The sequence below is a fragment of the Diabrotica virgifera genome, chromosome 1 (genome assembly GCF_917563875.1).
Source record: "Diabrotica virgifera virgifera chromosome 1, PGI_DIABVI_V3a".
Taxonomy (NCBI): domain Eukaryota; kingdom Metazoa; phylum Arthropoda; class Insecta; order Coleoptera; family Chrysomelidae; genus Diabrotica; species Diabrotica virgifera.
In genome coordinates, this window is record NC_065443.1 from 105,462,776 (window position 1) to 106,616,208 (window position 1,153,433).

Below are 1,153,433 nucleotides of genomic sequence, written 5' to 3' on the forward strand. Positions count from 1 at the left end.
GCCTTTGGTCGCTATTCGAGAACTCCCTCTGTCCAACGGTTGTCTTCCATTGTATACTACTTTAACCTTTGTTATATTTGGCCCTAAATTATATTAGTTTCACATTATAACTGTAGTTTCTTTCGTCTATTGTATTTTGTTTTTCATATTCGAACAGTTCCTGAATATATACTCTTCATCTCTTCGATTTTCCTTTAATGTCGGGAATTAGTTTGTTGTTACAATCAACTAAACTAAAACTAAGGTATTACTGTTGTTTGATCAACTTATGCCAGCTATCTGTTAAATTTTTTAATACCAAATAAATTTTATTTTTCTATTTCTGAATATTTATTTCTGTACCGCTTTTTTTTACTGTTTGTATTTTTGATCTGACAGTGTTCTAGATTTATTTGTATCTGCTCACATTATTGTTTTTATACAATCTTCGCTTATCCTTTAATCGTAATACATATTTCATCTGTCATCCATGGTGTTTTGACTTGCTGATCTTATGTTTTTTGAAATACTCTCTAATTGGGATTATTATTGAGTTTTTAAGAATTTCCCCTTTTTTGTGTCTTGCAAGTAAGAAACTCCAAGAAATAAAGAAAGTTACCTCTTATTGGTAATTTTTGTTTATTACTTTCACAAGTTTGAACAGTATTTTTAACACTGCTAGATACTATAATACATGTAGTTAGTATATTATGATCCACTCCTGCAATTTTTAGAATGTTTTCTTCCTTCAACATAATATATATTTTCCAATTATCTAGCATTATAACTGTTTGTTAACAAATGTAACAATAATTTGTTTTCATTTTGGAATAAGTCATAGCTAGAGCAGTTTGCGGTTTTTGACATTTTTGTTCGAAACATTTAGGCATTTCTTTTTCTTCAGGCTTTCATATTTTTTAATATCTCTATACCTACTAAAATCACAATAAAGATACACTAGAAGTTAACAAACCCAGACACGTTGAATGTTACGAGGAGTACTCCCGAATCATGATTTAAAATGTATAAACTTTCATGATTTGGGAGTGCTCCTTGTAACATTCAACGTGTCTTGGTTTGTCTATTTCTCGTGCATCTTTATTGTGATTTTAGTATAGTATATACCTAACTATATCTTCTGACATATTTTTTCTTCTGATCTTTTCAAACAACAGTATAACTGATGTAATGCGTTTGTATTTACATAACAATTAATTATTGTCTGTCAAATGTAATATATTATAAACTTGTTTATGACAAAATTGATACGTTCCCTTCGCCCAGACTATTTTTTGAAATAAGTACATAGAGTAAAAATTCAAGTTTCCTTCTACTACAACTACTTCTTACGATCATTACCCGACCATATAATGGACACCAAAGAAGCCTCTTAAGAAATAATCATAGATAATTTTAAACATGCTTTACTTATTTTTTCGTTGAAACAAACAGTTTAAATCTAAATTGATGAAGAGACCTCTAAAGAATGTCATTGAGTGACGTTTATTGTCTTCATTTATTTTTAATTTTATCAAATTTTTCTTAAAGAAACCTAAGAATTAAGATTAACGGGATATTCTAAAAATATGTGTTACTCGACGTCTACACGACCAAGTGAATTCAGCAAGGATAATATGTGCTCAAAATAAACAGTAATAAAGACATTTATCGTAGTTAATAAGGTAAACAATGTTATTATAGAGCAAGTAATTGCTGAGCAGAACCACAGAAAACAGTAAAAAATATAGCATACATGTTTTCTTACCTGAATTTCAAAAATTCGTTGGCTTGTTTATAAGTAGGTAATTGTCGTGCTGTACACAAGTGTGTAAGTTAAATTCTCTCATAATAAAATTTGGTAATTCCCATATAATAGAGTCAAATACTACTTTTGGGGACTAGGCTTCTGTCTTTTTAACCTTGTCTATGACATGTTTTATAACATTGTTATCACATTTCTCTCTCGTCTAGTATACATATTTCTTTTCTCTCAACACTTTTTCTACCTCGCCTTAGTCCCTTTTCTAGTCTTTTTGTATATATTTTAAAAAATGCTGATGATGAACAAAAGGATCTGTAGTTTTACCTGTTTTGTATTTTTGTATATTAGCACTATTTCTTTATTTCGTCAGTCTTTAGTGATTTGTTGTTTTCTATTGACTCTTTAGATATTTTCCATAGCCAGTGTACCCCTTCTTTTCCCAATATATAAATACTATTGATTTGCTTGTTTTAATGTTTGATAATCCTTACTTCTTTTTTACTGATTTTTTTTAGTTATTTGTGTCTTCGTCTTGATATGGTTCATTCTCGTCATCTATTTTATTACTATATAAATATCCTGTGAGAATGAAAATAGGCGATAGCGTTTTCAAAAATGAACCATTTTCAATTTCGTTTCAACAGGAAACTACAGCCGCATCATATTCTAGTTCCATCAGAGAGTGCAGCAAGCACCTCTGCCGGTTTCGAATATTATTAATTTCTCATCAGGAGGCACATATGCTGCTCTCTCTGACCCAACCAGGACAAACCTCTGCGTGCAGTTACGGATTGCAATGAACGAAATGGCAGGGATGCCCTAGCGGCAACTGCTAGCAAAAGGCTAAATTTTCAATCTAATACCATATAAAGTAACACTAAAAATATTACACTACATCCCACCAGACTGAAAACAATGGTAATCTTCTCTGGTTACATCTCCGAGGCTTCTAAAATTTGCAAGCCATAACGGAGTCTGGTGGGATGTAGAGTCATATTTTTAGTGTTATTTTATGTGCTGTTAGATTGAAAACTTAGTCTTTTGATAGCGTTTTCCTTTCAATACAAACTCCACCATTGTTCTACACTTGTTTCGAGATATTCAACTCTCATCAGGAACACTTGTGGTAGTTCAAATTGAATTGAAATACAATCTATTGTGGCCTTTACAGTAACAAAACAGGTCTGAGCATGCTAGCAGCGACCTCATCCAAAGGATTCTACTGTGAATTAGGTAGTTTAAACTTCCAACAAGGAACATTTCTATAAAGACGGAAATGTTGACGAACCATTAGTTCTCCTCTAATTTAAAAAAGAACAATTTGATTCTATTACAATGCCATCAAGGCTTAATCAATGCAAAGAAAACAAAATGGATGGTGGTCGGAAAAGTTAATATCGAAAATTAAGTACTAAAATTAGATAACAAAATCCTGGAAAGGGTGGAACACTTTAGATATCTGGGTAGCTGGAGTGACTGCAGGGTTGAGGAAATTTCGACCAGAATAGAACTTGCACGAAAAAGCTTTATAAGCTGGCGTTCTGTATTGTGCAGTAGGTTTCATTGACCACACGTATAAGAGTATTGAACTGCTACGTCTGGTCCGTTTTGCTCCATGGATGTGAAACTTGGACAACAAAAATGAAGAATCTCAACAAATTAGAAGCGTTTCGAATTGCGGCGTTACCGTTGCATGCTCAGAATTGAGGAAAGCTAGAGTGGTAGCCCTCTTAAAACCAGGGAAGGATCCGGCGGATACAAAGAATTTTAGATCTGTCTCTCTTTTGTGCCACCGTTTTTAGGAATTTGAAAGAATGATACTAAACCGGATCGCTGAATATGTGGAGACCAAAATTATTCCAGAACAAGCAGGATTCAGACCCGGAAAGTGCTTCTGCAGTCAAATTCTTAATCTCAACCAACATATTGAAGATGGTTTTGAACGGAAAGAAATAACAGGAGTAGCGTTCATAGACCTAACTGCCGTCTATGACACAGTTAACCATCAACGGCTACTCACAAAACTCTACGAAACTACAAAGGATTTTCGACTAACAAGGTTAGTGAAATGTCTCCTCCAGAATAGACACTTTTACGTAACGCTCCAGTCCAAGAACAGGCGGTGGAGGAACCAAAAAAATGGGCTACCACAGGAAAGTGTCCTTCCGACGATTCTATACAATATATATACCAACGACCAACCCATACACCAACAAACAAGGCAATTTATTTACGCTGATGATTCAGCTGTGGCAGCTCAGGAAAAACCTTCAATGAAGTCGAAGTGAAACTGACAGATGTCCTGAGAGACTTAGCTCTATACTACGATAAATACCATCTGAAACCCAATCCCACAAAAACCCAGGTATGTGCTTTCCACCTTAGAAACAAGCATGCCCGAAGACCGCTGGAGGTGTAATGGCGTGGTCAGATGCTGGAACACAACGAGACCTTGGCGTTCGTCTGGATAGAACTTTGTCTTACCGATACCACTGTCAAGATGTCAAGAAGAAAGTAAGTGCCAGAAATAATATTATCCACAAGCTAACTAATACAAAATGGGGAGCACAACCAGACACTCTCCCCACTTCTGCCTTAGCATTATGTTTTCGGGCGCGGAATTTGGAGCACCAGTATGGGCAAACTCTGCTCACGCAAAGAACGTCGACTTGGCTCTAAATGAAACGGTTCGTATAATATCGGGTTGCCTGAAACCGACACCTATCGAAGAGGTATACCCCATAGCTGGGATTGCTCCACCACCTATCAGGAGGAAGGTCACGTCAGAGGTAGAACGAAAAAAGCAGGAGACGGACCTAAGACACACCTTATACGAACACCAAACTCAGCCAAGCAGCAGAGAAGGGCTGAATACACCTATGGCAAGAGTCAGCAACCGCGACACATTTTCCTTCCTCATAGGAAATGGCTGCTGGACACAATTTACCGTATCCGACTTGGAAAGCGCTAAACAGATTAAGAACCGGTGTTTCAGGTTGTGATAGTAACCTGAAAAAATGGGGATGCCAGGAGGACGATACCTGCGACTGTAGCACGGTTCAGACCAGCCGGCATCTACTATAATGCACAGAGATGAGAGAGACCTGCAAAGAAGAAGACTTAATTATAGCAAATGACAGGGCCATCTATGTGGCCAACCATTGGAAATACAGAATTTAAAGTTATGCTCAGAATCTCCTGGACAGCACACATATCCAACGAACGTGTGCTGGAGACCATGCACAAAGAGCGAGGATTAATCCACGTCATAAAAATGAGAAAGGTTTAATACTTCGATCATATAATGAAAGAACCTAAATATCGCTTACTCCGGTTGATCATTCAGGACAAAATCGAAGGAGAACGCTGGGTTGGAAGAAAACAACTGTCCTGGCTGCGTAACATCCCAGGCAACCAAATGACGTCAATAACGTCGACGGAACGTCAGTTTTTGGTTGAATATATACACGTGTTTGAACATTACGTCATATAAACGTCTTTTGTAGGTGATTTTAAATACGTAAGATTAATGACGTTAAAATATGTTTAAAAAACATTTTCTTCAGACAGCCTAAGTCTGACGTCACAAAATTGGGAGGAGCTTATTGACTTTGACTCCAAACGATTTCGTTTATAACGTTAAATGGTTATAAGAAATTTTTCATTTATTGGTAAACGTGCTTTGTTTGGTAAAATAAGACTTTTCATTTAGATATTTAGTTGAAGAAACGTGTTAATTAAGATATTTTTATTCGTTTTGCTCAGGTGAGTGAGTTTGATGCAGTAATTCTTCTTGCAAACTTTTGAGGTTATGTTTTTGGTGTTTATTTTCTGTTAATGAACTAATAATTATGTGTGACCGAGTCTGACTAACTTAATTTTTAGCCTTCTAAGATTTCTTTAGCAGTCTACAAAATTTAAGATGGTGAACAAAAATGATGCTCATGTTTTACTGTATACAGATATTCCCAACAATGAGTTGTTCATGATTCTTTTTTATTTAATGTACAGCGTTAAATTAAGATGTTACTATGCTGGATAATTTGTTAATAAATTATTTATTAGTTTACATCTTGTTTCAGTTTTGATACAGCAAGTATAAATATGTTGCATTGAGGGTATTGTAATTCTATGTATTTTAGAATCTTCCATTTGGTTTTACTTTTAGCCTATGTGCTAAATTTAAAATAGTTAAATGGAAAAATTGCAATACCTACAATGCCCATACGAATAATTATTCTGTATTTTTAAAAATATAAAATGAAAAATAAATCTAAAAAACGACCTAAAAACTACGTTTTTGATATCACGTATTTAAAACGTAATAAAAATGACGTCAATTATGGTGGGCAAATTCACGTGACTTTCGACGTCTAAATAACGTATAAACTGACGTGGTTTGGTGATAATTATGACGTCTTTTCAACGTTTTGTAAACGTTATTTGGTTGCCTGGGATTAGACAATGGACACGGACAGGTCAAACGGTCGAGGAATTGTTTCACATAGCTGCCGACCGAGAAACATTTCATCAGCTTGTTAATACGACGATAGCCAACGCTTGAAAACAAGCACGGCATACAAAGAAGAAGACAATGCCATATTATTATTAATATCTATTGGCTTTTATAGTTCTGCAAAGCTGGTCTATTTTGCTTTAGTACTAAACATATAATAACTAATATTTTGAGAAATCTGCTTTGAACATATTTGCAGAAATGTGTTTATGTTCACATACTATTATTATACATTTCTATAAGTAAGCTTTTTAGAATTTTCTATGATTATTCCTTAATTGTGGAGCAAAAGGCTGATTTAACTCAACAACGCTCAAGTACTCTTATGATAATGGCACGAGATGGCAGTGTTGCTCGGCCTATGATATGAATAATGAATAAATAAATTGATATACAAGGCATTTGGAAATCGTCCAATTGTAAACATCTTTGATGTGGAGGGCGTATCATCGATTATGAAATATTCTACAACGTTACGTTCTTAAGACAAATAAAAAGTTTTATTGTAAATTAAATGTTTGTAAGATATTGCTAATAATTTACGTATGTTAGTATTTTGTTTTCAAATGAACGTCAAATCTCGTGATTATCGGTTACATTTTGTAGTATATGTACATACCGTATATTTTGATCATATTATCTGTTAATATTATTTAAATTATGGATTGCTAATTTTTTCGAAATTAAACGCAAAAAGAACACATTTTCGATTTTTTACAGTAACTACTACCAATTTACCTCTTAAAATAAGTAGATAATGGTCAATTTCTTCAGTCATTCTGCTGTTTACATTAGCTTTACTTAACTAAGCTAAGTTGTAATTAGCGAATGCTATGTATATTCCGATTTTTAACTCTTCCTCTAGGAATCAATCTTCTTTTTTTTAAGTGCCGTCTTCCAATAGGAGGTTGGATATCATCATCACTGTCTTCAATCTATCTACCGCTGCTCTATTGAACTGCATTAGAGCCAATCCCTGACATTTTTCAACCATGAAACTCTCCTTCTCCTATACTCTTTCCCAATCTTATCTCTCCCTGTATTAGTAATCTTATTATTTCATATCGCTGCCCCTCATTACGTGTCTCAGATATTGTAACGTTCTTATTTTTATTGGGTTTATTATTTCGTATTCGTCTGTGTTAATGCTATTGTAAGCATCCTTCTGTAACACCATTTCAAATTACTCAGAGCTCTTACTCTCAGATCCACTAATCTAAGGTCTTCATGGCAGAAAATTTTCTCATTTTTACAAAAACATTTCTGGTCATTTCTATCCGACCCCTTTTTCTATTGTTTGATCATTTTTTTCTAAAATCCTAGTTCCCAGGTATTCATATTTTTAAACCCGACTATCCGTACATTTCCAAAATATATGTATGTTTGTATATTTATTTCCTTTGTTATTATCAAATATTTCGTATTTTTTATATACATTTTTAGTCTCTATTTTTAGCAGAAACTGTTTGTCTTGACTGGTAGTAGTTGGAGTTGTTCAGCAGAACTTGCCCAGATTCCTTCACTTTCAGATAATAATACTACTTCAACAATTGATTCAATCTATACATTTTTAAGTCAATTTTGTCATATTTTTTGTCTTTAGAATTTGGAATAATTTTTCATGTCTGACTTTATTAAATTAAACAGCAAGGTAAAAGCATTTAAATGACAAAGCTCAAAAGGAAACATTTAATTTTTTTTGCAAAAGTATCCATAAAATAAATCGAGATCTGCTTACTGATGCAGTGTAATGAGTAGGTCAGTTTTATATATAGACTAACACATGCATAAAGTTATCGTCCAGTTAAGCCCCTAATATTTAGCAGTTTACGTTATTTATTCATTTACGTACTATTATGGGTATTGGTATTGCAGTTTGTATATAATTTCTTCTCCTAAAAACTTGTCGTTACAAAACGTTACATTACCGATGACACACCCTGTATTTTATATGAATAGAAACATTTTATTAAATTTAAGTTAATCTTAATTACGGGCTTTTTACAAAATAGGCATTAAATTTATTCCAGGTGCAACTTCTACGACTGATATGAATTACTTTGTGGAATGTTTGAATTTTTTGCTGTGCATGAGTTCATAGTATTATTTAAGACACGTCAAAAGTTGCGCCTGGCCTATAAGATGAAGAAAAACGTTAAGTGTGATGTAGAATTGGTCATAAAGTTGACAAAGATATATAATAGAATTGGCGAATAGTAAAAGGCAAATAGACATGCAACAACACAACGAAGTGAAGGATGTCTTAAACAACCATGAACTATTTGAATGCGATTTATGACAGAATGCGCACAATCACCATCAACTTCTTGTTTCGTCTTGAAGTTACATGATTGTGGCTTAAAGTTACATTTGTATCTTCACCTGTGTCTTTGCAATATTGTTTGCTTCACTGTTTTGTTGCACATCTCTTTCAAATAAGAAAATGGTTAGGTTTGTTAATTTAATGTGTTTGTTTATGTTTTGTTGGACGGTCAATGGTTTTGAAAGTTATTTTTAACAATTTTTAAGAAATAAAAGAGTACAACAACCAAAATGAGTACTTATCAATGAGCAGAATTGGTAAACCTTACTGTACACAAACTATAGTAGAATAAGTAAAAACCTTTACTTGAAATATTAAAGAAGAAAGATATCGATGACATGGAATAATATGGATCCCATATATAACTATCAATAAAGGCAAATGACGATGAGATGTGTGGATGTACGACTAAATCACCATGATAGTATACTATAGTTGATTTTTTAACCAAGAGGAGTAAACTAAAAAGACAGATTCACACCCAAGAAAGTTTCTGGAAAAGTCACCAAATTTATCTTCTTTTTTCGTTGATCATATCAGCTTTCGATAATAATCCATACATATTATATTATTAAACTAACACATCGCTAAAGAGTTCTAAAAATAACTGTTTTTATATAAAAGTAGACTAAAAATCTAAAAATTAAAGGAATAATGCAGAAAACACAAAAAATCGCCGATATACTTAATTAACCTATAAAATGACAGAAGTGCCAAAATTGCATAAACGTCATTAGTGTCAAAATTTAATAACAGTGGAGTAAACTTGCCTGCGGTTGGACCAATTAGAAACAAGCATTACGGCGCGGTAAATTTGAATCACTCCTCTTGGTTAAAAAACAAACAATAGACTTATCTTATAATATTAGAAATGCTATATATCATATAATATATTATGAAGAGATAGCTGTAGGCAAGAAAAAGTAGACTGTACCAAAAAATAGGTACGTTAAAAACAAAAAAAATATATATAGTATTTTTACTACAAAAACGTTATTACGTAGGTCAAAATTTTTGACGTAAGAGAACTGTCAAAACATTAGAATGTGACTTTTCATTATTGCTATGTTTATTATAAACACGGCAATAATGAAAAGTCACATTCTAATGTTTTGACAGTTCTCTTACGTCAAAAATTTTGACCTACGTAACAACGTTTTTGTAGTAAAAATACTATATATTCATATGTACATCGCATAGTAGTATTGCACCGTAATGAAACTCAAGGCTATACCAAGGCTCTATATAGACTCAAAACGTGTTAAGAGGAAGAAAAGAGTCAGACTCCCTGAAAATGAGACATGATCTGTGGTGCAGTATAATATTGCGATATATTTTTATATTTCTTTGTCATATTCAGTAAGACGAGACATTTGACATTTGACATTTGACATAAGAGGGTAGACGTTTGGTTTGACAATCATTAATTAATTATTGTCGAATATAGAACCACTTCTTAGAGATATTTTTTGTCAATTTACAGGAAGACGTGGATTATTCTAATCAAAGAAGTTTTAATACACAAAACAAATAGTTTCAACAATAAAGGGGCCGGTCATATTTTGGAACCGTTAAGAACACCAACGCTTTGATTATAACCAAATAAATGGCGCAAGAGTACAATTCTTTAAACATCTGTATATAAATGGGTATAAAGAGTATCTTACATGTTTCGGTATGTGATCCCCATCAGTGATCCGGAGATGATACGAATTCATAAGTAGAAAAGTATAGGTAATGGCTTTTGGGAAGAGCTATGACCTTGAACATTTCACATAAACTTGCGTACTAATTTGGCATGATTGATAGTTCTTGTCAAAATCCAATACCTTAATAATATAACCATATACCTACAACTAAATAAAATATTTTCGATTTTAAAATATTGTAAAAGACTTTAAAGAGTCTGAGTAAGAAAAGAGATATTTAGTTATATTTTTTGTAACATTTTCAAGGTCATAGCTTTTCCCAAAATCCATTACCTATATAAACTAATGTGATTTGTAACCTTACACTTCAAGTGAATAGCTACAAAAGTACCATCTACTCTGATGGCCATGGACAAAAACACAACTCGAATGGCACTTTTGTAGCTTTTGACTTAAAGGTGAAGTTCCAAGACATATTCGTTTACTTTTCTGCTTTTGAAGTCATATTCTACCTGGATCTCTGATGAGGTAGGGCATACCGACACATATAAGATCCTATTTATACCGATTCATATACAAAATTGTCCTCTACATGGATGGTAAAATCATACTCGTTAGACAAAAAACAGTGTCAGACTAAAAAAAATAAGTTATATAAATATATTGAAGTATTTATGAATATCACTATTCTATATCTTTTTCACTTTTGTCAATTCTAAAACGCACTTTATGCTTTTCCCACCCTCTTATAATATATTATTCACACAACATACCTACGCAATAATAAATTACAATTTTGCGGCCCTTAACGATAATTTATGTTACAATTGCTAAACATAGTAAGTTACAAAAATGGTAGCCGCTTATTTTAAATGTGATATATAATGATTGTGAAAAAAACAATGTATTAAAAAAGAGAAAAATTCACAGCGTCCCCCTTGGTGTGCAGATTCGGTTTTCCAATAATTTGTACTGTATAAAGATATGACGAAGAGTGAGTGATTATGATATTTACACAATTGCTTGGCTACGAAAGTAACAAAATCTAGTTTTTTGTGAACGTTTGCAATTAAATGCTACTTAAAATGTGCTTTATTTCTTTTTATAGTTTATACATGGTACATATTGATAGAAAAGCTGCTTTAGGGGATTGGGGGACATGGTTTGTGAAAGATTAGAAATATCCCATGTTTAAACATATAAAAAAAGAAAAGATGATAATCTCTCATATAGAGAGGTTTACCCCTTTCTAGACGTATATAAAGATAAATGGCGATTTATATAATAAAATACAGTCTGTATACGCATACAAATTCTGTGGTGTACAAAACATACGATATTTCAATGGCGATAAATATTGATCATTTAATTTTGATAGTACATAGTACATCCACTATTTTGTAATAATAGACGTAGAAATGTAAAAAGTATAAAATTTTCATGTACATATACGCTGATGTTGATTAGATTGCACTGTGCCTCTTCCATTTAAAGTAAATTGTTCAATCCTATTTGTTCTCAAGTCATCCACTTGGTCCAACCATCTAGTTCTATGTATTTCTTTATTTCGTTTGCCTGCTGGTTTTCATAGTCCTATTTTTCTGGTTACTTTTATGTTTTCTGATCTCTAGAGACGTCTCAGGCATATCAGCCCCTTAGTTTTTTTTCTTCTTGACCATCTGTCGTCCAATTTTGGACATAGGCCTATCCCAAGTGTTTCAACGATCTCTATCCTAAGTAACATACTTTCAGTTTATTCCGGCTATTCTTTTTATATCATCTACTTATCTCATCTGTGGTCTTCCTATTGATCATCTACCTTTATATGGTCTCTAATATTGTATTGCGGCGTTCCAACATTGGTCTTTTTGTCTGTCACAACAGTGTGATCTGTGAAGCTACATTTTAGTCTGGCAATTTTTTGTTTCTTGATTCATATTTGCTCTGGTTAGGGCTCAGGTTTGACATCCATATATCATAATAGGAAGGATGCACTGGTTTAATACTTTGCTTCTCAAGGATTGTGGTATTTTGCGGTTCTTAAGTATCCAACTCAGTTTTCCAAATCCTGCCCATGCCAATCTTGCTCTTCAGTGATTTCCGCACTTTGGTTCTCTTTGTTAAGTTTCAGAATTTGGCTTAGGTAGATTTATTCATAGACTTGTTCTATCTCACTGCAATTTATACGTAGTTAGACGTCTGTGCTCGTCGGTGTTTACCATTGTTTTTGTTAATATTCATTTTTGCGCCGACGTATGGAATCTATCTGCAAGTTCCTCTATAATAATTTGTAGTTCTTCAGAATGGAAATCGCTATAATCACGATGTCTGCAGCGAATCTGAGGTGGTTTAATTTGCAGCTTAACAAACATGGTGATATTGCTCTCAATAATACCATAAGAACTGTAACTCATATTTGACGCCTACTATGGTCCAGTCTTGATACAGAGCAGATGAAACAGCATCACTACATATAAGAGGAAAAGTATTTAGCAACTGAAATAGAGAGAAAAACCTTACAGCACAGTTGTCTCAAATTATTAAGACTACACCAATGTGTACATGGAACGCCTCAGGACAGCCGCAGTGTAATGTGGATGGAGAGTGTACCAGACGTTTATTTTCAATCTAATGCGAAATTCGCATTAGAGTAATTCGAGAAATATTAATGGATTGAGGTAGGTGATTCAAACTGCAGGCATAACTGCTCAAGCAAGATGGCGGTTGTGACTGTGCAAAGATGTAGACTCCAGATCATCTGTCTGTACAACTATAAACTCTGTGCATAATTATGTACATCTTTTAGCATGCAATGACCGTTGATTTGGAAAGTAAGACAGTTGTGTAAATTGCCACTTTTCCCAAATATTTTTTCCTCCCAGTTAGATAATCCAGGGATCTTACAACTGTACTTTACCTAGAATTTACTTAGTTCCCTGATTGCAAATTGTTTTGTTTCTTATCATCATCATGAATGGTACTACAGCCCTATGAAAGAGCCTCGATCTTCCCAAGTCTATTACGCCAGTCAGTCCTATCCATTGCCAACCGTTGCCAGTTTGCTCCGCCTATTTTTCTCCCATCCTCATCTACACTATCCTTCCATCTAAGTTTTGGCCTACCCCTATTTCTACTTCGCACAGGTTGTGACATAAGGATTCTTCTAGGAGGGTTGTTATGCTGTGATCTTGCTAGATGTCCTGCCCATCTTAGTCTTCCTATTCTTATAAGAGATACTACGTCTTTCCCATCAAATATATGTTTATATCTGTGGTATACCTCGTAGTTATACCTCCTCTTCCAAATACCATTTTCACAGATGCCACCGAATATTCTCTCAGGATCCTTCGTTCAAATATAAGCAGAAGGTTTTCATCTCCGTTGGAGATGGTCCATGTCTCCGATCCATATGTCAACACTGGTTGTACAACTGTGTTTTGTATATGGTTATTTTTGTTTTTTTGGCTTAAGTTTCTGCATCTCATATGTCTACTCAGTCCAAAAGAGAATTTGTTCACGGGGATTACCCTTCGCTTAATTTCTTCCGTCATGACGTTCTCCTTGGTGATCAGGGAGCCTAAGTATGTGAATTTGTCCACCACTTCAAAGGTAGAGTTATCAACAGTGAATTGGTGACTGATGTTTCTGGCTCTATTGTTGATGCCAACATCTTAATTTTCTCCTCGTTTACTTTCAGGCCCATATTTTTTGAGGCATTTGAGAAGGTGGTATACATTTCTTCTAGTTTGCGTGTTGTGCGGGCCACTAGGTCCACGTCATCTGCATATGCCAAAATTTGGAATGATTTATTAAAAATATTTCCTCTGTTGTCTATTCTTTTTGTTTCTTATAGCAGGCAGAATATTATATCTGAACTAAATGGATCAAAACGAAATGCAAAACAGCTGCATGAAACGAAAATTCTGAATATCTGTATATTAGCGTAAAAGTTGGCAGAAAATTGTATCTCTATATGAGTAATTTATTGCTTAAAGTAGAATCACAAGATGATGTCTGTTTGAACCAAAAGCAAGTGATCAATAGCCTTCCGCCACATAATTTTGTCCATGAACACCAATATCCTTAATACTCAGTTTATTGAATTGTGTTGTATTTGGTATTTTTTTTATTGTCCTTACTTTTGCAACTTAGTGCACGAGATCAAGAGAGTTTATAATTAAAAATATTCTGCATGTTTCGTACATCATAGATTTAAGACAGACCTTTTCCGCCTACTCTCCTACCTACATAACTTTGATTTGTTTGTTTTTGGATAATACCAATTACCAAAAAGTCTTTCCACGTTTTACCTATTTGACTGATACACCTATGATTATACACAAATCTTAGCTATACATTCAAGTACAAGTCTTTCTTATGATTGTACTGTTTAATAAACACAATATTTTATTTGTTAACAGAACTTTTTACAAAAACATAAAAAATCGAACTGAGTATTTGCATTTTATTTTCATCGCAAGCTTTATTGTTAAGAAATGTTAGTAATGATTTCCAGTTAGACCTTTATATAGTAATATATTTAACATTCTTGTCTATATACTCATCTACGTGTCATTACCTATACTATATTCCACACAAGACAACACCTATTACATTCTTTATTAGGAAATATAAATACATTGATATTGATTTATGATAAATGCACCATTAGGTTATTTTTTAAGTTATGAATTATTTCTATAGCTGAGTTTAAAATATATCTTTATTAATAATCTACTTAATATACTTATATTCCTTGGTTCTTATTTTATCTTCAGTTAAGTCGCTTATTAAATATTAAAGAGCGTATCCATTTAGTTTTAATAAAAATCCAGTATTTTTCATTGAATATAGTGAATTCTTTGCAGTCTCTTAAAAATTATTTAGATAATTCTGGGACCATCAATACCTATTTGTATACAATTATTCTTTTTTATTCTGGTGCCGCACCCTATGTCGTAGCGTATATGCTTTCGTTCTGACTGGATGATCCTCAGGGATCCTTCTTCATCTTTTAATATTATGAAGAATATCTGGGATGTGTCAGAAGTCTCTAAACCATGACCGAATAGACCTAAGAATAGATTCTCTGTTTAACGAAGTTTAGTAGATGTGTTTGGATATCCGTTCTTCTTAGAACCTGTTCATTTTTTAATATAATTTAATATTTACTTGAGTGCTTTTATACGATTAAGTAGAAAGGTCTTGCTGTGCTGCCATACATAAAGTTTGGCCATTGTAGCATTTTAGGACGCGCATGTGAAGATTTAACTGAGTTTTGTGTGGAAGATGGTAGTTATTACATTTAATGAAAATTTTTTAAATACTGCTACCCATATCTTCAACAGACTCCCGTTTTTATAGTAAACCAATTTACTGTTGTCCAAAATAGCCCCAATACTTTTATATTTCTCAGTATATATGCAAAAAGTCTATCATACATTTTCTATGCTTAAATATGGCACTACTTATTGGTATCATCAATTTTTTGCAATGTTAATGTTGAGAGTGTACCTACTCTCCAACCCCATTGTTTGCATTCACTGTAGTATTGCTTGTAGCTACTTCATGTTGTGTGTTACGATATTTAAAACTTTTTGCACATTTTTATACAATTTTTCCACATATATGTAAACAACAGTAAGTAAAAAATGTTGTCCTATCAAAAGTCTTATCTCCACCTGTTCTTAATACACACCACTGGTAATCCTTAATTTTGATTTTCTGTTGCAGTATAATTGCATTGTATATTTTTGTTATTGAGAGCAAAGTAATTTAACTCTAACAGTGCATGGTCAAAGGCCTTTTTCTTATCGATAAAGCAAACAAAGCATTATTTTTCTGGTCATAGCATTTCTGCACTAGTAAAGGCACGTAAACAACATTATTTATTATAAATCTGCCTGTGAATTTAAAAACGTCTTAAGTATGTGGCTCATTAAACTGACTGATTAGACACTGGAATTGTGCTTCTTTGAAATTTCGACGTAGATTTATTTCAGCTGATCTAATGTTTTATTCTGGGACATTTAGATAGACTGGAAGAGGCAAATGAAGGTACCTAAGTAACTTCCCACCTGATCAGAGTGTTGGCCTTTCTCTCTGCGTCTGTCTTCAAAACCTATGCTTGACTATTTTCGTCTATTTGTCAAAATTGTCTATTAAGTTGATGTTTCCGTAGTACTTATATAACGTACTGATTAAAAAATGTAAAAATCACGAAATCGAGGATGATTAAGACCGAAAATAGTACTCACGATAAAGAACCAGTCAAAAATTTCATATTTATTTTTTTTTGTCTTGTTTAAAGTTCTCAAAAGTTGCATACATTTGTTTTAAGTTGTTTTAAAGACATTTTAATCTTTAATTTTAAAGTAATCCTCACGTAATTATCGTAGGTAGTTTTCCATTAGAAGTACTCTTAATGTCACAAGATTTTTTATAGATTTGAAAAAACATATTTTAAACTCGGCTTTATTAAAAATGTAAAAAATTAATTGCTATTTTCTTCTCACATCCAACGTTTGTGCTACTATTATACCCTACTCCTTCAAGACTACTGCCACTTCTATTGCAGGATATTCTATAATCGATCAATGCTTTATACACTTAGCGTTTGTAATGAAAGTTTGGACTGGAAATGAAACAATTTGGGCCCACAAACAACGCAAATCTACACACCATGATGGACGTTGGACATTTTCTGGAATTTATACAAGAATCCTAATAACACATGTATACGTGATTATTTAAATGCTAACAGGCTCACTTTAACGAATTTTATGAAAAACGGGGAGTCAGCGAATGAAGGACTGGTTGCGAGCCAGTTCAATAACGTCTTTGCCAAAAATATCTTCGGATGCACTATCCATTAATGAACCGATACGAAATCAGAATAAAATAAAAATAGACGGTCGCGTTTCGATTCAAGTCGAGTCTCTTACCATCCTCTGGCACGTGTTTCTAGGTCTACCCGTCATCAGAGAGGCTTGTAAGAGGACGGAACTGAATAAAAACGTACCGGCTGGTTGGAAATTATACTAAAATAATATACCAATACATGCTTTTATTGACTTCTAACGAGGAAAGAGAGAAATAAAAAGAAATAACAATACTTCGTAGAGTTACATATTTTACTCTTCATTCTCCCATTACTTTGTATGTTAATTTTATTATTTTGTTATACCTTTGTTGATCTGGTTCATCTGTTGATCCGATCACCCCACTAAAAGATATTTTATTTGCTGGTACAGTGATACAAAAGGACAATTGAGGCCTTTAGAATCAAAACCTGCTAGATCCATGTTTTGAAATTTTGTCAGGAGGCTAAAAAAACATTAAAAAAGTAAATTTTCCAAAAAGTATCCGGCATTTCTCAATCAAAGGGGCATCAATTAAAATGGCACAATCATTTGTCATTTTTCTGTATGCCCCTTACATCTTCAGAAATTTGTACTTTTAGTTTGGATTTAGCAGAAAGAAAAATTTGGATTTAGCAGGTTTTGATTCTGATGGGCTCAATTGTGATGAAGTTAAGCGTATAGATTTTGATAGAGCCTATTATTAACTAAACCTTGGCGATAGTCTCTAACAGTAACTCCTCTTCTTAAAATTCTCTTTTGTTTGGCAAGTTTCACTTTATTTATGGCAGCTCTAAAACGTCGGATGGAGCTCAAGTTAAATCATTCTCGTATCCAAGAGGTTTGCTAGCTTCCGCTATATCGTTGAATCCGTCAATTCCTGTATCCTCCAGTTTTGCCTTCTATAATTCATTACATGTTCAAAATATTTAAGATTCGCCTTTTAATAGTTTGAAAGACTTCCTTTTTTTATTAACTCTGCGTAGGACTTCACAATATACGTATAATTCTACGATAGCACTAGCTTTCAAATGCCTCTAATTGGTACCTCTAACAGTAACACAACATTAATTAAACCTCTTACAAGAGCTATTGAAGGAATTCCAAACTTTTAATCGTTTGGCTGATCCCAGAGTCTCCAACAACTTGGGCTAAAATACTTCACACCAAATTTTGCACACCATTATTATTAACATGTTGATAATCCAACATGTTCTTTTGTTCTTTATTTTCTTTCATCGATTAGTTTCTAATATATTATATTTTATTTATTGAAGTGAATTATTACCATCTTTAGTTACTTTCTTTTTTAATCTTTCATTCTATCTATAAGGCCCTATTTATCTGTAGCTCGTTCAAGAACAATTTGTAATTTTCTTTTGCCTCAATATATCATAGGAAGAAAATTTCTGTTTTATAATTCTTGCGAATTGTCAATTATCTATTTTATTACTTGGTGTTCGGTCGTATTGTGAATTTCTAGAAACATATTGTCAGTAAAAACTTAATTCTAAAGGTCTCTGGTCGTCTCAATCTATTTGCTAATAAGAAAAAGTTTATACAAACCAATCTTTAACCTCAATCGAAAGAGTGTAGAATGTAATTTATTGTCACTTCTACCATTTTGTTTAAAACGAGACACATAAAAGTATTACACCTACTAAGTTGAACAAGTTTTAATAATCAATTGAGTTTTTGGTAAAGTTGTTATTGAATCGGCTCACTGGAGCTAAAATTCTTATAGAAAGTGATTTGCGATATAACACAACCTATCTAGATTTTTAAGTTAACAATTATGCCCCATTCCATAATTATTGTCATATCTAAATTTGACAAAAGAATCAGTTAAATAACAACGTTAGAACTAGCACATACACATATTTTAAGTTCGTTTTATAACTTCAAACTCAGTAATATTAGATTTACTTGCAGTAAAAGTTAAAATTGGGTAAGCTTTTGCATACACATATAAAATGTGTCACAAATATATCTGATAAAAAAAATAAAAAGAAAAATAAAAGGCAGATATCGAGTACCTACTGAGTTTTATTAAATCTTACCCAAGTATAATTTCGCTCCTAGAGCATCTTCAGGGACATATGAAATAATCCAGGAAAAAACGCCATTGTAAAACGTAAAAAGGTTGGAAAAACTTCGACAAAAAACTCGAAGATGATGACATGTGTAATAAAAAATTAAATAAAGTTGTAGACTTCATCAAAACAGGAAGGTATCTTTGAATGTCATAAACATTTTAATTTGGGGTAGCAAAATTAATATTTATAACATAAACTGGCCAAAGGATAAGGACAAACAGACAAAAATTAATTGCCGGTACTGCTTCTACGTCAGGAACATATTGAAGATGGAGGTACAATGAAAAATTCATTAGAAAGGAAAAACGGAAGTGTTCATTTATCACTTGAACACTTCCGTTAAATAAGGAATTTTTTATTGTACCTCCATCTTCAATATGTAGAAGCAGTACCGGCAATTAATTTTTGTCTGTTTGTCCTTTGTCCAGTGTAGGTTATATGTTATAATATATTAATTTTTCCACCCCAAATTATACAAATGTTTATGACTTTCAAAGACACCTTCCTGTTTTGACGAAGTAAGTGTACACCTTTATTGAATTCTTTATTACACACCATCTTCGAGTTTTTTGTCCAAGATTATCCAACTTTGCTCGTTTTACAATGGTTTTTTTTTTGGCTTATTTCAGATGCCCCTAATGATGCTCTAGGATGCTAAAGTTAAAAATGGTTTCATATTATTTTTTCTGATTAATTATTTATATGGGAAATAAGCCACAATTAAAATGAAAAAATAATTTTATTAACGTTTCGACGCCCAAATCGGGTGCCGTTGTCAAAATACAAATAAATATTTGTATTTTGACAACGGCACCCGATTTGGGCGTCGAAACGTTAATAAAATTATTTTTTCATTTTAATTGTGGCTTATTTCCCATATAAATAATTAATCATAAAAATGCCACAAGGAAATAGCTTCAGAACAACATTATTTTTTCTGCGTGCATATACAAAGTGGCCGGACGAAAATGAAACAGTCATTATCAGGAAATACAATAACATTGCCGTTATTGGTCTGATCAATACCGCAGGATTTTCCTTTTCAAGAATCCTGCCTTGACTGATATTATTAAAAGTTATCAACAATAAGATGAAGATAACTTGAGTTTTTAAGAGGAAATTGCTCATCCACATTATGCTTTACTTGTTCGTCAATATTTAGATCAAAATTTTCCACGACACTGGATTGGGAGGAGAAGCAGAATCAAATGGCCTCTTTGGTCACCAGATTTGACTCCCCTGGATTTTTTGTGGGAGCATCTTAAAAGTAAATCTATAAAACGCCACCTGTATCTTTAGTAGACTTTCGTCAAGTAGTTGTCAACAAATAATGTCTGTGAGTCACTCCGCAAAAGCATCGGAATGTGACAGAACGATTCGAACAAACATTTAGTATTATATCGAAGCAAGGGATCATCAGATTCCTCCTTTGGTCAACAAAGATATAAGTAACCAGCTAAACATTTTGAATTTAAAGTGTACCCTTTATAGTTTTTATAGATCTGACAAAGGCATACGATAGTGTACCACTTTCAATGCTCTGGGTAGCAATGGAAAAACAAGGAATAATCAAAAAGAATATACAAGCAGTACAAAAATTTTTACAAAAATATGACGGGAAACATTAAAAGTGGAAACAAATTAACGAGAGAAATTCCTATTAGTAAGGATCTAAAGGAAGGCTGCTGCGTAGCACCTACACTCTTTAAAATATATGCGCTCTCACTTTGGAGAAGAAAGTGCGGCAATATGGGCATCCCAATCGAGGACGATAGATTGTACCTACACAATACACTTCGCTTACGACCAAGCCATTCTAGGTGAAGACGAGAGTGATATAGACTATGCTCAGAAACCTGGAAGAGGAATACACTAAGTGGGGCCTTACAATTAATATACAAAAAGCCGAGTACTTAGTTGTAGGAGAAACACCAGAAAGCCTACAAATTGAAATGGGAACTATAAACCCAATAGAAACCTTCAAATACTTAGGAGTCCAAATAACTTCAAAAGCAGGGAGTAAGGACGAAATACATTTCAGGATTGGCCAGGCAAGATCAGCCACTAGACAACTACACGGACTATTTTGGAATAATAAAATAACAAAAGAAAATAAAAGAAGAATATATAAAACAATAATAGAAAGTATTGGGTTGTACGGCGCCGAACTCTGGGAAATAAACCAAAGAAACAAATCAAAAATGAAGGCCATGGAAATGGACTATTGGAGACGGTGTTGCCGGCTCACTAGACTTGATAGGGTGAACAACAAAGATATTAGGAGGGAAATGGAAATTGATCTAGATATAATAGACACAATCGAAGCCAAAAGACTTAACTGGTATGGACACCTTCAGAGAATGCATGAAAATAGATGGCCGAAAAAATATAAAAATGGACTCCACCCACTAGAAGAAAACGAGGTAGACCAAAACAATCCTGGAGAGGAGATGTTGAAGATGCAATGACCGCCAGAGATCTAAAAACTGAAGACTCCTTCGACAGAAAACGCTGGAAATTAGAATGCGAGAAGCGGCGACAGCTGTAGAACACTCGCTTATTATAATATAAGTATATTCTCCTAAATAAATCAAATAAAGTATTGGACCTAATTTAAAAATTTAATTTAAAAATTTAAAGACTTAGAATATGTTATCTGATCATCCCCATTGTCATTAAAAATGTTGAGATGCTTCTTACCCTTAAGGTGGGACAAAGTAAAATAATCTAATATAACAAAAAAATGTATCCCTTTAAATAAAAATTGACCTGTCGCTAGGTTTTTCAAAAACGTTGTGATAGTTTCTAATAATTCCTCTGTTTCGTTTTCGTTCGCCCATCCTGTATATTAACAGGCGACTGTTTCTGTATACAAAAAATTACCCAACCTCTTGCTTTTAAGATTGGTCACTGTTCCGCCTAAAATTACTGGGTCAGTTTGGTAAGATTGAAAAGGCAGTGCTTTCTTGAAAATCGACGTCCGATTTTTGTGTCAACAGTTGCCTTTTGTGGCAAAATTTTCCTACTTTTTCGTTTTATTGCTGAGATCACTGGAAGTTTCTTGTCAGGTGGTTTAGGTTTGATCGAATTCTTCGTTTGAAATTAGGGATAAGGAAAGCTCATCGTCCTCTAGGTCTTCATCCATGGAAATACTCAACTCCGCCTAAAAAAATAATATTAATAAAAACAAAAATCAAAATGTTTTTAGCAATGTGTTTTAAACATTTCACACCTTTTCAAATAGGACAATAAATAGGAAAACCAAAAACAAAATAAGAGCAACAGAGATAGAATTCCTAAGTAGAAGCTGTGGAATAACAAGAGTAGATAGAATAAAAATTTAAAAAAGAATGGGAATGAACTCAGATAATTCACTACATCGAACAAAAGAGATTGACCTGGTACGGATATGTCAGAAGAGTAGACCAAAATCGTTGGATAAATAGAATAAGAGAGCGTAGCCCGATAGGAATAAGAAAGAGGGGCAGACCCCGAAGATCTTTCAGAAATCACTTGGACGAAGTAATGGAAAGAAGAAATCGGGGTCCGGACAAATAATCCCCGGACAAATAATAATCCCGGACAAAAAATCCCCACAAATTATCCCTGCACAAAAAATCTCCGGAATAAAAATCCCCATAAAACTTCCCGGGCAAATAATCCCCACAAATTTTTTTGGACAAAATATCCCCACAAAGATTCCCGGACAAAAAATCCCCAAGAAATATTTGCTGCTGAATAGTTCTCTAAAATTTTTCCCGAAATTTTACCAAATCTCGAATTCCAGTTCGTTGCTGAAAACTTCAAATTTTACATGACAAAAGAGTGTGAGTTTTTTCAAAAATCATGGAAGGTATGGGGAATGAGCTAAGGCCCCGTTCTCATGACAGCCGCTTTAGGCGCGGTTTGATAACGCGCGATTACAACTACATACATTTTACTGAAGACCGTTTACATGACAAAATTTTCAGCATGGAATTGGAATTCGAAATTTCGTAAAATTTTGGGAAAACTTTCAGCAGCAAATATTTCTTGGGGATTCTTTGTGGGGATATTTTGTCCAAAAAATTTGTGCGGATTTTTTGTCCGGGAATTATTTGTCCGGAGATTTTTTGTCCGGGGAATTTTTTGTCCAGGGATAATTTGTGGAATTTTTTGTCCGGAATTATTTGTCCGGGGATTATTTGTCCTAGCTTCAAGAAATCTGCAAGAAGTGGACTGGCAAAACAGAAGGAACTGGAGAGAACGGTTGAGTGAAGGAATGCAGTGAAAACTGCGGCAATCCTTAGTATACAGGGTGGTGAATCGGAAAACGGGCCATAGGAAACTCAATGTAAAATTTTAAACTGTTGAATTCCTGCTTCCCTAATTATGTTACATCAAATGTCATGAGAAGTTATTTGTAGAGGACTGAAATCTGCATTAAAAACCGAAGTTACAATTGTTCTACAATTTAAACACATTCCAAAATTTTGAAAAATATAATGTATTTACCGCAGTAGGTATGTGTGGGAATGTTAGGCCACACGTTACTATTTAGCTGACAGTGAGAACACTATTGACTGAAGAAAATATCTTTATTATTAATACTTTCTCGTTAACTGAGGGTATCTGATCAACTTTATTGTGTTTTAAACAATAAATGATAAAATAAATAAAGAAATTGATAGTTCAAATTGTTAATATAATAAATTAATTGTCACCGAATGCAATTTTATACACATTATTGCACTGTGTGTGGCGTAACTTTGGCGTATTTCTCTGAAATATGTATTATATTTTTACAAAATTTTGAATAATTATTGTTCGTAGAACAATATTAACAGTTGTTTTCAATACAGATTTCAATTCTCTACAAATAGTTTCTTATGACTTTTGATGTAAAATAATTAGGGAAGCATTAATTCAAAAGTTTAGAATTTTGCATTGAGTTTCCTATGGCCCATGTTCCAATTTACCACCCGGTATATAGATAAGGGGAAAGGAGTAAAATGCAAAATTTTGACGCCCGTCAAAATTTTCAATTTATTATAAATGTAATCATTGTTTTCGAATCCTGAGAAAACTAATACGTATTTTTGAAAAATTTAAATGCAGAATGAAAGATTAGTTTATTACCGAGGGCCGAAAGTCCCTTAGAATGAATAAAAAGTTTCTTTTGAGTGAGATATTTAAAATTAAAAATCACATTAAATTTTCTCTTAGTTTTCACCCCTGTAACTTATTAAAATATACATTATAGAAGTTTTCAGGGACTTTAGGTCCTCGGTAATAATATAATGTTTCATTCTGCGTTTAAATTTTTCAAAAATACTTATTAGTTTTCATAGGATTCGAAAAAAAATGAATCCCATTTAAATAGCATTGAAGCCGAAAATTTGTACCGATCCCCTTAAGCTGAAAATTCTACTAAAATATCAATCTTATCTAATCTAAGTCAACTTCCCCTTCCTTCTTATACCAAGGAGTGGATAAAGAAAATCCTACTTACGAATATAGAAAGAATTGCTGTTACTTTAACTAAAATACTTACTTCTTCTTTGAATTTGTCAAGCAATCTTCTTTTATCCATTTGTAAACGTTCGACCTCACTTGCTTGTTGGGCGCTTCTTATACCAGTTATTTCCAGCAGAGCAAGGTGAGCGTCCTTCTCACTTATAGCGGCTTCTAGAGCTTCTCGTCTAGAATAAAATGCAGTATGAAACGTACTGTTCTAAAGCCATCGACATAGTACAAGTGATATATTACTCGATGCGCCTGAGCAAAACGAAAACAAAAGTGTATACTTCCGGTTTCAGCCTTTCCGGCTGTCTGTCCGTCCGTCTGTCTATCCGCCAATATAACTTATACTTTATTAGAACTGATAGAATGACAAATGAGACGTCGAGTGAGAGCTTATAAGTTAAGGATGATATTAAAGGTGACAAATTTAACCTCGGATTTCTGGTTCCAGAGTTGCAACAGGAAGTACTATTTTAAAGGAGCCGAAACAATAAAAGCGATATATTATTTGACGCTCCCTGACAAGACGAGAATAAATATATACTTCCGGTTAAAAAGGTGTAATCGAAAGTGCCACATTATAGTGGTAGAAATAGTACATGTGATATATCATCGCGTGTTGAAAAGTCGACCTCGAATATTTAATTCAGGTTTTGATGTCATTTCCGGTTAAAATGTCATGACCGGAAGTTTGGCAAAAATGACTCAAAATTAGTGAAATCCTGTATAAATCCACACAAAGTTACACGAAGAGTTCAAACGTCGAGTCACGGTTGAATCATTTATTTCAGAAACAACCTAAGTCACATTTTGACGATTTTGAGTTTATTACACCAACATGTATTTTTGTGGGACTAAGGTGGTTTTAGAAATATATGAATATTTTAAATCGTTATAAAATTAACTATACTTACGGGACTTAAGTGTATTCTGCATTAAATTGTGTGTAACCCACAGAAATACATGTTGATGTAATAAATTCAAAATCGCCAAAATTTGACTTAGGTTGTTTCTGAAATAAGCGATTCGGTTATACTTCCGGTCCCGTTGAGTGAAAACCTAGGACCGACGAAGTCCAATTACTCGTTTCTTAATACATATATTAACTATACTTACTTCATATGAGCTAACTCTTGCAAATTCTTCTTTCTTTCTCCCATTAGTTGAGCAAGTTTTGACTCTAATGTCGTCATTCTTGATACATAAGAGTTACATGAATGACACCGTAGTGCTTGTGCTGACTGGAGTGAGAGTAATCTTTGCTCCAGTTTGAAAACCTAAAATTAAAATAAATATACAAACGCTTAAAAGACGATAATATAATTAGAAAGAGCTTGTTTATTAGATATATTGATGTGGATTTGAAATCTGAATCAGAGCCCAACGTTAGAGTTTCTTGCGGAAAAAAAACGTGGAAAAATAGAAAACGAGATTGAATAGTTTTAAAGGACCTTCTGAAGTAAGAATTAAAATAAAGAAGAATTTTACAAAATTTTGTCCATGTTTGATATGAGCAGGAATGTAAAATAGAATATGTAAACAATATTGTTCAAAAAAATAAAAAGAAATAATTTTTTAGCCTGAAACTCAAAATGTTAGACCGATATACATATGTATATGTATGTTAAAATCAAAGGAACTATCTCTTACATTAGTAATTAGTATATGAAGAGATTGATTAGATCCGGCAGGGTATTCAAACATACGTGAGACAGTAAAATATAGAGTACAATGGAAAGATATATTAATATTCTTCACAAAAATTATAAATTAAAACAGTTAAAAAAAACAAACATAAGTGAATCTACTCGCAGTTTTTACTAATGGAAGAAAATTGAAAGTAAAATGTAGATGGACCTTGATACCTACCCATATTAAAAGGACTTACCAAAAAAATGGCAACATTGTTAGGTTAATAAACGAAAAAATTATACAATATAGAACATCAGAGCAAAATATTTTTCTATCATTCAAAACTAGTACAGTCGAACCCGCTTAATAGAATACCTCTAATAGGAATATCCCGCTTTAAGGAATATAAATTTGAGGCTCCGAAACGTTTCTACTAGCCACCAATGATCTTTTATTAGAATATCCCGGTTATAAAAATACTTTTGCTTGGCACGAATGCTATTCCAATAAGCGGGTTCGACTGTAATTGAAATAGGCCCTCGGATTTCAATACGAAGTTAAGCCATGATATTATCCCTTATGCCTTTGGTGTACTAAAAATTTTATGTGAGGTAAATAAAAAGAAAAGGAAATTTAGGATTGAAGCGGGTTTTTGTCTGAAACTCGAATTTTCATTATTTTCCAAGGTAAAATTTTTTTTCATCACGACCTGTCATTATGACTTTTTGTGCAGTTTCCTTACTGTGAAAACTAACAAATTTTCAAGTGGCATGAAATAGAAAATAACGGACACTGGCCATTATCATTACGTTTATGTTATAATTAATATCGTTTGGCAAAAATTTTCAAAAATATAATCAATACTCCCCTATAGATTCATAAAATGGCATAAGAGAGAAAATCGTCGTAGTACATGAGACAGTTTTGACATACTTTACTCTTGCCGGTTTCATCTTTAAGTGCTATCAACTAATAAATGGTAAGGGTTAATACCTAAGGGTCGTATAAAGGATAAAACCATGGCTGAAATTTTTCTATCAATATCTATATTTTCAATTCACCTGCTGATGGGAAGAAAATTAAATATATAATCACAATTCAATATACAACCTATAAAATATATAAAAGAGAAAGACTGGTTTTTCTTTCAGATATTGAAGAGAGTCTCCAAAAGATGTTTTACCGTAAATTTTAAAACTAAATGTTGAGTGCCGCTTCTAGAAAGCGTTTTTGTTTTTGAGTGATTATTTCAATTTTCTAGTACATTCTGTGACTTAAATAATGTGCAACCGTGTCAAAACTGAAACTGAAAACTAGTAGTGCTGCTAAACATCACAAAGAACTAAGCATTTTAGGTGATATGTTATTGTTTCATTATCAGCAATTATTTTAATTAACATCAAAATATATTCACCTGCTTGTGCTAAAACACTATTAATTTAAAGTAACTACAATATAGGGTGACCGAAAATTTAAATATAGCGTTAAAAACGATAGTAATACATCAAAAAATACATCATCAATCCTACTCAACCTAGTCTTGAAATGGGTACAACATAATCTACTTACTCTAGAGCGGATTATTATTAAACGGAATTTTAAAATGACAACATATACCATACGTAAAGAGCTTATCAGAAAATTTAAAAATGGATAAGAAATAAATACAGTATTGCAGCAATATTCGAAATAACCAAAACACTGAGTTGAGATCTACTCTAATCAAAACTAAATAAAACACCACACAGGAAAGATAAAATATTACATTAATCTATAAAATGCATTGTGAATATAACAATTTTTATGTAGGAGAAACCTCAAGAATTCTAAATATTAGGATAAACACGCATAAAGCATACATCAAAAACAGAAACTTCGTGCGTGACTTACACGCACAAAAACACTAATTTCAACATATGACAACAGCTGACAAAAAAATAGGTAGTAAATTTAAATTTTAAAAATATAAATTAACTTTCAAAAGAAGAGTAAAATTTATTTTGTAATTTTATTAAAACTCAATATTTGGAACTGGATGGTTTTTGCTCTCAACGCCTCAAATATGAGTTTCTCCACATAATCACACGTCTTGAAAGAGACTTAAAAGTTCAAAAAATCTGATATTATCACAAATATAAATAAGTAAAACTTACTTTTTGCATTATTTGTTGCCTCTTCTTCTCTTCTTGAATCAGGACCATTTCCCTCTCAGTGGAAATCTTGATGCTTTCTCGAAGAGCCGATTCAAGCTCTTGTATCCGTCTTTCCTTTTCCAATGACAAGTCTCTATCCTTTTCGTTCTCGTGGTCTTTAATGTTTTTGATCTGTTTCTCGAATGCCGACAACATCGATTCCTTGTTCTCTATCTCTATATGCATTTGATCATTAGTATTTTTAAGGTTATGTTTCAAATCCGTTATAATATTGTCTTTTTCTTTTAGAACTGTTTCTAATTTAAGTTTTTCACTTTTTATTTCTTTTAGAGAATTTTCGTTAGTTCTTAAGGATTCTTCTAGATGTTTGATATATTTAGAATCTATTGCTTTAGAGACCGCGTCCCTTTCTGGTGAAGGTTCTGGTAAGTCCTCTTTCTCTGTTTCTTGTTTCTGCAGTTCGGCTTCGTAGAGCTTGATGGTGGACTCTAGATGCTTGACGTAACTGTCGTCCTCTAACTGTTTATTTTCTGTACTCGACTCAGGATTCATCGTCATCGTGAAGTCGTGTTTACTTGTAATACTGTTCTCGTTTTCCTAATGTTAAGCAACAAAACGGTACAAAACATAGCGTTGACAATATACATTATGCATTTATACAAACACGATTAAATAAAAAATTGGAGCGGATAAGTGGGGGAATGGGGCAGGATTGAGGAGATGGCATGACAAGACTAGAAAAAGCTTTTTAAGAAGCCAGCAGGTCCAGCCTGTAGATACGTACGATTCCAAGTTAGCAAGAAAAAAATTAAAAAGTTGTTTGTTAATAGGAATTTTTTTAAATGATGACAAGTGAACATTTTATTTTTTATTCTAATGTATATAAAAAACTATTGTAAAGCAAAAGTACCAAGGTATAGTCTAAGTCAGATATTTAGTACAAAACTGTAAGACTCTTTTATGTTTAGGCATATTAGGTTTTAGTTGGGAAACAGATCTTTATTAGAGTGTAGGTTTTACTTTTAAAAATTTTTAACTGTCATATTCACTTGTCTGGCTTGTCTGTTTTAAACTGAAAATATTCACTTGTCATTTATTGTCCAGATTTTATTTTTAAATATTATATCAAAATCAGCCATTACCTCTTGTTGTTGTGCTTGTTGTTGCTGTTGTTTTAATTTTGCCTGTGCATTTTTAAGGGCCCTGAAATACAAATCACTGTTAATAAATTTCTTGAAATTTAGTATGTTTAAATAAAAAGCATTTGCGGTATTTTTAAATTTTTTTATAAGTATAGAATAAAGCACTGAATTTCTATTTCTATGGTTTTCGAACTGCCTTAATTCAAAAGTTGCGTATCATCATTATATGTAATTAGTTTCCAATTATCGTCTGTTGCTTTCAATATTTCACTGAAGGTACAGATAGACTAGTCTGTTAAATTACTCAACCATAATATTATTTTTGATTTTGTGGTACGTTGACACATATTTTCTGAATGCAACATATCCCTTGAACTTGATAAGTCTTTGGTTAACTAAATTAAGCAACTGGACCCCGATTTTTGACCCTTCGCTTCGTTATCGATCATTCGCTATCTGTATCTGTAGAGTGTACAGATAGCGAATGATCGATAACGAAGCGAAGGGTCAAAAATCGGGGTTCTGGACACCTGTGTATAATTTTTATGACGTCTAAATGACGTAATTATTAACGAAAAGATGCGCTGTTTTGTAAAATGATTTTGAGTTAAACAACTCTTAAACAAATCCCTCAGTTTCATGTTCTTTTAAACAAAACGTATCCTTTATAAATATAAAAGCACTGCAGGCCTCAGAGTCCCTTGGCTTCGTTAGTGTTGACTAGATCCTTCCACTTTTTTAGGTCCTTTAATTGTTCTCTCAAGTCCTTGTCCCCCATTTATTCTACGTCAGTTCGGATGGCATCAAACAATTTCCTTCGTGGTCACCATTTTCTCTTGTTCCTTTGTTCTCCTGCTTGCAAAACTCTGGGAATTTCTTTCTTTTGACATTCATAAAACATCTCCCAACCGTATATCTGCACAGAATAACCGGCCACGTGCACAGACTTCATAACGAGAGACTTGTAAAACTGGTATGGGAGGAGATTCCTACAGGCAAAAGACAACTCGGATGCCTCAGAATGCGATGAAGAGATAAGATCCAAGCAGATCTCCGGAAAATAAACATTCCATTTGACCATAGATTGATGGAAGACCCAAAAAATTGGAAAAAGTCCTCCTGCTTGCAAAACTCTGGGAATTCCTTTCTTTTGACATTCACAAAACATCTCCCAACCGTATATCTGCACAGAATAACCGGCCACGTGCACAGACTTCATAACGAGAGACTTGTAAAACTGGTATGGGAGGAGATTCCTACAGGCAACCCAGCTAGCAAGATAACGTTACATTAACGTTAAATTTAGGTTTTTTTGTATTGTTACGTAACATCTATCAAAAAGTGACGTTACTGATACGAAATTTTAATACGTATATTATACGTATGAATTTATTTGTTTCTGAAACGTGGCTCTTTGATAGGTTTTAATGCGTATGAATTTATTCGTCTCTAACACGTGGATTTTTGGTAGGTATAGACACGTATAAGATCTCGTTTGAGATTGCAGCGCCATCGCGTATTTATTTTGAACCTTTCATTAATACCTAACCTTACATTTCCGTGATTAAAATCGTGTTTGTTTTTATGGAGTATGGAGTTATGTAAAAAAAATCGAATTATTATTGTTGTGTGCCTAAATGTGATTCTTGGATAAAGCGTACCTAATAGTAATTTATCGTTTCATTCTTTCCCTAAATAGGATAAACAAAATAGAATTCTATTCAATGACAGTTTAGTTGAAAAAACGAAATGTATGGAAATATCTTCTAAAAATATGGAAGCAGCCTAGTCCTTATATGAAAGTGTGCAGTTTACGAATGAAGATTATTTCAAGGGTATGTTTATGTATTGTAATATAAAGTAGCTATTAATAATTTTGTCTCTTTCTCTCACATAAACGTCAAATATATAATAAATGTTTATTTCAAATATTTAATAAATGTGTCAGCATCATGTATGTGGTTTTATTTACACAATAATTTTAAGTCCTATTTATAAATATCATTTATACCGAAAATTCTCCTAAAAAGTGACGTTTTTGTGACGTTAAAAAGGTTACGTAGAAATAACGTAAAATTGTTACGTAACATCGCTGTGACTTTTTCAGTCAGCCAGGATCCACCCAGGATTGTAGTGCTACGTGATGATGATGATAAACCGTATAACTCTCTGTGCCGTGATTTTGTGTGTTATTTTGAGTCTTTTGTATATCTCCATTAGCTCATGGTTTGTTCTTCTGAACAATTACCCGTTAGGTTCCTTTTAACGTTTCTCAAGATTTTCCTTTTCCAAATAGGGAAATTTCTTTTCTTCTTTCCGATACATTGTCCAAGTTTCACATGCATACAACACCGTTGTCTCACTATTGTTTCATAATTTTGAATCTTGGCTGCCTAGACACGTTTTTTAATTCAACTGTGCATTTAATCCTACTGCTTTGGTCCTTTCACAAATCGGTTATCCATTTCTCTCCTTTCGCCTCTATTTGTAACTATTACTTCAAGGCACTCAAATTTTGTTACCTTCTTAAATTTGTACTTTCTCCCATTCGTCTTTAGAGCCATTCATTGATTTTCTTCTGCATTTTCCTCTCTTATTTCCATATACTTGGTTTTTTCTGGATTTATAGACAGGCCATATTTTCTAGTTTCTTCTTCAAGTTTTGTGAACATGTTTCGAAGTTCTATTCTTGAACGTGTTAGAAACACCAAATCATCTTCGAAACCTCTTCACTGTTGTCGTTTGTTCAGAACCGTGCCGCTCGTCTAGATCTTGCTACTCTAATTATCTTCTCTAGCAGTAGGTTAAATAAGTCTGTTGCAGGAGGTATTATCTAATTAAACTGATTGAACATTAAACTACATAATTTGAAAAACTTCCTTCCATTTTTATTGACTTTATTGACTGGATTAATTAGCGTTATTTCAAGTGGGTTATTATTTGTTTGATTTTCACACATAGGGTGGTATAACTGTTTTGCAGGTGTCTACTGTCTGACCTACATTGCTGGTGTCAATAACCTAAGTCACAAACAGTTTTTGTACAGTGATGCCAGATTAGTTAATTTTATGAAAATAAAAGTTCGCTTATGTGGAGAACAATGTAATTTTTTTTGGAAACGGTTAACTTTAGAAAAAAATGTTATACGACTTTTTTGTTTTACATTGTGTATTAAATCCATACCTTAAAGCAACGCACTATTTTCGGGGACACCCTGTATAATAACTAATCTTAATTTTTTTATCTCTTAGAATGACTTACTGTTGCAGATCCGAAATCTGCTTCTCCTTAACGTTCTGTTCTTCCTGGCTCATTTGAACTAATTGAAGCAGTCTTTCCATTTCAGTGGCCGACCGTTTCGCTTCTTCCTGTGCTTGTTCCATCTTCTTCTCGGCATCAGCCAACTTCTTATTCAACTCACCCACAGCTGCAGCGTTTCCGCCGGCCTAAAAAATAAAATATTTAGTTTGAAAGCGATTTTGAAATTTTCGATTTTTTTTATTATTTTAAATAAAAGTGCATAACTCCAAGAATACTCTTTGAAAATTTCGGATTGATCGGAGTAAACTTATCGGAAATACAGCCTGTTGAATATCCCTACCTTTGGCTCACTCTACAGGAGTTTCGCGCCAGCGCGCTTGAGCGTAATGAGAAACGTTCAACAGCTCTCCACCTTCACGTTTCTAAATTACTCCGCGATTCAAAAATATATTCCGGTGTGCATCACTTCACGATTTGAGAGACAAAAAAAAATAGAAATGTTTTTTCAAAGGCGGTGGACATTGTAACTCAAAAACTTGACCGATCTTCCTGAAATTTTGCACATATTTTCTTTAGACATTTCGTGAGGTAATGCTGTCAAGATTTTTTTGTGTTATGCTATTTTATTGTTTAATAATATTAAATATGTTGATTTTCACCAATTTTTACAAAAAATGTTGTTATTTTGAGCTCTGAGTGATACAAAAAATCAAAGATCATTCAAAATAAAAAACTCGACAGCTGTAACTTGATAAATTTATAAGCTAATAAGATCTTTTTAAAGTTTTTGTTTCAGATAATCGAATGACGAGTTCTGATGTCCCCTGCAAAATCTATTTTTTTTTGGAGGTGTCTGTAAAAATTTGCTACCGTTGGCGTATTTTTCAATATTTTGCCTTTTTTTAATATTCTTTGAATTGTACTGAGTATGTTTATTTAATTTAAAAATAAAATAATTTTACCACAAGTAAATTCTACCGTAAAAAATTCAGAAAAATGTGCTTGAAATGTTGATTTTAAACCACACCCCTTAAAGTGAAATAGCCCAGTTATAAAATTACTGGTCTCAAGTAGTGAACAGTACATATTAACGACAGGATGTCCTAAGAGGAAGATAAAAAATTAACAAATGGGGGACAAACGATACAGTTGAGTCCAGAGTTCTTTACCAGTGCGTCATTAATACCTGGCGAGATAAAACACATACTTTTTAGCTAGGATCATTGTCTTCCACGTTAGAAACTAAAGACAAACCAGATACCGCCTGTGATTAAGTAAAGACACATGTTATTTTTATAAACACTCTAGAGTCAGCACATCTAAAAGAGATAGGTACAAAAAACACACTTGGAGACGTTTTCAGACTTTAAGTAGAATTTTTGGCGTTTCTGGTTTGTTTACTTGTCACTGTCAGTTTTTTAAATTTGTTGCTCTTTTTTTGTCCTGTTTTTGCATTTAGAAGTTATTTATATTAAACCATCAGTTGTTTTCACATTTAATTTTATACTGGAGTTTGAAATTTTATGGTAAGTGTATTTTATTTTGATAATAACTTACATACAAAGTTAACCTCATTCACAGTTGTTAAAAAATGGTTTTGTTTAAATTTCCGTAAAAGTGAAATAAATAACAAAAAGAAAAGATTTTATTTTCAAATATTTATATTATAACAAATATTTAACATCACTAATGATATTAAAAGAATTTATTAAGCTACTTCAAATGAAGCTGTAATTTTGCACCAAAATTTTAAATTCTATTTATTTTATAACGTCAAATTTTATAATATAATGCACGATCGGAGTAATAGCCACTTTCTGTCAGTTGCTGTTGGGTGGAATAGATTTCCGACTTCGTATGTGGAATAGATTTCGTATGCTTTAAATGATGACGCACGGGTGAAGAATCATGGACGCAAGTTGTATATGGAGAATACAACATAACTGGATGTAACTTGCCCAAAATAGAATTTGCAGGAGGGGTATCGAGGAGACTTAGGTCCTGCAGCGGCAGTGTGAAGCTGGTTGATGATAATAATAATTTAAAAACTTGGAAAATTACTAATCTTCCAAATTCCAAAACCATATATATACCATTACAAATTTCTTTAATTTGTTGTTTTGCGAATCTCGTTTACTGACGTCTTAATAAAATAAGTCCCGACAATGTATTTAAAATAAAAAACTATAAAATTTTATTTTTCATTATAACAGAATTATCTACGATTACTTACTCTCTGTAAGGAATTTTGTAATTGGTCCAGTTGCTGCTTTTGTTTTTGTAATTGCTTATCTAAGTCTGCTAAGGCTCGCTCTTTGTCTTCTACTTGTCTACTCTTATTTTCTACGATTCTTCTTTGTTCCTCAAATTGTTTCTTAGCTTCTTCGATCATCTTCCTCTCTTCGGCCAATTGCCTCCTCTCGGCGGTATGGTCCTCGGCTGGTTTTTGGGCACTGACAGCAGCTGCACGCTTGTGAGCCTCTTGGAGTTCCATCTAGAAATGTTGCAAAAGATAAATAAACTTGAAATGAAAAAAAGAGACATCTAAAAATGTTGCAAAAGATAAATAAACTTGAAATGAAAAAAAGAGACATCTTATATTTCAAGTCGTTCAGAGAGGATCATCATCCTCTTACGTATGTTCACCCTCATTAGGGCTGCTCTGAACGAAAAGACAAATGATTGGTCTCCCAATGCTAAATTAAAACAAATAATTCGATACGGACGCTGTAGCGACATCTACTTAAAAAGTTCGAAGCTTTATTTCCGAAGAAATAAAAACTTCTACTGGGACCAGATTCTGGCATGATACAAAGAATACGTTCTCACTGTATCATGAGATTCTGGTAACTGCTGTATTCGTGATTTCTAATACTTCCAAAGCGGATGAACGATCAAATAAATAAACTTTTTAGTATTATTGAATAAAAGCTTTGGTTTAGTAAATTAAAAGAATGTTAAAATAAAAAGATAAATACCGTGTAAATATTTATTAACAAGGATAAAAGGAAGAAAAAAAAATATAATATCAATAAACCTGTAACATAAAAAAAATTAATGAAATTTTATCAAATTCAAGAAGTAAATATAAACCATAAATAAAACTAAAATATTAAGCATTTATCACAGTTAAAAAAAAGTTAAATAACTAAAACAATTAAAAACACCCAGAAACCCAAAAGAAAAAAAATCATACTATTCAAGTGAGGAAACTGTCTGTGTTTCTCTAAACATAAAACTATAATTAAAATTAAAATATAATATTTATTTAATAGTGTTAAATGACTCTGGGGTCAAGTGTTGTATTCATAAGCATAGATAATACGGCGCACATTATAGGCTTGGATCCCGCGTACCAAAAAAAGTTTATTAATAGCAAGCTGAAATTTTATTAATAGCTTAACGGTGTCTAGTCGGACAAACTTTGATGTATGGGAACACTGGAGCAGGGGAAGTTTTAATTGTGGAAAGTGTCATCCTGACAAGTTTATGATTGTGAAAACTAGCAGGTTGTTTTTAAGCTTATTCTTCTTTCTCGAAACTCCTAAGCTTATTCAATAGCAAAATTTATATAATATATGAAAAAAATGTTTGTTCGACAAATATGTTGGGCATTTTCCGCAAGTCCGAAATTATGTTGGTGATAAATAGCAGTCTAATTTTTGCATGAGAGTTTAATGAAAGGGTAACACATCAATTATGAAATTTCAATAATGAAAGGGTAGTCTGACGTTCAAAACCTGTAACCTATTCCACAGTTAAAACTTCCTCTGTTCCAGTGTTCCCTTACATCAAAGTTTGTCCGACTAGATACCGTTAAGCTATTAACACATTTTCAGCTTGCTATTAATAATCTTTTTTTGGTACGCGTAATCCAGATCCATTATGGATGAGAAAATTAGACTCACTAGTTTGTACCAAAATTTTATGCAGAATTATGACAATAAAGCTATAAATAAATTTAGATCTCTCCCATCATGAGTCCATTTCTAGGTCCTTAGTACTAATTTTTGTAGATTTCCGGAGAGTATTTTACATTCTGAAATTTAGATAAACAATTTAACATTTATTTAGAAAAGATATTTCAGATTGCACAACAGAACGAAAGAGGCATCAAAATGAATGGTCTTTCTATTACATAGTAACATAAGACATGCTGACAATACGACAATAATAGCCCATAATAAAATATATTATAGGACTTGCCAGATTTACTGCGGGTGAGAGTATCATATTATTATAGTATCATAATATAGGAAACAATATCTTAAATGGGGTGGGAGAGGAGTACGGCCTTAACATCAACATAGCAAACAAACAAATATACAGGGTGTCCCGAAAAGATTGGTCATAAATTATACCACAGATTATGGGGTCAAAAATAGGTTGATTGAACCTCACTTACTTATATACAATAGTGCACACAAAAAAAGTTACAGCCCTTTGAAGTTACAAAATGAAAATCAATAGAGATTTTTCACTGAAAATGGACATGTGGCATTTTTATGGAAGCAGAATCTTAAATAAAAATTAAAGTGAAATTTATGTACCCCATAAAACAATTATGGGGGTTTTGTTCCCTTCCCCCCCCCTCCCCCAAACTTTTGTGTGCGTTCCAATTTAATTATTAGTATGGCACCATTAGTTTAACACACTCTTTTTAAAACATTTTTGCCTCTTAGGACTTTTTCGATAAGCCAGTGTTTATCGAGATATTTTTAATATTTATCGAATTCATCACATATTTGTATATGGTTAAGTACGATTATAGAGACCTGTTAATAATCTGAAAATGTATTTATAATTTACATTTTTAGGTATATTTTGAAAAAGAAGCCACATGTCGATAAAAGGTGACATCAAAAAAAGACTAATAGGTAAAAATTTTTAAAAACACTGTGTTTCACCAATGGTACCACAATAATAGTTTAATAATTGGAACGTACACAAACATTTGGGAGGTTTAAAGGAACAAAACTCCCATAAAATTTGTATGTAAGTATATTAAAAAAGAAGCCGCATCTCGATAAAAACTCGCTTATCTAAAAAATATTAAGAGACAAAAAGTTTTAAAAACGTTGTGTTTAACTAATGGTACTACAACAATGAATTAATTGGAACGCACACAAAAGTCTGGGGGGTTTAAGGGATCAAAATCTCACTATAATTTTGTTTTAAGATGATGCTGCCATTAGAATGATACATGTCCATTTTCAATAAAAAAATTTTAAAAGTTTTCGATATATTGAAAAAAATTGATTTTCATTTTGTAATTTCAAAGGGCTGTAACTTTTTTATGAGCACATTTGTACTAAGGTAAGTTAGGTTCAATCGAACTATTTTTGACTCCAGAATGTGTGGTATAATTTATGACCAATATTTTCGGGACACCCTGTATAATATTCAATTAATAACCCCATATGGAAACTCAGTTCAATATAAATAATATGACTATTGAACGAGATCAAAGATTTAAACACCTTGGAGCTAAATTAAACAGCAAGTGGGACTATGACGTGGAAGGGAAGGTAAGAGTAGTAATGGCTAAAAACGTCTCCGTTAAATTTAATAATTCTTGATAGTTTTTCGAAGTGATTCTTCGTCGTGAAGTTCTTTTAATCTTTTTTCCTTTTATTCTTTTAATCTTGTGAATATGGGTTTTCAAATGCTACATAAAAATGGCCGACCCTGATGTATGTACGGAAGCAAGACCTGCTCACTTAAATTTGAGATCTATGAATCGTGGGGAGGTTTTCGACATGTTGTGTCTCGGGAGGTTGCTTCGAATTCCATACGTGAACCATGTAACAAATGATGAGATCCTAAGAAGAGCACTTAGTGTCCAAAGAGGATCGATAGACCTCTTAAGCATCGAAAGGCTCCATCTTGGGCCATATTGTACGGTATAACAAATATAATCTCCTAAATGTCATCTTAGTGGGTAAAGTTGAAGGTCCGAAGAGGATCTGGAGGCAAGCAACATTCATGGTTCAGAGACATAAGAAACTACTGTGGCATGTACAATAATAGAAAGAGCAAGGATCCCTGTACATTCAACAACCAGGAATAATACCTACGCGCTGTATAGCGTAGGCCACCCAAAGAAGATACATATTTTATTATGACTTTATTTTTGCAAAACTATTCATTTTCAAAATTGAAAAAATTGTGACCAATAATTATTTTTCGTCGATTTTGTTGAATTATAGTTCTTATAATTTACTTTATACACAATATCTGATTGAGTGCCTTTATTAATAGTGAGTTTAAACGTTGAAAAACCTTTAAGGAAGCTTGAAAAACGATATTCAGATTTTTATAAAAAGTGTACCCTGAGATGTGTATTTGATCAGGGGAATACTGCAAAACAACTAACTGTATGAAACATCCAAAAATGTTTATATAGGAATCAAAATTCTGATTAATAAGTTACCAGACCACTTACTATCGCTCTACTGGAAAAATTTGAAAAATTAAAAGGACACCAATCATAAAATATACCATTAAATATAGATATTTAAGAAATGATATTTACCAGATATTACAAGGAATACAAAGTTCAGACCGTCTTAAGGAAGTAAACTATAGTCCCAACCAATATCAACAATGCAGTTTAAAATTGGTAAATAAGTACCTATACAATAAATATATTTTCCAATATTAAAACAATTACTTCTACATAGTACATAAAAAGTTACCTGATTTCTTTCAAGCTCTTGAACCAACATCTCAAGTTGTGACTGCAGCCTTTCTTTTTCCGTGGTAGAATTCTTAACATCCGTATGTGCTTTCTCTAGTTCTTTTCTTAACCGCGCCGTCTCCTTGTCGTCTTGCGGAGGAGGTTGTATTCCCCTTTCTTTCTGATATTGTGCCATCTGTTGTAGTTGCTGCTGTAGCTGTTTCTCCATAACTTGAATCCGTTTTTGAAGATCCTGTGCCGTTTTTTCGGCTTGATCCGCTCGGTCTGTTTCTTGTTGTACGACTTTTCTCCATTGTTCCAGTTCAGAGTCTCCCCTGGCTCCAGATTCATGAAGAAGTTTTTCTGCTTTATCTGCTCTCTGCCGGTGTGTGTCTCTTTCCTTTTGTATTGCTTGTAGTTGTTGTTGTAGTTTAGCGATTTCTTTGTCTCTATTTTCAATAACATCTTTGGTTCCTCTTTCTACATCTTGCGTCATCTTCTTCTGTTCTGTTTTAAGTCTCATTACTTCAGCTTTTTGTTTTTCTAGTTCTGCCTCGCTCTGGTTTAACTCTTGTTGGAAGTTCATAAGCATGTCTTGAGATTTTTCTAGCTGCATTACTAGTTGATCTCGTTCCATTGTTAGCTGTTTTATATCTGCCTCATACTTAATTATTTGCTTTTCTATCGATTCACCTTGTCGACCTTGCTTGTCAAGCATTGTTGCCATCTTTTCTCTTTCCCTAGAAACCTAAACAAAAGGGAACACATTATTAAAACTTTGTTCCCATTATTATCAAACAACTTTTTTTTTTAATGGCATGGACTTTATGCCATTCAGCCAGTCACAACATGAGGTACTTAGTGTCATGTGTAGTGGTTGTGTTGAGTAAGTGTCTTGTTATTTTGCAAAGTCGGCGTCATTGTCTTTGCAAAGAGCCGCTAATTGTATCCGAACGTCTGCGGTCCCTCCGGTGAGTACCGATCATCAAACAACTTAATCAAGAGATTAATTAGTGTACGATTTGGCTGTCGGTGTTTTGTAATGAAATACTATTTGGTTTATAATATGTGATTTAACACTGTTTGTTATTATAGTAGAACAAAAAATCTTGAATATTTTGAGTTCCCGCCTTAAACAAAATAAAGAAGTAACATTTTAAAGGACCCTTATATTCTAATATTAAAATTTTTAACTTTTGGAAAAATAACTAAAACATCTTAAAATCTTTTTGACAACCAGTTAGACAGAGGTCTCAGTATAGTGAAATCAGAAGTCCAAAAATAATATAAAGCACCTGCACCAGACCAAATCCGTGCTGAGCCACTTAATCCTTTGGAAGAGGAAAATATCTACTTAATCACTTTATTTAACAAAATTTACAACGAAGGAAAAATGCCAGATAATTGAAGTCACTGTTTTTCACATTGCCAAAGGAAAGCAGGCCCACCACATGCAGCGATTTTAGACTAATCAGTTTGATGAGCCACACACTTAAGGTACTTTTACGAATAATTCAAAATCGAGTTTTCCTTCTGTGCAAAAGTAGAATGGATAATAAGCAAATTGGAATTGGAACTGGTCTAGGAACTATACGGAGCCAATATTTTGTATGCGCGTTCGCTTACAAAAAAAGTTGTGAGTATGTACCGAAAGGACATGTATCTTTGTTTCATCGACTTCAAGAAGGCATTAGACCAAGAAGAGCACGATACACTTAATAAATAATCGCAAATAATCGTACTCAAAACTAACCATCGAAAGTGGAGTACGACGGGGTTGTATTTTATCACCCAGTCTTTTTAATCTATAGTCTGAAGATACCTTTTGAGAGACACTGGACGACAGGCAAGAGAAACTAGGCGGAGAAAATCAACAATGTAATCAACAAAATTTAGAAGATCTCCAGACATAAGTAAATGTAGTCAGTGAAGCGAGTTATCGGAGAGGACTTCAAATTAACATTTCAAGGACAAAGTGGATGGCAGTTGTAAAGACTAATATAGATCAAGTTGTGTCTTCTCTTAATGGAGAGGAGATACGTGTAAACATAAAAGATGGAGAGAGGAGAACATGTAAACCATTTTAAATACCTTGGCAGCTGGTTAAATGTAAATTGTGACTCTGATGAACAGTTTGAACCAGGATCGAAATATCACGTATGGCTTTTATGACCCGGAAAATAGTTTTATGTAACAGAAACCTGTCGATGCATATTTGCTGGAAAATCTTGAAATATTATGTGTAGTCTACCCTATTATATCGTTTTGAGATATGGACATTAAAACCACACTGCTTACCAAATTACCCACATAACAATTTCATATTCTTAGTAGATTCATAGAACATACTTTTCAGAAAAAGTATATGCTGAAAATATGAGTAAATATCATTGCAAATGTGCAGAGCATATACTGAGTATATACTATATTACAGTACTTAAACGTTCTATGTATATACTTAGAATGTACTACCGCACTTCTTTTCAGTATATACCAAGAATATACTTTTTAGAATATTACGAGGAGGTGCTATAAACCTTCTATTTATATACTTATAACCTACTACTGCACATCTTTTTAGTATCTGGGAAGAATATACTTTTAAGAAAATTCCAAGGAAGTGCTATATTGCTCAGAAGTATGTCTTCAGCATCACCTAATCTCATCTTAGGTTCTACTGGTTCTACCAAGTACCTAGTTGTTACATATTCCCATTGCATTTGAGAATGAAGTTAGTAAATTCTACAATATTACTTAAAAAGTAAGTATATTTAAATTTTAGTTATTTATATCCATATTATATAATATTTATCTTAACTAACCTATACGTAACTAAAATTTATATACTTAAATATATGTACTTACCTACTATTTAAGTAATATTGAGTTACCAAAATGAATCATATTTTGAAGCACCGCAAACAAAATAAAGAGATTATGTATGTTCCTAGTCCTAGTCCTTTTAGTACTTTATCGTTCGCCTTCATCCCTAACACTGCAATTAGACACAAATAATGGTTGCGTTCAGATGACCACAGCGGCTGACAGTCAGCAGAAATCGGCTGAGTGGTTGTATCCAGCGCTGATAGGGAAACTTAGTAAATCTCTCAGCGGCTGACTTCCAGCGGTGTCGTCTAAACGCTACCGCTGGCTCAGCTGTCCAGCCGCTGTGGTCGTCCGAACGCACCCAATGTCTGTTTTCGTTTTCATATTTTACCGTTGTTTCCTCAATCCCAATCCAGGTAGGAAATTGTCAGAATGAGACTGGCCGTTTGCAGTTTGGTTGGTTGTGGGTTTTGGCACGTTTTGATGTTGGAATGGCCCATATCACGTCGATATAATTCCGATCCGATATTTTATAAATACTTGCTTTTACGATCTGGTAATAAAAATGGTGTATTCTTTAAATTCTTTGTAACTGAATGTACCTAATCCAACGATGTAAAAATTACTCATGATAAACTTGAAATGGTAAATTCATGTCAATTATGAAAACGGACATTTTTGTTTCGTTAATACAATTAATGTTTAAACTTTTTTACCATACAATTAAAACAATTTTAAGAAATTAATTTGTCCAATACTAACTACATACATAAATTTTATTAATTATTCTGAAAATTACGAAGTTAATAATCTATAAGGCTAACATTATTAGGTATATAATATTTTTAAGATATTTTAAAAGTACTTATAAGTATGTGTTAAGAATAAACTCAAATATACTTTTAAAGAATATTCGATAAAGGTAAATTCTAAGAACAAACTTTTACGAATATTCCGAGATAGTATACGTACACGAATGTGCTCAGTATATTCGGTACGAGAATATTCTTTGAAGTATATGCAAAGAACATGAGATTTAGAATGTTTTTTAAGGTACATGCTTTGCATGTACTACGCATATTATACTAAAAAGATTATACTCCGACAAATGTTGGCAGTATATGCTTTGAATATGATGCGAAGATCATTGTTATGTGGGTAGAAGCATTCGAATTGTGGTGCTATCGACGGATTCTAAAAATATCGTGGACTTCGAACAGTTTCAATGAAGATGTTCTTAAAATGATGAATTCAGAACATCTGCTCATAAAGAGGACAAAAACAGAATACTTCGGCCATATAATTAAAGGACCTAAATACCATCTAATTCGTCTTATTATACGAGGAAAAATGGGGGAAACGAGACGAATTGGTCGAAAGAAACTTCCATGGCTGCGTAATATTAGCCAGTGGTGTGGTTTCACAGTAGAAGAACTATTTTGCTCAGCAGCCAATAGAGAAAGGTTTCAGCACATTGTAAACACGCTGACGGCCAACGTCTGAATACGAACACGGCATGTAACGAAGTAGATAATGCTTTGGGCAGAATCATTATATTTCAAGAAAGATCAAGAGACCTTTAGTCTCAAAAAAGTCATCCGCAGTATAAAAAATGACGACAACCAAAACATAAAGCTTTCTAGTAAGATATAACATTTTAGTAAATCATGACGTTCATATAAAAAAAAAACTAAAATGATCACTACATTCCTTGTAGTTCTATATCGCAAAATATAATACCATATAACACATAAAATAACCACTGAGAATTTTGTTGAAATACAAGTGAAAAAACACAACATATTCATGATCATCTTTCCAGACCATGCTTCCATATATCTACAATATATTCTTACCTGCGCTAATTCTTGCTGTAACTTAACAATAGTTTCTTGTGATCTGTGATCTATCGTCCTCCTTTGTGAATCCAATCCAGTCCTTATTTGTTGTACCTCCGCCCGAAGTACATCTCTCTCCTGTTCCATGGTCTTCCAATCAAGATTGTCTCTTTCTATCCTCTCATGCATTCTAGCAAGTTCATTCGCCATTCTTTCAAATTCGATTTTAGTAGCCTCGTTGGTCTGTAAGGCATTGGCCAAATGTTGCTGAGATTTCTCCAGTTCTTGCGCAAGACGACCAGCCTCAAGTTCAGTAGCATCTCGAGCTTGAATTGCCTTTTCTAGTTTTTCCTTGAGTCGTTCAATTTCCAGCCTTTCGTCATTTCTTACCTTATCGGCAGCTAAAGTTTGCCTTCTATCCGCTTGTGCGATCTCTAATTTTAATTTTTCGTTGTCTTTGTCCAATTTTTCTGATTGAAGCTTTAATTTCTCGTACCTATCTCTTAGTTTCTCACATTCTATTACAGCACGTTCAAGATCGTTACGCTGCTTATCTTGTCCACCAGATACTTTAGACACTTCTTGTCTCGCGAGGTCTAATTGTATAGACACCTCGTGCAACTTTGTCTCTAGTTGTTGATTGGTATTGAGAGTTCGTGTTAAATCGTCTTTGAGTCGTTCCATCTCCATGCCTCTTTCTTTTTCTTGCTCGTATGTAAATTTGCCTCTTGTGGTTTCCATGTGGGCAATTTCTTTTCTGGATCTATCTAGATCTCCTAGTGTCTTGTCAAGTCTTTCCCTCAACCTGCAAATAAAAGTAATATTGAGTTTACTTAAAAGTTAATATAATGTATTTAATAAAAGATTATACTTAATAAAAAATTCCGAAAAAATGGCTAATATCTGAGTTCATCTCAATACCCATAAAACCTAACGCAATGAAATGTGGAGCATTATAGGACGATCAGTTTAATGAACCATGTTTTAAAAGTATTCTTGCTAGTGATCCATGAACGTGTCTAAAAAACTAGACGATAGCATAACAGAAAAGCAACTGGGATTTAGAAAAGGCTTTGGCACTAGAGAGGCTTTATTTACTATACAATCACTCATAGAAGGGTGTCGAGGTATCAACTGTGACGTATGACTTTGAGAAAGCCCTCGACTAAATACAACACAGAGGCTTGCAAACATATTAGCCCGATCAAATAACGATCTGACAAAAAAAAAATAAAGGAAGGACGAAAACTGGGGAATAGGTAGTTGAAATTGTCTATTATTATGTAAGAAAAAGTTTACAATTCTGCATCCCCTCCATTTTACAAAAACCCCTGTCGGGGATGAAAAATATACATTCAAAATAAGTCCGAAATTGAATAAAACTACTAATTCTAAGCAACTTTTGTTCTATAGAGTTTTTTCACTAAGTCAATACTTTACAAGTTATTTGCGAGTGAATATGTTCATTAAAAAAAAAACATGTTTTAGAACGGTTTCTCGCAAATAACTCAAAAAGAAAGTATTTTATCGAAAAAAATAATCTTAGTAAAGCGATAGCTTATAAAAAAGTAAAAAAATGGTGTATACATGAAGTCTGTATATCCAGTAGAAGCGGAGTTGTAGCTAATAAAAAGTAGGTTCTTATTCGTCCAATTCCAAATCGAATATTTCAACGTAAAATAACCAAAAAACGGAGCATTTTCCGGGGAAAATTCATTATAACTTTTTTTGAAGTGTTTAAAAAGGTTTATTTTTGTTTTTTAAAAAAACTTTTTACATTAAAAGTAAATGAGTTATGCTCAAAATATTGTTGGTCGCCCCCAACGAAAATCACCCCCTAATTAGCATCCCAAATAAAATTAATCGTTACCGCTTCACAAGTTACTTTGCTTATGTATTCTTTATATGATCTGATCTGTAAGTTTCATTGGTTCAAAATGTTCGTTTTTCAACAACAACACAATCTGAAGAAACAAATAGCTCACAATGGAAACGGATATCAAGATATATAAATCACCAATAAGACCGATAATGACGTACACAGCGGAAACAAGAGCAGATACGGCGAAAACACAAAGATTGCTGGAAACAGCAGAAATGAAAGTCTTACGAAAAATAACAAACCAAACTCTAAGATACAGAGTAAGAAGTGAGGAAATACGAGCGAGATGTGGTATAGAAGAGTTAAACATGTGGACCAAAAGAAGAAAGATAGAATGGAAACAACACATAGAAAGAATGACAGAAAATAGAATAGTACTACTAGCAAGAGACAAATCGCCAAATGGAAGAAGATCACTGGGACGACCAAGGAAAAGATGGTCAGACAATGTCAATTGAGGCTAAAAACCGAAGTAAAACAGGCATTGAGCCTGTTTATAAACTAGCAAGAAGAAGAAAAATACTAACCTGTCAATTTCTGCACGTAAGCGATCGCTGTCATCTCTTGATCTCTCATCTCGGTCAAATTTGGTATACCTGTCTCTTCCTTGTACGTTAGATTCTCGTAGAGCATCGTATTCGGCAATTATTTTCCTAAATTCAACTTGAAGTTTATCATGTTTGTCACGAGCCTTTTCTACTTCTACTTGTAATCTGGCTGATTCCTCCTGAGATTTCTCGTAGCTAGCCTAAAACAGAATGATAAAATATATTTTTGGTTAAAATACTTAAATATGTTAAAACTGTATCGGAGAAGAGAATAGAAGAAAAAGTACAAAAATGAATATCTAACATAATCTCTGCATAACTGAGCTAAAAAGTAAACCAAAAATGAGTTATATGAATATTCTGAGGGATATGGAGAACCTCATGAAGGGCAGAACTTTTCTAGAGTCTTTAGTCGAGCCCCAAAATATGTTTAGGCACGAAATGGTCTTCACCCTAGTCCTTGAGAAAGATATAGGATAAGCAGTAATCAGGACCCGCATAGGGAAGCATAAGCTAGATCTGGGAATAAAAAACTGATGATTAAAATCAAAAGATGGATGAATCTGGTCAAACCATAGCCTTCTAAATTGACGTACAAAATATTGAAGACCTCTACTTTGAATAATTATTTATATGGGAAATAAGCCACAATTAAAATGAAAAAAATAATTTTATTAACGTTTCGACGCCCAAATCGGGTGCCGTTGTCAAAATACAAAATATTACTAAAATAAACTAAAGTGTTGTTGCTAAGCAAAAAAATTCTTCTAATAATTTATTTAATCTCACTCATTTATATTGGCAATTCAGACATATATTATACATTTTAAAGTAGAAGACTTTAAAATGATATTGCCAATATTTATGAGTTGCGTTCCTGGGACGACTTACTGAAAGATAGTTCATTCGATTACATGAAATTAACCCCAACTCAAGAATATCCGTCATAAAAAATTATAGCATGTGATATGTCTTTAAAAAGACAACCAAATTCAACGACAGTAAAATTCTCGCGTTAGAGACTTCATAGTAAATCACAAGGGAAAACCAGGAAAAACCTGTGATACTATCCCGACATCGTAAGTATTTGGTCTTACATTAATTTACTCTCAAAAAATAATACCAAATTCTGACTTGTAACATGTTTAAATTATAAATAATATTAATAATACTAGATATATAAGTAATACTAAAATATAAAATATGTACTAGCTCGATATTATTGACTTACTAATCTTGGTATTTTCTTTCTAGTATCACAGGTTTTTCCTGGTTTTCCCTTGTGATTTACTATGAAGTCTCTAACGCGAGAATTTTACTGTCGTTGAATTTGGTTGTCTTTTTAAAGACATATCACATGCTATAATTTTTTATGACGGATATTCTTGAGTTGGGGTTAATTTCATGTAATCGAATGAACTATCTTTCAGTAAGTCGTCCCAGGAACGCAACTCATAAATATTGGCAATATCATTTTAAAGTCTTCTACTTTAAAATGTATAATATATGTCTGAATTGCCAATATAAATGAGTGAGATTAAATAAATTATTAGAAGAATTTTTTTGCTTAGCAACAACACTTTAGTTTATTTTAGTAATATTTTGTATTTTGACAACGGCACCCGATTTGGGCGTCGAAACGTTAATAAAATTATTTTTTTCATTTTAATTGTGGCTTATTTCCCATATAAATAATTAATCATAAAAATGCCACAAGGAAATAGCTTCAGAACAACTCTACTTTGAAGGCGTAAAAAGGTATCCCTCGAGACCATTTAAGTTCTATATGATTTTAATTAGCGTCCTATAGGCAAACCTTCAGCACATTAAGGCAGCTTCAGCATAACATAAGGCAGCATGCTGTTGCTATGAGAAAGTTTAATGTAGCTTTAATACAGGAGCCTTGCTGTTACCAGGCCAAATCAGAGGCCTACGTTCTGAAACTGTTTTTTTTTTATGACATGTCTAATTTTAGTATAATGTTATATGGGATGGGGGCCACAATTATTGGTGTAATGAAAATTACATTTTTAATGTTTGACGTTTCGATTTGCACTCCTGAAATCGTTCTCGAAAAAATAAAAGAAATTATTCTGAAAAATTGTTGGATTATTTTATAATCTTCCGCTAATAGCAGCATATATGGAGTCGAAGAACAAAAAATAATAATATATAATATGCATCACACAATACACGGATGAAAAATTTAATTTTCAACAATCCACGATATAGTCCAGTCACCCGGGGGGTCCAACGGCCTCCTTTATTCAGATGGACTTACCCAAGTTTTTTTATGTACACTCACCGGCACAAAAAACGGGCACCCCAAAAAATGGGTAATTTTTAATATCTTGTATTTCCTAAACCTGATGTCCGATTTAAGTAATTTTTTTAATATGTTTAATATGTTTTAATATGTTTTTTTTAATATGCCTTATTCTTTAACAATATCGCTATAATAATATTGTTGCTAGACAGGTACATTGTCATTGTATACAGGGTGTACGAATCAAACTGTGTTTTTTTCTCAAACTTTGGAACACCCTGTGGAGTGTTATAGCTTTTATAAAATACTGAAATTAAAACCCAACTATAGCCTCAGGTTTTCATTCTGTTTCTTTATTCATTCGCGTATGTTATATAATAATGCCCGCAAATGCTTCGTTTCCGAGATAGGGGGTGTTGAAATTTTTCTTACAAACTGACGATTTATTTATTGCTCTAAAACGGTTTGTGATGTGTAAATGAAATTTGGTAGATTTTAAGAAGTAGTTATTGCGCATTTTTTGGCATACAATTAAGAATTTTATAAAAAACGAATAACCATTTTCAATTTTGTTGCAAAACGAAAATACACCCGCTTCGTATTCTAGTTTAATCAGAGAGTGCAGCAAGCACCTCTACCGGTTTCGAAACTTATTAGTCTCTCATCAGGAGGCACATATGCTGCTCTCTCTGATCCAACCAAAACAAACCCCGGCGTGCAGTCACGGATTGCAACGAACGAAATGGCATAGATTCCCTAGCGGCAACTGCTAGCAAAAGAATAAGTTTTCAATCTAATGGGATGTAAAATAACATAATGTTACTCTACATCCCACCAGACTGAAAACAATGGGCACCTTCTCTGGTTACACCTCCGAGGCTTCTACAATTTGCAAGCCATAACGGATGCTGAGACTAAGGAAGATGAAGGAATTTTACAATTTATAATTCACGTCCCATCTGCTGAGCGCGGTAAAGTTCCAACGAGAATGGTTCCCTTCGTACTCCAATCGGAGTAAACATGTAAATAAAAAATGAATAACCATTGGCGTGCATACGGGTATAAACATTTTAGATATATCCCGTATGCACGCCAATGGTGAATATAAAATGCTTAATTGTATGCCAAAAAATGCGCAATAACTACCTCTTAAATCTACCAAATTTCATTTGCATATCACAAACCGTTTTAGAGAAATAAATAAATCGTCAGTTTGTAAGAACAATTTCAACACCCCCTATCTCGGAAACGAAGCATTTGCGGGCATACGTTTATAAAGCAAACTGTCATTACTTTATCATGCAGAATTACCCCTTAAAGTTTGCAGTACTTATTTAAAAACACCCTGTATTGACGAAAAACAGGGGTAGTTGTTAAAGTGCCTAACTTTTTCATTATCCAACAGAAGCGAATGAATAAAAAAACAGAATGTTAAGAAAACCTGAGGATATAGTTGAGTTTTAATTTCAGTATTTTATAAAAACTAGAACATTCCACAGGGTGTTCCAAAATTTGAGAAAAAAACACAGTTTGATTCGTACACCCTGTATACAATGACAATGTACCTGTCTAGCTAGCAACAATATTATTACAGCGATATTGTTAAAGAATAAGGCTATAACATATTAAAAATATTACTTAAATCGGGCATCAGGTTTAGGAAATACAAAACATTAAAAATTACCATTTTTTGGGGGTGCCCGTTTTTTGTGCCGGTGAGTGTACTTTGACCCGTAGAACACGAATTCTTTGGGTAACAGTTGATCCGTATATCGGTAAGATATCTTTAAACAAAGAACTTGAGGAATTACATAACAGTGATTTTTCGAAAAACAAAACTTTTTTGTATTTTTTTGGGTCATTCTACGCAAAAAATGTTCTTACAAGTTTTTTCGTAGGAAGCACAGTTTTCGATATAAACGCGATTGAACTTTAAAAAAATCGAAAAATTGCAATTTTTGAACCCGAATAACTTTTGATTAAAAAACAAAATAGCAATTCTGCTTACCTCATTTAATTATCGGTTTTGATTATTTGCATTGCTAAAAATTAAATTTTTTATTGTTAAACCAATCTATAAACACATAGAGCTTAAGTGGTATTTTCAATGCATCTCTCATTTAAAATCGAACGAGTAGGCGCGCCTACAAACAGGCAATTTCTACGTAGCATGTATTAAAACGCATGCATTGGGCACGGGAAACACTATTTGTTTATAGCTTTGTTTGACAATAAAAAAATTAATTTTTAGCAATGCAAATAATCAAAACCGGTATAATTTGGCTTTAAATTTCAAATTCGATACGCAGAATTGCTATTTTATATTTAATCAAAAGTTATTCGGGTTTAAAAATTGCAATTTTTCGACTTTTTGAAAGTTCAACCGCGTTTATCTCGAAAACTATGCATCCTACGAAAAACTTGTAAAAACATTTTTTGCTTAGAATGACCCAAAAAAATACAAAAAAAGTCTTGTTTTGCGAAAAAGCGCTGTTATGTAATTCCTCAAGTTCTTTGTTTATAACAGTCTTATCAACATCCGGATTAACTGTTACCCAAAAAAATTCGTATTCTACGGGTCAAAATACATTAAAAAAAATTGAGTGAGCTTATCTGAATAAAGGAGGCCGTTGTACCTCCTGGCGACAGGACTAATAAAAAACGTAACATACCTTTTATTTTTACCTGAAGTACTAATAAGCTTTACCAAGGTGAACGAGTTATTACAAAAATTGGAGCTCACTTAATACAAACAAAGTTATATTATGTACCTACCTGTACTTTGGCAATTTGACCATGTGTTCTTTCTATTTCGTACTGCATTCTCTCGTTATCGGCATGAAGCTTTTCCTTTTCAGTTTGAATTCTTCTTATTTCAATTTGAGCCTTTTCGTATCTGTCCCTTACCATTTCGATGTCAATATTCATTCGTTCTAGTTCTTCCTTAGATTTTTCCTCAATTTCTTTGGATCTACAAAACAACTTTGTTTAAAAAATCTCTCTATAGAGTTAATAAATCGGTTACAGTTTAGTTCCTTAGAAGAAAATAGAAAATAGTGAACTGCATAAGAATATAGAAGGCAAGGGAAAACCATTGCATTAAAGGTTTATCAGAACGTCCTTAGACATCCTTCATGGCAGTCAGAAGCCACAGAGAAGCCGTTACTGATCATGGAGTTACAAAGTCAAGATTCGGCAGGGAAGGTACAACTTACTTAGAGCACGAGGTCTCCCAGGCGAAATCCTGCTGTAGAAAATCGTCTAAAATCAAACAAGTAAAGTCAAATGGAGAATAAATGGAGGCCCAGAAACTAAAAAAGAAGCCGAGGACGACCACCGGCAACCTAAAACGTTAAGAGTCAAGGCCTCAATAACTCAATGGAATCAGTCAATGAATAAACCAGAAAAGCAAGCCAGGAAGATGAAGAACAATAAAAGGAATTGTCAAGGTATCGTTAATAAAATAGGTAGGTACATAACTATAAAAACAATTTCAACTGCAAAAGGTACTTAGATGAATAAGTTAAATAATAAAAAGAATGGATGCTGCATGTCATCACAAACAACACATTCATGATTAATACAAGAAGATATTTCGTTAGGGTACGATAAAAAGCAACAATATTTTCAAAACACGACGAAAGACGGCAGTACAATTTGTAAGAAGGATTAGGCCGTCCGCACATGGAGCGACGCTCGAAGCACTCGACTCGATTCAAATCGCGTAGATCTCTCCCTGCCACTCAAGTTCCTTCGTTGTGGCATTGGGTTCCGTACACGAGGCGTTTACGATTGCAAAATCTCCTCGTCTTGTACGACTCTCGTTCCGTGCGATCTGAAGCGAACGAGAAATTTCGAGTGAGACGCACGTTTAGTCATTATTTTATTTGTTTACTTCGTTTTTGTTGATTTTTGCCCTAAATTAAATTTTAGTCTTTTTAAAGATCGGTGAATGTTATGTTCGTTGATTGTAGTACTTTTAACTTTGTGGAAATATATTGTTTGTAATGTAAAATTCTGAACACATTGAACTTCTGTTTCCAGATGTTTATTATAAAATTCATTGAGGAAGTAGAAAAATATCCTCAACTGTATAATGCAACTGTATAAAAATGTAATAATACCGTACTCTTCACAGATCGAAATAGTCGTTTTGGTTACTATATAAAACATGCGTTAATTTATAAAAACAGAATCGACTAGTGTGAGGAGGGCAATCGCTTGTGACGCAGGGTTCGTACAAGACGAGCAAGATGCACGAACTTCGAGACGTGTCTTCGATCGACCCATGTGCCGACGGTCTTAGTCTAGGAGTCCAACCTTAGATTGTAAGGTCGTCCGCACATAGGTCGATCGAAGACACATCTCGAAGTTCGCTCGTCTTGCTCGTTTTGTACGAACCCTGCGGCACAAGCGATTGCTCTCCGCATACTAGTCGATTCAGTTTGCTCACATCTTTTAACCAGGAAGAACGCATTTTTTATACATCAAGCTAAACGACTATTTCGAGTTGTAAAAAGTACGATATTGTTACATTTTTAGTACAATTTGTATACAATGAGCATTATACAATTGAGGGTATATTTATACTTCCCCAACTAATTTTATAATAAACACCTAGAAACAGAAGTTCAATGTTTTCAAAATTTTATATTATAAACAATATATTCCTACAAAGCTACTAGCACTACAACCAACGAACATAACATTCGCCGATTTAAAAAAAAACTAAAATTTAATTTAGCGCAAAAAATCAACAAAAACGAAGGAAACAAATGAAATAAATTAATAAATGATGGTTTTGCTTGTTTTCGATTCAGAGGGTTGCACACCCGCTAGACAGGCTATTTCTACCATTTCAGGCATCCTCAGTAGCTTTTGTTAGCGTGCACACCTCTGAATCGAAAAATAGCTCCACCATCATTTTAAAGGGAATCTGAAAAATAATTCAAATTTCCCATTAGACGCGATACAGCGCCATCTCATAACCAATTGAAGAGTCTCAGATGCAGAATCCACCAATTTAATAAAAATTAAAATGGTAAATAGTGATTTAAACATGAGACTTTTCGCGTTGAAAGTTCTTACTAGTACATCCTTAATCTGCTACTTTTTTAATTAATAAAACAGCAGACGACGAATATAGAAAACGAAAGGGAAACGATCACATTCCGCCTTCATTCGTCTAGGAAAAGGACAGCAGAGGAACTTTCTGTACTCAAACCGAGTAAAGCAAATAAAATAATAAATTATGGTTTTGCTTGTTTTCGATTCAGAGGGTTGCACACCCTCTAGACAGGCTGTTTCTACCATTTCAGGCGTCCTCAGTAGCTTTTGTTAGCGTGCACACCTCTGAATCGAAAAATAGCTCCACCATCATTTTAAAGGGAATCTGAAAAATAATTCAAATTTCCCATTAGACGCGATACAGCGCCATCTCATAACCAATTGAAGAGTCTCAGATGCAGAATCCACCAATTTAATAAAAATTAAAATGGTAAATAGTGATTTAAACATGAGACTTTTCGCGTTGAAAGTTCTTACTAGTACATCCTTAATCTGCTACTTTTTTAATTAATAAAACAGCAGACGACGAATATAGAAAACGAAAGGGAAACGATCACATTCCGCCTTCATTCGTCTAGGAAAAGGACAGCAGAGGAACTTTCTGTACTCAAACCGAGTAAAGCAAATAAAATAATAAATTATGGTTTTGCTTGTTTTCGATTCAGAGGGTTGCACACCCGCTAGACAGGCTGTTTCTACCATTTCAGGCGTCCTCAGTAGCTTTTGTTAGCGTGCACACCTCTGAATCGAAAAATAGCTCCACCATCATTTTAAAGGGAATCTGAAAAATAATTCAAATTTCCCATTAGACGCGATACAGCGACATCTCATAACAAATTGAAGAGTCTCAGATGCAGAATCCACCAATTTAATAAAAATTAAAATGGTAAATAGTGATTTAAACCTGAGACTTTTCGCGTTGAAAGTTCTTACTGGTACATACATCTTAAAATTTTAATTTTTATTAAATTGGTGGATTCTGCATTTGAGACTCTTCAATTTGTTATGAGATGTCGCTGTATCGCGTCTAATGGGAAATTTGAATTATTTTTCAGATTCCCTTTAAAATGATGGTGGAGCTATTTTTCGATTCAGAGGTGTGCACGCTAACAAAAGCTACTGAGGACGCCTGAAATGGTAGAAACAGCCTGTCTAGAGGGTGTGCAACCCTCTGAATCGAAAACAAGCAAAACCATCATTTATTATTTTATTTGCTTTACTCGGTTTGAGTACTGAAAGTTCCTCTGCTGTCCTTTTCCTAGACGAATGAAGGCGGAATGTGATCGTTTCCCTTTCGTTTTCTATATTCGTCGTCTGCTGTCTTATTAATTAAAAAAGTCGCAGACTAAGGATGTACCAGTAAGAACTTTCAACGCGAAAAGTCTCAGGTTTAAATCACTATTTACCATTTTAATTTTTATTAAATTGGTGGATTCTGCATCTGAGACTCTTCAATTTGTTAAATAAAATAAATTTTAAAATGAAAAAGTTTATTCATTTAAAAAAAATTAACTTCTCTCCATGACTGGAAACGTGCGTCTCACTCGAACTTTCTCGTGCGCTACCGATCGCAAGGGACCAGAGTCGCAAAAGACGAGGAGATTTTCACTAGTAATACCACTAGAGGTCAAATTATTTCCGGAAATTTTTTTGAGATCATGAATATTTTGAAAATTTCCCGAGTCGCAGACGAGGGAAATTTTCTAAAAATATTCATGATCAAAAAAAAATTTCCGGATATTAATTTGACTTCGTGTGGTATTCGGTAAGAAAATTCCACACCAAATTTGCATTTGAAAATCCAAAGCTGCATGAACAGATTAATAGCGCGCCATAGCTTTGTCAGCAATTATTTAGGCTTTCAAATTCGTAATTTCTACTCATTTTAGTTGCATGGGAATACCATTTCAAGATAGAAAATAGTATATTCTTCAATTTTACATAAGTTTTGAGTAACTACAACTGATAGAAAATGAATCAAAACTAAATTATGTAAACAAATAAAAACCAGTCTGTCAAAAATGTTCTGTTATTGTAAACGTCAAAAAATTTCCACTATAATTCACTGTTGGGTACCCCACGAGCAAAAAATTTCCGATAAAATACCTCCGTTGCCATGGTGATCTGTCAAAATAACGTATTTTGATTGGTTCAAAATTACAGGTGTGGAATTTTCAATCCTAAACTCCCCGTCTACGGAGCTCAATGCCACAACGAAGGAACTTGAGTGACGAGGAGAGATCTACGCGACTGGAATCGAGTCGACTACTTCGAGCGTCGACCCATGTTCGGACGGCCTAACTCATAATGCATGGAAAGCTAATACCAGCAACTATAATAAAGATGCACTAGAAATAAACAAACCAAGACACGTTGAACGTTAGAAGGAGCACTCCTGAATCATGATTTACAATGTATACCTATACATTGTAAATCCCAAATCATGATTTACAAAGTTTATACATTGTAAATCATGATTCAGGAGTGCTCCTCCTAACATTCAACGTGTCTTAGTTTGTTCTAGTGCATCTTTATTGTGATTTTAGTATATGTATATAACACATGTGTCACATGACTAAAACAAACTATAGGGTGTAACCAAAAAACCAGGTCATAAATTAAATAACATAATCAGGGGCCTAAAATAGTTCAATTGAACCTAACTTACATTAGTACAAATGTGCACATAAAGAAGTTACAGCCCTTTGAATTTACAAAATAAAATTTGATTTTTATAAGTATCGACATTATATATGTAAAATATATCGGAAACTATTAAGAGATTTTTTATTGAAAATGAACATGTGGCATTCTTATGACAGCAAAATCTTAAAAAAGTTATAGTGAGATTTGTGCACCCCATAAAAATTTTGTGGGGATTTTGTTCTCTTAAACTCCCCCAAACTTTTGTGTACTTTCCAATTAAATTATTATTGTGGTTTCATATAAGTTAAACACAATGTTTCTAAAACTTTTTTGCCGCTTATTACTTTTTCGATAAACGAGTATTACTGTTTAACTAATAGATATTTTGAATATTTGTCGAATCCACCATATATTTGTATAATGGAAGTACAATTATAGGCCTGGATCCAGCATGCCTGGGTCCTGGAATAGCAAGGTGAAAATTTGTTAATACCTTAAGGGTGTCTAGTCGGACAAACTTTGATGTATGGGACACTTGAAGAGGGGAAGTTTTAATTGTGGAACGTGTCATCTTGTCAAGTTTATGATTGTGAAAACTAGTAGGTTGTTTTTAAGTTTATTCAATAGCAAACTTTATATAATATATGAAAAAATGTTTGTCCGAAAAATATGTTGGGGATTTTAATAAGTCCGACACGTAGGACATGTCAAATGACAGGAATTATATTGGTGATAAATAGCAGTCTGATTTTTGCATGAGAGCTTTGAAAGGGCAACAAATCAATTGGAAATTCTGTCCTATAAAATACATGGGACATCTTCGTAGTCTGACGTTCGAAACCTGTAACCTGTTCCACAATAATTGTATAATAAGTTTTAATTATTAAAACTTCCCCTTTTCCAGTCTTCCTGTACATCAAATTTTGTCTGACTAGACACCCTTAAGGTATTAACAAATTTTCAGCTTGCTATTAATAAACTTTTTTTTGTACGCCAAATCCAGGCCTATCATAGAGACCTGTTAATAATCTGATTTATTAATAATTTACATTTTTAGGTATATTTTGAAACATATTAAAAAAGAAGCCACATCTCGATAAAATGTGGCTTATCGAAAAAATACAAGAAGGCAAAAAAGTTTTAAATACACTGTTTTTAACTAATGGTACCACAATAATAGTTTAATTGGAACGTACACAAACATTTGGGTGGTTTAAAGGAACAAAACCCCCAAAAAATTTTTATGTAAACATATTAAAAAAGAAGACGCATCTCGATAAAAACAAGCTTATCGAAAAAATACTAAGAGGCAAAAAAGTTTTAAAAACATTGTATTTAACTAATGGTACCACAATAATAATTTAATTGGAACGTAGACAAAAGTTTGGGGGGAGGGAGTTTAATGGAACAAATCCCCATAGAATTTTTATGGGGTTCACAATGTTATTTTTTTTAAGATGTTCGTGTCACAAGAAAGCGATATGTCCATTTCCAATAAAAAAAATCATTAATAGTTTTCGATATATTGAAAAAAATCCTATTGTGCACATTATTTGTACTAAGGTAAGTTAGGTTTAATCGAACTACTTTTGGTCCCAGAATAGGTGATTTAATTTATGACCTGCATTTTTGTTACACCCTGTATAATATTTCAATATACATTTCAGAGGAAGTGAAAAAAATAATATTTAATAATTATTTATGTATTTACATTATTGCTTGAGAGTAAGAGTTAGAGCTCGACGCGTAGCGGCGAGCGGTAATTACTCGAAAGCAATAATGTCACTTTGCGCTTTTAATACATACAACATTTTTCCTTCAATCACTTAATAAAATGGAATTATTTTTAAATCATTCTTTATTGTAACTAATTTATATCTGTCATTATAATGTCATAACATTAATTTTTATAACGAGCGATCCACAATTATTGGGATCAAAGCTAGCCGTGTAAAAAATTACGTATGTCTTATTTTAACCTGAATTTATATCATCCGTTATTATGAATTAATTTTGATTAACATTATAAAACATAAAAAATCAGTCAAAACCTTTAACAAAGAACTTTAATCAAAAATAAAAGGAATTAAAAAAATTATAAGTAACAATAATAAATAAAATCAAACAAGATGCTGTATAATATTTCCACCACCAACATCTCTACATAACCTAACTTTTCTTGTTAAGTTAACGTACACTGGAAAGTATATCTGAATTAAGAATAGATATGCACTGTATAGCTATCTCTGTCGTTCAGAGCCACCTATGGTGACAATAATTTTGGATCACACGTTATCTTTCAGTTTGAATGTTCAATGTGTTTGTATTGTATGATTGTAGGGTTGCTACGGACAACGCGCGTAAAATCAAACTTTACGCGCTAGAGCGATAAAGTAACGGACTTCAGTAAACGTCAACTTTTCGTTGCTATGGACAAGCTAAAAAATCTTCTTTATCAAGTGATTGTAGAAAATAGTTATTTATGTATTAAGATCGAAAAGTGATACAGACTGATTGCTTGAGGGTAAGAGTTGCTCCGCTGCGCGTCGAGCGGTAAGTACTCGAAAGCAATAATGTCACTTTGCGCTTGTAATACATACAACATTTTTTCTACAATCACTTAATAAAATGAAACTATTTTTATATCATTAACTTTATTGTAACTATTTTATATCTGTCATAACATTAACTTTTATATCTTTCAGTTTGAATGTTCAATGTGTTTGTATTGTATGGTTGTATGGTTGCTACGGACGACGAGCGTAATATCAAACTTTACGCGCTAGAGCGATAAAGTGAGGGTACTCAGTAAACGTCAACTTTTCGTTGCCATTGACAAGCGAAAAAGTTTTCTTTATCAAGTGATTGTAGAAAAATAATATTAATAATTTAAGAGTATATTATATAAATTTTACCTTCCAAGTTGCATTGCTACTCTGTCATACATTTCTTGCGTTCTTGCCATTTCATCTTGGACTTTACGTTGATCTTCTCGCAGTTTAGTTGCGTGAATTTGTTGTTTTTCTAATTCTATTTCGAGTCGTTCCTTATCGGCAGAAACGGTGTCTAATTTGTTTTGTATTCTATAGAGGTCACTTTGTGATCTACAAAATAAATTATTTTAAGAACATGTTAAAAAATGGAATTTTAAAAAACTACATAAATATAGTACATTTTTTCACAGTTTTTGCTGTAAATTTTAAAGAACCGCTTAGATTGACATGAAATTTGACATACGCATAGCTAACTTGTCAAAGAAAAAAAGATGATATGGTCCCGATGTGTGCTTTTGCCCTGGGGGTGTCTCACCCCCTCTTGGGGGTAAAACAATATATGTCCAAAATTAGTCCGGAAATCGATAAAATGATTAATTTTAAGAAACTTTTTTTTCGATAAAATACTTACTCTATAAAAACTCTATAAAACAAAAGTTGCTTAGAATTAGTCAGTTTATCCATTTCCAGACTTATTTTGGACATATATTTTTCATCCCCGAGAGAGGGTGAAACTCACCCCAGGGCAAAAGCACACATCGGCACAATATCACTTTTTCTTTGATTTATTAGCTATGTGTATGACAAATTTCATGTTAATCCCAGAGGTTCTTTAAAATTTAGTTACGGCTTTCTCTTTTAAATCATTTCTAAGTTCTCGGTCGGTTTTGTAGGGCTTAATTCTATGAAATTTGAAATAAAACGTTTTTAAATCTAATTTATCTCACTATTGTCGAGTGCACACATTCTAAGAACTATGCTGCGACCACCCGAAAGCGACCATCTAGGTACAGTGGTTCGCTCAAAGGTTCTAAAAAAACCGCGAGTAGTAAAGAAGAGCTCGATATAAACAGGTGCGGGAGCACGCCAAATAGAATTTTATTTTAGTGACGTCACGTTGCCTAGCAACCGTCGATTCTCCCATTATGAAATTCTATTTTGTGACGTCAGCAAAATAGAATTCTATTTGGCGTGCTCTGGGCCCAGATCTCCAATCTAGCACACCTGATACTACTTCTGCTGGGCTGCTGAAGTCTGCTCCTTCTGCGTTGCGACGTCAACTATAATAATAAAGTAATGCCAAAAATTTAGTTTTTTTGCCGATATTATCATATTGTATTTCTTGGCTGTTGTATTGAATATGTGTGTTAATCTTTGGAGATCGTCTTCTGTCTCGGCGATTAATGCGGCGTCGTCTGCCTAACATAATATTTAGATTTCTTTGTTCCCCATTCTGTAACCATGACCTTTACGTACTGCTTCTATTATTTCGTCCATTATTATATTACAGAGCAGTGGGCTTACCCTTGTCTGACTCCGCTTTGTACTGGTATAAACTGCGTTAGTTTTCCATTTATCTTTTCCTGTATTCGATTACGAAAGTAGATTTTTTCGATGGTTTGTGTAATGTTGATTGGTATGTTTCTTCTATACAATAAATGTAAGACGTCTTCGACTTGGATGCGATCGACAGCCTTTGTCAGGTCTATAAAACGTAGATATGCTCAGATAAGCACAGATAGCACGCTAGACTATAAAATAGGTATAAATAGAAATTCGAAAATTAGAACTAAAACTTACCTATCGTATTTTTCCAATAATTTATCGAACTCTTTGTGCATGTTTTCTCGATCATCCAATGCTTTTTGTGAAGCGTATATTGCTTTATCCAGTTTTTCTTTTAAGAGATCGACCTCGGAGAGAGCATCGTCTCTTTCGATTTGTAGTTTTTGTTGTGAAGAATGTGTTTTCTCCCACCTATCTTTAATGACGTCAAGTTCGGTTTCTATCTCTGCTCGTTCTCTTTGTACCTTCGCTATTTGTGTCAGCTGCATTTCAACTCTTTCCTTCAGTTTTTCGCATTCGTCCTGGAAACTATCGCGTTCTTTCTGGATTCTAGTAATGGTAGTCTGAAACAAAATCATTTTTACACCACTATGCTTAATTCAAAAGTAGAAAATATACATAAGAAATTAAATAAAGAACAGCGAAAAGCCCCAGATACAAAATTCACTATTAAAAAAATTTAAATAACAAATAATTATTTAAATCTGAAAACTTTTATTGATGAAACTTCTTTCTGGTACATCCTTAATCTCTAACTTTTACAATTTATAAGACAAGAGACGACGAATAAAGAATGCGAAAAGGACTCTACAATATGCAGTCACATTCCTCTTTCATTCGTCTAGGAAAAACGGTTTGAAAGAAAGTTCCTAGTACTCAAATATGAGTATAGGTAGAAGTGAAAAAATAGTTTATGTTTTCTTTCGATTCAGAGGCGATGCACAATCTTCAGATAGCTGTTTCTGTCTTACGACGTCCTCGGTGGAGCTGCTTGCACACCTCTGAAACAAAACTAAACCAAACCGTCTATTTATGTGGAATTTGAAAGATAGTTTAAATCCACTTTTGGGACGCTGCAGCGACATCTCCTAAAGAAAAGCTTAAGAAAATTAAATAAAATATAGTGATAATAATTACAAAGAATGTTTATTTCCAGAAAAGGGATACTTTGTAATAATACGCCGCGAACACGTACCAACACTAGAACCGTACGAGCAGGGCCACTTTATCCATTAGGCAATATAGGCAGTTGCCTAGGGCGGCACATTATGAGAGGGCGCAAAAATACTGTACAAAAATATTTGTATATAAAAATTATGGATCTGGCTTCTGTCATTAAAGAGTATGAAGCTCTTTCAAATTACTTTACCGCAAGGAAGCCAAAAAATTGTGCCCAAATAAAACATATAAAGAAATAAGAAAGAGAAAAAGAAAAATTCAATTTGCCGAGGGGGACGATGATAAACTAAACTTTTCAGCTAGTGATGAGATGAAAATCCACACATTCTATATTATAATCGACACTCTGATAAGAGACCTGAACAGACGTCTGGAATCTTATCGACTTATTTATCAACGTTTTCGTGTTATTAACAGATTTGCCAAAATTAAGCAATGACCAAATTATTAAAGAAGCTGAAAATCTGATACATAATAAAGACGACCAAGATACATCATTCATACATGAATGCATTCACGTAAAGGGTCATTTGGATACCCCAATAAAATCACCAATTGATATATCTTAATATTTATAGATGAGTTAGTGCAGTCACTGAAAGTGGATATGAGCTATTACCTCCGATTTCGTTGAACCTCCATCGATTTGCATGAAAATTGGTGAGTGGTTAGAGGATATCTCAAGGAACAAAGGTGAGATGGTGTCAACTTGCGCTTTTACCTGGGGGTACTGGATGCTACCCCTTCTCAGGGGTGAAAATTATTTTATTATAAATATCCCCGGAATTCGATAGAGGGACAAAATCTTAGCAAAATTTGTTACCTAAGTAAAGTTATTAAAATAAATCAAATTTTTTTGAGTCATGAAAGATCAAAGATTTTAATTTTTCGTGAGAAAAATGCAGTTTTTAAACGCTTTTTCATAAATAACTCAAAAACTATAAGATTTTACAAAAAAAGTTATTATTACCAAAATTAAAGCTAATAAAAAATGAAATAAACTCCTTACTGGGAAAACCTTTTAATGTTAACCAAAAGTGAATTATAGGTAATTGAATATATGTATATTTTTTCGGCGAGTGCCCAAATCTAAGTATTCAAGCTTAAATAACGGGAAAATGATGCATTTTATAACATAACCTTATTAAACATTTGTCAAAGTACTTAGAAATATCTATCAAATGAGCCGCCGAACAAGTTGATAGTATTAAAATTTATGCACCAAATTTTTTTCAAAATACCTATATATCTTTTAAAAAAATTCCAAAAAAGTTATTGTTTTTTTTTAATAACTCCATTAATTTTTACGATATCAGGTTTATCTAAAAACCATTTAAAAGTTAATTTAAATGGCTATTAAACCACGTTGAATTTAATCTTTTAAACAACTTTCTTTTTTAAAAATATGGCCCCGGTTACATGGTTCTCGCAGCAAAATTTAAGCTTTAAACGTTTCTATCTCGGTTATTTTTTACTTCGACAAAGTACTTCGAAGTACTTTGACAAGTGCTTAGCAGGTATATTTTATAAAATGCATCGTTTTCCCGTTATTTAAGCTTGAATACTTAGATTTGAGTACTCGTCGAAAAAAATATACATTCAATTACCCATAACTCACTTTGAATTAACATTAGTTTAGTTCTTTAAGTGAGAAGTGTATTCATCTTTTTATTATCTTCAATTTTGGTAATAATAATTTTTTTGTAAAAGCTTATAGTTTTTGAGTTATACGAGGAAAAGGGCTTTAAAACATGCATTTTTACGAAAAAATAAAATCTTTGACCTTTAATAACTCAAAAAATATTGATTTATATTATTAACTTTATACATATAAGAAATTTTGCTTAGAATTTGTCTCTCTATCGATTTATGGTATTATTTAAAAAAAAATAATTTTCACGTAATTTTGCGTAAAAGCGCAAGTTGGCATCATGTCACCTTTGTTCCTTGAGGTATCCTCTAACTACTCACCAATTTTCATGAAAATTCGATGGAGGTTCAAGGATATCGGAGGTGAAAACCTTCAGTGACTGCACTAAGTGGATTGAAAGATATTTTCCCTAATTTTGACATTGCTTTGTGCACCCCAGTTTTCAACGTGTCTGCTGGAAGGTCATTTTCGAAAATGTCAAGAATTAAAAATAAAATCCACACAGAAAAATTTCCTGTAGCTGGCTGTATACCATTAATTACAAAAATTGAAGAAAATCTTCTGCGTAAAAGATATATTTATTATTTTTATAAATATACCTTTTACGCAGATTTTTCTTCAATTTTTGTAATTAAAAATAATTTCCCATCAAGTATGACGCAAGAACGTGTTAACAATTTGCCGATTTTGTCAGGAAAAAAAATTTTTTTTGAAAAGTCTTTTTTTGAAATAAGTCTCTGATGTGATCGAACTGGAATGACAATTTTTTGGGTTATAGATATATAAACATCGTAGTTTAAATCCATTTTTCGCAAAAATGGTACATGTTTGAAGGGCGGCTACTAGAGAATTGCCTAGGGCGTCAATTGACCTAAACGCGGCCCTGCGTACGAGTTCCACAGTCCGCGCAGATGCCCCACTCATTTCCACTTCTTAGAAACAGCACAGGCAGAGGCATACTTAAGGAGGCCAGCGAAGCGAACCAAGATTCTCCAGTCTTGAAGCGACAGCTCTGTGCTCCACTACCAGCCAAGCGAGGTGAGCGATGCAGGCAGACCTGGGTAGTGAGTCACCGTAGTGACGTGATCTCGCAAGCTAAGGTATGCCTACTTTAGCAGCAAGGTGTACCGTGTTGAAGTAATTTGCGGCTCCTAATTAATTTATATATTTTAATCGCGTGACTGTTTTGCAACTTACACTGTACTAAGGTGTAGGAATATTTCGGATTGTTATTAATTTTGCTGTTCTTTTACAGACGTCTATCCGGGGGAGGACTTCGCTACAACGCGGCGACAAATAGAATTGTATTTTTTTTTATTTCTTTTTGACCTGTACATAATTACATTGAATATACTCTGGGCTAATTAGAAAAATACAAGGAAAAATTATTTACCAGCAATTTTATTGCTGGAATCGAATCTTATTATTGTATGTATTAATAATATAGGTATGCAAAGTCCGCAGACAGTGTGCTACTTTTTTTATAAACAAAATGGCGCCCGAAAATCGTGTTTTTTTCAATTTTTGCTCTATAACTGCAAAGATTTTAACTTTACGTCAAAAACACTCAAATAAAAATTGACCGCAATTAAATTCTGCACAGAGATGTGTTTTTCCCGATTCAGTTCGACGAAAACTTTCCCCGGAAAAAGCGGGTTTTTCCAACAAAATCTTTAATTTTCAACTAAAATATTAGATAAGTAATTGTTAATAAATATTTAAATAACTTGGCGATGTAAAAGCCCTTTTCGTATAGATTATAATTTCAGAAGACCATGGAAATTGAATAAAGAGTTTAGCAATAATTGAATTGTTAATTAAAAATTTACGGTCGCTATAATAACCAACAATAATTATGATGTATAAGAATAACTATGCTTTTTTCATAAAAAGACACTATACCCATCTAATGTACTTTACATAATTGAAATTGGACTATTTAAGCGGCCTCAGGAATATTTTAAAATTATAAACAATTTTTTGGCTTATAAATAAATAGAATATCTCGGGAAATATTAAACTAAATTAAATTGTGAAAACGGTATTCGAAAGACAGCGGCAGGACGCTTCTTTTAAAAGAAAAAACGTTTAATTATGACGAGTGGTTCCTGAGATACAATCGGAATTTACGGCAAAGATATAAACAATAGGATCATAATTTTCAAACCATCATCTTTTCATTTTTGTCCTCTTTCTCCACACCACTTTTTATATCTTTAAAATACTCATAACATATATTATTATAATAAAATCTATCGATAATACGTGTGAAAATTGCCAAAAATAGCAAAATTCCAATCAAAAATTAGGTTGGAAAAAATGTAACCTTCAAAGTTCAAAATCGGTATACGTTAAAAAAATGCATTTTCTCGGCTTCCCATGGAGCAATTTTCTTCATTATTTTTTTGTTCCTTAATAACTCGAGTAGGGCCATCGAACTAACGCATTATTAAATGTCAACCTTGCTTTTGTTTTGTTATAATAGATTAATTTATTTATAAGAACAGAAAACTACATGTTTTTTCCAGTTGTAGGTTTTTTTTTTGATAAACTTACTACAAGTGTACCTTTTAAAGTTAAAAACATAAATATTCTCATTTGAAAGCTGTATAATGATTTAAACAATTTTTATTTAAACAAATTAAAATTTTGTGTTATAATAAATAAATTAATTTATTATAACAAAACAAAAGCAAGTTTGACATTTAATAATGCGTTAGTTCGATGGCTCTACTCGAATTATTTGGGAACAAAAAAAGAATGAAGGAAATTGCTGCATGAGAAGCCGAGAAAATGCATTTTTTAACGTATACTGATTTTGAACTTTGAGGGTTACATTTTCTCCAACCTAATTTTTGATTGGAATTTTGCTATTTTTGGCAATTTTCACACGTATTATCGAAAGTTTTTATTATAATAATACATGTTATGAGTATTTTAAGGATATGAAAATTGGTGTGGAGAAAGTCGACAAAAATAAAAAGGTGATGGTTTGAAAATTATGATTCTATTGTTTATATCTTTGCCGTAAATTCCGGTCAACTTTGACCGGTTGTATCTCAGGAACTACTCATCATAATTAAACGGGTGTTCTTTTAGAAGAAGCATCCTGTCGCTGTTTTTCGAATACCGCTTTTAAGATTTAATTTAGTTTATTATTTCCCGAGATATTCTATTTGTTCATAAGCCAAAAAATTCTTTATAATTTTAAAATATTCCTGAGGCCGCTTAAATAGTCCAATTTCAATTCCGTAAAGTACAATAAATAGGTATAATGTCTTTTTATGAAAAAATCATAGTTATTCTTATGCATCATAATTATTGTCGTTATTATGGCGACCGTAAATTTTTAATTAACAATTCAATTGTTGCTAAACTGTTCATTCAATTTTCATCGGCTTCTGGAATTATAATCTATTTGCAAAGGGATTTTACATTACCAAATTATTTAATTATTGATTAACAATTACTTATCTAAAAGTTTAGTTGAAAATTAAAGATTTTACTGGAAAAACCCGCTTTTTCCGGGGAAAGTTTTCATCGAAGTAAATCGGAAAAAACACGTCTCTATACAGAATTTAATTGCGGTGAATTTTGGTTGTAAAGTGTAAAGTGAGTGTTTTTGGTGTAAAGTTACAATCTTTGGAGGTATAGAGCAAAAATTGAAAAAAAAACACGATCTTCGGGCGCCATTTTGTTTATAAAAGAAGTAGCACACTATCTGCGGAGTTTGCATACCTATATTATTAATATATAATCATAAAATTCGATTCCAGCAATAAAATTGCTGGTAAATAACTTTTCCCAAAAATGGCCTATTCTCCGATAATCAGCCCAGACTAATATACGTATTTTGTTTTAACCTGTGTTTTACTGAGTCTGTCGTCTTAAAATAACTACCAGTCACAACCTTATTATCAAAGGCGATGTTACAGTGGTCTAATCACTCTTACTGACTGGGACTAATCAATAGATGCAATGTCGTTTTCATTTTAAGTATATTGGATGTTGATGGGTATCTATGTGCCCTGCTTAGAAAAACTGTTTTGCCTCTTAAGCACGTGTTTCTGATGAGTGTAGGCACTGGCTCTGGAAATTTTTTACCACTGTAGGCGGTTCGTCCGAGATCCTGCGGAGGAGGATGAAGACCAGAGAATTCGGTTTGTATCGATTATTTTCAGATTTTTTTTTATACTAACTCGTGGTGAATGCAATGAGGGCAACTATCGCCGTTACTTCCTTAAGGATGGATATAATTGTGCAATGGGTTCGATGCACCAAAGAAAATTGATCCATCCCTGGCCGTGTGCAATAGATTTAAGTGAGCTATTAATTTAACACAGTTTAAAAGAGGAGTTATCTCCAAGGTGTTCATGTAATTGTTAGGGAATTCGTTGCTCTCAAATTCAGTAATTTGGTTGGGAGGAGGTAAGTTTTTTTAGGATTTCTGACGAATATATTGCTAAAGAATGAGCATGGAATTTTAAAGATATTTTGGCTTTACATGATTTTATGGGGGTAGTAATAGCTCAGAGGAGAAAGCCTCACAAGTACCTGTGTTGACGGTATTTGATAGTTTATGTATTAGGACAGACGGGAAGTCTTGCTGTTTGTAATTTACTTTACTCAGACTACTTCTTTCTCTTTCACTGCGCAGAAAATTCCCTTCTCATCCTATTAAGGGTTGCTCTAAGATTGTGATCCCAATGTAGTGTTCTGTTGAACATCACTCGTAGGTACTGGATCTGATTGCTGAAGTGAAGTCGGTCCCCCGAAGCCTGAGGTACAGCCACTAACCATTAGGTTTCTATAGAGTATAAATTGGCATTTGTTAGGGGGTTGATAGTAGTCTTCATTTCCTGCACGACCTATTGACATGGTTCAGGTAAGTTAGAGCACATCTTTTGATGACATGTGCCTCGTCATGTTGTGATGAGAGTAATGTTATCTGTAAAGTATGGCAATGGTTTTGTTTCGTCTGAGATTAGTGGAGTCACTACTGTATATATGGTGTAAAGTGTGGGTGCAAAAATGGAACCTTGGGTGACTCCTGATATATGAGTAAAGGGTGTAGAAAACTGATTTTTAATCTTAAGATTTATGTTCGTATCTGAGATTTATATGCATCGAGAAGTTTGACAAAGGGAATGTGGAGATCAATTATTTTCAGTAGTTTATGCAAAATCCCGGTATGCCAAACTTGATTCAAAGTTTTCTAAACATCGAGAAGAATGCAAAAGGTAAATTTTTAGGTGATGTATATAAGAGTGCTTTATACAACTACTTACCTGCGTCTTTTCCACTTTATCTCTCAGCCGATCTGATTCTACTTGAGCTGACTCTTTTTCTTTCTGCAGACGAGCAGACTGGCCTAGAACCTTGTCCAATTGCGATTGGATGTTCTCTAAGTCGTATGCCACCTTTTCTTTCTCCAATTGTATCTAAAAGTTAATGTATTAATAATTATTTTAATCAATAGTATCTAATATACAGGGTGTCCCGAAAAATAGTGCGTTCCTTAAAGGTATAGGTAGAAGGCACCATGTAGAACAAAAAACTCTTATAACATTTTTTTCTAAATGCAACCGTTTGACCAAAAAATTAAAATGTATTTTGGTATGTAAATTTAAATCTGACAACTATGTGCGGTACGCAAATTTAAGCATAGACAGTCCCATGTAAATAGATAGAAGATACATAGCTAGTAAACAGATAGTTTTAAAGAATCCTGTTTAGTGTCAATGCCGAAAATGTTTTCGAATAGTGAGTGTATTACCTATTATGTTATAACCTATGAATGGTGTTTGTGAAAGGTTACTTGAAACATCTATTCGGTATAATAATTATTTTCAAGTAAGTACAACTTAGTTATTTCAGTTCACAAGTAAACAAATTACTGAGACATTATCTTGTGTATTTATGTTCCACTGTAAACTATTAAAACTATGTAATTCAGTTAAAGCCCTCAGCAATACTCAGCATTCAACCCATTTAAACCTTACTAAATACATAATACTAGTTCAGTTGAAAGATGTGTAATTCGTTTAAAATTATGCAATAGGTATTTCAGTACATTTCAAAAGAAAATAATTTTAGTAAACAAATCGTAAATACATAAGTATTACCTACTATTAGGTTGGATTATTTTAAATACTGTTAATCACAATCACAAACGAGTTTTTATTATCTGTTATTATTCCGTAGTGCGTACGATGTTGCCAGTTTATTAAAATTTCCAAACATTAAAATACAGGTATATGGAAAACAATGTTAACTTTTTTTTGGAAACGGTTAACTTTAGAAAAAAATGGTATAGGACTTTTTTGTTCTAAATTGTGTATTATATCCACACCTTCAAGGAACGCACTATTTTCCGGGACACCCTGTATACAGAGTGTCTACGTGACTTGGAACTAACCATATGGGAACTTTTTTATTAATATAACGAAAAAAAAAATGATTCTTTATGAAAAGCTCTCCATGGTCTAAAACGTAAGATGCAACCATCAGATATCAAATTTTATTATTCTGGTACGAAGTATGTCAAAAATATGAATTTATGATTATGAAAAGTTGTTTGGAATCAAAAATATGTTTTAATATACAATTACATCCTTCTAATTGAAAAAAAGTGCAAACCTTTCTCAAATTAAGGGTTTAGATTAGAATAGAATAGTAAAAAGGCGAAAAGCATCGTGGTGGAAAGAAGGTCATCAGAATTATATTTGGCCTTCAAAGAGATGAATTGATAGGAAAGTGAAGAAGGAGATGTAATGCTGAATTGGTGACTCTGCATGGTACTGTTAACATCGTCAGACATATAAAAGCTAACGGAATAATATAGACAGGCCATGTGGTAAGATCAGAGGAAGACATAGTGTTAAAAACATCACAAGGAAAAATTCCTGCACTGGCTGTATACCATAAATCACAAAAATAAAAACCTTATCTTGTAAAAGGTATATTTAAAATCCCTAAAAGGTGCTGTATCAGAACAAAACCTTTTCGGAATCAATATTCCATCATCAGTGTTATCACAGGTTTACATGCTTTAAGCCACCAAAATGTACGGGTAAAAACCCTTAAATTCATATTAAACAGTTGGGGTTACATTATATTATCCGATTTTAAAGGATGTTAAAAATATTTCCAGATTAACCCCTGGCATCACATAACATCAACCATATTGGTTGGGAAAATGTAGGTAGAACCTTACATGACAGAGTTTAGGTGACAACTCTGCCATGTAAGGTTCTACCTACAATTTCCCAACCAATATGATTGATGTCATGTGATATGTGATGCCAGGAGTTAATCTGGAAATATTTTTAACATCCTTTAAAATCGGATAATATAATGTAACCCCAACTGTTTAATATTAATTTAAGGGTTTTACCCGTACATTTTGGTGGATTAAAGTATGTAAACCTGTGATAACACACACTGATGATGGAATATTGATTCCGAAAACGTTTTGTTGTGATACAGCGCTTTTTAGGGATTTTAAATATACCTTTTACAAGATAAGGTTTTTATTTTAGTGTTAAAAACAGTATTTTTGAGAGACCAGACAGTAGAAGATGACTAAGCCGGCCCAGAAAAAGATCCAAGGATAACGTTGAAGCCGATGTATCTACGATTGGCGTAAAACAATGGGAAATAAAAAATGGAAGCACAAGATCCTACAATATGGAGGGATATAGTAAATGTGGCGAAGGTTCACCCCAAGCCAGTCAAGAAGAAGAAGAAGAAAAGCACCTTATCTTGGATACGTCCTTAGGAAAAATATATGTAACTTCACAGAGCTGACAATGAGAGACGCCATATGAGGGGGATAAGAAACATAAAGAATGGACTGGCTTAAACGTCCAGTTACGAATGAGACAGGCACAAGACAGGTAAAAGTCATCGTCGACCTTCGCTAGAAGAAGAATGAGTCATTCTTTAACGTCACAACTAATTAGTATTAAAATCATGAATTTTATTTATTATTGTTATAAAAAAATAGTTCAAATTATAAATATGACTAAAATGTGAACATACCCTTCTGGTCTCCCCAAGTGACTTGTCTAACTTTTCTTGTAACTTGTCGACTTCGGTCTGTGCTTTGTCTAGAGCGTTCTGTAATTTGTCTTGTTGTGATTGAGCCTTTCCCAAGGTCGCCGACGTACGCTCCAGTTCTTCTCGTGCCTTCTCCAACTCCCCGTACGCTCGATCTTTGTCCGAGTGCAATTTCGCCGTAGTCGATTGCGCTCTCTCCAATTCTTCCCGAAGACTCTCTTGTTCTTGGTGAGAATTTTCTAGTCGGGCCTGAAATATACAATTCATTATTCTATAGGTTAGAATGCAAAGAATGAACGTGACAGAATGATAATTTTTTAGTATATCCTGAAATGTTAAGCCGTTGCGTTGATTGAAATATTATAAGGGGTTATAATTAAAATCCACGAGGAAAATAAACTTCCTGTAGCTGGCTGTATACCATAAATCACAAAAATACCAAGTTTTTTGTAAAAGATATATATTAAAATACCCTAAATAAGAGTCACAATACAAGACGTTTTCGGATTAATGAATCCATCATCAGTGTTTAAAAGCCAAAAATTGCATGCCTGAGCCACCAAAATGTATTGGGTAAAAACCCTTTAAATGTAAATGATATGGTTGTTTTACATATTTATATAAAGATCATCTGATGTTAAAGATATGCCTGGATGTTACCCAGGGCAACACAGGACTCTTCCTACGTGGTTGAAATTTTTTTTTGGAGGAAATTCTCCAAAAAAAATTATAGATGTGAAAACTTAATTTTTTGCTAGCAGTTGCCGCTAAGGCTTCCCTGCCATTTCGTTCGTTGCAATCCGTGACTGCACTCCGGGGTTTGTCCTAGTTGGGTCAGAGAAAGCAGCATATGTGCCTCCTGATGAGAGACTAATAAGTTTCGAAACCGGTAGAGGTGCTTGCTGCACTCTCTGATTGAACTGGAATAATGATGCGGCTGTAGTTTCGTGTTGCAACCAAATTGAAAATGGTTATCCATATTTCAATGTTCATTTGAGTACAGTTTATTTTGCCCCATACTGCAGTTCCAATGGAAACTATTGATATGAATAACAATAGTTTCCATACAGCCTATATTTTATACGTGACAATATTTTGTGTCTAATAAAATATTAGGGAGGCTTTTAGTAAAAGAGAGAAGACGGTGTCAGCTGCTAAATACACAGTAATTAATCACGAAAATAATGTGATCGCTCGCCAAAATTGCCAGTATATCTCCATCAATCAATCTATAAACTAATCAGACAGGGGATATGGATGAACAAAGTATAAATTTTCCCCAATTTCTATTTTGTTTACCTTTAACATAAACAAGCTCCCGTAATGGAAATGTTTGTGTAACTTTCCATATTTACAAAATGGATTTTGCTGTTTAAAATACGTGTTTCCCCTTAAGTCTGTAAATTTATGTTTCCCATTATTAGATATCATATTTATTTATGATTTACAAAAGCATTACTTTACAAATATACATGAGATATAAATAACTCAAATATGAAACTATAATACAGGGTGTAACAAAAATAGAGGTCATAAATTAAATCACATATTCTGGGACTAAAAATAGTTCGAATTAACCTGACTTACTTTAGTACAAATATGCACATAAAAAAAGTTATAGCCCTTTGAAGTTACAAAATGAAAATCGATTTTTTTCGAATATATCGAAAACCATTTGAGATTTTTTATTGAAAATGTATATGTGGCATTCTTATGGCAGGAGCATCTTAAAGAAAAATTATAGTAAAATTTGTGCAACCCATAAAAATTTTATGGGGGTTTTGTTCCCTTAAACCCCCCCAAACTTTGTGTACGTCTCAATTAAATTATTATTGTGGTAGCATTAGTTAAATTTAATGTTCTTAAAACTTTTTTGCCTCTTAGTATTTTTTCGATAAGACAGTTTTTATCGAGTTGAGGCTTATTTTTTAATATGTTTACATAAAGTTTTTATGGGGATTTTGTTCCTTTAAACCCCCCAAATGGTTGTGTACGTTCCAATTAAAATATTGCTGCTGTACCATTAGTTAAACACAGTGTTTTTAAAACTTTTTTGCCTCTTTATATTTTTTCGAGAAGGCACCTTTTATCGAGATATGGCTTCTTTTTTAATACGTTTCAAAATATACCTAAAAATGCAAATCATACATAAATTTTTATATTATTAACAAATCTCCATAATCGTACTTAACCATATACAAATATGTCGTGGATTTAAAAAATATTCAAAATATCTCGATAAAAACTGACTTTTCGAAAAAGTACTAAGAGCCAAAAAAGTTTTAAAAATAATGTGTGTAAGTAATGGTACTACAATAATAATTTAATTGGAACGTACACAAAAGTTTGGGGGGGTTTAAAGGAACTAAACCCCCATAAAATTTTTATAGGGTGTCCAAATTTCACTCTAAATTTTTATTAAGATGCTACTATCATAAGAATGCCATATGTCTATTTTCAATAAAAAATCTTTAATAGTTTTCGATATATTGGAAAAAATCGATTTTCATTTTGTAAATTCAAAGGGTTGTAACTTTTTTTGTATGCACATTTGTACAAGGTAAGTTAGGTTCAATCAAACTATTTTTGGTCCCAGAATATGTGATTAAATTTATGACCTGTATTTTCGTTACACCCTGTATATAAGTAGTTATTATAAAATTATATAAAATAATAATCTCAATTTAATTTTCTGTTATGGTTTATTTTTTCTTTTACCGATTTTCTCTGGTATATTTAACAGCACTACAGGCCTTAGAGACAATTGGCTTCGATAGTTTTGACTAGATTCTTCCACTTTATCTGGTCCTTCACTTGTTCTTTCCAGTCCCTTATACCCATTTCATCTATGTCAGTCCGGTCGGCATCAAACCACTTCCTTCGTGGTATCTCTCTTCTCTCCTTGTTCCTGCTTGCAAAACTCTTAGAACGTTTCTATCTTGTGGCATTCGTGAAACATGTCCTAACCATCTAACTCTCTGTGCCTTGATTGTATGTGTTATTTTTGTCTCATACATCTCCATTAGCTCACGGTTTGTTCTTCTGCGCCATTCCCAGCTGGCCTCCTTTATAACACCAACAACTTTTCTCAAGCTTTTCCTTTCCCAAATCTCTAGATTTACTTCTTTTTCTGATTCATTGTCTAAGTTTTACATGCATACAACACCGTTGTTTTAACTATTATTTCATAACTTGGAATCTTGGCTGCCCTGGACACGTTTTTTGCCTTCAACAGTGCGTTTAATGATCATACTGCTTTACTACCTATCAACAAACGTTTATCTATTTATCTGTCTTCGTCTCCTCTATTTGTAACTGTTACTCCAAGGTACTCAAATTCTGTAACCTTCTCAAATTTATACTCTCTATCATTCGTCCTTAGAGTGATTCATTTATATTCTTTTGCATTTTCCCTTGTCATATTCATATACTGGGTTTTTTGTTGTTTTATAGTCAGAACATATATCTAGCTTCTTCTTCAAATTTTGTTCGAAGTTCTATTCGTGAACGTGTCAGAAATACCAAGTCATCTGCAAAACCTATGTACTGTTGTCTTTTGTCCAGAATCGTGTTGCTAGTCTGAATATTGGCTCCTCTAATTATCTTTTCTTGTACTAGGTTGAATAAGTCTGTTGACAGAGGGCTCCTTGTTTTAGTCCTCTATTGCCGTTAAACTGGCTTAAAAAAAACTAAGTTTTCAATCTAATAGCACATAAAACAACATCCAAAAATGCTATTCTACATCTTACCAAACTAAAAACAATGGGAACCTTCTCTGGTAACACCTCCGAGGCTTCTACAATTTGCAAGCCATAACGGTAGAGGTGCTTGCTGCACTTTCTGATTGAACTGGAATAATGATACGGCTGTAGTTTCGTGTTGCAACGAAATTGAAAATGGTTATTCATTTTTGAGTTACATTTACTCCGATTGGAGTACGAAGGGAACCATTCTCGTTGGAACTTTACCGCGCTGAGCAGATGGGACATGAATTATAAATTGTAAAATTCCCTCATCTTCCTTAGTCTCAGCATCCGTTATGGCTTGCAAATTGTAGAAGCCTCGTAGGTGTTACCAGAGGAGGTTCCCATTGTTTTCAGTCTGGTAGGATGTAGAATAGCATTTTTGGATGTTGTTTTATGTGCTGTTAGATTAAAAACTTATTTTTTTGATAGCAGTTGCCGCTAGGGCATCTTTGCCATTTCGTTCGTTGCAATCCGTGACTGCACGCCGGGGTTTGTCCTAGTTGGGTCAGAGAGAGCAGCATATGTGTCTCCTGATGAGAGACTAATAAGTTTCGAAACCGGTGGAGGTGCTTGCTGCACTCTCTGATTGAACTGGAATAATGATGCGGCTGTAGTTTCGTGTTGCAAAGAAATTGAAAATGGTTATTCCTTTTTGACTTAAAAAACTTCCTTACATCATCACTTTATTGACTGTTTAGGTTAGCGTCATTTTAACTTATTGTATCAGTTTCGCTGATATTCCTAGTGGTAATATTGCTTTGTATATTGCGTTTCGTGAGATAAAGTCGTAGGTCTGTTTAGAATCAATGAACAGCATATGCAAGCCTAGATTTTGTTGAAAACTATTATTTTGTAACAATTTCAGCATACAAATTTGATCGGTTACATCACGTAATATATTTTATATATTAGAGAGTTTTTGTTGCTACGTAACGTAACGCATCTCCGTATACGTAAAGCAACTAACGTGTCGTAGAGGATGAACGTTAAAATAGGTAGTTTTTGTGACTGCCTTAACGTAACGTAAAGCAAAGCGTAAAGTCATTTTTAAATTCCGTTGACATTAAAAAAATAAAACAATGTTCACACAATATACCTACAAATTAAAAAAAGATAAATGAATGATGAAATTGTATGGTTTTAATTGCTTCTATTTAAATATAAAAATATTATTTTTCCTTAGGTTAAAATTTTTTTATTTTTGTTTATACCTACTTTTTAGTTGTAAATTATTGTACCTACATCAGAATTCCAGTATAATAACTGTAAGTAATATAACTGTAAATAGTTTGTTCATATTTATTTGAAAACTTTATTGAAATTAGGTCATTTGTTTATCAAGTTATTAATTGTGGTGAACACTGTATTTCTTAAATTAATACAAGATTTGTTTGTTTTGCTTTATTAATAGACAACTTGAAAACAATAAAATTTTAAATCTATTATGAAGTTCCAATTTTCAATTACAAACACAGAATAATTTTATTCAAATAGACTAAACCAATAACCAATATAACCTTAAATGTTTATAAACGGGTAGTACGCTGATGAAATGTTCATTTGGTAGGTAATCAGGCAAGATCCTCGTGTGCATTCGGTGACTTTCGTCTCGATAGGGATGCGTTTCACGTACATACCAGAACGTTACTTTAGGTAATACGCATCGAGATACGGGAGTTGAACCATTAATGCGCAAGCGTATATGTCAAAAAGATGCGTTACGTTTACGTATTTGTGTGCACAAAAACTCCCTATTATGTGATGTTTGACTTTATAACATGGCAACTCAGTACTGCCAACTATGTGGATTACTGGCCCTGAGGAAAACCTCTCTAAAAATAAGTCTGCTCTTCTTTTACTCCCACAGGCTACGCTGTTTTTTTCTTTTGCGAATCTTTTTTATTATGTTCAATTTCGAGACCCGTAATTGAACATTTTCTGCCACTGAAGATGATTTGGCTTGATTATTAAAGTGGTAATATCATTTCCACCAAACTTCTGCTTGTAGATATTGTGCAATTTAAACCTTCCTCCATATTCTGTTTTCACAGACAGTTCCGAATATTTTGCATACTACCTTCCTTTCAAAAAATCCATAGAGAGAATTCGTTTATTTTGATATTCTGTTTCTGTTTGCATAGGCGCAACCAGGATGATCCTAAGGGGGGGTTACAACTACCTGAAAGGGGGGGTTACAACTACTGGAAGGTCTCTGAAGGGTATGGTGTTAAGCGTATAGAGCTCAAAGTACATCCCAATGGGGGGGGGGGGTTATAACCCCCAAAACCCCCCCCTGGTTTGTTGTTGGTTTTGACTATGTCTGTTTGTTGTTGGTTTTGATTTTCAAAGCAGACCAAAACCAACCAAAACGCGTGAGAAGGTAGAGTAGTCGATAACACATCAAAATCAGCTGATATGGTACTCGCATGGTACACCTACCGGAAGATAGAAGAGATAAAGACTAAATGGAACAACCGACATGAATTAATAGAAATTAGGCATCTGACGTCCTAAACCGATTTTATATGTAAGTATATATCGAGAAAAAACGTTAACGTTAAAATTTTCAAATTTTATAATAATAAAGTATGCTCAAAATAGAAACAGGTGGATAAGTGTAAATAGAAAAGCCGATCTTGCTCGAATAGAGATAAATGCAAACAGAATTAGACTGATAATGTTAACAATGATAATAAAAACTAGATTTGGCTACAAGAAAGAATATTAGAATATTATTTATTTGCTGTTTTTGTCTTTCCCTACAAAAGATATTAATCCTAGTAAAAAACAAATATCGTTTTTGATTTAAGGGGGTAGGCGCAAAATCTTGGTCCAATGCTATTTTTGCTGAGAAATCTAATAAATATTTTTAAAAATTTAAACGCTGAATGACAGATTACGTTATTACCGGATACCCAAAGTCCCTTAGAATAAACAAAAAATTTCTTTTGAATAAAATATTTGAAATTAAAAATCACACTCAATTTTCTCTTTTCTTCACTCCTGTAACTTATTAAAATAAACATTATAGTTTCAGTTACTTATTTCGGCCCTAGGTAATAATGTATTCTTTCATTCTGCGTTTAAATTTTTCAAAAATACTTATTAGTTTTCTCAAGACTCGAAGAATACATTGAATGCATTTATTTAAGCAAGATTTTGCGCCTACTCCCTTAAATTTGTAATTCAATATAATTTAATATCAGGACCTTGAAATATTAGTAAAAACCTAAGATATGGCTATTAGATGTCAAGTTCTAAATGTGTAAAAGACATCCGTATTTCGAAATTTGTGAAGTTAACATTTTAAGCTGGTACATTACCTTGAGGCGGTATACTTCCCCCTGAGACTTCTCAAGTTTTTCTTGTAAAGCTGTTGCCTCTTGTCGTGCTCTTTCGCTGTCTGCCTGGGTCACTCTTAGCTCAGCTTGACATCTTCTGAGGTCAGAGGAAGTCTTGTCAGCTCTCTCTTGCATTCTATAAATAACATATTTATGTATTAGTTAATCGGGGTTTATTTCAATTTATGACCATTTTTTTATTGTTAATTATGCGCGTCTACTCGAATTTTAAGCCACCGGGCACTATATATGATTTACGGCGTATTTAGTTAGCACATTGACAATAATCAATTGAATAAACAGATGGATTATTAAAAAAAAACTCTTTCTAGGCATGCTTTAAAACTACATACCGAATCTTCTAAAATAGGACTGAAAATGAATTTAAACAAAACAATAGTCATGCACTCCGAAGAAACCGTAACAATAATAAACGACAAAGTTATAGAAAAAGTTGAAGAATATATAGGTATGCTTAGGGCAAAAAAAATACTAAATAGGGAAATTCAAACGGAAGGAATAAAAAGAAGAAGAAAGCTAGCATGGGCAGCATTCGGCAAACTGAACTATATACTCAGAAATCAACAAATTCAACTACATCTTAGATCTAAAGATTTTGATGCATGTCTTATTCCGATATATTAAAACATGGGGCACAAACATGGACAATCACAAAAAAGAATATGAATATACTCAGAGTCACTCAACACGCGATGCATATTTATTTATAAATACGTAAGGACAGGAAAACAAACACATGGATAAAACAGAAAACCAGAGTCACCGATGTGGTACAAAAATCATTATAATTGAAATGGGAATACGCTGGACATGTAACTAGGAGCCATCTAAAAATATGGCACAGAACAATTCTAACCTGGAGACCATACCAACACAAAAGTCCAGAGGCAGACCTCCTATGAGATGGACTGATGATCTGAAATGGACTGCCTGGAAAAATTGGCTACAAGTTGGCTACAATAAATATCAATGGAAAGAAAGACTTGAAGAGGCTTATGTTCAGATGGGGACGTGAATGGCTAGACCAAGAAGAAGAAGAAGAAGATGTTTCGCTCCGTATAGTGCGGCGGTTCCATACGCTCCATATAGTGCGAGTGCGTAAGTCGTGTGGACGCGCATAACTAACAATTAAAAAACAGCAGTCTAAATTGAAATAAATCCAGCCTACTCATTCGAACCTTGAAACTGAATGTTTAAACTTCAATTTAGGCACTTGGCAACCTCAAAAATAAAAATTTGCATATTATGAGTTTTCAAGTTTCGAAAATGCTTATTTTCGCATTTTTTTGATTTTAAATCGCTTATAACTGGAAAACTATCAACTTTTGAGAAAAATGAAAACAGACCCAGAGAACATTGTTTAAACAGAGAAGAGAAGAGAAACAGAGAAGAAGTTATGTTTTGAAGTCTTTTATAAAATTTTTGCCCAAAAATTTCGCCCGGCGCCTTTCAGATTTGTTTAAATGCGACATTTTAACAGGAATAAGAAAATTTCTCATAGGGGAGCGGCCTCACAACATGAACTAGTTATAGGCGAGCGGCAGCAACCCCTAAAATTACGTTATACCTACCACGCAAATCAACTTTAAGGTAAATGGCCAATTTTGGTGATTCTTTATGTTTTCAAGGTCGCTGAATCTGAATATATGAAGTTTATTTTTATCTAGAATTGGTGGAACATGTTTAAAAATCAAATTTTATGAAAACATGCGAAAAATCAATTTTGATGATTTTTTCAACTTTACCTCACTGTTTCTTTCATCATCATCATCATTGGCTCGACAGCCCTTTCTGGGTCTTGGCCTGTTCCAGGATTCTTCTCCACTCTGATCTGTTTCGTGCTTTTTTTCTCCAGTTTTTTATTTTTAAGGTTTTTATATCATTTTCTATTTGTTCTAAATATCTCAGCTTCGGTCTTCCTCTTGTTCTTTTCCCTACTGGCATCTGTTTGAATATTTTGTTTGGTATTTCGCCTTCTTCCATTCTTTCTACATGTCCCATCCAACGCAGCCGTCCTATTTTAATGAATGTTATGATATCTGGATCCTGGTATATTTCGTATAGTTCAAAGTTGTACCTTCTTCGCCAAATTCCATTTTCTTTTGTGCCCTTATATATGTGTCGCAAGATTTTTCTTTCAAAGGTGGCTAGCAATGTTTCCTCTGCACTGTTTCTTTGCTCGCTGTAAATATTTCCTCTTGAAAATTTTACCGTGCCATCTTTGTAGTATTTAGATAACAACGAGCTTTGTATAAAAATGTTTGTGTAAACTAAAGGAGAAGTCGTTAATTTTTAAGAGGATCGGTACGTATTTTCGGCTGCAATGCTACTCAAATGGGGATTCATTTTTTTCGAATCCTGAGAAAACTAATAAGTATTTTTGAAAAATTTAAACGCAGAATGAAAGATCACGTTATTAGCGAGGGGCGAAAGTCCCTGAGAACTTCTATAATGTTTATTTTAATAAGTTACAGGGGTGAAAAACTAAGAGAAAATTTAGTGTGATTTTTAATTTCAAATATATCATTCAAAATAAACTTTTTATTTATTCTAAGGGACTTTCGGCCCTCGGTAATAATTTAGTCTTTCATTCTGCGTTTAAATTTTTCAAAAATATTTATTGGTTTTTTCAGGATTCGAAAAAAAAAACACAATGCCGTGGTAATACTTTCCAAATCTATCTTTTTCTTACAACGCACTCAGCCGAATATAATATTGTCCGCATATATATTGTCAGTCAGACACTGACAATCAGTGACAATTTTAAATATTTGACATTGCATCGGGAGTATGTTGAGTTATTGATTAAATATTATTGAAATATAGTGTATTTGATAAATAATTGATTTAAGACGTGAACTTAATAAAAAGTTATTTATTGTGTATTATTTGTGGAAGATCCAAGCAGAGAATACATCAGAATAATATATTCTGTGATCCAAGTATTTTGTTGTTAAAGATGTTCAAAATTGTAAGCGTTCCATAACAATATATTTTTAAAAAATCACTTTAACACTTTTCCTCTTTTCTCGATTGAGTATTAGTCTTTGTTGTACAAATAAATTTTTACAATCACTGAATACATAGTTAGTGAAAAATTATCACATTTATTAACTGAATTAATAATTTCCAATTATAAAAATAACAGTTATCCAAGAACATTCAAAACCCATCTCTTTAAATTAATGATGACATTTTCAAGTAGAATGACATTCTAGTAATGTTTACATATTCACACCAGTGTGAATTTTACTACGCGTAATTTGCCGTGTAAAGACAGAAAAAGTAGGGATACACGTAAAATATTTGCGAATTATGTACACATAGCCTTAAACATTTTGTCGTCAGATTTCGTTAGCTTCATATTTACTTAAAAAGTTAAGTGACAAAGTTGTTAGCTTATAATTTTAACCAAGACAGCAATAAAACATGAAAAAGTTTTCTGTAAAAATTTTAAGTCAAAATATGCAATAGAAAAAAAATTATGTTATTTATAGACGAGCGGCACACCACAAAAACGCATATTTCTCGAGATACTGAGTGGTGTGATGACCACGTGAATGGTGAACGGTGTGGTGAATGGCTAATTTTGGTCATACTTTATATTTTTGATGGTGGTGAAAACGAAAGTTAAGTATAGTATTTTGAATTTTAGGTAGGGAAACAGTGGCAAAATCGCAATTTTATCCTAAAAATAAAAAAAAAGAAATCACGTTTTTTGCGTTAAATAAATCTGTTTCATTTTAATATTTTTTTTTTTTTTAATTTCTATAGTAAGTATATACCTCTTATTTTTCTGAAGACAAAGGTACCTGTTTCAATCTTTCTGTCTCATCAAAATAAAACTTATCAATTGTTTAAAGTGATAGGTGCGGATTCCTGAATTTCAAAGTTTAATCGCAAAAGTTGAGTGACAAAATTTGAAATTTAGCTTTTTAATCAAGTTTATGTTAAAATATAGGGTACAGAGAATAAAGTGTTTTATAGAAAAAAAAATAACGCAACTGTTAATTTTGAGAAAAACGTGATTTCATTTGTTTTTATTTTTGGGGCAAAATTGCGATTTTAACAATGTTCCTCCACCTAAAATTCAAAATAAACCTTATTTTCGTTTTCAGCACCATCAAAAACATAAAGTAAGACCAACATTAGCCATTCACCACACTGTGGTCAGTATCTCGAGAAATAAGCGTTTTTTTTGGAAGAGTGCCAATCGTCTATAGAGTCACATAACTTTTTGCTTACTACATATTTTTACTTGAAATTTTCCAGAAAACTTCTTCATGAATGATATTTTATTGCTGTGTTAGTTAAAATTATAAACTAAAAAGTTTATTACTTAACTTTTTTAAGTAAACGTGAAACTAACGAAATCTGACGACAAAATGTTTAAAAATTAACAACCCCTCTTTTAATTTGTGTAATCATTCTGGAGAAATCTCGTTGTCATCTAAATACTCAAAGCATGATACAAAAAAATTTTCAAAAGGAAATATTTACAGCGACCAAAGATACAGTGAGATAAATATGAAAAATCATCAAAATTTATTTTTTGCATTTTTGCATAAAATTTGATTTTTGAACATGTTTCACCAATTCTAGATAAAATATAAACTTCATATTCGAATTCACCGACCTCGAAACTATAAAGAATGACAAAAATTTGGCATTCACGTATCATGGTCGCTTTTTCGATTTTTAAGTCTCATATTAGGGGTGTGCCGATCGCCTATTAGTTTTATTGTATTTGGCTTTAAAAAGTATATTTATGTATATTTAAACAGTATAAATTACCGATCTAATTCGTGAGAGCTGCTGAAAGTGACCCTTCCAAACGAACTAGTGGTAGTGGTTGTCTGTGCTCTTTCGATTTCGCCCCTGAGACGTTCGTTTTCCAGTTCCAATCGGGTCAAACGCTGTCTTGCCGCCTCCCAGTCTGCTCCGCTTCTTCCCACTTCGACGGCGGCCTTATCCAACTCGGCCTTGGATTTACCCAACTCCGACTGAGAACTTTCCAACTTCGCTTCCAAGCGATCTCTATCATTTTGTGCTCTGTAATTAAATAAAATATTTGGTCATTTTATCGCAATAATTATCATATTAATAAACATTACCTCAGTAGTATAAAATATATTTTAAAAAGATAGTAAGAGATAGTAGGTTCAAATAATAAATGTGTACCAGATATACTAATAAAAATACTAAATTTACCAAACACATACAGCATTTTTCTTTATTACTTATACTTAGTACGTTCTTTAACGCTAAAATGTTGCAAAACCTCTAAATTTTAAAGAACCGCTTGGATTGACATGAAATTTGGCATACACATAGCTAATAAGTCAAAGAAAAAAAGTGATAGTGTGCCGATGTGTGCTTTTGCCCTGGGGTGGGTTAACCCCTTCTGGAGGGTGAAAAAATATACGTCCAAAATAAGTCCGGAAATGGATAAATTTACTAATTTTAAGTAACTTTTGTCTTATAGTGTTTTTTCATTAAGTCAATACTTTTCGAGTTATTTGCGAGTGAATATGTTCATTTTTCAACAAAATAACCGCGCTTTTAGACGGTTTTTCGCAGATAGCTCAAAAAGTAAGTAATTTGTCGAAAAAAACATTCTTAGCAAAAATATAGCCCGTAAAAATTTTAAAAAAGTTGTGTATATTTTAGGCCTCTACACCTGGTAAAAGCAGAGGTATAGCTAATGAAAAATAGGTACATATTCGTTTAATTCCAAATGGAATACTTTAACGTGAAATAACCAAAAAATGAAGCACTTTTTGGGGAAAACTCATTACCAACTATTTAAAGTGTTTAAAAATGTTTCATTTCTGTTTTATAAAAAAAATTCTAGCATGAAGAGTAAACAAGTTACGCTCAAAATAAAGTTAGTCCCTTTTGTGGTAAAAAATCGGGAAAGTCACCTCCTAATTAGTATCTCACATGAACTTAATCGTTACCACTTCACAAGTTTTTTTACTCGTATATGTATTGTTTATATGATCTGTAAGTTTCATCGGTTCAAAGTCCTTATTTTTGCAAGAGCTGTAGTTAAAAGGGCTTTAACGAGTCACTGATCACGAGTGTATGCAAATTTAGAAACGCCAAATCTTAATCAATTTTTATCTTATAGAAAAACAAAAAATATAAGATATTCAGAAAAGCAATACTGACGTTTTTGTTTTTTGAGATGTTTGGTATCTCTAACAATTTATTTTTAAGTTATTTTGAAAAATACATATTTCTCAAAAATAAAAATTTTAAAATTTTTATTTTAAAACCAATTTTTTTCAAAAATAAGCAATTTGAGTCAATGAAACTTACATAATATCATATAAACACAACATAAGTAAAATAAGTTGTGGAGCGGTAACGATTAATTTCATTTAGGTTGCCAATTAGATCACCCCTTCCCGATTTTTTTTGCCAAAACAAAAGGGAGCAACTTTATTTTGAGCGTAACTTGCTTAAATTTGATGCTAGAAACTTTGTTAAATACAGAAATAAAGCTTTTTTAAACAATTTAAAAAGTTGTAATAGGTTTTTTCCTAAAAAGTGCTTAATTTTTTGGATATTTCACGCTGAAATAGCCTATTTGAAATTTGGCGAATATGAACCTTTATTTCATTGACTATAACTCTGGTTCTGCGAGGTCCGGAGACCTCAAGTGTACACATATTTTTTTATTTTTTCACAGGGTATATTTTTGCTAAGAACGTTTTTTTTTTGACAAAATACTTACTTTTTGAGTTATTTGCGAAAAACCGTCTAAAAACGTGGTTATTTTGTTGAAAAATGAACATATTCACTCGAAAATATCTCGAAAAGTGTTGACTTGGCGAAAAAACTCTATAGGACAAGAGTTACTGAAAATTAGTCAATTTATCTATTTTCGGATTTATTTTTGACATTTATTATTTTACCCCCCAAGAGGGGGTGAAAACCACCCCAAGGACAAAAGCACACATCGGCACAATATCACTTTTTTCTTTGAAATGTTAGCTATGCGTACGCCAAATTTCATCTCAATCCAAGAGGTTCTTTAAAATTTACCGCAAAAACCGTGACAGAATGTACTATTATTTTTTAAATCCCTTCAGATTCATTAGTAATTTTTTTGGTACTTGCAAATACACAGGTTCAAAATAAGCATAACCTAAAATTTCTACTTCTGTTGCTTCACACTCCCGTTTTTATCATTACTGATCCCATTTGGGAACTTAGTGTCTGAAGGGCGACGTTTGTGTTTCGAATGAGTAATGAAGTTGCTTACTTTGATGAATTAGAAGAGCTCTCATGATTACGCCCCTCTGCTACGCGTCAGGACGTAACTTTCCTGTATCGCGCTAAAATCTCCAATATTTGCCCCTTATATAATAAATAGCTATTACTATTTTATTACATAATACTAAATGTGATCGTAATGTAAATTTGTAAAAGTGTTGTAAAAAGTTTATTGCGTAAAAGTAATAAAACTAAAGCGATAAACGATCAAACGAGTGGGAATTATATATTTTTTCCACATCGTAGAACGAATCCAGACCTTCCGATTATGAGCCAGCTCGCTACTGTTTTAACTTTTAGTTCGATAACCATTATAGATCGTTGGATATTATGTTGGCTACCATACCTTATTGACAATAGCTCTGCAAAACAATGTAGTCGATATTCCGTACTACTATCTTAAAGTTTTCAGCCATTATGTTCTCCTTCTAGCAGGACCACGTTTACTTTAAACGGTAGATTCCAGCTTGCATTTCTTTTGTTAAATTGACCAGCTGTGTTGTTTGTTTCAGCCGTCTAAGGACCTGTATACCCATATCTCAAAGGCTTTCAAGCGTTTCCTTCATGATTATTTATTATCATAAAATAGTCATGACATATATGGCTGAGGAGTGTCTAATGGCTCCACATTATATTAATGGCTGTTATTACATTTTCTTTTTCACTGCGAAAGCTCTTGTATAAAGGCGACAGCGAACCTTCTCATAACAACAGTTTGAAGTTGTTATGAGAATTTTGTCGGAAGTGCCTTTGTTTTGAAGCTGTAGGCGCAGAAGACTCTGATTGGGGTCATTTAGACCTATCTGAAACACAGACTGAGTCGGTGACTGCGAAAGCATCTCTGCTAGTTCTCTTTATATTCTTATTTATGAACTGAGAGCAATATTAGGATTGCCACATTAGTACCCAACGTTTATAGCATACAGGGTCCCTCAAGAAGAATAACCTAGAGTCAATAATATTTGAATCTTCCTTTCAGCCATTTCTTGTTGAGTATATATCTTTGAGCGTGGGTGTATGGGTGAGTATACCATATTAATAAACACATATATAGATAATAACGTGACTATGTCATTGTATCAGTTGATCCAGATCACTCAGGTCTATTTGGTGATACTCTATTTACACATGTTCCATAATCAGAAGAGTCCACTCTGATATTTGGTAATATTCATTAGATTTTGTAAAGATGCTGAAATAAATAATTAATTTTTGTTTCAAATGGATAAGGTTTTTATGGCTTTTATCAGGATAGACACGGGAAGCCCTTTTTCCTGTAAATGTGCTATTTCAGAGATGCAGGGATGTAAATTGTGATATATACGTATGCTTTATAGATTACCAGAAAGCATTTGACAGAGTAAAACATGACAAATTAATAACTCTAATGCAAGAAATTGGAATTGACAATAAAGATCCAAGAATTATCAGAAACATTTATTACAATCAAACGGCCAAAATCAAAATAGAAGACCAGTTAACTGATAAAATTGCAATAGAACGAGGAGTACGACAGGGCTGTATTTTGTCTCCACTACTATTCAATATTTACTCTGAATGGGTATTTAAGCAAGCTTTAGACGGTTGTGCGAAAGGAGTATTAATAAATGATGAATGGTTGAATAACATTAGATACGCAGATGACACCATAGTTTTTGCCGATAATCTGAATGATTTACAGATATTAACAAATCGTATAACAGAAGTCAGCAACAGATACGGACTAGCTCTTAACATAAAGAAGACCAAATTTATGACAATTAGTAAAAAACCAATACTAAACGCTCAACTTACAATCAACCAACAGAATGTCGAAAGAGTTGAGCAATATACATATCTGGGTACGAATCTAAATAGCCAATGGGACCACTCAACAGAAATTAAACAGCGAATAATAAAAGCGAAAGCAGCATACGTGAGAATGAGACCCATTTTCAACAGTCGAGACATATCATTAAAGACAAAATACCGTCTGTTGAAATGCTACATATTCACAGTTCTGCTCTACGGAATGGAAGCGTGGACACTAACTGTTGCATCTAAGAATCGGCTTGAAGCTTTCGAAATGTGGTATTATAGGCGCATCCTACGTATATCCTGGGTTGACCGAATTACTAATGTGGAAGTCCTGCGTAGAATGGGGAAAGAGTGTGAAATTCTCATAACCATCAAAACAAAAAAATTAGAATATCTAGGACATGTAATGAGAAATCAAGAACGTTACGGCCTTCTCCAACTGATTCTCCAAGGGAAGGCAAATGGTAAAAGAGGACCGGGAAGAAGACGCATTTCCTGGCTTCAAAATTTACGAAAGTGGTATAATACGACTACCACTGAATTGTTCCGCGCTGCGGTAAATAAAGTCAAGATAGCCATGATGATCGCCAACATCCGGAACGGATAGGCACTTTAAGAAGAAGAACAGGATATAGATCTATGGAAGGAGTTGGGAGAGGTATATGTCCATAAATGGACGATAGAATGCTAAGAAGAAGAAGAAGAACAAATAAAGACCAAAAGTTTAAATAATATGAGAAACCATTTTTAAACACAACAAATGCGCCAATGTCACTGAAAATGATAAACGTCAAAATTATTAGTAAATAATGTACCAAAGACATACCTTATCGCTTATCCTTATTATAAAACTTATTATTGTTTCTATGGACAAACAGCTTAATTTTTCGATGCTAGTTTCAGTGAGTAAAAAGAGATCTCGTATAAAAAAAAGAATGTGTGTATTTTGTACGCACGTAAGAAGTTATACTTCTATTATATGATTTCAACGAAATCAATATACTTTAAACAGTTTATTTATATTTAATTTAACTATTAAACTAATTTTAATACTTACTACTTTTTAAAATTTTTTATTAAAACAATACCAAAAATTAAAAAAATAAAAGAATAAAATACACACAAACACATTGAAAAATGCCATAAAGAAATGATTTTTGAAAAATGATTGTTGCCAAAAATTTTAACTAAATACGTATTTTCCGAAAAAATTATATAATAATATACTTACAATCATAAAATGTATAAAAAAAAATAAAAAAATAGTAACTTGCATTGGGGATCGAACCCGCTTCCCGTCGATCCCGCCGATCGAAATTCGAAGTGCTTTCCGATTGCGCCAGCTTCACGTATCTGTCATGTGGGAATAGGGCTTTTCATCGACTGTCATTTGTTTCGAGCTTCTGTCATAATGTTGTATAGTCTGTGTATAATATTAATCATCATCATCATCATCCAACCAATTTACGTCCACTGCTGGACATAGGTCTCCCCCAATTGTTTCCACACTTCACGGTTTTGTGCTGATTTTTGCCAGTTTTTACTAATCCGCCTGATATCATCTGTCCATCGTGTAGGCGGCCTTCATCTACTTCGTTTATCTTCTCTTGGTCTCCACTCCATCAGCCTTCGTGCCCATCTTGAATCTTTCAGCCTGGCGACGTGTCCTGCCCAGTTCCATTTGAGCCTGGTGATACGTTCTACAACATCTGCGATACCGGTTGTTTGTCTGAGATCTTCATTTCTTATTTTATCCCGTAGAGTTACGCCCAGCATGGATCTTTCCATGCGCCTTTGAGCAACCCGCATTTTCGACGCTGTTGCCTTGGTAAGAGTCAGTGTCTCTGCTCCATATGTCATTACCGGTAGCACACATTGGTCAAACACTTGTCTTTTTAAACCGATCGGTATACTGCTCCTAAATATGTCTCTCAGAGCTCCGTAGGCTGCCCAAGCAAGAGTTAATCTTCTTTTTATTTCGCATGTTTGGTTATCTCTGCTAATTCTAATTTCATGACCCAAGTAAATGTACTTTTCCACTAGTTCTACTTCTTGTTCGCGTATAATCAGCTGTCCGCTAGGAATCAGATTAGTCATAAATTTAGTTTTAGAAAAATCCGTGCATATTAATATTATTTTTTTTTTATTAAAAAATAATATTAATATGCACGGATTATACGACATTTGACAGAAGCTCGAAACAAATGACTGTGAATGAAAAGCCCTATATAAACCAACTGAACGTTTACACCATAAACTTTTTGACAGTTGTTTATTACTTATATGAATTTAATCAAATTAGTTTCATTTTTGTGGAATTAAAGGAATATGTTGTGGAATAACCATATATTAGTTGAATATCGGTAGAAATTTTGATGGTAATCAAATTATGTAAATCAAAGCATTACGTACTATTTTGGTAGATTCATTATACATTTTCCGAATAGGTAGGTACCGGTGTAATTTTTTATTAGGATACTGAAACATTTACAATTATCGTACCAGTCGCTTTTAAAAACTATTTAAAAAGTCAATACAATTATAAACTTGCTTTTTTCTCTGCCATCACAACAATAAAAACTAATATACACAACATTTTTTTATCCATATTCTCCATATTGAACAATTATTGACACATGATTTTAACACCCAATCAGATCCCGTATAACGTTTGAGCTACTAATACCATACTGTCGGTGTGCGCATGCGCCAGGGAATGTAAAAATTTAGCCTCATGCCTAAATAAGTATAACTTCAAAAATATTTCGTGAATAATTTGATGCAAATGGAAAGATCCACTGCTACAACGCTTTGTTTGCTACAACTGTATTTTTCTATATGGGATAAAATTTGACATTTCGGCAACTAACAAGAGGTGACAAATTATAACATTTCATGTTGGTTATAGAAAAAAGATAATTTTTTGATATGTTAGATTATCTACTCTCTTTTCATGTTTTTGTTCGTCCCTTATTTATTCTGCTAGCTATAATAATAAATCGCCTATCGATTAAATTGCTGCAAATTCCGAGTTAACCGGCACACACTAGTTGCCATAGCTACAATGTTTGATGTAAAAGCAGTAAAGTTTTCTTTACACCCACTGAAACATCGCTGTTATCCTACTGCACAGTAAACAGTAATCATGTGAACAGAAAGCAGAACGAGGAGCATCATCTGGGTCAAAATTAGTTTTCTTTCCACTGCTCCTCGTTCGGCCTTGGGATTTTTTCCTATCTGAGACGCAACTTTCCAAGTGTTCCACAATAAAACAGAATTTCAAATGTCTATTCTCGACCACAATAATCGTTTCTACTCTACGTGGTTTCGAAGCTTTCGACATTTTAAAAGTTTTCATCTTGAAATAAAAGTTTTATTCTCCAGTGAAACAATGAAGTCTTGAAGAACGTGGGAATGGACGGCGAGTTTAAAAAAAATAATAAAGCACTGTATATTCGGTCTTGAATAATGAGTATTGAATTTAATTACAGTTCTTAAAATATTCGCAATATAAAATAATAGGATGATAGAAGAACAAAGAGATAAAGCTATGGCTGAGCTGTGTTTAAAATAGGAAGAAGTAAATTAACGTATATTTGCATGTTATTATAATGTTAAATATAAGAATTTATTTCCGAGCCATCCTTTAAAGGTAGAAGACGTCGAAATTAAAGTTGTTGACAGCTACATATACCTTGGACATACGGTAAAAATTAGCAGAGACAATCAAACTTCTGAGCTGCTAAGAAGAATAACTCTGGGATGGGCAGTGTATGGAAGATTACGTAATATTTTTAAAAGTGATATACCTATCAGCATCTTTTTTATTAAATCAGCTTAAAAATAAGAGCCTTTAATGAATGGCTGTTCTTACATATGGCGCAGAGACACTTACTCTAACAAGGACATCTGCACAAAAACTACAAGTGACGCAAGTAGAATGGAAAGATCATTGTTGGACATAACGTTAAGAGATGGTAAGAAACGAAGAAATCCGTAGAAGAAGTGGTGTAGAAGATATTATAAAACTCTAGATGCTTTTTAGAAAACACAACGGCTACCTGAAGAACATGCCAACATCCAAGTCAAGCTACATCTAAATCATCATCTGAAGCCAACAACTAAAATTTTACAAACAAAAGGTAGATATCGAGCAGTTATTTATTAAATCTTGCCCACGTACTTTCACTCTCAGAGCAGCAGAGTAATGCCCCTGAAGATGCTCTCGAGAGCGAAACTACTTGGGCAATATTTAAAAAGGACTGTGCTCGATATCTGCTTTTCATTTGTAAAACTCGTATAATTTAACTTTAATCACTTTCTCACATAATCTGAATTCTGTCTCACTATTACCTTCAGGTACTTTCTTAGTCTGACAGACAATGGTTTGTAAATGTACCTCTTAAAAACGTAGTATTTTTAAAATGAAATCTTTCAATTTAGTCTAGAAAGCCACTGCGCATCCGCTAGGAAAAATATTCTAATTCGGATTTTTTGCACAATCTTACTCAAAAGGGACTCCTTTTATCAAATTCGCATGTTGCCAGGACCAAAAGGTGGTCAAAATTTTTTAAACGTTTTTTTTTTCCTAAAATTATTTTTTTTGCATGGAAAAAAGTTTTTTTAGGTTTTTTGGATCATTCCAAACAGAAAAGGTTTTTAGTGACTTTTCTCTAAAAATGATAGTTTTTGACATATAAGCGATTAAAAAATTGAAAAATTGCGAAATCGGCCATTTTTAACCCTCAAAAACTATGTGAAAAACTGAAAATTTCAATGTTGCCAAGGTAGGTGGATATTCTTTAAACATCGATTGATGAAATCCTGAAGAGTTTTTTGCAATACAATATTCAAAACTCCTTTGTTTTTTAATTGCTAATCAAGCATGCGCGACACTATTTTCCACCGACAATATGGTGCAAATGAAAGGAATAAATTCGTTATTTCATAAACCGGCGACTTTAAGGAAAAATCCCGAAACAGGTCGATTTTTATTTTTAAGTTATGATATTGTGGCATATATGGTATACTAGTGACGTCATCCGTATGGGCGTGATGACGTAATCGATTATTTTTTTAAATGAGAATAGGGGTCGTGTGGTAGCTCATTTGAAATGTTCTTCAATTCTCTATTCAGTAATGTAAACATTGACATAATTATTTATACAGGGTGTCCAAAAATTTTTTATTAAATTAAATTATTTGACAAAAAAAGAAGTAGAAGGACACCCTGTAAAAATAATTATGTAAATGTTTACATTACTGAATAAAGAATTGAAGAACCTTTCAAATGAGCTATCACACGACCCCTATTCTCATTTAAAAAAATCATCGATTACGTCATCACGCCCAGACGGATGACGTCACTAGTATACCATATATGCCACAATATCATAACTTAAAAATAAAAATCGACCTGTTTCGGGATTTTTCCTTAAAGTCGCCCGTTTACGAAATAACGAATTTATTCCTTTCATTTGCACCATACTGTCGGTGGAAAATAGTGTCGCGCACGCTTGATTAGCAATTAAAAAACAAAGAAGTTTTGAATATTGTATTGCAAAAAACTCTTCGGGATTTCATCAATCGATGTTTAAAGAATATCTACCCACCTTGGCAACATTAAAATTTTAAGTTTTTCACATAGTTTTTGAGGGTTAAAAATGGCCGATTTCGCAATTTTTCAATTTTTAATCGCTGATATGTCAAAAACTATCAACTTTAGAGAAATGTCACTAAAGACCTTTTCTGTTTGGAATGATCCAAAAAAACCTAAAAAAACTTTTTTCATGCAAAAAAAATAATTTTAGGAAAAAAACAAAAAAAAACGTTTAAAAATTTTTTGACCACCTTTTGGTCCTGGCAACATGCAAATTTGTTAAAAGGAGTCCTTTTTGAGTAAGATTGTGCAAAAAATCCGAATTAGAATATTTTTCCTAGCGGGTGCGCAGTGGCTTTCTGGACTAATTTGGTATCAATTACTGTAATGATTCCCTAAAACTGTTTTGGATTGTCTGTTTCATTTTTTGCAATTTTCGCGAATGTTAGAAACTTTTCTCATATTATGACTTATTCTTCAATTTCCTTTAGCATAAAGTTTCCTCTAATTCTGAAAAAGGATTTCGGACTCTTAAAAAGTGTCGTACTTTTTTGGCTAATTCTTCAGCAATTTAATGTCCTTTCATACCGATATGTCTCAAATTCCTGAAAGGAGGTTGATTAAATGTTCTTTGGATCATTTAATTAACACATTCACGGACACGCTGTCATTGTATATAAGTATTGTTATGGAGTAAATGACTTGATATGCAGTCATGTATATATTATAATGTACTATTTCCCCGATATTATGTTTTTCCTAATGTAACGGGCGCATCCGCCAGTTATGTGAGTATCCGTTTTAACTACTTTTAGTCAATATAAATGCAACAGTTTTGTGTTAATTATTTATTTTAAGACAACTGGTTCTTTAATATATTATTCCCTATACTTCCTCGAACACCGTACGGCCATTTGGCTGCTGATACAGGTTGCGTTCATTACTGCGCAGCATATTTTTGTACATATCGAATTTAAAATTATTGTAAGACGAAAAATTATTTTGTCATTACTTTTTAAACATTATTAGAAATATGAACTATAATTACAGGTGAACAGGGAAAGTGTACTTTTGAAGTGTGTAAAACAAATAAATCCTAGCTGAGCGCTTTCGGCTTATAAAGCCATCTTCGGATCTATGGTCAAAAGGTTCAAAATACCACTATGAAGAGAGATGGATCCCATGTACGATATACAAAAAATACCTCTATTACTTGTGCAGTTTTTTTAATGATGGAAAAAAATTTAGAAAAAAACCTTGTCTGTCTGTTGAAAAAAGGTGGTCAATTCTTGCTGTTCTTAGTCGGAAAAGTTGAAAAAACATATATATTACAAGCACAAAGGACTTTCACCAAAAACTACATTACATATAACAAAAATTTGATCATGGTATGAAGGTCAGTATGAAGAATTCTTCATAGACGAGAGTTTGGTCTTGCGGTGATAAATAAATTAAAGTAATAATAGACTGGTGGAGTTCGGCTAGAATAAGAACTTTTATTCAAGACATGTTTTATGCTTTTAACATTTCGCACCTCTGTTAAAAAAGAGTCACAACTCAAAAATCGCCATTATTGAGATGAACATGCTACAAGTATTAAAATAAGTAGTACTTTCTTCCATAAAAGCGTCACTCATATATTCGAACTATTTACCGCGAGATGGCGATGTGACACTTTTGTTTTTTACAGGTTAGCTCAGCATGCATTCCTGTAGATTGTCACCTTTGACTTTATCACAGTTGACACGTAGTGCTTAATCCTGAAAAGAGTCACATTTAGAATTGTGACAGTTTTTTTGTGAATTATTAGTTATATCTTATTATTGCAATAAGTAAAATACTATTCTTTTTTGTGTTGTGACAGTTTTTTCGAAGTTGTAAACTAGGAAAGTATTTTCGGGTGGTGCGGAGTAGTGTTACATTTTGAGTTGAGCCAGTTTTTTGAATAATGTAAGTATATTTATTTAAACTATTTTTGGAATATAATTTGGATTTTTAAGATGATAATATCTTGTTCTAAAAAAGTGTCACAATATCGGCATGTTTCTATTTTTCCACTAAGAACTGCAAAAATTTAGTTTTCTGAAAAAAATAATGCACCAATAACACTGAGCTAATATATTCCCATTTACAATAAAATAACATATCAGCTTGAATTTAGTCATGGAACTGACAAATAGATGTTCAACTGAACTAAAATCTTTAACATCTATTTTCTCAAAACAACGATTTTTGAATTGTAACTCTTTTTCACCGGAGGTGCGATTTGTCGAGCGGCATAATTTTACACCGTTAACAGACGGCATAGGTACAATTGTACCTGTTATATATTTTCTTAAAAATTCGTTAATCTAAAGGAAAATATATGTTAATTTTAACATAATATTATTTATTACTAGCATAACTGGTAAAAAATTGTTGAATATTGCAATAAATAAATAAAAATGTTCCTTAATTTGTTCTTGTAAGGATTTACAAACAAAGAGTAGAAGCCGCTATAACCTTACCGCTCTTATCTATCGTAAATTGTTGAAATTACTACAACAATAAACTTGAAAATATTGGTCGTAAACAAATTCTAGGAAGAGTAGAGATGTATTGTATTTCAATTGGAAACATAAACCTCGTCCCCATTTAGTTGTTTGGTGTTTATCAATACGTGTATAGTGTATACCTAAAAATTATCATGAATAGTGATTATAGGTACATCTGGTATACAGAAATGGCTACAAATTAGGTGTAAATACAAATAACAAAGAAAACTTGTGCCAGGTGAGGATGATAGAGTATCTGCCAATGATACGTGCAACAATGTCATGTAATTCTTTCAATACCATGCTAAGATTTATTTGATTTGACAATGAAAATATCCGCGAAGAATGCAAAAAACCCGATAAAGCTGCACTCATACGAGATATCTAGACAATGCTGAATAAAAATTTGCAACAAGGTTCCAAACCATCCAAATGCATAACTACCGACTAACAATTGCTTTCATTTAGAGTCCTTATAAATTTTCTCACACACAATCATCTTTAAGTATTCGATTGATTGTCGGAAGAGAAGCACGTGAATGTGACTCTGTTCTGTAGTGAAACGAAATCAGTATAAAAGCGGTAAGCCGTTCTTTTATTTGAATATAATTTATTAGTATCTGTAATTAGTATACAATAGAAAAACAATAACAACAAAAGTTGAGAGCAGGTCTTGTCTCCGCAGAGTGGGACTGGACAGGCCTGCTATCGCTATGTATGTTTTTATCGTTATTATCGCATGTGTTATAAATAAAAATAAAATAGGCCAGTCCTTCAAACAATAATTATTAAATTAGTCAAATTGTTTATTTATATGAATTATTGTAAATATGGCTTACAACCAGCAGCCTGTGCTTGACACACAGGAACCAATGGCAGAAGCAAACCAAAATATGATTATGCAAGTGAACCAGGCGCTTTTTGAAGAAAATTATAAAAGGTCGCAAAACGAACAGACTCTATTTAATGCTTGGAAAGCTGCCGAGAGCCACAAAACCAAATTGTGTGATACAGTAAGCATACTTGAAAGAGAACTAGCACAATTAAAATCTCAATATACAGAGTTGGCAACAAAAGTTAATTTAACTGAAAAAGAAAATGAAATAGAATATTTAACAGATGAAGAAGAGCTCGCTAAGGAGACAGAGTGGATTAGGGTTCAATCAAGAGCCAGTAAGAAACGTAAGATGGATACTTCACCATACATCTCACCACAAAAACATAGCTCCAAAGAAACTGCAGTTAGGAAAGCCAAAATGCCTCCACCTGTGGTAGTGGAAGGCTTCAAAGAATATGAAGTCCTATATAACTTCCTTAAATCGAAGATAACAAACTTTACTGCTAAACTGGTGAATAGTGAAGTGATAAAAGTTAATGTACAAGACGGTGAAGAGTACAGAAAATTAATAAAAGCTTTAAGAGAGGAAAATATCCAATATCACTCATACGAAAACAAACAAGAAAGACCGATAAAAGTTATAGTAAAGAGATTACATCACACTTGCTCGTCCCAAAAAATTGTTGAAGATCTGCAAAAAAGAGGCTATAAAGCCATAGACGCAGTTAAAAAGCTAAAGTGGCAAACCAAACAGCCATTAGACATGTTTATGTTAACCTTCAGACCAGACGAAAATATCAACAAAATATATGGGATAACGGACATCCTAGGAACAAAAGTTGAAATTCAGCCTTTTAAAAATTCCAAACTAATACCGCAATGCAAACGATGTCAAGCATATGGTCACACATGGAAGTTCTGTGCTAGAGGGCCAAGGTGTGTTAAATGCACAAAAAAAACATCTTACTAAAGATTTCGACAAACCTGAAAATGTTAAACCAAAATGTGTCCATTGTGGCGAAAACCATCCTGCCAACTACCGAGGATGTATCGTCGCAAAGGAAATGCAGAAAATAAAAAACAGAGGTCTGAAAAAGACGAATTTGCCACACCCTCCAGACAGAAGGTCAACTGAAACCAAGTCAAATGCTGGTGAAAGAAAACAAGCACAGAAAGTTACTAGTAATAAGACATATAGTGCGGTAACAAAAGGTCACAATGAAAATTATCAGAATGATAAATACCAAAAAACAACAGAGATTGAAAAAGAAACAGAACAAACCCTACAAATGATATTACAGGAGTTGAAAAAATTAAATGAAAGGGTCACTTCCCTGGAATATAGAGCTCAAGGTGCTATTCCAAAGGTAAGAAATGGCTAATGATCTTAGAATTGTCGCATGGAATGCCAACGGGTTGCTTAATTATCAACAAGAACTACAAGAAATCCTTGACATCGAAAAAATTGATTTGTTTCTTGTCTCTGAAACGCATTTCACAAATCAATCCTACATCAAATTTAAAGGATATAAGGTATATCATACAATACACCCTGACAATGCGGCCAAAGGAGGCAGTGCAATCATCATAAAGGATAATATATGTCATAATGAAGAGTTGGAATATAAAACTGAACATATTCAAGCCACTACAGTACACATAAAAACTAAAACTTTTAAAATAAATATAAGTTCAATATACTGCCCACCTAAACATTCCATTAAAAAAGAGCAGTATAACGAATTCTTGAAAAGCTTAGGGGAAAGGTTCATTATTGGAGGTGACTTCAATGCAAAGAACACACACTGGGGCTCTAGAATCACTACTACTAAGGGAAAGGAGCTTTTGTTAGCCATTAAAGAACAGAGGTGTGAAGCACTATCAACTGGTAGACCAACCTACTGGCCTACGGATAGAAACAAGACCCCTGATTTAATAGACTTCTTTATTATTAAGAATATTTCAACTAATTTCATAGACATTGATGACTGTTGGGACTTAAATTCTGATCATTCCCCTATATTACTAACCATGAGTGACAGGATTATTAAAAACAAGGTAACCCCACATTAACAAATAAATGGACGGATTGGGATAATTTTAAGCTAAGCCTTGAAGAGAGAATAAATCTAAGTGTACCAATACAAAACGCAGAGCAATTAGATAAAGAAGCAGAATTGTTGGTGAACAATATCCATCAAGCAGCATGGGAAAACACTCCTACGCTGAAACCTAGGCTAAAAGGAAATAATTATCCAAAGGAAATAAGGAACATGATAATTGAAAAAAGAAAACTGAGAAGAATCTGGCAACAAACAAGATCTCCTCAAGATAAGACTAAACTAAATCGTGCAAGTCAACAACTCAAAAGAACTATCCTACAATTAAAGAATGACTCGATTAATTCTTACTTACAGGAGCTAACAGATGACGGTAGTACAGATTATTCCTTATGGAAAGCTACTAAAAGACTGAAAAGACCTATTATGCACTCTCCTCCTATTAAACTAGAAAATGGTAACTGGGCCAGAAATAGTGCACAAAAAGCAGAGCTATTTGCCATACATCTTGAAAATACATTCAAACCAAATGAACCTCAAGGGGATGAAGAAAGATGGGAGGAACCTCTTCAATTAGAGGAAGAAATTCGGTTAACTACACCAAAAGAAGTACTTGAAGAAATAAGGGAAAATATTAATCCGAAGAAAGCTCCGGGCTACGATCTAATTACGGGTGAGCTATTGAAAAATCTTCCCCGAAGAGCTATCGTAAAATTAACAAACCTCTTTAACGGTGCATTCAGATTAAAATATGTACCAATGATATGGAAGATGGCGGAAGTCATTATGATTCCTAAACCAGGAAAACCAGCACATGAGGTTTCGTCATACAGACCGATATCTCTGCTTCCTGTAATATCGAAGCTGTTTGAGAAACTGCTCCTTAAGCGAATAAAACCAATTATTGAAGCAAGGAATTTGATACCGACACATCAATTCGGATTTAGAAATAAGCATTCAACAATTGACCAGGTGCACAGAATCACAAATATTATCGAAAGATCCCTAGAAGAAAAGAAAGTCTGTTCAACTGTATTCCTTGATGCTGCACAGGCTTTTGATAAAGTCTGGCATGAAGGTTTAACATACAAACTAAAATGTTTTTTACCTATACAGTACTCAAAACTTTTACAGTCATACATAAAAGAACGACATTTTAGAATTAAGCAAGAAGACTGTTTTTCAGACTTAAAAGACATTAGAGCAGGTGTTCCACAAGGCAGTGTGTTGGGTCCGGTCCTATACCTACTATACACGTGTGATATACCTGTACTGGAAAACAACACAGTTGTCACCTTTGCTGATGATACAGCTATTCAAGCAGTAGGGACGACAAGTGAAGAGGCGACCAACAAGGTCCAAATAGCAGTTAACCAAATCTATAAGTGGACACAAAAATGGAGAATCAGGCTAAATGAAGCTAAATCTGTCCATATTAATTTCACCAACAAAAAAATACAATATATACCAGTTATAATCAACAATATCCAAGTACCATATGCAGATACTGCTAAGTATTTGGGTATAACATTAGATGCAAAACTACGCTGGAAGGTGCACGTTAAGAAAAAAAGGGAAGAACTAAATATAAGATATAAAAAAATGTATTGGCTAATTGGAAGAAACTCCACATTGTCGATGCATAATAAGTTACTAATTTACAAACAAATATTGAGACCTGTATGGACTTATGGATGCCCACTATGGGGGTGTACTAGACCAAGTAATATAACAGTAATACAAAGATTCCAGAACAAAATACTAAGAAATATTGTAGATGCTCCTTGGTATGTTACAAACAGTGATCTCCATAAGGACCTAGGAGTGGAAACTGTGGATATAATCATCAAGAAGATGGCAGGAAGTCACGAGCAACGACTTCACATGCACGAGAATATTGAGGCAATCCAGCTCCTCGATACTACTGGGCAAGTTAGAAGACTGAAGAGGACAAAACCTTATGAACTAGTTTAAGTGATAGGTGATAGTGAAAAGCAGAGCATAGTGCTTGTGCGCGTTAGTGTGTATGCTAGAATAGTGCACTATCTTGTTAGGTTAGATAAGAGACGCTATGGGGCAAGCTCTTAATTTTAAGGAACAGTAATAATTTAGGTTAGATTAAAATTGCTCATTGGTCAAGTATGACCAGATTGTAATTGTAATAATCATCATCGTAGTGATGATTATGGGAGAAAAAAAAAAACAATCATCTTTATATTGGAAAAACAGCATATGGTTCCCGACAAGTTAATGTTGGCGAACAAACAGTTTTAGATCTGATCACGTCTTATCAAGGTTACGGACAGAATGTTACCACAAATAACTCTTTTACCAGTATTTAATTTACTAAATTCTTGAATTTATGGCACATGCCTTTAGTAGGGCTAGTAGGCAGAGTTAGAAGAAATAAGATATTTCTACTCATCAATATGTGCAAGCAAACAAGGAAAGAATTTCCACAAATTTTGCATACAATCAAGTTGCTAATGTATGCTCTTAGGTATATGTGCCACAGAAAAACAAAGCAGTAGTGTTACTCTCGCCCATGCATATGGCAGGAAAAGTAAAAGACAGTGAAGTAGCGAAGCCGGAAATAATCCAGTATTACAATAAAACCAAAGCGGGATTGGTAACATGGATAATATAATGGGTAAGTATTTGACCAAATACTCACATAGCATTTTATGTCGAACATTGCGTTGACCCTCGGTCTTTTTTTATAATATGATTAACGTCACTGGATTAGCATGCTACATAATACATCGAGAGCATAATCCATTACAAAAAACAAAGGACTAACGCAGAAAATGTTTGAAGGATCCTTCTAAGTATATTTCGTTACCTCCATTTCAATCTCAAAGTAAAAACCGGATGATGATGAGGAGTCATTTTTTTCGTAGTGCTGTAGAGATGGTCCTTGGTCGAAACAGAGTATGTATTTGGTGCAGATACTTCTCCTTAAGTATCTTACAGCATTCGTGGATCTACTCCAGTAACCGGAAGTTGTCATATTTGTCGAAACGAACAGAAAAACAGCGTAAAACGAGAAATACTTGTGTAGTATGTTTTCTATCTGTGTGTGACAAACAATCTTTGTCTAAAACGATATGTATGTGTTGCGAAAATCCACACTAACATTCATTTTTGTATTTTGATTCAAATAAGCTATCATTTAATTACAAAATATTATTTTTTTTTAAATCATTTATTAAAAAAATGTACAATGTACAAATATACCTATGCCGTCGTTTAATGTATTTATAAAATATTGGGAGTTTTTCATACATGGGATTGGCAGTATTAGGAAACGATTTAGGTTCTCAAAAGCGCTTTAGTGAAAAGAAATTGGTTTTAAACGGATCAGCCCTTTGAAGCGGAAAAAGATTTTTGTGAAATAAAAAGTAAAATTACTTTGAGCGTTTTACAGTGGCCCGAAGGGATAACATAATAGCATTATGCATGTAACTTTTATGTATATTTATATATTATACAGCATAAAAGTAAAAATATAATATAATAAGACAATATAATATAAAATATAATAAGACAGATCGGTTTTTATAGTTTTTTACAAAGATATTAGAAAAACCTTTTTTACAAAAAGCAAAGATAATTATAAAGTTCTAAATTACCCTAGAAGGACTACTTTCAAATATTGTTATACGTGTTACGTGAAATAACGGGATAATAAATGACGGGTCAGTGATAATTGGCAATTTCGTAAGCTTCACCATGTTATCTGCTAAGTATATTAGAGATGACACGGACTTGGACCAGTCGTTCATCTACTTAGAAGCAGGAGCAAATATACTGGAGCTACACGATAATCTTTTTCTTTAGGTGCCGTTCCCGTATTCAAACGTTGGCCGTCATCATATTTACAATTTCCTGAAACCTTTCTCTATTTACTGCTGCATGAAATAATTATTCGACTATGGAGCTACACCAAAATCTAATATTACCCATAATTACCCATAAGATACCCATGAATTGCGACGTAGCTAATGACCGGTAACCCATGAAGTGCGACGTAGTTAGTGATCGGTATGGTGGACGTTCTGTCCTTTTTTTTTGAAGTTTTATCGAAGGGTATTTTTATATTTGGAGTCCCCGATGAGATGTCTGGTTTTGTCTTAACTTTTGTCCTGTTTCCCATTGTCTAGAGATCTTTGTCGTCCTCATTAATCGAAGAAGCACGCCCACGTGTTAAATTAAAAATTTTGGTTTAGTGTGATGTGACAAGAAAATTTTTTGAAATAAGGTACTGTACAATTTTGTTTATAAAAGTGATTTACTTTTAAGTAAATATTAAAATTTTCAGTTGGTAAAAGTTTTTTTATTTTTTATAGAGATTAATGCTTTTACAGTGATAATAAACCTTTTGTAAAGAGAATGATTGCAAAATGTTAAATACAGTCGAACCCGCTTATTGGAATAGCCTTTGTACCAGGCAAAAATATTCTTATAACCGGGATATTCTAATAACCGATCATTGGTGGCTAGTCGAAATAAGTGTACCGAATATACGTAATAATATTATTTACATACTATGCCAATGTGTAGTTTTACATACTATGCCAATATGTATATCATATATGTACACCTACATAATCAGTATATGTAAATGGTTTTAGGTCTTTTTACGTCAATAATACAGTAGTAGTGTAACTACTACTTATCTATGTATGTGTTAAATACCAAATTACATTATATTATATATGTGAATGAATACAGTAGCAGTAGGTAATTAATATAAAATGTATGCAATATGTAGATATGTAAATATTTTCTTATTAAAATGCATATAACAAAATTACTTATTTTTTCTTGAGAAATTATCGGTAATTATAGCTATTTGTTGTTAATCCGTGCGGTCATCCTTAATCCATTGGTTGAATGGAACTTTTATTGGTGGCAAGAAATGGATGAATTGAATTTAACAAAGCCATAAGCCTCTCTGGGTGAATTCTAAATAAACTGCTTCTAACAATTTTATAGCAGGCAACAGTGCCTTTGTGTAGACAAATAAAAATTACTTTATGACCCATGCATTTGTCGGCTAAAAATCGAATTGGTACTCGTAACAAAGTAATAAATATTTATTACCCTAATAATATCTAATCCATAATCCTTGACGACTGACCATAATAACCAAACATAATTTAAATTTTTAGTAAAATTGTAAAAAAAAATAGTCGTTGACCTGCAAAATATGCTAATAACCGGTATTATCTAATTAGAACCTATTCCAATAAAAGGATAAATTTATTAAGGAGTAAATGGAAACGTTTCGGGAACTCGAATTTATATTCCATAAACCGGGATATTCCTATAACAGGGATTCTAATAAGCGGGTTCGACTGTATCTAAATATCTTTTGTTCTATTCTGCTAGCTGTTGGAATAATTTGATTAAAAATAAAGTTCTTATAGTATGTTAATTAAATAATATGCAGTAACACCTGACAGCTACATGATTTTGAAATATGTAGGCCAATCTTGTTTTGGAAACATATACACTGCTCAATAAAGTTTAAATATTTTTTATATTGTAAAAGTCATAAAAGGTTATAGTTTTGTTGTTGTTGTTTCTAAATAATAAAAAATAAAATTTTGAAGTTTTAATAAATATTTTGACAAAGTACTTATTTTTATTTCTGTAACCCTTTGGAAAATTATTAACCAGATTTCTAATACAAGTGTAATTGAGTTTTAGTAAAAAGAAAAGAGAAAGTGGCATAGAAGCCAAAAATGATGTTGAAAGTTGCCCAATTAGACCCAAAAGAGGAATTTCATGTAAGTGTCACCCCTTTTGTTACCCGTAAGTACAGAAATATGTCCAGTAAGTGCCTAGTAGTGAAACGGAGAATGTTTTTTTCAAACGGCGTTTTTTTTTAAATAGTAGGAAGGTCCTATAGTCTCTGTACGTATCCTTTGGTTATATGGTAATAGTACTTAGTTCTTCTTAAAACCCTCCCATTTCTTAAAACGAATCCACGCCTGCCACCCAACTAAAAACTGAGCTGCCGTTCGCAAAATAACGTTTAAGTGTCTGCTTCTTCTTCTTTAGCCCCATTTCGACCCCCAGTATGCATGTAGTTAATTTTATCCCTGACCCCATCTGAGCAGGCATTTGAAAAGCTTCAACTGTCGCCGCACGTGTGGAGCTTGATTCCTTTTTTTTTGACGTCTTTTTGGCCCATGTAAAACGCTTCAAAATACTATTTTGTGGTATTTTGACAACAACACTCAATTTGGGCGTCGAAACGTCAATAAAATTATTTTTCTCAAAATAATTGTGGCTTATTTCCCATCTAAATAGTTCATTATAAAAATGCCACAAGGGAATAGCACTATATCGGTCACCATAGTCTATAAAAATAATTTAAATTTGCCCGATAGTCACCTTGTAACTTCAGCAAATTACACTAAATGTCACGACTAGACATTGAATGAAATATATTTAATCTAACTATGAGAAAATAGTAAAAAGATAAAATTATAGTTTTTATTCGCAGATAGAGGCTGTCTTAATGGCTGATTGATTTATCCTTCTGTAGATATGTAGTGATTAATAAATAATGTAAGTCGTACTCTATATTTATTCATGAAAACCTGATACTATACCCAGATCCACATAGTTATAAGTTACCAAGTTATATGCTATATACCAATATGATTGTTTTAATGCGTGCCTAATCACTATTATAAATAGTTTTGGCGACAAAGTATCTCCCTGTCGCACCCTCTGCCAATTTTCTTAAACCAGAACCTAGGTTACATTCCCAAAATTTGAACTTAACGATACAAGACATCTTGTGTATCCGTAATACATACAAAACATTTAAAGTGTGAAGTTTTCCTCAAGTGATATGAAATGTTTTTCAGAAGAAAAATTTTAAGATAACATAAAATAACGTAGTATTTAAATGTAATAAAATAAATAAACGTTAATAAAATCATTTTTAGGTAAAATTGTGGCTTATTTCCCATTTGAATATACTTGATTATTTAAATGTAAATTTTCAATGTCGTACGTCGTCAAAAACCTCGGTAATGGTTAATAACACACATTTTTTACTTTTACGACAGAAATAGCTCTTTATTTTCTTGCACTTTCTTCATTATATTGTAAGTTAGTGGTGAGAATATACCGTGTAATTATTATGGTCATAATGACATTGTAAATGAAGGTATTGCGTGCAAGAGCCAACGCTGCATTATTGATATTCCTACAGGACGATGTAGTATGCGTATAAAACTACTTACTCTTATACTTATATTATACTGCGTAAAAAGATTATTGAGTACATTACAGGATTTCTTGTATAAGTTTTGAAAGTTTCGTTGCTGTTGTTTTAGTCTCACGTTACCGTGGTAGACTAACCGTATTGACTACTAAATAATGTTTGTATTTAAAATGTCTTTCTCAAATAACCTACAGAAATTTAACAAAGTTGAATCGGATCTGTAAGTAGAGTTTTGCAGCTATTTTGTTTATTTTTAATTATTTGTTTTTAGGGAGTCTTCCTGTCTTATCTCATTGCCAGCTGCAATTGGGCCAGTTAGTTCCTCATCTAATTTTACTTTTATTGTGTTGTTCTGGTAGATATTTTCGATCGCTTTAATTGTTCCTAGACGTACCCCTCTTGCATAAAATATATGGATAACGTCCTTTGATTTGACCCTGTTAAATGCCTTCTTAAGGTCCACAAAACGTAAGTATGCCGTTTGTTGTATTCTAATGAATTCTCTTGAACCTGCCTCATTATAAATATCGGTGCATGATCTTCCCTACCTAAAACGTTGTTGTTCTTCTGCTCTTACAATTTTATTCAGTTTGTTTGATTGGCAAGGTTGGCAACATACCAATCGTAAAAACAAATACTGCTCAAAGAAACAATTCAAATAATTTGATGATAAATTGTCAAAAGATTTATGATCTGTGCAATAAGTTCTTTTATGGACTATGGTACAATATACCACGTTTACAAGCCGTTCTAAAATAATTTATTTTTGAATGGTAAATTACCTTTCAAATATTGTTATTTCACCTGTGCATAAAAGTTCAAGTGCAACACAAGTGCCCACGAATATAGACAAACGTGAGTACTTGAAATTACATTATTATAAATAATAGTATCAGAAATATAACCTACAAAATACTGATAAAACAAGATTGTGTCCAGAACGAAGACCAGTTTTCGAACTGGCGACAGGGCCGGACTTACGGCACCTTAAATTAAAATGACTTCAACCGATATCACTTTAAATAACACAACTTCATTCAACATGACTCAAACAAAAAAATCATCACCAATGTCATATTCCACTGCAGTAAATTCTTTTAAACACCCAACAAAAGACCAAGCTGTTGTCCTATCTAGTATGGAAGATACTAAAATACACGACTACATCATAGCAGTAGGATCGCTAGTAGGACCCCGTAACGTAATTTTCGCATCAAGAATTTCTAACAATCGAATTTGTATTTATCTTTCGTCAAAAAGCATGGTCGATTCACTTCTCCACTCCTACAAATTTGTAAATATAAAAGAAACAGAGATAGAAATAAGAAGATTGATTACTCCAGCCGATAGACTCGTAGTATCTAATGTAGACCCTACAATTCCTAGCAACATTATAGAAGCAGAACTACAAAAGATGGGTATCATTGCCGTGTCTAAGATGACTATTTTAAGAGTAGGTATGCCGGAAACAGAGTACAGCCATGTCCTCAGCTTTAGACGGCAAATATTTATCAATCATCTAGAAAATGTGTCTATCCCTGATTCTTTTCTTATAACACATGACAACACCCTATATCGTCTGTTCCTTTCCATAGATGGATATAACTGCTCAAATTGTAAAACTATAGGCCACAAAGAAACTGAATGTCCTCATAGAACTGATCTGACCCCATTAAACCCTTCACTAGAAACTATCCAACCTAGAACAAAAGCTCAGGAATCAAATGAGCAAACAAATTTAACAATAGAAACTGACTCACCAGTAACACCTATAAACAACACAAACCAAAACCCTCCTCCCAGTACATCATCAGTCTCAGATAATTCTACCAAAATTCTAACAGTAGAAACGTCTCCATCATCTATTCAAGTTAAAAGACAAATATCTTCCTCTCCAGACATTATTGACAATAATACACAAACTAATACGCAACCTTTTATGCCACCTCCTTTAAACAAACCAAAGAAAAAATACAAAAAATCAGATAAAACCTCACGCGAAGAACTTACTCTTTCTCTGGAATCAATAAAAGATAAAATAGAAAATAGATCACCTGCATTTATTCTAAATTATAATGAAATCTGCGATTTTCTAGATAATACATTATACTCTCAACACCCTGAATTAATCTCCAAAAATTATTCCAATGAACCTTCTGAACTAATCGATATTCTTAACTTCATCCACTGTTACATCCATAACTCAAAACTAAAAAATAACATCACCCGTTTAAAGAAGAAACTAAACCCCAATCAAGCATCTTCAATTGAAGAGTCCGACGAACCGCAATCCCAATCGGAAATCTAATGTCAGATTCTTTTATTCTGCAATGGAACCTTAATGGGTTTTACACCCATATTGAACAATTAAAACTGTTAATAAATGAACTATCTCCTAAAATACTTTGTCTTCAAGAGACCCATTTTAAAAATACCAATATAAACCTTCGAAACTATCAATGTTTTCTAAAAAACAGAAACGCTCACCATGCCAGTGGCGGAGTAGCTATCTTTACTAGAACTGATGTACAAGCTAAACCCATCTCAATAAATACTAGTCTTGAAGCTGTAGCTGTAGCAGTAACTTATCAAAAACACATTAATATTTGCAATATATATCTGCCCCATCCCAGCAACCTCGATTTACAAGAATTTAATAATCTTATAGATCAAATCCCAAATCCAAAAATAATTTTAGGTGATATGAATTGCCATCATCCGGCATGGGGAAGTCATAAAACTGACAAATTCGGCAACCTAATGAATCACTTCATTGAATCCTCAGATTTAATACTACTCAATACTGGTAAATCGACCCGATTTAATTCTTATGACGGCTTATTTTCCGCTATAGATTTAACATTATGTAGCCAATCATTATCAACTTATCTCGTATGGAATACTTTAGAATCACTACATGACAGTGATCATTTCCCCATTCATGTAACATTTAATAAATCTCAATCTCCTAAATTCCCAATATATCACTCTTGGAAATTAAAGAATGCAAACTGGAATTCCTATCAAATCGACATCCAAAAGAGAATTGAAAATTTCCAATTAAGCAGTGACATAAACTCTGACATTAGGTCCCTAAATAATATCATAACAGAAGCAGCCTTAACTAATATCGGTAAAACTAAACTTTGTAATAGACAACCAGTACCTTGGTGGACCAGCGAAATCGCACTGGCTCTATCTATAACAAAACGCGCGTTTAATAAACTTAAAAAGCAGCACACGGAAGAAAATTTACTCAATTTTAAAAAACTTAGAGCAACAACGAGATATCTCATAAAAAAAAGCAAAAGAAATACATGGGAAAATTATGTCTCATCTATAAATTCATCAACCCCTTCAGCTGTCATTTGGTCTAAAATTCGTAAACTCAAAGGCTCCAACTCTTTTAGACAAATAAACACTTTAACTCTTGGTCAAACACTAATCACGTGTAACAAAACTATTGCAGAAACATTAGCTTATGTTTACCAACAAAATTCTAGCAATAATAATATACCTCAGGAAATGTTAACGCACAAGAAATCTCTAGAATCCTCTATTATCACCATAAACGATATCGATGATCCGTTAAATATCGCCATAACTCTTCAAGAATTGGAATTTGCTATTTCTGATTTAAAAAACACCTCGGCCGGACCAGATGACATACCACCAATATTTATAAAAAACTTACCATTTACAGCTAAACTAGTTTTACTAGATTTATTTAATATTTGTTTTCTAAAACATAAATTTCCTGAGCTTTGGTCCCAGGCAATAATAATTCCCATCATCAAGCCTAATAAATCTACAGATAATCCCTCTTCTTACCGCCCCATTTCTCTTACCTGTAGTATGTGTAAAATCTTGGAAAAAATTTTAAACTCACGTTTAGTATGGCACTTGGAAAACAATAATCTCCTTTCCCCCTATCAAAGCGGCTTTCGAAGAGGCAGGTCGACGTCAGATAACCATGTTACTTTACAAAACTCAATTAATGAAGCCTTTGCTAATAAACAAAAACTGATTGCAATATTTTTTGATATTACTCAAGCTTTTGAAAGAACTTGGAGACACTGTATTTTGAAAAATCTAAGCGAAAACGGAGTTCAAGGGAACATACTAGCATTTGTAAACAATTTTTTAAGTAATCGATCAATAGAAATTAGAATAAATGGCCTTAAAAGCTCAACAAGAACATTAGAAAATGGAATCCCTCAAGGTTCCATAATAAGCCCAACATTATTCTTAGTGGCTATCAATAGTGTTATTCATGAAATTAGAGCACCTATTAAAGCCAGTATCTATGCAGACGACATCGTCGTTTACACTAAATCCAACAATATAGAATCTGCAAGTAAAATCTTACAAAATTTTATAACTCGTCTTGAAAATTGGATGCTAAAAACTGGGTTTAACTTCTCTACAGAAAAAACACAATATATAATTTTTAATAAAAATAGATCTCGGTTTTCTACTGACTTAACTTTAAATAAGTTATCAATAAAACAATCAGAAGAAGTTAATTTTCTAGGTCTAACTTTTACCAGAACCTTAAATTGGAACTCACATATAAACAAACTACAACATTCCTGTCAATCTAGGTTAAATATACTCAAAATTCTGTCTAATAAAGTTTGGGGCGCAGATACTAAAATATTAATAAACTTATATAAATCACTCATAAGAAGTAAACTAGATTACGGCTGCATATGTTATAACGCCGCAAGCAAAACTACTCTAAAAAAACTCAATAGCATTCAATCTACAGCTTTGAGACTGGCACTAGGTGCATTTAGAACTAGTCCCACTAATAGCCTACAAGTTCTAGCTAAGGAGCCTCCTCTGACCATAAGACGACAACAATTATCACTAAACTACATTGCCAAAATTTCAATCCAAAAACAACATCCTCTTTTCTCTCAAATTTTCCAACCTGGCATCCTCTCTTTTAAAAAATCAACAAACTGTATACCTCTAATAGAAAGAATAAAAGCCACAAATTTCAACATGGATCAACTTAATTTATTATTATATACAAATGCAGTCTCTCCTCCATGGACAACCCACCCTTTGACCATTGACCTAACACTAAGAAAGTACCCCAAATCAAATACAAACTTCTCAATAATTAAAAATGTTTTTGCAGAAATCATATCCTATTACCCCAATCACTTACACATATTTACAGACGCCTCTAAAACCTCTGTTGGATATGCTGCTGCGTACTATTCTGATGAAAACTCCAACAGCACTCAGTTACCTACAACGTGTAGTATACTCACAGGCGAGACCACAGCTATATTGAATGCCTTAACTTTTCTCAAATCGAGTAACACGATGAAGTGCGTCATCATTACAGATTCACTTAATGCAGCGGTTCTCAACCTTTTTGGGTGATGTACCACCTACAGTTATTTTTATTATTTTTGGTACCACCTATATTTTTAAATTGTATTATCAATACTTACTAAGTACTACTATTTTAATTTTTTTCTGTGTTTTGTGTACCACCGCCAATAATGATATGTACCACCAGTGGTACATGTACCATAGATTGAGAACCTCTGACTTAATGCATTATTGAAATTGAAGCAAATTTATACAACAAATCCCATTACACAAGCAGTAAAAAATGAATTAGAAATATTACATTCGATGGGAAAAGACATAGCCTTCATTTGGGTGCCATCGCACACTGGAATCTCGGGAAATGAAAAAGCAGATCAACTAGCAACTACAAGCCGAATCAACTTAGAAGATACTACAAAAATTACAACGTATCCTTACAGTGATATGAAATATCTAATTAAAATTCACTGCAACAACACTTGGCAAAATTACTGGGAAAATTCTGAAAACAAATTAATCCCAATATGCCCACAGGTGAACAGCTGTATGAATAACCCCACCAGCAGACGAGAACAAGTGATCATCAACCGTTTAAGAATTGGTCATACAGCTGTAACACACAAATTTCTTATCAGTAAAGATCCACCGCCTATTTGCAACAACTGCTCCACTTCATTAACAGTGAAACACTTCCTACTTGACTGCCCTTATTTCCAAAATGAAAGAAGAATACATGGAATTCCAGACAACCTCAAATCCATCCTGACGGACAAAAATTTAAATGTATTGAATTATTTAAAGGACATAAAATTGTATTATAGTATTTAATGTAATTCATATGAAAAATATTGTGTTTGTAATCCCACTAATAACCCTGCGTGGTTGATGTGGTATAAGTGTTTTAAATAATAAAAAAAAAAGTTCTTTTATTATTTAATTTAGTTCGGATATATCCCTTGCGGTTTCGTATGGATTATGATTTATATATTGCTGACCATTTCCATTAACTGGTTTCTGTTGCTATTTAAACTTGGAAATGAATGCTTTTAGGTTCAGTAATTTGTGAACATGAGTCTACTTGTGGTTAGCTTTTATCTGAGAATATCCGGAAATAATTTGAAATAATCCTGAAATACAAATTGTGAAAAATTGGTTTCACCTATAAATATTTTTTTGTCGGTTAAATCAATTTCTCACAATTTTCATGTCAAGATTTTTATGAAAATGATTTTCGGATTGGAATTTTCTTTTCTTACGATGTCGTATTCTTTCGTAGTTTGGCGAATATCATGACTATTTGTGTTATGTTTACATCTGTTCTAAAATGCTGGTGAGAGATTACGAAGCTATGACGTTTATCGCCTTCTAGCGCTTAATTTTTATCTGAGTTTTAACATGACGAAAGTTTTTTCTCTTAGATGTGATACAGGTCGGAAAAATATTGAAAACAAGGAGTCAGAAAATAAACGAAGACTAAATGAAGACCAAATTTAAGAAAAAACTTCCAGGAATATATGTCAAGAAATTAAAAAATTTTGATTTTTTTTAAATAATGAATTAACACGTTGACGGACAGAACGTCTATAGACGTCTAATTTCCATTAATATAATGTAACACAACGTCTAAAGACGTTGCATTTTTCCCTATTCTACTTTGCAAAATACATATAGTGTCATAACACTTGCTTATACATTTGATGCACTGTCCGTCAACGTGTTAATAAGAGCGGCGGGTGTAATTTCCTCACCAAAATAATCTTATACCTGAGTTTGGAAGGGTATGTCATAATCCGACAGGTATTTTCCTCACCAAAACTGAAATGGTTGTTTCAGGTAGATTTGGGTCTCGGTGAATTCGTAACTATTTTAATCCCCCATCCTAATTACAGGCCAACTCGTAACTCTGGCGCGCAGGTAATTCTTCGATAACCCACTAACTACCGGTGAATTAGTAACTTTCATTTTTAAGTAATGTTGATAATTGAATACCGGTATTCCAGGTATGTACCTGTAAAAATTACTCTCTTTGAAGGTGGTGTAAAAGGTATTCATCATTTATGTATTGTCTCTTGGAACAGTTACTAGAGAAAATCCAAATACATTTTGTGAAAATGACTGAAATTCTTGTAACAGATAACAGATTTCGTAATGAGTGCACGTGGGTGTCAGTTATTGGTGGTAAATAATTTTAAATTTCAATTAAAGAAAGTGCTAAAAAGTGGAAAACATTTATGGTACTGTTCTGCATCTGGTTGCAAGGCAACCTGTTATACTGACGGAATCGTACGGCCTGCTATCATACGGCCCCTATTTTCATTTTAAAAAATCATCGATTGAGTCATCACGCCCAGATGGATGACGTCACTGGTATGATATGTATACCAAAAAATTAGAATTTAAAAATAAAAATCGACTTATTTCGGGATTTATCTCCAGAGACGCCCATTCTCGAGAAAATGAATTTATTCCAACTCAAACGTCCTCACTGTATTTGTTTATAAGCCAAAAAATTGTTTATAACTTTAAAACAGTCCTGAGGCCTCTTAGATAATCCGATTTTAATTCTGTAAAGTGTATTAGATAGGCAGAGAGCCTCTTTATATGTGAAAAAATTAGCAAACCTCTAAGTGGTCTACTTTCTGTTCAGAAAGTTTTTAAAAAATTTGAACTTTTTTAAAAAAATTTAGATTGCAAAATTATTATGCAAAATTTATCAGGTCGATTTTAATGAAATTTGGTGGACGATTTAAGTATGTTATAAGAATTTTCTATGCGAATTACGAAGGTTCTAAGTGCAACCAAAGTTGACGAAAAACACTGAATAATAAAAAGAGGCTTATTTTGCCCCCTTATTTTGTATTTATTGCAATTTTGCAGAAAGGGTAATAATTTAAGACATTTTTAACTAGTCGTATATCATAAAAAATTCAATTATCTTTATCTACGACTGATACATAATATATGTATTATACTTGTGGTGTTTGCAATATAATGCCATATAATAATCCCTTAGGGATTAATAATGCGGGATTAATAGCTATTAATCCCTCTGGCACAACAATCACAAAATTCACCACGGAAACAAAATAAGCAACCTCAAAAAGTGTCACTGTCAAACGAATAGTATATTTGACAGTTTGTGTTGAGATGGACGAAAATGAAGAATCTTTTAATTGTACACCACCAGAAATTGTAGAACTAGCTACAGCAACAGCATCTACCTTAATACCTGAAACATCGAAATCCATTTATAATAAAACGTACGCAACCTTCAACGAATAGCGTGTTCGAAACAACGCGAAATCATTTTCCGAAAATGATCTGCTGGCCTATTTCGCTGAATTAAGTGCAAAATATAAACCGTCTTCATTATGGTCATTCTATTCAATGATTAAATCTATGTTGAGAATAAACCATGACGTTGATCTGGACTACAGCAGATACTATCGCTAAAGAGATAAACAGTAATGTACCAACTTCTTGTTCTACAGCAATCGAGATCCCAAATATTTGTATTAAAAACTCTACTAAAGTTAATGATGATTATCAACCAATTCAGTTTATTAATTGTACTATTACTAATTTTAATGTTTTTAACAAATAAAGTTGTTCATTAAAAATCTTAAATTAATTAATTTGTCGTAGATAAAGTAGAGTATACTACTCGCAATAATGGCTCTCATTCCCTCGGAATGTTACTCCGTCGCCGCTAACGCGGCTCGGTTCGTAAATATTCCTCGGGAATAATAGCCATCATTATTGACTCGTGGTATAATCTACTATTATTTTAATTTGCTACGACTTTGCTCCAAAATAAATCGTTTTAAAGTTATAAGAAAAGAATGTAGAAAAAAAAATGTTTTTCGAAATTTTTAAATATTTTAATTTTTTTATTAATGTTCCGGGCATATTTGAGAAGGAGCATAAGTCAATTATTATTATTTTTTTATAGGTAGGTACATATAATACACAACATGTGTTTAAGCAAACCAATAACCATTCGCTTACATAATAATATGCTATATGCCCCGTGTTGGCTTAATCCGTTACTGTTCAAATTTATTTCTTACCTTTTAACCTAACAACTATTAAACAATGGTTTCGAATTCACCTGTATAAAGTTGCGAGTTGGTCAGGTAGAAAAGTTACGAATTGGCCGGTGTACATTTTGATTTAAAAAAGTTTGTCATTAAGAGTTACGAGTTGGCGCGTGTCCGTAGATTTTACTAAAAGGCATTCAAGGAAATTATTTATCTACCTACTATCAAATTACAGTAGGTACCTATAATAATTAATTTATTAATTTTATAGTATTTTATTTTTAGTCATAATTGGAATTTTGACAAAAATGGCATGTTTAATAGAAAGTAATCTCGGTATTTGAAAATTTTATTTTTTATAAGGTGAAAGTTTTAGAAAGTAAAGAAGTGTTCTGGAGGCAATAAAATAACTTTTAGTGCGAAATTGAATACTATTGGGGCAAATTTTACAATAACTAGAAGTAGCCTACAACATAATCATGAACCAGATCTGCAGAAGATAGACCGAAAAATTGTTTCTAACTCTTGTAAACGTAAAGCCGAAGAGAATATACTGAAAAACCGCCAAAAATCATTCGCCAAGGGCTTGCAGCTAATTTGCTTGAAACAATTACTACGATTGATTTCTGTTATATAAGAAAAAATATATATAATTATCGACGAAAATGATGCCTGGTCAACTTTCTTCCAATATGAGGTTCAAGAATTTGTGAAGAGCTGTGCTCAAAAAACAACCAAGGAGGAAAATTTTCTCTTTATAAACTGTGTCAAAAGTAAGATAACTGTATTTAGTTGTGAATGTGAAACAAATATAAGATTTTTAGCAACATTGAATTTTATACAGAGAGGGGCAAAATTATGGAATATATTCATTTTCTCTAAAATGGACGATTTTGGACAAAAAAAACCCGAACCACGTCGATTTTTATTTTTAAATCACAATTTTTTGGCATATATATTATCTATTTCATATTAGTGACTTCATCAATCAATCAATCAATAATTACATTAATGTTTATATTACTGAATAGAGAATATTACACCCTTTCAAATAAGCTACCACACGACCCCTATTCCCATTTAAAAAAATCATTGATTACGTGATCACGCACAATTAGATGACGTTACTACTATGAAAATATAGGCCAAAAAATTGTAATTTAAAAATGAAAATCGAACTGTTTCGGGGTTTTTCTCCAAAATCGTCCGTTTTAGAGAAAATTAAATTATTCCATAATTTTGCTCCTCTCGTATATTATATGTATGGCACAATTATTACCGTACCACATATTATTTGCAATTATTCACTATTCATGGGCCAATTAATGGGCATTCTATTTCTTTATTATACTGTTTACTGTCAAACAAAAAAAAAACAGAAACTTAAAACAATCTTTTCTATTTGTTAAAATCAAAAATTTTTAAAGCTCTCGAAATTTAGTTTTATCCTAGTAAAGTTTTTGTAGATTTTGAAAAGGCTATATTTATACATAATGCTATCATTCAAATGTGTCCAAACACTGAAATACATGATTGAAGATTTCACCTAAGTACACCAAACTTGGTATAGAAAATTCAATCTTTTGATTTAACATGATTCTGAAGTAGGCTCAAACATACTTTTGGCCTTACATTATATAAAACCGGAAGACGTATCAGATTGTTTTGTGTTTGATTTAATGCCATGCAAACTATAAAATGAATTTTTTTTATTACTGCAATCTGCAAGTAAGCTGAGAAAAATGTAGAAAATTTACGTACGACTGGTCTATTATTTGACAAATAATGACATTATTTCGAAGTCAATTAAGTACGATATAACGCCCAAGGGGGTGTTATAGAAAAATAACGCCCTAGCGCCTATTAAATTTAAATAACGAGTTAAATACTGTCACGTTGACAAATAAAACTCTAAGTAAAACTATGGTTACCACAATTACGTTACGACTATTTCTGGTAAAAGTACGTATTCGAAAACTAATTAATTCAAAATGTATTCAAATTTTTTGCATATAGAGAATAATTTAGTCGGACATTAAACGTTGAAGGCATCACGGGTATTATAATAATAAAATAATAAGGCTTTCGGTCAACGTATATACCTCGGGCCGAAGGCCCTCGGTCTATTATACACTATTGACCTCAAGCGTTATTATCCTTATAATACCCTTGGTACCTTAATAACTATAATAAGTTATCAGTCTAATCAAATGACTATAATGGATTTTATAAAGTGTGTTTCTTATTATAGTAAATAAAAAATAATAAGTTATACGTTTTGCACATTATCTATATTATAAACTATTATTACAACGTAAGGAAATGAATGTCTTTTTTTCGGATTTCGGATGCTTTCATAATAATCATTCTTAAATTACATCTATATTTTTTATTTTATTACCTGAGTGAGTTGGTGAGGAAAATACCTACCGGATTAATACGAACCCTTAAACTTGGTAAGGAAAATACCTGTCGGATTATATGGTTCTACTGGTTGGTGAGGAATTTACCTCCGCCCAATAAGAGAATGAGATTTTACATGGAGGGAAAATGTTATTTATGTTACGCCAAATCTAAAATAACATGAAAACATATGCATGAAATAGAAAAAGCAACTGAACTGGAAAGTCCAATGTTCTTTTTTTCCCAGTACTTTACTGCGAATTTGTTTCGTTCAATGGCAAATTTTACTAATTTATATTCAAATAAAAATCAAACTCGATTTTAGACTGCAAATATTAATGAAATAAATACATTTGTTTGTATAAAAATTATGGTGAGTAATACCCAATATCCAAGAGTAACAAATTATTAGAAGGAAATATTGCAAATACCGTTAATCGCAAAACATATGCAAGTAAATATATTTTTCAAATTACAAACTAATTTAGAATTTATCGATATCAGTCAAAAAACAAACAGTAATGACATACTTTATAATACTCAAAATTTTATAGGTATATTCCTATTTACAGGAATAGGTCATGGGCCCACACTTAAAAAATCATGATCACCTCCGTCATGAGTCCGTACTGAACTGGAGTAGGTACCCATAAAAATTTTTCGGACAATATTACCATATTAGTAAATATTCGTAGCAAACGATCCTGCAAAAATCAGCGATAATGTTTAAATTTTATGGCTCTATATAATGCGTGAGCCCCCCTTTCCCCAAAAAGCAGTAAAGTTATGGAGTCATTAATGATGATTTTTTTTGCAGAATTGTTTGATAAAATACTTACAATCTACTAGTAATATTGTCCGACAAATTTTTAAAGGGTACTCCAGTTGTCGGACGCACCAAAGTTTAGGAAACGCCCCCCGAACATTTTCCGTGTTAGAAAAATTGTTCGACTCAACATGAATAACTGAATAACGAAGTCTCATGGGGAGGTAATCATGAATTTTTTTAGGAGTGGGCCCAAGGTCTATGGTGCGCGTTCGGAATTTAAGGATTTTCTAATAAGGGGCTACGTTACTAAAAGTCTAAAAGAACTAAATTGGGGTTGGTTTGAAAGGGCACATCCAATAAGATAGGCAAAATGCCCTAATTCCTAAAATTAAATTTTTGTCATTTTTTTACGACCTATGCGATTAAAAAATCAGATTCAACGGAATTTTAACCCTCCACCCCCTTACCACACCACTAATAATGTAATTTTTCGTTTTTATTTTCTTTTGTGGTGGAATGCAATTGATTAAAAGATTTCAAAAAATTCAAAGGTATAGTTGAGGCTTTTACTAAACTTGTCTACTTTTATGAGTGTACGTAACGTTATCAAAAAGGTAAAGATTATATTTCTAATTTTTTTCAGACTTTTCCTTAAGGTGCGCCATTTTAAAAAATACGTAAAACTGTTTTTTTTTGTGGTTTTCGAGGATTTTCTGCATTTTATAGAATTTAAAATAGATGAAATTCATTTATTTACGTTTTATGTGATCAAAAATAAGACTCCCCTCCCCCACCGCCAAAAACGTAATTCTTTCGTTTTTATTTTTTAGGTGGGATGAAATTACCTTAAAAACTTCAAACAATTTGCACGCATTGTTTAAGCTTTTAGAAAACATGTCCATTTTTTACATAACCTCAAAATGTATTCTTATTATTTTTGGCTACAGGTCTAATTTTTTTTATTTTATGTATTTTATTAAAAACTATATTCCTTATGTTTTTCAGATTTTTCCGTAAGGTGTGCCATCTTTAAAAATCCGCAAAACTGTTTTTTTAGGGGGATTTCGAGGATTTTCCCCAATTTACAGACTTTTCAAAATAGATCGAATCATGCTTTTTTTATAGGTTACATATAATTTATGATAACTGAGTTTTTTGGGACATTGAAAAATGGGAGAAATGCATTCAAACCCCAAAAAGAGAGCCCCCACATCTTTGGAGGTTCATGATTAGGTCTATTTTGAAGTCTATAAAAGGGGAAAATCACAAAAACAGTTTTTTTAGATTATTCAAGATGGCGCACCTTACGGAAAAATCTGAAAAAAATTAAAGATATAGTTTTTCATAAAATACACAAAATACAAAAAATTAGATTTGCAGCTATCTCCAAAAAAAGTTATACGCATAAAAATAATTAAAAATGCATTTTAAGGTTATGTACACTCAACCTAGGGCTCCATAAAATAATGTTTTGTAAAATCCTCACCTATGTCTGTGAATTTTTGGTTATTTATCAATTAATTACATCCCACCTAAAAAAAAATAAAAACGAAAAAATGCAGTTTAAGGCAGGGATGGGGAGGGGTAAGGGGTGGAGAGTTAAAATTCCGCAGATCCAGATACCTTAAAAATAAAATTTGATTACCTTTCTAATCTAGCTGTAAGTTTCTCAACTTCACTATTAAGTGCGTGTATTTTCATCTTGTACTCTGCTATTTCTCGTTCGTGCAGTTCCCGTTCCTCTTGCTTGTCTTGTTCAGCGCGATCCCTCTGCTCTCGTAGTTGATTCATCTGCTTCTCCTTGTCGCCGATGGCTTCCTCGAGGGAGGAAAGCGCACCTTCAGATGAACAGTGATGAGCTTGCATCGCAGACAATCTGGCTCTCGCCATGTCTACTTGGTTGTCTTTCTCCTTTAGAAGATCTTCCAGATTTTCAACCTTAAAAATATGGAAGTTTTTTAAAACAGTTTACGAGTTATATGTAATACATAAGTTACGTAATAAAATTAGTAGGTAATTAGTAGATTAAACACAGAGTTGAAGGTACGATGAAAAATAAGTTAAGCTCTTATACTATTATTTTCTTAAAATATTTTTTTTCTAATCGTATTTATAAATAATGTCGATTTAGACGCATATGGATTGTACATCATTTTATTTATATTATCCTCCTAGTGTTTTTAGTAACCCCCTACTGTATTTCTCGGTTGTTTTATGTCTTTCTAAACTTGTTACAACATCTATATTGGAATCAAGAAGCTTCTAATTTGGTAGACGGCAAAGAAACTAAGTTTCCATTTAAAGAGGTGTCCGACAAGGTTGTGTGTTATCCCCAACTTTGTTTAACCTGTAATCGGAAATAAGGTTTAACGAAGCCTTGAAAGGGCAATGTGGAGTTTCTGAAATATTATGTGTAGCCTTATGTGTTTCTAATATTGTCATGGAGGTTACTCACACCTAAAATTTGGGCTCGGTACTCAAAGAAGAAGAAGAAACCTGTTCCCGATATGTATGGCTTTGACTATAAAATAGTAATAATATTGTATGACATTTTTGACAAAGAGATAATTTAGAACAGGTTTCAACGCCACATTCAACTTTCTCTCTGTTTGGGGTAACTAGTCTAGCTCAGGAAGACCGACGTCTTTGCGTGTCATCCAAAACACGATGATGGCTTGTATACTGGAGTTGATTAACAAGATGAGGTAATATCCACAGCAGCCTTACTTATGGACATCTATAATAAGCAATTTAGCATGAAAAAACATTGCTATTAATTTCGACAAAAATATTGTAGGAGAATTTTCAAGACCTGTATTAAGGCGTAGGCGCAAAATTTCGCGCCATTGTGTTTTAAATGTATTCATTTTTTCGAATGTTGTGGAAAAACTAATAAATATTTAAAAAAAATTTAAATGCAGAATGCAAGATTACATTATTGCTGAGGCTCGAAAGTCCCATAGAATAAACAAAAAGTGTCTTTTGAATGGGATATTTGAAATTAAAAATCACACTCAATTTTCTTTTTTTACCCCTGTAACTTATTAAAATAAACATTATAGAAGTTTTCAAGGACTTTCGGCCGTCGGTAATAATGAAATTTTTCATTTTGCATTTAAATTTTTCAAAAAGAATTATTAGGAAAACAAATGAATGCATTTAAAACACATTGTCGCGAAATTTTGCGACCACGCCCTTAACCTCTATTCATACACCTTCATGCATTTTTGATTTCTCAGTATAATACGTAAGACACCTCTTGTTATTCGAGCAATTTCATTTGTTCGAGTAAAAATTTATCTTTTGTAACCCTAATATTTGCATTTGCCTAAAGAAACTTTCTCAAGCGATTTTCTGATATATTGCTATGTCATGGAAGACATATTTCTGTCACTTTGTTTACTTTATTACTGTCTTTTGTTGGCTTGTTTTATTCTATCCCAGCATATGTAATTATAGCTTTAACAACGTTATAATACCTTATACACCATTTTAGGTTTCAGATTCAATGTTTTCCAATAGCCTACGGCAAGTCTTTTAGCTCTTGTGATTTTAGAGGTGATATATTTGCAATGTGAATATGTTATGTAAGTTTAATATCAAGGATAACTCAGTTGTATTAAAACTTCTTAAGATAATGATGTAAGTCTTCGAACATTAGGTAGTTAATATATTTAATACACCCCAAGTGTGATAAACAATTACAATGCCATATTTCTGTAATACACTACCGTGTGCATCAATCTATCTCCATTCCTTATTGTTACACATTCGGATTTTACTGTCTGTGAATATCTAAAAAATGTATTTTGTAGGTTATATCTTCATATTAAAGGATTTAGGCTCGACATTAGTGTGTATGTAATGGAACTTTTTGCTATTTATTGATTGTTTTCTCTTCGTGAGCTGCTTACAAAACTTTAATTTAAAGAATTATCTTTCCTCAAAAGTCCACTGCTGAACATAGGCCTCTTACTCGTTTTTCTAACCCATCTATCTTGTCAAAAGAATAACTTTATCTAATCTACGGAAAATCAATTCCTCATTAAATGAGGAACTTAAATTTTAAGTGTTTAATGTTTCAAAAGTATCGTTTATAAAATGCAAAACACTTAGAATTCTATTATTTTGAATAAAATTTTCAAAAATGAAACCTAGCATTATCATAACTAAGCAAATAGGAATAGATAAATACATTTTAGAAATTATACAGAGGTATTACTGTTCTTGTACCATCAACATTGCAAGGATATTTAGATTTTGTTAGTATATATTATAGTGGTAGAGAAGCTGTATTCATATATTGTTAATGTTAGGTTAGTTAACGGAAGTTCAAGCTGCAGGCTTAAACATTTTAACAATGCCAGTTAGTTTAATAATTTATTTTCTTACCTGTCATTGATATTCAAATCACCAAAACTATTGAGTATACTATACAGCTCAAATAGAAGACTGGACTAGAAGACTACATACTTTTTTTTTAATATTGGATCTGTAGCAAAGAGCACACCTAGTCTTCTCTTTAATATGTATACCCAATAATTTTGGTGATTTGATATATAGGTATAATACGTATTTCGGCCTTTTGACATCATTAGATATAGCCTGTCAAAGACAATATGAGAAACATATGCACTCATAATATCGGTGGCTAATACTCAACCTTTCAATCTGTAAGTGACTAGCGCAATATGAACTTGTATTAAAAAGTAATCGCATATTGTGCTAGGGTACAAAAATGTTTAAATAAATTGATATCACCACGGTGGGAGGTTACTCTACCTCTACATGTGTGCGCAATCTGTTCTATATAACATGAGTTACAAAAGAGATGTGGTAAACAACGTTAACCTGTTCCGACAGAAGACAAAGATTTATCGTTTTTTATTGCTACTTTTCCTGGTATATTTCTAAACAATTTATTAAGTTTGAGGGTCTGCAACTTGAGGGAAATATGGCAAAGAAGAGTAATGGAGTAAAAGAGTCCCAGGTGTTGTAGTTTACAGAACTGTACTATTAACCCTATTAGGTCTGGATCCCGCGTATAAAAAAAAAGTTGATTAATAGCAAGCTGAAACTTTGTTAATAGCTTAAGGGTGTCTAGTCGAATAAACTTTGATATATGGGAACACTGAAACAGGGGTAGTTTTAATTGTGGAACAGGTTAAAAATTTGGAACGGTCATAGCACGAAAACGGCACATTTATTTTGTCCGACAAAACAGACTTAAACTCTCCGAACAGAGATTAAACTCTCATGAAAAAATCAGACTGCTATTTATTACCTGTCATAATTCCTGTCATTTGACATATTCTACATGTTCCACTCATTAAAACGCCCATTTGGTGATAAATAGCAGTCTGATTTTTGCATGAGAGTTTAATCTCTGTTCGAAGAGTTTAAGTCTGTTCTGTCGGACAAAATAAATGTGCCGTTTTCGTGCTGTGACCGTTCTAAATTTTTAACCTGTTCCACAATTAAAACTACCCCTGTTCCAGTGTTCACACATATCAAAGTTTATTCGACTAGAGACCCTTAAGCTATTAACAAATTTTCAGCTTGCTATTAATCAACTTTTTTTTCATACGCGGGATCCAGACATATATTATTAGATATAGATCTTAGTTGGTCACCATTGGGTAAATCATTTATTGTTAAACAATGACCATGGAAGAAGAGATTCTTCTTCTTTTGGTGCCTATAACTGAAATATTGGCGATTTTTATTGCTACAATTATTTTATTAACTGATGCTTTAAATAGATAAGTTACAGTCGGAAAAATGAAAGAATACCCATGAACGATCACATCAATCACATATTTTGTATTTGCTGTTTTTTTCCATAAATGTCGAACGAAAGAGATAGATTATTAATAATCTGAATAATATGTGATTGATGTGATCGTTCATGGGTATTCTTTCATTTTTCCGACTATACGCTGTGAGCTCGTACGTAGAGGGGATATTTACAAATTCGCGAACGCCAGTAGTGGCAAGTCTGTAAACGATTACTGGAAATTTGACATAAATGTCAAAGTGATTAATTTAAAATTAAAATTAAAAACATTAATTATAAAAAGTATTAGTTTGTCAAAGCTGTGTTATATATTTTTACCTTAAATATACAATACGTTTTAAATACTGAATTTAAGTTTATTTAATGTTCCGTAATATCTAATTATAAATTAATATATTAATCTTACCGCCATCTACACGATAATTGTGAAAGTATCCGAAGTACGAAATTCATATTTTATCAATAGAACGTCAAAATGATTAGCAAAATCTTAAAAAAATCGATTATAATTTAATTACTTTTTTGCGTTGTAAATATTAAGCGATAATAATTAAATAATAAATTTAAAAATTACCAGTGAAAGTTGATTAGTAATCCGCCAGGAGCGACACCAGCGAAGCTCACAGCGTATAAACTCTGAGCTTCGCTGGTGTCGCTCCTAGCGGATTAGCAATGGAACTTTCACTGGTAATTTTTAAATTTATTATTTAATTGTTATCGCTTAATATTTACAACGCAAAAAGTAATTAAATTGTAATCGATTTTTTTTAAGATTTTGCTAATCATTTTGACGTTCTATTGATGAAATATTAATTTCTTACTTCGGATACTTTCACAATTATCGTGTAGATTACGCTAATATTAATAGATTAATGTATAATTACATATTACGGAACATTAAAAAAACTTAAATTCAGTATTTAAGGTATATTTAAGGTAAAAATTTATACCACAGCTTTGACCAACTAATATTTTTTGTAATTAATGTTTTTATTTTTAATTTTAAATTAATCACTTTGACATTTATGTCAAATTTCCAGTAAACGTTTACAGACTTGTCACTACTGGCGCTCGCGAATTTTTAAATATTCTCTCTACGTATATTGTTGTTGAGAAACATTTCCTTAGTATTTTTAACCATGATATTCTTCCTCTCCCAATTCCTCACCTTCCGAATACTTTGCCTTGAAGGATTATTTTCAGTAATCTGTATTTAGTGCCGTTTCACATTATGTGTCCGAGATATTATAACTGTCTCCTTTTAATGGTCCACATCAATTCTCCTTCTTTCCCCATACTTCATAGTAAGGTCTAATTGGTTATCTTCTCCGTCCATGATATCCTTAGGATTCGCCTGTATAGCCTCATCTCGAAGGCTTTAAATTTTTTCTCCATCGCTTTAGTGTGTGTCAACCCGTAATGTAATATTGAGAAACTATAACATCGTAGGAGCCTTACTTTTATGTCTCTTAGGAGATTAAGGTTGTGTCTTTTAAAGAGTTTGGCTATCTGGTTGAATACACTCCTAGCATTCTCTATTCTACATTTTACTTCTTGTGAGTGATCCCATTGTTCGTTTACTATTATTCCAAGATAAGTAAACTGTTTTACTCTGTCTACTGGTGTTTTCTTTTAATAAGCAGTTGGTCGTCTCTAATTTTATTTTTGCTGGTGACCATAAATTTAGTTTTTGATATGTTTACTTGCAGTCCAAATCTTTGACTTACTTCATTTACTTTAATTATTAGTTGCTGTAAACTGTTTAGACTGTCTGCAAAAATAAAGGTGTCATTTGCATAGCGGATGTTGTTTAGGCGTTCTCCATTTAGGAGCATTCCATGTTCGCAATTTTCTAAGGCTGCACTAAATATTTCGTCTGAATATAGTTGAAGTAATGTAGGTGAAAGTATACATCCTTGTCTTACGCCTCGCAGAATTTGGATCGCTTCCGACGATTCATCTCCAAGAATGTTCTTATTGTAGCTGATTGGTTCCAGTATAAATTTTGTATTTTACGTCGACCTTTAAAATCCACTTGGACTTTTATTAGAACATCCATGACTTTCGGTGTTGAATTATATAAAATGCTTTTTGGTAGTCCACAAAGCAAGTGTAGATATCGCAAGTCATTATCTGCATCTTTGGATGTACATCTCTCGTACTTTCCTGAATCCAAACTGCGTTTCTTGTATTCTCTCTTCACATTGCTTGTATATTCTGCGATGTATAGAGAAGAAAAAGTTTTAATGCATGATTCTTAGACTTATTAGCCTATATTCTTCGCACTTTTTAGCTTTATCGTAGAAAAGATATTTATGAATTGAAGAGCTTATTGCAACATAATGGTAAGCCACAAAATAATAAAACCGAGATATCAATGTTTAAAGTTTTAAAAAAATCTAAAAAATATTGGTTTAAATGTAAAAACCTGAACGCTTGTTAGTTAGTTATATTAGTTATTAAAATACATGTACATTTATTATTTCACAAAAAAAAACACATATTTATATTAAAAAAATAAGTTTATTAAAAAAAAATGTGGCTTAATATATTCTTAAATTTAAAAAATCGCAATACAAAAAAATCAACTAAGTTATGTTTCTACAATTTCCACTTCTTCATTAACTTCAGAAGCTGCGTTTAACTGATTATAAAAAGTGTGGTACACTGGCGGGATATAAACAAACTTTTTATATTGTCCAGTTTATTTTTCGCAATTTTCAGAGGTTCGTTATATTTCTTGGGAATGTTTGACAATTCTATTATTGCAGGTCTGCCTTTCCGTAAAACGGAATTTTCTTCGCCAATTTCACGTGAACTAATAATCGTCTTGGTATTCTTAGAAGTATACTGCTGTCCTGAATTACGGCTTCTTTTTCTTTCATTTCGATCATAGTGTTCCTCATTTCGTTGTCTCCATCTTGTTGGTTTTTTCTTCTCTGAATTAACCTCCTTATCTTTAAAAAGCCTGGGTATTGGTTCCTGCAATTCATCCTAGAACAACAAAAAGAGACTGTATTACACTCTAGAATTTGCGAATATTTCAAAAATTTTATATCAATAACTCGATAAGCCACATGGCATACCATATTGTTCCATGTAATATATATGAATATTTTTGTGCAAAAACATGGTAAGCCAAAAAATCAGAAAATAAAGCTTACCTCACTAGATTAAGACGGAAAATCATCGCCACTGGGCTTATGGTCTTTGTCTGCTACACTGTCATCCCTATCATCAATAAAATTGACATTTAAACTGCTATTTTCGCTTAAAACCGCTCTTAATTCAGCACGTGCACCTGATGTCGGCGCCATTTTAATGTGGCTTACCACGTTTTACGCGAAAAAGTGAACAGAAATGGGCGATTGTATAAACACGATACAGCAATAACTCCGCCATCTATTGCAGTAATCACCAAATAATTTTTATATGGCTTAACATAGGTTTCTTCAAATACATAATGCAATAAAGGAGAATTCTGTAGAATTGTGGCTTACCATTATGTTGCAATAAGCTCTTCAATTGTTTATTAAGTTTTATTACCTTTCTCTCGTATTATTAAAGTTGTTTAAAAAACAACCCTTTTTTGTTAAACAAGCATTGAAATCTTTAGGAAAATTAGGACAATCGATATGCTGATTTGCATCATAAAAAGCTAAAAATACTCTCCAAACCCCACTTTCAAACAATCGATTCCAATTTTGAAGATCTCATCAACGGATGAACAAATTATGGCAGATCTTTTCAGTTTCTATTTAAGCTGACATTGTGAGTTAAATGGATTTTAAATATATAATAGAAATTTTCCCTTTTGCGTTTATCGAAAATTCAAATCGCTTTCCGATATTCCACCGAGAATTAATAAGGATTAGAAAAGTTCGTCAAAGTTTTCGAGTATTCCTAATAAAACATCATTGATAGAAGATTATATTCATAATATTATTTCAAAAATAATGTCAGTTTCCCATTTTTAATTATGGAATCTTACTTTTATATATTTTTTATTAATGTATGAAAGTATTATACAGTTAAATGTTAAATCTACTCCACGAAAAAAGTATTGCATACAATGTATTATATCATGTATTATCATACAATGTATTATTGCATACAATGTTTTGATTAGTAACTTATAAATTTTTTTGGAAATGCCGGGAATGAAACGTAGGAATATCTAATAGTGGTTTATTCCAATAAAATGAAAAATCAAAGGCTAACAGACCAAAAAAATTAAACTAACAATTATTCAACAAAAATGAAAAATAGGTACAAATCTATAAAATAAGAAATTTCAAGGACAAATGGAAAATTTTAGTATCTGGTATTAGCACCTCTGGGTCTAATGACATCCCACATTCTCTTAGGAAGACTTCTTACCAGAGACCGTATTATGTACTCCACATCCAAATTTTCCCATTCTTCAGTTTAAACATTTTCCAGTTCATCAAGATTATCTAGGTGGTCAAAATCATGCTCAATTGGGTTTAGGTCAGGGCTGACTGCTTACCAATCAAGAACTTATATACCCACCTCTTGAAGATATTGCATTGTTATTCCAGGAACGCACTGTGGTTCCAAATGCCGAAAACGTGGTCATGAATCTTTAAAAGCGGATATTGTTCATACACTTCGGAATTACTTTCGTTCTTAAGGGTTTTTGGCATCGCTGATTACGAATCTAACATTACTTTTTTTTTACAAAATGGCGGATCCAATATGACCAAAAGAAATTCGAAAATTTTATTTTAAACGCATATTTGTTTAAATGGTAACCTGAGGTATTTCTGAGGTAGCCATATATATGCCCCTCTAAAGATCTCTAATGAGAGTGAAACGTACGTAAGTGCGTTTATGGTGCTCTCTGAATGAACTGAAATATAAGACGTGTCTTTATTTCGTGTACATCGAATTATTTTATATTAGTTTTACTCCTAACTGTATCGGAACCAAGCTTTCATTGGAATTTGGCCACGATGAATAGACAGGTAATGAGGTGCAACTTTTAGATTTCCCCGCGTCTTCTTTCATTCATCATTCGTTTGATTTGCAAGTACATAATAGAAACCATGAATAGGCGTTATCAGAAACTTGGTCCCATTAGAGGTTTTATTTCACCGGAGATAAAACTTCGAAATGTTACAATACTCTGGGCAGATTATCGGAGAATACTCCATTTTTGGGAAAAGTTATTTACCAGCAATTTTATTGCTGGATTCAAATCTTATGATTGAATATAATAATAATATAGGTAAGAAAAGTCCGCAGATAGTGTGCTACTTTTTGAAAAAACAAAATGGCGCCCGAAAATCGTGTTTTTTTAAATTTTTGCTCTATAATTCCAAAGATTTTAACTTTACACCAAAAACACCCAAATAAAAATTCACCGTAATTAAATTCTGTATAGAGACGTGTTTTTTCCGATTTACTTCGACGAAAATTGTATCAGGAAAATGCGGGTTTTTCGAGCAAAATCTATAATTTTCAACTAAAATTTTAGATAAGTAATTATTTTATTTGTTTGTAAGCCAAAAAATTGTTTATAATTTTAAAATATTCCTGAGGCCGCTTAAAATTCCACTTTCAATTCTGTAAATTACATTAGATAGGTACAGAGTCGTTTTATACAAAAATCATAGTTATTCTTATGTATCATAATTATTGTGGATATTATAGCGACCGTAAATTTTTAATTAACAATTCAATTGTTACTAAACTGTTCATTCAGTTTCCATTGGCTTCTGGAATTATAATATATACAAAAAGCGTTTATATTACCAAGTTATTTAATTATCGATAAACAATTACTTATCTAAAATTTCAGTTAAAAATTAAAGATTTTGTTGGAAAAAACCGCATTTTCTGAGGAAAATTTTCGTAAAGTAAATCGGGAAAATTACGTCTCTATGCAGAATTTAATTACAGTGAATTTTTATTTGAGTGTTTTTGGTGTAAAGTTAAAATCTTTGGAGCCATAGAGCAAAAATTGAAAAAACACGATTTTCGGGCGCCATTTTGTTTATAAAAAAGTAACACACTATCTGCGGACTTTGCATTACCTATATTATTAATATATACAATCATAAGATTCGATTCCCGCAATAAAATTGCTGGTAAATAACTTTTCCTTGTATTTTGCTAGTTAGCCCAGAGTACAACTAAATGAATGTATTTGAGATGCAATAACCGATACAGCAGTGTCGGCTCGTCAGAGGAGGCAACGGAGGCTTAGCCTCCTCATAAATTCTTTACACATTTTATGTCATTTCTGGGACATAATATTTCTCTAATAAAATTATTGATGAAATGTCACTGTATTGTTAATTTTGAATCGCGAGAAACAACAAGCGCTCGTACTAATACAAAGTATAAATCATTGCACACTTGTCTTGTAACTAACGCATCTGGAACGCATCACCTACGCTCTCATATCACTACCACCAAACACCAAGGGAGGCAGGAACCAGACTCTACTCCGTTGTGTTATAAGTTAGGACAAACTTCTCGAAGCCAGCAATATAGTTTCCTATGCGTACAATCATACTCGATAGAGAAACGTAATATTTTATCGCTTATCACATCATACTGCCCAGAAATATCAGGCAAGGGAGGCAAAATCCGAATTGGGCTCACTTGTGTTTTTACTTATATTCCATAAGTTAACAGTCGTGGTATTTCTTGGTGTGATTTTATCACTTTATTTTTTTTTAATTAGTGTTTGATGAATTTTTGTATTTCATATATTTTTATTTGTGTTGTTATTGTCTTGGTAAGGTTATTTTTACAATTTATCAACCGTTGTTTGTTTATATAAAATGGATAAGTTAAACGAAATTAAAATATCTGAAGTTATAATTGACTGACTGCTCAGGAGTAATTTTAATACTTTAAGTATATTTAATAAAGCTTATACTATTAAAACATTAGGAAGACCACAGCCAAATTTAACTATTGTTAAATCCTAAGGTACCTAATCGTCAAAATCGTGCATTCAATATTAATTGGTATAATAAATGGGACTGGTTAACCGGGTCTATTAAGAGGGAAAGAGTTTTTTGCTATCCTTGTATCTTATTTTCAACACAAACCGAACATACAATGTGGTCTAAAATAGGATATTCAGATCTAAAAAATTTACCTCGTTCAACTGAAAGACATTCCAAATCTAAAGATCACATATTTTCGTCGTGTAAATTAAAACTTTTTGCTAAACAAAATATAATAACTGCTTTAGATACAGCTCAAAAAGAGGCCATAATTACTTACAATAATCAGGTTTTGGAGAATAGGATGAATTTAAAAAGGCTTATCGATATCACAATATATTTGGCTTCGCAAGAATTAGCTTTTCGCGGACACGATGAAAGTGATGATTCCATTAATCGCGGCAATTACAAGGAACTTCTATCGTTGTGGGGTAAATATGACTCAAAATTCGAAAAATTTTTGAACGGTACTATTTTTTCAGGGACTTCAAAAACAATCCAAAACGAGCTTATAGAAAGTGTGACAAATATAATTCAAGCTAGCATAAATAATGAGATTCACAGTTTCTTTTTTGCATGGGAAATTGATGAAACGACAGATATTTCTTGTAATTCCCAACTTTTAATCGTTTTTAGATACGTTAAAGACGGTAGAGTTGTAGAGCGATTTATGGGTTTTTATGATGTTTCATCTGGGCGAACTGCAGACGATTTATTTAATTTTTTAATCAATAAATGTGACAAATATAATTTTAGACAAAAGCTAATTGCACAAACCTATGACGGCGCTGCCGTCATGGCTGGTCATTTAAATGGTTTACAAACTAAAATAAAATCCATAGCACTTCATTGCACTGTTTACACATTGTCATGCTCATGCATTAAATTTAGTACTAAGTAAAGCGTGTAACAGCATAAAAGATTGTCGCATATTTTTCTCAAATATATCTGGATTTACAGCTTTCTTTTCTAAATCTACTAAAGGAAGTCATATTTTGAAAGAAATTTGCGGCAGCAGAATGCCAACTTTTGCTGCTACGCGTTGGAATTGTACATCTAGAATAGTATTTTCAGTGCACACCTACAAAGCTAAATTAATTGATGTCTTTAATTTTATTTTAAATAGTAATGATTTTAAAAACGACGATCAAAGTATCAGGGAGGCAAAAGGGTTCAAATGTCTTTTAAATGATCACAAATTTTGTTTTTTGCTGGAAACATTTAAATTCATTTTTGAGCAAACAGATGCGGATGAAAAAACTGTCGTTTTAAAATATTATTATATTTGTGGAGTTTGTATTTTTGAAATAAATAAAAAAAGAGCGGGGACATGCTTGCATTTTTTGCTGAATTTTAAAAAATTGTGAACTGTGTCGGTACTTACGTTAATTGTAGATTTAATCCTGCTTTTATAAAGTTCTTTTAGTATCAATAATTCTAACAATATAATTATTATTAATTACAAAAGCTATTGTACACCTGGTTCCAAAAAAAACTGATACGACTCTTGACGCGTATTTTGTAGAAAATTGAGCAGTGTATTTTGAAGGATAAATACTTAATATTTACATACTGTCAATGTCACTGCCAAATCACGGTTATTAGACTTTATTATTAATCTTTATTATTAATACTTTCTCCGCAACTGAGGGTATCTTATCAACTGTATTGTTTTTAAACAATAGATGATAAAATAAAAATATTGACAGTTCAAAAATGTGAACATTATCGCATTGTGTGTGGCCTAAGTTTGGGCTGAAAACTGAAATGTATTACATTTTTACAAAATTTTGGAATATGTTTAATTACGTAGAACAATTTTAACAGTTGTTTTCAATACAGATTTCAATCATCTACAAATAGTTTCTAATGTCTTTTGATGTCAAATAATTAGGGAAGCTGGAATTCAACAGTTTAAAACTTTACATTGAGTTAATGCAAAATTGTGACGCATGTCAAAATTCTCAATGTATTTTAATTTTATTCATTTTTTTTCGAATCCTGAGAAAACTAATAAATATTTTTGAAAAATTTAAACTCAGAATGAAAGACTACATTATTACCGAGGGCTGAAAGTCCCTGAAAACTTCTATAATATTTATTTTAATAAGTTACAGGGCTGAAAATAAAAAAAAGTGTGATATTTAATTTCAAATATTTCACTCAATAGAAACTGCTTGTTTATTCTAAGGGGCTTTCCGCCCTCGGTAATAATGTAATCTTTCATCCTGGGTTTAAATTTTTCTAAAATACTTATTAGTTTTTTCATGAATCAGTTGTTTGTTGTTTGTTTATTTTATTATTTGTCTGTCATAATCAATATAATGTCAGATCAATCAAATACACTGCTCAACATGATCAAATCTTACTAAGAGTCGTATCAGTTTTTTTAGGAACCGGCTGTACATCTCAGTTATCAATGCAAGCATGCGGTAAGAGGGAGGGTCCCCGTGAGGTGAACTGTAAATAAAAATGGTCAAAAACGAATGGAGCCTTAAATTACATATTTTGGTGCATATTTTTGCTAGTGCAAATTTGTCTAGATTTTTTATAGTTATAGCCTCCCCTATTGTAAAACTCACGAGCCGCCACTGCGATACAGATATAGAATGGGACATTTGAGGGCGTCGGAGAATTTAACTCTTGGAACAATCTTGGAGACAATAAAGGATCAAAGTAAAGAGACAGTAGGATACAAGCTGGGAACACTCTTCAAAACCTTATAAAAAAATCAAAAGATCAGTACTGGTGCACAGTAGCGAGACATGGAAAATAACAATGGCAGACGAATATCGACTACAGGTTTTGGGAAAGAGAAATCTTTCTTGGAAAAGGAGGAAGGTCTTTGGGACGACGCTTGATGGGGCAACAAGACAATATAGGATAAGAACTAACAAGGAGCTGGAAAAACTATATGCGCATACGCCAACATAATAAAAGAAAAAGTCCAGAAGACTCTAGTGGGCAGAACATTTCAGAAGACATTCTGATGAACTAATACTAATACTGGTATTGGAATAAGTCACAAATGAAAAAGAACACGTAAGCGACGTGGAAACCTGGATGGATATTGTACAGGACAGAAAGGAATGGGGGCATCTTGTCAATGAAGCTTAAAATAGGACAAAACCTCGCAATTTTTACAGAATGGATCGATTTGTTTGAAAATTTGAGAATAAGTAGTAGAAGTCCAAGGATCAAAATCTATACGATGCCGAAAGGCGCTTTTACCATGGGGGTGGTTGTCACCCCACTTTGGGGGTTGAAATTTTTTATTAAATTATTGACAACAAAAGTTGGTAAAAACATTCATTCTAAGCAAAAAAACGTTCTATACATTTTTTTGATAAAATTAATAATTTCCGACTTATTCGCTATCGAAAGGGTTCGTTTTCAATCGAAAAAATCAATGTTTTGATCAGTTTTCTGCTAATAATTCAAAAAGTTTTCGTTTTATCAAAACAACTTTGCTTAACAAAAATGTACCTTTTCAAAAAATAAACAAAACCGTTTTTTTATTTTCTTTAAGACCAATAGTAATCGAGCTATACTTTATTTTATGTTAGCACTTCTTCGTCAAAATTGTAGTTTCAAAGTCAAAGGACGGGAAAACTATGCATATCTCGAGAATAACTTGTACAAACTAATTTAAAGTATTTACAAATATGTATCTCCAAAAATAAAAAAAAGTCTCTAGCTCAAAAATTAAGTCACTTATAATGAAAAGAATGTCAGTCTATTTTTTTCAGTGAAAAAGTGATCGGCAGCAACCCCCTAATCACCACCCTAATTAATATTAGTCATTGACCTTATTTGATCTTATTTATTTATGTATTATTAATAGGTTCTAGAAGTTTGACCGGCTTATATTGATTAGTTTAAAAAAAAATAGAGTTAAAAGCGAATAACGAATTTTTGGAGTTTGGTAAAAAATGGCTGTTTTCTTCAGAATAAAACGATTATCATCAGAGATACGAAAAAATGTTTAAATATGAAATTTAGCATATTTAATTCCTAAGAACGTGGTTTGCAAACATTTTTTCTACTGCAAAAATTGAGTGAGTTCTTAACAATTAAAACTTATAATAACATGCAAAAACCACCTTTACCAACCCTTTCAAAGTCACCAATTTTTGCCACTGAGGATTTTGAAAAGGATTTAATATCAATAGCCTTATAGACCTTGTAAACACCTACAAAATTCTTTTTTATTAAACTTTCTAAGATAAAAAATAAAAAAGTTACGGTTAAAACATCAATATATTTTTTTTTAAAAAGAAAGGAGAAATCAAATTTGAAGCATAATAATGTAAGTTAGCGGTGTTTTTAGACATTGGCCTTATTCAGTCTTTTTTAATTATGAATTAGTAATAGATTTTAGAAGTTTAACTGGCTTAGAATGATTAGTTTTAAAGAAACTGGAGTTAAAAGCGAATAACGAATTTTTGTAGTTTGGTAAAAGATATTATTTCCTTCAGAATAGAAAGATTAGAATCAGATATACTAAAAAATGTTTTATTAAGAAATTGTAGGTTATTTAATTCCCAAGAACTTGGTGTCAAAATATTTTTTCTGTGGTAAAAATTGAATGAATAGTAAATGAGTATATATCGAAAAACATTGATTTTCTCGGTATAAAACTAACACTTTCGATAGCGAATAAATCGAAAACTATTAATTTTATCAAAAAAATGTATAGAAGATTTTTTGCTTAGAATTAATGTTTTTATCAACTTTTGTTGTCAAAATATAATAAAAAATTTCAACCTCCGAAGTGGGGTGGCAGCCACCCCCATGGTAAAAGCGCCTTTCCGCATCATATGGATTTTGATCCTTGGACTATCTACTAATTATTCTCAAATTTTCAAGCAAATCGATCCGTTCTGTGAAAATTGCGAGGAGAAAAGCTTCGGTTCCTGGACTAAAAATCCAAGCACGGTTCTAACGTCACGGATTAAAAAATTAGTAAAGTCAAGACTACTACTACCACTAACGAAATTCTCGACGTATGTATTCTTTCTCACCCTGTCTATCGTTCTGGTCTTCTTCTCTGGGTGGAGGAAATTGGTGAAGACCACAATGCATACACAGCTCAACAAAACTACCCTTTGATCGAAATAGAAATAGAACTGATTTGCAGCAAAATTCTTTATCTTTATTTTCCCTGTATAAAATATACTCTACTTAACTACCATGCCTGTTATACGTTTTCCTAATCTAGGTTATTACATCCCAGATTATTAGCAGTTTAATCCCTTTTATCCTTTCTCACCGTAAAAACTAAAAGTTCATAAAAGTCTTTAGCTATAAAGAAAACTCCGTTTTATTACCTTTTTAAAGTAACCTTTCCCGGTTGCGTTAAAGCACTTAGAATTATTTTAAATAATTTACAAAAGAAAGATGCTTTTAAAATTTTCCTTTTGTTTTATAAATATAAAACTATAATAAAAGTTACACTTTTGATTCAGTGAATTCGTACTCTACGGGCTCCCTAGTGGGAAAGTTTTGGGTAGTTCTGATTTCTTTCATTATATATGGATTTTGGGCTGCTGAATCCGAATATGAGGTTTGCGGACAAAATTTCTTGCCGGAACATTGAAAAAATCGTGAAAAAATCGAAAAATTTCAGCTTTTTTCTACCCTTTTGCCCAAATCTCGAAAACTATTAACTTTTAATAAATAGTCTGTTAACAGAAATTAAAGTACTTAAAATTATCTACAAATATCACTATTTACTTTTTTTTCAGACGAACCGTTCGGTCTAAAGTGCAAGTTGAAAATTGCTAATTTTTAACGGTTTCGGCAAAACCCACTTTTTACATTCCAAAACTTTAGTTTTTATTAGAATGCTGTCATTTGATAAATTTCTCCTAGTTTTCTGTACAAATAATAAATGTTAGTTTATAATATGAATATGGTATGTCTCTTTTCACAGCTTCCATGAATCCATTCCATCCTAAAATACCGAGAATGTCTCTGCTTTTCCCTTAGAGCCACAGAAGATCAGGCACAGATGGAGTCACAGTTTCAGTTGGTGTGAACATTCCCTTCGGATCTTGATTTCTGATAAACCTTGAGGTTTTGTCCTTTCAAAATGTATTAGTTAAACAGATCTCTAACTTCCATAAACCTCAGGTGCGGGTTTAGTTTTTAGCCGAGGAGTGGATTGGTTAGGAGCTATTGCATATTTTGGTGCAATACAAGAAATGCCACCCATGACGTAAAAAGTGTGGTATCCGTCGACTGTATGTACGTTAACCCTTTCTGTCCGAACGCTGCATATATATGTTATTAAAAAAATGGGTCTGTATTCTCAGCCGCCTTATATACACGTTCAAGGTGTTATGGTCTCAATTTACCAAAGCCGAAAATATGCGTTGCTTATAAAATTTTAGACTCATTGATGTCCCAATGCCGTAGAAATATAACCGAAAATGTTAGATTATTGTTCCCAAAGCCTCAAAATGTTGGCACCTAAGACAGGTCATGCGGACCCATTGCCGTATATATTTGTTCACATATTTTAGATATTTGTTCTATTGCAGCACTGGTGGCAACGCTTATAGGTAGCTGCTAGAAGGTGAAGCGTTTGTAGCCACAGAAACACCAGAAAAAAAGAAGCGAATCGAGATACATGTGTACAAGATGCGGAGTCGGCCTTTGCGTAGTGTCATGTTTTGAGGAGTACCACACAAAAGAAAACTTTAAGTTGGTTAAAGAACTCATTAAAAAACATGTTTTGGTCATTTATTTGTTTATTTATATGCGACGTATATATAAGGCAATGGGAGTATAAGCATGAAAAAACCTTTGGGATTGAGGGACCAACATGGAAATTAAGGCCTGGCATAGAAAGAGTTAAAATCAGCGTTTTCGTACACCTGTAAGCACGGCTGGTTAATTTTCTGCGGATCGCCTGCGATTGCTGACACTTCCAGATAAGCAATGCGCTTGCTCAAAGTCTTGTAGCGGCAGTAACGCCCAGATAGTTGGTCTCACCATTCCTTGCAGGGTTGGCCGTTTTCTCTACAAAAAGTACGGCTCAAGAAAATAGGTTGATATATTTTCCTCTTTGGGGTTTTGTCCATCCTATACAGAAGTTGTTCGCCTGGAAATGTCAGCATTCGCAGGCGATCCGCAGAAAATTGACCTGCCGTGCTTTACACAGCAAGTGTACGATAACGCTGATTTTAACGTACATACAATCGACGAATACCACACTTTTCACTTCATATGTGGCATTTCTTGTATTGCACCAAAACATGCAGTAGCTCCTAAGCAATCCATTCCGCGGATAGAAAAGAAACCCGCGCCTGAGGTTTATGGAAGTCAGGGAGCTGTTCAACTAATTCATTTTAAAAGGACCAAATCTCAAGATTAATCAGAAATCAAGATAACGGCTCCGAAGGAATTATTCACACCAACTGAAACTGTGACTCCATCTGTGCCTGATCTTCTGCGGCTCTAAGGGAAAAGCAGACATTCCCGGCCTCTTAGGACGGAATGGACTTAAGGAAGCTGTCACAAGAGACATACCATACCTATGAACTAACATTTATTATTTGTACAGCAAACTAGAAGAAATTTATCAAGTGACAGCAATCTAATAAAAAATATAGTTTTGGAATGTAAAAAGTGGGTTTTGCCGAGACCGTTAAAAATTGTCAATTTTCAACTTGTAATTTAGACCGAACGGTTCGCCTGAAAAAAAAAAGTAAATAGTGATGTTTGTAGATAATTTTAAGTACTTTAATTTCTGTAACAGACCATTTACTAAAAGTTAATAGTTTTCGAGATTTGAGAAAAAAGCGGAAACAAGCTGAAATTTTTCGCCTCTTTCGCGATTTTTTCAATGTTCCGGTAAGAAATTTTGTCCGCAAACCTCATATTCTAATTCAGCAGCCCAAAATCCATATATAATGAAAGAAATCAGAACTACCCCAAAACTTTCCTAGTAAATACCGTAAACTCGGGCTACTTTGGCCCATTTATTAAAACATTTTAAATCAACTCTCAATAAATCTTAGCATTTTTCTACTACTAAGCTGTGTTTATCTGTTTTACATAATTAAACTATCTTAAATAACATGTATAAAGCATTTTAGTGTTTTTTTAAAAAATATATAATCTTCTTTAAATTTTTTACCTGGGCCAATATTAGCCTTAGGTTAGGGTTACTTTGGCCCAATATGATATTACCTACTTTAAAGCATTATATAAATAGTTAGGGTCACAGAAAGACATGGGTTTATTTATTCAGTATATTTATATGACAGAAAAATATATTTCGAATTATGTTTTTTTAGAAAAGGTACAAAAATGAAGCTTTAGCAAAAGATTCATGTTTTTTACAAATTACTGACGGAAAATAGTCCTCTTTTTGACAGTTTTGGAGGTTGGATCTTTTTCTTAATAGCGCTCTATTTGTAAAACAAAGAGTCCTTTTCTTTTGGCCACTTCCAACATTTGTTGGTACGTTCCATGCATTCAACAACAGCACCTTCTTCTGACACATTCACAGCTATCCCAGGGAACAGTAGCTTATTCCATTCAACAACAACGAAGTTTCCTTTTTGCAGATTTGACTTTAATTCTTCTTCTTCGTTTTGTTCCTGGGGTTTTTTTGGCGCTGAAAGAAGTAGATGCAACTGGATCGACATTTGTGTGATTTACCTGGAGACCACTGATTGTTTTAATTTCCTCTTCTTCGTCCGTTGAAAGAACCATGTCACTATGACCGGATGAAACGACGCTGTAATTGTCACTATCTTCTTCCAAAGTCAAAAGTTCCATGTCTTTTTTATTCATTTTTCTCTTTTGCCTCTTAACTTCTTGTTTCTTTTCTAAAACCGTCTGTCGCTTTTTTTCAAGTTTTTCCCTTTCTTTTTCTCTTTTTTTCTTCTCGTTTTCCATCTTTTTTTCTTTCTTCTTTTGACCTTTTTGATTCATTTGGTGTTCTTGATACTGAATAATATCGTTAGCTGTTATGCTTTTACCAGCAGGAACGTCTATTTTTTTTTTCGTTTTATTAATCGGGGTTTAACAACTTGTTAACAACTTTGTCCTACCAATTCCAAATTAACTGTCACATTGTTGGAAGGTAAGCGCTTCAATACTTCTTCTTTGGCTACGGGATGTATGCCGGCCTTTTTAAAACCAGACTTGACCACGTTTAAGCTTACATGTGAGCTAAGATTATCACCGATAACTACTTTTTTACCTTCTTGTTTCTTTAAGATTGGAAGAAGATGTGAAGCAAACCAATCTTAAAATGTTGCTGCGTCGATCCAACCTTGTTTTGTCCTGTTGTAATGCGCTCCTTCGGGGCCACCTTCCAACCATGTGGTCCACAAATGTTCAGCCTTATAAATAATATAAGGTGGCACAGAGGTACCATTGGCATTACCACAAAACATAACGCTAATGTTGGACTTAGTCGAATTCATGATACGCTCTGGGTACTTTGAACCCCTACGACAGATTATTTTCTTCCTGCCTGGATCGTCAGACATGCATGTTTCGTCGTAGTTATAGATGTTTTGAGGCGGTACATTCTCAACTACTTCTTTTAAGTGATCGAAGTAGTCTGAGATTATTTTTCTATCAATCTGAGCACGATTTCTTTTTATATTTGATGCAAACCTGACTGTAAGCTCAGGATGCCTTTTTAAGAAAGACTTGGTCCAGTCACGGCCAGGCAAATTATTGCAAAAACACTGTATTGTCTTTCCTTGTCTTATGACATAACTTTTTACAATATATCTCAAATCCAGTTCATCAATTGGGAATCCGAATTCACACATTTTGTCGATGTGACTAGCAAATGCTAACTCTTCTTCCTGGGTAAAAACTTTGGGATGACCCGGTGAGCTCGAAAACAGATTTTTTAGTTTGTTTTTAATAGTGCTTCGTTGTATTTTAAAAATATCTGCGGCTTGCCTTTGTGTCATTTCACCAGATCTGATTGCTTCTAAACAGTTTTGGAGATGATCTTGACTGTAGTCGGCATAACTCCGGCTTCCTAGTTGGCGCTTGTAGTTATAGGGCATCTTCCGCAATCTAAAAATAAATTTATTCAATAAAAGAACACCCAGAGTGTTGATTTAAAGCAGTAGGTAGGTAATAATGAAAAAATAAAACAAATGAAACAAACATCAGACCTACTTTGGCCCAAATATAAGTTGGGTCAAAGAAGGTCATATTTTTGAGGTTATCTGAACTGGTTTTATTATTGAATTTTAAAATAAAAAAGATGAGAATAATGCAAATTGCAAATTATAACCATTCCACTGCATTAAGTATTAAATTCTGATGTTAAAAAAGTACTCACCAATATTGTAACAGACGTAAAACGGTTTTTGCAGCTAAAAGTTTTAGACATTAAAAAATCACTTGTTGCACATACAACATCAAAAGTACTCATGCTGGTTCTAGGAGGCGATATTTAAAACATTTGAAGGTCGATACGAGTTGCGCAAGTCTGCACTCCATCGGAAACTACCCACATCGGCTTAAAATCTACTCTCTCGAGATATTTTGAAAACGTTTTATTTTATTTTTAATTTGGGCCAAAGAAGGACCCCAGGGCCAAAGTAACCCTTATTTACGGTACACAATTTGATTGAATCATTTAAACAGTGTAAAATGTGGTTATTCCGTAACTTCTTCAATTTAAAACCCTCTAAATTCAAGCAATAAGTAAACATTGAATTGAAGACGAAACGACACCGCACACATTTTATGAAAAAAATATTGTCACTCAAATGCAACAAAATTTACGTGAAGAGTTTCGTCTGGAAATTACCTATAAGTATTTCATATCACTGCGCCAACCCTGAATTTTAATTAACCTTTCAGAGATAACGTGGCATGATGGTAGATAAAAGGTAACGTCGGACTCACAGTCCGCAAATCCAGAAAAGGTCCAAAAAACAAATATTTTCAGAAAAACGGTCTGTAAACGGTCACATATTTAAAATAAACAAAAAAAACCATTAGCACAAAAATTTAGTATCATTTGTATAAAAACTCGTGCTTTGAAAATAAGAGTTAACAGAAACATTTTTTTTTTCACATTTTGGGTATAAAACACAAAAACCCAAAATATACAGTGAGCACGTAAAGGTTGGAATAAATTCATTTTCTCGAGAATGGACGATTTTGGAAAAAATCCTAAAACAGGTCCATTTTTATTTTAAAATTACGACTTATTGGCATATATATCATACTAGTGACGTCACCCATAGGGCGTGATGACGTCATCGATGATTTTTTTAAATAAGAATAGTGATCGTATGATAGCTCATTTGAAAGGTAATTCAATTCTCTATTCAGTAATATAAACATTAACATAATTATTTATACAGGGTGTCCAAAAAAAATTTTTTTTAATTAAATTTATTGATCTAAAAAGAAGAATGTGTGTAATTTATTTAATTCAAAATACATTTTACTGCTATCAGAAAACAGGAAAAAATGTTTATTTGGCAAATAAATATTGTTTTTTGCTTAAATTCAATATTAAAACCGCGACCCACCAGCCTCGTGACAGTTTGAACATTTAATTTAAGCAAAACGCAATGATTATTTTTCAAATAATCATTTTTTTTCAGTTTTCTGAGAGCAGTAAAATGTATTTTAAACTAAATAAATTACATACATTCTTCTTTTCATGTCAATAAATTTAATAAAAAAAATTTTTTTGGACACCTTGTATAAATAATTATGTTAATGTTTATATTAGTGAATAGAGAATTTAATTACCTTTCTATCACTCCCAAAGTGGGAGTTATGGGAGTTATCACTCCCAAATGGGTGACGTCACTAGTATGATATACAGTATGTCCCTGTAAGTTGTATCCATATGGAAAACTTTTTTATTATTAATTTTACGAAAAAAAGTTATTCTTTATAAAAAGCTCTGCATGGTCCAAAACCTAAGATTTAACCATCAAATATCAAATGTCAAAAAGTTTGAATTTCACTCAAGAGTAAAGTAGCTTTATTTTTCACAATATTGAAAATTGCTATTACAGAAAGTTGTTTGGAATTATAAACTGTATTCTAGTATGCAATTACATCCTTCTAATTAAAAAAATTCTTTTTGAAAAATTATGGATAACGTAACATTATTTTCAGTTATTTTAATTCAGATAACTCTTTTATTATTAATTTTACGAAAAAAAGTGATTCCTAATAAAAAGTTCTGCATGGTCTAAAATCTAAAATACAACCATGTTTTGTCAAATAAAAGAGTTATCAGAATTGAAATAACTGAAAAAATAATAATAATAGTTATCCATAATTTCTCAAAAAAATTTTTTTTCAATTAGAAGGATGTAATTGCATATTAGAATATAGTTTTTAATTCCAAACAACTTTTCATAATAGCAATTTCCAATATTACGAAAAATAAAGCTACTTTACTCTTGAGTGAAATTCAAACTTTTTGACATACCTCGTATAATATTCAAAAAATTTGATATTTGATGATTAAATCTTAGGTTTTGGACCATGCAGAGCTTTTTATAAAGAATAATTTTTTTTCGTAAAATTAATAATAAAAAAGTTTTTCATATGGATACAACGTACAGAGACATACTGTATATACCAAAAAGTGGTAACTTAAAAATAAAAATTGACCTGTTTCGTTATTTTTCTCCAAAATCATCCGTTCTCTAGAAAATGAATTTATTCCAACCTTTACGTGCTCACTGGATAAATACAAAACACCTATTTGTTTTAAGAAATTAAACATATACTTAATAAAAAACATATGTTTAATTTGCATATTAGATACCTATACATGTAATGAAACATCCAAGATTCTTTGTGGAACATCCAAGACTTCTGAGATTGGCTCCTTAATTTTTTTTGGGCTTCTGAGGCCTGTTGAGCTGAGCTATGTATATAAAAGAAAGGTTATAAGTTATCATCATTGTTTTCATCAAATTTTCCTGGTTTCCAAAGTTTCCTGGCTTAGTCTTACTGTCGAATATCCCCCAGACTTTTATTCATGTAATAGAAGTTTTCCACTCAAATACGATACCGTCGATATCACAAAGATTGTATTTAATTACCAGTCTATCTCTGTAAGGAAAACCAACTGAATAATTTCCATTTCCACTTTCTTTCTATTTACTTTTTGCTGTACTCTTTATAAATTTAATTAAACCATAAAAAAGTTCCGTGGCCTCTAACTTAGCAGTTAATTCGGTAGCCTACATTAAAAGATGATTAAACAAAGTATAAATATAATTCCGTGGCGTAAAATTAAATTGTAAACCAGAGAAATGGTATTTCACTCCAACTAACGATGCAGAAAGGCTGCCGTTTCTAAGTTAGAAAGTTTCAAGTAGGATTAAAGAGAATGCTTCAAAGTTATTTTAATTTTACCTGTAATTTTGTCGGAGCTAGAAAACGTAAGGTTGTCTGAAAAAGCGAGTAAATCAGCTAATAGGTTTATCTGCTTGCGCAGTAAATGCCGTAGACTCCGTTATCGCTCCTCTAAAGTTTTCAGTGCTAATACAAATTTTAGACAGTTTTAGGGATGATTTATTTCAAAACCCAACTGATATAAATTTCTCCACAAGGTTACGTATGCAAGGACGGGTTTCGGATAACCAATAGAGACCTGCGACAAAGTGACCCGTTATCAAGAGATTTCTTCAATTAAATTTTAGAAAACATTTTACGAGAATGCAACATCTATACTACAGGTACAATATATCATCACAGAATAACAAGGAGACCTGCAGAATTAAGAGAAAGCTTTAATAGACTGGAGAGAAGAGCCAAGGAATATGATTTAGAAGTAAACGAAGAAAAAACGAGATATATGGTGATGAAGGGAAATGAAAATCATCTGAAAGAGTCCTGTAAGGTATAAAACCCAGGTAAAGAATATAACTTCGAAATTGTCGGCCAATTCGATTACTTGGGGTAGCACTAACAAACAGGAACGAAGAAAACCAAAAAATCGCAATACGAATGGCAAAAGGTACTAATAGTGCTGGGAGTCTAACTAAGATACTGAGGTCGAAGATAATAATATCCAAACAATATAGATAATAACCAGATAATAACAGCAAAAAAATGAATCTTATACAACAGTTATCCGACTTACAGTACTCTATGCAAGTGAAACCTGGACACTAAATAAATACATGGAAGTAAAATCAGATAGATGGAACGAAAGATTCTCAGAATCATATACGAAGGTCCAAAAGAGGGGAATATCTAGCGAAGAAGAACGAATTAAGGAATAATGCAAATATATGGTGAACCAAAAATAACAAGACTCGCCAAAATTTCAAGATTAAGATGGCTCGAGCATATAGCAAGAATGATAAAAGGAAGAGTTTGCAATCAATTAATAAACACGGAGGCTGGTACAAAAAGAAAAAGAGGACGCCCCAGAAGAAGACGGTTGGAGTCGTCAAAAGAAGATCTGAAGTCGCTGAGGGTACAAGATTGGAAAAACCTAGCAAAAGACAGAAATAAATGGAAGAAAACCATTGAAGCCTTGGACCTCTGAGGCCTGTTGAGCTGAGCTATATATACAAAAGAAAGGTTATCAGTTATCATCATTGTTTTCATCAAATTTTCCTGGTTTCCAAAGTTTCCTGGCTTAGTCTTACTGTCGAGTATCCCCAGTCCTTTTCTTCATGTAATAGAAGTTTTCCACTCAAATACGATACCGTCGATATCACAAAGATTGTATTTAATTATCAGTTTATCTCTGTAAGGAAAACCAACTGAATAATTTCCATTTCCACTTTCTTTCTATTTACTTTTTGCTGTCCTCTTTAGAAATTTATTTAAACCATAAAAAAGTTCCGTGGCCTCTAACTTAGCAATTAATTCGGTAGCCTACATTAAAAGATGATTAAACAAAGTATAAATATAATTCCGTGGCGTAAAATTAAATTGTAAACCAGAGAAATGGTATTTCACTTCAACTAACGATGCAGAGAGGCTGCCGTTTCTAAGTTAGAAAGTTTCAAGTAGGATTAAAGAGAATGCTTCAAAGTTATTTTAATTTTACCTGTAATTTTGTCGGAGCTAGAAAACGTAAGGTTGTCTGAAAAAGCGAGTAAATCAGCTAATAGGTTTATCTGCTTGCGCAGTAAATGACGTAGACTCCGTTATCGCTCGTCTAAAGTTTTCAGTGCTATACCCTATTCCACGAACATACGCCTGTTTTGGATTACTTCGACAACGAATATTTTACTGTGCAAAATAAGAAGAACGAAAGTAAATTTCAAATTACATTGTTGTTTATTGGAATAATTATTAGCGCCATTTACTTTCGTACTTCTTATGTTGCACAGTAAAATATTCGTTGTCGAAGTAATCCAAAACAGGCGTATGTTCGTGGAATGGCCCATAATACAAATTTTAGACAGTTTTAGGGATGATTTATTTCAAAACCCAACTGATATAAATTTCTTCACAAGGTTATGTATTATCAAATACACACTGAACTTCTTTGTACACTTCACTTTATTTCTCCTCCTTTATCAACGATGTCTGACTACTCGAAGGCATACCAATAAATGCTACGTACTGTGTGCGCTGTTGTCCGGAGTTGAGGAATGGACGGTAAAGGCAAGAACGGGAACTAAAGTGTCACGTTTGGATTCTTTTGAGATGTGGTTTTACGTTTTACTGGTGGTTGAAAATATAATGGATCGACATACTTGGAAAGCATGAGTAAAGATAAGGAACTATTGACAACAGTCAAGCAAAGGAAAGAAGCTTCTTTTGTCCATATATTTAAAAAGGATAAGTATGGTTTTCTGCAGTTGAATGTTGAAGGAAAGGTCGAAGGAAGATAAGGCTTGGGACGAAAGAAGTTCTGTTCTGCAAAATTTACGCCAATAGTTCGACATCAGGGAGGCCAGCATAATTATACGATTAGCATAGATATAAGATAGAGAAGAACTCCAGTTGACGGCCACCAACATCCGATGATGAAAGGGCATAGAAAAAAGAAGATCAACTATGTAGAAATGCTGGACTTCATCATCAGCATAATCATCACTGGCGTTACAGCTCTTTATGAGCCAAAGCCTTCTTCAGCAGAACAATCCTCCATTGGCCCCTGTCTCTGGCAACTCTTCTCCGCGCTCTAATTCCAATAGATTTCAAATAATTTTCTAGGTTGTCTTGGTACCTAAGTCTCGGTCTTCCTCTTGTTCGTTGTCCTATCGGCCCTCTTCGGTCAAAAACTTTTCTGACTATGGCATCTTCCTCTCGTCTGATTACATGACCTATCCATCTAAGGCGTGATACCTTAATGAATTTTACAACGTCAGGCTCTCCAAAACTTCTATACAACTCAAAGTTGTAACGCCTTAGTATTCGTCTTAGAATTTTTCGCTCAAAACGTTTGAGCAGTTCTTGGCCATTCTGTGTAAGTGACCAAGTTTCTGAACCATATGTTAGCACTGGTCTTATTAGTGTTTTATATACAGTCAGTTTAATTTTTCTAGGTACTTTTGAGGTCATCTGTCTTCTTAAGCCATAGTAACATTTATTATTGGCGAGCACTATTCTTCTTTTAATTTCTTTACTGACATTGTTACCTTTAGTTAGCAGCGAGCCTAAATAAATGAAGGTGTCGACACTTTCCAGTTCTAGGTCATCAATTATTATTCTTGTAGGTGTCGGGTTGCTTGACCTAGTGAAACACATATATTTGGTCTTTTGAACATTTATATTTAATCCCATTCTCTGTGCAGATGCCCTTAACGACCAAAATGCTTCAGTCAGAGATTTTGTGGACCTACCTATGATGTCTATGTCATCTGCGTATCCGACAGTTTGTACTGATTTGTTAAAGATAGTACCATTCGTAGTAATCTGGGACTCCCGAATTATTTTTTCTAATGCCAGGTTAAATAAGAGACACGATAGTCCATCACCCTGTCTTAGTCCATTTTTGCAATGGAAGAGTCTTGAGAGATCGTTTTGGATTTTTACCATGCTCTCTGCACCTGTGAGTGTAAGTTCAGTTAATTGGACAAGATGAAACGGTATTCGAAATTCTACCATAGCAAGTAGAAGTTTATTTCTATTAACGGAGTCGTATGCGGCTTTGAAGTAAACGAATATGTAGTGGGTGTCGACGCCGAACTCTAGGATTTCTTCAAGGATCTGCTTCACTATAAATATCTGGTCCGTTGATGATTTATTAGGACGGAAACCTCACTGATATCCTCCCACTATTTGTTCGGCGTAGGGGAGGGGTCTTTTGTACAATACGTTGGACAACACTTTATATGCCATATTGAGTAGAGTGATGCCTCTATAATTATCGCACACCAGCATGTCTTCTTTTTTGTGTAGAGGGCACAGTACACCCAACTTCCAGTCTGTGGGTGTTTCTTTCCGTTGCCAGATTGCAGTTGTCAGTTTATGCATGTGTTTCAGGAGGGTGTCGCCGCCGTTTTTAAAAAGTTCGGAAGGGAGATTGTCCGAACCGGGGGATTTATAATTTTTCAGTGTTACGATGGCTTCTCTAATTTCTTTTTCGGTGGAGAGTGGTTGCCGATCATCTTCATTCATTTGAAACATGGGATACTCAATCTCCCCATCTTCATGATTGCTACTAAGCAGTTATTCAAAATGGTTCGCCCCTCTGTTTAGTATCTGTTCTTTGTTACTAATTATAGAGCCGTCCCTATCTTTACAGGCTATTATTCTGGGTTTGAATTCCTTTGCAGCTGTTTATCTGTTGGTAGAATTTTCGTGAGTCTTTTCCATTGTGGTAGTTAACAATTTCGTTTAGAGCGTGTTCGTATTGTTCTTTCTTTTTTCTTCTAAATATTCTGTTTTCTTCTCTTCTAAGATTTTCATAATCCATAATCCATAATCATAATTCGTAATCCATTCGTGGACTTCATCACCCTTTTCTATTCCTAGCGTTTGTTTTGGTTAATCTACAGATAATTTCTCAGCTTCAGAGTTGCTATATTAGCCATTCTAGAACTAATTTCTTTCTGCTTCTGCTTATAAAATTCTGGTTGTTGATTGATGGATTGATACCTCTATGGAAGGTTGTCGCACCAACTATTGTGCAGTCTTTCAAGAATTTCTTCTGTCGATTGGTGATTTGTCTCTTACTATTTTGACCAAACGGGTCTCCCATATTCTGGTTATGTGGTTGTTCCATTCTCTTTTTCTATTTAGTGTCCATTCGTTTATACACTGTACGTTACATTGTCTTCTGATGTCTTCATTCCTTTTTCGATCTCTCAGTGTATTTCCTGTAATTCTTCTCAGTACTCTCATCTCTGCCGTTTCCAGTAGTCTTTGTGTTGTGGCTGTATCGCGTCTTATTTCTAATGCATGTGTCTTACACTGGCTTTATAAATTCTTGATCTCTCATTTCTTTGCCAATGTCTCCATAGCTGGACAGTGGGATTCCAAGCTATTTTATTTCCATTACTTCTTCAATACTGATGCCATCTATTTCAAATACATTAAAAGAATCTTCTAATAAACCAATGTTAAACGAGTGCACAATTATGCATATCTTGGAACAATGATTAACTGCACACATGATTAGGAATAAACCAGGAAATCATATTCATAATAAAAAAAGCTAAAGTAAATTTCAACCAAATGAGGAGATAAGAAGGTTGTATTACGAGTGAGTTGCTAGGTTTTATCGAATTTGTTTTATAAAACGGAAACTTGGACTTTAAATGCGACATCAATGGAGAAATTGGAATCATTCGAGTTGTGGATGAGAAAAATTAAGAAAATATCGTGAACAGGTCACAAAAAAAGCGACTTTGAGAAAGATGAACAAAAAAATGGAAAGAAATACAATCAAAACAAGAAAATTTGGATACATCGGATATATTACACGTGGGGAGAGATACAAGAAATACAACTTGCTGCGGCTAATTATGCAGGGAAAGATCTAAGGAAAGAGAAGCATAGGGAAACGTAGAATATCATGGTGGTGCAGAGTAGCTATGATGATTGTCGTTGTCCGTCGCGGAGTGCGGTGATAGGTGGGAAGCGCTTATTTATGACCAATATTTTTTATTTTCAAATTCTATCCTAAGATCCGAATAGGAGGACGAAATGTACCCATCTGCTTGCCGGATGAAATATTTTTGTTATTAAATTTTATACATAGACAAAAACGACCAGCATGGACATCCTTAAGAGGGGCCGTAAGGGTTGAAATCAACATTTCAAGCATATTTTTGTGAATTTTTTTGAAAGTATGATAAAGTTATTTTATTTTTAAATTAAGTAAGCGTATTCAGTATAATTCAAAGAATACTCAAAAATAAATTCAAGGAAAAATATTGAAAAATAAGCCAACGGTGGCAAATTTTTAAAGACATAAAAAAAAATGGATTTTGCAGTGGACATCCGAACTTATCATTGGATAATGGTAAACAAAAAATTCAAAAAGATTTTATTAGCTTATATGTTTATCGAGATAACTCTGTCGAGTTTTTTTAGTTATAACTTTTTTGACATTTTGGTATCACTCAGAAATCAAATCAACGAAATTTTTTGCACAAAAAATGGCGAATATCAACATATTTATTATTTTTAACCCTCGGATGAACAAGGGGGGTAAATTTGGACCCCAATGCATGTTTTTATAAAAAACTCAGAAATATTTTCAATTTTAAACTCATTATTTTTTTATTTGACTTTAATATCATTCTAGATACCCTCATATTTTTTAATAAAAAAAAATCCCTATATTTTACGAAAAAAAAATTTTTTTCTGAATTTGGGGTCAAAGACGAACTCCCTTGGCCTTCCATATTCCAATTTTATTGAAAAAAATTATTTGCTAAACCTGTGGCGACGTAATTAGTGTATATTTGGAAATTCCTTTAGTTCTAAGTTCAGAATGATGATTCCTGTTTTGTTCAGTTGTAATTAAAAATATGTTTTACTAATGTTTATTTATAATTTATTGATACAATAGTAACATTAAAATTACGAATACATTATTACATTTCTTAAAACAACTTTATTTTTTTGTCAATTGTCATTTTTGACTTGGGGTCATTTTTTACCCCCGTTGGTCATCCGTGTAACAAAAAAAGGTTGGTCATCGGAAGGTTAAATGACAAATAAGCATAAAACAAAAAATATATCGACAGCGTTACGTCAAGGAATGTCTAAAGAAAATATATACAAAATTCCAGGTGGGTCGGTCCAGTTTTTGAGTTACAATGTCTACAGCCTTTGAAAAAAGCAGTTTTGAGGAAAAAGCGTTTAAAGCATTGTCAGCTATTTTCAATTTCTGTTTTATTTTCAGTTTGTGTATCAAATCGTAAAATTATGCACACCGGAATATCTTTTTGAATAGCGGAGTAATTTACAAAAGAAAAGGAGAACATCTTTTGCCCGTTGTTCATTACGTTCAAGCGTGCTGACGCGAACCTGCTGTAAAGCGAGTCGAAGATAGGGATATTCAACACTATCTCCCTACCTTTGACTCGCTTTGCAGCATCTTCGCGCCAGCGCGCTTGAGCGTAATGAGAAACGGTCAACAGCTGTTTTCATTTTCTTTTGTAAATTACACCAGGATTCAAAAACATATTCCTGTGTGCATCACTTTACGATTTGACAGACAAAAAAATGAAAATAAAATATGACAATACTTTAAAAGCGTTTTTCTAAAAACTGCTATTTACAAAGCCTGTAGATATTGTAGCTCAAAAACTACTTGACCAACTCACCTGGAATTTTGTACATAATTTCTATACACATTCCTTGAGGTAACACTGTCGAGATATTTTTTGTTTTTTGCTTATATTTTGTTTAATAATAATAAATATGTTGATTTTCACAATTTTTCTGTAAAAAATTTCGCTGTTTTGACTTCTGAGTGATACGAAAAAGGCAAAGATCATTAAAACTAAAAGAAACTTGACAGTTGACGGCGCTACCTCGAGAAACTCATAAGCTAATAAAATATATTTGAATTTTCCATTTACCATGATCCAATGATAAATTGTGATGTCCACCGCAAAATTCATTGTTTTTACTTTATCGTACTACATACGTAGTATAGTATAATAGATAAAGTTATAGGATCGTGCAAAAAATTTTTTTTCAGATTTCACTTTTTTTCGACGTTTTGAGTTCCCCTGAGTCTAAAAAGCAAATAAAAAAACATGTAGGAAGTATGTACGTACGTATGTCGCCACCGCCCAGCAAAAACTACCGGACCGATTTCGATGAAATGCGGTATGAGTAAGTTTAAGAGAATTTTGTCGAGAAACTAAGCTTTTAAAAAAACCTCTCAAAGGGGGGCCAAAATAGGGGGGTTATTTAGGGCCCATTTTTGCAAATTTTGACCAAAGGAATGAAATTCAACTCAAAGTTAGCTCATCGATAAGTAAATAGAAATACGGAATTTGACATTTCCAAATTCAAAATGGCGGCCAACATGGACGATCGCCCACCCGACACATTTCCCTACCTATATAAAAACTTGTTTAAAATAAGTCTAATTTGAAAAAGTCGTTATATAGCCTAAATATGGTGCTATAAGAAGAATATTATCGTTTTTCAGAAAAAGTTATGGGTTGCCTATATTTAAGGGGTCAAAATTTGACATAATTTTGAACTAGATTTTCTCAAAAATAGCTCCAAGGCATTTATTTATTTTTTGATATATTTTTGAAACTCTATCGGTAAATTGAATGACATTAGTCAGGTTTCTTAGGAGGAGAGTTATGAATTTTCTATAAAAAATATTCGAGTGCTTTTTATATTTGTTTTCTAAAAATGAATAGTACATACATTTAACCCCTCATCCACCAGAATTTAAATGCATTGCTTTTCTTTTGCAATACCATTTAATATAGTGTTATTTCTACTTTCAAAAAGTTGAACGGGTTTAAAATAAATGGTTTTTGTAAAAAATGTGATCAAATTATAGAATGCATTTTTAAATTTTTTTAAAAATCTTTCTTTTTCTCCATGTAATTCGAAAATAAAAATGTTCCATTCCCGAGAAGTGGTGGGAACCGCCCCCATGATAAAAGCGCCATAGTATATAGGATAGACTTTGAATCAAGAGATTGGGCTACTCCCAAAATTTCATTAAAATCCATGCAGTAGGATAGAATTCGGAGGTAATACCTTGTTCTTAATCTCGCGCATTGACTGGCGTAATAGAAATAGAATGATATGCAAATATTGTAAACTATTAATTTCTCAGAAAAATGAACTAATTTGAAATGAAAGTATGACTATAATATTCTATTGATTTATGCAATAATCTATACATCTATAGTGTGTCCCCGAAATATGGCATCGAACATTTTCTCAAATGCAGGAATTAATGATGCGTAGAACTATAAAATATTTTCAAGTATACAAGGTGTTTCTAAAATATCAAAATAACGAGTAACTTTGCTATTTTTATAGAATGCCAGTGTCTAGTACGATAACGATAATAGATCGGTACGATAAAGTCCTCGGGCGGCCCTTCCGTCCAGCGTTTTTGAGGTGTCTTTAAAAATCTGCCACCGTTGGCTTATTTTTCAATTTTTTTTTAATTTATTTTAATATTCTTTAAATTATACTTATTATGCTTATTTAATTTAAAAATTAAATTATTCTCTCATACTTTCGAAAAAAATCACAAAAATATGCTTAAAATGTTGATTTCAACCCGTACAGGCCCCCTTAAGGATAGCTTTGACACGATTTTGATAGGCAACCCATGCTGGTCGTGTTTGTCTATGTATGAAATTTAAAGACTGTTTTAGACTATACCTTTTTTGTTAACAGAAAATGGTATATTAAAAATTTACATGAAATGATTGTATACAATATTAATACAAGAAGTTTTGTGTATTACTCAACGGTATTACATTGTCACATTTTCATATTAGAATATGTTATGTAATTCAGATTCTGCGCATTACATGCTAAAAAAGTACTTTTTTATATTTTTATGGTGGTTCATCTACTGTTAACCTTAATGTTCTTCTTCTTCCTTTTCTTTTAATAATGTGTTAACCTCATCTTTCTCAACATTTAACTTAGTTAGTTTTTCTTTGATATTTTATATTACACAGATATATTAAATGATGGATAAGAAAACTCTATTATTATCTGCTGCTTACATTGCAACATTTCTTAAAAGAAAAGGTAACCTTAAAAAAAACCAATGTGACAGTATAACGAAAATAACCTAACTGCGCATGCGTGTGTACTAATAATTGGTATCAAATAGGACATGTTCTAATTTGTATAACATTTTCTGTTAACAGATTTTGTTTTCTGTCTTACATTGTGACACAATTTAGTATACCATTTTCTTATATCATTTTATGTTATAGTCTAAAACAGACTTAATAAAAAAATGTGTCATCCGGCAACGAGATGGATATGTTACCGTTAAAACCCGATTTCAGTTATAACCCGAATTTACTAGGAAAAACTAGTTTTAACTATGCGCTTTAGACAATTCTAGTTTTAACTAGTCAAAACTAGATTTGACTGCTACATTCCGTTAAAACTAGAAATCTCAAACGGATTTCATTTAGAGCAATCGTTTATATTAGTTCAAAGTAGCTTTTTTTGGAATTACTGGCGAATTCCAGTTAAAATTTTTGCAAGAGACAAGTATGTATTACGGCATGTTCGGGGTAGTGTTAATGGCGAAGGCGGCCGGTCGGTAGCAAAGTAGTGTGTGAAACTCTTGATTGTTTTGCATCGTTTTTATTGGTTATATTACACCACTGTGTGATTATTGTGTGATCATTAGTGATAATATCCAAGATCAGATTGAGAGCAGAGAAATAACGTGTAAAGAACGTATTTTGGAAATGATTTTACAAATGGAAGAGACAGGGAAGAAAGAAAGTCACTACGATGTTGTGACCCAAAGTATATATAATAAATTAATGGTTGAAGTACAAGATGCGGACTGTCTGCCAAGAAAACACCATTACAAAATCGAAGAATAAATTATTTAGAATTGTTGAAGTTGGCAAAATAAAAAAGTTAGCTTCTAGAATTGATCGCATCAAATATTATGTAGGTACCTGTCGAAAATATTTTTGGCATAATTGAAGCAGCCTATGTTGCTATTTTTCATGGTAATCGGGATTGTTGAAGACTGAAACCTCCAGGAAATAGGCAAAAATACCTTTTAATTGATATGATCAATACTTTTATACCAATGTGTGAAACCTGCCAACGGAAGAAGAGTAAAAATTTAAAAACGAAGAGAGGTCTTGTGTCCTAACCTATATTCCATTCAGAAATGAATAGTCGCTGTCATGTAGATTTGATCGATATGCAATCACAAAAGAATCGTATATAAACTACTCTAAATAAAATCCGTTCGCGATTTTTAGTTTTAACTGAATTTAGCAGTCAAATCTAGTTTTGACTAGTTAAAACTAGAATTGTCTAAAGCGCTTAGTTAAAACTAGTTTTTCCTAGTAAATTCGGGTTTTAACTGAAATCGGGTTTTAACGGTAACAGATACATTTCGACCTCCTATTCGGATCCCGTACTATAATCGTTGTAGTTATAATGAAATTTATAGCTTTTTTTTGTTCTATTTATTATGCATAAATGAATTTTATACTAGACGTACTATAAATTGTCTTTTCTGCATTTTATCTGCCTGTTTCCAGTTATTACAACTAAAACAGAATTGATTTGATCCCAAGATTTGTTTTATCTAAAACGAGACTCTGCTATATCAGATTTCACACCAGTATTCAAGCTATAAACTACAATAAACATACATTTTACAATCACGGCCTCACGCCCTTTTATTATGAATAAAACTTCGTTGGAATGTCAGCGTCAATGAAATTTTAAACGGATTTTCGCTCAAAGGACGCTCATACTGATATCCCTTTGATACCCTTTTGTAGAAAAACAAACGAATTACAGTCTATGCCAATATTTTTGTGATGGTCATTAAAAATTGGACAGAGCGGTAGCAGAAGAAAAAGCGACCAAAAGACACTTTGAAATAGAACATAAAATATTCAAAATAATTTGGTATCAGTATTTTGAATTAAATTTAATATTACAAAAGACCCTACAGGAAAACAACACGGTTTCCCAAAAGACACTTCTAAAAGTTGATGTTTATATTACAAATTTAATTATCTTCAAACGAAAAGGATTTAAACGAAAAAAAAACTAAAATTGCTATGCAGACGACGAAATACTCGCCAGAAGTTAAGATAATTTACAACAACGTACTAATTAAATACAACCGCCAGAAAATTGAACGTGTTAATTTCCAATAAAAAGAAAAGTGCATGATTATAACAACTTCTTCTTCTTCTTTCTCATAATCCTTAGTGCCCTTCAGGGCGTCGGATGTCGGGTTCCGCCTTTTATCCACTTCTTCCAATTGCTTCTATTGGTGGCCAGGTTCTTCATATCCCTCATACTGATGTGTCTCCTTTCACCTATATCCTGGATCTGGTCCATCCATGTCTTCCTCGGCCTTCCCTTTTTTCTTTTGTTTCCCATTTTGGCTTCATGTACCTTCTTTGTAAGTCTATTTTGCACCATTCGTTGTATGTGTCCAAACCAGCTTAATAGTTTGTTTTTGATCTTCCTCATTATCGGTTCTTGTTCCAGTTCTCTTCTTATATCTTCATTTCTGAATCTATCAAACTTCGTAACTGCGGCTATTCTTCTCATGTATTTCATCTCGGTCGCGCTTACCATTGCTTCATGTTTCTTTTGGACAATCCATGTTTCCGCCCCATACGTCATTATCGGATTTACTATGCTGTTATATACTCTGAGTTTAGTTTTGGTGCCAATTTCTGACTTTCCAAAAATTGTATTATTTAAAGAGTAATACACGCTAGTTGCCTTCTTCAGTTTATTACTTATTGCCGAGTCCGTTTTCCCATCATCTGTTATTATGTTTCCCAAATATTTAAAAGTAGATACGTGTTCTATTACTTTTTCCCTTACTATTATATTAGTATTCCTTTCTCTTTTCTCATCTTCCTGTATTATCATAAGTTTTGTTTTGTTAAGATTCTTGTGATTTCGTGATTCACAGATTCGTGTCTGTGATTAAAGTATATCATCAGCGTATAGAAGGGAGTTGATCTTTATTGCATTTAAGTTTATATATCCCACTATGTATTGAAGGTTTCTTGTTTGATCTTTGGTATTTTTGATTAAAGTATTCATGACTATTATAAACAATAGCGGGCTTAGTCCAACTCCTTGTTTAATTACCTTATCCCATTTAAAATTGCCTGATCTTTCTCCATTCACCATATCTCCAAAACTATTTACTGCCGCACTTGAAGACATCTTTAAATCATTAAATTGGGAAACAAAGGGACTCTCGATAAATGGAAAGTATTTAAATCACCTAAGATATGCAGATGACGTGGTACTAGTAGCCGACAGCTGGAAAGAACTGAAGGTGATGATCGATGAGCTTCATAGAGAATCCTTAAAAAAAGGACTACAAATGAACTTGAGCAAAACTAAGCTAATGTCGAACAAAGATGATCAACCAACGATAACCATCCAAGGAACAAAAGTGGAACATGTAAATGAATATATATATCTAGGTCAGAATATCAAGGTAAACAAAGAAAACCAAACTACCGAAATAAGCAGAAGAGTAAGAATGGGATGGGCTGCATTCGGAAAACTCTCATATATAATAAAAGACAAAAAGATACCACAATACCTTCGAACCAAAGTGTTCGATTCTTGTATCCTTCCCGTTCTCACTTACGGAGCTCAAACCTGGACATTCACAAAAATGAATATGGACAAGATTAGAAAAACTCAAAGAGCCATGTTGCTTGGTATCTCACTCATAGATCGGCATACAAACGAAGCAACCCGAAACAAAACAAAAGTAAGGGATGCCGTGGAACAAGCGGCTAAATTAAAATGGAAATGGGCTGGACACAACGAACGTCTCGAAAATGGTAGATGGAGCAAGGAAGTTGGAAACTGGCGACCGTACGAAGCGAAGAGACCAAGAGGAAGACCTCAAATGCGCTGGAGCGATGACATCAGAAGAGTCTCAGGACCAATGTGGAAACGCCTCACACACAACAGAGATGAATGGCGAGAAATGGGAGAGGCCTTTATTCGACATTTCGAATAGAAAAAAAGGCTATAAAAAAATAGCTTCTTCCAGTTCTTCCTTCCTTATACCCTCTGGTTCCTCTTCCTCCTCCAGTTCTGGTCTATTTCTTCCTGCTTCATTTCTTTCTACTTCTTCGTGTTTGAATTTATCTTCGTAGTATTGTTTCCATACTTCTACTATTTCTGTAGTCTCTATTTTCAATTGGTTATTTTTATCTTTGATTCCATACTGTTCCCTGCCTTTTTTCCCTCTTAAACCCTTTATACGGTTCCAGAATTTTCTGTTATCTGTTTTGTAATTTGCTTACAATTTTTTTCCGAATTTTCCCAGCTCAGATTTTTCGCTTCCCTTACTGCTATCTTTGCTCTATTACGTTTCTCTATGTATTCTGCTTTGTTATTTTCATCTCTACATTGTTGATATTTTTTCCAGGCTTGCTTCTTTTCCTTTATTATTTTCTTTATTTCTTGACTCCACCATTCTGTTCTCTTATGATATTTATTTATTGACTTTTTTTCCACAAATTTTCTCTGCTGTTTTATATAGTGTGTCTTTTAGTATTTTCCATCTTTCTTCCATATCCAATTGCTCTCTTTCCAGCTCCATTCTTTGCAATTCCTCATATATTCCTTGTTTATAGTCGTTTTTATCTTTCTCTGTTTTCAGCTTCTTAATATTTATCTTAGTGTATGACTTATCGACTATATATTGCTTTTTCTTTGTAGTCATTTCGGCTACGAGTAGCTTGTGTTGAGTGTTTAGTTCTGCAAAATTTTCTGTTTTTATATTTTTGATAATATCCATTTCTGCAGGAATCACGATGTAATCTATTAGACTTTTAGCATTTCTTTCCTGTGCTTCAAAAGTGTATCTGTCCTCCATATTTTGATACCAGAATGTATTTCCAATTTTTAAGTCGTTATTTACACAAAATTGTATCATCTTCTTCTCATTTTTGTTTTCAGCTTTTTCTCCATACAGCCCAAGGCTTTCAAGTTCCTTGTTGATGTCATTTCCAACTCTAGCATTCCAGTCTCCCATAATAATTATGTTCTCAGTCTCATCTCTCACTTCGTCTAAAGCTGTTTGGAGTTCGCTATAGAATTGAGACATTTTCTGTTCTTCTGTGCCCTCCACTGGTGCATATATTTGTATTATGCTAACAAACTCGTCTAGTTTTATACTTACAGTAATTATTCTAGAGTTTATTGCTTGGTACTTTACAACTCTCCCACTCAGATCATCCTTGATTATAAAACCGACTCCCTCTTTTGCTCTTTCCATTTCTTGTACACCTGAGTAGAAGAGCTTGTAACCATCGCCACATCTCATATTTCCTCTTCCCTTCTTCTTCGTTTCGCTCACGCCTAGGATGTCAATGCCGTATGTTTTCAGTTCCTATGTCAATTCGAATTCTTTACCATAAAGACTTGTGATATTCCAAGTACCTATTATTATTGTTTCCTTTCCAGTAATTTCGTTGTCCTTTTCTATTTGCGTTGTCTTTTTTACAAGTATCTTTGCCGTTTTTGGTGCCTGTGTTATAAGTTTTTTATTGTAACAGCAAATTTTTTTTCTCTGATTCTGGCCTTGGTGTAGAACTAGAACCTTTAGCCACGTAATTGTATAACTTATCACTAACTCAGGTATAATGTGTAGTGTGTGTGTTGAGTAAGTGTCTTGTTACTTTGCAAAATCGACGTCATTGTCTTCGAAAAGAGACGCTAATTGTATCCGAACGCCTGCGGTCCCTCCGGTGAGTACCGATCCCACAACAGCAAATCTACTAATATCTATTTAAATTGAAGGTGGGAGTCATATAATAGAACAAATGATGGAGTTTAAATATCTAGCTAGATAAAGCTCGAAACATAAGAGGAAGATCAAGGGAATTTGACAAACAAAGCCGCAGTGTGCCTGAATAAATCAATATAGAGAAACAAAAATATCGGGAAAGACCGAACTTACAAAATAGTCATCAGATTAATAATGGCATACACGGCAGAAACTCGACCCGACACAGAGACAACAAAAAGAATGCTTGAAATAGCAGAGTTGAAAGCTCTTAGAAAAATCGATGGTAACACATTTTGGGACAGAGCTACAAGTACATACCTACAATGAAGATTCAAAGTAGAGAACATCAAGAACTGAGTAAGAAAGAGAAGAGTAGAATGGTAGAACGATTATATAAGCCGAATGACAACAAATAGGGTAATAAAGACGGCTAGGGACGGGTCCCCATTAGGAAGACCGCGAAAACCATGGAATGACAACTTACTGAAGGCACATTGAAAAGCAGACAGAGTCATGTTTAAACAAAAAGAAGAAGAAATTTGGGTGACTCATTTGGAGGTACTTTTTTGGTGAGGATTTGTTGGGAGATCGTGCATGAATGGTATCACCTAAAGTTGCTTTCTTATTCAGTAATTTTTGACATTTCATTCTAGAAAGACCTAACTCGGCACAACGTCCAGAAATTATTTAGCTGTATTACGAAAATAGGCGTTCAATGATGAATGTGTTTCGGGCGCTTAGAGCAAAAAAAAATGTTTTCCGATGAGGCCCGTTTTTAGCTTAATGAAGACGTGAATAAACAAAATGCCCGTATTTGAGTTGATGAGCAACCCAAAGAGGTTCAAGAGTTGCCAATATATTCAGAAAAAACCACTTTTTGGTGTGGTTTATGGGGCGGTGTCATCGTCGGTCCATGTCTTGAATCGGCCAGAATGTTACTGTGAATGGAGACCATTATCGCGCCATGATAACTGACTATTTGGTACCAGAAATTGAAGTTAGTAGTTTAAGTGACATTTGGTTCCAAAAATATGGCGCCAACTTCCATACATCCCTTGACAGCATGGCTTTACTGAGAAAACGGTTCGGTGAGCCATTTATTTCACGCTTCGGACCAGTGACTTGGCCGCCTATATTATTATTATTATTATTATTAACATTCAATAAGAAAAGAGGATTAGAATCCTATTATACTCTAAAAGCTAAACAAATTTTGGTACTTAGCTGTTTTACACTTATGCTGATTTACATATAATTAAATTAAAAATACAATCAATTATTATCGAGTCTATTCTTAAAACTATTTGTACTAGGAGCCATAGCGACATAAGCCGGTAATGAATTCCAAGCATAAACAACCCTATTTGATAAAAAGTTTAACCTGATGTTGGTTCTGCAGAGTTCTCTTCTTAGCTTTCTGGGATGGCCTTTTAACCGCTCATCTGTATTTATTGTAAAGAAATTTCTGAGTGAAGAAGTTTCGTAATGAAATGAATTGAATGTTGTAATTAAGTCGCCTCTAAGTCTGCGGGCGGATAATGGAACTAAATCCATGATCCTTAAACGATCTTCATATGAGGGACGCACCAATGAATACGGGATTCGTGTTACTCGTCGCTGTACATTTTCCAGCATATTTACATCACGCTGAAGAACCGGACACCACACTGAATTAGCAAATTCTAATATAGGTCTCACATAAGTTTTATACAATTTTGCTAAGGTTCGACTGTCACAGGACGAAAAAACTTTACTAATAAGATATACCATGCGATTGGCTTTATTACACTGTTGCAACGTTTGAGGAGTCCAGGACAATTGTGAGTCTATTAACACGCCGAGATGAGAGTGACAATTTGTCTTTTTTAAAACGGTGCCGTTAATAAAATAATTTAACCGAGGGTTATTCTTGCCGAGATGAAGAACGACACATTTTTCTATATTAAGCGGTAGCAACCAGTCAGTACACCATCGAGAAATGCTGACCAAGTCTTTTTGCAAACACTGAGAGTTTATTTTAGGATTGTTGTACAGCTTTGTGTCATCCGCATAAACCGAAAACTTTGATGAAATGATGTATTTTAGCTCCGATGTAAATATATTAAACAGTAGTGGCCCTAAAACAGATCCTTGGGGGACTCCACTTATCACGTCATATAGGGGGCTACTTGAAGACTGTATTCTTACTGAAAATTTTCTTTCACTTAAGAAGGCTGAAATCCAGTTTAACAGTTGCCCGCGAATTCCAATCCTGTTTAATTTTTTCAAAAGCCTTTCCCTTGGAACTTTATCGAAAGCCTTGCTAAAATCTAGGTAGATAATATCAATATCCTGTCCCATATCTACTTCGGCAGTCCAGTCATTTAGGCAACATAACAAGTTGGTAACAACCGATCTTCCACTGGTAAAGCCATGTTGTTCGTTCGGGATTATTTGATGCTGGTTCAAAAATATGTGTAAATTATCCACAATAATTGATTCCATAACTTTGGATATAACTGGAGTGAGACTAACAGGCCTATAATTTTTGGGGTCGAGTTTATCTCCTTTCTTAAAGATTGGTTTCACCCGTGCTTCTTTCCAAATAAGTGGCAGAGTAGCAGAGTAGAATGATTGTTCCATAAGCAAATGGAGTGGATATTTAAGAGCATTTGCACATGATTTCAAGAAAGTAGGAGAAAGATTATCTGGTCCTGGAGATTTGTTGGTGTCAAGTTCTTTAAGTTTTTTAAATTTTTTTGTTATCCTGTGACATCACACGTCTAGTCGTTTTCTTCCGGAGCTACCTCAAGTTCAAAGTTTACATGAATAAACCGGCTAGGATTGAGGCGTTGGAGGCCAGTATTACTCGAGTAACTGGTCAAATACCAATCGAAAAGCTCGAACGCGTCATCGAGAATTGGACCTTCAGAATGGACCATCTTAACCGCAGTCATGGTCAACATTTAAAAGAAATTATCGTTAAGAAGTAATTGTAAATAATGAGTCTTGTTTACGACAATAAAGATTTTCAAATAAAAGTCATTTTTTTCATTGTTTTTTCTTTTTTAAAGAAGGACCTCTAAATGAATCACCCTTTATAAGTCTCACTCCGCTCTAGAATAAATCGGAGGTCAAAACGACCCCAAACATATTCGGGAATTAATGCAAAGAAAAAAGCACTAAAAACAAGGAAAAATAAAGATTGTATTAAAAAACCTCACTCAACAGTTAATAAGAGAACTAGACTAAATTAAAAGTAAATTATAAACGATCTGTCAGATGACCCAACCACTGACTAATTATTATCTAAGGACATGTACAAAAAGAATAAACACACCAACTCAACCAAACAGAAACGAATATGGAACAATTTACACGTAATGAAAAAAAAAAAAAGAAAATTTGTTCGCTTCATGCTTGGAGCATATAATAAATCCGTAATATTTTATATCACAATATGAAAAATAATAGTCAATCTGAATAATTGAAAATATTTCAAACATTTTCAAATTAAGCATAATAATGTCACATAACATTCACAAATCCCTCTCTGTGGGTCAGTGGTAAGAGCGCCTACCTTTGAGTCGAAAGGTCCGAATGGTCGTGAGTTCGAATCTTACCAGGGTCAGGGATTTTTCGTTTATTATAAATGAATGAATGAAAATTGTTTCTGTATTTGTGGAATCGGTACTCACCGGAGGGACCGCCGACGTTCGGATACAATTAGCGTCTCTTTGCAAAGACAATGACGTCGACTTTGCAAAGTAACAAGACACTTACTCAACACACACACTACATATGGCACTAGGTACCTAACTGCAAAATTCACCGTACCTACCATGCCAATGGCCATTAGTTGACGAGGCATTAGTTAAATTAAAAAAAAATCACAAAGCACCAACTAGGCTAAACTTTGAAATAGACATAATAATAGTTTACTACATGGCTAAATTGTCACTGAAAGCAAGCCACGTAAGGTTGAACTGTTAAAATGGTAGGGGAGACCAAGCGGGGATTTTTGCAGTTACTCGAGCGCGTCAGATTAGCATATAGGGAGAAACCTGGTACCCTGCAGATGTACCTTTACCATATATTGGCTCTTAACACACGGGAGTTCGTTAAGGGGGGCCCGAAAAAAAAATCTATTCTTAAAAAAACTCGAAATTGTCAGATTAAGATAAGGTAAGTTAAGTACATGCAAAAGAGTGTATATTCCAAAAATCTGACGATTTGAGCCGGGCGTAAGGAAATGGGTGAGTCCCAAATTTTAACGAGAAAAAAGCGAATATTTCGCGAAATGAATGACAGATCAAAAAACTAAAAAATGTGTGCTCAATATTTTTTAAAAATCTATCCAATGATACCAAACACGACTTTCCACGGAGAGGGGTGGGGTGTAAACTTAATATTTTAAATACGAATCCCGCGATATTTCGCGAAATGAACATCAGATCGAAAAACTGTAAAATACACTTATTCAATATTTTTGAAAAATATATCGAATGGCACTAAACACGACCCCCCATGGATGTGGGTTGGGGGGTTACTTTAAAATCTTAAATAGGAGCCCCCATTTTTTATTGCACATTTGGATTACTTACGTAAAAATAAGTAGCTTTTATTCCAAACATTTTTTCAAATTATGGATAGATGGCGTTATTATCGGGAAAAACGATTGTTGGATATGGAAAATTAAATTAAAAAATGGCAAGCGCCCACTAAAATGGAAAACTTTACTTAACTTTTTTTGGTTTTAGGACCTACTCTTCACAACCCAATAGGTCCCCAAAGCGCTTAAGTGACTGCACATTTAGCATACTTTGCTCCCCTACCAAAAGGTTAGATTGTCAAAAACAATTTGTAGGGGATTCCTAGACTTTGACGTTTAAGAAAACGCTGGGAGGCAAACTGTTAAACTCTGTGTTTGTTTATATTATTTGTACCACCATTTTACCGTTAACAGTTTTTTAGTTAACAAAGTACTAAACTCTAAGAACTATGGCTACTTCTCCTCATAGTTTTTTAGTTTATTTTGCGAACATTTTGTCGTAGACTTAGGGCCAATTTCTCATATCGAGTTCAACTGCAGTTTAACCTGAACTTCTAGTAAACGTCAGTTTAAAGTCAAAATCGTCTTTCTCAATTCCCGTTCAACCGATGGCAGTTTAAACTTGAACGGTGGAATTCGGCCGTTCAAAGATTTCAGAACTCAGTTCAGATGATTTCATGGACTACGCATGCGTTGTATTAACAGGAAACGCTGTCATAGTATAAATATATCCTATTTTATTATATTAAGCCTAACGATAAACGATAACATTATTTGTGTTTTTATAATATTTATTTATAATTATTAAAATGACTATTTGACTATAAATACTTAAATTTAACTTTATTCAAAAACAGCATAAAAAAGGTAGTTCAAAATGGCGACAGTTTTTTACCTTTTGCCATCTATTGGCATTTCTCGAAAGCTGTAGAACGAGCACTGACATGAACGCGCAATGAGAAATGCATTCCAAACAGAACCGGAGATCACCCGTGAACCCGGTTCAACTGAACCATAGATTAACGCAGGTATGAGAAATCGACCCTAAGGGTCGATTTCTCATACCTGCGTTAATCTATGGTTCAGTTGAACCAGGTTCACCCGTGATCTCTGGTTTTGTTTGAAATGCATTTCTCATTGCGCGTTCATGTCAGCGCTCGTTCTACAGCTTTCGAGAAATGCCAATAGATGGCAAAAGGTAAAAAACTGTCGCCATTTTGAACTACCATTTTTATGCTGTTTTTGAATAAAGTTAAATTTAAGTATTTATAGTCAAATAGTCATTTTAATAATTATAAATAAATATTATAAAAACAAAAATAATGTTATCGTTTATCGTTAGGCTTAATATAATAAAATAGGATATATTTATATTATGACAGCGTTTCGTGTTAATACAACGCATGCGTAGTCCATGAAATCATCTGAACTGAGTTCTGAAATCTTTGAACGGCCGAATTCCACCGTTCAAGCATCGTTCAAGTTTAAACTGCCATCGGTTGAACGTGAATTGAGAAAGACGATTTTGACTTAAAACTGACGTTTACTAGAAGTTCAGGTTAAACTGGAGTTGAACTCGATATGAGAAATTGGCCCTTAGTGTAGTTTTTAGTTGTAGAGGTACCTACTTGACCGACTTTTTTAGTTTTAAGCAGTAAATAAATAAACATGAGTGCATATAAAGTTGTTGGTAGACAATACAAATGTTGTTAGTAGGTACGCAAAATATTGTCAAAATAAATAATATAGGTGCACATTCCCTCGAGGGCTCTCGGATAGATTAAATTAATAGTAAGTAGCGTAAGATGCGTTTCAGTAGGTAATCAAAATGTTAATGAGGTTAGTAGATGTTAGTTATTTCTGTAAATTTGGAAAACTTACCTCTTCTTTATAATATATCACAATGTTCACAAAAAACTGTTTGTATTATTTAAACTTTGTTCAATGTTCAACAAGAAGCAATAATAACTGCAGCAGAAGTACGAAAAAGAGTCATGCAGCTACAGAATGGAAAGCCCCTGATACAAAAAAATTACGAAATAGCAACTTCTTAATAACGCAGCTCCAGGTAAATTAATGGACATCCTTTAATAAGTGCCTCAATGAAGATGAGCTGCCCCCCAAAGAATGGGATAGAGTCATCATATGGGGATTAAAAATAAATATACAGCCACACCAAATATTTGATATTTATAAAAAGAAGAACTCTTGACAGAAAAATTTATATTAGCTTTAAACAAGACATTAAAAACAAAATTGAAAAAGGAATGCACTTAAATACGTGATACTAGTCAATCAAGTGCAATCCTCTGGAGCCATAAAGTAACAAAATACAAAAGTATATTTACAAAACCATTGTTGAAAGTGTTATAGAGAATATGAGGAGGTCTAAAGAAAGATATACACGCAGATTCCCAACAAATGGAGTAATGAAGACGATGCAAAAAGAGAAGGCTGGTGTGTTATGGTCATTAAGAACGAATGAATGACAGCTAAATGGCAAAAAAATGAAGATGAACAAAATGAAAATTGATTTTTCCGAAAATATCGCAAACTGTTAGAAATTATATAGTGAAAATGAAGATGTGGCTTTTTTATGTCAGGAACATCTTAAAAAAATAACAGCGAAATTTTTTCATGTGCATGTGCATTTTTCATGTTTTAAACCTTTTTTCATGTGCACGTTTGCACTTTGGTAAGTTAGCTTCAATCGAACCATTTTTGGTCCCAGAATATGTGACTTAATTTATGACCCAGCTTTTTGTTACACCCTATAGATCTTATTAAGATGATTTATCTCTTCTGTAGCAGAATTTCTCTACACCGCATCGTAATTGCAAGCAATGCAATTTGTCGGATATTGTCTCTCTTACGTCAGAAATTGTCCACCCAGGTGGCATAAACTTGATAAATTTGCCAAGCAATATTAAAAACTTTGCTTACAAATCTCTAGGTTTCTAAAATAACAAACCATTTATCACTGTAGATCGTATAATGGCCGCAGATTTTGTTCAAGTGGCACAAAAAAGATAATATAGTGGACTTGATTAAATGCAGCCGTTTATAGAGCTATTTGTTTATTTTATTGAAGTAATAAAATAGCCCGACAATGACTATATGTTACCTGTTGTGAAATAGTGCACGTAGTGTTAATAGTTAATGAACAATTTGCTAAATAACGTGAAAATATTTGTTCAGATTTGAGAATTTACGATTCTCGTTATGTCTCTGTTTATAATTTAAACCGCGGTTTACGCGAGGAACAGAAATATAATATATAAAAAGAAGACGAGTGGTAATCTAAAATTGCCGACCAGTACCTGTATATTTATTTAGATAATTCCTAAGGAGGTTAAAACGTACGTAAGAGGATGCTGGTCAACTCTGAAACTAATTGAAATACAAGCTGTCTTTCATTTTCATTTTCTGTTAGTTTTAGTCCTATCTGAGTACAGGAAACCAAGATTCGTTGGAATTTTTACCTAGATAACTAGACAGGTAGTGGAATGCAATTTTAGAGTCCTCCTGGCCTTCTAGTTCATTATTCGTTTGCTTTGCAAGTTTTAGAAAGCACGGATTCAGGTTGTTTACCAGAACTTGGTTCCAGTAGAAGTCTCTAGTTCTTTGGATCTAATACTTTGAACTATTTTAATCAGTATATTATATTATTGGGAATTATAGCTACAAGGTGGGAAAAACTGAGAAAGAACCACATTTGAGAGATATTGTTAAGTTATTTGGTTAGGGCATTAGAAGCAACAGAGAATCTACAGTTTTCCAGCGAAATGACATGGTACTGGTCATCGTGATACAAAGTAATAACAAAAAATATACTTCATAAACACCCCCAGGAAAGCTATAAACGTGGTCTACTTCAAATAAAGAACTTGAAAACCATATTGAGTACATACCTCGTGCAAAAAATATAGAAAACCTCAGTAATAAAGTAGAATATGTGCAAAAAGATCAGCAATAAAGTAGAATTTATATCTGGAGCATATTGTTCTTTTGAAACTATTTTCTTGTGGCATTTTTGCAATTAACTAGTTTTGATGAGAAATGAGCCACAATTTTACAAAAAAAATGATTTTATAAACGTCGAAACGTTAATAAAATCATTTTTTTTTCTGTAACATTGTGGCTTATTTCCCATCAACACTAGTTAATTGGAGTATACTGTAAATCAGATCATAAGCTTCTAAAAAACTGCAGGCTCTAACTGCATACAACTAGAAAATACCCATGAACGTCTTGAAAGTCATATTTAAAAAATAATGAAATTTCAAAACACTCAAGGCCAAAAAAATAATGAAATTTCAAAACACTCAAGGCCAAATGGAGATGTAAAATGACGTAGGGAGCCTTGCAGAAACCTGCAAAAATTACTCTTCAGATTTATAAAAAGACACTGCAAAAGATGTTTCAGACTTAGACCACAAAAAGCGTACCATAAAAGATGCATAACCAATCATTCTACGAGCAGAACTAGAGAAGGCTCTCCTTATAACATTTTAGACCTTTTTCAATATCAACAATTATGTTAAAATAATATGATTGCATGAAGTAATAGTAATTAGTCTTCAAAAAGAAGAATACCAATTGCTTGAAACCAATGGGTGAAATGAAAATGACGAAGTGCTAAAAAACTAAGTAAATGGCGCGGCGGGTATGTAAGGAACAGTAACAGTCAAGAACAGTTTTAGCAAAAACTAAATCAGAAGCGTATAAACATATAAACCGTCAACCTTATATTATACGAGAGTGGATTAGAGCAATATACAGTGAGGCCGTTTGAGTTCGAATAAGTTCATTTTCTCGAAAATGGGCGACTCTGGAGATAAATTCCGAAACAGGTCGATTTTTATTTTTAAATTATAATTTTTGGCATACAGGGTGTTTCATTGGAAAACGGAAATACTTTAACGGTGAATAGAGCTCACCGAGCTTGTTCTGGATATACTACATTTTTTGCCCTGCCCAAAAAGAGCACAAAAAAATAAGGTTAATGGTTCGCTTCAGTTTTTCGGCCAGACAATTTTATGACTTTAATTTTGAAATTATATTGAATTTTTTAAGAACTGTTACATTAAAAAGCAGTTATTATTAACTTTTAGTTATAAATTATTAAAGTTAATGAATAAATACTCATTTTAAAAATAATCAATACTTATTTACCACATTGGAACGACTCAATTACTAAAGACAAGATAAATCCAGGTCCGGATTAACAAAAAATATAAAGTAATTGTGACCTTGAACTAACACCCTGTATATTAAAATTTTGAAAATTTGTCTGCGTTGATTTAATTTAATTACATCAATTTTGAAATTATATTGACATTTTAAAGAACTCTGAGATTAAAAACCAGGTATGTATTAACTTTTAAATCAATGTTAATGAATCATACTTAATACTTATTTACTACCCTGGCTTCTCTGGATTTGTAGCTGTATGCACATCATTAAAAATACGAATTGCGGGAATTGGGATATTTTAATGATTTAGTAAAGAATTAAAAAACAGCTATATCTAATAAAAAAAAATTGTTTAAACATTTCAACAATTTAACATAAATTCAAAATATTTGAACTATAACAGTTGCTCAAAATGTCAGCCATTTTGTTCGATGCATTTCCTTGCTCGTTTTAAAAGATTTCGATTCGATTTTCTAATTACATTGGGATTGTTCTTTATTTTTCTAGCAGCTTCTTATGACTTGACAGAATTAATCAATATGATTTCAAAAATTGCCGTAATTAAAAAATTATCTGCGCAAAAATTTGACTTGCACCTTTTAACGCAGTTTTTGATGCTCTTTTAAAATACGCAAACAAATTTTTAAAATTTCAATATACAGGGAGTTGTTTCAAGGTCACAATAACTTTATATTTTTTTGTTAATTCAGACCTGGATTTTTCTTGTCATTAGTAATTGGGTCGTTCCATTGTGGTAAATAAGTATTGATTATTTTTAAAATGAGTATTTTTATTCATTAACTTTAATAATTTATAACTAAAAGTTAATAATATCTGCTTTTTAATGTCAAAGTTCTTAAAAAATTCAATATAATTTCAAAATTAAAGTCATAAAATTGTCAGGCTGAAAAATTGAAGCAAACCATTAAGCTTACTTTTTTGTGCTCTTTTTAAATATGTAAACAGGTTTTCAAAATTTGAATACAAAAGTGTGTTGTTTTAAGGTCACAATTACTTTATAATTTTTTGTTAATCCGGACCTATATTTTTCTTATGGTTAGTATGTCGGTCGTTTGGGTTTTGAATGAGACATATGTGTACCAAATATCAAAAAAATATACAGGGTGGTTCTAAAGTTATGGCTTAGGAAAAAATTTGGCAAAATCGATAAAACACCCTGTAACTCAGAACCGGCTCGGTGACCTATATTCACCATTAAAGTATTTCCGTTTCCCAATGAAATACCCTGTATATGTATATCATACTAATGACGTTATCCACCTGGGCGTGATGACGTAATCGATAATTTTTTTAAATGAGAATAGGGTCCGAATATGATAGCTCATTCGAAAAATTATTTAATTCTCTATTCACTGATATAAACATTAACATAATTATTTATACACGAGACCCAAAAATTTTTTTTTATTTAATTAATTGAAACAAAAAGAAGAATGTTTGTAATTTATTTAATGCAAAATACATTTTGCTGCTGTCAGAAAATAGAAAAAAATGTTAATTTGAAAAATAAACATTATTTTTGTTTAAATTGAGTGTTCAAACTGCTATATAAGAGACAGGTTGGTGGCAGCTTTAATATTGAATTTAAGCGAAAAACAATATTTATTTATCAAATAAACATTTTTCCTGTTTTTGGACAACAGTAAAATGTATTTCGAATTAAATAAATTATACACTTGTTCTTTTTGTCTCAATTAATTTAATTCAAATTTTTTGGGCACTACGTATAAATAATTATGCTAATGTTTATGTTACTGAATAGAAAACTGAATAACCTTTCAAATGAGATGGCAGACGACCCCTATTCTCATTTAAAAAAATCATCGATTACGTCATCACGCCCAGATGGATGATGTCACCAGTATGATATATATGCCAAAAATAATAATTTAAAAATGAAAATCGACCTGTTTCGGCATTTTTCCTTACAGTCGCTGGCTTATGAAGTAACGGATTTATTCCTTTCATTTGCACCATACTGTATAAAATAACCAAACAAAACAAAGAAAGCAAAGTTTTTTATTCATATAAATTTATGACACAAACAAAATGCATGTTAAAACCTGTAAAGAACTCCAACGTTAATTGGAAGTTCACGAGAAACAAACAATGTGTTGTTTTAAGTTTTAATTTATCTATCGCTAGAGATATCAAGCTCGAGCAACACCCAAAATGAGGTAAGACTCGAAACGCTGTAAAAACTAGTACAGTAGCAGGGTCTAATTGTCATTATGTGGAGAAATAAATATCTGTATATTGATATGAGAACTAGAATGTACAAGTACACTGCATAACTAGACGAAATGAATAATAGAAACAACAGAGACGGAATACTGAGAAGGGTAATCGGCAAAACTTTATGCGGTAGGCAAAGAAGTGAAGTTATTCAAAGATAGTGCAAAATAGTTCCAGTTAACACATGGGCACCCAAAAAGAAAAACAGAATGAAATAAACATGTCGATACAGTGGCGCAAAATTGAATAGTAGGAATATCTCGAAACAAATCGCCAATACGCCGAAGAAGCAGTTGGATCAAATAATATACAGAGAGAAATGTTGACAGATTTAATAAAGCCAAGAACAAGTTAGTTATAGGTTTTTAATACAATTGTGGATATGTCACAAATCTTAGATACAGAAAAAAGCAGTATCTTATATTAGTATCTGTTTACAAAAACAAAGGATATTTTATCAGTTACATTTTATTTATCAGTATACAAATTACACAAATATAAAGCTAGTTATACAGGGTGTCTAGAAACTCTACCGACAAATGAAGACAGGAGATTCCTCAGATAATTTTAAGATAATTTAACCCAATTCACCTAGTCCAAAAATGCTTCCTAAGGGAGCTAGAGCTCTTTGAAGATGGCGTCATGTAATTAGTTTTTCTTAAATACCTCCAGAACTCTTCTATTTAGAAAAACAAAAATTGGTATGCATATTTACTTTCCAGAAAAGAATCGATTCTATCCATTGCGAATTTCTAGTGAAGGTCATAGGCGTCCGTTTTGGGTAGGGCAACGGTTATTTTATCACCTAACTTTTTTGTCTTTAATTTTTAAGCTTTTTTGACTCTGAATTATTAAATTGTGAGGTATTCTAGTACTAAAAGGTACTCTTACTTTAAGTCGATAGGATACACCGTTTTCTAGAAAAATCGATTTGAAAACTTTTCGTTCTTTGAATGTCAAAAAAAAGATTCAAAAAAACACTATTTAGAAAGATGAAAACTGGTACATTTATTTATTTTCCAGAGATTAATCGATTTCATTAATGGCGAATTTCTAGTACCGGTCATAGGCGTCCGTTTCGGGTAGGTCAACAGTTATTTTATAGCGTAATTTTATTGTCTTTAAGTTTTAAGTATTTTTGACACTAGATTATTCAATTATGAGATATTCGAGTAATAAAAGTTACTCTTGTTTTAAGTTTGTAAAATACATCGTTTTTTTTAATTTTTTTTCAGTTTCTTTTTCAAGTTCCCAAAACTTAAAACTTTCAAATCGATTTTTCTAGAAAACAATGTGTCCTACCGACTTAAAGTAAGGGTACCTTTTAGTACTAAAATACCTCACAATTTAATAATCCAGTATCAAAAATGCTTAAAAGTTGAAGACAAAAAAGTTATGCGATAAAATAACCGTTGCCTTACCCAAAACGGACGCCTATGACCGGTACTAGAAATTCGCAATGAATGGAATCGATTCATTACTGGAAAGTAAACATGTATACAAATTTTCGTTTTTCTAAATAGAAGCGTTCTGGAGGTATTTAAGAAAAATTAATGGCGCCATCTTCAAAGAGTTCTAGCTCCCTTAGGAAGCATTTTCGGACTAGGTGAATTGGGTTAAATTGTCTTAAAATTATCTGAGGAATCTCCTGTCTTCGTTTGTCGGTAGAGTTTCTGGACACCCTGTATAAGTACGATGGAAGAATGGAGTAAAAAAGTGTCAAAGTATATGAAGAATTGCTTATAGTCTAGTCGCAACATAAGGGGTCCCGTGGACATTTTTAGTTCGCCGCGATTTGATGGTGGTATTATAGGTTTTTTGGGTCGCTGAATCCAATGGTGGTCTGGAAGCCCAAATGTGGTGCGTTTAATTGTTATTAACGAATTATTGTAAAATTGGGTGTTTTTCAGGAATAATTAGAAGCCCTGTAAACAAATCGATAGTGTTCAGGTCTTCTCTGGTGTATTTTTGGTCGCTGAATCGAATGCGACTAGTCGCGATTACTCAAAATATGTTCTTATTTTGTTAATAACCAAATAATAGATTATTCGCAGAAAAGCCCGAAATGCGCTATCTACAGCAAGTTTGTAGTTTTTTTCATAGTATTTTTATACGCTAAATCGATTGCTGCTAGTCGTGATAGCTTAAACCACGTTCCGACTTTGTTATTAATAAATTATTGCAAAAATAACGGTTTATATTACGTTTACTCACGGTTCTTGCTTTGAATTTTAAAAAACCACTTGGATTGACATGAAATTTGGCATACACTTAGCTAACATATCAAACAAAACAAATGATATTGTGCTGATGTCTGCTTTTACCCTGGGGGTGAGTTTCACCCCATTTCGTGGGTGAAAAAAAACCTTTAAAATAAGTGCGGAAGTGGATAAACTGATTAATTCTAAGCAACTTTTGTTCTCTACGGTTTTTTCAATAAGTCAATACTTTTCGAGTTATTTGGTTTTTTGTTGAAAAATGAACATATTCACTCGCAAATAACTCGAAAAGAATTGACTTAGTGAAAAAACTGTATAGAACAAACGTTGCTTAGAATTAATCAGCTTATCCAATTCCAGACTTATTTTAAAGATTTCTTCTTTCACCCCCGAAACGGGGTGAAACTCACCCCCAGGGTAAAAGCACACACCGGCACAATATCACTTGTTTTGTTTGACATGTTAGCTACGTGCTTGCCAAATTCCATGTCACTCCAAGTGGTTTTTTAACATTTAGAGCAAAAACCGTGAGTAAACGTAATATAAACCGTTATTTTTGCAATAATTTATTAATAACAAAGTCGGAACGTGGTTTAAGCTATCACGACTAGTGACAATCGATTTAGCGTATTAAAATACTATGAAAAAGACTACAAGCTGTAGATAACGCATTTCGAGCGTTTCGGCGAATAAACAATTATTTTGTTATTAACATAATAAGAACACATTTTGAGTAATCGCGACAAGTCGCATTCAATTCAGCGACCAAAAATATACCAGCGAAGACCTTAACACCATCAATTTATTTACAGGGCTTCTAATAATTCCTGAAAAACACCTAATTTTACCATAATCTGTTAATAACAATTAAACGCAGCACATTTGGGCTTCCAGATCACTTCCATTGGATTCAGCGACCCAAAAAATCTATAATACCACCATCAAATCGCGGCGAACTAAAAGTGTCCACGGGACCCCCTATGTTGCGACTAGACTATTAGTGTTATATGAACAATTTCAGATTCCTGTGAGGAGTAAGAGAAAAATACCTAAGAGGACCTGGGAGACTTAACCAGGACATGTTTGTGAAGGGGATTGTTACTGGTTAGACTCAGCATATAAACCAAGATATCGTAAAAGCTTATTTAGTCCAGAAAGCCACTGCGCATCCGCTAGGAAAAATATTCTAATTCGGATTTTTTGCACAATCTTACTCAAAAAGGACTCCTTTTAACAAATTTCCATGTTGCCAGGACCAAAAGGTGGTCAAAAATTTTTTAAACGTTTTTTTTTGTTTTTTTCCTAAAATTATTTTTATTGCATGGAAAAAAGTTTTTTTAGGTTTTTTGGATCATTCCAAACAGAAAAAGTCTTTAGTGACTTTTTTCTAAAAATGATAGTTTTTGACATATAAGCGATTAAAAATTGAAAAATTTCGAAATCGGCCATTTTTAACCCTCAAAGACTATGTGAAAAACTGAAAATTTGAATGTTGCCAAGGTAGGTAGATATTCTTTAAAGATCGATTGATGAAATCCCGAAGAGTTTTTTGCAATACAATATTCAAAACTCCTTTGTTTTTTAATTGCGAATCAAGCGTGCGCGACACTATTTTCCACCGACAGTATGGTGCAGATGAAAGGAATAAATTCGTTATTTCGAAAATCGGCGACTTTAAGGAAAAATCCCGAAATAGGTCGATTTTTATTTTTAAGTTATGATATTGTGGCATATATGGTATACTAGTGACGTCATCGGTCTGGGCGTGATGACGTAATCGATGATTTTTTTAAATGAGAATAGGGGTCGTGTGGTAGCTCGTTTGAAAGGCTCTTCAATTCTCTATCAAGTAATGTAAACATTTACATAATTTTTTATACAGGGTGTCCTTCTACTTCTTTTTGTGTCAAATAATTTAATTTAATAAAAGTTTTTTGGACACCCTGTATAAATAATTATGGAAATGTTTATATTACTGAATATAGAATTGAAGAACCTTTCAAATGAGCTAGCACACGACCCCTATTCTCATTTAAAAAATCATCGATTACGTCATCACGTCCAGATGGATGACGCCACTAGTATACCATATATGCCACAATATCATAACTTAAAAATAAAAATCGACCTGTTTCGGGATTTTTCCTTAAAGTCGCCGGTTTACGAAATAGCGAATTTATTCCTTTCATTTGCACCATACTGTCGGTGGAAAATAGTGTCGTGCACGCTTGATTAGCAATTAAAAAACAAAGGAGTTTTGAATATTGTATTGCAAAAAACTTTTCGGGATTTCATCAATCGATGTTTAAAGAATATCTACCTACCTTGGCAACATTCAAATTTTCAGCTTTTCACATAGTTTTTGAGGGTTAAAAATGGCCGATTTCGCAATTTTTCAATTTTTAATCGCTTATATGTCAAAAACTATCATTTTTAGAGAAAAGTCACTAAAGACCTTTTCTCTTTGGAATGATCCAAAAAACCTACAAAAACCTTTTTCCGTGCAAAAAAAATAATTTTAGGAAAAAAACAAAAAAAGAACGTTTAAAAAATTTTTGACCACCTTTTGGTCCTGGCAACATGCAAATTTGTTAAAAGAAGTCCTTTTTGAGTAAGATTGTGCAAAGAATCCGAATTAGAATATTTTTCCTAGCGGATGCGCAGTGGCTTTCTGGACTAATTGTTAATCAAGGTTCAATAAAATATTCGTAAGCGTTTTTGCTCAATAGCGACAAAATCGAAGAAAAAAATGATGCATTGTTTACCCATGTTGATAAAAGTAGGTTTAAAAATTTTGTTACCAACAAGGGCACCTGATAAGACAAAAACATTTAACACATTTTTTAAATTTTTATCTTTAAGAGCGTAGGCGCAAAATTTCGGGCGAATGATTTTTAAATGCAGTAATTTTTTTCGAATCCTGAGGAAACTAATAAGTATTTTTAAAAAATTTAAACGCAGAATGAAAGACCCTGAAAACTTCTATAATGCTTATTTTAATAAGATACAGGGGTGAAAAAAAAATAGAGAAAATTTAGTGTCATTTTTAAGTACTTACAAATAGTTCATTCAAAAGAAAAACAAATGAATGCATTTAAAAAGCATTGGATTGAAATTTTGCGCCTATGCTCTTAAAATACTCAGGGTTTCGTAAATACGTAACATTCTGAGTGGGATACCCAAAATACTGTTTTACGCATATTTGCAATATCTATACAGGGTGATTGATTAGTGGACTGAAGCTCAACAGATCCGCTATAGTAATAGATAGCAATAAAAGTTAATAACAAAAATTGTAGCCAACTTTGAGCTTCATATTACAAAATTAGTTAGAATATTACAGGGTGTTCGATAACGTAGTGGCAGACCAAACTTTTGCTTTTTTAAATAGAACACACTATATTTTATTTTAAATTCGAAATTATGTTAACTTCTCCATTACAAAAATATAAAGGTTTGTTATGTTATACAGGGTATTTACAAAGTTATAACCAATTTTATATGAAAATCGTAACAAGTTCAACTCACTGTACAAAGATAAATAAGCAAAACAGCAATGATTTGTTAATGTCGTATTTTTTTGCGTATTGCCAAAATTTTCAAGAATGATTGATATTGCTAATTTTATTTATCTCAAATACAGGGTGAGTCAAAACGCAAGTACATACATTATTTTCTCAGTAATTTTAAATGGAACACCCTGTATTTTATATCACTATTGAAAAGTTACTTAGAAACATTACCGTACTTTAATTTTTGGATAACATTCCCTATGTCTAAATTTATTAGTTTTCGAGATATTTTCATTTTTCAATGGACCAGTAGCGTGGCCACCCAAATCACCAGAATTTAATAAACTGGACTGATTTTTTTGGGGTTACGTTAATACCTCCGTTTATAAAATACCTCCAACAACAAGGGATGAGGTGAAAAATAGAATACAAAGTGTATTTCGATGTGTTAATTTACAAATGCTTCGTAGAGTAATGATCGTTTTTAGGCGTGCATAAATGTGTTAGGAGGTAATTTTGAACACCTTATGTAATTAAATATTAAAAGTATGTTATTAAAATTATCTTCTAATTTTTTCAGACATGTGTTTTTGCAAAATGTATTACTGAAAAATTATGTTTTGTTCTTTATTTGTTACATTGTTACATTTACATAAAAAAGTAGTGTTTAATTGTCTTCACAAAATGTTGTATTTTGTATTTGTGTGTTTTTTTGTAAAATTTATTACTAATTTTCTTTGTTTATTTGTTGCATTTACATAAAAAAACTAGTTTTAAATTGTTTCAAAAATGTTGCACGTTGTGGTTGTGTTTTTTTTTTGTAAAATGTATTAATAATAAATTATTTTTATTTCTTTACTTGCTACATTGATTACCGGATTGATAATCAGTAATCGTCAAATGTCAATTCAGTCATGGCTTACTTAAAATTTAAATCAATTTAAACACCTAAAATAATTTGCTCTGAAAAATGAAAATATCTCGAAAACTAATAAATTTGGACATAGGGAATATTATATAAAAATTAAAGTACGGTAATGTAATCACCCTGTATTTGATATAAAGAAAATTAGCAATGACAATAATTCTTGAAAATTTTGACAGTAAATATAAAAATATGGCATGAATAAACCAGTGCTGTTGTGCTTATTTTTATTTATACAGGGAGTTGAACTTGTTACGGTTTTCATACAAAATTGGTTATAACTTTTTAAATACCCTGTATAACATAACAAACCTTAATATTTTTGTGATGGAGAAGTTAACATGATTTCGAATATAAAATAAAATATAGGGTGTTTTATTTAAAAAAAAAAAACATAAGTTTGGTCTGCCACTGTGTTATCGAACCCCCTGTAACATTCTAACCAATTTTGTAATGTGAAGCTCAAAGGTGGCTAAAATTTTTGTTTTTAACTTTTATTGCTATCTATCACTATAGCGGAGCTATTGAGCTTTACCCCACTAATCAATCACCCTGTATAGATAAAATTGGAATATTTTTTGTAAATTTAATACTTTGGTAATAATAAAGAAAAATAGGAAGCACAATTTTTTAAAATACTTATCTGCTAATTAATAAATTTAAAAAAAAACTTACTTTTCTTTGTAGAACGTTGATCTTCCTATCCTTGATCTCCATGTGCTCCCTCATCTCTGCGATCTCGGCGCCAGCTCGGCCTCTCTCTTGTTGAAACTGCTGAGCTTTCTTCTCTGCGTATCGGTTCTTCTCCTCCAACCGTTGCCTGAGTTCCTCGACGTCAGTCTGAAGCATGTTGTAGTGTTCTTCCTTGGCACAGAGGGATTCTTTGAGGACTGCGATGTGTCGTTGGTAGTCTTGGTGCTGTTCCTCCAAGGTCTTCATCTTGGCGCCCATCGCTAGGATCTCCTGGTCTCTGCGTTGAATCTCCACGCGGAACTCGTCCAGCTGCACAGACGAGCAGTAGCATGCACTATCCATGCGGGGTATAAGCGACAGTGAGGTGGTAAAACTGAACTTAAGCGGCCATAGAGTCTTATTACCTAGTTACATTCTGATAACTGAGCCATCTTTCCCGATTTGCACGTCGTTCAACAGAAAACTTACTTGGCGCTTGATCGGCGGCGGGGCGGCGAGGGCGGAAGGCAGTGGCTGTGTCAAACGCTCGACCTCGCTCTCTAATAGCCTGACCTCGCGCTCAAGGGTAGCAATGCGCGCGTCCTTAGTGTCGAGCAGAACTTTCACCGTGCTACTAGAGGGCGAGGGCACCAGCTCCAGTTGCGTTTGAAGCGTGCGCAAAGTTTCGTTTGCTGCTTGTAACTCCTGCAGAGGGAATGAAGAGGAGCTGTCAGATTCTGTCTCGGCTGCCGGCCGTTCAACGCTTTACCACCACCATCGGATTTTTTTAATTTTTTTTGACACATTACCAAGAATACCCACCAAATCGAAACATCATCTTTCGACAAATGCTTTTATAATATACTTAATGGATCAATAATTAAACGATTAAAAGAGAATGTTAATCAGAAAACCACAGCAAAAGGTAATAAACCATGATAGTCGTTAACAAACTTGATTAAATATTGTATATTGTACATGCCTACACATACCACAGCAGCTTTGTACTATTTGGCCCCTTAATAAAAATGCGAAAAGATATATTTACCCTAGTTCTTTAGTATTTCCTGGACAATTTGCAAGAGGCAACGATAGTGGTTAATGTAGGCTACAGTAATAGTTTTCTAAAATAGCTAAAGACTTTTTGGTTTAGATATATCATTGTTTACGAGCAAATTAAACTAAAAATTATGTCCTTTAAGTTTTACGAAAAGCCCAAACATAATTTAAGGCAACAAATTAAACTTCTACAGTGCACAAAAGAGGGTAGGAGAAGCGTAGGAAGGAGACTCGTTTCCTGGTTAAAGAACCTGAGAGAATGGTTTGGTTGCAGTTCAAGGCAACTGTTCAAAGCAGCTGCCTCGAAGGTCAAAATAGCCATGATGCTTGCCAACCTTCCTCGCGGAGATGGCACTCCGAGAAGAAGAAGTGCACGAATAATGTAAAGTAGGGGAAGAACTAAAACTGAAGGTAATACCTTGACAAACTAACATTTTTCAGGATGGCTGGCATTTAAACACCTGGATTTTTTTTCAAGACTTTGGTTGTCTCAAGCTTTTAAGGATATATTTTCTTGGACCTCAAAAATAATTTGAAGGTTTTATATAAAGAACAAGGAGAATACAAGACCAAGCTTTCAACTTAATAAAATATTTAAAAATATTCACTAGTAATACCACTAGAGGTCAAATTATTTCCGGAAATTTTTTTGAGATCATGAATATTTTGAAAATTTCCCGAGTCGCAGACGAGGGAAATTTTCTAAAAATATTCATGATCAAAAAAAAATTTCCGGATATTAATTTGACTTCGCGTGGTATTCGGTAAGAAAATTCCACACCAAATTTGCATTTGAAAATCCAAAGCAGCATGAACAGATTAATAGCGCGCCATAGCTTTGTCAGCAATTATTTAGGCTTTCAAATTCGTAATTTCTACTCATTGTAGTTGCATGGGAATACCATTTCAAGATAGAAAATAGTATATTCTTCAATTTTACATAAGTTTTGAGTAACTACAAGTGATAGAAAATGAATCAAAACTAAATTATGTAAACAAATAAAAAACCAGTCTGTCAAAAATGTTCTGTTATTGTAAACGTCAAAAAATTTCCACTATAATTCGCTGTTGGGTACCCCACGAGCAAAAAATTTCCGATAAAATACCTCCGTTGCCATGGTGATCTGTCAAAATAACGTATTTTGATTGGCTCAAAATTACAGGTGTGGAATTTTCAAAATAATATCAAATTGAAAATTTATTGGACCGTTTTCCTGGTAACACCTCCACGGTTTCTAAAAATTGCAAGCCAGATAGATGCTGAAGCAAAGAAGACACGAGGGAATTCTACATTTTGCAATTCATAGCCCAGTCTGATTAGCGTGGTGAATTTCAACGGAAAAAGGACGTATGTTACTCCATAGGAGTAATACTAATAGAAAATAGTTATTTTCCTAACAAGTGCAGAAAGTCATTCTTTTCCGCACGCGACTGCAGTTTGCCGAACGACGCGAAGCGGGAGTTCGGCAAGCAGTCGAGTGCGGAAAAGAGACTTTCTGCAAGAGTTAGGAACAATATTTTTTCTGTATATACACCGTTCTTAGGCGTCAACGCCCTTCGGTAGGGATCTATGGGGGAGTATCACCGAGCCGCAAGCCCTTATCCCTTGCCGTACTGCTCCCTCATAGGTCGATCAGATGCCCGCATATTCCAGTCTAAGCGCCAGATTCATATTTAGAATTTTATACTGACGCGTTAGCCTTTTTGTTTTTCCGATGGCCTGGCTTGGGCTTGAACTCTCGTACCTCACAGCGAAGTGAAGTGCGGGTCAGCCGCTAGTCGCACTGAGCTATCCGATCGACACAATATTTTTTCTAAGAGTCTTTAAAAAATTACCAAATCTTAATCAATTAATTTAATTAATATGAAAATACATACACAAGGTAATTCTTTGACAAGGTTGTCAAAACCAAACTTTCAATATAATTAGTTAGCATGACGACGATCTTGGTTTCCATGACGATGATTCAAAACGGCTGTTATTGTCTACCGATTTGACTTTCGAATAGTATGTCAAAATAATTTTATTTCATCGAATTGTCGCGTTAATTTCATTAAAACAGAACCACAATAAGATATATTTGAAATAAATTAGTAAATAATATCTAAATATTAGTTTATTGCATGTATTATAATTACTTTAAGGCCATATTAACATATCTAAATTAACACTCGTGCGGAAAAGTAAAAACCGCGTGCGGAAAAGTAACACGCGTGCGGAAAAGTAACACGCGTGCGGAAAAGTGAAACTTTCTAAACTAAAATGCGTGCGCGAAAGTAGACATTTTTGCACGCTCGTAGAAAAATCAAAATGTATACCGTTTTTATTCAGTTGGAATAATTTTCATCTAGTTCAGAGAGTGCTTAATTTTCACTTAGTACTTGCGCTCTCTGAACTAAGTGAAAATTAAGACAGTTTTGACTTCGCATTCCAGCTGAATAAAAATGGTATACATTCTTATTTTTCTATTAGTATTACTCCTATTGAGTAACATAGGTCCATTTTCTGTTGGAATGTACCACGCTGAATAGACTGGGCTGTGAATTGCAAATTGTAGAATTCCTTCGTGTCTTCTTTGATTCAGCGTCCATCTGGCTTGCAATTTTTAGAAGCCGTGGAACGTGGAAGTGTTACCAGGAAAATGGTACAATAAATTTTCAATTTGATATTAATTTGAATATTTTTAAATATTTTATTGAGTTGAGAGCTTTGTCCTGTATCTAGCAGATGCCGCTAGGCACCTACTACCATCACGTTAGTTGCAAGGCGGGGCTAATAGACTGGATGATCTAATCTTGGTTCAAAGATAGCAACCTATGCATTCCCTGATGAGCTACTAAAAAGGGGCGAATTCGTTGATATGAATGCTGGTTGCACTCTCTGAACTAAGTGAAAATTAAGACCGCTTTGGCTTCGCATTGCAACTGAATAAAAAGGGTATAAGGGAATATAAGGGAATAAACACCCCAACACAAGTCACTAATCGGAAGAAGAAGTACAGGTCGGTCTAGAAAAAGATAAGATGATAATATTGTAACAGAATAGGAGACAGGCAATGTTAATGGAAAACAGGAAATAGACCCAAATAAAAAAGAAGAAGATACTCATTCTTCAGTAAGTAATAATTATAATAGAATTTTCCTTAATTCAACTCGGATTCCATTCTATGTAATCACTTTCATAGGATGCCTTATTCGTTTCATTCGTAATATTATGGAGTTAATGTCAATTTTTAAGTAATAATTGTACTTTGTTTATGGTATCAAGAATGCTTAAACTTAGTTATGGTATATATTTTAATCGCAATTCTAAATTATGCAAAATGTAGTACAGAGTTTACAACTCGTATAAAACTTGACAAAAGTTGTAAAGTTGTATTATTCCCTAAAGGTCGAAGAAGTTTGAGACTTGTGTGTACTTTAAGAATAAAGTCCTTTGGTTCTAAACAAATTCCATTTAACTTAGGTAAGTGTTTTATTTTATTAGTAGTTTTATTTATATCGTGTTCTTGCTACTATTACAATAATTTTTTAATTTGCCGGTTTCAAATTGTAATGCTGTCAAGGTAAAATGTATTTTTTATTGGTACCTTATTTTGCTCATTAAAAATACGCCTCAACGAGTTTAATATTCAAAAATGCGCGTGTTCTGAAGAAACCACGGCAACATCAACAATTAAATATTGATCTGGCCTGACAGGAGTAATGAAACGTCAAATGAATAAAATATGAATAAAATATTACTAACAAATATTTCAAAATCTTTATTCAAATATTTTTTTTCTCTGATTCTGGCCTTGGTTTAGAACTAGAACCTTTAGGCATAACTTATCACTAACTCAGGTGTAATGTGTAGTGTGTGTGTTGAGTAGGTGTCTTGTTACTTTGCAAAGTCGACGTCATTGTCTTTGCAAAGAGACGCTAATTGTATCCGAACGTCTGCGGGCCCTCCGGTGAGTATATTCAAATATTTGAAAATCTTAAAATTTTAAATTAAATGAATGTGAAAAGTAGAGTTGGTATTGCTTAAAATATTTATACTTCCCAGTTTTTGCGGTATTACCGCAATTCTGCTTTACTATTTAATCAATGTTTGAACTCATTTTTAAACAATATACAACCAGTAATAACAATTAATCTTATGTGGCAGATTAGTGAAAATATATCGAAAGGTATACTGATGTACATCGCAAATTCAACCATTTTACATTATTACTCTTATTTAAAATTTTTGTAGTAATAATACATGATTTCAAAGTGTACCAATAAAAACAAATAGCGTAAAGTCTTTGTGGATAACTGCTCTTTAACCTTTAACTACACGCGCTGGCGTATTTTGTACGCCAGATATAAGAATTCTATTGCAAATATATTTAAAAATTTAATTTTTGACCTTGTTTATCTATCTAACCTATCGCTGGAATGTACTTTACAATTGGTTTAGTGTCGTTATAGTCGGCGTTCTGGGAAGATCGTAATTTACAGTTTATTATTTGATGTTTCCGGTTGTGGACAATATACGCCGCGATTATAGTAATATAAGTATGTAGTAATATAAGTACATCTTTCAATTGTTTTTAGTCATTATGGCACAAAATATATTTTTCTTTATAAAAACAATACTTTTTCTCATTTAAAAAATCACAATTCAAAAGTTTTTTTATTAGTAATTTTATTTATCATGGAATCAGATTCAAGTTATAAATCCCAATTGGCTTACTGAGAAGGAACTCCAAGTATTCGCTGATGCCGAATAAGGTTACTAATAAGCAACTAAATGTGTTTTTTCAAAAAAAAAAAAAAATAAACAAATCCGCTGTTTTTAAGTGTATTTTCTTGTGGCGTATAAAGTACGCCACGCGTGTAGTTATGTTATAACTTGATGCCCGGGTAGTTAAAGGTTAAAACAATTGCTCTATTTCGAGCACTGAGGCTGCGCCGTCGTCGTGCAGCCTTACAATGTGGACTTGAAAGCAGGACACTCTGAGGCAAGAACAATTAAATAAGCAGTCGTTCTAATTATTTTGGTGTTATAGAATAGCATGGACACAGACGAAAGACTAGCCAGTCTCTTTCTTGTAGATTTCTTTCTGACATGGCTTTTGTAATTCCTTGTTTCCAGGAGGTCGTTGGACTTCCTCTTTTCCGTTTTTCTGGCGGTATCCATCTCATTGTAATTTTTGGTGGTCTTTCATCTCCCATTCGTTAAACGTGTCCATACCAACTGAGTTGGTTCCGTTGTACCTCTTCCACTATTGTTTCGTGCTTACCTACTTTTTCTCTGATCTTTTCATTTCGACCATGGTCACATTTCAATATTCTGGCAGCCCAAAAAAATCCATTTCGGTACTAAATAGCTTATTTTAGGATTTGTTTGTCATTTGCCACACTTCGGAGCCATACGTTTAAACTGATTTCACAATAGCGTCGTACATCCTCATTTTTATATTCAAAATCATGTTATGATACCATAAAACAGGGTTTAGGGCTCTAGTAACCTCTCTAGCCTTCGTCACTTTATCATCTATACTGGGTTCTGGAAATGAGCAAAGAATACGAAATAATCAACACAATAAAGATAAGAAAGTTAAATATCTGGGGCACGTAATGAGGGGACAGCGATATGAAATCGTAAGACTGATAATACGGAAAAAATAAGAGGAGGAATGAGTATAGAAAGAACGATAGTGTAGTGGTTGAAAAATTTAAGGGGCTGGTTTAAATGCAGTTCCATAGAATTTTTCAGAGCAGCAGTAGATAGAGTAAAGATAGTGATGATGATATCCAACCTCCGATTGGGAAACGGCACTTAACGAAGAAAATCATGATCTTGCAAGCTAATTTGAATATTGGCAATACTCAAATTAGCCACCTTAAGAATTAATCTATAAGTTTACCTGTTATGTAAGATTGGAGTTTTAGTTATCATTTCAGAAAATGGTAAAAGCTTTTTTGGCTTTAAAATTTCAGTTAACTCATGATTTTTGATTCCTGTTTTTGAAAACTTTTTTGTAGATAGCGTAATTTGTTGCCTAAAATTAAATTAAAGCATATTTTTCAGTTAAGAACTCTATTTAGTGTATAGTGTAGGAAACAGAGGTTGAACCTTGCAAAATGAACACAAGTCCGGTTTTATTTTTTTTCTGGTAGATCAAGGGGTGCTTATTATAAGACTAACTTTTTCTGAAAAAATTTCGCCCCGGAACCCCCTTTTTCACCCCTTTAAAGGGGGTAATTTGTAGTTTTTGCGGAACGTAGCCTTTCCTGTACCTTTTACAAAAAATTTTTCTTATAGAAATATGAAGGGGACTATATTTTTTATGATTTATTTCCCGACAGGATATGTCTATCGTCCACCGTTTAGCGGGGGTGGCGCCCCAAAGTTGACAAGTTTTTAAAAAAGATGTTTTTAAAAAAAATATATTTTTCCCTAACTGTAACGGAAATTAGGAAGAAATCCTGCGACAATTATTCACAACTAAGAGACTGATTTTTTGGTATAGGTTTCACTTAAGGGTAATTGGCCTATTTTTAATTACAGGGTGTTACATTTTAAAAAAACCCCTTTTTATACCATCTGAACCGTTTATGCTAGAGTAAAAAGACTTTCAGCGATTACCCACGTACTGGTGCTATTTACAAATTTGTATAATTTACCCCCATTTTTTCCTCGGAACCACCCAAAAAAAAAGAAGAATTAATAAATAAAGTGATTTTCTTGAAATCCTTCACACACAATGCCCTTTATTAATATGCTTCATATATCATTTTGTGCATGTTATTATTACCCATGCACGGACACCAAAAGCGATTTCCTAGTGCAACCCCTGTAGCCAAAAATAAATAAATAAAATGGGGGTTGAAACTTATTTTTTGTTTTTTGCTTTTTGATCCATACGGGCATATGCTTCATCAATAGTGATTTTCAAAAATATATATGGTTATTGCAACATTCCTGCGGAAACCACCCCTATCCTTGAAAATATACTGCAGAAACTACCCCTATCCCTTGGCGAGCATATTTTTACGATTTCCTCATTACTTATGCATTATTTTTAAACAAAACTTATACAAGGTTAAAGACCACTATTTACTCTAAAAATTAGGTTCTATTAATTTTTTTCGTATAAGCAACCGTTACGGCACAGTGGCGCCGTAAACTTCGTGATATGCTTGGCGGACTCCAGTTTCTGTTTTTTATTTCGTCACTTGTTTGTTTTATTGATAAAGTACTTATGTAAAATAAAACAACACAGTGTAAGCTACAAATTATAACCTATACACATTTTACATTCTTTGCCCCCCAAAGCCACAGTGGTGGCCCAAAATCAATTTTTGCATATTTTCGCCACATACACGCATTTTATTTCCTTAATTCTACCTTAATAGCACAATATTCACCCTTAAGTGGTCGCTAAGCAGTGGCGAATCCAGGGAGGGGTGATGGGGGCGATCACACCCCCTCAAACCAAAAGTGATATTATATTTAAAGATTATAAAAATATTCATTTATTTTTATAGAAATACTTATATTATTATTTTTATAATGATGGCGTCCTTTCTATGTTTTAGCGACAGTGGCAGATCCAGCATCGTTAAGGGGCGTGCCAATTGGCTAAATTTCTATAAAAATAAATAAATATTTTTATAATCCTTAAATATAATATCACTTTTGGTGTGAGGGGGGGGGTGGGTGATCGCCCCCATCACCCCTCCCTGGATCCGCCACTGCTTAGCGACCACTTAAGGGTGAATATTGTGCTATTAAGTTAGCATTAATGAAATAAAATGCGTGTAGGTGGCGAAAATATGCAAAAATTGATTTTGGGCCACCACTGTGGCTTTGGGGGGCAAAGAATATAAAATGTGTATAGGTCATAATTTGTAGCTTACACTGTGTTGTTTTATTTTACATAAGTACTTTATCAATAAAACAAACAAGTGACGAAATAAAAAACAAAAACTGGAGCCCGCCAAAGCATATCACGAAGTTTACGGCGCCACTGTGCCGTAACGGTTGCTTATACAAAAAAAAAAATGAATAGGACCTAATTTTTAGAGTTAATAGTGGTCTTTAACCTTGTATAAGTTCTGTTTAAAAATAATGCATAGGTAATGAGAAAATCGTAAAAACATGCTCGCCAAGGGATAGGGGTAGTTTCTGCAGTATATTTTCAAGGATAGGGGTGGTTTCCGCAGGAATGTTGCAATAACCATATATATTTTTGAAAAGCAGAATTGATGAAGTATATGCCCATATGGATCAAAAAGCAAAAAACAAAAAAAAAATTTCAACCCCCATTTTATTTATTTATTTTTGGCTGCAGGGGTTGCACTTGGAAATCGCTTTTGGTGTCCATGCATGGGTAATAATAACATGCACAAAACGATAGATGAAGCATATTAGTAAAGGGCATTGTGTGTGAAGGCTTCCAAGAGAATCACTTTATTTATTAATTCTTCTTTTTTTTGGGTGGTTCCGGGGAAAAAATGGGGGTGTATTATATAAATTTGTAAATAGCACCAGTACATGGGTAATCGCTGAAAGTCTTTTTACTCTAGCATAAACGGTTCAGACGGTATAAAAAGGGGTTTTTTAAAATGTAACACCCTGTAATTAAAAATAGGGCAATTACCCTTAAGTGAAACCTATACCAAAAAATCAGTCACTTAGTTGTAAATAATTGTCGCAGGATTTCTTCCTAATTTCCGTTACAGTTAGGGAAAAATATATATTTTTTTAAAACATCTTTTTTAAAAACTTGTCAACTTTGGGGCGCCACCCCCGCTAAACGGTGGATGATAGACATATGCTGTCGGAAATAAATCATAGAAAATATAATCCTCTTCATATTTCTATAAAAAAATTTTTTTGTAAAAGGTACAGGAAGGGCTACGTTTCGAGAAAACCACAAATTACCCCATTTAAAGGGGTGAAAAAGGGGGTTCCGGGGCGAAATTTTTTCAGAAAAAGTTAGTCTTATAATAAGCACCCCTTGATCTACCAGAAAAAAAATAAAATCCGACTTGTGTCCATTTTGCAAGGTTCAACCTCTGTTTCCTACACTAGTATAAATATAATTTAAGAGCCTAAGCGCAAAATTTCGAGCCAGTGCTTTCTAAATGCATTCATTTTTTTCGAACGCTGAGAAAACTAATAAATATTTTTGAAAAATTTAAACGCAGAATGACAGACTACATTTTTACCGAGGGCCCGAAGTCCCTGAAATCTTCTATAATGTTTATTTGAATAAGTTACAGGGGTGAAAATAAAAGAGAAAATTTAGTGCGATTTTCAATTGCAAATATTTCATTCAAAATAAACTTTTTATTTATTCTAAGGTACTTTCAGCCCTCGGTAATAACGTAGTCTTTCATTCTGCGTTTAAATTTTCAAAAATATTTATTAGTTTTTTCAGCAGTCGAGAAAATGAATGCATTTAAAAAGCATCCGAAATTTTGCGCCTGCGCTCTTAATGAATTATCTTTTACTTAGATTTTTACACACTCGATCCTTTTTTGTCTATTGCCGAAAGAACTTTTCTTTTGTTCCTTTTGAGTATTACTCTAATCTGTAATTTATGTTAGGATCTTATATTCAAGTTACAGTATGTGTATTTCATATGTACATTCTCGCAAAACTTTTTATTTTTAATTAACACACACGACAACAATAACTCTAAAAACAAGACAAGATAATTACTAACAACTAAATTTGTAGTGGGTGCTTGTCTTATTATAAGATTTCCCGCATTTCACACGGTAACTTAACATTTCAGTTAGAGGGTTATAACAGTTGCCACATGCAAATCCCAGGAAAGCCTACTTTACTTGAAGTATTTCATTATATATCCTACTCGTGAGTAGGATGCCAAATTAGTAACTTTGGTAATCTTGATGTAATTCGCAATGAATAATCTCTAAGCCTACATGAAGTATTCAAATATTAATTTATATGAAAAAGGCTTATGATTTTTTTTTATTTTCAAAAAATAAAATTGTGCTACATCGCAAAATGTTAAATAAAATAAATTTTCTTTGGAAATATGTCACGTTGCCACTATCTATTGTAAAATATTTTTATATACAGGGTGCGACATTAGTGCGAGGCAATTACTCGATTGTCGTAAGACATACGAAAAAAAGTTAACGTTGTTATATAGACAGGAGCATAATTTAAAAATATTTTCAAATATACAGGGTCACCTGTATTGGCAGGGTGAAAGAAACTTATCTTTTCTTAGAGGACACGCTGTATATTTTTACATTTTTTTATTCTCCGCGTTTTCTTTCTTGAAATATATTGTTTTGCAGTGTTAGGTATACAAAGTAGTTTAAAAGATAACTATGTTTTTTATTAATTTCGTAGCAACATTCACAATAGTGTCAATAGTCATTTATTGACATCACACAAAGATCTGTTTACGTTCAAATAATTTTTAATATGGTCGACTATTGTTAAAAATGATTACTGTAGCGAAATATTTAATTTTTGTGTAGGCGGTTGGTCGAAACTAGGAAGAAGTATTTTCTGAGTTTTCTTAAATAGAACACCCTGTATTTTAGTATTGTAATGAAATGCTATTTTATGGCACTTTACTATTTCTTAAGCATTTCATATACCTAATTATTTTAATTTGTGAGTTATTCGTGATTCGTTAAGGGGATAGGCGCAAAATCTTGGCCCAATGCTATTTAAATGCATTTATTTTTTTCGATTTCTGATAAAATTAATAAGTGTTTTTGAAAAAGTTAAACGCAGAATGAAAGATTACTGAGGGTCGAAAGTCCCTGAAAACTTCTATAATGTTTATATTAAAAAGTCACAGATGAAAAAAAAAGAGAAAATTTAGTGTAATTTTTAGTTTCAAATATTTCATTCAAAAGAAACTTTTTGTTTATTCTAAGGGACTTTGGGCCCTCGGTAATAATGTTGTCTTTCATTCTGCGTTTAAATTTTTTAAAAATATTGATTAAATAATTTTCTCGGGATTCGAACAAAAATAAATGCATTTAAATAGCATTGGACCAAGATATTGCGCCTACCCCTTTAAGCCAAACATTAATTGCAACAACAATTACGTAAATTTTTAATAGGTTGGTTAAATTATCAGTCAAAAATAGTTTTTCGAAAAAATTTTTATATTAATCTAGAGACTGATCCTTAATTTATTAATATTGGATAATATATCAAAATATCTACATAAGTAGTTAAGCTTGTTATGTGCAAAATGTTAATCACAATACACAATATTCTATCTAATAGACTATTTTTATAGTTCCAGATGCTTTATTACTGTTTTTCGTACATTACATACATTTGTCTAAGGAGGAACTGATTAATATGGTTTATGAGCGGGGATATTGTAACAAAAATATGCTACTAGCAATAAGAATTTATTAGTAGCAATCCTTGATAGACAACTAAAAAAATAAATTTTCAAAGTTTACTAGAACGGTCTCAACGGACTAGATACATAGATTACGAGAACCGTCGTACTAATATGCGAATTCTGAGTGACACTAAGGATTACATGTAATTCATTTTCTTCGTTTAAAATAGTTTTGTTGTATCCTCTTTCTCGTAATCTAGGCATCCAATATGTTGAAACCGTTCTAGTAAACTTTGAAAAGTTTCTCTTCTTTGTTGTGGTCTATCAGGCAATTGATGATGATGAATTTTTATGGGTAGTAGCATATTTTTGTTACACTTTGCTAGTACAAAAACCATATTAACAAGTTCTTTCTTAAAAGAATTCATGTTATATAGTAATTTAGTAACAAAGCAACTGGAACTTAAGCAAGTTTATTGTCAAAGTCATAGCCAAGGTAGAATATTTTGTTTTTATTAATATTTTACCCACTTATAATCTTAACTACTTAGATATTCTGATATCTTCTCCAATATTATCATTTCGAAAAATTATTTTTGATTGAATACTTTCACGGCCAACTTACTTAAAATTTCAGGACAACGAATAGCTCACAAATTAAAGCAATTAGATAACATAGGGAATGCTTAAAAAAGAAAAGTACCAATAAATATGATTTCATTACAATACTAAAATGCAGAGTGTTCCATTTAAAAAAACTCAGAAAATATTCATTCCGAGTTTCGACCAACCCTCTATACTCTATACCAAAATAAACATTTCGCCATATTAATAATTTTTAGCAATAATATTTGTGGACTATATTAAAAATTATTTGAACATAAATATATTTTTTATGTCCAATTTCTACAATTCTACAGAATGTGAATGTTGCTACAAAATTATTAAAAACGTAGTTATCTTTTAAACTACCTCGTATAACATTATAAAACCATATATTTTAAAAAATAAAACATCGAGAAGAATATAAAAATATACTGGGTGTTCCACTAAAAAAATATAAGTTTGTTTCACCCTGTAAATACAGGTGGCCCTGTATATTTGAAGATATTTTTATATTGAAGATGTTTTTATCTATGCCCCAACTTTTACCTAAATAAATTTTTTCGTGTCTCTTATGACAAACGAGTAACTGGGCTTCTTTGACTATTGCCACACCATGAGTATGGGTAAATCTGGCTTTAAATTAAAAATAAAAATAATCGGGGAACATACAATTGTGATCAAAACGGTTATTTAATGAAAACACCAAATAACTAAAAATCATCCAAAGTTGGTTCTATTTTTAAATAAAAAGTGTTGTTGGAAGCTTAGAGTAAATTAATTGAATCAGTAGATAGAAATACTCCACAGGTGGTTCGACGTTGAACTATGAGTGGGGTTAGTGGTGCGTATTTCAAGTTCTACAAAAATGGGAAAAGACAGTTATTGTAAAAAAACTGTAAAAATATTCCAGGGTAAAGGAAAGAAGCAAAAAGTTAATTTTTAACCCTTCTGCTTAGTGAAATTATGGGCCTTTTAGTGCAATTGTTACATTCCAGGGCAATTGGGATCTTCGAAGTCGTATCATGGAAGGGTCTACGGGACTAAACGATTACTTTGTAAAGTACAATCCAATCTACAAATGAGTAGAACTCTAAACGAAGTTGTTATGAACAAAATGGAGAGGGTCTATGACTTATCACCTCCAAATAATATTAATGGGTTTTCAAACTAAAATGTACACTACTTGATTAATGAATGTACTCATAAGTCATAGAAAACTTGACTGGTGTTTTAACATCTGTGTCTTGAAACTACCTCACTAACTGAAAATGGAGAAAACTCTTTCCTTATACAACTTTATTTTTATTATAAAAATGTTTGTAATACAACTATAATAATGAACTAAAATATAAAATTTCTACAATTCTATGTAGTGCACATTAATCTATAAGGGTTAAAAAGGTTTGAGATTACAGTTAAATTTTATTGATATTATAATATAGAGCAGGGCATTTAGCACAAAATAAATCATTTTTGCATTATGTTCAGGATGATATCAGGAAAAGAGTATAGAAAAATGGGTGAAAATGCTTAGTTGCATTTTAAAGTGAATAAAATGCACCCGAAAGTGCATGAACATGTCAAAATAAGTGTATTAAGGGCCAGACGAATACCCCATCGATCCGACCACCGGAGTACCTGGTGCCCAGGTTCACTGCTAAGTCACGTCATCTGAAGTTTCGAGGGCGTTCAACACTAAATGATACAAGCAGATTACACGGAGGTTTTTGTGGTCACTGAACAAGAATACGCCCTCAGAACCGACCACGGGTGCACCTGGTGTCCAAAAACCCTTTAAACTCCAGGGAAAACATACCTCAATAGTGATCTTGGGTACCAGGAGGTCCGAGAGACGGTTCTGATGAATATTCGTATTCAGCGACCCGAAAACCCCCTAGTAATCTATTTGCATGCATTCAAGGGCGAAAACCTTCGAAATTCCAGAAGGTCACTTGCCTTAACAGTGAGCGTGGGCACCAGGTGCTGCTTCTGATGGCGTGTTCGTATTCAGTATCCCCAAAAACCCCTCGTGTAATCTGTTTGCGTTAATTTGGTGGCGAAATCCCTCGAAACTCCAGAAGATGACGTGACCGTAGAAACCAGGTGGCTCCGGGTATCGGTTCCGATGGCGTATTCGTTTGCAGCAACTCCAAAAATCGCCCGAGTATTTGCATCAATTTAATGACAAAAACCCTCGAAACTCACGATGATGTACCTTAGCAGTGACACTGGGCACCAGAATCTCCGCAGGTTGGTTCGGATGGCGTACCCCTGATCAGCGACTCCAAAAACCTCCAAGTAGTCCATTGAAATGTTACATTTAGGGTTGCATTTTTTAGAGGAGTCAATTTTATTTTTTTAATGTTTAGGGGGGTTCAGTAGAAGCTTAAGTTCAAGTTTTTGGGGTCGCCACCCGTGTCCCCCGGCCAACATATTGAAAAAAGGGGTGCAAAGGGCTTTCGCGCTGTATATCCTAAACTAGCAATCCTACGGAAAATTTAATTACACATAAAATGTAGCAAATTAAATTTTCTACAGTTTTATGTCTGTTACTTTTTATCGTCAAGTGACCAACAAAAAAGTCATAAACAAAAATAAGAGAAAATTTTGTAAGAAGTTTTATTTTAGAGGTTATAACTTTTTTTCCGTTCATTTCACAATAAAGTAACATCATAGCAATTTTGTAGAAGATTTTTCAATGAACAAGTTTCACTATAAAGTTGTTTAATTTTATTTAGGTTTTACAGCGCTCCAAACTTACCAAATTCTCGAATTCTCATAGGAATACAATAAAAATAAATATTTTTCTATCCATATATTAGGCGAGCGACATCAACTGTTATGCCGACCACGAAAATCAAATTTAAGGTAAATGACCAATTTTGGTCTATTTTTATGTGTTCAAGGTCGCTGAATCCGAATATGAAGTTTATTTTTATCTAGAGGTGGTGGAACATGTTCAAAAGTCAAATTTTATACAAAAAATCCAAAAATCAATTTTGATGATTTTTCAAATTTACCTCCCTGTATCTTTGGTCGCTGTAAATATTTCCTTTTCAAAATTTTACTATGTCATGTCTGAAGTATGTAGATAACAATGAAATTTGTTCAAAATGTTTAAACAAATTAAAAAAGGAGTTGTTAATTTTTAAACATTGTGTCATCATATTTCGTTAGTTTCATGATTACTTAAAAAAGTTGAGTGACAAACTTTTTATATTATAATTTTAACCAACACAACAATAAAACATAATTCATGAGGAAGTTTTTTGGAAAATTTGATGTCAAAATATATAATAGAAAAAAAGTTATGTTACTTCATAGACAAGCGGCACAACCCAAAAACGCTTAAATTTCGAGATCCTGACCACGGTGTGGTGAATGGCTAATTTTGATCATACTTTATGATTTTAATATCAAAAATCGTTTTTTTGCTCTTCTTAAGAATTTTGCATTTTGCGGTTGCGTCATTCTTCTTCTGAACCGGCGAATTTGTCCTCAAACAACTTCTTGGGCCTTTTCTATATATGCTTAGGGTTATAAGTTTTATAGTGGGGAGAAAGGTCAAAAACAGAATAATAATAGCATAGGAATGTTAAAATCATAATAAATTGTATGAATAAAAAATATATATAGATAGAAAAGTAAGCCTAACTTTTGTTTGTATTGTATCCCTATGAGCATTCGAGAATCTGCTCAAGTTTGGAGCGCTGTAAAACCTATATACATAAATAGAATTAAACAACTTTATAGTGGAAATTGTTCGCTAAAAAACCCTCTACAAAATTGCTATAGTGTTATTTTATTTTAAAATGAACTGAAAAAAAGTTATAACCTCCAAAAAGAAACTTCAGAAAATTAGAGAAATTTTACATAGTTAAAGAAAATTTACATATTTTTGTTTATATCTTTTTTGTTGGTCACTTGACGATAAAAAGTAATAAAAACAAAATTGTAGAAAATTTAATTTGCAATATTTTATGTTTAATTAGATTTTCTATAGGGTTAGTAGTTTACGAGATATAGCGCGAAACCACTTTGCACCCTATTTCCAAGATGGCGGCCGGGGGACAAGGATGGCGACCCCAAAAACTTGAACTTAAGCTTCTACTGATCCCCCCTACATATTAAAGAAATAAAATTGACTCCTCTAACAAATGCAAGGTATGGCTTAAAAATGTAACATTTTAATGGAGTAAAGTAATCTGTTTGCATCAGTTTAGTGCCGACAACCCGCGAACTTCCAGATGACGTGTCTTAGCAGTGACCCTGGGCACATGGTGCTTCGGAGATCAGTTTTGATGGGGTAATCGTATTCAGTGACCCCAAAAACTTCCCAGTAAAAAAGTCTGGCCCTTAATATGCTTATTTTGACATGTTTATGCATTTCATGCACTTTAAAATGCAATTATGTATTTCCACCCATTTGCTATAGTAAACTATAGTAGACTTTTTCCTGACATCATCCTGTACACAAATCGATTTTTTGCGGTATTTTACTGCTAAATGTCCTGATCTAATATTTAGTCGAGGCATTGAAGCACAAAAATAGGCCTTACTGTCGATTTTTGGCGCAGTAAGACGGATTTTAATGCAGTTTGGTGCGTTGGATTCGTGAGAATGTCAGGAAACTTTGTGAACTAATGTAATGAATAAGCAAATAATCTCAAATTGCATTTGTGCATAAGAAAAATGCATTTCAAAAATGCATTTCGGTAAATAGTGGGAAAAATTGACTCAATTTTCTTACTCGGGGGTTTTTGGCGTCGCTGAAAACGAATATGAGGTCGGCGAGAGTGTGCAAACTACCTGGTGCCTGCAGCGGGTGTAAAACGTCTTCCTCTGGAGTATTGTGGTAATTTATCATATAATTGGCTTAAACTCATTACTCGGGGGTTTTTGGGGTCGCTGAAAACGAATATGAGGCCGGAGAGTGTGTAAACTACCTGGTGCCTACAGCGGGTGTAATAAACGTCTTCCTCTGGAGTATTGTGGTAATTTATCATATAATTGGCTTAAATTCATTACTCGGGGGTTCTTGGTACTCGGGGGTTCTTGGGGTCGCTGAAAATGAATATGAGGTCGGCGAGAGTGTGCAAACTACCTGGTGCCTGAAGCAGGTGTAATAAAAGTCTTCCTCTGAACTATTATGGTAATTTGTTAAATAATTGGCCCAAATTTGTTACTCGAGGGCCTTTGGGGTCGCTAAAAATAAATATCGCAACGACTAAATTCTAATTTCATGGTGGTTTTGCCTTGAGAGGAAATTACTGGATACAGAATGTACTTAATGGCTATTGCCAAAAATAAAAAGATTGTCATTGAAAAAATTCTTTCATCTGTTGATGCATTATTTACCCAGCATTTAAAAAGAGTATATTTACAAACACAAATTTGGCTGCATGGAGAGGACAGTAACATGAACCCAACCGATTGGGGATGGGAATTACAAAATAATGTACTAATTCCAGTTAGAATGACTCAGCCACCTGGTCCTCCATACATTTTAAATTTAATATTTTGTAGTTGTAAGTCAGACTTCGGCAATATATGCGGTTGCAGGAAGCATGGGTTAGTTTGTAATTTAGCCTGCAAAAATTATGCAGGCTCTGATTGCACAAATATTGCATTGGACTCGAGAGAGGAAGGCAATAATGAAGAAGATGATAATGATGAAGAAAATGAATTTTAAAGGTAAATTACGATAAATTTTGTATAATGAACTATTTTAACCATAAATATATTATAATAATAAAAATTTATGTTTATTTATAATAAAAATACCACACTTTTCGATCACTATAGTTACATCGAAGAAAATAGATTACCCCAAAAAACCCCGAGTAACGAGTTTAAGCTAATTATATGATAAATTACCATAATACTCCAGAGGAAGACGTTTATTACACCCGCTGCAGGCGCCAGGTAGTTTGCACATTCTCGCCGACCTCATATTCGTTTTCAGCGACCCCAAAAACCCCCCGAGTAATGAGTTTAAGCCAATTATATGATAAATTACCATAATACTCCAGAGGAAGACGTTTATTACACCCGCTGCAGGCACCAGGTACTTTGCACACTCTCGTCGACCTCATATTCATTTTCAGCGACCCCAAAACCCCCGAGTAATGAGTTTAATCCAATTATATGATAAATTACCACAATACTCCTGCGGAAGACGTTTATTACACCCGCTGCAGGCACCAGGTAGTTTGCACACTCTCGCCGACCTCATATTCGTTTTCAGCGACCCCAAAAACCCCCGAGTAAGAAAATTGAGTCAATTTTTCCCACTATTTACCGAAATGCATTTTTCAAATGCATTTTTCTTGTGCACAAATGCAATTTGAGATTTCTTATTCATTACATTAGTTCACAAAGTTTCCTGACATTCTCACGAATCCAACGCACTAAACTGCATTAAAATTCGTCTTACTGCAAAAAAATCGACACTTCAATCCTTCAGTGCCTCGACTAATTGTAGCAACTGCTAGCGAGTATTCAACTGTATTCCATTTGAATCTGTTGATTATTGTCTCTTCATTGTGTATTCGTATTGGTGGATTGATAAAATCGGTAATTACGGATGAGTGTTTTTTTTTAATCCTTAGTTGCATGTTTTCTCTTATTATGTTTTTTGAATTATTAAGTCTTCGTGTCGTGTTTGATGTAAAATATGTTGTGGGTTTTTAATATCTTTGAAACACCAGTACCATTTGGTAATGGAATTTTATCAGATATACATGGTTGTCACTATTTTGTTTTCTATCGGAAGTTTTGTGGTTTTAGCTAAAAATTAATATACAGGAAAACCTCCGTTAACCGAAATAATTGGGGAGAGGCCGTTTCGGATAACAAGAATTTCGGATAAAAATATCATTATTTTTTGTATTCTTCCTGTATCAAATTACATATTATTATTGGTCAAAGTTGGTACCAAAAAAATACTATGAGGTGATTTCGTAATATGTTGTGTATTTAAGAGGAAACAGTAGCGATCAACAGGTAGCGAAAACGCGTTCCATTATTGCGGCTGTAATTGAATATGTTTTCGAGATATTTGGACACGTATTCGTAATATAATAAAGAATGGCGGTACAGAGCCCAATTTGAAAAATATATTAATATGTGGAAATTACTCTGTAATTAAATACAATATTAAAAAAACGAGCCTGTACCGCCATTAAGAAGAATAAAAAAATACTGATGCCTAGATTTTGTGTCATTTTGGAACTACTAATGAAATAACAAAATTTAGTAGTTTCAAAATGACACAAAATCTGGAACGCGTTTTTGCTACCTGTTGATCGCTACTGTATCACCTTAATTGCGTTATTTAGTTGCATAAAAGCAATTTTGATGTTGACAAAAAATTAACGAATTGTTTCCGTTTTACGATAAAAATTTACTATTTATTGACGAAATTATTGCAACTGTCAACCGTTTCGGTTAAACGATGTTTCGGTTAAAAAGGTTTCGGTTAACGGAGGTTTTACTGTATTTGATTTATATTTACAGGTATAAACAGTGTTTGATATCCAGTGGGTAGCCCCATTGTTTTTAAATCTGACCATATTATTACCTCTCCATTGCCTTCGTGGACGTCCTAAGGACCTTCTTCCTGTGGGGACTTCCAGATTAATTTCGCAAGGCGATTACTAGTGAGTCTATAGACATGCGAGTCCATTTTAATCGTTGGAATTTAATCTGTTGGACCACGCACCTAGTCCTATATATCTGTGTGGTCCAAAGATTCTTCTGAGAATTTTTCTCTCAAAACATCTCAGTTTTCTTTCCATTGCTTTTGTCAGAGTCCACGTCTCACACCCATACACAAGCACTGGTCTAATAAAACTTTTATACATCTTGACTTTTAATAGGTAATTGGAAATAAATCGCATCACAAATACAGGGTGTCTGCGTAACTTGGAACCATATGGGAAACTTTTTTAATATCAATTTTACGAAAAAAAGTTATTCTTTATAAAGTGCTCTGCAAAGTCTAAAACCTAAGATGCAATGATCAGATATCAAATTTTGTCAACAGTATACGAGGTATGTCAAAAAATATGAATTTCGCTCAAGAGCAAACAACCTTTATATTTCAAAATATCAAAAAATTTTATTAAGAAAAGTTATTTGTAATTAAAAACCATATTCAAATATGCAATAACAGCCTTCGACTTGAAAAAAAGAATTTCTGAAATTTTTCTAAATTACCGATTCCGAACATCATTTTTATTTATTAGACATGTAATAACTCTTTTATTAATAATTTTAAGAAAAAAAGTTATTATTCATAAAAACCTGTGCATGGTCTAAACCTCAAGATGCAACCATCAGTTATCCAAGTTTGTTAATTTTATACGAGGTGTGTCAAATAATATAAATTTACAAAGAATTATTTCTAAATTCATATTATTTGACACACCTTGTATAAAATTAACAAACTTGGATAACTGATGGAGGTTTAGATTGTATCTGGAGGTCTAGACCATGTACAGATTTTTATGAAGAATAACTTTTTTCCTAAAATTATTAATAAAAGAGTTATTACATGTCTAATAAATAAAAATGATGTTCGGAATCGGTAATTTAGGAAAATTTCAGAAATTTTTTTTTTTTCAAGTAGAAGGCTGTTATTGCATATTTGAAAATGTTTTATAATTACAAATAATTTTTCATAATAAAATTTTTTGATGTTTTGAAATATAAAGGTAGTTTGCTCTTGAGCGAAATTCATATTTTTTGACATACCTCGTATACTGTTGACAAAATTTGATATCTGATGATTGCATCTTAGGGCTTATACTATGAAGAGTACTTTATATAGAATGACTTTTTTTCGCAAAATTGATATTGAAAAAGTTTCCCATATGGTTCCAAGTTACGCAGACACCCTGTATGACACTAACTGTGCTCTAGATTTAAATAATATCCAGAGGGTTGCAGAAAGATGAACATTATCAGCTTGAAATGGCCAAGAATACGAGAGAACAAGAGAACCAAAATATACCAGATATGTAGGTGTGAAAGTAAATATACCAGTTGGTAGTATGAAATCTCAGAAAAAAAGTCAAATTTTCGTGAACAATATCGTCAAAATTTTTGTCAGAACATTTTGACAAATTCTCTGTATTTATTCAAAGAGACTGATAATAAAACTGAAATGGTAAATTCTGTAGTTTCTTTGAATTTTGATTATATTAATTTGATTTTACTATATTTCGAGGTTACAAATACTCTTAACAAAAAAGTCTATGACTACAGTATCCAACTAAATCATAAATTTTACAGTCTACCTTGATTACTCTTTTTCTTGAAAGCGTTGTTGTAAAATGAAGGCATTGAATATTATAAATGTCTTAGAACATAGACGGCATGACAACCTCATATTATAGAGGCTATACGTTAAAATATTATAAAGGATATCGTGGATGATAAATTCAACCAGCATTTTATTTAAGCTATACACGAAAGTAATCTATTACCAACTTTTACAGTCGATATTATTAATGAGTTTAGAATTAATGATAGTTTTGGCATTGATTCAAAATAGTTCTTGACTAGTTTTTAATCAGGTCCTACATTGCATAGTTGAAATACACGAACAGTATCTAATGATTACTAATTTAGGATGTAGGTAATCATTATTTCTGTTTATTAGTATATTCTTTTATCCTTTTTATATCATTATATTCTATGTGCCTTAAGTTAGTAATAGAATCAAAGTCAATACTTCAAACCATTCTTTAAGGCTAAGTTCATTTTTCTTCGCGTTTGTCATTCAAAAAAAGCTTTGATTTCATTGATTTTCTTGAGTCAATGAACCCTTCTTATGTAGTCAATTAACTATTATGTATTCAAAATCACAGTGTAAAGAGATAGAGTTGTTGAAACAAAAACACGATTGGCTTAATATGCTTAACAAGGTTGAACAAGCACCTGATCTTCAGATATCCAACAAGACTAGAAAACTATGAGATCAACAGGGGAACATCATAACAGATAAAAATCAAGAAAGCTTATGGAGCAAATACACATAATCATTCTTTAATGCATTCTTTAATACGGACTTTCACTAAACACTAAGAAAACAAAATGTATGATTATCTCTAAGAACAAACAGCAATTTGGACAAATCAGTGTGAATGGTCAACAAATAGAAAGAGTAAAAACATATACCTACCTTGGTACCAAAGTCAATGAAAATTGGGACCATTCTATAGAAATCAAATATGTAGGATAGAGAAAGCAAGAACTGCATTTCAAAAAATGTCAAAATTGTTCAAATGTAGCACTGTTGACAATTGTTCACCTAGCACATTACTAATGAGGCTATTTTGCTGAGAATGCAAAAAGGAAAAGAGCTGTTAATCAAAATAAAAACAGCCAAAATCGAATACCTCGGTCACATCATGAGGAACAGTGAAAGATATGGACTGCTGCAACTGGTCTTATAAGGAAAGGTAGAGGGAAAGCGACGAACAGGAAGGCGAAGGATTTCGTGGCTGAAAAATCTACGTACGTGATTCAACACAACCACTACAAATCTTTTCAGAGCAGCAGTGTGCAAAGTACAGATTGCCATGATAGTCGCCAACATCCGAACCTGATAGGCACTACAAGAAGAAGAAGATTCTTTAATGACAATAGTTCCCAATAACCTCCACCCTACGTATGTACTGATCACTTACCAATCACATCAGATGAAGTGGAAACAGCAATATCACAAGTAAAAGATGGCAAAGCTCCTGGATCTGAACTGACCCAAATGCATAATATGCATATTATGCTGAACTTATAAAACTATTTACCACCGACGGTACTCAACACCAACACCTAACAAAAACAGTTGTTTAATAAATTGAGGAAGCCTTTCAAGAAGCAGTAGAGGACGTTGAAGCCTAAATTTGAATGAACTGAGAATGAATTAATGAATGGGATCACAGAATCAAGTTAAATATATGGACTTTCACTGCATCACTGCATCACTGGAATCAGTATGAAGCCCTGTGTAAATATCTGGTGGAGGAATGCCCTGTACAGGATTTATATTAGCATCCAAAAATAAGAGTAATCCATATCGATTTAATTTTTAAAAACTCTTAAACAAATATTATTTACATGTATTGTTTACATTATGTAAATGGGTGACATTGGTGTTGCAATGTAGGCCACTCGTTTTGAAAACACCGAAGTCAGCAATATGTTGCTATTAGGAATTCATGGTTATATTCAGGTGTAGTCAATCATAACAAAACAATTACGATTTATTTATAGATACGGAGAAAGTACAGAAGATATTATTCATTATTCAGACATCGACGTGGTTAGATCAGAGACGTTGTCCACCAACTAGTTACTGTGTATTTAGTGTTCTAAATAAATATATTCTGGTAAATAGTGTGTTAACAAATCAACCCCATCATCGGGTAACCACCCCCGTACCACCATAGCTCTATCAGATTCTACAGTGACAATCGGTCCGATTTCTTAGTAGCAGCAAGAGTCAAGTGAATATATTTGTCAACTCAATGTTTCTTTATAAAAATTAAATATTGTTATTTACTTCCTATAATGTACTGATCTCTTTGTTTATACACAAAACTTAACTGTGAGGTAGCCATATAGTTGAAGTAAAATGTGTTTGGAAAAAACAGAAGAATTATTGCTGATTTTATGTATTATTTGATATACCCATAGAGATTTTTATTTTTGTAGCAATACCTAAATCGTTTAACCAGTTTACAGTTAGTGAGGTAGGTAAATTCAATTATATTTCTTCGAATGAAAGAAATGCAACAATGGTTCGAAATAGCCCTAGGTAACCGACTAACGAATTATTATACAAGATTTTGTAGGTATTTCATTGTAATCAATATTAGAAATGGTACAATTAACCTATGTTTTAAACACTGATAAAAATTTAAATAATCTGATAATATAGACTTATTTTTTACGAAAATGAGTTGATAAAGGCGCATGCATGCATGATAATGCAAGCTACTCATGAGAGGAAGGTACTTACGAAAAATTTCATAGTACTCCTTGTTAACTTCCTTGTTAACTTGAAAATATTTTATTAAAAATATTTTGGCATAATCCATACTTTATAAATCGGCAGTTTTCATTTAGAAGTACTAGTTTGGCTTTCTAATGTGGTAGTAAATTTTATGTTGGTTTAGTTTTATACTCCCTATCAATTTTTATGGTTTACAACTGTTCCTGTCTTCTATACTATTTCTGACCTGTATTGAGAAATACTGTTTAAAAAAGCACAAGAAATGTGAGTGCGACAATAGCGGATAATGGCAACAAATATCAAGAATATCACGATTTGCTGAGGAAGATCTAATACAGGAAAATTTACCAAAATGGTTGCCGACCTTTGACAGCAGAAGAAACTGGAAGCGTGTGAATGATAACTGAAAAATGCTAGAAAACGTATTATTACAAGTTAGAACAGCTTTACAAGTACTTGAGTTGTATTAACCTGTATGAACAAGTTGGATTAATAGCAGGTTTTACCTACAATAGGAAAGTAATGAATTGCCAGAATTTCTCAAGAAACAGATAGTTTTATTAGACCGAAAGGGCCCTTTTCAAGATATTTTAAATGTCATTTTATGGAGTCAAGACATGGACATTAAAGATTTACCTATGCTTAAACTTAAAAGTTTTGCAGAGCATGTAATATCTAACCTCCATTAATGAAGATAGTTTTCGAAAACGAAGAGATGTAACCAATATTGTGGAGAAATTTTTTTAGAAAAGCACAAAGACGATATCAAATAAATAGAGGCAACATGAATTAATGAAGAACAGAAAAAAACTCTAGGAAGGCTTTAGCTGAAAAAGTAGGCAAATGTTGTAGACCGTTGTATATTAGAATAAATTAAGAAACAATAGAAGAAATAACAGGGCAAGCATAATTTAAACACAACCAAGAACCAATATAAAAAATATGACATTAATTTTTCTGAGATTAAGTAAGTTTTCTTGAGAAATACATTAAAAACCTCAGAACAACATGTTTGATATCGACGATATAGCAGAAACGTTTTTAGCAAAAGGATATTAAATCTCTAGACAGCGTAAATAAATTTCTAGCCAACACCAAGAAATGGCTGTAGAGGGAAAAATGCGGAGATTTAAAAAACTAGAACTATGTTCACCCTAGAGTGGTTTAAAAACCGGTAGATAAACGACTACATACATTTCAACAGGTTAAAAAGTTTGTGATATATTATGCGTTTTATAATATAGATGAAGATAAAATTATACTAGGTAAAAAGATAAATTTAGTTTAAAAATATTGAGTTTATCCATAATCTCTTTAAAACCAATAATATATAGAAATAGACTAGGAGTCGGATAACAAAATAGGATTTTACGCACCGAAGGGTTCATAACTTAAATAGTAGAACCTAAAAGAAAAAGTATAAACACCATGCCGTCAATTTTCAGTAACACATGGGTCGACGGAAAATCAAAATTTCCACTTAAGGAGATAATATAGGCAAAGTGCCCTCAAATAAGACTCAGCTAAATTTTAATCCATCACATCCCTTCCCCCTCACTCCACCATCAAAAACGTAATTTTTCGTTTTTATTTTTTTTAGGTAGGATGCAATTAATTTTAAAATTTCAAAAAATTCACACGCATTCATTGTCGAGGCTTCCAAAAAATATGTCTATTTTTTATAGACCCGCGTAGGTTTAGTTTACATTATCTCAAAAAAAAAATTATTTTTTTTTTGGAAAAAAGCGTATAACTATTTTTGGAGATGGTTGTAGGTTTATTGTTTTATATTGTGTATTGTATGAACACTATGTTTCTTACTTTTGTCAGATTTTTCCGTAAGGTTCGCCACTTTGAAAAATCCAAAAAAAAATTATTTTTGCGGGGTTTTTGTGGATTTTCCCTATTTTATAGACTTCAAAATAGATATAATCAAGGTTTTTTTAAAAGTTATAAATTGAAGGAGGTAACTGAGTCCTTTGAATATTCAAAAATGGAAGAAACACGTTCAAACCCCCAAAAAAAACGCTAAAAAACAGTTTTTTGGGATTTGTGAAGGTGAACCTTACGGAAAATCGGAAAAAAATAAAAATATAGCAATTGATAAAATACATACAATAAAAACAGACCTGCAGCCATTTCCAAAAAAAGAATGTGTGTGTACTTTGTACGCACATGTGTGTAAGAAGTTATACTTCTATTATATGATTTCAACGCAATAAATATACTTTCGAACAGTTTATTTATATTTTATTTAAAGATTAAACAAATTTTTATTTACTAATTTCCAAAAATTTTTATTAAAACAATACCAAAAATTAAAAAAAAAAGATATAAAAGACCCGGATTCGAACGGCGGACCTCTTGAGCTCCAGTCAAACGCTTTACCACTGAGCTATAGGTACTCCTTTTGTTTGTGCGGGTGCGGACTACAAGATTTCCCAGACATAGTGTCAAATAGACTAAGTGAAGTATAAAAATACTTTAAATATTAGGTATTTATTATCTTATTCCCGAGGTAGACAAATCTAAAGATACAAAAATTTTAATAAATATATTTACTAAAAACATTAATATATATCCTTTCCACACCTTTTTTGGACTAATACATACATAACTTAAAACATTTAGCAACTAACGCCATACTGTCTGTGTGCGCATGCGCGCAGAATAATAAAAATTCACTCCCAATCGCGCCTAAAGAAGTATAATTTGAAAAAGGGTTTTTTCCAAAAAAATTCCTAAAATTTTTATCTGATGTTATCTACACTCAACCTATACAGGTCTATAAAAAATATACATGTTATGTAAAAGCCTACACAATGCGTAAGAAATTTTTAAAATTGTAGAATTACTTTCATGCGACCTACAAAAAATAAAAACGACAAATGATATTAAAGGGGGGTGGTTGGTTAAAATTAGGTTTTCTTATTTAATTAGTAAGAATTTAAAAAAAAATTGAATTCTGAGAGTGAAGACATTTCGTCTATATTAACGGGACTACCCTTTAATTTATTTGTCCGGTCCATAAGTGAAAAGTTTGATTTTCCATCGTTGACCCATGGGCCTATGAAAATTGACGGTATATTGCTCATAAGTTTTCTTCTAAGTTCTACTATTTAAGTTATATACTCTTATGGTGCCTAAAATGATCAGAAATTTTTTTTTATACGGCTACTAGTCTAGCAGTATGAAATTCATAAAACTAAACCTTCAGTTTTGATGGATGATCAAATTTGAATCACTAAATACCAGTGTTCTAACTACATAATGTCGAATGATGGTGATTCGATTTGGCCATAGCAAAAAAGTTAGTGGGTTCGTTACGACAACTATATACAAAATGACGACAACAAACATGCTTGATGGTTGATTTCGGAGGGCAGTGAATTTAGCTTCCTTAAGAGTACCTTACTTATTGCCGCCTATTTATGAAAAGCGTTGCTGCGTGGTCTAAAAGAAAACTCTTCTTCGAAAGCGCGGCTGATTATAATTAATGGAGTTTGCTCGTTGTTGCTTACATGTAATAGAGGGTATCTTTTTTATTTCTTACATAGTTTTATTTCTTACAAAAATTTTAGTGAGACAGCATTATTTTAAAATTATTTTAGAATAATTGTATGTTATAGTTATTAAGGTACCAAGGGTATTATAAGGATAATAACGCTTGAGGTCAATGGTGTATAGACCGAGGGCCTTCGGCCCGAGATATATACGTTGACCGAAAGCGTTATTATTATAATACCCGTGGTGCCTTCAACGTTTAATGTACGACTAAATTATTCTTTATATGCAAAAAATTTGAATGAATTTTGAATTAATTAGTTTTCAAATAATTACATTTAACAGAAATAGTCGTAACGTAATTGTAGAGTTTTATTTGTCAACTTGACAATATTTAACCCGTTCTTTAAATTTAATAGGCCCTAGGGCGTTATTTTTTAATAACACGCCCTTGGTCGTTATATTTGTCAAATAATAGACCAGTCGGATATTAAGTATAATAATGTATTATAAATTTAATAATGCATTTATATAAAATAGTGATTAATAAATTTTTAAAAAATATATACTTACGAATCCTTCAAGAAATTTAAAAACACGTGAAAAGTAAAAAGAAAACCAAAGATACTAGTAAACATTGACTATTTCGTTAATTAAAATACGATGAAGTTAAAATCATTCTTCTTTACAAGAAATTCTGCTTGTTTATCGGTGGACTGATAAGTCTATGGAAGGTTGTCACTCCATCTTTTGCGCGGTCGACCGATACTTATTCTACCGATTGGTGATTTATCTCTTGCATTTGGACCACACATGGGTCTCCCCCATTCTGGTTATATGGTTATTCAATTCTTATTTTTCATTTAGTGTTAACTCGTTTATACGCTGTACGTTACATTTTCTTCTCCAGTCTTCACTGGTCTTTCGATCTTTCAGGTTATTTTCTGTAATTCTTCTCAGTAATCTCATCTCTACTATTTCCAGTAGTATTTTTGTTGTAGCCTTATCAGCTCTTGTTTCTAATGCATATGTCGTTATTGGTCTTACACGGGCTTTATAAATTATTGACTTCATCTCAGTGTTAATTATTGGTTTCGCCATATTTTAGTGTTATTAAGGCAAACTGCTTTCTCTGCTTTATTTCCCAATTTTTTGTCCAGATCTACATAGCTGGACAGTGTAGTTCCAAGTTACTTTATTTCCATACTACTACTATCGGCTTTCAGCCTTCTCCGACGCCTTCCGACTCCTAACCGCCATTCTTCTCTGTTTAACCATAGACCTGGAGGGATTTCTCTTTCCTCTAGTTCTTTTTCAATTCCCTCCCTCCAGTTTCTTCTCGGCCTTCCTCTTTTTCTTCTCCCTGGTGGTGTCCATGCCAAAATCTGCTTAGAGATCCTGTCATCTGGCATTCTCTGTACATGGCCGTACCATAATATTAGTTGTTTTGTTTTTATGTCATCAATTATTGTATGTGTGACTCCCATTATTTCTCGTATTCTCTCATTTGTTATCCGATCTCTTCTTGATTTGCCTGCTGCTCTTCTCCAGAAGTCCATTTCTGTTACTAGTCATACACATGGCTTCAGTTTTATTAATGTTGACTTCGAGACCCCATTTGTTATATTCTTCTATTACATTCCGCGTCACGTAACTCACGTCGTCATGACTTTGAGCAATCAGAATTTGGTCATCAGCGAAACATAAGGTGTATAGTGTTGTGTCGTCATTAAGAGGGATTCCCATGCCATTACATTTTCTTTTCCACAGCTTGAGTGCTTGTTCCAGATAAATTTTAAAGAGGGTAGGCGAAATACAACAACCCTGCTTCAATACTTTCGTGACCTTAAATCCCTCAGACATCCTTTATCCAGTTTTAATTTTTGCAGCCGCTCCATTATACAGACTTTGGACTGCTTTGATTAGACCATGTTTAATGTTGGTTTCATGTAGGGTTAACCATAGTTTGCTGAGGGGCACACTGTCATATGCTTTTTGTAAGTTTTCGTATACCAGGTGAACTTCTTTATTGACGGCTGTTTTTTCCTCAATAACTTGCGTAATAGAGTACAGGTGGTCTACTGTGGACCGCCCAGCTCTAAAGCCAGCTTGCTCCTCTGCTTCGTAATCTCTATAGTCATTTTCTATTTTGTTTTTAATAAGTTTCCCATACATCCTACTTATTGTGCTGTTTACCGCAATTCCTCTGTAATTTTCACATTGATCCTTGCTGCCCTTTTTGTGGATGGTTGACATGATAGATAATTTTCATTCTTTTTTTTTTAATTCGGCACCATTTAAGCAGTCTTGGAAGAGTTTTCTTAGCCATTCTTGAAGTTTGTCTGTACCGGATTTCACTAATTCTGCAGGAATGTCACCAGGACCAGGGGATTTTCCATTTTTCAGGAATTTGGTTATTTCTTCCATCTATTATTTACTTATTTGTAATGGTGATGAATTTATATGTATACCTTCCTTGTTGCCTTCTATGTTAACAAATTCTGGTCTTTGTTGTTAGTAATTTTTTGAAATATTCTTCCCATTTTTCCGTTGTTATTGGTGATATAACGTCTTTTTTCTTATTAGTTCTCATATTTTTAACTAAAATTTTATTTCCATTAATTGCTCAATACTGTCATAAATTTCTATTTTATTTCTGATTTGTTCTTTGTCCATTTTAGTTTTCTGAGATGAAATGGTCATATTGAATTCTTTCGAATAATAAATTGAATCGTTGTCTGTGTAACAGATTTTTTACTTCTTTGGTTGCTATTCAGTATCTTCTTCCTTTGTTAAAGCTTATGATGATTTCACTATTTTTAAATTGAAGAGCCTAGGAATCCATAAGTTCCTCCGTTTTTATCCGCTGCCTATGTCTATATGTTCTATAAGTTGTCCATCTATTCTGACTTCGATTTTGTTGTTTTGGTATACCTATAATTTCAATATTTTTTTTGATATCTAGGGAAACTTCTCTATTGTACAGAAGATGGATTACATATTTGAGTCTTACTCTGTTTATTCTTTTTCAAGTTAATAAGGCACAGAAATGCTGGTCTATTATACTAAGGTGATTTCTCAGTAATTTGCTTTATGAGGAATGTTGCATCTGTATACGATTTTCCAGTACAAAAACGGTCGTGTTCATTTGCTAAACTTATGCTCTGATTTATTAGTTCTTTGTAAAATTTTAATTTCAAGTTTTGGGGTAGTTTTTAACAGGTTGATATCTCTGTGGTTTTCTGGCTTTTTATCTCCTTTTTTGAATAGTAGAATTAGTTCGCTCGTTCTCCATTATTCCGGCATGTGATTGTGTTTTATAATTTTGTTAATTAATGTTTTTAATTATTGTTCTGTCATTGCTGCCCCGCGATAGTTCAGTTTCATGTATCCTTTTCTATGTGTTTTTGTTATATTCTAAATTAAAATTGATTATAATCTCTTTATTCTATCGCTCCTCCAAGAGTACATGGCGCATTCGCCATTCTATCTCCTTCATGGAAGCGTAAGCTATTTATAGATCTGGTAATGCTGATATTTGGTTTTTTCTTTGTAAGCCTTTTGTACACCCCATTTTGTTTGTCTTATACTACGGATGTTCAGTTTTTTGAAGGTGTGTGGGGTCTCTCGATCCAAGTCATTGCTTCTTCTTGGTCAGGGGAAATTTTATATAATATCATTTAGTGGACTTTATTAATTTTTATAAATGCTTAAACTTTTTTAATGTGGATTTTTTTAACGGCTTTAACACTGCTTTAATTAAATATATTATTTTTAGCTTAGTAATCCTTTATTTTTAAATCATTAAAGTCTTATTTTAAAGTATATTTTTCTTAGTATATTGATATTTTTTACAACTGTAGCCAACTTGTTGCTGTCTGATTTAATTTGGTTTCTACTACGACAACAAGAGCTGTTTACTCTTAATTATTCAGTTGCAACTACTGTTGACTCTGTGCTCCTCAAAATTCTACGGAAATCTGAAAGAATTACAGATAAATCCATTATGCCGTCCTTAGTTCTTTCATTAAAAAGTCAAACACAAATTAAAAAACATAAGAGATCATAATACACAGCCCTGTTTTACTCCTGATTCTACAGATATCAATTGGTTCAGACTGTTGTAATTATCGTGCTTTACTGTGCTTTATATTTGCCATGAATTTGTGGTATAAAGTTTGTCTCAGATCTAAATATTTGATTGGTAATCTGTATTTAGACAAAATACATAAAATCCTGTATAAAAGTATATGTTTGTGTATCATATATGTTGTGTCCCATTTCTGCTGCTTGTTCTAGTACTAATGTTACTGTAATATTGGCTATAACTAGCCTTTCTGCGCTATGCGTGATTGGCTTTCTCTTAAGTTTTAATCAACTTACTTATTTATTGTGTTTAATATAGTCAAAAGTCATGATTATCTTTACAGAATGCATTATTGGCACCCTTATTCTTCACGTGTTATATCAGAATTATCCGACGTTGGCGATCATGATTGCGAAGGGTTTTTTATCTTCTGCAATGTGGAATAATTGTCCTGCATTTGATATCTAAGTCCATTCACGAGTATTTTTTAACCAATAAACTTGTTTTTTTCCTACACTTCTATGGCACTCTATTTTGCCTCACCGTCCTCCCTCCGGGAGCTTCAACAATCCTAAAAATCGCCGGCGATACAAGAACCAGGGACATGTCATCCATGCTGCAACCACATCACCAAGACTGCAACTGCAACAACCAACATCTGTAGGCCTGGTGGAATACAGTCTTTAGAACCCCAGAGCCCATTGCAGAACCAGCAGCAGTACCATTCAACATCAATAAGTTACGATCAGATACCAAAAGCCATAAGTATAATCCAGAATTGTTAGTTTTTGGCAAGAATTTGAATATATTTGTTAATGCAATTTACTAAGTCACATTTTTATTATATTTTTATGAACAAGAAACATGATTAGTTAAAAATATTGTTTTGTTTGCTTCCATTCCGAATTTTCATAGTTCATTTCTAAGATTACACGCCTTGAGAGACTGAGCTAAGCTTAGGGTGTAGCAATGGCTATCTTGGATGATTGAGGTAATATTTTCGAATATTATTTCAATTAGCTTGGGTAGTCCATCGCGTCGCCTATTTCGTTTCACTGGATCAGACAGTATCAGAGTTGCAGTATTCTATATCGATATCTTCTCACTGTATATTCCAGATGAGGAGGCATTTTCCGGCGTTTAACAGTCTTTAGCAGTACTCTATCTTTGTTGACCCTTCTTAGTAATTCCTCATTAGTGTTTCTTGCTGTCCAAGGTATCGTCAGCTTCCGTCTAGGAATTTATATTTCTAATGCTTTAATTATGTTTATGGTCGATACTTTTAGTGTCCACACTTCTGCACCTTACAAAAGGACGTACCAAACATAGCACTTAACCATTATTTGTCTTAGTTCTAACGATTTAAGATTTAATTTATGGAGAAATAGTGATAAGCTCAGTAAATGTCCAGCAATTAGCGGACTTTTAAAACAATAAGGAAAAATGCAAATCATTTTTTTTTATCAGGTTCTATTGTAGAAGGTTGTGTTATGTTGGATAGGGTTAAATTAGGATCAGAAAGGTGAGCTTATTTTTTTGGTGTACCTGGAAGCTTAAATAACAAATTAGTTAAAAATCAAATATTGAAATATGAGAGCCTAAAATTAAACTAGCAAAAATACCGATTTTTAAAAACGAACGTATTTATAACATTAGATACCAAATGGGGGAAGTTTTGAGTTCTGTAACAAAAGAATACAAAACACAGAAACCACCAGAAAAAATATTTGTATATATTGTTTGTTGATAAGATTGACACAACTATTTTTCAGAAAGTGGTGCCAAATAGAGAACAAGCAATTTATGCCACCCTTTAGATCAATTGATTTATAATTTTTTTGTTAGAAATAACTGACTTATTTACTTCCGATATTGTGAGAATAAAAATGATACCTCCTCTATCATCTCTATCTAAGCAAGATCGAGATAAGTGCACTCTTAATGGAAAACAAATGGTACACCGTCTCTCGTGGTATCTTGATTATGTGCCAGATGATATGAACATTAACCACGGCCACACATACTCTCATATATACTTCTACTATCGTCACGTCCTCGAATATTTCACGACAAAAAGCATCTTAACAAAATAAGAAAGTAATAGTCAGGGATCTCAGGCCTATTTTCACCATTTACTACTAACAAGCTAATTTTTCGTGAGTAGAGTCATTTTGACGAGATGCCTAAATTTTTTCCTTACAACAATTTCCCTATGGGAGATAACAAAGATAGCAGGGATAGTCCAATTGGGTTAGACGAATAACAGGCCTAACCTTGCATGCGAAGCTGCCCCAAATTTTATTTTTCTAATCTTTAGGGAGGATCAGTAGTAGTGTAAATTTAAAATCTGGACTGAATTCCACCGTTGCGTTAGCCGCCATTTTGATTTTAAACGGCAACAGTTTTTGCTCAATATCTCCGCCATTTTAAACTTCTCGACAAAAAGTGTGAGAACTAAAATTGTTGAAAATGTGATTTTCTATAATTTTTTTTACCACAATTTTTTTTGTGCGGTCCATATTATCACAGTTATGGGGGAAAATAATAACTGTCATTACTTTCCCCCATAACTCTGAAAATATCGACCGCACGAAAAAAATTGTAATAAAAGAAATTATAGAAAATCACATTTTCAACAATTTTAATTTGGATACTTTTTGTCGAGAAGTTGAAAATGGCGGAGATATCGAGCAAAAATGGTTCCCGTTTAAAATTAAAATGACGGCTAACGCAACGGCTGAATTTAGTCCAGATTTTAAATTTACACTACTATTGACCCTCCCTAAAGATCAGAAAAATAAAATTTGGGGCAGCTCGGCATGCAAGGTTAGGTTTGTTATTCGTCTAACTCGACTGGACTATCCCTGCTATCTCTGTATCTACCACATACGGAAATTGTTGTAAGAAAAAAAGTTAGGCGTCTCATCAAAATGAAGCTACTCACGAAAAATTAGCTTGTTAGTAGTAAATGGTGAAAATAGGCCTGGCATCCCTGACTATAAGTTAAGTAGAGAATAAAACAAAACTAAAACTACTATTTGTTTGTCTAAAGACTGTTGGCAAGACCATAAAATATAAAATATTTAATAAAATGTTTATTTGTTTTAAACTGTTTTTCTGTTTACTATAAATTTATGTTGTTTAGAATTATTAGATTTAATAAGAGTTTATTTATGAATAGAGTGGGGTCATACTATAAGTAAAAACCATGTACCATGACCGGTTTGGCAGTCAAGTCTGGAAATTTTAGTACTAGTAATCTAGGTATATTTTACACATACATTTTAGCACAGATATATTTTACATCTTCATATACAAGGTGTTTCAAAAAGAGGCAACACCGTCTCTAGGATAATTTAAAAACTGAAAAGTAATTATTGAGGTTTGCTTAGTAAAAAAATTTCTAATGCCGTCCGTTTTCAAGATAGAGGGCGTTGAAAAATGTGAAACTACATATTTTTTAAACTACATACAAAAAATTGCTTCTGAATAGTTTCGGCAAAATCGTAAAAAAAATGTAAAATTTCTTTTTATTCGACGCCCTGTATCTGGGAAATAGATGGCGTTACAAAGTTTTGTAACTAAGGAAACCCCAATTATTTTTAAATTTTTTACATATCCTAGAGACGGTGTTACCTTTTTTAACCACCCTGTATGACATGCTAATGGTCTGTTGTGTGAATCAGAACTGCTCAACAAGTTTTTGTTTTAATATTTTATTGCAGTAGTATGGAAGATATCGAATATATTTTTATACTGTGTATTTGTTATTAATGATTTTTATTTAATTTTTTGTTGAAACTTACAACGTATGTAGATTTACCAAATCATCAAAGTTATTTCCTTATCTCTTTTTGTAGGATATTTTCAAAGAACGTTTTATTAGTAAAAAAGGCTCTTTAGACGGAATACAGTGTCTCTTCAAAAGCAAAAATGATTTGAAGAAATTTTGTCACTAAAATTTGAGAGACTATCCATAATATTCCTGTGGACAATGCATCCTATCACTCAAAAGCAGAAGATATTATTTGTTCTTCAAGCAGCTGGGCAAAGAAGCATTAAAGGGTTGTTTATGGGATAAAATTGATCTCATTTACATACTTTTAAAAGTCGATTTACTGCAAAGCCTTCAAAATTCTAAAAAAATTGTTTTTTGTCAAAGAGATTTTCAATATGGCCATGAAGTTTTTCAACTTCCGCCCTACCATTGTCACTCCATTCCAATTAAGTTGGCTTGTTGTATAGCAAAAAAAAAATACTATGGAAAGTATGCATCCACAACAACAGATGACGCTAGGATTCTTAGTTTATGGAAAGAATCGCTGACACAAATAAAGGCACAACAATACAAAAAATTGTACTGTTAAACTTATTCAAAAATTTTTACTGGCGTAATTTTGTGCCGGTGATTATATATTTTCCTATATATTTTCCTATTCATTCCTATTCATATCGTGAAAATAGGTTTAAGACTTTTTTTGTTTATTACTTTTTATTTTCAAAAGTATGTATATAAACACAACAATGTATTGTATGTGAAACGTCATAACTTAAGTTTCCTAGCTTACAGTGTACCCACGATCTGAAGTGTCAATATATTAAAAGCACACAGTTGTATACAACTTCTCGTGGATATATGTACAACATCGTATTGTTTGTACGAGGAACATCAAGATTTATTTGGAAAGCAAAAATAAGTTTTACGACGTTTCACTACATAAATAAGTCGTACTGCGTAATGTCGCAATAATAAAATCCTGCATTGGCTCATGGATTTTTATGTCACGTGCATTCGCTACAACAAATATTTCAGTTTAAGTGCTAGTTAACAATAAAACACCGGAAAACTTCTTAGTCCAGAGTAATAAGGATTTTCTCGTGACACTCAAAGATCCTGGTAGCTGACTACTTTTTTACTTATTGTAGACCTATAGGAAGAAAACCTACCTGTTGCCTGCCTAGAGTTCGCGTCCGTTTTTAATTATTAACAATTTAGTGCAAAAATCGCGATTTTTCGATTTTTTGCACTCCATTCAAAAGCAAAATAAGTGGTTGACATAAAATTACAAAATTCAGTTTTTTAGAACATTGAAAAACCTTTAAAATGCCGATTTTTTAGAAAGTTAAAAAGTTAATTTGTTGCTACGCAAACTGTAAAATAAGTGAAAATCGTTATTTGTTGGTAACTTTTACTAAAACTAACTACTGAATTAAGATAAGACAGAAAATAATGAAGATAGGGCAACTCTGATTATGACAAATAAAAGTAGAAAACTGATGCTATCAAAGTATACTAAAAAAAGATAAAAAATTATATAATATAGTCAAAAATCCTAATGACAAATTTTTGAAATTTTGTAGTTTATAAACATTTAGAAATATTTTAAAAATGTTGTCCGTAGAAACAATCTTTTTATATATTCGGAAAGATAGTATTTTAACAGGAATTTTCAAATAAAAAATTTAGCCTGTGTTCATTTGGGACAAAGTTAGCCATATGTTTTTTTTTAATTCACAGCTAATTTGTTTATAATAATTAAGGAATCTCATTAATGTCATTTTAAACAATGGGATTTGTATTTTTCTTAAAAAAATTTCACAAACATTGTACCTTCACATCTCTGGGATAAACAATTAGAATAACTCTTAAACTAATTAATGGATTGGTGTCAAATTTTGAGGGTTTGTTAAGTACCCCAATACCCAACTTTGGGTGAAACATCAAAGTTCTAAGGTAGTTTTGGTAAAACTTATTAACAAATAACGCGTTTCACTTATTTTGCAGTTTGCGTAGCAACAGATTAACTCTTTAACTTTCAAAAATCGGCATTTTGGAGGTTTTTTAATGTTCCAAAAAAATAAATTTTGTAATTTGATGTCAACTATTTAGCTTTGGAATGGGGTGCAAAAAAATCGAAAAAATCGAGATTTTTGCACTGAATTGTTGATAGTTAAAATACGGACGCGAACTCTAGGCAGGAAACAGGTAGGTTTTCTTCCTGTAGGTCTACAATAACTAAAAAAGTAGTCAACTGCTTGAATCTTTGAGTATCCCGAACATGGTCTATTTCTAGCTTATTACTATTACCCTAGAGTATCTTGTCTTTCAATACTTTCACAAGATTTGTTATACGTTCATGCCACTACAGCTGATTCGGCAGAGAGCCTTTCTTAAGTGATTTGATCTTACTACGCGTCTACACTTTAAAGTCTCTAACTGAATAGGTTGAGGAGTGAGAAGCTGTTTGTCTCAAACAATTGCTCTTTCAGAATTATATCACAGTGCTTAAAACCTTAATTTTAATATTTTTAATATAAATAATTTGAAACTGCTCATTAAAAGAATAATTATAATCTAAAAGGTGAAGTGAGAACGTAGAATCTGTTTTTCTATTATTCAAAGCCTTGTGTGTTCTGCTATGCTATATGCTTGTCAAAGGTTCTGCCAGTTTGACCGACCTAAGTTTTTGGACAGTCACCATAATAAATATGTCAGTTTGTATACACCACTCTGTAACTGCTTTTTCTTTTGGCTATCCTTCTTCTTATTGACTGACTTTACAACTCGGGGTGAGTCTTTGACCACATCCACTACAGCCCTCCATATTTTACGATATTGCGCTTACATTTCCCATCGTTGTACTTCAATGCTAGATAAATTGGCATCAACATCATCCGTACATATTTTTCTGGGACTACTGATCTACCATCTGGCCTCTCAAAAAATACTGTCTTTAACACTGTGTCTTCCTCTGATCTTACCACACCGCCTGCCCATCTTATACGGTTAGCTTTTATATGTTGCTTTTAGATGTTTTCAGTACCACACAGAGTGACCAATTCAGTATTACGGCGCCTTATTCACTCTCCTATCAATTAACCCCTTTGAACACCATACATCTTTCTGAGAACTATTGTTCTTAATGTATTTGCTTAAGTTGGTGTTTGTTTGTACGGTACAACCTGCCATATCCGGACCTCCCCATATCTGGACGGTTCTGCGCCGTCCAGATCTACCGAAATCTACCGAGAAAGGCAGTCCTGCTGTTGAACAACGCACTAAAAGGAGAACTAAAAGATGGCGAAATAATGTATTATATAACCTATAAAACGTGTCTATCGACATCGACGAAAGTTATTGACGGCGTTGATTACTGGAATGTATGAAGGAGAAAACGTTTCAGAGACTGTAAAATAAGTAGTGGTCTTGATATCCGGATTTTTTTATATCCGGATCGGTCTGTCGCCACATTGATCTAGTGCAGTCACTGAAGGCGGATATGAGCTATTACCTCCGAATTCGTTGAACCTCCATCGATTTGCATTAAAATTGGTGAGTGGTTAGAGAATATCTCAAGGAACAAAGGTGACATGGTGCCAACTTGCGCTTTTACCCTGGGGATGGATGCCACCCCTTCTCGGGGGTGAAAATTATTTTATTAAAAATAACCCCATAATTCGATAGAGGGACAAATTGCAAGCAAAATTTGTTATATAAAGTTATTAAAATAAATCAAAACTTTTTGAGTTATTAAAGATCAAAGATTTTAATTTTTCTTGAGAAAGATGCATGTTTTTAACCAATTTTTCATCAATAACTCAAAAAGTGTAAGTTTTTACAAGAAAGTTATTATTATCAAAATTGAAACTAATAAAAAATGAAATAAAGTCCTTACTACAAAAACGTTTTAGTGTTAACTAAAAGTGAGTTATAGGTAATTGAATGTATATTTTTTCGGCGAGTAAAAAACTCTAATTAGTAAAGTTGAAATAACGGGAAACTGATGCATTTTATAACATAAACTTATTAAACATTTGTCAAAGTACATAAAAGTATCTATTAAATGAGCCCCCGAACATGTTGATAGCTTTAAAATTTATGCTCCAAAATGTTTTCAAAATTTATCTTTTAAAAATTTTTCCAAAAAATGTTATTGTTCTTTTTAATAACTCCGGTCGTGTTTACGATATCAAGTTCACCTAAAAACTGTTTGAAAGTTAATTCCAAGTGCTATTTAAGCACGTTAAACCTAATCTTTTAAACCCCTTACTTATTTAAAAATAAAAGGTTAAATGACCCCGGTTGTATGGTTCCCACAGCAAAATTTAAGATTTAAACGTTTCTATCTCGGTTATTTTTTACCCTATAGAAATAATAAAACAGGTAAAATATTTGGCACAGAAAAAACTAAAATTGGGTTATATATAATTTTTACGTGTATTGAGTATTTTTGGAGTTATTAACAAAAGAATATGAGAATTATAATAATTTTAAAAATTATGTTTTTTTTAATTATATCTTTTTTTCAAAAATATGCATTCTAAACCGGTCAAAATTATCGAAAACATTACTTATGCTAATATAAAGAAGTTTTTCTAAGCATTACTATAAATTTTAATTTTTGTGGAAATCGCGTATGTTTTATTTTTCACTTTTTCTTAAAAAATTCGAAACGGTTTTATTATTTTCATTATAACTTGCTTAATTTTGACGCTATTACCTTGTTTTCAAGTTCATTTGATAGGTATTCCGAAGTTCTTTGGCAAATGTTTAGCAGGAATATTTTATACATTGCATCGTTTTCCCGATATTTAGGCTTGAATACTAAGATTTGAGTACTCGTCGAAAAAAATGCACATTCAAGTGCCAATAACTCGCTTTGAACTAACATTAGTTTAGTTCTTTATGTGAGAAATGTATTCAATTTTTTATTATCCTCAATTTCAGTAATAATAACTTTTTTGTAAAAGCTTATAGTTTTTTATTTGTACGTGAAAAACCGATTTAAAACATGCATTTTTTTACGAAAAAATTAAATCTTTGGTCTTAAATAACTCAAAAAGTGTTGATTTATTTTAATAACTATATATATATATATATATATATATATAACAAATTTTGCTTATACTATCGACTTATGGTATTATTTTTAATAAAATAATTTTCACCCCCGAGAATTGGTGGCATCCACCCCCAGGGTAAAAGCGCAAGTTGGCATCATGTCACCTTTGTTCTTTGAGATATCCTCTAATTACTCACCAATTTTCATGAAAATCGATGGAGATTCAACAAAATCGGAGGTGAAAACCTTCAGTGACTGCACTAATCCGGATATGGCAGGTTTTACTATTGTATTTCACCGTGTATGTCATTCGTCTTATTGCGTCTTTCAGTATTGTGGCATGAGAATGTATTGTAACGCCTTGAATTTTCGGTATCGTGAATTCATGTGTTTGTTTTTTACCCATCCTAAAGAACACTTGATTCAAGCTTAATTTATTTTCTAACGATTTAGAAGAAACGAATAGATCTGTTTATTTGAAGTTATTTAGCCACATAAGTCTGTTTATAATATTGAGAAGCACTTACGATGTGTTTGTTTTTCTTTGGTTAAGTCGGTCGCATTTGGAATAAATAATTAGCTATCTTTTGTTAAGCCGAAATGGAAATGAATCATCAAATTGCGACGTATAAACACCCAAAAACCTTCCAGGTCTCATCGTTTATTTTTCTAACTAATGATTGTAATGTATTGGCATCTTAGCACAGAGTAGTGTAATTGTGTATTGGTTGTTGATTTGTCAAATATTTTGTCACGAAAAGGAAGTAGCGTTATATGACTTTTCTTTGATTGATTGAAGGATCATGAGATGAGAACTGGGGGAGGAAAGTGGTTTTTTCTTGGGTCGGAAGCGATCGAGAGGAGCTTAAGAAAGATTACTATCGATCAGACGATATTATGAGATCAGAGGATTTATGGAACGAGTCTGTTATTATGAGCAGGACGAGCATACCGAGCGACGAGAATAACAGACGATTTCGATAAAGAGTCTTTACTGACGTGGTGCATACAAAATTTTATCGCCAACAATTTGATATTGGTTTTAATACTTACTTACAATTTACAATTTAAGAATTTTTTAAATTTTTGACGTCATATTAATTTCATGACAGTGATGACAGATAACTTTTGCAAGATGGCGCTTTCGATTTTTAATCGATAGTTATCAATATTGAATAATTATTAATCGGTAAAGTTTTAATTTATTTTATATGAATATAATTACAAAATACTACCGAATTTTCCTTTTTGACATAAAAATTGATTATATCGTCAATTGTGTACAATATTTTTAATAATTAAAGTAAATAAATTTTAAGTTCACTCAAATACTCGCCATTCGATTACTGCCATCGATCACTTACATTAAATCTCGGTTATTTTGATTAATCGCGGCAGGTAAAGTAAAATTCTTCTTTCAATACAATAAAGTGTTACTTTACTGCCGCAAATGAGTACAATAATGAATGATTTTAGTGACGGTTGGCGATAAAATACATTACTTGAGAAAGGCACTCTGCCAAAACAGCTGTACTGATATTAACTTATAATAAGTTTTGTGAAAGTATTTAAAATAAAAGTTCTTTAGTGTTTTACTGTTGGATAAAATGAATATCCATCAAGTGTACGAATGTTTTATTTAGTTTTCGCATTAATTTGATTTAGGTATTGCATAACTTCCTATTAATAATTCAGAAAAATAAGGAAGAAAAATATCCAGTTGGTGACACAACCCCCTCCAAGCCGAAACCAAATTTTTTGAGTAGTATGGACATCTATATGGACATCTATAATAAAAACCTATATGTTTCTTGCAGCCGATTTTGATGATATACATAGTTATAAACCAATAAGGATCAAAAAACATTTTAAGCATTTTAAACAAATTTGAGAGTAAGAAACTCATAAATCGTATAAAAAACTTCAATATGCCGTTCGCTGAATATATCTATCATAATTGGTTGCTTAGAAAATTGTAAAATAAATCATAAATTTTGAGTTTTTATAAATATTCATAACTTATGTAAAAATGACTAAAATGCCCGGTTGCACCAGATCTTAGGCTTAAGTCGAGAATATCATGAGAATTAATAGAATATAATTTAATATGTTATAATAAGAATATCATAATATAATAATAGATATAATTGATAATAAGGCAAGAATCGAAAATTACGGAGCAAAGTAAGTGGCACTCAAGGAGGACCTATCTATAAGTAGAGCTTAGCTAAGCTGGAGCCTAAGATCTGTTGGTGCAACCAGGCATTAGAACCTTCTGATTACACGGAATGCTGAGACTTCTGGTATTTAAACCATAACCTAAGTTTCAAAGCAATTGGTCGAATAGTTTAAACGTTATTTAATTTGTTGATCCCAAATTAATTTTTTTGCAACACTACAAGTCAAAAAATGATGAAGTTACAGTAATGCTTTGGATAGTTTATGAAAAAAAAGATTTACACTAGTAATTTAATTAAAAAAAATGACAAAAAATAATTCTAAATACCTATTGCAAAATTATTTTGCAAGAATATGTGAATTAAAATAAGGGAGGGCTAACTTCGTCCCTAATTGTACCAAGACAATTATTTTTCTTTCTAAATGTGTATAAAAATTCAGTCTTTCTAAATATGAAAACATAATTTTTCACAAGAAGTCTGAGCATTCCGTGTAAAAGAAGGTTCTAACTTAATTTTGACATAAGTTATGAACATTTATAAAATCTAAAAATGTATGACTTATTTTGCAATTTTCGAAGCAACCAATAAGGATAGACATATTCAGCGAACGATATATTGAAGTTTTTTATATGATTTATGAGTTTCCTACTCTCAAATTTGTTTAGAATGCTTCACTTTTTAGTAACAAACGAAAAAAGAGAAAATTTACCGTTTTTTGATCTTCATTTGTTTATAACTATGTATATTATCAAAATCGGCTGCAGTAAACATATAGGTTATTAATATAGATGTCCATGTGACTCAAAAATTTGGTTTCGGCCTGGAGAGGGATGTGTCATGAGAAGAATCTTATTTTGGACTATAAACCCTATTTATTTGTATCCCAATAAATTATGTATGCAAGTACAAAATCGAGTCTTTTGTACCAAAATTAAGCATAAAGAATCTTTTTTTATTGTACTAGGTATTAACCTACTTGAAAATAGAAACTACATAGTAGCTATAGAAACTTTATACAAAACATACATAAAAAAATGAAGGAAATACAAGGCAGAAATTACAGAGAGTTTGCAAAAATAGTGGAATGTTGAAAAATATAATCAGATGCTTGTAGAAACCGAAGAAAACCTGAAGTGCTGAAAAGAATACGGTATTTCGAATCATGATCAGTTATAATTAGATTAAGGCAAATATGCAAATTTCATATTTTGCATATTATGCATAAAATATGCAAAAATGTCAAATTTTGCATATTTCTATAAAAGTGTGCATAAAGTACATATAACTTGAAATTTTAGGTTTATAGATATTTGTTTTAATATCTCTAAATATTTATTGTAGTTTTGTCCTTGAATAAGGGTTCCAAAATCTGCTAGTTTATACCTCTAGGTAAAAACTTTTATTGGGATGATCAGTTTTAGAAATCAATTATGTTGTAAAATTGGAACCAGTAACACCTGTCTTTGTGATAATATTTTAAATTGCAATTTGAAACTACCAAAAATAAACACTGCTTCAAACTTGGATAAAACCTACATCTAAGGATAAGGATAAAGTTAACTGCTCAATTTGTGGTAAAACTGGAAGTACCACATAATTGTGTGTTATATTATTTTATACGAGAATATTTTCTAATATGTGCTGTCACAAGGAGAGTTCGCAATAAATCGATATATTTTTTATTTTCTCAGGCATATTTTTAATTTCATGTGTTGAAAAAATAGGATCTAAAAAATTCCAATCATTCAATAAAGTACTGAAAAGTCACTTAACATTGTTTTCTCGTACAATAACCTTTAGTTGTGTGCTTAGATTTAGGCTCATAGTATTTTTTCTTAGATAAACAAACAACAACCAAGAATCTCCTGTACATATTTGGGGGAACTTCCTGCTGCTTTCACAGTCATATTATCTTGATATTTTCAAGATTACTGATTTTAATTGTTATGAAAATAGTTACTAGGTCCTTTCTGAAGTACTTAGTTCAAGTAGGTACTAGGTGGGAAACTCTTAGGAACCATTTAATGTGAAAGCAAAGATTACCGTAAATTTGAAAAATGCCCCAGTAGGTTGATGTGGAAAGAAGTTTTTTCATTTAAAATATATATTGTACTATGTACCTACTCAGAAGCCATAAGTTTTTGTTAAAAAAATTTAAACAGCATTTAATCATTTAGTGTTAGCACAATTCGAAGTAATATCATTTAATTGTTAAAAAACTTAAATCAGCGGTTCTCAATCTGTGGTACATGTACCACTGGTGGTACATCTCATCATTTGCGGTGGTACACAAAACACAAAAAAAATCAAAATAGTAGTACATAGTGAGTCTTGTTAATACAATATAAAAATATAGGTGGTACCAAATTTTTTAAAAAGAACTGTAGGTGGTACATGACTCAAAAAGTTTGAGAACCGCTGACTTAAATAGTTAAATACCTAAGCTTAGTTTGCAAAATAAATAAAAAATATTAATTACTATAAATTATGAAGATATTTTAAATATGTTTGTAAATACAATGGATAATACTTTCTGAGTTATAATAAATTATGGTTTTGCTTGTTTTCGATTCAGAGGGATACACACCCGCTGGAGAGGCTGTTTCTACCATTGCAGGCGTCATCAGCAGCGTTCGTTAGCGTGCACTGCTCTGAGTCGAAAAATAGCTGGACCATCAATTTAAAGGGAATCTGAAAGATAATTCAAAATCTCCATTAGGACGCGATACAGCGACATCTCTTAACAAATTGAAGAGACTCTTCAATTAAATTGACAGAGCATCTGAGACTCTTCAATTTGTTAAGTTATGTCGCTGTATCGCGTCCTACTAGGGATTTTGAATTATCTTTCAGAATCCCTTTAAATTGATGGTCCAGCTATTATTCGATTCAAAGGAGTGCACGCTAACGAACGCTTCTAATGACGCCTGCAATGGTAGAAACAGCCTGTCCAGCGGGTGTGCATCCCTCTGAATCGAAAACAAGCAAAACCATCATTTATTATTTTTCTATCTTTACTCGGATTTGAGTACTGAAAGTTCCTCTTCTGTCCTTTTTTCCTAGAAGAATGAAAGCGGAATGTGATCGTTTCCTTTTCGTTTTCTATATTCGTCGTCTGCGGTCTTATTAGTTGAAAAAGTCGCAGATTAAAAGGATGTACGAGAAAGAACTTTCAAAACGAATAGTTCTCAGATTTAAATAACTATTTACCATTTTTGGTGGATTCTGCATCTGAGACTCTTCAATTTGTTAAGAGATGTCGCTGCATCGCGTCCTAATGGGGATTTTGAATTATCTTTCAGGTTCTCTTTAAATTGATGGTCCAGCTATTTTTCGATTCAGAGGAGTGCACGCTAACGAACGCTGCTGATGACGCCTGCAATGGTAGAAACAGCCTGTCCATCGGGTGTGCATCCCTCTGAATCGAAAACAAGCAAAACCATCATTTATTATTTTTCTATCTTTACTCGGATTTGAGTACTGAAAGTTCCTCTTCTGTCCTTTTTTCCTAGAAGAATGAAAGCGGAATGTGATCGTTTCCTTTTCGTTTTCTATATTCGTCGTCTGCGGTCTTATTAGTTGAAAAAGTCGCAGATTAAAAGGATGTACGAGAAAGAACTTTCAAAACGAATAGTTCTCAGATTTAAATAACTATTTACCATTTTTGGTGGATTCTGCATCTGAGACTCTTCAATTTGTTAAGAGATGTCGCTGCATCGCGTCCTAATGGGGATTTTGAATTATCTTTCAGATTCTCTTTAAATTGATGGTCCAGCTATTTTTCGATTCAGAGGAGTGCACGCTAACGAACGCTGCTGATGACGCCTGCAACGGTAGAAACAGCCTGTCCAGCGGGTGTGCATCCCTCTGAATCAAAAACAAGCAAAACCATCATTTATTATTTTTCTATCTTTACTCGGATTTGAGTACTGAAAATTCCTCTTCTGTCCTTTTTTCCTAGACGAATGAAAGCGGAATGTGATCGGTTCCTTTTCGTTTTCTATATTCGTCGTCTGCGGTCTTATTAATTGAAAAATTCGCAGATTAAGGATGTATCAGAAAGAACTTTCAAAACGAATAGTCTCAGATTTAAATAACTATTTACCATTTTTGGTGGATTCTGCATCTGAGACTCTTCAACTTTCTGAGTTGTTTAAAAATATGTACTTATAGTTTTTTTTATTTTTATATGCATATTTTCTAGATAAACATGCATATTTTTGTATAAAATACTGCATATTAATTTATGCGCATATTTCATATGTTTTTATTTGCATATTTGCCCAAATCTAGTTATAATGAGTTCACAGTTCACTTCAAGGATAATTTGCCGCTTCAGAGTCTAAAAATTTAAATTTTATGTATCAGACACCCAGAATCAATTAAAAAGGACAAAATTCGATTAGAAAGTTAACCAAATCAAATATTAATACTTAGTCTTCCCTTCATTCCTGTTCTCAACTCGTTTATAACATCCATTTTTAAAAAGAAAAAGGGCCAAAGGCATATTAAATTCAACAGATCCTTGGGAACCGAACATTTAAATACAGGAAATCCCAAGCACAACAAAAAATACATTAAATAAATGGATTAAAGATATAAGCCAAAACTGAAAATAAAAAATATTATTTTTGGCAATAAGACCAAAAGAGTATGTTTGGCATTTAATGCTTCTCGTAACGAAATGTGTTGCTTAAGCTCAATCTAATTAATAGATTTTTAAAATGAGTAATCGGTTTATCAATAGATGAATATTGTAGTCCTGGATCCAGTGTAATAAAGAAAAGTTTATTAATAGCAAGCTGAAAATTTGAAAATAGCTTAAAGGTGTCTAGTCGGACAAACTTTGATGCACGGGAACACTGGAACAGGGTAAGTTTTAATTGTGGAGCGTGATAAACGTGTCTTCCTGACAAGTTTATGATTGTGAAAAATAGCAAGTTGTCTTTAAGTTTATTCAATAGCTAACGTTATATAATATATGACAAAATGGTTGTCCGATAAGACTAATGGGCATTTTAACGAGTCCGACACGTAGAACATGTCACATCACAGGAATTATATTGGTGATAAATAGCAGTCTAATTTTTGCATGAGAGTTTAATGAAAGGTCAAAAAATCAATTGAAAGTTCTGTCCGACAAAATTAATGGGAAGTTTTCGTAGTCCGAAGTTCTAAACATGTAAGATATAGACAAAAATGCTGGTGATAAATAACTTTCCGACAAAAACGAAATTTAATTAAGTAAATTATTCCTTATACAGAATCACTGTCGTCGGAAAAAATAAGGGGTAGATTTCGTAGTCGGAAAATTAAAAAAAAAATAGTTTTTGAAATTTCAATAACTGGTGATTATTCTATGTCAAAAGTACCTACAATCAATTACAATCGATATGTTTCGATTTATCTCAACATCATTTAGGTATCTCACTGTAATACATTTTAACTATAGTCCGTCCCATCTTGACTTTACAGTATAAGAAACATAGGCAATGCAGTCCTTATTAGATTTTTTAGAGAGGTGATGCCGACTTTATAAATAACATTTGTAATCGAACATTAGAGAGACTAAATTAAAACTGTTTTAGATAGTCAGTCTACAATTTTATTAAGATGGTGGAATACTACTTTGTATGGAGCACAAAGTGTCACACAGACAAATGTAGCCTTCTACATATACATACTTCTAAACAACATGTGTCATATTTACGTCTATGCTTATAAGCACCGAATTTTTAAACTCTTCACATTTTTCAACGTCGTTTACAGGGTTAAGATTTGATTATGGAAAAAAATGTATATAACTTTTTTGTAGAAAATTTTCCATACTTTCTGATGCACTTAATTAGAAAACCCTAAGAGATTGCTTTTACATGTTCTATGACATTTTTTACTATCATTTTGAGATTAACAAATTCCACCCAAAAAAATAATTTTTTATTTATTTCCTTCGATTTTTCCAAACTTGTCCGACATATAATTTTTGCGTTACGAAATATTATAATTTGTACATAAAAAAATCAAAATTATCTTTCTATTTATCACCAACAATGTTGTCTATATCTTACATGTTTAGAACGTCGGACTACGAAAACTTCCCATTAATTTTGTCGGACAGAACTTCTAATTGATTTTTTAACCTTTCATTAAACTCCCATGCAAAAATCAGACTGCTATTTATCACCAATATAATTCCTGTGATGTGAATGTTCTACGTGTCGGACTCGTTAAAATGCCCAACATTTTTGTCGGACAAACATTTTTTCATATATTATATAACGTTGGCTATTGAATAAATTTAAAAACAACTTGCTATTTTTCACAATCATAAACTTGTCAGGACGACACGTTTATCATGCTCCACAATTAAAACTTACCCTGTTCCAGTGTTCCCGTGCATCAAAGTTTGTCCGACTAGACACCGTTAAGCTATTAACAAATTTTCAGCTTGCTATTAATCAACTTTTCTTTGTTACGCGGGATCCAGGACTATTAGTACAGGAAAAAAAGTTTTTCTTATGACATCGCAACAGGCAAGTATTTTAGAAGTTTTTCCGTTAACACCTATAGTAAGCAAACCTAAACGTTTCTGCAACCTTTTTTCGGCGTAGTTTTTTAAATATTAAAAATTTTGTACGAAAAATGCGATTTTGTCTAATTTTCACTTGCCATTAAAAAGTATCTATGGGCCATTCCACGAACATACGCCTGTTTTGGATTACTTCGACAACGAATATTTTACTGTGCAACATAAGAAGTACGAAAGTAAATGGCGCTAATAATTATTCCAATAAACAACAATGTACTTTGCAATTTACTTTCGTTTTTCTTATTTTGCACAGTAAAATATTCGTTATCAAAGTAATCCAAAACAGGCGTATGTTCGTGGAATAGGGTATACTTACAATTAAATAGAAAAACATTTATGCGTTAAGACATAGAAAAACCTTCGAAATGGTGTATTATAATAATTTTTAAATAAATTTTTTGTTCAAAAACAAAAAAGGCAAAATCGTTAATTGTTTTTTAATCAACTTAGTTTTCTGATCGCTTGTTCTCAAGGGTGAAAATTGTAATGCTTAAACTCTAAAATTTGAACATTACGAGACTTGAAGAGAGAGATTTGAACGAGACAAACACGTGACTCATGAAGTCATTTTGCATAAACACTTTCATGAGAAAAGGGGTCCCAATTTATTTAAACAATTTTTTTAAACAAATTGTCAATTTTTTCGAGCCGAACAGACCTTTGTATGTTTTTTTAAAATTAATTCTGAACAAAAAAGGTCTTTTGTAACTTTTCTGTTAAGACAATGCTTTTCCACGTATATACTAATTAAAACTAAAAAAAAGAAAAATGGCGATTTTCAAAGCTAAGTAAAAATATTAATAAAATACAAGTAAAAATATTAGTTTTGATTTCACGAGGTGCCTATCAGTTCTCGATAAATATTTTGGGCTTATTTCATGTTCAGACATTGTTTTTTTTTTTTTTTGTTAAAGAAGCGATTATGAGAAGGCGGGCGCTCATTTTTAGAATGGCAAGTCAAACTAGGAAACATTTGTGCCAAAAATTTTTTTCTCCCTCTCTCTCTTACATGGCAGCCTGAACTACTGTCATAAGCGCTTTATTAACAATTATTAAAAAATATGTTTTGATTCATCGTCGCTTGATAATTTCAGAAATATTATTTTTTTACTTGTGATTTTGAGCCTTAAAATCATCATGTTTCGTTTCTTTGCAGTTTTAAATTGTTTAAAGTTCCAAAATGATCAACTTAAAAGAAAAATTACACGAAACCTTTTCTAGATGCCTTTATGATCACAAGCAAAATTTAAAAAATCGCATTTTTCGCATTAAATTGTTAATGATTAAAAAATACCTCCAAAATTATTACAGAAAACTTATAGGTTTGCTAACTACAAGAAGTATACTTATATTAACAAAAAATCCGGTCAAATACCTGGTTACTGCGGTTTTGGACACGGTTAATTTTTTTGGAGTACCTATATTAAAAGTTTAATACCAATTAAAAAAATATACTGTGCTCGTCTAAAGTCTGCACATATACATTGCGCGGCAGAGAAAACGGGCACCCCAAAAAATGAATCATATTTTATGTCTCGTATCTCCTAAGCCTGTTGTCCGATTTAAGTAATTTTTTTAATATGTTATGGCCGTGTTCTTTAGCAATATCACTGTAATAATATTGTTGCTATACAGGTAAATTTTCATTGTATACAGGGTGGACGAATCAAACTGTGTTTTTTTCTCAAAGTTCGCAACACCTTTTGGAATATTCTAGCATTTATAAAATACTGACATTAAAACCCAACTATAGCCTCAGGTTTTCTTAACATTCTGTTTTTTGATTCATTCGCTTATGTTGGACAATACGAAAGTTAGGTTCTTTAACAACTAGCCATGTTCTTCATCAGTATAGGGTGTTTCTAAATAGGGCTTTTCATCGATTGTCATTTGTTTCGAGCTTCTGTCATATGTTGTATAATCTGTGTATAATATTAATATACACGGATTATACGACATCTGACAGAAGCTCGAAACAAACGACTGTGAATGAAAAGCCCTATATCTACTTGCGACAAAATTTAAGGGATAATTATGCATTAAAAAATAATGACCGTTTGCTATATAATCGTATGTCCGCAAATGCTTCGTTTCCGAGATACGGGATGTTGAATTTCCTCATACAAAATGACGATTTATTTATTGCTTTAAAACCGGTTGAGATATGCAAATGAGATTTGGTGGGTTTTAAGACGTAATTATTGCGCATTTTTTGACATGCGATTAACAATTTTATGTTCACCCTTGGCGCGCATACGGGTAATATGACCGATCATATTAACCGTATGCACGCCAATGGTGAATCTAAAATTCTTAATTGTATTTCAAAAAATGTGCAACTACGTCTTATAGCCCACCAATAAATAAATCGTCAGTTTGTAAGAAAAAATTCAACATCCCGTATCTCGGAAACGAAGCATTTGCGGACATACTATTATAAAGTAAACTGTCATTATTTTTTAATGCAGAATTACTACTTTAATTTTGTCGCAATTATTTAGAAACACTCTGTACTGATTAAGAACATGGCTAGTTGTTAAAGTACCTAACTTTTGTATTATCCGACATAAGCAAATGAATCAAAACAGAATATTAAGAAAACCTCAGGCTATAGTTGGTTTTTAATTTTAGTATTTTATAAATGCTAGAATATTCTACAGGGTGTTGCGAAGTTTGAGAAAAAAACACAGTTTGATTCGTACCTCCGTTCTAAAGAATAAGGCTATAACATTTAAAAAAATTACTTAAATCTAACAACAGGTTTACGAGATACGAGACATCAAAAATGACATATTTTTTGGGGTGCTCGTTTTCTCTGGCGCGCAGTGAATTTTCTGAAACATGAAACTATATATCTGAAAATAATAACATTTAAGGGTAATTGAACTAAACATATCCATCGTATATCCAAACGTGTACTAAACATATCCATCATGTTTCAGTGATATAATTATTATTCAAAACAGCACACTGAAGATGTTAAAGCCCAAAACAGGTTTAATTTTGCTCTACAAACTGAACTGTAAGCATAGAGGACAGGTTGGGAGCGCACTGTATCACACAATTTAAAAATGCTTTTTAAATATTGGTTTTTTGTTTATAGGTCTGGATCCCGCGTACCAAAAAAAAGTTGATTAATAGCAAGCTCAAAATTTGTTAATAGCTTAACGGTGTCTAGTCGGACAAACTTTGATGTATGGGAACATTGGAACAGGGGAAGTTTTAATTGTGGAACAGGTTAAAAATTTGGAACGTGAGACTGTTTGTTGTTCTGAAGCTATTTCCTTGTGGCATTTTTATGATTAATAATTATATGGGAAATAAGCCACAATTAAATTATTTTTTATATTTTAATTGTGAGACTGTTTGGAACGAAAACGTCAGATGTGTTTTGTCGCACAGAACTTCCAATTGATTTGTTACCCTTTCATTAAACTCTCATGCAAAAATCAGACTGCTATTTATCACCAACGTAATTCCTGTGATTTGACTAGACACCCTTAAGCTATTAAGAAATTTTCAGCTTGCTATTAATCAATTTATTTTTGGTACGCGGGATCCAGACCTATTATTGAATACTTATCTACGCGATATTAAAAACGTTTGTGTTTGTTTTCATAAATAACCACAAATTTTAATAATAACATACCTAGAAATTTCGTTTAAAGGTAAATAAAAACTACATTGCAAGAGCAATATTTTTCAATTTTAATGGTGCAGCAAAACTATAGAAAAGTAGTAGACCAGGAGATATTGATAGAAGTTCAGCCACGATTTTCTTTTTGTCATACTTCCTTTTATCATACTGGAAGGTTAGAGGAGGTACTTACAATTTGTGAAAAAATCCATGGGTTTTCTGTAAAAATCAAATTTTCCACGAAAAAAAAAATATGAGGTGTTGTAATGAATTTCTTAGTCCTGCCATATCCATTGAATGGCAGGATACTATCGATTTTATGAAGAATATTTTTTTCAGGACTCAGAAAATCAGAAAATAGTAAATTTTCTTTATTTTTATTACGTGTTTTATATATTTTATATACCTCCGACGCCCCTGAGGGGCATAAGGAGTTTCGAGAAAGAATAAGAAAATATATTTTATATATATTCTCTTAGCCCTTTTGCAGCTCTCCTGCCCAAAAAATTTTGTTCATAAAATCGATAGCACCCTGTCATTCTATGAATATAGCAGGACTAAGAAATTCATTGTACTCCATTTTTTTCAAGGAAAATCTAATTTTTACACGAAAATGTCACAGGTAACCCGTGAATTTTTCCACAAATTGTAAGAACCTCATCTAACCTTCCCGTATTGCAAAGGGCACAGGGCTGAACTTCAATCTTATATCACTTGGTCTGTAAAAGTCGAAAGAAAAACAGAAAAACAATTTTTGTTCCAATATTTCTCAGAACAAATGAAAATGGGTCTGTCCCGGTTAATTCCAAATACTAACCGCCTTTAGAGTAATAACAAATTGCCAATTGTAAAATCAATAGTAAAATTTAAATTTTGTTCCTATTAAAAAGTAATTTGTTCGAGGACGCAACGAAATGTGGTGATAATAACTGAATAATAAGCACCTGCTTTTGAGCCATAGCTTGCATTTGTTGGAACATCTGTCTCTCTTCCTCTTTACCTGGAACAGACCCAACACCCAAAGCATTAGTCCTAGCTGGAGCCCCGAACGAATTTGTAAAATCTATCTTCAAGACATAGTTCACTTGTATGTATCCTTATTATGGTTTATTTTAATTTAGGTATGTATGGGTCAGTTCACTATTTTGTTTTTAGAAAAATATTTTTTGATAGTCTGTATAAAATATTAGAATCTTATGTTTGTTTCAGTAAAAATCGTTTTGTTTTAATTTTTAAAATTTTTTAGTCAATCAAAAAATTAAATATTAAGTTTATTGATTGTCCAATCACACAGCAGTCAGACGCTGTAGCCAATAACGTGCAATCATCGAAAAGTTGATAAAATATTTTATTCTGTAATTTTTATACGTTATATTTCATATACTATAATAATTATAAAAGAAAATGTCAAAGTAATTTCTGATATATCTTCGATTTAACAATCACTTCTGGAAATAACTACCATTACATAATAAGTACAATAAAAATTTAATTCACCTTTATTGCTTTTAGGTAAAAGTGGTTTTTAAAAATATATAAACAAAACAAAAACCACAACCATATGTAATACTCAATCTACAATATGTGTATATATAGGGTGGAACTCACTTACATAGGCGTAACCAAGGGGTGGTTTTGGGGGTTATAACCCCCCCCCATTGGGATCTACTTTGCGCTTTATACGCTTAACACCAATGTGTGTTGTTGACAAATCAAGCCATTTTGAAGTTGTAACCCCACCCCCCTTAGGATCATCCTAGTTAAGCCGTTGCTCACTTATGGAATAATATTATTTCTGTCCTTGTTTTAAAAAACTTAAAAAATCGCCGAAACCTGTCGATTTTTATATATGAATGTACATGGAAGCTTTAAAAAAAATTAAATACATAAATATCCATAAACTTTATTTTACTTTTGGATCTTGTTTTTTTAAGCCACTTAACAATCTGATCTCAACGAACTATATTATGTCAGGTCTATTAGGCCTGGATCCCGCGTACCAAAAAAAAGTTGATTAATAGCAAGCTGAAAATGTGTTAATAGCTTAACGGTGTCTAGTCGGACAAACTTTGATGTATGGGAACATTGGAACAGGGGAAGTTTTAATTGTGGAACAGGTTAAAAATTTGGAACGTCAGATTACGAAAACGTCCCATGTATTTTGTATGACAGACCTTCCAATTGATTTGTTACCCTTTCGTTAAACTCTCATGCCAAAATCAGACTGCTATTTGTCACCTGTCATAATTCCTGTCATTTAACATGTTCTACGTGTCGGACTTATTAAAATGCCCAGTTGGTTATAATACCAGTCTGATTTTTGCATGAGATTTTAATGAAAGCATAACAAATCAATTGGAAGTTCTGTCCGACAAAATACATGGGACGTTTTCGTAGTCTGATGTTCCAAATTTTCAACCTGTTCCACAATTAAAACTTCCCCTGTTCCAGTGTTTCCATACATCAAAGTTTGTCCGATGAGACACCGTTAAGCTATTACCAAATTTTCAGCTTGTTATTATTCAACTTTTTTTTGGTACGCGGGATCCAGGCCTAGATATATTATATATAAAAATGCAGGAAAAAATTTAGAACTATAAAATGTGGGACCCACTTATGGAATAAACTTGCTGGTGTCCTTATTTTAGAAAATTATAAAGAACTGTGGGATACGTCAACTTTTAAATTAGAATATGAGTTTTTTAAACATAAATTTAAATGTACAGGGTGATTGATTATACAAAAACCCTGTAGATTTTTATGTATTTAGAAGTTACTTAACAAACTCATTTCAAAAAAGATATTATGTTGGGTCTATAATGAATAATAGGCGAAATTTTTAAACTATGTGTAATTTTCGTCAAGACAGTAAATACATAATATTTTGAAATTATTGGTTTATTACGCTTTAAATAGTGGCATTTTTTCTTAAGAGGATCGGAACGTATTTTCGGCTGCAATGCTATTCAAATGGGGATTCATTTTTTTCAAATCCTGAGAAAACTAATAAGTATTTTGGAAAAATTTAAACGCAGAATGAAAGATTACGTTATTAGCGAGGGCCGAAAGTCCCTGAGAACTTCTACAATGTTTATTTTAATAAGTTACAGGGGTGAAAAAACTAAGAGAAAATTTAGTGTGATTTTTAAATTCAAATATCTCATTCAAAATAAACTTTTTATTTATTCTAAGGGACTTTCGGCCCTCGGTAATAATTTATTCTTTCATTCTGCGTTTAAATTTTTCAAAAATATTTATTGGTTTTTTCAGGATTTGAAAAAAATGAACACAATGCCGTGGTAATATTTTCCAAATCTGTCTTTGTCTTACAACGCACTCAACTGAATATAATATTGTCAGCATATATTGTCAGTCAGACACTGACAATCAGTGAAAATTTTAAATATTTGACATTGCATCGGGAATATTTTGAGAAATTGATTAAATATTATTGATATATAGTGTATTTGATAAATAATTGATTTAAGACGTGAACTTAATAAAAACTTATTTATTGTGTATTATTTGTGAAAGATCCAAGCAGAGAATACATCAGATATATCCTGTGATCCAAGTATTTTGTTGTTAGAGATGTTCAAAATTGTAAGCGTTCCAAAATAACAACATATTATTAAAAAATCACTTAAACACTTTTCCTCTTTTCTCGATTGATTATTAGTTTTTGTTGTACAAATAAATTATTACAATCACTGAAAACATAGTTAGTGAAAAAATTATCACATTTATTAACTGAATTAATAATTTGCAATTATAAAAATAACAGTTATCCAAGAACATTCAAAAGCCATCTCTTTAAATTAATTATGACATTTTCAAGTAGAATGACATTCTAGTAATGTTTACATATCCACACCAGTGTGAATTTTACTACACGTAATTTGCCGTGTAAAGACAGAAAAAGTAGGGATACACGTAAAATATTTGCGAATTATGTACCCATAGCCTTAAATTATCTAACTACAGACATCAATTCTCTAAACTAAGTATCAATATGTTACGTTTTGTAGTTAATTTCTTGACAAAGATTATACAGAATTTGAAAATTTCACGTTGTATGATTCATACTACACCCTACATAATATAGTTTATTAAGATCAGGTTTTAAGAAGCTTTTTAAACATAAAAATACATAGGTTGTTCCATTAAAAATAAATATTGTGGACTATGCTAGAATTGTTTAAATCACCCTGTATACTTAAATGTATGTTAAATAAGCTCAGATTAAGTTTAACAGTTGATACGTACCAGCTTTTTTATAATTTTCTAAAAGAAAGACACGCACAATTTTATTCCACAAGTGGTTTTCACATTGTATAATTTTAAAATTTCAATCTGTAATATTCATAAGAGACCCTACTTGATATAGTTCAAGGAGATCAGGTTGTTAAATAAAAGAGCTTTTAAAAATATAAAAATATACAGAGGGTTCCATTAAAAATCAAGTTTATGAACCATCCTAGAGTTGCATGAAATCACTATCAATCTGCGTTTTTTACAATTAAAAAAAAAGAACAGAAATTATTCTACTCCATAAGAGGTTTCCACCCTGTATAATAGACAATATGGTTCACACCAAAAGCGGGAGTCTCTCAAGGTTTCCCACATAGACATCCTGAATAAAACTTCTTTTATTCTGATGACACAGCGCTTTTCGGTTTAGGCAAGACATTGTCAAGCATGAGCCCAACGGAATTTAATCTAGCACAAGACAGATTTAACCTAACAAAAACCAGGCCATTCTCTTCAACAGCCTATGCTATATGATTTCAAACAATCCACTGCATTACTCTATATATGAAAAAACTATATTTCTAATCGATGTTTCTGGAAGTTCTGTTATTAAGAATCAATTAAGTTGCCCTTTATACCGCTAAAGGGGGTTTGGGATTATAGTAGGGTAGTCTGCTAGCTCTTAGACCTACGATATACAAAGAAGGCAAAAGGACAAGTGCTACGATTCAACAGCCAATAATTATTACTCCTGGCTTTACCGAAGGTACCCATAGGCTGAGTCGACCTGGGTGAGACTTGTAGATATTAAAAAGATCTAGATGTACTCTCTGGCGGTGGGATTCGATCTGAGGCTTTCTGCATGGAAGCCAGACATTCTACCGCCTAAATTATCGGCCCTTCGATATTTGGTTATATATAGATAAAACAGAGAAATAATATAACGTCTCCATTTACTCTCTGAATCTTAAACTACAAGAAAGTCGTCGATTAAGTTACAACGGCATAATATACTATTATGGCCATTTCTTATTACTATCAAAGTTCCAATTGGCCTACTTGGACTACCGGTTAAACTACTACAAATTTTGTATAAAAATAAAGAAACAATCATGATATTGGTACACATGTGAGGTAGAAGGGTATCAGACTAGGCGGTCTATTCTTTTCAAGGTTAACCTACCTAGTGAACATATAATGAAACTTTTTCTAGATGAATGGAAACGAGTCATTTCAATAAATGTCCAATCTTCGGTTTACCAATGACACATTTTTTATAGACCAAAATAAGGCAGAGATTGGTACTCGACAAACTAAAAGGATTAAGGAGGAACATGAACAACGGATTAATAAAAAGAAGGAAGACAAAAGTAATGATTATGGACATAATTCACAACAATGACATAGAAACATCCGAAAAATTACAGAGGTATAAATTTGCTAAATACTAGCCTAGAACTTACAACTAAAAATGAACTAATGAATAAAAGGATAAGTTTAGCAGATTACCAACAGGAATTTCGTACTAGAAAATCTTATACAGCTGCAATAAACATTCATCAAAAAGCAGATTACTGAGACATTACTAGAGCATAGATCAGCTGTTCTGTGTCTCATTGACCCGAAGAAAGCATTTGAAAGAGTAAGACTCAAAGATATAAATCCATGTTCTGCATAAAAATATGTAATATAAATAAATAATATAATAACTATTGAAAACATCTACTACAACAATAAATTAAAAAGCAAAATAGATGGACAACTTACAGAATCTACCAGTATAGACTCATTAAGGCATATGCCCTTCATTTTAATTGTGGATGTAATCATCAACCGTGTCAACAGAGGAAGAAGATTCATCAAAGAAGGGAAAATACTCTGTTACTCAGGCGACTTTGTGTATTGATATGATCTTTTGTGTTATTTAAAACTATATTTTTACAAAATAGTGAACTATTTCTGGAGACCAATCCTCTAAATTCGTTCCAGAACCCTAACACCGTTTCAACTAACAAGAGTGCAGTCTATCACCATTGTGCTAAAAACATTAAAGGGTGTTGTTATCAGATTGTGCCTCGGCACAATGTAACTATGCTTTAGCCAATAATATCTTAATAACTCTTCTCTATGATGCCGCCATCACCGTCAGATATACTGAGTGTTTCAATTTTTTTAATTAATATTACAATACTTTTTTGTTTCCTAGAATTAAATATTAATGAAACGATATAAAGGAAATAATTTCAGAGGCTAGTAAATTCAAAGGTTTATTTTGTTGGCAAAAAAATAAAGAAGTCAGCTACTTCATTAATATATTAAAAACGTTTCGCTTTAAAAGTTCGAAAGCTTCATCACTTCACTACAAAAAAGATGGAGTCTATAAATATAACATCAACAAAGGTATGGTAATACTTACAAATAAGCTGTTAAAAATCTGCACAGATATTACGCGACATACAGAGCTAATAACGAAAAACAATAGAATGTTTTTTCCATTGTTTTTCTTTAAAGTCGCTCTGTATGTCGAGTAGTATCTGTACAGTTTTTTTACATCCCAAACAAACTATTCTACCACACCTTTGTTGATGGTAAATACTCTAATTTTGACTTTGTGTACTTGATGGGAAAGTCTGACCTAACATTTTGTTCTTTCGTATTTTAATTGTTAATAGAATCTAATATTTCGTATCAAAGAGTACTTTCAAAATACTTTTTATGGTAGTTGCTTTTGTTTAAGGTTAACCTTTTAATGATATTTAAAATTTTACCAATTATCAACAGCTTTTTTGTTATGTGTCATTATCTACATATAGTAATCAATATTGATCACTCCATTGAAATAAATAAAAGCTATACCGGGTAGTAAATCGTCAAAGGGGCCATAGAAATGTCAATGCAAATTCTAAACTGTAGAATTCCTGCTTGCCTAATTATTTTACATCAAAAGCTATGAGAAACTCTTTGTAGAGGACTGAAATCTGTATTGAAAACAAATTAAAACATTTCAAAATTTTGCAAAGATATAATACATTGACCAGAGTATTGTGGTAAAAGCTGCTATGTAATAGTACGGGATTCGAATATAGGTCGACCTGCACCCATCTGCTTTCCGGGTGAAATATTTTTTTTATTAAATTTTATACATAGACAATAAATAGTATAAAAAAGACATATTTCTCACGATCGCAGAAGTTTGTTGACACGAGCCGAGGCACGAGGCGAGGCAAAATTGAGATTCTATCTCACCGCGCGACTACTCGCGGGTTAACAATAATAAATATGTTGATTTTCACCCTTTTTGGCCCAAAAAATTAATTGTTTTGACTTTCGAGTGATATCAAAAAGTCAAAAGTCGATAAAACTAAAAAACTCGACAGCATTACCTCGAAAAACTCATAAGGTAATAAAATCTTTTTGAATTTTTTATTTATCATGATTCATTGATGAGTTCTGATATCCACCGTAAAATTTATTATATTTTGAGGTGTTTTTAAAAATTTGCAACCGTTGTCTTATTTTTTAATATTTTTCCTTGAATTTTTTCCTAAATTATCTATAAATTGTGCTGAATATGCCTATTTAAAAATAAAATATTTCTACCATTTCAACTCCAACGGCCCCCCTTAAGGATAGCTATGACACGATTTTGATAGGCAACCATGCTATAAATATTTGTCTATATATGAAATTTAATAAAAAAATGTTTCGTCCGGGAAGCAGATGTTTACAAGTCGAGCTATATTCGGATCATAGACTATAAGGTAACAACATAAGCTGCTTGTTCTGGACATCGAAGTAAAAAGCGAAACTAAACAAAAATATCGGAGAGGACCACAAAAAATCAAGTGGTGGATGCTAAAAGATGAGAAGGAAGGTCTATTCAGGGAAAGAATAGTAGAAAAAATATGTTGGAACATGAAAGGAAGCCCTAACACAATTTGGAGAAAAATGGCCAATATTATTAGAGAGACGGCTATTGAAATACTTGGGAAAACGTCAGGAAAGAAGTTTGAAGATAAAGAGACTTGGTGGTGGTCAAATGAAGTACAAGGAAACATAAAAGAGAAGAGAAAATTATATAAAAAGTGGCAAGAAACCAGATCGGACATAGATCTTCAAAACTATATGGTCGCCAAAAAGGAAGCGAAAGTAGCAGTAGCAAAAGCTAAAGCAGAAGCGTATTCAAACCTATACAATCAACTTGATACCAGGGAAGGCGAAACGAAGATATATAAAATAGCCAAACAGAGAGCAAAGAAAGCAAAAGATTTTAATCAGATTAGATGTATCCGAGATGAAAATAATAAAATACTAGTTCACGAAAGGGAAGTCAAAAAGAGATGGAGAAAGTACTTTGACAGCTTATTAAATGAAGAATTTGACAGACAGCCTGTAGAGTCAACGGAGACAGTAGCAGCAATGGTCACCAAAATAACCAACGAGGAAGTGGCTCAAGCGCTTCAAAAAATAAAGAAAGGAAAAGCGGTAGGACCAGATGATATTCCTGGGGAAGTATGGAGAGCATTGGGAGAGACAGGAACAAGGTGGCTAGCAGGTCTATTTAATAGAATTATGGAAGTTGGACAAATGCCAGACGAATGAAGAAGCAGTATACTGGTACCTGTTTACAAAAACAAGGGAGATATACAACAATGTACAAACTACAGGGCTATAAAACTGCTTAGCCACACCATGAAAATATGGGAAAGAGTAATTGATAGACGGATACGTGAAGAAACCGAAATATCCGAGAATCAATTTGGCTTTATGCAGGGTAGATCAACAACAGATGCAATTTTCATTATAAGGCAGTTGATGGAAAAATACAGGAGTAAAGAAACAAACGCTCATATGGTATTCATTGATCTTGAGAAAGCATATGATAGAGTTCCTCGAGAGATTCTGTGGTGGGCACTCAATAAGAAAGGAGTCCCTGGTGAATATGTAAAGATTGTGAGGGATATGTATGAGGGAGTAACGACTAGTGTTAGGACAGGTGTGGGAGAGACTGATAAATTTCATGTGAAAGTAGGATTGCATCAAGGTTCTGTGCTTAGTCCGTATTTATTCTCATTAGTTTTGGACCAGATAACAGCGAAAATACAGGGGAACATTCCATGGTGCTTAATGTATGCTGATGATGTCGTGTTAGTAGGAAATAGTGAAAGAGACTTAGAACAAAAACTGGAACAGTGGAGACAAGCTCTGGAGGAAAAAGGTTTAAAACTTAGTAGGACAAAAACAGAGTATTTGGAATGTTCATTTAAAGATGGAGCTACTACAAATAAAATGGTATCTTTGGATGGTGAAATGATTGTAAAAAGCAATAGTTTTAAGTACCTAGGATCGGTATTACAGAGTAATGGAGAAATAGATGGAGATGCATGCAGTAGAATTAGGGCTGGATGGATGAAGTGGAAAGAAGCGAGTGGTGTGTTGTGTGACAGAAAAATTCCAATGAAGCTGAAGGGAAAATTCTATAAAACAGCCATAAGACCAGCTATGATGTACGGAACTGAATGTTGGGCAGTGAAAAAGAAAGAGGAACAGCGAATGCATGTGGCGGAAATGAGAATGCTTAGATGGATGAGTGGAGTGACAAAGAAGGATAAAATTAGAAATGAGTGTATTAGGGGAAGTCTAGGTGTGGCACCAATTGATGCCAAAATGAGAGAGCATAGGTTAAGATGGTTTGGTCATGTTCAACGTCGAGACGTTCACCACCCAATACGAAGAATAGCTGAAGTGCAGATTCCTGGAAGGAGTAGGAGAGGAAGACCAAAGAAGAGCTGGGGGGAGACGATAAGGCAGGACATGTTGGTAAAGGGGATTAACATTGATATGGCCCAAGATAGAATTGTGTGGAGAAATGCAATTAGGGAAGCCGACCCCGCATAGGGATAAGGCAAAGAGAATGATGATGAGACTATAAGGTATAGTATTGTTTATTGGTAAGATAGTTTAAAAGATAATTGCGTTTGTCATCAAAAATTCCAAAATTTTCCAAATGTCCAAATTTTCAGCTGTTAATGGCAGAAACAAAATATTGATCTTGTCGAAATTTTTTAAAAATTCCAGTACAAAAAGTTTAGTTGGGAACTTGCTAAATGTTAAAAAATGCTACCTATGTTACGTAAATGAAAAAAACCCTCACATAACTTCTTGTTTAAAGATGTTTTGGTAATTTAAAATATCTTTTTCAAAATTACCTTTTTAATAAAAAATGTTATTAAAAATCAGCTTTATTGAGATCAAAATTCAAAATACGTTTTAGAGTTGTTACGGAATAAGGGCAAAATATTTTCATCTATGATACTATTAATATATTTTAGGAAAACGCCTGTTTTAAATAAATAAATTTTAATATTTATTAATAATACGTAGCATAATCAGGAAAAAAATATTTTTTAATTTTTAATTAGTTTTAATTAATAAAATAATTTTAATTAATAAAAATTATTTCAATCCAAAGGCGGAAACGTTCAGTAGTTTTATTTTTAATAAATATGTGGCTATACAGCTTTTACAAAAGGGTACCCTCAATTATTAAGATAGGCAAAATATCCTTACTCCCAGAATTTTATCTTTTTTCATTTTTTATGTTTTATGTAATTATAAATACGACTCGGCGCAATTTTGTGTCGAGCTGCCCACTCTCCCTCCCCCTGCCGCCGACAACGTATTTTTTTCGTTTCTATTTTTTCCGATTGGGTTGAAATCAATTTCAAATTTTTGAAAAAAATCATACGTGTAATTGAGGCTTTTACAAGTTTTGTCGATTTTTTTATAGACGCGTAGGTTTATTTATATAACCTAAGAATTCATTTTTTTTCATTTTACTTTTTTATTTTGTGTATTTTATCAAACAATATATATCGGATTTTTTACGATTTTTCCGTAAGGCGCGTTATCTTTATAAACACAAAAATTTGTTATTAGGGGTTTTTGGGGATTTTCCTCAGTTATCCAGAAAATAGACCAAATCAAGGTTTTTTTTATATATGTATAAGTTGACGTAACTGAGTATATAAGAACATTCAAAAATTGGGCGAAACTCTTTTAAAACCCCAAAAAAAAATGTTTCATCGCCTCAAAGCAACAGTAGGATATGTAAAAAAAATTACTTTTGTGATATCCATGTCAAATGATTCGAAATAAACCTTTCTGTTGAGTGTAACACTAAGATAAATGAAAAGTGAAATACCTTTTTCATAATATTACATATCCTTGTGTAGCTTAATTCCTTTTAGCCCAAATTCTATAATGCAACACTAAGACAACATACATATCATACCCACGTATCATACCATTATATTTTGTCGTAATACCCATTTTGGTCGTCAATATTAATGCAACACTAAATTATCTTACGCACATATCCTACTGTTGCCATGTAGTTATTGCTGAGTTGCGATTATGTCTTTGTTTATATTATGCAGCTTGCGGTCACAATTTTATCTTCAGTAATCTTACAATAGTTCTATTACATTGATGTTAAAAGGTGTATGTTAAGAGTAAAAATGAATAATTCAGCCAATTTAAATTGTAAAAATTATGGGTATTTAGAAGAAGTCAGTATTTAGTGTATTTAGCGAACAAAAATAATACTGATTCTGAGTTGCTATCTGGAATTTATCAAGCACAAGAAAAAGGTAAGTTAAATTCATGATAAATTCCCCTTTAGAAATTTCGGGTTGATTTAAGAAAATGCTATTGTGCATAAACTGATTCTGATGATTTTTTAATTTTGTTTTGTTAATTATTATCTTGTCGCATTTTTAAATTTTTGGAAAACAAGTATGTTCGTGTTATAATTTTTGTAATAACATGTTTGAAAAACAAAATTGTTTTGTTTTTTGTATTGAAATGTGTAAAATTTTAAACAAAACTTTAGTGCAATATAAGTTTATAATAACAGAAATTTACGGATATCGTTAAAAAACAGATTATCTTTGAGGGCAACAGTAGGACAACTAACTTTTTTTCCAATTATGTTTCAGTTTTTTATGAATTAATATAAATTGTTATGTGACGCATGTAAAGGTAGACACTCAAACAAAATTCCATGTAAATGCATTCAAATATTGAAAAGTTATTAATTATTGAAGTTTCGTAAAATTTTCCATTGCGTTTTTCTCGAAACTACATTATTTTACATATCCTACTGTTGCTTTGAGGCGACTGTTTGAATGTGTTTCGTTTAATTTTAAAATGTCCCAAACGACTCAATTACTATAAATGATGCATACTATAAAAAAAACCTAATTTGATTTATTTTGAAATCTCTGAAATAGATAAAATATCTAAAATCCCATAAAAACCAGTTTTTCAGATTTTTAAGGTGGCAAATCGTACAAAAAAGTCTGGAAAAATTCGAAATTTATTTTTTGGTAAAATTCACAAAATAAAAAATTAGAGCAGCGGCCATCCCAAAAAAAGTTATACGTCTTTTTCGAAATCGAACGCATTTTTAGGTTATGTACAAATGTACACTCCATTTACGGGTCTATAGACATGATTTGAAAAAGCCTCGACAATGTTTGTGAATTTCTTGAAATTTTTAAATTGACTGCAACCCACCAAAAAAAATAATAATAATGAGAAAATTACGTTTTTGGGAGCAGGAGGAGGGGTAGGGGTGGTGGGCTAAAATTGCACCGAGTCTTAGTTTTTAATCACATAAAAGGTAAAAAAATTAAAAAAATATTTCTGAGAGTGAAGGTATTTTCCTATTTTATCGGCGGGTAGTTTTTCAATGTGACTATTATTATTACTCTTCAAAAGCCTGTAAAATAACTATTAAAGAGTTTCTTTTAATTTTTTTATTAACTGGAAATTATTTCATTCTAAATTGAATAAATTATCTAAAAAATTTTCAAAAAGTAATTTTGCTGATTAAATATTAAAATTATAGTGCTAAAATATTTATTGTATAAACGAAAAAGTATATTCAAGTTTGACCCTAACATAAAAAAAGGTTGTACAATCAAGAACCTTAGTCTTTAAATTGTAAAAATTGAAACACCCTGTACACAACCACATAAAAAATATATAAATAAGAGAACATCAAAAAAGTGAACAGATGTGCAGGGACAGAAGCAAACAGGGGGGCTAAATAGGAATGACCCACTTACCCATGCCTTTGTTCTGAAGCATCTCCAACAATTTTTTTATGCTCTCGTCCCGAGCCTGCAGCGTTTGTTTTTGTGTCTCTATCCGTAGCTCTAGCTCCTGCGAAAATGAATAGGTCTAAGTGTTTGCGTAAGAAAAAGGATAAGGACGGCTGGCAGGTACCTCATTAAAAAATAATTTTTTTCGCATGCCGTAGAAGTCTGCGTTAATGCTATTATCTGACATTTAAATTTGTATCCTCTTTATAATTAAGAAACCTTCATAAAAACTGGAGATTGAAAATCCTTTTTAATAAATATTATGTTATATTTTATATAGTTACAATTGGATAAAATATCCTATCTAATATCATTGTTAATATCACAATAAAGATGCACTAGAAATAAACAAATCAAGACACGTTGAATGTTACGAGGAGTACTTCCCAATGATGATTTACAATGTATAAACATTGTAAATCATGATTTGGGATTTACAATGTATATACATTGTAAATCATGATTTGGGAGTGCTCCTCGTAACATTCAACGTGTCTTGATTTGTTTATTTCTAGTGCACCTTTATTGTGATTTTAGTTCTTAGCCCTGCTGTATAATATCTTGGTTTTAAGTGTTAGGAGAAATCTAGCGAGGTCCCGAATATTCGTCTACTATTCGGTATTCGGCATAATATAATAAACTGCTCGTCAAAAGTTAGGGATATAGGAAATTCTACTGATTTTCATAGTTGATTTTTTCGCGAACAGACGGATTCCGCTATATTTTTTTTATTTTAGCCTTTTCTTTAGTATTTACACAGTTGTGCAAAGGTTTACTCAAACTTATTTTTTGTACTTATACCGGGTGGAAGAAAAAAATATGTTTTTCTTGTGTTAAGTTTGAGAAGTAGGGAGAACGAGGTACAAATGTTAGTATACATCAGAATAATATTGTAGTCTTATGTTTTGTGAACGTGCTGTTGTTTGAATGTCCCTGGTATCTTTAGAAACAAAAAAATAGACGGTTTTGTAATTTAACATGTGTTTTAACCGAAACAAAATTTGAGACGCTTTGTACGGAGAAAAAGGCACAAAGATGAGTATACCCCGATATTATGTTGTATTCTCATATTTTTTGAATATTCTATTTTTTTAATTTCGCTGATATCTTTATTAACAAAGAAACTAGAGGGTATTACTCTTTAATATGTTTTTCTATGTTTCACATGTGTGATGTGACGCATGTCGTCAGTTAAAACACATATTAAAGAGTAATATCGTCTAGTTTCTTTGTTGTTAAAGATATCAAAAAAATTAAAAAAATTAAATATTCACAAAATATGAGACTACAACAAAATATCGAGATATACTCACCTTTGTGCCTTTTTCTCCCTACAAGGTGTCTCAAACCTTTGTTTCGGTTAAAACACATGTTAATTTACAAAACCGTCTATTTTTTTATTTCTAAAGATATCAGGGACATTCAAAAAACATAATTTTCACAACACATAAGACTATAATACGATTTCGATATATACTCCCATTTTTACCTCGTCCTCCCTACAGGGCGTCTCAAACTTAACATAAGAAATATATTTCTTCCACCCGGTATAAGTACAAAAAAAAAGTTTGAGTAAACCTTTGCACAACTGTGTAAATACTAATGAAAGGTATAAAATAATAAAAAAAAATTAGCGGAATCCGTTAATCTGTTCACGAAAAAATCTACTATAAAAATTCAGCAGAATTTTCTATATCCATAACTTTTGACGAGGAGTTTATTTAGTATTTTACCGAATACTGCATGCCATTCTGCCAAATAGATAATACCATGAGAAAAGAAATGATTCAATAAAATTGTGTTTTGACTAGGAAAGTTTTGGGGTAGTTGTGATTCCTTTCATTATATATGGATTTTGGGCTGCTGAATCCGAATATGAGGTTTGCGGACAAAATTTCTTGCCGGAACATTGAAAAAATCGCGAAAAAACTAACAATTTCTATTAACTTTTAGTAAATGGTCCGTTAACAGAAATTAAAGTACTTAAAATTATCTACAAATATCACTATTTATTTCAGACGAACCGTTCGGTCTAAAGTCCAAGTTGAAAATTGACAATTTTTAACGGTCTCGACAAAACCCGCTTTTTATATTCCAAAACTTTATTTTTTATTAGAATGCTGTCATTTCATAAATTTCTCCTAGTTTTCTGTACAAATAATAAGTGTCAGTTAAAAAGTATGGTATGTCTCTTATGACAGCTTCCATGAGTCCATTCCGTCCAAATAGGCCGGGAATGTCTCTGCTTTTCCCTTAAAGCCACAGAAGATCAGGCACAGATGGAGTCACAAATTCAGTTTTGGTGTGAACATTTCCTTCGGATCTTGTTATCTTGATTTCTGATAGAGCTTGAGGTTTTGTCCCTTTAAAATGAATTAGTTGAACAGCTCCCTGACTTCCATAAACCTCAGGCGCGGGTTTCTTTTTTATCCGAGAAATGGATTGCTTAGGAGCTACTGCATGTTTTGGTGCAATACAAAAAATGCCACATATGACGTGAAAATTGTGGTATTCGTCGATTGTATGTACGTTAAAATCAGCGTTATCGTATACCTACTGTGTAAAGCACGGCAGGTCAATTTTCTGTGGATCGCCTGCGAATGCTGACACTTCCAGGCAAACAGCTTCTGTATAGGACGAACAAAACCCCAAAGGGGAAACTACATCAACCTATTTTCTTGAGCCATACTTTTTGTAGAGAAAACGGCCAACCCTGCAAGAAATGGTGAGACCAACTATCTGGGCCTTACTGCCGCTACAAGACTTTGAGCAAGCGCGTTGCTTATCTGAAAGTGTCAGCAATCGCAGGCGATCCGCAGAAAATTGACCAGCCGTGCTTTACACAACAGGTGTACGAAAACGCTGATTTTAACCCTTTCTATGCCAGGCCTTAATTTTCATGTTGGTCCCTCAATCCCAAACGTTTTTCATGCTTAGAGTCCCATTGCCTTATATATACGTCGCATATAAATAAACAAATAAATGACCAAAACATGTTTTTAATGAGTTTTTTTTAACCAACTTAAACGTTTTCTTTTCAAAAGTACTCATCAGAGAGCAAAACCAACTTGAAAAAATGTAACTAACTTAAAAAAATAATGTAATGTAAATTAACATTAAAAGTTTTCTTTTGTGTGGTACTCCTCAAAACATGACACTACGCAAAGGCCGACTCCGCATCTTGCACACATGTATCTCGATTCGCTTCTTTTTTTTGCCCTTTCTGTGGCTACAAACGCTTCACCTTCTAGCAGCTACCTATAAGCGTTGACACCAGTGCTACAATATAGCATATATCTAAAATATGTGAACAAATATATACCGCAATGGGTCCGCATGACCTGTCTTAGGTGCCAACATTTTGAGGCTTTGGGAACAATAATCTAACATTTTCGGACATATTTCTAGGGCATTGGGACACCAATGAGTCTAAAATTTTATAAGCAACGCATATTTTTGGCTTTGATAAATTGAGACCATAACACCTTGAAGGTATATATGCGGCGGCTGGGAATACAGACCCACTTTTTCAAAAACATATTTTAAGCAGCGTTGGGACAGAAAGGTTTAACGTACATAAAATCGACGGATACCACACTTTTTACGTCATGCGTGGCATTTCGTGTATTGCACCAAAACATACAATAGCTCCTAACCAATCTATTCCTCGGCTAAAAACTAAACCCTTACCTGAGGTTTATGGAAGTCAGAGAGCTGTTCATCTAATACATTTTGAAAGGACAAAACATCAAGATTTATCAGAAATCAAGATCCAAAGGGAATGTTCACACCAACTGAAACTGTGACTCCATCTGTGCCTGATGTTCTGTGGCTCTAGGAGAAACGCAGAGATATTCTCGGTATTTTAGGATGGAATGGATTCATGGAAGCTGTGAGAAGAGACATACCATATTCATATTATGAACTAAAATTTATTATTTGTACAGAAAACTAGGAGAAATTTATCAAATGACAGCATTCTAATAAAAACTAAAGTTTTGGAATGTAAAAAGTGGGTTTTGGCGAGACCCTTAAAAACTGGCAATTTTTAACTTGCACTTTAGACCGAACGGTTCGTCTGAAAAAAAAGTAAATAGTGATATTTGTAGATAATTTTAAGTACGTTAATTTCTCTTATAATGTACGAATTGAAAAATATATTAATATGTGAAATTACTCTGTAATTAAATACAATATTAAAAAATCGAGCCTGTACCGCCATTAAGAAGAACAAAAAGATACACTTCATTCAAATAAACTTTTTAATCCGATGCCTAGATTTTGTGTAGTTTTGGAACTACTGATGAAATAAAAAAATTTAGTAGTTCCAAAATGACACAAAATTTAGGCATCGGATAAAATAGTTTATTTGAAGAAAGTGTATTTTTTTGTTCTTCTTAATGGCGGTACAGGCTCGTTTTTTTAATATTGTATTTAATTACAGAGTAATTTCCACATATTAATATATTTTTCAAATTGGGCTCTGTACCGCCATTTTTACTATATTACGAATACGTGTGCCAAATATCTCGAAAAAAATATTCAAAATTACAGCCGCAATCTTTGAACGCATTTATGCTACCTGTTGATCGCTACTGTTTCCGCTTAATAATTATGAAGATTTTAGTTACTTGCTTTCTTTTCTTCTTCAAACTATATCTTGTTACTTAGTAAATTTACAGCTAGTTTATTATGATTATTACAAAACTCATAATACATATTTCCAAATAGGTGATTTTTATTTAAAAATGCGATTTTTTAAAACTTCTGGCAAACAGATCATTTCAGCGTAGTACCTTGAAAAGGGCATTTCCTTATCATTGCCGATATCCTTTCCAAGCGACCCTGTTAGGTACGACAATGTCAGTAATACTGTAAAAGATTTAAAGAAAAAGAGAACATAATCGAAGAAATAGGTCTTCAGGTAAACAGAGTGATACAGAAAGAAGATAATAATTAGACTTCCATGGAAAACCTTAAGAAGCGTCAACAGAAAGATAATGACTAAAAGAAATGGATTTTTAAAGAAAAGTCATACGAGAATGGTTTAAATGTGGATATATAGACTTACTGAGAAGAATGAGAAGTAAGTATGAAGTAAGACACTACATTTAAAGCGTGTTGCAAGGACTTTATAGCAGCCTTTTTGTAGGACATTTTGGGGTCAAAAGAACACTATCAATAGTTCGAGACAGATTTTACTTGATCGATTATCGCCAAAATGTAGCATATTGGTGCAAGAAATGCGATTACGGTAGAAAAGAATCTAGAACAATAAGTCTGGGTAAAATGGCACAATATCTTTTCGGAGAGTATATTGAACGACTCGACTTGTGTCGGTCCAGTGAATAGTCTCGGTCCACTTCCTATGACAGATAAAAGACGCAAGTACTTAATGGACGCAATGGACTATTTTTCAAAATGACTTAAAATTGCAACCCTTCCTAAGAAGCGACTACAGTAGCAGAAGCATTTATAACATACGGCGTATAAAAAATGGAGTTTATTTAGAGTTAAATTATGATCAAAGACGAAATTTTGAATCCGAATTATAGCAAAAATGAATGAAAATTCTTGAAAAGTCTTGAAAATTAAGAAAACTCTCACTACAGCTACGCCTCTCCAACCGTAATCAGAGGGAATGGTCTAAAGATATAATAAAACTGTTTGTCGATAAAAAAAAGATTCATTATCATCATCACCATCAGTGGCGTTACAGCCCTTTATGACCCAAAGCCTTCTTCAGAACAATCCTCCATTCGCCCCTGTCTCTGGCAACTCTTCTCCATGCTCTAATTCCAATAGATTTTAATAGACTTTAATAGATTTTAATAGATTTTGAAAAAAAAAATTGGGGTACTTTAATTTCTTTTGTCCCGTTAGCCTATAAGTTGCGAGCATGAAGCAACCGATTATTCTCCATCAAATAATGATCAGCGGAAGAGAAATGAAGCTTCCTCAAGATCTTATTTTCGGAAAATTGCTTCCCTATGAAGAAAAACGTTTATTTCTAAGCTACATCGAAAATTTGAAAGAAAAATTGGAAAAGTTTACGGATCGTATAGAAATTATACATAATTAATGTACTATTTGAGGCAAAGGTTACAAGACCAGAGGGTACAAGAAGTAGAGTATGACCACGAAAAAGATGGATTGATGATGCGGAAGAAGACCTAAAGGGTCTAAAGGGTCTAAAGACCTAAAAGGTCAGAAGATGGAGGGAAGTTACCAGGAATCGACAAGAGTGGCGACTTCTTTGCAAGCAGGCCAAGATCCATAACATATTGTGAAGCTACTTATGATGATGATGAATGTACTATTCCTATGGTATACAATAATTGAAAAAGATCTTCTTACCAACCTAATTAATAAATTCGTTTCAAATATTTACCTTAATTGTATCTCGTAAAATTGCTATTTCCCTAGTTAAATGTTCGTTTTCTTGAAATAGAGCCTCCATTTGCTGCTGAATTTCGATGCTCGGCCCCCTCATCCTCATTCGTAGTTCTTCTTCTAATTGACGTACTAACATAGCTTGTTTCTGTAACAAAATTCTACATTAAATACCACATAATTCAATAATAATATCAAAATGAATAACCATTTTCATTGCAAAACGAAAATACAGCCGCATCATATTCTAGTCCGATCAGAGAGTGCAGCAAGCACCTCTACCGGTTTCGAAACTTATTAGTCTCTCATTAGGAGGCACATATGCTGCTCTCTCTGATCCAACCAAAACAAACCCCGGCGTGGAGTCACGAATTGCAACGAACGAAATGGCATAGATGCCCTAGGGGCAACTTAATGTTACTCTACATCCCACCAGACTGAAAACAATGGGAACCTTCTCTGGTTACACCTCCGAGGCTTCTACAATTTGCAAGCCATACGGATGCTGAGACTAAGGAAGATGAGGGAATTTTACAATTTATAATTCACGTCCCATCTTATAAATTGTAAAATTCCCTCATTTTCCTTAGTCTCAGCATCCGGATGGCTTGCAAATTGTAGAAGCCTCGGAGGTGTAACCAGAGAAGGTTCCCATTGTTTTCAGTCTGGTGGGATGTAGAGTAACATTATGTTGTTTTATATGCCATTAGAGTGAAAACTTAGTCTTTTGCTAACAGTTGCCGCTAGGGCATCTATGCCATTTCGTTCGTTGCAATCCGTGACTGCACGCCGGGGTTTGTTTTGGTTGGATCAGAGAGAGCAGCATATGTGCCTCCTGATGAAAGACTAATAAGTTTCGAAACCGGTAGAGGTGCTTAATGCACTCTCTGATCGGATTAGAATATGATGCGGCTGTATTTTCGTTTTGCAACGATATTGAAAATGGTTATTCATTTTGATTTACATGTTTACTCTGATTGGAGTACGAAGGGAACCATTCTCTTTGGAACTTTACCGCGCTGAGCAGATGGGACGTAAATTATAAATTGAAAAATTCCTCATCTTCCTTAGTCTCAGCATCCGTATGGCTTGCAAATTGTAGAAGCCTCGGAGGTGTAACCAGAGAAGGTTCCCATTGTTTTTAGTCTGGTGGGATGTAGAGTAATATTATGTTGTTTTATATGCCATTAGAGTGAAAACTTAGTCTTTTTTCAATAACAATATATAGTTTACTTAAGAAAAACCTAAATGCTTGGTTATTGAAATAAAAATCTCAGCAACGTCTTTAAAAATGCACTATAATAAGTTTAACTTTATATTTAATAACACTAATGCTGGGGCTACACTAGCGTCTAATGACGTTAATTATCGCATTATTTGCATTACAGATATGGCAAATATCTGTAATACAAATCTGTAATATAGTTTCAAGAGAATTAAATTCATTTAATTTAAATCGAAAGAGACGGTCCTGTAATAACAAGAGCCTTGAATTATAGTACAGGAACAGCATCTTCAGAGGATATCACAGGTCTCCCTCAGCTAGTCCCTCACATCTGTCAGACGGTCCCTCTAGGACCTAGACTGTCATAAGTGTCACACGACCCCGAATGCAGTGAATATATGACATTAAAACTTTTGCTTGACCAACATGGAACCGATGACAGAGAAGCATGGAAGGAAATGCGAGAGGCTTATATTCAAATTATCGAATAGAAAAATGTGTTTAAAGAAAGAAGCAATTTGGAATAATATAGATTATTTAAAATGTTTCTCATGATTTGTTGTTTTCTGTTGTGAAATGAGACTATGGATATACTCCACATTAAAAGATAGAACAAATAAATTGACGAAAAAACTGTTTTTTCAATTTTTTAAAATTATTTGACTGTTACTAAATATTATTAAAATACGGAATATTTTATTCCACTTTAAAATGATGAGAAATCTTTAGGGGTATCTCGAGGAAAAAACTTTGTGTCCAAAAGTAAACTTAAACTTTATTACTTCACAAAAGAAGTTTTGTGAAAGCTCGGTATTATATTCGTTTTACAAAGAAGTAGTTGAACGAACAATCTTATACCAAAAAGCAAAACTTTAGTGTAAGGCGATGTTATAAGTTCCTATAAAAGTCAGACCACTGCAGTAGACACTAACGACTGAATATTCAATTTTCATTTTCCTGAACATAAATAGTGCAGGGGCTGTGGCAATTTTATTGTATTTTATTAGTTTGGTATACATTTTTCATTATCTAATCTTATAAAAGCCTAATGCGACAAGTCACGCAGTCTGTCTGGAACATTTGCCGATATGTAAACATTAAATTACTTTAATTAGCGTCATTTTATTTTTTTATGTCTTTTTTGTAACAGCTTCAGAATAACTGAACCGATTTAGCTAATTTCTCTTTTAAAACATTTGTAGAAATTCAATGAAGGTTTAAAAGGTGAGAAGATGTGATGAAATTGTAAAGAAAATACTGAAAACAACAATGATATTTATACTAAATTCCTTTAGATTGACGTCACTAAAAACTGCAGCTATCTTCGCATCTAACATTTTTTAAATTAATCGCGAATGAGTTCGAATCCCTACCAGTGAATACTTTTTTATGTTTTAAATTATTTTATTTTTTTTTATTTGAAATTTTCTTATTCTTCAGGTGCCATCTCCGCTACGGAGGTTGGTAATCATCATAGTTGTTTTATTTTTTGAGGCAGTAGCTCTAAATAGTTGTTTTGAGCTGCATCCAAACCATTCTCTCAGGTTCTTCAGCCATGAAATTCGTCTTCTTCCGATGCTTCTTCTGCCATCTATCTTTCTTTGCATTATGAGTCGCAGGATGCCATACTTCTCGCCCCGCGTCACATGTCCGAGATACTGTAGTTTTCTTTCTTTAATTGTAAGTGCAACTTCCTTCTCTTTACTTATTCTTCTCAGTACTTCGTTGTTCGTAACTCTATCTACCCAGGAAACCCTAATTCTTCTATAGGGCGACATTTCAAAGACGTTAAGTCGTCTCATTGTCTCTACATTTAACGTCCATGATTCCACTCCATAGTATAGTACACCGTATACCTACGTAACATTTTGTTAGGCGTACTTTAAGAGATAATGTTAAGTATGTGCTACATAGAAACTTTTTCATTTTCATAAAATGAACTTTTTCGATTCTGTCTTTGATTTCTGCAGTGTAGTCATTATTTTCTGTTATAAGTGTTCCTAAGTAAGTGTACTTTTTTACTCTTTCGATCTGCTGGCCCTCATCAAGATTTCGTTAGTATTATGGTTGTTTTTACTAATTTTCATAAACTTCGTCTTTTTGATATTGAGAGAGAGTCCGTACTCCCTACTACACTTTACTATTTTACTCATGAGTCTTTGCAGGTCTTGTAAACTATCGGCTATTACAGTCGAACCCGCTTATTGTAATAGCCTTCATGCCAAGCAAAAGTATTCCTATAACCGGGATATTCTAATAACCGATTATTGGTGGCTAGTAAAAACGTTTCGGGACCTCAAATTTCTATTCCTTAAACCGGGAAATTCCTATATCAGGTATCCTAATTAGTGGGTTTGACTGTATTACTGTATCATCTGCATATCTGATGTTGTTAACTAAGACTTAAAATCTTATAAACAAAATCTTATAAAATCTGAAATCTAATAGACGATTAAAAAAATCAATCAACTTAAAATTAAGTAACCGGTGTATATCTTCCACATTTCTTTCATATTTAACGTAGCCTGTAATTTTTAAAGCGAATACTTTTTATAGCTACTCAAGATAATAATGATAATGGATAAACATAAAACGATGATGAATAAAATAGAAATAGACTAAAATAAAATTAATGTTCTTCCTTTTTTATTTTTCAATATAATAAAAATCACAATTAAATAATTACACATAAATATATGTGCCTACTATAACATTGGACAGTATAATATCCCTATATACTAATGATTTACTACGAATGTGATTAATTTAATGCTTGAGAAATGTCACATATCCAGTCCCACAAAAGAGAGTCCTCAAACATATATCTGCAGACAAAATCAGCCAAACTGATTTGCAATATATTACGAAAGATCGTACAAAGTTGGTTTTGTTGAATGTAGTATAATAGCACGACGATACTTTAGTGATAAGCAGACATAAAATTTCAATAGCATATAACGCGCTATAAGAAGTAGCCACTTCTGTCGCAAGTGCAACGTGTCGTTATTTATTGTCTTTCGATTTTGAAGTCTATATACATATGTATTATAATAACATATTTTGAGTAATCGCGACTAGTAGCATTCGATTCAATTAACACTATCAATATATTTACAGGGCTTCTAATAAATCATGAAAAACAACTAATTTTACCATAATTTGTTAATAACAATTAAACGCACCACATTTGGGCTTCCAGACCACTTCCATTGGATTCAGCGACCCAAAAAACCTATAATACCACCATCAAATCGCGGCGACCTAAAAGTGTCCACGGGACCCCCTATGTTGCGACTAGACTATAAGCGAGAAAGTAAAGGATAACAAATAATAATATATAAAATTAAATGAAATAATATCATTTGTGTCTAACCGTTAAAAAAATTAATTTCAGGTTTTTTCTTATTTACATTTTGTTAGTATACATATTCAGAGACAGAATAGCTCTCTGACTAAAATATATTATATCTTTTTATTGGCTTCAGTTTTCCTTTTAAGATTTTCTTTTCTGAAAAATGCTCGTAGAGCTTCCTATAGAATCGATGATTTGGCATGATATTTTAATATTAGGAAACATCTCGAACAAAAAATAGATCGACTTTAAGTATTCATTTTTGTATCATGCACATTAGATATGCCAGCCTGAAAGGTCTTTTGAGACTTTAAAAGGAAATATATAGCTTCGAGGTGAACACTGCCTTTTTTTTTACTTTATGAAAGTGATGTCAACAAAAAATTTATAGACACATTTTAATTTATAAAAGTTTATTGATATTAAAGTAATGAAAGAGTCAGAAAGAAATTTTTTTGAAAAGATTTTTTATAAAAACTTATAACATGTTGATAATGTTTATTTTATGATGGTCAAGAAATAAAGTGGTTATAGTCCAGAGAAATAGATATTTCCGTGACTTTGAATGGCCAAGTATCCAAGTAGCCAAGTGTTTTATCGAATTATTACCTCCAAAGTAGTTCAACATGCTTTACTGTTTAAGTACTGGTAGACGAAAGTTTGAAAAAGTGTGCATTATTGGTCTTGAATTGTAAATAACTTAAAAAATAGAGTTTTATATCGAGGTTTAATCGAGGTCTATAAAACTAAAAAACTTTTAAGACACGTGTCGGGCCGGGTCGAAGTCCAAAACATGGTAAATACATGGCCTTATTTCTCTGGCACTAGCAAAAATTTCGGTACTTGCAAAAAATTGTGTTTCCGACAACTATACTATTAAAACCTCCATGAAATATAGAAATGTTGTAAAGTATCTTCTTAATCTCTTTCTGATTTTAAATAGTATTATGAAGTTATTTTCTAAAATAAAATCAATGGGAAAAACCCAACAGTTGGCTGTATACCATAGTTTAAAAAACTCATACAGTAAAAGTAGTAGAAGTAAAAACTTTAACTTGTATTCTGGTATAAAACAGTTTGTTAAAAAACTATCTAAAAAGTCATCCAAATGGATTGCAAAACGTTTTCGTTCTAATTCAGAACATCTTCAGTGCATTCTACTGTGTAGTTTGAAACTAGCACACTATTCAAAGTGGTAACTAACCCCATAATATATGGTTTAAATATGTTATTTTAACAAAACATGGTGACTACAAGTCAATGTTATTAGATATAATAGAACACATGCTCAAAGGGCAACATGGTTCCCTGCTCAAAAATGCTAGGTATTTGCCAGTTCAATGGGCACAGACCAACCCATTGGTCAAACTACTCAGCAGAATGCACTGAAGATGTTCTGAATTAGAACGAAAACGTTTTGCAATCCATTTGGATGACTTTTTAGATAGTTTTTTAATAAACAATTTTATACCAGAATAAAAGTTGAAGTTTTTACTTCTGTATGAGTTATTTTCTAAAGTTTTAAGTTACTTCTCTTCAGAAAGTTTTTAAAAACAACTAAGGTTTCTAATTTATTTTGATTTAGGCTTACATATTTAAAAATCTATTTTAATTTTTCTTTTTTAATTTCTGAATTAAAATTACTCATTGATTTCTTTCAAAGGTGCGTACTTTGACATCAGGAAGATTATAAAATAAAAATAAATGAGGATGCATAGATGCTGAAATAGCTATATGGAGATGGTGGTCCAACTCTGAATCAAATAAAAACAAAACTACCTTTACCTTTTTCATCTTTACTCAGATTTGAGTACATGAAACTGTCTTACGGTCCTTTTCCGAGACGAGAAGAAGGTAAACACGTGGCCAAAGTATCCTTTATTTGCTTTCTTCTATATTCGTCGTCTCTTGTGCTTATATATTGTAAATATAAAAATATATTGTAAAATATTGTAAAAAGCCGGAGATACAGGATGCAGCCAGAAAGTAGTTTCTCAACTAAAAGTCTTGGAATAATGAATGGGTTGCATGTGTGAGTCCATACTATTGTAGTAAAGAAAAGAGAGACGTTCTCACAAACAATTTATTTTACCACTGACGACCGGTTTCGCTGTTTACAATTTATACAGCATCATCAGGTCCGGTTAAAGTAAAATCAAATGCTACAAACAACAAAAAACCAGAGTTAGTTAGGTGGTCTCGTTTAAATAAAATTTAATGATACAGCCAATATCAAAGTACATGTGTTCATGCATGTACATGAATACCCACATGTATGTGTGCGTGGTGTACAATCCTCATACTCACAAACATGCACGCATTCATGTGCAGTGGCAGGCAAAAGCATGTCAAGTATATGATAATATCACATACTTACTTTCCGGTATAAGGGAAGAATGTAGTAGTATTCAATATCATACTTTTCTGTGCACTTTGCTAGAGGGATGGTTGGCGAAGGGAAATATTTCAATGTAATATATTAACTAAACATCGGTGGGATCTTGAGGGGTTTAGTAGGGAAATACGACATTAAACCAATAGTCTAATTTGTTAGTTATACAATATATAGTGATGTTATTTTAATTTAATTATATATGGTGATGTTATTTTAATTATTAATGTAGCTTTTAATTATATATATGATAGTTAGATGTTGTGCTGGGTGTGCGACTTTTAGAACAGATTGGTCGTTTATATAATAGATGTGATCTGTTTGTGAATATTTATTTGCTATGTTTAAAATTTGAAAATGAAGAAGAAATTGAACAATAGTAATTTGTTAAAACTTTTTCATATAAAAATATTAAAAATTTTCAAAAAATTTAGTCAAAATGTAAAATTATTCATAACTGACTCAGAGTTAAAGCTAAGTGTTAAGGCAATGTAGTAAGTAAATTAAAATTATTGTAATGTGAAGTTATAATTAGTACAATGAAAAACTATGGAATATCACTAAGAAGTTTAAAAAAGTTAAAGTGTAGAAAAAATTTTAATGAAATATGAAAAATGAAAAAATCTTTGTAAAAACTTTTTATTTCTATTGCATAGTAATATTTGTTGAATTTAATAAATAGTTGTGTAGATCAAAGTTAACTTTAATTTAAAAATTTTGGTGAAACATTACCTGTATTGTTGCATTGATGGTTTCTTTTAATGATAAAAAACTCTTTTGTTTTTTAAGTTGATAAATAACACATAACAAAATTCTTGAACAAACACATAGGAGATAGACAAAACAGGGGTGTGGAATTTTGAATAGGAAAGCAATTTTTAAGCACTATATCTTATTTTATTTAATTTTTTTTTCTTTATTTTATTTTATTTTATTTTATTTTATTTTATTTTATTTTATTTTATTTTATTTTATTTTATTTTATTTTATTTTATTTTATTTTATTTTATTTTATTTTATTTTATTTTATTTTATTTCATTTCATTTTATTTTATTTTATTTAATTTTATTTTATTTTATTTTATTTTATTTTATTTTATTTTATTTTATTTTATTTTAAAATAATACGTAGTGCTTAAAAATTGCTTTCCTATTCAAAATTCCACACCCCTGTTTTGTCTATCTCCTATGTGTTTGTTCAAGAATTTTGTTATGTGTTATTTATCAACTTAAAAAACAAAAGAGTTTTTTATCATTAAAAGAAACCATCAATGCAACAATACAGGTAATGTTTCACCAAAAATTTTTAAATTAAAGTTAACTTTGATCTACACAACTATTTATTAAACTCAACAAATATTACTATGCAATAGAAATAAAAAGTTTTTACAAAGCTTTTTTCATTTTTCATATATCATTATAAATTTTTTCTACACTTTAACTTTTTTAAACTTCTTAGTGATATTCCATAGTTTTTCATTGTACTATAGATAATTATAACTTCAAATTACAATAAGTTTAATTTACTTACTACATTGCCTTAACACTTAGCTTTAAGTCAGTTATGAATGGTTTTACATTTTGACTAAATTTTTTGACAATTTTTAATATTTTTATATGAAAAAGTTTTAACAAATTACTATTGTTCAATTTCTTCTTCATTTTCAATTTTTAAACATAACAAATAAATATTCACAAACAGATCACATCTATTACATAAACGACCAATCTGTTCTAAAAGTCGCACACCCAGCACAACATCTAACTATCATATATAATTAAAAGCTACATTAATAATTAAAATACCATCACCATATACAATTAAATTAAAATAACATCACTGTATACAGGGTGTAACAAAAACACAGGTCATAAATTTAATCACATATTCTGGGACCAAAAATAGTTCGATTGAACCTGACTTACCTTAGTACAAATGTGCACGTAAAAAAAGTTACAGCCTTTTGAAGTTACAACATGAAAATTGTTTTTTTCCAATATATCGAAAACTATTAGAGATTTTTTATTGAAAATGAGCATGTGGTATTCTTATGGTAGTAGTATTTTTAGAAAAAATTATAATGAAATTTGGACACCCCTTAAAAATTTTATGGGGGTTTGGTTCTTTTAAACCCCCCAAACTTTTGTGTACGTTCCGATTTATTTATTATTGTAGTGCCATTAGTTAAACACAGTGTTTTAAAAACTTTTTTATCTTTTAGTACTTTTTCGAAAAGTCAGTGTTTATCGAGATATTTTGAATATTTGTCAAATTCACCACATATTTGTATATGGTTAAGTACGATTATGGAGACTTTGTAATAATATGAAAATTTATTTATAATTTACATTTTTAGGTATATTTTGAACTAAATTAAAAAAGAAGCCATATCTCAATAAAATGTGCCTTATCGAAAAAATACAAATAGGCAAAAAGTTTTAAAAACACTGTGTTTAACTAATGGTATCGCAGTAATAGTTTAATTGGAACGTACACAAGCATTTGGGGGGTTTAAAGAACAAAACCCTCATAAAATTTTTATGGAAACATATTAAAAAAGAAGCTGCAGCTCGATAAAAACTGCCTTATCGAAAAAATAATAAGAGGCAAAAAAGTTTTAAAAATATTGAATTTAACTAATGGTACCACAATAATAATTTATTTGGAACGTACACAAAATTTGGGGGGGTTTAAGGGAACAAAACCCCCATAAAATTTTTATGGGGGGCACAAATTCCACTATATTTTTTCTTTAAGATGTCCCTACCATAAGAATGACACATGTCCATTTTCAATAAAATATCTTTAATAGTTTTCGATATATTCGAAAAAATCGATTTTCATTTTGTAACTTCAAAGGGCTGTAATTTTTTTTATGAGCACATTTGTACTAAGGCAAGTTAGGTTCATTCGAACTATTTTTGGTCCCAGAATATGTGGTTTAATTTATGACCTGTATTTTTGTTACACCCTGTATAACTAACAAATTAGACTATCGGTTTAATGTCGTATTTCCCTACTAAACCCCTCAAGACCCCACCGATGTTTAGTTAATATATTACATTGAAATCTTTCCCTTCACCAACCATCCCTCTAGCAAAGTGCACAGAAAAGTATGATATTGAATACTACTACATTCTTCCCTTATACCGGAAAGTAAATTGACATGCTTTTGCCTGCCACTGCCCAATGCGTGCATGTTTGTGAGTATGAGGATTGTACACCATGCGCACATACATGTGGGTATTCATGTACATGCATATGTACTTGGATATTGACTGCATCATTAAATTTTATTTAAACCAGACCACCTAAATAACTCTGGTTTTTTGTTGTTTGTAGCATTTGATTTTACTTTAACCGGACCTGATGATGCTGTATAAATTGTAAACAGCGAAACCGGTCGTCAGTGGTAAAATAAATTGTTTGTGAGAACGTCTCTCTTTTCTTTACTACAATAAAAGTCTTGGATTTAAAATATTGTTTATTATTGTTATTTCAATTAATCTAATTGTATAAAAGTAGTAAACTTTGTATCTACGGCTTTTCGTCTTGCTCGTATTATGAGAGATGTCACTGTTTTTGCGTCTCAAAAGGTGAAAACATTACATTGCGATGTTTTCCCTTAATTAGGCAGGATTGTTTATATTTGTTTGAGTTGTTACTGCATAGCTTCACTGAGGATGCATATATGCTGAAATAGCTATATAGAGATGGTGGTCCAACTCTGAATCAAATAAAAACAAAACTGCCTTTATCCCTTTAAAAATCAATAGTTATGGTAATCTAGGTGCATGGTATAATAATATATCGACTAATGTGAATTCTGATAACGACAGTTTTATGAAGTCATGTGGTGACATGATAGAACTTTAAATACTAGACAGTAATTATTATACAACATGCGTTTCGTTTTGTTGGGAGAGCATTTGCATAACGTAGCATAAAGTTTTTAACGAAAATCTGTAAGCTTCACTTATACAGGGTGTCTGCGTAACTTGGAACCATATGGGAAACTTTTTTAATATCAATTTTACGAAAAAAAGTTATTCTTCATAAAATGCTCTGCATAGTCTAAAACCTAAGATGCAGTCATCAGATATCAAACTTTATCAATAATATACGAGGTGTGTCCAAAAATATAAATTTCGCTCAAGAGTAATGTGCCTTTATATTTCACAATATCAAAAATTGTTATTAAGAAAAGTTGTTTGTAATTAAAAATTATGTTATAATATGCATTTACACTCTTTTAATTGAAAAAAAAAATTGAAAATTTTCATCAAATTATGGATACCCAACATCATTTTTATTTTATGATAACTCCGTAGGTAATTGATAATTTTGCGAAAAAAAGTTATTCTTTATAAAAATTTCTGAATAGTCAAAAAACTAAGATGCAATCGTAAGATATCAATTTTTTTAAATTGTATACGAGGTATGTCAAAAAATATGAATTTCGGTCAACAGTAAAATACCTTTATAGTTCACAATAGTTCACAATATTTCAACTAGAAGAATGCAATTGCATTTTGAAACATAATTTTTAATTCTGAACAACTTTTTATAATAACAAATTTTAATATTGTGAAAAGTAAAGGTACTTTACTCTTCAGCGAAATTCATATTTTTTACATACTTCGTATAAAATTGACAAAATTTAATATCCTATAATTTTATCTTAGTTGTTAGACTATGCAGAACGTTTTATGAAGAATACATTTTTTTCGTAAAATCAATAATAAGGGATCATAAATAAAGTGTTGTTGAGGATCCGTGATTTGAGGAAAATTTAAAAAAAAAAAAAAAATTTCACTTAGAGGAGTGTAAATGCAGATTATAACATAATTTTTAATTACAAACAACTTTTCTCAATGACAATTTTCGATATTTTGAAATATAAAGGCACTTTACTCTTGAGCGAAATTCATATTTTTTGACATACCTCGTATACTGTTAATAAAATTTAATATCTGATTATTGCGTCTTAGGTTTTAGGCTATGCAGAGCATTTTATAAAGAATAACTTTTTTCGTATAATTGATATTAAAAAAGTTTCCCATATGGTTCCAAGTTACGCAGACACCCGTACTCTACCATGACAGGCCGCTTACAGACGAACCACTGTTTGAAATCGAAGTCAGCAGCAAAAAAGCGCTGGCTTGTCGCCGAAAACCACGGCGTTTGCTGTGGTTTTGATTGACTTCTTTTTGTAGTTACCAGCGGGAACAAAATGTGGTCTGTACAACCAGATTAATTATGAATTCAAACGAAGAAACATTGCTTTTGTTGCTCCTTTGAAAGCTCGGACAAAGAAGGAAACGACGTAAATTTTGGGTATATCCAATTGTCAAACACCGTTAAAGTTTGGAGAGTGAAGGCTTTGTCTTTGCATTTCTGTTGCTATAAGAATAACTTTTGTAATCCCAAATCACATGTTCAATCTTAACTGCAGCAATGAAAGTGTTTATGTTGAACGGCTCCAGTTTTGCCAACATTTTTTTCATAATCAACAAACCTTGTACTTTTGTCACCGCTACCGGCGTTTCAAAGTGCTTTCGTGTGAAAAGAGAATCGCTACAATTATTGAGAAGTTAGCCAACGGGAGGGACCACAACCGACGACAGAAGTAGTGCCCGAAATAGAAGGAAATTCGTTTTGCATTGTTATTAAATTACGACTTCTAGTGGCGACAGAAAGCCACAAACGCTCGACTTGTTGCCGCCGACTTCGACTTCAAAAAGTTCGTCCGTAAGCAGCCTAATATATTTAATAAAAGGGATAACTTAAAAAATACCAAGCAAAAGATCATAAAATACGGTAGCGGTATTAAACTATAGCTTTACAAATTTTGTATAATTCGATGGTCATGCCATGAGTTATGGCAATATTTAATACATACATCATTTACAATAATTGTGAGATCATTTGTTAGTTCAATTTCGTATCTATAATTATTCCAGACACCTATCTTCCATTATAAATTACGACCAAAATTACAAATAATGGTGCAAACAATTACCATCAGATATAATATGCGCGTATTACTTTGAATTAATTTTGTAAACTAATATGACACTCTACATACATTGAATTTAGTACTGAAATTATGTATTCAGAGTTTATATGCATAAACAACTTCATAAAGCAGAAATATATTGTTACAAAACTTGACTTTTCTATGATCTTTTAGGCAGTAATATTTAATTTTAGTTGATTTTATTTATTTTCAATAACTTACAACTAAACAAATGAAGAACATTGAATTTATATCCTTTATTTTACAAACTACGATATCTAATTTATTTATTACACTAAATCTAATAATTTATATAATTACAAATTCAAAAATATACCGCGTCCGTTATATATCAAAGTACACCGATATTTTCAAATTCACAACTAAACTACTAATTCCAAAAACCCCTATATCCCTTTTATATATTATTACAATGGTCTAGAAATAAACAACAACATCTTGAAAAAGGTTAAAAATAATATTTACGACTTTAAAAGAATGTACTTCAGAAGTCTAGAACAATCGAACATCATAAATTATAATAAAAGAAGGGTCATGTTTACATTAAAATTACAATAAATATGCCAGGTCGTGCGCAGCCTGCAGCGTCACAATATGTTCTTTTTCTTTGGTAACTACCACCATAATATGTTAATTTCTGTCTGTTTTCAGTATGTGAAGTTGCATGTATTTATTACAAAAACTTTAGTTCATCATGATCAATCAGCCCTGATTTGTCCATCCCTTTGTTCATCCAACATAGGCCACCTCCAGGATATTTCCATCTTTTTGTGTTTTACGCCTCTGCTATTCAATTGGTTACAATTCTTGCTCCTCCAGATAGTTCATTATCATATCAGGCAACCATCATTACACTATCCCTTCTAAAAAATATGGAAATAATTTTGTTTTTAATTTGCTTCTGCAGGACCTTTCTTTCCGTTTAAAAAACTTTTACAGTAGGTAATATATTATATTTCACCCATTTCAGTCTGTTTACTTCATTACCATCTACAGATTTCAAATTCTTAGTTCACTAATTCAAATAATCAATTAAATTAAATTTTTCTCTTCATTTTGTTACCAACCATTACAACCACACTATTAGGCAACCAGCATTACTCTTTTTTATCTTTTACAACATTACTATGTATCTTATCTTTTTCCGTTTATAAGTTGTTTACGTTTAAGTATGTTTCCTTTTTCTTTCTATTTCATACTAAATTAAACTTTCGTCTTTTTTAAACTGCCATCAATGACGTCATTGATTTTACTGTGAATAATATTTTTATCAACATAACATCAATAACAATTATTTCTGTAACAGAGAGTTGCCTTTTAGACTTTTACAATAGAATCTAATTTATTATAATTTAAATTCCACTTTATTACAGTTATTAACAACCATTCAGCTCAACTAATAATCTAAATTCAAAATTACACTCTTTTTAAGTTCATAACCAAAAATTGACTACCTGTCTTGTCATGTAACTTCTGTCTGACAAATAGGTTTTCATCTCCTACACTTGTGTTGGTCTGTGTCCATTGAACTGGCAAGAACCACACGTTCTTATGGAGCAGGGAACCATATTGCCCTTTGAGCACTTTTAACAAATATAATCTTTTAACATCGACTTGCAGTCGCTACAATTATCATAATAATAACATGTAAATCATATATTTCGATGTTAACAATTTTATAAGTGTCCTAGTTTCATCTACTAAGCAGAACGTAAGTATTTGCCGCATTTTTTCTTCAATTATTCACAATTTTAACCTTTTGCATTTATTCTAACGTGAAAATACTTCGCTTTAGGTACTGAAGATGATCTGATCTAGATCGAAAACGTTTTGCAATCCATTTGGATGACTTTTTAATAGTTTTTTAATAAAAATTTTATACCATTGTACAAACGAAGTTTTTACTTTTGTGTGATTAGATTGTTCCATGTTTTTCTGTTCTGCGCCTCTACAAACCAATTGGTAACAATTATTTTGAGGTCGTCGGCCCATCGCGTTGAAGGTTTTCCTCGGCTTCGCTTGTCTGCCCATGATCCCCACTCAAGCACATTTTGTCCACCAGGTTTTGCAATATTATTCAAGTTATTATAACCCGGTGCTTTTTGCGGGATATAATATCTGATTCAAATATTGTTCATTTGGAAGGATGACCCCAAATAATTTTTATTAAGTCTATAATATATTTGATTCCGTTTATTTTCTTATTCTATTTATTCTGTTTATTCTGTTTATGTTTATTTAGCATAGGTTATGAATAGGGAAACTGCAACATTAAAATTTATTTTATCAGTTATGGTTCATTGCCGTGTCGGCGATTTGTAGACGAGATTTATATTGTTGAGCTTTATTTAATAATAATTGTTTCTTGTTGTCCTATACGAAAATTCAATTTTGCCTCTGTGAGCTTCAATTCGATTGGCGTGGAAAGTTAAGATGGATACTAAAAGGCACAAAGATACAACAGTACCTAATAGTCCGTTCTTTAACGGTAAAATATTGCAAAACATCTAAATTTTAAAGAACCGCTTGGATTGACATGAAATTTGGCATACACATAGCTAACAAGTCAAAGAAAAAAAGTGATATTGTGCCGATATGTGCTTTTGCCCTGGGGGTGGTTTTCACCCCCTCTTGGGGGTGAAAAAATATTCGTCCAAAGAAAGTCAGAAAATGGATAAACTGGCTAATTTTAAGTAACTTTTCTTCTATAGAGTTTTTTCACTAAGTCAATACTTTTTGAGTTATTTGACAGTGAATATGTTCATTTTTTCAACAAAATAACCACGCTTTTAGACGGTTTTTCGTAAATAACTCACATAGTAAGTATTTTGTCGAAAAAACATTCTTACCAAAAATATAACACCTGTAAAAAATTTAAAAACATGGTGTATATATTACGTCTCTACACCTAGTGAAAGCAAAGTTATAGCTAATGAAAAATAGGTTCATATTCGTCAAATTCCAAATGGAATACTTTAACGTGAAATAACCAAAAATTAAGCAGATTTCGGGGAAAATTCATTACAACTTATTTAAAGTGTTTAAAAAAAGCTTCATTTTTGTTTTATAAAAAAAATTTCTAACATCAAAATTAAACAAGTTACTCTCAAAATAAAGTTAGTCCCTTTTGGTTTTGGTAAAAAAATCGAGAAAATCACCCCCTAATTAGTATCTTAAATGAACTTAATCGTTACGACTTCGCAAGTTTTTTGACTCGTATATATATATATATATATATATATATATATATATATATATATATATATATATATATATATTGATACATGTATCCATGTGACTTCCAAAGTAGATTCTCGTAATACGTTGTTACTTCATATATACCGTTATGACTTCCGATTTCGGAAGTCACAACGTTTTGCCTATATTTTTACGAATTTGGCTACTAGATGGTATCAGAAGGCTTATATTAAAAATTTCGCTGGAAGTCATATCGTACCTAACATACTCATAAGATCAGATTTTAGTTCGACGGTATATCACCAGCGCTAGTGTCGCTCCCGTGCTACTATACAGGTTATGTACACAACGCGTAGCGTCTTCCGTATACCACACCGCTCGGTGTGACTTCCGTTTTTTGGCAACCCTGTGTAACGGTTTCCAGACATGCATTTGTTGTAGATTCGCGGTTCTAATCGTACTTAGTATTTTGTGTATGAAACACGAATAATTTCATACTTTTGTGTTAACATTAATAATAGCTTTCTTTTAAATCTGCTTTACTTTTAAAGTTAGCCTTAAATGAAGCCAATTATATCTCTATAAATATATATTATCTGTACTTATTTTAGTCTATAATATTTACTTACCTCTTTATTTATAGAAATTCATTTTTCTCGTGTTTTTGTTTACTTTCTTTTTTACAATAAACTTCTAATTCAATCTACACTAACCGGCACGAAGAACGGGCAACCAAAAAATTGGTAATTTTTGATGTCTCGTATCTCCTAAACCTGTTGTCCGATTTAAGTAATTTTTTAATATGTTAGAGCCTTATTCTTTAACAATATCGCTATAATAATATTGTTGATAGGCATGTAAATTTTATTGTATACCAAGTGTACCCATCAAACTGGGTTTTTTTCTCAATTTTCACAACACCCTGTGGAATATTCTAGCCTTTGTAAAATATTGAAATTAAAACCCAACTATAGCCCCAGTTTTTCTTAACATTCTGTTTTTTTTTATTTATTCGCTTACGTTGGATAATAAAAAAGTTATGGACTTTAACAACTGGCCATGTTCTTTATCAATACAGGGTGTTTCTAAATAAGTGCGACTGACTTTAAGGGGTAATTCTGCATGAAAAAATAATGATTGTTTGGCAAAAGAATTTTATTTTTCCTATCATTATTTTTTCATGCAGAATTACCCCTTAAAGTTTGTCGCATTTATTTAGAAACACCATGTATCGATAAAGAACATGGCTAGTTGTTAAAGTAACTAACTTTTATATTATCCAACATAAGCGAATGAATAAAAAAACAGGATGTTAAGAAAACCTGGGGCTATAGCTGGGTTTTAATTTCAATATTGTATAAAGGCTAGAATATTCCACAGGCTGTTGTGGAAATTGAGAAAAAAACCCAGTTTGATTGGTACGCCTGGTATTCGGTATATAATGATAACTTACATGTCTAGAAATAATATTATTACAGCGATATTGTTAAAGAATAAGGCTATAATATATTAAAAAAATACTTAAATCGGACAATAGGTTTAGAAGATACGAGCCATCAAAATGACCCATTTTTTGGGGAGCCCGTTTTTCGTGCCGGTGAGTATATATATATTCAATAATCTAAATTAATTTTAAAAATCTTATTAAAAGCTTAAGGTGATACAGTAGCGATCAACAGGTAGCCAAAACGCCTTCCAAGATTGCGGCTGTAATTTTGAATATTTATTCGACGTATTTGGCACACGTATTCGTAATATAATAAAGAATGGCGGTACAGAGCCCAATTTGGGAAATATGTTAGTATCTGGAAATTACTCTATAATTAAATGCAATATTAAAAAAACGAGCCCGTACCGCCATTAAGAAAAAAAAAATACACTTTCTTTAAATAAACTTTTTTATCCGATGCCTAGATCTTGTGTCATTTTGGAACTACTAATGGAATAAAAAGTTTTAGTAGTTCCAAAATGACACAAAATCTAGGCATCGGATAAAAAAGTTTATTTTCTTGTTCTTCTTAATTGCGGTATAGGCTCGTTTTTTAATATTGTACTTAATAACAGAGTAATTTCCACATATTAATATATTTTTCAAATTGGGGTCTGTACCGCCATTCTTTATTATATTACGAATACGTGTGCCAAATATCTCGAAAAATATTCAAGATTACAGCCGCAATCTTGGAACGCGTTTTCGCTACCTGTTAATCGCTACTGTTTCCTCATAAATAGAAGAAATGTAGGTAAATGTTCTCATTTAACGAAATTTCCGAAAATTGTGTATTTTTTTGGACCCAAGTAGGCTGAAAGATTTTATAGTTATTGTTATTTCGAAAGTAATAAAACGTGTAAAAATATACAAAAAAATTGAATGTACAATTACAATTGAATGTAATTAAATACACGATAAAATGAATCAAGAGCGATAAAAAGTTTAAAGTAATAAATTCTAGTAATAATATAAAATACAGTAAACTCTCTCTTAAGGGGGTGGGCGCAAAATCTCTGTCCAATGCTATTTAAATACATTTATTTTTTTCGAATCCTGAGAAAACTAATAAATATTTTTTAAAACATACACCCAGAATGAAAGATAACATTATTACGGAGGACCGAAAGTCCCTTAGAATAAACAAAAAGTTTCTTTTGAATGAAATATTCGAAATTAAAAATCACACTAACTTTTCTCTTGTTTTTTCATCCCATCATCTTTATTAAAATAAACATATATTAGGTATATAAGTTATTAAAATGAACATTATATAAGTTTTCAGGAACTTTCTGCCCTCGGTAATAATGTAAGCTTCCATTCTGCGTTTAAATTTTTCAAAAATACTTATTAGTTTTCTCAGAATTCGAAAAAAATTAATGCATTTAATTAGCACTGGACCAAGATTTTGCGCCTATCCCCAACTAACACCTCCTCTATACGGACGGTATTTAAAACAAAATTCATTTGCCGATATATTGAGCCTGTACTCTTCCGGACAATCCCTTAAAATGATGTGTACCTAAATGAAAAAAAAAAATACATAGGTATTTTTTCCAAATATTTTAAAACAAAATTACAATATTTATATTTTATTATTTCAAATTAAAACAGAGATGACAACGACTGATATTTGATAACTCTTTACCTTATCAGCAGTAGGTAATAAAAATCTGGTTTTTAGTGTGGGATCCGTCATTAAAATATTTTGTGTGTCGGTCATTAAAAGAAATGTGACACCATACCGCGTTGCTCTAATAATACTTTAACATTGATATCTTGTGATTAAAAATGTTAACTGAATGTCTGCTTGATTGAACATATCCAATAAAAATTGTATTTTCTTTAAAAATGTTTGGGATTGAAGGGAGACTTTGACTGTATGATAAAACAATAATATATTATATTATTATATTGTATAATTATTACACAAACAAAACAGTTATAATTATCAAGATTTTTGCTGTAAACTCATGTAGAATAATTACATTAATGGAGATCGGTATATATGCACTTAACGCACTTATAAAAAACGCAATAATAATTATTATTGGTGTATTGAAAGTAGGTATTCCAGGTTGTATCTTAGTCGATAGGAAAAATATTCTGATTCGTTTTTTACGATCTTACGGAGATAGTATAGTTCATTAACGGTTTTTGCTCCAAATTTTAAAGAACGGATTGACGTGAAATTTAGCTTACACATAGGTAACATGTAAAAGAAAAAAAGTGAAAAGAAAACTTTGCCCTGGGGGTTGAGTTTCTCCTCTTCTCGGAGGGGAAAAATATACGTTCAAAATAAGTTCGGAAATGGATAAACACACTAATTCTAAGCAACTTCTGTTATATAGAATTTTTCACTAAGTTAATACTATTTGAGTTATTTGCTAGTCAATATGTCAATTTTTCAACAAAAAACACTTTTATACGGTTTTTTGCCAATAACTCAAAAAGTAAGTAGGTATGTTATCGGGAAAAACATTAAAAATATAGCTTATAAAGTAACAAAATTGATGTACTTATAACTTTTTAGAATCAGTAGAAGCAAAGTTGTAGCTAATGTAAAACAGGAAACAGGTTCATATTCGCCAAATTTAAAAATGAATAATTTCACGTGAAATAACCAAAAAATGATAGCAACTAAAAAATGATGCACTGTTGTGAGAAAACTTATTACAACTTTTTTAAAGTTTTAAAAAAATCTTTTTTATGTTTTCTAAAAAAGTTTCTAGCGTTAAAATTAAGAAAGATACTCTCAAAATAAAGTAGGTCCTATTTTTCTTAATAAACTCCGAAAATCACCCCTTAATTCGGGCTAAGTAAAGGGCTAATTTTTGAAAAATTGGGTTTTAAAGTAAAATTGTTTAAATTTTGAAAGAGATGTTTTTTTTTTCAAAATGACATAAAATTTATTAGTGCTACCAAAAATTACGAACAGTAAAAAATGTAGGTTTTGCTTTTCTGAATATTTAGGATTATGTTTTTTTCTTTGAGACAAATATTGGTTAAGATATGGCTGTTCAAAATTGGCATACACAGTTGGTTAGTGACTAGTTCAATCCCTTTCAATTACATCCCCTTCAAAAATAAGCACTTTGAACCAATGAAGCTTACATACACGAGTAAATCAACTTGTGAAGTGGTGACGATAAATTTTATTTGCTAACTTCCTTAATTTAATGCTAAAAACTTTTTAACCTTTTTTTAAACACTACAAAAAAGTTGTAATGAGTGTTCCCCAAAAAGTGCTTTAGTTTTTGACACTTCACGTTGAAATATTCAATTTGAAATTTGACGTGTATGAACCTATTTGCCATTAGTTACAACTCTTCTTTTACTGGGTCTAGGGATCTCATACATAAGTACACCATTTTTTCACTTTTTTATGGGCTATATTTTTCTTAAGAATGTTTTTTTCGATAAAATACTTACTTTTTGAGTTAATTGCAAAAAAAAAACCGTTAAAATGTGTTTTTTTTTTTGTTGAATAATGAACAAAAAAGAACAATAGTTCCTTAGAATTAGTCAGTTAATCCATTTCCGGACTTATTTTGAACGTATATTTTTTCATCCCTAGACGAGGTGAAAGTCACCCCCATGGCAAAAGAAAACATCGGCACAATATCAATTTTCTTCTTTGATATGTTACCTATGTGTATGCCAAATTTCATGTCAATCTTAAGTGGTTTTTTAAAATTTATGGGTTTTGCAATATTTTACCGTCAGCGAACGGACTAATAGAAGATGATCCGATATAAGGCCGATCTGCATCGATCTATTTAATAGATAACAATAATTATTGGATATGTAATTTAGTATGTTAACAATTATAAAAAACAAGGGGTGCATGATCTAATTTTCTTCTGACTATAATCAATTAATAACTAATAAATTACTTTTATCTACTCTATGTCGTATTATGTATAAATTTTTAGTTTGTGAAAACTGTCATTATAGATAGCAGTGCTTTAAAGTAAGCATGAAGTAACAATGTATTTTAAATGGGATTTACTTTTTCTCACTGTTTTTGACACACTTTCATATAATCAAATATTCTTTCTTAACTTTCGCGTTGTCATGGTGATGACATAATGAGCAATAAATTACAAAAAAAAATTTGACAGTTTTGTGGTTTGAAAGAAATTAGAATTTTTATAGGTCAAAGTTCTAAAAATTGTAGAATAGAAATGAATTCCAGTGACGAAGAGTTACAGTATTTTTATTTGTTTATCGTAGATAAAATATTGTATGAAATTGTGCGTGAAGTACTTTTTGCGAACTTACGCGATGTATAGCACTCGCTCCGTTTCATAAATAACTATTTTCATATATTAAAAAAAAATGTTTCGACCCGGGTAGATATTATTGCAGATTTTCAGATTTGGGCACAGGGTTGGATTGTTGGGGCATATATGGAGAGCAGGTAGCGCAACAACTATAAACTCAATTTTACAATGGAAACCCGGAGTTAGAAGGAGACGCGGAGGAACTAGAATAAATGGTTACAGGAATTAAAGGAAGATTTATATAGGGCAGGAATTAGAGACTAGCAGAAAAAGAAAGAGGATAGAAAGAAATGGAGAAGCATAGTCAATAGTATCGAGTAGCAGACTGGGAAAAATCTGCTCGAAAAAGATGGATCTAGATAGCTTTTTAGTTGCTAATCCCCACCTGGAGTGTTTAGCCATTTAATTTCTTTATTACATATTATTATTGGTACATCAAAAATTAAAAGGACGGTGCCTGTAATAAAATCTAAAATATTAAAATTTTCTATAAGTTCAAATTTATTTTATTTATTTATTTTATTTATTCGGCTGTATTTTCGTTTTGCAACGAAATTGAAAATGGTTATTCATTTTTGATTTACATTTACTCTGTGTGGAGTATGAAGGGAACCAGTCTCGTTGGAACTTTACCGCGCTGAGCAGATGTGACGTGAATTGTAAATTGTAGAATTCCCTCATCTTCCTTAGTCTCAGCATCCGTATGGCTTGCAAATTGTAGAAGCCTCGGAGGTGTAACCAGAGAAGGTTCCCATTGTTTTCATTCTGGTGGGATATGTTATATGCCATTAGAGTGAAAACTTAGTCTTTTGCTAGCAGTTGCCGCTAGGGCATCTATGCCATTTCGTTCGTTGCGATTCGGGACTGCACGCTGGGGTTTGTTTTGGTTGGATCAGGGAGAGCAGCATATGTGCCTCCTGATGAGAGACTAATAAGTTTCGAAACCGGTAGGGGTGCTTGCGGCACTCTCTGATTGGACTGGAATATGGTTCGGCTGTATTTTCGTTTTGCAACGAAATTGAAAATGGTTATTCATTTTTGATTTACATTTACTCTGTGTGGAGTATGAAGGGAACCAGTCTCGTTGGAACTTTACCGCGCTGAGCAGATGTGACGTGAATTGTAAATTGTAGAATTCCCTCATCTTCCTTAGTCTCAGCATCCGTATGGCTTGCAAATTGTAGAAGCCTCGGAGGTGTAACCAGAGAAGGTTCCCATTGTTTTCATTCTGGTGGGATATGTTATATGCCATTAGAGTGAAAACTTAGTCTCTTTCAAATTTATTTATTAACATTTTTGATATAATTTTCATAAATAAATGACTTACTATTAACACTTTTTTAATTAGTTCCAATAAATCCAGTTTACAGCAATATGAGCGGCCGTGGGTAAAGGCATATAACGCTGGCCTCATATGCCAGTAGACGTGGGTTCGAGCCCTGCCAAAGACAAACCATTTTCATTTCCAATAATGACACGAGCCGTCTCACTGTGCCTCGGAGAGCACGTTAAGCCGTCGGTCCCCCTGGGCTAGTGTTAACATCGACACTAGTTACTTGAAACAAGGTTAAAGATGTAAATGGCGCCGGAACCTGTCCGAAAGGATCTCCCCGGCAAAAATGCCATTCGATATTATTATTATTACAGCAATAATATATTAGTATTTTTGTAAAATAAATATCAATCATATTATCATAAATAACACAGGTTTACAAAAAAAACTAAATTTCGGACAATTTGACGAAACCATATGACAAGGGGGTTTTTAAAGTGGCAGATCACATATCCGGGGTCTGCTCACCTCTGTCGCGTCAGGTAAAGGTCATTTCAAGGTCAAATCAAGATAAATCGACAGTCGCTCTGAAAAAGTATATTAGGGGGTTCTTGGGGTCGCTGAAGACGAATCCGGAGTTCGCTGACCTCTATCACGTCTAGTTCAACGTCACTTTAAGGTCAAATCAACATAAATCGACATAATCGCTCTGAAAGTATAGGGAGTTTTGGGGTCGCTGATCATGAAAACTGCGGTCCGTTGAGCTCTACCACGTCATGTAAAGGTCATTTCAAGTTCAAATCAGAAGTTAACAAAATTGATTTGACCTTGAAATGGCCTTTACCTGACGTGGTTGAGCTCAACGGGCCCCAGTTTTGTGATCAGGGACCCCAAAAACACCCTAATATATTTTTCACAGCGGTTGTGTTGATTTATCTTGATTTGACCTCAAAATGACCTTCAACTAGACGTGATAGAGGTCAACGGATCCTGGATTCGTTATAAGCGACCCCAAAAACCTCATAATATACTTTTTCAGAGCGACTGTCGATTTATCTTGATTTGTCCTTGAAATGACCTTTACCTGACGTGATAGAGGTTAGCGGACCCCGGATTCGTAACCAGCGACCCCAAAAACCCCCCTAGTCATATGGTTTCGTCAAATAGTCCGAAATGTATTTTTTTGTAAACCTGTATAATCAAACGAATATCAATCTTTTAATTTAAATAGACAAATTTAAAACACAGACAAATGTATTCACAGTAAAAGTTTCAAAAGATCACACATTACGCTGAAAATAGGAGGTAAATCTAGCAGACGAGTCGTTGTGACTTCCAAAATATGACAACACCGCTGGAAGTGACAACGCGCCTTGAACTACCCTATATATGGAAGCCATAACGTATGCTGTACGCTTAGGTATATACGTATATATATACAAAATTTATTTTGGTAAATCCTTTCCCCTCAATAGGTAGACCCATTTTATAAGCCCCCCTTTTACCAAATACACAATTTTTAAAAAATAATTCCTAGTAGAAAAGGTGGAAGTCGGACAGCCTTTTCTGTATACCGGAAGTCACAACTTAACGTGCATCAATATATATATATATATATATAAAATAGATGAAATAGAGAATGTGGAAAAATCCCCTTACGAACAATTCACACATCCACCATTTCGGGCTGGGAAAAATTTTTCGAATAGAATCAAAGATCCAAACACCAGTTCTTAGAAATGTGTTTCGCCCTCTTCAACCTCTCTGGGCTCGTCGGTAAAGACAAGAGGTTGAATATCTTTAGACACATTCTAATCAAAAAACAACATTCCAGACCTAGACATAGAAGGTGCGTAAGTCTACGGCAAATCCGACAATGACAGTCTCAAGTTTTAATTCCCTAATTACTTAAAGTAAGTAAAATATATGTTTAAAAACATAAGATGTAGATCTTTGAAACACACTCAGTGAACCAAAGATCCAAGGTTATTGGTTTAACGACCACTCGTACGAAATCAAATAGATGAAATAGAGAATGTGGAAAAATCCCCTTACGAACAATTCACACATCCACCATTTCGGGCTGGGAAAAATTTTTCGAATAGAATCAAAGATCCAAATTTTCGTAAGGGGATTTTTCCACATTCTCTATTTCATCTATTTGATTTCGTACGAGTGGTCGTTAAACCAATAACCTTGGATCTTTGGTTCACTGAGTGTGTTTCAAAGATCTACATCTTATGTTTTTAAACATATATTTTACTTACTTTAAGTAATTAGGGAATTAAAACTTGAGACTGTCATTGTCGGATTTGCCGTAGACTTACGCACCTTCTATGTCTAGGTCTCGAATGTTGTTTTTTGATTAGAATGTGTCTAAAGATATTCAACCTCTTGTCTTTACCGACGAGCCCAGAGAGGTTGAAGAGGGCGAAACACATTTCTAAGAACTGGTGTTTGGATCTTTGATTCTATTCGAAAAATTTTTCCCAGCCCGAAATGGTGGATGTGTGAATTGTTCGTAAGGGGATTTTTCCACATTCTCTATTTCATCTATTTGATTTCGTACGAGTGGTCGTTAAACCAATAACCTTGGATCTTTGGTTCACTGAGTGTGTTTCAAAGATCTACATCTTATATATATATATATATATATATATATATATATATATATTGTTTATATGATCTGTAAGTTTCATCGGTTCAAAGTCCTTATTATTGAAAGGGCTGTAGTTAAAAGGGGTTGAACGAGTCACTGATCACGAATGTATGTATATTTAGAAACACCAAATCTTAATCAATTTTTGTCTAACAGAAAAACAAAAAAATAGATAATATGCAGAAAAGCAAATCTGACTTTTTTTGTTTTTCGAGATTTTTGGTATCTCTAACAATTTTTAAGTTATTTCGAAAAAAAGCATATTTTTCAAAATTTTAATTTTTAAAAATTTTACTTTGAAACCAAATTTTTTCAAAAATAAGCACTTTGACTCGATCAAACTTACAGATCATATAAACACAACATAAGTAAAATAATTTGTGGAGCGGTAACGAGTAATTTCATTTAAGTTGCTAATTAGGGGGTGGTCTTCCCGATTTTTTTTGGAAAAACAAAAGGAACCAACTTTATTTTAAGCGTAACTTGCTTAAATTTAATGCTAGAAACTTTTTGGAACAACAGAAATAAAGCTTTTTTTAAACACTTTAAAAAAGTTATCATGGGTTTTCCCCAAAAAGTGCTTAATTTTTTGGATATTTCACGTCGAAATATTCTATTTGAAATTTGGTGAATATGAATCTATTTTTCATTGGCTATAACTCTGGTTCTACGAGATCCAGAGACCTAATGCGTACACCATTTTTTTTTACTTTTTATGGGCTATATTTTTGCTAAGAACGTTTTTGTCGACAAAATACTTACTTTTTGAGTTATGTGCGAAAAACTGTCCAAAAATGTGGTTATTTTGTTGAAAAATGAACATATTCACTCGCAAATAACTCGAAAAGTGTTGACTTGGCGAAAAAGCTCTATAGAACAAAAGTTACTTAAAATTAGTCAGTTTACCCATTTCCGGACTTATTTTGGACATATATTTTTTCACCCCCAATAGGGGGTGAAAGTCACCCCCAGGGCAAAAGCACACATCGGCACAATATCACTTTTTTTCTTTGACATGTAAGCTATACATATGCCAAATTTCATGTCAAACCAGGCGGTTCTTTAAAATTTAGAGCCAAAACCGTCAAAGAATGGACTATAAAAACCCGTGTATTTGACCAGAGCATCTTTCCTGTTCTGACGTATGGCTCAGAAACATGGACATTAACAAAGGCCAACATAAACAAAATAGAAATAACTCAGTCTCTTTTGTAAATTACTCTGCGATTCAAAAACATGTTCCGGTGTGCATCACTTTACGATTTGACAGACAAAAAACAATTTGAAATAAAAGTTGTCAAACCAATCGCGTTTTTCTCAAAACTGCTTCTACTTTTTTCAACGGCGGTGGACATTGCAACTCAAAAACTACCTAACTTGACAGATCCACCTGAAATTTTTCATAGCTTTTATTTAGACATTTCGTGGGGTAACTCTGTCGAGATATGTTTTGGTTAACAATAATAAATACATATGTTGATTTTCACCCTTTTTTACAAAAAATTCGTTATTTTGAGTTGTATTTTGAGTGATATCAAAAACTCAAAAATCGTTAAAACTAAAAAAACTCAACAGCGTTACCTCGAGAAACTCATAAACTAATGAAATATTTTTGAATTTTGTGTTTCAGAGTTCTACTGCAAAATCCATTTTTTTGAGCTGCCTGTAAAAATTTGCCACCGTTGGCTTATTTTTCAATATTTAATCTTGAATTTTTTTGAATAATCTTTGAATTGTACTGAATATATTTATTTAATTTAAAAATTAAATAATTCTACCATAATTTCAAACAAAATTAAAAAAAGGTGCTTGAAATGTTGATTTCAAACCATGCTACCCCCCCCCCCCTTAAACAAAATTAGTAAAAAGTTAAAAATTCGAACATGTTAAGAAAACAAATATTGCGGCCCTTGGTAATAGACCAAAAATATTTTGTGGCCCTTACTAAAAGAAGTTTGCCCACCCCTGCTCTATAACCAGCATCTATAATGTAGCGGTTCTTCTTCTTGCAATTTTTTTATTTTTATATGTTTTTCATCTATTTAGTGCCATTAAAATATCTTAAGCAATGTATATTCTTTAAATTCATCTCGTTGTGGTGTGTAATTGTGTGCAGACAGAAAATTCGCGGATCATTTAGCAAACTGAATGATAGCAGGATTTACAGTCTGCGCGCATATCAACTTAATACTGTGTGCCATTATTTAAGACGTCGTTAACCATATTATGAAATGTACAAATAAAGAATTGTATTGTGACAGATGCATTGTTGAAATTTAAAAAAGTACCATATATCAATAATAAGCGCATCAATTTTTATTAAACTAAAATAAACATATTAATAAAACTGACGCTATACTGAAATAAAAAAAATTGTACTTAATGTGAGTTATATAATATTTGAAAACGATGTCAAGAGTCCTTGTTAATTGTTTATCTTCTTCTTAACACGTTGACGGACAGAACGTCTATAGATGTCTAATTTCCATTGATGTAATGTGACACAACGTATATGCTCTAATATAGTCCTAAGGACTTTTATATTTTCAATATTAATATCACAAGAGAGCGAGAATAAATTGACAATTATGCGACAATTTTTCTAAAACTGAGGGCTCGAGTGGCTATTGCCGAAAGGAATCAAGTTTGAGAACGAAATTGGAGCATTATTTTCCTATTTATTCTTATCATCGTGTGATATTCGACAGATTGTTTTTTTACATACACAATCCAAGATATTTATCCCAATTAATGTGACATACACTTTTTAACTTGTCAAAGTGAATAGCACAGTTTAGCAAATATTCAGACGAAGATATCAATAAATATTACTTAAAATTATTTATAGATACTGTTTTATTCATGAAATACTCTTACCGAAGTACAGTCGAGCGGTTAAAATTACCGATTTTTATTTTTTTTATTTAAAAAAGACAAAGTCGCATCCACCCGAAGGTTATTAGCGATATTTCTGTAACATTTGTAACAATGTTAAATCAAAAATTGGTAAAAATGAATTACAATTTGTAGACAATTAAACTTTTGGAGTAATAATTGGATTCCACGCACTAACACTTTATTTTTGAAATGAACTTTTAGATTGTTAGCGACACTCCGACACTCTCTTTCTGATGCATCATTAGTGATAGCGTTACGCGCACTAGTATCTGCTTGTTCATATTTCCTTCTATGCCTATGTGGGATGGTATCCACAGGAAGTGGATTCTTCTGAAACTTTCTTGAGCTTCCATTAGTTCGACCTTGGCTCTTTTCTCAATGGGGTGTTTATGGTATATATTTTGCGACTGTGCTAAGAGAGTCGGAAAGGACTGGACAACAACGGAGGTTTTTAATATATACATGTTTGATGGCGTTAAACAAACCAAAGAGCTCTGCAGTATAGATGCTGGAATTCAGAGAAAGATGTAAGAGCATAGCAAGGCGATGAAAAAATCCATAAATATTCTTTTGGAGTAGAAACTTGAATCTTAATGTTGTCTTAATTGAGATGTATTACTTTCCCAGTCCGATGCCTCACTGCCAAGATAACTATTGATTTTTTTCTTTATGGACGTTTATATTGGTTTTATAGATCTTTCCTTTAAATGGGGGTAAACTTGACTGACCATATGGGACAAAGCTGATAGGTCTGTGGTATATTCTTGAATTGTGGTTATAGGATCTGTTGATCCCGTGATATTCGTCAGGAGCATGTTAAGTTGATCAAAGTTTAGAGGGAAAGGTAGAGGGTGATTTTCTATGAAGTTTTTAGCAGGGTCAAGTAAGAGAGAAAATGAGCATTCAGAAGTGCTTGCTGAACTAATTTTAGCTTTTTTAGATTTTGATTGGACTTTAGGTGGTGGAAAAATGTTACATTCTTTTGAAGATTAAGATGGATCTGCTTCAGGTGAAATATTTTCATCAAAGTTACGTTAATTATGTGACTGTCCTTATCTGATGCATCTACTTTGTTTGGTATCTCCGGGATATTAGAAATAGACATTTTGTTCATACTGAGAAGGGTTTGTATCATTGGGTGCTTGCAAAGATATATTTGTTGCGCTGGATACCGATGCTTCATTGTTTTGGTTGGGGTTTAGTTGAGCTAGTGTTCGGAGCACTGTGATGCAATGTGACCTGGCTTTTTGCATCTAAAGCAAACTAAACTGTCTTGAGAAATAAATATTCTATATATCGTGTTGTCAAAAACAAGAATAAATGACTCTGGTAGTGTTAGACTGTGAGGACTGATATAGATTTGTCTTCGAAAACTAAGGATGTGACTGTACTTAAGCGTAGAAGCAATAATTTTGAGGAATATCGTGGGGGAGACAGGAACTATGCCGATTTTTCGTAACTCATTGATTAGTAAGTCGTGCGGTATTGAAGGACATACGCCGGAGAGCACAAGTCGTTCCGCTGGTGTAACTAACCTTCTTGCTCTGACAATTTCACCTTGTATTTCTATTTGGCCATGATTATTCATAAAATCATCCACTATTTGTTTATTGGATAAATACATACATATGCGATTATTAGATAATCTAGAAGAGAAGATTATATTTTTCGGTTGAATTATATTTCCAAGTGGGAGAAGGTAGTCTTGAAGTTTGGTGTTTTTTAAGGCACTAAAGATAATTGCTTGGGACTTTAAAGGAAATTGCACTCTCGACGCTGCCAAAGAGTATGACTGTGATGCGTTTATATGACTTTGATGGTCTTGCATTGTAGAACTGTTGTGTGATTCTATGTTTGAATTTATTTCGATAAACGTTAAGTGAAAAGTAAGTCCGACCCTATACACCTGCCAAAACAGGTATATCGGTCTTTACTAAAAGCGGTTATTTTGCTGGTAAAACTGGATTTGTTTATTGACAACAATAACAAATAATTGCAATTTGCTGACTTTAATGCTAATTTAACTGGATATTATGTAAAGAGTTTGTACACTTACAGTTTATTTCAATATATCACTGAGACTCACAATTTATAACTTAATTTTGTTAATATTAAAAATATTCGGAGCCCATATTGAATACAACATTATAGTTATCGACGCAGGACCGGTCTCCCACCGATTTTTATTATCCTCGTGATAATTTTACATTAGATGCAGAACTAAAAGTATATTATGGTACATTTTCTTAAATGCGACTGTTGTCAAAACTAGGAAACTCGTTGTAAAACAGAAACAATTTACCTAAAAATATTCCCAGTATAATAATCTAGGTAGAAAATTTCCGGTATAATAATAATCTGATTGGACAGATTAAACACGTGATGAAAAGTTTTATTACACTATTGGAAATTAAAATCATTAAAAAAAAATTGGGATAATAAATTTTCCCTGTAAGATGATTCGTAAGCGTTTGTCACGATTTGATAAATTCAATCAATGTTCTTTTATATATATACGGGGTGTCATATCGGCTGACGCCGCAACCCCACACCTAACCGCCATCTATTTCTATCCTGGGCATCTTCCTCTTCCAAATCTCGGTGTTCCATGGCCTTCCTTATCGTGTCATTCCAGGATAGTCTTGGTCTTCCCATTTTCTTCCTACCTGGGGGTTTCCATTTCAGGAGTTTCTTTGGCCATCGTTGGTCGTCCATTCTAAGTAAGTGACCGAACCATTTTAGGCTTCTTCTCTCGAGCCTGTCTACCGCTGTATCGTGTACCTGCATCCTTCTTCTTATTTCTTCGTTACGTATTCTGTCCAATCGGGAGATTCCAGCACTTCTACGTATGTAGTCCATTTCCACAGCATTGATCCTACAGCATTGATCCTTCATCTGGACTCTGCTGTTAATGTCCAGACTTCGCTTCCATACATGAGTACCGATTCCACAAATGTCTTCCCTATTCTTAATTTTGTAGTTCTGGATGTTTATCCCACCACACGGAATTCCAGCAACCTACTACCTCCTACTTTGTTCAACTCGCCTTTGAATTTCTTTGTTGCCTAGGCCTTCTCTGTTTATTACAGCTCCCAGATATTTGAATTCTTCAACCTGTTTAATTCATGTGTTTTCTGTTATTAGGATTTCAAAGTGGGCGTCAGAATTCACGACTAGATATTCTGTTTTTTCTATATTTATATTTAATCCCCATTTTTTCTAGGTTGAATACAGGCGGGTTAACATACATTCCATGTCATACGAATCTTGTGCCAGTACTGCTTGATCGTCAGCAAAGTGGATGTTAAACAGGCAGTCATCTCTGATCATGATTCCCATTAGTCCACAACTTCTTTTCCATTCTTTTAAAGCGACTTCCAAGTATATGTTAAATACAAACGGTGATAAGCTACACCCTTGCTTCAGTCCTTTTTCTATTTTTATTCCTTCAGATAGTTGTGTGCCAATCTTGACATATCCCACATTATCGCTGTACAATAATTTGATAATATGTATAATAGCCGGACTAACTTTCATTTCAACAAGGGCATGCCACAACTTGTTTCTATGGACGGAGTCATATGCCTTTTCCAAGTCTATGAAGGCAATGTGAGTTTCTTCATTTACGCTCGTCCTTTTCTCTATAAGTTGTTGGATGACGAAAAGGTTGTCCACACATGAGCGTCCCGCAGTAAAACCACTTTGATCTTCACTTATTCTCCCTCTTGTCTCTACGTCTAATCTGTTCTTTATTATTCTGCTAAATAGTCTACTAATAGTACTGTTAACACTAAGGCCTCTGTAATTAGACGGATTACTATGTTTCCCCTTTTTGTAGATGCTCGAAATGTAGGATATTTTCCATTCTCGAGGAAAATAATTAGTTGCAACACATCTATTCATTAACTTAGTTAAGCGTTCTATAAGCATCAATGTTCTTTTCAATTCAATTAAATCTTTATAAATTAATAATTTTTTGTACCCGTTCTAAAAGTGTCGTGCACGTCTATAGTGTCATGGTTCATATAAATAAATACGGAAATGAAAATTATTTACCAGAATGAACTATTTTCGTCCATTGTGAAGGAAAATCGTTAATACACCGTTTTGTATATTAAATCAATTCTTGGAAACTCAGTCGTGAACTGTGATCCTTTTGAAAAATCGTCAATAGAATAAACGAAAGGTTGTGATTAAAGCCTCTCATAACGTTCACGCCCTATTTAACTGCTTTTCTAATAAAGGCTTTTCATTTATTTTTAAATTAAAGGAAAATAATTTAGAAAGACAACGCTTGGAAAATGATTGAGCGAATATCACCTTGGTGTCACTTAGTGGCACAGGTGCCGGATTTTTAAAGAGTTCGGGGTTTAAAATTAATTTTAAAACAGTTTATCTTGTCAGAATAAATTAAAGATATAATCATTTTTATTTTGAATTGCTGTGTTTATTTTGATTTGTTTTTATTAATATAAATATTCTGAAACTGATTTCTTTTAATATGTTTACATTACCTTTCCAAAGCATGTCTAATTTTAAAAATCGGTTATACCATTCAAAAGTTACCAAGCTCAGAAATATGACTCAATTTCTATTTAAAAAAGGGAAAATGTTTGTGGAGATATATGTATGTGGAAAAGTTAAACCGATCTGAATTTTTTTTCTGTGTTTGAAGAGGGGTCAGGGCCGATTTAGAACCGGTGTAGTTTTTAAATTTTGGCCAACAATAAGCCAGCTATAGGACTTGGTAAGTACAAAATGGCATATTTTTTGGGGGCATATATCTTCGGTTCAAGAAGAGGCAGGAGAACCGCAAATATACCAAATCAATAGTGTTGAGTTATGCTTTCAAATGGTGTTCAAGCCGTCAGGATCAGACATACAAACTGCTCAGTATAACCGAAAAACTGAAAAACAAACTTTGAAAATTTTGGTTTTTCGACAATTACTCAAAATTTCAACCTACGAATTGCGCCAATAACTGAGCGTTTGTGAAAGGAAAATTCGATTTTTTAAGTTATAGGCTTCATAAGTATGATCAAATCTATTTCCTATGGGAAAAAAACGGTTTTTCAAGCTCAATAATTCCTGTAATAGTTTTAGTTATTATACTTGACATTAAATGCATCAGAAACTACTCTCAGTACGTTTCAAACTCATGTTTAGTGATCAAAATCGGTTAAGACGTTTAGAAGTTATTAAGCTACAAAAGTATAATCCAATTAACGATTATTCCCGAAGTGGTTTATGTAGTTGTAAGGGTTACGAAGCTTAATACTTACCAACCATCCCAATTTTTTTTTCAGTCTATTTCGAATAGAAAAAAATCTAGTGTACATTCGATGGAGACTAGATCATTTGGGAGATAATGCGACAAAGGCGACCATTTATAAAGCTAAACGTGTAATCGAGAAACATTGCATTCAACTTCATACATTTAATTTATAAATAACTTTGAAAAACTCCTGAGACAAGAATAAAAAACCGCTAAACGCCGTAAACATGAGTGGCTCATACAATATTCCAGCTACAAAAGATTTGATATGAATATTACGTGGCGCGGAAATGTATTTTCATGTTGATGCAAAACAAAATTCTAGTTTTATTTTAAAAGATTTTTTCATAATATTTGCTAAATTTAAAGTAAACGCCCCACAAAATAGTTTCAAAATTCAAACTGTATCAAAGTTACTCTTTTGTGGCGCGTTTTACTTCAAATTGAGCAAATATTATGAAAAAATCTTTTAAAATAAAACTAGAATTTTGTTTTGCATCAAAATGAAAATACATTTTCGCGTCACGTAATATTCATATCATATTTTTGTAGCTAGAATAATAATATTGTATGCGCAACTCATTTTTACGGCGTTTAGCGGTTTTTTGTTCTTGTTCTAAAAAATTCTGGGAAGTATTTTATAATCTGGTTTTGATAAGTTTTTATTTTCTTCGAGAAAGGAAATACTTGGCCAAGATGTTATTAGCCACAAAAATGTGTGGTTGACAAAATTGTTTGAAGATTCCAATATCTTCCAGATATGTAGCATTTAGGTGTAGTGGACCCAATCCCTCTAAATTCCTCCTTCTGGAAATGTGATACAGACGGATTCTGGGAATTCCATGGGTACAAAATGTTACCAATGATGAGGTACTTCCGCACATGAATAAATAGAAATAATTAGGTACTAAGCATGAGCAAAGAGAGGAAAATACAATACTTGGATCATGTATGGAGATATGAAAAATATGAATTATTCGGAATTCATCTCCGGGCAAAAGATCAGTAAGAAAAGGCCAGAACTCCTGGCTGAAAGACCAAGAAGCAGATTATTTGACCGCCCATCCGCAGATATCTTTCGTGCAGCAAAGCTATAATTGCCATTTTGATCGCCAACCTTCAAAAGGAGGAGACGCAATAAAAACAAAGACTACATTTTTATTTTGGCATATCCAGAAGGATGTAATTAGTATTATATACCGATCATTAATTAATTACTCCCAAAATGTAATATACAGGGTGTCCAGAAACTCTCCTGACAAACGAAGATAGGAGATTCCTCAGATAATTTTAAGACAATTTAACCAAATTTACCTAGTTCGAAAATGCTTCCTAAGGGAGCTAGAACTCTTTGAAGATGGTGTCTTGTAATTAGTTTTTCTTAAATACCTCCAGAACGCTTCTAGTTAGAAAAACGAAAATTGGCACACATAATACTCTTTCAGAGATAAATCGATTCGATCTATTATGAATTTTTAGTACCAGTCATAGGCGTACGTGTTGGGTGGGGCAACTGTTATTTTATCGCATAACTTTTTTGTCTTTAACTTTTAAGCATTCTTGATACTGGAATATTAAATTGTGAGGTATTATAGTACTAAAAGGTACTCTTGCTTTAAGTCGGTAGAACACACCTTTTTCTAGAAAAATCGATTAGAAAATTTTCCGTTTAGTGAATTTGAAAAAAAAAACGTGTTAAAAAAACGGTGTATTTTACCAACTTAAAGCAAGAGTAACTTTTAGTACTAGAATACCTCATAATTTAATAATTTAGTGTCAAAAATTCTTAAAAATTAAAGACAAAAAGTTTATGCGATAAAATAACCTTCCAGCTCCTCAAAACGGACGCATATGATCGGTACTAGAAATTCAAAATTAATGAAATCAATTCATCTCTGGAATATAAATAAACGTACCAGTTTTCGTTTTTATAAATTGTTTTTTTTTTTTAATTTTTTTTAATATTCAAAAAACGAAAAATTTCTAAATTGATTTTTATAGAAAACGGTGTATTCTATCGACTTAAAGTAAGAGTACCTTTTAGTACTATAATACCTTACATTTTAATAATCCAGACTCAAGAATGCTTAAAAATAAAAAAACAAAATGTTATGCGATAATATAACTGTTGCCCTACCCAAAACGGACGCCTATGACCGGTACTAGAAATTTGCAATAGATGGAATCGATTTATCTCTAGAAGATAAATATTCGTACCCATTTTCGTTTTTCTAAATAGAAGCGTTCTGGAGATATTTAAGAAAAACTAATTGCCGGACACCATCTTCAAAGAGCTCTAGCTTCCTTAGGAAGCATTTTCGGACTAGATGAATTTGGCTAAATTGTCATAAAATTATCTGAGGAATCTCCTGTCTTTCTTTGTCGGTAGAGTTTCTGGACGCCCTGTATTGGCTTGTTCCCAAACACTTAAATTTGACTCTGTCCCCAAATTATAGAGGCAACACGAATGCCCAATATTTTTGCCACGATTAAAGTTAAGTTAAATTAATCATCATCGGAATCTTAGTGTATGCGTAAAAGAACCGCAATAACTCACGACTTGTGACAGCAATTTTAATTGGAATTGGTTTTGTTTTATTTCTGATACGAGCGCAATTTATTTCTGTTGCTAAAACTTATTTAATTGTATTGTAGTGTTTAAAACTTACATGATAAATGTTTTTATCTGTTTTTATATGTTATATATGTTCGAGATTTTGATTTGAAAAATAATTATTTTTTGATAATACCACGTTTTTATTATTTATACGACATAATATAAAACACTTGACTCAATTAAAAAATAGTGGTTGGTAATAGAAAAGTAAAAATTTAGGGCTGTATCTTTCGGTTCTACATCATATAAAATTAAGAAAAAACAGTTTGTCCAAAAAAATAAATTAGAATATCGGGGAGAAGAGGCAACACCCCTTTTCACTTAAATTGGTCGTACAAACTCAGGAACCTTCAGGGGTTCATGTACAACAATTTGCTTATTAAGTTCGATCATAATCATGATCAAATGCATAGTTCACGATTCTATAAAAGACATACAGACGTCTCGTATAAATAATAAAAATGTGGCATTATAAAAATTATTATTTTACAAGTCAAAATGTAAATTTTAAAAACAAAAAAAAGAATGTGTGTGTACTTTGTACGCACGTAAGAAGTTATACTTCTATTATATGATTTAAATGAAATTAATATACTTTTTATTTATATTTTGTTTAAATATTAAACTAATTTATACTTACTACTTCTCAAACATTTTTATTAGAACAATGCCAAAAATTAAAATAATAAAAGAATAAAACACACACAAACACATTAAACAAGCCCCAAATGATGTCTGAACATTAATTGTCGAAAATTTTTTTAACTAAATACGTATTTTCTGAAAATACAATTATATAATAAATATACTTACAATCATAAAATGTATTAAAATAAAAACAAAAAAGAAAGTTTCTATTGGGACTCGAACCAGCGCTGATAAGCGCGGTTGGTATTGGAATTCATTCGCCTTCAACGCTTAGCCACGGACACTATGTGTCATTAGTTACGAAGATCGACTAACTAAACTGATTAAACTTGTGATATTTTGATATTTTGAAAATTGATCAAATTATTTTAATTTTGAATTGAAATGATTTAGAATTGAAAAAATACAACAAAACATAGAGTAAGAAAACAATATATTAGGTGAATATTGATAGAAATTTTGATGGTAATCAAATTATATAAATAAAAGTATTACATACTATGTATTTTGGCAGATCAAATAGGTAGGTTTATACCCATGATACATTAACAATTATTACGTACCTGTTGCTTTTAAAAACTATTTAAAAGTCACTACAATATTATAAACTTTTTTGTTTCTGTCCTCACAACAATAAAACTAATATATTATACATTTGTTTACCTTTACCTTTACCTCCAAACCACAGCTGTCCTACAGCTGCCATATCGGATAATTTTTGACATGTCATTTGAACATCCAATCAGAACAAAGTTATAATGCGCATGCGCCGGGCTGACAGGTTTTAACATATAAAAATTCACCCTCTATCGCCGGTAAAGAAGTATAACTTCAAAAAAACTTTCAACACCAGGAATCGAACCAGGTTGGCCTGGGTGAAAGCCAGGAGTCAAGTATTCTAGGCCATTAATAGATGCAAGTCACGGAGATAAATATTCGACATATACGTGTAGCCTTTTTTCATCAAGTTTCATATTTTACTTTTTCTTGACTAAATTGCCCGGTTTTGGGCCAGCTGACACATCATTATTTGTTAATAAGCTTTGGAACATCTAACTAAATAAAAAGAAAACAGCCATGCTAAAATGCTCCGGTCAAATTTGACACTACCTCCCGGGCTATTCCTGCCTTAGAATGCCGCATGTGCATATTCATTAAAAAATCTACAACAGTTTTCGATATATTGGAGAAAAAAACTATTTTCATTTTGTAATTTCAAAGGCCTGTAACTTTTTTATCTGCACATTTTTACTAAGGTAAGTTAGGTTCAATCGAACTATTTTTGGTCCCAGAATATGTGATGTAATTTATGAACTGTATTTTTGTTACACCCTGTATATTTCACGTGCCTATGATTATGTTTCGGATATCTTTTCTCAATTTCTCAACTCAACGTGCTGACTAAAATTGATAAATGGGTTTTCGGTATATTGAGCACCGTTACTTCCTGCTTTTACATCGGGGATAGTGTGGAAGAGGGTCCTTACAGGCAGCTATCAGTGGGGTCAGCTGTACCCCGGTAATTTTCTTCTTCTTCTCGTTTCATGAGGGTTATAGATCGTTGGATATCACGATGACTACCATATTCGCTATCGTGACTTTATTGACAACAGCTCTTAATAATGATGTAGTCGATTTTACGTACCATTGTCCTAGATAATTTGCCGGTAATTTTGCTATGATGTTATTGCTCCCTCCTTCTATATTATACGCCTTTCTGATCGGCAATATAACCACTAAGTTACTCTCCTTTCTTTATGATATGTTACAGCAAGTTTGAGTAATCTAGAACATATCATTTGTTTATTTCTAGAACTGAAATCTAATCTAATCTGATCTAAGTCAATCTAATATCCCGGGAGGTAGTGTCAAATTTAACCGGAGAATTTTAGCATGGCTGTTTTCTTTTTATTTAGTTAGGAGTTTCAAAGCTTATTAACAAATGTTGTGTCAGCTGCCCCAAAACCGGAGATTTTAGGCAAGAAAAGGTAAAATGTGAAACTTGATGGAGAAACGCTACAACTTATATGTCAAACATGTATCTCCGTGACTTACGTGTATAATAGCCAAGAATGCCTAGCTACTGGCTTTCACCCAGACGACTCGAGTTCAAATCCTGGCCCTGAAATTTTTTTTTTATTTTTAAAATTGACATTTTGATTTGAAAAATAATTATTTTTTGATAATACCACGTTTGTATTATTATTTATACGACACAATATAAGAAAGTCTGTATGTCTTTTATTTATAGAATCGTAAACTATGCATTTGATCATATTATGATAATATCATAATATTATTATGATTGACCTCATTTATAAACAAAGTTGTTGTACATAATCCCCTGAAGCTTCCTGAGTTAGTACGACCAATATAAGTGAAAAAGGGGATTGCCCCCTCCCTTTCGACGTTCTTTTTTATTTTTTCGGAACCTAATTTTTCACTTTTCTATTCTAATATTTCCTTGTTCTCTATAATATATAAAAATGAATGTTTGTCTGTATGCTTTTTCTTCTTCTTCTTCTTAAGGTGCCTATCCGTTCCGAATGTTGGCGATCCGCATGGCTATCTTAACTTTGCTTGCTCTTATTCTGAATATTCCGGTTGTCGATATATTAAACCACTTTCTCAGGTTTTGAATCCAAGATATTCTTCCTCTCCCTTGTCCTCTCTTTCCAAATACCTTGCCTTGAAGAAGTTGCAACAAGCCATATATCTCTGTTCATTCCTCATAACGTGGCCAAGATATTTTAGTTTCCGCTCTTTGATTGTGTTAATAATCTCGCATTCCTTGCCTATTCTATGTATAACCTCAACATTAGTCACACGATCCACCCACGAGATTCTCAAAATGCGCCTGTAACACCACATCTTGAATGCCTCGAGGTTTCTCAAAGAAGCCTCGGAAAGTGTCCAGGCCGGAAAGTGTATTATACTCCGTATAATAACGTAGAAAATACATAGCATCTGATGATAGAGATTTTGGTAGCAAGAGGTAAATCGTGGTTTCTGAAAAGAGACTTCATCATTATGAACGCTGATCTCGCTTTTCCTATGCGTTGTTTTATTTCACTTGAGTGGTCCCACTGGCTGTTTATGTTGGCACCAAGGTATGTGTAACTGTCGACCCTGTCAATTAGTTGTTGGTTAACCAAAAGCTGTGTATTTATAGCCTAATAAAATAAAAAAAAGTCCAAATGTAAATTCGTACAGGTTAAAACAAATTTTATATCAAAGTTTAGGTTGGTACAAAAGATATTTTCAAGAAAGTATCCAAATCATACAAGGGGATCATTGTTTAAATAATTAAAAAGGGGTCATTTTTGCAAAAAAAATACATTTTTAACTTCTGAGGTAAGTCTCTTAATAATGAAGGTCTTTGAGATTTTTTTCTGCAAAGGTGAAGGGTAAATCTTTCACATAAGACTTACTACATTAAATTTGACCACCTATTTATTTAAATAATTGTATATAAAACTTTAAAAACAAATTTGCAAAAAATTATTTTTAGCGTTTTAAATAAGCACTATAAAATATCTTACTTTACAGACTAAGTTGCGCTATGGTACCAGTATTAAGTAAAAAAAAATTGGTCGAAAAATATTTAATATTTTGTGAGATATTGAATTTGTTTTTTTAAATATTACTATATTTTCAATTGCAAAAACGCGGTTGTTGCCAAAGAAATATTCACCTGTTTAAGATCTCATTATTTTTATTTTTATGTATGTTTTTGATAAATGTATTGCTAAATTCAAATTTCAATTAAACTCCCCCTAAAATGGCATTTGAAAATTATTCAAATTTGTTTATAATTTGTTTTTTTAATAATGTTGCGGGGGTTAAGTATTTTGAAATGCCGTTTCGATAATTGGGTTTCTGGGAATTTTTTAATAATTAACAAATTTTTTTTGGTTTTTTCTTCTTCTTTTTTTTTCTTGGAATTATATTACTACGAGCCCTTTTAGGGTTAAATTTTATTAAGAATGTCGAATCTCTGAGTTGTAGATTCTAGACCTAAAGGTATTAAGATCTAACTAAAATCTTTTAAATAAAATGTGGCTACTTACTGAGTTACAGGGTGTTTTATTTAAAAATTTAAAAATTCTTGTTACCAAGTACTATAGAACTGTTTGACATATCCTTATCAAACTTGGCAGAAAGTGTGGCTATTATATACCCTACTAAATTGTGATTAATAAACGTTTCTAGCTGCTGCCAAAGGCGTACGACAGGGGATAGTGAATGACTGACCGTTCCCAAATTCTACGCCACTGAGTAAATTACTATTTTAGCGAAATTTTTCGATTCTCCTATACTTTGTATGTAAATAACTTTATTGGTATCGATAAAGTCATCAGTTTGAGAGATATTGGAAGTTTAAAATGAATGAATGAATGAATCAAAATAACTATGCCGTTTCATTTTTAACGTCCAATATCTCGAAAACTAATGACTTAATCGTTAGCAGTAAAGAGTATATTATTTAGATAGAAAGTATTGGAGAATCGAAAAATTTCGCTAAAATACTAATTCCCTCAATGGCGTAGAATTTGGGAAGGGCCAACCATTAACTATCCCCTGTCGTACGCCTCTGGTAGTAGCTAGAAAAATTTATTTATCACAATTTAGTAGACTGTATAGTACCCACACTTTCTGCCAAGTATGATAAGGATACGTCAAATAGTTTGAAAGAACTTGGTAAAAATAATTTTTAAATTTTTAAATAAAACACCTTGTAACTCAGTAAGTAGCCACATTTTATTTAAGTGATTTTAGACCAATCTTAATATTTTTAGGTCTAGAGTCTACAACTTAGAGATCCGACATTCTTAATGAAACTTAACCCTAAACGGGCCCGTAGTAATATAACTCCAAGAAAAAAAAAAGAAAAGGAAAAAAAGACAAAAAAATTTGTTAATTAGTGAAAAATTCCCAGGAACCCAATTATCAAAACGGAATTTCAAAATATTTAATCCCCGCGACGTTATTAAGAAAATTTATCGAACATTTATCGAAAATATATATAAAAATAAAAATAATAAGATTTAATACAGGTGAATATTATTTTGGTAACAACCGCGTTTTTGCAATTGAAAATAGAGTAACATTTAATAAACAGATTCAATATCTCATAAAATATTAAATATTTTTACACCAATTTTTTTTTGGTTTATACCGATAACATAGCGCAACTTCTCCTGTAAAATAAGATATGTTGTAGTGCTTATTTAAAACGCTAAAAATATTTTTTTGCTAATTTGTTTTTAAAGTTTTATGTATAATTATTTAAATAAATAGGGGGTCAAATTTAATTTAGTAAGTCTTATTTGAAAGATTTACCCTTCAACTTTGCAGAAAACAATCCTATATACTTTAATTGGTAATTGAATGACCTTCGCAGTTAAAAAAGTAATTTTTTTTGCAAAAGTGACCCCTTTTTAATTATTAAAACAATGATCCCCTTGTATGATTTGGATACTTTCTTGAAAATATCTTGCGTACCCACCTAAACTTTGATATAAAATTTGTTTCAACCTGTACGAATTTACATTTTGATTTACATGTAGTGTAATTTTATTTTACTAGACTATTAATATTTCGCGCTTACTTACTAACATGTACTTTGTTTTTTATCGAATCATAAACTATGCATTTGATCATATGATCACCTCAAGCAAAGTTGTTGTACATGAACCCGGGAAGGTTTCTGAGTTAATACGACCAATCTATGTAATCACTATTTACGCAGACACCACAAAAATATTGTTTATTAGAAAAAAGTATACGAAATATTTTTGAGTATTTTTTGGCCTACTAGTAATTTTTAGATATTTAACTTTTAAACATTATTTTTTAGTTCTAAGGCGGTACGAAATTTGCCGGGTCAGCTAGTTAATAATAAAAAAATATTTTTGAACTATGTATAGTTTGGCAAAGATTAAAAAGTATAAATCATTAATTTATGAATTTTAGATTGTTATACAAAAGCGTCAGATGAATATATATGATCAAATGCAAAGTTTACGATTCTATAAAAGACATACAGACTTTTTTATAATATTGTGTCGTATAAATAATAAAAACGTGGTATTATCAAAAAATAATTATTTTCCAAATCAAAATGTCAATTTTAAAAACAAAAAGATTTTTAGGGTCAGGAATTGAACCCGAGTTGTCTGGGTGAAAGCCAGTAGCTGGGCATTCTTGGTTATTATACACGTAAGTCACGGAAATTAATATTTGACATATAAGTTGTAGCGTGTTTCCATTAAGTTTCACATTTTACCTTTTCTTGCTTAACCCTAGGATGCATACGTAAATTTTTCTACGTTATGGCATAACATGAGTCTCGCAGACTCGCTTTGTAAATAAAGTACTAAAATAGATATTTTCTTTAATTGTTGTCAAATATTTATTTAATATTTCTTTATTTATAACAATATAAGCATAAACAAATAATAAATACCTGGTAAGGAACTACTCAATACAATTCTTGCATATTAAAACACTGTGTTCTTTGCAAATTGGACAATTACACTTCTACAAATTTGTGTGCTCATTCTTGCAATGTGTGAAGGGCACTCGGAACATCTCCTTTTCTTTATATGAGCCAAATCTATCCCTAAATTTTCTTGAGGAAACTCGATAAAATTACCCATATGTCTTCGGATTGTGTTTGTAAGTTTAGGGTTTCTAGCCCTTCTTTTCATAAATGGTAAAACTAACTCATTTACTAAATCTTTGAGAAAGTATCGTCTTTTATTTGTTATTCCTGCAGCAAAATTTTTATTTTGATTTGTATAAAGGAGAAACGTGTTAAGAGCTGCTACATCCATATTATTGTACCAAACGACAAGAGGCCAACGTCTAGTTTGACGCTTTACCGTGTAGTTACCGATCATCTGGTCCATTTTATCAATCCCACCTTTTGTTTGGTTGTAAAATTTGATAATTTCGGGCTTCTTTGCTTGACTCTCAATATCTACAGATTGATCATGGTGCGTTGAACTAAGAAGAGTGACAGCTTTATTTTTTTTTTTGGCACGTAACTTACCAAAGTCAAATTATCATTGAATCCAAAAATAGAGGAAAAAACGCATCTTTCTTTTGAAGCTTGAATTTCGTAGGGGATCTCTTTCTTACTTTTTCGTAATGTCCCAACACAAGTTATTCCTATAGACAGTAAATGCTGTGCTAAAGGGATGCTAGTAAAAAAGTTGTCAATTGTCAAGTTGCGACCAGAATTTTTTATGGAAGCGGTCAAGGACCTTACAACATTTTCCCCTACATTTTGTTGAATATTTTCACCAGGTTGACGACCTAAGTATATCTGTCCATCAACTGCATATCCTGTTTCACTTTCACAAAGCCAAAAAAATGTAATGCCGTATTTTGCAGGTTTCGATGGCATGTATTGAATAAAATTACAACGACCTCTAAATGCAAGTAACTGTTCGTCAATGGTTACATCCAATTCTGGTACCATAACTGTTCGGCACTGTTTCACAAACAACTCCCATACATACCGGACATAAGTAAATTTGTCAGTTTTCAACCTAGTTGAACATGTTCGTCGGTCGTCAAATCGTATGAATCGTCTTATATTTTCAAAACGATTTACTGCCATTGTAGCTTTATACAGTGGATTTGCCGATTTATCTAAGAACAACTCTCGTATCCCAGTTCTTCTCGACACCAGCCAGTAACAGCAGGCCAAAAAATGCGTTCATTTCGTCTTTTTCAATTTTTGGCCATACCTTTCCCTTGGCCTCCAATATTCGGTTGGCTTCTCTATTGGTACATATTATTATTTCTTCAACCATTACAGCAGTCACAAATTTATCCGAAGCATTTTTCGGAGACAACATTTCGTTTCTTACTGTCGGTCCCGCCGTGAAAGGATATAGATTGTGAAGTTTTGTTCCTCCTTGCAAAGGAGGCGTGGATCTCCATTCAAAATTGTTTATGCTAATAAATGATGTACCTGCTGTTTCAATTGTTGAATTATTTTGATTCAAGTTCATATCATCACTACTCGAAGAATTTTCGGAATACTCGTCTGAACTATCTATGTATACTGCAGGCTGCTCGTATTCTTGATCAGCTTCCGATACTTCACTTTCACTAGTTATGGAATCGTTGTCATCCTCCTCATACCACGTACGTAAGATTTCCTCATAACTATTATCGTTGAGGTGAACGGATCTTTTTCTACTCGAGGATGCCATAATGCTGGCCTGAAAATATAGAGCATTTTACTTGAAAGCCAACTTTTTGCATTTGAAAATACAATTTTTGTATACTACTTCTGTTTTGATAATCTGTAAAAACAAAAACACAGAAGTCTGTCGCAAAAGAGCACTAGTTATATAAAATAATTTTTCTAAGAAGTGAGCCCAAAAAATATTTATCAATATTTATTATCAATTTTCTACTACCTCGCTTATAAAAATAAATTTTACTTTTTTATAAAAATAAAATTGTGGATGAAACTATTGACTAAGTAATAAACTGATCCAAAATTAGTGCACTTACTTGAATAATGATGCGAATAACACAAATATAAACTATGAAAGCAGACAACGTACTAACGAATACCTTGTCACTTCAAAACGTGACTAAATTCCTTTTTCTTAGCTTTACAGTTTAGGCAATAGATAAATATGCGTAATGGAATAATACCGAAGGATCGCGGTGATTCACGACAAACCTTTGACCACTAATTCGATAAGAGTCTCCCGGACTCATGGTATGCATTATGGGGGTATGAATGGAAATTATTATTTTTTTAGTTTTTTTTTGTGCATACTATTTAAATTTTTATACACTAACAAACAGTCATACATGCCAAAAACGAATTCCTAAATCGGCAATGATTGGTATGGATTTAATCACATTTTACGAAGATGTAAATGTACGCTCGAGTCTCTTAGACTCATGTTATGCATCCTAGGGTTAAAATCCCCGGTTTTGGGCCAGCTGACAATGACACATAATTTTTTGTTAATAAGCTTTGGAACACCTAACTAAATAAAAAGAAAACAGCCATGCTAAAATGCTCCGGTTAAATTTGACACTGCCTCCCGGGCTATAATCAAGATATGAAAAATATTTGATATCAGAAATCGGAGCTTTCGACACTAATCGTAGGACATTAATACAACGACTGATCCCGCGTGAATGAAAACAGCTTCTCGTCTTCCTACGTGTCCTTCCTACGTTATCCAAATTGTGTTTTTTTATATTTATTGTGTAAAAGTTTTGGTATATACAAATACATTATAAAGTCCTAGCATATAAAGTTTAGAGGAACAAATAAAAATGCTAACAAAAGCTTCAAGTTTTTCAACGAAAACTTGTTTTCTTCTGTTTAATTCATCTTCGAGATGAAACGACCTCAATTCTTAAAAGAGAATTTTCGACTTAAGGGCGTTGGCGCAAAATTTCGCGCCAATATGTTTTATATTATGCATTCATTTTTTTCGAATCCTGAATAAACTAATAAGTATTCTTGACAAATTTAAACGCGGAATGAAAGATAACATTATTATCGAGGGCCGAAAGTCCCTAAAAATTTCTATAATGTTTATTTTAATAAGTTAAAGGGGTGAAAAAAATGAGAAAATTTAGTGCGATTTTTAACTTCAAATATCTCATTCAAAAGAAACTTTTGGTTACTCTAAGGGACTTTAGACCCCATGCAATACTGTAATCTTTCATTCTGTGTTTAAATTTTTCAAAAATACTTATTAGTTTTTTCAGGATTCGAAAAAAAATGATTGCTTTAAAACACATTGGCGCGAAATTTTGCGCCTACACCCTTAAGGCATATGATGTCAATTCAACGTGTTTTTCACGTAGATTACGAATAGCATATTGCCTTGCCAGTGCGATATCTCGAATCAAATTCGATATACCGATCTCAAAGACGAAAAATTGAATTTTCTACCTAATGGCGAGTCCGCATTGGTAAATTTTTCGTGCGTACCAGCTGTTCGTTGCAAATATTTGCGTGCTCGAATGTGCTAGTGTGGACGTGTTCGTCGCATAAAACGAACGCAAGAATTTTCGACGCACACAACGCACACGCTCCATTGGTTATCGTTTTCGAGCGAAGATCAAATGATTTGAGCACCGCGTCCTCACTGGTAAAAATTTGCGACGCAACTACTTGCGACGAGCCATTAGTTCAATATGTACGCACGAAAATTTACCAATGCGGACGCGCCATAAGGCATATGCTATATCATGTAAATTCAGATTTTATATTATTGTATATAAATTAATTATTTCAGACACTGACGTATATTCCAGAAAGTCACTGCGCATCCGCTAGGAAAAATATTCTAATTCGGATTTTTTGCACAATCTTACTCAAAAAGGACTCCTTTTAACAAATTTGCATGTTGGCAGGACCAAAAGGTGGTCAAACATTTTTTAAACGTTTTTTTTTTGTTTTTTTCCTAAAATTATTTTGTTTGCATGGAAAAAAGTTTTTTTAGGTTTTTTGGATCATTCCAAACAGAAAATGTCTTTAGTGACTTTTCTCTAAAAATGATAGTTTTTGACATATAAGCGATTAAATATTGAAAAATTGCGAAATCGGCCATTATTAACCCTCAAAAACTATGTGGAGAACTGAAAATTTGAATATTGCCAAGGTAAGTAGATATTCTTTAAACATCGATTGATGAAATCTTGAAGAGTTTTTTGCAATACAATATTCAAAACTCATTTGTTTTTAATTTCTAATCAAGCGTGCGCGACACTATTTTCCACCGACAATATGGTGCAAATGAAAGAAATAAATTCGTTATTTCGTAAAGCGGTGACTTTAAGGAAAAATCCCGAAACAGGTCGATTTTTATTTTTAAGTTATGATATTGTGGCATATATGGTATACTAGTGAAGTCGTCCGTCTGGGCGTGATGACGTAATGAATGATTTTTTAAATGAGAATAGGGGTCGTGTGGTAGGTCATTTGAAAGGTTCTTCAATTCTCTATTCAGTAATGTAAACATTTACATAATTATTTATATAGGGTGTCCTTCTACTTCTTTTTTTGTCAAATAATTTAATTTAATAAAAATTTTTTGGACACCCTGTATAAATAATTATGTAAATGTTTATATTACTAAATAGAGAATTGAAGAACCTTTCAAATGACCTAGCACACGACCCCTATTCTCATTTAAAAAATCATCGATTACGTCATCACGTCAGATGGATGACGTCACTAATATACCATATATGCCACAATATCATAACTTAAAAATAAAAATCGACCTGTTTCGGCATTTCCTTAAAATCTGATAACTCCATCCATCCATCCAATGGCACTACAGCCCAAATCGAGCCTTGGCCTCCTTCAACAAGCTTCTCCAATAATTTCGATTTACCGCTGTTCTTTTCCATGAACGCGTTCCCAGGAAGTTCCTGGCATCCTCATCGACTTCGTCTTCCTATCTCTTTTTAGGTCTTCCAACAGGTCTTTTTCCCTGCATTCTTGCATTTAGCAATTTTCTGGGGATTCTATTCTCATGCATGCGGGCCACGTGCCCTGTCCACCGTAATCTCTGCAGTTTAGTGTATTGTGATAGAGTTGGTTCGCTATATTGCTCGTATATTTCTCTATTATACCTAATTCGCCAGTTGTTATTTTCACTTATTGGGCTCAGTATCCTACGTAATATTTTACTTTCAAACACATCTAATATATTGGCAGATTTCTGTGTCACCACCCATGTTTCACAGCCATAACTTACTATGGGCCTGATTATTGTTTTATAGACCCGAAGTTTTGTTTTCCGGTGTACGTCTCGCGATTTGAATATGTGGCCCATCGCGAAATAGTTTATTTGCCAGCACAAGCCTTCTATTTATTTCCGGTTCTTCTTCATTGCTTGCGACCAGATCCATTCCTAGGTACGTGAATCTATTCACATGTTCTATATCGTCAATAAAGTGTTGTTGCGCCGGTCTATTTGATCTGGTTTGTATGAGTAGTTTTGTTTTATTTGTATTTACTGCTAGCCCTACTGCTTCTGCACTCTGTTTCAACTCAGTTGGATAAAATCTGATAACTACTGCCAAAAATCGAGGTGGACTGTTTTCTTTGGCCCACCCTATATAATAAAGTAATATTATAGAGATGATGTTTGCTAATCATGAACAAAGTTTTCGTTATGATAATTCCCGCATTTTGTTTATTTTTAAAATAGTACGAACTAATCCATAACTAATTTGAATCTAATATAGATATACGTAACTGTATTTTTATTGTGTTTTGAAATTGTCTCAACGTATCTCTTTCAGTAGGTTTTTGCATTAAATATAGCATAGCTCTTATGCTTGTGTGGTAAACTCAGCGTTAAGTGCTGACGTCGAACTCCCCCGTCATCATCGTCAATCAACTGCTAAAATTCGGCAAAGAAGACGATGAAAATACGCTGACTATCCTTAAAAAGGGACGCAGAAAACTTCCCAAATTATCAAAAGAATTATATAGAAGGGTGGCTTGTGTTTTATTTTTTTGAGTGGAATTTTAATGTGTTTTAATAAACTTATGGTTCTTTATTAGTTCCTGTAGAGTGTAGGCACATCTCTATAGCATAAATGTTTACTTGGAAGAGTAGAGTGACTACCTAAGCTTTCACTAAGGCTTAGCCTTGGTTTCTCTATGTATACCACAGCTCCAACTCCTTCATCGGTTTTCTTCTTCTCTTTAAAGTGCCGTCTCCTCAATGGACGCTGGCTACTACAATTACAAACTCTTCTCTGTCTTCAACTGGTTTTATTAGCTGTTCAAAATTTAGTCCTGTCCATTGTATTAAGATATTTCTAAGCAACGATAGTCTTTTCCGTCCTTTTCCATTGTTTCCCTCGATCTTTCCTTTCACTGTAAGTTGAGCATATTGGTACTTTCTAACTTTCACTGTGTTGAATAATTCTCTTCTATTCTATTCTATTCTATTCCATGCAGCACTTTTTCGTTTGAGATATGCGATGTCCATGAAATTTTGGGGATTCTCCGGTAGATCCACATTTCAAAGGTCTCCAATTTATTTAGGGTTGATATTTTAAGGTTCCATGTCTCAACGGCATAGAGAACAGTCGACCAGACGTAGCATTTTAATAAACGTAGTCGAATTTGGAAAAATTTTCTGGCCTGTTATATTTTCTACCTTATTTCTAGATCAGGATTTAGGCTGCTGATTTAAGATGTAACATCCCAGGTACTTAAATCGATTGACCTGTTATAAAATGTGTCCATTTATTGTGCAAGGTTGAGGTATGTTTTGGTTTTGGTCTCATCGGTTTTATATCCGTTTATATACCAGCATTGATCTCTCATTGTGAGATTCATTTTATCGACTCTCATTCGACTTTTCCTGGAAAGATAAATGGTAAACGGCTTTTCAAAACTATATTCAGGTTGCATTGTATCTGGTAACATTTCCAACTCTGGGTGATTTTGAATTATCTCTCCAGATTTGATCCCGGAATCCTGTTGTCCTGCTTCCTGGCATCTTAGCCTCCTTCGGTATGCTCCCATCTTTGCTTCGTTTTACATCCAGGAGGTATATGGTTTAGAGTTCACTCGTATGGTATACGGACGGATCTACGATAGATGAAACGGCAGGAGTAGGAGTTACTGGGCCCAATTTCGGGCTATCCAAATCTCTTGGAAATGCCCAAACTATCTTTCGGGCAGAAATACATGCTATAGACATTAGTGTCCAAGAATGTCTCAACCGAGACACTAGAAGCAACCGAGACCATCGTAGGGCAAAAACCTTTATAACAAAGTTGGTTTGGGACTGTACTGTAAACAATCCCTCAAGAAGCTGACGGAACGCAACAAAATATAACTTTGATTTTGGTGCCAGATCACAAGGAAACTGCAGAAAATGAGGAAGCTTATAGCCTCGCAAAAAAAGAGCTAATACCCGATTCCAAGGTATAGAAACCTTATATGGACTATTAAAAAGCCACATCAGAGAGAAACTCCGGACGTCGGAACTTATTCAACTACAACTATATTGGTTTACTATACCTGAACAAAAGCAAACAAAAATGCGCATAAAAGTGTGGCCTACTCCAACAAACCGCCTTCTTGAAATGAACAAAAAATCTAAAAATGTTGTTCCGAGGCAAGCTTTCCTTGTGGCACTTATATAATCAACTATTTTCAATGGGAAGTAAGCCACAATTTTACCAAAAAAATGATTTTATTAACGTTTCGACGCCCAAGTCGGGTGTCGTTGTCAAATTACAAAATAATACTAAATTAAACAAAAATGTTGTTGCTTAGTAAAAATTTTTTCTAATAATTTATTTAATCTGACTCATTTATATCGGCGATTCCGACATGTATTATTCATTTTAAAGTATAAGACTTTAAAATGATATTGCCAATATTGATGAGTTGGTATTAGATTTGAGAGTAAACTAAATGTAACTCGAAATACTTACGATGTCGGGATAGTATCACGAGGTTTTTCCTGGTTATCCCTCGTGATTTACGTGATTTTACTGCCACCGTTGCATTTGGTTGTCTTTTTAAAGACAGATCACATGCTATGATTTTTTGTGGCGGATATTCTTGAGTTAAGTTGATTTCATGTAATCAAATGAACTATCTTTTAAAAGTCGTCCCAGGAACGCAACTCATCAATATTGGCAATATCATTTTAAAGCCTTCTACTTTAAAATGTATAATATACGTCTAAATTGCCAATATAAATGAGAGATTAAATAAATTATTAGAAGAATTTTTTACTAAGCAACAACATTTTTGTTTAATTTAGTATTATTTTGTATTTTGACAACGACACCCGACTTGGGCGTCGAAACATTAATAAAATCATTTTTTTGGTAAAATTGTGGCTTATTTCCCATTGAAAATAGTTGATCTAAGAATGGTCACTGGCCTTTTCACTGGTCACTGTCCTCTGGGATAGCATTACAAAAAAATGGGCAAATCAGATAGTGAGAACTGTCGTTTCTGTGGCAACGAAAAAGAAACGGCAGAACATATACTGTGGAACTGTGTGGCACTGTTCTGCAAACGAGTAAAATTCCTAGAAAAGGTCAGTCTAGCATAGGGATGGCAGTTGTTGACAAAAGACCGGTTTTCGGTGATACCGGTTTTTTTCACCTACGGTTTAACCTGGCGGTTATAACCGGTCAAAAAACCGGTTATTCCAAAAACCAGTTTTCGGTTTTTTAGTCAATAGCCAATACCCAATAGGTTACATTTATATTGAGCTTTAGTTTGCGATACTCCATTCTAATCGATGTCAATCCATATCAGTATAGAAATCGGTCATCAATGTTGTCAAATCAGTTTCGGTCAGCTTAAAATTTCTCATTCGTGCGTGTGAAAGTAAAAATTTTCCCATTTTTTTTTCTAAATTCATAATTTTTTCCACTTATCCGGTTTTTCACCGGTTATTACTTTAAAATGAAAAATTCGGTTATAACCGGGACAAAAAACAACCGGTAAAACCGATTATTGCGTAGTAAAAGAACGGGATTTAGGTTATAACAGGTAGGTTTTTCCCATCCCTAGTCTAGCATAGGAAACAAGTCACCTAGGACACTAATCATTTTCATCAGAAGTATTAGCATCCAAGAGCTTAACTAGATTAAGGTATGCACAAAAGATTTCTATAGGTCGCAGTGCCGAGAGGCTGCATTCCTCTCCGCACTTAACGACCTCACATAATCTAATCCCATCTAATCTACGACATTAGCCGAAGAGATTTACCTATTAAAATCAGTGTAAGCGTGCATTCCAGAAATTTTTTCTAATTAATATGCAAATTCTCGCTCTAAAACATTTCACTTGAGCAAAACACTCCGCCTTACTAATAACGCTCAACAGGGTTAGGTGAAAATAACACGTAATCGATAGCGACAATGAAAGCTCACTTGCTACGATATCACACGATAACATCTGGGTCACTTACTCCTGACGAAAAGTGTTCGGTGTCTTCCGCAGGAAGGATGGTTCTGCTTCATTACAGTTATGGCAGAAATGAAGTTTTTAATTAAAAACGAAGCAATACAACTACACGAACAAGCCAATTCGTTGCACCTCAGTCAGCTACGATTTAAAAATTGTTTCCATCGAAATTGCATGATGTATAACGGAAGGTTCTTAACGGGTCAGAAATTGCTCTATTATTTCTATTACAGAGTCAAATAATAAATAAAATAAAATACGTACAAACCACAGAATTTCTTATTTCTTACGCTAAGTTTCTTAGCATACAAAAGGCAAGGTTTCCAGTTACTGACTGTATGCCATGGTTTACAAAATTTACAACGAAGTTTAGAGTTAGTGGTATATTTATCTTTTTCTTCTTACGGTGCCTATCTGTTCCGGATATTGGCGATGAACATAGCTATCCTAACTTTGCTTTCGCGACTAACTATCCTATTTCGCGAAATAAACGTCTCAGATCGAAAAACTAAAAAATACGTCTTCAATATTTTTCAAGACTCTATCGAATGGTACTAAACATGACCCCCACGGAGAGGGGTGGGGGGTAAATTTAAAATTTTAAATACAAACCCCGCGATATTTCAGCAAAATGAACATCAGATCAAAAAACTGCAAAATACACTTTCAAAATGTTTTTGACAAATGTATCGAAATGTATCAAACACGACACCCCACGGAGGTGGGGTGGAGGGTTACTTTAAAATCTTAAATGGGACCCCAAATGTTTATTGCAGATTTGGATTCCTTACGTAAAAATAAGCAACTTTTATTCGAGACATTTTTTCGAATTATGGATAGATGGCGCTATAATCGGAAAAAACGATTGTTGGAAATGGAAAATTTAATTAAAAAGTGGAAAGTCCCCACTAAAATTGAAAATTTTACTTAACTTTTTTAGGTTTTAGGACCTAATAATCACAACCCAATAGGTGCCCATAACGCTCGAGTGACTGCAAATTTAGCATATTTTGCTCCCCTGCCATTAATAGTGGGTCCATTATTCCAGCGCATACGACCACCTTAATAAATTAGGGATAATAAACTCCCCATTATATGACTGTGACAAAATGTTCATAGGTGAAATTAAGTTGTTGACCTCATATAAACGAACTAAGAGCTATGAAATCAAGTAGTGCATTAATTTTGATATTATTTTTCGTAAGAGCTAGAGATTACTATAGCTAGATATAGGTCTGGATCCCGCGTATGAAAAAAAAGTTGATTAATAGCAAGCTGAAAATTTGTTAATAGCTTAAGGGTGTCTAGTCGGATAAACTTTGATATATGGGAACACTGGAACAGGGGCAGTTTTCATTGTGGAACAGGTTAAAAATTTGGAACGGTCAGACCACGAAAACGGCACATTTATTTTGTCCGACAGAATAGACTTAAACTCTCCGAACAGAGATTAAACTCTCCGAACAGAGATTAAACTTTCATGCAAAAATCAGACTGCTATTTATCACCTGTCATAATTCCTGTCATTTGAAATATTCTACATGTTCCACTCATTAAAACGCCCATTTGGTGATAAATAGCAGTCTTATTTTTGCATGAGAGTTGAATCTCTGTTCGGAGAGTTTAAGTCTATTCTGTCGGACAAAATAAATGTGCCGTTTTCGTGGTCTGACCGTTCCAAATTTTTAACCTGTTCCACAAATAAAACTGCCCCTGTTCCAGTGTTCCCATATATCAATGTTTATCCGACTAGACACCCTTAAGCTATTAACAAATTTTCAGCTTGCTATTAATCAACTTTTTTTTTCATACGCGGGATCCAGACCTAATAGTATATTAATTCAAAAGTAAAATGACGCTAATTAGACCATTCTTTTACGGTAAGTTTAACCTTCCTTACCTTCCTCTTCAAATGTTATATAATTAAAAGTGTGGTTTTTGTTGTTAAGGTATGAACACTACCCCCTTTTACCAAAAATTAAAAACTGCAGATTTATGCTTATTTAAAAAATAGAGATTTGTGAAGCACGTGGGAATGCATTTTATAATATATAATTATTTTCAGCATTTAAAAACTACCCATTAAGAAAAAAATTGGCAAAAAAATTATCTAATAATGCGTTTTACAGTGAATTGAAAGCCATTTAATATTCATAGTTTTATTACGCAACTATTTAATATTTTCAACCCTTGTAAACCAACCCGACATTTATAAAAACAAATTTGATGTTATCGTAATTTTGGAAAATGGAATTTTAAAAATAAATTTAATACTAAATTGAAGTTTTTTGAAATCTAGGCATTTTAAAGTAATACAAATTTTAGGACACGTTGTTGATACATAATTGAAGCTAAATTCTACGTGGAATAACATTATTTTTTATTTTTGCGGAAAATTCATTAATTTAATTTCTTCTTTTTTTTTCTTAATGACATAATCATTTTATTTTTTTTTTAATATCTCGGGTGTTTTCAATCCGAATCACTTTTGTCTTAGCTCATTTTAAGAGCTCATTAAATAATTTTAAAAATATCCTAAGCATATTTTTAAACCTCTTGTTTCATTATTTGACGATAAAAGTTTCGATTGCCGATCAATTCAAATAAACTCGGGTTGTATAACTATCATAAATATAAAAAAACATTTTAGTCGATATTTTGAAAGGTTTTTTTTATTATCATATTATGACTTTTCCGTCAAAATGTACTATTTTCGAGATATTTTTAAAACCACCCAAAAACTGGGAAATAAAAAATTTCAAGCGTAAATAACTTGGAAAATATTAAATTACCAAGAAAACTCTATATTATATTTTTTGCTTTAAATTTCTTTATCGGTTTTATTAGATATTTAAGGGTTAAATATTTTCACCCACGAGAAGCGAACGCACTCACCACTGGGGTAAAAGCACATATAGGCACTATATAACTTTTTTACTTTTACAGGTTTCTCATACATATTTCAAATTTCATGTCAATTGAAGCGGTTTTTTAGAATCTTGAGCAAAAACGACGAAAGAATGGACTAACTAGGATTATTAGTTTTGTTTATAGAAAATGGTCTTTTACTTGGCTAAAGCTGCAGATAAAAGTGATGCATTAGATTTTCCAAGTTACCTACAATCACATGATTCAGACGATTAGTCGTGAGAAAATCCTATTTTTAATGGGTAAAGGGTTTTAGTGACGTCACAGGTTTTGTATGTTAGTCTAGACAGTAGACAGTTTTTGTTAAGAAAGGAATGTCATATACGGAATCTTCAGAATCATTTTTATTTATTTTGTTATTATGTAAATTATTCTCTTTAAATTTTATGAATTTTATGATTACATGGTCTCCAATGTATTAATCGTTTGTTTACAAGTATTTGTTATAGCATTATGTGGTCTTATTTTTAATTTGGTTTTATTAGGAATGTTTATTTGTTTTTATTTTAATCCATCAATTTGATATTTAACCTTTTTTTCTATGTACAACGAACTTGATATTGGATAGCTATGTTATATGACAAAATAAGTGAATTAATTTAAAATAATAAACTAAAAACAATACACTAATGCCACTTTAATCGTATTTTCTAATTTTTTCAGTCGAATTTTATTACAAAAATATGTTATTGGAGATATAGGTTTGTACGAGATGCTTTTTTTATTTTAGAGTAAATCCTTTGTTTTTATTATGGGTAGTTACGACCCAAGACCGCAAAGTTAGTAAATAAAGGATGAAATGAAACGGATATAATAAAGAAAATAAAGAAAAGGAAGCCAATAATACGACAACTGTAGTCGATTATGTGGAGAGACAATATTACAAGCAAAACTAAACACCAAGTCTTTAAAACACTAATGAAAAGGAAAAAAAAATTAATAACCATTTTCAAAAATGAATAACCATTTTCAATTTCGTTGCAAAACGAAAACACAGCCGAACCATATTCTAGTCCAATCAGAGAATGCCGCAAGCACCCCTACCGGTTTCGAAACTTATTAGTCTCTCATCAGGAGGCACATATGCTGCTCTCCCTGATCCAACCAAAACAAAACCCAGCGTGCAGTCCCGGATTGCAACGAACGAAATGGTATAGATGCCCTAGCGGCAACTGCTAGCAAAATGACTAAGTTTTCACTCTGATGGCATATAAAACAACATAATGCTATTTTACATCCCACCAGAATGAAAACAATGGGAACCTTCTCTGGTTACACCTCCGAGGCTTCTACAATTTGCAAGCCATACGGATGCTGAGACTAAGAAAGATGAGGGAATTCTACAATTTGCAATTCACGTCCCATCTGCTCAGCGCGGTAAAGGATCCCATTGTTTTCATTCTGGTGGGATGTAAAATAGCATTATGTTGTTTTATATGCCATCAGAGTGAAAACTTACTCTTTTTGCTAGCAGTTGCCGCTAGGGCATCTATGCCATTTCGTTCGTTGCAATCCGGGACTGCACGCTGGGTTTTGTTTTGGTTGGATCAGGGAGAGCAGCATATGTGCCTCCTGATGAGAGACTAATAAGTTTCGAAACCGGTAGGGGTGCTTGCGGCACTCTCTGATTGGACTAGAATATGGTTCGGCTGTGTTTTCGTTTTGCAACGAAATTGAAAATGGTTATTTATTTTTGATTTACATTTACTCTGTGTGGAGTATGAAGGGAACCATTCTCGTTGGAACTTTACCGCGCTGAGCAGATGGGACGTGAATTGCAAATTGTAGAATTCCCTCATCTTCCTTAGTCTCAGCATCCGTATGGCTTGCAAATTGTAGAAGCCTCGGAGGTGTAACCAGAGAAGGTTCCCATTGTTTTCATTCTGGTGGGATGTAGAATAGCATTATGTTGTTTTATATGCCATTAGAGTGAAAACTTAGTCTTTTTACTCATGAAAAGCTTTTTACTGTACTGGTCAAAGACATGGGTGGCAAATAAAATAATGGGAAACAGAATGACAGTAATGAAAGTGATGTATTGCAGAAGTAGTTTGTAGATTAACAATAATGGACAAAGTAAAACATGAACGAATTAGAGAACTATTGAGTGTGATAGAGACACTAAATGACGAAACAGAAAAAGAAAAATTACTCTGGTGTGGACATAGGCGAAGGAGAACCGAGACATGAATACCGCTAAGAACCATCCTAGATTACAGTCTGTCGACAAAATAAAGACAACAATGGAAAGAAGAGACATCAACATTGATGGGATGCATGGAGAGCTAGAGATTTTGACAAATAATGTTTTACCTTTTATAAATTAAAATTGACGAGAAAACACTAAAATATTAACATGGACAAATGTGAGGAGTATGATATTAAAAGATTTCTGAAATTCTCAAAATTAACTCATGTAGGCAGAATAAGCCTAAGTCCCTAACCTAAAGTCCTAAGCCCTAAGTCCCTAAATAAGCAGAATATATCGTCCCAGCCATTTCCAACTATCGAATGTGAAAAGTAGTACTTTTCAGGAGAGCAAAATAACGCTTTTTTAGAGACTCCTAAATCAGCGCATTGACAAATGGGAAAATTTTTATATTTTTTGTATGTATTGTTTAATCCTTGTTAGATTGATAACAAATTTGAACTGCTTATCATTTTTTTCTTTCCAAAAAATCACATTCGTTTCTTTGATTTTTGTATTAATCAAAGATTTGTTTCGGTCCGATATTTCAAAGTAGCGAATGTATAATAGCGAATAACTGTATAATCAAATAATGAAAATCCGTTAAAATGAAATCATAAACTGCCTCAGAGGAATTTCTTGGAAGCGATACTGAAACCAAATTCGCACAAATTGTAAACACGTGCATTTTGTTCTTCTCAACAGTTTAGCATTTTCGACAGATTACAGATTACAATGGAATAACTGTTGAATAAATTACAACACAAACCAACGAATGTGACACATTCGACATTTAGCTTTGTAGGAAATATACCTTTAGTTATATTTATACATATACAAAACAAAAGTATCGAATATACCATTTTCGTCAGTTTGTAGTCAACCAAATGGAAAAATGTTCATATTCGATAGTTCAAACAGCATATTTCCCGCGCTTCTAATCAAGCTACAATAACGAGAATTTGCCACAAGATGTATCACGTATAATGCGAGGACAAGGCATCGAATCTGAAAAACCCGATTTTTCACATTCGATAGTTGAAAATGGTAGGGACGATAATATATAAAATTAAGACACCAATAAAAACATCTTTTTACTGGGAATCAGAAAACAAATAAACTAAGCTTGAATATTAGAAGATCAAAAGTAAATTTGGATATAATTCTGATGAAAAACAGTAAAATGGTGTATTTAGATAAATTATGTAGTACCCTACGGTTACATTTATTTAAATGAACAACCCTAAGTGCTATAAAAAAAGTATTAAAAACACCAAAGCCTCTTTTACTGTAAAAGTAACCTTGGGGTGATTTTATTTTCTTTCTGCAATAATGCTAAAACTCGCATAAACTGTAAAATGGACATCAAAATAAAAACGATATCCAAGACGTTTTATTCGTGAATAACGATAAATATTTGCCTGTGAAAGGGTAAAGGTGTAAAGTATTCTAAGGGTGTTCTGACATAAATTATATGTTGTGAATTTTATATTTCTGAGGCATTTCTGAGGCATGGTTAGTAAATCTCAAGAATTGTAATATGTATGTGAATTAATGAAGAAAATAATATCGTCGGTCTAATGAGCAAATTGCCTAAGTCACAAATTGAAAATTTTACAGGAGGGACAAAAATCTTTTGAAGAAAAGTAAAAGAAGAGAAAATTGCCTAACTCCATGCAATACATCTTCTTCTTCTTCTACGGCACTACAGCCCAAATTGAGCCTTGGCCTCCTTTATTTTTTGCCTCCACCCTTGCCTGTCTGTGGCTGCTCTTCTCCATACACGGACTCCTAAAAGGGCTTGTGCGTCGCTGTTTACTGTGTCTTCCCAGCGCTTTCGTGGCTTCCCAACCGGTCTCTTTCCTTGCATTCTAGCATTCAGTGCTCGTTTTGGTAGCCTATCCTCTCCCATTCTTATCACATGTCCGGCCCATTGCAATCTTTGTAATCTAATGAAGTCTGACAGGGGCGTTTCCTTATAAAGTTGATAAAGCTCGTTGTTGTATCGACTTCTGAAGATTCCGTTTTCCCTCACAGGTCCTAGTATTCTCCTAAGTACTTTCCTTTCGAATGTGTCGAGTTTGTTTTTGGATGTTTCTTTCAGCACCCAGACTTCACTGCCATAGCATGTTATTGGTCGAATTAAGGTTTTATAGATTCTCATCTTTGTATTTCGGTGGACACTTTTTGACCGAAATATATGGGAGAGGGCAAAATAAGCTCTGTTTGCCTGCGTTATTCTCTTCCTTATTTCTCCATCTTCTGATCCGTCGGCATATATTTCTACTCCCAGGTATGTAAACTTTTCAACCGTTTCAATGTCATCTTCATGTATAATGTTTTCTGGGACTATATTTCTTCTCGTCTGAGTCATTATTTTTGTTTTTTCTGTGTTAATTTCCAGACCTAGCATTTTTGTTTGTGTTTTTAACTCTGCATATGTTTCCTGTGCTCCTGTTGATGTTCTACTCATAATATTAATATCATCAGCATAAGCGGCCAGTTGAACCGTTCGGTTGATCAGTAGATTTCCTCGTCCATGCAATACATAATTGACCAAAATTAGTTAAACAAACTTTCTACTTATATACTATATCCATATTAATAATAATAGTCAAAATATATTTACTTACTTACATTTTCTAACGTTTTCAATCAAAACAACTTCAGAAACACTGACATAGACAATATTCGTCTGAATAGGCAAGAATGTTTGGACTTCAGCAAAATTCGTTTAGCTTTGGCGCGAAATAAAAAAAAAATGGCGCTTGTGTGAATTGTCAGGCGGTAGCTTTTACCGTCTACTACTAGATGACACCAAAAAACAATTTTCGGAAAAAATGGACTTTTGGCAATTTGCTCATTAGACCGACGATATCGCATCTCCGCTCAAAGAGTGTCAGAAGTCAAAAAAGCAAAGTTTCGAGAAAACGACGTTTAAAGTTTGTCCTACAACACTTTCGGGATTACTTCAAAAACTATTAAAATTAGAATAATAACTATTTTTAGTCAGTTACAATTGTTTTTGAAGCTCTATAAAATAGCGTATTAAGTATGTTAAAAATATTTAAAAAAAAAATATTTTTTTGAGTTTTGACACTATACAGATTAAATAACGAAAAATGTACGGAATATTATTTATCAAAAGTGGCACTTGCAGGACAGAATATAATATCATTATTATTATCTGGTTAACAGACTTATTTATACTTTTTATTGATGTAACCTTAAATACAAGTAACAACATTAAATACAAAATACTGCAAATAGTCCAGTCGGGTTAGACGAATAACAGGCCTAACCTTGCATTAGGAGCTGCCCCAAATTTTATTTTTCTAATCTTTAGGGAGTGTCAATATTAGTATAAATTTAAAATCTCGACTGAATTCCTCTGTTGCGTTAGCCGCCATCTTGATTTTAAACGAGAACTGTTTTTGCTCAATATCTCCGCCGTTTTCTATTTTTTGACAAAAAGTGTAGAAACTAAAATTATTGAAAATGCGATTTTCTATAATTTCATTAATTATAATTTTTTTCGTGCGGTCGATATTTTCCGAGTTATGAGGGGAAAATAGTGAGAGTTGGAGCATAATTATTGAATTATTGAATTATCTCGTTTATTATTAGTTTTACAACAAGTATGCACCTATACAAAACTGAAGGGAATTAAATTCTACACAATTTTGATCTCTTTAATTTTTTTGCTAAAATTAATATTTAAGGTAGTACGTATGCGGTAATAGCGCGAGCGTAAGACCGGATTGATTTTATAGCAATTGTTTTTGTTAAATATCTACGCCATTTTCAACTAAAATTGTTCAAAATAAAATTTCCTACAATTTCTTTTTAACAATTTTGTTCATGCGGTTGATATTTTCCAAGTTACGTGGGAAAATAGTAAAAAGTGGTGGGGGAAGCATAATTATTGAATTGAATTTGGTTTCCGAGCTGCCCCAAATTTTATAATTATATCCTTTATCAGAGATCAATAGTAGTGTAAATTTAAAATCTCGACTGAATTCCGCGGTTTCATTAGCCGCCATATTGATTTTAAATGAGAACTGTTGTTGCTTAATATCTCCGCCATTTTCAACTTTTCAACCTAAATGGTGGAAAATAAAATTGTTGGAAATGCAATTTCCTACAATTTCTTTGGCACAATTTTTTTATACGATCAATATTCTCCGAGTTAAGGGGGAAATAATGGAAGCGGAGGGGAAGCATAATTATTGAATTAACTCATTTATCATTAACTTTACGACATAATTGTACATAAACAAAAATAAAGAGAATTATATTTTATACAATTTTTGAAACTTCCAATGAAACATCAACCAAACTAAGTATATAAAAGACATAAAAAGACATTATATGCATTAAGTTCACTTAATTTTATTAACTAGCGGGTTTGGTTGGTTGAGTTTGTCTGTCGATATTTTAAGTTTTATGTCAGCTAATATATCGTGATGTGTCAACAATTTTTTTTTAATATTAGGACCCTGTTGGGGGGAATTTTCCCATTTCCCCCCTTGTAGACCCGCCACTGGTTCTCTCGAAAAATTGTAGTAAATCGTAATTGCAACAATTTCAGTTCTTACACTTTTTGTCGAAAAGTTGAAAATGGCGGAGATATTGAACAAAAACAATTGCCACAAAATCAATCAGGTCTTACGCTCGCACCTTTACCACATACGTACTACCTTAAATATTGATTTTATCAAAAAATGTACGGCATCAAAATTGTACAAAATTAAATTCTCTTCATTTTTGTATAGGTATATATTTGTTGTAAAACTAAAAATATACGAGATAATTCAATAATTCAATAATTATGCTAAAACTGTCACTATTTTCCCCTCATAACTCGGAAAATATCGACCGCACGAAAAAAATTATAATAAATGAAACTATATAAAATCGCATTTTCAACAATTTCAGTTTCCACACTTTTTGTCAAAAAATTGAAAATGGCGGACATATTGAGCAAAAACGGTTCTCGTTTAAAATCAAGATGGCGGCTAACGCAACGGCGGAATTCAGTCGAGATTTTAAATTTGTACTAATATTGACCCTCCCTAAAGATTAGAAAAATAAAATTTGGGGCAGCTCCTAATGCAAGGTCAAATGCTATTCCGACTGGGCTAAAAAAGAAAGATAAATAAGTGATAAATGTGTGTCACTTTTCTTGAGCCCATACGCAGATTGTTTTGAATAAAGTAATCACAAGTCTTAACTTGACAAAAGACGCTTTATACACATCTTAGATGGACAAATGCTTTGCACAAGTCGATATGTGACACTGTTTTTGTTCGGTGCGTCATTGATTTTGGATAATCGTATAATGACACTAGTGTCATCTAACGATAAATACTTGACCCATAGACGTGACACTTTGTGAGATAACAGTTCACAGTTTTATTAAAGTGTTGGTGCAATAAAACCGATTTTAAAATTTATGCCGATTTAAAAGTTATGGCACTCTTTGACCGGAGGTGCGATATGTGTACCCAATTACCAATTGACAAATATCTCTTTCTTCGGTTTTTCTTAGTCTGTCGTCAGTAAAAGGCAGTATGGTTAAAATTGTTAAAGACAAATTAAAATTTTTATATATTAAATGTATCATCTTCTTATTAAATTCTAATATATCTATTAATAAAGGATATGTACTTCTGTATTTGTATTCTCCCTTATATTTCATGTTTTATATTATACTATATACGCACACTCTATACTCGCCTATTCAGGGCTATACCACGCTATACTCTATTAGCCCGATCAAAGAAAAATCTGACCCCAAAAAAAATAAAGGAAGGATGAAAATTTGGGAATAGGTAGTTGAAATTGTCTATTATTATATAAAAAAGTTTACAATTCTACATCCCCTCCATTTTTCAAAAATAGAGGGGAATACCCCCCTCTGGAAGGTGAAAATATACATTCAAAATAAATCTGGAATTGGATAAAATGACTAATTCTAAGCAACTTTTGTTCTATAGAGTTTTTTCCCTAAGTCAATACTTTTCGAGTTATTTGCAAGTGAATATGTTCATTTTTAACAGAAAAAAAACATGTTTTTGGATGGTTTTTCGGAGATAACTAAAAAAGTAGGTATTTTAGTGAAAAAAATATTCTTAGCAAAAATATAGCTTGTATAAAATTGAAAAAAATGTGTATACATGAGGTCTGTAGACCCAGTAGAAGCAGAGTTGCAGCTAATGAAAAGTAGGCTCTTTTCGGAGAAATTCATTTCAACTTTTTAAAGTGTTTAAAAAAAGGATTATTTTTGTTTTTTTTTTAAATTTTAACATTAAAAGTAAATGAGTTACGCTCAAAATATTGTTGGTCAGTTTTATTTTTTGGTAAAAAAATCGCGAAAATCACGCCCTAATCATCACAAATAAATTCTATCATTACCACTTCACAAGTTAATTTGCTTATAATATTATTTATATGATCTGTAAGTTTCATCGGTCAAAAGTGCTTATTTTTGAACGATTAATTTTATTTGGGAAGCTAATTAGGGGGTGATTTTCGCGATTTTTGTACCAAAAAATAAAAGGAACCAACAATATTTTGAGCGTAACTCACTTATTTTTAATGTTAAAAAATTGTTTAACAAACAAAAATAAACCTTTTTTAAACACTTTAAAAAATTTGTAATGAATTTTCCCCGAAAAGTGCTCTATTTTTTGGTTATATCACATTGAAATATTCGATTTGGAATTTGACGAAGAAGAACCTACTTTTCATTAGCTACAACTCTGCTTATACTGGGTCTGCAGACCTCACACGTACCTACACCATTTTTTTAAATTTTTTATAAGCTATATGTACTTCTACTAAGAATATTTTTTTCGCTAGGGTACTTACTTTTTGAGTTATCTGCGAAAAACCGTCCGTAAACATGTTTTTTTTTTGTTAAAAATGAACATATTCACTCGCAAATAACTCGAAAAGTATTGACTTAGTAAAAAAACGCTATGGAACAAAAGTTGCTTAGAATTAGTCATTTTATCCAATTACGGGCCTATTTTGAACGTATATTTTTTCACTCACCAGAAAATATTTTTCACCCCGTATTTCCCAATTTTTGTGAAATGGAGGGAATTTAGAATTGTAAACTTTTTCTTATATAATAATAGACAATTTCAACTACCTATTTCCAAATTTTCATCCTTCCTTTATTTTTTTGGAAGTTTTCGTAAAATTTTGTGTTCCCTGATCGGGCTACTACTTATATCTATGAATTGAAAAGCCAAATACTAGGCTGTTCAATAACTTTTGCGGTTCGATAAGAGAGGTCGTTGCTAATAGCCTAATTTTATTTTGTTACCTTGGTACACTCTTCATATGAACGTACATAAATAGACCTGCCTGTATCGTCGCTCCCGTTAGGTAAATTATTCCGATTCGTTTATAACAAATCCACAGGGTGCCAGGAGGTGCCGTGGTCGGAAAATTGTTTAAACAATTCTTTTTAAACAAATTCAAAAAATTAATATTTTCAACACAATTTCCTACAATTTTTTTTAGATTATTTGGGTCATTCTGAGCAAAAAAAAGTCTCTTGGGATTTATCTCTAAAATTGATAGTTGTCGAGTTATATGCGATTTAAAATTTGAAACGCGAAAATGGCTGTTTTCAAGACTAAATAACTCGGTTAAAGATTATTATTATGAAAGTCAGAAAGTGACTAAATCAAAGTTTAAACCCCCCTACAGATCCTACAAGAAAAGAAGTTTTAGTCAGTATTTTATTACTAAGCTGTTATTTTTAATAATTAACAGTCAGCGCTATGCACGTATTAGGCGGCCGTCAATGGTGAGTGCGAAAGAGATGAATCATTCCGGCAGTCCAATGATTCATCTTACTCGCACTCACATTGACGGCCGCCTCAATACGCTCTTAGCGCTCATTGATAATATTTAAAAATAACAGCTTAGTAATAAATTTATGACACAAATTTCTTCAGGATCATGTAGGGGGCTTTAAACTTTAATTTGGTCAGTTTCTGACTTTCGTAATAATTATTTTTAACCGAGTTATTAAGCCTTGAAAATAGTTATTGTCGCGTTATAGTCCTGTCGCCAGGGGGGTACAACGGCCTCCTTAATTCAGATGGACTTACCCAAGTTTTTTTTTGTATTTTGACCCGTAGAACACGAATTTTTTGGGTAACAGTTGATCCGGATGTCGATAAGTTTGTTATAAAAAAAGAACTTGAGGAATTACATAACAGCGATTTTTCGCAAAACAAAACATTTTTTTGTATTTTTTGGGCGATTCTAAGCAAAAAATGGTTTTACAAGTTTTTTCGTAGGATGCATAGTTTTAGAGATAAACGCGGTTGAACTTTCAAAAAATCGAAAAAGTACAATTTTTGAACCCGAATAACTTTTGATTAAAACATAAAATAGCAATTCTGCTTAGTGCATTTGAAAGTTCAAGTTAAATTCTATCGGTTTTGATTATTTGTATTGCTAAAAATTAAGTTTTTATTTGTTAAACAAAGCCATAAACACATAGTGTTTCCCGTGCCAATGCATGCGTTTTAATGTACGTAATCTACGTAGAAATTGTCTGTATGCGCCTACTTGTTCGATTTCAAATGGGAAATGCATTAAAAACATCATTCAATCACTATGTGTTTATATCTTTGTTTAACAATAAAAATTTAATTTTTAGCAATGAAAGTAATCAAAACCGATAGAATTTGACTTGAACTTTCAAATGCGGTAAGCAGAATTGCTGTTTTATTTTCAATCAAAAGTTATTCGGGTTCAAAAATTGTTATTTTTCGATTTTTTGAAAGTTCAACCGCGTTTATGTCGAAAACTATGCATCCTACGAAAAAACTTGTAAAAACATTTTTTGCTTAGAATGACCCAAAAAGTAGAAAACAATGTTTTGTTTTACGAAGAATCGCTGTTATGTGATTCCTCAAGTTCTTTGTTTATAACAATCTTATCGACATCCGGATCGACTGTTACCCAAAAAATTCGTGTTCTACGGGCCAAAATACATAAAAACAACTTGGGTAAGTCCATCTGAATTAAGCAGGCCGTTGTACTCCCACTGGCGACAGGACTATTATTCAAATTTTAAATAGCATCTCACTCGACAACTATCAATTTTAGAGAAAAATTACAAGAGACCTTTTTTGCTCAGAATGACACATATAATCTAAAAAAATGTGCGAAATAAAAAAATAATATTTTGAATTTGTTTAAAAAAATTGTTTAAACAAATATTTTCCGACCGCGGCACCTCCCGGCACCCTGTGGATTTGTTATAAGGACCTCTTTTTGAGTAAGTTTGTGCATAAAAATCGAATCGGAATAATTTACCTAACGGGGGCGACGATAAAGTCAGGTTTAAAAGTTTCATCTGTAAATTCATTTTTTGTTTACAAAGTTTACATTTAGTATCGATGTGTCACAGTATTTTTTTACAATGGAAACAATAAAGTGCAGTCATTAAATTGTTATTTTTGGAAAGTGTAAAACCAAAGGAAATTTTTGAACAAATGTTAAAAGAGTCTAAGAACTCTTCGCCTGCAAATAATACAGTTGAAGGATGGGTTGCTGAATTTACGTGGTCGTACAAACCTTGAAGACGATCCACGTCAAGGACGTAGAAAACAGCAACAACACTAAGAATAATAGAAAAATGCAGAATATGATATTGGAAAATCCTCGAGTGACTGAAAGAGATTTAGAAGAAGCCCTAGCCATTTCATTCCGCAGTGTAAAAAATGTTTTAACTGAAATATTGGGTTTCAGAAAGCTGTGTTCACAATGGAATTCTTTGTGCATTCGTGAACACGGGAATAAAAACAAATTCGAATTCGACATTCTTAGCAAGATATAGAGCATTTTCGAAAGGATAAAGTAGATTTTGTTACTTGATTCATCACTAAGGATGAGACTTGGGTATATCACCATAATTCTGAATCAAAACAAGAGACTAGTGAGTGGTGTGAACCTTATTTCTAGGCTACGAAATGAGTTCCTGTCCAAAAATTGACCCCAAGAAGATGATCATCAAGTTTTTGGGATGCGCGAAGAATTTTGTTTGTGGATTACTTGCAAACTGGTAAAACAATAAATTCTGGATTATTGTAACCTTTTAGACCAGCTGAAGGGAAAAATTGGCGAAAAAGAATTGGTTCAGAAGAAATTTTTTTTATCAGGACAGTGCACCGTGTCATATGAGCATTTTAACCCGGGAGCAGTCGCGCTAACTTCTGTCACGTAAGCAGTCGCGCGTAGAGAAAAAATCTCACAATACGAATTTAAATAACAATTTAAAACAAATTTCTATTTTATATTATTTTTACTTACTTGTTATTTTAAAAATATCTATTTCTAACAATTTTAAAGCTAATTGGTTCTCGCCTAAGCCTACAAATTCTACAAAAAAAAAATATTTTAAAAAAAAAAAAAAAAAAATCCCACGCATTACTACAATTTTTCTCGAGGCACTTACGAGTGGAAAGTTATGTTGCAAAATTTTTCATCAAGTTATCACGAAAAAGGATAAAATGTTAGATTTTTTCTAACGGCGCGACTGCTCCAGGGTTAACAATGGTTAAAATCCATGAATTAAAGTTCGAATTGTTGGAGCATCCACCGGATTCTTCAGATTTGGCCCCTTGTGACTTCCATCTGTTTCAATACCTAAAAAAATTAATGCGCGGAAAGCGTCTTTTATCAAATGATGGGGTCATAACAGTTGTGAAAGCGTATTCTGCAGCCCTTCAGATTCTCACTTTAGGAAGGAATTTATAAATTTGGAATCCCGTTGGAACAAGTGTATTGATGTTCAGGAAGACTATACTGAATAACAAAGTCTCTTTCTAACCATGAAGTATGTTTTTCTAATCGAACTGCAAAACTTATTGATGCCATGTTTGAATAGGTATCAATAGAGTGTTATTTCGGCATCCCTGTTTTGTTAGACACTCAGGCTGATACAAATGCACATACGGCCAACGAATGTCTCCTGCTTATTATCCACTCCAAGTGGTTAGCAAACAAGGGTTTTGTCTACTTTGATCTCCATAAACGAAAACGGATTGACAATATCGTTGTCTATCGTTGGACCATGTCCACGTCCTCCACATGAGGATGAAATGTTGATGAAATGTCCACTCCTTCTTAACAAATCACGACTATATGTAAAATTGGATAATCTTCGTATTGGTTGTCCATTTATTTATATGGTGGATTTTAATAAATAAGCCACTAAGTATCATGTTTTGTGTTAAAGGACTATACGTACCTAAAAGAATTCGCAGTGTCATCTGCGATATGATGGTAGGTACTTATCTCTCAGTTTTCCATTAATTTTTACATCACATTCTAAGTTGTGTAAAGCAAGTTTCTATATGCATATAAATAAAAAAAACTGTGGGGATAGCACACAACCCTGCCTGAGTCCATTAAGAATTTTACACTCTTATGTCGACCTCTCATTAATACGATTGGTCGATATTTGACGTCAATATAATTTTTCAATGATCCTTATGTCAGGGATATCAACTCCGTTATCTCTTAATATTTTAAATGAGGTCTTCTGATAAACTCTATCAAATATATTTTCATAAATCTTAACTGCGCTCGTCTAGTAGTATATAAAATAAATGGTAACATCAAATACATGAATTCACGCTGCATGAACTACATGAAGTGAACAAGATATTCACAGAAGTATTTGCTTGCCACTGTTTGTGAATCAACCGATTTAATTAAGGGGCAAAAATATTTAGACCCTGAAGGAACGTATTACGAATTAAGTACGACGGAAATTGGCAAAGAGAGCTACGTACATTCTAAGGGACTGCTCACGAAGCTTGAACACGGGGAGTAATTTTGGGTTGTTTATTGCTATTAATCAGTGGGACTGGCTTAATCGCAAACATATTATGGCTTGTACTAGTGATGAGTTCTATATTATGTGTTTTCAAAATGTAATAAATATTTCTTTAAAACCAAATGGGAATTTTACTTTTGTTTTTTCTGGTACACAAATTTGTTTTATTTTACGCTAGGTTTCACTTATTTTTAAGGAAGAAAAATACATTAACCCTACATTAATTTTTGAGTTGCCCCCTCTTCTGTATGTTATTTTCGTAAAGAATCACCTGTAGAATTATTAGTTTTCGAATGTCCGTTAAATGAACCATTTTTAGGTTAATGACAAGGTTACAGTTAATGAAATTGTAACATGCATAAATGAATAAAATTATACCATTAGCAGAAGAACAAGGTTTTAGGTCGGGAGGATCATGCATCGACAATATTTATAATGAGGAAGGTTCAAAAGAACTCATTACAATACAACAAACTGGCTTATTTTTGTCTCGTGGACCTTAAGAAGGCATTTGAGAGGGTCAAATTAAAGGACGTTATCCATTTATTAGGACGTTATCCTATATTCAGAGGAAATATTTAGTGAAGCCTTGGAAAATTGCGAACATGGAATACTTCAAAATGGAGAACTGTAACGAGGAGTTATTACCATCGTTACTGAGTTACATCGTTATTACTATTTCAAAATGTTTATTCAGAAAAGCAACTTCCACTAAGTATGCAACCAACTATGCGTCAACGTGTAGTAGGTAATGCCTAGATTTTTACTAAGTATTTGGAGGAGGTTGGTAACTTTGTTGGTGAAATTAGGCTCTAGCAGTTGGTTGTTGTGGCAATACCGCTTCTGGCTGACGTGATTGTCACAACAGCGGAATCGGCCGTTCGTCACTTGATTTTCGGCTTTTGTTGAATCAACAAGTCAATTCCCCAGTGGCCATTGCTTTAAGAATACAAATTTTGGTTGAAATATTAATTTATTAGAAGATTAGTTTACGTTGGAAGGAGTTATTCTGTTTTTGGGTTTGTGGAATGTTTTGAAAAAAAGAGTTTTGTTTCCAATATTTTTTGAAAGGCAATGGGTATGTATAAGAAATGTCACGTAGCTATGTTTTTTTTTTCATTTCTTTTCCCTTTAAAAAAATAACCATTTTATTCATTCTCAATATCTTACATATATTATCTTTAAAAGAATTGTTATTCTTCAATTATCAGATTTGCAATACTTCAATACCATCGCACTTATGTTTCTATAGATAAAAAAATTCTTTTTAATTATATTGCCAGTTTAAAATAAGTTCTGAAATCAGCGAGAGTTTCATTTGCTTTTAGTAACTACATCTATAAAGTAATCCTTTATTGCAATATCCATATATTATTGGTCAAATATTTCCTTACATTTCTTTACATTCCCGTTTTCGACTCAATGTCAATGACACTTCTCGTATAAACGTCAATAATCCATATTTTAGTTTAAGTTCTTCTATAAATTTTTTATACCTTTCTTATATGCCCTGTTTCTTGTGTACTCAAGGAAAACCAGCTGATCAAGGGTTTTTGTATTCTTTTAGCCACTGGAGGAACAAGATAGAAGATTAAGTCAATAATTGATACTTTAGTTACTTTTATGGAATAAATAATTATTTTGGCATTTCTTTTGTTTGGAGTTGGATGGAATTTGGATGTTTTTTTGGTTTTCTTTGGAATAGAAGTTTGGTAGACGAGGAAGTACCTCCTCGTCGTACCTCCGTGTGGGTATTAAGTACCTCCCTAGGGTTGGGAAAACCGGAGGATACCTTACTTGGCTCTCCCATCATCAACTTCACAGCGACAGGTTTTTATAATAAAATTTACAGTTTCAATTGTTTTTAAATAATATCGTTTAAATTTAAATAATATTGTTTCAATACCTTATAACGATCAGATGGACAAGAGGTCATGAAGGCTGAACCAGAAGGATCAGGACGATATTATCCTTGGATGGAATAAGGAATGACCGAAGATGGAAAGGTCCAATCGTTTACATTGACGAAACAAAGACCACGTTGCTCAGTCGGAAGAGATGTGGGCGCGGTTCTTTGGGTTGGGCTTCTGTTACAATGAAAGGTGTTAAATGAATAAACAATGGTATGCGAATAGAGCTAATGGAACGACGATAGACAAAAGATAAATAGATAACATTAACTGATGGTTTGACTCATGGACTCTAAGGAAACGAAATACTTAATACTCAAACGAAAATATAGGGCGCCAGGTATTTTGACCAAAAAATACTCAAAGGAACAATAATTAACAAAACATAACACAACAATAACAAATTAGCAAGAATGCTACGACAAGACATCAATGTACTAATCTTGAGCTGTAAAAAAATTAAATAAAATACGACATCGTAAGTTTCAATGTAACATTTATTAAAATACTCTACGAAATCTCAATATTTACACAATACGTACAGTGTATACGCAGTATAAGATCGCCAACAACAAAATTAAGAAACCAAAAAATACCTAAACCGTTAATCTATAAGACAAAAGTTGGCGACATAATAACAATCACTGCATATAAATTGGTGTATTCACCAACACAGTAATACCAAAAAAAATGGAATGTAAGTGAACGAATATAACTATTAATTATTAACTAAAAAAAAATGAACTGTAGTTACTCAAAAAAATAAAAAATCCATACTCTAAATAAAAACTAGAAATTTTACCGTTCACTTACAACAAAAAAAGAAAGAGCTCTTTGTTTATATTTATACCTATCTAACAATACTTAATAACACTCTAATAATACTCAGAAAAATATCTACATAATGTAAATGTTTATAGTTTAAATGATCACCCATTTAAAAATAAAAAGATAATCATCAACTTCATACTAAAAGTATGACCTACTTTTCAGAATGTCACTATCACAAACTGGGCGAAAACTTTTGGTCATTGAACTTATTTCACGAAAGAACACAAAATTGTCCTTGCCCTGGACATAACAAAGGCGTCTCTACTAATTTCTTCAATAAGTAAAAGATGAGTGACTTACTTAAAACATCTGTTAGAGGGTAGGATGGCCCTTTGTAAGCCGGCAGGCTCTCAAGGTGTGGAAGATGGCCATGAAGAAATTCAACTTTACGACACAGTCGAGAGAATAATAGTATTTAACAGTGTTCATAAAATAGCAGCTGGACAACATAATGCATAGGTGGAAGGTGGAAGGTGAAAGGTGGACCCTTTAAAAAAATAGAAAACGCAATTGTACAATTATTGTACATACCAATAAACAATCATTAATACTCTTACCTGCCTAATCGGCGGGGCCCACAATAAACGAACAAACTTGATCTCACATAATGACTATATTAACTCAACTCACAAATGATGCAGAATTTTGAGAATTTGTGGTTTTTATGAACCTTTGGCGTCCTTTGTTTGTGGTGGGGTTTTAACCAATGAAAATTATGGGAAACTGTGAGAGATATTCAAGAACAGATTTCCTTACCACTCGTAAAAGGGCTTAGCAAATCTAATACTTAAGATGACTTATGGGATGCAAGGCCCATATCATTCACCAGAAAGCTATTAAAGTCTAACGGTCGACTCTATCGATAGCACATATGTGTTTCTAAGAAAAACAACGCCGATAGGGACTCTAAGATCTAATCAGTTAAGATAAAAGCGTGAAATGAGAGGGACTAGACCAAAATCTACACTGGGAAAACGTAACGTTACACAGCTTCCCCCCACGATTTAAACTGTGGTGCAATACCACTGTTTACAATCGGAGTCTGCAGTAAGCACCATATTCTGACCATCAAGCAGTAGCCTGACATAGTCGGTAGTCACCTAGACATACTAAAATAGGTTGTGGTCCTCGAATTGCTTGAACACAAGTGACCAAATCAAAAAAAGCTAATAAGCAACTAAACTCAAACACCAAACTAAAAGGGTTATCTCTAAGATAAACTAAACGCAAATAAAACACAAAAACTAGGAACTATATATACAAGGACTACTCTAATTCTAAACGACTAAGGCAGCAAACACCTACAGTGTTGCTCTAATCCTTATCATAAAACTAAACATTCAACTCGAAAGTCGACTCAAAGTATGGTTCGTTGACTCGCAAGTACAACGACCAATGGCAAATATCTACACAAATGGCTCTAGCCAAACTAAAAAGGTGGAACATACCAATGTTGAAGTTTTGGACGCGAAAATAAGGGTTGCTCCAGCTCAACAAAGGCGAGTGGCCAACTAGGTAGGTAGGCAAACTTCGTTATGGTTGTCCCCTCAACCGGTAACTAGGTAAGCGTCAAGCAATGCTAAGATTTTGACTGCAAGATCAAAGCAAAAAAGTGTCGAAATTCCAACCGCTCGTCAAAATTTTATGACAGGGAAAAAAACAGGTTGGCCAAAAGTTCTGTAAAAATCTTCTGGGGTTAACCACGGCGGAAAATTTTCAATCGAGAAACTCCCAGAAAAACAAGGAATGCAATCAGGACAAGATATGTCTGAATGTCTGAATACATTGAAAGATATTATTATAAATAACTTTAATAATACCTACTCAACTAAAATAAAGTCAACTCCATTGGAATTAACTCAAAACCAAACGCAAAATTAGCACAAGCAAACTCAACACAAAAATATTTGTTATAGTGCGTCCACTAACAACAAATAAACTCGAGCTCTAATAAACTCGACTAAACGCATAGGTGCCTTGGAGTCTCTCATCCAGGACTTTATGAGCTACACTCAAAAATTGCCACGAAATCTTTCATTCGGGACTTCAATAATAACAGACGCACTAATTATTGCTAGTGGTTTGCTTATTTGATTTCACTTTGTCGGTCTAGGACAAAGCATTTCGCAATCAAACAATCGCAATACAAGTATAATGTTCACAGAACACTAACTCAAAAAAAAATTTACTGCTATCCCGATAACATGAACCGGAAGAGCCTAAACAAATTCAAACAGCAAGCAGAATACAAAAGCAAATAAACACGAGTAACATATAAAATTACCAAAGCACAATTACTATCTCACGTAACGAATAAATTCGAACTCAAACAAAAGGAATAGAGAAGTTAGTAAAACATGCCAAGGAGTTCTCAACAAAGAAATATAGAAAGAAATGAACAAAGGAAAGTTCAGATAATTGTCGAAATCTACCTTTAATTAGGACCGGAAGTAATTACGCATACTAGACGCCTTTCTATTAAAATATATATGATAATATATTATTATAAAGGTAATTTAGATCGTTAGGTTAAATCACAGGTAGCTCACAGGTAGGGAAGTGTCACAATTTAGTAGGGACTGATGTCCTAAATAGATACGACATTTTATCGAAATAGTATTTTATGTAAGCCGCAAGAATAAAATTCATTCTGCAAACACATCTGGACCTAGTACGTGCCTGTATTTAACAAAAAAATTAAATTCTTAATAGCCGACACAAAATTGCCAAAACATTATCCTAATTCATTCAAACTAGCGACAGAACTAACAATAATTACTCGAATTCTTGTACTCTAAACAAAAATATTTGCATTATCTGCTACCTAAACATAGAAAATTTATATTCACTAGTCAAACTACTTGTGAAATATAAACAAGCAATAAGATGCTACTTTTTACATCTCATTAATACCTAAAATAGGGTCATAGCCCTTTAAAAATATCTACTATCAAAATAAGTGTATCTACAAGCTTTTGCGGTTGCAACATATGCTAAATAAAAGCTAATAAAAACATTACGCCTCTTTATCTGAAATTAGGGTCAAAAGACACACTTAAATACCTCTAGCCCTGACAGATGTTATTGGGGGTGGGACAAGAATTTTGAAATGTCAACAACCTTATCGTAGGCTAGTCGAAAAATATTAAGATTACGTAACGGTAAACGAAGACTCTACACTGAAAAAAGGAATATTTTCTGGACTGGAAGTAGTTTTGTACCGAATAGATTTTAGAATGCTGATATTGGAATGGTAAAACATAATTTCTCAAACATATTTCACAACAGCATGCGCCGAGGTCTTTCACTCGCGACTAATAGCTAATTGTAAAAAAACAATTCCTGGAATGGACAGCTTAACTTCTTTCATTTAAGACTTAAATCACAAACCTAAAACAATATCATGACGGGAAGCTGCAGGACTCTTTCATTCTCCAGACTAACACCACGCCATGACTAAAAACTCTCTAAAACCACTCAAAACATTCTGGTACTGAAAAACATACGATATCAACCAAATAGGATATCATCAAAAATACATAACCACATAAAAATCCAAAAATATACTGCACAGAAATCATTACAACAATACTATTCTACGAGGTCAGAAAAGATTGGTCTTAAAACCGGACAGAACAATATCGTTGAACGACGAAGAAGCATGTACCCGAAAATTTAGAAGACAACGCAATAATAATAGTGATAGTTGCTACCTCTAAAAACAGTTACAAAGCATTTCATAACTCAAAAACGGTACCTAAATGCAATAAAATAAACGCAATACAGTACAAAAAATATACCGCAACACAATACATATACAAAAAATATAAAAAGTAAAATGCACTATACATACACTGATATAATGCAAACTGAAATAAATCACAAAAGTTGCAAAGTACTACACAAAACAAAAGTAAAAATCAAAAAGTTAAACAATTACAACTTCTTTGTGATTTGCTACAAAAAATACACAGCTCAAGATCTAGATACCTTTACCTTAATTAGATACATGACAAAAGACGTATCCATTTGGCATAAGGGAAAGTAATAAAAATGCTCAAATTTACTCAACTAAAAATATATCTAAAGAAAAAAGATCGATACTCTACTTCAAAGAATGATACTCTAGAATGCGAAAAGGCAGGAATGAAAGTGTAAGGTACTACACTGACATTTAAATACTAAAAATGGAAATAAACAAACTAAAATGTGTCAAACTATTATTATCTATTAGCGAAAAATAACTCAAAAAATATTTTATCAATAAAAATAGCTACAAATTAGCCAAACTTGAACAAAAAAAGAAAATCAGGTCTAATAGGAACATGATAAAAAAGAAAATCATGCTTCACGCATAGACAAGAAAATATATATAGCCCGTGAAAAGGCAATTGACAAAGCTCTACGAAATTATGTATAAGGCAACCATAGGTAACAGAAGAAGTCCCACGTAATTTGTATAAGGCTCCACGAGAGGGGCGCCAATTTGTATAACGATCAGATGGACAAGAGGTCATGAAGGCTGAACCAGAAGGATCAGGACGATATTATCCTTGGATGGAATAAGGAATGACCGAAGATGGAAAGGTCCAATCGTTTACATTGACGAAACAAAGACCACGTTGCTCAGTCGGAAGAGATGTGGGCGCGGTTCTTTGGGTTGGGCTTCTGTTACAATGAAAGGTGTTAAATGAATAAACAATGGTATGCGAATAGAGCTAATGGAACGACGATAGACAAAAGATAAATAGATAACATTAACTGATGGTTTGACTCATGGACTCTAAGGAAACGAAATACTTAATACTCAAACGAAAATATAGGGCGCCAGGTATTTTGACCAAAAAATACTCAAAGGAACAATAATTAACAAAACATAACACAACAATAACAAATTAGCAAGAATGCTACGACAAGACATCAATGTACTAATCTTGAGCTGTAAAAAAATTAAATAAAATACGACATCGTAAGTTTCAATGTAACATTTATTAAAATACTCTACGAAATCTCAATATTTACACAATACGTACAGTGTATACGCAGTATAAGATCGCCAACAACAAAATTAAGAAACCAAAAAATACCTAAACCGTTAATCTATAAGACAAAAGTTGGCGACATAATAACAATCACTGCATATAAATTGGTGTATTCACCAACACAGTAATACCAAAAAAAATGGAATGTAAGTGAACGAATATAACTATTAATTATTAACTAAAAAAAAATGAACTGTAGTTACTCAAAAAAATAAAAAATCCATACTCTAAATAAAAACTAGAAATTTTACCGTTCACTTACAACAAAAAAAGAAAGAGCTCTTTGTTTATATTTATACCTATCTAACAATACTTAATAACACTCTAATAATACTCAGAAAAATATCTACATAATGTAAATGTTTATAGTTTAAATGATCACCCATTTAAAAATAAAAAGATAATCATCAACTTCATACTAAAAGTATGACCTACTTTTCAGAATGTCACTATCACAAACTGGGCGAAAACTTTTGGTCATTGAACTTATTTCACGAAAGAACACAAAATTGTCCTTGCCCTGGACATAACAAAGGCGTCTCTACTAATTTCTTCAATAAGTAAAAGATGAGTGACTTACTTAAAACATCTGTTAGAGGGTAGGATGGCCCTTTGTAAGCCGGCAGGCTCTCAAGGTGTGGAAGATGGCCATGAAGAAATTCAACTTTACGACACAGTCGAGAGAATAATAGTATTTAACAGTGTTCATAAAATAGCAGCTGGACAACATAATGCATAGGTGGAAGGTGGAAGGTGAAAGGTGGACCCTTTAAAAAAATAGAAAACGCAATTGTACAATTATTGTACATACCAATAAACAATCATTAATACTCTTACCTGCCTAATCGGCGGGGCCCACAATAAACGAACAAACTTGATCTCACATAATGACTATATTAACTCAACTCACAAATGATGCAGAATTTTGAGAATTTGTGGTTTTTATGAACCTTTGGCGTCCTTTGTTTGTGGTGGGGTTTTAACCAATGAAAATTATGGGAAACTGTGAGAGATATTCAAGAACAGATTTCCTTACCACTCGTAAAAGGGCTTAGCAAATCTAATACTTAAGATGACTTATGGGATGCAAGGCCCATATCATTCACCAGAAAGCTATTAAAGTCTAACGGTCGACTCTATCGATAGCACATATGTGTTTCTAAGAAAAACAACGCCGATAGGGACTCTAAGATCTAATCAGTTAAGATAAAAGCGTGAAATGAGAGGGACTAGACCAAAATCTACACTGGGAAAACGTAACGTTACAACCTTTTAAATAAATAACCTTAATAATAATAATATAAATTCACTTTTCTAAAACCTATTAACTTTATAATAATATTTTTCAACAAATTTTGTCTTTCACTTTGTATCACATTTATGTAAAATAGTCTAAGGGTTTTAAAACCAACTTGTAAAGTTGTTGTGCACAATAGACTCTGGTTTATTTCCTTATTTCATAACATTTATTTCACTTCTCAGGTATTATACTCAGTTTTATCACTTCCGATCGGATACGAAATTGTCAGCCAATATTGTAATCGACATTAATAATAAATTTTGTCACTATTTAAACCAATGAATTGTCTTGGTATAATAAATTCAATCAATATTTTTGTTTTCACTGTAAACCGCATTGTCGACAGGAGTCTACTATACTAGTACGTCAGGTTCGTTTAGTTAGTTTGTATAAATTTGTATATGAGGGTTATAGGTAGATTTCATTAAATTAGGTTGTACATACATATATGTTTTATTATCCTACCCTTTCTAGTAGCTATATTAAGGTCTTAGTTAAGTGCAGCAGTATAAGTCACTCAGCGAAGCATTCATTTAATACTTCCCTGGCGCCCTCAACCGTTCTTCTTAATATCTTCTTGGTCAGTAGTTCCCTTTCTTTTCATTCCTTCTTATTTTAATTTATTTTCTTTAACATTTAAGTACTTCATTAGGTACCGTCTTATTAGGGCATGCAAATTGGCCTAACCCTCTCCTGAGTCCCACTGATAAAGTCTCTTAAATATCCAGCTAGCCTAGCTTCATAAAACTTCAATACCTAATTAAAACTATCCATTACACACATAATTTAAACATTTGTTACAGAACGCCTAAACAACATCCGCTATGCAGACGACACAGTTATTTTTGCAGACAGTTTGAACAGTTTACAGCAACTAATAAACAAAGTAAATGAAGTAAGTGAAAGATTTGGACTTCAAGTAAATATATCAAAAACTAAATTTATGATCATCAGCAAAAATAAAATTAGAGACGCCCAACTACTTATCAATAATACACCAGTGGACCGAGTAAAACAGTGTAACTATCTTGGAACAATAGTAAACGAACAATGGGATCACTCACAAGAAATAAAATGTAGAATAGAGAAGGCTAGGAGTGCATTCAATAACATGGCCAAACTCTGTAAAAGCCTCAACCTTAATCTGGAGATAAAAACAAGGCCCCTACGATGTTATATCTTCTCAATATTGTATTACGAAGTTGAATCCTGGACACTCACTGAAGCAATGGAGAAAAAACTTGAACCCTTCGAGATGTGGCTATACAGGCGAATCCTTAGGATATCATGGACGGACAAGATAACCAACGAGACCGTATTACGAAGAGTGGGCAAAGAAAGAGACGTGATGTATACCATTAAAAGGAGAAACTTAGAATATCTCGGACGCGTCATGAGAAACGGCACTAAATACATATTACTGAAGGTAATCCTTAACGGTAAAGTATTCGGAAAGCGAGGAATTGGGAGAGGAAGAATATCATGGTTAAAGAACCTGAGGAAATGGTTCTCCACAACAACAGCTAATCTATTTAAAGCGTCAGTTAATAAAATAATTATAGCCAGAATGATCGCCAATATTCGAAACGAATAGGCTCTAAAAGAAGAAGAATCCATTTATTGTATGCAAGAGAGGAACCTCTAGGAATAATAATTAAAACGATTGAAAATATCTAGAGCTGCATGATGTTCGATAAAAATATCGATATTGTATTGATATAGTATCGAAATTTAATACGATACCGATACAATACATACCTTAGCAATATTATTGTCGATTATGTCGATACGATACTCATTATCTAAAATCAATACTATACTCTTATAATATTGTCGATACGCTTGCCTCGATATTATTGAGAATATCGATATCGATAAAAAGATAAAACGCCACGTGAGTGCTGCATAAGGCCTATATTATACAGTTAAAAAATTATAAGAGTTATAAAACGCACAACCGCGTACGCTCTCCATTACTGCGAGAGGGAAGGACGATGAACCCAATAAGTAAATCAATTTTGATATTTTGTTTTATTAAAATCATCAGATAATTTCCAAGTCCTGGACCAGACACAAATATTTTAAGATGGTAGAAATCATACCGGTAAGTGTTTTTCCCGTGTTATCTCGGTTGGCTAGGGATATTTTGTGTGTCCAAGCGGCGTTCGTACCAGTCGAGAAGTTTTTTCTGAAACAGCGCTGGTACTAACAAATAAAAGATGCTCTTTAAAAGATAAAAGAATCAAAGAACTCATTTGTGTGAACAGATAGATGAAGAGCTCTTTAAATGATAATATTTGTGAGGTTACAATGTAATTTATCCTATTTCTTGTATATTTTAAGATATTTTTTGTAACAAAGCTAGTAATAAATGAATAAAGACTCGTTTTTTAAATTAAATTAATCCTTTTATGTCGATATTTGATCGAGTATTGTATCGATTTCGTATCGAAATCAATATTAATACGATAGTTTTATAAGGTAAAGTGAAGCTCTAAAAATATCTACCAGAACAACACAAAAAAGAAGTAAAAGTAGAAGAAGAACTAATTGACCCAATTAAAGCTGACAAGGGGATAACACAGGGAGACTCCCTGAGTCCTCTATTGTTTAACCTGATTATGGATTGAGGGTCAGATAGTAGAATTCCATGGTGTTTAAATACATAGGCATACACTATCTAACTAGAGAAAGCTCGCAACAGAAGTGAAACGTCCAGTGAATAAAGCAAACAGAGCGGCAGGTTGCCTGAATGAAACAATATGGAAAAATAAAAATATCGAAAAAGAAGTGAAAGGCAGAATTTACAAAACAGTCATCAGACCAATAATGACATACGCAGCAGAAACATGACATGGCACACACAGGACAAAAATAATGCTAGAAACAGCAGCTTTAAAAACCCTTCGTAAAATCGATGGTAAGACACTACGGGATAGAGCTAGAAGTACAAATATACGACGGAGATGCAAGGTGGATAACATTAATAACTGCAAATTAATTATCATAGTTGACCCTGGAGGATTTTTCTTTTGAAGGTAAACCGAAGGTTTTAGCTTTCGGTTTCAAAAACACTCTTCACAATATAAAATATTTACCCTCCATCAAAAACTTTCACCTCTTGTCCGATTAGTCAAAGACAACCTCCCAAATGAACAACACACAGTTCGTTGTGCAGACTGTCCCCGATCTTACATAGGTGACGACCCCAAAATGTCAACTCTCATCAACACACCTAACTTCACGCGCGACTTTAATACATCCAAAATGCATAGGAACCAAGTTGGATACGACTCTATCATATACACATCAACTCGCATACATAATATTAAGAACATTATAGAATATATTTATAAATTGAATTAATGATGCCATGCTATTATATTTATTATAAGCGACGTTTGACAGTTCAAAGTTTTTGATATTTTTCGTCGCACCTTTTACATAGGCCAAACCAATCGTAGCATCCAAAATAGGATTTATGAACCTTCCACTTATGAATCTTCTGTTCGCAATTTCTATTTAATATCAGCTCTAAGCCAACACCGTCTTCATACAGGTCACAAAAAATTGACTTTCAACACTCCAGAACCATAGCCCCTAACCGCTTCTTAACTTTGTTGGCTGCAGCTCTGTATTGAACTGCACCCGTACCACTCCCTTAAATTTCGCAACCAGGAAATCCTCCTATGCCCCACATTTCTCTTTTCCGAGATTTTTCCTTGGGTTATGAGCCTTAGCTGGGAGTACTCTTTCCATCTCATTATGTGGCCTAGATGTTCCAGTTTTCTCGTTTGTAGGGTTTTTATGACTTGGTGTCGTATGGTACTCTGTCCATGGTATTTTTCACATTTTTCTGTAGCATCATCTCAAATGCCTCATTGTTTTTGACGTTTATCTTTTTAGTGTCCAAGCTTTCATACCGTGTATCAGAACGGTGAAAACATAGCACCTTAACATTCTCCTTCTCAATTTCAGATTTATGTCTCAGCAGCATAGGAACTTTTTCATTTTGATAAATGATTGTCTCGCTATTTCTATTCGCCTCTTAATTTCTCTTGTCTGGTCATTAGTATCAGTGAACCAAACCCCTAAATATGTTTAGGACGTAACTCTTTTAACTTGCTTATTATCTACGGTTAAATGCACATTGGTGTATAGCTTCTTTGTTACAATCATAAATTTAGTCTTTTTGATGTTCAGTTTTAGACCATACTTGTTGTTATGAGTATTTATGTTTTCCAGCAAATACTGTAAATCTGCTAGGTTATCTGTCAATATTAGCATGTCATCAGCTTATTGTCTATTGTTAATTAATTCTCCGTTTATGTGCATACCAATGTTTTACTCTAGGAGCGCTTCGTGGCATATTCGCTTCTATAAACTAAGAATTATCTGAGAAGCCCTAGAGATCGAAAAGAGATGCCAAATTGTCTAAGCAAAAGAGATGACGGCACCCGGTTGCTTCAGACATGGAAACCTCTATTGAATAAAACATCATGCGCTCCACCTACCAATCCAAATCCCGCTGTTAAAAAGTTGCGCCAACCCCACCCAAGCGCCACTCCAGCGCACCACGGTATAAATGAACGGTCCCCCATCGGAAACAACAGTATTGCGTTATCCAGCGAACAGTGTAGTGGGGGCTCAGGAGGATTCAGGAGAATCCCTGAAGATGACGTCGAAAGGTCGGCCTAGAAACCAACCCGGAAGCCTGGTAAGTTTTATTTTAATATTGATTCTTGTAATAATACTATTTAAGCTTTAAGTTTCAAAGAAACAACATTTACGATAAAAAATTGAGGTATTAAAAGTATATCTTCACTAAAAGATAGTAGGGCTTAATTATTAGAGTTATGGAAGTCATCTGTGTATGGTAGACACAAAGTTTTAATTAAAGGCGATGTAATTAACAAAAAGCACAAGTCATTGTCATAATTTTTCGTGTGACGCTCTTAACTAATTAAACCCATAACTGATGCTTTGGGCTGAGGAAAATTGTTCAAATAGAAATTAATTGTGTGCATTTTCGTGCAGTCATTTATAAAATGTTTACTAAAGGAAATGTTTATGTGAAGTCTACAAAACGTTTTATAATGACGTATTTTAACATCGACCTTAAAGGTTCAATATTTTGTAGGCTACTTATGTCTGCTCGATGTTTTAATATCCTTAACTCTTATGTAGAGCACCAAGCGGGGTCCCAAATAATGTTTTCATATTTGTCATTTCAACTTTTTAAAAAAAGGGTTTTCAAGGGGTAGTGAAGCGCAATATAAGATGCTGTTTCGAGTTAGCATTCTCTAGCCTCTCCTACTCAATCCCTATCCTCACCTCCACGAAACACAGCTTGGGCTGCATGGGTGAACCTTGGAAAACCTGAGCAACCTTGCTGGAGATTGGGTAACCAACCCCAATGGAAGGCAAGGTCAGGGCCGACGAGGAAGGGAGAAATGGTCCTCCGAAAAGGGGGTTGGTGAGCAAGGTTAGCAGCCTACCTACTGTAAAAAGAATTAACGCTCAGAGAGTTCGGTCCTGGCAGGTATACTAGTTGGTGCGTATTTGTCAGCTCCAAACAAAATAGTTATTTCGATAGTAGCTAATGAGTAAAAAATTTTTATTTTCGCATATATAAGTGTATTATAGTGCGTTCAATTATTGTACGTAAGTACTCTTTAAAATTATATAAAGCCAAGTTATTTCACTGGAATTTATTATTTATCAGAAGTCGGTTTGATACAAAAAACCCTAAACACGTTTATTCGTTATCTATAACGACATGATAAAATCACCTGTTGTAAGACAGGTCCGTATTTCAGGATTTACTTAGTTTTGAATAATAAATAAAATATGTCAAATCCGACTGCCGGGACTTCTGACTACAGGAGCGCCCAAATGGAAAACACTACTAAAACTTATTCTACTGCTTTGATTGAACAACAATTTCCAACAAAAGAACAAGCCATTGTATTCCCATCCATTGAAAACCTTAAACTTCAAGATTATCTGATTTCACTAGGAAAGTTGATCGAGCCCAAAAATATCCTATTTTCCTCAAGGCTTTCTAACAACAGAGTGTGTATGTACCTTGCAAACAAAAATGTCGTTGAAAATTTCATGAATAACTATGGAGGATCCATAGAAATTAATAACCAAAAAGTCCAAGCACGCAAACTAATCACTCCATCACAAAGGCTAATTCTGTCAAACGCTTGTCCCTCCATACCGCATGCTGTATTAATTCAAGAAATTGAAAAATTGGGCCTTCAACCCATGTCTCCCATGTCATTTCTCAAGATAAGCGCCGGTTTGCCGGAATTCAACCACATTTATAGTTTTAGACGACAAATCTTTATCACACCACCGCTTGCCCCAATACCTGAATCCATATTAATGAATTATGATAACACCAACTATAGAATTTATTTTGCACAAGATTCCTTGATCTGTTTTTCATGTAAAAGGCCAGGCCACACTGCAGCAAATTGCAAAACAATCCAAGAATCAGTTTCTGAAAATTATAACCAAAACCCCCACTCCCAATCATCTTCGCAACCCATACCTTCCGAAATACTTTCAACCAACCCCTCAAAAACTCCAACCTCACAACCAATTATCAATATAGATACAACCCAGTCCACACAAAATAGCTCAAAACGCAGTTTGGATGACATTGTTACACCTCCTCTAGCGCAAGATGCTAATTCAGAAAACCAAAGTCTTGAACCATTTGTTAAACCTAATGTTGCTCCAGCTAAAAAACCAAAGAAAAGTAAGGGAAAGACTCCAACTCACGTACTCATGGAACCGACCAAGGCATTCATCTCAGAGCAAAACCCTTCATTTGTTCTTGATTTTGATCAAATATCCGATCTATTTGAAAATGTTTATGGTGCACAGGACCCAGTCAGCATCATAAAAAACTACACTAGCGAATTTGAAGCTTTAGTGAAAATGCTAACAGCAATATACCCGTATTTCAAACAAAGATCGATTAAAGCTAGATGTACAAAAATTAGAAAGAAACTATTGAAGCATTTACAGATGGCTTACTCGGATACTGAGGCATCAGAGACTGAAAGTGAGTTTTCTCAAGAATAGAGTCATGAACTTCTGTGACAATCCCAAATTTCAGTTTTATTTATTATAAATGGGCTTCTCATCAATTTTGCAGTGGAACATTAACGGTTTCTATAATAACCTTCCAATGCTCCAAATAATTCTGTCCAGACACAATCCAGATATAATTTGTCTTCAGGAGACTAATTTCAAAAATGAAAACATACAAGCTTTAAAAAAATTTAAAAATTACTGCAAAAACAGAACTAACCAAGATAAAGCCAGTGGTGGAGTAGCTATCTTTGTAAAAAAGTCAATTGAAACTACAGTAGTTCCTCTCCAAACTAATCTAGAAGCAATTTGCATTAAAGTTAACTCGAGTCCAAATATCTACGTTTGTAACTTATACTTACCTTCATCAACGCAAGTAGACTCAGAAGCATTAACTGAACTCTTACAACAAATTCCCCAACCCAGGCTTATTTTGGGCGATTTTAATGCTCACAACTTTTCATGGGGCTCTTCTACTATAAATACCAGAGGAAGATTGCTGGAAGAGATATTTGAACAGTCCAACCTTTCAGTCTTAAACGACGGCAGACCCACTAGATTTAATATACAGAACGGTGAATCTTCATGTATAGACCTTACGATATGCGAACCAGGTCTGACCCCACAGCTCACCTGGGATAGGCTGGATTTCTTGTATAACAGTGATCACTACCCAATTTTTATTCATAACAACAAAAACCAACGTGGACGGACATTTACCCCAAAATGGAATTTAAAAAAACCTAACTGGAATCTTTTTTCAAATTTAGTCGAAAGCAGTATGACCACATTTAAAAGCACCTCAAACATAGACGAGACCCTTAAGAACATTGTTACCATTATCACAGAAGCAGCAGAAAGAGCAATAGGAAAAACTTCATACATAAAACAACGCAACCCCGTCCCATGGTGGAACCATGAATGCAAAACAGCAGTTGAATCTAGCAAAAGAGCTTTTAACAAATACAAGCGCTACAAGACTCTCGAGAATAAAATTGAATATACAAAACAACGTGCAATAGCCAAGAAGACAACTAGAAATGCCAAACGCCAGTCATGGACTCAATATGTATCAACGTTAAATGCAAACACTCCCATGACTGAAGTATGGAACAAAGTCAGAAGAATATCTGGATTAAACAGCAATCAGAATATCAAAAGCCTCGAGAGAAATGGAAAGGCAGTTACTAGTAATACTGAGATTGCTAAAATCCTTGCTAACACATACAAAAACCGATCCAGTAATATTAATTATAAAAAATCTTTCATTAATTACAAACAACATGAAGAAAATAAGAAAATTAGCATTACTCCTAACACAGATGAACCGTTAAATTTACCCATTTCTCAATTAGAGTATACGGAAGCATTATCAAATATTAAAGAAACTAGCGCTGGCCCGGACGATATTCCTAGTATTTTTATTAAACACCTTCCAGCGAGCGCTCACAAACAACTTCTAGATCTGTTTAACATTATTTGGCTTCAACACAAATTTCCTGAAAAATGGCATGAATCCATAGTAATACCTATACAAAAACCTAATAGTATTAAGACAAGTCCCGAGTCATACAGACCGATATCTTTAACATGCGCCATGTGTAAGTTACTAGAAAAGATTATTAACAATAGACTAAGATGGCACTTGGAGAGACAAGATTTGATTATTCCAGAACAAAGTGGTTTTAGAGACCAAAGGTCAACTATAGATAATATCATAGATTTGGAGAGTGACATTTCTGAAGCATTCGCACTAGGGGGTAAATGTCTAGCGGTTTTCTTTGACATATCAAGAGCTTTCGATACAGCCTGGCACGACTATATAATAAAAAAATTACATAGTTGGAACATTCAAGGTCACAGCCTATTCTTTATTAAAAATTTCCTTCAAAATAGAACTTTCAGAGTTAGGACAAATAACATAACATCAGATATAATGTATCCAGAAAATGGTATCCCTCAAGGCTCGGTTATAAGTCCTACTCTCTTCATAGTGGCAATCAATGATATCCTCAAAAACCTAAAATCGCCTGTAAAGGCACGAGTCTACGCAGATGATCTTGTAGTTTTCTGCAAAGGTAAAAATATACAAAATATATTTCGTCATACACAGAACTTTATACAAGACTTAGAAATCTGGTCACAAAAAACAGGTTTCTGTTTTTCCGCTGAAAAAACTCGCTTCATCTTGTTTTCAAAGAGAAACGTCACAAATATCCCCAACCTAAGACTATGTGATGAAAACCTAAAGCGTGCAACGTCAATTAAGTTCTTGGGCATGACATTCGAAGAAACCCTAAGCTGGAAACTTCATATAACAAATCTGATGTTATCTTGTCACAAGCGACTAAATCTTCTAAAAACTCTGGCCAATAAAGAATGGGGTGCGGATCGCCAAACACTTTTAATGTTATACAGAACATTAATCAGATCAAAATTAGATTATGGGTCTACTGTGTATTCTACAGCGGCTAAGACGCTGCTGAAAAAACTTGACAGTCTTCACAATCTCGCTTTACGTATAATATCTGGAGCTTTTCGCACAACACCAATCGAAAGTCTGTATTGTGAAGTTGGAGAACCCTCCTTAGAAGACAGAAGAGTTTATTTAAGTGTAGCATACGCCGCAAAAATCAGGTGTAACTCAAAAAACCCTACTATACAAAATTGTTTTACAGAAAAGTTCCCAAATCTCTTCATAAATAAACCAAGAACGGCCAAACCCTTCTACGCAAGAATTAGAAGCTACTTAAATCAAATAAACTATGCGTTCCCAGAATGCTTTCCTTCCAAACTGTCCTCAATTCCTCCGTGGCAAATAAAGAACCCTCAGTGCCTAACACACCTCATTTCTTTCGATAAACATTCAACAAACCCACAGTTAATCAAATCCGCCTTCAATGATATACTCCGCAATTACAAGGAGTATACACAAGTATACACCGATGCATCTAAATCAAATGAAGGCACTGGTGCTGCAGTCATAACCCCAACATCAACAAATAAATACAAACTCCCTTCAGAGTACTCTATTTACTCTGCTGAATTATACGCTCTATACCAGGCCACCCTTGCTGTCAATGCGTCCAGTAATACCAAATATATCATACTCACAGACTCTCTAAGTTCGGTACAGTCAATCCAATATGTCTACCCATCTAATCCTTTGGTCATCAAAATAAAACAAGAAGTTCATACCGCTCAACTGAATGGAAAAATTATCATATTCCTCTGGATACCATCCCATATTGGAATTCAAGGAAATGAAGAGGCAGACAACGCTGCAAAAGAAGCTGCAACTAGTGATAGTGCGGAGTGTACGGAAACATTTACGAGTGCGGATGTGAAAGCGGCGGTCAAACGTAAAGTGCGGTATATGTGGGAAGAAAAGTGGAAAGTGTCATCGGCCAAGCTACGCGAAATTAAAAAATCGATAAAACCCTGGCCAACATTACCAACAAGCCGGAGAGACCAGGTAATATTAACGCGACTCCGATTGGGTCATACGCGATTAACTAATAGTCATGTTTTTTCCTACAAACAAGAACCAAGATGTGACAACTGTGAAGAAAAGTTAACAATCAAACATTTATTGGAGAATTGCGCAGCATTAACGCCAAAGCGCATATTGTACAATATACCAAACAAACTGAGTGACATTTTAGGCCTACAGTGCAATATGTCAAATTTAAAGAGGTTCCTAAGTGCAATTAACATTTTATACAATATATAAAAACACAAATGTATTAAAAATTATTGTTCACCACTATTGTTTCGCTAATAGCCAATTTGGCTGATGCGATTTTTGTTAATAAAAAAAAAAAAAAAATTAACGCTCATAGAACCGAACAGAAGCCTCGGAATTGGACGGATACACAGATGACGACCCACGCAAAGAAAAGGACAAAGAGACCAAATAAACTATGAATTGGCACTTAGAACATCGCATCGTGGAACAAAAGGGAACAGGAAGTTGTGCAGGAATTGGAGCTCCATAACATTGATATATGTGCCCTGAATGAAACAAAAAAGAAAGGGAAAGGAAATGTCAATAAGAACAAGTTTATGCTCCTGTACAGCGGAGTAGATAAAAACAAACGAGCACAGGCAGGAGTAGGCCTCTTAATGCACAATAAATATAGCAGCAGCATTCAAGAAATAAGATACATCAACGAACACATGATGCTGGTTTGCCTTAAACTTTACCACACGACACTTAATATTATCCCCGTATATGCCCCAGATAACAACAAAAACAAGGAAGAAAAAGATGCTTTTTATGGACAGCTCCAAGATCTACTGGACACCACAATAGCCGGTAGTAAAACAATAATTCTCGGCGACTTAAACGCCAGAGTCGGCAACATACCTGTGGCTGGAGCTACACAAAGATTTAATGAAGAAACGCTCAACGACAACGGAGAAAGACTCCTAGAACTTTGTTTATTGAATAACCTCCGAATTAACAACACATACTTTGACCATCCAATACAGCATAAGATCACCTGGTCAGATACAAGAGGACGTAACTCTATGATTGACTACATTATAACAAACAGGCAAATACACCCCAAGGATATAATAGATGTGCGCACTCTATCGTCCGCCAATGTAGGATCCGACCATGGCCTGGTAGTAGGGAAAATAAATATAGAAGTCAACACACAACGCAAACGAAATACAAAAGTCGAAGAAAAGTTAAACATAGAAAGCTTAGAAGACCAAGGGACACAAAACTTGTATAGAAACAGACTAACAGAAACGCTAAACAGCCATAACCTAGAGACTAAAAAGGATATAGAAGAAACCTGGAAAATTATTAGAAAAAGTATCCTACAAGCAGCAGAAGAAGCTTTAGGTAAAAGAAAAGTCAACAGAAATAAAAGTTGAAATCAAAACTCCATGGTACGACGAAAGGGTGAAAGCACTAGCAAATCAAAAGAAACCAGCTTTCCTAACATACAAAAGAGTGAAGACACCGGAGGCACGAGACGACTACGTGACAATCAGGAATAGAATAAACCAAGAAATAGATAACATCAAAAAGAAACACTGGGAGAAATTTACCAAAGATATGGAATACGACCTCTATGGATCCCAGAAAAAGGTGTGGAAGATGATAAGGAGACAAAAAACAGAAATAAATGAATTTATATGGATAGATAACATTACGGAGACACAATGGACTGAGCATTTCGCGAAATTATATGGAGAAGGAGAAGAAGAGAACAGAGAAATAAACATTAATGAAACCCACGATAGAGTACTAATATCAGAAGAAGAGCTACAAGAACGAATAAAAAAATTAAAAAATAGAAAACACCTGGTCCTGATAAGATAAATAATGAACTGCTAAAATATGGAGGAAGAACACTACTCAAATGGCTCCTAAAATTATTTGTCGATATAATAAATATCGGAGTAGTACCAGCGGAATGAAAGGAAAGTCTCCTGCTACCGATACTCCAAAAAGGGAGACTCGAAAAATCCTGAAAATTATAGAGGCAGTAGTCTGATGAACAGCACATTAAAATTGTTGACGGCAGTCATAAAAGATAAAATCGAGGAAAAAGCGAATATGGCAGATGAACAGCAAGGCTTCCGGAAGAACCGCAGCATAATAGATGCAATTTTTATTATCAGGCAAATAGTAGAAAAGTCTATTGAATATGGAAAACCAGCATGCATGTGCTTTGTAGATTTAAAAAGTGCTTTTGACAGGGTGAGGCGAAATGATATCTTAAATTTATTACAAGCTGAACAAATAGACCACCAGACAATAAGGCTAATTAAGGAAATTAACAAGAACAACAAGACCAGAGTTATAATGTCAACAGGAGAAACAGAACGCATAGAACTAAAAGGAGGAATCCGCCAAGGAGACTCGCTAAGCCCATTGTTATTCAATATGATGATGAATCAAATAATTCACGAAGTTAGAAAACGACATGGATACCACATGGGAGCGCACAAAATCACGATACTATGCTATGCCGATGATGCAGTACTAATTGCTGATAACGAGGATGACCTACAAAGGCAGCTCCACACTTTCAATATCACAGCAAATAAATTTAATATGAGAATATCGGTAGAAAAAACTAAATGTATAGTGATAAGTAAAGAGCCGCGTAGATGCAAGTTAGAAATAGTCGGCAAAATTGTAGAACAAGTAATGAAATTCAATTACCTAGGAGTAGAGATCACTAGTGACCGGAATATAAGAACAGAGACCACAACACAAGCGACAAAAGCGGCAAGAGTAAGTGGTTGCCTCCGAGAGACCATATGGAGAAACAAATATCTGACCACGGAAAGCAAAATAAAAGTATACAAGACAACAGTAAGACCTATCCTAACATATGCAGCGGAGACAAGGACCGATACAAAAAAGACGAAACAACAAATCAACAATATCGAAATGAAAGTATTAAGATCAATAGCGGGCATATCATTAAGAGACAGACAAAGCAACAGAAGTATACGAGAACGTTGCAAAATTCAAAATATTAACAGGTGGATAAAAACAAGAAAGAAAAACTAGAACGAACATGTAAATCGAATGGAACCAGATAGATTAGCGAAAATCTGTAAAAACAACAAGCCGAATAGCAGAAGACCCGTTGGAAGGCCGCCGAAAAGGTGGAAAGACAATGTACAGTCAACAACAACTGAAACAGAATAAGAGGCAGACAAACAGGAGTAATCCTAGTCGCGCGAAGAAGAAGAAGAAGAACTTTTTTAAATACTAATTATTATACATATACAGTCAACCCCTTGTTAATTCAAAACTCGAGGGACTCTTAAAATATTACGAATTATTGAGTGTTTGAAATATCACATGGTTCGAAATTTGCGAGAGAAAATAAATAAATCTTCGAATTATTGTGTTGATCAATTATTATTTATTAACTGCTATTCTCTAACCATGACAAAAGTTTAGAGGTACATTCGTGTACATACATGTATGTACTGAAATGCCTTTTCATCACTTTCGTTTTGTAGACAGAAGGTGTGTAAGGTATCGAATGAGGATCTTTTTCTAAATTCGCAATGTATCATAGGTCCAAATTTATACAAATCGGCTATTTTGTCATAACATTTATCTAGCTGGGTGCTAGGGGGTAGAAATGTTCGTCGGGACACCGTGAATATTTAAAAACCATAAATATAATGTATTTAGTCAATATAGAAGCATCACTACGTAAAAGGTCCTAAACCAATATTGTACATGACTCAAACCAAACCGATCAATTTTTTGATACGAGTGTAAGATAATTACCTTAAAATTGGGGTGCAGGTCTGTTGGGAGAATTTTGCAGGATCATCGCACACGTTTACTGCGTTAGAATAAGGCACGAAGGGCAAAGAGAAGAAAAATCGACTATATGTGCAAACATAAAAAACGGAAATGAAAAATGTAATTTATGGCATGTTCGCTTAAAAAAGTTTTGTAGCGCTTTGATTTAGTTTGCTTTTTTAGACGATGTAAGGCTAAAGACGTTAAAAAAATAAATTAAAGTTAAGTGCAAAACATACTAAACAAGATTGTTGACTTGAGAATATTTTGAATCGTGACCATATTTTTTTTCATCAAAACAAATTTTTTTTTCAATTACAAGTTTTAAATTACAAGTTAGAAACATCAAGATAGTGTCTTTAAATTTTGAAAGTCGTATAGCCACTTTACAAGATGCAATTAATTGCGAAATTAATTGCACAATTTCTTACAGCAATAGAAATTGAATCGTGTCATACGAAAATTGCACAGAAAACTTGCTACAACTTGCTGCATCAAGAAGTTGCAGCCAAATAGAACCTGCGCTATTTTTCATGCAATGTGGTTATATTTTTAGTAACTTTTAGGCTATTGATTATGTACTTTATAAAAGAACTACAATGTTAATGGGGTTGTATTGTTTCATATGGTCAATGATCCTCTAAGTATGAAAAAACCGCGGAATGTTACCATTTAAAGGGGTGCGTTTTTGAGAAAGGACTGAATTCGTCCCTAGACACAGGGTGCATTAGGGTCAGTTCTATGCACTTTTTATACAAACACGTCTACAAAAAAATTAAATTTACTAGCTTCCAGATTAAATTTACTATCAAAATATCACCTTTTAAAGTATAAAATATTTTTTTTACAAAAATATATTAAAAAAAACCAAAAAAAACACTAAAGAAATAAATGTTGTTTTTTGCCCCATAACTTTTTTCCACAGGGATGTAGGTATAACCATCGCTTCACAGAAAAAAAAAAACTTTCATCCTTCCTCTTTAAAATGACGCTTGGTAGATGTCTCTAGAGTTTATAGTTTCCGAAATATTATTTTTCAAAGTTCGCCACTCACAGCATTTTTGGGCCATTTCCCCCCTCGCATTTCTAGCTTTATGCCGTAACAACACAAAACATTCCAGGAATGTACTATCAAAGATATATTAATGTTTGAATGTCTTGTGGACATTCAAGGAACATTAGGTGAACATATGATTAAATTATTGGTGGAATGTTACCACAAGACATTCTATGAACATACTACCAATGTCCTATATTTTAAGTGAGGCCATTTACTAATCAATTTGCGTTCATTTTCAAATTCAAATTTCGTTTTCAAAAATGGAAATTAGAATTAGAATTAGTGGCTTTTTTTACTGTTCTATATGTTAGTTTTGCTCTGGATGGCTCTCTTTTGTTTAAACAATTATGTAAGTATTATAAAATCCGTTTTTAATTTTCTTTATTCTTTATGAAACGAATTATTTTAGTCTAAGAGCTAGTGAACCCTTCGACTGTAAGGCTAGAAATTTTTCTAGTGATAATTCATAGCACACCAAGGCTAAAAACCGTGACCTGGCAGGCCTCAGCGGTGCAGGTGTATCTACCAGGTGAATCGAAAAGTGCAAATTTAGGAGGTAAAATAAACTTTCTCCTGTAAGGTTTAAATTTAAGTATGTGTTTGAGTAAGTCATTTAAAAGAAATGTGCACAATGACAGGCGATTCTGAATAGCATAAGACCTTGCCAGGCGAGGGGAAAGATTAGGGGTTTTTCCTAAATTTATTTTTTTTGCATCGGACAAATTTTTTTAAGTTTTTTGAATCATTCCAAACAGAAAAGGTCTTTAGTGATTTTTCTCTTAAGTTAATAGTTTTTGTTATATAAGCGATTTAAAATTTTGAAAAATGCGAAATCGACCATTTTTAACCATAAATCGGACATTTATCTAAAAATTTCAAAGTTGATAAGGTAGGAAGATATTCTTTAAACATTGATTGATGAAATCCCAAAGAGTTTTTGCAATAGAATATCGGAAACCCCTTTGTTTTTTAATTGCTAATAAAGCGGACGCGAGTATAAGTGAGGACGTTTGAGTTGGCATAAATTCATTATCTCGAGAATGGGCAAATTTCAAGAGCAAACCTCAGGCAGGTCGATTTTTATTTTTGAAATTAGGACTTTTTGGCATATATATAATACTAGTGACGTCATCCATCTGAGCGTGATGACGTAATCGATGATTTTTTTAAATGAGAGTAGGGGTTGTGTGATAGCTCATTTGAAAGGTGATTTAATTCTCTATTCACTAATATAAACATTAAGATAATTATTTATACAGGGTGTACAAAAAAATGTTTTTTATTAAATTAACTTTGATTAAATTTGACAAATAGAAGAAAAATTTTTTTTTGTACACCCTGTAAAAATAATTATGTTAGTGTTTATATTACTGAATAGAGAATTAGATAACCTTTCAAATGAGCTATCACACCCAGATGGATGTCGTCACTAGTATTATATATATACCAAAAAGTCCTAATTCAAAAATAAAAATCGACCTGTTTGAGGATTTCTCTTGAAATTTTGCCCATTCTCCAGATAATGAATTTATGCAAACTCAAACGTCCTCACTTATACTACAGTGTAGCGCCCGCTTGATTAGCAATTAAAAAAATAAAGGGGTTTTCGATATCTTATTGCAAAAAGCTCTTCGGGATTTCATCAATCAATGTTTAAGGAATACCTACGTACCTTGCCAATATTGAAATTTTTAGATAAATGTCCGATTTAGGGTTAAAAATGGCCGATTTCGCAATTTTCAAAATTTTCAATCGCTTATATAACAAAAACTATTAACTTAAGAGAAAAATCACTAAGGACCTTTTCTGTTTGGAATGATTCAGAAAACCTAAAAAAAATTGTTCGATGCAAAAAGAATAATTTTAGGAAAAACCCCTAATCTTTCCCCTCGCCTGGCAAGGTCTTATGCTCTTCAGAATCGCCTGTAATTGTACACATTTCTTCTAAATGACTTACTCAAACACATACTTAAATTTAAACCTTACAGGAGAAAGTTTATTTTACCCCCTAAATTTGAACTTTTCGATTCACCTGGTAGATACACGTGTACCGTTGAGGCCTGCCAGGTCATGGTTTTTAGCCTTGGTGTGCTATTAATTATCACTAGAAAAATTTCTAGCCTTACAGGACGACCGTTAGTCGGAGGGTTCACTAGCCCTTAGACTATTTATGCATATTATAACCTGTAAATAGTACCTATCTCTTTTGAATTTTAATTGTAAAGAATAAAAAAATTACCATTAATTTTAATTTTTTTAAAATCACCCGAAAGTGTTCTACAAAAAAGCCAGGAAGGAAACGTAGCCTTGTGACTATGAAAGACAAAAGAAAGATATATGTAAAAAGTGTATTAGCTAGTTGGAAGAAATTCTACATTGTCGATGCATAATAAGTTATTACTTTATATACAAATATTAAGACCTGTATGTACCGGGTGTCCCAATAAGAATGGCTCTCGGCCATATCTCAGGAACCGTTTATAGTAGAGCTTTGAAATAAAAAATTTTATAACAAAAGTTGCCTCAGGAAAAGCCTGGAAATTATTTTCATAGTTGTGGGACCACCGCTAGAGGGCGTAATTGAATATCAAAAATTAAAAAATCTAAATTTTACAAAATTTTACTAATGAAGGGGCACTGGAAATCCGATCGTCGTATTCTTCATAAAATTCTACGCATATTTGATTTGACAAGTTTAGGTCTACCTTTGGAAATAAGAGGTGGGGGTGAGTGGGAACCTTGTTATGAAAAACTGGCTGTAAGTCCGGTTCTGCTTAATCAAATTTTGCAAACTTGGTCTTGTTGAAGACAGATCTTTTTCGTCAATGTAAAAGTTATGATTTCGAACCAACCTACTGAGTAATATGCCAGCTAGAAGGCGTTATTTAATTTTTTTCAGAAATCTAGTGTTCCTTGGAAAATATTAAATACAAACATGCATTTTTAATACCATATTACAAAATTAGATAAAATTAGCAACAGAATAGCGAAAACTGCATGTTAATACCTTTTTTCTATCTGGAGATATCTTACAAAACGTGTAAATTTAAAAACATAACTGTTACTGTCACCGGTAAACGAAATTCATTAAAAGTAGTGTGCTATGGAAACAACAAAGAAACATTTTCCAGCTGTCAACGGATATTAGGTCTTTTCAACGCTTCTCATTTGTTTCGAGCCTCGTTCATATCTCGTATATTAATATTATACACAGATTATACGGCATATGACAGAGGCTCGAAACAAATGAGAGGCGTTGAAAAGCCCTATTACAAAGAAATAAAAACAACTATTTAGTGATGACATAAACGTTCAAATTTTTGCCCATCATTTTCGTTGCAAACATTTACTCTTTCAAGAGTAGATTGAACAGCAGTCTCAATTTCTGCTCTCGATATGCTTTGAATGGCGTTTAGTATTCTCTGGATAATGTATTCTAGAGTAGTGTATGATGGGCAACAATTTGAATATTTAGGTCGTCACTAAGTAGTTCTTTTTGTTCTGTGTTATATTTAATTTTAATAGTATTGACTCTCTTTATATTGTTGTTTTAATTAATTATATTTTTATACGTTGACATCTGGAAAATGTTATTTTGTTTTTTTCCACAGCACACTACCTTTCATTAACTTAGTTTACCGGTGATAGTAACAGTTATGTATAAAATTTACATGTTTCTCGAGATATCTTGAGATAGAAAAAAGGTATCGACATGCGGTTTTCGCTATTCTATTGCTAATTTAATCTAATTTTATAAAGTATGATTAAAAATGCATACGTGTATTTAATATTTTCCAAAGAAAACTAGATTTCTGAAAAAAATTAAATAACGCCTCCCAGCTGGCTTATTACTTATTATTATGGTTCAAAATTATCACGCTTACATTGAAGAAAAAGATCTGTCTTCAACAAGACCCAATTTTCAAAATTTGATTTAGCAGAACCGGACTTACAGCCATTTTTTCATAACAAGGTTCCCACTCACCCCCACCTCTTATTTGCAAAGGTAGAGTTAAACTTGTTAAATCAAATATGCGCAGAATTTGATGAAGAATACAATAATCGGATTTCCAGTGCCCCTTCATTAGGAAAATTTTGTAAAATTTAGATTTTTTTATTTTTGATATTCAATTACGCCCTCTAGCGGTGGACCCACAATTATGAAAATAATTTCCAGACTTTTCCTGAGGCAACTTTTGTTATAAAATTTTTTATTTCAAAGCTCTACTATAAACGGTTCCTGAGATATGGCCGAGAGCCATTCTTATTGGGACACCCGGTACATATGGATGCCCACTATGGGGGTGTACTTATTAGACCAAGTAATATAAAAATTATACAAAGATTCCAGAACAAAATACTGAGAAATATTGTAGATGCTCCTTGGTATGTGACAAAAAGTGATCTCCATTAGGACCTAGAAATGGAATCTGGATATAATCACCAAGAAGATGGCAGGAAGTCACGAGCAACAACTTCATAAGTACGAGAATATTGAGAAAATCCAGCTCCTCGATACTACTGGGCAAACTGGAAGATTGAAGAGGACAAATCCTTTTGAACTAGTTTGAGTGATAGATGATAGTGAAAAGCAGAGCATAGTGCTTGTGTGGCTGGGTATGTTAAAAATAGTGCACGACCTTGTTAACTTAGATAAGAGACGCTATGGGATAAGCTCTTCATTTTAAGGAACAGTAGTAATTTAGGTTAAATTAAAATTGCTCATTGGTCAGTTATGACCAGATTGCAATTGTAATGCACAATTCAATAAAATGAATCATCATCGTAGTGATGATTATGGAAAAAAATATATGACAAGATTTTGTGCAATAAGAATGTTGATAATAAAAAATAAAAAAATTAAAAAAAATAAAAATGTATACCATTTTTATTCAGTTGCAATGCGAAGACAAAACAATCTTATTTTTCACTTAGAATACGGAGCGCAGTCAAACACTCTGAATCGACGATTTTCGACTCTTATTGGAGTCTCATCGGAGAAACGTAGGCCTGCTGCTCCATACTCGAAGTGACCAACCATGAAAGCTTACCCCCACATTGCAACTGACGTGTATGGAATAGGTGACTAGCGTCATCTGGCAATTGAAAGGTAAAGTTTTCAATCCTAATAGCAACATTTATAATATTAAAAAATATTAAAAATATTACTAAAAGATTTTTAAATTGAAAACTTATTGGTCCATTTCCCTGGTGACACCTCCAAGGTGACACCTTTACCTTAAAAATGTTTATATTTATCAAGGATGTATTATTTGGTATGGCCACATACTTCTGGTATATCGTCGGTGATGTGACAATACCTCCTATCTGCTTTTTCATGAATTTTGTAGGAGACGAAAAACCATTTTTAGGGTCATCTCCTGTTTTCACATGTAAACTTTGACATGTTTTGTAGTAAATAGATAGTTGAATTTACTACAAAACATGTCAAAAAATAACATATGAAAACAGGAGTGACTGTAAAAACAGGTTTTAGTCTCTAAGGCCCATCAAAGAAATATGAAACGTAAATTACGTTTCATGGAAATAAAACACTGCTAAACAAATAGAGGTCCGGCCATTTATGAAATTTTCCGAAAATAAAAATGTGTTATGAGCATGATAGTTCAAGTAATGAAGCTTAATATAGGATAAAACCTCGCAATTTTTACAGAATGGATCGATTTGCTTGAAAATTTGATAATAAGTAGTGGATAGTCCAAGGATCAAAATATATATGATGCCGAAAGGCGCTTTTACCATGGGGGTGGTTGCCACCCCATCTCGGGGGTGGAAATTTTATATTATATTTTGACTGCAAAAGTTAATAAAAACATTCATTCTAAGCAAAAACTCGTCTATACATTTTTTTGATAAAATTAATATTTTTCGATTTATTCGCTATCAAAAGTGTTAGTTTTATATCGAAAAAATCAGTGTTTTTCGATAAAGGCTCATTTACGATTCACTAAATTTTTGCCGTAGAAAAAAATTTTTTAAACCAGTTTCTTGGAAATTAAATTACCTACAATTTCATGTTTAAACATGTTTTTGTATCTCTGATGCTAATCTTTCTATTCTGAAGAAAATGGCATTTTTTACCAAAGTACAAAAATTCGTTATTCGCTTTTAACTCCAGTTTTATAAAAACTAATCATTGTAAGCCAGTCAAACTTCTAGAATCTATTAATAATACATGAACAAAGAAGAATAAATAAGGTCAATGACCAAAAACATCGCTAACTGACATTAATATGCTTCCAACTGGATTTCTCCTTTTCTTTTCAAAAAAATATATTGATTTTTTAACCGTAACTTTTTTATTTTTTATCTTAGAAAATTTTGTAAAAAATAATTTTGTAGCTTTTTGCATGATCTTTAAGCCTATTGATATTAAATATTTTTAAAATGCTCAGTCGCAAAAAGAGGTGGCTTTGAAAGGATTGGTAAAGGTTGTTTTTTGCATGTTGTTACAAGTTTTAATTGTCAATAGCTCACTCCATTTTTGCCGTAGGAAAAGTTTTTTAAATCATTTTCTTGTTAATTAATTAAGCTACAATTTTGTATTTAATCATTTTTTTGTATCTTTGACTCTAATCTTTCTATTCTGAAGAAAAAGCCATTTTTTCCAAACTACAAAAATTCGTTATTCGCTTTTAACTCCATTTTTTTTAAACTAATCATTGTAAGCCGGTCAAACTTCTAGAGCCTATTAACAATATATAAATAAAGAAGACCAAATAAGGTCAATGAAGTATTTTAATTAGGGTGGTGATTAGGGAGTTGCTTCCTATCACTTTTTCGCTGAAAAAAATAGGGACTGACATTCTTTTCATTATAAGTCACTTAATTTTTTAAGCTAGAGACCGTTGTTTTATTTCTAGAGATAGAAATTTTTAAATACTTTAAATTAGTTTTAACAAGTTATCCTCGAAAACTGCATAGTTTTCCTGTCTTTTGACTTTGAAACTACAATATTTAGCATTTGACGAAGAAGAGCTAACATGTAATAAACTATAGTTCTATTACTATTGGTCTTAAACAAAATTAAGAAAAACGGTTTTGTTTATTTTTTCAAAAGGTACATTTTTGTTAAGTAAAGTTGTTTTGATAAAACGAAAACTTTTGGAGTTATTAGCAGAAAAATAATTAAAAACATTGATTTTTTCGATATAAAACTAACACTTTCGATAGCGAATAAATCGAAAACTATTAATTTTATCAAAAAAATGTATAGAACGTTTTTTGTTTAGAATGAATGTTTTACCAACTTTTGTGATCAAAACATAATAAAAAATTTCCACTCCCGAAATCGGGTGGCAATTACCCCCATGGTAACAGCGCCTTTCGGCATCATATAGATTTTGATCCTTGGACTATCTACTACTTATTCTTAAATTTTCAAACAAATCGACTCATTCTGTAAAAATTTCGAGGTGACAAGCTTCGGTTCCTGGACTATGAATCACACTCGTTTCATTGGTAGGCTGACTTCAAGATTTGTTTAGCCGTGTTTAATTTTCATGAAACGTGTTTTACGTTTCATGTTTTTCGTTTCATGTTTCGTTGGTGTGAGGCTTGCCTTACAAAACTCATGAAAAAACAAATCAGAGTTATTATGTCACATCAGCGACCATATCCAGAAAATGTCTAAAAAATATACTGTGAATGTCCAAAGAACATTCGTAGACATTCATGGAATGTTCCAAAAAGACATTCGAGGAATGTTTAAAATGCTGACACAGGACTCTCCTGGGACATTTAGGGGACGTTCTTGTGCTTTTGAGGACATTCCAGGAATTTTTTCAATATCCTGTGTGTACAATGTACACTGTACATTCTAGGGGCATACATGGAATGTTTGGTGTTATTAGGGTGCAATGGTACATTTAGTAGGAAGAGAATTCAAGTACCATTAAAGTGGTCTATTTTAAAAGATTGTACGACTAGTTTTAAGCAAATTATGGTTTTTCAAAATTGTATACTTTTAACGATTTTTAATGTTTTTTAAGATTTTTTTTTTAATTTCTCATTATAACTTTTTTTCTTGTACATTTAGGTATATACATTTTGGAATAAAAAAGAAAGCCTATTTTCTTTACTTTAAAATAGTGTACCTACTTACATATTGTAAAAAATTCTAGGACTATTTTCAAACAAGATATCTGTAGTATATCTAAGGGTATCCGTAATTTGAGAAAAATTTTAATTTTTTTTTTAACAAGCGAATGAAAGTTTTACTATTAATATTAACAATATCAAAAATAGAACTTTATCAAAACTAATCTTCAGGTTACACCATTCGTGGCTTCTAAAAATTTGCAAGCCAACGAATCGCTTTAGCAAAGAAGTCCAGGGGAGATCTATTAAGTTGCATCTCACTCCACCTGTCCAGCACGGTAAAATTTCAACAAATATTAGTTCCCAATACTCAGATTAGGAGTAGAACTAATAAAATAAGAAGGGTTGAAACTAGTTAGGGTGCTTTTGGCGCTCTCTGAACTAACTGAAATAAGACGGCTCTTGTTTCGCTTCACAACGAAATGATTATTTATTACATTTGTATCATTTGTGATTCCGCCTATGAATGATTCCGCCTATGACTTCGTTTTTTCTTATTTAATTAGTGTCCAACGTTTAGTCCAATGTCCAACGTAATCTTAACTCAATCTTAAGTAAATCCAAATGTAATCTCAAGTCAGTCCCAGTTAACTCCAAAGTTAAGTTCCAATATCCGGTGATTCCGTTGGAAATTCCGAGTCAATCATGTTTCACCTTAGCTAAATATGGAGACCCCGTGAATTCAGGAGCGGACTACTCAGGAGACCAACATCCATTGACCTGACCTACAGCTCAAAGTTTTATTGTGAGTACTTTTGCATTTTGTCAGCCGATTGAAGTGGTGGCACTTCCATGTTACACAAAGTACGGGAGACTGGATAGATGTGGATAATTATATCACTGTAAGCAGGTGTCCTTGACACAATGTCCAGTAAGGAAGCCTGTTATGATTTTGAGCTATTTTTTCCTATTTTCCGCTATACTTCAATCTTATGGAGTACATCTCTTTCAAGTTAACCTTTTGCCATTCTTTCCCTGTATATACTAAGAATTTCCTTATTTTTCACTCTATTCCTTCGCTTAACCGTTATCTCCAGTTCTTTCTATTTCGTCAGTCTCCTTCCTGCAGATTTCTTCTTTCCATTGCTTCATCTCTGAAAGATCTTCGAGTCTGCCTCTCCTCCTTCTTACTATCGGGCTACACTCTATTATTCTATTTATCCAATAATTTTGGTTTGCTCTTTTGGCATGCCCGTACCAGGTTAATCTCTTCTGTTCGATGTAGTCTATTATATCTGAGTTCATTCCCATTCTTTTCTTAATCTATATGTTATTTATTCTATCTCTTCCTGTTACTCTGTAGCTTCTCCTCAGGAATTCTACCTCGGTTGCTCTTATTTTGTTTTTAGGTTTCTTATTTATTGTCCAATTTTCACACCCATAAGTGAGGATACTCCTTGTATGGTATTATATTCCTTCCCTGTGATCATTATATCAAATCCAGATCCCCATCCTGTCATACGCAATTTCTGGCACTCATATATAAAAAGATCTAGACCTCCTTCATTGTTATGTACATTTTCTGGTTTTATAATATACAGGGTGTCCAGAAACTCTACCGACAAACGAAGACAGGAGATTCCTCAGATAATTTTAAGACAATTTAACCCAATTCACCTAGTCCGAAGATGCTTCTTAAGGGAGCTAGAGCTCTTTAAAGATGACGTCATGAAATTAGTTTTTCTTAAATACCTCCAGAACGCTTGTATTTAGAGAAACGAAAATTGGTATACGTATTTACTTTTCAGATTTGAATCGATTCCATCCATTGCAAATTTCTAGTACCGGTCATAGGCGTCCGTTTTGGGTAGAGCAACGGGTGTTTTATCGCATAACTTTTTTGTCCTTAACTTTTATGCATTTTTGACACCGGATTATTAAATTGTGAGGTATTCTAGTACTAAAAGGTACTCTTGCTTTAAGACGGTAGGACACCCCGTTTTCTAGAAAAATCGATTTGAAAGTTTTTCGTTTTTGGAATTTGAAAAAAAAAATTGAAAGAACTTTTCAACAAAAAACGAAGTATTTTACCAACATAAAGTAAGAGTAACTTTTAGTACTCGAATACCTCATAATTTAATAATCTAGTGTCAAAAATGCTCAAAAATTCAAGACAAAAAATTTATGCTTTAAAATAACTGTTGACCTACCCAAAACGGACGCCTATGACCAGTACTAGAAATTCGCAATTAATGAAATCGATTTATCTCTGGAATATAAATAATTGTACCAGTTTTCGTCTTTCAAAGTTTTTTTTTTAAATTTTTTTTTAATTCAAAAAGCGAAAAATTTTAAAATCGATTTTTTTAGAAAACGGTGTGTCCTACCAATTAAAAACAAGAGTACCTTTTAGCACTAGAATACTTCACAATTTAATAATCCAGTGTCAGAAATGCATAAAAGTTAAAGATAAAAAAGTTATGCGACAAAATAACCGTGCTCTACCCAAAACGGACGCCTATGATCGGTACTAGAAATTTGCAATGTATGGATTAGATTTATATCTTGAAAATAAATACGCGTACCAATATTTTTGTTTTTCTAAATAGAAGCGTTCTGGAGGTATTTAAAAAAAACTAATTACAAGACGCCATCTTCAACGAGATCTAGCTCCCTTAGGAAGCATTTTCGGACTAAGTGAATTGGGTTAAATTATCTTAAAATTATCTGAAGAATCTCCTGTCTTCGTTTGTCGGTAGAGTTTCTGGACACCCTGTATATAAGCAGTGGGGTTAATACGGTCTCTTCCGCATCCGACATTTCGCTCGCCATCGTTTTCTATCCATCCACTCGTTCTCTTCCATAGCTCTATCTTCCATCGACTGTTCTATGTCTTTCTTCCATGTTTTTGTAGGCTATGTCTTCCCTCTGGTATTCTTATAACATGACCATGTCATGGCAATTTCTTTGTTTCTATTCGGTCAACCGTGGAATATACACTTTTTGTCCGTCGTCTTATTTCCTCATTCGGTACGTGTTCTAATCTAGATACCATGTATGCTCATGTAAGTAATCCATTTCCGCTACTTCTATATTTTTTCTTTCCTTTCCTGTGAGTTGCCAACACTCTACCCCATAAGTTAGAATAGGTTCCACAATTGTTCTGTAGATTGTTAATTTTGTATTCAGCTTCACCTTGTTACACCATAGTAGACCATTTAAAATGAGCTGCTTTCCTTCCTTGATGTATCCCATGCTGTATGTCTCTTTTGTAGTTCCTTCTTCTGATATTATGCTTCCTAAATATCTATATTTCTTACATTTTCTTATACTTCTTAACTCTAATTCCGGATCTTCGGTTTCCTCTCCTATTTTCAAATATTCCGTTTTCTCCATGTTCAAACATAGGTCCCATTTTTCATATTCGACCTATAACTTTCTTAGCATATAATCCATATCATGTTCATCGTTGGCAAGAATTTTCTGGTTTTACACATACCAATATGACACTGTTATGCTACGGCAGTCTGTTAAGTTCTTCCCGATATTTCCATCCTGGTATATAGAGATTATGCTTCTCTAGGTGGTGCCTCCTTCACAGAACTAAAGACCACGATGCAGAATGTAGTACTTATCCATGAAAGAGCCTTTTCATGTCCTATGTCTATGGTAATGTTAAAGAGCATTTTTTAAATAAAGTTTCATTTAATGCCACGTTAATACGTGATAAACTATACAAAATTTCAAAATGAAATTTACTTTTATATTCTATTCTATTTTCCCTGTACATCATTCGGTCATATTTTTCCTCAAGAGAGTGCTCTTTTTCATTCCATTGCCTGCTGCTATAATTAGCCGCGTCAAAACACTCTCGGTTTGTTTTGTTAATCGAAACATGCCTTTTACGTTACTCCTCCAATATTTTCAACGACTAAGTACTTATTCGAATTAGAAATATTTTTACAAAGCTAAAATACCCTGTAGCGGAACGTCACGATCAATATTCGGCAGGGTTCGTTGACCCTTTGCCCTAATTTCAATCCTACGAAGTGTTTTATGCCTCTATTTCTCGGGACATACAACGAGGGTTTTGTTTTTCTTTTTACATGTACAAGTTGAAACACAGTCGGTCTGTTTATTTCAGGATGGTGTTTGGATATGGTTAAAGGTTGAATGAAAAATTAGATTACCGACTAGGGGTTTAAATCTTAACGGGAGCAGGTTTACCGAGGGACATTAGCGGGGAGGAAAGTTGAGAAAGGTTTACTTATAAAATAGAAATTTTACAGAATATATTTTTTTAGTTTGTAGTTTTTAGGAACTAATTATAATATGATAGGAAATTTATTATAGGAATATAAATGTGAGTCAAATATTGATAGATCCCAGTTTGGTTTTCGGAACGCACTTATAACTGAATCGCTTATTGTATAAAGGGAGTAAGTCCACTTCCGTACGAAATTAAAGTAATATATACATTTTGTTAAACCGTTGGTTAAACCAACGTAAACGGATCGATAAATCTATAAAGGAAATTTGTATCTCTCACCGTACGTGAAATATCGCACGATAAAATTTTTGTTGAGAAGGGACTGATTAACTAGTCCGGGACTGATTACCTTTATACAATAATTCTTGTGGTGCCACGTGCCACCATCGTTTGTGACACTTTGTCGTTTATTTTATTACTTCGGTTAGCTTACGTTAGTTAGTCTTACAATGTATTTTAGGTCTTGTTTGTAAAAATAAACCTTTTTGTATAAATAAATTAATAATTTAACTGTAGAGAAGCAGCACTATTTGGTCATTTATTCATTGTTTGTATAAACGAATCAAGTCCCAGCCTTTAAAAATGACCTTTTGACCTTAAAACAAATTTTGATAGATCATCAAGTTTCCAAACTAAATAGTTTTTTCGTTTTTCTCAAAACTAAGTATTATGGACTTATACCCTTTATACAATAAGCGCTTCAACTAGAGAGGCAGTTTTCGCTTTTCAGGTGCTTATGCCTCGGTGTAGAGACGTTGATAAACATGTGTATTTGTGCTTTGTGGATTTTAGAAAAGCATTTGTTAATGTATATCATCAACAATTATAGATATTCTGAGAAAGACAGGTATTGACGACAAGGATATTCGGATTGTAGCAAACCTATACTGGGGTCAAAGAGCAAGAGCAAAAATTGGCAATGAACTTACTAAAAGTGTGGAGATCAAAAGAGGTATCCGACAGGGTGCATCTTATCCTCACTCCTATTCAATATTTATTTCGAGGAAATATTTCAAAAATGCATGGAAAATACAAATGAGGGCATAAAAATAAACGGTGAGTTAACAAATCAATTGGAAGTTCTGTCCGACAAAATACATGGAGCGTTTTCGTATTCTGACGTTCCAAATTTTTAACCTGTTCCAAAATTAAAACTTCCCCTGTTCCAGTGCTCCTATACAGTAAAGTTTGTCCGACTAGACACCGTTAAGCTATTAACAAATTTTCAGCTTGCTCTTAATCAACTTTTTTTGGTACGCGGGGTCCAGGTCTATAATTAATACTTGGTTTTATTGCTGATGTTGTGGCCCAAATATTTTAATTTTCTACACTTTAATATGTACATTAGGATTTTTCGTTTTTTATTTTTCGGAGCACTCTGATTCATGTTTTGTTAATTTATAATATTTTAAGATTTATTTTAAAGGAGGACTTAATAAATGAAATTCAGGATAAGAAAGAAGAAAAAAGGGTGAAATTAAACGAAAGCAAAAGCCCGACCGCAATAAAATCTCATAAATGCGAAATTTGGGAGAATGTTTTTCAGAAAAAAGTTGTTTAAATCAGCGATTAATAAAGTCAAGCTAACTTTGAAAGCGATTGTTTAAATGAAATAGGAGCGGCACAATAGGAATAAAGATGTCTGCAACATAAAACACAAAGAGAAGTGGTACGAAAATACACAAAAAATTTAAATATTTAAGGTCATCTGCGCAATAAATAGACTAGACACTCTCAGTATGATGCTATTCTTGGCAGTGTTAACATTCATTCAAAAAGAATTTGATACTACGTTAGTCGCTTTTTTTCTTCTTCTTCGTGCGACTAGGATAATTCCTCTTTGTCTGCCTCTTATTCTGTTTCAGTTGTTGTTCACTGTACATTGTCTTTCCGCCTTTTCGGTAGCCTTCCAACGGATCTTCGGCTATACGGCTTGTTGTTTTTACACATGTTCGCTAATCTATCCCATTCGGTTTACATGTTCGTTCCAGTTTTTTTTCTTGTGTTTATCCACCTGTTAATGTTTTGAATTTTGCATTGTTCACGCATACTTCTGTTGCCTTTTCTGTCTCTTAATGATATGCCATCTATGGATCTTAATACTTTCATTCCGATATTGTTGATTTGCTGTTTCGTCTTTCTTTTATCGGTCATTGTCTCCACTGCATATGTTAATATTGGTCTTACTGTTGTTTTGTTTACTTTTATTTTGCTTTCCGTGGTCAGATATTTGTTTCTCCATATGGTTTCTGGGAGGCAACCACTTACTCTTGCTGCTTGCCTTGTAGTCTCTGTTCTTATATTCCTGTCACTAGTGATCTCTGCTGCTAGGTAATCGAATTTCATTACTTGTACTACACTTTTGCCGTCTATTTCTAATTTGCATCTACGCGACTCTTTACTGATCACTATACATTTAGTTTTTTCTACTGACATTCTCATATGGTTTGTTTGCTGTGATACTGACGGTATGGCGCTGCGTTTGAAGGTCATCCTCGTTATCAGCAATTCGTACAGCATCATCGACATAGCATAATAACGTGATTTTATGTGCTCCCGTGTGGTATCCATGTCGTTTTTTAACTTCGTGAATTATGTGATTAATCACCATATCGAATAACCATGGGTTGAACGAGTCTCCTTGGCGGATTCCTCCTTTTAGTTCTATGTATTCTCTTTCTCCTGTTGACATCATAACTCTGGTCTTGTTGTTATTGTTAATTTCTTTAATTATACTTACTATCTGATGGTCTATTTGTTCAGCTTGTAATAAATTTAAAATGTCCTTTCGCCTCACCCTGTCAGAAGAACTTTTTAAATCTACAAACCACATGTATGCTGGTTTTCCACATTCAATAGACTTTTCTCTTATTTTGTCTGATACTGATAATAATAATACGTCTATTGTGCAATAAATAGTCGCTTTTCGACATCTCTCCTTATTGTTTAATTTGACTGAGTATTTTGATCAAAAGCTTTTTTATAGTTTTATTATGTACAAAAAATATAAATATTATAGTATTTATTTTTTTCTTAATTTTGTTATAAGTTTTGGAAAATGTTTCTAAGGCCACATTAGGAGCAAATTTTTTGTTAAAGTATCTAAGTACTTCTATATGGACTGGCATGAGTACATTGAGTGATAAGGGGACTTATTTATTTCTCAAAATAAATCAGTAAAATATAAACGAACAAAATGCTTTGTAAATAAAAAAAATCATTAATAAATGATAGGGGATTCTTCTAAATTATAGACAACCTATTATATATTACACGAGTATCAGTTTTTTTTGTTTGATAAATCAATAATACAATATTGTGATTATTGTATATTTATAATATAATGTCCTTAATATTAAATTAATGACTTTATTATAGAAAATGTATCCTTTTATTAGCATACCCTAATTTATTATGTACAAATATAAATATTATAGTATTACATTTATTCTTAATTTTGTTACAAGTTATGGAAAATATTTCTAATGCCACATTATGAGCAAATTTTTTGGTAATGTATCTATTTCTATATGAAAACCGTTGAAATAATAAATCTGTCTACAGTTTTTTTATCTGTTTTACGTATTTATCTACAGTCGCCGTGTAGTGACGACAGCGACAGTGGGAACACCACGAAAACGATGGAACAATTTGGATGGGGGCGCATTGAAAAACGGGGTTTTGTGTAATAAAAAAGAAGAAGAAAAACTTTTATTTTAAGTCAGTAATTATGTTAATAGTGATTCAATGGTTCGAATATTTGTTGCTGACCTCCAAAAGGTGCCTCTTATAATATAGTGTTATTAACAATTACATGACAAACATGTCGTCTATTCGGGTACATAAGAAATAATTTGTTGCTTTGTGTCTCCATTGCTAAGCGCTTATGAGGACGGTTTGCCAGCGGTTGACGCCGCGGTTAACCTACGTTTGTACCGTACACATGACAGCGTTTGACTGGCGGTCCCATTCCTCCCCTGGTAACTTACAACCGGCGCGGTTTGACGACGTTGAGCGGTTGCATGTGTACGATACGCTGCGGTTTCATTTGTTCCTTGGTAACTTGAACCGCGGCGTTTGAGGATTTCAGGTCAAACACTACGCAACCGCTGGCAAACCACCCTCATATGTACGAGCGCTAACGCTGCGTGGCTAAGGCCTTGTCCATATGTGAGCGGTTTGCCAACGTCGACTGCGCGGTTTACCTGTTTTACTTGATCTCACCCTACTGCCGCCTTTGAAGTTCCACACTAATAACAAGAAAAACTGGGAGAAAACAGGTAAACCGCGCAGTCGACGTTGGCAAGCCGCCCGCATATGGACAAACCCTAACGCAGCAGAGTGTGAGTCTTCTCCGGATTATAAAGAGCATAAGGTTCGTCGATTACTGCATATTGGAATACAACGGTTCTTTTAATCCATGTTTTCTGTTGCAAAGTTCTCGCAATTAATTCTACTCTTGTCTATTATCAACATTTATTAATGGCAATGCTTGCAGAAAATGAAAGTACCAAAATTATACTGATAAAATTAATTGAAAGTATTTACAGAGCTATAAAAGGACGCGTACAATTAGCAGGAGAAATATCTGAAGAATTCAATTGGGAAAGAGGTATCAAACAAGGAGAGACCGCTACTATTTATAATAGTTATGAACGAATTAATTGGAAATACTGGAGAAAGCACCAACCAAATACGGACAATAATAGGATACCACAGACTACAGCCAGTAAAAATAGAAGCCTTATTGTATGCGGATGACATAGTCCTAATAGCAGATTCCGTGACAAAAATGCAAAAACTTATAAACATATGGACAGAGGAAATAGAGAAATTAAAAATAGAAATTAACGGTTATCGGCGAAAAGGAAGAAAATTAAATAAATATAAAATGCAAAGATACTCAACTGGAAGTAGATACAGCATATGATTATCTTGGAAGTATAATTACCAATGATGGAAAAATAGACCTCTAAGTAATAAACAGAACAAAAAAAAATCGAACAAACTGTTCTGAAAAGCGCCAGTTCTGAAAAAAAAAGAATTGTTGAAAGAAACAAAAATGAAAATATACAGGGTGATTCATCTTATTCGCCTCGGTGTCTGTATGGAAAACCACTTAATATTTAAAAAAATTCTTCACAGAAATATACAGGGCCATTAATACTACAAACTAAAAATAATGTGAATTATACAGGGTGCTCCAAAAAAGAGTGGTATATCAAAGATATATTTTTTCTTATGGAATGCCCTATATCTGATGACATTATTGAATTGACCTTAAAAAATTAGCTACACCTTTATGAGAGTTCCCTATACCTAAATACAGGGTGTTTTGATTTATTCGATTTTTATAAAAATGTAAGGTTTTAGAAAAAAATAAATATCTACGAATCTAAGAATCAGTAACAAATCTTTCTTGGATCTTAATAATAGACTATTTAGCATACTTAAACAGATAATTATTGCAACAAAGTTTCTTACAGGGTGGTCAAAATATGAGATTGTTCTATTAACAAATTCAAGCTGTAATAACTTACTTATTTTAAATAGAATACCCTCTATCTTACTAGTCTAGCGCGTAGAAAATTTACATAGCTTTCAATTTGTATTAGGGTTTTCTATAACTATCTTTCTATAGGGTGGTCAAAATATTAGATTGTTCTAATAACAAATTCAAGCTATAATAACTTACTTATTTTAAATAGAACACCCTGTATCTTACTAGTCTATCGCATAGAAAATTTATTTAGCTTTCAATTCTTATTAGGGTTTCCTATACCTATCTCCCTTCATTTTTAAAATATTTAAAAATTTCCTAATTTGTAACCTTTAAAAATTAGAATTAAGTATCTATGTCGTGGTTATGTACAACACATCACCAACACCGGCAATATACTTAGACAAGATACTGTTATTAATAAAATTTTCATTGTTATCATGTAATCACACAGAGTGTTGTATTAGTTTAGTTGATTTTGGCCTACATGTGACATTCAATAATATGTTTATATTAAACTGCATACCCTATATTAGATGCCGTATTCTGGAAGATATTTAAATTATATTTCATTCCGTATAAGTATTTTCCATATCTTAAACCTACGGTTATTAAGTAAATTTAAGAACACCACTTTTTGTTTGAATTTTTGAATCGCAATTACAAAGAATTAAATGCAATGGCTACTATGACGAAAACGAGCCTATTGTAAAAAAATATGTAAAAATGGGTATCTACAGAATAACATGGGAATTTATATTTACAGAATAACATGTGTATTGAGAATGTTTACATGGAATTGAAGAGATTTTAAATATCTTCCATTATAAAGAATAGAGTATCGAGTATGTCATTTAAAATAAAAACACTCTGTGTGATTAAATGATAACAAATGTGAATTTTATTAACGAAAGTATCTGGACTAAGATATTTAAGTATATTGCCGGTGTTGGTGATGTGTTGTACCGGGTGTCCCAATAAGAATGGCTCTCGGCCATATCTCAGGAGCCGTTTATAATAGAGCTTTGAAATAAAAAATTTTATAACAAAAGTTGCCTCAGGAAAAGCCTGGAAATTATTTTCATAATTGTGGGACCACCGCTAGAGGGCGTAATTGAATATCAAAAATTAAAAAATCTAAATTTTACAAAATTTTCCTAATGAAGGGGCACTGGAAATCCGATCGTCGTATTCTTCATAAAATTCTACGCATATTTGATTTGACAAGTTTAGGTCTACCTTTGGAAATAAGAGGTGGGGGTGAGTGGGAACCTTGTTATGAAAAAATGGCTGTAAGTCCGGTTCTGCTTAATCATATTTTGCAAACTTGGTCTTGTTGAAGACAGATCTTTTTCGTCAATGTAAAAGTTATGATTTCGAACCAACTTACTGAGTAATATGCCAGCTAGAAGGCGTTATTTAATTTTTTTCAGAAATCTAGTGTTCCTTGGAAAATATTAAATACAAACATGCATTTTTAATACCATATTACAAAATTAGATAAAATTAGCAACAGAATAGCGAAAACCGCATGTTAATACCTTTTTTCTATCTCGAGATATCTTACAAAACGTGTGAATTTAAAAACATAACTGTTACTGTCACCGGTAAACGAAATTCATTAAAAGTAGTGTGCTATGGAATCAACAAAGGAACATTTTCTAGCTGTCAACGTATATTAGGTCTTTTCAACGCTTCTCATTTGTTTCGAGCCTCGTTCATATCTCGTATATTAATATTATACACGGATTATACGGCATATGACAGAGGCTCGAAACAAATGAGAAGCGTTGAAAAGCCCTATTACAAAGAAATAAAAACAACTATTTAGTGATGACATAAACGTTCAAATTTTTGCCCATCATTTTCGTTGCAAATATTTACTCTTTCAAGAGTAGATTGAACAGCAGTCTCAATTTCTGCTCTCGATATGCTTTGAATGGCGTTTAGTATTTTCTGGATAATGTATTCTAGAGTAGTGTATGACGGGTAACAATTTGAATATTTAGGTCGTCACTAAGTAGTTCTTTTTGTTCTGTGTTATATTTAATTTTAATAGTATTGTTTCTCTTTATATTGTTGTTTTAATTAATTATATTTTTATACGTTCACATCTGGAAAATGTTATTTTGTTTTTTTCCACAGCACACTACTTTTCATTAACTTAGTTTACCGGTGATAGTAACAGTTATGTATAAAATTTACTCGTTTCTCGAGATATCTTGAGATAGAAAAAAGTTATCGACATGCGGTTTTCGCTATTCTATTGCTAATTTAATCTAATTTCATAAAGTATGATTAAAAATGCATACTTGTATTTAGTATTTTCCAAAGAAAACTAGATTTCTGAAAAAAATTAAATAACGCCTCCCAGCTGGCTTATTACTTATTAGGATGGTTCAAAATTATCACGCTTACATTGAAGAAAAAGATCTGTCTTCAACAAGACCCAGTTTTCAAAATTTGATTTAGCAGAAACGGACTTACAGCCATTTTTTCATAACAAGGTTCCCACTCACCCCCACCTCTTATTTGCAAAGGTAGAGTTAACCTTGTTAAATCAAATATGCGCAGAATTTGATGAAGAATACAATAATCGGATTTCCAGTGCCCCTTCATTAGGAAAATTTTGTAAAATTTAGATTTTTTTATTTTTGATATTCAATTACGCCCTCTAGCGGTGGTCCCACAATTATGAAAATAATTTCCAGGCTTTTCCTGAGGCAACTTTTGTTATAAAATTTTTTATTTCAAAGCTCTATTATAAACGGTTCCTGAGATATGGCCGAGAGCCATTCTTATTGGGACACCCGGTACATAACCACGACATAGGTACTTAATTCTAATTTTTAAAGCTTACAAATTAGGAAATCTTTAAATCTTTGAAAAATGAAGGGAGATAGGTATAGGAAAAACTAATAAGAATTGAAAAATAAGTAAATTTTCTACGCGATAGACTAGTAAGATACAGGGTGTTCTATTTAAAATAAGTAAGTTATTACAGCTTGAATTTGTTAATAGAACAATCTCACAAATTTACCACCCCGTAAGAAATTTTGTTGCAGTAAGCATCTGTTTAAGTCCTAAATAGTCTATTATTATTATCCAAGAAAGAATTTGTTACTGCTTCTTAGATTCGTAGATATTAATTTTTTCTAAAACCTTACATCTTCATAAAAATCGAAATAAATCAAAACACCCTGTATTTAGGTATAGGGAACCGTTATGAAAGTATAATAGCTTATTTTTTAAGGTCAATTTAGTAATGTCCTCAGATATAGGGCATTCCATAAGAAAAAATATAATTTGACATACCACTCTTTTTTGGAGCACCCTGTATAATTTACATTATTTTTAGATTATAGTATTGAAGGCCCTGTATATATCTGTGAAGAAATTTTTTTAAATATCAAGTGGTTTTCCGTAGAGAGACCGAGGCGCATAAGATGAACCACCCTGTATGATACGATTGTGATACCTACCATACTATATACGAGTTAAAAGTGGACTTTGTAGAAAAGAGGATAGTAGGATAAACGCAATAGAGGTGAAACATCTACGAGCTAATAGTCGGAAAGACCAAATGGGATAGAATAATAAATTAGACAATTAGAGGGATATCCAAACAGGAACCAATAATGAACAAAATTATAAAGAGACAAAAATTCACCAAATTAGAAATATCATAAAAAAGAAAAAGGCAGCCCGAGGAAAAAATGGATAAACAAAGCCAAATTCGAAACCTAAAAGGGTATAAGGAACGGGAAAAAGAAAGAAAGAAAGAAAGAAAGAAAGAAAGAAAGAAAGAAAGAAAGAAAGAAAGAAAGAAAGAAAGAAAGAAAGAAAGAAAGAAAGAAAGAAAGAAAGACAGAAAGAAAGAAAGAAAGAAGAGAAATAGCGCAAAAGAAGGAAAACCTAGCGATAACTTTACCTCCAAAGAAATATGTTTATTGTTCCACTTTGTTAATCTCTACTTGTGATGTGATCTCTTGCCGTGGACTCGTATATTTCTAAACAACCTTATTATCTATTTATACGTACATATACACCCGAAATTAAAATTAATCTAGCGGTTCTATGATAACACACTAATATGGTGCATTACGTAATGTCTCTTTGTACACAACATCAGCGGATACTTCCTTTCTGAAATGTTACAATTAAATTAACAAAACTGCTCAATTCTGTCCCAACAAATTGGACGTTGCCGGTTTGTTACGTTGGCAATAATGGAACTCAATCGTTCATTACGAGAACGAGAGATTAAAATGGCGCAAAGGATCGTTAATGGAAGTAGAAACTGGATTTTGATCAAATCCCTTCATATTTTCGAAAAGCAATCGAATAACAACTCTTGATATAATAAGGTAGATTTTATTATTATGTATTAATTTTTTCATTCATTTCATTTTATTTGAAAAAGTATCTTTTTAGACAAGCTAATATTTGAATTGGTGAGAAGGTAAGAGTGACCAAGATGAAAAACTTTGCAAATTTGTGAAGTTTGTATAAAACTCAGCCACATTTATAATTGTTTAGTGATCTACCCTGATAAAGCGGTCTAGACTAATTCCTCTAGACTAGACCTATACAGCTAAAATTTTATTTTTGATTGCCTGCTATCCTTGATTAAATAACCAAATTTGGATATTCAATCAACGCGTGAAGCATTTTACTGCAGCTTGCTAAATATTGCAATTTTGTTATATATTTGAAATCTTGTTGTCTTTCACTTTATAAAATATTGTTTTAACTATTTAGAATGGGAAATAAGCCACAATATTATTAAAAAATGATTTTTATTAACGTTTCGACGCCCAAATCGGGTGCCGTTGTCAAAATATAAAATACTATTGTATTTTATATTATATATCAATAGTATTTTATATTTTGACAACGGCACCCGATTTGGGCGTCGAAACGTTAATAAAAATCATTTTTTAATAATATTGTGGCTTATTTCCCATTCTAAATAGTTAAAATTGTAAAAATGCCACAAGAAAATAGCTTCAGAACAACATAAAATATTGTATCTTATATTTTTTTCTTGAATACTATCCTCTTAGTTTTTTGTGCTAACCATACCAGTGTTTATTAAAAATATAAATAGGAAAACAGTTATTTTTGTAAAGTTCCTTGCTTAAAAGGAAATCCGGGCTAAAGAAACAGTAAGCAGGATTAGTATTGATTAAACCTAATCAATACTAATCTCTCAAACTTTATTCTTTATACCGGACTTCCTTTTAGGCAAACAACTGTTACCATACCAATAGAAATTTTTATGTTCTTGATACAAATCTTGCGACAGAGGATATTTTCTTTCTTGGTAACGTATTTCCAGCTTTATGGCCGAATATACACAAGTGTTATTTACTGACAGGAATTCGAGCGTAAATCCAGACGCTGTACTACCGTTTTATATGTATATAAACACCTCTTAAAAGACCATCTATTTATAGAAAGATTAAAGAATGTAAAGTGAAAAACAAAAAGTCTTATATCATTCTGTACATAAAGATCTGTTAAAATTTAGAAAATTTTAAAAAATTATTGCAATATGGGTGTACGCGGAACCAAAAATAATGAAAAAGAAGCAGAAATGATTATATTGGGTAAGTGTAGAAATATAATAGTGAAGCACCGCACCCCGCCATGCACATTGCTAAGACCATCGCTACGACCATCGCATACTGGCAACAAATAACGAAATGTCTGGCGAGGTGCAAGGCTCCAAGGTGCAAGGTATCCTCTCCTTCTTCTTCTTCTTCTTCTTCTTCTGCTTCTTCTTCTTCTTCTTCTTTTTTTTATGAAGACATGACTGTCTGTTTTTCAATGTGCCTCCGTAAGTTGCCATTCCATCTTTTCCGTGGTCTTCCCACTGATCATCTTCCTATTGGGAAACCGTCTCTCGCCGTCCTTACTACTCTATTTTTGTCATTCGGCTTATGTATTCGTTCCATTCTACTCTTTTGTTTTTCACCCAGTCATTAATGTTGTCCACCTTGCATCTTCGTCGTATATCTGCACTTCTAGCTCTATCCCACAGTGTCTTACCATCGATTTTTCGCAGTGTTTTCATCTCTGCTGTTTCTACCATTCTTTTTGTCCTTTCTGTATCAGGTCGTGTTCCTGCCGAGTATTTCATTATTGGTCTGATGACTGTTTTGTAAATTCTGCCTCTCACTTCTTTTCCGACGTTTTTTTTCTCCATATTGTTTCATTCAGGCAACCTGCGGCTCTGTGTGCTATATTCACCTGATCTTCCACTTCTGTTTCGAGCTTTTCGTAGCTAGATAGTTTGATGCCTAGATATTTAAACTCCATGACTTGTTCTATTCTTTTACCCTCCAGCTCTAATATACACCTTATTAGATTTGCTGTTGTAACCATGCATTTAGTCTTTTTTGGGGAAATTAACATGTTAAAATATCTTCCCTTTGAGAGATTAGTATTGCGTCGTCTGCAAAGCAGTTTATGTTAATTTTTTTCTCCCATTTGGTATCCTTTTTTTGTTCTTACTTTTTTTATTATTTCGTCCATGATCAGGTCGAACAATAGAGGACTCAGGGAATCTTCCTCTCCTACCCATTGCCAGCTTCAATTGGGTCAGTTAGTTCTTCATCTACTATCTTCACTGCGATTTAAATGCATTCATTTGCTTCTTTGGCGTTGGTCGTAGCAATGTGCCTGGCAAGGTGCGATGCTTCACTATATTTCTACACACTAACACGTGTTTATTAAAGATTTCTAATATTGTATCAATGGCAAATTCTAAATAAACGAAAATTTTAACAAAATGAGAAAGTGCTCAGCACAAGAGATCTAAAGTTAGAGCTAAGAGTAAGGTTTGCTAATAGGTACTACGTTTTCTCGACTTTGTTTTACGGAATCGAAGCTTGGACTTTGAATGCGGCATCAATGAAAAAACTGGCATCATTCGAGTTGTGGGTGTATAGAAGAATTCTGAAAATATCATGGACAAAACACGTCAAAAACAAAGAGGTTCTGAGAAAGATGAATAAAGAAATGGAAGTCTTAAATATAATCAAAACCAGAAAATTGAAATATTTCGGACATATTACACGTGGAGAGAGATACAACCTGCTTCAACTCATTATGCCGGGAAAGATTCAAGGAAAAGAAGCATAGAGAAACTCAGAATATCGTGGTTGCACAACCTGAGAGAATGGTACGGATGTACATCAAATGAACTTTTCAGAACAGCCGTCTTCAAAGTCTGAATAGTTATGATAATTACCGCCCTCGTCGCGGAGAAGGCACTGGAAGAAGAAGAAGACTATTTGACATTCACAGGTTGTTTTTACATTACATTCACAGGTTAAATGTTTCTATGTAAGTGTAGAAATATAGTGAAGCATCGCAGCTTGGTAGGCACATCACCACGCACCTAGCCATGCAGGTAGAACATCATGGAGAGTATGCAATTTGTGACGATGTGCGCGACGAGTTACTTGGCGAGATGCGTGGCGATATGCACTACATACAGAAATTTCTACACTAATACTTAGGTTCACGATGTTGTGAGAAAAAATTGGCCTTGAAATTTCTACACCCTTTTGATATCTCATTTATCTATATATCTATATAAAAGGAAGTCGAGTTATGTTAGTTACACCATTTTATAACTCGAGAACGAATAAACAGATTTTTATAAAATTTTACACGTATATTCGAGCGGACTGGGAATAGGATAATATGGAGTTTCATACCCGTACGTCATAAGGGGGGTTGCCCTCCGCGATATATTTGTTTAATTTTTGGAAAAAGCGCTTTTTACTAATTTTATGAGATGTAGAACCAAAAGATACATACAATCCTAAATTTTCAATTTTCTGTCTCAGACCGTTATTTTTTAATAGCCATTTAAATATTTTACATCTATACATATAAATTCTCCGGTCGCAGTGTGTGTCCCATACTCCTCCGAAACGACTTTACCGATTTTTATGAAATTTGGCAGGTATATTAGACCGGACTGGGAGTAGTTTGTTATCTATATTTCATACCCGTACGTCATAAAGGGGTTGCCCATGACGCCGTAACTATCACAATAATGACGCGAAAAATGCGAAATTAAGTAGGTAGACTCCTTTCTAAATTCCGAGCAGAACCGTACTAATTTTTTTTCTCTAGCGTAGTCGGTGTTTGAAATACAATATCTCAAGCCGTAGAAATATTCTGAGGACAGAAGAAGAACGAGCGACAAATTTCATAGAAGAGAAGTGGAACAGTTTAACTTTGGGACTCAAATTGGGCAAAATATGAATTTTTTAATTTTGCGAAAATATCTTTAAACTGAACTTTTCTGACAAACCGTAAGCAGGAGAAAAATTCTGAGCACACGAAAAGAACAAGCAGCAAATTATAAAATTGTATTTAATTTTAATTAATTTTGTTTATTTTTATTTAATTTAATTTAATTTAAGTATTTTATTTATTTTCGTCTATTTTATTTTATTTCATTTTTAATTCCATTATTTTTTTTATTCTATTTCGTTTTATTAAATTTTATTATTTTTTTTTAATTTATTGATTATTATTTTTAATTGTTTTTAGCTTTAATTAATTGTATTTAAATTAATATGATTTTATTTATTTGTATTTAATTTTATTAGTTTATCTAATTTCATTAATTTTATTTAATTTTATTCAGTTTTATTTATTTTTATTTTTTTTTTCTATTTCATTTCATTTTAATTTAATTTAATTTTATTTAATCAACACCTATAGAGTTGGAACCACCCCGAACCAATCATAAATACAGGGTTGTTTTGAATGTAGATAAAATAAAGCTGTTATATTAATTATAAGATAAACTTTGAGATTGTAACTGTTGCACTACAAATTTATTTTGTTACTTCTAAATAAACTTTATTACTTCAAACATCATGGTTAAATAAATAAAAATAATAATAAAATATCATTCACATCGAGCATTTTTTGTTTATTAATTACGAATTCCTTTTGTTTATTTTAAGTTTATTGTATATGTTACAGTTCAAGTTGATTCTCAGTTAGAGTTGACTCCAACTAGTTGGAGTCAACTCCAACTGAAACGAGCAGTAAAAGTTGATTTTAAAAATTTAAATCAACTTTTACTAGTTGGAGTTGACTCTTCCTGGATCGATTCAGTAAATGTTGATTATAGAAGTGCATTTTTGATGAGTGTGCGTTTCTTTGTTTTGACCGTTTCAACTACTTATTAGTATAGTCTGTAACGTCGCCCCCGTTAGGTAAATTATTCTGATTCGATTTTTTGCACAAACTTACTCAAACAAATACATCCGTATAACAATCCTTATAACAAATACACAGGGTGTCACGCGGTACCGCGGTCGAAATAGTATGTTAAGTGTGGAGAACGGTAAGGGTTTTATACCGATCGAAGACAATTGTTTGGAGGAGGAGCGGCGCGACGACTCCAATTATTGTCTGAGATCGGTTACCCTTAACGTTCGACATGCGTATAACGTTTTTTGCACGATTGATACCATTATAAATTGTAAAATTAAACATTTTCGTCATATTGACTAGTTTCATTCATTTTATCAAGATAGATACTTTGGTTGTTAGGTAGTAACTAGGGTGCATAACAACAATGGAGAATTGAGTTTTTATTTAGTTGTCAATAATTTTAAGTACAATTTTGATTATTATAAATTAAAATATGAGCGAAAGTGAATTTGAAAAAATTGGACGGGCTTGGGAAGAAGGGTGTTCCGCAATTATTCCCGAAAAATCCAAAATCCGTTATCAAAATACCTACCAAAGTTTTAAAAAATGGTGCGAAGGCAAGAATTTAAGAATCGAAGAAAAGACTATATTGGCATATTTCGTTCAAAGACATATGCAGTTGAAAGCTCCTGGAAGCCTCTGGGCAGAATATTCAATGATTAAATCCACCGTTTTTCTTTATGATGGCATTGATATTTCCAAGTTTTCAACTTTGATCGCGTATTTGAAGAGAAAAAATGTTGGCTATAGGCCTAAGAAGTTTCAATATTAATAAATAATTCGTTAGTTTTCTTTACTCTTTCAAAAAATAAATTAAAATTAAGAGATTTTTTAACTTGACGGTAAGTGAATTACTTACCGTCGAGTTGGAGTACTTACCGTCGAGTTGGATTACTTACCGTCGAGTTGCTAGTAAATGTCATCTACTGACGTAAAATCTGTCACGGTAAACAGTCAAAAATGATCAATCGTGCAAAAAATTGTTTAACCAATTTTTGGTAACCAAATTCACAAAAAAATTTTTATCTACTCTATCTCATATTATGTAGTAAAAGTTTTATTGTGTGAAAATTGTAAATATAGATAGCAGTACATGGAGAGTTTAAAGTGTGTCTGAAGTAACAATGTATTTTAAATGGGTTTTACTTTTTCGCACTGTTTTTTAGCACATTTTCATATAATTAAACATCCTTAACTTTCGCCTTCGGGAGGAAATCAGACACGCCCTTGCAACGGCAAATGAAATGCTCACAAAACAGCGACCACGGAAGCAAAGATGGATGACAGAGGAAATATTGGATTTAATGGATGAAAGAAGAAAATGCACACAGCACAAAGCAATGTACAAAGCATTAAATAGAACCATTAAACAAAAAATAAAAATTGCAAAAGAAAAATGGATAACAGAACAATGTGAAGAAATCGAAAACTTATATAAAAAACATGATGACTTCCATCTGTATAAGAAACTCAAGGAATTCATAGGCACGACATACTCACAAGGACCAAATAATCTAATTAACGCAGAAGGCAAACTGATTTCAAGCCCTGAAGAACAAATAAACATGTGGGAAGACTATATAAAGGAACTCTTCTATGAGATCAGAGAACCTCCTACATTAAATACCGAAAACGACGAAGGTCTTCCAATACTAAAGTCCGAACTGGAATATGCTCTACGTCAACTAAAAAACAACAAATCTGTAGGAAAAGATGAAATACCAGCTGATCTATTGAAGTTAATCAACGAGGAAAACTTAGACCTTCTTCTTGGACTATTTAATAATGCTTACAATACAGGGACTATCCCTAAAATATGGCTTGAATCAGTCTTCATACCACTGCCTAAAAAGAAGAACGCCAAATTATGCCAGGACTTCCACCTTATAAGGCTATTAAATAACATTCTGAAGCTTTTCTTGCGGATCATACAGAACAGAATATATTATAAAAAATGTGATGAGGTCACCGGTCAAGAACAATTTGGCTTCAGGAAAGGTATGGGGACACGAGAAGCAATATTCTGTCTTCAAACTCTGGCACAAAGATACAAAGATCAGCAAGCAGACCTTTTTATCTGTTTCGTAGATTTTGAGAAAGCGTTCGATAGGGTGAAGCACAAGACCTTGATAGAAAGATTGAACGACATCGGAGTCGACAAAAGGATTCTAAAATTATAGAGGTTATTTATTGGAATCAGACAGCAATCATAAAGACCAATGGTAATACGTCAAGGCCAATTGAAATACAACGAGGTGTTAGACAGGGTTGTGTGCTATCACCCATACTCTTAACGTCTACTCTGAGGTAATATTTGCGAACTCTTTATCGCACCCTTCAGAAGGAATCAGGATAAACGGTCAGAGAGTAAATAACATCCGCTATGCAGATGACACAGTATTAATGACTGATTCGGACCATAGTCTACAGATACTGTTGGATAGGGTAACTGAGAGTTGTGAAAAAATGGGGATGAAGATCAATACTGCGAAAACCAAAGTTATAATAATATCAAGGAACAAAAATTTACCTCTTCCAATAAATATGTGAAACACCAACAGCTTGAATACGTAAGCCAGTACAAATATCTTGGTTGCTGGTTCAACAATCAACTTGATTAAAAACAAGAAGTCAAGAGCCAGAATAGAGGTAGCCCGACAGGGGTTTATCAAAATGAAAAGCTTTTTTTGTAACAGTAACATTAATATCAGCCTTAGATGTCATTTTCTGCATTGCTATGAGTGGTCAATATTTTTGTATGGAACGGAGGCCTGGACACAACACAACACTGATGAACAAGTTGGACGCCTTTCAACTCTGGCTTTATAGAAGAGACTTGAAAATACCTTGGACAACAGACACCACCAACGAATATGTTCTGAGGAGAATAGGTACAGATAGGGAACTGCTAAAAATCATTAAAGTCAGAAAAGTTAGCTACCTGGGACACATAATGAGAAACGAAAAGTACCGCGTCACGCAACTGATCATCCAGGGTAAGATTGAAGGAAAACGGGGTCCCGGTAGGCGCCAGATTTCATGGCTTAGAAATATCAGAGACTGGACCGGCCTTGATTCAACATCTTTGTTTAGAGCCGCATTGGACAGAGACAGATTTGCCAGTGTAGTCGCTAACCTCCACTAAAGGAGAAAGCACCACAAGAAGAAGAACTTTCGCCTTGTCATGGTGATGATATGTGAGCAATAAATTACAAAAAAAGTTTTGACAGTTTTGTGGTTTGACAGTAGTTTGAATTTTTAAATGTCAAAATGGTGCAATGGTGCATCTCACTCGCACTCACATTGATAGCTACGTCAATAAGCTCCTAGCGCTCATTGTTAATAATTAAAAATAACCGCTTAGTATTAAAATAATAACAAAAATTTCTTCAGTATCTTGTAGGGGGGTCGTTAAAATTTTATTTGGTGACTTTCGGACTTTCATAATAATAATTTTTAACTGAGTTATTAAGCCTTGAAAATGGTAATTTTCGTATTTTGCAAATTTTAAATCGCGTATAACTCGAGAACAATAAATTTTACAGAAAAATTACAAAAGACCTCTTCTGCTCCGAATGACCCAAATGATGTAAAGAAAATTGTCCTAAATGAATTTTTTTGTGAGTTTGTTTAAAAAAATTCTTTAAACAATTTTTCGACCACAGTACCATCTGACACCCTGTGGATTCGTTATAAGGACCTCTTTTTGAATAAGTTTGCGCAAAAAAATCGAACTGGAATAATTTACCTAACGGGGGCGACGATACAGCCTAGACTAATTTGAACATATTCAGTAACATTTAATTTCTAGAATCGGCTGTTTGTGTGAATCAGAATCAACTTTTACTAAATGGCATTGGGAAGAGTATACTTTTCCTAGTTGGAGTCTACTTTTACTAGTAAATGTTGAATATAAATCTTCATTTTATATTTATAATCAACTTTTACTGAAACCAGCCGTTAGAGTTGACTCCAACTAGTTGGAGTCAACTCCAACTGGATAATCAACTTGAACTGTAACATATACAAAAGTTTGTTTTTATCTATTGAGGCAATACGAAGTCTGCCGGGTCAGCTAGTTTACAATAAAGCACATTCACAATTGTTTATTGATTTTCATCATAAATGTCACAATATTCAAATAATTGATTCAGGTGTTTTTTTAGGAGCGACTGATTCTGGAGGTCAAAGAGGACAGAAGAGCGACAATATCACCGAATAAAACTTGTGGCTTTAGAGGCAGATTCGGTGATATTCAAGCCATCGCAAATTAGTAGGTTGAAGAGCATTGAAGGATAATTATTGATATGCAAAAGTATATCGCCGAATACCAAAGTTTGACTCTTTTTCTCATTGCCTGCAGAGGAGCATCAGCGAAACCGTTTGCTGTAGTGTAGCGAAAGAATTCTACGCGACGAAAATGGAATTAAGTGGTCTTTAGTAAAGAATCTCATTCTATTTGGGAATGAATTACAGCTGGGCGAGAATGAGAAGTCAAGGTGGTAAAAGACGTGACGAGAATTTGACAGATATGTGAGAGTTATGGTATGGGGCGCTACTGCTTATGGTAGCAGATCACGACTACATATTTTTCATAACAGACAACATGACAGCAGATGACAGACCGATGCGATATTCACGCAGTAGTGGAGCCTCATATTTTTCTATCCTTTCGTAGGCTTTTACAAATACAATACTTGAGTCATGTGTTGAGAAGTGAAAGATATAAATTACTCAGAATCGTATTGCAAGGTAAAGTTTTGGCAAAAGCTCGGTCGGAAAACGTCAGAATTCGTGGTTAAAAGTCCTGAGGAGATGGTTTGACCGCTCATCCGCAGAAATTTTTCGCACAGAAGTGTCCAAACCTACAGTTGCCATTTGGATCGCCAAACTTCGAAAGGGCGCAGTAAGAAGAAGTACTTTGTCATTTTATTTCTCAATATTTTCTGCTTCTTCTTCTTCTTTAAGTACCGTGCCCAAATTTTTAGGCGTGGGTAGCTTCCATAACAATTTGCCGATATCGTTCTCGATCTTGTGCGGCATGTAACAATTGATCTGCTAATAAGCCAGTCCATTGACGAAGGTTTCGGAGCCATGAATATTTCTTTCGACCAATTCCTCTTTTTCCGTCGATCTTTCCATTGAGTATTAACTGCAGCATCCTGTATCTGCTACCTCTCATTATATGCCCCAGATATTCAAGTTTTCTCTTTTTTATCATCTTCATTAAGTCACCTTCGCCTTGACCTACTCTGTTTAAGACTCAGTGGCGTAGCTAGCCCCACAGGGGCCCCATATCAAAGTTTGTCGCGGGGCCCTTTTCCCCGAGACAAAAGAAGCAAAAACGCTTGTATAGAATCGAATAGAAATATGCTTTATTGTCACTGAAAATTTTACAATTTTATAATTTTATGGACAAAGATTACAAAAAGTCGGAAAAAAAAAACAAAAACAAATACAGTTTACCGAAATTACATAAATCGTCAATATTAGTACAAAATAAAAGATAATGAAATAAAACAAAACACCCAAATATAGATAATAATAATAAACCTAATAAATTTTTATTAACCAAAGTCGAAAAATAGATTTGAATTGTCGAGACTCATTGTTTGAAAACTGATTCAGCTTTTTCAATCCAAGGATGAATGGGCTTTGCAAATGAGCTTAAACAAAGAAGCTCTGTTGTTATGGTATAACGGCGAGCAACAGGCAAATACACTTCTCTAAGAAATTAACATATGCATGTACCACCTAAAAGTTGGTCATTTTTGATGTCTCGAATTTCCTGAACCTGTTGTATGATTTAAGTGATTTTTAATGTGTTATAGCCTTATTCTTTAACAATGTCATTGTAATAATAATATTGCTAGACAGATAAATTGTCATTATATACAGGGTGTGCCAATCAAACTGTGATTTTTTTCTCTCAAAGTTCGGGTTACCCTGTAGAATATTTTAGCATTTGTAAAATGTTGAAATTAAAACCCGACTACATAATTATAGTCTAGTAGTAAAATAAAATTACACTACATGTAAATCAAAATGTAAATTCGTAGCGAGTGGAAGAAATTTTTTATCAAAGTTTAGGTGAGTACAAAAGATATTTTCAAGAAAGTATTCAAATCATATAAGGGGATCATTGTTTAAATGTGAGCGGCCGTGGGTAACGGCATAAACGCTGGCCTCATACGCCAGTAGACGTGGGTTCGATCCCTGCCAAAGACAAACCATTTTCATTTCCAATAATGACACGAGCCGTCTCACCGTGCCTCGGAGAGTACGTTAAGCCGTCGGTCCCCCTGGGCTAGTGTACATCGACACTAGTTACTTGAAACAGGGTTAAAGATGTAATTGGCGCTGGAACTATCCGAAAGGATCTCCCCGGCAAAAATGCCATACGATATTATTATATATTGTTTAAATAATTAAAAAGGGGTCATTTTTGCATCATATTATTTACTTTTTTAACTGCTGAGGTAATTCACGTTTTAATGAAGATGTTTAGAATATTTTTCTGCAAAGCTGAAGGGTAAGTCTTTCACCTAAGACTTACTAAATTCAATTTGACTCCCTATTTATTTAAAGAATTGTATATTAAACTTTAAAAACAAATTTGCAAAAAATAGTATTTGCGATTTAAATAAGCACCAAATTTCATTTGCATATATTAACCGGTTTTAGAGTAATAAATAAATCGTCAATTTGTAAAAAAAATGTCAACACCACCTATCTCGGACATACGTTTATAAAGCAAACTGTCATTATTTTTTCATGCAGAATTAGCCCTTAAAGTTTGCCATACTTATTTAAAAACACCCTGTATCGATGAAAAATAAGGCGAGTTGTTAAAGTATTACCTAACTTTTTTACTATCCAACATAAGCGAATGAATCGAAAAACAGAATGTTAAGAACACATGAGGCTATAGTTGGGTTTTAATTTCAGTATTTTATAAATGCAAGAATATTCCACAGGGTGTGGTGACTTTAAGAAAAAATTACTTTTTGATTGGTACACCCGGTATACAATAACAATGGACAGCCGGAGTGATGATGTAGAAGTGTCAATTTTTATTGACATATGTCATGTCAGAGTTTTCCAAACAAACGTTGTTAGTGTGGCAAATTTGTATTTTTTATTGTTTTTCCAGTTTTTACAGAGAATATTTCCGTTTTTTGCAATATTTAAGTACATATTATTATAGTTACTACAACAATTTTAGAAGGTTGTGTAAATAATAAAGCATGACGTTTGATATAAATAACAATAAAATGTATGTCTCGGTGAAATAAGGTTAGAATTTATTTGTTTTTTAGAAATTTTAGATTTTATATTTTTTTTTTTTTTTAGATTGAATACTAATTAAAAAGTCTTGAGATTCGGTAAAACCTTACTATTCAACGTGTTTACAATCTTTGTTTGCAAGTGATCATCATAACAGCCGCGGTTGGCTGTGACGTCACACTCCGGTCGTCTATTTACCTGTCTAGCAACAATATTATTAAGCGATAATGTTCAAAAATATGACTATAACATTTAAAAAAATCACTTAAATCGGAAAACAGGTTTAGGAAATATGAGACATAAAAAATGACCAATTTTTAAGGTGATACGTTAATTTCTTGGAGAAATGTAGATATACATAAATACAATTATAGATAAAGAACAGATTATACGAACATACATAATATACCCGAACAATACTGTTTCAAATATTCAAAGATAAAGCGATTACAAAAATTGCAATTCGGCATTCTTCATGTACATTATACAATAACTCACACACAGCCAACGGAATTGACAATGAGAGATACCTTGAAAACAATAAAGCTCTGTTGTTATGGGGCAGAGAATAGATAATAGGCAGGGCCGGCCCGTCCATATAGGCGAACTAGGCGGCCGCCTAGGGCGCAAAATCCGCCTAGGGCGCAAAATTAGGGACGTAGTACTTTCTCATGTAGTAGTTGTGTAACTCGCAGAGACAGAAAAATCACTGGGTAATGAAAGGTGAAGGATATTTTATTTTAGTTGTCTTATAAAATAAGAAAACGCAAAACTATAACTTAACGTTAACATTAATTACTCGTTTTGGCAACCTCGCTGAGCGTAAGCCTACTTAGTGGCGCAGTGGTCGCGGCAACCCCACACTCTTCACTTCAGTCAAGCCAGCAGTCATAGCGTGAACGTGAACAGAATAAGAGTACTAGTCTGTCATTAGGGCGCTGCGTGTTATGCATTTTCACTTTTCAGTTTAGTGTAGTAGTGCAGTGTTGTTGACTTTGTTTGTGCATTGATTGACAGTAGTAGTAGTTGTTAATTTACGATAACAAAACTGCAAAAGGAAGTTTGAATTAACAAGTAAGTAGCTTATACTCTTCATATTTATAATTTTTTTCAGTCATCATATCATATAGGCCATTGTCATATTGTTGTTGTATATAGGCCTAAATCAAATCAAAATTGAGATTGTTTAATTATCATAACTTAAAGAAAACCCCTTGTGAACACTTGCCTCTGTTTCGCCTACGATGCCGATGTGATTGATTAGGAACTGGCTGCTGAGTGCTGGTCATGCTGGCTGCTGTTCTGGGATTTGGGCGAACTGAGTGGTTGTTTAATTTATTTAATATTACACAATATGAATGTTGAATGAATTATTAGTTTTGAAATCCACCTGGACATTTCTAATTTTGCTTCCAAATATTTATCAAAACAAATTATTTTTTGTTGAAAACAGTATAACTTGACTTTTTAAGCAAGAATGACCATTGGATTTTTTTGTAAAATTTTTTAACTTCTAATTTCTATCAAATTGATTTCAAAATTAGGCCTACTTTAAATGTATTTATAAATAATATTAAAATAATAGGCTATTAATGTAATTTTATTTAAGAGAAGTCCTTGCTTCTTGGGGGTGTAATCCTAATTTCATATCTTGAGTAAAGACATTCAAAATTTTTTCATTTTTTCAAAATGAAGTTAGCTTAATCCAATCATTGTTTTCTTTCCAGATATGATGTCAGGAAAACACTCGGGCTCTTGGTTTAAGAAAAGAAGACAGGAAAGAGAGGAGTCAGCAAAAAAAGCTAAAGGGTCTTTTGAAAAATATTTAATTAAACCAAATGACACAACTCTTAGGGAGGAAAGTTATAATGAATCACCTTCCACCTCTGGAAAAACCAACCAGCTCCTACCTCAAGAATATGCTACAGAGAAAACAGATACTGAATCACCTTCTACTTCTGGGGGAATCATCCAGATCCAACCTCAAGAATGTCCTAGGAGGATAACAGCTATTGAACCGCCATCTACTTCTGCAGAAAACAACGAACGTCAACTGCAAGAATTTCAAAATAATTTCGTTGAAATGGACGTTGACGTTACAGATAATGCAGTGGAATTACTGCCGGAAAATTCAATCTCACCCAAAGTTACGCTTGATTATGCTGATCCAGCGTCTTGGGACACTCTAAATATTAATCGCCAAACTTTACGAACCATTTTAGTAGAGCATGGACCTGACCAAGTAAAAGGAAAATTTCCGAAGGGTGTGAATAACAGAAAATTTTCTGACTTTCATTATAGAAGGAGGCTTCCAAATGGTGAATATGTGTACCGAGACTATCTTCAATACTCAAAATCTACCGACAAAGTTTTCTGTTTTTGTTGTAAGGTGTTTGGCGGCATAAATGTCTCTTCTTCATTAGGCAAAAGTGGTTGTAATGACTGGCACAATATGTCGGCCCTCCTTGAAACGCACGAAACATCAAATGATCACCTTCAAAACTTTGAAAAATGGAAAACACTGAAAAAAGCACTTAAAAAAAATTTAACTGTTGACAATGTTTATGAACAAAAAATAAAACAAGAGGAAATTTACTGGCAGAAAATTCTAGAACGGCTGTTTGCTCTCGTCAAAACTCTTGGGTCCCAAAACTTGTCATTTCGCGGCACGACAGAAAAATTAGATGTTAATGACAACGGAAATTTTTTAAAATTTATTGAATATTTGGCCATGTTTGACCCAATAATGAATGAGCATCTAAGAAAAATCAAAAGTGATGTCAACAGGCACACTCATTACTTAGGGAAAAATATACAAAATGAGATGATTCAAACTTTAGCTAATGCAATAAATGCAGATATATTGTCCTCAGTACATACGGCTAAATATTTTTCTATTATTTTAGACTGCACACCAGATGTTAGTCACGTAGAGCAAATGACAATTATTATTCGATTTGTTGAACTACCAAAGTCATCTCTGGCATCCTCAACAGAAGTATCTAGTTATCATCAAGTACTTGTAAAAGAACACTTTTTGGGATTTGTGCCTCTCACTGAAAGTACCAGTGGTGAGTATATGACGGAAGTAGTTTTAGAAAAGTTAAAAGAGATTTCTTTGCCTGTAGAGAATATTCGTGGGCAAGGTTATGACAACGGAAGCAACATGAGAGGAAAAGAAAGTGGAGTTCAAAAGAGAATTTTAGATGTCAACCCACGTGCATTTTATGTTCCATGCTGCTCACACACTTTGAACCTTGTTGTGAACGATGCAGCTTCGTGCTGTGTAGAGGTTACTACTTTTTTCGATGTGGTTCAACGAACATATGTGTTTTTTTCGGCATCAACTCGACGATGGGATGTTTTGCGCCGTCATGTTCCAGCTTTGACATTAAAACCCTTAAGTGATACAAGATGGTCCAGTCGAATTGATGCACTAACGCCTCTGCGGTACCACTTGTCTCATGTGTGTGATGCTTTGGAGGAGATTTCTGAGGACACTTCTCTAAAAGGATCAAGTGGCAGTATTGCGAAGGTAGAAGCACTTGGATTACTTAAACACCTCTCAGACTTCAAGTTTATTGTTGCCCTTGTTACATGGCACAATATTTTATTTCAGGTAAACCTAACCAGTAAGATACTACAAGAAAAGGATTTGAGTCTCCAGAAAGCAGTTAGTCACCTGAAAAAAACCGAAGAGTTTTTGGTTACAGCCAGAAGTGATGTACAGTTTCAGAGAGTTCTGGTTGATGCTAAGGAAGTAGCAGAAGAAGTTGGAATAGAACCAATTTTTGAGAGGGAGAAGGTCCGAATAAGAAAAAAGAAGAAAATGTTTGATTATGAATCAACAGATGAATCAGCAAATGTTGCCAGTGACCCGTCAGAAAGTTTCAAGATTCAATTTTATTTTGCTCTTTTAGACACGGCTGCTAATGCGGTAAAAGAAAGATTTTCCCAGTTAAATACAGTATCTGGTGTCTTTGGATTTTTATACAACATTACTGATCTTAAAAACAAGACTACATCTGAGGTTAAGTCGATGTGCAACAACTTAGAAAAATCATTAGGAATTCAAAAAGATGGACGTTTAATTGAATCTGATATTGATGCTGTAGGACTGTGTTCTGAATTGAAAGCAATTTCTCATCATCTCATCGACTCTATATCAAGCCCTGAAGAAGTCCTAAACTACATTTACCAACACAACCTTGAGAATGGATTTCCTAACATATGTGTAGCACTTCGTATTTTGCTTACGATGCCACTTTCTGTAGCTAGTGCAGAACGGAGTTTTTCCAAACTTAAATTAATTAAAACCTATCTCCGCAGTACAATGTGCCAGGAGAGACTTGTAGGTCTGGCGACAATATCTATTGAAAGTGAGAGAGCAAGACAAGTAGACTTAAAAGTTCTCATTCAAGAATTTGCTAAGCAGAAAGCAAGAAAAGTGCCCTTAGGACTTTAGTTTTTAGCCAAGAAATACTGTTAATTTCTAATCTGTATTTAAAAGTGACTTTCAGTCCGAAGTTAATAGAACAGTAATCCAATAGCAAACAATATTGCAATATGTTAGTCAGTGTACTGTTTAAGACAGTGTTATAAAAGATTTGTAGACTAACTTTGAGTCTCCGTTTTTTATGATGAAAATTATATGTACAGAATTCAACTTTGACCCATTAAACCCATATGCCTTTGGTTAAAGTACGTCTTATGTAATTACATTTGCTTTTTATGAAATTAAAGTTTGTGTTATGTAAAATAGCAGTTATTTTATTTATATATCCCAGTCATTAATCAAAGGTTTATTAAATTAAATTAAATTATTAACATAACACAGAGTTGAAATACCGTGTCCCGGTAAAGTGCTAGTTGAACTTTTTCAACTGTAATGAGGGCGCAAAATTTGTTTTCGCCTAGGGCGCCGCAAACCCTAGGGCCGGCCCTGATAATAGGTAAATATGATTTATATAGGTATGTATATCTAAAGAATCCACTACACCAAAATGTTGATATCCAAACAACATACACTGTTTCAAAGCGTTTTAATAGTGAAATACCTGTAGAATATTTAGTTCAATCTTTGCAAATGGAATTTTGTTTCGACATGCCGCGATGGAGCCCTTTAATGTCGGGGGCCCCGTATAATTGATACGGCTGATACGGCGGTAGCTACGCCCCTGTAAGACTTCTCTGTTTGAAATGCGTTGAACCCAAGATATTCTGAGCATTCTACGATACGACCACATCTCAAAGGCTTCTAATTTGTTCATCATGTTAACCTTCATGATCCAGGTTTCACATCCATATAGTAATACAGGATACACAAAACATTTTAGGAACTTGATTCTTAGTTGTAAATTCAGCTGAGAGTTGCTCAGAATAGATCTAAGTTTCATAAATGCTCCTCTTGCAATTTCTATACGAGTTTTAATTTCTTCATCCGGATTTAGTGTCTCGTTTATCCAACATCCTAGGTATTTAAAATGGTTAACTTTTGTTATTGATTCATCACTGACAATTAGTTGCATAGGGCCGACGTCTTGTTTACTAACCACAAGTAACTTTGTCTTTGTTGCATTTATGTTAAGTCCGTTATTGGAGCATTCTTTAGTGACTCGATCAATAAGGAATTGAAGATCTTCGATATTTTCAGCCATGATCGCGGTGTCGTCTGCATATCTGATGTTGTTAATAGTTTCTCCCCCGATTCGAACTCCACATTGTCCTTCTGCTTTCTGTTTCTAGTTAATTAACTGCTTAATATCCAAGCAAGGGAATTAGTTGCCGACGTTTCTGGAAGACGCACTTATAGAAAAGAGGGACATTTTAAAATTGGTTATAAAAGCAATATTACTAAACCATTACAGTATTTATTTAGTCTATTTTTCCATTTTATTTTTTCTGTCTAAAGACTCTAAAAGGTAAAAATGGGACGGACGTTAATTGTATATAATATAACTTCATGCATAAATACATACATAGCCCACCAGAAAATACATGCAATATTCAAAACAGATTTTTTATAGTAAACCTAGATTGGTACATGTTGATCATTTAGAAGCTAATGCTTAATAATCAATAACCTCTGAAACTGTCGTAAAATACAATCTCATACAATACAGTGCGTCAACAAAGAAAAATAGATCACATCTTGTTGCTCAAACAAAAAAAGTCTTTATCTGTTACCAAAATCATTAAAGTTTTATGTGTGATACTAGGTTTTGTATTCGTGGTTATATAGTTTAGAGTTTAGAGGCAACTTATTAATTGTGGCAGAATTTATATAACCGACCTTTACATAACAGCAAATATTACGGTAATAGCAGTTGTGGATTTTACCAGACATTGTCGTCCGAGTTAGAGTTAACTATCTCGTAATGAATTAAGTGTTGCATTAATTAATTTGTTTAGAGATTAACTCTACGCCGTTAGTTTCGTGGTGTAGAATGTTTAAAGCTATGTCTAATAAAAATAATTAAATTGCATTATGTTTTTGACAGTAAAATGCAGCTATCGGATTTGGTATCGTTTATTTTTTTCACCACTTTAAAACGTTGTTCAGATTATTAGCCCAGTGAATGACCGTTTTGGAGTGTAATTTTCAGGGACAACTCCGAATTGCATGAAAAATTTGGATTTAGGTTCTGCTTAACCTCCACTTCAAAGTTGAATTTGTGCAGTTGGTTGCTATTATTTGGGGGTGACAGTCACCCTTTCTTGTTGGCGAAAAAACGCGTGTTCAAAATAATCTCGGAAATCGACAAATTGACTGATAAGCTACTTTTGTTCTATAGAGTTTTTTATGTAAGCCAATACTTTTCGAGTTAGTTGCGATTGAATATGTTTATTTTTCGACAAAAAACCTACATTTTCAGACGGTTTTTCGCAAATACCTCAAAAAGTAAATGCTTCATCGAAAAAAATATTCTTACCAAAAGTGTAGCTTATAAAAAGACGAAAAAAATTATTTCCGAGTAAAGTCTATAAACCAAGTAAAAGCAAAGTTGTAGCTCATGAAAAATACATTATTAATATTCTAATTCCAAATCGAATATTTTAACGTGAAATCATAGAAAAATTAAACAATTTTCGGGAAAAACTTATAAACATTTTTTAAAGTGTTTAAAAAAAGTTTATTTTCGTTCTTAACAAAAGTTTCTAGCAACAAAAATTAACGAGTTAAGCTGAAAAAAAAAGTTGTCGCTTTTTTTGGTAAAAAAAATCGTGAAAATCTCCGTGTACTCCCTTAAATAAAATCAATCGTTACCGCTTTATCATTTACTTCAAATATATGTGTATTTTTTATATTTTATGATCTTTTAGTTTGAACGGTTACAAGTGCTTATTTTAAAAAAAGTTGGTTTTATACAAAAAAAAAATCTAAAAATTTTGGAAAAATTTCCTTTTTTCAGAATAATTAAAAAAGTATTAGTGAAACGAAAAATCTCAAAGAATAACAAAATGCAGCTGTTGCTGTTATACATATAAAAGGTTCATTTTGTTTTTCTGTAAGACAAAAGTTGGTTAAGACATGGCTGTTCAAATCTTGCATACACTCGTGATCAGTGACTCGTTGAAGCCGTTTTAACTACAACCTTTTCAAAAATAAGCACTTTAAACTGGTGAAACTGTCAGATCGTAATATTATATCGTGATATTATATAAAAAATAGATAACTAAAGTGTATTGTTTGTAAAGCGGTAACGAATAATTTCATTTGGGGAGCTAAACAAGGGGAGACTTTCACGATTTTTTTACCAACAAAAAGGGGGCCTACATTATTTTGAGCGTAAGTTGCTTATTTTTAGTGCGAGAGACTTTTGTAAACAATTAAAATAAAGCTTTTTTTTAAACACTTTAAAAAAAAGTTATTTCACGTTAAAATATTCGATTTGGAATTTGACGAATAAAAACGTACTTTTCATGAGCTATAACTCTGTTTTCGCTGGAACTATAGACTTCACGAATAAATGTTTTGGTTATTTCACGTTAAAATATTCGATTTGGAATTGGACGAATAAAAACGTACTTTTCATGAGCTATAACTCTGTTTTCGCTGGAACTATAGACTTCACGAATAAACAACTCTTTTCATTTTTTTAAGCTGAATTTTTGCTACAACCATGTTTTCCATAAAATATTTACTTTTTGAGTTATTTGCGAAAAACCGGCTGAAACGTAGTTTTTTTTGTTGAAAAATATTCATTTTCAATCTCAAATAACTCGAAAAGTAATAACTTACATAAAAACTCTATAGCACAAAAGTTACTTATAATCAGTCAATTTATCCATTTCCGGGCTTATTTGAACGTATTTTTTTCACCCTCGAGAAGGGGTGGCTGTCACCCCCCAAGTAAAAGCAACCAACGGCATAAATTCAACTTTGAAGTGGAGGGTAAGTAGAACCTCAATCCAAATTTTCATGCAATTCGGAGTTCTTCTTCTTCTTCTTCTTTTATATAGGCAGTACTGCCTGTTTTTCTTCAACGGTGCCTTTCATTCTGCCCCTAAGTTGTCATTCCATCTTTTCCTTGGGCGTCCTATACTTCTCCTGCCTAACGGTGACTTGTCCCTGGCTATTCCTACTATCCTTGATTCAGACATCCTGCTTATGTGCTCATTCCACTCTCCTTTTCTGTTCTTTACCCAGGTATTTATATTGTCTACTCCACATATGCGTCTGATTTCCTCACTTCTTACCCTATCCTGTAGTCCTTTTCCAGCAATCCTTCTTAAGATCTTCATTTCGTTGGTTTCCGGATGTCTTCGTGTTTTGCTTGTATCTGGTCTTGTTTCGGCCGTGTAAGTCATAACTGGCCTAATAACTGACTTATATATTCGGGCATTTGTTTCCAATCTTAGGTGTTTGTTTTTCCAAATTGTGTCGTTTAGGCATCCGGCCGTTCTACTGGCTTTAATTATTTGGTCTTTTACCTCTTCTTCGATATTGTTGTCGGCTGATAGATTAATTCCCAGATATTTGAAAGTCATTAGTTGTTGTATAATTTGATTGTCTAACTCCAATTTGCATCTTATTGGTTCTTTGGCAATTACTAAGCTTTTTGTTTTTTGGACTGATATTTTCATATTCATTTCTTTTGCGTTAATGTTGAACTCGTGCAATAATCTTTGTAGGTCGTCTTCGCACTCTGCTACTAACACGGTGTCATCAGCGTAACAGAGTATTTTTATCTCTCTATTGCCCATTTTGTACCCTCTTTTTTTCTTCACTTGTTTTATTATTGCATCCAATATTATGTTAAACAGTAGAGGGCTTAGTGAATCTCCTTGCCGGATTCCTGTGTTTGTTTCTATGGGTTCTGTTATTATTCCATTGACTTTCATCTCTATTTTATTTCTTACATATATGTTTTCTATCAGTTTTATGATATCCAGTGGTAAATTTTTCTCATATAGAAGGTGTATCACATCTTTTAATTGGATTCTATCAAACTCTTTCTCTAGGTCTATGAAACAGAAAAAGGCTGGTTTGTTATATTCTAATGATTTCTCCGCTATTTGCCTTATCACAAAAACTGCATCGTTACATGATCTTCCACTTCTAAATCCTTGTTGTTCATCCGATATATTTATGCACGCCATTATTTTCTCCATAAGTATTTTTGTTGTGAGTTTCAGTATAGTGCTCAGTAAATTTATCCCTCTATAGTTACTGGGGTCTGCCCTATCACCTTTCTTAAATAACGCTATCATTTGAGTGGTTCTCCATTCTTCTGGAATTCTTCCTGTATTTATTATTTTACTTATAAGGATATTCAGTTCTTTGTGAAGTCCATCTCCTCCGTACTTTAAAAGTTCATTAGCTATTCCATCTTTCCCAGGAGCTTTTCGATTTTTCATCTTTTTGGAGTTGACCCTGAAAATTACACGGTATCGCCGTATTTCCCGTTCATTTACTGGGCTATATGGGAAAAAATATTTTTTTTCGAATGAAAAGCACTGCTGGACGTTAGTGCTTGGATGATTTGTAAGCATTGAAGCCAATAACATATTTTATTATAAAATGAGAAGAACATAAATGTGAAAGCCAATGGTAAAGCCACGTATATACAGAATAAATACAGAAGGGTATCAAAGAGAAATATAAGAATACAACAATTAAATTACAACAACAAACAAATGAATTTCACATAACTAAGAGTCTCGAAGTATCGACGATCGCAATAAATTAATAACAGACTCGGTTAGAAACGCACAACTAAAATTTGGCCAGAAAAATGACACCAGAAGTGAAAAGATTAGCAAATATACAAAATCCCTCATGGAAGTACGACGGAACATAAGCGAGAAAGAAAAAGGGAAACAAAGTAGAATATAGAAAACTAAAAAGAATTTCAGCAGAAATTAGAAAAAAATTAAGAAGATATAATACTAATGTAATTACTCAAACAGTATAAGAGAACAACGGTTTAAAGGTAATGAAAAGAGAACTCATACAAAGTGAAAAAGAAATATATAAGCTGAGAAACAAAGACGGAAAGACAACAACAGATAAACAAAACTTTTTGAAAATAACTAGAAAGTTTTATAAAGACCTCTATACCAGCCAAAGACCACAAGACAATTTCCCGACAAGAGTAAGGACTCTCATAAATCAGGTATCCGAATAGAAGTACTTTGACCCATTACAGTGTCAGAAGTAAGGTCAGCTTTAAAGGAAATGAAGAATCATCGATCGCCTGGTGATGATGGACTCGTTATTGAGGCAATACAAGCAGGAGGAGAAATTCTATTAAAATCAGTAAGCGAACTGAAATCAGGCAAAGATCAGGAGTTCAAGACGTTATCAAAAGAGCTAGGATGCAACTTAGAAGGGCATTTAGTTAGAACACAAGATGGAGAGTGGACAAGACGAATAATGGAATGTAAGCCCAGAAACTATAAAATAAGCCGAGGACGACCACCGACTAGATGGAGCGACGATATAAAAAGATTAGCGGGAAACTGGCTACAAGCGGGCCAGTGTAGAGAACACTGGAAAGATCTGAGGGAGGTCTACGTCAGCACTGGATGCGATTGGCTGGTTGAGTAAGAGTTTGAAACTATTTTTTTAAACATATATTAAATACGGATTAATGCGATTGTATAAGATTAATTATTATGTTTTGAGTCAATGTTTGTACATTACCAGAGAACGGCAGTTCTCGTCAGTGGCGCACAACCCCGACAACAATACACTTACAAGCGACACTATATACACACACACACACGAAATTTTCGATTTTCTAAATCTGACTGAATTGAAAATTGGACCAAATCCCATCTTAAAGTTTAGGAAAAATCTCACCCATCCATATGTCAACTCTCCATTTTGGTCCAAGGGTGTGGATTTTACGGCCCTTCCCATTTAGGGTCTGTTTTTCGTTCTCGTCCCCAAAACTTCCAAAAATTTCAAAAATTTAAGTCCGACCTTTACGGCTTCTGATAGTACTGATCATTACCTTTCCAACGGATGTCTAATTTTGAAAACCGGTTGTACCATTCAAAAGTTACCGAGCTCAGAAGTATGACTCAATTTTTATTTAAAAAGGGGAAAATGTTTGTGAATATGTTTGTATGTATGTATGTTTGTATGTGTGTGGAAAAGTTACACCGATCTGAATGTCTTTTTCTGTGTTTCAAGAAAGTGTGAGGGCCGATTCAGAACCGGTGTAATTTTTGACTTCTGACTACCCGTAAGCCAGCTAGAGGGCTAGGTAGATACAAAATAGCATATTTTTTGGGCGTGTATATCTTAGGTTCAAGGAGAGACAGGAAAACTGCAAATACACCAAATAAATAGGGTTTAGTTAGACTTTCAAACAGTGCCTAAGCTATCGAGCTGAGACATATACACTGCTCACCATAGCCGAAAAACTAAAAAATTAAACTAAAAATTAAAATTTTTGTTTTTCGACAATTACTCAAAATTTCAACCTACAAATTGCGCCAATAACTGAGCGTTTGTATAACGTCTCTAGACGCATCTAACGGTGTATACCCCATATCTGGTAAAATTCGAATTTTTAAGTTATAGGCTTCATAAATATGATTTAATCTATTTCTTATGTTTATTTCTCAATAATTCCTGCAATACGTTCAGTTATCATACTTAATCTTGGATGCAGATACTACTTGTCAATACGTTTCAAACTCATGTTTATTGATCAAAATCGGTTAAGCCGTTCAAAAAGTTATAGAGCTCCAAATGTATAATTAGTCCAGGAACTGAAACTTTTCACTTCGCAATTTTTACAGAATGGATCGATTTGCTTGAAAATTTGACAATAAGTAGTGGAAAGTCCAAGGATCAAAATCTATATGATGCCGAAAGAGGCTTTTACGATGGGGTGGTTGCCACCCCATCTTGGGGGTGGAAATGTTTTTTTATATTTTGACCGCAAATGTTGGTAAAAACATTAATTGTAAGCAAAAAATATTTTATTAATTTTTTTGATAAAATTAATAGTTTTCGATTTATTGGTTATCGAAAGTGTTAGTTTCATATCGAAAAAATCAATGTTATTAATCAGTTTTCTGCTAATAATTCAAAAAGTTTTTGCTTTATCAAAACAACTTTACTTAAAATATATACCTTTTAAAAAAGAAACAAAGTGTTGTTTTTTTAATTTTCTTTAAGACCAATAGTAATCCAGCTGTACTTTATTATAAAATATGTTAGCTTTTCTTCGTCAAATACTAAATATTATATGTAGTTTCAAAGTCAACAGACGGAAAAACTATGCATTTTTCGAGGATAACTTATAGAAACTAATTTTAAATGTTTAAAAAGGTCTATCTTCAAAAATAAAAAATGAAGTACCTATGTAGCTTAAAAATTAAGTGACTTATAATGAAAAGAATGCAGTCCCTATTTTTTCAGTCAAAAAGTTATCGGAAACAACCCCCTAATTACTACCCTAATATTCGATACACGAAATTTTTGATTTTCTAAATCGGACTGAATTGAAAATTGGGCCAACTCCCATCTTAAAGTTCAGGAAAAGACTCACCCATTCATATGTCAACCATCCATTTTGGTCCGAGGGTGTGTTGTTCGTTCTCGTCCCCAAAACTTCCAAAAATTTCAAAAATTTAAGACCGACTTTTACGGCTTCTGATAATACTGATCATTACCTTTCCAACGGATGTCTAACTTTGAAAATCGGTTATACCATTCAAAAGTTACCGAGCTCAGAAGTATGACTCAATTTTTATTTAAAAAGGGGAAAATGTTTGTAGATATGTTTGTATGTATGTATGTTTGTATGTGTGGGGAAAAGTTACACCGATCTGAATTTTTTTCTCTGTTTGAAGAGAGGGTCAGGTTTGATTCAGAACCGGTGTAGTTTGTGACTTTTGACCACCCATAAGCCAGCTTGGTAAGTACAAAACGGCATATTTTTGGGGGTATATATCTTCGGTTCAAGAAGAGACAGGAGAACCTCAAAAACACCAAATCCATAGTGTTGAGTTAAGCTTTCAAATGGTGTGTAAGCCGTCAGGGTCAGACATATACTCGGCTCAGTGTAGCCGAAAAACTGAAAAACTAAAATTTGAAAATTTTGGTTTCTCGACAACTACTCAAAATTTCAACTTAGGAATTGGGCCAATAACTGGGCATTTGTAGAAGGACTCCAGACAAATCTAACGGTCTAATCTATACCTCATATTCGGGAAAATTTGAATTTTTAATTTATAGGCTTCATAAGTATGATCAAATCTATCATCTATGGGAAAAACGGTTTTTCAAGCTCAATAATTCCTGTAATAGCTTCAGTTATCTTACTTGACCTTCGATGCATCAGATATTACTTGTCAATATGTTTCAAACTCATGTTTAGGGATCAAAATCGGTTAAGCCGTTTAGAAGTTATTAAGCTACAAAAGTATAATCCAATTAACGATTATTCCGTTTATGTAGTTGCAGTGGTTACGACGCTAAATTTGATCTGGCAACGGGCAATCCGAGTTTATTTACCGGCCATCCCAATATCTTTTTCAATCTATTTCGAATAGAAAAAAATCTGGTGTACATTCGATGTATACTAGATCATTTGGGAGGTAATGCGACAAAGGCGACCATTTATAAAACTTAACGTGTAATCGAGAAACATTGCATTCAACTTCATACATTTAATTTATAAATAACTTTGAAAAACTAATGATACAAGAATAAAAACCGCTAAACGCCGTAAAAATGAGTGGCGCATACAATATTCCAGCTACAAAAGATCTGATATGAATATTACGTGGCGCGAAAATGTATTTTCATTTTGATGCAAAACAAAATTCTAGTTTTAATTTAAAAGATTTTTCCATAATATTTGCTAAATTTGAAGTAAACGCGCCACAAAAGAGTTTCAAAATTCAAACTATATCAAAGTTATTCTTTTGTGGCGCGTTTACTTCAAATTTAGCAAATATTATGGAAAAATCTTTTAAAATAAAACTAGAATTTTGTTCTGCATGAAAATGAAAATACATTTTCGCGCCACGTAATATTCCTATCAGATCTTTTGTAGCTGGAATATTGTATGCGCCACTCATTTTTACGGCGTTTAGCGATTTTTATTCTTGTTTTACATACACTAAATAATATAGTCTAGCCGCAACATAAGGGTCCCGTGGGCACTTTTAGGTCGCCGCGATTTGATGGTGGTATTATAGGTTTTTTGGGTCGCTGAATCCAATGGAAGTGGACTGGAAGCCCAAATGAGGTGCGTTTAATTGTTATTAACAAATTATGGTAAAATAAGGGTGTTTTTCAGAAATTATTAGAAGCCCTGTAAATAAATTGATAGTGTTAAGGTCTTCTCTGGTGTATTTTTAGTCGCTGAATCGAATGCGACTAGTCGCGATTACTCAAAATGTGTTCTTATTTTGTTAATAACAAAATAATTGTTTATTCGCTGAAAAGCTCGAAATGCGTTATCTAAAGCAAGTTTGTAGTTTTTCATAGTATTTTTATACGCTAAATCGACTGTCAGTAGTCGTGATAGCTAAAACCACGTTCGCACTTTGTTATTAATAAATGATTGCGAAAGTAACGGTTTATACTACGTTTACTCACGGTTTTTCCTTTGAATTTTAACAAACCACTTGGAATGACATGAAATTTAGCATGCACGTAGCTAACATGTCAAACAAGGCAAGTGATATTGTGCCGATGTGTGATTTTACCCTGGGGGTGAGTTTCACCCCGTTTCGAGGGTGAAAAAAAGACCTTTAAAATAAGTCCAGAATTGGATAAACTGATTAATTCTAAGCAACTTTTGTTCTATACAGGTTTTTCACTAAGTCAATATTTTTCGAGTTATTTGCGAGTGAATGTGTTCATTTTTCAACAAAAAACCAAATAACTCGAAAAGTATTGACTTAGAGAAAACTGTATAGAACAAAAGTTGCTTAGAATTAATCAGTTTATCCACTTCCGGACTTATTTTAAAGGTTTCTTTTTTCAACTCCCAAAAAGGGGTGAAACTCACCCCCAGGGTAAAAGCAGACATCGGCACAATATCACTTGTTTTGTTACAATATCACTTGACATGTTAGCTACGTGTATGCCAAATTTCATGTCAAACCAAGTGGTTTTTTAAAATTCAGAACAAAAACCTTGAGTGAACGTACTATAAACCATTTTTGTAGTAATTTATTAATAACAAAGTCGGAACGTGGTTTAAGCTATCACGACTAGTGGCAATTGATTTAGCGTATAAAAATACTATGAAAAAGACTACAAACTTGCTGTAAATAGCGCTTTTAGAGCTTTTCGGCGAATAAACAATTATTATGTTATTAACAAAATAAGAACATATTTTAAGTAATCGTGACTAGTCGCATTCGATTCAGTGACCAAAAATACACCAGAGAAGTACTTAACACTATCAATTTATTTACAGGGCTTCTAATAATTCCTGAAAAACTCCTAATTTTACCATAATTTATTAATAACAATTAAACGCACCACATTTGGGCTTCCAGACTAATTCCATTGGATTCAACGACTCAAAAAACCTATAATACCACCATCAAATCGCGGCGACCTAAAAGTGCCTACAGGACCCCTATGTTGCGACTAGACTAATATGTATTATGTTTACATGGGATTAATCCATAGTTGATTTTACTAAAAGTCATAATGATGATTGCTGTTTGACGATTCGATTTCCACCCCGGAAATCGTTACCAAAAAGATTATTTTAAATTAGGGAGTTGTTTTCATAACCAAATATATACACGTTTCTCTATTTCTACCAAAATACCTAAACCCATAATTCCCTTAATAGATGTTGGTCAAAACTTTTACTCCACATATAAATTTCCTGAAACTATCGCAATCTCACATGCTATACTTTTTCGGCGAAATTTTTGTATAAATGCTCGAGTTTTCTTTTATTTATGAACAAGCTAACGTAATCTCTGAATAAATTATATGTTTATTTACACGCAACATTATATTTAACGCGAAAAATGCATTCATTAGCTTTATTATGGAAACAGGAATAAATAAATATGCGTAGAATAGCCAGTGAAAAGTTATGCTTTATTCAGAGTGCCCCTTGTTCAGTATATTTTATGTTAACACAAAATTCCGATAGTACATTGTAAATATGCGCAAAAATATAAATAATGTACTAACGAGTTTTTGCTATTGTTATAAATATGTCACCTTTTTAATATTTAGATCTATGATGTCCCACATAGGCTGAAAAATGAGATCCTATATCTGTATAAATAGGCTATTGATTATGTACTTTAGAAAGGAACTACAACGTTAACGGGGTGTTATTGTTTCATATGGTCAATGGACCTCTACGCATGAAAAAACTGCGGAGTGCTACCATTTACAGGGGTGCGTTTTTGAGAAAGGGGTGAATTAGTCCCTAGGCACAGGGTGAATTAGAGTGAGTTTTATGTACTTTTAATACAAAGACGTCTACAAAAAAATTGTTCCAGGTTAAATTTACTATCAAAATATATCACCTTTCAAAGTCAAAAATATTTTTTTTAAACACGAAAGAAATCAATTTTTTTTGGCCCATAACTTTTTTCCACGGGGATATAGGAAGATGTATTACTTCGCAGAAACTTCCATCCTTCCTATTTAAAATGACGTTTGGTAGGAGTCCCTAGGTTTTATAGTTTCCGAAATATGATTTTTCAAATTTCGCCGCCCACCATATTTTTGGGCCATTTTCCCCATTATTTCGCAAACATTGTTCTGTAACTTTTTTCTACGCAGCTTTAGGTATATGCAATGAAGTAGCATATGAAGAAAAGTCAATTACCTTTAAAAGACTGGATGATTATTATTAAGCAATATATATTTTTTTAAAATTTTATACTTTTAATGATTTTTGATATATTTTATGATCATTTTTAAATTTCTTATTATGTATAACTTTTTTTCTCGTACATTTAAGTATACACATTTTCTACTAAAAAAAAAGCTTATTTCTTTACTTTAAAATGGTATATTGCAAATTCTAGAACTATTTTTAAACAAGATATGCTTTTTCAAAGTGTGACACCTACACATGCAATATGTCACACTAAGTTGGAACCATATTACGGAAAACTTTTTTATTTAACTTGATAAAAAAAAATTCTTTATAAAATGCTATGCATAGTCCAAAACCTAAGATGCAATCATCAGATATAAAATTTTATCAATAGTATACGAGGTATGTTAAAAAATATGAATTTCGCTTAACAGTAAAGTACCTTTAATAATATTTATAATAAATATACTAATACTAATAAAGTACCTATACTAATATTTCACAATATCGAAAAATGTCATTAAGAAAAGTTATTTCGAATTTACGCATACCCTTGGACATCCCACAGATATCTTGTTTAAAAATAGTCCTAGAATTTTTTTCAATACACCATCTTAAAGTAAAAAATAGGTTTTCTTTTTTACTCCACAATGTATATACCTACCTAAATGTACAAAAACAGTTATAATGAGAAATTAAAAAAATAATCATAAAAAAATCAAAAATAATTAAAAGTATGAAACTTTGAAAAATCATAACTTGCTTAGAAGTAGTCGAACAACCTTATACAATAAACTATTTTAAAGGTAATTGACTTCTCTTCCTACTAAATGAGCCATTGCGTATACCTAGAAATGCATAGAAAACAGTTACAGAACAATATTTGCGAAATAATGGTGAAAATGGCCCAAAAATTCGTGAGTGGCGAAGTTTGAAAAATAATATTACGAAAACTATGAAGCCTAGAGACTTCTACCAAACTATATTTTGAAGAGGTAGGATGAAAGTTTTTTCTGTGAAGCAATGCCTATACCTACATTCCCGTGGGAAAAAGTTATGGGACAAAAAACCAAATTGCTTTCTTTCGTGTTTTATTTTGCTTGTTTCTTTTTGAATATATTTTTGCAAAAAAAATGATTTTTTACTCTGAAAGGTGATATTTTGATAGTAAATTTAACCTAAAAAATTTTTTCTGTAGACGTGTTTGTACCAAATGTGCATAGAACTCACACCAATTCACGATGTGCCTAGGGACTAATTCACCTCTTTCTCAAAAACGTACCCCTTTATATGGTAGCACTCCACGTTTTTTTCAAACTTAGAGGTCCATTGACCATATAAAACAATAAAATCCTGTTTACGTTGGAGTTCCCTTTAGCTATCTTATTTTGAACATAATCAATAGCAAAAGACTAAGTTTTCACTCTAATGGCATATAGCATATCCCACCAGAATGAAAACAATGGGAACCTTCTCTGGTTATGGTCATTTTTGATAATCAATAGCCTAAAAAATTTATAATATGAGAAATTACATTTGATTATTACCTGACCAATAGAAATTTATGACCAATATTATGTAGAATATTATATATGACCAATAGAAACCTAGAGAAATAGATATTACAGCGGTTATTCTTTAATGATTTTAACTTTCAATCGTGTACTAAGATTTTACAACACGTGTTTAATTCTGTCCAATCAGATTATTATTATACCGGGAATATTTTATTTATAGATAATTATACTGGGAATATTTATAGGTAGATTGTTTCTGTTTAATTACAACAAGTTTTCTAGTTTTGACAACTATCACATTTAAGAAAATGAAGCATAATAAACTCTTAGTTCTGCATCTAATGTCAAATTGTCATGAGGACAAATCGGCAATTTTAAACGCTAGAGTTTACTTCGGTAAGATTATTTCATGAATAAAACTGTTTTTATAAATAATTTTAACCAATATTTTATTGACACCTTCATCTGAATATTTGCTAAACTGTGCTGTTCATTTTGACAAGTTGAAAAATGTGTGTCATATTAATTGGGATAAATGTCAGTGAACGTTTTTATACAAATACTGAATCTTTTATGTAAGTCTTAAAAAATAGCCTGTCGAATATCATAAGATAGTAAAAAGTAAGAATAAATAAGAAAATAATGCTTCAATTTTTGTTCTCAAACTTGTTTCCATTCGGCAATAGTCACTCGAATAGTCTTGCCAGGCAACAAGTGTTCGAAAATTTGTGGCATTATTGTTAATTTATTCTCACTCCCTTGTAATATTAATGTTGGTATTTCATTCATTTCATTCATTGAGATTCTGACTAACAGAAATCTACAAGAAACATTCAGTAACATTAATGACAATTAATGTTTTACAACTTGTCAAATAGAACACTACGAACAGGTTTAGAAAATATTCAGAACGAAGGGATCAAAAAAATATTAGTTAAAATGATTTAAAAGAAGTATTATTTATTCATGAAATAATGTTTGCCCATGAATTGTTTTGCTTTCGTGACACTTTGACATAATTGTCAAAATGTCACTCGGGATACAAATCGATAATTGTAGAGCTCTCGTGTATTTACTACCTATTGTTAATTTCCCCTCGTCAAGTATTATGTCAGATGCCCTTCGTTGCTACGCAAATATGAACATTCAGTGATATTAATGACAATGATTGTTTTACAACCTGTCAAAGAGAACACAATGAACACTCGAAAAGATTTAGCAAATTATTAGCTAAACTGTTTTAAAAACACAGTTTTGCTCTTGAAATAATCTTACCGAAATACACTCGAGCTCTTAAAAATTACCGATTTGTTATGCCCTCATGACACTTTGACATAATTTCACTCCCCTTCGAGTCTTGATATTAAAAATATCACAGTGTCACTCCGGATACAAATCGATAATTTTAGAGCTCTCGTGTAATTAATACTAAAAATATTGATTATTTTTTTTGGTTTGATGTGTATACATGAATCTTTCTGTTTTTCAATGTGCCTCCAGTAAGTTGTCGTTCCATCGTTCTCGTGGTCTTCCCACTAATCGTCTTCTTATTGGAAAACCGCCTCTCAACGTCTTTACTACTCTATTTGTAGTAATTTGGCTTACATGATCGTCGGATTCTACTACTATATAGGGATGGCCGTTGTTGACAAAACACCGGTTTTCGGTTATACCGGTTTTTTACCTACGGTTTAACCTCGTGGTTATAACCGGTCAAAAAACCGGTTATTCCAAAAACCGGTTTTAGGTTTTTTTAGTCAATAGCCAATACCAAGTAGGTTACAATACAATTGCTCTTTACTTTGCGATACTCCATTCGAATCGATATCAGCAAGTCGGTTTCAGTCAGCTTAAACTTGTTCGTTCGTATGCGAGCGGCGAAAAATTTTCTCATTTTTCTCTGAATTTATTATTTTTTCCACTTATCCGGTTTTTCACCGGTTATTACTTTAAAATAAAAAAATCGGTGATAACCGGGACAAAAAAACAACCGGAAAAACCGGTTATTGCGGAGTAAAAAAACCGGTTTTAGGATATAACCGGTAGGTTTTTCCCATCCCTACTCTATATTTCTTACCCAGTGCTCGGTCCCATAGTGTCTTACCAATATAATAAATACCATTTAATATTATTATATTAATCTGTTTATATAGCCTTATATTAACAACTGTTTGCTCGTGATCGACAATACACCTGACCTTTAACAACAATTGACATTATTGTAACAAAAAATTCAAATATACCGAAATCAAAAGAATAAATTTTTTATTATGTAATACCTAACAAAAAGAAAAAAATCAATGCACCGTGGGCAATAGAACGAAAATAATTTAAATCCTCGTAAGATATAAAAAGCAAATAGGTCAGTATGAAAAATAGCGTGCAAGATCCACTTACATTTCTTCTTTAAAATTGAATTTGGACATTAAAAACTGATTGTACGTGCCTGGATCTTGTCAGGCGTGCACTTTTCAAAGCAAACTCAATAGATTGCAATATATAAAATTATTGTGAAATCTATCTATACAATATACAGTGGAACTCCGATAAGTCGGCCCCCGATAACCCGGAAGTCCAGCTAACCCGGATCGATTTTTATCAGACAAACATTTCAACAATAAAAATGTATGTAATATAATATTTGCGATATAATGGGTATTTCTGTAATTTGAACTACATGTACGATAGTAAAAATGATTCATGGCACACGACGTTCATTGTCGTGTTACGGAATGGGACGTTTCGATGCCGCCGGTTCATCGCCGGCCGTTTCGATGCCGCCGGTTCATCGCCAGTCCATTTCATCGCCGTCATATCTCGCATTTCCTGGAATTCCTAATTAATACTAAAAATAACTAATAATTGTAACTGTCGAAAATTCGGAAATATATCCGATAGCGATTAATTGACTGGCGATGAATCGGCCGGCATCGGCATCGAACTGGCGGCATCGAAACGGCGGCGATGAAACGTCCTAGACCCGTCGTGTTATCGGAAACAACAGACACCTGTAGTATCCTTTATTTATTTCAAACTGTCTAAAATGGCCGGTTTCACCAACGACAAATAGTAGCTTATTTTATGAATAAAGTTATTCGACCAATAAACTGACATTTCTCCATTTTACTAACGTCAAATAAGACTTATTTTATCTATTTATCAAATAAATACTTACTCTTCGAATAAATTGGCAAGTTAATCTCGCTGTAAATATTTAAGTATAAGAAAGTAAATTCGCCAGTTTAACTTACTAGTCTACTAAATTTTATTCGACGTCATTAATTTATTTGTTGATGGTGAAACCGGACCTTAGCATTGTTTAAAAAAGACTAAAAAAAATTCTTTTTTAAACAATGGTCTTAGTTTTCACTGTTATTAAATAAAATATCATCGTTGCGATTGAGACCGTATTGTGTGTAGTACAGTCATATTGTTGGGTCTAGGACATTTCGGCGTCGCCGTTTCGGCGTGGCCATTTCGGCGTGGCCGTTTGGGCGTAGAGCCGTTTCGGCGTAGGCCGTTTCGGCGTCGGCCATTTCGGCGTCAGAGATTTTATTTTAGTTGACTAAATACCTACATTGGAGTCTATTAGTAAGACATTAGATTATACCTACGTTACTTTTTTAGAAATTTAAGAGGCTCTTGATTTATATCTATACCACACTAAAAAAATATATTAAATGTTATTTTTTCCAACTTTTGTAAATGTAAGCTATTTAATTGCACATAATTAATTAAAAAATTAATATATTATATATATTATATATTATACAGTACAATTTTCAAAGGAGGAAGACCTAACCCTTCGGTCCAAACCTAACTTTCGGGTATTATTTTACATCTTCTAAAATTAAAATGTCGAAAATTGTTCTCCTGACTCTACATTTTTTGTTAAAGAAAATTTCAGACTATCATACATTAACAACTATTTTTTTTCTCTCTCACTTTGCCAAAGTATCTGTCGCCGAATCAGCCGGCGCCGAATCGGCGGGCGCCGAATCGGCGGGCGCCGAACCGGCAGGCGCCGAAATGGCCGACGCCGAAACGGCCTACGCCGAAACGGCCTACGCCGAAACGGCTCTACGCCCAAACGGCCACGCCGAAATGGCCACGCCGAAACGGCGACGCCGAAACGTCCCATTCCGCATATTGTTCGCTTCCGTTCTGTAATCGTTCGTAAATCTATTCAGATTTTGTGTTTGCGTGTTTTTTTGTCTACGTAATGGCAACAAAACGTAAACATCTTGTAGTGACAATGGAAAAGAAACTAGAAACATTAGGTAGAATTGATAAAGGCGTAATTTATACGTAATTCAGATGTGTACTGTGCATATATATTTCATGTTATTTCAATTATAACGGAGTTTATCTGTAAGTATACCGTATTTTCAAGAAGAAAAACAATTCAATATACCAACGGTTCAACTTTTTACAAATTTTGTTTTCACCCAATTAAAAAAAATGTAAAAACGTTAAATTATATCCACGCCCGTCTGTCCATAAATTCAACTCCTCCGTCATTATACCAGGTAGAATGACAAGTGAGATGTCAAATAAAAGCTTATAATCCAAAGATGGTACTAAAGGTGAGAAATTTGACCTAGGTTGTCTGTCCGTCTGTCCGTCCGTCCGCGAATGTAACTCCTCTATCATTATACCAGGTAGAATGACAAATGAGGTGTAAAATGAAAGCTTATAATCCAAGGACGGCACTAAAGGTGAGAAATTTGATCTAGGCTGTCTGTCCGTCTGTCCGTCCGACCGCGAATATAACTCCTATTTCATTATACAAGGTAGAATGACAAATGAGGTGTCAAATGAAATCTTATAATCCAAGGATGGCAGTAAAGGTGAGAAATTTGACCTAGGCTGTCTGACCGTCTGTCAGAAAATATAAGTTCTCCGTCACTATACAAGGTATAATGACAATTGAGGTTTCGAATGAAAGCTTTTAATCCAAGGATGCTACTAAATGTGAGAAATTTGAGATGGAACTTCCGGTTTTAGAAATGCGGCCAGAAGTACTGTTTTAAAGTCACCGGAATAGTACACGTGATATATTATTCGACGCGCCTTCGCAAGTCGAGAACAAAAATAAAATACTTCCGGTTTCATGAGTGTCTGCCGTCTATCCATCCGTCTGCGAATAAAACTCCTCCGTCACTATACCAGATAGAATAATAAATAAGATGTGGAATGAAACTTTATAACCGAAGAATGGTATTAAAGATGTGAAATTTTATAGCGGACTTCCCGCTGCAGAATTGCAACTAGAGGTACTGTTTTAAAGTCACCGAAATATTATAAGCGATATATTATTCGACGTGCCTCAGCAAGATAAGAACAAATGTATAGGTTCTTTTGGTTTTTATGTAATTTTGGGTTAAAAAGTTCTAACCGGAAGTGCCATATTAATACTACATGTGACATATCAATCGAAGAGTATTGAAAAGTTGACTCTTTTAGTCCCGGTTTTGAAATTATTTCCGTTTAAACAATTATGACGGAAAGTTTAGTAAAAATGACTCAAAAGTCAAAATTAGTAAAATCATACATAAATCGACGCAAAGTTACACGAAGAATTTAAATATCGACTTCCGGTTCTACTTTCGATCACTTTGGGTAAAAGCCTAGGATTTAAAAAGTCTTTGATACTTATTTAATCATTTTTATTTTCTCGAAAAGCGAATACTAAGACATCTTGTTAACATAAGTAGAGTAGATCTGGATTTAAATCGATTTCAAACCTCAACTGATTGCTTCCTCTTTTATTTATTTATCTGTGTATCTACCTCTAAAATATGTGCACGTACCGACACTAAATATATCGGGACGTACATAATACGTCCCTGGATGCCGTTTGTTCAAATACATGAATGCTCCCTTGTTTTGAAATTAAAGTGGCATGTGGATGGATTGTATGCAGCCGGTTACGAATAATTGTAAACACTCTCATTGTTCAAGGACTGAAATGAGCTTTTAAAACAAGTCTTAGCCGAGAGTTGAAAAATAGTTACTATAAACTCTGGTAGAACGCAGTTTTCTGTAAATCCATATGCCCCGAAGTAACTAATTCGGGCTGTATAAAATCTTTGGGTACAGATGGTTTTGCGAATGCTATACAAGAAATAAATTCAGTTTTGTCCTTTAACACAGCAATTTTTTTTGGAAACTCGTCTGATATAAAGTATACGAAAATCACAATAAAGATGCACTAGAAATAAACAAACAAACGTTGAATATTATGAGGAGCACTCCTGAATCATGATCTACAATGTGTAAACTTTGTAAATCATGATTTGGGATTTACAATGTATTATATGTTACGGTAAGAGTAGATAATTTGGTAATTGTACACAATTACCGGTAATGGTATACAATTGCCAGAGTCGATGGTAAATGTAGGAAATATTCTTTAAAAACCCCTTTATTTCCTACTTTTACCGGTAATTGTATACATTTTCCAGAGGATCTTGGTAAAAGTAAGAAAATCAAATTCTGTGTGAAACTGTAGAAAAAATATAAAGTTCCCAAAACAGGTTTAGTAGCGAAACCTATACTGTCAAAAAGAAATAATGATAGTAGTCGTCAAATAGATTTGATAGATATGCAAGCCCAATCAGATAGTGAATTCCAGTTCATTGTTGTCTACCAAGATCACTTAACAAAATTTGTACAAATACAGCCGTTGAAAACTAAACGTGCAAAAGAAGTTGCGTTAGTTCTTCTTGAGATATTTTGTGCCTTTAGACCTCCTAGCATTCTTAAAAATGAAAATGGACGAGAATTCTCCAACATAATTATAGAAGCTGTAATCCATGTGGAAAGGTTTAAAGATAGTGCACGGTAAGCCAAGACATAGTCAGTCACAAATATCTGTTCGAATCGAGACACTGAAAATACTAGTTGGAAAGCAAACAAACAAGTTGTTAGAGGGTCTTCGATCTGTACAATTCGCCAAGTACCGAGCTTATCCTTACGGCATCAAGTGCAGTCCGTATGAAGCAACGTTTGGAGTTCCTGCCAAAATTGGTTTCAAAACTTCATCACTGCCAGAAGATAGATCCTTTAGAAAATATTTCGACTGAAGAAGATTTGGAAATAAAAGAACAAGTAGAAGAAACCCAGTCAGGTCCTGATTCTAAAGAACGTGAAGAAGCAGACGTGGATGAACCAAACGAGCTTCTAATAGAACAAGAACCATAAAAACCTGAGCAACCATCAGTGAATGAATCTAATGCGATTCAAGAAGAACGATTTTCTAAAAGTTTCAGAGGGGCGAGATTATGTTGCAGTTAAACGGGCACGTGCAAAGAAAGGCCTTGAAAAGCAAGCGAAGAAAATGCTTAAAACATCAAATACGTTTGGCTGTTTTTATGAGTGTTTAAAATGAATTATGCGTATTGGGTCCTAAAGAAGGGCGACTGCTACAGTTGTATAATAGAAATAAATTTACCATCTGCAAAGAATCATTCATTTCTTTAGACATAGTTTCAAAACTAAACATTTTTCATTGCGCGAGTAGGTATGTTAGAAAAACGTCTTTGTCGGGTGGGCAAGGCTATCAGCGATGTGCTTGCAAAAGTAAATGTAAAACAGATAAATGTAAATGTAAAAAAATGGAAAGTTTTGTAATTCCAAGCTCCATGAGGGTTTGACATGTCACAACAAATAGTAAGTAAGTAAAGTAGCAGTATCAAGTAAAAATCAACCTAGTAAAAATTAGGTACACTTCTGGAGTAGCTGTTGAAATTTATTCTTTTTATTCATCATTTTACTTACTTTTACCACTGGTCCTTGGTAGTTGTATACAATTACCGGTAAAAGTAGATAATTGAAAATAATTTTCTACATTACCATCGGTTCTGGTAATTGCATATAATTACCGGTAATTGTGATATTGTAATTACCGGGGACATCATAGGGAAACCTGGCGAATTTGAACGTCCCCGTAAGATTTGGGCAGCTCTTAATCGAATTCGAACAAACTGTGGAAGATGCGCCGACTCCCTCCACAGATGGGGTAAACTCCCCTCGCCTTCTTGTGACTGCGGCGCTGCAAGACAGACGATCAGTCACATTGTTCAGGACTGCCCACGCAGAGCATACACAGGCGACTCTATAGACTTTGTAATGGCAACCGAAGGGTCAATCGAATATATAAAAAAATTGGACATCTGTTTGTGATGCATTGTATAATGCATAAATCTAAATATATTCTGTGATATACTTAAGCCATACGCTAAATAAATAAACCGATAATTGTATACAATTACCAATTAGCTACTTTTACCGTAACATATACATTGTAAATCATGATTTGGGAGTGCTCCTTGTAACATTCAACGTATCTTGGTTTGTTTATTTCTAGTGCATCTATTTAGTCGTACATCAGCCAACTATATAGATACAAATAACTCGAGTATAATAAGAGGATAAATAGAAGTAAAAATAATGGAAGCTTTGGGAGATAAAATATGGTTAGTCGAATACGAAAAGTTGAAAATAATAAAAAACGAAAATAAACTCAAGGAACTACCAAACCACATAATATGCATAAATGATTACCTAACAAAACTGAGAAATACAGTCCAAAATTAGAACAACTGCTAAATAGGAAAAGAATAAAGAGAAATAAAGGTAGGATATCAAAATTTAATTGTATATAATCGTCTTCTCTTCTTATACTTGTTGTAGATTTGTCGATCTGTTCATTCCGACGTTGGAGTATTTCTTGAGAGGTAGACTGCCAGCTATCTCTCCATCTTTTTGGTGGTCTCCCCGGTGGACGCTTGCCTGCTGGTTTTCCTTCTAGCGCAATTCTTGGTAGTCTGTGCTCCTCCATTCTTTTTACATGACTGAACCATTCTCTTCGTCTTTGCCTACCCGATCTTACGACATGTTGCACACCACATTGTTCTCTGAGAATATATCTAGCTCTATATTCCTAGACCACTTTTTAGTGTGGTAATTAACATGAAATTAATTTCTTCTTAATTTCCTTAATGAAGATCGATAATAAAGTAAGGATAGGAGGAAGCTTAACAGGAAAATTTGAAGCTAAAAGGGGATGAAAGTAGGGGATCCGATATCCATAGTAATGCGCCAAAACAAAGGACACTAAAATCAGGAAGCCTGTGAATTATAATCGCGTCATATGAAACAAGTGACAATAGTTGTCATAGTATTTTTAAACATTGTTTATTCTAACAAACTGTCAAAAAGATTCGAAATGGTGCTTACAACGCAAGAAAAAATATTTATTATTGAGTATTATTTCCTCTCATACGGGAAGGGACGATCAAATGGACCTAGTTTGATGCTAAATTTTTATCAAATTTGATACAAATGTAACAACTCTTGATGCTTACGTATGGGGTATGCTGAAACAATCCGTTTTTACAGAAAACCCACCGGCAGCTATTAATGAACTCCGTGAAAAAATGTTGACCTTTTTCAGAAGAATGCAGCAGCCTATTTTTAATAACATGCTAAGCAATCTTGTACTTGTAAGTACTGCTTGGAACGCAATGGCGAGCACTTTGAACACATTTTGTATGGAAGCAAAACTTAAAACTCGCATTATTTGAAATGTTGATATTTAATTTTTCATGTTTAATTCAGCTTTAGTTTTTCAGTGTCGTTTGTTTTGGCGCATACTGTACTTCTCAATTTCTTGTTGGAGACAATATTAAGAGAGAGTGGAATAGAAAAAAAGGTATAATCTATGAAAACAGGAAGCCAGGTTCTGGGCTTTGCGTATGATGTAGTGCTAATGGCAAGAACTGAAAAGGAATTGCTGAGGATTTTTAAAATCTTTGGAAGAAAGGCTAAGCAGTATAGACTAAGGATTAATGAGCAAAAAACAAAGTATATGGAAATGGGACAAACCGCATATGGAGAAACACCACTGAAGACTATCACAAAACAACGACAATAAAGAGTATTGCTGCAAAAAGGTGACGAAGGTTGAGTATCTAGAGGTAAATCTAACAAGTAAAGGGGAACAAAGCTAAGAAATTGAGAAGACAATTTCGAGAGGAAGGAAAATTACCGGAGCCCTACACAAACTACTAAGAGCAAAAAATATTTTCAGAGGAGCAAAATTGAGACTATACCGAACAATGATCTAGCCCACAGTCGTATACGGAAGCGAAACATGGATCATGAACAAAAATCAAGAAAATATGCTGAATATCTGGGAGCGGAGTATCCTAAGGAAGATATTCGGAGGAGTAAAAGACGAATAAGACGTTTGGAAGAGACGAACAAATGTCGAGAGCGGAGAACTGTACAGGAAACCAGAAATAAGTCAGATCTTTATAACAAAGAGACTTTGTTGATTAGGTCATCTTGCGAGAATGACTGACGGAGGGTGGGCAAAGGACTCGCTAATGAGAGGGGAAGGAAAGAAGAGAAGAGGACGACCAAGAAAAAAGTGACTAGAAGCCTGTACGGAAGATCCTTAAACAATCGGGGTAACAATTGGAGAACTGCGGCCATGGACACGAGAAAATGGAGGAAAAACGTAGAGAAATTCCAAGCCATGGGCCTTTAAGGCCTGTTGAGCTACAAATATATATATAGAGAATACTTAGGTATAAATTGTATAAGTGGTACATAGTGTTGCATAACTTTTTTGAAACTATGTTTACATTATTGAATATTTCAGCATTGCCTGGTCTATAAGCAATACATCTCTATTTCGAGAAATCTTATTAATTGCTGAACACATGTGCGATTGGAATTTTCTGCTATTTCGCTGGTTGATTCCTGATTTTCGAGGTTGTTTCATTTGTTTACAGAATGGTAAACGTCGAAAGCATGTGCGCCGTTCTATATCCGTAATAGTGATTTAAAAATAAATCTCTCGTTTTATTCAGAATTGAAATCCTCAGTGTATGTGGGGAAAAAGGTAATGTAAGGGTAATGCATATTTTATATGGTTTCAAATCAAAATTATACGGTTAATGCAAATGCAAAACCATTAAACCATGCGATGATTACAGAACAATTAATGAGCCACTTGTACTAATTTTTTTTAAAAGTGACATAAAAAGGGAAATCCCTCTAATTGGCTGTATACCATAGCAAAAATACTGTAGAAGTAAAAAATACTTCCTTTTGTAACTGGTATAATATAAATTTTATTAAAAAAATTTTCTTAAAAGATCCAAGTTAAACAAAAACTTTACATCACAGATTAATAAACGTTTTCGGTCTTAGTAGACCATCATCAGGTAAAACTCTGGATAGTCTAGATTAGCGGTTCTCAACCTTTTTGAGTGATGTACCACCTACAGTTATTTTTATTATTTTTGGTACCACCTATATTTTTAAATTGTATTATCAATACTTACTAAGTACTACTTTTTTTCATTTTTTCTGTGTTTTGTGTACCACCGCTAATAATGATATGTACTGCGACAAGTAGTTGTTAGATGATGAAAATATTATCAAATGTGCGTCTTCATCTTTGCTTCACCAACTTAGTTAGTGTTGGTCCGATTTCCTCATAATACCAGCACGTGCACGGTGCCAATTTTGAAGCAAAGATGAAAGACAAGTATCATGGACACAGTTGGGATTCCGAGATGCTTTAGGCACCAGAAAGGCTCAACTGTGCCGTACATATTTATTTTATAGACTACGAAAAGGCATTTGATAGAGTAAAACATGAAAAGCTTATAACTATCTTGAAGAAAGCTTAGATGATAGAGACTAGAAGATCATTAAATTGGATGACCAGTTGACAGAGGAATGAGATAGATATCCATAGATACAGGAATGAGAAAAGGATGCATTCTGTCCCCGGTGTTATTTAATATGTACTCTAAATGTATCTTCGATCACGCACTGGGAGACCTACAGAAAGGCGTATTGGTCAACGGACTGCGTCTAATCAACATTAGATATGGCGACGAAGCAGTAGTTTTTGAAGATAGCTTAGATGGTTTGCAAAGAATAATATCGCGCATGTTAGATATGTTCCGTTGGTGGTTAACGGAAACAATTAAGTTAAATTAAAATAAGTGTAAAACAACGAACAGTAATATATTTATTTATTTTTGGTTAAAAAAGGCTTGCTTATATCTCGTAAGAGGGTTTGTTATTGTTTGGGCCCAGCGAGGGTTGTGTATCGACTTATGAGGCTGAACTAAAAACACATTTCTGTGGTTTTACGTTGAAGACTAATTTATCGACATAAAGAGGCTGGCCCTTTATCTGGTGTTTTAAAAGCTGAAAACACTTCTGTAGTTTTAATAAGAGTCTTCAAATGCATTTAAAAAGTGATTTATTGACATAAGTTCTGATAAGGTAACTATTTAATGGGGAATGTGTTTCCCACATTAATTTTATACAATCTGGTTTGGTATTTTAGGAGCGAAACACATGTGAATTTTAAATGACCCATATTATTTTCGTTTAGAAAAGAAAGTTAATATTTAAAATTAGCAATTAAAAAAAATAATAAATGAAGTGTGTCGCTATAGATTAATCCGTCCGCTATAACTTTTCTCATGCGGTACGATTCATTTTCAATCAAATTAAGTCAAAACAGAAAGTGAAACGTACGCCGATGTGTGTAGTACATATATAGTATACAGTATACAAAATGTATATTTATACACATCGACGTTGGTTTCAATTTCTGTTTTGACTTAATTTGATTGAAAATGAATCGTACCGCATGGGAAAAGTTATAGCGGATGGACTATAAGTAGAGAACATGTTACTGAGAGACATGTTGAGAACATTGAGATCAAGTTGTCTTGATACAAATGACAAATACAAATAAAACAAACTAGATAGTAGCCAGTAAGTGTGAAATATTCAATACACGGCTTTTCGGTAACCAACAACCAATTTGATGGGGTGGACAGTTACACATACCTTGGTACCAACATAAAAAGCCAATGGTGCCACTCTATTGAAAACAACGCCTAGGAAAAGCAAGATCAGAGTTCGTAACGAACGAAGTCTCTTTTCAGATATCACGATTTACCACTTGGTACCAGAATCTCTATCATCAGGTACTATGTTTTTTCTACGTTATTATACTGAGTAAAAGCCTATACACTTTCCGAAGCTTAAGAAAACTCAAGGTCTTTCAGATGTGGTGTTACAGATGCATTTTAAGAATGTTATGGGTGGATCGTGTAACTACATAATGTTGAGGTCCTGCATAGAACGAGCAAGGAATTCGCGATTCTTAAGATAATCAAAGAACACAAATTAGAATATATTGGCAATGTTATGAGAAATAAACACATATTTATATAATTATATGGCTTGTTGCAACTCATTTCATTTATTTAGAGAATGGTAACGTCTAAAAACATGTGTGCCGTTCTATATCCGTAATAGTGATTTAAAAATAAATTTCTCGTTTTATTGAGAATTGAAATCCTCGGTGTATTTGGGGAAAAGGGTAATGCATACTTTATATGGTTTTGAATCGAAATTATAGGGTTAGTGTAGGTCTATTTATAGGCGTATCTCAGATTCGGTATTTTAATATTATATGTATTATAATAGTTTTATTCGTATTTTATTTAGTAACTTAATTCAGCCGGATTTGTTAAAATAGGCGTATCTTACTTAATTATTTACTCTAGAGCCTTTGTATTAACATATTTACAACCTAAGCCGACAAAATGGAATATCCAAGGACCCGAAATCCGAATATTTCCAGCCTGTGAAGGAAGCGCAACTCAAGATGTCTTAACATACAGAATACTAGCAATAATAATACACCTCTGTTAGGGTAGTCAATGAGGATATTTAGCGAGTAGATAATAATTATATTTTTTTACTAATTAAAATAACAAAAGTCGTAGAAAAAGAATAGTATTCTACTCGCGTGTAATGGATATTGCTCACTCTGATAAATTACGCAAACTTCATCATCGTGAGTAATAGCCATCATTACATGGTCGTTGAATAATATACTATTTTACTTTTACAATATTTGTACAGTAATAATTATTCCAGTACGCTTATCAAAACTAAATAATTCTCGTTTAGCTCTATTGTAAGTAACACCATTGATTTTGCCACGTTTTATGCACTTCGCTCTATTTCCAGCGACTATTGATGCTGTTATCTTCAATATGACTTCAAAAGACATGAAACTCTCCTGAGTAATTCCGTTCTTTTAAATTACGTCTAAAGGAAGTAGAGCATAGACGTTTTGTAAATGTATGTATAAAATTCTCATTGCTCTGATGTTCTAAGCACTACTAAATATGTCGAGCAATATTCTCGAGAGAACTGCGGGTTGTGAAACTCACATTTTGCAAAGTTTAATAAAATCTGGTAATGTAAAACTTACGATTAGACTAACTTTGTAATAAGGATAAAGGAAATGGTTATTGTTATTCCTTTAGTGATCACGTAGAAGCTATAGGTACTAAAAAATTGATATTTCTTGTTTAAGGATCTTATAAATTTTATTAACGATAATCTTTTGACTTCGTAAAATTTAATTGTACTTATTTTAATTGATATAAACCTTTCTTTTATACCTATTTAAATATTTACAACTAAAGAAGTTGCCATTAAGTCATTGAAATATAATAAACTCAATTTGGATCCCACGTGTTGGGAAATCTGTATACATTACCTTAGGGCATTATCCTGGTTGCCATGTGACCATCACAGGGCTTTTTATTGAAGTATGCACTTTTAAGGCATCTTTATGATATATAAAGGGTTTTTACCCAGATATTTTTCTTTTGTGGCTCAGCTAGCATCCAGTTTATCGAACACTGATGATGATTTTTTATAAAAATCGAAAACGTTTTGTTGTAATGTAGCCCTTCTAAGGGATTTTAATAAAATTTTATACCTTTTACAAAGGGTTTTTTCCAATTTTGTGATTGATGGTATACAGCCAACTACAGGAAAACATTTTCTTTTCTTTGTGGATTTTTTTTAAAGAAATGTGTTTATTTTATAGTCAAACCTCGAAACTCTGATTAGGTTTGACAAGTAAATCCTCAGATCTGACTATTTAGTCAATCTGACTTCAAGTCTTAGTCCAAATATGGGGGAAGAAGTTGATCCAAAACTGGAAGACAGTTCACTCGTATGGTATACGGATGGATCTAAGATAGATGAAAGGGTAGGAGTGGGAGTTACAGGGCCTAATTTCAGGATATCCAAATGTCTTAGCAACGCCCCAACTAACTTTCAGGTAGAAAAACATGCTATAGATATTAGTGCCCAAAAATGTCTCAACTGAGACACTCGTAGAACAAAAGTCTTTATTTTATCAAACAGCCAAGCTGCCTAAAAGGCTCTAAAGTCAGTTACTTTTGAGTTACAAGTTGGTTTGGGACTGTAAACAATCCCCCAAAAAACTGGAGGAACCAACAAAGTAATTTTCATGTGGGTCACAAGGAAATTGCAGGAAATAAGGAACCTGACAGCCTCACAAAGGAAGGGGCTAATATCCCATTCCAAGGTGCAGAATATTTCTGTGGACTATGTAAAGCCACATCAAAGAGGAACTCCAGACTTGGGAACTCAATCAACTATAACTCTATAGGTCTAACACACCAAGACAAAGGCAAGAAAAAAGTGTCGCCTTCTGCAACAAACCACCTCCTCAAAATGAGTAAAGAAAGATATCAAAATGGTCACTGGCCTTCTCACTGGTCACTGCCCTTATACCCTCATATCTTAAATAAATGAGCAAATCACATAGTGAGAACTGTCGTTTCTGTGACAACTAAAAGAAATGGCAGAACATATAGTCCAGTGTAATAAGGTTTTTCCATGACACTCGAGCGGCCAGGGTACTGAAGCGTTTTTTCGACAGGTGATACCTATTAGAGCAAATTGTAACTATTTCCTGCGTAGGATCTGGCGGCCATTTTTATTTATAAACAATAAAGTGTCAAAAAATGGCATTTTTCACTTTTTTTTTCAAATCAATGGAAAACAGTGAAACTTATGATTTTTTTAGTACAAACATCTTTGATATTATAGAAAAAGCTTTAAAATGACGTATTACAAAGTTTGATATACTCATTTTTGTTAATATAATTGCGAAAAAAGGTCGGAATTGCAAAGAAAATTAATTTCGCAATATCTATTGTAAAAATTACTGTACAGCTTTGAAATTTTTGTCATATAATAAGGGTTCTTTGGTGCGTAATATGTGATAAAAATTTCAAAGCGATTCATTCAATTGTTTATCCCAGAGATCATTTTTTTTTGTAATAAGTTAGAAAAAAACGACGTTAGAACCATTCCACAGGTGTCAAATGAAAGAGCATGAGCTATATTTTCAACTTGGTTTAAAAAAAAGCGAATAAAAAATGCATTTATTAGTAATAAATAATTATGCAAAAGTATCGTAAATCTGTCCTTATAAACATTTTATTTTGTTATATAAGAAATTAAATATATTTATTACAATTTTTCGTTTCCGATATATCAATTATGATATAAATAACATTAATTGGTAGTTGTGCACTTAAAACAGGGTAAAAAAGTTAATTTTTTTGGAAAAAGTTATTCAAAAAGTTTATAAGGAAAGATTTACGATACTTTTGCATAATTATTTATTACTAATAAATGCATTTTTTATTCGCTTTTTTTAAACCAGGTTGAAAATATAACTCATGCTCTTCCATTTGACACCTGTGGAATGGTTCTAACGTAATTTTTTTCTGACTTACGTTATTGCAAAAAAATGCTCTGTGAGATAAACAATTCGAATAAAATTTAAACAATTGAATAAATCGCTTTGACATTTTTATCACATATTAAGCACCAAAGAACCCTCATTTGCCAAAAATTTCAAACCTGTACACTAATTTTTACAAAAGTTATTGCGAAAATACTTTTTTTTGCAATTCCAACTTTTTTCGCAATTATATTATCAATAAATGAGTATTAGACAAAGCGAAAACGGCGGGTTCGTTGGGAAAAATATTTCCATGAGATTTTTTGCATAATTACATTCGTGAGACATCCCAGAATGAGGTTCAAGAAGTCGCCCACGTGAAAAAAGGGCCGAATTTAAAAAAAAAAAAATTTAATCAAATTGCAAAAATCAATGTTTTTTGGCCCGTACAATTTTTTTATAGGTTTTTTGGACTATTCTGGATAAAAAAGTTCTCTTATAATTTTTCTTAAAGTTGATCGTTTTCGAATTATAAGCAATTTAAAATTGAAAAAAACGAAAATGGCGATTTTCAAGGCTTAATAACTCGGTTAAAAGTTATTATTATGAAAGTCAGAAAGTGACTAAATCAAAGTTAATGCCCCTCCCTACAAGATCCTGAAGAAATTTTTGTCATTATTTTATTACTAAGCTGTTATTTTTAAGTAACAATATTGAGCGCCATGCATGTGGTAGCCGGCCGTAAATGCTGAGTGCGAGAGAGATACCACTCCGGCAGTCCAATTGTGCATGTTACTTGCACTCACATTTACGGCTACCTACCTCGTGCATGGCGCTCATTATTATTACTTAAAAATAACAGCTTAGTAATAAAATAATGACAAAAATTTCTTCAGGATCCTGTAGGGGGGGCATTAAACTTTGATTTAGTCACTTTCTGACTTTCATAATAATAACTTTTAACCGAGTTATTAAGCCATGAAAATCGCCATTTTTCGTCTTTTTCAATTTTAAATTGCTGATAACTCGAAATCGATCAACTTTAGAGAAAAATTATAAGAGACCTTTTTTATCCAGAATGGTCCAATAAACATTGTCCGGGCCAAAAATATTGATTTTTACAATTTGATTAAAAAAATTGTTAAAAAAAATTTGGCCCACTTTTCACGTGGGCGACTTCGTGAACCTTATTCTGGGATGTCTCACGAATGTGATTATGCAAAAAAATCTCATGTGAATATTTTCCCAACGGACCCGCCGTTTTCGCCTTGTCTATATATCAAACTTTGTAATATGTCATTTTAAAGCTTTTTCCATAATCTCAAAGATATTTGTACTAAAAAAATCATGTTTCGCTGTTTTCCATTGATTTGAAAAAAAAAAGGGAAAAATGCCATTTTTTGACAGTTAATTGTTTATAAATAAAAATGGCCGCCAGATCCTACGCAGGAAATAGTTACAATTTGTTCCTATAGGTATTACTTGTCGAAAAAACGCTTCACTACTCTGGCTGTTGAGGTGTCACGAACAGGGTATATTTTTGTCTTATTACCCTGGCTTAATATGCTATGAAACTGTAGCACTATTCTGCACACGACTAAAATTCTTAGAAGTCAGTTTAGCGCCGTCCGACATAGGAAACAAGTTTAATCAACTCCATCAAAAGTATTGGCAGCCTAGAGTTTAAATATATTAAGGGATCCAATTCAAAGATGCAGAGATGTAAATCATGACGTTTTCATGTGCGCGATTGATTTTGAAAAGGCCTTTGATAAAGTTCGCCATGAAAAAATGCTACATATTCTCAAAACTACCAGTCTGGACGGTAGGGACATTAGAATAATCGCAAATTTGTATTGGGGCCAGGCTGCATGTATTAGGGTTGCGAATCAGTGCTCTGAAGAAGTAAAAATCAAGCGCGGAGTTCGACAAGGCTGTATATTGTCACCAATGTTGTTTAATCTTTACGCTGAAACAATCTTAAATGAAGTCTTGGAAAACGCAAAAGAGGGAATACTCATTAATGGTATGCTTATGAACAATATCAGATACGCAGATGACACCTTGTTGCTGACTGGATCAATTGAACATCTTCAAGCGTTATTGAATCGAATGGTGGCATTCTGCGCGATATATGGACTCAAACTCAACGCAAGAAAAACAAAATTTATGGTTATTAGTAAACAGGCAGCCGTAAATAATAATAACTATAACGTAACAATCGGTAATGACTCAATTGAACGAGTAAGTAAACTTGTATATCTGGGTACTCATATTAATGAAAGCTGGAACCCTAGTACAGAAATAAAAAGTAGAATTGCCAAAGCAAGAACAAGTTTTATGAAATTTAAGAAAATCCTGTGCAGTCATGATCTAAATTTGGAACTTCGCATAAGAATGGTCCGATGTTATATATTCCCAGTACTACTTTACGGGGTTGAAGCATGGATACTGACAGAATCGCTTTTAAAAAACCTAGAAGCATTTGAAATGTGGGTCTACCGCCGTATTCTGAAGATCAGTTGCTTGAACGATTTTTATAAATTTTGGTGGGCAAGGATGTTCTAATTTTCTAATGTGGCCGATAATATTGTGGTAATTACATTGTTGTCAGATCTTCAGTTTTTCTGTAAATCTAATGAACTTTCTAATTTTAAATGGAACACCCTGTATATTTTTTGCGTTTTGAAGTCCTTAAGAAACACTCATTATTTTTATTGTTATATTCCCTATACCTAAATGTCATAATTTCGAAATTATTGCTACATTTGTTAAAAAAATTTAAACAAATTATAAAAAATCAAATTTTTCAGCCCGAGTAGATATTATTTTAGGTTCTTTATATCATTATGAACCAAAAAGGTCTTTTGTAATTTTCCTCTAAAGTTAATTATTTCCAGATTAGAAACAATTTAAAACTGAAAAAAATCTAAAAATGACGATTTTCGAGGTTGAAAACGCACAAGTAAAAAAATCATTTTTAAAATTAGGAAGTACCTAAATTCAAACTTTAACTTTCTTCTATCAGATCCCTGTATAGACAAGGCGGAAACGGCGGGTTCGTTGGGAAAAATATTCCCATGAGATATTTTTGCATAATCACATTCGTGAGACATCCCAGAATAAGGTTCAAGAAGTCGCTCACGAGAAAAGTGGGCCAATTTTTAAAAAAAAAATTTTTTTATTCAAATTGCAAAAATCAATATTTTTGGCCTAGACTAATTTTTTTTAGGATTTTTGGACCATTGTGGACAAAAAAGGTCTCTTATAATTTTTCTCTAAAGTTGATCTTTTTCGAGTTATAAGCAAGTTAAAATTTGAAAAACGCGAAAATGGCCATTTTTAAGACTTAATAACTGGGTGAAAAATTATTATTTTGAAAATCAGAAAGTGACTAAATCAAAGTTTAAAGTCGCCGCTACATGATCCTGAAGAAATCTGTGTCATTAATTTACTACTAAGCTGTTATTTTTAATTAATAACAATGAGTGGTTAGATCGTATTGACGCTGCTGTAAATGTGAGTGCGAGTAAGATGCACAATTGGACTGCTGGAATGGCTTCTCTCTCGCACTCAGCATTTACAGCCCCGCACACGTGCATGGCGCTTATTATTATTACTTAAAAATAACAGCTTAGTAATAAAATAATGACAAAAATTTTTTCAGGATCTCGAGTTTTAAAAATTTCGAGTTATTAAGCCTTGAAAATCGCCATTTTTTCGTTTTTTTCAATTTTAAATTGGTTATAAGTCGAAAACGATCAACTTTAGACAAAAATTTTAAGAGACCTTTTTTGTCCAGAATGGTCCAAAACATTAAAGAAAAAATTGATCAGGCCAAAAATATCGATTCTTGCAATTTGATTAAAAAAAAATGTTAAAAAAAAATTGGCCCACTTTTCACATGGGCGACTTCTTGAACCTTATTCTGGGATGTTTCACGAATGTGATTATGCAAAAAAATATCATGGGAATATTTTTCCCTTCGAACCCGCCGTTTTCGCCTTGTCTAGTAAGAACTGTTGGCATGTTTTATTCTAAAATATTGTTTTGTTTTTTAATTTTTAATGAAGCTCATACGAGGGGACGGGCGATCGGGCATTAACAACTAGAAAATAATATTTTAAAATGGAATAAGACCAAATAACTTATCGGAATATGATACAATAAGGTTTGAGCTTAAATTTAGGTCCTTTGTAATTTCAAAAATATTATTATTTTACATGTGTTTTTGAACCTAGAAAATCGACATTTTTCGATTTTTTTCAGTTTTAAATTGTTTATAACTCGGAAACGATTAACTTTTGAGGAAAATTACAAAAGACCTTTTTTGTTCCTAATGATCCAACGAACCTAAAATAATGTAAACACGGGCCGATAAAATTTATTTTTATAATTTGTTAAAATTTTTTTTTTAATAAATACAGTGGAACCCCGATAAGTCGGCCCCCGATAACCCGGAAGTCTGGCTAACCCGGACCGATTTTCATCAGACAAACATTTCAACAATATTTGAGAGATAATGGGTATTTGTGTAATTTTCACTATACGATAGTAAAAATGACTCATGACAGGCACCTGTTATTCCTTTATTTATTTCAAACTGTCTTAGCATTGTTTAAAAAAACTAAAAGACTATTTTTAAAAAATTATTTTTTAAACAATGGTCTTAGTTTTCACTGTTCTTAAATAACATAACATCGTTCCGATTGTGACCGTATTGTGTGTAGTACAGTCGTATTTCAATTATAACGGAGTTTATCTGTAAATATACCGTATTATATTAATTTTTACCATATTCTCCGGCTAACTCGGATTTTCGACAACCCAGATCGGCCGTGGTCCCGATTAATCCGAGTTATCGAGGTTCCACTGTATAGCAATAACTCAGAAATTGTGCCATTGAGGTATAGGGAAAATAATATGAAAAATAATCAGAATTTTTCAAGGACCTTAAAACGCAAAAATTATACAGGGTGTTCCATTTAAAATAAGAAAGTTTATTAGATTTCCAGGAAAACGGAGAATTTGACAACAATGTAATTACCGCTGTAATATCGGCCGCATTAGAAAACGCTTATCCACCAAAATTTATAAAAATCGGTCAAGCGGTTCTTTGAGAAATGACCGTGTTTCCATACTTTCTCGCTACCCTGTATATAACCAGTTACGGAGATGTTGAAGGGGAAGTACGACAACAACGCTTAAAAGCAAATAAAGCGGCGGGATCTCTTAATGACACAATTTAGAAGAACAAACACCTAAGACAACAAGACAAGACACAAAAGCAAGAGTCTATAAAGCAGCAATTGGCATATACCGGGTGGTAAATCGTCAAACGTGCTATAGGAAACTCAATGGGAAATTCCTGCTTCCCTAATTATTTCACATCAAAAGTCATGAGAAACTATTTGTAGAGAACTGAAATATTTATTAGAAAGAAATGTTAGATTTGTTTTACGAATTCCAACGCATTTTGCAAAAATATAATACATTTGTCAGAGTACTATTGGTATTATTAGTCCAATCGTGAGAGATTTGACCTCCAAAAATCATACGAATAAGCTGACATTTGCTCAGAATATCAATTTTGGCCCAAAAAGATGCAAAAAAGTTTGCCACTTCTACCCCGGGCTTCCCCCTAAAATCCCCCATACGAATCGTAAAAAATGGCAAAAATCGCGCAATTTTTATTTATTTCACAGCTGTACAGAAACTGACCTTATTTTCGACAAAATTCAAAAATTGGATACGAAACCTGCCCTTTTTACTTTTAAAACGCATTTTGATTTTTGTCGATAGGACGCTCTAATCAAAAGATATCGAATTTTAACCATCGAGTTGATACACATTTTATTTAAAAAATTTATTTCGAGTGCGTAAATGACGTTCCATGTCGCCAGTCGCTTCCGGCGTTGTTTTAAAGGGAATGGTATTTTCTACGGTTCCATGACATCTAATAACGCGACAGTTCGTAACGGGACAAATGGTAACGGACAGTTCGTAACAGCGACAGTTCGTAACAGCGACACTTCGTACAGGCGACAGTTCGTAACTACACATATTTTTAACGGACAATTCGTAACGTTCAAATTGAATTATTCAATTTATTTTTGTTAACGTGGACGCTAACTGGTGTTACGTGAAATTATGTTTATCAATTTAACGAATCAGTATCAAGATAAACTTTTTAAGGCATTTCATATTTCGTGTTTCAAAATATATAGTCATCGCCAGTTAACTTGGCGAGACGCACAAACCCAAAATTGCAGAGTGGCTTAGGGGATGGCCATCAGTCTCTGTGACGTTGTGTGTATTCTGTCACCAAGTTAACTGGCGATTGCATAAAAGTATTTAAACCAATTATTAAAGTATTAAAAGTCATTCGTCTTATCGACTGTAACCGTTAATTGAATTCCCTAACCATCCCAACGCTATAACCAATCACAAGGTTTATTGTAATTTATAATAACAGGCAATTATAATCTTTCCTCTACAAAATGTATACTTTGGAAGTTGGGAATGTCTAAAGACGATTGTCGGCTTTTCAATCATTACTTCAATATTCCTTCGTCTAGGTATATACTAATTTAAGGAACAATAAAAGCGATAAACTTTTAAAAATATTGTAAAAAGTTTGTATGTATTTAAATATTTGTTTGTGTTTAAAGATATTTAATGTACAGTTTTCCTTTAGCCCACCTTAATTTGAAAGAAGAAGATATGGAAGAAGAATTGAAATTGTTGCCATAGCTACTTATTGTTTTTTTATGTAGATCAATTTTGTTTTTTATACTGTTTTTTTTTTAATTGCATTTCCCTAATACATGTTCAATTAATACATTTAAATCAGTAATAAAATTATTTCAACTACTGGAAACACAAAAAAGAGAACCACAACTATATTATACAGTCCAGCTCCAGCCCAAGTTTATTCATTGGTCCTTCGAGCCGGATATATGAAATAAAAACCAGAAGCCGACTTTTAGCCGTTGAAGTTAAAAGGTTAGAACTTATATTCCTTTTCTTATATTCTACTTTCTTGTTGAAGAAGAATTGACTCGAAATTCTGAAACACGAAATATAAAATGTGTTAAACATGTTTATCCCGGTACTGATTCGTTAAATTGATAAACAAAATTTTAATTATAACTGTAATAACAGTTAGTTTCCACGTTAACCAGAAAAAACAGAATAATTCTATTTTGACGTTACGAATTGTCCGTTACGAATTTGTATAGTTACGAATTGTCGCCGTTACGAAGTGTCGCTGTTACGAACTGTGGCCGTTACTGGTTGTCCGTTACCAATTGTCCGGTTACCAATTTTCGCGTTACGAGATGTGTGGGCACGATTTTCTACACAAAAAGTGCTAATAAACATTTTTCCTCAAAATTATCTCAGCTATATTTCTTGTTTGAAACATTTTTTTCTACGGCATACATTTTCTATGCATTATTGTCAAATAAATGTTTTTCGCCCCATCACCTTTCGAGGTACTTTTAGAGGGAAGCCAGGGAATAGTTGTGGTAAATTTTTTTGCACCTTTTTTGGGGTCCCAAAATTAACATTCTAAGCAAAATTCAGCTTGTACTTTGGAATGTGTTTAATTCGTTGACTAATTTTAACATTTTAGTTTTTAATACAAATTTCAGTCCTCTACAAATAGTTTCTCATGACTTTTAATGTAAAATAATTAGGTAAGCAGGAATTCAACAATTTAGAATTTCCCATTGAGATTCCCATGGCTCGTTTGACGATTCACCACCCGGTATATCTTACTAGTGACGTTATCCACCTGAGAATGATGACGTAATCGATGAACTATCCATTAGAAGAGAAGCATTTGCTATAAAATAAAAAGATACTACACTTCCAGGGCTTTGATGGTATTGAGCAATCTTAGTAATTACACTCAATACATTAAAACATACTTGGGCTACCTACAAAAAGAATAAGTTTGTTAGTTTCGAAAAGCTTTGCAATCCAATTAAAATCGTATAAAGAAAAACGGAAATAAGTTTTTTTGTTTTGTAAATTCACTTGAAAGAAAGAATGGTTTTCCAAAGTAATCCGCTACAGTTGGGAGCAAAGACACCAGAACACTTAAAAGTTAAGTATATTAATTAACGTTAACAGTAATATGATTTTCGTAGCTCAGTAAATTTCAGCTGGTCGTTGATTAGGTTATATTTCGCCGACTCCTTTAATATAATTCAATTTTAGCATGATAAGTTTGTTTTAAAGTATGTTTAATAAAATATTGTGTTTACACGCGCCAAAACGCAGAAATTTACAAGAAATTATAAATGAAATAGTACTATATATTATAATAAACAAAAAAAATGATGAATTTAAAATACACTTAACCAAAAGCGCAATAAAAAATTTATTGTGGTCCGTTTTTCGCAATTTCTTCGATATTTACCTAATAATCCAAGATTTGCTTATTAGAATTTGAAAATAAGGTCTCGAATTAACTAGCATAAGAAGATAGTAATTATTATCTATGAAGTGTTATATGGTAAAATAGTGGCTAAAATGTCTATTATGGTTTGGTCGTGCTGTCATACTATCTTCAACAAAAACCAGCTTCGTACGACCTTTCATCGATATTTTGGCCTCTCGGAAGTATGTACATTCCAAAAATATTTCACTCATTCGCCTCCAGGCGCGCTTAAGATGTTCACGAGCAAATGCTAATATTGGGTGGAATGCATAAAACGTAGTAGATGCTATTGCTTCAGCAAATAGTATCTAATTTGTAGCATTTTCTTTTACATAAAAGTAGGTGCTTTGCTGAGAAGACCCTACTACACAACCGAAGTACCTGCTACTGACCTGAAGGATCTACTACTAAACGTAGCGCCAGCCGTAGTGCCCTTGTGCGCATCACACCAATGGTATTAGAACTATTTATATAGTTTTTCATGTGCTTTTGTGTTTTGTGAATTCACATTTTTACATACTTAATTATTATTAGAATAAGTGAGTAGTGAGTAAACATGAGTGGTTCAGATCCCGAAGCAACAAAAGGGTTAGGCGAGGATAAAAATGAACAAGTATTGTTTGTTAATCTTCTTGAAAACTTTCAAATTTTATTTGATAAAAGAATGATCACAAAAATTAAAAATGAAAAGGAGGCTGCATTGAATAAACTAACTGCTGCCTTTAATGAAATAATTGAAAAAAACCTAGATTTAAAACAGATTTTGAAGAAATTCAACAACATGAAAACAAAGGTTAAAAAAATTGTTGAAGTAAAAAAAACTGGTAATAAAAAAATCGTACTGACTGGCAAAGAAAATTCTATGAGTTATGGAACGTTGGAGAAAATCAAGTCTTCCACAGGATACCAGGTGCTTGTCAGGCCGATGTAACAGAGGAGATTGGGGTTTCATTATAAAAAAATAATGATGAAAACGTTCTTTTTAGCTCCAATTCTGGTTGCCAAAAGCTAACAGGCAGAGCTCCCAAATATCATAGTGCGAAAGAGGAGTCGCTGATTGAACTACAGAAACAGAAGACCTGCTTCCGAAAACAAATTGAAGCAGCCGAAGCTCAAACTGAAGGGTCAACCATTCACTTTTCCCCGTCGTACCCCTCTGGTAACAGCCAAAAACGTTTGTTTAACATAATTTAGTAGTTTGTACAGTACTTATACTTCCTGCCAAGTATGAAAAGGATACGTCGAATAGTTTTAAAATGCTGAGCAAAAATAGTTTTTAAATGTTTTAGGTTAAATCTTCGTATTTTGTGCTAAGTTTTCTTCAGTTACTATATGGACAATTATTAATGAAATATCCTGTATATACCTACATATACAGTGCGCTGAAATAAGCATTACCCCCAGGTTAACTTATTTATTTTTAGCACATAATCAAAACACTCGGACATGTCGATTTTTAAAATAATTATAGTATATTATAGCATCAATGTTTCGAACTTTACGCGATCCCTCTTTACGGAAAGTAAGTACATCATGTGACAGATCATTTAAAAGCTTTTGAAATACTGATTACAAAAATTTATAATGTGCAAAATTTCGGTCCAATGATTTTTAAATGCATTAATTTTTTTAATCCTGAAAAACTAATATGGAATTTTTGAAAATTTTAGACGCAAAATGAAAGATTACATTATTACCGAGGATCGAAAGTCCCTAAATACTTCTATATTGTTTATTTAAATAAGTTATAGGGGTGCAAACGAAGAGAAAATTTAGTATGACTTTTAATTTCAAATATATCATTCAAAAGAAACATTTTGTTTATTCTAAGGGACTTTGGGCCCTCGGTAATAATGTAATATTTCATTCTGCGTTTAAATTTTTCAAAAATACTCATTAGTTTTCTCAAGATTCGAAAAAAATGAATACATTTAAAAAGCATTTGACCGATATTTTGCCCAAGTATTATACATTTTTGTAATCAGTATTTCAGAAGCTTTTAAATGGGGTGTCACATGATGTACTTTCCCATTTAAAAAATCAAAGTTACGACTGTCATCTGAAGAGGGATTGCGTAAAGTTCGAAACATTGATGATGTAATATATTATAATTATTTTAAAAATTGACCTCTCTGAGCGTTTTGCTTATATACTAAAAATAAATGAGTTAATATGGGGGGTAACACTTATTCCAGCGCACTGTATGAATAAAACTGCACGACTCATGATAATTACCTAAATATTTTACGATGAATATCGTTATTGTATCTTCTTCCTGGTTTGTAGATTTTTCTACGACGAACATTCATAAATGCTGCCATTTTTTAACAAAAAACACCTACGCCGAAGTCGTTCATCCACCAACTTTACCTAAACTGAAGCAAATTCTACTAAACTAGCAAATACTTCAAAAGCGTAGTACCTCCTTCTATGTATCTGGTAAATAGTAGCAGATGCTACGGAGGAAAGCAAATGCTTTGTAAGTTTAGCAAATTCTTCAAAAATGTAGTACGTACTTGAAGCATTAGCAGGTACTACGTTTTATGCATTCCACCCATTACCATCCGTTACCGTCTACTCATTTTTATACCTGAGCTGGTCTACAAGCCTTTCATCCAAAGCGTACCTTTAATCCATTTATTTGGATGGACAACTTATTTAAACGTTGAGAATATATAAAAAATGTGAATATTTCTGGGATATTTTTTTTCTTTTTATCAGAATAATTATCAAAATTTCTCCATAAAGAATTGTTTAAGATCACAATTTGTTAAGGTTTTGAAGCAGTTAAAAATCACTATGGTTTGTTTTTTAACCAAGAGGAGTGATTCAAATTTACCGCGCTGTATTGCTTGTTTGTAATTGGTCCAACCGCAGGCAAGTTTACTCCACTGTTATAAAATTTTGACACTAATGACATTTATCAAATTTTGACACTAGTGACATTTCATAGGTTAATTAAGTTATGTCGTCGATTTTTGTATTTGCTGTGTTATTCCTTTAATTTTTAGATTGTTAGTCTGCTTTTATAAAAAAAAGCAGTTATTTTTGGAACTCTTTAGCGACGTATTAATTTAATATAATATTTATGGATTGCCGTTGAGGGCCGACTAGATCAACCAAAAAAGAAGATGTATTTGGTTATTATTCTAGTGACTTTCTTGGGTGTGAATCTGTCTTTTTAGTTTACTCCTCCTGGTTAAAAAATAAACTATAGTTATAAACTAGTGATTTTACCGGTCGCCACTCGACGGGGAATAAATCAATTGCTCCCTATAACCACTGCACTCATTTTTTGCTTACTCCTATTTTATCATATCGATACATTTTTAGCAAAGTAACGTAAGTGACATTTTATGTTTTTCCATTAAACTAAAGCTATTATTGTTTAGAAGGTACTGCCAAAATGTAGTAAGTCTAGAATTACTTCAAACATAATATATCTAGGCTTACAACACTTTGGCAGTACCTTCTAAACAATAATAGAGTTTGTTTAATGGAAAAGGATGATTCGCCCTCCCATATTTTCTGACTTTGTCTATTTTTATTATACCTACATACCAAGATATTTATTTTGATTATACATACATATCAGTGTGTCAATTTAAAAACTTACAATGGCTATATCTCACGAACAAAAGCTGATATCAAAAAATGCTTGAAACCGTTTCTAGGATAGTAAGGGGGAACTAAAATGACATGAAAGAGAACTCACCCCCATCAACCCCCTAGGCCCCACCCATCACACCCAAAAAAGTTTAAATTGCAAACCCCTACTTGTGATACATCATTGAAAAGGCTATAAAAAATGCTATCCAATGGTATAAATAATAATTATACAGGGTGAAGCAATAATTGTGAAACTTTGGCTTAAATGAAAAATTTACTAAGGTTTTGTTGAATTACAAATTGATTAAAAATGTTAATTAAGTAAATATTTAGTGTGAATTCCGTTGTTTGGTAAACAATAATACAGCCTATTTTCAAATTCTGCACGAAATTTGGCAAATGTTCTAGTAATAGGGCGATATGCTTGAGTAATTCTTTCTCGCAATTCCCCAAGTGATGCAAGTTGAGTTTTATAAACAACTGATTTAAGGTAACCCCATAGAAAAAAGTAATATACTATTCTACTATAAAAAGTACCATCCAATGGTATAAAAATTAATTATACAGGGTGTTAATATCAGCTGGCTTACTATGACTTTTGTATTTGTAATGCTATCTCCCGGACTATTATTTTAAATGGTAAATGTCCGCTCGAACTTTTTTTTGTTGAATTAAAACTTAATTTGCTATTTTTACCTCAAATCAGTTGTTTATAAAACTTAACTTGCGTCACTTGGGAAATTGCGAGAAATAATTACTCAAGCATGTCGCCCTATTACTAGAAAAACATTTGCCAAATTTCGTGCAGAATTTGAAAATAGACTGTATTATTGTTTACAAAACAACGGAACCCACTTTGCAAATTTATTTAATTGACATTTGTATCAAATTTGCAATTCAACAAAACCTCATTAAATTTTTCATTTAAGCCAAAGTTTCACAATTATTGCTTCACCCTGTATAATTATTGTTTATACCATTGGATAGCATTTTTTATAGCCTCTTCAATGATGTATCACAAGTAGGGGTTTGCAATTTAAACTTTTTGGGTTGTGGTGGGTGGGGCCTAGGGGGTTGATGGGGGTGAGTTCTCTTTCATGCCATTTTAGTTCCCTCTTACTATCCTAGAAACGGTTTCAAGCATTTTTCGTTTTCAGCTTTTGTTCGTGAGATATAGCCATTGTAAGTTTTAAAATTGACACACTGTAGATATGAATTTCAGAACGAAAGACAATAAATGACGGCAAGTGACACTTGCGATAGAAGTGACTACTTCTTATAGCACGTTATGTACTATTGAAATATGTCTGCTTATTACTAAAGTATCCTCGTGATATCATGCTATATTCAACAAAACCAGTTTCGTACGACTTTTCATTAGATATCGCAAATCAGTTTGGATGATTTTGTCTGCAAATATATGTAGGGGAGTGCAATTAGAACGAAAAGATACAATGTTTCGGAAAAAATCAAACAAGGTTATATTTTTCTAAAACTTTTTTTGTTAGTTTATAAATATGTTAAAGTAAAAAGTTCTACTCACAAATTTCGCCGCTAATTGTTTATTAATTGTTTAAACAATAACAATTATTTTGTATAAATAATGTTAAGAATTTGGGTGAATTCAACATTTTATTTTGATAAAAAATATTTTTATTTTAGTTTTGATTATGCTGAACCCGAATCTGACACTACAATTTGCAAATTCAAAATGGCGGATTCAAAATGGCGAATTTTTTCCTAAAAATCCTTAAAAAGTAGTTGTAAAATCCGAATTTTTTTATAAAACGTGTTTGTTTGCATATATGTGGATATTTTTGAGAGGTTGCTGAACCTGAATCAAATTTTGATAATTTAAATTATAAACTGGCAGATCCAAAATGGCGAATAACTTAAAAAATAGTTGTAAAATCATAATTTCTTTACAAAATATATTTATTTCTACATATATTTATTTTTGAGTACTTTGATAAACCTAACTTAAATGTTAACATTATAAACTATAAAATGGCGGATCCAAAATGCGGATTTTCTAAAAAGAACATAAAAAAGAACATTTTTCTAAAACATTTATTGTCTTTATTTTTAACAGGTTGTTGAAACTGAATTAAAGATTAAAAATTTAAATTTCAAAATGCCGGATCGAAAATGGCGGATATTTAAATGAAAAACAAGTAGAATCCAATCAAGCAAATATGGAATTTCATTCTTAAAAAAAAAAGATAAACAAAAATTTTCACAATAATAATAAAAATTAAAATGTATTAGAAAGAATATTAAAAAAACAAATTTTCGATTAGAAGGATATAATTACATATTGGAACATAGTTTTTAATTCCAAACAACTTTTCTTTATAAAAATTTTTGATATTGTGAAATATAAAGGTACTTTACTCTTGAGTGAAATTCATATTTTTGACATACCTCGTACAAAATTCACAAAATTTGATATTTGATGGTTGCATCTTATGTTATATACGATGCAGATTATTTTATAAAGAATAACTTTTTTTCGTAAAACTGATATTAAAAAAGTTATCAATAGGTTCCAAGTTACGCAGACATACTGTATAAGAGCTAAAAAAAATTTTTTTGTTGAACATTTATTATTGCTAAAGCTTATTGTTAAATGTATTTTGGGTAAATTTTACAGAAAAAAGTTTTGATCACTCTGTATATACATTTTTTCAGCGGGTAATTTTCGGTTTTTGTATTACATTTTTGTTATCTTTCTTAGTTTTCTCAAAAATAAATTGTTTCATAAAGTCAGTGTTTTTTAAAGATTACATCCCAAGCTTTAAAAAAATAGCAAAAAAATTGTATTAGATTTATTCAAACTTGAGTAATACCGTCTTAAAATGGTGGGAATTCTGTAAAACTACGAAGTTTTCAAAAATTACATTTTTTGAGACATCGTATTATTTTAATTAAATTTTTGAGATTTTTTTTGAATAAAACATCGTTTAGTAAGATGATTGAGAGTTAAGTTGTGCAAATTTGAGAGTTTTATAAGTAAAATTGTATTAGTTGCACATTTTTAAATCATTTTTAAACAAAATTCATGTAAGGCTCACTTTCCGCTCACACCGTACTTATGTCCATAAATTTTATTTCTTTTTATTACAACCATAAGATAGCTTATTTCATCTTATTTCATGTCCAATTTGTAAAATTTCTTTTGATCCATTAGTTAAAGAATTACATTAAAAAAACTCAACCGTGCACTTCTTCCAACGCTAGTTTACAGTGCGCCAATGTGTGTGAGAAGGGTGACTTTAGCGTTATAAATAAAAAATTACAGAAGCTAGAGATTTAATTTTAGAAAAATCTTTATATAAGGTTCTTTTTGTAAAATTTTCTGAATTTTTCAATGACCAAGTCAGTTTTTTTCTAAAAATTATATTTTCGGAGTTATTTAAAAAAACATCCAACTTCGCTGTTCATTTGTTTAATAAAAAATGAAGCACCCACTTCTCGAGTAGAACTTTTTGTTATGTTGTTTATTAAACATTTCTTAATGAAATTACAAAAAGTTTTATCTTGTTTGATTTTTTCCGAAGTGAAAATCTAAATGCACTCCCCTAATGTTGGAAGAGTTCCTTTTGTGGGACTGGATATATGACATTTCATCACATTCATGGTAAATCGTTGGTATATAGGGATATAGACTAGTGGCCAAAATTCTGAAAACTTTACAAAAATTTTAGTTTTGTTAGCAGCATTCATCTCAATGAAACTTGTTGCATTCGATTCGTAAAAGCCTTAGGAAACTTTGTGAACTGAAGTGATGATAGCGAAATGAAAATGACATTATTGAACAAGGAAAATGCATTTTCCGAAATGCATTTCGAAGTGTTGAAAAATAATAAAGTTGTAATTCGGAAAAATTGACATAAATGAGTTATTAAGGTGTCTCCGAGGCACCGATGCCACTAGTGGTCACCAGGTGCCTCGGAGACCATCGTCGTCATGATATTCTATTTCGGCGAACCAAAAACTTCCGAGTAGTAATATTGAACTCATTTATATCAATTATTCCGAATTACAAATTTATCATTTTTCAACACTTCGAAATGCATTTCGGAAAATGAATTTTCCTTGTTCACTAATCCAATTTTCATTTCGTCATCATCACTTTAGTTCACAAAGTTTACATAACATAAGGCTTTTACGAATCGAATGAAACAAATTTCATCGAGATGAAGCTGCTAACAAAACTACAATTTTTCTAAAGTTTGCCGAATTTTGGCCACTAGTGTACTATATAGGGCTGAACTGTCCAATGTTATGGTAGGTAGGTAGATACAGCTGTGGCCGTTGAATAGTTTACACCCGTTAATGTTAACTGTTTAACACCAAATTCTCACTGGTAGGGAGTCGAACTCATTCGCGGTCAACGTAAAAAATAAATAGACGAGAAGATAGCTGCAGTTTTTAGTGACGTCAATCTAAAGGAGTATATTATAACCATATATGAAAATAAGATTGTTGTTTTAAGCATTTTCTTTACAATTTCATCAAATTTTCTCACCTTTTAAACATTCCTTCGATTTCAACAAATGTTTCAAAATCTAAATTAGCTAAATCGATTCAGTTATTCTGAAGCTGTTATAAAAAAAGATATAAAAAAAATAAAATGACGTTTATTAAACGTTTATTTTACGTTAGTGTTTACGTCCAGGACAGACTGCCTGACTTGTTGCATTAGACTTTTATAGGATTAGATAATTATTAATTAAAGATGTACATAGTATTAAAGTACCATATCTTAAAATTATATTCACCACATACTAAACGACTTACCTGATTTTCGCTACTTAGTAATTTGAGCTGATCGTTGATTAGGCTGTACTTGGCTGACTCTTCTTTCCTTAACGCCCTTTCTTTCTTCAGTTCTGGGCTCCAGAAAGTCTTGATGGAATGCATAGACGATCCCAATTTTTGATTGGTCAGTTCTAGTTCTTTCTTTAGGTTTGCTAGGTCGCGCTGAAGGTCTGAATTTTGGTGCTGAAGTTCTCCGATGAAGGGCTGGTGAGAGGTGGGAGATTGACGGGCGGATCTGGAAATAAAACTACTTCAATGTTAAGATTATAGTAACAAATACATAGTTACTAGACAGACTTATTACTAATTAAAAATATTCATAGAAATTATGCAGCAAACACATCAACATCTCAGAATATCGTAGGTAATGTAAAGAGATGTCTAATAAAAAAGGAAATAGCGAGGAAGAAATACAAAGTAGAATTAAGAAGTCATAGCGACTATCCGGACACTAAATCTTTTTGTTTATGATAGACCCTTACAGTTGTGAAACTACTTTTAAAATTGATTTTTAATCGACTGCCTTGCTCGAAAATTAAGCGAGATATATTATCCAGGCAACTAAGGTTTTCCCCGTAACACTGGCCCCATCAGACAAACGACAGTTGTTGCGTAGCGTGGAGCTTTAGAACTGTTATCTTTCTCTCTTTCGTCTACCATGCATTCAAGCTGGATTTCTGCTTCTTGCAACTACATTTATACCTGGTTGTACCAACAGATCTTAAGCTCCAGCTTAGCTAAGCTCTACTTATAGATAAGGCCTCCTTGAGTATCACTTACCTTATTATCAATTATATTAATTATTATATTATGGTATTCTTATTGTAATATATTATAATTATATTATATTAATTCTTATGATATTCTCGACTTAAGCTTAAGATCTGTTGGTGCAACCGGGAATTAGTCTCTTATTAAAATTTTCTTCTCATATTTTAACATCTGGTCCAGATCACCAATTTCTCTCCTGTTCTATCTGTTGATAATCTAGGTTTGAATTTCTTGCTATTCTGATTAAACTTCTAGTAAAATTTTCGCGTTTCCATTTGTGTGTTATACTTCTGGTTATGCACCAAGGTTCGGTGCTTAGTCCTTACTTATTCCCATTAGTTTTGGACCAGATAACAGCGAAACTACAGGGTAGCATTCCATGGTGCCTAATGTATGCCGATGATGTAGTGTTAATAGGAAATAGTGAAAGAGACTTAAAAAAACTGGAACAGTGGAGACAAGCTCTGGAGGAAAAAGGTTTAAAACTTAGTAGGACAAAAACAGAGTATTTGGAATGTTCATTTAAGGATGGAGTTACTACAAATAAAACGGTATCTTTGGATGATGAAATGATTGTGAAAAGCAATAGTTTTAAGTACCTAGGATCGATATTACAGAGTAATGGAGAAATAGATGGAGATGCATGCAGTAGAATTAGGGCTGGATGGATGAAGTGGAAGGAAGCGAGTGGTGTGCTGTGTGACAGGAAAATTCCATTGAAGTTGAAGGGAAAATTCTATAAAACAGCCATAAGGCCGGCTATGATGTATGGAACTGAATGTTGGGCAGTGAAATAGAAAGAGGAACAACGAATGCATGTGGCGGAAATGAGAATGCTTAGATGGATGAGTGGAGTGACAAAGAAGGATAAAATTAGAAATGAGTATATTAGGGGAAGTTTAGGTGTGGCACCAATTAATACCTTAATTAATAGACCTTAGAAAAGCGTATGATAGTGTCCCGCTGGTTAAATTATGGGAGGCACTGGAGAAAACAAATGTAAATATAGAATTGGTTGAAGCCGTAAAAACGTTGTACTACCAACAAACAACAAGAATTAAAACGGGAAATCTCATAACACCTGGATTCACAGTAACTAAAGGACTAAGGCAAGGATGCTGTATCTCACCAACACTATTCAAAATATACCTCGAAGCAGCACTCAACAAATGGAAGAAAAAATGTACGAATATGGGCATACCACTAACGGACTCAACTTTGTACACGCTGTGCTTTGCGGATGACCAGGTGATCATCGCACAGGATTCTGAAGATCTTAGTTACATGATGCGAAAACTATTAGAAGAGTTTACAGAGTGTGGCCTAGAAGTGAATATGGAAAAAACTGAATACATGAGTATCGGAGGAGACCAACATAGCCTCCGAGTAGAGGAAAATCAAGAAATAAAATTATGTGAAGACTACAAATACCTGGGAGTAAAGATCACTTAAGACGGAAAATTAGATGCAGCTATTAAGGAACGAAATATACAGGGTAGGAAAGGCATATCCTTACTAAACAGCGTACTGTGGGATAAAAATATTTCTAAGGAGAATAAAAAAAGAATATATAACACTATAATAAAAAGCATCACAACATATGGATGCGAAGTGTGGCCCATAAAAGACAGAACAGAGAAAATGCTTAGAGCAACAGAAATGGACTTCTGGCGCCGTTCAGCGGGAATATCTAGACGCGACAGAATAACAAACGAGAGAGTCCGAGAAATCATGGGGGTTACACATACTATTGTTGACGACATCAGGACGAAACAACTCAGCTGGTACGGACACGTAAGGAGAATGCCGGAGAATAGAATACCAAGACAAATCCTCGAATGGCAACCAAGAGGAAGGCGCAGACCAGGAAGACCTAGAAGAAGTTGGAGAAAAGGAGTTGATAGAGAAATCAGGGACAGAGAACTCGAGGACGATCTATGGAATGACAGAACGAGATGGAGATTGGAAATCGGAAGACGTCGAAGAACGTTGTAAACCGATATTATATATATACCAATTAATACCAAAATGAGAGAGCATAGGTTAAGATGGTTTGGTCATGTTCAACATCGAGACGTTAATCACCCAATACGAAGAATAGCTGAAGTGCAGATTCCTGGGGGGAGTAGGAGAGGAAGACCAAAGAAGACCTGGGGGGAGACGATAAGGCAGGACATGTTGGTAAAGGGGATTAACATTGATATGACCCAAGATAGAATTGTGTGAAGAAATACAATTATTGAAGCCGACCCCGCATACGGATAAGGCAAAGAGAATGATGACTTCCCTAGTTCTTTCAGTAGATATTACATTGTAATATATCGATAATATATTTCTACTTATACGATCCTAATATAATTTATCGCACCTTCTACTATTTTATACGCGTGTTCAGACATCTCTCCTTTTAATTGGACACCTTTAGCTCTGAAAACAAATTCATAATCTCGATACTGAGTTATTGTTTCTTTCTCACACGTTTTCAGCATTCATAAAAACAATTTATAGCCAAAATTCACCATAATATGTGGATTAACATAGCTGGGATTAGAAGCTCAAGTTCAGTTCGCTATTGCATTATGTTTCCCAAACTACTAAAAGCTCATTGTGGTAACAGACCGTCCTAAAAGGTTTGTTTACTCTAAAATTTAAATTCGATACGCACAAAAGTTAATAATTGATTTCCTCCTCGTTGAAAAAGTCTAAAGAAGCCAATTTCTTATGCTGCTCAATTAGTCAGGTTAGTTACCAACCAATGACAGAGTTAGTCGGACGCCTTTAGCACAACTTAGAATGCTGTCTCCCGAGTGTCAAGCAGCCTCAATTCACATTTTTGTCGTTACTCTCTTATGTCCATAGTTTGGACAATCTCACGTTTATTACGCGAATTTTTCATTTTTGTTTTTAAGTGTATTAAAATTAGTAATCGCTATTATTGTACGGGGGCATCCATAAACTACGTCGTAAAAAATTTGGACTTTTTAATACCCTCCCCCCCCTCCGTCGTAATTCGTCGTTTAGAGACGACCCCCCCCCCATGTCGACGTCGTTATAGCAACTCACGACGCCCCTTCATTGATTTAAAAAAAAATCAATATTATTTCTGGTTTTTTTTAAATCAAATATGAGGGGGTACGCGTACAATCTTGGTCCAATGCTATTTAAATGCATTAATTATTTTCGAATCCTGAGATAACTAATAAATATATTTGAAAAATTTAAACGTAGAATAAAATATTACATTTTTACCGAGAGCTAAAAGTCCCTTAGAATAAACAAAAGGTTTCTTTTGAATGAAATATTGGAAATGAAAAATCAGACTAAATTTTCTTTTAAACCCCTGTAACTTATTAAAATAAACATTATAGATGTTTTCAGGAACTTTTGGCCCTCGGCAATAATGTAGTCTTTCAATCTGCGTTTAAATTTTTCAAAAATCTTTATTAGTTTTCTTAGTATTCGAAAAAAATAAATACATTTAAATAGCATTGGACCAAGATTTTGCGCCTACCCCCTTAAGTAATTAAAATTAATAATTCACTTAAAAATAATGTAATTTAATAAAAAATATATGAATACAGGATTTAGTTAAGCACATATACTTTATAACATACGTTACTACTTATAAATAAATAATTTTAAAAGTCTTTTTCTTTTCCCAACCATTCACTGATATTATTAATCATATTATTTTTACATTAAGTTTACAAATTTTAATAATAGGTATAACAAACAATATTAAGGCGTATCAGTCAATAAATTATCAATTAAATATTAAATGAGAAAACAATATACCAGGTTATATTATTAGCATTTTAACAAAATTAATGATATTTTAGAATTATAGATTATATTTTCTGAACGTTTGTTAAGTGAAAAATAAACAGATGAACATTTGATAAATATTTTAATAGATTTAAAACTTGACTACTTGTAGTTAAATTTTCATTTTAAAGAATCATACTAATTAGTTAGATAATAATTGTGTATAAAAGACTCGGCGAAAAAACGAATTATTTTTATTTATCCAGAGTAACTAATATTTCTAAAATATTTTTTTACTGTGATTTGTTATTCTTAACATTAATCATAAATTTAAAAGGTACTTACTGTAACAAAAAAGTTTGTAAACGCAGCCTTCCTTTTTGTCGCTGATTCCAATAATTTTTTTATTTCCAAATCGGTATTATTATGTAGGTCATTAATATCTGCGTACTTTTTTTTCAATTCACTCCACAACTCATTAGCCTTATTTTGACAAAAAACACCACTTTTATCGGGGTATGCTTTCTTAACTGCATCATATAAATCTTGATATTTATTTTGTTTTGATTTCGATGCCATTTTATTTCTATTTCTTCAGAACTGTTGTTTCACACACATATGCAGCACATAAATGAACTAACATTGACAAATATTAAATTGAATTTAATATTTTTTGCTTCCAGCCGTTGTTCTGTATATAGAAGCGATTGTTTAAACCCAAAGAACAATGTCTTATTGTTTTGCTGTCCTGTACAAAAGTGCTACCTAATATTATTTTAACGCTGTGACTGATAATAAAAACGAAATGAAAAGTATGCGATAAAAGTATCTATAATAGAATTATTGTTTTTAATTTTAACAAAGGTATATTTATTCGTAAACGTTTTGTTCTATTTTCAATTTCATATCAAAAACTATACGTTTTTATATGAATATCTGATACTTTAATGCTGGTAGAAACTAGTAAAAAATTATTTTTATAGACACAATAGCGACAAATTTAAATATAGCTACCAATATATTAAACGACGTCGAATGGTCACTCATACCCCCCTCCCCCCTGTCGTATTCCGTCGTAATAAGCAAGCGCCCCCCCCCCTCCCTCTTCTCAACGACGTAGTTTATGGATGCCCCCTACAGTGTTTGTGTTATAAAATAAAACGTTTATCTCCATTTATTATTCAATTCAGCACCGATTTACCCCTTGCTTCGACTCGACAAATATAATCAGAATCTTCTTATACCCTATTCCACGAACATACGCTTGTTTTGGATTACTTCGACAACGAATATTTTACTGTGTAAAATAAGAAGAACGAAAGTAAATTGCAAATTACATTGTTGTTTATTTGAATAATTATTAGCGCCATTTACTTTCGTACTTCTTATGTTGCACAGTAAAATATTCGTTGTCGAAATAATCCAAAACAGGCGTATATTCGTGGAATGGCCCATAATCAACCACTAGAGAAGCTGATTCCCGTCTTATGTGAAGAACAAGAGACATTGACCAAGTCAATTGATCAACTGTTTAGAACACTTCACCAGTATGCACCAGTATGCACTTCACCTTTTCTATATGCTCCTTTAATTTTTTGTTCATTATTCGTTTTTCGTCTCGTCTCAGGTGCCTATACCCTTCCTTTACTTATATCGTTCTTCTTCCTAGAGCCTTGTAGATTAGGGTGGGCCGAAAAAACTAAAATATTTTTTTTCAAGTCGTAATACCGCGGAAAAGTTGCGAATGTATGAGACTAAAAAGGGGTAAAAATTTAAAAAATATGGGTTTATATCTTCCGTTCGCGCATGAGCCATAAAGTTTGCCGAAATTGGTAAAAAACTGATTTTTTGCGATAATTGTTAACAGATTAAATTTAGCGTGGATACGTTTGTAATAGCTCATTTTCTCATTCTTAATAACCATACTAACTAAATTTAACCGTGTTATTAAAATCTCTTAATATTGTCCGTTTGCGCAAAGGCATAAAAATAGCCAAAATGTGACAAAATTGCATATTTCATACACGTTTAATTTTTCGTAATTAAGAGTTTAGTTGAATGAAAATAATACTCACATATACATTTTGTTGAACTTGTATTGAGGACACTTAAAATAAACACACTTTAAACACATCATTTTCAGAACTTTAGTAGGCTATTATTTAAAAATATTGTTTGTGAATATAGAAAAAACCAAATTTTTTACGAGATGCAAGTTTTCAATACGACAATATGGTCCAATGTCCACCAGTCCATTGTCCGTCCAGTCCATCTTGTATTATTTTAACACCTTTTTGCTATTACATAGTAGAATGCACTTTGAACTATGATTTCTGTGTAAAGTCCGGCATTGCAGACATTGATAACAATGTTGTTCTTATAAAGCCGTCGCGATTCTCAGCTCCGCAAACTTTTCCAGCGGCTTCTGTTACGAGTTTTACACATCGTTCTACTGCCTGAGTATGAACGGGAAATGACTTTAATATTACATCCCAGTTAGGGGCTGAATCATTCTGAATAATTGATGTTATTTCTGGTTGTTGTTAATGTTATTTGGTCAACAGGGTTGTTGACCCTGTTATTGAGCGCAATGCTTTTTTCGCCCATCCAGAACATTTGATGTTGGCCATGACACAAGATAACAGAAAACATATAAGAGAGCTTGGACTTCGCAGAATTCTGAAAGCTAGACAGCTAGATAAAACAAGATCTAACATTAGAATATTCAAACTGCCAAAACTAAATTTTGAATGTCGAGACTAGTCAGAAATAATTCATTGGTTAGACTATGAGTTATTTTCTCCTCCATTATTAAAAGATATAAATGATGATGAAATAACATTAATTATTCAGAGTGATTCAGCACCTAACTGGGATGTAATATTAAAGTCATTTCCTGTTCATACACAGGCAGTAGAACGATGTGTAAAACTTGTAACAGAAGCTGCTGGAAAAGTTTGCGGAGCTGAGAATCGCGACGGCTTCATAAGAACAACATTGTTAGTCTGCAATGCCGGACTTTACACAGAAATCACAGTTCAAAGTGCCTTCTACTATGTAATAGCAAAAAGGTGTTAAAATAATACAAGATGGACTGGACGGACAATGGACTGGTGGACATTGGACCATATTGTCGAATTGAAAACTTGCATCTCGTAAAAAATTTGGTTTTTTCTATATTCACAAACAATATTTTTAAATAATAGCCTACTAAAGTTCTGAAAATGATGTGTTTAAAGTGTGTTTATTTTAAGTGTTCTCAATACAGGTTCAACAAAATATATATGTGAGTATTATTTTCATTCAACTAAACTATTAATTACGAAAAATTAAACGTGTATGAAATATGCAATTTTGTCACATTTTGGCTATTTTTATGCCTTATGCGCGAACGGAAAATGTTAAGAGATTTTAATAACACGGTTAAATTTAGTTAGTATGGTTATTAAGAATGGGAAAATGAGCTATTACAAACGTATCCACGCTAAATTTAATATGTTAAAAATTATCGCAAAAAATCAGTTTTTTACCAATTTCGGCAAATTTTATGGCTCATGCGCGAACGGAAGATATTAACCGATATATTTTAAATTCTTACCCCTTTTTAGTCTCATACATTCGCAACTTTTCCGCAGTATTACGACTTAAAAAAAATAATTTTAGTTTTTTCGGCCCACCCTATTGTAGATGCTTAATTTTTTTCGTTGGATTACTTATGCACACTCCTCATCGTAAGAGTCTGTTATATTTTCACGCTTTTGCCTTCGAATCACTTCAGTTGCTAACATATATAATAGGGTTCTATACTGACTCCAATAGTTATTTTATTAACATCTTCCTCTATTTCACCTGTACAATCTACAGTTCTCTAGGTTACCTTCCAGACTTTTCTCAAACTTTTTAGCTATCGCAGTTTTTTAAAGCGTCTACATTAAACATTTCTACAAATCTTCTTTCTTTCTTTTCATAGTGTTAATTTTGTTTTGAGATGAAAAATAAAATTTGAAAATATTTATTTAAATTAAAATTTTTAATTCAAATTAAAGTTAACTTTCAGTTAATATTGTACATTATTTTAATTCATTGTATATTATTATGTATAAGTTTAAATTATGTACAGTGTGTCAATTTTAAAATTTACAATGGGCTATATCTGACGAACAAAAGCTGATATCGAAAAATGCTTAAAACCGTTTCTAGGATAATAAGGGGGAACTTAAATGAGATGAAAGATAACTCACCCCCATCAACCCCCTAGGCTCCATCCACCAAAACCAAAAAATTTTAAATTGAAAACCCCTACTTGTGATACATCATTGAAAAGACTGTAAAAAATGCTATCCAATGGTATAAATAATAATTATACAGGGTGTTAATATCATCCGTCTTACTATTACTTTTGTATTTGTAATGCTCTCTTCCGGACTATTATTTTGAATGGTAAGTGTCCGTCGGTACTTTTTTTTTTGTTAAATAAAAACAATTTGCGGTTCTTGCAAAACAAGTTGAAAACATCTGTTTTTGGGTTCTGTCAGATTCAATAATTTTTGTTTATTTGAGACTTTTGAATGTCATTAGTTTTCATCATTTGTACGATCGATAGGTACTACTGTCATTGAGCTATAGTTGTCACGATGGTTTACAGTATACCTTTTTTTTCTTTTTCCGTAGAGCCTACTGCATCAACACGTCAAGTGTCTGCAATGACAGGACTTTCACATGTGTCGGTTAGAAAGGTGTTGAAATTACATAAGTCTCACCCGTACAAAACACAAATTCTTCAAGAACTAGGCGATGATGATCCAGACTGACGAATTGAGTTTTGTGAACGCATGAGTGAAAGAATTCGCGTTGAACCGAGAATGTTAAAAAATATTTGTTTCACTGATGAATGTACTTTTATGCTGAATGGTAATTTAAATAAACAAAACTGTCGGTACTAGAGTGATGCAAACCCGCATCTATTCAGAGGTCACACTCAATTACCTTAAAAACTGAATGTTTGGGCAGGAATATTAGGCGATGCTATAATTGGCCCCTTGTTCATACCAGGTAATTTAAGTGGCCGACATTTATCACGATATGCTGGAAAACACCATCGAACCTTTAATTGTGCATGAATTTGAGAACCAAAGGAACGACCAAGGCAACCTAGCTATATACGAAGATTGGCTGCACTTCCAACAAGATGGACACCTTCTCACTATATAGCTTCCGTTAGGCACTGGTTGGATACTAAGTATCCGAACAAATGGATTGGAAGGAGAGGTCCCATTGAGTAGCCACCGAGGTTACCAGACTTACAGCCACCTGACTTATTTCTATGGGGTTAGCTTAAGTCAGTTGTATATAAAAATCAACCTGCGCCACTTGGGAAATTCCGAGAAAGAATTACGCAAGCATGTCGCGCTATTACTAGAAAAACATTTGCCAAAATTCGTGCATAATTTGAAAATATTCTGTATTCGTCGGCTTAAGATGCAAATGGCCTAACTCCAAAAATTTAAATTATTCAGGAGATGCAAAAACGTGTCAGAATTAGAAAATAATAATAAAACAAGGTAAGTTTCCAAAATATTTTATTTTGTTTAATGCTACAACATAGAAAATACTTGCTCTTGTCAAAAAGAGGCTTTATTCTTGAAAAATTAAGAGTTAGGTAATATGCGTTCCCTGAGCATGGGTTGGCATCAGGAGATAGGCAATAATCTAATTAATTGTGCAACTTAAGTATAAAAAAAATTTAAAGACGGCAACACAAGACAAAAGACAAAAAGAAAGAGGCATTTTACAAATGTGGTAAGTTATCATAAAAAAAATGAAAGTCCTTAGGAATTGACGATTTAAGGTCCATTAAGTGTTGAAATTTTTCCGATTTAATTGGTATTGGAGTCGGATACATTAACGGCAACTCTTCTAAATTCCAGATTTTTTTATCTTTTTTCGTGATTCTGTAAGGCAAAGGCATCCATTCTTCTGTATGCCTGATTTTAAAGAGAATTCCGTGTTCATTATACTGAAGTGCTCTAATGTTTGTTACAGTAGGATCACCTGACGATCTACCAGGACGGATGGAACTAATGTATTGAACTTCTTGAAAGTTTTTGAAATATGTATGATCCAAGTACTCCACCACGTAGGGTTTCGGATTTATACGAGCAGTTTGACAAATATTGACATAGTCTGCTGGGACATTTATGACTCGGTTTTTTAGTTTTCGCTCGATTGTGGAGTGCATTGAATCGCACTCCATTTGCGTATGCCCTTTTTCTAAAAATTTTTGCTCAATTGTAATCCCATGCTTTTGTGCAAAGTTGAAAAGTGCATTGGCAAGAATTGCATTTCTGTTTTGTCCAGTGCAACCATCACTGTACAAAATGACTTTACTAGTAGAGTTTTTTTGGGGTATAATATTAGTCTCTAAAAACTTGTAAATGATGGTAGCAAATGTGTTGGCAGTTAGTCCAGCATGACCCTCATGCCAGAGGAAACAATATCCATCCAAGGATTTAATGTCCATAATTGTAAAATTATGGACTATTAATTTTGTTTTATAATATAGAGCGCTGACATTAGATTTTGGACTCAGTAGAACTGATTGCAAATCCATTGAAAAAACTTCTACATCTTCTTTTGTTTTGTCAACCTCTTTTTCCTTTCGTGCCTCCTCCTTTTTCTTCTGATGTTCTTGATAGGTAGCTTCGTCAATATTACCAGTCTTGTAACCCACACACGTATCACATTCGTCCTTTTTAGGTGAAAAAAGTGCTAAATTAAAATCGTCGAAACTGTTATTAAATGCTGCAATAGATAGCGGTTGTGAATCGTTTTTTGTACACCAGTCATTCTTATAAAACCGGTATAGGTAATTCCATTTTTGTTTGCCAAGATCTTTCAAGGTATAATTTCTTTGTGCTCTTTCGACAATAATGTGACTCTAGTTTTGGAAGAACTGTAAAGAAATTGCACAAATTTTCTTTTTGTTTGTCGATTTTCGCTTTTCTAGGAATAACTATTTGGGAGGAATTATTATCACGCGTATCATTAAGGTCATCATCCACCAAATCATTTGCAGTGTGTTGTGATTTATTTTTTTCAATCAACCAATGTGCAACAGTTCTTGGTGCAACTGAAAGAGTATTGCAAAACATTGTTTTGCACACTCTTATCTTGGATGTTGTTTGAAGAAAATATATATAGGAAAATTCCCTTCTTGACTCGTTCTCTTTTTTTCGATCCCTAGCTCTTGAAGTACTTTTCTTTTCAACCAGCGTCCTTAGAAACAATTGTTTTTCGTTCCACAAAAAATTCCAAAATCTTGTAAAAATTTCTGTTCTTTGATCTTCTGTTATCTCATTGCACTTCATTACTGATTTCCCATTATTCATTACTGATTTACCACTGCATTTGCATCTCGGTCCTATAGATTTTGCTTTTTTTTTAATATCATAATTCCATTTTTCTTCTTGCTTTTGTTTTCCAAAATATTCCTTTCCTTCTTGTCTCAAAATCTTATTTTTATTTTTTTTCCATTCCTTTTGATCTACATGACGTCTCTTTCTGCGTGTCCGTGAAGGGGTTTGCATTGGAGTGTTATTTTGTAGCTCTTCTACTACTTCATTTTCATTTTCACTTGAACTTGTTTCATTTTCACTGGGTTCATAAGATTTATCTGAACGACTAGAAGAAGCTTCAATAACTTCTTCTTCCAAAATGGAGGTTGGCACTTCTTCACCATGAATTGATTCTGGAACGAAATTCTGACGATCTTCTGGTTCAATGTTCAGCTAGGGTGAGTAAATCATCATCAGTAATTAAATTGTCGTCAGCTAATAAGTGGTGATTAGATGCTGAGGAGCTTGCTAGATTAGTACTATCAGCTAAGAGTGTAGATAAATCCTTATCTTGATCAAAAGTATCACAAAATGTTAACAAATCTCTTGTTACATCGCTTTCGGCATCGCTTTGTCTGTTGGGCTTTTCCTGGATGTTTTGCTTAGCCAATAAAAGCATTTTCATCGCACGGGATTGCGGTTTCATTCTGAAATATACAGCGTTAATTAGAAGGTATACTTTTATGTACCTAGCTAAGCAAAAATTCAGAATGTTATTATAGGGAAAAAAATATTAAAGGTAGGTACCTATGTGGTTTATCATCGAAACTATAATGGCCTATCTCCTATCCAAACTAAGTAAATATAAAATGAAAATTGCCTAACTCCAACACGATATTTTAACATCAGATTTACCCAAGAACGCACAAAAATTAAATACTAAATTTATATTCTCTAGATAATTTGAACGTCAAAGGTAATTAAAGCATTAAAAAATTATTGATACTTACCTCAGATATTGTTTTATGCACATAAAATTAAGAACAACAACGTTTCACCTGTTATTACCATTACACACTGGGAGTTAGGCCAACTGCGTATTGTTGAAAATCAAGCCGGAGATAGGCGAGTTTCGACTGGTATTTTGTCGCGGCATTTTTGACATTTCGGTTGTTAGGCGTATTTAAGTCGACGCGGTTAATTTTTATGAACCCAACCAACCTAAAATGGTAATTTGAGCTAAAAGTGGAGTTAGGCCATTTGCATCTTAAGCCGACGTATTATTGTTTACAAAACAACGAAACCCACTTTGAACATTTACTTAATTGACATTCTTAACAAATTTGTAGTTCAACAAAAACCTCATTAAATTTATCCATTTCAGCCAAAGTTTCACAATAATTGTTTCACCCTGTATAATTATTATTTATACCATTGGATCACATTTTTTATAGTCTTTTCAATGATGTATCGTAAGTAGGGGTTTGCAATTTAAAATTTTTTGGTTGTGGTGGGTGGGGCCTAGAGGGTTGATAGGGGTGAGTTCTCTTTAATGTCATTTTAGTTCCCCTTACTGTCCTAGAAACGGTTTCCAGCATTTTTCGATATCAGCTTTTGTTCGTGAGATATAGCCCATTGTAAGTTTTAAAATTGACACACTGAATAAGCTTAAACCTAATAACACTAAGCAAATAAAAGAAAATAAGGAGGTTTGTACGAAACTATTAATTCGTCTTTTTGGTATAAAATGACCCAAAGACCCAAACCTCATTCCTTAAAAGTCAAAAACGAAGAACATAAACCCAATTATGTCGGCAACCGAGCATACACAAGAGAACATGAAGAGAAATAATTAGGAAGTTAAAAAATAACAAACGCCCTCCGGAAAATGGAAACATTTCTCCCGAAATGTTTAAGATATAAAAATCCTTAAGCGAGCTTAATGCGCGAGGTGTAAAGATGAAAGGATATCAAGAGAACGGAGAGTAACACGATCTGTGTAATTTATACCAAAAGAAATGAAACGCCACGCTCAAGTAGCAGAAGGGTATCGTTTCGGAATATCTAAAAGAGTCTAATTTCCTAAATAATTTACCAGAATTTTTCCGCGACATTTCTTTTATATACAGTGAGCACGTAAAAGTTGGAATAAATTCATTTTCTTGAGATTGGATGATTTTGAAAAAAAATCCCGAAAGAGGTCAATTCTTATTTTTAAATTACGAATTTTTGGCATATTTTATATCAAACTAGTGACGTCACCATCTGGGCGTGATGAGGTCATCGATGATTTTTTAAATAAGAATAGGGGTCGTGTGATAGCTCATTTGAAAAGTAATTCAATAATATAAACATTAACATAATTATTTATACAGGGTGCCAAAAAAAAAATTTTTTATTAAATTTATTGACATAAAAAGAAGAATGTATGTAATTTATTTAATTCAAAAAACATTTTACTGCTCTCAGAAAACAGAAAAAATGTATATTTCTAAAATAATCATTGCTTTTTGCTTAAATTAATTGTTCAAATTTTCACGAGGCTGGTGGGTGGCTGCTTTAATATTGAATTTAAGCAAAAAACAATATTTATTTGCCAAATAAACATTTTTTTCCTATTTTCTGATAGCAGTAAAATGTATTTTGAATTAAATAAATTACACACATTCTTCTTTTTATGTCAATAAATTTAATTTAAAAAAATGATTTTGGGTACCCTGTATAATTGAATAAAGAATATTACTGAATAAAGAATTGAATAACCTTTCAAATGAGCTATCACACGACCCCTATTCTTATTTAAAAAATCATCGATGACCTCATCACGCCCAGATAGGTGACGTCACTAGTTTGATATATAATATGCCAAAAATTCGTAATTTAAAAATAAAAATTAACCTGTTTCGGGATTTTTTCCAAAATCGTCCGTTCTTGAGAAAATGAATTTCTTCCAACCTTTACGTGCTCACTGTATATACGAGGCGTTTACAGTCCGTCTAATTTACTTACCGTTGCACGTCATTATCTACGCCAAAGATTTAAGTTGACATAGTTGCCAAAGTATAAAAAAATCCTGAATCCATTTTAAATCAAATAGATCACATTAATTATTTTAAACGTGGATTATACAACAAAACAAATTAATATTCAATGTAAATAAATAAAAACTTAAGAACTAGAGAACAAGAATTAAGTTATAATCTTACATTAAAGTAAATAATAAAAACAGTAAATATAATAAAACTTATAGTAAAGAATATAAACCAGTTCGAATCTATATATAAACCAGTTCGAATCCTACCAGGGGCAGAAATTTTTCATTTATTATAAATTAATAAATGAAAAATAGTTTCTGTCCTTGTGGGATCGGTACTCACCGGAGGGACCGCAGACGTTCGGAAACAATTAGCGTCTCTTTGCAAAGACAATGACGTCGACTTTGCAAAGTAACGAGACACTTACTCAACACACACACTACACATTACTCCCCTGACTTAGTAATAAGTTATACAATTACGTGGCTAAAGGTTCTAGTTCTAAACCAAAGCCAGAATCAGAGAGAAAAAAAAAAGAAAAAAGAATATAAACAAATATGAAGTGTCATCACCGCAACTGTCAAATAAATGTTACCAATTTATTCTAAATTGTCAGCTTCGTTCGATTGAAGTTTCAGTGTGTTCCAAACAAATGTGCTTCATAAAAACGCTTTATAATCCATTTATACAAATTAAATGAAACATATTATTATGTATTTCTTTAGGTTAACATTACTAGAAATATTCAAATATTATTTCTACGCGTATATAATAAAATATGTCTAGTGGCTGTAATTCCAATGTACTTGGAAAAATTATTCTAAAAAAGAACACAGCTACCGCCTAAATATTTCGTGTTGGTATCATGTGACGTCACAGGCTATGACGCGGATGACGTGCAACGGTAAGTAAATTAGACGAAGTATATATATTTGTGGTAACTAATAAGAACTATTAAAATACAGTGTGGGCCAAAGAAAACAGTCCACCTCGATATTTGGCAGTAGTTATTATATTTTAAGGAAATGCCGAAACAGGTCGATTTTTGATCTAAGGGGGACGCATTTTTACGGTACATACATCTGTCATTTGTGAACCTCCTCCCTTCCACTTCCCCTAGTCCTTATTTTTAAACAGGGAATTGGGGTCGTGTGCTTGCTCATTTTAAAGGTTATTTAATTCTCTATTCAGTAATATAAACATTAATATATTTATTTATACAGGGTGCTTGTAAGTTGTGCTATAATAATAAAAGTTTTTAATTTAATTAATTGACACAAAAAGGAGAATGTATGTAATTTATTTAATTCAAAATACATTCTACTGCAGTCATAAAACAGAAAAAAAAATGTTTTTTGATAAATAAACATTGCTTTTTGCTTGATTTCAGTGTTCAAGCTGTCACCCATCTGTCTCTTGGTACGTTGAATATTGAATTTAAGCAACAAACAATGTTTATTTATCAAATAAACATTTTTTTCTGTTTTCTGTCAGCAGTAGAATGTAATTTGAGTTAAATAAATTACATACTTTCTTCATTTTGTGTCAATTAATTTAATTCAATACAATTTTTCTTGGACACCCTGTATAAATAATTATGTCAATGTTAATATTACTGAATAGAGAATTGAATAACCTTTCAAATGAGTTAGCACACTACCCCTATTCCCTATTTAAAAATAAGGAGTGGGGGATGTGGAAGGGAGGGGGTTGACTAATGACAGATATATGTACCGTAAAAATGTGTCCCTCTTAGATAAAATCAAATCGACCTGTTTCGTCATTTCTTTAAAATCTAATAACAACTGTCAAATATCGTGGTGGACTGTTTTCTTTGGCCCACACTGTACATATATTTAACGTTAAAAACGTCACATCTTTATTAATTCATGTTTAAATAATTATTTTATTATAATTTACATTTATTCAATTTACTAATCTCTTAATTTTTTTTCTTGGTTTTAATATCTTTTTTGTAAAAACAGTTGGCACCCCCTCTCTCTTTAGGAAAAAACCAAAAGAGGGGATTAACCTTACTTTGGTCTGGGCTTCTATAGGGTAATTTAGGGTGATATTATGGTGAATCGAGTGAAATGGTGAAATGCATAATTTCTTTTCTCGGTACACATATTATTATGTCTCTGTAAATCTAAATGCCGACAGTTTAGCCCCGGCGCAAATTGATCGTAAGCCAGACACAACCTGCGTCGGCGGACTGCGTAGACCGTTCTGCGCATCCTACTATCAGTTCATGCGTTCGCAGGTCGAGCTTGGGAAGGTTTGTCATCGACATACAGTTTTCTTGGGTTTGGGACGGGTGACTCACCCAGATGTTAATTTTTACGTGTTTTTGTTTGCGAGATGGAAGTATCTGAAATGAATACGGATGGTAATTACAAGTATTTTCTCCAGCTAAGAGACCGCTTTGAAATTAAATGCTGATAACTTTAATACCAGCAGACCAGATAAGCGGCTATATATTTTACACTATCTTCATGAATAACATTTTATTGCTTTGTTGTAGCACCAGTCAACAAGTTTTCGTTTATTCGTTTTAATATTTTATTGAAATAGTTGGGAATATAATATATCTGATTAAAACAGTGAATTTCTCTCTCTCGTTCCATCCCTCCTTGTGGAGTATTGGGCGCTTATGCGTTTCTTGGCCAAAAGTGTAAGATTGCTGTCTGGCCGGGACAGCGCATCTTCTTTTGTTTTTATTCTCTGGATAAATTGTGAACTAATTCCCTCCACTCTCTTCTATCTTTTGCTCTCTTTTTGACTTCGCCCCATCTTAGTCCAATTTTTTCGAGTTCTCTCGTTGTTGTTCTTTTCCAGCTGTTGTCTGGTCTGCCCTCTTTCTTTTCCCCTCTGGTTGGTATTCAAGTGCTTGTCTTACTATGCTGCTTTGGTCTTTCCTCAAAGTGTGGCCGATCCATTTCCATTTTTTTTCCTTGGCTGTAGTAGATATGTTAGTTTGCTTTGTCCTTTCCCATAGTTCTGTATTAGTTATTTTGTTTGGCCAGTTTAATGCAACTATTAAAGATTTTTATCTTTGTTGTTTCCGATATTTCGTTTGTTTGCCAAATTCTATTATATCTGTAATAAGCACAAAATTTGATAAAAATTAAGAGCACTCATAAACACGTCTTACTAATTCAATTAGAGATGGGCGAAAAAAAACAGTGAATTTATTACTTTATTACATGTTAATTATTTTTAATTTCTTGTGACGTATCTAATGTAGGTTTAGCCAATAAATCAAAGTTATGCGTTTAAAAGAGCATATTATTTGAAAAATAAGGAATACCATAATGTGTCATAATTATAATCTCTTTTATACAGGTAACAACATTGTTTAGTATGTATTTCTTAAATCCACACAATCATTGGAAAATGATTCATGGTATTTAAAAATATCTGTTAATGACACTGTTATCGACAAATTCGATCAATTTCTAACTTGTCATCATATTAGACTTTCGTTTATCGTTAAAAATTAAATGATGGTTGTGAATTGTATTTTTTTGTGTTATTTAATATTTTAGCAAAATACATAATCAGCAAAAATCTTATTTAAAACTTGCGAACCGTTTTTGCAATCACAATCAATGCAGTGTTTAACGTATGCTTGTTATTATAAAGGTATGTAGAAATAAAATACTCAGTGTAAGATATCTTTTTATGAACTTGCTTATGATCAAATTCGATGTTTTCGAAAGTTATACCGCTACGACTACTAGGGACGTGTAAGATATTTTTAAAACATTACTAGTTACAAGTACGGAACTACCGATTTTAATTTGCCTACTCAATTCAGTAAATACAAGGATCAGATACATCAGTATTTTGTAATCAATACCACTTAGAACCGGTATCAAAAGTAACCGTTACATGTCCGCATTGATTTTGCGAACATGCGAACCGTTTTTGCAATCACAATCAATGCAGTGTTTAACTTATGCTTGTTATTATAAAAGTATGTAGAAATAAAAAACTCAGTGTAAGATATCTTTTTATGCACCCGCTTATGATCAAATTAGATGTTTTCGAAGGTCATACCGCTACGACTACTAGGGACGTGTAAGATATTTTTAAAACGTTACTAGTTACAAGTACGGAACTACCGTTTTTTAGTTGCCTACTCAATTCAGTACAAGGATCAGATACATCAGTATTTTGCCCGTCTCTATTCGTTACGGCGACAGCCGACCGACGGTCGGGTTGGCTTGGGTTCAATATGCGGTACACTAGAAAAATAACTACACAGGTCACCCGTCCCGCCGGCGCAGGTTGTGACTCGCTTAGGTTCAATTTGCGCCGGGGCTTCTTATCATTTATGCAGCGAGCACGTCGTAAAAACCAATCCCGTTTTAAATACCCGTAAGTAATTTGTTTAAAATTGTTTCCGATGCTCAATAATTTGTATACATTGCATGCATTTGTAGACGTTACTTCGGGTAGCTTATTCTTTATTCCGCGAGGTATTTTTCTCTATAGTCTGTCTTCTTAGACTGTTTGTATTCAACATAACCTAGAAATCGTTGCCTCTAACATTATGAAGTTCTTGCCGTAGTATTCACCATTTCACCAATAGTAAATGGGACAAATGGTGAACACGGGAAAGGACAATATGGGGAAGGCCTTTTCCAACACGTATACCTATTTCTAGAGCCACTGTTTTAAATTCGGCCAAGTCCAATTTTTTCTAATTGGTTTGTTCCGATTTGCTTTGGTTTGTCAATGATTTAAAAACCAAACTGTTGTTGTGTAGGGTGTGGTTAACTGTACAGTTACACTAAAAAAGACGTGGATTGGATCAAATGGGTTAGCTGCCAACTTTGACTGCATGAAGACTATTCAAAATATGCAGGAGTAATAAGTTCACTATTTCACCCCAAGTGCCTTCGCCATTTCACCCATTGCCTTCGCCATTTCACCCTTATGCATGGGTGAAATGGTGAATTTAATAAAAATAAATATTGTTTTTTTTTATTTGTGATGTCTTAAAGAAACTATGAGACTGTTAAGTTGTTGCCAATATGTTTTGTGAAAGAAGTGTATATTTATTTCGTTTAAATAAACAATTTCTTGTCTTCTACACGGCTTAACTTTTTTATTCACCATATCACCCTGATTTACCCTACAGTCTGGTCGAAAGTTAGACAGCTGAGCACACATATAGTAAATATTAAAGACAACAATACACTATAACAGCGAAAAGAGCTTTAACCACTGCAAGGAAGGGGACACTTTATTTCCTCATAGTAATCTCTAAAGTTAAAATGACGCCAGTAGCCAGGACACACGCTAAAGTAATAGTGTGGAGCAGGAAGATGGTGGAGTGCTTGGAGGTTAATGAGAACTGCTCTGCATCACGAGATCTTGGTAGCATGCCCTTATGTTCCGGTCTGTTACTTAGGCCATAACCACTCCTAGACTTATAGGTTCGCAACAATCTTCAAATCGTTGTGAGTCTATATATCACAACCAAACCGGTAATATGTGCGTATGTGGTCACGTAGAATTGCAGAGTATAGGATAGTACGGATAGCACGAGATAAGTCACCAAATGGACGAAGAAGTATTGGCAGACCAAGAAAAAGATGGTGCGATGATTCAAACTATCTAGAAAGCTGATATTAACGAAGAAGAAAGCTTTAAAGCCTACATACAAGAAAGAAGAAGAAGTGTGTGTGTGTGTGTGTGTGTGTGTGTGTGTGTGTGTGTGTGTTCTGTATGAACAAAAATTTCAACGTGGGTAGCCTTTTTGAGGTATTGCTGCTGTAAGTTAGCTCAAAACAAAGGTCACTATCGCTTATCATACCTTGCTTGGTCTTTAGGCTAACCTCAAACTAATAAAGCTGTTACTGGTCTACAATCAATATTTTTTTATTTACATTGAAAATTTTGGCATTATATTGGTATTAACAATATCGTATATAATACGTAGTATAACAAGCAACGCTGATTAATTTGCTATTACTCTACTTTAATTAACACATTATAAATTAATGTTTAATGATCAACCCCAAGTTTATGGTTTTATCAATATGTAATATAAATTGTTTACTATTGATGTATAACAGGTACTAAAATTATTTATAGATTTCAAACACAATCATTACATTACTCTAATTTACATGATTAATGGAACTTTTTATTTTACAAATAACCAGATTATGAACCAACAAAATGAAATTTTGCAAAAAGTTTCCTTTCCTAGACTATGTTCTAAACAAACTCATTGGATACACTTTCCGGAAATCATAAAAACCCACATAAATCTCAACGTCAGACTACAAACACAAAAGAAGAAATTGAGACAGCAGTTCACCATTTCACAAAACTGATGCAAAACGCGGCTTGTAAAGCATCACCTGTACCTACAGCAGAACAGAAACATAGATGATGTTCCTAGACATATTAAGGAGTTGGTAACCGAGAAGCACAGAGCACGCAGAATCTGGCAGCACACAAAAAATCCAGCTGACAAAACCAATTTTAATACACTCATAGACTACATTCAAGAATCCAGAAATACATCTTTTGAATATTTTATAAAAAACCTGACTCTCTCTTGCTTCATTAGTCGAGGCATTGAAGCACAAAACAAGGCTTACTGTCAATTTTTGCCGCAGTAAGACGGATTTTAATGCAGTTTGGTGCGTTGGATTCGTGAGAATGTCAGGAAACTTTGTGAACTAATTTAATTAATAAGAAATATCAAATTGCATTTGTACATGAGAAAAATGGATTTCAAAAGTGCATTTCGAAATAGGCAATTATTATAAATTTGTAACTCGGTAAATAGTAGGAAAAATTGACCCAATTTTCTTACTCGGGGGTTTTTGGGGTCGCTGAAAACGTATATGAGGTCGTCGAGAGTGTGCAAACTACCTGGTGCCTGTAGCGGGTGTAATAAACGTCTTCCTCTGAAGTGTTGTGGTAATTTATCATATAATTGGCTTAAACTCATTACTCGGGGGTTTTTGGGGTCTCTGAAAATAAATATGAGGTCGGCGAGAGTGTGGAAAGTACCTGGTGCCTGCAGCGGGTGTAATAAACGTCTTCTTCTGGAGTATTATAGCAATTTATCATATAATTACTTTAAACTCGTTACTCGGGGGGTTTTTGGGGTCGCTGAAAATGAATATGAGGTCGGCGAGAGTGTGCAAACTACCTGGTGTCTGCAGCGGGTGTAATAAACGTCTTCCTCTGGAGTATTGTGGTAATTTATCATATAATTGGCTTAATCTCGTTACTCGGGGGGTTTTTGGGGCCGCTGAAAATGAATATGAGGTCGGTAAGAGTGTGCAAACTACCTGGTGCCTGCAGCGGGTGTAATAAACGTCTTCCTCTGGACTATTATGGTAATTTGTTAAATAATTGGCCCACACTTGTTACTCGGGGGGTCTTTGGGGTCACTGAAAATAAATATCGCGACGACTAAGTTCTAATTTCATAGGATATTATAAAAAACATGATTATTTTGTTCAGGATATCCATTTTCTTTAATTTGGCGCTTAAAATTATGTTGCCAGTATTGATACATTCTTGACTAATTTCATTTAGGATTTATTGCCTTTCTCTCTCACACTTTTGTATACACTAATATAACGGCTACACGTAAATCAAGTTTAAAAACTATAAACACGGTAATTTTCGAGAACAGCAAAAACGGTGTTACTCGCTCAGGTACTCGTGTCGAATTTTTTCGTAAAAAATATTGATTAATATATTTTTGAACAAATCATTTTAGTAATATATTTCTATGATAGTGTTTATAAATTCAAGTGTGTCTTTCATCAATAATTCAGGTAAATAATGGTGCTTATATATAGATGATCTAACGATCTTACGATTTTTTTTCAGTTATCTCATTACTGCTCGTATCAAGTTAAAGTGATTGATATATAGGATGAGGCAGATAAAAGGCCTATTAGAAATATCTCGAGAACTAAAGGTGAGAGAATCATGAAAATTTGAATACAGGGGTTTTGAGGTATGAACTATTTAATGAAAATATTTTGGTCTCTTTGCTACTTCCAGTTATACCGGAAGTTGATTGTAACTTCGTTTTTTTAAATGGGACACCCTGTATAATTTTACATTTTTGGATTCTGCTCGATGTCTTCTTTCTTTTGTTGTAAGTCAGACTGCGGCAACTCATGCGGGTACAGGAAGCATGGGTTAGTTTGTAATTTAGCCTGCAAAAATTGTGAAGGCTCCGATTGCACAAATATTGCATTGGACTCGAGAGTGGAAGGCAATAATGACGAAGAAGATGATAATGATGAAGAAAATGAATTTTAAAGATAAATTACGATAAATTTTGTATAATGAACTTTTTAGCCATAAATATATTATAATAATAAAAATTTATGTTTATTTATAATAAAAATACCACCCTATTCGATTACTATAGTTACATCGAAGAAAATGGAATAAACCAAAAACTCCGAGTAATGGGTTAAAACTAATCATATGATAAATTGCCATAATACTCCAGAGGAAGAAGTTTATTACAACCGCTGCAGGCACCAGGTAGTTTACACACTCTCACCGACCTCATATTCATTTTCAGCGACCCCAAAAACCCCCGAGTAACGATTTTAAGCCAATTATATGATAAATTACCACAATACTCCAGAGGAAGACGTTTATTACACCCACTGCAGGCACCAGGTAGTTTACACACTCTCGCCGGCCTCATATTCATTTTCAGCGACCCCAAAAACCCTTGAGTAATGAGTTTAAGCCAATTATATAATAAATTACCACAATACTCCAGAGGAAGACGTTTATTACACCCGCTGCAGGCACCAGATAGTTTACACACTCTCGCCGACCACATATTCATTTTCAGCGACCCCAAAAACCCACCGAGTAACGAGTTTAAGCCAATTATATGATAAATTACCACAATACTCCAGAGGAAAACGTTTATTACACCCGCTGCAGGCACCAGGTAGTTTGCACACTCTCGCCGACCTCATATTCATTTTTAGCGACCCCAAAATCCCCCCGAGTAATGAGTTTTAACTAATTATATGATAAATTGCCATAATACTCCAGAGGAAGACGTTTATTACACCCACTGCAGGCACCAGGTAGTTTACACACTCTCGCCGGCCTCATATTCATTTTCAGCGACCCCAAAAACCCTTGAGTAATGAGTTTAAGCCAATTATATAATAAATTACCACAATACTCCAGAGGAAGACGTTTATTACACCCGCTGCAGGCACCAGGTAGTTTACACACTCTCGCCGACCACATATTCATTTTCAGCGACCCCAAAAACCCACCGAGTAACGAGTTTAAGCCAATTATATGATAAATTACCACAATACTCCAGAGGAAAACGTTTATTACACCCGCTGCAGGCACCAGGTAGTTTGCACACTCTCGCCGACCTCATATTCATTTTTAGCGACCCCAAAATCCCCCCGAGTAATGAGTTTAAACTAATTATATGATAAATTGCCATAATACTCCAGAGGAAGACGTTTATTACACCCGCTGCAGGCACCAGGTAGTTTACACACTCTCGCCGACCTCATATTCATTTTCAGCGACCCCAAAAACCCACCGAGTAACGAGTTTAAGCCAATTATATGATAAATTACCATAATACTCCAGAGGAAGACGTTTATTACACCGGCTGCAGGCACCAGGTAGTTTGCACACTCTCGCCGACCCCATATTCGTTTTTAGCGACCCCAAAATCCCCCCGAGTAATGAGTTTAAACTAATTATATGATAAATTGCCATAATACTCCAGAGGAAGACGTTTATTACACCCGCTGCAGGCACCAGGTACTTTGCACACTCTCGCCGACCTCATATTCATTTTCAGCGACCCCAAAAGCCCACCTAGTAACGAGTTTAAGCCAATTATATGATAAATTACCACAATACTCCAGAGGAAGACGTTTATTACACCCGCTGCAGGCACCAGGTAGTTTACACACTCTCGCCGACCTCATATTCATTTTCAGCGACCCCAAAAACCCCCGAGTAACGAGTTTAAGCCAATTATATGATAAATTACCACAATACTCCAGAGGAAGACGTTTATTACACCCGCTGCAGGCACCAGGTAGTTTGCACACTCTCGCCGACCTCATATTCATTTTTAGCGACCCCAAAATCCCCCCGAGTAATGAGTTTAAACTAATTATATGATAAATTGCCATAATACTCCAGAGTAAGACGTTTATTACACCCGCTGCAGGCACCAGGTAGTTTACACACTCTCGCCGACCTCATATTCATTTTCAGCGACCCCAAAAACCCACCGAGTAACGAGTTTAAGCCAATTATATGATAAATTACCATAATACTCCAGAGGAAGACGTTTATTACACCGGCTGCAGGCACCATGTAGTTTGCACACTCTCGCCGACCCCATATTCGTTTTCAGCGACCCCAAAAACCCCCGAGTAAGAAAATTGAGTCAATTTTTCCTACTATTTACCGAGTTACAAATCTATAATAATTGCCTATTTCAAGATGCACTTCTGAAATGCATTTTTCTCGTACAAATGCAATTTGGGATTTCTTATTCATTAAATTAGTTCACAAAGTTTCCTGACATTCTCACGAATCCAACGCACCAATCCGCATTAAAATCCGTCTTACTGCAAAAAAATCGACACCTCATTCCTTCAATGCCTCGACTACATGTGCCATCTTCTCTAAGAATGTCGGCAACCATCATGGCAATTCTTACATTTGATACCCCTGCTCTAAAGAGATCAGCAGAAGAGCAGTTAAACTAAGTTTTCAAATTGTTTAACCAGGAGATGCGTCTTCTTCCACGACTCCTTCTATCCTGTATTCTTCCTTGTATTATTAATATTTGCAACACGTTATAACGCTCGAACCTCATGACATGTCCCAGCTATTGCAGTTTTCTAACTCAAATTGTATTAAAACCTCTTTTTCTATTCTCCAACACCCAACCTTTCTTTTTTAATGTCCAAGCCTCCAAACCATAAAATAATACGGAGAACACGTAGCACCTGACTCCTAGTGATCCCCAAATGTCAAAAGACCCATCGTAACAGCTTCTCCATTAAAAAAGAACGATAATGCAGGGGCTAGATCAAATGATGAAAAAGCAAGAGATTTGTGAAATACCTTCAAAAATTGTGTTTGCACCTAGGGCCGTGCCGTGCTATGAAGTGGCGAGGCAGTCGTATCAGGCGGCATCACAAGGGGGGCGGCATAATCAGTCAAATAAAAAAAATTGTCAGATTGTGTAAAAATGTTGTCAGAAACTATAGAAAAAATGAAAAGTTACAGACAATTTGGCTAATGACCAAATGAAAATTAAGTGGAATTGCAGAAAATCTTGATATAAATTCCGAATTTCCAGCTAAAAATGAAATTTGAGCCAGAAGAAAAAAGCGTTTTTTTGATTACGAAAAATCTGTGGACGAGGTCTTAACAGATGAAGCTAAATTTAAAATAAATTTGTTTAACTATATTTTAGACATTGCCGCTAATTCTTTGATTGATCGATTTTCGCTTGTAGAAACTTGAAAAAATTTTAAATCAAATTTCTGTATATTTTTAAATTGGGGGAAATACGAGATAGATGATAAAACACTAGAAAAATATTGTATGAATCTTCATTCCATACTTTCAATAAAAAAGAATCTGATATAGAGGCAAATGATCTAGAAGTGTGTGATATAACCCAAATAATACCATACTCCAAGAAACCTTTAGGGGTTATGAACTATTTGTGCCAAAATGACCTAATTTCTTTATACCCAAATATAGTTGTATCACTAAGAATTTTATTAACGCTCCCTGACTCGGTAGCTAGTGGGGAAAGAAGTTTTTCAAAATTAAAAATTATTAAAAACTATTTACGAAGCTCCATAAGACAAACAAAAAATTTAGCACTTAGCACTATAATAGAGTTCTCACTAGCTGCTACACCTATCTATTCCTACTAGACTACACCAAACTGATAGACGAGGTTGCCAAAACTAAAGTTAGTAAAGTTATTAAAAAATTATTAAATTAAAAAAATTTTTCTAAATGTTACTTAAGAGGATGGGTACGTATTGTCGGCTGCAATGCTATTCAAATGGTGATTAATTTTTTTTCGAATCGTAAGAAAACTAATAAGTATTTTTGAAAAATTTAAACGCAAAATGAAAGATTAAGTTATTGCCGAAGGCCAAAAGTCCCTGAAAACTTCTATAATGTTTATTTTAATAAGTTTCAGGGGTGAAAAACTGAGAGAAAATGTAGTGTGATTTTCAATTTTAAATATCTTATTCAAAAGAAACTTTTTATTTATTCTAAGGGAATTTCGGCCCTTCATGTAAATTCAGTCTTTTATTCTGCGTTTAAAATTTATAAAAACATTTATTAGTTTTTTCAGGATTCGAAAAAAATGAACACTATGTCCGTGGTGATATTTTCCAAATCGAAAATTCGCTATCTTTGTCATACAACACAATGAGTCAAATAGAATATGATGGCAAGACAGTGACAGTTTTAAATATTTTAAATATTTGACATGGCATCGGGAATATTTTGAGTTGTTGATAAAATAATATTAATAATGTATTTGATTATTAATTGATTTAAGACGTGAACTTAATAAGAAGATATTTATTGTTTATTAGGTATTTATGGAAGATCCAAGCAGAGAATACATCAGGATTATATTCTGTGATCCAAGTATTTTGTTGTTGAAGATGTTCAAAATAATTGTAAGCGATTGATATAGTAACAACGTATTATTAAAAAATCACTTTTCCTCTTTTCGCGATTGAGTATTAGTTTTTAACTATTTATAATGGAAAATAAGCCACAATATTATTAAAAAATGATTTTTATTAACGTTTCGACGCCCAAATCGGGTGCCGTTGTCAAAATACAAAATACTACTAACATAAACAAAAATGTTGTTGCTTAGTAAAAAAAAATCTTCTAATAATTTATTTACCTAATTTGACTCATTTATATCGGCAATTCAGATACATATGATACATTTTAAAGTAGAAGACTTTAAAATGATATTGCCAATATTTATGAGTTGCGTTCCTGGGACGACTTTACTGAAAGATAGTTCATTCGATTACATGAAATCAACCCCAACTCTAAAAAAAATACCCGTCACAAAAAAATCATAGCATGTGATCTGTCTTTAAAAAGACAACCACATGCAACGGTGACATTAAAATTCTCGCGTTAGAGATCTCATAGTAAATCACGAGGGAAAACCAGGAAAAACCTCGTGATACTATCCCGACATCATATATAAATAAATATTGGCAATATCATTTTAAAATCTTCTACTTTAAAATGTATCATATGTATCTGAATTGCCGATATAAATCAGTCAAATTAAATAAATTATTAGAAGAATTTTTTTACTAAGCAACAACATTTTTGTTTATGTTAGTAGTATTTTGTATTTTGACAATGGCACCCGATTTGGGCGTCGAAACGTTAATAAAAATCATTTTTTTTTTAATAATATTGTGGCTTATTTCCCATTATAAATAGTTAAAATTGTAAAAATGCCACAAGAAAATAGCTTCAGAACAACAGTATTAGTTTTTGTTGTACATATAAATTATTATTACAATCACTGAATACATAGTGAAAAAATTATCACATTTATTAACTGAATTAATAATTTGCAATTATACAAATAACAATTATCCAAGCACATTCAAAAGCTATCTCTTAAAGTTAATGATGACATTGTCAAGTAGAATGACATTCTAGTAATGTTTACATATACATACCAGTGACAATTATTTTACTCCACGTTATTTGCCGTGTAAAGACAAAACATTGCCGTATAAAGACACGACCGTACTTTCTCGATATAAATTAAAATTATTTATATTGCAGTATGGTTAAAACGCCCTCTAACGGGGAATAAGTGAAATAAATTTCGACTCGATTCAAGTTTTCGGTTTAACCCAGATATGACAATACCAAAAGGCACCGCTAGGAAATTATTTCAATTTGCGGTTCAGAGAACCTGTATGAAACGAGTCTGTGAACTCTAATGCAGAATATGGCATTAATAAATTAAGAAAATCTACGGTTTCATTTTGATTTAAATCTGTCTCCCTCCATCCTCCGATAGTACTATTTCTAGGTCTACCTGTTGTCAAGGAGGCACTGAGGAAGACAAATTTACACCAACACGACCGTAGTTTCCCGATATAAATTAAAACTATATCGCAGTATGGTTAGAACGCCCTCTAACGGGGAATAAGTGAAATAAATTTCGACTCAATTCAAGATCTCTGTTTAACCCAGGTATGACAATACCAAAAGGCACCGCTAGGAAATTATTCCAATTTGCGGTTCAGAGCACCTGTGGGGCTGTTCATTAATCACGTGATGCTCGAAAGGGGGGGAGGGGTCCATAAAAAATCATGAAACATCACAAGGGGGTAGGGGAGGTGCAGTAATATATCACGTGTTTTTTTTTTCGGAAAATGCCCGATACTCAACCCTTAGGTGTATTTACTTTTTTGTCAAATGCGTACAAAAATCGAAAGCGGCATTGCTGTGACTAATATTTAAAAAAAACCATTTCTCTTTCATAATATACACAACCCAGCAAATTGGTTCCACCCAAATTATCTTGAATGTTATGATAAGAAGCGACCCATTTTAAATCGTTTTGTTGTGAATGTAGCTTCCACTAAATAGGAATACTGACCGGGACTCTGTCGCCGTTTTCGACTTTTTATTTATGAGCCTTTAGTCTTACATGTGTTTTACCTACTATCTGATGAATTGGAAATTCTCAAAATCCTGTCAGTTTTATATCGTTGTTTTGTCACTGAATACATGCGTTTAAACTGTTTTTAACTTCGTACTTTTTTCGTCACAATGTCTAGGTGATCTGTATAAAGAACTATTTACAGAGTATAAGAAAGGAAAAAATATTGGTGTCGCTCAAAAAGAATTTAATGAATTGTGGGTTAACGGGAACAAAAATATACAAAGTAAGAATTTATGAAGTGGGCCAATGATCTTTTACTAGATTACCGCCGAAAGAACCAAGCAAAGAGGTCTTCCAATATTCTCTTTTATTATTCTTCTACTAAAAAGATAAGTTTAAAAATTTGTATGTGACTATATATTTTTATGGACATTGTTCTAATACTAAGAATTCACCTATGTAGTTTTATTTGCAGTATTATGTTATTGTTAAATCTTACATTTTTTATAACATTGATAAAATAAATGTAATTACTTTACAAATAAAATATGCATAGCGTACATACCTACAGTTGAGTCCACGAGTCTTTACCCGTGTTTCATCATTTAAAGCATACGAAATAAGTCGATGAAAAAGTCGGAAATTGAAATTTACTAAACGCAATAGCAAGTGACAGTAAGTAGCTACCTATCCTATCACGGGTTAGAATTTGAGTTATCAAAAATATGTGTTTTATCTCGCCAGGTATTAATAACGCACGGGTAAAGACTCGTGGACTGAAGTGTACCTTGAATATTACTTAAATTCAAAACATATCTTTTAATTCGTGCCATTTTGAATTCTTTATTTTGATATTATATGAAATAAAATTGCTGGGGATGATAATATCATTAACTTATTTGCATGATAATTACATATTATGTATAATACCTACATTTAGTAATATAATACTAATTTAGTACAAAAAGTTTCTCGCATTTCTTTCATTATTTTATGTCAGTCAAAAAAAACTTGTAACCTTTCTGTCTACCTCTAAACATTATTATTGTGGTCTTTAATTTTTTATAATAAAATTAGATGATGTGTATTTTACAATTACATATTTAAAAAATATATTTTTTGTAGATACTAAAAAATACACGTGATATAGGAGTAGGGGGGGTTAGTTTTAAACCTCACCATTTATCACCAAGGGGGAGGGGGGGTTAAAAAAAGCCAAAAAAAACATCACGTGATTAATGGACGGCCCCTGTATGAAACGAGTCTGTGTACTCTAATACAGAGAATGGCATTAGTAAAATAAGAAAATCTACGGTTTCGTTTTGATTTAAATCTGTCTCCCTCCATCCTCCGATGGTACTATTTCTAGATCTACCTGTTGTCAAGGAGGCTCTGAGGAAGAGTCTGAGGTTCTGAGGAAGACAAATTTACACCAACACGACCGTAGTTTCTCGATATAAATTATTCTGTATTAGAGTACACCGAGCCGTTTCATACAGGTTCTCTGAACCGCAAATTGGAATAATTTCCTAGCGGTGCCTTTTGGTATTGTCATACCTGGGTTAAACAGAGAACTTGTCAGAGAACACATAACAATAAACCATCAATACAAGTTATCTCAATGAAGACTGAAGTTAAATATCTACTAAGGTATTCATCTTGATCTGAAACTAATATGAAAAGCGCACATAAAACAACAACTTCATTTAAAAACCAGACAAATGAATTGGCTTCTTGTTAAAAGATCACAATTATGCATAGAAAACAAACTGGCAATATACAATGTATAAAATGATACCAAAGCCTACATGGACCTACGAGATCGAATTATGGGGATGTACGAAAACATAAAACACCAAAATTCTGCAGACATACCAATTAAAAACTCTAAGAATCATAGAAAATGTACCATGGTATATTTCAAACCAAACATTACATGAGGCCTTAACAGTACCATTCATAAAAGACGTAATAGGACAACATGCGACCATATATAGAAGAAGAAACGTCAATCATAACAACGAGCAGGTTTCTGAGCTTACCAATCGTCCATTACCAGTTCGAAGACTCAAAGAGACAGTGACCAGAAGACTTAGGTGAATGAGGTGAACTGGCACTGACCGACAACACCTACAAGGACATTACATAATTCATCATTTTTACATAACACTCCTTTGTTCTCAACTATTCTCAATGGGAAATAAGCCGCAATTTTACCAAAAAAATTATTTTATTAACGTTGCGACGCCCAAGTCGGGTGTTGTTGTCAAAATACAAAATAATACTAAATTAAACAAAAATGTTGTTGCTTAGTAAAAAATTCTTCTAATAATTTATTTAATCTGACTCATTTATATCGGCAATTCAGACATGTATTTTACATATTGCAAATATTGATGAGTTGCGTTCCTGAGACGACTTTACTAAAAGATAGTTTACATGAAATCAACCCAACTCAAGAATATCCGCCACAAAAAATCATAATATAATCAGAAACGCAACTCATCAATATTGACAAGTTATAATACTTATCTGAATTGCCGATATAAATGAGTCAGATTAAACAAATTATTAGAAGAAATTTTTACTAAGCAACAACATTTTTGTTTAATTTAGTATTATTTTATATTGTGACAACGACACCCGACTTGGGCGTCAAAACGTTAATAAAATAATTTTTTTGGTAAAATTGTGGCTTATTTCCCATTGAAAATAGTTGATTATAAAAGTGCCCCAAGGAAATAGCTTCAGAACAACACTCCCTTGTCCAGAGTAGATTGTAAATATAAAAGTTTCAAATAAAAAAAGAGAACTAACAACGAAATTCCGATTTTTCGTTTACTTCTTATCTGCAATTATCTATACTATGTACTTTCTTATTGTATGCAGATGCGCTACTTCATTGTTGCAATTGGATCAAATGCGATTTAGAATAGTCTTGAGTCTTGAGGCATGCGGCAACTGTAAATCCTCATTAACAAACTTCTATGAGATGTTTACCCTACTTCGTTCTTTCGTCAAAGTAACTCGGCGGAACAAGAAAATCCTTTGTATATATACAAGATACGAATAAAATAAAGATTATTCTTTATTTATTTGTACTGTGTATTTATTTATAGGAATTTTTATAGAGTATTTATAGAGAATAATTAGACATAATGTAATGTAATGTAAACCTTTTCAAACTTATTGCGAACAATATATTATTATATTGGTATATAATCTGACCCGGCGAACTTCGTACCGCCATAGAAATAATAAATGTTCTGGTAAATTGTGAACTGAGTTCAATTAATTCCTTTTATTAAGATTAAATTAATTAAGTTATCCCTGCAGAAACCCACTGATAAAAACTAACAAGAATGGGCGCGTTGAGTCTGAGATAGCCAGACAAAAATTATGTATCATTTTTCGTAATCAGTGTTATTTTCAACATATAGATAATAGCATTCGCTTGAAATTAACAAAATAAAGTAAACTTTACCCAAAAAATATCCTGAAGTATTTTAGGTAAAAAATTAATCAACTACAAAAAAAAGGGCCCAGGCAACAGGCGGTATATGCCTGACTTCCACGCAGGTCGGACGGGGATCGAATCTCTGCACCGGCGAGATCATCTAGGCATTTAAAAAAATGTCTATAGGCCCCAGGTCGACTCAGCCTGAATAAAATGAGTACCTTGGGTAAAACCAGGGATAATGATATGCGGTTGAAGCGTAGCCCTGTTACCTTCCTTGTATACCGTAGTCCCTAGAGATAGCAAACTACGCTGCTATAATCCCAAAAGCCGCGTCAGCGAGCAGCGGTTTAAAACAGGAGACTATTATCTGTTTTCTGAAAACAAACTGTTTTCTGAACACATTTTGTGTTCAGTATTGTGGTTTGTATACCCCTGCAAAGGGTAAGATATTTCTTTGATACCTTTCGTAATTCTTTTATCTTCTGTTATTTCGCCTATTTGACTTTGTATTTTTCTCATTTAATTAAGGTCTAAATGTTGTAGCAACATTAGACCGTCGTAATCTTAAGCTTATTCTAATGTGGGTCCGAAATTGATTTCAGTATCGATATTGGTTCACGGTCAATCCACCTTTAGTCACAGTTATGAATGGTAGCAAAGCTATGACTGATTGGGGCAATCAAGTCTCCCCCTACTGAACATGTAATTTCTCGTTTATCCAAGAATTAGCTACACAGGAAGCCAACGTCCAGCTAATCTGCTCTCTACCCCACAGCTCAAGCTTCAAGCTAAAATATTGTAATAACTTTTTCCCTTATACATGGTAATGAGAAAATATGGAAACATGGTAATTTCTGGGAAACCGCTTAAATGGAACACCCTGTATATTTTTTGCGTTTTGAAGTCCTTAATAAATACTGATTATTTTTCATGTTATATTCTATTCTACTTCATTTTATATTTATACCATGTAAATGCCATAATTTCGGAGTTATTGCTACATTTATTAAAAAAAATGTTTTGTGTGTATGTGTTTATGTTTTATTGGCACTGGTTTAAGCAACCAACTGGCCAGTCAATGTGTTTTAAATTCTCTCTTTTACAAAATATAGGCTTAGTATCTAAATTTAAAACTATTACTACTACTAAGTTTTTTTACACTGTTTTTTTTTATTTTTTTTAATATATTTTTTAACAATTTTTTTAATTAAGTATTTTCTATAGGAAATAAGCCACAATTTTACTAAAACATGAATTTATTTTTTTTTACTAAAAAATTAATTTATTAACGTTTCGAAGCCCAAATCGGCTTTCGTTGTCAAAATACAAAATACTATTATAATAAACAAAAATGTTGTTGCTAAGTAACAAAAATTCTTCTAATAATTTATTTAATCTGACTCATTTATATTGGCAATTCAGACGTATATTATACATTTTAAAGTAGAAGACTTTAAAATGATATCGCCAATATTTATGAGTTGCGTTCCTGGGACGACTTTACTAAAAGATAGTTCATTCGATTACATGAAATCAATAATTTTTTTTATTTTTTTAATATATTTTTTAACAATTTTTTTTATATTTTTTATTATATTTTTCATTTTTTTTATTTAGTTTTTTTTCTTTTGATTTTTATGTATTTTTTGTATATTTTTTTTACTACGCTAAGACCTAAACCCGATTCAACCTCTCGGAGGTTTAGATCTTCTTAGTAACGTTTTATTTTATTTTATTATTATTTTTTTATAATTTTTTTTATTCTTTTTTTTAGAGTTTTAATTTTAAACAATGAACATGGTTGTATAAAATTTTATAAACACCTAGATTGTTTGATTGTAAAAAGTATATAAGTTTAAAAGGAAATTTACATTAACTTGAACTAGATTGGTATAGAAATTTGATATTTCAATAAAATGTAAAGGACATTCTAACAGCATATGTTGTAGATCAGCTAGCTCTCCACATAAACATTCATCATTATCTACTATCACTATCTAGTCATATTTCTCTTTTGTAGACTGGAGTTAGACAGTGATTACTTCTTTTTCGACAAATAGTTTTGATAAAGCCTCTGTTGGAAACTTGATTAAACCATGTCTTGATGGGAAGTGTAGGTTGGATTTTTTTGTAATAATTTCCTTTGTCTGAATTATTGTATTGTTCCTGCCATTTCGTCCGTTTGATAGATCTGATTATAGAAATTATGTCTCCCATAGGAAGTTGATAGGTTTGCAGAGCGGATTCCTCCGTTGTTGCTTTTTTAGCCAGATCATCTACTATTTCGTTGTTTTTTATACCAATGTGTGCTTTTATCCAGCACAATATTATATTTTTGCCCGATTTCAAAGCTTCACTGTTCATTGCTATGATGTCACTGATGATATAATTTTCTGCAAAATTGTGTACATTATGTACAATATTACAAAAACAAAAAAATGTTTTAACACATTATAAAAATAAATTTTTTCGGCACGGGTAAACATTATTTTAGGTCCTTTGGATTATTGGGAACAAAAAGGTCTTTTGTAATTTTCCTCAAAAGTTAATCGTCTCCGTGTTATAAACAATTAAAAACTGAAAAAAATCGAAATATGATTTTCAAGGTTCAAAAACACAAGTAAAAAAAATCACCTTTAAAATGAGGAAAACCTGAATTCAAGCTTAAATCTTTTAAACCTTTTTCTATCAGATCCGTATAAGAATTTTTGGCATGTTTTATTCTAAAACATCGTTTTTTTTTAATTGTTAACGAAGCTCATATGTGAGGACGGGCGATTGAGCTGTGCATTAAAAACTAAAAAATAATGTTTTAGAATAAAATAAGACCCAAACACTTATCGGTATCTGATAAGGTTTGAACTTGCATTTAGGCGCTTCGTAGTTTCAAAGATAATATTTTTCACTTGTTTTTTCAACCTAGAAAATTTTCATTTTTCGATTTTTTTCAGTTTTAAATTGTTTATAACTCGGAAACGATTAACACTTAAGGAAAGTTACGGCCCAAAAAAATTGATTTTTATAATTTGTTAAAATTTTTCTGTAATAAATGTAGCAATAACTCCGAAATTACGGCAGTTACGTAGAGGGAATATAACATAAAAAATAATCAGAATTTCTTAAGGACTTCAAAACGCAAAAATATATAGGGTGTTCCATTTAAAATAAAAAAGTTTATTAGATTTCCAGAAAAACGGAATATTTGACAACAATGTAATTATCACTATAATATCAGCCACATTAGAATACCCTTATAGTCCAGAAAGCCACTGCGCATCCGCTAGGAAAAATATTCTAATTCGGGTTTTTTGCACAATCTTACTCAAAAAGGACTCCTTTTAACAAATTTGCATGTTGCCAGGACCAAAAGGTGGTAAAAAATTTTTTAAACGTTTTTTTTTTGTTTTTTTCCTAAAATTATTTTTTTGCATGGAAAAAAGTTTTTTAGTTTTTTTGGATCATTCCAAACAGAAAAGGTCTTTAGTGACTTTTCTCTTAAAATAATAGTTTTTGACAAATAGGCGATTAAAAATTGAAAAATTGCGAAATCGGCCATTTTTAACCTTCAAGAACTATGTGAAAAACTGAAAATTTGAATGTTTCCAAGGTAGGTAGATATTCTTTAAACATCGATTGATGAAATCCCGAAGAGTTTTTTGCAATACAATGTTCAAAACTCCTTTGTTTTTTAATTGCTAATCAAGCGTGCGCGACACTATTTTCCACCGACAGTATGGTGCAAATGAAAGGAATAAATTCGTTATTTCGTAAACCGGCGACTTTAAGGAAAAATCCCGAAACAGATCGGTATTTATTTTTAAGTTATGATATTGTGGCATATATGTTATACTAGTGACGTCATCCGTCGGGGCGTGATGACGTAATCGATGATTTTTTTAAATCAGAATAGGGGTCGTGTGGTAGCTGATTTGAAAGGTCCTTCAATTCTCTATTCAGTAATGTAAACATTTACATAATTATTTATACAGGGTGTCCTTCTACTTCTTTTTTTTGTCAAATAATTTAATTTAATAAAAATTTTTTGGACACCCTGTATAAATAATTATGTAAATGTTTATATTACTGAATAGATAATTGAAGAACCTTTCAAATAAGCTAGCACACGACCCCTATTCTTATTTAAAAAAAGCATCGATTACGTCATTACGTCCAGATGGATGACGTCACTAGTATACCATATATGCCACAATATCATAACTTAAAAATAAAAATCGACCTGTTTCGGGATTTTTCCTTAAAGTCGCTGGTTTACGAAATAACGAATTTATTCCTTTCATTTGCACCATACTGTCGGTGGAAAATAGTGTCGCGCACGCTTGATTACCAATTAAAAAACAAAGGAGCTTTGAATATTGTATTGCAAAAAACTCTTCGGGATTTCATAAATCGATGTTTAAAGAATATCTACCTACCTTGGCTACATTCAAATTTTCAGTTTTTCACATAGTTTTTGAGGGTTAAAAATGGCCGATTTCGCAATTTTTCAATTTTAAATCGCTTATTTGTCAAAAACTATTATTTTTAGAGAAAAGTCACTAAAGACCTTTTCTGTTTGAAATGATCCAAAAAACCTAAAAAAACTTTTTTCCATGCAAAAAAATAAATATTAGGAAAAAAACAAAAAAAAAACGTTTAAAAATTTTTTGACCAACTTTTGGTCCTGGCAACTCGCAAATTTGTTAAAAGGAGCCCTTTTTGAGTAAGATTGTGTAAAAAATCCGAATTAGAATATTTTTCCTAGCGGATGCGCAGTGGCTTTCTGGACTATTACAAACCAAAATCTATAAAAATCGTTCAAGCGCTTTCCGAGAAATTACCGTGTTCCCATACTTTTTCGCTACCCTGTATGTATTGTCAGCCAATTTAAGTGGTGGCACTTTCAAGTTACGAATTCAAAGAATTTGTTATATTCCATACGTTGTGTAAATATAAAAAGCAATGCTAGTGACTATGGTAAATTGGCTTAAATTCCTTGCAATTTTTTTATTCCTTTTTTAAGTTTGAATCATTTTATTAAAATTAATTATCCTTAGCGTCCCATATAACCAGTATATTCCACTCCCCAAGGTGAAAACGTAAAAGTTCTTGAGACTTAAAAAGTAACGTAAATGTAGAGCAAAATTAAATTAAGTACACCCCTATTCAACCGACGAGCTTCCTTTTTTGCTTATTGGAAAATGGAGCATTTATTTCCACTAAAATCTGTCAAATAAATCATGACTTTGGAGAGGGCATTTATGCAAAAATTACAAACAAATTTAAATATCAAATGAAAAATATTTAGTTGGTTGATTGGTTTAGTGTCAAAATGTCGAAAGCAATTTTAACATTTATTAATAAATAACAGTAGTAGTTATATTCTATTTAAAATTCACAAAAGTAAATTGATTTTAAAATGCAATTTTGGAAATTACTGGAGAAATTACATTTTTAGCTGTTAGCTGTTACCTATGTACATACTAAAAAATGAAATAGAGATGGGACAACGTGATTATCTATACAACGTGATCCTATACAACGTGATTATATTTTTTTGTATAGTCATCAATTATATATCGTAATCAAAATTTTTATATCTTATGATGAACCTCCACAACGGGTCTACCCCAAAATGCCGACAGCCAAAATCCCGACAGCCAAAATCCCGACGGCCAAAATTCCGACACGCCAGAATCCCGACAGGCCAAAATCCTGACACGCCAGAATCCCGACTGGTTTGATAAGTTCCTTTTTAACATATAATTACATTTATTTCTGGTTTTTTGTTTATGGCCATCTGTTTTTTATTGTTTGTTACTAAACAAAAGTATTTGCCATTTAATATAAACTAATTTGCTAAATAAAATTTCTAACATGGGTATATGAATTAAATTATTTTTTCGTCAATATATGGTCCAATTATACATGTATAATCAAATCCTGAATTCAAGTTTACTTTCATATAATATATATTATCATGTCACTTACAACCTTCCATTTCAGTCAGTATAGCTTTTATATTATATAATGAAGTGTTTAATGATTTTTTCTTTTAAAATACATAATAATTAGTACCCGTACTTATTAGTAAGTAATTAATTTTTCCATTTCAAAACTTTATAATATGATTTGGTATTGCATTTGAAAAGGAAACAATAAATATTCAAAATGTAGTGGTCGGAATTTTTGCTTATGCGAGGATTGTTGCATGTCGGGATTTTGGCCTGGCGGGACACTGGCGTGTCGGGATTCTGGCGTGTCGGTGTTTTGGCCGTCGGGATTTTGGCTGTCGGGATCTTAGGTGCCACCGCTCCACAACATATGCCGACCAATGAATAATGTAAGATTGTTAACGGTAACAGATGCTAGATGCCTTGATCTCCATCTTGACCAACGTCTCACTTAAAATTCCAGCAAATGCATTGGCTCCTTGGACGCAAATCAAAACTCAACATCCAAAACAAAACTCTTCTATACAAGGTCATACTCAAGCCTAAATGGTACTACGGACTACACCTTTCGGGCTGTGCAAAAGTTCTCACATCGATGGTGGATGCACCATATTACGTAACTAGTCCAACACTTTACTACGATTTAAGGATTCCTTACGTCAGATAAAAAATCAATCGACACACGAAGCCACAAAATAAATGTACCATTCACCACGAAAATGAGTTAGTAAGGGAATTAATCAACAACGGTCTTGCCACAAGGAGAGTAGATATAACCTGGCCCCAAGACCTAATGAGACATCACTGGATGTTGGTTTTTTAGGCATTTATATTTAGTCTCATTCTCTGTGCTGATGCATTTACGCATCGGTCGATAAATCGAGTAGATAAATAGAGTAGAATACCTAGCAGATAAGTAGAAAAGTATGGAATGCCATGGCGGAGTTCCCAATACCAAAGAAACTCATTCTGATGACCAAAGTCTGTCTGGCAACTTTGAACTCAACAGTGGACTCAAACAGGGTGATGCGTTATCTTCACTACTTTTTAACCTTGTATTAGAGAAATCCATGAGGTCGGCCGAAATAAAAACAGAATTGAAATCGGTTCAAGGTCCCAAGCTATTATTGTTCGTTCGCTATAACTTTTCCCATGCGTCACGATTCATTTTCAAACAAATTAAGTCAAAACAGAAAGTGAAACATACGCCGATGTGTGTAGTATATAGTATAGGGGAAAGGCGGGCAAAATGGGGTACTTAAGGTTGAAAGATCAGTACAAAAAAAAAAAATGTGTATATTTACAATAACATCATATGATTTTATTAATAAAAGCATATTTGGACATAAAAAAAAACATAAATTATTCCTAGCAAAAAACAAATACAACATGAAAACAATAAAAAATTAAGAAAAGTCCTTTTACCCCGTTTTACCCGTCAGGTAGGGTAAAATGGGGTAGGATCAAAATAAGGCATAATAACCCAATAAACACGTAAACTACCTATTTGCAGAGTTCACAAACAAAAATCTCTTCGTCATCTTCTTCAATCCCAGCGCATGACATATGCGCCCAACGAATGCACCTGGAACATGAAGCCCATCCTTCAGAGGATGTAGAATAAAGATCTCCACAATAAAGGCACTCTGCGTCACTAGCACATGATTCACTATCACTTGAAGAATCACACTTTTTAGAAACTTTTACTTTTTTCGTGATAGTTTTCCCTTTAATACCATCGGTTTGTTTGATGGTTCCTATTTTTCTTTTTACTACCCCAAGCATTGGCATTCTTTTCGGCTTATTTTTTTCTAAAGCGTCTTCCAGCTCTTTCTTGTAAGGAGTAGAAGTCAAAATAGCAGTTTTTCCCTTTCTGTGTGAACTCCGTTTAGTTGCAGCACTGGCTTGCGGAATAGGCATAAAAACGGTTGGTGATACTATCGGAAAAGCTGAATCATTGGAACTAGAGGTACCTGGCTTCGCATTGCTGATTGGTGTTGTATTCTTTTCAGGGGTTCTTTCGCCGAATGGAACAGTAGCTCTTGATGTGTCTGGTTGTGGGCTAACGGTGGGTATCGTTTTCTTTCTTGGTGTTATTTCTTCGAATTGAGTAATAGCTTTTGAAGTTGATGGCACTGCATCAGAAAACGTCGGATTATTATTTGTTTGCTGGTTTGGCTTACTGCTAGTTCGATAGACCTCACAATTTTGTTCAGGAGTTCTCTCTCTTTTTTCAATCTCAGTTGTTGCAGATGGCAAAAAATCTGCGTCAGAAAAAACACCTAAGTCTACAGGCCACACCCCAGTTTTTTTTAAACCCATTTATAGCAGTTGTCATTGTAGCCGCCCTTATAAAAGCAGCACTAAATAATGATGAGAGTTGGTGAAATATCACTACCCTACCTGGATTGGTTCTCAGCCATTTTCTCACTTCGTCATCGTAATAAGTGCTTAGCGGCTTCATGAATGAGACGTCAAGAGCTTGCAGCCGATGAGTTGTGTGAGGAGGGTAACATAAGAGAATTACACCGTTATCTCTTGCATAATTTATTAATTCCAAATTCTTTGTATGGGAAGAGTGGCCGTCCAATAAAAGAAGCACCGGTGCTTCTTTTGACGCTTTAGAAAATTTTACGAATTTCTTAAACCATTTAAAAAAGAGTTCCATGTCTATCCACCCTTTTTGATTCAACTCCACCCTACCACCAGGCACCAGTCCATCCATGAACCCTTGCTGCATTCTTTTGCGAGGAAAAATCAACATAGGAGGCATGTAAGCACCTGCTGCTGAAAAACATATCTCCGCAGTTACTAACTCTCCGCGTTCTCCGGATGTTAAGTTCCCCACCTGCCGTTTACCCTTCGTAGCTGTAACTTTGGAACTTCCCTTTGGATTCACTGTAATTCCGGTTTCGTCGACGTTATATATTTTTTCTGCTGAAAAATTATACTTTTCAACTACTTCTACCAGTAGTGTAAAAAACTGTGAAACAGCAACTTTATTGAACCCTCTAGCTCTCATTCCAGAGGTAGCCTCAGGTTTTCTTATCGACAGCTCCGCATGTCTCTTTAAGAAGCTTTGCATCCAAGCTTTTCCAGCCATTCGAGTTCTTTTGTTGAATGGATGATCAACACCATTTAATTCAGCTAACTGAAAGGCGAGACCTCTGCATTCTTCCATCGTAAACCCAAATAATCGTTCTTCCATATTTTTTAGGTAACCAGCGATTTCCTGTTCCTGCGTCTGTGTAAAACCTGGCTTGTAATTTCCCATAGTTTTTGAAATAGGCACATCTGGATAATTTTTTCGTTTTTTCACATAACGTTCGAGTGTGGTTTGTGGGACATTAAACTGAACCGATGCACGGTAATGTCCCATTTCGCCGTTGATTACAGCTCTGACCGCCCCTTCCATAGACTGTGTAGACCAGCTCTGCCTCTGGGTGACACGTTTGTATTTAAACACCATCTGAAACAAAGTACCTAATTTAAGGAAGGGCAAAATGGGGTACCCCATTTTACCCTACCCTACTCTACCCCGTTTAGCCCGCTTTGCACTACTTTTAGGTTAAGTGGTAAAAAATTCTTAAAACATTGTTTATTTGAACAACCGCTACGACATATTACGCTCAAAATAGTACATGTTTAGCTGAAATGAAAAAAAATAATGTGCAAATAACCTAACAGTACTTACCTTAGTTTAAATCGGTCTTAACAATTACAACTACTACTCGTCCGTTAGTCACACAATACACTTCAGTCGCCTACAACGGTATTGTTTGCACTACCGGTTTAAAACTCGATCAAATTACAGAGGCTCGTCTCCTGCAAGTACCTGTGACGGTACAAAGTAGATAGAGTTGGGGGTTTCGTTCTCAATCGCGGTACCCCGTCTTGCCCGTCCACCTCGTTGTGCCCGCCCTTCCCCTACAGTATACAAAATGTATGTACACATCGACGTTCGTTTCACTTTATGTTTTGACTTAATTTGTTTGAAAATGGGTCGTGACGCATGGGAAAAGTTATAGTGGACGAACAATACTAGCATATGCAGATGACAGTGATCTCGTTGGAGATTCCATGCTATCCATAAAAGATATTTTCAACAAGATGAAGTAGGGCTAAAGATTAATGAAGAGAAGACAAAATATATGTGTATAAATAGAACGACACGAAGAGACAGGGTAGGTCAACACCTTTAACTTCGAAAGAGTAGAACGTTTTAAGTATCTGGGGGCCTTAATCACAGCTGGCAACGATGTCACTGAAGAAATAAAAGACAGAATCCAATCGAAAAATCGCTGTCTATTGGCAATTAATAAGCTTATAAAATCAAAAAATCTTACAAGAGGTTCAAAGATCAAAATCTATAAATTCATCGTCAGACCTGTACTAGCATATGGATGCGAAATGTGGACCATGACCAAAGCAAACGAAGAAAAGCTCAGACGTTTTGAACTAAAAATACCTAGAAACATTTTTGGACCTCACCACGACATCACCACCGACGAGTATAGGATCAGAACTAATATCGAATTAAAATCACTTTACAATGAAGCCGATATTGCTCAAGAAATTAAATCACAGTGACTAAGATGGGTAGGCCACCTGCACAGACTTCATAATGAAAGACTTGCAAGACTGGTATGGGAGGATATTCCTACAGGCAAAAGACCACGCGGACGTCCCAGAATGCGATGGAGAGATAACATTCAAGCAAATCTCTGGAAAATGAACATTCCATTTGGCCCTAGATTGATGGGAGACCGAATAAATTGGAAAAAAGTTGTACAGTAAGCCAACCCAGGGTTGTAGCACTGCGTGATGATGACATGGTAGATAAATAAAATATTTGATTTAAACGTATGCAACATAGCAGACTACCATATTATTGGGGTATTACAACCTTTTGTATGGTAGAATATTGTTTATTTTACCAATAATTCATAAAATGCTTATTTGTAAAAAGGCCATTAAGTAGGTAGTTGATTATGCCATAAATGCACATATTGGACTAAATAATGTTAAATACAAGGTCATACTTAAGGGTTACAAATTCTTATTACGTTATTTTTATTATCATCGATAATTAATAAGTTATAACAATGTTTGAGATTGAGAGTGCGGGCATAAAGAGAATTTTATGCATGCACTGGAATTATATGTACACTATTATGTATCTAAGCAATAAAAAACACCACAATGAACTATAATATGCGAATTTATTTTCCAGCTTTTGTTACTTAATTTTAGATATACCGCCATGTGGGAAACATAAAGTTTTCTCGTAAAGTTCTTTATGTAAAGTTTTACTTCATATAATGCACACGCGGTCTAGAACGGGTATTAAAATAAGATATTACTCTTCTAAAATATAAAAAATAATTGATAAAATTAATTGAAAGGCTATGGCGCATCCCGCTCAAAGTAAATTTTCGCTTCATTCACAGTAAAATTTTAAACTCCTGTAGGTATATACACACTACACACATAAAAATATTCTAGGGGACAAAAACAAAAAGCGAGATTACAGAAGGATTCCAAATAATTAATTTCAAATATTTAGACAAAAAAGTTATAAACAAGTGTCCAAAATATAAAATAAATATTTTTTCTTAGAATTATCGCAATAGCTCTTAAAAAAATTAAAAGAGAACTCCATAAGTCAAAGAATGGTAACAAAACAAAAATAAAAAAATAAATTTGTGGCCCTCAGGTACCCACAAAGTAGTTTTTAGGTTAAGTTAGCATAGTGTATAACCTCCACGGTTGCTGGTTGCTGCTCTAAATTTGTTAGGCAAACTCATGATCAGACGGTCAGTGTCTTGCTGCGGTGTTCTGCTCCACTCCATTGAAAGGCCCTCAAACAGTTACTGTCTTGTATTGAACGCAATATTTTGTTGTAAGATGCATATGCCCAATATGTCCCATACATGCTCAATTTGGTCTAAATCTGGCCATTGTGCAGGCCATAATTAAACCCCAAGTTCATTATCTTTGAGGAATGTTTGCAAGACGCTGGCCGTATTTGGACGCGTATTGTCGTGCATTAATTAAAATTGGGAACCAGCTTGTTATGCAAATGGTAAAATAATAGGTTCGAAAATAATATCGCGATAGTCTGTTACATTTAGAAACCGTTTCAGACAAACGAGTTCGGTTTTTCCACCAAGAATGATGCCACCCCATACCAATATACTGCCGCCTTGCTGTCTATAAACCTCTTGCACGGTGACCAATCGTTCAGCATGGACAGATCGTCTCCAAATTTTTGGTGCAAATCCAAATCGGGACTCATCTCTGAACAAAGTAGAGGCCCACTCACCTCTAACCCAATTTGCGTGTTCTTGTGCCCACTGAAGTCAATGAGCGCGATTTCTTCTGGATAACACAGGTGCAGTCACAGGTGTGCGAGAACATGCGTTTACTTCTAGAATTTTGGCAACTTCTGATTGATTATTTAAATCTGTTAATATAGGTGTCCCCTAGTATATTTTGATGTGGTATATACCTTGTGGGTTACAATTTTGAGGATTCATAAACAGTGAGTAATAAAACCACATTCTCCATGGCTGCAAATTGTAGGGATCCGAATACATTGATTAGTAAAACCACATTCACTATGGTTGCAAAGTTTTAAGGTCTAAAATCAGTGATTTTTAAACCCACATAACCTATGGCAGCATATATCTGGAGCCCAAAAAAGCAAACCCCTAAAACTGCAAATTTTTGGTTCAAAAAATAGTGATTAGTAAATTAAAATCAGCTACTCCGTGGCTCAACATTTAAATAGTCCAAAAACAGGCAAAAAGTTCATTTACACCCTATGATGTGTAATCCTATAGAAGGATATTTAGAGGTAATTAGTGTATCAAACCAATTTTTTCACCTTATCATTCTTTGCCTTTATACCTATGCTGGGTCAGCTTCCCTAATTATATTTCTTCAAAAGAATATATCTTGGCTCAAAACTATAAATATATCAACCTCTTTTACCGACATGTTCTGTTTAAGCAGAATCCAATCTTCATCCCTAGAACTGGCAGATCAGCAGTTCTTATTTCAATTGGTAATTATCGCCTCGACGTTGAACATTACCAGCCCATCTGAACCTATGCTCTTTCATTTTGCATAAATTAGTATTACCCTAGTCCTAGTCTTCCCCTAGCTACTCAGTTTTAATTTTTTTTCATTCCACTCATCTATCTAAGAATCTTCATTTCAGCCACATGCATCCTTGTTTCTCTTCCTTTTTAACTGCCCAAATTTCAGTCCTTGCATCATAGGTGATCCTGTGGCTGTTTTTTAAAATTTCCCTTTAAGCTTCATTGCAGTTTTTCTGTCACACAATACACCACTTGATTCCTTCCACTTCGTCCATTTAACCCTAATCTACTGCATGCACGACTATCTATTTTCTAATAATTCTGTGATACACATCCAAGATACTTAAAACTGTTATATTACTTTTCACAACATTTTCCCATGCAAAAATATCATTGTATTTGTAGTAACTCCATCTTTAAATGAACATTCCGAATTCTCTGTTTTTGTCTTACTAAGTTTTAAACTGTTTTCCTTAATAGCTTGTCTTCACTGATCCAGTTTTTGTCTAAATCGCTTTCACATTTTCCTAATAACACTACTTCATTAGCCTACATTAAGCACCAGGGAGTATTACCCTTGATTTTCGCTGTTAATTGATACAATCATCATCATCAATGGTGCTACAGCCCTATGAAAGAGCCCCGACCTTCCCAAGTCTATTACGCCAGTCAGTGCTATCCATTGCCAACCGTTGCCAGTTTGCTGCGCCTATTTTTCTCCCATCCTCATCTACACCATCTTTCCATCTAAGTTTTGGCCTACCCCTATTTCTACTTTCCACAGGTTGTGACATAAGGATTCTTCTAGGAGGGTTGTTATGCTGTGATCTTGCTAGATGTCCTGTATATCTTAGTCGTCCTATTCTTATAAGAGATACTACGTCTTTTCCACCAAATATATGTTTATATCTGTGGTATACCTCGTAGTTGTACCTCCTCCTCCAAATACCATTTTCACAGATGCCACCGAATATGCCTCTCAGGATCCTTCGTTCAAATATAAGCAGAAGGTTTTCATCTGCCTTGGAGATGGTCCATGTCTCCGATCCATATGTCAACACTGGTTGTATAAGGGTTTTGTATATGGTTATTTTTGTTTTTTGGCTTAAGTTTCTGCTTCTCATATGTCTACTCAGTCCAAAATAGCATTTAGGATTATCCTTCGCTTGATTTCTTCTGTCATGACGTTTTCCTTGGTGATCAGGGAGCCTAAGTATGTGAATTTGTCCACCACTTCAAAGGTAGAGTTATCAACAGAGAATTGGTGACCGATGTTTCTGGCTCTATTGTTGGGTGTTGATGCCACCATCTTAGTTTTCTCCTCGTTTACTGTCAAGCCCATATTTTTTAAGGTATTTGAGAAGGTGGTATACATTTCTTCTAGTTTGCGTGTTGTGCGGGCAACTAGGTCCACGTCATCGGCATATGCCAAAATTTGGGATGATTTATTAAAAATATTTCCTCTGTTGTCTATTCGGGCATCTCTGACCGCCTTTTCCAGAGCTATGTTGAAGAGGAGACACGCCAGCGTATCTCCCTGTCGCAGCCCAATATTCGTTTCAAACGCCTGTGATTGTTCGCCCTGTATTTCGACTTTGCAAACGACTTTACGCATTGTAGCCTTAACCAATCTTACCAGTTTGTCAGGGATGTGGAATTCATCCATGGCTTCATACAATTTATTTCTTAGGACACTATCATAGGCCGATTTAAAATCTACGAAAAGATGGTATGTGTCGATATTGAATTCATTGGTTTTTTCCAGTATTTGTCTTAGCACAAAGATCTGGTCTGTTGTTGATCGACCAGGCCTAAAACCACTTTGATATTCTCCAAGAAGCTCCTCTGAATATGCACTTAGGCGACCATATAAGATGCTCGAAAATATTTTGTAAGCTGTATTAAGGAGGGTTATTCCCCTATAGTTTCTACATTCCAATTGATCACCCTTTTTGTGTAGCGGGCAAACGATTCCAAGACACCACTCTTCCGGGATTTGTTCCTCATTCCAGGCTCTTAGTATTATTTTATATATTTGATTAGTCAGGGTAGCACCTCCATATTTAATAAGTTCCGCGGATATACCATCACTTCCTGGAGATTTATTATTTCTTAGGTGTTTTATTACATCCCGTACTTCTTGAATTGATGGAGGCTCTAATGGTGTATTGTTGGTTGCTCTTGGGTTCGGTTGATTTGGATCTTCTACTTCGATGGTAAGTAGTTCTTTATAGTATTCCACCCACCTTTTCAATATTTCTTCTTTTGTATTGAGTATGTGCCCCTCCTTATCCTTACATAGTCTTAGCCTTGGTTTGAATTCCTTTCTTGCATTATTCAGAGTTTTATAGAATTTTCTTGTTTGATTTTCCTGTTTTAATGCCTCAAGTTCTTCTAGTATTCTATTTTCATAAGTTCTCTTTTTTCTTCTATGAATGCACTTCTCTTCTAAGGTCTTTATATTTTTGTTGTTTTTCTCGGTGATATTCTAATTGATACAATACTCATGATAATAAACAAGAATGAAACACCGAAACTTGATGTAATCCTACTTTCAAATAAAATTTATGCCTACCACAGAATCTCTAGAGGAACTTTATCATATGCTTTCTCAACATCAATGAATACCATATAAGCGTATATTTCTGTATTCCCGTATTTTTCCATCAACTGTCTTAAAATGAAAATTGCATCTGTTGTCGATCTGGCTTGCATAATAGGCCAGGGTAATAAGACAAAAATATACCCTGTTCGTGACACTCGAGCAGCCAGGGTACTGAAGCGTTTTTTGACACGTAATACCTATACGCTGTGAGCTCGTACGTAGAGGGGATATTTACAAATTCGCGAGCGCCAGTAGTGACAAGTCTGTAAACCTTTACCGGAAATTTGACATAAATGTCAAAGTGATTAATTTAAAATTAAAATTAAAAACATTAATTATAAAAAATATTAGTTGGTCAAAGCTGTGGTATATATTTTTACCTTAAATATACTAACGTTTTAAATACTTAATTAAGTTTTTTTAATGTTCTATTAATCTATTAATCTATTAATCTTAGCGCCATCTACACGATAATTGTGAAAGTATCCCAAGTAAGAAATTCATAGTTTGTCAATAGAACGTCAAAATGATTAGCAAAATTTAAAAAAAAATCGATTAACAATTTAATTACTTTTTTGCGTTGTAAATATTAAGCGATAACAATTAAATAATAAATTTAAAAATTACCGGTGAAAGTTGAATTAGTAGTCTGCTAGGAGCGACACCAGCGAAGCTCACAGTGTATAGGAACAAATTGTAACTATTTCCTGTGTAGGATCTGGCGGCCAGTTTTATTTATAAACAATTAACTGTCAAAAAATGGCATTTTTTCCTTTTTTTTTCAAATCAATGGAAAACAGTGAAACTTATGATTTTTTTAGTACAAATATCTTCGAGATTATGGAAAAAGCTTTAAAATGACATATTACAAAGTTTGATATACTGATTTATTGTTAATATAATTGCGAAAAAAGGTCGGAATTGCAAAAAAAAATATTTTCGCAATAACTGCTGTAAAAATTAGTGTACAGGTTTGAAATTTTTGTCAAATGAGGGTTCATTGGTGCTTAATATGTGATAAAAATTTCAAAGCGATTAATTTAATTGTTTAAATTTTATTCGAATTGTTTATCTCAGTGAGTATTTTTTTGCACTAACATAAGTCAGAAAAAAATGACGTTAGATCCATTCCACAGGTGTCAAATGGAAGAGCATGAACTATATTTTCAACTTGGTTTAAAAAAGCGAATAAAAAATGCATTTATTAGTAATAAATAATTGTGCAAAAGTATCGTAAATCTTTCCTTATAAACTTTTTGAATAACTTTTTCCAAAAAAATAACTTTTTTACCCTGTTTTAAGTGCACAACTACCAAGTAATGTTATTTATATCATAATTGATAAAACATTGTAATAAATATATATATAATTTCTTATATAACAAAATAAAAAGTTTATAAGGAAAGATTTACGATACTTTTGCATAATTATTTATTACTAATACATAAATGCATTTTTTATTCGCTTTTTAAAACCAAGTTGAAAATATAGCTCATTCTCTTTCATTTGACACCTGTGGAATGGTTCTAACGTCATTTTTTTTTCTGACTTATGTTATTGTAAAAAAAATGCTCTCTGGGATAAACAATTTGAATAAAATTTAAACAATTGAATGAATCGCTTTGAAATTTTTATCACAGATTAAGTACCAAAGAACCCTTATATGACACAAATTTCAAAGCTGTACACTAATTTTTACAATAGATATTGCGAAATTATTTTCTTTTTTTGCAATTCCGACCTTTTTTCGCAATTATCTTAACAATAAATGAGTATATCAAACTTTGTAATACGTCATTTTAAAGCTTTTCCATAATCTCAAAGATATTTGTACTAAAAAAACCATAACTTTCACTGTTTTCCATTGATTTGAAAAAAAAAGGGAAAAATGCCATTTTTTGACACTTAATTGTTTATAAATAAAAATGGCCGCCAGATCCTACGCAGGAAATAGTTACAATTTGCTCTTATAGGTACCTGTCGAAAAAACGCTTCAGCACCCTGGCTGCTCGAGTGTCATGGAAAAAACCTTATTACCCTGGACTATAAAGCCATATTCAATCTATCAATTACTCTCTCCCATATTTTCTTGGTATGACTTAGAAGTTTTATGGCGCTATAAATTGTGTATTTTTCTATATCTTCCTATGTTGTTAATTTTCATCGTTTTTGTAAACAGGGGCTAATTATTGTTGGTTTCCCATTTTCGCGGCATTTGTCCCACTTCCATAATTCTGTTAAATAATCCTGTTGGTCAACTTTTCCTTGAGGAAATAATGTTACAGATAAACAGTGAGAAGTGTACTTTTGAAGTGTGTAAAATAAATAATTCCTAGCTGAGCGCTTTCGGCTTATGAAGCCATCTTCAGAGCTATGTTACAATAAAAGGTCTCTACTGAATAATTGATCTTAGAATTCAAAGGTTTAACTTACGTCAAAAAGTTCAAAATACCACTATGAAGAGAGATGGATCCCACGTACGATATAAAAATCCTTCTATTTCTTATGCAGTTTTTTTAATGATGGAAAAAACCTTGTCTGTCTGTTGAAAAAATTGCTCAGTTTTGCTGTTGGTTTTGGTAGCCGGAAAAGTTAAAAACATCAAATACGAACACAAAGGACTTTCACACAAAAAATTACATTACATATAACGAATATGTGATCACGGTAAGGTCAAGAAACCCTACCGTCTGAAGTGTACGGTGTCAGCATGCAGAATGGTGGCATGGAGGATTTTAATGACAGCCGACACAGACAGGGTGTGCTCGTTAAGGTGCTTTCACCTTTTCTCATATCAAGTGACAGTTGACATATGACATTTTAGCAATCGAATTGAACAATTTTTTTAACAAAGTCTGTAGTTACATAAATCTGGTTTTTAAAAAATAATGAAATACATATTGAGAAAAGACTTAAGGTCCAAGATAAATCAGTTGACAAGTTATCCTTCAAAAACTGAACCCGAACTTTTTTAAATTAATACAGGATGTAAAGAATCTTGATGATTTTTTTTATATTATTGGATAACTCACAAATTTTAAAGTGCACTATGGGTGTTTCGAAGATGGAAAATAAATTAAGAATGAATTTTTTGAGAAATATGATTTTTAAAGAATAAGCTGCCAAATGATTAATTACAAATATTGTTTTTTAATGATAATTTAGTAAAGAATTAAAGAAAAAAATTTTAAATTAATTTTTGATTGCATGAGGTCAAACTTCTTCCTCCAGAGTCTCCCACAAAAGTCTGAATAAAGGTTTATAGTTGTAATTAAGATTGATTTGTGTATTTAAGCAAAAATCAGGATTAAGTTTCATTTCTTTGGTTGTCTCTAGATCTTCTAAAAGGTTCATTTGTCTATAGTTTTTGGTTGGTATGGTATGTAAAACCTACACTCTATATAACCTATGTTATGATATCTACGCCCGAGAGGGTAGAAGGTTTAAAAATTATAATATATATGTTATGTAAAATTGTACTGTTTTTAAGGTTGGATTTTAACCAAAATTGGATTTCTCTGGATTGCTGAGATGTTCCTTGATCCTCTGAGAAAGGATCCTCATAGTTCTGCCCACATAAGTCATGTTACAATCCCCACAAGACAGCTTGTAAATACCACTTTTATTTAGATTGTCGATTTTACCTTTGGTGTGGCTGAAGATGGATTTGATGTTATTTTTGGTTTTTAAAGAGATGTTTAGGTTACTGACTTTATTACAAAGTAATCTTGATACTTTTTCTGAAATTGGCCCTAAGTAGGATAAGGATCTATAAATAGATGTAGTGTTGGGTTCGTTTTCTATGTTAAAAGCTTGGTTTAGTCTCTTTTGAGTATTGACCTTCTAATGACCTTATCTACAGTAGAAGAGGGGAAGCCATTGTTGTTTGCTATTTGTTTAATAATTGAAATTTCGTTGTTGTAATTGTCTTGGGACATGGGGATGTTTAGAAGTCTGTGAACATAACATTGCTAATGTTGTCTAAAATTCCACAATAATATCATCTGGTCCTACTGACGACTATGTTTACTGACGGGTAAATCTATCAAATAATGTATCCAAAAGTGCGAAGTTATAGATGGTTTTTGATAAAATATAATTTTATGATAAAATTTGGTACTTACTTATGCTTGTTAGGTTTTTAAAAGACGGTTTGAATGGTGATAGTACTAATTAATAAAAAATATAAGTTTTAGCTTACCTGGAACTATAAGGTTCATCGTCAAAATATAACCCCCTGTCAAGGGATCTATCTCGTCTATCTCGAATAGGTAAAAATTCTCGTTCGTGGTCCATTGTGGGTCCTCTATCTAAAGACTGATATCGAACAGACATTGGATTGGATGGTCTGAAATAAATAAAAACAAATAAACATATTACCAATACACATACAGTGTGGTTAAAAATAATGGAATAATTTTTTTTTGAGAATAAGCCACTTTGGAGCAAAATTCCGAGACAGGTCGATTTTTATTAGTAGATTATGATTTTTTGACATATATGTCATACTAGTCGTGATCACATAATCGATGATTTTTTTTAATAAGAATAGCAGCCGTGTGCTATCTAATTTGAAAGTTTATTCAATTATCTATTCAGCAACGTAAACATTAACATAAATATTTATACAGGGTGTCCAACAAATATTTTTGAAATTAAAATAATTGACACAAAAAAAAATAATGTGTTTAATTTATTTAATTCAAAATACATTGTACTGTTTTCAAAAAGCATAAAAAAAGTTTATTAGACAAATAAACATTACTTTTTGCTTAAATTTAATGTTCAAACTGCCAAGAGGCGGATGGCATGTCTGTATTTGTTATACTACTATTGGAAAATAGATTGTACCATATTTAACTTCAAATAAGTTTCGATTTAATCAAGACCTCAAAGCTCCCGTCGTTAAACTTAAACTAAGTTCTGGTTATACACTTTAACTAACAAGTTATATTTGGTCAAACACAACTTTGTTATAATGTTAACAATATAATGTACATGTGACGTCGGTCCTATCTACACGACGCACGACGTGACATTAATTCTTATTTTGTTACAGTTCAAGTTTAGTTAAAATGAGTTTATTGAAATTTTCGTGTTATTAAAATTGTTATTGTTTAGATTATTCTTCTTCTTGTAGTGCCTATCCGCTTCGGATATTGGCGACCATCATGGCAATCTGTACTTTGCACACTCTGCTCTTAAAAGATTTGTAGTGGTTGTGTTGAACCACGTACGTAGATTTTTCAGCCACGAAATCCTTCCTGGTCCTCGCTATCCCTCTACTTTTCCCTGTAAGACCAGTTGCAGCGATCTATATCTTTCACTGTTTCTCATGATGTGACCGAGGTATTCGATGTTGGCTGTTTTTATTTTGATTAACAGCTCTTTTTCTTTTTGCATTCTCAGCAAAACACACTCATTAGTAATGTGGTCGGTATAAGATATCTTCAGGATTCGACGATAAAGCCACATCTCAAAAGCCTCAATTTTCTTGCAGGTGGCGTCTGTGAGAGTCCACGACTCAACACGTACAACAGTATAGGAAAGATATAACATCGTAGTAATCTGACTTTTATTTGATTTCTATAAAATGGTCCTAATTTCCATTGACGTTCGTACCAAGGTAGGTATATGTTTTTACTCTTTCTATTTGTTGACCATTCACACTGATTCGTCCAAATTTCTCTTTGTTCTTAGAGATAATCATACCTTTTGTTTTCTTAGTGTTTAGTGAAAGTCCGTATCTCTGACTGACTTCCGCGTCTCTGTTCATTAACTCCTGCAGGGCTTCAGAACTGTCAGCGAATACCACAGTGTCGTCTGCGTATCTTATGTTATTGATACATTCTCCGTTAATTCGAATTCCGGCCTCAACATCATCCACTGCTTCTTGAAAAATTTCCTCAGAAGATGTTAAACAGCAGTGGGGATAGTATACATCCCTGACGGACCCCACGTTTGATTTTGATATCGTCGGATTCTCCTGTTCATCTGTTCGGATAGATGATGTTTAATTCCAGTAGATATTGCTGATAATCCTTAAATCACAGGTGTTAATTCCAATATTGGTTAATATCTCCACCAGCTTTTCGTGCTTTACTAGCGTTACCAGGTGTCCCGATTTGCGCGGGACGTCCCGATTTTCAGGGGTCTGGGGACGCGTACCGATTTGTACCTGATCGGGACACTAAATGTTCCGATTTTCACCCACGAAAACCAATTTCAGGAGGACTTGGAGTGAATTTTACAACTATGTTATAAAATCCAGGCACTCCTAAATGCGGCAACATCGAATGAAAAATATAATTTTAATAAAAAATAAATAATTTACTTAATCTACGATTTTTTTGTATTTTCGTCTGATTATTTTTATTATGTAGGATTAAATACAGATTATAGAAACACCTTGTAGTCCAGTAAATGAACGGGAAATACGGCGATACCGTATAATTTTCAGGATCCACTCCGAATTGCACGAAAACTTGGACGGCTTGTGCCGTTGGTTGCTTTTAGTCGGGGGGGGGGGGTGACAAATTGTAGAAGCCTCGGAGGTGTAACCAGAGAAGGTTCCCATTGTTTTCATTCTGGTGGGATATGTTATATGCCATTAGAGTGAAAACTTAGTCTTTTGCTAGCAGTTGCCGCTAGGGCATCTATGCCATTTCGTTCGTTGCAATTCGGGACTGCACGCTGGGGTTTGTTTTGGTTGGATCAGGGAGAGCAGCATATGTGCCTCCTGATGAGAGACTAATACCTCGGACTAAATTGTAGAAGCCTCGGAGGTGTAACCAGAGAAGGTTCCCATTGTTTTCATTCTGGTGGGATATGTTATATGCCATTAGAGTGAAAACTTAGTCCTTTATTTTTATGTTTTAAAAAATTTCTAGCATCAAAACTAAGCGAGTTATGCTCAAAATCAAGTTGACTCCTTTTTTTTTGGTAAAAAAATCGTGAAAATCTCCCCCTACTTAGCGCCCCAAATAAAATTAATCGTTACCGCTTTACAAACAATTTACTTTATTTATGTATTTTTTACATGATTGAAAGGGTCTAAACGAGTCACTAATCACGAGTGTATGCAAAATATGAACAGCCATATTTTAGCCAATTTTTGTCTTACAGAAAAACAAAATGAATCTATCATATTTATTATAAAAGCAAAACCTACCTACTTTAGTATCCCTAATACTTTTTAAGTTATTTTGAAAAAAAGGGCATTTTCCAATATTCTAGGAAAATTTTTTTTACCACAAAACCAATTTTTTTCAAAATTAAGCACTCCCAAACGGTAAACCTTACAGATCATATTAACAATACACATATAAAGTAAATGGTAAAGCGGTAACGATTAATTTTATTTACGGTGCTAAATAGGGGGAGATTTTCACGATTTTTTTACCAAAAAAAATGGGCCAACTTTATTTTGAGCGTAACTCGCTTAGTTTTAATGCTAGAGACTTTTATATAAAACAAAATCAAAGATTTTTGAAACACGTGAAAAAAATTTAATAGGTTTTGCCCGAAAATTGCTTAATTTTTTGGTTAATTCAAATTGAAAAATTCGATTTGGAATTTAACGAATAAGAACGTATTTGTGATGAGCTACAACTTTGCTTTTACTGGTTTCATAGACTTTCTGAACATACATTTTTTTTGCTTTTTTAAAAGCTACATTTGCTAAGAATATTTTTTTCGATAAAATTACTCGAAAAGTATTGACTTAGTTTAAAAATTATATAGAACAAAAGTTTTTTAGAGTTAGTCAGTTGATCCATTTCGGGACTTACTTTAAAAGCGCGTTTTTTACCCCCGAGAAGGGGTCTGTAAGTGTCACCCCCCAAGTAAAAGCAACCAGCGGTACAAGTTCAACTTTTAAGTAGACAGTAAGTAGAACCTAAAATCAGATTTTCATGCAATTCGGAGTCGACTCTGAAAATTACACTCCAAAACGTTCATTTACTGGGGTTGTTTACTTGTCCCGATCTACAACCCTAACTCCCGATTTGTTTTTGCTTATGTACCGATTAAAAACAAATCGGACCTGGCAACACTATGCTTTACTGTATCGAACGCTTTATGGTAATCAATGAAACATGCATAAACATCGCAATTTACGTCTCTACATCGTTGAAATAGCACTTGTATACTAAATAGAGCCTCTCTTGTACCCACTGCATTTCGAAAAACAAACTGTGTTCGGCTGATTTTTTCTTCGCACAGTCTATATATCCTTTGAGCATCATTAAGCTGATGGTTCGGAAATCTCTGGTTTTTGGTATTACTCCGGTTAAATATATGTCGTTAAATATTTTGGTTAGGCGTTGAGTACCGTCGGTTTAAATTATAACATAGACTATTAATATGTTTTAAAGGTTGAGTGCACCTATAGCATGGTATAGTTAGACCCAAACCCAGACATCCAAAGTGAAAGTTATCCTCCAACACCAAATTGTTCTATATGGTCCACTTAATGTTCAGAAAAAAGTCACACCATTTTGAGCGTCGGGTTTGGGGGGGAGAGGGGGGAGAAATCTGCAAATTCGTAGTTTTTTATGTTTTTCGTCAATATTTCTAAAACTAAGCGGTTTAGCATGAACAACCTTCTATACAAAATTATTCTACATTAAATTTGAAATAAAAAAAGCCCCTATGCATAACATTTCTAAAATGAACGGTTCCAAAGTTACGGAGGTAGTATAGTATAATTGGTCCAAAAAAAGGCCTAACCCAGACATCCAAAGTAAAAGTTTTCCTTCAACACCAAATTGTTCTATATGGTCCACATATTGTTCACTAAAAAGTTACACCATTTTGAGCGTCCGGTTTTGGGAGGGAGATGGGAGAGAAGCCGGTAAATTAGTAGTTTTTTTTACGTTTTTCGTCAATATTTCTAAAACTATGCTTTATCGTAAACAATGTTATATACAAAAATGTTCTACATGAAATTTAAAACAAAAAAGGCTTTATACATAATTGTTATAAAATCAACGGTTCCAGAGTTATGGAGGGTGAGAAGTGGAGATTTTCGATACTTATTATATTTACCGATTTCTGCCCCCACTCCCTCCCAAACCCGACGCTCAAAATTGTGTGACTTTTTTCTGAACATTTTGTGGACCATATAGAACAATTTGGTGTTGGAGGATAACTTTCACTTTGGATGTCTGGGTTTTTGGTATAGTTATATCATAAATATTGCCCAAAAAATATAAAAAGTATCGAAAACCTCGACTTTTCACTCTCCGTAACTCTGGAACCGTTGATTTTATAACAATTATGTATAGAAGATTTTTCGTTTTAAATTTTATGTAGAATATTTTTGTATATAACATTGTTTACGATAAAGAACAGTTTTAGAAATATTGACGAAAAACTTAAAAAAACTACTAAATTACCGGCTTCTCTCCCATCTCCCTCCCAAAACTGGACGCTCAAAATTGTGAAACTTTTTACTGAACAATATGTGGACCATATAGAACATGTTGGTGTTGGAGGAAAACTTTTACTTTTGATGTTTGGGTTAGGCCTTTTTTTGGACCAGTTATACTATACTACCTCCGTAACTTTGGAACCATTCATTTTAGAAAGATTATGCATAGGACCTTTTTTATTTCAAATTTAATGTAGAACAATTTTGTATAGAAGGTTGTTCATGCTAAACCGCATAGTTTTAGAAATATTGGCGAAAAACTTAAAAAACTACGAATTTACCGATTTCTCCCCCCTCTCCCCCCAAACCCGACGCTCAAAATGGTGTGACTTTTTTCTGGACATTGTGTGGACCATATAGAACAATTTGGTGTTGAAGAATAACTTTCACTTTGGATGTCTGGGTTACGCCTTCTTTTGTATCAACTATACTATACTACTATTCGTTTCAAGAAGATTCAATAAATAACATTATGTTTTTTGTTAACAGCTATTAAAATTTAATTTGCGCAATACACCGTGCGTCAGAGAAAACGGTCACCCCACAAACTGGATTATTTTTGATGTCTTAAATTTCCTAAACCTGTTGTCCGATTAAAAGTAATTTTTTAAATTTGTTATAGCCTTATTATTTTAAAATATCGCTATGTATAATCATATTGTTGCTAAACAGGTAAATTGTCATTGTATACCGGGTGTACCAACCAAACTGTGTTTTTTTATAAAAATTCGGAACACCCTGTGGAATATTCTAGCATTTATAAAATACTGCAATTAAAACCCAACTATAGCCTCAGGTCTTCTTAACATTCTTTTTTTTACTCATTCATTTATGTTGGATATTAGATAAGTTATGTAGTTTACCATCTAGCTATGTTCTTCATCGGTACAGGATGTTTCTAAATAAGTGCGATAAACTTTAAGGGGTAATTCTCCATAAAAAATTATGACTCTTTGCTTTATAAACATATATGTATGCAAATGCTTCATTTCTGAGATATGGGATGTTGAATATTTTCTTACAAATTGACGATTTATTTATTGCTCTAAAACCGGTTGAGATATGCAAATGAAATTTGGTAGATTTTAAGAGCAACTTATTGCACATTTTTTGACGTACAATTAAGAGTTTCATATTCGCCATTGACATGCGGGTAATATGAACCGTATACACGCCAATAGTGAATATAAATCTCTTAATTGTACGTCAAAAAATGTGTAATAACTACTTCTTAAAATCTATCAAATTTCATTTGCATATATCTCAACTGGTTTTGGAGCAATAAATAAATCGTCAATTTGTAAGAAAAAATTCAACATCCCGTATCTCGTAAACGCATTTGCTGACATATGCTTACAAAGCAAACGGTCATTATTTTTTCATGCAGAATTACCCCTTAAAGTTCGTCGCACTTATTTAGAAACACTCTGTATTAATGAAGAACATGGCTAGTTGTTAAAGTACCTAACTTTGTTATTATCCCACATAAGTGAATAAATCAAAACACATAATGTTAAGAAAAACTGAGGCTATAGTTCGGTTTTAATTTAATAATTTTATATATGTTAGAATATTCCACAGGGTGCTGCGAACTTTGAGAAAAAAACACAGTTTTATTGGTCCACTTGGTATATAATGAAAATTTACCTGTTTATCAAAAATATTATTACACGGATATTGTTAAAGATTAAGACTATGCCATAATAAAAGAATCACTTAAATTGGACAACAGGTTTAGGAATTTCGAGACATCAAAAATGACCCATTTTGTGGGCTGCTCGTTTTCTCTGACGTACAGTGTAAGTAGATTTCATTCTATGACCCAAAAATACTGATATAATTTATACATTAATCAAAATAAAAATTGTGCCGCTTCATTTTTAACTTCAAATGTCTTGAAAAATAATGACTTTATCGTTACGAAAGAAGAGTATATTATTTACATAGAAAGTATTAAAAAAACGAAAAATTCCACTAAAATAGCAATTTCGCCAGTATCGTAGATTTTGCGAAAAGTAAGCCATTCACTTTCCGCTATCTTACACTTGTGGTAGTAGCCAAAAACATTCATTTAACATAATTTATTAGGTACATACACTTTCTGCCAATTATCACAAGGATATGACTAAGAGTTTTTAAATTTTTAAATAAAACACCCTGGAACTCAGTAAGGAGCCAATAGGCATGGATCCCGCTTACTAAAAAAAAATGATTAATAGCAAGCTAAAAATTTGTCAATAACTTTACGGTGGCTAATCGGACAAACTTTGATGTACGGGAACAGTGGAACAAAGGAAGTTTTCATTTTGGAACAGGTTATAAGTTTCGAACGTCAGACTACGAAAACGTCCCATGTATTTTTTCGGACAGATCTTCCAATTGATTTGTTACCCTTTCATTAAATTCTCATGCAAAAATGAGACTGCGATTTACCACCAACATCATTCTTGTCATTTTACATGTTGTACGTGTCGTACTTATTAAAATTTCCAATATATTTGTTGAACAAACATTTTTCATATATTATATAAAGTTTGCTATTGAATAAACTTAAAAACCACCAGCTAGTTTTCACAGTCATAAACTTGTCAGGAAAACACGTTCCACAATTAAAACTTCCCCTATTCCAGGGTTCCCATGCATCAAAGTTTGTCCGACTAGATATTGTTAAGCTATTATCAAATTTTTAGCTTGCAATTAATCAACTTTTTTTGGTACGCGGGATCCAGGCCTATAAGGAATTTGGGTTAAATCCTAATATTTTGAGCCCCGGAATATATGGTTAAAATATCTCCAATTATAAATGAAACACCCTGTATACATACATATTGTCAAAAAAGCAAAATAGAAATACTGAACACTTTGCAAGTTTTTGTAATCCCAAACTTTTATTCCGAGATATCTCCATGCTTGGAATACTACTTTAGGAACATTTGAATTGGTAAAAAGTATTTTATTCAAATCTTCTAGATACTTGTTGCGACTTTATACTTGTCTCCAGAGAGAGAAATTCAAAATTTATTTCATTTTACGTTTACATAATCTAACTAGCGCTGTTGTGAGGGGTCCTAAGAAATATTAAAAATGTTTTAAGGCGATTAATGTAGAGATAAATCACCTTGCGTTAATGTAGGTCCTAATTCATTTTTTAGTCCCAATATTTTGCTTGGGAATACAGGAATGTCTTAACGATTTATGATGGCGAAGCTTAGAAAGTTCAAAAAGGTTATTAAAATGGTTTAAGTGGGGAGTAAACGCAATTAATTATTGCATTAGAAAGATAATTTTGTTACAAAAATTATTATGGTACATACTCTAATGATTTTGTCCTTACAACCTGGTACTATACGGAATTATAGTACACTATACGGAAAAAATATTAAAATGTTTATGATGATTTATATATTTAGTATACATGATATAGCCTTGCAAACATTATTCACGACGACGCAACGTCCCCGATAAAACAGATGTTCTGGCACGAAAAATATCTTTAATTTTAGTCCTCAATTCCGGAATGTCAGACGGTAGATCGGTCTGCTTCCTTTCGCGTTCCCCATATGTACGCATCAGGAGGAGTTAGATCTGGTCAGTCGCGATCTCCCAAAATGACCGCACAATATTCGAAGAGATTCTCTGGCCGTGTGACAGGTTGCCCCGTCCTGCTGAAACCATGATTGATTTTAAGCTTGGACCGTTTTCGCGATCTTTTTCGTATGGCCGAAAATAGTACAGCACGATAATTTTCTTCTGCAAAATTGAGAACCATCCTAAAGCACCTCACATTAACACGGCATTCACGTAAGATTACTCAGTACGCATCGGCGCATGCCACATACGGATATCGGCAAAATTTGAGGCATACGGATTTCAGTACTGTTTATTTTACCGCATACCGTATACGCAGAAATATAAGAGTGTATAATTCAAAAGAAAACAAACTCGAAACTAACATGTTTTACAGATTATATCAGTATTTTTTTAAGTAAGTTTTTGATATACACCATCAAATGCCGACCACTCATTATCTTCGAAAAAGCGTTCGACAGGGTCCGACATGAAAAACTAATAGAATTATTGAAAAACAGAGATATAGACAGACGAGATTTACGAATTATCATCAATCTGTATTGGAATCAAAAGGCCAATATAAAGATAGAAGAACAAGAATCAGAGAATATTGATATAAAGAGAGGAGTAAGACAGGGTTGTGTTCTGAAGCCATATTTCAGGAAGCGATAGCGGATATAAGTGATGGAATCTCTATAAACGGAAGAATAGTAAATAACATAAGATTCGCTGATGACACCGTTATAATGGTGAGCCGTTATAATAAGACCCAGGAGTCGCTACAAGAATTGCTAAATAGAATTAAAGATTATTGCATTCGATACGGACTAAAAATAAACAAGGAAAAACTAAATTTATGATTGTCTCAAAAACACAACATGGAAATGAAAGGTAAAGACATACAAATATCTGGGAACCTGGGTTGATGACAAAAATAACCAAAGCAAAGAAATTAAAGTCCGAATTGAAACTGCAAGGCAAGAATTTATAAAAATGAAGACACTGCTTACAAATAAAGACCTTCAATTGCCTCTCAGATTGGGGGCTCTAAGATGCTACATATTTTCTATCTTACTATAGGGAATGGAAGATTGGACATTGAAGAGACAACACATAAGAAAAATAGAAGCGTTCGAAATGTGGTGTTACATAAGAATATTTAAAATTCAGTGGGTTCAAAGGATTACCAATGTTGAAGTGCTACGACGTTTAAATAAGGAGTTAGAAATTATAAACAGTATAAAAACTGGAAAACTGGAATGTTTCGGTCACATTACCAGAGGAGAAAAATATGAGTTGCTGAGAATTATCATGCAAGGATCCAGGGAAGAAGAAGCATAGGAAGAAGACGCATCTCCTGGCTGAGGAACCTTAAAGAATGGTATAACTGGAGTTTATTACAACTGTTCAGAGCAGCAGCCAACAAAGTGACCATAGCCATTATAATATCCAACCTCCAATAGGAGAGGGAACTTTAAGAAGAAGAATGCTTTGCTGCAATTGAACACCGGTGGCGGACATCGGTGTTGAGACACCAGTGTCATTCTGAAAGGGTACTTAGCTGTACCTAATAGTGTGTAGCGGGAATATTTTTGTCTCTCAGGCAACCTGAAAGCGACTTGACTCCATACGAATATTCGAGCAGTTCTTCTTCACGAGCGAGTAGACTTGATGTATATGTGACGATTTCATCAGGTGTATCTGAGCACTGAGCAGGTCTCCGTTTTAACAATCCTTTGTTCTGGACAGTGTACATTTTTAGTTTAAAGTTTTGTAATTTTATTTTTTTTAATGTTGAGTCCGATCAATTTCTTTTACCAAATAAAACAAGTCAGTTTATGTACCTATTGGAAAATGACACAACGAAATAATGAAGTTTTTGGTGATTTCATTTATGGTAGGGGAGCAAAGTACGCTAAATGTGCAGTCACTCGAGCGCTTTGGGGACCTATTGGGTTGTGAACAGTAGGTCCTAAAACCAAAAAAAGTTAAGTTAAGTTTTCCATTTTAGTGGGGACTTTCCATTTTTAATTTAGTTTTCCATTTCCAACAATCGTTTTTTAGATTATAGCGCCATCTATCTCGAATAAAAGTTACTTATTTTTACGTTAGGAGTCCAAATCTGCAATAAAAAATGGGGGCTTCCATGGGGTCGTGTTTGGTGCCATTCGATTGATTTTTCTAAAATATTGAATGAGTGTATTTTTCAGTTTTTCGATCTGATGTTCATTTCGCGAAATATCGCGGGATTTGTATTTAAAATAATAAATTTACCCCCTACTCCTCTCCGTGGAAAGTCGTGTTTGGTATCATCCGACAGATTTTTGAAAAATATTGAGTACGTATTTTTTAGGTTTTCGATCTGTCATTCATTTCGCGAAATATTCTCTTTTTTCTTGTGAAACTTTGGGACTCACCCATTTCCTTACGCTCCGCTCAAATCGTCAGATTTTTTAAATATGCACTGTGTTGCATTGCATGTACTTAACTTACCTTATCTTAGTCTGACGATTTCGAGTTTTTCTAAGGATAGATTTTTTTTCCGCCCCCCCCTTAACAAACTCCCCTGCATTAGGAGCCAATATAGGGTAGAGGTACATTTTCAGGGTACAAGATTTCTCCCCATGTAATAATCTGACGCGCTCGAGTAACTGCAAAAATCCCCGCTTGGGCTCCCCTACCATAAAATTTCATATTTTAATAAAAGTGAACACTGCTTGTGGAAAGTAAAAGATAATAACTATCACAATAGAGACAAGAAAGATGATGCGTGTAGAAACTTCTGAATAATTTGAGGGAAATAGAGCCTGATGCGAACGAAACCACGTCAGTCTTTTGTTTGGAGATGTAGCTGCTTTCGTTTGTGTATCTTTTTTGTTAATCAAGGGAGAAATAAGTGATAGCAACTCATAAACTGATTCGTTCATGCACAGGAAATTTTTATAAAGAGATGCCTGGTTCATGTTTTAATTGATTAAGGAGATTATAGGTCAATTTATTTCCTCCCTGCAACTATTTCTTAGATCACTATTTGGCGTTTCTTCCGTCTATTTTTACGTTTCGAAAAAAATACAAAAAATATGGCGAGAAAGAGCAGATCATCTTTTGGAAAATCCATCGTAAACTTATAACTTTTTCAGAAGGACACCTCAGAAGAGATACTGACGGAAGAACAATAAGGCTGATATGGGAAGAAGGCCCAACTGGAAGAAGATCACATGGACGCTTTCGATTCCGGTGGCAAGATAATATAGCAGGAGATCTTAAAGCTATGGGCATGAAAAATTGGATGAAGATTGCTCAAGACAGAGAAGAATGGAAGCATGTTGTCGAGTCGGCTAAAGCCCATAAAGAAGGGTTGTAACGTCACGTAATAGGTAAGGACTATAATATGCAATGATACGATAAAAATTGTAAAATTTGGTTTTCGATTCATTAGCAATAATCGGCATCGTAGCTAAGTGATCCTGAAAAATAGGTAATAAGCTCTTCGAAACGGAGAACGTTTTCGAAGTAGCAGGTGTACCTTATCCTTACTCTTCGACTTATTTCCGTTTTCTGGTTTTCTTTATTTAGTTTTACATTTTGACCCAGATAGACCTATTCATCTATAATACATTCCACGACGGTTTCCTGCATCGTTATTAACGGTTTGTCATTTTTGTTTGACATTATTTTCTTTCTTTCTGATATTCCTACATATTGCTCTATTCTATGCATACATCTCTTGGGGATTAGAAAGCCAATGTCGTCTAGAATTTCTTCCTCGATTGAATTTATTGCCAGATTGTAATAATACGCAGTTTTGACTTTTTCTTATTTTCGAGAGCTCTTTTATGCCCCGTTTTAATTACGCTTTGGGGTAACTGGGCGAATTAGAAGAATATTTCTTCTTGTAATCTTTATTACCCTATTAACTGTAGTTTAGGAATATTTATTTTATTAAATACAGTACAAATTTAAATCGCAAAATAAGTAATGGTATAGGTAATATTTTTCCCTCCATAATCAAGAGGATTTTAAACAATAATTTAAAAATACATTAACTACCATCAGAACTTATCCAGTTTGAACAGACAAACTTAATCCATTTCAAAGATCTACTTCATTGTTTTCCATTCTAATTTCGCAGTGATTGAGTCAACTGAAGTTTTTACCGAGCTTAGGACAATAACAACCCTTGCAAATAAACAGATCTACTTCATTGTTTTCCATTCTAATTTCGCAGTGATTGAGTCAACTGAAGTTTTTACCGAGCTTAGGACAATAACAACCCTTGCAAATAAACGAATTAGTGTGCTACTGGTTTGGGCGAAGGCAAACACACTGAATTTACTAAAGTTGAATCATAAATCCCAATACGTCGACCTAAGAGTGCATAAGAAAAAAAAACAAAAACAGTGACAAACATACAGGACCCCAGATGATAGTGTGATAGAACAAGTCCATGAATATAATTATCTACCTAGACCAAATTCTGAAACTCGCCAAAGAGAAACAAAGTGCAGACATCGTTAGAAGAGCAAATCCATGGACAGGATTTGGAAAACTTATTTGGATACTAAAGTACCGCATAATACCTCAATATTTAAGAAGCAAATAAGTGTTGAACCAGTATCTGGGTCAAACTGAACTTTAACCAAGACTATCATGAATACAATAGCCAAACAAAAGACAGGTTATCACAGCAAACATTGACTAACTCAAATGGAGCTTCGCAGGCTACACAAAGACCAACACTGGAACGCTAAAATACCACATAGGAAACCTTACAAAGGTAAACGATAAAGAGGAATGCCACATATGAGAAATGTAGATGACATAAAAACAATACATCTGAACGAAACATCTGAAAATAGATACGAAAAGGACGTGGCAGCCAGGATCATTATGTGGCATCACATAAATCAAAAATACTCTCAAGACCAGCAAAAATAAGAGTATATAAGAAAATAATTCGTCCCACAATAACGTATGGAAGCGAAACATGGACTCTGAACCAGCGGGAAACGACAAAATGACTGGTACTTGAAAGAAAGATAGTGCGGACTATCTATGGGCCTTGCAGAGAAGAGACAAAAAGAGAATGGAGAAGACACAATGATGAACTCCAGACAATAAATGGAGATGAAAACATAGTACGCTACATTAAAGCAAACCGAATACGATGGGCGGGTCACGTGCTAAGATCGAGTGACGAAAGACTTCTGAACGCCACATTCTGGGAAAGGCTCGATAGCAAAAGGTCAGTTGCTCGCCCAAGAAAGAGATGGAAGGACGCAGTAGCCAGTGATCTACGCAAAATGGGAGTACAACAATGGGAAATAGCTGCTCAGGATCGATAACAATGGAGGGAAATAGTAAACGCGGCCAAGACTCACATAGAGTTGTAGAGCCAAATGATGATGATGATGATAAAAACAATATCGGCAACAAATTGGAAGTATGTTGCTAGGGATAGATATCGATGGAAGTTGGGACAGACTTATGTCCAAAAAGGATGATAGAAGACCACGAAGAAGAAGAAGGCTAAGGTACACTGAAAAGTAATAAGCTCTTCGAAACTGAGTACGTTTTCGAAGTGACAGATGTACCGTATACACATAATATTCCTGCATATTGCTCTATTCCTATTATATGCACCCATCTCCTAGAGATTAGAAAGCCATGCCGTCTAGGCTTTCTTCCTCCTTTCAAGATATTGCCAGATTGAAATGTTACGCAGTTTTCACCTTTACTTATTTCCGTGAACCATTTTATATCCCGTTTTAATTCTTCTTCTTCTTTAGGTACCGTGTCTGTATTCAGACGTTGGCCGTCATCATGTTTACAATTTCCTGACATCTCTATCGGCTGCTGCGCGAAATAATTTTTCTACTGTGCAGCCACACCATTGTCTAATATTACACAGCCATGAAAGTTTCTTTCGACCAATCTATCTCTTTCCCTCCACTTTTCCTTGTAGTATAAGGCGAAGCAGATGGTATGTAGGTCCTCTATTATATGGCCGAAGTATTCTGTTTTTCTCCTCTTTATGATGCTTATGAGCAGACGGTCTGAATTCAGCATTTGAAGAACATCTTCATTGAAAGTGAGCGAAACCCACGATATCTTTAGAATTAGTCGATAGCACCACAATTCGAATGCTTCTATTTTGTTTAGCATTGTGGTTTTTAACGTCCATGTCTCACAACCATACAATAGGATAGACCACACATAACATTTCACCACCTTCTTTCGAATATTCATCGACAGGTTTCTGTTACATAAAACTGGTTTCCAGGTCTTAAAAGCCTTCCGTGATATTTCAATCCTAGTTATTATCTATTCATCAGAGTCTCAATTTACATTTAACCAGCTGCCAAGGTACTTGAAATGATTTACCCGTTCTAACTCCTCTCCATCAAGAGAAAGCTGACCTTGATCTATATTAATCTTTCCAACTCCCATCCACTTTGTTTTTGAAATGTTGATTTTAAGGCCTCTCCGATAACTTGCTTCACTGACTAGATTTAGTAGTGTCTGAAGATCTTGTAAATTTTCAGCAAGAATGGCTGTATGGCAAAGCCTCCCTCAAGATTTCTTCAGAGTATAGATTAAAAAGGGTGGGTGATAAAACACAACCTTGTCGTACTCCACGTTTTATCGGCAGTTTTTCAGTACGGCTGTTTCCAATTTGAATAGAGGCTACTTGATTGTAATATAAGTATTTCAGCAGTCTTATACTGTCATCTGTTGAAACTGTTGAAACTGTCATCGTAGTGGTCAAGTCCTGATGCCTGCAGGCAATCGAAAAGTGTATCATGTTGTACTCGGTCGAATGCCTTCTCGAAGTCGATGAAACAAACATAAACGTTCTTTCGGAATTCACAACTTTTTTGTAATAGAACGCGCATACAAAATAGTGCTTCTCTAGTTCCTAGACCATTTCTAAATCCAAATTGCTTATTACTCATTCTAGTTTCGCACAGAAGGAATACTCGGTTTTGTATAATACGTAAAAGTATCTTAAGTGTGTCACTCTTCAAACTGATTTGTCTAAAATCGCTGCATATGGTGGGCCTGCTTTTCTTTGGTAATGTTCCAACATTACAGGTAATGCCTGTAAACAGTGACTCCAACCAATCATCTGGTATTTTTTCTTCGTTGTAAATTTTGTTAAAGAAAGTAGTCAAGTAGGTAATGTTTTCCTCATCTAAAAGTTTAAGTAGCTCAACAGGGATTTGATCTGGTCCAGGTGCTTTATTGTTTCTAGCTTGTATTGCTTTTATGACTTCTGACTTCAGTATACTGGGATCTCTGTCTAATTGGTTGTCACAGGTAGTATTTTCAGCATTTTCTCGAGAAGCATCGTCAAAAAGATCACTGATGTGTCTCTCCCAATCGTTGCACTGTTGTTCGTGATCACAAATTTTTCCGTCTGCGGTTTTAAGTACCTACGTGAGCATTTCTCTGTTTTCTAATTCCGGAGGTATATTTAAGTTTCTTGTGGAGGTTGAATCTGTCATGCTTTTTTTGGAGGTCTTCTATTTCTTTACATAAATTCTCGAGCCGGGATACTTTGGCCTGTTTAATTTTTCTATTTACCGTTTTAATTACCCGATGTCTTCTTCTGATTCACTGCGGTTTTCATCTTTCTTTCCCTATTGGCTATAGTGTAGGTACTTATTGTATTAAATAAAGTAAAAATTAAAATAGCAAAATAAGTAATATATAGTAGTCCCTTTTCCAGAAAACTTTTCCCCTTCATAATCAAGAGGTTTTTAAAGAATAATTTAAAAATACATTAGCTACCATCAGAACTAATCCAGTTTGAACAAACAGACTTAATCCGTTTCAAAGATCTACTTCATTGTTTTCCATTCTAATTTCGCCGTGATTGAGTCAGCTGAAGTTTTTACCGAGCTTCGGACAATAACAACCCTTGCAAATAAACGAATTAGTGTGCTACTGGTTTGGGCGAAGGCCAGTAAATTAACAGCAAACAGACTGAATTTAATAAAGTGGAATCATCGATTCCTTTCCCGTATCGTTCAACTGTGTGATCGGTCTCTTTGATTTAGAAGTTCTCTCAGGAGATTCGGCTTTTTGGGATAAGAAAGATAAATTATCTGAGGCATAGTAACATTATTTATCTGTTATTAAAAAAGTTATTTTTGTACACATAATGATTAAATTGTTTTTTCAGTTCTTAATAACAATATGCCACCGATTAGGTTTAAGATTTTATCGAGAAAAATATGAGACAAATTAGTCGAAGTAATAAAACACTGAACCTCCGAAAAAAAGGACAAGACGGATCTTAATAATTATTTTTGCATTCGATTTGTGAATGCGCCAGGAAACTTTGTGAACCGGAACCATGATATAATATTGAAAAACTGCATACAAAAAATGCATTCTTAAAGTGCATCTCAAACAGGCAATAAAAAAAATAGAACTCATCAATTATCGGCGGAAATGAGTTAAATTTTGTTACTCGGCGGTTTTTGGGGTCGCTGAAAACGAATATGACGTCAAGTGACCTCCTGAGTACCTGGTGACCAAGGTACCCACTGTTTACCTCGTCTTGTGGAGTTTTCGGCAAAAAAATTTTTAAAAAATTAGTCAAAAATAATTGCTTGCGTGTTTCTTACTTTGCAATACCTGGTGCCCAGGCAGGTATTGCTACTTCTTATGGAGTTTTCGGCAAATTCAATAAAAAATTAGCCAAAAATTATGACTCAAGGTTTTTGGGTCGCTGACGACGAATATGACATCGGAAGTGCTTTACGGAGTACTTGGTACCCCGGGTACCTAGGGGTACCTCGGGTACCTATTGTTTACCTGGTTTTCTGGAGTTTTTGGCAAATTCATTAAAAAATTAGTTAAAATTCATTACTTTTATTCACAAAAATCAAGGAATGAATGAATGAAAAGTAATGAATTTTATTACTAAAATTCATTACTCCGGTGTACCTGGTGCCCAGGGTACCTACTGCTTATCTCGTAACTAATGATGTTTTACTAATTTTTTAATGAATTTGCCGAAAACTCCAGAAAACGAGGTGAACAATAGGTACTAGGTAATCCGTAGATCACTTCCGATGTCGTATTCGTCGTCAGCGACCCAAAAACCCCCCGAGTAATGATTTTTGGCTTATTTTTTAATGAATTTTCCGAAAACTCTATAAGAAGTAGGTACCCTGGGCACGGGCACCAGGTATTCCGGAGATCGCTTCCAATGTCATATTCGTCATTAGCGGCCCCAAAAAAACCCCGAGTAATGATTTTTGACTAATTTTTTAATGAATTTTAATGAGGAGGTAAACAGTAGGTACCTTTGGTAACAGGTAGTCCAGAGATCGCTTTTGACGTCATATTCGTTTTCAGCGACCCCAAAAACCTCCAAGTAACAAAATTGAACTCATTTCCGACGATAATTGACGATTTCTGAATTTTTCTTATTGTCTGTTTGAGATGCGCTTTAAGAATGCATTTTCTGTATGCAGTTTTTCAATATTATGTCATGGCTCCGGTTCAAAAAGTTTTCTGGCGCATTCACGCATCGAATGCAAAAGTAATTATTAAGATCCGTCTTCTCCTTTTTTTTCGGAGGTAACGCCGATTTTAGTGCTTTGTTGCTTCGTCTAAATTTGATTTTGGGAAATAAGCGAGACAATGAAGCTGTAAAAAGCCTAAAAATTACCAAATTTTTTAAGTTAGATCAGTCCCAATGAAACTTATTGCATTCGATTCATAAGAGCATTAGGAAACTTTGTGAACAAAAATGATGATGTTAAAATGAAAATTGAATTATTGAACACGGCCAATATGCATTAATTTGGAAGTGATAAAAAATGATAAACGTGTGATTTGAAAATAATTAACGTAAATGAGTTAAATTTTGCTACTCGAGGGATTTTGGTCTCACTGAACGCGAATATCATGACAGCGATTGTCTCCGAGGCATACAACATCGATGCGCGCTTTTTACTGGTGGTTTTTAGGGTCGCTGAACACTAATATCATGTTGGCAATACTTGGTGCCTATAGTCTCATCTGGAGTTTTATGGAAATTCTATACAAAATCAGATTCGATATGCAAACTCATTAGTCGGGGACTTTTGGAGACGCTCATTACGAATATCATGACGACGATAGTCTACGACGCACCTGGTAACTAAGACGGACCTCGTATCCTGAAGTTTTGTAGAAAATCGATATAAAATCACTGCAAACTTATTATTCGAAGGTTTTTGGAATTCACAAAATTAGCTGGTCCTGCTATTAAGCAGGACCAGCTGATTTTGTGTCGAATTTTCATAAAACTACTGTAGACGGGTTCCGTCCTGGAAACGAGGTGTCTCAGAGATAAATTAAGATAAAGTTAAAATAAATAAAATAAAATATAAATTCAAAAATAGATATTTACAATTATAATAATAATAATTCAATATAAAATAAATAAATAAAAATAATAATTCAATACATAATTCATGAAATTAAAAAAAAAACTACCAACTCTCTTCTGAAAATAGAGGGACTGTCTTTATAACTTAGAAGGGAGTTGATAGTACCAAAAATATTTTAAATTGTTTATTTAAATTTGTTTGTTAAACGTAATTAATAGATTATGGCAAATTGTTAATTGTAAAAATAGATTTAATAGTTGAGTAAAAAATGTAAAAATATAAAAAAAATATCTGTAATCCCATCAGGAAAAAACGACCTGGATTAGTCACTAGAGGCCAGGTCATATGTATAAATAATAAATAAATAAAAAATAAAAATGTCTCAGAGACAATTGACGATATATAACATTCGTATTCGGAGATACCAAAAACCTCCGTGTAACGAGTTTGAACTGATTTTTTATCGAATTTCTACAAAACTCTAAAAGGCGAGGTCTTCTGTGGCCACCAAGTGCGTCAGAGACCATCGCCGTCATGATATTCATGATCGAAAACCCTAAAAAACCCGAGTGTAATGAGTTTGAATTGATTTTGTATCGAATTTCCATAAAACTCCATTATGGGTACCAGGTGTCTCGGATATTATGGCTGACATGATATTAGCATTTAGCGACCCCAATAACGCCTCTAGTAACGAGTATACATTGATTTTGTATCAAATTTCAATACAACACAAGGGGGGACGCCCATGTTGGTGTAACCAGCGCCCTCATGATAATCTACATGAACTTCCATAAAACTCCTGGAGACGAGGTCCATCCTGGACACCAGGTACCTCGAAAACCATCGATTTTCATCGCTTCGAAATACATTTTTGAAAACGCATCTTACTCGCCCTCCTATATTTCTGCTATCAAAATAATTATTACAGATTTGAAATTTTGCACAGTCATACAGGTTGATGGTTTACATTGTTTTAAGATAGTCAACTTAAATTTAAATTTTAAACGCAGCCTACTGCAAATCAACAAACGGGGTGAATTCGGGACAGCCGAGATGAATTTTAGGGTCCTTACTACAAATACTGAAAAAACTAAAAGTGCGAATTTTGCCATGAAATTTAGTAAGTGCGGAGTTAAAATAATATTTGGAACAACTTTTTCAAATAACTTTTTCCGACATCTTTATCGTGAAGCAAAATATCGAAAATTTACCCTGTATGTGGATTCGCAGAAGACTGCGTTTAAAATTTAAATTTCAGTTAAGTATATTAGGGCCATCGGTATATAATTCGCAAATATTTTACGGCTATCCCTACTTTTTCTGTCTTTACACGGCAAATTACGTGTAGTAAAATTCACACTGGTATGGATATGTAAACATTATTAGAATGTCATTCTACTTGACAATGTCATCATTACCTTTAAAGAGATGGCTTTTGAATGTTCTTGGATAACTGGTGTTTGTATAATTGCATATAATTAATACAGTTAATAAATGTGATAATTTTTCACTAACTATGTATTCAGTGATTGTAATCATTTATATGTATAAAAGAGGAAAGATGTTAAAGTGATTTTTTAATAATATATTGTTACTATGGAACGCTTACAATTTTAAACATCTTTAATAAAAAAATACTTGGATCACAGAATATATTCTGATGTATTCTCTGCTTGGATCTTCCATAAATAATAAACAATAAATAACTTTTTATTAAGTTTACATCTTAAATCAATTATTTATGAAATACACTCTCAATATTATTTAATCAACAACTCCAAATATTCCCGATGCCATGTAAAATATTTAAAACTGTCACTGTGTCTTGCCATCATATTCTATTTGACTCAGTGCGTTGTATGACAAGGATAGCGAATGTTCGATTTGGAAAATATCACCACGGACATGGTGTCCATTTTTTTCGAATCCTGAAAAAGCTAATAAATAATTTAAAAAAATTTAAGCTCAGAATGAAAGACTAAATTATTATCGAGGGCCGAAAGTCCCTTAGAATAAACAAAAAGTTTCTTTTGAATGAGATATTTGAAATTAAATATCACACTACATTTAATTTATTAAAATAAACATTATAGAAGTTTTCAGGGACTCTCGACCCTCGGTAAGAACGTAATCTTTCATTCTGCGTTTAAATTTTTCAAAAATACCTATTAGTTTTCTCAGGATTCGAAAAAATGATTCCCCATCCCCTTAAAAAATGTGAACCATCAACCTGTACCTATGTATGACTGTGCAAAACTTCCAGTCTGTATTTAATTTGATAGCCGAAATATAGGGATGTCTTTATCTTAAATGTGACACATTGTATATGTCATGCGTATCCAAAATCATGTCCCAGTCTGTAAAAAGTGAAGTTAAAAGTGATGACTAGCTGTGATCTGTCCATAATTTTACGCAAAATCTAAAGACATCAAAAAAGGGTGGCGATTTAACTTTGTGAAACACTTTGTATCTTTGGCGTTCAGAAATTTTTACATGTAGTATCCTATCTTTGTGAGTAGGTGTATAAAAGTAGATGATAATTACTCTATTATGTCATCTTTTGTCTTAAGAGTGTAGGCGCAAAAATATTTTACGGAGCTATCTCTACTTTTTCTTTCATTACAAGGCAAATTAAAATTATTAGTGTAGTAAAACTATCACTGGTATCGAAACTGCAGATGTAAACATTAATAGTTGACAATGACATTGTCATGAGCATTATAGAGATTTTCATTTAGTTTTTGAATGTTCTTAGATAACCGTTACTTGTGTAATCGCTTAAATTATAGGATATTTTTTTCACTAACTATGTATTCAGTGATTAGAATAATTTATACTAAAATACTTACAATAAAAACTTATAAAAAAAAACTTAATCGAGAAAAGAGGAAAAGTTATAAAGTTATTTTTTTAATAATATATTGTTACTATGGAACTCTTCTCTAAATTTTGAACATCTGTGACAATAAAATACTTAGATTACAGAATATCCTGGTGTATTCTCTGCTTGGATCTTCCATAAATAATAAACAATAAATAACTTTTTATTAATTTCACGTCTTAAATAAATTATTTATCAAATTCACTATCAATATTATTTATTAAACAAATCAAAATATTCCTGAACTTGTTTCAAATATTTAAAATTGTCACTCTCTTGTCAGCACATTATGTTCGACTGAGTGCATTGTATAACAAAGATAGCGAATGTTCGATTTGGAAAATGTCACCAAGGACATGGTGTTCATCCTTTTAGTATCCTGGAAAAACTAATACCTACAATTTTTCAAATATTTAAACGTATAATGAAAGATTACATTATTACCGAGGCCGAAAGTCACAGAATAAACAAAAAGTTTCTTTTGAATGAGATATCTGATATCTTTTTCACCCCTGTAACTTATTAAAATAAACATTATAGAAGTTCTCAGTGACTTTCGGCCTTCGGTAATAACGTCATCTTTCATTATGCGTTTAAATTTTTCAAAAATACTTATGAAACTACTTATTTTTCTCTCTCAGGATTCGAAAAAAAAATAAATGCATTTGAATATCATTAGTGAAAAATTTTGCACCCATACCCTTAACTGTCTTTCTTCACTTCTTGATTTATTAAAAATATTTTTTTGTATTTATTATTTTTTTTTGCATTTGACTATTGTTGTCTGCAATTTCTCGCCTCGCTTATTAAGACCAATGTAAGGATTCTTTTATTCTATAACTTCTAAGTATATTTGTGTTTGCGTGTTAAATTGTATTGTACTGCACTTCAAAGATTTAAATATCATATTGTTTGTGTTATTTCCAATATTTTTAACTTATCCTGGAGGTTTAAATTTAATATCAAAACTATATATTACACTTATTATGCAATATCTTTTTATAAAGTCTTTTACAATTGATTTTTTATTCATAAAGCTTTATACTTTTTCATAAACGGATCTAAAAACAGCTAATTCATGCTTTTTTATTAGAAAAAAAGTTCACCGCTGTTCATGTCTTCCAGAGAAAACTCGTTGGTGACACGCAAAGTGCCAGTTTATTGTTTCTGAATGTGATTTTCCAGTTTAGTGCGTCACAGATTATTTTTCCTTCGTTCACGAAGGCTGTTTTGTATATTGTTCACTTTTGCATTTCCACCATTTGCTCTCGTTGCAAATAAAATTTTAAAATATTTCTGTAGGTATATTCATTAATATGAATGACATTACTCTTGGATTATTATAACAGGCATGGCAGAATATAATATATTAACCCTGGAAGATCACACCTATTTTTTACTTTATCGTACTATATACGTAGTATAGTATAATAGATAAAGTTATAGGATCGTGCAAAAAAAATTTTCAGATTTCACTTTTTTTCGACGTTTTGAGTCCCCCTGAGTCTAAAAAGCAAATAAAAAAAACATGTCGGAAGTACGTACGTACGTACGTACGTATGTATGTACGTACGTACGTACGTATGTCGCCACCGCCCAGCAAAAACTACTGGACCGATTTTGATGAAATTCGGTATGAGTAAGTTTAAGAGAATTTTGTCGAGAAACTAAGCTTTAAAAAAAACCTCTCAAAGGGGGGCCGAAATAGGGGGGTATTTAGGGCCCATTTTTTCAAATTTTGACCGAAATGAATGAAATTCAACTCAAAGTAAGCTCATCGATAGGTAAATAAAAATACGGAATTTGACATTTCCAAATTCAAAATGGCGGCCAACATGGCCGACCGCCCACTCGACACATTTCCCTACCAATCTAAAAACGTGTTTAAGATAAGTTTAATTTGAAAAAGCCGTTTTATAGCCTAAAGATGGGGCTATAATAAGGATGTTATCGTTTTTCAGAAAAAGTTACGGGTTGCCTATATTTAAGGGGTCAAAATTTGACATAAATTTGAACTAGATTTTCTCAAAAATGGCTCCAAGGAATTTTTTTATTTTTTGATATATTTTTGATATCCTGCCAGCAAATTGAATGACATTATTCAGATTTCTTAACTCCCCATAGGAGGGGAGTTCTGAATTTTTTATTAAAAAATATTCGAGTGCCCGTAACTTCCTTTTTAATAAAAACTAAAATTTGAAATTTTGTAGACATATATGGTACTTTATTATCTATTATCACAATAAATTTCATCAAAAATATGGCTTCCGGTTGAACCGGAAATAAATAAAAAATCTTATTTTTTTTAGATACGTCCTATATATTTTTACACATTTTGAAATAATGTAAAATTACCTTTCGAATGACATAAAACTCATTGCTGTAGCTCAAAAACTCGAAAAGTTACGGTAAATAGAAATTTTGCTATAATCTTATGTGTGTCCTCTCTCACGCGATCATAGCAGAGCATTATTGTAGGGCAGTCAATGACGGTATTTGGCCCCGAATTTCATCCTACTACATTGATGTACTTGATATTTTCACAGTAAGTAGGGAATAGCTCAAGAAACAAAATCTACCCTATATACTATGGCGCTTTTATCTTGGGGCGGTTCCCACTTCTTCAAGGGGGTGGAAAATTTGTTGGTCAAAATAAGCACGGAAGTGGCTAAAGAACCTATTTCTAAGCAAAAACTGGTCTATACTTTTTTTTTGAGAACTCAATACTTTCTGAGTTATGCGTAGTTGAAAATTGGCCATTTTCATTGAAAAATGACACTTGTTCGGACGGATTTTTTTGTGAATACCTTAAAAACTATGCATCGAACTAAAAACACTATATAAAACATTTTTTAGATTATAAATAATAAAGAGATTCGTTCCTTCGTAAATATTCTATTTATTATACAAAAAGAGATATGGTAAGTGAAAATAGTTTGTTTTTTTGGTGCATGCTCAAATTGATGTATTCAACTTGAAATAACAGAGGAACGGCAGGTTTTGGGTGTATAATGCTATCAACACCTTTTGTAGTGTTTGAAAAGGCCTTTAAAACGAACACCGTTCGGTTAAATGTCGGTTACATACAAACTAAGCGAGATATGGTGCAAAAAAAATATATGACTAATGTACTTTAAGGAAAAATGAAAAGTATATACATTTAACTCCCCATCCACCATAATTTAAATGCATTGTTTTTCTTTTGCAATACCTTTTAATATAGTGTTATTTCTACTTTCAAAAAGTTGAACGGGTTTAAAATGAATGGTTTTTGTAAAAAATGTGATCAAATTATAGAATGAATTTTTAAATTTTAAACCTCCCCCATGATAAAAGCGCCATAGTATATAGGATAGACCTTGAATTAGGATATTGGGCTATACAACAGAGATGAAAACCCTAAGATCCATAAGAGGTATCACACTCAGAGATAGAATACGAAACGAAGACACATTGAGAGTGCTAGGCGTTCAAGACGTAGTGAGATGGACAAGAGCGCGACGACGCATGTGGAGAGACCACGTAGATCGGATGGACCCTGAACGTATGGCGCATTGGGCGAAAACACAGAAGCCCAACACCAAGCGACCCATAGGAAGACTTAAAAAACGATGGTACGAGAGTTGGAGCTCTGGATCGCAGCAAAGACTGTAACAGAAGAGACAGGACATAGTCCTATTACAAGAAGAAGAAGAAGAAGAAGAAGGGCTACTCCCAAAATTTCATTAAAATCCATGCAGTAGGATAGAATTCGGAGATAATATCTTGTTCTTAATCTCGTGCATTGACTGGCGTAATCGAAATAGAATGAAATGCAAATATTGTAAACTATTAATTTCTCAGAAAAATTAACTAATTTGAAATGAAACTATGACTATAATATTCTATTGATTTTTGCAAAAATCTTTACATCTATAGTGTGTCCCCGAAATATGGCATCGAACATTTTCTCAAATGCAGGAATTAATGATGCGTAGAACCATAAAATACTTTCAAGTACAGAAGGTGTTTCTAAAATATCAAAATAACGAGTAACTTTGTTATTTTTATAGAATGCCAGTATCTAGTACCATAACGATAATAGATCGGTACGATAAAGTTCTCGGGCGGCCCTTCCGTCCAGCGTTTTTTTTACATAAACCTCACACATGGGTGTCAGATACCCAATGATTTTTTGTGAAGAAATAAAAAAAAAAGTAAATATTTTATGATTTCCAGAGACTCTCTAATCACTATTGAATACATACGAATAATTAAATCAATAATTTTATTTTCTCCCTCTTAATTGTAGTAACACAAAAGAACAAAATATTAAAAATACCTAAAAATAATTAGAAAACATTTTCTAAAAAACCAATTAAAAAACATTTTCTAAAAAACCGGAAACATAATTCAAAATATTTTAATTTAATTTAACAACAAAATGGTCTTTATAACTAAAATATAACACATTTTGATTATAGAACTCATATTCAATCTTAGCCAGGTATTTCAGTTTCACTCATTTTAGTAACTACACTCATAAGACAGTGTGGCTCTATGCTCCATGCATTATGCTTTATAGCAAGCCGAGCATGCACGCTTAGCTTTTCCATCTTTGCCTTTGCAGAAATAACACCTAGTTTTCTTTACTAAATTTGTGGGATGTTGTGTTGTTAGGTCATTAACTTGAACGCACACTTGATCGCAAACCTCACACATGGGTGCTACATACCCTAGCCTGTATTCAATAAATTCTCGTGATTGGAAATATTGCTCAAATGAGACCGCAACTACACACCCGTCCTTGGCAGACTAGAGACTGAATTTACATAAAGCAGCATTACCATTGAAATGCAGCTGCGCAAGCTACATGCAGTTAAGTGTCGCGATGGGTATCTCACACCCAAGTGTGAGCTTCCAGGGTCAAATTGGAAAATGAATATAATATATCGGATAGATCAGTATCAAGACTCCAATGCAGAATTTAGGAGCACCAAGAAACAAGCTTTTGTCTTTTTTTTTGAATTTTTAAAGCTTGTATCGTGTCAAAACCACGGTTGTTACAGTTTGCCAATTTGGTTTATTTTAATAAAGTTTATAAAAACACTCAGTATATAACTCTCTATGAGAAGATATCGAAGATACCCAATTTGGTTCTAGAAATGCTACGGGAATCACGGAGGCACTTTTGGTGCTAAACATTTTATTACAGAAATGCCGTGATTAAAGAAAATATGTATTTGCATGCTTCGTCAACCTTTTCGAAGTCATTGTCGACATGTGAGGAGTCAGACAAGGTTGTATTTTGTTGCAAATATTGTTCAATGTTTACTCGGACCAGTTGTTTAAAAAGGCACTTGAGAGTTTGAGAGACAACCCTATTGAATAAAAATCAACGAGGAACTACTTAAAATAATTAGATAGGCAGGAGATACACTAATTCTGTCCAGATAATATTGAAGCTCTCCAAATTCTTCTTGATCGTATTCGTGAAGTAGGAGAGGAAATGGGCATTAAAATAAACTCAAAAAAACCAAATTTTTAGTTTTTAATCGTAACCCACATCCAGATGCAAAGCTTCAAGTTAAATAGAGTCCAAATTGAAAAAGTTCACAAAATAAATGACATACTTGGAGTGCGTGTGGACACTAAACTCGACCATGAACAGAATTGAAGCAGTGGAAATGTGGAGTCATGAAGTGTTACTGAAGGTATCTTGGACAGTAAGAGTTCCGGACAATTTATTATTCCTTGTTGCAAAAGATCGAGAAGCGTTCGCAATGGTGATCGCCAACGTCGGATAATCCTGATATGGCTCATGAAGAAAATATTGTAACTTTTGTGAAACTATTATTATAAGTTTTGTGAAAAGTTCCCAAGAAATAATTTTAGACGTGCTAATAAAATTCCCGTTACTTTAAACCAGTGTTTCCCAAACTTATCTAAAGCGCGACCCCTTTTTGTTAAAAAATTTTTTCACGACCCCCTACTCATCACCCAAACCAAAATAGCGACAAAAATAGCGTGCCTAATTTACAACTGATGGTTTCTCAAATTTTATTTTACTTTACTGTTTAAATTCAAACTAAATACATTTAAAAAATTCAACAATTATTTTAATAATTGCGATCTGTCCCACTAGTACACTAGTAGTACTTCTGCCAGACTAGTATTTACAATAAAAATTAATAATAAAAAGTCGACTGCACATTGTACACCGCGACATCTTTGTGTCTACATCGCAATATTTTTCCATGATACTCGCGAAGGCTCTACTCCTTACTTCGCTACTAGATGGCACTCTGGAACGTTCTCGTAGCCTCGTTTTGGCTTTATATAAGCGGCGATGTGCAATGAGACGTCAGTTCGAAACAGCACGTTGTGGCGAATGCAGCGGTATTAAGTAATGAGTAAATATTTTGCGACTTACGTATTCCCGTTTACGTATTTACGTCTACGATAAATTACAAATTATGAATAAGTTTTTAAAAAGAAGTGCAGAACCATCTACGTCTGAAAGTGGCAGTAATAAAAAGAAAAACAGACTTTACAGTGATGAATATCTTAAATATGGTTTTACCATTATTTCCAATAAACCACAATGTGTTATTTGTGGAGAAGTATTGTCAAACGAAAGCATGAAGCCATCAAAGTTACTTCGACATTTAAATAGCAAACATCCAGATAAAAAAGACAAACCCGTAGAATTCTTTGAAAGAAAGCTGAACGTCCTTCACAAACAGCAAGATACTTTTCAATTGGCAACCACTACTAACGAAAAAGCATTATTAGCAAGTTATAAAGTTGCTTATCGCGTTGCCAAAACTAGTAATCCGCACACAATTGCTGAAAATCTGATTTTGCCAGCAGCTGTTGAAATGGTACATATAATGATTGGTGAAAAAGAGTCTGCAAAGTTAAAAACAATACCTCTGTCAAATAATACTATCCAAAGAAGAATTAGTGATATGGCAGAAGATATTCAAGCGCAAGTTGTGGAAAATCTTAATAAATGCACGTACTTCTCTCTTCAAATGGACGAATCCACGGATATATCTAACTGTCCCCAATTTATTACGTTTGTAAGATATGATACAAATAATGGCATACAAGAAGATATTTTATTTTGTTCCCCATTGGAGACCAATACCACTGGAAAATGTTTATTCGACAGTTTTGTGAAACGCACAAGTAAATATGTTATTGACTGGGGAAAATGTATTGCTATATGCACAGATGGCGCTAAAGCTATGACAGGACATCAATCTGGTCTTGTCGTCAGATTACAAGAAATAATGCCTAATGCCACATGGAGACATTGTTTTTTACATCGAGAAGCTCTGGCGTCAAAAGCTTTACCTCCTGAAATGGACTGTGTTATGAAATCCATCATTAAAGTTGTAAATTCCATTAAAGGAAAAGCTTTACAGACCCGTATTTTTCAAAAAATCTGCGAAGACATGGGTGCTATATTTCAAAATCTTCTTTATCACACCGAAGTAAGGTGGCTTTCAAGGGTCAACGTTTTAAAAAGAGTATTTGACTTAAGAGCAGAGCTTTTAATGTATTTGAAAGATGAGAAGTCCCCATATGAAAATCAATTTTCCGATCCTATTTGGCTTTTGAAACTAGGTTTCCTTGCTGATATATTCGAACAATTAAATATTTTGAACAGTAATTTGCAAGGTCGCGACATTAATATAATTACAGCCACAGATAAAATTAAGGGGTTTATAAGAAAAATCGATTTATGGTCAACTTCACTTGGTAAAAAGCAGCTCGATTCATTCCAGTGCGTTCAGGAAATTATAGAAAATGTATGTTACAGTGCTACAAATTTTGAACAAGTTTATGCAAGCATGCAAGTTACTTTGCTTAATTTAAAACAACAGCTCTGTGATTATTTCCCCGAAGAAATTCAAAACAGTTACGACAGTTGCAGATGGATACTGAATCCGTTTTTAGCCGGTTCCTTTCAACATGCTGAAATACCAATAAACATGAAAGACGAACTTATTGAAATATCAAGTGATGGAATGTTGAAGCTCCAATTTTTTTCCCAGAACCCGGACGAATTTTGGACCAAAAAGATGCAGGAATACTCTCAGTTGGCGAACGAAGCTGTAAAATGTTTGGTTCCATTTGTAACATCATATTTATGTGAGTTAAGTTTCTCGTCTATGACTGCCATTAAAACAAAAGTGAGAAATCGTCTCGTACTTGAAAACGATATAATTGTGTGTGTCTCAAATACACAGCCTAGATTTAAAAGACTAGTTTCAAAAAAAAAACAGGCGCATGGGTCTCATTGACATTGTAATATTTGACTTTATTTTTTTCTTTTACTTTTAAGGACTTTTAATATTTAGTTTTATGTTTCGTTTGATAATTAGTTGTTAATTTTTATTTACGACTTTATTAAAATAAAAATACATGATTTAAAAAAGTAGTGTTTTTGTCTTATTCTGGAAATTTCCGGCGACCCCCCTAGTACCTTATTGCGCCCCCCAGGGGGTCGCGACCCACACTTTGGGAAACACTGCTTTAAACTATGCACTACAATCCCTTAAATGGTTGTACCGAAATGCCGCTGAATATACCGATTCTCTCCCGTCATTTTTGGTTTTCAAATCTTCTAAATAATATAGGTAGTATGATGTTAAGATATTCCAAGAGTTCTAACATTTTCAGCCAATTCGGTAATAATATTTTGCCCGGGCAGTTGTTCCGTTACTTTATTTATTTAAATATTTTTTTTTAAATGCACATCTTCCAAATTATATTTTATATTTTCGTTTTATATCAAGATATAAAAGACGTCAGACATGAATTTGTTTGTTCAGGGTAGGATTAATTTTGTATTTTATACTTTTCTGCTTATTTTTTTTTTGTATTTTCTTATTTAGTTGGGGTCAAAATTTATTTCATGGAGAATTCAGGCTCCAACCCCCAATGTAGAGGCTATTTTTATCCCGTTGTGAGTCCCAGTTTATCCCATTGGGAGTTCCATTATATTCCGTTTTTAAGGCGACCTTTATCCCCGGGAGAATCCAAGTTTGTTCCATTGGGAATCTCAATGAACTCCGACGCCATTTTTGACCCAATTTTCCAGAGACAATCTTTGACTTAAGATTGGCTGGTGCTGCGGCCATGCAGTTATTTTGATCTATCGATTATTTGAATTATTGTGAGAACATTCTCCTTTTATTCAAGACAATTCGGGTGAAGTTAGTTTCAAAAAATAAAAAAATATAAAAAATTTTTAAGAAAACCTTTTCTTTAGTTACGAGTGACTAAAAATAAAAATATTATAAAAAACATCAACTTAAAAGCTAAAAATAAAAAATTCAAACTCGGAGGGTTATTCGAAAAAAACTGTTTACAGACAGATTAAACATACAAAAATCTCACACATTCGTTAAAAAATTGAAAAAATCTAACACATTCGTTAAAGAAAAGCGTGGGGCGCGTCTTCATCGAATAAACGGTTTTCGCCCCACGCTTTTCTTTAACGAATGTGTTAGATTTTTTCAATTTTTTAACGAATGTGTGAGATTTTTGTACTTTTAATCTATCTAAGTTTTTTTCGAATAATCCTTCGAGTTTGAATTTTTTATTTTTAGCTTCTTAGCTGATTTTTTATAATATTTTTTTTTAGTCACTCGTAACTACAGAAAAGCGTTTTTAAAAATTGTTTTTTCAAATTTTTCTATTTTTTACTTTTTAGTCTTACACTTTTCAAACATTAAAATATATCGTCATGTTTATTAAAATATATGTATAAAACTTACATGATGTACAAACATGAAAAGTAGTCGAAATCGGCAAAAAAAATTGAAATTTTATTGTTTATTTATGAAGCATAATGTAAACAATTAACGTAAAAAGTGAAATTATGTATAGTTCATATAATTAGCTACAATCTGTAAAAGTTTCAAGTTTCTTCATTGTAAAAAACAATAGAATTTAAGCATTTTCCATTAAAATCGCTGTTTTTTACTTAAACAATTATTAATAAACACAAAAAATGTTTTTATTGACTATTCGTGTATTGTTCCCGCGAATGCATATGTCTGCAAATTTTCATTCATTTTCATTGAAGAAAAGGCAGTCAAATTAATGTCTAAAAATTTGACCCAAACGATTGAACTAAAGAAAAGCGTTTAATTAAAAAAATTTGTATCAAAATCCAATAGACTAAATTGAGTTACGATATAGAGTTAAATATTTAAAAGAATATTGTATTAGGGCACTGCATATTTCATTACCATTATGAGACGTCATGTAAATGTTTAATAATATATTAGTAAAATAACCCTGCTACTACCTGGGAAATTAATACACTTATACTACATTAGCATCATTAAGCATCGAATAAGCCAAGATATTATCTGTTTCAACGACAAGGACATGACCAGAAGGAGGTATTGCAATTTCACTCATGTGCTAGCTATTTCATTGTAAAGCCAAACAGCAGAATAATCAGATAAACATTCGGGTAGGTATATCGCCAAGGATACACTAGCGCTAATGGGGAGTTCGATAATATATCTATGACATAGCTAGAGGACATCTTAATCACTCGAACAGAGATAACAATCAATTAAAGTTATTATCTACAACAACAAAATCATTTTATTGACCGAAGAGAACTCTGGGGATTCTCAGCAGAAATTGGAGCATACTTAAGCGAAGCTTAAACATATGATTTTTGGAAAGAAAAAGGACCAATGGAAAGATGCAAAGACATTGAGGCTAGACAGTTAAAGTACTATAGGCACAACGTGCACAGGAAAATTAAAGAACTCACCTGTGTTTAAGTGTTATGTTTATATTGGATTTGAGTAGAGTTTCACGATATTCGATAAAATATCGATATTGTATTGACAATAATGACAAACACAGATGACCCCAGACGCATAACTATAAATGGCAGTGAGATAGAAAAAGTCCAGGAATATATCTACCTAGGCCAAATCCTGAAACTTGACAAAGAAAACCAAAGTGCGGAAATTAATAGGAGAGCAAGACTAGCATGGGCAGGATTTGGAAAACTTGGTTGGATACTTAAGAACCGCAAAATACCTCAATATTTGAGGACCAAAGTGTTCAACCAGTGCATCCTTCCTATCATGACATATGGGTGTCAAACCTGGACCCTAACCAAGGCAAATATGAATAAACTAGCTACAACAGAAAGAGCTATGGAAAGAGCAATGTTAGGTATACGACTGTCAGATAAAAAGAGGAGCGACTGGGTAAGATCAAAAACAAAAGTCGAGGACATAACAACAAAAGTTGCCAAACTTAAATGGAGCTTTGCAGGCCACACTGTTAGACAAAAAGACCAACGTTGGAATGCCACGATACAACATTGGAGACCTTACCAAAGTAAACGACCGACAGGAAGACCACAGATGAGATGGGTTGATGATATTAAAAGAGTAGCCGGAACGAATTGGAAATATGTTGCTCAGGATAGAGACCGATGGAAGGAGTTGGGAGAGGCCTATGTCCAAACGTGGACGATAGAAGGCTAAGAAGAAGATTGATATCGTATCGAAAACCAGTACGATACCGATTCAATACAAACCTTAGCAATATTATTGTCGATACGATACTCATTATCTGAAATCCATACAATACTCTTGTATTGTCGATACGCTTGCCTCGATATTATTGAAAATATCGATATCGAGAAAAAAAAACACCACAGTTTTTTGATTATATTTTGTGCAATAGGTATTTAGATCATAATTATTTACATCAAAGTATAAGTGATCTGCAACCCAAGCATCAGCTGTTAATTTTACACTTAAGTACCTGAACTTGAAACTCTTGAGAGTGAGTAAATCTGTTATGCTTAGACTGTTTATATCATGTGGCATTTGTGGCAATAATATGTAAGTGAGTGATGATGATGCAAAAATAATTTTCAACAAATACTGAATTGCGATTTATTGCGAATATTCGGGGATTTCCCTATCTTTTCAAAAGTAGTTTTTAAACAATACAGAATTAGTAAGTATTGGTCGACTGCGACTTTCAAACATTTCAAAGAAGCATTTAGCCATATTCAATTTTTATAAGAATCTATAAGCTATAAGAAATAGTCGTAATATTTTTAAAATAATGTCCATTTGCCAGGCATGCAAAAGTGGGCATAAAGAGTTAACACAGCTCAGATGTATAATCCTTTTTATGTCGATATTTTATCGAGCATTGTATCGATATCGTATCGAAATCAATATCAATACAACATTTTTATAAGAAAGTATTGCCGATATCGATACTCGATACGATACTTCATTGGCATAACCAATATAACACTCAATACTTAAAAAGTATCGATATTGTATCGTATCGTGAAGCTCTAGATTTAAGCCACAATTATTGATGTAATGAAAATTGCATTGTAATGTTTGACGTTTCGTTTTTCACTCCGGAAATCGTTCTCAAAATAGATTATTCTAAAAATTATAGGAAGAATGTATAACCTAGATTTGTTGGCATGAAATAATCTAATTTTTTGATGCCATCTTTTAGATCAAAAATAGGTATTCCGGTAATATTGACTCGAGTCACTCAGTTTTAAGTGCTTTGAGCCCTATAGTTTTCCTTCTGCCTCTTTGAACTTTACTTCCATGGAGATGAGATGCTATGAAAGTGTTAAGTTGCCCTGTTCTCTTGTACGGAATAGAAGCATGGATGTTAAAGGTCAACTCTATTAACAAAATTACAAGTTTTTGAAATGTGGTGCCTGTGCTTGATGTGCATTAGGAATGATAAAAACCTACCGGTTATAACCTAAAACCGGTTTTTTTACTCCGGAATAATCGGTTTTTTCGGTATTTTTCTTGTCCCGGTTATAACCAGTTTTTCATTTTTAACGTAATAACCGGTGAAAAACCGAATAAGTTACCTCTGGGAAAAATAATCAGTTCAGAGAGAAAATGAGGAAGTTTTTTTTATATATTATGGGGTCCGTATATATTAATCCACCCTCATAATATTTACACACAAACCTCTATAAGCTGATATATTGTTATGATCTGCTTTCTATTACTTTGATATTAATTATTATTAATTTGATTACTACAATTAATTATTTAATCAATTATCCAATTGTCGCAAATCTTACAAAAAATTAAGAAAAAAATCTCGGGTGCCTTTTGTCAAAAAAAAAATTAATTAAATTCTCTTAGGTTATACTTATCCTTTCTCGTGGCTTCAGTATCTCTTAGTTGATCCTTATCGGGATAAAATAGGAAAAGGAAATAAATAGAAAAATCATAAATAAACACATACAAATACCTTTATTATCAAAAGCAATGCTCTATAAATTTATCAATTAAATCCTGTGGGCATAACTGTCCAAAAGAAATTTTTACCATATAAATTAATATAAATTAATCTAATTCAAACAAATATTTATCGCTTTGTTCTTGATACCCTTAATAAAAAAACAAGCTAAACAAACAAATTTGGTATTCGCAAATTACTTATACTTCCTATTAAATTTTTGAAATATTGGAATCTTAAATGCATATGCTTTTACGTAAAAAAATTTAACTTCTGATTATAAAGAAAATCTATCACATAGGTTATTGACTGACCTTTTTGATTCACACACAATGATGTCTCCTCTTGACCCAAACAGCTCCTCCTTGTTGATTATGTTAGGCTACCAATCAAAGCCCTCTCCGTTCTCAGCAAACAATCCAGCAGGATACCAGCAACTATTTCTCCAAAACACAAGCCAGGCCTCTTTTTGCCAGTACTCGTTCAATAAACTCCAAAACTCTCTCCTCTCTTTCTCTCAACAATAACCTCCTGAGACCCAAGTATCTTTTTTACTTGGTGTCACAAATAATCTTAATAACGATAATTCTTGTAACTTACTCTCTTGGACTTTACAGAATCAAAGAGGTATTTCTTCTCGATTTGATTTGTCTCTCGTTCCACTTTTCAGCTACTCTCACTATCAGAACAACCACTAGTACTTGCTTCTGAACTACTCACGAAAAATTTGACTGCTCTTCTCGAATGCCGGTAACACAATAATCCCTCTTTTTAGAACTATCTGAAAATTCAACCTTCTCTCCTTCCCATTCCAAATTGCCAAACCAATCACAGACATCTCTTCTTCCCCACTCTTTTTTTTTCATTCGAAAAACCCACTCATACTTTCAAAAATATTCCTACCATCATAATAATTACTTTCGGGAAATTCTACAAAATTTACTCGGCGTTAAACAAAAAGAAATTAAAATTCCAAACTTTCTTTACCTTAATTTTCTAAGAACTAATTACCTATGGCTTCTACCTTTCCCGTAATAAACAATCGGTTTAAAATAATAATCCTAAATAACTTTCACTTCACTTTTATTTACAAATGTCTTTAAGTCTTCATGGCAAAATTCATTAAGGAGAAACCACCTTGCGTGAAAGCTAACTTCTAATAAATATTTACAAATCAATATACAGGGTGTATCAAATTTATGTGCCCGCGTTATATTAAAAAAATAAAAATTTTTATTCTATCTTTGATTGATAAATTGAAACACAATAATATATAAAGGCATCTATAAGCTAGACAGCTAGTACTTGTTATGTTATTCTTCAAACCTAGTATTGGCTGGAAGATAAACACGGATTAGATCGATAGTATAGATCGACTCTCTTTTTATCATTGTGCCAAAATTGTGGAATATTGTAAATATAGAGCAAAAATCTCATGAAAATTAGAAAGAAAAAGATAACAGAAGGTCAAATCTACATCAACCAAACCCCAGTAGTAAGCGTGAAAAACTACAACTATGACGGTACCATAACGAATGAAGAATGGACAAAATACCAGGACACAGCATAGAAAACGCAACAGCAGTGACACACTAAAAGGCGGGAAAAGTTCGCGCACTATTACTGCGCAGATCGTCGTCCATTATTCGCGTAGTACCAGACAGTGTATAAAATCGACAGTGTTGCCGATTTGTACATAATTATCAGATTTACTTAACTTTTAGGACATTCTGATAATAAATATTTTCTAACATAATTTTACACGTATGCCTGTGGGAATTATGTCAATAATTGGGACATAACACAAAAAATTAACAATGAATGGCGATTTTATTGTTAATCTTTTGCAGAAATTCCAGAAAATATTTAAAAATAATCTATTACGGGTAATAAAGTTAGTGCAATAACTGATACTGCAACAATGCAGAAATAAAAAAAATCACGTTTTCTTAGATATCGTTTTCTGTCGACGTTTAAATGCGATCTGTGAGCAAATATTAAATTAGTGTTAGCAAAAGTGAAGGAGTAAAATAATGTTACTCCTTTCAAACAGACAAAAAATGTTAAATTATTTTAATCACATAAAGTCTTCACTTTCACAAGATGAGGAAGAGGAAATTTTATTTGAAAGCGTTTCAGATGTGGTTTTATTATAGCATAATATATGATATTACATATAATTTTGTTACAAGTATTTTTGAATTAACAAGTTAAGTTGAATAAAATAACTTTTTTCTTAATGTATTTTTATTACCCTAAGAAACTACAAAGATCAAAAATTTTAACATAATTTTTGACAAAATCTGATCATTTTAGCAGTGTCTTAATATAATTTCATATACATAGTGACATCGGCAACACTGATGAACCAACACATCACATCACCACTGAGATGGTACTACTCGATCAATGTCGGCTCCGTACTTTTTAACGTCAAAGGCGGCATCGTAGTGTGTCCTTGCTGCTTTGTTTATTAAGCTGTGACCAGGACATAAGAGCTCTCATCGGAAAAGGTAGATCCACCTTCAAACGGATGAGGGCCTTCTTCAAGATCCACAACCTCGCTCTCGATATAAAAGAATGAGACGATATTACGTCTTTTCTGTCCTTTTTACGGTGTCGAATCGTTTATCTTGAACGAAGATATGTGCAAAACATTGCAAGCATTTGGGATGTTGCTTGATCGCAAAATACTTAAGATCTCGTGGACTGAGAAGTCGTAAATGAGGAGGTCCTAAGAAAAAAGAAGAATAACCGAGACCACAATCAAATCTCGAAAGCTACAATAGTTCAGACACATTATGAGAAATGAATCCAAATATGCCCTGCTAAAAGTTAGACTGAACGTTTTATATATCGCACACCTAGATCTAAAGAGAGTTAAGTCAAAAAAGCACTTTTTTCAAAAAACACGAAAAACTGTTTTTGGTGTCCATGTGCACTGCGGGAGTGTTTTGTTTTTATGGTTTGATTTATTTATACACCAGAATATTATGTTGAAGTACTTTAATGTTTAATACACGTTTTAAGGCTAAAAATCGATATTTTTGAATTATTTCCCTTTTGCTTATTACTATATTTATATTTGTTATACTAACTTGAGTTGAGCCTGTGTTGATGAATTAAGTTTGTAGTTGCCCCTCTTTTGAAGAGGCATTGTTCATTTATTTAGAACGAAGTGACTTTTTGGTTGGATGATGATTATTGTTTTCTTCTTAAATCGGCTTGAATAATACCTAATTCTGTTTTCTTCGAATATGCTGTTTTTACCTCTTTATTGCTCAAATCAAGAGTTTATTTGAAAAATACCTTGCATATTTGTATTTTTGATCAATTAATCTCAAAGTAAAAAGGATTGTTGAGAGCTCTAAAATTGTGTGTACTTAAGGACCGATATTTAGACTTTATTTGTTGCGAGTGGCGTACTAAGAATTCTTTTTGCTTTCCAAGTTCTGTTGTCTCGACACCTTGTCCACTTTATCTTTGCATTTTAGGCGACATTTGTCTCCACAGGGTGGTCCAACCATTCTTGCTAGAATTAGTGTTTTAGATTTTGACAGGGTAGTTTATCTATCTCAATCTCAGTAGCAGTTCCAGGAACCATAACACCTTTTGGGACAACTTTGTCACTATCATCTTCGGTATCCGATGCACTGGAGCTGCTGCTGCTGGATCAAGTTACCGATGATGATGAAGGTACGACCTTAGGTGGGTGCGCATTTTTGTTTAACAATTGCAAATTAGGATCTTTACCTTAGTTGTCAATATCACTTTCATCGCTCCAAATTCCAAATAAGTGAAATATAATAGTCCGGGGCTAATAGATGTGCTAGGGATAGATGTATTAACCGGTGTCAAAACAGCATGAGTTTTTTTGGATGGAACTTTATCACTTAATGACATCTTTAAGTTATCTTCCACGGTTGCATGTTGACTAGAAGCTATAGGAGTGATATTTTATTTATACTGTTCTTCTACAATACTTACTAACAATCGCCGGCGATTCATTGTTTCCTGAAATATACAATGTTTATTTTACTAACTTCCAGAGTCATGTGCCACAAATCAATTTAGAAAGCCCACAAAAAACATGTTTTTAATCTTTTTGGCTATGTTGTAAAGATAAATTTGTCAGAAACCATCTAAAGGGATCCAACTTGAAAAATTGGCAGTAAAAGAGGAACCAATATTGTTAATGGTAAGATAAACATTAAACTGTACTACGACCTACAAACTCGAATCGTCAATAACGAAATAAGTTTAATTTTGATAAGATTTTACAGAAAAAAGGAATTATCAAATATGACTTAGCAAAACAGACACAACTACAATATCGAAAATGTTTCAAGAAAAGGGTAACAACTAAAAATAGAAATAAAATCTTTACTTACCTTGCCAGCGATACAGGTTTAACTCAAATTGTTGTATCCTTGCAATTAGCACTAACCATCTAAAAGGTGACAACTCAAAATAATACTGCTTCAAATTTCAACTAAACAGGTACAACTCAAAATAACTCCATATTTTTTACGGAGGACACTTGCACTCGACTTGTAATTCTGATTGCATCTAGCATTGTTCCCATTTATGCGCGGTGGGATCTTTCTCGCTCGTTCAACAAAAGAGACTCTAGGTTCCATCTAGCGTTGAATTTTGCACATATTTTTAAATCTCTTTTATTGATCGATAGGTATCCGTACAGGGAATTAAATGGTGAGCTTAACTCAATTTCACATATTTTTGACTTAACTCTCTTTAGATCTAGGTGTGCGATATGATATTTATATTCTTTTAATAGTTTTGATATAGATTACAGATAATATTGACACCGATTCGAAAGAAGCATCTTAAACTAAAGTGCAATGTAAACGTAACTTTGTAACCTAATGGTTATTGACTATTGATTAAAAAAACCGAACACTGGTTTTTGGAATAACCGGTTTTTTTGATCGGTTACAACCGTCAGGTTAAACCGTAAGTAAAAAAACGGTATAACCAAAAACCGGTGTTTTGTAAAAAACCGCCATTCCTAATGTGCATCGAGTTTTAAGGCTTGATGCACACTTGCGTGTTTATCGAGCCTTAAGGCTTGATGAACACTTGCGTGTTTTCAAGCTGCTTGCACGTTGCGGGCAAACTACGGGCGATCGCTGGCGGACCAGCAGTACATGAGTTGAATCTATTCACTGCACACTCGAGCTGACCCGCGGAGTGCACGCGAGTGTGCAGTGAATAACATCAATTCATTTAACTGCTGAACCGCCAGCGATCGCCCGTAGTTTGCCCGCAACGTGCAAGCAGCTTGAAAACACGCAAATGTGCATCGATACTTAGAATATCATGGACGGACAGAGGCAGAAATAAGGAAGTATTAAAAAGAGCGGACTTCCAGGATATGGATTTTTTTATTATGTAAAAAGTACGAAGAGTGCATAATTAGGGCACATATTATGCACGAGGAGAACTACAAACTTTTCAGCAACTGGTACTCGTAGGAACGATAGAGGGTAAGGGAGGTCTAGGACGTAAAAAGATGTAAGAATAATAATTTAATCCTGACCATCTAAGATCTCATCTGACAAACAATGTTCGGTAGACGCCTACGCAGAAATGCACGGCACAAAGAAGAAGAAGAAAGATGGTATCTTTCTTAAGACCTCTTCACTCATTATTCTAAGTATTTTCCTCATTCTAGTAGGATATATTTAAAATAGGAAAAAATAAAAAAAATCTTCTGAAAGGTTTTTAGTGGCGCCGCCTATGATGAGAGGCTAATACATTATTGATGTTAAAACGAGAATGACACTTATCCGCAGTAGAGGGACAGTAGAAAATTTAGACCAAATCGATACTTTTCTAATACATTATGAAACGTATTAATCAGCTGGTATTTTTGCTCTACGATAAAAATAAAACCAAAGAGAGTGATGCCTTCTTTTGATTGTAAAATCGAATGACGATCATTGGCGTATCTGTGCCTATATATTAATGTAAAGCTGATATTTATATAAGTTAATATAAATCTACTATATTTTTAAATACATACAAGAACGCAACTATACAAACAACGTTACAATACATACAAGAACGCAACTATGTCGGTGAAACTACATAAAAACACGGACCATATCATCTCAATCGGCAGAGGAGACCGACAGGGCGATACCTTATCGCCTAAACTATTTACCGCAGTACTAGAATATGCTTGTAAAAAACTTAACTGGGAAGAGCGAGGCCTGGATATTGACGGTAGAAAATTAACAAATTTGAAATTCGCAGACAACATAGCTTTATTCTCTGACAACCTCAAGGAGATATGTACAATGCTACATGAACTTCAGTTAGTGTGTGCCAGTGTAGGTCTTAAAATAACCATCTCAAAAACAAAATTCATGACAAACCTAGTACCTAGCGGAAATATCAATATTGGAGACAACGAAGTAGAACTAGTGGAAAAATACATCTACCTTGGACACGAAATAAAGATCACAAGAGACAACCAAACATGTGAACTACGAAGAAGAATAAACTTGCTGCATGGTCAGCCTATGGAAAACTCAAAGACATCTTTAAAAGCGATATGCCAATTTCTTTAAAACGTAAAACATTTGACAAATGTGTGTTGCCTGTGATGACTTATGGTGCCGAAACTTTGACATTGACAGCTACAACTTCTAAAATGCTGCAAGTAGCCCAGAGGAAAATGGAAAGGTCAATGCTGAGTAAATCGCTTCGTGACCGAGTTAGAAATGAAGACTTAAGACGAAGAACAGGAGTTACTGATGTAATTTCTTGAACTGGGTTTTGAACTCACTATCTAACTAACTAACTAAACTATCCCTGCCTATATTCTTACTAACATTTGCATTTCTTAATAAACATGTGCATTTCATAACCTTACATGTGCTAAAAGATGGTTAAAACAAATAAACCAAATAAATGACATACTAAAGAACATTTCTGTTCTCTGCCTACGAAGGAACTTTGATTGACCAATTGATATAATAATTGCACACTCTTCAGAAAGTTTATAAGAACGTTGTTTAGTCTTTACGATGTGGTATGTACTCGTATTTAGAATCCTACTAACGGATCTCTCTCTCCTCAGCCGTTTCCTCATTGCTGAATGTCGTGATTCCCTATAATACGAGCAACTATCTCTTTCCATCGGCTTCTGTCCTGAGCTTCCCTCATGGATTCAGAGAATGTTTTTCCACTGGCTTTCTGTACTTGATCCGTCCATCGAGTAGGTGAGCGACCTCTACTTTTAAGGCCGAAACATTTTAAGACGGTGGAGAGGCAAATAGAGGAAAGTCGAGTCTGAATATTAAGCTCTTGGAGGATTGAGTGATTTGTTCTGTGTTCCGTCCATGAGATCCGAAGCATTCTTATCCAGCATCACATTTCAAAGGCGTCAATCCTTTTTCTGTCGTCCGATTTCATTGTCCATGTTTCGGATCCGTAATTAAATATGGGAAAAATTGAGGCACGTACTAATCTTATTTTGGTGTTCCTCGACAAGGAGCGATCTTTCCAGATTTTCGATAATTGACTCATAGCGTTTTTGGCCATGCCTATTCTCCTACGTATTTCTGTTTCACAAGATCCTGTATTACTGATGTAGGATCCTAGATAATTGAACTCGTTAACCACTTCATACTGGTCTTCAAGGCTCCTGTTGTCTGAAGTGAATTTGAATAATCTACTACCATCATTTTTGTTTTTTGTTTATTGATCTTGAGACCACATCTATTGCTTTCGGCTTCCACTAGCAGCAGCAAGCTGGACATTTCTTCTTCGGATGCAGTTATTAATGTTGTATCATCTGCATATCTGAGATTTGAGATCTTCTTTTCTGCGATAGAAATACCGCCATTCCATTTGACGAGTGCTTTTCTCATTATATATTCCCCATAGAAATTAAAAAGACTTGGAGATAGAATACATCCTTGTCGGACTCCTCTACCTATTTTAAAAGGATACCTATTTTACTAACTGATAAGGAAAACCAATTGAGTGGGTGTCGTATTATATTTTTATCAATTTTAGGTGACATATTAACTTTAAAAAGTTTCCATAGGATATTACTGTCGGCGTCACAACACAAGATTATTTTATGAAAGGACAGCTACATATTCTCAAAATCTAGACAATTACAATTAATTTCAGAGTGAAGGCGTCGTCTGCTAGGAAAGATTGTATTTCAAAAAAATTTATTTTTACATTGTAATAATTTATTATGACCTCTGAGTACATGTCAAATAAATATGTCAATGTATGTTTATTGTATTGTTCATTTTCTTCTTCTTCTTCCTACTTTATAAATAGGCTCAGTGCCTGTTTTACTTCGGTTGTTAGCCTCAATTGACATTGTCTGACCATCTTTTCCTCGGTCTTCCCAATGATCTTATTCCATTTGGAGATTTGTCTGTTGCTATTCCTACTATTATATTTTCTGTCATTCTTTGCATGTGTCGGTTCCATTTTATTTTGCTTCGTTTGGATCACATGTTTATTTTTTCTATACCATATCTCGCTCGTATTTCCTCACTTCTTACTCTGTCTCTTAGAGTTTGGTTTGTTATTTCTCGTAAGACTTTCAATTTCTTCTGTTTCCAGCAGTCTTTGTGTTTTCGCCGTATCTGATCTTGTTTCCGCTGTGTACGTCATTATCGGTCTAATTGTTGATTTATATATCCCGGTTTTCGTTTCCATTGTGAGGTACTTGTTTCTACAGACTTTGTTGTTGAGACATCCTGCTGCTCTGTTCGCCATGTTCACTTGTTTTGTACTTCTTCTTCCACTTTTCAGTAGCTTGACAGTTTTATTCTCAAGTATTCCGTTTCCATCACTTGTTCTATTATTTTGTTATTTACGACCAATTTACATCGTCTCGGTTCCGCTGATATTGCTTGTATTGTTCATAATGCGCATAAGAAAAATTTTACAAATTTTTGTTACATATTTGTTGCGTCACATAGTCTCTAAGCATATACCCGAACTACTATATTCCCTAAACCGACATTCAATCCTAACTGCAAGACGCGAGAGTCTCGCAGACTTAGTCTTGTTCTTTCTCAAGTCTTGCAAGATCAGTTTTGGTCTTGGTCTTGCTAAAATAAAGCGGTCTTGGTCTTGGTCTTGGTCTTGCGAAAACCCAAGAGCAAGACCAAGACTGCAAGGCCAAGACCGATTTTGGGCAACACTAGGTACAGGCAAACATCCTTGTTTTAATCTTTTTGATGATACAAATCCTGTTGTCATTTGTATACCTGTTTTTATTTTTTTAAGGGTTGATTGTATAGTACTTTGACTTGACGGCTTTTATTAATTCTATATTAATATTCGTACTTTCCATTGATTGTCACAGCTTCTTCAGTGGAACGCTATCGTATACTTTCTGTAGGTTAATTAAAACAAACTAAATACTATAAAATATATTGCACAATATAAAAACACAAAACGAACAAAATTAATTCTCTTAATTAACAGGAAAAGTAAGTGAAATACAGTGTTTCTATAAAAGGATCATAGAATTTTACTAACTATTACAAATACAATACTAAAGTATATATAGTATGTATGGAAATAAAGGGAAAAAGGCCGAATTTATATTCATATCATCACAAATGCTCATTGTGACTGCCACTAAAGAGTTAGAAATTAATGAGCAAAACAACTTAAATATTCTCTTGCGTGTGTTTTCTAGAACAAAGTTTTCAAATTATAAACATTGTCAATTAACAAAATGGCTTGAATACTGAAAACAAACACATACTTTTGACACAAATAATGCACGTAGTCGTAACAAAATATGAATCAAATAATAAGCTACTGCTACAATTACAATCCGAAACATCCAAAAACAAACTCGACACATTCGAAAGAAAAGTACTTAGGAGAATACTAGGACCTGTGAGGGAAAACGGAATCTTCAGAAGTCGATACAACAACGAGCTTTATCAACTTTATAAGTAAACGCCCCTGTCAGACTCCATTAGAATACAAAGATTGTAATGGGCCGGACATGTGATAAGAATGGGAGAGGAAAGGCTACCAAAACGAGCACTGAATGCTAGAATGCAAGGAAAGAGACCGGTTCGGAAGCCACGAAAGCGCTGGGAAGACACAGTCAACAGCGATGCACAAGCTCTTTTAGGAGTCCGTGTATCAAGAAGAGCAGCCACAGACAGGCAAGGGAGGAGGCAAAAAATAAAGGAGGCCAAGGCTCAATTTGGGCTGTAGTGCCGTAGAAGAAGAAGAAAACTACAATCCAATGTCCCAATCTAAATAACAACAAAATAGCAATTTTACTTTTTATACTTTTACATTGTCAGTATATATTAAACAACTTAACAAATAATATGTAAAATAGTTTCTCTGTGGTCCGCATAAAACTAATATAAACTAAGCGGTGGCGCCTGGTTTCTGAAGGTCTGAGCATTGTCGCTCTACGTGAGGTTCAAAATTGCTTTTGGAACTTATCCCGATACTTTTAAAAAGTATTATGAGCAGTTTTATAGCTCCTAAAAAGTAACACAGTAAATTAATTAGATATTTTATTACTGGCTTGGATTTTTACACTAAAAGTTATCTACAAATTGAACGCGATACTTTTTGTAACGTGTAAAGGTGGGTTGTTTGTCAGGGGAATAGTGTTGGAGTGTCAGGGGAATAATGCAGTACTGTACGGGAGAAGATTCAGGTTCATTGTAGAAAGTAGTTAAGGGAGAATTAAGACACACTTTAACACAGTGTTAAAGTGTGGGTGTTATTTTCGATGAGAAGCTTACTTTCTGTGACCACATAAACACTATTTCAATAAAGGCATCTAAACTTCTTGGTTTTGTTACTAGGAATTGCAAGTATTTCTCCATTAATTCAACAAGGTCAGTGTATTGTTGTCTAGTTAGATCTATTTTAGAATACTGCTCAGTTGTTTGGTCAGAATAATATTGATACATTGGAAAGAGTCCAGCATAAATTTTTGAGATATTGTGCTTACCATGTTCACACTATCATTAGAAATCATGATTATTCTATTCTTATTATATATTGAACAACAATTATCTTTACCCCCACTTAAGAACCGTCGTGATATATCAGGTGCTATATTTATATATAAGATCATACATATATGTCTGGATCCCGCGTATGAAAAAAAAGTTGATTAATAGCAAGCTGAAAATTTGTTAATAGCTTAAGGGTGTCTAGTCGAATAAACTTTGATATGTGTGAACACTGGAACAGGGGTAGTTTTAATTGTGGAACAGGTTAAAAATTTGGAACGGTCACAGCACGAAAACGGCACATTTATTTTGTCCGACAGAACAGACTTAAACTCTTCGAACAGAGATTAAACTCTCATGCAAAAATCAGACTGCTATTTATCACCAAATGGGCGTTTTAATGAGTGGAACATGTAGAATATGTCAAATGACAGGAATTATGACAGGTAATAAATAGCAGTCTGATTTTTTCATGAGAGTTTAATCTCTGTTCGGAGAGTTTAAGTCTGTTCTGTCGGACAAAATAAATGTGCCGTTTTCGTGCTGTGACCGTTCCAAATTTTTAACCTGTTCCACAATTAAAACTACCCCTGTTTCAGTGTTCCCATATATCAAAGTTTATTCGACTAGACACCCTTAAGCTATTAACAAATTTTCAGCTTGCTATTAATCAACTTTTTTTTCATACGCGGGATCCACACCTAATAGATTTATTGATTGTCCAAACCTGTTAAATCACATTAATTTTATTGTTCCAAACCAAGCTCTACGTTACCACAATGTTTTCAACATTCCGTTCCACAGAACAACATATGGCATTCATAACCCATTGGATAGATACATGGGGCTATTAAATGAATTTGACTATGATATTTTCAATTTAACTTTATCTCGGTTCAATAAATCTCTTGCTTTGTGATATGCTTTGTGATATAATATATGTATGGTATTGTTGAATTTTGTTCTTATTATATTTTGTATGTTTTTAGTATGTAGTGAACTTTTTAAATGTAACTTTTGTTATTGATTTTACACTATAGGTAATTCATGTTTTGAAACCTAACTGATATTGTATTGTAATTTAACTGTTAATGGGGTTATCCCGTGTTTTAAATAAATAAATAAATAAACACAGTAAACTCTAAGGCTCTTTTCAGAACTGCCTGCACGCTGCGAGCAAGCTGCTTGTTTTCAAGCCAAATTTCCCGTCAATACACATTTAAGCGGTTTCTCGGAGTCAATACAGGCCAGAAATAAACAGCTCTGTATCTACGTTGAAATCAATCGCGCGGTTAACGTGTACTAAATGATTGTCCATCATAGACTGCCAAACCACCTGACTTTTCAAGCGGCGTGCACGTGGCGGTGTAGCAGAAACTGGCGTGCTTTCGGTCCACGCCACTTGCGAGTCACTTGCAAGCAGCTTGCACACCGCTGCTCAGCTTGAGTGTGCAGTGAATAAATTCATTTCATGCACTGCTGAACCGCTAGCGATCGCACGTAGCTTGCTCGCAGCCTGCATGTAACTTGAAAACACGCAAATGTGCATCGAGCCTAAGTCGTCTATTACAGTGGTTCCCAACATTTTGCCCATGATCGCCCCCTTAAACAGGTTTCACCAGTTGTGAATACTACAATCGCCCCCCACAAAAGATCCATATATCCAAAATCATACATATTTATTTATTTATTTATTTTTACATTTTGTAAAATCATAAATGTTTATATGTAAGAGAATAAGGAAGCCATTAACAATTATTGTTAATGGCTTCCTTGGGCCTGGTGCCCCTTACATAATTTCTTTATGTTCGGCTCAAGGTTGGTTAGTAGAATCCTCAAATCCCCTCTTTCTATTATGTCCAGCCTATTTCGTTGTTTGTTTTTTAATATACATACAGAACTAAAACCTTTCTCCACTATATATGTTGTGGGGAATGCTAATAATAATAATTTGATTACATTCCACAAGATTGGATACACCTCTTTTATCCCGGCCAAAATTTTTCATATCCATACTCCCGAAACAGACTTTCAATTTTAACATCATATTTCAAATCAATCAAGCTTTCTTGAAGAAAAGGACATGTCGTTGAAACTTTCACGCTGAAAGGATTTATAAACCAAGTTGTTACTTTCAGACTAGTCAAATCTTGGAATCAGGACTGCAGATCTTCTTTCAATGTTTGAAGGTGAATGCAATACGTTTGAAGATCCTCAGAATCACCACAAGAAGATTTTAAGTTAGGAAATTTGGTTAGATCTTTTCTGTGCATATTTTCTCCAAAAATAAATAGTTTCTCAATGAATGCTCCGGCTACTCCCTTCGCTTTGGCCATATTTATGTTCTTCCCTTGCAGGTTCATTTCATTTAATTTTTCAAAAATATCTGTTAAGTAAGCGATGTAAGTTCGCTTCTTAGTCTGGGGTCAGTAGTATTAAGAAATTCAATAACAGTATCCATGAGACTGAAAAACCGCCGTAAGCAATTGCCTTTAGAAATCCAGCGAACTTCCATATGTAGTAGAAATGTATTATACCTATCTCATCATATTCTTCACAGAGTGCATGAAATATTTACCCTTTGGTTTTGCTTTAATATTATTCACCGCACCTATGACAAGACGAAGACAATCGTGGAACCTCCCACTCAAATTCTCTCTGTAAATGACGTAGCGAGCGCACACAATTCCAGGTACTACTTGTTTCAGACGTGCAATAAATTCGCGATGGCGTCCTGCCATTGCTGCTGCACCGTGAGTAGCGCAGGCAATCTCAATTCTCAATTACCCATTTCTCGTTTCCCTGATGCTAAACGCCCCCTTTTCGCCACCTTTTCTCTATAGCCCCTTCGCTCTATCGCCCCCCGGTTGAGAATCACTGGTCTATTAGACATAGATTTTGTACAGTTTTTTTAATCTTAAATTAGGTTCTCGTAAGAACTAGGAACAAAAAATTTATCGTACTTCGGAGCTCCTTTCCTTTTGCAACCATATCTGGAAATTTGTGTATATCTTCTGGTGAGTTAGACAAGATAAGGACAAAACTGAAGATATGTGGTAATAAAATGCAGAGATAGGTAATATCACTTTCAAGTAGGCAACTGCGTGTGCTTCTTGAACTTTGAAACAATGACGACGTCATTGCTTTATCTATCAAGTCTTGTAGTGCATTTCATTCTTCTGTAAAATATCATTTGTTCCCTTCGATTTAAGGGTTGTCTACGCGTCATTATCCAGATTTTATGTCCATATAATAGAGTAGGTGTGGTGTGTGGTCATTTTCTCATAAAGTTTTATCATTGTAGCGTTCCTTGTTTTGTCCTTCATTGTCCTGTGAATTGTTGCTCATACAAAATGAAACCAGTCAACTTTGTGATCCATATCCCTATCTTTCTTTAAACTTTTGTAATCTGTAGGTAATTGGAGTCACACTTGTTTTAGTGGATGTCTAGTTTGTGATACATGTTCATATCTTTCTTGAAACTTGTGTAATTGAAGTCACACTTGCTCTAGGGGATGGTCGTCAAATAGTTAAAGTCAAGATTACTTACTAGTACCAAAAATACTACAAATAAAATTAGAAAATTGTTGGTAGAGTACCTTTTTTTTTATAAAATATACTTCGAGTTAGAAAAAAAATATAAAGCCGGAGAAACACAAGCGTATGATTTATGTGTATAAATCAAAGACTACACAGCCCAATAAAAACAGAAAAAGGAGAATACAGAAGACTGAAGAACCGTGAAATAATAAATATAACAGAAGGAAAAGATAACAAACTTGAAAATAATAATAGACAGACCAAGAGCAAAACCAAAAATAAGATGCCAAAACCAAGAGCTAGAGAATATATCAAAGACGGAAATTACAAACTGAAGAGAAATTATTCAAGACCGGAGTGGAAGAAACAGATTTATGAGATAAAGCAAAAAACAATATTCTTTGAGAAATACCCTTAGATAGACAAGGAGAAAACGGCGACTCCGTTGGGAAAAATATTACCATGAGATTTTTTTGCATAATCACATTCGTGAGACATCCCAGAATAAGGTTCAAGAAGTCGCCCACGTGAAAAGTGGTTCAATTTTTTTTAACAATTTTTTTTAGTCAAATTGCAAAAATTAATATTTTTGGCTCGGACAAATTTTTTTGGACAAAAAAGGTCTTTTATAATTTTTCTCTATAGTTGATCTTTTTCGAGTTAGTTTTGGAGGAAACAGTGTCTTTATACACTTATAAGCAATTTAAAATTTGAAAAACGCGAAAATGGCCCTTTTTAAGACTTAATAACTCGATTAAAAATTACTATTATGAAAGTTAGAAAGTGACTAAATTAAAATTTAAAGCCTCTTCTACATGATCTTGAAGAAATCTGTGTTATAAATGTATTACTAAGCTGTTATTTTTAATTAATAACAATGGGCGGTTAGATCGTATTGACGCGGCTGTAAATGTGAGTGCAAGTAAGATGCACAATTGGACTGCCGGAATGGCATCTCTCTCGCACTCAGCATTTACGATCGTATAAGACGTGCATGGCGCTCATTATTATTACTTAAAAATAACAGCTTAGTAATAAAATATTGACAAAAATTTTTTCAGGATCTTGTAGAGGGAGGAGGGGCATTAAACTTTGATTAAGTCACTTTTTGACTTTCATAATACTAACTTTTAACCAAGTTATTAAGCCTTGAAAATCGCCATTTTTCATTTTATTTTTTCAATTTTAAATTGATTATAACTCAAAAACGATCAACTTTAGAGAAAAATTATAAGAGACGTTTTTTATCCAGAATGGTCCAAAAAACCTACAAAAAATTATCCGGGCCAAAAATAATGATTCTTACAATTTGTATAAAAAAAAATTGTTAAAAAAAATTTGGACCACTTTTCACGTGGGCGGCTTCTTGAACCTTATTCTGGGATGTCTCACGAATGTGATTATGCAAAAAAATCTCATGGGAATAGTTGTCCCAACGAACCCGCCGTTTTCGCCTTGTCTAAGAGCTAGATCCACCGCGTTAAATGGATTAAAAGAGCTCATGGGATATAGAGCGACCTATACTCTTTCGTCATCGGTCCATGTATATCTACTGATGGCCAAAAAAATGCACTTTGTATACTTGTACTTTGTACACGGTAATTTATTTATATAAAAAATAGCACTTTGTAAGTCTTATCTACAAATATATATGTGATAAAGCTTTTACCTTGCTATTTTTTTTAACTGAAGTTTTTTTCTTCTTTTTTTTTTTCGAAAAAACAAAAAGACAAGAAAGTTTATTTCTGTGTACCACGATTGCTCTCCAGCAAACTTAGAAGACCTGTATCATGTCACAAGAAGAATCTAGGATGATTATTCCACAATATGATATAGACCACAGACCACTTAATTCGATAAATGCCCCATAGAATAACTGAGTGGATAGAAAATCAAGGAGGATCCACACAATATTTATTTTTTGACGAAAATGAAGTTTTATTTAAAAATTACCAATATTTGTTTTTAATATTCTCAGATAATAAGAACATTATAACGTATACTTCCATAAATAAACATTTAAAAACATATTTGTCCTAAGTGTTGCATGTTTGTTGGCCACCGGTATATAAATATCAATTCTTCAAATAAATGTTCAAATTAAAAATCAGATCTTGGAAGATCGTGGCTCATTTAGTATAAAATAGCACAAAATAATTAAAAACAACACCTGTCATTATTTTGGTTCTCAAATCACGTATTCATCTTGACAAAATTGATCTCAACTGATATTACCACCGTGTGAGAGGCCTATTAAAAAATGTAGTAAAATACACAAACCGAATACCGCTTGTGCCCTCATGGCTATTAATATTCTAAAGAGGGTGAACACCCTCATGCCTTAATCTAGTTCTAGGGTTACTGCGTGCACAAAAGAGAAATTGTATTTACTGCTATATTTTGTGAGAAAAACTCACGTTGTAACGTAATACGGTTGTTTGAAAATAATTCATAAAACTTTATGTTTCTGAAATGGCAACCAATAAGATATAATTTTATATTGTACACTGAGTATTATTTACTTTGACTTTTAGACCATGTTGTGTGTGTGAGAGATCCTGGCATCAGACAAAATCTATTTGCCACAAAACATGTAAATTCTTAATAATTATATTAAATGTTTTCATGTTTGAAAACATGTTATATGTATGCTTAATGCATTAAAAACCTAGAATAGATTTGATTTTTTATTAAAATATATTATAAAATCTGACGGAAAAATCGAATATCACACACGAGAGAAGTGATGAAGGGAAATTGATATACAGTGGAGCCCCGATAAGTCGGCCTTAGTACATTAAATGACAAGAGTCATAAAATGTACGTTTTGTTTTTCTGGATATTTTGGACTTTGTTTTTCTGTTAGACAAAAATTGGTTATGCTTGTTCAAAGTTTACATACACTCGGGATTAATGACTCGTTGAAGCCATTTTAACTACAGCCTTTTCAAAAATAAGCACTTTGAACCGATGAAACTTACAGGTAGTATAAAGAATAAATAAGCAAAGTAACTTGTGAAGCGGTAACGATTAATTTTATTTGGGATGCTAATTAGGGGGTGCTTTTCGCGATTCTTTTTACCAAAAAATAAAAGGGATTAACAATATTTTGAGCGTAACTCACTTCCTTTAAACGTTAAAAGTTTTTTTTTTAAAGAAAAATAAACCCTTTTTTAAATACTTTAAAAAAGTTGTAATGAGTATTCCTCGAGTAATTGTTCCGTTTTTTGGTTATTTCTCAATGAAATATTCGATATGGAATTTGACGAATAAAAACCTACTTTTCATTAGCTACAACTTTGCTTCTTCTGCGTCTACAGACTTCATATATGCACCATTTTTTTCACTTTTTTATAAGTTATATTTTTATTGAGAACATTTTTTTCGGCTAAGTACTTACTTTTTGAATTACTTGCGAAGAACCGTTTAAAAACGTGGTTATTTTGTTGAAAAATGAATATATTATTCACTCGCAAATAGCTCGAAAATATTGACTTGGTGAAGAAACTCTATGGAAAAAAAGTTGCTTACAATTAGTCAGTTTATCGAATTCCCGACTTATTTTGTACATATATTTAATCACCACCGAGAGGGGGTAAAACTCACCCCCAGGGCAAAAGCACACATCGCATAATATCACTTTTTTCTTTGACTTATTAGCTATATGTATGCCAAATTTCATGTCAATCCAATCGGTTCTTTAAAATTTAGAGGTTTTGCAATATTTTACCGTTAAAGAACGTACTACCTCCGATAACACGGAATGAGAGATGAAACTAGTAGAGGTGGAAATGATCGTTATAAACGTATAAATTAACATTACATAGTTTCCCACCTTTAGACGTCTGCGACACGAGTATTTTAGAAAGTTTTACTGTCACAGTGACAGTTGTCATATTCCTTTGATACGTCTAACGGTGGGAAATTATGTAATGTAATATTAATTTATACGTTTATAACGAACATTTCCACCTCCACTAGTTTCATCTTTTTTTGTTTCGCAATGTATTATGTTTTCCATCTTTTGCGTTATTTTGTCGGTTATTAGCGCTCTCATCACTATAATATGACAAAAACTGCAAAAATATATTTCATAAAAGCTTTTTCCGCGTCCTCTTTTTTTCTACAAATTCCAAGAGCATGTATTTCGAAACCAAATACGAAGTACAAAATCTTCTCATTACATTATCTCAAATCCTTTTTATCCTGAATTTAGCTGAAAAAGATAAGAGATCTCTCACGTTTTTCTCACAAAGAGACTTTATCTAGTACTTTCATTTACAATATACTAGAGGTTAGATAATTCTTGAGAAAGGCAAGTAAAAATAAATTTCATAATCAACAATGAATTTATTGTCTTTTTGTAGAAGCACTTCTTTCATTTATAGCCTTTCACAATAAAATAGCTCCAAAACGTGCGTTCTACACGAAACAGACTCGTCTGCAGAGTTTAAGAAAATCAATTTAGTGTCAACAGATCTAAATGAAAATGTATGTGGTATAAATGCTTGAACAATGTATCATCATCAATTCGATGATTTTAATTATCACTTTTTAAATTTACTTGTGATATTGCTTTGGCCTGTTTGGAGAATGATACAATTTCTGCTGTTAGTTAACTTAGGTATCTAAAATGATCTGAAAAAGAAGTGGTGCTCTGAATCATTCAAAATTGTTGCCTTTCTTCTTCTAAAGGTGCCTATCTTCTGGAGATGTTGGCAACCACATTGACCCATCTTATTCTATTTACAGCAGCTCAAAATAGATCAGTTGACGTTAGACCAGTCCACTTCCTAAGATTGGCCAGCCAGAATATACGTCTACGTCCAGGGCCTCTATTGCCCTCAATCTTGCCTTGTAGAATCAACTGTAGCAGGCGGTATTTATCATTACGCATAATGTGGCCGAAGTAAGCCAATTTTCTGTTTTTTACGGTGTTAATTATTTCTTTGTCTTTTCTTGGCCTCTGGAGAATAGTTATATTAGTTTTGTGGTTTATATATGAGACCCTCAACATACGTCGGTAGCACCACATTTCAAACGCCTCTAACCGTTTTATGGCATCTTCTGTCAGACTCCAGCTTTCAACTCCGTAGAGGAGGACACTAAAGACGTAACATCTAAGAATTCTTATGCTTAAACTTAAAGACAAGTTGCACATAAGCTTTTGTTTTAGGCCGTATTTATTAGATGCTTCCACAACATTATCCATGAGCCCATGCGCACTATCTGCCAGCAATACTTTATCGTCTGCATATCTAATATTATTAATTTATAAGTTGTCCATTTACTGCAATGCCATCTTCTGATTCGTCCAAGGCAGGGGTGGGCAAAAGCCGGCCCGCGAGCCGGATCCGCCCCTTTTCCTTACTTTATCCGGCCCGTTGAGAAATCCCGCAAGCAATTTTTTAAGAGCGTACGCGCAAAATTTCGGGCAAATTCTTTCTAAATGCATTAATTTTTTTCGAATCCTGAGAAAACTAATAAGTATTTATTATGAAAAATTTAAACGCAGAATGAAATATTACATTATTACAGAAGGCCGAAAAGTCCCTGAAAACTTTTATAATGTTTATTTTAATGAGTCACAAGGGTGACAAAAGAGAAAATTTAGTGCGATTTTTAATTTGACATATCTCATTCAAAAGAAATTTTTTGTTTATTCTAAGGGACTTTCCGCACTCGGTAATAATGTAATCTTTTATTCTGCCTTTAAATTTCTGCATTGGTCCGAAATTTTGCGCCTACGCTCGTAAACTCTTTTATGCGATTTTGTTGAAATCAACAGTAGGTATTAGTGTTCGTAGTGTTCATATAAATAATGAATCCGTATCTTCTGCTTTTCTTAAGATTGTCTGTGTTTAACCCGGTCCAGGCGCGAATATTTTTCGATCACGGTATTTGTCGTCTACCAGGACCCCTTTTCCTTCGATTTTACCCTTCATAATCAGCTGCTGCAACAACAACGACTTATCATTTCTAAGTATGTTCTCCTTCTTCTTGCTGTCTTTCTCCTTTTATTGAAGGTCAAAAGTTCTCTAGTCCTTCCCCATTCTGTGCAAACCATTTCGTTCGCAATATGATCGGTCCCTGGTATTTTCAAAATTCTCCTAAAAAGTCACATCTCAAAAGGTTCCAGATTTTTTATTAAGTCAGAATTAACAATCCAATGTTTTGCTGAAGATGGGGAAGGAATGCGAAGTCATAAAAACCATACAAACGAGAAAAGTGGAATATCTAGGCCAGATAATGAGAGGGGAAAAGTACTCCCCGCTAAAGCTCATAATCGAAAGAAAAATCTTGGGAAAGAGAAACCTGGGACGTAGGAGGAATTTCTGGTTGCGAAATTTAAGGGAGTGCTACGGGTGCAGTTCATTACAATTGTTAAGAGCTGTTGGCGACAAAGGTAAGATTGCTGTGATGGTAGCCAACCTCCGATAGAAGATGGTACTGCAAGAAAAAGAAGAACAATCCAATAAAGAAGAATAGAGTAGACATAACATTTTATCCCACTTTTTCATGGCGTTCTCGGCCTTCTGGTTTCCAGCTTCGTCGGTCGTTCCGTTCGTCAGAGTGAAGGTTCTTTTCCGACATTGCCTCCTGAATGCCGCCTAGTCAGGATTGTCTCGGCCTTCCTCTCTTCCTTCTTTCCCTTGGCGTCCATTTTAGAATTTGTTTTGGCAGCCTATCATCGTCCATTTTTTCTACATGACCATACAAGATCAGTTGTCTCCTTTAAATTTCGCCTATGATGGTTGACTTGACATAACATTTTACCATCCGATATCAGATTTGCAGATTGAATCTTTGGTTACTCAGAAATTTCTTCATCTTTAAAAAGGCTGATCTTGAGTACTGTATTCTTGATTGAATTTCTAAAAATCATTTTTTATCTGGATCCTGGTTATGGCTTAATATAATGGATCATATTAACAATTTTTTAATTTTACTGGGCATAAATTGTTCGCATGTACACCCAAGTAAGACAATTTATTATTACTCTTATTTATTATTAACAGTCAAATGTACCTACTTGTCCATTTGTTTTAAAATGGTACCTATAGTATTTTTGTCAAAAAAATTTCTTGGGCAGAAAAAATCTACCAAAAACATTAGCTTGTGCGTGGCGTGCATACTGGGTATAATCCTCCGGCCCGGGAGATATTTTGAAAATTTCATTTTGGCCCGCGCTTAAAAGTATTTGCCCACCCCTGGTCCAAGGCCTCTCTAAAGATGTTTTCAGAGTATATGTTAAATAATGCTGTTGACAGTATGCAATTCTGTCTAACTCCTTTTTCGACTGTGAAGATTTCGGATAGTTCATTTTCGAATCGAACTGTTGCTTTTTGTTGGAGATATAAGTTTGAGACGAGTCTTATATCCTTACCATCGAGTCCCGATGTTTTTATGATATCGATTAGTTTTCCATGTGGGACTTTATCAAATGCCTTCTCGAAATCTATGAAACATGCATACACATCGCAGTTGACATCACTGGCTTTACGTTGTTACTTTCACGTTGTGTTAATATGTGTGTATTTTGTTTTAAGATACCTACCCAATTATTCCGAAAAAAAAAGCAGGAAATTATCTACGACAAAAGTCGTTTCTTCTTCTTTAAGTGTCGCCTCCCAATCGGAGGCTGGATATCATCAGCACTATCTTTACTTTATCTACCGCAGCTCTGAAGGGTTCTATGGAACTGCATTTACACCAGTCCCTTGTAACTTGCCCCAAAAGAGGGTGACATTTGTAAAACATGAAAAGGGAATAGAATTTTGACAAGCTGTTGTTATGTCATATTGGGGGATGTTACACAATGAAGGACATGACCTAGTAGCTCAGAATCGGAAGAGATGAGGGGTGGATTTTTAAGGGATGTTGTTAGTATACCCTTATTAGCTTAGAAATGAAAAAAAAATTGAAAAATCAAAATAAGGATGTTAAATTAAAAAAAATAAAATATTGGGCGCCACTGGTTACCTTATGGGAACCAAAAATATACAAAAAATAGAAACATTAAAAGAAAGATAGCTAAATCAAAATAAAACAGAAAAACATAGTCACACAGAATATTCACAATATACAAAATACTTATAACGCAACTTACCTTATCTTACTATATATAAGGTGAGGCAGATAACTGGCCTATTAGAAATATCTCGAGAACTAAAGGCAACAGAATCATGAAAATTGGAATAAAGGGGTTTTGAAGGATGATCTATTAAATGAAAATATTTTCATCTCTTTGCAACTTCCGGTTATACCGGAAGTTGCTTATAACTTCGTTTTTTTTTAATGGGATACCCTGTATATTTTTACATTGTAGAATTCTTTTCGATGTCTTCTTTCTTAAAATATAAGGTTTTGTAATATTATACAGGGTATTTTAAAAGGTAATTACGTTTTTTTATTAATTTCGTAGCAATATTCACACCCTGTAGAATTGTAGTAGTTTGACATCTAAAACTCTACTTACGTTCAAATGATTTTTAATATACTCTACTATTGTTAAGAATCATTAGTATAGCTAAATTTTTAATTTTAGTATACAGGGTTAGTCGAAACTCGGAATGAGTATTTTCTGAGTTTTCTTAAATGGAACACTCTGTATTTTTGTTTTGTAGTGAAATGATATTTTATAGTACTTTTTTATTTCTTAAGCATTCCCTATACCTAACTGCTTTAATTTGTGAGTTATTGGTGATTCAAGCTAAACATTATTTGCAACAAAAAATACGTAAAATTTTATTAGGTTGGCCGTGAAAATACTCAATCCCAGATAATTTTTCAGAAATAAATACATAATAATCCAGACTGGTCCTTAAAATTACCAATAATGGTTTAGCTATCGAAATACCTACTTAGTTAAGATTGTTGGTGCGATTAACAACTAAGCACAAATTAAAGCAGTTAGGTATAGGGAATGCTTAAGAAATAAAAAGTACCGTAAAATATCATTTCATTACAATACTAAAATACAGGGTGTTCCATTTAAGAAAACTCAGAAAATACTCATTCTGAGTTTCGACCAACCCTGTATACTAAAATTAAGAATTTAGCTATACTAATGATTCTTAACAATAGTAGAGTATATTAAAAATCATTTAAACGTAAGTAGAGTTTTAGATGTCAAACTACTACAATTCTACAGGGTATTAATTTTGCTACGAAATTAATAAAAAAACGTAATTATCTTTTAAAATACCCTGTATAATATTACAAAACCTCATATTTTAAGAAATAAGACATCGAGGAGAATCTAAAAATGTAAAAATATACAGGGTGTCCCATTAAAAAAAACGAAGTTAAAAGCAACTTTGGGTATAATCGGAAGTTGCAAAGAGATGAAAATATTTTCATTTAATAGATCATCCTTCAAAACCCCTTCATTCCAATTTTCATGATTCTGTTGCCTTTAGTTCTCGACATATTTCTAATAGGCCCTTTATTTGCCTCACCCATATACTCAGCCAATTCTTTATTGTTCTTACGATACAAGAGAGAAGGAAAAGAGAAATAATAAGATTGTATTTAGCAAATTAAACAATATTTATTAAAACAAAGATGAATCTAAATTTGTGATCTCTAAAAAAATAAAATAGAAAGTTTACAAAATATACCTTGTTTATCAGTCCTGATTTTTCTTGGTGATTGATAAGTCCAAAGCGCGATTTCACTTCACTAAAGTCACTAAATTGATACAACAAAAGTACATCATGTTATCCATAGTTCATTAAAAAAACTCCATAGTTCATCAAAAATCTTTTATAGAAAAATTCAGCATTGTCAAAATAAATTAGCACTTACTCGAACAAAAATATTAAAAAAAAGAATTTGTTATCTAGTTCATTAACGGAATCAAAAAATATTAGCAAACTTTAGGCTTTAACTGGAGTGTTGAACTAGTAACATCAAAGAAAACTTCTTAACTTCTGCTTGCATGTAAAGAAATATGGTACCAATAGTGGTACAAAAATATCACGTTCGCTTAAAAACAGCTGAACGCCGTGGGCTGCAGATTGCTTAAGCCAAACTGACACAAAACGCTGACTAAACACAAAAACTTCTGCAATAAAATTGCAAAAACTTAACTGGAACTGCACTACTAATTTTGCCGGTAACCGCATATTGGCGGCCCGAGGCACCGGCAAGATCTTCTTGGCGATAGCTCTCACTCCTGAACTCGATGACAGCCCAACTGGAACTTCACTTCATGACGACTATCACATAACTCCTCTACTCTCCTCCGACTCTAACCTCTACCAGATTCCTCAACCAGAACGCCCTTTCCAAAACATCACACGATCTTTCCCATCGACAATCCAACGACCAATTACAGATTTAAAACATTCAATTAATCAAATCTCAACCAATAAGAAATTGCAAATCACGCTCTGGGTTAAGCCCTCTAACGCATACCAAAACATCTCGACCAATCACAAAAAAAAAACAAGCAAGCAGATCTCAATATTTCGTACCGCCTATTCTTCCCATGAAAAATGCCTAAGTCAGCTATAAGAACACTTGTTGTTTATCAAGCTTTGGAGCTCTTATCGCTGAACCACTTATGCTCTAACATAAACACTTTCCAGACTCTCAGTTATGCAAGGCAAAATCCGAGGAAAGCGAAATGTGGGAAGACGAAGAACATCCTGGCTTAAGAACTTACGGGAATGGTTCGAATGCAGTAGTGCAGAGCTATTTAGAGCGGCAGTCAACAGGGTCCGCAGTGCTATGATGATTTCCAACCTTCGATAGAAGATGGAACTTAAAGAAGAAGAAGACTCTCAGTCACAAAAAGTCGTTAAATCCTTTTGATACTTAGCCGAAAACACACAACGTACTCTTTATCTGTATTTGGACGGCAATGAAAAATATCATGTGGGAATCAAGAATGAATTACGTAATACGAAAGATTTGTGAGAACTTACGATTCTTCGATAAACAAATATAAATTTAACGAATCTAACATACAGTGCGTAGCGAAATTCAGTGATTAGAAAATACTAATGACCTTTGTACCCGTTACACCCTTAAATTTTTCAACTCTGACACTCTCCTTCTTCCTATATTCCCTCCTCTTATCTTTCTTTCAGAGATATTATCAGATATTGTAACTTTCTTATTTTTATTGTGTTTATTATTTGGTATTCTTTGCCTATTTTTCGCAATACTTACTTGTTCGTTTTCTTCTGTGTCCATGCTATTATAAGCATCCTTCTGTAATACCACATTTCAAATGATTATAGCTTATTTAATTTTTCTTGCATCAATTCTAGCTTTTAAGGCCATATGTAGTCTGGGAGGTAGTGTCAAATTTTTACGGTGATTTTAGCACGGATTCAATGAATTTATTTTGGTAGATAGTTCTTAATTGATAACGAAAATATTTGTTAGCTGGCGCGACTCAGGGGTTTATAGGCAAGAAAGAATAATTACGAAAGTAGATGGAAAAAACTCTAGAACTTATATATCAAATATTTATCTCCTTTACTGTGTGACAGTTCTGAATTTATCAAATTAGTTCGATTTTTGTGGAATTAAAATATTAAAATACAACAAAACATAGAGTAAGAAAACAATATATTAGATGAAGATTGATTGGTAGAAATTTTGTTGGTAGTCAGATTATGTAAATCAAAGCATTACCTACTAGATAGGTACAAACATTGTCCAAATAGGTAAATGCCTATGTAATTTTTTATTACAATACTGAAACATTTACAATAATTACGTACCTATTGCTTTTAAAAACTATTTAAAAAGTCACTACAATTGTAAACTTGCCTTTTCCTCTGTCCTCACAACAATAAAAACAAAAACTAATATACACATTTGTTTCCCCATAACCGACATATTGAACAATTGTTGACAGGTCATTGTAATTACCCAATCAGAGCCCGTATAACGTTTGAGCTGTGCCCACGACCAAGACTTTTGATGAATTCGCGCACATATAAATTTATTCCCAACGCGCCTAAAGAAGTATAACTTTAAAAACGCAGTAGAGATATAGCAGAGATAGGGTAACGGGTACAGTTGTTGGCCGGTCACTAGTGATTGACCACTTTCACAAAAATCCGAAATATTAAGATTTTCAGAAAGTATAAGGAAATAAATGTATTTGCATTGCAATTCGGCAACATTGCTATATATTTGGTGTAGCCATTATCTCTCTCATATTGTCTAGTTGTGACGGCGTGTGTTGTTCGAAGCTTAACAGGTGCATGCAGTTTTAAGAGTTTTTTAAAGAATTTGTTAAGGAAGGCAATTCATGAGGTGAGTTATCTTGGCTAATAATATTGTGTATCTGCTTATATTAATGTTTTGTGGCGATTTAGTGGGGTATATCTTACATTATCGGTGGTTTTAATAGTAAGGTTATAATTTTTTGGCGGTAAATTTTAGTGGCCAAGCACTGTATCTTAAATATTTCCGCGTTATAATGATTGGCCTACCGGCCAATTACTGTACCTACTTTAAATTAAAATATTTAATATAATTTAGGCTCTTTTAGCTTAGTTTGGTCCAACACAATATATTTCAAGCATTTTTTCTTATTTTTTATAGCAATAACCAGTGGTTGGCCGACTGCCAATCACTAAACCACAGGGTGGCCAATAACTGTAATGTGCAATAATAATTTATTATTTGTCCGGATTTGTTTTTCTAAAATTACAATTATTTTAGTTTTTATAAAATTAGTGCCAATGCGGGCAATCTGAATCAAATTTGAAACGTCCGTATTGTAGCTAACATTATTAGATACTATTAAATGATTTTTATTTTTAGAATAAAAAATGCCAAATATCCGGAAAGATAAAACGTATCACAAAAAATATACAGAACAAGATCTTCAGTCTGCTTTTCAGGCCATAAAAAATGGCATGAGCCAACGGAAAGCCGCTGAACAATTTAATGTGCCAAGAGCAACACTGCAGTTTAGAGCAAGCGAAAAATTTAATGAAAAAACTACCCTTGGTCCCAATCCTATTCTTTCTTTGGAGGAAGAGAATCGTTTTAAGAATTGGATCGTAACATGCCAAGACAAAGGTTTTCCAGTAAGAGTGGAAGATATACAAGACTCGGTTAAAGGTTTTCTTGACGAAAATCCACGAGCTAATCCTTTTACTGACAATCGGCCCGGAAGAGGTTGGTATAGATCCTTTTTAAAGCGACATCCAGATTTAAGCGAGCGAACTCCAGAAGCGGTAACAGCAGCAAGTTCAGTTGTGTCTGAAAAAGATATAAGAAAATGGTTCACCGGTGTTCAAGAACATTTGCATCGTAAAGGTTACATTGATATTCTTCAAGACCCTTCACGTGTTTTAAATGGGGATGAAACCTGCTTCCTCCTGTGTCCCAAAAATAAACGAGTGTTGGCTGTAAAGGGAAGCAAAAATGTATATCAAATAGATCATCACTCCAAAGTTAATTTGACGGTTATGTTTACGTTTGCAGCGTCTGGAGAAATAACAGCACCGATGATTATTTACCCATACAAACGACTTCCTAGCAATGTTATAAATTCAGTTCCTCGAGAATGGGGCATAGGCTGTAGCGATACGGGATGGATGAAGAATGAAAACTTCTATGAATACATAGGAAACGTCTTATATAAGTACCTAGTTGCAAAAAACACTAAATTTCCAGTCATTTTGTTCGTTGATGGACATAAAACTCACTTAACCATTCAAACCAGTGAATTATGTTCAAAGTTACAAATTATTTTAGTGGCATTATATCCCAATGCGACCACAATTATACAGCCTGCAGATGTTGCTGCATTTAAACCATTAAAGGCAAATTGGAACCGGGCAGTATTAAAGTTCAGACGAGAAAACCCAAACTCAGTAGTCACCAAAGAAAATCTTGCATTAGTATTAAGCACAGCCATTAGTCAATTAAAATCAGATTCCATAATTAATGGCTTTCAAGCATCTGGATTGTATCCATGGAACCCTGAGGCAATAGACTATTCCAAATGTTTAGGAAAGAACAAAGACCCAAATAAAGGTATTAATCACACTAGTTCAATGACAAAATCAATAACATATGAAGATTTTGTACACACAGTTGGAGCCGAGAAAATACTAGAATTTCAAAGTTTGGATAATTCAGAAGAACTAAATGGAGATTCAAAATTGCTGTTTAATATATTTAATTTATTTAAAAATACCGTAGATATACACACAATTCAGACTACAGAGACAGGTGTTACCACAGATGATATACAAGATATCATCACAGAAACTCATATATCTTCAGATTTTACACTTAAACCTGCAGGTGGCAATGAAATTATATGCAACATACAAGATATTCCTGTTATTACAGAAGACAATCTACTTTCTGATTTTCTAGTTCAACTTCCCGAAAACGGTGATATTACATATAATTTAAAAGATACTATTGTCACAAAAGATACAATGATTTTAGATATTCAATCGACATCCGATAATCTGCCTTCAGTAAATCAAGACAACTCATTATGTAAAGAAATTGACACCTCAATTGACAAGTCCTTTTTTTGGCCAAAAACCCCAGAAAGAAAGGGTAAAAAGCAAACAGAAAGGTTGCCTTTCGTGCTCACTTCGTCAGATCGTCAAAATGCAGAGAGGCGTAAAATTGAAGAGAAAGAAGAACAAGAAAAAATAAAATTAGAACGAAAACAAAAGCGAATTGACGCAAAAGTCAACAATAAAGGTAAACAAAATAAAGCAACCAAGAAGAAAGTAATAAAAAAAATTGCCACAAGAGCCAATTCCGAGAACAAAAAATGTCAAAATGTTGTGAAGAATAAAGAAAATGTTACACTAAGTACAGGAGATATTGTAGATACAAATACTTTTAAAGCAGACACAATTCTTGATCATACAATTAAAAGCACTACTTTGGGAAGTGGAGTTAGAGTACATATACCAGAAGTGATTAACCTCAAAGAAAACCACGAACTGTCACGGAAACAATTTCCTGATTCCGTAGAGGAAAACGCTATTCCGCCCTCAATTGATAACGTATCTTTTGATGTCTCCAACAATAAGAATTCATCAAATTTGAGGAATACTTCCCAAAGCAAATGTACAATTTTGGAAACCAGCAAAGAAAAACGTGCTGGGGAGTCGGCTAAAAGAAAGTTGTTTTTCGAAACAGAGGGATATCCGGAACATAAAAAAATACAAATTCTCTCAGATATATTGGTGAAACAATCAGACAACACCAACATACCTGTAAATAATAGTCTTTTGTTTACAGGATTGTGCTATTCTTGTTCCTATAACATTTCTAAATCAAAAGTTGGAATAAAATGTGTATTTTGTGTCAGAGGCTACCATATTGGTAGTTGTGTTAATAAACAACAAGAAATTGAAAATCTAAATAGTTTTGTGTGCCCTAACTGCACAAACAAAAAAAGAAAATTAGGAATTTTATGAGTGGCCAATAACTGTAATTCTATATGCCAATAACTATGTTTGCATGGCCAATAACTGTGTAATTTTGTATGTTTTAAAATTTGGTTTATTTTTTATATACATTATTATTTTTTATTAAAATAACCTGAGTTTTTATAAAATTTGATGTTTTATTATTATTAAAAAACCCTTACAAAATATTTCACTTTAAAATATAAAAATTTACAATTTTAATTCAATTTGAAATCCCTTAAGTGGCCAATCACTGTACCCGTTACCCTATTACAAAGTGTTTTATTTTTAGAGGAACACATATACAAAATATGTCACTACAGAAATAAAAATTGACGGGTTTTGACGTTTTTTTGTTTTTGCCCCAATGGATAGCCATCCGGAGAAGATGAAATATAAATAGAAGAACATTTTGGTTTACAAACCTGGTTCCTAAAGAAACTATAAAAAACTATCAATATTTTTATTTCTCTTGACGTTTTTATTATACCCTGTATACGTTAGTCTTTTTCAGTTGTCTGAAATAAAATATATGCAAAAGTATCTCGACCGAGGAAGGGGAAGGAAGAATTTCCATCGATTTTAGATTTGACCTAGTTTCTCTTGAATGGGTTTCCCCAAATTGTATGCGTATAACAATCCGAAGCATTATCTTGTACCCGATATAATGTCTGAATTCAAAAAGTTACATTGTAGAAACCACATATACGATCCTAACAATAACAGCGAATAACTATGATATGATTTTCTGGAATTCTATTGACATCAATATAAAAATTTTACAGGTATTAAAGCCAAATGTCATTTGTTGGATATTGCATACCGTTAATTACTAGAGAACAATAATTATAATTATTTAAACAAGCAAAATGTAATTATTGGATATTTACTTTGAAAATACAGTTGCGTAATTTTTTGACATCAATGTGCGCCAATATTTTGAGTTCTGAAATATTCTGAAATTTATTTAGATATAGTTTTTTTTTATTAAACACAAGCTATGTTTAGACTACTGAAATCTGGTCATCAATTGACCAATTATCAATTCTTCTTTAACTTAAATTGCTAAATGATACATAATCTAAGATCTTAACCCTACGGTGTCCTCTTATTTTTTTAACAAGTATGCATTTTAATACTAAAACTAACACACAATACAACACTATGCTTTGATTTTACACTAACACTTTACACTAACTCAAATGGTTTTCTTCGTTTGAGTCTTCTTTCTAACCCAGTATTATCGAGGAGCTGGATAACCTCGATGTTTACATGACTATTGAGCCGTTGTTCGTGACTATCTGCCATCTTCTTCATAATTTTGTCTACATCTTCCATCTCAAGATCCTTCTGGAGGTCGACATTTCGACTATACCAAGGAGCATCAACGATGTTCCTTAATACTTTATTCTGGAATATCTGGATAATTCTGAGTTGGTAACCATACATCCATACTGGTCTAAGTATTTGTTTGTATAGAAGTATTTTGTTATATGTGGACAATGCAGAGTTTCTTCCCATCAGCCAATACACTTTTTTGTAACGGATACCTAATTCTTCCCTTTTCTTTTTAATATGGACTTTCCAGCGAAGCCTTGCATCAAGTGTGATTCCTAAATATTTTGCAGAAGAGGCACATTTATGGTACTTGGGCATCATTTTATTCTAATTGGAATGTTTTCGATTTTTTTATTTGTAAAACTGACATATATAGATTTAGATTCATCTAATTATTTAGGTATAGTGAAATTAATTTTGTTGTAATTTCGTGTTGTTATTACAATACGATGGTTCCCGTTATTATCACCATCCAACTCAAACTTTCACTGACGGACATAGGCCCGCAACCCTTGTCTCCAACCTCACAAATCCTGCGCAGCTCTCATCCAGTTTTTATTCATTTTCTTCAAATCATGCAGGTGGTCGCCCAATGCTTCATCTGTTCTCACGTGGTCTCCAATCTAATTCGCGATGAAAAGCAAAGTATCTGACCTCTGGTGGAATAAATTTGAACCACTATAAGTGGTATAAACAAACCAGAAATTTGTTGATTTGAATAGAATTTTAAAAAAATTTAGTAAATTTCAGCACTATGAATACATTAAAATATTTTAAATCAAATCAGTATTGTGTATTCCTCAATTGAATGTTTGTTTATACCATTTATATCGGCCAGTTTCATGCATTCGACCTGCCCTCTATATTCCGGTTTAATCGTTAATAGTCTCTTTGCTCATCGACCATCTGACATTACGCTATTTTAGTCAGGTTATTCGTTTAAGGATAACAGTAACCTTAATTATTTTTCTTATATCTTAATTTTTAATTCTGTTTCGTTAAGATATGTCCAGCGTGGATTCGATTTGCTATCTGTTTCTTTCATGGCTATTGATGCATCTTTTTATTGTACTCTGTGCTTATTTTTCCATTCATGTTTGCATACCTGGAATCTGTCAAAATCTCAAAGTTTTTGTAAGATTCATGCTCATTTATCCTAACACATGGTGGTCTGGAGGTTTCCGCCATATATCAATTGTTTTATTGACAAGGTGTTTTAAAAATGTAGTTTTTTATTCTCTCCTGTGTATTGGTGTGTTTCATTGTAAAAAGAATAGGTCTTAGTGTTTGAATTGCTTTAAATGTTGTTGTAATGTATTTATTTCCTATCCTTTTTAATGACGTTTAATCTTCAAATGTTGTCTCTTGAGCATTTCTGAATCGTTTTTTGGTGTTTTGTTGTTTCTTTACTTCAATCTCGTGAAATGCCTGGTTTATAAATGATACTGAATTATACTTTTTTGGTTAAATCTCTGTTATCAGGTTTTTCCTCTTGAAGTGAATTTTCAACAAGAAAAAACATCGGGATATAAAATCTTGCAGATTTTTTTCAGAATAATTTAATTTTTTTTTGAGAATAATTTCCGTAATGGCCCAATAATCGTGGCTCCATCCCATGTATAGGGTGAGGCAGATAACTGGCCTATTAGAAATAACGCGAGAACTAAAGGCAACAGAATCATAAAAATTGGAATAAAGGGGTTTTGAAGGATGATCTATTAAATGAAAATATTTTCATCTCTTTGCAACTTCCGGTTATACCGGAAGTTGCTTATAACTTCGTTTTTTTAAATGGGACACCCTGTATATTTTTACATTTTTGGATTTTCTTCGATGTCTTCTTTCTTAAAATATGAGGTTTTGTAATATTATACAGGGTATTTTAAAAGATAATTACGTTTTTTTTTATTAATTTCGTAGCAATATTCACACCCTGTAGAATTGTAGTAGTTTGACATCTAAAACTCTATTTACGTTCAAATGATTTTTAATATACTCTACTATTGTTAAGAATCATTAGTATAGCTAAATTTTTAATTTTAGTATACAGGGTTCGTCGAAACTCGGAATGAGTATTTTATGAGTTTTTTTAAATGGAACACCCTGTATTTTTGTATTGTAATGAAATGATATGTTATAGTACTTTTTTATTTCTTAAGCATTCCCTATACCTAACTGCTTTACTTTGTGAGTTATTGGTGATTCAAGCTAAACATTAATTGCAAAAAAATACGTAAAATTTTATTAGGTTGGCCGTGAAAATACTCAATCCCAATTAATTTTTCAGAAATAAATACATAATAATCCAGACTGGTCCTTAAAATTACCAATAATGGTTTAGCTATCAAAATACCTACGTAGTTAAGATTGTTGGTGCGATTAACAATTAAGCACAAATTAAAGCAGTTAGCTATAGGGAAGGCTTAAGAAATAAAAAAGTACCATAAAATATCATTTCATTACAATACTAAAATACAGGGTGTTCCATTTAAGAAAACTCAGAGAATACTCATTCCGAGTTTAGAGTTTCTACACCTGGTAGATACACGTGCACCGCTGATGCCTGCCAGGTCATGGTTTTTAGCCTTGGTGTGCTATGAATTATCACTAGAAAATTCTAGCCTTAGAGGACGACCGTTAGTCGGAGGGTTCACTAGCTCTTAGACTAAATGTTGCATTCCCACCCATCTTTCTATAGTAGAGGTTTTCCTGACATCATCAGGAACACAATGCAAAAAGTTGCAAGTTTCTAAGTGATGTATTTAAAAATCGATTTATTCCGGTGTTTTTAATGCTAAATGTCCTTGTCTATAGGGATTACTTCTATAAAAAATATTGTAATTTATTCAAAATTTGTCACCTGGTCTCAAGAGAAAAATTGTTAGATTCCATACGTAAAATGATAAATGATGAACCTTGAGAGACATGAAATTCTCAACTGGCAAAACGTTCCACATTATTTGCGCACAACATTATTCGATGTAAGATTTGTTATTGTAATTTTTATATACCAACCTATAAAAGCGGTGAGTAGAAGTTTCAGAGAAAAATAGGATCGTTGATATTTAGGTTAACTGTTTTGATGTTATTCTGAAATGGTTTCCTTGTGGCATCTCAACTCGTAAATATGTCTTTAGAAATAATCGGCAAAATATAAAAATCATTGTTTATTAATTAATAACAACCTACCAATTCACCATAACCTGTTTTTTAGTTTGATTAAAATATAGTTTGTTAATGGTTTACATTATATGAAATGATTTCGCTAATTACGGGCTAATAAACAGGTCAATTTTTATTTTTAAATTCCGACTTTTTGGCATATATATCATACTAGTGACGTCACCCATCTGGGCGTGATGACATCATCTACGATTTTTTTAAATGGGAATAGGGGTCGTTTGATAGCTCATTTGAAAGGTAATTCAATTCTCTATTAAGGAATATAAACATTAACATAATTATTTATACAGGGTGTCCATCAACGGAAAGAAAATTATTTGGAAAGTGAGGTCCAGGAAGAAGACAAATATCCTGGTTACAGAACCCCAGAACCTGGCTCAAGACACCATATGTGCAGCTTTTTCAGGCTGCTACAGATAAGATAAATATTGTCATGACGATCGCCAACAGTTGTTATGGATAAGCACATCAAGATGAAGAATTTCGCTAATGAAGCTTTAGAATTCCCATTTTTTAACTATTTTCGGTTGTAACATAGTTTTTGTCCTTCAAAGTTCATTAAAATTAACGAAAATGAACAATTTTCCCACGGCGCGCCGTGACGATGTACAGCGTCTATTGGAGACCATCACCATCATCATCATCCAGCCTTCTGCATCCAACGTTGAACATAGGCCTCCCCTAATTTCTTCCAGTTTTGTCGGTCTTGGGCTTTCTGCAACCAATTCCCAGCAATCCTTTTGACGTCGTCTGTCCATCATGTAGGTGGTCTACCTCTACTTCTCCTGTCTTCTCTTGGTCTCCACACTGTAATTTTTTGGGTCCACCTCCCGTCCTTCATTCTGGCTACATGGCCCGCCCAATTCCACTTTAGCCATACTACTCGCTCTATGACATCTGTGACGCCTGTCCTTCTTCTGATTTCTTCGTTTCTGACCCTGTCTCTGAGAGTCAATCCAAGTAGTGACCATTCCATTCTTCTTTGGGCCACTCTAAGTTGTGTTGCTGTGGCCTGGGTTAACGATAATGTTTTGGCGCCGTAACTCATGACTGGAAGCACACATTAGTTGAACGTCTTCCTTTTCAAATAATTTGGCAAGATGCTTTTGAAGACGTCTGATAGAGCATCATATGCGGCCCATGCTAAGGTGATCCTTCTCTGTAATTCAGCAGTTTGATTGTCCCTGGCAATTTGGATTTCATGCCCTAAGTATTTATACTTATGGACCAATGCTATTTCGTTGACGTCGACTTTGGGATTTTCGCTTGGTACCAGGTTTGTCATGTATTGTGTCTTTCCAAAATTTATGTTTAAACCAACTTTTTTACAGGCGGCATCTAACTCAGTAAGCATAGTTCTAATCTCTTTTAAGTTGTCTGTTATAAGAACTATGTCGTCTGCGAATCGTATCGTAGGTGGGAGAGCCTTTCACCGTCGACATTTATTTCTTTGACGTCCCACTCCAATTGTTTGAAAGCATGTTCAAGTACTGCCGTAATGAGATTGGGATATAACGTGTCTCCCTGTCTAATTCCTCTTTCGATTTTTATAGATTTGGTATCTTTGTGAAGTCGGACGGTCATGGTTGCATTATTGTGTATGTTCGCTATCAGTTTGGAGTACCGATAATCTACACGACTTTCCTCCAATGCTCTCATTATGCTGTTAATTTCTATCGTATCAAATGCTTTGCGAAAGTCTACGAAAGCCAGGACCAATGGTCGGTTGTATTCGATAGATTTTTCTATAATTCCTTTTATGCAGTGTAGGTGGTCGTTATAGTCTAAGAGCTAGAGCCGAAATATCATCGTCATAAGTAATATGGAGTTTGGCATGTGAAATGTGTCTATTGTATATTGAAAATTATGACTCCTTTCAGGCTGACACCTCAGTGTATACAGGAAGTAGCAATAAGGGATGAAAGGGGAAAGTTAGTGCAGTCATTAAAGGTTTTCACCTCCTATTTTGTTAAACCTCCATCGATTTGCATGAAAATTGGTGACTAGTTAGAACATACCTCGATTGGAACATAACCCCACAAATCGATAGAGGGACAAATTATAAGTAAAATTTGTTATATCATGTTATTAAAATAAATCAATACTTTTTGAGTTATTAAAGATCACAGATTTGTCTGTTTAAGAGCACATGCGTGAAGTTACGAATGATAAAAAGATAGTAGATTATACCACGAGTCAATAATGATGGCTATTATTCCCGAGGAATATTTACGAACCGAGCCGCGTTAGCGGCGAGGGAGTAACATTCCGAGGGAATGAGAGCCATTATTGCGAGTAGTATACTCTACTTTATCTACGACAAATTAATTAATTTAAGATTTTTAATGAACAACTTTATTTGTTAAAAACATTAAAATTAGTAATAGTACAATTAATAAACTGAATTGGTTGAGAATCATCATTAACTTTAGTAGAGTTTTTAATACAAATATTTGGGATCTCGATTGCTGTAGAACAAGAAGATGGTACATTACTGTTTATCTCTTTAGCGATAGTATTTTCTGTAGTTGCCTTGTTTCTCATAGACTGATCAATGTATCCTTCAGCTACCTGTGTTGACTTCCAGCCCCCATGACGCTCTCAACACAAACTGTCAAATATACTATTCGTTTGACAGTGACACTTTTTGAGGTTGATTATTTTGTTTCCGTGGTGAATTTTGTGATTGTTGTGCCAGAGGGATTAATAGCTATTAATCCCGCATTATTAATCCGGGATTAATAGCTACTAATCCCGCATTATTAATCCCTAAGGGATTATTATATGGCATTATATTGCAAACACCACAAGTATAATACATGTATTATGTATCAGTCGTAGATAAAAATATTAATTAATTGTATGTTACTAAAATATTATTTTTACATTATTTCGGTATTATAAATTTAGCAAAAGTGTATTCGAATATGTCAAATGTACCCATTATTAGTCACTCCCAGTTTCTGTACATATTCAGTTTACAATGAAAAAAAATCAATTAAATATCGAACTAATATAAAAATAATATTTTACTAACAAACAATTAATTAACATGTTCTTTTTATCATCCGTAACTTCACGCATATGCTCTTAAATAGACAAATCTTCGATCTTTAATAACTCAAAAAGTATTGATTTATTTTAATAACATGATATAACAAATTTTACTTAAAATTTGTCCCTCTATCGATTTGTGGGGTTATCTTTAATAAAATAGTTTTTACCCGCGGGAAGGGGTGGTATTCACCACCAGGGTAAAAGTGCAAGTGGCACTAAATCAGATTTGTTTCTTGAGGTATACTCTAACTAGTCACCAATTTTCATGCAAATCGATGGAGGTTCAACAAAATAGGAGGTAAAAACCTTTAAAGACTACACTAACTTTCCCCTTTCATCCCTTATTGCTACTTCCTATTGCACCTGTATCCACTGAGGTGTCAGACTGAAAGGGGTCTTAATTGTCAATATACAATGGACAAATTTCACAGGAAAAACTCCATATTACTTATGACGATGATTTTTCGGCTCTAGCTCTCCCTCTATTAGTGCCAAAGTTTTTCCTAAAACCCGCCTTTTCTCTAGGTTGGTAAACATTCAATTTTGTTTCCAGTCTATTTGTTATTATTCTTGTGAATAACTTATAGAGGTGGTCTAATAGGCTTATGGGCCGGTAATTCTCGAGGTCTGTTGGATCGCCCTTTTTGTGTAATAAGATGGTAAGTGGACTGTGCCATCTTGTAGGTGTTTCACTTTGGTACAGAAATAAGTTGAACAATTCCTTTATGTTGTTTAAAAGTATGTCTCCTCCAATCTTTACGGCTTCTATAACGATATTGTCTTCTCCCGGAGCTTTATTTCTTTTCATTTTTCTCAATGCGTTCCTGATTTCGTCTGTTGATATATCAGGCATCAATTCCGATCCTTGGTTGACTAACCTTTTTACTGAATCTTTTAGTGGCTCATCATGGTTTTGTTGGCTGTTGTACAGTTCTGTATAGAAGTCTTCTACTACCCTTAATAATTCATCTCTGCTGATGATGATATTTCCATCTCTATCCTATACTTTCCTTAGAACTTTGAGGCTCTTGTTATCTTCAATTGTTTGTTGAATTTGTTCGTTTTTATATTTTCGGTTGTCCGTCCTAATAGATTTTTGTATTCTTTTACCTATCTCTCTAAGTTCATGGCGTTCTTTACTTCTATTACTTTGTATTTTTCTCCGCTCTTCCATTAATGCTTGTGTTTTTATTCTTTTGTTATGTGATGTCTTTTGGCAGTGTATCTTCTGGCTCTCTTCTATAGCTTGTATTATAATGTCATTAAGGGTGTTAACATTTAGGTCTGTATTCCTGTCGCTTTCGAGAATGCTGTTGATATGTTCTTCAAATGCATTTATATTTTTAGGCTCGGTCCAGGTAGTTGTGGACTTCTTTTTGATCATGCAGTATCTCTCTTTTCTAAGGTCTATTTCTATCGAGGCTTTTACCATTCTGTGGTCGCTACCTGTTGAAAACTGGTTTAAAACTGTAACGTCTTTAAAGATTTTCTTCTTGTCGGTGATTATAAAATCGATCTCGTTCCTAGTTTTTCCATTTGGGCTCTGCCACGTCCATCTACGATGTTCTTTTTTGTAGAAGAAGCTATTCCTTTAAAATATATTTTTCTCCAGCAGGAAACTAAGTAAAGTTTCACCGCGTTCGTTTGTATCTCCCAAACCAAATTTTCCAGTGATGTTTCTGTATCGTCTGCCGTTCTCCCCGTTTTAGCGTTAAAGTCACCGCATATTATTATGGTATAGTGTGTTGTTGTATCTTTTAAGGCTAGAACAATGTCATCGTAGAATTAATCTACTTCGTAGTCCGCATGGCCACTTGTTGGGGCATATACCTGTACGATTTTTAAGACATACCGTTTATTTAGTTTTAAGGGTAAAGAAGCTACTCTAGTAAAGAAATTTTTTACTGATATGATGTTGCTTTCATGATTTCTATGTTCAAAGAAGCCAACGCCTCCCGTTGTTTCAGTTTCGCTACCGACCTCATAGAATAAATGACCTGATTTCAGCTTTTTCAGGCTTTCTCCTCTCTGTTTTACCTCGCTAACGTCTATCATATCCCATTTAATTTTGGACATTTCTGCTTCCATCTCTATGATTCGTTCTTCAGTAGCCAGGTATCTAGCATTATATGTAGCGACGTTGAGTTTTAAGGGTTTTCTAGGTTTGGTATGTTTACTTGTCATAATCTTGTCCCCCCCAGAATCCGAATTCGTGGGACAGACTATCAGTTTAGTGCGAGATTCTGGAAGTTTTTTCCAGGAGACCATAGCCTAACAGAATACATAAAGAGCTTCTCAGAGAAAACCTAGAAAGGTATGAAAATAAACAATATTGTAATAACCAGAATATTCTTTTTCTTCTTGCTCCGTAGGTATAAGCAATTTGGCTTAGGATGGAGATTGTTTCTCCAAATTTTTGCAGTCGGCTGATACTTCCATCGTTTGATGATTTATCTTCCGCATTTGATCACTCTGTACCTTTGTACATTTAAATACTCTGTATATTTAAATGTGTATTTAAAAAGCGCACATTTGAATTTAACAGTAAGTCCCAAGCCAGTTAATTCCATAAATGGTCTCCAGACTGTATATTATATTCATAACAAATAAATAAATTCTGTGACAAAAAATGAATCACAAAAAATGGAGTTGGCGAAAAGGCTTAAAAAATTTAAAACGAGGGTTACGATAAATAAAACGTTGATAAAAAATAAACCAGATTATTCACAAAGCACATAAAAAGTACAGAATAAAGGGTTTTCAGGGTTTGCTTTGCGAACCTTTTTGCATAAAAATTTAAACGTGAAGCTGTTGTAGGAAACTTCGTTTCTAAGTTGAAATGAATTATGTAATTTGAAATTAATGGTTACGAATTTCCATTATATAGTATATAAGTTCTTTGTTTTGGAAACTATTCTGGATTTTCTCAAACAAGTTAGTTAATTCAATGTTATTTACTGTTTTATTACATCTGTTAGTCAAATATTTGGGGATATTGTTATACCTAATAGCCCAAGAGCCCGTGGCTGCTAGCACGGGCGCCCATATATATAAATATTTAGGGGCGGGGGGGGAGCAGACGTGAAGATGTTGCACATTATAATTTGGATACTTTGAATAACCATATATAATTTACAGCACCCGAAAATTGAATGGTTGTTTGCAACGAGCACTTCGGATTAGCATAACGCAGGGAGTCAGTAGATAAATAGGTCACCCAGTGCCGGTTTAACCTAACTTCGGTCCATGGGCGCTAGAGGTTTAGGGGCCCCCTTCATTGCTATTGGTTGTCAATTTTTTTTAACAAAAAGCACATGCATTAACCTGGATTAACTATAAACGTTTATTGTAAAACCCATATATTTTTAAAAATTTAAAAAAGATTTTTAAAACAAACGAGAAAAATAGCAGCCGTAAAAAATATTCCAAAAAATACATTTAAAAATATAAAAAAACAGAAAGTTCTATAGAAAAACACATGACAAACAAACAAACATATTCTAAAAAATATATGACACAAAAATTAGCTCACTTTTTTCTTGACTAGGCATTAGCAAACTGCCATATTAATACTATCAAAATTCAGTTGCTCCACTTCTTCATTTTTTACAATACGATAGTGATAATGCGTCTACGTTTTCTTGATCCTTTGACCTTCAATATATGTACCTTTATTCTTTTTAAAGCCAAAAAAGACCGCTCGCCTGACGCATTAGAAATTGGTATCGTCAACTAAACTTGCAGTAAAGTGAAAAATTGGCAAAAGTTGCCTTTACATCCTGGATGACACCAAATTTTCTAATGTTTATTGAAATTTTGCCATAACGTTATATTATAATGAATAATTTCACTATGCAAGTTCTCTTTGGTTTCATCAACAACATCTTTTTTATATTCCTCGCATAAAATATTAATTCACTTTTTGACTTCTTCTTTATTTAGCGTAAAAAAACATCTAACAGCTGATGTAACATCTTTGTAGCATTATATTCTCTTTAAAACATCTTGAGAAATATTGTGGCATATATATAATTCTCAATATCTCTCGCCCCTTTAAAATTGTTTCACTTTCAACTGCTTCATCGAAAATATTTTTTTCTTTGTGTTTTGAAGGCTAATGAATATGTTTGAGATTATTGCCTTCACAAAAAAATATTTTTGGCTTCTAGTTCAAATTCGCTTAATGTATTTCTTACGTCTCCAACAAAGCTCAAATGTCATTAACTCTACTCCAATTAACACGTCCAAGTCCACAGTTTCTAACGTTTTGCTTGTTGCATTCACTCGTTTTAAAATCCTTGTCCAAATCAGTGTCAATAGAATATCCAAGTTAACCTGTCTCAAAGGTATCCATTTTATTATGCAGTGCCTTGGTTTCACTTCTAACTGCTGATTTTTTGTCTCTATTATTGCTTAACTGGAAAAATATGTTTGATGGATCCGTAGTTTTTAAGTAAAACATTTACAGCGTCAAAAGTTTCTACATGTTTTGTTTTCATCGCTTCTAGGAATTCATTGCAAGTTTGGTCAGACAGATGAACTGTCTGACTTTTTTCTTTATTCGCATTCCGCTGTAAATGCTGAGCTAAGAAGTTGTCAAAAGCAAAGTATACAAGACAACTTAAGTAATTTCCCTTATGACGACTAGTTAAATTCTCATGTGATCAACGAAAAGCTAGTCCTTGAGAAGCAAGTATTTAATGGTGACAACAACTCTTCTTAGGTCTTAGGACCTTTACTCAATAGTCAGCTTCGCGTTCTACTTGCTCTTTCAAACCAGCGTCTATAACTCCAATTTAACTGATGATCCATCTAACTCCAACCGATGATCTTGTTATTAATGTACCCATAGAGTTCACATGAAATTTACTTTCTTCGTGAGATATGAGTAAGCTATTTAAATATTTCTAGTGGGTAAAATATATTCAAAATCAGTTAAACTATTTTTTTCAATTGAAAACAATTTGCACGGGTAACAATAAACAGCTTTAACACTCCCCTTCGCCTCCATTGGGTTTTACTCTATAAGAGTTGCTTTCATCTAATCTTCTATAATAAGCTTTGTCTCCAGCTTCATACATTTTTTTACAATTATCTAAGGAATCGCTCTTTGGTTTAAAAGTTGTCACAGTTCTTATTTATCAGTCTTAAAATCAGACCATATCGAAATCTCAGGTATTTCGTAGTATTTTTCTCTATTTAAAAAAATATGATCCTCGATTATTTAGCGGAATTTAATTTGTTATTAATAAAAGGAAACGTCTCTACGGGCCCCTGGGCGCCGCCCCAAGCGCCCAATGGATAAAACGGCACTGAGGTCACCCTTTTAAACCTTTCGTAATATTTCTTTCTATCAAAGAGTGGCAGCTGTCACCCTCATTTTGAGTATGGCCGACAACTAAATAGCGATGAGTTATAGAAGAAATTTTGAAATGAGTTACAGCGTAATGATACATTGAAATTAGGTACTTGTTTTTCCTTGGCCACCACAATTGTCTGAGTAAAATATGAATTTCAAATCGTCAAAATCAATTTTTAGAAATGTCTGTTCCAAATACATCAGCAGGCACGAACCAATTTCTATGGCACCTTTACTGCCTTCTTCTTCGTGCCAAACATATATGTGCACATTTCCCCGCCCCTTTTTCTGAAGTTTACGTAATATAGAGACAAATGTTGACATATAGAGACATATAGAGACAAATGTTGACAGCTTAGATTTATAATTGAACGTGGAAACGTCTCCTTTTGGTGTCGGTAGAGCAGCTTGTAGGTCAAAACAAACAACTTTTTGTAAGTTGGTTACATTATCTTTGTCAAGTGTTTTTAGGTCCCGGCTTAAGTTTTTCTCCTTATGATGGTTATTATAAGCATCTTCCAGGGCTATTTTTTCTTCACTACCCGAATTAATCCTTTTATTTAATGTGACACAACTTTAAATTTCTCAGTGATACAGTTTGAAAATATCTAAAATTGTCTGCTATAGTGGCACAACTCGAAAGTGCCGGTATTGCACAGAAACTTGATATCGACACGGTTCGACTTCCACTGCACAACTAAAACGGGGCCAGTACTGCAAGAAACAATCTATCTCAACCGACAACATGTCATAGTGGCACTATAGTGACTCTAGCGGACATTTTTGCTCTTATTATTGTGCCAGTTTTTCAGGTCATAAATAAGGCTTTTTCTAGCCCTCTGGTGATGTTAACTCAATTTTGTCAATTTTTGAGTTAAGCCACTATTGCATAGCTGACGATATATTATGTACTCGCCCTAACAACACACAACATTCCAGGAATGTACTACCAAAGTTCTATCAATATTTGAATGTCCTGGACATTTAGGGAACATTCGGTGAACATCTGTTTAAATTATTCCTGGAATGTTACCATAAGACATTCTGTGAACATACTACCAATGTTCCTATATTTTAAGTTGCGAAATAATACATACGTGTAAGAGATACAACATTACATACCAGACAAACTAAGTGACATTTTAGGCCTACAGTGCAATAATATGTCAAATTTAAAGAGTTTCCCAAGATTATAAACATACAAATGTAATAAAAATTATTGTTCGCGAATATTCAATTTGGAATGCGATTTTGTTAATAAAAAAAATACTTATAACTTATGCAAAACCCAATAGAGGCATTTATATTTATTTCTTTTGCGTTCATTTTCAAATTCGCCGTGCATATATTTTTGTGCATGGCGCTTGAGAGGGCATCACGTGACTAAAAACGACCAACCAACGACCTCGCTTCGGCCATCTTGGCATCTTCATCTTGGCGACCTTGCCTTGCCGTGGATTGTTTTTAGTTGTTTGTATTATTTGTGCTTTTTAAGAATATTTTTTTAATTCGGATACTTTTATAATAGCTTTAATAGTATTATTAACATAGTGCATAAAATGGTGTCCTGTTTTTAACGCAGTTGGAGTAGCAGAAACAAATGTAGATAAAAAAATCTGCAGGAATAACGTTTCAATTATGACAGAAGCTCAAAACAAATGACTGTGAATGAAAAGCCCTATTAAAAGGTTAGTATGCAAATATGTAAACGAAAGCATGCCCTGTATTTCAGAAAATAAATTAATACTATTAATACCCTAATAATACTATTCATAAAAAATCTTTTAAGTAACCTAGATATAACAAAGTGAATAAAAGGCATAAATCAGAAGAATTATTATTTTATTTTATAAGTTAATAATTGGTCATATCCATTTATTATTTTAATAATAATTGTGAATAAGCCACAAACTTCGCTTATTCCTAACTAAAATAGTAAATAGAGATAGGTAATAACAAAAGGATTTGTAAAACTAAAATAATTCTTTTTGCGTTTTTGCTAGTGTATGCGTTTATAAATAGGATGGTAGACCACACACTATAATATGCAGTACCAACTAATGAATACACAGAATATTATAGTCGATTTGCTAAACTCAGTCTCAGTACTAATTACTGTAATTTTGGCAAAATTGGCCAAAAACAAAAAAAAATACCTACTAAAATCACTAGCCAGTTGTGTCTGAGTTTGGGGAACCGACTATACTAATAAACAATTTCTAAGCTGTTTTATAATAATTTTGTGAGTTCATTAATCATATTTTTTATTTAAAACTAAAATTTGTTAATAATGCTTAGTAATGCATATATTTTGTATTTTTAGCTTTCCAGAAGATCCTGCGAAGAAGACATGAAGTATAGATCAGATTTGTTAATAGAGGAGTATGTTCAAAACACTTTTTAGAAAAAGATATTGACAGAACTTCACTTTCATCTGTTCGTTTGAGAGACTGTGCTGTTCCAATAGCTTATGTCACACAGGTATATGCATAACCTAATTAATAATACAGTCCGTACAATATAGATACTGTTGTAATTCATTATCTACATCGGAGATCTAAGTTGACATTGTTGCCCAACTACAAAAAATTTTTGAATTCATTTTAAGTCAAATATATCACATAATTATTGCGAAGTAGATTATACAACAAAACAGATTAATATTCAATGTAAATAAATAAAAACATCAGAAATCGAAAACAAGAATTAAGGTATAATCTTATGTTACAGTTATTAAGGTACCAAGGGTATTATAGGGATATACGTTGACCGAAAGCGTTATTATTATAATACCTGTGGTGCCTTCAACGTTTAATGCCCGACTAAATTATTCTTTATATGCGAAAAATTTGAATGAATTTTGAATTGATTAGTTTTTAAATAAGTACATTTACCAGTAACAGTAGTAACATAATTGTGGTAACCATAGTTTTACTTAGGTTGATATTTGTCAACTTGACAGTATCTAAGTCGTTATTTAAATTTAATGCCCAAGGGCGTTATATCGTACTTAACAGACTTCGAAATGTCATTATTTGTCAAATAATGTACCAGTAGGACATTAAAGTAAATAATAAAAACAATAAATATAATGAATACTAAATACTTATTTGTTTGTGAAAAATCTATTTCTTTGTGGCTTTTTTGTAATTAATTATTCTAATGGGGAAATAAGCCACAATTTACTTGAAAAAATAATTTTATTAAGGTTTCTACTTCCACATCGGATGTCGTTGTCAAAATACAAAATGTTCATTATTATTATTTTATTTATTAAATATTATTTATTATTTATTTAAATATTATTTAATATTTATTTTTTTATTATTATTATTTATGCATATTATTACCTGTAAATAATATTTCTTCTGATTGTTAATTGTAAAGGATAGAAAAATTACCTTTTATTTTATTTTCTTTTAGAATCAGCTGAGAGAAGTGGTCTACAAAAAACCAGAAAGGAAACGGAATATGTGGCTACGAAAAGCAAAAGAAAGGTTTACAAAGCAAATGTGACACATTTTTTTATAATATTTAGGAATGTCAGCAAATTACATTAAAAAATGTATGTAAAGATTTTTTGCAATAAAAATGTTTATATTTATCAAGGATGTATTATTTGGTATGGCCATATATCGTCAGTGATGTGACAGTACCTCCTATCTGTTTTTTTCAAGAGATTTGTAAGATAGACTAAAAACTTGTTTCGGCCACCTCCTGTTTTCATATATTTTTTGACTTGTTTTGCAGTAAATTCAACTATCTATTTACTACAAAAAAAGTCAGAATACGTACGAAACCAGAAAGTGACCTTAAAAAATGTTTTTCGTCTCCTGCAAACCTCATGAAAAAACATATAGGAGGTATTGTCACATTACTGACGATATATTTCAGTGAATGTCTAAAAAATATACTGTGAATGTTCAAAGAACGTTCGTAGACATTCATGGAATGTTCTAACAAGACATTCAGTCTAAAAATATACTGTGAATGTCCAAAGAACATTCATGGAATGTTCCAACAAGACATTCAGTCTAAAAAATAGACTGTGAATGTCCAAAGAACATTCGTAGACATTCATGGAATGTTCCAACAGAACATTCTAAGAATATTTAAAATGCTGACACAGCACTTTCCTGGTACTTTCCAGGGACATTCGTGTGCATTTGGGGACATTCCAGGAATGTTTTCAATGTCCTGTGTGTACATTCTAGGAACATTCATGGAATGTTTTGTGTTATTAGGGCGAGTGTATACGAAAGAGTGAGATAGTTAGTTCCGTCTACTGAGATCTTTTACTGTACATCATCAGTCGTATTATTTATATTTATAATATTATATATTATTATACAGGTCAAATAATCAAAGCTAATAAAGAGAACCAGACAGTTGAAGTACTAAGAAGAATCAGATTGACGTGGGCAGCGTTTGGAAAGTTAAGATGGATACTAAAATTCACAAAGATACAACAGTACCTAAAAACCCGTGTATTTGACCAGTTCATCCTTCCTGTTCTGACGTACATATAGTTCAGAAACATGGACATTAACAAAGGCCAACATAAAAAAATAGAAATAACTCATAGAAAGATGGAAAGATCCATGTTGGGAAAACTGCAAGACAGAAAATCAAACAAATGGATAAGACAGAAAACAAAAGTAAAAAATGTAACTGAACATATAACAGGGTTAAAGTGGAGATTTGCGGGCCACAATGCAAGATAGGAAGATAAAAGATGGAATGCTGAAATACAAAACTGAAGACCGCGGACAGGATGAAGAGGAAGAGGAAGACCTCAGATGCGATGGAAGGGCGATATTGTAAAAACTGCAGGAATTCGCTGGAAAAGCGGAGCCAAGGACAAACTGTGATGTAGGGGAGAGTTGGCTAAAACAGGATAGTCTGGTAAAACGGGATACCGACAATAATTTAAAAATAAGCGGCGCCATCTAATGATCTGGAATGTTAATCACTACAGATACCGTCTATTTGAATGAATCAGGAGGTCAATATGATTAATTGTTGATCTGTGGCAGTGCGGCAAATGTTTGTTTGAAAAAGTAAGGTTATGCTAATTAGTTTCATTCGTAGTTAGTTAAGAATTATTAAGTTTAAATCAATAAAATAAATACAGGTGAGTACTTTTTATATTTCTCTATGTAATATGAGTGTGTTTTGCGATATTTGTAAAAACTGCAGGAATTCGCTGGAAAAGCGGAGCCAAGGACAAACTATGATGTAGGGGAGAGTTGGCTAAAACAGGATAGTCTGGTAAAACGGGATACCGACAATAATTTAAAACTAAGCGGCGCCATCTAATGATCTGGGATGTTAATCACTACAGATACCGTCTATTTGAATGAAGCAGGAGGTCACTATGATTAATTGTTGATCTGTGGCAGTGCGGCAAATGTTTGTTTGAAAAAGTAAGGTTATGCTAATTAGTTTCATCCGTAGTTAGTTAAGAATTATTAAGTTTAAATCAATAAAATAAATACAGGTGAGTACTTTTTATATTTATCTATGTAATATGAGTGTGTTTTGCGATATTTGTGATTATGATAACTGTTTTTTTTTGTTGAAAAATTTCAAAACATTATTCAGTGTTTAGTTGGGTAAAATGGGATATCGAATGGTTGGGTAAAACTGGATACTATCCCGTTTTGTCCAACCAAAACGTAGATACTTTTTAACAAGCATATTAAATTTAATTTTTTTAGGGTTATTAAAAGCTGGAAAATATAAAAGAAAAAGTGATCGGCAGTCTTGGAATGAGGAAAGTATGCGCCAAGCAGTGGAAGAGGTTGTTGACGGAAGAATGGGCTATTTTAAGGCGTCTAAAGAATTTGGGATACCTCGAACAACTATTGAAGCCAGAGTAAAAAACATTACAAATGGAACTCTCGAACGAGAAAATTCAGCAAAGAAAGGACTAGGACATCACAGACCGGTTTTCACAGCGGATCAAAAGGAGGAGTTGGTGGAACACATTTTGTTAATGGAATCACGACTATTTGGTTTTCCTTTGAATGACTTTCGAAGTTTGGCTTTTCAGTTAGCTCAAAGCAATGAGTTAGCTAATCCATTTAATAGAGACAAAGAAAATGGCCGGTAAAGCTTGGTTATACAGCTTTCTAAAAAGACATCCAACCGTTAAACTTCGTATTCCTGAGCCAACATCTCTAGCTAGAGCCATGGGTTTTAATAGGCCTGCCGTAAAATTTATTTTTCTTTGCTTACTGCTGTTCTTGAAAAATATAAAATACCACCCGAACGGATTTACAACGTGGACGAAACGGGTATAATGACTGTGCCAAAGAAAAGATCGAAATGTTTGTCATTGCGTGGGAAAAGTCAATTTGGGTGTATATCTTCAGCTGAACGCGGTGTTCTTGTTACTGTGGAAATTTTCATGAGTGCTTCTGGTGTATTTATGCCGCCTACCTTCATTTTTCCCAGGTCCAGAGCAAAACCTGCGCTGCTAGATGCTGCATGCTCCACCTGGCAGTAGAGCTTTCTATCATTCGTCAGGATGGATGCAAAAAGAAATTGTTTCTAATTGGTTTAGTTATTTTGTTGAGTTTTCAAAACCCTCCAAAGAACATCCTGTTCTTTTACTTTTGGAAGGACATACGACCCACCCAAAAAATATTGACGTCATTGACGTCATCTGTGCAAAACTCAACACCTTATAAAGAAGAACTGGAGAGGTCTATAGGTAAAAAGTTCATCAAGACACCAAAACTAAATTTGGAAGAAAAACAAAATTGGAAAGGCAAAGGAAAACATACGAAATATGTTCCAAAACCAAGAAAAGAAAAAAGAGAAAGAACCAAAAGACGAAGACGAACCAAAAGATAAAGACGAAGACGAAGTTTGCATTTATTGCTCGGAACTGTACTCCAAATGAAAATCAGAAGATGGTTGGGTAATGTGTGAGCAATGTCGACTTTGGGCTCACGAAGCTTGCGCCGGGGTAGATAATGATGGTGAGCCATGCTCATGCGATTTTTGTCGGTTTTAAACTATAAATTTATTTAATATTAATGTTATATGAATATTGTTTTATTTTTTAAGTCAATACATTTAACTTCGATATCGTCTTTATTCACATTCAAAAACCATCCCGTTTTACCCGACCAGGTGGACAAAACGGGATACTTTGCCATTTTTTTTAAATATTGACTTTTTCAATGTTATCATCGTCAAACTATTTAGGCGTAATTATACTTAAACATAGGAAGTGATCAATGGAGAAGTTACAGTTAAGAAGAAGTAGATATCAATAGCATAGTCAAAGAGTTATGAGTAAAATAACGTTAGGTATCCCGTTTTGTCCAACTCTCCACTACAGGAACACTGGAACAGGGGAAGTTTTAATTGTGGAACAGGTTACAGGTTTCGAACGTTAGACTACGAAAACGTCCCATGTATTTTGTCGGACAGAACTTCCAATTGATTTGTTACCATTTCATTAAAGTCTCATGCAAAACGCAGAGTGCAATTTACCACCAACATAATTCCTGTCATTTGAAATGTTTTACGTGTCGGACTTATTAAAATGTCTAATATGTTTTTGGGACAAAATTTTTTTCATATATTATGTTAAGTTTGCTATTGAATAAACTAAAAAACAACCTGCTAGTTTTCACAATTATAAACTTGTCAGGATGACACGTTCCACAATTAAAATCACGTTCCACAATTAAAACTTCCCGTGTTCCAATGTTCCCATACATCAAAGTTTGTCGGACTAGACACCGTTAAGCTACTAACAAATTGTCAACTTGCTATTAATCAACTTTTTTTGGTATACGAGATCCAGGCCTATAAGTATGTATTTTGAAAGTGCAAAAAAAAGTTTTAAAATTCAACACAGAATGTTGATGGTACTTGATTTTAAATAGAACGTCTCGCATGAAAAGCGCACTTAACGTTAGGTTCAGACAGAATGACATTTTTCTAGTTAAATAAAAACAAAGCGAATCTTGGTTTCAGTTGACCTTGTAAGCATTTGTATTCTTCTTTAACGAATCATAGATGACGACACTAGTATATAACCATATTATAATAGGATTTTGATTTTACACACTTACCCCGAATATACAGGGTGTAACAAAAATACAGGTCATAAATTTAATCGCATATTCTGGGACCAAAAATAGTTCGATTCAACCTAACTTACCTTAGTACAAATATGCACGGAAAAAAAGTTACAGTCCTTTGAAGTTACAAAATGAAAATCGATTTTTTCCAATATATCGAAAACTATTAGAGATTTTTTATTGAAAATGGACATGTGGTATTCTTATGGTAGTAGTATTTTAAGAAAAAATGATAATGAAATTTGGACACCCCATAAAAATTTTATGGGGGTTTGGTTCTTTAAACCCCCCAAACTTTTGTGTACGTTCCAATTTAATTACTGTTGTAGCACCATTAGTTAAACACAAGTTTTTAAAAACTTTTTTGTCTCTTAGTACTTTTTCCAAAAGTCAGTTTTTATCGAGATATTTGAATATTTGTCAAATCCACCACATATTTTTATATGGTAAAGTACGATTATGGAGACTTGGTAACAGTGGCGGCTGGTCCTAAGGGGCCACCGAGCCATGGCACTGGCTCTGAAAAATATACTTACAGGAAAACAGATTGAACAATAAAAATAATATTATTTTTACTATGCTTTTTTTAATATCAATGCATTATCTACATACATTATTTATCATTATGTAATTTAATATCAACGAAAAAACAAATAATTCCTGTGAGTTACTCTGCCCGAGCACCATTCCGTATGGCTCAAGATTTGACTTCAAAAGCATAGGAAAAGGTAGACGCGGTCAGCTTACAACGGACGCCGGGGCTTATGAGATTCCGAGCCAGACAAACTTTGGCTCGAGTGTGTTTTAGAATGTGACTTTTCTAGTGTTAGAATGTGTGTTAGAATGGTTTTTGCTTATCTATAACTTTTTAGCGTTGATTTGAAATTTCATCTAGCTCTTCAAATTTTGAAGGCTGTGCAAAGATTATAAATAAATATATATTCAAAAAATTGCCGGATTTGTGGATGGGATAAAAAAAATGCATTTTTCTGTTTCGTGTGTGTTTTGTTTGGGAGCGATTCTACATGGACAAGACATGGTATCATTGATTTAGTGCATATTTACGATAAAATAAATATTACGCCTTGCATTATTTTCATAATTCTTTATCCATGCGATCATCTAATTACATATACATAAATATCAATTTTCAAGATACTGTGTCAAAAAACGAAAAAAAAATCCTTTTTCATCCAGTACCCGGTAAATTTACGTATTAAGTTGTGTTAAGGGTAAATTTACCTATGGTAAATTTATCTATTTGTGCACCGCCTCTTTTAGTAATCACGAGCCGCCACTGCTTGGTAATAATATGAAAATTTATTTATGATTTACATTTTTAAGTATATTTTGAACCATATTAAAAAAGAAGCCACATCTCGATAAAAGATGCTTTATCAAAAAAATACAAAGAGGCAAAAAAGTTTTAAAAACACTGTGTTTAACTAATGGTTCTGCAGTAATAGTTTAACTGGAACGTACACAAACATTTGGGGGGTTTAAAGGAACAAAACCCTCATAAAATTTTTATGTAAACATATTAAAAAAGAAGCCGCAACTCGATAAAAACTGCCTTATCGAAAAAATACTAAGAGGCAAAAAGGTTTTAAAAATATTGAATTTAACTAATGGCACCACAATAATAATTTATTTGGAACGGACACAAAAGTTTGGGGAGGTTTAAGGGAACGAAACCCCCATAAAATTTTTATGGGGTGCACAAATTTCACTATAATTTTTCTTTAATATGTTCTTTCCATAAGAATGCCACATGTCCATTTTCAACAAAAAATCTCTAATGGTTTTCGATATATTCAAAAAAATCGATTTTCATTTTGTAATTTCAAAGGGCTGTAACTTCTTTTATGTGCATATTTGTACTAACGTAAGTTAGGTTCATTCGAACTATTTGTGGTCCCAGAATATGTGGTTTAATTTATGACCTGTATTTTTGTTACACCCTGTATACTTACCCCACCTGACCTTACAATAACGAGCGATCCACAATTATTGGGATCAAAGCTATCCGTGAAAAAAATTACGTATGTCTTGTTTTAATCTGAAAGACCGCCGGAGTGTGACGTCACGGCCAACTGCGGCTATATTCAGTGTTGTTATGATCACTTTTCCAAATAAAGAATAACGATTGAAAATACGTTGAAAAGATACCCAATCTCAAGACCTTTTAATTCGTATAAAGTTAAAATTTTGCTTCCTCTGCTACTTTCTATGTTTAATTATAGTGTTTTTAAGTTGACGTACGTACACTGACAAGTATCTGGCAAAGTTGACGTAAACTGGAATGTATGTCTGAATTCTTAATTAATAATAGACATGCACTGTATAGCTATCTCTGTCGTTCAGAGCCACCTATGGTGACAATAATTTTGGATCACACGTTACATAGTTGTGTGTTCATTATAGAACATAATTCCAGAATAATTCACGTAACAAAAGTTACAACGAAAAGGAATAAAAACTCTTACTACAAATTCAGTTCTACTCGTTAAATTGAATCCCAGAGCAACAAATGCATATAAGAAGAAATACATTTCCTAACGTTTGTAATTAAAATTATACGTACAAACGAATAACGCTTCCACTTCCGGTGTAAATTCCCTATAATTGTTCATTCGACTGCATTGTTGAAATTGCCGTGCTCCAGAAATTTGATCCCTTTGTGCGGCAACTCTGAGATCCTCTTACCTGGTGATGAATAAGCGCGACGACAGAGACGACGCTTGGAAAAGGAGAAAAGGAAATTTTCTGAAATTCACGGAAAGAATCTTTTTTTTTTATATAGAAAACTGCAGCTTTAGTAGAACTTCACAATCGGAAAAGAAGTTAGACAGAGTTGCATACTGTCACCAGCATTATTTAACATATACTCTGAAAACATCTTTAAAGAGGCCTTGGACAAATCAGAAGGTGGTATTGAGTAAATGGACAACTTATAAATAATACTAAATATGCGTACAATCCAGTACTGCTGGTAGATAGTGCGCAGGGGCCACAAAGCAGGATAGATAATGTTGTAGAAGCATGTAACAAATACCGCCTAAAACTAAATTGTAAGAAGACAAAAATAATGATCGTTAGTAAGAACACCACATAAACGCCCAAATTACCAGTGGCGGCTTGTTCTATGAGGCAGGTACGGCAGTGCCTCCTCAGGTCTCATCATATCAATCGAATATTTACGTTATTTCGTTGTTTTATAATCAGTTCTTTAAATATAATTTAGCTTTTTGAAATTTCCTAAATACCTTTATTTTTATGAAAATAATTAAAATCGGTACGGCATTGACTCTTTATCTTTTTATCGGTCTTCCACGTGCCAGTATTATATGCATCTATGTATCATGCATCTCATTCCAACTTAGCTAGCCTCACACCATCTGCAACAGTATGGAACAACGCCAACACTAAAACCGGCAAAATTTGAAAAATGTGCCACCGATTCTAGGAACAAAATTCATCCATCCTTGAGGCTTCGCGGAACGGAATAGGAATAGCCGAACTGAACCGACTACAAGCACCAAGTCGATTGCAGATCATAGCTTTCTATGCATGCGCGGTATATACGAATGGTATATTTTAGAAGTTTATGGATATGTATTTAAAACATTGTTCATTTTAAATCATTGTTCATTATCGCCTAATATATTGTTCTAAAGCTATTTCTTTGTGGTATTTATGTAATCTATTATTATAAATAGGAAATAAGCCACAATTAAACTAAAAAATGATTTTATTAACGTTTCCACTTCCACATCGGACGTTTACATAAAAAAGTAGTTTTTAAGTGTTTCAAAAATGTTGTATTTTGTGTTTGTGTGTTTTTTTAATATAACCAATAAATGATTATTTTTATTTATTTGTTACATTTACATACAAAAGTACAGGGCCCCTTAAGGGTTGATGGCGCCTGTGTGCAAAAAAGGATTTTGGCGCCCCTTAGGCATTTTAGTTCATGTTTATTTATTTATTTTTTAGAAGATAGGTTGATAGGTGCTTGAAATAAGCAAAAAACTGAAGTTTAGAAGTCATAATGAGTTTTCCCCGAAAGTGCTTCATCTTTTTGGTTATTTCACGTTAAAATATTTGATTTGGAATTTGACGAACGGTAAGAACGTTTTCCTCATCAGCTCCAATTTTGCTTTCACTAGGTCTATAGACTTCATGAATACACCATTTTTTTCGTTTTTTTATAAGCTACATTTTTGCTAACAATAGTTTTCGATAAAATACTCAGTTTTTGAGTTATTTACGCAAAAACCGTCTAAAAACATGTTTTTTTTTTTTGGTGAGAAATGAACATTTTTACTCGCAAATAACTCACCAAATAACTTTTAAACCTATATTTTTTCACCACCGAGAAGGGGTTTTATTCACCTCCCAAGCAAAAGCAACCAACGACAAAGTCCAGAAGTGGAGAATAAGGGTAGAACCTACATCCAAATTTTCGTGCAATTTGTTGGTCACCCTGAAAATTACACGATATCGCCGTATTTCACGTCCATTTGGTGGGCTATAGGTACAATAGAAAAATAAAAAATAGCTAGTAGTAGCGATATTTTCTGAGACATTGCTGTTGCAAATTCATCAATTACATCTCTTAACATTTATACCATCAAAAATTTCTTGTTCAATTGCTAATGTTGCTAACCCAGGCAATCGTTCTTGAAGCATTGTCAGAATGATTTTTAACTTTGAAAAGTATCTCTCGTCAGCAGCTAAAGATACAGGTAATGTCAAAAAATTATTAGTGAAATGCTAAGTTTGGAAGGTTGAAGATTAAATTGTTTTCAAATATGTATATATTGTAAAATACTTAAGGGATCAGTATCATCAGGTAATGAAAATAACTTTTTAATTGCATTAAACAAATCATTGGAGTCTATACCTATCTTTATTATCCTAATCTGTCAGGCATTCTTCAAGAACAAAACAACGTTGTAAAAGATCGCTGTCACTTAATTTAAATATGTTTCGTGTGTATTTATACCTAATCCTATTTAATTTCTCAACTTTTGTTTTAAAATTAATTTTTATTTTTTTCTTGCAAATTATTTTTCAATTTTTGACCCTAAGTTTTGGCGCCCCTAACGATGGCGCCCGTGTGCATTGCACACTTTGCACATATTGTAGCGGGGGCCCTACAAAAGTAGTTTCTAAGTGTTTCAAGAATATTGTATGTTGTGGTTGTGTTTTTTTTTGAACATAGTTATTCAAATCAGAGTGAGCAAAGGATTTAAGCAATAATATTGCAACATGATTCCAACAGCCTTAGTTCATTCCCCTTATCTTCCACGATTTTCTTAAGCTTTCTTAGGCCTATAGCCAACATTTTTTCTCTTCAAATACGCGATCAAAGTTGAAAACTTGGAAATATCAATGCCATCATAAAGAAAAACGGTGGATTTAATCATTGAATATTCTGCCCAGAGGCTTCCAGGAGCTTTCAACTGCATATGTCCTTGAACGAAATATGCCAATAGAGTCTTTTCTTCGATTCTTAAATTCTTGCCTTCGCACCATTTTTTAAAACTTTGGTAGGTATTTTGATAACGGATTTTGGATTTTTCGGGAATAATTGCGGAACACCCTTCTTCCCAAGCCCATTCAATTTCTTCAAATTCACTTTCGCTAATATTTTAATTTATAATAATCAAAATTGTACTTAAAATTATTGACAACTAAATAAAAACTCAATTCTCCATTGTTGTTATGCACCCTAGTTACTACCTAACAACCAAAGTATCTATCTTGTAGTCCTGTCGCCAGGGGAGGTACAACGGCCTCCTTAATTCAGATGGACTTACCCAAGTTTTTTTTATATATTTTGACCCGTAGAATACGAATTTTTTGGGTAACAGTTGATCCGGATGTCGATAAGGTTGTTATAGACAAAGAACTTGAGGAATTACATAACAGCGATTTCTCACAAAACATCTTTTTGTATTTTTTGGGTCATTTTAAGCAAGAAATATTCCTACAAGTTTTTTCGTAGAATGCATAGTTTTCGAGATAACCGCGGTTGATCTATAAACACATAGTGTTTCCCGTGCCTAATACATGCGTTTTAACGCATGCTACGTAGAAATTGCCTCGCTTGCACTCGTAGCTACTCTGCCTACTCGTTCGATTTTAAATGAGAAATCATTGAAAACATCACTAACATACTAGGTGTTTATAGCTTTGTTTAACAATAAAATAATAAATTTTTAGCAATGCAAATAATCAAAACCGATATAATTTGACTTAAACTTTCAAATGCGGTAAGCAGAATTGCTACTTTATTTTTTAATCAAAAGTTATTCGGGTTCAAAAATTACAATTTTTCGATTTTTTGAAAGTTCAACCGCTGTTATCTCGAAAACTATGCATTCTACGAAAAAACTTGTAGGAATATTTTTTGCTTAAAATGACCCAAAAAATACAAAAAGATGTTTTGTTTTGCGAGAAATCACTGTTATGTAATTCCTCAAGTTCTTTGTCTGTAACAATCTTATCGACATCCGGATCAACTGTTACCCAAAAAATTCGTATTCTGCGGGTCAAAATATATAAAAAAAACTGGGGTAAGTCCATCTGAATTAAGGAGGACGTTGTACCCCCCCTGGCGACAGGACTATTGATAAAATGAATGAAACTAGTCAATATGACGAAAATGTTTAATTTTATAATTTATAATGGTATCAATCTAATCGTGCAAAAAACGTTATAAGCATGTCGAACGTTAAGGGTAACCGATCTCAGACAATAATTGTCAAACAAACAATTGTCTTCGATCGGTATAAAACCCTTACCGTTCTCCATACTTAATATACTATTACGGCTCTAGACTATATTTTCTTGTGTTTTTAACTACATATTATGGAATACTCGTAAAAGCAAATTCGTTTTAAAGAATATTCTTTAGGTAGTTTTACTGTATTTACAACAAAAGCAAAATACTCATAATCACGTGATTCGTAGATCAGTTATCTATCACGTAACTCGTTACAAATTTATTGATGTTTCCACCGTAATAAACTTCTCTCCAAACGCATGTTTTAAATAATGTAGTAGTCAAGACACAAAATTTCTGATATATTGCGAGCAGACGTCTCTAGTGACCCAATTTAATGAGTTTTTATTAATAGACCTTGAAGATCGTACGTCTGGATATATAATTAGTTTGTTATAAACTTGACGGGAAGAATTTTTATTCACTATCTTTGTTGTAAACAAAATGAATACATTTTTTGACGAAAAAGATTGTCTGTTATTGGCAACAAGTACAAAAGGTACAAGTACAAAAATGGTGATAAATGAGAAGTTTTACAGGCTGTTAATAGGTACCTTGACGCAAATAATTTTTGTTTCGTCTTAGTTATAATGTGTTGTTTACTATATTTGTTGTAAATAAAATGAAGTTTTTTGGCGAAAATTATTTCCTATTAAAGGCACCCAAAGTCCCATTTAACGACAATGTTAAAATTATGTCACATATCTTTGTAACCAAAGCACTTAAAGACCTAGTTCTTTTTTATTTTGAAACTATATGTATTTTTTAGTGCCGCATAGATTTTTGTAAAGTTGGAGTGAAAGAAACATTTATTCTAAATTTTTTTAAAATACTACAAAAAAGACCCTAAAAAGTTTAGATTTTATTTTTCATTTTACTTGTTTTTGTACATTTTTCAATAAAACTTTACGCGGCACTTGATATTGTCTACATACAACTACTGTAAAAATTTGGACCTTCTGTCATCTAATTTTCCAGAGATATTTGACATCAAAAGTTAAAAACCTAGTATTCGTACAATCGCAAAAACATAAAACACTCTAATTATAAAGCTACCGGTACACGGTAAGTTGAGTGCAGACGTTCAGAGAACAAATTATTTTGTAACCATGGATATTTTATACTATAATGTGTTATATATCGTTGGAAGGAGAAGATTTCAGAGAATAATTTTCAATCATAACCCAAAAAAGTTAAAAAATTCAATTTTTGGACTTTGGGTGCCCTTAAGATAGAGTTTTTTTATGCCGTCCGAATAAAACGATTATGGAAGCTATGCAAAAAAGTCATTTATTACATGGTCTGATAAATAACCTCCTTTGAAATTGAAATCATATTTTTCCTGAAAATTCTTTTATTTTATTCGATATAGTCTTCTTCTAGCTCAATACACCGATTCCAACGATTTTCCGTCTTTTTCATGCCGTGCGAATATTACGATTCTGGAAGCTTTGCAAAATAGCTGTTTATTTCTTCAATTTATTATCTCTTCGTTAGAGCTGAATCATTTATTCACGAGTTATCTCTTCAGATTTGGGCACGCATAATAATCGAAGGGGACCAAATCAGGAGAATAAGCCGCATGAGAAAGTAAGTCGAACCCTAACTCATAAATTTTTTCTATTGTCATAAAAGCGCATTCTCACAGTTCGATTTTAGTTGATCAACTTTAGTGGATCAACTAAAATCGGTCAAGTTTTTGTTCACATATTTCTAACAAAACTGACGCAATTAGTTTTAATAAAATGGCGCGAAGTGTACTTATAAGTAAAAGTATAAATATTATTAGTAGTAAGTTCACTGATTCAGCAACTCACGAAAATTATGTTAAGACGGAATACAGAACATAAAAAACGTCGTTTCTGGATACGAAATTAGATTAAAAGAAGAAATGAATGTGGTGTTTCAGAAAGTCTCCTAAAAGAACTTGCTTTGGAAGATAAACAAGGATATAAAAATCTGAACATAACACTCTCTGACCACTTTAAACTCATTTTGTTGATTTTGAGGATAACTTTTTAAGCAGGCTGATGAGTTAATAGTGATTCAAGTCGACCAACAAATGTTCATACGCTTCAAATGTGATTCAACTTGTCTGAAAAATGTCAAGTTGAACAAAAAAGTTTGACTCGATCAATCTTTTATTGAATCGACAAAAGTTGACCGATTAAAATTGAAACATAATATGTTCTCACAGCTATTATCATTCGATTTTAGTTGATCCACTAAAGTTAATCAACTAAAATCGAACCATGAGAATGCGCCTCAACGCTCTTGTGAGTCGGTGTATTGTCTTGGAGAAACAACAGTTTTTTTCTGCATGGGGTCGTTTCTCACTGTTCCTGCGTTCCTGCTTCAGTTTATCCAGTAATGCACAATAATATTGGCTATTGACAGTTTTACCTTTATCAAGATAGTCAACCAAAAATTATGGCTGTGTAATCCCAAAATACAGCCGCCTTGAGGGCTTTAAAGAACCCAAGGATAACCTCAAGGCTTGTATGGGAATACCGCGAAGAACTTGACACCCTGGCGGAACATAATGAGGTAAAACTCATTTGGGTACCTGGACATTAAGGGATCGCTGATAATGAAAAAGCTGACGAACTTGCTAGAGGAGGATCAGCAACAAGATACTTCGGTCCAGAACCGGCACTGGAAGTGCCCAAAAGCACAATCAGAGACCGATTAAGGGGCTAGATACGAAGTCAGCACAAAGAATACTAGGAATAAATTCCCACGCAAAAGCATGCGAGGAGATTTATACCTCAGACATGCGCAAAAAGAACTGTTCAAAATGAACAGGAATCAGCTTAAAATCACTACATTTTTCTTAACTGGACACTTTCCAGTAAAAGGACACCTACACACGATATAACTATGTAACGGAGATCTCAGCTGCAGACTATGCAATAGAGAGACCGAGACAGTCAGACATTTATTGTGCGATTGCGAGCCGCTGGATTGTAAGAGACAAGCAATATATAGAGACTGCAAACCAAGTCCGACAGTGTATGGCACTAACCCAATGGACCTTTACAGGCTAGTGAAGGGCACTGCTATATTGGATTGGGTGTCATGAGAACAAATGGAAGAAAGCACAATAAGCTGAAAAGCTGCAGTGCAACCGGGGTGCATGCACGGAAGGTTCCAGGAAAAAAAATCCCAAAATACAGTGGCCATAACCTTTCCGACCAATTTATCGGCTTTCATCGGTTTTGGAGCATAATTTCGATCCAGGTCGATCATAGACAGGATATTTTTTATATATTCAAAAATTCGTTCAAAATATGACTTATGCGCTCTTTACTAATTCTTGTATACTCAGTGCGGCCAATTCACGCACCTTCATTTTACGGTCAGTTAGAACCATTTCGTGGATTTTCTTCACATTTTTCGGTGTAATTGCATCGATAGGCCATCCAGTACGTGGTTCATCCAATGTAGATATATGGCGGTCATTACGAAGTTCACGGAACCAAAATTTGACGGTGTATTCTGAAGGAGCATTGGCCCATATGCGTCATTTTTCCAAACAAGTCAATTATATGCAGCTGTCAAATATATACCAATGGCCGCATCGCGCTAAAATTTAAGATATGTGCCTAAATAGAGAATCTCTAGAAGTAATAGATCACAGCGCCCCGATCGGCAAAGGTGGTTACTTATCACACCACCAGATATTTCATCAATTATCTCTTTGTTCTAGCTGATTTTTTCTTTACGAGTCATTTCCTCAGATTTGAGAACACGCAATAATTATAAGGGACATACCAGAAGAATAAAGTAGATGAGAAAGCAATTCGAAGCCAAACCCAAGCTTTATTGCCATTGTCATAACGTTCTTGTAATCTTCTGCATATGGGGCCGTTTCTTACTGAGTTCCTGTTTTAATTTGTCCAATAATGCATAATAAAATTGGCTATTGATAGTTTTACCTTTTTTTAACATAGGTATTTAAAAGCATTCGATTGAAATCCTAAAAGGCATTGGACCTTTCCGGTCCAATAAGCTACTTTTGGACACTTTTGGAGCACGTTCGTCTGCGTTTATTAGGTTCTTTGGATTTATATGTAGTTAGTAGTGGATTCATGATTTTTCAACGCTTACCAATCGGCGCCCAAAGTCCGCCAGATTGTTCATAAGGTCCAAACACACCAAAGGTGTGCTCTTTAGCAATTATTGTGGTCTCTGAAATTCCCTTACCTTAATTTTACCATCAGCTAAAACCATTTAATGGACTCTTTTTTGTAACTCTCTTCACCTTTTCCGATGTAACTGCTTCGGAGGGTCGTCCAGTACATGGTCTTTCCAATGTAGATATAAGGCTACTACGAAATTTGCGGAACTAAAATTTGACAGTGCTGTCTCAAGAGGCAGTAGTTCCATACCTAATATATATCAGGCTTTTTTTTATTTCCTTCGTCGTTTTATTTCTCAAATAATAATGTTTAATGGGAGATGGAAATTTTTTTTCTCCATTATGTGCGTTATTTTTATCACACTAAAGTTTGACTGTATGTCTAAAAAGGTTGGACTTTCTAGACCTAATTTTTTTTAAGATCGCACTGCCCTAATCGATGAAGGTGGTTATTTATCAGGCCACCAGATATTTATTTACAGTAACGCAATCAAAAACTAAACACTAACATTTTTTTTTCGACATTAACAATTTGTTTGTATGTATTAGTCCACGAACCGAAGCTTTTCACCTCGCAATTTTTACAGAATGGATCAATTTGCTTGAAAATTTGAGAATAAATAGTAGATAGTCCAAGGATCAAAATCTATATGATGCCGAAAGGCGCTTTCACCATGGGGGTGGTTGTCACCCCATCTCGGGGGTGTAAATTTTTTATTATTATAGTTTGACTGCAAAAGTTGATAAAAACGTTCATTCTAAGCAAAAAATGTACTATACATTTTTTTGACAAAATTAACAGTTTTCGATTTATTCGCTATCGAAAATATTAGTTTTATATCGAATAAATCAATGTTTTTCGATATACTTATTTATGATTCAGTCAATTTTTGCCGTAGGAAAAACTTTTTGAAACAAAATTCTTGCGAATTAAATAACCTACAATTTCATATTTAAACATTTTTTTGTATCTCTGACGCTAATCTTTCTATTCTGAAGAAAATGGCTTTTTACCAAACTACAAAAATTCCTCATTCGCTTTTAATTCTAGTTTTTTAAAAACTAATCATTCGAAGCCAGTCAAACTTCTAGAAACTATTATTAATACATAAATAAAGAAGAATGAATAAGGCCAATGACTCAAAAAAACACCGCTAACTTACATTATTATGCTTCCAATTGGATTTCTCCTTTTTTTTAAATATATTGATTTTTTAACTGTAACTTTTTATTTTTTATCTTACAAAGTTTGTTAAAAAACAATTTTGTAGATTTTTACAAGATATATATGCCTATTAATATTAAATATTTTTAAAATCCTCAGTCTCAAAAAGAGGTGACTGAAAGGGTTGGTAAAGGTGGTTTTTGCATGTTATTACAAGTTTTAATTGTCGATAGCTCACTCAATTTTTGCTGTAAAAAAATTTTTGCAAACCAGGTTCTTGAAAATTAAACAAGTTACAATTTCATATTTTAACATTTTCTTCGTATCGCTGACGCTAATCTTTGTATTCTGAAAATTCGTTATTCCCTTTTAACTCCATTTTCTTAAAAATTAGTCACGCTAAGCCGGTCAAACTTCTAGAACCTATTAATAATACATAAATAAAGAAGACCAAATAAGGTCAATGATTAATTATTTTAATTAGGATGGTGATTTAGTGGGTTGCTTCCGATCACTTAAAAAAAATAGGGACTGAAATTATTTTCATTATAATATGTCACTTAATTTTTGAGCTAGATACTTTTTTTTATTTCTGGAGATAGATATTTTTATAGTTATTTATGATATAAGTGTTAAAACTACACGTTTAAGGCACGCATGTGAAAGTTTGCAGAATGAGCGATAGCGAATTCTGCAATTCACATGAGTGCCTTAAAAATGTACTTTTTAACGCGCATACCATACAATATTTTTTTCTACAAACGTAATTACAGGACAATATCTACAAAAACTTTTACTTGAACTTGACTGACATTCCATTTTTATATTTTTTTGACATTACATCAAAATTGCCTACACAGTCAATACGAACTGCAGTGCCTTAAAAAAAATTTAAAGCACTAGTGCCTTAACCCGGCACCTGCCACTTGACTTTGCAAGGCGCCAACTGCCACGTGCGGTGCTCACAGCACCCCTTAAAATTTTTCTGTGATCTACTTGTTTAAAAAACAAAATAATGTGTTGAGTAACACAAGAACATAAATAAACATGTTTTAATAACTTATTAGCCACTAATATGTTATAAAAGTTAAAAAATAAAATGAAAAAGGTGTTATAAGCAAATTAGCAAGTACCAAGCCATAATAAATGAAGTCAAGTAAAATATCTAAAAAAAATTAAATTTAGTGAGTATAGAGTCTGTATTAATAATTTAAATCAGTTATTTCCATAAAAAAATGTAAATTTGACCTGTTTATCACAAATACAAAAAAAATTAAAACTTAAAGTGCCAGATGATGACACCCCAATTCGACTTTAGAGCTATAAGTTCAGAATGACACTAATAACCACTTCAAACACTAACACATATATATGCTATATAATATTATAGAAAGCTACTATGACGCACAGCTCGGTTACCAAACTTGAAACACCAAATATTTGATAAAAATGTGTTATGGGGTGCTGGTAGCACCCCACGTGGCAGGGGCCGGGTTAAAGTAGCATTTTTAACGCACGTATGGAGTGCTAAAAATTGCATTTTTAACACGGTTGTAGAAAAAATACTTTAAATTAGTTTGAACAAGTTATCCTCGAAAAATGCATAGTTATCCCGTTCTTTTGACTTTTAAACTACAATATTTAGCATTTGACGAAGAAGAGCTAACATATGATAAAATATAGCTCGATTACTATTGGCCTCAAAAAAAATTTAAAAAAACGGTTTCTATAGCGTTTAGTTTCTATATAAAAAAACTAACACTTTCGATAGCGAATAAATCGAAAACTATTAATTTTATCAAAAAAATGTATAGAACGTTTTTTGCTTAGACTGAATGTTTTTACCAACTTTTGCGGTCAAAATATAATAAAAATGAAGTCAAATTACACCGAGATGGGGTGGCAACCACCCCATGGTAAAGGCGCCTTTCGACATCATATAGATTTTAATCCTTGGACTATCCACTACTTATTCTCAAATTTTCAAGCAAATCGATGTAAATCGATGCAAATCGAAACTTACGCGCATAGAAATCGGCCCACTTAAAAATTTGGTCATTTTTGAAGTCTCGTATTTCCTAAACCTGTTGACCGATTTAAGTGTTTTTTTTTTTAATATATTATAGCTTGACTCTTTAACAATATCGGTGAAATAATATTATTGCTAAACAAGTACCTAAGTGTTATTGTATACCGGGTGTAAAAATGATAGTGTGTTTTTTCCTCAAAGTTCAGAAAACCGTGTGGAATATTCTAGCGTATATAAGATATTGAAATTAAAACCAAACTGTAGCCTTAGGCTTTCTTAACATTATGCTTTTTGATTCATTCGCTTATGTTGGACAATAAAAAGTTATGTAGTTTAACAACTAGCAACATTCTTCATCAATACAGGGTTTTTCTAATTAAGTGCTACAAACTTTAAGACGAAATTTTGCATGAAAAATAATGACCGTTTCATTTATAAACGTATGTCCGAAAATGCTTCGTTTTCGAGATACGGGATGTTGAAATTTTTTCTTACCAACTTATTTATTGCAAACAATTATTTATTGCTCCAAAACCGGTCGAGATATGCAAATGAAATTTGGTAGGTTTTAAGAGGTAGTTATTGCGCATTTTTTGGCATACAACTAAGAATTTTATATTCACCATTGGCGTGCCTACGGTTAATATTACCGGGTAATAAGACCTGTATGCACGCCAATGGTAAATATAAAATTCTTAGTTGTATACCAAAAAATGCACAAAAGTTACTTCTTAAAACCTACCAAATTTCATTTGCATATCTCAACCGGTTATAGAGCAGTAAATAAATAGTCAGTTTGTAAAAAAAATTCAACATTCCGTATCTCGAAAACGAAGAATTTGCGGACATTATGTTTATAAATGAAACGGTCATTATTTTACATGCAGAATTTCCCCTTAAAGTTTGTCGCACTTATTTAGAAACACCCTGTATTGATAAAGAACATTGCTAGTTGTTAAAATACCTAACTTTTTTATTATACAACATAAGCGAATCAATCAAAATGCAAAATATTAAGAAAGCCTAAGGCTACAGTTGAGTTTTAATTTCAATATTTTATATATGCTAGAATTTTCCACAGGATGTTTCAAACTTTGAGGAAAAAGCACACTATCATTGTTACACCCGGTATACAATAGCACTTACCTGTTTAGCAATAATATTATTACAGCGATATTGTTAAAGAACAAGGCTATAACATATTAAAAAAGTCACTTAAATCGGCCAACAGGTTTAGGAAATACGAGACTTCAAAAATGACCAAATTTTTAAGTGGGCCGATTTCTATGCACGTAAGTTTATTTTAAGCTTCATTACTTGGACTATACCTATGTATCTAACCGTTTATTTTGGCTTTTTTTAAGTACGTTTTGTAATGAATGTTAAATTCATTAGTCTGTGGGAATATCCACAAAAATGACTCGCTTAAAATTCCAGTTCCCATTACTTTACATGGCAATAACAATAATTACTAGGAACGCTAGAAAATTAAACGTATCATAATGGTGGAAACTACATAATTAAGCTTCCAGTTTGTCACCGCAATGACTGATCCTATGTTCATAATCAATCTAAATAATGCTCTCCCATTATGATATCAATTACAATACGACAAGCCAACGTCCTCATATTATAGTCCGAGGGCTCGACATAAAGTTAAAGATCAAAAGAACAATAATTTAGTGATTAATAGTTATTTATGATATAAGTGTTAAAAGTACACGTTTAACGCACGTATGTGAAAGTTTGCAGAATGAGCGATAGCGAGTTCTGCAATTCACATGAGTGCCTTAAAAATGTACTTTTTAACACGCATAGCATACAATATTTTTTCTACAAACTTAATTACAGGACAATATTTACAAAAACTTTTACTTGAACTTGACTGACATTCCATTTATATATTTTTTTGACATTACATCAAAATTGCCTTTACGGTCAATACGAATTGCAGTGCCATAACAATTTTAAAGCACTAGTAGCATTTTTAACGCTCGTATGGAGTGCTAAAAATTGCATTTTTAACACGGTTGTAGAAAAGATACATTAATTAATTATACGTTATATTAAAAATTGATATCATAAAAACTATCAAAAACATCTACCAAAATTACAAAATTTAAGTCAGAATAAATGGACAACGTACAGAGTCTATATGGACATTGGCAGCGGAATGAGACAGGAGGACTTTTAAGCCCTATACCCTTAAATTTAATCATGGATGAAATTATCAAAAGTATCAATAAAGGAATAAGATATAGAATGGGAAAGAAAGACGTAAAAAATAATACTATGTTACGTAGATGACCCATGTTTGTAGATGACGCAATATTGATAGCGCAAGATGAAATTAGTATGCAAAGATTAGTACACAGATTTATCAAGACATAGCAGCAAAAGAATTCAATATAACAATTTCATCTCAGAAAACTAAAACAATACTAATATAAGAGTAAAGAACCAATTAGATGTAAAATATAAATTGATGGCAACAGTATTGGGCAACTACTGGAAATAAAATATCTTGTAATTTCACTGTCCCGCTACGGAGACGTGGACATAGAAGTAAAAAAGCAAGTACAAAAAGCAAATAGACTGACTGGATACCTTTAACAATATATGGCGAAACCGACATATTAACACTGAGATGAAGTCAACAATTTATAAAGCCAGTGTAAGACCAATTATGACATCAGAAACAGGACCCGATACAGCCACAACACAAAGACTACTGGAAATAGCAGAGATGAGAAAACTGACATGAATTACGGGAAATACGCTGCGAGATCGAAATAGATGTACACATTAGAATATGTAACGTAGAGTGTACACAGGAATGGACACCAAATAAGAAAAGAATGGAACAACCACAGTAGCAGAATGGGATACCCGTGTGCAAGCGCGGATACAGGGAGGGTCAACGGGTCCATGGACCCCGCTATTGTATTTAGTCTATAAGTATTTTTTTATTATTTATTATTTTTTTCTGTTAACTCTAAACTTTAAATTGGAAATTGGAAATTGGAAAAGACTGTAAATTGGAAAAGACTGTAAGACTTGTACACACTTCTAAATAGGTCAAAACGGCAAACAGGTGTATGTTTTCAAAAAACTTTTGATAGTGTGTAAAAAATATATTTTATATCAGCTAAGTACTTTCAACACATAACGTGCCATCATCAGAGCTTCGTCCTCTTAAAATACCTTCATAGAAGAGCAATTGCTTAACAACACAACAAAAAACATGAATACTGGGCAAAAGCCACATATATAGGGTATAACCCTTTACAGTGAATAGAATCACATCTAAATTCTTTTATTAATTTATAAAGACAACATGGCTGAGTCAGACCATTTTGAGCCCACGTGAACACCGTGGGCTCTAAACTTTAAGCCATCAGTACAACCCTAAATTACACGAAAACCGCTTCCAAAGAACTGAAAGAAGCCATAAAATCTAATAAAACACCCTTCTCTGAAAAATAATCTGCAGGCGCATTTGTTTGGGGACCGGTGAAACCATAAACAACGGAAATGTTTTTCTCAATTCAAATAATAACAAAAATTATATTTTAAAATGCAAATACATTACACTGGGTATAAACCTTATCTCATGAAAAGTCACGTTTCAAATTTGCGATACCATAAAGATATAAAAATTTGTATTTTACTAGATAATCCATGCGTACCTACCCATTGATAGTAGAAATGTTAATCTTTATGGTAAACAACGACTAGTGAAATTAATAGTCGTGAATTGTCTATCAATCTTTTTGATACCGTAAGTATCTGGGATTATACAGTATATTTTATCCTTAGAGGAAGTGTGAGTCGTATGGGTAAATCTGGAAAATATAATATTTGACTATTTGAGGTAAATCTGGCTCCCTCTTATGAATTTCTAGATCCGCGCCTGCCGCTGTGGTTAAAATAGCAAGAGATAAATCGGTAAAACCAATCGGTAAAACCAATCGGTAGAAGTATCGGTCGACGGCGCAAAAGATGGAGTGGCAATCTTCCATAGAGGTATGAATTCGCAAACTAACAATAACAATTAGGTACTTATAAAGAACTAATTTTTTGAAAATATCATGCTACATCCTTAATATCCAGAAGAAAACAATCCAACGATGCCACAAGTACCAGCTATAGGCAGGATTTGCCTTTATTTATTGTCCCATTCTAAAACTCATTGTTAATTTTTTCCACTAAGATAAGGAGAACGTATACCTAAGTGGCTGAGTTAGGAGAAGCCTGAACAATCGGCTCCCATTAGTCCAGAGTAATAAGGATTTTCTTGTGACACTCAAAGATTCAGGTAGCTGACTACTATTTTAGTTATTGTAGACCTATAGGAAGAAAACCTACCAGTTTCCTGCCTAGAGTTCGCGTCCGTTTTTTAATTATTAACGATTTAGTGAAAAAATCACGATTTTTTCGATTGTTTGCACTTCATTCAAAAGCTAAATTGTTGACATAAAATTACAAAATTCAGTGTTTTAAAACATTTAAAAACCTTCAAAACGCCGACTTTGGAGATTTAAAAAGTTAATTGGTTGCTACGCAAACTGCAAAATAAGTGAAAATCCTTATTTGTTAAGAGTCAACAGTAGCGATCAACAGGTAGCAACAAAATATAACTTCGGGAGATAGTATTATAAACTTTGGCAACAGTGGTAATCTTTGACATTATCTTAGATTAATATTTTGACAATATCATATTCGCGCTAAATGGAAGTAATAGAAAAGGATTTTATTATTAATAAATAGATATTTATAAAAATAAACCAAAATGGGTGAAAATGTTATGTTAAGATAGGTATTTAGAAAAGTATTTGCATGAAATATCTAATAATAAAACAATAATAAATAATCATTTTTTGTTGTGAAGCGAATCAAATTTCGATTTTCGCATAATTTTGGCACGGTTTTTAATGGACTTTTTCTTGGAAGGTTTCACTTTAGTTTTCGTTTGATTTACTTTTTCCATTTTGGTAAACTACTAATAATATTTTTAGAATAAAAAATCCTCCTAAAACTTTATCTACTCGCATTAGAATTCGAAATATTTTTACGTAAAATATACTTACCTACCTACATATAACTAAAACTCACAATAATTAACAACAATCTATTCTATCAAAGAGGGTAACAACTTATACAACAACAACAAATATATAATAAATTAACTATCAATAAACAATACATTCCTATGAAACAACAAAAACGAATTCCTTAATTAACACACTACTGCACTGAACAGATATCGATAAAGATGAGAGAACAGATTAGAGAAAATCTGACGCAGGTTTGTCAAAATGACAGTGATAATTTCTCTATGTTGCCTAATTAGTTATTTAGTTATAATATGTTCGATTTCTTGTTAGAAATAAAAAAATTTTAGTAGTTCCAAGATTATACAAAATCTAGGCATGGGATAAAAAAGTTTATTTGAAGAAAGTTTATTTTTTTTCTTCTTAATGGCGGTACAGGCTCCTTTTTTCAATTTTTTTTAGTTATAGAGTAATTTCCACGTACTGACATATTTCTGAAATTGGGCTCTGTACCGCCATTCTTTATTATATTACGAATATGTGTGCCAAATATCTCGACAAGATATTCAAAATTAGAGCCGCAATCTTGGAACGCGTTTGTTGCTACCTGTTGGTCGCTACTGTAGCCTCTTAATAACTTTTACTAAAACTACCTTAGAACTTTAGTGTTTCACCCAAAGTTGGGTATTGGCGTACTTAACAAACTTTCAAAATTTGAGACCGATCCATTAACTAGTTTAAAAGTTATTCTATTTGTTTTTCCTAGAAACCTTTATTTTGCAATAACATAAGACAGAAAAGAATGAAGATAGGGCAGTTCTGCGTATGCCAAATGAAAGTAAAAGAGTGGTAGTATCAAAATATATTAAAAAAAGATAAAAAAATTAATATAGTCAAAAATCCTAATACCAAATTTTTGAAATTTTGTAGTTTATAAACATTTAGAATAACTTTAAAAATATTGTCCGTATAAACAATCTTTCTATATATTCGAAAAGATAGTATTTTAAAAAATTTAACCTGGGTTCATTTGGGACAAAGTTAGCCATATGTTATTTTTTAATTCAAGGCTAATTTGTTTATAATAATTAAAGAATCTCATTAATGCCATGTTAAAGAATGGGATTTGTATTTTCTCTTAAAAAATTTGCACAAACATTGTACCTTCACAGCACCCTCTACGATTTTTCAAAAATTTAAACGATGACTAGGGGGAACCTACAAATTTACCGAGTTAAAATATGTACCGAAAAAACAATTTCAAAAGAATATAATTTTCTGTATCTCCGGATCAACTCAGTGGATTTTGATTTTAATTTCTATGTAATTTCTACGTACATTACAAATATGCAATTTGTTTACAAATTTATTAATTAATAAACAGTCTAATTTGTTTAAACAGTTCTTGAAAAATATTTTTTTACAAAAATCTATTTTTTTAATCATAGTATCATTAATGATCATAGAAAAAGTTAAAGTATACTTTAATAAATAAATGATTTTTATTAGATAATTATTTATTGAAGATCATTTATTTACTAAAGTATAACTTAACTTTTTCTATGATTAATAATGATAGTCTGATTAAAAACATGGATTTTTGGGGAAAAATTATTTATTCAAAAATTGTTTAAACAAATTAGACTGTACTAATTAATAAATGTCTAAAAAAATTGCATATTTGTAATGCACAGAAAAATTACATAAGAATTAAAAAAAGAACGATCAAAATATATTCCGTAAATCCCGAGATATAGAAAATGATAGTAGTTTTAAGTTGCCCTTTTTAGTTTTTGAACTCGTGCATTTGTCGGCTCCCTGCTCCTCCTTCACTTACCACGACTAGTCACCAATTTAACTACATTTTTAAAAATTCGTTTAAAATAACAGCTTTTCTAATATGTAATAGTTATTTATGATATAAGTGTTAAAAGTACACGTTTAATGCACGCATGTGAAAGTTTGCAGAATGAGCGATATCGAGTTTTGCAAATCACATGAGTGCCTTAAAAATGTACTTTTAACACGCATATCATACAATATTTTTTCTACGAACGTAATTATATATATAGTTTAGCTCTCCAGGCCTAGAAGGCCCATGGCTTGGTTTACTATTCCTTTCCAATCTCTCCTATTTGCTGCTTTATTTTTCCAATTTGTGATTTTCAGTTCTTCTATGTCTTTTTCAACATCTTTCTTCCATCTGGTTTTCGGTCTACCTTTCTTCTTCTTTCCTCCTATTCCTCCCGTTAGTATTTTTTTGGGAAGTCTCGTGTTTGGCATCCTTTGGATATGTCCCAACCATCTCAGTCTTTGTGATTTTACGATCCCTACTATGTTTGGTTCACCATACATCCTCTCCAATTCCACATTTGGTCTTCTTATCCACATTCCATTCCATATCTTTCCGCCAAATATTTTTCTTAGGACTTTTCTTTCCCATACTTTAAGCATGACTTGCTCGGATTTGTTCATCGTCCATGTTTCACTGGCATACAAGACTATAGGTCTTATCACTGTCTCGGATTTGTTCATCGTCCATGTTTCACTGGCATACAAGACTATAGGTCTTATCACTGTCTTGTATATTCTTATCTTAGCCCCTCTAGATATGTTCTTATTTCTCAATAAGTTGTTTAGAGCAAAGATACAACGATTACCAGCCATAATTCTCGCTTGGATTTCTTCTTTTATATTTGGTCTCCTAGTGAATGTCGCTCCTAGATATTGGAATCTCTCTACTTCCTCGAATTTATATATTTTTGCCTCTGTGTTTATTGTCAGGTATTGTCCTTGTGTGTATTCTCGTTTTGTCCATTCCATATATTTAGTCTTTTCTTCGTTTATGTATATCCCTTTCTTTCTTCCTATCGCCTCTAGTCTTTTTAGTATTTCTTGTAATTCTTGTTTGCTTCTGGCTATCATTACTATGTCATCAGCGAATGCCAAGCATTGGTGTTTTCGTTGGTATACAAGTCCTGTCCTGTTAATTTCGGCTTCTCTGATGACTATTTCAAGAAGGATACTAAACAACAGTGATGACAGTGGGTCTCCTTGTCGTACCCCTTCACCGACCCTAAACTTATCTGTTTCCTTTCCATTTATTTTAACCCTGTTCTCTGTTTCTCTGAGTGTAACTTTTACCATCTTTATTAATTTTTTACTAATTCCAATTTCACATAGTGCTTTGTATATTTCTTTTCGCTTAACTCTGTCAAAAGCTTGTTTAAAGTCAATGAATAGGGCCATTGTAGATTTTCCGTATTCGTAGCTTTCCGCTTGTATCTCACGCAGCAGGAAAATTTGATCCACCGTGCTGCGTCCTCTTCTGAATCCACATTGATATTCTCCTATGTCATTATCTATCTTTTGTGTTATCTTGTCTTTTATATGTACTGCAAGTATTTTATATGCAACGTTTAGTAGGGCTACTCCCCTGTAATTATGGCATAAACTTTTGTCGCCTTTTTTGTGAATTGGACACAGTGTGGCTTCAGTCCATTCTTTTGGTATGTGTTCTTGTTCCCAAATTTCTTTTATCAGCTTTTCCAAATGCTTAATTAGTACTGGTCCTCCATATTTAAACATTTCAGCTGTTATTTCATCCTTACCTGGGCTCTTGTTTTTCTTTAGTTTTTCTATTATTTCTTTTATTTCTTTTTCATTAGGCGGTCTTTCCTGCATTTCTTCTTGATCAATATTTTCATTCGGTCCTTCTTCTTCTTCTTCTGCATATTCTGTTGTGGGAATTTCATTTAGAAGCTCTTCGAAGTATTCTCTCCATCTGCTCAGTATTTCTTCGTCGCTTACTAAATTCCTTCCATTTTTGCTTTTGTAGTGTACAGGTTTTCTTTGGAACCCCTTTTTCTCATTTTTTACTCCTTGATATAAGTTCCTGACTTCTCCATTTTTATAGTTTTCTTCTATGCATTTCAATTTATCTTCGTTGTACTTTCTTTTCTTTACTCTTATGATTCTTTTAGTTCGTTTTCTTTGTTCGTTGTATTGTATCTCCATCTCTGGTGTTTTCACTTGCATCATTTTGAGTCTTAACTTATTTCTTTCATCCAGTTCTATTTTACATTCTTCATCAAACCATTCTTTGAATCCATCTTTTATATTTCTATTACTGACTTGCGCTGCTTTGGTCATACATACTTTTATTTGCGTCCATTTTTGTTCGATGTTTTCATTTTCTGCAATATTTTCCAGTTCTCTAGTGACTAGTCTTTCATATTTACTTTGTTCTTCTTCTGACAGTAGTCTAATAGGTTTAGTTACTTTGTACCTTTTTTTCTGTTGATTTCTAAGAACTGGTATAACCTGTTTAAGTTGTATTCCGACTATAAAGTGATCTGTGTCTGCATCCGGTCCTCTATATGTTCTTATGTTCTTTATACATTTTTCCATGTCTTTTTCGATGAGCACATGATCTATTTGATTTATGGTTTTTCCATCTGGTGATCTCCATGTTCCTTGATATATTCTTTTGTGTTGAAAGTACGTGCTCATAACGATCATGTTTTTTTCTTTTGCAAAATCTATTAAGAGGTGACCATTTTCATTCGTTGTTTCATGCAGACTATATTTTCCTATGGTGGGTGTGTATATTTCTTCTTTTCCTATTTTGGCATTAGCATCACCTAGTACTATTTTTATATCGTATTTGGGAATATTTTCGAATACTGTATCTATTTGACTGTAGAAGTCTTCCTTTATCTCTATGTTTTTCTCTTCAGTCGGTGCATGTATGTTTATAAATGTTATTTTTTGGTATTTTCCTCTTATTCTTAGTATGCATATTCTCTCTGAAATTGGTTTAAAGTCAACGATTAGATCTTTCAGCTTTTTGTTTACTACAAATCCTGTGCCTAACATTCTATTTTCGCCTCCGCTATTGAAAAATAAATAGTCATTTATTTCCATTGAGTTTTGGCCTAGTTGTTTCGTTTCTTGTAGTGCTACTATTTCGAATTTATATTTTTTACATTCATCTACTAGGTGTTTCAGTTTTCCTTCTTCGTATGTTCCTCTTACATTCCATGTTCCTACTAATATATGTTCTTTTATGGGCTGCTTTTCATTAATAATCTGTACATTTTGTCTATTTCGTGTACCTGTACTTTGCCATGTCATCTCCGTTATTTCAGTCTGCTTTCGTTGTATTGCTAGTTTTTTGGTTGTATATTTTTCTCTTTTATGAGTTGTTGTTGGTTGTTATTCCATGTCCATATTTCACCATTAATGATTAGCTTCTGGTATCCTATTTTTACATTTTTTCCATTATGCCTCTCTACCATAGCCTTGCTTCTAATTTCTTTCTGAATAATTCTTTCTTCTTTTGACATATCATCATTAATATAGATTCTTTCGTCCTTTTTGGTTTTTAATTTACTTTTATTTTTCATTACTTCTATTTTGTTTTTCACGCTGTTGAGTTCCACTATGACAGTATTTTATCCTATTTTCCTTGCTCCATTTACATCTACTGAAACTTGTAGCTCTTTTTCCATAAAATTCTCCATAGCCCCTCGTAAAACTTTCTGATCATTTGTATCAATTTTTATTCCTTGTATTATTACATTTCTTCTCTTTCTTTCTCTTTCCAATTTCTCTATTTTTTCATTTGCTATACTAATTTCTTTTTCTAATTGACCTATTTGTTTTATAGCTTTTTCGTTTGTTTCTCGCAGCTTTTTTATTTCATCTTTGTAGCCGCTTTGTTGATCTTTCAGTTCTTTAATTTCATTCTTTAGTTGTGTGATTTCGTCTCCAGATCTATATTGTTCTTTTTTTATGTCTTTTATATCCATTGCTAATTCCCTCATCATTTTCATCATTTGTTCCATTCCACTTATGTTATCTTCATCTGTTTTTTGTGATGTTCTAGCTGTTATTTTTGATTTTTTGCTGGGATGTTCCTCCTCTTCCCTTCTCCTTTTCATTTCATCATCTAATTCGCTATCTGAACTCATTGTTCTTAATTCCTAGTTATTTTTCGTGCTAGAGTTATTAGTCAATGCGTCACGGGTGAAGTTTCGTGGAGAACTCTACTCACAGTTCAAATTCCCACCCGCACCCGCGCTAGCCGTTACTAATTTTCCAGCACTTTTATTCCTAGGTAAAAATCAAAATCAAAATCCGGCCCTGGTTATCTGTTTATAATAAAATTAATTATATTATAATAAAGTTTTCTACTTACAGCTGATTCTGTTTATTAATATGCTTTATTTTCCTGTAGAAATACACCATTCACAATATTGTTTTGTTTCCACCTACTGCAAAAACCTGCTTTGTTTATATTCGATATCACACAAGTTTTTATCACTTTACACAAGAATTTAATTCCTTATCGTTGGAATTACTTTTTTCCGATTTTTTCACTGTATAATTAGTTAACTAATTAGGTTGTTTATTTATGTACCTACATATATTGGTTTATAGTTACACTGCACTTTTGTATAACACAATTGTTTTATTGCTATATCTGCCCGAGAATCGAGTTAAGATACGAGCTAAACACGTGTGTTCTATTCGCTGGTCAGCGACCGAATGACGAACGTAATTACAGGACAATATATACAAAAACTTTAACTTAAACTTGACTGACATTCCATTTTTATATTTTTTTGACATTACATCAACATTGCCTATACGGTCAATACGAACTGCAGTGCCTTAAAAATTTTAAAGCACTAGTGCCTTAAAAAAGCATTTTTTACGCTCGTATGGAGTGCTAAAAATTGCATTTTTAACATGGTTATAGAAAAAATTATTTTTTCTACGAACAATATTTTTAAAGTTATTCTAAATGTTCATAAACTACAATATTGCACAAATTTGACATTAGGGATTTTTGACTAGATTAGATAATTTTTTTATCTTTTTTTAGTACATTTTGTTAGCATAAGTTTTCTACTTTCATTTGGCATACGCAGAATTGCCTTATCTTCATTATTTTCTGTCTTATGTGATGGCAAAATAAAGTTCTCTGGGAAAAACAAATAGAATAACTCTTAAACTAATTAATGGATCGGTCTCAAATTTTGAGAGTTTGTTAAGTACCCCAATACCCAACTTTGGGTGAAACATTAAAGTTTTAAGGTAGTTTTAGTAAAAGTTATTAACAAATAACGATTTTCACTTATTTTGCAGTTTACGTAGCAAAAAATTAACTTTTTATCTTTTAAAAATCGGCATTTGAAGGTTTTTTAATGTTCTAAAAAATTTAACTTTGTAATTTTATGTCAACTATTTAGCTTTTAAATGGGGTGCAAGAAGTCGAAAAAATCGCGATTTTTGCACTAAATTGTTAAGAATTAAAAAACGGACGCGACCTCTAGACAGGAAACAGGTAGGTTTTCATCCTACAGGTATACAATAACTAAAAAAGTAGTCAGCTACCTGGATGTGTGAGTGTCCCGAACATGGTCTATTTCTAGATTATTACCATGAAGTACATAGCTAGTTAAAGTTTTATTCTGGAACATGAACTCCCCATATAACATCCTGCACACGATTTAAAATTCGATTTACTTTTGTAAATTAATAATTTGTAATTAAACATATTAACCTTCACCTTGTTTCGTTGCAAGCTGTCTCAAAGAACAACTGAATATCCCGAAAAGCACTAACTGAAAGAGTAATAGTCGACTGTGGAAATTTCCGTTGAAGTTAGTGCCCGTTTGAGTAAAGTAGTTTGTATAAAACCCTACATAAAACAGAGATGGAGATATAAAGTAGATCTAACTGAGACACCCATCGTTTTAATTGCAAATTAGTCTAGAATTAGGGTTAGCCTTAAACCCTAACATAACTTTTATTTCAAAGTTTGGATTAACGTCCATCTCAGCATATTCAGTGCGTCAATGTTAAAAAACAGTGGGTCTGTGGGATTTGAAGGTATTTAATTAAAAATAGGTTTATTTTGGAACAAAAAAAGGCGTCGGTAAAGAAATGGATATTTATCCTAAATAAATGGTTTCTCCTTTTTACCAATTTTTGTGTTCAATTTTTCACATGTAGAGTATATATATTTTTTACTCTTACCTATTACCCATGATTACAATCCTCAGTTTTAAATGATTCTTAAGCCAACCCTGACTAATAGTAATGAGTGATTCCTACGTAACCTCCCTACCCAATGCTGAGATGAAGCCGCGCGCAAATCTTTCTCGTTCTCTGTTCACCCGAAGGGTGAACTTCTCTCTCTATTGATTGTCACTAGCCATTGAGGACACATCAATATAAGTACTTGATCCTTTCTTTTGGGTTCAAACTCTTGTACTGTTGGTCGCAAAGGCATCAGAAATGTGTATAAACTCTACTGATTGTCACTAGTCGCTGAGGACACATCAATTAAAGTACGTGAACCTGTCTTTTGAGTTCAAGCTCTTTTCTGTTGACCCGCAAAGGCAGCAAAAAGTGAAAATAACTATCTCGTGTGTTACCTCTATTTGGCAACACATCTCCGCAAAATAAGTCGATAATCCGTTTATCCGTTAAAAACAATTAAAACTAGTGAACCAGTTAATCTGCGTGTGGAACGGTATGTTTTCACCAGACCTAGATGAAAACAGAGATAAACAGGACTTGGTAAAATTTTTATTAAACTTATAATATTGTCGGTTTATCATAACCTTCTCTTAACGCTTAAACGCCCAACCTTTTTTAGGTTCCATGTACGCCCAAGGGTAGGTAAAAAATGTGCACCTCGAAAATAGCTAATATTTTTATTGAGAGTTGTTGGAAATGGATTCAACTTAAGAATACTATGCTTAATAAACACAGCATCGTCTAAAATATTAATATAAACAATTTACAAACCTTACAACAAAATTACAATGTACATCAAAATTAACATACCAGTAAAAGCCATTAATTCAGATTTGTCGATTTTCTCCACATTCTTCCTTTCAGCCTCCTCATTGGCGGATAATTATGTCGATAATATAATTATACGTCGATAATTATATGGATTATATTCCTACCAACGAGAAATTATAGAGAAACCTTTAGTAACAAGTTTTACCAAGGGTGTACTTTTTATGCCCACCCATATTGACCTCAAGATATTACTTTTATTTTCAAAAATATCAGTAAAACCAAATTAACATTCGATAAAGGGCTGTATTTTTAACAATAAATAATTTTTGAAAAATTTTTAAACACCTAATAAATATGTTACAAGGGAATACGCATTAGGTGGACATTTTTTACCCACCCTTGGGCGTTTAAGGGTTAATTCCAGGGTTGGCAGATTTAAACCAACATACTGGAAACCTTGGTTTAAACCTTGGTTTTATTAAGAAAACTGTTTTATTTTAAGAAGAAAAGCAAACTGGTGTCTTTATTTAAAGTTTTTAACACATCTGCCGCAAATGAAGAAACTGAAGATAAATAAATTATATTTTTGTATTGTCGAACTTAGTTCTTTGAATATTATTACGTTTGAAGATGTTTTTTTGTTATATTAATTTTGTGTGTGTGTGTGTGTGTGTGTGTGTGTGTGTGTGTGTGTGTGTGTGTGTGTGTGTGTGTGTGTGTGTGTGTGTGTGTGTGTGTGTGTGTGTGTGTGTGTGTGTGTGTGTGTGTGTGTGTGTGTGTGTGTGTGTGTGTGTGTGTGTGTGTGTGTGTGTGTGTGTGTGTGTGTGTGTGTGTGTGTGTGTGTGTGTGTGTGTGTGTGTGTGTGTGTGTGTGTGTGTGTGTGTGTGTGTGTGTGTGTGTGTGTGTGTGTGTGTGTGTGTGTGTGTGTGTGTGTGTGTGTGTGTGTGTGTGTGTGTGTGTGTGTGTGTGTGTGTGTGTGTGTGTGTGTGTGTGTGTGTGTGTGTGTGTGTGTGTGTGTGTGTGTGTGTGTGTGTGTGTGTGTGTGTGTGTGTGTGTGTGTGTGTGTGTGTGTGTGTGTGTGTGTGTGTGTGTGTGTGTGTGTGTGTGTGTGTGTGTGTGTGTGTGTGTGTGTGTGTGTGTGTGTGTGTGTGTGTGTGTGTGTGTGTGTGTGTGTGTGTGTGTGTGTGTGTGTGTGTGTGTGTGTGTGTGTGTGTGTGTGTGTGTGTGTGTGTGTGTGTGTGTGTGTGTGTGTGTGTGTGTGTGTGTGTGTGTGTGTGTGTGTGTGTGTGTGTGTGTGTGTGTGTGTGTGTGTGTGTGTGTGTGTGTGTGTGTGTGTGTGTGTGTGTGTGTGTGTGTGTGTGTGTGTGTGTGTGTGTGTGTGTGTGTGTGTGTGTGTGTGTGTGTGTGTGTGTGTGTGTGTGTGTGTGTGTGTGTGTGTGTGTGTGTGTGTGTGTGTGTGTGTGTGTGTGTGTGTGTGTGTGTGTGTGTGTGTGTGTGTGTGTGTGTGTGTGTGTGTGTGTGTGTGTGTGTGTGTGTGTGTGTGTGTGTGTGTGTGTGTGTGTGTGTGTGTGTGTGTGTGTGTGTGTGTGTGTGTGTGTGTGTGTGTGTGTGTGTGTGTGTGTGTGTGTGTGTGTGTGTGTGTGTGTGTGTGTGTGTGTGTGTGTGTGTGTGTGTGTGTGTGTGTGTGTGTGTGTGTGTGTGTGTGTGTGTGTGTGTGTGTGTGTGTGTGTGTGTGTGTGTGTGTGTGTGTGTGTGTGTGTGTGTGTGTGTGTGTGTGTGTGTGTGTGTGTGTGTGTGTGTGTGTGTGTGTGTGTGTGTGTGTGTGTGTGTGTGTGTGTGTGTGTGTGTGTGTGTGTGTGTGTGTGTGTGTGTGTGTGTGTGTGTGTGTGTGTGTGTGTGTGTGTGTGTGTGTGTGTGTGTGTGTGTGTGTGTGTGTGTGTGTGTGTGTGTGTGTGTGTGTGTGTGTGTGTGTGTGTGTGTGTGTGTGTGTGTGTGTGTGTGTGTGTGTGTGTGTGTGTGTGTGTGTGTGTGTGTGTGTGTGTGTGTGTGTGTGTGTGTGTGTGTGTGTGTGTGTGTGTGTGTGTGTGTGTGTGTGTGTGTGTGTGTGTGTGTGTGTGTGTGTGTGTGTGTGTGTGTGTGTGTGTGTGTGTGTGTGTGTGTGTGTGTGTGTGTGTGTGTGTGTGTGTGTGTGTGTGTGTGTGTGTGTGTGTGTGTGTGTGTGTGTGTGTGTGTGTGTGTGTGTGTGTGTGTGTGTGTGTGTGTGTGTGTGTGTGTGTGTGTGTGTGTGTGTGTGTGTGTGTGTGTGTGTGTGTGTGTGTGTGTGTGTGTGTGTGTGTGTGTGTGTGTGTGTGTGTGTGTGTGTGTGTGTGTGTGTGTGTGTGTGTGTGTGTGTGTGTGTGTGTGTGTGTGTGTGTGTGTGTGTGTGTGTGTGTGTGTGTGTGTGTGTGTGTGTGTGTGTAAATAAAAATAAAAGTTGTCTTAATAATTTTTTCATGGTTTACTACTATTATTTTATAAAATAATTTATTCATTTTTAAAGTATTTAGACATAATAATACGTTGTATCAAATAAACCTGGTTTAAACTAAATAAACCTAATTTAAAGCAAAAACCTGTTTTTTGCAAAAAAAACCTTGGTTTTTGCTTACCCTGCATAATTCCACTTGAACCAGCAACGTAAATCATACAGTCCACAACAACTCTATAGGTATGGCCTCGATATTGACATGCTGAAGTAGACGTTCTTCATGTCTGCAAACACATTTGGCAATTATTTGTTCCCCTATTTCCATCCATCTTCAGATTTCGATGGATGCAGCTATTCTTTACGTATCACTGATCATCAACACTTCTCCTTAGTACTCTATCGTTTTTAAAGGCGCGTCCACAGAGCTGTGCTCCGTATGTCCATACTGGTCTTGATATTAGTATTTGTTTGTAATTGATTATTAATCGGTAATTTAAGTCAAAAGAGTCAATTAATAGTCATGCTATCCTTGTCACTTTAGATCTTCACCTCCTGATTTATTTCATTCGGTCTGTGTCACTCGCCTTGACAAGTACCCCTTCAGTTTTTCGAGCAGGAAAGCCATACTGCTTTTAAGTATTACATAATATTAAAATCCGTTAATATCGACATTGTGTCTTATTACAAAATTATATTGTAATCATATCGATAACTATGTAATTTTGAAGACTATAATATATCAACTAAAGGGATAGTTTCAGTTAATACACATAATGTACCTAAGTATTTAACTATTTTGGTACCACATTTGTTTTTTCAGTCACAATTTTGGAATTTGCATCCATTTTATTGTGGAAATACTTCATTCTAGGTCACTGAAGATGATCTGACTAGATCGAAAACGTTTTGATGTTTTTCGATAATCCACTTGGATGACTTTTTTAAAGTTTTTAATAAATTTTATACCATTATACAAACCGAGGTTTTTTACTTATATGCAAGTCAATTAATAGTGTTTACAGAAAATATGTACTTACACTCTTTATACACATCACTTACAGTGGTTTGACTTATACTTACACCATCAAGGTGAGTTTTATAAAAAAAATATGGTAGACACTGACTGGTACCCATAAGAACTAATATTTAGATTAATAGAAAATTAATAGATTAATAGAAAGATTTTTAATATTTAGATGTTTATATTAATACTTGGCGTGGTACAGTTGATTTCACAATCAGATTATAGTGTAATATGTAGTGAACTTATAAGTTGAGTAAACGTCTTGTTACTTAGTAAAGTCGACTTCATTGTCTTTATAAAGAAATGCTAATTATATCCGAACGTCTGCAGCCCCTCCGGCGAGATTAATACTTTTAAATGCAGTAAATCGTTCAATAAAACAAACAACAAAACATTACTCATTTTTTAATCTCTAAACCTTTGTCATGGAACTTAGTAATTTAGTTCAAGTTCTGTTGTTATTACCATTTCATTATCATTGTTAGTGTGTCAATGATAGATGTATTTAGTTTACAGAAATGTTTTGGTTGAAAGAGAGAGACCGAAGTGTTATCACACGATAAGCTATCTCGACATTGTTTTGATTCAATATCCATTATTGTACACTGAAGGATGGATCTGATAGAATCCTCCCACATTTTGAACAAATGAACATCGTCTAATTTACTTAATGTTGAACTAAAAATATTAATAAATAATGGATATTTGCAAACATACAAAATTCTTTATAAATACGTAACTAAAATATAATTTTGGTTTATATGTAACAAGAATAAAAAACCGCTAAACGCTGTAAAATTGAGTGGCGCATACAATATTCCAGCTACAAAAGATCTGATATAAATATTACGTGGTGCGCAAATGTATTTTCATTTTGATGCAAAATAAAATTTTAGTTTAATTTTAAAATATTTTTCCATAATATTTGCTAAATTTGAAGTAAAGCGGGCAACAAAAGAGTAACTTTGATACAGTTTGAATTTTGAAACTCTTTTGTGGCGCGTTTACTTAAAATTTAGCAAATATTATAGAATAGAATAGAAATATGCTTTATTGTCACTGAAAATTATACAAATTTTATGGACAAAGCTTAATATAAAATCAGAAAAAATAAATAAATAATATCTAACAATAACAATAACAAATACAATTTTCTGAAATTTGATAAATCGTCAATATAAAAAAAAAATACAAAAATACAAAATATAAATTAATAACGTAAAGAAAAAAAAGAATGTGTGTGCACTTTGTACGCACGTAAGAAGTTATACTTCTATTATAATATAATCTAACTTCATATTATGATTTCAAGGAAATCAATATACCTATCTACTTTAAACAGTTTTTTTGTATTGTATTTAAGTATTAAACTAATTTTAGAAAGAACAAAAATAATATAAAAAATTAAAAAAAAGGGATATGACTTTGTCCGGATTTGAACAGTCGATCCCTAGGCGAATGCTCAACCGATCAACTACCACCGTTTTGTATTCAGTCGATCATTTCTCGGACATAATTACAATCACGGTGACAGATCCACTAATGGAAAATATACATTTTCAATATTACTTATTAGGAGGAAGACAAATCCACAGACATAAAAATTATAATAAATATATTTACTAACATCACTAATAATAATATTCTTTTCACGCACACCTTATTTGAGCTACATAACTTAAAAGATGTAGCGACTAATACCATACTGTCAGTGTGCGTGTGCGCCCAGGAATGTAAAAATTCACCCTCGTGCCTAAATAAGTATAACTTCAAAAACAAAATCGATATATTGCAACAATTTATAGAAATTGCAAAGTGAACATACAACAAAGTAAACTATAGACACAGGAACTAATAAGTTTAAGCTGCTGCATGTGACACCCAAATATAGATAAGTTTGGTTACTTGTACATTACTGTAATTTCCTAGTTAGTCATTAAGAAACTCTTCTACTGAATAATATGGTCTTTTAGATAGATGAGCTTTTGTCATTTTACGGAACTTGGGGAAAGATGTTGCAGATTTGAGTTGTAAAAGAAGATGGTTGTATAGTTTTTTTGCGGAATATAATATAGCTTTCTTTATTAACTCGAGGACGGGATCGGTAAATAGACATCAAAATTTGAATTTCTGGTGAAGTAGTCATGATGAGGCCTTGTTGGAAAGACATGCATGTGTTTACGAATTAAGCAAACAGTTTCTAAAATATATAAATATGTAAGGGTTAAAATTCCGTGAACTTTGAAGTAACTTCTGCAATGTGTTGTTCTTCTGAGGCCAAACAAATACCTTATTGCTCTTTTTTGTAATTTAAAAATGACATCTAATTAGGCAGCTCTACTAGAACCCCAAAAAGGAAGACCATATCGAAGATGAGACTCGAACAAGGAAAAATATGTTAGTTTATAAGATGCTAAATTGAGTTCTTTCGAAACAGATCTTATAGCATAGTAGCTTATGGAAAAATCTTTTAAAATAAAACTAAAATTTTATTTTGCATCAAAATGAAAATACAATTTCGCGCCACGTAATATTTATATCAGATCTTTTGTAGCTGGAATATTGTATGCGCCACTCAATTTTACGGCGTTTAGCGGTTTTTTATTCTTGTATCAGGAGTTTTTCAAAGTTTTTTTTTATAAACTAAATGTATGAAGTTGAATGCAATTTTTCTCGATTACACGTTAAGCTTTATAAAGGGTCGCTTTGTCGCCTTATCTCCCAAATGATCTAGTGTCCATCGAATGTACACTTGATTTTTTTCTATTCGTAATAGATTGAAAAAAATTATTGGGATGGCCGGTTAATTAACTTGGATTGCCCGTTGCCAGATAAAATTTAGCGCCGTAACCACTACAACTACATAAACCATTTCGGGAATAATCGTTAATTTTATTATACTTTTGTAGCTTAATAACTTCTAAACGGCTTAACCAATTTTGATCACTAAACATAAGTTTAACGATTGACAAGTAGTATCTGATGCATCTAAGGTCAAGTACGATAACTAAAGCTATTACAGGAATTATTGAGCTTGAAAAACCGTTTTTCCCATAGGAAATAGATTTGATCACACTTATAAAGCCTATAACTTAAAAATTCGAATTTTCCCGGATATGAGGTATACACCGTCAGATTTGTCTAGAGTCTTTCTACAAACGCTCTGTTATTGGCGCAGGCGCAATTCGTAGGTTGAAATTTTGAGTAATTGTCGAAAAACCAAAATTTTTAAAGTTTAGTTTTTCAGTTTTTCGGCGATACTGAGCCGTGTGTATGTCTGATCTTGACGGCTTAGACATCATTTGAAAGCTTAACTCAACACTATTTATTTGGTGTATTTGCGATTCTCCTGTCTCTTCTTGAACCGAAGATATTATATACCCCCAAAAAATATGCCGTTTTGTACCTACCGAGTTGGTTTATGGGTGGTCAAAAGTCACAAACTACACCGGTTCTGAATCGGTCCTGACCTCCTATTTAAACACAGAAAAAAAATTCATATCGGTTTAACTTTTCCAGCCACATAAATACATATTCACAAACATTTTCCCTTTTTTAAATAGAAATTGGGTCATATTTCTGAGCTCGGTAACTTTTGAATGGTATAACCGATGTGGTATTATAATATCACCCTGTACAAAAGATGTTTTATTGAAAGTAAATTGTCCGCCCTTGACCAAGGCCGACTCGTGAGGTTGCAAAGTTCATTCTAATATATAAGTAAACGCCCGATGATATGATACCATTATTATTATTATTATTGTTATGATTATTGTAATAGTTAGCAGTAACCACGTTTAAGATAGGTCGTGATTATAAACAAGTTATTATGATTTAGTCATCGATATGGTAAACCAAAAATATATGTATTTGAATAGAAATAAGAGTTTTAATTAATTGGGACCAGAAGGCAGTAACAACACGCTTATTTATTACATGGCGCTCCTGTAAATAAATTGGGAGAATCTTCTGATAATGGACACTGCAAGTTGGAAATGGAGACGGCGAAAATGGACCGGGAACCAGGGATCCAATACTGCCCGTATTGTGAGACGGTCAACCCAGTGAGCGACAGTGCAAAGACAAAGTGGAAATAAAATGTAAGTAAGAAATTTAGTGTATCTTTATTGAAAATGCTTCCTTCGTTTTTATATATACATATTATTATTGAATATTGAATATTTATCTTTCATGATTTTTGAATAATTTATGAAGTATCGATTTTTTTTAAGAATATCTATGAATTTTGAAACATAAGTGATTTTTGAATTGAATATTTTTATCAAAGTTTATTATATATGCTATTCTTGAATTTTTATTGAATTTTGAATTGTTATTGAATTTATTTGAAAAATCTCTATCCGATTTCGATTTTTTAGTACGGTTATTTTTGAATATTTTATGGAATATCGAATTTTGGCCAAAAATTTCTATCGAAGTTTGAGATATAAACTTATTTTGAATATTTTTATCTAACTTTTGTATATGCTATTTTTTTATTGAATTTTTGTCGAATATGTATACTATTATTGAATTTTTATTAGCCAGTTGTTTTATTATTGATATTTATTGAGTACATTTAGTACATTTGCATCGATTTTGTGTTAAATTTTTTATGATATGAACCTGAATTAATAATTTTTGTGCGATAAATGATATATAAATTATTTTTTTAATGAATAATGATTAGTGATGACATCACATAAGAGCTTAAGATAAACATTGCTGTAAGCAAGAAATATACTTTTAACGAACCGACCTGATGAGTTGAGATAAGGAATTTGAAGAAGAACTATATAGATTAGAAGAAGAACTAACAATATTATAAGCTAAATATTATGAGGCAACTAGAGACAATAAGAAACCCACTGCTCTTGTCAAATTAGGAAGGTACTAAGTGATTTATAGAAGCTTGAAAGCTTATTAGAGACCCACTCTGTGTTTTGAAGGGTACCTATTTTATTCATGATTATTCGTGAATAAACAACGGCCTCAAAGCAAGGGATTGAGGTTGTGAAATTTGTAAAAGAATTTGATCTAGCCAACGATGTTATACCCGCTTCTATCAAGGTAGATTGTAGAGGTTTCGTGGTTAGTATTAGTATTGAGTATTATGATTGAGGTTATGAAATATGTAGAAGAATTGGAACTTTTCTCTCGAGTAAAGCCACTTTGATTAGTCGAACGTAGGCATTGAGGGATAAGTAAAGGAAGTGATTATTATGATGTTATATTATGAAATGATATATTGATTATTAAACGAAAAATGATTGTTATATTAAGATGAACTATGTACACTGTAGAAGTGCTATTATATGAAGAAAAATGAAGAAATATATAGTTGTAGTACCAGACAAGAAGAAGAAGAGAAAAAAAGAGAATTTTTAGTAAAATATGTGGGAAAAATGAAAGAAGACACAAAAAAAAATTGCAAGAAAACAAGCAAAATTAAGAAGATACTAGTCAAATAAGTAGCTAATCATTGAATTATATTTAATAATTAAGCTTGAATTGTTTTTTTGAAATCTCTAAAGTAACGTAAGTTATAAATGACTTAAATTTTACATGTAGATAATGAATTCAAAAAATTTCCGAAATTTTCGCGGAAAATAATGGAAGTGTTTGAATTAAGGATAGACAATATCTTACAGTGTTAGTTACCTTAGTGTTAGTATTAGAAAAAAGAACCCTAAAAGAAATTTTCTTTAAACTTAATATGATGAGAGACATTTATTAATATTTATTCTAGCAAGAGACATTAATTTTTTTATTATTAAGAAGGGACGAATAGTAATTAATTAAAAGACTGAAATAGGAATTAATAAAGTAACTTTAAATTTTTACTAAGAAGGTTTAGATTTAAAATATTATATAATTATTCATTGATTATATGACGTAAATTAGTGTAGTACGCTAAAAAGACTAAAGACTAGGTTAAAAATTAGGATAAGTTTTATTCATTGTTTTACGAAAGTGAATTAGTAAACAAAAAAAAATACTAAAAGACACGAAGGAATAGTACGTGATTTAGTGACAATTACTTATAAACAATTATTTGTAGTTTTCATAAAATACCAGTTTAGTATAGGGACAATATGAACTTCTGTTTATAATAGGATTTTTGTTAAGTGTCTTATAGCGGCCGATATAGGACCTTAACTATTAAGTAATATAAGGTCTATCTCCTAAAAGGCGATGATGGACAATCAATCTCATTTTAGAAATATGTAATTTTAACAAAACGGGGAGGTGTAGTATTATAATATCACCCTGTACAAAAGATGTTTTATTGAAAGTAAATTGTCCGACCTTGACCAAGGCCGACGCGTGAGGTTGTAAAGTTCATTCTAATATATAAATAAACGCCCGATGATATGATACCATTATTATTATTATTGTTATGATTATTGTAATAGTTAGCAGTAACCACGTTTAAGATCGGTCGTGATTATAAACAAGTTATTATGATTTAGTCATCGATATGGTAAACCAAAAATATATGTATTTGAATAGAAATAAGAGTTTTAATTAATTGGGACCAGAAGGCAGTAACAACACGCTTATTTATTACACCGACTTCAAAATTAGACATGCGTTGGAAAGGTAATGATGAGTACTATTAGAAGCCGTAAAGGTCGGACTTGAATTTTCGAAGTTGTTGTGAGTTTTGGGGACGAGAACAAAAAACAGGCCCTAAATAGGAAGGGTCGTAAAATCCACACCCTTGGACCAAAATGGATGCTTGATATATGAATGGGTGAGTCTTTTTCTGAACTTTAAGATGGGAGTCGGTACAATTTTCAATTCCGTCAGATTTAGAAAATCGAAAATTTCGTGAATATAAATAGTGTCGCGTGTAAGGGGGTGTGGGTGTGCGCCACTGGCGAGAACTGCCGTTCTCTGGTAATATGTCTTAAATAAAAATTGTACTGCAGTTCACTTCTTATCTATGTTAATTCATATTCCAGTATATCTTAAGTTTAATACATGTAGACCCAGCCTTTTCTTGTACAGTGACAAAATTTTGAGTTCGTCCTCGCCCCTTGAGGACCCAGAAGAAGAACTGACTTCCTTGTTTGTTGCTTCCAGATTAAGACTCTTTCTTTCATATTTTTTATAGAATTCTCTTTTGAAAATAAGACTTTTGTCTTTGTTTCTTGTTTCGCATGACGGCCCCATTCAGTTAAATCTAAAGCTTTTATGAAAGACAGATTAGGTTTTATTTCGGTTCAGAGGTGATCCACCATCCCCATACGTACGTTTCTGTCTCTCCAGACGTCTTCAATGGGGCCACATGAACTCCTCTGAATCGAAACGAAACCAAACTCTTTATTTAAGCTGAATTATAAAAATAATTTCCGTATCGGCCGCTGTAGCGACATCTATTAAAGAAATCGGAAGTCCCAGATGTGAACAATAAATCTGAAACTTCTATTGGAACCAACTTCTGGGCACATCCCTAATATCTCCCTTTTACAATTTATAAGGAAAGGAGACCATTGAACGTGACTGCATACTGTAGAGACCCTTTAGTCTCCTTTAATCTTCGTCTCCTTGTCTTATAAATTGTTAAAAGCAGAAATTAACGATGTACCCAGAAATTGGTTTCATGAGATGTTTCAGATTTATTGTTTACATCTGAGACTTCTCATTTCCTTAGATGTCGCTACAGCATGCGATACGCGAATTATTTTTATAATTCAGCTTAAATAGACAATTTCGTTTCGTTTTGATTTAGAGGTGTTAATATATACTATAGATTATAAACCCACTGAGTAGGTCTGGAGAGACCAAAACGTATGTATGGGGATGATGGATCATATCTGATCCAAAATGAAACATAAGCTATCTTTTATCTCTAATTTTACTCATATTTTGAGTACACGGAACCAACTGTCATTTGAATTTTTCTTAGACGAATAGACGGAATGTTAGAATAGACTGCAGATTATAGAGTCCCTTTCGTCTTCTTTGTTCGTCGTCTCCTTGCCTATAAATTGTAAAAGGCAGAGATTAAGGATGTACCCAGAATTTGGTTTTACGAGAGGTTTAAGATTTATTTACATCTGGGACTTCTCATTTCCATTATGATAAAAGTGCAGTTTTTGCGGGACATATGGTAAAAAGCGCCATTTTCGTCCCACAAAAAATTGGCTATCCCGTCAAGTGGGATAAAATGTGGGACAAAGTGCAGGACGAGACGTATTTTTTACACAGTTTCACACAGCAAAGCTTCTACCGTTCGTTGCATACTTTTTTTCCCGTTTACGCTGTTATTATGACAAAAGCAAACACACATTATAAAAAAAACCCAAACTGATCTAAAGCACTGATGATATGAGTATATTGATCCAGTTTTAGGGGGAAGGTTTATTTACGTAAATATTTCCAGCATTCCGCATTCCAGATACAACCGCCTCGATATATATGTCAATCATTTATTATGACACAATCACAGTTGCCATTTAGGTCGAGTCGCAGATATCTACTCTCCCGTATGTAAAACAATGAATATTACATCCTTCATTATTAATTTTCTTTATAGATTGTTTTAAGCTTTTAATATTGTTATTTTTGATAATCAGCAACAGTACATAAAGAATGCAAGAAAAAGAAAAAATTACTCATCAAAATATAGTCATAAAAACTCCTATATTAACAGAAGTGCAGACCCTATGGTCCAAGAGCTGTGAGACATTTTTGAGTAGGTATTTTAGGCAACCTGAAAATTTTTCAGGTGACTCTTCCATGATAGCCTAATACAAAAATGCCGGTCTTGATGGAGGGTAGCGGTTATTTAACCCAAAAATCCCCCCCAAAATTAAACAAAAAGGTAAAAACTGTTATTACAAAAAATATCATTTAGGTGACTTTAAAGTAAATTTAAATATTCAAATATAAAGAAAATAAACAGGTCAGGCGATTTGAGGGCGATTTTACCTCTGCAAGATACTTGCATGGGCGCCCCAGGATTATTTTTAGGGAATGCATCTGAACTTCAGAAGATTTCATCTGCATCTGTACATGCTATTAACGAGTATAAAATATACAACTATACATGCATAGATATGTACATTCCTTCCGGACAGGGAGGTGCAATTTTTATTTTGACAGGGTATTTTTTAATTTTAAAAATAAATATTCTAAAAAAGACAGGCTTTTCTTTGGTGAAATTTTTCAATTGCCATTTAATCAAACAAATTACGCGTGCATATAAATGAAAACCGCTATAGGTAAGCAGCAGTGTGAGAAAGAGCGGACCGATAGCTGTTTGCGTCCTCTGCTGTAGCTGAGCGGGTCCGTTCGCTCGAGAAAATCACGTGACCTGGCGATATCCATATTGTTGTGGCTCGAAACGTTAGAGTAATTATTCTATATATGATAGTTTTATAAGTAACTTTTTCTTAATTAAAGAAAAGTAATACGTACTATACAATAGATGTTGCAAATATGATAGAAAAAAAAAACAAATTTATTATTATAAATATATAGGTAGAAAAGTATAAAACTGTAAACTAAATTAATTCTGTGTCCGAATCTTGTACTTCTTCTTCAAACTCCTCATCTGAGCTTAAATATTCATTCTCTTCTTCTTCGTCAGACTCCCCTCGAGACTCAGATTCCTCTTGTACATGATCTGTAAATAGTTGTAATATGTATTTAGAATTAATTAAAAATTAATTAGTGATTAATTAGTTGAGTTGCTACGTATTCTCCCTTCTTTTATACGGACTCGAAGCCTGGACAATCACGGGCGCATCTGAGGAAAGACTTGCCGTTGTTGAGATGTTGAGTTATCGAATAATGTTAGTTAAATATATCATGGACACACGTAACAAACACGGAAACATTAAGAAAGATGAAAAAGGCAAAAGAAATACTCAACACTATGAAGGAAAGAAACATGAGCTGCTCATGTTTCTTTGGTCATATACTAAGAAGTAAAAAACGTGATGTGCTTGGTTATATAAGGAAAAGTATTAAGCATTGGTTATATAAGTAAGAATACGTAGCAACTCAATGAATTAATCAGTAATTAATTTTTCATTAATTCTAAATAAATATTATAACTATTTACAGATCAGTTGAGAGAATGTATATTTATTTTAACTCATTTTTCTTTCCTTCATAGTGTTGAGTATTTCTTTTGTCTTTTTCATCTTTCTTAATGTTTCAGTGTTTGTTAAGTGTTGAGCCCATGATATTTTTTACATTATTCGATAACACCACATCTCAACAATGGTAAGTTTTTCTTCAGATTGTCCAGGCTTCGACTCCGTATAAAAGGACAGAGAATACGTTGCAACTCAATTAATTAATCACTGATTAGTTTTTAACTAATTCTAAATACATATTATAACTATTTACAGATCATGTAGAAGAGGAATCTCGAGGGGAGTATGACGAAGAAGAAGAGAATAAATATTTAAGCTCAGATGAGGAGTTTGAAGAAGAAGTACAAGATTCGGACACAGAATTAATTTAGTATATAGTATACTTTTCTACCTATATATTTATAATAATAAATTTGTCTTTTTCCATCATATTTGCAAAATCTGTTGTATAGTACTTATTATTTTCCTTTAAAATTACTTAAAAAACTATGATATATATAATAAATACTCTAACGTTTCGAGGCACAAAAACATAGATATCGCCAGGTCACGTGATTTTCTCGAGCGAACGGACTCGCTCAGCTACAACAGGGGACGCAAACAGCTATCGGTATACGCTCTTTCTCACACTGCTGCTTACCTATAGTGGTTTTCATTTATATGCACGCATAATTTGTTTGATCAAATGGCAATTGAAAAATTTCACCAAAAAAAAGCCTGTCTTTTTTAGAATATTTATTTTTAAAATTAAAAAATACCCTGTCAAAATCACATGTGCACCTCTCTGTCCGGAAGGATTGTACATATCTATGCATGTATAGTTGTGTATTTTATACTCGTTAATAGTATGTACAGATTCAAATGAAATCTTCTGAAGTTCAGAAGCACTCCCTGAAAATAATCCTGGGGCGCCCATGCAAGTACCTTGCATTGTTAAAATCGCCCTCAAATCGTCTGGCCTGTTTATTTTCTTTATATTTGAATATTTAAATTTACTTTAAAGTCACGTCATTGATATTTTTTGTAATAAGAATTTTTACCCTTTTTAATTTTGGGGGGGATTTTTGGGGAAAATAACCGCTACCCTCCAGCCAGAGCGGCATTTTGTATTAGGCTATCATAGAAGAGTCACCTGAAAAATTTTCAGGTTGCCTAAAATACCTACTCAAAAATGTCTCACAGCTCTTATACTACTAGTATAGTTATGAAAAAGATTCTGAGATATATAAAATAAGTTTTCAATAAATTGTTATCTGAAAGTACGATAGTTTTTATACTGATACAATACAAAAATATGCTGGCAAATTGAGAAGTTAATTTTGGCATATCATTTCCAACTGAAGTATGAACAATAAAATAGATGAATTACAATGAAATAAATGAAGGAAATGTGGGAATAAAATACAAAGATGTTAAAACGCACTTCTAAAAATAGTGTTTAAAATACACTACAATAAAAAATACAGTATTTAAAAATTCACGTGTTGGCAGGAAACGAAACTGAAGATAAAACAAAGTATGCAGCATTGGAAAGAGGATACATTACACTCATGTTTAAAAAAGAAATCGAAAGGACTCTAATGGACTTCAGTCAACATATCTATATTCTTGTCTCATTTTCCAGTGTTACTGCTATTTATATAAAATTAACTCCCCAAATTCCCTGCTGTACAAAGATACTAGCAGTAATAAAAAAATAAGTAAAAGTTAATTTACAAAAAAAATCTTGTCAAAAAAATACTAAAGCTTTGCTACGATTAGAGAAACGACGGGAAAAAAATAGGACAATAACATCAATAATATGAGGAGTCGACCTCGACATTCTTGGCAAATAAATCCCTATAAAGAATGGAGTTTTTGAAATGTCCAGATAAAATTTGTCCTCGTGCGGATCTTGGCCGATCTCGCTCAACATAAAAATATAAAATATTTCTGGTTCAATTTCAGTTTCTCGCCCCATTGTTGTAAATTGTAGGAAAGAAATATTTTTGAGCTTTAATTTATTATCATACAAGGTGTCCAGAAAGGCTCCATGGTATGGAGTAAATCTACCGATATGAAATACCTTGGGTTAATTTCTAGCCGAAAAATGAATGCAATAGATTAAATCGTTTATTTAATTTACAAATCACCAATTTTGAAAAAATGTAAAAACTTTGAATATTCCACGTCCGTCTGTCTGTCCGTCCGCCTGTCTGTTTGTCTCTCTGTCTGTCCGTGAACTTAACTCCTCCGTCATTATACCAGGTAGAATGACAAATCAGGTGTCAAATGAAAGCTTATAGTCCAAGGATGATACTCATCATCATCATCATGGCATCTACCTACACTCCTAGCGGAGTGATTGCCGCCCTCTTTGGGCTCTTCCGATTCGTTTGTCGCGGTGAATCACTCCGCATTAACCTGTTGTTTTTACAATTGGTTGTGTGACTTGGCATCTTCTACAATTTTCCTCCATTCGCTCCTGTTTTTGCTTCTGGTTACCCATTCTCTGACTCCCATCTTCTTAAGGTCCTCCACTATCTGATTATCCCATCTAGTTTTGGGTCTTCCTCGTGGTCTACCTGATACAGGTCTCCATTTGTAAATTCTCTTGATAACGGCTTCTGGATTCCTCCTTTCTATATGTCCCATCCATCTGAGTCTCTGTGCCTTGATAAATCTGACGATGTCTTCTCCTTTCAGAAGGTCTCTTACTTCGTGGTTCGTGAGTTTTCTAAATTCATTATTACCTAAGTTTAGTGGTCCTGCTATCCTCCGAATTATTTCCCTTTCTAGGATCCTTAATCTTTCTTCCTCTTTTTGTGTCAGACACATTACTTCAGCACCATATGTGATTACTGGTCTAATTGCTGCTTTGTAAATTTTCAGTTTTGTATTCTGAGTCAGCTTCTTATCTTTGAGGAAGTTACTGTATTTCCAGTAGGTTCTGTTTCCTGCCTGGATTCTTTCATTAATTTCGATAGTTCTATCATTAGTTCCATTAACTGAGACTCCAAAATATTTAAAATGTTCTACCTTTTCAAATTCATATTCACCAATATTTAAGCTTATCATATTAACTGGGTTTTTTTCTTGAGAATATTAGGTATTTTGTTTTGTTTTGATTTATTTCTAAACCCTTTTTGGATGCTGCTTTGCATAACCTCATAAATTCTTCCTTTAAACTGTTTAGGTTTCTGCTAATTAATGCTATGTCGTCAGCATACGCCACGAGTTGCGACGTCGATGTTATAATCGTACAAGGATGATACTAAAGGTTAGAAATTTTACTTAGGCTGTCTGTCCGTCTCTCCGTCCAACTGCGAATGTAAGTCCTCCGTCACTATACCAGGTAAAATGACAAATGAGGTGTCAAATGAAAGCTTATAATCCAAGGATGGTACTAAAGGTAAGAAATTTGACCTAGGCTGTCTGTCCGTCCGACCGCGAATGTAACTCCTCCGTCACTATACCAGGTAAAATGACAAATGTAGTGTCAACTGAAAGCTTATAATCCAAGGATGGTACTAAAGGTACATTTGACCTAGGCTGTCTGTCCGTCCGTCCGCGAATGTAACTCCTTTGTCACTATACCAGGTAGAATGACAAATGAGGTGTCAAATGAAAGTTTATAATCCAAGGATGGTACTAAAGATGAGAAATTTGACTTAGGCAGTCTGTCCGTCTGTCCGTCCGACCGCGAATGTAACTCCTCCGTATTACACCAGGTACAATGACAAATAAGGTGTCAAATTAAAGCTTATAATCCAAGGATGATACTAAAGGTGAGAAATTTTACCTAGGCTGTCTGTCCGTCCGCCCGCGAATGTAACTCCTCCGTCACTATACCAGGTAAAATGACAAATGGGGTGTCAAATGAAAGCTTATAATTGAAGGATGGTACTAAAGGTGAGAAATTTTACCTACGCTGTCCGTCCGTGTGTCCGTCCGACCGCGAGTATAACTTCTCTGTCACTCTACAAGGTATAATGACAAACGAGATGTCGAATGTTAGCTTATAATCCAAGAATGGTACCAAAGGTGAGAAATTTCACCTAGGACTTCCGGTTCTAGAAATGCGACCGGAAGTACTGTTTTAGTCACCGGAATAGTACAAGTGATATATTATTCGACGCGCCTTCGCAAGACGGGAGAAAGTAACTTCCGGTGTCATGACTCAATACAGATAAAATGACAAATGAGGTGTCAAATCAAAGCTTATAACCCAAGGATGATACTAAAGATGAGAAATTTGACATCGGATTTTGGTTTTAGAGTTGCAATCGTAAGTACGGTTTTAAAGTCACCGAAATAGTATAATCGATATATCATTTGACGTGCCTTAGCAAGATGAGAACAAATGTAAAATTTTGGTTTTTATATCATTTTCGGTTAATAAAAGATTCTAACCGAAAGTGCCATATTAAAGTCGCAGAAATACATGTAACCCATCAACCGAAGTGTATTGAAAAGTCGAGTTTGAATCTTTAGTTTCGGTTTTGAAGTCATTTTTGTTTAAACAATTATGACCCAAAGTTTAGTAAAGATGACTCAAAATTAGTAAAGACGTATATCAATCAACGCAAAGTTACAAGAAGAGTTCAAATATCGACTTCCAGTTATACTTTCGATTACGTTGGGTGAACCCTAGGACTTACGAAGTCCAATTACTTGTTTGATTCTCAGACAAGACCCTTTTTAGGTATGGGATTGTATTACCAATACTGGGCCATCTCTTTCGAGTGTTGTCTCGTTAGCATACATGACTAGTCTGGCCTTGCCTTTATCACTTTGAAACTCAAAACTTTTACTAATAAATTCGTAATTCTTTTAAAATTTTTGTCAAATTTTCGGTGAACATCAGGGATGAACATTCTTCTTCGCAGAGAGGCAATTTCCGAAAGTAGGATCTTGAGGAAGCTTCATTTCTATTACGGTGATCGTCATTGGTGAGGAATAACCGGTCGCTTCTTCTTAACCATTAATTCATGTAAACCATGAATAAAAGAAGAGACAATATGTGAAAAATGATGTTTAAAGGCAAAGTAGGTAAATAGCAAAAGGTGTAGAAAAAGATCTTTATGTGAAAAAAACATTAAACTAGAATATTAAGTAAGGATATAAAAAGAAAGAGAAGCTGCGTTTGACCGTTTCTCATCTATGCTATAGAGACAAAAGACACCAAAAACTATCAGCTCAAACTATATTGGTGGTGAATATGTTAAGCTAACTAACAACGAAATACTAGTTATAAATTCTGAATTGAGATCACAATGTCACAAGCAGAATAAACAACAGATTGACGCAAAGATACAAAACAGATATGATAGAGCAGTGTTTCCCAACCTATTTTGTGCCATGCCCCACCTTTGCCTTTATAAAATTCTTATGCCTCCCCCCATGTAAAAATAATTTTTAATATAAAATATTTAATTATTGACTTACGAAACTTAATGATAGATTTTATGAAGAAATCACTAGTAAATTGCTAACGAAACAAAGTTAAATTTTCAAAACAAAATTCAAATTCCAAATAATTTTAATAAAGGTTTTCCTACTTTAATTTAGTGAGACAGAGATTTTATATTAGGTTCGAATTTGGTTAGCTTCAGTCTCAAGTCTCCACGTTTTGTTATGTCCAACCAATTTTCCTTTACCAGTAAATCAGTCAGTTTTTATAAAATTAAAGACTGACTCATCATTTTGCAATTCTGTGAGTCCTTCTTAATATTGCATATTTGATATCTCAGACAAATCCACGAATATTGGCTGCATCATCCATCTTGGAAAATCAATTTGTTTTTTATCAAAAATCTTTATTTTAAATCAGTCAATAGAATATTCTGATGATTGACAATAACAAGTAAAGAGGTATCAGTTACTTCACATTTTTGGAGCCAATGCAACTGTTCAAAGGTTTTGTTGTTAGTATGTTTCTAACATAACTCAATATGGGTAATGAAACCAAATATATTCGTTTTGCATCGACAAGAGTTTTATTTGCTCCTTGAAGTTGCATATTTAATACATTTAGTTTTAAAGGTTTCCACTAAATAATTCACAAATGATTCATCGATGGTGAACAGCTATTTTATTTCAGGTTTGTCATTTAAAAAATTGTTAACAGAAGCAAAGAGTTCCATAAATATTTTCAAGCAGTTCCCTTCAGATAGCCATCTTACTTCAGTATGAAGTAAAAGTCTCACGTGGTCTTTACTTTGTTCTTCGCAAAATAGCTTGAAGAGATGCTCACATTTGGCATTAGATTTAATATCGTTAACACACTTTATTGCGGAATGTAATGAATACTTCATTTAGAACAGGTGAGATGTTATGAGCTACCAAGATTTTATTATAAATACCACAATGCAAAAGAATCATTCCTGGATTCGCATCTTTCATGAATTTTAAGCAGCAATTTTTCTTGCCCATCAATCTATCAGCAGCACAAGATGTAAGTTATCAATAGTGTATCAATGTCTCTCAAGTTGATTCAGCCATTTGCAGTGAGAAATTTCTTGTTTTCAGCTTTTGAACAAGTTGTTTTTCAATATCTTCACTCATTTCGTCTTTTCTTCCACTAACAGTATTTTACTGACATAGCTTTTACATCTTTGTTATCTTTTCCAAGAACCGTTCTAAGAAATGCTGATATTGAAGGTTTTGTTAAATTCTCTCCTCACAGTTTTAGCGACGAATAAAGAAATCTGATAACTAGCCTCAAACACACGATTATTAGTTGAAGTATGAGAAGTAAATCGAGATTTTAATATTCTTCGCCGAAATCTAGCATTACAATTAAATTGCCCGGAAGGAAAGGGTTAAACTCGTGTCGAGTCCATATTCGAATTCCCCCCTTAACAATCAAATTGCCCCCTGTGGGGCGTGGGCCCCACGTTGTGAAACACTGTGATAGAGCCTAAAACACATGATTTAATGAAAAGAGATTTCAAAAAGATAAAAACCTGTTAACAATGGTTTAAACAAAAAATGACTACCTATTGTCATCTACAAACAAGAAAGAAAGAAAGAAAACAAACAACACCACAATCGACAAGCACAACAAAGGACTCAAGGATGACAACAATACCCTATGTAAAGGGCTAATCAGGACAGAGAAATTAAAAAGAAACGACACACTCAGATCTATGTATATTCTCCAAAACCAACCAAACAACACACAAGAGAGGTCAAAGAACTGCATATACAAAATACCCTGTGAACGCAACAATTTCTATGTGGGAGAAACGACAAGATCACTAAGGAGTGGCGTACCGATAAATCAGCGGGCCTTGGTTCCGTTGGGATGCGGGCCCGCCCGCCCAATTAAAACATACATTGTATATCAAAAGTTTTTTATAAACATTAAATATAAATCAAAACGTCATATATCATAAAATATATCATATATTTATAAACAAGCTAATTAATAGTAAATATATAAAAAACCGCTCGAATTAAGATGAAATTTTACATACACATAGCTAACATGTCCAACAAAAAAAGTGATACCTATTATGCCAATGTGTGCTTTTGCCCTGGGGGTGAGTTTCACCCCCTTCTCGTGGGTGAAAAAGATACGTTCAAGATAAGTCCGGAATTGGATAAACTGACTAATTCTAAGCAACTTTAATTCTATAGAGTTTTTTTTCACTAAGTCAATACTTTTCGCACTGATATGCACTGATATAACAAACTTATCAAAGCTACTCGTATTTGTACGATCTGATTTTTATGAAGAAGTTATAGAAGAGTTTTTGTTCTACAAACCACTTGAATCAAACATTACAGAGGGACTCATATGTCAAGTAAATTGACAGGCCTAACTGCAAAAATAAAAAAATTGCTCCTCAATGCCGAAGTACACATTGTGTCATGCACCGAGAAGACTTAGAATTAGAAATAAGTAGTAGTAGATATATTAGAAATAAGTAGTAGTATACGAATACTGGTCCTAGTATTTTAAAAGCGGAAGTAGAGAAAGCCATCAAACAGAGCAAAAATGGGAAATCTCCAGGCCCTGATCAAATACCATCAGACTGGCTCAAACTTCTGGATGACGATAATGTCTTACAATTAACAAACATTTATAACCATATATACGAGACTGGAATGATGCCACAGATATGGTTGGAGTCTACATTTTTTCCACTCCCAAAAAAACCTAATACATCATCATGTAAAGACTTTAGACTAATTAGTCTCATGAGCCATTCTCTCAAGCTACTTCTTAAGATAATTCTTAATAGAATCAAGCAGAAATGTGAAGAGACAATGGGAAACAAACAATTCGGTTTCAGAGAAGGATTGGGAACAAGGGAAGCTTTGTTCTCAATGTTAACATTACTTCAAAGATCATGGGAAGTACAGAAACCAATTTACGTCTGCTTTATAGATTTTGAGAAGGCGTTTGATAGAGTTCAACATGATAGGTTGTTTGAATATCTAGAAATGATTGGAATAGATGATAAAGATCTGAGACTTTTACAACATCTATATTGGAATCAAGAAGCTTCTATTCTGGTAGACGGCAAAGAAACAGACAAAATTTGCATTCAAAGAGGTGTCAGACAGGGTTGTGTGTTATCCCCAACTTTGTTTAACGTATACTCAGAAATAATTTTTAATGAAGCCTTGGAAAGACAATGTGGAGTTCGAATCGGGGCTGAAAATATCGAAGATCTTCAATTCCTTATTGATCGAGTCACTAGAGAATGCTCCAATAACGGACTTAACATAAATGCAACAAAGACAAAGTTACTTGTGGTTAGTAAACAAGACGTCGGCCCTATGCAACTAATTGTCAGTGATGAATCAATAACAAAAGTTAACCATTTTAAATACCTAGGATGTTGGATAAACGACACACTAAATCCGGATGAAGAAATTAAAACTCGTATAGAAATTGCAAGAGGAGCAATTATGAAACTTAGATCTATTCTGAGCAACTCTCAGCTGAATTTACAACTAAGAATCAAGTTCCTAAAATGTTATGTGTATCCTGTATTACTATATGGATGTGAAACCTGGATCATGAAGGTTAACATGATGAACAAATTAGAAGCCTTTGAGATGTGGTCGTATCGTAGAATGCTCAGAATATCTTGGGTTCAACGCATTTCAAACAGAGAAGTCTTAAACAGAGTAGGTCAAGGCGAAGGTGACTTAATGAAGATGATAAAAAAGAGAAAACTTGAATATCTGGGGCATGTAATGAGAGGTAGCAGATACAGGATGCTGCAGTGAATACTCAATGGAAAGATCGACGGAAAAAGAGGAATTGGTCGAAAGAAATATTCATGGCTCCGAAACCTTCGTCAATGGACTGGCTTATCAGCAGATCAATTGTTACATGCCGCACAAGATCGAGAACGATATCGGCAAATTGTTATGGAAGCTACCCACGCCTAAAAATTTGGGCACGGTACTTAAAGAAGAAGAAGATATTTCTAAAAAATTAGGATCGGGGGAGGCTTCCTTCTATTTCAAGCCCCCCCCCCCCGTGTTTGTAGGTACACCTAAATCTTGGTGGTACGCCAAAATATTCAAAAGATATCAGATGGTACGCAGTTTCTAGAAGGTTGGGACCCCTGCTATAGGGCATAAAACATCCACTCTCAGATCTTTTCAGCTAAAGCATGGCTGTTGCCTACAAAAACATGGCCAAGCATGTCAACGTCAATTGATAATACATAACCTCCGTAACACCTTGGCAGTGGAAGTGGCTTATATATTTTTCGATACAGTTTTCTTAATAATGTTTTTTGAAAACGATTTCCCGAGTGGAAATCAAAATGTCAAATCTTTTTAGGTAAAAATGTTAATGTCATTACAATCAAGTGTGGCTAATCCCATATAAACACAATATATAACTTAGACATGCCAAAACGTTATTAAACAACAATTTGCCAAAACCAATAATAGCTTAACGATAAAAATTATCTGGTAAACAAAATGCCTTTTTTACCTTAGAAATAGAAGAAGCGGACACAAGTTCTTATTTATCAAAACAAAGCCACAAATTATCTACAAGAAGTATTACGTCCCAAATAAACCTCCTACCTACACCACTGATGGAAATTTTGAATGAAATAGCGTCAAGTCGAGGAAAGCCAATAAAAATTTAAGATCATAAATTTTCCACCATGAAAAATGTTGATCCTCAGAGAAGAGGAATGAATATTAACATCGTCAATAGTAGTTCTGGACAATTATCTATTTTTAAACTTTTATACAGAGAAGTTATTGAGAGTCACTTGACATCTGTAATCTGTATAGAAGACATTAAAAATAGATGCTATAATAATTATTATTGTTCAATAGATTTTTTAGTATCGCTTGCAAGTAGTTTTTAATTCCTAAAATGAAATAAATCAGGAATTAGGAAGATATTGGAAAAATATTGGGGTAATATAATTAGGAATAAACTATTGAGATTTATAAATGGTTTGTTTTGAAAGATTGTATGATTTACTCTTCATTAAGCTTTTCAAGAAAAACTGGTACAACACACATATTTTGTATCAATACAGGAGTCTGCTCATACTGTTTTTAACAAAGCAACAATATAGAGGTAGGAATAGCTTATCTTTCAATTGTATTGTTTAGTTTGGCGATGAAATTTTTGTTGTTTATAAGTGAAACGTGTCTTTTATGTATAGTGAGTAAATTATGAAAGAGTGAGCGTACCTTGTGGCGCTCCTAGAGCGATGATGCCCAGGCCCTACGGTCATAGGCCTTCCTCTCTCCTCCAACATAGGACTCCCCAAATCCTCGTCTCTATAATACGGCGAAGAGTGGTGATACCCGTACCCGTGTTCCGGTGAATTATTACCCGATCTCGTCTGCCTCAAGGGCTTCCGACCTAGGGGACTGCCACCGGGGTATGCCCCCCGACTGGGGGAGCGGTCCACAGTGGGAAGTCTCACGCCTCGCGGAGACCGGGTTCCCCCCACGTACGCGTCACGGGACATCTCATGACATTTTACAGCATTTCAAGACATTGTCTCACTTTTTACGGGACTGACTCTCTCACAGGGGTTGAATTGTGTCTCCGCGAGCTGTTCGATCCGTGCCTTACTCGGCCACTCTGTACACTGGACTCGCTGTGTCGCTGATCAATGAAACGGGTGTAGTGTGTGGATGCGCGCGCGGTGTACACGCGACACCTACATTCGACGCCAAAGGCGGAGGAGGATGAAGGTTGAAGGGCCCGGGATCAGGATATTATCCCAGGTCGGCGATTCTTTGTATCTCTTCAAGGTGACAATAAACATACGAGCAAATAATCCGTGGCGTTTCATTTAAGACTCGTTTAACTCTGATTGGGTAATTTCACGGCGGAAAGAATGTTCTTACAATTTCATGCAATGGAAAAGCCCGTTGTCGGGGATAAATTATTTACTTATTTTTTAAAATCGCATTTACTATTTTATACAAAACAAATTCAAAAAATCTTAGTTTTGACTTATAGTCGAGGAAATAAAACTGAGAAAATGGCAAAACCTCGCAATTTTTTCGTCCAGCATCGATTTGTACAAAAATTTGGGATTAGGCTCACTACACCCTCTAGTTTATTTTCTATATTGAGCCGTTGTACGCTTTTGGTTTTTAAGGGTGAAAACTACCCCTAATTGTAAACAATTATAAAATAACATTTTAAACTTTAATATTGTCAACATTTGGTTCTTGTTAGGTACATAATGATTGTTTTATGCTTTAAAATATTCTCTCATAATATTTCAACCCTTAAAACCACCCTTGTTCGAGATATATGTAAAAAATTTACTTATCCTAAAAGAATAATTTCGGCTTGCATCGATTTACATAAAAATTTGGGATTATGATCATCTCACCCTGTACTTCATATTCTGTATCATGCTTAAGGGCGTTAATTATTTTTAGGGGTGTAACGTGTAACCTATCCCTTACTGTCAAAAATTATATAAAAACATTGTAAACTTTAATATGGATTATGGTTTGTGATTAATATGGGTTTTATACTTTAGGATATAATATCATATTTCAACCCTTAAAAACCACCCTTATACCATTACAATTTTTATAAGAAAATAATTTAATAGATATATACAGAAAAAAAAGTAGAATCAAAGAATTACCAAAACATTTATTTACACAAAAATACGAATTTACAAATATATAATATTTGTAAAGTATACGAACCGGTTCTGTGGTATTATCAGAGATGTGGGAGGGAGGGTATTATACATACATTGAAAATGATCCATAAGCGGACTATTCGAATTTTTCGAAAAAAAATCCTTTTACAAACATAGCTCCTTCATTTCTGGCGATAAAAAGTTTTTTCAAAAATGATTTTGTAGGATTTTTGAAGTGTTATAAGACTGTGTAAACTAAATTCCATTAGATCCCTTAATCTTTAATTGGGGTGGGTTTAAAAGGCTCAAATAAGGGGGTGTTTGCTCGTAAATAGAGGTTTTAAATAGCTATATCTCGCTAATTGTTCACTCTAATGAAAATCTATGTACAAGGGAATTTTACTTATTTAAAAAGCTACAATTTAGTAGTTCATGACATTTTCGTATCTCCAGTATTTTCGGAGATATTTTGAAGTAAAAGTGAAAATAGGAAATTGCAAAAAATAAATGTTTATTTAAACTCCAATTTTTCTAAAATTATGCCTTTTAAATAGGTCATACTTCTTGGGTGTATTGATAATACAAATATAAAAGGAATTACAGAAAGGTGAAGACCAATTTTTAATTAGGAGGGTAGTTAGGGGGTTGTTTTTACTGATTTTTTCATAAACAAAAGCAGGTACCGACTTTTTTTGACCATAAGTAGCTTAATTTTCATGCTAGAAGATTTTTATTGATGAAAAAAGCTAACGTTTAACATGCCGTATCTCGGTTTGTATTAGTCTTAAAGATATTGCAGAAAAAGAATTTGGTTTGTGTTACTAAACGATACAATTTTGATATCTACAGTTTTTTTGATTAAATGTATATTTTTCGAGGTATTCTCAGAAAACCCTCTAAAAAAGTCAATTTTTTTGTCGAAAAACTGTTACTTTCAAGCGCGAATCACTCGAAAAATATTAGTTTTACGAATAAAATGCAAAAAACATTTTTTTCTTATAATTACTTTTTACATCGATTTACATGGTTAAAATGTAATAAAAAATTGCCGCCTCCGAGATGGGGTGGCAACCAACCCTAAGATTTTAGCGTAGAGCGGCATGATATAGAAAATGATCCTAGGACTATTCCCTACCTTCTGTGAAAATTTCAAGTAAATCCATGACGGACGAAAAAATTGCGAACCAAAATGCTTCATTTCCTGGACTATTATTAATTTTATACAGAGTGTCCAAAAACTCTCTTGACAGACAAAGACCAGAGATTCGTCAGACAATTTTAAGAAAAATTAACCCAATTCGCCTAGTCCGAAAATGCTTCCTAGATATCTCTTTGAAGATGGCGCCTAGTAATTAGTTTTTTTTAATATCTCCAGAACGGTTCTATTTAGAGAAATGCGTATATTTAGAGAAATGCGACCATTTATCTTCCAGAGATAAACAGATTCCATCAATTGCGAATTTCTAGTACCAGTCTGGCCTGCCCAAAACGGACGCGTATGACCGGTATTAGAAATTCGCAATTGATGGAATCTATTTATCTCTGAAATAGAAGCGTTCTGCAGGTAATTAAAAAAATAATTATAAGGCGCCATCTTTAAATAGCTCTAGCTCCCTTAGGAATCAATTTCGAACTAGGTGAATTGGGTCAAATTTTCTTAAAATTGTCTGATGAATCTCTAGTCTTTATTTGGACAGCTGTATACATATTCTGCTCATTCCAAATCCTGTAATTCTATAGGTACCACAAATTTAACTGTTATTAGATTAATTTCACGGTGGTAAGAATTTTCTAACAACTAGGTCTTAAAAAAATTCTTTCTCGAAAATCCTGAAAAAAGCCTCAAATTTCTCTCTGTAAAAATTTTGTACTAACAGATGTAAAAATGGAAACTTTTCAAATTTTTCTTACATCTTTAACATTCAACGCATAAATCAAACTTCTTCATAAAATTCTAATTCTCCTTCTCCTTGCCGGTTTCTTCATACTTTTCCCTTTTCTTTTCCGTTTTGTTTTTCTTCTGTTTTCTCTTCTTCTTGTTCTTGTTCTTTTTCTTCTTCTTTCCTCTGTGGCTGATCAATGATAGTGTGTGGATGCGCGCGCTATGTACACGCGACAACTACATTCGACGCCAAAGGCGGAGGAGGATGAAGGTTGAAGGGCCCGGGATATTATTCCAGGTCGGCGATTCGCGAATTCTTTGTATCTCTTCAAGGTGACAATAAACATACGAACAATCGGCGGTGTTTCATCTAACTCTGATTGGGATAATTTCACGGCGGAAAGAATGTTATTACAATTTCTTAGTTTAATTTATTAGTTCATTAAATATTAACCCATTGTGTGACTCAGTGGTAACAGAGCCTACCCTTGTATCCAAGGGTTGTGAGTTCGAATCCCAGCTGTATAGGAAATTTTTTTTATTAAAAATTAGTAAATAAAAATAATTTCTATCCATGTGGGATCGGTACTCACCGCAGGAACTGCAGACGTTCGGATACAATTAGCATCTCTTTGTAAAGACAATGAATTCGACTTTACTAAGTAGCAAGACAGTTACTCAACACCACACACACACTACACATTACACTATAATCTGATTCCGAAAACAACTGTACCATGCCATTGACTTAAGTACCATTCCATTGACTTAAGCTAAATAAAAAAAATTAAATGTTGTTTTGATTTAACCAAGTTAAAAGAAGTATGCCACCAATTGAACACTGCGATGAAGCCCAATCAGCACAGATTGTAATTTTTTACGAGGAAGAATATACAAAAAGATATCGTACGCGACGTCTCAGGAGAAGTCAGTGTACAATTTAGAATACTTGAAAAACATACCACGAGGCAGGAAATTTTTGGTTCTTAATTCTACACGAAAGCACTCATTGACATCGATGCGCTTCAGAAATAAGCTACTACTAAATGTTAGACAAGTTAATGTGAGTTTAAAAATAGTTGCACCAAGATTAAAACAAGCAAACTTAAAGCCTAAACCCCAAAATCATAAAGCTCGTCGTTTAGAATTTGCATGAACACATATTCACTGCAATTTCAAGAACTGGAAAAATATTATGTTCACTAATGAGACCAGAATCCTATAATGGCAGCCAGATAGTCGAAACCAGGTCTACAAAAGAGTTGGAGAACGATTCACCACTTGCAATCCCGCTCAGACCGTTAGTTTTGGAGGTGGTAAAATAATGCTTTGGAAAGGTATTAGTTGAAAACAGTAGAATCCTGTATAAAAGGTATATTTAAAAAACACTCAAAAGGGTCACAGTTGAAGGAGACGCACCGCCCACCGCACTTGTGGAAGTAATTGGAAGGATGACTGGTGACACTTACGTTCAAAACATTCTGCAAGATCATGTTTTGCCATAGGTTGGATACATTGGATATGCCAGATCCATGTTAATGCACGATAATGCTCGACCAGATGGCGCTGCCATAGTGAGTAATTATATTGATGAGATCTAAATTCGAAGATTGGATTGGCCACCATTTAGCTCCTTTATTTAAATTCAATAGAGCATATTATATAGAATCACCTAAAACGTCGCATACGACAAAGAAATCCCGATCCAAATACAGTAGATTAGCCTCGGCTTGCTGCACAGGATGCTGAACAGGATGAATGGAATGCGATTCCCCAAGATATACAAAAATTACCTGCAAGCATGCCCGAGAAGAATGCAAGCAGTAATAAGAGCTAGAGGAGGGAATACTTGTTACTGATCATGGCACTTGTTTCAGTTAAAAAGATTTTCCTAAGCAATTTAAATTAGCATTTAAGTTTAGAGTAAAAAAACCTTATTTACCTATCATTTAGCATTATTTTTGCGCTATTTTCTCCGCATAAAAACTTAACACAGTTCATTAAACATTGTTAGTAAGTATAAACTCTTTTTAACAATAAACGACTTGATTGACCAGAATTAAATTTAAAAAATTTAAAGTTTCAAAATATTCGATGTTTTTGTCCATGAGTGTATAATAAAATACATTTTCTGTTTAATCGTTGATTGATGTAACGGTTTAATATAAAATAAGTTCAAGAAGACTTAGTTCTGAATTATTAAGTTTAGGTATAGATTTTGCCAACTCCAAATCCTAAATTTTATATACCACTCATTGAACTCTGATTAGGTTAATTTCACGATGGTAAGAATTTTCAAACAACTAGTCCTAAAAAAATTCATCTCTCTCGAAAAATTTTGTACTTAACAAAGATGTACTTAAATTTTGTACTCATAACAGATGTAAAATATATCATTTTTTTGATATAGGTCTGGATCACGCATAAGAAAAAAAAGTTGATTAAAAGCAAGCTGAAAATTTGTTAATAGCTTAACGGTGTCTAGTCGGACAAACTTTGATATAAGGGAACACTGGAACAGGGGAAGTTTTAATGGTGGAACAGGTTAAAAATTTGTAACGTCAGACTACGAAAACGTCAGATGTACTTTGTCGGACAGAACTTCCAATTGATTTGTTGCCCTTTCATTAAACTCTCATGCAAAAACCAGACTGGTGTTTATCACCAACTGGTCACTTGAATGAGTGACATAGGCGTAACCAGGGGGGGTTTTGTGGGTTGTAACCCCCCCCCCCCATTGGGATGTACTTTGAGCTCTATACGCTTAACACCATAGCCCTCAGAGACCTTCCAGTAGTTGTAACCCCCCCTTAGGATCATCCTGGTTACGCCTATGATGAGTGAAACACGAAGAACATGTCAAATGACAGGAATTATGTTGGTTAGTAATAGCAGTCTGATTTTGCATGAGAGTTTAATGAAAGGGCAACAAATCAATTGGAAATTCTGTCCGACAAAATACATCTGTCGTTTTCCTAGTCTGACGTTCCAAATCTTTAATCTGTTCCACAATTAAAACTTCCCCTGTTCCAGTGTTTCCATATATCAAAGTTTGTCCGACTAGACACCCTTAAGCTATTAACAAATTTTCAGCTTGCTATTAATCAACTTTTTTTGGTACGCGGGATCCAGACCTAATAGTAAAAAATAGCAATAGTAGTGTAAAAATAGTAGTTTTGCCTTTTTGGTTAAAATTTTAATATTCAAACGCATCAATGAAACTTCATCTTCATGCTATTTTAATTCTCCTTCTCCTTCACATTCTCATTTTAGTTTTCTTTTTCCTTTTCCTCTTCCTTTTCCTTTTCCTTTTTCTTTTTCTTCTTCTTCTTCTTCTTCTTCTTCTTCTTCTTCTTCTTCGTCTTGTTCTGTTCTTTTCCTTCTTCTTTGCTGTGCCGCTGATCAATGAAACGGGTGTAGTTTGTGGATGCGCGCGCTGTGTACACGCGACACCTACATTCGACGCCAAAGGCGGAGGAGGATGAAGGTTGAAGGGCCCGGCATATTTTCCCAGGTGGGCGATTCGCGAATACTTTGTATCTCTTCAAGGTGACAATAAACAAACGAACAACCTGTAAATCCGCGGCGTTTCATTTAACTCCGATTAGGTTAATTTCAGGGAGGAAAGAATGCTCTTACAACTTCATGCGATATAAAAGCCCTTTGTGCTGGATAAATTATATATTTATATTTAATATATGTATAATAGATGTCATTATTTATGTTTTATATAAAACGTAATAAAATAAGTTCAAGAAAACTTAGTTCTGAATTATTAATTTTGGATAAATCATTTGGAATGCACAGTTTGAAGAACAAAGAAATAAGAAACAGGAAGCGTACAAAAGATGGCTCAACACTAAGAACACTGAAGATAAAATAATATACAAATAACAGCAAAGAATATTTAAAGAAATGACAAGGTACAACAAAAATTAAACATAGGATGCAAAAAAAATGATTGAGAAAGAATACGAACCTCATGAAATTGAACCGAAAGCAGGATTTAGAGCTGGAGGACCTTGCTTAAACCACATATTTACCCTAACACAACTTAATGAAAAGAAAGTTGCAAGAAGCCAAGAAATACATATTCCATTTGTGGATCTCACAAAAGCGTATGACATGATTCCGGTGAGAAATCTGTGGCAATTTCTTGAACGATCTTCGATAAATAGCACGTGCATTGCCGCAATCAAACAATTATGCAAGTAAGCATAATTTGATCAAATATTAAACTAAACAACACCTAATCAGAAGAATTTCCAGTAACAAAACGGTTGCGACAAGGATGCTGCCTCTCTTCAGTACTATTCAAGATTTATTTAAATGAAGCACTAAAACACTGGAGAAGATCTTATTCCGAGATGGAGATCCAACTTGACGACGATACAACCTTGTATACTCTACATTTTGCGGACGACCAAGTCGAGTGGCAGCAGCTAAGGAAGATTTAGAATAATACATGACGAGACGGTTATTTCAAACATATAAATTTAATGATGAGGCCTTTTTCTGTAAATAGAAACAAAACACAATACTTATGCATTGGGAATGAAGCAGAAGATCTAATGACCAACGAACATAAAACAATCAAGAGCTATGAGGAATATATATTTGGGAAAAATAATCAACAAGCGTGGGCGCGCCGAAAAGAGATAGAGCAAAGGATCGTGAAAGAAAAAAGGATGATTGGTTACCTAAATCCGACGCTTGGTCAAGAGAACTATCAAATCAAAGAAAACATTTTATCTTTAACTCCATCTTTAAAAGTATAATGCTCTAAGGATGAGAAACATTTGGCCACTTTCTAAATTCCTGGAACGACGCCTACTTGGATTGGGAATTGGACTTCTGGAGAAGATCAGCCAGAAAATCAAGGCTTGAAAGAATACAAAATGACCAAATCAGAAATCATGGGAGTCAGGTTAACTAGCATAGATGAAATTTATATTCTTAATTTTTTCCTCTTTTTAAGGAATTCTGTTTGTTCATTGTCGGATTAATACCTCTATGAAAGGTTGTCACTCCATCACTTGAATGCAAGTGAATTGAACGCTTAAAAAAGTTTACAAGTTTTATTCGACATTTGATTTGGACAAAGAGGTTATTGGAATGAACACCAAGAGAAAACAAGAGAAGCGACGGTCGACCGCCTTTAAGATGGACCGATCATTTAAGAAGAAAATTAAAAAAACTGAATTAGAACGGCGTAGGATAGACACGGTTGGAAACAAGGGGAGGAGGCCTATGTTCAACAGTGGACTTTTGAGGCTGGGTGATGATGATTTGACATGAAGGCATTTCAGTAAAAAAAAAGGCGCCAACAGAGAATCATCACGGTATTTTAAATGCAGTTCTATGTATTGGTACTGAATTAAAAAAATGTTGTTAACAGTAAAACGGTGTGATGCAAAAGAAGATTCTGTTGTAGAGAATGGATTAACCGTAGAAGTGAACTAGGGGCATCGAAAAGGTTATTATAAGAACTAAGAGATGAAGAATCAGAAGATTATAAAAAATTATGAATGACTAAAAAGCAATTTTTTATTGGAAAGTCTAATACCAAAACTCTTAAAAACCAACACTTTTATGCGAGAAGTGATTTCTCCTAAATTAAAATTAGAAATAACACTTTGTTACTTAGCAACTGGTGACTTTTTCAAAAGTTTGAAATTTCCTTATAGAATACAGAAAAGCACAATATGCAACAATTTTTCCTCCGTATGTCTAGGGTCGGCCATCTTGAATTTGTCGACTTGGACGAAAAAGTTGAAGCGTCTTCAACTGACAATTCTTTCAAGTGAAATGAATCGGGTCAGATGAATTGGTAGTTTAGACGTTCAATAAGCGTTCAATTCACTTGAATTCAAGTGAGTTGTTCAGGTGAGTTGATCAAGTCACTCGACCCATGTCAAAGCAGCTTTAGTGTGTCAACATAACAAAATAATAGGTAACAATTTTTACCAGAGCTATCCATGGCTAGCTAAAATTTCACCTAAACCTGGTATAAATGGTAGATATAAATGGTAGTAATAATATCTGTTTCGAATGAACTCAATTTAGCATCTTTCAAAATAACATATTTTTCTTTATTCGAGTCACATCTTCGTTATGGTCTTCCTTTGTGGGGTTCTGGTACAGCTGCCCAATTCGATGTTATTTTCAAATTACAAAAAAGAGCAATTAGATATCTGTTTGGCCTCAGAAGAACAACACATTGCAGAAGTTACTTCAAAGATCACAGAATTTTAACCCTTCCATCTTTGTATATTTTAGAAACTGTTTGCTTAATTCGTAAACATCTACATGTCTTTCCACCAAGACCTAATCATGACTACTTCACGAGAAATTCTACGTTTGACGTCTATATGCCGACCCCGTCTTCTGAGTTAGTAAAGAAATATATATTATATTCCGCAAAAAAAACTTTACAACCATCTCCCTCTACAACTTAGATCTGCAGCATCTTTCCCCAAATTCCGTAAACTGACAAAAGCCTACCACCTATCTGAAAGACCATATTATTCAGTAGAAGATTTTCTTAATCAATAACTAAGAAATTACAGTACCCTTTGCACAAGTAGTATTTTTATTATCATGTTTTTGTCTAAATTTTGGGTGTCATATGCAGCAGCTTAACTTTTAAACTTATTAATTACTAGGTAGAGTATGCATTTGCAATTTACTTAAACTTTGCAATTGATTACTTCTGTTTAACTTCATTATTGTTATTATTGTAAATATATTGACGATTTATGTAATTTTAGTAAATTGGATTGTTATTGTTTTGTTTTCTTGACTTTTTATAAGCTTTGTCGATAGAATTGTACAATTTTTCATGACAATAAAGCATATTTCTATTCTATTCTATTCTAGATATATTATTTGTCCTTTCTATTCTCATTTGTCGTAAATTTAAAATCATTATTTAATTCGAATTTTAAGGTTAATTTTGGTCTTAAAAATGCTGAAGTTAGTAAAGTAAAATACTCAACCAATTTATTTTAATTTCAGGATATAACCTGCCGTTAGGACGAGATAGGTAATTAAATAATACTCTCGTCATGTTTTTTATTATACTAATTTACTGTCAGCGCTTTTATAACCCATTTAAGGAGGTACTTATGGCGAGTCCTTCAAAAAATAATGAGATATCGAAAAAATAGAATATTTTTATAGAACATTTTTTTAGGAAAAGAAATATAACTTTAAATTTATAATGTAGAATGACCTAAAAATATGGCTTACTTAACAGCACTAACAATTAAAATATACGAACATATTAGCAATTGAACAAGGTAATATTCTTCTTTTCTGCTTTTCTTTCTTGTCAATCTGCCTTAAGTAATTTGTCGTTCCATTGTTTTCGTGGTCTTCCCACTGATCGTCTTCCTATTGGGGAACCGTCTCTCGCCGTTCTTACTACTCTATTTGTTGTCATTTGGCTTATGTGGTCGTTCCATTCAGGGGCGTAACGGAGGCCCCCGCAGCATGAAACCTGCGGGGGGCCCCAATATGTCAGGGGCCCCATCTTGTCGTCTAATGTAAAAATGTGTTATTGATATTTTACGCATACATACGCAACGTTTTTTAAGCAATGCAGTATTGAAAATTAAGTTTCCCATCAGATAGATACAATGTATCGTATTTATAATTGTTCATCTCATAGAATAATACTATCTATGTAATAATGTAGTCGTTTATTAATTTTGTTTCTATTTTGTTCTATATCAATAAAGATGACAAATGTACCTAAGTTGTCTTAAACAGTGCATGAATACACTAATAGCCCAGTAAATGACTGTTTTGGAGTGTAATTATCAGCGTCACGATGTATTTGCTTGGCAATTTGGATTCATATACTTCTCCACTTCAAAGTTGGACTTGTGCCGTTGGTCGCTTTTACTTGGAGGGTGAAAGTCACCCCTTCTCGTGGGTGAAAAACATACGTTTAAAATAAGTACGTAAATGGATAAATTAACTAATTATAAGCAACTTTTGTTCTATAGAGCTTCTTTATCTAAGTCAATAACTACTTTTCAAGTTACTTGCGAGTGAAAATGTTTATATTTCAACACAAAAACCACGTATTCGGTATATAGCTTATAAGAAACTAAAAAAATTGTGTGTTCATGAAGTCTATCGACACAGTAAAAGCAAAGTTGTAGCTTATGAAAAATTGTTCTTATTAGTTCAATCGGATATTTCAATGTGAAATAACCAACAAACGAAGCACTTATCGGGGAAAGCTCATTGAAACTTTTCTTAATGTTTAATTATTTTCATAGCATTTTATAGCAAGCTTCTAGCATCAAAACTAAGCAATTTACACTCAAAATAAAGTTAGCCCCTTTTTTGCTAAAAAAAAAAACGTGAAAATCTCTCCTAAGTTGGATCGGTTCAACGTTCTTATTTTTGAAAAAATTTGGTTTTATAGTAAAAGTTTTTTATTTTAGAAATATGCCCTTTTTTCAAAATAACTTAAAAAGTATTAGCAAGGGCGCATCCAGAGAGATCCTCGATAATTTAAAATATTAATAAATTTAAATATTTGCAGTTCAAATGTTTTTAGTTTCAAACACATATCCCGCTTGCTACGAGAAAATTGTTTTTAGCTTTGTGCCGAACGGTAGTAAAGGTTGTGCTGAATGAGGTAGTGTGAGGTAACCTAAGCTATGCATGTACCATAAAAAAGTTCATGACCCCACCCCCCCCCTCCGAAAATCGGTAATGGAACCGCCATTGAGTATTACTGATACGAAAAATCTCAAATAGAAATGAAGGTTTTGATTTTATAAATATTTTGGTTTTATTTTGTTTTTCTGTAAGACAATTATTGGTTAAGATATGGCTGTTTAAAATTTGCATACACTTGTGATTAGTGACTCGTTACAGCCGTTTCAAATAAAACCCATTCAAAAATAAGCAGTTTGAACAGGTGAATCTTACAGATCATATAAAAAAAAAGTTAAGTTATTTGTAAAACGGTAATGATTAGTTTCATTTATTGGGGTGCTAAAAATACTTTAAAAAAATTTTTAATGAGTTTTCCCCCAAAAGTGTTTCATTTCTTGGTTATTTCACGTTGAAATATTCGATTTGAATTTTGACGAATAAGAACAATTTTTCATGAGCTACAAATTTGTATTTATTGGGTCGATAGACTTCAATTTTGTATAAGCTACATTTTTGCTACTTACGAATACTTACTTTTTGAGTTAGGTATTTGCGAAAAACGGCCTGAAAACGTGGTTTTTTTGTTGAACAATGTTGAACATTTTCACTCGTAAATAATTCGAAAAGTATTGACTGGACCACTTCGGTGGTGACATTGAAAATGTACACGGTATCGCCGTATTTCACGTTCATTTACTGGGCTACAACACATATAACTTTTTGTTACATATGTCAGGAGACCCCATTTTCAATTCTACGGGGGGCCCCGACGGATTTTGTTACACCACTGGTTCCATTCTACTCTTCCGTTTCTTACCCAATTATTAACGTACTCCACCTTGCATCTCCGTCGTATAGCTCTGTCCCATAGTATCTTACCTTCGATTTTTCGAAGGGTTTTCATCTCTGCTGCTGTTTATAGCATTATTTTTGTGCTCTTTGTGTCGGGTCGTGTTTCTGCCTAGTATGTCTGATGTATGTTTTGTTGTAAATTCTGCCTTTCATTTCTTTGCCGATATCTTTTTTCCTCCATATTATTTCATTCGGGCAACCTGCGGCTTTGTCTGCTCTATTCACTTGATCTTCCACTTCTGTTTCGAGCATTTCGTAGTTATAGTGTGATGCCTAGATATTTTAAACTCCATCACTTTTTCTATTATCTGACCCTCCAGCTCTAATTTACATCTTAGTAGATTTGCTGTTATAATCATGCATTTTGTCTTTTTGGTTTGGTATCCATTTTTAGTTCGTACTTTCTTCTTCTTCGGTCCTAAGTAGTTCAACTGTAGACATAGGGCTCCCCCAATTCAATCCAGTGTTTTCTATTTTACGCCACTTGTTTCCAGTTGTGTTCTTACCTACTTTTTTTTTATTATTTCATTCAGGATCAGGTTGAATAATAGGGCACTCAGGAATCCCCTGTCTTATATCTTATCCCATTGCCAGCTTCAATTGGATTGGATCAGATCAGGTACGATAGTTATCGGAAACATCAGAATTTACGTGGACCATGAATTTCCCTGCTTACGCGGTTTGTTGATAGCGTAGTGACCGCGATAAATAACGTGGCATTTATGACGTGACGTTATCATTCTTCTTCTTCCTTTTCTGCTGCTTGTTTGCTTCCTCTTGGACAAAGATCTCCTAATGAGATCTAGCCACAGTGTTCAGTTGAAAAAATTTTCAGAAAATATTGCACAAAGTGTTACGTTGTTTGTTTCAAAGGATAGGTACAAAAAAACTGTAACTCACAACAGTGATAAAAAAGTTAATTTAACTTGGACTGGAAGTTAAAGTATTAAGCCTTATTCGTGCAATCTTACAAACTGATAAACTCCTGCCTGTATTGCTCGGATATATGTATATTTCCTCCTATTTATTTACATCTTATTATCATTCATATTCGTGATCTTTTGTGTGGAAATAATGCTATTTTTTTCCCTATTCGTTTTATGGAATTCTTATTCTTCTTCTTCTTCGTTTTACGTCATGACCATGGATGGAAACACTTGCATTAATTTCGCTACTTACGGAATTCTTCTGATTGATTTTTGTGCCCAGATATGTGAAGGCATCCTCACGTTCAATAGTCTAGTTTTATGGGATTGACTTCTTCAAATACAACATATTTTTATATTTTGGTTGCCTGTTACAGTTTCTCCAAGAAAACTATAATTTTACGTCTCGTGATTTGAGAATAAATATTTAAAAGACCAAAAAGTTTTTTAGGTTTATTTATAAAGTTACAGCAATTATTACAAAGCTATAAAATAATTATAGTAAGCCTAAGTTATAATAAATTACCTAACATTAAATAGAGATTAAGTACGTATTTAATACTCAATTTAGATTGATTGCTGCTAAAAGTTGGATTTGTTCGTGAATACGAGTATATACAAATATTTAAGTTAGGGATAGACAGCTGAGTAACTAAAATTAGAAAATAATGTTAAGTGCCACATACACATTGAACATAAAGGGCGGTGCACAATGCACCAGAAGGCATAAGGGTGAGCCTTTTCTCTATAAAAGTCTTCGTTCACACTATGACATGATTCAGTTAGCTAAACCGTCATCAGTCGCTACACATAATTGGTACAGTATAAATCCCGATGTACGTCATTATCTATGTCAGAGATTTAAGTTGACATTGTTGCCGAATTACAAAAAAAAATCCTGAATTCATTTTAGACCAAATATATCATATAATTATTGCAGAAGTGGATTATACAACTAGTGGCCGTAATTCCAGTGTACTTGACTAAAAGATTCTAGAAGGAACATACGTACAACTTAAATATTTTGTGTGTTGGTATCATGTTACAATCACTTGCTATGACTGGGATGAGGTGGGTAGCCATTTATATTGTACTAGCTATAGTTACGATATAGGTACGCAGTGGTAAGTACAATGACCACTCTGTTACATGTGAACCTTGACTAAGAATCCTGCATTTCTATTAGTCAGTTGGTTTTGGTTATGTCATAAGGTGAATAAGACAGGCTTTTAGATAGAAGATGCATACATTAATGCTTCTGGTACATTTTTATAAAACAGATTACAAACATTGGTTTCAGGAAGATCTTTTTTACAATATAATGTTCTAGTTGGTAAATAGTTTACATTTGGTTTTTCTTTTACATTGTTGTCTTTTACCCAAAAATTTGCTATATGAATAGAGTGGTTTATAGAATACTTTAGAAATTTGTCTTCTATTTGGCTTGTTACTAAATTGCATAAATAAAATCAATAAGAGGATAATAGAAGTGCTAAAAATATTATTTAAAAATAGCAGATTATGTACTCAGTAGCTATTATAAATATATAGCTTCTCTTTATGGAAATGTAGCAAGATTTGATAACCGTAGTCTCACAATTATCCGAGATTTGACAGTCCGACACACTTGGTATATAGGTACTCCAACGGCTTACTTATTATTTTAATCAATAATATACGGATGCAACTCAATGTATTTTTAGTACATTTAAAGTATCAAGCACGAATAGACAAGGAAATAACACATCTCTTTATTAACGTTAAATAGAACTGCAAAAAACAAGCAGGAATCAGCTCAGAGTCTAACAGGCCTCCTTACTGGAGATACGCCAGTAAAGAGATACCTGAATACAATGGATCTCTTTCATGGAGGCTTAAGCTACAGACACTGCAGCCAAGAGAACCTGGAACAGTCAACAATATCGTGCTTAAACTTAGATATCAAAGTATTAGATTGAAGGTGGTAAACAATTTTTGGGAAACAACCAAGTGGATCCAAAAACAGATGACACCCATCCACTAGATCAGTGCTAGGTAGTACAGAATTTCAGAATTCGAGAATGGGTATTGATATATCATGAAGGAATGGAAAATCAAATGGTCTAAGTATATATGGTGTATAACAGACCTCTTACGAAAAATAAGGCCAGCAAAACTATAAATATCCAACTATAAATGCAGAAGAAGAGAAATCAGTAATACTTATATAAAATTTAAAAATAATATAGGCAATTAATCTTGTGCTTCCAGATGTGTTCACAGCATAAAGAAAGAAGTATCATGTTCTAGGGAGGCATCATGATCAGTGACAAACTCCTTTAATTTCCATCCATTAAAATTTAACAGCTCGCATGGTATTTCGATGTTTCTAGAACCTGTAGTTACGCTCTGGAGAGGTGCAATGGAAGAAAATTTAATTTTACTCCATAATAATGAACTTCCACATAATAGCAGAGTAACTACAGACACCCTTAAAGGAGAAGATATCACTGTTATAAAGTAGCCTGGTTACTCACCCGACCTTAATCCTATAGACCATTTGTGGGATATGATTAAAAGTAGATTTAGAGCTCGTCGGTATAAACTACAAAACATCGCACAGTTAGTAGTTACTTAGGTACAAGTCTTAAAGAATGGAACAACCTATCACAGAAAAATGATGACAATTTGATTAGATGCCCGCGTGAAATAATGCTTTCAGGAGTGGTAAAACACCCTTGGATTGAGGTAAAATATTCTAGGGGTGCAAGTTATGCGATAAAATAACCGCAGAAATTCGCAATTAATAGAATCGATTTATCTCTGGAAGATAAATGTTTGTACCAGTTTTCGTTTTTCTAAATAGGTAGCAGCGTTCTGAAGATATTAAAAAAAACTAATTACAAGGCGCATTTTCAAAGAGCTCTAGATCCCTTAGGAAGCCTTAAATTATCTTTGGAAAAACCGGTCTTTGTTTGTCAAGAGAGTTTCTAGACACCCTGTATATTTTATATTTTAATTTATTAATGTATTGATCCATTCTTTTATTTCTAAAATAATCCAAAACGATTTTATCCTACCTCTATCAAAATACACTGAAACTTTCGGTTATAGTAGAAATCTATGACGTATTGGTTTAGTGGATTAATCAGTTTAGAGAGGGCGCAAGAATAGGCGAAGGAATTACATTCGAATTCAACTTTTTAGAACTTTTTTAGAATTAGTTTATTTTATAAACGAAAGTTAAGTTAACACAATAATAATGTATATATTATATTAAAAAATATTATTTGTTTCAATGGATATCTACACTGTAAACGAGTCAGAGTTTCAGAAAAGCTTTACATTTTTGTCGATAGATGTCTCTAGCTAGGTATAGAAACATAGAATCTTCAAAATAATAATGTTGAAAAACTTTGAATTTAATATTAATAATAAATAACCCCGCGAGAATTGTTAATAACTCCGCGAGAAACCAATTGGAAAAATATGTTGTTAAACTCTTAATTTGGATTTTATTTGTTCACTATAATTGGAATTGTTCACTATAAATCATATCTCTGTTTATGATAATTTGTCGGAAAATATGCAATGAATTTTAATCTTTGTAAATTTGCTAACCTTGTTTTGTATGTACATTTCTATTGATACAAGAATCTTGGTTAGCATTTAATAAGATAGTTAAATAAGGATTGTGTTAATTTTTGTTCAGTTAAGACCGTTTATTTTTATTATGATCTGCCTATTATAGGTACCCACACAGAGTTGTTCCAAGTTTACTTAATTTGTATAAAGCATATAGAAAATTTTCGAGATTAAGAACAAACTAAACCAAAGTGACCAAATTATACCTATAGTCCGTCCCACCTTGACTTTAGGTAGGTACATTATAGGCATGTATAAGGAACATGGGCAATGCAGTCCTTATGAGAGTTTTTAGCGCGGTGATGCTGATTTTATCAAAAAGAAATTGTAATCGAACATTAGAGAGATTAAATTAAAACTGTTTAAGACAGATAATCTACAACTTTAGAAGTCGTATGCGTTTAAGTTAATGTGTCAGTTTAATCAATGTGTCCTGCCTGTTCTTACATATGGCGCAGAGACACTTACCCTAACAAGAACATCAACACGAAAACTACAAGTGACGCAACGTAGAATGGAAAGATCATTGTTGGGCATAACGTTAAGAGATAGGGTAAGAAACGAACAAATTCGTAGAAGAAGTGGTGTAGAAGACATAATAAAACACATAGCCAAAATTAAATGGAAGTGGGCAGGACACGTCGCTAGAATGAGAGATGATAGGTGGACCAAAAAATCATGGAATGGAGACCGAGAGCGGATAGACGAAACCCGGGAAGACCACCCACGAGATGGACTGACGACATAAAAAGGGTTTGTACCAACTGGATTGCAGCAGCGCAGGATAGATCTGAATCGAGGAGGCCTATGACCTCCTAGGAGACGTCTGTGACAGGAGTATTTAAAAAATTCTACTGTCACAGTGACAGTTGTCATACTCCTCTGATACGTCTAAATGTGGGAATCTATGTAATGTAATGTTAATTTATACGTTTATAACGATCATTTCCATCTCCACTAGTTTCATCTCTTTTTGTTTCGCAATATATTCTATTTTCCATCTTTTGCGCTATTTTGCCGGTTATTAGCGCGCTCATCACTGTATAGTCCAGGAAAATAAGAGTTTGTTGGTGACACTGATATGACCCGGCCAGGCAAAAGACAGTAGTTGTTTTGAATAGTGAACCTCAACAAGAACCTATACCTTTCTCTGCAGTCTATTTTTGGACTTATGGGTTATTAAAATTTAAAGTCAAGAAAGTTCAATTTTCGTTGTTTTATTCTATCAGAAAGAAGTGAAGCATTTTTACACTTGAGACAAAGAATCAAAGTAGTAGGTTCTTATTATGTATTTGATCATTATTTGTATTTATGGATTTATTACTATGGTTTTTTTTTTGAAAAATTTTTGTTTACTTTTAACACAAATTTTGGTCTAATTTGGTATGTTAATATTTACTTCAATGATAGAGGTGTATGAAAATGCAATAAGTAAAATATCATCTGAACTATAATAGGGGGATTTGTGAATCGAGGATCAAACCCATTGATGGCCTTTGTAGATGATCTAGAATCTAGATGATGTCGCTCATTATACAAAGTTGGTACAAGAGACGTGAGAGAGGTATTTTTACAACTTGGAGAAGAAACAGGTAATCTGGACCTGAATTGCAACAACTTGTTGAGTTTTCTTTCATTGTGAACCGATTAAGTAGTAACTTAGTGAATACGTTAGTAGCTTTTTCTTTGCGTTAAGTTGAAACAACGTGGCCATACTATGCTAGCTAAAGTTACATATAAACCTTTTATTAATGATACCTACCTATTAAACTACACTATCGGTGATTTGGGAGCCTGTTTGTCTTCCATATTGAAAAAGTATCTTTGTGAACTACATTTTGTATTTCAATTGACAGAGTTCAGTACAGGTAAAACTGAATATAGGTACGTGTACTTTGAATCTGAAGAGTTAACGCGAGAATTAGTTAATGAAAGGGATAGTAGTTGAAAAGGTCAACATTCAACCAGGGTTGTAAGTTGTAATATCCAATGCTTATGATGATATTTCTTTATTATCTACAATACCTTCTTCTCTTCGTATAAAACTTTTGTATTGACGTATTGTTTCATATTTTTATTTTTAATGTATTCATTTTTGTTAATAGGAAGGTCTGCATGGATCTATTAATTAGTTATTATTGAAATGTTATGCAATTTTTAATACGCTTAAACAACATATAGAGATACAGTTTAATTTTATATTATTATTACAATTATTGCATTAAATTGTCATGATAAAGTGTAATATGTTGTCATGCTCTATTCACTTTCAGTTAAATATTTAACTAATATTTACTTTTAAATAGGTACTGGATGAGTGACAACAGAAAAAATTAAAATAAAAAACGAATTAAGCTGAGTTATTGTTAACATTATTATGTATTGTGTGACGTTAAATAAGAATTCCGCATAGTTTATACTTTTGATATAACCATAATGTTAACTGAGAAGGCATAATAAGAAATCAAAACTAAATTTAAACCAAGAGGACCAAAAATTATTGACTGAAAAGCAGTTGAAAAATTAAAACATAATTGACACAAATAAGATCGGGTTGATATAATTTTGAATAGGTACAAACTTTTAAAAAAATTTTACCAGCAATTAAGAGAAGAAACAGAGCTGGAAACAAAGAACTCAACTGGTCAATATTGGTTTCTATGGATACAAAAAAACTTGTAGATAAAATACCATAATTATAATCATCTTTGGCTCGACAATACTTTATGGTTTCTGGTCTGCTCTAAGATTCTTCTCCATTACTCCCAAGATTTATCGCCGCTAACAATACTATAAACGTTTTTTTAACTTTCTTTGTTGAACATTTCCAATGTTTTTCGACACCAATTGACGCTAACCGCTTTGTGATCTTCTGTGAGCAAAAATGATGAATCCAACGGGACTCCAACTTCGTAACATCCAGTTCTTCATGTAGGATCTTTTGGATCGAGATCTTTAAAATGCTCAAAGATGCCTCTATCTCCCGGTATGTTACACGGCGGTCATCCTTAATCAGCTGACTGTGTTTACGGATTACGGATTGAATCAATGTTTTGATGTGTGACTGCTGCTTTGTGTGAGCATGGCCTGGATTTGTCGCTGAGACTAGAGCGACCATGTTATGTTGAAATTCGCAATATCGGCAAGAAATAGTTGACTGGTGTGATGCTTCATTCCCAAACACAGAAACCATTTCAGCGAGACATTGCTCCGAAAATTGTATAAAAATTATTGCTCGAAAATGTTCTCGGCTAAGATCCATTTTACGACCGACTTGCTAGATTCAAAAGTTCACTGTATCTACACGACTTGTTGTATCGCAATGAACCTCTGGATTTATGTCAACAAAAAATGGTTATATTTGTGTCTGAAGGTATTATTGGCGGCAACCTAAAGGGGCTATATGCAAAACTAAAAAGACAAACCTTAAGTAAAAGAGTGAGATCCACGGCACTTTGAAAGAAATGGATAGATGAAGGTTTAAGAGATATGGATTTAGGAGAAACTAAAAGATAAGAGAAAAAAAAATTGGAGAATACATACCAAAAATGGTTAAACAATACTTCCAGCTACAGCTTCCAAGGTAGCATATTTTTATATGATTGTATGGTTATTAACAATAACTTCACGTTTATAACTTTATATACAGTGGACTCTCTCTATATCGAACACGGTTATTAGGAGGTTTCGCTTATAACGAGGTACATTAGTGGTCCCATGAAATTCCTATTGAACTATAACCCTCTATAACGAGGCATATGTGTTTATAACGCAGAATTGCGCAGAATGACTATAAATAAATACCCCAACTGCCTGTCTCTGTGCCCAACATCTGTGTTATTATCGAGGCCAGTGCTGTAATAAACCCCGCCGCCTGTAATAAACTTCTTCCTGTTTATCGACCGATATTGAATATTGTCGGAAATTTACAATTTACTATGGCGAAGTCTTCTCATTGTTTAGGTCGACCATACACCTAATAAACTACGTAAGAGACGTTAAAAGATTTCAATATTATTGTTGTCTGATATAAAGAAATCCGCTTATAACGAGGTAATTAGTCCGCCATTTCAGTTCTCCGTTATATAGGGAGTCTACTGTAGTTTGTTATGGCTGATTTTGAGCCTAAGGGATTTTAAGAAGAGTTAATACCATTTATATTAATCTAAGTTTGTACTTCTCTTTTTTATTATTGGAATATGAAGACAACATTAAGTCTATCTTTTAAAACATTCCTGTGTGATGAATAGAGAGCGGAATATATGCAAAGTGCATATAGATGCATATATTGCATATTTTCAGACAACAAACACAACATTGTATATTTAAGCTAAACACGATTAATTTTGCATATTTTAAAAATAAATTATATAAAAGTTTAAAATTTTCCTCTCTTAGTTGGAATTTTATAACTTCGATATGAACGAGCTCGTTATTTATCTATCTATCGCTCGTCTGGACTTTCCCATTACTACCTGAATTTAACAATTATGGGTGTTCCCAGAAAAATATTATTTTATTAGCGTACCAAGTCGTAGGTACCTACCTGCTTTTAAAGGTCTAATAATTATTTTGTCAGTTTGCGGCCAATATTTGTTTAAAGTAAACGTTGTATCGTATTTAGTGTTTTTGAAGTGATTGGTATATATTAAATTTAAATATGTCTACCATTCAAAAAAGTGCTTGGATAAAGTGTTTTCCCGAGTTAAGGCTAAGTGGAGACAAAGTATTTTGCAAGGCCTGTTCCAAAATCGTAAGTTACATTCATTTTCACATTTCATTTTTTAAATGAGGAACTGACAAACAGAAGCACCATGTCCCACAAAAGAAATTTTTCTGGAAATAGTGTTTTTATTCGACAAATTCGCTTTTACTTCTATAAAGACGGACATAGAGAGAAGCATCAAAATACAAAAATCCATCAAATTGTACACAATTCCGCTTTTGTTCTTCAGCTTAAGTAACGTACTTTGTTCTTTAAATAACGTACAAATTGCTAAAGAACTTATGTTCATAAAAGTTAATTTTAGTTTTTTACCAGATCTAATAAAGTCATTAGAACAAAGGAATTTACAATTAAGTGATTCGGTTAATCTTGTTAACACTTTTTCTGCTCATTGTCAAAAAATTCCCGGAAATACAGGGATTACAATTAGAAATAAATTAAAAAATGTTTTAGAAAAAATGAGGGCTTCGATTGTTTGAGAAAAGTTGTACGTATTTTTGAAGGCAACTTTTCTGAAGATCTTACGACTTAATATATTGTTTTATTTTTGAGTATTTTTAATATGCATTTGCATATTTAGACAAATTTAGAAAAATACCTGCATATTGGCAGTAAAAGTAATGCATATATATGCGCATATTTTGGTAATGTTGTGTTGCATATATTCCGCTCTCTAATGATGAACATTTTTTACAGTATGTACTTGGTTCTGTACATAAGTACTGTAAACAAGCATGAAAAAGATTTAGATGTTGACTCATTTACATCTGATAGCGTTCTCAATATACATTGTACATTGTACATACAACTTAACTAATTTATTATATAGCTCCAAAAACTGTAAAATCGCAAAGAGAGTTAATAATAAAGAACTAATAGATAAGCCACTATCTAGAAGAGTACATGTGAAGTAGAGTATAAGATCCATAAAGCATTTTACAGGTTTCTCGCCATTATTTCCTTTCCTACGCTCTCTTATTGATTCTTCTCCTCTCCATATTTTTTTATCGTGTGGTGTCCATGTCATTTTTGATCTATAGTTAGCGTCATTCTTTGTACTTGACTACATATTTATACAGTATGGTGCAAATGAAAGAAATAAATTCGTTATATCGGAAACCGGCGACTTTATGAAAAAATCCCGAAACAGGTCGATTTTTATTTTTAAATTATGATATTTTGGCATATATATCACACAAGTGACGTCATCCATTTGAGCGTGATAACGTAATCGATGAATTTTTTAAATGAGGATAGGGGTCGTGTGCTAGCTCGTTTGAAAGGTCATCAATTCTCTATTCAGTAATAAAAACACTCACATCGGTATTTATACAGGGGGTTCAAAAACAATTTTTTTATATTAAATTAATTGAAAAGCAGAATATATGTAATTTATTTTATTCAAAATACATTCACCACTCTCAGAAAACAGGAAAAAAATGTTTAATCGAAAAAATTACATTGCTTTTCGCTTAAATTAATTGTTCCAACTTCAAAAATGCAGGTGCCTAGCGCCTAGGGGGAGCTGGCTTGAACATTGAATTTAAGCGAAAAGCAGTGTTTATTTTTCAAATAAACATTTTTTTCTGTTTTCTGACAACAGTAAAAAGTATTTTGTATTAAATAAATTACAAAGGTAAACTTTTCAATCCAAATAGTAACATTAATAATATTGAATAGTTGCTATTAGAATTAAAAACTTTACCTTTCAACTGCCAGATGACGCTAGTCACCTAATCCATATACGTCAGTTGCAATGTGGGGGTAGGCTTTCATGGTTGGTCACTTCGAGTATGGAGCAGCAGGCCTACGTCTCTCCGATGATGACTCCAACAAGAGTCGAAAATCGTCGATTCAGAGTGCTGGACTGCGCTCCGTATTTCTAAGTGAAAAATAAGATTGTTTTGCCTTCACATTGCAACTGAATAAAAATCTCTAGAAAGATATACACTCTTCTTTTTTTGTCAAATATTTTAATTTAAAAAATTGTTTTTGGACACCCTGTATAAATAATGAAGTTAATGTTTACACTGATGAATAGAGAATTGTATAACGTTTCAAATGAGCAAGCACACGATTTCTATTCTCATTTAAAAAAATTATCGATTACGTCATCACGCCCAGATAGATGATGTGACACTTGTGATATATTTGCTAAAATATCATAATTTAAAAATAAAAATAGACCCGTTTCGGGATTTTTCCTTAATGTCGCCGGTTTACGAAATAACGAATTTAGTACTTTCATTTGCACCATACTGTATATCATAGTAACTATTTTGTTCGCATGCCATTAACCAACATCGTCTCTTCCTATTTTATTATTTGTTATTCTTTCATACCGGAATTTTACAGCAATTTTCTACAGAAGTCCATGTCAGTTACATTTCTCCATAAGTTTAATTTTTAATATTTTCCTGTAGTAAAAAAGGAGTTCCATCATGTACTAAATTGAAATATCTGATGTTTTGTTTCACATTTGTTTTTATTAATAAAAATCATTATTAGTGATATAAAATAAGGACTATTTACACATATAAATATTAACAAAAAATACAATAAGGAACAGCGTGGAAATCTCCACAGTAATAGCGTTGTATTTACCCTCCGTTAGTCGCTATCGGTGTCACACACCGACGACAGAATTATTCATTCGGGATTTACAATATAACTGTTTTTTTCTATCGCCACTTTCTGTACCTCTTCCTATCAACTAACCTCGGGTTAGTGTACATTCTTACCTACTTGGGTACAGTTGTGCGAGTTTTATAGCTATTTTCGGTGCAAGACTCCGTAGCAACTAACGGTGTGGTTATTACTTTATTGGCATAACTTGCAGTTCAGGTAAATATGTAATATCTTATTATTGCATTTTATCGGAAAGTTTTGGTCAAGTCTTATTTATAGATGTCCTTTGAAGCCGAACAAAAACGTTGGAATGGAATTATGGGAAATGGTTCCTAGCGACGATGAAAATTATTTTGACGATGAGAGAAGTGAAAATGAAAGCGGTTTTTCATTTTATATCTGTTGTTTTTCAATAAAACATTTTCAAAAATATTTTTCAGTCATTCCTATACACAATATAAAAAATTTGTACGAATTTTATAGCAATAACTATTTTTTTTTAAATTGTCGGTCTCTGACACCGTAGCGACTCTTGATGCTCCGTTTATCCTAGCGACTAACGGAGGGTTAATAGCAACTGAGCAAATATATCTCCAAATCATAATAATCTTTAAAAGTGATAAAGAAAATAAAGCAGCTACATTTCAAAGAGATTACCTCAAGAAAATTAAGACAACATAGAATAATGTTACTTGCCAAATAATATCTGATCTAAGGAATATGGAAGTATCAAGAAGAAGGGCACTGTCACATTTTTATTAACAGTTTTTTGTACATTTTGGAAGCAAAACCGATTTTCCAATAATTTAAGAATTAGCGAGCAAAGTCATTAAATTTTAAAATTAATGTAATGATGACTTGAAATTAAAAATGGAATGATGCTTTTCATTAACTGAGTTGCAAAAAGCTATTTTATTGTTTAATGTCTTAGTTGACAATAAGAAAGGTTACAAAAGTTTATCAATTTAGTAATATGTAATAAATTGCAAACGAGATTGATTCATTCATCAGAGTTTTATTAAATACCTATTGGTTAACCAAATGGTGAAAAATATCCCACATAACAATTTCATGTTCTTAGTAGATTCATAGAACATACTTTTCAGAAAAAGTATATACTGAGAATGTGCGTAATTACCATTGCGAATGTGCAGAGCAGATACTGAGTATATACTACATTACAGTACTTAAACGTTCTATGTATATACTTAGAATGTACTACCGCACTTCTTTTCAGTATATACCAAGAATGTTCTTTTTAGAACATTCCAAGTGCTATAAACCTTCTATGTGTATACTTAGAACATACTACCGCACATCTTTTTAGTTTATACCAAGAAGGTACTTTTTAGAATATTCCAAGGAAGTGCTATAAACCTTCTATTTATATACTAAGAACGTACTACCGCACATCTTTGTATGGGAAGAATATTATATTTTTAAGAATATTCTAAGAAAGTGCTATCAAGTGCTATATTGCTTAGAAGTATGTTTTCAGCATCACCTAATTTCATCTTCAGGTTCTACTGGTTCTACCAAATATCTATTTACATATTTTAATTGCAAATGAGAATGTAGTTAGTACCTACATTCTACAATATTACTTAAAAAGTAAGTACATATTTATAAATTTTAGTTATTTATATAAATCATTATATAATATTTAGCTAAACTAAACTATGCATAATAAGTAACTAAAATTTATATAATACTTATATGTACTTACCTATTTAAGTAATATTGAGTTATCAAAATAGATTATATGTATTTTGAAGCACCGCAAACAAAATAAACAGATTATGTATGTTCTTTAGTCCTAGTACTACATCATTCGCCTTCATCCTTAACACTGCATAGATCCATAGATGATACAAATAATGAAATAATGCCTGTTTTCTTTTTCATATTTTACGGTTTTTTCCTATCCCTGATCCATTCAGGTAAGAATAGAAATGGTCAGACTCTTCTATGGGTCAGAATATGATGGGGGGAGGGGGAGGGTTATGAATGTATTGTGGAATAACAAAATCGGTGGTCAGTGTTGCCAAACGGAGAGAAATTTCCCTTTTTGCGGGAATTTTCAACATAAAAGGTGATAAAGGGAAAAAGTTAACTCAAAAGGGAATTATTGTTCCAGTCCAAATTGTAAAATATTAAGAAAAAATCAAAATATTTGAAAATAATTCAACATATCTTCTCAGATTTTGTAAACAGGAGGGAAGTTTTTTTTTATAAAAGTGGGAATTTTTAAGGTAAGTTGACGGAAAAAGCTTACTCGACGGTTGGCAACGCCAAAGCCTTTGGTTGCTTTGGTTGTGCAGTTTGGCACGTTTTGGTTCTGCGAAATGGCCTATTGAATTGAATGTACCTAAATTCAAATTCCAAGGATGTAAAAATACTAATGATTCATGATAAACTCGAAATGGTAAAGTCATTTCAATTATGAAAACGAATTTTTAATAGTACCTATGTAAACGTTAATACAATTAATGTTTAAACTTTTTTACCCTACAACAATTTTGAAATGAAATTCGTCCAATACTACCTACATACATAAATTTTATTAATTATGTATTCTAAAAAATAACGAAGTTGATAATCTATAAGGCTAATATTATACTTCCTATACATACAAATTATTTTTAAGATATTTTAAAAGTATCTACTTATAAGTATGTGTTAAGAATGTACTTATAAGTATGTGTTAAGAATATTCGATAAAGGTATATTCTAAGAATAAACTTTTACGAATATTCCGAGATCCTACGTACACGAATATACTTAGTATATTCGGTACGAGAATATACTTTGAAGTATATGCAAAGAACATGAAATTTAGAATGTTTTTTAAGGTAGATGCTATGCTTGTACTACACATATACTAAAAAGAATATACTCCGACGAATGTTGGTAGTATATGCTTAGAACATGATGCGAACATCATTGTTATGTGGGTATGTACCTACTATTTAGTTCCGGTACTTAAAAATTGAAAAAATCACAAGAAAAGTATAAAAGTTTAATAGACTAGATTTGGCATCTATGAGTAATAATATCAAATATGAATAGTACAGTAATTCAAGCAATTCACCTCGCAATTATAAAAGCCTTCATGGATTGTTTTGAAATGTTGATAGTAGCTCAAAAATGATGCAAATAATAAACTTGACTTGGTGCCAATGTATACTTCCACCCCGGGGGTGAATTCCACCCTTTCTCGGGGGAAGAAATTTAAAATTTCAAAATAACACTGGTAATCGATAGAGACTTGAATTTTCTAAAGAAAATAAAGAATACAATATTTTTATTAATAATTTCTGAGTTTTTCGCGATGGAACATTCAAAAAAAAAACACGTTTTTCAACAGTTTTTCGAGAATAAATCGAAAATTACGCATTTTCAATAAAAAATCATTCTTATTAAAATTGAATACTTTCAAAAAACAAAGACACTCATCAGTCTTAATTAATTTTTTTTAGATAATATTAAGCAACTTATAATTCATTGAAAACGAATTTTTTGTTTTTCGTAAATTTATGTAAGATTGAGCTCAATAAAATACTTTTTCAGACCTTTAAAATAAGCTCCGATAAAAGCATCTAGCATGAAAATTAAGCAAGTTATGACGAAAATTAGTCAAGTACCTCGAATTTATAAAAAAAAGAATGTGTGTGTACTTTGTACGCACGTAAGAAGTTATACTTCTATTATATAATTTCATTGAAATAAATAATATATTTAACAGGTTAGTTGCATTTTATTTAAATATTAAACTAACTTTCTTACCTACCACTTTCAAAAATTTTTTATTAAAACAACCAAAAATTAAAAAAAAATGAATCATCCGGGATTGGAACCCGGGACCTCTCGATCTCTGGTCCAATGCTCTACTAACCAAGTTATCGAGCTCCTTGCAAGTGACGTATCGGATATAATTACACAACACGGTGACAAATAGATCAAGTGAAGTATAAAAATGTTATACCTAGATATTTTATTATCTTACTACCGAGGAAGACAAATCCAAAGACATAAAAATTATAATAAATAATACATTTACTAAAAACACTAACATATTCTTTTAACGACTTATTTGCGCTGATATATACATACCTATCTTGAAAGATTAGCAACGAAATACATACTGTTTGTGTGCGCATGCGCCAGGGAATTATTAAATTTCACTCTCGATCGTAAAGAAGATTAATCGTAGCCCATGTAAAATTAACTTTATTTATGTTCCAACAACACGTTACAAAAGTTTGAATTATTTAGAACAATTAAATTTTGAAAAAACTTGTTTTAACCCTCCGTTACTCGCACACGGTGTGGGAGACCGGGCCTGTAAATAAATTCCTGTAACTCTGCTTGTAGTGGGGATTTTGAATGGCTACTTCGTATACTTCTTCAGTGGTCAATCAACTGTGGGTAAAGTCAGTTCGCAGTGTAAAAAATAGTACTGTCCTTTTGTTATTACGCAACACGGTCCCGTACACCGTGTGCTAGTATTTGTGCACCAATTTTTGTGTTTGGATCACACATCGATATTTTTAATTAGTAAGGTAATTTAAGATCTTTTCCTTATTTTCAATGTTTATAGATTAGTTTATTTATATTTATATATATATATATATATATATATATATATATATATATATATATATATATATATAAATATATAACTTACCCAGAACCATCAGAATGAGGTTTAGGGAGATATGTGGTTTACCAACAGAACAAGTACCAGTCGTAACACCAGGAACTTCAGATCGCTGTGCTGTTTGTGATTGGAAGAAAAATAGAAAAACAAAGTTTTACTGCCAAATATGCTCAAAATATCTGTGTTTGGAACACCATTGTTCCAATGAATGTGACACCATTGTGTATTTCATGTTTTAAAAACGTTAATTAATTTTTATAACTTTTTTTGTTACTACAATTACTCTTTATTTTTAATTTTTTTGTGTATTGAATTAAGATCTAAAGTTCTTAGTAAACAAATTTAACCATATTCAATTTTTTTTCACTTCCAAAGTTTTTGTATATACATATAAATGGATAACAAAGAAAATTATTAAATTTTTGATTAAAGTAATATAATGTGAACACAAACGCATATCTACAAAATTATATGATCATATATTCATTAAATAATTTAATCGTACACAATTTTGCAAAAAAAAATAATTTTAAAACACTGCTGACCCATATTTTTGGACCCGGTCTCCTGCACCGTGCGCGAGTATCCGATCACAAAAAGTTGGCGCGAGTAACGAAAGGTTTTAAGTAAATTTTTTTTCGATTTTTCAAAAAATACGTTATTTTTTCAAAATATCTCAAATACTATTGGATTAATGAAAAAAATGTTCCATCCAAACATAATTATAGCCCATTACCGATTTAGATCATTAGTTTTCAATTTATTGGAGTAAGGGGTAGTTTTCACCTCTTAAAAATAAAAAGCATCCTTTGCGACCACGTCAGGGTAAAATGAACTTAATACCAAATTTTCAAGAATATCGATGAAGGTCCTTAGAATTGCGAGGTTTGAATCCATTTTAAGATTGAATGATTTTACTAGGAATTTTGTAACCTTCCCTATTGTTTCAACTCATTTATTCCATGGATTATAAATTAAATAATTTATTAAGTTATTTTCACAAACTAAACAGCGTTGTTTCTATTTACACATATATTCTTCAGTTCTTTCGCTACACGTATCGCACTCCACTTTACAACACCAGTGAAATTTGCATCTACATTGAAAGGTCTTTGTGTACTGGTGCGTATTATAGCCTCTTCCGCAGCACATTAGATCACAACCGTCGGTCCCTAAAACAATTTAAATTATAATTATACTAAAAAATCAATAAAATGATTATTAAATATTTTAATTATGATTCGATCTTATAGTAGGGGAAGCAAGTATGCTAAATTTAGAGTTACTCGAGCGTTATGGGGACCTATTGGGTTGTGAAGATTAGATCCTAAAACTAAAAAGAAAATAAAAAAACTTATACAGAAGTAAAAACTTCAAGTTGTATACTGGTATACAATCGTTTATTAAAAAACTTCATAAAATGTCGTGCAAAACGTTTTCGTTCTAATTCAGAACATCTTCAGTGCCTAGAATGTAGTATTTCCACGTTAGATTAAGGCAAAAAAGGTTAAAATTGTGACTGTTAATGAGAAAACATGTGGAGAATACTTACATTCTGCTAAGTGGTTAAAATTAGCACACTAATTAAAGTGGTGACATCATAATATATGGTTTACATGTTAGATTTAATAAAAATATGGTGAATACCAGTCGATGTTAAAAGATTAAAATCAGTACATACTTAAAGGGCAACATGCTTCCCTGCTCGAAAAACTAGGTACTTGCCAGTTCAATGGGCACAGACCAACTGATAAAATAGGAAATGTACTTTCAATATGACATGACAGAGAGTGACATGACAAGGTAAGATAAAGTCAATTTTTGGTTAAGAACTTCAAAAAGTGTAGTTTTTAGTTCGGATTTTAATTAAAATGTAATGGTTGTTAATAACTGGTTGAAAACGTAATTAAAATTGTTTAAAAAATTAGAATCTATTGTAAAGTCTAAATTAGCAACTCTCTATTCCAGAAAAAACTTTTGGATTGTAGGATTTAAGGTTGGTATAATATATGGTTAAAAGTGTGACGTCATCGGTTGTAAAATGATAAGGTGAAAGTTTAATTTAGTATAATAAAATGAGATATATACTACATAGTAAACAATTAATGACCTGACGTGGAAGGATTGGATGGTAAATAAAGCAACTAATTTTATATGTTTTAACGATATGTACCTACTATTGGTTGCCTAACAAGATGGGAAGTGTTTAGATTTAGCTGCATACTATTGTAATGATTAATTCTGTCTTTAAAGATTGGAGAGGAGTTGTGGAGAAGTTAAAGTAATTAAAAAAATACAAATCAGGAAGTGAATGATAATGTTAGAGAAATAATTTTAAATAATAAAATGAATAAAATTATGTAATGGAATTAATAACGAAAAGGGGAAATAAAATATGTGGCAGCAAAATCTAATTACTCTCTGTCATGTCATATTGAAAGTAGGGAAGCATGTTGCCCTTTAAGCATGTACTAATTTTAATCTTTTAACATCGACTAGTATTCACCATATTTTTACTAAATCTAACATGTAAACCATATATTATGATGTCACCACTTTAACTAGTGTGCTAGTTTCAACTACTTAGCAGAATGTAAATATTCTCCACATTATGTCTCATTAACAGTCACAATTTTAACCTTTTTTGCCTTAATCTAACGTGGAAATACTTCATTCTAGGCACTGAAGATGTTCTGAATTAGAACGAAAACGTTTTGCACGACATTTTATGAAGTTTTTTAATAAACGATTTTATACTAGTATACAACTTGAAGTTTTTACTTCTGTTTTAAACTATGGTATACAGCCAACTATTGGAATTTTTCCATTGATTTAAAAAAAAATTTAAGTTTTCCATTTTAGTCGGGACTTTTTTAATTTAATTTTCCATTTCCAACAATCGTTTTTTCCGAATAGCGCCATCTATCAATAATTAGGTACCCAAAAAAATATTTTGAATTAAATTAATTGAGACAAAAAGAAGACAGCATGTAATTTATTTCATGCAAAATCCATTTTACTGCTGTCAGAAAACAGAAAAAAATGTTAATTTGAAAAATAAAGATTGCTTTTCCCTTAAATTAAATGTTCAAACTGCTAAGAGGCAGGTGTGTGGCAGCTTTAATATTGAATTTAAGCGAAAAACAATATCTGTGGCAGTTTGACAAAAGCTGATATGTCCACTTTTTGTGATTTGGACTTTTTTATGCCAGTTGATAGTGTGTGATTATATGCTGCATCTGCCCAAAGTTGATATGTTCAGTGTACTGTAAAATGTAGTTAAAATGTAGTTTTGGTCATATGTCCATATGACCAAATCAACGTTTGCCAAAAGCTGATGTGTACCCTTGTCAGTTGTAAGTCATAAAACATTGCGCATGCCAAAAGCAGATATGTACACTTGAAGTGGATTTATCATATTTTGGCAGACATTTTTTTATATTTCTTGAACTTATCTTGTTTCTTTAGGAGCAGTACTTTCTTTATTTTGTATAAAGATTTTGTGTTAAAAATGTTTAACTATATTATGTTGGCAATATTTTTTTATTTAGGAATTATACATTATACAGGGTGTTTCCAAATAAGTATGACAAACTGTAAGGGATAATTCTACATAAAAAAATAAGTAACAATTTGCTCGATAAACATATGTCCGCAAATGCTTCGTTTCCGAGATAAGGGGTGTTGAAATTTTTTTTTCAAGCTGGCAATTTATTTATTACTCTAACACCGGTTGAACTATGACAATGAAATTTAATAAGTTTTAAGCAGTAGTTATTGCCCATTACGTTATTCTTAGGAAGCTCTCATACCAAAAGCGATATCCGAACGATATTTGTAACAGGCAACATCCCATATAGTCCAGACTGTATCGTCGCCCCCGTTAGGTAAATTATTCCGATCATTTTTTTTTGCACAAACGTTTTTCTTAAAAAGAGGTCCTTATAACAAATACACAGAGTGCCGGGAGGTGCCGCGGTCGGAAAATTGTTTAAACAATTTTTTTAAACAAATTTAAAAAATCAATTTTTTCACTTCGTACCAATTTTTTTAGATTCTTTGGAATATTATGAGCAAAAAGGGTCTCTTATGAATTTTCTCTAAAATTAATTGTTGTCGAGTTATACGCGATTTCAAATTTGAAAAACGCGAAAATGGTCATTTTCAAGGCTTTAACTCTTAGGAATTATTATTATGAAAGTCAGAAAAAGACTAAATCAAAGTTTAAAGCACCCCCTACATGATCCTGAAGAAATTTGTGTCAATAATTTATTACTAAACTGTTATTTTTAACTATTAGCGCTAACAGCGTATGGAGGCGGCCGTCAATGTGAGTGCGAGTAAGATGCACCATTGGTTGCCGGAATGGTGCATCTCTTTCCCACTCACATTGACGGCCGCCTCAATACGCTGTTAGCGCTGATTAATTAAAAATAACAGCTTAGTAATACATTAATGACACAAATTTCTGCAAGATCATGTAGGGAGGGGGGGGGGATTTAAACTTTTATTTAGGCACTTTTTGACTTTCATAATAATAATTTATAACCGAGTCATTAAGCCTTGAAAATGGTCATTTTGGCGTTATATATATCTTAGCTTAGCTATATCTTAATCTTAGCTTTGATTCCAGGCCATACTGGAGTAAAGGGGAATACAGAGGCTGATAAATTGGCAAATATAGTCAAGACTTTAAACATTTCTGCAGACATTGAAATATATAAATTTCACTTTTTACCTTTTATTAAACACAAAATTGTAAATGAGTTTAAAGTTGAATGGACAAAACAGTTTAAAACTAAAGTGATTTTTCTACAAACCCTTGGTTCCACAAATTCACATTTGGGGATCGAAGGCACTTGACATCAATTATTAGAATGCGTTTGGGTCAATGCCTCATACCAGATCATTATTGGTTTAAAATCAATTGTAGTGATACTCCTTTTTGTGAATGTGGACAAAAGTATAACTCATATGTTACTGAATATGTTACAAAATAAATCAACTTGACCTGTATCAGGAACTTGTTAATACAGGAAGTCCAACCCCCATTTCAATATAAAATTGTCTAGATAATATTAATGACCAAATCTTAAGAACGATCAATCAAATTAAAATATAAAATAGTTATTTGACAATCATAATACAATGAATTTAACGAAGGGAATATGTAAAAATCCAGACCCCTTGAAAAGAGTATTCCCTTCCAATTGCAGTCTAAATACGAGAACTGGCCAAGTACCTAAGAAGTGGAGGCCAAGAAACTAAAAGGAGAAGAAGTGATTTTGGCGTTTTTCAAATTTTAAATCGCGTATAACTCGAAAACAATCAATTTTAGAGAAAAATCACAAGAGACCTTTTTTGTCCATAATGACCCAAAGAATATAAAAAATTTACGAAGTGAAAAAATTGATTTTTTGAATTTGTTTAAAAAAAATTGTTTAAACTATTTTCCGACCGCGGCACCTCCCGGCACCCTGTGGATTTATTATGAGGACGTCTTTTTCAGTAAGTTTGTGCAAAAGAAAACGAATCCGAATAATTTACCTAACGGGACCAACAATACAGCATGGTCTAATAAATATCTGCGGTTAATTTATGTCTTCAATTCACTTAAACTACCTAGAATTCTTTAAAAGCTCGTTCGGGATCGGATTCTCAAAAAAGGACAGTAGAGTGTGCTGTGTGCCAAAGGCCCAGATGTGTGTATTTGGGATTGAGGGCGTACAATAAGAGGGATAATAGGGCATTATAATTTTTGATATAATAGTTTTATTGGTCAATTATAGGTCAATTTTTTACAATAATTTGTTTACTTACATAATAAACTTAAAAAAGTCTTAAAAGCATAGACATGCTTGTTGACTTATCTATATAATGTTTACAGATTAATATTTACAGTTTTTTTGACAAATCAATTTTTTCTAGTATAATTTAAATTTGTTAAATTGGTACACAAATCCCTTTTTTATTTAGTCCAAGTAGTATAAATAATTTTATATATATAATCTATATCTAAACCTTTCTTAAGGTGTTCGAAAAATACATTTCATGCATCTATATCAATTATATCATATACAAATCGTCTCCACTCTTGCTTATTCTTGGACCTTCGTTTCGCTTCAGTCGAAGTTGTATTTTTCTTCTTCAGAATCCTTACCACTTCATCGTTCCAGGTTTTCTTTGGTCTCCGTTTTCCTCTCTTGTTTTGTGTACTTTTGCCTCCCATACGCGTTTTACTTGTCTATTGTCGTTCATTCTACACAAAAGCCAAAAGGATTTAAGCTTGTTCTTATCTAGTATTTGTGTTTTTGGTTCGACTTGTAGTTCTTCTGTTACAATGCTGTTTCTTATTATATCGCGTCTTGTAATTCCTTTTACTGTTCATGGGTACTTCATGTCCATTGAGTTTATTCTATTTTTCGATGATTGTGTTAGCACCCAGCTCTCAGTAGTATAGGTGAGAATCGGCCTGAAGATGATTTTATATACCCCCATCTTCGTCCTGCTGCTTACTTATTTCTTTCCAATGAATGCTCTGTTTAAGCTGTAGTACATTCTGGAGTCATGGTTATCCTTTCGTTGACTTCTTCTTCTGATCTTCCTCCATTTTCTATTTTCATACCCAGGTATTTATGTATATGTTGTTACTTGTTCTAGTTTTTGGTTATTTATCTCTATATTTACTTGAGTATCCCCATTTCCCATGACCATTATCTTTATTTTCTCCATGTTTATTTTCATATTTCTTTCTAAGTGATATTTTTAAAGTTTATGGGCAATTGATAGTCCGTTCGCTGACGGTAAAATAATGCAAAACCTATAAATTTTAAAGATCCGCTTAAATTGGCATGAAATTTGGCATATACATATTATGTAGGTAGCATGGGGGCCCAGCTTCATCCCTTCTCGAGAGTAAAAAAATATACGCTCAAAATAAGACCGGAAATGGATAAACTAACTAATTCTAAGCAACTTTTGTTTTATAGCATTTTTTCACTAAGTTAAAATTTTCGAGTTATTTGCGAGTAAATATGTTCATAAAAAACACATTTTCAGACGGTTTCTTGCAACTAACTCAAAAAGTAAGTATTTTATCGAAAAAAAAACACTCTTAGGAAAAATATATCCCATAAAAAAGTGAAAAAAATGGTTTAGGTATGAGATTACCTAGTAAAAGAAGAGTTATAGGTAATGAAAAATACATTGATACTCGCCAAATTTCAAATCGAATATTTCAACGTGAAATAACCAAAAAATAAAGCACTTTTTGGGAAAAACTCATTAAAACTTTTTTAAATTGTTTAAAAACAACTTTAATTTTGTTTTAGTAGCAAAAGTAAGCAAGTTACGCTCAAAATAACGTTGATCCCTTCCTTTTTTGGTAAAAAAATTGTGAAAATCACCCCCTAATTAGCATCCTCAGTGAAATTAATCATTACCACTTCATAAGTTGCTTTACTCGTGTATACTTATATTATTGTTTATATGGTAAGTTTCACCGGTTGGAAGTGCTTATTTTTGAAGGGGCTGTAGTTGAGGCTTGAACTAGTCACTAATTACGAGTGCATGCACATTTAAATTTTTCAAAAATTCTTATTAGTTTTCTCAGGATTAAAAAAAAATGAATCAGGATTTAAAAGTATTGGACCGAAATTTTGCGCAAGTATTGTATATTTTTGTAATCAGTATTTTAAAAGCTTTTAAATGAGATGTTACATGATGTACTTTCCGATTCAAAAAAATCTTAGTTATGACTGTCACACGAATATACTATGATTGTTTTAAAAATCGACCTGTCCGATTTGCATATTATGTCCTAAAAGTAAATAAGTTAATATGTTCAACCTCAAGTCAAAATTCATCAGAGTATTACCCTTGGGAGGTAAATAGAGTCGTTGCAGAGGATTATCCAAAAATATTAACAACAATAGTGTAGCATGAACATGCTGAACCCATTTTTTTTCTCTGACGTCTTCTTAAAAATTGCAAAGCTACAATAACGTCTTCTTCGCTTGAAGACATTTCAAATACTGATATTTGATATACTTACTGAAGTTCCAAAATTATAGCACGCTCCTGTATTCTACATTATATAAAATGTGTGCATGCGACGTTATCTCTGTTGAGTATAAACAGATGTACGCTATTATGAAATAAATGTGCAACATTTTACGTATGTATTTTATCGTATGTGTTGCATTTGGTTTGCGAGCTCGCTTACGTAATACGTCAAATTAAAAATAATTTTTGAATTGCTCGTATAATTTTTGACAAAAAATATATCTTGCCTTTTTTCATATGAGGCGCCGTTTCATACAAAAAAAAATAATACATCTTAACGCTTACAAAGTATTCGAGGTAGTTACCATATTATGCATATAAACTTATTACAAATACTGTGTAAGTAAACGTTCAGGTGAGGGAGCACGCCAAACAGAATTCTATTTTAGTGACGTCACGTTGCCTAGCAACCGTCGATTCTCCCATTATGAAATTCTATTTTGTGACGTCAGCAAAATTTGGCGTGCTCCGGGCCCAGATGTTTAATTTTTTTGCATAAAAACGGCGCAACATATGAAAAAAAGAAAAGATACTTTTTTTATCGCAAATTGAACCATAGTATGGTATAACTGGACCCAAACTCAGACATCCAAAGTGAAAGTTATCCTCCAACACCCAATTGTTCTATATGGTCCATATAATGTTCAGAAAAAAGTCACACCATTTTGAGCATCGGGTTTGGGGGGGGGGAGGGGGGAGAAATCGGTAAATTCGTAGTTTTTTACGTTTTTCGTCAATATTTCTAAAACTATGCAGTTTAGGATGAACAACCTTCTATACAAAAATATTCTACATAAAATTTGAAATAAAAAAGGCCCTATGCATATTCCTTCTAAAATGAACGGTTCCAAAGTTACGGAGATAGTATACAGGGTGTCCAGAAACTCTACCGACAAACGAAGACAGGAGATTCTTAAGATAATTTTAAGATAATTTAACCCAATCACTTAGTCCGAAAATGCCTCCTAAAGAAGCTGGAGCTCTTTGAAGACGGCGCCGTGTAATTAGTTTTTCTTAAATACCTCCAGAACGCTTCTATTTAGAAAAACAAAAATTGGTAAGCGTATTTATCTTCAAGATATAAATCTAATCCATCCATTGAAAATTTCTAGTACCGATCATAGGCGTCCGTTTTGGGTAGGGTAACGGTTATTTTATCGCATAAGTTTTTTATCTTTATTTTTTATGAATTTCTAACACTGGAATATTAAATTGTGAAGTATTCTAGTACCAAAAAGGTACTCTTGTTTTAAATCGGTAGGACACACCGTTTTCTAGAAAAATCGATTTGAAAATTTTTCGCTTTTTGAATTAAAAAAAAAATTAAAAAAAAACTGTTTAGAAAGACGAAAACTTTATATTCCAGAAATAAATCGATTTCATTAATTGCGAATTTCTAGCACTGGTCATACGCGTCCGTTTTGGGTAGGTCATGATCAACAGTTATTTTATAGCATAACTTTTCTGTCTTGAATTTTTGAGCACTTTTGACACTAGATTATTAAATTATGAGATACTCGAGTACTAAAAGTTACTCTTACTTTATGTTGGTAAAATACTTCGTTTTTTGTTGAAAAGTGCTTTCAATTTTTTTTTCAAATTTCAAAAACGAAAAACTTTCAAATCGATTTTGCTAGAAAACGTTGGGTCCGACTTAAAGCAAGAGTACCTTTTAGTACTAGAATACCTCACAATTTAATAATCCGGTGTCAAAACCGCATAAAAGTTAAGGACAAAAAAGTTATGCGATAAAATACCCGTTACTCTACCCAAAACGGACGCCTATGACCGGTACTAGAAATTTGCAATGGATGGAATCGATGGAATCGGTTGATAGTCAAGATGTACGAATCATAGAAAAATTATACTGGCGTCAAACAGCGACAGCTTGCATAAATGGAAAATCAACAGAAATATGCAAAATACAAAGAGGCGTCAGACAGGGTTGTATACTGTCCCCACTGTTGTTCAATTTGTATTCAGATAGAATATTTAAGGAAGCGCTGCATAATTTGGAATGGGGTGTGAAGGTTAATGGAATTCTGATAAATACAATCAGATATGCAGACGATACAGTTATTTTAAGTGATGATATGAATGGATTACAACACCTTTTAAATGCCATTGACAGAGTGGGAAGAGAGTTTGGCCTAAATATAAACTGTTCAAAAACAAAGTACATGGTATTTAGCCGTTTGGCCCATCAAGATTCACGGTTATATGTTGATGGTCATATGATTCAAAGAGTACCCAGTTTTAAATATTTTGGTTGCCATATTACTGAACGACTAGATCCAGATAAAGAGATAAAATGTAGAATCGAGATAGCCCGCACGACATTTTTAAAAATGAGGTCAGTCTTCTGTAATGATACCTTGCAACGTCAACTTCGAAAGCGCATGATTAAATGCTACATTTGGTCAGTCCTCTTGTATGGTGTCGAAGCATGGACATTAAAAATATCCACCATTAACCGTTTGGAGGCCTTTGAAATGTGGCTGCACAGACGTATTCTAAAAATACCATGGACGGCTATGCTGACAAATGTGGCAGTCCTTAAGAGAGCAAATGCTACCCGTGAGCTGCTTGATAACATCAAATATAGAAAGATGGCCTATTTTGGACACGTAGTAAGGGGAGACCGGTATAATATTCTTCAACTTATTATGATGGGTAAAATCGAAGGACGCAGAGGAATTGGTAGAAAGCAGGCCTCTTGGTTGAAGAATATCCGGGAGTGGACAGGAATAAAGAAAGCAGAACACCTATTTAGAATAGTTCGAGACAGAGACAGTTTCGCCATGTTAATCGCCAACGTCAAGGGGACTTGATAGGGCACGTTAAGAAGAAGGAATCGATTCATCTCTGAAAAGTAAATACCAATTTTCGTTTTTCTAAATAGAATCGTTATGGAGGTATTTAAGAAAAACTAATTTCATGACGCCATCTTCAAAGAGCTCTAGCTCCCTTAAGAAGCATTTTCGGACTAGGTGAATTGGATTAAATTGTCTCAAAATTATCTGAGGAATCTCCTGTCTTCGTTTGTCGTTAGAGTTTCTGGACACCCTGTATTATAATTGGTCCAAAAAAAGGCCTAACCCAGACATCCAAAGTAAAAGTTTTCCTCCAACACAAAATTGTTCTATATGGTCCACATATTGTTCAGTATAAAGTTACACCAATTTGAGCGTCCGGTTTGGGGGGAGATGGGGGAGAAGTCGGTAAATTAGTAGTTGTTTTACGTTTTTCGTCAATATTTCTAAAACTATGCTTTAGCGTAAATTATGTTCTATACTCAAATTTTCTACATAAAATTTTAAACAAAAAAGGTCCAATACATAATTATTATAAAACCAACGGTTCCACAGTTACGGAGGGTGAAAAGTGGAGGTTTTCGATAATTTTTATATTTTTTGGGCAATTTATATTATTACTGATGAAAGAAATTTTTTTGTAAATAAAATTTGCTACTTCAGTGGCCGATGGTATGTTAGTGATAAGCCCTTGAAGAAACGTCAACCTCACCACCCAAAATCATCATCAATTGTCCAAATAATATAAAAAGTGTCGAAAACCTCCACTTTTCACCACCCTCCGTAACTCTGGAACCGTTCATTTTATAACAATTATGTATAGGGCCTTTTTTGTTTTAAATTTTATGTAGAAAATTTTTGTATAGAACATTGTTTACGCTAAAGCATAATTTTAGATCTATTGACGAAAAACGTAAAAAATCTACTAATTTACCGACTTCTATTCCATCTCCCCCCCCCCCCCCAAACCGGACGCTCAAAATGATGTAACTTTTATAACTTTTTACTGAACAATATGTGGACCATATAGAACAATTTGGTGTTGGAGGAAAACTTTTACTTTGGATATCTGGGTTAGGCGTTTTTTGGACCAATTACACTATACTACCTCCGTAACTTTGGAACCGTTCATTTTAGAAGGATTATCCATAGGACCTTTTTTTATTTCAAATTTAATGTGGAACATTTTCGTATAAAAGGTGATTCATGTTAAACCGCATAGTTTTAGAAATATTGACGAAAAACGTAAAAAACTACGAATTTACTGATTTCAACCCCCTCTCCCCCCCAAACGCGACGCTCAAAATAGTGTGACTTTTTTCTGAACATTATGTGGCTCATATAGAACAATTTGGTGTTGGAGGATAACTTTCACTTTGGATGTCTGGGTTATGCCATTATGTGGATCAATTTTATCACACTACCAGGAATTCAAAAATTATTTTTAATGTGGAATATCTCAGTAGCGTACTATTATTTTCATTAAAAAAAATTCAGACCATTACCCGTACGCTCGTCAATGATGAATATAAAATTGTAAGTTAAATGGCAAAAAATGCGCAATAACTACCTCTTAAAACCCACCAAATTTTATTACAATATTGCCAGTAGTTTATTTAAAAAACGTTTGCCAAGAGCTGATATGTGCACTTAAATCCGTCAATTTTTTGCATTTTGCAAAATTTTTTTATGAAATTGGTAGCTAGGTTATATTTAAACTCATATGAATAGCTGTAAAAAATTAAACTCAAAACCAAATATGATATTTCTAAAACTGTGATTTTATGGACGTCGCAGAAATTTGAAGTTACTCTCCTGAAAAGTATCGAAAGTGGACATATCAGCTTTTGGCAAACGACCACTCATATTTATTTATCAAATAAACATTTTTCCCTGTTTTCGGAGAACAGCAAAATTTATTTCGAATTAAATAAATTATATGCATTCTTCTTTTGTTTTAAGTAATTCAATTTAAAAAAATGTTTGGGCACCCTGTGTAAATAATTATGTTAATGTTTATATTAGTGCATAGAGCATTAAAATAACCTTTCGAATGAGCTATCACACGACCTCTATTCTCATTTAAAAAAATCATTGATTACGTCATCACGTCCAGATGGATGACGTCACTAGTATGATATATATGCCAAAAAAATTATAATTTCAAAATTAAAATCGACCTGATTCGGGATTTATCCCAAGAGTCGCCCATTCTCGAGAAAATGAATTAATTCCAACTTATAAACGTCCTCACTGAATAGTAGGGGTACATTTGCAGGGTACAAGGTTTCTGCCCATGTGATTTTTTGATGTACTCGAGTAACTGCAAAATCCCCGCTTGGACTCCCCTACCATTAGTGAAAAATACATAAAAATGTCGATAAAGTATATGGGGTGGCACTAAATTTTTTCAATATATTTTTAGTTAAGAATATTATTAGCATGAAGTATCTGAATTTACAGTTTAGAGAACCTGTATGAAACGAGTCTCTGTGTACTCTAATGCAGAGCATGGCATTAGTAAAATAAGAAAATCTACGATTTCGTTTTGATTTAAATATGTCTCCCTCCATCCTCCGAAAGTATTATTTCTAGGTCTACCTGTTGTCAAGGAGGCTCTGAGGAAAACAAATGTACACCAACACTACCGTAGTTTCTCGATATAAATTAAAACTATTTATATCGCATTATGGTTAGAACGCCCTCTAACGGAGAATAAGTGAAATTAATTTCGACTCGATTCAAGTTCTCTCTTTAACCCAGGTATGACAATACCAAAAGGCACTGTTAGGAAAATATTCCAATTTACAGTTCAGAGAACCTGTATGAAACGAGTCTGTGTACTCTAATACAGAGTATGGCATTAGTAAAATAAGAAAATCTACGGTTTCGTTTCGATTTAATGTATCTCTCCTATTTAATGAAGTATTGATTAAGTATCTCTCCTATGGTGCTACACCACAAGTCGGACCCTAGCCTCCCCAGCCTCCATCTCCAAGTATCTTCTTTGTCTGTTCTCCTCAAGGTATCCACCGTCAATATATATTTAGTATCAGTTCTCACTTCGTGTATCAGCTTCTTCCTCGGTCTTCGTACTGACCGACGTCCCACCATAGTTCCACTAACCGTTCTGCTAGATGTTCTGTTATGATCCAGTCTTATAAGGTGACCTGCCCAGCGCAGCCTTTGTATTTTTGCATAATTTGCTATTGAGGGTTCTTTTTAATATCGTACAACTCGTGGTTAAACCTTATTCTTCTTATACCATTGTTGCAGATGGGTTCCAATATATCGGTAGGCTATCTGATCGACTGGCTTTAAAATAATGATGTTGTCAACATTTTATGTTGCGTTGCTGTAACGACTTGATTAAGATGCCACATGAAAATATCTTGAAAATTTGAAGGTTAGGATTAAAGAAAATAATGAAAAAAATGATGTAAAATAAATAAACGGTTCAAGGAACACTAAAATACTCATTAATACATCAAACTGATGACAGATATGACAGATGTGAATTTACCGTGAATATTTGTCGACCTTAAAAGAGGAAGAAATTTAATTAATTAATTTTATTTACCTCTAGAGGTTCGGTTACACTGTCTTCCTACAGTACCTAATGATCCCGCTGCAAGGTCCCGCTCGCAATAATTTGGAGACATTTGTAAAAACACTAACTCAGACATCTTTGGCATTTTCTTAACTGGTACCTTTCCCTTAGTCAGCACTAAGTGCTGCTGCTGTCTCCTGGCTCTTCTCGGAGAATCTACGTTTCTTGGACCATGTAGACGCTGTCCAGAACTCGCCGCTACCGATCTGGCTCGATAATATTTCTTCATTAACAAGTCACCTATTTGTCGGAACGTTGGAAGGGTCTTCCAGCACGTTTTCATGGTGCAGCTTCCAGAGACGCCGTGGCATTTACATTCGACTATGAGATTCATTTTTACGGCCTAAAAAAATAACATTGCATTTATTATGTACGAAGAATCAGTAATCAATAATAATCAATAATAATAATAACAGTTAATAAAGTTAAATTCTACGTTTTTCAACCTAATAAAAATATTTGTAAAATAAAATACTTTTAAAAGATTTTTAATTGAAAAACTTATTGGACCATTTTCCTCATGACAACCTCCATGGCCAAAAATTGCAAGCCAGATAGATGCTGCAGTGAAGACAAGAGGGAATTCTAAAAAGTTGCAATTCACAACCCCGTCTACAGCTTGGTAAAGTTCCAACGGAAAATGGACCTAGTTACTCTATAGGAGTAACACTAATATAAAATAAAAATGCATACCATTTTTATTCAGTTACAATGGGAAGCCAAAACTGTCTTAATTTTCTCTTAGGTTATCACCGGTTATAACCAGGACACACCCCGGCGTGCAGTCACGTATTGCAACGAACGAAATGGCAGGGATGCCCTAGCGGCAACTGCTAGCAAAAGACTAAGTTGTCCTGGTTGGGTCAGAGAGAGCAGCATATGTGCCTCCTGATGAGAGACTAATAAGTTTCGAAACCGGTAGAGGTGCTTGCTGCACTATCTGATTGAACTGGAGTAATGATGCGACTGTAGTTTCGTGTTGCAACGAAATTGAAAATGGTTATTCATTTTTGATTTACATGTTTACTCTCATTGGAGTACGAAGGGAACCATTCTCGTTGGAATTTTACCGCGCTGAGCAGATGCGACGTGAATTATAAATTGTAAAAATCCCTCATCTTCCTTAGTCTCAGCATCCGTTATGGCTTGCAAATTGTAGAAGCCTCGGAGGTATTACCAGAGAAGGTTCCCATTGTTTTCAATCTGGTAGGATGCAGAGTAACATTTTTTGATGTTGTTTTATGTGCTAATAGATTGGAAATTTAGTCTTTTTCTAGCAGTGGCCGCTAGGGCATCCCTGCCATTTCGTTCGTTGCAATACATAACTGCACGCCGGGGTTTGTCCTGCTTGGGTCAGAGAGAACAGTGCCTCCTGATGAGAGACTAATAAGTTTCGAAACCGGTGGAGGTGCTTGCTGCACTCTCTGATTGAACTGGAATAATGATGCGGCTGTAGTTTCGTGTTGCAACGAAATTGAAAATGGTTATTCAACGAGTAGGTAGAGTAGGTACAAGTGCAAGCGGGGCAATTTCTACGTAGCATGCTTTAACGCATGTATTGCCCACGGGAAACACTACGTCTTTATAGCTTTGTTTAACAATAAAAAACTAAATTTTTAGCAATGCAAATAATCAAAACCGATATAATTTGACTTTTTCAAATACGGCAGAATTTCTATTTTCTTTTTTAATAAAAAGTTATTCGGGTTCAAAAATTCAACCGCCTTTATCTCGAAAACTATGCATCCTCCGAAAAAACTTGTAAGAACATTTTTTTATTAGAATGACCCAAAAAATACAAAAAATGTTTGATTTGCGAGAAATCGCTGTTATGTAATTCCTCAAGTTCTTTGTTTAATACGAATCTTATCGACATCCGGATCAACAACTGTTACCCAAAAAATGCGTGTTCTACGGATCAAAATACATAAAAAACTTGGGTAAGTCCATCTGAATAAAGGAGGCCGTTGTACCCCCGCTGGCGACAGGACTACTGTATAATTTAATTTAAAATTGTAAATTAATTTTTCAATTTTAACTTCCATTACTCAGGAATTGATTAATATTATTATTGTATTAAGTATATTGTGCAATTATCATCAGACTGGTCATTTTCCAATGACAATAAAGTCTATACTATTATGGTCTGGTCAATCTCTCACTTCATTACTTTTATAGTTGTTTGCTTTTTACTTTAACTTTTTAGTTTTTACTAAGTATTGTTTACTATTTGTAATTGTGTTTTGTAACTTGTAATTTTGTTTCTTAAAACTTTGTACTGGGACCTGAAAATGAGGCAACTATTGTAAGGTTGCAAACAAAGGCTTGTTTGTAACCCAACTTTTTACCAAAAATAAAGTACATAATATTATGAGTATCGTCCTTTTTTCATAATTAATACTATTATTGACTCAAATTGGGAACAGTTTCATCGTTTAAAAAAATTGTATGGACATTGCAAATTGCAATAAATCCGACCCTGATTTTCCTGCAGTCACTAGTATAAAATTGTTGATGCTAATTTATTTAAGCACAATTTTGTAAATAAGACGCCCGACTTGTTAATTTTTCACATAGAAATTACTTAATTGAGTGGCTCGGAGGCACAAACGTCAGGCAGATCAGAAATCACTCTCAAAGCTGAGTTAATTTTATGTATTTATCGAAACTACCTGCTGCTATTAGGCCTGGATCCAGCGTACCAAAAAAAATTTGATGAATAGAAAGCTGAAAATTTGTTAACAGCTTAACGGTGTCTAGTCGGACAAACTTTGATGTACGGGAACACTGGAACAGGGAAAGTTTTAATTGTGGAACAGTTTAAAAATTTGGAACGTCAGATTACGAAAACGTCCCATGTATTTTATCGGACAGAACATCCAGATGATTTGTTACCCTTTCATTAAACTCACATGCAAAAATCAGACTGCTATTTACTAACCAACATGGTTCCTGTCATTTGACATTTTCTTCGTGTTCCAGTCATTAAAATGCCCAGTTGGTGATAAACACTAGTCGGATTTTTGCATGAAAGTTACATGAATTGGTAACAAATCAATTGGAAGTTGTGTCCGACAAAATACTTGGAACGTTTTCGTAGTCTGACGATCCTAATTTTTAACCTGTTCCACAATTTAAACTTCCCCTGTTCCAGTGTTCCATTACATCAAAGTTTGTCCGAATAGACACGGTTAAGCTATTAACAAATTTTCAGCTTGCTATTAATAAACTTTTTTTGGTACGCGGGATCCAGGTCTATATGCTCACCAACGATGTGCATATTTTTTAGAAGGGTTTCGCTCACTATAATTTAATGTCATAAAACACTAAAAAATGCTTGTTATAGATACGTTTATTTTTCGATGGGCATTTGATAATAAGTTTATCTGGAATTAATCTAAACTTTCAGAATTGATTTTAATAATAAGCTTAGAGTTATAAAGTTAAACTGTAAGGATGAAGGGAGCTGAAGCTCACACAAATTGTAAAATGAGAATGTAATACTTTTAACCAAAGGTATTATAATAATCATCATCATAATGATGATTACGAGTAAAGGCTTAACAGTATTTTGTGGATCTTGGTTTGCTCGCAGATAAGTCGCCATTACCGTCGACTCCTAGCAACTTCCCTCAATCTTCTGATCCTTAGAATCCCTAAAGTCTTCTTTGACATCATCAGTTTATTTTTTACACGGTTATTCTCTACCTCTTCTGCACCCTGGATTTGAAAATTTCAACGCCTTAGTGTACTCCTTATTAGACATGCATGTCTGTGTTTTATTTTTATCAAATAAAGTTTGTTATACGTTTTCTGTCGTGACCCGTCAAAATAGCCCGGTCAAAACAGCCCCGTCAAAAAAGCCCCGTCAAAATATCCCGGACACCAAATAGCCTCGACAAAATAGCCCGCAAACAAAATAGCCCCGACAAAATAGATCGCACACAACATAGCCCCGGTCAAAACAGCCCCGGCTAAAAGAGCCTCTTAGAGTACCATTTATTTTAAATTACTATTCTAACTGGGAAATAAGCCACAATTTTCTTAAAAAAATTATTTTATTAACGTTTCGACTTCCACTTCGACGTCATTGTCATAATACAAAATATTAATAAATTAAACAAAAATGTTGTTGCTAAGTAAAAAAATACTTCTAATAATTTAATTGAATCTGACTCATTCCTATCGACAATTCAGACGTAGGTACAGTATGGTGCAAATGGAAGGAATAAATTCGTTATTTCGTAAACCCGCGACTTAAAGGAAAAATCCTAAAATAGATCGATTTTTATTTTTAAATTACGATATTCTGTTATATGTATGTCATACTAGTGACGTCATCCATCTGGGCGTAATGGCGTAATCGATGATTTTTTTAAATGAGAATAGGGGTCGTGTGCTAGCTCATTTAAAAGGTTATTTAATTCTCTATTTAGTAATATAAACAATTACATAATTATTTACACAAGGTATCCGAAAACTTTTTTTAAATTATTTGACAAAAAAAGAATAATGTATAGACAAGGCGGAAACGGCGGGTTCGTTGGGAAAAATATTCCCATGAGATATTTTTGCATAATCACATTCGTGAGACATCCCAGAATAAGGTTCAAGAAGTCGCCCACGAGAAAAGTGGGCCAATTTTTTTTTTTAACAATTTTTTTTAATCAAATTGCAAAAATCAATATTTTGGCCCGAACTAATTTTTTTTTAGGTATTTTGGACCATTCTGGACAAAAAAGTTTACTGGACAGTAAAATTTGAAAAACGCGAAAATGGCCATTTTTAAGACTTAATAACTCGGTCAAAAATTATTATTTTGAAAGTCAGAAAGTGACTAAATCAAAGTTTAAAGTCACCGTTACATGATCCTGAAGAAATCTGTGTCATTAATTTACTACTAAGCTGCTATTTTTAATTAATAACAATGAGTGGTTGTATCCTATTGACGCTGCTGTAAATGTGAGTGCGAGTAAGATGCACAATTTGACTGCTGGAATAGCTTCTCTCTCGCATTTAGCATTTACAGCCCCACACACGTGCATGGCGCTTATTATTATTACTTAAAAATAACAGCTTAGTAATAAAATAATGACAAAAATTTCTTCAAGATCTTGTAGAGGGGGCTTCAAACTTTGATTTAGTCATATATTGACTTTCATAATAATACCTTTTAACCGAGTTATTAAGCCTTGAAAATCGCCATTTTTCGTTTTTTTCAATTTTAAATTGCTTATAAGTCGAAAACGATCAACTTTAGAGAAAAATTATAAGACACCTTTTTTGTCCAGAATGTTCCAAAAAATTAAAGAAAAAATTGTTCGGGCCAAAAATATTGATTCTGGCAATTTGATTAAAAAAAAAATTGTTAAAAAAAATTGGCCCACTTTTCACTTGGGCGACTTCTTGAACCTTATTCTGGGATATCTCACGAATGTGATTATGCAAAAAAACTCATGGGAATATTTTTCCCTTTGAACCCGCCGTTTTCGCCTTGTGTAGTATGTAATTTATTTAATTTAAAATGCATTTTACTATTGCCCAAAAACAGAAAAAAATGTTTATATCACAAATAAACATTGATTTTAGCTTAAATTAAATGTTCAGACTTCCAAGAGGCAGAGAAGACAGGACTCGAGTTCTCTGAAAAGACCATTTTTATTGAATGTGGTTAAGATAAACATCTGAATAGAGAATAATTACCATTTCCGAAAAAATGTATTTTTAAGGGATTATTTCATGATGAATTCTGAAGGGAGCTTTTTGTCGGGGCTATTTTGTCGGGGCTATTTTGTCGGGGCTATTTTGTTGGGGCAATTTTGTCGGCGGGCTATTATTCCGCGGCTATTTTGTCTGCAGGCTATTTTGTCGGAGCTATTTTGTGTGCGGGATATTATGTCGGGGCTATTTTGTCGGAGCTTTTTCGACAGGGCTATTTTGACGGGGTACCGTTTTCTGTTCATATTCCCCCTTCATAAGTCGATGGATGCGCTCTTCCTCTCTTCTGAGGTATCTATACTCTTCTTTTTTTTTTCGTGTACAACCTCCTTCAAAAGTTTTTGTAATGCCATGTTTTTTTCATCTCGAACTCATTACCGTTTATTATCATCTCGAACTCATTATCAAAGCACTGATTTCTATCTTCTGCCATGCTTATATCCAATAGTTCAACCAATTTCTGCAATTACGCCAGTCAATGGGAGCAAGAATGGGATATTACCTCCGAATTTTATCCTACTGCATGGATTTTAATGAAATTTTGGGCCTAGCCTCTACTTATCTCCTAATTCAAAGTCTACCCTATGCCGATGTGTGCTTTTATCTTGGGGGTGGTTCCCACCCCCTCTTAGGAGTGGAAAAATTTTTGGTTAAAATTACCACGGAATTCGCTAGAGAACCTAATTCTAAGCAAAAATTGTTCTATAATTTTTTTTTGAAAACTCAATACTTTTTGAGATATTCGTGGTTGAAAATTGGCCATTTTCATTGAAACATAATATCTTTTCGAACGGTTTTTTTGCGAATACCTTAAAAACTATGCACCTAAATAAAAAAACTATATTAAACATTTTTGTAGGTTATAAAAAAACAAAGAGACACTACTTGCCTTCTAGTTATAATACAAAAAGAGATATGGTAGGTGAAAATAGTTTGGTTTTTGGTACATACGCAAATTGGTGTATTCAACTTGAAATAACAGAGAAACGGTTAACTTTACGTATATAATGCTACTAATACCTTTTGTAGTGCTTGAAAAGTCTTTATTATTCTATCTTCCCGTTTTTAAATAATTTATATTAATATAACGACCCTTTATTTTTGTTGAATGTTATGTTTTTATTTTAAAAATCAAAATAATTGACGTTTAAAATTTCTCCTTTTTAATTTCTGTCTCGTTTTGATGCCCCTGCTATTTCAAAATTTTAATATACATACAGTAATTAATTTCCTCGTCGATATCCCTACCTACTTCTTGCGACCTAGAATCTTTTTAATGTTTCGTTCTGAACAGAATAGGCCTCTTTCGTCGTCAACTTGCTTCCAATATGCTCCAAATATAAATCTATATATTTTTCGGTTCCATGACATCTCGTAACGCCACAGTTCGTAACCGGACGGTTGGTAACGGACAATTCGTAACAGCGACAGTTCGTAACGGCGACACTTCGTAACGGCGACAGTTCGTAACTATACAAATTCGTAACGTCCAAATTAAATTATTCTGTTTATTATTAACTATTTAGATGGGAAATAAGCCACAATTAAATTGAAAAAATAATTTTATTGTGGCTTATTTCCAATCTAAATAGTTAATCATAAAAATCCCACAAGTAAATAACTTCAGAACAACATTCTCTTTATTGTTGTTAACGTGGAAACTAACTGTTATTCAGTTATAAATGGAATTATGTTTATCAATTTAACGAATCAGTATCAGGATAAACATTTTTAAGGCATTGCATATTTCGTGTTTTAGAATATAATAAAAGTATTTAAACCAAGTATTGAAGTATTACAAGCCATCCCTCTTATCAACTATAACCGTTGATTGAATGCCCCAAAGCTATTACCAATCACAAGGTTTATTTTAATAACAGGTAATTATAATCTTTTCTTTACAAAATATTTATTAAAAAGTTTGGAATGTCTAATGACGGTTGTCAGATTAAAGATTTCAGGAATTAAGTACTTCATTATATCTTTGTCTAGCCATATGCAAGGAACAATAAGAGGAATAAACTTTTAAGAATATTGTTAAAAGTTTGTATGCATTTAAATATTTGTTTGTGTTTAAAAACTTTTAATATACCTACACTGAAACACGAAATATAAAATGTGTTAAACATGTTTATCTCCGTACTGATTTGTTAAATTGATAAACATAATTTCAATTATAACTGTAATAAAATAACAGTTATTTTCCACGTTAACAAGAATAAACAGAATAATTCAATTTGGACGTTACGAATTGTCCGTTACGTATTTGTATAGTTACGAACTGTCGCCGTTACCAAATGTCGCTGTTACGAACTGTCGCTGTTACGAACTGTCGCTGTTACGAATTGTCCGTTACCAACTGCCCGGTTACGAACTGTCGTGTTACGAGGTGTCTGGTCACGATATTTTTCGTCCTACTTCTAAATTTTTCAATATTTAATAAAAAACAGTTTTATTGCTGTAGCTATAAATATTATGTGAAATGTGTTAAGTTTCATTTTATTTTATTTTGATATTCCAATAGATATATTTATTTATCCGTTTATGTTATGAATATGACACTTATTAAAAATATGTACCAGTCTAATTTAGCGAGAGTACGACTAGATCAGAAGTTCTCAAACCAATTCAAGACCGAGAGAGGTGTTAGACAAGGATGCGTGTTGTCACCTGACTTATTTAACATTTATGGTGAACATGTCATGAGGATGGTTTTAGAAGGATGGGCCGGTGGAGTACCAATAGCTGGTAGGAAAATCTCCAATTTAAGATTTGCTGATGACACTCCACTTATAGCAGCAAATGAGCAAGAAATGGTTGATCTTCTGCGAAGAGTTGAGTACGAAAGCAATAAAGTTGGTCTGAAAATGAATAAAACCAAGACAAAAATAATGGTGGTCGACAGATTCGACACTATTCAACTGACTAACATGTTACAGGAATACCAGATAGTAAACACCTTTGTCTATCTCGGGTCTAGTATAACTAACGATGGTAACTGTGAAGCAGAAGTTCGGAGACGTATTGGTATGGTAAAAAATGCGATGAGTCGCCTAACTAAACTTTGGAAAGACAGATCTCTCTCTCAAAATATCAAGATGAGACTGGTGAATGCCCTTGTATTCTCAATATTTCTATACGGAGCAGAGACTTGGACTCTTCGCGCATGCGAGCGCCAAAAAATTGATGCATTTGAGATGTGGTGCTGGAGAAAAATGCTACGCATACCTTGGATAGCTCATAGGACAAACGTTTCCATTCTAAACCAACTCAATATTAAAAAAAGGCTGTCCACAATATGTCTGCAACGAATTCTGCAATTCTTTGGTCACGTGGTTCGCAGAGGTGACGACAGTTTTGAGATATTAATTGCTTCTGGAAACGTTCCGGGGAGAAGATCAAGAGCACGATCACCAACTAGATGGTCCGACTAAATAAATAATTCAGCTGGAAACTCATTCTGCGAAGCTCTTAGAGCAGCTGAAGATAGAGACCAATGGAGAAACATTGTTAGGAATATTGGAAGAAATCACGATCCTCAGTAATGGGGAAACAACAAGAGAGAAATTTATGAATATTTTTTAACTTTTACAGATTGCTGAATTTCATTTACATTCTATTTAGTAATATGTAATTTCAATTTATAATTGGCATTTTTTTATTTTATTTCAAAATATTTTCTTGTACTTTTTTACATTAACTTTAAATTTAATAAAATTGTCTCTATGAAAAGTTCTAGTTTCTAGAGAGTCTTCCTGGTCTTCCTGGTCCTCTTCGTCTTATAGAAAAATGAGCCAGCGATAATGCCTTCCGGCTCCTCCTTCGTCTTACCGCAAAATGTACTGGTAATAAACCCACCATTCCATCGGTTACATTCCAGATCTGGAACAACGTCAACTTTATCTCCAGGAGCCCTATATAGAAATGCAAGTTAAATGTTTTATGGGGACATTTTTCTTTGAATATCAAGGCCTTCAACCACCATTTTTACCTTTGGACCATTTTACCTTTGGGCCTTCAACCTTCTTCTTCTTAAAGTTCCCTCTTCTATCGGAGGTTGGATATCATAATGGCTATGGTCACTTTGTTGGCTGCTGCTCTGAATAGTTGTAATGAACTACAGTTAAACCATTCTCTAAGGTTCCTCAGCCAGGAGATGCGTCTTCTTCCTTGGATACTTCCTTGCATAAAAATTCTCAGAAACTCGTATTTTTCTCCTCTGGTAATGTGACCCAAATATTCCAGTTTTCTAGTTTTTGTACCCTTCATAATTTTTAACTCCTTATTTAAACGACGTGGCACTTCAACATTGGTAATTCTTTGAACCCACTGAATTTTCAATATTCTTCTGTAACATTACATGTCGAACGCTTCTCTTCTTCTTATGTGTTGTCTCTTCAATGTCCAAACTTCCATTCCGTATTCGCGATGAAAAACAAAGTAGCTGACCTCTGGTGGAATAAATTTAAACTACTATAAGTGGTATAAACAAACCAGAAAATTGTTGACTTGAATGGAATTTGGTCACTATTAAGAAATTTTTAGTAAATTTCAGCATTATGAGTACATTAAAATATTTTAAATCAAATCGGTATTGTTCTATTCCTCAATTGAATGTTTGTTTATACCATTTATATCGGCCATTTTCTTGCATTCGACCTGCCCTCTATATTCCGTTTCAATCGCGAATAGCAATATAGAATATATGTAGCATCTTGGAGCCCTCAATCTGAGAGGCAACTGAAGGTCTTTGTTTGTAAGCAGTGTCTTCATTTTTATAAATGCTTGCTTTGCAGTTGCAATTCGGAATTTAATTTCTTTGCTTTGGTCATTTTTGCCATCGACCCAGGTTCCCAGATATATGTATGTCTTTACTTTTTCTATTTGGGTTTGCTCTATCATTAACCTTTCATTTCCATGTTCTGTTTTTGAGACGATCATAAATTAAGTTTTTTCTTGTTTATTTTTAGTCCGTATCGAACGCAATAATCGTTAATTCTATTTAGCAATTTTTGTAGCGATTCCAGGTTGTCTGCCATTATAACGGTGTCATCAGCGATTCTTATGTTATTTACTATTCTTCCGTTTATAAAGATTCCATCACTTAGCTCAGCTATCGCTTCCTGAAATATGGCTTCACTGTATAGGTTAAACAGTAGCGGCGAGAGAACACAATCCTCTCTTATGTCATTATGTCTTTATATCAATATTCTCGGATTCTTGTTGATCTATCTTTATATTGGCCTTTTGATTCCAATACAAATTTATGATAATTCGTAAATCTCGTCTGTCTATATCTCTGTTTTTGAATAATTCTATTAGTTTTTCATGTCGGACCCTGTCGAACGCTTTTTCGAAGTCAATGAAACAGGAATAAGTATCCAGGTTCATATCTAAGCATCTTTGAGAGAGGACATAAAATGCAAACAGCCTTCAACCATTTAATTTTAATTGGACCTTCGGTCACCTTTTTTGTACACGACTTACCGTAACGTAGAGGCAAGTCTATTTATTTCTTGAATAAAATGTTTATTTAAATTTTTGACTTACACTTTGTTCTCCTCGGTGTTCGTTCTTGGTACCATTATTTGTCATAGGGATTAGCCAAACTACCCCTGAGAAGAGCTAACCAGGGTAGAGATCTCCATGATTTCTTTGTGGTGGTGAAGAGAAGACACTTTAGCTACAGTTGACCTCTTCACGATCCTAAGTCAATCGTGGATTTCAAAATGGTATAACCCACGTGGTTAGAACCTTACAATTTTTCTAACAATGTCTGGAAATTTTCAATTTCAAAAATATTTCTCGTTAAAAACTATCTTTTGGGATTCTTACTAAACGGTATTCATTGTTTGATAAGTTAAAGAAACCAAAAAAATAATCAAGAAATCAGGCAATTCCGTCAAAAATTATAAGGGTTCCCATTTTTCGTGCCGGTGAGTAATCATGCCGGTGTATATCAACAAAAGTCACTAGGAAAGATACCTTTCAAATTTATAAGTACCGGGTGTCCCAATAATATTGGCTCTCGACCATATCTCAGGAACCGTTTATAGTTCAGCTTTGAGAAAAAAATATTTATAACAAAAAATTGGAATAAATCCTTTGTAAAAGGTATAAAATTTATTAAAATCCCTAAAGGGCTACATCAGAACAAAACGTTTTCGATTTTATTACAAAATCATCAACAGTGTAAGACCTAAAAGTAAGTATAACCTATTTTATTAATGTAAAATTGATATTTAAATTCTGACTAAGGTTTAAAACAAGTGGTTATACTCACAGTCTGGATGCTAGCTGAGCCACCAAAGAAATATAGGGGTAATAACCCTTCAAATATAAAATGTATGCTTTACAGATGCATATTTACTTAAAATGCCTTGTGATGGGCAAAAGGCAACAGGAATAATGCCCTAAGGTAAGGTATTTAAATTCCCAACATGTGGGATGCAAAAAAATTTGAGTTTACATTTCGATGACTTTATGGCAACTGAACGAAAGTTGAGTGATGTTTCTGAAAGGTGTCAAAGAGCAAACCGAACAAAGTGACATAATGGTTACCATGTATTACCTCAGCCAACTGATTGTGATATGATATTTTTTTAAAAATTTTTGCAACAGTAATAACTAACATCAACAAAGATGTGGCTATAATAAAGTTTACCCCAATTTTGTAGGTTGTATTAAATGAATTTTATAATGTGGATGGAGCAGTAGCCAGATTGTATGCAACCAACTATACATAATAATAATGAAAATAAATAAATTAGCGGAGATGGAACCATTTATGTATAGGAACATCTGGGACCCAGTAATTAAGTGGGAAAATCTTTTGCTAAAATGTTTTATTTATGTGTAAAGGTTGATGATTGTGGTTCGAATTTAAAATGGAATCGTGTCCAAATGTGTTGATGAAAGTTGAGTTTACTATGAATGAAAAATGATTTAAATGTACTAATTGTAAGAGTAAATTGGGTAAGAGTAAGTTGGACCTAGGGTTCGCCCTAGGTCCAACTTAACTTCGAAACAAAAAAAATTCGTTCATATCATAATACTTCCACTCTTTTACCCTTAGAGTTTAAAGTATGATCTCTGGGTCTCCCAGCCTTTCTCATCACACCTCATTACAGTAAATAATTTTGATATCTAACCATATATTTTTCATTAGTTATTAACTGATATTTACCAACAATGCCAGCTGTATTCCAAAACACCCTCATACATCCATCCAATTTTAAACCTTTTCAATTTAACTCAGTAACTTGTTAAAAATATACCCTAATTCTTGAAACTTTTTTAGTCCTAGATGTTTATGTTACATAAAAGGACCTATCATTTCTACCCAAGTTACGAGTTCAATTGATACCTTGTTTTCACTTCAATTTAATACACACACCTATCTTTAGCCAACCAACCTACATATCTTTATATCATATCAATCTCCTCTTGTAAATTATACTACTTATCATAATTTCAACACTACTGTGATATCAGACCTCCACACACAATAGACTACCCAATTTACTCTTACAATTAGTACATTTAAATCATTTTTCATTCATAGTAAACTCAACTTTCATCAACACATTTGGACACGATTCCATTTTAAATTCGAACCACAATCATCAACCTTTACACATAAATAAAACATTTTAGCAAAAGATTTTCCCACTTAATTACTGGGTCCCAGATGTTCCTATACATAAATGGTTCCATCTCCGCTAATTTATTTATTTTCATTATTATTATGTATAGTTGGTTGCATACAATCTGGCTACTGCTCCATCCACATTATAAAATTCATTTAATACAACCTACAAAATTGGGGTAAACTTTATTATAGCCACATCTTTGTTGATGTTAGTTATTACTGTTGGAAAATTTTTTTAAAAAATATCATATCACAATCAGTTGGCTGAGGTAATACATGGTAACCATTATGTCACTTTGTTCGGTTTGCTCTTTGACACCTTTCAGAAACATCACTCAACTTTCGTTCAGTTGCCATAAAGTTATCGAAATGTAAACTCAAATTTTTTTGCATCCCACATGTTGGGAATTTAAATACCTTACCTTAGGGCATTATTCCTGTTGCCTTTTGCCCATCACAAGGCATTTTAAGTAAATATGCATCTGTAAAGCATACATTTTATATTTGAAGGGTTATTACCCCTATATTTCTTTGGTGGCTCAGCTAGCATCCAGACTGTGAGTATAACCACTTGTTTTAAACCTTAGTCAGAATTTAAATATCAATTTTACATTAATAAAATAGGTTATACTTACTTTTAGGTCTTACACTGATGATGATTTTGTAATAAAATCGAAAACGTTTTGTTCTGATGTAGCCCTTTAGGGATTTTAATAAATTTTATACCTTTTACAAAGGATTTATTCCAATTTTTGTGATTGATGGTATACAGCCAACTACAGGAAAACTTTTCTTTCCTTGTGAATTTATAACAAAAGTTTACTCGGGAAAAGTCTGGAAATTACTTTTTCATAATTTTAGGTCCACCGCCAGAGGGCGGAATTGAATATCAAAATTTAAAAAATCTAAATTCTACAAAATTTACCTAATGAAAGGGCACTGGAAGTCCAATCATCGTATTCTTCATAAAATTCTGCGCATATTTGATTTTACAAGTTTAAGTCTACCTTTGCAAATAAGAGGTGGGGGTGAGTGGGAAACTTCTTATGAAAAAATGGCTGTAAGTCCGGTTCTACTAAATAGAATTTCGCATAATTGGTCTTGCTGAAAACAGATCTTTTTCGTCAATGTAAGAGTCTTATTTTCGAAATAGCCTAATAAGTAATTATGCTAACTAGTAGGCATTATTTAATTATTTTCGGAAATCTAGTTTTCTATGGAGAATATTAAATACAAGTATGCATTTTTAATCATGTATTACAAAATTGAACATTTAGGCAGTCACTAAGACTAAGTAAGTAGTTGCTTTTATTTCTTTGTTATATTTTATAGTGTTGTTTGTCTTATTGTTGTTTTAATTAATTATATACGTTTACATCTGGAACATGTTTATTTGTTTTTTCCATAGCACACTACTTTTCCTTAACCTCGTTTACCGGTTACAGTATCAGTTAGGTTTAAAATTTACACATTTCTTAAGATATTTCGAGATAGAAAAAAGGTATCGACATGTGGTTTTCGGTATTATGTTGCTAATTCGGTCTTATTTTGTAATACAGGATTAAAAATGCATACTTGTATTTAATATTTTCCAAATAAAACTATATTTCTGAAAATAATTAAATAACGCCTCCTAGCTTGCATATTACTTATTACGCTATTTCGAAAATAAAACACTTACATTAAAGAAAAAGAGCTGTTTTCAACAAGACCAAGCATGCAAAATTCGATTTAGCAGAACCGGACTTACAGCCATTTTTTCATAAGAAGGTTCCCACTCACCCCCACCTCTTATTTGCAAAGGTAGACTTAAACTTGTAAAATCAAATATGCGAAGAATTTTATTAAGAATACGATGGTTGGATTTCCAGTGCCCTTTCATTAGGTAAATTTTGTAAAATTTTGATTTTATAATTTTTGATATTCAATAACGCCCTCTAGCGCTGGACCTACAGTTATGAAAATAATTTCCAGGCTTTTCCCGAGGCAACTTTTGTTATAAATATTTTTTCTCAAAGCTGTACTATAAACGATTCCTGAGATATGGGCGAGAGCCATTCTTATTGGGACACCCGGTACGTACATCAGAAATAACCTCTAACTTACTCCAAGACAAGACTTACCTTCCTTCCAGCTTTGTTATTATGTAAGTTCATTAAACTCCTGGCGTCGCCTTCTAGTTCTCTAGCATCTAAAAACCTCCTAGCGAACCTTACTCCGTAATTAATATCAACACTACATCCACCCCATTTCCACCCAGCTGGCGTTGGCTCCCTAGGTTTCGGTCCTGGATCACAACCACATGCTGATATGTTTCCCCTAGCGCACGCCGCTGTAACTGCGTAAGCTACACCTGCGCTGCTGATGGCGTATGTAAAAGCTGCTTCACGAGATCCTGCAACAATATAATTTTTGTTAGTGTTATGAAATTGTCAAATGTAAATAAAATTTACTATGGAATCAAGGAAAATAGGTAAAGAATCCAGGTAAAGATAGTTATTTTCTACCACCGTTTAATAACATGCTCATTATACGATATTTTTAATAGATAATAGCACCCATTACTTTACCCGTGAGTAATGAATAATTCATTACTCACGGGCTGAAGTTACTCACGGGTCATTACTCACGTGCTGAAGTTAGATTCAATTGGCGCATGTCACTTTTAATATTAATCGTATATAAACTGCAAATAAAATTACTTAAACTAGTTTATTTAATAGAATAATTACTGCAATTTATATCAAAATTAACTTGGAAAAAATTTTTAAAGGAATTTTAACTGTAACAATGTCAGTATATTTTTTACGTTTATACAATCTTGTTTACTAAAAATTTTGACGTTTATCATTTATTTTAGTGACAGTGACATTAGCGTATTTTGTTTGTGTTAATTGGAATTTATAACTAATATTGTGTTTATTTTTTTAAGTTGTATTGTGTTAAAATATGTTATAACATATATTATTATGTATATATGGTTATTATATTATACAGTGCGTCCATAAAGTAACGCATAAATTCATTATTTTGTAAACCGGCAACTTTAAGGAAAAATCCCGACACAGGTCGATTTTTATTTTTAAATTACAATTTTTTGGCATATATATCATTTTAGTGACGTCATCCATCTAGCTTAATGACGTAATCGATGATTTTTTAAATGAGAGTAGGGGTCGCGTGATAGCTCATTTGAAAGGGTATTCAATTTTCTATTTACGAATATAAATATTAACATAAATATTTTTACAGGGTGATCAAAAACAATTTTTTTAATTACATGAATTGAGATAAAACGAAGATTGTATGTAATTTATTTAATTTTAAATACGTTTTACTGTTGTCAGAAACCAGGAAAAACATGTTTATTGGACAAATAAATATTGCTTTTCCTCTTAAATTCAATGTTAAAGCTGCCACCCACTTGCCGTTTGGAAATTTGAACATTTCGTTTAAGCGAAAATCAATGTTTATTTTTTATATAAAACATTTTTGTGTTTTCTGACAGCAGTAAAACGTATTTATAATTAAAAAAATTATGTACATACATTCCTCTTTTTGTGTCAATTAATTAAATTAAAAAAAATGTTGGACACCTGGTATAAATATTGATGTTAATGTTTATATTAGTGAATAGAGAATTAAATACCCATTCAAATTAGGTTGAATTGATTATGTTTCATGTTTCATTAAAAATATTAGATACACCAGAATTTTATTCCCAAGGATATATTCTGTAAAAAAGCCAAATTTCATGAAAGGGTTAAGGGACTACCCAAAAGCAATAAAATCTTCTATACACAAAAAACCCGTCATAAATATATCGAATGGTATCTAAGTATCTTTAGGTACCTTTCTTCAACTCGTTTATTTTTGAAGATAAAACCGATGTTTTCATTAATTTATCATCTAAGCCCAATAAAAATAGATGTTGTTGTGTTAGTTATCGATGATCAAAACTAAAATAAATCAAGCGATGCTAATGATTGGCGCCTCCCACGGTATATATGGCGTCAGTCAAGGAACACGAACATCGCCAATTAATCCACTATCGCGTGACTTTATATACCCACATTTACCCATCACGATTTCTTTACTCACGTTTTCTCACCTTCCCACATTTTTTGGTAACCCTATACGTATATTTTTGACGATGTTTTAATCCAATGGATCGAGGATTAAGTACGACCCGTATATGCAGGCTAGAAAATATATGAAATATTTGAAGAGAAGTATCCATATTTCTCAAATGTGGTCTCGAGGTAACAAAGTAGAAAAACTCGAAGAGGTACCACAAAGTTTTTTATTTATTAAAAAGTCATATAAGGACGCGTTTGGGCTCTGCACGAGCCATCATCAGGTTAAGTACAGGAACATAGAAAACAAAGGACTGACCAGAAACAGGAAGGAGAAAGATTCAACTAGTTAACATTATGTATACTGGGTGTAACAAAAATAGAGGTCATAAATTTAATCGCCTATTCTGGGACCAAAAATATTTCGATTGAACCTAACTTACCTTAGTACAAATGTGCACGGAAAAAAAGTTACAGCCCTTTGAAGTTACAAAATGAAAATTGATTTTTTCCAATATATCGAAAACGATTAGAGATTTTTTATTAAAAATGGACATGTGGTATTGTTATGGCAGTATTATTTTAAGAAAAAATTATAATGAAATTTGGACACCCCATACAAATTTTATGGGGGTTTGTTTCTTTTAAATCCCCCCACACTTTTGTGTACGTTTCAATTTAATTATTATTGTAGCGCCATTAGTTAAACACAAGTTTTTAAAAACTTTTTTGTCTCTTAGTACTTTTTCCAAAAGTCAGTTTTTATCGAGATATTTGAATATTTGTCAAATCCACCACATATTTGTATATGGTAAAGTACGATTATGGAGACTTGGTAATAATATGAAAATTTATTTATGATTTACATTTTTAGGTATATTTTGAACCATAATAAAAAAGAAGCCACATCTCGATAAAAGATGCTTTATCAAAAAAATACAAAGAGGCAAAAAAGTTTTAAAAACACTGTGTTTAACTAATGGTACCACAGTAATAGTTTAATTGGAACGTATACAAACATTTGGGGGGTTTAAAGGAACAAAACCCTCATAAAATTTTTATGTAAACATATTAAAAAAGAAACCGCAACTCGATAAAAACTGCCTTATCGAAAAAATACTAGAAGGCAAAAAAGTTTTAAAAATATTTAATGTAACTAATGGCACCAGAATAATAATTCATTTGAAACGGACACAAAAGTTTGGGGGGGTTTAAGGGAACAAAACCCCCATAAAATTTTTTTGGGGTGCACAAATTTCACTATAATTTTTCTTTAAGATATTCTTTCCATAAGAATGCCACATGTCCATTTTCAACAAAAAATCTCTAATAGTTTTCGACATATTCGAAAAAATCGATTTTCATTTTGTAACTTCAAAGGGCTGTAACTTTTTTTGTGTGCATATTTGTTCTAAGGTAAGTTAGGTTCATTCTATTTTTGGTCCCAGAATATGTGGTTTAATTTATGACCTGTATTTTTGTTACATCCTGTATATAAAAAGATGCACACACTTCATCATTATTGGATAAGCTATTTATAGCATTTTGTTCTTTTTAAACTATAAAATATTGTAGAACTTCTGCATGTAGAGGAACCATCATGTGAACAGATCAGGTGTAAAGAGCTTCCTGGTCTTGACCAGGTAACAATATTATTACAGCGATATTTTTAAAGAATAAGGCTATAACATGTTAAAAAATCACTTAAATAGGACAACAGGCCTAGGAAATTCGAGACAAAAATTTACCAATTTTTAAGGGGGTGCGTTAATTTCTTGGAGAAGAGTAGTTTCTTTTATTGGCCACGAAAGTTAACATAAAGATGATAGCGAAAACGAAATAAAAGTTAATTATTTTAAAGGCCTGCAAAAAAGAGAAAAGAATGTGCATGTACTTTGTACGCACGTAAAAAGTTATACTTCTATTATAAAATATGATTTCAACGAAATCAATATATTTACTTTAAACAGTATTTTGGTATTGTATTTAAATATTAAACTAATTTTAGAAAGAACTAAAGAATACCAAAAATTAAAAAAAAAAGAATATGAATTGTCCGGAATTGAACGCGGAACCTCTCGATCTGTAGGCGAATGCTTTACCGATCAGCTACCACCGTTGTGTTTACAGAGGATCCTTTCTCGGACATAATTACAATCACAGTGACAAATAGATCAAGCGAACAAACATTTTCAATAACACTTATATTATCTTACTCCCAAGGAAGACAAATCCAAAGACACAAAAATTATAATAAATATATTTACTAAAAACACTAATATACTTTTTTCATACCTTACTTGCGCTAAACATACAGGGTGGGGCATTAGTCTGACAAAGGCCAATTACTCGTTTGTCGTAAGAGATGCGAAAAAAAGTTATTTAGGTAAAAGTTGGGACACTGATAGGATCATAATTTAAAAATATTTTCAAATATACAGGGGCGTCCGTATTGACAGGGTGACACAAACTTACGTTTTTTTAAATGGAACACCCTGTATATTTTTACATTTTTGGATTCTCCTCAATGTTTCATTTCTTAAAATATATGGTTTTGTAATATTATACGAGGTAGTTTAAAAGTTAATTACGTTTTTTTGTTGATTTCGTAGCAACATCTACATATTCTACATCCCTGTAGAATTGTAGTGATTTAACATCAAATTTTCTATTTATATTCAAACGATTTTTAATATAGTCTGCTATTGTTAAACATTAACAGTATAGCGAAATGTTAAATTTTAGTATACAGGGTTGGTCGAAACTCGGAATGAGGATTTTCTGAGTTTTCTTAAATGGAACACCCTGTATTTGAGTATTGTAATGAAATGATATTTTATGCTACTTTTTTATTTCTTAGGCATTCCCTATACCTAAGTGCTTTAATTTGTAAGTTATTCGTGATTCTTTAGGCCAAACATTAATTGCAAGAAAAATTACGTGAAATTTTATTAGGTGGCCGTGAAAATATTCAATCAAAAATAATTTTTCGAAAAAAAAAATCATGATAAACTAGCCTGATCCTTAATTTATTAATATTGGATGAGATATCCAAATAAATTCGTAGTTAAGATTGTTGGTGCGCAAAATATTAATAAAAACATACAATATTCTACCTAGTCGGCTATGACACTATTTTTTTTTAAATTTGGCATTATACTATTTTTATAGTTCCAGTCCCAGTTGCTTTGTTACCATTACTAATATGAATTTTTCTAACTAGGAACTGATTAATAAGATTTTTGTGCTAGTAGAGTATAACAAAAATGTGCTACTAAATAGTAATAAGAATTTTTCATCAAAAATTCCCTGATAGACGACAACTAAGAAAAGAAACGTTTAAAACGTTTAAAAAAGAATATACTAGAATGGTTTCAATGGACTGGACACTTAGATTGTGATAAATCTGATCGAAAAAAACTATTGTAAGTGAAGAAAGCAGGAATTAAATGTAATCCTTAGTGTCACTCAGGATGTGCATATTAGTACAACCGTTCTTACAATCTAAGTATCTAGTCTGTTGAAACCGTTTTAGTATACTTCCAAAAGTTTCTCTTTTTGGTTGTAATTTTGGCTTAAAATTTTTATTTTAAGTAGCTCATTTTTGTTATACTCTCCTAGCACAAAGTCATTTTAATGAGTTCCTCATTAGAAAAATTAATATTTGTAATGGTAACAAATCAACTGGAACTATATAAATAATAAAATGCCAAATGTTTAAGCAAATTTTGTGTCATAGCCAACTAGAGAGAATTTTGTATGTTTGATTAATATTTTAAGCCCCAACAAACTTAACTACGAATGTATTTGGATATATCATCCAATATTAATAAATTAAGGATCAGGCTAGATTATTGTGGATTTTTTTCGAAAAATTATTTTTGATTGGATATTTTCACGGCCATCTATTAAAATTTCATGTAATTTTAGTTGCAATTAATGTTTGACTTAAAGAATCACGAATAACTTACAAATTAAAGAACTTAGGTATAGGGAATGCTTCAGAAATAAAAAAGTACCATAAAATATCATTTTATTAGAATACTAAAATATAGGGTGTTCCATTTAAGAAAACTCAGAAAATACTCATTCCGAGTTTCGACCCACCCTGTATACTAAAATTAAACATTTCGCTACACTGTTAATGATTAACAGTAGTAGACTATATTAAAAATCGTTTGAATATAAATAGAAAATTTGATGTCAAATCACTACAATTCTACGGGGTGTAGATGTTGCTACGAAATTAACAAAAAAACGTAATTAACTTTTAAACTACCTCGTATAATATTACAAAACCATATACTTTAAAAAGGAAACATTGAGGAGCATCCAAAAATGTAAAAATATACAGGGTGTTCCATTTAAAAAAACATAAGTTTGTGTCACCCTGTCAATACGGACGCCCCTGTATATTTGAAAATATTTTTAAATTATGGTAGTATGTCTGCCCCAACTTTCACCTAAATAAATTTTTTTCGTATCTCTTACGACAAACGAGTAATTGGACTTTGTCACACTAATGCCCCACCCTGTATGTACATAACTTGAAAAATTAGCAACGAACTCCTTACTGTCTGTGTGCGCATGCGGCCAGAAAAATAAAAACTCACTCTCAATCGCGCCTAAAGAAGTATAACTTCAAAAAAATTTTATGTCAACATCTGAGACACGCACAAGTAACTAATATTATCTTCATTACTTATACTGTATAAGTTATACACAGCAATATATAGTAAAACGACCCATGTAAGTAAACGTTCCAAAAGGTGATGAATATCTTTTACACCTACTTTGATCTTTTTTTGCAAACCTTCCCTAAATCGGTGGGAAGCGAGTCTTTGGAAAATAATCGGAGATTTAAGTATTCATATTAATTGTTGATGCCTACATGTCAGAAAAGGGTGTTTAATTATTAATTGGAAATATTTTAAATGTAAATTCCTGGGCTCAAAATATTACGGTTTAAATAAAATCATTTAAATAAAATGTGGCTCTTTGCTAAGTTGCAGGGTGTTTTATTTAAAAATTTAATAACTATTTGTACCCAGTACTAGAAAACAATTTTAGCATTTCCTTTTCATAATTGGCAGGAAGCATACACCATACTTATATACCATACAAAATTATGTAAAATATACTTTTCTGCCTACTACCAGAGGCGTACGACAGGGAAAAATGAATGGTTGTCCGTTCCCAAATTTTACGCCACTGGCGGAATGGTTATTTTAGCGCAATTTTTTTATTCTCCCATACTTTCTATGTAATGGTAGGGGAGCAAAGTATGCTAAATGTGCAGTCACTCGAGCGTTATGGGGACCTATTGGGTTGTGAAGAGTTGAAGAGTAGGTCCTAAAACCAAAAAAAGCTTAGTAAAGTTTTCGGACTTTCCATTTTTAATTTAATTTTCCAGTTCCATCAATCGTTTTTTTAGATTATATCGCCATCTATCCATAATTCGAAAAAATGTCTCGAATAAAAGTTACTTATTTTTACGTAAGGAATCCAAATCTGCAATAAAAAATGGGGGCTCCCATTTAAGATTTTAAAGTAACCCCCACCCACCTCCGTGGGGGGGGGGGGTCTTGTTTCGTGCCATTCCATATATTTTTCAAAAATATTGAATAAGTGTATTTTTCAGTTTTTCGATCTGATGTTCATTTCGCGAAATATCGCGGGATTCGTATTTAAAATTTTAAATTTACCCTCCACCCCTCTCCGTGGGAAATCGTGTTTGGTATCATTCGATAGATTTTTGAAAAATATTGAGCACGTATTTTTTAGTTTTTTGATCTGTCATTCATTTCGCGAAATATTCGCTTTTTTCTTGTGAAACTTTGGGACTCACCCATTTCCCTACGACCCGCTCAAATCGTCAGATTTTTGAAATATACACTGTTTTGCATGTACAGCTGGTTCCAAAAAAAAAAACTGATACGACTCTTAAAGCGGATTTTCTAGAAAATTGAGCAGTGTATTTTGAAGGATAAATACTTATTAATTACAGGCTGTCACTGTCACTGCCAAATCTTAAAATTTGTCAGATAACTTGTTCTGTTCATCCCATTTCAACCTCAAAAAATGGCTGTTTGTTTGTTTATTATTTGTCTGTCATAATAAATAATATAATATAATGTCAGAACAATCATACAATGCTCAAAATGATCAAATCTTACTAAGAGTCGTATCAGTTTTTTTAGGAACCAGCTGTACTTAACTTACCCTATCTTAATCTGACGATATCGAGTTTTTCTAAGGATAGATTTTTTTTCGGCCCCCCCTTAACGAATTCCTCTGTATTAAGAGCCAATATAAGGTACATTTTCAATAGTCCTCTTCATTTTACTATTAAGTAAATTTTTTGCAAAACGTAGAGGAAGGGCTATGTACCCTCGGAGATCGGTGTAAAAAATGTACACCCAAAATAACAAAATTCAGTTTGGCAACACTGTGTGAATGTTGATAGTAACATATTCCTTTTAAGATTAACAGAACTGTAATTTAGTCCAGACAAATTAATATATTCTTGTGCCAACAAAAATAAGATTTTTCAACCAAATATTGTTTCAAATATAATGTGCAAAATAATTTTGAATTGGTTTCTGCTAATGAGCTTGCTTTTTTTGTCATTAAAGTTGAAAAAACTTTAAATTTATTCTTTATGATCATTATCGTCCAGTTCTCTTCTTATTATTTTCACTGTACTAATATCCGTCGACTAATTTACAATGATTAATGCGATGTTAAAACATTTTATCGTTAGCGTCTTCTAGAGTGTCTGAGACATATCTAATTTCATTGATAAAATGCGCAGTCCCACCGATTTCCACTTGAACCAAAGGTTTCTCCCCATGTAATAATCTGACGCGCTCGAGTAACTGCAAAAATCCCCGCTTGGGCTCCCCTACCATAAATAACATACTCTTCATTCGTAACGATAAAGATCATTATTTTTGGAGATATTTGAAGTTAAAAATGAAGTGACAGTTATTTCACATCATACATAAGAATTTCGACCGTGCGATGGTTAAAATCTACATAGTGGCTCGAGCTATCACATGGAATTTTTCTCGCTTCACCGCTTGAAACATTCGGTGAACGGAGAAAGATGCTCGAGCCACTATGTAGATTTTAACCATCGCATGGTCGAAATTCTTATAATGTGAACGTTCGCTTATTTTTACTAATGTGTGTATTAATTATGTCGGTGTATTTTGGTCATAAGATTGCATTTATTAGGCGAATGATTTTTTAATTGCTATTAGCAAAAAACCATAATGTTATTTTTTGAAATTTCTTAAAACGAATAGATGTATTCAACATTTAAAAACAAAATGGGGTTCTAAAAAGAACCGTTAAAGTTAGAAGATCATTTTTAATGAAAGAATTGATAAGCTTATTGAGGTAAGTAGGCGTCATGTTGTACATTTGTTATAAAAGATTTACTTAAACTGTCTTTTTGATAATCTATTTTCGTATTATTAAAATTGTTCTTTTATTTAGATTATAACAAAACGGTTCTTTTTCAGAACCCCAATTTGTTTTTAAATTTTTGAACACACCTAGAAGGGAGTAGTCGCAAAATTTTGGTCCAATGCTATTTAAATGCATTTAATTTTTCGAACCCTGAGAAAACTAATAAATATTTTTAAAAAATTTAAACGCAGAATGAAATATACATTATTACCGAGGGCCGAAAGTCAGAATAAACAAAAAGTTTTACACCCACAGAGAGGGGTGGAGGGTAAATTTAAAATTTTAAACACAAATCTCGCCATATTTCGCGAAATAAACATCAGAATGAAAAACTGAAAAATACACGTATTCAATATTTTTTAAAAATCTATCGAATGACACTAAAGATGACCCCCCACGGGGGTGATGTGGGGGTTACTTTAAAATCTTAAATAGGAGTCCCCATTTTTTATTGCATATTTGGATTCCTTACGTAAAAATAGGTAACTTTTGTTCAAGACATTTTTTCGAATTACCAATAGATGGCGCTATAATCGAAAAAAACGATTGTTGGAAATGGAAAATTAAATTAAAAAATGGAAAGTCCCCCACTTTATGGAAAACTTAACTTTTTTCGTTTTAGGACCTAATCTTCACAACCCAATAGGTCCCCATAACGCTCGAGTAACTGCAAATTTAGCATACTTTCCTCCCCTACTATTATTAGTTTTCTCAGGATTCGAAGAAAAGAACACATTTAAATAGCATTGGATTTGAGCCTATCCCCTTTTATCGCTTAAAAATTCATTAGCGTAGTAAATGCAATTATGGTGGCTCCCGCCTTCTGAGCCACCCTGGATACTGAGGGGTGGTTACCCCGACTATGAGGGTTGATGTAGTAAATATAGTTCGTTGTTAAGACATTTATTTACACGTTAAATATATCACAGAAAATAACTGGTGGTATATTATTTACTTGAAATCGATGTTACCCCGTCGAATCTCAACTGCTAATTGATTTATCTGTTCTCGTAAAAAATATAATTAAAGTCGGTTATTGTTTATTTACTGTTTTGGTAAGCCGAGGTGACCGTGATTTAAAGTGCTGACTGTTAATAAACACCCACTGAATATTATTGCAACTCGACCTTGTATCAAATACTAGCATGCAAAACTAGGTTACTCGTATTTATTAAACAAACATTACCACGGGCATTTAATTATTAAAAGGTTTATTTGTAATATGATGTTTATTGAGATGCTGTGTATCCCAATTCATCTTCCCCTTCCCCCGAAAATTTTCTGACTACGGAAAAGGAAGAAAATTTTTCTAATAGTACCACTAATTACTTGCTGCGTTTTACGAAGTACAATATATACATTTTTCCTATAAATACTAATTAGATACAAAAAATAAAAGTGAAAATGTTCGTTATCTAGACTGTTCCCGTTTCACTTGTCACTCACGGTGTTCTCGGTTTGTAAGCATATGGTCTATTCTTATGTATTTCCTTGATTTTATTGTTTTCCGATCTGATCTTACAATTAACATTATTTACCTCTGTTATTGTGAAAGGGCCTACATAAAGACTATGACTATCAAACTTACCATTCTCTTCCCTTTTTACCAGGACTAGGTCTCCTATTTTAAAATGTTGTGATGTTGTTTTGGGCTTATTTTCTTCTTGCCGCTCTTTTTTGTCTTCCTTGCTTTCATTGCTTCTAGTGAATTGACCTATCGTGTCTATGTATTCTGTGTCCTCTGGTTTCGAAGAAGTGTCCGATATCACGTCTTCTTTGACATGTGTTCTATTCGGTTTGTTAATTTGACATTCATGACATTGTTTAACGTATTTTCTTACGTCTTTTTCCAAATTTTTCCATCTAAATCTTGCTTTTAGCCTCTTTATTAGTCTATTTTTCCTTAAGTGTCCTCCGAACATCGGATGATTATGATATTCTTCTATTAACCTGTGTTTTTCTTTGTCATCTTCTATTGTTTCTGGTACTTCACATATGTATATTTCTACATTCTTCAATATTTCTTTTCCTTGTTTAATAAATTCCTACATTGTGCACACTTTAAAAATAATATCGTTTACGTATATTTTTACTTTACGTACTGCATTCTCTATCGCCAGTTTATCAAGCTGTGCCAACATTTGGTTTAAATCGAAATGATTGAATCCTGTGGCTATGCTCTTGCTGCACTTTATTTTGTTTTTGACCCTAATGCTCAGCCTTGGTGAGATTAGTTCTGCTCCAAAAGACATAATTGGTCGTCTATGCGCCTCTAAATTATTTAGTACCTTTCTTACTGTCTGTTTGTGGGCTTCTGGCTGTAGTGCGAGTTCGCTTTCTGCCTTCGTTTGCCTTGCTTCCTTCTTATTTTCTCTTGCTTGAGCTCGTGTTATAGCTAATATATGGGTATTGTCTATGTATAGGTTCTTTAGTTGATGTAATGTTATTCTTGAAAGACTATCTGCATAGTTATTTTTCCCTGTTATGTATTCTATTTCGAAATCGTATTCCTCTAAATCTAATCTGATTCTTGTAAGTTTCGAAGTTGGTTCTTTCATTGCAAATAAATGTGTTAGTGGTTTATGATCCGTTTTTACTAAAAATGTTGGTGCTCCATACAAATAACATTTGAAATGATTAATTCCCCAATGAATCGCTAGTAATTCCTTAACGATTATACGTTTATTACATTCTCCTTTATTAAAACTTCTTGATGCGTATGCTATTGGTAGGTCTATTCCGTTATAATCTTGACTTAAAATTGCTGAACAACTCTCGTTGGATACGTCTGTTGTTAGTATGAATTGTTTATTGAAATCTGGATATTTTAGGATCGGTGGCTTCATCAGAGATGATTTAAGCTTATTGAATGCTTTTTCACATTCTTCTGACCAAAAAAATTCTACTCCTTTTCTTGATAATCTGTTGAGTGGTCTGCATATTTCAGCAAAATTTTGAATAAAACGTCTATAATAGTTACAAAATGCTACGGATCTTTTTGTTTCTTCCGCTGTCTTAGGTGTCGGATATTGTTCAATCGTTGCATATTTCGCTTTGTCCGGTGATACTCCTTCCTGAGAAAGATCATGTCCTAAATATGTTACTTCTCTTCTAAAAAATTGACATTTTCCTGGGTTAAGTTTCAAATTGAATTTTCGACATGTCTCAAATGTCTTTTTCAGGTTGTCTAGGTGATATTTTTCAGATATTCCTATCACTACTATATCGTCCATGTAAAGAAATGCTTTGTCTGGTGTTAATCCCGAAAATGCTATTGACATCATCCTTGAAAAGCTATTTGGGCTTACATTTAATCCAAAAGGTAATCTGGTAAATTGAAATGCTCCATTTTCTGTGCTAAACGATGTGTATTTTCTCGATGATTTTTCTAATGGTATCTGGTGAAAACCTCACATTGTCTATAACTGAAAACCATTTTGCTCTTCCTAGTTGATCTAGTATCGAGTCTATCCTTGGTAAAGGAAATTTGTCTGTGACTATTTTCTTGTTCAGTTGTCTAAAATCTATGCATAATCTCCATGCTTTATTTCCATCTATCGCCTTTTTCGGTACCAGTACTACTGGGCTGTTGTATTCTGATGTAGACGGTTCTATTATTCCTTGGTCTCTCAGTTTTTGCACTTGCCGGTTTAATTCCTCTGTTTGTGCATGAGGTGTCCTATAGTTTTTAATGTATACCGGAGTTTGGTCTTTAACTCTCAGTTTCTGCTCGTAGAAGTTGTTACATGTTAGCATGTCGTGCCTTAGGGCGAATATATCTGAATAATCTTCACATAAAGATACTAACTTATCGCGTATGTATTCTGGAATGTCTAACTTCAATGATTCCCGTAATTCCTTTTTCCTATCCTTGCTGTCGTTGATCAGTCTATATATGTTGAATAATTTAATGTCTAATGTTTTGATTTCGTTTGTCTCTACTTTTCCTGTTTCGTAGGTTGTGTTCAAAATTTTGATGTACGGATTATTACTTGAAATAATTGCTCTCGCTATGAATATTCCTGGTTGTATTTCTTGTTGTTCCACTATCCTGTCGTTCTTCAGCGTTTGAAAAATTTTTACGATTCTGTAAATTTCACATCTGGGCGGTATTATTATCGTGTCATTATCTATATTGTCCAAAATGTTTGTACTAATGTAACAATCGTTGTCCTCTTTAATGTGCATTTTAAGGTTAGCATAGTCGAGTATGCATTGAAAATTTGAAATAAAGTATCTCCCAATGATTCCGTCGGTTGGAATAGGAAAGCTAGGTTCCACTAACTGAAAGATATGCTCAAATCGAGATCCTTTTACTTCTAGTGATGTTTCAACTTCTCCCATTGTTTGTAATTCTCCTTTAGTTACTCCTTTTATTTTCGCTTTTGTGTTTGGTTTCACATGTTCCTTCATAAAATCTTGTGAACATTTCAGTATTGAAATATCAGCTCCTGTGTCTATGATAAAGGTATTTGTGTTTTCTAGGATTCCTGTTTTCATTCGTACAAAATTCGTTAGGTTTAAGTCGAAGTTGTAAATATTATATTCCACTTCTGACTGTGTACTTTCCTTGTTTCGTTCATTCAAAACCCCAACTGCTGGTTTTCTGTTTCCTCTTGGCTGTCTTCTAACTCAAGTAGCCTTACGTTTCTGTTTCGTCCTCCTTTCTGGTTTCCTCTGTACGTTTGGTTGTTGAATTGTCTATATCCTCTGTTGGAATAATTCCGTTGGTTTCCTGTTTCTTCTCCTTCGTTCCGTTGTCTGCAATTATTTCTTCTTCCTCTGTCGTATTTGTTATGGTATCCTCTTCGGTATTGCTGTTGTCCTCTCCTATTTTCATAGTTCGTCCTATAATTGAACACTCTTCCCTGTGTGTTCTCCTCTGTCGTATCAATCGATAAAAATTTAGATACTACTTCCTGCGGTGTTGTGAAATTACCTGCCTCCAGTATTAACTTAGCTCTATCCGTATTAACATTTCGTTTCATTGTTGCTACGACTGTTTCCGTTGTGTATTTTTTCGCTAGCTCCAATGGCATTCCTTCCGCTATGTATGCTACCTTCAACTGTTCCGCTAATTCCTCTACTTTGGATGCGTACACTGCTGCATCTTTGTTTCCTTGCCTTTTCTTTGTTAACTTGTCTATTATCGTTTTCGGATTGTCACCTCTTAATTCTTTCTTCAGTGCCGCTGCTATAAGTGGGATCGTATCCTCTGTAGTTATCAGATTTCTAGCCTTATTAGTCAATCTTGTTTTTATCAATGTTATTGCTGTTTCTTCCATAGGCGTAACCAGGATGATCCTAAGGGGGGGGTTACAACTACCTGAAAGGGGGGGTTACAACTACTGGAAGGTCTCTGAGGGCTATGGTGTTAAGCGTAGAGAGCTCAAAGTACATCCGAATGGGGGGGTTACAACCCCCAAAACCCCCCCCTGGTTACGCCTATGGTTTCTTCATGTCCTTCTGCTATTTTTCCAAGTAACTCTAATGTGTCTAAAAATGGTTGTAATTTCCCTGCTTCCATCAAACTCGTTGGGCAATACCTTGCTTGCAATATTCAAAAATTCGTTGATTGTCAGAGCCATGTTTAATATTTTTATCTCTTGTTTTATGTCGCTTTTTCCCTCTTTTATTTCCTCGTCAATTTTTTCCTCTATCTCCTCGTCTTTTTTTTCCTCTTCTACTTCTTCGTCGCTTTGTTCTTCCTCTATTTCCTTGTCGATTAGTTGATGTATTGAACTTGGAACTACTGTCCTTAAGTTTACAGCTTGAAATGAGCGTATAACTTTGTCTCTTATTTTTCCGAAATATTTGTTGCACGCTTCTCTTTGTTTGTCCGATAGCGCTTCCCAATTTTTGTTCGTTAGATGTGTGAATTTGTTATACAATTTAATTAGCTGTGTCGTTACTTCTTCTTGTATATCCTTAGATTTAGGTACTTTCTTCTTCAAGACCCTTCTACTTTGTCTTGTTACTTCTTGCGTAATCTCCTCAACTATTTTGATGAAATCTTCCCAAGTAACTTTGTTGCTACTCATTTATTCATAATTTTCTTATTCCTGTACCCGTAACGAACGCATAAATTTGACAGTCTTACGAGGTATAGTAAATATATATGAAAAATATTATGTCAAAAATAGTAAAAATATAGTAAATTGCCATAAAAATCAGTATATCACTCAATATAAATCACCATTAAAAAGGGGTCTACTGCTTAGCCAATACAAATGTAATAAAAATCAGTAGTCAAATAATAAATGGATAAGAATCAGCAAAGATAAAATATGTTGGTAAATATATAAAAAATCATATAAAAATCAGTATCAAATAAAATGTATCATTACGTCCTATAATAACTAATATCAGGGTTAAAAAAAATTTTTGTATATTTTGATAAATATTGGTATCATAAGGAAATTAAAATAGAATAATTAAGTAAAAATAGGTAAAACTTAAAAGGTAATGTGCGTCTTAAATGATAATTACGTTAATATTACTTTATACTTTATATTTTATATTATACGAATCAGGAAATACCATAAAAATAGATAATATGGACTCACCACTTTTACACGTCTTTGTTCGTATCACCCAAAAGTTCTCGCTGCACGTTCCATAGCATTGTCCCACGATGTTCCATATGGTAGTTCCGTCTCCATTCCATTCCATTCAGCTCCTCGTCGGCCTGATGTCTCACTATTTCCATGTAGGTACCACACTGTTGTCTAGGGTGGTCGAGGTGCCGGAACATTGACGTTTTTCTCCATTTATATACTCGTCCTAGACTGCTAGTTCTGAGTTCTTCCCTGGTCTTGGATCGCCATATGGTGGCTCCCGCCTTCTGAGCCACCCTGGATACTGAGGGGTGGTTACCCCGACTATGAGGGTTGATGTAGTAAATATAGTTCGTTGTTAAGACATTTATTTACACGTTAAATATATCACAGAAAATAACTGGTGGTATATTATTTACTTGAAATCGATGTTACCCCGTCGAATCTCAACTGCTAATTGATTTATCTGTTCTCGTAAAAAATATAATTAAAGTCGGTTATTGTTTATTTACTGTTTTGGTAAGCCGAGGTGACCGTGATTTAAAGTGCTGACTGTTAATAAACACCCACTGAATATTATTGCAACTCGACCTTGTATCAAATACTAGCATGCAAAACTAGGTTACTCGTATTTATTAAACAAACATTACCACGGGCATTTAATTATTAAAAGGTTTATTTGTAATATGATGTTTATTGAGATGCTGTGTATCCCAATTCACAATCATATGCTAAAAACTTCGACATAATAACCTACATTAGTTAAAATGATCGTGCCGCTTCAATTTTAACTTCAAATATCTCGAAAAATAATGACTTTATCGTTACGAATTTAGAGTATAATTTTTCATAGAAAGTATTGGAGAATCGAAAAATTGAGATAAAATGGGAATTCCACCAGCGGAGTAGAATTTGGGAAGGATCAACCATTCACTTTCCCCTGTAGTACGAGTCTGGTAATAACTAGAAACCTTTATTTAACATAATGTAGTAGGGTGTACAATATCTACACTTCCTATTGAGTTTGAAGACGATATGTTATTTTTTTTAAGTACTGGGTATAATTTTTTTTTAATTTTTAAATAAAACACCCTTTAACTCAGGAAGGATCTACATTTTATTTGAATTAAATTTTATAACTTTGAGCCCAGCAATCTGCAGTTAAAATATTTATTTCAATTATTAATGAAACACCCTGTATAGCAAAACGACTCATGTAGGTAAACGTTCCAATCCAAAAGGTGATGAATATCTTCTACACCTACTTCGAGCTTTTTTGCAAACCTTCCCTAAATCGGTGGGAAGCGAGTCTTTGGAAAATAATCGGAGATTTAAGTATTCATAGTAATTGTTGATGCCTACATGTTAAGAATAGAAATCGATCACTTAATTATAAAAATCAGTTTCCTGTTGAAATTCAAGCTTTATCTGCGCAAAAATCGTCACCCAACATAGTGTTCATCTCAAATATCACAGAGGTGGATTTATTCGCAAGTACTTCACCAATAATGGTAGCACCTACGCTGCAGCACAGGATGTTGTAAGATTAAGAGGGAGTGTGAAAAAAGGTAAAAACAGGGATTAGGAAAAAGGTAAAAAAGTGGATGCTTCAGAAAATTTTACACAAAAAACTTTGAATAAAGATTTCTCAAAAATTAAATCTACAGCTTCTATAACTTTTTATTTATAACGCCCAAGTCACCCCATTAGACCAAGATTTTGCGCCTGCCCCCTTAATAAATTACGTTTAAGAGGATATGCCAAAATATTGATCCAATGTTATTTAAATGCATTTTTTTTTCGAATCCTGAGAAAACTTATACAATTTTTGAAAAATTTAAACGCAGAATGAAGGAATACATTATTACTGATGGCCGAAAGTCCTTTAGAGTACACCAATAATTTCTTTTTAATGAAATATTTGAAATTAAAAATCACACTAAATTTTCTCTTTTTTTTTTCACCCCTGTAACTTATTAAAATAAACATTATAGAAATTTTCAGGGACTTTTGCCCCTCGGCAATAATGTGACCTAGAGATGCATCAAGTCAAACTAGTTTGATTTTACTCAACAAACTTGACTTGACTTGAAAATCAAACTTTTTGTGTAAAAAAGTTTGACTTGACTTGATTTCGATGACTTTAGGCTTGACTTGAATTAACATCTTCAAACAATTTGAAAAGTTTGAATATTACGCAACGTGTTTATTTTCAATTTTAAATGAGACCGCCTACGCCTTTATTTGTTCACTGGCGGATCAACGGGGTGGTGGGGGAGGGGTAGCGGATATCCCCCCCTCCCAACAAGGTCCAAAAATTTTTTTTGACAAATTTCAATAAACATAGAAATGTATTGGCTGATACGATATTTAAACCGCAGACAGACAAATAATACCCAATAAACGCGCCAGTTAGGATAAAAATTAGGTATTAAGAAAGCTTAATGCATATCTATACATTAATTTTTTTTTAATTTAAACCTAACGTTTTGTAGCCTGTATCCGAAAAAAATTTAAATTGTAGATATAAAACCATATAGACCTGGATCCCGCGTACCAAAAACAAAGTTAAAATTTAATAAAAAATTTTGGTCTTGGTAAAAGGTATATTATTTTAAAAAGCCCTATAGGGCTACAAACATCGAACAAAACGTTTTCGCTCTAAAAAGAGCATCATCAGTGTTGCAAGAACATGGTGAGCCAACCAAAAAATACGAAGGTCAAAGCCTTTCAAAAATGGACTAAAAGTCACATCAAAATGCTAACATAGCAAATTCCAAAGGATGGATATAATTCCTAAGGATACGGCCCTAGGATAACATATGACTCCTACACGTTGTAAGTGGGTCAAAGGTAACAAATTAGGTCATTATGTTACAAGAGGTGACAGGCAACTAAGATGTGAGATTTCAAAAGCGAATCTGAAGATCGTTTGACGAGCCGAGCTTCGAGCTTAAGCCGGTTTGTTTCTTTCGAGACGAGCTTCGAGGCGAGCCAAGCTGCATTCGAAGAAAGCCGAGCTTTCCTTAACGGGCTTGTCAATTTTTTAGCTAATATTCTAATACTTTTTCTAATTCATTTATTTCTGCTACCACTGATACTTTTGTTTGAGAACAAGTAATTCAGACTACAAATATGTGTTTTCAATATACAGTGTGTCCGTAAATTACTACGAATGGTACATTTTACATTCATTATTATATTTTCCAGCTGGGCTCAACTGGGTTCGGCTCGGCTCGAATGAGCCACGAGCTCAACTTGCAGCTCGAAGTTCAAGTCGTGCTTATATCTCGAGCTCGGCTCGAAATGTCAAAAGCTCGGCTCGGCTCGGCTCGAGTCCATCTTAGTGGTCAGTTCCGCACTTCTGTCCTCTTAATGCTCTTAGTTACATATTCTACTTGTATGGCATAATGGCATAATTTTTTCAACACAACCTAAATTTTGATTTTTTTCAATGGCGTTGTATTCTTTAATGAATGTATATTATGAGTGCTCTCAAATTGAGGACCGCTACCTGAACAGCCAAAATAAGTGGCCCCAATTACGGACCGTATGAGAGATAGGTAGGGCAGACACGAATTGAGGACCAAGACTTCTGATAATGAAATCGTTATACTCAGGTGTAAAATATTATTAAAAGTACGAATCCCGATAATCGTAGATATTTATTGCCTATTTAAGAAACAATATTTTAAACATATATATTATGTGCTAGATATTATTTCTCACAGCTGTCTTATTACTTTTAATTAAATTACCTTTAAGTAATTATGCTTAACTTTTTCTAACTGTTAAGTCGATTAACCTTTTAAGTCATAAACGGTCGTATAAATAATTAAATGCATAAATTGTTTATATTGTATCATTTTATTGCTTTAATTAATATAGAAACCCCAGAACTAAAACCAGAACCTAATAGTCCTGGATCCCGCGTACCAAAAAAAAAGTTAAATTATATCAAGCTGAAAATTTGTTAATAGCTTAACGGTGTCTAGTCGGACACACTATGTTGTATGGGAACACTGGAACAGGGGAAATTTTAATTGTGGAACAGATTAAAAATTTGGAACGTCATACTACGAAAACGTTCCATGTATTTTGTCGGACAGAACTTCCAATTGATTTGTTACCCTTTCATTAAACTCTCATGCAAAAATCAGACTGGTATTTATCACCAACTGGGCATTTTAATAAGTCCGACATATGGAACATGTCAAATGACAGGAATTATGTCGGTGATAAATTAATAGCAGTCCGATTTTTGCATGAGGGTAACAAACCAATTGGAACTTCTGTCCGACAAAATACATGGGACGTTTTCGTAGTCTGACGTTCCAAATTTTTAACCTGTTCCACAATTAAGACTTTCCCTGTTCCAGTGTTCCCGTACATCAAAGTTTGTCCGACTAGACACCGCTAATAGTCCAGAGAAATAAGGTTTTTGTCGGGACACTTGAGCAGCCAGGTTGCAAATTGATTTTTTGGGTACTATATACCTAATACATTATAAGTACAAAAATGCCCGTCACAGTTCGGACGAGAAACTTAGTTATTAACAAATATCAATAATATTTGACCCATTAATAAGGGTCAAAAATGGCAGTTTTTTCGTTTAAATCGCTACAGGTAAAAATAGGGTAATTAAATGTCTTATTTTTATAATATTCTTCTTTTTGTAGATGAGCCAAGGTTTAAAATGGCACTTTTTGAATTTTGGTCCGATCTTTTTTTGTTTCGGAAAGTTCAAAATAAGACTAAAATTTCAAAAATAAAAAAGGTGCTATAACTTTTGCGAAAATGGCCTTAAGTCTTTCATATTGCAGGAAAAGTTGAGTCAAACATTCCATATATATAATGCACAAAAAATTTTAAGACGATTCGTCAATTAGTTTAAATTTCATTCAATTTGATTATCGCAAAGAGCTTTTTTTTCGCAATGTTATTGTTCAGAAAATAATAATGACAGCAATTCTGTGGAAACCACATGCAATAATAACAGTTATGTTTTTAAAGTATTGAAAAAATCATTAAAAAGTCGTTTTTATCACTCCGAAAAAATTTTAGTAAAATAGAGTCATTTTTGGCTTCTAAACAATTTGATTAACTTCGTTAATATTGACTATAGAGTAAATCTACTTTAGGATTTCAAAAGCTGGTATTTTTATGCGAATTTTCAGAAAAAACTTTTTGCCTAGGTTAATTACGTTCAAAGTTAGCTACTTTTATTATTTAATTCGCAGTTACTTCTATTTACGTCAAATTCTCCTGTAACAGTGTTAGTTACCATACTACTCCGGAACGGCTTGGCCGATTTTTGTAAAATTTTACACGTTTATCCTGTAGGACGTTGAAGAGGTTTTAATCTATTTTTTATACCCATAAGTTGTAAGGGGGGTTGCCCCCATGACATTTTTTTTTTATTTTTTTGGACAAAATTATCTACCTTAATTTTATATAATGTAGAATTAAAAATACATACAACCCTTAATTTTCACTCTTCTATCACCAGCCCCTATTTGTTAATAGCCATCTATATATTTACATCTATAAAATTCTCCTGTCACAGTGTTAGTTTCCATACTCCTCCGAGACCGCTTGACCGATTTTTATGAAATTATATATGTATATTCGGTAGGTCTTAGAATCGGTCGTAATCTATTTTTCATATCCCTGAGTGATAAGGGGAGTTCCCCCTAACATTTTGTAATGTTAGGTGGGGTTGTGTGTACATAACGTACTCTATAAGACTGCGAGTACATACAAATTTAAAAAATTATGATCAAAATCTATCAACAAGTTCCAGTGATATTAATCGCAGCATATGTTTGCAGAATCAGTTTCATTTTTTGGACGCATTAATTAACGTTTCAATCGCAGAATTAATTCCGTTCGGACGCAATTTTTAAAGCTTTATTAACCACTGTGTTGAGGTTCAAAGTTTACTCAAACTTTTACACATAACCTATATATCTTCAACTTCAAAATGACTCTAGTTTGGTTGCTTAATTGTTTTAAACAAAGTAGCCGTCAATTAAATAAAAAGTGGCTAACTTTGACCGTAATTAACCTAGGCGAAAAGTTTTTCTTTGAAAATTCGTCTAAAAATACCAGTTTTTCAAATGCTATTGTAGTTTTAGCCTACAGTCAATGTTAACAAAGTTTTTCAAATGGCTTTTAAGCCAAAAATGACTATATTTTAGTAAAATGTTTTCTGATTGATAAAAATGACTTTATAATGATTTTTTAAATGCATTGAAAATATGACTATTCTTCTTTCATGTTCATTTCACAGAATTGCTGTATCATTATTATTTTCTGAACAATAACATTGCAAAAAAAAGCTCTTTGGGATAAACAAATTGAACAAAATTTAAACTAATTGACGCATCCTCTTAAAACTGTTTGTGCATTGCATGGACTGTTTGACTCAACTTTTCATGCAGTATGAATGTCCTGAATTCATTTTTGCAAAAGTTATAGCAAATTTTTTATTTTCGAAATTTTAGTTTTATTTTGCAATATCTGAAGCAACAAATAATCGGACCAAAATTCAAAAAACGGTATTTTAAACCTTGGGTCATCTACTAAAAGAAAGATATTATAAATATGACATTTAATTGCCCTATTTTTACCTGTAGCGATTTAAACGAAAAAACTCTCATTTTTGACCCTAATTTATTAATAACTAAATTTCTCGTCCAAACTGTGACGGTCATTTTTGTATTTACATATAATGTATTCGGCATAGTACCCAAAAACCCATTTGCAACCTGGCTGCTCAAGTGTCCCGAACATGGTATATTTTGCCTTATTTGCCTGGTGTATAAGCTATTAACAAATTTTCAGCTTGCTTTTAATAAACTTTTTTTTTGGTTCACGAGATCCAGGCCTATGAAACATAAAAACTTAAGTAAATATGAAACGTCTTTCTACACAAAGCTGGAATCCTGTTCTAGAACACACACCTGGATCATCTTTGATTAAAATTCTTAAAGTGAATCGCACATCATACTAATTGTTAATAAAGAAGTGCGTTTATTTAGAAAATAATGTAAATAGTGAAACGTGACTCAACTTTTGTATGAACGGCACTCGATGCAAATTTGTGTTTAATTACTCATCCTCTATCTCTTCATGTAATTGAAGATGATAAAGATCTCGCTAATGAGCTTAGACCATGATCTTCGACGGAAACCTGTCATGGGAATTATACCGTCTGCTTGTTTTAAAATGTGTAATACATTTCTCTTCGTACCAATCAATTAATGTAATTATAAGTCTATAATGTATTAACTGCCACTAAAATATAGTACCTAGATAATAAAAAGACCAAAGAAATATCTAATTGAATATGCACGTGCGTTTGTTTTATCACAACTTAAAACCTAATAGTTATTTATGAAACAGTTCGTGAAGTATGCTTTTTGCGAACACACGCGATGTTTAGAGCACGAGCGACAACGGAGCGGGTGCTATACATCGCGTAAGTTCGCAAAAAGTAGGGGAGAGTTGGATAAAACGGGATAGTCGGATAAAACGGGATACCTAGCCTAGAGACCCAACTAGTGGTGCTATTAATCTGACAATGACGGAAACTTGTTATCAGTCATCATTTTAATATTCTCAGTTCGTTTTACCTCGATGCCACTATTTGATGAAAAGTTGTTGTGTTTAGAATTGTTTGACTCTATTTTTTTGATACTTTGTACATTTAAGTGCGTTGTTTTCTACATTATACTGCCTACATATATAAAAATATAATTCCGGTGACTATTACATTTAATTAAGCAGTCATTAACGAATATTCTCATGTGGAGTCTACCTAATTTTACCTTCACATTTAGGCAGCAGAAATTTGTGTTTTGAAAAATGTCCGAGTTTGACAAAACGGGACACTTATAAGTTGGATAAAATGGGATACAGTTTCTTATGTCCCGTTTTATCTACCTATTTATTTGTTGGCCTATTAATTTTTTAAATAGAGATATGAAGCGTTTTCTCATACCGCAGAGAAGAACAACATATTTTTATGTGACTTTTGTTCTGATATACGTACCTAGTCCTAAATAAAAGATCTTATTTCCCATTTTGCCATAAAACATAAAAAACGCATATTTTTAAGTTTCTGACTACTGAAGATATTATTCTTTCAAGAGTAAATTTTACTATACCGTTTAATGTCTACTTAATTTAGACATAAATTAAGTTTTAGATAATTTTATACAAAAAATTAAATATTATAAACCTATCCCGTTTTATCCAACCGTGGTTGGATAAAACGGGATGTGTAGGACTTTAATAAAAATTTTTTTTTACTATTTTCCAGTTATTAAAAATAGCTAAAGATATGTGTTCTGTGTGCTGCAATAAATGTTATACCTATAATAAATAATATTATGATAATTCCCTTAACATATTTTCCGTAGTAAAAGTAAACAAGAATGGTACCTATCCCGTTTTGTCCAACTCTCCCCTACTTCACGCACAGTTGCATACAATATTTTATCTACGATAAACAAATAAAAAACTGTAACTCTTCGTCACTGGAATTCATTTCTATTCTACAATTTTTACAACATTTACATTTAAAAATCCTAACTACTTTCAAACCACAAAACTGTCAAAAAATTTGTTGTAAGTCATTGCTCATATTGTCATCACCATGACAACGTGAAAGTTAAGGATATTTGATTATATGAAAGTGTGCCAAAAAACCCATTGAAAGTGTGCGAAAAAGTAAATCCCATTTAAAATACATTGTTACTTCACGCACACTTTAAAGGGTCTAGGACATTTCGGCGTCGCCGTTTCGGCGTGGCCATTTCGGCGTGGCCGTTTGGGCGTAGAGCCGTTTCGGCGTAGGCCGTTTCGGCGTCGGCCATTTCGGCGTCAGAGATTTTATTTTAGTTGACTAAATACCTACATTGGAGTCTATTAGTAAGACATTATTTTGAAAAAAATCTTTTAATATAGTTATTTAAGTAGATACATTGGAGTCCATTGATCACAAAATTTTAATATTAATGGTAGATTTGTATATGTCAATTTTATACTTATGTGTGTGTGCTTGTTATTTAGCTCATAGTTAATGTAATATCTGTAATTGGCTTCTAGCTGTAGATATTATATATAAATAAATGAATAAACAAGATTTTGGAAAAATGAATATTTTATTTTAGTTATTATTTACATGTTATAATTAGATATGTGCTAGTCCAATTAAAAATTCTGAAACATTTATACTTACATACAAGACATTTATATTTAACCTACAAAACTTATTCACGAAATATTAATTAAAATAAAGTACCTACTTACATATTATAATTATGTGCTAGTCCTCTTAAAAATTCTAAAACATCCCCGTTTGCATCAAAATTTCCCACAAGCCGTGAAATGCGATCATCTGCGTCTCTGTATTTTCTTAATTTCAATGGTGGGAGATTACCTGCCACAAGTTGCTCGAAATAGACATCTCGACCTTTCTGCACCTGACGCAGGCCATCTATAAATTTCCATATGGTTGGATGATCTGCTCCCAATTCCATCTTGAGTCTTCTATGGGCGGCCTCAGCGTGATTATTTGTCCGGTCTTCTCCATCCAGAGTTCTCTGGTAGAGGTTCCACATCCTTTGGGGAAATAAACTTGGTCTTCTGCCATTTCCTCTTCTGTTCATACGTCCAATATAGTAGTCTTCAAACCAGTCTACAAGTGGTTGGTGTTCAGCAGGTAGAGCTTCCGCTAGAACGGCAAAGGCATCATCTAAATGTTCGATAGGAACAAATGCTAATGCTGTCAACATTCTGCAATTTAAAGCGAATTGTGGATCAGCATTATACTCTCTCGTATATCCCATAGCAGCCACTTGTTTCTTCATATTTTGTGCCAAATGGAAAAAACATCCATTGATGTCGACGCCTGGAAAACAATCTTCCATTGCCTTAAATGCCGCCTGTTCGAAATCGCAATGGATTGCTCTGGGTTGCAAATTTGGTACAATTTGTCTGATCAATTCAAACATACGGGTATATGTGGATCTTGTTTTATTCGGCAGCATGGCATAAAATATTGGATGGACTCCATTATATTTTGTGGCCATAACTGTGTATACTTGTAAAAATAGAGATGGTGCTATAGCAAATGTACCGTCACCATACCACACATCTGAGGTCTGTAGATGTTGCAGCCACGATTCTCTCCCGAAAATCAAAATTCTTTGCAATCCTTCTCCATCATCTGCTAATAAAAAATTTTCTTCTACACCATCTTGTAACGTGTAAACACGATAAGACTCGGGAATTACTAACTCTTCAACAGTTGTCGGATTTGATGGGGCTGCATGAACTTCGTTACGTTTTCGTCTGATGAATTTTCTCATCGCGCCAGTGTTTGGGAGCCGACCATGACAAGCTTGACTTGTATTTCTCAGGCACTCATTGATTACCACTATTGTCCCTTCGTTTGTTTCTGTAGCACGCTTTTTCATTTTTGTAACAACTTGTGCTACTTCCACGTCCATCGCCGAGGAGTCGTGAGTGTGAACATTTACTTTCTTGATGACTTCACCATCTCTTGTATGTATTCTTGCTTTGCACGTTTGTTTCCTCTCACACCTCCAAAATTTTAGGGATTCATCGCTTTTACTAACAGCGTCAAAAACATACATGAAACCATCAGTGGTAAATTTCTCTCTTCCTCTGGTCGATAAAATTTTTCGTTCCATAGCTTAAAAATTCTTCGTCTGTATATCGTATAAATACTACTATGAAATATTATAAGACACTACATAAACTCTTAAACTGATCTCTGTTCGAGGTATTTCCTAATAATAGTACATTATATACCGCGGGACTGAAGTAGTACATTTAATCCTGAAGGTAAAGTTTATGGCCCGACCGCAGGGAGGGCCATAATTTACCTGAAGTTTTACCTAAGTTTTCGAGGAAATGTTAATAACATTATTATGTGATTTATAGAATTTTGTATTTAAATTTTCGAAGAAACTGCAATAAATATAGGGATAACTATTATTATATTAACTAATGGTAAATATTTTAAAAGCAGATTCCTTTCAAGAAAATATTGTATAATTTAATTTTTTTTAAAAATATACATTCTGCAAATATTTTTGCTTAAAAAAGATATTTTAACAATATTAAAATTCTCCGTCTATATACCATATAATGTATGTCTAATTAAAGTTGAAAAATGTCAGTTATCATCTAATTAGCTCTGGGACAATTAAGAGAACAGCAATTATTATTAATATGCATTAATAAAAAATCCAATATAGGTATTTGCAGAATAAAATATAACAAAATGTTTATAAAAGAAATATATTTAGTTTATTTTTCTACTTGACCATTAATGTTAAAATTGTGTGACCAATGAACTCCAATGTATTTAAATAACTATATTAAAAGATTTTTTTCCAAAAAATTGCCTGACCAATAAACCTCAATGTAGGTATTTAGTCAACTAAAATAAAATTTCTGACGCCGAAATGGCCGACGCCGAAACGGCCTACGCCGAAACGGCCTACGCCGAAACGGCCTACGCCGAAACGGCTCTACGCCCAAACGGCCACGCCGAAATGGCCACGCCGAAACGGCGACGCCGAAACGTCCCATTCCGCACTTTAAACGCTTCCCGCACTGCTATATAAAATATATTTATCTACTCTATGTCATATTATGTATAAGTTTTTAGTTTGTGAAAACTGTCATTATAGAGAGCAGTGCGTGAATAAATATATTTTATCTACTCTATGTCATATTATGTATAAGTTTTTAGTTTGTGAAAACTGTCATTATAGATAGCAGTGCGTGAAGGGTTTAAAGTGTGCGTGAAGTAACAATGTATTTTAAATGGGATTTACTTTTTCGCATACTTTCAATGGGTTTTTTGGCACACTTTTATATAATCAAATAACCTTAATTTTCGCGTTGTCATGGTGATGACAATCTGAGCAATGACTTACAACAAAATTTTTGACAGTTTTGTGGTTTGAAGGTAGTTAGGATTTTTAAATGTCAAAGTTCTAAAAATTGTTGAATAGAAATGAATTCCAGTGACGAAGAGTTACAGTTTTTTTATTTGTTTATCGTAGATAAAATATTGTATGAAACTGTGCGTGAAGTACTTTTTGCGAACTTACGCGATGTATAGCACTCGCTCCGTTGTCGCTCGTGCTCTAAAAATCGCGTCCGTTCTCAAAAAGCATACTTCACGAACTGTTTCATAAATAACTACTTTATAAGCAAATTGCCAAATTCTGTCCAAAATTTTTTCTCCTTATTTCTGTTTCATCCAGTTTTTACCCAACTCAAATTCGTGTTACTTGATATCAATATTATAGATTTTATATACATATACCATATGTGTAGATACCATATATTAAGAAAACAACATCTTAAAGAGGAATGCCTTAAATCAATATTTATACTTATACCAAAATAAACAATCTAAAAACATAATATAATAACCATACATTGATAAGCCGTACATGACACCTTTTAAAAATTCTACTAAAAATTGTTCAAAACGAAATACTTATACAAGAATTATTTTATGAGTGTTAATCTGCTGTTAAGCTCAAGAAACCATCTTCCACATTCAGGGAGGCTGCCAGGCATTTGCTGCAGCTCTTTATAAGGAACACATATACAGGATGTAATAAAAAGGCAGGTTATAAATTAACTCCCATTATTTTGGACCAAAAATAATTCGATTGCACGTAACTTACCTTAGTACAAATGTGTACTTACTTTACACAAAAAACCCTTTGAAGTTACAAAATGAAAATCGATTAGTATATATTAGTATAAATCGATATAGTTGCTATATATCGAAAACTATCATAGATTTTTTATTGAAAATGAACAAGTAGCATTCTTAGGGCAGGAACATCTTAAACAAAAATTACAGTGATATTTGTGCACTCCGTAAAAATTGTTTTTTGAGTACTTGAGTATTTTTTGAGTTTTCTTAAATGGAACACCCTGTATTTTAGTATTGTAATGAAATGATATTTTATGGTACTTTTTTATTTCTTAAGCATTCCCTATACCTAACTGCTTAATGTTTTAATATTATAAATGTCTTAATTTTTTTTATATAACGCCCCATTTTCACTGAAAAATAAAACATCTTAATACTTACTACAAAGTGTTCGACATAGTTTCTACAGGTTGTCCAGAAACTCTCCCGACAAACAAAGACCGGAGATTCCTAAGATAATTTATAAAAAATTTTACCCAATTTTCCTAACCCGAATAGCTCCCTAAGGGAGCAAGAGCTCTTTAAAAATGGCGTCTTGTAATTCGTTTTTTTAATACCCCAGAACACTTCTATTTAGAAAAACGAAAACTGGTACGCCTATTTTTCTTCCAGAGACAAAACGATTCCATTAATTTCGAATTTCTACTACCGGTCATAGGCGTCCGTTTTGGGTAGGGTAACGGTTAGTTTATGCCATAACTTTTTTGTCTTAAACTTTTGAGCATTTTTGACACTGGATTATTACATTGTGTGGTATTCTAATACTAAAAGGTACTCTTGCTTTAACTCTGTAGAATCTACCGTTTTCGAGAAAAATCTTACAATTTTTCGTTTTCCGAATTTGCAAAATTTTTTTCAAAAAAAAACTATTTAGGAAAACGAAAACTGGTACGTTTATTTATCTTCCAAAGATAAATCGATTTTCTCAATTGCGAATTTCTAGTACCAGGCATATGCGTTCGTTTTGGGTAGGTAAACGGTTATTTTATCGCATAACTTTTTTGACTTTAATTTTTAAGCATTTTTGACATTTGACTATAAAATTATGAAATATTCTAGTACTAAAAGTCTCTCTTGCTTTAATTCATCGTTTTTATTGAAAAATATTTTCAAACTTTTTTCAAATTCAAAAACGAAAAATTTTCAGATCGATTTTTCTAGAAAAGGGTACATCCTACCGATTTAAAGCCGGAGTACCTTTAGTACTATAATACCTCATAATTTAATAATTCTGTGTCAAAAATGCTTAAAAGTTTAAGACAAAAAAGTTCTGGGATAAAATAACCGTTTGCCGGTGCTAGAAATTCGCAATTTATAATGAAAACAATTGCGGCATCACCGCATTTGCCAAAAGCTAATATTTGCACTTAGATCCGCAAATTTTTTGCATTTTGCAAAATTACCAGAGAATTTTTATAAAATTTGTAGCTAGGTTATATTATGTAAACTCATATGGATAGCTGTAAGAAAATTAAAATTTTGAAACCAAAAATATGATATTTCTGAAACTGTGATTTTATAGACGTCATAGAAATTTGAATTTGCTCTCCTGAAAAGTAGCAAAAAATGACATTTCACTCAATTATTATTCTGATACTATATATTTTGTCACTATTTTTCCTCCTAACTCCTTTTGTATAGACCGCACGAAAAACTTTGTAAAGAATAAATTGTACGAAATCGTATTTGCATATCAGTTCTCACCATTTTCTTCTTTTGGCATCATAACCCTGGATGGGTCTTTGCCTGTCTGGCTATGTCCTTCCATTCGGATCTCTCTTGTGCTCTTCTTCTCCATTGTCTTTTGTTCATAGTTTTCATGTCGTCTTCCACGTCATCCAACCATCTCTTTCTGGGCCTTCCTTTTTTTACCCTCTTATCGGCTTCCATTGTAATATCTTCTTTGTTGTTTCTTCATCGTCTTGGCTCTGCACAGGTGCTAGCCATGACAGTCTTTGACTTTTCACAAATCGAACGGTATCGTAACCTTCATTCTTCATTCAATTCAATAACTTCGTTGTTTCTCCTGATTCTGCATGTGCCACCTTCCTCTTGCACCGGGCCATATACTTTTCTCAATATTTTTCTCTCGAATATCCTGTTTTGAGATTCATCCCTTTTCGTTATTACCCAGGTTTCACAACCATAGGTTACGCGGGTCTAATTAATTGTCTGTAGATAGTCATTTTGGTTCTTTTGTCTAATAATTTTGATGTCATAAATCTTTTATTTGCATAGTATGTACATGTACAATTCCTGCTGGAAATACGGGCATTAATTGCGCTAGTTACGGCGTTCTTCTGATTGATTTCAGTTCTTACCATTTTTATATAAAAGTTGAAAATTGTGGAGGTAATGAGCAAAACTTGTTCTCCATTAAACTCAAGATGGCAGAAAATAAGGCAGCGAAATTCAGTAGCAATTTTATTTAAATTTACACTACTACGGACCCCTCCCCCCTTCTCGAAAGCTTAGAACAATAAAGTTGGGAATATCTCGCCATGCGAGGTCTAATGACATCCCAACTAGACGAAATGGTAGCCCAACTAGGTGACACATCGAGATATTCAATAAAGATCCTCATTTCACTCATTGCCAAAGTCAACTACAAAAATGACAAGACCAACTTAGGCGACCCAAGAGGGGAAAACTCAGTGATATGAGAGACAGAGGATATGGGAAAACTCTCTTCCATATCACTGGGAATACTGGGAAAACTAAAACGCCGTGATCCATAGGTCTTTCTATACTCGAAACAACTTAAATGTATATTCTATTGTCTTATAGCAAACTCTGAAAATATTTTAACTATTATTACTTATGTACAGTTGCACCAACAAATAAACGATTGATTTTTTGATTTGGATTGCCCGTTAATTAAAAAATATAATAATTGTCAAAATACTGTCAAAGAGAAATTTAACGATTCTGCCGAAAAATATTAAATTTTTTACCATCAAATATAATAACAGAACACTTTTCTCCTCTTTCGAAAAAGGTTAAAATTTAATATTTTTTGGGAGAATCGTTAAAATTTCTGTTTTTGAATTGACAATTTTTTGACAATTATATTTTAAAATAAACGGGAAATCCAAATCAATCGTTTATTTGTTGGTGCAACTGGGCATTATAGACCTGGATCCCGCGTACCAAAAAAGTTGATTAATAGCAAGCTGAAAATTTGTTTATAGCTTAACGGTGTCTAGTCGGACAACTTTTAATGTACGGGAACACTGGAACAGGGGAAGTTTTAATTGTGGAAAAGTTTAAAAATTTGAAACGTCAGATTACGAAAACGTCCCATGTATTTTGTCGGACAGAACATCCAATTGATTTGTTACCTTTCATTAAACTCTCATGCAAAAATCAGACTGGCGTCTATCACCAACTGGGCATTTTAATGAGTAGAACACGAAGAACATGTCAAATGACAGGAATCATGTTGGTTAGTAATAGCAGTCTGATTTTTGCATGAGAGTTTAATGAAAGGGTAACAAGTCAATTGGATGTTCTGTCCGACAAAATACATGGGACGTTTTCATAATCTGACGTTCCAAATTTTTATACTGTTCCACAATTAAAACTTCCCCTGTTCCAGTGTTCCCGTACATCAAAGTTTGTCCGACTAGACACCGTTAAGCTATTAACAAATTTTCAGCTTGCTATTAATCAACTTTTTTTGGTACGCGGGATCCAGGTCTATTAGACACATAATATTTTTGTTTAAATTATTCAAACATTTTTCTCAAATGATTTTCGTCACCAAACTGACTTCCTCTATTTTAAACTATGGTAAACATATCGGTCAGGTTTTTCAACGAAAACTTTTCGTTTATAAATTTGCAAAAGTCTGTGTGTTATTGCGTTGCCGCTCCTGCAATACTTAGAGCAGGTGTATCGATGGATTCTTATGTAGTTTTGCCTTCTGAATCCAAATCTGAAAACGGCATTTCGATATATCTAACCGTCTTCGAGATAATCGACTTCAAAGTCTAAAATGTGACGTCACAATCCGGTTATCTCCTACAGACGCAATAAACGTCAGCTCAAATGGTTGATTAGGAAGTAGGCTACTTTTTTTTAAATCTCGAATTGCCAAGCATACGTTATTTACATTTGAGTTTGACACTTCGTGAATGTCAAACTAAATTTTAAATTAGGTGTTGCCCTGTATAAGACAAGTTTGTGCCTTTGTTGTATTTATTCCATGCCAACTCAAAATTGCCTGTAAATAAGATATAGAAGAATAAGATTGTGTAATGATCGGCAGTTACCCCTGAGAGAAAAAAGTTTGTGTCTTGTTATATTTGTCCCATGCCAACTCAAAATTGCCAGTAAACTCAAAAAAAAAGTAGAAGAATAAGATTGTGTAATGGTCGGCAGTTGCTCCTGAGAGCAAAGTTTGTGTCTTTGTTGAATTTGTCCCATGCCAACTCAAAATTGCCAGTAAACTAAAAAAGAAGTAGAAGAATAAGATTGTGTAATGGTCGGCAGTTGCTCCTGAGAGCAAAGTTTGTGTCTTTGTTGAATTTGTCCCATGCCAACTCAAAATTGCCAGTAAACTAAAAAAGAAGTAGAAGAATAAGATTGTGTAGTAGTCGGCAGTTGCCCTTGAGAGAGTTAAGTTTAATGTCGTTGGAAAAAAAAAGTTCAGTTTTTGTATTTGTCCCATGCCAACTCAAAATTTCTCCTAAATCAAAGAAGAAAGAGAACATTGTGTATTGATAGACAGTTGCCCCCTTAGACAAGGAAAGAGAGGTTGCAGCGTGAAATTTTTTTATCTTGTCATGTTTGTCCCACACCAACCAAAATTTCTAGTTAACTAAAGAAGAAGAAGAAAAAGATGAAGAAGAAGAAGAAACAAATTGTACAATGTACTAACTCCAAATTGTAAGTGAATAAGGGATTTTTCCCTTGTTCCGAGACGATGAGCTGGCCAAATACCCAAGTAGGTGGAGGCCAATAAACTGAAGAAGAAGAAGAAGAAGAAATTTTAAATTAAGTATTAATAAAACATCAATGACATTTGATAGTGAATTTAATTATATAAAATAAAAAATAAGATGTGCAAAAATACAATTTGAGTATAAATATTTTAAAAGCAATAATTTATTAACAGTTAAAAAAAAAAAAAAGGTTTATACCAGTATAAATACGGCCTCCCCTTTATGATAAATGGACTGTTCCATTTGCTATAAAATTAAAATATTATGTATACCTAGCCGTTCCCTAAACTCGACACAACTGGATAGTGATTGTAGAAGGTAACTTTTTTGTTTTTTGAGAATTTTGCCGAAATTGGTAAAATTAATAATTATTTCGTAATAATTATTAACTATTTAGAAATTATTTTTTTGTCGAATTGGCAAAATTATTGACTAAAATCACTAGCCAGTATTGTGTCTGTGTACATCCTTCTAATGGAAAAAAATATTTGAAGATTTTTCTCAAATTATGGATACCAAGAACATTTTCATTTATAACTCTTTTATTTTTAATTTGACAAATAAAAGTTATTCTTCATAAAAAGCTCTTCTTGTTCTAAGATTCATGATGCAACCGTGTCCCAAAAGTAGGGGAACGGTCGAATATTTCGCGAACTAAACATCGGATGGAAAAACTGAAAAATACGTGTTCAATCATTTTCAAAAATCTATCCAATGACACCAAACACCAACTCCCACTACACCCCGTGGAGGTGGGGCGGGGGCTAACTTTAAAATCTCAAATGGAAACCCCTAGTTTTTCTTGCAGATTTGCATTCGTTACGTAAAAGTAAGCAACTTTTATGCAAGACATTTTTTCGAACTGTGGATAGATGGCGCTATAATTGGGAAAAACGGTTTATCCTGATACCATAGGTAAATTATAGAAACGGTCTAATATCTCGAGAAATACACTTCCAAGTAAGAAACCAAAAAACAGGTTTTTAATATTTTTCGAAAACCTATCGATAAACACTAAAGACGACCCTCCAACCCACCCCCTGGAGGTGGGGTGGGGGATAACTTTAAAATCTTAAATAGCAACCCCCACTTTTTATTGCAGATTCGAATTCGTCATGAAAAATTAAGCAACATTTATTCGAAACATTTTTTAAAAATGCTGATAGATGGCGCTAATAAATCGTATTTTTCCAATTAAAGCGCCATCTATCAACAGTTCTAAAAAATGTTTCGAATAAATGTTGCTTAGTTTTTCATGACAAATCCGAATCTGTAATAAAAAGTGGGGGTTGCTATTTAATATTTTAAAGTTACCCCCCACCCCACCTCCAGGGGTGGGTTGGAGGGTTATCTTTAGTGTTATTCGATAGGTTTTCGAAAAGTATTAAAAAAATTTGTTTGGTTTCTCATTTGGAAGTGTATTTCTCGAGATATTAGACCGTTTCTATAATTTACCCATGTTATCAGGATAAATCGTTTTTCCCAATTATAGCGCCATCTATCCACAGTTCGAAAAAATGTCTTGAATAAAAGTTGCTTACTTTTACGTAACGAATGCAAATCTGTAAGAAAAACTAGGGGTTTCCATTTAAGATTTTAAAGTTACCCCCCACCCCACCTCCAGGGGGTGTAGTGGAGGTTGGTGTTTGGTGCCATTGGATAGATTTTTGAAAATGATTGGACACGTATGTTTCAGTTTTTCGATCCGATGTTCAGTTCGCGAAATATTCGACCGTTCCACTACTTTTGGAACACCTTGTATAAAATTTTATTAATTTTATACGAGGTATATAAAAAATATGAATTTCGATCAAGAGTAAACTACCTTTTATAGTTCACAACATTTAAATTAGAATGATATAATTGCACAATAAAACATAATTATTAATTCTAAACTACTTTTCATAATAGAAATTTTCCATAGTATGAATTAAAATACGTAAATATACAAAGTTTTCGTTATGACAATGCTCGCATTTTCAGCTTGTTTTATATAAATAAAGGAATCTGGAGGATGTAAAAAATATTTTGTTTTTAAATAAATCTTAAGATGGACTTAAATGTTCTTAACAAACATGTTATAATTTTTTAACAAAAATGCTCACAAAAATCGTTTTTGAGCTGGTAAAAATTACTGAAAACATAACTTACATGAGTAAATGGTTAAAGAAAATTATTGACCAATGATTAAACTTGACGTAAAAAGATCATTCTTCACGTAAAAGCGGCCTCTGGCCCATAAAAAATCACAGCGTTATTCAAATTATAAATACGTGGGAAGTTGAGGGATGGTAATATGCCATTTAATAATTCTATGCTTTTGTAATGTACCGCCATGTCCCCTTTTTATTTATTTCAAAGGTATGTTCACGCCTTCTGTAATAAAAAGACCTTTTCTGTGTTATGGTCTTTTTATTGAGGCATTGAAATTACCTCTTCTCGTTTATGAGATTTTTATGCGCGTTTGTCGATATTGATCGTGTTTTAACTGTTTTGTTGAAAATTCTAAGTATGTATTCATATTTTTAACTGATAAATTCTAACATAAAATTATAGTAAACTCGTGAAAACGACCCATCTTTTATAAGTAAAGCATTTAAATTTGTTTAGAACTATATATTCATTTGATCGTGAATAGATTTAGAAGAGGAGTTATTTGTCTTAAATGGCAACGAAGAGGCGCAAGAAGATTTTAACATACCTAATCTTCTATCTGCTTTAACATATCGATGGTGAAAGTTCCCAACCTCCTATGTCAATTTTTGGATATTTTGTTTTGTTGCCATAAAATTAAAGAGAAATATTTATTTTGACTGTTTACAAGCTCCTATGTCGTTAATCCAGGTATGGCCATCTATAAGCCAATGAATGAAATAACAATATAGGAGCTGTAAATAGTAAAAATACATATATTTCTTTAATTTAGGGTAACAAAACAAAATAGCCAAAGATTTACATAGGCGGTTGGGAACTTTCACCATTGATATGTATATTTAAGAGACACACGAATATACCCATCTACAAGAAAGGCGTAAAGACAGATCCTACGAACTACCGAGGGATTACACTACTCAATTCTACATCAAAACTATTGACAACAATTCTATCCCAAAAAATATTCAAGAAAATCAGTGTATCAAAAGAAGAGATCGCCCAAACAGATCTAAAATAGACGCTATTTTTATCATGCGACAATTAGTTGAGAAGTCAATAGAATTCGACAAGCCCATGTTCACATGCTTTGTAGATATAAAGCAGGCATTCGATAGATACTATTGAAGGATATGCTCACTCTCCTTGGAAATAAACACATAAGTCATAAATATAGAAACATAATCAAAGAGCTCAATATATCTAACAAAACAAGAATAAGAACTACACACGGGCTCACGAAAGAATTTAAAATCAATGTCGGCATTTTAGACAAGGTTACAGCCTGAGCCCATGCCTATTTAATTTAATAATGGATGTTATAGCTAATACGTTTTAACAAAATGAATCAGGGATACAAAACGGGTAAGTAACCGAACCATGTGAATACTTTGCTACGCAATACGCAGATGATGCTACCTTAATAGCCGAAAACGAAGATGACTTGCAATGACTACTACGAAAACTTAAACTAACCGCTGAAAAGTGTAAGAACCTGAGAATATCGAAAGAGAAAACCCAATCGACGGGAATATACATATTGTTATGATCTGCTTTCTCTTATTTTTATAATAATTAGTATTTATTTAATTAATTAGTCAATTGTCGCAAATCATACATAAAAATTATGAAAAATCTCAGGGTGCCTTTTTATCATACAAAAAAAAATAAATTATCTTAGGTTATACTTATCCTTTCTCGTGGTTTCAGTATCTCTTAGTTGATCCTTATCGGGATAAAATAGGAAAAACTGAAAAAATAAATTTATCAATTAAATCCTGTGGGCATAACTGTCCCATTGAAACGTTTACCACATAAATTAATTTTAATTCAACAAATATTTATCGGTTTGTTCTTGATAACATTGATAAAACAAACTAAACAAACAAAGTTAGATATTCGCAAAACTACTTGTACTTCCTATTAATTTTTTGAAATATTGGAATCTTAGTTCATATGCTTTTACTTAAAAAAATTAACTTCTGAACATACAGAAAATCTATCACATAAGTTATTGACTGACCTTTTGATTCACACACAATGATGTCTCCTCTTGACCCAAACAGCTCTTCCTTGTTGATTATGTTAGGCTACCCATCAAAGCCCTCTCCGTTCTCAGCATCAATCCAGCAGCATACCAGCAAATAATTCTCCAAAACACGAGCCAGGCCTCTTTTGACCAGTACTCGTTAAAAAAACTCCAAAATTCTCTCCTCTCTTTCTCACAATAATATTCTCTCCCTTGGGCTTTACAGAATCAAAGAGGTATTTCTTCTCAATTTGATCTGTCTCTCGTTCCACTTTTCAGCTACACTCTTCACTATCTAACAACCACTGGTACTTGCTTCTGAACTGTTCACCAAAACTTTGACTGCTCTTCTCCGATGCCGGTCACATAATAATCTCCTTTTCCAAAATATCTGAACATTCAACCTTCTCTCATCCCGATTCCAAATCATTCGAAAAACCCATGCATCCTTCCAAACAAATACTTCTACTCATGATAATTACTCTTCGGGAAATCTACAAATTTACTTGGGGCTTAAACAAAGAGCCTTAAAATTCCAACTTTCTCTACCTTATTTTTCTAAATATAATAATTACCTGTGGCTTTTGGCCTCGCTCGTAACAAAGCATCCGTTTTAAAATTATAATCCCGCAATAAATTGTCTATTCACATCATTTTATTTACTAATGTCTTTAATTATTCAGGGAAAAACTCATTAAGGATAAACCCACTGCTTAAAAGCTAACTTCTAATAAATAGTTACAAATCAATATACAGGGTGCATCAAATTTATGTGCCCGCGTTATATTAAAAAAATAAAAATTGTATTATATCTTTGATTGACAAAATGATACACAATAATATATTATAAGAACCAAATTAGATCTAAATTAGTAGTGGACGACAATATAATCGAACAGGTAATGGATTGTAGGTACCTGGTTGTGCAAATATCTAGCCACTGGTATCTGTGGCAAGAAACAAAATAGCAGGCGTCGAAAGTAGCGGTAATATCTAGTTACGTCAGGGATATCATCTGTCGGAATAAATACACCCAACCAAACTTATATGGAATCGCCATGTATTTCAAAGTAATATTTATTTCTTTTGAAAAAACTTGTTATTGTTGCGAAGAATAAAGGTTTTTATTGAAAATAAACAAATCTATAAGACAATCAGGTAGTACAGCTCGGTACGGTACAGGTTATTGGCTTGAGTTGCAAATTGAACGAAAATAAATAAACTAATTTTTGCGTCCAAAAATGAAAATATGCCTCATGTAGGGTTATAGAACTTACAACGGGGAAATATATTGGTCTTGTGGAGAAAGTAATGTTCTCAGAGGGACATAGCTATAGAGCTATGCGTAACACAGGTCGTTCTGTCCAAAACCTGTGCTAGGTAACAGAAACTAGGAAAGCTTAAAAATAAAGCAAGGGAAAGCCGCCAAAAAGTAATAACGGCTCGCCACGATCGTTTAATTATCCAATTAGCTGGAAAACACCGAATCATTTCTCACCTGCAGCTCCAAAGGCAGCTTTTGGAAGCTACAGGTGTAAATTTTTCAGTTAAAACGATAAGAAGAAGAGTTCGTGCTAAGAAGTATACAGCAGGAGACAGTTACGAGTTCCCGAGTTATCCAGGGAGCACAAGATTGATCGCCTAAATTGGTGTCTTCACCATCAAAACTGGAACATTGGGAATTGACGGAATGATAACGGAATGAATTGATGGAAAATCAGATAACCCACGAAATCGTGTACTTAGAGGTCAAATAAGACAAGCAAAACGAAAACTGTCGTATCTGTTCACAAATATACAAGGGGAAGTATAATATTCTGGAGAGGAATTGTGATCCGTAAAAAATCTCCTTTAATTTTCATCCAATCAACTTTAACTGCACACAGGTATGTTGATAACCTTTAGTTAGGCTCTGGAGAGATGCTACAGGAGAAAATTTAATTTTCATGCATGATAATGGACCTCCACATACCATTAGAGTGACGAGAGACACATTGAAGCAGAAGTTATCCCTTGTTTAAAGTATACTGTTTGCTCACCCGAGCTTAACCCTATAGAGTATTTATAGGATACGCTTAAAAGAAAAATTAGAGCTCGCCGGGATAATCCACAAAACACCGTACGGCTAGTATAAGCTGCTCTTGACGAATGGAGCAACCTACCACAACAAAATGTTGAAATTTGATTAGAAGCGTGCCCACGCAAACTGAAGCTTCCATAGGACTAGATAATACTGACTACCAAAAAAAAAATAAAAAAAATAAAAATAAATAAAAACAATTTAAACATTATTAGTTTTATGTTGAAATTTTTTATTCTATTGATATTTATGACCTTAAAACACCTCGTTTAAATTTGTTTGTTAAATAGTGTATTGTTTTATTTAATTATTACGTATTTGTTATTAAATTTCTTTAAAATAAAGTATGTTTGACTTCGTGTGTTCGTTTTTTTAAATTCGCACGAAATAATAAGAAATAGGTATCAGATGATTCCATATAAGTTTGTTTGTGTGTATATAAGCACGGAAAACAAAGTTCGCGTTCATAAGACATGTGTTCGCATTCATACACCAGTACAGATATACGTAGCTGAGACAAGGGCCAAAACAACAAAAACCAAACAAATAATGAGAACAACAGAGATGAAAACCATAAGATCTGTTCCGTTGGTGGTTTACGGAAACAATTCAATAAAATAATATTAATTAAACGCAAACAACTGTCAATAATATATTTATTTATTTTTGGTAAAAAAACGTGTTTTGCTTATATCTCGTAAGGGTTTGTTGTTGTTTTGCCCAGAGAGGGTTTTATGAGCAACCGACGCCTGCTGGGGTATGTGAACCGACTGGAGGCTGTGAATCGACTAAACGAGACCACAAACGCTAATATGTCATTATGTATGTGGTTCTACCATATGGCCAGAAAGGCGATAAATGATTAGATCTGGCGTTTTAAAAGCTGAAAACATTTCTGTAGTTTTTAAGAAGTTGACATAAAGAGAGTGACTAATCTGATACCGTAATATATTATGAAATTTGTGCTTCTCTTACATAAACTGAACAGGTCATTAACATCTGCTTTCTTTATATAGATATTATAATCTAAAAAAAATGTGAATTTTAAATGTGACGTATTCTTTCGTTTTGAGAAACGTTATTAATATTAAATAATAAAAATTAAAATTAGCATTTAAAAAATAGTAAAATAGTAATTGAAGCGTGTCGCCACAGATCCATAAGACGTATCACTCTCAGAGGTAGGATAATAAACGAAGACATTGAGAGAGCTGGGCGTTCAAGACGTAGTGAGATGGACAAGAGCACGACAACGCATGTAGAGAGACCACGCAGATCGGATGGACCATAAACGTAAGGCGAAATGGGCGAAGACTCAGAAGTCCAACACCAAGCAACCCATAGGAAGGCCCAGAAAACAATGGTACGAGAACTGGAGTTCTGGATCGCAGCAGAGACTGTAACAGAAGAAACAGGACATAGTCCTATATGGGGACACACAATAAAATATCACTTGAAAAATACATTTTTCCGAAACAGGTGTAGTGACATTAACTTATAATAAATGGAAGGATTATGTGGAAGGATTGAAAATAAAAGTTTTAAGTGTTTTATTTTTAGATTATTGTTGTTATTCAACATAATTTACGATTGTCTTTTAAGCCCTAATGATTTCTTGTATTAAAATTTGTTTATTTCTTGCTTGGTCTCATCGTAATGTACCTACTACATGATTTTTGCAGTACATCTTTTCTTCATAGTTGCAAACCGTTTTTGTCATATTCTGTCTATTCTAATTTATTTTCTAAGACTGAAATACGCATGCTAATAAGTTATGCTAATATGCTATATTATGTACTAAGATTTTCTAATAATAGTATATTGTGTACCTGGAAGGAAAAGCTTAAATTTCTCGGACGATGTAAATATTGCCGTCCGTATTGGAGTTCACCGTAAAAAATACACTAGAACTAGGTAATAAGATACAGCATTTTCAACGACCCAACAACTCCAGACTAATTTTATTTGAGGTAAAAAATCTTTTTCTTAGTGTTCCTCCTACAGAAACTTTTGTTCTAGTTAAAATCATAAACCATAATAGTACAAATCCGATCATTGCATCTGAAATTTTACACCTTCTTTAAATTTGGATATACCAAGACTACTTTGAATTCAATAATCAAATATACACAAACAACAGTGCAGGACTTATTATGGGTAATCCTCTAAGCCCATTGCTATGAGATATATTCAAGATGCATTCAAGCCAGCTTTAAACAACTATTTCTAAACATCCCGTATTTAAACAGTTCTAATATTGGTGGAGATACGTGGATGATATACTAGTATGCTTTACAGGAACTAACAGGCAACTTGACCAATTTCTGTCATACATTAATTCACTTCATAGTAATATTGAGTTTACAATAGGAACAGAACAGAATAAGTCCATAAACTTTCTAGATATAACAATTACCAGACTACACAACAAACATGAGCTCTCCGTATATCATAAACCTACCTATACTGACACAACGATACACAATTAATCATCCCATCCTACACAACACAAATAGCATGATAGGTAGCAGCCTACCATAGCATGATACATAGACTGACAGAAATTCCCATGTCAAAAAATAACTTCGAGATTGAACTGAACAGCATTAAGCAAATAGCAGTTAACAATAGCTGTAACGAACAAATAATTAATAAAATTTTAAACCAAAAATTCCATAAGAAAGCCCTGAAATTAGTCTATCTACCACCACAGAAAGAACCTAGTACCTTCTACTATATCACATATACTGTCAAGATAACAACAAAAATAGCCAGATACATTAAAATGAAAGGAATCACACCAGTTTTCAGAACTAACAACAACTTAAGCAAATATATTAAGAACAATAAGAGCCGAAAGAGAAAGCAACTACAGAGTGGTGTTTACAAACTAACTTTTGGTGACTGTCCGAAAACTTACATAGGTCAAACTGGCAGAACCTTTGACAAATGGATAGCAGAACACAAACGGGCTTTCAACAATAGAAAAACAGACACTTCTACATATGCACTTCACTTTCTAGAACATAATCATTCTTTTAATAAAGAGTTTCAAATTTTGCATATTCAAAATAAAGCCTTAAGCTATCTTTATTAGAATCTATGGAAATTAATAAATTAAAAAATACAGATATAATTCTGAATGACCAACTCAAGACAAACAGCTCCCCGCTCCTCAACCTCTTCAGTTAAAGACTTTAAAAAGGCAAACACGTAGTAAACTAAATCACTTGAGAAAGGCACTCTGGCGAAACTGCTGAAGTCACATAGTTATAATAAATTTTGTGGGAGTATAGAAAACAAAGGTTTTGAGTGTTTTATTGTTAGATAAAATGAACTTCCATCAAGTAACAGTCGAATCTATCAATTATTAAAAATTAATGACCGATTTTCGGAAAAAGGATAGTTATTAATTCTCGATATCTCTAACCCTAAATAGTAAACATTTCAACATTATTGACTCTTTATTAAATCATTTATCCGATGCGCCTATGTAGAATCTTGAAGGTGAGAAGACTATGAATGCTGCTTGACACGACACAATTCATGCCAAACTAACCTTAAAAGGGATAATTGTTATTCTTGTTATTACATAAAATAACAGTAACTTTCTATATAATATCCACAATGGCTTCCTTCAAGCATTAACTTTCTTCATTATACCGTTTCATAAATCATACTTGTTATTGATATGCACGTCATGTAGACAATATCGATTCGGTTATGTATAAATAAAATTGCAACAAAATGGCAACTTAATTATAAACCAAATGACCGATCACGCCTTTATTCGTTGTTGGGATTTCATTAATTTTAATTAATTTAAAATGAAGTTTCACCTCCCACATCGACAAGAAAACTTTCATAATCCCATTAAAAAGTCTGTTTTTATGAGTCCGGCAATTACGCAGTTCTCCATGAGGAATCGTTTATTAATATACGTTAATTAATACTAAACACCCACTGACAGATAATTAAAAGATTTTAGTATCGTCTGTTAGTTTAAGTCTATTACAAAATGAAAAAAATAATACTGGGTTAAAGCAACCTGAAGAATGTTTGGCAAATGCTGAAATCTAACAATAAAAAACTGAAAACGTTTGTTTTCTATACTTCCACAAAATTTATTATATCTAAGTGACTACAGCTGTTTCGGCGGAGTGCCTTTCTCAAGTAATATAGTTTACAATGTGTTTGCCTTTTTAATCTTCAACTGAAGAGGTTGAGGAGTGGGGAGCTGTTTGTCTCGAGTTGGTCATTCAGAATTATATCTGTATTTTTCAGTTTATTAATTTCCATAGATTCTAAAAAAGATAGCTTAAGGCCTTTATTTTGAATATGTAGAATTTTAAACTCTTCATTGAAAGAATGATTATGATCTAGAAGGTGAAGTGCGTATGTAGAAGTGTCTGTTTTTCTATTGTTGAATGCCCTTTTGTGTTCTGCTATCCGTTTGTCAAAAGTTCTGCCAGTTTGACCGATGTACGTTTTCGGACAGTCACCACAAGTTAGTTTGTACACACCACTCTGTAGTTGCTTTCTCTTTCGGCTTTTATTGTTCTTAATATATTTGCTTAAGTTGTTGTTAGTTCTGAAAGCTGGTGTTATTCCTTTCTTTTTTATGTATCTGGCTATTGTTGTTGTTATCTTGCCAGTATATGTGAGAGAGCAGAAGGTACTGGGTTCTTTCTGTGGTGGTGGATACACTAATTTCAGGGCTTTCTTATGGAGTTTTTGGTTTAAAATTTTGTTAACTGTTTGTTCGTTATAGCCGTTGTTTACTGCTATTTGTTTAATGATGTTTAGTTCTATTTCGAAGTTATTTTTTGTCATGGGAATTTCTGTCAGTCTATGTATCATGCTATGGTAGGCTGCTAATTTGTGTTGTGTAGGATGGGATGATGAATTGTGTATAGTTGTGTCAGTATGGGTAGGTTTATGATATATGGAGAACTCATGTTTGTTGTGTAGTCTGGAAATCGTTACATCTGACACAACTATACACAATTCATCATCCCATCCTACACAACACAAATTAGCAGCCTACCATAGCATGATACATAGACTGACAGAAATTCCCATGACAAAAAATAACTTCGAAATAGAACTAAACATCATTAAACAAATAGCAGTAAACAACGGCTATAACGAACAAACAGTTAACAAAATTTTAAACCAAAAACTCCATAAGAAAGCCCTGAAATTAGTGTATCCACCACCACAGAAAGAACCCAGTACCTTCTGCTCTCTCACATATACTGGCAAGATAACAACAACAATAGCCAGATACATAAAAAAGAAAGGAATAACACCAGCTTTCAGAACTAACAACAACTTAAGCAAATATATTAAGAACAATAAAAGCCGAAAGAGAAAGCAACTACAGAGTGGTGTGTACAAACTAACTTGTGGTGACTGTCCGAAAACGTACATCGGTCAAACTGGCAGAACTTTTGACAAACGGATAGCAGAACACAAAAGGGCATTCAACAATAGAAAAACAGACACTTCTACATACGCACTTCACCTTCTAGATCATAATCATTCTTTCAATGAAGAGTTTAAAATTCTACATATTCAAAATAAAGGCCTTAAGCTATCTTTTTTAGAATCTATGGAAATTAATAAACTGAAAAATACAGATATAATTCTGAATGACCAACTCGAGACAAACAGCTCCCCACTCCTCAACCTCTTCAGTTGAAGATTAAAAAGGCAAACACATTGTAAACTATATTACTTGAGAAAGGCACTCCGCCGAAACAGCTGTAGTCACTTAGATATAATAAATTTTGTGGAAGTATAGAAAACAAACGTTTTCAGTTTTTTATTGTTAGATAAAATGAACTTCCATCAAGTAACGGTCGAATCCATCAATTAAATGCTGAAATATTGAAAAATACTTTGTTAAGTTTGCAAATATTTAGATAATAATAAACACAACCGCAAAAATGTTGCGCTACCAAAAATGATGTTCATTTTAAAAGTTGATTTTCTCGTAAACTGATTCACGGATTCCACGAGTTTCTTTTCATTATTTCACTGTGTTTTCTTTGAGTTTTCTTTGATATTTACACTGTTAGTCAAAGGTTTACTCAAACTCCTTCTTTGAGATTATACCGGGTGGAAGAAGAGAAATGTTTTTCTTATGTTAAGTTTGAGACATCCTGTAGGAAGAAAAAGGTATAAGGGTTGGCTTATATCGAAATAATGTTAAAGTCTCTTATTTTGTGAATATATTATTTGTTTTAACTTCATATCTTTAAAAACAAAGAAAATAGATGGTGTTTACTCCTTAACATGTGTTTTTACATTTACATTAACATAATCGATGTTCCTCTTATGCCGGAAGGTGTCGAGGTATCTTCTTTACTCGTTATTCTCTGTGAACTTACGCCATTTTTTTCTGTCCCTAGCTAATTCTTTGGCTTCCTGCCACGATTTCCCTCTATTCTTCAATATTTCTATTACACTTGTATTCCAGGTTTTCCTTGGTCAACCTCTCCTGTTTTTCTCTATCGGCCTCGCTTCCCATAAAATGACATGGTTAAAAGACAAGTTAAAATGTCTATTCTCATTAATTCTAAATAAGTGCCCAGTCCATTTTAATTTCTTTTCATAAATTTATTCCTATAATTTCCGGTTTTTCCCGTTAATGTTAACTTCCTTTAACTTTCAATTCTCTTCTAATACCTTCGCTACGTCTTTTATCAGTTCTTCTAGCTCCCACGACTTTTCTTAAAGACCTATTTCTAAAATATAATTACATATATAAAATTAATAAAATAAAGGAAATATACGGTTTTTAAAACGTTTCTATATACTTGGCTTGGTCGGTGTCACGATCTCCGCAAATTTTGTAATCCATTTTAAAAATAGTTCTAGGCTACCTAGGTACCTGAAATTTTCAGAATAGCTTAGAACTAGCTAACAATGCAATATTTAACTGCTATTATACAGGGTGATTAATTAGTAGGGTAAAGCTCCGTAGATCCGTTATAGTAATGGATAGCGATAAAAGTTAATAATAAAAATTGTAGCCAACTTTGAGCTTCACATTACAAAATTAGTTAGAATGTTACAGGGTGTTCGATAACATAGTGGCAGATCAAACTTATGTTTTTTTTTAAATAGAACACCCTATATTTTATTTTAAATTCGAAATTCTGTTAACTTCTCCATCACAAAAATATAAAGGTTTGTTATGTTATACAGGGTATTTACAAAGTTATAACAAATTTTATATGAAAATCGTAACAAGTGCAACTCCCTGTATAAATAAAAATAAGCACAACGGCAACGGTTTATTGATGCCATATTTTTTTATTTATTGTCAAAATTTTCATAAATGATTGATATTCCTAATTTTCTTTATATTGAATACAGGGTGACTCAAAACGCAAGTACATTATTTTCTCAGTAATTTTAAATGAAATACCTTGTATTTTATATCACTATCAAAAAGTACTATTACCGTACTTTAAGTTTTATATAACATTCCTTATGTCAAAATTTATTATAGTCGGAGAGATAGAAGCGGATTTTGTGCGTGATAAGTAATATGGAAAAACTATACGGGGATATGTTGAATTAGTTGTGTACATGACTTTCACCAACGGCCGGAAACCAGAGTTGGGGCCGAGGGTAGTTATAAGGGGTCAAAATCGCGGATTTTATTATTTTTTTTTATGACGCTCATGATCGAGATAGTGCACCAAAATTTGGGAATAAGTAGGTCATGACGTAACTAAGTAAAATCTCTAGGGGCGGAACGCTGCGTGACCGACAAAGGGGTGGGGGTAGGGGTGAATATAAAAAATATAAAGGGTTTTTTGCGACGTTCGTGATTGAGATAGTGGACCAAAATTTGGGAATAAGTAGATCATGACATTACTAAGTAAAATCCCCTGAGCCGGAAACCAGAGTTGGGGATGAGGGTAGTTATAAGGGGTCAAAGTCGCCGTTTTTATTATTTTTTTTTGTGACGCTCATGATCGAGAGAGTGCACCAAAATTTGGAAATAAGTAGGTCATGACGTAGCTAAGTAAAATCTCCAGTGGTGGCACTCTGCGTGGCCGACAAAGGGGTGGGGCAGGGGTGAATAGAAAAAATATAAGGGGTTTTTTGCGACGTTCGTGATTGACAGAGTGCACCAAAATTTGGGAATAAGTAGACCATGACATAACTAAGTAAAATCCTCAGAGCCGGAAACCAGAGTTGGGCATGAGGGTAGTTATAAGGGGTCAAAGTCGCAGTTTTTATTATTTTTTTTTGTGACGCTCATGATCGAGATAGTGCACCAAAATTTGGGAATAAGTAGGTAATGAGGTAACTAAGTACAATCTCCAGGGGGTGGAACGCTGCGTGGCCGATAAAGGGGTGGGAGTAGGTGTGAATATAAAAAATATAAGGGGTTTTTTGCGACATGCTAGATTGAGATAGTGCACCAAAATTTGGAAATAAGTAGACCATGACTTAGCTAAGTAAAATCCCCAGAGTCGGAAACCAGAGTTGGGGATAAAGGTAGTTTTAAGGGGTCAAAGTCGCAGTGTGTATTATTTTTTTGTGACCCGGCACAACATTTGTCCTCCACGCAGCGTTCCGCCCCTGTAGATTTTACTTAGTAATGTCATGATCTACTTATTCCAAATTTTGGTGCACTATCTCGATCACGAACGGCAAAAAACCCCCATATTTTTTTATACTCACCCCTGCCTACCATCCCTTTGTACCCCAAGCAGCGTTCCGCCCCTGAAGATTTTACTTAGTTACGTTATAACCTACTTACTCCCAAATTTTGGTGCACTATCTCCATCATGAGCGCCACAAAAAAAAAATAAAAACCGCGACTTTTACCCCTTATAACTACCCTCGTCCGCCACTCTGGTTTCCTCCTCTGGGGATATTACTTAGTTATGTCATGGTCTACTTATTTCCAAATTTTGGTGCACTGTCTCAATCACGAACGTCGCAAAAAAACCCTTATATTTTTTTATATTCACCCTGCCCCACCCCTTTATCGACCACGCCGCGTTCCACTCCTGGAGATTTTACTTAGTTACGTCATGACCTACTTATTCCCAAATTTTGGCGCGCTATCTCGATCATGAGCGTCACAAAAAAAATAATAAAAAACGGAACTTTGACCCCTTATAACTACTTTCCTTCCCCACTCTGGTTTCCGGCTCTGGGGATTTTAATTATTTATGTCATGGTCTACTTATACCCAAATTTTGGTGCACTATCTCAATCACGAACGTTGCAAAAAACCCGTTATATTTTTTATATTCACCCCTACCCCCACCCCTTTGTCGGCCATGCAGCGTTGAGCCCCTAGAGATTTTACTTAGGTACGTCATGACCTACTTATTCCCAAATTTTGGTGCACTATCTCGATCATGAGCGTCATAGAAAAAATTAGAAAATCCGCGACTTTGACCCCTTATAACTACCCTCGGCCCCAACTCTGGTTTCCGGCCGTTGGTGAAAGTCATGTACACAACTAATTCAACATATCCCCGTATAGTTTTTCCATATTACTTATCACGCACAAAATCCGCTCCCAGCTCTTAGACTATTAGTTTTTGAGATATTTTCATTTTTCAGGGCAAATTATTAATTACGGGTGTAAATCTTTCCAAATTTTAGGTAAGCCATGATTAAATTGTCTAAAACTGACAATTTACGATTACTGATTATCAATCTCTAATCAAAGTTGGCTACAATTTTTAACATTAACTTTTATTGCTATCTATTACTGTAACGGATCTACGGAGCAACGGAGCTTTACCCCACTAATCAATCACCCTAAATTGATAAATAGATTTTTTTTTATTTCAAACTATTTTAAAAATGTGGCTAATTACACAGTCTTACTCAAAAAGGACGCCTTTTAACAAATTTGCATGTTGCCAGGACCAAAAGTTGGTCAAAAATTTTTTAAACGTTTTTTTTTTGTTTTTTTCCTAAAATTATTTTTTTGCATGGAACAATTTTTTTTAAGTTTTTTGGATCATTCCAAACAGAAAAGGTCTTTAGTGACTTTTCTCTAATATTGATAGTTTTTGACATATAAGCGAATAAAAATGGAAAAATTGCGAAATCGGCCATTTTTAACCCTCAAAGACTATGTAAAAAACTGAAAATTTGAATGTTACCACGGTAGGTAGATATTCTTTAAACATCGATTGATGAAATCCCGAAGAGTTTTTTGCAATACAGTATCACAAACCCCTTTGTTTTTTAATTGCCAATCAAGCGTGCGCGACACTATTTTCCACCGTTGCATGTGTATGCAGTATGGTGCAAATGAAAGGAATAAATTCGTTATTTCGTAAACCGGTGACTTTAAGGAAAAATCCCAAAACAGGTCGGTTTTTATTTTTAAGTTATGATATTGTGGCATATATAGTATACTAGTGACTTCATCCATCTGGGCGTGTTGACGTAATCGATGATTTTTTTAAATGAGAATAGGGTCCGAATATGATAGCTCATTCGAAAAATTATTTAATTCTCTATTCAGTAATATAAACATGTACATAATTATTTATACAGGGTGCCCAAAAATTTTTTATTAAATTAAATCATTTGGCAAATTGACAAAAAAATTAAATTATTGGACACCCTGTATAAATAATTATATAAATGTTTATATTACTAAATAGAAAATTGAAGAACCTTTCAAATGAGCTGGCACACGAACCCTATTCTCGTTTAAAAAAATCATCGATTACGTCATCATGCCCAGATGTATGACGTCACTAGTAAACCATATATGTCACAATATCACAACTTAAAAATAAAAATCGACCTGTTTCGGGATTTTTCCTTAAAGTCGCCGGTTTACGAAATAACGAATTTATTCCTTTCATTTGCACCATACTGCATACACATGCAACGGTGGAAAATAGTGTCGCGTACGCTTGATTGGCAATTAAAAAACAAAGGGGTTTGTGATACTGTATTGCAAAAAACTCTTCGGGATTTCATCAATCGATGTTTAAAGAATATCTACCTACCTTGGCAACATTCAAATTTTCAGTTTTTCACATAGTTTTTGAGGGGGAAAAATGGCCGATTTCGCAATTTTTCAATTTTTAATCGCTTATATGTCAAAAACTATCAACTTTAGAGAAAAGTCACTAAAGACCTTTTCTGTTTGGAATGATCCAAAAAACCTAAAAAAAATTTGTTCCATGCAAAAATTTTAGGAAAAAAACAAAAAAAAAATAAAAATGTATACCATTTTTATTCATTCAGTTGCGGTGCGAAACCCAAACTGTCTTAATTTTTACTCAGATCAGAGAGTGCAGCCAGCACTCTTATCGACGATTTCACCTTTTGTTAGAGGTTCATCAGAGACTGCATAGGCTGCTTTTCTCTGGCCCAGGTAAAAATCTTCGACATATCCATCTCCCACCGCAACTGACGAGATGGTAGTAGGTGCCTAGCGGCATCTTCTAAATAAAAGATTGGCCCATTTCCTGGTGACAACTTTTTACCTGGGCCAGAGAAAAGCAGCCTATGCAGTCTCTGATGAACCTCTAACAAGAGGTGAAATCGTCGATAAGAGTGCTGGCTGCACTCTCTGATCTGAGTAAAAATTAAGACAGTTTTGGTTTCGCACCGCAACTGAATGAAGAAAAATGGTATACATTTTTATTTTTATATTAGTATTACTCCTATAGAGTAACTAGGTCCATTTTCCGTTGGAGCTTTACCACGCTGCAGACGGGGGTTGTGAATTGCATAGCGTAGAATTCCTTCCCTTTAGTCTTCACTGCAGCATCCATTTGGCTTGCATATTGTAGAAGCCTTGGAGGTTGTCACCAGGAAATAGGCCAATAAAGTTTTTCAATTAAAAATCTTTTAAAAATATTTAATTTACAAATTAATTAAAAATATTAGGTTATTAGAGTAACCTAATATTAAAAATATTAGGTTGAAAAACTTAGTCTTTTACAAAAAAAAAGTTTAAAAAATTTTTGACCACCTTTTGGTCCTGGCAACATGCAAATTTGTTAAAAGGGGTCCTTTTTGAGTAAGATTGTGCAAAAAATCCGAATTAGAATATTTTTCCTAGCGGATGCGCAGTGGCTTTCTAGACTAAACAGTTCGTGAAAAATGCTTTATGCGAACGCACGCGATGTTTAGAGCACGAGCGCAGCGAGTGCTATATATCACGTACGTTTGCAAAAAGTACTTCACGCACAGTTTCATACAATATTTTATCTACGATAAACACATAAAAAAACTGTAACTCTTCGTCACTGAAATTCATTTCTATTCTACAATTTTTAGAACTCTGACATTTAAAAATTTTAACTTTATTCAAACCACAAAACTGTCAAAACTTTTGTTGTAATTTATTGCTCATATGTCATCACCATGACAACGCGAAAGTTAAGGATATTTGATTATATGAAAGTGTGCCAAAAACAGTGCGAAAAAGTAAATCCCATTTAAAATACATTGTTACTTCACGCACACTGTAAACCCTTCACGCACTGCTATCTATAATAACAGTTTTCACAAACTAAAAACTTGTACATAATATGAAATAGAGTAGATAAAGTACTTTTTTATTATAGTGTAATTTTTGGAATTTTAAGCATTTTATATCGTCAAATTATTTTATATTCTCTCCTATAAATAATAAAAACGTTTTATTATAAAAAAGTTTTTTTTATAAAAGTGTAATTATTACTCTTATCAATGTGTTATTAAGAAGCAACATTAGCGCGTTATCAATATTTTTGTTTTTCGAATGTTCTGCGAACTTTCAACAGTGCGTCAGCAGTATGACAGTGACAGTGACATTATATCCAGTGATCCAAAATTATTGTCATCGTAGTGGGCTCTGAAGGACAGAGATAGCTATACAGTGCATTTTTATGATTAATTCAGATATAATTCACTTTACGTCAACTTTGATTATTAGACGGAGAGGCAGCGCTGAAAAATCTCTTTGAATTTACTAAAGCTAGATTTTTCACAGTTGATTACTGTGAGTGTGTAGAGAAACATACTGCGGTCGGTCAAGCGAAACGTAGAACAGGGGTTACTGAGAGGGTATCAAAGTTGCTTTCCTACGAAGGTAATGATGTCCATTTACTAAGGCTGAAAATCAGTACACACATTCTTAATTAAATATAAATAAAAGGTATTATAGTCGGTCAGCTGTATGACGGGACAGAGCCGATCGGTCGGCCGCAATAGTCGATTGAGGAAATGAAGCATTTAGGCTCGCAATTTTTTCGTTCAGCACGGATTTACTTGAAATTTTCACAGAAGGTAGGGAATAGTCCAAGGATTATTTTCTATATCATGCCGCTATCATACGCTAAAACCTTGTGGGTGGTTGCCACCCCATCTTGGGGGTGGGAATTTTTTATTACATTTTAACCATGTAATTCAATGGAAAAAGTGTTTCTAAGAAAAAAATGTTTTTTACATTTTCTTTGTAAAACTAATATTTTTCGAGTTATTCTCGCTTGAAAATAACAGTTTTTAGACGAAAAAATCGACTTTTTAGAGGGTTTTTTGAGAATACCTCGAAAAATATTCTGTATATTTTTGGCGATAAAAAGTTTCTTCAAAAATGAGTTTGTAGGATTTTTAAAGAGCTATAAGACTGTGTAAATTAAATTCCGTAAGATCCCTTAGTTTTTAATTGGGACGGGTTTAAAGGGCTCGAATAAGGGGGTGTTTGGTAAATAGAGGTTTTAAACAGCTATATCTGGCTAACTTTTCATTGTAATGAAAAATCTATGCAAAGAGTAATTTTAGTCATTAAAAAAGCTACAATTTAGTAGTTTATAATTTTTTTCGTATCTTCAGTATATTCTATGATTAATTATTTATATGGGAAATAAGCCACAATTAAAATGAAAAAAATAATTTTATTAACGTTTCGACGCCCAAATCGGGTGCCGTTGTCAAAATACAAAATATTACTAAAATAAACTAAAGTGTTGTTGCTAAGCAAAAAAATTCTTCTAATAATTTATTTAATCTCACTCATTTATATTGGCAATTCAGACATATATTATACATTTTAAAGTAGAAGACTTTAAAATGATATTGCCAATATTTATGAGTTGCGTTCCTGGGACGACTTACTTAAAGATAGTTCATTCGATTACATGAAATTAACCCCAACTCAAGAATATCCGTCATAAAAAATTATAGCATGTGATATGTCTTTAAAAAGACAACCAAATGCAACGACAGTAAAATTCTCGCGTTAGAGACTTCATAGTAAATCACAAGGGAAAACCAGGAAAAACCCTGTGATACTATCCTGGTTTTTTATATTTTTTATATTTTTCCTGGTTTTCCCTTGTGATTTACTATGAAGTCTCTAACGCGAGAATTTTACTGTCGTTGCATTTGGTTGTCTTTTTAAAGACATATCACATGCTATAATTTTTTATTACGGATATTCTTGAGTTGGGGTTAATTTCATGTAATCGAATGAACTATCTTTAAGTAAGTCGTCCCAGGAACGCAACTCATAAATATTGGCAATATCATTTTAAAGTCTTCTACTTTAAAATGTATAATATATGTCTGAATTGCCAATATAAATGAGTGAGATTAAATAAATTATTAGAAGAATTTTTTTGCTTAGCAACAACACTTTAGTTTATTTTAGTAATATTTTGTATTTTGACAACGGCACCCGATTTGGGCGTCGAAACGTTATTAAAATTATTTTTTTCATTTTAATTGTGGCTTATTTCCCATATAAATAATTAATCATAAAAAATGCCACAAGGAAATAGCTTCAGAACAACATTCAGTATATTCGAAGATATTTTGAAGTAAAAGGTGAAAAATACCAAATTGCAAAAATCTATTTTTCTTTAAACTCCAATTTTTCCAAAATTAGGCCTTTAAATAGGTTAAACTCCTTGAATGTATTGATAATATAAATATAAAATGAACTACAGAAAGGTGAAGACCAATTTTGAATTAGGAAGGTAGTTAGGGGGTTGTTTTCACTGATTTTTTCGTAGAGAAAAGCAGGTACCGACATTTTTTTGATTATAAGTCGCTTAATTTTTATGCTAGAAACATTTTATAATTTTTTTGAAAGGTCTAATTGCATACTTGAAAAAATATTATTAAGTTTTCCTCGAAAAAATGCAAATTTTTCCCATTATTTGGCTTTGAATATTTCAAATTATGCATTTGACGAAAAAATCTAACCTTTAACATGCCGTATCCCGGTTTGTATTGGTCTTAGAGATAGTGTAGGAAAAGAAATTGGTTGGTGTTACTAAAAGATACAATTTCGATATCTACAGTTTTTTTGATTGAATGCATATTTTTCGAGGTATTCTCAAAAAACCCTCTAAAAAGTCGATTTTTTCATCGCAAAACTGTTATTTTCAAGCGCGAATAACTCGAAAAATGTTAGTTGTACGAAGAAAATATAAAAAACATTTTTTTCTTAGAATCACGTTTTCTATCGAATTACATAGTTAAAATGTAATATAAAATTTCCACCTCCCAAACGCTGTGGCAACTACCCCCAAGGTTTTAGCGTATGACAACGGCATGGTACATAAAATGATCCTTGGACTATTCCCTACCTTCTGTGAAAATTTCAAGTAAATCCATGCTGAACGAAAAAATTGCGAGCCTAAATGCTTCATTTCCTCAATCGACTATTGCAGCCGACCGACCGGCTCTGTCCCGTCATACAGCTGACCGACTATAATAACTTTTATTTATATTTAATTTAGAATGTATGTACTGATTTTCAGCCTAAGTAAATGCAAATAATTACCTTCGTAGAAAACCAACTTTGATATCCTCTCAGTAACCCCTGTTCTACGTTTCGCTTGACCGACCGCAGTATGTTTCTCTACACACTCACAGTAATCAACTGTGAAAAATCTAGCTTTAGTAAGTTCAAAGAGATTTTTCAGCGCTGCCTCTTGGTCTATATGTTCAGATATACTTATTAGTAGTTTACGTCAACTTTGACTTTTCAAGTTTAAGAAAATTATAAGTTTAGAAATGACCCAAGACTTAACGCAGAATGGGTTTACTTCAACCGAGATGCTTTTGAAAATTTTGTTGAAGAATTTCCCAATGTTGCGGTTTATTATCACGTCTTTTCCAAAACTATTCGTCGCATTGTAGATGTTGATAGAGAAACGGGAAGCGTAACTCACAAGCCAGTAGCAGGCAGGCCTAGAGTGCGAACTGAAGACAAAAACGAACTGGCCAGTTCAGTTATTGTAATTATTTTATTTTCCTATTTATTTAATTATGTAATTTTTTTGTTTTTTGAATAAAGTTCTGTGTTAAAGCTTTTGGCTGTTTTTTTTTTATGTTTTACTATTTTAATCAAAATTAATTTATAAACCAATGATACAAATTCAGATGAAAACAAGAAATACGTAATTTCTTGCTTGGATAGCTTTGATGAAAATAATTGCGGATCGCTTGTTAATACGGCTTGTCATTTGTTTCGGGCTTCTGTCATTTGTCACATAATATTAATATATCTACATCATACGTCTTTGGTTTGTATCATTGGTATATGCCGATAACGTATGACGTAGATATTTTAATATTATGTGACACATGACAGAAGCTCGAAACAAATGACTTTGAATGAAAAGCCCTATATCAAAAACAATAATTATTATACTCATATGTAGGTGCGCTAGATTTTGCCAAGTCAGTAAGTTCTATTTCATGTTATAGAAAATCGATTTTTAGTAGTTCCAATGTGGCACAAAATGTAGGCATGGGATAAAAAAGTTAAAAAGTTTATTTAAAGAAAGTGTATTTTTTTTGTTCTTCTTAATGGTAGTACAGGCTCGTTTTTGAAATATTATATTTAATTATAAAGTCATTTCCACATACTAACGTATCTCACAAATTGGACTCTGTACGTCCATGCTTACTATATTACGAATTATCATCATCATCATTCTCTTTGCCTTATCCCTATGCGTGGTCGGCTTCCCTAATTGCATTTCTCCATACAATTCTATCTTGGGCAATATCAATATTAATCCCCTTTACCAACATGTCCTGCCTAATCGTCTCCCCCACGTCTTCTTTGGTCTTCCTCTCCTACTCCTTCCAGGAATCTGCACTTTAGCAATTCTTCGTGTTGGGTGATTAGTGTCCCGACGTTGAACATGACCAAACCATCTCAACCTATGCTTTCTCATTTTGGCATCAATTGAATCAATTGAACACAAATACGAATACAAAGAAGAATAACGGTATGTTAATACACTGAGGGATCGAAAAAGAGATGACAAAATCAAAACAGTATGCTATTTAGAAAAATAGGCGATGAGATACTAAATAGGAACAGAAAATGGAACAATCATATAAGTAGAATGACAGACGACAGGGTAGTCAAGATAGCAAGAGGCAAATCGCCGTCGTCGGGTAGAAGAATTATGGGACGACCACGAAAAATGTGGAGTGCCAATACAACATGAAAGCACAATTCAAGGAAACAGAAACAGGCAGAATTACATAAGAAGGTATACGAAGGAGAAAAACACTGAGATTTTTAAAAACGACGAGGCAATAAACAAACAAATGGTTATAAATGTATTACATTTGGCTGATCTATCAATAATTGCTAAAAATTTCCATTGTTAAGGCCATCGGTACATAATTCGCAAATATTTTACGGCTATCCCTACTTTTTCTGTCTTTACACGGCAAATTACGTGTAGTAAAATTCACACTGGTATGGATATGTAAACATTACTAGAATGTCATTCTACTTGACAATGTCATCATTAACTTTAAAGAGATAACTTTTGAATGTTTTTGGATAACTGTTATTTGTATAATTGCAAATGATTAATTCAGTTAATAAATGTGATAATTTTTTCACTAACTATGTATTGAATGATTGTAATAATTTATATGTACAACAAAAACTAATACTCAATCGAGAAAAGAGGAAAAGTGTTAAAGTGATTTTATAATAATATATTGTTACTATGCAACGCTTACAATTATTTTGAACATCTTTAACAACAAAATACGTGGATCACAGAATATATCCTGATGTATTCTCTGCTTAGATCTTCCATAAATAGAAAACAATAAGTAACTGTTTATTAAGTTCACGTCTTAAATCAATTATTTATCAAATACACTATCAATATTATTTAATCAACAACTCAAAATATTCCCGATGCCATGTCAAATATTTAAAACTGTCACTGTCTTGTCACCATATTCTATTTGACTCAGTGCGTTGTATGACAAAGATAGCGAATGTTCGATTTGGAAAATATCGCCACGGACATGGTGTCCATTTTTTCGAATCCTGAAAAAACTAATAATGGTACATTCTTTCACGGTTTTGCTCTAAATTTTAGAGAACCATAAGTCCGGAAATGGGTAAACTGACTAATTTTAAGTAACTTTTGCTCTATAGAGCTGTTTCGCCAAGTCAACACTTTTCGAGTTATTTGCGAGTGAATATGTTCATTTTTCAACAAAATAACCACATTTTTAGACGGTTTTTCGCAGATAACTCAGAAAGTAAGTATTTTGTCGAAAAAAACGTTCTTAGCAAAAATATAGACTGTAAAAAAGTAAAAAAAATGGCGTACGCCTTTGGTCTCTGGACCTCGTAGAACCAGAGTTATAGCCAATCAAAAATAGATTGATATTCACCAAATTTCAAAAAGAATATTTCGACGTGAAATATCCAAAAAATTTAAGCACTTGTTGGGGAAAACTCATAATAATTTTTTTGAAGTGTTTAAAAAAATATTTATTTCTGTTTTTATAAAAAGTTTCTAGCATTAAATTTAAGTAAGTTACGCTCAAAATAAAGTTGGTCTCTTTTGTTATGGCAAAAAAAAATCGGGAAGACCACCCCCTAATTAGCAACTTAGATGAAGTTAATCGTTACCGCTCCACAAATTATTTTACTTATGTTGCGTTTATATAATCTGTAAGTTTCATCGATTCAAAGTGCTTATTTTTGAAAAAATTTGGTTTTAAAGTAAAATTTTTTAAAATTTTAATTTTGAAAAATATGCGTTTTTTTTTTCAAAATAACTTAAAAATTGTTAGAGATACCAAAAATCTCGAGAAACAAAAAAAGTCAGCATTGCTTTTCTGGATATCATGTATTTTTTTGTTTTTCTGTTAGACAAAAATTGATTAAGATTTGGCGTTTCTAAATTTGCATACATTCGTGATCAGTGATTCGTTCAACCCCTTTTAACTACAGCCCTTTCAAAAATAAGGACTTTGAACCGATGAAACTTACAGGTCATATAAACAATATATACACGAGTCAAGAAACTTGTGAAGTCGTAACGATTAGTTCATTTGAGATACTAATTAGGGGGTGATTTTCCCGATTTTTTTACCAAAAAAAAAGGGACTAACTTTATTTTAAGCGTAACTTGTTTACTTTTGATGCTAGAAATTTTTTTTATAAAACAAAAATGAAGCTGTTTTTAAACACTTTAAATAAGTTGTAATGAGTTTTCCCCGAAATGTGCTTCATTTTTTGTTACTTCACGTTAAAGTATTCCATTTGGAATTTGACGAATATGAATCTATTTTTCATTAGCTATAACTCTGCTTCTACTAGGTATAGGGACGTGATATGTACACCATTTTTTTAAATTTTTTACAGGCTATATTTTTGATAAAAATGTTTTTTCGACAGAATACTTATAGTCCAGAAAGCCACTGCGCATCCGCTAGGAAAAATATTCTAATTCGGATTTTTTGCACAATCTTACTCAAAAAGGACTCCTTTTAACAAATTTGCATGTTGCCAGGACCAAAAGGTGGTCAAAAATTTTTTAAACGTTTTTTTTTTGTTTTTTTTCTAAAATTATTTTTTTTGCATGGAAAACAGTTTTTTTTAGGTTTTTTGGATCATTCCAAATAGAAAAGGTCTTTAGTGACTTTTCTCTAAAAGTGATAGTTTTTGACATATAAGCGATTAAAAATTGAAAAATTGCGAAATCAGCCATTTTTAACCCTCAAAAACTATGTGAAAAACTGAAAATTTGAATGTTGCCAAGGTAGGTAGATATTTTTTAAACATCGATTGATGAAATCCCTAAGAGTTTTTTGCAATACAATATTCAAAACTCCTTTGTTTTTTAATTGCTAATCAAGCGTGCGCGACACTATTTTCCACCGACAGTATGGTGCAAATAAAAGGAATAAATTCGTTATTTCGTAAACCGGCGACTTTAAGGAAAAATCCCGAAACAGGTCGATTTTTATTTTTAAGTTACGATATTGTGGCATATATGGTATACTAGTGACGTCATCCATCTGGACGTGATGACGTAATCGATGATTTTTTTAAACGAGAATAGGGGTCGTGTGCTAGCTCATTTGAAAGGCTTTTCAATTCTCTATTCATTAATATAAACATTTACATAATTATTTATGCAGGGTGTCCAAAAAATTTTTATTAAATTAAATTATTTGACAAAAAAAGAAGTAGAAGGACACCCTGTATAAATAATTATATAAATGTTTACATTACTGAATACAGTATTGAAGAACCTTTCAAATGAGCTACCACACGACCCCTATTCTCATTTAAAAAAATCATCGATTACGTCATCACGCTCAGACGGATGACGTCACTAATATACCATATATGCCACAATATCATAACTTAAAAATAAAAATCGACCTGTTTTGGGATTTTTCCTTAAAGTCGCTGGTTTACGAAATAACGAATTTATTCCTTTCATTTGGACCATACTGTCAGTTGAAAATAGTGTCGCGCACGCTTGATAAGCAATTAAAAAACAAAGGAGTATTGAATATTGTATTGCAAAAAACTCTTCGGGATTTCATCAATCGATGTTTAAAGAATATCTACCTACCTTGGTAATATTCAAATTTTCAGTTTTTCACATAGTTTTTGAGGGTTAAAAATGGCCGATTTCGCAATTTTTCAATTTTTAATCGCTTATATGTCAAAAACTATCATTTTTAGAGAAAAGTCACTAAAGACCTTTTCTGTTTGGAATGATCCAAAAAACCTAAAAAAACTTTTTTCCATGCAAAAAAAATAATTTTAGAAAAAAAAAACAAAAAAAAACGTTTAAAAAATTTTTGACCACCTTTTGGTCCTGGCAACATGCAAATTTGTTAAAAGATGTCCTTTTTGAATAAGATTGTGCAAAAAATCCGAATTAGAATATTTTTCCTAGCGGGTGCGCAGTGGCTTTCTGGACTACCTATTACTATTTGAGTTATTTGCGAAAAACCGTCTAAAAGCGTGGTTATTTTGTTGAAAAAATGAACATATTCACTGGCAAGTAACTCGAAAAGTATTGACTTAGTGAAAAAACTCTATAGAACAAAAGTTACTTTAAATTAGTCAGTTTATCCATTTCCGGACTTACTTTGGACAAATATTTTTTCACCCCCAAGAGGGGGTGTTAGCAGAAATCTTATAATCGTAAGTTAACACTGTAATATCCAATAACTGTCTCGTGTCCAATAACTGGCGTTTTACCCTAAAAGATATATTAAACTTCTTTCTTAATACACCTCGTATATTCGGTGGGACAAAAATAGTATAATCCACATTTTGCTCGTTTTTTATCAAACAAAATCCTATTAAATTTAACCCAAAAACTGCTTTCAAAGTGATAATACAACGAATAAGTTGACGAAATAACGAACGAAGAGGGATTCCTCTCACTGTTACATACGTCTCCTGCCAATTAGCTACTGCAGATTTATTACTGATGCATCGATACGGCGTATTGAAGAACAATGGGAGACAGATTTGAAAAAACGACCTGAACTCACACTATGTGACTAGAATGCTAAAGGCTATTCGGCTGCTTCCAGGAAGACTGCGTATTTTTTCAAGTTTATGTCCTGAGTTGTCTCTTCTTCTTATTTTACTAACCAACACGTCTACCGTATAGGGTATTTAGCATAAAGTAACATAAATTCATTTATAGCAATATTAACTTTATGCATCTAATATTTTTGTAAATAGGATTGATGATGAACAATTTCAAAGAATTGTTTTCTTGGAATTAATTTGTTGGCAGCTTTGGACTGTTGCCTTGAGTGGTAATCCGAAATTACGAGTTATAGTGGTATTATAATTACTTTTACGTAAGTACTCATCATTTAAAAAAGTGACAGTTTATTTAAGACGACAAAGGGACTGCACAGGGCTGCTCCACATCCCCTACCCTGTTCAAAATATTCCTGGAAAAAACCCTGAAACTGAAACCATGGAAAAGAAAGTGCGAAGGAATGGACATACCAGTAAGAAAAGAATACCTATATTCTGGTAGGTGTGAGTTGACGGAATTAATCAAAAAATAATAAAAATAAGTTAACGACGAACAGTAAAATAGTTATTTATTTTGCTAACAAAAAGGTGTTTTGCTTTTAGGTTTCGGAAGAGGGTCGATTGTCCGCGTGGTTCGCATGCTGTGAGGAGACTGTTAAGAAAGCCACAGACGCTAATCTGGTTGTCTTTCTACCCTCTGACCAGATGGGCAATAAATTATTTAGATCTGGCGTATAAAAAAAACAGAAACACTTCTGCAGTTTTAAAACGATTGCAAGTCCAAAGTGAGTTGTTGACATGATGGTCTGATATGATAATTAATTTATGGGGAATTCAGTTTGTTACACTGAACACACCAAAAACATATGGTTGGGGATGCACTTCGTTTCGTAAAACCATGTCTTTCTTAGCATCTCGTTTGTATATTAACTGTAACTTTTATACGGCCCATATTATTTTGTTTTGAGAAAAATTATTAAAATTAAAATTAGCAAAAATAGTAATTAAAGCGTATCGCTATACCTATATACCCTAAGTTTTGCTGACGACCAAGAGAAAACTGGAACAGGAATATACAAAGAATGGAATGGAAATAGACCTAAAAAAACTGAATACCTAACAACGAAAAATACAAAATTAAAACAGCTAAGACGAAGGTAAACAAATCAAAGGAGCAGACAAGTACCAGTAATTAGGTTTCATAATATCAAACAAAGGAACAACTGAAAAATATATATAAAAAGTAGACTGCGTATGAAAATTGAACTCGGCATTGTGGGATAAGAACATCAGTAGAAAAACTAAAATAACAAGCTGAAAATGCAAGCATTATCATAACGAAAACTTTGTTTATTTACGTATTTAAATTCATAATATGGAAAATTTCTATTATGAAAAGTTGTTTAGTATTAAATGCTATGTTTTAATATGCAACTATATCCTAATTTAAATATTGTGAACTATAAAGGTACTCTACTCTCGAGCGAAATTCATATTTTTTGACATACCTCGAATAAAATTGATAAAATTTGATATATGATGATTTCATCTTAGATTCTAGACCATGCAGATCTTTTTATGAAGAATAACTTTTCTTCGTAAAATTAATAATAAAAGAGTTATGAATGTAAATGGTATTGGTATTCGTAATTTAAGAAAAATTTTCAAATATTTTTTTATCTTTAGAAGGATGTACAAGTAATTGCATATTTAAACCTAGTTTTAACTCCAAACAACTTTTTATAATAACACTTTTCAATATTGTGAAAAATAAAGACACTTTAATCTTGATCGAACTTCATATTTTTTGACATACCTTGTATAATATAGATTTGATATCTAATAAAAATAAATAAATACAAAATAAACAGTTTTCCTTGAAAATAGTGAAGTTTAATTTAACATTACATTAACATAAATAAATAAAATTTGTTTATCGCCAACCGTCACTAAAGTCATTCATTATTGTACTCATTTGCCCTCATTTGAGGCTGTAAAGTAACACTTTATTGTACTGAAAGAAGAATTTGTACATCGAAAAATACAATAGGCAATATGACATATTTAAAGCATGGCCTGAAAAAAATAGTATTACTAATTATAGTGAATAGTATATTATTCAACGAGCATGTAATGATGGCTATTACTCACGATGATGAAGTTTGCGACACGAGCCGTAGGCGAGTGTCGTAATTCATCAGAGTGAGTAATAGCCATTACATGCGAGTAGAATACTATACTTTGTCTAAGACCTTTTTTTTATTTTAATTAGTAAAAAATTTAATTATCAACTACTCGAGATTTAAATTATAATAATTTACAAAAATACCTAAATGCTATTTACCCCTAGTACGTGGCTGAATAATCGGTTGCCTACTATTACTAAATTCTTATTTATTGTAAAAATACAACTAGAAATAGTCAATATAAGTTCTATTCGTTTCCGAAAAATTATAAGCTTAAATTTGTACCTACTGTCAGAATCTAACAAATGTCAGAATGTAATCTAATAAACAGAAAATGGCTGTTGTCGGTGGACGTATTTCATATAATATATAGTTATAATGTATATTTACATTTAACTATATATAATATAATAATATAACTATACATAATAGGTTATAACATATTTAACACAATATAACTTGAAAAACAAACACAATATTAGTTATAAATTCCCATTAACTATAACAAAAAGCGCTAATATCACTGTCACTAAATTAAATGATAAACGTCAAAATTTTTAGTAAACAAGATATAAACGTAAAAAATATACTGACATTGTTACAGTTAAAATTCCTTTATATATTTTTCGAAGTCAATTATTGGTATAAATAACAATAATTATTGTATTAAATAAACAAGTTTAAGTAATTTTATTTGCAGTTTATATACGATTAATATTAAAAGTGGCATGCGCCACTTGAATCTAACTTCAGCTCGTGAATAATGACCCGTGAGGAACTTCAGCCCGTGAGTAATGAAATATTACTCACGGGTACAGTAATGGGTGCTATTATCTATGAAAAAATAGCGAATAATGAGCATGTTATTAAACGGTCGTAGAAAAAGTGTTTTACTAGCATATTTATCTGAATTGTCTAAAGAATATTCTCCATCGACTATGTGGTCCTATTATTCAATGTTGAAGGCAACTTTTACCACAAATAAAGACATAGATATAAGCAAGTTTACGAATGTCTTGTATAATTATTGTACCTATGTAACAAATGTTACAAATGTTTCTGCTAAAATTTAGGAATATATTAATTTATAAGTATGTAAGTAGTAATTTTCTTTACAATTTTTACTCACCTATTTCTTTTTTTATATCTAATATCCGCCGTGTCTAGCAAGTGGTTGCGTGGGGTGTAGTGGTATGTGTATCTAGTTACGGACGTGTTAGTACTTGGTTCGAGTCCCCCGTAAGGAAAAATTTTTTGTTTAATATTAATGGTTATTGACATACTTAGGCTATTATAAGGACTTAAAAAATGATTAAAAATAATTAAAATAATTAATCGGGCTGTTGCCCTATGACGTCACCAGACAAGTCCCGACAAGTTACCCCAAAGACTTCACCCCGACAAGTCGGATTATACATTGTACAATAAAAAGATTAAGATTAAACAAGGAAAAATCAACTTCGAAAGGCTGTTATTTTTAGTTCTTACATGCATACAAAGTTACACACACCCTTTTTTTCATTAGAAGGATGTAATTAAGTGAGTGTTAATGTTTTGTATGATTGGCGATAAAATCTTGTATACACCACGTCAGTAAAGACTCTTTACTGACTTGGTACATAAATAACTACTATTATCTGACATTTCAATTTTATGTTGACGTTTAGTTGCGTCAAACGAAAACAAAGTAGAGTTGACGTTTCTATGTCGGAAGAAAATGACAATTTAAAGGAGGCTTGTGACGTCACAATGACGACTTTGAGGTCGGATATCTCGAAGATGGTTAGAGATAGTGAAATAACGTTTTCAGATTTGGATTCAGAAGACAAAACTACATGGGAATCCATCTCTAGGTGGCCTCTAGATATTTCAGGAGCGGCAACACAATAACACACACACTTTTGCGAATTTATAAATGAAAAGTTTTCGTTGAAAAGAATATATTACACCATGACAAAAAGTATCCTGACTTATGGGTGAGAAAATTGTATAAAAAATTAGAAAACTCAAAACAAAATAAGATCACCAGAGATGGCATTCCTATGGATAAGCTGCAGAGTAACAAGAGGAGATATAATAAATAACAGAGAGATACAAAAAATAAGAATGGACTCAAATTTAATAGACTACATAGAACAGAAAATATCAACCTGGTACGGATATGTCAGAAGAGCAGACAAAAAACGTTAAAGAAACAGCATAATAGAGTGGAGCCAGATAGGAAGAAGGAAGAGAAGCAGACCCCGAAGATCTTTCAGAGATGAAATGGACGAAGCAATGAAAAGAAGAAAATGCAGAAAGAGCTGGCAAGCAGAAAGAACTGGAGAAAACGGTTGAGTGAAGGAATACAGTAAAAACTGTAGAAATGCTTACTATATTATGTACCAACTATGCTTAATTAAGGGGGTAATATTCGGTGTGCAAATTGCCGAATTGCAGCTCATTCACCTATTAATATGATTCCGCATAATCAAACAATCCACTTCTATTTATAAAATCCACGAGGAAAATAAACTTCCTGTAGCTGGCTGTATACCATAAATCACAAAAATACCAAGTTTCTTGTAAAAGGTATATATTAAAATGCCCTAAATAAAGGTCACAATACAAAACGTTTTCGGATTAAGGAATCCATCATCAGTGTTTAAGTTGGCCATTGAAATCCAATATGTGAGGTTTTCTCCAAAAAAAGTTCCGACCACGTGGAGAGAGTCCTGTGTTGCCCTGGGTAACATTTAGGTTTATTTTTAACATCAGATGATTTTTATATAAATATGTAAAATAACTTTATCATTTAAATTTAAAGGGTTTTTACCCAATACATTTTGGTGGCTCAGGCATGCAAATTTTGGCTTTTAAACACTGATGATGGATTACTTAATCCGAAAACGTTTTGTATTGTGACCCTTATTTAGGGTATTTTAATATATACCTTTTACAAGAAACTTGGTATTTTTCCACTTCTATTTATTTACTTGTTTGCGAGTTTATATGTGATGCAAGAATAACCGTGTCATCAGCATATGTGGCAGCTGCGGTTAATCTGGTAGTTGGTTCGTCGGCAACAAATAACAAATATAAAACAGGACCAACAGCGCTGCTTTGGGACACACTGGACTTAACTTTGAATAATTCTGACCAGGCTTTGTTCTGTTTACAAAATAACTGTCGGATATATAAGATCTTAAGATTAAATAATATTGGTGTGAAAATTTTTCTTGAATTTATATAGAAGTCCGGTGTGTCATACATTATTAAAAGCTTGTTTGATGTCCCAAAAGGCTGCAATACAGTACCTTTTTTGGTACCAAGCGATGAACTTGTTCTATAGTTCCATGCCTACTGCGGAAACCAAGTTTTGGCTGGAAGAAGATCGACTCAAATCATTTAATGAGGAGTAAATATTTTAGACATCGTTGGTAAAAGACTTTTAGGCCTATAGGACGTCAACTCATTGACGCATTTTACAGGTTTTAGTATTATGAGAATTCCCACTTTTTCATCAGTTAGGGCAGTAATTGTGGATTAGATGCCTTTGCTGTATTTTTGGAAATTTTCTGCAATATTTTTCTGCTTATTATGTTGTATCCAGAGAGCCTTTCTAAAATTGGTTTTTTTCATTATTACATGAGAGATTACATTTCTTTCCAAGTAAATTTTCGAATGGGCAGATCCGTCTGATTAGGTGCTTCGGAGAATCTGTGTATTTCGTTATGTTCCTTTGTTTGTAGATACGTAAGCACGTAGTCGTAGGGTTTAGATCGTAGTGCTAAAAATCTGAACTATAACCTTGATACACATGATTGCATTACCTCACGGAAGATTTTCGTGTATGCTAGAACGAACTTTATACAAAGCACGTATCCAATAGGTTCGTGAATTTCTTGAGCTCCTCGCTTCCTGCAACTGCTCCAATTGGATACAGCATGCGGTCTTCTACAGAAAACCGTCTTTTCCTTGAATATAATTCCATGCATAATCAATTGGAGCAAGTTGTATCTCTTTCCAAGATTCCATTCGGAATCCAGACCGTAGAAGAATGTCATGGTTGCGGAATTTGAGAGAGTGGTTTGGCTGCACCACTAATGAACTCTTTAAGTCAGCTGTAAACAAGGTGAGGATATCGTTGATGATTTCCATTATCCGATAGGAGTGGCACAAGAAGAAGAAGTATCTCTCTCCACGGGTAATATGTACGAGATATTCGAATTTCTTGTTTTGATTGTATTCAAGATTTTCAGTTCTTTATTCATCTTGCTCATAATTTCTCTGTTTGTGACGTGTTCTCTTCACGATATTTTCAGAATAATTCTTCTATACACCTGCAGTTCGTAAATCTAAGTGTACCAATACAAAACGCAGAGCAATTAGATAAAAAAGCAGAATTGTTGGTGAACAATATCCAGCAAGCAGCATGGGAAAACACTCCTACACTGAAACCTAGGCTAAAAGGAAACAATTATCCAAAGGAAATAAGAAACATGATAATTGAAAAAAGAAAACTGAGAAGAATTTGGCAGCAAACAAGGTCTCCTCAAGATAAGACTAAACTAAATCGTGCAAGTCAACAACTCAAAAGAACTATCCTACAATTAAAGAATGACACAATTAATTCTTACTTACAGGAGCTAACAGATGACGGTAGTACAGATTATTCCTTATGGATATCTACTAAAAGACTGAAAAGACCTATTATGCACTCTCCTCCTATTAAACTAGAAAATGGTAACTGGGCCAGAAGTAGTGCACAAAAAGCAGAGCTATTTGCCATATATCTTGAAAATACATTCAAACCAAATGAAAAAGGGGATGAAGAAAGATGGGAGGAACCTGTTCAATTAGAAGAAGAAATTCGGCTAACTACACCAAAATAAGTGCTTGAAGAAATAAGGGAAAATATTAATCCGAAGAAAGCTCCGGGCTATGGCTATGATCTAATTACGGGTGAGCTGTTGAAAAATGTTCCCCGGAGAGCTATCGTAAAATTAACAAACCTTTTTAACTGTGCATTCAGATTGAAATATGTACCAATGATATGGAAGATGGCGGAAGTCATTATGATTCCTAAACCAAGAAATCCAGCACATGAGGTTTCGTCATACAGACCGATATCTCTGCTTCCTGTAATATCGAAGCTGTTTGAGAAACTGCTCCTCAAGCGAATAAAACCAATTACTGAAGCAACGAATTTGATACCGACACATCAATTCGGATTTAGAAATAAGCATTCAACAATTGACCAGGTGCACAGAATCACAAATATTATTGAAAGATCCCTAGAAGAAAAGAAAATCTGTTCAACTGTATTCCTTGATGCTGCACAGGCTTTTGATAAAGTCTGGCATGAAGGTTTAACATATAAACTAAATTGTTTTTTACCTATACAGTACTCAAAACTTTTACAATCATACATAAAATAACATTTTAGAATTAAGCAAGAAGACTGTTTTTCAGACTTAAAAGAAATTAGAGCAGGTGTTCCACAAGGCAGTGTGTTGGGTCCGGTCCTATACCTACTATACACGTGTGATATACCTGTACTGGAAGACAACACAGTTGCCACCTTTGCTGATGATACAGCTATTCAAGCAGTAGGGACGACAAGTGCAGAGGCGACCAACAAGGTCCAAATAGCAGTTAACCATATCCATAAATGGACACAAAAATGGAGAATCAGGCTAAATGAAGCTAAATCTGTCCATGTTAATTTCACCAACAAAAGAATACAATATGTACCAGTTATAATCAACAATATCCAAGTACCATATGCAGATACTGCTTAGTATTTGGGTATAACATTAGATGCAAAACTACGCTGGAAGGTGCACGTTAAAAAAAGAAAAGAACTAAATATAAGATATAAAAAAATGTATTGGCTAATTGGAAGAAACTCCACATTATCGATGCATAATAAGTTACTAATTTACAAACAAATATTGAGACCTGTATGGACTTCTGGATGCCCACTATGGGGGTGTACTAGACCAAGTAATATAACAGTAATACAAAGATTCCAAAACAAAATACAAAATACAAAAGTAATATTGTAGATGCTCCTTGGTATGTTACAAACATACCATAAGGACCTAGGAATGGAAACTGTGGATATAATCATCAAGAAGATGGCAGGAAGTCACGAGCAACGACTTCATATGCACGAGAATATTGAGACAATCCAGCTCCTCGATACCACTGTACCAATGGGCAAGTTAGAAGACTGAAGAGGACAAAGCCTTATGAACTAGTTTAAGTGATAGGTGATAATGAAAAGCAGAGCATAGTGCTTGTGCGCGTTAGTGTGTATGCTAGAATAGTGCACTATCTTGTTAGGTTAGATAAGAGACGCTATTGGGTAAGCTTTTAATTTTAAGGAACAGTAATAATTTAGGTTAGATTAAAATTGCTCATTGGTCAAGTATGACCAGATTGTAATTGTAGTAATCATCATCGTAGTGATAATTATGGTAAAAAAAACCTGCAGTTAGAATGACTCCAGTTTTTTCATTGATGCTCTATTTAAGGCCCAAACATCCATTCCATAAAACAATGTCGAGAACACGTAGCACCTAGCCAACCTTACTCTTAGCTTCAACTTCAAATCTCTTGTACAGAGCACTTTTCTTAATTTGTTAAAATTTGCCCTAGCCTTTTCAATTCTGATTTTGATTTCCTGGAAGTAACCACCTGCAGCGTTGATCACTTTTCCAAGATATGCATATTGGTGGACCCGTTCGACATTGGGTCCGTTTATGAAGAGATTCATGCATGTTATTTCATGCATCAACATAGTGGATACATGCCTTTAAAACCCAAAATGGATCATTTTTATTTTTTATTTAACGTTTTCTTTCAGTTTTACAAAAAAAAGTATAGTCAACAAGATTCCTAGGCAAACAGCGGTTACTAATTTGGAAGGATAAATCATTCTAATCGAAGAAACCACTCCTTTTTAAGAATATCAGCTTTACATTAAGTTAATGCTATAATCTTCCTCAATTAATATTTAAATGTTTCTAAGTCCATCTTAGAATTAGGTGAATCTGATAAAATTTAAAAACTTTGTTAACTCGTAGGCTGTTAATAATTTTCACCACAAAAATACATTAAGTAGGCGGAGATAGTTTTCACACATCGTTAATTTATATTACGTGAAAAATCATCAAGTTGTACATGGCAGTAATCCTTTTTAATTATGTGTGAAACCTTGTGGTTAATGTTTAAAAATATGTGTGAAAATTTAACATTTTAAATAAATGTTTTAAAATGTTTCCAACTTATTTTTGAAACCAGCGATCGTCTTCACCGTAATACCATAACAAGTGTGTATTGCTATAAATAATAAGAACGTTAGGACTAAAAAGGTCATTCTATTATTTTAGTTTATTATTCTATTATTTATACAAAACATAAAGGTACAAAAAAACAAAATAGGTACTTACATATGTATTGCATGGAGAATAGGCCATTTTTGGGAAAAGTTATTTACCAGCAATTTTATTGCTGGAATCGAAGCTAATGATTATATATCGCACACCTAGTTCAATTGTGCCACAACTGCAAAAAATTCGAATTTTGGGTTAAGGCTGTAAAATATTGCCTATATAATGGCCCATCTAATTCAATACAGCCTGAACTAAAATATTGTTTTGGATAAGTATAAAGTAAGTTACTTCGGTATTTCACTGTAGGGTTTTTGGAGGTTTTGAAAATGCAATATGGACATAACTGGGAGATGTGGCGATAATATACACTGCCGCAATACAACCGATGTAATTCAATACGTTCAATATGGCCACAACTGCAAAAATCAAGAGAGATGTGGCGATAATATACACTGCCACAATACAACCGATGTAATTCAATACAGCCACAACTGCAAAAATCAATTGCTTTTTTCATTATATTCCCACCGTATCTCCTAGTTATCGTTTTATAAATGACTTTCTTCACAATGCAATATCGCCATAACTATCAAAATCATAATAACGTTTTATTTTTAATAAATTGTAATAAGATCCAGCGAATAACTGTATAATATGCTACCTAAATTGTAATTTCGAAGCCAGTCATTCTCAAAATAAATTATTTACAGGGCATAACGCGTTTGCTACAGAACGTTTTGCTCATTTCTCGAGAATATTGTGTTTTGCACTTGTAGCACTATTGAACTAGGTGTGCGATATATTAATAATATAGGTATGCAAAGTCCGCAGATAGTGTGCTACTTTTTTTTATAAACAAAATGGCGCCCTAAAATCGTGTGTTTTTCAATTATTGCTTTATAACTCCGAAGATTTTAACTTTACAACAAAAACACTCAAATAAAACTCACCGCAATTAAATTCTGCATAGAGATATGTTTTTCCCGATCTGCTACGACGAAAATTTTCCTCGGAAAATGCGGGTTTTCCGAACAAAATCTTTAATTTTCAAATAAAGTTTTAGATAAGTAGGTTATAATTAAATAATTCGGTGACATAAAAGCCTTCTTGGTTTAGATTATAGTTTCAGAAGCTGGTGAAAATTAAAGGAATATTTTAGCAACAATTCAATTATTAATTAATAATTTACGGTCGCAATAAAAACCAAAATAATTATGATACACTGATCAAACTTTGAAATATTATAAAGATTAGATGCCTATTTAACATTTTGTCGACAGAATATAAATTTTTCATTTTTTTGCATAATCTTTAAATGTTTAAAAAAAATAGTTATAAACAAATTAACGTTTCTCAGAAAGTTTTTATTATATTCTAATATAAAAAAAATAGTTAAAACGCGTATTTGAAATATCTTGAAAATGAATGCTTTAAAACTTTTTTGCAACCATTTGCAAAAAAGTTATGAAACAGCAAAATAAACATACGATTATTACGTTGTTTATAATTTTTTTAATTCTTTCAAAGCGTAAAAGTGAGTTTAAAGTACAAGCTAATTATTTACAAAAATTATCGATTATTAGTTTAATGGTTATATTTTAATTAAAGATTATAAATATATTTTTTTGTAATTTACACGCGCGAAAGTAAATTGCTGGTAAATAACCTTTCTTTGTACTTTACTAATTAGACCAGCGTAGTATAACTATTTTTTTTTTCAAAATTTAAAGATTATGCAAAAAAAAAACGAAATATTTATATTTTGTCGATAAAATATTAAATAAGCATCTCATCTTTATAATCTTTATAAGTTTGATCAATGTATCATGATTATTTTGGTTGTTATTGCGATCGTAAATTGTTAATTAACAATTGAATTGTTGCTAAAATATTCGTTTAATTTTCAACGACTTCTGGAATTATATTCTATACCAAGAAAGCTTTGATTTCACTAAGTTATTTAATTATTAATTAATAATTACTTACATAAAACTTTATTTGAAAATTAGAGTTTTTGTTCGGAAAACCTGCATTTTCCGAGGAAAATTTTAGTCAGAGCAAATCGGGATAAACATGTCTCTATGCAGAATTTAATTGCGGTGAATTTTTATTTGGGTGTTTTTATGGTAAAGTTAAAATCTTCGGAGTTATAGAGCAATAATTGAAAAAAATACGATTTGTCGGCGCCATTTTGTTTATAAAAAAAGTAGCACACTATCTGCGGACTTTGCATACATATATTATTAATATATAGGATCTTATAATTCGATTCCAGCAATAAAATTGCTGGTAAATAACTTTTCCATGAATTTTATTAATTAGCCCAGAGTACTATGCTTCTTTTCATGAGCATTTTTCAGTGCGTCACAAATGATAAAAAAAAGTCCATGATAATATACATTTTAGTGACATGACATTTTAGTTAAATCTGACAGTTGTCACCTTTTATTTGTAATTAGGCATAAAATCAATTCAATTGTGTTTATTGCATTTATAAAATGGTATTTTCTTTGATTTGTATAGTCTTATAAATTGTACAAATTATATTCGTAGATATATTATATAAGTAGTAAATAATGTTTTTTTCGATTAAAGCGCTATCTACTGACAACTAGAATAAATGTTATAAATGTCACCGACGAAATGTAATCACCGACGTGTGTTTTTTTCTGTCACATGCAATTTAATGCGTTAGAAAGAAATCGAAAAACTGTGACGCACTGAAAAATCCTCATGAGAAAAAGCATACTGGGTAAAATTCGTAGATACTGTATCAGTCAATTTGATAAGTACCACTTTTGTTCATTCGAGCAGGAAAACCATGTTGCTCTTGTAAGTAAAAATTTGCTAACATCGACCTCGTGCCGTTTCACAAATTTAAATTTTATTTAAAAATCATGTAGGTAATACTGAATTCTTATTTTCAACTAGTGGGCTAGTTTCAACTACTACACAGAATGTCACTGATGATGATCTGGTTAGATCGAAAACGTTTTGATGCAATTTTATAATCCATTTGGATGACTTTTTAAAATTGTAATGGACATTATACCATTCTACAAACGAAGTTTTTACCTCTCTGTAAGTTTTTATAGCTATGGTATACAGTCAACCACTGGGAATTTCCCTTTGTTATGAAGAGAAACCTTGTATCCTGTAAATGTACCCCCACCATATACGGTCTCTTAATACGAGAGCGTGCGTTGGGGGCAGTCTGTAAAATAAAAAGGTATATTTCAAAGATCTGACAATTTGAGCGGAGTGTCATGAAACTAAGTTTCACAAAAAATGCGAATCCTGTGCGAAATGAACAGCATATTGAAAAACTAAAAAATACGTTTTCAATATTTTTTAAAAGTCTATCGAATGATACCTAACACGACACCCCACGGAGGAGGTTGGGGGTAACTTTAAAATTTTAATTAGGAACCTCGCGATATTTCACGAAATAAACATCAGATCGAAAAAATAAAAAATACGTATTCAATATTTTTTAAAAATCTATCGAATGACATTAAACACAACCCCCACTGAGGTGGGAAGGGGAGTTACTTTAAAATTTTAAATAGGAACCCACGTTTTTTATTGCAGATTTGGATTCCTTACGTAGAAATAAGCAACTTTTATTGGAGATATCTTTTCTAATTAGGGATAGATGGCGCTATAATCGGAAAAAATGATTTTTGGAATGGAAAATTAAAGAAAATTAAATTATAAATGAAAAATCCTCACTAAAATGGAAAATTAACTTAACTTTTTTTGTTTTAGGACCTAATCTGTACAATCCAATAGGTGCCCATGACGCGTTAGTAACTGAAAATTTAGCATCCAAGCCTCCCCACCTACGATGTCTACGACATTTTATAGAGAATTATTTAAAGAAATGGTTATAAATCTGAACAAGTCTTTAACGTTGAAAAAATAGGGCTTTATTGGAAGCGACTGCCTCGGGGAGCGTTCAAGTATTACGTAACGCGATTTTTGAAGATTTTTGACCCCCCTCCTTCCTATGTAACGCACTGTAATGGGACATTGAAGTATTACTAATGCAATTTTTGAAGATTTTTGACCCCCTCCCCCCGACCTGCGTTACGTAATACTTGAACGGCCCCTGAGGGCAGGTACATTTCAAAAACCGAAAAATCTGCTCTTGGTTATAAGGCAATATAAGGTGTCTAAAAAACGATTAACTTTCCTAATTTTAATATATTTGTCTGAAAATCCAAGGCCCCTTAAAGGACTAAATAAAAATAAATGAAGATCCAACAAGAAAGCTTGGATGACTAAGGCTACTTGTGAGGATTGGTTCAAAAATCACTTTTGTACAGAAGTAAAAAAATATTTGCGAGAAAATAATCTAAGCAACAAGGCTTTGCTAGTTTTATATAATGCACCAGAGCATTCTACTAATTTGTCCGAACTATCTGAAGATGTCATGATTGGGTACCTTCCGAAAAATACAACAGCTTTAATCTAACTAATGGATCAGAATGTAAGAGCCCTTTTAAAAATATATTACCCACGCCAAACTATCCGACAACTTATAAAGAAAAACCGATGGCAAATCTTCAATAAAAATTATAAAATCAAGGATCAGTGAATCATTCAGGGAAAATTTGTCTTAGCGGGGGAGGGGGAAATTCCAATGAAACGTGTGTGCATTTAGCGTGTTTATTAAATTTGTCTGTCTGTGGCTTAAGTTTCATTTCAGCTGATATATTTTTATGTTTCATATATTTATGTTAGGGAGGGAAATTTCCCTATTTTCCCTCCCCGTGGATCCGTCATTGGAAGGAATTAAAATTATCAACAATGAACCATGTTTGGAAAAAGTGTGGCCAGAATGTAAAAAGTACTGATGCAGAAGTTAATTTTCTTCCCGAAATTAGGCCAAAATATTTTGGATCTAGCTTGTTATCTCGGCTTTGACGGTTTGAACAAATGTGGTGTTCTTGATCTACTTGAAGCTGACAAAGAACTTTTGTTTCATATGAGAAATTCATTCAGTTGCAAGCAGAACCGTCATTTCACGAAGAGACAAATCCTGTTGTATCAAAACAGCTAACATCAAAAATTTGTCGAAAGCTTTTTCCTATTTCGAACAAGGAGTAGACATTAGACATCCTCTTTAAAACGATCCTGACGTCGAACGTAGCGGTAAATTTTCTCGGGGAATTAACTCAGCCATTAGCTGTTATAAGTTAAAGAAGAACGAAATAGACAAGAAGGCAAGACAAACAACGTTGGACAATTTTTTTATACCAAGCTCATCCTTACCAGTTCAACATCTTTCCATCCATCCAATGGCACTACAGCCCAAATAGAGCCTTGGCCTCCTTCAACAAGCTTCTCCAATCATTTTGACTTACCGTTGTTCTTTTCCATGAACGCGTTCCCAGGAAGTTCCTGGCATCCTCATCGACTTCGTCTTCCCATCTCTTTTTAGGTCTTCCCACAGGTCTTTTTCCCTGCATTCTGGCATTTAGCAATTTTCTGGGGATTATATTCTCATGCATGCGGACCACGTGCCCTACCCACCGTAATCTCTGCAGCTTAGTGTATTGTGCTAGAGTTGGTTCGCTATATTGCTCGTATATTTCTCTATTATACCTAATTCTCTATTATTGGGCCCAGTATCCTACGTAATATTTTTCTTTCAAACACATCTAATGCATTGGCAGATTTCTGTGTCACCACCCATGTTTAACAGCCATAACTTACTATGGGCCTGATTATTGTTTTATAGACCCGGAGTTTTGTTTTCCGGTGTACGTCTCGCGATTTGAATATGTGGCCCATCGCGAAATAGGCTTTATTTGCCAGCACACGCCTTCCATTTTTTACCGGTTCTTCTTCATCGCTTGCGACCAGATCCATTCCTAGCCCTTTGACTGCGGGAACCTCAACCCGCTCGAGGCACTTTAGGTGGGCGGTTCACGTCCATTCATTGAGAAACCATCTGATGACATTATATATTTTATATTTTGATTACGTTATATTTTGTCTATACGCAAATAATCGCTAACCGCAGCGAAGTGGTTAGCCCTGTTGCATATATGCGTTTCCCGCACATCTCGTGCACTACTGAAATTACGCAAATATGCGGTTCCCGAAGTCAAAGGGTTAAGTACGTGAATGTACTTACATGTTCTATATCGTCAATAAAGTGTTGTTGCGCCGGTCTATTTGATCTGGTTTGTATGAGCAGTTTTGTTTTATTTGATTCAACTCAACGTAGGTTTCTTCCGCTGCATTCATTGTTCTGCTCATTATGTTTATATCATCTGCGTATGCTGCTAATTGGGTAGATTTGTTTGTAAGTATGGTATTTCCGCTCACCGTCAACCGTCTAATTACATATTTAAGAGCAAGATTCTTAAATATGTAATTAAAATTCCTTCCTCCTTGCTTGAGTAGTTCTGCCGGTATTTTATCTATTCCCGGTGCTTTATGGCTTTTTTGTATGTGGATTGCCGTTTGGACCTCCTCTAGCGTTGGGGGTCAACATCTTTAGATTAACAAATTTGGAACTGATCTATTGAATTTGTATGAACTTATATTAGAATAATTGATTCCTTATACGGCTTTTCGCTTTGCGGCCAAATTTTGTTGAACGTATCTAGGCCGTAAAGCGAGGTAGGTATGGGGTATATGTATTGATATATCGGATGTGGGTGCCAAATTCTTTAGTTAGTGTCTCTAACCTTTTCAAAGTATTATGGAACTGATAATGAGTATTTTAGTGTCCAGATTTTTATATATTTGCTTTAGGTTTTTATAGCATCTTTATGTCAAACGAAAACCAGAAAATTACTTCGTTGGTTATTCTATCGTAGGTATTGCTAACATTATTGTTTTCCTTCTTGAATTACGGTATACATAGTACACAGTCATGCCGCCATACTCTACTGATTTCTCACGTTACGCAAAATCTTGACATGTAATATTTAACGCTTATCTTAATTTGCCGTCAAGCGAACATTTATTTATTTACCATAAAACGAGAGAAGAAGCTTCCAATTGAGATAAACCGCCGATTTCTGTCGTGAATAATTCATTTAAGTATTCAATTGACACATTCAATGTAATATTTATATGATAATGCCTTATAAGACTTTCCTTGTTTTGTTGGGAATTGTTTATGAAGCACATATTCAACAGTTAATGCTTTCTATTTATATAGAGTGGAATGTACCTACATCGGCCTTATTAAACATTGCAAGAAAATATTATTAAGCATATACACCAGAGAAATTAGCAACAATAAGCCTTTTTCGTGATATGCTTTGATACAGGTATCTAACCACTGATTTTGATCAATTTGGTGGTAAAAGAAAAGTCAAACAATAAGGGTTGCACGGAATTTCCCCTTGTTGCCATATTCTAAATTTAAAAAAATATACAGGGAATAGTCAGGCTTTTTTGTCATGCCATGTCTATTACAGCGAGCATTTTATTGGCTAGAGTTAGAGACGAGTTAATAATATGACGTCATTATTAGGTACATTTGGTGAGATTGGAAATGGTAACTAACGTGTGTCATATTATTGGATGTTAAATATATAATGTCCAAATATTGTTTTCAAATTATAATTGGGGGAGACGAATACAGATACTTATATTATTGTTTTAATACAATTCAATTAAAATATCCAACAATTTGAATAGACCAGGGCGCATTTGTAAAAATATTAGTACATTTGAACGTTGAGAGGTGACTCAAATTTTTTTTCAGAAATTGCTTGAAAATAACTCAAATAATAATATTTGAGCTATCCTCCCTCTCAAAAAGGTCCGAAACATTGTTTAAATAATCAAAATGTCAAAAAATTAAGGAAAAATTCGATTTTTTTCTTGGTTTTTTGATTATAACTTTTAAAGTATTCATTTCCGAGAAAAGTTGTACTAACATAAAAGTTGTGTAATTAAATTTCCTATAATATAAAATTGGTTAAAAATTTAAAAGATAGTCACCCTTGTTGCAAAATAGCAATAATTGTGAAAAAAACATACAAGAACAAGTATTTGCATTTTACGTTTTTCAACCATTTATGCTACACGTAGAACCTTCATATTTCACCCTGAAAAACTTTATGATATATTAAAACAATACTGTTAATTTCATTAAGATCGGTTCAATAGATTTTGCAAAATAAATTTTGCAATCCAGCTTTCGTAAAAAAAATTCATTTTTTCAAAATGTTACAGGACTGAAAATAAAGCAGATAGCAAGTTGAAATTTTTTTTGCATATATAAGTGTACTGTACCTTTCATTTCCAATTATGCAAAATTAAAATCGATTAACACCACAGCGTCAGGAATTTTTTTAAATAAACATTAATTATTGGTGCTACGCGCAGGACAGAGGATAGTTTGCTCTGATTGGGCATTCCAATCACCTTTGATAATGATTGATACATTTTAATTTTTATTACATTTCGATATAAATAAATAAATTTGTTTATTGCAAAATAAAAACACATACTCTATCCTTTGAAATAACACTTTTATTAGCAAAAACTTTCTTTGTTCATATATTTTAGCTTAAATAATAAAAGTTTATTATTTTTAAACATATGCAATTGTTTAAACAATATTTCACAAACAATAATAAAATTAGTTTGATTTTTGTGGAATTAAAATATTAAAATACAACAAAATATAGAGTAAGAAAATAATATATTAGATAAAGATTGGAAGAAATTTTGGTGGAAATCACCTTGTGTGAATCGAACACCGCTGTCCTGCGCGTAGCACCAAAAATTATTGTTTATTTCAAAAAATTTCTGACGCCGTGGTAATTAATTGATTTCAATTTTGAAAATTGCAAAAGAAAGGTACGGTACACTTCTATAAGCAAAAAAAATTTTCAACTTGCTATCTGCTTTATTTTCAGTCCTGTAACATTTTGAAAAAATGAATTTTTTTGAGAAAGCTGGATTGTAAAATTTATTTTGCAAAATCTATTGAACCAATCTTAATGAAATTTACAGTATTGTTTTACTGTATCATAAGGTTTTTCTGGGTGAAATATGAAGGTCCTAAGTGTAGCATGAATGGTTGAAAAACGTAAAATGCGAATACTTGTTTTTGAATGGTTTTTTCGCAAATATTGCTATTTTCCAACTAGGGTGACTATTTTTTAAATTTTTAACCAACTCTATATTGTAGGAAATTTAATTGCGCAACTTTTATGTTAGTACAACTTGTCTCGGAAATGAACACTTTTAAAGTTATAACCAAAAAACGAAGAAAAAAATCGAATTTTTGCTTCAATTTTTGACATTTTGATTATTTAAACAATGTTCCGGACCTTTTTGAGAGGGAGGATAACTCAAATATTATTATTTGATTTATTTTCAAGCAATTTCTGCAAAAAAATTTGAGTCACCTCTCAACGTCAGATGGGCCCTGGACTAGAATCAAAATCAGAAAATAAAGTAAAATAATTTAGAGTGTTGACAGTTTCATAGGACAGTTTATATTTTAACCAACATCACATATATAAACACAAATCTTACATAGGTCAACATGAGTTTGACATTTATAGTACAGGTAACTTGATCTTGGTTTCACACAGTGGCGGCCGGTGAGGGTCGGCAGGGTCGGCAGTGCCGACCCACACATTTATATAGATAGATTCTTTTAATATTTGTATCTGTGAAGTAAAAAAAATCTGTCAGATAATACAGACTAAATTTTATTCATGGTTTTTAAAAGGATTTGATCAATCCGAGCGTTAAGTGATCCCTGTGCATAACAGACTTCTCCAAAAATGAATTATCCGAGCCATTCATCTGACTTTTCGGCTAGCCGTACCCAACTCATCCGTAGCTTGACGATTTACACGTAAAACTCAACGAAATAACAAGTCGATGTGCAAGCGAACATACATTCTCTCCGTAGGCATAAGCGGCAGGTACGGCATATTTAAATCTGCCGGTCGGTGTTTCGTTTGGCATCGCCAGATCGCATCGGCAGAAATTGTCAAAAATAATCACGCCGTTTAATTGATATTGTAATTTTTTTAAGTTGTCAGGAATTATCATTTAGTGGACATGATGGATCGAAGCATTTGTTAAAAATCAAAGTAATTATAGAGAAAATAATAAAATTGTTTTAGAAATATTTACTTTCTGATTCGAAGTGTATTCGTAATACAGAATGAACTAATACATATAATCAAATAGTTACATTTTGAATAACGTTATTGAATCTGAGATTTAGAAAACCATTTGCTTTTCGCTGGAAGTAGATGAAACTTCTGATTATCATGTCATTCACAATTATCAATTATTGTTGTTCGATACGCGTTACGTGGTAATATTTATGAGAGGTTTTTAGGTTTTAGAGACGTGAGTAAAAGCAATAAGGCAGAATATATTTTTCGTGTTTTAAAGAACAGATTAAAATTTTTTGATATCAAAAATAAATTGGTAGGGCAAACTGGGGCAATCTTATGACGGCGTTGCTGTGATGTGTGGTGAATTGAATGGTATCCAGCTAAAAGTTAAAACTACGTATTGCATCACAAGTTTTATTTACTCACTATTATGCGCATATAATGAATTTAGTTTTGCATGATACGTGTAAAAAAATAAAGAATATCGTCTTTTCTTGCCAGTTTAGCTCACCTAAACGGATTACTGCTTTAGAACAAATTTGTTTCGCAAAAAAAGCGAACAGTTTGTCAGACGCGATGAAGTTTTAAATCTCGGTTAGTTTTATCTAAGCAGATTATCTCTGGTAGTTTTAGTATCTGTAGCAGATTTTCGTGAACAGCTTTTGGAAGTTTTTGATTTTATTATTGAAGGCGACGATTTTGAAATTGGCGATACCTCGATCCGTGAAGCAATCGGTTTGAGAACTTTATTAAATAATTACGCGTTTAATATTCTTTTAAATATTTTTAAGACAGAGTTTGCCCAAGATATTCATTATTGTTCAAAATCAGTCAACTGACATTATTTATTCAAAAAATAGAATACGAAAGCTGGTGCAAAATCTCAGAGATTTTCGTAATGATAGTAGTTTCCAATATATACCCAGTGACATTTTGGATTCGCTTGATACTTCCGAACCATCCCAAAAAAGACAACAACATGATACATATCTCGAAAAACGAGTAGGTATATCTTGAAATTTTGGATACCTACTAATAGTCCAGAAAGCCACTGCGCATCCGCTAGGAAAAATATTCTAATTCGGATTTTTTGCACAATCTTACTCAAAAGGGACTCCTTTTAACAAATTTGCATGTTGCCAGGATCAAAAGGTGGTCAAAAATTTTTTAAACGTTTTTTTTTTTGTTTTTTTCCTAAAATTATTTTTTTTGCACGGAACAAACTTTTTTTAGGTTTTTTGGATCATTCCAAACAGAAAAGGTCTTTAGTGACTTTTCTCTAAAGTTGATAGTTTTTGACATATAAGCGATTAAAAATTGAAAAATTGCGAAATCGGCCATTTTTAACCTTCAAAAACTATGTGAAAAACTTAAAATTTGAATGTTGCCAAGGTAGGTAGACATTCTTTAAACATCGATTGATAAAATCTCGAAAAGTTTTTTGCAATACAGTATTCAAAACTCCTTTGTTTTTTAATTTCTAATCACGCGTGCGCGACACCGTTGCATGTGTATACAGTATGGTGCAAATGAAAGGAATAAATTCGTTATTTCGTAAACCGGCAACTTTAAGGAAAAACCCGAAACAGGTCGATTTTTATTTTTAAGTTATGATATTGTGGCATATATGGTATACTGGTGACGTCATCCGTCTGGGCGTGATGACGTAATCGATGATTTTTTTAAATGAGAATAGGGGTCGTGTGGTAGCTCATTTGAAAGGTTCTTCAATTCTCTATTCAGTAATGTAAAGATTTACATAATTATTTATACAGGGTGTCCAAAAAATTTTTATTAAATTAAATTATTTGACAAAAAAAGAAGTAGAAGGACACCCTGTATAAATAATTATATAAATGTTTATATTACTGAATAGAAAATTGAAGACCCTTTCAAATGAGCTAGCACACGACCCCTATTCTCATTTAAAAAAATCTTCGATTACGTCATCACGCCCAGATGGATGACGTCACTAGTATACCATATATGCCACAATATCATAACTTAAAAATAAAAATCGACCTGTTTCGGGATTTTTCCTTAAAGTCGCCGGTTAACGAAATAACGAATTTATTCCTTTCATTTGCACCATACTGTCGGTGGAAAATAGTGTCGCGCACGCTTGATTAGCAATTAAAAAACAAAGGAGTTTTGAATACTGTATTGCAAAAAACTCTTTGGGATTTCATCAATCGATGTTTAAAGACTATCTACCTACTTTTCCAACATTTAAATTTTCAGTTTTTCACATAGTTTTTGAGGGTTAAAAATGACCGATTTCGCAATTTTTCAATTTTTAATCGCTTATATGTCAAAAACTATCATTTTTAGAGAAAAGTCACTAAAGACCTTTTCTGTTTGGAATGATCCAAAAAACCTAAAAAAGCTTTTTTCCGTGCAAAAAAAATAGTTTTAGGAAAAAAACAAAAAAAAAACGTTTAAAAAATTTTTGACCACCTTTTGGTTCTGGCAACATGCAAATTTTTTAAAAGGAGTCCTTTTTGAGTAAGATTGTGCAAAAAATCCGAATTAGAATATTTTTCCTAGCGGATGCGCAGTGGCTTTCTGGACTATAATATATGCAAATAGATACTCGTTTTTCGAATTTTGAAGATTTGCAAATTTTTGACCTCTTTGACGATTCAAAATTTAAAAGTTACCTTCGCCAAAGAATTTTCAAGATATTTATTATAACAAGTTAGGTACTTAAAAATTATGCCGATCCAAATATTTTCAGAAAGTGGGATAAGTTACAAAATATGTATGTATAATTCTATGTAGTAAGTACTGCAATTCATTATAACAAACTGTTCATCAATTTTCTTATCACTACTACCACCAATTTCTGCCTCAAATAAACGGGATTTATCTTGTCTCAAAAGAATCAACACGTATTGTCGAAACACCATGAAACAAGAGAGAATGTCAAGTGCATCAAATAAAAAAAATAACAAAAAACAACAAAATCTCCTATGATAATTTAAGCCTTTTAGTTTGATGGTAACCTTGTCGACCCTGTCTCCAAGGCCACGAGCCGCCACTGGTTTCACAATCTTAAAGACAAAGAAAAACAGTATAGCCGGTAGCTGCTGTGGTAAATAAATATATGTTTTTTATTTGGCAACAACGCTTTCGTGCTATACTTGACAGTAGCGAAAAAAATAATACATGAGGAAAAATGTGTTTAATTTGTTTGCCGTCAAGTTTGTATCATTAAGTTATGATGTCATTAAATCTACGATGTGCACGCCTAATTGTTTGAATTGGGCCATAACAATGTGTAATAAACAAAATATGCAAAATATTAAACGTCAGTTTTTACTTACAAACACTATTTATGTAAGACCGACATTTGATATAGTCGGTTCGCTAAACTCAGACACACTTGGCTAGTGATTTTAGTAAGTAATTTTGCCAATTTGATAAAATTGGCAAAATAGTTATTTATGAAACATTTCGTGAGGTATGCTTTTTGCGAACGCACGCGATTTTATACAATATTTTATCTACGATAAACAAATAAAAAAAGCTGTAACTCTTCGTCAATGGAATTAATTTATATTCTACAATTTTTAGAACTTTGACATTTAAAAATTCTAACTACTTTCAAACCACAAAACTGTCAAAACTTTTGTTGTAATTCATTGCTCATATTGTCATCACCATGACAACGCGAAAGTTAAGGATTGTCACCATGACAACGCGAAAGTTAAAAACAGTGCGAAAAAGTAAATCCCATTTAAAATACATTGTTACTTCACGCACACTTTATATCCTTCACGCACTGCTATTTATAATGACAGTTTTCACAAACTAAAAACTTATACATATTAGATTTGTTCTAGCATCAGTTTTAAACGGTTTGAAACCATCAGCGAATAGTGGACCAGCGCGAGTAGAGGGGATAGCACTGGTGACTGTATTATGTTCTCTCACTGACCAACTGTTTGCTGACGGTTTCTGACTAGTTTGACTATTTGCTAGAACAAACCTAATATGACATAGAGTAGATAAAAATAATTACTAAATAGTTAATAATTACTAAATAGTTAGTAATTTTGCCAATTTTTGCAAAATTGGCCAAAAACCAAAAAAATTACCTACTAAAATCACTAGCCAGTTGTGTGTGAGTTTAACGAACCGACTATATTAAATACTTAAGGTAAAGACTAGTAAATTATATAAAAAGGGCTACAATTTTTCTGAAACTACGTAGGTAGGGAAACCTATAAAATGAGAGCTTGTAGAGTTATTTCAGTTTAATTGTTGCTTAATTATTGCAAACATAGTTTCAAAAGTCCATTTTTTGAAAATCATTATACCTAATAAACTAATAACTTTTTTAAAATGCACAAAAAATTTAAATTTCGCGTAATAATGGGGACAATATCACATGGATTTAGCTATATAAATTTCAAGTTTCACTAACCAGCTAACCAGCAAAAATTGAAATTTTTTATCCCACAAAGCTTTTTATCTACAACATTATTATGCGTAAACCATTAGGACTACGACGACAGCAATCTAATAGTACGTTCTTTAACGGTAAAATATCGCAAAACAAAAAAATAAATTTTAAGGATCCGATGGGATTGACATGAAATTTGGCACACACATAGCTAACAAGTCAAAGAAAGAAAGTGATAGTGTGCCGATGTGTACTTTTGCCCTGGGGGTGGTTTTCACCCCTTCTCGTGGGTGCAAAAATATACGTCCAAAATAAGTCCGAAAATGGATAAACTGACTAATTTTAAGCAACTTTTGTTTTATAGAGTTTTTTCATTAAGTCAATACTTTTCAAGTTATCTGCGAGTGAAAATGTTCATTTTTCAACAAAATAACCACGTTTTTAGACGGTTTTGTCGAAAAAAACATTCTTAGTAAAAGTGTAGCCTGTAAAAAAGTGAAAAAAATTGTAGCCTGTAAAAAAGTGAAAAAAATGGTGTATATGTTACAGTTCAAGTTGATTATCCAGTTGGAGTTGACTCCAACTAGTTGGAGTCGACTCTAACGGCTGGTTTCAGTAAAAGTTGATTATAAATATAAAATGAAGATTTATATTCAACATTTACTAGTAAAAGTAGACTCCAACTAGGAAAAGTATACTCTTCCCAATGCCATTTAGTAAAAGTTGATTCTGATTCACACAAACAGCCGATTCTAGAAATTAAATTAATGTTACTGAATATGTTCAAATTAGTCTAGGCTGTATCGTCGTCCCCGTTAGTGAAATTACTCCGATTCGAATTTTTTGCACAAACTTACTCAAAAAGAGGTCCTTATAACAAATCTACTGGGTGCCAGGCAGTACCTTGATCGATAAATTGTTTAAACAATTTTTTTTAGACAAATTCACAAAAATAATTTTTTCACTTCGAACAATTTTTTTTAGATCATTTGAGTTATTCTGAGCAAAAAAGGTATTTTGTGATTTTTCTCTAAAATTGATTGTTGTCGAGTTATACGCGATTTAAAATTTGAAAAATGCAAAAAGGCTTTTTCAAGGCTTAATAACTCGGTTAAAATCCATTATTATGAAAGTCAGAAAGTAACCAAATCAAAGTTTATAGCCCCCTGTACAAGATCCAGCAGAAATTTTTGTTACTATTTTATTACTAAGCTTTATCTTTAATAATTATTAACAATGAGCGCTAAGTGCGTATTAGGCGGCCGTCAATAGTGAGTGTTAAAGAGATGCACCATTTGGGCCGTCCAATAGTGAATCTCACTCGCACTCACATTGACGGCCGCCTCAATACGCGCTTAGCGCTCATTGTTGATAATTAGAAATAATATCTTATTAATGAAATAATGACAAAAATTTCTTCAGGATCTTATAGAGGTAGATTTCATCTTTGATTTTTTTTAGTTTCTGACTTTCATAATATACAGTGAGCACGTAAAGGTTGGAATAAATTCATTTTCTCGGGAATGGACGATTTTAGAAAGAAATCCCGAAACAGGTCAATTTTTATTTTTAAATTACGACTTTTTGGCTTATATACCATAGTAGTGACGTCACCCATCTGGGCGTGATGACGTCATCGATGATTTTTTTTAAATGGGAATAGGGGTCTTGTGATAGCTCATTTGAAAGGTAATTCAATTCTCTATTCAATAATAAAACTAATAACATAATTTTTTATACAGGGTGCCCAATTTTTTTTATTTTTTTGATTAAATTTACTGACATAAAAAGAAGAATGCAAGTATGTAATTTATTTAATTCAAAATACATTTTACTGCTCTCATAAAATGTTTATTTGAAAAATAATCATTGCTTTTCGCTTAAATTAAATGTTCAAACTGTCAAGAGGAAGGTGGGTGGCTGCTTTAATACTGAATTTAAGCAAAAAACAATATTTTTATTTGTCAAATACACATTATTTCCGGTTTTCTGATAGGAGTAAAATGTATTATGAGTTAAATAAATTACACACATTCTTCTTTTTGTCAAAAAATGTAATTCAAAAAAAAAAAATTTTTGGACACCCTGTATAAATAATAATGTTAATGTTTATATTACTGAATAGAAAATTGAATTACCTTTCAAATGAGCTATCACATGACCCCTACTCTCATTTAAAAAAACGTAGATGACGTCATCATCCTAGAAATTAAATGTTACTGGAAATAATTATGTTCAAATTGTGATATTTATATTCTAGGCTGTATCGTCGCCTCCGATAGGTAAATTATTCCAGTTCGATTTTTTTGCACAAACTTACTCAAAAGAGGTCCTTATAACGAATCCACAGGGTGTCAGATGGTACTGTGGTAGAAAAATTGTTTAAACAACTTTTTTAAACAAACTCACAAAAAAAATTCATTTAGGACAATTTTCTTTACATCATTTGGGTCATTCGGAGCAAGGTCAAAAGACCTCATACTTGTTTATTGTTATATTTATTTCAAAATACGAAAATGACCATTTTCAAGGCTTAATAACTCAGTTAAAAATTATATTAGACACCGAAAGTGACGAGAAAGTCACCGAAAGTCACGAGAAAGTCCGAAAGTCACCAAATAAAATTTTAGCGACCCCCCTACAAGATACTGAAGAACTTTTTGTTATTATTTTATTACTAAGCGGTTATTTTTAATTATTAACAATGAGCGCTAGGAGCGTATTGACGTAGCTATCAATGTGAGTGCGAGTGAGATGCACCATTGCACCATTTTGACATTTAAAAATTCAAACTTCTGTCAAACCACAAAAACACATTTTTTGTAATTTATTGCTCACATGTCATCACCATGACAAGGCGAAAGTTCTTCTCCTTGTGGTGCTTTCTCCTTTAGTGGAGATTAGCGACTACACTGGCAAATCTGTCTCTGTCCAATGCGGCTCTAAACAAAGATGTTGAATCAAGGCCGGTCCAGTCTCTGATATTTCTAAGCCATGAAATCTGGCGCCTACCGGCACCCCGTTTTCCTTCAATCTTACCCTGGATGATCAGTTGCGTGAGGCGGTACTTTTCGTTTCTCATTATGTGTCCCAGGTAGCTAACTTTTCTGACTTTAATGATTTTTAGCAGTTCCCTACCTGTATCTATTCTCCTCAGAACATATTCGTTGGTGGTGTGGGTTGTCCAAGGTATTTTCAAGTCACTTCTATAAAGCCAGAGTTCAAAGGCGTCCAACTTGCTTATCAGTATTGTATTGTGTCCAGGCCTCCGTTCCATACAAAAGTATTGACCACACATAGTAATGCAGAAAACGACATCTAAGGCTGATATTAATGCTACTGTTACAAAATAAGCTTTTCATTTTGATAAACCCCTGTCGGACTACCTGTATTTTTGCTCTTGACTTCTTGTTTATAATCAAGTTGATTGTTGAACCAGCAACCAAGATATTTGTACTGGCTTACGTATTCAAGCTGTTGGTGTTTCACATATTTATTGGAAGAGGTAAATTTTTGTTCCTTGATATTTTTATAACTTTGGTTTTCGCAGTATCGATCTTCATCCCCATTTTTTCACAACTCTCAGTATCCCTATCCACCAGTATCTGCAGACTATGGCCCCAATCAGTCATTAATACTGTGTCATCTGCATAGCGGATGTTATTTACTCTCTGACCGTTTATCCTGATTCCTTCTGAAGAGTGCGATAAAGAGTTCGCAAATATTACCTAAGAGTAGACGTTAAAAGCATGGGTGATAGCACACAACCCTGTCTAACACCTCGTTGTATTTCAATTGGCCTTGACGTATTACCATTGGTCTTTACGATTGCTGCCTGATTCCAATAAATAGCCTCTATAATTTTAGAATCTCTTTTGTCGACTCCGATGTTGTTCAATCTTTCTATCAAGGTCTTGTGCGTCACCCTATCGAACGCTTTTTCAAAATCTATGAAACAGATAAAAAGGTCTGCTTGCTTATCTTTGTGCCAGAGTTTGAAGACAGAATATTGCTTTTCGTGTCCCCATACCTTTCCTGAAGCCAAATTGTTCTTGACCGGTGACCTCATCACATTTTTTATAATACAGTAGAATCTCGGTTATCCGCCATAAACAGGCCGACGGAAGGGCGAATAAGCAAAAATGGCGGATAATAGGGAGCGTTAAATGAAACACAAGTTAAGCCCTTGATGATTTCCAGTCTCCGATAGGAGTGGCACAAGAAGAAGAAGAAGAGAATCAGTTTAATTTTGACTGACATTGGACATTGTAGATAGAATGATTTAGGATGAACGAAAAAAACTAGCGATTTTCATCTGCCTTGCTGATGTATCTCGTTTTGTTGCTGCCAATACTCGCCATCTTGTAGCAGCATAATATCGACAGCTCTTTCTTCTTGTTGCTCGGAATGCTCGGCTTATTTTATCTCATCTTAAAAAATTTTTACTCATTCTTTAATATTTTCAAAGTTATATAAATTTGAAAAAAAAAATTATTACTTAAATGGAGCGGCGGATAAAACGGAACGGCGGATAAATGAAGGGCGGATAACCGAGACTCTACTACTCTACTGTATATTCTGTTCTGTATGATACGCAAGAAAAGCTTTAGAATGTTATTTAATAGACCTATAAAGCGGAAGTCCTGGCATAATTTGGCATTCTTCTTTTTAGGTAGTGGTATGAAGACTGATTCAAGTCATATTTTAGGGATAGTCCCTGTATTGTAAACATTATTAAATAGTCCAAGAAGAAGGTCTAAGTTTTCTCGTTGATTAACTTCAACAGCTCAGCTGGTTTTTTATCTTTTTCTACAGATTTGTTGTTTTTTAGTTGACGTAGAGCATATTCCAGTTCGGACTTCAGTATTGGAAGACCTTCGTCGTTAGTCTTCCCACATGTTTATTTGTTCTTCAGGGCTTGAAATCACTTTGCCTTCTGCGTTGATTAGATTATTTAGTCCCTTTGAATATGTCGTGCTTGTGAATTTCTGAGTTTCTTATACAGATGGAAGTCATCATGTTTTTTTATAAAAGCTTTCGATTTCTTTTGTTCTCTTATCCATTTTTCTTTTGCAATTTTTATTTTTTGTTTAATGGTTCTATTTAATGCTTTGTACATTGCTTTGTGCTGTTTGAATTTTCTTCGTTTATCCATTAAATCCAATATTTCCTCTGTCATCCATCTTTGCTTCCGTGGTCGCTGTTTTGTGAGCAATTCAGTTGCCGTTGCAAGGGCGAGTCTGATTTTCTCCGGAAGGCGAAAGTTAAGGATGTTTAATTATATGAAAGTGTGCTAAAAAACAGTGCGAAAAATTAAAAGCCATTTAAAATACATTGTTACTTCAGACACACTTTAAGCCCTTCATGTACTGCTATCTATATTTACAATTTTCACACAATAAAACCTTTACTTACATAATATGAGATAAAGTAGATAAAAATTATTTTTGTGAATTTAACAAAAATTGGTTAAAAAATTTTTCGACCACGGTACCGCGTGACACCCTGTTTATTTGTTATAAGGATGTATTCCTTTGAGTAAGTTTGTGCAAAAAATCGAATCAGAATAATTAACCTAACGGGGACGACGTTACAGACTCTACTAATAAGTAGTTAAAACGGTCAAGACAAAGAAACACACACTCATCAAAAATGCACTTGAGATTCTCGTATAATCAACATTTACTGAACCGATCCAGGAAGAGTCAACTCCAACTAGTACAAGTTGATTTAAATTTTTAAAATCAACTTTTACTGCTCGTTTCAGTTGGAGTTGACTCCAACTAGTTGGAGTCGACTCTAACTGAGAATCAACTTGAACTGTAACATATATATTAGGTCTCCAGACCTAGTAGAAGCAAAGTAGGTCCATATTCGTCAAATTCCAAATCAAATATTTTAACGTAAAATAACCAAAAAATGAAGCACTTTTTGGGAAAAACTCATTACATTTTTTTAAGTCAGTAACCTCAAGTAAACACGTTACGCTCAAAATAAAGTTGGTCCCTTTTTTTGGTAAAAAAATTGGGAAAACCACCCCCAAATTAGCATCTCAAATGAACTTTATCGGTCGTTACCACTTCACAAGTTGCTCTACTCGTGTATGAATTGTTTATATGATCTGTAAGTTTCTTCGGTTCAAAGCCTTAGTTTTGAAAGGGATATAGTTGAAAAGGCTTGAACGAGTCACTAAACACGAGTGTATGCACATTTTGAACAGCCATCTCTTAACCAATCTTTGTCTTACAGAAAAATATAAAATACCAAATATTTAGAAAAGCAAATCCGACTTTTTGTATTGTTTTAGATTTTTGGCCTTTCCAATAATTATTAAGTTATTCTGAAAAAAAAGCATCTTTTTTTAAATTAAAATTTTTTAAAATTTTTCTTAAAAAATAAGCATTTTGAATCGATGAAACTTACAAATCATATAAACACAACATAAATAAAGTAATTTGTGAAGCGGTAACGATTAATTTCATTTAAGTTGCTAATTGGGAGGTGATTTTCCCGATTTTTTTGCCAAAATACAAACTTATTATAAAGCATTTTTAAATACTCTCAAAAAGTTGTAATGAGTTTTCCCCAAAGAGGATATTTCCCCATTTGTTGGATATTTCACGTTAAAATATTCTATTTGGAATTTGCCGAATATGAACCTATTTTTCTATAGCTACAACTCTGCTTCTACTATGTCTAGATACTTCATTCATAAAGCATTTTCTTCACTTTTTTACAGGCTATATTTTTACTAAGAACGTTTTTTTTTTTTCGATAAAATACTTACTTTTTCAGTTAGGTATTTGCGAAACACTGTCTAAAAATGTGGTTATTTTGTTGAAAAATGAACATAATATTCACTCGCAAATAACTCGAAAAGTATTGACTTGATAAAAAAACAGTATACAAAAAAAGTTGCTTAGAATTAGTCATTTACAGCAAAAACCGTCAGAAAAAGTACTATGAAGAAAACTAAAACTTTAGATAATAATAAAATTCTACAAAATAAACAGTGAAATCTTTTGTTCTCTAAAATTCCACAAAATTTAATGTTGATGAATTTTTACTCTACGTCTACACTATATAATCGTTTACTGAAAAAGTCCTATTTTTTAATTTATTAATTTCCATAGATTCTGCTAACGGTAGCTAAGGCCTTTATTTTGAATGTAGAGAATTTGAACTTATGTATAGGTTAAAAGAATTATTATAATTTAGAAGGTGAAGTGCGTAAGTAGATAATAGTAGTAAGTAATTTGTTTTTATATTATTGAAATCAATTTTGTGTTCTGCTATACCTTTGTTAAAGCTAATACCAGTTTGACCGATGTAGGTTTCTGGTCAATTGTTGATATCTTGCCTGTATATATGTAATCCAACAAAAAATACTGGGTTTTTTCTCTGGTTGATGAAAAACTAATATAAGAGCTATGCGGTTTTTGATTTAACGGTTAGTAATTTTAAGATTCATAACTACTGACAAGTAAGTCAAACATGAAAAATAGTCAAATATTCAACTGAGAGTAAATCCACAATTTTATGTACCACAATTTTATGAGGTTTATGTACCTACTGTTTACTTTTAAGTATATACCGTATTTTTTTTGTTGCAAGAATCTATTTTGAGATTAACGTATTATATAATATTTTAAGTAAATACATTTGTATGTGTAAATGGCTTTTAGACTTACTGTTGGGAGAATCAAACATGTTTAATGATCGCATTGATGGTTTACGGTGTGAACCTTGTGAAATAATCCATGTATTTCTAGCAATATAATTGGACTTTTGTTTAAGAGGCAGATATTTAGTTTCTGTTATAAATTTTGCGATGCCGGAATGTCGTATTTGTTAATGTTTATCAATGAGAATAGATGGTACATTGTTATAAACTTAGTTACGGTCAGGTGAACAAGCTACTTTAAGAAGGAAATAAACATATTTTATGTAGTTGTCTAAGGATATTTAACGGTTAATACACACTATAATGAGAAATGTGTTGAGGATAGTGAGTATAATGGCAAATATTCAAAATTAGTGGTAACAAAAATATAGACCCATGTTAGTCCAATATAATTATATACTTTACAGTATAGTACACAAACAATGTCGTTTGGGAAAGGCCAGATGGGAGAACGTCTGTAAGACGGCCTAGAAAAAGTTGGAAAGCTGCAGTCAAAGATCTGGTGAAAATGGGGGTGAGACAATGGGAAATAGTGGCACATGACCAACAAACTTTGAAGGCAATAGTAAACGCAGCAAATACTCACGATGAGAGCCATTAATGTTGATGATACTCTACAGAAGTCTACGTCAGACGTCAAAAAAATCTTTAAAGGTATCGATTTATCGATGTATTGATACATCGCTGGACGTGAATAAAATATCGGTCTAAGCACATTGATGTCTTGACAACATAATATACTCCAGAAACTCTACCGACAAACGAAGACAGGAGATTCCTCAGATAATTTTAAGATATTTTAACCCAATTCTTCTAGTCCGAAAATGCTTCCTAAGGGAGCTAGAGCTCTTTGAAAATGGCGTCTTGTAATTAGTTTTTCTTAAATATCTCCAGAAAGCTTTTATTTAGAAAAATAAAAATTGGTACACATATTTATCTTACAGAGATAAATCGATTACATTTATTGTGAATTTCTAGTACCGGTCATAGGCGTCCGTTTTGGGTAGGGCAACGGTTATTTTATCGCATAAATTTTATGTCTTTAACTTTCAAGCATTTTTGATACTGGATTATTAAATTATGAGGTATGCTAGTACTAAAAGGTACTCTTGCTTTAATCCGGTAGAACACACCGTTTTCTAGAAAAATCGATTTGAAAATTTTTCGTTTATTGAATTTCCAAAAAAAATTTCAAAAGAAAACCACTTAGAAAAACGAAAACTGGTACGTTTATTTATATTCCAGAGATGAATCGATTTTATTAATTGCGAATTTCTAGTACTGGTCATATGCGTCCGTTTTGGGTAGGTCAAGGGTTATTTTATCGCATAACTTTTTTGTTTTAAATTTTTAACAATTTTTGACTTTAGATTATTAAATTATGAGGGATTCTAGTAGTAAAAGTTACCCTTGCTATAAGTTGGTAAAATCGTAAAATACATCGTTTTTTTTTGAAAATGTTTCTCATTTTTCTTTTCAAATTCAAAAAACGAACAATTTTCAAATCGATTTTTCTAGAAAACGGTGTGTCTAACCGACTTAAATTAAGAGTACCTTTTAGTACTAGAATATCTCACAATATAATAATCCAGTATCAAAAATGCTAAAATGTTAAAGACAAAAAAGTTATGCGATAAAATATTGCCCTACCCAAAACGGACGCCTATGAGCGGTACTAGAAATCCACAATGAATGTAATCGATTTATCTCTGGAAGATAAATATGCGTACCAATTTTAATTTTTCTAAATAAAAGCGTTCTGGAGTTATTTAAGAAAAACTAATTACAAGACGCCATTTTCAAAGAGCTCTAGCTCCCTTGGGAAGCATTTTCGGACTAGAATAATTGAGTTAAAATATCTTAAAATTATCTGAGGAATCTCCGGTCTTTGTTTGTCGGTAGAGTTTCTGGACACCTTGTATATGCACATTTGTATGTGACGAAGAAGGTCACATAGTTCACATAGTGACACACGATAAAAGTATCGTCTACTGCAACTAATTGTCCTGAGGAAAATAGACAGTAAGCGTGGGCCAGGCAGGAGAAGACACTCGTGGCTCCAAAATCTGCGGAAGTGGTTCGGGCTCACATCAGTCCAACTATTCAGAAGTGCCGCAAGCAAGATCAGAATTGCCATGGTAATAGCCAACGTTCGCAATGGACACGGCACTTGAAGAAGAAGATCTTTGTGTAGTGGGACGGTCATGGTTACATTATTGTATATGTTCGCTGTAAGTTTGGAGTACCGGTAATCTATACGACTTTCCTCCAACGCTCTCATTATCCTGTTAATTTCTATCGTATCAAATGCTTTGCGAAAGTCTACGAAAGCTAGGACCAATGGTCGGTTGTATTGTATTCGATGGAATTTTCTATAATCCCTTTTATGCAGTGGAGGTGGTCGTTAGTGCCAAGGTTTTTCCTAAAACCTGCCTGTTCTCTAGGTTGGTAAAAATCTAATTTTGCTTCCAATCTATTTATTATTATTCCTGTAAATAACTTGTAAAGGTTGTTCAATAGGCTTATGGGTTGGTAATTATCGAAGCCAGTTGGATCACCCTTTTTGTGTAATAAGATGGTAAGTGCACTGTGCCATCTTGTAGGTGTTTCTCTTTGGTGTAGATATAAGTTGAACAATTCCTTTATGTTCTTTAAAAGTCTATCTCCTCCAATCTTGTATATGTTCGCTGTAAGTTTGGAGTACCGGTAATGTATACGACTTTCCTCCAACGCTCTCATTATGTTGTTAATTTCTGTCGTATCAAATGCTTTGCGAAAGTCTACGAAAGCTAGGACCAATGGTCGGTTGTATTCGATGAAATTTTCTTTAATCCCTTTTATGCAGTGGACGTGGTTGTCAGTGCCAAAGTTTTTCCTAAAACCTGCCTGTTCTCTAGGTTGGTCAAAATCTAATTTTGCCTCCAATCTATTTATTATTATTCCTGTAAATAACTTGTAAAGGTTGTTCAATAGGCTTATGGGTTGGTAATTCTCGAGGCCTCTTGGATCACCCTTTTTGTGCAATAAGATGATAAGTGCACTGTGCCATCTTGTAGGTGTTTCTCATTGGTGAAGATATAAGTTGAACAGTTCCTTTATGTTCTTTAAAAGCCTATCACCTCCTTCAATCTTTACGGCTTCTATAACGATATTGTCTTCTCCCGGAGCTTTATTTCCTTTCATTTTCCTCAATGTGTTCCTTATTTCATCTGTTGATAAATCAGGCATCAATTTTGATCCTTGACTGACTAATCTTTTTCCTGAATCTTCTAGTGGCTCATTATGGTTTGTTGGCTGTTGAATAGTTTTGTATAGAAGTCTTCTACTACCGTTAATAATTAATTTCTGTTGGTGTTGATATTTTCATTTCTATATTTTAATTTCGTAATTTCTATTTTGCCATTTGTTAATTTTCTCCTTAGAACTTTGAGACTCTTGTTATCTTCAATTGTTTGTTGAATTTGTTCGTTTCTATATTTCCTATTTTTTTTACTAATCTCTCCAAGGTTGTGGTGTTCTTTACTTCTATTACTTTGCTTTACTTCTATATTAAAATATAAAAATAATTTATAAAAATAACTGATTTTCAATTTCATCATTAATCATCCTTTAAGTAAACTACATCAAATTGTTTACAGCTCAGAATATAAATAATATCGTGTAGAGACAAACAAGAAACAAGAAGCAAGCGAGAGCTCACCGTATTTATTATTTTGTAAGGAAACAAGTTGTAATAACACACCGGCCAGGCTCACAGTCACGTAATAAAAATAAAATTCTCAATTAATGAGGATATAGAGATTTATTGCAGTTATCGTCGTAAATAATGGTAGCTGCAAATGGTAAATTCACCCACACTGCCCATTTGTAATAATGGTAGGGGAGCCCAAGCGGGGATTTTTGCAGTTACTCGAGCGCGTCAGATTAGCATATGGGAGAAACCTAGTACCCTGCAGATGAACCTCTACCATATATTGGCTCTTAACACAGGGGAGTTCGTTAAGGGGGGCCCGAAAAAAAAAATCTATCCTTAAAAATACTCGAAATTGTCAGATTAAGATAAGGTAAGTTAAGTACATGCAAAAGAGTGTATATTTCAAAAATCTGACGATTTGAGCAGGGGGTAAGGAAATGGGTGAGTCCCAAAGTTTCACAAGAAATAAGCGAATATGTCGCGAAATAAATGACAGATCGAAAAACTAAAAAATATGTGCTCAATATATTTTAAAAATCTATCGAATGATACCAAACACGACTTCCCACGGAGAGGGGTGGGGGGTAAATTTAATATTTTAAATACGAATCCCGCGATATTTCGCGAAATGAACATCAGATCGAAAAACAGTAAAATACACTTATTCGATACTTTTAAAAAATCTATCGAATGGCACCAAACACGACTCCCCAAGGAGATGGGGTGGGGGGTTACCTTAAAATCTTAAATAGAAGCCCCCATTTTTTATTGCAGATTTGGATTCCTTACGTAAAAATAAGTAACTTTTATTCGAAACATTTTTTCGAATTATGGATAGATGGCGTTATAATCGGAAAAAACGATTATTGGAAATGGAAAATTAAATTAAAAAATGGCAAGCGCCCACTAAAATGGAAAATTTTACTTAAATTTTTTTGGTTTTAGGACCTACTCTTCACAACCCAATAGGTCCCCATAACGCTCGAGTGACTGCACATTTAGCATACTTTGCTCCCCTACCATAAGCAATAAAGGATAATTAATTAATACAACCGGCTAATTTACGATCAGGGGTACATCTCTCAAAAACGTTGTCTGTTCATTTATCACGTCGTTTTTGAAAAGAAACGGTCGTGGAGATGTTTTTGCTTTTTTTTTGTTAATTATAAAAGAGCTTACGTTATAATTCGGATACTTTCTTCCCTTTCTTTTGTCTTACAAAACTTAAGCGTCTAACATCTTTTGTTTGCATGCAAGCAAGCAGAGCATAGTTTGATATTAATTTGTGAGATCTAATGTTGGTTTTCATATCTCATATCTCATATCTCTCTGTTCTTCTACTTTCGCTCCTTATTCTCAAAATCTTGTCTAACGTTTTCCGTTTCTAACAAAAGTATTTTAATTGCAGTATCTTCAATAAAGGACTTCATTTCATATTCTAGCTTATTTATTGCACAGTTTTATACAGTTTGAGAACGATTTCCGGAGTGAAGTGGGTTTTCGCCGACTCGACAACATACCTCCATTCCTCTTCGTCTTTAGCAATCTCAATCTAGTTGTCCACGCCCATAGCTTTCAGGTCTCCTGCTATTAGATGACACTCATGGCTTCAAAACTTACGCCAATGGTTTGGAATAACATCGATCGAGTTATTTAGAAACGCTGCAAACAAAATTAAAATTGCTATGATGGTAGCCAACATCCGCAACGGGCAGGGTACATGAAGAAGAAGAAGAATAATGTTTGTTGCATGTTTTGTGGTAATGTAATTAGTTAATATGCAATAACTCACATATTTTCAGAAAATTAATTTAAATCTAACCTCAAATGAATGTTTTTTTGACGAAAACAAGTAAAATACTTGATATCGTTAAAATTGTGAGAAAGTGTTAGTTTCAGCGTTCAAAAAAATATAAAATATATACTACATATTATTAACCTGAACGTTCGAATTGACTGTCTGACCAGCTCCTACCGTAAATTCCCTAGTTTATTGCTTGTCCAGATTAAACAGGATAACAATTTAATCGCTAAATCTCATCCACCCTTCTAATATTTTACCCACAGCCAATAAATCAGGATTGCAGCAGGTTGAATTATTTCACGGCCGTGATAGTGATACATAGTGTTATAGGTGGAGGGCATATCACTTTTTAGTAGAGTTCTATTAATTACCAACATTATTATCATATTCTTACAGAATGTCCACTTTACTCATATGAACGAAGCATCAACAACATTTCTGACATTTCTGAAGAACCAAGTCAGCTGAAGAATACATATTTTAAATTATAATTTATCCAGTACAATTAACTTTCAACATTCCATGGTTGATGCGGCTTTATGTAAATAAAAAAAACAACATTATCATAGTGGATAATCAATAAAGTAGATCATTTAGTGGTTACAAAAGGTAAAGGAAAAAGGTCGTGGTAATTATTGTTTTTTTTTTGTAACGCTCGTGATTGAGATAGTGCAGAAAAATTTGGAAATAAATAGGTTATTACGTAAGTAAGCAAAATTTTCAGGAGCGAACAGCTCCGAGATGGACAAAGGGGTTGGCGGACAGGGGTGAATATGCAAATTATAAAGGGCCAAAGTCCCGGTTTTGTTTGTGACGCTAGTTATCGAGAAAGTGCACCAACATTTGGGAATAGGTAGATCACGACATAACACGTAACTAAGCAGAATGTCCGTGTGGGACAAAGAGGTTGCGGATAGGGGTGAATATGCAAAATTTGTGGATGAGTCTCAAGAATATGCCCGCAACTTGTACACTTGATTTACTTAGATGTGTAGAATCAATATCCAAAAGGGCGGAAAACTAGATGGGGTCACCTTTGTTAAAAATAGGGTAAATTGAAATTCGAGAGTGGCGCTCGTCATCGATAATATGTCTACAACTTACATCGTTTGCTCGCTTCAGTGTGCACAATTCAAATCCGAATTTGCGGACAGCAAGGTGGGGTCCTTTTTTTAAATGGGGCTAATTTGACCAAAAATGTCGATTTTTTAATGCGTACTTTAATTAATTAAAGTGAAATAAACTACGGAAAAAAGTGCGAGGGAATGGGCATACCAGTAAAAACGAATACCTATACACCCTAAGTTTTACTGATGGCCAAATAGTGATCGCACAAGACGAAGATGAGCTTTATAGTGAAAAAACTGGAACAGGAATGTACAAAGAATGGGATGGAAATAAACCTAAAGAAAACTGAATACCTAACAACGGAGAGTACAGACATATAAATATATTTATTTATTTATTAAGCTCAACAGGCCGTGAAGGCCTAGGGCTGAAAGATTTAATTTTTCCTTACAATTACTATTACATATTTATATATAATGCTATATCCTATACTACTATAATATATACAATATTACATTTGTTTGTATAAAACACTTAATACTACACTTAACATTATAGTCTTTCCATACATTTCTTCACCACTTCCTTCCATTGTTTTCTGTCCAAAGCTTTTTCTTTCCAGTTTACAATATTACTTTGTTTTAAGTCTTCATATACGCTGTCCTTCCATCTCCTTCTTGGTCTTCCTATTCTTCTTTTTTGTATTGGCTTACGTAATAGAACCATTTTTGGCATTCTCGCCTTTCCCATTCTTTCTATGTGTCCTAAGTATCGGATTCTCTGTGCTTTGATTGCCGTCGTTATTTTTGGTTCATTATATAGCTCTTCAAGTTCCTTATTATTTCTTCTTCTCCATTGACCGTCTATTTTCACGCCTCCATATATTGCTCGTTTTATTTTCCTCTCCCATCTTTCTAAAAGGTCTATTTCTGATTTTTTAAGCACCCATGTTTCACATGCATATGTAGCTGTAGGTCTGATAACTGTTTTGTAGATTCTTATTTTTGTTTTTCTTGACACATCTTTGGATTTCATTAATGGACGCAATGCTCCATACTTTTTGTTTGCTTTTGCTATTCTTGCTTTTATTTCCCCTTCCCCATGTCCCTTTTCATCTACTTTTACACCCAGGTATGTAAATTCTGAAACTCTTTTAAATGCGCATACATTTTCTCCTTCTATCTCCAATGTGAAATTGTCTTCATTTTCTTTATCTGTTTCTCCCATTATCATGTATTTTGTCTTTTCCTTATTTATGAGAAGACCAAAAGGTTTGGCTTGTTTTATTATATTGCTCATTAATTTTGTTAGCTCTTTCTTACTTGTCGATAATAATGTTAGATCATCTGCGAATGCAATACATTGGTGGCCATTTTTAAAAATCGTTTCCTGTGTGCTTATTTTACTTTTCCTGATTATTCCTTCCAGTATTACATTAAAAAGCGTCGTTGATAGTGGGTCTCCTTGTCTTAATCCTTCCTTTGTTTCAAAATTATTTGATTTATGTCCCTTCCATGCTATTTCGTTTGTGGAGTTATCCATAGTCATCTTTACCATCCTGACGATTTTACTTGGTATGCCCATTTCTTTCATTAGTGCGTACATCTGTTGCCGCTTTACCGTATCATAGGCCTGTTTAAAGTCGACGAACAGGACGTATACTGCTATTTTATGTTCGTAGCACGTAGTTTGGATTTCTTTTAACGCAAATATTTGGTCTGTTGTCGACCTATTACTTCTGAATCCTGCCTGATATTCGCCCAATATCTTTTCCGTGTATTGATTCAGCTTTTTTCTTAAGATGTTTGTCAATATTTTGTACACGACTTCTAGCAACGCGATACCTCTATAATTTTCACATCTCATTTTATCACCTTTTTTATGTATGGGGCATATCCTTGCCCTGGTCCATTCTCCTGGCATTCTTTCTGTTTCCCATATACTTTTTATCAGGCTATGTATCTCCTTGTGTAGTCTTTTTCCTCCTGCCTTTATCATTTCCGCCGATATTTCCGTTATTCCTGGGCTTTTATTGTTTTTTAGCCCTCTTATTTCATTTTCTATTTCTTCCCTCGTAGGTGTTTCTATTACTATATGGTCATCTTCAATTTCCTGGATTGTTCCCCTTTCTTCTTCGTTTTTGTTTAAAAGTTGTGTAAAATAAGTTTGCCAATTTCTCATTATTTCCCCGGGTTCATTTATTAATATTCCTTCCTCATTTTTCATATATGGGTTATGTTTCTGATATCCCCTTTCCATTTTTCTTGTTTCCTGGTAAAAGGATCTTATTTCCTTTTTTTGGAATTTTTCCTCTATCACTTTGAGTTTTTCTTCGTTGTATTTTCTTTTTTTATTTCTGCATGTTCTCTTCATAATTCTCTTCAATTCTCTATATTCTTGTGTGCTAATGTCACTATTATTTCTTAAGTTTTTTATTCTTATTTTTCTAATTTCTTCTGCTATTTTTTGACATTCCTCATCATACCATTCTTTTGCTTTTTGTTTTCTATTACCTTTAATTAATATTTCTTTACTGGTGTTTAAAACTGCTTCTTTTATGCTTTCCCACTTTTCTTCCGGGTCTAGTGTTTCTGGTTCTTCGTTTAGTCTGCTGGTTATTTGTTGTTCGTACTTCTGTGTCATATTATCTTTTAGTATTGCTGTGTTGAATTGTTTTTTGATTTCTTTGTCCCTTTGATTGTCTTTCTTTATATTAGCATTTATTCTATAGGCTGCTCTTACCAAAAAGTGATCTGAGTCACATTCCGCTCCTCTCATACTTTTTATATTTATTATATTATGGGCGTGCTTCTTCTCTATTAATATGTGGTCTATTTGATTTATTGTCCTTTTGTCAGGGGAAATCCACGTTCCTTTATGTATATCTTTTCTGCGTTGGTATGTGCTTTTTATTACCATTTGTCTTTCTGTGGCAAAACCTATAATTCGTTGACCATTATCATTTGATACATCGTGTTTACTGTATTTTCCTGTTATATTTTCATATATATCCTCTTTTCCCACTTTAGCATTGCAGTCTCCCATTACTATTTTGATATCAAATGCTGGTAATCTGTCATATTCTCTCTCTAGTTGCACACAGACATATAAAACAGCTAGAAATATGTAGACGAAGGTAAACAAATGCAAGGATAAGTATAAGTATTTAGGTTTCATAATGTCAAACAAAAGAACAATTACGAACAATTAATAAGAGTCTGCATACGAAAGTTTAACCCGGTACTGTGTGATAAGAACATCAGCATAAAAACAAAAAGAAAAATATATAACACCATAACAAGAAGTATCCCAGAGGGGTATGGATATTGGATAATGAATAAGAAATCGAAAAACAAAATAAGAGCAACAGAGATGAAATTCCAAAGAAGATGCATAGTAACAAGAAGAGATACCAGAGGCGTAACAGAGGCCCCCGCAGCATGAAGCTTGCGGGTGGGCCCCAACATGTTGCGGAGCCCCCAACAATAAATTTGTTATATTATTTTATACATACATACGCAACGTTTCTTAAGCAGTGTAGTATTGAAAATGAAGTTGTTCATCAGATAGATATATGTATTTATTCATAAAATTGTAGACATATTCGCTGATAGTAGTGCACCAAGAAAGTTGTTCATCTCATAATATAATATGTAGTACTATGTAATAACGTAATTATTTTATTAATTTTTGTTCTATTCCTATTCTATTGTTCTATTTGCATAAACAGCGCATAAATACACTAATAGCTCAATAAATGACGTTTTGGAGTGTAATATCAGCGTCACGATGGATTTGTTTGACTATTTCATTCATAGGAGATTCTGACCAATAGAAAGCTACAGAAATGCAAATTAAGGTGATAATTTTTGATAATATCCCGTCGTTAAGCATATTACGTCAGATGCCCTTCGTTGCTACGAAAAAATACATTCAGTGACATTAATGACAATTAATGTTTTAAAAATTATAAAAGTGATGACTTTCAATCGTCATATTATATTTATAAAAACTGTGTGTTTAATGGTACTTTCTACTTACATAAATAAATTACAATTAAATTTTGGTTTTGTACAGTTTTATTCATGAAATAATCGCAACAAATTGCACACGATCTCTGAAATTAATATAGAATTTTTGCTCTCGTGACACTTTGACATAATTTCACTCGCCTTCGGCTCGTGAAATTAAAACTGTCAAAGTGTCACTCGGGAAAAATTCAATAAGTTCAAAGCTCTTGTGCAATTACTACTGATAATTTGGATTTATATTCTACTTACCCTCCACTTCAAAGTTGGACTTGTGCCATTGGTTGAGTTTGCTTGGGGGTTAAAGCCACCCCTTCTCGTGGGTGAAAAACATATGTTTAAAATAAGTCTGGAAATGGATAAATTTACTAATTTTAATCAACTTTTTTTTATAGAGTTTCTTTATCTAAGTCAATACTTTTCGAGTCATTTGCGAGTGAAATTGTTTATTTTTCAACAAAAAAAACCACGTTTTCATGCGGTTTTTCGCAAATAACTCAAAAAATAAATATCAAATCGAATTAAATAATATCGAAAAATTATCAGTTGTAATTACACGAGAGCTCTAAAATTATCGATTTGTATCCCGAGTGACACTTTGACAGTTTTAATTTCACGACCCGAAGGGGAGTGAAATTATGTAAGTGTCACGAGGGCAAAACAACTCGATAATTTTTAAGAGCTTGAGAGTGATAATTTGGTAAGATTATTTCATGAATAAAACTCTCTTTTTAAATCATTTTAACTAATATTTTATTGATATCTTTACTGAATATTTGTTTCTTGGTGTTCTCTGTGACAAGTGTAAAACATTAATTGTCATTAATGTCACTGAATGTTAATTTTTTCGTAGCACGAAGGGTATCTGACGTAATATTTGACGACGGAAAATTATCAAAAATTAGCGGGTATATTATCACAAGAGAGTGAGAATAAATTGAAAATAATGCGACAGTTTTTCGAAAATTTGTTGTCTAGCAATAGACACGAGAGCCCGCAAAGCTCGAGTGGCTATTGCCCAATGACAACAAATTTGAGTAAAAATTAAGGGGGGGGGGGTATGGTTTGAAATATTTAATTTTTTTATTATTTCAAATAAAAGTGCATACTTTCAAGAATACACTCTGAAAATTTCAAAATAATCTGAGTAAAATTACCAGAGATACAGGGTGTTGAATATCCATATCTTCGACTCGCTTTGCCGCAACTTCGCGCCAGCACGCTTGAGCGTAGTGAGAAACGTTAAATCACTGTTTGCCTTCTCTTTTGTAGATTACTCCTCGATTCAAAAAACATATTACAATGTGCATCACTTTACTATTTGGCAGAAAAATAAGAAGATGAAGATGCAGTTGTCAAAACTTTAAAAGCATTTTTCTCAAAACTCCTTTTTCAAATACGGTGGACATTGTAACTAAAAAACTACTCGGCGGATCTACCTGATATTTTGCACAGATTTTCTTTAGACATTTCATGAGGTAACAACGTCGAGATATTTTTCTTTTTTTGCTTATTTTTTTTTTCAACAATAATAAATCTGTTGATTTTCACAAAATTTTTACCAAAAATTTCATTTTTTTGATTTCTGAGTGATACCAAAAATTCAAAAATCATTAAAAATAAGAAAACTCGACGTTGTGACCTCTTGAAACTCATAAGCTAATTAAATCTTTTTGAATTTTTTATTTCGTATGATCGAGTGTCGAGTTCTGATGTCCACGGCAAAATCCATTTTTTTTGTGAGCTGCCTGTCAAAATTTGTCACCAATGGCTTATTTTTCAATATTTTGGATTGAATTTTTTTCTAAATATTCTTTGAATTGTACTTAATATGCCTATTTAATTTAAAAATAAAATAACTGTGCCATAGCTTCGAAAAAAATTCACAAAAATGTGCTTGATTTGTTGATTTCAAACCGTACCCTCCCCTTAAGCATTATTTTCTTATTTATTCTTACTGTCGTGTGATATTCGTAAGATTATTTTTTAATATGGATATTTTCTTAAATGTGACAGTTGTCAAAACTAGGCAACTGGTTGCCATTAAACAGAAACAATCTACTTAAAAAAATTCTATCGGTAATTTTCTACAGTAGATAATTCTCAGTATAATTTTAATCTGATTGGACATAATTAAACACGTGATCAAATATCTTACTAAGCGATTGGAAGTTAAAATCATAAAAAAATAATCGCTGTAATTTTTATTTATGTACTTAGCTTTCTATTTATCAGAATCACTATGAATGAAATAATCGAAAAAATATTTTTAGCAAAAATGTAACTTATATTCATGAAGTCTACCGACACCAAAGTTTTAGCTCATGAAAAATTGTCCAATTAAAAATCGAGTATTTAAACGTGAAATAACAAAAAAATGGAGCACTTTTCGGAGAAAACTCATAACTTTTTTTGACTCTTTAAAAAAAGCTTTATTTCTATTTTTTATAAAAGTTTCTAGCATCAAAACTAAACTAGTTACGCTCAAAATAAAGTTGGCCTCTTTTTTTTGGTAAAAAAAATCGTGAAAATCTCCCCCTATTTAGCACCTCACACAAAATTAATTGAATTGTTAGTTCCTTACAATTTACCTTATATTAGTGTATTGTTTATATGATCTGCAAGTTTGACCGGTTTAAAATTCTTATTTTTGAAAAAACTTGGTTTTATAATAATTTTTTTTTATTTTGGAAAAATGCCCTCTTTTCAAAATAACTTAAAATGTATTAGTATTGCGAAAAATCTCAAAAATTAGAGTAATGTAAGTTTTGCTTTTATAGATATTTTGGTTTTATTTTGTTTTTCTGTAAGACAAAAATTGGTTAAGATGGCTGTTCAAAATTTTAATGCACTTGTGATTAGTGACTCATTCAAGCACTTTCATCTAGAACCCTTTTAAAAATAAGCCCTTTGAAACTTACAGGATGTAAAAAAAGTAATTTGTAAAGCGGCATAGTTTCATTTGGGGTGCTAAATAGGGGGAAATTTTCACGATTTTTTTTACCAAAAAAAGGGGTTACTTTTATTTTTAGCATAATTCGCTTAGTTTTGATGCTAGAAACTTTTATAAATAAAGGTTTTTTAAACACTTTAAAAAAGTTTTTATGAGTTTTTCCCGAAAAGTGCTTAATTTTTTGGTTATTTCACGTTAAAATGTTCTATTTGGAATTCGACGAATAAGAACTTGGTAACGAATGAGAACGAATAAATGGTTGCTTTTTAAGTTATTTGCATAAAATCGCCTGAAAACGTGGCTTTTTTGTTGAACGATAAACGTTTTCACTCGCAAATAACTCGAAACTTATTGACTCACCATTGACGATTGACACCACCACTTCGGTGGTGACACTGAAAATTACACGGTATCGCCGTATTTAACATTCATTTATTGGGCTATGACACATATAAGTTAATTTTTTGAATTGGGTCCCATTTCCAACCTTGCGGGGGGGCGGCAGAGTTTGTTACGCCACTGAGAGATACAATAAATAACGTAGATATTAAGGAAAGACTGAGAATGAACTCAGATATAATAGACTACATAGAACAGAAGAGATTAACCTGGTACGGATATATCAGAAGAGTAGAAAAAAAAAACGTTGAATAAACAGAACAACAGGGTGACCCGATAGAAGAAGGAAGAGAGGCAGACCCCAAAGATCTTTCACAGACAAATTGGATGAAGTAATGAAAAGAAGAAATATGTAGGAAGGGGACTCCCAAAACAAAAAGAACTGAAGAGAACGGTTGAGTGAAGGAAAACAGTGAAAACTGTGGAAATACTTAGTTCTATAAAAGGAAATTTCATGTAAAATTGTGGCCGACTCCTTGACTAATATAATACCGCTACTGCATGACGTTGATGACAATGCGTGGCATTTCCTATTACTTAATTTTAGGAAAAGCTGACTACTTGTCTAAGAAATTAATAGTCCCAATTATGCCGTGATTAGTTTCGTCTAGGATATTAGTCACGGTGTTTGGACAAATTATGTAAATCTGTGGGATTCAGTAATCATCTCTCAGTTATTTTAAGACTGAAATTTTTCATAACAATAAATTTATCATGATTTTAAGGTCTCTTGAGGTTAAATATTTTAATGTGGTAAAATATGGGACTCGCGAGCGGTTAGTCAAGTTGTTACTGTTGAAGAGATTTATTATGTTTGGAGAAAAAAGTAACAAAACTAAAAAGCCATACCTATAATGTATCGTCAGTAAACTGACCACCAATTTAGATAAAATTTTATTTAATACGAAATAACAGAAGGAAATACTACACAACTTATAGATTTACTGAAAAATATCTATATTTGAAAAAAACCACACGAATTTTTGATCAATAATTAGAAAAAGAAACAGGTATAAAAACGTCTCTGATATTTAGTTACAGGTCTGCCTTTTCTTAATATTCAACTGATTCTTGATAATAATCTCTATTGATAATTTGTTTATTAAAGAATAACCCTCCTACTTTTTGTGATTTAAATCGAAAGCTGTATGTTCCTGCAAAATTTAAGCTCTGTTTGTCAGGAGAACGTGCATTTTGATTAACATTATTGAGAAGAGGTTCAAAACTTTAAATATAATAATATTGTGTCGTCTGCGTCAAAACAAAAGGATTCTTTGTATTTGTTTTCGTAATACTATCTACTTAACTTTTGGCGAATAAATAACTGGGCAGGTGCACTCTTCTCATAGTCTGGTGTGGCGAATACTGGTTTATAAAACTAATCCAAAGGGGAGTGTAGGATTATATAAAATCTTACCTTTTTGAAGTTATACTTCTTTACGATCGAGAGTAAAATTTTATAATTCCCTGGCGCATGCGCACACAGACAGTATATAGTTCGTTGCTAATCTTTCAAGATAGGTATGTATATATCAGCGCAAATAAGTTATTAAAAGAATATATTATACATATTAATGTTTTTAGTAAATGTATTATTTATTAAAATTTTTGTGTCTTTGGATTTGTCTTCCTCGGTAGTAAGATAATAAAATATCTAGGTATAACATTTTTATACTTTACTTGATCTATTTGTCACCGTCTTGTGTAATAATTATATCCGAGACGTCACTTAGAAGGGGCTCGATAGCTCGCTGAGTAGAGCATTGGACCAGAGGTCGAGAGGTCCCGGGTTCCAATCCCGGATGATTCATTTTTTTTAATTTTTGGTTGTTTTAATAAAAAAATTTTGAAAGTGGTAGGTAAGAAAGCCAGTTTAATATTTAACCCGGCACCTGCCACGTGGGGTGCTACCAGCACCCCATAACATATTTTTATCAAATATTTGGTATTTCAAGTTTGGTAACCAGGCTGTGCGTCATAGTAGCTTTCTATAATATTATATAGCATAGATGTGTTAGTGTTTGAAGTGGTTATTTGGTGTCATTCTGAACTTGTAGCTCTAAAATCGAATTGGGGTGTCATCATCTGGTACTTTAAGTTTTAATTTTTTTTGTATTTTTGATAAACAGGTCAAATTTACATTTTTTTATTGCAATAACTGATTTAAATTATTAATATTTACTTTTAATTTAATCTTTACTCACTAAATCTTAATTTTTTTAGATATTTTACTTGACTTCATGTTATTATGGCTTGGTACTTGCCAGTGGCGCACACCTAGAATTTTGGTCTGGGGGGGGTTTGGCTTGGGTACAGAAATTTTTTTTGTATTGTTTGTGAAGGACAAGTTACGTTTTCTTCTATTCTTTATATATTTTTATGTCCTGGGAGGGGTTTTGACCCCCAAACACCCCCCTGGGTGCGCCACTGGTACTTGCTAATTTACTTATAACACCTTTTTTATTTTATTTTTTAACTTTTATAACATATTAGTGGCTAATAAGTTAATAAAACATGTTTTTTTATATCCTTGTGTTACTCAACACATTATTTTGTTTTTTAAACAAGTAGATCACAGACAATTTTTAAGGGGTGCCGTGAGCACCCCACGTGGCAGTTGGCGCCTTGCAAAGCCACGTGGCAGGTGCCGGGTTAAATAAAATATAACTAACCTGTTAAATATATTATTTATTTCGTTGAAATTATATAATAGAAGTATAACTTCTTACGTGCGTACAAAGTACACACATATTCTTTTTTTAACTGGTAAGTCTCGAACTCTAAATTTTCTTCAGTTATGATTAAGGTAAGAAATTAGGGATAAAGTAGGGTTAACTTATTTTGAAATAACTGAACCGGCATTTTTTCTACGATGTATATCTGTCGAATAACTACTATTAATTGCCTCGAAACGACTATATTCAAGCTATGCGGAACGACTACTGCCTACTATTAAAATCGACAAGTAATTAACAAGAACCAAAAAATTTAGTACAGGATCTCGTCAAATAAATAGACCTGTACTTAGACTAAAATCAATATAATGAGGCCAAAACATAATCATAATTTGTGGTGTTGATCTTTGTTCCAAGATAGGCACATTGGTTTACTCCTTCGATATTGGTTGTGTTTATGAAAAGATTCTCATTATGTCTTTGAGTTTTCCATATTCTCATGAATTTTGAACCTGCCTCAGAACTACCTTTTGAATTCAGAACTGCCTTGTTTGGCGAAATTGGCTAATACTGACATACGGACGATAATCTAAGACAAACGTAAAGAAAAGGTAGTTCTAAAAAAACTGAAATGTTCTGTTGGAGAAGAATGTTATGAATTTCATAGACCGACTACAGTCAAATAATTCAATTTTAAATGAGCGAAAGGACATGTTATGAGAACAGATACAGAAAACATGGTGAGACTTATTATCCAAGGAAAGGTAGAAGGTCTACCCAAATTACAGGAATATGCAACAAACCTATACACGAGTCAAACGAGATAAATAAATATATATCTATTTGGAGACAGATGATGCACGATACCACGACGACTACTACACTTCTCCAGGTGGTCAGGACTGAAGAATATTTCTGTGTGGTGATCTGAACGTTTCCTTCTTTTTTCCATCACCAATTGTCTTCTCTGGTTTATTCTTATTCTGACATATCATTAACATCGTTCAGAGTAAGTACTTTTTATTTATTTCTAATATTTGAAACATTTATTCTACTTTGCGAAAATATACAGAGATGAATACTTTATATTTATTCTACATTTTTACCATTCGTTACAGTTTTATCTTAACTGGACTATGAAAAAATGTGACGCATTGAGATGAAGAAAGAGCATCTTCATGTTCGTTAACATAAAAAATTCAAAAAGCGTCTAGCCAGAACTGCCTTGTTTGGCGAAATTAACGACGAAGACCTGACAGTAGCGGACGGGGTTATCTCGCATCAGTTAATCATGTTGTTAGGATCCCACAGCCCACGCGATCCACCAAATATAAATATCTAAGAGTTTTAAAGTCGTGTAATGATCCTTGTAACGAAAATGTAAGGCATTTAATTTTTCTTCGAGACATTTCAACCATTCATTTTGAAATGTTTTGTGAACGTATGCATATTTGGGGACTCGTTGTAACATAGATGAAGAGCTTGTTGCAACATAATAGTAGCCACCATTTTACAAAATTCTATTTTATTGCAAAATGTATAAAAACAAATCTGACGAAAACCAAACTACCGAAATAAGCAGAGGAGTAAGAATGGGATGAGCCGCATTCAGAAAACTCTCATACATACTGAAAGACAAAAAGATACCACAAAACCTTCGAACCAAAGTGTCCGATTCTTGTATCTTTCCCGTTCTTACTTACGCAGCTCAAACCAGGACATTCACATAAATGAGCATGGACAAGATTCGAAAAACTCAGCGAGCCATGGAACGACAGATGCTTGGTGTCTCACTCATAGATCGGTAAACAAACGAAGCAACTCAGAACCAAATAAAAGTAAAAGACGCAGTGGAACAAGCAGCTTAATTAAAATGGAAAGGGGCTGGACACAACAAACGTCTCGAAAATGGTAGATGGAAAAAAGAAGTTGGAAATTGTCGACCGTACGAACCGAAGAGACCAAGAGGAAGATCTCAAATGCGCTGGAGCGAGGACCTCAAATGAGTGGCGCAGGGCCAATGTGGAAACGCCTCACACACAACAGGGATAAATGGCGAGAAATGGAAGAGACCTTCATTAGACAATTCGAACAGAAAAAAAGGCTATAAAAAATCCAATCATAACTTTAATTAATTATGCTTTTGGAACTGTATAACTTACAACCAATAATCAATACATATTGAAAATGACACCTTCTCAAAATCACGTAACCGACAAAACCACGTGTTTATAGCTTTAATGTTGAGGTTTGTCACACACTCCCGTTAACGATACGCCAATTAGTGGCACATCCTGTGTCTACATAATTTTCGCAGTAATATATTATCTCCAGATTTAAAGACCTTTACCGTTTTTAATAATAATAAAGACATTAAAAAGAGGTTGTAGGTGGTTTAAATGCGCGCCATACTGAATGCAAATGCTCACAAATGTCGATAATAAATCCCGTGATTGTGCATTGTGGGTTTTTGTAATTCTAAACCCGATTCGAGAGTTACATCAATCTGACGCCCTCGTTAGTATATTTTCCGAAAAAATTGCCTTGTGCCTTGAGTCGTTGCATTGTTTTACAAATTTTATGTGCTTAGTTATTTTCTTTTTAAAAGAAATTGGGTTAAAAACCATCTTGAACTCAAACTTGAAGGCGTAAAAGCGATCTACAAAACCATGGACATTTGTTAGTTGCTCACTAGAATTTATACTTTTACTTAGTTGAATGGATTAAAGTCGGTACATTATAAGAAAAATTCACATTTATTTTGTAACGCAGTTAGTTTTATGCATAAAATTTAAAATAAATAGCTATCGAAAGAAATCATATTGATATAGGTAGTTATTTCATATTCCAAAAAAAAAGACAAAAAATTTTCTTCCGAGAAACCCTCAAATATTGATAAATCCTCAAAAATATAATAACAATTTTCTCATGCTTGTTGCTTATTGGAAACAAGCTTTTGAAATATGTTATTTAATATTTAGCACAATTATCAAAGTACTCGGGTTTGTACAAAGTACAAATCAAGTTAACAAGGAACATCTCTCTGCAAACAACCATTCGAAGTACAGGAATTATGTCATAATGATTTTTTTGATCTGAAAAAGGTAAATCTAAAACAGCGACAATTTTCAATGAAGATGTCCAAGGAAATACTTTTAATTTCAACGATATTTTTGTGAAGTTGAGAAGTTGAGAAGAAAAAAATTTACACCCAAAATAACAAAATTCAGTTTGGCAACACTGTGCATATGTTGACAGTAACATATCCTTTTTAAGATAAGCACAACTGTAATTTAGTCCAAACAAATTAATATATTTTTTTGCCAACAAAAATGAGATTTTTCAACCAAATAATGTTTCAAATATGATGTGCAAAATAATTTTTAATTGGGTTCTGCTAATGGGCTTGCTTTTTTTGTCATTAAAGTAAAAAAAATTAAAGTTTACTCATTAACCCTTAAATGCCCATGATATGAAAATAACCATAAATGCCCATGTGGGGTCTCCTAGGGACCCCACTAAAATTTTCAATTTAGTAACGTCATTTAGCACTGACTAAAAGGAAAACACGGTTAAAAATAATTTTAAGCATATTTGAATAATTTTTATTTATTTTTCATACAAAATTAACGGCTTTTCTAGAAACAAATTATTTTCAATTCGAACAAAATTAAAATTAAATAATAATATAAGCATATAACTTTTAGTTGCAATTTTTACATACAATAGTTTTTTCTTCTTTTCTGTGCACCTGGCATATAAATTTTTTGCAAAAAGAGCAAACGGTATTCACTTTTCTGTCACAGTTTCGCGGACACTGGTAACAACGAGCACGTTTCTTAGCTGAATGGACGGGTTGAGTTGCAACTTCGGTAGTTGGGTTTACCATTGGTATGCCACAATCTTTTAGAGCAGATTTTACATAGGCTTTATGTTTTATATATTTCGCTCTTTTTTCCATGTTGTTTCGAGCAAGCTCAGCCCCTAATTGTAACAGGAAAATACGTCTTCGTGAAAAATTATTTTTCTTCCAATCAGGATTTTTTTCAATGTATAAAATATAGGCATTTAGTGCACATATGTCTATAATATTCATAAAGAGCCTGAATGGCCAACGGGCAGTTCTTCTTTTACAGGAATATTCCCTAATCAGTTTGTCGGCATTATCAACACCACCCTTGGTATTATTATAGTCTAAAATCATCAAGGGTTTGTTTTGAGAGTCTTGACAAATTATATCACTATCGTGTTGACTTGAAAGAAGATGTACCATCCTGTGTATTTTAGGTATGTACGAAACCATAGCTAATTCTTTAGTAAAAGCAAATATTGACGACTCCGCAGGTCTTTTTGTCAAACTTAGTTGTGGTGGTATATCAGGTTTATTTTTGCGGACGGTCCCAAGTAAAGTAAGGTTTTTAGATAAAAGATATTGAGCAAGAGGAACACTGGTAAAAAAGTTGTCAGTTGTAATTCCTCTCCAACTGCCATGATATGGTTCCACCAGATCTTTCACAACACGAAATCCCTGATTTTTCTCTATTGTACCACCTGGTAGTTTTCCAAGGTACACCTGAAGTTTTGATAAATAAGATGTTTTAACATCCGCGGCAGCCCAAATTTTTATCCCATAGCGGCAAGGTTTTGATTTTATATATTGTCTAAAAGGACACTTTCCTCTAAAACTCACTAACTGTTCGTCAACGGTTATATGTTCGTATGGTTCAAAGGCTTTGTCACAGTTAGAGACGAACATGTCCCAAATTACTCGTATCGCCGCTAACTTATCCTGTTCCTTCCGCTCCACCCTGGTCACTTTGTCATCAAACCTCAAGAAACTCGATAATTCTTCAAATCGGTTCCTAGCTAATGCGGCTGTAAAAAATGACCGGCGTATTGAGGTGTCTGTAGACCATATCTCTCGTGTCGATTCTTTCCCACACCTTAAAGCACCAGCTTTGATAAGTGCTCCTAAAAAGCTATCCAGTTCATTGTTGGTAAGTACCGTCCACTCTTTTTTGTTATTCGGATGTTTTTCGTTCCACTCTTGATAACGCCTAACAGCTTCTTCATTAGTATGAAGGCATATGACATTCTTCATCTCTTCGGTCAAAAATAAATTGAAATAGTCTAAAAACGTGTTGGAATTTTTACTATAGTTTGTTAAGCCTGGATGTACATTTATAATATTTTTTTGTTGCCTCTTGGATCTCACGAAAGGTAGGCTATTCCACTGCATTCCAGATTTGGATGTATATGTTGGACCACTAACCTCACTAATATTATCGTCCACTTCGGTAGGTTCTGCATCTGATTCCTCGTCACTGTTGACTTCTAAATTGTCCTCAGTTTCCGAAACATTTTCCTCAAAAACATCTTGCTCTTCGCTATCTGATTCGTCGGTAATCTCATAGTCGAAATCGGAGTCTGATATCCCTTCTTCTATATTTCGGATAATTTTTTCATGTTCTTGGTCGCTTATTGTCATTTTCATTCTCTTACGGTCCATTTTTCAATGTAAACTGACGAAAAATGTTAAAAATAATAAAAATATTCTGGTGCCTCTAAATGCCCAATCGGGGTCACAGCGAGACCCCACTTATCTAAATCTCTCTTACAGACCACTGCACCTCACGAATGTTCGTGGTATACTAACAGAAAACGTAGGAGACACGTCCACACAAATACCTGATTGCGCGGTTGCCAAATGTTTCAAATAAAGATATTATAGCCAAAAATGTATGTCTGGGGTCCCATAGTGACCCCGATTGGGCATTTAAGGGTTAAATCAATGTTGTCCGGTTATCGTCTTAATTATTTTAACTGTACTAATATCCGTTGAGTAATTCTGGATGATTAATAGGACGTTAAAACATTTTATCTGTAGCGGCTTCTGCAATATCTTAAAAATATCGAATTTCATTGATAAAATGCGCATATTCCACCGATCTTCGCTTCGACAATACTCACTTCTTTATTTACACAAGAGCAGTACAGATTAGTTGATACCACCAAGAAAAAAGAAAATGTTTAGAAAGCACGGGTATTATAGATCTAGAAGAGTCTTACACCTGACGGAAAGGAAAGACACCTGAAGTGACAACAAACGAAGAAACAAACATTGAAGAAGCAGAGGTAACGGAAGCATTAATTTAAACGGAAATTAAAAAATAGAAAATCACCAAGAGAGGACAGAATATCGAATGAACTCCTAAAGTATGAAGGACAAGACCTGACCAAACAATTATTAAAACTAATCCAAAAAATAATAGAACAAAACAGAATACCACAAGAATGGAGGAGATCAAGCATCCTAATACCTCTCTTCAAAAAGGGAGAAAAATCGGACCCGGAGAATTACAGAGGAATTAATTTATTAAACACAACACTAAAATTAACGACCAAAGTGATAACAAACAAACTGAATAAAATTATGACATTAGCAGAAGAACAACAAGGTTTTAGGTCGGGAAGATCATGCACCGACGCTATATTTATAATGAGGCAGATTCAAGAAAAATCGTTAGAATACAACAAACCGGCATACTTATGTTTCGTGGACCTTAAGAAGGCATTCGACAGGGTCAAATTAAAGGACGTTATCCATTTATTGTACGCAAGAGAGGTACGTCTAGGAATAATTGAAACGATCGAAAATATCTACCAGAACAACACAATAAAAGTAAAAGTAGATGATGAACTAACTGACCCAATTGAAGCTGGCAATGGGATAAGACAGGGAGATTCCCTGAGTCCTCTGTTGTTCAACCTAATTATGGACGAAATAATAAAAAAAGTAAGAACAAAAAAAGGATACCAAATGGGAGAAAAACAACTTTAATAATCTGCTATGCAGACGACGCAATACTAATCTCTCAAAGTGAAGATGATTTACAACGTATGCTGCACGAATTTAATATAACAGCTAGCAAATTTAACGTGTTAATTTCCCCAAAAAAGACTAAATGAATGGTTATAACAGCAGATCTAATAAGGTGTAAAGGAGAGGTGGAGGGTCAAATAATAGAACAAGTCATGGAGTTTAAATATCTAGGCATCACACTATGCAGCTACGGAAAGCTCGAAACAGAAGTGGAAGATCAGGTGAATAAAGCAAACAGAGCCGCAGGTTGCCTGAATGTGAATGAAACAATATGGAGAAATAAAAACATCGAAAAAGAAGTGAAAGGCAGAATTTACAAAACAGTCATCAGACCAATAATGACATACGCGGCAGAAACACGACCTGATACAGACAGGACAAAAAGAATGCTAGAAACAGCAGAGATGAAAACATTGCGAAAAATCGATGGTAAGACGATGTGGGATAGAGCTAGAAGTGCAGATATACGAAGGAGATGCAAGGTGGACAACATTAATAACTGGGTGAAAAGCAGAAGAGTAGAATGGAACGACCACATAAGCCGAATGACAACAAATAGAGTAGTAAGGACGGCGAGAGACGGTTCCCCAATAGGAAGACGATCAGTGGGAAGACGACGAAAAAGATGGAATGACAACTTACTGGAGGCACATTGAAAAACAGACAGAGTAATGTCTATATAAAAAGAAGAAGAAGAAGAAGAAGAAGAAGAAGAAGACTCTTGAAAGAAAGATGTCTATGTGCAATAGTGGCAAAACTCAAAATAAGGGTTGAATTTAAGAGGTCTGTATTACAATTAATTAAAGGCTACCTAACGCTGTCTCAAATATTCCAATTTTTTTTTTAAATTGTCATATGCTATGTCATATTATGTATAAGTTTTTCATTTGTGAAAACTGTCATTATAGATAGCAGTGCGTGAAGGGTTTAAAGTGTGCGTGAAGAAACAATGTATGTTAAGCACTCGCTCCGTTGTCGCTCGTGCTCTAAATATTGCGTGCGTTCGCAAAAAGCATACTTCACGAGCTGTTTCATAAATAACTATTATGAAACAGTTCGTGAAGTATGCTTTTTGCGAACGCACGCGATGTTTAGAGCACGAGCGACAGAGGAGCGAGTGCTATACATCGCGTAAGTTCGGAAAAAGTACTTCACGCACAGTTTCATACAGTATTTTATCTACGATAAACAAATAAAAAAACTGTAACTCTTCATCACTGGAATTCATTTCTATTCTACAATGTTTAGAACTTTGACATTTAAAAATTCTAACTTCTTTCAAACCAAAAAACTCTCAAAACTTTTGTTGCAATTTATTGCTCATTATGTCATCACTCATCACCATGACAATGCGAAAGTTAAGGATATTTGATTATATGAAAGTGTGCCAAAAAACAGTGCGAAAAAGTAAATTCCATTTAAAATACATTGTTACTTTACGCACTCTTTAAAACCCTTCACGCACTGCTATCTATAATGACAGTAATAACTTATACATAATATGACATAGAGTAGATAAACAAAATTATTGGCACTCAAACTTTAAATGCATCTTTTTTTTTAAATACCAGTTTTGTGTTGTGCCATTATTGCATACAACCGACAAAATACTCACAAATGTAGATAACAAATCTCGTGATTGTCTATTGTGGGTTTTTGTAATTCTAAACCTGATTCGAGAGTTACATCAATCTGACGCCCTCGTTAGTATTTTCCGAAAAAATTGCCTTGTGCCTTGAGTCGTTGCATTGTTTTACAAATTTTATGTGCTTAGTTATTTTCTTTTCAAAAGAAATTGGGTTAAAAACTGTAGAGTCAGCTCAGTATGCAACCACTTATACGTTTCCTTCAGAAACGTAGTCGGTACTTGAGACAGAACCTCTTTGGGGAGAACGACAGGATGTCAAGATGGTAGTAGAAGTTAGGTTAATAATATGGATTGTCGCTTGGAAATATAATTGTAATAAAGTGCTAAATAAAGATTGTCTCAATAATTCTACATGGTGGCAGCGAACTTGCAAATACTCCGAGGAATATTTGGCAAGTAGAACCTTCTTCGAAGAGCAGAAATAGAGTTAAATAATTCCAGGGATGGCAGAGAATCAAGCAGGAAGCCATGTGCTTGCCAACATGGCAACAGTATCAGCTCCTTCTGAGTTTAATTTCTCCCTTCCAGGATCATGGAATCAGTGGAAAAAGAGGTTAGAAAGATATATGTCGGTTAGTGGTTTTATAAACAAACCAGAAGCTGAAAAAATTGATATGCTAGTGTATCTAATGGGGGCAGAAGCAGAGGAAATTATAACTCAATTTAATCTAACACCCGCACAGCAAGTATATAGTATTATTATCGAGAAGTTTGACGCTCATTTTATACCCCAAAAGAACGTAATATTTGAACGATTCAAGTTCAACACACGTAGTCAACAGCCAGGGGAGTCGGTGGATGCATATATCACTGCACTTCATAGCCTGGCAGAGCATTGTAGTTATGGGGCTCTAAAAGATGAGTTAATAAGAGACCGCATAGTAGTAGGAGTTTTAGATGTAAAAGTAAGTGAGAGGTTACAACTCCAAAAGAACCTAACATTAGGGGAAGCTGTATTAACAGTACGTCAAGCCGAGCTGCAGAATTCTCAAAACAGGATTCTTAGGCAAGAACGAGTACAAGAAGTAGCTACGGTCAATGCACACAGAGGTAACTACTGGTCACAATCACAAGCAGAACCAAATAAATATGGACAACAGAACACATGGGGGAAATCCAACAAAAACTACAAATGTACATACTGTAGTGTACCAAGCTGCAACAGCCGAGAAAGATGTCCAGCAAAAGATAGTCGTTGTCGATTATGTGGAAAGAAAGGACATTGGCAAGCTAGATGTAGATCCGGCAGGAATGTAAGAGTAGTTGAAGGTCAAAACTGTGCTGAAAGTGAGGTAGGAATAGAAAATGAAATGGAAAACTTACAGGTAAATAACTTTGATTTTCATCTAGGACACATTTACACTAATGATAAAGATCAGTGGTTTGCAAAAGTTTTAGTTGACAATAAATATGTTATGCCTTTTCTTGTTGATACAGGTGCTGATGTAAGTTGTGTCTCTAGAAATATGTTGTCTGATTTCTACAAAAATAAAATGTATGTTTGCCAGGAGTCCATAGGGGGCCCTGATAATAAAAAACTAGAAATTGAGGGTAAAATTGATGTTAATTTGACTTATAATGACAATATGTGTTCAGAATCTTTATATGTTGTAAAAAATCTAAAGGTGCCTATCCTTGGTCGGCCTGGAATTATAAAATTAAAAATGCTTAATATTAATAAAAATAGTTCAAGTTATATTAATAACTTAGTATCTAAAAATATAAATGCATTTGGGGCAGAATCAGAGACCTACAGTGCTAGCAAGTACTCATTAGAAACGATAGCTGAGTCATTTCAAGGAATATTTGATGATATTGGGGAATTTAAAACAGAAATGAAACTTGAGCTAAAATCTAATGTTCAGCCATTTGCTCAGTCAGTACCACGAGTAGTTCCATTACCACTCATGCCCAAGTTAAAAGTTGAGTTAGACCGTCTACTTCAGTTGGGTATAATAAAACCAATTGAAGAACATACCAGGGGGGTAAGTCCTATTGTTTGTGTACCAAAGGGTGACTCTGTTAGGTTGTGCGGAGATTACACAAAACTTAACCAAAGTGTATTAAGAGCTTATTTCCCACTTCCAAAAATAGAGCATACTTTGGCTCAACTGAAAAATTCAATAATATTTTCTAAGCTCTACACAACTAGTGGTTACTTCCAAATTAAACTGAAACCAGAAAGCCAATTGCTAACTACATTCATCACACCATTTGGTCGATACTTTTTTACACGTCTTCCCTTTGGAATTTCATGTTCTCCAGAATATTTTGCACTTAGGTTTTCTAAGATTCTTTCAGGTATGAAAGGGGTAGTCTTTTATATGGATGATATTTTAATCCATGCTAGTTCAGTCAAAGAACATGACGAAATTTTAAACCAAGTTCTAATAAAATTACACAGTGAAGGTATAACCCTTAATAAAAACAAATGTGTCATTGCTGCTAAGTCAGTCAAGTACTTGGGGCATATCATCACTACTTCTGGGGTTAAAATAGATCCTGAACGGGTCAGAGCAATTAGAGAATTCCCAGAACCAGAAAATAAAACAGAACTTTTAAGATTATTAGGTATGATTAATTTTGCGGGTAAATATATTAAAAACAAATCTGAAATTTTAGAACCTTTAACATCTCTTCTAAAAAAGGACTCAGTATTCTTATGGGGACCTGCTCAAATTCAAGCTCTAAATACTCTAAAAAAATGTTTAGAAAGTTCCCCAAATTTATCATATTTTGATGCGAACAAAACTGTTGTTGTAAATTCAGACTCTAGTTGTTTTGGCATAGGAACTTGTCTGATGCAAGAAAATCTAGATAAATCTCGCGAAATAGTGGCATTTTCATCTCGATTATTAAGTCAAGTAGAGGGTCGATACGCGCAGATAGAAAAAGAAGTCCTGGCAATTACGTGGGCAGCTGAAAAGTTTGCTGATTATATAACAGGGGTCAAAGATTTGATTTTTGAAACAGACTCAAAACCCCTTGTTCAAATTTTACAGACGAAAAATGTGGATGAATTATCTCCTAGGTTGCAGCGGTTTCGGATGAGATTAATGCGTTACAATTATAAAGTAGTTTACATCCCAGGAAAACAGTTGGTTGTGTCAGACGCACTAAGTCGAAGTCCCATAAAAAATTCTGTACCTAGTAATGATGAGTTGACAGGTATTGAAGTTGAGGGGTATGTTAAATCGGTAATCCGTAATTTACCCATAAAAGATCGGTTTATAAAGCAAATAATCGAGGAACAAAGCAATGACCCTGTTTTACAAATAATAAAACAATATACGTTGACTTCATGGCCAGAAAAGTCTAAAATTCCTGTGCATGTTTTGCCATATTTTCAATTCAGATATGATATATCATTTTGTGAAAATTTGTTATTAAAAAGTTCTCGAATTATTATACCAGCAGCTTTACAACTTAAATGTCTAGAATATATTCACACAGGTCATCTGGGGGTAGTCAAGTGCAGGGACAGGGCTAAATCTACAGTGTGGTGGATCGGGCTGTCTTCTCAAATAGAAAAAATGATTAGAAATTGTCCCAATTGTGTGGAAAATCGTGAAAATATAAAAGAAACTTTTTACAAAGAAGAATCATGTACACGACCTTGGGAAAAGATAGCGCTAGATCTTTTTAAACTGGATAAATGGTTCTTGATTGTCGTGGACTACTACTCCAGATATTTTGAAATATTTGAGCTCAGTTCCATGACTGAAATTGTTATTATAAATCACTTGAAAGGTTTATTCTTTAGATATGGTATTCCCAATATTGTGCGTAGTGACAATGGACCACAATTTTCAACATTATTTAAGAAATTTGCTTCAAATTATAATTTTATTCATGTAACTAGTAGCCCATACTTTGCACAGAGCAATGGATTAGTTGAACGGGCAGTTAAGACTGCTAAAGAACTAATCAAAAAGAATAGTGAAGATATATTTTTAGCGCTCTTAGCCTATAGGGCTACACCTTTAAGGTGTGGACTTTCACCAGCAGAGCTGTTTTTCTCTAGAAAATTAAGAACTAATCTACCACAGTTGTCATTAAATTTGGAACAATCGGTTGTTAAGGGGGGAGTGTCATTAAGAGAAAGGGAAAATAAGGAAAAACAAGCAGATAATTATAATAGTAGACACCGAGCCAAGGATATGCAACCTTTATATGTGGGCGATTCTGTCTGGATTATTGATATTAGGCAATATGGAAAGGTAATTGAAATTTGTGAAGAACCACGCTCTTATGTTGTTCAAACTAATAGTGGTCAATTCAGACGTAACAGATGGCATTTGGTCCAGGCACCTTACTATACTCCTGATACCAGTAACCAGTTAGTTCCTAAGAAATTTGTTGACGGCAGCGACTTAGCAACTCCAGGCTTCTCCCACAAAGAAAAGGAGAATGAGAATATAAATAATTCCTCTGATACTTTAGAGACTATACATGGGAGTCAGAGTTGTGGAGTCGATGCTTCACCAAATAAAAGTGATGTCCAAAGTGAACACTTACCTGTACAGGAACCTGATCTGTTATTGAGGCCTAAAAGGAACATTAAAAAGCCAATTTACTTGTCCGACTATAGTTGTTAAGTTATGTATATTATGTTATGTTATGTATTCATTCTATATTTGCTGGGGTCCTGGAATTCTCATAGAGAGCTCTGTGGCTTACCTCATTTAAAAAGAGGAGAATGTAGAGTCAGCTCAGTATGCAACCACTTATACGTTTCCTTCAGAAACGTAGTCGGTACTTGAGACAGAACCTCTTTGGGGAGAACGACAGGATGTCAAGATGGTAGTAGAAGTTAGGTTAATAATATGGATTGTCGCTTGGAAATATAATTGTAATAAAGTGCTAAATAAAGATTGTCTCAATAATTCTACAAAAACCACCTTAAACTCTAACCACCTCTAATCTCTTACTAACTAGAATTATACTTTAACTTAGTTGAATGGTTTAAAGTCGGTATATTATGAGAAAAATTCATACAATATACTCTTTAACGCAGTTAGTTTTATTCATAAAATTCAAAATAAAGAGCATCGAAAGAAATCACATTGATATAGGATATGTTGTATGCAATAGTGGCTCAACACAAAAATTGACAAAATTGAAAAATCCTTATGTCTGTCCTGCAACACTGGCACAATAATAGTAGCACGTTATGTCCGTAGACGTCACTGAGTTGAGCTGTGACATTATAGCAGGCAACTTTAGATATCTTCAAACTCTATGAATGAGAATTTTGTAGTTGTTTTTTCTTTGGCGTTCGTGTTCCCAATTGGTATTACACTTGCCATTTTTTAGTCTTGTTGTGTTTAATTTGTCAAACTTAACCAAACACATCCAAAACAAACCAAAATTTCTTCTTTTTTTGATAAATTCTTCGCACAGAACACTTATTTCACTTTGCAGTGCGGTGTTGCGACCTCCTCCTGAGCGCGTCAAATAGAAGTTGGAATTTTTTATTTACACTGATTACGATGTTAGTTACGGAATGCCAATCCAATATTCTAATTTCGGGTAATTACGATTAAACTTGGTCATTTCTATTCGATTTATTGAAAGGTACAGAATAGGGCTGATAATTAACGAGGGCCAAAATCTATTGGAAGAAACGAAAAGTTTCTTTTAAATGAGATATTTGAAATTCACTAAATTTTCTCTTTTGTTTTCACCCCTGTAACTTATTAAGATAAACATTATAGAAGTTTTCAAGGACTTTCTACCCTCGGTAATAATGCAATCTATCACTCTGCGTTTAAATTTTTCAAAAATACTTATTAGTTTTCTCTGAATTGGAAAAAATGAATGCATTTAAAAAGCATTGGCCAGAAATTTTGCGTCGACGCTCTTTATGTATAGGTTGAATCTAGTTGAATCACCATATTGAATAACTTGATATGCAATTATCAATGTAAAGTGTGGTTAACCCAAAAAAGTTAATTCAAGTGTAAAAACAGTAATAAGAACACTGAAGGAGAATTTTGTAGTTGTTTTTTCTTTGGCGTTCGTGTTCCCAATTGGTATTACACTTGCCATTTTTTAGTCTTGTTGTGTTTAATTTGTCAAACTTAACCAAACACATCCAAAACAAACCAAAATTTCTTCTTTTTTTGATAAATTCTTCGCACAGAACACTTATTTCACTTTGCAGTGCGGTGTTGCGACCTCCTCCTGAGCGCGTCAAATAGAAGTTGGAATTTTTTATTTACACTGATTACGATGTTAGTTACGGAATGCCAATCCAATATTCTAATTTCGGGTAATTACGATTAAACTTGGTCATTTCTATTCGATTTATTGAAAGGTACAGAATAGGGCTGATAATTAACGAGGGCCAAAATCTATTGGAAGAAACGAAAAGTTTCTTTTAAATGAGATATTTGAAATTCACTAAATTTTCTCTTTTGTTTTCACCCCTGTAACTTATTAAGATAAACATTATAGAAGTTTTCAAGGACTTTCTACCCTCGGTAATAATGCAATCTATCACTCTGCGTTTAAATTTTTCAAAAATACTTATTAGTTTTCTCTGAATTGGAAAAAATGAATGCATTTAAAAAGCATTGGCCAGAAATTTTGCGTCGACGCTCTTTATGTATAGGTTGAATCTAGTTGAATCACCATATTGAATAACTTGATATGCAATTATCAATGTAAAGTGTGGTTAACCCAAAAAAGTTAATTCAAGTGTAAAAACAGTAATAAGAACACTGAAGGAAGCTGATTTAATATCAAAATGTCCTGCCAAAGTTTCAAGACTTTTTACACATCCCAAAACTAAACAATTACAAATTACACAAATTCATTCTAATGGGCACATGGCTGCAATGGAGAACAGTTCTATTCATGGCTGAAACGAGAATATAATAAGTAGGGGAGTGCATTTAGATTTTCACTTCGAAAAAAATCAAACTTTTTTTTATTTCATTAAGAAGTGTTTAATAAACAACATATCAAAAAGTTCTACTCGAGAAGTGGGTGCTTCATTTTTTATTAAACAAATGAACATGAAGTTATATGTTTTTTAAATAACTCCGAAAATATCATATATAGAAAAAAACTGACTTGACCATTGAAAAATTCAGAAAATTTTACAAAAAAAACCTTATATGAAGATTTTTCTAAAATTAAATCTTTAGCTTCTGTAATTTTTTATTTATAACGCTAAAGTCACCCTTCTCACACACATTGGCGCACTGTAAACTAGCGTTGGAAGAAGTGCACGGTTGAGTTTTTTAATGTAATTCTTTAACTAATGGACCAAAAGAAATTTTACAAATTGGACATAAAAGAAGATGAAATAAGCTATCTTATGGTTTTAATAAAAAGAAATAAAATGTATGGACATAAGTACGGTGTGGGCGGAAAATGAGCCTTACATGAATTTTGTTTAAAAATGATTTAAAAATGTGTAACTAATACAATTTTACCTATAAAACTCTCAAATTTGCACAACTTACCTCTCAATCACCTTAATAAACGATGTTTCATTCAAAAAGAATCTCAAAAATTTAATTCAAATAATACGATGTCTCAAAAAATGTAATTTTTGAAAACTTCGTAGTTTTACAGAATTCCCACCACTTTAAGACGGTATTACTCAAGTTTGAATAAATCTAATACAATTTTTTTGATATGTTTTTAAAGCTTAGGATGTAATCTTTAAAAAACAATGAATTATTTTAGTTTAAAAATGAAATAAACAATTTCTTTTTGAGAAAACTAAGAAAGATAACAAAAATGTAATACAAAACCCGAAAATTACCAGCTGAAAAAATGTATATACAGAGTGATCAAAACTTTTTTCTGTAAAACTTACCTAAAATACATTTAATAATAAGCTTCAACAATAATAAATGTTCAACAAAAAATTTTTTTTAGCTCTTATACAGTATGTCTGCGTAACTTGGAACCTATTGATAACTTTTTTAATGTCAGTTTTACGAAAAAAAGTTATTCTTTATAAAATACTCTGCATCGTATATAACATAAGAAGCAACTATCAAATATCAAATTTTGTTAATTTTGTACGAGGTATGAAAAAAAATATGAATTTCACTCAAGAGTAAAGTACCTTTATATGTCACAATGTCGAACATTTTTATAAAGGAAAGTTGTTTGGAATTAAAAACCATGTTCCAATATGTAATTATATCCTTCTAATCAAAAATGTTTTTTTTAATATTGTTTCAAATTAATTATACCCAACATCATTAAATTTTCACTTATTATTTATGATAACTGTTTTATTATTAATTTTATGAAGAAAGTTATTCGTCATAAATAGCTGTGCATGGTCCAACACTTAATATGCAAATATAAAATATTATATTTTATCAATATTATACAAGGTATGTAAAAAAATTATATTTCACGCAATAAATATGTACCTTTATAGTTCACAATATTTCGATTAGAAGAGTGTAATTGAATATTGACACATCATTTTTAATTCTGAACAACTTTCCATAATAACAATTTTCAGTATTATGAAAAATATAGGTATTTTACTTATATGTAACTGAAATTTTTATTTATTGACATATCTTGTACAAAATTGATAAAAATTTATATTTTATGATTGCATTTAAAGTTTTAGAATATGCAGAGCTTTTTACTAAGAATAACTTTTTCATTTATGATCCCACTGCAACAATTTTTTGGAAAGGTACAATTTTCACATCATTACGAGTAAGGCCGAATTTTTAACGGAACGATTCATATTAAGAGCAAAAAGATACATATTTTGTTCATCAATAGAAAAATTATTAAGATAACAATTTGTTAACGTTTTAAAGCGGTCGTTTTTGAATATAAATGTAGGTTTATCAAAGCTCTCAAAAATAAATATATGTAGAAATAAATACATTTTGTAAAGAAATTATGATTTTTCAACTATTTTTTTTTAGTTATAAGCCATTTTGGATCTGCCATTTTATAATTTAAATTATCAAAATTTGATTCAGGTTCAGCAATCTCTCAACAATATCCACATATATGTAAACAATCACGTCTTATAAAAAAATTCGGATTTTACAACTACTTTTTAAGGATTTTTAGGAAAAATCCGCCATTTTGAATCCACCATTTTGAATTTGCAAATTGTAATGTCAGATTCGGGTTCAGCATAATTAAAACTAAAATAAAAACATTTTTTATCAAAATAAAATGTTGAATTCACCCATATTCTTGACATTATTTATACAAAACAATTGTTATTGTTTAAACAATTATTAAACAATTAGCGGCAAAATTTGTGAGTAGAACTTTTTACTTTAACATATTTATAAACTAACAAAAAAGTTTTAGAAAAATATAACCTTGTTTGATTTTTTCCGAAACATTGTATATTTTCGTCCTAATTGCACTCCCCTAAAGGTATTCTGAGGCTATTTCCTTGTAGCATTTTTATAAACTATTTTTAATAGGAAACAAGCCACAATTTTACCAAAAAAATGATTTTTTACAATGATAAGGTATGTAGTGATTTACACAATAATAAGGTATGTTTTTCTAGTTATTCTGTTGACACTATTTTTGAGTCTCCTATTTACTAAAATATATATTCTTATTTCTGATTACGTAATGCAGATTATCTTCTCATCCCTTCATTGTATACAGCATTTTTTTGTCTAGTTTAAAGAAGGTATTTCTTATTATCATATCGTGTTCTTGACAGGTGTAATTGTGAGATGAATCCGGTGTACCAATCTTTCCAGACAAGAAAAAACATTTTTGTTAATACCGATATAGAAACTTTATTATTTTTGTGTTCTTGTTTTTCCAATAATCGTCTGAGTAAAAACTTTTTGAATGATACACCTTGGAATATTGTGATACCATTATTGGCTGTTATAAATTTGCTGTTTTGTTTAGATATCATGCAGGTGGTCATAAATCAGACACATTGTAAATATTTTTCTGTACCCTTTTCTTATGCAAATTTGTCGACTTTGTTAATTAAGATTATTATGTCAATTTTAATTAATCAGTAGGAATATATAATAGCTTCAAATCGATTTTTTACACCCACATGAGATTATATTAATTTGGATAATTTATCATTTCTGGTTTTTGTAGCATAATTTTTAGATTAAACAATTTATAATCTTTAGATATGCTAAACGGAGACAATAAATTTGTTTTAACATTTTTTCATTTCTAAAATTATTCACAATTTAACACCTAAGGATTAAATAAAAATATGATTGTCATAAATCTGAAATTAATTCAAATACTTTCTAAAAATAAAGCAAAAGTTCCTTTTTTTGGCAAAAATTATTGCCAAAATCTCGTATTTTGATATTGACAGAAATATTGACAGATATAAGAATTGTTTAATACAATTTGTAATAATTTCCTTTTTTTGCAGTTCTTTACAGAATGAGCCTGATCAAAGAATAAACTGACCCAAAAAAAAAAATAAAGGAAGGACGAAACATTGGGAATAGGTAGTTGAAATTGTCTATTATTATATAAGAAAAAGTTTACAATTCTACATCCCCTCCATTTTACAAAAATGGAGGGGAATACCCCCTCCCGAAGATGAAAAATAGAGTTTTTTCACAAAGTCAATACTTTTCGAGTTATTTGCGAGTGAATACGTTCATGTTTAACAAAATAAAACATGTTTTTGGACGGTTTTTCGGAGATAACTCAAAAAGTAAGTACTTTAGTGAAAAAATATTCTTAGCAAAAATATAGCCCATAAAAAATTGAAAAAATTGGTGTATATATGAGGTCTGTAGACCCAGCAGAAGCAGAGTTGCAGCTAATGAAAAGTAGGTTCTTCTTCGTCAAATTCCAAATCGAATATTTCAATATGAAATAACCTAAAAATGGAGCACTTTTAGGGGAAAATTTATTTTAACTTTTTTAAAGTGTTTAAAAAAGGTTAATTTTTGAAAAAAAAAACTTGTAATATTAAAAGTAAGTGAATTACGCTCAAAATATTGTTGGTCCCTTTTATTTTTTGGTAAAAAAATCGCGAAAATCACCCACTAATTAGCATCACATATCAATTTTAACATTAGCACTTCACAAGTTACTTTGTCTATATATTATTTATATAATCTGTAAGTTTCATCGGTTCAAAGTGCTTCGTTTTGAGAAAGCTGTAGTTAAAATGGCTTGAACGAGTAACTAATCACGAGTTTAGGCAAATTTTGAACAGCCACAGCATAACCAATTTTTGTCTAACAAGAAAACAAAAAATCAAAAATATTCAGAAAAGCAAAACGGACATTTTATTACTCTTTGAGATACCCGACTAACCCGACAGCCAAAATCCCGACAGCCAAAATCCCGACGGCCAAAACACCGACACGCCAGAATGCCGACACGCCAGAATCCCGACAGGCCAAAATCCCGACAGGTCAAAATCCCGACATGCAACAATCCTCGCATAAGTAAAAATTCCGACTTTTGTTTAATACTTTTAATACAAAATACTTTTGTTTAGTAACAAAAAATAAAAAACAGATGGCCATAAACAAAAAACAAGAAATAAATGTAATTATAGATATGTTAAAAAGAAACTTCTCAAACCTGTCGGGATTCTGGCCTGTCGGGATTCTGGCCTGTCGGGATTTTGGCCTGTCGGGATTCTGGGGTGTCGGGATTTTGGCCGTCGGGATTGTGGCTGTCGGCATTTTGGCTGTCGGGATTTTGGGGTAGACCCAGCGGAAACATATTATCTAAACATACTAACAACACTTGCAAGTCATTAAAAATTCTGCGATAGCGAAACCTTAGTCAAATAAAGAAATAATGTCTCTCAAATCTATACCATTCCATTTATGAATTTTGCACCAAATAACATTTCATATCGGTAATAATTGTTTTATTTTCTTTAATAATATATTGACAAAATATTTTATAATCAGTCTTCTTTAACTGACTTAACAAAAAGTCCGTATTTTTTAGTCTACGAATATTTAACATTCCGCATATGAATTTCGCATCATATAACATTCCAAATACTATATAATTGTTTTATTTTTATTTAATAATACATTAACAAGTATTTTAATCAATCTCCTTCTAACTAACTCTAATAAAAAGTTGTTTTTTCGGTCTACGAATATCTAACATTCCGTATATGAATTTGGCACCGAATAACATTCCGTATACGCGTTTGGCACCTCGCCGCCTATTAGTTGAAATATGATCGCGTGCTGCAAAGAACCAATAGAAAAGTCCTAGGTGCCAAATACATATGCGGAATGTTTAGATGCCTGCGGTAGATCCACATTTAAAAGGCCTCCAATTTATTTAGGGTTGATGTTTTAAAGGTCCACGACTCAACGGTATAGAGAAGAGTCAACCGGACGTAGCATTTTGATAAACGTAGTCGAATTTTAAGTTTTATTTGAGAATCACATAGCAGTGTTTTAATTTTTTCAAAAGATTTTCTGACCTGTTCTATTCTATATCTTACTTCTACTATTAACCTGTTCTAAAATGTGCCCGTTTATTGTGCAAAGTTGAGGTACATTTTCGTTTTTTCAGATTGACATCAGTTTGGTTTTCTGAATGTTTATTTTCATACCAAATTGCTCACAACTGAGTTGGTCCTGTCGCTAAGTAGTTGTAGACCCGAGTAGGAATCCGCAATCAACACCGTATTATCTGCATATCTAATGATATTGGTATTTACCCATTAATCTTGTTTCCATCCTTGGAATCTTCCAGTACCTCTTTAAATAGAAACTCAGAGTAAAGACTAAACAGCAGGGGTGACAGAACACAACCTTGTCTAACTCCTCTCCTAATATCTACTTCTGGGAACGTGGAACCTTCGATCGTAACTCTGGCGCTTTGGTTCCAGTACAAATTTTTTAGTACCTAGTTTGATGTATTTCCCTTCTAAACCGAGAGCGGCTGGCAATTTGTATTGTAAAAAAATGCTCTGAAGAATTCAAAAGTAGAAAAAAGTTCTAATAACAGAAGAAATAAAAAAAGAATTAAATAAATGTGACATTATAGCCATTCTCCTAAAACAACCTCTTTCTATAACTTTCATAAAAACATGCAGAAAATGATACCTCATTAAATCGCCGAATGAAGTGCCTCAATAAATCGCCGAAAACGAGACATTAAGTCACATTGTTGGCAAATGCTCATAATGTCTTATGTCACTTTGTGTTTACATCGATGATATTTTGTTGGTGACATGGGCACGTAGATCGTAGGTGGTATCAACACACCTGTGGAATCTCCTACCAATGATCAACTGAGAACCAAGTGATATACCATAAAGATTATCAATTCGGGTTCCGCACTACAACACGGGACAATAGAGCAAGTTGTGCAAGTGATGAATCAAATAAATAAGGATCTGACTAGTAAAAGATATTGTTCAGTAGCTTTCCTCGATATATCTCAGATTTTCAACAAAGTGTGGCGTGACGGATTATAAGTTAAACTAAAGAAGCTATTGCCCTATCCCCACTTACAACTTTTAAAATCATATCTGATAGATAGGCACTTCCAAATAAAAGATCGAAAAGAATGTACAGAGTTGCATCCAACAAATTCAAAAGTTTCACAAGGTACCATGTTTGGAATGATCCTGTACCTATTGTATACTCCAGAGTGCCATCCAATAGGTTGTTTTGCACTGTTGATTTTACAGCCATTTTCTCGTCCCACGCTGATCTAACATCAGCCTCTAGAAACCGACAAATTAGTCAGAACAAGGTCCAAAACTGGCTAAAAAGATGGCGTATTAAAGCAAATAGATTGAAGTCAACACATGTGACGTTTACACTCCGCAGAGAAACGTGCCCACCTGTTCAGTTTATTAATTGTCAACTTCAACAGTCTGAGAGATTGTGACAGAAAAATTAAATATTTCTCAATAGAGCAGAAACTACTCGTCAGCTGATTGATAGTGTCAAATCTAGAAAAATAGCATATCTTGGACATATAATGCGGGGAATAGAGTATATGATTCTTCGAGTAATAATTATGATGGGTAAAGTCGAAAACCGCAGAGGAATTGGTAGAAAATGAGGCTCGTGGGTTGAAGAATGTCAGAGAAGAGTCAAAACAGCTGATCAGAATAGCTTAAGACAGAGGGAATCTTGCTGTGTTAATCGCCAAGTCAAGGGTACTTGATAAGCCACACAAAGAAGAAGAATGTCTCTTGTAAATGTGTTGAGAAATAAAAATATATAGTTTCCGAAAAATATGGAACGCGGCTTGTAATGTAATCTGTATTGTAAAAAACATGCTCTGGAAAATTAACAGAAAACTTTCTAATAACAAAAGAAAAAAAAAACGAATTAAATAAAAAATGTGACATCCATTGACCATTGTCATATGACCATAATATGACCATTGTCATAAAACAACCTCTGATACTTATAGTCCAGGGTAATAAGGTTTTTTCCATGACACTTGAACAGCCAGGGTACTGAAGCGTTTTTTCGACAGGTAATACCTATAAGAGCAAATTGTAACTATTGCCTGCGTAGGATCTGGGGGCCATTTTTATTTATAAACAATTAAGTGTAAACAAATGGCATTTTTCACTTTTTTTCAAATCAATGGAAAACAGGAAAACTTATGGTTTTTTTAGTACAAATATCTTCGAGATTATGGAAAAAGCTTTAAAATGATGTTTTACTAAGTTTGATATACTCATTTATTGTTAATATAATTGCGAAAAAAGGTCGGAATTGCAAAAAAAATTATTTTCGCAATAACTGTTGTAAAAATTAGTGTACAGCTTTGAAATTTTTGTTAAATAAGGGTTCTTTGGTGCTTAATATCTGATAAAAATTTCAAAGCGATTCATGCAATTGTTTAAATTTTATTCAAATTATTTATCCCAGAGAGCATTTTTTTTGCAATAACATAAGTCAGAAGAAAATAACGTTAGAACCATTCCACAGGTGTCAAATGAAAGAACATGAGCTATATTTTCAACTTGGTTTAAAAAAGTGAATAATAAATGCATTTATTAGTAATAAATAATTATGCAAAATTATCGTAAATCCTTCCTTATAAACTTTTTATTTTGTTATGTAAGAAATTATACATATTTATTACAATTTTTTATCAATTATGATATAGATAACATTACTTGGTAGTTGTGCACTTGAAACAGGGTAAAAAAGTTATTTTTTTTTAGAAAAAGTTATTCAAAAATTTTTTAAAGAAAAATTGACGATACTTTTGCATAATTATTTATTACTAATAAATGCATTTTTTATTCACTTTTTTTAAACCATGTTGAAAATGTTTAAACCTTATGCTCTCTCATTTGACGCCTGTGGAATGGTGCTAAGGTCATTTTTTTCTGACTTATGTTATTGCAAAAAAAATGTTCTCTAGGATAAACAATTTAAATAAAATTTAAACAATTAAATGAATCGCTTTGAAAATTTTACCACATATTAAGCACCAAAGAACCCTCATTAGACAAAAATTTCAAAGCTGTACACAAATGTTTACAACATTTATTGAGAAAATATTTTTTTGCAATTCTGACTTTTTTCGCAATTATATTAACAATAAATGCGTATATCAAACGTTGTAATACGTCATTTTAAAGCTTTTTCCATAGTCTCGAAGATATTTGTACTAAACAAATCATAAGCTTCACTGTTTTCCGTTGATTTGAAAAAAAAAAGGGAAAATGCCATTTTTTGACAGTAAATTGTTTATAAATGAAAAGGCCGCCAGATCCTACGCAGGAAATAGTTATAATTTGTTCCTATAGGTATTACCTGTCGAAAAAACGCTTCAGTACCCTGGCTGCTGAAGTGTCACGAACATGGTATATTTTTGTCTTATTAACCTGGCCTATTAATACTTCTTAACTAAAAACTCTCAGTTAACAAATTACAAATCAGATAACAATCTCTATCTATAACTTTCATAAAAACATGTAAAAAATGATAAGTGCCTCAATAAATCGCCGAAAACGAGACATTAAGTCACATTGTTGGCAAATGCTCATAATGTCTTATGTCACTTTGTGTTTATATCGATATTTTGTCGGTGACATGGGCATGTAGATCGTAGGTGGCATCAGCACACCTGTGGAATCTCCTACCAATGATCAACTGAGAACCAAGTGATATACCATAAAGATCATCAATTCGGGTTCCGCACTATACACGGGACAATAGATCAAGTTGTGCAAGTGATGAATCAAATAAATAAGGATCTGAATAGTAAAAGATATTGTTCAGTAGCTTTCCTCGATATATCTCAGACTTTCAACAAAGTGTGGCATGACGGATTATAGGTAAGTTAAACTAAAGAAGCTATTGCCCTATCCCCACTTACAACTTTTAAAATCATATCTGATAGATAGGCACTTCCAAATAAAAGATCGAAAAGAATGTACAGAGTTGCATCCAACAAATTCAAAAGTTTCACAAGGTACCATGTTTGGAATAATCCTGTACCTACTGTATACTCCAGAGGTGCCATCCAACAGGTTGTTGATTTTACTGCCATTTTGTCGTCCCACGCTGATCTAACATCAGCCTCTAGGAACCGGCAAACTAGTCCGAACAAGGTCAAAAACTGGCTAAAAAGATTGCCTATTAAAGCAAATGGATTGAAGTCAACACACGTGACGTTTACACTCCGCAGAGAAACGTGCCCACCTGTTCAGTTTATCAATTATCAACTTCAACAGTCTGAGAGATTGTGACAGAAAAATGAAACAGTTCTCAATAGAGCAGAAACTACTCGTCAGCTGATTGATACTGTCAAATCTAGAAAAATAGCATATCTTGGACATATAATGCGGGGAAAAGAGTATGTTCAGAGTATGATTCTTCGAGTAATAATTATGATGGGTAAAGTCGAAGAACGCAGAGCAATTGGTAGAAAATAAGGCTCGTGGGTTGAAGAATGTCAGCGAAGAGTCAAAACAGCTGTTCATAATAGCTTAAGACAGAGAGAATCCAACTATAGGTTTGTTCCTACTGCCACTTTTGTACGGTTTTAAGAGCAAGGAGACACCAGGCGGCGCGCGTCGAATCGACGTCGAGGCAGCGTAAAACACATGGCGCGGTATAACAGCGGCAGCTATGCTACGATTTAAAGTATTTGTATTTCGTTGTTGCAAAATTTAGTCGCGTGTTAGCTGGTGTACGATACGATGTCTGAAAGTTATGACGATTTGTCTTTTGTAATAAATACAAGTTTATTTTATCTTAGATTAAAGAAAAAAAGAAACGCAGATATTGGATACATCCCATCATAAAGGAACGAAATTATAAGGGATGGTTTACACATTATATTAACGAAATTAATATAGTAAATGCCCAGAGATGTTTTTTAATTTTACAAGAATGTCTAAAAAATCTTTTCAGGAGTTATTAGTGAGTATTAAAGAGACGTGTTCAAAAAATAACACCGTTATGAGGGAAAGCATATCACCTAAGAAAAACTATTTATAACGCTAAGAGGCTGTCCATTCTATGGTACGCCACTGAGCAAATACAGGTGTTAAATTGATGCCCCTCTATTATACCCCATCTGTTGGGAAATAGTGATGTTTCACAAATGAATATTAACAAAAAAATTATTCAAATTAAAGCCAAAGTACGTATCGAGAATGACGAAAACTAGAATATACAAAACCGTAATAAGAGCCACAGTCACCTACGGATGTGAGACATGGGTGCAAATAAAACGAAGAAAAAATGATCTAGAGTTGAGAACGGAACGTACTAAGAGCTATTTTCAGGGGAAAGAATACAGATACAGAAGACGGCTGGCATAGAAGCACCAATCAAGAATTAAGGATGCTTTACAAGGAACCAAGTGTAGCAAGATACACAAAGTCATAAAGAATCAGGTGGGCAAGTCATGTCGAGGGGATGGATAAGAAAAGAATGCCAAAGATGGTACTGCACAGAAGACCAGTTGGGACTAGGAGACGAGGTAGACCAAGAAAAAGACGGTAAGGAAGTTTCAGGAAGGTATAGTATCGATGGAAATTACACACTGGAAAGGGGAGGTGAAAAATAGGATATAGTGGAGAACCATAGTTCAGCAATTTTTACATAGACATCAAATAAAATTGTATATAAATTATTAGCATAAACTGTATTATCTAACATTGTAAATACAAGGCCTGTAGAGCATAATAAATAAAATAATAAATAAGGCCTGTTTTTTTATTATTTTGTTTGAATATTCATCAATACGCATATCCCAAATAGCTGGTCTCATTTGAGTTTCATTAATTAATTTTTCTACATCTGTATTTTCCATCACAAAAACACGATCTGACAACACTCACTACAGAATTCTCTAGAAAACAGCTCAAACGTCTGTGTTACATACACGCATTTATGATATGCCGTCGAAGTCATAAAACCAATTGGCGGTGGATGGGTTCCAGGATATGTCGCCAGAAAGTCGCTTAATCGAAAATCTTAAGAGCGTCTGGTGTGTGTTACTGCATCAAAGTATAGTAAGGGATGCGTCGCTTTCGACATCTCAGCGGGGGTTCAGTCGACGTACGCCGCCCCGCCGATGTCGATAGCGACGCATCCCTTAGTATAATTTGATGCAGTAACACACACCAGACGCTCTTAAAATTTTCGATGCAGCGGCTTTCTGGCGACATATCCTGGAACCCATCCACCGCCAATCGGTTTTATGACTTCGACGGCATATCATAAGTGCGTGTATCGTGGTGCAACACAGACGTTTCAGCTGTTTTCTAGCGAATTCTGTAGTGAGTGTTGTCAGATCGTGTTTTTGTGATGGGAAATACACCTGTAGAAAAATTAATTAATGAAATTCAGAGGAGACCAGCTATTTGGGATATGCGCATTGATGAATATTCAAACAAAATAATAAAAAAATCTTATTTATTATGCTCTACAGGCCTTGTATTTACAATTTTAGATAATACAGTTTATGCTAATAATTTATATATAATTTTATTTGATGTCTATGTAAAAATTGCTGAACTATGGTTCTCCACTATATTATCCTATTTTTCACCTCCTCTTTCCAGTGTGTAATTTCCATCGATACTACACCTTCCTGAAACTTTCTTGCCGTCTTTTTCTTGGTCTACCTCGTCTCCTAGTCCCAACTGGTCTTCTGTGCAGTACCATCTTTGGCATTCTTCCCTTATCCATCCCCTCGACATGACCTGCCCACCTGATTCTTTATGACTTTGTGTATCTTGTTACTCTTGGTTCCTTGTAAAGCATCCTTAATTCTTGATTGGTGCTTCTATGCCAGCCGTCTTCTGTATCTGTATTCTTTCCCCTGAAAATAGCTCTAAGAACGTTCCGTTCTTAATCTATATCTTTTTTTCTTCTGTTTTATTTAGCACCCATGTCTCACATCCGTAGGTGGCTGTTGCTCTTATTACGGTTTTGTATATTCTGGTTTTCGTCTTTCTCGATACGTACTTTGGCTTTAATTTGAATAATTTTTTAAATCAATTTAACACCTGTATTTGCTCAGTGGCGTACCATAGAATGGAATGCCTCTTAGCGTTATAAATAGTTTTTCTTAGGTGATATGCTTTCCCTCATAACGGTGTTATTTCTTGAACACGGCTTTTTAATACTCACTAATAACTCCCGAAAAGATTATTTAGACATTCTTGTAAAATTAAAAAACATCTCTGGGCCTTTATTATATTAATTTCTTTAATATAATGTGTAAAAAATCCCTTATAATTTCGTTCCTTTATGATCGGATGTATCCAATATCTGCGTTTTTTTTTCTTTAATCTAAGATAAAATAAACTTTTATTTATTACAAAAGACAAATCGTCATAACTTTCAGACATCGTATCGTACAGCAGCCAACACGCGACTAAATTTGACAACAACGAAATACAAATACTTTAAATCGTAGCATAGCTGCCGCTGTTATACCGCGCCATATGTTTTACGCTGCCTCGACGTCGATTCGACGCGCGCCGCCTGGTGTGTCCTTGCTCTTAAGAGCAAGGACACACCAGGCGGCGCGCGTATAACAGCGCGGTATAACAGCGGCAGATATGCTACGATTAAAAAGTATTTGTATTTCGTTGTTGCCAAATTTAGTCACGTGTTGGCTGCTGTACGATACGATGTCTGAAAGTTATGAGGATTTGGCTTTTATTTTATTAGATGAAAGTTTATTTTATCTTAGATTAAAGAAAAAAAGAAACGCAGATATTGGATACATCCCATCATAAAGGAACGAAATTATAAGGGATTTTTTACACATTATATTAACGAAATTAATATAATAAAGGCCCAGAGATGTTTTTTAATTTTACAAGAATGTCTAAAAAATCTTTTCAGGAGTTATTAGTGAGTATTAAAGAGCTGTGTTCAAGAAATAAAACCGTTATGAGGGAAAGCATATCACCTAAGAAAAACTATTTATAACGCTAAGAGGCTGTCCATTCTATGGTACGCCACTGAGCAAATACAGGTGTTAAATTGATGCCCCTCTATTGTACCCCATCTATTGGAAAATAGTGATGTTTCACAAATTATTATTAACAAAAAAATTATTCAAATTAAAGCCAAAGTACGTATCGAGAAAGACGAAAACCAGAATATACAAAACCGTAATAAGAGCAACAGTCACCTACGGATGTGAGACATGGGTGCTAAATAAAACAGAAGAAAAAATGATATAGAGTTGAGAACGGAACGTACTAAGAGCTATTTTCAGGGGAAAGAATACAGATACAGAAGACGGCTGGCATAGAAGCACCATTCAAGAATTAAGGATGCTTTACAAGGAACCAAGTGCAACAAGATACACAAAGTCATAAAGAATCAGTTGGGCAGGTCATGTCGAGGGGATGAATAAGGAATCAATGCCAAAGATGGTACTGCACAGAAGACCAGTTGGGACTAGGAGACGAGGTAGACCAAGAAAAAGACGGCAAGAAAGTTTCAGGAGGGTATAGTATCGATGGAAATTACACACTGGACAGAGGAGGTGAAAAATAGGATATAGTGGAGAACCATAATTCAGCAATTTTTACATAGACATCAAATACAATTATATATAAATTATATATAAAATTCTAAATACTAGGCCTGTAGAGCATAATAAATAAAATAATAAATAAGGCCTGTTTTTTTATTATTCTGTTTGAATATTCATCAATACGCATATCCCAAATAGCTGGTCTCATCTGAATTTCATTAATTAATTTTTCTACATCTGTATTTCCCATCACAAAAACACGATCTGACAACACTCACTACAGAATTAGCTAGAAAACAGCTCAAACGTCTGTGTTCCACCACGATACACGCATTTATGATATGCCGTCGAAGTCATAAAACCGATTGGCGGTGGATGGGTTCCAGGATATGTCGCCAGAAAGACGCTGCATCGAAAATTTTAAGAGCGTCTGGTGTGTGTTACTGCATCAAAGTATAGTAAGAGATGCGTCGCTTTTGACATCTCAGCGGGGGTTCAGTCGACGTACGCCGCCCCGTCTGTGTTACCTCTAAAAAGTTACTCTTACGATCACGAAACTGTTTGGCACGATCACGAAAAACGATCACGAAACTGTTTGGCATCGATTTTATGCGCATGCTTTGAAGCATCGTTCGCTTACGGTACGGTGGCTGTGGCGAAGATGAGACGTGTTGGAACGGATTTTGACACTATCCTAAGTACTGGTTATTTGTTTGAAGGTTCTGGCCATTTGTTTAAAATAGGTTAAAAAATAAATTGGTTTCTTGTCATTTGTTTGTTTGCCACTTTGTCTCCTCTTTCTGTATTTTAACCAGAAATAGTGATTTATTTTTCTTAATTAATTTGAAAAATGTATATTCTAGTTGAAACATTGTGCACAAGAATACGTAATACCTATTATTAATATTTATTAGAATACCTAATTGTTTATCCATCCATGCCAGAACCATTAACCATCTTCACAAAAAACAAACATCAAGTTCGTTTATAAATGGAACGAAAACGATACCAAATTATTATTAGATTTATATGTATATGTTACAGTGAAAGCTGAATATTAGTCAAGGTGTACCGTCGCTAGTGATTGTCGACCTTCACTGAAATGACCAGTGAATGTTGATAGTAGAAAATATATATCAGCTTTCACTAGGGAAGGTGAACCTTCACGGAATCAGCCTAGGGAATGTTGAACATCTGGCGGATGTGCACGGCGGGCGAACGACCTTGACCTGTCGTCAATTTAGTTTACATTTTTAATACTTTTATGAAGTTTAACTTGTTTGAACGTATTTAATACCGCATAGTATAATAATTAGTAATTTTACATTTAAGCCTGCAAGTATCTTTTTATTTGCAGATCCCAGTTTAATACTTGTCCAGTAAACATTATAAAAGAAGATGAAATTCCAATGGAAAAGACACTTACTTTACGAACAGTTGCTACTACTCAGTCAACCGGAAGTGGGCAAGGATTTTTTAAGTGCAGTTGTAACAAGAAGTGCCAAACAAAGAAGTGTTACTGCATAAAAAACAATGTTTTATGCAATTCCAAATGCCATAAAGCATTATCATGTTGCAACAAATAATTTTATTATTGTTGACTATAGTATTTTCGTCTCTATTATAGTCTTTAAATTGTAGACTATAGTTTCACGTTTTATTTTGTTCTTATTTGTTCATCTTTCAAATTCTAAATTTACTTTTGTTATAAAAGTATACGTGATTTAAGATTAGTCTTTTATTTCTCTCTAACTTTCCCTAGACTGTTGTAGAGGAGGTTGTCATTCACTATAGGAATTGTCAACCTTCACTAGTGGATGTTGATCTTGTTTGTACGTCTGTGTAACTTTCCCTAGACTGCTGTAGGGGAGGTTGACGTTCACTAAGAATGGTCAACCTTCACTAGTGAAAGTTGATCTTGTTATTTCAGAATTCAACTTTCACTAAGATGCCCAGCGAGAGTCGACCGTGACTAGTAAAGGTTAACCTTCCCTGAAACGTCAACTTTCACTGTAACATATATATAAAACATAAATAATGCAAACTTGGTACTTTAGAAATCAAAAATACCAAAGTACTGAGACTTAAAACACCCCAATATTTAAATGATAATAAAACAGAACAAAGAAGTTACATGTACATAAACACCAAATACACCTGTCAAATTAGAATTGTGTGAATTATTATAATGAACGATTGAGCAAGAATGAGAAATACTTAAAAAAACAAACAACAAATTAAAAGAGGAATCAATCAAATTGAAGCAAAAATAATCTAATAATCGAAAAAAAAGTTAATAATTTAATAATAATAAAATGTTAACAATAAATAACATAAAAGTGCGGCTGAAAGCACTTAACTTCACTTTGAATACTTTGAAATAAAAATAAAACGACCACCTGAACCTGAACTAAAATGAGAATTTTTTGAGGTACTGCATAATGCGCAGGTCAGTCCACACGGTAATAGCTTTTGACCAGGTACTGAAATGACGATTCAGAAACCGTACGTCGGACGATCCCAAGTTGAGTTGGAACGACAAAGGGACGGTACATGAACGGTCCATTTTCAGTTGGAACGCATTTTATCTATTGCGCAGAAGCGTTACCGTACATTGTACTATTCTCGACGAGTTGGAACAAACCTTATGTTAATCGCCAAGTCAAAGGTACTTGATAAGTCACACAAAGAAGAAGAATGTCTTTTGTAAATGCGTTCAGAAATAAAAATATATCGTTTCCGAAAAATATGGAACGCGGCTTGTAATCTGTATTGTAAAACACATGCTCTGGAGAATTAACAGAAAAACTTTCTAATAACAAGAGAAAGAAAAAGAGGTAAATAAATGTGACATCCATTGACCATTGTCATATGACCATAATATGACCATTGTCATAAAACAACCTCTGATACTTAATGCTTCTTAACTAAAAACTCTCAGTTAACAAATTACAAATCAGATAACAATCTCTATCTATAACTTTCATAAAAACATGCAAAAAATGATAAGTGCCTCAATAAATCGCCGAAAACGAGACATTAAGTCACATTGTTGGCAAATGCTCATAATGTCTTATGTCACTTTGTGTTTACATCGATGTTATTTTGTCGGCGACATGGGCGCGTAGGTGGCATCAACACACCTGTGGAATCTCCTACCAATGATCAACTGAGAACCCAGTGATATACCATAAAGACCGTGGGCGCCTACACCAAGAAGGATGATTGATATGGAGCCACTAATGTTACTTTAGTATTAGGTGGATCGTGGATCATTAGGTAAATGTGTGTCGGATATTTCTTTAATGGCGTTTCTATTTTGTGTTTATGAAAGTGCTAGTGATTAATAAACTGATAATTTCTTCTGCTTTTTACAATTTTGTTTACTTGTTAGAGCTTAGAAATTTATTTATTTGTTTTTCATTATGTTTATGTGCCCAGATGTTAAAAATGTTTAATTTTATTGGCATATGATTAGTTTTTAAATTATTTTTCGTAAAGAAATTGTTATTGTCAACGTTAATCATTTGACCGAAAAACAAATATGGCGTATAATATATCAATTATGATTTCACGACCTGTATCATAATGGACTTCATTATGATGATTTCATTACGATACAGATTTTTAACCGATAGAATCGCGATATGCATTCGCGATGAAGGTGGCACACGCGCAGTGTGACCAATGGCGAGTCAAATAAATACTCTGCGACAGTTCTCAATATGTAAACAAACTGACAAACTACTTAATTTGTTTGCGTTACAAAATAAATAAATTTGAATATATTTTTTGTTGTGAATGATCATAGAAAAAATCGTGTATACAACCTGCATTTAATTATCATTATACAGCTCGTACTCTATACGAAACTCGATGCTAGGTGGCTCGTTTCGTATCCCTCATACTAGCTTCCTAATGACCATCATTAAATGCTCGTTGCATAATATACCATACTATGGCTTACGTAAACTTATATTTTATTATTTGAGACACTTAAGGGCATGGGCGCAAAATGTCGCCTGTCGAAATGTTCAACGTGTTTTAAATGTAAAACTAATATATATTTTTAAAAAATTTAAACGCAGAATGGAAGATTACAATTATTACTGAGGGCCGAAAGTCCCTGAAAACTTCTATATTGTTTATTTTAATAAGTTACAGGGGTGAAAACAAAAGAGAAAATTTAGTGTGATTTTTAATTGCAAATATTTCATTCAAAAGAAACTTTTTCTTTATTCTAAGCGACTTTAGGCCCTCGGTAATAACGTAATCTTTCATTCTGCGTTTAAATTTTTCAAAAATACTTATTAGCTTTCTCCTGATTCGAAAAATATGAATACATTTAAAACACATTGAAAATTTTGACAGGCGACATTTTGCACCTCTTCCTCTTCCCTTAAACGATTCTTAGGTATAGGTTTAGTTCCAGTGGGAACTGGAATCAACATTCTTACTATACTTTGACAATAAAATAAGGAGGGTGATTCACAAATGTAACCTGATATACTAATTATTGTACGAGGTGCAAATCAAGTACGCCGTTTTCTAATCAGAAAATCAAAATGATATTGGTTCACAACGTTTTGGTAGCTCTTCGTACATTTTAATAAGTAATATGCGGTCAGTAGTTACCAGTGGCGGCTCGTCAGAGGAGGCAAGGGAGGCTCAGCCTCCCCATAAATTTTTTACACACTCTACACTGTTTTGTTTATCATGAATCGCGAAAACAATAAGCACTCTCACTATTATACAACGTGTAAATTCCATATTATCACTAATTATCCATACGTACGGAGCATTAGCATTAGAACGCATGATCGCGTCTCAGTTTTATTAAATATTATTGTAGGCAGGACCCTGGGTTATCCCGAGATGCATGGACGGAGCCGAGAAGCCCAGCAGTCTCCGTTGCTAATGCTCCGTGCAGCGCAGCAGGCGTTTAAGGAGACCCGGTCTCCTAACAGTGGCATCTACGGCGCCATCACACGCTGCCCGGAGATATACCAGGGAGGCAGAGTAGCTTCTCGGCTCCGTTGCGTGGTTGCGTGCGTCTCGGGACAACGAATTTTAGGGTCCTGACTAAAAATAATGAAACATCTAAAAGTGCGAATTTTGTTATGAAATTTGGTATGTGGGGTTATAATAATATTTGGAACAACTTGCCCAAATAACTTTTTCCGATATCTCTAACTCAAAGCAAAATATCGGTAATTTATCGTGTTTTTGAATTCGCAGTAGGCCGCGTTTAGAATTAAAAAAATTCAGTTGAGTATCTTAAAAAATTTTAAACTTCATTATGTATGGACTGCAAAACTTCAAATCTGTATTTATTTTGATATGCATAGGTATCTATTTACAAATAGATAGAATGGTTAACAAATAAACGACAGAAACTTTGGTATTAAACTTTTACAATTAGACTAACTATTTTTAAAATGATATGATATGAAATTATGAATTAGGATGATATTATGAAATGTAAATAAAAAATGGTCAAAAAATGAAGCCTTAAATTACATTTTTTGGCGCATTTTTTTGCTAGTGCAAATTTGTCTAGATATTTTACAGTTAGGTATAGCCTCCCCTATTGTAAGAATCACGAGCCGCCACTGGTAGTTACAGTGGGCTAGCTGTAACAACATCTTTGTCGGATTATATGTCTGACTGAGAGAGAAATCATAGTTGAGACAGGCGTGATTGTAGGTGTTATGGCTGGGGTGCCCCAGGGGTCCGTCATTGGCCCGTTACTGAGGAACTTGGCATACGACGGGGCCAAGCACTGCGAAGTCGGAAAAGGGCTCACCCCCTTCGCATTCGCTGATGATCTCGCGATGCCAGTAGCAGCGCGGGATAGGGAAAAGGAAGTGGACAGGATAAATGACCAGGGTTTGAGTCTTGTAACGGAGAAGACTGAGGCAGTAGTCTCGAGAAAGAGATTTGCATGAAATGGTTACTATACGGATCACTCCTAAGAAGTACATCAAATACTGGGGGTGGTATTACATATGAATGGGAGTTAGGGAGAGCACGTCTGGTAGGTGACCGGTAAGGCGGCAGAAAGAGCGGCTGCGCTGGGGAGGGTAATGCCCAATATCGGGGACCTAACTCCGAAAGAAGGAGGGTTCTACACAGCGTTGTTCAATCTGTCTTCCTCTACACAGCACCAGTGTGGTGCGAGGCTGTGGAAATACAGGCGTAGAAGAGTCTTGGTACGCACGAACGTAACTAGTCTGCTGTGGGCAGCAAGAGCTTACAGGACTGTGTCCTGTGGGTGATCACCAGCTGTGTCCACTTATATGTTTCAGCGGAGAAATAGATATACAAGGAGAGAACATTAGAAGCGAGGAAAGGCCTACATCCATTGGGATATTGCAGGACGAGTGGGATGCAACGAAGGATGTGGCACAATGGAGGTAGTCACTGATACCGAATATGCGGATCTGGCTGGACTGCGGACACAGGCGCTTAGACCACTATCTGACGAAGCTGATCACAGGGTACGGGAGCTCCGACAATTGTCTGTATTGTGAGACTTATATGATACGGTGTCACATACTCTTTTATAGTATGTCAGATGGGCAAGAGAAAGGAACAAGCTAGAAAGAGTATTTGAGTCAGTGAGGGATATGGTACAAATGGTGATGGATGGGCGATGGTGGAACAAAATCCACAAATATGTAAGAAAGGTGCTGTCGATAAAAGAGAAAGACGAGCGGGAGGTAGATGCAGTTCTAGAAGGTACTGATATAGACAGAACTGGGCCCGCATAGCTAGGAAGAAGAAAAGGTTAACAACATAGGGGTGAAAGTAAGTACGAATAAGAGAATGAGAGAGGTGGAAATGGCGGCAGGCATGAGAGAATGACAGGGCAAGTGGACTAAGGTGAGTGTCGAGACGGACGGTGACAAAGAGCACACGGGACATTTTATCGCGGCTCTGGCTTCTGTTTAGAGGTAGGGCCGCAATGGCTTCTGCTTAAAGGTAGGGAGGTATGCATGTATATAAGTATGTGTAAGAAGGATAGCCAAGGAGAATTCTAGTTAGGAAGAGGCGAGGAAATGCGAAAGACGAAAATGTCGTTAAATCTTACGTTCTCTCGGGCAAAATATGTCTTCAATTAAGCCAAAATTATTTCAATTGGATTCAGCTTGCTATGGTAAGGAAGTTTTAAAACAGTCATACCATGAAGTCTAGCCATTGAGTCAACAGACATTGACGATATCTACCACGACGCTCCTTAATTGTTATTAGTTTGGCTTTGGACATATCTACTGTAAATAAAATACAGTTTTCTCGTAGCCAGCTCTTCATGGGATCTTCTATCAGTCACCGTTGGAATTCATTCAACAAAAGCGGATGTGGTAAGATAAATTATCCGGTACCATAACACAGTTACTATTTACACGCTAGAGAATATTCTCTAACCTCTTTTCGAACCATATGGAGTTCATGTCTTTATGATAATCCCCAATTTTCTTCTAAATAAAAACAAGGGTACCATTTTGCAGACAATCAAATTGCTGCCAATATGGACGAAATTTAGAAGCTGGACCTTACATTATAAAAATTGAAAACGAGAACCAAAATTTGACACTCTATTTATGAACCGCCTTGTATGAGAGACAAAACAAATTATATATGTTATAGTCAAAACCCGAATTTCAGACACTCTTAGGTTTGACTAGGCAATCCTCAGGTCTGACTGACGGACTTAGTCAAAGCCCGAAATAAATTACAGTTTCAGCCTTTGACTAGTCAAACCTAGGAGAGACTAAGTTGGTCAGGCAAAGGTCGAAATTTAATTTTATGAAATCGGGGTTTGACTAGTCAAACCCCGATCAGCTATTAAAATGTCGTAATTTGTTAAATTAAGTTTAATAAAACGTCATTTTTTAATTTTGACGTTTATTATTTTTATATTTTCGTAATTAAAATAAAAAAAATAGTATTTATTCTCACATGTTGAGGCATTCTGGCATTTAGAGTTGAACAATACGTTAGACCTTTTACACTTACATAATTTTGAAGAGCATTTCTTATTGCAGTACCATGTTATAAAGCCTTGTCCTCCAAATTTAGAATCTTTTGTACTAATTTCTCTTAGAGACAGCTTTTGCAAACAATTTAGATTACTTCTTCAGATGTGGTTTGTTGTATTTGCCAAAAAGAGGGCTCTGACGCACATACGTGCATAATTTGTAATCAGGTGGTACATATTGTGTGCGCTGACAGCAAACTTGATGCATACTATGAAGGTTTTAAAAGAAAAGTTACATGCATGGGTTGTGAACAGACACAAAAAAATTAAAATAAATAAAGGAAATGCGATTGAAAGTCTTCATGGCCAGGCTAACGCTGTAAAACAATTAAGTGAAAAAAAATTTCTTCCAATTTCGATCGGAAAAACTGTAACAATACCTATCCGCAGCTTTGATAGAGCCAAAGGAGATGCTCGAAATATTTTGGGTATCATACAAGATAAAACAATTGACGGTTTATATAGAGTGGGTACGAAATACGGAACAATAAACAACCTTTTTCCAAGAAATCAAATAAGAGAATGCAAAGAGAATTTTCTTAATTTCGAAGATGTTCCAGAAGTCATCTCTAAGAGAAATTAATACAAAGGATTCTAAATTTGGAGGAGAAGGCTTTGGAAGGAGAAAATTATGTAAGTGTACAAGGTCTAACCTATTGTGCAACTCTAAATTCCATAACGCCTCAACATGTTAAAATAAATACTAATTTTTTATTTTAATTAAGAAAATATAAAAATAATAAACGTTAAATTTAAAAAATGACGTTTTATTAAGCCTAATCTAACAAATTTTTTGACCAACTTTGCCTGACCAACTTAGTCTCTCCTAGGTTTGACTAGTCAAAGGCCGAAACTGTAATTTATTTCGGGCTTTGACTAAGACCGTCAGTCAGACCTGAGGATTGCCTAGTCAAACCTAGGAGTGCCTGAAATTCGGACTTTGACTATAACATAATAATATATAATATGTAACAACGTCGTCATTTTAATTTATCAAATATATAACAAGACACATAGTTTACATAATGGAAAATAATTGACTTACCTACTATTACTACGTGTCCAAAGGATGATGGATTTTCTATGCCTGTACAGTTCCATCTATGCCCTCTAAACTGATACCTACACTCATTGGTAGCCATCCTAATTCCGTCTCCGACGGCTACCATCGCATCCGGCGACGCTCTACACATTTCTCTTTGTCTATGAATCAGTCCTGGACTATTCGTACAAACCACTTCGGTTCCGAAGTCTATTACACTTATCACACCAAGCACTACCCTGTAAAAAAAAGGACAAAATTATATTTCGTTTATAAACACGAAAGTGTAATAAATCCAGTACAAACAATTCCCTGATTCGGCTTAAGTTCGAAACCCTCTAGAAAAGTATCCCGACTAACCAGTGGCCATCAACAAAGGGACAAAAGTACAAACATGTGTACCTGTGACGTCCATAACCCGTCAGACGATAACATCCGATTATTCCAACGACAGGTTCGACCAAATGGTTTCACTTGCTGGCCAGTCTCTAAATCAGGCGGAGGAAAGGAAATTAAGGGAATTTCTTCGGCGGTACCGTGACATTGTCATAACGAAAGGAGAAAATACAGGACGCAATACAGTTGTCAAACATAAAATTGGCACTGGTAACGCTAAGCCAATTCGTCAAACAGCTCGACAATTACCACAAACGAACAGAGAGGAAAATTAAAGGATTTTTCAGGAATGGGTCTCTCCGGTGATCCTGATAAAAAAAACGGAACTGCGAGGTTCTGTATGGACTACCGTTTGTACAAAAGTGTTACCCAGAAAGATAGTTATCCTCTGCCTCGGATCGACAACACGTTAGTTACATTAACTGGAAGTAAATTTTTTTCTACGTTGGACTTGAAGTGTGGATATTGGCAGATAGAAATGGACACAACGTTGGATTCGGAGAAGACAGCCTTCACCACAGAATCTGGATTGTGGCAATTCAACGTTATGCTATTTGGACTCTGTAATGCTCCTGCGACATTTGAGAGGCTTATGGAAAATATGTTGAGAGGGTTATCTTGGAATACGTGCCTGGTGTATTTAGACGACATAATGGTCTTGAGGAAGACTTTTGAAGATCATCGGAAGAATTTAAAAGACGTTCTTAATCGACAGAAAGCTACTAAATTGGTGTTAAACTCCAAGAAGTTCCAGATATTTCAAAGTAAAGTCAATTATTCAGGTCATATAGTCAGCAAAGAAGAAATGGCCGTGAATAAGGGAAAATTGATTCCATTAAGGAATCTTCCAAAACATTCAATCCTCTTCAATCAGGTGAGAAGTTTTCTGGGGCTATGTACTTACTATCGGAGGTTCATTAACAAGTCTGCAGATATTTCTAAGTCATTAACGCAGTTTACAAAGAAAGTAAGAGATTTTAGATGGAATGGAGACTGCCAAACTGCCTTTGAAACCTTGAAGAAGCATTTAATCACAGCAAGAATATTAGGATATCCACTACCATAAGGAGAGTTTACCTTAGATACGGATAATACTTGTAACGTAGGAATTTGAGGAGTCTTATCTCAGATTCAATTAGGACCGGAACGAGTCCTTGGAGATTTTAGTTAAGTGTTTTCAAATCCTGAGCGAAATTATTCCGTCACGAGAAGAGAAGTACTAGCAGTAGTGTAATAGTGATTAAATGCAGATTAAGAACCCAGCGGGTCAGATGGATTGAACGACTCCAAGAATATGATTGCAACATTGAGCATGGGGACGGTGTTAGACACGGGAACGCTGATTTTATTTCTAGAAGTTTGTATCCAGCAGAGTGTTCCTATTGCAACAAAACACAGTCAAAGGAAGCAGTAATGCTAAGAAGAATGGTGGTCAACGACTAGTGGACGCCTACTAAGGAAGAACAAGAGAAATATCCAGTTTTACAGAAAATTCTAAAATGGAAAGAAGAAAACCGTCGACCGTCTTGGCAAGAAATATTCAGCCTGTGCTCAGTAGTTAAGACGTATTGGGTCCAGTGGTACTCCTTTATCATGGAAAATAGCTTGCTTAAACGAGTACTGAAAGTAAATGATTGTGATGGTTAAGCGAAAAGAATACAGTTTGTGATTCCAATGAGCAGAATAGCCGAAGTACTTCGTCAGTTACACGACAGTCCATCAGGATGACATTTTGGAGTCAAGAAAACCCTTCAGAGTCTTCAGTCTGAGATATAAATCTGATAAATAGATAAATGTATTTAAGTTAAGTTTTATTGTAAACAGTAAGTGAAATAAATTAAATTAAATAAACTTAGTACATTAAGTATTTATAACTCTTTATAAATTAGAAGTGTTAAAGGCAGTAAAGCCGTCACAATAAACTGTGAAATACCAAGAAAACTTCAAGAAGTAGAAGCCATCTAATTATAAACTAAAAAAGTGATTAATAAAAATCCATTTTAAAATAATTATTCTTCAAGTTTATGAAAATATAAATGCCTTAAGACTTGATACATAATTTAAATTTCTTATTACGGATACTTTTTTTACAGTTGAAAATAACGAAAACGTAAATACAAACATAAGGCTTTCAAGCGGATCAGTAAATACAATCTTAGTGGTAGGTAATAATAAAATCTAGATCAATTAACTCGATCGTTCGAAACTGTCACTAAGCTTAATTCAAGTATCGGTTTTACTGTTAGTTGTTATTTTACAGGAAAATATATTTCTGTAAGTGAACGGTCGCAAGTCAGCGGTTTTATAGCCCGGTCAATGTTAATGTTTTATCAATGTTAATGTCAATGTTTTAATCAATGTTTAACAGAAATGGGATTCCATTTTAGAACTTTTTTTATTATCCCGGTTTTGTATGACGTTCTCCGTCTTCCGGTTCCCAGTTTCCAGATTCGTCGGTCGTTCCATTCGCCAGGGTGAAGGTTCCTTTTCGACATTGCCTCCTGAATGTCGCCTAGCCAGGATCGTTTCGGCTCTCCTCTCTTCCTTCTTTCGCTTGACGTCCCTTTGAAAATTTGTTTTGGCAGCCTGCCGCCGTCCATCCTTTCTATATGACCATACCAGATCAGTTGTTTCCTTTGAATTTCGTCTGTGATGGTTGACTTGACTCCCATTAAATATCTGATTTGGTCATTTTGCATTCTTTCAAGCCTTGATTTCCTAGCCGATATTCTCCAGAAGTCCATTTCCAATGCAAGTAAATTGATTTTGGAACTACTGGTAGTAAATAAATATTGCATGTTTACTCATATAATTTAAAAAAAAGCACACTAGTTTTTAATAGCCAAAAAATTATAGTCTCTAAAGAAACTGCATCCTAAAATATCCAAAAATATAAAATTAGATACTAATGAAATTTTTTTCGACCAAAAGAATGAAGCCAATTCGTACTTCTTCTGTTTATTGTGCTCCTGGCCTGATGGCATGATGCATGTTCTTATTCAATTTTAAGGCTGTACTTTGTCGTATTTAAGGTGTTGACTGCCAGCTATTTTGGTATAAATGTTTTAAAAGGGTCACCCTGGTGATTTTATGGCTATTGGTGTTAAATCTCTTGCTTTCAGGCTTCTTCTTCTTCAGCCTATTTGCATCGTCTCATAATTGAACTCTCCAGCCTTCTTTCTTCTGTGCTATTTGGTGCCAGTTTTTCCACGCTTTTACTTTGATGTCGTCTAGCCACCGTTTTTGTGGTCTGCTCATCTACTATGACTGGACTCGAGTGGTCTCGAGTCTCGAGTCAATGGTTCAATGTTTTACCGTCCAGCTTTCATTGTTTTTTGGTGATACATATCCTACCCAACAACATATACCTAATTTGTACAATTCTTCCAATTACATCTACCACCTCGATCTTGCTGTGAATGTCTTCATTTTGTATGCCATCTCTCAGAGAAAGTCCTAAAATAGCTCGTTCGATGGCCTAATTAGCTGATAACTCTGTAAACGTCACGGCCTTTTCTCCGTAGAGTATTACTGGTAGAATACAACTGTTGAACACCATTTTCTTTAGATTTATTGGGATCCTTTTTGTTTTCAACAAAACACTGAGTCATTCAGATTCTTCTAGATTATAACAAGAATAAAAAACCGCTAAACGCCGTAAAAATGAGTGGCGCGTAAAATATTCCAGCTACAAAAGATCTGATATGAATGTTACGTGGCGCGAAAATGGATTTTCATTTGATGCAAAACAAAATTCTAGTTTTATTTTAAAAGATTTTTCCATAATATTTGCTAAATTTGAAGTAAACGCGCCACAAAAGAGTAACTTTGATACAGTTTGAATTTTGAAACTCTTTTGTGGCGCGTTTACTTCAAATTTAGCAAATATTATGGAAAAATCTTTTAAAATAAAACTAGAATTTTGTTTTGCATCAGATGAAAATCCATTTTCGCGCCACGTAACATTCATATCAGATCTTTTGTAGCTGGAATATTTTATGCGCCACTTATTTTTACGGCGTTTAGCGGTTTTTTATTCTTGTATCAGGAGTTTTTCAAAGTTATTTATAAATTAAATGTATGAAGTTGAATGCAATGTTCCTCTATTACACGTCAAGCTTTATAAATGGTCACCTTTGTTGCATTATCTCCCAAATCATCTAGTGTCCATCGAATGTACACTAGATTTTTTTCTATTCGAAATAGATTGAAAAAAAAAATATATTGAGATGGCCGGTAAATGAAGTCGGATTGCCCGTTGCCAGATCAAATTTAGCGTCGTAACCACTACAACTCATAAACCATTTGGGGAATAATCGTTAATTGGAATATACTTTTGTATCTTAATAACTTCTCTAAACGGCTTAACCGATTTTGATCAGTAAACATGAGTTTGAAACGTATTGACCAGTAGTATCTGATGGATCTAAGGTCAAGTATGATAACTGAAGCTATTAGGTACAGGAATTATTTAGCTTTCGAAACCGTTTTTCCCACAGAAAATAGATTTTATCATATTTATGAAGCCTATAACCTAAAAATTTGAATTTTCCCGGATATGAGGTATACATCGTTAGATTCGTCTTGAGTCCTTATACAAACGCTAAGTTATTGGCACAATTCGTACGTTGAAATGTTGAGTAATTGTCGAAAAACCAAAATTTTCAAAGTTTAGTTTTTCAGTTTTTCGGCTATACTGAGCCGTGTGTATGTCTGATCCTGACGGCTTGGACACCATTTGAAAGCTTAAGTCAACACTATTGATTTGATATATTTGCGGTTCTCATGCCTCTTCTTGATCCGAATATATATACCCCCAAAAAATATGCCGTTTTGTACCTACAAAGTCCTATAGCTGGCTTATGGGTGGTCAAAAGTCACAAACTACACCGGTTCTAAATCGGTCCTGACCCCCTCTTTAAATACAGAGAAAAAATATCAAATCGGTTTAACTTTCAAACACACATACATACATATCCACAAACATTTTCCCTTTTTTAAATAAAAATTGAGTCACATTTCTAAGCTCTATAACTTTTGAATGGTATAACCGATTTTCAAAACTAGACATGCGTTGGAAAGGTAATGATCAGTTCTATTAGAAACCGCAAGTTGGACTTAAATTTTCGAAGTTTTTGGGAGTTTTGGGGACCAGAACGAAAAACAGACCCTAAATAGGAAGGTCCGTAAAATCGACACCCTTGGACCAAAATGGATGGTTGACATATGAATGGGTGAGTCTTTTTCTGAACTTGAAGATGGGAGTTGGCACAATTTTCAATTCAGTCAGATTTAGAAAATTGAAAATTTCGTGTATATAATAGTGTCGCGTGTAGGGGGGTGTATTTCTGCGCCACTGGCGAGAACTGCCGTTATCTGGTAATCTTTCCGATATAAAACTAACAGCTTCGATAACTAATAAATCGAAAACTATTAATTTTATCAAAAAAATGTATAATGAACATTTTTTGTTTATAATTAATATTTTTACCAGCATTTTCGGTCAAAATATAAAAAAAAATTCCACCCTCGAGATGAGGTGGCAACTACCCCCTTGGTAAAAGCGTCTTTCGGCATCATATAGATTTTGATCCTTGGACTATCCACTACTTATTGACAAATTTTTAAACAAATCTATCCATTCTGTAAAAATTGCGAAGTGAAAAAATTCAGTTCCTGGACTAATTATACCTTTGGAGCTCTATAATTTCTGAACGGCTTACCTGATGTTGATCACTAAACATGAATTTGAAACGTATTGACAAGTAGTATCTGATGCATCCAAGATCGAGTATGAAAGCTGAACGTATTACAGGAATTATTGAGCTTGAAAAACCGTTTTTCCCATAAGAAATAGATTTGATCATACTTATGAACCCTATAACTTAAAAATTCGAATTTTCCCAGATATAAGGTATACACCGTTAGATGCGTCCGGTCTCAGTTATTGGCGCAATTCGTAGGTTGAAATTTTGAGTAATTGTCGAAAAACCAAAATTTTCAAAGTTTAATTTTTCAGTTTTTTGGCTATGGTGAGCAGTGCGTATGTCTCAGCTTGATCGCTTATGGGCCATTTGAAAGCTTAACTCAACCCTATTAATTTGGTGTATTTGCGGTTTTCCTGTCTTTTCTTGAACCTAAGATATATACGCCCAAAAAATATGCTATCTTGTATCTACTTAGTCTTCTAGCTAACTTACGCGTAGTCAGAAGTCAAAAATTAGACCGGTTCTGAATCGGCCCTCACACCCTCTTGAAACATAGAAAAAAAAATTCAGATCGGTTTAACTTTTCCACATACATACATACATACAAACATACATATCCACAAACATTTTCCATTTTTTAAATAAAAATTGAGTCATATTTCTGAGCTCGATAACTTTTGGATGGTACCACCGATTTTCAAAATTAAACATGCGTTGGAAAGGTAATGATCTATGCTATCAGAAGCCGCAAAGGTCGGGCTTAAATTTTTGAAATTTTTGGGAGTTTTGGGGACGAGAACGAAAAACAGGCTTTAAATGGGAAGGGCCGTAAATTCCACACCCTTGGACTAAAATGGAGAAGTAACATATGGATGGACGAGTCTTTTCGTAAACTTTAAGATGGGATGTGGCCCAATTTTCCATTCAGTCAGGTTTAGAAAATCGAAAATTTCGTGTATATATAGTGTCGCTTGTAGGGGTGTTGTGCGCCACTGGTGAGAACTGCCGTTCTCTGTGGATATCTGCCGTTTGATTCTGTTTGCCTTTTAAATATATATGCCACTTGATCGTGTGATTTGGTTATATATATTTTACGACACTGTCGATCTTACTTTGAACTAAGTCTATTGTGATATTTTGATTTATCATCACTTGTCATCACGCATTATCGTTCATTTTAAACTTGTTTTTTCAAGTAATTTTAATACAGTTTCTAATCTAATGAACTCAAAGGCTTCAGTAAGATTTACAAAGCATATATACGCTTGTTCGTGTATTCCAATGTTTTTTCTTACTAATTTATCTGCCTATGTATAAGCATAGTTATCAGATAGAATAGCATAATTATAGTTAATTTTCATCTATTTCACCGAAAGCGTTCTTATTCTTCACTGATTACGTATGTTTTATTATTAATCTTGTTGACCAAAATCCGTGCTGGTAGCTTATGAGTTGTGTTGAACTAGATGATTGCATGATAATTGGTAGGATTTTTACTATTTAATTTTTTGTGTATTGGTAGGGTAATGCTGGTCCTTGACTGGTCTAGTACATGCTTGCTATTTAAAACATCCTGAAAAAGTACCTCCATGTTTTCAATTATTATTTCTCTATCAGATTTTAAGAGTTCATCAAGTGTGTTATTATCCAGCCTCTAACTCTTCTACCGGACATAGGATTTCTTGTTTCTATTTCCTTTATCACTTACCACTTTTACCTAATTTTTATTTATTTACTTTAAGTCGTTTGTCCATCGTGTTTTTGATACGGTAACATACGGTTTGTTCAATAGACAGTGGTGTCTATTCCAATAGTTTTTTTGAACAACAGCAGAATTTAGAAATTATATGGAAGAGTTCAATGCTCAATTAGAATAGAAACTCTAAAAGAAGGATTTATTTTACGTTTACGATTAAACGTGTTTTTATTGAAACGTCCGAGCTTTTAATATTAATTCTGAATTGTAATTAGTTTTTCTTTATTTATTGCAGTTTTGCAGACGGCGGATTGCACAGAACTAAGATATAATAAAAACATATATTTCAAATCAAGAAGAAAAACATAATTATTTTGTCATAAATATCATCATCATTAATGAACCTCTAGCTACTACTATAAAAGAAAAACAATAGGAACACCATCACTCACCTCCATTAATGAGGCAATCAATGAACATGGTGGTGATCTGTTTCAAGTCCCAGTTGAGGATGAAGAGTTTCCTTTATGGAGAGGGAAAAAATTATATTACATTTAAAATAGGGTTACAATCACAGAATTGTTTTGGTATCATGATTGGATATGATAGAGGTATATGTACTAAAGATTTCCACAGTTTTCACTGCTTTCCTTCACTCAACCGTTTTCTCCGGTTCTTTCTGTTTTGCCAGTTCCCTTGTATGCGGTCTCTTGTTTGTCCTAGACTATTTTTTATATCTCCTTAAGTTGTTCCTTTGTTTGATATTATGCAACCTAAATACTTGGATATCAAAGCACCCTAATATGTCTGTGTAGATTTTGGCGTTCGATCCGACCATCACTTGTGACATCGTTGCCGTATCCTCTATTTTTTCATTCACGTTACAATTTTTGTGATATTATACACGAGCGTGACACCCTCAAAAAAGCGCTTAGTTTTCGAGATACTGACCACAGAGGGATGAATGGCTAATTTTATTCATACTTTATATTTTCGAGGGTGCTGAAAACGAAAATGAAGTTTATTTTGAATTTTATGTGGGGGAACATTGTCAAAATCGCAATTTTAACCTAAAAATAAAAAAAAGAAATCACGTTTTTTTGCGTTTACATCGCTACAACTCTGTTCCATTTTAATATTTTTTCTGAAATTTTTAAACTATATAGCTGTAACATTTCTGAACATTCTGTAACATTCTGTAACATTTCTGAAGACAAAGCTATCTGCCTCAAGTTTTTATTCTTATCATGATAAAGGTTCTGAATTTTTCAAAAGAAAAAGGTGCGGATTTGTGCATTGCAAAGTTTAATCGCAAAAGTTGTGTGACGAAGTTTAAAATTTAGCTTCTCAATCACGTTTATTTTAAAGTAAAGAGTACAAAGAAGTTTTCTGGTAAGTTTTAGATCAAAATGTTTTATAAAAAAAAAATAGTGCAACTTTTAATGTCAACATTAGAAATCCCCAATATAACGCTTATTTTTTGAGGGACAAACAATCTAGGTCTAATTTCTCACATTTAGTACTATCCTTGGATTATAAGCTTTCATTTGACACCTCATTTGTCATTTTACCTAGTATAATGACGGAGAAGTAAACGTTATTATTCTATTATTCTTATAGGTACATTTAACATTGATTGAAATTATGAAAGAAATATATAGAAAACAGCATGGCAACACTGTGACCCACAAACATAAAAATTCAGCCACATTCAGCTGTGCGTTACATAGGGTGCTTTAATATCCAAGATGTCCAATACTTGTACATAGATGTTCCTTTGTTTTGTTTACCTTCGTCTATTTTCAGCTGTTTTATTTTTGTATTCTCCGTTGTTAGGTATTCAGTTTTCTTTAGGTTTACTTCCATTCCATTCTTTGAATCCTGTTCCAGTTTTCTCATCATGTAACTGAGGTCATCTTCGTTTGGTGCGATCACTATTTGGTCGGCAGCAAAACTTAAGGTATATAGGTATTCGTATCTGACTGGTGTGCTTGTGCTCATTCCTTCGCACTTTCTTTTCCATGGTTTCAGGGTTTTTTTTTCAGGGTAAGAGATGTGGAGCAGTCCTTTAGTAGTCCCTTTGTCGTCTTAAATGGACTGCATATTATATTGCTCGTTTTGATAGCTACTTTGTTATTCTTGTAGACTATGTATGTAGAGTGCTTTTACTGCTTTTATTAATATTCATGGAACTTCGATGTCTTCCATTGCTTCTTATAGCTTCGTTCTAGGTATCGATTCTAGGTTCTATGTCATATGCCTTGTTAAGATCTATAAAAGCCAGATGGAGGGATCTATCTTTTGCCATTATTTTTACTACTAGCCGTTCGACCGTGTAGATGTGATCTAAGCATGCTTTTACCGCTGTGAACCCTACCTCGTCTTCTACGATTTTTTCTCCTTTATGTATAGAGGTACTTATTGGTATTAATATAGACCTATCAACAGACACAACGTTGTTTCTCTGATGATTGGTTATTTTCACTTTTGATATTGCACCAATGAATTGGCCAACAGAACTACATTTATCCCACTTTCTCATGTTCATAACTAAAGCCCGGATTATAAGCATGACAGAAAGGTCAAAATAAGCACTTATATAAGCAAAAAATTATGCAAAAATAAGCAAAGTTTTTATGAAATAAGCAAGATTCAAGAAAAAAACCTGTAAGTAAACATGGGTATGATATAAATATGAATAAAGTACATTAACAGGAAACAGTAGCGATCAACAGGTAGCGAAAACGCGTTCCAAGATTGCGGCTGTAATTTTGAATATTTTTTCGAGATATTTGGCACACGTATTCGTAATATAATAAAGAATGGCGGTACAGAGCCCAATTTGAAAAATATATTAATATGTGGAAATTACTCTGTAATTAAATACAATATTAAAAAAACGAGCCTGTACCGCCATTAAGAAGAACAAAAAAATACACTTTCTTCAAATAAACTTTTTTATCCGATGCCTAGATTTTGTGTCATTTTGGAACTACTAAAATTTATTTCATTAATAGTTCCAAAATGACACAAAATCTAGGTATCGGATAAAAAAGTTTATTTGAAGAAAGTGTATTTTTTGTTCTACTTAATGGCGGTACAGGCTCGTTTTTTTAATATTGTATTTAATTAGAGAGTAATTTCCACATATTAATATATTTTTCAAATTGGGCTCTGTACCGCCATTCTTTATTATATTACGAATACGTGTGCCAAATATCTCGAAAAAATATTTAAAATTACAGCCGCAATCTTGGAACGCGCTTTGGCTACCTGTTGATCGCTACTGTATCACCTTAACATTAAATTACATTTATTTTTAATTATCCTATTATTAACAATAAATAAAAAATTACAAAAGTGTTAAACTATAATATTATAATAAATAAATCGAAAAATGATTAACATAATAATATATTTTTTATTCATGTCCATTAGCATAAAAACCATTAACAATATGTTTTCAAAATTTTCTTGTAAAAAGCTGTGTCTTTTATCAGTAGACATATTTTATTATCTATAAATAGAAAAAGTTCTTTCAACATCTGCAGATGTGATTGGTGCGTAGGTATTTAAATTTAGACAAATGTACCCATACTACCGAAAAGTATTTTACAACAATATAATAAATTTGGGCTTTCTGCAGACAAATATTGGTTTAATACATGGACAGGTATAACGATGGGATTTCCCGTTTATCTCCTATGCCTCATCATTATCATCATCATCATCATACATATACCTTGGACATAAAAAAGAGCTAGTGGAAAAATACATATACCTCCTATGCCTATGGGATTAAAATTCTTATGGTTTATTGAATTAATACAGTTTTATAGATCTGTATACTTGTAGAATTTTTCTTAAGACAGGAAGTAATACATGAAATTTAACTATAGTTTATCATAAGAAGCAAAATAAACAAAGATAAGCAACATATCTTTAAAATAAGCATTTTTACTAAAAATCCTAATAATAAGCAAAACAAAGCAAAAAAAAAGCAAAATGCTTATAATCCGGACTTTATTCATAACACACTTTTAAACTATATGTACTTGAAAATAAAAAATGTCAAGCTTTCAGTATGTCTAAACCTTTTAAAGTCAAACCGCTAATAAAGATATTAAACCCATTTCTAACGTATGCTACTAATAAAAATACTTTATTAGTGAAAAATATAGGCATACTTTGAGATAAGTCTAAGGCAGAAGCAAAATAGATATTTTCTCTGGCCTATAACTTTATTGAATTAAATATATATTGCAACCGAATCAAGTAGGCGGTTTTAATGGAAGAAATATAAATAAGATAATCAGCAATGTCTTTGAAATTGTCGGTCTTATTAGTAACAGATATCTCATGTCAATTAAGGCATGCCTACCAACTGCACAAAGAAGAAGAATAAAAGCTGCAACTGATATTCCTGTTTTGTATTAAACCGTAAGTCTTAAGAGAGTGGCATCTCTATACTGGGAAAATCAGTTTTGTATAGAGTTGCCCGTTCTTTGTTCCTTTTTTGTTTACGATGTGTATACCGTGTGAATCCTTTGCAAGAATTAATATTGCTTCTCTAAAGTGCATATTAGGTGTCACACTATTAAAACTTTGATTAAATTTTAAAAACAATTCTGTAATATCTAGATGTACGTGGATTTTAAAATAAACTACAGTGGAACTTGGATATTACGGCCTCGGTAGTTACGTCACCTCGGTTGTAACGTCAATTTTTAAAAGGTCCGACCAAAAACTATTGGATAACATTATTAAAAACCCGGATTTAGCGGTAAAAATAAAGTAACCCTCGTCTATAGCGTCATGAAATTTTACAGTAGGTTGTTGTTTTTTTATTTAATGAAGAATAAAGTGCAATGCGTTTCCAGCTTTGCGACATTGTTCCTTCCAAGAATGTGAGAAAGGCCCATTATCCTTTTGTGTACAGTTAGGTGACCCTGGCAGTTTATGATTTCTTATTTGTCAGTGCCATCATAAAGAGTCAAATTTTCTGCTGTAATAAAATAGTGCGAATAATGCTGTAATAAAATTTTGCCTGGTTAAAATTTCATTTTTTTCTACCTCTTCTATAACGTCACTCTGATATAGCGTAATTTTTTTACTGGACCCTTCAATGACGTTATAACCAAGTTCCACGTATAAACGGAATTAAAGACAATAAGGACAAATTAAAAAAAAAGGTAACACAATTCTAAAAAATAGTATACTGGGTGGTACCTTTTGCTAGGTTTCTCCAGTTTTGTACTTCTAACAATCTAAAATTTTCATACAGAAATGGCAGTATTTCATTATTTATTCTTCTTCTCTAGATATGCCCATCTTTTATATCTCCATACATTCATCCGATTATCTTCCGCTCCCATCTATCTAGCTTCAGTTCTATTGATTTGCTTAAGATCCAGGTCTCGCTAAAGCACCGTTGGTCGAATAACTGTTATATAATATATTTTTCTTTTTGCTCCTTTTTATATTTCATTTGATCTCAGCATCTTACTTACGACTTCCAGCAGTTTTACTACTTTAGCCATTCTTTTTTAGATTGTTTGAGTTTCTTCATTTCTATTTGTTAACGTTACTCCATAATAATCGAACTGTCCAACTATCTCAAAGTTATATACCTTGTCTGGGGCAGATACTTTTTAAAACTGTCCTAACTGTTCATTATTTCACTTTATCTCCATATAAGTTGTCTTCTCCTCATTTATTTCCAGCCCGTACTCTATGGCTTTTCTGTTAAGTCTTTTAAAAATTCCTCTTAATTCTGTTGATCTTCTTGTTATTAGGGCATGGTCGTCCACGTATGCTGCGCATTGATGTATCTCCATATACTTTGTCTTCTCCCCATTTATTTTCAACCCGTACTCTCTGGATTTTCTGTTCAGTCTTTTAAAAATTCCTCTTACTTATGTTGATCTTCTTGTTATTAGCGCATGGTCGTCCACGTATGCTACGCATTGATGTATGTGGTGGTCGTTTGAGCCTTTAGTGTGAATATTGGTTTCCCTTAAATTTCTTTTCAATGTTAGATTGAAAAATACAGTAGACCGGAGGTCACCTTGTCGTAGTCCTCTAGTGACGTTACTGCATTCTGAGACATGACCTTGTATCAGAACTTTACTTTTGGTTTCATTCAGAAGAGATTAATTTCTCGTATTATTTTATCAGAAAAGTCAAAATATTTTAATGTGTCGATCAATATTTTTCTGTTTATTGTGTTTTAAAAAAAAAATAAACAGCATGTTTAGGGACAGATAGAATTCATATTATGAGCTAGCCAGGATCTGTTTAATTGTAAAAATTTGGTCTACTACTGATCTTTTTGCTCTAAAACTAGCTTGGATTTGGCAATATTTCTGCTTTTAATCGATATAGTTAGAACTTTATACGTTGTGTCTTGTAGTAATAGTAATGCTATACCACTGCAGTTTTTACATTCCGTAACATTTCCTTTCTTGTGTATTGGACATAGCAGGATTTTTCTCCACTGTTTTGGTATTTGCCCTTTGGTCCATACTTCACGTATTAACTCTGTGATTTTTTCCTGTATGCTTTGACCACCTTTCTTTAGGAACTCTTTATTTTGTCAATTATTTCTTCTTTTGTTGATATTCTATCATTGCTATTCCGGTTTATTCTTTCTTCTAGTTGCTGCTGTATTTTAAGGTATTGTTCTTCATCGATGTTTAATACACTTTTAGTTGAAACTTTGCTAGTTTGCAAAATACAGCGCGAAAACTCTTTGCACCCCTTTTCCAAGATGGCGACTGGGGGACAAGAGTGTCGATCCCACAAACTTGATCTTAAGCTTATACTAAATACCACTCTACACACATAAAAAAATAAAATTATGTCTTCTGAAAAATGCAACCCTAAGTATAACTTTTCAATGGAATAAAATTTTTAGAAATTTTCAATTTAGAGTAAATCAGATAGACAAAATTAACTATATCTTGCATCAGAATATTGTCATGAAATCATTATACCTAATGTCGTATAAAAATTTCGTGGTAAAATCTCGTTGAAAAAAAAATGTGTAGCGAATCCGTTAGCAGAGTGAAGTAGGCTTTGATCGCCAATACTAAAAGAAGAAGTCAACAACATAAGAGCATAAAACCTGAAAACTTGAAAGGGTATTTCAAAGAACTTGTAGTAGAGAATAGAATGGAATTGCAAGGACATGGACACCAAAACCAAGATATCTGTAATTATAATAGTAGGCTTGCCAACAAGATTAAGAACAGAAAAAATTAAAAGTTTATGTGAACATCTGAAGAGAAACAAAGCACCTGGAGCAGGGTATATATCCGGAGAATTGTTTAAGTACGGAACGTACTTGAATGAGACGTACACCTTTGGCAACTATTTCAATGCATAGACACAAGGGACGGCCCTCTGGAATGGAAAACATTTTCTCCTTAACTCAGATAATAGAAAACAAGGTGACACGGAATCAAGGACTTCATAATATGTTGTTCGTCGACTTACGGAGAGCATACGATAGTGTTCCACTAAAGAAATGTGGCAATCAATGGAGAGCACGAATATTAATATAGAATTAATAAAAGCCATCAAATTTCTATAAAATCAACCCAAACAAAAATAAAAATAGAACCACAAATAACAACAGAATTTGTAAAATCAAAGGGATTGCAGCAAAGATGTTGCCTGTCTCCCACTTTATTTAAAATATACCTTGAAAGTGCTTTAAAAAGATGTCGATTTACACAGAAATGTAGAACAACGGGAATACTACTCACCAACACTATGGTGTCAAGAATTATGTGCCACTATTTGCTCAAGTTTGCAGACGATCTACTAATATCTAAACTTTTAATTTATATTACATTAAAGAAAATGAACTTCGAGAGATGTTAAAAAAATTCGCTTAATTAAATCTCTAAAATTAGCAATACCTACCATAAAGCGTATCTAAAAATAAACGTTTGTCTCTGTAAACAATAAACGAATATATTTACACAGTTAAATTTAAACGAGAAAGTCGCAATTAAAGTTCCAGTTAATCTTATCAAAAAATCGTTTACCTAAAGGCATGGTATGTTAAATTTGTGCACATAAATAGCTGTAATGATTTCGTTTATTTACTTTTAAGAAGCATATTTCAATAAGTAAGCAGTTAACACATCCTGTGAGGCGTTATCTAAATGAAAATCAGTAGCTGATATGTTGAGAGGAGATGTAATAAACCAAAAAGTTACAACGTTCAGCGGCAGAACTAGAAACCCACTCATTCCCAACATCAGATCAGATAATAGAATCGGTCGGTTGTCGGTGAGAGAAGACTGAATCTTGGGGCATTCTTCACTATTCGATTACAATTGTTCATGTCCCTCTTAATTCAAACAAATAATTTAAATATTTGTCATTTTATTTTTAACTCAAACCTCAAAAAAAGGAAGGGCGAGAATATTAAATAATCCTAAATTTACGTTCTTCTTCATTAAGGGACAAGAACGAAAAATAGGCCCCAAATGGGGAGGATCGTTAAATCCTCGGGCCAAAATGGATGGTTGATATATGGATGAGCTAGTCTTTTCCTAAACTTTAAGATTGGATTTGGCCCATTTTTATATTCAGTCAGATTTAGGAAATAGAAAATTTTGTATATATATATAATAATGTCGCATGTAGGAGTTTGTGCGTTACTGGCGAGAACTGCTGTTCTCTGAGATATACAAAAGGAAAAAATAATTTGCTTGGTACGCATAAATAAAAATAATGCAACCTCAGACGTATATTAGATAATAGGGGTCGACAAGACAAGAATTCTTGTCTTGATAACAACTTCTTATCTTGTCTTGAGAAAAAATCAAGACATTTTAAAAAATCTTGTCTTGAAATTTTCTTGACATCTTATATCTTGTCTTGACTCAAGAAATTTCAAGATCTTGAAATTTCTTGATTACCCGATCCGGTAATTCCCCCGCGACTTTTTTATTGCATTGCCTGCTAATAAAATAAGCATTTTGTATATTTCTCACATATTCTAAACTTGGCTGTCCAGGATTTTATAAAAGTTGTTGAACCAAATCGAAACAGTTTACTTAACAGTGCTTGCGAGGCCATAAATATTAAGATGACTATGCCAAAATTAGATATGCCTACAAGATGGCATTTAACTTTCGAGATGCTAACATGGAGGTTAAGTGTAAAAACATGCTCTAACTATATTTTGCCATAACATCTAAAATCTAAATAATCGCAAGGTATTAGAAAAAGAAGAGAGGTTTTAAAAACTTTCTGCAATACTCGAAGAAGAAAAATATTGCATACTCCTATTGGTGGTAATTGGAATAAACTTACTTTTAGACAAACTGGAAATATGGGCTCATGAACTTGATTACTTAAAAATAAAATTGATGTTCCGATGAGCAATTAATTCGCTGCATTCAAGCTGCGAGAGATAAAATACTGAAACACTATAATAAAACTAATTGGATATATTGTATAGTTCTTATTTTGGATCCTCGGCGTAAAGTAGAGGCATTTTCCTCTTCATCTTGGGAAAGCTTGTATAAGCCGAGGCAGTACAAAAATTTGAAGAAATATTTAAAGCTAACTACTTTAATAAATCCCAGAATGATCTAATCTTCAGAAACCAATACCAGAGCCAGAACTTAGTCCTAATTTAGACACTACTTGCCTATTAAGAAAGCTGATAATGATAACTTACTTACAACCTTGGAAGTTTGAAATTGAAAAATACTTAAATCAGCCTGAGAAGATGATTGGTGGAGAAGACACTAAAATGTGTACCCGTCATTATCGCAAATAATGACCAAGGATTTTCTCGAAATGCCATCAACATCTGTATTTGCGGAAAGGCTATTTTCAAGACCAGCTTTAACAATAACAAAGCCAAGAAATCGGCTAGGCGTTGACTCCATAAGAAGTTTATCTGCCTTAATAATTCATGTATTATCAATTTCGATGTAAAAATGTGCTAAATTTGTTATTTAAAATAAAATCTAGTTTGCAATTTTATTTTCAACAGGTAGGTATCATTTACTATTTTTAATATACATTTTTGTAAATCGTTTTAGCAAATAAAGTGTAATAAATTAAAATATGTTATGTATTAAAATATGTTATATTTTTCACAATTAAATACGATTTAGAGTTCATTATTAGTCAAGATATTTCAAGATTTCTTGTTTTCTTGACAAGAAATCTTGGTATTGACATACAATTTCTTGTCTTGTCTTGATCTTGTCTTGAAATCAAGACAATATCAAGACAAGATCTTGAAATTTTCAAGAACTTGGCGACCCCTATTAGATAAATATCTAGAGCTTAGGAGAAACTGTAAAAAATGTACTATCAAACAATAATAGATAAGATCAAATAAATAATACTAATTCAACTAGGCCACGACACAAAAAACCTTGAAAATTATTAATCAATAGGGGGTAGAGTTTCAATTAGATAACTTAATAAAAGATCTACAAAATTTACAAAGCTAGGTTATCTCATTACTTACTTAGTCAATATATGCATCGCATATTTCACTATACGCTACTTATAATAGGATGCAAGAAGTTCGGGACGGAATGCCTCAGGGCCACACTTTACCTGCTATTTTATATATACAATATAAGCTTTGCTACAGATGCGAGAACAAATACAGCTCTTTACGCGAAAGATACGGCAACATATATTGCAGAAAAAGATGACAGACGAATAGTCGAGAGATTAGAAGACCACTTAGAAATAGGCCTCAGAATAGATCATCAAGTACCGTGGAGTCCACCTCGACAGAATATTAAATTTCACCAGAAATACACAAGAAGTCAAGAAAAAAGTATCTGTGGCAAAAACTCTAATCCAAACTTTTATTTTCAGGATCAGACATCTATCGCAGGCCAAGAAGATTTAACTATTCTCTACACAAGGCCTGCGTTAGAGCTGTAATGTTGTATGCAGTCCCAGTTTAGAGTTCGATGGTAGAATCTAACTGGAAGAATCTAGAAAGAATAGAAACAGTGTACCACAGATTTATAGACGGATCGACAAGGTGGGACCGAATTAAAAATGATCCCAGAAAGTCTCCAGTACACTTCACTGAGGGTAGCCGAAACCGGAACAAGGTATTTCTTTCATCAGCCCATAGAAAGACACCTTAAGACAACAGAAATCGCATACGGAGGATGTACCGAGAAAAACACGGGCTTGACCATCTAATAAGGGTCGAGCAGGGTGGTGGCTGAAGACGGCCAAACAGGGAACCAGGTACAGTGCCAAAAATAGTACACTGAGAAAAATACGTCCAGGAATCCAGAAACATAAAAAATCAGGTAGGAGATGCAGTTCAAGGAGATGCACTCCCACAAAGTATTAAGCGGTGCAGGGCCCCCGTAACCGGGCGTGCAACGCGTGCGGCGCACGCGGGCGTAACCTCAAAGGGGCGCCAAACCGAAGGTTTGGTAAATAAGAAATATTTATTTTAAATGAGACAATCATTTTTTATATACAATTTTAATTATTTCATGAACAGCTAGAGAAATTTCAAAAATCAAATATTGTGTTATTACTGAAAAAATAATTATTCCCGTCCTGAAATTTTGAACTTACTCCGTTAAAAATATATTACATTTTGTTGTTTCTTCCTAATTTTTTTTTTTTGAAGTAGATTGAATTACGCTTGGCGTACCATCCAATCGATTTTACAGACTAAAGCGACACTCAAAATAGTCAAATAAACATCAAATCACACTTCTTGATGAGTAGAAACATAAATTATTAACACCCATAAAACGCAACTTAGCAGTTTTACTCCAACAAAAACACAACTTGCTGGATCAAGCAGTTTTACTCGTATAAAGTTAATCTTTTACTCGAATTTATAATAATTACCCTTAAGTAAACAAATACTCTATGAATTATGATTATGTATTTGACTTGAGTATATTTTCCCTTCTCGTCTATGCGTTTATTAGGCACAAACATTATTTAATGTTACTGGTGAACGGGTGGTTTCCTGCAGTGAAAGGTTTAAATTTTTATTTTATATTGGTGTTAATAATTACCTACGACTATTATTGCAATAGCCGTTGGGTTTGTTCTGCCCTGAATTTAAACTTTTGTTTTCGTGTAAAAAATATTGGACAATCTTTTTTATTTGTTGTTATTTTAAGTGGTGTGGAAATTAAATTATTGTGAAAATTGTGGGTACCTATCATAATCATTGCATAGAATAATAATAGTTCATTTTAGATAGTTATAATCGGGTTTTCTCTAATAAAATCCATAATTTACAATTTATTTTCAAAACAAAAGAAAATAATCAAGACATTGTGTATGCGTAACTTGGAATATTATTAAATTTACGGAAAAAATTTATTCCTCATAAAATGCTTTGCATAGTCGTAAAACTAAAATGCAACCAAATATAAAATTGTATTAATCTTATGAGTATCAAAAATATGAATTTCGATCAAGAGTACCTTATATTTCACAATATCGAAAATTATTATTATGAAAAGTTGTTTGTAATTAATTAAAAACTACGTTTTAATATGCAATTATATCCTATTAATTGAAATTTTTTTCTCAAATTACAGATACCCAACGCCCTTTTCATTTATTACGAATAATGCGATAACTTTTTTATTGTTATTAATTAATGAAGAAGAAACAAATGAAGATCGAATAACAACATATGAGTTATTTTTGATTATTTTTATGTATATTATACAGTCTTAAAGTTTGGTGCGTTCCTTCCCACTCACCCTGTACAGTAGATTTAAAGGGCGCTAAAATATGTCCCGCACGCGGGCGCCAATCAGCCTTGCGGGGGCCCTGAAGCGGTGTATAGTACCTATAAGCAGAACGTTGGCACAAGAAGAAAGAAGACTAGTATATATTTTTTCATTGTAGGTACGTATTATTATGACAATCTGGCAATATATGTTTTTATTTTGGACTCCGCTTCTGGTAATTTCTGGGTGGATGGAGTAGCTCATTAACTAAGTGCCGGTCCCAAGCCCGGATAAAGGAAGAGACCTTAATGTTTTAGGGTTGTAAGGAACAGTAACCCCTGATGTTGCAGTATGTTTGAACCATTATTCTGGTCTAACAAGAAATTAGAATATTAGTTAGTGAAGAAGTCAAGTCAGTAGTGATGTTGAAAAAGTAACTATTCGTTACAAAGTACTCGTTACTTACGAATACCGAAAGTAACGATTACTATACAGAGAGGCAAATCGTTACTTTGATTACTTTGATTACTCTGATTACTTTGTTACTTCGTACCAATCGTATCAGAGTGAGTACCTATTTTGAGTATTTTATCTACAACAATCGGTTGATATCGGAATTGGACCGGTATTCCACGAGTGCTCGGTATCAGTACAGTTAACTACAATTTTATCTATGAAGGGCGAAGGCTATGAAAATTTTTACAGGATTACAGGGAGCTGAGAAGTAGCTGAAACAGAGGGAGGTATATCATTTAACAAAGCATGCACCCAGAAACAGATGTCTATACATACGATTTGTCAAGGTAGATAATTCACACAATTTCACAGATCTTAGTTCCTTTGAAAATAAAAATGCATCATATTAAATTTTAATAACAAATACACACTATTCTTATTTGCATTTCCACTCATTTTTCTATTGAAAACTTTTTCCTGTTTCACTATTTCCCTAAAAATGATTTATTTTTTCCTAATTGTCTTGGTCTATGTGTATTTTATTGTTATGATCCAATAAATCTAAAATAATATCAAAAATGAATAACCATTTTCAATAAAATTTGGCTTGAAAATTTTAGAAGCCTCGGAGGTGTAAGCAGAGAAGGTTCCCATTGTTTTCAATCTGGTAGGATGTAGCGCAACATTTTTAGTGTTGTTTTATGTGCTATTAGATTGAAAACTTAGTCTTTTTTATAAAATAATATCTGCCCGGGCCAAAAAATTAGTAGCATTTATAAAAAAAATCATTTTTTATTAATTAGTCTGGACAAAATTAGATCTAGACAAAAAATTAATCATAGTAATCAAAGTATCCTACTAATACTAATACAAAATATGTAATGAGAAATGCGATTCTCGATATGATTACTGGTACTCAAATACAAAAGTAACAAAAGTAATCAAAGTAACGAATACTGTAAATGATTACTTTATACAAAAGTAACGATTTGTAACGAATACTCGAAAGCAACTATAATCAACATCACTACAAGTCAGGTAGCTCTTTAGTTGCAATCTACGATTTGTAAAAAAAGTTAGTATTTAAGTCTCTCCTAAGCTATTTTGTTGAATATAAAATTATCACTGTCAATAAAAAAAGTAGAAGTCAAAAAAGTAATAAAAGTTAAAAATTTGTCGTTAGAAAAAAATTAGATTGAGTTTTCAATATTTTATTTGTAGTAAACCTAACTTAATAAGTTTTACATCGAACCCTGACAATAGTAAGAAATAGAACAGGAAAAAAAAATTAGTCGAAAGTAAAAGTTATTTTGTTCGAAACAACTGAAAAGGGAAAAGCTGAGGAAAAAGAAGATACCTACGTTTTTATTTCTATTTTTTATTTTGCTCTTTTTTATTTATTATATAATTAAATATCAAAAAGAGAAGAAAGAAAACCAAAGAATGAAAATAAGAAAAAATATTTAGTAACAACACAAAGCAATGGAGTTCACTCCTATAATTTGTCCGGAGGCGTGTCGATACATTGAATTTAAAACGAAGAGTTTAATTGTTATGAATTTGCATTGATTATGCAATTTATGCCAATCGAAACACGACTCAGTCACTTATGGGAGTTAACGAGTGATCATTTGTAATGAACTATTTGCATTTGGAGTGAAGCCACTCAGTCACCGTTCAATTAGCTTAATTGCGAATCATTTGTTTCTGTAATTATCCACTTTTTCATCTATAAGTTTATACATATTTCTTACTGCTTGAAGACGTTAGAGATTTTTCTTGGATAATAATCTCTGTCGCAAATAAACAGATTTTTTTTTAGAATATGCTACGGAAATATATCAGTTCTTGTTCTTCTTCTCGTAACACTACAACCCGGGGTGAATCTCGGCCGACTGTACAACCTGCTTCCATCTCGAACGATTGTCCATGATATTTGAGTTAGTGGGTGTCCCCATCATCATCATTCTCTTTCCTTTATCCCTATGCGGGGTCAGTTTCCTAATTGCATTTCTTCATAAGTTTCTGTCTTGGGTCATATTAATATTAATCCCCTTTACATACATGTCATACTTAAGCTTCCTCTCAGGTCTTCTTTGGTCTTCCTCTTCTACTCCTTCCAGGAACTCGAAGATGAGCCATTCTTCGTATTGGTGATTAATGTCTCGTGGTTGAATATGACAAACCACATTCTGAGCCACATACCTCCACCTAACCTTCGTCGTCAGCATGCTCTGCTTAGAGAATTCCAAAAGCTGCTTAACAACCCGCAGTTACCTATACACACATATGTCGCCGACGCTAACTCACATCGATTGCGCTCCAGAAAACCTCCGACTAGAGATGCAATAAACTTGAGTTCCAACAATTTCCAAATGAACTCCCAGTGGAAGAATATGCAGAGCGACAGACCGAACCTAATAATGAGAAACACACCATGCATCACAGAAACTCCACCAGGTTTTGACCTCCCCCGAAAATCATGGTCAACTCTTAACAGGATAAGAACGGGTCATGGAGTCTGCGCAGATTCCCTTTATAAATGGAAAATGAGAACCTCTGCTGAGTGCGACTGCGGCGCCGAGAAACAGACCATCCAGCATATGATTGCCGAATGCCCTCGGAGAAAGTATGATGGAGATCCTCTGGACTTCGCCTCTGCAACACCAGCGTCGATTGAATATATTAATACATTAGATGTTAGACTATAACATATGTGTGATAATGTTGTGTATCAAATTGCCATACGCTAAATAATAAAAATGACAAACCATCTGGTGAGTGCGTGGGTGGCACCATGGTTCTTAAATCTGATCAAGTGTTATCTCTCCATCGCATTCACGAACGTCCTAAGGGCCTTCTCGATTCCTCCCACATTAACTTGTTAAGGCCGTTATTAGCTAGTATTTGGACATAGTTCATGTTAGGTTTCCATTTAAGCTATGAAGGAGGTTCAATACTAGTATTATCGGCAGTGCCGGTGCTAGGGTATAAGGCGCCTGCCTGCAACACTAGCATAGGCGCCCTTCGGTTTTTTAAATTGATATTTTTTTATAGCACCAGCAGAACAAAAAGCTCAGTTTGGCGCCCCCTGAACAGGGGCGCCCGCCTGCAGTGCATCCCTTGCAGGCCCGTTATCGCCGGCACTGATTATCGGGAATAAAGTAGAAGTCCAGTATGAAGTTGGTAATTATTGATGTATTATTATTAGGCTATTGATTATGTTCAAAATAAGAGAGCTAAAAGGAACTACAACGTTAACGGGGTTTTATTATCTCATATGGTCAATGGACCTCTAAATTAGAAAAAACCGCGGAGTGCTACCATTTAAATGGGTGCGTTTTTGAGAAAGGGATGAATTAGTCCCTAGGCAAAGGGTGAATTAGGGGAGTTATATGCACTTTTGGTATAAAAATGTCTACAGGAAAATTGTTCCAGGTTAAATTTACTATCAAAATAACACATTTTAAAGTCAAAAATATTTTTTTTCGACAAAAATCTATTCAAAAAAATGCAAGAAAAAAACACGAAAGAAAGCAATTTTGTTTTTTGCCCCATAACTTTTTTCCACAGGTATATTGGTATAGGCATTGCTTTAGCGAAAAATAACTTCCATGTTTCATCTTTAAAATGAAGTATAGTAAAAGTTTCGAGGATTGACAGTTTCTGAAATAGGATTTTTCAAATTTTACCGCTCACAACATTTTTGGGCTATTTTCCCCATTATTTCACAAACATTGTTCTGTAACTTTTTTCTACGCATTTCTAGTTATATGTAATGGTACATTTAGTAGAAAGAGAAGTCAATTACCTTTAAAATGGTCTATTGTATAAGATTATGCGACTTTTTTTAAGCAAGTTATGCTTTTTGAAGGTTTTATACTTTTAATGATTTTTGATATTTTTAATGATTATTTTTTAGAAACAAACATTTTTGACAACAATGTTTGAGAAATAACAAGGAAAATGGGCCAAAATCACCGTGAGTAGTGAAATTTAAAAAATCATAATTTGAAAACTATAAATCACAGAGACTTCTATCAACAGTCATTTTGAAGAGGAAGGATGTAAGCTTTTTTTCTGTGAGGAAATGCCTATACCTATACCTCCGTGGAAAAAAGTTATGGGGCAAAAAATAAAATTGCTATCTTCGTGTTTTTTTCTTGCTTTTCTTTTGAATATATTTTTGTAAAAAAAAATATGTTTTGTACCAAAAGTGCCTAGAACTCACCCTAATTCGCCCTGTGCCTAGGGACTAATTCATCGCTTTTTCTCAAAAACGCACCCCTTTAAATGGTAGCACTCCCCGGGTTTTCATATTTAGAGGTCCATTGACTATATAATAGTAGATTATACCACGAGTCAATAATGATGGCTATTATTCCCGAGGAATATTTACGAACCGAGCCGCGTTAGCGGCGAGGGAGTAACATTCCGAGGGAATGAGAGCCATTATTGCGAGTAGTATACTCTACTTTATCTACGACAAATTAATTAATTTAAGATTTTTAATGAACAACTTTATTTGTTAAAAACATTAAAATTGGTAATAGTACAATTAATAGTACAACATAGATTTAATCATTGAATAGAATGACCATAATGAAGACGGTTTATATTTTGCACTTAATTCAGCGAAATAGGCCAGCAGAACATTTTCGGAAAATGATTTCGCGTTGTTCCGAACACGCCATTCGTTGAAGGTTGCGTACGTTATATTATAAATGGATTTCGATGTTTCAGGTATTAAGGTAGATGCTGTTGCTGTAGCTAGTTCTACAATTTCTGGTGGTGTACAATTAAAAGATTTTTCATTTTCGTCCATCTCAACACAAACTGTCAAATATACTATTCGTTTGACAGTGACACTTTTTGAGGTTGATTATTTTGTTTCCGTGGTGAATTTTGTGATTGTTGTGCGAGAGGGATTAATAGCTATTAATCCCGCATTATTAATCCCTAAGGGATTATTATATGGCATTATATTGCAAACACCACAAGTATAATACATATATTATGTATCAGTCGTAGATAAAACAATAAAACCCCGTTAACGTTGTATGTAGTTCCTCTCTAAAATACATAATCAATCGTCTATATGGATACATCAATATATTGAGGATATATTAGTCGATTAAGTAGTCATACCTGTTCTTCTTCTTAAAGTACCCTCTAATCAATGGTGGTTGGCTACTATAATTTCAAGTTCCTGTCTGTTTCAGCTGTTCTTATTAGCTATTCAAAATTTAGCCCTGTCCATTGTCGGATGTCCAAAACACAAAGAGCAATGGAAAGACAGATGCTGGGTATCGGTCTTAAAGATAGGAAATTAACTCACGGATCAAAGAAAAATCAAAGGTGAACGATGTATCAAGACAAGTTACAAAAAAATAAACTTCGCCGGCCACACTCTGTGGCAAGAAAATGAAAAATGGAATAAGAAAATTCTACAATGGCGACTATGGGAACAGGAAAGAAAAAGAGGAAGACCACAAATGAGATGGACGGACGACCTTAAGAGAACGGCAGGAAACGACTTGATGTAGATCGCCCAGAATAGAGACGTATAGATATTAACAGGGGAGGCTTATGCCCAGAAATGGGCGTTTAAGGCTGATTAGATAGAGAGATAGATAAAAGTTCTTTCCTAATGGGAGCGTTCAAGTATTACGTAACGCAGTTTGGGGGGAGGGGGGTCTTGTAAAACGTTACGGCGCGTTACATGGGGGAGGGGGGTTCGAACAGCGCGTTACGTAACATTATTTTTTAAAAAATTAGTAAATCCTTTATAAAAGGTATATATTTTAAGGTAAATATATACCTTTTATAAAGGATTTACTATTTTTTGTTTTTTGTATTACATGGTATACAGCCAACTACAGGAAAACTTTTCCTTGTGGATTCTTTTTAACTTAAATGAAAAAAACACTACGGAATTTCATTTATGTTTTACATAGACCCCTGAATTGAATGCACTCTCACGCTCCACTCATGTTCCGACAACGGGACAATACATAATAGTACCGATTCAAGTGAAAAAATCTTAAAATTTGTAACACAGATGAAGCACAGTAACATGTGTTTCCAATAATTAGATGGACCTGTCTCCACAACAATTAAAAGATACAGATGTTATTTAAGAGGTTGCAGAAGGGAACTACATGTTCATAAATCATGAATGTTTTCTGAAATCGTTTTCTGCAGTAGGTATTCATTAATGTTTTAAATACGCAAATTTTCAAATTATTTAAAAATGTCTTTAAATAAAAAGCATTAAATACAAAACCCACTATGTTGATACTTAGTTTAGAAAATTGATAGATATTTAAAAAATAGTACCCTTATTTAAAGTGTGATTTCAAAATTTCAAAAATTTTAAGTGAATTTCAAAATTTTACCTTGCATTATTCATAATAGATCCTACATAATACCCATTTTTGAGATGAGGTTGTTAAGCAGCTTCTAAAAACAAAAATATACAGGGTGTTTAATTAAAGTTAAAGATAATGGACTATACTAGACTTGAGTGAATCACCCTGTATATTCAAATTTATGTTTAAATAGTCCACAGTTGAATTTAAAAGTCGACGTATCCTAGCGTTTTTATAATTTTCTAAAATAATGACACATGACAAAAACAATTTTGGACTACGGTAGTCTTGCATGAATCACCCTGTACATTTAAATGTATGTTTAAAAAGCACACATTTTTATATATGAAAATCTACGGGTCTCAGCGTTGTTTAAAATTAAAACTCTTAAAAATTAAGTTTTTTAAGATTAAAACAAGGACAGAAATAATTTTATTCCATAAGTGCCTTCTTATATATACAGAGTGTTTCAGAAAAAGGTAACACGATCTCTAAGATGGGTGAAAAACTGAAAAATAATTGGGGTTTGCTTAGTATAAAATTTTTGTAATGGCATGCGTTTTCACGATACAGGGCGTTGAAGAACAAAAAGTTTTACACATTTTTTTCACTATTTTTCCGAAACTACTGGCAACATCGTATATTATGTGTTATATAAAAATTTTTACTAAGCAAAATAAAATATTGAAATAATAAATATGTTATTTTATTTTAAGTTTTTATTAAAAAAGATCAAATAGAAGAATGCATGAGAAGAACAATAAAGGATGAAGCCAAAAATGTATGTAAGGATGGGGCCAAGCAGGGAAAATGTAAATGTAAAATTGGTAATAAAAGATTATTATTCTAAGTTTTGGGCATATTTCATGTCATGGGACATGAAATTACGATTGGCAGGGATAACCAGACACATGAACTAAAAAGAAGAATCGTTCTTGGGTGGGCAGCATTTGGAAAACTGAGAGAAACTTTTAAGAGTGAATTGCCCATATGCCTAAAGAGAAAGGTATTTGATCAGTGCGTCCTCCCAGTCTTGACGTACGGATCAGAAACACTTACCTTATCTAAAGCCTCGGCTACCAAACTAAGAGTAACGCAGAGAAGAATGGAGCGGTCAATGTTAGGAATAACTCTCCGAGACAAAATCAGAAACGAAGAAATCAGGAGAAGAACAAAGGTGACTGACGTCATCAAAAGGATAGCTAACTTGAAGTGGAGATGGGCAGGACACATGGGCGATGGACAAAAAGGTTACTGGAATGGAGGCCAAGAGAAGCACCGGTTGACCGCCTACAAGATGGACAGACGACGTAAGGAAGCTAAATAAAAACTGGATGAGAGCGGCGCAGGATAGACGTGGTTGGAAACGAGGGGAGGAGGCCTATGTTCAGCAGTGGACTTCTGAGGCTGGATGATGATTGTAAGTTTTTATTATTACCTCAAATGCGATTAAAATAATAACAAAGTTTTTTTTACCGGGCTTCCGGTACTTTTCGCAACCTAGTTTTCCATTTAGGTTCAAATGGTGACTTGGGTGTTACGTAACGTTTAGGTAGGGGGAGGGGGGTACATAAAAACGTTACGGTGCGTCACATGGGGGGGAGGGGGGTCAAAAATCTTCAAAAATTGCGTTACGTAATACTTGAACGCTCCCAGCGCCGCGCCAGCACGTAGTAGCGCCTGTGTGCAAAACATTTAATGGCGCCCAAAAACTAGTCAATTTTTTAAAAATTGTTTCGTTAAATATAACAATGTGAATAAAAATAAACAATTATTATTTATTGTAACCCAACAAAAAAATTAAAAATTCCCACACATGCAATGGGAAAATAAAAAAAGTTAAAATAATTAAATAAAAATAAAATCTTTGGCGTAACAACATAAAAAAGTAAAAATATAGGTAAACATGAAGTATTATGGAAATAAAAAACAGGTATCGAGCACTGAATTTTAAATCTTGCCCAAGTATACTTTCGCTCCTAGAGCATCATCAGGGGCGTTTCGTCAAATTGGAAGGTATCCTTGAATGTCGTAATATTTGTTTAAATTAAATAATGGCAGAAATTAACAACCCTATAGCTCACACTGAACAAACGACAAACAGATTAAAATCAAATGTCGGTACTAAATTAGGTACATATCGAAGATGAAGGTACAAAGATACCTTCCTAATTTGACAAAACGCCCCTGATGATGCTCTAGAAGCAAAAGTGTAGGTACTTGGTCAAGATTTAATAAATTCAGTACAACTCGATATCTGCCTTTTGTTTTCATATATTCGAGCATTCAACCATTTTCTATTAAACATGAAAAGCTATTTTATAAAAAATTCACTTTTCGCGCCTTCAGTTCGCGGAAAATCTTTTTATACTATGGTGAATATTAATTTCATCTAATAGACTCTATAGAAATGATAGATTTTGTCAACCGCTCTGAACTGGTGGTCGATCTTAAATAATCTTTTTTAAGTTTCAGTAAAGTTTAGAAAAAGATCGTTCAGCAGTGCAACAGATATGGGCAGAGGGAGAAGAATGCGAAGAGGTATTGTTAAATTTGGGCAACTGCAGTTAATTCGTTTAAAAATATAAATTTTAAAATTTTACAAATAGCATTATTTAATTCTTTTAACAAAGGCTGAAGCTATATAATTTCTTCAAACAAATCGTCTCTCTTTACGAGTATATCTAGTCTATATGATCAAATCTCATTTTTTTTTTCAAATTTCTACACAAAAATTTGAATTGTGAGTTTTCTGTACTGTCGTTCAAATTATATAAAAATTTGAAAGATTTCAAATTTTCATTTCATTTACTGAAATTAATGCTTGGTCGAGAACACAATAAAAGAAATCAACTTTGTATGACATTTTAAGACCCAAATCGGTTCGTCTTTATGTTCGTAATCGAACTGTCTGCTTTTATTCCGACGCAGTAACTGTGCGGCTGGTTGAAAACTGGGCTCCAGGCTCCAGACCCAGTTTCTCTGCAGCTTCATTTACTGTAGCAATAACATCATTAAATTTGCTATCTGTCCGAAGCTCTAGCAAGAATTGGTTTAACTTTTGTAAAGCATTTAAGGTCAGCTGCATATTCATTGTTTTTTATTGTAAAATTTTGCTAACGAAGTTAACTTTCATCAGAACTTCATACCATATGTGGACATTTTTGTGGACATGTGGACAACATTTTTTGTCGAGGATTGGTATACGACGGGAAATAAAGGCCCAAGATCGTGAAAGATGGAGAGGGATGGTGCATGAGGCACCCTGAAATGTGAGGCCAGACAAGAAGAAGAACATATTTCAAACCCATTCTTTTCTATTTCAATATTTGGTATTCTTGTTCTATCTTTGAGTTTTTTAGTTGTTATTCTCCTTACCTTAATGCGTAATATTAACATTTTTCTATTTCTACCAATATACAGGGTGGGGCATTGGTGTAACAAAGTCCAAGATTTGTCGTAAGAGATACGAAAAAAAGTCATTTAGGTAAAAGTTGGGGTACAGGGTAATTCAAAAATATTTTCAAATATACAGGAACGTCCGTATTGGCAGGGTGACACAAACTTATGTTTTTTTATATGGAACACCCTATATATCTTTACATTTTTGGATTCTCCTCAATGTTTCCTTTCTTATAATATAGGGTTTTGTAATATTATACGAGTGGTTTAAAAGATAATTACGTTTTTTTCTTAATTTCGTAGCAATATTTACACCCTGTAGAATTGTAGTGATTCGGCATCAAATTTTTATTTTATGTTCAAACGATTTTTGATGTAGTCTACTATTGTTAAACATTAACAGTGTAGCGAATTTTAGGATACAGGGTGGGTCGAAACTCGGAATAAGTATTTTCTGAGTTTTCTTAAATGGAACACCCTGTATTTAAGTATTGTAGTGAAATAATATTTTATGGTACTTTTTTATTTCTTAAGCATTTCCTATACCTAAGTGCTTTAATTTGTAAGTTATTCGTGATTCTTTAAGCCAAACATTAATTGCAATTTTTGTGGCCGTGAAATTTTTGTAACCGTGAAAATATCCAATCAAAAATAATTTTTCAAAAAAAATACATAATAATTTTAATTGATTAATATTGGATGAGATATCCAAATACATTCGTAGTTGTTAAGGTTATTGGTGCTTAAAATATTAATCAAACATACAAAATTCTCCCTAGTTGGCTATGACATAAAATTTGCTTAAACATTTGACATTATACTATTTATATAGTTTCAGTTGATTTGTTACCATTACTAATATTAATTTTTCTAATGAGAAACTGATTAAAATGGCGTTGTGTTGGAGAGTATAACAAAAATTAGCTACTTGCAATATAAATTTATCATCAGCAATTCTCTGATAGACGACAACCAAGAAGAGAAACTTTGAAAGTATACTAAAACGGTCTCAACAGACTAGATACTTAGATTGTAAGAACGGTTGTAGGTACTAATATGCAGATCCTCGGTGACACTAAGGATTACATTTAACTCCTGTTTTCTTCATTTACAATAGTTTCTGTTTTATCAGATTTATCATAATCTAAGTGTCCAGTTCGTTGAAACCGTTCTAGTATATTTTCAAACGTTTCTCATGTTGGTTGTCGTCTATCAGGGAATTTCTGGTGAAAAATTCTTATTGCTAGTAGCACATTTTTGGTATACTCCACTAGCACAAAAATCTTATTAATCAGTTCCTCAGTATAAAAATTCATATTAGTAATGATAACAAAGCAACTAGAACTATAAAAATAGTATAATGTCAAATTTTTAAGCAAATTTAGTGTCATAGCGGACTAGGTAGAATATTGTACGTTTTTATTAATATTTTGCCCACCAACAATCTTAACTACGAATTTATTTGGATATCTCATCCAATAATAATAAATTAAGGATCAAGCTGGATTATTATAAATTTTTTTCGAAAAATTATTTTTGATTGAATATTTTCACGGCCACCTAATAAAATTTCACGTAATTTTTGTTGCAATTCATGTTTGGCTTACAGAATCACGAATAACTTACAAATAAAGCACTTAGGTATAGGAAATGCTTAAGAAATAAAAAAAAAGTATCATAAAATATTATTTTATTACAATACTAAAATACAGGGTGTTAGAATATATTCAACTATAAATTATGGTATTCTTATTAGTGTTAAAATGGACATAGCAGTCAAAGTGGGCGGGCTAATTCCCCGAACCTTTTAGGTCGAAAACTCTTACATAGGATTGATTACATGAAAGTATCGTGTTACAAGACATATGGATGTGAAAGCGATTTTAGTAGTTTTGTTTTTGATATTTTTACAGTAGTCTCGAAGTATACGTTGTAGAAGACACATCTTAATTTCTTTGTTTGTATATTATTATAATACGGTTCGGTTAAAATAAATAGTTTGTTTAGTATTATTTGTACCTTTTATTATCTATTATTTCTAATAGGTTCTGGGCTCAGTTACGTTGTTAGCTCACCTGTATTAAGATAATAATTAAAAGTGTACAGTCGCGAAATTTTCGTGTTAACCGAATACATAATGGCGGAGAGTGCGAAATATAACGTCGAAAAGTTGAACGGCAAGAACTATCAATCCTGGAGTTATTTAGTGAAAATGTTACTCATCAATGCTGATCTATGGGAAATAGTTTCGAGTGAGTTACCATTAGAAGCAGATCGAAGCAGTTCTTGGAAAAAACAAAATGATAAGGCTTTGTCAACTATAGCCTTACTTGTTGACGTTAATCAATTAGTGCATATCCGGAACAGGGAATTCGCGCGCGATGCGTGGATAGCGCTAATGGAGTATCATCAGAAATCAAGTTTGTCTAGTATGGTGTTTTTGTTAAAGCAAATCTGTAGGCTATCGCTAGAGGAGAATGGTGATATGGAAGCACACATTAGTTTATTCCTAGAATCGTTGAATAAACTGGCCGCCTTAGGGGAAGAAATTAAGGACAGGTTCTCAGCAGGAATTTTGCTGGGAAGTCTTCCAGACTCATACAGTTTTTTGATTACAGCGCTGGAAAGTAGGCCATCGAGTGAATTTACTCTAGAATTTGTTACGAGTAAATTAATAGATGAGTACAGGAGACGTCAGGGAGCTTTGGGAAGAAATTAGGAGGAGTCGGTGATGAAGTCAGTATACGAGGGTAACAAAAATAATGGTACTGCAAGGGCAGAAGCAAGGCAGTGTTATTTTTGTAACCGGAAGGGCCATTTTAAACGAGATTGCTTTAAGTACAAAGCGTTTAAGAAGGAAAATGCCAATAAAGTCACTGAAGGTACTGATGATGCATGTTTTATGGTCAATTATAGCTCAAGGGACGGAAAAAGGGATTCTGCTTCGTGGTATGTGGACTCAGGAGCTTCGAGCCACATGGTTAATTACAAAGGATTCTATACCCAATTTGACGGTAGCAGAAAAGGCGTTGTAAGTTTGGCGGAGAAAGGGCAATACTCCGAGGTTCAGGGTATAGGAACAGGACTTATTGAGTGCGTGACTGGATCGGGAGTGGAAAATTTAAAAATCGACGAAGTGTTGTATGTGCCGGGATTAGACTCAAATCTGCTTTCGGTGAAAAAGCTAACAAGTGCGGGACATAATGTGCAATTCGATAAAAACGAGTGTAAAATCGCTTTACACGAAAAAGTCGTCGCGAGTGCGGTGCCTTCACCGGACTTATACAAACTTTCAACTGTGGACCATGGATTGAGTGCTTTGGAGCACTCCAGCAACTGTCAACATGCATGGCATAGACGGTTTGGACACAGGGACATGGATGCAGTCAAACACTTAATGGAAAAGAAAATGGCAGTCGGGATTGATATGACAGACTGTAGGATTAGGGAAACTTGTGAATGCTGTATGAAAGGTAAAATTTTACGTAAGAGTTTTCCAAAATTTTCTCATAGCAATACATTTAATATTCTTGACTTATTACATTCGGATATTTGCGGGCCCATGAAGACTGTTACTCCAGGGGGTAAACGTTATATTTTGACTTTAATTGATGATTTTTCTAGATATACAACTATATATTTATTAAATCATAAAAATGAAGCGGTAAAATGTATAAAAGAGTTTATAGAATTTGCGAGTAATCAGTTAGGTAGGGTTCCAAAAGTAATTAGGTCGGATAGGGGTGGCGAGTACGTAAATAATAATTTAAGGGAATTTTTAAAGGGTAAAGGTATAAAAATTCAATATACAGCGGGGTACTCTCCAGAACAAAACGGCGTTGCAGAGAGAAAGAATCGATCTCTAGTTGAAATGGCTAGGTGCATGTTAATCGATGCGGGTTTAGCAAAGAAATTTTGGGGGGAAGCGATAGTGACAGCCAATTATTTGCAAAATCGATTACCTACTAAGTCGAAAGAAAAAACGCCCTATGAATTGTGGCATAAAGTAGCACCGAATGTGTCGAATTTGCAAATATTTGGGTCTACGGTTTATAGCCACATTCCCAAAGAAAAAATAAAGGATAAATTTGATCCAAAAGGTGAGTCACTGATATTTGTAGGTTACTCTGATGAATCAAAAGCGTATAGATTGTTAAATGTAGATACAGAACGTATTACAATTAGCCGTAGTGTGGTGTTTTCCAAGAGAAATATATGCGTCGAGAAAAATGAGGCAAAAAGTGAGGAAATATCCATTGGGTCCATGATGGAACGGGAAAAAATAGAGCTAAACGACGTAGAAGACAGAGAGGTTGCAAATTTTGAAAACATGGAGGAAATAGAAAATTCTACGGACACATCTAACACGTATGAGAGCTTAAGTTGGGAAGAATCCCATGACGATGACGGTGATTCTAACTATCAATTAGATACAGATCTCGATATAGAGAATTCAGGTGATCGTAGATCTAGCAGAATAAATAAAGGTATTCCACCTGAGCGCTACATAGCAAAGTTGACAGAACTCGAAGAAGTAGAACCTAGAAACTTTAAAGAAGCGCTTAAAAGAAGTGATAGTGAAAAATGGAAGCAAGCTATGGAAGAGGAAATCACGTCATTAAGGAAAAATAAAACTTGGGATTTAATACAAGTACCAAAGGAAAAGAATATAGTCTCGTGTAAATGGGTATTCAAGTTAAAAACAGGCGAAGATCAAAGCTCGAAGAAGTACAAAGCACGGCTGGTAGCAAGGGGTTTTAGCCAAAAATTCGGCGTAGACTACGATGAAGTGTTCGCTCCGGTTGCGCGGCAAGCTACTCTTCGAATTTTATTGACAGAGGCATGGAGAAAAAATCTCATAGTAAGGCATATAGATGCAAAAACAGCCTTTCTAAATGGAGAACTGTCAGAAGAAATTTTTATAAAACAGCCTGAGTGATTTGAAGAAAAGGATACAAGTTGTGTTTGCAAATTAAATAAAAGTTTATATGGTTTGAAACAATCTGCCAGAACTTGGAACAAAAAGCTTGATGGAGTTTTATCTAAAGAGAATTTTTGTAAAAGCAATATTGATACATGTTTATATATCAAGGTAATAAATAATGAAAGGGTTTACGTACTTATATATGTGGATGACATTTTAATAGCAGCAAAGGATACACAGGTAATTGATACATTTGAAGAGAATCTAAAATGTAATTTTGAAATAACGAGTTTGGGATTATTACAAAATTATCTAGGTATGAAGATTGAAAGGTGCGATCAAGGGATATATAGTTTAAATCAAGCCAGTTATATTGACAAATTGCTGAACAAGTTTAAGATGAAAGATGCAAAAGAGTCCAATATACCGCTGGATGTTGGATACTATAAGCTTAGCAGAGAGAAGCCGATGAAAAACAGTGAAATATACCAACAACTGATTGGTGGTTTATTATATATTGCGGTAAATACTAGACCGGATATATTGGCAAGCGTCACCATACTAAGTCAACAGAATAAAAATCCAAAAGAAGCAGATTGGAACGAAGCAAAGAGGGTGTTAAGATATTTAAAGAAAACTAAATATAAAAAGCTTATTTTAGGACAAGAAGGAACAGATAATGCATTATACGGCTATGCAGACGCTGACTGGGCAGGAGACAAGGGGAACAGAAAATCCAATAGCGGGTATATATTTTTATTACGGGGTTCGCCTATAAATTGGGGATGTAGAAAACAGAATTGCGTGTCTGTATCATCAACTGAAGCAGAGTACATAGCATTGGCTGAAGGCTGTCAGGAAGCAATTTGGTTAAAACAGGTTATAAAGGAATTTGTGGGTTTAGAGCCGGAAATAGTTATATACGAAGACAATCAAAGCTGTCTAAAACTTTTAGGAAATCACAAATTCAGTAATCGGACAAAACATATCGATACAAAGTACCATTTCGTAAAAGAATTGCATGAAAAAGGGGTTGTTAACTTTAAATATTGTCCTACCGAGGATATGATAGCTGATATGTTGACTAAGCCGCTGAATAGGGTTAAGTTAGAGTACTTAAGTAGTAAAGGGGGTCTGTTGGACTAATTCAAAAATAATTTTAGTTGCGAGGGGATGTTAGAATATATTCAACTACAAATTATGGTATTCTTATTAGTGTTAAAATGGACATAGCAGTCAAAGTGGGCGGGCTAATTCCCCGAACCTTTTAGGTCGAAAACTCTTACATAGGATTGATTACATGAAAGTATCGTGTTACAAGACATATGGATGTGAAAGCGATTTTAGTAGTTTTGTTTTTGATATTTTTACAGTAGTCTCGAAGTATACGTTGTAGAAGACACATCTTAATTTCTTTGTTTGTATATTATTATAGTACGGTTCGGTTAAAATAAATAGTTTGTTTAGTATTATGTGTACCTTTTATTATCTATTATTTCTAATACAGGGTCCATTTAAAAAAAAACTCAGAAAATACTCATTCCGAGTTTCGACCAACCCTGTATACTAAAATTAAACATTTCGCTATACTGTTAATGTTTAACCATAGTAGACTATATTAAAAATCGTCTAAACATAAAATAAAAGTTTAATGTCAAATCACTACAATTCTACAGTGGGGAAATATTGCTACGAAATTAACAAAAAAACGTAATTATCTTTTAAACTAACTCGTATAATATTACAAAACCCTATACATATTTTAAGAAAGGAAACATTGAGGAGAATCCAAAAATGTAAGAATATACAGGGTGTTCCATTTAAATAAACATAAGTTTGTGTCAACCTGTCAATACGCACGCCTCTGTATATTTAAAAATATTTTAGATTTTAGAGCATGGTTCTATCTGTGCCCCACCTTTTACCTAAATAACTTTTTTTCGTACCTCTTACGACAAACGAGTAATTGGACTTTGTCGCACTAATGCCACACACTGTATTTTTGTTAAAAATACAATTGCAGATATTCAACAATTTTAAATTTATTCATGGTCTCAGTCAATAAAATCCAAATAAAATGCAGCAAATGGCCCCTTTCAAACTAACTAAAAGACACCCGAAGAAGATCCTTTGAAATAGATATCATTGTCGATAGCCACTAAGTCGTAGCATGATTTTATAGTTAGGAATCGTTTTACACTTCAACACCTCTTTATAATATTTCGAGTGCCTGTTTGAGGCTCCCTATTGAGCAGAAGTGGTTGCGGTTTGGTAAGGGTCCCGCCGCCTTTGTGACGACCTCAGATCGGATAGAAGTGTAACAGTTATTTCTTTTGTAATTCCGTCTTTGACTCAGGTATTTCTGTACTAAAGACTGTTTTTAAAACATCGTAAATATAGCTTATTTGAAAAGTGAACTATATTTTAAAAATATTGACAGCTTTAAGTAGGTTTTAATAGATTTTGAATAGAACTTAAAATTACCTATAGTTCAGAGAAATAAGGGAAAAAATATCCCGTTGGTGACACAACCCCGTCCAGGCCGAAACCAAATTTTTTGAGTAGTATGGACATCTGTAATAATAACCTATATACAGTCGAAAAAATGAAAGAATACCCATGAACGATCACACCAATCATTTATTTTGTATTTGCTATCTTTTTCTATAACAAACGTTTGTTATTTATAGAAAAAGACAGTAAATACAAAATAAGTGATTGATGCGATCGTTCACATGGGTATTCTTTCATTTTTCCGACTGTATGTTTCCTGCAGCCGATTTTGATGATATACATAGTTATAAACAAATGAGATCAAAAACGGTAAATTTTCGCTTTTTTCGTCTATTACCAAAAAGTTAAGCATTTTAAACAAATTTGAGAGTAAGAAACTCATAAATCGTATAAAAAACTTCAATTTGGCGTTCGTTGAATATGTCTATCCTTATTGGTTGCTTAGAAAATTGCAAAATAAATAATAAATTTTGAGTTTTTAATTATTCATAACTTATGAAAAAATTAACTTAGAACTTTATTCTTACAAGGAATGCTGAGACTTCTGGTGCTTAAATCATACCCTAAATTTTAAAGCAATTGGTCAAATAGTTTAAAAGTTATTTAATTTGTTTATCCCAAATTAATTTTTTTTGCAACAATATAAGTCAGAAAATGATAAAGTTACAGTTATACTTTGGATAGTTTATGAAAGAAGAAGATTTACACTATTAATTTAATTTAAAAAAATGACAAAAAATAATTCTAAATATTGCAAAATTATTTAGCAAGAACATGTGAATTAAAAAAGGGGGGCTAACTTCGTCCCTAATTGTTCTAGGACAATTGTTTTTCTTTCTAAATCTGAGATCAGTCTTTCTAAATATGAAAAATTAATTTTTCTATGGGTAACGGTTAAAAAGTTATTCTAGTTGTTTATAAGTAAGCAAAAAATCTACATGTTTTTGCAAAATAATTTTACACTGTTTAAATAGTTATTTATGAAACAGTTCGTGAAGTATGCTTTTTGCGAACGCACGCGATTTTTAGAGCACGAGCGACAACGGAGCGAGTGCTATACATCGCGTAAGTTCACAAAAAGTACTTCAAGCACAGTTTCATACAATATTTTATCTACGATAAACAAATAAAAAACTGTAACTCTTCGTCACTGGAATTCATTTCTATTCTACAATTTTTGGAACTTTGACATTTAAAAATCCTAACTACTTTCAAACCACAAAACTGTCAAAAATTTTGTTGTAAGTCATTGCTCATATTGTCATCACCATGACAACGCAAAAGTTAAGGATATTTGATTCTATGAAAGTGTGCCAAAAAACCCATTGAAAGTGTGCGAAAAAGTAAATCCTATTTAAAATACATTGTTACTTCACGCACACTTAAACCCTTCACTCACTGCTATCTATAACGACAGTTTTCACAAACTAAAAACTTGTACATAATATGACATAGAGTAGATAAATTACTTTTTGTCATTTTTATTTAATTAAGTTAATAGTATAAATGATCTTCTTTCATAAATTGTCCGAAGTGTTACTATAACCTCATAATTTTCTGACTTACAGTGTTACAAAAAAAATGAATTTGGGTAAACGAATTAAATAACTTTTAAACTATTTGACCAATTGCTTTGAAATTTAAAATATAATTTAAGCACAAGAAGTCTCAGCATTCCGTGTAATAATAAGGTGCTAACTTAATTTTTACATAAGTTATGAACATTTATAAAATCTCAAAATTTATGACTTATTTTGCAATTTTCTAAACAACAAATAAGGATAGACATATTCAGCGAACGCCACATTGAAGCTTTTTGTATGATTTAGATGAGTTTCTTATTCTCAAATTTGTTTAGAATGCTTTACTTTTTAGTAATAGACGAAAAAAACGAAAATTTACCGTTTTTTGATCTTCATTTGGTTATAACTATGTATATCATCAAAATCGGCTGCAGGAAACATAATTATAGGTTACGTATTTTTTATGGGAAATAAGCCACAATTTTACTAAAAAATTAATTTATTAACGTTTCGTGATTTTTAAATTAAAAATTTTCCCTCGTGATTTACTATGGAATCTCTAACGCGAGAATTTTACTGTCATCGTTGCATTTGGTTGTCTTTTTAAAGACAGATCACATGCTATGATTTTTTTGCGACGGATATTCTTGAGTTGGGATTGATTTCATGTAATCGAATGAACTATCTTTTAGTAAAGTCGTCCCAGGAACGCAACTCATAAATATTGGCGATATCATTTTAAAGTCTTCTACTTTAAAATGTATAATATACGTCTGAATTGCCAATATAAATGAGTCAGATTAAATAAATTATTAGAAGAATTTTTTTACTTAGCAACAACATGTTTGTTTTATTTTAATAGTATTTTGTATTTTGACAACGAAACCCTATTTGGGCTTCGAAACGTTAATAAATTCATTTTTTAGTAAAATTGTGGCTTATTTCCCATAAAAAATACGTAATTATAAAAATGCCACAAGGAAATAGCTTCAGAACAACAATAATTATAGGTTATTAATATAGATGTCCATGTCCATACTACTCAAAAAATTTGGTTTCGGCCTGGAGGGGGGTGTGTCACGAGAAAAATCTTATTTCTCTGGACTACTAAGAAATATTGTTCCTGCCTGTGAGTATTTATTCACTAAGTGCTGAATATTTTGTCCTCGCGTATGTTTTATTTTTGTGATGAAGTGTTGGAATCAGTAAAATTAGAATATAAACTTGAAATTTAATTAAATTTCTGGTATTAACCCTTAACTCTATAATGTGACAACCAACCTCCCATTATTACATGCACGGTGTCAGATCGGTTATAGAAATAATTTCACATTACTCCGACCTTAACTTAATTTAGAATAATTGTAGCTCTCAGATGCCAATCAACAGTCGGTGAAGTTCATTTTCAGGCTAAGAAGGGTTAAAATGTTGCTTATATTATTAGTGAATACGCTAACACCGATGCGACTATTCTGAGCACATTTTTGTAAAAAATCGAAATGTCTCACTCATCTCTACAATGCACCATTAAGATGACATTGATTATGTCTATAATAAACCTTAGAAAATAACTTTCTAAGTTAATTAGTGATTAGTACAAATTGAATATGTCCACCAATTTGTCATAATTTATTTCATGGAACGCTTTCTGATAATCAACAAAACACATATTTATATACATCACTATATCTACATCGCGCATCGTTTAAACATCGTTTAACATTATAGAAGTTTTTAGGGACTTTCAGCCCTCGATACTGATATGTAATCTTTCATTCGGCGTTTAAATTTTTCAAAATATTTATTAGTTTTCTCGGGATTCGAAAAAAATGAATGCCTTTAAATAGCATTGGACCAAGAGTTTCCGCCTGTCCCCTTAAGAGACAAATTATAAAAGACTTTTTTGTTTCTAATGAGCCAAAAAATATAATACAATATGTGCAATATGTACAATATGTACATTTTAAATTATAAAAAAACATCATTTTGCATTAAGGGGATCGGTACATAGTTTCGGCTCCAATGCTAATTAAATGGGATTCATTTTTTTCGAATCCTGAGAAAACTGATAGTAATAAAACTAAAAGTATTTTTGAAAAATTTAAACGCAGAATGAAAGATTACGTTCTTACCGAGCGCCAAAAATCCCTGAAAACTTCTATAATGTTTATTTTTTCTATTCTCATACTATAATATATCAATTATGATGTCACTACCTGTATCATATTGAACTTCATTATGATACAGATTTTCATTAAGATACAGATTTTTAACCAATAGTATCGCGATATGGCATTCGCGATAAAGGTGGTACACGCGCAGTGACCAATGGCGAGTCAAATACATACGCTTTGACAGTTCTCAATATATGTAAACAAACTGTCAAACTGACAAACTACTTAATTTGTTTGTGTTACAAAATTAAAAAATTTGAATATATTTTTTGTTGTGAATGATCATAGAAAAAATAGTGTATACAACTTGCATTTAATTATCATTATGAAGCTCGTACTCTATACGAAACTCGCCGCATACGGCTCGTTTCGTATCCCTCATACTCGCTTCATAATGACCATCATTAAATGCTCTTTGCATAATATACTATTAATAAGTTACAGGGGTGAAAAACGAAGACAAAATGTAGTGTGATTTTAAATTTCAAATATCTCATTCAAAAGAAACCTTTTATTTATTCTAAGGTACTTTCAGCCCTCGATAATAACTTAGTATTTCATTCTGCGTTTAAATTTTTAAAAAATATTTATTAGTTTTTCAGGATTCGAAAAAAATTGACAACCATGTCCGTAGTGATATTTTCCAAATCGAACGTTCGCTATCTTTGTCATACAACGCACTGAGTCGAATAGAATATGGTGACAAGACAGTGACAATTTTAAATATTTGACATGGCATCGGGAATATTTTGAGATGTTGATTAAATAATATTGATAGTGTATTTGATAAATAATTGATTTAAGACGTGAAGTTAATAAAAAGTTATTTATTGTTTAGTATTTATGGAAGATCCAAGCAGAGAATACACCAGGATATATTCTGTGATCCAAGTATTTTGTTGTTATAGATGTTCAAAATAATTGTAAGCGTTCCATAGTAACAATATATTATTAAAAAATCACTTTATCACTTTTCTTCTTTTCTCGATTGAGTATTAGTTTTTGTTGTACAGTATATAAATATTACAATCACTGAATACATAATTAGTGAAAAAATTATTATATTAATTAACCTAATTAATAATTTAAGCAAGTAACAGTTACCCAAGAACATTCAAAAGCCATCTCTTTAAAGTTAATCATGCCATTGTCAAGTAATGTCTACATATCCATCATCATCATCATCCAACCTTCTGCATCCAAAGTTGAACGTAGGCCTCCCCTAATTTCTTCCAGTTTTGTCGATCTTGGGCTTTCTGCAACCAATTCCCAGCAATCCTTTTGACGTCGTCTGTCCATCGGGGTCCACCTCCCGTCCTTCATTCTGGCTACATGGCCCGCCCAATTCCACTTCAGCCATGCTACTCGCTCTATGACATCTGTGACGCCTGTCCTTCTTCTGATTTCTTTGTTTCTGACCCTCTCTCTGAGAGTCAATCCAAGTAATGACTGTTCCATTCTTCTTTGGGCCACTCTAAGTTTCGTTGCTGTGGCCTGGGTTAACGATAATGTTTCGGTGCCGGAAGTCATGACTGGAAGCACACATTGGTTAAACGTCTTCCTTTTCAAATAATTTGGCAAGTTGCTCTTGAAGATGTCTGATAGAGCTCCATATGCGGCCCATGCTAAGGTGATCCTTCTCTGTAATTCGGCAGTTTGATTATCCCTGGCAATTTGGATTTCATGTCCTAAGTATTTATATTAATGGACCAATGCTATTTCGTTGACGTCGACTTTTGGATTTTCGCTTGGTACCAGGTTTGCCATGTATTGTGTCTTTCCAAAATTTATGTTTAAACCAACTTTTTTACAGGCGGCATCTAACTCAGTAAGCATAGTTTTAATCTCTTTTAAGTTGTCTGTTATAGGAACTATGTCGTCTGCGAATCGTAGATGGGACAGCCTTTCACCGTCCACATATCTATACCAGTGAGAATTTTACTACACGTAATTTGCCGTGTAAAGACAGCAAAAGTAGGGATAGTCGTAAAATATTTGCGCCAGTCAGGATAAAATTATAACGGCACCTCTGGTTTTTTATAATTTTTAGTAAACTATTTTTTTTTTGAGAAAAGAGAAAGAGAAAAGAGAAAATGCAAAATCTAATCAATATATGGGTGGAGGAAATAGAAAATTTGAAAATGAAGGTAAATGTAAAGAAAACGAAGACCATGATAGTAACCCAAAAGAAAATGGAAGAAATAAACCAAACGATATTTAGGTGCAAAAACGAAATAATAGAAACAGTCTCGACGTTTGAATACCTTGGAGTAATAATATCAGAGGATGAAAAGATAGATCAAGAAATCTCATACAGAGCGAAAAAAGCAAATAAGATCTACTATGCACTAAATAAAACACCATTTGGAAAGAAAGAAATAGATAAAGAAATAAAACTGAAGGTAAACAACGCAATCTCTGTGCCAACTTTAATATATGCAAGTGAGACATGGGTAAACAATGCAAAAATAGACAGTACAATAAACGCAGCGGAGATGAAGCAGCTAAGAAAAATAGCAGGAAAAACGAAATTGGACAGAATAAGAAATAAAGATATTAGACAAAGACTGAAACAGGAATCGATAATAACCAAGATACAAAAAAGAAAATTAAAATGGTATGGACATATTAACAGAATGGACCAGGGAAGACTACCAAAGCAGGTGATGGAATCGGAAAGATATGGTAAAAGAAGGAAAGGGAGGCCAAGGAAGAGATGGATCGATCAGATTATAGAAATTGGACAGGAAAAAGGAAAAACACATCAACAAATAAAAGAGTTAGCAAAGGACCGCAAGAAATGGAAGAGATGGATAGAAGATGAATAAAACCTCCGACGCCCCTAAGGAGCATAAGGAGTTTCGAGAAAGAAGGATACTAAATTACATAATATGAAATAATTTTTATCCATTAAATAGATCGGTGCAGGTCGACCTTATACCGTTTCCTCAACTATAACTTTTACATACACCTACTACAAAAAGAACCATTTTGCGATTTTTTCAACTTATCTCCTCATAGATCGTGTATGACCAGGAGGCGCAATTTTCTCTACATACATTACATTTTATGGTAACAAGATCCTATTTGCAAATTATCCGCACGACAAATCAGAAGATAATAAATTTTCTAAAACGTGCAATTACCAAGTGATGATTTCATCTTTTTTCTTGATACTTATACCTAAAAAGGTAATTGTGGTTTTATAGTTGCCAGAGATTCATCCATCAACGAAGAACTATTAAGTCGACGTAAAAATGCAAAGTTGTAGGAGTTTGATCGATAGGTAGAACATTGAAGTAAGAGGATCGATCTAAGAACACGCAAAGTTTTCTATACGCGGTTTGTAACGTGGCTTTTATTATGTTATTTTGAGATGTATAGTCGAAAAGATGAAAGATTACCCATGAACAGTGGCGTAACAAACTCCGTCGGGGCCCCCCGCAGAATTTAAAATGGGGCCCCTTTTAATCCGGGAGCAGTCGGGCCGTTAGAAAAAATCCAACTTTTTATCATTTTTCGTGATAACTTAATGAACAATTTTGCAACATAACTTTCCACTTGTAAGTGCCTCGAAGAAGATTGTAGTAATGCTTAGGATTTTTTTTTAATTTTTTTTAATTTCATTTTTATTTTTTTTTGGTGGAATTTATGGCTTTGGTGGGAACCAATTAGTTTTAAAATTGTTAGAAATAGATATTTTTAACATAACAAGCAAACAAAAATATTATAAAATTGAAATTTGTTTTAAATTTGTATTGTTAGATTTTGTTCTACGCGCAACTGCTTACGTGACAGATGTGAGCGCGACTGCTCCCGCGTTAAACAATTACTAAATACGACTTATTTAACAAAAACTTTTTCATTGTCACGCAAAACGTCAAACTGACAGTGCCCATTAAAATCTGCTCTTAATAAAATTAACTATTTAGCGAGTTAATTAGTAGAAAAAAGGACACTTGGTGTGATTTAAAAACTGATATTGATTGAGTGCGATAAACAGTGCTATAAGCGACCCCCAATGGGGGAAGCTTTTTCCCCAGGGACACCATTAGGTGAAAACTTTTCAGGTGCTAGTGAGAATAGTGAAATGGATATTATTGAATCAAGTTTAATAGAAAATTTGGATGATTCTACTGCGAAAATTACAACTAAAACCAGAGATGTTATTAAAGTGCCGACACAACAAATTCCACCTCCGCAAAAAGTTGTAGAGAAAAAATTGTTCAACGTTGCATCAGATAAGTACAATTTTAATAATGTTTATGTATATATAGAAAAATCAAACAATCAGGATATTGGCCGTTTACATCCACTTACTGTTGCGGACATTTTGCATAAAAAATTGAACATTCCTAATATTATTGAAATAAAAGCCATTGGAAAAAACAGAATTAAAGTTTTGTTAAGGTCAATCGTAGATGCAAATAATTTAGTTAAAATTATAAAATAAAAAGACCAAAACTTAGTAGCATATGTCCCTAATCATTTACTAGAAATAAGAGGCCTAATAAGAGATATTGATACTCAATACGATGAAAAGTATTTGTTAGATAATAGTAAATCTCCCTCCCCCATAATAGCCTTTAAAAGAACTTACAGAAAAGTTGACACCGATGGAAAAACTAACTATGTACCCAAAAGGACAATGATAGTCACCTTCGAAGGAAATATTCTCCCTAGCTACATTTCAATAAATAGTGTATTTTTTCCTGTTAAAACCTACATTGGCAAAGTAACACAGTGTTACAATTGCTTAAGATTTGGACATATTTCCAAGCAGTGTCGCAGTCCACAAGCACATTGCATAAAATGTGGAAAAATCAAAAATGAAGATCATACATGTCAAGATAATGATGTTCAATGCATACATTGTGATAGTAAAGATCATGTTTCCATATCCAAGAAGTGTCCAAAATACGAACATCAAAAGAAGATAAAGAACGTGATGATTGAGCAAAAAATTTCCTTTATCGAGGCAAAAAATTACTGTGAATCGTCCTTCTCGGGATTGTTTATTCAGAATAGATTTTCCACACTAGACAATATCGAAGACAGTTTTCCTCCCCTCCCAACATCTTCAAAAAAATCATCCCCTTCTACTACCACACATAAAAATCAAAACATTTCAAATAATACATCCCAATCCCAACCCTCCTCAAGCCACTATAATATAGCTAAAAAACGAAAAATATCACCAAACCAAACACAAAACAATTCACCCATGTTCCCTTTTAATTTTGGGCCCTCCAAACCCCTTCCTGCTAATTTAAAACCCCCAATTTGTCAAAACAAATCAGATCAAAGAGTATTGGAAACACTAATTTCCAATTATATTTTTAATTTGATTACAAATATTCAAACTGTAGATGATATAAAAACTATGAGTCAAGATAGTATTTACCATGGTATAAAAACGATTTTAGAGGATATCACTCATAAATAACATGTTCCCAGAACTTAAATCATTAAAAATTTTGCAATGGAACGGTAGATCCGTTGTTTCGAATAAAAATAGTTTAATTCATTTTTTAATAACTGAAAATATTGATATTGTATTATTAAGTGAAACCTGGTTCAAACCAAATCAAAATTATACATTTAAAGGTTATAATGTAATTCGCCAAGATAGATATGACGGGTATGCAGGTGTTGCAATTTTAATTAAAACAACTATACCATTTCGTGAAATAAATATTAGAAACAATTTTAATGAGGGAATTTTAGTTTGCGGTGCTATCGTTAAATGTAACACAATAGAATTAAATTTTGTATCTATATATAGACCTCCAAATATTAGTACATCCAAAAACGATTGGATAAATATCTTCTCACAAATCAAATCACCTTTTTTAATTGGCAGAGATATGAATGCTCATCACTCACTATGGGGCTCACTGCGTAATGATCCAGTTGGTAACCAAATTGTTAGCAGTATCGAAGACCTAGATCTTGTAATTTTGAATAATGGAGAACCTACATATCTTCCTAGATATGGTACTCAAAAATCTATGATTGACATTTCACTCTGCACAGCTAATATAGCCAGTAAATTTACTTGGTCAGTTTTATCTGACACCTTAGGCTCGAATCATTTTGCTATATCTATGAATTTTTCAATAAGCAACACCTCACAAGAAATAATTTATCCAAAAAGCAAATGGAATATCAAGAAAGCCAATTGGTCCCTGTATACATCCTTAATTGAAAACATGTTTTCCAACTACAATAGCTCTTTCAATACTTATCAAAATTATAGTTTTCTATTAGATTGCATTAATGATGCTGCAATTAGATCTATTCCTCAATACAAAATTTTTAAATCTAAAAATCGATCGCCTCCACCATGGTGGGACCCAGAATGCGATCTGATAATCAATGACAGAAAAGAAGCATTAGCATTGTATAAACGTTCACCAAGCCTTGATAATTATCTAAATTGTCAGAAAGTTACTGCTCATACTAAAAAGCAGTTGAAACAAAAAGCCAAAGCTAGTTGGATTAAATGGTGTTCTAATTTAAGCAAAAATACCTCCTCTAAGGAGATATGGTCACAGGCCAACAAAATGAATCGAAAAGCATCTATTAGTATAAAACCCTTCAATGATAATCTATTAGACGACTTTTTTAATAAAGTATGTCCTCCTTTTGCTCAAAATTCACCTACACGATCTACACAAAGTCATCATTCAAATAATCACTTCCTGTTAAAACCATTTACTGAAACTGAATTAGATTTTGCCCTTAAAAACCGCATAAATACTTCTCCTGGTATCGATCATATAAAATAACCCATGTTAACCAACCTTCCAGATGTTGCTAAAAAACTTCTTTTAAATGTCTTCAATGATATCATCCAAAAAAATATAGTTATCGATTCTTTCAAAGACATCTTAGTTGTTCCTATCCTTAAACCCGGAAAAGACCCAAACATCGTAAGTTCATATAGACCAATATCCTTACTGTCTTGTATTTTTAAAACTTTAGAAAGGCTTATAAAATTTAGATTAGATTGGTGGTTACAAAAAGAGAATTTACGTCCAGTAAACCAGTATGGTTACAAAAGAGGTTTTGGAACTCTAGACGCTTTAACAACACTTGTTGTAGATGTACAGAATAACTTAACTAAAAATAACTACTTAGCAGCACTATTCTTAGATATTGAAGGAGCATATGACTCAGTTAGTTTATCAACCTTAAAACATAAAATGGTAAATTTTTTTCATATGCCAATTGCTTTCGTTAACACAATAATCGGTTTCTATACAGATAGGGTAATTTACATCAGAGATCATAATAATAAACTAATAGGACCTCGACATAATTATTACGGTATACCACAAGGCTCAGTATTATCACCAATTTTATTTAATCTGTACACCTCTGACATACATAAGATGCAAATAAACAACATCCCATTCAAAATCATACAATATGCAGACGACTTTTGTGTCTATATGGAAAGCAAGAAATATGAAAACGGTATGCAAAACCTAAGTACAGTTTGTAGTTCCCTATTTCCATGGTTCTTAGAGAACGGCTTAAATTTATCAATTAAAAAATCAGCAGTATCTGTCTTTACAAGACACAATCTTCCTATAAACCAAGATGTATTACTTAGTGATCAATCTTTTACATTTAAAAATAATGTCAAATATCTGGGACTCATTCTGGACAAAAAACTAACTTGGAAACCACACATACAATATATGCTGGATAGATGTAGCAAAGGTATTAATTTCCTTAGAATGACAACTAGAGTGTGGTGGGGCTGCGATGTTGAAACATCTTTATTGTTTTATAGAGCTTATATACGATCCATTATAGATTATGGTGCTACTCTCTACGGTTCTGCTTCCAAAAACCTTTTAAGAAAAATTGACGTTTTCCAAAACTCTGCCTTGAGAATCTGTTTAGGTGCTATGAGATCTACTCCTATACAACCAATACATGTTGAAGCTTCTGAGCCTCCTTTAGAGATTAGAAGAAATTTACTAAGCGAAAAATGGGTACTTAAAGCACACACTACAAATTTCGAATTATTTTCCAGTATATGTCATCTTAACGAATCAGATCTTACTCACAAGTATTGGATTAAAAAACCATCTCCGCCTTTATGTACTGCATTACAGAACAATCCTATTTTTTCAAAGGAATTAAACACAGTAGACAAAAACTTAGACTACTTTGCTCTCTTCCATAAAACTGATGTAATAATACCCACATACAACGAAAACAACATAATCAGCAACAATATCCTGAAATCTATTTTGAACTGCTACAGTGATGCAACAGTTATATACACAGATGCATCTAAATCAGGAGAAGGGTCTGGCTGTGCGTATTTTTTACCCTCAGGAGGTTTCGAATTCAAGTACAAACTTCCCAATGAGTTTTCAATTTTCTCTGCGGAATCATTGGCCATACTCGAAGCGTTGAAATATATTAAAAACTCTTATACTAAAAAAACGTTAATTCTTTCAGACTGCCTATCAGTTTTACAGAATATCAAAAATACTTTTTTGCCCAAAACATTTAGTAATCCTTACATATTTTTAATAAAGGATATGTTAAAGCAGTTAGAAGACTCTGGCTTCAATATAAAATTTATTTGGGTTAAGGCACATATTGGACTCAAAGATAATGAGTATGTAGACTACTTAGCCAAATCCAGTATAACATCAGGCACTTTATTGTCATATTCTTTATGTGTATCAGATGTTATTACTATTTTTAAAAGAAACCAACTATCGATATGGAAAGATCAATGGAATCTTTACTGCTTAACAAACCCCACAAGATACACCACTTTACAACCAGTGATTCCACAAAATACATGGTTTAAGAGTTTTAAAGCTCCACGTAAATATATAACAACTATAAATCGATTACGTTTTGGGCATGCTTGCTATCCAAGTTATCTATATAAAATAAATGTGATTGAAGACAATAATTGCAAACATTGCGGAAAGCAGGGTGATCTTGATCATATCTTTTTTGAATGTACTAAGTTTCAACAGCATTCAAACTCTCTCTATAAAAATTTAATTCAACTTGATATGCATGCACCATTCAATATACAGTCTTTGCTGGCTACAGGCTCACAACAAATATACAATATCATTATAGATTTCTTGTCAGATACACGCACAGTCCTATAAGATTTGTACGCGGGCATGAGATTTTTTATGATTTAAGTTCAGATTTGCATCTTTTTTTTTGTCATAAATGTTTTATCACTTTATCAGAGTTCCATTATTGTTTTTATTGTATTATTATTGTATTGTATTATTTATTGTGTTACTATATTGTTTCTGTTTATTTTGTATTAGGATTAGGATTGTATTTTGTTTATTGCAACTGGCTGAATGACTAATGTCTATGCCATTAAATAAAAAAAAAAAAAACTTTTTTGTGTTAGCGTTATCATTCACTGTTCATAACAACTTACATTTCTCATCTTTATCGGTATACAGACCCATTCCAAAAAAGTGTGTTTGCGTAGCTTGGAACCTATGGGAAACTTTTTTATTACATATCTATATTACGAAAAAAAGTTATTCTTCATAAAATGCTCTGCATGGTATAAAAGCTAAGTTGCGATAATCAGATATTAAATTTTATTGAGTTAATACGAGGTATATAAAAAAATATTAATTTCGCTCAATAGTACCTAGACCACCTTTATATTTTACAATATTGAAAAATTTTATTATAAAAAGTTGTTTGCAATTAAAAACTATGTTTAAATATGCAATTATATCATTCCAGTTGAAATATTGCGAACTATAAAGGTACTTAACTCTTTTAGAGAGAAATTCATATTTTTCGACATACCTCTTATAGTAAGTAAGTTGGTAAAATGTGATATATAAAGAATTTTTTCGTAAAATTAAAAAAATTAATAATAAAATAGTTATTATAATTATTGTAATAAAATGATGTTGGTTATCGGTAATTTAAGAAATATTTGGAAAAATTAACTTTTTATTTACAAGGATGTAATTACATATTAAAATTAAAATCTTATATTGTTAAATATAAAAGTACTTTATCCTTGAGTTAAATTCCTATTTTTTGACTTACCTCGTATAAAATTGATAAGCTTTGATATCTGATGGTTTATCTGGCTTATTTTGTATCTCAGATTTAAGACCATTCAGACAGAGCATTTCATGAAGAATAACTTTTTTCGTAAAATTGATAATAAAAATGTTTCCCATATGGTTCGAAGCCACGCAGACTCTATAAGTGCTCAAAAAAATTTATTTTGAATTTTCAAATTGTAATGTCTGACAGGGCCGTAACTACCATTGGGGCAACCGGGGCAGTGCCTCGGGGCCCGCGGCGAAGGGGGCCCCGCGATTGTAATTGCGTTATACTGCCTATAGGCAGTATTTAATATAACGCGATTAAAAACGTACATTATAGCCGAAGAATGTAAGTAACATTATATGTAGTATATTTTTTATGAAAACAGAAAAGATGTTATATTGATGGTAAATATTTAGCTTAAAATAATGTGATTTCAAATTTTTTTTGTGTTGGTCAACTAAAATAGCAATATTTTATGTAGGTAGGTACAGGAAACTTCAGTCATGGAGTACATTAAAATGCGTTTTCAAGTGGTTAAATATCAATTTTCCCGGACTCCTTCTGCAGGGTGTTTAACCCCAGACCTCCCGGTAGGGGGCCCCCAGATCACGTTTGCCCCGGGGCCCCCAACATCGTACTTATGGCCCTGATTTAATGACATGTTCGAATTCAGCATAATCAAAAAGCAAATAGAAACATTTTTGAACAAAATAAAATGATGAATTCGCCGATATCTTTTAAAATTATTTAATATAAAACAATTTTATTGTTTAAAGAATTAATAAACAATTAGAGGCATCTGTGAGTAGAACTTTTCATTTTAAGATAAGATATATAAACTAACAAAAAATGTATTAGAAAAATATAAGCTTGTTTGATTTTTTCCGAAACCGAAACAATGCAAGCTTTTCTACATTGACTCCCCTAAAGCGTAAGTGTTATAATTTCCTTATCTTACCGTTTATCTGTTGAGAGATTGTCCAATGATTACCTACACAAGAAAAGTCGTCAATAATTGTTAAATAAATGCGTACCAAACTGATGCAACTATAACCATAAAACAACACAAACATAAATAACATTCAATGCAAACAACCAATATGAAATTACTGGCGATAATATTGTATCGAAATACTAAAAGTAGGTAAAGAACAGAGAGAAAGAAATTTTTAGATTTAAAAATACTGTTCTTAAATTCGTCAAATTGCAATTCTAATATCTTTCAATAGTCACGTACAAAGCATTATATAGGTTATATAGGTAGTTTATTGTCGCTGCCATAAAATTTCGGTAGGCCGGAAGGGATTAAGTTTCTAGATATTAAGAGATGATTCACTTGGCAAATTCGTCTATATAGTTAGAAATTTTTACGTTTTTAAATTTAAACAGACAACGTAAAAATAATATAACAATAAAGCAAGAAACCCATTATGAACGCCCGGCAGCATATTTACAGATGCTTGCGTGTGTAGACACCAGGGTGTTGAAATCAGTTAGGGTTTGGAAAAACAGTACATTTACACATGCTAGCGCGTGTTGACACCACGGTGTTGAAATCAGTTAGGGTTTGGAAAAACAGTACGTTTACAGACGCTAGCGTGTGTTGACACTAGGGTGTTGAAATCAGTTAGGGTTTGGAAAAACAGAACAGTTACAAATACTAGCAGATTTGGACACCAGAGTGTTGAATCCAGCTAGCTTTTTTAGTAAAAAATATACATGCATAAATGCTAACGGCTACTGACTTTGATTTTATATACCTACTGCTGTGGAAAAATATTTAAGTGATTTAGGTATTAGTAAATAATTAAACGTTGTTGGGATATAAACAATAATGTAATTAATAACACAAAAGAACAACATAAAAAATAATGTTGCTCTGAAGCTATTTGCTTGTGGAATTTGTATAATTAACTATTTAGATGGGAAATAAGCCACAATTAAATTGAAAAAAATAATTTTATTAACGTTTCGATGCCCAAATCGGGTGTCGTCAAAATAAAAAATACTACTACAGGGTGTTTGGTAAAGAATAGGCCATAGCTTAACCTCAGGTTCCTGAGCTTAAAATAGGCCGATTTAAGCTAACTTACCTTAGTACAAAGTTTATAATAACCGAGATACAGGGTGTCAAAATTAAACTTTTTTTTATTTATTATTGAATATTTCCTGACAGGCCTGAGACATCAAAACGAAATTTGGTATGTGGGGGTTTTTCGGGACGAGAAAACTAAATTCCCTACCAAAAGTTATGTGCTGCCCAGAGGGCGCCACATACGCCTTTCAGCACTCATTTAATACGTTAAATTTTTTTTATCCGTCACTCCGTATAATTTTGACATTAAAATTTGTATTCCCCTATTAGTTTTACTTAAAAAAGATATACCTCTTTCATCTCCCTAAACTCAACCGTTTACGAGATAAACGCATTTTAAATCTGCGGTGCAACATAATTTTTAGCATAATATCATTGTAGTTACATCAGAAAAATAACTTAAAACCATAAAACTATCCAAAAATGTATCGCAAATTTCTTCAAATGAAATTTGCGATCCAATGCCATAAATTTGAGAACTGGCATAATTATTATGGTTTTAAGTTATTTTTCGGGTGTAACTACAATGATATTATGCTAAAAATGATGGTGTATCGCAGATTTAAAATCCGTTTATCTCGAAAACCGTTGAGTTTAGGGAGATGAAAGAAGTATAGCTTTTTTAAGTAAAACTAATAGGAGAATAAAAATTTTAATGTCAAAATTATACAGAGTGAGGGATAAAAAAAATTTAACGTAATAAATAAGTTCTGAAAGGCGTATGTGGCGCCCTCTGGGCAATATATAATTTTTGGTAGGGAATTCAGTTTTCTCGACCCAAAAAAACCCCACATACCAAATTTCATGTTGTTATCTCATATCTGTCAGAAAATATTCAATAATAAATAAAAAAAAAGTTTAACTTTGACACCCTGTATCTCGGTTATTATAAACTTTGTACTAAGGTAAGTTAGCTTAAATCGGCCTATTTTAACCTCGGGAACCTGAGGTTAAGCTATGGCCCATTCTTTACCAAACACCCTGTATATTAAACAAAAATGTTGTTGCTTAGTAAAATATTCTACTAATAATTTTTTTAATCTGACTCATTTATATTGGCAATTCATACATGTATTATATATACATTTTAAAGTATTTTTTACTAAACAACAACATGTTTGTTTAATTTAGTAGTACGTATTTTGTATTTTGACAACGACACCCGATTTGGGCGTCGAACCGTTAATAAAATTATTATTTTTTTTTAATTTAATTGTGGCTTATTTCCCATCTAAATAGTTAATTATAAAAATGCCACAAGCACAAAGCTTCAGAACAACATTATTTTTTATGTTGTTTTTGTGTTAATATATTATTTTTTATATCCCAACAACGTTTAATTATTTATTAATACCTAAATCACTTAAATATTTTTCCACAACAGTAGGTATATAAAATCAAAGTCAATAGCCGTTAGCATCTATGCATGTATAAACACTAAAAAGCTAGCTGGTTTCAACACTCTGGTGTCCAAATCTGTTAGTATTTGTAAATGTACTGTTTTTACAAACCCTAACTGATTTCAACACCCTAGTGTCAACACACGCTAGCGTCTGTAAACGTACTCTTTTTCCAAACCCTAACTGGTTTCAACACCGTGGTGTCATCACGCGCTAGCATCTGTAAATGTACCGTTTCTCCAAACCCTAACTGATTTCAACACCCTGGTGTCTACACACGCAAGCATCTGTAAATATGCCGCCCGGCACGGCACGGCCCGGCACGGCACAGCACAGGCCGGCACGTCCAAAAACCCATTTGTAACGGCCGGCACGGCACGGCACCGGAAAAATGATCATATATTTTAAAAACTCTCGTAAAATAAAAGTTTTTAAAAGACATAAACTACACAATTTTAAAGAATATGCATCATGTTAAAAAAACGAATTCATGGTTAAAAGATAATGTACGTACCTGTACATTGATCAAAATTTTCGGATATTTGTACCCATGTATTGTCCTTTTTCTTACTATCATGATAACTTGAGTCCGATGCATCATACAAAAATGGGTATTCTCTGACACTCTCAATGAAAAGTTCGTCCATATTATTTTATTTCAAAAGAAACAACTCGCTTTCAATTAAAAAATCAACAATATATCTGCTTATTACCAATTATGACGCACTGGCGCCGACTGGCCGTTCAGGCCGTTCGACTTCAACGGATTTTATTCTCCTCGGAGAATTTTGGCCGTTCCGTTTGCGTGCTGGCCTGTGCCGGGCCGAGCCGGCGGCTCATAATGGGTTACGTTGCATTTAAAACTATACAAATGAATTTGGACTGTCCTGTGCCGGGCCGGGCTGTGCCGTTCCGGCCGTTCATAATGGGTTTCTTGCTTAACAGATTTTTACATAATATCAGATGACAAGATGGGGCCCTTAAGTGATTGCCCCCCCCCCCCGCAAGCTTCACGCTGCGGGGCCCTCTGTTACGCCCCTGCCCATGAACGATCATGTCAGTCACCTATTTTGTATTTGTTGTCTTTTTCTTTAAATAACAAACGAGAGAGATATATTGTTAATTGAGACAGATTGATATGATCGTTCATGGGTAATCTTTCATTTTTCCGACTGTATAAATATGAACAGTGGATGCAATATCTTCAGGAAAAAGGTTTAAAACTTAGAAGGACAAAGACACAGTATTTTGAATGTTCCTTTAAAAATGGAGTGACTACAAATACAATGATACCTTTGGACGGTGAGATGATTGTGAAAAGTGAGAATTTTAAATACCTAGGATCGGTTTCAGAGTTGAAGGTGAACTCACCGATTATGTGAAAATCATGCGTGGATTGAGGAAAGGCTGGATAAAAGGGCTGCAAATATTAAAACAAAACGTTTTCGCTATGTAACAAGAGCATCATCAGTGTTACAAGAACATGCTAAGCCACCCAAAAATACTATCTTTAAAACCTTTTAAAAATAGAATAAATGTCTTATATAAATGCATACACAATAAGATCCAAAGGATGGATATAACTCGTATGGATATGGCCTTAGGGCAACATATGACTCCCATACGTGGTACGTGAGTTGGTAGGTATTAATTAATTCATACCTAGCAACTTAGCACTACCTAGCATAAAGACCGTTTAAGTATTACGTAACGCAGGTTGGGGGGGGGGGTCAAAAATCTTCAAAAATTGCTTTAAACACCCATTAGAGTGCGTTACGTGGGGGAGGGAGGGGTCAAAAATCTTCAAAAATCGCGTTACGTAATACTTGAACGCTGCCATACCTAGCAACCTAGCAACCAATTAATTATATACCTAGCAACCCACGTACCACGTGTGGGAGTCATATGTTGCCCTAAGGCCATATCCATAGGAATTATATCCATCCTTTGGATTTTAATATGTATCCATTTATGTAAGATATTTAGTCTATTTTTAAAAGGTTTTCTTAGTATTTTTGGGTGGCTTAGCATGTTCTTGAGTAACACTGATGATGCTCTTGTTACAGAGCGAAAACGTTTTGTTTTAATATTTGCAGCCTTTTAATGGGCTTTTTAAATAATTATATCTTTTACCAAGACAAATTTTTCATTCAATTTACTTGTAACAAAAAAGGATGAAATTAGGAATGAGTGTATTAAGAAGTCTAGGGGTGACACCAATTGATGTCAAAATGAAAGAGCATAGGTTAAGATGGTTTGGTCATGTTCAACATCTAGGGAGCGTTCAAGTATTACGTAACGCAGTTTGGGGGGAGGGAGGGTTTTGTAAAACGTTACGGCGCGTTACATGGGGGGGAGGGGGTTCGAACAGCGCGTTACGTAACATTCTTTTTTAACTTAAATAAAAAAAACTACATAATTTCTTTTCTATTTTACATAGACCCCTGAATTGTATTACGATTTGTCTACTGATTTTTACTGTGTCTACTGTGTCTACTGAAAACTGTATAAAACCTACTGATTTGAACTCCAATCTACTTATCTACTGAAAACTGTATAAAATCAACCGAAAACTCTAAAAAAAATTCATTGCTCAAATGTAAACCATTTCTCATTTATATTATACAACCCAAAGCCCAACATCCAACAGCGCATAATCTTCTTTCGTTTCACTTCACCTAAATTATGATGTCAAGTCAAAATGATGTCAAGTGCCTAACCTAAAGGGATTCTTTCGTTGAGAATTGTTTTGTTTTCAAAAGACGATATGTTTCCACTATCCGGAACTGTTCCCTCGGAGTTATTTATGGGTTTATCTGATGAATGGATGAATAGATAGGTAGGTACTTTATATTTTGGTAAAAATGAAATGGGTAATTTAAGTCCATAACATGTAGTATCGTTTTCAGCAGTAGGTAGGTATTCATTAATGTTTTAAATATGTACGCAAATTTTCAAATTATTTAAAAATGTCTTTAAATAAAAAGCATTAAATACAAAACCGACTATATTGATACTTAGTTTAGAAAAGTGATAGATATTTTAAAAAATAATACCCTTATTTAAAGTGTGATTCCTGAATTATTATTATTTTTTTTTATTTAGCTAATGCCTCGACAATTAATGGCCATTGGCATGGTAGGTACGGTAATTTTGAACAGTTAGGTATCTAGTGTCATGTGTAGTATGTGTGTTGAGTAAGTGTCTTGTTACTTTGCAAAGTCGACGTCATTGTCTTTGGTCTGTTGAGTAAGTGTCTTTGGGAACGTCTGCGGTCCCTCCGGTGAGTACCGATCCCACAAGGACAGAAACTATATTCATTTATTAATTTTTTGATAAATGAAAAATTTCTGACCCTGGTGAGATTCGAACCCACAACCTTTCGGATTTTTTCGATCCAAAGGCAGGCGCTCTTATCACTTCCTAAATTATTAATTTCAAAGTTTTATGTGATTAACATCTTGACGAAAATTATACATAATTTCAAAATTTCACCTTGCATTATTCATAATAGACTCTACATAATACACATTTTTGAGATGAGGTTGTTAAGCAGCTTCTAAAAACAAAAATATACAGGGTGTTTAATTAAAATTAAAGATAATGGACTACGCTAGGCTTGCATGAATCACCCTGTACATTTAAATTTATGTTTAAAAGGCACACATTTTTATATATGAAAATCTACGGGTCCCAGCGTTTTTTAAAATTATTTAAAACAAGGACAGAAATAATTTTATTCCATAAGTGCCTTCTTATATATATACAAGGTGTTTCAGAAAAAGGTAACACGATCTCTAGGATAGGTGAAAAATTAAAAAATAATTGGGGTTTGCTTACTAAATAATTTTGGTTTCACGATACAGGGCGTTGAAGAACAAAAAATTTTACACATTTTTTTCATTATTTTTCCGAAACTACTGGTAACATCGTATATTATTCGTTATACAAAAATTTTTACTAAGCAAAATAAAATGTTGAAATTATAAATATGTTATTTTATTTTAAGCTTTTATTAAAAAAGATAAAATAGAAGAATCCATGAGAAGAACAATAAAGAATGAAACCAAAAATGTATGTAAGGATGGGGCCAAGTAGGGAAAATGTAAATGTAAATTAAATGTAAATGTAAAATTAATAATAAAAGATTATTATTGTAAGTTTTGAACATATTTCATGTCATGAGACATGAAATTACGAGTGGCAGGGATAACCAGACACATGAACTGAATAGAAGAATCGTTCTTGGGTGGGCAGCATTTGGAAAACTGAGAGAAACTTTTAAAAGTGGGTTGCCCAGATGCCTAAAGAGCAGTGGTGTCATGGCAAAATTAGCAGTGCGGGAACGCAGTACCGGAACGCACTGCTAATTTTTGTTTACAAAACCTAAATTCTCTATTATTTTTTTCTTTTCTTAACCAGTGCGGGAACGGCGTTCCCACGCGTTCCCACACCATGACACCACTGCTAAAGAGAAAGGTATTTGATCAGTGCGTCCTCCCAGTCTTGACGTACGGATCAGAAACACTTATTAACTAAAGCCTCGGCTACCAAACTAAGAGTAACGCAGAGAAGAATGAAGCGCTCAATGTTAGGAATAACTCTGCAAGACAAAATCAAAAACGAAGAAATCAGGAGAAGAACAAAGGTGACTGACGTCATCGAAAGGCTAGCCAGGTTGAAGTGGAGATGGGCAGGACACATTGCCAGAATGACAGATGGGAGATGGACAAAAATGTTATTGGAATGGAGGTCAAGCGAAGACAAGAGAAACGTCGGTCGACCGCCTACAAGATGGACTGACGACTTAAGAAAGCTAAATAAAAACTGGATGAGAGCGGCGCAGGATAGACGTGGTTGGAAACGAGGGGAGGAGGTCTATGTTCAGCAGTGGACATTTAAGGCTGAATGATGATTGCAAGTTTTTATTATTACGTCAAATGCCATTAAAATAATAACAAAGTTCTTTTACCGAGTTTCCGGTACTTTTCGCAACCTCGTTTTCCATTTAGGTTAAAATGGCCACTTGGGTGTTACGTAACGTTTAGGTAGGGGGAGGGGGGTACAGAAAAACGTTACGGTGCGTTACATGGGGGGGGGAGGGGGGTCAAAAATCCTCAAAAATTGCGTTTCGTAATACTTGAACGCTCCCCTAGACGTTAATTACCAATACACAAAAAATTACTGAATTGCGGGTTCCCGGAAGAAGTAGGAGAGGAAGACCAAAGAAGACCTGGGGGGAGGCGATAAGGCAGGACATGTCGGTAAAGGGGATTGATGATGATATGACCCAAGATAGAAACTTGCAATTAGGGAAGCTGGCCTAGTATAGGATTAATGGCAAAGAGAATGATGATTTTGTAATGTATATGAAAAACAAATTGAAACTTGTTCCAATTTATTGTCTATAAGAGCCGGTATGAATTGTTTTCACTGGGAGTATATCTTTTACCCTTAATCTAACTGTCTCTTGTCAATCTTCTTCTTCTTTAAGTGTCATATCCGTAAAAGTGGTCGGTAATCATAATAGCTTTTTAGACTTTAGAGACGGCTGCGGCTGCTCTGAAAATTTCATTTATTGAGCATCCATACGATTCTATCAGGTTGCATAGTCATGATATTCTGCGTCTTCCTATGCCTATGCTTCTCTTTCCTTAGATCTTTCCCTGCATAATGAGTTGGAGTATCGAGTTGGAGTAAGTCGTATCTCTCTTCACGTGTAATATGTCAGACATATTCCAATTTTCTTGTTTTGATTGTATTTAAAATTTCCATTTCTTTATTCATTGTTCTGAGATCCTCTTTGTTTGTGGCTGACCCTTTCCAGACAAAGAATTGCCATTCTTCTTGTCCTTCTCCTTTTGCATCATAACACTGGATAGGTCTTTGCCTGTCTGGTTATGTCCTCGTATTCAGACCTCTTATGTGCCTTCTCCTCCATTGTCTTACATTCATAATTTTTATAAATAAAAATGTATACCATTTTTATTCAGTTGCAATGCGAAGGCAAAACAATCCTATTTTTCACTTAGATTACGGAGCGCAGTCCAGCACTCTGAATCGGCGATTTTCGACTCTTGTTGGAGTCATCCTCGGAGCGGCGTAGGTCTGCTACTCCATACTCGAAGTGACCAACCATGAAATCTTATCCCCACATTGCAACTGACGTGTATGGATTAGCTGCCAAGCGTCATCTGGCAGTTGAAAGGTAAAGTTTTCAATCCTAATAGCAACATTAATAATAAGCTGCAGACGGGGGTTGTGAATTGCATAGTGTAGAATTCCTTCCCTTTTGTCTTCACTGCAGCATCCATTTGGCTTGCATATTGTAGAAGCCTTGGAGGTGTCACCAGGGAAATGGACCAATAAGTTTTCAATTTAGAAATATTTTAGTAATATTTTTAGTATTTTTCAATATTATTAATGTTGCTATTAGGATTGAAAACTTTACCTTTCAACTGCCAGACGACGCTAGTCACCTAATCTATACACGTCAGTTGCAATGTGGGGATAAGCTTTCATGGTTGGTCACTTCGAGTATGGAGCAGCAGGCCTACGCCTCTCCGAGGATGACTCCAACAAGAGTCGAAAATCGCCGATTCAGAGTGCTGGACTGCGCTCCGTATTTTAAGTGAAAAATAGGATTGTTTTGCCTTCGCATTACAACTGAATAAAAATGGTGTACATTTTTATTTATTTCATATTAGTATTACTCCTATAGAGTAACTACGTCCATTTTCCGTTGGAACTTTGCCAAGCTGCAGATGGGGGCTGTGAATTGCATAGTGTAGAATTCCTTCCCTTTTGTCTTCACTGCAGCATCCATTTGGCTTGCATATTGTAGAAGCCTTGGAGGTGTCACCAGGGAAATGGACCAAAAAGTTTTTAATTTAAAAATCGTTTAGTAATATTTTTAATATTTTTCAATATTATTAATGTTGCTATTAGGATTGAAAACTTTACCTTTCATAATTTTTAGTTCGTCTTCCCCATTAATTTAACCATCTCATACTGAGCCTTTCTTTTTTCGTTTTTCTACCTGCTTCCATTGTAATATTTTCTTTGCTGTTTTTGCATATTCTTGTCTCTGGACATATCCCAGCGATAAGAGCTTTTGACTTCTCACAAATCTTACAATATCGTATACCTAATATCCTAAATATCGTATAATATCGTATTATACCCTTCATTTAATTCGTAAACTTCGTCGTTTCCCTTGATTCTCTAAATCCATCTAGGAATAATCAAAACGATCGAAACTATAGTATTTTACAGTTGCACCTTGTAAGATCGTATATAATATGTTAATTAAGTATAATACAAAGTAAATGATGCCATCTCATTCTTACGACAAACGTGGAAATAAATGGTCTACTAAGAAGTCTATGAAAGCTTTTTCTACCCACATACCCATACATACGAAAACATGCAAATCATGTCGTTTAATAAATGTTGTTATTTAAGAAACTCAGATGTTGACGGCTCAATTACTGGCATGGCCCTAATCATCTGCGTGTCAATAATCGGGTCAGCGGGGTTCCACAAGGTTCAGTTGAGAGAACAGGAAAATATCGATTGTCGGACCACCCAGAACATGCATACCAATGTTCCTGTATTTATTAATTATATTAGGACAACAAAACTTACACTTTATAATATGATGATATTAATAGATGGTTATTACGATTATCGAGAATTCTTTTCTTGTATAAAACACGTTCAAACGTTAGTGGGTGGAGTATTTTTTTATTTTGGTAAAAAACGCACTTACATCCACATTATACAGCCCATTGAGTATATGGGTTCTTATTTGAATAAACTCTATAATAAAAGACTTTCTTTACTCTGGTAAAATTATAAAATCTTAAAAAATTAAATACATAACTACAATAACTTTGCAAATATCAATGTCAACAACAATAATATAAGTATGATAACCGCCTACGGTAAGATTGCAAACGACACTTAAATTTAATAATGGTAGGGGAGCCCAAGCGAGGATTTTTGCAGTTACTCGAGCGTGTCAGGTTATTACACGGGGAGAGACCTTGTACCCTGAAAATGTACCTCTACCATATATTGGCTCTTATTGCAGGGGAGTTCGTTAAAGGCGGGCCGAATAAAATCTATCCTTAGAAAAGCCTGAACTCGTCAGATTAAGATAAGGTAAGTTAAGTACATGCAGAACAGTGTATATTTCAAAAATCTGACGATTTAAGCGGGGTGTAAGGAAATGGATTAGTCCCAAAGTTTCACAAGAAAAAAGCGAAAATTTCGCGAAATGAATGACAGATCGAAAAACTAAAACATACGTGCTCAATATTTTTCAAAAATCTATCGAATGATACCAAACACGACTTCCCACGGAGAGGGGTAAGGGTAAATTTAATATTTTAAATACGAATCGAGCGATATTTCGCGAAATGACCATCAGATCGAAAAACTGAAAAATACACTTATTCAATATTATTGAAAAATCTATCGAATGGCACCAAACACGACCCCCCCACAGAGGTGGGGTGGGGGGTTACTTTAAAATCTTAAATGGGAGCCCCCATTTTTTATTGCAGATTTGGATTCCTTACGTAAAAATAGGTAGCTTATTCGAGACATTTTTTCGAATTATGGATAGATAGAATTTAATAACTTTATATAACAAATTTTGCTTATAATTTGTGCTTCTGTCGATTTGTGGAGTTATTTTTAATAAAATAATTTTCACCCCGAGAAGGGGTGGTATCCACCCTCAGGGTAAAGGCGCAAGGTGGCACCTTTGTTTTTTGAGGTATTCTCTAACCACTCAAAAATTTTCGTGAAAATCGATGAGGTTTCACCGAAATTTAAGGTAATAGTTGATTTTTACCTTCAGTGACTGCACTATACAAAAGTAATTTCAATTTAATGATCTAAATGCGCGTATTTTGGGAGCTCATAAATTATCAAACGATATGTAGTCGCCAAATAATTAATTTAATTAATTTTAAAAACAACTCTCTCTTGAGCCGAGAAGATGGGGGTGGTTAATGCCATTTTAAAGAATCGGATTTGTATTCTTTCTTAAAAAATTTGCACAAGCATTCATTGTACCTTCACAGCACCCTCTACGATTTTTCAAAAATGTAATTCAAACGATTACTAGGGGAACCTACAAATCCACCGAGTTAAAATATGTACTGAAAAAGCAATTTCAAAAGAATATAATTTTCTGTATCTCCGGATCAACTCAATGGATCTTGATTTTAATTTGTATATAATTTCTACGTACATTACAAATATGCAATTTGTTTATAAATTTATTAATTAATAAGTCTAATTTGTTTAAACAATTCTTGAAAAAATATATTTTTTACAAAAATCTATTTTTTTAATCATATTATCATTAATGATCATATAAAAAGTTAAAGTACACTTTAAAAAATAAATGATTTTTATTAGCTAATTATTTATTGAAGATAATTTATTTATTAAAGTATACGTTAACTTTTTCTATGATTAATAACGATAGTATGATTAAAATCATGGATTTTTGTAAAAAAATTACTTTTACAAATTTTTTAAAACAAATTAGACTGTTTATTAATTAATAAATGTCTAGACAAATTGCATATTTGCAATGTACAGAAAATTTACATAAAAATTAAAAAACGAATGATCAAAATATATTCAGTAGATCCCGAGATATAGAAAATGATAGTAGTTTGAAGTTGTCTTTTTTAGTTTTTGAACTCGTGCAATTGTCGTCTCCCAGCTTCCCCCCTTCACTTACCACGACTAGTCACCAATTGAACTATATTTTTAAAAAATCGTTTAAAATACTAGCTTTTCTAATATGTAAAATGATTTTTTCTACCGGCAATATTTTTAAAGTTATTCAAAATGTTTATAAATTACAAAATTTCATAAATTTGGCATTAGAATTTTTGATTGTATTAGATAATTTTTTTATCTTTTTGAGGTTATACTTCTTTACGTGCGATATGAGGGTGAATTTTTATATGTTAAAACCTACGATCCCGGCGCATGCGCATTATAACTTTGTTCTGATTGGATGTTCAAATGACATGTCAAAAATGATCCAATATGGCAGCTGTAGCGCAGCTGTGGTTTGGACGGTTTACGGTTTGGTTATGTATGGTAGTTGCGTTTTAAAATTTGTGGGAAGAGAAACAACAAAGGTTAGCTAATAGTTATACTGCCTTTTTAAACAGTTTTCATATTATATTTTTGAAGTTATACTTCAAAATGTGTTAATTTATGTATGTATCAGTCCAGAAAAGGTGTGGAAAGAATATATTAGTGTTTTTAAATTTATTTTTCTACAAACGTGTTAAAAATGCAATTTTTAGGACTCCATAGGAGCGTTAAAAATACTACTTTAAGGCACTAGTGCTTTAAAAATTTTAAGGCACTGCAGTTAGTGAATTGTCAAATTGTGAAACGTCAAAATATTTATATTTCATTTATTAACATTAATATTATTAATAGAACTTGCGGAATTTGAAAAAGGTGGTTTAAAAGGTTTTGTATTATAATTTTGTGTCTTTGGATTTGTCTTCCTTGGGCGTAAAATAATAAAACATCTATTTTTATATTTCACTTGTCACCGTGATGTATAATTATGTATATCTGAAAGGTATGTGCATGCGGCTTGATGGCCTTGTTGGTAGAGCATTGGACCAGAGATAAAAAAATTGCGAGATTCCGGGTTCAAATCCCGGACGATTCATATTTTTTTCTTTTTTTTTAATATTTGGCATTGTTAAGTTTTGGTTCATTTTTGGTAATTATTGTTAATTTTTTGTATTGTAACTGTTAAGTAGGTATATTTATTTCGTTGAAATTATATTATAATAGAAGTATAACTTCTTACGTGCGTACAAAGTACACACACATTCTTTTTTTTTTAGTACATTTTGATAGCATCAGTTTTCTACTTTCATTTGGTATACGTAGAATTGCCCTATCTTCATTATTTTCTGTCTTATGTTATTGCAAAATAAAGGTTTCTGGGATAAAAAATTAGACTAACTCTTAAACTAATTAATGGAACGGTCTCAAATTTTGAGGTTTAGTTAAGTACCCCAATACCCAACTTTGGGTGAAATACTAAAGTTCTAAGGTAGTTTTAATAAAAGTTATTAACAAATAACGATTTTCACTTATTTTGGAGTTTACGTAGCAACAAATTAACTTTTTAACTTTCAAAAATCGCCATTTTGAAGGTTTTTTAATATTCTAAAAAATTAAATTTTTTAATTTTATGTCAACTATTTATCTTTTGAATAGGGTGCAAAAACTCGAAAAAATCGCGATTTTTGCACTAAATTGTTAATAATTAAAAAACGGACGCGAACTCTAGGCAGGAAACAGGTAGGTTTTGAGTTTCTAGCTTATTACCATGCAGTAACTCGGTAACCAAATGACCGGTGTAATAAGGCGGTAAAAGTAATAATACTTTGTCACGCTGGTATATTTATACTATTGATTTTGCGGAAAAAAATTATGAATACAGAAATTGTAGAAAAATTTTTCTAGTTTAATTTTGTACATAAGTAATCGTTTATTTTTCATAAAATGCGTCAGAAAGGTTATATACCCAAAAAACTATTATTAGGCGTCATTTGTTTAATATGGCGGCGCGAGCAGATCTGATACTAGGCAGCAAAGTGAAATTCGAAAAGAGCATACCGAAATCCATAAAACTACCAATTTTCAAAACTCCCGGAAAAATTTCTAAGTAACCCCCTTTTTTGACCAAATGACTGAACTATGACTGCAAGAGAAAATAATTATTGCTACGCTTGCATCGCACTATCTCATTAAGTACTCCTACCTCCGGCTATAGTAATGGCAAACAAAAAGACCAATTTCCTCATGTCATTTTATAAGACAAATAAAAACGATACAGGTAAGTATAACTTTAATTATAGGTAATAAATAATAATGAATGTATGAAATCTCAAACAAATGCGTGGTTGTTTAAACAATACACGTATAATACATGTATGAATCATTCTCATCAATTTTTTGTTTATTCAAGATATGATATGATCGCAAATGCTCGAGTTAAGACTTTTTGTGACCTAATTTTATTGCACGCATTTCGACCTACGTGAATATAATCAATTTCTTATATGAATAGTTATGTCAGGTATTAATGTTAAATGAGCATCATTTTTAATGTCAGGCTTTTACCAATACAGACAACGCTATAAACTTTTAGAGAAGAAAGCAAAATAAAGCCTCTAAAATCGATTTTAATGTTAGTTAAAAAGAGGTTTAATGCTATTATCATCATCATCATCAGTCAGGTTTTTTCAATTTCAATCAATCTCTTCTTCTTCTTTAAGTTTCTTGGTCTCCACCTCTTTGGTACTTCGCCAGTTCTCGTATTTAGACTATAATTAGAAATCAATCTCTTTATATCAATTTTTTAGTGCTTGTCTTCCTTAAATTCTTTGTTTCTTGAACATTCTGAACCAGCATGTTTGCGAGTGTCGCAAATCGTAGGACCATCAACCATATGGATAGAATGATGAAAGGGTTGCCAATGCGAGTCCATTATACCACTGGATAAGGAAAAAATGAAATGAGTCAATACTCGCAATCTTATAGTTTGTATGTTATTTATTAGTTGTTACAATCATGGGGCAACCGGTTTCGAAGCTTACATTTTATGCTTCATCTTCAGGCCCAGTACATATAGTCTTCACATATACAAACTACTAGCTAAAATTAACAAAAAGACAAAATGTACATACATATAAAACATAAAAACAACTATCTCTAGGTTGAGACTAAAAACATACAATAAAGCAAACCAACTGTGGAGTATTGAACTTAGTGTTCCATAGTGTATATTGGGACTTTCTGCTATTGGGAGTGACCAGTCTCATGGAAATTGCTTGGTATATAATTTAATATAAAATATACTACCATCAATCCTTAAGTGTTTAAGGGTTGATGGAGTCTAGACAAGAGGGTATAAATGATCAAAATACACATAAAGTTTTTGTAACAGGTATGTACTTACATATCAGTATTTGGAACTGTTCTACAGCCAAAGATATTTACGGAAGTTACCAGCCCCATCAAAAAGCAGACTAGTTTAATTTTTTTTGTGTTGCAAATGATGGATCTTTTTGTAGCTACTAAGTTCAATACTCCACAGTTGGTTTGCTTTATTGTATGTTTTTAGTCACAACCTAGACATAATTGTTTTTAGGTTTTATATGTATCTACATTTTGTCTTTTTGTTAATTTTAGCTAGTAGTTTGTACATGTGAAGACTATATGTACTGGGCCTGAAGATGAAGCATCAAATGTAAGCTTCGAAACCGGTTGCCCCATGATTGTAACAACTAATAAATAACATACAAACTATAAGATTGCGAGAATTGACTCATTTCCTTATCCAGTGGCATATGGATAGACTTGAGATGGCAGATAGAATGAAAACTCAACTCCATCGAGATGGTTGGGTGCTTGTATTCGTACCATGATCAGAACGTTTTAATGTGATTTTTATAATAAAAAGAAGTAAATAAATTAAAAACTAAATAAATTAAAATTCATGTGTTAAGTTTCATTAATAAATTAGAATATTAAATCATCAGAGTAGTTTTAATAAACACCTTAGGTTATAAACGCTTTTCTAGTAATTATAATATCTTTACACGATAAATATGGTCGATTAAGCTGTCAATGATGTAAAATTACTTCCATTTAAATCCATTATTACTTATTCAAAATAACTACAGACTATAATGATAAATTATTAATTTTATTACAGCTATATACTTTATTTTACTTTATACATACTACAATCACAATAAAGGTTCACTAGAAATAAACAAACCAAGACACGTTTAATGTTATGAGGAGCATTCTCCAATTATTATAGTTTACAATGTGTATACACATTGTATATACCAAATCATGATTTACAATGTATAAACTTTCATGATTCAGGAGTGCCCTCGTAGCATTCAACGTGCCTTGGTTTATTTATTTCTACTGCATGTTGATTGTGATTTTAGTATATATATTACAGTTTAAGTTGATTCTCAGTTAGAGTTGACTATTCCTAGTTCGAGTCAACTCCAACTAAAACCAGCAGTAAGAGTTGATTTTAAAAATTTAATTTAACTTTTACTAGTTGAAGTAGACTCCTCCTAACCCTCGTTAGTAAAAGTATATCGCGAGAAAAATAATAGAATCAACTCTTACTAGTTTGAGTTGACTATTCCTGGATCGATTCAGTAAATGTAGATTATACGAGTATAATCTCACGTACTTTTTTGATGAGTGTGTGTCTCTGTGTTTTGACCGTTTCAACTACTTATCACGATTTGAACATATCCAGTAACATTTACTGATGAGAGGTCAGATGAGAATATTTGGGTCACCTGATGAGAGGTTATAAATACGCATTACTTCAAAATATAATGCAAGGAAAAATATAAGGAAAACGGAATCCAGGCCGTAGAAGAATGTCATGCTTGCGGAATTTGAGAGAGTGATTTGGCTGCACCACTAATGAACTTTTTAGGTCAGCTGTAGACAAGGTCAGGGTTTGGGTCAGGGTCCTTGATGATTTCCCATCTCCGATAGTAGTGGCACAAGAAGAAAAAGAAGAAGTAACATTTAATTTCTAAGAATCGGTTGTTTGTGTGAATCAACCCTTAATACATGACATTGGGAAGAGTATACTTTTTCTAGTTGGAGTCTACTTTTAGGGGATATATGCCTAAGATAGAGTTTCACGATATTCGATCAAAATATCGATATTGTATTGATATCGTATCGAAAACCAATACGATACCGATACAATACATACCTTAGCAATATTAATGTCGATACGATACTCATTATCTGAAATCAATACAATACTATTGTATTGTCGATACGCTTGCCTCGATATTATTGAAAATATCGATATTGAGAAATAAAAATAAAACGCCAAAGTTGTTTGATTATATTTTGTGAAATAGGTATTTAGATCATAATTATTTATCATATAAAAGTATAGGTGATCTGCAACCCAAGCATCAGCTGTTATAATATTTTACACTTGAGTGCATGAACTTGAAATTCTTGATAGTGAGTAAATGTCTGTTATGATTACACTGTTTATATCATGTGGCATTTGTGGCAATACTATGGAAGTAAGTGATGATGACTCAAAAATAATTTTTAACAAATACTGAATTCCGATTTATTCCGAATCTCCGGATATTTCCCCATATTTCCAAAAGTAGTTTTTAAACAATACAGAATTAGTAAGTATTTGTCGACTTTCAATGAAGCATTCAGCCATATTCAATCTTTATAAAAATATACGTATAAGTTATAAGCAGTATTCGTAATATTTTTAGAATAATGTCCATTTGCCAAGCATGCAAAAGTGGGCATAAAGGGCCTACACAGCTCAGATGTATAATCCCTTTTATGTCGATATTTTATCGAGTATTGTATCGATATCGTATCGAAATCAATATCAATACGATATTTTTATAAGAAAGTATTGCCGATATCGATACTCGATACGATACTTCATTGGCATAACCAATACAATACTCAATACTTAAAAAGTATCGATATTGTATCGTATCGTGAAGCTCTAGCCTAAGACGGCCTATTGGCTGAGATGGCATATCACGCGTTTTTCGTCAACTATTTGAAATTTGGTGCCTAGTGTGACAGTTTTCAGTTCCTCGAATTAGAATTTCTCAACATTGCTGAACTTATCACATGTTAGTTTTATTTTGACAACAGTAGCCTTTGGAATATTTAATAAGTAGCATAAAATATTTATTGGCTTTTTTGTATCACATTATAATTCGCGGTTCTTTACACCTAAGTTAAGTTTTTAAATTTCGGGATGTTCTTTTACTTTATATGATTTATATGTTAAAAATGTGTTTAAGAAAAATTAGGTTAAAATAACGGTCTGATTGTAATGTTGCCTGAGATGGCATAGTAAGTAGGTGGATTAGATGGCATAGGTATGCCATCTCACCCTTATGCGTTTTTACACTGCATTAATTTTATTATATGATTGGAGTTTATAGTTACAGTTATGGGTCGTTTTAAGAGGAATTCGAACCGTGACGGGGAAGATTCTGCTTGCATTTTTTGTAATGGCCTCTTTCATTATCTTGTTCTCGAGAAACTTGACTAAGATGACAAATTTGTGGCAAGTGGTCATATTCCGAATATGCCGGTGTACCCAAGACTAAAAAATAAGTTTATTTGTGACTTATGTCGAGATTAGCGCCTTTATTTCAAGAGTAGAGGAATAAGGTCTCTGTTTGGCTTCAGAAGAACAACATATTGCATAAGCTACTGCAAAGATCACGAAACTTCCTTCTTTATATATTTTAGAAACTGTTTGCTTAATTCCTAAAAACTTACATGTCTCTCCCGCAAGATCTTGACTACTTCAGAAATACAACCTTTCATGTCTATTTACCGATCCCGTCCACTGAGTTAGTGAAGAAATCTATATTATATTCTGCAGAAAACTATACAACCATCTCCCTTTACAACTTAAATCTGCAACATCTTTCTCCAAGATCCGTGAAATGACAAAAACCTATCTATCTGAAAGAGCAAATTATTAAGTAGACGAGTTTCTTAATGAATAACTAGAAATTGTAGTACATTTATGTACAAGTAACTGAAGTATTTTGTCTACTTTGGGTATTATGTATATGCAGCAGCTTAAATTTTAATTTGGTTTCAAGGCTTCATTGTTTCTTTGAGCAGTATTCGTTTTTACTATTGGTAGGCTGCTAACATTGCCAATAACCCTCCAAATTTTATTCGGGCTTGGGATCGGCTGTGGTAACCACAGAGCTACCAGGAGTTACCCTAGGCAGTGTCATGAAGTTTAAATATCTAGCCACCACACTATCTAGCTACAGAACTCTCGAAACAGAAGTAGAAGATCAAGTGAATAAAGCAAACAGAGCCGCAGGTTGCCTGAATGAAACAATATGAAGAAATAAAAACATCGGAAAAGAAGTGAAAGGCAGAATTTACAAAAAAGTCATCAGACCGATAATGACATACGCCGCAGAAACACGACCTGATACAGAAAGGACAAAAAGAAAGCTAGAAACAGCAGAGATGGAAACACTTAAAAAAATCGATGATAATATACTATGGGATAGAGCTAGAAGTGCAGATATACGACGTAGATGCAAGGTGGACCACATTATTAACTAGGTAAAAAACAGAAGAGTATAGAATGGAACGACCACATATGTAAGCCGAATGACGACAAATAGAGTAGTAAGGACAAACTCCAGTGCAAAAACTACCGTGGAATCTCTCTACTATGTACAGCATATAAATTCCTCACGTATATTATAAACCAGCGGCTCCAACCACTAGTAGAAAATATTATTGGAGAGAATCAGACGGGCTTTCGACGGGTAAGATCGACACTGGATCAAATATTTACAGTCAAACAGATCTTGAGCAAATCATGGGAACACGATATTGATGTTCACAACGTGTTTGTAGACTTCAAACACTCGTACGGCCCAGTCAAAAGAAACAAACTATACTATATATTGGCTGAATTGGCAATACCATACAAGCTAATAAGACTCATTAAAGCCACAATGGATGAAACTCAGGCATGTGTACGAATACAAAACCACCGGAGAGACTTTTTCAAAATTTCGCAGGGACTAAAGCAGGGAGATGGGCTGGCCCCAACATTGTTTAACCTGGCACTGGAGTATGCGGTTAGGTAAATACAAACTGGACGAGGAAACCTACTGACCAATCGAACGGTTTAACTGGCCGCTTATGCCGATGATATTAATATTATGAGTAGAACATCAAAAGGAACACAGGAAACATACGCAGAGTTAAAAACACAAACAAAAATGTTATGTCTGGAAGTTAACACAGAAAAACAAAAATAATGACTCAGACGGGAAGAAATATAGTTCCAAAAAACATTATACATGAAGATAACATTGAAACGGTTGGAAAGTTTACATACCTGGGAGTAGAAATATATGCCGACGGATCAGAAGACGGAGAAATACGGAAGAGAATAACGCAGGCAAACAGAGCTTATTTTGCCCTCTCCCATATATTTCGGTCTAAAATGTCCACCGAAATACAAAGATGAGAATCTATAAAACTTTAATTCGACCAATAACATGCTATGGCAGTGTCAGTGAAGCCTGGGTCCTGAAAGAAACATCCAAAAACAAAATCGACACATTCGAAAGGAAAGTACTGAGGAGAATACTAGGACCTGTGAGGGAAAACGGAATCTTCAGAAGTCGATACAACTACGAACTTTATAAACTTTATAAGGAAGCAGACTTCAGACTTCATTAGAATACACAGATTGCAATGGGCCGCACATGTGATAAGAATGGGAGAGGATAGGCTACCAAAAAGAGCACTGAATGCTAGAATGCAGGGAAAGAGACCGGTTGGAAAGCCAAGAAAACGCTGGGAAGACACAGTAAACAGCGATGCACAAGCCTTTTTAGGAATCCGTGTATGTAGAAGAGCAGCCACAGACAAGCAAGGGTGGAGGCAAAAAATAAAGAAGGCCAAGGCTCAATTTGGGCTGTACTGCCGTAGAAGAAGAAGAAGAAGAAGAAGAAGAAGAAGAAGAAGAAGAAGAAGAAGAAGAAGAAGAAGAAGAAGAAGAAGAAGAAGAGTAGTAAGGACGGCGAGAGACGGTTCGCCAATAGGAAGATGGTCAGTGGAAAGACCACGAAAACGATGGAATGCCATCATACTGGAGGCATATTGAAAAACAGACAGAGTCATGTGTACACAAAAACAAGAACAGAGAACTTTAAACTTATTAGTTCCTCAGGTTATATTACGCAATTTGCAATAATAATTTATTTAAATTTTGCAATAGAATGGTTTGTTTTATTTCATTATATTTCATCATATATATTTCATTTTATTTTTTAATATTGACGATTTATATAATTTCAGTAAATTGTAATTTTTATTGTTATTTTCTGACTCTTTGCAAGCTTTGTCCATAAAATCGTAAAATTTTCAGTGATAATAGAGCATATTTCTATTCTATTCGTTCAATTTTAGTTCCACTAGAAACAGTAATAAATTAGTGATACTTTGATTTTTACATTACACATAAATCCATGAGGGATTCCGCAAGGATCAACAGTTGTAAAATGAAAAGAAAGGAATATCTTATTGCCGGACCACCCAGAACATCATGTCAACAGAATCGTTCATGAAGAAAGCTGCATTTGTTACAGTTGTCATGTCTCCCAACAAAGACAACGTTTTGTTTCTGGCGATGGATGCTTTATAAAGTTGAATAGCGAGGCCAAACTTATTGTTGTCCATTTATTTTAATGTATACGAGGTGGTATCCTTTTTGCAACAAGAGTATTTCGTATTTTTACAACGTTTACAACGAAGTCAAAAAATATACGTTGGGTGCTATAGGTGCAACTATCGACAATAACATAATTATAAAAATTGTTTATTTGTCTTAATGAGTATTTTATAGGCTTAGGCTTTGGAACTAGAAATGAAGCTGGAGATGACATTATTGAATTAGCAACAGCTTTGGATATGGCGATTTTTAACACATTCTTTAAAAAGAGAGAAACTCAACTTATTACCTACAAAAGTGGACAACATCAGTCCCAAATAGACTAATTCATGCTAAGGAAAGGAGACATACGTGAATGCAAGGACTGCAAGGAAATAGTTAGTGAGACAGTAAGCCAACAACATAAGTTGCTTGTTCTGGACATCGAAGTAAAAAAGCGAAACTAAACAAAAATATCGGAGAGGACCACAAAAAATCAAGTGGTGGATGCTAAAAGATAAAAAAGAAGGTCTACTCAGGGAAATAATAGTAGAAAAAATATGTTGAAACATGAAAGGAAGCCCTAACACAATTTGGAGAAAAATGGCCAATATTATTAGAGAGACGGGTATTGAAATACTTGGGAAAACGCCAGGAAAAAAGTTTGAGGATAAAGAGACTTGGTGGTGGTCAAAAAATGAAGTACAAAGAAAAATAAACGAGAAGGGAAAATTATATAAAAAGTGGCAAGAGACCAGATCGGACATAGATCTTCAAAACTATATGGTCGCCAAAAAGGAAGTGAAAGTAGCAGTATCAAAAGCTAAAGCAGAAGCGTATTCAAACATATACGATGAACTTAAAACCAGGGAAGGCGAAGCAAAGATATATAAAATAGCCAAACAGAAAGCAAAGTAAGCAACAGATTTTAATCAGATTAGATGTATCCGAGATGAAAATAACAAAATACCAATTCACGAAAAGGATGTCTAAAAGAGATGGAGAAAGTATTTTGACAGTTTATTAAATGAAGAATTTGACAGACAGTCTGTGGAGTTAACAAAGACAGTAACAGCAATGGTTATCAGAATAACAAACGAGGAAGTGGCTCAAGCGCTTCAAAAAATAAAGAAAGGAAAAGCAGTCGGACCAGATAATATTCCTGGGGAAGTATGGAGAGCATTGGGAGAGACAGGAATAAGTTGGCTAGCAGGTCTATTTAATAGAATTATGGAAGTTGGACAAATGCCAGGCGAATGGAGAAGCAGTATATTAGTACCTGTCTACAAAAACAAGGGAGACATACAACAATGTACAAAAACATTTGTGCAACCAACTTTATTGGCAATGTTAACAAAAATAAGTCTAAATAACTCACGCTCGCTACAATTTAAATAAATAAAATAAATAAATAAATAAATACTTTATTTTCTTTTGGACAGACAGAGTCTGTATAGAATTAGCCAAAAGTAATACATTAAGTAAATATAACAAACAAATAAACAATTTCACTACACAAACTAACAATGAAAATACATTTAAGATTGAAGAAATTCTTCAACCGAATAAAAAATGTGTGTCATCAGAAATTCCTTTAAATTTAGTTTAAAGCTTGTCAGTCTCTTACACAATTTTATATGCGTTGGCAATCTATTATAGAGTCTTTGTCCCATTATACCCGGGGACCTGCAATATATATTCCCCCTACAAATTGGGGCACGCAATGTATCTTTATATCTAGTATTCATGTTATGTATTTGCCCATTTTGGTTTTAAAATTTTCGAGATTATTAAATGCATATATTATACAAGTCTCCAGAATATAAATACAAGCCAATGGCAATATTTTGAAATTTTGAAAGTACTGCCTACAACTTGTTTTATGAGGGATACCAGCAATAGTCCATATTATTCTTTTTTGTGCAAAAAATACTTCATTGATCTGGCAACTTGATCCCCAAAAACAAATCCCGTATCTCAAACGAGATTCGGCTTGGGCACAATAAAGCATTATTAATTGTTTCTCCGTTAATAGTTGTTTTAAATTTCGAAACAAAAACGTTACTGAGTTTAACTTTGCAGCCAGTGTATCACAATGTTTCCTCCAATTAAGACATTCATCTAAATGAAGTCCTAAGAACTTTAATGATGAAACAAGTTCAATATCATTATTATCTATATTTAAGTTAATTGGGTTAATACATCGTTGCCTATTATGAAACTGCATGAAAAGAGTTTTTTGGGTGTTCAACAATAAATAATTATTACAGAACCAGTTGTAAAGATCTGACAGTAAGCTGTTACATTTGGACTTCAAAGAAGTATCAGGTCCATTGACAATTATATTTATGTCGTCTGCAAATATCGTGAAATGTTCATCCGAGTTAACCGATACAACATCGTTTACATAAATAAGAAAGAGAGCAGGTCCTAAAATTGAGCCTTGCGGCACACCTATGTCAATATCGAGATAGTTGGATTTATGCGTCGCATTTGATAATTTTCCTTTTTATGTTAAGCTGACGTATTGACGACGTGCAGTTAAATATGATGTTAACCAATTTAACGCACGTCCTTGAATGCCGATATTTTTTAATTTATAAAATAAAATTTCGTGATTGACACAGTCGAAAGCCCTGCTAAGATCACAAAATATCCCAACAGGACTCTCGCCAGTATCTATTAAAGATGTGAAAGTATCATAAAAGGAATGCATTGCTGTATGGGTAGATTTTTTGGACTGGAAACCATGTTGGTTACTAACAATCACTTTATTCGTCTGTAAAAATGAGTTAAGTCTTTGTAAATAAATGTATTCAAAAATTTTTGAAAATACCGAAGAAATTGTTATTGGACGGTAATTATTTACTTGTTTTGGGTCACCTTTTTTATGAATTGGTAACACTTTTCCCGTTTTTATACCATCTGGAAAATTGCCATTTGACTTTTGGCGATTAAAAAGTACCTAATAATAATAAAAAAATTTAAATTCAAAAAATATGAATTTGAAAGAAGAATAATTTTATCTATAATTTTAATGTTTTAACGTTAAAATAAATCGAATTTATGTCTTTAAGTCGCTTATTTATAATTTTTATGTAAGCCTCATGAAAGCATCTCTAGAAAGCAATATGACCGAAAACAAAAGAAAACTATTTAGTCTATCGACCGAGAATTGTTAATATTAAATGGTTTTATTTTAAACCTTTCCAAGAGCATATTTAAATCCTACATAAAAGCAAGGTTGCCTTGTTGGAATTAAAACCGTTTAGTTGTAATGGTGCTGTCAAAAATGCCACTCGGTGTTAATGTGAATCTAACGTAAAATCGAGGCGTCGTAGTATAGAATAGATAATGTGTGTTGTATTCTTCATTCTTCTTTTAAATTGACCAGTTCGTTTATATTGTAAGTACTTGCGACTTATTTCTTCCATACTAATTGTACTTCCACATGTTACAACACACTACACCACTGTTTCACTCTAAAACAAAAGGCCGACCATTTTGGACATGAAAGAAGAGGGGATGAGTTTAGTTTTATTGTTTCTAACAAGAAGCATAATTTAGTCTTTATACGATAACCAAATTGGTTAAGTTAAGCTTTCGGTTTTAATATAGCCTATTAATTGCTTTTAAGAAAGCAACTTTAAAGACTAAAAAATCGCTTTAAGGTATATGATTTACTGACATAATGCTCTTAAGATCAAGTAGTTTTCATAATAGGTTTTGTTAGTCATATTAGGAGAATCTTTGAAACCGCAGTAAAACTAAAAGTCACAAACTAGAATCTAATAAAACCAAGCAGTCCGGAAGTTCTTCATAAAACTAAGTAGTTTTAACGTGAACTGAGAATAAACCAATTTAAAACCACAGTAAGACAAATTATCTATTAATATTAATTAGTCTTATTTGATACTCTTATTAGATACTTTAAAACTAGTGACAAATGCTTAACAGTTTTAAAGTTTTAGCAGTATATCTACAAGGTAACTTTAAAACCATTATCTTCTTATTTACCACAATAAAACCTTTATAAACCTTAAATAAAACTAAACTGTTTTTATTCTGCTACTTGGGTTATGATTAACGATATTTTGTAATTAAATTAAATTAATTAAAACAGATTAGGTTGAAAACAGCTTTTTTATTATAGATTTTATATACACTGAGACCTCTCGATTGAGCTGTCAATTATGTAAAATTACTTCCATTTAAATTCATTATTTGCCATAATTGATATACAATGTAAACATATTATACATAATGCATGATATATTATTAATTATATTAATAATTTGTGGTATATACAGTCGGAAAAATGAAAGAATACCCATGAACGAACATATAAATCATGCTGTATTTTCCTGTCACTGTGTCACAAAGAAAATTGTCCAGTGCAAGTATATGTAATAATTATTGTTACATGTACTTGCACTGGACAATTTTCTTTGTGACACGGTGACAGGAAAATACAGCGTGTTTTATATGTTCGTTCATGGGTATTCTTTCATTTTTCCGACTGTAAATAATAGCCTCCGAGAATTCGAATATGGATCTGCAATTATATCTGCACTGCAAATAGGCAATGCTATCTAGTTTTGAACAAAAATATCATAAAATTTAGCATGGCATCATATTATTCCATCATATTATTTATTATATTATCAAACAAAATTTGTGTTATTTAATAATAGTGCGGCAGATTCGTGCAAAAATGATAAGAATTGCACATTTAATAATACAAGCATATAAAATTTGGTACACGTATACAATATACAGAGAGAGTCTGTAAAGTGGAATAAATTCAATATCTCAAATACTAATTGTTTTTTTGGAAAATGCTCAGACCCGTCGATTAGTATTTCAAATTGTCCTTTTTGACATTCAATAAAAATGTATACAGGGTGTCCCAATTTAGAGATATGACGTCATCGTCGATTTTCTTAAATGGCAACACTGTCATTTTGATAGCTAATTTGATAGGGTTTGTAAAGTTATACATAATTGCAAAATATCAAATTTTTATTCTCTACCATTTACAAGATAATAGAAAATAACAAAAGTTATATCTGTAATTTGGAATATATTCAATAATTAAAATACTAACTGTTTTTTTGAAAAATGCTCAGACCCGTCGATTAGTATATCAAATTGTCATTTTTGACATATAATAATAATGTATACAGGGTGTCCCAATTTAGAGATATGACGTCATCGTTGATTTTCTTAAATGGCAACACTATCATTTTGATAGCTATTTTGATAGCGTGTGTAAAGTTATACACATCTGAAAAATTTCAAATTTTTATTCCCTACCATTTACAAGATAATAAAAAATAACAAAGTTATGAAGAACAAAAAGTAATCAAATAATAATTGAATTTATTTATTTCAATTAAGAAAATGCTCATAACGTTGCCCATTGACAATTTGACAATAATTGAGGGCAACATTATGAGTTTTTGCTTAATTTATTGAAATAATTAAATTCAATTATTACTTGATTACTTCTTTTTCATAACTTTGTTATTTTTTATTATCATCTAAATGGTAGAGAATACAAATTTGAAATTTTGCAGTTGTGTATAACTTTACACACCCTATCAAAATAGCTATCAAAATGACAGTGTTGCCATTTAAGAAAATCAACGATGACGTCATATCTCTAAATTGGGACACCCTGTATACATTATTATTATATGTCAAAAAGGACAATTTGATATACTAATCGACGGGTCTGAGAATTTTTCAAAAAAACAGTTAGTATTTTAATTATTGAATATATTCCAAATTACAGATATAACTTTGTTATTTTCTATTATCTTTTAAATGGTAGAGAATAAAAATTTGATATTTTGCAGTTATGTATAACTTTACAAACCCTATCAAATTAGCTATCAAAATGACAGTGTTGCCATTTAAGAAAATCGACAATGACGTCATATCTCTAAATTGGGACACCCTGTATACATTATTATTGAATGTCAAAAAGGACAATTTGAAATACTAATCGACGGGTCTGAGCATTTTCCAAAAAAACAATTAGTATTTGAGATATTGAATTTATTCCACTTTACAGACTCTCTCTGTATACATATAAACAATCAAATTTAGATATGAAGCCATCTCAGATTTTACCTTTTACAAAAATGCTGGGCATTCAAAATGGCGACGATACATTATATGTCACTAATTGCACGATAACTTTTGAACTACATAAAAGCCCGACTTCAACCAAATTTACTAAATGGGTTCTTATTTTGGTGTATAAGATCGAGCTCTTGAACCGAAAGAATCGGTTTACCAGAAGTTGTGTTTTTCCTGATTTTGTATGTAAAAATATGTTGTTTTTTTTTCAATTCTTTCATTCTGTATATATTAATTTTTCAAAAAGGTAATAGGTACCGGCATTGAAAAGAGCGTAAAAATATTTTTTAGGCAATATTTTGATCTTTTTAATTATGTAAATTACCATTAAATAAATGAATAACTTATCTTCACATGTACTTATGTGACGCAGATTCGTGCAAATATTATAAGAATTATTGTGCATTTAATGGTAGAAGCATATAATTTAGACCACATATACTACACTTATACTACTATACAAAGATTCAAGTTTAGATATGAGGCCATCTCAGATTTTGCCTTTTACAAAAATGGCAGTCATTCAAAATGGCGACTATACATATGTGACTAACTGTTGAACGAAAAGTCCTATTTCAATCAAATTTGGTATACAGGTCCTTTTTATGTGTAAGATCAGTGGCGTAACTAACGCCAATGCAACCAATGCGGTGCATTGGGGCGCAGGCCTTAGGGGGCGCAAAAAACTGATATTCTGGAAAAATTTTAGAAAAAAAATATGTTGAAGCAAAACTCCCTGTAGCTTCCCGAAAATAACAAATGTAAAAAAAATATTCGTGGTATTTTAATTCCCTTCACTCACTTCCGTTCAGTCACAACAAAATGTTGGTGACTCTTTTGTTTACTATTATCGTCATCTTATCTCCTCGGCGCGACGATGCACATATGTGTTTATGGCTTTCTCATCACAACTGCTTTTGTTTATTTATCGTTGTTAGCTACAAATATATTCAGGTAAAATATTTTAGTATTATTTTAGTAACTAGGACAACGTGTCCCTGTCATGTGTTAGTTCTTGTTGTACGGTTCAGTAGCTTTATTTGTTACATAAAAATACAAAACTGAGTTCCGAAGTGGTGCTGAGTTCCGAAAAAGGAAAAACAAGAAGATGAAAAAGTGAAAAAACTACCAAAGATTGATATGTTTTAAAAAAAACAGGATTTTGCTGATACTTCTAAAAGTCAATCAGGTGACGATGGTGTTGGTGAGAGTGAATGTGAGCGTGGGGACAAAATATCCACAATAGAAGAGATCGTCGCATTGCATTTTCTTGCCGATAACCAAAATTCAGAAGTCCACCAAAACGTGAGTAAGTCTGCTGATTTAAATATTACATATATAGCTCCTTCTACATCAGCAACTGGCATAAGTAGTACAGTACAAGAAAATACTGATGACATAAGTATAATCTGCAATGTAGAGAATACAGACATAGCTTTTTTTTCAGAAGATATGAATAAAGATGAACTGAAATCTGGTATTTTGAACTCCGAACCATGTAGACCTCAAGGGCATTCCCTAAAGACATTTAAACAAATAGATTTTTTTCAAAAGACTATTATTTTCTTCGAAACAAAAATTGGTCAAAAAATTGAGCTTTTTTGGCTTTGCTACTCTCCGTCTTTAAATGGAGTGTATTGTGAACCATGTTGGTTGTTCGCTAACAGACTTGATAAAAACTTTAACAATGCATGGACTACGGGGAAAATCAATAATTGGAGAAATCTGTCAACAAAAATTAAAGACCATGAATTGAGTAAGTGCCATATTAATGCATGTATCGCTTATGGAATGAGAAAAAATAACAGAGATATCAAAATGCTTTTTTATGACAAAGAAGAAAAACTGGTTAAAGTAATAAAGAGGATTTTTGATGTTATCATAACAATATCAACCTGTAATCTAGCTTTCAGAGGGCATCGGTCTGAAAACATAAAAAATGTTCAAAGTGAGTCAGGAAATTTTCTGAATATTATTGATCTCCTTTCTAGATATGACCCTATTTTAAAGAATCACCTGGAAAACGAAGATAGTAGGGTAAAATACTTAAGCCCTTCAATTCCAGGGTCTCTATTAGTCCCCAATCACTGCAGCAGTAGAGCTATGTTTTTATTTTCACGGTTCAATGCTCATGCAAATTTTCAAAACAATTGGTACAGTTCTTTTTATTTTAGAAATTAAAAAATAGTATGTGAATTTCGTACTTTTACACTAAGATAGCCCCTTAATTTTATTTTCAATTAATTTTTTGAATAATAACTTTTTAATAATTAACTTTAAAATTACTGTTATATTTCTTTGTATAATCTTTCTCTGCAGAAATGTCGTTGTTAGTTTCGTTGAAGGTTGGGGTTGAGAATAAGTCTGGGAATAGGGGCGCACGAGGAATACTTGCATTGGGGCGCAGGTCAGACTAGTTACGCCACTGTGTAAGATTGAACCGGAAGAATCGGTTTAACAGAAGTTGTGTTTTCCTGATTTTTTAAGTAAAAATATGTTGGTTGTTTTTTCAATTTTTTTTTCCAAAACATCAAATCAAAGAACAAAATGAAGGTAAATATTGTAAAATTGGAACGTGGAATATTAAAAGTATAACTGGGAAAGAAATATAACTAAAAGAAGAATTTGAAACAACGGAATTAGACATACTAGCAATAACTGAGACTAAGAAAGGTAAAGGTGAAATAAAATTAGAGAATGAACATACAATGATATATAGTGGAGTGCGAGTAGATCAAAGAGCAGCTGCAAGAGTAGGATGTTTAATACAAAAAAGTATGGAGAAACAAATAGGTGATTGGAAAGCATGGTCCGAAAGAATATTGAGTATCGAAATGAATAATAAAGAGAATAATCGCATAAAAACCGTAATAGTAGTTTATGGCCCAAACGAAGACGACACAGCATGCAACAAAGATGAATTTTGGCATAAGTTGACACTGATAACAGAAAGCGCTAAAGGAGAGATATACATAATAGGCAACTTCAATAGTAGAGTTAGAACAAGAGATGAGTTATACACAAGATCCATAGGGCAGTATGGAGATCAGACTAGAAATAATATTGGGAGAAGAATGCTTGAATTTTGCACTATCCACAACTTGATCATAACTAACACATTGTTTAAGAACAAAGATATCCATATGTAAACAAGAGAAGTAAAGAGCCGTAACGAGAAATCCATAATTGACTATGTACTAGTTGAAAGCAACGACAGAAAAAAGTTATGGATACTAAAGTACATAGAGGCCCAGAAATAGGTAATGATCACTACATGGTTGTTGCAAAGATAGGAGAGAAAATAATAGACATAAAAGATAATCGACCAGATAATAAAAAAATGGTAAAGGTGGAGACAATTAATACTTATAAACTCAGAAATAAAGAAACAGGAAGAGATTGTGAGAAGAAAGTAACGAAAAACTCAATAATACAATATAAACGGGCGAAGAGAATATAAACCAAGCGTGGAATTGGTTTAAACACCTATTACTAGACTCAGCTAAAGAAGTATGCGGAATAAGTAAAACAAATTCCACGAAAAAACAGACAGCCTGGTGGACAGAACAAATAAAAACACAAGTAAAAGGTAAGAAAAAAGCATGGAAACAATATCTACAAAACAAAGCAAACGAATACTACAACATTTACAAAAATGAAAGAAGAAAAGTAAAGCTACTAGTAAGTGCAGCTAAAAAGGAAACATGGAAAAAATTTGGTGATAAAATGGAAAAAGACAGTAAAAGTAATCAAAAGCTTTTCTATAGAACACTAAAAACATTAAGAACAGAGAACAAACAAAAAGTATCCAATAAAGAGTAAAAAATGGAAAATTAGCAGAACCAATTCAAATAATGAATATATGGCAAGAACACTTTCAAGAACTATTAAAACATGGCAACCTTTCAGAAACCAATACTGAACCAGAAGAAGAAATTGTAGAAGAACCAATAACATTTGCCCCCCCCCCTGATCCTGAAAATGACTTGAATGAAATTTACAAAAAATAGATCAATTTTGTATTATGTTTGCATATATAATGTATTGTAAGTATATACAGTGCTAGTCAAAAGTCCGTACCCCCCCCCTCGTATCTTTTGAACGGTTATACCTATAATAGTGAAATTTGGAGGGAGGAAATAAACGGACGTAAGCTTCTTAACTAGTTATGACAGGTGACGCAATAGTGACAGATGACTTTACAGCGCCACTCTGACAGATAATTTTAAATGGGACCTTATGGCAAGTGATACATCGTTTAAAAGGTATTGAAAATACCTATTTAGACATACTAATTTTGTTTGAATTTAAGTTAATTTTGATGAATAAATGAAATAATCTAAAATTGTAGTTTCGCATTTAATTAATAAAAATTCTAAATTCCGCCTATGATTACTTGTCAAAAAGGTTGATGTTGTCGTAAAAACTACTAGTCCTGTCGCCAGGGGGGGTACAACGGCCTCGTTAATTCAGATGGACTTACTCAAGTTTTTTTTATGTATTTTGACCCGTAGAACACGAATTTTTTGGGTAACAGTTGATCCGGATGTCGATAAGATTGTTATAGATCAAGAACTTGAGGAATCAAATAACAGCGATTTTTGGCAAAACAAAACACTATTTTGTATTTTTTGGGCCATTTTAAGTAAAAAATATTTCTACAAGTTTTTTCGTAGGATGCACAGTTTTCGAGATAAACGCGGTTGAACTTTAAAAAAATCGAAAAATTGCAATTTTTGAACCCGAATAACTTTTGATTAAAAAATAAAATAGCAAGTCTGCTTACCGCATTTAAAAGTTTAAGTCAAATTATATCGGTTTTGATTATTTCCATTGGTAAAAATTTATTTTTTTATTGTTTAACAAAGCTATAAACACGTAGGGTTTCCCGTGCTTTTACATGTGTTTTAACGCATGTAACGTAGAAATAGTCTTGATTGCACTAGTACCTATTCTACCTACTCGTTCGATTTTAAATGAGAAATCATAGAAACATCACTCACGCACTAGTTGTTTGTAGCTTTGTTTAACAATAACACAATAAATTTTTAGCAATGCAAATAATCAAAACCGACATAATTTGACTTGAACTTTCAAAGGCGCTAAGCAGAATTGCTATTTTATTTTTTAATCAAAAGTTATTCGGGTTTAAAAATTGCAGTTTTTCGATTTTTTGAAAGTTCAACCGCGTTTATCTCGAAAACTGTGCATCCTACTAAAAAACTTGTAGAAATATTTTTTGCTTAAAATGACCCAAAAAATACAAAATATTGTTTTGTTTTGCCAAAAATCGCTGTTATTTGATTCCTCAAGTTCTTGGTCTATAACAATCTTATCTACATCCGGATCAACTGTTACCCAAAAAATTCGTGTTCTACGGGTCAAAATACATAAAAAAAACTTGGGTAAGTCCATCTGAATTAACGAGGCCGTTGTACCCCCCCTGGCGACAGGACTATACTAGAGAATTGAAAAACGTCAACTTTTTTGACAAAAAAACCATAGGCGGACATTTGAATTTCTACCCATTAAATGCGAAACTACAATATTATATTTATTTAATTTATGCATCAAAATCAAAATCAACTTAAACCCAAAAAAATTAGTATGACTGAATAGGTATCTTGAATACCTTTCAAACGAGGTATCACTTGCCATAAGGTCCCATTTAAAATTATCGGTCACAGTGGCTCTGTAACGTCATTTGTCACTATTACGTCACCTGTCATGGCTAGTTAAGAAGCTTACGTCCGTTTATTTCCTCCGTCCAAATTTCCCTATTATAGGTATAACCGTTCAAAGGATAAGAGGGGGGGTACGGACTTTTGACTAGCACTGTATGATGTTTGCCCCCCCTAGCAAAATTTCAAATGACGCTCCTGACTACAAGAAGCCATAAAACAGCTAAAATATGAAAAAGCTCCGGGATTGACAAAGTCACGGTGGAAATAATAAAAAACATGGGACAACAAGGTACTGAAATACTACTAGAAATAATGAATAAAGTTTGGAAAGATGAAATATTACCAGAAGACTGGAAAACCGCATTGATAGTTCCCATCTAGACAGGTGACAAAAGAGAATGTGACACAAGACGCAAGAGAGGTGACAAAAGAGAATGTAATAACTACAGAGGATTGACGTTGCTATGTGTATTAATGAAAATATTAGAGAAAATAGTAGATAGACAACCTGCGTTCTGGCACATCCCCTAAATCGCAACCCTTAAATATTAATAAATGCCAAACGGCTTAACGTAGGATGACGTGTGACGTATCGTTGGAAAGGGGATGAAAAAGGGGGTTGAACGCAGTATGTGGCGTGCGCATCGGAATATGCCAAAAGGGCATTACGTCATATCTTCGTTTCTATTGGTCCGATTTTGACGTAAGAGGGCTCGTCGGAACGGGGAGGGGGTAACGAATAAGTTGAGACAAAAAACAAAGATGGCGGCAGTGCCAAAAGGGCATTACGTCATATCTTCGTTTCTATTGGTCCGATTTTGACGTAAGAGGGCTCGTCGGAACGTGGAGGGGGTAGCGAATAAGTTGAGACAAAAACAAAGATGGCGGCATTGCCAAAACGGCATTACAGCATATCTTTGTTGCTATTGGTCCGATTTTGACGTATGGGGTGTCAAATAAAAGCGGTGACGACACAGAAGCCAACTGTCAATTCTTCTTCTTCTTTTCGTTTGTCAATTCTTCTTCTTTTCCGTATAGTGCCTAACAGAACGTGACATTCGACATCTTCGTTTCTATTGGTCCGATTTTGACGTATGGGGTGTCAAATGAAAGCGGTAACGACACAGAAGCCAACTGTCAATTCTTCTTCTTCTTTTCGTCTATCGCAAATTGTACAGGGTGTAGTCAGAAAGTCAAATCAATTCTTCTTCTTTTCAGCTGTCACAGTTATTCTTCTAGTTGTTTGTTAAATATACGTTCACAGTTCCTTCTCATCTACCAAAATGATATCTGTCACTTCACACATAGATGCAATGTCAAGGGAACATTAGGTATGTAACGACTAAACGACAACGTAGAGAGACGCACGACTCATCGCTGATAACGTACACGACGTAATAATCATTCTTTTGATATGTCCAAACCATCCCTCTCTCCTGAATTTTATCAAATACAACGCAACGGTTTCAAATAAACTAGTCAAATTTCCCCTTTTCTACAAAGATCTTTAATTCTTTCGTCTATAAGTAATTTTTGATCAACCCCCGTATATGCAATTACTAATTTTTTTCATACGTTACATTATTTCACACGGAAATTCAAATCTGGACTTCTAAAATCTTTTATTTTATAATGTTTATTTCGCTAGTAATTTTTGATCAACCTCGTATATACAAGTAGTAATATTTTTCATACATTTCAATTAAAATAGGTGAAATGTGATACCAACATAAATTTATGGTGATGACAAAAGAATAGTGGACATAGAAAAGCGGTGAAGGCATAAAAATTGTGGATATTTATCATAATTTAAGAAAATCAAATCGACGACAGCATATTTTAGGAGACGTTTCTACTGGAAACATGAAAAAATAGTGTTGATGGTGTACCAAAGATACTAAGTAAAAAAGCGTCATATCACTCACATTAAAAAAAAATTAAGCTTTTTAACCAAAAAAAATCTCAAAAACTTACCTTAATTATAAACAATTAACTACAGTAACAAAAATCGCCGACAGTTCGAAACAATGAAAAATGGAAACATTTCTTTTTCGTTAAAGCGTAAAACACACGAATGTCCACAATGAAATCCTACGAAAAAATACATTAGGACTACGACACTAATAGTTACTGCCTTCAAGGACGTCTTTTTTAAAAAATTATTTATTTAAAATATCAGAAATGCGAGAGATTAAATTTTATACCTTTCGTTTCTAACGATTACAATGTTATATCAGACTGAAATAATAATTAATAAAAATTAATTACATTGAAAAAAATAAATAATATTCACAATTCTGCATTTTTCGAATCAGGTCGGTTATAGTCCAAATGCTGACTCATTGGATTGAGGTTATTGTCGCAGGGGGTCAAATCAGGTCGGTTATAGTCCAAATGCAGACTCATCGGATTGAGGCTATTGTCGCATTGAGTTCAATGACTTTAAATCGCAAGTTTGTTTGATTAATTGTTTAATAGTGGTTTAATTAAAAAGAACACGCATTTGTAACAGAAGCAACGTTACCTGTAGTAAAAGGCGTACCATCCACTTGCAAAAACATCAACAATAACGGGAAAAAAACTACAAAAAATATGACATTTTTTTTTGTTTAAAAATTCTGTTTCTTTTGTGTTCTCCTAGTCGGAGATGTAAACATGATAAACATGTATACTTGTAGAAAAAAATACAGAGCGCAAATGGAAACTGCTAGAAGAGCAAAGTCATTTAAATTTAAGAGTAAATTATACTTAAAAACAAAAAGCTGAACTCTCAAAGATGTGCCACTAGACTAAATGAGTTATCCAAACTAATTGATTATTTTACGCATGCGGCATTAACACGGTCAAAGTTAAAAATATTGTTATCTAGACTTGTATCTAACCAATCTAATACAAAAATTTCGAACTTCTACTTACAAAATACGCTAAATACGCTTACCTAGATAAGGATAGATAGGCTAACAGAAGGGCGCAAAGATATGCAGAGACACACTAAGCCAACCAAACACCATCACTGAGACGCTAACAGAAGGGCGTAAAGATGTGCAGAGACACACTAAGCCAACCAAACACCATCACTGATGCGGTAACAGAACACCAGAGAGGTATGCACAGACTCGCTAAGCTAAGCAGACACCACAGTTGACACGCTAGCAGAACGCCAGAGAGGTATGCACAGACACGCTAAGAAAAGCAGACACCACAATTGACACGCTAGCAGAATGCCAAAGAGGTCAAACTTGGAAAAAATTTAATACAAATTAAATGTGGTGAATTCTCTGTTACACATTATACAGCCTAGCTTGGACTGGACTATTCTAAATAAAATTTCAAGGATAATCCAATTCAAAAAGTGTTTTTGTGTTAGGAAATAAAATACCAAGATGTTACTTGTTATTTATTAAAGAAATTATACTGGTATCATTTACTCTTAAATGAGAGTGATTTCTCTTCTTGCATGTGCTCCTAATGTAAAATGGTATTCCATTTGCCGTTGTCATTTAGTAGCAGACGACAGAAGTACTGCACACGAACATCTCCATTCATTAATTCACTTTACAAATGGATCTACAATGTTGGCTTACAAGAAGAAAATACAACGTGCAGGGAAAAGATTACATCCAAAAACTACATTTAGAAAAATTATTTGTTTGGATCATTGTGCTGGTGTGTTAAGAAACATTGCCTGTACTGATGGTCAAAAACCCCTTGGAATTGTTGTTATTAAAAACAAGGATAATCTTTGTTTACCTCGCGCTCTTGTGGTTGCTAAAGCTCACTCTCATTACGAGAGAAGGGTATTTAAGTCAGAATGGTTACATTCGAGAGGAAAATTCATGCTTGATGTCTCAAATATCCTCGAGAATCTCTATGAATACCTGTGACTTCTAATATTTTTCATAATTGATGCTGTTAAAGCCAGTTAGGATAGGTGATGTCATAGCTCCTTTTAAAGGTAGTGACGTGTGCAACCGATGAACTGGTATGTATATAATAAAAAGTACGCTAAATAAATTCTGTAATATTTTATTTGTTAAAAATTAATACGTATAAAACACAGAACTTTTAGTATATTCATTCTTGAAGGTCGGATATGTTATCTGTTATTAAGATGAACTTAAATTCTGAAGTTTTACTTGGTTGTTCTAAAATTTCTTGTTTTCTTGAAGTATGTGTCTGTTATTAGTCAATAATATCTAGGTACCTCAGTTCTTCTATAATTTCAGCTGCTTCTTTTCCGGTTAAAGCGTCGGCTTTTGAAAGAATTTCAAGGCCTTTCACAAGCATGTTCGGGTCGCCATGTTCGCTATACAGACACCATATCTCTTCCAGTTCGTCAAGTATCTGCTTCTTTGCTATATCACAAACCCTTCTTTCAGCAGTTCTTGTGGGAACATCAACACGGTTTTTCTTTGAACCTTGCATCGGCATGTCTTTTGTTTCCTGACCATTCTGCGATATATGCCTTCTTTTTTTACACTGTTGTTGTATGCCTGATGTATCTTCTTCTTGTGTTTCGGCATTTCTTGAGGTACCATGTAAGGCCTTTGTTCTTCTTCTTCTTTTTCCTAGATACATTGGCTTAATAATTTTTTCGTATTTTGCTGTGTGAGATTGGTGGCGTAGACGCCCTCGTCCATCCTTATGTACTCCTGATACGTCTAGAAGAGTTTTGTAAATTTTTTGATCGGCTAGAGTATATTGTGTAGGTTCCTTCGAGAAAATCAGGTCGTACAGGCCAGGTGTAGCTTTAAAAATGTGTGAATCCATTTGAATGCTATCTTTACCGAACTCAATGGTGTGATTTCCAAACTCCCATTCACCCGTCTCCCAGTTATACTTGGGGCCAAATATCTGGTCAGTATTCCCTAAATTTTGCGTATATGTTTCTAAATAAGGGTTGTACGATGTTTGTATATGTAGAGGTTCGTCGTCACTGATCTGTGATGGTTGATTAATGTGTGACTCATCTTCGTTGAGATCTGGTTTAGGAACATTTTCATTCACATAATTGGTTATTTCTTTAAGAGGCGTAGTTATTGGCTTAAACGTTGTCTGTAGAACCTCTTTCTCATCAGCTTGCATTCTTCTAAGAGCTTTGTACTTTTCTCTCACTATTGCCGCAAGTTTGTTTACTTGAACCGCTCTATTTGAAGACATGTTAACAAATGACTTCTCGACTTTAAAATGCTTGTATTTATACCTCTGTGACCTTCTGTTAGCGTGTCTCTGTAGACGCTTGTACGTCTCAGGTAACCCTCTGTGATCGCCTGTATCTTCTGTTAGCGTGTCTCTGATGACGTCTGTACGTCTGAGGTACCCCCTCTGTACTTCTGAAGTACTGCAGTTAGTAATGAAAGTGGTGGGGAATAATCAAGATTTTTAGAGCAAGTACTACAAACACTTTACAATAAGTATAAATAGAAAATTTTAAATGTAAACACCTAAAAATCTTTTTTAGAGCAAGTACTACAAACACTTTACAATAAGTATAAATAGAAAATTTTAAATGTAAACACCTAAAAATCTTGATTATTCCCCACCACTTTCATTACTAACTGCAGTACTTCAGAAGTACAGAGGGGGTACCTCAGACGTACAGACGTCATCAGAGACACGCTAACAGAAGATACAGGCGATCACAGAGGGTTACCTGAGACGTACAAGCGTCTACAGAGACATGCTAACAGAAGGTCACAGAGGTATAAATACAAGCATTTTAAAGTCGAGAAGTCATTTGTTAACATGTCTTCAAATAGAGCGGTTCAAGTAAACAAACTTGCGGCAATAGTGAGAGAAAAGTACAAAGCTCTTAGAAGAATGCAAGCTGATGAGAAAGAGGTTCTACAGACAACGTTTAAGCCAATAACTACGCCTCTTAAAGAAATAACCAATTATGTGAATGAAAATGTTCCTAAACCAGATCTCAACGAAGATGAGTCACACATTAATCAACCATCACAGATCAGTGACGACGAACCTCTACATATACAAACATCGTACAACCCTTATTTAGAAACATATACGCAAAATTTAGGGAATACTGACCAGATATTTGGCCCCAAGTATAACTGGGAGACGGGTGAATGGGAGTTTGGAAATCACACCATTGAGTTCGGTAAAGATAGCATTCAAATGGATTCACACATTTTTAAAGCTACACCTGGCCTGTACGACCTGATTTTCTCGAAGGAACCTACACAATATACTCTAGCCGATCAAAAAATTTACAAAACTCTTCTAGACGTATCAGGAGTACATAAGGATGGACGAGGGCGTCTACGCCACCAATCTCACACAGCAAAATACGAAAAAATTATTAAGCCAATGTATCTAGGAAAAAGAAGAAGAAGAACAAAGGCCTTACATGGTACCTCAAGAAATGCCGAAACACAAGAAGAAGATACATCAGGCATACAACAACAGTGTAAAAAAAGAAGGCATATATCGCAGAATGGTCAGGAAACAAAAGACATGCCGATGCAAGGTTCAAAGAAAAACCGTGTTGATGTTCCCACAAGAACTGCTGAAAGAAGGGTTTGTGATATAGCAAAGAAGCAGATACTTGACGAACTGGAAGAGATATGGTGTCTGTATAGCGAACATGGCGACCCGAACATGCTTGTGAAAGGCCTTGAAATTCTTTCAAAAGCCGACGCTTTAACCGGAAAAGAAGCAGCTGAAATTATAGAAGAACTGAGGTACCTAGATATTATTGACTAATAACAGACACATACTTCAAGAAAACAAGAAATTTTAGAACAACCAAGTAAAACTTCAGAATTTAAGTTCATCTTAATAACAGATAACATATCCGACCTTCAAGAACGAATATACTAAAAGTTCTGTGTTTTATACGTATTAATTTTTAACAAATAAAATATTACAGAATTTATTTAGCGTACTTTTTATTATATACATACCAGTTCATCGGTTGCACACGTCACTACCTTTAAAAGGAGCTATGACATCACCTATCCTAACTGGCTTTAACAGCATCAATTATGAAAAATATTAGAAGTCACAGGTATTCATAGAGATTCTCGAGGATATTTGAGACATCAAGCATGAATTTTCCTCTCGAATGTAACCATTCTGACTTAAATACCCTTCTCTCGTAATGAGAGTGAGCTTTAGCAACCACAAGAGCGCGAGGTAAACAAAGATTATCCTTGTTTTTAATAACAACAATTCCAAGGGGTTTTTGACCATCAGTACAGGCAATGTTTCTTAACACACCAGCACAATGATCCAAACAAATAATTTTTCTAAATGTAGTTTTTGGATGTAATCTTTTCCCTGCACGTTGTATTTTCTTCTTGTAAGCCAACATTGTAGATCCATTTGTAAAGTGAATTAATGAATGGAGATGTTCGTGTGCAGTACTTCTGTCGTCTGCTACTAAATGACAACGGCAAATGGAATACCATTTTACATTAGGAGCACATGCAAGAAGAGAAATCACTCTCATTTAAGAGTAAATGATACCAGTATAATTTCTTTAATAAATAACAAGTAACATCTTGGTATTTTATTTCCTAACACAAAAACACTTTTTGAATTGGATTATCCTTGAAATTTTATTTAGAATAGTCCAGTCCAAGCTAGGCTGTATAATGTGTAACAGAGAATTCACCACATTTAATTTGTATTAAATTTTTTCCAAGTTTGACCTCTTTGGCATTCTGCTAGCGTGTCAATTGTGGTGTCTGCTTTTCTTAGCGTGTCTGTGCATACCTCTCTGGCGTTCTGCTAGCGTGTCAACTGTGGTGTCTGCTTAGCTTAGCGAGTCTGTGCATACCTCTCTGGTGTTCTGTTACCGCATCAGTGATGGTGTTTGGTTGGCTTAGTGTGTCTCTGCACATCTTTACGCCCTTCTGTTAGCGTCTCAGTGATGGTGTTTGGTTGGCTTAGTGTGTCTCTGCATATCTTTGCGCCCTTCTGTTAGCCTATCTATCCTTATCTAGGTAAGCGTATTTAGCGTATTTTGTAAGTAGAAGTTCGAAATTTTTGTATTAGATTGGTTAGATACAAGTCTAGATAACAATATTTTTAACTTTGACCGTGTTAATGCCGCATGCGTAAAATAATCAATTAGTTTGGATAACTCATTTAGTCTAGTGGCACATCTTTGAGAGTTCAGCTTTTTGTTTTTAAGTATAATTTACTCTTAAATTTAAATGACTTTGCTCTTCTAGCAGTTTCCATTTGCGCTCTGTATTTTTTTCTACAAGTATACATGTTTATCATGTTTACATCTCCGACTAGGAGAACACAAAAGAAACAGAATTTTTAAACAAAAAAAAATGTCATATTTTTTGTAGTTTTTTTCCCGTTATTGTTGATGTTTTTGCAAGTGGATGGTACGCCTTTTACTACAGGTAACGTTGCTTCTGTTACAAATGCGTGTTCTTTTTAATTAAACCACTATTAAACAATTAATCAAACAAACTTGCGATTTAAAGTCATTGAACTCCATGCGACAATAGCCTCAATCCGATGAGTCTGCATTTGGACTATAACCGACCTGATTTGACCCCCTGCGACAATAACCTCAATCCAATGAGTCAGCATTTGGACTATAACCGACCTGATTCGAAAAATGCAGAATTGTGAATATTATTTATTTTTTTCAATGTAATTAATTTTTATTAATTATTATTTCAGTCTGATATAACATTGTAATCGTTAGAAACGAAAGGTATAAAATTTAATCTCTCGCATTTCTGATATTTTAAATAAATAATTTTAAAAAAAAAAAGACGTCCTTGAAGGCAGTAACTATTAGTGTCGTAGTCCTAATGTATTTTTTCGTAGGATTTCATTGTGGACATTCGTGTGTTTTACGCTTTAACGAAAAAGAAATGTTTCCATTTTTCATTGTTTCGAACTGTCGGCGATTTTTGTTACTGTAGTTAATTGTTTATAATTAAGGTAAGTTTTTGAGATTTTTTTTGGTTAAAAAGCTTAATTTTTTTTTAATGTGAGTGATATGACGCTTTTTTACTTAGTATCTTTGGTACACCATCAACACTATTTTTTCATGTTTCCAGTAGAAACGTCTCCTAAAATATGCTGTCGTCGATTTGATTTTCTTAAATTATGATAAATATCCACAATTTTTATGCCTTCACCGCTTTTCTATGTCCACTATTCTTTTGTCATCACCATAAATTTATGTTGGTATCACATTTCACCTATTTTAATTGAAATGTATGAAAAATATTACTACTTGTATATACGAGGTTGATCAAAAATTACTAGCGAAATAAACATTATAAAATAAAAGATTTTAGAAGTCCAGATTTGAATTTCCGTGTGAAATAATGTAACGTATGAAAAAAATTAGTAATTGCATATACGGGGGTTGATCAAAAATTACTTATAGACGAAAGAATTAAAGATCTTTGTAGAAAAGGGGAAATTTGACTAGTTTATTTGAAACCGTTGCGTTGTATTTGATAAAATTCAGGAGAGAGGGATGGTTTGGACATATCAAAAGAATGATTATTACGTCGTGTACGTTATCAGCGATGAGTCGTGCGTCTCTCTACGTTGTCGTTTAGTCGTTACATACCTAATGTTCCCTTGACATTGCATCTATGTGTGAAGTGACAGATATCATTTTGGTAGATGAGAAGGAACTGTGAACGTATATTTAACAAACAACTAGAAGAATAACTGTGACAGCTGAAAAGAAGAAGAATTGATTTGACTTTCTGACTACACCCTGTACAATTTGCGATAGACGAAAAGAAGAAGAAGAATTGACAGTTGGCTTCTGTGTCGTTATCGCTTTCATTTGACACCCCATACGTCAAAATCGGACCAATAGAAACGAAGATGTCGAATGTCACGTTCTGTTAGGCACTATACGGAAAAGAAGAAGAATTGACAAACGAAAAGAAGAAGAAGAATTGACAGTTGGCTTCTGTGTCGTCACCGCTTTTATTTGACACCCCATACGTCAAAATCGGACCAATAGCAACAAAGATATGCTGTAATGCCGTTTTGGCAATGCCGCCATCTTTGTTTTTGTCTCAACTTATTCGCTACCCCCTCCACGTTCCGACGAGCCCTCTTACGTCAAAATCGGACCAATAGAAACGAAGATATGACGTAATGCCCTTTTGGCACTGCCGCCATCTTTGTTTTTTGTCTCAACTTATTCGTTACCCCCTCCCCGTTCCGACGAGCCCTCTTACGTCAAAATCGGACCAATAGAAACGAAGATATGACGTAATGCCCTTTTGGCATATTCCGATGCGCACGCCACATACTGCGTTCAACCCCCTTTTTCATCCCCTTTCCAACGATACGTCACACGTCATCCTACGTTAAGCCGTTTGGCATTTATTAATATTTAAGGGTTGCGATTTAGGGGATGTGCCAGAACGCAGGTTGTCTATCTACTGAAAATCATAGATAAACGAATAAGAATAATCGCGGAAGATACACTAGACGAGTCACAAAGCGGTTTCAGAAGCGGAAGGAGCATACAAGATCATATATTTACGCTAAAACAAATAAGTGAAAAAGCGCTTCAAGAGAAAAAGAACATATACTTAGCCTTCTTAGACCTAGAAAAGGCCTTCGACAAACTACCTAGACAGAGAGTGTGGAAAGTGTTAAGAGAGAAAGGTGTAGGGCATAAAATGATATACGAATCATCCAGAAAATATATTGCCAGAATATGAACTCGGTGATTAGTAACAACAATAGATCAAACACTTTTACAGTAACAGGAGGACTAAGACAAGGCGGAGGTCTTAGCCCAACGCTGTTTATATTGTTTATGGACCAAATATTTAAAAGATACACAATAGAAAGCAAAAAATTAAATGTTGGACACAGATATCTACGTAGAGTAGAAATATCAAAAGGAGTGTTTGCAGACGACTTGGTGTTAATTGCAAGAATTGAAAAATATTTACAACACAACATTGAAATATGGAACAGAGTATTCATCGAAAATGGAATGGTAATAAACAAAAGCAAGACCAAAGTACTACAGGTCGGTGAAGAGAGACAGGAGCTAAGAATAGAAATTGAAGGAACACAAATTGACCAAGTGAAAACTTTCTCTTATCTAGGTGTAATAATTGACCAGGCAGGCACTCAAGCTGCTGAAGTAAACAATAGAATAGAAAAAACAATAAAGCTGTACCATGCAATGAATAAAAAATGTATCAATAGAAAAGAAAGGCTATAGCGGGATAAGTAGGTAAAATCTGCACTCGGCTGGATTCTCAGTTGGGGTTGGGCAATCGAAAGTACATAATTCAAAAACCCCCTAACCAAATTTTTAGCTCCCTATGTGACCCCATGTGTCCCCTATCGAAAAAAATGTGTTTTTTCGAAAAACATTTTTTTGGAGCGATTTTTTGCTTTAAAAAATGTGAAAAAAATTGTGAATGTACATTATTATACCCTAAATCCCACTGATTTTTTTTAGATTTTTTGGATCAAAATTGACGCCAGAAAAAATTTTTGAAGTTTTCAAAAAATTTTTAGGTTATGTAGGTAATTTTTGGCTAGCTCCGACAAAATTTTTTTTAGTGTATTTTTTTCCGTTCTTTTGAATGGCAGGGATAATTTTGCCATTTTCTCGCCGGAAATTACTCAGAATTCGAAAAAACCCATTTTTTTGGTTACCCCCCTCATATTTTTAGTGTTTACTGAGCGATCTTTTCTTTAAAAAATCTGAAAAAAATTATGAACATACATTGATGTCCAAAAATATACTATTTCTTTTTTTCAGATTTTTTGGATCAAAATTGAAAAATTTTGAATTTTTCAAAAAATTTTTAGGTTATGTAGGTAATTTTTGGCGAGCGCCGACATAATTTTTTTTAGTGTATTTTTTTCCGTTCTTTGGAATGGCTGGGATATTTTTGCCATTTTCTCGCCGGAAATTACTCAAAATTCGAAAAAACCCATTTTTTTGGTTACCCCCCTCATATTTTTAGTGTTTACTGAGCGATCTTTTCTTTAAAAAATCTGAAAAAAATTATAAACATACATTGATGTCCAAAAATATACCATTTTTTTTCAGATTTTTTGGATCAAAATTGAAAAATTTTGAATTTTTCAAAAAATTTTTAGGTTATGTAGGTATTTTTGGCGAGCGCCGACATAATTTTTTTTAGTGTATTTTTTTCCGTTCTTTGGAATGGCTGGGATATTTTTGCCATTTTCTCGCCGGAAATTGCTCAAAATTCGAAAAAACCCATTTTTTGGTCCCCCCCTCATATTTTTAGTGTTTACTGACCGATCTTTCCTTTAAAAAATCTGAAAAAAAATTATGAACATACATTGATGCCCAAAAATATACTATTTCTTTTTTTCAGATTTTTTGGATCAAAATTAAAAAATTTTGAATTTTTCAAAAATTTTTTAGGTTATGTAGGTAATTTTTGGCTAGGTCCGACATAATTTTTTTTAGTGTATATTTTTCCGTTCTTTTGAATGGCTGGGATAGTTTTGCCATTTTCTCGCCGGAAATTGCTCAAAATTCTAAAAAACCCATTTTTTTGGTTCCCCCCCTCATATTTTTAGTGTTTACTGAGCGATCTGTTCTTTAAAAAATCTGAAAAAAATTATGAACATACATTGATGGCCAAAAACATACTGTTTTTTTTTATCAGATTTTTTGGATCAAAATTGAGGCTAGAAAAAATTATTGAATTTCTCAAAAAATTTTTAGGTTATGTAGGTAATTTTTGGCTACCTCCGACATAATTTTTTTTAGTGTATTTTTTTTCGTTCTTTTGAATGGCTGGGATAGTTTTGCCATTTTCTCGCCGGAAATTGCTCAAAATTCGAAAAAACCCATTTTCAGGTTTCCCCCCTCATATTTTTAGTGTTTACTGAGCGATCTGTTCTTTAAAAAATCTGAAAAAAATTATGAACATACATTGATGCCCAAAAACATACTTTTTTTCAGATTTTTTGGATCAAAATTGAGGCCAGAAAAAATTATTGAATTTTTCAAAAAAATTTTAGGGTATGTAGGTAATTTTTGGCTAGCTCCGATATAATTTTTTTTAGTGTATTTTTTCCTTCTTTTGAATGGCTTGGATAGTTTTGCCATTTTCTCGCTGAAAATTGCTCAAAATTCGAAGAAACCCATTTTTTGGTTTTCCCCCCCTCATATTTTTAGTGTTTACTGAGCGATATTTTCTTAAAATAATCTGAAAATAATTATGAGCATACATTGTTATGCCCAAAAACATACTGATTTTTTTTAGATTTTTTGGATTAAAATTTTACTCAGGGAAATTTTTTGAATTTTTCAAAAAAAATCGTTTATGTAAGCCATTTTTGACGGACTTCGAAATAATTTGTGTATGTTTTTTTCGTTCTTTTGAATAACTGGGTTAGATTTGCCATTTTCTCTCCGGGACTTCCTCACAATTCGAAAAGAGCCATTTCTTTGTGTCCCCCTATGTGTACACATAAACTCAATTGCATGTCAATAAATTATAACGATTTTCCGTTATTTTGAATAGCGTGATCAGGTTTTTTGAGAAGAGAAGGTAGCCATTTTGAGAAGAGAATATGCATAAAATACGACAAACTCCCTTTGTTGATATTTTTCCTATGTTTTTAGTAGACAACCTTAACCCTTAACTATAGGTACATGGCTACCTTAATTACATTATGTATAGATCAATTCATAGATATTTCTTCGTCTTAGTTGTGTTTTCCGATTTCTCAATTGAAATTACCATATTAATATTACCTTTTGCGTATTTATTAATTAACTTAAGGTAATTGAAAGTTAATTTTTTGATACGCTAGAGTACCTATTTTAAAAAATATATCAATATTATAAATATTTAAATATATATAGACATTATTAATGTTATTAATAAGTAATTATAAGTAATTAATAAGTAATTAATAAGTAATAAGTAATTATTAAAAACGTTTTCACAGCATGAAATATGCCATACAGTTATAGGCAAACGTTTATTTTCAACTTTATTTGATTTATTAATTTTACTTTTCAAAGGTGTAAATTAAATAAAATTATTCGTTAAAAGTTACATTTTAAATAAGCAAATTGCACCGTAATCAAGTTATTTCCATAAATGTAGCTTACTAAATAAGTATGTGAATATCTACATATTTATATTTTCAATCCATGATATACATAGATAGAATAATAATACAATAATACTATAGGTAAGCATAAGCCAATTCGTGCTCGATTTTCCACGTGCTGCGCACTGTGCTGGCGAGAAAATGGCAAAACTATCCCAGCCATTCAAAAGAACGGAAAAATATACACTAAAAAAAATTATGTCGGACCTAGCCAAAAATTACCTACATAACCTAAAAAATTTTTGAAAAATTCAAAATTTTTCAATTTTGATCCAAAAAATCTGAAAAAAAAACCAGTATATTTTTGGGCATCAATGAATGTTCATAATTTTTTTCAGATTTTTTAAAGGAAAGATCGGTCAGTAAACACTAAAAATATGAGGGGGAACCAAAAAATGGGTTTTTTCGAATTTTGAGCAATTTCCGGCGAGAAAATGGCAAAACTATCCCAGCCATTCAAAAGAACGAAAAAAAATACACTAAAAAAAATTATGTCGGCGCTTGCCAAAAATTACCTACATAACCTAAAATTTTTTTGAAAAATTCAAAAGTTTTCAATTTTGATCCAAAAAATCTGAAAAAAAAAATAGTATATTTTTGGGCATCAATGTATGTTCATAATTTTTTCAGATTTTTTAAAGAAAAGATCGCTCAGTAAACACTAAAAATATGAGGGGGGGGAACCAAAAAAATGGGTTTTTTTGAATTTTGAGCAATTTCCGGCGAGAAAATGGCAAAACTATCCCAGCCATTCAAAAGAACGGGAAAATATACACTAAAAAAAATTATGTCGGACCTAGCCAAAAATTACCTACATAACCTAAAAAATTTTTGAAAAGTTCAAAATTTTTCAATTTTGATCCAAAAAATCTGAAAAAAAATACCAGTATATTTTTGGGCATCAATGTATGTTCATAATTTTTTTCAGATTTTTTAAAGGAAAGATCGGTCAGTAAACACTAAAAATATGAGGGGGGAACCAAAAAATGGGTTTTTTCGAATTTTGAGCAATTTCCGGCGAGAAAATGGCAAAACTATCCCAGCCATTCAAAAGAACGGAAAAAAATACACTAAAAAAAATTATGTCGGCGCTTGCCAAAAATTACCTACATAACCTAAAATTTTTTTGAAAAATTCAAAATTTTTCAATTTTGATCCAAAAAATCTGAAAAAAAAAATTGTATATTTTTGGGCATCAATGTATGTTCATAATTTTTTTCAGATTTTTTAAAGAAAAGATCGCTCAGTAAACACTAAAAATATGAGGGGAATAACCAAAAAATGGGTTTTTTCGAATTTTGAGTAATTTCCGGCGAGAAAATGGCAAAACTAAACCTGCCATTCAAAAGAACGGAAAAAAATACACTAAAAAAAATTTTGTCGGAGCTAGCCAAAAATTACCTACATAACCTAAAAATTTTTTGAAAACTTCAAAAATTTTTTCTGGCGTCAATTTTGATCCAAAAAATCTTAAAAAAATCAGTGGGATTTAGGGTATAATAATGTACATTCACAATTTTTTTCACATTTTTTAAGGCAAAAGATCGCTCCAAAAAAATGTTTTTCGAAAAAACACATTTTTTTCGATAGGGGACACCTGGGGTCACATAGGGAGCTAAAAATTTGGTTAGGGGGTTTTTGAATTATGTACTTTCGATTGCCCAACCCCAACTAAGAATCCAGCCGAGTGCAGATTTTACCATCTTATCCCGCTATAGCCTTTCAAGAGAAACAAAAATAAAAGTAAAATAAAATTTTTATTTTTAATTCAGTTGCAATGCAAAGGCAAAACAATCTTACCTTTCAATTAGAATACGGAGCGCAGTCCAGTCCCTTGAATCGCGATTTTCGGCTCTTATTGGAGCCTCATCGGAAAGAACGTAGGCTTGTTCTCCATATCCCAATTGATCCGTACTGAGAGGTTTTCCCACCCATTGCAACTGAAGTGAAAATATTAGGTGACTAGCGTCATCTGGCAATTAAAAAATGAAGTTTTCGATCCTAATAGCATTATTAATAATATTTAGAAAATATTAAATTATTACTAAAAGATTTTTAAATCGAAAACTTGGTGTTACCAAGGAAATGGACCAATAAGTTTTCGATTTAAAAAGCTTTTAGTAATATTTTAATATTTTCTAAATATTATTAATAATGCTATTAGGATCGAAAACTTCATCTTTTAAAAATAAAAGTGTTCAAATCAATTTATAGACCAGTACTAACCTTCGGCAGCGAACTTGGGTTTTAACAAACCGACAAAAAAGCAAGATCCAAGCCATGGAAATGAAGCTCCTGAGAAGAGTAAAAGGCGTCACAAAATTAGAGCGACTGCGAAATGAAGACATAAGAAGTGAGTTAAAAATTCCATCCACATTGGAGTATATAGAGCAAAGACAATTATGTTGGTGGGGACATCTACAACTAGGGCTTACAATACCGAACTAAAATCTGAATACCGGTATTTGATATTTGAAATTTGAAATATCGGGATACCGCTATTAAAACCGGTATTCTAATAGTTCTGTCGCCAGGGGGGGTACAACGGCCTCCTTAATTCAGATGGACTTACCCAAGTTTTTTTTATATATTTTGACCCGTAGAATACGAATTTTTTGGGTAACAGCTGATCCGGATGTCGATAAGATTGTTATAGACAAAGAACTTGAGGAATTACATAACAGCGATTTCTCGCAAAACAAAACATCTTTTTATATTTTTTGGGTCATTTTAAGCAAAAAATATTCCTACAAGTTTTTTTGTAGAATGTATAGTTTTCGAGATAACCGCGGTTGAACTTTCAAAAAATCGAAAAATTGCAATTTATGAACCCGAATAACTTTTGATTAAAAAATAAAGTAGCAATTCTGCTTACCGCATTTGAAAGTTTAAGTCAAATTATATCGGTTTTGATTATTTGCATTGCTAAAAATTAATTTTTTTATTGTTAAACTAATCTATAAACACATAGTGTTTCCCGTGCCTAATACATACGTTTTAACGCATGCTACGTAGAAATTGCCTCGCTTGCACTTGTAGCTACTCTACCTACTCGTTCGATTTTAAATGAGAAATCATAGAAAACATCACTCACATACTAGGTGTTTATAGCTTTGTTTAACAATAAAATAATAAATTTTTAGCAATGCAGATAATCAAAACCGATATAATTTGACTTAAACTTTCAAATGCGGTAAGCAGAATTGCTACTTTATTTTTTAATCAAAAGTTATTAGGGTTCAAAAATTACAATTTTTCGATTTTTTGAAAGTTCAACCGCGGTTATCTCGAAAACTATGCACTCTACGAAAAAACTTGTAGGAATATTTTTTGCTTAAAATGACAAAAAGATACAAAAAGATGTTTTGTTTTGCGAGAAATCGCTGTTATGTAATTCCTCAAGTTCTTTGTCTATAACAACCTTATCGACATCCGGATCAACTGTTACCCAAAAAATTCGTATTCTGCGGGTCAAAATATATAAAAAAAACTTGGGTAAGTCCATCTGAATTAAGGACGCCGTTGTACCCCCCCTGGCGACAGGACTATAATGTCTAGTCTAATTTCTAGGTTTGTTAACTGCTCAGACTTTGAAAATACTCTTTCGGAAGGTACTGATGTGGCAGGGATTGATAAATAATATTTTATAGTAAAATAATAAAGCTCAGTGAAAGAGGATTTGTATTTTTTTTCAAAATTCCATCGGGTTAATTTTTGTTGCAAAATTTGGAATTTTGAAAGAAAATTTGGCATTGGGTAGTAGACGTAAAACATAAACAATCGCTTTATATTGCCGACACCGCCGCTTCTCGATGGTGTCATACTTCTCGATGACTCGGTATATGTTAAGCGAGCTCCACATTCTCGACGAAGTTACCTCGCCAAAGTTGACCGAAGTCCGAAGTACCTCTCTACACACTAGTTCTACTTCGCGAGGAAGTGCGATACCGACAAAGATCCCTTTGACTCGGACGCGCCAGACCGACAGAGAATGGAAGTAGAACGAAGTAAGGCAAAGTTGCACAAGGTGGTCATCTACACTCTCGTACTTGTTGAACCTCGATCGACTTCGGCGAGAGTGTGGAGCTCACATAATAAATATGCCTGATATAGATTTTAATACAACGAAATTGTTTGTTTATCTTCAAAAAAACATTATTGTTATTAATTAATATTATTTTAAATTAGATTTATATTGTGTATAAATTCAATTTTTATCAACTAATGTGTAATACCAAAATACCGGTATTTTTAGATAAATACCGGTTATTAATACCGGACAAAAATCGTCCGGGATTCCGGTATTCGGGATCCCGGAATCCCGGTATTGTAAGCCCTATCTACAACGAATGAAAGAAACTAGACCAGTTCGAAAAGTATGAGAAGCAAAAATATCAAAAAATAGGAAGAGAGGAAGACCCAGACAAACATGGGATAAAGCAATAGGAGCCATTCTGCAACAGAAAAGATCAAATTGGATAGATGCCAAAGCCATAGCACAAGACAGAAAAGAGTGGAAAAAATTTGTATATAGATAACTGATAATTTTATAGAATTAATGAAATTAATTTTGGAAATGTAGAATTAGATGTTAAGTCGTAATTTGTATATTTGTAAGTACCTATGTAAAACTAGATATATTAATTTGGTAGATTAATGTTGCAACCCTACACCATTGTATGGTAGAAGGGATATGATTATATATTATGATTCAAAGAACATAAAGATTCAAATTTATATATGAGGCCATCTCAGATTTTGTCTTTTACAAAAATGGCGGGCATTCAAAATTCATCTGCCGCATATAGATACGTGTGATGATAGGTTATGCATTTATTAAATGGTAATTAACATAACTGAAAAATTCAAAATATTTCCTAAAAAATATTTTTACACACTTTTTAATAGCGGTATTACCTTTTTGAAAAAGTAATATATACAGGGTGAAATAATTGAAAAAATAACATATTTTTACATAAAAAACAGTAAACACACAACTTCTGGTAAACCGATTCTTTCGGTTCAAGACCTCGATCTTACTCAAAATGTTTCCTTATTTCAAAAATAAAAGTTGCCTAACTCCATTTTTAAAGTAATAATATTCTAAAAATAGATCTATCTTTATGAGAAAGCTGACGGAGACTATTCTAAGTAAGTGAGTCAAATAAGATAAAGTTTTAAGCCAAAATCATTCTTTGAATCAGTTTTTTTCGTCTCCTGTAAAATTTGTTAATTTGTACTTAGGCACTTTTCATATGAGGCCGAAGATAATATGTCGATGTTGAGAAAATGTCGAGTGGGTCACCACCGCTCGATGCTTATCATTCGACATAATATCGAACAAGGAATTTCGAGAATAGCAACCACGATTTTCTGCACTTGCAGAACATAAAAAATCTCGAAAGATAGAGCACTTGTCTGGGACATTTTTGCTCGACATTCGTCACGGTCGATATATCTCGTATGATCTCGAGAATAAGACCCCAGGGCCTCGATTTTTGACCCTTCGCTTCGTTATCGAACGTATTCGCTTCGTATCTGTTTAGTATACGAAACGAATACGTTCGATAACGAAGCGAAGGGTCAAAAATCGTGGCCCTGGCTAGTTTTCACAATCATAAACTTGTCAGGATGACAAGTTCCACAATTAAAATCACGTTCCACAATTAAAACTTCCCCTGTTCCAGTGTTCCCATACATCCAAGTTTGTTCAACTAGACACCGTTAAGCTATTAACAAATTTTCAGCTATTAATAAACTTTTTTTTGGTATGCGGGATCCAGGCCTAAAATTGTACCTAAGGTATTTTTATGTAATATGTATATTGCTCTCTGCCCATGTCCCCTACTAATAGTGATTGATACAGGTATATTGTGTAAATAAAAAAAAATAAAAAAATATTAGCTATACAATTTATTTCTCTCACAAATAAGTAAAATTTGTAAAATTAAATTGTATTTTGAGTTTTTATGACAATGAGGTTACATAAACTATGTTTCTCATATCTATCAAGTCAATACGATATGGTATTTTCCAGATATACTGAGTAATAAATAATTTTCAGTTAATCTGGTGTATCGATTTCTGTCAACTTAAACTTGTTTGGAATATGGATAGTTCGATACATTCGCAATAAATACAAGATTAATGTAATTTTGTGCCACAGAACTGTACTAATTGATTTATTAATAAATTTATCACTATTCTAGGACATACTAACATTAATAGTGAAAAGTGAAAATATAGATTTATATGGTTGTCGTTTTGGAATGTTTATTGGCTTGTATTTGGACTAACTACGAACAAAATATTTAAAATATTAATCAGGTTATTTCGCTGATAATATACAGAGTGGAGACCCGACGAGTAGACCCGTCGATTTTTAGATATAAATTTAAATGTAAATTTAAAGGCTTTTAAATAATTTAGAGAGATTTTAATAAACATAGATTTAAATGTAAAGGGTGATTCACGTAAGCCTAGCAGAGTCCACAATATTTATTTTTATTGGAACACTCAGTTACTATATTTTTAATTTTAAAACCTTCTTAACAACCTGATCTCAAGAAACAATCGTACATAATATGATATATTGTATAATAATTATGAATATGACAATGTAAAATTTTGAAATTATACAGTGTAAAAACCACTTACCGGAGATAGCGAGATAGCAAGAGACGAAGTTGACGAGGCGTTGAATAGGATGAATACTAAGGTAGTAGAGGTCCAGGACGTTTCATCGCCGCCAGTTCATCGCCACCCTTTCGATGCCGCCAATTCATCGCCGGTCGATTCAACGTCGGCCGATTCAACGCCAGTCAGTTAATCGCTAACTAATTTATTTCCGAATTTCCGACCAATTTTCGACAGTTACATTTATTATTTATTTTTAATATTAATTAGGAATTCTAGTAATGGAAATATGACCATTCCCGTTACCATACTTAATCTTTTAATAGACTTTTTAACTTTTAAATAATGATAATCTTGTATTATTATTTCCATATTTATTAAAAGTTTTTTATTACAATATTTATTTCCATATATTTACCTATTGTCAATATTATTTAATAAATTAGTAGGTACACCACTGAGTTTTATGACGACAAAAATTGAACACAATTTAAAAAAATATTGATACACGAATGATTTTGTTTTTTTTTGAAAAAAAAGTAAAATGATTTTAGCGATCGAAAGTACTCTGCCTATGTTTCCTTTTGAATGCACCTTGTTTTATTTTATTATTTATTTTGCTCAACAGGCCATGTAGGCCCTGGGCGTGAAATACACAATTACATTTTTTTTTACTGTATACAATATACAATAATAATTTGTCTATTAAAAATACATTATATAAATATATACATATATAGCTCTCATTTTAAAGTTCATAGCATATTCTTGTGTTACAATTTCTCTTGCGCTCTTCTTGCCACTTCTCTTCATTCTCTTCTGTCTAATACCTTGTTTCTCCAGTTATCTATTTTTAATTCACGTAAATTTGCTTCGACGCTATCAAACTATCTTTTACGGGGTCTTCCTTTCCTTTTTTCCCGACTGGTTTCCTGTTCAATATCATACCGGTCATTCTGTGATTTTCCAATCTTTGCACATGTCCCAGCCATCTTATTCTATGTGCCTTTATTATTGCGGTGATTTTTGGTTCCGTCAGCTCTTCCAACTCTTTATTTGTCCTTCTTCTCCATCCCATTTGTGTATTTATGCCTCCGTAAATTGATCGGAGAATTTTCCTCTCCCACCTTTCTAATCTTTCTTCAACCTGCCTTTCCCAAAACCCATAATTTAGCTCCATATACAACCGTAGCTCTAATCACTGTCTTGTAAATTCTTTCTTTTGTTTTTCTTGAAACAAATTTAGACTTCATTAGAGATCTCAGCATTCCGTATTTCTGGTTGCTTTTTGTAATTCTGGATTCTATTTCTTTATCTTCATGTCTATTTTCCTTTACTTTCAAACCAAGGTAGGTAAACTCTTCCACTTTGTCAAAACTGTATAATATGTAATCTTTCTCCCCTTGTATATTTATAAACTCTTCATTGTCTTGCTGTGTATCCCCCATTATAATGTATTTAGTTTTCTTTTCATTTATCTTTAGGCCAAACCTATTTGCTTCTTTTTCTATCTTTTTCACAATTCTTTTCAATTCTTTCTTTGATTTCGCTAATACTGTTAGATCATCCGCGAAAGCTAAACATTGATGTTCAAGCCCTTGTTTTATTATACTCCGAAAATAATTTCTAAAAAGTGACGCCTACACAAGTCTTGGAAAAATTTACAGAGTATAGTTTGTTTGTCAGTTTATCTCTTTTCTTTGTCGTCTCTCCATATTTCTCTCTGTGTTCCATAAAACTAGCGTGCCATCTGTTTTGAGAAGCTCTCCTCATGTTTCCTTTTTTTGTGACTTGCTTATTTATTTCATTTTGAATTCATTTATATTGGTTCTATGTCTCTTCACAATTCCTCTCTAAACCAAGGGGATTTGTTTTTTGACATGTTGGTGTTCATTACTTTTCTCTCTCCAAGTGCATATATTGCTGCGTTAATGATGTTGTCCCAGCTTTCCTCGACATTATCGGTTTCTAATATTTCCTGGGGGGCTAAAAAATCCTAAGAATATTGAACAATCAGCCTAATGAGCCATATGTTGAAACTGTTTCTTTGAAGGAGTAAGTAACTGAATTTGTAAGGAGTGAGAGGAATAAATGTCGAGCAGACAGTTCGGGTTCATTAATGCATTGGGTACCATTTTTCGGGGGCAATTTTCAAAGAGCAGGTCCTCATTCAAAGATGCAGGGACGTTAACTACCTAGTATACGCGTACTTGATCGACTATGAAAAGGCATTTGACAGAGTTCAATACCAAAAGATGATTAACATTTTAAAAGAAGCAGACTTGGATGACAAAGACCTCAGAATAATTACAGAACTCTACTGGAATCAGACCGCATATATGAAAATTAACGGAGAAGAAACAAATCACATAAAAATACTACGTCGAGTTAGACAGGGATGTATCCTATCGCCGTTGATATTTAATATGTACTAATTTTTAACGAAGCTCTATACGAAGTAGACGAAGGCATCGTTCAAAATAGAGAAAGAGTAAAAAATATTAGATATGCCGACGACACCATGGTGATAGCAGATAGTTTAGAGGGACTTCAGAGTCTAATGGACAGAATCAACGAGTACAGTAAACAGTACGGACTAAATATTAACACCCAAAAAACGAAACAAATGATTATCAGCAAGGAGAATATAAACGGGCTCATCTGTACATTAAGGAACGCAGATAGAGTGCGTAAAACGCTATTGCTACTTGGGAACTATTATAAATGAGCAGTGGAGCAATGTACAGGAAATCAGGTGTCGCATAGGAAAGACAAGAACGGTATTTAACAAAATGTGTGCCGTCTTTAAAAGCCATAACATATCCCTAGATAGAAAAATAAGATATTTGAGATGTTATGTTTTCTCTGTATTGTTGTAAGGAGCGTAGGCATGGACGCTTACAGATACCACTATTAAAAAACTTGAAACATTTGAGATATGGCTTTATTTATAGAAGAATGCTGAGAATATTATGACTAGTTTTGATCACTAAAAAGGAAGTTCTAGAAAAAATGAAAAAGGAAACGGAGATTGTGTTTACCATCAAACGCATAAAATTGCAGTATCTGGGGCGCGTTCTGAGAAATCAGCACCATTACTCCTTGCTGTAGTCCATATTGGAAGGCAAAGTCAAAGGTAAGCGGGGACCCGGTAGAAGGAAAAATCATGGTTGCGGAATTTGAGAACATGGTTTAAGAAAACCTCAACGGAACTGTTTCGAGCCGCAATGAGCAAGGTTATGATTTCCAATATGATTGCCAAAGTCCGGATAGGAAACAAGCAGAAGAAGAAGAATATTTCATTATGGCAATTTTTCTTGACATTCTTTTTCTATGTAAGTGTTCCGTGGATCTCCTACCTAGTCTTTTGACTCTGATTTTGGTAAGCCTAAACCGACCATTATCCAAGCTTTTCTGAGCTTTACCTCCAAATATAAACTACTTAGAATAATAGTCCAAGTAGTGAAGCTTAAAATAGGACAAAACCTCGCAATTTTTACAGAATGAATCGATGTGCTTGAAAATTTGAGAATAACTAGTGGATAGTCCAGGGATCAAAATCTATAATCTATATCATGCCAAAAGGCGCTTTTACCATGGGGGTAGTTGCCACCCCATCTCGGAAGTGGAAATTTTTATTATATTTTGACCGCAAGAGTTGGTAAAAACATTTATTATAAGCAAAAAACGTTCTATACATTTTTTTGATAAAATTAATAGTTTTCGATTTATTCGCTATCGAAAGTGTTAGTTTTATATCGAAAAAATCAATGTTTTTAATCAGTTTTCTGCTAATAACTCAAAAAGTTTTCGTTTTATCAAAACAACTTTACTTAACACAAATGTACCTCTTGAAAAAATAAACCAAACCGTTTTTTTATGTTCTTTAAGACCAATAGTAATCGAGCTCTACTTTATTATATGTTGGCTCTTCTTCGTAAAATGCTAAATATTGCAGTTTCAAAGTCAAAGGACGGGAAAACTATGCATTTTTCGAGGATAACTTGTTGAAACTAATTTAAAGTATGTATTTAAAAATATGTATCTCCAGAATAAAAAAAATCTCAAGCTAAAAAAATTAAGTGACTTATAATGAAAATAATGTCAGTCCCTATTTTTTTAGCAAAAAATTGATCGTAAACAACCCCCTAATCACCACCCTAATTAAAATTTGTCATTGACCTGATTTGATTTTCTTGATTTATGTATTGTTAATAGCTGCAGCCAGTGGCGTAACAAACTCCGTCATGGCCCCCCCGCAGAATTGGAAATGGGGCCCTCTTTAAAAAGTTACTAAATACGACTTGTGTAACAAAAAAGTATATGTAAAACGTTTCTCCGTGAAATACGGAGATTCCATGTAATTTTCAGTGTCACCACCGAAGTGATCAAGTCAATACTTTTTAAATTATTTGCGAGTGAAAATGTTTATTGTTCAACAAGAAAACCACGATTTCAAGCGGTTTTTCGCAAATAACTCAAAAAGAATTTGATCTAAAAAATATTCTTAGCAAAAATGTAGCTCATAAAAAAATGATGTCTATCGACCCAGTAAAAACAAAGTTGTGACTTCTGAAAAATTCTTTTTATTCTTCAAATTCCAAATCGAATATTTCAACGTGAAATAACCAAAAAAATGAAGCACTTTTCGGGAAAAACTCATTGAAACTTTTTTAAATTAAACTTTTTATCTTTATTTTTTAAAAAGGGTCTAGCATCAAAACTAAGCGAGTTACACTCAAAATAAAGTTAACCCCTTGTTTTGGTAAAAAATTGTAAAAGTCTCCCCCTATTTAGCACCCCAAATTAACCTAATCATTACCGCTTTACAAATTACTTAAGTTTTTTTTATATGATCTGTAACACTGGTTCAAAGACCTTATTTTTGAACGAGTCATTAATCACGAGTGTAAATAACAAAATAAAACCATAATATTTATAAAAAAAAATTTTTACCAAAAAAAGTGGGCCAACTTTATTTTGAGCTTAACTCGATTAGTTTTGATCCTAGATACTATTATAAAAAAATAAAGCTATTTTTAAACATTTAAAAAATTTTTATTGAGTTTTCCCCGACAAGTGCTTTATTTTGGTTATTTTACGTTGAAATATTCGATTTGGAATTGGACGAGTAAAAACAATTTTTCATGGGCTTTAACTTTGCTTTTACTGTGTCGATTAACTTCATGAATAGAGCATTTTTTGTATTTTATGAGCTACATTTTTGCTTAAAATATTTTTTTGATAATAATTTATTCGATAAAAATTTTTGAATTATTTACGAATCACCGCCTAAAAACGTGTGTTTTTTTTTGTTGAAAAATAAACAATTTCACTCGCAATAACTCGAAAAATAACGAAAAATATTCAACAAAAGTTGCAGTCCACAGTACACCGTCCTTTTTGGAAGATGATTAGAAAAGTCTTAAAAATGGCTTCGTTTGAACGAGTGTATCACTTTCTAAAAAATTTTAGAGTGCAGGTTTCCGCGTCCCGCTTCATTGGCATGAAAATTTTTAATAATTAAATATGTATAAGTACTTTAACTGAAAATTGAGAGTTTTGTAATAACAAAACTACCGCACTAGAGTGATATCTTGCGGGTGTCGGACTTTAAGATTTTGTGATTACAAAACCCTTAATTTTCAATGTACTTATATTTAAATAATACAGATTGTCGATATCTCGTCCGACAAATTTACATCTTCCAAAACAGACGATGTACCGGACTATTGCTTATAATTAGTCAATGTAACCGTTTTCGAACTTATTTTAAACATAATATGTTTTTCACTCCCCCAAGTGGAGGGTAAGTAGAACCAAAATCCAAATTGTCAAGCAATTCCGTCGTGACGCTGATAATTACACTCCAAAACGGTCATTTAGTGGGCTATCAGTGTATTCATGCACTGTTTATGACAACTTACATTTTCCATATTTATTGGTATAGAATAAAAAAGAACAAAAATTAATTAATGATTACAATATTTCATAGTATAATTGATGAGAGGAACAACTTTCTTCGTGTACTACTATCAGCGAATATATCTACAAGTTTATTAATACATATCTATCTGATGGACAACTTTATTTTCAATACTGCACTGCCTAAAAACCGTTGCGTATGTAGTTATGCCTATAAAAATATAAAAATGAAACATTTTTAGATATCTTAGACGACAAGATGGAGCCCCTGGCATATTGCCCCCCCCCCCCCCCCCGCAAGCTTCAAGACTCAAACATGCAATCCATCTTCTGTATAATAGAGAAGTTCTTGTAGAATAGATGGACAACGTACATAATCTACAGACATAGGCAACGGAATAAGGCAGGGGACTCATTGAGCCCAATTCTCTTTAATTTAATCATGAATGAAATCGCCAACAGCATCAACAAAGGAAGAGGATACAGAGTTGGAAACAGAGAAGTAAAAATACTCTGTTATAAAAACGACACAATATTGATAGCCCATGTTACGGGGGCCTCTGTTACGCCTCTGGAAACTACTGCCGATAATTGTATCGAAAAACTAAATGTTAAGAGAAAACCCATTTCTACATTTAGAAATATTGTTCTGAAATTCGGCAAATTGCAATTCTCAAATCTTTCAATGGTCACGTACAAAGCAATATAGTTTATTGCCGTTACCATAAAAATTCGTGAGACCGGAAAAGATTAAGTTTATAGATATGAGATGATTCACTTGCCGATCATGCCTATTTAGAAATGTACGTTCTTAAATTTAAACACACAACGTAAAATAATATACCAATAACAGATTTTTACATAATATCAGACGACAAGATGGGGCCCCAGATCGATTGGGGCCCCCCGCAAGTTTCATGCTGCGGGGGTCTCTGTTACGCCTCTGGCTGCAGAGCTTGAGCAGTTTGTAGAGGGGGTAACCTAGATCGGAGACGGTTTCAAAGAATATCTGGGATGTCGTTGTGGACTAGAAGCTGGCGATTGTTCATTATTTTGTTATATTCTTTAACCAATACATATGTTCGCGGCGTAGGTTGGGTGGTGCTATATTACCAAGTGTAGGTAGCCACATTGTAGGGATGGGCTTAATTGTGTCTGTTATCATACGCATAGCACGGTTTAGTTGAGTGTCGACCAGGTGGGTATGCCTGCTATTTAGCCACACTGGTGCACAGTATTCTGCCACAGGACAGAACCCTGTGGAAGGCCATTGTTAAGTTTCATCTGTCTACTCGTCTCCTTTCCCATTATAATCTGGAAGGCTCTGTTTGTCAGCATGTTGTCAATGAGGTTAATTATCTTTCTGCAGGGGATAATACGGGCCAGTTTATATATTAAACCTTGTCTCCAAACAGTATCAGATGCTGCTTTTAGATCTATCAATACTGTTGCTGTCTTCTGTTTCTTTTGAAAACTAGCTTCTATAAAAGTTGTTAATGACAGCACTTGGTCCGTACAGCTTCGATGAGGGCGGAAGCCAGCTTGTTCAATGGGGACGTTTTCTAGTATCCTGTGACTACTTCTGTTGAGAAGCTTTTCTAATAGTATGCACCTGTATATACCATGGGTAGAGCTATGGGGCGGTAGTTTTCTGGCTTATCGTTTGATGTGCCCGGTTTCGGAATTGCAATTATCTTTGTTCGCTTAAGTGAGAAAGGAATGTTACCTGACTGAAGTATATTATTAAATAACATTGCAAGCCACTGTTTCGTGTATGCACCACTGTGTATCAAGAACTCAGGATGGATACCTTCAAACCCAGGTGCTTTACCTAATTTCATTTCTTTCAGCGCATGTGTGGTTTCAGAAATAAGTATTCTTGCTGAATATTCGGAGTTCGTTCTGTTCGTTTGTTGTAAAGCCTTAAGTCTCTTTTCACGTTGATAGTATATGTTCGATCTCGTGGAGCTCTGGATAGAGATACTATATGGGAGGAAACCTTGTTAGGAGACATTTTAGACTCTCTGGATTCCAACTGGTTAGCTCCTCCAATTTTCCGCAACAGGGACCATGCCTGCCGGCTTGATTTTTTGAAGTCAAGGTTTTCAACAGTCTTTATCCATTTTTGGCGTCTAGCTGTATCGATGTTGTGTAAAAGCTCGTCGGCTATTTCTCGGTCACCACTTTCGAGAAACTTCGCGTAAAAGTCTTCACATGTTTCAGTCCATCCGGGCACATATTCTTTGCGATACCCCCTAGGGATGGTTTCCTTGGCAGCGCTTATTACTGCACCCACAAACATTTCGTAATGTTTGCTGGTTGGAGGGACCCAGTCAAGGTCCGGTCTAGTTTTTACAAAAATGGAGTTAAAAGCGAATAACGAGTTTTTGTAGTTTGGTAAAAAATGCTTTTTCTTTAGAATGGAAAGATTAGCATCAGAGATACGAAAAAATATTTAAATATGATATTGTAGCTTATTTAAATCCCAAGAAACTGGTTTGCAAAAATTTTTTTTACGACAAAAATTGAGTAAGCTATTGAAAATAATTAAAACTTTTAATATCATGCAAAAACCACCTTTACCAACCCTTTCAATGCCACTTTTTTTGTGACTGAGCATTTTAAAATGATTTAATATTAAAAGCGTTATAGATCTTGTAAAAACCTACAAAATTCTTTTATAACGAACTTTCTAAGGTAAAAAATAAAAAAGTTACGGTTAAAAAATCAATATATTTTTTTGAAAAAAAGGGAGAAATCTAATTGGAAGCATAATAATGTAAGTTAGCGGTGTTTTTAGTCATTAACTATATTTATTCTTCTTTATTTATGTATTATTCATAGATTCTAGAAGTTTGACCGGCTTAGAATGATTACTTTTTAAAAATCTCAAGTTAAAAGCGAATATCGAATGTCCAATTTGGTAAAAAATGTCATTTTCTTCAGAATAGAAAGATTAGCATCAGAGATACGAAAAAATGTTTAGCTATGAAATTATAGTTAATTTAATTCCTAAGAAATTGGTTTGATAAAATTTGTTTTAGGGTAAAAATTGAGTGAATCGTAAATGAGTACCTATACAATCGAAAAACATTGATTTTTTAGATATAAAACTAACACTTTCGATAGCGAATACATCAAAAACTATTAATTTTATTAAAAAAATGTAAAAAACATTTTTTGCTTAGAATGAATGTTTTTATTAACTTTTGCGGTCAAAATATAATAAAAAATTTCCACCCCCGAGATGGGGTGGCAATTGATCTATGGATTTTGATCCATGGACTATTCATTACTTATTCTCAAATTTTCAAGCAAATTGATCCATTTTGTAAAAATTGCGAGGTGAAAAGCTTTGGTTCCTGGACTATAATAAGTGCACTTCCAAATTTTATGAACAAAGTAAGAAAGATATTTAAGTGGTATACCTTTTATAGCTACACCAATGTTTAACGATATTGTATTTTAAGTACAAAATAACCCCATAATTTGTACTAATGTAACACTTAACGAAACCGATGATATGTAGGTATTATACAATCGAATAACAATATCTAGTTTACAATTTCTTCCGGAACAAAAACGTCGGTACTAAATAGTTTCAATTAGTACGGATTCGATTCAGTTGAACGCTGCTTTAAACACTGACGCATAGGTCAAGTAGTAAATTTAATGACTTAGTTTATATATAAACGGCTTAACGCAGAATCGATTAATACTATATACCTTTAAATGATTTTCGATTTACCTGAACATGAACTTATTGTACCGGGTGCTTCAATATGTTATACAAGTTAGGCATCGTTTTATGTTATTCTTTTTCTATTCTGTACATTTTGGCAGATCTGTTCTAATTTTTGTTTTTTTAAGAGTTACAGTTTTTGAAGAATCGCTTGTTATAGGAGAGGCAATGAAGCAATAAACCTGTCAAATTTTTGTAGTTGGATGCATCTCAATAAAACTTGTTGCGATCGATTCGTAAAAGCCTTAGTTAGAAAACTTTCTGAACTAAAATGATGGCGACGAAATGAAAATTGCACTATTGAAATTCTGAATGTATTTCAAAGTGATGAACGATGATAATTTATAATTTGAAAATAATTGACGGAAATGAGTGCAATATTACTACTCGAAAGTTTTTCGCCTCGCTGAACATGAATACCATGAGGCGTTGATGCTCAGGATGGGCCTCGTTTCGAGGAGTTTTATAGAAATTTGATACAGAATCAATGGGAACTCATTAATCGGAGGGTTTTTGGGGTCGCTGATCAAGAATATCATGACGGCGATGGTCTCCAAGGCACCTGATGTTCATGACTGACTGCATGTTCTGGAGTTTTGTAGAAATTTGATACCGAATCTGTACTGACTCTCTGTCATCTATGCACTGCATAACAAATTTACATTCTACCCACTCAATGGTTCAAGAAAGCGTGTATGCAATCATATTCAACCTAATGAAATTCCAGTAACAATATTGTGGGTCCCATCACATATTGGAATTCCAGATAATGAGAAAGCCGAGCTAGCATCAAAACTGATTTATTCCCGAAACTCAACAACAGAGCTACAAACACCATCTAAAAAATAATGGGTCTTTGGAGTGACCACCGGAAAGAAGAAATACCTACCAAGTTAAATGCTTTGCAACTACAAACACTTCTACCACCAGCTTCTATCAATGAAAAGAAAGGTCAAATCTATTATTCGTAGATTGGACACACACGCCTTACATATGGAGATCTAATGAATTCCAGTAGTCAGATTTTATGCCAGTACTACAACATCACAACTTCCGTAAAACATGTACTTCTCGATTAACAACACTACCTAACGGCCAAAAGAAAATACAATCTTAGTAACAACTTTAAAGCCATACTAATCTCAAACAAAAAACAACATAAATTTCATGTAAAACAAATGTAGGTATTCCACAAATTGTTGTGTAAGTAATATTGTACCTACCCATACCCAAAGTAAAAGTACTAACGATGTAAATGTAAATGTAAATTGTACCTGTATCAATGACCATTACCAGTAGAGATACATATTTCGAAACAAAAAAAAAACGTTTGTTAATTATTCCTAGGTTTTGTTGGTGTGCGTACCTATTATAATGAGTACTCACTAGATCTATATTATCATGAATTTTTTCTGGTTTCTCTAATGATCTATAATGTAAAGCTATCATGATTGGACATGATATAATATGTGGTAATACCAAAGATAAACCAAAAACAAAGTTATTACTTCTTCTCCGAAAAAGAGTCAAATTAAGGAGCAAAATCAGACCTTCATAAATTATCAACGGAGATGCAGATGCACCTCAAAAATATTGACGATAACATTTTGATGTGTTATCGATCAAGAAGAATATTTCCTGATCTTTTATAAATATATTTTTAATAACTACCTTTACCAAAATCTTTTCGAAATTCATTATAAAATTATTTTGCATTAATCTTAATTAAAATAACTTCCAAATATTATGCCAGGTAAAAAGAGTTAAGTGGCTTCTTGATTGGTACACCTTGTATATCTATTCGGAGACTAAATAGGCAATAAATTTTATTAATACTTAGATATGCTAATGGGATGGAAGAGTTATTCGAGATGGAGCATATTCTATACCATTATAATAAGCAATTATACCGATTGGTATGCAGCGCTACACTTTTATTATTAATAAGATAATGGGGTTCTCCGTATAGGGACGGAACAACATTTTTGTCTTTATAATCCAACTTTAAATACTTCAGAATCATATACGAAAGTCACAGGTGTAGGTCAGTAAATGAAGATGAAATACGGCGATATCGTGTAATTTTCCGTGTCACCACCGAGTTGCATGAAAATCTGGATTTATTTTCTATTTACCATCTACTTCAAAGTTGGACTTCGCCAGTTGGTTGTTTTTATTTAGCAGGTGAAAATCACCTCTTCTCGGAGTCAAAAGATATACATTCAACACAATCCCGAACTGACTAATTATAAGTAACGTTTATTCTGTGGAGTTTTTCTCTAAGTCAATACTTTTCGAGTTATTTGCGAGTGAAAATGTTGATGAAATTTTTCAACAAAAAAACCACGTTGTACAATAAAGGCATATACATATCTGAAATTAATAATATAATTTTAGTTTTTGTGGACTGTATGAGGTTTCTGGTTCAAGTGGAATTGAGAGAGGGTTATGATAAACAGACAATATCATACGTTCATAAAAATTTCAACAAGTCTTGTGTCACTGTTACTGTTCACTGTTCGCGTTTTGATCAAACACATATGCCGTTTTTACAAGCGGTTTCACAACTGTTCCGTGCACAAATTTTAATGTTCTTAGTGGTTTGTTTAACCGGTATGTTGCCAAAGAAATCTAAGACACGATAGAGCTATTTGCACTTTTTACTGCCTGTGCGGGTCAGCAGATAAGAGTTTGAAGCCAAAATAAAGGTATAAGTACTTATATTGATGTGTCCTCAGCGGTAAATGTCAATCAAAATAAGTCTATACGCAGTTTCGTTTCCTTTACAGGTCAGTAGTAGAGGAGAGAGAATCACGCGCTACTATATCTGATCTTAATGCCTGTAGTTAGGTAGGTAGTAAGGTAAAATATTAGTAGGAATAATTCTTAAGGGTTAGATTAAGGAGTAGTTTAAAATTGAGGATAAGAATTATGGGTTTTATACAGTAAACAATATAAGATTATTTTTTGCATGCGAAGAATTGAACACAGGTTTTAGACGGTTTTTCACAAATAACTCAAAAAGTAAGTATTTTGCCGAAAAACTACTCTTAACAAAAAAGTATCCTATAAATAAAACGAAAAATGGTATACTTATTTATAAAGTCTATGGATCCATTAGAAGCAAAGTTTTAGCTCATGCGAAATAGGTTCTTATTCGTCTAACTCCAAATCCAATATTTCAACGTGAAATAACCAAAAAATAAAGCACTTTTCGGGGAAAAGTAAAGCTTTTAAAAAGATTTTATTTTTTTTATTTTTTTATATAAAGTTTCTAGCATCAAGCCTAAGCGGGTTACGTTCAAAATAAAGTTGGTCTTTTTTTTGTAAAGAAAATCGTGAAAACCTCCTCCTAATTAGCACCCTAAATGAAATTAATCGTTATCGCTTTACAATATACTTTATAGGTGTATTGTTTATAGATGTGTAAATTTGACCTGTTCAAAGTGCTTATTTAAAAAAAAATGGTTATATCGTAAAAAAATGTTTCATCTTTTTTTTTCAAAATATGTGACTTAAAAAGTGTTAGTGTTTCGAAAACTCCCAAAGAGTAAGAAAATCTAGGTTTTTCTTTTTTGAACATATTGGATGTCTCTGTTTTTCTGTAAGACAAAAATTAGTTTAAATATGGATGTTTAAATTTTGCATATGTATTCATGATTAATGACTCGTTTAAGTCCTTTCAACTACAACGGTTTCCAAAATAAGGGATAAAAAAAATAATTTAAATGATCCTATTACTCAAAACCTACAAAATGGTTTTTTAAGCACTTAATAGCTTAAAAGCTAACCGAGATATGAGTAAAAAACCAATAACATATTTTAGGAGCTATCAAAACGCGTATACTGGAGCATTCTAAGATTACATAATGTGCCAGAGAACAGAGAACCTACTTTTCATGAGCTACAACTCTGCTTGTACTGGGTCTATCGACTTCATAGATACATAATGTTTTTATAAGCTCCGTTGTTGATAAGAATATTTTTTTCGATAAAATACTTACTTTTTGAGTTAAGCCGTCTGAAAACGTGGATTTTTTCTTGAAAAAGGAACACTTTAGCTCGTAAATAACTCGAAAAGTATTGACTTAGTGAAAAAACGCTATGAAACGGAAGTTGCTTAGAATAAGTCGATTTATCCATATCCGGACTTATCTTAAACGTATGTTTTTTTAGCCTCGAGGGGCTGGCTCTCACTCCTCAAGTAATAGCAACCCTGTGCACAAATCCAATAACGAAGTGGAGGGTAAGAGGAATGCAAATCCAAATTGTCATGCAATTCAGTGGTGACACGGAAAATTACACGGTATCGCCGTATTTTACGTCCATTTACTGGCCTATTACTTCAGTATCATGCACGAAAGTCACAGGTAACCATAATTTTAGATATCAACTGCCAGTTTGGAGGTTACTTTAAATAAGACCTTTAAATTCCCCAAAACCTGTCCAATCGCTACAATCGTAATTATTGTCTTGAGATAAAAAAATGAAAGGTTATAATTAAACGTTATTCAAATGTAAAGCAAGAAAAATATTCAAAAAAAGGTTCCTTCACATAATGGTTGTTTTATTTTTTTGAGGTTCTTTTGTGTAATATGAATGTTTACTAGTATTTGATAGCAAAACACAGATTAGAATGAAGTGTTCTTTAATAAACGGGCGAGTAATTGCGGAAATAGCTCTATAAATTTGCGATAGAGGTTACTAATGGAGTTATCAGCTACAGAAATAGTAGTAAATGGAGTTGGACAGATTACTTGATGTAATGGTAGTCACTTGCCAGCTTTGAGATGTGGTGTTATCGAAGAAGGTAGATCATGGACAAAACACCTAACAAACCCGGAAACAGTAAGAAAGATGAAAAAATAAACACTATGAAAGAAAGAAAAATGAGTTGCTTTGATCACATACTCTCTCTTCAATCCTGACCCCCCGGAGGGAGTGTAGTGGTCGACGTGATGTCGTGTATTTTGTCCGTCTCCAAAGATCTCTGTCTCTGGTCATTTCTTTTAATTCATGCATAGGTCTTTTGCATATTCCTGTAATCTGATCGATCCATCTTGTTGGGGATCTTCCTCGTGATCTTCGGCCTTCCACCTTTCCTTGTATAAAGAGTATTTCCATGTTTTCTGTGTTGGCTCTCATAACATGTCCAAAGTATTTTAATTGTTGGAGATGGACTTTACTGGAGAGTTCATCTCCAACAATTAAGATCACATACTAAGACATGGAAAATATGAGTTGATGCGATTTGTTATACAAGGGATAGTAGAAGGAAAAAGAGGACCGGTGAGACGACTCACGTCCTGATTGAAAATTTTAAAGCAATGGAGTGGAAAAACAACAATATAACTCTTCATGTTCTTCTTCCTTCTTATATGTAGGCTTTAAAGCCTGTTTCTTCTATAATATTAGCCTCTCAAATTGTTTAAGTTATCGCACCATCTTTTTCTTGGTCTGACATTCTTCGTCCATTTGGTGACTTATCTCGTGCTATTCGTACTATCCTATCCTCTGCCATTTTACTAATGTGTTCGTTCCACTCCTGTTTCCGTTTTGACACCCATCCATTTATGTCTTCTACATTCTACATTGCATGCTCTTCTTATGTTTTCGCTTCTCTCCCTATCCAACAGACTTTTCCCTGATATTCGTCGGAGTATTTTCATCTCTGTTGTTTCTAGTAGTCGTCTCGTTTTAGATGTGTCAGGTCTTATCTCCGCCGTGTATGTTAATATAGGTCTAATTGCTGCTTTATAGATTCTTTCTTTTGTGTCTTGTCTTAGGTGTTTGTTCTTCCAGATTGTGTCATTAAGAGATCCCGCCGCTTTACTTGCTTTTAAGCTTTATTGTCGTACTTTCTCTTCAACATCTCCGTAACTGGTTATATTAATATATTCTAAGATATCTAAACCTTGCTTCCTGTTTTATTATTTTCCCATGCTGATATTATCATATTGTATTTTCTGCTGATATTATCATATTGTATTTCTTGGCTGTTGTATTGAAGATGTATGTTAATCTTTGGAGATCGGCTTCTGTCTCGGCGATTAATGCGGCGTCGTCTGCATAACATAATATTTGTATTTCCTTACTCTCTATTGTGTAACCATGACCTTTACCAACTGCTTCTACTATTTCGTCCATTTTTATATTAAGGAGCAATGGGTTTAATGAGTCACCTTGTCTGACTCCGCTTTGTACTGATATAAACTGCATTTCAGACAATTCTTCAACGTGCCCCGTCCCGTAAACATCTCCGTTGTAACATAAATCCGGCTTTAAACTGTTCAACTGATGACTATAAATACCATATCTCTTGCAAATAATTATATTGTTATCAAAAATTTCTACTATGGTCTAACAAGGTGAAGCTGAACACAAAGTTAACAATCTACAGAACAATTGTAGAACCTATTATAACTTATGGAGCAGAGTGTTGGCAACTCACAGGAAAGGAAAGAAAAAATATAGAAGTAGCGGAAATGGATTACTTACGTAGAGCATGCAGAGTATCTAGATTAGAACATGTACCAAATGAGGAAATAAGACGACGGACAAATAGTTTATATTCCACGGTTGACCATATAGAAACAAAGAAATTGCTATGGTATGGTCATGTTATGAGGATGTCAGAGGAAAGATGGCCAAAAAGAGCATTAAATTACACACCCATAAATAGAAGAAGAAGAGGAAGGCCTACAGAAATATGGAAGAAAGGCATAGAACAGTCTATGGCAGATAGAGCATTAACGAAAACGAATGGGTGGATAGAAAACGATGGCGGGCGAAATGTGGGATGAGGAGGAGACCGTAGGAACCCCACTACTTATATATATATATATCAAAAATTTTATGTCAAATTTTGATCCTTCTTGTTGTTTTGCTATTCAGAAATGTCAAAAAAACATTTAGTAAGAATTCGGTTCAGAAAGAATTGTCCTATATAAAATCAAATTTTGACATAATTGTAAAGTCTATTACAAACTTAGAAAGTCAAAATTGATCTTGAATGATAGAGAGTATTTGCAATTTGCATTGTTGATTCTGTCAAACGAAAAATAGTAACTCTTTTATGTACAATTGGAAAATATTAAAGATATATTTAGTGAAATTTTAAACAGAAATGACAGTTTTTCTTTATTGCGATCAATAAATAACATAATCAATGGAAGCTTTGACAGCAGGAAAGGACATTTTCTTGAGAATTTTATTTATATTTTATTATTAAATGTAGTAAAAGTGCATATACATATAAGTGCATATTGCATACAATAAAGGTATATTTGGTTACTTTTTAAGTGCATGTTGCATGCATATTTTAACCAGTTTTAGTGTATACAATCCAGGCTCTAGCTATCACAGGTAACTTTGTTACTAGATATACCTTATTAAATATTAGATTTTTGACCCTGTATATGTTTTATTTTGTTCCAGGTCTGATGAACAGGGATGCGACGTAATTTTGCCAATAGGTTTTTTGGTTTGTTTTATGATATATTTGGCTTTTGCTTTAAATTTTTTGGAAAGAATAAGATTGGCAGGAGTAATATAGCTTCTTCGCACGCCGAATTCTACCAAGGGACCGTTTTGCGGGTGAGAAATGATGTTTTTTTACCAGCATACATGTCAGACGTTACTGATACAGACAGTTATTACAATAATTAAAATGCCGCAGGAAAACATTTCAGAACAATTTCATTTGATTATTTCATTCCTAGCACATTCTAACCAATAGAAAGCTACAGAAATAAAAAGTGATAATTTTTGAAAATATCCCGTCGTCAAGCATTACGTCAGACGCCCTTCGTTACTATGCAAAAATGAACATTTAGTGACGTTTGACAATTAATGTTTTACAACTTGTCACAGAGAACACCAAGAAATACGTTTAGCAAATATTCAGGTGAGGATATCAATAAAATATTAGTTAAAATTATTTAAAAAGACAGTTGTACTCATGAAATAATCTCAGCGAATTACACTCGATCTCTAAAATTATTATCGACTTGTTGCCTCGTGCTACTTTGACATAATTTCACTCCCCTTCGAGTCGTGAAATTAAAAGTATCACTCGGGAAACAAATCGATAATTTTAGAGCTCTCGTGCAATTACTACTGATTATTTCATTCATAGGAGATTCTGACTAATAGAAAGCTACAGAAATAAAAATTACAGCGATCATTTTTGATAATATCCCGTCGTCGAGCATTACGTCAGATACCATTCGGTACAACGCAAAAATGAATTTTCAGAGATATTAATGACAAATGACAATTGATGTTTTACAACTTGTCACAGAGAACACCACGAAACAGGTTTAGCAAATATTCAGGTGAAGATATCAATAATATATTAATTAAAATAATTTAAAAAGACAGTTTTATTCATGAAATATTCTCAGCGAATTACACTCGATCTCTAAAATTATTATCGACTTGTTGCCCTCGTGACAATTTGACATAATTTCACTCCCCTTCGGGTCGTGAAATTAAAACTGTCAAAGTGTTACTCGGGAAACAAATCGATAATTTTAGAGCTCTCGTGCAATTACTACCGAATATTTCGAAAAAAACACTTTATTTAAACAATTAAATAGATGTAGAGGTTGACATCTGAAACTCACTGTACATAATATACACCATTACCTATGTGTAAGTATTACAAGTATATTACCAACGGCTCGTTAATTTTCCACAAACAAGGGCGATATACAGTGCTAGTCAAAAGTCCGTACCCCCCCTCGTATCTTTTGAACGGTTATACCTATAATCGTGAAATTTGGAGGGAGGAAATAAACGGACGTAGGCTTCTTAGCTAGTCATGACAGGTGACGTAATAGTGACAGATGACTTTACAGCGCCACTGTGACAGATAATTTTAAATGGGATCTTATGGCAAGTAATACCTCGTTTGAAAGATATTCAAAATACCTATTCAGCCATACTAATTTTTTTGGATATAAATTGATTTTGATTTTGGTAAATAAATGAAATAAATATAAAATTGTAGTTTCGCATTTAATTAATAAAAATTCAAATGTCCGCCTATGGTTTTTTTGTCAAAAAAGTTCACGTTTTTCAGTTCTCTAATAGTTTTTACGTCAACGTCAACCCTTTTGACAAGTAATCATAGGCGGAGGTTTGAATTTTTATTAATTAAATGCGAAACTACAATTTTATATTATTTCATTTATTCATCAAAATTAGCTTAAATTTAAACAAAATTAGTATTACTGAATAGGTATTTTCAATACCTTTCAAACGAGGTATCACTTGCCATAAGGTCCCATTTAAAATTTTCTGTCATGGTGGCGCTGCAACGTCATCTGTCACTATTACGTCACCTGTCATGACTAGTTAAGACGCCTACATCCGTTTATTTCCTCCCTCTAAATTTCACTATTATAAGTATAACCGTTCAAAAGATACGAGGGGGGGGTACGGACTTTTGACTAGCACTGTATATATGGACCGTTCACTCTTGTTAGAGTATAGGTCGCTCAAATACTATGAGCTCTTTTAATCCATTTCACGCGGTGGATTAGTCCGCAGTTTCCTTTAGGTCATCGTTCATAGGTTGTGATGTTTTTTTGCCTTCTCTACTATCTCGTTCCACTCACTCCGGTCCTGAATCTTTTCTCTCCAGTTTGCAATTTCCATCTTTGATATATCGTCTAGCAGTTGATCTTCCCATCTTATTTTTGGTTTTCCTCTTGCTCTATTTGTTACTGGTCTCCAGTTCACTCTCTTCCTGATCAGTTCTTCTATCCCTCTTCTTTTTGTGTGTCCAAACCATCTGAGTCTTTGTGCTTTAATGAACTTTACTATATCTTCTCCTTCAGTTATATTTATTATTTCATGGTTCATCAGCCTTCTATATTCTCCTGTTTCTGTCATCACTGGGCCATGTATTCTTCTCAAAATTTTTCTCTCAATTATTCTTAAGTTTTCTTCGTCTTTTTTCGTAAGGCACATTACTTCTGCTCCATAGGCTATCACTGGTCTAATTGCTGCTGTATATATTTTTGATTTTGTTTTTTTGCTCAGGTTTTTGTCCTTGAGTAGTCGGTGGTATTTCCAATATACTCTATTACCTGCTTTAATTCTTTCATTTACCTCTATACTCCTTCCGTTTTTGCCGTCCACCATCACCCCCAGGTATTTGAAGCAATCTACTCCCTGGAATGTATTTTCACCTATCTTTATTTCTGTTATTCTGTTTAAATTGTCTCTTGTGCTTATAAGGTATTTTGTTTTATTCTGACTGATTATTAATCCTCTCGTCTTTGCTTCTCTTACAAGGGTTAAAAGTGCCTCTTCTAGTCTTTTTTTATCTCGTGCTATCAGTCCTAGGTCATCCGCATATCCTATGATCTGTGTTGAGCTTTGAATAATTGTCTTTTTCAGGCCTGTGTCCCTATTTACTCCTTCTAGAGCGATATTGAATAGTGTCGTTGACAGACTGTCTCCTTGTCTTACCCCAAGTTCTATTTTGATGTCGTTTGTATCTCCCTCATTTGTTTTAACTTTTGCTGTTGAGTCTTTCATTGTCATTCTAGTTAGTCTTATTAATTTTGCCGGTATCTCCATTTTTTTCATTTCTTTTAATAATTTTTGTCTGTATATGCTGTCGAAGGCCTGTTGGAAATCGATGAATAGTATGTGTAATTCTATGTCATGTTCATAGCTTTTTTCAATTGTTTGTGTTAGGACGTGTATTGCATCTATTGTTGATCGTCCTTTTCTAAAGCCCTGTTGGTATGGTCCTATAATTTTTTCTGTGTATTGATTTAGTCGGTTTCTTATAATTGTGGTCAATATCTTATACGTTGTATTTAGTAGCATAATTGCTCTGTAGTTGCAGCACTTAGTTGGATCTCCTTTATAAAAGATTGGTGCGATATGCCCATTTTTCCATTCTATGGGCATGCTTTCGTCCTTCCAAATTGTAACCATTAACTTGTGCATTCGCTTCGTGAGCTCCTCTCCTCCGTTGATGATCAGTTCGTTGTTGATTTCATCTGGTCCTGGCGTTTTGTTTACTTTTAGTTGTTTTAGTACCTCCATGAATTCCTGATAAGTAGGTGCACCTTCCTTTTCATCTCTGTTATCTCTTATATCCTCATCCTCTGAATCTGCCTTGTTGTTTTTTTTTTGTATAGGTTCGTAGAATGTTTTTCCCAATCTTTTTTGTTTATTTTTGTGACAGTTTTTTTGGTGTTGTATTGTTGTTTTATGTATTCGAACAATTTCTTGTTGTCTTTATTATTCGATTCTAATTCTTGCATTTGTTCAATGATCCATGTGTTCTTCTTTCTTCTATAGAGTTTCAATGCTTCTTGTTTTTCTTTTCTATATTGGTCCAATTGTTCCTGTTCGACACTCTGTAGCCATTTGTTTCTTGCGAGGTGCTTCAATTGACTTTTTTGGTGACATTCGTCATCAAACCATTCTTTCGATTCTTTGTTTTTTGGAATCCTATTATTTGTTCTGCTGTCTCTATTATGCTGTTCTTAATGTTTTTCCATTCCTCTTCTATTTCTATGTTCTCGTACCTGCCCAGTTTCTGTTCCAGTTGTTCTGTATATTGTTGCTTTTTTTCTTGCGTTTTCAGTTTGGCTATATTCCATTTCCTCTTTTTTCTTTCCTTATGATTATTTGCTTTGATTATTTTCATCTTAAGTTTTGCTATCAACAATATGTGATCAGTGTCCGCATTTGCCCCTCTATATGACCTTACGTCTTGTACTATTTGTGTCCACTTTTTCGAAATTAGAATATGATCTATTTGGTTTCCATCCATTCTTCCTGGTATCATCCATGTTATTTTGTGTTCTTTTTTATGTTTATGCCTAGTACTAACTATATATGTGTTTTTTGCTGCTGCTAGGTTGCAGATTTTTCCTCCGTTGTCGTTCGTAGTGTCATGAAGGGTTTCTTTGCCCGCTGCATTACTATTATAGTCGTCCTTTCCGATCTTTGCATTGAAGTCACCCAATATTATTAATATATCATTCCTCGGAATATTTTCACAGGTTTCTTCCAGGATGTCGTAGAATTCTGCTTTATCTTCTTGGCTTGCTTCTTCCGTGGGTGCATAGCAATTGACTATCGAGATGTTGGCTTGTTTATTTTCTATTCTTATGTAAGATATCCTTCCATTAACTGCTTTGAATTGTATCACTTTTTCCTTCATTTTTTTGTTCACCATAAATGCCGTACCATTGGTTCCCTGTTTGTTTTCTCTCGCATAGTATATGCTAAAGTTTTTCTTCTCAATTTTTCCTTCTTTCTTCCATCGTATTTCTTGTAGGGCTAGGATTTCTAGTTCGTATTTTTTCATTTCAAGGGCTATTTCTTGCATCTTACCTACTGCTAGCATGGTTCTAATATTCCAAGATCCCATTCTAATGGGTTTCGTTCTTTTCTTCTTATTGAGATTCTTTCTTTCTTTTGTGTGGTTATTTTGTTTTCTTTAACCGTTTGCATTACCGAGTCTTTTTCCAGTGGTACTATCTTTTGGTTTTCATCAGCTAGTTTTTTGGGAATGTTTCTACTTTACCGTCTTTTCTTCATCTCCATTTTTCATTACCATCCACGGTTAATCCATTGTAGTCCCTTTTAACATTTCTCCCTATGTCTCTTAATTCCTTACACTTTGCTCCTATTTCTTTCTGAATATTTCTTTCTAAGACTGTCATATCTTGGCTTATGAAAATCTTCTCCCATTTGATATGTCTCAATTTACTTTTCTTCTTCATTACCTTTTTTTTATTCTATACTTTCCATTTTCAATAGACAAGTTCTGTCTCCCAGTTTAACTGCTTTCTCTATTTTTGTGTTCTATTCCAAGTGCTGTTTGATGAAGTTTGTCATTTTTTCTTTTAGTTCAGCTTCATCATTCGCATCTATTTTGAGATCCGTTATTACTAGGTTGTTTTGCTTCATTTCTTTTTCACACCGTTCTACCCTAATTTCCAAAATATTTAGCTTTTTCTTTGTTTCCTCGAGTTCTGTCTTTACCTTATTGTTTTCTTTCTTTAGTTCTAGTATTTCATCTCTAAAAACCTTGTTTTCTTCCCTCGTTTGTCTAATTTCATTCAAAACTTGTTTCAGTAAGCTATTTGTTGTTTCTTGTTCTGTGTCCATTGTTTTCTCCATGTCTTCCGTTTTTCCCTTTGCGATTTGCAGCTTTTTTGTTGGGTTTGGGGGAGATACTGATTCTGTCTTTTCTCTTGCGATATTCGATCAGAGGCTCTTCCCTTTCCAGCTCCAGCTTTATTATTTTTTTTTACCTATGTAATATAATATACCTAGTTTAAATTACGTACTATTTCTTAAATATATACAGATTTTAGAACTACTAGTTTACCAAATAACCGCGAAAAGGGGTAATTTCGGAATATCTCCGCGGAAAATTAACCCCTATCGGTTCTCAGTATATTTTTATTTATTTTTTTTTGTATTATCTATTCTCTATTTTTTTTTTGTTTATATTTCTCATGTATTCTTACAAAAAAGTTCTAATAATGATTGAAATTTTACTAACCGTTCTTTTGGAGAGTTGAATCCCACCTTTATATCTCCGCCAACACTTACAAGGTAAAGGTAGAATGTTTTGACACAAAAGTACTAAGTTTTATTACTATTCACTAATTACTAATTGTGTGTAATGTTTTTTGCCGAAAAAAACACTATTAAAAATACATAGATCTTTCTTAGGGCGGTAACAGCAACTCTTGCACTTTCATAAACGTCCCATTTTCGTAAAATTGATAATATTAATAATAAAACTCACGTTTTTGAACGCATTCAAATAAAATAAATAAATGTTTTTCTCGGATAGCTTGTTAACAGGTTTGTTTATCACAACTTTTTCGTAGAACCGTCCGCTTCGGCTGCTAATTGACGACTCCCATTGTCACAGAGAACACCAAGAAATACGTTTAGCAAATATTCAGGTGAGGATATCAATAAAATATTAGTTAAAATTATTTAAAAAGACAGTTTTACTCATGAAATAATCTCAGCGAATTACCCTTGATCTCAAAATTATTATCGACTTGTTGCCCTCGTGCTACTTTGACATAATTTCACTCCCCTTCGAGTCGTGAAATTAAAAGTATCACTCGGGAAACAAATCGATAATTTTAGAGCTCTCGTGCAATTACTACTGATTATTTCATTCATGTGAGCGGCCGTGGGTAACGGCATAAACGCTGGCCTCATACGCCAGTAGACGTGGGTTCGATCCCTGCCAAAGACAAACCATTTTCGTTTCCAATAATGACACGAGCCGTCTCACCGTGCCTCGGAGAGTACGTTAAGCCGTCGGTCCCCCTGGGCTAGTGTACATCGACACTAGTTACTTGAAACAGGGTTAAAGATGTAATTGGCGCTGGAACTATCCGAAAGGATCTCCCCGGCAAAAATGCCATACGATATTATATTATTATATTTCATTCATAGGAGATTTTGACTAATAGAAAGCTACAGAAATAAAAATTACAGCGATCATTTTTGATAATATCCCGTCGTCGAGCATTACGTCAGATACCATTCGTTACAACGCAAAAATGAATTTTCAGAGACATTTATGACAATTGACAATTGATGTTTTACAACTTGTCACAGAGCACACCACAAAACAGGTTTAGTAAATATTCAGGAGAAGATATCAATAATATATTAATTAAAATAATTTAAAAAGACAGTTTTATTCATGATATAATCTCAGCGAATTACACTCGATCTCTAAAATTATTATCGACTTGTTGCCCTCGTGACACTTTGACATAATTTCACTCCCCTTCGGGTCGTGAAATTAGAACTGTCAAAGTGTCACTCAGGAAACAAATCGATAATTATTTTAGAGCTCTCGTGCAATTACTACTGAATATTTCGAAAAAAAAAAACACTTTATTTAAACAATGAAATAGATGTAGAGGTTGACATCTGAAACTCACTGTACATAATATACACCATTGTGATTTCACTATCGATCATATTTACCTATGTGTAAGTATTACAAGTATATTACCAACGGCTCGTTAATTTTCCACAAACAAGGGCGATAAAACATTTTAATAAACACTTCTTCTCAACTTAACTTTCTAATTGCCCACGATTTTCTAATGCATTTGCGAGAGTTTGCATCTTCAATATGACAGCGGATGCAACTTGATTAATATATCGCCTTCCGTGGTGTTTTACATAAATAATATGCTTTTGATTCCATATATCAATCTAAACTGATTTATTGCCGTCGTCGTGAAGAAGGTTTTTTAATTGAATTTCTTTAGAAGCAGAGTGGAATAATTAGTTGACTGGCAAAAAGTTATGATCTAATAAAGTATGATGATGTTTTCTATGTTTAACATATAAATAGACGTTACACGAAAATCACTATTTTGTATCTTGATCTAAGAGTATTGAATTATATCTATTTACTTTATTTCTCACGTTACCCCGCTCAAATACATAGATATTGTTAACACTGAATTAAAAAAATATATTTTTGCACGATTGACCATTTTTGACTGTTTACCGTGACAGATTTTACGTCAGTAAGTACTCCAACTCGACGCTAAGTAATTCACTTACCGTCGAGTTAAGAAATCTCTTAATTTTAATTTATTTTTTGAAAGAATAAAGAAAACTAACGAATTATTTATTAATATTGAAAGTTCTTAGGCCTATAGCCAACATTTTTTCTCTTCAAATAAAGAAAACTAACGAATTATTTAATAATATTGAAACTTCTTAGGCCTATAGCCAACATTTTTTCTCTTCAAATACGCGATCAAAGTTGAAAACTTGGAAATATCAATGCCATCATAAAGAAAAACGGTGGATTTAATCATTGAATATTCTGCCCAGAGGCTTCCAGGAGCTTTCAACTGCATATGTCTTTGAACGAAATATGCCAATAAAGTCTTTTCTTCGATTCTTAAATTCTTGCCTTCGCACCATTTTTTAAAACTTTGGTAGGTATTTTGATAACGGATTTTGGATTTTTCGGGAATAATTGCGGAACACCCTTCTTCCCAAGCCCGTTCAATTTCTTCAAATTCACTTTCGCTCATATTTTAATTTATAATAATCAAAATTGTACTTAAAATTATTGACAACTAAATAAAAACTCAATTCTCCATTGTTGTTATGCACCCTAGTTACTACCTAACAACCAAAGTATCTATCTTGATAAAATGAATGAAACTAGTCAATATGACGAAAATGTTTAATTTTATAATTTATAATGGTATCAATCGCGCAAAAAACGTTATAAGCATGTCGAACGTTAAGGGTAACCGATCTCAAACAATTGTCTTCGATCGGTATAAAACCCTTACCGTTCTCCATACTTAATATACTATTTCCTTTATCAAAAAATTGTAACCGTTAAAAAGTGTCGGAAGTTTAACTTGCTAGATGTTACTTATAATAGAATAAGTACAATGTATCCAAATTATGTTTTATTATAACTAGGATTTTTAATAAAAATGCTTATTTTAAAGATATGTTGCTTACCTTTGTTTATTTTACTTCTTATGATAAACTATAGTGTATGTTACTTCCTGTCTTAAGCAAAATTCTATGAAGTATACAGAGCTATAAAACTCTAATAATTCAATAAGCAATAAGAATTTTAATCATTTAAGCTTAGGAGATAAACAGGAAAACCCATCGTTATACCTGTCATGTAATAAACTAATATCTGTGTGCAGACAGCCCAAATTTATTATATTGTTGTAAAATACTACCGGTACATTTGTCTAAATTTAAATACGCACCAATCACATCTGCAGATGTTGAAAGAACTTTTTCTACGTATAAATATATGTATACAGATAGAAGACATAGCTTTTTACAAGAAAATTTTGAAAAACATTATTGTTAATTGTTTTTTTTTTGCTAATGGCCATAAATTAAAAATATATTAATATATTAATTATTTTTCGTTTTTTTATTATATTATAGCTTTGGTAATTTTTTATTTATTGTTAATAATACGATAATTAAAAATAAATGTAATATAATGTTAATGTCCTTTATTCATATTTATATCATTATATCCATGTTTACTGACACGTTTTTTTTTCTTGAACCTTTCCTATTTCATAAAAACTTTGCTTATTTTTGCGACATTTTTTACTTATATAAGTGCTTATTTTCATCTTTCTGTCATGCTTATAATCCGGATATAATCGTGGTAGTCTAAACAAATTTTACCAATCTCCTTGGTATACCAAATTCTCGCATAATTAAGTATTTTGTCTTTGTTTATGTTATCCTAGGCTTGTCGAAAATCTACAAAATCTACGTGATTATTTATTTATTTATTTATTTATAGTACTATACAATTGACCTGGCCTCTTGCTACTAATCCAGGTCGTTTCCTGATGGGATTACAGTAGTTTATTACAATAATATTACTATTTGACTAATTAACAATAGCCCTAATCTACTACTAATTATGAAAACTACAAATTGTAAACAATTCTAATAAACAATTCTAATAAACAATTCTAATGAACAAATAATAACAACTAAACAAAAACTAATAAACAAAAGATAAATTATTACTTTTTTTTTGAACATATAATTTTTATAAAAGTGCTCCCATTTCTCATTCTTAGATGAGAAATGCCAGCACTATTCATCTAAAAATAGTCACGAATAATTTTAAGTGCAGGTCTAATCGACTTTATGATATTCTCAATGGTATTTCGGTGAGCCTCAGACCATTGAGTTTTAAAATTTCAGGTTTTTAGTTTAATTTTTTTTGTTTGATTAATATTTTTTTTTGATTTTTGATTTATTTTATTTTATTTTATATTTGATATTAATTTTTAATTATTTATTATATAAATATTTATTTAATTATTCCAATATTTTATTTTATATTTTTATATGTAATTTTAATTTTTTTTTTGTATAATTTCTTATTCAAATTCATAGAGGTTGGATATTATTTACTTGATTCCTTCTTCGTCTAATATTATATAATTCTAATTGTTTCTTTGATATTATGTCCGCTAAATTATTTAGTGTATTAAATAAGTCTTCATTTTGTATTATATTTTCTATATTTATGCCAACAAGGTCTCTTCTCATTCTTTGTAGTTCTTGTGTATTTGTTTGTCTTTCGCAAATAAATACTATGTGTTTTGGTGTGCCTATTTCTCCACATTCACAATATTGATTGTCTTTTAAGTTAAATCTATGTAGGTATGTAGGGTACGGACCGTGCCCTGTAAGAAAATGGATTAATCCTTTTTTTGGGTTAAAATAATTTGGTATATTATTTAAATATGGAATAAAATTATAGAGACGTCTTGCTTTAGGGGAATTATCCCATTCGTTTTGCCAATTTCTATTTAATATTTCTTCTAATTCTCTTTTTGTTCTGATTTCTATTCCCATTAATTGTATTATTTTTTCATAATTTTCTTTTCTTTGTCAATATCTACATGCACGTTTTTGCGTTTCCAAGTGCATGGGCATTACACCAGTCAATACTGTTAAAGCTGATGTTGCTGTAGTACTGAAGGCTCCTGTCATTCTAACAAGGAAACCTCTTTGTGCTTTATTCAGTTTTTCAATATTTGTATTATTTGTTAGTCTGTGTGCCCATACACTTGCACCGTACCCTACAATTGAGGCAAGTATTGTACTCAGGTATACGCGCATATGCTGGAACGGAATTCTATACTCCCTTTGTGCTAGGCTTGCAATGCAATGCATGACTTTCGCTGCCTTCTCACAGACGCTATTTATATGGTTTGTAAAGAGTCTTGGTTCATCGATTATGATACCAAGATATCTAGTTATTTTTGTTCTTTTTATTGCTTTCCCCCTTATTTGTATACTTGGATTTCTTTCCAGTCTTCCCTTTATAAAGCTATATGTTGTTTTTGTTTCTGATATAGTTAGTTTAACTTTTTTCATCCATTCATTTATATTTTCAAGTACTCCATTTGATTTTATTTCTAGTTCTCTTCTTGAATTAGCATCTATGATAAGCAGCAAATCATCCGCATACGCTATGCTCCCTAGAACTTCAGGATCCACAGCTAACCGTTCCAGCAGTTCTTCTAACATTATGTCCCAAAAAATAGGTCCACACGCTGAACCTTGTGGACAACCTTTAGTTATATGTCTCGTCTTTTTATCCATTGGACAACTTAAGCTGGCATATCGGTCTTGACAATAGTTTCTGAAACTTCCGTACAAGTTTCTGGGGCAATGCATCTGTCGAAGTCTTTCGAATAATGCCGACCACCATGAATTGTCAAAAGCTCCAGAAACATCTATAAAGATCATCAAAACATACTTCTTTGTGCTCCCCCCAATTATATTAAAAACTTTATTAATAGCATCTTCTGTTGATTTTCCTTCCCTAAAGCCATATTGATTTGGATGAAGTCCAGTTTCGTGTCTTATTTGATTTAGTCTTTTACAAAGTAATTTTTCATGTAATTTCCCCATTGTGTTTAGTAAGCATATTGGTCTATAAGATTTAGGTAAAGTTGGATCTTTATCTTCTCCTTTACTTATAATTATAACTTCAGCTTGTTTAAAGTTGTTGGGAAACTTTTGTTGTCTTAGACATTCATTATATAAAGAAGTTAGTATAGGTATTAAGTACTCTGGAAGTGCTTGAAGAATTTCTACATGAATGTTATCTGGCCCAGGAGCCTTTTTTCTTTTCATGTTTTTCATACATTCATATATTTCTTCTTCAGTAAATTCTTCCAACTGTCTTTCTTCTGGTATCTCATACTCTTGTATCATCAGTGTTCTAATATTTTTTTGTTCTATTGTTTCATTTTCTAAGTCGTCAGGAGGTAGTAATACATCTAGTAGTGTATCAGTTGAATCCTCCCAACTTTTTGTATATGAACCATCTGCTTTTTGTAAAGTAGAAAGCATTGTTGGACATTTAAGTTTTTTAGATACAATTTTGTATGGGACACCCCACATATCTAATTCTAAATGTCTTGAAACAAAAGTTTCCCAACTTCTCGCTTTCGTTATATTTATTTCTTCTTTATATTCGTTTTTTAATCTTCTATACTCTCTTAGAAGTATTTGCCTCTCGAGAAAGATACTACTTCGTTGATATCGCTTTCGCGCATATCTTACTCTGCTTCTCATTCTCGTGAGGTTTTCCTTCCAGGCAAAGTTTTTTACTTTTTTATTATTGGATATTTTTGGAATTGCTGTATCCATTGCTTTTCTAATTGCTTTAGTAAATTCTTTTGTCGCAGTATTTATATTATCTCCTCTTTGTATCAGACGTGGTGCACGGAATTCAGACCTAAGTAGTTCAAAATTCGCTTTTCTTATATTGTACCTCAACGAAGACATTTCCGTATTAAGTAGCTGTAGGTTACTCAAATTGAACGTTATGAGATTGTGATCACTTGTTGTTGCATGTTCAACTACTTTCCAGTCTAGAACTAGGTTTGCTGCTGCGACATTCGATAGAATTATATCTATGTTACTAGATGCACCTGCTCTATTCTGGAAAGTTGGTGGATTTCCTGGTTTATTATGAACTATTAGTTGAAGTTCATTTATCATCTCTTCAACTAATGTTCCTTTCTGATCTGTTTGATTTGAATTCCATAATACTGATTTAGCATTAGCATCCGCCACAATCACAACTCGTTCGTTTCGGTATGCTATGAATATAGCTCTCATCTGTTCCACGTAATCGTCTATGTCTTCACTGAACTGACAATACAAGTTCGCGATAATTATTTTCCCTGCCTTAGTTAGAAGTTCTAAACATACACAATGTCGATTACTATATTGACTTATTAATAGTATTTTCATATCTTTGTTAAAAATTATGGTTACAGCCATAGGATTATCTCCTACGCTCGCACATTGTGCAGTTATAGGCATGTGTGGGACTTTATTCAATTTTGTGTATGGTTCCTGAATGCATATAATATCAAGATTTTTTTCTTCTGCTAATTTCGTTATTTCATGTATTACGGTTGCACTACGCATTCCATTTATTTGTCCAATATTTATTTTGAATGAATGATTACTGATTAGCCATTTATATTTTATTTTATGTCTATTAATTTAATTTTCATTAATCGTATTTTGATTTTTATATATACTTTAGTGATTAAAAGATATTTATATTCTTGACTATATATGTAATCTACGTGATGTCAACATCAGAAAATCTAAGAAACCAGCATTACAGAAATAGCGCTAAGAAGATGGCTGAATATATCGGATTAAGCAGAATCTCGACCTATCAATACGGACAGAACAAGAAGCAGCCGAGGTAAAGTTATAATGAAAGGGTAATTTTTTTGTTTAATATAAATTTTATTTAGTTTGTCTGATAAATAAGATATAATATATAAATTTGCGTCAAAAAGAGATTTTAGTAAAATTTTTATCGATTTTAACCCTTAAGTACTAACACCCCGTCTCTAAGGGTTTGCTCACTACGGAAAGCAATGGATTGTACCCTCGCTCCGACCCTTGCTCCTTGGTATTAAGTTCGTGAATTCTCGCATTTAAAATAATGTATTTATTTTACATAGCGATCGAAACTATATTATCGATCGCTATGTAAAATAAATACATTATTTTAAATGCGGGAATTCACGAATAGAACGAATATAAATACCACGGAACAAGGGTCGGAGCGAGGAAACAATCCATTGCTCTCCGTAGTGAGCACAACTTCAGACGGCATCGCTTGTCGAAAGTGGAATATTTTCCTTGCTAGAAAATTTTGAACGTCACCCGTTTATGCCTTTTCAAGTTGGGTTGTTCTTTAGTAGTATTGAATTCGGAAATTTGCGGCAGGTTGTTATTCGAAAGATATTTAGGCTCAAAGTGTGATTTCCGTCTAATAGACGGGGTGTTAGTGTTTGTGCCCAGTTCGTCATTACACATAATGTGCCCCAGTTCGTCAAAAAACATCAAATAAGGGAATAAAGAAGCTGGAGAAACTCTTTTAAAATGGTTTGATGAGGTAGAAGACGACGTCGTCAACACAAGAAAAACTCGTAACTCCATTTTCTTTAATTTTTCAGGAGAGCCTAAAAACAGTAACATTAGAAGAACATGTAAATCCAACATGGGTTCATAAAATAAAATATGAAAACCATGTAACACCAGCGATAGTTTAAAGCAACAAAAATCCCTTTTTTAAATCGTCCTAAAAACATTTATTACCCAAATCAACTTACTTTATCTTACGTCCTTACAGAAGTAAAATTAGAACTTAAAAACCTCTATTTCACTCCAAAAAAACAAAACGAATTAACGGCAATAATCACTTAACTGACTTAACAGAAAATGCGCGGGAGTTGCGTGTTTTACTAACATACTTTTTTGACAAGGGGAGATACATGCTTTTCTAGTATACATTTTAAAATTAGAAATCTACATTTAAATGACGTATTATTTGTCGGATGGCTAGAATAGGCGATTGGCTAATGGATGGCAGTAAAATCTCATTTTAAGTGAAAATTGGAGTTACGCGGTTTTCTTGTGTCGACGACGATAAGCGAAGTGGAATCAATTTGTGATGAAAATATTGCCACTGACTACCATTGCTACACTGTACTAACTATAGTACCTGTTAGTTTTTTTATTTTAACGTTTTTTAAAAACCTTTTTATTTTCATTTTTCTAATCTTTGTTTAACTCGATGTATACATTTTTATTAAGATTCTTTAATTTGTTTAACTTTTATCATACTTTTTTTCAGGAGTAAAAAGGTACACAAACAATCCTTCCATTCTTGTTATAATGTTTTTTATTTTAGTAAATACAGAAAAACTAGATTAATTACTGTGTTTTTAGATAATCAATACTTTCAGTAAGTCATCGAGATGCATTGCATTACAATATTTAACAAAAACAAAAATTACCACTAAAATGTTAAACCCGTCTGTCAGGCGGTTAGTTAGTGTTTACGTCATTGATTTAAGATGTTAGTAGGCACTTAAGGGTTAAATGTTAATTCTATATGAATACCTATTTGCAAAAAAAGATAATGATATAGAAAATATACCGCTCAAGAGAAATTCCTCGATTCCACTTTGATTTTATGATATTGACAAAACACGATGGATGCCAAGTCCACAATTCTGCCTTTAGGATATTTTCAATATTTATAGGCATTTCTGTCGCTCGACGTCATGTCAGGATTTGAAATTTATTCCTTTAAAAAAGTTTCCGTTGAACGTATTTCATTATGCGAGACTTTCTTATACATAATACGATATCTGATACCATAAATTATGAAATCCTCGCTCGCATTCCTATAATGCTTCAATTTCAAATGTGGTTTTTGTTATGGGTACTTTTGTTTTCCCAGCCGTAAACTAAAAACTAGAGAGCAACATGGAAATAATATTATAATCTTCTCATCGGTTAAATTTGATATCTTAAATTTAAAATAAATGTTTTAAAAATAATAATTTATTTATGGTCTTGGAGAAGAGTGAGAAGTCTTGATTAACTTTTCTAAATATGTAGTAAGAATAATTTTTTACATATTTAAATGTAAAATAAAATTATCATTATTGTATAAAATTATCCTGACAGATGCCCTGGGAGACTTAGCTGTCCTACGATAAAAACCATCTGAAACCCAATCCCACAAAAACCCAGGTATGTGCTTTCCACCTGAGAAACAAGCATGCCCGAAGGCCGCTGAAAGTGGAATGGCGTGGTCAGATGCTGGAACACAACGAGACGCCAAAATACCTTGGCGTCCGTCTGGATAGAACTCTGTCTTACCGATACCACTGTCAAGATGTCAAGAAGAAAGTGAGTGCCAGAAATAATATCATCCGCAAGCTAACTAATTCAAAATGAGGAGCACAACAACACACTCTCCGCATTTCTGCCTTGGCCGCGGAGTTTAGAGCACCAGTATGGGCAAACTCTGATCACGCAAAGAACGTCGACGTGGCTCTAAATGAAACGGTTTTTGAAACTGCGACTGTGGCGCGGTTCAGACAAGCCGGCATCTGCTATCATACACAGAGATGGAAGAGACCTGCACAGAAGAAGACTTAATTATAGCAAATGGCAGGGCCATCTATGTGGCCAACCATTGGAAATAAAGAATTTAAAGTTGTTGGTGTTCCGGACACGGAAAGTAAGTAAAGTATCCTTATTGTCAAGGAACTCAACACTTTACTTTGTAACCTTATAAACATCACATCTTTGCTATTTTATTTTTAAATAATTATTTTACTTAATTTTCTTTAGTATTTCATTAATCATTATCTTTTGTATTCATTTTAACTTGTTTCTCGTTAAAAACCTGTTTGGCGCCCGTTCTATGGGCAACTCTCTTTTCATCTAAGTCATACTGCACGTACTTCATATATCCTTACTCTGTAGATATCTGTCTTAATACGGAACGTGCCTGCCACCTCCTACGTTGCACGTTGCTACGCTGCTACGTTGCTATTCTCAAAACATGGACAATTAATTTCAGAGCAAAGAAGTCTTGCTGAAAAAGAATGTACAAAATATTTTATTTTTGCATTGTAATAATGATCTCTGAGTACGTGTCAAATGTGTCAAGTGTTCTTTTAATGATACTTTGATTCGCTATGTATGTTTATGGCATTATTCGTAATGCGCATAAGTCCAATTTTCCAAATTTTTGTTAAACATTTTTTTGCTTCTTATAGAGTATCTAAGAATATACCCGAACTAATATACTCTCTAAAACAACCCTCAGTTCTAACTGCAAGACGCAAGAGTCTTGCAGGCTTAGTCTTGTAGGCTCAAATCTTGCACGGTAAGTCTTGGTCTTGGACTTGCTCAAATTAGGCGGTCTTGGTCTTGGTCTTGGTCTTGCGAAAACGCAAGAACAAGACTGCAAGACCAAGACCGATTTTGGGCAACACTAGATATATGTATTTATTTCCAATCCCCCTTCTAGCGAGGAAAGGTAGAGCTAATTTAAAATTAGAAGGGAAATCCCTCTAATTGACTGTATACCATAACAAAAATACTGTAAAGTACTGAAAAGACTTCCTTTTTTTACTTTTAAAGGAAAGTTTTTGTCCAATTTGGATCTTTTTAAGAAAATTTTTTAATAAAATTTTTATATACCAGCCACAAAAGGAAGTCTTCTTTACTTCTACAGTATCTTCAGTATTTTTTAATAAAATTTTTATATATCAGCTACAAAAGAAAGTCTTCTTTACTTCTGCAGTATCTGATTTAAAAGTTTTCTTGCCTCATCTATACTATCTGAATTTAGTACAATATCATCTGCAAACCTGAGATGGCTAAGCTTTTCTCCGTTTATGTTTATGCCCTTTTCGGACGTTGTCGGTCATTTTTGCCCTTTGTTGGTGGAGAAGGAATACCGGCAACGATATAAAATGCTTTCCAGCGCAACCGAGAATAAAGTTCAAACAGGAAAACTGATATGGTAAGAACTCCAATCATCGGCGTTGGAGATCTTACCATACTGCTCCGTTGGAGGGGATCAGGATCAAAAGTCAACCGTTCCAGGAGTTCTGTTCCGAGAATTTGAGTATTGATACAACCTTTCTTTCAGTTGACGACCAAATATTGATTATTTATCCATATCTATTAGTGATTTATCCACCATCTCTAACCTAGACTAAGTATTGATTAGTCTTCCTCGGTGTTTGAGTATTGACCAATACATCGTCCTCTGCTTCAACCATCCTATTATCGAAAATATTTATTTTTCGCAGGTATCAACAGCGAACGTGGTGTGTGGGTCTGCTGGCTCATTGAGCCATCAAGCCGACACCTCAATAACATACGTACCTATTTTAATTAATAAAAAAAAAACATTCACTTCATAATGAAATTAACGTAAACATTGATGTACCAAATTCTGTTTTGAATATTTATTTTTCCTATTTTTAATTTAACTATTAATTTAATAGTAAACACAAGAATGTGTAGGCCCAGAAATGAATTTTTGCTTGACTTATAAGGAACGTTAATGAGGCAGTTTATTTCAATAAGATGACAAAGATTGGTTATAATAAAAATTATATTAGACTAATTAATGAGTATCGTTTCTCACAACTTTGGTACTACTTGTGAAGAAGGTACCTTAGAAAGTAAAATTCATTTAAATTTAAACGCTGCGACTCCTACACTGTATCTTGCTTTTAAAATTTAGTTTCTAATATAGGCCTGGGTCCCGCGTACCAAAAAAAAAGTTGATTAATACCACGCTCAAAATTTGCCAATAGCTTTACGGTGTCTAGTCGGACAAACTTTGATATATTGGAACACTGGAACAGGGGAAGTTTTAATTGTGGAACAGGTTACAATAGGTCTGGATCCCGCGTATGAAAAAAAGTTGATTAATAGCAAGCTGAAAATTTGTTAATGGCTTAAGGATGTCTAGTCGGATAAACTTTGATACATGGGAACACTGGAACAGGGGCAGTTTTAATTGTGGAACAGGTTAAAAATTTGGAACGGTCAGACCACGAAAACGGCACATTTATTTTGTCCGACAGAATAGACTTAAACTCTCCGAACAGAGATTAAACTCTCATGCAAAAATCAGACTGCTACTTATCACCTGTCATAATTCCTGTCACTTGACATATTCTACATGTTCCACTCATTAAAACGCCCATTTGGTGATAAATAGCAGTCTGATTTTTGCATGAGAGTTTAATCTCTGTTCGGAAAGTTTAAGTCTGTTCTGTCGGACCAAATACATGTGCCGTTTTCGTGGTCTGGCCGTTCCAAATTTTTAACCTGTTCCACAAATAAAACTTCCCCTGTTCCAGTGTTCCCATATATCAAAGTTTGTCCGACTAGATACCCTTAAGCTATTAACAAATTTTCAGCTTGCTATTAATCAACTTTTTTTTCATACGCGGGATCCAGACCTACAAGTTTCGAACGTCAGACTACGAACACGTCCCATGTATTTTGTCGAACAGAACTTCCAATTGATTTGTTACACTTTCAATAAACTCTCATGTAAAAATCAGACTGCTATTTATCATCTCACCAACATAATTCCTGTCATTTGACATGTTCTACGTGTCGGAAATATTAAAATGCCCAACATATTTATCGGACACACATTTTTTCTTATACTTTTTGCTATTGAATAAACTTAAAACCAACCTGCTAGTTTTCACAATCATAAACTTGTCAGAATGAGACGTTCCACAATTAAAATTACGTTCCACAATTAAAACTTCCCCTGTTCCAGTGTTCCCATACATCAAAGTTTGTCCGACTAGACACCGTTAAGCTATCAACAAGTTTTCAGCTTGCTATAATCTTTTTTTTTATGTACGCGGGATCCAGACCTATATATTTAATAGTAAATTATTAATAGATAAAACGCATAAAATAATGAAGGTAACCAAGTTCCTGATGATCACGTAATATAGAAAATATTCCTTTATTTTTCAAATAATATGTAGTTCTGAAGCTATTTTCTTGTGGCATTTTTGTAATTAACTAGTTTTGATGGGAAATAAGCCACAATTTTACTAAAAAAAATGATTTTATTAACGTTTCGACGTCCAAATCGCATGCCGTTGTCAAAATACAAAAAATATTAATGAATTAAACAAAAATATTGTTGCTTAGTAAAAAAAAATCTTCTAATAATTTATTTAATCTGACTCAGTTATTCGGCAATTTAGACATATATTATACAATTTAAAGTAGAAGACTTTAAAATGATATTGCCAGTATTTAAGGGTTGCGTTCCTGGGACGACTTTATTGAAAGATACTTCATTCGATTTCATGAAATCAACCCCAACTTAAGAATATCCGTCACAAAAAATTATAACATGTGATCTGTCTTTAAAAAGACAACCACATGCAACGGTAACAGTAAAATTCTCGTGTTAGAGATTCCATAGTAAATCGCGAGGAAAAACCAGGAAAAAACCTCGTGATACTATCCTGACATAGTGAGTATTAGGGTTTACTTTTGTTTACTCTCAAAACTAACACCAAATTCTGACCTTAATATGTACATAATATGTTATTTGAAATTATAAATAATATTAATAATACAGAGATATATAAATAATACCAAAATATAAAATATGATATTTTCTTTCTATTGACTTCCCCTTTTAGTATGGGTAAGCACATCCTACTGCATTCTACCGAGGAATTTGCGACACAATTGGTTTCATTTAGCATAATTAGAGCCGCTTCTTTGATTTTTCTCTTTTTATTATCTGTTTCTTTCAGGACTATACTTGAATCTCTCCACTGAACTCTATGTTCATTATCCCATGCGTGTTGACATATTTGAGATTTTGACATAAAATTTTTTTTTAGTAAAATTGTGGCTTATTTCCCATCAAAACTAGTTAATTATAAATAATATGTAATTAAAAATTTAAGTATTAAATTTTGTAAAAATTTAAAAAACATGACTAAACCGAAAATATAGAAGAAATTATTTGGGTATAAAGATAAATGTATATTATGTACAAGTAACTAAAAACTTGAGAAGGGAACAAGGGAAAGCAACGAAGTTCCCACGAGTGGTTATTATCAAAAATACACTCAGCGGCACAAAATTCCGCCACCTAAAATTTTTGACTAAGTTTGACAACTCATAACTTTATTATTTGTACTCCGATTGTCAAAATTCTTACACCAGTATGTAGGTACATGTATTGACATTGTTTGTGATTATTCTGGTAATAAATAATTTTTGCTTAGATGGCATTATACGGGGCTAAATGAAAGCCTTGTATTTTCTCCCAACTTCAAAGAGTTCTGTGGAAAAATTGAAGGGCTAATTTTGTTTCATGATCCATTTTTTATTATCTCGGAGGCATTCCTAAGATTTTGTTTTTTGAATTATCTAAATATCTCTTTTCTTGTAAGAGCTGTAAGTAAAACACTGTTTTGAAGTCTTATTTAATTAAAATTATAAAAAACACTAAGATTAACAACAAAACAACACAAAACAACATTATCAACAAAAATAAACAATTCGGTAGTGGGTATGTCCACCTCTCGCAGCAATGACTGCTCGCAGTCTGTTTGGCAACGAATTAATAAGATTGCTTATCCTCTCCTGGGGAATAGCCTGATATTCCTCTACCAGCGCCAACCTTAACTGAACCAAATATTTCTGGAACCCTAGGACTACGGCGAATAGCTCTTTTCAATTCATCCCATAAATGCTCAATAGGATTGAGATCTGGGCTGTATGCGGGCCATTCCAATCGTATCTATCCAACCTCATCCAGATAATCATTTACAATATGGGCAACGTGAGGTCTAGCGTTATCGTGCATTAATTTAAACTTGTTCCCAATGAAGGGTGCAAATGGAACTACCACATCTTGGAGAACATCTTCAATGTAACGATGGGCAGTCATAGCTCCATTTTCAACGAATACAGGATCGGTACGTACTTCGCTACAAATGTCTGCCCAAATCATGACGGAACCACCATTATATGATATTCTTTCTGATATGGTGCAGTCAGCAAATGCTTCATTTGGACGTCTGTAAACGCGCTCCCTACCATCGGGCGACCTCAAACAAATCCTTGATTCGCCAGTGAATAAAACGTTGCCCCATTATTGTACTGTCCAGTGGATGTGGATATGCAATCTTGCAAACTACCCTCTCCTACCCTCAATTATTCTTTGAATTATGAGTCTCAAGGTGTTATATCTGTCGCCTCTAATCACATGTCCGAAATATTGCAATTTCTTTTCTTTTATTGTGTTTTCAATTTCCTTCTATCTGACTGTTGTCCACTTCTTTATTTGTGCCGCTATCTAGCCATGAAATCCTTGAATTTTCAAATGTCCACATTTCAAACGCGTTAAGTCGATTTATTGCATTTCGGTTTAATGTCCATGATTCAGCTCCATATTAAAGCACATTATGTACATAACGTTTAATTAGTCATTCTTAGGGCCAATATTAAATCTTTGCTGCATAAAATATTTTTCAATTTTTCGAAGTTGGCACGTGGCGTGAAGGAAGCATTAAAGTTGGTCTTAAAATTATTAAAGACAAGACAAAAATAATGGTGATAGACAGAGTCAAGACTATTCAACTAAGTTATCATTTGCAGGAATACCATATAGTAAATAGATTCAACTATCTGGGGTCTAGTATAACTAACGATAGCAACTGCGAAGCAGAAATTTTTCTTTCTACCTCTGAAAGAATTAAGATGAGATTGCCGAATGCACAACTTATATGCTCAATATTTCTGTACAGGGCCTTCTTGTTCAAAAATTCCATACAGCTAATGGGAAAAACGTTTCCATTCTTAATCAACTTGACATTAAAAAAGGTTATCCACAATATTTATACAGGGAAATCTATAGTTATTTGATCACCTGATTCGCGGACGTGACGATAATTTAGAAAGATTAATTGTTTCTGGAAATGTCCTCGACAGAAGAGCAAGAGGACAGTCACCAACCATTCATTACGCGAAACGCTTGCATGATGCGACTAGCTGAAAATGGAGAACATTTGTTATGAGTGTTGGAGGAAATCGCGATCTTCAGTAATGGTAGGTAAGAAACAGAGAGAGTCTACAATAAAAAAATATAAAAAAATTAGAGGAGGTAAACATATTATGCAGGGAAATGATTCTCTCTTCATCTCTTGTCATTCTTCTTCTTTATGTGCCTCATACTTTAAGGACATTGGCGATCATCACTGCCATTTTACTCTGTCTGCAGCGGTTCTGAAATGTTCTATTGATATTTTTTCACTCCACTCTTTAAATTTTTCTCCCCGGTCATTACCCATTATTAAGTGTAGATGCTTCTAAAAGATCTAAGAGAATGCTGGATGCAGCTCAAAACAGCTCTATAGAATAGTTGCTTTGAAAGTAAGTGTGGACATGATGATTGCCAAACCCTGTAACAAAGATTGCACGTAAAGATAACTGTCTGAAGAAAAAGCAGACTAGCTCTTATACTCGTATAAGAAAGAAGAGCATAAAGAGATATTAACAAGTTGGTGACTCTGCTTTAAATAAAGTCTTTATGACAAAAGCGTTAAAATGACGTTATTGTGCAAAAATTCCCATTACGGTTTAAGAAAAATATTCCCACAAATTGACTCTGCTATAAATTCCAACTAAAGGTATAATGACTTTAGTTTTTTATGGATGTCGTGCGAGCGTCCATAGAACATTTCTCTCAATATATTTTTGAAATGAATATATTCGAGATGTCAAAGAAATTCCCAACAAAAATCTCGACAACTGGTTTTCATGCAGGATGGCATTTCTTAGTTCACATATTAAAAATAAAAATCGAGTATTGTGATCAAGTTGTATGTATCTTCAACTCTTCGATTTATTGCTTCAAGTGGAATGTACGCGTTATTGATCGTCAGCGTCCGCAAAAGACCACACTTTACACGTTTGAGAAAAAAGAAATCTTATACTCGTTAAATATCTTCAGTTTTTTTATTTTGTGCAGTAATTTGTAAACGAATGGGAATACAAACATCTCCATAATTTAAATCAGTAAAAAAGTGGTCCATGAAATATGGTTCATAATAAAATTTGGTAAAATAATCACTTGGAATGTCATAATTGGATTAGAAATTAGATTAACATAAGCAGGAAACTTCTTCTTACTCTTGTAGGGTATAGACCTGTTCATTCTATTATCCCAGCTATTTAGTCCAGGAGCCGAAGCTTTTCACCTCGCAATTTTTACAGAATTGATCGATTTACTTGAAAATTTAAGAATAAGTAGTGGATAGTCCAAGGATCAAAATCTATATGATGCCGAAAGGCGCTTTTACCATGGGGGTGGTTGCCACCCCATCTCGGGGGTGGAAATTTTTTATTATATTTTGTCCACAAAAGTTAATAAAAACATTCATTCTAAGCCAAAAATGTTCTATACATTTTTTTAATAAAATTAATAGTTTTCGATTTATTCGCCATCGAAAGCGTTAGTTTTATATGGAAAAAATCAATATTTTTCGATATTATACTCATTTACTATTCACTCAATTTTTGCCATAGAAAAAATTGTTTCAAACCTAGTTCTTGGGAATTAAATAACCTACAATTTCGTATTTAAAAATTTTTTCGTATATCTGATGCTAATCTTTCTATTCTGAATAAAATTGCCAAACTACATGAATTCATTATTCGCTTTTACCTCCAGTTTTTTAAAGAATAATCATTTTAAGCCAGTTAAACTTCTAGAATCTATTAATAATACATAAATAAAGAAGAATGATAAGGTCAATGACTAAAAACACCGCTAACTTATATTATTATGCTTCCAATCGGATTTCTCCTTTTTTTTTCAAAAAAATATATTGATTTTTTAACCGTAACTTTTTTATTTTTTATCTTAGAAAGTTTGGTAAAAAATAATTTTATAGGTTTTTACAAGATCTTAAGGCTATTAATATTAAATTCTTTTTAAATCAGCCGCAAAAAGTGGTGATTTAAAAGGGTTGGCAAAGGTGGTTCTTGCATGATATTACAAGTTTTAATTATCAATAGCTCACTCAATTTTTGCCATAAAATTTTTTTCTGCAAACCATGTTCTTGGGAATTAAATAACCTACAATTTCATGTTTAAACATTTTTTCGTATCTCTAATGCTAATCTTTCTATTCTGAAGAAAAAAGGGCATTTTTTAGCAAACTCTAAAAATTCGTTATTCGCTTTTAACTCCATTTTTTAAAACTAATCATTCTAAGCGTGTCAAAGTTCTAGAACCTATTAATAATACATAAACAAAGAAGAACAAATAAGGTCAATGACTAATTTTAATTAGGCTGGTGATTAGGGGGTTGCTTCCGATCACTTTTTCACTGAAAAAAATAGGGACTGACATTCTTTTCATTATGTCACTTAATTTTTGAGCTAGAGACTGTTTTTTGATTTTTGGAGATAGCTATTTTTAAATAGGTACTTTTAATTACATAGTTTGAATAAGTTATCCTCGAAAAATGCATAGTTTTCTTGTCTTTTGACTTTGAAACTACAATATTTAGCATTTGACGAAGAAGAGCTAACATATAATAAACTCGATTACTATTAGACTTAAAGGAAATGAAAAAAAAAGGTTGTGTTTAGTTTTTCAAAAGATACATTTTTATTAAGCAAAGTTGTTTTGATTAAACGCAAACTTTTTGAGTTATTAGCAGAAAACTGATTAAAGACATTGATTTTTCGATATAAAACTAACATTTTCGATAGCCGATAAATCGAAAACTATTAATTTTATCGAAAAACTGTATACCACATTTTTTGCTTAGAATGAACGTTCTTACCAACTTTTGCGGTCAAAATATAATAAAAAATTTCCACCCCCGAGATGGGGTGGCAACCACCCCCATGGTAGAAACGCCTTTTGGCATCAAATATAGATCTTGATCCTTGGACTATCCAGTACTTATTTCAGATAATAATTTTATATAATTAGGTATGATGTATAAGGATATTTTTCTCAATAATAAACAGATCCATTATCTAATTAATGGATTCGACCGTTACTTGATGGAAGTTCATTTTATCTCACAATAAAACACTGAAAAACGTTTGTTTTCTATACTTCCACAAAATTTATTACAACTATGTTATTACTACAGCTGTTTCGGCAAAGTGCCTTTCTCAAGTGATATATTTTACAATGTGTTTGCCTTTTTAAGTCTTTAACTGAAGAGGTTGAGGAGTGGGGAGCTGTTTGTCTCGAGTTGGTCATTCAGAATTATATCTGTATTTTTCAATTTATTAATTTCCATTGATTCTAAAAGTGATAGCTTAAGGCCTTTATTTTGAATATGTAGAATTTGAAACTCTTCATTGAAAGAATGATTATGATCTAGAAGGTGAAGTGCGTATGTAGAAGTGTCTGTTTTTCTATTGTTGAAAGCCCTTTTGTGTTCTGCTATCCGTTTGTCAAAAGTTCTGCCAGTTTGACCGATGTAAGTTTTCGGACAGTCACCACAAGTTAGTTTGTACACACCACTATGTAGTTGCTTTCTCTTTCTCATATTAAAAACAATAAAAGCCGAAAGAGAAAGCAACTACATAGTGGTGTGTACAAACTAACTTGTGGTGACTGTCCGAAAACTTACATCGGTCAAACTGGCAGAACTTTTGACAAACGGATAGCAGAACACAAAAGGGCTTTCAACAATAGAAAAACAGACACTTCTACATACGCACTTCACCTTCTAGATCATAATCATTCTTTCAATGAAGAGTTTCAAATTCTACATATTCAAAATAAAGGCCTTAAGCTATCACTTTTAGAATCAATGGAAATTAATAAATTGAAAAATACAGATATAATTCTGAATGACCAACTCGAGACAAACAGCTCCCCACTCCTCAACCTCTTCAATTAAAGACTTAAAAAGGCAAACACATTGTAAAATATATCACTTGAGAAAGGCACTTTGCCGAAACAGCTGTAGTAATAACATAGTTGTAATAAATTTTGTGGAAGTATAGAAAACAAACGTTTTTCAGTGTTTTATTGTGAGATCCATTATCAATTTGTAGACATTATTGGAATATATTTATTAATGTATTTTCTTCTCTTATGTAATTTAAACATTTGTTGTTCTATACTTGTACATTCTTCTTTTAAGATGGTTAATATTCATTTTACTAAAGTCTCAATTAGGAGTAGTACAATCAAGCAGGCTGGGATATTTAATTTTTTTCGCAAATTACGGTATCGATTTAATATCGCTGAGTGTTTCACTTAAACTGTAATTTGTAGAACCTGTATATTTTATGGATATGGCAAGTATTTAACGTCCCTATAATTATGCTTGATTGATATTGAATATTCATAAGTGGGTGGATCCTTACAGGATCGTATTTAAAGTAGCAGTGGATTTTATTCAGAATGGAAAGGCTTAAGCTATTACTATATCGTCGGCCTCATATGAAAAGTGCCAAGTCCCAAAATAAGCAAAAATGAGATTTTTCCGCCATCTGATTAATATATATGGTACGCATGCATAGCAAGACAAAAGAGTTCAAAAAAGTCAATAGATGTCGCTAGAACCACAAAAAAGGATTCTACCCAACTCCACGGCGTTGAGTGAATCACATGAAACTTGCCAAAGTCCATCATTGTCATTGAGGTTAGATGTACTTTTGCTGCGCTGCTGTGTTATATCTTCAAGAAAAGTATTATAAGCTAACATATCTTCATGGAGATAGTGTAAACTTATTGAGGTAAGTTTAATTTGATCATAATATTATAGTTTTTGTGTTAACTAAATTTAAGTAGCATTATTATCCTTAAACCCCACATTTGTTTTTCTTGTGGGACTTAAGCATTTTTCACAGTTTATTTTTGGCGACCTTTTTATGGAGTTGAGCATTTTTCTTCATGATTTTTGTTATTAAATGTGCCTACCTCCAACATTTTTCCTTATTTCAAAAATGAAAGTTGCCTAACTCCATTTTTAAAGTAATAATATTTTAAAAATAGATCTATCTTTATGAGTAGGCTGACAGGCACTATTTAAGGAACTGAGTCAAATAAGATAAAGTTTTAAGTAAAAATCATTCTTTAAATCAGTTTTTTTCGTCTCCTGTAAAATTTGTTAATTTGGACTTAGGCACTTTTCATATGAGGTCGACGATATGTCGGTTTATAACTTTTTCCGCCTTTTTCGACTTCCAATCGCCACGTCCTTCGGTTGTTTTATAGGTCCTCTTCTATGTTTCTTTCTCTCGGCTGTTTGTCTTTTCCTTTGCTCCAACTTTTCCTCGGTCTACCTCGTTTTCTCTTTCCTTCTGGTTGCCTTTTTAGTATTTCCTTTGGTATTCGTTGTTCGTCAATTCTTTATATATATCCGAACCAGATAAGTTGTTTTGTTGATGTCATCCGTGATTGTTCGGTTTATTCCCATTATAGACCAGGACTAATCTGCAAAAAAACGTGTATTTTTGGATGTGAGAGGTGGCATTCGGATTTTTGCAGATAACGTTAGGAGACACCTTCAGTAATAATAATTGATTAACTATTTAAATGGGAAATAAGCAACAATTAAATTGAAAAAATAATTTTATTAACGTTTCGAAGCCCAAATCGGGTTTCGTTGTCAAAATACAAAATACTAATGAAATAAACAAAAATGTTGATGCTAAGTAAAAAAAAATTCTTCTAATAATTTATTTATTTAATCATAAAAATGCCACAAGGAAATAGCTTCAGAACAACAATAATAATTATTGACTTATGCTTCTTCTCAAATATGCCCGGAACATTAATAAAAAATTTAAAATATTTAAAAATTTCGAAAAACATCGATTTTTTTCTGCTTTCTTTGCTTATAACTTTAAAACGGTTCGTTTTGGAACAAAGTCGTAGAAAAAATAAAATAAAGATAATTGAATTTTGTATGATATACGACTGGTCAAAAATGTCTTAAGGTATTAACTTTTCTGCAATATAGCAATAAATACAAAATAAGGGGGCAAAATACGTTGTATTCATTGTTATTCATTGTTTTTTAACCACTTTGGTGGCACTTAGAACCTTAGTAATTCGCTTAGAAAATTCTTATAACTTACTTAAATGGTCTACCAAAAAAATGTTTTTAAAAAAGATCAAATTTTTTAAATCTTTCTGAACAAAAATTTAAAAGTTGGCTAATTTTTTTACATATAAAGAGGTGCTCTACCTATCTAATACACTTTACAGAATTAAAATTGGATTATTTAAGGGGCCTCAGCAATGTTTTCAAATTATAAACAATTTTTTGGCTTATAAAAAATAGCTTTGTTTAATAATAAAAAAATAAATTTTTAGAAATGCAAATAATTAAAACCGGTATAATTTGAGTTAAACTTTCAAATGCTGTCAGCAATTGCAATTGCAAATTGCAAAAATTGCAATTTTTCGATTTTTTGAATGTTCCACCGCGTTTATCTCGAAAACTATGCATCCTACGAAAAAACTTGTAAGAACATTTTTTGCTTAGAATTGCCCAAAAAATACAACAAAAATGTTTTATTTTGCGAAAAATCGATGTTATATAATTCCTCAAGTTCTATGTTTATAGCAATCTTTATCGACATCCGGATCAACTGTTACCCAAAAAACTCGTGTTCTACGGGTCAAAATACATAAAGAAAAACTTGGGTAAGTCCATCTAAATAAAGGAGCCCGTAGCACCCCCTCCTGGACATGGCACTAATTTGTTTATAAGCCAAAAAATTGTTTATAACTTTAAAAGATTGCTGAGGCTGCTTAAATAATCCGATTTTAATTCTGTAAAGTGCATTAGATAGGTGGAGTGCTTCTTTATATGTAAAAAGATTGACAAATCTTTGTATGTTCTAGTTTTTGTTGTGCAAGATTTTAAAAAATTTTAATTTTTTAAAGATAGGTTTGGATTGCAAAATTATTATGCAAAATCTAGTAAGTCAATTTTAATGAAATTTGGTGGACGGTTTTAGCACATTACAAAAATTTTCTAAGCGAATTAGAAAGGTTCCAAGTGTAACCTAAGTGATGGAAAAACATTGAATAAGGACAGGCTTGTTTTGCCCCCTTATTTTATATTTATTGCTATTTTGCAGCACGGTTGTTAAATTAAGACATTTTTAACTAATCGTATCTGATAGAAAATTTAATTACCTTTGTTTTATTCCTACACGACTTTGTTCCAAAGTGAATCGTTTTAAAGTTATAAGCAAAGAAAATAAAACAAAAACGAAATTTTTTGAAATTTTTAAATACAGTCAAAATCGTTTACAACGACACCGGCTACAATGTACAATTGGATATAACAAACAAAATAGTAGGCCCAGTGAAATGATATATAAAAAAAGCATTTACATTGCTTATAACGAACAAATCGGTTATAGCAAACATATTTCTTGGAACACTAGCAGTTGAAATATTGGTTACAGCATACACATATCTGCACTTCGGAGAGATACAACATCCATTTTTTTTTAATTATGACCTTTTTACACACTATATAATAAACAATTATAACAAATGCATAATTTAAATGACAATAGATTAGACAATGTCCTAAAATAATGTTGTTTCCATATCCCAATAAATACCTTTAGCAATAACACTTTCTGTTGAAAACAGTTTAAAATTGCTTTCCTGTAAAGTTACGAAAATGGGCAATGTATTGTACTTCTCGGAGGTACCGATATTACCACGAAATGAAAAGGAAGGTTTTATTAATTTATGGTTATTATGGTACATCCGGGCTGGGTTCACTTGTAATTCCTTTAGACACTAGACTTCTTAGTCCATTATCACAAGATTTTGTTTACATTATTACACCATTTGGCCCAAAAGGCCCAATGGTGTAATTGACATTATTTGGTCTTTTTAAAAATAAATAGTGTATGTATGCCCATACTTTTATAATACAACGATTTTGAGAACTCGTTATATTATGAGTATTGTTTATTGACTACCTGTACGAATACGTGTCCAATATCTTCATATTATTATATGTATGTATGTACATATTTAAATTTACAATAAACACATATGTTAGTAACATATTAACATATGTGTAATATGTTATAACATATTATAAGTACCTATAGATTAAGTTACACATTTTTGCATCATAAAGTTACAACGAACTGACTGTTGCTACCAGTGTAATATCGTTTATAGCAACCTGTTCGTTTTAACAGCTAGAACCGCTTACAGAGAACACTGGCTACAACGTACAAAAACCACCAGTCCCTTGAAGTTCGTTATAAACGGTTTTGACTGTATTTTATTTTTTTTATTAATGTTCCGGGCATATTTGAGAAGGAGCATAAGTCAATTATTATTAACGATGTTATCACCTAACTTTACCCGCAAAAATCCGAATGCCACCTCTCACATCCACCTAAAAACAGATCCTTCCTGGTCTATTATTTTCCAATGCGTTCGTTGGTAATCCTTTCTCTCCTAGATCTTCCTGCTGCTCTTCGCCAAAATTCTATATCCGTTGGTCTCAGCGTTGCCAGTGTTCTTTCTTTCAGTAGCCATACCTCACAGCTATATAGAGTGATACTTTTCTTGGACATCTTGGATATTAAAGCACTCTATGTAACGCACAGCTGAACATGGCTGAATTTTTAGGTTTGTGCGTCACAGTGTTGCCATGCTGTTTTCTATATATTTCTTTCATAATTTCAATCAATATTAAATGTACCTACAAGAATAATAGAATAATAACGTTTACTTCTCCGTCATTATAGTAGGCAAAATGACAAATGAGGTGTCAAATGAAAGCTTATAATCCAAGGATAGTACTAAATGTGAGAAATTAGACCTAGATTGTCTTTCCCTCAAAAAATAAGCGTTATATTGGGGATTTCTAATGTTGACAATAAAAGTTGCACTATTTTTTTTTCTATAAAACATTTTGATCTAAAACTTAACAGAAAACTTCTTTGTACTCTTTAATTTAAAATAAACGTGATTGAGAAGCTAAATTTTAAACTTCGTCACACAACTTTTGCGATTAAACTTTGCAATGCACAAATCCGCACCTTTTTCTTTGAAGAATTCATAACCTTTATCGTGATAAGAATAAAAACTTGAGGCAGATACCTTTGTTTTCAGAAATGTTACAGCTATATAGTGTAAAAATTTCAGAAAAAAATATTAAAATGGAACAGAGTTGTAGCGAGGTAAACGCAAAAAAAACGTGATTTCTTTTTTTTTATTTTTAGGTTAAAATTGCGATTTTGACAATGTTCCCCCACATAAAATTCAAAATAAACTTCATTTTCGTTTTCAGTGCCCTCGAAAATATAAAGTTTGAATAAAATTAGCCATTCATCCCTCTGTGGTCAGTATCTCGAAAACTAAGCGCTTTTTTGAGGGTGTCACGCTCGTTTATAATATCACAAAAATTGTAACGTGATAATATGAAAAAATAGAGGATACGGCAACGATGTCACAAGTGATGGTCGGATCGAACGCCAAAATCTACACAAACATATTAGGGTGCTTTAATATCCAAGATGTCCCTTTTCTTTCACTATAGTCTTATATATCCTCTTTTTGTTTTCTTTGCTAATGAACTGGTTCCATAAAATACTATATAACATTGTGATGGCTTTGCACGAGTATTCGGTTTTCTTTTCATTTACTTCTAGACCCCATATACTATACTCTTCAATTAATTTTTGGGCCATATAGTTTAAACCGTCATACTTTTGAGCCATCATTACCTGATCGTCTGCAAAGTTGAGTGTATATGCCACAGTGTTGGTGAGTTGTATCCTCATTGTTCTGAATTTTTGTTTTAATCTTTTTAAAGACCTTTTTTTCAGCGAATTGTTGAAACAAATCATCATAATTTCATCTAAGGCCGCACCTACATTGGATCCGTATTGGATCCAATCCGACGTCGGTTTGAAAACAAACTCATGGTATTAAATGGCGGCACCTACATTGGATCCGTAAATCGCCCGATATCGGGCGATTGATAGGAGAAGCTACAGCAGAGAAGCAGTTCGACATCGGTCGATATTGGATCGGATTGGATCGAAGAAAAACGGATCCAATGTAGGCACCCCCATTCAACACTATGGGTTTATTTTTTAATCCGACGTCGGCCGACGTCGGATCGGATCGGATCGGAAAAATACGGATCCAATGTAGGTGCGGCCTGATATAGAAATATATAACTAAAAAATTATTAATTCTTTTTTAATTAAAATTTTAGTGTACTCCTGAAAAAGCCAATAACCATTGGCGAAATATAGAGTTTTCGAGAGAATAGAATCGTTTTATTTTTTGACCGCAAAACCTGATATTTGACACCTTTTTTACTTATTAAACGGTCGATAAGATATAAAAAAAATAATATTGAAAAATATAACCACAACCCTACGATACTCAAATTTTTCTTTGAGTATCGTCTCGTGTATTATATTGCCTATGAATTTCCACACCATCAAATGCGCGCCGTTACATAGTTTTCGTTGGTTCAGATTTCAAATTATGATGAGAACTTAGCCAACCTTTAGTTGTAAATTGTGCCGTTCATATATTTTAAACAGAAATGACATCAAAACAAAACCGGCACTAAATATTGGAGCTTGACTTTTCAATATGCGATGATTGATATATTAGATATAGTTATCTACTAGAGTTGCACAAGTTTGACTTGAATGTTTGAACTTGACTTGAGTTTGACTTAATTTCAAGTCAAACTCAAGTCAATCCTTCTGACAAATATTTCAAGTCAAGTCAAACTGGTCAATCGTACAGGTTTGAAAATTCAAACTGTTTGTCAAGCTAGTTTGAAAGAGTTTGAAAAATAATTTATTTAGTATATATATAGTATTTGAAAAATACTTTTTTGTCGGGATAGACATGTTAGTTGCCAATTAAAATAATAAAATTAATAATACAATGAGTGCCACATAAAAGTCAACATTTTCAATGTGTTTTAATTTAAAACTTTTAAATGTAGATATTTATTTTTTTCGAATCCTGAGAAAACTAATAAGAATAAGTATTTTTGGAAAATTTAAACGCAGAATGAAAGATTGCGTTATTACCGAGGGCCGAAAGTCTCTTAGAATAAATAAAAAGTTTCTTTTAAATGAAATATTGGCAATTAATAATAACACTAAATTTTCCTTTTTATGTTCACCCCCGTAACTCATTAAAATAAACATTATAGAAGTTTTCAGGGATATTCGTTCCTTAGAAATAATGTAATCTTTCATGCTGCGTTTAAATTTTTTTTTAATTTTTGTTAGTTTTTTCAGGATTTGAAAAAAAATTAATACATTTAAAACCATTGAACATTTTGATAAGCGACATGTTACGCCTATGGCCTTAAGGGTTACAATAAAATAAGACTATTTGGTTTTTCAATGGACAGCTCAAAATAAAATAATTTGGAATTTTTATGACTTTCTTTTATTAAAAAAGGCATTTATTTATCTTAGGGCCAGTTCGAAAAAACATGTGGTACCAAGCTGCTAGTTCACTCGAAAATATGTGCCACAATACAAAAGTTAGTATTGCTGTATATTCGTTGGTATTTCTTTAAAATTCAAAACTAACCATATGGTTATTAGACCTGGATCCCGCGTACCAAAAAAAGTTGATTAATAGCAAGTTGAAAATTTGTTAATAGCTTAACGGTGTCTAGTCGGACAAACTTTGATGTACGGGAACACTGGAAGTTTTCATTGTGGAACAGTTTAAAAATTTGGAACGTCAGATTACGAAAACGTCCCATGTATTTTGTCGGTCAGAACATCCAATTGATTTATTACCCTTTCATTAAACTCTCATGCAAAAATCAGACTGCTATTACTAACCAACATGATTCCTGTCATTTGACATGTTCTTCGTGTTCCACTCATTAAAATGCCCAGTTGGTGATAAACACCAGTCTGATTTTTGCATGAGAGTTTAATGAAAAGGTAACAAATTAATTGGAAGTTCTGTCCGACAAAATACATGGAACGTTTACGTAGTCTGACGTTCCAAATTTTTAACCTTTTCCACAATTAAAACTTCTTCTGTTCCAGTGTTCCCATACATCAAAATTTGTCTGACTAGACACCGTTAAGCTATTAACAAATTTTCAGCTTGCTATTAATCAACTTTTTTTTGGTACGCGGGATCCAGGTATACAGGGTGTTTCATTAATAATTGTCCATATAGTAACTGGAGAAACCTTAGCACAAAATACGAAGATTTAACCTAAAACACTTAAATAAAATGAGGCTCGTTACTGAGTTACAGGGTGTTTTATCTAAAAATTTAAGAATTATTTTTGCTCAGCATTTTAAAACTATTCAATGTATCCATTTCATACTTGGTAGGAAGTATAGGTATTGTACAGACTACTAAATTATGTTAAACAGACGTTTCTGTCTATTAGCAGAGGCGTACGACAGGGGAAAGTGAATGGTTGACCCTTTCCAAATTCTACGCCACTGGCGGAATTGCTACTTTAGTTCAATTTTTGGATTCTCCAACACTTTCTGTGAAAATAATATACTCTTCATTCGTAACGATAAAGTCATTAGTTTTCGAGATCTTTGAAGTTAAAAATGAAACGACACGGTTACTTTGATTAATGTATTGTGTCGCTTCATTTTTAATTTCAAATATCTCGAAAACTAATCATTTTATCGTTACGAATGAAGAGTATATTATTTACATAGAAAGTATTAAAAAATAAAAAAAATACACTAAAATAGCAATTTCGTCAGTGGCGTAGAATTTGGGAAGGGTAAACCTGCCACTATCCCCTGCCGTACGCCTCTGGTAGTAGCTAGAAACGTCTATTTATCTTAAATTAGTAGGGTGTATAGTACCTACACTTTCTGCCAAGTATGATAAGGATGCGCCAAATAGTTTTAAAGTACTGGGTACAAATAATTTTTAAATTTTAATCATATGAATCATACCATAAATTAATCAAAATAACTGTGTCGTTTCCTATTTAACTTCAAATATCTCGAAAACTAATGACTTTATCGTTACCATTGAGAAGTATATTATTTATGTAGAAAGTATTGGAGAATCTAAAAATGGCACTAAAATAGTAATTCCTCCAGTGGCGTAGAATTTGAGAAGGGTCAACCATTTACTATCCCTGCCGTACGCCTCTGGTAGTAGCTAGAAACGTTTGTTTATCATAATTTAGTAGGATGTATAGTAGTCGCACTTTCTACCAAGTATGAAAAAGATACGTCGAATAGTTTAAAAATGCTGGGCAAAAATTGTGTTTAAATTTTTATATAAAACACCCTGTAACTTAGTAAGGAACCACATTTTATTTAAGTGTTTTAGGCTAAATCTTCATATTTTCTACTAAGGTTTCTCCAGTTATCATATGGACAATTATTAATGAAACACCCTGTATATGGTTTTATACATATCTACAATCTACAATTCAAATTTTTTCCGGATACAGGCTACAAATGTTGGGTTTAAATTTAAAAAAAATTAATGTATAAATATGCATTAAGCTTTCTTAATAATTATCCTAACAGGTGCGCTTATTGGGTTTTATTTGTCTGTCTGCGGTTTAAATATCGTATCAGCCAATACATTTCTACGTTTATTGAAATTTGTCAAAAAAAAATTTTTTGACCTTGTTGGGAGAGGGAAGAGGATTTCCCCTCCCCCCGTTGATCCGCCACTGAACAAATAAAGGCGTAGGCGGTCTCATTTAAAATTGAAAATAAACACGTTGCGTAATATTCAAACTTTTCAAACTGTTTGAAGATGTTTCAATTCAAGTCAAACCTAAAGATATCGAAATCAAGTCAAGTCAAACTTTTTTATACAAAAAGTTTGATTTTCAAGTCAAGTCAAGTTTGTTGAGTCAAATCAAACTAGTTTGACTTGATGCATCTCTATTATCTACTATTACTGCGAATTTAATGTAACATTTTCGTTTAAAACTTTTTAACCGGAAGTGATGTAAAACCGTAAGTATATATTTGTTTTCGTCTTGCCAAGGCGCGTTAAATAATATATCTCTTTTTTTAACTTTCACAATATAATGTTTTTATTTACCTATATATAAAATTTAACATTTTAAATTTAATTTACTTATGCCATATACATTTGTACATCCCTATAATCTTCACCTATCTCAATACTCTAAGATACGATATAAGGTCGAACTGCACCGATATGTTGAATGGGTAAAAATTATTTAATAAGTAATTATGTTAAGAGGAAAGGAACATTTTGACAAAATCATTTTCAATGTATTTTAAATGTAATCATTTTTTTTTTCGAATGCTTAGAAAACTAATAAGTATTTTTGAAAAATTTAAACGCAGAATGGAAGATTACTTTATTACCGAGGGCCAAAAGTCCCTTAGAATGAATAAAAAGTTTCTTTTTAATGAGCTATTTGAAACTAAAAATCACACTAAATTTTCTCTTAATTTTTCACCGCTTATTAAAATAAATATTATAAAAGTTTTCAGGGACTTTAGGCCCTCGGTAATAACGTAATCTTTCATTCTGGGTTTAAATTTTTCAAAAACACCTATTAGTTTTCTCAAGATTCGAAAAATTGAATCCCATTTAAATTGCATTGAAGCCGAAAGTTCGTACCCATCCCTTTAATAATAATTATAAAAAACAAAGGGTGACCGATATAATTATGTTCTCATTGTAATTAATTAATAATTAAAAAATTATATTAGAAATAAAAAAGGTTATTTGTAATTTTTATCATAAGTTAATAATTGTTTTCGAGTCACGTATTAACAATTGAAAACTGAAAAAAAGGATGAAAGATACTGATTTTCAAACCTCAAAACATAAGTAAAAAATATTATTTTTGAAATTACGAAGTACCTAAACTCAACTCTATCGGTTCACGATAAGAATTTTGGACTTGATTCAATTTAAAACATTGTCTTTTAGTTGTTAATGCAACCCGATTGCTCGTCTTCCCATAAAGAACCTTCCTCACGAACAATTAAAAAATTATATTTTAGAATAAAATACGACAAAAATTATTATCGGGAGCTGATAGAAGAAGGGTTAAACTTAAATTAGGAACCTGATGATTACAAAAATAGTATTTTTACTTGTGTTTTTGAGCTTTGAAAATCATTTTTCATTTTTCGTTTTTAAATAGAAAAATTACAGAAGACCTTGTTTGTTTAGAAAGATGCCTAAAATCTAAAATATTATTTGTCCAGGCCTAATTTTTTTTTTAATAAAAGAGTAATCTTTTGACTTATTACTTAATTATAGTCGGAACAAAATAAGATCAGGCACCCCTTGTTTTTTATAATTTTTAACATACATTACATATCCAATAATTTTTATTCATTAAACATTTCGGTGCAGGTAGACCTAATATCGGATTCTCCCTATACTATAAATATTTAAAACATCATCATTTACATTCCAGATTCACTCTCTAATGGAAAACAATTAACATCTATGCACATTTGCAGATGGCGGTCATCTTTTACCACAAATTTATGGTCCTTAAGGGTGTTAAACCTCATTAAGCACTTACTTGTGTCGATCCTCTTATCGGTTCGATAGGAAATAGAACATAAAAAGGATGAACCTATTGTGACAGTGGTCTCACCTTAGACAATTCAAAACCTTGTCGACTTTCTCAATTTAAGGGTGTAACCCAATTTTATGGGTTGTTAATTAGAGGTTCAGCATTTACATATTGAAGTGATTAAAATTATTTAGTCATACCACTTTTGTTAAGATAACTATAAAAGTGATTTGTAGTATTTTTCAAAAAATTAGTTTTGTTGCTGTTAAATTTATAACTATGTTCTAATTATAATTAAATTTTAAGATTAAGAATATACTTTCTTTACTTACCCCCACGAAAAGTAAACGAAAAATATTGATAAAGATTTTTACTCACCTGAAACAAAACAAAATGTATTAACATATGAAAAAAATGTAGAAACAGGCTAATTATGAGATTTTTAAGTATTTTTATTAAACGTTTTTCTTTACTTCAATAGTTTGCATCAAATATTTAGACGTTAATTTGACTGACTGTTCTTCAATGAAAATGAACGAAAATTTGCAGACATATGCATTCGCGGGAACAATACACGAATAGTCAATAAATTTTTTTTATGTTTATTAATTGTTTAAATAAAAAAAAACGATTTTAATGAAAAATGCTTAAATTCTCTTGTCTTTTTCAATGCAGAAACTTGAAACTTTTACGGGTTATAGCTAATGATATGAACTATACATAATTTCACTTTTTACGTTAATTGTTTACGTTATGCTTCATAAATAAACAATAAAGTTACAAATTTTGAACGCTCATATATTTGTTTATATATAAATCGGAGTTTATTCGTTTCAAATTTCAATACGATACGAAACAAAGCTTCAACCAAAACTCGAATTAAAAAAATTCGTATTTTTATCGTAGTCTTAGAAAAACCACCGGTAGAGACGTTTTGTGCTACAATTAACATTAGAATTCGTTTGGTCGTATTAATCAATTAAACGCTTTTCTTTAGTTCAATCGTTTGGGTCAAATCTTTGGACGTAAATTTGACTGCATTTTCTTCAATGCAAATGACTAAAAATTTGCAGACATATGCATTCGCGGGAACAATACACAAATATTCAATAAAAATTTTTATGTTTATTAATTGTTTAAATAAAAAAAAAAAGAATGTGTGTGTACTTTGTACGCACGTAAGAAGTTATACTTCTATTATATGAGTATAAACGAAATTAATATACTTTTTATTTATATTTTATTTAAATATTAAATTAATTTATACTTACTACTTCTCAAACATTTTTATTAAAACAGTGCCAAAAATTAAAATAATAAAAAAATAAAACACACAAGTACATTAAAAATGCCACAAATGATTTCTGAACATTAATTGTCGGAAAATTTTTTAACTAAATACGTATTTTCTGAAAATAAAATTATATAATAAATATACTTACAATCATAAAATGTATAAAAAAAATAAAAAAATAAAAGTTTCTATTGGGATTCGAACCAACTTACCAAGCGGCTGGTATTTGCGTTGTATTCGGATTCACTCGCATTAAATCTTCGCCATAGAGACAGCTTGTCATTATGTGCGAAGATCGTCTAACTGAACAGATTAACCTTTTGACATTTTTAACTTATGTAAATCAAATTATTTTGATTTTGAATTGAAATGATTTAGAATTGAAAAAATACAACAAAACATAGAGTAAGAAAACAATATATGAGGTGAGTATTATTTAAATAAAAGTATTACATACTACTTATGTATTTTGGTAGGTTCAAGGTAGGTATCGGAGCCCGTATAACGACTAATAAATTTCGCAATCACTTGCGTCGTGCAAAGTGGCTATGTTCAAATATCATAACAAAATTTGATCAACTATTTATAAAACACTTACCAGTGAAAGATTCTTTAGCTTTGAATAAGCGAGATCTGCGGCACTCATACTAGTTACAGTTTGATGAGCTTTCACATTGGCATGCAACAATCATCTCTTCTATGTAAATAAGTCCAAAAATATAATATGAAAACTATTTAAAAAGGCAGTATAACCATTAACTAACTTTTTGTTTGTTGTTTCTCTTCCTACAAATTTTAAAACGCAACAAGCATACATTATAACCAAACCACAGTCCCACGGCTGTGCCACAGCTGCCATATTGGATAATTTTTGTCATGTCATTTGAACATCCAATCAGAACAAAGTTATAATGCGCATGCGCCCGGTCGCTAGGTTTTCCCATATAAAATTTCACCGTCATTACGCCCGTAAAGAAGTATAACTTCAAAAACCGATTTTAAAGGAAAATGCTTAAATTCTCTTGTTTTTTACAATGAAGAAACTTGAAACTTTTAGAGATTGTAGCCAATTATATGAACTTTACATAATTTCACTTTTTACGTTAATTTTTTACGTTATGCTTCATAAATAAACAATAAAGTTTCAAATTTTTTGCCGATTCCGACTACTTTTTATGTTTGTACATCATATGTTTTATACATATTTTAAAAGTAAGACTAAAAAGTAAAAAATAAAAAAATCTGAAAAAAATATTCTTAAGAAACGCTTTTCTTTAGTTACGAGTGACTAAAATTAAACATAATATAAAAAAATCAACTAAAAACCAAAAAATAAAAAAAATTTCAAAAATCTAACACATTCGTTAAAGAAATGCATGGTGCGAAAACCGTTTTGCTTGATTTTTTTATAATATATTTAATTTTAGTCACTCGTAACTAAAGAAAATCGTTTCTTAAAAATATTTTTTCATATTTTTTATTTAAACTAGCATTGGTAAACTAAAATCCTTCTAGTATATTAAAAGTTACAGTTGTCTAAAAATAGCAAATTTTTGAGAAATTCGCACTTTTTGTCATTTGTAAAGTGACAGTACTTTTTCCTGACAATCTCAAATTGCCTAAAAATTTAGGTGAAGGAAGTTCTATACAGTATTGGAAATCTTTTTTCGGAACATAAGAACTGTCAATGTAATAATTTTGATCCTGGATTTGCAATTAACCAGTGTAAATTTTAACACAACGTCGCGATGTTTCATATTTAATTCATTTGTTCGACTGCACTGAACTGAGATCTCTGATTTGCAATTAGCCAGTGTAAATTTCCATATAACGTCGCCATGTTTTAAAATTAATTCATTTGTTCGACTGTAATCCCTTTACCGTTGGCTATGGCGCAAACGATGCAATCCGATGGGACACCAAAATTGCTCTGCCAGATCCTGTAACTATTTATTGACCCCATAAAAATAAGCTTTTAAAAAATACCAAAAACACAAAAAAACTAGGTTGAAGAAAATTTAGTTTTAAAGTTCACAATCGGTATACGTAAAAAATAATGTATTTTCTCGGCTTCCCATAGAGCATGATTCTTTTGTTTTAATCCGAAAATATGCTTTTTGTCATTTGTAAAGTGATAGTACTTTTGTCTGGTAATCTCAAATTGCATAAACATTTTGGTGAAGAAGATCTATATCATGTATGTATGTATAAATAGTCCAGGGCAGGGCGCATCTGTTTTGAGATGGACGTTGAGAGGTGACTCATATTGTTTTGCAGAAATTGCTTTGAATTAACTCATATAATAGTAATTAAGTTATCCTCTCACTCAAAAAGGTCCGGAACATTGTTTAAATAATTAAAATGTCAAAAAATGAAGGAAAAATTCGATTTTTTCTTCGTTTTTTGATTATAACTTTAAAAGTATTCAGAAAAGTTGTACTCACATAAAAGTTGCGTAATTAAATTTCCTACAATATAGGATTGGTTAAAAATTTTAAAAATTGTCACCCTTGTTGCGAAAAAACCATAAATAACAAGTATTCGCATTGTACTTAGGACTTTCATATTTTACCAAGAAAAACTTTATGATATAATAAAACAATACTGTAAATTTTATTAAGATTGGTTCAATATAGTATTTGCAAAATAAATTTTGCAATCCAGCTTTCGCAAAAAAAATCATTTTTTCAAAATATTGCAGGACTGAAAATAAAGCAGATAGCAAGTTGAATTTTTTTTACATATAAAAGAATAGCGTACCTTTCATTTACAACTTGCAAAATTAAAATCGGTTAACTGCCACGGAGTCAGGATTTTTTTTAAATAAACATTAATTTTTGGTGCTACGCGCAGGACAGCGGGGTTCGATTCACACAAGTTGATTTCCACAAAAATTTCTTCCAATCTTTATTTAATATATTATTTTTTACTCTATACTTAGTTCTATTTTAATATTTTAATTCCACAAAAATCAAACTAATTTGATTATTGTTTGTGAAATATTGTTTAAACAATTGCAAATGTTTAAAAATAATAAACTTTCATTCTCTAAGTTAAAGTATATGAACAAAGAAAGTTTTTGCTAGAAAAAGTGTTATTTCAGAGGACAGACAGAGTATGTGTTTTTATTTTGCAATAAACAAATTCATTTATTTATATCGAAATGTACTAAAAATTAAAATTTATTAATCATTATCAAAGGTCATTGGACTGCCCAATCAGAGCAAACGTATCCGCTGTCCTGCGCGTAGCACCAAAAATTATTGTTTATTTAAAAAAATTCCTGACGTCGTGGCAGTTAACCGATTTTAATTTTGCAAACTGCAAATGAAAGATACAGTATTCTTATATATTATGTAAAAGAAAATTCAACTTGCTGTGTGCTTTATTTTCAGTCCTGCAACATTTTGAAAAAATGAATTTTTTTTTGCGAAAGCTGGATTGCAAAATTTATTTTGCAAAATCTATTAAGCCGATCTGAATGAAATTTACAGTATTGTTTTATTGTATCATATAGTTTTGCTGGGTGAAATATGAAGGTCCTAAGTGTAGCATAAATGTATGAAAAACATAAAATGCGAATACTTGTTTTTTATGGTTTTTTCGCAATTATTGCTCCTTTGCAACAAGGGTGACCATTTTTAAAATTGTTATTTGATCATATATTGTAGGAAATTTAATTACGCAACTTTTATGTTGGAACAACTTTTTTGGGAAATCGAATTTTTCCTTCATTTTTTGACATTTTGATTATTTAAACAATGTTCCGGTTCTTTTTGAGCGGGAGGATAATGAGTTATTTTAAAGCAATTTCTACAAAAAATATGAGTCACCTCTCAACATTAAAATGTACTAATATTTTTACAGATACGCCCTAAATGCGCGTCTAAAAACAATCTCTACTTATTGGATTTCTCGGCCCGACCTTTTAATTGTTTTTGGCCGCCTAAAAGTGGATCTTTTTGCTTCAGAATGTTCAGAAGCAAGTCAACACACGTTATTGTTATTTATTTCTCTTATCTGTTTGATTCTTCTGCAATAATTATATTCAACCAACTTTTAAAATAGATAAAAATCCTAAACTTTAAGAGTCTAAGTAAAGCTTTAAATGCTCAAGAACTAAAGTTATTAGGCAAGTTTAATTAAACTTTAATCTGACGTATCAAATAATGGCATTGGTCATTTAACGCTCCGGGGGTACCACAACTTTTGAGCACGTAAAGCTTTGCTTAGGCGCTTAAAATTTAGGTTTTTTTCTATGAGGGAAATCATTAACAACAACCTGTGTTGGCCTGCTTACGAAGCAAAAAGCTCAATTTTACGGGGTCAAAAAAATAGTGAAAGACTCTATTCTGAAATTCTTCAATTTTCTGTCAAAACTTCAACAAAAAAAAGATGAACGACATTGATAGTCTTTTTCAAGTTGAGGAGTGACCAAAGGAATTAGAGATTCATTGATATAAAATTTGCCATAGTTATTTACGGTCTTTATACGACAATGAGTACGGCAGTTAAAAAGGAATAGAAACAAATGAACAAAGAGCCAATATGATACTCAGTTTAAAATCTAATAATGCGGTCAAAGAACCAGAAAGAAAGTAAAGTCTTAAAGATCGTCATTAATTAGTAGATCTATAAAATAGAAATCAGTCTCGTAAAATCACGGTTTACATATCGTCACTTGAAATGTTGGTCGTTTCCAGGTTTTATGCTTTAGTTTTATATGAAACTTTATAGTTTCGATAATGTTTAATAGTCATTTTATGAGGTATATTATACATACAACAGAACATCGAAGCTAAACATTTTCATTTTTTTGGGACAGGAAATAACATTTAACTTTTTTAAATTGTTTAGAATATTTCAAACATTTTCGGTGTTATCCTGTTTTAAGCTATAAATAAATGTAAAACCTATTTTTGGATAGGGAAAAAGGATTTAATTCGCGACCGTCATCGCGACTGCGACCTCTTGGGCGAAATAAATTTTGTACGTATATATTTATTATGTGTATGTATATATAAATTGTGTAGAAGTATTTTAATTTAAAATAAATTTAAAACCTACTTTTGGATAGGAAAAAAAGGATTTATTTCGCTACCGTCATCTCTTCGGCGAAATAAATTCTGTACGTATATTTATTATGTGTATGTATATATAAATTGTGTAGAAGTATTTAAATTTACAATAAATGTAAAATCTATTTTAGGACGGGGAAAAAGGATTGATTTCGCGACTATCATCGCGACCGTCATCGCTTCGACAAAATAAATTTCTGAAGTAAAAACTTCTTTAGGGACGTTGTGCACTTTTTGGATGGAAAAAAAGTATTAAATTAGCGACCGTCATCACTTTCACGAAATAAATTTTTGAAGTGAAAACTTCTTCAGGGGCCCTGTGCACTTTTTGGATGGGGAAAAGTATTAAATTAGCGAATGTCATCGCTTCGACGAAATAAATTTTTGAAGTGAAAACACTTTAGGGACGTTATGCACTTTTTGGATGGGGAAAAAGTATTAAATTAGCAACCGTTATCGCTTCGGCGAAATAAATTTTTGAAGTGAAAACTTCTTTAGGGACGTTGTGCTCTTTTTGGATGGAGAAAAAGTATTCAATTAGCGACCGTCATCGCTTCGGCGAAATAAATTTTGAAGTGAAAACTTCTTTAGAGACGTTGTGCACTTTTTGGATGGAAAAAAGTATTAAACTAGCGACCGTCATCGCTTCGACGAAATACATTTTTGAAGTGAAAACTTCTTCAGGGACCTTGTGCACTTTTTGGATGGGGAAAAAGTATTAAACAAGCGACCGTCATCGCTTCGACGAAATACATTTTTGAAGTGAAAACTTTTTTAGGAACGTTGTGCACTTTTTGGATGGGGAAAAAGTAAGTATTAAATTAGCAACCGTCATCGCTTTGACGAAATAAATTTTTGAAGTGAAAACTTCTTTAGGGGCGTTGTGCACTTTTTGGATGGAGAAAGAGTATTAAATTAGCGGCCGACATCGCTTCGACGAAATAAATTTTTGAAGTGAAAACTTCTTTGGGGACTTTGTGCACTTTTTATATAGGAAAAAAGTATTGAATTTGCGACCGTCATCACCTCGACGAAATAAATTTTGTGCGTATATATGTATTTATATTGTGTGTATGTATGTATACATAAATATAAATATATATGTATGTATATATGTATACATAAATAGCATAGGGCGTACGCAACGCGCATATAATATGTATAGGTATATCACATCTTTTTGGATGGGGTAAAAGCATTGAGCTCGTAATTGATAAATATACTGTAAGAAGTTTTCACTTCTGTCGGCACTCCCACGAGTGCCCTAAATTTTTTTTAGATTTTCTTTTTTTTTAGAACGATTTCAAGAGTAGAAATTGAAACGTCAAAACATTGGTTAATTAAAAATGTAATTTTCATTACACGAATAATAATTGTGACTAAATCCCACATAAATATAATATTTAAATTAAACAAGCCACAAGAAAACACTTTTAGAAGATATGGAAATACCGTGAGACTGAGGGCGACTCTATTCATATTTCGTTTCCTTATATTGTTCAGTTATTTATTTCCTTACTTATCTTAACCAACAAAGAAACCCTCGCTACATGAAAAATTTGTAAAATTCGCATTGAAACAAATGCGACACCGTTCGTGAAATAATCTAGATGGCTTCTTTAGCAGATTGTTAAGATTGTTATATGATTTATAACCATCCCTGAGGCACATTCAATTTACTAAACTGGCTCGTTTTTTACCTGAAAAGTTCATTAAAATGCCAAGCTAATTGTAAACCCCGCAGGTCGTTTACATTTATTTCATTGGCACTCCGAGAAGCTCACAACGTTTACAGTACCAATAGGTACTACTTTAATGTCATACTTAATAAAGTTTTTCCTTTAAACGCTAGGAAAATGACGCACCTTGGTAATGACAGTTTTTATTTAAGCCAAAATAAACAGGAATATTTACATATTATGTTATAGAAAAAAATATTATACAGATAATTACACTATAAACGAGTAGACAAGGAAAATATAGTACTTGCTGTAAAATAATTTATACATGCTCATATTAGAAATATTGAAGTCTCTGCCTGTAGCAAGCTAACGAGATACTTTTTACTCTATTGTCATCTATAGAGCTTTTCATCGATTGCCATTTGTTTCGAGCTTCTGTCAAATGTTGTATAATCTGTGTATAATATTAATATACACGGATTATACGACATATGACAGAAGCTCGAAACAAATGACTGTGAATGAAAAGCCCTATTGATCTAGCTCACAGCCATAATTTTTTACCATTTTATTATAGGATGCTTCAGACCATTTTTTATCATACATAACTTCGGTCCTCTCAAATATAGAAGTTCTCTATTACTAACTTAGGAGACACCCAGTTGTAGAGACAGAAAAAGCACAATTACATTTTCTTCTTCAAGTGATATCTCCACGACGGAAGTCGGAAATAAGCATAGCTATTCGAACTTTAGAGACGGCTGCTCTGAAAAGTTCATTTGATGTACCGGGTGCCCCAATAAGAATGGCTCTCGGCCAGGCACGGATCTAGAAATTCATAATAGGGGGGTCCAGACTTACTTACAGATCGTTTGAAAATAAGAGTTGGCAGAAAAAAATAATAAAAAATAAAAAAAATGCTTATAGACTAACTACAATGGGGGGGTCCATGGCCCCGTTAACCCCCCTCTGTATCCGCGCCTGCTCTCGGCCATATCTCAGGAATCGTTTATAGTACAGCTTTGAGAAAAAAATATTTATAACCAAAGTTGCTTAAAGAAAAGCCTGGAAATTATTTTCATAATTGTATGTAGGTCCACCGCTAGAGGGTGTAATTGAATATCAACTCGGTCATATTTCAGGAACCGTTTATAGTACAGCTTTGAGAAAAAAATATTTATAAGAAAAGTGGCCTCAAGAAAAGCCTGGAAATTATTTTCATAATTGTACGTCCACCGCTAGAGGGCGTAATTAAATATCCAAAATTAAAAAATCAAAATTTTACAAAATTTACCTAATGAAAGGGCACTGGAAATCCAACCATCGTATTCTTTATAAAATTCTGCGTATATTTAATTTTACAAGTTTAAGTCTACCTTTGCAAATAAGAGGTGGGGTAAGTGGGAACTTTCTTATGAAAAAATGGCTGTAAGTCCGGTTCTGCTCAATCGAATTTTGCATACTTGGTCTTGTTGAAAACAGCTCTATTTCGTCAATGTAAGAGTCTTATTTTCGAAATAGCTTAATAAGTGATATGCCAGATAGTAGGCTTTATTTAATTATTTTTGTAAATCTAGTTTTCTTTGGAGAATATTAAATACAAGTATGCATTTTTAATCCTGTATTACAAAATTACACTAAATTAGCAACATAACACCGAAAACCGCATGTCAATACCTTTTTTCTATCTCGAGATATCTTAAGAAACGTGTAAATTTTAAACAACTGTTAATGTTACCGGTAAACGAAGTTAAGGAAAAGAAGTGTGCTATGGAAAAAACAAATAAACATTTTCCAGATGTAAACGTATATAATTAATTAAAACAACAATAAGACAAACAACACTATAAAATATAACAAAGAAATAAAAGCAACTACTTACTTAGTTTTAGTGACTGCATAAATGTTCAAATTGTTGTCCATCATTTTCGATGTATGCATTTACTCTTTCAAGAGTAGATTGAACAGAAGTCTCAATTTCTGCTTTTGCAATGCTTTAAATGGCGTTTCGTATTCTCTAGATTCTAGATTCTAGATCGCGTAGTGTTGCGATGTTTTCTCGCGTAGTGGCTCTAGCGGCAAAAACAAGGTCATTAATCTGTCCCCATAAATAACAGTCTAAAACAGTTAAATCTGTTGCTATTCAATCTACTCCTGAAAGAGTAAATTCTTGCATCGACAATGATGGGAAACAATTTTAACATTTAGGTAGGCACTAAGACTAAGTAAGTAGTTGCTTTTATTTCTTTGTTATATTTTATAGTGTTGTTTGTCTTATTGTTGTTTGAATTAATTATATACGTTTACATCTGAACAATGTTTATTTGTTTTTTCCGTAGCATACTACTTTTCCTTAACCTCGTTTACCGGTGACAGTAACAGTTATGTTTAAAATTTACACATTTCTAAGATATCTTGAGATAGAAAAAATGTTTCAACATGCGGTTTTCGGTATTATGTTGCTAATTTGGTCTAATTTTGTAATACAGGATTAAAAATGCATACTTGTATTTAATCTTTTCCAAAGAAAACTAGATTTCTGAGAATAATTAAATAACGCCTTCTAGCTTCTTCTTCTTCAAATGCAAATCCACTAATGAATGTTGGCGATCACATTTTCCATTAACTCTCTGTTTCTTGCAATGTGTATCAGTGATTGTATGTCGGTAATCCCTGTCCATTGCCTTATGTTTCGGAGCCAGGACATTTTCTTGCGTCCTATTCCTCTCTTGCCTTCAATTTTACCCTGGATTATAAGTTGAAGGAACTGGTATTTTTCGTTTCGCATGATGTGACCCAAATACGCCGTTTTTCTTTTCTTGATGTTTTCGAAAAGCTGACGTTCTTGGTTGATTCTTTTAAGGACATCCACATTTGTGACTTTCGCCGTCCATGGTATCTTTAGGATAAGGCGATAAAGCCACATTTCGAAGGCTTCTAATCTGTTTATATCCCTCGTTTTGAGTGTCCAGCCCTCTATGCCATATAGCAGCACCGACCACACGTAGCATTTAGTAAACCTTAGTCTCAGTGTAAGGTCGAACTCTGAGCAGCTCAGTACCTTCCTGAATTTTACGAAAGCTTGTCGAGCTTACTCAATGCGACATTTTACTTCCCTGTCCGATGCCCAGTCTTCAAAAAGCCACGTTCCTAGGTATTTGAATTTGCTCACTCTCTCAATGGACTTAGTATTCAGTGTTATGGTGGAGTTTTCAAATGCATCCAAGTTTCTGGAGGTGATCATGAATTTGGTCTTTTTGGTATTAATCTCTAATCCCATTCGCTTACTGTATTCTCCGATTATAGTGACAAGTTGTTGAAGATCTCCTAGCTTGCATATTACTTATTAGGCTATTTAAAAAATAAGACACTTACATTGACGAAAAAGAGCTGTTTTCAACAAGACCAAGTATGCAAAATTCGATTTAGCAGAACCGGGCTTACAGCCATTTTTTTATAAGAAGGTTCCCACTCACTCCCACCTCTTATTTGCCAAGGTAGACTTACACTTTTCAAATACGATGATTGGATTTCCAGTGCCCTTTCATTAGGCAAACTTTGGAAAATATTGATTTTTTAATTTTTATATTCAATTACGCCCTCTAGCGGTGGACCTACAATTATGAAAATAATTTCCAGGCTTTTCCCTCGGCAACTTTTGTTACATATATTTTTTTCTCAAAGCTGTACTATAAACGGTTCCTGATATATGGCCGAGAGTCATTCTTATTGGGACACCCGGTACATCCGTACCATTCTCTCAGGTTGCGCAGCCATCATATTCTACGTCTCACTATGCTTTCTTTTCCTTGAATCTTTCCTTGCATATTTAACTGGAGCAAGTTGTATTACCCTCCCTGGTAATATTGGTCTACTCTTTCGATATTGGCTCCGTCTATGATCTTCAATATTTTCGGCTACGATGACAGTGTTAAACGCATGTCTATACTAAATTCACAATAAAGATACATTGTAAATTATGGTTCGGGTGTGCTCCTAGTAGCATTTAACGTGTCTTGATTTGTTTATTTTTACTGCATCTTGATTGTAAATTTAGTATAATTTTCATAGCTCAAGGCAAATGGGAACTCCATTTACCTTTATTCCAGCTATTTCACCCTTGAGTGCTTTTTTTAGAATCTCTTCTGATTAGGCGTTATGGCGACAATATACATCCCTGTCTCGCCCACATCTAACTTCAATTTTCATCAAAATTTATTTCAGAAGAAAGAAGAATGAAATATCAAATATAAAAAATGTACTGGCTACTGGGAAGATACTCAGGGTTGTCAACGTATAACAAGATGGTAATCTACAAACAAGTTATAAAACCACTATGGACGTATGGTATCCAACTATGGGGATGTACAAAAAGAAAAAATTGAAAATAATACAAACTTTTCAAAACAAAGTATTAAGGGGCATAGTTAACGCACCCTGGTACATCCGTAATGACGACCTCCACAAGGATCTACGAATGGAGCCCGTCGCCAAAGAAATCCGAAAACACGCAGAAAGTCATGAAAAAAGACTTCTTCTCCACGAAAATATTGAGGCCTTCCAACTCCTGGACAACTCAAACCAGAAAAGAAGACTGGAAGAGGACCAAACCTCACGAGTTGGTGTAGTGCGTGACAAAGCTAATAGCGGAGCATTGCGCGACTAGTGTGCAAGCAACGTGTTGGTGTAGTGCGTGATAAAGTGAAAAACAGCGCTTTGTGTGATAGTGCGCAAGTAAAAAGTGCCCCAGTAATAATAAAGACAACTAAGAAGAAATCAAAGGGTGACTCTTAGATATTAAGTAGTTAGTAAGATAGGATAGATAAAAAGTTACTCATTGGTCAAAGACCAGATTGTAGCACTTGAAATATTATATGCATCTGAAATATTAGGTACATACTTAATAGTCCTGGATCCGGCGTACCAAATAAAATATTATTAATAGCAAGCTGAAAATTTTTTCATAGCTTAACGGTATCGAGTCGAACAAACTTTGATATATGGGAACACTGGAACAGGAGAATCTTTAATTTTGGAACGTGATAAACGTGTCATCCTGACAAGTTAATGACTGTGAAAAATAGCAGGCTGTTGTTAAGTTTATTCAATAGCCAACGTTATATTATTATAATATACGAACAAATTTTTGTCCGACAAAAATGTGGCATTTTAACCAGTCCGACAAGTAAAACATGTCAAATGACAGGAACTATGTTGGTGATAAAAAATAGCAATTCTGATTTTTGCATGAAAGTTTAATGGAAGGGTAAAAAATGAATTGGAAGTTCTGTCCGACAAAATTCATGGGAAGTTTTCGTAGTCCGACGTACGAAATTGTCTATATCTTACAGGTTTCTAACGTCGGAATAAGAACACGTTCCAGAATTATGTCGGAAAGAACTTCCAACTAATTTTTTACCCTTCCATTAAAGGCTATGGGTACATAATTCGCAAATATTTTACGTGTATCCCTACTTTATCTGTCTTTACACGGCAAATTACGTGTAGTTAAATTCACACTGGTATGGATATGTAAACATTACTAGAATGTCATTCTACTTGAAAATGTCATCATTAATTTAAAGAGATGGCTTTTGAATGTTTTGGATAACTGTTATTTTTATAATTGCAAATTATTAATTCAGTTAATAAATGTGATAATTTTTTCACTAACTATGTTTTCAGTGATTGTAATAATTTATTTGTACAACAAAAACTAATACTCAATCGAGAAAAGAGGAAAAGTGTTAAAGTGATTTTTTAATAATATATTGTTATGGAACGCTTACAATCTTTAACAACAAAATACTTGGATCACACAATATATTATCCTGGTATTCTCTGCTTGGATCTTCCACAAATAATACACAATAAATAACTTTTTATTAAGTTCACGTCTTAAATCACTTATTTATCAAATACACTATATGTATATCAATAATATTTAATCAATATTTCAAAATATTCCCGATGCAATGTCAAATATTTAAAATTGTCACTGATTGTCAGTGTCTGACTGACAATATAATGCTGACAATATTATATTCGGCTGAGTGCGTTGTAAGACAAAGATAGATTTGGAAAATATTACCACGGCATTGTGTTCATTTTTTTCAAATCCTGAAAAAACCAATAAATATTTTTGAAAAATTTAAACGCAGGATGAAAGACTAAATTATTACCGAGGGCCGAAAGTCCCTTAAAATAAATAAAAATTTGATTTGAATGAGATATTTGAAATTAAAAATCACACTAAATTTTCTCTTAGTTTTTCACCCCTGTAACTTATCAAAATAAACATTATAGAAGTTCTCAGGGACTTTCGGCCCTCGCTAATAACGTAATCTTTCATTCTGCGTTTAAATTTTTTAAAAATACTTGTTAGTTTTCTCAGGATTCGAAAAAAATGAATCCCCATTTGAATAGCATTGCAGCCGAAAATACGTACCGATCCTCTTAAACTTTCATGCAAAATCCAGACTGCCATTTTTTATCACCAGCATAGTTCCTGTCATTTGACATGTTCTACGTGTCAAACTTGTTGAAATGCCAAAGATTTTTGTCGGACAAATATTTTTTTGTATATTATATAACGTTGGCTATTGTTTCAGTATGTTTAAACCATTTCTTTGGACTAATACAAATTAGAAAATTAGTTAGTGCAGATGTCAAGTTAGATAGTTTTTCAGTCGCTATTTACGGTTTGTAAAAGAAAGTTATTATTAAGCTATTAAGCTATTTATATAAAAATTGAGAATTGTCAGTGTCAGAGAAAAAGGAATAAAAAGTTGCAAAATTTGTAAAAAGAACGAAATTTGATTGCATTTTTATTATTTAGTTGTAGCTAACCTAGTTTGATTGATTTTTACTTCGAAACCTGGCAAATTAAGGCGTAGAACGAGATTTTTTTTTTGTTTGTGACATCCATTTTATTGCAATCTATTTTATAAAAAAAAAATAATAAACAATACATATGAGTGTTAAGAGTGTGACACAGTCAGTATTCACCCAGTGGTGAATACCTAAGAGGTATTCTTAGGTATTGATTATATTATCATAATGATTGAATTAGTACAGTTATTAATAAATTAATTGAATTCATTTGAATAGTAAAATAGTAATAAGTGGGAATGATTAGTTAGTGTTGAGGTCAAGAGTGTCTGTTCTTTTTAGTATTCTGTTCTGTAGGGGTGTCAGGAGATTGGTGACCAATATGTTTGGGTGAACCTGTAGTCTATCGTGGTACTTGGAGCACGGAGAAACAATTTGTTCTTTGACTGTTTGGACTTGAAGATCCCTATATATATTATCGTTGGAAATGTACCAAGGAGCTTGGCACAGTTGCCTGAGAACTTTTGATTGAAAGCGCTGTATCTTGAGTAAATTTGTTTCACTGGCAGTTCCCCAGATTTGGATGCCATACGTCCAGATGGGTTTCAGTACACATTTGTAGACCAGAAGTTTATTGTCTAGACTTAGGCGTGATTTTTGATTCATGAACCAGTACATCTTTCTATAAACGAGTCCCAGTTGCAGTCGTTTGTTCCAAATATGCTTTTGCCATGTGTGGCGGCTGTCTATGTAAATCCCCAAGTATTTGACGTCATTTCTTATTGGCAGTGGTGTGTTGTTAAAGGTTACAGTTGGATTGATCCCATTTCTTAGTGTAAAAATGTAATGTGTGTTGACTTGGAGCTATTAACTTTGACTCTCCACAGTTTAAACCATATTTCCAGTTTATTTAAGTGACTTTGAGAACGAGATAAAGAAGTTATTCTAAAGTAGAAGTTATCTTGTTCAAAACAGCTATTGAATAAACTTAAAAACAGCCTGCTATTTTTCACAATCATAAAATTGTCACGATGAAACGTTTATCACGTTCCAAAATTAAAGATTCTCCTGTTACAGTTTCCCATACATCAAAGTTTGTCCGACTCGATACCGCTAAGCCTTGAACAAATTTTCAGCTTGCTATTAATATTCTTGTATTTGGTACGCGGGATCCAGGACTATAATGGTTGCTGAATTTGTTTAGATATTATAATAACAGTCAAACATATATTGCGTGAGAGTAGACACTCGTGCCTTCTACTAGATCAATAACAATTTTAGATTGCTCTGAGCTATTTGTATCTGTAAAATTTTTACAACGGCATAAAGCAACATTATAAACACTTCAAAATACGTAAATCGAAAATTTTAATGCAGAAATGTCACTCTCTCGCAACATGAAGTTATATCAGCCTTGAGCAGTGTTAGGTAAGAGCAGTGCAGTAGTTTGTTGCAGAAAGCGGCAAAGAGAAATATTAGTTGACTTATCGATTCCAATCAATTTCAATCCAGACATTTCTGATTAACGATTTTAACAATATGTGCAATCAAGCATTAAATACTATATAAAAACCAAAATGGGTAAATATATGGATATATTTATCACTAGATTCTGAAAATGTATCGTGCGAAAGCGTTAATTGAAATTTGTTAACAAGCCAGAAAGCAAGTTAATAATGTTGCGCTGGTAAAAAAATATTTTACGATAGTACTGTAGTAATAAATAACGTTTTAAACACTTGAAAGAGAACTTAGCAATTCCATGAACTTATTTGACTGCAATAAGCTCTTACACATTGGTTACCAATTAAGATTATGCAATAGATTTTTTTAAATATAAATATAATAAAGTAAACGTTGTAAAGTAAACTCTTCCTTAGGATATTACACTCAAGAATGTACAAGATACTAGAAGAACTTAGCGGGACAACACAATTTAGTTTTAAAGGAGGACTAGGAATCTAGGAACAAGAGAGGCAATTTTATGTTTGAACACCTTAATACAAAACTACTTAGATCAACGAAAAGATGTCTACCTCACCTTCATAGACTACGGGACGGCATTTAACAATGTTAAACATGATATCATAATGCAACTAACACATAAGGCCAACATTGACCAGAAATAAATCAGAATTATTCAACGTTCAACGTATCAACGTTCGGAGGTCTACATCCAACTGATTGACACTTTCACTTGCCACCTGACTTCCACCATGTAATCAAGTCACACTACAGCTCAGATATTACCTAGCGCATAATGCTAAAATATTTCTAACATCCATGTTTTAATTAGTATCTTTAACCGATGTTTCCTTAACGGACCACATATATAGGGCTTTGATCCACATATTTTTGTAAAATTATATCTCGGTGGTTAGCATGTAAACTTCGCGTGAGTATAACCGACAGATTTTTAACCCTAGTCAAAATTTCAATCTTTGCATTATTTTATCAGGTGATATTCATTTCAGGTAAGCACTGATGATGACTGGTAAACCAGTCGAAAACTAGTTCTGATTGTGATGTATGCCCTTTTTAGGGATTTTAAATATACCTTTTATAAAGGATTTACTGTTTTTTTTTAGAATTATTCAAAATCTATACTGGAAACAAGTGGCAAAGATGAGGATTGATCAAGACCAATATACGGATGAATTTGATATCCGGAAGGGTGTCCGCCAAGACTGCATACTTTCTTCGATGCTTTTTAGTTTATATGTGGCAAATATATTCGCGGAAGCATTAGAAGGCACGGAATTAGGCATTAAGGTGAACGACATACCAATTAGCAACCTACGCTATGCGGACGACACAGTGATTATAACTAACAATTTGGAAAATCAGCAGTTATTATTAGATAGGGTAAATAGCATACATAAATTTTGTGGCCTCAGGATCAACATTTTGAAACCTAAATATAATATGATCATTAGCAGAAACCCTCCAGAAATCCTCCACTCATTTATCATTTATCTATGCACTATCCTTTTCGTCGCATGTATTCGGTATTGTTTTTAACTGCCAAAGATTTAGTACCGTTCCGTTCATCATAGCTGGTCAGTTAAAAATAATTTTCTTTTTAGTTTCATTGCAATCTTTTTGACAGGCACTATTCGTTGCCTTCCACTTAATTTATCCCACCCTCATTCGACTACATTAGTGTTGCCCAAAATCGGTCTTGGTCTTGCAGTCTTGGTCTTGTTCTTGCGTTTTCGCAAGACCAAGACCAAGACCAAGACCGCCTAATTTTAGCAAGACCAAGACCAAGACTTAGCATGCAAGACTTAAGCAAGAACAAGACTAAGCCTGCGAGACTCTTGCGTCTTGCGGTTAGAACTGAAGGTCGTTTTAGGGAGTATATAGGAGAATAAAATAGTTTGCACATCTTTAACAGCAGATGATTTCTTTGCTCTGTACTTAATTGTCCAGGTTTTTGGTACGAGTGTACCAATCAAACTGTGTTTTTAAATACATATTTTCTTAACATTCTGTTTTTTAATTCATTCGTTTATGCTGGATAATAAAAAACTTAGGTACTTTTTTAACTAGCCATGTTTTTCATCAATGCAGGGTGTTTTAAATAAGTATGGTAACCTTACAGGCTAATTCAGCACCAAAAATAATGGCAGTTTGATTTGATTTATAAACATAGGTATGTCCTATTAGAGGTAAAATTCAATAGCTACACTTTGTACTTGATGAGTTTTTCCATGAGCACAATAATTGGATATTGAGAAGTTAATGAATTTATCTCCATAAAGTATCATGACGTTGGGATTCAAAATGAAATAGGTAATGAATACAATGTTAATAAATAATTATTAAGTACATAAATAAGTTTATACAAAACAGTTGCCTCTATAGAAAATCACATGTGATAGAAACAGAAGTAATGTTACTGTTAAAATATCCACATACATTTTATACATACAAAGGTACCTATACAAAATTTTGCTGACTTACAACTACTAACGATATATCAAAAATAACCGTCTATTCTTTAAAAAATGAACAATAAGTTTCGTTGTTTGAAAATAAATGCCATTATTTTCGGCAACAGCCACAAAAGTCGCCTGCTTAACCATAAAATAGATAATGTTATTCATTATGTAAGCATAGGCTATCTGTTACAAAGAAATTTAAACCCATATTTTTTTAATCAATCGCCGAACAGGTAATGCACACGAATAATATACAGTTTCAACAATACAATATAACACACAAGTCGCCTGCTTGATCGCAAAATAGATTATGTAAAATATTTGCTACAAAGAAATAATATAAGCTCATTTCTTTAATCAATCGCCGAATAGATAATGAACACAAAAATAATAAACAGTTAATGTTTAATAATGTATTGTTTGAAAGATCACTAAATAATATGTATTACTGATTCGGCACTCCAGATTGTAAGGAAAAATTCACTAAGGGCAATAATAAGTTTCATTGGGTTGTACCTTGAAACCGAAATTCACAACCATGCACTTAGTGAAGTATACCATAAAATTATCTCAGCAATTAGAATAGAGCCCCAGTTGATTTCACAGAGCTGGACAGTACCGTATTGAGTTCAAATTGATGAAAATGTCAAAATCTCAAAAAAGTGCACTTTGTGAGTTTCACCTCTAATAGGAGGGTATGTCCGCAAATGCTTCGTTTCCGAAATAGGGGTATTAAAATTTTTCTTACAAACTGATTATTTATTGCTCTAAAACCGGTTGAAATATGCAAATAAAATTTGGTGAGTTTTATGAGGTAGTTATTGCGCATTTTTGACATAAAATTAAGAATTTAATATTCACCATTGGCATGCATACATGAGCCATGTAACATGACTCGTTTGTTTAGAATTACCCCTTAAAGTTTGCCATACTTATTTAAAAATACCCTGTATTAATGAAAAACATGGCTAGTTGATAAAGTACCTAAATTTTTTGTTATACAACATAAGCGAATGAATCAAAAACAGAATGTTAAGAAAACATTAGACTATAGTTGGGTTTTAATTTCAGTATTTTATATGCTAGAATATTCCACAAAATGATGCGAACTTTGAGAAAAAACACAGTTTGATTGGTATACCCGGTATCCGGTATACAATGACACTTTACCTGTCTAGCAACAACATTTTTCCAGCGATATTGTTAAAGAATACGGCTATATAGCCTTATATATAAGGCTAACAAGTGAGATATTGAAGAGTAAGTTTCACTTTGCTTGTAAAGCAGCTGACGTGCCATAAAATCTGAAACCCATACTGGTCTGTCCAACCCAACGTATTGGATAAAAATTAGAACTGGCATTAACATACTGTGCAGATCTGTCACTGAATTGAATGCTTTTCAAATCACAGATAGTGAATAGCAAATACACTAAAAAATGCATGTTTCCAATAAACTTTAGTTAGTTAGAATATGGGCACGGATCACTTACACCGTGAGTTCAAACCCCCACCCGGTGTCAGATATTTATTAATTTGGTTGGTTTTTCCTATGGCTATGATATTCAATCTTAAAATGTACCTACTCTGTTATGTTGTTCTAAGATATGCAATATGCTAATGGGCAACTGCGAGACATGCAAGACTCTTGCTGCAAGACCAAGACCAAGACCAAGACCGGGAGCGCAATACCAAGACCAAGACCAAGACCAGGTGTAGTGGCGCAAGACCAAGACCAAGACTATCTAAGTCTCGTCTTGGTCTTGCATTTGGGTAACACTAGACTACATGTATTGCCATCTATTTTCCCATTACTTATTTTACTACTTCATAATAATACCGATATGTAATACCGATTCTAGGTGCTTAAAACTATTACTCTTTACAACCATTTCACCATATAAAGTTATCATTTTATTTGTAGTTGTATAGTAGTTACTACACTCTCAGACATGTCTCTCACAATCTTTAAATATTCACCGGGAACTCCTTTCTCATCGAGCTTCTACCACCAAATCTTTAGAGGAACTCTATGATATGCTTTCTTGAGATGAATGAATACCATATGAGGCGTTGTTTGTTTATTCCTATACGTTTTCATCATTTTTGCTTTATTATAAAAATTGTATCTTACTGTTTTTGGTAATTATGTAGATATAGTCCGTCCGCTATAACTTTTCCCATGCGGTACGATTCATTTTCAATCAAATTAAGTCAAAACAGAAAGTGAAACGTACGCCGATGTGTGTAGTATATAGTATACAGTATACAAAATGTATATACACATCGACGTTCGTTTCAATTTATGTTTTGACTTAATTTGATTGAAAATTAATTGTACCCCATGAGAAAAGTTATAGCGGACGGACTATATATTATATATTAATGATTAGGTACCTTCTCTCTCTCCCATATTTTCAAAGTGTCACTAAGTAGTTTTATGGCCGTGTAGTTTGTGTATTGCTATCTATTTGGCTTATTTTTGTAAACAGGCACTATACTGCTTCTCATAATGAATATCCCCATATGCTTCTTCAAAAGAATAATGAATCCTGAATATTATTTTCATTTAATAACCGTTTATTTCGTAATGTATTTGTAAAAACCGAAAACGACTTCATTTTCTCTTTTTTTCCTTCTGGTTATACTTCGCTAATTAACACTTGTAACTGGTTTTAAAATTATTAAACTACTTTAACTGTCGCTTGTTATTAAGGTTTAGCGAAAAACTGATATGAAATAATTTTATACTTCCAGTTTAAAGTTTTCTTTTAATGTTATGTAAATTGATGCTGTCAAACAGTAGGTAGGTACTTGAAATAATAGGTTTGGTAAAATTATTATACGCTAAATTAAAATTAACGAAATTGGTTAGCATTAAGTCAAAATATACCGTGAGTTGTTAACGGATAATATATTTTTAAAAGCTTATTATAATTATTTTTCTTCTTCCTAAAGTGCCTTGTTCTCATAGAACATTTGCGATTAGTCCACAGCTGACCTAAATTGTCTTTTGACTATTGACAAAGTCCTAATTGACATTGTCCACAGCTAGCCTAAATAGTGTCGTGGTGCTAAATATTATTATGTTAATATTATTACATTATTATCTTGTCGTTACCACATTAGTGAGGCTCGCTATTTGCTCCAATACTTTCTGATAAATTTTCTCCAGCTGCTCTAAGAGTGTCAATAATGAGTATCCCGCTGAATTCTGAATTGGGTCGGATTATCTAGTTGGTGACTGTCCCCTTGAACATTTCCCCAAAACTTTTTAGCCCAGTCGGGATATCATTTGACCTTGCATTTGGAGCTGCCCCAAATTTTATTTTTATAATCTTTAGGGAGGGTCAATATTAGTATAAGTTTAAAATCTCGACTGAATTCCACCGTTGCGTTAGCCGTCATCTTGATTTTAAACGAGAACGGTTTTTGCTCAATATCTCCGCCATTTTCAATTTTTTGACAAAAAGTGTAGAAACTGAAATTGTTGAAAATGCGATTTTCTATAATTTAACTTATTATAATTTTTTTCGTGCGGTCGATATTTTCCGAGTTATGAGGGGAAAATAATGACAGTTGTAGCATAATTATTGAATTATTAAATACTTACTTATTTTCCGTGTCCGGAACACCAACAACTTTAAATTCTGTATTTCCAATGGTTGGCCACATAGATGGCCCTGTCATTTGCTATAATTAAGTCTTGTTCTGTGCAGGTCTCTCTCATCTCTGTGCATGATAGTAGATGCCGGCTGGTCTGAACCGCGCCACAGTCGCAGGTATCGTCCTCCTGGTATCCCCATTTTTTCAGGTTACTAGCACAACGTGAAACGCCGGTTCTTAGTCTGTTTAGCGCTTTCCAAGTCGGATACGGTAAATTGTGTCCAGCAGCCATTTCCTCCGAGGGAGGAAAATGTGTCGCGGTAGCTGACGCTTGCCATAGGTGTATTCGGCGCGTCTCTGGCGCTTCGGGGATGGATCTTGATGTTTTCAGGAAGCTTTTCCGAGATCTTAGTCTGCTTGGCTGAGTTTGGTGATCATATAAGGGGTGTCTTCGGTCCGTCTCCTGCTTTTTCCGTTCTACCTCTGACGTGACCTTCCTCCTGATAGGTGGTGGAGCAATTCCAGCAATGGGGTATACCTCTTCGATAGGTGTCGGTTTCAGGCAACCCGATATTATACGGGCCGTTTCATTTAGAGCCACGTCGACGTTCTTTGCGTGAGCAGAGTTTGCCCATACTGGTGCTCCAAACTCCGCGGCCGAAAAACATAATGCCAAGGCAGAAGTGCGGAGAGTGTGTGGTTGTGCTCCCCATTTTGTATTAGTTAGCTTGCGGATGATATTATTTCTGGCACTTACTTTCTTCTTGACATCTTGACAGTGGTATCGGTAAGACAGAGTTCTATCCAGACGGACGCCAAGGTATTTTGGCGTCCTGTTGTGTTCCAGCATCTGACCACGCCATTCCACCTCCAGCGACCTTCGGGCATGCTTGTTTCTCAGGTGGAAAGCACATACCTGGGTTTTTGTGGGATTGGGTTTCAGATGGTTTTTAGCATAGTACAGAGCTAAGTCTCCCAGGGCATCTGTCAGTTTCACTTCGACTTCATTGAAGGTTCTTCCCTGAGCTGCCACCGCTGTATCATCAGCGTAAATAAATTGCCTTGTTTGTTGGTGTATGGGTTGGTCGTTGGTGTATATGTTGTATAGAATCGGCGCGAGGACACTTCCCTGTGGTAGCCCATTTTTTTGGTCCCTCCACCGACTGTTCTTGGACTGGAGCGTTACGTAGAAGCGTCTATTCTGGAGGAGACATTTCACTAACCTTGTTAGTCGGAAATCCTTTGTAGTTTCGTAGAGTTTTGCGAGTAGCCGTTGATGGTTAACTGTATCATAGGCGGCAGTTAGGTCTATGAACGCTACTCCTGTTATTTCCTTCCGTTAAAAACCATCTTCAATATGTTGGGTGAGATTAAGAATTTGACTGCAGCAGCACTTTCCGGGCCTGAATCCTGCTTGTTCTGGAATAATTTTAGTCTCCACATATTCTGCGATCCGGTTCAGTATCATTCTTTCAAAGGCCTTGAAAAGGTGGCACAAGAGAGATACAGGTCTAAAACTCTTTGTATCCGCCGGATCCTTCCCTGGTTTTAAGAGGGCTACCACTCTAGCTTTTCTCCAGATTTTGGGGATTTGTAATGTACGGATGCATCAATTCATCATTTTTACGAGCCACTCTACGGTTTTTAGTTCTTTATTTGCTCTGTTCGTATATCGTCCAGGCCAGCCGCTTTATTATCTTTCATTTGATGGATCGCGTCTCTCATCTCCTGTAGACAAAAAGAGGTACCTAGAACATCTCTTTCTTCGTCGATATTCCGTTGAGCTCTCACCTTGTTCTTTCTTGATGTCGTCTTACCGTTCATTAGAAGATGATGGGCTATCTGATCGGGTGTGACTTCTGTCATGTTGACTGCCGGAGCAGCGGGATCATTGCCAAGATTCCGAATGAGCTTCCAGGCACGTCTGCTGTTTTGTTCCATGTCCAGATTCGTGACCAGCTTGCACCACCTTTCCGTTCTGTTGGCGGATATCGCATGTAATGTGATGTAATGAAATCAATGTCATATTGATTTTGTAGCAATTGTTTTTGTTCAATATCTCCGCCATTTTCAACTTTTCGACAAAAAGTGTAAGAACTGACATTGTTGCAATTACGATTTACTACAATTTTTGGAGAGACCCAGTGGCGGGTCTACAAGGGGGGAAATGGGAAAATTCCCCACCAACAGGGTCCAAAATTAAAAAAAAAATGTTGAAAAATCACGATATTTTAGCTGACATAAAACTTAAAATATCGACAGACAAATTCAACCAATAAAACCCGCTAGTTAATAAAATTAAGTGAACTTAATGCATATAATGTCTTTTTATGTCTTTTATATACTTAGTTTGGTTGATGTTTCATTGGAAGTTTCAAAAATTGTATAAAATATAATTCTCTTTATTTTTGTTTATGTACAATTATGTCGTAAAGTTAATAATAAATGAGACAATTCAATAATTATGCTTCCCCTCCGCTTCCATTATTGTCCCCCTTAACTCGGAGAATATTGATCGTATAAAAAAATTGTGCCAAAGAAATTGTAGGAAATTGCATTTCCAACAATTTTCTCTCCCACTATTTATATCGAAAAGTTGAAAATGGCGGAGATATTAAGCAACAACAGTTCTCATTTAAAGTCAATATGGCGGCTAATGCAGCCGCGGAATTCAGTCGAGATTTTAAATTTACACTACTACTGATCTCTCCTAAAGGATAGAATTATAAAATTTGGGGCAGCTCGCAAACAAAATTCAATTAAATAATTATGCTCCCCCCACCACTTTTTACTATTTTCCCATATAACTCGGATAATATCAACCGCATGAAAAAAATTGTTAAAAAGAAATTGTAGGAAATTATATTTTGAACAATTTTAGTTGAAAATGGCGTAGATATTGAACAAAAACATTTGCTATAAAATAAATCCGGTCTTACGCTCGCGCCATTAACGCATACGTACTACCTTAAATATTAATTTTAGAGAAAAAATGAAATAAATCAAAATTATGTAGAATTTAATTCTCTTTATTTTTGTATAGGTACATATTTGTTGTAAAACTAACAATAAACGAGATAATTCAATAATACAATAATTATGCTCCAACTGTCACTATTTTCCCCGCATAACTCGGAAAATATCGACCGCACGAAAAAAATTATAATAAATTAAATTATAGAAAATCGTATTTCCAACAATTTTAGTTTCTACACTTTTTGTCAAAAAATTGAAAATGGCGGAGATATTGAGCAAAAACGGTTCTCGTTTAAAATCAAGATGGCGGCTAACGCAACGGTGGAATTCAGTTGAGATTTTAAATCTGGACTAATATTGACCCTCCCTAAAGATTAGAAAAATAAAATTTGGGGCAGCTCCTAATGCAAGGTTAGGCCTGTTATTCGTCTAACCCGACTGGACTATTTCTCGAAACAATAATTAAACTCTCAAAATCATCCTCACCTCTGCGTATCAAACGTGACAAAAAAATTGTAGAAATGTTGTATACATCCTTTTTTAATGCCAACTTGGTTAACAATCAGATTGGTTCTGTAATTAACTCTCCAAAGTATGCGCAGTATTCTTCTCCAATATCATATCTCGAAGGATCAATTTTTTGGCGTTCTTGTGCATTAATAGTCCAAGTTTTTGTACTGTATATAAATATTGAGAATACAGGTGCATTGGTTGGCATGAGAATCTCATCTTGATTTTTTGAGCAATAAATCTGTCTCTTTTACCTTTAGTTAAGCGACTCATTGCATTTTCTGTCATACCAATGCATCTTCGATCTTCTGTTTCGTGAATTCTATCGCTATGTAAACTAGATCCGAGATAGCTAAAGCTGTCTATTATCTGTATTCCTGCAAGTAGCTACTACACAGAATAATGTTGAATCTGTCTATAAGTATAGGTTCATTTTGTTATAAGTGAAGAGTCTTTTCTATGGCGCTACAGCTCAAGTCTCCAAATATCTCTGTCCCTGGCTGCTCTACTTCAGTTATCCGCCCTTAATATATCTTCCTCGGTTTTCCTACTGGTCGGTCGATGTCCCACCATAGTTCCTAGGTTTTCTACTAGTTGTTCTGTGTTCTGTCATTATTCATTCTAAGGTGACCTGCGCAGCGCAATCTCTGTATTTTCACTTGTGGTTGAACATTATTCTCCATATACCATGTATAGTATATGAAAAAAAGGGTCAACCTGTTTTGAGGCTTACAATATATGCCTCATCCTCAGGCGCAGTGTAAGAATTTTTATATAAACTTAAAAGATATCAGTTATGAGAAGTTTTTTGCTAACCTCAGAGACACTGTCTGTCTTCATCCCTTACTTAGGACACTATGTATTTAATTGAGGATATGTGTGTAGTGTTTTATTTCATCAATCTTGAATAAACCTCTTGCGCAGAGTGTAGTATTATCAGCGAATCTAAAATTGGAGATTTTTTACCAGCCACTATTATCCCCACCACCCATCTTTCTGAAATCTGAAGCATTACATGTGCACCATTCATATTAAGTAGTAATAAAGTTGAAAAAACGCATCCCTGTCTAACTCCTTTTTCTGCTGTGAATTGGCGTGAGAACTTAGTGAGGATTTAGTCGCGCTGTTACCATATATATTGGACTGGTAGGTACAGATTTTTTGAATTGTGTCACAAAGTGTATCAGTGCACCTATCTCTATTAAAATGGAACAAAAATTTATCTATCTCACACAATCGAATGCCTTCTGGTAGTCAACGAAGTATGGCCACTCACAAGAATTCACCCTGATATTTGACAATATTCATTGGATTTTGTGAAAATGCTAAAACAGGAAAAATGTTATTTTAAAGTAAACATCTTGTAACGATATAGGTGGATATCCGTCATTTGTCAACCACCTCCCTTCCAATATCATCATCCTTTAATTTTAAATAGAGAATATACGTTTGTACATTATACAGTGTAGATAATACATAATGTGGTACATCATTTGATAAGTATTCCTCTGAAAAATTCGAGTATCCATGATTTTTTTTCCATAAAAATTCTATTCTTATACTTACAATACGAACAATCTTCGAGCTCAAAATCCTGGACTAGAAAAGATTGTCATAGATGGGAGATAGTTAAGCAAGGCACTGCTTTGAAGAAAAATATCATCTTAGTATCATTTTAAATAAATTATATACAAAAATGTATGTAAGAACAAATATGCAAAGAAAATCACGATGAGTGTTTAGCCTTCTTTTTTTAAGTCTAGGTTTTAACTTATGAAAGTTTTTTTAATAATTACATTTGTTTACTGCCCATTTAAATGTTTTCTATAAACAATCGACAATTACGTCCTGAATTGGTGGAGGCAAATGATATTGGACAATAATCAGAAGATAACTAGCTGTGATAAATATAAGTATTTGGGCATTAATTTCAACAAGGAAGGTACTGACGATGCAGAAATTAAGAGCAGAATAAATAAAGCAAGAACGATAATTAAATCATTGAACTGAGTTTTATGGAGCACCGAGATAGGGAAACAAAGAAAAATGCGAATATACAACACCATGATTAAGAGCACATTGGTATACGGATCCGAAACATGGAGAATAAAGGAACACCTAAAACGAAAATTAGAAGCTACTGAGATGGACGCCCTAAGAAGAGCAAGTAGAACATCGAGATTGGACCGGGTTAGAAATGAGGAAGTAAAGCGAAGAATGAATTTACAAGAAACGGTTGTAGAATGCATTGAGAAGAAACAATTAACGTGGTACGGACATGTTCAGAGAATGGGGGAGGAAAGACTGCCAAAGAAAATTATGAAATGGATACCCACAGAAAACAGAAAAAGAGGAAGGCCAAGAACGACATGGATACAAGGAGTAAGACGATCAATGAGTGTACGAGGATTAGAAGATGAAAACTGCAATGATAGAAGATATTGGCAACAAGGCATCGGACAACGTCGGAGGACGTTTTGAACCCGAATTTATATATAAATACAAAAATTTCTTTTATTTCGTTTGTTTTGTCACTGTTGTGAACTGTAGACATGAATCCTCCTGTATCATAAATTTTTAATTTCTCTTTTACTACTTACATGCAAATTTTGAGTGTCAAAATACTCTTAAAAAATAATAATCTCGGTTAGGTTATTACCCTGTTAAAAATAATAATGAAATCATAAAAGTCACTAATAATCATCAGCCTTCCAAATTTGGTCGCAAGCTATAAAATTTATATTTTCTTAATCTTAGTAAATTATCACTTTTTCTCCAATTAGGCTTTATGGGGTTGATAATAAGGAGAAATGAAATATGTTTTTTTTCTGCGGATTAAGTATCGCAGCGGTTAAGTATCCACTATAAATGAAGATACGTTTCAGTGGCACATTTACTCCTACACACAATAGACTAAAGGTTTCGCTGAAGGCCAAAGAAAACTTGGACAAGTAAATAGTACATTTTTAGAAATATACTCAGTTGATTGATGAAAATCACCAGTAATACCGGGTGTCCACTTATATTTCCCCCATTTTAACTGCCTATAACTTCTAAACGGCTCAAAATAGAAATATGCGGTTTTTGCTGAAATTATTTTAGTAAAAGTTTTGTTTGAATGGATTGTACTTTTTTATCGCTTTCAAATACGAAAAAAAAATGGAGGATTTTTGAAAAAAAAAAACGTTATTGACTTTTTTATTGAAACACCCAGTACATTTTTTGTAAATTGAAAAAACGCTCATTTACCTATCCAGTGATATAAGATTTTTTAAAATCGGTTGTCAAATGACTGAGCAATTAATTTTTAAAATGAGAGATGCAATGTGGAAATCACATAACATAATATCAATTTGCTTAGTTGTTATGTTATTTACATACAGTTCATCTAATTTACTTACCGTTGCACGTCATTATCTACGTTAGAGATCTAAGTTGACATTGTTGCCCAATTACAAAAAATTCTTGAATTCATTTTAAATCAAATATATCACACAATTTTTGCAGAAGTGGATTATACAGCAAAACAAACTAATATTCAATGTAAATAAATAAAAACTTAAGAAATAGAAAACAATAATTAAATTATAATCTTACGTTAAAGTACATAATAAAAACAGTAAATATAATGAAACAAATACTTATAGTAAAGAATATAAACAAATATGAAGTGTCATCACCGCAACTGTCAAATAAATGTTACCAATTTATGCCAAAATATCACCTTCGTTCGATTATAGTTACAGCGTATTCCGAACAAATGTGCTTCATAAAAACGCTTTATAATCCATTTATACAAATTAAATTAAATATATTATTGTGTATTTCTTTAAGTTCACATTAATAGAAAGCTTTAAATATTATTTCTACGCGTATATAATAAAATATGTCTAGTGGCTGTAATGCCAGTGTACTCGGCAAAGTGATTCTAAAAAAGAACACACCTACTGCCTAAATATTTCGTGTTGGTATCATGTGACGTCACGAGCTATGACCCGGATGAGGTGCAACGGTAAGTAAATTAGATGGAGTATAGGTATGTGATATCCACGTTGCACCTCCCATTTTACAAAAAAATATACTGGGTGTCCCATTAAAACAAGTCAAAACGTTTTTTTTTCAAAAATACGCCATTTTTTTCGTATTTGAAAGCGATATAAAAGTGCAATCCATTCAGACAAAACTTTTACTAAAATAAAACATTTCATCGAAAACCGCATATTTCTATCTTGAGCCGTTTAGAAGCTATAGGCAGTTAAAATGGGGGAAAATATAAGTGGACACCCGGTATATAATTGTCAGACTAAAATAATTACCGAATACAATTAAAAATATTGCAAAAAAAAACACAGATATGGCAAGCGATAAAATGAGTAAAGTATAGAAATAGGGTCAAAAGGGTTGTTAAAGACTGAATGGAACCAGGTGATTCAGAATTTGTATCTTCGTTTGAATTGTGGCGTAATATTGTGAATGGATCCAGGTGTTCAAGAACTCGTGAGACGATAACTAATTCATAAACACACAAAATGGAGGCATACTCCTAGACTAACGGAGGCATATTTTTTTCAATTTAATTATAGTGAAATCACCAAAAGCTTTAACAAAAGAAGAGGATATAGAATGGGAAACAAAGAAGTAAAAATACTCTTCCATGCAGAGGACGCAGTATTGATAGCCCAAGATGAAGATTGGCTGCAAAGATTAGTCCATAGATTTAATATAAGAGCAAAATAATTTAATATATCAATTTTATCTCATAAAACTAAAACAATAGTATTCAGCAAGTTAACGATTAGATGTAAAATCGAAATTGATGTCATCAGTATTGGACAGGTAATGGCAATGAAATACTTTGGAATTACACTGTCCAGCATCGGAGACCTAGACAAAGAAGTGAGAAATCACGTACAAAAAGGTGGAAGTATGCCTTAATAACACTATATGGCGAATCCGACATATTTACGTGAGATGAAGTCAAGAAACAAGACCCGACACAGCCACAATACAAAGACTACTGAAAAAAAAATAATTACTGGAAATAGTTTGAGAGATTGAAAGAGGAGTGAAACCAGTAGAAAATTTAACGTACACTGTATAAACGAATGGACACTAAATAGAAAAAAAGATTGGTATAACCACATAAGCAGAATAGGAGAGTCCCGTGTGGTAAAAATAGCAAGAGATAAATCACCAATCGGTAGAAGAATTATCGGCCGATCGCGCAAAAGATGAAGTGATAACCTCCCATAGAGATATCGATCCATCAATGAATAAGCACAATTGCTTACAAACAGGAATAAAAAGAAGAAGAAGAAAAAGAAAGTGTTTAGAGATAAAAAACAGAAGAAGGAGAGATACAACTACAGAAAAACAAAGAAATTCAAAATATTCAGAAAAGCAAGACCCATATTTGTTTACTCTTCGAGATTTTTCGTGTCACTAATCTACTTAAGTTGTTTAAAAAAGGCATTTTTTCAAAATTTTCAAAAAATTTGATTACTCTAAAACTAAATTTACATGATATCATAAACAATACATAAGTAAAGTAAATTGTAAAGCGGTAACGATAAATTTAATTGTATATGCTGATTAGGGGAGGATTTTAATGATTTTTTTTACAAAAAAGGAACAGGGACCAACTTAATTTTGAGCGCAACTTGCTTAGTTTTGTTGCTAGTTACTTTTATAACAAACAAAAATTAAGCTTTTTTAAAAATTTTAAAACAGTTTTGATGAATTTTCCCCGAAAAGTGCTTCATTTTTTAGTTATTTCACGTTAAAATATTTGATTTGGAATTTGGATAAGCTACATTTTTGCCAAGAAAATTTTTGATAAAATACTTTTTGAGCTTTTCGAAAAACCGTCTTAAGAATTTTTTGTTGGAAAATGAACATTTCACTCTCAAATAACTCGAAATATATTGACTTGGTGAAAAAACTCTATAGAATGAAAGTTGCTTATAATTAGTTAGTTTATTTATTTCCCGAATTATTTTAGACGTATGTTTTCCACCACTGAGAAGAGGTGTCTTTCGTTAGGGTAAGTAGGGATGAAATTACACTGCAAAACGGAAAAAATGACGATTTTCAAGGTTCAAAAAACAAATTAAAAACAATATTTTTGAAATTACGAAGTATAGTACTTATCAGGATATTTTAGAAAAACAATATTTTAATCCTATTACAAAGTCATTTGTATTTGAGTACATAGTATCGTTTAATTTCGAGAGGTGAACATACTGAATAGCAGGTATAATAATTAAAAGTACAATAGATTAAAATTTAATAATTTATACCTGGGCCGATAACCACGCCCTTCAAATAGAAATGACTTTGTAATAAGCTTAAGTTTTCTAAATTATCTTACTAGGTACTATACCTCCAAGTTCAAGTTTTATTCTATTAGTTACTGCTAAGAAATTTGGGCTTATTTAATTTTAAAATATTGTTTTTATTTGTTAATGCCCCCATCGGCCGTCCTCTGATGTTTGCTTAATTAAAAATTAAAAAGCAATGTTTTAAAATAAAATACATAATGTCGAAAATTCTTATCGGGAGTTGATAGAAGTAGATTTGAAATTAAATTTAATGTTCCGTAATTTCAAATATAATATTTTTAGCTTGTGTTTGAGCCTTGAAAATCGTCATTATTCGTTTTTTTTTTCAGTTTTAATTTGTTTATAAATTGAAAACGATCAAAAAAACTTAAACGAGACTTTTTGTTCCGAATGGTCCAAAAACCCAAAAGAAATCTGCCCAGACCAAAACAATCGATTTTTATAATTTGTTTAAAAAATTGAAGGACCAGGGGGAAAACGATAAATGTCTATCTGCAAGCATTTGCGGTAAAATGAGAAACAAAGTTACATATTCATTGTTTTCCCCCTTGCATCCAGAGCTGGGCAATAGCCAAGTACCCGAATTTTGTTCTTTAAGTACATTTTGGGTACTCAGTACCCAGTACCCGAGTCATCATCATCATCATTGGCTCGACAGCCCTTTCTGGGTCTTGGCCTGTTCCAGGATTCTTCTCCACTCTGATCTGTTTCGTGCTTTTTTTCTCCAGTTTTTTATTTTTAAGGTTTTTATATCATTTTCTATTTGTTCTAAATATCTCAGCTTCGGTCTTCCTCTTGTTCTTTTTCCTACTGGCATCTGTTTGAATATTTTGTTTGGTATTTCGCCTTCTTCCATTCTTTCTACATGTCCCATCCAACGCAGCCGTCCTATTTTAATGAATGTTATGATATCTGGATCCTGGTATATTTCGTATAGTTCAAAGTTGTACCTTCTTCGCCAAATTCCATTTTCTTTTGTGCCCTTATATATGTGTCGCAAGATTTTTCTTTCAAAGGTGGCTAGCAATGTTTCCTCTCTTTTAGTGAGTGTCCAGGTTTCTGAGCCGTATGTGAGTACCGGTCTTATTAGGGTTTTGTATATTTGGCATTTTGTTTTCCTTGCGACGTTGTCTGATCTTAGTTGCCGAATTAAGCCATGATAACTTTTATTGGCAATAAATATTCGCCTCTTCACTTCCTCTGCTACGTTATTATCAGATGTGACTAGGGATCCCAAGTATGTAAAGTTTTTTACCCCCTCAATGTTGTATTCTCCTATTGTTATATTTTGTGGCTGCCTTATTTCTGTGTTTTTACTTACCTGCATATATTTTGTTTTGTTCTGGTTGATTTTCAGGCCACTATTTTGTGCAGCTCGTTCTATTTGATTGAATGCCTCTATCATTTCTCTTCTTGATCTTGCGATTATGTCAACATCATCTGCAAATGTTAGTATTTGCACGCTTTTATTAATTATTGTTCCTCGAGTATTGACTGTTGTGTCCCTCATTATTTTCTCGAGTACAATGTTGAACAAGATGCATGATAGAGCGTCTCCCTGGCGTAGTTCCTTTTTCACATCTATTGTTTCCGTTAGTTCGTTTTGTATCCGGATTTTACTTTCTACTTTTAGAGATTCTTTTATCAGTTCTATTAGTTGTGTTGGCATATTAAATTCTTTCATTGCTTTTATTAAGAATTCTCGGTTTATATTGTCATATGCGCTTTCGAAGCCTGTGAAGAGATGATGTGTGTCGATGTTATGTTCACTTGTTTTTTCAAGGATCTGTCGCAGAACAAATATCTGGTCTATTGTTGACTTCTGTCTACAGAAGCCACTTTGGTACCTGCCAACTATTTTTTCAGCGTGTGGACTAAGTCTTTCATAAATGACGTTGGACATTATTTTGTATGCTGCATTCAGCAGCGTGATTCCACGGTAGTTTCCGCATTCTAACTGATTCCCTTTTTTATGTAATGGTACAATAATACCACTATTCCACTCCGCTGGTAGCTGTTTATTTGACCATATCTTTGTTATCAATACATGTATTGTTTTCTGTAGTGCGTCTCCTCCTTCCTTCAGTAATTCCGATGCTACTTGATCCGATCCCGGTTATTTATTGTTCTTTAATTTGTCTACTGCTGTTCTAATCTCGGCTATTGTTGGTGGACTCTTTTCTCTGTTGTCTGCTTGGTCTAGTACCCAGTACCCAGTACCCGAGTACATTTTCAATAAAGTACTCGGTACTCGTACCCGTACCGTATGGGTAAAATATCCGGTACCCGCGTTTATTATACGAGTACATTTTCCGAGTACTTTTTGCAAGTCTAAACTTGTCGCTGCATGTGGGACAGCAAATTAATAGCAACACGCAAATCGCCGTTTTCAGTATCAGTCCATTCGCAAAGTCAAACAAACGCCTATTCTCTTATGCCATAATAATTAATAGCCATACGACAAAAATGCTCTGAAGGACTGATGAAAAATTAGTTATCTTAAAAGCCAATAAAATTAATCAGTGAGTGTGAGTGGTGTTATACTGATTACCTATTAATCAATGATCAATTTTTAAAATTCTTATTATTTTTTTTTAAGTTGGAGTTGTACGTTATTTTATGTTTTCATGACTCATAAATAAATATGTTTAGAGAGACAGACATAATTATTACCTTCGTACCTTTTTCGGGTTCTATATTCAAATGTACTGGAAATAAGTACCCGAGAAATTCGGATAATAGGGATGTTCACTAATTTTTAAATATAGTTAAATTCAATAGATTACAAGGTATATAAAAACGTAACAATCATAAAACTGTTTAAAAATGTATATTTTTTAAGATAAATGAGTTCATAATGTTGATTTTCTTGGAGGCTAGAAAAACGGTACCCTGCAGCGAGGCTACGGTCTGTGACGTCAGCAGTCGTAACGTCTTTGATCGACGACCAGTTTTGTATACTTATTTACTCAGTGTATTTGAATGTGCGCAGTTTTTTACATATTTAGTTATTAAAAATAAAGCCAAATAAGTGGTGATTTGTTCCTGGGTGTGTAAATACATCAAAAAACAGTTCTGACAAGATTTTTATTACCGTTCCAGCCAATTTAAAACAGAAAAAGAAATGGTTTGTTGCAGCTAGAACTTAAAATAACTAACTTAAAGAACTAACTTAATCAAATAAACATTATAGAAGTTTTCCAGAGACTTTCGGCCCTTGGTAATAATGTAATTGTTCTTCCTGCATTTACATTTTTCAAAAATACTTATTAGTTTTCTCAGGATTCGAAAAAAATGAATGAATTTAAATAGCATTGGACCAAGATTTGGCATCTACCCCATTAAAGAGTAAATGAAAAAGTTTCGGGACCTCAAATTTGTATTCCTTAAACTGGGATATTCCTAAAAACGGGATTCTAATAATACATACAGTAAAAGTAAACCTTGAAATAACTACATGTGGATGTAGGTATGACTTTATATTATATTAAAATCATTAATAATTTAGTGAAAAGATTGGTTGAAATGAAAATGTATAATACCCAAGTTCAAAAATATTTTTTACCTTGGAACAGTTGTCAACTCGAAATACGAAACAACCGAAATAAGATCTAGAGTTGAAAAGAACATAGCAACATAATTTAACAACATGCATGAGAAATATTTTCACCCATTGCGACATAATATCTCTCCCATTAAAAATGCGGCGGCTAAAATGTTATTATTTCCGGTCTTGCTATATGGCTCAGAGGCCTGGACAATAATGGAAACATTAATGAAAAAGCTAGAGGCATTCGAGATGTGGGTGTACCCACGTATCCTCAAAATATCCTGGGCGACCCATACCAACGTACAGGTATTACGTCGAATGGGAAAACAAAAAGAAATCTCTTTTACAATTAAGAAACGAAATCTTAAATATTTCGGTCATATCATGAGGCATGATAAATATCGTATACTAAAACTGATAACACAAGGTAAAATAGAGAGCAAACGCGGACCCGGAAGAAAAGACACTCATGACTTAAAAACTTACGCCAATGATTTGGACAAAAATCGATCGAGTTATTCAGAAACGCCTCAAATGAAATTAAAATTGCCATGATGATAGCCAACGTCCACAACGGACAAGGCACATGAAGAAGAATAAAAATATTTTTAATACACCTAACCAAGGTAAAGTAATAACCAGCCAATGTATGTATACAATATGCATGCGTACAATGCATGCATACAACTTTCTCTATTTTTTTTTGTGGAGTATTAAGCATGTATTTTTTCAGCTTAAAGAAGACATGGAAAATTATATGGAATATACACTCAGTAAAGCTGTGGTAGATTGATTTTTTTACAAGATGCCAATAAATCATACACCATTGTTACATCTACACTACAGTCGGTAGTTTATACGAATCGGCTTTCTGAAAACCTTCTTCCATTTTATTTGTTTATTTTTGTAAAACCCAAAATATGTCCTTACAAACAGTCTGTCCACTTTAAACTAAACAAATTCACTATAAAACTCCACGTTAACCCTGATAAAACAAGAAGAGAACAAAATAAAATGACCTGAAACGTCAAACAGGTAAACAGTAACACTATGAGAATGGCGCGCGCTTGGGGTATGCAACTAGTGACGTCAGGCCAATAGAGAAGCGTTCTTGAAATTTAAAATAATGCTAGATTTCTAATAAAGATTTTTTATAGAAAGGCTTTTTCAATTTTGTTGAAATTTTGGACAATTATTCCTAGGGTGTTTCTTAATCGTTTTACATGTTTGAAATGACTTTTTAATTTTTTGTGAACATCCCTATTGTATGTTGAGTATTGTACTCTGAGTACTTTTTTGAGCAATGTACACGGTACTCTGTACTCGTTCCTCAAATATGAAAAGTTCCCGGTACTCTGTACCCCAGTACAATTTATCAGTACCCGGCCCAGCTCTGCTTGCATCCAATCTTGTGACGCGATATTAAGACGATTATCATCTTGATTTCCCCTTGGCCATTTACAGGTTGATAGTACTTTTTCTGACTTAACAGATTGCACAAAAATCTCAAAATGACCAAAAATTGACATTCATCGTTTTTACCTCTGACCCTTCAATTCTTTAAATAAATGTAGCCATAACACCGAAATTATGACATTTATTAATAGAGCAAATTACATGAAAAATAATCATTATTTCTTGAAGACTTCAAAACGCAAAAAATATACAGGCTGTTCCATTAGAAATAAGAAAATTCATTAGATTTACAGAAAAAAGAAGGGTCTGACAAAAATGTAAATAGGACCACAACATCGGCTGCATCACAAAACCCTTACTCACTAAAACCTATAAAAATTGTGCAGATTTGATTGAGCCGCTTCCGAGATAATTAAGGCGTTCCATATATAAAACTTGCTCTGTATATATAATTAGAATGCGCTTATGTACCAGCTCTAGATACTCTCTTAAAATGTTCGTCTATATTATTCAGATTAAACAAAATATTCAAAATGTGTACCATCGCTAAATTATTTTTTACTTTCAAGGCGACATACTCGGTGGCAAAATAACACCTCTGCCTGACTCCATAGTATGTCGTGGGATGGCGTGTATCTAAGAGTCTTCTTCAAAGATAAGACTATTAAGAATATTTACGATATCGTTAAAAGCACTACCTGCTCAGCTATTAGATTTGTTGTCAGTTGTGTGACCGAGTGACTAACCTGCTTTTTGTTTTTATTCGAGGTGTTTCCGAAAGATCGTAAAATTATTCATTAACTTTCTTATAACCGTAAGTTAACGATTTTAATGGTGTACGATACAGCTATGCTTATCTAAGGTAATGTAAAATCACCATTACATACATCTGATAATGGATGCCAGAAATTTGCAAGCTTCAGTATGATCACAAAACTGAAAAAGGATAACGAAGAATGATTTGAAAGTCAAATAAATACCAACAACTTATAGCGTCAAGTAACGTTGAAAACTAACTTATTCAGTGGGTTATGTATAGATATAAACTTACTAATAACAATGCAAAGATGCAAAAAATTAAATAACGCAATAGAGGTAGAAAATAAAGCACACACAAATAAAACAAAAGTATGAATATATGAAACAAAGAAAAATAAAAGAATAGTGAGAAAGTATTATTTTCGAAAAAAAATTTAAAGCACTCATGGGAGTGCCGACAGAAGTGAAAACTTCTTATAGAATATAAATTACGAGCTCAATGCTCATTCCAATTCAAAAAGAAGTGCTATACCTCTATTATATACGCGTTTCGTACGTTTTATGCTACTTATGGATACATACACATCATACTATAAATAAAAAGAAAATATATTGCGCATCCTGAAGGGTGGGGGAGTCGTTATTCAACTGGAGATCGGCACGTAATGGTTCGTACCGTCCGATTAGTTTGAATCGTTCGCGGTTGTAAGATAAGTGTATTTTATTATTTTTTATCTTTGTAAAAGTGAGATGTCTTTTATAAACAAATAATACAAAAAAGTCGTTTAATATTATTCTCCTAATTGAATAATTTCACGACAGAATGTATACAAATCCCATTTAACTTTAACAAGAATTCAAATTCAAATTGGTCTCCAATTACGTCATCATGCGCGAACTCGGACGTATTTGGGCTACGGGAAGAAACTATATGGTTATTTTTGGTAGCATGTACATACACATAATGTTGTACATACGTACGAAATTTAGTTCGGCACAGTGATGACGGTAGCAAACTCAATACTTTTTCCCCATCTAAAAAGTGCACAACGTTCCTCGTACAATTTTCATTTCAAAAATTTATTTCGCCGAAGCGATGACTGTCGCTAATTCAACACATTTTTCCCATCTAAATAAAAAGTGTATAACGTTCCTAAAAAAGTTTCGTTTCAAAAATTTATTTCGTAGAAGCGATGACAATCGTAGAAGCAATTATCTTTGTGACACGGTGACAGGAAAATAGAGCGTGTTTTATATGTTCGTTCATGGGTATTCTTTCATTTTTCCGACTGTATATAATTTATGTATATACATATGGTTCTTTTCATGAGCATTTTTCAGTGCGTCACAAATAATAGAAAAAAAGGTTAGTCCGTGATAAATACATATTTATGACATTTATTCTAACAAGACATTTTAGTTAAATCTGACAGTTGTCACATTTTATTTGCAATTTGGTATAAAAACAAATCAATTTTGTTTATTGCATTTATAAAATGGTATTTCCTGTGATTTGTATTTATAGTCTTATAAATTGTACAGATTAAATTTTCTTATAGAGAATAATATAATATTATTTAATATTATATTATTAGCGCCATCTATTGACAACTAGATTAAATGTTTTAAATGTCACCGACGAAATGTAATCAGAGACGTGCGTTTTTTTCTGTCACATACAATTTAATGCGTTAGAGAGAAATCTAAAAACTGTGACGCACTGAAAAATGCTCATGAAAAGAACCATACACATAATATAGATACGTACAAAATTTATTTCGCCGAAGAGATGACGGTCGCAATGACGGTCGTGATGACGGTCGAGATGAAGGTCGCGATTACAGTCGCGAATTCATTGCTTTTTCCCCTATTCAATAATTGCACAAGGTCCGTAAAGAAAAGAAAAACCTTATTTTGTAAAAGGTATATGTATTTAAAATCCCTAAAAAGGGCTGTATCACAAAACGTTTTCGGAATCAATATTCCATCATCAGTGCTATCACCTAAAATAAGTATAACTCTATAAGTAAAACAAACGTGAGGTTAAATTTTGACAAAGGTAAAAAAAATGAATAGTTATACTTACAGGTTTACATGCTTTAAGCCACCAAAATGTACGGGTAAAAGCCCTTAAATTGATTTTAAACAGTTTGGGTTACATTATATTATTTGATTTAGAAATATGTTTAAAATATTTCCAGATTAACCCCTGGCATCACATGACATCAACCATATTGGTTGGAAAATTGAAGGTAGACCTTACATGGCCGAGTTTAGGTGACAACTGATAGGAATGACCCCCGGAAGGATGTCATTACCAGACTGACACCGCACCTTGACAGAATCTAATATGTGTAATTAATTCAGCCAAAAAAATATAAATTTTATGTTAATATTTAAATAATAACAGTAGTGAAAAATATTTGTTGGGATTAAAAATAATTTACCCTAAATAATCCCAACAAATATTTTTCACTACTGTTATTATTTAAATATTAACATAACATTTATATTCTTTTGGCAAAATTAACTACACATATTAGATCCTGTCAAGGTGCGGTGTCAGTCTGGTAATGACATCCTTCCGGGGGTCATTCCGATCAGTTGCCAAACTCTGCCATGTAAGGTCTATCTTCAATTTTCCAACCAATATGGTTGATGCCATGCGATGCCAGGGGTTAATCTGGAAATATTTTAAACATCTTTCTAAATCAGATAATATAATGTAACCCCAAATGTTTAAAATCAATTTAAGGGTTTTTACCCGTACACTTTGGTGGCTTAAAGCATGTAAACCTGTAAGTATAACTATCTATTAATTTTTTTCACCTTTGTCAAAATTTAACTTCACGTTTGTTTTACTTATAGAGTTATACTTATTTTAGGTGATAGCACTGATGATGGAATATTGATTCCGAAAACGTTTTGTGATACAGCCCTGTTTAGGGATTTTAAATACATATACCTTTTACAAAATAAGGTTTTTATTTTTTGTGATTTATGGTATACAGCTAGTACAGGAATTTTTCCTTGTGATATGTCCGTAAAGAAATTTTCACTTCAAAAACCACTGTTGTCAAATCAATGTGTCAATAAATCGGTTCGAAGTTACTAAAGTTTGTCTAATTTACTAAAGCAAAAATAGATAGCATAAGAACTTAATAAAAAAGTTTATCGTGTGAGGTCGAATTACATTTCACCAGTTCTATTTTGAGTCATACTTATTGCCTTCAAAAACAAATCCGACCTAAGCGTTTTCCACCTGGTGTTCTTTGGTTTTCTCTTCTATTACTGAAAGCCGGGAGAAAGGTGGCATCAATGGGAAAGAAAAATCAACAATGGATCGATGGATCCCATCAGAAACAAGAATATTAATGAAAGAACGAAGAACACTTGTTCAATAAAACAAGAAACTGACAAAATAATATACGTAGTTAAACAAATCTAACAAAAAAATAAAAAAGAAAAAAGAAAGAACCAAAAAGAACAAGTAAAGAGAATAACTGGAAAAAATACAAACTAATTTTATTAAAAACATCCATAGGGAAGAAACACATAACATAAATGAAATAATAGTAATAAGATATCAGTATTATTTACTTCTGTATTAGAAAAATAACCACCAACACAAGAGATTTTTCCAAAAATTGAAAATTAAAATAAAAAGTTAAACTACATCCAGAGATTAGTTAATCAAAAATACAGAAAGCACTTAAAGGGAATTAAAAAATAATAATTATAAATCACCGGGGAGTGATGGTATTACATAAGAAATTATTAAAAAGGTGGGAAAGTTGCCAGAGAAGTTTTGCGTACCTTAATGAATAAAAAACCAATACAGAAGTAAAAACTTCGAGATGTATTCTGGTATAAAATCGTTTATTTAAAAACTATAAAATGTCATCGATTGCAGAACGTTTTCGTTCTAAACAGAACATCTTCAGTGCATCCTGCCGAGTATTTTGAAACTAGCACACCGTAAATAGTGTGAACATCATCATATTATATGGTTTACATAATGTAATATGTTAAAATGTTATGACTACAAGTCGATGTTATTGGATAAAGTAGAACACATGCAAAGGGTGCCATGGTTCCCTGCTCGAAGATACTAGTTACTTGCCAATTCAATGGGCACAGACCAACTAAGTTGGTTACCAACTCAGTTGGTCTGTGCCCATTGAATTGGCAAGTACCTAGTATCTTCGAGCAGGGAACCATGGCACCCTTTTAGCATGTGTTCCACTTTATCCATTAACATTGACTTGTAGTCATAACATTTTAACATATTACATTATGTAAACCATATATGATGATGTTAACACTATTTACGTTGTGCTAGTTTCAAAATACTCGGCAGGATGCACTGAAGATGTTCTGTTTAGAACGAAAACGTTCTGCAATCGATGACATTTTATAGTTTTTAAATAAACGATTTTATACCAGAATACATCTCGAAGTTTTTACTTCTGTATTGGTTTTTTAAACTATGGTATACAGCCAACTATTGGGATTTTCCCATTGATTTTTTATTTTTTATTTTTTTTTTTTTAATGAATAAAGTATTTAGCACAAGAAACACACCTAGTCACTGGAATGAAGTAATTATGCTATTATTATTTAAAAAACGGCACAAAAAAAATTAAAAAATTATAAATTAATTACTCTACTCTACAACAGCTACCTAACCAGAAAGCAAGCAGTGTTACGAAAAAGGTACAGTACGTGTGATCACCAATTTACAATTCTTCTTCCTCTTTATAAGCAATTCTGCTTGTTTATTGGCGGATTGATACCTCTATGGAAGGTTGTCATTCCATCTTTTGTGCGGTCTGCCGATACTTCTTCAACCAATTGGTGATTTATTTATTACTATTTTGACCACACATGTCTTCCCCATTCTGCTTATGTGGTTATTCCATTCATTTTTTTTTTTCTATTTAGTGTCCATTCGTTTATACACTGTACGTTACATTGTCTTTCAATGTTTCCACTCCTGTTTCGATCTCTCAGCGTATTTCCTCTAATTCTGCTCAGTACTCTCATTTCTGCCGTTTCTAGTAGTCTTTGTGTTTTTGTTCCATCAGGTTTTGTTTGTGTCAATATTTTGTATTCTGTATTCTGTATAGGTATGTCATTATTGGTCGTACACTGGTTTTACACATTCTTGACTTCATCTTAGTGTTAATATGTCGTTTTCGCCATATTAGAGTGTTATTAAGACATCCTGTCATATACCAGGGTAATAAGCTAGAAATAGTCCATGTTCGGGACACTCAAAGATCCAGGTAGCTGACTACTTTTTTAGTTATTGTATACCTAGAGGATGAAAACCTACCTGTTTCCTGCCTAGAGTTCGCGTCCGTTTTTTTAATTATTAACAATTTAGTGCAAAAATCGCGATGTTTTCGATTTTTTGCACCCCTTTCAAAAGCTAAATAGTTGACATAAAATTACAAAATTTAATTTTTTAGAACATTAAAAAACCTTCAAAATGCCGATTTTTTAATGTTAAAAAGTTAATTTGTTGCTAAGCAAACTGCAAAATAAGTGAAAATTGTTATTTGTTAATAACTTTTACTAAAACCACCTTAGAACTTTAGTGTTTCACCAAAAGTTGGGTATTGGGGTACTTAACAAACTCTCAAAATTTGAGACCGATCCATTAATTGGTTTAAGAGTTATTGTAATTGTTTATCCCAGAGACCTTTATTTTGCAATAACATAAGAGAGAAAATAATGAAGATAGGGCAATTCTGAGTATGCCAAATAAAAGTAGAAAACTGATACTATCAAAATGTGCTAAAAAACGATAAAAAGATTATCTAATATAGTCAAAAATCCTAATGCCAAATTTGTGAAATTTTGTAGTTTACAAACATTTAGAATAACTTTTTCTTTAAAATATTGTCTGTAAACAAAGTCATTTTACATATTATAAAAGCTGGTATTTTACACGAATTTTTAAAAATAACTGGTGACTAGTCGTGGTAAGTGAAGGGGGAGCTGGGAGCCGACAAATGAACGAGTTCAAAAACTAAAAAAAGCAACTTAAAACTACTACCTATCATTTTCTATATCTCGGGATCTACTGAATATATTTTGATCGTTCTTTTTTAATTGGTATGTAATTTTTCTGTACATTACAAATATGTAATTTGTCTAGACATTTATTAATTAATAAACAGTCTAATTTGTTTAAACAATTTTTGAAAAAATAATTTTTTCCCAAAAATCCATGATTTTAATCATACTATCCCTATTAATCATAGAAAAAGTTAAGGTATACTTTAATAAATAAATTATCTTCGATAAATAATTATCTAATAAAAATCATTTATTTATTAAAGTGTACTTTAACTTTTTCTGTGATCATTAATGATACTATGATTAAAAAAAATAAATTTTTGTAAAAAAAATTTTTTTCAAGAATTGTTTAAACAAATTAGACTGTTTATTAATTAATAAATTTATAAACAAATTGCATATTTGTAATGTATGTAAAAATTACATACCAATTAAAAAAGAAAGATCAAAATCCATTGAGTTGATCCGGAGATACAGCAAATTATATTCGTTTGAAATTGCTTTTTCGGTATTTTAACTCGCTGGATTTGTAGGTTCCCCCTAGTAATCGTTTGCACTACATTTTTAAACATCGTAGAGGGTGCTGTGAAGCTATAATGTTTGTGCAAATTTTTTAAGAAAAAATACAAATCCCCTTCTTTAAAATGGCATTAATGAGATTCCTTAATTATTATAAACAAATTAGCTGTGAATTAAAAAAAAAACATATGGCTAACTTTGTCCCAAATGAGCCCAGGCTAAATTTTTTTATTTAAAAATTCGTGTTAAAATACTATCTTTTCGAATATATAAAAAGATTGTTTCTACGGACAACATTTTTAAAGTTATTCTAAATGTTTATAAACTACAAAATTTTAAAAATTTTGCATTAGGATTTTTGACTATGTTAATCATTTTCTTTATATATTTTTAATACATGTTGATACTATCACTCTTCTACTTTTATTTGGCATACTCAGAATTGCTCTATCTTCATTATTTTCTGTCTTATCTTATTGCAAAATAAACGTCTCTGGGAGAAACAAATAGAATAACTCTTAAACTAATTAATGGATCAGTCTCAAATTTCGAAGGTTTGTTATGTACCCCAATATCCAACTTTGGGTGAAACACTAAAGTTCTAAGTTAGTTTTAGTAAAAGTTATTAACAAATAACCATTTTCACTTAGTTTGCAGCTTGCGTAGCAACAAATTAACTTTTTAACTTTCAAAAATTGGCATTTTGAATTTTTTTCAATGTTCTAAAAAACTGAATTGTGTAATTTTATGTTAACTATTTAGTTTTTGAATAGAGTGCAAAAAATCGAAAAAATCGCGATTTTTGCACTAAATTGTTAATAATTAAAGAACGGACGCGAACTCTAGGCAGGAAACTGGTAGGTTTTCTTCCTATAGGTCTACAATAACTAGAAAAGCAGTCGGCTACCTGTATCTTTGAGTGTCCCGAGAAAATCCTTATTACCCTGGACTATCACTCTATTTGCTTGTTTAACTTGCTTCTCTGTCTGGGTCTCCGTAGGTTGACAATGTAATTCCAAGGTATTTTATTTGCATTACTTGTTCAATACTGATACCATGAATTTATATTTTACATCTGATTGGTTCTTCACTGATTATTATTGTTTTAGTTTCCTGAGATGAAATTGTCATATTGAATTCTTTTGCTTTTATGTTAAATCTGTGGACTAATATTTGCAGACTATCTTCATCTTAGGCTAAGGAGGAATACTTGGGAAAGAAACGTCACAAAAGTTAAAGGTGCTACCAGCGAAATAGCAAAACTAAAGTGGAAATTCGCGGTTTATACTATTAGACAAAAAAATGAAAAAATTAATGCATTAAACGAAAACAAGTGAGAACACAGATGAGGTGAATGGATAACCTGAAACACCACGCTAGTTCGGGTTGGTTACACATTACACATGGCTCGAGATAGGAAAATATGGAGGATCGAAGGGGTGGCCTATTCCAATATTGATATCTTAAGGCTAATAGATAGATAGAAGTTGGTATCTGTATCTGTTCATCACACCAGAGTATTGTAGATTTTTTTCTATAAACGAGTACGGCAATCACCATTGATATAATAATAATGATATATTCAATAATAATAAACTGAAAAAACGCAGTTATTTAATTACTTCACAAATTATTTTAATTTTATTGACACTATATGTTAATTTTAGATAAACATAGAGCCACAACCTAAAATAAATTTAGTAAGATGTATTAATAAATTATTCATAACTATAGTTAATAGGTCTGTTTAACACCTTTTTTTAACGATTTCACGAATTGATTGGATGTTGTCTAAGTGAATAATAATTAGTTACTAATGTTGCAATTACAATAAATGTGATTAAAATAGATAAAACTGCTCATAGATATTTGCGTATAAACTACGTTCTTCTAGAACTAGAAGATATTTTCTAAAATATTGCTCCAGGCGTGTCTATTTTTAAACAGTATATATGTTATTTTTTACTGTCACGAAACTTTTTACTGTAATGTTATTAGTAGGGGAGCAGGGGGCTAGTTGTAACAATTTTCATAAAATCAAATATATCTTGACAGCTATTTTCCTAATTATCACTAATTAAACACTAAACGCTAGGTTAACTCTTTCTGAATAAAATTGAACTGAAGGAAAGTTAAGAAGACTGTTATTTTTTAATCAACTAGGATTTTACCAAAAAAAGTGCATTGTTACAACTTACCCCGCGTTTGGGGCTAGTTGTAACATCTATTGGGGCAGGTTGTAACATTACGAAAATTCGAATTTTTTGGAATATTTCGAAGGAAATACCAACGTTGGTCCTGTTGAAAGATGTTGCTCGACGTAATAAGGTGGCTTCTGGTGTTCTTAAATATAAATGTAGATTTCTACGCATAAAATTTTGGACTCAATCTGGACCGATTTTCTTTTATGTTGTCTCGTTCTGGACTATTACTAAACTATTTTTTTTTGTTTTATGGCATAGACTTGGGTGTCAGTTAGCCAGTCACAACTTTTTGTTTTCTATTTATACATAAAGAAAGCAATGAGGTCCTTAGAGTTCCATAGCAAACTCTTCCACAGCTCTCTACTCAGTTCAAAAGCTGCAGCTGGCCGCTATGGACTGTCCAAGCTGCTCACCACATTTTTCCATTATACATCTTCTTCTTCTTCTTCTTTCATATGTACATAATATATCAAATTATCAGGATTAAAAGTTTAGGGGTTAATTTTAGTTTCACAGATAAATTTCATTAAACAATCATATATATTTTTGCTATACATTACCAAACTAAATAATACGTTTTTATATTGTAGATCATAAATTTAGCAAGATTCAGCGCAATTTGAAACATGTTACAACAAGCCCCAACGTTTTGTTACAACATACCCCGTAGCACACTTTTGTATATTTATTAAAATAACTATAAAAATATCTTGCTAATCATAAAATCAAAGTATAACTAAATTTAGAAAAGAAATGAACACCGAAAGATTCATTTTCTTTTAAAACAATAGCCATAACCAAAATTGTATGAGAGTCAAATTTTAAATTATCTCATCCAAATGAAGCAAGTGCACAAAACTACTATTTGCAACTATCGGAGGATGGCTGGCTAGACGGTGTCATTTGCAGGGAGATAAGAGAATAAGATTGATTCAGCTAAATTAGTTAAAAACGGTCAAATAACCTATGAAAAAGCCGTATTACTACTTACCCCTGTTACAACAAGCCCCTTGTTCCCCTAGTAACAAAATTAGTCAAGTTACTGCTGCTATAAATCGGTCTATAACGTTCTCCTCGGTTTTCTAACTTCCAATCATACTTCGTCTGGTTGTTCCATAGGTCCTCTTCTACGTTTCTTCCTCTCAGCTCTTTGTCTAGTCCCTCGCATCGACTTTTTTTCGGTCTACCTTGTATTCACTTTCCTTCTGGTTGCCATTTTCGTATTTCCCTTGGTATTTGTTGTTCATCCATTCTATGTATATGTCCGAAACAGATAAGTTGTTTTTTTGATGAGCCATCCATGATTGTTCGTTTGATTTCCATTACTTCTGTAATGCGTTCGTTTGGTAATTCTTTCTCTTCTAGATCTTCCTGTTGCTTTTCTCCAAAAATATATTTCCGTTGCTCTGAGCGTTGCCAGCGTTCTTTCTTTAAGTGGCCATACCTCACAGATGTATAGTGTAATAATATAAGTAATACTTTTCAATATAGTCTCATACTTAGATCCTTTTTTTATTTTCTTAAGTCTTAAGTACCAATTATCAATTGGAAAATAGCGCAGACCGTAAACAATCCATGGTCTTTGACCATGACTATGAAATAAAAAACAATTTACTGTGCAGAGGCAAGTATATCACCTCACATATAAAGCAAGTTTAAAATCACTCGCGAAGTTACTCGGAAAAGTTCACCGAAGTCCAAAGTACACGCCACTACACACTCGTTCAGCTTCGCAAGGAACACATTCAAGCGGGAAGATACTAACTTCGAGTCCTTTGAGTCGGTCGCAAAAACCGACAAAGAATGGAAGCAGCCCAAGGCGAAGCGAAGTCGTATAAAGTAACAGTACCTCTCTACACTCTCGTGCTCGCCGAACTTCGATCAACTTCGCGAGAAGTATTGTGGACGCTTAACAGAAAGTGATAGAGTGTCACGAATTTAGGGAGCGGAGTGTTTACAAGACGAAACACTACTGTTACCGCTTCATCGGGAACTGATCCCTCAATTTCTCGTCTCCTGAATGCGAGCAATGAAAATCTGTATTATAGTGAAGCTCATTATGATACAGGTAGTGAAATCTGTATTATAGTGAAACTCATTATGATACAGGTAGTGAAATCAAAATTATTGATGTATTAACGTATATAAAGTAGAAAAAATATTAATACTTCAGGGTAATAAGCTATAAATAGACTATGTTCGGGGCACTCAAAGATTCAGGTAGCTGACTACTTTTTTAGTTATTGTAGACCTATAGGACGAAAACCTACCTGTATCCTGCCTAGAGTTCGCGTCCGTTTTTTAATTATTAACAATTTAGTGCAAAAATCGCGATTTTTTCGATTTTTTGCACCCCATTCAAAAGCTAAACAGTTGACATAAAACTATAAAATTTAATTTTTTAAAACATAGAAAGACCTTCAAAACGCCGATTTTTGAAAGTTAAAAAGGTAATTTGTTGCTACGCAAACTGCAAAATAAGTGAAAATCGTTATTTGTTAATAACTTTTCCAAAACTACTTTAGAACTTTAGTGTTTCACCCAAAGTTGTGTATTGGGGTACTTAACAAACCCTCAAAATTTGAGACCGATCCATTAATTAGTTTAAAAGTTATTCTATTTGTCTTTTCCAGAGACCTTTAATTTGCAATAACATAAGACAGAAAATAATGAAGATACGGCAATTCTGCGTATGTCAAATGAAAGTAGAAAGTTGATACTATCAAAATGTACTAAAAAAAGATAAAAAAATTATCTAATATAGTCAAATACTAATGCCAAATTATTGAAATTTTGTAGTTTATAAACATTTAGAACAACTTTAAAAATATTGTCCGTAGAAAAAATCATTGTACATATTCGAAAAGTTGGTATTTTACACGAATTTTTAAAAATGTTGTTCAGTTGGTGACTAGTCGTGGTAAGTGACGGGAGAGCTGGAAGCCGACAAATGCACGAGTTCAAAAACTAAAAAAGGCAACTTAAAACTACTATCATTTTCTATATCTCACGATCTACTGAATCAGTTGTTGAACAGGTTAAAACTTTGGAACGTCGCACTACGAAAACGCCCCATTTCCTTTAAACTTTGATTTGGCGACTTTCTGACTTTCATAATAATAATTTTCAATAATCGAGTTATGAAGCCTTGAAAATGGTAATTTTCGCATTTTTCAAATTTTAAATCGCCAATCAATTTCAGAGAAAAATCACAAATAATATATAGAAAAATTCGTCCGAAGTGAAAAAATTGTTTTTGTGAATTTGTTTAAAAAAATTCTTTAAACAATTTTTCGACCACGGTACCGCCTGACACCCTGTGGATTTGTTATAAGGACCTCTTTTTGAGTAAGTTTGTGCAAAAAAATCGAATCGGACTAATTTACCTAACGGGGGCAATGATACAGCCTGGACTATCAGTAGTACAGGAGTATTTAGTAAATGAGTGAGTGATATTATGTGGCTTGTAGTGGATACCGTCCATTAACGGTTCTCCAAGTCTACACCTAATCCCCAAGATTTTCAGGCCAGATTCTGTTTAGACGTCTAGTAAGTAGTGGTGGTTAGTATAATGATCTGGCAATCATTTGTGGAATACCTATGTTTCTTTGGATCTCTTTGCCTGAAGGTCAATGATTTCTCTTATGAATGGAATTCAAAGATCGTTGTATATTGTATGGTTGGAAACGTACCATGGAGCGTTGGCTATTGTTCATATGGTTTTCGACTGAAAAGTTTGTAGAATATTGGTGTTGGAAGGTTTACTGAAACCCAAAGTTTAATTCCGTAAGACCAAATAGGTTTGAGGATGATCTTGTAAATCAGTATTTTATTCTCGAGTGAGAGTTGCGATTTATCAAGTAGCCAGTACATTATTTGTAAAATGTAAAAATAAAAAGAGATAAATTTGAACTTTGAAAAATATATAGAAATGGATAATGGTGCGCTAGAAATGCAAAAAAATGGTCGGTATATTTCGTTTCTAGCGTCTTTTCGGGGATGAACCGTTCGCTTATTACAGAGTATTTTGGAACAGTTATACATAATTATGATGATGAGATATTTTGTTTAAATCAATTTCCTTGATGGACCTAGTATGGTAGGAAAATTTCCGATATATTGAGTACATCTATGAGTACATTCTACTTAACCTATTTAAAACAGTTCATAAAGATATAAATCACGCAATCTCAACTTAAAGGAACTTGTTTAAATCCCAATATCTTTCAAAATACCGTGTTAATGAGCCGCAAAATAGATGCGTCACTTTTCACACCTTCCTTTATAGCACACCATAAACACATTTGCCGACATAAAAAATAAAACCATAAATTTTCCCAAGAGTCGTTTGAACATAAATCAAAAGAAAAGTGTTAAAACGGTAAATAATACAATATTGCCGGTACTCTTATTGGTAAACAAATACTGTTAATCAGTGTTGAAGATTTACTTGAAAATAATCTGTTGAATATTAATGGACAACGAGATTTGATACTGAGACACTAATATCGTATTATGTAAATAACACTAATACTTATTGAGATATAGACCAGTACGTCTTCTTTTAGTATGTATAGGTAGATTCTATAAATTTAATTTCTATGTATAATATCCTTGACAAAAAAATAAGATTTGTACTAGATCAGTTACCTCTTTTGACTAAATCAGTAAGCTGTCTTAAAAGAATTGAAATTTTATAATCTTCCTAGAAGTGAATTTCAAATCACCCCATATGAGCTAGCAACGTCGGAAAAACAAGTATTTTAAGACAACTGGTTCTTTAATATATTATTCCCTATGCTTCCTCGAACACCGTACCATCCATCTGGCTACTGATACAGGTTGCGTTCATTACTGCGCAGCAAACTTCTTGTACATGTAAATATATCAAAAAAAAAATACAATAAACAAAAAGACAGATATACAAAATTTTAGCATAATTTACTGCAAACTTTTTAAATTTATTTACCATTTAGGTCTAAGGAGTTCGGTCTACTGCCTTCGGTCTAATGATTTCGGTCTAATTGTCGTGTATCTTTAAATTCCCTGAAAAGGGCTGTATCAGAACAAAACGTTTTCGGAATCAATATTTCATCATCAGTGTTATCACAGGTTTACATGCTTTAAGCCACCAAAATGTACGGGAAACACCCTTAAATTGATTTTAAATATTTGGGGTTACATTATATTATCCGATTTTAAAGGATGTTAAAAATATTTCCAGATTAACCCCTGGCATTACATGACATCAACCATATTGGTTGGGAAATTGTAGGTAGAATCTTACATGGCAGAGTTTAGGTGACAACTAAACTAGGTATTCAAAATTGTGAACCCTTTTAAAACTATATATCTTTTACCACTTATAGACCCCACAATAAAATCTTTTACTTTTTTTCTTCTGTCCCTCCCATGATCATATATTTGGTTTTGTCTTCGTTTAGCTCCAGTCTTAATTTCTGTGCCTCTCCGATAATTTTCTTCGCATCTCTTCCCAATTCTTGTGCGGTTCTTGCTAGGATCGTTAGATCATCAGCAAATGCCATGCACTGGTGCTCATTTTTCATGATTTTTTCTTAAGCCTTCATGCTGATTAGAGATTCTAACATGAAGTTGAATAATGTACTGGAGAAAGGATCTCCCTGTCTCAAGCCTTTTGCAACAGTAAATTGTTCTGAAATGTGACCATGAAAAGCAATTTCACAGGAAGACTTATTTAGTGTCATTTTTGCTAGCCTGATCAATCTCTTTGGTATAGCCAAATTGTTCCATTCCTCGACATATTTTGACTCTACCATACGCTTCTCTAAAATCCACAAATAAAACAGATATGGATTTGCAGGGGACATGCAGAGCAGTGTTGCCAATCGGCGTATAATTATCCGATTTGCGTATCTTCTTGAGAGTTGTCGTATCTCCTTCGTATTTTTAAATAAATCGAATATTTGCGTATATCTTTTAGTGTATCTACCAATCTACTACAACAGACTATTACTAAAAATAAACTTGAAAAAAATCCGCTTCTCATTCATATATTCCCAAAACACATTTAGTTTCTCTGGTTCCACCCAAATTTATTTTCTTAGCGACATCCGATACTTTTCATAGTAATTATCTAAGATAATAAGGGACAAAAGGGACATGTGCGAATTGTTTTGTTTAGAATTTTAATGCACAAATGTTTCCAAAGGCATACTGATCCAATTCAAATTTCAAAAACAGGGATTCTGCCCTCCGATTTTATTTATGGGTTTTTAGTCTTTAAACTTATGATAGCTACTGCACGATTTAGTTTTATTTTTATTTTATGTTGTGCAATTCATAAGTAAACGTCTGTTGAAATAAGTCTTGGTTTGTGAAAACACTTTTTTATAATGGATAAATGGTAAAATTAAAAAATACAGCTAACGTATATTCGTTTCCTAATTTGAAAAAAGTATTTTCATTGCTATTCGTTCTACTATGTATTTTCAAACGCTATATAGTGTAGAAAGGGTTTTCTGTAATCTATTCAATATAAAAACAGATAAAAAAGCCTCTTACGTAAATCTACAATTAGGGCTTTATTGGCGACAAAAGATGGTGTCGGTAATACTGGCTGTGTAAAAAATACCTTAAAAAAATGTTACAATATAACATAAAAATAAGAATTTTGTGCTTTATTGTGTTTTTTGTGTTTTGGATTACGTACATGTTTAGGTTTTTAATGTTTTAAGACTGTCAGTTATGTTTCTATTAATTTAGTTGTAGTAAATCTTTAGTTGTTAAAAGAGCGTAGGTAGGGGCAAAATTTCGGACCAATAATTTTAAAACTCATTAATTTTTTCGAATCCTGAAAAAACTAATAAGTATATTTGAAAAATTTAAACGTAGAATGAAAGATTATATTATTACCGAGTGCCAAAAGTCTCTTCGAATAAAAAAAGGTTTTTTTTTATTGAGAAATTTGAAATTAAGAATCACACTCAATTTTATTGTTTTTTTCGCCCTTGTAACTTATTACAATAAACATTATAGAAGTCTTCAGGAACTTTCGGCCCTCGGTAATAATATAATCTTTCATTCTGCGTTTAAATTTTTCAAAAATACTTATAGTCGGTTCGCTTAACTCAGACACAACTGGCTAGTGATTTTAGTAAGTAACTTTGCCAATTTGGTAAAATTTGGTAAAATCATTAGCCAGTTGTGTCTGAGTTTAGCGAACCGACTATATTAGTTTTCTTAGGAATCGAAAAATAAAATGCATTTAGAAAGCACTGGGCGGGTTATAACGCCCAAACCCCCTGGTTACGCCTATGAGCGTATCTTTTCGTGACAAATCGGATCTTTTTCGAGCGATCATCATTTCGAGAAATGAGGTTGGCAACACTGACGCAGAGGAACATTTTAGGCCCTAAAATAATCATTAAACTTCTCACAGCTTGTACAAAACAAGCCATTTTTGTCTAAATAATTTGTTTTGCTAAGCAACTAAATATTATTTAATAGGTCAAATACAAAATTTTAACTGTCATATAAAACACTGCAAACATGTCCTTAAATGGTAATATTATGTATATCTTATATATCGCAAAAAAGCTTTATGGAATGTAATGTAGGAGTGAGTACTGGTCTATTATGTAAATGTCTACTCTTAAATTAGGCAAATAACAATTTTGTAACAGCCTTAGCTGTCCATAAATAAATAGCTGCAGGCTTCCGTGAGAATCCGGCTATCGCTTTTCAATACCTAATATTTTATCAATTAGAGAAAGTGTTTCTAAGAGGAGACACACTGTTTTTATCTCAGATACTTATGTTATTCGTGTTTGGATTTATCTGAATATGTTGATTGATCTCGAGCTAGTGGTATGCTTGACTGTATACGTTAAATAGGTTTTTGGTGTGATGTATAAAGTTGTATTATAGAAATATAATATATAAAATGACTATATTTTAGTCACTGTTGTAGTCATTTACATTCACAGGGAGGACATCGAATATGACAATACATAGTTACAGTTACTGATACAGTTTTCACTGTATTCCTTAACTTAACCGTCCTCTCCAGTTCTTACTGTTTTCCAGTCCTCAGGGCCGGCGATAACAGGCCTGCAAGGGATGCACTGCAGGCGGGCGCCCCTGTTTGGGGGCGCCAAATTGAGCTTTTTTCTGCTGGTGCTATACAAAATACTAATTTAAAAGGAACCGAAGGGCGCCTATGCTACTTTTGCAGGCGGGCACCTTATACCCTAGCGCCGGTACTGCCAGTCCTATCCAGTACTTTCTGTTTTGCAATTTGCAAGTCCCCTTCCTGCATATTTCTTCTTCCATTCTTTCGTCCACTTCATCTCTGAAAGATCTGTGTGGTCTGCTTCTCTTCCTATCGGGCTCTACTTTGTTATTCTGTTTAACCAACGATTTTGGTCTGCTTTTCGGACATGTCCGTACCAGGTTAATATCTTCTGCTCGATGTAGTCTATTATATCTGAGGTTATTCCCATTCTTTTCATAACCTCGATGTTTTTTATTCTATCTCTACTTGTTGTTCTACAACCTCTGCTTATACTCTGGGCTAATTAGCAAAATTCATGGAAAAGTTATTTACCAGCAATTTTATTGCTGGAATCGAATTATAAGATCCTATATTTTAATAATATAGGTATGCAAAGTCCGCAGGTAGTGTGCTACTTTTTTTATAAACAAAATGACGCCGACAAATCGTATTTTTTTCAATTATTGCTCTATAACTCCGAAGATTTTAACTTTACAACAAAAACACCCAAATAAAAATTCACCACAATTAAATTCTGCATAGAGATACGTTTTTCACGATTTGCTCCGACGAAAATTTTCCTCGGAAAATACGGGTTTTCCTAACAAAAACTATAATTTTCAAAAAAAGTTTTAGGTAAGTGATTATTAATCAATAATTAAATAACTTAGTGACATCAAAGATTTCTTGGTATAGATTGTAATTCTAGAAGCCAGTGAAAATTAAACGAATATTTTAGCAACAATTCAATTGTTAATCAACAATTTACGATCGCAATAATAACCAAAATAATCATGATACATTGATCAAACTTATAAAGATGAGATGCTTGTTTAATATTTTATCGACAAAATATAAATTTTTCTTTTTTTTGCATAATCTTTAAATTTTGAAAAAAAAATAGTTATAATACGTTGGTCTAATTAGTAAAGTACAAAGAAAGGATATTTACCAGCAATTTTATTACTTTAATCGAATTATAAGATCTTATATATTATTAATATAGGTATGCAAAGTCCACAGATATTGTGCTACTTTTTTTATAAACAAAATGGCGCCGACAAATCGTATTTTTTTCAATTATTGCTCTATAACTCCGAAGATTTTAACTTTACACCAAAAATACTCAAATAAAAATTCAATCCAATTTAATTCTACATAGAGGCATGTTCTTCCCGATTTGCTCCGACGAAAATTTTCCTCGGAAAATGTGGGTTTTCCCAACAAAATCTCGAATTTTCAAATAAATTTTTTGGGCCAGTAATTATTTATTAATAATTATATAGCTTGGTGAAATAAAAGCTTTCTTGGTATAGATTATAAATTCAGAAGCCGGTTAAAATAAAACGAATATTTTAGCAACAATTCAATTGTTAATTAACAATTTACAGTCGCAATAACAACCAAAATAATCATGAGACATTGATCAAACTTAGAAAGATTATAAAGGTGTGATGCCTATTTAATATTTTGTCGACAAAATATAAATTTTTCATTTTTTGCATAATCTTTAAATGTTTAAAAAAAATTGTTATAAACAAATTAACATTTCTTAGAAATTGTTTATTATATTCTAATTTTAAAAAATACTTAAAATGCGTATTTCATAGGTCTTGAAAATGAATGCTTTAAAAAAATTTTCCAACCATTTGAAAAAAAGTTAGGAAACAGCAAAATAAATATACGATATCTCCATTGCTTATAATTTATTTTAATTGTTTCAAAGCTTAAAAGTGAGTCTATGCTACAATCTAATTACTCACAAAGAATGTCAAAAATTAGTGCAATGGTTATATTTTAATCAAAGATTAAAAATACTTTTTTTTTTGTAATTTTTAGCGCGAAAGTAAGCTTGATACAGAGCCGGAGATAAAATGTTCACTCGAAGCGACTGACACGCTTAAACTCGCGCGAGTTGTGTATGTGGGCGGGTAGCTACGGTACTGTATTATTCTACTTTCGCGCGTGTAAATTACAAAAAAATATATTTATAATCTTTAATTAAAATATATCCATTAAGCTGATAATCGATATTGTTTTATAAATAATTAGCTTGTACTTTAAACTCACTTCTACGCTTTGAAAGAATTAAAAAAAATTATTAACACCGTAGTAATAGTATGTTTATTTTGCTGTTTCATAACTTTTTTGCAAATGGTTGCAAAAAAGTTTTAAAGCATTCATTTTCAAGATATTTGAAATGCGCATTTTAGCTATTTTTTAAAATTATAATATAATAAAAACTTTCTGAGAAACGTTAATTTGTTTATAACTATTTTTTTAAACATTTAAAGATTATGCAAAAAAATAAAAAATTTATATTTTGTCGACAAGATATTAAATAGGCATCTCATCTTTATAAGATTTCAAAGTTTGATCAGTGCATCATAATTATTTTGGTTATTATTGCGACCGTAAATTATTAATTAACAATTGAATTGTTGCTAAAATATTCGTTTAATTTTCACCAGCTTCTGGAACTATAATCTAAACCAAGAAGGCTTTTAAGTCACCAAATTATTTAATTATTGGTAAATAATTACTTATCTAAAACTTTATTTGAAAATTAAAAATTTTGTTGGGAAAACCCGCATTTTCCGAGGAAAATTTTCGTCGGAGCAGATCGGGAAAACCACGTCTCTATGCAGAATTTAATCACGGTGAATTTTTATTTGAGTGTTTTAAAGTTAAAATCTTCGGAGTTCTAGAGCAATAATTGAAAAAAACACGATTTTCGGGCGCCATTTTGTTTATAAATAAAGTAGCACACTATCTGAGGACTTTGCTATATTATTAATATATAGGATCTTATAATTCGATTCCAGCAATAAAATTGCTAGTAAATAACTTTTCCCAAAAATGGCCTATTCTCCGATAATCAGCCCAGACTATTAGGAATTTCATCTCTGTTGGTCTTATTTTATTTTTGGTTTTCTTTTTACTGATGCTTCTTGTCATGATGTTATATATTCTTCTTTTTGTTTTTATACAGATGTTCTTATCCCACAGTATCGGGTTCAATTTTCGTCTGCTGTCTCTTGTTTGTCCTATTCTATATTTATATCTTCTTCAGTTGTTCCTTTGTCTATTATTATGAAACCTAAATGCTTGTATTTACTTATCTATTTCTTTGATTTGTTTACCTTAGTCTATTTCCAGCTTTATTTCTATATTCTATTTTATTAGGTATTCAGTTTTTTAGGTTTATTCCATCCCGTTCTTTGTATACTCCTGTTCCAGTTTTCTCATCATAAAAACTGAGGTCATATTCGTCTGGTATGATCACTATTTGGTCGTCAGCAAAACTTAGAGTATAATATGTATTCGTCTCTTACTAGTATACCAATTCCTTCGCACTCTCTTTTCCGTGGTTTTCCATAATAATAAATAATTTTTAATCGAGTTATTAAGCCTTGAAAATGGCCATTTTGGCATTTTTCAAATTTAAATCGCGTATAACTCGACAAAAGTCAATTTTAGAGAAAAATGACAAGAGACCTTTTTTCTTCAGAATAACACAAGTTATCTAAAAAAGTTTGTTCGAAGTAAAAATGTTATTTTTGTGAATTTGTTCTAAAAAAAAATTGTTTAAAGAATTTTTCGACCACGGCACCGCCTGGTACCCTGTGGATTTGTTATAAGGACCTCTTTTTGAGTAAGTTTGTGCAAAAAAAATCGAATCGGAATAATTTCGCTAACGGTTGCGACGATACAAGCCCGCTCTAGCTTCAAACCTGTTAAAATCAAAAATACGAATACCTGAATTCTGACTAACAGATGAAAAACCATCATTTCTATCTTTAAATTCTGATAAAGAATTTGAACAAGAATTTTGAAAATTAGTGCTAATTTGCTTAACATTTCTTAAAGATTTACTGTTACATGTATACAACTCATGTCATCATCTGAATACAAAATATTTTAATGGCTCGTTTTGCTTGTTAGAGTTAAAAATATGAAATCTTCGATTCCAAACCTGATTTCGCAAACTGGTATTTTTATAAAATTATAAGTTTGAAATATACTCCTTTCAGTTCAATAGGCCGATCACACTGACATAAACATATTATATTTAATATTTCACCTTACACCTTTATTATGTGTCCTGATATTATTTTTTTACTCAGCATAAATTATAATAAAAGTAACGTACAGGTATTATTTGATGTTTTTCAGTATATTCAACACCAATGATGCTGTTTTTAACTGAATCCATATTCAAAAGAGGTTTTCATCTCTAACTATGGCCTGTAAATAAAGTTATATTGGATTCTTGTAATTTATTTGTTAATAAATTTAAGGCTTTCCAGTATTTATGAATCTTTTAACTTTTTGTTAAAAGGCAGATGCCAAACGAATGGACCCATGCCTTTTAAGAACTATACCTTTTAAGAACTATAGAAGAGATTTTGGTGGATTCTGAAGATTCTTCTTCATATGTCTCATCCTTTATGGAGATTACCGATCATCAAGGCTCATTTAACTCTGTCTACAGCGGTTCAAAGAGTTCTATTTTTGTTTTCCACTACAAGTACAATTTCCAGTACAATTCTACATCCCCTCCATTTTTTAATAATAGATGGGAATAATCCCCTCTCGAAGGTGAAAAATATACATTCAAAATAAGTCCGGAATTGGATAAAATGACTAATTTTAAACAACTTTTGTTTCATAGAGTTTTTTCCCTAAGTCAATACTTTTCGAGTTATTTGCAAGTGAATATGTTCATTTTTAACAGACTAAAGCATGTTTTTGGACGGTTTTTCGGAGATAACTCAAAAAGTAAGTATTTCACCGAAAAAAATATTCTTAGCAAAAATATAGCTTATAAAAAACTAAAATAAAATGGTGTATGCTTGAGGTCTGTAGACCCAGTAGAAGCAGAGTTGTAGCTAATGAAAGTAGGTTCTTCTTCATAAAATTCAAAATCGAATATTTCAATGTGAAATAACCCAAAAACGGAGCACTTTTCGGGGAAATTCATTTCAACTTTTTTAAACCGTTTAAAAAAAATTATTTTTGTTTTTTACAAAACCTTGTAACATTAAAAGTAAGTGAGTTACGCTCAAAATACTGTTGGTTCCTTTTATTTTTTGGTAAAAAAAATCGCGAAAATCACCCCCTAATTAACATCACAAATAAATTTTATCATTACCACTTCACAAGTTACTTTGCTTATGTATTATTTACATGATCTGTAAGTTTCATCGGTTCAAAGTGATTATTTTTGAAAAAGCTGTAGTTAAAATGGCTTGAACGAGTAACTAATCACGAGTTTAGGCAAATTTTGAACAGCCATAGCAAAATCAATTTTAGTATAATAAGAAAACAAAATAATCAATAATGAGCATATTATTAAACGGTCGAAAAAAAATATTAAATTGCATACATCTTAAAAGAATCTCTTAAGATGTTGTTATCTTATAAGATAACATCTGATGTTGTTATAATTTTCCATAAACTACTATATTGAACTTATTTCCTCTTAAACACCTAATGCATTTATCAAATGTTAAACCGACTTCTGGCTGGCCTAATCCGACGCAGATCTCAACATCAATTTGTCATCAGCCGAAGAAATACCATACCAATTAGTTTAATCTCATTTGTAAATGGCGAATCAATCAGTTTTATTGCCATCGGAGAATATTTCTAAATAACTGTTTTTCGGTGTTTCTTTTTGTACAGTCTCTTAGTCTCGCTACTAGCAAATTTATTGACTTCGCGGATTGATTAGCGTTTGCTAATTTTAGTTTTTAATGGCCGTTATTCAAAGGTCAACGTACAGTAAACAAGGAAAATGAATTTTACTTTTATAATCAACAATCGTTAATATTTCTTTGACGTACAATTTTTCCTTCCGTATAGCCACTCCATTTATACTAGACTTTTATTATTAGGCGAAGCTTTGAAGTAAATACTAAAAAGCACTAAATCTAGAAATCTACCAATTTTCCGCAGCAAGATGAATCACCACGAAACCTTTTGCATTCGATTCAGAAAAGTGTCAGGAAGGTTTGTGAAAAAATGTATGGTGGTAAAATTTAAATTGCATTTTGTGCAGAAGGAAAAAGCATCTCCAAAGAGCATAGAAAATGTACTAGTAAAGATACAAATACTTAACATGAATATATAGGGTGAGGCACATAAAGGGCCTATTAGAAATATATCGATAAAGGGCACAGAATCTTGAAAATTTTAATGAAGGGATTTTGAAGAGTGATCTATTTAATAGAAATATTTTCACCTATTTGCTATTTCCGTTTATACCGGAAGTTGCTTATAACTTTGTTTTTTTTTAATGGGACACCCTGTATATTTTTACATTTTTAGATTCTTCTCGACGTCATCTTTCTTAAAATATGAAGTATTGTAATATTATACAGGTTAGTTTAAAAGATAATTACGTTTTTTTCTTAATTTCGTAGCAACATTCACACACTGTAGAATTGTAGTAGTTTGACATCAAAAACTCTATTTATGTTCAAATGATTTTTAATATAGTCTACTATTGTTAAGAATTTTCAGTTTAGGCAATTTTTTAATTTTAGTATACAGGGTTGGTCGAAACTCGGAATGAGTATTTTCTTAGTTTTCTTAAAAGGAACACCCTGTATTTTAATATTGTAATAAAATGATATTTTATGGTACTTTTTTATTTTTTAAGCATTCCCTATACCTAAATGCTTTAATTTCTGCTTAATTGTTACTCGAACCAACAATTTTAACTACGTAGGTATTTTGATAGATCAACCATTATTGCTAATTTTAAGGATTAGTCTAGATTAATATTTATTAATATGTATATTTTAATGGCCGACCTAATAAAATTTCACGTATTTTTTGTTGCAATTAATATTTGGCTTAAATCACCAATAACTCACAAACTAAAGCAGTTAGGAATAGGTAATGCTTAAGAAATAAAAAAGTATCATAAAATATAATTTCCTTACAACACTAAAATACAGGGTGTTCCATTTAAGAAAACTCAGAAAAGACTCATTCCGAGTTTCGACCAACCCGGTATACTCAAATTAAAAAATTAGCTATACTAACAAATATTAACAATAGTAGACTATATTAAAAACCATTTGAACATAAATAGAGTTTTCGATGTCAAACTAATACAATTCTACAGGGTGTGAATTTTGCTACCAAATTAAGAAAAAAACGTAATTATCTTTTACGGTGAAACAGTAGCGATCAACAGGTAGCGAAAACGCGTTCCAAGATTGCGGCTGTAATTTTGAATATTTTTCGAGATATTTGGCACACGTATTCGTAATATAATAAAGAATGGACACTTTCTTCAAATAAACTTTTTTATCCGATGCCTAGATTTTGTGTCATTTTGGAACTAGTAATGAAATAAAAAATTTTAGTAGTTTCAAAATGACACAAAATCTAGGAATCGGATAAAAAAGTTTATTTGAAGAAAGTGTATTTTTTTGTTCTTCTTAATGGCGGTACAGTCTCGTTTTTTTAATATTGTATTTAATTACAGAGCAATTTCCACATATTAATATATTTTTCAAATTGGGCTCTGTACCGCCATTCTTTATTATATTACTAATACGTGTGCCAAATATCTCGAAAAAATATTCAAAATTACAGACGCAATCTTGGAACGCGTTTTTGCTACCTGTTGATCGCTACTGTTTCCTCTTAAACTATCTTGCATAATATTACAAAACCTCATATTTTAAGAAAGAAGACATCGGGGAGAAACCAAAAATGTAAAAATATACAGGATGTCCCATTTGAAAAAACGAAGTTATAACCGGTATAATAACCGGAAATAGCAAATAGATGAAAATATTTTTATTCAATAGATCACTCTTCAAAACCCCTTTATTCTAATTTTCATGATTCTGTTGCCTTTAGTTCTCGAGATATTTCTAATAGAACTTTTATCTGCCTCACCCTGATATTGACGGATATCAATGTATCTTTTATATTATGTGGTACAAGGTGTTTGTATTTATATGGGATTAAACCATAATTTCAAAAGCCATCCAAAAAAGTTAACCTTCCAAAAAGCCATTTTGACAGGTGACTTACTTAGCCGAATAGCCACGTTTTGAATTGGGAATTCTGGGTGCTGTTGTACCCTCGGGTACATAGGGATCTATTACGTCCAAAACTAAACTAAACAGCACACTTCTTCTTCTTAAATTTCCATCTCCTATCGGAGGTTGGATATCATAATGGCTATGGTCACTTTGTTGGCTGCTGCTCTGAATAGTTGTAATGAACTACAGTTAAACCATTCTCTAAGGTTCCTCAGCCAGGAGATGCTTCTTCTTCCTTGTATCCTTCCTTGTATCCTTCCTTGCATAATAATTCTGAGCAACTCATATTTTTCTCCTTTGGTTATGTGACCCAAATATTCCAGTTTTCTTGTTTTTATACTGTTCATAATTTCTAACTCCTTATTTAAACATCGTAGCACTTCAACATTGGTAATCCTTTGAAACCACTGAATTTTCAATTCTTCTTCTTCTTAAAGTGCCCTCTCCTCAATGGAGGTTGGCTACTACATTTGCAAACTCTTCTCTGTCTTCAGCTGTTCTTATTAGCTGTTCAAAATTTTGTCCTGTCCATTGTCGGATATTTCTGAGCCACGATAGTCTTTTCCTTCACTACAAGTTGAGCATATTGGTACTTACTATTTCTCACTATGTGGCCTAAGTATGATGTTTTTCTAACTTTCACTGTGTTGAAAAGTTGTCTTTTCTTGTCTATTGTATGCAGCACTTCTTCTGTGTCCAAGCTTCCATTCCGTATAGTAATATAAAAAATGTAGCATCTTAGAGCCCCCAATCTGAGAGGCAACTGAAAGCATCTGTTTGCAAGCATTGTCTTCATTTTTATAAATGCTTGCCTGCAGTTTCAATTCGGACTTTAATTTCTTTGCTTTGGTCATTGTTGTCACCAACCCAGGTTCCCAGATATCACAGCACACAGAAGAGGTTAAATAACTGTTTCCTGCAGAAATAATATTTGACAATAAAATAATTTTTATGACCTATCGGTTGCCCCATTCAATAATTTATTGTTAATTAAAAAAATTACCACCTCACCGCGGCGAACCAAATGATTCAAAATTGTTGAAAATAGTTTATTGCAGTGAACAGGTATATGCCTATCCTCAGAAACGCGGATTCATAATTATATTGATTAAAAAAGTTGTTCCAGTAACAATCGGCCATATTGATGAATGGCTTAAAAGATCGCGTGACGAAAATCACTTTGGCTTTAACCTTCGAAAGCATTTTTTGCTTTTTAACTTTGGAATGTTATAATTAGGGTATTCTAAAAGCAGAATGTCAAATTCCAATTAGTTGTATTTATTGATCTGGAATTTCGCGAAAGACAGGATAGTATTTTGCATAAAAAAGCTAATGACATAAACGTTCTTTAAATATTTTTATCCTCCTGTTCCAAAGAAAACACAGCTGAAATATTTAATTTCAAAAATTATCGTGGAAAATACATGGACATAGAAACTGGAAATTAAAGTATGCGTTGGATATACAAAAAGACTACCATCTTGGGATTCATCAATTTTTTAGTGGAACAATTTTTAAATAAACAATCAAAACGTCAAACTTAGTTTTTTGCTCATAACTTAAAAACTTGTTTATTTAGAAATTTGACGTCCACAGGTAACTTTTTCAGAAAAAAAAGATACATAGGCAAAAACGAAAATCGGTTAATAAACAAAAAAGTTATTGCAAAACGGACGCCAAAATCACTGTTTTTGAATATTGTTAATATCAATTTTATTGTTTATTAAAATATGTTTAAATATACCTAAACTTGAGGGCATTATGGTGTTTGAATGGTGTGCAAAAAATGGCCCAGATCTGTTAAATAGTTTTCGCAAAATTGAATGTGTTTATAAATTTTTTTGAAAAACGAGCTAATTTCTGAGGCTGGTCCAGTTAATATGGCTGAATGTATCTCAATAATCCGGGGCTCATTTCCTTCGTTAAGATGTATACTAATAGCCTATGAAAAAAAAATTACATGTACGTACACAAAATTATTGGTTAATACATAGCAGTTTTTAAGCTTATAAACAATTACAATAATTTTGTAGAAATTAGATCAAATTAAATGGCAATAAAAAATGCGGAAAGTTGGTTAAGATACCTAACTTCCAAAAAAAATTTTAGGTCCTACGACCCTTGGGGTCTGAGATAGCCCCATTTTTTGAAAAAATCACTGTTACGTTAATTAACAACATTAAGAGCTGAAATTAACCAATCTTTTATAAAAAAGTCAAAGTTTTTAACAAAGTTTTTAAAAAGAAAAAATGTTAAAAATTGTTTAAATAGGAGTGTTATAAATAAAGACTATTTTGCGTTCCGACTAAAGTAAAAAATAGCGGGCGTAGTCGACTGACTGAATCGTAGGCGCGGTGGGCGACCGGCAGCAACTCCTAAAATTACGTTATACCGACCACAAAAATCAACTTTAAGGTGAATGACAAATTTTCTTCATTCCTTATGTTTTCGAGGTCTCTGAATCCGAATATGGAGTTTATTTTTTTCTCGAATTAGTGGAACATGTTCAAAAATCAAATTTTATGCAAAAATGCGAAAAATCAATTTTGATGATTTTTCAATTTTAACTCACTGTATTTTTGGCCGCTCTAAATATTTCCTTTTGAAAATTTTACTGTGTTATCTTTGAAGCAGTTAGGTAACAATGAGATTTGTATAAGATGATTAAACACATTAAAAGAGAAGTAGTTAATTTTTAAACATTTTGTCGTCAGATTTCGTTAGTTTCATGTTTACTTAAAAAAGTTGAGTGACAAACTTTTTAGTTTATAATTTTAACCAACACAGAAAAAAAATATAATTCATGAAGAAGTTTTCCAAAAAGATTTAATTTAAAATATGCAATAGGAAAAATGTTATGTGACGTTATAGAAGAGCGGCACACCCCAAAAAAAGCTTATTTCTCGAGATACTGATACTAATTTTGGTCATACTTTATATTTTTGATGGTGCTTAAAACGAAAATTAGGGCTGTTTTTAATTTTAGATGGGGGAACAATGTTAAAATCGCAATTTATATAAATATCGCAATATAATAAAAATAAAAAAAAATCACGTTTTTTTGCGTTTAACTTTGTTCTACAACTACTGTTCCATTGTAATATTTTTTTTCTGAAATTTTTATAGTATATATTTCTCACCTTTCTGAAGACAATGGGACCTGCTTTAATATTTCTGTCTTACTATAAAGAAAGTTTTAAATTGTTTGAAATAAAAGGTTCAGATTCTTGAATTGCAAAGTTTAATCGCAAAAGTTGAGTGACAAAATTTGAAATTTAGCTGTTTAATTAATTTTATGTTAAAATCTAGAGTACAGAGAACAAAATGTTTTATAGAAAAAAAGTGGTGTAACTTTTAATTTTAAGGAAAACGTGATTTCATTTTTTTATTTTTAGGGTAAAATTGTGATTTTGACAATGTTTCCCCATCTAAAATTCAAAATAAAACTAATTTTCGTTTTCAGCATAATCAAAAACATAAAGTAAGACCAAATTAGCCATTCACCACACCGTGGTTGATATCTCGAGAAATAAGCGTTTTTTTTGGGGGGGGGGGAGTGCCACTCGTCTATAAGGTCGCGTAACTTTTTTCCTGTTGCATATTTTCACTTGAAATTTTCCAGAAAACTTCTTCTGGACCTGGTTTAATGCTGCGTTGATTAAAATTATAAACTGAACAGTTTGTCACCAAACTTTTATAAGTAAACATAAAACTAATGAAAAAATTGTTTAAACAATTTTCCGACCGCGGTAGCTCTTGGTACCCTCTGGATTTGTTATAAGGAACTTTTTTGTGAGTAAGTTTTTTGCAAAAAATACGAATCGGAATAATTTACCTAACGGGGTCGATGATACATCCTGGACTACACACGGATTCAAAATAGAGAAGGAAAAATGGTCTATACCTACCAATCGAGTTCTACTGTACCAAGTTTACTAATTTTTTTTTATCTATGGTACCACATTAAAATAATAACATTTATCTTATTTTCATTGCGAAATTATCCAAAACAAAGCAGCTAATGGGATGTATAAACCTTTTTTGAAGTGGCCTTTTTATTGTTATTTTTTAAATTTATTTATTTAAAACATAATTCTACTAAGTAAATGTGCAACATAAAAATATTCATAAAATTAAAGTTTCTACCAAAATATATATAATATTAAGCTTCAAATCCGGTATACTGTCAATTTTAAAAATGAGCTGCAACGGCCTATGTAGCTAATGGTAGTCCGCGAATTTATTCTCATTCGGCTACGCCCATTATTTTTTTTACTTTAGTCGGAACGCAAAACACTCTCTGTTTATAACAATCCTGTTTAAACAATTTTTAACATTTTTTCTTGCTAAAAGCTTTGTTAAAAACTTTGAGTTTTCTTATAAAAAATTGGTTAATTTCAGCTCTTATTGTTGTTAATTAACGTAACAGTGATTTTTTCAAAAAAAGGGGCCATCTCAGACCCCAAGGGTCGTAGGACATAAAATTTTTTTTAGAAGTTGTGTGTTTTAACCAGCTTTCCGTATTTTTATTGTCATTTAATTTGATCTAATTTCTACGCAATTATTGTAATTGTTTATAAGCTTAAAAACTGCTATTTATTAACAAATAATTTTGTGTACGTACATGTATTTTTTTTTTACTTTTTTTCATAGGCTATTAGTATACATCTTAACGAAGTAAATGAGCCCCGGATTATTGAGATACATTCAGCCATATTAACTGGACCAGCCTCAGAAATTCGCTCGTTTTTCAAAAAATTTTATAAACAAATTCAATTCTGCGGAAACTATTCAACAGATCTGGACCATTTTTTGCACACCATTCAAACACCATAATGCTCTCAAGTTTAGGTATATTTAAACATATTTTAATAAACAATAAAATTGTTATTAACAATATTCAAAAACAGTGACTTTGTCGTCCGTTTTGCAATAACTTTTTTGTTTATTAACTGATTTTTATTTAGCGTATCTCATTCGATGTATCTTTTTTTCTGAAAAAGTTGCCTGTGGATGTGAAATCTCTAGATAAACAAGTTTTTAAGTTATGATTACAAAACTAAGTTTGACGTTTTGATTGTTTATTTAAAAATTGTTCCACTAAAAAATTTATGAATCCCAAGATGGTAGCCTTTTTGTAATATCTCATACTACACATTTCAACTATCAAACCTCGTCTTTTCAATTCTGTCGAAAAACGGCTTATTTTTTACTAACTTGATTGATCTATGTAGTCTTTGTGCCCACCATTAAAAAAATTATTACCTCCCCCATGAGGTAATCATTTTTTTAATATTCATGTTTATTCGGACAACTTGTTTAATACGAAAAATTTTCAGGAAGGTGGCGTTTCGAATATAGACGTTTCTAAACTTTGATGCGTAAGACAACTGGAGTATACCCTTAAAAATTTGTCATACATTATTACCAGTAAAGTGTAAGTATTTTTATCAAATAATCCTGCAAAAACTCAAAAAATCAATTGTCCAACAAATTTTTAAGGGTCCTCCAGTTGTCGGATGCAGCAAAGTTTAGAAATTGAAATTTACTAAACGCCACAGCAAGTCACTGTCTTTTGCTGTTGCATTTAGTAAATTTCAATTTCCAACTTATCATCGACTTATTTCGTATGCTTTAAATGATGACGCACGGGTAAAGACTCAGGGACTCAACTGTAAAAATTGACAATTTCAACTACCTATTCCCAAATTTTCATCTTTCCTTTATTTTTTTTTGGAGGTTTTTGTAAAATTTTGTGTTCCCTGATCAGGCTAAAGTTGCTTAGCTGTTGGATAAAAAAATAATTCATAAAAAATAATTTTAATGATCAGTAGGAATATTTACATCATTCACGTTTGTACCAACAAAAAGGCTAGATTAAAATAATGAATTATTGAAAGTGAAAATTCAATTTGAAAGACAAGTGAAAATTCAATAGGGAATAATGTGAAAATATTCATCTAGTGAAAATTCAATTTGAAAGACAATGCCAATTATAATAGGTAACTTGTTGCACGACTATTTAATATTAGGTTTGCTAACCTATTCAAATGATTTATTATCGATTAAAAAGTATAAATTTATTAATAAAATAAACCGCATGACAGGTACTATCGTATTGTAGTAAAATTATTATTATTATTTATTAACCTGCCTACCTAGTTTCCGTAAGACTCTACGGTACTTGTTTTTATATAGAGTTTAATCTCAATGGCGGGATAGTTTTTAACAATAGAAATGTGTTTTTTTTAATGAATGCATGTTCTTAAATGGGCGTTGAAAACTAAATCAACGCAAAACAATAAATGACAGAGTTTTAACCCTTTCGTTTACCGTGTGCTCAATTTAAGACCACCTATAATTTCCTCCATGTGTTTTTACCGTTGTAACACATTGTTCCCGATTATGGACATTCTATTCCGCCCAATAAGAACATGTGCTGACATCTAACAGCTTTTGAACAAAATATTAAATTTGTTGAAATATAAGTTTCTATAGTTACTAATGACTTGTGTATACAATGTATATTCAATGCAATGTTCATCTCTGTATAAGTAATGAAAAAAATTGTTTTGTAATATACCATACATTATTTTAATTGAATAAAATACTTTAGTTTTTGTTTTTTGTCAGTACATATTTAAAAAATAAATATCGAATATTTTTACTTCATTGGTTAACGATATCCTCAAAATGAGGACATCTTGTAGTGACCAAACCGTGCATTTTGAAAATGTAAAACTAATATCAAAAATTCGCAAACAAACACTCTCGCTATGTTGCAAATCAAATTTCAGATGCCTAGCTGATAATAAAATGTCCCAAGCACGTAAATCATATATTTTTGAAGTTATACTTCGTTACGCGCGATATGAGGGTGAATTTTAATAGGATTAAAACCTTTGATCCCGTCGCAGTCGCAATACAACTTTGTTCTGATTGGATGTTCAAATGACATGACAACAATTATCCAATATAGCAGCTAAGGCACAGCTGTGGGACTGTGGTTTGGTTATGTATGGTTGTTGCGTTTTAAAATTTGTAGGAAGAGAAACAACAAACAAAAAGTTAGTTAATGGTTATACTGCCTTTTTAAATAGTTCTCATATTATATTTTTGGACTTATTAACATAGAAGAGATGATTGTTGCATGCCAATGTGAAAGCCCATCAAGCTGTGACTAGTATGAGTGCCGCAAAATTACTGATAAAAACCTATTAGCTCGAAGGCGTAGAGAACTGTGGATAACAACAATCAACCGGGACGATCTACGATCTCGCTTATTCAAATCTAAAGAATCTTACACTGGTAAGTGTTTGAAAAATAGTTGATCAAATTTTGTTATGATATTTGAACATAGCCACTTTGCACGATGCAAGTGATTGCGAAATTTATTAGTCGTTATACGGGCTCTGATTGGGTGTTGAAATGATCTGTCAATAATAAATAATTGTTCAATATGAAGGTAAACAAATGTATAATATATTAGTTTTATTGTTGTGAGGACAGAAACAAAAAAGTTTATAATTGTGGTGATTTTTAAATAGTTTTTAAAGCAACAGGTACGTAATAATTGTAATGTATCATAGGTACCTACCTATTTGAACCTACCAAAATACATAGTATGTAATACTTTTATTTACATAATTTGATTACCATCAAAATTTCTATCAATATTCACCTAATATATTGTTTTCTTACTCTATGTTTTGTTGTATTTTTTCAATTCTAAATCATTTCAATTCAAAATCAAAATAATTTGATTTACATAATTCAAAAATGTCAAAAGTTTAATCCGTTTAGTTAGTCGATCTTCGCACATAATGACACACTGTCTCCGTGGCGAAGCGTTTAATGCGAGTGAACCCCAATACAACGCCAATACCAGCCGCGCTGGTAAGTTGGTTCGAATCCCAATAGAAACTTTTATTTTTTTATTTTTTTATACATTTTATGATTGTAAGTATATTTATTATATAATTTTATTTTCAGAAAACACGTATTTAGTTAAAAAAAATTCGACAATTAATGTTCAGAAATCATTTGTGGCCTTTTTAATGTGTTTGTGTGTGTTTTATTCTTTTATTATTTTAATTTTTGGCACTGTTTTAATAAAAATGTTTGAGAAGTAGTAAGTATAAATTAGTTTAATATTTAAATAAAATATAAATAAAAAGTATATTAATTTCGTTTATAATCATATAATCATATGATAGAATATAACTTCTTACGTGCGTACAAAGTACACACACATTCTTTTAAACATATTTTTGCTTTAAAATTAATATTTTATGCCAATAAATCTACATGAGATAGAAGTAAATTAGTCATAATACAGCTTTCAATATTTCTGAGAAATAACGCTTTGCTTTTTCTTCCAATGCAATTTCTTTTAGCTGATTTACGACAAAGGCCTACTTTCCATTCATATACTTTATAGCTTTTGTTAAAAACAGCAATAGCAATAAAAAAAATAAATTGTATAATGAGCTACTAACACTAAGAACTAATCTACAACTAACAATGACAAGAAAAAGTAATGAAAAATGGAAACAAGGGGCTCTAATGTACATACTTCATCTTTGTATATAAAAGAGTAGTAAAAAGAAACTGGCACCAAATTGTGATCAGCCCATGGGCGTCCCATTTTAATTCAAAACAATTCAGTCTATTCTTAAAATTTATCCACAAGGGAGTGGAAGTACAAAACGTTTTCGGTCTAACTGATCATCATCAGTGTGAACGTCAAGTGTACAAGTAATTGTAACTAGCCACTTCAACAGGTGTAAAAGCCTCTAAATTACATTATTGTTACATTATATGTATATTAAAAAGTAGTCGACATTAAGTCGATGTCTTAATGTTTGTATCCCATCGGTGTCATAAACGTCAAAATCCTGGGCTCCCCTACGGTATAAATTGCGACGCGTCAGCAACAACTGACAAGAAGTGGCAAATTATGACATATCATGTCAGTTATAATGCAAGCAAAGATAGAAGAAGAGATAGGAAAGATAGATGGCAGAAGAAGCATCGGAAGAAGACGAATTTCATGGCTGAAGAACCTGCGAGAATGGTTTGGATGCAGCTCAAAACAACTATTTAGAGCTACTGCCTCAAAAATTAAAATAGCTATGATGATTTCCAACCTCCGTAGCGGAGATGGCACCTGAAGAAAAAGAATATGGAAGATGTCAGTTATAGAAAAAATTAGGGGAGGCCTATGTTTAACTTTGGATGCAGAAGTCTGGATGATGATGATGAATAGAAAAAATATTATTATTCCTAAAATACAAAAGGAAATGCAGCAACATTTTTATACAAATTCTCTCTCGAGTAGTATCATAGATAGAGGTATATATTAACATAGAGTGAGCCTACCCTCCGCGCTTCCTGACGACAAGATCTCTTGGATTGGTTTGGTGCTATCTCTTTCTAGCACATTGTATCGAGAAACAAAGATGACATTAAGTGTGAATATATGCACGAAAGGGGAGGACTACTGTCGCAGCTTTACTATACGTAAGAGTGAAACAGCAAACAGCACTGAGCCAAATAAAAAAGATGGTGTCGTCACTTCGCTCTGAATGACACTCCCTCTATGATAATATATAAGTCTATACTATGAGTAGTATTTGAATTATTTTATTTACAAATATTTCTAATAAATTTGCATTTACGGATACTAATAACTGTTTGCAAAATATAAATATCACCTAATTTGTTTACCCCAACGCATAGGACTGTAAATCCTAGAAATTGGGATAGTTATCAATCTGTTTACAATATTGTACAAATATTTACCTTTCACTTGATGTAATATTGAGTAAACACCGAGATTGTTAAATATGTACATAATATTAAAAGGCTTTAAAACAATTTATTTTTTATGAGTAGATATGACGGAAAAAATTAAGAATGAAACGAGAGAGAAGTGCGTCTAAGATGTCCTTGACCTTTACCTTTGTAGGTCAGTGACTGAACGTCTAATACGGCGATACCGTGTAATTTTCAGTGTCACTACCGAATTGCATGAAAATTTGGTTCTAGGTTCCTCCTACCCTGCACTATACTTTTAGACTTGTGCCGTTATTTGCTTTTATTTGGGCGGGGGGGGGGGGGTAAAAGGCACCCCTTCTCGGGGTGAAAAAACATATGATCAAAATAAATCCTTCTTCTTCTTTAAGTACCGTGTCAATATTCAGACGTTGGCCGTCAACATGTTTACAAGTTCCTGAAACTTTTCTCTATTGGCTGCTGCGCGAAATAACGCTTCTACCCTGGAACCACACTATTATCCAGTGGCGGCTCGTCAGGGTCGGCAGGGTCGGCAGGGTCGGCAGTGCCGACCCACAAATTTATAGACAAATTTTAGATTTTTTTAAATATTTAATTTAATCAGAGTTGATGATATTCGTTTCTGTGAAATAAAAAAATATCTGTGAGATAATACAGACTAAATTTTATTAATTGTTTTTAAAAGAATTCGATCGATCCGATACCTTAAGTGATCCCTGTGCGCTGTGCGTAAGAGACTTTTCAAATTAATGATCCTAGCCATGCACCCGATTGCGATTGTGTGAATTCTTATTATAAATAAAGGAAATGAAAATGTATTATGTCAAAGTGTGTAAATAATTTATTTCTTTGGCTGAGCGCTTTCGACATAAACGTCATCATCGGAGCTAATGGTCAAATAGTAAAAACTACCGCCACAATTGAGGTGTAATCATGTGCATCTTATGAATATAAATGTGATTTTTGATTGCAAATGCTAACTTCTTTGTCCTCCGTACAAAACCAAACAGTAAAAAACAGAAAAAACGGCCCAAACAAGTGGTATGAAAATGGTTTCATGGTATGAAAAAAGTTTTTATGTTTTTCTGCAACGTGTATGTGGCCGTTTTTTCTGTTTTTTTACTGTTTGGTGTTGTACGGAGGACAAAGAAGTTAGCATTTGCAATTAAAAATCACATATATATTCATACGATGCACATGATTACACCTCAATTGTGGCGATACTTTTTACTATTTGACCATTAGCTCCGATGATGACGTTCATGTCGAAAGCGCTCAGCTAAAGAAATAAATTATTTACACATTTTGACATACTACATTTTCATTTCCTTTATTCATTCAAGTGTGTACACACTTGTCAGTCTTTCATCTATTCGTATTATAAAACCCATCTCGGCAAGCCGTTCCCAGATTGACGATTTGCTTGTAATAAGAAGCTATGGAATATTAGCCGATAGGCAACCAATTATACATTCCCCGTATCTGCAAACGGCAGCAAGGCACACACCTAGCCACGTACCTTGCTAGCGCGCCCGGGATAAAATTATGAAATAGGTAGTTTTACGTCGTTTATTTATTGATATTGAAATTTTTTAAGTTGCCAGGAATTACTATTTAGGGGACAGGATGGATCGGAGCATTCGTTAAATCAAGGTAATTATAGAGAACAAACAAAATTGATTAATTATTTATATGGGAAATAAGCCACAATTAAAATGAAAAAAATAATTTTATTAACGTTTCGAAAATTTAATTAAGTCGAAACGTTAATAAAATTATTTTTTTCATTTTAATTGTGGCTTATTTCCCATATAAATAATTAATCATAAAAATGCCACAAGGAAATAGCTTCAGAAAAACAAACAAAATTGTTTAACAAATACGATCTGGAATTTTCTAATTTACTTTCTGACTCGAAGAAATTTAGCGGCGTACCTAAAACAGCACAGAATGAAAGAATCAATTGGTAGTTACATTTTGATACTTTTCGGTAGAAGTAGACGAAACTACTGATAGAAGTAACATGTCATTCACAATTATCAATTGTTCTTCGATACGCGTTACGTCTAATATTTATGATAGGTTTTTAGGTTTTCAGACGTGAGTAGAAGCCATAAGACAGAATATATTTTTGGTGTTTTAAAGGACAGATTAAAATTTTTTGTTATCAAAAATAAATTGGTAAGGCAAACTTATGACGGCGCTGCCTTGATGCCCGCTGAATTGTATGGTCTCCAGGCAAAAGTTAAAACTATTACACTTCCGCTTTATTTACTCACTATCATAAGTCATTTACCTCTTTGACGATTCAAAATTTAAAAGTTACGCCAAAGAATTTTCAAAATATCTATTAGACAAGTTCATTAAAAATTATCCATCATTCTTTAATCAAATAAAATAAGAAAATGAATTAACAGTTTTATATGCTGATCTAAATATTTTCGGAAGGTGGGATAAGTTACAAAATATGTATAATTTTATATACTGCAATTCATTAGGTACAACAAAGTGTTCCCGAAATGAATAAATAATTATTGTGCGCAAATGTGGGCAAATTCTGCCTCAAATGAACGGGATTTCTCTTGTCTCAAAAGTGTCAAAACGTATTGTCGAAACACCATGAAACAAGAGAGAACGTCATGTTTGTCTCAAATGTCAATAGAAAAAAACTTTTAAAATCTCTCCAAAGCAATAATACATTTTACAATGAAACAATATAGACTAGAGTTAATTTATAAACAGGTTTAGGTTCTAAATTTATAGGAAAAACTAAAAAAAAAAACAAAAAAAAATTAACAAAAACAAAATGCAAAAATCTCCTACGAAATTGAAGCTTTTTAATTAGATGGCATACCTATCTGAGTAGACAAAACCTTGCCGACCCTGTCCCTAAAGCCACGCGCCGCCACTGCTATTATCTAATATTACGCAACCATGAAAGTTTCTTTCGACCAATTCATCTCTTTCCCTCTACTTTTTCTTGTATTATAACGCGAAGTAGATGGTATTTAGGTCCTCTAATTTGTTATGTTTTTGAGCAGACGTTCTGAATTCATCATTTGGAGAGCATCTTCATTGGAAGTGTACAAAACCCACGATATCTTTAGGATTCGTCGATAGCACCACAATTCGAATGCTTCTAATTTAGTTAGCATAAAATAAATCCGGAAATGGATAAATAGAACCCTTGTACAACTACGACGATTACCACAAGGAACTAAGGTAGCCGCAAAAGGAGCCAAAGAAACACTAACATGGTCGAAATACAGCAGAAAAAAACTTTCTTCTTGTGGTGCTGTCTCCTTTAGTAGAGGTTCCTACAGTGAAAATCTCTCTTCGTCCAATGCGACTCTAAGCAATGATGTTGAACCAAGGCAGGTCCAATCTCTGATATGCTTAAGTCATGACAACTGGCGCATATCGGGACTTCGTTTTCCTTCAATCTTCCCCTAGATGATCAGTTGCGTGAGGCTGTACTTTTTGTTTTTCAATATGTGTCCCAGGTGGCTATCTTTTCTAACTTTAATTATCTTTAACAGCTCTCTATCTGTACCTATTCTCCTCAGGATATTTTAGTTGTTAATGTGGGTTGTCTCCAAGATATTTTCAAGATTATCCTATAAAACCAGAGTTCAAAGGCTTCTAAGTTGTTCCTCAGTGTTATGCGACCACCTTTTTTTTGGGGGGGGGGGGAGGTGGGAATCTTCTCAAGACCGTCTGGGAAGGTGTCCCATGTGTGTCAGATTCGGCCCGTCCTATCTGTATCACGAGCCGCCTACCGACTAAACCCTTTCTCTTTCTCCAGCCGACAGGCCTGGAACCGCTCTTTTTTAAGCAAATCCGTATAGACGAGCGGCACATCCCCAAAAAAACGCTTATTTCTCGAGGTACTGACCACGGAGAGATGAATGGCCAATTTCTGGTCATACTATATGTTTTTGATGGTGCTGAAAACGAATATGAGGTTTATTTTGAATTTTATGTGGGGGAACATTGTCAAAATCGCAATTTTACCCTAAAAATATGAAAAAAATGAAATCGCGTTTTTTTGCGTTTACCTTGCTACAACTCTGGTCAATTTTAATATTTTCTTCTGAAATTTTTACGGTATATAGTACTAACATTTGTGAAGACAACGGTATGTGCTTCAAGCTTTCAGTCTTATTCTGATAAAGGTTATGAATTTTTGAAAGTAAAAGGTGCATATTTGTGCATTGCAAAGTTTAATCGTAAAAGTTGAGTGACGGAATTTGAAGTTTAGCTTTTTAATCACATTAATGTTAAAATATATATATATATATATATATATATATATATATATATATATATATAATAATATAATAAAATAATAATAGAGTACAAGGAAATTTTCTGGAAGTGGAAGTCTGGAAGTTTTAGATCAAAATGTTTTATAGAAAAAAATAGTGCAACTTTTAATATCGACATTAAAAATCTCCAAAATAATGTTTATTTTTCGAGATACTGACCATGGGTGGTGAATGGCTAATTTTGGTATTACATTATGTTTTTGATGGTGTTGAAAACGAAAAAGAAATTTCTTCTAAGTTTTATGTGGGGGAATATTGTCAAAATCGTAATTTTACCCTAAAAATAAAAAAATGAAATCACCTTTTTTGCGTTTAGCTCGCTACAGCTCTGTTCAATTTTAATATTTTTTTTTTAGAATTGTACGGTATATGTTTCTTACCTTTCTAAAGACAATGGTTCCTGTTTCAAGCTTTTATTCTCATCATAGTAAAAGATGAATTTTTTAAATTAAAAGGTGCAGATTCGTGAATTGCAAAGTTTAATCGCAAAAGTTGACTGACAAAGTGTGAAAATTAGATTTTTAATTACATTTCTGTTAAAACATAAAGTACAAAAAGTTTTCTGGAAAGTTTTAGATCAAAATGTTTTATAGAAAACAAATGGTGCAACTTTTAACATCGACGTTATAAATCCCCAAAATAACGCTAATTTTTCGAGACACTGATCATGGGTGGTGAACGGCTAATTTTGGTCTTTTTTGAAAAAAAGACTGAAAATCTACAACAAACAAACAAAGTTTTCGTAGTCTTCACAAAGGTGAGAAATATATGCTGTAAAAATTTAAGAAAAAAATATTAAAATGGATCAGAGTTGTAGCGAGTTAAACGTAGAAAAACGTGATTTAATTTTTTTTTCATTTTTAGGTTGAAGTTGCGATTTTGACAATGTTCCCTCACATAAAATTCAAAATAAACCTTATTTTCATTTTCAGCACCATCCAAAACATAAAGTAAGACCAAAATTAGCCATTCGCCGCCCATGGTCAGTATCTCGAAAAATAAGCGTTATTTTGGGGATTTATATCTATATTAAAAGTTGCACCATTTTTTTTTACTATAAAACTTTTGTATCTAAAACTTTCCAGAAAAACTTCTTTGTACTCTATGTTTTAACATAAACGTGGTTAATATGATAAATTTCAAATTTCGTCACTCAACTTTTGCGATTAAGCTTTGCAATTCACTAATCTGCATCTTTTACTTTAAAAAATTAATAACTTTTACCAGAATAAGACTAGAAGCTTAAAGCAGATACCATTCTGTTCAGAAAAGTGACCAATATATTATACTGTACAAACTTTAGAAAAAAATATTAAAATGGACCAAAAAATTATCACGCAAAAAAACGTGATTTCATTTTTTTTATTTTTAGGGTAAAATTACGATTTTGACAATATTCCCCCACCTAAAATTTAAAATAATTTTCATTTTCGTTTTCAACACCGTCAAAAATATAATGTAAGACCAAAATTAACCATTCACCACCCATGGTCAGTATCTCGAAAAAAAAAGCGTACTGAAAGCTTGAAACAGGTACCCTCGTCACGTCGCGTCGTTAGAAATGTTAGAGCTATATACTGTAAAAATTTCAGAAAAAAAATATTAAAATGGAACAGAGTTGTAGCGAGGTAAACGCAAAAAAACGTGATTTCATTTTTTTTTTATTTTTAGGGTAAAATTGCAATTTTGACAATGTTCCCCCACATAAACTTCAAAATAAACCTCATTTTCGTTTTCAGCACCATCAAAAACATACAGTATAACTAAAATTGGCAATTCACCTCTCCGTGGTTAGTACCTGATCATTTTGGGGGTGCCTGCCGCTCGCCTAGTAGTGACAAGGAAAATTTCACTCCAAAACGATGATTTACTGGCCTATCATGATCCATTAAAAAACATCAACCTGTCTTTGAATATTTTTTTAATTTGACTAATGTTTAATTTGTAGTTTTTGTTTTGGTATAAAAGTAATCGTAAAATGTGTAAAATCGTAAAGTTTGAATATATAAACTGGTAAGTATTTGTGGTACGGTGAGATTTATGTAAGTTTTCTCAGTCACATAAAAAATGGTTCATTTGATATGTAGACTTTTTATTGTCTTCTCGGAATTTACATAGAGAATCCGGAGAATATTTAATCTTAAATATTAACGGTTTGCAGATGCCGACTGTTGTCGACTAGTTCCGTTATGTATATTTCTTTCTACAATGTTTACTGGTTGCTTCTGTCGTAATTTTTTTCTTCTTCTTATTTTCTTTTCCTGCCTAGTGTCTCATGGACTTATTTTCCAATATATGTTCTCAAATATTCCCTATTAAAAAGCCCCCTGCATAATCTGGTGTCGGAACTCGAAAGGAGTTTGTATCAGAAAGTTTGTATCATTGTTGCATGGTTAGAGATATAAGTGTATTTGATAATACTTTCATCATATACTCCCAGTCTATACATAGTGCACTGATAAGGAAGCAAATCAACAACACAACATGGAGGTGGATTATTCGGATGCTTCAGAGCAGAATAATATCCACTGATGCGTATGAAGGTGCCATAAATCCCATGGCAACTAAGGAGTGCCCTCTAAAGGTCGCATTGTCACCATCATTATGGAACATAGCTGTTAATGGCCTGATTCATGGGCTTAGCGTTTAAGTAATCTGGGTCCAGGGTTTCACAGACGACATTGTAATAGCAACTAGAAGAAAATTTCCCAGTATTGTTGCGGATCAGATGCGATATGTCCTTCATTAAGTACTTAGATAGTGTACCCTCACTGGTGTCTGATAGGGACCCTCTCCATGAATGCTTCCAAGTGAGCCTGTTTTAGAACTGGAAAGAACCAATGAGGTCAACTATTTATGGGTAACCCCGGATTCCAAACTCAATAAGAGTACTCATACTAATGATATAACCAACAGTGCTAAGCGACTCTTCTGGAACTGCAGATGAGTTGTCTATCTGAGTTGACTGAATCTATGGTTGAACCCACTCATGAGATCAAAACAGCTGAGGAGCTGTAAAGATCTCACCAACCTGCCAAAAGATAATAATGTGTCTTTAATATGGGTACCGGGTCATTAAGATTCGTTGCATGAGAATGAACGAGCAGATCTGTTGGCAAAACAAGGCTCGAGAGAAACTGTTGTAGGACCAGATCCTGTCTGTGGCATCAATAAAGATGCTACAAAAAACATGGTTCAGAAGTGGCTGATAAAGAATCGTCAAAAGAAATGGAGTCCCATTCAATGGCAAATCCAGGAAAAATAATAGAAGAAGAGGTAGATGCCAAAAGTACAAAAACGTAAAACCTGTCAATATGTCATTAAATTCTAGTAATCCCATTGAAAACCCTTTAACGTTCAGACAACTAGAATATTTAATTTCTCAATGGGAATTTGTTACAGAAGAATTTCAAGAAAGATTTCAATGTCAAAATGAAGCAGTGAACAAACTGTTAGATAACTGTTGTGCTAACCAACGTAAGTTGTTACCTATAGATAGACGAATTATTAAAAGTAAAACATCTCAGCAACATACAGAATGTCTTCTTGAATATATTTACAATAGTTTATTGGAAGTAGAAAAGCATCTTGTACCACTGGAAAAAGATGTTATGTGTACGTGCATAGATTTTCCAGAAGATCTTTGGAGGTAAGTTCACCTAGCAGTCATATACCTAGCATTGCGATTGTGGGTAGTTTATTCATATTGACCTTGGTCAGGGTTCGGATTTGACAGCCATATGTCATAATAGGAATAATAGAAATAATATACTGGTTAAACACCTTGATCCTCAAGTATTGAAGTATTTTCCGGTTCTTAAGTATCCAACTTAGATTTCCAAATCCTGTCCATACTCGTCTTCTCTTCTGGTGATTTCCGAACTTTGGTTCCCTTTGTTGGAAGTTTCAGAATTTGGTCTCGGTAGAAGTAATCAAGAAGAATAGAGAGATACATATGCGCTTCATTGATCTGGAAAAGCCGTTTGACAGAATCCGAAGAAGGGACGAATGGAAGACACGAAAAGAAAGGGGAGTCGACAGACACATAATAGAAGCAATAAAGGATATGTACAAAAATAATACAAATACAGTAAGAACCAATAACGAGGAATCCAGAGAATTTACTACAAGTCAAGGCGTCAAACACGGATGCGTGCTGAGTCCACTGCTATTCTCAGTGGTACTGGATGCCGAGAATAAAGAAAGCCAAGAGAAGAATAAGAAAACTAACAGAATACTGGCAAATAAAACGGACTCAACTATCGGAGCTACTATTTGCAGACGACATGGTATTGATAGCAGAAAACGGAGAAGACTTAGAGAACAATCTTGAAATCCTAGAAGAAGAACTATCAAACATAAATATGAAAATTAATACAGAGAAAACAAAAACGATGATAATTTCAAATACGAGGTAGACACACGCAATAGAATTAGACGGGAAACAACTAGAGCAAGTGGAATATTTTAAATACCTAGAAGTAATAATCGAATCAAATGGTAAACAAGACATGGAAATAAACGAGAGAATGGGACGAACAGGAAGCTTATTTAACACTATGAAAACAACATTTTAGGGAAAAAGAGATACGGGAGAAAGTAAAAACGGCAGTCGTTAAATCAGCACTTAGACCAACAATCATGTATAGCAGCGAGACATGGACACTGACGGGGAGACAACAATCCAGAGTCAATTCTATGGAAATGAGGTTCCTGAGGAAAATAGTAAACAGAAAGAGGACAGACAAAATACGAAACCAAACAATTAGACAAAACCTAAAACTAGAACCAATCAATGAAAAAATAGTAGAGGGAAAACTTAGATGGTTCGGGTATGTGTGTAGAATGTCGAACGAGAGGCTAACAAAACGAATGTTCGAAACGAGAGTGCAGGGGAACAACAAAAGAGGAAGACCAAGAATTATGTGGGTAGATGAAATCAGGAAAGAAGTCGAGAAGAAGGGATTGACATTGAAAAGAGCAAGAAAGCTAACGCAAGATCGGAAAGCATGGAGACTACAATGCCAAACTCAACTCCACCAGCCTTACACCTAAAAGTAGAAAGGCTTAGGACTAAGTAAATAAGTAATAAACAAAAATTTCCTACCCAGCTGGGATTCGAACTCACAACCATTGGATCGAATGGTAGGTTCTCTTACCATTGAGCCACAGGGGGGAGAAATGACCATATTAATTATTAATAATAACATTAATTTTTTAGATACGAAATATACAACAAAGTAGAATCCGTATATGCGCTTATCAGTAATGCACAGCAAGCTCTTACCTTGACGCAGATGGACATATGCTCAACCGGCATATTATTACCCAACAAATTGTGTAAGGTAGTATATATTTTAAATGTACTGCTAAACATATTAGAATACTGCGAAGCGCAAATCAACAAAATGGAAATTGTGGCTAGTCGAACTGCAGGATGCTTTTGTTTATAATTTTTAATTATAAGTATTTTGTAATAAACAATCATTTCAGTTTCTTTATTTCATCGTTGAAATACATTGAGGATCCGCCTACTTCGCTGCTACGTGTTCTCGGTCCTACTTTATGGTGTCGAGACCTGAACTGTGAATAAAATCGATCTAAATCGCTTTGAGGCTTTAGAAATGTGGTGTTATCGAAGGATTTTAAAAGTTTCCTGGGTGAAGAAGGTTCGAAACTCCACAATACTAGAACATCTCAGTAAAACTACTGAGATTATAAAAATCATCAAGCAGAGAAAGCTGGAGTATTTTGGACATGTAATGCGAGGTCACAAATATAGATTGCTGCAAAATATTATGCAAGGAAAAATAGCAGGCAAATGCAGTCCCGGACGAAAAAGAACCTCACGGCTGAAGAACTTGCGAGATTGGTATTGTGTTGATACAAGCATGCTATTGGGGGTGGATTCAATCTCTTTTTAACCTTCGGATGACCAAGCGGGGGAAATTGTGACCCCAGCGTAGGTTTTTCTTTAATAAATTCAAACGTATTTTCAATTTTTAACTCATTATTTTTTTATTTAACTTTAATATCATTCTAGATATCCTCATATTTTGAAATAAAAAAAATTCCCTATATTTTACGAATAAAAAATATATTCTGAAGTTGATGTTTAGTAAAATACCGTCTATTATCTGTAATTCTAAGTAGTTTTACGCTAATGACGTCGACTTTGCAAAGTAACAAGACACTTACTCAACATACACACTACACATGACGCTAATACTCATGTTGTGACTGGCTGAATGACATAAAGTCCATGCCATAAAAAAAAATAAAAAAAAAAAAACTTCATTTTATTGTTAATTGTCATTTTTGACATTTTTGACCTGGGGTCATTTTTCCCCCTTGGTCATCCGTGTAACAAAAAAAGGTTGGTCATCGGAAGGTTAATGTACTTGGGCCGGTCCCTATATTTCACATTAAATTTAATATTAAATCGTTGTCTGATGTCAGTAAAGAAATCTTGATAGTATCGTTTCCACAGTATTATTTTACTATCCGTATTATGATTTTGTTTATTAATTCCCACATATATAATTTTTTGAGATCTATGGACTTCTGTCCCTATAACCCAAACCTCTATGTTTCCTGCAGTGGATTCGGTGGTCTTTTTAAAGTATTAACAATTTAGAGCCAAAAATGCACCATTTAAAGAACGTTCGTCTACCAGTAAAAAGTAAAGCAGTTTCAACGAATTTGGAGATGGTTATTTAATAAAACACGTTTTTCTACGACCGTTTAATAACATGTTCATTATTCGCTATTTTTCATAGATAATAGCACCCATTACTGTACCCGTGAGTAATAGTTCATTACTCACGGGCAGAAGTTACTCACAGGTCATTACTCACGGGCTGAAGTTAGATTCAAGTGGCGCATGCCATTTTTAATATTAATCGTATATAAACCGTAAATAAAATTACTTAAACTTGTTTATTTAATACAATACTTGTTGTAATTTATATCAATAATTAACTTCGAAATTTTTTTAAGAATTTTAACTGTAACAATGTCAGTATATTTTTGACGTTTATATATTGTTTACTAAAAATTTTAACGTTTATCATTTATTTTAGTGGCAGTGACATTAGCGCAATTTGTTTGTGTTAAATGGAATTTATAACTATGTAATATAATATTGTGTTTATTTTTCAAGTTATATTGTGTTAAATATGTTATAACATAATATATATTGTTATATTATTATATTAGGTTTATATAGTTAAATGTAAATAAACATTGTAACCTTATGAAATACGTAATACGTCCACCTACAATAGCCATTTCCTATTTATTAGATTCACTGACAGTAGGTACAAATTTATGTTTATAATTTTTCGGAAACGAATAGAACTTGGTTTGACTATTTCTTGTTGTATTTTTACAATAAATAAGAATTTGGTAAAAGTAGGCAACCAATTATTCAGCCACGTACTAGGAGTAAATAGCATTTAGGTATTTTTGTAAATTAATATAAGATAAATCTCGAGTAGTTGACGATTATATTTCTTACTAATTAAAATAAAAAAAGTCGTAGAAAAAGTATAGTGTTCTACTCGCATGTAATGGCTATTACTCACTCTGATGAATTACGACACTCGCCTACGGCTCGTGTCGCAAACTTCATCATCGTGAGTAATAGCCATCATTACATGCTCGTTGAATAATATACTATTAAAGTTTTAAAACTACAATTTTTTAATGTTAATTTACTAATTTGTTGCTTAGAAAACTGTGAAATTCTAAGAATTTTTAGTTTTCAATAATACCTATTGTATATTTAAGATGAACCTAAAATGAACCAACAACCTTGATATTGCATGGAAAGTTGATTCTTACAGTAATAAAAATGTGGTTAAATGTTATAAGTGAGTTATCAATTAGTTTAAAAGTTATTCAATGTGTTTATCTTAAGGGGGTAGGCGCAAAATCTTGGTCTAATGATATTTAAATGCATTCATTTTTTTCGAATCCCGAGAAAACTAATATTTTTGAAAAATTACATTATTACGGAGGGCCGAAAGGCCTTACAATAAACAAAAAGTCTCTTTAATGAAATATTAGAAATTAAAAATCACACTAAATTTCCTTTTTTTTTTTCACCCCTATAACTTATTAAAATAAACACTATAGAAGTTTTCAGGGACTTTCGGACCTCGGTAATCATGTAACTTTTCATTCTGCGTTTAAATTTTTCAAAAATAAGTATTAGTTTTTTCAGGATTAGAAAAAAAATGAATGCATTTAAATAGCATTGGACCAAGATTTTGCGCCTACCCCCTTAAGCACAGTTTTCTTGCAAAAACATAAGCAATACGGAGATAATAATTATTCCATCATGATTTTTATTAAAATATTGCAATTTTTGACTTATTTTTTGTTTAATTTTTTCTGTAAAGTTTGCATAATATTAAGCTTTCTAATGAGATTATTAATTACTAAATCTTACGTCAGATAAATCAAAGTAATTAATACATAAAATATGTCATGGCCTTTTATTACTCACTATTTTAGAAAATATTAGTTTTTTTTTTCAATAATAAATCGATATTTTTAAAAATATGCTAAGATAAATGGATGGCTATAAATATTTTTACGTTTAATGTTACCATTAAAAGAGTTCAATAATTAAAAAAAGAGATGAATAACCTAATTTTGAATAAGTATATCAATGACTTGCATCTGACCAGTTATATTGAAAAGAAAATTAAAAACTATAAATTTATAAATTTCAAAATTTCAACTCTTCTGGATATTTTAATGCTCACATTAGGTTAATATTTTTTCTTCTCTCATACATTAATATAGCAATTATGGTTTAACTATCTGTATCATAATGAGCTTCATTATGATTCGGATTTTTAACCAATACAATCGCTAGATGACATTCACATTGAAGATGGTACTTGCGCTCTCCGCTACGTGGCTCATTTCGTATCCGTCATACTTGCACCATAGAAAAAGTATAGTATTCTACTCGCATGTAATGGCTACGGCTCGTGTCGCAAACTTCATTATCGTGAGTAATAGCCATCTTTACATGCTCATGTAACATGAGCATGTAAAGATGGCTATTACTTACGATGATGCAGTTTGCGACACGAGCCGTAGCCATTACACATGAGCATGTAAAGATGGCTATTACTCACGATGATGAAGTTTGCGACACGAGCCGTAGCCATTACATGCGAATAGAATACTATACTTTTTCTACGACCTTTTTTATTTGGATTAGTGGACGAATATAATTTTCAACTACTAACATTATTTAAAATCGAAAGATTTTATTTTTCATAGGAAAACATATTTCATATAACTATGGCAACACTGTTAGAATTATTACTCTTCTTGAGTTTATGAAACAGTAGTTGTCATTAGTGTCACGGTATACAATGGCGGTGGCTTTTAAAAATAAGACATATTTTAAGGCAATTACATGAAAAAGAACGTTTGCTCCCAATACAATCCCTTTTACGGAATTAGTACTTAAATGTTTATGTTTACCTTTTAATAACGTCAATCTTAAAATGTCAAATGTTGAAATTTATTCGTCAACAATATACTAACCCATTGTTACCGTTAAAAATCCTTTAAACATTTTTCGAAGTTAATTGTTGATATAAATTTGAATGATTATTTTATTAAATAAACAAGTTTAAGTAAGTTTATTTGCTAATAATAAGTATATTAAACGTTCCATGCACCACTTGAATCTAACTTCAACTCGTGAGTAATGACACGTGAGTAACTTCAGCCAGTGAGTAATGAATTATTACTCACGAGTAAAGTAATGGGTGTTATTATCTATTCAAAAATAGTGAATAATGAGCATAATATTAAACGGTCGAAGAAAAACTATATTTTTATTGGTTATTAGACAAACATAAAACATATACCCAATACCTAAATGTGTATTCTAAGACAAAGGATAGGATTGAAGCAAAGGATTTAAAAATAAGGGAATTAGGTTATAATCTTTATCTAACAATAAAAAACTGAAAACGTTTGTTTTCTATACTTCCACAAAATTTATTATATCTAAGTGACTACAGCTGTTTCGGCGGAGTGCCTTTCTCAAGTAATATAGTTTACAATGTGTTTGCCTTTTTAATCTTCAACTGAAGAGGTTGAGGAGTGGGGAGCTGTTTGTCTCGAGTTGGTCATTCAGAATTATATCTGTATTTTTCAGTTTATTAATTTCCATAGATTCTAAAAAAGATAGCTTAAGGCCTTTATTTTGAATATGTAGAATTTTAAACTCTTCATTGAAAGAATGATTATGATCTAGAAGGTGAAGTGCGTATGTAGAAGTGTCTGTTTTTCTATTGTTGAATGCCCTTTTGTGTTCTGCTATCCGTTTGTCAAAAGTTCTGCCAGTTTGACCGATGTACGTTTTCGGACAGTCACCACAAGTTAGTTTGTACACACCACTCTGTAGTTGCTTTCTCTTTCGGCTTTTATTGTTCTTAATATATTTGCTTAAGTTGTTGTTAGTTCTGAAAGCTGGTGTTATTCCTTTCTTTTTTATGTATCTGGCTATTGTTGTTGTTATCTTGCCAGTATATGTGAGAGAGCAGAAAGTACTGGGTTCTTTCTGTGGTGGTGGATACACTAATTTCAGGGCTTTCTTATGGAGTTTTTGGTTTAAAATTTTGTTAACTGTTTGTTCGTTATAGCCGTTGTTTACTGCTATTTGTTTAATGATGTTTAGTTCTATTTCGAAGTTATTTTTTGTCATGGGAATTTCTGTCAGTCTATGTATCATGCTATGGTAGGCTGCTAATTTGTGTTGTGTAGGATGGGATGATGAATTGTGTATAGTTGTGTCAGTATGGGTAGGTTTATGATATATGGAGAACTCATGTTTGTTGTGTAGTCTGGAAATCGTTACATCTAGAAAGTTTATAGAGTTATTCTGTTCTGTTTCTACTGTAAACTCAATATTATTATGAAGTGAATTAATATATGATAGAAATTGGTCAAGTTGTCTGTTAGTTCCTGTAAAGCATACTAGTATATCATCCACGTATCTCCACCAATATAAGAACTGTTTAAATACGGGATGATTAGAAATTGTTGTTTCAAGTTGGTTCATAAATATATCTGATAGCAATGGGCTTAGAGGATTACCCATAATAAGTCCTGCACTGTTGTTTGTGTATATTTGATTATTGAATTCAAAATAGTCTTGATTTATGCAAATTTCAAGAAGGTGTAAAATTTCAGATGCAATGATCGGATTTGTACTATTATGGTCTAAAAGATTCTTAACTAAAACAAAAGTTTCTGTAGGAGGAACACTAGGAAAAAGATTTTTTACGTCAAATGAAATTAGTCTGGAGTTTTTGGGCAATTGAAAATGTTGTATTTTATTAACTAGTTCTAGTGTATTTTTTACGGTGAATTTAGGTGAAAATTTAGTGTATTCTGTAATAATATCTGACAGTTTTTTTGAAATTTTATATGACGGAGCTGTATAAAAAGGCCTTAAGCTATCTTTTTTAGAATCTATGGAAATTAATAAACTGAAAAATACAGATATAATTCTGAATGACCAACTCGAGACAAACAGCTCCCCACTCCTCAACCTCTTCAGTTGAAGATTAAAAAGGCAAACACATTGTAAACTATATTACTTGAGAAAGGCACTCCGCCGAAACAGCTGTAGTCACTTAGATATAATAAATTTTGTGGAAGTATAGAAAACAAACGTTTTCAGTTTTTTATTGTTAGATAAAATGAACTTCCATCAAGTAACGGTCGAATCCATCAATTATAATCTTTATAATGCAAAAATGTCAATTCCCCTGGTATAAAAATATACTAAGGGATATAGAAATCTGAACATCCATTATAAATTATTATTTTTTGAAAATATCTTACAATTACAGAAGAGCAAAATGAACAAAAGATTAAAATTTCAAAGGATGCTCAAGAGAATTCTCTAAATATAAATTAATTTATTAGAAGAATTATCTAACTTAATTTATCAATGGCTGGTTGCACCAACAGATATTGAGCTTAAGACGTACCTTAAGCTTAAATATAAATGTAAATCCTTATGCTGGGACCACACTAACATCTAATGCCGTTAATTATTATCGCATTATTTGACATATCTCTAATGCAAATAATGCCATAATTAACGGCATTAGACGCTAGTATGGCCTCAGCATTAAAATATAAGCTGAGGTGGGCTAAGCTGGAGCTTAAGGCCTGTTGGTGCAACCAGGCATAAGTTTCCGATCCATTATGTCCCACCCGTGTTTAATTGGGGATAAATCTGGGTATCTAGGAGGCCAGGGCAAAAGATTGACTCCAGCCTTTTCAAAGAAGTTCACGGATGGTTTTGCGGTATCCTGCAGAAATATTGAAATATAGAGTGTCTGAATATAAGGTATGAGATGAGGTTTCAGAATTTGTAAGAGGTAACATTAAACCATAACCGATGAAACTTAACACCATAACCCCATGAATACAATTTTTTCATAAATGTCTCATTGAGGGTCCAGCTCTACATGCCATACAGTAATATAGATTTTATAGATAATGTGTAGCAGCGTATTAATTTGATGTTAAGATTTATGGTAATATCTTTATTAATACGAACTTTCTTTTGTTTATAGAAGGCGGCTCTGCATTTTTTACTGTGTATTCTTATTTCTTGTTTAACGTTTGTACCCAAACATCTGATATTATTGACTCTTTCTAACTTTATTCCATACACTCTGATGTGCATTGGTTGTAACTCGTTTTGCTAATAACGTTTTATCATACGTTTTGTCTTAGAAGTATAAGTTTTAGCTCATATTGATCAAATGCTTTAGTCACCCTATTTATAAGTCGTTGCAACTCGATTTCATTGAAAGCAGTCAGTACCATGTCGTCTACGTACCTGAGATTGTTGGCACTAATTCCCATATTTTAATGGCTGTTTGTCTATCGAAGGCTTCTTTGGAGATAAGTTCGGAATAGACATTAAAAAGTAGAAGCGAGAAAATACACCCCTTCCACACTCCACGTCGTATCTCCATTGCTTCCTTCGTATTCTGACGAATTTGTATGTTTTCAAGTTATAAATCTCGTTTTCGTCGTATCTCCATTATAAATTTTTGATAATATGGAGATCTTTGTCATTTATTATCACCTGCCGTAAGACACCTAGCAGTTTGACGTGGATTACTTGATGAAAGGCCTTCTCAAAGTCGATAAAACTACATGTTTAAACCATTACCAGCAAACTGTTGTTTGTTGGGTTTATAGTTCAGAGAAATAAGGAAAACAAATATCATGTTGGTGACACAACCCGCTCCAGGCCGAAACAAAATTTTTTGAGTAATATGGACATCTATAATAATAACCTATATGTTTCCTGCAGCCGCTTTGATGACATAGTTATAAACAAATGAAGATCAAAAAACGGTAAATTTTTCCCTGTTTTCGTCTATTACCAAAAAGTTAAGCATTTTAAACAAATTTGAGAGTAAGAAACTCATAAATCGTATAAAAAAGTTAAATATGACGTTCGCTAAATATGTCTATCCTTATTGGTTACTTAGAAAATTACAAAATAAATAATAAATTTTGAGTTTTTATAAATATTCATAGCTTATGTAAAAATTAACTTAGAACCTTCTTATTACACGGAATGCTGAGGCTTCTGGTGCGTAAATCATACCCTAAATTTTAAAGCAATTGGTCAAATAGTTTAAAAGTTATTTAATTTGTTTATCCCAAATTAATTTTTTGCAACACTATAAGTCAGAAAATGATGAAGTTGCAGTAATACTTTGGATAGTTTATGAAAGAAGAAGATTTGCACTATTAATTTATTTAAAAAAAATGAGAAAAATTAATTCTAAATATTGCAAAATTATTTTGCAAGAACATGTGAAATAAAAAAGGGGGCTAACTTCGTCCCTAATTGTACTAGGACAATTGTTTTTCTTCCTAAATGTGTATAAAAATTCAGTCTTTCTAAATATAAAAAAATAATTTTTCTACGGGTCACAGTTAAAAAGTTATTCTAATTTTTTTGCAAAATCCTTTTACACTGTTTAAAATTACTTTTTGTCATTTTTTTTTAATTAACTTAATAGTACAAATGCTCTTCTTTCATAAACTGTCCGAAGTGTTACTGTAAACCTCATAATATTCTGACTTATCGTGTTGCAAAAAAATGAATTTGGGATAAACAAACTAAATAACTTTTAAACTATTTGACCAATTGCTTTGAAATTTAAGTTCATTTAAGTGAAATAGGAGTTTCAGCATTCCGTGTAATAAGAAGGTTTTAACTTAATTTTTACTTATGATATGAACATTTATAAAATCTAAAAATTTATGATTTATTTTGCAATTTTCTAAGCAACAAATAAGGATAGACATATTCAGCGAACGCCATATTGAAGTTTTTTTTATATGATTTATGAGTTTCTTATTCTCAAATTTGTTTATAATGAAAAAGACTAAGTTTTCACTCTAATGGCATATAAAACAACATAATGCTATTCTACATCCCACCAGAATGAAAATAATGGGAATTTTTGTTTATAATGCTTTACTTTTTAGTAATAGACGAAAAAAATGCGAAAATTTACGGTTTTTTATCTTCATTTGTTTATAACTTACCTACACCCGAGAGGGCGGATTAAAATCGGCAGCAGGAAATATATAGGTTATTAATATAGATGTCCATACTACTCAAAAAAATTTGGTTTCGGCCTGGAGGGGGATGTGTCACGAGAAAAATCTTATTTCTCTGGACTATTATATGACTGCGGACACTAAATCCATTCGGGAAGCAGCAAAGTGAATAATGCTTCTCTGGTTCTAAGGTTGTTTCTGCAACCATATCTACTGTTTCGCTTAGTTCTACTTCTATTACGTTATTTATAAGTTCTCTAGTGCAATATTCTTAAGAACATTTTCGGTACGTTATTTATTATGGTTTCCAGTCTTCTTTCCATTTTAGTCTCAAAGTTCCTGGAATTATATATCTAGATACTCAGTAGTGGCGCACTGAGCATGGTTCCGCGGATTCCGCGGCCCGCTCTAAAGCGCTTTTTGCTTCTTTTGTTTCTAATTTGATGGAGACATTTTGAACTACACAAGTACACACTACGAAATGTAACTGCTTAATAAATTTTAATTTTTGTGTGGGTACTTATTAATAAAACCGAAAAATGACTATTTATCAAAAAATTTGAAGTCAAAATTTATTAAGAAACACAGGGAACGCTTTTGTAAGGTTCCTTGCTCGTTTTACCTGCTTGCCGAAGTCCTTGTTTAAAGACTAACCGCCGATGCCTGCCTACACGTGCTAACTCAAACACTTGTATTTTTTATATTAGCACTATCCATGAATAAGTTGTAGGTAAACTAAAAAGTTGCAAAAATTCGGAAACTGAGATATTCAATGCAAGTTTTATAAGGTGGATCATAAAAATAATCCAAATAAAATAAGCTAGATACTCAATACTCGTGTTATACAATGTGAGTTTTTATTGGGCGGGTGGGCCCGCATCTCAACTGGAACCATGGCCCGCTGATCTATCGGTACGCCACTGATTCAGTAGGCTACATTTTGTTGTTAGGTAAAGGTCTCAAATTAAAAAAAAATATGATACATATATTTTTAATTAACAAATCCTTGAAGCCGATCTGGAAAGCCATACATGCCGATTATTTCATAACAAAAAAGTAGATGATTTACAAGTATCTGTATACCTATTAATTGGTTTATTTGTCTTGAAATATTTATTTATGTTTAAGGAAATATTAAGTTATTGTACCCATAATACATAAACATACTCGTAATGTTAAAAATTTAACATTAAAAAATCATCAATCATTTATATTGTAATCCAAACTTAAAAGATTTCATTCAACTCATAGTAGCCAAAGGCAACAATATCTTCACAGAAGGATCAAATTAATAACTTAAAACAATAACCATAAAACCACATCATTAGCCAGATAGTCCTTGGAAAATGTATATTTATAGGATTCTTAAAATATACAAATTTGTAAGAACCAAAATAGACCAAGATGGATATATCGGAAATAATTAACATCAATAAATATGCAAATAAGATGGAGATTCTAAAATTTATAACCCAATAAACCAAAATATTGGTTTTTTAGGTTGTATTTGAATACCTATACATTTTAATTAAAAAATGTTCTACATATTTTTTTATCTTTACTGTTTTCATTTATTGACTGTCAATTATTAATTTACTACCTATTATAACTAAAACCGGAAGTGGAATAAATACGCAAACTAACATATTATGCCCCCAAGGCCAGTGCAAGAAAATGAAAAAAAAAACAATATATACAGTCGGAAAAATGAAAGAATACCCATGAACGATGGGTATATCCATGAACGGTGGGTGAACCCTCTGCTACGCGTCGGGTAGTAAACTTCATTCTCGGGAGGAAAAGTAGCACTTTGCTCCCTTGTTATACAAATAGCTATTATCCCATGCCTAGATTTTGTGTCACACTGGAATTATTAAAAATCGATTATCTACAAGACATCTAACTTGAGTGACTTGGCAACATTTAGCGCGTCTATGGGTATAATAATATTGTTATCACAATATTGTGCCTACGTTTTTTCAAATTTTCCATATTCTCCAAATTCGTTGTTATAAAATTTTTTGATATTTTTTGGATCCTTCTGAACAAAAAAGTTCTCTTGCAATTTTTTTAAATCAGGTCGTTTTCGAGTTATAGGCTTAAAAACAAAAGTAAAAAATATTATTTTTGATATTACGAAGTGTCTAAATTCAAGTTTAAGCCTTCTTGTATCAGCTCCCTGTAAGTCGTTTGGGCTTGTTTTATTTTAAAACATTGTTTTTTAATTGTTAATGAATTTAATTGTTAACACGTTGGCTGCCGTAAAAGTTGAGGTCTGCGGCCAAGAGTCTCCCGTTTCTATGCTTCTGAGACAACTACGGTGAGTCACGAGGCGGTTATCAACAACAACATGAGACACCACATTTGTGTCTCACGGCAGCCAACGTGTTAAAAAAGCTCGGGTTCATTTTTGCGAAAGCATATTCGTAAGACACCTCATTCTATCGTTTAAGAAGTCACATATTCGAAAAGTGGTCCCAATATCATTTAAACAATAATTTTATGACCATATCTGCATTTTCAGACAAACTGTAATTGTTTATTTTCAATCAAATTAATTCAAACAAACTTTCATTACTGTAAAACCAGTATCAAGATAGAGAACACAACAACAATTTGTCTGCTCGAATAGTAAACTTTTCAATATTTTTGGGAAAAATAATATTGTATTATTTTAGATTAATATGTAAAAAAGTGACTAAAACTAAGAAGTATTTTCTAAATTAATGATATTATAAACAAATACTATAAAGCAAAAAAATTGTAAAGCAGCTGATTCATTCCAGAGAGCAATTTCACTCCATTGATGTCACGTTTTTATTCCAAAAGGTTTGAAGACTCCTCAAAACATCTAATCTAGGAAAATCGGGAGAAAATATTTTAGCTACTTTGGCTAATTTTCATAAAAAACTTTTAAAATTTTCGGAGCAATATTTAAAAATTCCGTAAATAATTTGTATGTTTAATACGTCGTAATTTTTCTGGGTGCACTTTTTGCTATAGGTAAGTTAGCGAAGTTGGCTTATTTTCATCCCTAAAAATCGTAGTATAATTTTTAAATAATCTTTTTGCGGCACCCTGTAGGTATTATGCTTAAAATTTACACGAATCAAATTAAACATACCCACATTACAAATTTTTAAATGAAATATATCTCGCTGAAGATGGTGATTGTGACAAAACGCCGTGGGCGATTTTTAGTTCACTTTTTATAATACAAATACTACAGAGGGTTAATATTTACTCATTTACATTTAATAATTTATAGTTTAGAATAATTTATAGTTCAGAATATTACTTCATAATATTTTACATGTTAGTTTATTAACAGGTACAACTTGTACCACATAATACTAGTCACTACTACAATACCTAGTAGCAAGAAAGAAAGATCAGTTAATATCAGTGAGTAAATAGAAGAATACAATTAATCGAAAAAAAAATGCACTAAAAAGTCCTGTAATCAGAATTAAGAGTAACTGACTGGTCAGGATTAAAATAGGAATAAAAGCAGAGCCAAACAGAAAATGGATTCCTAATAACACAAAATCTATGATAGTTGTAGCACATGCAAATACTGTCAAATACAGGGTGTTTCGAAAAGATTGGTCATAAATTATACCACCGATTCTGGGGTCAAAAATATATTGATTGAACCTCACTTACCTATATAAAATAGTGCACACAAAAAAAGTTACAGCCCTTTGAAGTTAGAAAATGAAAATCGATTTTTTTCGTATATCGAAAACTCTTAGAGATTTTTATTGAAAATAGATCTGTAGCATTCTTATGGCAGCAATATCTTTAAAAAAATTAGAGTGAAATTTGTGCACCCCATAAAAATTTTATGGAGGTTTTGTTCTCTTCAACCACCCCAAACTTCTGTGTACGTTCCAATTAAATTATTATTGTGGCACCATTAGTTAAACACAACGTTTTTAAAGCTTTTTGGTCTCCAAGTACTGTTTCGATAAGCCAGTGTTTATCGAGATATTTTGAATATTTGTCGAATCCACCACATACTATATATGGTTAAGTAAGATTATAGAGACCTGTTACCAGAATGTGTGGTATAATTTATGACTAATCTTTTCGGGACACCCTGTATAGTATTATTAAAAATTATATATGGATAAAGCTATAATGAAAACAAAATTAATACATGAAACTAGACGAAAAATTTATAAAAGGAATTAAAAGAGCATAGATTAACAATTGGTCAACAATTTTGAGAAGAAAAATAAATACTTTAGCTGTGGGACATCTAGTCTCGCTGAGATAATGTCATCATTTTATTATTTTTATATTTCTAGAATAAGCACAAATCTTCCAATACTTAGGAGTAGAATTAGAAGACAGCGGAAGTCAAGAAACAGAAGTTAATAATAGAATTAAAAAAACTATGAAACTATAGATACTAAGCAATGAGTAATAAATTCATAAATAAAAAAATAACAATAAAAAACGAAAAGTACTGTGTCCAAGTCCAAGACTTTTGGTTGCGAGTCGTGGGTTCTAACCAAACGACAAAAAAGAGTAAAATATAGGCAGTAGAAATAAAATACCTTAGACGGGAGATTTTTGGAAATCTAGTCAACCTCAGAATATACATAAAGAAGGCAACTGAGTTGGTGAAGTCATCTACAGAGAATAGATTATCGATACAAAACCGGTGAAAGAAATTTGGCAGGCAAAAACGCAAAGAAGAAAGCAAAAGGTAGACCACGAGAAACATGGGATAGAACCAGGCGCGGATACAGAGGGGGGTCAACGGGTCCATTTTTTATTTTTTTTTCTGTCAACCAGAGCTCAATTCTTTTGATACCGTAGGTATCTGAGATGACTGAATTTTATAAATCTGAACAATAAAATATTTGCGGTACGTCTGACCCCCCTATTATGAATTTCTAGATCCGCGCCTGGATAGAACCCTAGGAAACATATTCGAGAAAAAAGGGGAACAACATGGATATGAGAAAGGTTGCTGGGCAGAAATAAGAAGGAATGGGTAAAATTTCTACATAATGTAAATATATAGCAGACCATTAGAAGTTTAAGATTAAGTTTGATATTAATATTGAGCTGTTTTTTTAGTGTATTATAATGTATTGTCGTCATACACCACTATGTGGTAACAGAGCTTTTCTTGAAAATACATATTATATACTTAGTTTAATTTACCTCGAACTGTACAGAGAGACAATCCACACCAAAAGTGCAAATCCCTTCGTCCGTTCTTTCCGGCTAAGGAACATGCTGATTTCTCAGCCAAAACTGTTTTTTCGATTCACAAAACATCACTAACTTCACCACGAAAGTTATCAAATGATCAATAGATTTTTCACTCAAATCATTATATTAAAAAGTAATTATTTCCTTACACACCTTCCCGGACCAAGACAGTACACTTGAGGTATGTTTAAAAGGCAATAAACCATTGTTTGATGTGTCATTAAGTCTTATTTAAACAAAATGTTCACCGTTAAGTGAATTATCGTGTAGAAAAGACATTTTCGATTGATTCGTTAAAGAGACTCGATCATTTTTTCATTTTTCGCGCGCCGAGTGCGAGTAGTACCACCGTTCCCGTGCCAGATAGTAGATGGACCGATACTTGGTCAATGATGCTGTGTTTTGGTGTGTTTGGTGTTTAGTCTCACCTGCTTGCCGTACCTGAGATCTGGGCCAATCAAATCACCGCTAACCCCTCTCCGCCCCTTTTAGTGTATGTCGGTGATAATTGTTACAACTTCTCCATTGTGATAACGACAGTTCATCATCGACTCGGTAAGGTAATGATATGGATAGAGATCTTTTTGACAAATGACGTGTGGCGTGTTTTCTCACAATTCTTTTTGTTTTCATCGTGTTGGACGATAATAAATAGATTATTTTATTTAAGTTTTGTAAATTAGAGCTGACGTGAGCTTTTATCAGAGGTTGAAATGCGAACACTTAGTTGGCATTTGTGCTTTTTATTGATTGCTTGAGTCATTATCTAATAACTAAGCGGTAACTCTACGTCAATTACTATCGTAACATGTCGATTTAATGCCTCAATTGCCGTCACGTTCAGCATACCATCAATAATTAATTTGATTTACTTATGAATATAAAAGAAATTAGTTCCTGTACAGGTTGTCCCATTTAAAAAAAAATCGTATAAATATTACAATTAGTTTATAATTCGTAAGAAGGTGTCTTTCATTGCCCTTATTTTGTAAAATTGGACGATTGGCTGACATTTCTTAACCAATCAACTATGAGTTCATTCATCATTTAGCCTCAAAAGTCCACTGCTGATGTCTTCCCTTGGTCCACATTCCAATAACCTCTTTTTCCATCACCCATATGTCATGCTAGCGGTGTGTCCTACCAATTTTCATTTTTCTTGCAATCCCTTCAATTACGTTAGTCAAGAGATAAAGTTAAAAGGGTACACGAAACAATCTACCAATGGATGGACTGCATTTTGAGAAGCCATGTGATATAGTGGGAGATACAGTGTAAGCACAAGTAGCCAGAGCTTATACACACAGAAAATCCAGTTACGAATGGGCTAATAGCTAGACTCAATGATGACAGACGTCATGTCCTCGACCATTCGGATAACCAGATTATATTGGACGAATGGAGAAATTTAGAGTTATTGGATCTTCCAAGTCAAAATGGTATCCTTTTCATGTTCCATGTCCTTTCAAAACGTTGGTTACCATCATAGCTATCTTAATTTTATTCACTATCACCCTAAATAGCATGCTTGTATCAACACCATACCAATCTCGCAAGTTCTTCAACCATGAGGTTCTTCTTCGTCCTGGACTGCGTTTGCCTGCTATTTTTCCTTGCGTGATATTTTGTAGCAACCTATACAGGGTGTTTCATTAATAATTGTCCATATAGTAACAGAAGAAACGTTAGCACAAAATACGAAGATTTAACCTAAAACACTTAAATCAAATGTGGTTCCTTACCGAGTTACAGGGTGTTTTATCTAAAAATTTAAAAACTATTTTTGCTCAGCATTTTAAAACTACTCGACGTATCCTTTTCATACCTGGCAGGAAGTTTAGGTACTATACAAACTACTAAATTATGTTAAAAAAACGTTTATGGCTATTACCAGAGGCGTAGGACAGTAGAAAGTGAATGGTTGACCCTTTCCAAATTCTACGCCACTGGCGAAATTGCTATTTTAGTTCAATTTTTGGATTTTCCAATACTTTCTATGAAAATAATATACTCTTCATTCGTAACGATAAAGTCATTAGTTTTCGAAATATTTGAAATTAAAAATGAAACGACACGGCTATTTTGATCAGTGTATTGTGTCGCTTCATTTTTAATTTCAAATATCTCGAAAACTAATCATTTTATCGTTACTATCGTTACGAATAAACAGTATATTATTTACATAAAAAGTATTGCAAAATAAAAAAATTACACTATAATAGCAATTTTGTCAGTGGCGTAGAATTTGGGAAGGGTCAATCAGTCCCTATCCCCTGTCGTACGCCTCTGGTATTAGCTAGAAACGTTTATTTATCTTAATTTAGTAGGGTGTAAAGTACCTACACTGTCTGCCAAGTATGATAAGGATACGCCAAATAGCTTTAAAGTACTGGGTACAAATAATTTTTAAATTTTATTCATATGAATCATATCATAAATTAATCAAAATAACTGTGCCGTTTCATATTTAACTTCAAATATCTCGAAAACTAATGACTTTATCGTTACCAAGGAAGCGTATATTATTTACGTAGAAAGTATTGTAGAATCGAAAAATGGCACTAAAATAGTAATTCCTCCAGTGGCGTAGAATTTGAGAAAGGTCAACCATTCATCATCCCCTGTCGTACGTCTCTGGTAGTAGCTAGAAACATGTATTTATCATAATTTAGTAGGGTGTCTAGTAGTTGCACTTTCTGCCAAGTATGAAAAGGATACGTCGAATAGTTTTAAAATGCTGAGCAAAAATAGTTTTTAAATTTTTAGATAAAACACCCTGTAACTCAGTAAGGAACAACATTTTATTTAAGTGTTTTAGGTTAAATCTTCGTATTTTGTGCTAAGGTTTCTCCAGTTACTATATGGACAATTATTAATGAAACACCCTGTATTTGGGACCTCTCATTACGTGTCCGAAATACTTCAGTTTTCTCTGCTTGATGCTTTTTATGATCTCAGTAGTCTTGCTGAGACGTTCTAGTATTGTGGAGTTTCGAATCTTCTCCACCCAGGAAACTTTTAAAATTCTTCTGTGGCATAGCACTACATTTCGAAAGCCTCAAGGCGATTTAGATCGGTTTTATTCACAGTCCAGGACTCGACACCGTAAAGTAAGACCGAGAACACCTAGCAGCGAAGTAGGCGGATCCTTAATGGCAATTTTAGGTCTCTGTTACATAACACCTTGGACATCCTTCTAAAAGCGGTTCTAGCCTGCTCTATCCTAGATCTAGTTTGGTAAAATGATATAATAAACCGAAATCTTGTGAGTAAAGTCAAATTAGCCTAATAAAATAAAAAAAAGTCAAAATGTAAATTCGTACAGGTTAAAACAAATTTTATATCAAAGTTTAGGTGGGTACGAAAGATATTTTTAAGAAAGTATCCAAATCATACAAGGGGATCATTATTTAAATAATTAAAAAGTGGTCATTTTTGCAAAAAAAAAATACTTTTTTAACTGCTGAGGTAATTCACTTATTAATGAAGATATATGGGATTGTTTCTGCAAATTTGAAGGGTAAATATTTCACATAAGACTTACTGAATTAAATTTGACCCCCTATTTATTTAAATAATTGTATATAAATCTTTAAAAACAAATTTGCAAAAAATTATTTTTAGCGTTTTAAATAGGCAATATAAAATATCTTACTTTACAGATTAAGTTGCACTATACTACCAGTACTAAGCAAAAAAAAAATTGGTCGAAAAATATTTAATATTTTTTGAGATATTGAATTTGTTTATTAAATGTTACTATATTTTCAATTGCAAAAACGCGGTTGTTGCCAAAGAAATATTCACCTGCTCAAGACCTTATTATTTTTTATTTTAGGTATATTTTCGATAAATGTATTGATAAATTCAAATTTCGATTAAACTTCCCCCTAAAATGGCATTTGAAAATTATTCAAATTTGTTTATAATTTGTTTTTTTAATAACGTCGCGGGGATTAAGTATTTTGAAATGCCGTTTCGATAATTGGGTTCCTGGGAATTTTTTACTAATTAACAAAATTTTTTGTCGGTTTTTCTTCTTCTTTTTTTTGGAGTTATATTACTACGGGCCCTTTTAGGGTTGTTTTATTAAGAATGTCGAATCTCTGAGTTGTAGATTCTAGACCTAAAAATATTAAGATTTAACTAAAATCTCTTAAATAAAATGTGGCTACTTACTGAATTACAGGGTGTTTTATTTAAAAATTTAAAAATTATTGTTACCAAGTACTTTAAAACTATTTGACGTATCCTTATCATACTTGGCAGAAAGTCTGGCTATTATACACCCTACTAAATTGTGATTAATAAACGTTTCTATCTAGTGCCAGAGGCGTACGACAGGGGATAATGGGAGATTGACCCTTCCCAAATTCTACGCCACTGCGTGAATTACTATTTTAGCGAAATTGTTCGATTCTCCAGTACTTTGTATGTAAACTACTTTATTAGTATCGATAAAGTCATCAGTTTGAGAGATATTGGAAGTTTAAAATGAATGAATGAATGAATCAAAGTAACTATGCCGTTTCATTTTTAACGTCCAATATCTCGAAAACTAATGACTTCATCGTTACCAGTAAAGAGTATGTTATTTACATAGAAAGTATTGGAGAAACGAAAAATTTTACTAAAATAGTAATTCCCTCAGTGGCGTAGAATTTGGGAAGGGTCAACCATTAACTATCCCCTGTCGTACGCCTCTGGCACTAGCTAGAAACGTTTATTAATCACAATTTAGTAGGGTGTATAGTATCCACACTGTCTGCCAAGTATGATGAGGATACGTCAAATAGTTTGAAAGTATTTGGTAAAAATATTTTTTAAATTTTTAAATAAAACACCCTGTAATTCAGTAAGTATCCACATTTTATTTAAGTGATTTTAGACCAATGTTAATATTTTTAGGCCTAGAATCTACAAATTAGAAATTCGACATTCTTAATGAAACTTAACCCTAAAAGGGCCCGTAGTAATATAACTCAAAGAAAAAAAAAGAAGAGGAAAAAAAGACAAAAAAATTTGTTAATTAGTGAAAAATTCCCAGGAATCCAATTATCGAAACGGCATTTCAAAATATTTAATCCCCGCGACGTTATTAAAAAAACAAATTATAAACAAATTTGAATTACATATTTTCAAATGCCATTTTAGGGGGAAGTTTAATTGAAATTTGAATTTATCAATACATTTATCGAAAATATACATAAAAATAAAAATAATAAGCTTCAATACAGATGAATATTTCTTTGGCAACAACCGCGTTTTTGCAATTGAAAATAGAATAACATTTAATAAACAAATTTAATATCTCAAAAAATATTAAATATTTTTTTACCAATTTTTTTTTTAATAATACTGATAATATAGCGCAACTTTTGCTGTAAAATAAGATATTTTATAGTGCTTATTTAAAACGCCAAAAATAATTTTTTGCAAATTTATTTTTAATATTTTATATATAATTATTTAAATAAATATGAGGTCAAATTTAATTTAGTAAGTCTTATGTGAAAGATTTACCCTTCAGCTTTGCAGAAAACAATTCTATAGAGCTTCATTAATAATAAAATGACCTCAGCAGTTAAAAAAGTAATTTTTTTGCAAAAGTGACCCCTTTTTAATTATTTAAACAATGATCCCCTTGTATGATTTGGATACTTTCTTGAAAATATCTTTTGTACCCACCTAAACTTTGATATAAAATTTGTTTCAACTTGTACGAATTTACATTTTGATTTACATGTAGTGTAATTTTATTTTACTAGACTAAATACCTTTGAGTAATTTTACACTCGAGTCTTACTTGAAATTAGCAGATAAAACCAATATCCGTCAATTGTAGCCAGACGCACTCATGGACAAGTGTGGAGTATCCAAACACACCATAACTTTTACTGGGTACTATACCCGATGTACTGAAGTACTGTGGAAAACTAACAGGAATCACCTCAGAATCATAAAAGGCTTACCTTAGAGGCTTGCCATAGCCTTCACACTCGCACACCATGATGCTGTTTAATGGAGATTTAGGTTGCAAAATTTTCAGCAGAATGTTAGTAGAGATCTATAATATAATGTTAGTAGGAAATCCTGAACAGCCTTTCAGCAAGTACGGGCATATCGAAGGCAAGTTCTTAAAGAAAGAAACTTAATAACAAAAACATATTATTTAGAATGTTCATTTAAAAAAAGATTTACTACAAATGTGGTAAAAGCTGCGAATGGTGAATTCATAATAAAAAATAATAGTGTATTACCAGACATAAAGAATCATTGAGTTACAAGTTCCTGCTGGGAGTGGAAACAAATGATCAAAGAAGATCCATGTGGGGCGATTAGTCTTCTAATGAATTTAGTTTAAATGTCATGCTCAACAGATTTATTTTTAGGTATATATTTATTTGTATTTTAGGGTGTATTTATTAGTATATCAGACATTCCGTTCATCCCTTATAATATATCCTTCGTTTTTACAATTTTTTTTTAAATTTTAACTGAATATCTTCTTCACATTACAGAAGTTTCGTCTTTTATCATGACCTGGAAACTTTTTATTTTTTTAACATTTCTATTTTTCCAGTGCCTTTTACTATTATTAAGGAAAAGGATTCCAAAAATAAGTTTGTAAGTGCTTAAAAAATGCAATTTAACATTATTTATATTTCATAAGAAATGAAAAAAAAATATGCATTGCATCAGAATATTAAATTTTTAATGCCAAATTAAAAACTTATTGTTCTGGGTGGTTGCAGCGTATTAAATATCATTTTATTGCGTCAGTGTAATTAAAGTTGCAGATTATATAAAAATACGTCAGTTTGAGCAAATTGTTAAAGGTTAGTAAATTTTATTTTAACTATCGTGTTGCGTTTGATGACGTAAATTAAGATTAGATACAGATTGAAAGAAAAGACATAAAAGTAATACCTATTTTCTTTTCAATCGCAAACGTAAAATTATTAAAAATGTGTAAAATACGACCTAGAATTATACTTTCTATAATAATAGGTGACACTAAACCTGCATTTCCATATTATATGGTATAACTAGACCCAAACCCAGATACCCAGACATCAAAAGTGAAAGTTATCCTCCAACACCAAATTGTTCTATATGGTCCACATAATGTTCAGAAAAAAGTCACACCATTTTGAGCGTCGGGTTTGAGGGGTCAAGAGGGGGGAGAAATCGGTAAATTCGTAGCTTTTTAAGTTTTTCGTCAATATTTCTAAAACTATGCGGCTTAGCATGAACCACCTTTGTATACAGAAATGTTCTACATTAAATTTGAAATAAAAAAGACCCTATGCATGATCCTTCTAAAATGAACGGTTCCAAAGTTACGGAGATAGTATAGTATAATTTTTCCGAAAAAAGACCTAACCCAGACATCCAAAGTAAAAGTTTTCCTCCAACACCAAATGCAATTGGTGTCTCATGGTCCACATATTGTCCAGTAAAAAGTTACACCATTTTGAGTGTCCGGTTTGGGAGGGAGATGGGGGAGAAGTCGGTAAATCAGTAGTTTTTTTTCGTATTTCGTCAAAATTTCTAAAACTATGCTTTAGCGTAAACAATGTTCTATACAAAAATATTCTACATAAAATTAAAAACAAAAAAAGTCCGATACATAATTGTTATAAAATCAACGGTTCCATAGTTACGGAGGGTGAAAAGTGGAGGTTTCCGATACTTTATATATTTTTTGGGCAATTTATAATATTATTACTGATGAAAGAAATTTTCTTTAACAGGATTTTGTTTTGTAAATAAAATTTGCTATTTCAGTGGCCGATGGTATGTTAGTGATAAGCCCTTGAAAAAACGTCAACCTCACCACCTAAAATCTTCATCAATTGTCCAAAAAATATAAGAAGTGTCGAAAACCTCCACTTTCACCCTCCGTAACTCAGGAACCGTTGATTTTATAACAATTATGTATCAGACCTTTTTTGTTTTAATTTCTATATAGATTATTTTTTAATGATTTTAACTTCCAGTCGTATAGTAAGATATTTGATCACGTGTTTAATTCTGTCCAATCAGATTAAAATTATACTGAGAATTATCTACTGTAGAAAATTACCGATATAATTTTTTTAAGTAGATTGTTTTTGTTTAATGTTTTGACAACTGTCACATTTAAGAAAATATACATAATATACGTATTAAAAAATAATCTTACGAATATCACACGACATTAAGAATAAATAAGAAAATAATGCTTCATTTTTACTCAAATTTGTTGTCATTGGGCAATAGCCACTCGAGCCCTGCGGGCTCTCGTGTCTATTGCCAGACAACAAATTTTCGAAAAACTGTCACATTATTTTCAATTTATTCTCACTCTCTTGTGATATTATACCCGACTATTTCACTAGACTGTTTTTAACTGATAAAAAGTCATAGGAACGCCACGTTTCCTACTGACAAAACTCCTTCCTGCCCGTGATTTCTCAGCGACAAAATTATGACAGATCCGTCACGAAGGTGTCTGGTAATTCTGTTGTCATTTTGACAAACGTCATTGAGGCGTAATCCGTTTTGGGGAGATATAATGAATCCAGACAGAAAATCAAGATTTGGATGCCAGTCAGGTGAAGAAATCAAAAAATTGGTTTTTGTCTGGTGAAATAGTCTTGTCGAATATCATTCGAGAAAAAATTATTTACCGGCAAAATTTTCTTCTGGTTTTATTCAAGTTTGTTCAAGGCAACAAACTTTCATACCAGTCGAAAATATTGCCGGCAAAATTTTCTCTCTTATAAAATTATATACGATAATTTTTGATAATTTCCCGTCGTCAAGTATATTACGACAGATGCCCTTCGTTGCTATGAAAAAATACATTCAGTGACATTAATGACAATTAATGTTTTAAAAATTACAAAAGTGATGACTTTCAACCGTCAAATATTTATAACAACTGTGTGTGTAATTGTACTAATTTGTACTTACATAAATAAATTACAATTAAATTTTGGTTTTGAACAGTATTATTCATGAAATAATCGCAACAAATTGCACTCGATCTCTAAAATTAATATATAATTTTAGAGCTCTTGTGCAATTACTACTGAAAAATTTTTTATAGAACATTGTTTACGCTAAAGCATAGTTTTAGAAATATTAATGAAAAACGTAAAATTTACCAAAGTAATGTTTTTAAAAACACGTTTTTAAAAGGTTTTTCGCAAATAACTCAAAAAGTAAGTATTTTATTGAAAAAACATTCTTAGCAAAAATATAGCACATAAAATAGTGAAAAAAAATAGTGTATGTATGAGATCTCTAGAGACAGTAATAGCAGAGTTGTAGCTAATTACAAATATATTCATATTCGTCAAATTATAGTACAAATAGATAAATATTCAAATATTATATCGTTGCAAAGGCGAATAGGAATAATTTCAAATGAGGTATCCCTTGACCTCAATTTGTATTTGAAAGAAAATCGTTAATTACGTCATTACGCAATGTTCAATACATACATATCGTCGTATCAAAGCAACAATAGGATATATGTGAAATAATGTAGTTTCGAGAAAAACACAATTGAAAATTTTACGAAACTTAAATATTATGTACTTAATAATTTTTTTATATTTGAATGAATTTACATGAAATTTTCTTTGGGTACCTATCTTTACAAATGTCACATAACAATTTATATTAATTCATAAAAAAGTGAAAAATAATTGTAAAAAAGTTACTTGTCCTACTGTTACTAAAAAATCATCTGTTTTTAACGATATCCGGAAATTTTTGTTATATAAACTTATATTGCACTGGAGTTTTGTTTAAAATTTTACACATTTCAATTCCCAAAACAGAACAATTTGGTTTTTCAACACATTTTAATACATAAAATTATAACATGAACATACTTGTTTTTCAAAAATTAAAAAAAATTGTCAATAAAGTTAATAAACAAAATAAAATGAAAAAATAATCCGAATCAGTTTTGGTTTTAGCGGATGCTGACAGTTGTGAAAGAAAAAGCTAATTGCATTTTGCAAAAAATGAAAAAGTAATTAGAATCAATGTTGGTAATAGCGGATGCTGAAAGTTGTGAAAGAAAAAGCTTATTGCATTTTCCTAAATCAGTGCGAAATTTTTAAAGGGGAATTCATTATGTATTGACACTATCTGTAAATAAGTGCTTGATAAATTAAAAATAGCAGATCAGAATTAGTATTATAATAAAAATATTATTATGACCGCAAGACGGATAATATAAACAAAGACATATTCGCAATCCAGCAATAACTACAACTACTACATGGCAACAGTAAGATATGTGCGTAAGATATCTTCATTTTGCAACAGTGTTGCATTCATATTTGTGACCAAAATGGGTAAACGACCAAATATAAGAGTATGATATGTATGTTGTCTTAGTGTTGCACTAAAGAATATGGGTTAAACGGAATTAAGATACACAATGATATGTAATATCATTGAGAAACTCAACGTATTACCTACAAAAGTGGACAACATCAATCCCAAATAGACTACTTCATGATAAGGAAAGAAGACATACGTGAATGCAAGGACTGCAAGGTAATAGTTAGTGAGACAGTAAGCCAACAACATAAGCTGCTTGTTCTGGACATCGAAGTAAAAAGCGAAACTAAACAAAAATATCGGAGAGGACCACAAAAAATCAAGTGGTGGATGCTAAAAGATGAGAAGGAAGGTATATTCAGGGAAAGAATAGTAGAAAAAATATGTTGGAACATGTAAGGAAGCCCTAACACAATTTGGAGAAAAATAGCCAATATTATTAGAGAGACAGCTATTGAAATACTTGGAAAAACGCCAGGAAAGAAGTTTGAGGATAAAGAGACTTGGTGGTGGTCAAATGAAGTACAAGGAAAAATAAAAGAGAAGGGAAAATTATATAAAAAGTGGCAAAAAACCAAATCGGAAATAGATCTTCAAAACTATATGGTCGCCAAAAAGGAAGCGAAAGTAGCAGTATTATAGCAAAATTGGGACCGTGCAAGTTCGGAAAAGCGACACCTATTTCTACGCTCTGAACTTTTATTCGCATTTTTAATTATATTGGCCAATCATATGGTCCTGGTTACTGGATAATTGTCAAGGCCATAGTCCAAAAAAAATAATAAGAAGAAAAACAATTGTATGTAGTAAATAAAATTAGTTATTAAAATGCAGTATTGCAAGCAAAATACAATTAATTAAATTTACCTTTATATAATAATTGCATATCATATCAATATTGTGAAGCAATATATAATTTTTCTTCTTAAATGACAATAGGTATGAAATGTATGTCAATTTGACAATTTCAGTTGACAATATGAATTATTTAAGAAAGTTGCAATATTTCTCCGCTATTCGCGCACGATCGTTTCGCGTATCCCTTCCAAGTACTTGCACACTGTGAATACGATCAACTTGATACCAGGGAAGGCAAAGCAAAGATATATAAAATAGCCAAACAGAGAACAAAGAAAGCAAGAGATTTTAATCAGATTAGATGTATCCGAGATGAAAATAATAAAATACTAATTCACGAAAAGGATGTCAAAAAGAGATGGAGAAAGTATTTTGACAGTTTATTAAATGAAAATTTGACAGACAGCCTGTGGAGCTAACGGAGACAGTAACAGCAATGGTTACCAGAATAACAAACGAGGAAGTGGCTCAAGCGCTTCAAAAAATAAAGAAAGGAAAAGCAGTCGGACCAGATGATATTCCTGGGGAAGTATGGAGAGCACTGGGAGAGACAGGAATAACTTGGCTAGCGGGTCTATTTAATAGAATTATGGAAGTTGGACAAATGCCAGACGAATGGAGAAGCTGCTGTGGGAGCACGCCAAATAGAATTCTATTTTAGTGACGTCACGTTACCTAGCAACCGTCGATTCTCCCATTATGAAATTCTATTTTGTGACGTCAGCAAAATAGAATTCTATTTGGCGTGCTCTGGGCCCAGTATATTAGTACCTGTCTACAAAAACAAGGGAGACATACAACAATGCACAAACTACAGGGCTATAAAACTATTTAGCCACACCATGAAAATATGGGAGAGAGTAATTGATAGACGGATACGTGAAGAAACCGAAATATCCGATAATCAGTTTGGCATTATGCAGGGCAGATCAACAACAGATGCAATTTTCACTGTAAGGCAACTGATGGAAAAATACAGGAATAAAGAGACCAACGCTCATATGGTATTCATTGATCTTGAGAAAGCATACGATAGAGTTCCTCGAGAGATTCTGTGGTGGGCACTCAATAAGAAAGGAGTCCCTGGCGAATATGTAAAGATTGTGAGATATATGTATGAGGGAGTAACGACTAGTGTTAGAACAGTTGTGGGAGAGACTGATAAATTTCAGGTGAAAGTAGGATTGCACCAAGGCTCGGTGCTTAGTCCTTATTTATTTTCATTAGTTTTGGACCAGATAACAGCGAAACTACAGGATAGTATTCCATGGTGCCTAATGTATGCTGATGATGTAGTGTTAATAGGAAATAATGAAAGAGACTTAGAACAGAAACTGGAACAGTGGAGACAAGCTCTGGAGGAAAAAGGTTTAAAACTCAGTAGGACACAAACAGAGTATTTGGAATGTTCATTTAAAGATGGAATTACTACAAATAAAATGGTATCTTTGGATGGTGAAATGATTGTGAAAAGCAATAGTTTTAAGTACCTAGGATCGGTATTACAGAGTAATGGAGAAATAGATGGAGATGCATGCAGTAGAATTAGGGCTGGATGGATGAAGTGGAAAGAAGCGAGTGGGGTGTTGTGTGACAGAAAAAACCCAATGAAGCTGAAGGGAAAATTCTATAATACAGCCCTAAGACCGGCTATGATGCACGGAACTGAATGTTGGGCAATGAAAAAGAAAGAGGAACAACGAATGCATGTGGCGGAAATGAGAATGCTTAGATGGATGAGTGGAGTGACAAAGAAGGATACAATTAGAAATGAGTATATTAGTGGAAGTCTAGGTGTGGCACCAATTGATGCCAAAATGAGAGAGCATAGGTTAAGATGGTTTGGTCATGTTCAACATCGAGACGTTAATCACCCAATACGAAGAATAGCTGAAGTGCAGATTCCTGGAAGGATTAGGAGAGGAAGACCAAAAAAGACCTGGGGAGAGACGATAAGGCAGGACATGTTAGTAAAGGGGATTAAAGTTGATATGACCCAAGATAGAATTGTGTGGAGAAATGCAATTAGGGAAGCCGACCCGCATAGGGATAAGGCAAAGAGAATGATGATGAATGATATGTAATATCATGAAAAAAGTATTTCACTTTTTATTTATCTTAGTGTTACACTCAACAGAAGGGTTTATTTCGAATCATTTGACATGGATATTACGAAAGTCATTTTTTTACATATCCTACTGTTGCTTTGAAGCGACGATATATTATAGCAATTGATGTCCATTCAAAAACTAAAATTGACGTGCTTTTTTTGACGTGAAGATTTTTTTAAGTCATCTTTCTAAAATAATGAATTTATTCCATACTTTTGCATCATCCTGTACATATATCCAACTTGTATTAACATATACATAGTGGCATTTTAAATATTCTCCTGCACACCTAGCTACAATTGATAATACAAATTAACTAACAAAATCTTAGAGAATGCCAATAAAAACGTCTAAGTGCTCGTGCGTGTAAATATTCCTGATCTCAGTCCGGTTTGTTGTAGAATTACTTAACCTAAATTCTTCAACTTCGGAAACAAAATTTGTAGGTATTTTGAATTTTTAACAAAACCTTGCACAATTTACATAGCTATTTATTTTTAAAATAAATTGTCTTTTAGAAAGTGTTCCATACGCACCATATTTATATGAAATATACACCTAGATATACAGTGTGGCCCTTTTAAATTCGAAACATCCCCATAGAACTTAGTGTCAATTGAAAATCTAAAAATATGCAAAAACACGTCAAAGTCAAATTTATTTGTGCTGGAGACATTTTTTTGTAGACCAGTTTTGAACTACATTACATCGACCCTTTAGCGGGGGGCGAACACGACCCCACAAAATCTTTAATAAGGGGGTTGAGTGATACTTTATTTTGAAATTTTAAAGGTTGTTCAACTACCTTTTTAAAAATACCATATACAGTAGATTTCTTTTCAGTACTTTTGAAAAAATCTTGAGATCAATACCCCAAAAAATTATTGGAGTTCTGAAGTCAATACTTTACATTTATTACTTTATTTTACTATTTTCTTTACAGTATTACTGGAATTTTTCAAAAATACGCAAAATTCTCCAATACTCCAAGAAAAATTGAGTTTGAAGTTCAATACTCCAAAAATAATTTTGGAGTTCTGAACTCGATATATCTTAACAGTTTCACTTGATTTTTTCAAAAGTACTAAAAAGAAATATAATGTTATGTGATATTTTTAAAAAGATAGTTGAAAAATGGCTATCACTTAACCCCCCTCTCCATTAAAGATTTTGGGGGTTGTGTCTGTCCCCTCTAAAGAGTTGATATAATTTAGTTCAGAATTGGTCTACAAAATGCCACCCTCACAAATAAATTTGACGCATTTTTGCATATTTTTAGATTTTTTGTAGAGACCAAAAATTATAGAGGGTGATGCCCTCTATTTTTGAAATTCTGAACTCAATACTCTATATTTTTACGGTTTTACTTGATTTTTCCAAAAATTGTCCAAAAAATACTTATAATACTCCAGTACTCAAAAAAATTCAATTTGAAGTTCGATACCCCAAAAAAATTTTTAGAGTTCTGAACTCGATACTATAATAATTATAATATCTGTACAGTTTCACTTGATTTTTCCAAAATCACTGAAAAGAAATAAAATGTATGTAGTATTTTTAAAAAGGTAGTGGAACGACCTTCAAAATAAGGTATCACTCAACCCCCTTTCTATTTAAGATTTTGGGGGTTGTGTCCACCTCCCCTAAGAGATTGATGTACCTAATGTAGTTGAAAACTGGTCTATAAAATATAACCCTCACCAATAAATCTGACGTTTTTTTGCATATTTTAGATTTTCTTTAGGGACCAAATTATAGAGGTTGGCACCTGTTTAAATTGACACACCGTATATTTAACAATGGTTTTCTTCTTCCTTAAATGACTAACTAAAACTAGTACTATATTACGTCCCTTCCCAAGATAAGCTCAGATGCCAGTTTCAGAAACATGATAGCTATAATAAAATCATGATGTGATAATCAGGTAAATGTTAAAAATTGTCCGATTGATCAGAACACAATATTCTCCCAAACTAAGCTTATATTTGAGCGATTGAAAGAGGATGTTCTGGAGATCTCTAAAGATGAAGAGCTAGTAGTAACGGTTGGTTGGGCCAATTTAAAAGTCGCTGTAATTAGCATAGCATTACAGAAAATGGAGAAGCAGCAAATAGCTGATAAAGAAGCTGCGTCTTGCTATCCATGAAAATTAAAAGTTATGATAGAAGAATATGACTACACCAACCAAACCATATTCAATGTAGATGAGACTGACTTGTTTTATAAGAAGATGCCTAAAACCATATTAACACGTTGACCGACAACGTCTATAGACGTCTAATTTCCATTGATGTAATGTGACACAACGTCTATAGACGTTGCATTTTTCCCTATTCTTATTTGCAAAATACATATAGTGTCACAACACTTGCGTATACACTTGACGTACTGTCCATCAACGTGTAAGTATGAGGAAAATTTTCATCAGATTCGGAAGGGAAGCAGAGAATATGGGGTACCTAATCAATGAAGCTTATATATGAGTCGCAATAACCAAAACAGAGATACAAAAGGACAGAACCATCGATGAATTTAACTTTAAGCGCGTCAGACTACTTAATTATCTTAAAACAACAATAACTGAAGACAATAACGGATCGCAAGAAATAAACATTAAAATACAAGCCAGCAACAGATGTCTTTATGCTCTTCAAAACCTTATAAAATCCAAGCAATAACAAGACATACAAAGATACAGCTACATAAAACAATCATATGATCCGTAGTGATGTATGGTAGCGAAATATGGACGATCACAAAAGCAAACGAAGAAAGACTACGTAATTGGAAAAGTCAAATTCTAAGTCATTGGCCTGTACTTGATGAAGCATCACAACAAAATAGTGTAAAAACTAACATGTAATAAAAGAGAAGATTCCAATGGGCAGGATACCTCAAAAGACATTTTGACGAAAGAACCATTTTAGGCTGGTATCGAAAGAAGTCCCAACTGTAAGAAGACCACGTGAGAGCCCGGTGGAGAGATAATATAGCAGGTGACCCCAGTGCTCTTTTTGTGACGGTACGCCGCGCCGTACCGGTACCTCTTGGGAAAAAAATAAAAAAAAAACAAAATTATAGACAAATTCCTGAATTTTTGCCTAGCTCCCAAACAGCTTTATAACGCTCTTATTGAGGCTAAATTAAAAAAAAAATTCCGGGGATGGACCTCCTTATCAACACTCCCCAGACCCCCGGAATATTGCATACCCTCCGGATGGAATATAAATCAAAATAATATTAAAAATGAAAAGAAAATTTGAGTACTTGCTATAAAGAGAGAGAGCTTACTACTATATTATACAGGGTGATTGATTAGTGTGAGGAAGCTCAGTAGATCTGTTATAGTAAAAATTACAAAAAAAAGTTATTAACAAAAATTGTAGGCAGCTTTAAACTCCACATTTTAAAATTAGTTACAATCTTACAGGGTGTTCCATAAGATGGTGGCAGACCAAACTTATGTTTTTTTAAATGGAACACCCTATATTTTATTTGAAATTTGAAATCTGCTTCACTTCCACATCACAACAATGTAAAGTTTTATTATGTTATACCGGGTATTTAAAAAGTTATAACCAATATTACCTGAAAATCGTATCAAGTTTAACTCCCTTTATAATTAAAAAGGAGTACAGGAACATTGATCTATTGCAACCATAGTTATTTAGTAATTCTTAAAAATTATAAAACTTATTAGTTTTCATAATATTCGGTAAATCAAATACAGGGTAAGTCAAAATGCAAGTACATTATTCTCTTGGTAATTTTAAATAGAACACCCTGTATTTTATATTACTATCGAAAAGTACTAATATCGTACTTCAAATCTTATGAAGTACTCCCTATACCTAAAATTATCAGTTTTCTAGATATTTTTATTTTTCCATCAAAGTATTAATTTGGTAGATATTTTAACGTTTACCAATAATTATTATTGTGAATTGGCCATGATTGATTTGTCAGAAACTGACAGTTTGACATTATTGTTTATTAATTCAGTATTGGGATACACCGTAAATTAGCAACAATTATTATTTAGTAATTCAGTAATTAATTCATTTTAAATTAGCAATAATGAATTTTACTACTGATGAAATGGTAGATATGATCTGGATTTTGGGGGAATGCAATAAAAATTTATTACTATCAGCTAGCATTTATCAAGAACGGTTTCCAGATAGGCGGCAACCTAGACAAGATACATTTGAAAAATTGAAATATCGATTTAACCGCACTGGTTTAGTGAATTATGAAAAACATAAACGAACAAAAACTAGTGTGAGAGAGGAAAACGAAATGAGTGTGTTGATGGCAGTTACAGAAAACCCACACACAAGTATAAGGAGTATTTGCAATGAACAAGAACTTAGTTTTTACTCTGTTCAAAACATTCTATCTAAAAACAAGATGCACCCTTATATTCAAAAGCACGAAGAATTAAATAATGATGATTTTCAGAAACGAATAGTATTTTGTGAATGGGCCTTAGAAAAAATTAATGAGCAGAGGGATTTTTTTGATTATGTCCTATTGGGCGATGAAACTACATTCCATCGAAACGGTTCTGTTAATAGGCATAACTTTCACTACTAGTCAACAAGTAATCCATACCACATACTAACACATAGTCAAACAAGATGGTCTCTAAATGTTTGGGGAGGTATCGTCGGTAACCATGTAATAGGACCATATTTTTTTTAAGATAACTTAAATGATGAGATTTATTTAGATTTTATCGTAAATCAGTTACCGATATTATTAGAAGAGGTTCCACTTAATGTACGTGAACAAATGTGGTTTCTACATGACGGTGTCCTGCCCACCACAACGAATTAGTACGTGGTGAACTTAATGATCAGTTTGGTGAAAGATGGATCGGAAGGGATGGACCGGTAAGGTGGCCCTCAAGGTCACGAGATTTCAATAAAATCATTTTTTTGGGGTTACGTTAAGAACGAAGTATATAAAATACCTCCAACAACAAGGGATGATATGAAAAATAGAATCCGAATTGCATTTCAAAATATTTCTTTACAAATGCTTAGTAATGTAAGCAACTCTTTCACTGACCGCTTTCAAGTATGCATAGATGTTTTGGGAGGTCATTTTGAACACCTTACTTAAGTAAGATAAGCTAAAATTACTAATTAATGCCAAACTGTCAGTTTCTGACAAATCAATCATGGCCAACTCACAATAGTTTTTGGTAAATGTTAAAATATCTACCAAATTAATACTTTGATGGAAAAATAAAAATATCTAGAAAACTAATAACTTTAGGTAGAGGGAGTACTTCATAAAATTTGAAGTACGATATTAGTACTTTTCGATAGTGATATAAAATACAGGGTGTTCTATTTAACATTACCAAGAAAATAATGTACTTGCATTTTGACTTACCCTGTATTTGATTTAACAAATATTATAAAAACGAATATGTTTTATAATTTTTAAGAATTATTAAAAAACTATGATTGCAATAGATCAATGTTCCTATACTCCTTTTTAATTATACAGGGAGTTAAACTTGATACGATTTTCAGGTAATATTGGTTATAACTTTTTAAATACCCGGTATAACATAATAAAACTTTACATTGTTGTGATGTGAAAGTGAATGAGATTTCAAATTTAAAATAAAATACAGGGTGTTCCACTTAAAAAAACCTAAGTTTGATCTGCCACCATATTATGGAACACCCTGTAAGATTGTAACTAATTTTAAAATGTGGAGTTTAAAGCTGCCTACAATTTTTGTCAATAACTTTTTTTTGTAATTTTTACTATAACAGATCTACTGAGCTTCCTCACACTAATCAATCACCCTGTATATCATTATACAGGAACCTGAGGTAATGTGTAATTGGTAATATAATTTATTAAGTGTGTATTCAATAAGTAATTTTCTTATAGTGGAGTCAATGGAGGTTTTCACCTCCGATTTCGTTGAACCTTCATCGAATTTTATGAAAATTGGTGAGTAGTTAGAGGATACCTCAAGGAACAAAGGTGATATGATGCTAACTTGCGCTTTTACCCTGGGGGGTGGATGCCACCCCTTCTCGGAGGTGAAAATTATTTCATTAAAAATAATACCATAAATAGATAAAGGGGCAAATTCTAAGCAAAATTTGTTATATAAAATTATTAATATAAATCAATACTTTTTGAGTTAAAAAAGATCAAAGATTTTATTTTTTCGTAAAAAAAATGCATGTTTTAAAGCTGTTTTTCACGTGTAACTCAAAAACTATAAGCTTTTACAAAAAACTTATTATTACCAAAATTAAAGATAATAAAAAGTTGAATACACTTCTCATTTAAAGAAGTACACTAATGTTAATTCAAAGTAAGTTATGGGTAATTGAAGGTATATTTTTTTTTGACGAGTACGCAAATTTAAGTATTCAACCTTAAATAACGGGAAAACGATGCATTTTATAAAATATACCTACAAAACACTTGTCAAAGTACTTTGGAATACTTATCAAATGAGCTTCATAAGACGTTAATAGCATCAAAATTAAGCAAGTTATGATGAAAATAAGAGAACCCTTTGGATTTTTTTTTGGAAAAAGTTAAAAATAAAACATCTTCATTTCCAGAAAAATTAAAATTTATAGAAATCCTTAAAAGAGTTTCTTTATAATAGCATAAGTAATGATTTCAACAATTTTGACCGGTTTAGAATGCATATTTTTGAAAAAAAGATGTAATTTAAAAAAAAATCAGAATTTTTCAGATTATCGTAATTTTCATTTTCTTTTAATAATAACTCCAAAAATACTCAATATACGAAAAAAATGATATATGATTAAATTTTAGTTTTTCTGTACCAAATATTTTATCTGTCTTACTATTTCTGTAGGGTACAAAATAACCGAGATAGAAACGTTTTAAGCTTAAATTTTGCCTGCGAGAACCATGTAACCGGGCAATTTAACCTTTTATTTTTAAAAAAGTAAGGGGTTTAGAAAATTAATTTTAACTTGGTTTAAAAGCCCTTAGTTTCAGCTTTCAAATAGTTTTTAGGCGAGTCTCATGTCTCAAAATTAACGGAGTTATTAAAAAAAAACAATAACATTTTTTGGAAAAATTTTTAAAAGATAAATTTTGAAAAAATTTTGGAGCATAAATTTTAATGCTATCAACTTGTTCGTGGGCTCATCTGATAGATATTTTTAAATACTTTGACAAATGTTTAATAAGTTTGTGTTATAAAATGCATAATTTTCACGTTATTTAAGCTTTAATACTTAGATTTGGGGTAGTCGCCGAAAGAAATATACATTAAATTACCTATAACTCACTTTTAGTTAACACTAAAAGGTTTTTCTAGTAAGGAATTTATTTCATTTTTTATTATCTTCAATTTTGGTAATAATAACTTTTTTGTAAAAACTTATAGTTTTTGAGTTATTTATAAAAAATCGGTTAAAAACGTGCATTTTTCTCAGGAAAAATTAAAATCTCTAATCTTTAATAACTCAAAAAGTTATGATTAATTTCAATAACTTTATATAACAAATTTTGCTTAGAGTTAGTCCCTCTATCGAATTATGGGGTTATTTTTAATAAAATAATTTTCACCCCCGAGAAGGGGTGGCATTCACCCCCAGGGTAAAAGCGCAAGTTGGCACCATGTCACCTTTGTTCCTTGAGATATCCTCTAACCACTCCCCAATTTTGATCCAAATCGATGGAGGTTCAACGAAATCGGAGGTAATAGCTCATATCCACCTTCAGTGACTCCACTATTAGGTCAGTCTTACTTTTTGTGTATATATATCTAGGAATGTACACATTCCAATTTGCATGTGCTTTATTACTTAAAACTTTCTGGTATTTCATCTTCTTCATCCCACTAGAAGCATTTTGTCTACATTTTACTGACTAAAAACCGTAATTGTAGACCTTTGTCAGAGAAAATGTATTAACCGGCAACTTTATATACTGGTTTGCTATTTATTCTAAGATATTGTTGTGATTGCTACATACAGAGAATATAATGAAGCTCAACTTAGAAGATTTACGGCAGGTAATAAATTATTAACAATTTATGTCTATTTTGTAATTGCGAAGATATTTTACACAAAACCAAGCAAAATGGCAACGTATTAGTATGATTAATATACTGGTATTTGAAGTCATTAATTTGATAGATCTATTAAATAATATGATGGGATAACGAGCAGTTGTACATGCATAGTACATAGCAAGTACTTTGTTATATGGGTATTAATTAACATTTGCATTTACAGTTCCCATAAGAAAAGTTATTTAAGTGAATACTATGTTGATATAATATATATGTATACCTATAAACAAAACACTGCCTGGGGTAATTGCAGGGTGGATCGAGTAGCTCTGCGGTTACCACAGCCGGTCCCAAGCCCGAATAAAATTTGGAGGGTTGATTGGCAAGGTTAGCAACCTACCAATTAGAAAAACGAATACTGCTCAAAGAAACAATGTGAAGCCTCGGAACCGGACTGATCATATGAAGACGACCATGGCGAGAAATAAGGACAAAACAAAAACATTACTGAGAATTACCACATGGAACATAGAGATCAAGAAATCACCCAAGTATTAAAAGAGAAACAAATAGATATATGCGCTCTACAGGAAACAAAAAAGAAAGGAAAAGGACAATCAAGATTAGGCGAACATATACTAATCTACAGTGGAGTAACAAAAGAAAACTGGGCCAAAGAAGGTGTAGCATTACTAATACATCAAAAATACCAAAATCACATTAAAGAGTGTCAATATATATCGGAAAGAATTGTCACAACAAAAATTAGAATGGAAAAGGAAGACCTGAACATCATCGGAGTATACGGCCCAGAAAATAACAAGCCTCAAACAACAAGTGAAATCTTTTATACGAATTACAACAAGTAGCAGATCAAGTTAGATGGAAGATGATAATACTGGGGGATTTTAACGCTCGAATAGGTAACCAAGTAATACCCGGAATTAAGCAAAAACACAATGAAAATGTTAAAAACGAAAATGGAGAACTGATGATAAACTTCTGCACAAATTAACGAACTTAGAAAAAACAACACATTTTTTGACCACAAAGACCAACACAAATATACATTCAATAACACCAGTGAACAAAGATCTATAATATATTATGTTGTAACCAACAGAGATATACATCCATCAAAAATAATCGACGTAAGATGCCTCAACTCAGCAGATGTAGGTAGCGACCATAGCCTAGTATTATGTAAAATAGGAATCATTATGAAATATTTCACACCTAAGAGGGCAGCACCAACACAAACAAAAATCAAAGTCGAAGGACTACATACGGAATCCACGGAATACTTATACATGAAAAGAATATTAGAAAAGATTGCTGAGAATGGAATATTAGAAAACGATAACATCGATGTAAGCTGGCAAAAACTCAAAGATAATATAATCGACGCTGCAACAGAATCACTTGGAGAGAGAAAAGTAACGAATACTCACATATTAAAGAAGAAAACCCCGTGGTTTAGAGAGGAAGTTAAGATAAAATACGAAGAGAAGAAGAAAGCCTTTTTACAATACAGAACAAAACAAACACAACAGGCATACAACCACTACATACGAATCAGAAACGAAACGAATACTTTAGTGAGGCAAATAAAAAGGGAGCACTGGCAGAGTTTCTCAAAACAGATGGAACAAGACTTTTACGGAACACAAAAAGAAGTATGGAGAATGATCAGAGGGAAAAGAAAGAAGATGAACGAATTAATAAAAGCGAAACACATTCAGAAGGAAACATGGCAGACTACTTCCAATCTCTATTTGCTAAAGGCGACGATAATGAACCATTAACACCTGAAGTTACGACCAACGAAGAAATAAACATCGAGGAGGGCGAGGTAAAGGAAGCATTAAGAAAATTAAAAAATAGAAAATCTCCAGGACAAGACAGAATATCGAACGAACTCCTAAAGTACGGAGGACAAGATCTAACTAAACAACTATTAAAACTAATACAAAAAATAATAGAACAAAACAGAATACCACAAGAATGGAGATCAAGCATCCTAATACCTCTCTTCAAAAAAGGAAACAAATCAGACCCGGAGAATTACAGGAGGGATTAACTTATTAAACACAACATTAAAATTAACAACAAAAGTGATAACAAACAAATTTAATGAAATTATAACATTAGCAGAAGAACAACAAGGTTTAAGGTCGGGAAGGTCATGCACTGACGCTATATTTATAATGAGGCACGTTCAAGAGAAATCGTTGGAATAAAACAAACCGGCATATTTATGTTTCGTGGACCTTAAGAAAGCATTTGACAGGGTCACATTAAAGGACATTATCCACTTGTTTTACTTCGAGAGTGGTACCTCTGGGAATAATTAAAACGATAGAAAACATCTACCAGAACAACACAATAAAAGTAAAAGTGGAAGATGAACTAACTGACCCAATTGAAGCCGGCAATGGGATAAGACAGGGGGATTCGTTGAGTCCTTTATTGTTCAACCTGATCATGGACGAAATAATAAAAAAAGTAAGAACTAAAAAAGGATACCAAATGGGAGAAAAACAACTTCAAATAATCTGCTATGCGGACGATGCAATACTAATCTCTCAAAGTGAAGATGATTTACAACGTATACTGCACCAATTCAACATAATCGCCAGAAAATTTAACATGTTAATCTCCTCAAAAAAGACAAAATGCATGGTTATAACAGCAGATCCAATAAGATGTAAATAGGAGCTGGAAGGTCAGATAATAGAACAAGTGATGGAGTTTAAATACCTAGGCATCACACTATCTAGCTACGGAAGGCTCGAAACACAAGTGGAAGATCAAGTGAATAGAGCAAACAGAGCCGCAGGTTGCCTGAATAATATAATATGGAGAAATTAAATATCAGAAAAGAAATGAATGACAGAATTTACAAAACAGTCATCAGACCAATAACGACATACGCGGCAGAAACACGACCAGACACAGAGAGGACAAAAAAGATTGCTCGAAACAGCGGAGATAAAAACCCTTCGAAAAATCGATGGTAAGACTCTATGGGACAGAGCTAGAAGTACAGATATACGACGAAAATGCAAGGTGGATAGCATTAATAACTGGGTAAGAAACAGAAGAATATAATGGAATGACCACATAAGCCGAATGACAAATAGGGTAGTCAGGAGAGTGAGAGACGGTTCCCCAATAGGAAGACGATCAGTGGGAAGACCACGAAAACGATGGAACGACAACTTACTAGAGGCACATTGAAAAAACAGACAGAGTCATGTCTATACAAAAAGAAGAAGAAGAAGAAGACCTATAAACAAATAAAGGCAGAGATTATTATGTCCAAAAACCACGAAAAAAAAAATGTAAATCTAATCAAAGATTACGGAAAATGGGGAAAACTAGAAATATATAAAAGAAAAATGTTTAAAACAACTCCCATAAATGAAATCTAGTAGTATCAAGGTTGTTTTTATAAGTATTTACTGTCGTTAGAAGAATTTGTGGAACCCTCTCGGTTGAAGAACTGAAACTATCTATAAAAACACTAAAAACCCACAAATTCCAAGGCAGCGATAGCATTCCAGTAGAGTTATTTAAACATGGTGGAGAATAGATCACCATGGAGCTCAGGCTTAATATGCCCGGTAATGCAATAATTACCGCGAAATAGATCACTCAACGTCACTCCTCACAGACGGAGCGGATTACATGACGGAGAACAGGAGTGCACTCGTGCACATTGTCATGACAGATGCCATAGAAAGAATTATGACCCTAAAGTGGAACTAGGCTGGACACATAGCTAGAATATCGGATAACAGATGGACACAGCGAATACTGGAGACCAAGACAATAAGCATATCGAAGTAGAGGTCGTCCATCAACCAGATGGTCTGATGACATAAAACAGATCGACAAAAACTGGATGCAAACAGCACAGAACAGAAATTTATGGAAAAGACTGAGGAAGACCTATATCCAGCAGTGGATAGATCCGGGTTGAATGATGATGATAATGATGATGAGATTTCTCAAATACAGCATACAAGATATTGTCAAATATCTTGCATAAAATTTTGAAGCCTTCTTCCGAAGCTTCATGATATTTTGACAAAACCTCGAAACAGCTCAAGAGCTTACTATAGATATATAGGTACTATCCTTTTGTCGATTTTAAAGGAGTATATGACAATGTCATAATACAAAGTCTTTACAACGATATGAATGAGTTAGAAATTTCAAAAAAATTATATGTATATCCAAGATACTAGTAGCAGTAAAAAATCGACTGGAATAACTATTTCCAGGATCTGCTAACACAGCAAATACAAACAAATACAGCCCATGAAGTTGCCTATTTTGAAATAAGAGAAGATTAAAACGAGAGTAATGAATTGGCATTTCCACCCACAAGGCAGGAAATAACTGATGCAATTGAAGTACTGAAGAATATTTAAGTCCCATGTAATGACAATATATCCTCTGAAATTTTCAAAATTGGAGGGCACACACTGATGGATACATTTCATAAACTAATAACAGATATGTATAACACAGAAGATATTCCAGGAGACTGGGAAAATGCAATTATATGCCCAATTCAGAAGAAGGGATACAAACTTAACTACAAAAACTACGGAGGTATATCCTTACTGTGTTTGAGCTATAAGGTGTTTACGCGGATCATAAATAAAATATTGAGTGACGGAGCAAATGATAGGAGAATACCAGGCCGGATTTAGACTAGGACGGTTTAATATTGACCAGCTATTTAACTTAAAGCAAATATTCGCTAAAGTATGGGAGCACGATATAGATATCTACCAAATTATTGTACATTTTCGATAAGCCTGTGGCAACATAAACACTGATAAAATATATTTAATTATGCGACACCAAAAAAATTGGTAAAATTAGTTTAAGTCACCATGATTCACACAGAACTACAAGTATGATTTCAAAACCAGTTGACAGATCGCTTCCAAATAACTAAGGGGCTAAAAGAGGAAGATGTGCTGGCTCCAACTCTGTTTAGTATATGTATTGAATATATTATTGTAAAAAAAATTGTCTGTAAACCCAAAAAATATTTTTAATAACTCTAAATCGATTGTGATAAATGGAGACAATGTAAATTTTATTAGACGAAGCTTAGGCCCAATGGGGCTAGCTGTCAACGTAGATAAAACTTAAGCTCTAATACAAGCACGGAAACAACGAAATTCGCAAGATTTGTAATAACAATGGAAGTTGATACAAACATAAATATTGAAGTTGTAAAACAGGTAACATACCCGGGCTTACAGACAACTAAGGATGTTAGCGAGGAATACGAAATAAGCAAAAGAATAACGCTTGCTGACATCACATACTTCTTTATGTCGCATGTGTTTGGATTCAAAGATATCCATAGGAAAGTAAAGTTCAAAATATATAAAACCATCACACTACCAATAAGCAACATACGGCGCAGAAACGTGAATCATAACAACAGAAACAATAAACCTTATTGATACTTTTAAAACAAAGATATTGAGAACGTTATTGGGACCCTTCTGCGACAATGGTATGGGGAGAATAAGGTTCAACTATGAGTTATATTAATATTATAAAGAAGCAAATTATAAGCAATTCTCTATAGCAAATTATGTAATTATACGAAGATTTGCGATGGACTGGTCAGCTTATAAGAATGGATAATAACAGAACACCTAGCCGACCGCTTAGTGGAACTTTGGCGGGAGATCGGTCAGTAGGAAGACCGAGGAGGAGGTGGATAGACGATCCGAGAACCGATGCTAAAGGGATATTGAGGGTGGATAACTGGGGAAGAACAGACAAGAAAAAGGATGCTTGGAGGCGGATGCTGGGGGAGACCAGCATCCATTTGGAGAGAAAAATGTACTCACGATGTTAATATTTTATTCTAAAAACATTGAATGTCATGAGTGTTACTTTTATTGGACTTTTATAACCCCAAAACTGAACATCACAATTCAAAATAGGTTTCAATGTTTTCTTGTAAAGGAACGGGTTTGTTATATACAGAAAACATATAGTAACTTTCTAACAGCAAATTCTTCTTCTTCTTCTACTTCTTCTTCTTCTTCTTTTATATAGGCAGTACTGCCTGTTTTTCTTTAACAGTGCCTTTCATTCTGTCCCTAAGTTGTCATTCAATATTTTCCTTGGGCGTCCTATACTTCTCCTGCCTAACGGTGACTTGTCCCTGGCTGTTATCCTTGATTCAGACATCCTGCTTATGTGCTCATTCCACTCTTCTTTTCTGTTCTTTACCCAGGTATTTATATTGTCTACCCCACATATGCGTCTGATTTCCTCACTTCTTACCCTATCCTGTAGTCCTTTTCCAGCAATCCTTCTTAAGATCTTCATTTCGTTGGTTTCCAGACGTCTTCGTGTTTTGCTTGTATCTGGTCTTGTTTCGGCCGTGTAAGTCATAACTGGCCTAATAACTGCCTTATATGTTCGGGCCTTTGTTTCCAATCTAGGTGTTTGTTTTTCTAAATTGTGTCGTTTAGGCATCCGGCAGTTCACTGGCTTTAATATTATTTGGTTATTTGGTCTTTTACCTCTTCTTCGATATTGTTGTCGGCTGATGGATTAATTCCCAGATATTTGAAAGTCATTAGGTACTTGTTGTATAATTTGATTGTCTAACTCCAATTTGCATCTTATTGGTTCTTTGGCAATTACTAAGCTTTCTTTTTGAGCTGATATTTTCATATTCATTTCTTTTGCGTTAATGTTGAATTCGTGAAAAATCTTTGTAGGTCGTCTTCGCACTCTGCTACTAACACGGTGTCATCAGCGTAACAGAGTATTTTTATCTCTCTATTGCCCATTTTGTACCCTCTTTTTTTCTTCACTTGTTTTATTATTGCATCCAAGATTATGTTAAACAGTAGAGGGCTTAGTGAATCTCCTTGCCTAATTCCTGTGTTTGTTTCTATGGGTTCTGTTATTATTCCATTGACTTTGATTTCTATTTTATTTCTTACATATATATTTTCTATCAGTTCTATGATATCCAGTGGTAAATTTTTGTCATATAGTAGGTGTATCACATGTTTTAATTGGATTCTATCAAACGCTTTCTCTATGTCTATAAAACAGAAAAAGTCTGGTTTGTTATATTCTAATTATTTCTCCGCTATTTGCCTTATCACAAAACTACATCGTTACATGATCTTCTACTTATAAATCCTTGTTGTTCATCCGATATATTTATGCACGCCATTATTTTCTCCATAAATATTTTTGTTGTGAGTTTCAGTATAGTGCTCAGTAAATTTATCCCTCTATAGTTACTGGGGTTTGCCCTGTCACATTTCTTAAATAACGCTATCATTTGAGTGGTTCTCCATTCTTCTGGAATTCTTCCTGTATTTTTTATTTTACTTATAAGGATATTCAGTTCTTTGTGGAGTCTATACCCTCCGTATTTTAAAAGTTCATTAGCTATTCCATCTTTTCCAGGAGGTTTTCGATTTTTCATCTTTTTTAAGGCGTTCTTTATATCTTCCTCTTTAATTTCAGTTTTCTCATCCGATTCTAATCCTGTTGATTCCAGTTCTTTGTGATTAGCTGTTCGAAATAAATTAAAAGCAAATTGATCAACACTGTTATCAACTAATTGAAGTGTGTGTATGCACGTTAGATATTTGTACGGTACCTTTTTTATGCTGTCGTCTTTTTCTCCCTAGTACTAGGCTGGGTTGCTGTTTTCTGGCACTTTGGGTTTAAAAACTACATAAAACTGTGTTCTTTCACGAGTTTCACGTATGGTATCTTTTACATATCTGAAAAATGCGTGTATCTGCATGGCTTGCCCAAGCTCTCTTAAGTGGGTTTGAGCTTGGGGTAGTGCCCATAGGACCGTATTGGTACGTAATTAAAACATACACACACAAGGTTAAACTAAATGAAAAATGAACAATAATAAAAGCTTATGATATTAATTACTAATTAAATATAAAGAAAATGATATGTGGAGGGACGGAAAAATTGCCTTTATTCTTCCGTGAATGTGCTCATTTTTTAGTTGTGTATAAGGGAAAATTTGGTCTCGTTGAACTTGTTACATTATTCAATAAATAATGAAACAAATATTGCTATCGTATTTTTAAAAATATTTGATCTTCCTGTAAACAATATTTTGCTCTTCAGTATTTATAATAGGTGTACTAGGTACTAGATACATATTTATCCTGAAAATTTTCCACATATGATTTTGAACATATCTTGTAGAATAAAACACACACATTATTATACATACTTAACAATGTTAATGTTATTCAGTTTCGTATAAATTCTAATTCAAATAGCAAAAATTCCTCCGCGGGTTAATACCTACGACTCGCTTTCCGTCATCCTACCTTATGATTATGTATCGAAGGCTTAAATCAAGCGTAAAGAGAAATTTGATTCCTTGGGCATTAATGCTGAATGGTCTCAATATAAAGGGTATCCCAAATTAAGACGATCGGCAAATGATACAAATTTCTTTTAAGCAATGAACATGTAAATGTAAAGAAAAATCTACTTATCAATGGCTAAACATCTGAAAATCTGCGGAGAAAAAGGTTATACTAAATATAGCGACTGAAGTATGTGAACCAAGGAAGAAGAGCAATAGAAGAAAGAAAACTGCATGGTGGAAAGTAGAAATAAAACAACAAATTAAAAGAAAAAAAATTGCTTCGAAAATATCCTTACAAATAAAAACACCAGAAAAGTATGAACAATATAAAAAAAAACGGAAAATTAGTAAAATAATTTGTTACAAATGCAAAAAAGGACAAATGGACAGAAATTGGAGAAAATATGAAAACAAAACATTTTTCTCTGGGGAGAAAAAAGTTAATTATACTAAATACACTGACTGAAGTATGTGAACCAAGTAAGAAGAGCAATAAAAGAAAGCAAACTACATAGTGGAAAGTAGAAATAAAACAACAAATCAAAAGAAAAAAAATTGCTTAGAAAATATATTTACAAATAAAAACACCAGAAAAGTATGAAGAATATAAAAAAACGGAAAATTAGTAAAATAAATTGTTACAACTGCAAAAAATGACAAATGGACAGAAATTGGAGAAAAGATGAAAACAAAACATTTTTCTCTGGGAGAAAAAGGTTATACTAAATACAGCGACTTAAGTATGTGAACCAAGTAAGAAGAGCAATAAAAGAAAGCAAACTACATGGTGGAAAGTAGAAATAAAACAACAAATTAAAAGAAAAAAAATTGCTTCGAAAAGATACTTATAAATAAAAACACCAGAAAAGTATAAAGAATATAAAAAACGGAAAATTAGTAAAATAATTTGTTACAAATTACACAAATTAAAATTACACTGCGCGATCACCTCATATTAGATAAACCAAGGCGCAGTCTCTATATAGTTCTTAAATGTCTGACAAGAATCGTTCTAGGATCGCTATGTTGCTGTCAGACACTTTGACATCTTGGGTATTAGTGCACCCTATGTAACGCACAGCTGAATCTTATGTTTGTGCGTCACAGTGTTGCCATGCCATTTCTTTCATAATTTCAATCAATGTTAAATGTACCTACAAGAATAATATAATAAGAACGTTTACTTCTCCGTCATTATACTAGGTAAAATGACAAATGAGGTGTCAAATGAAAGCTTATAATCCAAGGATAGTACTAAAGGTGAGAAATTAGACCTAGATTGTCTGTACCTCAAAAAATAAGCGTTATATTGGGATTTTTAATGTCGACATTAAAAGTTGCACTATTTTTTTCTATAAAACATTTTGATCTAAAACTTACCAGAAAACTTCTTTGTATTCTACTTTCAAATAAACGTGATTAAGAAGCTAAATTTTAAACTTCGTCACACAACTTTTGCGATTAAACTTTGCAATGCACAAATCCGCACCTTCTTCTTTGAAAAATTCATAACCTTTATAATGATAAGAATAAAACTTGAAGCTGGTACCTTTGTCTTCAGAAATGTTAGAGCTATATATTGTAAAAATTTCAGAAAAAAATATTAAAATGGAGCAGAGTTTTAGCGAGGTAAACGCAAAAAACTTGATTTAATTTTTTTTTATTTTTAGGTTAAAATTGCGATTTTGACAATGTTCCCCAACATAAAATTCAAAATAAACCTCATTTTCGTTTTCAGCACCCTCGAAAATATAAAGTATAAATAAAATTAGCCATTCACCCCCCTGTGGTCAGTATCTCGAAAACTAAGAGCTTTTTTGAGGGTGTCCCGCTCGTGTATAATATCAGAAAAAATTAAACGTGATAGTATGAAAAAATAGAGGATACGGCAACGGTGCTACAAGTGATTGCCGGATCCAATGCCAAAATCTACACAGACATATTAGGGTGCACTAATACCCAAGATGTCCCAGACGCTGTACCCCAGAGTTATACGTGCGTCGGTCGTATGTCCAAATAGACTTTATGATGGAAAAGTAGGTAGATTTATTTTAAAACGTGTGTTATTTATTTATTGCAAAATTTTTGTTCAATAGAGATAATGTATCTACAGTTTACCCGTACGTTACGTTTTCACGCTAAGTCTTATTGTACGTTTTGTTGGATAGGACAAGTCCTATACAATAAAATGTGGCGTATTAACAGTAAAACGTACGTCTTGTCGAATCGAAATGAAATCCAAGGTCAGATCGAAGATGTGTATGTATAATATGTTACCGGCCAAACCCGATTTCAAGACAAACTAGTTTGGCCTAGGCCAAACTAGTTTGTCCTAAGCGCGTTAGGATAAACTAGTATGGCCTAGGCCAAACTAGTTTGTCCTATCGCGCGTAGGCCAAACTAGTTTGTCCTGGGCCAAACTAGTTTATCCTGATATAATAAAGACTCACACTTCAGAATAAACTAGTACGGCCAAGTCTAAACCAATTTAGCCGAGTCGAAAGTAATTTAGCGAACATATAAGGACTTTTACATGCGGGAAATTCCCAAATCACGTCCCAACAGGGATGGCAAAAAAAATTATACACCAATATATTGTATCATATAATACATCGAATGAAGATATTGATACATGCTATAAATCAATACATATATGTATTCTTGTATAATTAAATAATATAAAAAATTATAAATAAAAGGATGAGGTTTTCTCCAAAAATTAAAAGGAAAGATACACTTAATGCATATTGTTTTCACCAATTTTGAAAAAATGTGAAAACGTTGAATTATCCACGTCCATCTGTCCGTCCGTCCGTCCGTCTGTCTGTCTGACCGTGAACTTAACTCCTCCGTCATTATACCAGGTAGAATGACAAATGAGGTGTCAAATGAAAGCTTATAATCCAAGGATGGTACTAAAAGTGAGACATTTGACCTAGGCTGTCTGTCCGTCCGACCGCGAATGTAACTCAATATTATTGTTTGTTTGTTACGAATATTTAAAATTTTAATAAAAATGATTATTTTTCCAAGAACAAAGTATTTTATTCAATTTATTATTTATACTAAGCCGTACTAGTTCCCTGAATTACTTTCTCCTTCTTGGCTTTTCCCTTTATAAGTTTGCCGTTTTCGTCTTCCATAGCACTCTATTCTCCCAGTCGCCATCTCTGAGGTCTCTATATATCACAGCATTTCCTATGTGAGTTTACCATCTCACAGCAGGCCTTTCTCTTTGTCTTCCTCCCCGCGGGTCCCAGTCCAGTAACCTTTTCGGCCACCTCTGCTCCGGCATTCTTTGTACATGCCAATACCATTTCAGGGCTCTACTTTTACTACCACAACTTGTTTGTAATTGAGCATTTTACTTCTATTCTGTTTCATATTTCCTCTGTTCTTATTCTATCTTACTTGGTAATTTGTAGACATCTTCTCATATACTCTAATTCAACTGTTCGTATTTTATTTCGTATTATTGTTGTCACTGGCCATTCTTCCGCTCTTGTTGGGTAATATTCAACACTATGCCCTGAAAAATCCTTTTTTGTTTTAGTTAGAGTGTTCTTCCATATCACTCCATGGAGTGCTTTCGTGGCTTGTTTTCCCCGTACTATTTTCATTTCTATATTTTTCATACAAGTGCCATCTAGGTTTATTATTTACCTAAATACTTAAAAGTCTTACAACTCTTAACAGTATCTTCTAAACTTACGTTTAAATCAGCAACCAATCTGTAATCAATTACCTTCGACTAGATTAAATTGGTTTAGACTAAGCTAAACTAGTTTATCCTGATATAAAAACATACACTTCAGGATAAACTAGTTTGGCCTGAAGTGTGTGTCTTTATATCAGGACAAACTAGTTTGGCCTACGCGCGATAGGACAAACTAGTTTGGCCTAGGCCATACTAGTTTATCCTAACGCGCTTATGACAAACTAGTTTGTCCTGAAATCGGGTTTGGCCAGTAACATATACACTGGATAAAACGTACGTTTTGTCGTACGTTTTGTATGACCCACAAAACGTACAAGAAAACGTAGCGTGAAAACGGACCTTAAGTGCGTATCTCACATTTCACCGGTAAACAAGCCAATGTGTGTCGTGATGCTTTGGTCACTGGACTTTAATCTCTCTGTCATTGTAAAGACCAACAATTTTACTTATTGTTTTCATTGTAAAACAGATTGTAAAAAATTTTGGATGTTAATAAAAAAATAGAAAAAATAGAAATAAAAAAACTCCTTCAAATGTAGGTCTTTACTAAAAAACTTTCATTCGCATTTTTCCCTGTGGCCTTTTGCTCGTTACACTTACTTTATTTTTCCTTGTGAACAAATGTTCATATGTTATTAACATAGAAATGTGTAATGGAATCCGCATATCCTCAATATCTATGCTCGATGCTGATAATATTATACCACTATGACATCTTAAATACTCTTCTTCATAGCAGTATTTGGTATACTCTGTAAAAGACGCTTCATGCATACGAATCGTTAACTGGAGTATGATTATTAAAACACGAGCCGCTATGTTATTTACTACGCTAACATTGTTGCAATTTATAGGAAGAATGGATGCATATATCCTTACATTAGATCCACGAGGCTGCTGATTGTCTACTTGCAAACAATGCACTCAAATATTTGCTTCATAAATAGTTGTTTAAATTTGTTATATGTTTGTTTATCTGATGATAATTATATAAATTTGCAGTTTTAGACCGAGACAAAAATCAAGTTCGTTTTAGTAGGATGCTAGTGTATCACAAATTAGTACATGGGTGCACAACTGAGCTTGTTTGCTGTTCGTATATTTGAAGGTTGCATAAACATTACTTTGATTATTACAGTGTAAATATTTACACTGAAGTCTATATAATATACAATGTTAAAATTCTACTTCTTCTTATTTTTCCGTTTTCTTCCATTACGAGTTGGTCGTTTTCGTCTGCAACTGCATTCTATTCTCCCAATCACCTTCTCTGGTTTTATATCTATATTTCCAACTTTTTGACAATTGAGCATTCTATTTGCGTGCTATTTTAATTTCTATATCTTTCATACAAGTCAAGAACCATCTCGGTTTATCATTGACCCAAAATACTTAATGCTCTTAATTCTCCAATTAATAGTCTCTTCTAAACTCAAGTTCAAATCTGCAACCTTAAATCCAATATATTTATCCCCATAGCTCATACTCTTCCTTTAATTTCGCAAAATTGACTTGGCCATCGGCCAAAAGTAGTGAATATAATATATTCTCTTGTATTCCACATCTTATATACCAGGTGTTCTCAATCTGTGGTACACGTACCACAGGCGGTACATATCATTATTTGGGGTGGTACACAAAACACAAAAACACAGCCAAAATCCAGCATATTTGTAGTTACTTAGATTATCTAGCTCAACAGGTATTTCAGTATTTCAGTTAGATGGTACCAAGAATAATTTTAAAAGAATTTGGACATATATAGTGAAACAGGACATATAGGACAACAGTGAAAACCACTGTTCTATACCATGTTCTGCAAGCCTGATCTATTTATATATTATAAAGTGTACGTGATAGACCACATTCCTGTTTGAGGCCGTTTGTTGCGATGATTTTTCTTTGTATTTCATTGTCACACTTTATTTGCACTTATGTTTTTGAAGATATTCTTCTTTAGCGGCGAATCGATTGAGGGTAAAATTTGATTGATCCGCACGCATGCGCACACCGACAGTATGGTATTAGTTGTTATACGGGCTCTGATTGGGTGTTGAAATTTTGAAATGATCTGTCAATAACTGTTCAATATGGAGGTTATCGGTAAACAAAAATATTGTATAATATTAGTTTTTATTGATGTGTCGACAGAATAAAATCAAATTTATAATTATAGTGACTTTTTAAATAGTTTTGAAAAGCCGCAGGTACGTAACTAGCTCACTAGAGGATTCAGCTCACTATCCACAGACCTCCCCTGTCCGTCTGCTGATCTTAGGTAGGCGAGCCTGTCCTTTCTTTTTATGAGTTTATCCTCAAAGACCTCCCCCCTATCCGCCTCTCCGTTTCTAGGAAGGCGAGAATAGTATAGAAGGGCTTATGCCAATCTTCTCATTTAGCTCTACTTACATAGACTGCGCGGGATATCCCCATGTATCGTTCACTAATGAACACGTCCAGGGATATTCCGGGTCGGAAGAGGGGGTGGTTTTAGTTGGTAGGCGGCTGGTTATGGGGGGCACGCGGGACGCATAGACCTACTCTGGTCTGTGGGCCCTAGCGTGTTCTCCTCTCCTGTCCGAGTCCAACAGTACTAGGGACACCTTCCCTAGTCTGCTAAGAGCGTTCCACCTCAATCCAAAAAAAGGTACGTAATTCTAAATGTTTCAGTTGGAAATACCTAATAGTTTCAATACCTATCTATTTGGAAAATGTAAACAAAATAATGTAGTTACCTATTAGTAGGCAATGCTTTAATTTACATAATCTGATTACGAACAAACTTTCTACAAATCTTCATCTCATATATCGTTTTCTTACTCTATATTTTGTTGTATTTTATTTCGACAAAAATCAAACTAATAATTTTATTAAATTCATATAAATTTATGGTGTAAACGTTTAGTTTGTGTATATTCCCACATGACGTATACGAGAGTTTGGTGCAGTTTGAAATGGCGTCAACTTTCGTACGGCGCGGTAGACGTGAAGTGGATTCAAGCCCCAAGCAAGTTATTATTTTTTTATTTTTTTTATAGATTTTATGATTTAAGTATATTATTATATAATTTTTGAAGATATTCTTCTTTTTTGAAAGTGGTAGATAAGAAAGTTAGTTTGATTTTTAAATAAAATAAGTACAAATAACCTTTTAAGTATATTTACTTCGTTTAAATTACGTATTATATAATAGAAGAATATCTTCTTACGTGCGTACAAAGTACACACACATTCTTTTTTTATAGTCTTTGTGTTATATTTACTGGACACGCTATCGTATGCTTTCTCCAAGTCGATAAAGGTCATAATGTGTTTCAATAATATGTTTCTCTTTGTTTTTTTATGACTTGTCTCATGATGAATATATTATCTACACATCATCTGGCTTTCCGGGATCCGGCTTAACTGTGGAAAAGATTCTTGCTATTGAAGGCATTAATACACTGATCTCACTATAGTTATTTTTTTTTTTTATTAAACTTTGCAAATTTACAATCTGCTATTAAAAGCTATTAGTAAATGTGAGTATTGCAAATACATGAGAGGAGAAGTTATCCACTGATAACACTCCCAATACTAACACTAACAAGTTTGATTATTATAATTTGAAAGTAAAATTGAAATGAAAATTAAAATTAAAGAATAAAATCTGTTGGCCAATGTCTTTTCAATCTTCGTCTGACTTCTGGTTGGAGATGTAGTTGTCTTGCTTCCTCGTTGGGGTGGGCTGGCAGATGTTCTAAATAATTTCTTGTTAATCTGCTGATTTCGTCTTCAACGAACGGTATACCAGAGTCGTCATGCAGTGTTTTGTTACTAACGTACCACGGGGCGTTGAAAATCATTCTGAGTATTTTGGATTGGATTCTCTGAATGATTTTGGTATTAGAAGGCTTGGCACAGCCCCATAATTGCACTCCATATGTCCATATAGGTTTTATTATGCACTTATACAAGAGAAGTTTATTATCTGTAGATAACTGCGACTTTCGGCCTATTAGCCAATTCATTTGACGTATTTTCATGTTGATTTGGATTTTTTTTGCCAAGATGTGTGCTTTCCAAGTGAGCTTTTGGTCAAGTGTCATTCCCAGGTATTTGACTTCTGTTTTTACTGGTAGTAATATGTTGTTCAGTGTGATTCTTGGACATACGATGTTCCTGTTGGTGAATGTAATTTGATTAGACTTCGTATGGTTAACTTTGATTTTCCATCTATTCATCCAGTCTTGTAGTAGATTCAGGTGTATTTGAAGGTTTCCTGATGCTACTTGGGGGTCATCATCGATGGATATTATGGCGGTGTCATCTGCGAACATGGCTACTGTGGTCGTATTTGTTGTTGGAATATCAGCAGTGTATATGAGGTACAGGAGGGGACCCAGGACACTTCCTTGAGGAACACCGGATTTTATGGGATAGTAATGAGAGGTTTCTGTAAGGAATTTGACTTGAAAGTGGCGTTCTGTGAGGTATGATTTTAAGAGTAGATAGTGAGGAGTGGGAAAGGATGACTTAAGTTTATACAGGAGGCCGTCATGCCAAACACCGTCGAATGCTTGTTCTATATCCAGGAAGGCAGCAGTGCAAATTTTTTTTTCTTCGAGGCATACATTAATGTTTTTAACAATTCTATGACATTGTTGTAAAGTTGAATGGGCTTCGCGGAAACCAAACTGGTGTGTTGGGATCACTGAATCAATTTCGATGTCTTCTGAGATTCTTTGGAGCAAAAGTCTTTCTAAAATTTTTGACATTATTGGAAGTAAGCTGATTGGTCTATATGAGGTAGTAATATTTGGTGGTTTATTTGGTTTACTTATCATAATTATTTGTGCAAACTTCCAGTTAATCGGGTAGTAGGTTAATCTTATGATACTATTATATATCATTGTTAGTAGGACAATTGCTTTTCTGGGTAATTTTTTTAAAATTAGCCCGGTGATCATGTCGAAGCCTGGTGCTTTGTAGTTATTGCATCTAGAAATTTGTTCTTTCACATTATTAGGAGTAAAGCATTTGATTGGTAGCATCATTGGACATGGAGTATCTAAGAAGTTTTTAACTTGTTTTTCGTTATTATTATTATTAACTTCAGGTGCACTAAAAACGTGTGAGAGATGTTCAGCAAAGATGGACGCCTTTTGTTGTTCAGTTTTTCCCCAGCTTCCATCGGCTTTCCTTAGAGGTGGTATGTGTTGTGTAGGCCTCTTGAATGATTTCGTTGCTTTCCAGATACTGTGGTCTTCTTTTGATAGGCTCTTAATGAATAGTTCAAATGTATCATTCCTCGCGTCTTGGAGAGCAGTTTTAAGTTGTCGTGTTAATCTATTGTATTTATTTTTATCTATAGGATTGCGACTTCTTTGCCATATGCGCCTGGCTCTTCTTTTTTGTGCAACAAGACGTTTTATATAAACGGGTATGTTGGTGTCACTTGGTTCTTTGTCATTCTGACGGGGGATAGCTATTTCAGCGGCTGCATGTATAGTTTGGGTTAGAAGAAGCACAGCATTATCGATATCATCTGGTTGCTTTAATCTTATATTTAAATTTATATTTTCATTTATGTAAGACTCGAATACATTCCAGTTGGTCTTTGATGTTGTCAACTTAGGGATATTCGGACGTTTTATAATTTGCGTAGATAGTGTGACAATTATGGGGGTATGGTCAGTGGACAGATCCCAGGATGCTTGTATGTCAAAATAATTTAAGGCCATGTTATGGAGGATAAAGAAGTCTAGTAAATCTGGGATTTTGTTTAGATATGTTGGCCAGTAGGTGGGTTGCACTGTAGATAAGTAAGAGCTGTTTGTGTTAGCTATGGCTTGTCTGAGATTTTTTCCCTTTGTTGTACATAGTCTCGAGCCCCAGTCTGTATGTTTGGCATTCCAGTCACCTCCAATTAAGAATTTTTTTGATAGTTGTTTAAAGAAGCCTTCATATTCTGCTGTGGTGATATTATGCCTTGGAGGGCTGTACATTGCCGCAATGTCAAAGGACCATGGTTGAGAACTGATACAGATTACTGCAGCTTGTATTTTTTCCGTCTGATACATTGTTTCCTCATAGTGTGGTATGGTGTTCCGTACAATAATAGCAGCGCCACCGTGTGCTGTGCCATCAGGATGGTTGGTGCTGTAAATAGAATAATGAGGGATCTTGAACATCGTTCTGTCAGTGAAGTGAGTTTCCGATACGAGTAGAACATCAATTTTGTTATGTTGAAGAAAGTTAATAACTTCTGTTTTGTGGTTGCCTAGGCCATTGGCATTCCATTGTGCAATTCGTAGTGACTTAATTTCCATTACTGAATTTATTTATTACTGTGGAAAGCATGTTTAAGATCACGCTATTTTGATTTATTAGTTGTGAAAACATAGTTTTGAATTCATTAAGGAAACTCTTCATCATCTCTCCAATGTCGTTGTTTGTATTGTTTACATGTGTTCCACTTGTTATTTGAGCGTAAGTTGCGTGATTTTGATTGTATGAGGTCGTATTGTTATGTTCATTATTTACATTTGTTCCACCTGCTGTTTGTGTGTAAGTCGCGTGGTTTTGAATGCTATTATTCTGTACATTATATCTGTTACTCGTATATTGCAATTGATTGTTCGCTACAGTGTGCGATGATACTACTCTTGTCCTGTTTCTACTGCTAATTAACTCTTTATATACCGTGCATCCTTTGTAATTTGCGGTGTGTGCTCCATTGCAGAGAGCGCATATGGCAGGTGTGTCCCTAGGTTTTTTACAATCGGCTGACATATGGTTTCCTCCACATTTGACACAGTGATAAGGTCTATTGCAGTATGTCTTAGAGTGCCCATACAATTGGCATCTAGTACACTGGACAATATTATTCTTTTTATACGGTGGCTCGATAACTATTTTCGCGTTGTTTATAAATTCAATTTCATATATTTTTTTATTATTTTGATTAGGTTCTATATCGACGTAGAACATCATTAGAGGGTCCTTACTTACTCTGTGTTTTATATTTACAATATTGCGTACTAAATGTCCATGTTTTTCTATTTCACTTTTTATTATATTAATGGGAACTGTATGATGTAGATTACGAATTACAACTCTGTATGCTCTATCCTCTTTCATTTGGTATGTATGATGCACAATTTTTTTGCTGTTTGAATGTCTTACCAGTTTTCGGTATGTTTCACTGTCCCGGGAATTTAATTTTATTGTGTGGTTCTGTAATGCTGTGCAATAGTATGTCTCTGCTGTTGTTACTTCTGATAGATTATTAACCATTTTATTGTCTGTAGTCAGTAACACCATATATAAAAATTGGTGGGGGTTTCGAGACTGCTGGAGTTTCGTTGGTATTTTCTGTACTGTTATTGTTGTCTTTTTCGTTATAATTTTGTAGAACCTGAAATTTATTGCTGATTACTACCGTGTCTTCGTTTTCTGTTGGTGTCGGGGAATTTATTTTACGTTTTTTGTTATTATGTTGTACAGTTTGCCATTCGTGGATGTCCGATGACTCCATGTCGCTGATTTCCCCTGAAGATTCTTCGCTTTGTAATGTTTGTGTCATCTCAATAGAATCGGAAGCTTCATTTTGAGGTGTAGCTAATGTAGTATTTATTTTAGGATTATATTGACAGTTTGAGGAAGATTGTGATACTACTTGGTTAGGAACATAATATATAGTTGTTGGTGTGTTGTTTAAAATTTGTGTTGAATTTGGTTGTGAATTTTGTGGAAAAAGGACATTTGGGCATTCTGGTTGAATTTGCTGTTGCTGATATTGAACATGTATAGGTTGACCATTTACAGTAGTAGTATAAAAAGGAACACTCACCGATAAATCTGGTGGAGCACTCATTTTAACTGTTAAGTCCGAATATTTTAATTTTTAAATAGTTTATAAATAGTATATCTGTTACAGTTCAAGTTGATTCTCAGTTAGAGTCGACTCCAACTAGTTGGAGTCAACTCCAACTGAAACGAGCAGTAAAAGTTGATTTTAAAAATTTAAATCAACTTGTACTAGTTGGAGTTGACTCTTCCTGGATCGATTCAGTAAATGTTGATTATACGAGAATCTCAAGTGCATTTTTGATGAGTGTGCGTTTCTTTGTCTTGACCGTTTTAACTACTTATTAGTAGAGTCTGTAACGTCGTCCCCGTTAGGTTAATTATTCTGATTCGATTTTTTGCACAAACTTACTCAAAGAAATACATCCGTATAACAATCCTTATAACAAATACACAGGGTGTCACGCGGTACCGCGGTCGACAAATTGTTTAACCAATTTTTGTTAAATTTACAAAAATAATTTTTATCTACTTTATCTCATATTATGTAAGTAAAGGTTTTATTGTGTGAAAATTGTAAATATAGATAGCAGTACATGAAGGGCTTAAAGTGTGTCTGAAGTAACAATGTATTTTAAATGGCTTTTAATTTTTCGCATTGTTTTTTAGCACACTTTCATATAATTAAACATCCTTAACTTTCGCCTTCGGGAGGAAATCCGACTCGCCCTTGCAACGGCAACTGAAATGCTCACAAAACAGCAACCACGGAAGCAAAGATGGATGACAGAGAAAATATTGGATTTAATGGATAAAAGAAGAAAATTCAAACAGCACAAAGCAATGTACAAAGCATTAAATAGAACCATTAAACAAAAAATAAAAATTGCAAAAGAAAAATGGATAACAGAACAATGTGAAGAAATCGAAAACTTATATAAAAAACATGATGCCTTCCATCTGTATAAGAAACTCAGGAATTCACAGGCACGACATATTCACAAGGACTAAATAATCTAATCAAGGCAAACTGATTTCAAGCCCTGAAGACTATATAAAGGAACTCTTCTATCACATCAGAGAACCTCCTACATTAAATACCGAAAACGATGAAGGTCTTCCAATACTGAAGTCCGAACTGAAATATGTTTTACGTCAACTAAAAAACAACAAATCTGTAGGATGAAAAACCAGCTGAGCTGTTGAAGTTAATCAACGAGAAAACTTAGACCTTCTTCTTGGACTATTTAATAATGTTTACAATACAGGGACTATCCCTAAAACATGGCTTGAATCAGTCTTCATACCACTACCTAAAAAGAATAATGCCAAATTATGCCAGGACTTCCGCCTTATAAGTCTATCTATTAAATAACATTCTAAAGCTTTTCTTGCGTATCATACAGAACAGAATATACAGTAGAGTCTCGGTTATCCGCCCTTCATTTATCCGCCGTTCCGTTTTATCCGTCGCTCCATTTAAGTAATAATTTTTTTTTTCAAATTTATATAACTTTGAAAATATTAAGCGAGCGGCCGTGGAGTAACGGCATAATCGCTGGCCTCATACGCCAGTGCACGTGGGTTCGAGCCCTGCCAAAGACAAACCATTTTCATTTCCAATAATGACACGAGCCCACTCACCGTGCCTCGGAGAGCACGTTAAGCCGTCGGGCCCCCTGGGCTAGTGTACATCGACATTAGTTACTTGAAACAGGGTTAAATATGTAATTGGCGCCGGAACTGTCCGAAAGGCAAAAAGTTATACGATATTATACAGTGAGCACGTAAAGGTTGGAATAAATTCATTTTCTCGAGAATTGACGATTTTGGAAAAAAAATCCCGAAACAGGTCCATTTTTATTTTTATATTGCGCCTTTTTGGCATATATATCATACTAGTGACGTCACCCGTCTGGGCGTGATGACGTCATCTACGTTTTTTTTAAATGAGAATAGGGGTTACGTGATAGCTCATTTAAAAGGTAATTCAATTTTCTATTCAATAATATAAACATTAACATTATTATTTATACAGGGTGTCCAAAAAATATTTTTTTTGAATTACATTTTTTGACAAAAAGAAGAATGTGTGTAATTTATTTCACTCATAATACTTTTTACTCCTATCAGAAAACAGGAAATAATGTGTATTTGACAAATAAAATATTGCTTTTTGCTTAAATTCAGTATTAAAGCAGCCACCCACCTTCCTCTTGACAGTTTGAACATTTAATTTAAGCGAAAAGCAATGATTATTTTTCAAATAAACATTTTATTCTGTTTTATGAGAGCAGTAAAATGTATTTTGAATTAAATAAATTACTTGCATTCTTCTTTTTATGTCAGTAAATTTAATCAAAAAAATAAAAAAAAATGGGCACCTGTATAAAAAATTATGTTATTAGTTATATTATTGAATAGAGAATTGAATTACCTTTCAAATGAGCTATCACAAGACCCCTATTCCCATTTAAAAAAATCATCGATGACGTCATCACGCCCAGATGGGTGACGTCACTAGTATGGTATATATGCCAAAAAGTCGTAATTTAAAAATAAAAATTGACCTGTTTCGGGATTTCTTTCTAAAATCGTCCATTCGCGAGAAAATGAATTTATTCCAACCTTTACGTGCTCACTGTATATTATGAAAGTCAGAAACTAAAAGAAATCAAAGATTAAAGCTACCTCTATAAGATCCTGAAGAAATTTTTGTCATTATTTCATTAATGAGATATTATTTCTAATTATCAACAATGAGCGCTAAGCGCGTATTGAGGCGGCCGTCAATGTGAGTGCGAGTGAGATTCACCATTGGACGGCCCAAATGGTGCATCTCTTTAGCACTCACCATTGTCGGCCGCCTAATACGCACTTAGCGCTCATTGTTAATAATTAAAGATAAAGCTTAGTAATAAAATAGTGACAAAAATTTCTGCTGGATCTTGTATAGGGGGCTATAAACTTTGATTTTGGTCACTTTCTGACTTTCATAATAATGGATTTTAACCGAGTTATCATGCCTTGAAAATGGCTATTTTTGCATTTTTCAAATTTCAAATCGCGTATAACTCGACAACAATCAATTTTAGAGAAAAATCACAAAATACCTTTTTTTGCTCAGAATAACTCAAATGATCTAAAAAAAAATTGTTCGAAGTGAAAAAATTATTTTTGTGAATTTGTCTAAAAAAAAATTGTTTAAACAATTTATCGATCAAGGTACTGCCTGGAACCCAGTAGATTTGTTATAAGGACCTCTTTTTGAGTAAGTTTGTGCAAAAAATTCGAATCGGAGTAATTTCACTAACGGGGACGACGACACAGCCTAGACTAATTTGAACATAGTCAGTAACATTAATTTAATTTCTAGAATCGGCTGTTTGTGTGAATCAGAATCAACTTTTACTAAATGGCATTGGGAAGAGTATACTTTTCCTAGTTGGAGTCTACTTTTACTAGTAAATGTTGAATATAAATCTTCATTTTATATTTATAATCAACTTTTACTGAAACCAGCCGTTAGAGTCGACTCCAACTAGTTGGAGTCAACTCCAACTGGATAATCAACTTGAACTGTAACATATCCACTTAATACACGACAATGACGATAAAAACGAGGCCGGAGCCCGTTTCTTATCACACTATAAACTTTCGCCTAATTCGTATCGATGTTTACAGGTCGAGAGTCAAATGAATACTACTATAGTTATTTGTTGAACTTTTGTCATCTTTTTTAAAAACGGAGGAGATGTATGATGGATTTCAAGAATGTTACTGTTGGGTATAACATAATCTATCATAGATCATTATCTGTGCGTGTTATTGAATGTACATATTTATGTTGGTCTTTGGGGTCAAAAAATGTGTTGCTTATTCTATGTTCATTATTCGTACAGCAGATTATTACCAGATTTTCAGTTTCGTTTTTAACATACTTGTTATCTTCTTCTTGCAGTACCGTCTCCTATCGGAGGTTGGCTACCATTACACCAATCTTCACTTTGTTGCCTGCAGCTCTGAACAACTGTATTGAAGTGCACCCATACCACTCCCTTAAATTTCGCAACCAGGAAATCCTCCTACGTCCCACATTTCTCTTTCCCGATATTTTTTTATTGGATTATGAGTCTTAGCAGAGAGTACTTTTCTCCTCTCATTATGTGGCCTAGATTTTTCAGTTTTTCATTTGTATGGTTTGTATGACTTCGCATTCCTTCCCCATCTTCAGCAAAACGTCTTGATTTGTTACTCTTTCTGTCCATGGTATTTTCCACATTCTCCTGTAGCACCACATCTCGAATGCCTCAATGTTTTTGATGTTTATCTCTTTCAGTGTCCAAGCTTCCATGCCGTACAGCAGAACGGAGAAAAAAGCACCTTAACATTCTCGTTCTAAGTTTATATTTATGTCCCGGCTGGGATATCTCTATTGGCCTCTTGATTTCTCTTGTCTGGTCATTAGTATCAGTGAACCAAACCCCTAAATATTTGTAGGACGTAACTCTTTCAACTGGCTGATTATTTATGGTTAAATTCACATTGGTGGATAGCTTCTTTGTTACAATCATGAATTTAGTCTTTTTGATGTTCAGTTTTAGACCATACTTATTGGTATGAGTGTTTATGTTTTCCATCAAATTAATACTGTAAATACTTTTTATATTTTTGCTTAATTCTGGGTTTGACTTGGTTGCCAATTCGAGCGTTAAAATCTTGCTTTTGATCTATCTACTACTTGTTATAATTCGCCATAAAATGTTTCTCTTGATATTTGAGGCTTGATATTTTCTAAGCTGTATACTCTGATATTGTTTAGGTCTTCGTTCTCCATTCCTATATTTGTTGTAAAAATCCTTTCTCATACGTATTGCCACTCTTTGGTCTGATTTTGGTGTGTTTGTTGTATTCATACGGCTACACCTTCTTTGGTCCTGTTTTCTTTTGCTACTTCACAGATTAGTTCATAGATTTAACCATTTAACCACAATAAATTCAATCTGTTAATAATTGGAATATGTCACAAATCACTAAAAATAATTTTGATTTTCGCCCTTCTGTAAAATTTATCTATATTTAGTGACTTAATACACTTTTGCTCTGATTCAATGAATTTCAAATGTTTACCGGAACAAAATTTTATTCCGTTTCGATGTAAACGTTTGTAGTTTTATCTTGAAATTAGATAACATAAACAATGGGAAATTATGCCTTATAAAAAAGTATTATATGACAATAAAATGAAGCCCTGGAGTCTATAGATATTGTCAATTAGGAGAGAGGTGCATAAAACTAGCGGTAACTAATTATAATGAGAAGAATTATGATGTACTTAATTTAACGAGTATTTGATTATTCTTTACAGGAAAAATTGCACAAACTGGCTTAGGTCAAGGATTAGTTTTTACATAATAAATTTTATTATTCCTTAACATCAATATAACAGTAATTAATGACCAGTAACTAAGGTCTTTGCTAAAATTAGATTGTACTAGGTATAAGGTCAGGTGGGGTAGGTGTGTAGCAAAATATTAAAAGTTAGCATACCGCATTTTGAGACCAACTAAGATTTGAAGCTACTATTTTTATATAATATTTTAATATGTCGTATTACCTACAACTGCTTCATTTTATAACTTTCCACGGCAATGATGTCGCCATATTTTAATTGTTTTAAACTATGTCCGTAGTACACCCTTCCCCCTTCAAATGGGAGAAGTGTGTCTAAATTTATTTTTTAGCCATGAATCAAAAGAAATAGAAACTGGGTAAGTGTGTACTTTAAAATTGAAAAAAAAAAAACGTTTTAAAATTTAACACAGAATGCCGATGGTACTTTATTTTAAATGGCACGTCTCGCATGAAATGCGCACGTAACGTTAGGTTCAGACAGAATGACACTATTCTAGTCAAATAAAAGCAAAGCGAATCTTGGTTTCAGTTGACCTTGTAAGAATTTGTATTCTTCTTTAGCGAATCATAGTTGGCGACACTAGTATTTAACCATATTAAAATATATTTTGACTTTACACACTTACCCCGAATACACACTTACCCCACCTGACCTTAGACGTTAACAGACAGTATTAATATGAATAAGAACGAGAGCAGTAGCAGGATGAGAACAAGGAATTGGTTTGATAGAGAATGTCAAGAAAACCTACAAAACAGACAGAAAAAAATAAACATTATGCTTGAACCAAAAACAACAGAAAGTAAAGGAACCTATACAACATCACGGCAAGAAAAAAGAACGCTAGTTAGAGAGAAAAAAGGAAATACGAACAACAGCAATGTGAGGAAATGGGGAGGAATAGTTAAGAGACAAATAGTCGAGCATTTTATAAATTGGTGTCAAACGAAAAGAGAGGCTTCAGACATTATATCAAGAGGAAGAACATGGTGAGGATATGTACCTTGGGGTGGACATACTGGTAGAGGATCCAAGAATAAACGTAAACATTGCAAGTAATTATTAACAAATTGAAGAACGCAAATACTGCAGGCTCCTACAATAAACCGACCGAATTCCTTATAGAAAAGGCGAAAACGGAAAAGCGACAACGTTGGAAAAAATATTCCCATGAGATTTTTTTGCATAATCCCATTCGTGAGACACCCCAAAATAAAGTTCAAAAAGTCGCCCACGCGAAAAGTGCTCCAATTTTTTTTTAAACAATTTGCAAAAATCAATATTCTCGGTCCGGATAATTTTTTTAGGTTTTTTAACCGTTCCGGACAAAAAAGGCTTCTTGTAATTATTCTGTAAAGTTGATCGTTTTCGAGTTATAAGCAATTTAAATTTTGAAAAACGCGAAAATGGCCAGTTTTAAGACTTAATAACTCGGTTAAAAATTTTTATTATGAAAGTAAGAAAGCGACTAAATGAAAGTTTAAAGCCTCCCCTACATGATCCTAAAGAAATTTGTGTCATAAATTGATTACTAAGCTGTTTTTTTTTAATTATTAACAATGAGCGGTAAGATCGTATTGACGCGGCTGTTAATGTGAGTGCGAGTAAGATTCACGATTGGACTGCCGGAATGGCATCTCTTTCGCACTCACCATTGACGGTCGCCTAATACGTGCATGTGCATGTAAATAAGCTCATTATTATTACTTATAAATAACAGCTTAGTAATAAAATAATGACAAAAATTTATCCAGGATACTTTGATTTAGTCACTTTCTGACTTTCATAATAATAACTTTTAACCGAGTTATTAAGCCTTGAAAATCGCCATTTTTCGTTTTTTTTTCAATTTTAAATTGCTTGTAACTCGAAAACGATCAACTTCAGAGAAAAATTATAACAGAGCTTTTTTGTCCAGAATGGTCCAAAACCCATAAAAAATTACTTTCCGGGCCAAAAACATTGATTTTTGCAATTTGATTAAAAAAATTGTTTAAAAAAATTTGGACCACTTTTCGAGTGGGCGACTTCTTAAACCTTATTCTGGGATGCCTCACGAAGGTGATTATGCAAAAAAATCTCATGGGAATATTTTTTTCAACGAACCTGTCGTTTTCGCCTTGTGTATTACGTAAGGAGGAGAAACTTTACATAGACAATTTCACAAACTAATAACACTTATACAGGGAGTCCCATAAGTCATTGTACATTAGGTAATGGGTGCTAGAAGACGTCAAAATATTAAGATTTAACCAAAATCGCTTAAATAAAATATGGCTACTTACTGAGTTACAGGGAATTTTATTTAAAAATTTAAAAACTATTTTTGCTCAATATTTTAAAACTATTCGGCGTATCCTTTTCATACTTGGCAGAAAGTGTAGGTAATATATTATATTTCTATAAATTGTTGCAATATATCGATTTTGTTTTTTTCTTTAATTTATTAACTTATATTGTGTATTTTTGTATTTTTTTATATTGACGATTTATAAAATTTCAGAAAATTGTATTTGTTATTGTTTGATATTATTTATTTATTTTTTCTGACTTTATATTAAGCTTTGTCCATAAAATTTGTATAATTTTCAGTGACAATAAAGCATATTTCTATTCTATTCTATTGTATTCTATTCTATAAACCCTATAAAAGTGTGTTAAATAAACGTTTCTGGCTAATACCAGTGTCGTACGGCAGGGGGCAGCGGATGGTTGACCCTTCCCAAATTCTACGCCACTGGCGGAATTGCCATTTTAGTACAATTTTTCGATTCTTCAATACTCTCTGTGTAAATAGCGTAGTCTTTACTCGTAACGATGGAGTCATTAGTTTTCAAGATATTTGAAGTTAAACATGTAACAGCACAGTTATTTTAATTAATGTATTGTGCCGCTTATTTTTTAATTTCAAATATTTCGAAAACTATTGATTTCATCGTTAAGAATGAATAATACACTGCTCAGTCTTAACGATAAAATCATTAGTTTTCGAGATATTTGAAGTTTGAAATTAGGTGGCACAATACATTAATCAAAATATATGTACCGTTACATGTTTAACTACAAATATTTCGAAATTTAATGACTATCGTTACGAGTGAAGAGTACGGTATTTACACCGAGAGAATCGAAAAATTGTGATAAAATGGCAATTCCGCCAGTGGAGTATAATTTGGGAAGGGTCAACCATTCGCTGTCCCCTGCCGTACGCTACTGGTAATAGCCAGAAACGTTTATTTAACATACATTCATGGGGTTTATAATACCTATACTTTCTGCCAAGTATGAAAAGGATACGCCGAATAGTTTTAAAATATTGAGCAAAAATAGCTTTTAAATTTTTAAATAAACACCCTGTAACTCACTAAGGAGCCATATTTTATTTAAGCGATTTTGGTTAAATCTTAATACTTTGATGTCTTCTATCACCCATTAGTTAATGTCCAATTAATTATGGGACACCCTGTATAAAACACCAACAAAATGGCACGAAAATTTAATAATTCCCATCGATAAAAAGGCAGAAAAAACCAAGTGCTCTAATTATAGAGGCATATCCTTCCTTAATATAGTGTACAAAATCTTACCAAACATCCCATTAAGTATCATAGTAATAAATATAATATTACGCACCACTTATTTTAATAAAACATATCAGGTTAATTGGTCAACAATTAACAACCCTTTATACAAACAAATTGAAATACACTTTAAGTGGGATATGTTTTTCCCAAATTCCAAAAAGAGCTGTAGTGTCAATGAAGCTTTTAGGAATAAGTAGCTGTATGAATCTCCAAAAACATTAGTTTTATTTATGGCCGTCGCGTATATTGAGGCAAATTTTAAAAGTGCATGTCCAAACTAAGTGCTTGGATTCAACCATATCCCGAATTAAAGCTGTATAAAGGAATAGTATTTTGTCGAGGTTGCTTTAAAATTGTAACTATGTACTTACGTTTTAAGAGAAGTCAACGTATGCTTCGGTAAAAAAATGTGTAAATAAAGTTTGCTTTGTGTTACGGATTTCTTTTAATAGAAAATTTTTAATCGAACAGCATGCGGCGTCATATCTTAAAATGTGTGCAAAAATTCTTAAAGGGCATAATCAAGTTTTGCAGATTTTCTTCTGTGTGTATTGTTTTACACATACCTGCATCAAAATCATATCTAAATATTACTTGTGTATAAATGTATTTATACAAGTCATATAAACACATACACAGTGTAATCATTATTTCACTATCAAATTTAAATTTCAGTGACATTATCTTCCCACACGTTCTCGCAACTTCTAAGTAAGATACTACATTCTCTTATTTCTCTATCAGTAATTATGTATAGGTGGTCCGATAAGTGTTAGAGGTGTTAGACAAGGATGCGTGTTGTCACCTGACTTATTTAACATTTATGGTGAACATGTCATGAGGATGGTTTTAGAAGGATGGGCCGGTGGAGTAACAGTAGCTGGTAGGAAAATCTCCAATTTAAGATTTGCTTATGACACTACACTTATAGCAGCAAATGAGCAAGAAATGTTTGATCTTCTGCGAAGAGTTGAGTACGAAAGCAATAGAGTTGGTCTGAAAATCAATAAATCTAAGACAAAAATAATGGTGGTCGACAGATTTGACACTATTCAACTGACTAACATATTACAGGAATACCAGATAGTAAACACCTTTGTCTATCTCGGGTCTAGTATAACTAACGATGGTAACTGTGAAGCATAAGTTCGGAGACGTATTGGTATGGCAAAAAATGCGATGAGTCGCCTAACTAAAGTTTGGAAAGACAGATCTATCTCTCAAAATATCAAGATGAGACTGGTGAATGACCTTGTATTCTCAATATGTCTATACGGAGCAGAGACTTGGACTCTTCGCGCATGCGAGCGCCAAAAAATTGATGCCTTTGAGATGTGGTGCTGGAGAAGAATGCTGCGCATACCTTGGACAGCTCATAGGACAAACGTTTCCATTCTAAACCAACTCAATATTAAAAAAATGCTGTCCACAATATGTCTGCAACGAATTCTGCAATTCTTTGGTCACGTGGTTCGCAGACGTGACGACAGTTTGAAAAGATTAATTGTTTCTGGAAACGTTCCGGGGAGAAGATCAAGAGGACGATCACCAACTAGATGGTCTGACCAAATAAAGCATTCAGCTGGAAACTCATTCTGCGAAGCTCTTAGAGCAGCTGAAGATAGACACCAATGGAGAAACATTGTTAGGAATATTGGAAGAAATCACGATCCTCAGTAATGGAGAAACGACAGGAGAGAGAGGTCCGATAAGTACATAGCCTCTCCGCTCGATGGCACCATTGTCGCAAGAGAAAGCTTTCATTGTGTAATTTCCATTCTTGTAGACGGCCTATGTCAAAATATCAGCCAAATTGGACTAGTAGTTTTGTTTTGACCGCGTGTGTAAACGGGCGTGTTTGGGGATTTCCCCGCAGCGAAATCAAAAAGCGCTTGAATGCTGTAAATGGTGACTCTTCTTCTTCGATGGAAACCGTCAAAAAATGGTTTACGAGTTTCAACGAGGTGGCACCTCGGTTTTTGATAAGACACTCCCAGGTGCTCCGAAAACGGCTACCACTAAGGAAAACGTGAAAGAAATCCACTATCCTGTATTGGTAGACCGCCGAATAAAAGTGTGTGAGATAGCTGAGACAGTAGGCATCTTAAAAAATCTCCTTGGTCATACACTGCATGAAATTTTGGGCATAAAAGCTATCGGTGCAATGACTGCCGTATTTTCTAACTTCGAAGAATAAACGCAACATGAGACCATTTCAGAGCAGTGTTAGTCTAAAAGCTAGTGAACCCTCCGACTCACGGTCTTCCTGTAACGCTAGAAATTTGTATAGTGATAATTCATAGCACACCAAGGCTAAAAACCATGACCTGGCAGGCATCAGCCCTGCACGTGCATCTACCAGGTAAATCCAAAAGTGCATAGTTTAGGGGGAAAATAAACTTTCTCCTCTAAAGTTTAAATTTAAGTATGTGTTTGAGTAAGTCATTTAGAAGAAATGTGTACAATGCCAGGCGATTCTGAACAGCATAAGACCTTGCCAGGCGAGAGGAAAGATTAGGGGTTTTTCCTAAAATTTTTTCTTTTCATCGAACAAAGCTTTTTTAGGTTTTTTGAATCATTCCAAACAGAAAAGGTCTTTTAGTGACTTTTCTCTTAGGTTAATATAAAAATTTTGAAAATTGCGAAATCGGCAATTTTTAACCCTAAATCGGACATTTAACTAAAAATTTCAATATTGCCAAGGTAGGTAGATATTCTTTAAACATTGATTGATGAAATCATCCCGAAGAGTTTTTTGCAATACAGTATCGAAAACTCCTTTGTTTTTAATTGCTAATCAAGCGGGCGCGACTCTGTAGTATAAGTGACGAATGTTTGAGTCTGCATAAATTCATTATCTCGAGAATGGGCAAGTTCGAAGAGAAATCCTCAGACAGGTCGATTTTTATTTTTAAATTAGGACTTTTTAGCATATATATAATACTAGTGACGTCATCCATCTGGACGTGATGACCTGATCGATGATTTTTTTTTTAAATAAGAGTAGGGGTTGCGTGATAGCTCATTTGAAAGGTTATTTAATTCTCTATTCAGTAATATAAACATTAATATAATTATTTATATAGGGTGTACAAAAAACATTTTTCTTTTTTTTTGTCTAAATTAATTTAATAAAAAAAATTTTTTGTACACCCTGTATAAATAATTATGTTAATGTTTATATTACTGAATAGAAAATGAAATAACCTTTCAAATAAGCTATCACACAACCCCTACTCTTATTAAAAAAAATCATCGATTACGTCATCACGCCCAGATGGATGACGTCAGTAGTATTATATAATATATATATATATATATATATATATATATATATATATATATATATAATGATGTTGGATAATCGAGTACAAATATAAAAATAAATAAGCAAAATCATTGGCTAATACTCGTAAAGTGAATGTGAATTTAGTTGGAAATATATAAAATGATGAAGGGTCATCATTCCATACATTTCTGTGCAACTATATACACCGGTGTTTCGGCCTATTTGGGCCTCGTCAGTATAGTGTAGCAAGTTAAAAAAGTTGTTTGTTAACTTGTAAAAGGATTACTACAGGAGCAAGGTAGAATGATGACCCTTCATCATTTTATATATTTCCAACTAAATTCACATTCACTTTACGAGTATTAGCCAATGATTTTGCTTATTTATATATATATATATATATATATATATATATATATATATATATATATATATATATATATATATATATATATATATAAAAAAAAAAAAAAAAAAAAAAAAAATATTTGTACAAATATATATATATATGCCAAAAAGTCCTAATTTAAGAATAAAAATCGACCTATTTGAGGATTTCCCTTCAAAGCCTATTCTCGAGATAATGAATTTATGCAAACTCAAACGTCCTCACTTATACTACAGTGTCGCGCCTGCTTGATTAGCAATTAGGAAACAAAGGGGTTTTCGATATTGTATTGCAAAAAAATCTTCGGGATTTCATCAATCAATGTTTAAAGAATATATATATATCTATCTTGGCAACATTGAAATTTTTAGCTAAATGTCCGATTTAGGGTTAAAAATTGTCGATTTCGGAATTTTCAAAATTTTTAATCACTTTTAATCGCAAAAACTATTAACCTAAGAGAAAAATCACTAAAGACCTTTTCTGTTTGGAATGATTCAAAAAATCTAAAAAAACTTTGTTCGATACAAAAAAAAATAATTTCAGGAAAAACCCCTAATCTTTCCCTTCGCCTGGCAAGATCTTATGCTGATCAGAATCGCCTGGCATTGTACACATTTCTTCTAAATGACTTACTGAAACACATACTTAAATTTAAACTTTACAGGAGAATGTTTATTTTTCCCCTAAACTATGCACTTTTCGATTCACCTGGTAGATACACGTGCACGGCTGATATGGTTTTTAGCCTTGGTGTGCTATGAATTATGACTAGACAAATTTCTAGCCTTACAGGAAGACCGTTAGTCGGAGGGTTCACTAGCTCTTAGACTATGTCTGATGCTGTTTAAGCGTAATTCAAATAAGTTTCTACGTTGTTTTATAACCGTTGGCGAAACATGGTTCCACTGGTATACACCAGAGTCCAAGGAATAGTCGATACAGTCGAGGTAACCCCGTGAACATGCTACGAGGAGGGCGAAGACTGCCAAATCGGCCGGAAAGGCGATGACCACCATTTTCTGGGATTCATAAGGAGTGATCTGTATCCACTTCCTGGAAATAGGTAAAACGATTATAGGACTATGCCGCATTATTAGTCCGATTCGACGCCAAATGTCAGAAAAAACAGCCCCAATTGGGGAAGAAAAATATTCTTCCGCCATGAAAATGCTCCAGTTCACACTTCTGCCATCGCCATGGTCAAATTGGTCGAATTGGGCTACAAACTTCTGTTCTATCCAACGTATTCTCCATATTTGGGCCTATACGATTTCTATTTGATTCCAAATTTAAAAAATTCACTCGCCGTGCAGAAATTTAACTCGAATAAAGAGTTAATAACCGCCACGGAAGCCTACTTGCAGACCTCGAGAAAAGGTATTTTTCAGACCGGTTAAGGAAGTCGGAGCATCACTGGGTAAAGTTTATAGGACTAAATGGAGACTAGCTTTAGAAATAAATCGCCACTTTTCCAAAATTTTCGTTTTTTGTTTGAAACCTAAGTATTTATCGGACTGCCCTAGTACTGACCCTATTTCTAGTGTTACTTTTCCTTACATAACTAAATTCCTTCAGTAACTCACTTATTCACTTCAAATGTTCTTACTTCTAATAATTTCAAAATTTCAAGTCCCTATTCTGATCGTGCTAATAAAAAAGTAATTACAATAAAATATTAATTTCATCATAAGTAAATAAAAAACACATCAAATTTTATAACAATACAGTAAAATATGTCCACAGATTTTGTTCTATGTGTACTTTAAATGAATCAAGGTCTAGTATTTAAAATAAAAATGTGATATCCATCAATTAATGTGTCTGTTGCAATGGGCGAATTATTATCAATGAAGTAATTTAATGAGTATTCATTATAGCTTACCTTACAAAAGAATTCGGCAGACTGAAGGGAAATGGGTCGCGGTTCCGCTCCTTTGTGATCATAGGAAGTGCACACGTTCATTATCATATTTTTTCTGTTTATTACATTCACTTGTTTCATCCTTTTATTATTTTACAATATAAACTCGGAATGTATGGGTTGGTATAATATTGCAATACACCGCCAGCAGTTAACGTTTTGGAAAAACATTTAAAGGTTGACTATTATAGAGTACCTATAATACATCGAATTAATTCTGCTTTATCGGAAGCATATTGGTCAAGCTAGCTAACTCAAATACGCGTGACAGACTCATATGCACAGGTAAAGCTAGTAAACAGAACATCGATGCCATTTAGTAGGTATTAATATAACATCAAGACTTAGACAAGGAGACCCCTTATCACCGTTGCTATTCAATTTGGCCTTAGAATATTATGAACATTAGTAATATTATATAAAATATCGTCTGAGCTGACAAGATTTGCGAATCGATTATCAAAATTATTATTGTCCTTTGCTGATGATCTAGAATCTAGAGGCTGTCGCTCATTCTACAAGAGACGTGAGAGAGGTGTTTTTAAAACTCTAGGAGGAAAAAAGTAGGCTGGGTCTTAGAATAAATGAAGAGAAGACAAAATTCATGCTGGCAACCAAAAATCTAAGACCAAGAGTTGGGCAGAACAAAACTATTAATGACCTTCTTCTTCTTAACGTGCCCTATCAAGTCCCCTTGACGTTAGCGATCAACATGGTGAAACTGTCTCTTTCTCTAACTATTCTAAATAGTTGCTCTGCTTTCTTTATACCTGTCCACTCCCTGATATTCTCCAACCAAGATGCCTGTTTTCTACCAATTCCTCTGCGTCCTTCGATTGTACCCATCATCAAGCAAGCAATTTGATTCAACCCGACCTATGGGAGATGTTCACCCTTTCGAAAAAAAGGACATTCGGGTGTAACAATTCATTGGGGCGAGGTGTTTTGGCCCGAGTATAAATACAGGGATCACCCCACCTCGCTCCAATGCCCCAGGCCATCCCTTTCCCCCCTATAGCACGCTTATGCGCGATAGGGGCACAACTATCAGCCAAATGCTCTTCACAATGGAACCCTGGGTAATAGGATTCCAATGTGGTACCCTAATCGAATGCAAAACTAGGCCAGCGTTAAGCGCTCTAAGCCTTTTATCCTCTTATTTACTTATCCGCGGGAATTAAAATAGCTTGCTTGGCTCCAAGCCATTGTACCGAGTCCTAATGGGCTCCGTCCAATGGCTTGACGCTCTAATTTTATGTTGGTTTTTTTATTTTGTGTGATTTTTTTGGTGGCTTACGCCTTTTTTATGATTTTTTAAATTGTATTGTGGTTTTACCTGATCGTCTGTCTGGTATCTTGGATGGCTTCCTGGACTACCTTGGTCACTATGTTGGTGACTAGTTTGACCAGGTATTCTTCGTCTGGGAGGATCGCTGTGGTGGCTTGTTGGTTTTCGCCCTGCGTGACTTTGGCATAGGAGACTCCGTTTGCCTGTTGTCGTCTGTAGGTCTGTTGTTGTGGTCTATACCAGGTTGGACTTCTCGGGCATCCTCTGTAGCTTGCGGGGTGACTTCCTTTGCAGTTAGCGCAGGTTGCCTTTGTTTCCCTGGGTCTTTTACACGTCTTCGTGTGGTGGTCTTCTCCGCATTTCACGCATTTGGGGTGTTTGTGGCACGCGTTCTGCGCATGGTGGAAGCCTTGGCAGTTGAAGCACTGCGTTGGCTCTGTTGCTTTTCTTAGGTCTACTACCTCTATCTTCATGTGACACAGATTGGTGATCAGCTTAGCCTTTTCTACGTCCTCACGATTCAGAGTCAGTACGAACATCGGTAACTGCCTTTTGGGACCGACTCTTGTGGTCATATTCTTGGCTGCTTGGCAGACTATTTGGTGTCTTGCTTCCATCTCTTCTTGGATTTCCTCCTCGGTGGTGTTTGAGGGCAATCCTCTTAAAACCACTTTGGGTTTTTTATCCTCGTCTACTGGGAAGGCTACCCATTGTAGCCTTTTGTCCTTGTGTGCCTTTGCGTATTCTTCTATTACCCTCACCATTTTCTTGTAATCTTCCAGGTTTTTCGCCTGGATGAGTGTTTCTTTACCGCTCCTGGAGATTTTGTTAGTCGTATAGACTTTTAGTCTTTGGGCTATGGTGAGGATAGCCCCTGTCTCATTCACGCTCTGTAATTTAATTACAGGCGGCTGTCTGTGAGGTGTTGCCTGTTGTTCGGGCAGCACGGTGGTTTCTTCGTTTGTTACCATGTCCTCTGTCTCCGAATCGTCAGATCGCTCCAAGGCAGGCGTCTCACCATCTGTGCTTGGTCTTCGTGACAGTGGTGGGAAGTCTTCTTTTGCCCTCGGTTTTTTAATCAGCGGTGGCTTATCGGTCGC

General features: G+C 33.0%; 4 protein-coding genes and 1 long non-coding RNA gene across 9 annotated transcripts; 2 read left to right on the forward strand and 3 right to left on the reverse strand.

The window, feature by feature from the left end:
• Positions 1–20,060: 20,060 nt before the first annotated feature.
• On the reverse strand, positions 20,061–627,167 carry LOC114325450 (ELKS/Rab6-interacting/CAST family member 1). 5 transcript variants are annotated; one of them, XM_028273523.2, is made up of 26 exons: positions 626,777–627,167; positions 488,109–488,255; positions 435,132–435,399; positions 253,582–253,731; positions 247,155–247,251; positions 234,714–234,769; positions 180,396–180,611; positions 179,910–180,236; positions 120,537–120,829; positions 83,761–84,018; positions 78,928–79,081; positions 71,841–72,107; positions 69,086–69,238; positions 61,202–61,530; positions 59,543–59,731; positions 51,690–51,885; positions 46,628–46,848; positions 44,237–45,023; positions 39,574–40,302; positions 35,109–35,369; positions 32,876–33,060; positions 29,615–29,675; positions 28,473–29,069; positions 25,804–25,964; positions 24,719–24,866; positions 20,061–22,348 (listed from the first exon to the last, which is right to left on the reverse strand). In XM_028273523.2, exons 1-26 carry the CDS (start codon positions 627,058–627,060, stop codon positions 22,259–22,261), a joined length of 6,624 nt encoding a protein of 2,207 aa, XP_028129324.1. In that variant the 5' UTR covers positions 627,061–627,167; the 3' UTR covers positions 20,061–22,258. The 5 variants fall into 5 exon arrangements, with proteins under 5 accessions (XP_028129324.1, XP_050498765.1, XP_028129327.1 ...); XM_050642808.1 differs by lacking the exon at positions 180,396–180,611 and having other exon boundaries at positions 435,132–435,387; XM_028273526.2 differs by lacking the exon at positions 180,396–180,611.
• LOC126879684 (uncharacterized) lies at positions 446,301–447,100 on the reverse strand. Its single transcript, XM_050642870.1, has one exon. The coding sequence runs from the start codon at positions 447,074–447,076 to the stop codon at positions 446,537–446,539; it is 540 nt and encodes a 179-aa protein (XP_050498827.1). The 5' UTR covers positions 447,077–447,100; the 3' UTR covers positions 446,301–446,536.
• LOC126879686 (uncharacterized) lies at positions 567,618–569,980 on the forward strand. The gene is made up of 3 exons (XR_007696203.1): positions 567,618–568,074; positions 568,710–568,867; positions 569,810–569,980. It is a non-coding gene; the product is annotated as an uncharacterized LOC126879686 (long non-coding RNA).
• A 24,194-nt stretch (positions 627,168–651,361) lies between the features above and the next one.
• LOC114325448 (protein Wnt-7b) lies at positions 651,362–1,095,672 on the reverse strand. Its single transcript, XM_028273521.2, has 5 exons — positions 1,095,100–1,095,672; positions 834,936–835,171; positions 686,163–686,434; positions 670,641–671,013; positions 651,362–657,355 (listed from the first exon to the last, which is right to left on the reverse strand). The coding sequence occupies exons 1-5, from the start codon at positions 1,095,171–1,095,173 to the stop codon at positions 657,204–657,206; spliced, it is 1,107 nt and encodes a 368-aa protein (XP_028129322.1). The 5' UTR covers positions 1,095,174–1,095,672; the 3' UTR covers positions 651,362–657,203.
• LOC114325449 (uncharacterized) lies at positions 1,078,565–1,080,759 on the forward strand. The gene is made up of 2 exons (XM_028273522.2): positions 1,078,565–1,078,915; positions 1,080,488–1,080,759. Exons 1-2 carry the CDS (start codon positions 1,078,581–1,078,583, stop codon positions 1,080,717–1,080,719), a joined length of 567 nt encoding a protein of 188 aa, XP_028129323.1. The 5' UTR covers positions 1,078,565–1,078,580; the 3' UTR covers positions 1,080,720–1,080,759.
• Positions 1,095,673–1,153,433: the final 57,761 nt, after the last annotated feature.

Coding starts and splice junctions, on each gene's coding strand:
- LOC126879684 (XM_050642870.1), bottom strand. CDS start 447,076: ATGAATAATGGGAAATCAGTAATGAAGTGCAATGAGATAACAGAAGAT.
- LOC114325450 (XM_028273523.2), bottom strand. CDS start 627,060: ATGTCCCGTGACGCGTACGTGGGGGGAACCCGGTCTCCGCGAGGCGTG. Junction 488,256..626,776: donor CGCTCTAGGAGCGCCACAAG/GTACGCTCACTC, acceptor TATTTATTTCAG/ACCATCCAATCCAATGTCTG. Junction 59,732..61,201: donor TTATTGGAAAAATACGATAG/GTAAGTTTTAGT, acceptor TTTATTTTGTAG/ATCACAAAGTGACCTCTATA.
- LOC114325449 (XM_028273522.2), top strand. CDS start 1,078,581: ATGTCATTAAATTCTAGTAATCCCATTGAAAACCCTTTAACGTTCAGA. Junction 1,078,916..1,080,487: donor TTTCCAGAAGATCTTTGGAG/GTAAGTTCACCT, acceptor TTAATTTTTTAG/ATACGAAATATACAACAAAG.
- LOC114325448 (XM_028273521.2), bottom strand. CDS start 1,095,173: ATGTTCCTTAGCCGGAAAGAACGGACGAAGGGATTTGCACTTTTGGTG. Junction 835,172..1,095,099: donor GTCTCTCTGTACAGTTCGAG/GTAAATTAAACT, acceptor TTTTTTTTACAG/GGTAGTGCTTGGTGTGATAA. Junction 686,435..834,935: donor TGGACACGTAGTAATAGTAG/GTAAGTCAATTA, acceptor ATATTGTTGCAG/GATCTCGTGAAGCAGCTTTT.